General features: G+C 42.7%; 9 protein-coding genes and 6 long non-coding RNA genes across 21 annotated transcripts in view; 7 read left to right on the top strand and 8 right to left on the bottom strand.

Annotated features, from left to right (window-relative positions):
- Positions 1-6,275: 6,275 nt before the first annotated feature.
- Positions 6,276-19,447, bottom strand: LOC309375031 (protein phosphatase 1 regulatory subunit 3E-like). The gene has a single exon (XM_081920406.1). The coding sequence runs from the start codon at positions 17,736-17,738 to the stop codon at positions 16,659-16,661; it is 1,080 nt and encodes a 359-aa protein (XP_081776532.1). The 5' UTR covers positions 17,739-19,447; the 3' UTR covers positions 6,276-16,658.
- A 6,172-nt stretch (positions 19,448-25,619) lies between these two features.
- Positions 25,620-40,337, top strand: LOC309374990 (uncharacterized protein C16orf46 homolog). 2 transcript variants are annotated; one of them, XM_081920326.1, is made up of 4 exons: positions 25,620-25,878; positions 29,072-29,317; positions 34,302-34,970; positions 39,429-40,337. In XM_081920326.1, exons 2-4 carry the CDS (start codon positions 29,108-29,110, stop codon positions 40,122-40,124), a joined length of 1,575 nt encoding a protein of 524 aa, XP_081776452.1. In that variant the 5' UTR covers positions 25,620-25,878; positions 29,072-29,107; the 3' UTR covers positions 40,125-40,337. The 2 variants fall into 2 exon arrangements, with proteins under 2 accessions (XP_081776452.1, XP_081776451.1); XM_081920325.1 differs by having other exon boundaries at positions 34,302-35,411.
- Positions 40,338-47,321: 6,984 nt separating this feature from the next.
- On the bottom strand, positions 47,322-58,187 carry ATMIN (ATM interactor). The gene is made up of 4 exons (XM_081920299.1): positions 58,009-58,187; positions 51,133-51,258; positions 49,992-50,191; positions 47,322-49,315 (listed from the first exon to the last, which is right to left on the bottom strand). The coding sequence occupies exons 1-4, from the start codon at positions 58,045-58,047 to the stop codon at positions 47,497-47,499; spliced, it is 2,184 nt and encodes a 727-aa protein (XP_081776425.1). The 5' UTR covers positions 58,048-58,187; the 3' UTR covers positions 47,322-47,496.
- CMC2 (C-X9-C motif containing 2) lies at positions 52,848-84,910 on the top strand. Of its 4 annotated transcripts, none has more exons than XM_081920464.1 (5): positions 52,848-52,857; positions 76,337-76,384; positions 80,278-80,402; positions 83,610-83,681; positions 84,706-84,910. In XM_081920464.1, the coding sequence occupies exons 3-5, from the start codon at positions 80,322-80,324 to the stop codon at positions 84,778-84,780; spliced, it is 228 nt and encodes a 75-aa protein (XP_081776590.1). In that variant the 5' UTR covers positions 52,848-52,857; positions 76,337-76,384; positions 80,278-80,321; the 3' UTR covers positions 84,781-84,910. The 4 variants fall into 4 exon arrangements, with proteins under 4 accessions (XP_081776590.1, XP_081776591.1, XP_081776588.1 ...); XM_081920462.1 differs by lacking the exon at positions 52,848-52,857 and adding an exon at positions 71,473-71,614 and having other exon boundaries at positions 76,339-76,384; XM_081920463.1 differs by lacking the exon at positions 52,848-52,857 and adding an exon at positions 75,038-75,190 and having other exon boundaries at positions 76,339-76,384.
- Positions 59,748-71,334, bottom strand: CENPN (centromere protein N). Of its 2 annotated transcripts, none has more exons than XM_081920400.1 (11): positions 71,178-71,334; positions 68,783-68,963; positions 67,334-67,379; positions 66,052-66,111; positions 65,187-65,263; positions 64,598-64,774; positions 64,263-64,364; positions 63,264-63,321; positions 62,639-62,751; positions 61,246-61,369; positions 59,748-60,257 (listed from the first exon to the last, which is right to left on the bottom strand). In XM_081920400.1, exons 1-11 carry the CDS (start codon positions 71,225-71,227, stop codon positions 60,145-60,147), a joined length of 1,101 nt encoding a protein of 366 aa, XP_081776526.1. In that variant the 5' UTR covers positions 71,228-71,334; the 3' UTR covers positions 59,748-60,144. The 2 variants fall into 2 exon arrangements, with proteins under 2 accessions (XP_081776526.1, XP_081776527.1); XM_081920401.1 differs by having other exon boundaries at positions 71,093-71,248.
- Positions 84,911-89,145: 4,235 nt separating the features above from the next.
- On the top strand, positions 89,146-96,923 carry LOC309375083. Its single transcript, XR_014170808.1, has 2 exons — positions 89,146-89,178; positions 96,784-96,923. It is a non-coding gene; the product is annotated as an uncharacterized lncRNA (long non-coding RNA).
- A 9,450-nt stretch (positions 96,924-106,373) lies between these two features.
- On the bottom strand, positions 106,374-178,369 carry CDYL2 (chromodomain Y like 2). Its single transcript, XM_081920333.1, has 7 exons — positions 177,990-178,369; positions 139,092-139,686; positions 129,593-129,810; positions 125,371-125,543; positions 122,617-122,827; positions 121,996-122,139; positions 106,374-111,230 (listed from the first exon to the last, which is right to left on the bottom strand). The coding sequence occupies exons 1-7, from the start codon at positions 178,290-178,292 to the stop codon at positions 111,072-111,074; spliced, it is 1,803 nt and encodes a 600-aa protein (XP_081776459.1). The 5' UTR covers positions 178,293-178,369; the 3' UTR covers positions 106,374-111,071.
- Positions 178,370-181,738: 3,369 nt separating this feature from the next.
- Positions 181,739-183,050, top strand: LOC309375070. The gene is made up of 2 exons (XR_014170794.1): positions 181,739-181,867; positions 182,708-183,050. It is a non-coding gene; the product is annotated as an uncharacterized lncRNA (long non-coding RNA).
- Positions 183,051-313,705: 130,655 nt separating this feature from the next.
- DYNLRB2 (dynein light chain roadblock-type 2) lies at positions 313,706-764,790 on the bottom strand (the record flags this gene model as incomplete). The annotated part of the gene is made up of 5 exons (XM_081921770.1): positions 313,706-313,961; positions 314,680-314,847; positions 317,668-317,743; positions 763,878-763,910; positions 764,722-764,790. 5 exons carry the CDS (start codon positions 764,788-764,790, stop codon positions 313,918-313,920), a joined length of 390 nt encoding a protein of 129 aa, XP_081777896.1. The 3' UTR covers positions 313,706-313,917.
- On the top strand, positions 375,363-380,531 carry LOC309375078. Its single transcript, XR_014170803.1, has 4 exons — positions 375,363-375,422; positions 377,161-377,192; positions 379,049-379,096; positions 380,210-380,531. It is a non-coding gene; the product is annotated as an uncharacterized lncRNA (long non-coding RNA).
- LOC309375076 lies at positions 737,269-758,955 on the bottom strand. The gene is made up of 4 exons (XR_014170801.1): positions 758,891-758,955; positions 756,238-756,468; positions 739,599-739,653; positions 737,269-737,322 (listed from the first exon to the last, which is right to left on the bottom strand). It is a non-coding gene; the product is annotated as an uncharacterized lncRNA (long non-coding RNA).
- Positions 764,791-767,993: 3,203 nt separating the features above from the next.
- On the top strand, positions 767,994-853,266 carry LOC309375077. Its single transcript, XR_014170802.1, has 3 exons — positions 767,994-768,014; positions 792,176-792,276; positions 852,967-853,266. It is a non-coding gene; the product is annotated as an uncharacterized lncRNA (long non-coding RNA).
- On the bottom strand, positions 832,862-857,474 carry LOC309375069. The gene is made up of 3 exons (XR_014170793.1): positions 857,338-857,474; positions 853,237-853,308; positions 832,862-833,224 (listed from the first exon to the last, which is right to left on the bottom strand). It is a non-coding gene; the product is annotated as an uncharacterized lncRNA (long non-coding RNA).
- A 1,090-nt stretch (positions 857,475-858,564) lies between these two features.
- MAF (MAF bZIP transcription factor) lies at positions 858,565-877,024 on the top strand. 2 transcript variants are annotated; one of them, XM_081920379.1, is made up of 2 exons: positions 858,565-859,687; positions 876,976-877,024. In XM_081920379.1, exons 1-2 carry the CDS (start codon positions 858,573-858,575, stop codon positions 877,007-877,009), a joined length of 1,149 nt encoding a protein of 382 aa, XP_081776505.1. In that variant the 5' UTR covers positions 858,565-858,572; the 3' UTR covers positions 877,010-877,024. The 2 variants fall into 2 exon arrangements, with proteins under 2 accessions (XP_081776505.1, XP_081776504.1); XM_081920378.1 differs by lacking the exon at positions 876,976-877,024 and adding an exon at positions 865,874-866,089.
- Positions 877,025-1,096,601: 219,577 nt separating this feature from the next.
- WWOX (WW domain containing oxidoreductase) overlaps positions 1,096,602-1,153,433 on the bottom strand; it is a 551,988-nt gene continuing 495,156 nt past the window's right edge. Inside the window, exon 9 of the mRNA XM_081920382.1 lies at positions 1,096,602-1,098,169. Within this exon, the coding sequence (XP_081776508.1) occupies positions 1,097,981-1,098,169 (189 nt within the window). The 3' untranslated portion in view covers positions 1,096,602-1,097,980. The remainder of the gene's footprint in view (positions 1,098,170-1,153,433) is intronic.

Raw genomic sequence — 1,153,433 nt, 5'->3', positions numbered from 1 at the left:
CTATGCAGGTGTTCTCCCCACCACCACCAATCCCCAAACAAAGCATTTAAATTTGCATGCCCACTGTCACCTGCAGCCTGAAGTGGTGCAGTCCATGGAAAGCCTCACCACTCTGTTTGGCTGATTGTATAACTGGGCCACTACTGAAAGTGGCCTCTATAAATATATGTATGTTGCATCTGTGGATTCTTACTCTGCCCGGTCTCATATGTTTAAATATTTTCTAACAGGAGCAGTTGTGCTGGTAGCATACTAGGAGTCCTGACAACTCTTGTCAGGAGAGGCATCAAATACTACAGTAAAGTCATAGCCAAACAAAGGTCACAGACGATTTGTGATTGTATCTCTGTCACTTAATATTTTATTTTTTAAAGGAGCCATGGAAGGGAGGAGTGAGCTTGATTGGAGCAGTAGCCATAGCAGGAGTGTTTAACCTTCCCCAGGACCACATCATTTTCCTTCTCTCTCTCTCTCTCTCTCTCTCTCTCTCTGTTATATACACGTTGGCCAAACTGTACTTTACGTAAAACTGAGCCTTATTGAACCTGGTGCCCTTCTCTCATCAGCTCCAGACAGCATGATGGGAATTGTAGTCAAAAAATGTGTTGTCCCAAGCCTGAGAGCTGTAGTTCATGCATTGGTAACCTTGAGGCTGGATTAAAGCAATGCACTCTGTGCGGGGCTGCCCTTGGGCCTGTTTTGGAAACTCCAGCTGGTATTGAATGTGCCTGCAAGATTGCTGAGGGTTGCATCTGGCTGACAACGAGTGACAGTATTGTTAAAGCATCTGCACTGGCAGCCCATCTACTGACTCAGGTCCAAGGTCCTTGTATTTACAAATCTTAGGTCCAGGGTACCACAGGAACCCTTGATCACTGAGATCATCCGCAGGAGTGTCATTGGTCATGCCCTGGGTTGATGTGGTTCATTGGACAACAATATACCAAGCCTTTAGTCATTTGCCCAGTCCTGTGGAATATTCTGCAAACAGAGGTTTAGCAGACACCTTCTGTTTCAACTTTTAAACTAAATAGAAACTAAATAGAACTAACTTTTCTATTCTGTCAGGCTTATGCAGGCAATTAAGAGTACGTTTTTCCGCAATAGCTAGTTTGATTTCTGATTCTATGTGTTGAAATACGTTTTTATTGCATTGATTTTTGTACAATTGTTGTAAACTGTTCTGTTGTGGGGGTTTTATGAATATGGGTATATAAATAAAATAAATAATAAAACATCTTGAGGGCACCAAGTTAGAGGAAGGCTGTAAATGTTACCACACTTTCTCTCCCCTTTCCCCACTCAAGGGCAACCTGGGGTGAGGTGGGGAGGCTGATTACGATCAGCATCGGCTTTGTGCCATGCAATCCGGGGGCGGGGGGCGGGACGGACATTCACCACCAAAGTTTGCTGCAAGAAGGAAGCCAGTGTAGTGTAGTGGTTAGAATGCAGGACTAAAACCTTGGAGACCAGGGCTCAAATCCCTACTTAGCTAGGAAGCCAGCTGGGTGACCTTGGTCCAGTCACTGCCTCTTAGCCTAGCCCACCTCACAGGGTTCTTGTGGGAATTAAACGAGGGAGAGAACCAGGTATTCCACCTTGAGCACCTTGGAGAAAAATGTGGAGTATATATGCAATAAATATACATGTGATGCAATACTGTTGAAAGCTACTTTTAAAAGACAACAGGTATGGTAAATCACTCATTTAATTCTTTCTCACACTAACTAAACTGCTGTTAGCCCTGCTGGGGCATGATAGATGTCCTTGCATTTCTTTTCTTCAGCAAGTTTAGTAGTTCTAGGGCACAGGTTTATAGTGGGTTGGAGCATTAACCTCTCCTTGTCCCCAGCACTGCTGCTCCAACTGAGAGCATCCACAGAAGAATGGAGTCAGGAGATCCAGAATGGACCTTCCATCATTTGGAGGCTCCCAAGGTGTTCCTTTGTGCTTCCCTTTATTACAGGAAAGCAGAAGTTAAAAAGAGCAGCTCAGGATTGGCATATGTGCAGTCCTCAAAACCACTCAGACGTGACAAATTCTATGGATGATTGTTGTCCTTGTGGTGAAGGGCAATTCATGGTGAATTGCTTGCATTTAAAAAAAACAAACCTGTAAAAAGAATGCCTTTTCTTTCTATCCATTTCAGATCTGTTTTGGTGCACTGGACACCATTTTTGAGGCGACACCAATGTTCGGTCAAAGTGGGAAATTGCCAGTTTCATTTCACAATGCATACCAACTATGACCGGCCTACGTGACTTGTGCTTCATTAGACCATATTTTATTTAAGAGCTACACTGAGCTGCAAGCTAGACAATGCCTTTTTAAGTTCCTGCTCCAGGAGTCCTGGCTGCTGCTTAGAGCACAGGCTTTGAAAGTAGGGGTCTTCCTTGGCCCAAACAGTTCATTCACAAATGACATTTGATTGAAGACCATTATTTGAGAGACTTGCCTTCAAGGGAATAGAGGTAATCTCCGCTCCTCTTGCTTTACTTAAAAATGTGAGAGATGGTTAACTAAAAGAAGGAGGGCACTGAAGTTCTCTGAATAAGAACTGAGATTAGTAGCTCACTTCTCCCCCCCCCCAAAGGCTTTGAGAGGGAAGAAGAATTGTGTTAAAGCAATTAAGTAAAAGGACACCATAATTAAAGTCATTGGAGCTCAATCACAGAGCTTTTGCTATTACAAACCAGGACTAAAAAGGCATGGATACTTCTTTTAAAGATGACATGGGGGGGGGGCATGTGGGGAGGGAAGGTGTGTCACCCTTACCACCAAAAATGCACATAGTGCTATGGTGCTTCAGACCATGGGAAGGGGAAAAGGGTGGCAGGCGGAAGAAGGCTGACATTGCACTCTCTGGGTGATGAAGTTGAATGCTCAGAGGAAAAAAACATGAAAGATTTCCAAGTACAGTGGTACCTTGGGTTACAGACACTTCAGGTTACAGACTCTGCTAACCCAGAAATAGTACCTCGGGTTAAGAAATTTGCTTCAGCATGAGAACAGAAATTGGGCAGCAGCAACGGGAGGCCCCATTAGCTAAAGTGGTACCTCAGGTTAAGAACAGTTTCAGGTTTAAGAACTGACCTCCAGAACGAATTAAGTTCTTAACCCGAGGTACTATCAGAGGTTACAAAGAGAAAGGAAAAATATATGAAAATAACAACAAGAGATGTGGAAAAACAATAAGAAAGGACTGTGAACATCATATGGTTAGATTTGTGGACATTAAAACAGCAGCAAGAAGCAAGAAGTTGATTGGATCCCCTTCAGAACTTGAAATATGGGTACCCCCAACAAAAATTTAAAATTCGCCTGTGTAATTTGGAATTTATGTAATTTGGTTTGATTTGATGTGATTGGTCAGTTAATAAAAAATTATTCTTAAAAAAAAAAGTTCTTAACCCGAGGTACCACTGTATTTGACTTCAACATTCAAGTCTGGCAATCGATTTGGAAGGGGGGGCAGCACTTTGGCGCTTTCCCAACAACAGCTGTGCTTACGTTTCTATTCCTTTTACTGCTTTAATACATTTGATTTCCCTCCCCCTTGCATTGTTTTTGCTGATTTAGCTGGGTTTTTTTGTTAGCGGCCCTGAGAGAGAAAAACACTGAAAAGCAAGATGTAAGTTAGCATAAGAAGAGCCCTGCTGGATCCACCCAAGGCCTGTCTAGGCCAGCATCCTGTTCTCACAGTGGCCAAGCAGATGTCAGTGGGAAGCCCCCGAGTAGGACCCTCCTCTCACCTGTGATTCAGCAAGGGGCATTCAGAGGCATGCTGCCTCCGAGAAGGAAGACAGAACACAAGCATCATGGCTAGCTGCTGCTGATTGCCTTTCCGTCAGTGAATTTGTTTAATCCTCTTTTGAAGCTGTCCAAGATGATGATGCCTTGCTTTTTATATAAATGGACAGTCTCTGTGATAGGGCAACCTGAGAGGTAGTGAGTGACCCAGAATCAGCCAATGAGCTTCACAGCTGTATCCAGGTCTCTTCTCAGCGTAGTAGGATCCAGACGTTAGGGGCTACAATTTCCATCTTCTGCCCCACAGGACTGCTCTGGTTCCAGTCTCATGGTACATATAAAAAAAGGACAATCCCTTCCTGAGAGGAAAAGGCCCAGGAGGTGGGGGTGGAAGAAGGAGGCCTCCCCCCCCCCGGCCTCCTCCAAGCTAATAATATTGCCATAATTTTATGAGGCATTAAAAAACAGGCGAGGATAACAGATGCTTTTAAGACACTGTTATGGGTTTGTGCGATTTGATTACTGCTTTGCCTGAAGTGCTGCCTGACAGGAGTCAATGATTTGACAGAAATGCCCTTAATGTTCCTTTAGCGGCAGCCAATGCTCTCATGAATAAGCAAAGCGTGGGATCCGAGACCAGCATTTTGCAAGGCTGCAAGAGAAAAGCAGGCAGGGCTTGTTTTGGTTTTGCACATTGAACTTTGGGGACAGAAGCTAAAGCTCTGTGAGGTGAAATGGATCTTTCACTCTCTGGCAATCTGCTGCTCCACTGTGGGCATCCCTTGCTCCCAGTATAATCTACTTGTCTATTTAGTAAACAAAGTTATGAAAGATGGTGTTGAAGCTCTACAGCAGCCTTCACCAACCCGGTGCCCTCCCACCAGACAGAATGTGCTGGCTAGGGCTGATGGGAGTGGTAGTCCAAAGGATCTTGAGGGTACCAGGTTGGCGAAGGCTACTGTAAGACTACAATGGGGAAACTCCAGGCCTGCAGATGTTGCTGGACTGCAGGTCTCAACAGCCAATCAGCATTTATTTAAGATTGTAAGAGCAGGAGGGTAACCTGAACATGCATTTGCAGAACAAGCACATTAGAAAAACAAAGTGGAACCTTAAATGCCATTTATTATTATGGCATATGCCAATGTGGGTTCAAGTCTTCTTCCTCAGACTCAAGTAGACTCCAGCCCGTGAAAGCTTATGCCATAATAACATTTCAACTTTTTTTTTTGTCTGCTGCAAAAAAACTTAACATGAGTACCCCTCTGGGAAAAAAGAAATCTTTAAACAGCATTGTATCATGTCAGCATAGCCTATGTTAAGCCAACAAATACGGAAACATGTACAATGCTCTGTTTTAAAAGCAATGGGGTGAGGAAGTGTCTGGCATACACTCCAAAAGCCAGCTCTGAACACGGAATTTGCATAAAGGGTATTAGGAAGAAAGCAGGTGGTAATGTGGTTATATAGCACTGAACTAGTAAAGCAGGGCTCTCTCTCTCTCTCTCTCTCTCTCTCTCTCTCTCTCTCTCTCTCTCTCTCGTGTGTGTGTGTGTGTGTGTGTGTGTGTGAGAGACAGAGAGAGAGAGAGAGAGAGAGATCCTAACAGCAAAGCACCTTGGGAGGCCTCCATTTTATTACTGCAGAGAATGAGTCAGGAATTTTATAGGCTGCTGCAGTTGCTTGTTAAATCTCTGCTTCTGCCATTGTTGCCTTAACCGCGGCTCGCAATGGCAAAAATTGTACTTGGGGAAAAGAGGAGCATTGGAAAGTGCTCTGATCTCACCTTTGGAGAAAGGGAAGCCTAAACAACAGTGATGGTGCCCCTCCACTGACCCCAAACATAGCCTACACCTATGGGAACTCTTACCAGTACAGCTCAATTCATACATCACATCAAATCATGCTTAAGGAATCTTAACTATGTTAAGAGTGATGCAATGAACTGACAAAGTGCAGTTGCACATGGATGTATTTGCAAATTAGGGAGGGTTTGCAAAGTGGTGGGTGTTCACTGTGGCTTGGTGGGAAATACGCATGTCACAGCTGTTGTTTCTGCTTCCAGAGCCCACCATACCTACAGACCACAAATGGAATATTTAAAGGAGAAGAAAAAACTCGCCCTCATAGTTGCCCTGGGAGAGCAATTTTCTGGATGCTGTTGTGGTTGGGAAAGGTTAGCCCTCCTCTGTCCCTGTGCTGAAGTTTGGCAGATACAATTAAGACCAAATGAAGATATAGCTGCACATGATGCATTAAGCGTAACATATAGTTTCTCCCATAGACGGACATCAGAATAGAACCAATTGTCGGACACAGCACACTACTGGTCTTCAGTGAGAGGGATATACATTCAGCCTCCGGGGCTGAGGTTCCCCATGCTTGCTTTAGAGATTCTGACCAAGAGAATCTCTGCCTTCCATCTAGAAAGTTTTTGAATGGACATGTTAGTGAGAAAGGCTAAATATAGATGTTACCCATGAATGTAGAACGCATACAGAACAGATATTTTCTCAGGATCACACTCCCATTTTGCACCATTCAAGTTTAATGACAATTAGTAATGACACATTTATAAATTCTACTTTTCACCATAATAGTACAACCAGTGACTGGCTAATGCTTTAGGTAGACAAGATATGTAATGTTGTCATAAGGCAAGATATATTACATTTGTATTCACTGGCGTCAGAAAGAGTAGAAGGCATTAATATCAAATGACATGAAGTATTTTTTTAACCAAAATAATACCAGTAATATTAATCAGAAAAAAACTACAAACCAAACAACATCTCAAGTACAAACATTACAGAATTCAGATACCAGTTTGCGTCCAGCAGTTAAGAAATAACTTTGAAGAAAGTCAAGATGTGTGGAAATAAATAACAAAAAAAGTTATACTATCACAACAGGAACATGTTGCTAAATAAGGACTCTTCTCTAAGAGCTAGTAATTTGGGCATAACACACCCAGAGGCTTTTCTGTGCAAATCCTGCTGAAATGAATAGTAGCTTCAGGACTGAACGTGCTCCTGTACACACTTACCTGGGAGTAAGCCCCAGAGGACCCACTCTTGAGTAGACCTGCACAGGATTTCAGTGCTATGATGACTAGTGAGATAACTACTTTAAACTAGGCTAATTGGTTTCAAAAAGCAGAATGTTGTCCTCAACCCCAGAACCAAATTACTGTGTTTATATAAATGAAACAAAGCTTTGTGGTCCAATCCTATGGATGTAGATTCAGAATGACATCCCACTTACTTCACCAGGACTTATAGCTGCTGTGGGCATGGGACTGGATCAGAAAAATTCACAGGGCAACCCCAATACCTGTGTACCCATAAGGAAGCCCCTTTGAGTCCAATAAGGCTTACCTGCAGCCAGGTAACTGAGTACAGGATCACAACCTTAGCTTTGTCTGTCAAATACACTTTTGTAACCTTGGGATAGGCTTGCAAGACTTAGCCTGTGAGGCCGGAGTAAAAAAACAACAAAAACTATTTGTCCAATATAAAAGTGTTCAATATTAAAATTAGTAATTTTAGTCATTGCTACAACAGTGGATGATTGCCAGATTATTTTTGTCTAGCATTAGCACTATCCACAGTACACACACACACACACACAAACACACACACACACACAGGATATAATAGGACTATAAATCCATATTATCAAAAAGGCAACAATGCATTTTGCATTGTAGAAAGGATCTTGTTTACCTTTCCTGGAGAGAAAAAAAATCAGTTTTCTACAGCACCCTACTGGTGTCTGCTTGAGTGTTAAGACTAATTGCGCTGCTCTTAAGCTTTCTGAACCCTTTGCTGTAGGGAATCACAACACAGAAACACTTAACCCCTTGACAACTTCAAGAAAATAAATTTAAAATGTAAGTTCAACAACAGAGCTTGCTGTACAATTGTATGCAAGTTTACTTCGGAGTATGTCTCCCTGTGTTCAATAGAACCAAGTATACATGCACAGAGCTGTAGTCTTAAAAGTGCTTAATTGCAATAGGGTCATGTCCTTTTCAAGTCCTCTCTCTTTTTTAAATAAAAAAACTGAAACACAGAAGGTGACTAGATTATTGCATAGAAAAAGCATTGGTAAATATATGCTTTTATTTTTAGAGATGGTATGTTTTGTGGAACTATGTTTAACTAGAACAAAGGCCAAGCATTCCAAAGTTGCACAAATTACGTTTAAATGGAGAAAAGTTTACCTATGCTCTTTGGAACTGCTAGTGTACATACCATATTTCTAAATACATTTACTCCTTTTGCATGCTAACTTTTAGTCAATGACAAGACAATGCTAATGTTTTATGGTTTTGTGTAAATAACTCTTTACAGAAAGTTAAGCTAATCATTAAAGAAATATTCCCCCCCCCCAAAAAAGGGCTACAAAGGACAAGATCACAGCTACCACACTTGCAATGGGCTATGTGACAAACGGACTTGTGATTCAGCCTTTCCCACGACACACAGGGTGCACACAAGATACACTTACGACAGAAGTTTATTCAAGTTTTGCATAAGAGTCGTGCATATCAATTAAAAATGTAAAAGCAAATTCCTTCAGAGAAGAACTTCCTCTTTGTGTGAATGCTAAAAAATGTGCAAGAGAAATAATACCCACCCAGGAGTGCCAATGCAGCGTAAGATTACAACACATTTGTAAAATAAACTCTGCACAGAATCAACCCCATAAAAAAAACCTAAGATTTGATTACATATGTGTGTGTGTGTAAAAATACATCTGCATAAGAGTTGTGCAAATATATATTACGCTATGATCTATATATATATTTTTTATGCTCAATATATGAATGTGGTTTATAGAGATGCACAAAAAGACATTTCTCACCGCTACATCTTTCACTACAAAAAAAGCAAAAGTTTAAAAGCCCGTTGGGCTTTTGAAAACACTGGCTCAAATGTCCAAAGGACATTGTTCTGACAGCAGGATGGGGGAAAACGCTAGTCCAGTTTCTGTGTTTACGATATAAACTCATCCTGAAGCCATAAAACATATTCTTTAAGAATTAAGAAAAGCATTTAAGGACCACATCCAACGTTGTAGTGATTATCCTTGGAAGGCACCTAAACAATCTGAATTCACTGTGGGTTGACTTCTTTTTTGAGGATATAGATTTTGCAGATTTTTGCCTGCGAGCCTCATCAACCCATGCTTCAGCTGGCTGATAAAAGAACAATGTTATGCATGAACAAACATTTGTTCATGTGGTAGTTTATGAGCAAAAGCAACTGGGTAGCTCCCCTTTCGATAAGCAGCATAGGGGTGCAAGAGCAGGAGCTCTCAAATCACTTTTACATAGCTAAGAGAAGCTCATGTTAAAGAGCATAATTTATATAGGGAGGTAGAGAGGGGGCACTCTATATTTTAATTACTCTTTTAAAAGCAATGCTCATGGGTTGACAATACATTTAGTTTAAAAAGGAGCAGCTAAAATCTTTACCTGAGTGCTGTATTTGTTGAGAGCGTTACTAAAGGTTTTCTATATGGATGAAAGGAACCAGGCGAAATATTGCACATTTCAATAAAACATGGCACATTTCATAAAGCTACATCATTACGCTGGCAGTAAGCTTATGAACACAAAAGCTAAACTACAAAGCATCTACAATGAGGAAACGCACACACTTCGGCTACCTGCTAAACCCATGGATTTCAAACATTCCACCTTCAATATGGCACATCTCGCGGTCATCTATTACAGAGCCCCCACTTGGCTACAAAAGGATTCTGGAACATTCTCTAGGGCACCCACACATTCATTCGTCGCCAGCAGTGTTGCAGTTAGGTAATTTCAGACTCTGGACTTAATGGAAGTCCACTTTAGAAGCAATGTGCATTACTTCACACTGTGGTGAGCCAATTGCACCTGCGGTTTAAGATCTCAAAATCCTGCCCTGACAGCTCTCTCCTAGCCAGATATTTTGGCCCTCACTGCTGCCCCTCATGGGCTGAGCAACATACCCAGCATTCCTCAGAGGCTCTATGCTGTGTGAGTGAAGATTAGTCATGGTGAACAAGCTGTCTTTATCTGGGAAGCTTGCCTGCTATTGCTTCCTCTTCATGGAGGAATCCCTTATAATCTTCCAAGGAAGCTAAAGGGTTTCACAGATTCAAACCACTGCTCAACATTCTTTTTGGAGGAAGACATTCTAATGCTATGAGGAAAGGATGATTGGCGTGCGCTGGTTTGTGTTAAGATTAAGACAGATACAGCAGACAGTTTCTCTAAAAATATATTGCATTTAAAAACACTCATGTTTCCTTCCAGGGGAAAAATATATAGATCTATTATATATATATATATATATCTATTAGACTCTACCTTGGCAATATATAGCTTTATAGCTTTGCTTTATGAGAGTACTGTACACATTTGGTTCACATGAATAACTGGCTCGTACCTGGGTCCACAGAAGTTACAGTCAACAAAACCAGGTTTAAGTGTAGCTCCTTGAAAAGCTGTCAATATACAGAAAAGTGCTGCTCGCTGCTCTGTAGGTAACACCACTGAGTTCTAGCTCATTTATCTATCACAGTGCTAGGCAGCAACCTCTTGTAAGCATTTGACTACACACAGACTGCAGCAATATACATACACACAAACACACACAGAATTTGTTTTTAAAAGTGCTCCTCGTCAGTGTTACAGGGTTCTTAGCAGTGCTTAAAAGAAACTATTTTACTAATGCTCTGTATACAAATAATAGGACGTGTCACTGATACAATATATTGGACTGCTAAGTATTAATGTTGTTGGCCAGCTTTGGTCTCCTTCTCTGGAAAGTAAAGCACAGATCTGCAGCAGTTCCCTGCCTGCTGCCCTGCACTTGAACATATACAGACTGTAGCTAGCTGTTACTTTTAGTTGTTTCCCATATATTCTCTTGGAAAACTGCTGGTTGCAATTTACATGCTGGGAACCCGATCCTGAAAATGTTTGCATGTAGGCTTAAAAATATAAGCATGGGCTCAGAGCATGTTTGAGTATGAAATCAGCCCTACCAGCTCACTTACTAAAAAAAGATTGCTGGGAGATCAAGAGACCCAATCCAGATTAAGTAACTTGAGCAACCTAAGTGGTCCGAAGACTCTTTCCGGAAGAAAAAGGGGAGGGGAGGAAAAGCACTGCCACCCCCTCTGAATACAGTTAGCACACAAGCTTAAAGCATGTGCTGGACCAAAAGCCAAGTATCTCAAAAGAATATTTGTTTCTAGGCTTGCTCCACGTATTATCATGCACACATAAATCCACTGACATTTGGAAAGCTACTGTAAGCGTTGGAGAGATACTGTTAATGCGAGTACACAAGCAGCAGCAGCACACAGCTCTCAAATAGTGCAACCTTTCCGCCCCCTTCCTAGTGTTGCTCCTGAGCCTTCAGAGGTGGCCAGGTTCAGAGAAATTAAGCAGTCAAGCTGTTCCTATCATTGCATCAGGACAGGATATCACTGGGCATTTACTAGTGCCCGTGTCCCAGTGGAAGGCTCAGCCTCTGAATTCTCCTTGCTGTTGCTGCTTGTTGCTGCCACTGACTAGAGCAAAGGGAATGAACAGGAACTCCTGCATGCCCCTTCCAATATGGTATACACCGGGTCAAGAGGGAGCTGCAACTGAATGGGCAGTGGAACTGCGGTGAAGAAGTGGAGAAGGGGGCTCACTGAGAACATCTTGTTCAACTGCCCCCCACCCCTCAGAAACAGACTGTTGCCATGCCAGGAACTGTACCCACTTGCTTAATTTCTTATTGGCGTTAAAGGCACAGGCACAAAACAAAAAAAGGCGGCAACGCTGCTGCAAGGATATCCTTTAGAAACACAGAATTTAAAACAGCGGCATGAAGCATGATTGTTATTTGCTGGGCATTAACTGACTGGTGCAGTGCTGCGATTCTGCATTCAGTCTCCCTACCCAAAGCAACAGCTGTGAGAACGGCTGTTTTTCAAAACAGCTCCAAAGATGCCGCCATGCTCAAACTACTAGAATATATTTTGCCTTTACAAGTTGCTTTATATCCCTCTCATAACTGCAAATTATTTGTACCATGTGTAGTTTTTTTCTGCTTAAAAACTTACATTAAGCCAAAAGCCCTCCCTTCCTAAGAACGTTGGTCCTGATATGAACAGGCAGCAATCAAAGGTGAGTTTCAAAAATAGCAGCATAAGGAATATTTACAAACTTATTTATTCTTATAGCCTAGGAGCATAGGAAGCTGCCATAGGCTGAGTCATATCACTAGTTCATCCAGCCCACGACCGTCCACAATGACCAGCAGTGGCTCTCCAGGGTTTCACACAAGGGTCCCAGCCCTTCCTGAAGATGCTGTGGACTAGAGACCTTCTGCATGCCAAGCAGATGCTCTAGCACGGAGCTAACACAGCAGCCTGCCGTGTGCTTGACTTTTTCTGCAGTCCAGGGCAAGCAGAATTGCTTGGCATCTCTTAGGTTGCCATGCATGGCTGCTGCATCATCAGAAGTGGTGCCGACTTGGTCAAAGGCCAAGCAACTCTCCCTCCATGAGGAATAGCTAGCAGGCTGCACTGAATAAGGGCTGAAGAATTTCCAAGGAGAAAAGAAAGGAGATGGCTTGCAAAAATAAATAAATCTGAATGTCATTCCATTAAAATATTCCATTAATTTTGCTCTCTTGTCTTAAGGTGCAAAGAAGTGACCCAAACATAAATAAATAAACACAAAAAGACCCAGGTCACAATCCGCTGGAGAGTTCAGCCCCGCTGAAATGTCTCCTGCATCTCCGAGGAGTGCAACAGGAAAATTCCTCAGTGGATTATTCTCCCTCTTGACAGTGTCAGTGGCCCAGGCTCTATTTGTGGATATATTTTGTGCCCATCCATTGTGGGAGGGATTTTGATAAGGGTATAAAGTCAACGCAACCAATGTCCATTGCAGCTAAGTCAATGGACTTAAAGTGAGGTTTAAGTTCTCACTTAAATTTATCCACCATCTTGCAACATACCTGAATAACAATCAAGATAAGGCCTCTTTTCTTCAGAAAAGCACACATGATTCACCCCGAGCCATCTCACTTGAGTCAACAGGATTACAACTCATCACATCCCTGATAAGATATAGGGCAGGGGTGGGGAACATTTGACTCTCCAGATGTTGCTGAGCTCTCTCTCCCATCAACCGTGGCCAACATGGCCAATAGTCAAGGCTGAAGGGTGTTGAAGTTCAACACCATCTGGAGGGCCAAAGGTTCCCCATAAAAGGGTTTCCATAAAAGGAACATCTGCACTACCTCTGTACTGTACTGAGGGGGGGGGGAATGAAAATTCAACACAGTATTTCTTCTATGTGTCCTTCCACACATAACTAAAAACAAACAGGAAGATTCTGATTCTAATTTCCAGAGGGGAATAGGGTACAGCTAGATGGCATCTGATGGGAAAGCCCTTGCCTAAAGAAAATTCTCATTCAATTCCTTTTCACTCTGTTTTCCAAATGTCAATACTTTTTTTTCATTTATCCACATAACTCGGACCTTTGGTTTGCGTGTTATACTCCCCTATGCAGTTCAAAAGTAACACATAAACATGGCTTTAGCGCTATGTGGAAGAAACGTCATGAGCCCGGGTGAAATGATGGATTTGTGCACTCTCCCCCAGGGATGAGCAAGTATGTGACAGTGCTTTCTTTCAATCTCCTGCTATAATACATTCTATGTTATTTTCATTAACAGATGCACTTTACCCTAGTATGTGCATTTTTGTTCACATTACATGTCTGGGGAACTGTTCTGCAAAATTCATTGAAGTGTGAATTTCAAAGGATGGCTGCATTTCAGTTTGCAGATTGTTGTGGAAAGTACAGATGAGGTATGTTCACCTTGAAATGAGAAAGGAATTGGATTTTGTCCTCATCCTATTCTTCCACCACTGTCTCTTATTCTTATTCACACAGGTGGGAGGACTTTTGCTGAGTTTTGTTTTGCCTCCACAGAAACTCAGTTCAGTGTTATGTACAAACCAGGGACCCTGCTTTACAACAAATAAACAAGCAAGTTTCATGACCAATATTCTTGGTTGGTACATAAAGCTAAGCCAATGTTTTTTTTGTTTAAAGCAAATCTAAACTTGATAGAACTGCTCCTTCCAACTGCAGGGGTGGAAGAGTGCATAAGCATGATGCTTCACTCTGGCTCATAGAGACTCATATCCATGTAGCACTAAATCATGGTTTAGTGTTATGTGTGGACACAGCCATTGTTTCCCATCCAACTTAAACATGGCTATACTGCATGCATTTCATGATAATAGTGGTTCACAGCATACAGAAGCTTCAGCAGTGACAGAATAACTCAAAGACATCTTTACAGGAAAACCAGTTGCTCACCAAGAGTGCACATTTTGATGAAGCCAAAGACTGATGCACACACAAAGAGAACACCTAAGTTTCAGTGGACTTTTAATAGGCTGATCCAGAAAGCAAGGCTGGAAAAAATATTTCAAAATCGTAAGCAATTACCCAAACTGTTAGGTGCCAGTCCTGAGAGAGCTCAGGAAAACATTCAGTTCCCAAAGTGCCAGCATCAGATTCCTGTGGACAAGTGTTCAAGCTAAGAGGAAGCCATAACACCATCAGCTGGGTACAGGATTTGTACAGTCATTTGGAATCAGCAGAACAACTGTTAGAGCACACATGCTTTCATTTTCAAATTCTTGGCCTAAGTCTGCAAGCACACTGACTTGAGACTAAGCCTCAATGCCCTTGCATCAGAACACATATACATAGGCCCAGGTTGCAAGCACAGCCAAAAAGCAGGTTAGGCTGTATGCTTTTTTCACCATTTCCCTTGGGTGTTGTATCCTTTCTGATGCAGAACAGTTGTTTGCTTTTTCAGTCACAATTGGGACAATCTCAGGTAGCCTAAGCACTTTGAAATCTGAAATAATTATTCAGCCATCTGCAGCGCCAGTGCCTCAAAATTTGATTCCAGCACCTAAAAATGGCAACACGCTTAGGAATTGGAAATAGTTTTCCAGTTCTGCTCCAAATACCTAGTCAAAACTAGTATCAAGCCACTGGTTTACACATCTTGCCACTCTGTTACAGTCTGGTGTAATATCCTAGTTTGTTATACTACAAGCAGCTGTTTCATAACAACTGAGAAAAAAGGAGGAAGCTTACAGTGTAAGAAATCATTGCCCTTGCAAGTTATTACAACACTATTTTCCCGTACTTTGCCTGCAAGTTGTTCCTCTGACGGAAGCTTGAAACAGCTCCTCCCCTCCCCCCAATATATTTCTCAAAATATAAAATATAAACCATCTGCATTTAACCTGGAAACACACAATTTTGAAAATATCATCTGATGGTGTATATAAATAAGGGAACATATTACAATTCAAGACACAGCAAGTGAAGAACGGCAGAGGAGAAGGTACCCGCATGAGAACAGGAGACAAGGTCTCGTGGTTCAGACCAGCTTGAGGAAGAGAAGGCGGTGGGGCTTGAGTAAGTCAGGTGGTCTTCCCTGATCTGGAAATAAACCTCACTGGATAACCTCTCAAAAGCAGACACATACAAAACCCTCAGTGGAACTGCGAGAGCAGCGCTGTGGTCTGCTGAATTCTAGCGATGAACAGACCACATCCCTACAGACTGGGATTTCTGTGCAGATTCTTCTCACATCATGGTGAACTGAAACCACCCAGACCTAAACACATTTCACTAGGCGATACAAGTGGACGTGCAGATCATGTGTGTTCCCCAACCCCCCCCCCAGCAGCTTGAGCCTGGCTCACCCCTCCTCCCCCATTCGAGATGCAAACAAATCAATTGTACTGATTCAGTAATCTGCATTGCCCTTTCCCACTGCTTCAGGCAGGCTACCTGCCATCTTTTGAAAGATACTGCTTGCACATTGATTAGCTTAAACGCATATTCACTCCCTCTTTCCTCTTTTTAAAAAGAGGAGCAGATTTGTTTCTTTTTCTTGCTGAAAACCTATTTCAGCGAAAAGGGGAAATGTGGGCTAGTGATGTCACTTAGCTTTCAGCCAATCAGCACTGTGCACAGCCAGCTCTTGCTGCAAGTTGCAGGCTGGTTCTCCCTGATCCAGATATGGGAGAAGATTCTACACTTAAGCAAAATGCAGCGAGTGAGTTTCTACAGTGAATGCTCTGTTCATGGTATAATGTATGTCACCTACTGTACAGTACTCCTCACTGAGGAAGCTAACCTATGTCTGGGCTGGACAGCCTCAAACTGCTGGAATGTCTCATATGATGGGAGTGTCTTTTTGAAATCCCTACACACAGAAAGCTAGCATGTGGGAGGGGGTTGTATCATAACCTTCTCTCTGACATGCCAATTTTCATGGTGGAGGGATTTCTTATTTTCAAAACAGGAGCATTCCATCCTGCAGTACTAGGTGTTACTATACCCAGAGATTGCTCTGCGTGAGTACTAAGCTGGAGTTGTCATGGTGCTTACCTCCCGTTAAATATCTAATTAGAACTGCAAGCCTCCTTGCCAAGAGAGATTTGATCAAGGCTGGTTGGAGGGCAACTCAAAGGTGGTTGGAGATGGACAAACAAACAAAGCTATTACCTATTGCAATCCAATGGAGGTTAATTTGGAAAGGGGACTTTAGGACTCTTGTTTTCCACATCCACTGGCCATAAGGAAAGATGAGCATAACAGAGAAGAGCCACCCCACGGCTCTGCCTTTAACGACGGATCATTTTCCTCCTCGGTCCTCACAGCCTTATCCTAAAAGAAACTCTCCTGGGTGTCGCCATATCCCTTGAGGGAAAGGAGCCTGCTGCTCTCCGCCAAGGTGGAGAGGAGGCCCCTCGAGCCGTCGGAGAACCTCGGCGGGGCGGCCGGCGCGCCTCCTTCCTCAGATGAAGTGGATCCAGGCGCCGGCGCCCGGCTCGTGGCCCGTGGCGGCCGCCGGCCTCTGCCTGGCGCGCAGCCGGTAGTTGTGGCCGTCGTTGTTGTCCCAGTACTCGGCGTCGGCCACGCGGTAGCGCACGGCGAACTCCAGCAGCGTGGTGCCCGCGCCCACGGGCAGGTGGAAGGCGAAGCGGTCGCTGTGGCCGTTGGGCGGCGGCGGCAGGTAGGCGGCGGGCACCTCGTTGCAGCTGGCCCAGCGGTTGAGCGTGTAGCGCACCGACACTTGCTTCTCGTAGGCCACGTTGAGGACGCGCACGGCGCCGCGCAGCCCCGACGCCTCGGGGCGCACCCACTCCAGTCTCACCTTGTGCTGCCGGACGCGCTCGGCGAAGCCCGCGCTGGCGCCCGGCTGCGGCGGGAAGAGCGGCTCCAGCACCGGCGCCGGCGGCCCGAAGAGCACCGGCTCCAGCTCGCCCAGCGACGGCGGCTTGCGCGTCTTGAGCAGGTCGGCGGCGCGCGGCGGCAGCGGGAAAGGCGAGGCGGGCAGCGGCGCCGGCGGCACCCGCGGCACGTCGGCCTGGCAGAAGTGGCGCACGGCGATCAGCTCCAAGCCCAGCGAGTCGGCGAAGCGCACCGTCTTGCGGCGGGACGGGCTCTGCTGCAGCGCCGGCCGTAAGCCCCGCTCGCCCGGCGTGGGCAGAGACTTGGCCCGGCGCCGGAGGGTCGGGCTGGGAGGCACCGAGGGCAGCGTGGGCTCCCGGCCGCGGGAAGAGGGCGACGCGGGCGGAGGAGAGGTCGGCGGCGACGGGGAGCGAGGGGCGGGCAGCGGGGGCGGCTTCGGGGGGGCGACAGCCGCTGCCGCCGCCTCTGGGGTCACCGGCGGGGAGGGCGGCGGCGGCGAGGAGCAGGGCGGCGGAGACGGCGACAGCGGCCCCTCGACGGGCTCGGGCTCCGGGCTGCAGCCGCCCTTGCACTGGTCGGCTAGGCTGCCGTAGAGGCAGGCGCTGCAGCTGAAGTTGCGCGGGAGGTAGAGGCGCGGCGGCGGCGTGGGCACCGACGCGTGCACGGAGCCGGCCTTGTCCATGGCGGCGGCAGTGGCGGGGCGCTCTCCTCGGAGGGGGCCGTCGGGCAGGAGCCTCCCTTCACGGCGGCGGCGGCTACAGCCGGCTCTCCGGCGGCGCCATGGCGCGCCTGGGCACCTTTCCCGCTACCTCGGGGCTGGGCTGCGGGGCTCACCTTGGCCGGCTTGCAGACGCGACGGGTCACGATCCAGCTCGGAGCCCCTGGCGGCGCGGCGCCTCTCCTCTCTCTGGGTGCTGGGAAGACGTTCCTCTCGTTCGCGCCCGCGGGAACAACCGAGCGCGCACGTCGCTGCTGTGACCGTGAGTTGCCCGCTGAGCTCCGCGTCTGGCGGTGGCAGCCCTACTCCCGCAGACCCCGGCACGGTGGAGGGGGAGACCACCGTGACGCGCCGCGGCTCCCGGGCTGCGGCTGACGTCGTGGAGTCATGCAGCCGCCGCCGCAGCAAAATATACGCATCCCGGGCCTCGTGTCATCTTTCCAATTCATCACCGCTCCGCTCTCCGCCCCTTCATCTCCGCCTCGCCTGCTCGCTCCTCTGCCCCCGCCGCCTCCCTCCTTGTCATCTCGGCTCACGATCAAACCGCCCCCCCTGCAAACTGTGACGATTGTGCCACCCGCCTTCCTTCCTCTTCTTCTTCCCCCTCACCCCCCCCGCCGTGTCCTTAAGTACTTGATCCCAAAGCAAAGGGAGGGGGCGGCGGGAGGGATTCCCCCGGAGAAGGCTCCCTCCCTCCCCGCTCCAGTCTGTTACCGGAATAGCAGAATCAAGGCTCCCTGGGAAACCTAAGTCCGCGGCGGAGAGGAGATGCAGCTGGCTTGCGCACCGGATCTGGCAGCGTAGATTTAAAAAGGAGGAAATCCAGTTTAATCCCATGTAATGCATTTTTCAATAAATCGGCCGCGCTCGGGAGTGCAGAGCTGCTCAGTCACGGTCAAGAACAAAAGGTACTCATTAGGCGCCGAATGAGCTTGATTGGTTCCATTTTCTTGAAAGAAAGTTAATTATGGTTTTAATAAGGAAGATCAGGGGAGGAAAATAATGCTAGTTCAATGGGAGCAGAAGGAATTTTGTCACCCGTTCAATATTCCTCGGTTAAATATAATGCAGCCTCCGTGTTTTGATTTGTGAAGGAGATTTATGGAAATTGCATAAATAACGGAGAAACTAATCCTGTATTACAGTGAATGGGAGCAACTACGTGACCTGTGCTTGACTAAGCATAGGAAAGACCAAGCATCACTGCCATTTTGATGTATCTCTGAGTTAAGATTGTTGTCGTTTCCACCCGAACCCTTAATCTAACAAAAAAAAATTTAAACAGGATTCAGGCAGTGGACTCTGGAGGTGGCTAGAGCAGCAATAATTATGGAAGAAAGAGACGTGACAACAAAGGCATTCCATATTATCTTCTATAATAGTGCAAATAACAACAAACCAAAATATCACTAAGTAGGTTTCTTATCCGCCATTCCTGATCTAAATGCACGTATCAGAGGCAGATTTAGGGGTGCATGATCAGTTTGGTGGCACTGGGTGTGGAGCCTTGGGAACGCCACAAATATGCTTTGGGATGGAGTGTCAAATTTTGGCACTGCACAAAAAACTATAAAGGGTTAGCCTAGTCCTGTGTTCAGAGTCTTCAATTGCCTGAAGTTTATGCTGGTCATCTGCCAGAGGGAAGAAGGAAAGATTGATGATTTTAGGCTGATCCATGTGAGAAGTACCTTTTTTTTGTTTTGTTTATTTTAATACAATTTCATGTTCTAGATATTCTATATATTCTGTTAATAAAACAAACATTTGTTTAAAGTACAGCTTGTGTGGTTTGATCAAAGGGGAGTCTATACAACCTATATTATCCCGCATCACACCTTGGGCCTTTTAACCATGGTAGAGTTGAACTGCTCTTTATTCAGCAGGTGATGGTATCTAACTCTCTGATATGGTGGCTATTAAGCTGCTTGTGGAGAAGCTATCTGGAAAATCTCTGCACTTTTTGTAAAAAGGGTCATCCTTTCAGCGCTCAGGAGAGCAATTTGCAATCAGAGGTTCTTAGGATTATTAGATGCCTGTGATAGCTCATGTAAAAATTATGCATCCTCAGATAAAGCATAGCCAACGGTTTATGTCTGAAAACTCTTTTATGTCCACATACTTTGGCAGAAAGAGCAGTGTTCCTTGGGGACTTCTCATTCTAAGCAAGGCACGCTTGCTGAAAGTGTGGAATCCATTATCTGGCAAAGCATTTTGCATCCTAAGGTGCCAAACATCAATACAATACTTAATTAAACTAATTGGGTTTTTGTAAACAATTGGTTATCCTTATTCAAACACTGAGAAACATGGTCAATTTTTAATGAATTCCAGATCATTTACAAAGCTGCTATCTTGTGTAAACCACTAAACTCTAATGTTAGTGTTTATGTCAGAAGATGAATTGCAATATATGTAGAAAAGAAGCAGCTTTTAAAGCATGTTAAAATATTTCAGAATTAGTTAATAAAGCCCCCCCCCCCCGTCTCTTACTTGCACTGTAATTTGGATAAATATAGAAGGAGAGAGGACTAAGTAAGTGTAATTATGTTTTTCCTTCTGTATTTTGGGGGCGGGGAGGGAAGGGATGTTGCCAAATTTCTGTGACAAAGATTCTCTCAGTTCTTGTATCTATTTGTTTCAGAAAGTAGTTTTTTCCATTCATCTGTTCTCTATGCATTTGGACACCTTTTAAACCATCATTACCAAATTTAGCATGATAATGTCTGTGATCAAGGAGCAGATTTTGTTCTATGTTTGGGTATGATTGGATGCCATTTTGATTCAAGATGATGGACTGAATGTTTCTAAACCATTGCTTTTAACTACAGACTTCAAAACTGCACTGATTTTTTTAGTTTCTCAGAATTCTTGAGCAATGTCAGATACACTGTTTCCAAACCTCTATAACTGGATAAATAATTTAGAAAAGGTAATCTCTGTGTATAACTATTTGAAAGACACACACACACAATTTAGAACATTTGTATCTTTCTTTTAAAAAGTTTGAGATGACTTCCAACAAAATAACACAATATTAGCAAAACACAATTTAAAATTACATAAATGGCAACAGCCAAAAGTGGTGCATTCTGTAGCAGTGCTCTTGCAGAATCAGAAATGCCCACTTTGTCAGAGATTTTTGGGAAAGATCTGAGTTTCATGGCCTTTCTGAAAGACAATCACAAGAACTGTGTGACTTCGGACTTTGGCGTAGTGATTTTATAACTTCAATGGCAGTGAAGTACCTGCTCTTTGTCCCTGCTCACTTCATGTAGGCACATAGAGCTAGGGCCCTCATGTAGAAAATGGAATTTTTTTTTTGCAGGGTGGGTGGGTGGGTAGAAAGCATAGTTTATTTGTGAGACAAACATTAGTGTAGCAGAGAAAGCAGTCTGCAGTAGATTACATTTGTTGTGTTTTGGCCTGACACCCACTCCCATGGAGCAAGGCAGGTTGCAGAACCACTGATAGACCCGAGTCGGTGACTTATTCTGAACTTCTGACAGAAGCCGAGAACACACTGGGGCCTTCTAAGCCTCTGCCTCCAGACAACCTTTTTGCCCACTTTTAGAGGCTTGAGATTCTTAAAGGACCAGCCCTCTAATCTGCCCTTCTCCACCCTTCCATCACCTTCTGCCTTGTGAGCACCCTGTCCTGCTGGAGCATTGAGGTACTGTGGGAGCCATTTGGTTCCCCAGGCTGAAGGGAAGGTGCCTGCCAGAATCCTGCCTCAACATCTAGTGTCTCTGATGGTCCTGGATATTCTTCTGAAGGCTCCTATCTGACCTCCTTGGTGCAGAGGTCTCCTGACCTCCAGTCAGAGCCTTCAACTTGGTTGGTCTCCTCATCTGATGCCTCAGTAGCCTCTGACTCTTGTGTCTGGATTGCTGCTGGATTCAAGGGTTGTGACAAACTTAAATCCCGAGTTTCTGAAAGAACGTATCACCCTGCCTGTGCCCAAATATCTCTAGTGGAAGCCCTGGTGGTGATCTCCTCACCCAGTGAGATCCATGGGATGGGGACTAAGTGTGCTTTCTTAGTGCTGGCTCCCTGCCTCTGGAATGACCTCTCTTCTGAACTGCATCTCACCATGACATTGCTCTTGCTTTTTTGTTGGGTGAAGATGCATTTCTTTGTTCAGGCTTTTGGGGAAGGGTGAAGTACACTGGACTAGATTTTTTACAATTGCTGCTGCTGTTTTGTTTACACATAATTTATGTTGGCTTCTTAAAATATTATTGTTTAACTTCTGGTTTCAATTGTATGCATTTCCACCCTGCAACCTTTGGATGAAGGGCATACTATAAAAATGATAAATAAATAAAAAACGACTACAATACATTCTTTGTTTTGATAATACGTATCTTTAGCTCAGGGGAATATGAAGGCACTTCTTTCAGAGTTTCCTGAGTCACTCTGTTTCTTCACTGCAGTCATGTGTTCATGCCCTTAGTGTGGTGATTATCATTTTCCTCTAGGGCTTGTTCCTGCTTAGACAGACATGCAGGATTTTAAAAAGAAAAATCTACAGATGAGCCAAGGAGGTTTAAATGGTCTCACTTCACTTTTGATTATGTCACACTGCTTTGATTAAAACAAGAAACACCCTTTCTGCTGTGTAAATAACAGTCATGTTCATGTTCACTGAAATGACCTTATTGCAGAACACACCTGTTCATAACCGTTTATAAAAGTTCATAGCAGAAAAGAAAATATTTGAAAACTGAAGGACTGAGCACTGGGAATATATGATAGTCACTCTCCGTCACAGAAACATGTTTAGCACCTTTATTGACCAGACACTTCTAAATTGTAAGCCAGTTTTGTGATCATGAATAGATCACTCCATTTTTGGTAAGACGTTCAAAGGACAAAGGACAATTTTCTTTCTGAATTTTCAAACCTCTTATAAAAATAAAACATGCTCATGGACTCTTATTACAGTTACTGGTATGTGAATTCTTACCTTAAACTTTGTAACGATATAAACCTAACTTTGTATATGCCATAAATATCTAGTTATAAACCTTCTATAAGCAGGAACCAGATTTCCTACAGACAATTATCTCTTTTAAGATTAAATTTATGATCCAGGAACTGTAAAGATAAAGGTTGTGTCCTCTTCATTTCAAACTTGTGTCTCAGGAAGGTAGTAGTAAACCAGAAGATATGTACAAACAACAGTTCAAAGGTTTTGGTGTTCTGTTACTCACTCACTAGGTAAGCCCCTTCCCTTCCCATAGAAGTTAGGTTTGATCGAAGTATACTTAAACCCCAAGCAAACAGCTCCAACCACTCTTCCTTTGCTACTTACCTTTACTTGACTGCAGACCAAAGGAACAGGTGAGAGATTTGTTTCCTTGCTGGCGTAGGATTCTGAGGAAGAGCCCAAGGTGACTTCACACCACACATTTAAAGTATGACTTAAAACAGTCGTGGCTTTTTCTAAATGGTCTCGGCACCAGTATACCTGAAGGAGCATCTCCACCCCCATCGCTCAGCCGAGACGCTGAGGTCCTCCTCCAAGGGTCTTCTGCTGGTTCCCTCACTGCATAATTCCTTACGTGCATAATTCATTCTGGAAGTCCGTTCTTAACCTGAAGCTGTTCTTAACCTGAAGCACCACTTTAGCTAATGGTCTCAGTCCTCCCGCTGCTGCCGCGCCGCTGCTGCGTGATTTCTGTTCTCATCCTGAAGCAAAGTTCTTAACCCGAGGTACTATTTCTGGGTTAGCGGTGTCTGTAACTGAAGCGTATGTAACCTGAAGTGTATGTGACCCGAGGTACCACTGTATATCTAATATATGCAGTGTAGTGGTTAAGATCAGTAGACGTAATCTGGTAAACCGGGTTCACATCTCCGCTCCTCCACATGCAGCTGCTGGTTGACCTTGGGCCAATCACACTTCTCTGAAGTCTCTCAGCTTTGCTTGCCTCAAAGAGTGTTTGTTGTGGGGAAGGGAGGGAAAAGAGATTGTGAGTCTCTTTGAGACTCCTTAGGGTAGTGATAAAGCAGGAAATCAAATCCAAACTCTTCTTCTTCTATAAGCCACCCAGAGTGCCTGGGGAAACCCAGACAGATGGGTGGGGTATAAATAATAAAATTATTATTCATTATTTATTTTCCCATAGGATACACTGGGGATCATAGCTGTGCGTGGGAAATAGGGGTCTCCTAACAATTCTTAGGACCCTTAACAAACTGCAGCTCCCAGAATTATTCGTGGGAAGCCATGACTGTTTAAAGTTATATCACTGCTTTAAATGTATGGTGTGAATGTGGCCTGTCAGAAGGCACAGGTATCAAATTCTTGACTTTGCACTACACTTGCTCATAAGATCAGTTATACTTCCAACTCTTATTTTAATTTCTTTAATTTCTCTTTAGTGTGAATCTTTTTCTCTCTCTCCAGGTTTTTGGATAGCTGGGAACTCTTTTTAAGACTAAGGTGTGTGACTATGAATCATATTGGCCGCCTGCATAACTGTAAAACTTGCTGTCCAAAGCAATACCCATATACCCACTGTCTTTTGTTTCTATGTAATAAACTAATATGTTTATACTTCCTGGTGTGACTAGTTCTTAGCTGAGTATATGGGTGAAAGGTATATATGCATTTTAAAAAGACACATGTCCTGACTTCACGCAAAAGGCTTCATTTCTCTCAGTAGGGTATTGCTGGCTTCATAGACATGATGTGGGTTCAAACGTACACCTCATAACACACTTTTCTGATTTCTTCTGAGTGCACTGTGCTCACTGTATGAGTCACCCACATAGGAAGCTGAACTGACATGTTTACTCCCAGGTGACGAATTATCTCGACATAGCGGAAAATTGCTAAAGAAGTGACTCTTTTGACCCTCGCTGCTAGTAGCAATACATTTTTGAAGCTGAATTTTGTTGCATGTGTGGCCTGTCCCATCTGTGTTTCCGATGGAAGCACATGTTCAGACTTCTGATGCGGAGCAGGGAGGGGCAGTTTTATGGGGCTAACAGTTGCCAGGGGAAGAGCTAAGCTCTCCTTTCCCTCTGGCTGCTGCAAAGCTCCCTCTCCCAACAACTCTCGACCAAGAAGGACCATTGGTCTAGTAGTGTTACACGCAGAGTCTGGCCAAGATCATAGCTGTCAACTTCCAGATTTGAAAATAAGGGATTAGCAGCCTCGAAAATAAGGGATCAGCAGTCTCACCTGTCCCAGGGACAGTCTACGGGATATCTAACAATCCGGGATAGCAGCGGGAAGCAGCGTTGGAATAAGGGAATTTCCCGCAAAAAAAGGGAAGGTTGACAGCTATGGCCAAGATCATGATGATGGAGGGACTCTTTATCTTAATGTTCTATTTTGGCTCATTTCTTGATGTGCTAGCTTTCAACTTGCAGAGCTTATGGGATGATGCTGATGCTGAGAGCCAGTCTGGTGTAACGGTCTGTTATCATGTAGGATAACATGATAGGATAACATGATAGACTGGTGTCCAAAATCCCAACTCGACCACACGGAAATCACACGCTGGGTGACTTTGCTCGGGCCAGTAACCAGCCCAACCACCTCGCAGGGCTGTTGTGAGGATTAAATGAGAGCGAACCGTGTGGCCCACCTTGAATCCCATGGAGGAAAAAAATGGGATATAAATGCAAGGGATAATACTGGTCATGAGCCCCTCTCGCCCCGCCCTTGTTCGCTGCTTCTCCCCCTCAGGCCTGGCTTCCTAAACAATCGCCGCCTCCCCTTGGCCCCGCCCCTTTCCCGCCCTCGCGCCGCGCCTTCCTCCCCTCCCTCACAACGACCGCTCCCGTCACCCGGGGCAACGGCTTTGAGGCGGGAGGGGGCGGGCGGTGACGGCGACAGAGGCGCGGGGCGGCGAGGGGACTGTGAGCGCAGCGGAGGCCCCACCCACCTCCAAGAGCAGCGCCAGCGCCGCCGCTCAACCCCCTGGTCCGTCCGTCGGTGTGCCCTCGTCGCCGTGTTCCCCTCCTTCCCTCTCTGGGTCCCGCGTGGGGGACTGGCAGGCGGAGGAGGAGGAGGCTGAGGCGGGTCACAAGACTTGCGGGGGGAGGAGGAAGGGGCACGAGGAACGCCAAAAGGAGGCCTTATTATGGGGTGAGTCCGAGGGGGCAGAGGAGGGGAACGGGCGGAGGACCCGGGACGGCACTGGAGCCACGCCACGGGGACAGTGAGGGAAAGCAAGGCGAGGCGAGGGACCTCTGAGCGCGTGCAGAGCGCCCCCACAAAGTAACTGGAACTCTTACTCTGCCCCGAGTGTTTCCCAAACTTGGTCACCATCTGTCTTTGGACTACAACTCCCAGCATCCCTAGCTAGCAGGACCAGTGGTCAGGGATGATGGGGATTGTAGTTCAAAAACAGCTGGAGACCCAAGTTTGGGAAACACTGGTCCAGCCCAACCTTTCTCAACCTTGGGTCCACAGATGTTGTACTACAACTCCCCTCATCCTTGCCCATTGGTCTTGCTGGCTAAGAATGCTGGGTGTTGTAGTCCAACAACATCTGTGGACCCAAGGTTGAGAAAGGTTGGGCTAGCCCAGTGTTTCCCAAATTCGGGTCTCCAGCTGTTTTTGAACTGCAGTTCTCATCATCCCTGACCACTGTTTCTGCGAGCTAGGGATAGTGGGAGTTGTAGTCCAAAAACAGCTGGAGATCCAAGTTTGGGAAACACTGGGCTAGCCATACACAACTGGGATTTTTAAAGAGAAGGGTGCTCCTGACCAGCCCCAATGTCTTCCCATAGGTAACTGGTGCTTTAAGACAAGGGTGCCCCTGACCGTGCACAGTCACTGCCTTCCACCTCCTGCAGTTACTGGGACATGTCAGCATGTTCTGAAATGAGGGGCTGAACTATGGACATGGTTGCTGTGAGAACACTTGACAGCTTGTTTTCTGAACAACAGTGTAACTGAGGGAGGAATAGTCTTCTAAAAGAATATGAAATGGTATTAAATTATGGGAAGGAAGAACGTACTGTAAGGGGGAAGTAGGGAAGGACAGGTGAAGCTAAGGGTGAAGGCAGCAATTCATTATACTGCAGGGTACGCAACATTTTTGGGCCTACCCATTTCACATAAGAACTGTCAGTGCTCAGATCCAGGCAAAACATCCCCAAAACTAATAAAACACTTTGCAGACACAAGCATTATGTAAGGTGGTGAAAATTTTAATGCTCTTCTCTTCATTGAAGACAAATGCCTAGCAATGCAGTCTTTTCACTGGACTTTAGGAAACAGGTTTCCATCACACTTTAGAACTGATGTCTGCTTTCATTCTAAGGCAGGGGTGGACAACCTTACTGTTCCTCAGGGGCACATATAGCTGATGGGCGATACTCAGGGAACTTGTGCCAGTTTGTGTGGCTAGTCCAGTCTTGGCAGTGGGCTGGAGCATTAACATCCACACACCCAACTTACACCCACATCAAACCACAGGATTTTTTTGTAAGATGGGGACAAAGTAATACAGTCGTAGCTTGGATCCCATACGTCTTGTGAGTTGAACGTTTTGGCTCCCAAACTCCGCAAACACGGAAGTGAGTGTTCTGTTTTGTGAATGTTCTTTGGAACCCGAATATCCGAAGGGGCTTCCGCGGCTTCTGATTGGCTGCAGAAGCTTCCTGCAGCCAATCGGAAGCCACGCCTTGGTTTCTGAGCGTTTTGGAAGTTGAACGGACTTTCAGAACAGATTCCGTTTGACTTCCGAGGTACCACTGTATAGGGATGATATCTGTAAATAAATCCCCATTTCTTTGATCTATTTGAAGCATCTTGGGCTACTGGGTGTAGTCTTTCTGAGGGAAAGGTCACAGTTAATTAATATAATGTGCCACCAGTGTGGAGAGCTTCTGCCAGATTGCTCAAGGTCAGGGGTCGGCAACCTAAGGCCCATGGGCCGGAAGCAGCCCACAAAGGCTGTTTAACAGGCCCACGAGCCGGCCACTTGGCAAGCCCTGCGCACTGTGCTAAACTGACACAGTACGGGGACTCTCTTCCGTGGCTCCGGAAATCGTTTCTGCGCATGCACAGATGCTGGAAATAGCGTCTGTGCAGGCGTGATTTTCGGCCTCTTGGCATGTGCAGAAGCGATTTCTGGCACCACAGGCATGCACAGACATGATTTCTTGCATTGCACCGGCCTGGCCCACGGAGGATTTCCGCAGGAGTGATCCGGCACATGCCTGGTAAGCCTTCCTTACCCCTGCTCAAGGTCGTAGAAATGGTGCAAAAATGAACTTTGTAGTAGCAGCTGGATAGTTTTCCAGTATGTACATTATCTATTGTTGGGAAAACTAGGCCCTAGGCTGTGATTGGCAAAAATCTGCCTTGTAACCAGGCTTTTTGGTATTAAAAAGTAGCCTTTGATTTATTGGGGGGGGGGCATTCAGATGAAGGATTGTGTTGCAACGACCTGGATGTAGCTTGCTGGTGGGATCTGTGACTATGGGGTTGGTGGTAGGGTGAGGCAAGTTAATGCTGTTCTTTTTGGTCTGTACCTGAGGTCCCAAATTTTTTTTGTTTCTTAAATTGTAATTTTTAGCATGAAAAGGATTCTATTTTAGTCTTGTGGTCTCTTAATAAAGTATTTGTCTTTATCTATTGCTGTGGCTTCTTATGGTAGGCTTTTGTCTAAATCTGGCACCTGGTTTTCACTACTGAGTAATTTGTGGGTTTGGGGCTTGGAGAACAAGGAGTGGATATTTGGCTCTTGGCTAGTTGAATTCCAAGGGCTCCAAAAAGAAATCTGAGTGTCCCCTGACTTAGATTTGGAAAACTTTTCAGGAGTGGAGGCTGGGCAGGATTGATTTTCCCTGGGCATCATTCAGCTTGGCTGCAGAGTTGAGAAATTAGCCCTGGGTAGAGAGGAATAATACCTGCTCCTTTTTTCTAGGCTAGAAGGGGTGAGATAAGAATAAGGAATGCTTACCATCATAGCTCCAATCTCAAAACAAAATTTTATTCAATCCCTTCTTTATCATACAAGTCTAGAAATAATGTAGGTGCTGTGATCCAGAGCTGCTATGCAGTTCCTGAGTCAGCACCAATGTCTTCCCATAGGAAGACCCTTCTCTGGGTGTCCTTTGCCTGTTTTATATCCTACTTTTCGAGGCAAAAGACATGTCCTTGTATTCTGTTAAAGGATTTTAGAGGTAAAATCACTTGTTATCACCCAGCAACAGCTGATCAGTAAAAAAAGAAACATACCAATTTTGTTTCATTCATGCTATTATAAAATAAATTGTCTAACTGCAGTATTATTATTTTGTTTTTAAAAATCCTTAAAACACAGGCAGAGCGCGTGTAACCTGCAGAGTCAGCAAGTGTAATGACTTCCTCTGAACAGAAGCAAAATGAAATAGAGTCTGAAAGAGTCGCTGGAAATACAAGAATTGTGGAAACAGAATTGCGCTGCACCTACCCAAATGAGAGGCGGGAGAGGAATCAGATTTACACCCTTCTAAGCATCAGTAACAGCATAAATGAACAAGAGGAAAGGTCCTTGGATTGTACTAATGGAACAGGATGGGAGGAAGCTGTGAGTAAGAATTTTATGTTGTGAACATTTATACTCTCAGTCACAAATTATCCATTAAAAAGAATCTGCTATAATATAGTGTAGTTTATAAATGGGCACCACTTGTCTCCTAGGGGCTGGTTCAAATGTAGTATCAGTTGAAGCATCTTGTGTTCAAATGTGCATTCTGATGAAAATAAGAATTATATCCTCGGTTTCAAATCCATCAGGTGATACCGTTGCAGAAGTTCGTTTAGTTATACAGGTCTCTCTTGCTGAATCTTTTCAATATAAATGTTGCAGCTGTGGATGCATGCACCTTCCCTCACCTTAAGTTGCAATACTACCTATGGCCCTGCCTAGACAGAGTTAGCTTTGCCTTGTCCATATATGCTGTGGAAAATCCGACTACTCTAGTGGACTTGGAGAGGACTTTGTAAACTATTTGTTATCTTCAATTACTTCAGAATATGGCAACCAAACTGTTGACTGGAACAAGCCACTTGGAATGTAGCTTGCCAATTTTCTGTGGCTTCTAATTTGATTCCAAGGATTTTCCAAGATACTGGTTGTGACAGGTTTTATCATATAAAGTCTCATATGGCTTCGGACCAAAGTATCTGAAGGCTTGACTGCTCCTATATGAACCTGCTTGATTTTTAAGACATTAATCAGGGGCCTTGCTTTGGGTGCTTCCACTTTCAGATGGAAAGTGGGTGGCAATCAGATAGTAGTATCCTGGTTTTGGAAGATTTTCTCCAGGGACAAATTGACTGGCACCTACTCTTAGCCTTTAGAATGAGGTTGATACAACTGTATTCTCCTGAATTTTTAATTGTTTTAACACTTCCTTTGCTGCTGGGTACGTTTGTTGACATTCTTATGGTATGTATTGTAGTTCTTAAACTTTCTTAGCTGCTTAGAAAGTTTATATACTCAAATGTGGGATAAAATTATTTTAAAGAAAATATTTAAAAACAAAACTCTTGTGACACGTTAAGTCCATTTAGCGTGATAAAAACATCTGGGAGATAGACCGAGCTTTAATCCATAAAAACCTATGCCATGATAAACGTGTTAATCTTTAAGGAATGGCAAGAATCTTGTTGATCTATTTACAAAGGAATTAATAAAAATAAATTATAGGTATTAATAATTTCACCCTGTCCAAACTAAAGTCAGTGGTGTTGGGTTCCAAAATTTACATAAAAGATAATCCTTAAATTAGACAATGCTTTTGATGAAATTATTATAATGATAGTATTTGTGATTTGGTTCAGGTTAGTATATGTAGCAATAATTTAATTCTTTGCTCAGGGTACTCTACACTTTCCCATTATATGTCATTTTAAAGATGTGCAGCTGGCGCTATGCATGGAAAGAAGTCGGCCTGCATTTACTGGGGCTTATGCCCAAGTAAGTCTTCATATGACTGCAGTTAATTGTGTAATTACTTTTACAGTTTTCTTGTATTTTGGATTGTGAAGCAAATGTCAAAGCTTTTCTTCCTACTGCCATGCCATTGTTACTCTATTTTTAGGCTCATGTTTACTACATTTTTTGAGCTCTGCTTTGTGTCCTGAATTCTGTATCTAAATTAAGAAGCCCTGTGGCTATGTCCACATGGTACTTATTTTTAGGGCTGCAGTCATGCCAGTGGCTTCATCCAGAGTCCATCTTTTCCTTGTATACATGCTTTGCATTTCCTAGTTTATAACACCTTGCAAGTGTTGGGGGAAGAGAATGACCAGCAAGGCCTAGTGATGCTTTCTTGTGAGAGTGAGCAATCCGAGCCACCTTGAAGGAAGCAGATATGTACCTTCTCTGCAGGCTGTTCCATCTATTGGTTGCTAATTTCTCATTTGTGAATAAAAGTTATCTAGCAGGTAATTATCACAACCCTGATTGCAACCCTGCTATTTTCGCTAAATTTCTCAGCAGGTTTTGTTACCATCAGTTATGATATTATTCTGGTGTATATTTCCTGGGACATTGTGCTTCAGTTCCTATGTGGAGAGCCATTTTCAGAATGTGGTGCTGAGAGATTATCACTAATGTATTATGCAGGGATTTATTTTGTCTCTTATGCTGTTTAGAATCTCTTCTGTTTGAAAATCCCGAGGTCCTTTGGGATCCTGGAGTTAGGTGCCATCCGTATGCTGCTGACATTTTCTTGTAAAATTCAGAAGTGGTGGTGGATAAGATGAACTGATGTCTGAAATGAGTAATAATAATAATAATAATAATAATAATAATAATAAATTTATTATTTATACCCTGTCCATCTGGCTGGGTTGCATGAACTGGATGCATGCTAACTAACTGAAGCTCAATCCAGACAAGATGGAGGTACTGATTATAATTGGTTTATAAGTAGTTTAGCTTGATACATTGAGTCTATTTTGGGTGGTTTTGCATTTCCTTGAAGAATTAAGTGCAGAGCTTGGAGATTTGTTTAGATCTGTTCTTATATCTGGATGCCCAAGTGAGATGTTGCATGAAGCACTTTCTGCCAGTTTCAGCTGCTATGCCAGTTTTCACCCCCCCTCTTGATGACTCTCTTATGTTGAGCTAATGCAATGTCTTCATAGAATCATAGTGTTGGAAGGGACCCTGAGGATCATCTAGTCCAACCCCCTACAAAGCAGGAATATGCAGCTGTCCCATAAGGGGATCGAACCTGCAACCTTGGCATTATCATGCTCTAATCAACTGACCTATCCAGACTTAGATGGAAAGGGATGCCTTAGAAGACTACTGAGAAGCCACAACTAGCTGCCTGAATGCTGAGATTCTCTTCAGAGACCCTTCTCTGGGTGTCCTTTGCCTGTTTTATATCCTACTTTTCGAGGCAAAAGACATTTTTAAAACAGCTTACAATGTAGCAGAGCAAGTATAACAATTTCAAAACAATAAAAATTCAGTTCTATTAACTAAGATTCTAGTTAGGAGATATTGCAACCTGATTCAGAGCAAAAAAATTGGACTGGATCATCTCTGAAGGAGTTTGCCATAGTGTGGTCTGGTTTTGTCATAATCAGGAATGTGGCAGTAGGCTACTCTGCAGTGGTTGTCTGTCATGGGCATGAGGATGTAGTTTACGTTACTCCAGTAGACCAGGAATTATTGACCAAACAGCAAAGCTGTCCTTGAAGAACACTTTCACATAGTCAGGAGTGCATGATCCAGCTTTCCCTCTTGTAATCCGAGGGCTCATAACAGGCACCACTGGAGAAGTTACTGTGGAAGGCATTTGTGCTGACAGAGTAGTAGGTGGCAGCTTTCAGAACCATAACTGTTCCAAGAAGCAAAGCTAACATAACCTAAGGGTTTGTTTACAAGAGCTCAGCCTGGCTGCTGTGATGGTACCTATTTTGGCTTTTGTATGGTACATAGGACTCCATGCTAGCAATGCCACCATGCTTCAGTGTTTCGCGTGGCATAGATTATTCAGACTTTTTTTGCTTTGGTTAAAGTTCTTTCTATTTATGACTGTCTTTACAGGTAGACCAATCAGATTTCTGGACACCAAGTACAGGGCCTTTTCAGTGATAGTCCTGCATCTTTGGATCTCCCTCCCATAAGAACTTAATTGGCTTCAGAGGGGGATGGTGTTGCTGGCTTTTGTTTCATGTGCTCTATTCTGTTTTTGTTTATATTAATTGTGGTGTGGTTTTATGATACTGGTTTAAATGTGATGGTACACTGCCTTAGGAGGACTTGTCCTTAAAACTGAATTGAAAATAACTTGTGAGTTTACTGTAAGGTGCTCTGAGAAGTTCATGGTAGATATAATATTCACTATTTTTTTAAAAAACCCTGAAAGGATTGATCAGAACACTTGTTGTGCTGACTTCCTACTACTGGCAATGGGGCTGTTCTGGAGAAAAGTAACTTGTGTTTTCTAGAGGTAAAGCACTTCCAGTTGTGCACTGAAGTATAGTATAGTATAGTATAGTATAGTATAGTATAGTATAGTATAGTATAGTATAGTATAGTATAGTATAGTATAGTGTGTCTGTGGAGCATTGAAGTACAGATAATTGCTTTAGCCCATTGTCTGCTTTTTAAAAAAGCAAGTCTCTTCCTTTCTTCTATAAAATATTTTATACTTTCTATTACTTAAAAAAATAAATTCAGTACTGAGGCTAGAATCTCATTGTCCCTAGGAGGGTGTGCCAGGGGGCCATTGGATGTTTCAAATCTCCAAGTTGAGGGTGGAGAACCTCATAAGGCCTCTTCCAGCCACTGTGGAAGTCACTGTGGCCATTTGTCTTACCAATGTCAGAGTTCAAATGTTGGTTGGAGCAAAGAAAGGGGTTGGTTTGGATCTAAATCCTTTCCATATCCCTGACTCCACCCCTGCCCAATAAATAAATTGAGATAAATAAATGTCAGCCTTGGAACTGACATATGTATTTTCCTTTCTACTGGAAACATTAGGAAAGAAATAATAAAAACTTAGAAGACAAGCACTTAGAAAGGATAAATAAAAAAAGAGCAACATGCTTTCCACCTTTTTGTTTTGCTACCATGTGCCCAGTAAAATGTCTTTGAGTTATTCAAATCCTCTGCCTTCTGCTGTCCCATTGGTAGGAATGCTGTGTTAGTGAAGAGCTCTAAAGAAAGCATTAAGAACATGAATAATAGCTTTTGGTCCTCCCATTTGAGACTAAAAATTAGCCGTAGTATGATATGCACAGCTTTGTTATTTAAGTAGACTGGTATGAAACAAAAGTCGGGAGTTGACTTGTGCTGGACCTTCTTGTTTAGTACTAAACTATGACTCATTTAAGGTTTGCTCAACAGTCTTATCTGACTTTCTTGATAATGGGGCATTATTTTAAAATGGTCTAGGAACCTCATTTCAATTACACTTTTTTTGAGCAGATAATATCTTTTCCTGCATATTGGTTCACAGTTAAAATTAGCAAGAGATTACCAGTAAATCTAGTTGCTCTGCTGCTTAAAATACTAACTTATATTCACATCATTTTGCTCTCAGGTCCAAGGCTGGGGCAAAACAGCCCCATTTGCTTATCTTCAGCTACAGAAGAAAGCTAGAAAAGCAAAGACAAGTGAGTCTGTCAGTGGATGCCAGTCTGTCAGTGGATGCCTTTACTGCTTAGATCTGAATCAAGTTATTGACAAAAGTTTGGAACAAGACCCCAAGGGTACAGAACCATTGAAAACTGATTTCAAATTAAGTACATGTGCTGCCACAGATCGTATTCCAGAAAAACACCAGACTCTGCTTTTACAGAGTGCAACCATAGACTCTTCTGCAACAGAAGACTCTAAAAAGGAAAACTGTTATGGCAAAATATATTCTGGTCAGACATCCCAAGGAGAAAAGAAAAAAGTGTCCTTAAAGGATGCTCAAGCTACTTTAAGTGAAAGGAGATTTTTTCTAATGAAAGACAGTCCTCTCTTCCAAGGAGAAAAGAGAACAGTGCCAATAAAGGAGTATAGTATACTGACTACAGGAAAACCCAAAACTCTGGAAACTGTGAAATACAAAGACACAAAAGGCTACGAGCCTCCCATATGTAATCACGTTGGCACTGAAACTGCTACTGTTAAGCCATCATTAGTACTACCACCTCTGAAAGATGCAACTTTCAAAACCACCCTGGATCCTTCAGCAAAGAAAAGCAAGACTGTTACTTCCCAGGCAAGTGAAAAATCATTCCATGCTGTTTCCGAGACAAGTTGCTGTGGTCAGGTTTTTAAAACCAAAGAGCAAAAGAGTGAAAAAAGAATAGACACAATGTGTAATGCAGTGAAGGAGCAAATAAAAATGCATGAAATAGCCTCTTTTGACTCAAGGCTTTCCAAGACTTCATTCATCTCAAGAAACCCAGATCGTTGCTACTGGCATTGTGCATTTGCACCAGATACAAAAATGGCAACCATGTCTAATTCAATTGCACTGCGAAGACACAATCATCTCAACAGCATGCATTTTCTGCATACAAAAGGAGCGCGAATCAACAAAGCTAATGAGATGCAAGACCCTTGCACCAGAAGCAGGAGTCACACTGGAACCAAACAAGGAAATGAGTCAAAAACACAGGAGATCCCTCTGCTTTCTGGACTATTCCCTTCCTTAACGGTCAGCCGTGTTGCAATAGCTGCATTGCCCTTTAGGCTGACCTGACTTTTAAAATTGTAATTTCTTGTTGGGCTATTCATGGATTTGTTTGGAGCACTCTGTATAATGAGAAAAAATACTGAAAAGTCATTGTAAAGCAGACTGGGCAGATTTGTTAATTTGCATAGGTGCTATTTTGAATAGAGTTGACTGCCACTCATTTTTGTACAAAATTAAAATACCAATTAATTAGCTCTTACAATATGATAATGGTTTCAGTAGATCCTTAAATATGTTTAGTTGACCTAATAGAGTCTACAGTGTAGACTCAGGCTCTCAGAGATGAGCCTTAATGTGCATTGCCTGGATGATGCCCCCAGTTTGACGAAAAATTTTTGTCTTTAAAAGTACACCTAGCTAGTTCTTATTTAGAAAATTGGGCATAGCGTTTCAGTACTTCCAATCCCTACTGTATGTATGGTAAATGCAAGCTACTTCGTTCTGTTTTGTTCTTATTAGTCCTTTTGCTTGGGAAGGACCACTACAGAAGCACCATGACCTGTGTAGTTTGTCTTCTCAAGGAATACTTGAACTACTGCACCAAACTCAGATCAGATGGGCAAGGGATCAGATTTTGCCTAAATTAAGCCCGTACAATTTGGAAGTCATCGAGCCATACATAGCCACAATGCCTGTTTTTGCTCTCTGTCAAGTATGGCAATAGAAGGCTGTCAAATATCTGTCAGGCCAGACTAAGTTGCTCATGAGCTATATTTATCTCAATGAGTTGTACAGTTGTACAGGCCTAGACCAAGTGTTTCACCGTATGGAACCTAGAAAAGTACTAAAAATTGTCTGCGTAGTCTCTGCCACAATGATGTACTATTTTCAAGCGCCCTCCAATTTGTGCAAAGCCTTAGCTGTTTTTAGATGTTGTAAAAAGTTTATTTTTAAAGTTTTCTTTTATGTTTAATGTTCAAACAATGTGTAGATAAGACTAAGGAAGCAAAGTTAATATTTAGTTATATTTGTGTGTGTAGAATTGACTGTATATACTTCTTGATTTATGTTAGCTAGGACTTGTCCCCCTCTGGAAAATTAGGTAACTCACATTGCTTTATAATCTAGATAGCTTCAATAAAATACTTTTCTGTATGCACAGTGACAGCATGTTCCTCAGTATTTCAATCCAAGAGATTTTCCTGTCAACATCTGCCATAATTATCCTACACCTTATCTGATGCATTTGGAGTAGCAGGAAGGTAATGACATTTCTGGATATCCAATTGCAAGAGTCCCAATGTCACTCACCCATGATTCATGGAATCCACTTATATTTGATCAACTGTACAGAAACTTGTTCAATTAGTTTTATTATAAAATCTTGCCAAATTCTTTTTAGTTTCAAACAAACAAGTTTGCACATAAACTGATCGTAATCCTTGAACTAAATATTTTAAGTTCTTATGCAAAAAAAATCTGAGAGCTGAGTGGCCTTTTCCTTTTGGTTTTGGTAATGGTAGCAAAGGCTCTCATCAGGAATTCATGTGCATAAACCTCATGCAAGAACACAGTAGGCTAGTTGAAAAAATGAACTTCCTTTCTTGTTCTTAAAACAGGCGTGAAATTATTTAAAGCAAAAGTGTTCAATAGCATGACCATTTTTTTAGGATTCATCAGTGCCTACAAAAAGGGGATTAAAACAGTGACTGACAGAAATATTGTAACAAACCCTGTTTGACAGTGGAATTTGCTGCCAAGGAGTGTGTTGGAGTCTTCTTCTTTGGAGGTCTTTAAGCAGAGGCTTGACAACCATATATCAGGAGTGCTCTGATGGTGTTTCCTGCTTGGCAGGGGGTTGGACTCGATGGCCCTTGTGGTCTCTTCCAACTCTATGATTCTATGAAACATGCAATATATTTAAGAAGCCACACCTGTTTCTACAAGTGTAGGGCAAAGATTTTTGAGGTGAACCACCAATTAAATGGTGTCAATTCCTCACCACCACCCGTTATAGGAGACACAATTGCTTGAACCATTATAAACTGTTAATTTGAACTGCCTTTTCTTGGGTTGGCTGCTAGACTTAACCCTTCCTCTTGCTCCTACTACCACTTCTGTAGAAATGCTGGTTTTACTGAACACTGTTGAAGGGCTTCCTGCTACCCTCATTGCACATCACATTTACTGCTAAGAATTGTGAAACTCTGTGCCCCAGTTTAAAATAAAACAAAACAGGGCTTAAGCAAAGTTTTGGATAATGGATGGATACAAGTAGTCGTTTACAAAGTGGTTGCTTAACCATGCTATAGCTGTAACCACTTGCTGAGTCAGTTACGTGTGTGATCCTGTTAGGCCAAGTGGATGAAAGTTTTACCTCTCATACAAAATACAGATATGTAGTTAAATGGTTGTCAGTCTTCACCTATGTAGACTTGTACCTTGTGAAATAATGGCTCTACAGAAAATAACATGTCATACTTAAGGACCAATTAATATATGTTTTCATTTTTCAGAATTACAAGCAGAATAAAAATGTCAATAAATTTTAATTCTTTGTGAGCATAAATAACCTTGAAGTTGCTTTTCTAATGATTCCATTGATGAGTGAACCAAAATAAATAGCAGCTACTTTTCAGCGAATCTAAAATGATTGATCTTGTTACTTACCAGCTAAACCAAGTTAGTGAACTGAAAAGCTATGCTTGATAGTACTTACAAGTCATGCTTCCTGATGCTGCAGTTAGGAAAGCTTCAAAAAGCAATTTGGCATTACAATGAACAAAGTATGAATTTTGTATTACTTAGTCGAGGGTGTGGTGTGGGGGGAAGGCTGTGGCCCTCCGGAGACGGCTGGACTCCAGTTCCCCTCCTTGAACACAGTGGGGCCCACCTCTGGGTAGGTATGTCCAGGGCCAGGCTGCATACTCCACTGATTTCAGTGGGAAAGATTTAAGCATGTTCAGAACGCTAACTGAAAATAAGTAGAGACTTTAAAAGTTTCTTAGCGTTGGTTGGGTCATGCCCTTTGTTTTAACTCCCCTTTTCTGCCCTGTACAAAGAGAACAGATGCCGCAATCCAATACTCAATGGTGCATGCTCCAAAATAAGTGTATATAGGATTACATACACAAGTAAATGTATGTAGCATTACATACTAACACAAGTGTGTATTGCTAACTAGCTTTTAAAATAGCATATATATTTAACAGTTTTTTTCTTAGTTCTTCTGTGGACTTTGTCAATGATAACAGTGTGGAATTTAGCTGTGATTTCATTCTTTTTTAAAAAATTGTGGTTTTTTTTAAAAAAATACTATTGATTTTCTTTTAAACACTTGAGTATTTTTTTTTTAAATCACCATTATATCAAATGTGGAAAAATAGGGAGATAACAGCATGGATAATGTACATCACAAAGAATGTGAGACTACAGCAGAATTTAATAATCATTCAGCTTTAAAAATATAGAGCCTTCTTTAGATACAAATAATCATTTGATTCCTCCCCACCCCTGGCAAATGCACCCCAAGACCCTCCTGAATTTATATCCATTTTAAAAAACTTGACCAGTTCTGTGGACACCCTACTGTGATTCATTTATACCAGAATATTTTTTGGTGATTCTCCCGGGACTCCCACACCGATGTATCCTTTAAAAAAGGACTACACCTGCTTTTACACTTTTGCCACTTTGGCAAGTGGCCCCCAGAGGGCTGACATTGGGTCTTTTTATAGGATTTCATTACTAACTTGGTTCAATAAATCATCACCAGCAGGACATATCCAATATAACATTTAGTGGAAAATTCTCATTTTTCAAATGAAAGTACTAGAGAGCATGGAAAAGTTACCTAATATGACATTGAAAAGTTTAAGAAGAATTTGGCCAAAATTCACTACAAGTTTTGTATAGAGGTTTGGTGAAATTCATTATATTAAGTGTTTTTTGTGAAAGTGAAAGATTCACGTTTTTGGTGTGGCTGCAAGACTCTGAATTTAAAGGCACCATCTTTTCCCCTCCCTTCTTTCCTTCCAGGAACAAGGCTGGGGGAGAGCTACTCCTTTCACATGCTGTAAGATCCAAAAAGAGACCAAGAAACCAAGAGTAACCAAAACAGTCTCAAGCATCTCTCACCAGAATACGGTGCCTGCTAATAAGAAAAACATGGCCTGGGTAACACAGTTGGCAAGAGAGAGAGAAAAAATGGACGGCAAATTTACTGAAGGAGAACCAGTTTCAAGCAACAAAAAGATTGAAGTTTCGTGCATCAAACCATACAACTATGTCCCAATGATGACAGCCCATGCCGAGGGAGACAGAAAGAGAGGGAAATTAGATTCTATCCAAACATTCCTAGGTGAAAAAAGGAGCTTGCCAATAAAGGAATATGAAATCAAGTACTCACAACGGCAGACAGAACCTGACATCCTAAAATATAATGAGATTGGCCTGCCCAGAGTAATCCACGGCAATCCTCCTAACAACTTGAGCTGTATAACCTTAAATGCATTTTTGGTCTTCAGACCAGACGAAGGCAATGTAATCAATTTGCATCTGGAGCCTCCTTCAAAGCATGAAGCAACGGCAGTCAAGAGAACTGAGGAAGAGGACAGCACGGACGCAGTCTCCTATAGCCACGTAATTAAAAAAGTAAAGCAGAAGAGTGAAAAAAAAGTTGGTATGAATAATACGGTGAAAAAGCAAATACAAAAATCATGTATCGCCCTTTGACTTGTCCATGGTGCTCAGCTATTTTGTCTCGTCTTCAAAGCTGTTTGACTTTTTCCTTTGCATTGAATTAAGATTACATTCAAGCTGTCTTCCATTCCAAATCATTGCTATTCTAAATGCAATACAAACACCTGCATGGTTTGTGCTGCCCTTGTAAAATTGTGATAGTAGCAAGGGCAATTGCATTAATAATAAGGAATGAGCTTTAACTCAGCAGGACTGATCATCTCAATTAATTGGCAGTGACTAATTTTAAACCAGTGAGGCCAAAGAGCTGGGACGTAAGGGGTACTCTTGGTTTGTGAGGCTATTTTGGTTCTAGGAGGTTGCTATAATTCAGAGTGCCCTTGTAGGTCCTACATTCTCCAGATTGGCTCTTGCTGCTGCTGGAGACAGAAAAGTATGTGAGGGTCAGCCCCAGACACAGCAGCTTAGCATGCTTGTCTATCGTGGCGCTTTGTGATCAGGGAAGGATCAAGGTGGCGAAGCACAGGATCACAGTTACAAAGAGGAAGTGCTGAGGGAGATTTGAAGGCTGTATACAGCAAGCCTTTCATTTACTTTTGAGTGCATGGATGGGGTTGTGGATGCAGAGGTGGAGGGGCATAGCACAAGTGAGGGGAAAGAAGAGTAGATGGAGAGGGAGGCAAAAATAGCAACTAAGTGATAAAATAACATGATGAACGACAGAGAAACGAACAGAAAAACAGAATGGAAGAGAGGAAGAATAGCTGGTAAGAGAGGGTTTGTGTATGTGTGTATTTGAGACTGGATGGAAGCATGTCTGTTGTGTGTAAGGATGGAAGGGGTTGGCTTATGTGAGGAGGAATGGTTGATGAAATGGGGAAAAGCTGTGAGGAAAAAGGGGTGGGCTATCCGTTGGCTCCAGCCTTGCCTACTGCCGTTATGCGGCCTCTGACCACCTTTCCCCCACAGAATGCATCCCCTGCATTCAGAACTGTTGGCCACCCCATATTAAACCATAGCCACGCTTGCATAGCCCTGGGAAAAGAATGCCAGCACGGCTACATCTCCTGCAGTCACGCCCCATCATTTGCAAAGCCCTTGCATCAGGGCAAGACCATACCCTTTATCACTACTTTGGTTTTCAGGCAAGGAATAAAAAAGAAATGCTATCTCCATCCACACAGCCAAAGGCTATTGCACTACAGCGATTTGATGGGGGCTAGTGAAAAGTGTGACATTGCGTTTCTATTTCACAGTATAATCCGCTTTCTAGACCCAACTATTTCTTTTCAATAGAGGAATGAAATGGCAAAGTGTTCAAGTAACCATTTAGTGTAAAACAAGAGGCAGGGGAAAAAACTGGTGAGTTAAGGCAGAAAGACATTTATTTGTTCATCTTTGTGACATAAATGTGTTTCATTATATATACAGGTAGGCCCTTAACCTGAACATTTTTATTCAAGACAAAGAGTTCATTTATTTAAAGCTCACAGTATTTGCAGTTCTATGCATGCAGTAGTGTGTGCAAACACCTAATGGACAGAGAAGAGTCAGTTCTACCATTTTACTGTCTGAAAGCAGAGGAAACTGTGCACTTGCATGTTGGTCTAAATTGTCATTGCGTGCACGTGTAAGATTAATGTGCTCTTTGGCATTTCATCTTGATTAGCTGCCTGAAGAGAATACGTATGCATTGGAGGAGAAAAAGGAGGCTTGTGGCTCCATAAAGAATAACAGATTTAACTGTAGTAGATAAATTTGATCTTTAACAAAGTGGGCACAAATGAGAGGGGGGAAACCCCTAGAAAAAGAGGACGACTCCGTCCCTAAACATGGCAGAAAGGAGGGTGTAATGAAAATTGCAGCTGCAAACGAGAATGAGATTTTCCAGCCAGATATTAAAACCGTAATCATATGACAACCTCCTCTTAAAGGTAACAGGCCACAGTTTCATTTTTATTCAGGATTCCTCCAGCCCATCTGCTCCTTACCCCCTCAGTGATGAAATGGAAGTCATTCTCTTGAGGCTAGGAAACAACAGCACTGTATTGTTTCCTTGCAAAAACTCCATAAAGTGCAAGAATTGGATACAGAAAATGTTCAATGATATACATGATCGATGCTGGAATTTAATACGGTGGAATTCAGATGTTTCATCTACATGCCAAGGTTCTGATACAACCCTTGTCCCTTTAATAGATAAACTGTGTGTATTTACTCATTTTCGCATTTCAGGCAACTTGCAGTGGACAAAATGCCTTAGTTCACTGGTATTGTTCAATGACATGGTATACCCATGCTTAGGCTGCAGGTGGGGGCTCACATTATTGAATGCTCCTCCATACAAAAGGATTCCCTCTTATTTTCTATATGGAAAACTAGGTATTAGGGAAATTAAAAAAAAATGCAGGGGGGTTAAGGTGTAATCAAGCATACGTGTTCCCATCTGCAGCCCATACACAGCCTAGACACATGTTTATTCACAGTGCAATCCTACATTTAGTCAGAAACAAGTCCCCAACCTCCAAAAACCCAAATCCCCATAAAGCATGCAGAGGTTCACAGAGTTTCATTTCCAGTGTCTGTGTACGCCATCTCAATCTGCAGTCAGATGTGAAGCATGTGTGTGTATGTATGCACACCTAGAATTTTTCTTGAAAATTAGCAAGCATAATGAAATGAAATACCATACTTTGATCCAACAAGAGTAAGACATCACTTAGTAAGACTAAGCTCTGCAACTCAGGTTTTTTGTTTTCAAGTTTAGAAATATCCATTAAGCAGACTAGTGCTATTTCGTGGTGCAAAATGATATTCAAGAATGTTCCTTTAAATGTTAATATAAGCTTTGCAAACAATTAAGAGGTGGTTGTCTATTTCCTGCCTGCTCATCCTCTTTTACTCTTTCATCCATCTCAATCCAGCTACAATGACAGGCAAATATCCTGGGTGCATCTACTGCCACAGGTAACCTCTAACGCTGCCTTTGCCAACCTGGCTGTGTTGGCTAGGGCTTATGGGAACATCTGGAAGGCACCAGGTTGGCAAAGGCTACTGTACAGTGATTGTGAACGAGTTATTTTACTTTCTAAAATGATACTAAGCAACTCACCCAGCACAGTGAGTGTTAGGCCCTGTTTTCAGGCGCTCAAAAAAGACAACTAAGCCCTCTAGAAGCAGGTGTGAGAAAGGAAGCAACCAAACCCTGGGAGGAACAGCTTGTCAAAGTTTCTTGTTGTTTGCCTGAGATGGGTAGTAACTTGTAGTACTTGCCTTATTATCGTTGCCGAAAAACAAATATGGTTGGTTTTTAGTTCAAGTTAATTTTAACCCTTAACTGAAGAAAAAGTGAAGAATTTCAAGGATGAGTGTTTCCCTATAGAAGACAGGACTCAAGTTAGAGCTGATGTAAATGTCAGCTGACTATATGCACCATGCATGCTGTATTATACTTGGGATTGTAAGGAAGATCATGCCTGTATATATCAGCGTCCAGCAGATTGAAAGGCATTTCTTGTTTCTTAGTACTATAGCAATCAGGGCTAGTCACACAAACACTAAGATATCAGTATGTATATTAGCATCTTTCACCTTCTATGAAGTAGAAGATTAATACTGTATGTAGAAGCTGAGCAGGACATTCTTAGTTTGCTTTTGACAACAACATGCTAAGTTTGATAGGTTGCAGAAGGCTGGGTGGTTTAGATCTAACAAGGGATAATCTCCAGCTCAGAAGGAGGATATGTGGTATCAACCTCTATTCAGGTCAGGTGGTTCATGCTGACAGAAACTTACCTTCCTGTAGCTATTGTGTCATACAAGTGGGCCCTCTGTGTCTAGGTCATGACAATCATGCTAAACACTTGTATATAAACCAATTCTTTAAAAAGTCAAATCTGTTTACTTCTCCCTCATTAGCAGGTAGGTTACCCTGATTGCTAGAAAATACTATGGAATTGGAAAACCAAAGGCAGAAGATGTAGCTTATGCACCAAACTCCCTTTAATTAACTCATATTAATCAAATACAAGGATTGTGTGCAGACAGTTGCAAACTGAGCAACATTCTGGTTCAATCGCTCTGATCAAATGGTGGGGGGAAACAATCAATAGAAACAAAGAACAAAATGTTACAAGATTCATTTTGAAGACAGGCTCAAAATCTCCTTGAAAAGGATGCCAGGAACGTGAAAGGTGTTCAGAAACCAGGTCTTTTCTGCAAATATGACTAGGCTGAGTCAATATTTTCTCTCTATAGCAAATATATTCTTGGAATCTCCTACTAAAGAAAGAAGATAGCCAAAGGTGGGGCATGCAGGAATCTGCCATTCCTGGAGGAGAAAATAAGCTACTGTAGTTTTGTACACTGAGCTGTGGATGGCTTTTAAGTCTTCTTCTATGAGTCCAAGGAGTGTGGAACATTTCTTCTCCCACAAGCAGAAATCCATGGATTGATTTAGTCACAGCAGCAGTTCAAGGCGAGCTATTGCATAAGCACCCTATGTAGGATAAGATACCAGTAACAGAATAGAGCCCAAAGGTCAATCTGCACTACTGGCACTGGCAGTACCCATCTATAAGTAGCTGCTTAAAGACAATCACATCAACTTAAGAAGGCAATTATATACCAACATGATCTCCACTGCATTAGTGGGACTTTGTTTAAGGTGTGGGGGACCCAGAACAGCTGCCTGTTTTGTTTGTGGAAAAGCTTAATATACATACTCATATTAGTGCCTGAACACCCTGACCACAGATACGCAACAACAATTCAAACCCACTTCAAGGTGCCCATGGACACTTTAATCAAAAGTGCACCTAGGCTACTACATTCTGAACTGCAAGTACCAAGCTGTATACCACAGCAAGCCGGATGACACTAGCTTTGCACTGGAAGCACTAAGCTTCAGTGGGATAAGGGACTTTTTAGTTACATCCCAACAAGAGTATAGTTAAATTTCTGGAGTGCCATCTTTTTAATGTATTTTAAATTGTTGTGAACCAACCTGGGATCTTATGGTGGAAGGGCAAGTAATAAATCAAATAATAAATAATAATAAATAATTTGTGTGACCATGGAGGAATAACACTCCTGCCACTCCTGACTGGCAATGGACCTTAGATCAAAACAACTTGCATGATACATAAAGAGTGCACCCTAGTGATGTCATTACTTCACTGCTGCCTGGGACTCTGACCAAACTGCATCATTTAGGCTTCATCGCTTGTTAAACAGCATCAATCTAGAGATTGATTGAAGAACAGTGTGTAACCTGCATCAACCTGGAAGCTGTTTGCCACTCTTTGGCTGAAGCAATCAGCTGGTGCATACCAAAGTGTTATATACGTACAGGACCCAGTTGAGAGTTCTTCTTCCAAATGCTTATCCAAGGCTCATTGGGAAATAGATGCTCAATTCTGCGGAATAAATGCTTGGAGAGAGAAAAAATAAACCCTGCATACAATAATGAAGATTGCAAATATCCAGTGTAGGATATTCTCTTCAATAAACAAAAAACGGAAATAGAAGAACATCAACAGATAACACTGAGCAGTTGCTAACACTTTAGACTCTGCACAGAGTATTTTGGGTAAGAGTTAGAAGGTAAGACACAAAATCAGTGTGGAAGTGATGGGACTATGCTGACAGACCATTAGCAGCACTATACAAAGACAACAACAGGCCCTACCACTGAACATGGTGCTCTCCAGATGCTGCTGAACTCCCAACTCCCATCAGCCTCAGCCAGTAAGGACAATTGTTAGAGATGATAACAGTTGTAGCCCAGGAACATCTGGAGGACCACAGATCCTCCATCCTAGCCTTAAGTTTTTTTGCTCTTTGAAAGATAAGTTGTTCTTGGAGGAGCTGAGGGCTCAACATGAATTTAAAGAATTCAAGCACAAACAGAACTTTATGTTCAACAGCAGGTAAAAGCTGTAGCTGAACACATGCCATCTGCTATTTTGATGAACAATTTCCTTTATCACTTGGTAGAAGAGCTTCCTAGTAATTTTGTCCTGAGCAGATAGGAACTCACGGCGTACTCATAGTTTGCCTTGCAGCTATGTTTCCAAAGTATTGTTTGACATAAGCTCTTAGGACAGATTAAAAAGAAAAAAAGGTACATTGGAAATTTTAGTCAATAATCCCTTTTCAGAGGCAATGAAAACCAGCAGCTCTGAGGAGTTGCTGACACAAAATACACTGAATTAAATAACATATATCCAAGTGTATATTTGAAGTATCCTCTCTCATTTCTGCACTGGTGCCTTCCTTTCTTTTCTTTACTTAATATAGATTTTTGCAAGCCATTGAGCTTAATTCCAAACTAAACGTCTTACAGGCTACTAACATTGTTTCAAGAAAATTGAATCCACGATCAACAAGGATTTACCCATGTTAAACTTGTTGGGTTGTATTCAACATTAGTCATACACTGAGCAGACCAACCAAAATTAATGGACATGGCTAAATTAGATTAATTTTAGTAATCCTAGTTTGAGTATAGTTTAGTTGTACAGAATCCAAAGTGTACTGCTGCACATTTTTCTTAGCATGGTGATGTCAATATTCAGTTGTCCACCTACCCACAGTCGCAAGTATGAAGTCTTACTAAATTTATATGGATTAGAAGCCAGATGAGACACACACACACACACACACAGAGAGAGAGAGAGAGAGAGAGAGAGAGAGAGAGAGAGAGAGAGAAAACTTGTTCTGTACTTTGGTTGGTTTTCTAGCAAGCAACAAGCTGCTGCAAGTATGTAGGGCACATTCCTGCCAAATTGTTAGCCTATGTCACGGTAACATGCGGAAGCGTGAATCTGTAGGAATTCTTGGGCACAACCATGATGTAACCCCTGTAGAGCTGAATTGCAACGATGAACTCCAAAAACAAGAAGAAAAAAGAGAAGAGCTCCATTTTCAGGATTTGGGGAATGACCCAGAATTTAAAGAAAACTAGGTTTTGGTCCATTAAAAAACAAACAAACACCTACAGCACAATTCCATGTTTGATTACTCAAGAACTCCACTCTGTTTAGTGGACTTCTTCCCAAGTACAGGACTGCTGCGTTAATAGTCAAGATCAGAGGACAGGTATTACTAACAGCTATGAGTTTGGAACTTAAAAGAGTTTTTTAAAAAAATGTAACTCAGCATAGCAGAGGGCAGACACAACATTACTACCAGTTATGAAGTGTTCAAACATACACAAACACACAGCAGTGAACATATGCACACAGGATTCATATTAGTAAACACAAAACAGTTAAAGTACCTTATACAGTTTGTAAACCAACCATATGTGGTCAATTACATTCAGTGGAGGTGACTTGAATGTCAGTTTCTCCTACCCACACATAACTTAATCCTCAAAGAAAAGAGAGTTTGAGAACAGCACTCAATGGTTTGATTTATCAGGACCCTGAAACAGAGAACACAATTCTGCACAAGTCTGTGTTTCGACTGAACTGAACTGTGACTCCATTGTATTCCAGGCCAAGTCAGCCAACAAAAAGTCATCCATAGCAGTCTGAGTCTCATTGCTAGTAAGAAATAAACTGCCAAGGGTTTCAAAGCAGCTATCCATGGTCTGTGTTTCAGCACTATTCAGCTGGACTTTGCTTTCTGCCATTTGGTTAGAGGAATTTTTTGCAGGAAAATGCACTTCTGTTTGTGTTTCTGTATCAGATGAGTCTGTGCTCATAGAGAAGGTAGACTGTTTCAAGATGCTCCCCAAAGGCAAATAGGGGCTGTCTAAAAAGAAATTTAAGTCTGTCTGGGTCTGTGTGTCAAACATCTCCAAACCTAAGAAATTGGGATTACCCCTGCAGCTATAGGACTGGGTGGCATTATCTGAAAATAAATCTGTCTGGGTTTCAATATCTAGTAACTCCAAGACTGGCTCAGAGTTCAGCTGGGTCTCTTCTGTTTGTGTCTGGATATTGGAGGCTGTGAAGAAATCCTCAATGTCAAAATCAATTCCTGTGTTCTGCGTAGGGCCAGAAGGCAAGGGTGTGCCAGCATGCGAGCTAGTGTCAGTCAAAAGACTACGGTTATCCAATGACTGACCCGCTGTGTTAGTAGAAAAAATAGTTTCAAGATCGTTCAGTAACTCCATTGTCTGGGTCTGATTGTCTGTCATAACCTGCTGTGGGAGAATATTATTTTGTGCACTGAAGCTGATAACTGGCTCACACTTAGTGTCTGGACTCAAAGATTTGCAGCTTCCTCTTTGCAGCAGACTTTGACCCAGGCCTGCAGCCATCAAGTTGCTGCCTGGAAGTCCCACTGTGGCTGAATCACTGAATGATGAACTAACACTGTCAAAAATGTCATTGCACATTACAGCCTGGTCCATTTGTACTCTCCCATCAATATCTTTCTGCGACCTATTGGTCTGAGTCTCCCGAGAAATTCCACATGACTGAAAGCAAGCCTGTGCAAGTGCATCTGTCTGAGCAGCTATGGAAGAAGTCAACTTTGAACTGGGTAACAGTGTCTGTGTCTGCACATTAATTGGCAACAAAACCTGAGAGCTGAACGTCAGGTCTGTTTGAGAACAAGAGGACACCGATGAATCAGGAGTCCAGGCTGCAGATGTCACAAAGTTCTGCGAAATATAAGATAAGTCCGTCTGCACATTTGTTGAACAAATCCCGTTCTTGTAGCATATGGCTTCCAGATCTTGGATTGTATTATCTGATGCCCCTTTACCCAAATTGACCTGGATACCTGTGCTGACTGGCTCAACACTGCCAGCATTTTTGGTTTTTGAAAGGGGCAAGGTGCTTTTAAATGCAAGTGTTTCAGCCTCCAGTCCTGGTATCATAAATCCTACCGGCAGAGGCATTAGGTGAACAGTACTCATAACAGAGCCTTTGTCATCAACGGCAACTACAACGGGTTTGACAGAAGAGTCTGGTGCTGATACAAAGATAGGCAATTGAGTAAGCTGCATTACAGGGAGTTTAACCAAAGCCACTTTTGGCTTTGGCAGAAGCAACTTTGGTGAATTTTTTGGCTGCGTTTGTGTTTGCTTAGTAGTATAGGAACAGCTAGAATCTTCAAAGGAAGCTGCTGGCTTCATCTCAGAGGTTTCCAAGTCTTTAGTGCTAGTACATCTGGTCTGGACACTGGCAGAAGCTCCTTTAACTTTTTCTCCCACCAACTGATTGGATACAGAGGTTTCAATTTTCCTTTTCTTACTTGGTGGATCCCTGTAAATATTACAAAATCTTTGACTAGGTACAGCTGTAGCACATATTCTTTCATTCCCTCCAAATCTTTCCCACCCCACCACTTTTACCATTTCTATAACAGACTTTAGAATAATTTGAATTGTTTGCCTTGAAAGCATACTTAGAGAAATAAAAATAGTAACACACTGAAGTAAGGTAAGGTTAAGCAGAAAACTGCATTGCTGGGTAAATAAATCAGAGTTACAGTTAAACTCTGTGCCTAGGTTATCCAACCAAAGCATAATCTTACAGCAGTTTAGCAGCCAACAATGCTGACCTAAAAGTAAAACTTGCACTGTAATTCCACACAGTCTATAGTACTGTGCACTAAGCATTTTGATAAAGGACTTCAAAAGCAGTAGTCACCCCGCCTCCCCACATTGGATGGAAATGCATTCTGAATTCTTAGATAGTTCAAACACAATCACTTTTACTGGTGGCAGCATGTTGGATAATAATTGATTGTATAAAAGCCTGGAAAAATCCATGCCTCTTTAGTTATCCTTAAAAAAAATTGTTGGTAAGATAAGGGAAGCTGTCCAGTGGCAGTGATCTTCACAGAATGGTGTTAGAACTCCTCCACCTTCCAATGTTTTAAGGCAAATATATGTGCACATATATGAAACAGTTAACAAAGAAAAAATGTTGCCCTTACCTATGTTCAACAGGGATCTCATGCTGTGTCCTATAAATATGAGACAATAATGCTGTCCTGCTAGCATAGGGGCATCCACAAGTACACTGGAAAGACTTGCCACAGTCCTCACTATGTCGCTTCAGATCCCATATGGTGCCATAGGAATTGCTGCATTTATCACATTTATGCTTCTTTTCAGCATGCATTTTCATAAAATGCTGAAATATAAAAACAAAAGTTAGGTAAGTTATAGGAAACTGCCTTGGACAGCACTGGTTCATCTAGGTCAGTATTGTCTACACTGACTGGCAGAGGCTTCAGGATTTCAGACTGGTCTTTTTCTGAGCCCTACCTGGAGATGACAGTGCTCTGTCACTGAGCGATAGTCCTTCCCAAACAAAAGAAAGTGCAAGACAAGGCACTTTTAAGCATGCCTTCAACAACTGAATTTTCCATAGTTTTTGATGCATTTTCATGCATTTTAAAATGACTGACTGGAGTTGATAGAGGGGGTTCAAGATTTTTCTGGAATTCCTGAAAATGGTTAAAACATGGGAATGAAAGTCCACATGCGCTATCTTGCTGCAACTCAACTGACTTTCAACAATTCCACTAGCTTAACTTTCAAAAGATATTAAGAATCAGAGAATGCATTTCTTAGAAGATCCAGACCGCTGACATTCAGCCTGCATGAAGTTAGCAGTTAAGGTTCTCAATAATCTACACAGGCCCATTATAAGTTTTACACAGTTATGTACTTCTGGGGGAAAGAGGGCATATTACAGAGAGTTAAGTCAAAGAAGTAATTGAATTAACTACTCAGAAATCTACAGCAAAATTACCCTCCGATTTGCTCCTTTCATTGTCAGCTACTGAAGGCACATCTCAGCACATTTAGTAAGTTTAATTTTCTAACGAAAGAGTAGCATGTATAAAACCTGTGCAATGATGCTGCAGGCTCCCTAGTTCCATGAGAGCTCTTTCCCAACACACTAATCCCATAAACAATAGAAACTGACAATATGTATACCATTATGATTACAATGGTATACGTTTACACAGAAATCTTGCAATTCAGAAAGATGCATGGCTCTTGAATAAGATGTTCCATATAAATTATATTGTTCTATTTATTGAATAATGCAGTTAGAATACATACCTGTCTTACAAGAGAAAATTGTGAAAAAGGCCTTTCTGGTCCTCTAGGGCAACCTTCAATAGGACAGCAGTAGTATTTCTGTGGCGTTTTCAAGTCTTTCCTTATTGCAGGATTTATTTTTCCATCCTGTAGGAGAAGAATATTATTAAATTGTATCTAATGTTTGGGGTTCAGAAGTATCTGGAATACAAATAAAGCTTGTCTTTATACAGCATTTTGCCTGCCTGCATACTGAAGAGACTCTCCACTTGAAACTTCTGTACATGTTTCAGTTATTCCCTATATGGAATAAAAACTTTAGGTAGTTTACATCCCAGCTCACTCTAATTGCCTAGATTATGTGACAGGTAGTTGATTATTCACTAACCCAGTTTGGGTCAATCCTGGCTAAATAAGCAGAGGTATGTACAAGGCTTTTGCTCATGTGCTCCATCTCATGTGCTCTGATTTAGAGAAACCGTCCTGGTTTCTGATTTGATCCCAGAATGTCCTGCTTTTCCTTAGGATGTCCCTGTTTTCACTGGAGAAATGTTGGAGGGTATGGTATGGAGTTATCTACCCCCCGAGCTGTCTGAAGGCAAATACTGTATAGGGAAGGTTTAATGTTTCATTATGTTTTCATATATGTTGGAAGCTGCCCAGAGTGGCTGAGGCAACCCAGTAAGATGTGTGGGGTATAAATAGTAAAATTATCATTATGGAATGGTATCTGTGTGTATCTGAAGAAGTGTGCATTCACACGAAAGCTCATACCAAGAACTAACTTAGTTGGTCTTTAAGGTGCTACTGGAAGGAATTTTTTTTGTTTTGATTATGGAATGGGATGTCCCTATTTTCATTGGAGAAATATTGGAGGGTATGCTATCCTCATGCTGCCCCTTTTTTCCTTGGCACGCTGTGAGAAGCAAGGCAATTTTCAATTAACGATAGGTCCCAGTAACACAGTTACAATGTTCCCAACCACCCAGGATTTTAAACCATGGTTTGAAAATGTTCCAAATCTGAGACAACCAGTTTCCTAGTGCTAGTGTAATAAGAGTAGATGAAGAATTCTGGGGTTAATTTTGGGGCACCAAGAAGGAGGGAAGGGTGTGTGTGGACACAAGGCTTATTCACATCTGGGCTTGTTAAACTATGAAGATATGATTGAGTGAACACTGTCCCTTAGGAAACAGAAACATTTTGCAGAAAACATTATGCTGAACTATTAGACCAACCAATTTAGAACCAAACATCTAAAAGCAAGAGAGTGTAATATTAAATTCAAAACAAACTGAAGCTAAGGAGACTAGTGCTATACCAATGACTTGTGATGTCAGAGCCATGAACCAGATCAAGGAACCACTGATTGCTCCAGTCTCTCCATAGCTGAACTCGAGCAGGTTTTTGAGCATACTGTGATTCAGAGCAAGCATGGACAAAAACACAGAATAATGAGCATATTATTTCCTATAATATTATATTAAAAAACGCAAAGTTTCTGGCACTTCTGGTTGGAAAGATTTGCTTGAAATATGCGTGGATATGGCTCCTAAAATCTCACAAGCCAGAAGGAAATCAGTAGGATTTCCAGTAGCTTTGAGATAGGGCTTAATTCCAGTAGTTTGGGGACAGGGATTCAGTGCCCAACATTACAAAATAGTTTGATTGCAGAAGTATATGGGTGTGGTTCAATTAATACAAAGAGACAGCTTTCCTTGGTGTAAAATTTGGACTGCAGAACTTTTAAAGGCTTTTAAAAGTGTGGCATTCTCTTTATACATTAAGGTCCCCAAGCATTCGTAATCCAAGGCTTTCCAAACCAGCTGAATTAGATACATGCTCAGACTGGCTGGAGTGTAAGTTTCATCATCGGTGCCCAACCTCTTCTCTAACTTCTTTTTATCTTCCCTTTCAAAAAGGAGTGGGGAAAGTGTGAGAGAACAGCCTAGAGATGCTAAAACCTGAAATGCAACGATTCAGTCCTGAAGAATGCAGGAAGACTCTCTCTACTCTTCAGGCCCTTCCTACCCTTCTGTTAATAAACAGTAGTGGTAGCGTATATAAATCCCTAGGAATGAAAAATATTTTCCATCTTTAAGCAAAAGAATCTTTAAAAACAACAAAAAGCTGCCAGCATTTATTTATTACATTTTTCATCTCAGGCTTCCACCCATCCATTTTATCTTCACAACTACTACATGAAGTATGTTAGGCTGAAGAATAATGACTGCCTCAAGGTCACCTAGTGAGATCCATGGATGAGTGGTGACTTAAAACTGGCTCACAGACCCAGTGACTGGAGTCTTCCTGTTAATTTTACAGAGCTCAGTTTCCCCATATACAATGCAAGTCTCACTTCAAAATTCACTCACAAGGGTATACAGATTTCCATATACAGTGGTACCTCAGGTTAAGTACTTAATTGGTTCTGGAGGTCCATTCTTAACCTGAAACTGTTCTTAACCTGAAGCACCACTTTAGCTAACGGGGCCTCCTGCTGTCGCCGCGCCGCCGGAGCATGATTTCTGTTCTCATCCTGAAGCAAAGTTCTTAACCCAAGGTACTATTTCTGGGTTAGCAGAGTCTGTAACCTGAAGCGTATGTAACCTGAGGTACCACTGTACTCATAGTTTTAAAGCAGTATCAGGTATCTTACTGTCTACTGTAATATTGGCACTAAAATATAGAATACCATTTTGAGAAAACTCTTTGTTGGTTGGAGCAAAAATAAGTCTGAAAAGATATCTCTGAGGTAAAAGCCCAACATGCCCATTATGTCACCCTGGGATATGTAAAGGGATGAGGAGACATTACAAGAAGTCCAAGTAGGACCTGTTGCAATATTATTGTCACATTACTTCAAAATCTTAATTAAGTCAGTACTTTCCAAACAAAGTATCTGGCTGCGAGATGGAGGACATTGTTTTAGAAACACTCGTTTTGCTCTAAATAGCTACAGCTTCCCACCAGAGGTTTTATCAAGCACTTCTGGAAGGGATTTGGAGGAAGCCGCCAGCCTCTTCCCATTAAAGGTCACATTTCAAATTTGGAAAGAGATTAAAACTTAAATAATATTATCGACAAAGTACAATCAGAAGCAGGAACCCAACCATAAAGGCAGTAGCAAAGATGTGAGTAGTTCATTTAAATACCAGGATTTTGAAAACAGCACCATGGGCTTGGGCACAAAGCTCATTTTCAAGTTAAACACAAGAGAAGAGAAAGTTACGGGAGAAAAGAAAGATTAGCGGTAGGGATTCTGGCTTTGGTGAGAGGAGGTTTCCTTGCTTAGCCTGAAATACACAGAGCAGCTGAAGGAATCTGTAATTACCGTTAAGTACAGTGAGCCTTTCCTAGCTACAGTGACTAGGTTACTAGGGTTTCAGGCTAGGTCTGGGAAGGTTATGAAGTTGTCCTTACCTGGGGCATACTCAGAGATTTTAAGAAAAGTACAGTGGTACCTTGGTTCTCAACATCTTGGTACTCAAACAACTTGGAACCCAAACACTGCAAACCCAGCAGTAAGTGTTCTGGTTTGCGAATTTTTTTTGGAAGCTGAACATGCTCCGTTTTGAGTGCCACACTTTTGTTTTGAGTGTTATGCTGAGGTCTGTCTGTTTTTGCTATTTATTTTGCATTTTTGTAGCTCTTTTTTGTTTTGATTTTGTGACAGTGTGGAACCCAGTTCAGCTACTGATTGATTGGTTGTGTGACTGCAGTACATTGATTATTGCTTTCATTTTATGGATCAATGATATCATTAGATAGTAAAATTAATGTTAAATTACTGTTTTAGGGGTTGTTTTTAAAAGTCTGGAATGGATTAATCCATTTTGCATTACTTTCTATGGGAAAGCGTGCTTTGGTTTTGGAACGCTTTGGTTTTGGAACGGACTTCCGGAATGGATTAAGTTTGAGAACCAAGGTACCACTGTACAGAGTGAATTTGTGGAATGAAAGAGCACATAGGTTGCGATAAAGCAATGTAGATGGTGAGGGGATACTGCTCATCGAACCTAGAAAGCTTAGATGAAGTACAGTTTCAGAGCTTAGGAAGGGATTTCTAAATATTTTAAATGGGGATGCTCTTGCCTGATTTTAACAACAGCACAGCTTGGCGGGCAGGATGTTTGGCTGGAGTGAGGAATCAGGAAGAGCTGCAACAAGGCCAAATGAAGCTGCAACATGTATCAGTGAGCCATAGTAGTTGAAGGATTCTGAGAGTCTGAAGAAACCCTGACCTGCACCTAGTACATTTATATAAGAGCCTACTGAGGACTCTGATAAGAAACAGATTTTAGGGTGGGTTTATTATTTGGCCCTTCAAGAGGCGCCTCCTCATATTTGCTTACAGAAAAAGCTTTTTAGTGTGTGAGAGAGTGTACAGAGGATCATAGTGAGGGGATTTGTCAGATGCTTATGGTGAGGGTCACAGATTAGTGGTACCACTACTTGTCTCCTTTTTGCACAAAGACATATCATCATATGGGGCTAAATAGGTGGCGGCAGCAGCAAGTGTCTGGAAGGTCCAGTTCAAATTATGTAGTCACTTGAGACTTCTAGTTCGGGCTTTGGTTGTAAACCTGCTAACTATGAGGGAGCAAGATCAGTGGTTCTCCAATATTACAGGCAAGCCTTCCCCAGCCCTGTTACTCAAACAACCCTTTACAGTGGTACCTCGGGTTACATACGCTTCAGGTTACAGACTCTGCTAACTCAGAAATAGTACCTCGGGTTAAGAATTTTGCTTCAGGATGAGAACAGAAATCGTGCTCCGGTGGCGCGGGAGGCCCCATTAGCTAAAGTGGTGCTTCAGGTTAAGAACAGTTTCAGGTTAAGAACGGACCTCCAGAACGAATTAAGTACTTAGCCTGAGGTACCACTGCACTTATGTTACACATTGTTCTAGGTCAAGCAGAATGTGTGGTGGATGGTTACCAATCACGGTATGTATTGCAACTCTGTGAATGAATGGTTAGAATGGATATTTTCTGCTGAAAAATTACTAAAGGAAAGGAAGTAGGATGGCAGCTGAGCTGAACTGCTGAGTATCACAAATGAACAAAGCATTAGAATTCTGCCTCTACTACAGAATCATTATGAAGCTACCGTTAAGAATCCACAATAAGAGCCACAGTCCTTGGAAGTCACAGGCTAACCTATGATTAACAGAAATTCCAGAAGCATGAGAGGAAAATAACATTCCAGGGATAGCTGGTACCCAGTCTTCCCCAGGAAGAACAGAAAACATCCTGATAATGCCGAAGTTACTTGCAATTATGACGCCAATCAACCAAGTTACGAACTAGAGAATTTTGGGAAGTACTAAGTGAAGAGACAAAGAGGCTCAGATGATCAAGTTATTGAGGGATAAAAGGTATTAGAGGGACAGAACCATTTAGGGAAGGGCAAGATCTCTGCAGTGTAAAGCTTCCACCACAAACCCCACTCCATCACAGAGTGTTTGTGAGTGTATGAGACCTCTCTAACTTTGATTTCAATAAACCCAGTGTTTTGCCTCTCCCCTATAAGACCCTCACTAACTTATTTCAGACTGAGTATAGTCTGACTATACTCCCAACAATACTGATGATTGAACCTGAAACCTTCTACATTCAAAGCATATGAAATGAGGTTACAGTGGGTTGGGTTTCCATGGGTCTTCTCTGAGTAGAACTAACCTTGGATACAGCCCATTATACTGACTCAAAGGACACAGTATGGCACTTTCATATACCATATTCATATGATTTAGATCAGGAATGGCAATGTGGTGGCCACCAGTTGTTATGGACTACGATCCCCCCATAATATCTGATCACTGGCCATGATGGCTGGGGCTGATGGTGGCAGCTGTAGTCTAAAATGTCTAGAGGGCACCATGTTGGCTACTCCCAGTCTTACACCAATGGTTATCTAATTCAGTATTTTCTATCTTGACCGGCCACAGGTCTCTCGGATCTCAAGGATAATTATTTCCCAATAAGATACTTTTAACTGGAAGTGCGAGTATTGAACAAGGAATCTTCTACATGAGCAACTAGGAAGCTACCTCACACCAAATCTGATTAAATGGTTCATCCAGCCCAGTATCATCTGCCACAACTAGCAGAAATTGAATCTTGTCCCAAGACTAAACCTGGGGCTTTATGCATGCAAAGGATGTGCATCACTTTAGCTATGGGCCCTCCCTAACATTTGCTTTTTTAAAAAAGGTATTTTATTACCATGATTGTATGGCATCCTGGCAGCTTTGCTAAATATGCCTGAAACCTTTAAATAAAGCTAAGAAGTGATTGTGAGTGGGAAAGGGAGTCTCTGAGGTTTGATTTAACATTGTACTGGCATACCACTTTTCAAGCAAAGAAAACGAGCTCAAAGTGGCTCACAACAACAGCAGAGCATTAAAAAGATATTAAGAATCCCACTGGAGGGAGGGAGGGGAAAGGGGTATCTGAGGTAAATCAACCAAAAGGGGGTGGGGTGCAGAGAATAGGAAAAGGGCTTTTGTTGCTGTGATTATTATTAATAAATGAATGTCTATAGCTACCAGTTAATAATTATTGCCTGGGGTACGAGGAGGGGCTGAATATTATAATTAATAATTGAATTTTGTCAGCTACCCATCAATAACTACGACTTGGGAACGTTGTGAACAAACCGATGCTGGAAGGGAGTGATTATTAAGATTAACATTTGAATTCAGATAGCTGCCATCAATGAAAATAATTGAATTCTGATAGCTACCCATCAGTAGTACATTGTTACCTGGGAAGCTTATAAAGAAAGCGAATGCTAAAAAGTGAAACCTCTCTCTGGCGCGCCTCTGGAGGGAGAGGGAAGGCGCTCGGTCCCCGGAGGAGCGGGAGAGGGGAGGGCGCCGCCGCCGCTTACCTGCTGCTGCTGCACGCCGTGGGCCTTGCTGAGGTGCATGCTCAGCGCCGGCGGGTTGGGCAGCACTTTGCCGCAGCCGGGCACCGTGCACAGGATGTTGCTCCTGACGGCCCGCGAGAGCTCCGTCACCGAGGGCCTCACCAGCTCCCACGGGCTCGACGGCCGCTCGCGGGGGCCGCGCGGCGCCGAGCGCGGAGGGCGGCCGAGCCCCAGGCCCAGGCCGGGCCGCCGAGCGGGCTGCGCCCGTGACACGGCTGCTGCGGCTCCTCCTGCCGCCGCCGCCGCTGCTGCTGCCGTAGCCGCCATGTTGCTCTCGGCCGTTCCCGATCCGCCGACCGGCGGGGCACTTCCGGTGGCGGGAGGAGAGGGAGAAAGAGCGTGGAAGGGAACTCGGCGGAGAGACTGACAGGCAGCTCATACATATTTATACCTGGCGTTTTCCATATTCATGAGGGGCCCGCGTTCTACGAAACAAGTCCCACACCCAGTTTGCTCCTAGTGCCTTCCAGATATTATCCGCGGCTGGAAATAAAAGTAGACCAGCATTTTCTATCTCTCCATTTGTAAAATGGAATATGGCTTATTGATAAGAATGTGGACAAAACAGGGTGGTGGTCCGTCCCCCCCATTCAGCAGTTGCATATGAAAGATCTTGGGTTCTGAGGCCTGACCGCAACTGAGAACAGATAGGTAGAAATTCTTTTGTTATTTGCAAAAGAAATTCTTTTGTTATTTGCAACTTGTGTACATCCATGGGCGTAGCCAGGATTTATGTTGGGGGGGGCAGGCTTCATGTTAGGGGGCAAATCCTCAGTTTATTAACCCCTGCCGACGCCCATGTGTACATCCTCAGATGAACTCAATCCCATTTTACACAGGGACAAAGCGCAAAAAAAGTATGAATTTTTCCAAATGTATGAAGCTATGGATGTCATTAACACTGGAATACAGATCTCTACATTCCAAATCTACCTGTTAAATGAACTCAAATTGATATGTACACACAGTGCTTTTTCTGGGCGGACACAGGGGTACGCATACCCCTAAACAGTTTATGAATCTTTGTACTTTTGTCCATTTACTGTATTTTTCCCAATTTGAACTATAAAATTGTGTTTTTCTTCCAAGTCAAAATGAATACCCCACAACATGTGAATTAACTTCAAAACAGGTTTGGACATTAAATAAGAATAGGAAGAAAATCTAAAAAAGGCTTATATTAAAGAAGGAGGAATACCATTAGCAGTTGGATTAAATATTCATTAATGTCAGTGTTTAACCTTTAAAAATTCAAAATAATGATTTTACATCTATAGTAAATAAATCTTTGATTCTCTAAAATATGCTGTCTCTCAACCTTCTTTGGAAATCTGATTGTAATTCAACAGAGGCACACATACTTGATATAAAAGAGATACTACCAGTATAATGGGGCCAGTTACATGCTCAGACTTTGCAGTGCTTTGAATTAGGGTATTTTGTTATTCAGACGGGGGTGGCTGCTTCAGTTTGCCTCATTATACTGTACACAGCTTGAGTTTTGTATACATCATATCACTATCACTACTGATGACTACATTTGGGGGTAAAACAGCAAGAATGTGTAAGCCACTGGACTAGAGAACAAGGAAATGCATTACTAATTCCAGTTCTTCGATAAGCACACTACTGTATTAAATGGGAAGTGGCAGTAAAATGTAATAGCTTTATTTACTCTTGTGAAAAAACTTGGACACAAGCAGTTACAAGCTTTCATTTATTTAATCACACAGCTATTTTAAAAACTAATATTACAAGCACCATGTTTATTATAATTTTAATATCATATCAATAAGAATTTTGAAAAGTTGCCTGAAAAGTTAAAGATAGGTAAAACTTTCATTTGCTTAAACAATCAAGCACTTTGATATTACATCTAACTTCAGTTATTTGCTAAAGAAGTTCACCTACTCATTGTCCAGGAAGTACATACAGACTCTGGTCAACAGGTCACACCAGCTAGCAGGCTATAGCCTGCTAAGATGTCATATTGTAATCTGACCAACTGAATTGTAAGAGGTTTATAGGAATACATTCCATGTTGTTTTATTTTGCTGAAGAGAAATAAGTAATCCACTCCTTTGTCTAAAAATGCCATTAGCTTGCAAGGGTTTGTGATAGTGCACTTTTTCTCTCATTAATTCTAAAATAGTTCCTGGCTTTTTGGGTGATGCAAGTAAGTAATGGTGAGGGGGGAACATCTGCCAGCCCTGCAATAGAAGAAAACAAAATTAGAATCAGTTCTAAGTTTTGCATATGGTTCCATATTGCCTTGAAAGTACAGCTGTCCAAAGAACAAAACAGTTTGGTGGGACCTGTCTTTTAAGGGTCACATAAGCCTTTTCTTTTAAACACAGCTCTTCACTTGGTTTATGCACTTGCCTTTTATTCTAGATCACTATAATAGTCTATAATCCTCTGTATGTTACACTAGACCAGGACTGCAGAACTGATGACCCTTAATTAGCCATGCTTACTACAACTCATAATTTGCCTTACTTACTAGACCTCATGGGGATTGATCCAATAGTTCCCTACCCCACACTAGGGGACCTTTAGTCAAGTTCAGCCCCTAATGTCTCCTGCTAGCATAGTTTGATACATTTCAGTTTCTCACTCCCCTGTGCAAGTCAAGCAATAGGAACTGAAGTACAAACATTCAGCTGCAGTGCTTAAGGGCTCTGAAGATGTTATGGAATCATTTGCCTGCATCTTAGCTTATGTTGGAATGTTGGCACAGCCAATATTCCTCAACTCAATTTTTTGGCATTTAAATACAGTAGAACCTATACTTACGACTGCCTCTACTTGGGCCCGATCCAAGTTGCGACCATGGCAAACCCGGAAGTAAATACCGGGTTTGCTGCGATTCGTGCATGCACAAAAGCGGCTGCCACACACAACAGCGCTTCTACCAGCGACCCGGATCGACTTATGGCCAGACCTGGAATTGATTACGTCCTAAGTAGAGGTTCCACTGTACTGACAAGTGAAGCAGAGTACATTTTGCCAGTTGTCTGATTATCAGCTGTCATTTAAAGCCTAAACCAGTTTTAAAACATTGAAAGATTAAAAATAAGTCTGGCAGCGGTGGTACTGAAACTCAGGAATTACTGCTTCTATGGAATCCTTATGCACCAGATAAGCATACAAAACATAATACTATGAGCGTGCATTCTCAGACACTGGAACACTTACCGGCAGGTGCTAGGGATTTCAGTGACTCTAAAAGATGAGGACTAGAAAACTTAACCATACATCTAAACGGGTCTTTATTGTTCAAGATACCATTTTCTTGTTCATTTCTGAATGTAGTCTCAAGCTGTAAGTCAAATCAATAAACGGGTTTATTAAAAAGCGCTCTTTGTAGCTTATAATAAGCCGATAATTATTTTTACAGTTCAAAGTGCTAAAACTACACTTTGTTTTCAGCCAACAGATTATTACACTCAGGATCCACTCAGAATTCAACAGTTATCCTTTCCTGCACCTCATTTTAAAAGAGCTTTATGCATTTTCTTTAAGAAATCGACAAACAGGAACAGCAACTTATGGAGAACTATATCACTCTGGTGGAATTCTACCTGTCTTGTACCACAAAACAAGCGTTACTTGGGCCTTCTGTCACAAAGACATTAAATAAAACAGGTTCAATAGATGTGCATTAAAAAAAACCAAAGAGTGCCCCCCTGTGGCAAATAGGCAACAATGCCTAAAACAGCCTCATTCATAGTTTTAAAGAACCCAAGACACCTGCAGCAATTTTGATTGCATTTTTATCACTGCACTAAGCTTCATATTCTAATTTACTGTCTCAGTATTGCTACAGTATTGGCTCTATTAAAAAGCATAAGAATTACTTCAGTCTCAGTACACTACCCTCTGCGGTTGTTGTGAATTGAGAAAAGTACTTTAACATTTCAAGACCATGATGTATCAATTACAACATCAAAGGAATATCACCATTCTGTATACAGGGTAATGATATGCATGCACGGCTGGAAATCCTGTGTGCATGTAAAATAGTTCATTTAAGAAAAGTAAGCCATTTAAGCCCAAGGTTTTAGACTGTATTTCAAGCAGTCTATACAGTATTAGAATGGACTCATGCAACACGGAGGAACAAATCAATACTCTTTCAGTTAGTACAATGAAATCTGCACGCTAACATTTGGCCTATCTTAAGAAAATTGCAGGGCTGCTGCAGAAATAGAAAACTTAGTCAATTATATGAATTTTAGGCCACAAACAACTCTAACTGAACATAGGAACTTACTTCTGAGTAAACAAATGGAATTGAAGTAGTAATAGAATAAACAGAATAAAAACTGAACTTGTTTGTGCATCTTACACAGGGGAGTACCTCCCCTGAGATGGTGCCTACCATATAGTTTCATGTATTTCTTTTAAATCTGATTAATGGCACTTTTTCAGTTGATCATATAGTCTTATTCAATTAATCCAAGTAGTTAACTAACACTTCAGCCCTAAGTATTGTTTTGTGCAAAAATAAATTCTATAGAATACATATACATAATAAATGTATATTTGTGCATTAAATTTATATAATATGCATTAAATATAATTTTACCTTGTATTGTGCAAACTCCAGTTTTGGCTGAGGACCATCACCAAAGGCTTCCTCATTAACTCTTTCAATTCTTTCCTTTTTAAGTTTATCTTCCTTTACTATATTTGGATCCACTGAAAGTACAGAACCATATAAAATCTCATGTAAAATGTTATCCTTTTCAAAGTAGCATTCAGAACTGAACAGAATTCCAAAGATGTAAAGGTCATTATGCAACAGAGTAAGACATACACACGCAGTTCACTGTTGGGTGCTTGAAGTACTCTATGAATTGTGCTGCAGTGCCCCCCCCATTCATTTACTCTATAACAAACATACTAAAAGTGAACAGATCAACACCAGAGAAAGCTATGAACTTCCAGCTGTGAGTTTAATGCATGCAAGATAAATATTAGCCACTATTTGAAATTTCTGAATATTTATTTAAATATTTTAGAAGATTGATAAACCTCTCCAACTAGTGCACAACTAGCTGAACCACTTCCTGTGCACACACAGGGGATATGGGCACCCCAAAACCGATAGTCATGTGGTAAACATGGGCCTCCTTACAATGGCCAGACTACTTAATATTTAAATAAACTGTTTTGCTATATAGAGTTTTAAACCAAGATATTATGGGTACCTCTTTGCAGAATGCAATTTCGTTCTTGTAGAGGTTGTGGGTGATGTGTTTGAAATTTCTGGAGGAGGGGGTCCATGGAGAGATAGAATAGTGATAGAACATTGTTAGTGTATTTTTGCCTCTAATGAGTGATTGTATGAAACTGCATAGCATTCAATGCTTGTCCTACTTAGAGAAGACCCACTGAAGTGAATGGGCATGACTAAATTAGGTCCATCAATTTCAATGGGTCTACTCCAAGTATACAACCAATATTCCAAGTTCATTGACTTAAGACCCAGTTTGCATGCCATGAGAAACTGTTAACTATATATTATGCTTAATGACTCCATCAGGGCTGTTTTGCTCCTCCTTCTAGTTTATGAAGAAACAAACCAAATCACTGACTTAGCATCACAAAACTGCACTCTGATTTATATTAAAAATGCTGACTTCTTGTTGTGGTTTGTTTAGAGGAAAACAAACCACAACCTCTGCTTTGAACATTAGACTAAACCAAGTATTTTTCCTTCTTGCCAGTGCTCAGTGAAGGACCCTTGGCTCAATTCTCTCTTCAATAACCATGAAATGTAGCCAAGAACAAACCTTGGCTACAGCTCATGGTTAGTGAACAGAGATCTTAACCACAAGCCGCAGTTCAGACAGCACATCAAGCCAAACCTTGGCTCAGCACAATAGCAAAAAGGACAGGGGAGGAGCAAAGTGACTTAGCAAGGTTCAGCTTAGCATGTAATGCAAAGCAGTTCAATGGCATATTTGGAGATTAAGTGATAACAGACAGAAATGATAAAAACTCAATAATGGCTCTAAAAGCAGGAGGGAAACTAATACTGGTCCTTATTATCTCTTCCTGGTTGTAAGACTGTACAGCTCTGTAGTACTATAAGCAATCTCTTTGAAGGAGAAAATTTCCTTACCTCCTGGGAATTTTAGAACCAGGCCTAAGATTTAAAAAAAACCCCAAGATTTGACTTAGAATAGTATACTTAAATAACTCACCTGGCTACATCGCTTAAGTAAAATATCTTTAAGCGAGTCTAAATAACGGCTTCGGAGGTCCATTTCATGGATGTCATTGTAACTGGCAGCTATCAGCAGGGCCTTTAATTAAAAATGAAGGTGCTAGTTTAGTTGAAGTTGAAAGAGTTGTTCCATTATTTCTGTTTTAGAATTGGAATTTGATATTGAATTTCAGAGTATATACCTCTGTAGCATATCATGCAGCTGAGCAGTAATTTCCAGTTGCTTGTTCATTCACTCTTACTAAATCTAAGTTTAGAAATTACCTTGAAGATGACAGAAAAACAAATCTTTACCAGACATAATGTATTTACCTGCAAAAGTAACGGTTTGCAGCTCTTATTTCTAGAGCTGGATATGAACACATAAGGAGTCTGTGAAATGTAAGCTACATAGGATGGCTTGTATTGGTTGGGCTTTGTATACTGTGTTCCCCATGCAATGCGAATCCAAATTGCATTGTCTTCAAACTCTTTAAAGCTGATAGTTACCTGAAGTAAAGATAAAGGAAAAATATATATTGCAGTCTAGCTGGCAGAAGTGGGCACTCAAAGTACTGAGAACCCTATATTTAAAGGCCAGGAAGTATAGACACCCTTGTTTCTTATATGTGTGTTACAAGAGGCAGCAAACACATCATGAACTACTTTAACACAATGGTTTCTACAATGTATACAAAGAAGTTATGAGATATGAAGCACACCTAATTACCTTCCAATATGATACTAAATACTGCATTATTATTTTTTTTAAAAAAACAAACCCAAGGATCACTGCTAAATTGGATAGATGGTAGACATTTCTCCATTTAGTTTCAAATTACTATAAATTTACATTATTTTTATACAACAGGATAACAAAACATTTAAGAGAACCCAAAATATTAGCATTGTTTATGCTCACATTTTTCAAAGCTGACTGAAGACTTCTTTTAAATTTCTTTTTAAAATCTGCCAAGTCAAAAATGTCATATTCATCACCTGCCAATAAAATAAAACATTTTAAAATAAGCTTCATTCCAAACATAACTTGCATTATTTTAGTTCAATCATGCAAAATACCAAATTATTTATTATTAATAATTTTAAAATCCTGCTCTTTAGTTTAAAAACTTTTCTGAGATGGTCTCATATCCCTGCCCTCAGGAATGCAATCAAAAATATGAAATACAAAACGAAAAAGGGTTGGGAGAGAAATAAAATTTAGTCACTGTTTCTCAGTTCTTATAATGATCACCAGGAATTCAAGGAGAGAAGGTGCCAAAGTTTCTGATCTTCCAGCAGAGTTTATGGAAAGATCCTGCAGTACCTTCTCCTATAGGATGGAATGGCTGCTGTAGACAATAGTTCTGGAAAGGGCATAATAAAGTTGCTCTTTCCACAAAGCAAGTCTAGAGCTGGTGTAATGAAAACTAATCTGCCACCCTGGCTGGCATGAGTTGGTGAGGCTTAGAATATGGTGGTGGATCCATACATACACACATCCCAGTAAGATTGCTCTGTTCATTTCCTGGGGGAAATGTTTTATTATGGAAGGAAGAAGTATATCTTGGCCTTTAAGTAGCATTAAGAAAAACCCAACCCTTTGAGCTCTGCTAAACAGTCAAAGGTCTGCAAGAAAAACAGCAAAATTTTAGAGGTTTCCAGCAAGTTTTATAAAATAGCTGACATAATCCACTTTAAAGTGAGGATAAGCAAAACAAGACTATAACAGATAACTGGGCACTACACTTATTTATATAATGCTTTTGATAATTATAAACACTTACCACCTTCTTTTGTCATTTGATAAACAGTCCAAAGCTTTTTGTCCCTGTATGTGTAGTTGTCTGAGGAAAAATATTTGACAATAAACAGCATTGCTTATTAACACAAGAATCCATAATTGTTATAAGCTAGCAACTCCTCCCTACACAATACAGGAATTTCATATTTCATTTTGCTGATTAGTCAACAGTTTTGCTCTTTGTTACAGAAAGGATGGCTAAGTTCTGTATGCTTGGGAACCGATATCTATTACACATTCTGGAGATTAGAACAATCCAACCCAACCCTTTTCATGGATGATCAGTTTCCATATAATAAAACTGGTTCCACCCAACAATTAAGAGCTTCACAGAAATAGGACATGTGTTTTCAAATGGTAAGATATAAACAGATTTCCAAATAGTGCAGATACATACTATTCTCATTGGCCACATTTGCAGATAACTCGAAGTCATACATTTTGGCTTACTAAACAATACTGTACATAGATACTCCCACTTTCCTCATCCCTTCATGCAGCCAAAATTTACTTCCCTAACAAGTATAATTGTCAGCAAATTTTAATATAATTCTGATTATATTTGCATAGGGCCATTTGTGCCCAAAATTTCTTCAGGAGCCAAATCCAACCTGCAAGTGACTAGTTGAGTTATTTCTTCTTATTGTTATTTCTACCATAAAGCAGCTTACAAGAAATGTGAATACAATAAAGATCAAATATTTACCCAAACATTTATTCCAAATTATGAGAGGAGGAGAAATTATGGTTCCTTAACTTGACATTGGATATAGATTCTTTCAACCTCCATTTACTTTTCAAAAATTGAAGCAAACTAGAAATCAATGCATGATCTGGGGTACTGTAGTTACATTTTAACATTTCACAATGTAAACTATAAATAGCTGCAATGTAAATGTTTACCAAATACTACTGATTTCAGATCACAATGGAATTTAAACCTTCAGATTCTGACAAATATTCAAGCTTGTATTTAGTGAGTTATGCAAATACCATTTAATAGTACTGTAATCCTATAAACACTTGTGGCAGTAAGCCAAATTAAACAGTGACACTTGTAAATAAACAGAGGATTAAGTTGAAAAGAGCATCCTATTTCCTTATCTGGCTCTAAATGTAATTCAAGCTTGATTTATTTTTTCGACAAGACAAATATTAATCTAATCAAAAGGAAGTGCTGAGTGCTTAACCAAAATCTAACTGGTTTATACCAAAACAGAAACTAATCACAACAACAACAAAATATAAGAAAACAATTCACTTACAAATTATGTCTAGATCTGCTGCATGCTGGATAGTTGCATGGTTTTCCTTCAAGACAATAAGAACAACTAATCAAAAAATTTAGACGATATTATATAGGCCCAAATTGCATACAATGGCAAGCCACGGTTTCTTCCAAATGTACTGGTGCATGCTTCACACCAGCCCCCTCCCCTCCATGTTATGTTAGGAGAAAACAAAGTAGAACAGTGACCTTGTATTACTTGCGAACCAGCATTAGTGGTTTGTTTTCTCTAAACAGGTAAGCAAATGTGTGAGCATTCGTTCCCACATAAAACCAAGTCTATGCCCTGATTTGTTTTCTCCAAGCATGGAGGAGGGGGTGGATGTGAAAGAGCTGTGTGCACCAGCATGCTACTCATTCACAGTAAAACATGGTTCATGGCTTACTCTTATGTCCAGATCTGGTTAAAAACTGCATTTGTATTAAAATAACATTGTTTCATTATTAAGCGCTGAACCTGTAAAATCTATTAGTTATTCATTAGTTGCTTCATTGACAAGAAACTGGGGGCACTCCATCACAGATGAACAAGGGCTACAACAGTCATGGATTTTGTTGAAATTCTGCAGAATCATTATACAAATAAAAATGTATCTACAGCCAAAGTATCCCTGAGCCTCACTGCAATTGCTTCAAGGTCACATTTCCCATACATGTACAATTTGTAACAGACTGTCAGCGGGAGAGGTTTGTGACCCTGTCCCCAGGGTTCCAGTTACACAGTGCTCAGATTTCTGGATTAGGTGCTAAAAGGAGCTCCATCACATTGTCCTGCTATACTCCAGCACTGGAGCAAGAAGATACAGTATGCTCTAGTTCTCAGAACTGGAACAAGAAGATATGCACCCCAAAGGCCAAAGCCAGTGCTATTTTCTACATCAGTCTTCCTTAAACTCGGTGCTTCAGATGTTTTGAGACTACAATTCCCATCATCCCTGTCCACTGGTTCTGCTAGCTAGGGATCATGGGAGTTATAGGCCAAAAAAACAACTGTAGGGCTGAGTTTGAGGAAGCCTGTTCTACATCATTGCCCATGCAAGGAATAATAGTGACAGAAAAAAGATGGGGTATAAATGTAAGAATAACGTGCCCCCCCAAATGTGCATTCAAAATTCTCTCACTGCAAAGACCACTACTTTTCACACATGCTCCCAGGTGCTTACATCACTGCCTCATCCTCTTATTTGGGTGAAGACATCACCAAAGGTCTGGTGGGTCCTCTATTAAAGGCACTTGAGAAAGATTTCAGTATTAAGAGACCAACTCCTATTAAAAGTAATTTTAAAACACAGACCACCAATAGTACAGTCATAGTACTTAAATAGTATGGTACTATGTTTCCCAGTAAGCATGTGTTTTATTTTATGCAGAAAAAACACTGACATCTGTACAAATTTCACAATGATCCTTCCAATACTGTTCTCACCTCACATAGCCGAACTACTTCTTGGGACACATTTTCCTTTAGCTGATGGATGTTTAAAGACTGAAGCTGAGTTTCAGACAGAAACCCCCATGTGGCCAGCATTTTCCCCATTTCGGAACGTGGGATTCGCAGCACAGTTCTTCTAATGTATTCAGCTACTCTCTCATCCATAATGAAGACCCTTCAAAATAAAATAGAGCTTAAATATTCAGATACATTACACCAGGCATCCCCAACCTTCGGCCCTCCAGATGTTTTGGACTACAATTCCCATCATCCCTGAGCACTGGTCCTGTTAGCCAGGGATCATGGAAGTTGTAGGCCAAAACATCTGGAGGGCCACAGGTTGGGGATGCCTGCATTACACACTGAAGATAGAAAGCATGCAGCAGCTGTGAAAAAGGTAAATCCAATACAGTATTAAGAATTAGTAGGAAAGGGATTGAAAATAAATGGCAAGAATTGAAATGCTACTATAAGTATTTGCTGCAGCCACATCTGGAATCCTGTTACAAGTCTGTCTTCATCTTAAAATGGTATCACGAAGCTTCAAAAACCCCAGCCACAACCCTAAAATAATTACAGGTTTGAAACACCTTCCAAACAAGAGATGAGCTAAAGTTTTAGAAGCTTAGGAGTTTTGAAAATATAATTAAGAGGGTAGGATAGTAATATTTACAAAATTATGTTGGCAAAAGTATAGGTGAGAAACCTCTCAGTGGTATAGCTACATATTCCCAAAATTCAGGATAATCACAACAAATTTAGATCTTCATCACTTGATATTTTAAGGTCTAGTCATACTATAAAGTAGAACCTACTGTGAATCAATCATCCTATCCACAACAAGTAGATATTAAATACTTATTTTCTCCTGTGTTTTGGCTACATCAGCCTGCTTCAGAAGCCAGTTCAGGACACACTATTACAACAGGGGTAATCAGTGTGGTACCTTCCAGATCCTATTGGACTCCATCTCTCATAAACCCTAGTCAGCACTGCCAATAGTCAGGGATGGTGCAAGCTGTAGTTCAATTACATGTACATTCTATTTTTATCTTGCCATTCCTCCAAATACATGTTCCCCTCATTTTATCCTCACAACCTCTGTGAGGTAGACCAGGCTGAGAAAGGAAGTGACTGCTGCATGGTTACTCTCCGTGAGCTCTGTGGATGAATGAGGATGTGAATCTGGGACTATCAGATACCTGCTTTTAGTCTGGCACTGTGCCACTTTATACTGGCTTTTACTCTTGTGAGAGCAGTGCAACATAATCGTACACTGGACCCTACTTTCTTCTGAGAGTTGTTGGAAGAAATATTTTTGTAAGAGGGTATTTTGTTTTTACAATCAAGTTGTCTATAAATGTTATTGAATATAAAAATGCTTGAAGTATGCAAAATAACAGAGCGTCTCCGAGCATCTTGGTAGCAAGAGCCCATGGGGTCCTAGGCACACACATGGGGTCTGTGTCCCTTTGGGGAATAGAAGACATGGCAGAGAATGTCATGCTTTAAGAAATATGGTTTATTCACCTATTTACACCTTCAGTCTGAATGGAGGAAGTCCAGATTTTACACCATAGTCATTCCAAAAGGTAGCAGAATAAGTAGCCTGCAGCCAGCACACTCCAAATGATGGATCTCAGCTCTTTTATCCTTCTTCACCTAGCCCTCCCCCAGAGCTGTTACCCTGGCAATCTCCCAAATCCCGGTCTCAGTTCACACCTGGGGGCAAGAGAGAAGTTTTGTTGTCTTGTTAACTGCCTCTATTGTACCCTTGACAGCCATAGCTCCGCCAGGTTGGTTTGCATAAGCCAGCCCAGGAATTCCCTGCCTGGCACAGCTGTGAAGTTGGTGTCTTAATCCACATCCCATTTAATCAAACTCCTAATAGTTATTTATTCCTAGAGTTTGGGGGGATCCCCCCAGATCTATAACAATTTGGAAAATATCCTCATCAATGAGCAGCAGCATTCTCCCCACTCCAACCCACTTACTGACATTACTTTGGGGATTACGGAGCGGGGCTCCTATGCCCTTTATTCCTGCTGGCTGGGGCTGATGGGAGTTGCAGTCTCAAACACCAGGAGGGCTCGACATCCGGCACCCCAGGCCCAAAGGCCATGACTCGGGTTCAAACCCTCTCGGCCACGAAGCTCTCCCTGGCTGCGACTTCCTCTCCCGGCCCTATCCTACCTCACAGGGTTGTCGCCAGGACGAAATGGGGATCCCACTATGTTAACGGCCGCCCTGAGCTCCTCGGAGGAAGAGCCGGATAAAAAATAAACTGACTGATTTACAACGTACCGTTTCCCCGGCTCGCTTTCTTCTGAGGGAAAAGGGCAGCCCCTGTTACCTCAGCGGCGCTCCCCCACCCTCAAGTCGAACTTACTCGGCCCCGTCCTTCCCATCACTGGCGTTCAGCCGCCGCCTCTTTGCCATCTTCTTTTTCGGCTTACCAGCCCCTCACGACTGCCGCGGACGCCAAACCGTCCCCTCAGCTTTGAACCAGCCAATCAGCTGCCGCCTTCTCGTCCGCCAAAGCCAATCATCGCCCTAGCGGTGCCACGCGCCGCGTTGGCGGCTGCGCAGAGCTCGAACCGCGATAGTCAACAGAAGCCCCCTAGCGTTCCTCGTCTCTTGTTCCGATTGTGCCAGCGTTAGTATAGTGTGCTATCAGCTGCAGCAGGAGAAGAGGCGAGGTTTCCGTGTGACGGAAGCGGTCAAGAAACAATAACTTCCGGGTCTGAACGAAGCTTACATCCGGGTTTTGCCCTTTCTTTGAATTTCCGTCTGTTCCAGGCGTGCAGGGAGTTTGGCAGAACTTAGGTAGGTAGGTGTGAAGCGGGGTCTTCAGTAAGCGGGTGTTTGTGTGACTTTGAGCGAAAATGTGAGAGAGGAGGAAGAATAAGAATGGCAAGGATGTTGAATTCTGTTGACTGCTCGTTTATATCTATTGTATTATATCATGGGGAAATTATGTAATGTATATATGTAATATAAGTTGAGTTGTATCTGACCAAATCATATTCAGCGCAGATCCATTGAAATTAATGGAGTGGAGGGACACATTTATGCCATTCATATCTCCTCCAGCCCAGCGGAATGGGGAGTAGTAATATTTCTGGAATTTCAGTTCTTTAGTTGTTATAGCAAATCAGGATTTTTTATTGATTGATTGATTGATTGATTGATTGATTGCTGTTTAAGAGAATAAGAAGAGCCTGCTGGATCATGGCCTGTATATAGCATAACATCATTTTCTCTCAGTGGCAAACCTGTGGGAAGCCTGAAAGCAGGATCTGAATGGAGATCCTTTGACAGTGGAGATGGAACCCAGCCGTAGGTAGCCTTATTCAACATGAATTTGCTACCCATGTTGATGGTATAGTTTTATAGTTCCATAGTTTTAACTGTGTGCTGTGCTTTTATAAAACCCAGTCTTAAAAAACAATACTGTATGCTGTGCGAAGATGTACTTTCAGTCCTTTTGTTCTTACATTTATGTATTTTTCTGTATACTTTGAAAATGGATTAGATTTATGATGTGTCCGTATGCTAGTATGTTCTCACTAAAAATGTGATTAAAAACAATATTAGGAACAGCAAAAAATCTCAAACTAGGCTTTCTCACTGCATTGTAGTGTTGTCCTAATAAAGCTCTCCCCTCCCTTGCCATATTGTGTTGGGAAATGGGTAGCTATGCTGGATTAGTATTTTTACCTTCTATTGTTCTTTTATTGACTATGATTTTATATACTATAAGCAGGCTTTGGTGGGAGAGGGCATTCTCTGTGCCAGCCCCTTAGTTGTGGAATTAGCTCACCACAGAGGTGTGTCTGGCACTTATACTATATAGTTTCGATTGTATGTTGAAGATACATCACTTTACCCTCGCCTTTAGCACCTGAGCTATGTATTTTTAGGACCCACCCAGTTCTCTTGACTGTAATTTGTTTGTAATATTGCTATAATCCACCCTGGGACCTTACTGTGAAGGATGGCTAAGAAATCAAATCAACAACAACACTTTGTGCACCACATTCTGCAGTATGACTGGCTTCTGAAACTGTAATTTTTGTGGAAAAGGTTGGGATCTTAAAGTAGCTTATGGTGTGGCTAAACCTTGTATATTGAACAAAAACTAGCCTATGTATAAATTTGGGTCACTCCGAGCTTTCCGGCAGCAGAATTCTACAAATGGAATAGAAGCACTGTTTGAATGAATGAATTTTATAGTGGTGGTTACTAGAAAAGCATCTTAATAGTTATGCTTGCTTTTCTTGGCCATGGCACCACCTTGTGGTCATTCTTATATACACTTTGTTGTTGTCCTGTGGGTTGTATATAGCTTCTATGTGCATTTAAATAGAAACCAACTCACAGCCTGCTTTTAGAGAGAGAAATATAATGGTGCATATTAATCACACCAGGACTGGAAGTTAAATCAGGCTTGGCGGAAGCTTTCCTACATTTATGCCATTTTCAGTGAGAAATGATCCCATCTTCCTTAAAAACTTTTACTAAAAACTCTTGCTAGTTAGCAAACAGTTGCTATGTAAACCTGTTCACCCACAGCCATGTCAGGTTTTCTGCAATCCCTCAGAGGCTTTTTTCACACTTCCCATCTTTAAAGTGTAGATTTTTCACGTCTAACTATTCATTTGTAATCTGCCTTTCTTGTTTCTGTGGTGAAAGGAGCAAAGCCTGGCTGCTGCTGTAACACTGCTGGCTAAGTAACAATTGTGCTGCACAGTGAAATATCACAATACAGTACTATGTAAGTCTGACACCAGTGACATGGAGTACAAATTCTTTCAGTACTTCCTTTTCCTGTGGAAGTTTTTCCATTTCATAATTTCGTTAATAATGATTAATGCATGGCAACTGTGAAGATATACAAGGAAATCTTGGCAGTTCAAAGTGTTTAGCTTCGTTTACCAAATACAAATAAAATAAGCATGCTAAATTACATCACCCTGTAGGACAACAGAAAATGTTCTGATACAGACTGAAAAATTATCAATACAAATTTTCTGTAATACCCATATCACCGTCTGAGGCATGCAGTTTTTAAAAATAATTTTTGAGTTGTATAAGTCTGAGGGGTTTCTGTATTTCTGCAAACTCCGAGGTTCCTCCAAGGTGCCTGACACTTCTTCTGTATGTGTGTGTGTGTGTTTGTGGTGTCACTTAAGCCACTTAAAGAACCTGATTTGGAGAAGGAGTTCACTATTAGCCCATTTTGTCAAACCTATATACTGAGAGTAGACGGTTAGGTCTCCTTAGGGGACATGAAGCTGTTCCATTCATTCTGTAAGAGAGTAAAAAAAATCCTGGCAGCCTACTATTTATTGAACAGCGCTCCCTCCTGAGGAAGAAGAGAAATGCCATTTCTGTGGGGGCTCCTTAATATCCTGAGGTTAAATGTATTGAGCCGAGATAATGCTGCTTTGTGATCAATATAAATAAATCATCTCTTGAAGTTTGACAGAACAGTCTTGCTCATTTTCTTCTGCGAACTCAGTGGTGCAGAATGATTTGACTGTGGAAAGAGAGAATGGTTAGAGCAAGGCACTGGCATAATAGCTCAGTAGCAGAGTGCAAACAGACATCTGGGGATGAAGCTGTGTGTGTATATGTGTATATGCAGTTGTTGTCCCTCCCCCTTTGCTTTGTATGATGAGGAGAGGGCGATGCAGCCACTGCACATGTGTAGATGCAATGCAAATAATACTTGCTCTGATACACCACTAATTATCTGAATATAGGAAGCTGCCTTATACTGAGTCAGGTCAATGGTCCATGTGGCTCAGAGTACTGGGCAGTGGCTCTTGAGGGTTTCAAACACAACACATTCCCAGTTTTACCAGGAGATGCCAGGGACTGAACCTGCAAACGTCTGCGTGCAAAGCAGATGCCCTACCACTGAATTACAATACTTCACTTGTCAAAGGCTAAAAATCTGCTAGCTCAGTATTGTCTGTTCTGGCCAGCAGTTGATCTCAGGGGTCTCAGACAGAAGGCTGCCTTATATCACATCAACTTGTTCATTCATCTAGACCTGTATTGTCTATACTGACTGGCAGTGGCTGTCTAGGGTTCCATGTGGAGTTTCTCCCAGCCCTACCTGAAGATGCCAGGGATTGAACCTGAGACGTTTTTCATCCAAAGCAGACATGCTACCACTGAGCTATGGCCCCTTTCCGAATTTATTTCACTACTGTTTTATTTTGCCTTTTTCTTGAGCAGCTCAGGACAATACGCAGAGTCTCCAGCTTAATTTTATCCTCACAGCAATCCTGAGAAGTATGTGTGGCTGCGAGAGAGAACTGGCCCAGGGTCACCCAATTAACTCTATGGCCAAGAGAGGATTTGAAACTGGGTCTCCCAAGTCTTAAAAAGGTAAAGGTAAAGGACCCCTGACAGTTAAGTCCAGTCGCAAACGACTCTGGGGGTGTGACGCTCATCTTGCTTTACTGGCCAAGGGAGCTAACGTTTGTCCGCAGGCAGTTTTTCCGGGTCATGTGGCCAGCATGACTAAGCTGCTTCTGGTGAAACCAGAGCAGCGCACAGAAACACCGTTTACCTTCCTGCCGGAGTGGTACCTATTCATTTACTTGCACTTTCAAACTGCTAGGTTGGCAGATGCAGGGACTGAGCAACGGGAGCTCACCCCATTGCGGGGATTCATACCGCTGACCTTCCGATCGACAAGCCCAAGGCTCAGTGGTTTAGACCACAGCACCACCTGACACTGTCTACTAGGACCTTGGCCAGGGACAGATATCAAAGTTGTGTGGGATCTTTTGCATGCAATGCTTGTGCTCTACCAGTGAGCTATGGCCTCTCTTTATATTATAACAAATTAACAATGTTATGGTCAATAACTGCATCTCTGTGTGCCTTTTGCACCTTTATCCTGTCAGTGAGTGCAGTATAACACAGTACAGTAAACTTTTCTTGCTTTTCACTACCCTGTGATGTTCAGATGAAGGGCAGTATACAAATTTAATAAATAATCGCAATAAAAATTTCACCAATCGCCATTGCATCTTTCCAAGTAATAATAGTTTCAGAAAGATGACACCCAGGAAATGTAGAAACCTATGCTGGAATGTTAACTTGATGTATCCAATATTGTGTTGCAAAAACTATTATATATAAAAAATTATGCAGTTGTTGGAGTACCAAATAGTTTTCTCACACATACATACGCGCATGCATGTGTACACAAACAAACAAACATTCCTTCTTTCCTTCCTTTACTGGCTTCAAGCCTTGTGCGTTTCCTGAAAATATCCATCTGATTTTAAACTTACATAGTTCTACCAAAGTCCAAGTTCTATAAAGTGGGACCTGTTTTTATCAAGGTCCAAGTTTTCTGTAAACATTCTGATTTTGTAGGTTTTTAATTGAATTCTGACTTCCTGTCCTTGCAATAGTAAGCATATATACACAATCAAAAACTGCAGTAACTTTTAAAAAAAAGTTCAGCAGACAGAATTTTGATTTTGATTTTTAAAAAATGCCATTCATGTTCCCCCCCACAGTTGTGAATTGACGGATAACAGCAGGCGCACAAGTCAGATTTCCCAGGTAAGTACTAATTTTTATATTGTTCCAGGCTTTCAAAGGTTAGAAATAGCTGCCTTATACGGAGGCAGACATTTGATCCACTTAGCTCAGTATTCCCTACACCAGACCTTTCCAAGGTTTTTGTGTTGGTGACACACTTTTTAGACATGCATAATTTTGCAACTCAGTTATTCAATTTTACTAGCAAAATGGAGGCTAAACTAACCCCTTTCTAGCCCTGGGAGAAGCATGGGGAGTGTTCCTGCAACACACCTACACACTGCAGCCGACATACTAGTGTTTCACAACAAACAGTTAGGAAAGCCCTTCCCTACACTGACTGGCAGCAGCTCTCCAATGTTTAAATTACTTACATATCCTCACAACAATGCTATGAAGTAAGTTGTCCTGGGAGACAGTGATTTGCCCAAGGCTATGCTATAAGCTTCACAGGTGAGCAGGGGTTTGTATTTATGTATCATGTGCAAACCTTATATTTTGTTTTGTCAACGTAAAAAGTGCTTCAGCCATTTTTCCCTGCCAAAGAAGAAAATGAACTGAAGTTTTTCTTTCTTAAACAAACTACTTTTTAAAAAAAGTTTGCTAGCTATTGGAACAGAGCCAAAATCCCGTTGTTTTGACCTGGAAGTCCCTTATGTTGCATTGTCCACTACAAATGTTTATCTTCTTTATTCTATGCATCCAAGTCCAGTGCATTTTATTTTCTGCATGTAAATTTAACAAGTTTGATGGTTGTATTTGATAAATTGCAGGCATTGGAACTACGTTACTAATACCAGTTCTTAAACTGTGTTAAGCTTGAAGGCGTTGTTTAAAATCTCCTTTTAAATAATAATATAAAAAACATGGCTGTGGTCATAGTCACGCTGGTTATATGCACTTCCAGTATCAGGAGGAAGCATTTGTCTGAATAGCAGTTCTTAGGCTTCACAAGAGAAGAGTGCTATTGCTTCTGATTGGTCACTGTGGGACACAGGAAACTGGGCTAGATCAGGCCTTTTGGTCTGACCCAGGAGGTTTCTTTTTACGTTCTGACCTAGCCAGGCTCTTATTTTCTTTCTTGTTCTCTTTGGTTCTTCCCCCTCCCTCCCTGGAGAGAAATGAGTACAAGGCAATGCTTTGTGATAGATATTCTATCTACAATAGTTTTATCTATATTTTTATCTATATTATCTATATAGTTTTATCTATATTATCTATATAGTTTTATCTATATTATCTATATAGTTTTATCTATATTATCTATATAGTTTTATCTATATTATCTATATAGTTTTATCTATATTATCTATATAGTTTTATCTATATTATCTATATTTCCAGTTTATCTATATTTTTTCCTTTCCCATCCTCAAACATAAGACACTCTTTGGCTATTAACTGCTCCAAAGGCTACTAACCCAGATGGCTGTGCTCTGTCCCTGCTCAGAAACAGCATTCTTCTGAATACCAGATGCTGGAAACCTCAGGAGGGGAGAGTGCTCTTGTGCTCAGGGAGCTTCTCACAGGCCCCTGGTTGGCTGCTGTGAGAAGAGGATGTTGGACTAGATAGGCCACTGGCCTGATCCTGCAGGGTTCTTCTTATGTTCTTGTACCTTCTGAATTTGTTCTGTAGTTTCGGGAGCTACCAAATGATCTTTGGGCTACTTTATAGGAGCCGTTCTTCACGTCTGTTCAAAATCTCTCCAAAAGGGGCTTTGTCCAAAGTAGAGGCCCACACATTGTGCTTGTGCCTTGCTTTTGGCCTTCTCGCTGGCATGGGTGAGAAGCAAGATGCGAAACCTAAACAGGCCTTTGTTCTTACCTTCTCAGGTTTTTACATTCTTATCTGTTCCATTTACTACTTTGGTATATGTCTTCTTGGCCGGCTAGCTTCTGATTTCTCGTTCACCCTAAAAGCTCAGAGGGATGTGACAGCCCTTCCTTATCTCATTTTGTAGGTTGCCTCTAACTTGCCAAAGCTGAATAGCTTTCAAGATGGGTACAGGAAAATTATCCCGAGGTCATGCTCCCTTCTCTATATACTATACAATCACAAAAACACCCAGTAGATCAGGTTTATTAAAGTTGGTTGTTCAGGCTTGGTATTTCTGATACTCTGGGCTTATGGCTAGACCCTTGAGGTCAACCTTGAAAGCCTTGCAGGAAGATTTACTTCTTGATTACTTTTTGAAGCAGTTGCGCACCTTGATGCCTAGAGATACGTGTTGAAAGCACGGTTAGTGGTGCACATACCCAGGCAGCCAGAAGCTGAGACATTTACTGCTGCTCTATTCTTGTATAGTTAACAGAGATGAGGTGGAAATAGAGCTTCAGCTTTGAAAAAATGATTAATGGAGGCTGAGGTGTGGCAGAGCAGAAACTAGTAGCAAAAGGTCACCCCAAAGAAGCTACATTGGGGGCGGGCAAGGGACAAACAGAGAAGCCCAAGAGATACTGGGGATAAATGTATTGATACCCGACATATGAATTTCAATATATTTTGAACAAATTGTGCTTTATCAGACAACTGTGTTCTCTGCCATTTTTTTAAAAAAAGTCTTTCTTCAAAAGGAGTCCTTGCCTAATCTACTGATTCTCTTCATCATTATGTATGTGGGGCTCAGAGGATCCAGTTCTATTTAAAACTAAATTTGCAGTGATTTATGGCTAGAATCCAAAGAGCCAGTCCTGCAGCGCAGACCTTTGCACAAGTATTCGGGAATGAGTTACCCTCAGTTCAGTGGGACTTAAGCTCAAATGTGCCTATTAGGATTGCAGCTGTGGGTTCATACAAGGGGCTTAAACTAGCCCAATGGGACTGATTTACTTGGGCAGCTGATGCTCTCCCCATTCCCTATGTGTCTGGGATGCATCATAAACTATATGAAACTCCCCATGGTTTCAAAACCAATTTGCTGCTCTTTGAGCTCACAGAACCAGTTTCCTAATTTGTTGGCTCCTGGCCTATTTTATCTGTTGATAAGCGAGTATGTAAGGTTTTTCCACTATGTAGAACCTTTAATTGGGCAAAAAGGAAAAAGAGGAATTGCTCTCAGTTGATGAGCTGAACTAAAATACCAACCCATTGTAGAACATGAACTAAATTATGTTGTTCTGGTTGTTGTGTTGTTGTTGTTGTCATCGTCATTGTACTGTGGTATGATTCATTGCCTATCCGTATTGTACATCTACAAGTAGGGTCAGGTTTTACTTTTGTTGTTGGATAAACTCCTCAATACATCTCTGTTCTATTATGTTCTATGTATTTGGGTTTAAATTATGCACAGGCAGTTGTGTATTTTATATAATGTAAGTTGCTTAAAGAAACTGTCTTGTAAAGGTAAAGAACCCCTGACCGTTAAGTCCAGTCGCAAACGACTCTGGGGTTGTGGCGCTCATCTCGCTTTACTGGCCGAGGGAGCCAACGTTGTCCGAAGGCAGTTTTTCTGGGTCGTGTGGCCAGCATGACTAAGCCGCTTCTGGCGAAACCAGAGCAGCGCACAGAAACGCTGTTTACCTTCCCGCCGGAGCAGGACCTATTTATTTACTTGCACTTTGACGTGCTTTCGAACAGCTAGGTTGGCAGAAGCAGGGACCGAGCAAGGGATTTGAACTGCCGACCTTCCGATCAGCAAGCCCTAGGCTCAGTGGTTTAGACCACAGCACCACCTGCTTCCCTAACTGTCTTGTAGGAAGCAGTTAATAAATGAAAAACATTATCGTTATTAAACTGATTAATTAATCGCTCACTATAGATTCTCTGATTTTACAAAAGATTAAGAGCCAAATGCAAATAGCACTTTACTGTATAATCATGCTTTGGTTCTGATCTTTCGCTAAGAAATATACATAGGGCAAGATGCCCTATCTGGCATTCTCTTGGGTATAAAAATGTATCACAATATTGACAGGTGGAAGACTTCAGATTTTGCTCATGAGCTCTCCTTAATTTGCGATGCACCCAGATCTGTCTCCTCATCTGCACAGCGAAGAATGCAACCTTATTATCCGTCTGCTCAAGGAGTGCCACAAAGAGGTAGGACTTCTGCCTAAACCCAAAGCACACTGAAATGTATCCTGATAGAAAGGGCTTATCCCAGAACTCTACAGATAGAGGAGACGGCCTTTGGGCAGTATGACCATGAAATAGCTAAATACATCCTAAAGAGCAGCTCTCACTCCCTCTTCTTTCTTTCTCTGTCTCTCTCTCCTTGGCTCAGCGGCACACACAGTGTTGCTGATGGCGCCTTTAGAAAGTTCAGCAGGTTAAACTGATTCAGCAGCTGTGCAGGTTTGTCCATTTTCACAAGAGACAATTTTGTTTACCCTTTTCTTTCTCAATATAATGTAACATCCAGAATCATCCATATTACCACAGGTACGTACAGACGGGTTTATCAGCTGGTGCATTAAGAGCAATCAAAGTGCTAGGCTTGCCACACAAGCCTTTTCAAAATTAATGCAGAGAGATTTTGCCTGTAAGGCAGTTGCTGGGTTAGGTTTTGGGTGGGAGGGAGTTGCTAGGTGCTTACGACTCTCAAATAAGATGGAGACGTCAGATTGCAAGGGTGTCCTGTAGCCATGGGCCTTGTATCACCCATCCGACTCCTTGGCTGCAGTTGTTCTCTTCAAGCAATGAGAACTTTGCTGCTGCTGCTACCACCTAATTACGCCATGGTGGGTAATTAAGAGCTGCCTTTTGTTGCTTGGTAGAATTCATCTGCAGTAACATTCCTGCCTGGCCATGGCTGCAAGGGAGCTTTTTTTCGGAATTAATATTCATGAACAGCTCTAATCCTTTCATGTTTTAGAAAGGCTAGGTGAAATGTTACATATAATTATAGGTTAACAAGATGTGGTTTATGATCGGTCCTACTTGAAACCTATATTTGATTGCTGGAAGAAGAGAAATGGAAGCACAGCCAAGGAAGGAAGGAAGGATCTTTTACTCTCAGTATAAAGATGCAGATGATGCCTCTGACACGTTAAAAATTGCTAACTGTTCACTAGCTGTGCATGTAGAAGCAACAATAAAGAGTTAATTAGCTGAAAATAGTTTCCTGCAGAAGGAAGTAGAATATGTGCATTTGTGGTCCAGGTCCCGAAAATAAATTTCTTTATTTTCTAAATACTACTTACAAAAGAACTTCCCTCTGTTTCTTAGCTAACTTATATGGTCCATTGATTGTTTCATGTTAATACAAGGCAAGTATAGGAAGTGGGGTGGAAACCAGCTTACAAATTCAATGCAGCTGCCAATAATTTTGAAACAGTTATACAGTCCTGTACTGAACTGGTGCCTAGGCTCCTAAAGGCTTTTGTGACTTACTGCTGTAGTAAGCACTGAACTGGTTGTGGTTAGGATTGAGCCAAATTGGAGGGGCAAGTGGTTCAAACAAACAAACAAACAAACAAACAAACAGACAGACAAACAATCCAGTGAATACGTATGTGTGCACACGTAAAAATAACATTAGCCTGTTTAGAAGGGGGCAGGAAGCATTGCTCTGGCTCTGTGACATGAGGTAACTAAATTTAATAGTTTATGCAGCATAACCAAGGTTTGTCCTGTGCTTACAAGACATGGTTTGTCTGAGAGAGCTAAACCACGAGCCCATTAAGCTTAGTGCATCAGCCAAATGACCAACAAAGAGCAAAGTGACTGCAATATGCTCTCTTTGAGCCTGCATGTTGCGCTTCCACACTATACTGTGGTTTGACATGTGAACCAGACAGCTTCCTATGTATTCTACGGGTGCAGCAACTATGGATGAGAGTCTTTAGATTTGGGTTGGGGGAAATCTATCAACTGCTGGCTCAAGGCCTCTCTTGGGATGTGTGTCCAGGAACAATGCCTACACTCCACCCCCACCCACTTCCTGCCCTTTCCCTTTCCGGTGGTTGGCAGGGGGAGTGTCAATCACGAGGTGAAAAGAAAATAAGTAGCTGTTACTATTAGTATTCTCTTATATCCCACTTAATACAAAAATAGGCTTCTAAGCGGTTTACAAGTATAAAAACACAAGCATGGTGTCATACAGCTGTTGGTGATGACAACAACAGGAAGTTAGGAAGCCAGGCCCAGGGTTAACCACCAGCTCCTGAAGGAACCAGCAATGACCTGATAGGAGTGAGGTGGCAGCCCCTCCCTCTTATGCCCCACCTTTCTTTCAGCAAATTAAGACCTGGGTGCTCTGAGGGAAGCAAGAAGTGAGTAAGCTTGGGTTAGGGAGTGAGGGTCCTGAAGTCGGCTGGAGAATATTTTGTACTGTGGGTTTGTTTTTATATTTTAAATTGTAAACTACCTTGGCAGAAAGGTATGTACGCAATGAATAAAAAACAAAACACTGACGTTGTAGCCTTGGTCAGCTAATTAACATACACCGTCATGAAACAAATGCCTTTGTCTTGGTTTGACCCATGTTGTCAGAAGTGCCACAACCTCCATTTTACAGATTTTTTGGGGGGGAGTGGGAGTTGGAAAGGCAATCCCACATGACTGATTATGGATTATCATAAATTTCAACATAAATTATCATCTTCACTTTGAACCCCCTTCCCACGTCCATCAACACTTTGTATTATTTCATTGGCAACATAAGGGGGAAAATGACTTTTAAAAAGGTAAAGGTACCCCTGCCCATACGGGCCAGTCTTGACAGACTCTAGGGTTGTGCACTCATCTCACTCTAGAGGCCGGGGGCCAGCGCTGTCCGCAGACACTTCCGGGTCACGTGGCCAGCGCAGCACACGGAAACGCCGTTTATCTTCCCGCTATAAAGCGGTACCTATTTATCTACTTGCACTTAAGGGTGCTTTCGAACTGCTAGGTGGGCAGGAGCTGGGACCGAATGACGGGAGCTCACCCCGTCGCGGGGATTCGAACCGCCGACCATGTGATTGGCAAGTCCTAGGCACTGAGGCTTTACCCACAGTGTCACTCGCGCCCCCAAAATGACTTTTACTCATACATAATCTAAGCACATCCACAAGGACTCCTGTTTAGGTGTGCAATATTAAATGTTATCTGTTAATCCTGTTCTATCCTCTTTCCCCTTCACTTTTGCTTTTGTTTAAACCAATTCACAAACAAATAACTTGTACATTGACCGCTAATAATGAATCATATCTTGTAGATACTACTTCAAAACTATTATGCTATTTTTTGTGATATACAAATGACATGAGAAGACTTGGTGTATTTATTTATATAATTTATTATTACTGTGGTCCTGTTTCTCAGCACTCCATCATGAGATATTTTGGTCGTTGCAATGATTTTGACAAAGAAATGAGGCGATGCTTAAAGAAAGAGGTAAGCCACAGACAGTGAGGCCGGACCACTGAAATATTCCCAAACACCCCTTTCAGTTGTGTGCTTTCCTATTCCTATTTGTGCCTTCCTAAGTGGTTCCCAAGGTGGGCTGTACCAATCCCAGGAACAGCAGTGGGATTATCTATGGGGATACTAAGAGGCAAGGGGATGGCTGGAGGTGTAAATGACTAACAGACTTTGAAATGTTGGTATCACTGGATCAATTTCCACAGTTTCGTTGAATTAATTGAACTAAATAGTATTAATTTGGTTTTGAATAAATGTGCAATTAGTTATTACTGTTTTGAATTTTATGGTGTTGTTATATTTACTAAGTCATGCAAACAGCTCTTCTGAATGATGCTTTTTGTAGGGCCGGGTAGGGGGCATTGGGGATGAGTTTATGAAACCAAGCATGGCCTGAAAAAGTTTGGGAACCCCTGTTCTTGAGTCTAGGGGTCCTGCTGGAATTTTACAAAAGCATTTGAACTCATATTCCCCTAAGCTGTCTCCCATCAGAAATGATCCACCTGGGGGACCACACTCAGTGCCAAAATCCAGGCTGGAGAGGATCTAGACAATTTGTTTAACCCGCCCACACCCATCCCACAGAACCTGCATTGCCACAACCTGCTCACACACCTTCCTCCAAAAATGGATACTGGGCAATCATTGTTCAGATCCTTTGGCAAGGTTTGTTAGCCCTCATGGTTTAAAAATGTACACAGAGTGTTCCCTTGAAGTCTCAGAAAGCATATGGAGCTGTGGAAAGAGCTGCGTTGTTGCTGTTCACTTTTGAAAACTCTGTTCAACCTAAAACAAATGGAGTAGCTAAAGATGCAAATTAAATAATAACCTTAGTGGGCTGCTTTGGTGGTGGTCCCCGCCCCAAACAATGCAAATGTAATTTGTGTTCTACAAAAAAACCATGTATTTCCTTTTCGAGTGATAAACCCATGCTGCATTTTTAATGTAGTGACATGACTTATCTATTATTCATTTATCTCCTTGTTTTTCCTGCCAGTATCAAGAAAACAGAGCCAGGAGCCAAGCACATGCAGAAGAGATAAGACGGAAAATGAGAACTTCAGAACCATAGATAGAGCTGAGGACTGGGCAACATACGGATGGCCAAAGGAGTGTGTTGTCTCATGTCTTCTGGGTTCCTAAATAAAGAAAACTATTTAAATCCAAAACATTTGCAATAAAAATGGCTGCGATGTTGGCAACTGTTCAGTGCACTTTAATTATTTGGTTGAGACTTAACATTTTTTAAAGAGCCCTGCTAGATCAAGCTATTTATTCCATCATCCTCTATCCTGCAGTGGCCAACCAGATGTCTGTAGGAAACCCACAAATAGGATGCCAAGACAATAAATCTGTCCTACTCATTCTCCCCAACACTAGGTATTTAGAGACATGCTACTTTGAACCTTGAGGGTAGCATATGACCATCCTGACTAGAAGCCATTGATAGCCTTGGTGGAGTATAATTGCTTCTCGAGTTTTTCTGCGGAGAGGAATGATAGCTCAGTGGGTGAGTGCATGATTTGCCTGTGGAAGGTCCCAGGTTCAGTCCCTGGTATCTCATATTAAAAGGATCTCTTGGGAGCAAGGCTGGGAAGAGCTTTTCCCTGAGACTTTTGGATGCTGCTTTGAAAAAGAAAGCAAGAAAGCAGAGACTAGGGAAGTTGAATCTTGCAGCCAGTACATCATAGTGCATTTATTTACTGGAGTATACACATGGCCTTGGTTTTAACTGATATGCTAGGAGCTTCAGATCTCACTCCATTTCCTTTTGGAAATAAAAGCTCTTAGATAAATGCCTGATTATCTGCAAGTTGCTTTCAAAAAATATCAAGTCAGATGGTCAGAGGCATAAAGAACCATCCTATTTGCTCAGCACACCTGTCAAAACACGACCCTGAAACATCATGTGTGCAACCCAGCAGGAGGTGCAAACAAACAGCTGAGTGCATTAATGCTCCTGTGTTTGGTGGGAAAAGAACTTAACTCTGATGATACTGGATTGGGGGCGGTGGATGACCAGCAAAAAAGTATTTGATGGGCTCTGAAGTCACACACTTTTTAATAATGCTTAGTTTATCCACAAGATAAAAAGTTAAATAGAAAAGAAAAGGCTGAATGGACATATATTAACACAGCACGGCCCATTTCGCTCAGAGTAGACCCACTGGAATTAATGGACCTAAATTTGTAATTAATTTCAAAAGGGCTGCTCTGACTAAAACTTAGTTGAATACCACCCGGGGTTAGGGTTCCACTGTAATTTCATCTGCCTGCAAGAAACAGTTTTGACTTATAAACAGCCTTTGAGTGGTAGACTGATAACTGCTTGACCTTGCTTACTTATTGCCCTTGGTTGGTTGGTTGGTACCTGCTTGGTCTATATATTTATAAACTGGATAATATGAAAAAGCCTATAATCTTTTGCAAAGAAAGCTCTTGTCTTTTGTTGATTTCTTATAATCTAGCTCTGAGTTCTTCACACTTAGAACATATTCATACTTTGCAACATAGAAAACTTACCTTAAACTAAATTGGACTGTTGGTCCAGCCAGCTCACTATTGTCCACACTGGCTTTCAGCAGCTTTCCAGGGTTTTTAGGCAGGAGGCTTTCTCAGCCTGACCCGGACGTGCTGGGCATTCAACCTGGGGCCTTCTGCCAGAAAAGCAGATGCTGTACCACTGAGCTGCAGCTCTTCTCCTTAAACTTCATGGTTTGGGGCTGCTGCCTTTTTCTCAACCCATTTGCAATCTTAAGTTTTCGCAGGCTCTTTTCCCGTCATCAGTTTCTCGCTTCTAATTCTAATGTCAACGCTAATAAAATCCCATCGTAAAGGTGTTTTATACATGAGCTGTGCTACGTTATGGTGCTTGCAATATCATGCTCCCCAGATCACCACATTAAATCAAGATATTGGCATTTATGGCGCGCTATACTGCCATCATGTGAGGTTATAATTTGGAGATGCTGCAGCTCATGATTGTATCTGAAATGGGAATCCACAGCAATAAAATGAAATGTCTTATAATAGGGCACTGTGAGAACTGTATGTGTTTGTGTGATGTGGAGTTGCAGACAACTCTTTTGGAATAAATCTGGGTAGCTAATGGGATGCCCTCCAGATCTTGATGGACTACAACTCCCATCACCCCCAGCCAGCATGGCCAAGGTCAGGGATGTTAGGATTTGTAGTCCAACATCATCTGGAGGACACCATCAATTGTCTGCAAAGCCATACTCTTTTAAGTGTGTTTTATTGTTTATATAATGTTGTTGTGAACTGCCCTGATCATTTTTGATATTGTGGTATATAAATACTTTTATAAATAGATGAATGTAAGGAGTATTATGTGGAGATAAAAAATAAACCCCAAACAGGCAAAGTTGTCCTTAGAAGATGCTTTAAATGTGCAAGAGTTTAATGTGGTATAGTAACTGCACCTGACAGTTTCAACTTGCAAAGTTCCTTGCCTGAAGTGTGCCCATATCCTTTATAAAGCTTGTGTGTTGGGTAGGAGAGACCAACTTGCTTGCTGATGTGTATGTGTGACACATAAGGATAGGTTTTCAGATGGGCAGGCTTTCAGGCAAGCAAACTGACTAACGTCTGTTCAACATTGGAAAAGACTCCTATGAGAGGTCGTGGACTCTCCTTTCTCGTAAGATTTTAAGTAGAGGTTGGATGGCCTTGCAAAGAGTTGGACTAAATGACCCTCAAATCCTTCCAACTCTATAGTTCTATGATTCTAAGTCCCTCTCTCTCTCTCTCTCTCTCTCTCTCTCTCTCTCTCTCTCTCTGTGTGTGTGTGTGTACACACATACACATACATAGATGCATGCAAGACTGGTTTGCATATTGTATTTATTTACAAAGAAGCAGTGGTTGGCACACTTCACATTGTTGCGAGGGAGCCTGGTATTGAGTTCGTCATTCCTGGGCCAGCAGCCAGTAGCTGGCAGAGTTATGAATTAAAAATAAAATGGATATTTATAGATATGCTACATAATACTCCTTTTATGTGAGCTACTTATGTAGGATTCAGCTTGTGCGTAGCCTTGTCCAGTCCAGTAAAGTAATGAGGTGAAGTGCACCTATTGATATAAACAGCTGGTCCCTTTCCCTTGATTCACTGCATTCCTCATTGGCTCAGTGGTAGAGCAAACACTTTGCCTGCAAAAGGTCCCAAGTAACATCTCTGAGTAGAGCTGTGGAAGATTCCCATCTGAAACTCTGAAGACTCGCTGCCAGTAAGTGTATGTAGAAAATACTGAGTGAAATAGACCCCTTCAGAATTTAAGATTCACCTGCTTAGGAGCCAGACAAAACAGAGACATTCTGTTAAATGAAAGTATAGAGTTCGGATCAAAGGAAGTAATAGTAATAATACAATTTTATTCTGCCTTGGTCAGACCACTCCTGGACTACTGGTTTGGGGCATCTCATTTTGAGAAGGATATTGACAAGATGATAAAGGGCCTGGAAACAAAACTTTATGTGGAACAGTTGAAGGAATTGGGAAAAGAGGAGGCTGAGAGGATATATGATAGCCATCTTCAAATATCTAAAGGGCTGTCACATGAAAGATGGAGCAAGCTTGTTTTCGCCTCCAGAGGATAGGACCCAAACCAGTGGATTCAAATTACAAGAAAGGAGATTCCAGCTAAACCTTAGGAAGAACTTTGCGACTGTTACAATGCATTGTACGTACTTCGCCAAACCTTTATTAGGTATTACAAATATAGGCCATCATAGAACATCTATATATAAAATTTTAAAATATATACAAATAAACAGCCATGTAAAAATATGTAATAACAAGGATTTTCATTGGAGTTTCTTCCCGTTAAGTATTGCCATTCACCACTCTAAGAAATACTATTGATAAAAACTCAGCCACCCTGAGTTACTTCTGGGTTAATGTCAGACAGATAGAATCTGATATTTTCATTGTGCCGTGATGTTAGACTACCCAGAAAATGGGATAGCATGCATCTGCGCAGCTGGTTGTGGAATGGACAGTAGAAAATTATATGTTCTACTGTGTCCGGCACATTCAAAAAACATCCGCAATGGGACAGCTGATTGGTTGCCAGCTTCCAGGCCTCCATATACTATCAACCAAAATGATTTGTTATTTTTGTTTTGGATGGAGTCAGGTAATTGGGACCATTTTGGGGTGGCATATTTTTATTTCTTTTCGGCCAGAACAAGGTGATGTTTTCTTTTTTCATTGAAGAAGAAAGGTTCTAGTTTGGTATGGTTATTTTTGAAAATTTGGTGCAATTTTCTTTTAAGTTGAAGACATTCATCATCGAACCAGGGACTAGTTCTGTTTTTAAGTGAACTGACTTTTGGTGGAGTGTTAAGCTCTTCTATTTAACCTGAGGTATGACTTTATTCTTCCAGAATGTCACTACAAGAACTGATGTTCTTTAGATTAAAGATTACCTGGTTTGCAAACTCAACTGTAAGTTTTTGCCCCACTGCTACACTCATTTTCTGGGACCATTTTAATTGGGTTGTCTACATTTTCCAGCAAAGATTCTCCATCAGCTAACAACAATTGATTAAATTATCATAAATATATATTTCTGTCTCCAGTTTCTGGTCTTGCTTTTAAATTTGTAACCCAAGGTTTAAAACAAAATCCTGGATTCCCTGTGCAGGTCCAAAGACACTTTAGAATGGAAATTGGAAAATCAGCAATAAGAATAGCTGACTTGAGCCTTAACCTTCCAAATTTGCTCTTGCGTTTGCTGCTGGGTTAACAGTGTAGAAATCACCTCATTATTCCTGGGTCAAACAGATGGTGTAACAAGCTCTGAAAATGTTATTGTTGTGGTTGGGGTTCAAATAAGAAAAAGTTTCGCCAGTAAAATGTATATCTGTCATGCAACTGTTATAAGCACAGAAGCCCCGTTAGGAGAAGGTTCAAAAACATGTATGCCCTCTATGTTTGTTCCTTGTTCAAAATCCAAAACCTATATTGTTGTGGACAACCCAATGATCTGATTTCAACAGATGAATTTGGCAGGAGTGTAGAGTTTCTATTGCCAATTAGCTTTGTCATGTAACAGGGGTTAATTCCCCCCCTGAAATATCGCTTCCCCTGATGCTGTTGGTAGGTTAGTATATGCAAAGTGGGAAGTGGTCTTAAGGAGGATGACTGAAATTCTACCTGCACCTACAAATGTCTCAGCTTCTGCACAGTCTGACAACAAAAGACAGAGGGCTCAATTCTAAAATGGGAAAACTCGTAAAAGCACAGAATCATGAAAACTGATGAGGATGGTAGAGCCATCTAAACTAGTCTGCTGTCATAAAGGAGGAACATCCACATACGTGGTGTTGAGAGACTGGATAGAGATAATTTGTTCCTTTTCTCCCATAATACTAGGTGTATTATTGAAATGAAAATTATTAACAGCATCTTCTGCACATATCAAAGAAATCACTTCTTCACACAATGTCCAATTAATTCATAGCCATAAAATGTGTTGGCCACAAGCTTAGATGGCCTTAAAAGTGACATAGACAAAATTCAAGTTAGGGATGGTTGATAGTGATTGACGTGGCAGAGGGCTGTTGATTCCCTGTCTTGCTTGTGGCTTTCCTAAAAGCACATGGCTGCCCACTAGATAATAGAGCCTTAGTCTATCTTCGTGTTCACCAGCTCTAGACTATAAGATCCACTTTCGCCATCGGTAGGGATGGGGAAATCTGTCAATTGCAGTTTCTCATTTTTCCAATCTCATTTCCTCATCAGTTTTTTTTTTAAAAAGTAAGTCCTCATGGAAATCCATCAGCATTCTGATGTTAATTTCTCCTAATATACACATTTGCATGCAATTTTGCCTAATATACTCCCCCCCAAAGCAATGACCCCTAATATATGTATTTTCTTCATTTCACTAATATTTGCACTTCTATGTACATTTACAACATGCCTTGAACTGCATTGCAAAATTCAGAGACCTGAATTTAAAGGATGGCTGTGTTTCAGTTCCTGTACTGTTTCAGAAAGTGTGAAGTAGTTAGATTGGCTTTTATATGCGAACTCCACTGAATCTGTCCCTCATCCCTAACCACCAGTAATAGTTCGTCTGGAAAAGCAGTGGCTGCTGCAGAACTACTATTTTTTTTCCTGGATCCTTGGAGGATTGAGTCCCAGTGTATAATTTCAGAAAATAATAGTCTCAGTGAAATGCTCTAATTGGGGACAGGTTGGATTTTCTCCCGAGTGTGGTCTCTTGCGAGCACCTCGCTGATTATCTACAGTCCGTAAAAAAAAAAGAGACACTACGCTCCTCCCCAATTTGATTTCTGCCAGGCTTGGGAGCCCAGAAGACGTCGAGCGTATTCCCCACACGACGAGGCTTCCCGTTCTTGCCTTCAAGACTCCTGATTATAAAGGGGTGAGGGGAAAAGAAAGCGCATCGTCACAAATTATAAATGCAAATGCAAGTTCCATCTATTTAAGCAGTTACTACATTCATGCCACGTCTTTCTTCCAAGGAACTCAAGGTAGTTTACATGTGTTCTTCTTCAGGCCATTTTATTCCCACAGTAACCCTGTGAGGTAGGTTGGGCTGAGAAAAAGCCACTGGAGCAAGTGAGTTTCATGACTGGGTAGGGATTTGAACCCGGGTCTCGCCAGTTCTAGTCCCACAACTGCACCACAACGGCTCTCCAGAACTATGGTTCCTGGTTAAGTGTCAGAAACATTTCCCATCGTGATGATGTAAACTGGGTAAAATTAAACAATACTGAATAGAATAATAGAGTTGTGGAGCTGGAAGGGAGCATGAGGGTCATCTAGTCCAACCCTCTGCACTTCAGGAATCTTTTGCCCATCGTGGGGCTCGAACCCACGACCCTGAGTCTCATGTTCTACCAACAGAGCTATCCCTAAGTTTTGTTCTACCCATTAGCAGGAATTTCCAGAGCTTCTGTTTAATGAAGCTTTCAGGGGCCACATGCCAGTGGATAGTGGGGCCAAGACATAAGTATGCACAGCAATGGATGTGGTTCTTGCCTTTATGCACTGCCACCCCTTTTAACCCTGAATGGACATCTTGGTGACGCTGCTGTTTAAACTGCATTCCTGAGGGTACATTCCTGCTCCTCATTGCACAATTTCCATGGACACAACCCAGGCTAAATTAACTGCAAAGAACCATTCATTGTCAATGGGAGTTTAAAAAGAGCCATCTTTATATTTCTCTTACCGAATAGCCGTGACACTAGGTGAGCCTATGCAACCCCTGAGAATCAGATCAACCTTGCGGCTTGTAAAGTTCTGCACAGTGGGCTGTGCAGAAGAACAATACAGCTGACAGGTGGTGGTGTGGTTGCTCGAGAGCAAACAGGCAAGACTCTGACCTGTCTTTTCCAGGCTTTATTATTAGTGCAAATTATTTACAGTGAAGAGCGTCGCAAGTTCATGTCTGGCTCACTCGCTAGCAGAATCTGGGAGCGGGCGATCCTTATACCTCCTCCATCCAGCATAACAGTCCCGTGACCCCCAACCTTCTCCTCCCTTACCTGTGCCTAAACCTACTGTGCAGCATGGATGCTAGCAAAGGGGTACTTCCCTCCCCTCTGGTTTGTTTAGGCTCGGTGTTGAGGCTCTCCCTAGCATCCCCTGCTCCCACCACTTCCCCTCCACTGGAGGTGGGGCTTCCCTCCTCGCCAGAGGAGAAACTGCTTCTCAAGATTTTCGGAGGTTCCCTATAACACAACTGCCCTTCCACTTCTCGCCTCTGAGCTGATGGCAGTTCCCTGACAACAGCAATAGCATTTTCTTCGTTAAAGTGACAGGTAAAAACAGCAGTAAAACCCAATCTTTTTCGGATTAAAAGTCCTTAACAGACATAGGGTGTTTGGTGCCCAAAGGATGATGACGTAGGTTCCAGGCCAGCCTTCCTGAAGTTTTTGTTTGTTTATAAAGTATTTTTATCCCTCTTTTCAGCTGAAAAGGCTCCCAGAGTGGCTTAGATAAGATCAAGAACAAACCAGGCAGCATAGTCGTCCTACTTTACAAAGGAACATAAGACGAGCCCTGCAGCTGGATCTGGCCAAAGGCCCAGTCCGGTATCCTGTTCTCAGAGCAGCCAACCAGTTGCTTATGGGATGCCCACAAGAACGACCTGCATCCTGTAGTTGAAGGACTGTCTATCCCAAATCTGTCTTAAAGATAAAGAACCAAAAGAAGGGAAATCAGGAAGGGTCCTGAAGTTGCCCACCAGCAGCTAGCTAACAGACACACCAGGTCACAGTCTTCCTTCTTTGGTGGGATGGGGTGTATTTCTCTTTAAATTATAGTAGTAGTAATAATAATACTATTATTTATTATTTGTACCCCACCCATCTGGCTGGGTCTCCCTAACCACTCTGGGCGGCTTCCAACAAAGATTAAAAATACATTAAAATGTTACACATTAAAAACTTCCTTAAACAGGGCTGCCTTCAGATGTCTTCTAAATGTCAGGTAGTTGTTTCTCTCTTTGACATCTGATGGGAGGGCGTTCCACAAGGAGGGCGCCACTACCGAGAAGGCCCTCTGCCTGGTTCCCTGTAACTTGGCTTCTCGCAGTGAGGGAACTTCCAGAAGGCCCTCGGAGCTGGACCCCAGTGTCCAGGCAGAACGATGGTGGAGACGCTCCTTCAGGTAACTATTCCCACGTTTGCATCTATACAAATATACACCAGCATATGCAAATTGCTATCTTCTTTTTTGGTGGAGCATTTCCTCTTTTGCAGAGGTGCATACGTAAGCAGCCTCCCAACAAGATGGTCCCTGCCTGTAGACTTGCAATCTAAAGGTTACGGCCAAAAAATAAAAAAAGGGAGGAAGAGACTGCAAGGAGATTCCTGCATTGCAGGGGTTGGACTAGATGACCATTTGGGTCCCTTCCAGTTCTATGATCATAACTCCTGTGTTAGAGCATTTGCTTTGCATGCGAAGTGTTCCAGATTCAATATCTGGTACCTCCATGTAGGTATGGGAATGCCCCCTGACCTAGAGAAGAAGAGAAGAGTTTGAATTTGATATCCCACTTTATCACTACCCGAAGGAGTCTCAAAGCAGCTAACCTTCTCCTTTCCCTTCCTCCCCCACAACAAACCCTCTGTGAGGTGAGTGGGGCTGAGAGACGTCAGAGAAGTGTGACTGGCCCAAGGTCACCCAGCAGCTGCATGTGGAGGAGCGGAGACGCGAACCCGGTTCACCAGATTAGGAGTCTACCGCTCTTAACCACTACACCACACTGGCCACTGTCAGTCATTGTAGACAATTCTGAGCTAGATGGACCCAAGGGTTTGACTCAGTATCAGGCAGTTAGTTCCCTATGTTCCGAAGAAGAAAACAAGCAAATCCAGGCATCCGCTCTTAAAGTTACTAAGTTCTTTTACTGTCCACTTGAATGAAAGCAGTTCAGGATGTGAAGCAGCTAAATGGAGCTTTGCAATCAAATGTGTTGACAGAAAGAATTCCGATTCCCTTCTCTCCTTTGACTGTAGGCTCATAGAATGTCTGCTTCTAGATTCATAGTTCAGGGAGAGAAAGGGCCTGACTGGTCCTTTCTGAAATAATATGTGAAGTAAAACACAGCCATACTTCAAAACTTGCACTTCTCTGATTTTTACAATGCAGAGGGTGGCTAGTCTAGCCATTACATCTTATTTCAATACTGCATCCAAGGACAACTGTTGCTGCCTTCCAGCATTTGCCGCCCAAGGCAGTGTCTCACTCTCCCTAATGGTAGGGCTGGCCCTGAAGATGCCGATATGTAATACTTCTTATAAACCACCAATCCACTTTTGAGAAAAGAAAAAGTAGCATTTGAGCTAGGAAATGAGAATGAAAGAGTCTGCCTTGGAGGTTCGGAGATTAATAACACTATAATGACTCATCCTGGCATTTCCCCCCTCCACAACAAAGCCAAATTAACAGTCTCCCTAGGTAATGACTTTAGAAGAACAGTGCAACGTTTGAGAGATTTAAACCCCTCTTTAATGACCACCCTTCTGCCCTTGGCACCAAAATTGTGATACCAACAGCAGAGGCATAAACTAATCTGGAAAGGGGTCCAGAGGTGATAGAATGTCCCTTATTTCGCAGCCCACATGATGGTTAGGCTTAGGAAATCAGATTGCAAAGCAGAACAGGCAGTGAAAAGGTTTAAGGTCCAAGTATGAGTTGTTAGGATACCCCTGTTTCCCCTCACAGAGCTACAATTTCCAGAGTGATTTAACAATCAATCCTTCATTGCTGGGCATTCTGAAAATTTTAGCTGTGTGAATGGGTGAATTGTGGTCTCCTAACAACTCTCAGCACCCTTAACAAACTACAGTTCCCAGGATTCTTTGGGAGAAGCCATGACTGTTTAAAGTGGTACCATACTGCTTTAAATGTGTAGAGCAGATGGAGCCTAAGTGAGAATGTCCATGTGTGGAACTCATCACGATGTTACAGGCATTGTGTGATGATCCTTCATATGTGGACCAGCCACACACATTTAAATTGAGACAGTCCTGCAGATGTTTCTTTTACTGAAAGAATAATGACTAACTGAAACCAGCTGGGCAGGTCCAACTGAAACACTAGCAAGATGAGCTAAAAAATTGTTTTGTTTTGCTAGTCACACAGAATGTTTTAATTCAAGCAGCGTATGACAGCAGTAATTGCCCTAGTTCTGATCATCGTACGACTCAGTCACTAGGAAAGGCAAGGAAGAACATTTTGTGACCTTTTTTTAAAAGCTAAAAAACCCAGTAACGGATACTGAGGTGTTATCAGTTTCCTGCTGTGTTCAGTTGAAATTGCAAAAATATGTTGACTCAAAATATTATTATATTATATTATATTATATTATATTATATTATATTATATTATATTATATTATATTATATTATATTATATTATATATTATTATTATTATATTAATCACCTTGCCAACAAAGGTCCGTATAGTTAAAGCTATGGTTTTCCCAGTAGTGATGTATGGAAGTGAGAGCTGGACCATAAAGAAGGCTGATTGCTGAAGAAGTGATGCTTTTGAATTATGGTGCTGTGGGAGACGCTTGAAAGTCCCATGGACTGCAAGAAGATCAAACCTCTCCATTCTTAAGGAAATCAGCCCTGAGTGCTCACTGGAAGGACAGATCCTGAAGCTGAGGCTCCAATACTTTGGCCACCTCATGAGAAGAGAAGACTCCCTGGAAAAGACCCTGATGCTGGGAAAGATGGAGGGCACAAGGAGAAGGGGATGACAGAGGACGAGATGGTTGGACAGTGTTCTCGAAGCTATATACTATACTATACTATACTATACTATACTATACTATACTATACTATACTATACTATACTATACTATACTATACTATGTTATATACCTTGTAACAGAGTTTCAACTGCTGTTTTACATTGGATGTATGATGTGGCATCTGATCCATTAGGCAGAATGGGCCACTGCCCCACCAACATTAATCTGCCCTCCTTTCCATGCCTCCACCTTCCTGCCCGCCTGCCAGGGGGCGTGGATCTGCCTGCCAGCTTCCTCCTTGTCTCAGTGTTGCCCTTGTCGAACTCAGCAGGGAGGAGGAGGGGGACAAAACTAGAATCAGTTGACACCTCCACCTGAGCAAAGGCTCCATCTACTGTCGGCCTTCCGCCCTAAAAGTTTCAATAGGCACCAACCACCACTGTGCCTATCAGTAATCAAACTTGCAATGAGACCTGCACTATAAAAGTTGGAAAGATGGTTAAAAGCCAAGAGTGCTCTTAACCATCCCTTTTCCAGCCACAGACCTCAAAGCACACATGATTAGTTAAGAGCCAAAATCCTTTTGGTCAAAGTTAAACTTTTTATTCAGCATACATCTGGGTATAATACACTTGCGTTTTGACTGTATTTGTAAGAGGGATGCGTGAGGAGAGTTGCAAAACTTCAATTAATACTATTAACAATGAACATTTCATTACTATGTTTCTCCCGCTAATCTGATGTTGCTGTTTTTCTCTCCCTCTCTCTTCAATTTCCTGGCGTTTGCCTTTTATCTCTTCCACAGGATATTATGCTACCTTGCAAGATGGAGAATGCGTTTTTGATATTAAACTGAAGCAGGGCTGGGAATGGAACAAATGCTCACCCACAAGCCAAGAGGCAACAATCTTCTTTTTTGAGATGAATTAAAGGAAGTGAAATTCACCAGTAATCCACTGACACCATCTGACCTGAAGCCTGGCAGGGACCCTTCCTTATCTTTTCTTCTAGCTTCAATGAATTAAGTACATTTGCTAAATGTTTTTATATCGGAAATAAGATCCTGAGCCCACTGGTTTGGGAAAGAACACAGGCAAATGAATTGGTTTGGGAGGCAATTAGATTGGAGGTGGAACCTGAGCTGGTCCAGACACTATCTGAGCTGACTGAGGAATAGAGCACTGTCAAAAGACTAGGCCAAGCATGGGGAACCTCAGGCCTGGGGGGGCGGGGCGGGGATGTGGCCATCCAAGCCTTTCTGTCTCTCCCAGGCTTCATCCATAGGGATGGAGGAGAAATTGGATTTGGTTTGCATCTAACTCACACTTTCCCAAAATCATATGTAAACTGATTCGCAGCAGTCCTTCAAAATCGGCACTTCCCTGAATTTTAAGCCTCTAATCAAATAACATGTACAATAATGTTGTATTATTTTATTGTTGTTAGCCGCCCTGAGCCTGACTTCGGCTGGGGAGGGCAGGATATAAATAAATTATTATTATTATTATTATTTGTATACAAGGAGAAAGTGTCCATTAAAATGCATATATTTTTAAAAATAACATTAAAACTTCTTAAACTATGGAAACTCACATGTAAAAATGTGCTTATTACAAGAAATGCACACTAAAATGCTTATGATTGCGGACATAATAATAATAATAATAATAAAGCAAACTGATGAGGAAATGTGGAGAATTTAAGACTGGGAAAAATGAGTAGCTGAGAGAAGACAAAACTGACAGAAGCGAAAGCTCACAAATCCTTCCACCCCTCTGGTCCCTCCTGCCTTTAGCTATGGCCCCGCCCATTTTTGCTGTTGGCCCTGCCCACTTTTCACTCTGGTCCTGCCAGCAGCTGCTAAAGGGGTGGTCAAGCTTTCTCAGCCTAAGGGCCACATTTCCTTCTAGGCAACCTCTCAGGGGCCACGTGCCAGTGGTGGGTGGGGCCAGAAGCAAAAGTGGGTGGTGTAACAAATATCAATTGACTCACGCACCATTTTCTGACTTCCACCCAGGTAAGGCAGAAGCACTGTCAGAGTTCAGGACAGATTCCAGCCAGGTAAAGGAGGCTGCAAGGCAGAGTCAGTGAAGGGCTGGGGAGAAGCTGTGGTCTGGGGGACAGTTCCGAGTGACAGAAAGGTCGACATTTGGCCCTGGCTCCTGGTTCTGAGATTCCTTGTCCAGTCAAACCTTGGTTGTCGAACGTAATCCGTTCTGGAAGCCCGTTCGACTTCTGAAATGTTCGACATCCGAGGCGCGGCTTCCAATTGGTTGCAGGAGCTTCCTGCACTCAAGTGGAAGCCACGTCAGATGTTTGGCTTCCAAAAAATGTTACAAAACTGGAGCATTTACTTCCGGGTTTTCAGTGTTCAGGAGCCGAAACATTCCAAAATGGAGGCATTCAGAATCTGAATCTGTTTCCAGTGAGACAAAGCATCACTCTCTCTACCACACATTTTCTCTTTTTTGTTATTTATTTTCCTGTCAGAAGGTGGTTTCTGCTGCTTCCTGTTTTAGAGTACATCGCCTATGGCTAAACACAATTTCCTTCTCGAAAGCTGCCCAAACTCAGCTGACCAGCATAGGCATATGCAAGCATTTTTTTAAAAAGAAAAACACATGCAAAATCCACCCCCCCAAAAAAAACCCTTGTCTGCTTCCCTAACAAACTCAGCATCACTACCTCTTCTGCTATTCTGTACACTAGGCCACTGGTGGAGGAAGAGGTGTGCAGGGGGAGCACACTGCCCCCGGCAGCACAATCCCAGCGGGGTGCCATCGTGGCTGCCTCCCCGCCCGTGCTGGGTGCTAAGGGTGGCACACCATGGCCCCAGGATGCGCACCAGCCCCGTCCCCGCCTGCTCTCTGCCCCCCGGTGCTGGAGCATGAAGCTCCACCACTGCACTAGGCATACAATGTGGAGAGAGGAATCTAGTGTAGGAACTGGGATTTCTGTGGCTTCCCTAGAGTAGCCTAAGACTTCAATCCTGTGCGTGTTTGCATCAGGAGGAGTCCCACTGAAATCAATGGATTTGCAGGCATAGCTAGGACTGTGCAATAAGGTAGCTGGTGGTTTGCTGGTATGCTTCTGTGTTCTGCTGTCTTTTTAGTTATTTATTCATATCAGCAATCCCATGTATGTATGTATGTATGTATGTATGTATGTACATTTTATATGCTGCTCTCCTGGTGCAAAAGCACCACAACATTTAAAATAACAGTTGTATAGAAACAGCAATGTAAAACAATATGGGCAGGAATGCCTCTTTTAATGTAAAAACTCTGCTGCTTCCACAAAATAATACAAAAGAATAATAATAATAATAAATGATAAAAGGTTATATCCATATTTTTTCCATTTTATCTGGAGTAGACTCATTAAAATTAATAGACCTATATTAGCCATGTTCATTAAATTCAGTGGGTTTTCTCTGAGTATGTCTAGAGGTAGATGACACGCAGTGTATGTATGTATGCATTTTAAAAAAACAACAATCTCCTGCCTTCTTAATCAGGGCACTATTATTTTAAACATTAGCTACTTTAAAAAAATTTTTTAAAGCATTTCTGCCTCACTCTTCAGCCAAAAATGCTCCTGTAATGGCTTGCTGATCAATAAAAATAAAAATGATAGTCCCTGCCCTTGGCCTTATAAACCATAAGACACACATACATACAAAGGGAAAAGGGGATGCTGGAGTGGGGTGGGAGGAGCTGTTAAAATTACAGAATATGTAAACATTTAATTCACAGCCAGTCTCAGAAAAATGTTTTGGAAAACATGGGGGTACCTTTTAGTTGATTAAAACGTTTTTAATCAATTGAATTGTACCAATTAATTGACTAAACACTGCAGCCTTATATCAGTCAAAGATATTAGAAGAGGTACACTGCCTTATCTTTCCAGCCTTCTGGTTACAGATTACATAGCCTTCCAAACAAGCTCCAGGGTATCCGTTTTCTATAAGAGGTCATTAAATGGATAATGGCATCACTGGAAAACTCACTCCCCATGCCTAATTAGTCAAGAGCGGCATTATGCAAAGCCTTCATCTCCTGGTCTCCTGTGCAGCTGGAGTGAGCTGTTTGACAGAGATTGAAAGTCAGGCGTAACCTCCTCCTCGATAATTGTTTGCCCACCAGACTCATAATGGCCAAGAACTCAAGAAGAACACGCACATCCCCCACCAAGAGGCTCTTCCATTGCTTCAAAGACACGTGACTGCTGACCGCCACTCGGAAGGTGCTTCCAGACTGTAAACACAGCGTATACTATAGAACTCGCCCCACAGAAAGCAATGATGGCCACCAGTTTGGATGGCTTTAAAAGAGGATTAGACCAATCCATGCTATTGATGGCCACTAGCCATGATAGCTATCCTCTGCCTCCACATTCAGAGGCAGTAGGCTTCTGAACACCAGTTGCTGGTAACCAGAGGAGGCGAGAATACTCTTTGCTCTAATCCTGCTTACTGCTTTCCCACAGGCCTCTGGTTGGCCACTGTGAGAACAGGATGCTGGACTAGAATGGGCCATTGGCCTGATCCAGCAAGATCTTTTTATGTTCTTAACTATTTGGGGTTTTTGGGATTCAACCACATATCAGCAAATTCAGGTTGTACAATTAAGGGTTTCTGTGTAATTGCAGGCTTCCGGTAATTGTTTTGCCAGCCTGCACCCCAAATCCTTTTAATTGTGAAAGTGTCTTTCTGTTTGCAGTCTTTCCCTCCTCTTTGCGAAGGTTAAGTCATAAGAACTGAGAATGATGCCTCCATTCTTGGATTTATCACTGATTGGCTAATAATAATAATAATAATAATAATAATAATAATAATTTATTATTTGTACCCCACCCATCTGGTTGGGTTTCCCCAGCCACTCTGGGCGGCTTCCAACAAAGATAAAAGATACACTGAAACTTATTAAGCACCTATGATCACCTTGCTCATAGGATGATATAAGTGAATATTTGAATATTCTTATAAATACTGTCATGTTCCCACACAGTTTGAATTTCAATGCAGATTAGACTAACAGGTCTAAAGAAGATGAGACAATGAAGGATCCATACACTAATCTCCTGTCTGTTTAAGTTTTTCTTTTAAAAATAGCTGTGGGCAGTAAGTAGTGTATTGTTTCTGGGTCCAATAACAGGCACCAAGAATGAAGATGAGTTTCATTAAAAGAGCTTTATTCAAACAAATACACCACAGAGCATCTTGTTCTGCCATGTGCTCCTGCACAAAAACCTTAAAAAGATTGGATTTCTCTCATATGATAGACAATCCCTGTGTTTCCTAAGCCCACACAATCTCTGGACACAAACAGCAGGATAAAAAGCCTATGGACAGCATGAATCCTGACTGTCAGGATTTTCAAATTTTCTCAAACGCTTTAAAAACTTTATATTAATGTATCTATCCATCTGTCTACCTGTCATACAGTTACTATAACTGAAGGAGGTGAAAGTAAATCGAAACAGACAGGAAAGTATCTTGATGGGAAGTAAAGACTCAGAGATATCATTCACTACTTGAAGTGTCAAGGAGTTATAGAGAAGTTCATAGAATTCAAAGGGAATCCAATAAACCATTTCCAGAAAATCTTAAACGAACACATCTTTTGAAATTTTAGAAGTTTCAATGCACCAGTTTGAAAATATGCATAATTACTCACTATGGATTTTGAGCATATTAGGAACTTAATATATACATGCAGTTGAGGAGGAGATGGAATAATTAGACTGTAACGTTGTTTAGTAGGCTAAGAATAAGGAGGTCTTATTAGCATACAATACAGCTTTCTGATTAACAAGACAGTGCTTGTCCACCATTCAGTTATTCAATAATTATTATTCACACAGGGTATGTGTGTGTGTGTGTGTGTGTGTGTGTGTATGTGTGTCTGCCTCATCTTTGTCTCTTTGGTACCACTGGTAACTGAATCTCCTTTGGGGACGCCAGTTGGAACTAAAGGGAAGGGTCATAGCTCAATGGAAGAGCATCTGCTAGGCATGCAAAAAGTCCCACGTTTGACCCCCAGCATCTCCAGGTAGGGCAGGGACTAACTCACCCCAGAACCCCCAGAGAACCATCGCCAGTCAGTTGGCAATACTTAGCAAAATGGACTAATGATCTGATTTGGTATGGCAGTCTCCTGTTTTCTTAAGACCCAAACAACTGACATGATCAGAAAGGAGCACTTGGTAAGGAATCATATGTGTGCAAGTATGTATGCTGATAGATTTGATACAGAACACACTGGTGGATAGACTGAACAAGAATGCCAGGGTTTGAACAACTTCTACTTTGATTGCTATACTAGTCTGGGTAGGCAGCTGTTGAGGGCTATCTCGTGCACCCTCTCCTTCCTCTCCTGATGCTGCTGGTCTTGACTTAGTCTGTTTGCAGGCACCAGCAGCTGCAAGTGACTTTGGCAGCAAGCATTGGGAAGCTACAGGCCACCCCAAATTTGGCTTGCACTATTGGAAGGTGAGGAGGTATCTAAATCCTGAATGTCAGGAGGATGGAGTGTCGAACATGGAACAGGAGATGGTGGGAGACTTGAGGATGTAGAGAGGGAGTTAAGGAGGCAGCAATGGATGAGGAGGAAGGAGAGAACAAGGCTGAGGGGATTGGAGTAATTAGGAAAATGATGGGTTGTATCTTGGTGGCAGAACTCATACTTTGAATTCCTGGCACCTCAAGTTAAAAGGATTGGGTAGTTAAAGGATTGGCATCTCCAGTTAAAAGGTGATGGCAAAGACCACAGCCCCAAACCCCAGAAAGCTGCTGTCAGTCAGCGTTGACAATCCTAAACTAGATTAACCAATCACTTGACTGAATTGGGTTCATTTCTGTCACTTACACACATCTTTTCCTTAAAACTCCATTATTTTTTCTGTCTTAAAAACAAAACACTTTAGACTGGAGGCTGATTGATAAGGGGCAGCCTTGTGGAAATAACTAACTCGTCTCATGGCAGTTTTTTTTCAAAGCGGAAGAGTGGGCTGAGCAGAGGGAGATACTCTGTGTTAGCTATGGACACTCTCCTGCACATGGTACCGGCCCCAGGGAGGCTGGAGGTGAGGGTGGGTAGCTGCTACAAGGAAGCATTGCACGGACTGACCCACCATGAATGGCACTGGATGGAGCTGGTTGTTTCATTTTGATAATCCTTCCCCTGGCTCCTTCACTCGTATGAAATGGTTTTCACGTTATGAACTCCTTTTTTTTTTTAATGGCCTGCATGATTGTAAAGCAAAGCATTTCCTTATGATAGCACATAAATGTTTTACAACGCTTTCATTTAAATTTAGTGTCTGCTTTAGAATGACAAATGAAACAAAAGGAAGTACCAACATAAAATATTGTTTTGACACCTTTGGAGCTGAGCAAGGAAATTACACCGAATACGTTTATCCTGCTCCAGCACATTTCAGCACCTTTCAGCAATCTTTTCTTTAGAACAAAGTCACGCTGCAGTCGGCGTGTAAATAATGCATACAGGTAAAATATTATTATACCTGCACATTGATGTAAAATTCCCTGTAACAGCAGGAAATATGGAACATCTGCCAAAACAAAAGAAATTCCTCATTTCCTCACTTCCCTCCAGTAAAAACAATGGTGTGTGTGTGTGTGTGTGTGTGTGTTTGCACGCTACCTGCAAAAGGCTATGAAATACAAAATACCATTGCATATCAAATGTTAAAGATTTGTTTTAGTTACTCAATACTGCTAAATATTGACTGTTTAAATATTTGGAAGTGAAGTATCACAATGTATCAAACGGGAATATCAAATGGAACTCAAGCAAATATACACCAGAGAAGATGGAATCTTTGGTCTTCCAGATGTTGTCAATTTCCCATTTGCTTTGACTGTCCCTATTATAGGAATAGTCCTGCTGGATCAGATTTGATGTCCACTTAGCTCAAATACAATAGCTGACACCCATTTCAATTCAAACTGCATTTTCTGAGCCAGGTTTGTTCCAGACCTGATAGTCATAGTTTCACAACGTGGATGACATGAGAAACTGATCAATTAGTCCAGGAATTAATTGCAGCAAGGCTTTACACAATGGAAAAAAGATGTATCAATTTTTTTATGGCAAAAGAAAAAAAATGAGGATTAAATATAAAATATTAATAGATGAAAGGCAAAGAGGGGGGATTTGCTCTTCCGGATCTGAAACTCTACTATGAAGCAACTTGTTTAAGTTGGATGAAAGAATGGATTGAACTGAAGAATGTGAACATATTGGATTTAGAAGGGGCCAATTTGATTTATGGGTGGCATGTGTACCTATGTGTATGAAAAAACCAAGGTTCACAAGGGATTTTTTAATCATGTGATTAGAAGTTTATATAAGGTCTGGATGAGACATAGAGATATCTTAGAAAGAAAAACTCCTGGCTGGATATCACCGGTAGAAGCAGTTGCAGCAAGGGTAAATATGGATAGGACTTGGGGAAAGTATAAAGATCTGCTTGAATATCAAGAAGGTAATATAAAATTAAGAGATAGACAGGAGATTTCTAACTGGATACCTGACTAGTTTCACTATTTTCAAACAAGGGAAGTGTTTAAAAAAGATAAAGAAAAAAGATAAAAAAGGTTCAGAATTTGAAAAAGGGATTTTGGGACCTAATAAAAATCAGTTTATAATTATATAAATTATTGTTAGAATGGGAGATTAAAGATGAACTTATAAAGGAGGCAATGATAAAAAGGGTCATTGACATTGGGCATAATATTGAAATCGAAATCGTTGAATGGGGGAAATTATGGAATTTTACACTGAACATTTCTGAATGCTATCAAATAAGAGAAAATAAGCAAAAAATGCAATATAGATGGTATTTGACACCGGTTAAATTGGCTAAAATGTATAAAAGAGGCTCAAAACTTTGTTGGAAATGGCTAGAAGTTGAGGGCACATTTATTCATTTATGGTGGAAATGCAACCGGGCAAAGGAATTATGGGAGATAGTAAACAAGTTTTTTTAAAAATTGAAATTCACAAATCCCAAGGAACTGGAAGCATTCCTTCTAGGCATGCTTGGGAATGAGTTACCCAAAAAGCCCACAAACTATTTCAATACGCAACAACAGCTGTGAGTATGGTATACGCAATATATTGGAAGCAAAGAGACCCCAGGGAAAGAACAGTGGTTAAATAAATGAATGGAATATGCCAAGCTTGCAAGGATGACATCTAAAATAAGAAACCAAGATGATAAAATGGATGAGGAGTGAGTGGGAGTATTTAGTGGAATAATTACCAAAAAAATTGATCTCAAATATAAATTCCAGGTAGGGGGTACCTTATGACCAACAGTTGACAATATAAAGGTTATGAGAATGTGGAAAATAAGGTGAAGGAATTAATGCATATGCAGCTAAGTAAGATTTGTAAAGAACTGCTATGGGACGCTGGGTGGGAAGTTCAAAATGACTGCTGCAAAAGAATGGAAAATGTTGCAACTGTAAAACTGAAAACTTAATAATAATAATAATAATAATAATAATAATAATAATAATAATAATACATGCAGGTAGAAGGTTCATGCACACTCTCTGATGAAGTGTGTTATTTTTAGCAAGTATTATAATGTGGTGTGGCTGTAACAGGCATGTTTTGTAAGATGGTTGACCATGCTATATGGACTCACCCATCATTTGACTTGCTCTGGACATGTGCAGGGACAGCTTCAGGTGTGAAGGAATACTAGGAAAAGTTACTTTGGCGGGCACCTCTTAGGTTGAGCTTGATGGGCTTACCTGTCTGTCTTACTGCAAGGGTGGGTGAGAGCCACCATATAACATTTACGCATGAATTAAATTTATATCTCACCCTCCTCCTAAAGGGGCACATGGCAGCAAACCCTCAAATGATAAAACAGGTAAGAACAATTCCAACACAGAGACAGGCTGGGAAAGACCTGGATTGAAAAGGCTTGCTGGAAGAAGAAGGTCCTCAGTAGGACTAATGGGAGGGCAGAAATGATCTCCTGACAAGATCTCCACTGAAGGCCCTCTTCTGCCGAGTGCAGTGATCAGTATCTTGATTAATCGCAATGCCCCAAAGTGTCTTACCTAGTGTCATGCCAGGACACTGGGGATATGAAAAGGAAGGCTCACAGACCCAACTGTCCAACGTGGAGGGGCAGAGGTTAGTGCTGGTAGGCCCTGCTGGAGCAATTTGCCTAGGTTGCCAGGTGATGATGCCAGGCCTGTATCACGAGTGAAGAAGCTCCTGTGACTGCTTGGAAAATCTGGCATGCACCTTCCCCTTAAGTTTGACGTTGGCAGTAATGGATATACACGTTGACACTCCTTGGCAAAACTCACCATGACCATTTTTATAACCCCGAAGTCAGAGAATGGAAGTTTCAATGTTTTTATTCAAAGCAGCTTCTCACAATGTATAAATACTGCATATTAACACACATGAAAAATACAACTTCTAAGGCACCCAGAAAAATGTGTTCATACACTAGTTTACAGGACCATTGACAAATATATTGTGTACAATTTGATCTAGACAGTCAATATTTGATAAATCAGAAGAAACTAGTACTGAACTAGCTTCTAAAATATTATTTACAACACTGTGGTTAAGGGGTGCCCTATACCCTCATATTTGTTATATACTGTGCACTCTCCTTCATCACAAATATTGGAAACTGTTCCCATCTTATTCTATGCTATTTGGACAACAAAATAACTTATGGGCCTAATCAGAAAATGTTTTAATTCCTTTGTGCAAGACACTCATTAGAAATCAAACAATCTTCACAGATTAAATTTGCAATTCTGCTTTTTTTTTTGGTTATTTGCTTTATCTCCAAAGTTTGGTAATAAGCCTTACCAATAGGCACTCCATCATTTACTGGCTATCTTTCATGTTCCAACATGTTAAAAGCAGATAGACCCACAATGGCTATCCTGCCCTTTTTCTATCCCTGAAATGAATGATACAAAATGCATGTTGAAAGGGAATCAACAGATGACCCTTTGCTGTACAGACAAACTGCTTCATTTTTTTAACTTCATTCATTAGGATAATTGATAACTCTTTGGTCCTTATTTTTTTAATGGAAGATACATATATATTTATATATATTATTCCCTAGAAGTTAAAATCCTGTTGACAATATCAGTGAATTAGCAATTAAATTCCCGTGTGGTATTTAAAGTAGTGGCAAAGAGATTTAAGTATGGCTTAAAAACATACAGTTAATTGGGTAGACAGAGATAACACATCCAGGAAACGGAGTACTTAGATGCACTACGATTAAGATTGTCTGTAAGTCCCTTATGTAAACTTCTTTAGTGCCTCCTAAAGAGAGTTGGCTTCAGTCAGATTTGACTTTTATAGACCCAGCCACTGAAAAAAGAGAGAGCCTGAGATTGAGTAATGTGGCTGGGCGGACAGTATGCAGAGTTTATATCAAACAATACCCACACCGACAAGCCTAACTATGTTGTTTGAAAGAAACAACCCGTATTAATCCATATCACAAGGAAAAAAATTAAGGCCTTGCATTCTAAATTTGCCAAATGTCTGAATGCTTCAACGGGGGGGGGGGTGTTAGAGGAAATTTCTTCAGATCTAAGTAGACATGATGATGACATAACACATTCCTTAGAAGGTAGGTTGTACTGAACACTTTCTCTGTCTGTGTGTTTCCTATCCTGAGAACCACCTCTCCCTAGCAACTTGCCCCTCTTCTAGAGAGCTTATACCTGGTTTTAGAGTCTGGATAGGAGGAGGCAACTTGAGCGGAGGGGGGAGTTTAAGTGGGGAAAAAGATGTGTGAAGAAAGGTGGCCGGCATGAAGTTTTCCCCATCCTCTATTTTTATATCTGCATGATGGCAACTATAACAAGAAGAATAAATGTTCTACAACATGGGTCTGTTGCCATCACATCTAACTGGACCCTCCATCTTACTTATGCAGTTAACAACGTTTGATTCAACCTAGTGGTAAGGCTTATTCACAAATGCACTAAATTTACAAATTGTACCTTAAACTCTGTTATTTCAAGGTTGGGAAAAAACCAAAAGAAATAATAAAACAACACCCTGCCTGCATATATAAGTGTAAAAGTGTGTATTAGAATTCTAAGAGGAAAACAATTGGCACCAACCCCAGGATGCTTGAGATTAAAATAATGGTTAACCATTGTGGAAAAAGATTGCCTAAAACGCTTACCCTAATCTACCACGGAAATATAAAAGTTTATATTTTTGAAAATATATACTTATTAAAGTTGGACAGCTTATTCATTGAAACAGAAGGTTACCCAACTAAAGCCACACTTTATGTACAGCGAAAATGTACATGCAAGAGAAACACACAGAAATAAATTGTTTCATTTTACCGTATCTACAAATGCAAAAACTGCCAATCCTTAAAGATTTGTACAAAACAATTTACATGAAATAATATAACATACTTAACAACAAATTTGCATGTATTTTTTAATTAAATACTGTGAATATTCATAAAAGTATTCGGTCTAATATATACAGTATACCTATACAGCTGAATACCCAGTGACAATAGAAAGAGAAAACAAAATAAGGAAGTGTATTAAAAAATAATCACTGCCCATTTTTCTTTAAAAAATTAAATGGAAATTAAATTAACCACCTAAACATGATTCTTTTTTTTTTAAAGCTTTAGAGCTTTCAGAGTTAATTTTTATGAAGAAATGGTACTCAGTTTTGTTCAGCTATTAATTTGCCAAGGCAAATGAAATGGTTTTGAAAATGCTGTTGAAGAAACAATGTTGAAAAATCAGATACATTAAGAAAAACTGCTGTTCAAAACCCAAAATGTCGCACTCCCAAGAGTCTACACAGAGCAATAATTTCCCCATGCTGCAAGGACTTTCCACTGGTTCGTCAAAATGTCTAACACATCATTTGGGGTTGCATCACTTGTTTAGAGACATGAAAGCATGTTTTTGAAAGATGTTTCCCCATATATTTCAATACAATTATTTGCCCTGCAAGTGTACATTCAAGGGTATGACTCCAGTTCACACATTGACTCTATGGAAGTCAACTGGACGAAAATGATTCGTGGGTTTGTTAAGATGGTTCACGGCTGAGAATAAGGGAGGCATCAGCCCTTGACTGAGGAATGCGGCCTTGGCTTCTAACACTTGTGGGTAACAAGCATTCCACAAGCCACCTTGAATATTGCTTTCCAAAAATATTTAGACAAATCTGAACAAGAAGCCACACTCTGCATTGATTTGTACGCAGGTTCCCCTGGATGTGCTCTAACTAGAAGGTGGAGCTTTGCCAAATATGAAGGAAAAAACGGAACAAAATAAAAAAAGTCCAAGCCCAGTAGTCTAATTTGGAACCTCTGAAAAGTAAAAAGAAATGGAAAGTGTGTTCTACTTAACCTTGAAAGGGCAGCAAACTAGACAGACAGACAGATAGATAGATAGATAGATAGATAGGGGAGTCAATCTCTGTATTCCATGAAATCTGAGAGATAATGTGAACCCTCAGTCTGTTCCCAGGATTCCTTTTTTTTCTTTTTTGCAATCTTAAGAGAACAATAATTTTTTAGAGTAGTCGGAAGATGCAGAGCCGCCATACAAAGCACTAGAACAGCCCACACCTTTTATCTTGATTGGACTTGCCAGCTTCTTTGCTTAATCTGAAGAACGCATTCCTTCTGGTATTTTTCCAGAGACTTCAAACACATAATAAACTGATGCAAAATGGAAGAATCTATTCATTAGGGTCACATTCTAATAGTAAATGACCATAGACTGTCCTGAGGGAAAGCTGTGGAGAGTCTGGCCACCAAGGGCTGGAGAATGAAAGAAGTATGAAAGCCTTTCCCCATCTAATTCATGATCCTCTAGCAGCTTCTTGCTGGCCTCTCTCAACGTTTCCCAAAATATACTACATCACATCTGAGGAAGGAGGCTCATGAAGGTAAGGTTCTAAGTTTCATAGCACAAAGGAATGCTTAATCCTTTGTTGGTGCCACAAGTTAGGCACCATTCACCCTGTTATTAATGTTGAGCTAATAAGAAAATAGTAAACATATTAGCTTTTCTTTTAAATGTAGCACCTGCTACCTATGCCTCAAGTTGTTAGGAGGAGACTTGTGTAAAACTCACAGCTTCGGCATTTGATTGGTTTTCTTAAGGTATCTAAAATGATGTCTACTCTCTGCTGCTTTTAAATGCCCTACAGCATTCCTGCTTTATCTTGTTTTTATTGTACGCACAGCTCAATTCGTTTACTGTAAACCACAGAGCTTGTGTACTCGTGCAAAACAGTTGTCCAATCTGGGGAAATCTGAAAATGATAATTATATATTAACTAGACGAATAATCAAATGTGTATGTTTGTGCACATACACACACACGCACACACACACACAGAGCAAGACACAAATAAATAAATTAAATAAATTCACAAACAGAGCGGGGAAAACACAAATCCAAGTAGGTTCTTTTTCTTTTCTCCAAAATATTTTTTTTTACATCATACATATAAATTATACTCTCCCCTTTTAAATTTTTTCCATGGTTATTCTTTCAACGAACAAAACAAAATTATTAAAATATTTCTAAAGTGGGCCCTGAAAGCGTAGCTTTGGCCCAAATTCTAAATTGAGCCACTTAGGTCAACGCAAAGATAAGTTGCTTACAGTAGCAAGAATAAATTAAATTTTAAAAAAGAGACAACAATTGATTTTTGCAGTATGCCTTGATTTGGTACACTTGTGCTTTCTAGCACATGCAATGTACACTTCTCTCTAGGCAAGTGTACATTGAGATGCAGTTCTTAATACATCTGTCTCTTCCTTTGTCGAACAATAATCAAACCTGCTAGGAACAGCCACTGAACTTCTCTATTTAACTCACAAGGAAACTGACACAACCATAGGTATGTTAGATACACTATCACAATTCCTCTGAAGGATTTGCTGGGTCTGGGTTTGATTTTTATATTATTTTCTCAAACCCTGGTGACGCCTGAAATCGCTTTTCTCTTGGAACATTCTTCCTCCCTGCTCTTTCAGAGTTGCGCAAGGATGTCAGACTTCGTATATTTTGTCTTGCAGATAACTGAACAATGAATCTAGTCCTTTGGAAGAACTCCAGAGCTGTTTTAACATCTGACATTCTTTCTCATTCACATCTTCGAGGCCAGATTTAAGGAAGCTCCGGACCAGGCATTTAGATTCTTCCAGTACCTAAGAAAAGAAATTGTTAAGAAGCCCATTTCATCATTTCAATTTATTCACTCTTTGGAAACATCAGCTGGCCCAGAACGCAGCTGCAAAAGTGTTAATAGGTGCTCCTGAGGTAGAAACTCTGTAAAACCCGTTATGAGTGAGGCCAGTGTCACTACGCAAGAGGGCAGCCAGATCAGGAGTTTAGGAGGAACCAAATGTCTGAATGTTAGTGAAACAAACAACTCCAGAGAAGAGGCAAGAAAGGTTCTAAATCTAACACATTCATTTTCCAGGTACTGTAGTTGGATGGTGGGGTAATGGGGTGACAAGAGATGGTTGGAGAAAGGGTGAAACAACTAAGATGATGCCTTTTTTCCCATACAGCTTGGAAGGTCTCTGGACTCTGACTAGAAGGTGAGACCCTTATCTGTGTCTCGCCTTTGGTGGAAAAATGTCTGGATGGGACAAGAGAAAAGGTCTTCTCAATGGCTAAAGCCAGATTATGGAGCACCTGGCCCCATGATGTGCAGTTGGCCTCTTTATGCAATGTTTTCCACCAGTTACTGAATTACTTTTTGTTCTGGCAGACTTTTATGTGCTAGACCAAGGGTGGGGAGTCTCAGGCCTCAGGGTAGAATGTGGCCCTCAAAGCCTCTCTATCCAGCCCTCAGACCTCTCTCTCCATGCCACAACCCTCACTAGCCATACTCTGTACCTTCTCCACGTGCTGTTTATTGGATGCCTGGATGGAGAGATGTATGTGTAGAAACCTCTGTCTTTTGTTGGGGGTGGAATGTAGCCTAAGATATCAAAGTACGAGGCCCACCCATTGCTCTGCTCAATTTCTGCCTCTGGTCCCAGCCAGTTTTGGCATGTGGCCCCTGGAAGGTTGCTCATTGAGCACTGTAACCTTCGCTTGTGACTCTCCGCCTGACCACTCTTTCTTCTTCTGTTACAGTGGGGATGGGAGCTTTTTTATTCTGAAGGCCATGCTCCCCTCATGGGCAGCCTTCTGAGGCTGCAGGCCAGCAATGGGTGGAGCCTGAGAAAAAAAGTGAGTAGAGCTGTGAGGATGATATACAGTGGTACCTCGGGTTAAGAACTTAATTCGTTCCTGAGGTCCGTTCTTAACCTAAAACTGTTCTTAACCTGAGGTACCACTTTACCTAATGGGGCCTCTCGCTGCCGCCGTGTGATTTCTGTTCTCATCCTGAAGCAAAGTTCTTAACCTGAGGTACTATTTCTGGGTTAGTGGAGTCTGTAACCTGAAGCGTATGTAACCTGAAGCGTATGTAACCCGAGGTACCACTGTACCTTTGTACAACAGGTTGCCTTCCTGCCATGCAAAGCCAGACATTTCTACACATGTACACACATTCCTCTACCCAGGCAAGTGAGGGGTAGCCTCAGTTGCCTCAGGTGGCAGGTTCGGGGCAGCTGGGAGGGTGGCAAATCTGGGCCCCTGAGGACCATGCTACCGGACTTTTCCTGTGCTTTTTGCCCACAGCCACTGTCTGGGAAGAGTGAGGCTGCAACTGCCTGCTCCTTTCTGACCTCCTTTTTTTTCTCTTGTTGCCTTCAGTGCGCTGGGGCTTCCCTGGGCTGCCCCCAGTTGCCTCAGGAGGCGGCAGCAGCAGAGATAGTGGTGGCAAACCATTTTCTGTTTTGCCTCAAGTGGCAAAATGTCTTGGGCCGGCCCTGGTCCTGAGGGTCAGAAATACAGGCCTGACACTCCCCACCCTTGTTTTACAGGCTTCCTTATGTGCATAGCTACATTTCATCTTCTTATGAAATCAGAAACAAGGATAACAATGGAAACAACAATGGGGAATGCAGGATCCGGCTGGGGGCATTGTCAGATCAATTTATGTGCTTATCGGCACAATCCGCAAGAGCTTCAGTGTCTTTTCAGTCTGTGCTTCTTTGTGGTTCTCATGCCACGTGAGATGTTATCTGCAATTCGTTTAATTAAAAGTGCCTCGCTGTGTCTCCAAACCTTTCCTCTGAAACAAGTACCTGCTCTGTCTTTGCTGGAGAAGTGTGTGGCAGAGCTACAATCTTTTATTATAAAAGGTGAGAAAAATATTCTATTTTTCTTTGGGTTGAAAATCAGATCCCACACATGACACATTATTTGAAAATCAGGACTACTCTTGAAGAACTTTTACTGTGCATATGTAGGCTGTGCAAATGTAGTGTGTGCAAATGAGTGATTTCCTCTCTGAAGTGGATCTCTGAGAAACTGAGTCTGCAGCAGAAGCTCATAGCCTTGATTGGCTAGTACCTGTGACACCATGAGCCCCACAATGTTTCCATAAGCAGCACTGGGCTACATAGAATAATGGTCTGGCTCATTATAAGGCAGATTTAGGTATCCAAATTATAAAAAGCAAGCTTAGCAAAGATGATTCTCAGAAGGATCTGGTTGGTGCCTGTTGGAAACAGGGTGGAGGAACAAATGGTTTTTTTGTTCTGATGAAGTTGGGTTTGTCATATGTTTGCCAGACAACATGGAAAACATGTTCTCCGCTCCAGGGGTGGAGAAGAAATTTGCAGGGGGAAACTGGTGGGCAGGAGGGAGAGTGCTTAACACTACTCCTATCCACCAGTTCACTCAACTGTTTACCAACCCAAGCTTATTGCTGGACCTAAGAGTCAACCCACAGGCTCCCCAAATTTCTCTGTTTGGCCCTTGAGGATCTCCCCATGCCACCCACCCACTCAAGCAACACCTGTCACCCACCCTGCTTCACACCCTCTCTTTTTGTCTGGCTGAAACGTGTCCTTGAACTCTGATAATGCCTCTTTGCTTGCCTGGATTGCGAATAGAAAGAGGAATGTCTGTAGAAACTAGCCTACTGTACAAAGCTCAAATTTGCACTTCTTGCTCTGCCCACTTTTGCCCTTGCCTTCGCCCACCAATGACATGTCATCTCCCCCCGGATTACATAGAAGATAATGCAGTCCTTGGACAAACATGGCTCCCCATCCCTGAATAAAATGTCCCAGGTAAAGGATTATGCCTCCTTGCCAGCTTTCCCTAAAAAGCACCCCAAGATTGCAGCAACAAGAATAACAAAATATTTTTATGTAGCTTTTTAGAGTCCTCACAGCACTGCATATTAATTACGTTTTTGTTGTTGTTAAAATGTATATACTGCCCTTCACCTGAAGATCACAGGGTGGCTTACAGTGTATTAAATAATAATAATAATAATAATAATAATAATAATAATAATAATAATAATAATAATAATATTTTTTATTATTCCCAACAATCCTGATTACTGGAAGTTTCTGGAAGAGATGAGATTAGATTTTAAAGTAAATACATAAAAGAAGTCTTAACTATTCCCTTCAGGCTAAGAAATAGAGCAAGCCAGGTAGCCCCTAAGGATATTGTAGTGATACGAAATTACTTTAAAAAAATGTATAATCTCCTGTTATATGGGGAAACACTGGATGAAATGGAAAGTCAGCACAAATAAAGTCGGCTCAGGATTTAGGTCATAATATACAACTGGAAGACTGGGAAAAGATGTGGAAGGTGAATTTAAAAATTACAGATTTTATCTTATTGAAAGAGAATTATATGAAAATGATGTATAGATGGTATATTATGCCAGAGAAAGTGGCAAAATGTATAAAAAGGGATCTAAAACCTGTTGGAAATGTAAAGAAAAAGATGGTACATTTCATCATATGTGGTGGGAATGCAAAAGGGTTAGAAATTATTGGGAAATGATATATAATGAATTGAAAAAAAATGTTTAAAAAGACTTTTGTTAAGAAACCAGAAGCATTCCTCCTAGGAATTTTAGATCAAGATTTAAAAAAAGAAAATTGGAAATTATTTATGTATGCAACAACAGTGGCAAGAATTATATTAGCCCAAGCTTGGAAGACAGAAGAAATACCAACAAAAGAACAATGGCAAGGGAAACTTATGGAATATGCAGAACTAGCAAAATTAACAGATAAATTACATGAAAAGGATAACAAAGGCTTTAAAAGAGAATGGGAACCATTTACAGCATATATAAAGAAGCAACATAAAGAATTGGACTCACTGGCAGGGTTTGAATAAACAAAGACAATTGTATATAACAAAAAGTAAGATTATATGTGTCAGGGGTTCAGAAAGAGAGACACAGGAGGGGGAGCAAATGGAGAGTGAAGAGGAGGAGTACGAAGGGGGAGCAGGCAGTGACAGCGGCCAGAGTCACTCCACAAGTCTCTCTAGCGAATCGGAGGACTCACAGAAGGGAGCGCCCATGGCCAGAGCGAGGGGGGTTCCAGGGGGGAAGCCCCAGGAGGGAGGGGCCAGCGGGGAGTCCCTGAGCAGCAGTTGGAGATCAGGACCAGCTTCCCCACCAGAGCGCAGTGGGGAGGGGGAGTCCCAGGAGTCGGGACCAATGCTCTCACCACCAGCGGGAGGAGAGGAGTCAGGTTTGGCAACGCCCACATCAGGAAGCGGGGAAACGGTCAGAAGGAAGGTTACCGGCTGGGCGCGCGCGCCAAGTTCAAATGTAGAGGCGAGCGGCACAGCAGGGAGTCCTGACAAGGAGCCAGGTCCTAAAGCCCGCCGGAAGGAAGGGCGAGATTCAGGGGGGTCAGCGTCAGAGGAATCCAGGAAGGAAGTAACACCAGAGGACAGTAAGTCCCCTCTCTCCAACCACCAATTTTACAACCTCGTGGAGTGTGGGAAAGCAGCGAGGGGTGAAAATTGGTGCTTCGCGAGCTCACGAAAACCAGGGAGATGACGACCGAAGAGAAGATAGCGAGTCTGCAAAACGCAGTGACGCAGCTGACCGCAGAAATTGCTGCGTCCAGAAAGAAGGAACAGGAAGCAGCTGCTGCCTGCCAGGATCTGCGAACCAGGTTAGACGTGCTAACTACACAGAGGCTACAGGCCACCAGACCAGAAGGGATGGGGCTGGTGCATAGAGGAGGGAGCCTTGTGTCTCATTTCAGTGGGGACCTGCAGGAGTATCCTAACTTCAGAGCGGATGTAATATATGCACTGCAGCTGCTAGAGAAAGACTTTAAAAATGAGGAAGAGAGAGTGGGATTTATTGTTTCGCATTTACGGGGAGAGGCGAAATCGTGGCTGCGCAATCTCTGGAGAGATAAGGATCCAGCCCTCCAAGATGCAGTTGCCTTCGTTAAAGCGATGGATGCTTGTTTTTTGTCTGAGATTGATGTTGATATCGCCAGGAGACAGATTCATGGACTAAGGCAGGGCAAAGCCACTGTAAGGCAATATCACTCACGCTATTTTGCATTAGTGAACGCACTTGGGTGGGAGAGAGAATCAGCTGCCGTCAGAGACCTGTTCTGGGAGGGTCTGAATGGATTTGTCAAGGATGAGATCGCAAGAGGAGAGAGACCCCAAACCACCAAAGAGGTGGTGGAGAGGGCTCTTACGATTGGAGTGAGGCTGGAAGGACGCCCTTGGGACAAGGAGGAAGGGCATTGGGGACGCACGCCAACGAAAGCACCACCTCCCTTTCCCAAGGAAGCGGCGCGGGCTAGATCCCTGCCTCAAATGGGAGGGGGAGAGGAGCCGATGGAGATAGGTGGTGCTAAGGCTCAGTCCACAGCTGGAGCCCTAACGCCGAGAGCAGTCAAAATGAAGCCTCCTAGAGGGACCAGGAAGTGCTACATCTGCGACAGTGCTCAGCACATGGCGAAAGAGTGTCCCCAGCGGTTTTGCAAGCACACTGCAGCCGCAGCTACAGTAACAGAAGCAGTTCAGCAAAGTGAATCACAGCAGGAAAACTCCACTGTCTGGCTGGAAATGGAGCCACTGGGGGCCAGCCAGACAAGTCAGTGAAGCAATCCCCAGGGACATTGCAGCCCACGGATCCCCTCCCACCCAAACCAGTGGTGCAGCTCACCACATCCCTTCAACTTCCCAATGGGCTCACCATAGAAATTCCCATTACCATTGATTCTGGGAGCAATGCAGATTTTATAGGCATGGAATTCATCCAGCAACATGGCATAGCCCTTCTGCCAGCAACGGTACCTCTGAACGTCGTCACGGTGGATGGCAGGGAGCTACTGGGAGGGCAAGTGCTGCAGCAGACGCCGCCAATGGTGATGCGTATTGGTAATCACCGCGAAGTCATCAGCTTCAACGTCACCAGCCTGTCAGACACGCCCATAGTGTTGGGTATGAGTTGGCTGGATAGGCACAGCCCGGCATTGGCATGGTACCAACGTCAACTGACCTTCTGCTCCTCCTACTGCACAGCACACTGCATCCTGGCTGACCTGGAAGATGAGGGGCACGAGGAAGGACCACAGCTAAACTTGGGCATGCTGCAAGCGGTACCCGACAAGTACAGAGAGTTTTTGGAAGTCTTCTGCGAGAAGGAAGCGGACAAGCTGCCTCCCCACAGACCCTACGACTGCAAGATTGACCTCCTGCTGGGGGCGACGCTGCCGACGGGGAAACTGTACTCCATGTCTGAGGATGAACTGCAGGACCTCAGGGAGTTCATAGAGCACAACTTGAAGCGGGGATTCATCCGGGAGTCCAAGGCGGTGGGGGGCAGTCCCGTGTTCTTTGTAAAGAAGCGGGACACGCCCCAGAAGAGGCTGGTCGTGGACTTTCGCGTCTTAAACCTGAAAACCAAGCCCTCGGCCTTCCCTATGCCCAAGATCGATGACCTGCTGGCGACGGTGAGGAAGGGTCGCATCTTTACCAAGTTGGATCTGCGCGGAGCGTACAATCTCATTCGCGTGCGGGACGGCGATGAGTGGAAGACGACCATGTTTACGCCGCTGGGCACTTATGAATATAGAGTTATGCCTTTTGGATTAAAGAATGGTTCCCACTGTTTTCAAGCCTTCATGCATCATGTCTTGGCGGGTCTTCTCTACAAGAAGTGCGTCTGCTTCCTGGACGACATCCTGATCTTCTCAGAGCCGCAAGAGGCTCACGAGAGAGATGTCAGGGAAGTTCTGCAGAGGCTGCGGGAGCACAGGCTGTACGCCAAGCTGGAGAAGTGCCAGTTCGACAAGACGGAGGTGGATTTCCTGGGCTACAAACTGTCCGACAAAGGACTGGCCATGGACAGTGCCAAGGTACGTGCAGTGCTGGACTGGAAGAGCCCACGCAATCAGAAGGAAGTCCAGAGGTTTGTCGGCTTTGCCAACTTTTATCGCAAATTCATCAAAGGGTTCGCCATGCAGACAGCGGCCATCACCGACACCCTCAGTTCCAAGAAGAAGAAGTTCATCTGGACGGGGCAGGCGGAACAGTCCTTTCAGAAGCTTAAGCAGCTCTTCGCCTCCGAAGAGAACCTGTTACACGTAAATCCCAGCAGGCCCATGAGAGTGGAGACGGACGCCTCTGACAGGGCCATAGGAGCCGTTCTGTTGCAGCAAGACAACCAGGGGGACTGGAGGCCGTGCGCTTTCTACTCCAGAAAACTCAGCAAAGCGGAGCAGAACTACACCATCTGGGACAGGGAGTTGCTGGCCATACATGCAGCCTTCAAGGCGTGGCGGCACTTCCTCGTCGGAGCCAAACACACGGTGCAGGTCCGCACGGACCATAAGAACTTGGAGTACTGGCGCACGGCGAGGTTCCTGAACCAGCGACACATTCGCTGGGCGGAGTTTTTTGCAGACTGCGACTTCAGAATTGAGTACATCCCAGGAAACAGCAACGTCTTGGCGGACGCGCTGTCCAGGAAACCGCAGTATCTGGAGGCAGAGGCACCGGCGGCGGCCAAGCACATTTTCACACCACAGGCGTGGGCATGCGCGTCAGCCACGGTGGACCTGGACGCGGTACGCCGCGAGCTGCAGACGGACTCTTTCGCCCGAGCCAAGATGGAGGAGGTGTGCCGCGGCACGGCGAGGGACGACGAATTCCAGGTACGCGACGGCCTGCTACTCCGCAAGGGAGTCCTCTACGTACCAGGAGACAGCCTCCGCGCGAAGGTCCTGCAACAGCTGCACGACGCGCCCAGCGCGGGGCACTTCGGCAAGGAGAAGACGGTGGACTTGGTGGCCAGAGACTTTTGGTGGCCTAAGATGAGGGGGGATGTAGCGGACTACGTCAATAGGTGCGACACCTGCCAAAGGGCCAAGCCAGTACACAGGCCGCCGGCGGGCCTGCTGGAACCGCTACAGACACCATTCGAACCGTGGGAGAGGGTGGCCCTGGACTTTGTCACGGATCTGCCCAGCTCGAGGGGCAAGACGGCAGTACTCGTGGTAGTAGACCTGTTCACCAAGATGGCCCACTTCATTCCTTGCGCGAAGGTGGCCACGGCCGAGCAGACCGCTAAGATGTTTATAGACCACGTGTTCAAGGTGCACGGCCTACCACGGTCTATTTTGTCTGACCGGGGGCGCCAGTTCATCTCCAACTTCTGGCAAAAGCTGATGGGGTTCCTGAACGTCAAGGTCAGCCTGGCGTCGGCGAGACACCCGCAGACTAACGGACAAGCGGAGAGGGTCAACGCCATCATGCAACAGTACCTGAGATGCTACGCGAACCAGCAGCCCTCGACCTGGGTGGACTATCTACCGTTGGCCGAGTTTGCCTACAACAACACGAAGCACGGGTCCACGGGGGTGACACCGTTTTTCGCCAACAACGGGCGGCATCCCAGAACCTTCCCGGGTTTGGACACAGTGGGGGAGGGGGAGCCGCAGGGAGCAGAGGCCGTGGCAGCGGGAGTTGCAGGAGATTCACGAGCAGCTCAGGAGGCAGTTAGAGATGGCGAAACAGGCTTACAAAGTGCAGGCAGACCGACACAGGAGGATTGGGGAAGACATCCAGGTGGGAGACTGGGTCTGGTTAGCAGCCCAGGCAGTTCCAGCCAGATCTTTGGCCAAGAAGAAACTCGGGCACAAGCAGCTAGGGCCTTACCAAGTAGAGGCGCAGATCAACCCAGTGGCTTTCCGGTTGACACTCCCGGAGGGGTCCAGAATGCACCCGGTCTTTCATAGATCAGTGCTCACACCCTACAGGGAGCCCCACAGGTTTCAGGCGCCAGGGACAGCACCAGACCCGCTCGGGGAAGCGCCCAGGAAGGGGGGGTCGCCGAGAGGGGGGCCACTCAATGAGGCCACAGAAATTTTAGTCTCAAGGTGGGGGGAGGATGGAGTTGAGTATCTCCTCGCCATAGAGGACACCCCGGCCAGCGGCAACAGGTGGGTGCCGGACTACAAACTGGAGGAGCAGTGGCTCAAGGAAGAATTCCATACGCTTTTCCCGCACAAACCCATGCCGGCGGGCTTTTTCGATGACTGTCTGTTCACACCCACCCTTTCAGCCAGCACCTTCCGGGGTTTCTCTTCAGCTGAGGAAGCGTCTCCGGGAGGCAGTTCCCCAGAGGGATCGCTCTCAGGTTTTGGCACGGGGGGATCTTATTCGTGGGAGGACCAACCCGAAGTGGGCTGGCGCAGAGACATGCCGAAGGGACCCTGGGAAGTGGAGCCCCCTCAGGCGACAGGGGGAGAAGGGCTCTTGGGTGATTTGGGGGCGGCCTCAGACTTTGAGCACACTGCGCAGGAGATGGAAGCGGAGGAGATCGCTGTCGACGAGCCCATGGGGGACTTCCCGGACTTATCCCAATGGCTACATGCCTCGGGAGACGAACTGTATCCTGAAATCACCCCCACTACACTGGAGCACCCGGAACCCGCACTGGAAGAGGGGGAAGGGGGACGGGGGGGCTTCGAGGGGGGGATGGATGTCAGGGGTTCAGAAAGAGAGACACAGGAGGGGGAGCAAATGGAGAGTGAAGAGGAGGAGTACGAAGGGGGAGCAGGCAGTGACAGCGGCCAGAGTCACTCCACAAGTCTCTCTAGCGAATCGGAGGACTCACAGAAGGGAGCGCCCATGGCCAGAGCGAGGGGGTTCCAGGGGGGAAGCCCCAGGAGGGAGGGGCCAGCGGGGAGTCCCTGAGAAGCAGTTGGAGATCAGGACCAGCTTCCCCACCAGAGCGCAGTGGGGAGGGGGAGTCCCAGGAGTCGGGACCAATCTCTCACCACCAGCGGGAGGAGAGGAGTCAGGTTTGGCAACGCCCACATCAGGAAGCGGGGAAACGGTCAGAAGGAAGGTTACCGGCTGGGCGCGCGCGCCAAGTTCAAATGTAGAGGCGAGCGGCACAGCAGGGAGTCCTGACAAGGAGCCAGGTCCTAAAGCCCGCCGGAAGGAAGGGCGAGATTCAGGGGGGTCAGCGTCAGAGGAATCCAGGAAGGAAGTAACACCAGAGGGCAGAAGGACCCAGCGAAGGAAAGAGCAGCGCAGGAGGTGGAGCCGGGCTAGAATCTTAAACTGGTGTGGGGTCAGCAGTGAGTCAGAGGGGACTTAGCCGATCTAGCGTCAAGACGTGGGTCTGCGCGCCCAAAGCTTGGAAATGGAAACTAAACTTCAATAAAGACTTTTGTATATAACATCCAATGGGCGTCGGTCCTCTGTGAGCTGGGACCGAGAGGCAGTCCTGACAATATGTATGGGGAAAATTTTGGGAAGCAACACACATGGTGAGTAATATGGAAATAAAACAAAATGGGAATATGAGGAAAGTCCAGGGGAGGAAGGGAGGAAATATGGAAAATTGTTAGAGAAATATTGTTAAGTTATTGTAGCTGATGCTTTTATACGAATGGGCAAACCTATCAGTTTTGGTTTCTTATATTTCCAAGCTTGAATCCATGTCTCCACACTGCTATATCAGTTTGTGAGTTTCGTTTCCAAAAATGAACATTGTCATGCCTCAGCCAATCCCAGCGACTGCCTGTTTCTTACCACTGCACTGCAGGATGCCATTTCCTTCACCCTCAACATCACTTCTTGCCCGAAGGTTGTGGGCCAGAAAACCTGGGAGACGAGTCCTCTGCTGCAGGCTTCTTGTGCCGTCAGCTTCCTTCCACAGAACAACATTTCATTTGCCTGCAATCAAACATAGCTGAGTCAAGACGCTGAAATGTGTGTGTAGATCCTCCTCGGATATCTGCATGGCTGGAATGTAGCCTCTGGTACAAAGGTAAGAGTCACAGGTCTTGCTCTGCCCACTTTTGCCTCAGCCCCATAGCCAACACTGGCCAGTTTGGCTATGAGGGGATGCTGACCTCCGGCTGAAAAAGCGTAAGGACTCGATTTGCATTAAGTGAGTTAAAACCATAAAGGTATGGGATGCAGGAGAAGAAATAGCAAACAACATTGCACATATGGTTGAATGAGGATTTGTCCCAACAGAAGAGAAACTCTGGATTCAGCTCACTTTCCTTGTGCAGTCCTCTTCCGTCAAGTCAGAAGTGGTCTCTCTATGAGCTGATAATGAGGCTTTGTGCCTGCAGAGGGGCACTTTTAGATCCAAGCCATTTGCCTGGATTTGGACCACCGAAATCATTCAGGAAGCAGACTTACCAGAGCAACACCCAGTATCTGTGGGAACGTGTACGAAGAGCAGCCGGCTGGAGTGAGACGAATAGTTGCATAAGGTGTCTGAAACCAGGCCTTTTCACTCGCCCAGACGATGTCGCAGAGCGGCAAAATGGAAGCCCCCAAGCCGAGAGCAGGTCCATTGATCGCAACCACGATTGGCTTCTTAAACTGGATAAAAGCTTTGACAAAATCCCTGCAGTTTTAGAGAAGGAGGAGAACTGTTATTAATCACATTCCAAAAAATGTCAATCATCCCATCGGGAAATTACCGGAAATTGCTGGCAATTCTGAGAACACTTTTTAGTGCAGAACCTCTGTTATTTTGCATTTTTGTTCCCTTTTCTGCATGCTGTGCCCTGCTTGGAAACCTTCTGTGTTAATGTGCGTGTAATATATATATGATTACAATATATAGTGATGCAATAAAAGGAAACAAACTTGAGAATGACCTTGCTGGATTGGAGTGAAACCTTTGGCAAGGAAGCCAGATAACTTAAGAGAACCTCACAAATAAGGCCCACTGATTCACCTTCAACATGCCAAGCAGATGCCCTGCCTGCTGGACTGCAGCCCTTCCCCACCCATTTTGGCTTGGGGTGGTTTCCTGATGTCTACGGAGGGTGAAGAAAGGCATCTTTGAGGTGCAATGCGAGCCCTACACATCTGGCTGGCTTTGCCACTTGAACAAGTGGTCACACATGCCAGTGAATTCAGTGCTGGCTCAGCTGTCACTCTCCTTCAAACAGGCTGACTGACTGCCTTTAATTTGTAAAATGTTGCATGGGCATTTAACTCACTGCTAGGGATTCCTCAGTTGTGATTCCTGCATAGATGAACCTTGAGGTCCCTCTACAGTGCTTTGATTCTATGATTCTATGCCTTAAATGAGAAACACCCAAATATGCTTTAAAACAGATGGTCCTGAGATACGTGGATGTGATGGCTTTGTGATGGGGAACCTCAGGTTCGGGGGGCCCAAATGCAACCCCCATAACTCTCCTTAGGCTGTCCTCTCCTCTGAGCCACATCCCTCAGCAGCCATTCTGTGCACTCTCCTGGCAAGTTTCCTTCCTGGCTGGAATGTATTCCTGAACTCTTATCATGCTTCTTGCTTGTCTAGACAGGAGGATAGAGAGGGATGGGCTTGCATGTGAAGAAACTAATTTGCTGTACCAAAGGCCAAATTCTGCTCACTTTTGCCTCTAACCCATGGCATGTGGCCCCTGAAAGGTTTCTCAGAAAGGAATGCAGCCCTTGAGATGAGCAAAGCTTCCCACCCCTGCTTTATGACACTGTAGCCTCCTGAAACTTTAAAATGCCTGTGCAACTTCTGAAATCACCCCGATTTGAGTGGAAATTTCCTTTGCAATTTTTGGGGTACACTACAAACTAAGTTCTTTCAAGCACATTGGAAGATACCTTATACTGAGTCCATGTAGCTCAGTATTGTCTATTCTGACAAGCAGCAACTGTCTGGGATTTCAGGTAGAAGCCCTAGCCAGTCCTACCTGGAGCGGTCAGAGGTTGGAGCTGGGACCTTTAGCATGCAAAGCATGTCCTCTGCCCCTGAGCTACAGACCTTCCCAAACGCAACACCGAGCCAGAAACTTAATTGGCACAAATGGGTCATGATTGCATGGGCACTAATTGGCAACAGATTGGGATCGGGCTCCAAACAGGAAGGAGCATGTTTGGCAACAGATTTAAGGAACGTGCATCACACTAGGCAGATTTCTATTAAAAATAATATGACACTTATTAAAGGAAGGCCACATTTTAGCACTGGTAGTCCATTTACATGCAAATGAGGTCATTTTACTTCTAAGGAAAAGAGCAGCACACCTCCTTTGTTAGGCTCAGCCATATTGCACAATCCTGTTTTAATCAAGCAAGGCTGCCATGCTAGGAATCATCATGAGTGCTGAAATTTATGAATATGCTGAAGTCCCTGAGGCAATATCTGACATGCCAGAAGGAAGGAAAGCTACAATCAAAACAGGGCTTGTACTTTATGTTGGTAATCTCCAGGTGAGCTCAACGCTTTCAATTTTCCCAGATGAAAATGGGGACGCACTTGTAACATCTCCTGCCAAGGATCACAGCCCAAGCCAGGAATGGGGAACTGATGGCTGTCCAGACATTGCTGGACTCCAGATCTCATCAGCCCCTGTGAACATGGCCAACAGACAGGAATGATGGGAGTTGTAGTCTAACAAACTTCTGGAGGCTTCCCTGTCCCTGACCGAAGTCCACTATCCAGGCTTGATTATGTGTGCCATCTGATGTATATATTGTATTTCAATGTTGTAACCCACATTAGGGCCTTAGAGTGAAAGTTGGGTAAAAATAGTGACAACAACAACAACAATTTTTTAGTTTGTCCTACACTGATTTCCAAGCCATGAGGCTTTGTGATAATTTGGCTCATTTATTTTAACAAAACGTATACAACGCTTGATTGTAATAAAACTTCAGAGTGGCTGCTAGTATATTATAAGTGAATTATTATTATTATTATTATTATTATTATTCTGCCCTATACTCACAGTTTTCAGGGTGGTTCACAAGATAAAAATACAAAATAAAAATAAGAAACAACTCAATAATAACAACCCTATTAAGCAAAGAAACACATAAACATATACAGTGACCACAAAAACTAAAAAAAAAAAAAAATCTTAAGACTTCCTCCCCAAGTACGGCAACTCCTGAGCATCAGAGGCAAGACAAAGTCACCTTATAGCTTCTGCGATCCTCGTGCTTTCTTTTCTTCTATCGTTAGATAACCTGCCGATTAAATAGGAGTAGTCTAGGCCACTGCAGAAGACACTACCCACTGCGCTGAGCAGCAGGAGTTTACTGTCGTCAGCTGATGCATTGCACAGTGCTCTCCGGACCTCCTTCATGATCTGTGAAGACCAAAAATCAAGATCAGTTCTTTGACACACACACACAGCTAAAGTGATCACTAGCTTCACATTGTTTCAGCTACAACTGCACGTTTCAAATATATATATATTCAATACTACTTTGGCCAATGGATGGGTTTGCTGTTGGGAGTTGAAGCCTAACAACATCTGGACGCCTCCACTTTGGCTATCTCTGCTCTGCACTCATTATTTACAAGTTGCTTTGCAACTTTCAAAAGCAAAGGTATTGCTAGCGAAATAAGGAGGAAGGAATTTTAAGGTCATTGGTTTGCTTCGGACTTCTCAAGGCTTCATGTTGCCACCCTTTAAATTGCAATCTCTGCTTTTCTTCAAGAAAAGCTTGTCTAAATTACCACACAAGGGTGTTGTGCAGTGGTGTGGGCCCCAGAAGAGCTATTTTCCCTTTTCATGCCTTCAGAAACTGTACAGAATCTTCAAAAGACTGTGTAGACTCAATGTGTGGAACAGGGCTTGGTCCACCTTTTTGGGGGCCATGGGCAGGTGTGCAAATGGCTGGCTGCAAATTGGAGAAACTTTTGAGAGTATAGCACCCACACCCACAACCCAATGCACACTGCAGGAAGAGCAGGATCATGCCCATTTTTCTGTCCCTCCTGAGTACCGCACTTTGTGTAAGTGTGGGCTTTCCTCTGTATTTGAAGATTCTGTACTTTCTAGCAGTTGAGTTCATGCCTGCCTGCAAGAACAAATCTAGCAACATGCCAGCTGTCTTTATTTAAAACAGGTGGTAAAGTCACTTTACCTGGCATAGAACCCCCTTGACACATTCATCGTATGAATGGGATCAAGGATACATCTCTAACCCTGTCTCAGCTTCCAAGTGCACAAAACCCCTGGCATCAATGTACTGGGCACAGATGTCTGAACTGACAAAGCCTTTGTGTGTACAGAAGTTTCCATGCAACTAGGTCCCATTCCCCAGTAACTGCATAGTGTACCCCCCATGCAAGTAATATGCCAAGGGGAAAATGCTGTGCTATGCTTCTAGATAATTGATTTTCAATAATATGCGTTCAATGTACATGTCATGAGCTGCATAGCACTGTTGGAATCGCCAACAGTGTATGGTTATTCTCTTTGGAGAGACTGGCAAAGGAAACTAAAAAATAAAATAAAATTGTGATGGAAGTCAAGTGACAATAAAACGAATACATCTTTGGCAAGAAATGAGCTTTCCAGCTTGGTTAGTGGGGCTCTTTCTTTGGGAGAATCAAAGAGGGTTGGGAAAGCTTTCTGAGAATCAGGTGTATTGTAAATTTTATTATGTACACCAACATGGCTGCTGACACTTTAATTCTGTAAGGAAGAGAACATTAAAAGCCTTGGGAAGATGAAATACCATTCATATCCTTGATTTCTTACACATTTAAGATTATTCATATAGCACTCAGAAACTGTTTTCTAATTTCAGCAGGCTTTTAGTTTATGAGGATTTAGGAATGATTTGGCTTCAGCAACACACTGTGACTTCCACTGCTTGTCTTGTGCTTTGCATCATAAGGGCAGGGTATAAATTGTCTTGATAAAATAAACAAGTTACTGGGTGTGTTTTAAAAACACGTTCTCACACCCAGTATCATTACTACTGCTGAAAGTTCTTTCCCGCCTGCTTCACACGGCATTTTCTTTACCCAGAAATTAGCCTTCCCTGCGTTATCTTCTGAAAGTGGTGTCAGATCAGACCAAAGAGGCCCTTGACCAAACAATCTTTAATAGAATGCTTACTACAGTGGAACCTGTCTTACTATGATCAGCAGCTCAGGCGTATTCACAGGGCAAAATTAAGCATACTCAAAACCCACCATGTTCAAGGGAACTTGCTCTCTGGTAGGGATGTGGGGAAAATCTGGTTTGGCTTGATTTTTATCATGAACCTTCATAATTCACATTACGAAACAGTACATGAACTGAAACACAGCAATCCTTTAAAATTCACACTTCCCATGATTTTACGGTGCAGCCCTTGAACGGAAAAAAGTGCATATTAGGGGGAAAGTGTGCATTGTATATATTAGTTAAAATAACATGCAAAATGGTGTATATTAGGCAAATTGCATGCAAATAGGATTACACTGCATAAAGGTGTGTATGAGAAATGGTAGAACGGCACACAAAAAAGGCTGATGGGGAGTCTATCTATCTATGTATGTAAACTTATGTGGAAAAGCCAAGCTTAAGATTGGGAATTTGTGAACCTAGGTCCTAGGAGAAATCAAAATCAACAAATCCATCCATCCTTACTCTCAGATAGCAATGGGGGAGAAATTCAATTCAGTTTGCATCTAAAGGCAAATCTGCCTGTTTTTTGTAAGCTGTCTGGAAAAAGGCAGCATATACATAGTAATAATGGTGATTGATTGTACTTTTGTAAAAAAACATAAACTGAAACACAGCCATTCTTTGAAATTTCCACTTCTCTTAATTTTGCAATGCAGTTCTCCAGCCATATATTTGCACAAAAACCCATGAACTAGGGCAAACTCCATATGAACATGCATATATTAGTGAAGATAACATACAAAAATCCATTATATTAGGGGAAATTGCATTTCAAAAATGTGTATATTAGTCAGATGCATACAAAATGTGTTCATTAGGAGAAATTAGGAACAGTTGAAGCACCTGAAAAATCTATTTTCAAAGCCATTTCTGAAGGTATTGTTAAGAAAGCTGATGTTTACAAGTGGTCATGGACTGGGGCAACAAAGAGAAGACCTAAGAAACTGGGATGAGGAACTTGTGTTGGAATCCAGTCCCATCAGCCCCAGAGAGCATGGACAATGACCAAGGATGATGGGAGTTGTAGTCCAACAACCTCTGAAGCACCAGAGAAGAAGAAGAAACAGAGACAAATGCCTTCATAAAAGTGTGCCCCTCAAATTGCCTTGAATGTCTGGAAGAAACAATTCTGATAGCACATTACATTGCTTGTGTCTTCTGCTAGACAAAACATTTGCTCTGGTTTTGTTTTTGCTTTAAACCCGTGCAAAGAATGGAAATGCAATTACCAGGTTCTGAGGCACCTTTAATTAATTGAGGATAAAGCAGCAGAAGCCACTGCCTTCAGAAAACAAAGCCCCAAAGGATATTGTGCTATTTCAGAATGTGAAGTGGAGATTCAAAGAGCTTGGGGGAAGTGATCCTTGATTAGGGGCTCATCTGATCAGTAATCAGGGCTGTAGGCAAACCATGGGAATAGGAGTCACTCCAGTGGAATTTTAAATATTCTCCAGATTTTTATGAATTGTACCACCTGTACGCAGCTTTGTATTTTTGTGACATGATACACTTAACTCTGAGGTGACCTTTTTACCCATAGGTTTTTTTGGAATAAAAATTAATAATAATAATAAATGAAGCAGGAAGCTCTTGATACTTATTTCACCCTGGAGAATGGCCAAAAGTTCAAATATCTTGAGAGATGATAGGAAGGAACATAGGAAGGTGCTTTGTACCATCAAATCATTGGTCCACCAAGCTCAGCATTGTCTACATGGATTTGCAGCAGTTCTACAGGGTTTCAGAAAGGGGACATTCCCATACCTACTTGGGGGTGTCAAGGATTGATCCTGGGAGCTTTGACATCCAAAGTCTGTGCTCTGCTACTGAGCTATGGTCCTTCCCCATCAGTAAGCCTCAATATCCTGCCACTTGGGAATGCAATCAGGAACCACCAGCCCACACAACTGGCCGCCATGTGAACATGATGGGGTTGGGGAGTCATCAACTCATAATGCAAGCATCACTTAAGTTCCCGTGGCCTCCATTCAAACCCCGAGGAAAATAAAAATGTTGTGTACAGACTACAAATCTGCAGCCTCCAATTCTATTCTTTCATTTAAAAAATATTGCAAGCATCAACAGCGGAAGTCTGAAATGGGAGCTTCTTCATGGGTGATGAGGAGACAATGGTAAACTCAGGTTAAGATTGACTTTAGCTTTCTAGCTACTATCGCCCTCCCACTTTACAAGGCCTCTCCCCTTTGCTTTGATGTTCACCTGCATACCTCTGGAGTCAGTGCATTGTTATCTGAGGTTTGACTGGAGAGGAGGATGTGCGTGAATCCATCTTCTTTGCGTACTACAATGTCTCTGAACCGACAGTTGCTCTCGTTTTGACGCACGCTGTACCTGAGTCTCTTATCAAAGACGTAATCTTTCTCCCCTTCCAGCTTCCTTTTCACAGTGCTATGAAGATTCAGGCCTCCATTTGCCAGAGAAGAACCTTTCAAAAGGCAAAGAGTCAGAAGAGACACATGTCATTATCTCTAGGAATCCCCCAAGAGACGAGCACAGAACATAGGAAGTTGCCAGTCTACTGGTCCACCTAGCACAATATTTTATGCAATGACTGACCATGGGCTTCCCAGGGTTTCAGACAGGGAATCTTTCTCAGCCCACCTGGAGATGCCAGGTATTGAACCTGTGACCTTCTGCAAGCAAAGCAAATGCTGTCCCACTAAGCCATGGCCTCTTTCTCCCCAAGAAGTACATCTTTGATGTACTTCAGCTTCATATGATGCCTTCTTCATTTGGTTGAATTGTTCTTATTCTGCTTTAAAGGATGGAGTAATTAAGGGAGTTGAACAGTGGCAACTGCTAAAGTTTCTCCAACAAAAGCCAATGGATACTATGCCTTCCTTGAAAGTAAACTCAGCCCTTAAAAAAAAAGTACATACTTAGTGAAACATATTTTGTCTGAATACACTCTAGTTCAGGCACTTGGAACCATTTCCAGGCCACAGGCTGCCTTCTCTTGCAGGCAACTTTCTGGCAGGTGAGGTCAGAGACAAAGTGAGCATTTTGCCTGGGGCAAAAGTAGGCAGATCAATGGATGTGAGTTCTACCTTTGTGCAGTAAGGCTACACAGAAGCCAGAGCTTTCAATGCTCACTCCCAGTATCTTTTCCATCCACCATCCAGGCAAGAAAGAATCAGAGATGCATGCCAGCCAGTAAAAAGTGAACTCAGAAGGCATAGATCAGTGCCTGTGAACAGTGTGGCCTGATGAGAACCTCAATGGACAGATCATCAGACCTGGCAGGCCTGAGGTTACCTACCACTGCGCTAGCTAAAGGGAAGAGCAAGGTGTGTGCTTAAATGACTTCAATTGAAATCACTGGGACTTCAGGCTGCAACCCCATGCCCCTTTCCTTAGCAGCAAACCCCAGTGAACTCAATGACACTGATTTCTCAGTAGACATATATAGGATCATGCTGTTCATACATTTGATTTGGACTGGATTTTTGTTTTGTCTAGCTTTTCAAAAAATATATATTTTGTATATGCTGGCTTTTCAAAGAAAGCTTGAGACGGCTAATAAGTAACGAGGGGTGGAGGAGAAATTCAATTACATTTGTATTTTAATGTGACAATTCCTCGAACCAATACACAAAGTGAAACACGACTATTTTGTATATTTCTCTTCCATCCCTAGACAGGAAATACTGAGCATTTCTAAGCATATGAACCTGAGGACCATGAGACTGGAGGGGAACAAAAACAGGGCGTTATCTGCTGTGGACTTCCCTTATTTGGGAAGTGTGAATGGGCCCCTCACTGTTGTCTTTTAAGTGAATTTTAGAATCATAGAATTATATAACTGTAGAATAGGAAGGGTTCATAAGGGTTATCTAGTCCAACTTCCTGCATTGCTTCGAACCCGCCCCCCTTTAAATCCACTCTGCTTTTTATTGATGGCTTTATTTGGCTTCATGTTTGTTGCTGGTGTTTTAATAGTTCATCCCCAGTTGAGTTTTTAATGTTTGCATTGTTCAATGTATTGGGTTGCATTTAACCATTTTTTAAAAAACTCAGAGTAGACTCATTAAAGTTAATGGACACAAGTTAGCTATATCTATTAATTTCAGTGGATCTACTCTGAGCAGAACTCACATTGGAAATAATCCACTGTATCTATTCATTGTTGCAAACTGCTTTGTAAGGGGTTTAAATCAACCAAATAAATGTTTTTTTTAATCCAAACTTCCCTCTTGTTTCCCTTATATATGAATTGCAATGAACAAAGTTGTTTCTTGGCTCCAGACAGCCTGGTTTAATTTCAATCAGAATCAAAAGATGTAGAACTGGGACCTGGATCTGAGTTTTGTAGATTGGATTCATCTTTGCTTAGTGAAAGTGCTGGTGGACTGCCATGGGAGTTTAAGGTAAATTAGTCTCTCAGGGAGTAACCAAAGGCAAGAGAAGTCTTTCAATTAATGTCACTAGGGTCTGGATTATGTACTTTTGAGGGTGTTGGAGGGAAAAAAAGTTAATAGAGTCTGTGATTGGACAGCTAATCCTACCACACAGTGAGGCCTCTATAAACTTATTCAAGACATATTCACCTTACATATTTCACCTATTGCCTTCTTCATAATTAGGGATATTAATACACTGATGCTATTTTTACACATTAAGACACAATCTAATGGTCTCAAAACAGACAAATGCCAAATATTTGTATTGTTTTATTTAAGCCCCCCCCCAAACAAACAATTTTTCCTAGCTGGAAATGCTGGGATTTGAACCTGTGATCTTCTGCATGCAAGGCAGATACTTTACCACTGAGCTATGGTCCCACTGGAATAGACAGGACTGAGTCAGATGGACCAACTGATCTCTGAGGTCTTTAAGCAGAGGCTTGACAACCATATGTCAGGAGTGCTCTGATGGTGTTTCCTGCTTGGCAGGGGCTTGGACTCGATGGCCCTTGTGGTCTCTTCCAACTCTATGATTCTATGATTCTATATATACTGAAACCTTCCACGTCAGTGGATGCATTGAAGAGGAGGAGAGCTGCAGGTGGAAGTAAATGTAGCAATCCAAAAGCCCCAAACAAGGTGAAGCAAAACCCTAGACTGCTGCTTGAAAACAACCATTTATTATTGTTTGAAGATTGCTCACCATGTTTTGAGAACTGTCTCCCTCGAGGGCAAAGGCTCTTCCCAGATCTTATTCCAGCACACCAGTTAAAGCCCACTCAGGGAGTATAATTTTTCTTTCTCCAAATACACTAGGCAAATCTTCAAATAATAATCACTCCCTCTAATAGTGGAGCCACCTGGCAAGTACTTTGACCAGACTGTAACTGGGGCCAGTAAGAAACAACAGAGAGGTATCATCAGAATGCTTGGGACAACCTCGGGTTTGCAGAAGTACAAATTACCTTTAGTGGGGGGAAATCTAAAGGAGCCAACTCCCACTTGCCAAAAAAAGCAACCTCCCAACAAGGACTGATCATGCTCAGGGTCAAAAGAATGCCATGTGTCTGTTAGGAATTAGATCTAAGCAGGTTCAAGTAGGTCTGCACAGGGAACTCTGAAAAATCACATGCAAGTGCCTGGGCAATGGATGAAGGCAGACTTGGGCTGGAAAATTTATATGCTATTGAGGAATAAGCAACAGCTGCTGAAGGTACAGATGGTAAGGGAAGAGGGCAGGGGATTAATCCTTCAGGGAAATCTAACACAACATAAACCCTCTCATCCATCAGGTTATCATCATTATTTGTTGTTTCTTCATTTGTTCAAAGAGAGCACCTAGCAAGCGAGTTGAAGAGGTGACAAAAGAGGCTGTTAACCTCACAGCAGGTCCCCCAAGCAAAGCAAAGCCTCTCTGCGGAGAGAGGGAAAGGCAACCAATGGCTGGTCCACAGGAGAGCTCTTGCCACATTTGCGAGAAAACAAAAAAGGAGCAGAGTAGAGATGGCAGCGTGTAATGGGATCCAATGCAGGCATGTGCTTTGCTATTTTATGTGCACACACACACACACACACACACACACACACACACAAAATTAATCTGCCTACTCTAGCAGCAGCCCTAAACCTCACACAGGCTTCCTGTCACAAAATGACACGACAGCGGCAATATGATGAGATGTATCAGGTTGCAGCATGGAAAGAATGGGGTGGTTTTATGTCTCTGGTGTAGGGGAAGTAATAAGGCTCATCATCACCTTCCCCTTTCCCTTCTAACCTTTGACTGCTGTGCAAACTTCTCCTAATGCAGAGTTTAAAGGAAGGCTAAAGCTAATAGCAGGGATGTGGGTGGCACTGTGGGTTAAACCACAGAGCCTAGGGCTTGCCGATCAGAAGGTTGGCGGTTCGAATCCCCGCGACGGGGTGAGCTCCTGTTGCTCGGTCCCTGCTCCTGCCCACCTAGCAGTTCAAAAACACATCAAAGTGCAAGTAGATAAATAGGTATTGTTCCGGTGGGAAGGTAAACGGTGTTTCCGTGCACTGTTCTGGTTCGCCAGAAGTGGCTTCGTCATGCTGGGCACATGTCCCAGAAGCTGTATGCCAGCTCCCTCGGCCAATAAAGCGAGATGAGCGCCGCAGCCTCAGAGTCGGTCACGACTGGACCTAATGGTCAGGGGTCCCTTTACCTTTAAAGCTAATAGTGCCGCAACCTCAGAGTCGGTCACGACTGGACCTAATGGTCAGGGGTCCCTTTACCTTTAAAGCTAATAGCATAAATCTGCTGTGGTGGTGTTGGTGGAGGGTGGACAATGCTGGGAGGACGTAGGGGGATTTTCAGCAAGAGGGCCACCTGGGCCACCTGCTGGCAGCCAAATGCTAAAGTGGGCAACAGATGTACATTTTTACCTTTGTACCATCGACTATAGACACAATCACACATGCCTTTCTTCCTCCATCCAGGCAGGAAAGAGGCATGGTAAGAGTTCAAGGGCACAGTTCAGCCAGGCAAAAATGCTCAAGGAGAATGTGAAGCAGGGGCAGTGTGAGGAGGATGGCCCCAGGAGAGATCCAGGGGCCATTTTCATGGGCCACATTTGCCCCCCCAGGCCTGAGGCTCCACACCTCTGCTGTGGAGTATCATGGATGCTACAGCTTCAGAGAGGCCACAAGGCACAGTCCAGGGGTCCATGTCAGGAGAAGGGGGTGACTGGGATCCCTGAAAATACCTGCAATCTTTAAAAAATGGTTTGGGAGGTGGGAGGCACCAGTTGAGGCTGAATCCACCCAGCACAAGCATATCTCAAAATTGAACTTTGGAAGGGAGGTCTCTTGTATAATGTTTGCCACTGGAGCATTTTCCCACTCCAGGAGGCAGAGTGCACGAAACTTTGCTTTCAAATTTGCATTTAAAAACTGTCCACACTCATCGTCTTCCCCTTCTGTCTGCAGCCTTCTTCAGGGTACTTAAAAGCCACAAAAATGGTTAACCTACAAGGCACACCCTTTCAAACTTAAGAAGTGCAGTAGAATTTTATTAGCTGTGATATTAGCTGGACAAACATTGACTTCCTTAGGAGTAAAACTAGCATTGCAATTAAAGATTATCCCTGGAGTCTGTTGGTAAAAATAAAAAAACAGAAGACTCAGTGTAAAGCTAAATGAAAAGAGCAATCTTTAGCAAACGGTGCAGAGAATTAGATCAATAGAGACGGAGAGAGAAAGGAAAATATAAGGGATTGCTTTTTGATTTTAATAACGCTGTCAAGAAACCTGACAAAAGAAGACAGCAAGCACCAATGGAAGATGATGGAATGCTCATGTGGGTTCGGTGAAACCGCAACAGATGTTCTCTGTGTTATCAAGGGCTTGGTTGATGTGGGCTGGGTGACTCTCCCACCCTGGGTAAGTGTTGACATCTGCTGGCTGATAGCAAGACACTGGGAGAGCTAGCTTGCCACTTGAACTAAGAGTTTCCAGTTGTAGCTTAATGGGCAACTATTTAATTTATTTACTCAGTGTTTTCATTGCTACATATTTTCCTCCTCAGAACGGAAGGTGGTATGCCTGATTCTCTCCCCTCCCCATTTCATCCACATAGCAACCTGGGTCATACAACCTGTCACCTTCCTCTTCACTGCCTTAAGAACATGTGAATGTAAGAAGAGACTGCTGGATGAGGCCAAGGCCTAGTGACCACAAGTGAAGTGGGAATGGAATACCAATGTCCTAAGGGGGCTAGGGCAGGAGTACGGCACACTGCAGGTCCCATTTGTCCTACGTAAAGCACTCGAGGGTTTTTGTGTTGCTTTCTCTGTGGTGGGAACACCAGTTTCTTGAGATGGGTTTCTCCTAATGCAAATAATCACTGTATTCCTGCTGAGCCAGCATGGTGTAGAGGTCAGGGTGTCGGACTACGACCTGGGAGACCAAGGTTCAAACCGCCATTGGACCATGAAGCTCACTTGGACCAGTCACTGCCTCACAGCCTATTCTACCTCACAGGATTGCTGGTGGGAGGAGAATCATGTACATTGCCTAGAGCTCCTCAGAGAAAAAGACAGGATATAAATGCAATAAATGCAAAAATCATAAGCTAGAATTGCAACTGGCTTTCCCCGCTATCAGGGATATTATACTTTTGCCCTGTGTTCAGCCCAGGATGCTGTCTACACCTGTGAGTGTGATGTGGCCCAATTCAGCTGAGTGGCCACTTGAAGCTCAGTGAAGATTTAGTGTAAACTTTGTGGTGGGGGCTATTTTATCACACTGTTGATTTTTTTAACCAATATTTTAATTAGCACCGAAACACATCTACAGCTAAAATTGTTTTTTTTAAATAAATAAATGGAACACAGCTTAAATGGAAGAGTGTTATAGTGCTACAATGTGAGGCCCCTCCAGCTCTCTTGGACTCCAACTCCCATCAGCATCAGCAAGCAAGGCCAATGGTCTGGAATGATGGGAGTTGTAGTCCAGTAACATGTGGAGGTCACCACATGGGCTACCCGTGCTTTAATGCTAATTTGATAAATGTTTTAAAAACAACTCTTCCTAGTCACTGTCATTTTGGCAACAGCGCTGACAGAAAGGATTCCATTTTTTAAAAAGGGCTTATACTGTAATGATTCTAATTTGATTACCATGATAGTATGTTATAGTATCAACCACCCCACTCCCATTATTTTTAACTTGTGGTCCACAGTCAGTTCTTCCTCTCCTCTGTTGCTTCTCTCCATCCCCCACTGCATTCTGACTGCCTCATCTCTGCTCTCTCAGCTTTGCTGCAGTGTGTGTGTTGTTTGTGTGTGTGTGCATGGTTGCCCAGTGCGAAACAACACTGGCTGGCATCCGAACCTCATAAGCAAAGACTTTGCAGAGGAGGTGAGCCCAAGGCTCAGAGATGTAGTGATAAAGGAATCCAGCTTCCTTTTACTGCTGCAGGTGACAGTGAGGGGAGTGTACAGGCTTAAATGAAGGCAGTGGTGCAATATAGCAAGGCAGCAGGGCAGGGAGTGGCGTGGAAGTGGGGTACCTTCCATGCAAATACACTTTGTAAGGGTTTTGTCAGTCAGTGTGCCCAAAAGCTGAACACATATACATCTAGCTATCACAGGGAAGGGCTCAGTGGTGTGGCATCTGCGTTGCACACAGAAGGTCCCAGGTTTAATATGCTGCTGAGCCACTGCCAGTCGCTGCAAACAATACTGACTTAGATGGACCAGTAGCTTGACTTGGTATAAGGCAGCTCCCTATGTTCCCATGTACTATATGTGAAAAATAATTTGAAAACAACACACACCAACAAATGGGGAGGGGAATGTCATCAACACAAGACACTCAAAACATCCCTTGGCAAAGCATTTTGCCTGGCTATTCAGCTTTGTGTAGGGATGGGTGAACCTGTCCATTTCTGTTTCTTTCTGTTCCTCATTTTCCAAGTCTTAAATTCAGTTCTCCACATTCCCACACTACACTTTTTTTTAAAAAAAAGGCCTCGTGAAAATTCACCAGTATTTTAGTGTAAATTTTCCCCAATATGCACATTAATTTTTTTTTTTTTTTTGCAAAGCGATCCCCCCTAATATAATGCATTCTGGCATTTTTTTTCAGCAACATATACACACTTTACCTCAGTGCGCGCATTTCCTCACACATCGTTTGGCCTGCCATTGCAAAATTTGGAGCAATGCGAATTTTGAAGGATGGCCGTGTTTCCGTTTGTGTGTGGTTTGGGAAAGTGTGAATTAGGTTAAGCTCGCCTTGAAATGATAACTGAGTCAAACTCCTCGCCCATCCTTAGCCTTGGGTAGAGAAGCCTTGTTTGTCCTGACCCTATTTTCAAAATATGATGTGTCTGTTTTAATGTACCCTGCTTTCAGATAATTTTGCCATGAAGGATGGCATACATACATTTTTGGAAGGAAGGAAGGAAGGAAGAAAGGAAGGAAGGAAGGAAGGAAGGAAGGAAGGAAGGAAGGCAGATGCAATGGGAAGAAACAGGAGGACCATATGAATATTCAGCCTCTAGGTCACTCTGTGCCCAAAAAAGGGCCTTGGCAAGGCAGTCTGAGGCATGAAGCAAGAAACAGCTTAGTCTGAAATGAAACTCCAGCAGAAGATTGCCCTGACCATTTCAAAACGTCTGCTGAGTGAGCAATACAAGCGTTAAAGACACTGAGAGATGGTGGATGATGAAAGACTCTACACACTGAATCTCACATATTGCATTGACATCCTTCGTTGGAACAGTGTGCTCAGCCCTGATCTCATAATCTCTGGAAGGATATAATAGAAAGACAAAAGGCTCAAGAAATGATTAGCAAAAATAGTTGGAGGTCAGAGAAGACTCCCATATAAGGAGGCTGTGAAGATAGCGAGATCGTGTTGCCTAGAGAAGAAAATTGAAGGGATTTAGGAATACTGCTTCTCACCTGTACATACAATGCAAAGGGACATAAATAGAACTAACTGGAACATAACAGTAATAAAAAGAGCATCATCATATATGCATGATATAGATTTCAAGAGCACCAGGCATTAGGACTGATGCTCATTAAGCTTCCCATTTTGCACATTTATGGACACATCAAGGTGATCCCCAATGATGTGGGAAAATACTAAAATATTGTTTCAAGGCTCCTGGGTGTTCCAGGCTAGCTGAAAAATAGACGCCTGAATTTATAGTTTTCATTGACTTTTATTTTTGTTGTATTGGGTTACTTGTGCACCACTTAGAGATAATTATGTTTGAGTGCTATATAAAGTATCAAAATATAAATAAATAGTTAAAATGCTGCTACTTTAAATTGGGAAGACAGGATAAGGGGCAATCTGACATATCTTCCAAAGAAAAGGGATAGAAAATATTGTCCATATGACTGGATCAAGGCGATATCATACTGAAATATTTAGGTGGCCATGCTATACACCAGGGACTGCCAATGTGGCGCTTGCCAATTGCTGGACTACAGCTCCCAGCACCTTTGACCATTGGCCATGCTCGGCAGGGCTGATGGGAGTTGTAGTCCAACAACCTGTGGCTTACTCTGCTATACAAACTAACCTGGGAGAAAGGCCTGTAAAATTCAGTGGGACATATTTTTGCATAGGAAAGCATAGGATTACACCGTGAAGCAATGTATTAATAACATGTAGATTTTTTCTGCCTGCATTTTCTGCTAGCATGTCAATATCGTAACATACTACATATGCAGACATATAACATATCTAATACACATGGCATGATTTTGTGCAAATAAAATAATAATGATAATAATTAATGCTTAAAACAAACATCACCTACCAATTCCATTCATGACAGGTGGCTCATTATTCACATCCAACACTCCAGGCAAATCAGGTTCTGCTTCATGTTCATTTAAATCCAAGTCTGGCTTTGGGGGGCCGTTCCCAAAATGTCTAGAATCCTTTTCATAACTGGCATCTCCATTCTGTAAGCCGTTGTGTGGCTTTTTCAATGGCATAATCTGCAAGCCGCTGGGAGTAGTCCGGTAAGAGACTGTTTTAGCAGCCCTGTCTCCTGAAGGTGCTGGCTTGGCCGCGTAACCCTTTTTTTGCTTTTGAAATGATGGGGCCATGCGCTTCCGTTTATGGGGCAGCCCTTTGCTCTTCCCAGAGTCAGATGGCCTATGTGGCATTTTGTCGAGGGACGACGCTCTGCTCTCGCGTAAAAATTTTGGCGTGCTGGCTTGTTTCCCGTGCTTTGCTCGCTTTTCTCGCGTGACATGCAGTCCGTTGAATTCATCGATAAATTCCTCACAGTGCAACAAGTGATGTTCTGGCTCCCAGGTGTCTTCATTGCTCCCGTAACCTTTCCACCGTATAAGATATTCCCATTTACCCTTTTTGTTTTTCCTCTTGTCTACGATCCTCTCAACCTAAGTGGAGAAAAAAAAAAGGTAAGCTGGAACAAGGGAGCATGGGATCAGTGCCTGCCTGCTGAGCCGCTGGGTCATAAAGTGCCTCTTGAGTGCAGCCTAGAGGATGAACGACCCAGTGCCCCATTAGCCACACTGCCCTGGGCCAGCAGGAGAGGTGCGAATCCATCTCCAAACAAGGTGGGACTGGGGTGCGGAGGAGAAAATGAGTGGTGGGGGAAGAGTGTGAGTGTATAAATCTAATAAATAAAATAATAATAATAAATAATTTCGCTGATCTGATCGGGGAAGTCAAGGGCAATGAGAGCAGCTGGGTCAAATGGGAAGGGGAGGAGGAGTAAATCAAACTTCAGCTCAGAAGTCACTCAGGGACACTGCCCAGGAGGGATTGGAAGGAAGGCTCGGGGTGAGGAAAGGTGTGCTGGGCAGCAGCCCTGAGAGAGGGAAAGTAGCTGCTTTGGCGGTGCACATGAATATCTCACTCTCCTTGCCATGCAGCCTATGTAGTAAAGTAATGTGTTCCCCACTTTACACAATTTCACCTATCCATGAAGCAACACAGCTCCCACGTAAGTGGGAGGGTCCCTGTAAATTATTCTAGTCACAGATAATAACATGATAATGTTTCTCTTTGTAAAATACAAGTAACTAATTTAGATGAATGAAAAAGAAAACTGCATTTTGAAAAGCTGTTCTATTATGAAAGTATTCAATAACTATCAACAAATTTATTCCAACTCTGTATTTCTTTCCTGTGACATATGAAAATATGAGAAAAGTAGTCCTAGCCAAGTAAGTCCTACTGAATTCAATGGGCCTCAGTCCCATGCAAGTGAAGTTAAGATTGCCCCCTTAGAATTGTATCCAACCAAGTCCTTCCGACAGTAGACTCATTACAATTAATGTACCTAAGCAGGTCATGTCCATTAACTCAGTGGGTCAACTCTGATTAGGACTAGCACTGGATTCTACCTTCAACCTTCTATCACCTAATAAAATGAAATGGCTGCCATCTAAAACACCCAACCAAGTTATACATTTTATATACTGACTGCAATCCCTTTAACAGATGCCCTATTTTTGCCCATGAAACCGACTTTAGTAGAACATATGATTCCGCTGTCACAGTGTGACAGGATCTAATCTTAGAAACTCTACAGTGGGCTCTCTCTGGGCGATAAAGGGCAAAAAAGCAACACAGAAATTCTACAGTATTCAAAGAGAATTTCTGAAATGAGAGCACGTTGTCATTCAACCCAACGGCCATCTCTCTTATGAAAAGCTAAACAGTGTATTCTGAGAGAGTGCACTTAATGGATCACATTTTTTCCCTGCCTTAGAAAGAGGAATCCTGTACTGACTGTGCCTGTGTTTTTAGCCCGTCTGTCATCCAGCTTAAATGTATGTTAAGCAGTGTTCTAATGATCACTGACTTTAATTTTATGCATTTCATTGCCATTCAATACTCACCTTACAATTTTCTCCTTCACAGAACTGCCAAAGCTTTCCTTTATGCAGCTGACAAAATGATGCCACATTAAATGTGCAATGCCCCATCTGCACTATACAGTGGTACCTCGGGTTACATATGCTTCAGGTTACATACACTTCAGGTTACAGACTCCGCTAACCCAGAAATAGTGCTTCAGGTTAAGAACTTTGCTACAGGATGAGAACAGAAATCATGCTCCAGTGGCGTGGCAGCAGCGGGAGGGCCCATTAGCTAAAGTGGTGCTTCAGGTTAAGAACAGTTTCAGGTTAAGTACGGACCTCTGGAACGAATTAAGTACTTAACCCAAGGTACCACTGTACATTTATTGCTGTACTATGCCGCTTTAAATAGTCATGGTTTTCCAAAGCATCCTGGGAACCGTAGGTTGTTAAGGGTGCTGAGAGTTGCCAGGAGACCCCTATTCTCCCCACAGAATGGTTTAAAAACCTCTTTGCAAGGAATTGTAGCTCTGTGAGGGGAATAGGGGTCTCCTAATAACACTCAGCACCTTGAACAACCTACAGTTCCCAGGATGCTTTGCAGGAAGCCACGCCTGTTTAAAGTGCTATGAATCAGTTTTAAGTGTGTAGTGCAGATGGGGACTAACACACCACAAAACTCCATTGTTTTTGCTGCAACAGCAGAGACAAGGCTACCCTTCTTGGAAATATTGTGACAGTCACAATAGGCAAGGCTCTTCCTATGTTTGTATGCTTAATACTCTACTGTATTTCAATATTCCACTTTTTGTGCTGGTTTTTATTGTAATGGGGTGTTTCGTATTTTTATCTTTTGTTGGCAGGTAGGAGTTGGTTTTTTTGACTGGACTGTAAACTGCTTTGTGGAGGAATTTCTTCAAAAAGCGGAGCATAAATTTTCAAAGAAATAAGTAAATGAAAATAGACATGATGCCTATTCCTGACAGCAAAGGTAAAGAGGTAAAGGTAAAGGACCCCTGGACGGTTAAGTCCAGTCAAAGGTGACTATGGGGTGCGGCGCTCATCTCGCTTTCAGGCCAAGGGAGCCGATGTTTGTCCACAGACAGCTTTCCAGGTGGCCAGCATGACTTAACCACTTCTGGCACAGCGGAACACTGTGACGGAAACCAGAGCGCATGGAAATGCCGTTTACTTTCCTGCCACAACAGTACCTATTTATCTACTTGATTGGCGTGCTTTCGAACTGCTAGGGAAACAGGAGCTGGGACAGAGCAACAGGAGCTCACCCCATTGTGTGGATTCAAACCGCCAACCTTCTGATCAGCAAGCCCAAGAGGCTCAGTGGTTTAGACTACAACGCCACCCGCATCCCTCTCCTGACAGCAAAAGCATGCTTTCGCCATGATGTCTAGATGAATCCAGTTTGCATGGCTGTGTGAATGTGGCCAGAGGAAGTTGTCTTCAGTCCTGTGCCTTAAATGATGCAGGCAGCTGCAAAATGTCTAACAGCCTCACTGAGGTGGGTATAAAAGTCATTCCACCCTGTCCTTTATGGCTATGAGAGAAAGTGCCTGAATACCTAGAAGTTAAGAAAACACTGCTGCTTGTGCAATTCAATGATTAACCAAGTATAACAACCGCAACACAGTTCCTGAATGCATCCTCCTTGAAAGTCTTTCTTACAAAAAGTGAAAAGTAAAACAACATATGCCCAGATGTGTACAAGGTGGCTGGGAATTTTAACTCAGCTAGTCATCGACACATGACTAGGCCAGAGTTTAAAGTCTGCCCACTTCTGTAGCTTAACACCATTTTTGTAGTTTGATGTTAGTGCATTTTAATTTTGTCCATTTCTCTGTGGAATTTAATTTTTTTAAGAGAGCCAGACTGTAATGCTTGCATATTCTGCAAAAAATAAGAAAAATACAAAACATATTTAAAATATTGGAAGGTTGTGGGAAGCAAGCAAGCCTTTCATGCTTCTAGAGAAATCCACTCCCCGCCCCACCATTTAACCCAGTCATGTGTGGTCATCACCAAAACTTGGCAAATATGAAACTGCCCTTGCTCGTAAATTCCCTTTGAGGACTCCACTTCAGAGTTTTGTGTTGAGGAAGTATGTGTCAGTTACAGACGGCAGTGGTGACTAATTGAGATTTATCTCTGCTGTCAAAAACTGAGGCTGGCATATCAAAGGACTGTCAAGAGCCAAGCCCAGGATCCTGAATCCACAGGATTTTGTTTCTTTTCTCTGTATATTTGTTTTATTTTTAAGATAAGGTAAGGTAAGGTAACCCCTGACCATTAGGTCCAGTCGTGACCGACTCTGGGGTTGCGGCGCTCATCTCGCTTTATTGGCCGAGGGAGCTGGCGTACAGCTTCCGGGTCATGTGGCCAGCATGACTAAGCCGCTTCTGGCGAACCAGAGCAGTGGCGGTACCTTCCCGCCAGAGCGGTACCTATTTATCTACTTGCACTTTGACGTGCTTTTGAACTGCTAGGTTGGCAGGAGCAGGGACCAAGCAACAGGAGCTCACCCCATTGCAGGGATTCAAACCACTGACCTTCTGATCAACAAGTGCTAGGCTCTGTGGTTTAACCCGCCTACATAAAATAGAGTCATTTTCTTGGCCTGTTTTAATGTTCTACTGTCAAAAGATTTTAAATGGCAGATTTTCTGCCTGTGTAACCTAGAGGTGGCCAACATGGAGTTCTTCAAATACTGCTGGACTACAACTCCCATCATCCTTGACAATTGACCACACTGACTGCGACTAATGGGAGTTGTGGTCCAGCAACTGAAGGGTATCACAATGGCTACCCCGATCATGCGGTTGCCCTGGGCACAAAATTTCCTTGAGGCTAGGAAAAACAATTACACATATAATAATTACATGTTTTAATAGAATCATAGAATCATAGAGTTGGAAGGGCCATCGAGTCCAACCCCCTGCCAAGCAGGAAACACCATCAGAGCACTCCTGATATATGGTTGTCAAGCCTCTACTTAAAGACCTCCAAAGAAGGAGACTCCACCACACTCCTTGGCAGCAAATTCCACTGTCGAACAGCTCTTACTGTCAGGAGGTTCTTCCTAATGTTTAGGTGGAATCTTCTTTCTTGTAGTTTGGAACCACTGCTCCGTGTCCGCTTCTCTGGAGCAGCAGAAAACAACCTTTCTCCCTCCTCTATGTGACATCCTTTTATATATTTGAACATGGCTATCATATCACCCCTTAACCTCCTCTTCTCCAGGCTAAACATGCCCAGCTCCCTTAGCCGTTCCTCATAAGGCATCGTTTCCAGGCCTTTGACCATTTTGGTTGCCCTCCTCTGGACACGTTCCAGTTTGTCAGTGTTCTTCTTGAACTGTGGTGCCCAGAACTAGACACAGTACTCCAGGTGAGGTCTGACCAGAGCAGAATACAGTGGCACTATTACTTCCCTTGATCTAGATGCTATACTCCTATTGATGCAGCCCAGAATTGCATTGGCTTTTTTAGCTGCCGCATCACACTGTTGGCTCATGTCAAGTTTGTGGTCAACCAAGACTCCTAGATCCTTTTCACATGTACTGCTCTCAAGCCAGGTGTCACCCATCTTGTATTTGTGCCTCTCATTTTTTTTTGCCCAAGTGCAATACTTTACATTTCTCCCTGTTAAAATTCATCGTTTGTTTTGGCCCAGTTCTCTAATCTGTCAAGGTGGTTTTGAAGTGTGATCCTGTCCTCTGGGGTGTTAGCCACCCCTCCCAGTTTGGTGTCATCTGCAAATTTGATCAGGATGCCCTTGAGTCCATCATCCAAGTCGTTGATAAAGATGTTGAATAAGACCGGACCCAAGACAGAACCCTGTGGCACCCCACTAGTCACTCTTCTCCAGGATGAAGAGGAACCATTGATGAGCACCCTTTGGGTTCGGTCAGTCAGCCAGTTACAAATCCACTGAGTGGTAGCATAGTCAAGACCACATTTTACCAGCTTCTTTACAAGAATATCATGGGGCACCTTGTCAAATGCCTTGCTGAAATCAAGGTAGGCTACATCCACTGCGTTCCCTTCATCTACCAGGCTTGTAATTCTGTCAAAAAATGAGATCAGGTTAGTCTGACATGACTTACTTTTCAGAAATCCATGCTGACTATTGGTGAGCACAGCATTCCTTTCTAGGTGCTCACAGACTGTTTGCTTAATGATCTGCTCCAGAATCTTCCCTGGTATTGATGTCAGACTGACTGGGCGGTAATTATTTGGGTCCTCTCTTTCCCCCTTTTTGAAAATAGGGACAACATTTGCCCTCCTCCAGTCTGCCGGGACTTCGCCTGTTCTCCAGGAATTCTCAAAGATGACTGCCAGTGGTTCTGAGATCACATCTGCCAGTTCTTTAATACTCTTGGATGCAGTTCATCTGGCCCTGGAGACTTGAATACATCTAAACTAGCCAAGTATTCTTGTACTATCTCCTTAGTTATTCTGGGCTGTGTTTCCTCTGCTAAATCATTTGCTCCAAATTCTTCAGGTCGGGCATTGTTTTCTTTATCGGAGAAGACTGAGGCAAAGAAGGCATTGAGGAGTTCAGCCCTTTCTGTGTCCCCTGTTTGCATTTCACCATCTTCTCCTCAGAGTGACCTCACTGTTTCTTTGTTCTTCCTTTTGCTACGAGCATACCCATAAAAGCCTTTTTTGTTGCTTTTAACCTCTCTAGCAAGCCTGAGTTCATTCTGTGCTTTAGCTTTTCTGACTTTGTGTCTACACGTGCTGGCTATTTGTTTGAATTCCTCTTTGGTGGTTTCCCCCCTTTTCCATTTTTTGTACACATCCTTTTTTAATCTTAACTCAGTTAAAAATTCTTTAGATAGCCACCCTGGCTTCTTTAGGCACCCTCCATGTTTCCGTCTCATTGGTATTGCCTGAAGTTGTGCTTTTACTATCTCCCTCTTAACAAACTCCCAGCCATCATGAACTCCCTTTCCTTTTAGTATTACTGTCCATGGGATCTCACCCAGCACTTCCCTAAATTTTATGAAGTCGGCTTTCTTAAAGTCAAGAAATTGAGTCCTAGTATGCTTGGCTGCTCCTTTCCGCTGTATAGTAAACTTCAGAAGAGTATGATCACTCGCGCCTAATGATCCTTCCACTTCTACCCCACTAATCAGGTCATCAACAATGGTTAGGACCAGATCTAAAATGGCTGTTCCTCTTGTTGCTTCTCCTACTTTCTGGACAATGAAGTTGTCTGCAAGGCCAGTGAGGAATCTGCTTGACCTTATGCTCTTGGCTGAGTTTGACACCCAACAAATATCCGGGTAATTGAAGTCCCCCATTACTACTATCTCCCTTCCTTTTGCATGCTTGGCCATCTGTTCCAGGAAGGCATCATCTATGTCCTCCGTTTGGCTTGGGGATCTATAGTAAACTCCCACAATGAGGTCAATGTTATTCTTCTCTCCCTTAATTTTGACCCAAATGCTCACTTTGGCTTTGAGGTTCTAAATCTTGGATCTCTTCACAGGTATACACATCCCTGACATATAGCGCCACTCCTCCTCCTTTCTTGTCTGGTCTGTTTCTCTGAAATAGATTGTATCCCTCCATTATTACATTCCACTCGTGGGACTTATCCCACCAGGTTTCAGTGATGCCTATTATGTCATATTTAGTTTGCTGTACCAAGAGCTCAAGCTCATCTTGTTTATTTCCCATGCTTTGTGCATTAGTGTACAGACATTGAAGTCCATTAATCATTCCCCCGTGTTTCTTATTTAAGGATTTTTTCCTCCCACCACTAGGTCTGCATGCTGTTTGCTCCATTTGGTCTATGACATTTGGATGAACTTCCAAACTTCATTAAGATCTGCGTATATAGTTATAATGCATGGTATAATCCTGGTATAATGCATAATGCATTTTAATTAAATGACTTGTTGTAACACCATACCTTTTTCTGTATTCACAGACCCTAACTGCACATGCCTATTTTCACCACAGGGTCATAATGTCCAACCAGTATGGGATTGTGCCTCCTTCCCTGAGCCCAGGGACCATTTGCCCAGCTTAGGGAAGGAGGCACAGTGCTCTGAGAGGGCCTGAAAGCCCTCCTGTCTCCTTGTCTGCCAAAAATTGCAGGTACTGCATACCGTTGTGTACTGCCAGAAAAAAGCACTGCTCACATGGAGTATCTTCCATGATGTGAACAATTAATTTATTATCAAACAGTTCACATACTATCTGAATGTTCTAATAGCCCTGCTATGATTGCTAGTTCTCAGCTTGTCATTTAAATAATAATGATTGGTTATAATGGAAGCTGTGATTTCATATTTTCTATTCCATCTTATTGATGGGTTGACAGTAATAAAAACCTGGCCGACTCTTCCTTTTAGGATTGCTATGAGTGAGCATTAAAACCTTATCTGTGGGTCAAGAGTGGGAAACCTCAGGCTCAAGGGCCAAGAGCTGTGCTCTGGCCCTCAGGACTCTCTGTAGCCCATTCCTAGAGACAACTTCCTCATAGGTCCTTGTCCATCCCTTCCCTGAATGCTTCATTGAATCAATGCCTCTTTCCTACTTGGAGAGAGAGTTGTGCACATGTACAGAAACCTCTGATGTTTGCATAGGTGCAATGCAGCCTAGTGTAGAAAGATAAGAGTCATTTTGGATTCACAGCTGTCCATGGAGATGCAGGTCAATTCTGTGTCCAGGGCAACTGTCTGCCAGCTCCATCTGGTATGCAGGCTGAGACCCCACCTGCCCGCGGACTGTCTCGCCAGTGGTGCATGCTTTAGTTATCTCCCACTTGGACTACTGCAATGCGCTCTATTTGGGGCTACCGTTGAAGGTGACCCAGAAACTACAACTAATCCAGAATTTGGCAGCTAGACTGGTGACTGAGAGTGGCTGCCAAGACCATATAACACCAGTCCTGGAAGATCTACATTGGCTCCCAGTACGTTTCTGAGAACAATTCACAGTGTTGGTGTTGACCTTTAAAGCCCTAAATGGCCTCGGCCCAGTGTACCTGAAGTATACCTCCACCACCATTGTTCAGCTCTGACACAGAGGCCCAGCTCCTCAGGCCTTCTGGCGGTTCCCTCACCTCAATGCGAGAAGTGAGGTTACAGGGAACCAGGCTGAGGGCCTTCTCGGTAGTGGCACCCGCCCTGTGAAACACCCTCCCATCAGATGTCAAGGAAATAAACAACTATCTGACTTTTAGAAGACATCTGAAGACAACCCTATATCAATACATTTTTAATGTCTAATGTTTTACCATGTTTATGTGCTATAAACCACCCAGAGTGGCTGGGATATAAATAATAAAATTATTATTATTATTATTATTATTATTATTATTAGTCCCACAGTTGCTACACTCATTTTTGCATCTGGTCGCATCCACGCTTATTATGTGGCCCCTAGATGACTGACCCCTGCAAGAGTATGTGGCCCTCAGGCTTAAAAAGATGCTCTATCCTTGATGCAGGCTTATGCAACATCATGGCGGGCAGGTGAGTGTTTTCAGCTACCCCACCCCTTGCCTTTGGAAGCCTTGCAAAGGATGCTGGGCAAAATGGAAGGGGTGTTTCCAGGACTAAGGTGAAACTGAGAAACTCCCTAGTTATTTTTGCTATTGGATGCTGCTTGTTGTTTAAGTACAGTATTCTTGTTATATTTATAATACTGAAATGTGGTTTTTTTTGGTATGTTATTATGTTTGCTTTTGTTTTGCTATTTAATTATCAAACTGTTACTATGCTATTGTTTTGCAATGTTAGGAATTGTTTTTGTAGTGTTTTGGTTGGAACGTATTCCTGTTTCCTTTGTTGTAAGCTGCTTTGAGTATGTTTTTTTGTCTGGAAAAGTGCAAACAAATAAAATGAATGAATGAATGCACATGGATATACAACCACTGCTGCACAGAGCAGTGCCACTGAAACTCAGTATTACTGACTAAAAGCAGTAGCTCCCACAATGCAGGATTGCTGAATGAACAAGTGCCAAGCCCACCATGTATGGGGTTCAATGAAAATATCATAATACAGCCTGAGAACATGATTATCATCAAGAGATGAACCCAACCCTTTTCTTCATAGTGCACTCCAATGATCAACCCATAATTATCTTCGAAGAAGAAGTTTCATTTCCACTACTCCAGCTTTGAAAATCTGTGAGTATTTTGCTACTTTCATAGTCTGGTAATAACCTCCTTTTACGTTCTACAGCATCTCAAAGTACATTTGTGGGAGTTTCTGCTAATAAGAAAAAATGTATTATCTGGCTACTAGAGATTAATCAAAATATATTTTCGATTCTGAAAAGGAAGAAACTAGACATTTAGTTTTCCATTCCCCCCATCCATTCTCCTTTCAGTTGGAACTGACACATACAAACCAAATCATTATTATATTCCCCATTTTTGTTAATTGAAATTGGAGAATGCATACAATTTCCTTTTCCTAAAGCACCTAAAGCAGTCTCACGGTGATGTGAAAACACTTCTTTTTTTCTTAGCATGCTATGTCTTAACTTGTAAATATGGCTGACACAGCATGTAACACAGGAAACAGCCACTTATAATTCCACTGGCGCATAGGACAAAATCATGGTGCAGAATGACATGGTACCATTTAGATATGTTGGTCCCACCATGTGATAAAGGATCTGGAAACCAAGCCTTATGAGGAACCATTGAAGGAGCTGGTTTTATCCTGAAGAAGAGTGAGATTTGATATGAAGCCATCTTCAAATATCTGGAGGGCTGTCACATGGAATATTGAGCAAGCTTGTTTTCTGCTGCTCCAGAGGGTATAGGATCGGAACAAACTGATTCAAATTACAAGAAAGAAGATTCTGACTAACCATTAGGAATAAGTTTATGATGGTAAGAGCTATTCAACACTGGAATGGACTACCTTGGAAAGGGGTGGATTCTCTTTCACTGGGTTTTTTTAAAAACAGAGGTTGGATGGCCATTTGTCAGGCATTCTTTAGCTGTGATTCCTGCATTGCAGGGGGTTTGATTAGATGACCCTTGGTGTCCCTTCTGCAGGGAGAGTCTTTTAAAAGAGGCCCCGTGGAACATGTGTACTCTGTATCCACGAGACCTCTTTTAAAGGACTCACCCTGTAACTAACTCTACACTTCTATGATTCTATTGATGTATGCCCATTGGTCATAATGGTTGGAGTTGATGGGAGCTGTAGTTCAAAACATCTGCAGGGTACTATGTTGGCTATCCCTGCACTCCGTAAATGAACAAATGCTGTTGGCTCCCATATTTCCCTTACTCCTCCTCTGTAAAGAGATTGAAAGCATCCAGTCTAGTTAATCCATATGTTGCTAGACTCCATCTTTCATTATCCCCAGCCAGGCTGAGGTGATAAGAGTTTAACAGTTAGGTATCAGGCCAGTATACAAAATAAGACCAAAATAAATGGAACCATGAACTAAAATCCATAATATATAGTCAAAGCATTTTTAAGAAGCAGTGAAACACAACAGGGCAGACAAAACATCTAAAATGTCTACACAAGCAGCAAAGTTTTGACTTGGTGCTGAGAAGACAGCAAAGTTGGCGTCACGTTATCCTTGTACAAAACTATGTAACTATTTGAGCCTGACCTTCCTTTTTGGATAATCTTCTGGGGGCCGCATGCCAGTGGTGGGGAGGGCCAGAGGCAAAAGTGGACAGAGCATCAAACACCAATTTTATCTTTCCACAGGAGGCTAGTTTCTACACACTCATTCAGCCTTCCATCCAGGGAAGCAAGAGAATGCCAGAGTGCAAGGAAACATTCTAGTCAGGCAAGAACATCCAAGGAAGGCACAGAGAAGAGTCGGTGAGGGCTGAGGGAAAAGTCCCTGGGTCACATTTGGCCTGAGATTCCCCACCCCTGTTCTACAGGGAGGATGTTCTACAGCTGTGATGCCCTATGAGGAAACTGTGTGATTTGATGCAGAAAATCATTCTGTGGTGACTCTTCCCATCATCATCAGTAGCTCAATTTTTCCCTAACGCTCGGCTTTGACGTGTTGGCATTCCAATCCTGTCCACTTGGTTATTTTTCCTCCTTTACACTGGTGCAGCCGATTTCTCATTTAAAGGAGGAAAAAACGTTAACAATCACAACTTTTTTTAAAAAAAATATGCAGCTCTAAGTTCAAGTGCAAAGCACGCATAACCCAAGACTCCCAAAATAAGCCTCATAGTCATGCTTAATTTAATAGAGAGTTTGTTACCCTGAAAACACACACACTTGTCTCCAGTACAAACAGTTATTTAAAGGAAGGAAGTTCACCAGGCTTATGCTGAACCATTTTGGAAGACTTAATATTCTGGAAATGCTCCTTATTTACACTTTGCTCACCTTGTGGAAATGAGGAGACTTAATTTATTAATGAGGTTTAAACTTGCGAAGCTCTTCCTGAGTCCTTGTTGAAAGGAACTTAACAAGGCTTGGAAGGTTAGGATTTTATTTAACATGGCATCATATGTAATGCTACACATACATTATTTCTCCCTGCCTCTGCCAGAGGACTAATTTGGATCATGGGGAATGTAAGTAAACATTTCTCAGCTGGTGGAGCTTTACTCATTTGCATCTCTTGAGTCATTTAAAAGTATCCAAATATATTTGCTCTGTTGGTTTTGGACACGTCAGTGAGGTCCTGCAGGGAACCGGCTGGTGTGTCCAAACTTGCAGAGAGCAGGATTGAACTTTCCACACATCAAGCAAGGCACGGGGAGCTCAATTCTGCTTGGGCAATACCTTTTCATCCCTATGGGCCAACTTTGATAGGTGGTTGGCACAATCTACCTGATATTATGTCATCATATGATTGACAGGTGGATTGGTTCACACGAGGAGAGAAAGATATGAAAGACATTGGACCAAAAAAGGTCCCTACTCCTCGTATATAGAATGCCAATCTAACATGCTTGTTCAACTGAGTTCGTTGCTGTCAAGTCTATCAGATAGCACCAGGACTCACAAAATGGTTTGAACAATTCTTGATTTTTCGTCTGTTACTATTTATTTGCAGGTTTATAAGCTTCTCCACAACCAAAAGTTACTGAAGTGCTGCACAATAAAATAAAATAAGATAAAATAAAATACAAAAGGCAGGGAAACTAAAGGGAACAAAACCATTTCTACAATTTTAGAGTTATTGTTACATTAAATGGCTGGGCCACATTTCAGGGAAAGCCTTCTGAATTTTAAAATGCTAGGCGCTTCTCTGATTTCAGTTACTATACAGATATATAAAACCAATATTCACCTTCCCGTAAAAATAGATAAACTGGTACGATGCTTAAAAAATTGTGAGCATTATTCATGAGTTCTTTGAATGAGTGTAGGCATAAAGTATGTAGGAATAGCAGGCGCAGACATGCTGATCCAACCCTCAGTGTCCTCATCCATGGCTGTTCCACCCTGACCCTCCTGCATTGAGAGGAAAGGTCTGAATGCGGCTTCTCAGTGTGTTCAGCTGAAGCCTTCCCACTATTTGGAATCCTGCTGATGGTCAGCGTAGACAATACTGAACCAGATGGACCAATAGTCTGACAGTATATGGTAAAGGTGTTCACTGATCTCAAGATTCTAATCTGGAGCCAAATTTAGTCTGAAGCACTGTGGAGGCTGCCTGCTCTGGTTTAGGTCCAAATTTTGACTTGGAAAAAATGAAGTGTTGTTTCTTCCCCAATTCACTACTATGGGTAAAACTAATGATACCTATAACTTTTCTTCCTTTTGACAGAATTGGATGACATTTGCATGCATAGTAGCTCCTCGGGGTGAATAAAGCCTGCCAAATTACAGAAAACAGGTCTAGGGATTTTGTGCTGGGCACCTTTAAATATATTTTTTAATGAACCATTTATAACTTTTTTGGCAGAATCAGCTGGAATTTATAGACATTCCCCTTTTGAGGGGAATCCAGCCAAATTTCAGAAAGATAGCTGCTGTGGTTTTTCTGCACATTTGGGGTAGTTGCTTAATATCTGCTATTGTTTTCTGTATGGAAATGACATATATGACATAAATGCCTCAAGAAAGAAACTTGACAAATTACAGATGAATAGGTTAAGGGTTTTTTTCATGCTAGGTGCTTTAAAAGTTGAGGAGGAGAAGTAAAAGGGCCACACTGGGTTTTTGTGGGCAATGGTTTTAGTATGAAAATGGCATATATTGTAGGGGTTCCCTACAACAGTTGCAACAGCAAGATTAGATGGCTTCAAAGGTCGATTAGACAAACTAACGGAACATAATACTATCAATGGCTACTAATCATGATTGCTAAATTGAACCTCCATGTTTAGAGAGAGTATGTCTCATAGAAACAGAGGTGGCTAACCTGTAGACCAGATATTGGATTCCAACTCCCTAACTATTGGCCATGCTGCTAGGGCTGATGGGAGTTGGTGTCCAACAAATCTGGAGGGCCACCATTTCCAGCCTTGTTGGGGGACAACAACAGGAGAAGGCAGTTGTCTTCATGCCCTGCTTGTGGGCTTTCCTGAGGTACCATGTTAGCCACTATAGGACACAGGAGTCTGGACTACATGGATTGTTGGTCTGATCCTGAAAGTCTCTTCCTTTGTAGGAAGCATCACCATACCTAGACGCAGACCTGCTTCAGAAAGTTTTCTGAATCCTGTGCCTTTGGACCACAGAGCTAGCTGGGATCCAACCTAAGAACATTCTTAAGAGCCCGCTGGATCAGGCTAGTGGCCCATTTAGTCCAGCACCCTGTTCTCACAGTTGCCTATGCGCAAAAGCACTCTCCACTTTTGTGGTTTCCAGCAAATGGTATTCAGAAGCATACTGCCTCTGAGCATGGAAGAAGAGCATGGCCAGCAGCCTTAATAGCCATTGATAGTCTCATCATCCATGAATTTGTCCAATCCTATTTTACAACCATGCAAGTCGGTGGCCACCGCTGCCTTTTGCAGGAGCAAATTCCATTAAGTATGTGCTGTGTGAAGTAATACCTTTTTTTTTGTCTGCCCTGCATCTATAGCCTAACAATGAACAGGATCCAGAAGGTGTGGCAACTGCTGTAAGGTCATAAGTGAAATGAAAGTTTTCTTTTGCTGAGGCAAAGAATGCTCCAGGATTAGGTGACTCTGCAATTATGCCTGGAATTTATGATCCCATACCAGCACGTCATTTTCCAGCAAAAAGTAAATGGCACCAGTCCCTCCCTCCCTCCCTCCCTCCCTCCCTCCCTCCCTCTGTGTGTGTCTGATTGTAAACACAGCACAGAAAGAAGCAGTGACAGTAATGCACAGACCGAAGGAACAGCATTGCATAAAAGACAAAAAGAACAATTTAAGCTTATATAGGAAGGGGGATAAGCATTTGTTACAACTTTGACATGGCCCAGTAAATGTGCCTAAACACATCTAATTCTTCCAATCACAATTACTTTACATTTAAAACATCATAAGTGGTCTCACACCAGGCTCAACAAATTGTCTACTTCAGTTGGAATCAGCCCTCCAGATTCACAGGTAGTTTTCACCACGGCCTGCCATGTGACCATTTAACTGGAAATTGAACCTGAGCCCCACTCTACATGCAAGACATGTACTCTGTCATGAAGCTGTGGTCCCTTCCCTGAACATGTGTGGTCATCACATGGACCGGGACGTGTGTTTGGACCACTGTAATCCATTCACAAGCATCTAAGATTCCTGCTGGATCAGATGAAAGGTCCATCTAGTCTAACATTTTATTTCCCATGATCAACCAAATGCTTCTGAGATGAGGGCAACAGGACTTCAATGCTGCCACTCAGCAACTGGTATTCAGAAGGATAAATCTATATAGTATGTATGTATACAGGTATCCATCCATCGGTCCCATCCTCCTTTCCTTTAACTCCTTCCATCTGGGAGTTAAAGGCTGAATTGATATATATCTAGACAAGTCACATCTGATTTTATACCGGAGCTTTCCATAATATTTTGTGTTGAAATCCATAGATGCTTCCTTACCAGAAGTGCAGCAGAACTCAACATTATGCTATGATTTGATGCATCATTTAAAAAGCTATGTGGTACAGAATCCATTAAGACACCCTTGAAGTTGCAAGGTCATTTCTTAGCTAATGGTGGTGCATGAGAAGAGGACAAGGAAGGAGACTGCTAAGAAGGAATGGGTTGTGTAGCTTCCAAATGGTCTTTCTCCATTCTTGTCGAGTTATGGCATTCATAGGATGAGTGTTTCATGAAGCCTGATGAAACCTCATTAGGAAAATGGAGGGTTCTGACTATTCTCAGAGCACACAAGTTTATACTTTATAGGCACAGTTTGATTTAGAAAAACTGCTTCATGAAATGTTTTCCAATATCAGTTATCAAGGCGACTTCTGCCTGGAGGCCATTTGTGATTCATATGACTAAACAATCTCATAGCTGGCACCTCGCGCCCCCCATTAAATATGAGTTTCTTTAGCAACATTCATGATTGTTTTATATGTTTGGTATACCTATGACCTTTGTATTCTACTATGGAATATATTTTCCACCAAGGCAGATTAGTCCTAAAACTAGTTCCATAGAAGTGGATCCAGCAGATGCCATTTCTCTCTCTACTCTGATGCTCAGTTTCGAGAGATCTTTCCAAAGATGTTCCAGTCTGAATTGGATGTTGCCCTTCAAGTTCCTTTGGTGTCTTCAGCACACTTAGGATGTAAAAGAGCACTTTTCCTAGAAGAAATTCTCTTGTGAGTCCCATTACTCACCTCTCACAAGTGTGATCATAACCCAAAGAATCTTTTTTTAATGAAGTGCCTTTCTTGCTTCGCTGTGCATATAGCACTTATGCCAGTTTCACACGCCAGGAAGACACCATCTTGCAATGATGCTTAAAGGTTTCTAGAAGGGGCATTGCAGTTTTCCAGGTAAGGATTTTTCAATCAAATATATATTAGGACTATTTAATGAGAATTTGAAGGTTGTAAATTATAACAAACCATTAATAATATTATTATTAATAATATTATTAATGAACATCTTAACTAGAAGGAATATGAACATTCACACAGCAGATACTTCACAAGATATCTATCCACATAAGTGGATTAATATTTTCTTGTATGTTACTGCACATCAATACATTATGATTATGTTTCATTCCTCAACAAAATGGTCATAAGACTCTCTTTCCTCTTTGACTGACCATATTAGTTCATTTTATGTTATTTACTACATCCCATACTTCGGTTACGCAGTCTTCAAGTGTCAGAGTTCTTTTTCCAGTTATGACAAATAGTCAAGCAAGAAGCCATGAACAAGTTTGAGACCATTTCTCTATCATCTGTTAAGGCCAGATCTTTAACACACCAAGTAAAATAACTAATGGATCTGTTGAGAGTATATATCCTGTTATTGCTTCCATTTCTCTTATCACATTATCCTAGAATTTATCTTAGGACAAGTCAAGAAAACATGTCTGCATTTATTGTACTGCATCTCTAACATAGTTTACTTGCTGGGCTATAAATGTGATTTAAGTCACAATGATGTCAAATATAATAAAAAAATGAGTTTATAGAAGCTTTCTTAGAGATTTACATTAAATGTTTGTTTGAGGAGGGATTTTGCCAGAGCTTTTCCCCCGTGTTAGGTGGTTGTGTACTCCTTACTTCTATTTGAGTTGGGCGAGCATGAAATATTCAAAATTATTCACATTTTCTCTCTTGTAACAGTCAAGCAGCTAGTAAGCAGTGTGGTGCATTTTAAAAATGCTTCTGTTGGTAGCAATATGTCATCATGAAAAGTCACTTCCTGGGGAATTATATAGAGAAAAAATATGGGAGGCTACAAGGGCCACTGTACAGGAAAAAAGATGTCTGGCCAATGGGTACAAGAAGGCATCCATCTTTCTTTCTCTGTACAGTTCTGTGCATTAAGTTTTATGGCTCCTTCCTGGAGTATTTAAAAGGCATTTTACTTACTGGGTGCCATACTGTACTAATAATAGCTTCTCCAAGCAGCTTGAAAATCTTAAAAAAGAAAAAATCAGCTCTCTGAACACCTAATAGGTACTTCAATTTTTTAAAAAAATTGCTAAAAGTGTGACATTTTTAGGATCTGTGCATAATGGAGATGGTGGGGATGCTGGTCAACACATATAAAAGAGACATTAATCAAATCAAGACAGCATCATCCAATCCCATTAAGAACACTTAAGATGGAAAAATTCTAAAGGAGTCTGGCATAAGCTAAACATTTTTCTAAAAAGTGAAAATCAAAGACTGTGTATATAGTTCCAGATTACGTTCATGACCTGTTAAGAGTCTTGAGTCTAGATTTCCAAAACTTCTCTTTTCCTTCTAATATTCCCAGATTTACTGCTTCCAACTAGGGCTCCCAAACTGTGGTCTGCGGACCACCAGTGGTCTGTGAGTTTCATTCATGTAATCCACAGCATGTCTGTGGATCTGTTGTTGAAGGTGGGAGATGGCACATCAAATGTTCACACTGATTTTTATTTGCATTTAATTGCTTCTCTAATTTCTTATATTGGATTTTATTGTATTAAAGTTTTAATTCTATGGAAAGGAGTTCAAATTGTACTGAAATAAAATACAATAAAAGAAATAAAAGAAGCAATGTACATACAATTAAAAATCATACAGCACCTAGCACAACACATTTTATTTGCTACAAGGGGCAGAAAAATCATCAAGTGGTCCACCAAGATCATTAGCAATAGGATATACTTCCAAGTCAGAGAGATTGTGGCTTTCAGAGTTCCAACGTTTTGAAACAAATAGTTGGAGGTGCTTTCTTCAAGATTGCTGATTTGCTGTTTCGAATCATGTATGAAAGTCTATGGCTATTTCCCCAACATTATGGATGGGGTATCCCATGATGAAATGTTTAAATAAACAGGGTCAATTCTATCTATCTTTAGCCATTCACTTTTTTCATATATTACCATATTTTTCCATGTATAAGATGATGCTTTTTGCTAAAAAAAAAATAGACAAAAACTGGGTGTCATCTTATACACTGATAGTGAATGCAAAGTGGGGGGACGTGCGATTAATGGCAGAAGCAAGCAGGCGATTGGCAGCATTGATTGGGCGGGTGATTGGTGGCTGCGGCAAGGCCTGCTGGCGATTGGCTGTGGCAATTGGGCAGGCGATTGGCGGCTGTGGCGAGGCAGGCAGGTGATTGGCAGCTGAGGCAAGTGGGCGGGTGGGCTGTTGGTGGCGGTGAGCAGGCAGGCAATTGGCGGATGCAACCAGGTGTGTGATCGGCAGTGGCAAGCGATTGGCAGTGGCAGGAAGGCAGGTGAGTGATTGGTGGAAGTGATCCCCGAAAGCTAAACAACTTAATTTCTTAATTCTGAGTTTTTAAAAAAGGGGGTCGTCTTATACATGGGGTTTTCTTATTCATGGAAAAATATGGTACTTAAGAGTGAGAGTATAGTTCTAGGGCTCTTTCTTTTCTGATTTTCAGGATTAATATGACATTCTGTTGATGCAAAGCAAGCAGCGATGGGGGGCAGAGACAGCTGTGCACAGAACTGAGAGCTCTGGTTCTCAAGCCCTAGAAAGCTCCTGACGCACAAATTAAAACCTGTGAACGTTCGGCTTAGTAGTTGCCAATGTCTATTCAAACTCTGCACTTTGTATCTATAAAACATCCATGCTTGCATTTCATACTAGTTTCCAATGTGCTCCAGCACTCTCTGTGTTGTATGTGGGTGGGGGGTTGGACGCCTGCTCCCGCTGCTCCAGTTTAACAATGCAACTCTTCTGGAATGAATCCCGTATGTGGTCCTGTATGAGAGATTTCTCAATCTGCCTCTTCCCACTTCCACCTTTGTGACTTCTAGCATGCTTGCTTACTTGGCCATGATTCATACACCTGCAAAGAGGCAACAATCTCCGCATGCTGGATGCAGGAGCAGCGGGGAGTCCCTGCCACCCACTCGGCACCTAATATTACTCCAGTGTTCCATGCAAAATATAAAGGTTGCAAAAGTATGATTTTTGCATTCGTACTCGCTTTTCTGTCATGGATACTTTATGCAGGGATGGGGACCCTCAGCCCCGGGGGACAAATGCAGTCTTCTGGGCCTCTTGATTGGCTCCATGGGACTCTCCCTAGGCCTTCTCCTTAGGCCACATCCCTCAGCAGGGCTTGTTCTTCCACCCTGCTTGCCAGCACCTTGGTAAAACATGCCTGAACACACAACACCTGTAGAATACCACCATCTCTCTCTTCCATGAAAAACACATTTCTGTGAAACCTTTGGAAGGGTACTGAGTAAGTGTTCCAAAAGGGGAGGTACAAAAGTGATTTTTTAAAAAGGAAAAACAAGGGAGCCCCCACCCCAAAGAAACCCAGCTGAATGAAGACTGAGCGTGTTCAGCAGTCATGGAATTCAGGCTGATTATAAGGGGTGGACAAACAGAAAACCAGGAGGCAGAGAGGATGAAACTACCTGAAGAGGCTGCAACATTTTGCTGTTCCCACATGCTACAACTGGTAAGGTATAACAGAAAAAGATGCATGTATGAAACCAACCTGCTGGGTAGGCCTTGTGTAATGAACAAAAAGTTGTTACAATAATACTGTTCTGAAATAACAGGTTGCTTTGGGGAGACTGAAGTAAGGGGCTATTTTAATTTATTTAAAACCAACACAGATGTGAATAGTTCCTTGCATTTCCATTGCTCCACCAGTGTTTTCATGCATTGAGATGGCTGGATATTAACCTTTGATGCTTCTTGTGCTCTTCACAATTAAGAACAATTCATTCTTTATTCAAAAAGGCTGACACCACCAAGATGCTTATGTCATACAATAGATTATGAAGTGTTTTCTCCCCCCATACATGGGATAATGAGAGACAGAGAGACAAAGCAAGAGAGAGAGAGAGAACTATAGAAAACCAAAAAAGGCTAGGCTGCTAAAAGGCTAATGAATGGACAATGGAACATGTTTTTCCACACACAGCAGTTAGTCGTCACAATCAATTCTTTGATGGAAAAAAGGAGTTGATCCTGACTACATTTGAATTTTACGATTGTTTGGGGCAGGAAATGTCTGAGCATTCGGTAATTATATGCTTATGGAACAGCTCACGTCCCCACTGAAGTCATCAACTTGTACTTATGACATCATAAGTACAAATTGTTTGGGGCTCTCAAAACCGGTATTCACAGCCCACATTCTACAAAGTTATCAGTAAGGGTATCATGGGTTCCACTGTCAACTGTTTTTCTGAAATCAAGCTATACAATGTCCATGGGGTCATACCTAACGCTAGTCATAACCAAAGTAGACCCATTTATTTTAATGGACATCATTAGCAATGGGTCAACAGTGAATAAAACTTAGCTGTGTACAACCCGTGGTGCTCCCTGTCTACCAGTAGATTTATCAGAGTCTATCAAATAAGATTGTTCTGACATGATGCACTACTGATAAACTCATGCTGGCTTCTAGTAATCTTTATCCCAGTTGGTATCTCTCTTTGATTTGAATTTATTTTATGTATGTGCTGCTGTTGTTTAAATCTCACTCACGTTTTTAAATATGAATTTTTAAAGCAACTTTCAGGGTTTGTTTGTTTTTACAACCAAGTGGTGTATAATTTTATGAAATGTGTGCATGCGTGTGTGCATGCAACTGTTTTATATATGATATTATATTGTAAATCGCTTCAGGGTAGTTCATAGGAAGAAATTAATAAATAAAATAATCGTAAGCAGTGCAGTCTTTCTTAGATGCTGGCAGTCTTAATAAACTGTGCTAGAATTCTGCCTAGTATTAACAGCAGGCTGACTGGTCTGTAGTTTCTTCACTTTCTGAAAACAGGGGCCACAGTTGCCCACCTCCAGTCATCTGGCACTTCACCTGTTCTCCAAGAATTATTGAAGATTACAATAAGCAGCTCTGAAATAGTTTCTGCCTCTCCCTTCAGCACTCCAGGGTGTAATTCATTTGGCCCTGGAGATTTGAACTCATTTAAGGTGTGTCTAACCATCACCATACCTATTCTGGGATGCAAGCCCCTCCTGATATCATTTGTTCTACATTTCCCAGGTTGAATCAAATTCCCCTTGTGGGAGAAGACCAAGACAAAATAGGAGTTGAGTAGTTTCCACCTTCTCTGCACCACCTGCTAAGGCTTCACCATCTTCTCCAAGCAACAGACCTAACCCTTCCTTCTTGTTCTTGCTCCAGACATAACGAGAGAAGTCCTCCTTGTTTTTAGTATCTAATCTAAGTCTCAGCTCATTCTGGGACTTATAGCTTTTCTGACACTGCCATTACAAGTAAGAAGTATCCTAGTCTACTCATTGTTGACTATATACATCTCCTATGCATGTCCTTTTAAAGGAAGGATGGGGGACCATTTTCAGCCTGAGGACTGTATCCCCTCCTGGGCAACCATCCAGGCAACATGTCAATGGTGGGAGGGGCCAATGGAAAAACAAGCAGAGCAACAAATGTAAATTTTACAGTAGGCTACTTTCTACCCACATCCACATATCCTCCATGCAGGTGAAAAAAGATCAATTATCAATGTTATATATACATATATAGAATCACAGAGTTGGAAGAAACCAGAAGGGTCATCTGGTCCAACCCCATGCACTGCAGGAATCTTTTTGCTCAACATGGGGCTTGAACCTATGGCCCTGAGATTAAGAGTCTCATGCTCTACATGCTGAGCTATCTCCAGCCAGGCAAAAACACTGAAGAGGGTGTGAAGCAGAGCCAGTGAGGGGCGTGGCCTGGGAGGAGGGTGAGTGGCTTGGAAGTGGCGTGGGGAAGAGTCCCAAAAGCCAGATGGAGAGGCTTAGCAGCCTTTCTCAAGCTGTGGGTCCCCAGATTTTGTTGAACTACAACTCCCATCACCCCTATCTAGCAAGGCCAGAGCTCAGGGATGATGGGAGTTGTAGTCCAACAACATCTGGGGACCCACAGGTTGAGAACCACTGGCTTAGAGAATCAAAACTGCTCCTCATCAGAGAGCTCCTTCTGCAGCTGCACTGGGCATGGAAACGGTTTGTAATTGAGCCTTCGGTATCTCTGTTTGTGGTGCTGCCCCAGCAGTTGCTTGGTTGGCTGTGACCTGTGATAGGTCCTTCTCTGTGGTGGTTCCCTGTTTGTGGAACGTCCTCCTTAGCAAGATGCGCCACTCTCCCTCCCTATTATTGATATCTTTCTGCAGTAGTTAGTTGAACTCTGTTTTAGTTTTTTCATAAGTTTTTATTGTATATGGTGTATGGTTGTTTTTCTGTATTACAGTATATAAATATTTTTTCAAATAAATAATTAAATATTAGCTTTTAGGAGAAATTTAAGACATCCTAGTTTGCCCAGCCATTTGATGGCTAAAAGTTCTGTCCGTGGCAACCTTGAAATTATTGGATTGTGTTTAGTGATTGCTTTTAGGAGTTTTTAACTGTTTTTAGACATTTTAACTGCATTGTTTTAGTACTGACATGTTTACTGCCCTGGGCTCTTTTGGAGGAAGATTCAGGTTATTAAATGAATGAATGAATGAATGAATGAATGAATAAATAAATAAATTTCTCTTTTTAAACTCTCCCAAACATCATCAACCTTCATTCTCCTTCAGAATTTCTAGCTATGAATTCATACTCAACATTTCCTTGAACTCCTTTCAATCTGCTTCCCTAAACTCTTATTATGCTTAGATTCTCACATCTCTTCCTATCACAAATTCCAAGATGATACTGTCACTTTCCCCCAAGGTTCCTGCCACTTTCACTCCCTCAGCATTATCGGTCAGGATAGCAGGACTCCTGAACCTTCCCCTCCACCTTCTGAGCTGTGAGGTTGTTAGCAGGACAAGTCAAATATTTATTGGATGTTCCACTTGGAACAGAGTTAGACCTCCAGCGTATGTCAGAATAGCTGAAAGTCCTCATTACTACTATGACTTGCCTCTGCGAAAGTTGTATAATCTATTTCAGGGAAACATCATATATGTGTTCCAGCTGGCTAGGCAAGTCTAGAGCATAACAATATCACTTTTGTGTCTCTCTTCTATCCTTATCAACAACTGGGTATGGACAAGATAGAAAAAACCATGGCTCGCTGTGATGTTTGAATGCAATCATTAATATAGCACATTCATATGGCTGCTACTTTAGGGGTCAGATGAAGTGAATGAATCCGACTCCTGCAGTAAATATGGATAGGGTGGTTCAGCAGGTGCCAGTTCCTTAGCAGTCCATATACCTTAGACTCTAAGTTCTAGAAGCATTATTGCAGGCACTGACTCTACAAAGCTAAGAATCACATTTGTTGTTCCACCCACTTCTGTCTACGGATCTGCCCACCACTGGCTTACAGACTCTGGAAGGTTGCTCATGAAGGAATGTGAGCCTCAAACTGAAAAAGGTTCCCCATCCCTGCACAGAACACCAAGGTGTGCTCTCACAGGTAACTCTGACACATCATAAAGGATAGTTCCTGAGTCACACCCTAGACACACCTTTATGTTCCATATTTTGTATCCCCCCCCCCAACACATTTGACAGTAATGGGCTAGCAAGTCACACAACGGAGGTTAGATTACTGCAGATATTCCTTTACTTCCCCTCCAAAACTCCAGCACAATAAACAGCAGTTAACACTTTCTTTACTTCTGACACCGATAAAATTGGCTGTGTCTTTGTAAAAAAAAAACCTGTACTACCTGGTAATTACATTATTGCAGTTCAGTTATGTCAGTCTTCTTGAAAGACACATATTGTTTGTTAATCTAATTCAATCTGGGAGGCTAAGGCGTATGAAGGCAAGTGGAATTTTCATCTGCTTCTCCAGGTTGTCAGCAGTCACTATACAGAAACACACTGCATTATTCTGCTTTTTATAATGTAATTAGGAAGTTGCCCTGCATTATGACAGGCAGTGCGTGTTTCTGCAGAGCAAAGGTGGGGAACCTCAGATCTGGGAGCAAGTTGCACCCTCTCCGAGCCTCTTCTCTGGCCTTCCGAACTCTCCCCAGGCATCCCCCCTCACTGGCCCTCCTTGAATAGGTTTGCCTGGCTGGAATGTGTCATTGAACTCTGATAACACCTCTTGCTTGTCTGGATGAAGGATAAAGAGGGGTGTCCGAGTGAGTGTAGAAACCAGCTTATTCTATTAAGGGGAACGTTTGTGCCCATTGCTCTGCCTACTTGTGCCTCTGGTACCAGCCAACACAAGCACATGGCCTTTGGAAGGCGGCTCAAAATGGAATATGGTCCTCGGGCAGAAACCATTTCTCCACCTTTCCTGTGCTGGGAGAAAGGTATTCTCTGTACACATCCCACACAGCACCTGAAGGGATTAATCAGCAGCAGCGCTGAGTGAGTCATTCGCCGCTATCCCCAAGGTCAGTACAGTACTGCATTTTGCACCACATGGGAATATAGCAGCCATTCATTTGTATGGGATAAAGCAAAGAGATGCAACCCGAGGACATACTGGGTTGGTTATGGTAACGCTGACTTCATGCCCTTGCTGATTCTGCTCTTGCTCCCTATTCAGGATGCCCCAGACTCTGACTGAAATTCATTTACTTTTAATTAATTCACTGCTGTATCTACAGCAGTGACCAAAGGAAGAATGACTGCTGGGAGGAGAGCAGAGAGAAAAAACGCCATGGTGCACCTGTAGCAGCAAAACCGGATGCCTTCATCTGCTATATCTGCAATAAAACACGTCTCTCTCATTTCATTCTCTCCTTGTCACAGCAGGCGCTGTAATACTCCAACAGTTTGACTTCACCCCCCAAAGGTGAACTCTTCCATTGTCACCCAAGAGAGACGGATGCCATCATCATCATCATCAACTACAACCTGCAACAGTGCTAATAAGAGTAGCTTTGCAGACAGGGATTTGGGGAGGGCGGGGTTCAATTCAGTTCACATTTAAAGAAAAACTTACCTAAGACACATTTAAAGACAGACCTACACCGAAAGCAATACATAAACCAAAATGCAGCCAACATTAAAAATGTATACTTCTCCAAATTTTGCAATGCTATACAATCCAGACACATAGTATGTACAAAAGTGTACATACTAGGCTAAAGTGTGCCTAAAAATGCATATACAGGTGAAAACGGTGTTGAAATTTCTAATAAGAGGAGAAATTGCTTTGGAAAAATAAAGGGGAAAGTATATACAAAAATATGTGTAACAGGATAAATTTGCACTAAAATGCAGATTAATTTTCATGAGGGCTTAAAAAAAAAATCCACAAACTGATAGAGAAGTTCTGAACATTCAGAAAATCAGAAAGGGAGAGAAACCGAAATGAACATATTCATATGTCCCTATTTGAAGGTTATATGTAGTAAAAAAAAAAAAGTACGGGGAGAGGCAGGAACCAGTGATTCATACTTGCTGTTTCAGTGGTTCTGGTTTAATGTTCAAAACTCCATGAGTTGTACCTGCTTCTGAAATGCACAAATTATCTGAAAGGGAAGATGCTCCCCTTCCCCCATTTATTTCATAGACAGAAGCTCCTCCACCAAGCGGATAACTCATCACATGTTTATCAGGGTCCAACAAAGGCATGGGCCCTATATCGTGGTTAAAATAATCTTCCTGTGTTTTCACCTAAATTTTTTAACAAGTATAGCCAACCCTATCATCTGTCTGTCTGTCTATCTGAGATAGATAGATTTTTTGGGGGGAGGGAGGGAGAACAAACATTCTTCTCAAGCACGAGAAGTGTAAAATAGTGTATTTTAAAAGCAAAAACCACTACTCCTTCTTTAAAGAAAGCTAGCCCAATTTTGGTCCTGTAGAGCAGATTTATTAGGCAATTTGGGGCTGCGGCAGAGAGGGAATTCACAGAATTGCTCCCCTCTCTGTTCTGCCGATGGTTGCCTCTTTCAATGGAGTGTCCTGGATTCTGCTGGCTCTAGTACTGTGGAGGTCCCCACACCATCTGCCATAACCCAGTTATGTAGCTTCTTCACAGTAATATCAGCAACTTAAATTTATTTTCTTATCAATGGGACAATGGAAATAGATTTTCTGTGCCCTAATGGTAGCCAAGAGGAATTGGAAAAATAAAGGTTTGATACCCTTCAATCAATGGACTGACAATATGACATCACTCATACTTTATGAACGGACTGCTTACAGGCACAGACTCTGTACGGATAAATACGATAACATATGGAATTAGTGTATACAAATAGTAGTAGGCTACTAACATTTACATAAGCACTAGGACAATAACACTATAACAATGTATATTCCCAATGTATGGGAATATTGTATATTGCTTTTGTGTCTGTCTGTGTGTTTTCACTTTTATATGTATCTTTGTTGTTGTTTGCTCTGTATCACTTTGTTTCTTTTAATTGAAATCACCTTAATAAAACAAATATTTTAAAAACTTAAATATCTTTTCATGGTGAGATGATGTGTTTGGTACACACAGACGTCTCCCTGCCCCTTTGCAAGTAGCAGCATTTTCTGAAACACAGAGTAACTGTGCAAGATTCTGTTCCATACGGTACACACTATAAGCAATTGACCACTTTACATTAAAAATCAATCTGTGATTAAAACAGATTGTCTGGGAAGAAGAGGAGACGGAGAAAATAAAGGACCTTTCAGAATGAATTGGATCTTGCCACTACTGAATTCTGCTCCAGAAATTCTAGCGGCTGTTCCAAAATTTGCCGTGCTTTTGCCAATGGTAAGTTATTATGGAACAAGCATACTGTGCCTATGTGAAAATGCCTGTTTATATAGCTTTAAGCTACAAAAGCCATGGTGGAGTGAGGCAGCAAGCAAAGCACATGTGCCCAAAAGGACTCAGGATATCATTTATTTAACAAACTGATGCGTGGCTACAACCTGCTAAAACGTGAGCAGATATAATTCTGCCCACCCAAAACTGCAAGATTTGAAACTGGGACTGCAAAAGGCAGCTCCTCCCACTGTTTTCACTTCGGCAATCCATCGCAGCCCTAGCTTTGATCTTGCTGAGATGCATTTCTCTGAGAACTTCGTTTCTGTTTTAAGCCTGGTTGTGAGATCGTCAAGCACCTCTATTCACAGAGGCCGTATTTAACTTTAATAGGGCTTTTGTTGATGAAGAGCTTTTAAGGTTGAACTGTTCATTATCCTTTACATGCTAGAGCAGAGCACAATGTGGAGAATGCATAAGGATATCCCAAGTCAACAAGGGTTTTTAATGAGTGTCAATAAACAATGCTGGAATTTACTACTTATAAGCGTATATACAGCTTTGATTGTCATCAAAATCACTAAGGTCTCTGTATCAACATGCTTAACAGCTGCCTGAACTGTAAAAATTAAACTGTGGAAGGTTATGCCTTCCTCCCATCACTTCTTTATCTATTATACATACAACAACTTTCCCTACATACACTCCTAGGAACCAGTCGCTCATCCAGGCACTGACCGGGGACACAATTTGCTTAGCTTCAACTATCTTATGACATCACATTCTCCAGGATCGCTTGCTTAATTAATGGCTTGCTTAATTAATGGCTTAAGTGTGCAATGCTGGTGCTGGTTGCTGCCAAGCGGGGCTTAAGGGAGCTAGGGGGTCACTGTTGGGACCGCTAGCCAAGGTAGAAGTGGGGGCAGAAAAACTGTTGCACAGGCTTCCTGGGCTCCCAGATGGAGCCTGATGCTGTCACATGACAGCAGTAGATACCCTGTGAAGACTCAGCCCCTCACTGCCCATTCTGGGGCCTTTTTACTGACTGCAGTCAGTAGTAACCACCAGCAGTATTTAAAGGATCACAGTATTTCCATGGGATGAAAACAGAGTGTTCAAATGCCCTGACAGATATCATTGACAAGTATTTCATTTGGGTTTCATGGGGATACTTAATGTCATCAGTAGTTTCATTTGATTTGTTCAATGACACTGGGCATGATCCACCCCAAAGAAAGCACCTTCAATTTCCTCTCTTTTCAGTAAGGGTGTTGAGTAGGGGCTTCCATTGAAATCAGTGCAATTCAAAAGCTCTTAGCTTTACTGTCATCTATGTTCTAGATTCAAGTCTTCCCACTCTTGTGATAATTATACATTCAAAACCATACCACAAATGCACATAAGAAAAGTAAAATCACTCTTAAGGTAATCCTGAGATACAAACAAGTAAAAAAAACACAAAAATTGCAGGAAAACGTAAGAGGAGAAAGACCCCCCCAAATGATAAAACTTGAGAAGGAGAACAACTGTCAGGTGGGACAGAAGAACAGAACAGAGTGGCTGGAGCAGGATCTCTCTCTCTCACACACACACACCCCCACACCCATACACCCCCACACCCACACCCACAGACACACACACTGGAAAGAACCATCCCATTGTCTGGACAGGTGACTTCCTGGTTCACACTGAGAAGCTATTTTTAATTTTCCCCTAGGACAGAAGAGAGAGATTGCACAGAAAAACTAAAGAATGGAGAAACTAAAAAAATGATACCGTAGCTAGGACTGGGCACAATTCCTTCTACTCTGCCTCTCACCAAGAAACTGAAAATGGAGGGGGAAACCCAAAGACATCGCAATTATTTTCTAAATGGAAATTAGTGAGAATTTCCAATAGTGCCCCCTTCCAATAGCTATCAATAGCAAGAGACCTGTTACACTTATGAATGATTTCCAGCTTAGCTGAACAGCAATTTCCTGACCAAAGCACCCCCAAATCAAAGGGGTGTACTTCCGTTGGTGCAAATTCTTGTGTTACGGCATTGTGCAGATCCAATCCTGAGGCTTCCACACGGTTGGTATATAAACACTTAAGTCTGCATTTTCCTGATTCTGTTTCTTACACTGAAACAGTGCAAACTCTGACACATTAGGGCACTGCCATGTGAGAAGTCAACATCGCTTCTGCAAGAGCTCACAGAACAACACTAATGTGTTTTCTCCTTCCGCTCACAATTGTTTGGAACTAAGCCATAGTTATTTTAAATGCCTACAGGTTAGTTCACACAATGCCTTTCCTGACCATGTGAACAATCCACATTCCCGTCAAGCATGCATTTCTGCAAATAAATGTAATGTATGGTCCTGGATAGGGAAACATATGATCATTGCTATGATTCTGCCCTCTCTGGCAGCTGCAGTCACAGAAATTTCGACGAGCCATATTTATCATTAGACATTTACTTTTTCCCACACAAGTGCATAACAGGAGAAGACATTTGACTGCTTGTGTTGACAAAAAAATTATGTATTTTTGAATCAGCCCATTGTTCCTTTAACAGCCATTTGGAGCAACTGTAGAAACGCTTTCGCATATTCCTAGGAAAAACTTAGGGATCAGCTCTTTTATTGAAACAAAACGCTGAAAATAAAACTGGGCTTTTGCTCAAACTGTACATGTAGGGGAAAAAACACAGACTGCTGTGTTAAAAACACAGTGTAAGGAACTTTCCAATGGTGAAATTTATACTGCTCTCTTTTTCTTTTGCTCTGTCTGCCCAGGATTCTGTGCGGGAATTTCATAAATTGGTGCCTTTCATAGAATCATAGAGCTGGAATGGACCATTGCAGCAGCAAGCATCCCTTACCATAAACTGCCCAACCTCTGCTGAAATACTCCCAGAGAATGAGAGCCCAGCGCCTCCTGTGGCAGAACTTGTTCCAGTGTCAAACCACTCTTACTCTTAAGGAGGCCACAATTATGCTTTGCATGCAGAAGGTCCCAGATTCAAGCCTCTGGATCTCCAGGGAGGGCTCAGAGAAAACCCTGCTTATGTCTTTGCTGCTTGGCATCTCGTTGGCCATTATGGGGAAAAGGATGCTGGAATAAATGGACCTTTGGACTGAACAGCAAGGCTGGTTTCAGGTTAGAACCAGTTTTCTCGCGTTAGAACAACTCAAAGTCTGATAGGCAAGAAACTGTGGTCTGTGTGGGGCTCCTGAATTTGGGCTGTAATGAATAATTTCTTTTTTCAGTTTTTTTTGGTCCCAGAATAAATGAGTTTTAGAAATAGCTTCCCCACACCAAGCCCTACCCATCAAAACTCTTTGAATGTAAGTCAGAATATTCACATTTATCCAATCTGGTTTTATCCTAGTGCTTTCCCCACCTGTTACTTCAATGCCATTTTATCCCACCTTCTGTTTACTTCTTTGTTTCCTTCTGGTTTAGTTACATAGGCAACTCTAGCCAACCATATTGGTGAATGAGATGACATCATTACTCGGTATGACCAATCAGATATGAAATTGACAATTTAAGTGAGGGCAAATGAAGTCAGCTGAAAATGGGGTTCTGATTCAGTGATCTGGCTACATGAGGAAATCAATCCAAATGAGAGACAGATTGACAAGACAGTAATACAAATCAAGTGGCAGATAGTCACAAAGGAATTTCCAAGAAATAGTTGAAGGGGGAGCAGTGCTGAAAATGTCTGCAAAATACTGTAAATAGTTTGGGGCTAACCAAACTCAGAACAAGCCTGCTATACTTGGCCCTGAAAATAACACTTAAATTAATAATATTGACTTAATTCCTTAATTGAACATTAGGTACCTTAATTAGACACCTAAGTTATATTTTCTGCTTTCTGCAGGATTTAAAAAGGCCAATGGGTAGATTTCTAAGATGTGAAAACTCAGGACTGTATTTCAAGTTACCTAAGTAAACTCATTCTAAATGACAAATAGCTCACAATTTTTATATTGTAGTACAGTAAACCACACTTCACACCATCAGCATATATATATATATATATATATATATATATATATATATGCTTTCGTAGATTTTCACGGGTACAGGAATGCAGGTTTTATATGAAATATAGATCAGGAAAACATAAAATGCTGTGACTAATTTGTCATTTTCTATGTTTAAACTTACCATGCATTTTCATTAATTCTATACACAACTCTCAAAAGATGTAAACATGATATCATAAAATCGGAAAGATTAAAAGCATGGGGCACAATCCATTCAACATCAAGCGCTATTGTGTTCTGATTTCAGCTGTGAAGTTAAGTGTGTGCTTAATTCCCCCCTCCCCCCCTTTTCAAATGAATGAGAACAATTTTAGTTGGAGAGTATGCAATAGCAGCACTTACTGGCACAGGCTCAAAAACTGGATTTGTCCAACATGTGCCATTTCTATTGAATGGAAGGGTAGACAGCACAACTTCACAAGTTCCACACCTATTAATGGAAGGGTAGCAGCTATTATCTACTACAAGTGTCATCTTCACATGGAACATGGGAAGCGGCCTTATAGGTAGTCAGGCCATTGGTCTAGCTAGGTCAGTACTATCTACCCTGACTAGCAGTAGCTCCCTAGAGTTCCAGGCAGGGTTTTCTCTCACTTCTAGCTGGAAAAGCTGAGAACAGAAGCAGGGACTTTCTTCAACCACTGAGCTACAGCCCTTCCCCACATTTGCTACATGGCCATTGGATAGTGCATAGAAGGCAATACTTTGTTCTTTCAACAAAACCTCTAAGAGGAGATTTTTATCCCAGTTTGTTCCATACTGGATTTGATATATATATATATATATATATATATATATATATATATATATATATGCAGTTGTTTTAACTGTTTTAAGACATTATTCCAAAGAATTTGTAAAAATTGTATTGTGAAATCATTTCCAGGAAGCGATTCATAAATGAAATAAATAACCACTAGGTTCAAAATTGGGAAAGGAGTACGACAAGGCTGTATATTGTCTCCCTGCTTATTTAACTTATATGCAGAATTCATCATGCGAAAGGCTGGGCTGGATGAAGCCCAAGCCGGAATTAAGATTGCCGGAAGAAATATCAACAACCTAAGATATGCAGATGACACAACCTTGATGGCAGAAAGTGAGGAGGAATTAAAGAACGTTTTAATGGGGGTGAAAGAGGAGAGCACAAAATATGGTCTGAAGCTCAACATAAAAAACAACAACGAAGATCATGGCCACTGGGCCCATCACCTCCTGGCAAATAGAAGGGGAAGAAATGGAGGCAGTGAGAGATTTTACTTTCTTGGGGTCCATGATCACTGCAGATGGTGACAGCAGTCACAATATCAAAAGACGCCTGCTTCTTGGGAGAAAAGCAATCACAAACCTAGACAGCATCTTAAAAATCAGAGACATCACCTTGCCAACAAAGGCCCATACAGTTAAAGCTATGGTTTTCCTAGTAGTGATGTATGGAAGTGAGAGCTGGACCATAAAGAAGGCTGATCGCTGAAGAATTGATGCTTTTGAATTATGGTGCTGGAGGAGACTCTTGAGAGTCCCATGGACTGCAAGAAGATCCAACCTATCCATTCTTAAGGAAATCAGCCCTGAATGCTCACTGGAAGGACAGATCGTGAAGCTGAGGCTCCAATACTTTGGCCACCTCATGAGAAGAGAAGACTCCCTGGAAAAGACCCTGATGCTGGGAAAGATTGAGGGCACAAGGAGAAGGGGACGACGGAGGACCAGATGGTTGGACGGTGTTCTCAAAGCTACCAGCATGAGTTTGACCAAACTGCGGGAGCCAGTGGAAGACAGGAGTGCCTGGCATGCTCTGGTCCATGGAGTCACGAAGAGTCGGACACGACTAAACGACTAAACAACAACAAAACCCTATCTTGCGCCACCCTAATTCAATCTTGGCATCTCTTGCTATTTCTCCTCTTACTGATTTTCCTGAGAACTCATAAGGTAAAGGTAAAGGTACCCCTGCCCGTACGGGCCAGTCTTGACAGACTCTGGGGTTGTGCGCCCATCTCACTTAAGAGGCCAGGGGCCAGCGCTGTCCGGAGACACTTCCGGGTCACATGGCCAGTGTGACATCGCTGCTCTGGCGAGCCAGAGCTGCACACAGAAACGCCGTTTACCTTCCCGCTGGTAAGCGGTCCCTATTTATCTACTTGCACCCGGAGGTGCTTTCGAACTGCTAGGTTGGCAGGCGCTGGGACCGAGCAGCGGGAGCGCACCCCGCAGCAGGGATTCGAACCGCCGACCTTTCGATCAGCAAGTCCTAGGCGCTGAGGCTTTTACCCACAGCGCCACCTGTGTCCATACATAGGCACAAAAAAGTCAACATGAATTATGAACTGCAGATGCTGAAAGTGCTACATTTAGTCATGACTCTTTGATCACTGAGACTGTAATCGTAGGTAGCAAAGTAACTTTACAACCATATGTCAGGAGTGCTCTGATGGTGTTTCCTGCTTGGCAGGGGTTTGGACTCGATGGCCCTTGTGGTCTCTTCCAACTGTATGATTCTATGATTCTACAAACATTACAGATTACGGCTATGACAAAACTAATCATCATCATCATGACTATCATCTATGCCACACTTCAGCAAAAGCCTGTAAGCACAATCTCCAATATTAAACAGGGCATCATAAGGACATTACTAACCATAAGGACATGTGAAGACATTTCTCCAGTATAACATGTTAAAATAAAGATACCCAGCTACTTTAAAACGCAGAGTTCTTGTTGTCAGAGTGTCCCATCTTCCCTGGCCATGTTAGTTGGGACTAATGGGAGCTGTAGTTCAGCAGCATCTGGAGAACCAAAGGTTTCCGACACTTGCTATAAGCAAAGAGTTTGCCCAACATACAGGTGATGGTCTGATGTCATCCATCTGAAGATATGTTTTAGGTATGCTTGCGAACAATGGATGCAGATGTTCTCCATTCTGCATATTACTTAATGTAAAAGCAACCATTGAGGGAAAAGGCAACCTAAAAACCAATAATCAGTAATATGCAAAGCTGCCTATCCACAATTCTGGTAGATCGTCAAACAGTGTAAAGGTACTTGTGATGTTAAGATGATTTTGGCTGAGTATCCTGTAACAGCAACATAGGAAGCTGCCTTACAGAGTCAGGTCATTGATCCATCCAGCTCAGTTTAAAACAGAACTAGTCAACCTGGTCAACAACTTGTCAACAACTCCCATCAGCCCAGAGCTGATGAGAACTGCTATTGAAAACATCTCTAGATCATCTCTAGAGCATCAGGCTGGCAAAAGCTGGTCTACAGTGACTGGCAACAGCTGCCCAAGGTTTCAGATGAGGATTACGCCTGTCCCTCTCTCGAGATGTTAAGGGTTGAACCTGGAACTTCTGTTGGCAGAGCAGATGCTCTATCACTGAGTTACAACCATTCCCCAGAATGTTGTTCACTACAATAGTATAATAGTGTTACTTGTAGAAATTCTGCTTGATATATTTATTTGTATGTTCCATGAAGAATGTAAGATAATCAACAATCTATCTTCTCAGGTACAATCCTGAAGTGCACATATTTTCAGAATATTTCTGAAGAAAAGTAGGAATAGAAATAATGTCTATATGAATGCAATGCCAGCTTCATGGAGAAGGATGAATGCTTTCGTTTAGCACCCATGTGCGTATTCATGCTGAAATATTTCCAGAGAATGAAATAAATGTAAACATTTGCAATAAAGTTCACACAGCACAAAACAAATATTTATATCAATAAACCAAGCAAGCACATTAAACCAAGCAAGTAATCAATAGGCAGAATTTCACCAACAATGGTGGAGTTGGAGAAAAGAGAAAACCGATGCAATAAGCTCCCTGGCAGGCTACAACCACAAACCTATGCAAGCTTCAAGCATAGCTAAAGGCATCAATATAAATCGGAGCAGACTTCTGAGTAGCTGATGTCACCTTGAGAGATTCTGTTTGCTCCAGAAGAAATCAAGTTGTACAACAAAGGGTCAAAACTTTAATTGCTCCTCAAGGGCACTCAGATGCTAAAGATGCATCCAGACTCTTCCATCCATATCTGAACACCTGTGCCTTTAAATCATCCATAAAACACCAACAAAAGATAAAGCAACTTGTAGCTATGCTTACTCCATAGAGAAAACAAATAAAGAGAGCAGGAGGTACAAAAATCCATTTGTTCCATTTTCCAACATTTGTTGTCTGCCCTTCTTCTCAGAGTGCTCATCCTAATAATCCTCAAAGGTTGAGCATAAAGCTGTAATTCAAGCATCTAAACTTGATCCAGCAAAAGTTTGGCCTTCAAAGTTAAAAACCACCACATTAAAAATAGCCATCAATACCACTAATTTAGCTTCATTGGTGCAAATAACTCTGGTTCAGCAGTCACTGCTTAAAAATCTGGTGTTACAAATGGCCTTTAAGCAGCACTAACGCGTATGAAGTCAGCATTGTTAGAGGTAATTAATATACATTTCTTTATTCAGGCAATAGATATGATCTGGTGATTTGACTTCTGGAACTGCAGTTACAGATTTCCCAAAGCCAACTAGGGAATGGTTCACAGAACTTCTTGGTGGAGCCTGACACTAAGATCTACTGTGGGATACTGTACATGGTTTCTTGGATTGCAACCATTGTGTTTAATATTAGTTGTCACCTCTGCCACATATTATTTTTCCAAAGAAAGTATAATTTGTATGTCTTACAGACCAGAGAGACTAGTAACATCATCAACTACCTTCAAAATATCACAGGCATTAACATACCACTCATACATTTTATTATAAACACATTATCAATACAGGAGTTCTAGGAATAGAGGCTCCAAACTTCCAGTTGGGATTAATCACCATTAAGACTTTAACATTAATTTGAATTAGCTAATTAATCCATTGAATTGGTTAATTAATCAATTAATTGGCTGCAAACAAGTCTGCTAATTGTCTGAATAATCTTTATGTGGAGGGTAAGCATTATCTTTAAAAAGAGGGAATCTTCTAGGAGCTTCTATATTGCTCAAGTCAAGACTGTATTATGGAACATCTGCTGCCACTTCTTTGTGGTGTCTAAAACAGCTATCAGAACATAAGATGCCCCACAGGTAAACCCAATATCGGAACCGATTTAAATCTCAGGCATGTTATGTGTCAAACTCTAACAAATGGGTTTTATTATTTCCAGACTTGTTCCGTTGGTAGCCTTGATAGTTGCTAGCTGTTGCTAGCTACACAATATCAGGTTTGGTGTACCTAGAATCATAGAATCATAGAGTTGGAAGAGACCACAAGGGCCATCGAGTCCAACCCCCTGCCAAGCAGGAAACATCATCAGAGCACTCCTGACATATGGTTGTCAAGCCTCTGCTTAAAGACCTCCAAAGGAGACTCCACCACACTCGTTGGCAGCAAATTCCAATGTCTGTATATTATGAGATTAAATTTGCTTTATTTAGATTGGGGAAGGGCTGTAGCTTTGAGGTAGAGCACTTGTTTTCCAAGTAGAAGATCCTAAGTTCAATTTCCAACATCTCCAGGTAGGTCTGGGAGCATTCCCTTTCTGAAGCCCCCGAGAGCTACGGCCAACCGGTGTTTTTCAACCTTGGATCTTCTAGTATTGAGGGACTGCAATTCCCATCACCCCCAGCCCACCTTAGCCAATGGTCAAGGGAGATGGTAGTTCAACCACATCTGGGAACACTGGTGTAGACAATAGTGAGCTAGATGGAGTCAACAACTGGTATGAATCAAAATAAAGCAACTCCCTATGGGTTGTATCCCATAGAGCAGACCCACCGAAATGAATGGACTGACTAACAGACCCTTCAGTTTCAATGGGTCAACTGAGTAGAACTTAGATAGATACAACCCTGTGTCATCTGAGGTAGAGGTTTGGTGGCACTTTGGATGGAGAGGCTTTGGTACAAAGTGTAGACCAGCCATTAAAATTCTGACATGGAGCGAGATCCAAAGATGGTCATCTAGAATTTCCATTGGGTTGCCGATGCCCCAATTCAGCACCTCAGACCTCAGACCAACCAGATAGTTGGCGTGCTACTTCCTGCACTTACTTCCTCTAGTCCAAAATCATGGGACAAACAGAGGCAGCATCCTCTAATCCACATGGAACAATCTAATAGGATCTACTCAAGTTAACATGGTGGGGAGAGGGCAAATCCCTCTCTCCTTTTGCACTTCAATGCTGTATGATAAACTAGTAAACCGGCACAGAATCAGTGACACTTTCTTCAGAAGACTTGATCAAAGCAATTCACTTGAAGACCTCCAGACTAACCCAATCCAGGAACACCTGCCTCCCCAAAGACCTCCTCTCTCAAGACCCCACCAAACTTTGACAGCCCACCTCCCAACCCCAGCATCCTTGAGTGCACCTCCCCCCCCAATATCCCCCAGCATGCACTGGTGTCCACCAGAGGCTCCAGCTCCTCCTCACCAAGCCCCTCCCCCGTGGCTTACATCCGCCCCCTGGGGGCAAGCCAGGGAAGCCCCCGAGAGAAAGAAAAACAGGCAGCGCCTCCCTCTTCGCCAAGACTTTGCGCCGCCGCATGCCGGGGCGCAACCCTCTCTCCTTCCTGTTACCGGGTTGGGTTCCGAGGGCGGTGGAGGAGGTGGAGCAGTCCAGAGGACTTTACCTGGACTTTCCGCCCCGGGGGCTGTCCGGCTGGGGTGCCCCCTCCCCCTGGCCCGCTAACTCTCCTCTAAGGCCTACTCAGCTCATACCCCGTGGAAAGTGGCGGGGGGGGGGGTCTCGAAAGAGAAAGCAGGGAGGGAGCGCTTCATCCATCCCTCCCGCCAGCAGCAGCAGCAGCCGATCTGCCACCCCCCTCCGCCTCCTCTCCACCTTGGCCATTTCCTCTCAGTTCCTCCAGGAACTCCAGAGGGGGAGAAGGAGACCCCCCGGCGCCCCCCGAGAGAAAGACCCCGCGCGGAAAAGACGCCTTGGCCAAACAAGCCCCCGCAGCCTCCTTGGCCGGGGCGTCCCTCCTTCTCTCTCTCTCCCTCCCTTCCTTCCTCCTTTCCTTCCTTCTCTTCCTCCCTGCCTGCTTGCCTGCCCGCCTCCTTTCGCCGGCTGCCCTCCGGCCAAGCCCCGGACAACCGCTCCGGCGCCGTACCTCGTAAAGGTCCCCCGAAGCCATGCTGGGCTGCGGGACTCGGGCGCCTCGCTCTCTCGCCGGGCTCCTGAGCTGCTCTCCCTCCGTGTGTGTGTGTGTGTTTTCTCTCTCCACCACTCGCTCTCCGAGCGGAGCGAAAAAACTGTGCTGTGCAGAATGACAGGCTGTGTGCGCAGAATCGGAGGCGAGGGGAGACGGCGAGAGGCAGGCGGGCGGGCGGCAGGCGGGCTGGCGTAACCAGCAAGAGCGGCGGCGGCAGCAGCAGTGGCAGCCGTGGAGCGGCAAGAGAGCGGCGCTCTGCATGCGTGTGAAGGAGTCGTGTGTGTGTGCTTGCGCGCGGGTGTCTTTGCGCCTTCAGGAACTCCCCCCCCCCCGCCACCCTAGTGAAGCGGCACAAGGGCGGGGAGGACAAAAAAAGGAAAGGCTGATGATCCCTCCGCATGGCAAACCCCCCAACGAGCAAAAGTCCCTGCACCTTTTGCCGCGCAGCTGCACACACGTTTGTCTGTTCCTCCAAAGAGACCCGCCAGAGGTCCTGGCTGACCAAGGGGGAAGGGCTCACAGGGTAGAGCATTTGCTTTGCACGCAGGTTCCACCCCCAGCCTCGTCCGAAACCATGGAGAGCCACCCTGCCCATCACTAGGCCATCTGAGCCAAAGGCCTGACTGTGTCATGTGACTTCCTACCTTCCAAAAGGAGGACATCGCCATCATCTTAAGGACCAACTCAGATCAGATTTGGGGGGGGGGGGGGGTTGACAGGTTCTTTGGTTTCCTCTCCTTCCAGTTGCCTCCCAGTCTCAAATTCAACCTGTCCCAAAGGCATCCCATCCACCTGCTTGGTGGGGTAGGGTGGGAGTAGAAGATCTTTTGGCAGCTTGGATGGGCCTCAGTAGACCAGCCACATACACAACACAACCTGCAACCCCAAGTGCATGTTGATCACTATAATGTGTCACAATAAACCACGGTTGACGGATTGCTGTGAATGTGCTGATCACTTCCCCTGCTGCTTGCCGCTAGTGAGCACAACCAACTACAGTTTTTAGTGTTACATCCAAACTGGAGATTGCAGTTGGTTTCACTAAAACAAGCCACAAACAGAAAGCCAAGATCAGGGTTGGTTCGGAGCGAAACAGGTCCCACTTTCCAGTTCAGAGGTAATGCTATGCCAAGCATCATGTTGTTTTCCACTTACTCCCTAGTAGGAAGCAGCGAGATTAATCCGCATTTTCACAGTAAAGCATTAGCCCTCTGATCTTGCCTGTTGATTAAGCACCTATGCCATAATACATTTAAGATGCCACCAGACCTTTTTCTTTTTACTGCAACAGGCTAACATGGCTACCACTCTAGACAGTTTTCCAATAGAATACATCACTAACATTTTATATAGCAGCTTTGTTGAGTCTTCACAACTACCTTCCTATCATTTCATGACTGCAACATTAGGTGATGGCAAGTTGCACGTGTGACTGAGTCATTGCCAATCGAATACCACAGGGGACAGAAATTTCATGCCACCTCATATCAGCACTGATGCTTTCCAGTGAAAGCAGTTAATGTATTGGGACATGCATTCATCAAGTAATGGGACATGGGGTGAAGACATATCAACTTACCAAGTAAATGTATGGGGAAGTTTGTTTCTTAAACATGTACTAGAGATGAATGCAGCCGTGCAGACTGTGGTTGTCTCTGGAGTTTTCTGTGGTTGCTCTTGCTCCCCTCCTAGTTATTGGCTTATTCTGTTGCTAGGGGATGAAAACTCATTCCTCCACCATAGCTTAGTGGAAGAGCCACCTGCCCTGGAGGCAGAAAGTCCTAAGCATCTCCTGTTAGGGTTGGGAAAGACCCCCTGCCTGAAAACTTTGAGAGCTTCTGCCAGTCGACAAAATATTTAGTTATGGGACCAATGATCTGATTCAGCATCTTCATACCTGGATCTTTATTTAGGGACGTAGATTGTTGGTATGTCTTCTCACAGTCTCAAAAGTTTAGCCATTCTGATAATGGTGTTGTATCAAAATCTATAAAATATTTTCCCCTCTTCCCTTTTTCCTTGTGGAAAAAATAAAATAAAAATAAGGTTGTGTTGCTTTTAAGCCTGTCAAGTCCATCTACTGTGTCACTTTCAAGTGTTGGAAAGCGCATGCAATTTCATTCCTTAAAAACATGATCAATCATATATGCACTCCACTGGTGATTGGAGCCCATTGTGACCGATAGGGCAGAAGGAAGGGAGGCCAACAGTAGGTAGAGCTTGAGCCAATGACAGACAAGTTAAGGATAATGATTTAAGTTCCTGAAATGGGAATATTTATTTATATTAAATTACTGTGTACTTTAAACATAGCCCCCCCCTCAGGCAGTGGCTATCATATGATTGGCTAACTGTTGAGTCACATGAGAGAGGCATTTCAGTCTATTGTGACTGTTATTCCAGTAACTGTTGTTTTTATCTGCTTTCTCTTCTCTCTATGTGTGTGAGGGAGAATGGCTGCTAAGAGAGGCTGCTCAGCATACTGCTGAGGATGGTATGGTGTCAATGTGATCTGTCTGATGTGAAACAGATAGCGGAAGATCCCTAAACGTTAATAGGGAGAAACCTATGCAGGAGCTCTCAGTAAGCCCTGAGTTAGGTAAAACTTTGGTGCAAGTCTCAACACAATTTTGTTTGTAAGACTAAGTAAGTAGACTTCAGTCTACAATTCAACTGAGAATGTACCCATGTTTGAATAAGCATGAGATTGTAAATATATTCTTCTTAGTTATATGTTTATGAAAGTAAAGTTCTTTTGAATATAAAGAGTCTGGACATTGTATAGTCTTTACAAAGAAACTATCAATCACCGAGAAGAGTTATTTTGCTTCCTAGCTGTAAGCTACTCTGCTACTTTGCATATCATCAAAATTTATTTTATATAGATGACACCATTTGCCCTGGTCGACCAGCCTTTCACTGATACACATACATCACCCAGCTCACTCACCACACATGGAACCATAATATTAGAGATATGACTATGGTTTACTGTTTTTTAAAAATCCAGCTCTCAGAACATAGTGTAGTACTCTGACCATTAAGGAACAAGTTTAGAACATTGCCTTCTTAGATACTGGAGAAAGATTCTCCTTGTACTTTTCAGTTCCTTTCAGTTTCTCAACCAGTATGTTCCCATAATGAGCACTCCCTTCCCTTCATACACAAAGTGAGTAGGACTTTTATTTTCAAGGGGCAGAATCCTTTTGGTGGTAGCACCCAGACTTTGGAATTCCCTCCTTGGGCTGACCTGTGAGGCTTCATGTCTTCCCATGTTCAAATGAATTTTGAAAACTCACATATTCAAATAGAATATTAATGTTTGTCCTCTGCTGTTTTAGTATAAATATTTTATTAAGTTTTATAGTGTAATTACAGGACTGCTGACTGCATTTTCATTATGTTTCAGATAGTTTAAATTGCTTACTGAACTGTGGCTGCTTGCTTTGTTTTGTAAGGCAGATGTAGTTGAGTTGTAGCCAGTGTTAGTCACAGTCAAGGGTGGACCCATAGATATTAATACATTTAAGGTAGTCACATCCATTAAATCCTGTGGGTCTACTCTGGGTATGACTAACATTGGATGCCATCCTTTAAATATAAATGTTGAACAAAAAGTGTTTTATAAATTGGAGTAATAACGATGTGTTGTTGTTGTTGTTGTTGTTGTTGTTAAGCTTTATATCCCACTCTTCATCTCAAAGATGTCCAGGAGAGCAAACAAGCAAGCAATGAAATGATTTAAACACCTAAAAACAGTTCCAATACTCAATGTTTGTTGGAAAAGAAAGGCCTTCAGTAGGCAGTGAAGAGCCAACAAAGACTGTAAAGTAAAGGTAAAGAGACCCCTGACCATTAGGTCCAGTTGTGACCGACTCTGGGGTTGTGGCGCTCATCTCGCTTTATTGGCTGAGGGAGCTGGTGTACAGCTTCCGGGTCATGTGGCCAGCATGACTAACCCGCTTCTGGCACACCAGAGCAGTGCACGGAAATGCCGTTTACCTTCCCGCCGGAGCGGTACCTATTTATCTACTTGCACTTTGACGTGCTTTCAAACTGCTAGGTTGGCAGGAGCAGGGACCGAGCAATGGGAGCTCCCGCCGTGGGGTTTCGAACCGCCGACCTTCTGATCGGCAAGTCCTAGGCTCTGTGGTTTAACCCACAGCGCCACCCGCGTCCCAACAAAGACTATACCTGCCTATTATTCGGGGGGGGGGGGAGGATTCCAAAGGGTAGTTGTGAAGACACAAAACTCATTAACCAACAGAACAATCCTATGCACGTCTAGTCAGATGTAAACCCTATTGGCTCCAGTGGCAGGAAGCAAGGTAAAATAAAGATAGGTCTTTCCTACAAGACATTTCCAGTATTTTCTATCTCCTCTCCTGAGATGAGGATGATTTGGGTGCTGTGGATTGGGGTCTGTGGCTTTCTAGCCATAGGATTGCTTACCCAACATTGCCACCTTAATTAAGTTGAGTGAAGGGAACTGGTTTTGCCTAATCCTGCTCATTTCCATCTCTTCTCAACTCCTCTAAATTCGCATTAGTGCAATATGACATACTGAAAGTAGAAGCCTTGACAGGTGCCAAGGCTGTGTTAAGCTAAGGCTAACCCCTGTGCTTTGTGTTGTTAAGAATATAACTTGACATTCTTTATATTTTGTCTCTGAACAGACCAAGTCTTTAGTTAAAACAAGAAACTTGAGAAACTCACAAGTGAAACTCACAAGTATCTACCGGTATACTCATGTGGATAGGAAATGTTTTGTTCTGCATTCACTGCACAGTTTTGTAAATCTTTTGCTGTACAGTACTTGATGATACTATCAATAATGCAAATGGCACTCTGGAAATGGTACCATGCATTTTATTTTATTTTTAAGCTTACCATCTCTCAAAATTGTGGTCTCTATTAGAAGAGCAGAATTTACCAAGCATTCTGTATAGGCAACTGAACACTGAAAAGTTATTAGAGTTGTTTTATTGCTAAGAGCTGAGTAAACACCTTTAATTCTTATTGCTCTGTTTTCCACTCCAGTATGCCTTTTATTTATTTAATCATAAAACTATGGTTCAATAGCTATTTTGTCTTGGCTGTTGCTGGAGCCACGATCCAATAAATTAATCCAGGACACATCTGGGGACAGATATTTAGAAATGTGTTGGGATGTGTTTGACGTTATGGATCATCCGGCAGCCAGAAAATTGGGACTCCATGACCCCCGCTCAATACATACTTTCTTTTCCAAATTTAAATTACACAGAAGAAAGAAAGAAAACCAAGCAAAAACAAGAAGATAAATTATGCAATCTTATATTGCCAGTTTGCAGTAACACAGTCCTCATTCTGAGCATTGCAGTGCAAAACAAATGGATTGCATTTCTCATAAAACCTATCCATAGATCATCCTGCTACTCTAACTTGAACATAAAGAGATCAGCTCGTTCATTACAGCTCTGTGAAATAGTTTGGCTAAACATTCCTCCCAACTCTATTTCCCCCAGTGTTTTGTTGGTGACATCCTTGAAGACATATTAGAGTGGTGCATCTTGGGGTCCCTCCACACACCCTTTTTATTCATTATGATTTGGCCTTATGATGGTGTCAGGTGGCTAGACACGATCTTGCTTGCAACACTATTTGGCTCTGCAAAGGTTCCAGGGTAGGCAAACTGCTTTGCTTCCGGTCATTGCATGCCCTGTAACCGCCTGCTCAAATCCCGTATCCTTTTCTATCACAAATGTTCCGGTTTATTTTTTTGTCTTGTGTTTGTTGTGCTATGGTATAAGAGTGCCCCTCCCGATGCCATTGGGGAAGCATCACAGAACAGCTAATAAAATAGAATGATGTGTCTATGGTCCAGTATAAATTCATCACTAGTGCACTATTATTGTGTCAATGACATGTTGCAGAATACACCTAAAAACTAATAAGCAACGCTCTGGAGGGGCCCTTAAATTGTGGTGCCTAGTGCACATTCAGGTGATTCCTTTCCCCCCACTGACCTTGGTGACCTTGAGCCAGTCACTGCCTCTCAGCATAACCTGCCTCATAGGATGTTTGTGGGGATTAAATGAAGAGGGGAAGAACAATGTATGGTGCCTTGAGCTCCTTGGAGGAAAAGTTGGGATATAAATGCCATAAATAAGTTAAGTAAGTAAGTAAATACTTCCCATAATTTCTTCAGCCATCTTTACAAGTTAACCTTGATGAGCAGACAATGGGCACATCCAATCTGTTAGTATTTTACAGGAAGGATTCAAGTGCATCCCAAAAAACCTAGGTTTGCTCCATAAAGTAGATTGAAAGCGCTTGGTCTCTGTAGGGCAACAAATGCACTTCAAAAAGAATCAGAGTTTGTGCAGCAAGGGCAATGATGGCAAAATGCACTGAAAAGTAGGGTGAACAAATTAATAATGGGAAGATGCTTGAGCACCCTAGGCAGGATGAATGCCCATTGCCGTATAACTTCCTGACAAATTGGAACAAATGCTCAGTGTTTTTGACTGTACGAGTTGTTGACCCACTGTTTATGTCTTGGAGTACTGCCGTATTGCCTCTTTTGTTCAAATTTCTTCTGATATTTTTATGACCGTGCTCAGTTGGTTCCCCCACCTTTTGTTGAATTTGTTGGAATACCCTGCTAGTCTTGTTTGTTATCCATTTAATAAAATAATAATAAATCAATTATTAAAAGACCACTGGTGATCCAGAGGCATATTAATTATCAAGCAAATCAGGATAAAGGCTCACATAATAGAGCCCTGCATACACGGAGGGAGTGGGGGACTATTTCTGTTAGCCTTGCCCCTGATTTCGCAAACCCCACTGGATTCATCTCACAGAGTCACTAAAAGGTTTAGGTGCTCGTTGTGATGAAAACCTGGATCTTGACACCCCATAGATTTCTCCCAGATATTAACTGCTGTGGCAATCAGACAGTAGGTTAAATGCAAAGTTGCCCTCCTGCAGATGGTAGGATTTTTCCAGTAGGACTCCATCTCCCCTCAGTCACAGCCAACATGGTCTATGGACAGCACTGGGGGTGGGGATTTAGTCAACATCTGGAGGGTCACAAATTCTCCATCTCTGCTCTAGAGAGCATTAATGGAATTGACAAGCGATCCAGTTTACCACATCCTCAAAAATTTGACCCAGTCCAACTTTGTACACTAAGCACTCTACCACTTCTGCTCTTATGACTGATATTAGGAACCATAGTTTCCAGATAAGACATTATGACTCAGGCAGGAGATGACTCTTTTTTTGAAACCAATCAATGTGAGTTTTCTAGCAGAGTGCCACAGCAGAGGATCATACGCTTTGACGATGCATATTTAATCATTCTTGAGAAGGGAACAGGTTATAGCAGCATAGCTCTGGAATTTCCTCTCAGCGTCCCTGCAATGGGCATTCCACATAGCACTGCTCTTAGTCTGCAAAGAGAAAATATGTTAAAGGGAAATGCCTTGCCAGCGTCATCTTACACTCTGTTCCTGATCACAGTTAACTGGAAAGAAGAATGCTGACTCACTGTTGTCACCTGATTGTGGCCAGGCAACTACAAAAGCGCATCTCTGGTTGAGAGTTACTCATTTGCAGAAGATTAAGGGTGGCAAAGCAATATGGTTTCCCATTACTCAAATCAGTATTTTGCACATCACATACATAAAATTTCCTATTTTGTCATTTTGGATTTGGAAGCTGTGCAGGATGACCAATAGCTCTTTCATGCAAAAATCCAAGTTGTGAGATTAATATGAGAAAGAACCATAGCTCAATGGCAAAGCACATGTTTGCATGTGTAAGATTTAATTCCCTGGCTTTTAAAAGGAATCTGGTAGTATGGATGAGAGCTTCTACCAAAGTTAACAGCATTTGGCTAGATGGTTCTGTGGCTTGATTCAGTTCAACACAGTTTCACATGTCCATACTGCTGCTTCATTGTGAATTCTTGAGTGATATGGTGTCTTGAGGATTCTAGAACTTCCCTGGATGTGTGGAATTGCTTCATAAAAAAGATATCATAGGCTGTAGTGGCTGGTATGGTGGGGGCAGAACAATGGAGCCTCCCTCCGGATGTTAGCATTGCTGTTGTTTATCTGGATGAAGATGGGGCAGGGCAGGGCAGCAGTGAGGCTTATAAATTATGCAATTTATAAGAATCCTTATAATGCTTTGCTTATTATACCGGTATATTATCTTTCACTAATTTTTGCAAACTGCTCTGTGACCATTTTTTGGTGTGCAAGTGGTTTTAAACTGTTTTTAATATTGTGTTTAAATGTAACCTGTCCTGGGTGGGTATAATAATAATAATAATAATAATAATAATAATAATAATAATAATGGAGAAGTAGGGAGGAGGAGGAAAGGTTGCTAATGCATCTTCTGCTCCCCCTTACTTCCATCTTGTGCTCAGCCAGGTGAAAAAGCTTGGATTCCCCTTTTCAATATTTATTGGAGTTGGAGAAACTGGTGCAGGCCTGCATACAAAGTGCCTTGATAGTTCCTATTTTGACCTTGCTTGTTACTGCTCTGAGATCTCCTAGGAGACAAAAGAGCAACCTGGAACCTTGGAACTAGGGATGGATGAGACTGTCAATGTTTCTAAATTTTCCAGTCTGAAGTTCTCCACATTTTCACATCAAGTTGTGATTTTTTTTTTTAAGTCCTTATGAAAATTAATCAGTATTTTTTGGGGAAATGTCTCCTACATTACAGTTTTGTATAATATACAAACAATTTCACCTACTAAAATGCATTTTTGCAAGCCAGTAGGTGCATTTTTTTAAGGGACACGGGTGGCGCTGTGGGTTAACCCACAGATCATAGGACTTGCTGATCAGAAGGTCAGCGGTTCGAATCCCCGCGACGGGGTGAGCTCCCGTTGCTCGGTCCCTGCTCCTGCCAACCTAGCAGTTCAAAAGCACGTCAAAGTGCAAGTAGATAAATAGGTACTGCTCCGGCGGGAAGGTAAACGGTGCTCTGTTTCGCCAGAAGCGGCTTCGTCATGCTGGCCACATGACCCGGAAGCTGTATGCCGGCTCCCTCGGTCAATAAAGCGAGATGAGCGCTGCAACCCCAGAGTCAGTCAAGACTGGACCTATTGGTCAGGGGTCCCTTTACCTTTACCTTTTAAGTGCATTTTTGCACACATTGTTTGGCTGGAGAGCTGATGGATGTTTTTTAGTTCACATAATGCTTTAGGAAGTGTGTGTTAAGTAGGTCCGCCTTTAATTGCAAATTGAACCAAATTTCTCACCCCTCCCCATGTGGAACAAGGTGAGACCCCAAAGCTAGTACCAGATTATATGCATTCAATGTGGACTGCAGCAAACTGAAAATGGAAGGTCCAGACTCGATAATAATAGTTTGCAGTCTCTTTTTTTTTTTTAAATATTTTTTATTGAGTTTTCACATTTTATAGACATACACACACACAAACACAAAACACAAAGCAAAACATATATAATGTTCATTACCCTCTTTCCTTGACTTCCCCACATCTCTCCTTCCCACATTCCAATTTCAATAGTTAATTCAGCAAGTTATTTCCTCTTCTCTCTATTATATTTTTATCCTCTGTTCTTAATATTTAACATCTCTTGTTAGGCTCAAATTTACTTATCCTGTTTTTACACATTAGCTCCTTTCTCTAAGGTCGTCCTACCCTCTCTCACACGAAATCCTCCCTTTCTATTAAACAAATCATATCAAAATTAAAAAGAACAAAAATCATAAATTTTTACTATTCTACTCTCCCCCTCCCTCCCTGGCCCGGTTTCTGTCCCTTCCCAAATCACTATTCTAAAAGAACAGTTTCAGCCCGGATTTCTCACATCCGAGGCTCTCAAGCCCCAGTTAGTCTTTCTCCGTCTGTTTTGTTGCTTATTAGCCTTCAGTTCTCGAAGGAGTTGTGTCCCAAGTTCCATCTTCTTTCCTTCCACCAAAGTCAGTAGCAATTGCTGCCAAGGATCTGCCAATCTCCCATGCTCAAACTTAAAGAAAAGGTCCCAATCATGCTTGTTCTTTCCTTCCACCGAATCAGTCAATAGCAATTGCTGCCAAGGATCTGCCAGTCTCCCATATTCGAACTTGAGGAAGAAGTCCCAATCATGTTTATTTGTTTTTTTATATTCCAGTATTCCAGACATTCCAGGGGCTTCTTCCTTTGTCCTTCTCTCCTTTTGCAGATTTACGGTCCACTGGTCCTCTTCTTCAGTTCCTTTGTTTCCTAAAGCTGCAGGCTTTTGGTTGGTACTTTCCATCTGAACATCCTTTCTTTCTTCTTCTTCTTCTTTTCCCCCCCTTTCCAAAGCTATCTCTTCTTTTCCGGCTGCCAGGTTTTTTTCCAACTTTGTATCGTCAGCAGAGTTGCTCAATTTCAGATTCAAGGTCACAAGTTGTTTGCTCATGTCTGCTGTCTGCTCTTGTAAAGTTCCCACGAGAAAAAACATCCTTTCTATCTCTGCCCATAATTTTCCTTCTGCAGCCATTGCAGTATCCTTTGTTCCCTCCAGGGGGATTACCAGTCCAATAGTTCTTTTCCAGCAATTCGTTACTTTGTTGTTCAAAATACTTTGTTTCCAATCAGTTCAGATACAATATGTCACCTTTAATCCAAAGAGAAATTTCTAAATATCACAGTTCCAGCCTCTAATCGTCCGTTTGACAGCTCTTTTGACAGCTGTCAAACTTTCTTTCTTTTTTTCCTCAGGCTCACACGCAGGGCACTCCCGGGTCCAGAATGGGGGGGGGATTACACAAAAGCTTCTAATATTCCTCTCTCCTCTCCAGCACAATAACTTTTAATCCATTTCGTGCAAGTTGTTTTTCTAAACACAAAAGTCTTTCCACCTTAGTGCTCCTCTCCTTGCTTGAATCTTTTTGTGGGGGGGGGGAGTGTGGACTTCCTTTTAGCACATCCCCCGGTCGTACTCCAATCAAAGGTAAAATTTTAGTGTCGAATTTTCATTTTACTCACGGGTTCTTTGTTTCAGTCCAGATTTCAGGAAGGAAGACAGCACTCTCCGGCCATGGCTCGCGGCTTCGCTCCGCCGAGGTAGCGATGGACTCTCAGCACCGCGCCGCACCCCAGTCCACTCCGCAGCCTTTAAAAAGGCTCTTCGCGGGTCGGGGAGGGCGTTTAAGGTGCCCACCGAGTCACCAAGTCCGCAGGCTTCAGCGCCTGCGGTTTTTGAGGGTCCCCGTGTCGCCGGCACGGCAAGACCCGTCCTCTGCGGAGCCGATTCCCTCCGGATCTCGGAGGGAATCCGCCATTACCGGATCGCGCTATCCCGGAAGTCCAATAGTTTGCAGTCTCTGCCAAGGCTGACAATTATTGTAATGGGGACCACAAATACTTATTGTTTATGGACTAAGAATGGGTAAGTGTACTCTGTTAGGATATTTCCGTTCCACCTTAAAAGGCAGCAGGCTTTGTGAGTCACAGAGTCTGCATATTTCCTGTTCACAGGATGTTTCTGTTGTGTCTATGCTTTCGTTTCTCTCTCTGTGCCTGAACACGCAAGCAGGCAGTTATGTTTTTTCCTTTGTTCTGACCAACGCTGAATAAACTTCTAAATAATGCTCTCCTGCGTGCATCTTTCGCTGTACAAATTCTGCTGATAGAGCGTGCATCAGCTCTGGAATGTGGCAAGCTATTTTCTGGAGCTCGTGTCGCTAATTGCTGATACTGTATCTACGGGAGATCGATGGATCGTCTGGAGGCAACGTGGGGGCCATGATGGGCTTTATCTCCCTGGCAGTATCCCAACTACAGGTTATGGGCCCAGATTCACGGCACTTACAGGAGAGTAAGGCTGCGAAAGACTGCGTTGAGGTATGTGGGAAAAACGAAAGCAAATAAGGCTTTTCTGTTTGCCGCGGCAAGAGACGTTGATGTCCGGCTGGCCTAATTGGCCTGGGAGCCGAGCCAAGCAGGCTTCGTGATTTATGGGTGCCAAGATAAGGAGTCTCTGAAGTGAAATAGACTCACGGCTCAAGTAAAGAGCTGGAATGGAGTTTTTACAAGCCTCAGATGATGGCACTGAGTGCCCAAAGTTAAACAGGCACAATTATGAGACTTGGGCAAGTTGCTGTGAAAATTTGCTGCAACAGTTTGGAGTGTGGCATACTGTGTGTGAAGCCCCTCCAGTTCCTCTGACAGATAGATGGAGGGCCCAAGATTCAAAGGCCATAGACATAATCGTCTTATCCGTCTCTCTGGAGGATATTGCTAGCTGGCAACACGACTGCATGTCAGATGTGGAATGCTTTGAAAGTAGCCCTGTAAGTTTCACATGAAATGTGTATCTTGTGCAGAGAACAAGGTGAAGCTCCAAAAGGCAAGGAGTCTAGCAGGCAGGCTTCCAAACCCTACCAGCTAGTCCATGCAGACCTGGTTGGTCCACTTGTGCCCTCTTTGGGTGGAGCAAGGTACTTCATGGTTCTAATTGATTCTTTTTCCAGGTACATTCATGTGTTTATGCTCGAGCAGAAATCGCAAGTGTTTCCTAGGTTCAAGGCATTCTGTGCTTGGTTGGAGAATGTCCACGGTAAACGTATCGGCTGTCTCTTTACTGATCGGGGCGGGGAATTCACTTCTCAGCAGTTTGACGCTTTCCTGACTGAGAAGGGAATCCAGCATGACTTGTCAATGCCTAGATCGCCATGGATGAATGGGCTTGCTGAGTGAGCAAACCAAACTTTGCTTCAAGGCCTGAAATCCTTGTTGCATGATGCCAATCTCCCTGAGAAGTTTTGGGGGGAGGCTCTGTCAACGTCTGTTTATACCTTTAATCACAGACTGTCATCACCTATTGGTTGTACTCCCTATGAGAATATGTTTGGTAAGAAACCTAAGGTCAAGCACATGAGAATCTTTGGTTCTGACATGTGGGTACAAACCCCACAGAGCAACAAGCTTGGGAAGCGTGGGGCACATGGTTTGTTCATGGGGTACGAAAAGGTGCATACAGAGTCTGGATGACTGATTCTAAGTCCATTAAGTTCACAAAGAGTGTTGAGTACAATTCTAAGTGGGGGGGAAATGTGGGAATTTTCTAGAGTTACCCAGAGGAGGATGAAGGTGATGTGAAAAAAACAGATGATGTTGAGGAAGCTGAGGAAGCTGATGATGATGATGATGATGATGATGATGATCAGAGTTCGGATTCCAGTTCAGTGGGTGGCGCTGCTGCTGGTGTCAGCGACAGTGATGACACAGCAGACTACAAGAGCGCAAAGGCCTCAGTCAGACCATCTGATGCGTCTGACAATGAACTGGAAGAACCACTGTTCACCATTGGTCATTTTTCTCCTAAGAAGGAGGAGATGAGTCCAGAGGACTTGCGTCTAGTACGCAGATCTGAAAGGGCGACGAAGGGCAAACCTCCAAAGAGATTTGCTGATGAGTTTGCTAAGACAGCAACTGCTGTTCTTGGTAGCTCAGAGAAGGTGTGGGAACCTTCAAGCTTCAAAGAGGTTCAGGAGTTAACCTCTAAAGATGCTGAACCTTGGCTTAATGCCATGAAGGCTGAAGTTGATTCCTTGAATAGGAACCAAACTTGGGAGCTGGTACCGGTAGTCCCAGGAATGAGACTGGTTGGCAGCAAATGGGTCTTTAAGGCCAAGACAGACCAGAATGGCAAGGTTGTCAGACACAAAGCCAGATTGGTTGCCAGAGGTTTTTCACAGGTACCAGGACAGGATTACCACGAGACCTACTCACCCACCGTCAAGTATGAGAGCATTCGGCTGATGCTCAAGATAGCTGCAGAGGAGAAACTGCATGTTTCCCATCGTGACATGTCAGGGAACTGCCATCCAAAGAACCGGAGGTGCAAAGGCTCATTGAGGTTGAGAGAGAAGTAGCAGCGGAAGAGGGAACCAGTAGAGGGCGAGCAAGAACTCCAAGGGAAAGTGAGTCGGAGGGATGGCTCAGAGACGCTTCCAGCGAAAACAGTGGGGAGGTCTCAGGACCTCCTATAGGGACACCCACTCCTCGCCGGAAACTGTCACGCCGAGAGTCCAGAAGACGTGTTTCCGTTAAAGAGCTTTTATGTTGGAAACGATTCCGAAAGCAACCACTTTCGGATACTACTAGCGATTGACGCAGCCATGCTGGAGGGGCTCCGTCACAGGCAGAGGTTTGAAAACCTGATCAAACTCTGAGGGACTTGCATTTTACGCACAAGCAGCTCATCATCCCATCACAGCAATCCGAAAGTCTCCGAAAGCCAGCTTGTGCAGGGAGAGGCATCATGAGCAACCCAGCCGGAACCGGAGGAGCAGGAGCAGCTGGAGGGGGTCCAAGCCTGGAAGAAAGGTACAGGGCGTTGGAGATCCAGCTGGCGCTGCAAACGGCGAGGCTTGAGGAGAGGAGGGCTCAGGATGCAGAAAAGGGAAAGGAGAAAACCACCCCGCTCGCCAGAAAGGTGCCAGGATTGGTGCAGAAATTCGGGGGGGGATCCCAGGAACTATCATGCCTTTAGAACAGAGATGCAATACGCTCTCAACCTGCAGTTTGATGACTTCCCTGACGAGGAATCGCGAGTGGCTTTTGTAATTGGCCATCTCAAATCAGGGGCGAAGGACTGGGTTAGACCCCTGATGGCAGCGAATAATGAGATCCTAAAGGACACGAGGAAGTTTTTTCGTGCCATGGACCTGATGTTTTCCAGCGACATTGAGCAGGGGGTGGTGCGAAGGCAGTTAATGGCTTGCCAGCAGGGAAGCCGATCTGTCCGTGAGTACTGGACTGAGTTTACTATGCTGATTCATAAATTGGGGTGGGACCTATCGGCGGAACCCATCCAGATGCTTTTCGAAGAGGGGCTTTCTTCGGCCGTCAAAGATGAACTTTCCCGGGGGCCCAGGGCGGAGTCTATGGATCAGCTGACCAAATCTGCGCTGTCCATAGGAGCGCGCCAGGAGGCGAGGGCTTTGGAAAAGCGGGAAGGGAAAGGAGACCGTTGGAGGGAGCTCCGCATTCCAGACATTCCAGAGCCACCTTTCCCGCCGGCAGAGCCGATGGAAGTTGGAACAGCGCGGGCGTGCGCAGTTTCAAATCCCAGTGAAGGGCGGAAGAAGGAGGGAAAGAGCGCCAAGAGATGTTATCTCTGCCAACAGCCAGGGCACTTTGCCAGAGTCTGCCCACAAAGAAAGGAATGGCAAGGGATGGCAGGAGCTGTTGGGGAAAAGGAAGAGGAAAGCAAGGAGCAAGTAAAAGCCAACGCCTGGCTGCCACCGTCAGGGCACAGCAGCCAGGCCAAAGAGCAGTGAAAGTGCCCACGCCAGAACCTCCCAGACCTGCTTTAGTGATAGAGGTGTTACTAGAACTGCCAAACGGACACCCACTAAAGATCAAGGCGCTTTTGGATTCAGGCAGCTCCTGTAATTTCATGAGTAAGGAGTTTGCAGCTGAGCACCAGATACAGACCATCCCTTTAAGTAACCCCTTGCAGGTGACTACGATTGACGGCAGAGAGCTGTTGGGGGGAGAAGTTAGCCAACAGACTGTCCCGATGATAATGAGGGTGGCAAGGCACACCGAACGGATAGCGTTTAATGTGGCCACCTTGGGAGGAGCTCCCATCATTTTGGGGATGAGCTGGCTGGCGCTACACGATCCGCTAGTGGGCTGGCATCAGAGGGTGGTCTCCTTTGGGTCAGCGCATTGCCTAGAACAGTGTTTCCCAACCTTGTGCCTCCAGATGTTTTTGGCCTACAACTCCCATCATCCCTAGCTAGCAAGACCAGTGGTCAGGGATGATGGGAATTGTAGTTCAAAAACAGCTGGAGGCACAAGGTTGGGAAACACTGGCCTAGAACACTGCAAGGAGGGGAAGGTTCCGGGAGGAGCCAGAGTCACCCTAGCCGGGATGGAAGTAATGGACAAAGGGAAGGTGCCCCCGCAATACGCAGATCTGAGCAACGTATTCAGCGAAAGGGAAGCAGACAAACTGCCACCGCATAGACCCTTTGACTGTCAAATCAACCTACTCCCTGGGGCCCAACTCCCAGTGGGCAAGCTGTACGCCATGTCAGACAGGGAGATGCAGGAGCTGAGGGAGTTCATTGACAAAAACCTGAAGCGAGGTTTCATCAGAGAGTCCCGAGCGGTGGGGGGCAGCCCAGTGTTTTTTGTGGACAAAAAAAACACAGATAAGCCGAGACTTGTGTGTGACTTTAGGGCCCTGAATGCAGTGTCGGAACCCCTGGCTTTCCCTATGCCCCGAATTGATGACATTTTGACCAGGGTAAGGAAGGGAAAGATTTTTACAAAGCTGGACCTGCGGGGGGCGTACAATCTGATACGCATAAGGAAGGGGGATGAATGGAAGACCACCATGTTCACCCCTTTGGGAGCCTTTGAATACCTCGTTATGCCCTTCGGTCTACAAGGAGGCTCCGCGTGCTTTCAAGCTTTTATTAACCACGTTCTGGGACCTTTGCTCTACAAGAATTGTGTGGCCTTTTTAGACGACGTGTTGGTGTATTCGGAAGATGAGGAGCAGCATGTGAGGGACGTTCGAGAAGTGTTGGGCAGGCTGCAAGCCAACCAGCTGTGGGTGAAACTGGAGAAGTGCCAGTTTCATACCAAGGAGGTGGAATTCCTGGGGTACCGCTTGTCAGACAAGGGATTGGCCATGGATCCAGGCAAGGTCCAAGCGGTACTGGAATGGAAGACACCGAAGACCAAGAAGGATGTGCAAAGATTCTTGGGGTTTGGGAACTTTTATCGGAAGTTCATCAAGAACTTTGCCCACTTGACGGCGCCCATCACCGACTGCCTCAGCAGCAAGAAGAAATTTGTTTGGACGGCAGAGGCGGAGCGAGCATTTGAAGAACTGAAAAGGGCTTTCGCCTCGGAAGAACAACTTCTGCATGTGGATTTACGAAAACCCATGAGAGTGGAAACCGATGCATCCGACCGGGCGGTAGGGGCGGTACTTCTTCAACCAGGGAGGAGTACGTCGGAGTGGAGACCGTGTGCCTTCTTCTCGCGGAAGCTGAATAAATCCGAGAGGAACTACACGGTGTATGACAGGGAACTACTTGCCATTCACGAAGCGTTCCGGAGGTGGAGACATTTATTAATTGGGGCACAACACAAGGTGCAAGTGTGCACTGACCACAAGAATTTAGAGTATTGGAGAACAGCTCGAGTGCTCAACCAACGACAAGTGAGATGGGCACAGGAATTCTCCAAATTCCACTTTGAAATTTGTTATGTGCCAGGCCCAGAAAACGTCAGGGCGGACGCGCTCTCACGCAAACCAGAGTATTGGGAAGGGGAGGGGGCGATCGAAGAGAGACATGTCATCCCTGAGGACCGCTGGGTGTGTGGGGCGGCGCTGGTGGGGCAACGAGAACTGGTAGAGGAAACGGAAAATGATGAATATGCCCAGGATAAGCTCAGAGGTCTCAGGGGGGAGGGCGAGAGCCCCGGAGGTTTTGAAGAAAGAAATGGGGCATTGTATTACAAAGGGGCACTGTATATACCCGAAGGTGAATTGAGGGGGAGAGTACTCAAGCAGTTGCACGATAGCCCCACGGCGGGACATTTTGGGCAACACAAGACCATGTGGTTGGTTACCAGGGAATTTTGGTGGCCCAAGGTGAGGGAAGATGTAAGGGAGTATGTAAGAGGGTGTGACCAATGTCAGCGAGCCAAAGGGGAAAGAAGGGCGCCGGCAGGGTTATTAGAACCATTACCCACACCAGAACGGCCTTGGGAAGCGGTATCAATAGATTTTATGACGGATCTGCCGAAGTCCAAGGGGAAAACAGCCATCATGGTAGTAGTAGACCTGTTAACTAAGATGTGCCACTTTGTAGCATGCTCACATGCAGTCACAGCGGAAGAAACAGCGAAGTTGTTTGTAGAACACATCTTTAGGTTGCACGGGGCTCCCTTGAGGGTGATCTCAGACCGCAGCAAACAATTTACTTCCAGGTTCTGGAGGAAGCTCATGAGCTTGCTGCACGTGGAAGTCAATTTTTCAACTGCCCAGTACCCTGAAACCAACGGGCAGGCGGAAAGAGCAAATGGCATTCTTCAACAATATCTGAGGTGTTATGTCAATGACAGAGAGAACGATTGGGTCGAAAAGTTGGCGCTGGCAGAATTTGCCTACAATAATGCGGAGAATGTGTCCACAGGGATGAGCCCCTTTTTGGCTAATTACGGGTGTCACCCCAGGGCATTTCCAGGGGAAGGAGGGGAGAGATGGAGCGTCCCAGCGGCTGAACATTTTGTAGAAGAGATGGAAGCGATCCATCATCAGCTCCAGCTCAACTTAGAAAGGGCCAAGGCACAATATAAGAAGCAGGCAGACAAGAACAGAAGGGAAGGTGAAACCATAAGGGTGGGGAATCAAGTGTGGCTGTCAACCCAAGGGTTGCCGTTCAAAGGGGGTTGTAAGAAATTGAGGCCCAGAAGATTGGGACCCTTTGAGGTCATTCAGCAGGTCAACCCGGTGGCTTTCAAACTCCGGTTACCCAACCACATGAAATTGCACCCAGTGTTCCACAGGTCGTTACTGTCACCATACAGGGGGGGACGTGAAGGGGAGCACGTCAGGGGACCAGCCTTGGAAGAGAGGGAACGCCGCAACCATGTAGCGGAAATCCTCGATTCCAGGTGGAAGGGAAATCAGGTGGAGTATTTGGTGGCGTGGGAAGGGGAACCGGAGTCAGAAAACACCTGGGTGATTGCAGAGGAAGTCAATGACGAGGTTTTAACAGAAACGTTCCACCAAAGATTCCCGAGGAAACCTCAGCCGGTAGCAAGGTTTAGGAGGGAGTATTTCGGCACCACCGACGAGGAAGAGGAACTGGAAGGGTTCGCGGAGTCGGAGTTGGAAGAGGGAGTGGACTCCGATGACGAAGAGTACCGAGAGACCAGGGACAGCAACAAGTGGAGGGAAGTGTTCGAGACTTCGGAAGATGAGGGAGGTTCTTTCAGGGGTTTTACCTCCTCACCGCCCGTAGGGGAGGAGACGGGAGGGGGTGAAGGGGGCCCTGGAGGGGAGGTGGATGTCAGGGAACTGCCATCCAAAGAACCGGAGGTGCAAAGGCTCATTGAGGTTGAGAGAGAAGTAGCAGCGGAAGAGGGAACCAGTAGAGGGCGAGCAAGAACTCCAAGGGAAAGTGAGTCGGAGGGATGGCTCAGAGACGCTTCCAGCGAAAACAGTGGGGAGGTCTCAGGACCTCCTATAGGGACACCCACTCCTCGCCGGAAACTGTCACGCCGAGAGTCCAGAAGACGTGTTTCCGTTAAAGAGCTTTTATGTTGGAAACGATTCCGAAAGCAACCACTTTCGGATACTACTAGCGATTGACGCAGCCATGCTGGAGGGGCTCCGTCACAGGCAGAGGTTTGAAAACCTGATCAAACTCTGAGGGACTTGCATTTTACGCACAAGCAGCTCATCATCCCATCACATGACATTAATACAGCTTTTTTGTACGGGATTTTGGGGGAGGAGCTGTACATGCTTCCACCTGATGGAATGCAGATACAGAAGGGAATGGTCTGTAAACTTCGGAAATCCTTATATGGTCTCAAGCAGAGTGCCAGGTGTTGGAACACAAAACTCACTGAGACGTTGCTTTCTCTGGGTTTTCACCAGGGCAAAGCTGATCCATGTGTGTTTGTCAAGGAGGAGGGGCAAAACAAACTGTATTGTTTATGTATTGTTGATGATCTTCTGATGTTTTGGAAGAATCAGGCTTTGTACCAAAGCACCCTAGCTCAGCTGAAGGAGCACTTTGACATGAAGGATCTTGGTGAGGTATCCAACTATCTTTCTCTGCAGGTGGAGAGGGTCCAAGCAGGTAATTTTCTGGTACACCAAACACAGAAAATTGCTGACGTATTAACCAGGTTGAATTTGGTTGATGCAAACCCAGCAGACACACCGATGGTGACAGGTTACCAGGTAGATAGTACTGCTGAAGCGTTTTCTGACACTACGCTATACAGATGCGTTCTAGGCAAGTTGAATTTCATTGCTGAATGCTCAAGACCTGACATTGCTGTAAGCACTAACCTGCTTAGCAGACATGCTAACAATCCTACTGTTCAGGATTGGAAAGCTCTGAAGCGCATAGCCCACTATTTGAAAGGGACTATGCACTACAGGCTGAGGTTCACCAGTCAGAAGACTGGAGGTCTTGAAATTTTTGCAGATGCTAGTTTTGGAAGTGACACCACGGATGGGACAAGTACTTCTGGAGTATGCTACATGTACAACCACTGTCTGTTTGACTGGCTGTGCAAAAAACAGTAAGCTTAAGTTCCTGTGAAGCAGAACTCAATGCTCTGTCATTTTCTCTCATGGATTGTGAATGGTTGATGCAACTGTTTAAGGACATCAGAGTTTCTGTGAAATGTCCTATACAAGTGTATCAAGACAATAGATCCTGTTTGGCTTTGCTGAACTCCGAGAGTTGCAAGCAAAGAACCAAATACTTGCAGATTAAGCTACATCGTGCAAGAGAGTGTATTCAGAAAGGACTCATTCAGGTGCCCTACATGGCAGGAAATGAAATTCCTGCTGATCTGTTGTCTAAGGTTGTTAACAGAGAATAGCTTAAGGTTTACGTACAGAGGTTGCAGTTGGGTTGAACCACAGGTACTACAGGTTACACGGAAAGGGGGAGGATGTTAGGATATTTCCGTTCCACCTTAAAAGGCAGCAGGCTTTGTGAGTCACAGAGTCTGCGTATTTCCTGTTCACAGGATGTTTCTGTTGTGTCTATGCTTTCATTTCTCTGTCTGTGCCTGAACACGCAAGCAGGCAGTTATGTTTTTTCCTTTGTTCTGACCAACGCTGAATAAACTTCTAAATAATGCTCTCCTGCGTGCATCTTTCGCTGTACAAATTCTGCTGATAGAGCGTGCATCAGCTCTGGAATGTGGCAAGCTATTTTCTGGAGCTCGTGTCGCTAATTGCTGATACTGTATCTACGGGAGATCGATGGATCGTCCGGAGGCGACGTGGGGGTCATGATGGGCTTTATCTCCCTGGCAGTATCCCAACATACTCTTCATCTAGAAGCCAGGAGCAACAATCTGTTGAATGTACTTTGAACCAGATTCATGGTATAGCAGGAGGACCAAAACAGCTACAGTACAAGTGTCCCATATTTTATCCATTTCTTGTCATCCTTAATAATCCTGCCATTTCCTCCATTGGTGTCAGATAGGGATGAAAGGGTTTCATCCATTTTGTTAATTTTTTGTACTATGAGTTTACTCTACTTGAATTCTTCTCCTTCTGAATTCTGGTTTAACTCTGAGAATTTTTGAAATTAATTCTGGAATTGGAGCATGCAGTGTGCTGTAGTGTTCAGATCAATTGCACCTTCCCTCCACCTGCCGCATTACCAACGTACACATGCCATTAAATAAATAAATAAAATCTCAATTTTTCCTCCTGCGTTGATAGAATCTTATTCGATAACATAACCCCATTCAATAGGAAAACCCTTAAATCTCATGAATAAGGATAATGCTTCTTGAAAGCATGTCCTTAAAATGTCCCATACTTAGTACGTTTTGGGAGGAAGTAGTGGATTATATAATTATGACTGTGCAGAAAAAGGTAAAATCTACAGAGGATAATATGCTTTTGAATTATATACCTACTACATGGAATTTGACAACTGGACAACATAAATAGATTCTCCATGTCCTTACAGTGGCCAAGAGACTGATATTGCTGCATTGGAAAGATCAATATACGGCTCCATTTATTCTGTGGATTGAAGACCTGTCTACACTTGCCATTTATGAGCGGATTGCTTATAGATGTAGACTTTGCATGGAGAAAGATAATGCAATTTGGAACTCATTTATACAATATACAGTAGGTTAAAAAAATGTAATTGTTAACTGGTAGCAGTTGTTATAGTGATATACAATGGTACCTCAGGTTAAGAACTTAATTCGTTCTGGAGGTCCATTCTTAAACTGAAACTGTTCTTAACCTGAGGTACCACTTTAGCAATGGGGCCTCCCCCTGCCGCCATACCGCCGCTGCACGATTTCTGTTCTCATCCTGAAGCAAAGTTCTTAGCCCGAGGTACTATTTCTAGGTTAGCAGAGTCTGTAATCGGAAGCATCTGTAACCTGAAGCAACTTTAACCCGAGGTACCACTGTACTGTAGTCTTCCTTTTTCCCCCTTCACTTTTAAAAAAATTATACCTTTTATGCAAAGCAAAATAAATAAATTTTAAAACCCAATACAGTCATACCTCGGGTTGAATGTGATTCAGGTTGAGCGCTTTCGGGTTGTGCTCCGTGGCTACCCGGAAGTAACAGAGCGCATTACTTCCGTGTTTCGTCGCTCGCGCATGCGCTCAAAATGATGTCACGCACATGTGTGGAAGTGGCAAAATGTGACCAGCGCACGCGCAGACGTGCCATCACATCTCACGTTCCATTCAAGATGCGAACAGGGCTCTGGAACGGATCCTGTTCGCATCCTGAGGTACCACTGTACACAATTTCTTTGTACTTTTATTCATTCCATTTGCTAATTTAGCAGCTAATGGGAAATAAGGGTTTGGGCCAATTCCATTCTATTGAGACTAGTAGACCCATTAAAATTCATGGGCCTCAGTTCACCTTAGCCATTAATTTAAATGGGTCTACTCTGAGTAGAACTAACATTTGACACGACCCCAACTCACAGAAATAATCTTGATGCAATCAGGTGTACAAATCATATATTTTTTTTTTAAGGGGGGGATGTTTTGCCATTGTATGTATGTGCCTAGGTAATGTAATGGGGGGAGGAAGGAATCATAGGGGAACGGAAGGCATTTAAATCTATAACAAGCTGAACACGTATTTTGTAACAAAATTCAGAAACAAAAACTGGCTCCAGAAACAAGACTGAATAATTAAGAACCTGAAAAGCCAGGAAGAAATTGGGCTGCTAATTTCAGATGCACCACTAGTATCAGATGCCTCCTTTGAAGAAATCCTGTGCCAAAAGCAGATATACATTTTAGATGCCGGACACTGGGATAAGCAACCCATTGGCCTTTACTGGCCCGGTAAAACTGGTTGAGATGTTTTTCATAAATTCTTCCCCATGGACACCTACTGAAAGTTTTGCACCAGTAATGACACGTCTGCACATGAAATGCAAGGGGTCAAATTACTGCTTGTGGGTGGAGATCGTCTGTGCAGACACAAACAGCAAATAGTAATTAAAAGGAGTGGTAGTGTGACGAGTTACATGCAAGGGCACTTGAGATGTGAATCATTCTGATCTCTCTAACTCTCTCAGCCATACTTTGTACAAATCTCAGAATGGCAACTAGAAAAGCGTGAGAGAAAGTAGTCAATAAGAGCAAGAGTTCATAAAGAGGAGACTCAGCTACTCCTGGTCACTTTTGATAATAATTAGACAATGACACACAAACTGAAAACACCAAGTATACCTAGGACTGCTATAGATCTGCAAATAAAATGTTTTAAGTGTGTTGTAAAGTGCATTATACAAATGTGACACTAGGTGGAGATGGTGAGCTATGGCAAATTCAACATATTTTTCAATTTTTTTTTAAATGCATTTTCACAGCGTTTTTTTATATGTCTATAGATTCCACCCCAGTCTGGTCCACTCTCATTACATTTTTACATAGGAATGTTGTCTTAACCTCACACAGTTCCCTGGGTGGAAAGAGAGAGGAAGATCAAGTTTAAAAAAGGTTATTTCCTTATTAATGGTTTATTTCAATCCTTTCTGTTCAACTTTCAAAAGTAACATGGTCAAGGAAGCTTAAAAAATGTACATATTTTTGAACTAGGGGCTGCACCCCGCTTACTCGGCTTACCAACTCCTTTCCCTTTCTCTTATTCCGCAGTCCCCTTTGTGAACACACCCCATATGTACATGCACTACTGTATCTTGAAAGTGAATAGAATCTTAAGAGCAAGGCTCTCAGCATGTTCAGTTATACACTGGTGCCTCAGGTTACATATGCTTCAGGTTACATACACTTCAGGTTTCAGACTCCACTAACTCAGAAATAGTGCTTCAGGTTTAGAACTTTGCTTCAGGATGAGAACAGAAATCGGGCTCCAGTGGCGCGGCAGCAGCGGGAAGGCCCATTAGCTAATGTGGTGCTTCAGGTTAAGAACAGTTTCAGGTTAAGTACGGACCTCCGGAACGAATTACGGTAAGTACGTAACCCGAGGTACCACTGTAGAAGGTTGTTGCCTCAGTTCTGCCATGTTTTTTGTGACAGCCACCATAGTGTTTTGTTTTTTGTTTTAAAAATAAGAATTTACAGTGCCCTAGAAAGATGGAACCTCTTTGAACTTGGGGGAAACTATGATGGCTGTAAGAATGACCCAGAGCTCATTGGATGGAAGCCTGCCAAGGGCTTTTTCGAACTCACCTGGAAATTAAAAGATCCCAGTCCAGTAAGAGAATTACCTGCTTTCATGCTGCCACTCTATCAAGCACCATGCACCGGCACTGGCCTTCCCATATGTATTCCACACCCTCCTCTTTTCAGCTCAGAGCTGAGCCCTGAACCCACAATAAATTTTCTATCTATAAATTTACCATTTACTGGGGACAGAGATTCTGAAATACAAACACACCACAAGAATTGTGAAGAGGGGGCAGTCGCACTTTCAGATAGTCCAATTCTTTGCTACACCTTCACTCGCACATACTGCACCTTTTGTCTCTTCTGTGATTGCCTGTGCTGGCCCTCAGAGAAGAATTTATAGAGGCAACAACAATGGAATGTCTCCATCAATTGCCACTCCTTTTCCAGAAATGCTTCCTGATGGGGGGAAAAAAAGCTTAATGAAGTGAGGGACTTTACTGGCAAGAAACCGCTTTCCAATCTTGTGCTCAAGAATATAAACTGTGGATTACTTCTTCACTGCAGTCAAGTTGTGGTTGATTGACCTATGCACACAAATGGATGTGTCTTTTCCTAGCAAAAAATCTAGAAACAGGTGACTGGTGGAAATCGAGTTTGTTCGAACGTTCTCTACATGTGTATACATTTATGTGAGTGATGCAATTCAGGGCAAAAGTGGCACCTACCCTGGGAGCAAGTGGGACAGGCCACAATATTTTCATTGAGCAGACACTGGGAGGAAATTTTTATTCAAATTGCATTTAAAGTTGAATTGGCCTAATTTGCACTTCCTGAAACCACATGTGAACTGAAACACAGACATACTTCAAAATTTGCATTTCTCCAAATTTGTTAAAGTGTGCTTTAAAATGTATATATTAATGAAAATAACATGCAAAATTAAGGGAAATGTGCAGAAATGTGTATTAGGTAAAACTGCATTCAAATTGTGTATATTAGGAGAATGCTGATGAATTTTCATGATGACATGCAGAAATGTGGAGAACTGAACCAAAGATTGGAATAATAAGGAAGTAAGAAGAATTGAAACGGACAGATTCATTCATCCCTAGTCTATGATATTAGTATTTCAAATTTATAACCTACCCTTCCGTCCCTAAGGAACTCAGAGCAGCTCCCAATGATAAAATCAGACAAAAACAATTAAAACATGTTGCAGGCAGCTATTAAAAACCAGCAGTGTAAAACCTTCATAAACTGTAGACCAGGGGCCTGGATAAAAATATATTTTAAAGGACTGGACTGTATTATGGATGTCTCTCCACCCGCCCCCGTTTTCTCTCTGCTTTGATATTTCCTACCTACTTTCTGCGATTATTTTGTTCTATGCTTGATTTTGCATTCTAATAAAATAAGAAGAAAAGTCGAATGTTTCCTGAATGCAGGTTAAGAGGAGGACTGTCTGATTTCCCTTGGAGGAGTTCTGTAGCCAGGGTACCACCACAGAGAATGCCTCATCTCAGGGAGGAGTAGACAAATCCAGGGAGGATAAGACTATCAAAGGTTACTGGACGCAATGGCTGTAAGCCTCTGAATACCTAGTTGCTGGGAGGTGGTGGTGAGGAGTGCTGCTTCACTCACTTCTTGCTTGCAGACATCCCAGAGGCAGCTGGCTAGCCACTCTGAGAACAGTTTACTGAACTGGATAGGCTTTGGGCCTGATTCAATAGGGCTCTTCTGATGTTCTTATGAGTCACTAAAGCACACCAAAACCACAGACCAAGTACAGGCACATAAAGCGACCAACTGTGTCTTTTGTATCTTTCTTTTGACCTTTATACCACAACTTTCCATGATAAACTCAAACATGTGAAAAGGATCTTAGTAGACCACAAACTTATCAAGAGTCAACAGTGTGATGCAGCAGCAAAACAGCTAATGCTATTCTAGGCTGCTTCAACAGAAGTATAGTGTCTCTATCAAGGGAAGTCATGCTACCATACTATTCTGCCTTGGTCAGACCACACCTGGAGTACTGTGTCCAGTTCTGGGCACCAAAATTTAAGAAGGATATTGACAAGCTGGAACATGTGACGACTGAGATGATCAAGGGTCTGTAAACTATGCCTTATGGTTGAGGGAACTGGGTTAGTTTAGCCTGGATAAGAGGAGATAGAGAAGCTATGATAGCCACCTAAAAATATCTAACAGGTTGTCATATGGAGGATGGAGCAAGCTGGTTTTCTCCTGCTCCAGAGGGTAGGACTCAAACCAATTGATTCAAGTTACAAGAAAGGAGATTCCCACTAAACATCAGGAAGAACTTTCTGATAGTAAGAGCTGTTCGAGAGTGGAAAGGACTCCTTTGGTAGGTGGTGGACTCTCCTTCCTTGGAGGTTTCTAAGCAGAGGTTGGATGGCCATGCTTTAGCTGAGATGCCTACATTGCAGGAGGTTGGACTTGATGACCCCCAAGGTCCCTTCCAACTCTACAATTCTATGATTCTCAGGTCCTAGTCCAACACTCTAACCACTGCACCACACTAAATAATATATCATTCATTCTTTTATTGTGGAAACTATAATACTCTTATTAAAATAAAACCTCTCATGTCAGACTACTTCTGTTTAAATCTATGCCTTCACAATATATTGCGAAACATCCTTTATTCATGATGACATTAGTGGCTAATAGACACTTAACTTGTCATATTTTTGCAGCGAATACCCAATTGTAACCCCCTCACAGCACTACAGCTATCTCCTTTTATTTTGATGCAATTTATAGCTTTGCATGTTAGTCATATTCCCAGTCCTCCATCACAAATTAATCACAAACTCCCGAAAGGATTTCATAGACTGGAGGGAGAATAATAGAGCAAATTATTAGCTGTTCATGGTTTGTGTCCTATGTGTTTTGATCATAGCAAATAAGGTGCAGTTTAGGTGTCTGTGAAACAAATATTTTATATGATTACTAATGGAGCATTTTCAGTGCAATATACAAACCTATTAGTTAGGAAAGACACTGTGTTATTTTGTTTATTTATAAGTAGGCTTATAACCTGCATTTCCAACATAGAGATGCCCAAAGATACCAACAAAATGAAGTATAAGCATCATCAGATAAAAATAAATCATTACATTTCCTGCTGAGACCAAGAGCAGTAAGTGCTCTCTTGTGTTTTAATGATTTTGTTATTTTATAAATATACAGGGTGGTATCCAATGCTATTTCTGTGCAGAGCAGGCCTACTGAAGTAAATGGACATTACCCACTTAGGTTCATTAGTTCCAGTGGGTCTGTTCTGAGTGGGACTAAGCTGGATACACCCCATGATTATGTTTCTGTTTTATCTTATATTGTATACTACACTGGGCTCCTTCTGGCAATTCATAAATGCAATGACATGAATGGATTGATGGATTCACTTCATCAAATGTATAATCTAGCTCATTCCTCGACATGACCTTTTTACCCAATGGCCACAGATTGTTCTGGGCCACAGGTGGCCAATATCTGCAAACAGGAGAAACTGTTGTGAGCACCACACACACACACACACACTGCAATCAATCCTACACTGCAACTGATTCCATTGGCTACAACGCAGTACTTCTTTCAAGCCTGATTTAGGGGTGCTGGAGGAGAAGATCCTGCAGGTACCAGGACAAGGCTCACCTGACACCACTGCTGGCTTTTCAGCTCCATGTCAAGACAGTTTTGTTTCTCCGGGCTTTTGGTTCTTGAATTCATGTCATTTTTAGCCTGTTTTGGTGTCCCTTGGATCTTCCTCTCTCTCCCAGGGATGCTGTGCCTAGTGAGCCAAATCTGTGCTTTCTTCAAAGGGTATACAAGAAATTATGCCCCAGGTCTCAAACAGACTTTTAGAACTTATTGAGTGTTTAATTTTAAGCTTGACATTTCACTTCATTAGCTTATTTGGATGTATGTGTGTGTCTGTATATATAATTTGTGCATATTATCTGTGGTATAATGCAGTTCTTTTACTGAATGTCACCTCAATAAGTTTACTTTCAATGTTCTGGGAGACCTAGCCAGCTTCTGTTCTCCCTCAAGAATACAGATTTTGTGAAACGCAAGTTGCAAATGAACAATCTTTATCGTTAGTGATGTTTCTCGAGCAAAAGGAAAAACACAGCTGATTTTTCAATTCCAGATGGAGTTTGCCATTATGGCGGAAAAAAGGGAGGGTGAATCCTTTTTTTTTTGCTTGTAATGTAATTACGTCTTGATGCCACAAATGAGAGAAAATAAACAATTGGTCTTATTGTGCCAACTTACTCTGAGTTAAAATATGCTAAAAGGGGCAGCGTCTAGGGCCTCAATCCTGCACACAGGCTGGATTGCAGACATGGCGGCATTTATTGGCTATTTAAATGAAGGAAGGCCTCAAGTGTAGGAACGTGTACATGCAAATATATGAGTGTAACAATATTGTCTACATTGACTGGTAGCAGTGCCAGGGTTTCATACATGGTTCTCTTTCCCAGCCCTACCTAAAGATGCCAGAGATTGAGATTGGGACCTTGTGCATTCAAATCACATGCTCTACTGCTGAGCTACAGACCTTCTCTAAATAAATACCAATATATGTATAATGTATGCAAGGCATTTGGAAGTACCATACAACTACTACTACTACTACTACTACTACTACTACTACTAGCTTTCATATAGAAGCAAAGTTTGTGAAGTGGCATAATTTATGCAGAATTCAACATTTATTGGTACAGAGTTTAGGGTTTGATCAGAACAGATGGGGTTTTTTTTAACACCTTGACTATTCTCCATGTAGCATCTACAAACCCCTCAATCCATCTCTTTTTAGCATGCTTTCAAATAAGATAAAGAGTGGTTAGCCAAGGCAGTGTTTTAAAACAGTGTTTTAAGCCATATTGACCAAACTTTAATAAAGCTGCCACTGTCATAACTTCTTGTGGGAACTGGTCTACCAAGTAGGTAGCTTCCAAAGTCAATCTGGTCTAAATATAACTTTTGCTGTTAAGGGGACCCAGTATTCTATTGTGCTTGAAACTGCTTTTATTGGACTCTCATAACATTTGTTTGTATATATGGCATCTCTGAATGCCATTGCATCTTTATCTCTTCCTAAATAGAATCATCTGAATATATCTGATAAAAAAATACTAGCAAGATTTTACAGAGAATTGAAATAGGGAAGGGGGAGAAATTTGATTCAGTTTGCATTTAAAGACAAACCTACCTAACTTGCATATTCAGAAACAATATGTAAAATGAAACATAGCCTTTCACACTAAAATTCACATTTCTCTGAATTTTGCAATGCAGTTCTACAGTAGTGTGACATGTACAAAAATATGCATGGGTTAAAATTAAATCTGCATAATAAAATTTGTGAAAATAACAGAAAATATGCCCTATTGGGGAAAACTGTATTGCAAAGGTGTGCATATTAGGGAAACTTGCGTACAACATACACAGATTAGGAGAAATGTTCACCAAAATGCTGATAATTTTTCACGAGGACTTTTTAAAAAAATAATAATCACAAACTGATTTGGAAATGTGAAGAACTCAACTGAAAACTTTAAAAATGAGCAATTGAGAGAAATGCAAATTGACAGATTCACCCATTCCTGGTCTTTCCTCAAACAGCTGAATTTATATGATAAAAAATCCTAGCATGGTTATAATTTTTTTTAGATGTGATATATGTAATGCACACCTGATACACACCTGATATATGTAACACAGCTAATAAAAAGCTTCTAGTTTAAAAAAGTCACTAGTGCATAGTGTGTTTATTTTATAAAACTGTTGGAATGAATACGTTGGCCTCTATCAGAGTAGAAAATCCAAATTTCATTTTCACATGAACCTCAATTTCATTAGATCTGCTGAAGCTACCAGAAGTTGTTGCCTCATTTTGTTATTACTGATGTTGGAAAAGATAGCGTAAATATTCATCAGGTATAATAAAAGCTCTCTTTGAAGAGATTGGGTATTATTATTTTAAAAAGCATGAAGGGAAAAAAGAAAAGAAAAACTTTACTGTACATTAGGATCTTAACCAAATAAAGTTTTCAGAGTTTGGAAATGGAAGGGGGAGGGGAAATCTGGATGGAAGCAAGTTGTATAATGAGAAAATATTTAAATAGGGCAAGACTGTTTCCTGCAGAGCTGGGCGCTTTGCAATTTTTTTTTTGAGCAGTTGAAGTCACTACAGGAAGTAATTTTGCAGTTGAAAATAAGATCACATGAAACTTGGCTGCCTATCGTGATAAAAAGGAAATACATCACTCTGTAAAACTGCTGTGTGCTGCTCAGTTACCGTAAAAAGCATCAGTAGGGTGTTTTTTTAAAGGCACTGTTTCATTTTTGTCTGGAGTGTGGCCAGTGTTATGATCAGAAATGCAAAGCCTTGAGGGATACAGATACACCCCCCCCCCCAGCATGGACTACAATGCTCTGCACATTTACCTGGGAGGGAAGAACCAGTGGACTCAGGGAGACTTTGTTTTGAATAAATTGAAGAAAGGTAAGATCCCTGTGATTAAAATATCAATTTTCAGTAGTGGCTGGTAGGTGTAGAAGATAAGTCCTTATAGACATCATGAGATGTATTTCCCCGGCTTCACCATCCTGTATCCTCCGAGGCTGCAAAGTTCATGGATGATGGTGACACCTGCTGGCTCCCACTACTGCCTGAACCTCTGTTCTAGACTTCCAGTGACTATGGATCAATATTAGTTATGTACTATTGCCCTATCAACCCAGTGCACTGTGGGCAAGAAGAAATGGTGGTCACCACAGAAACATAGTGGCTGTGAGCTGCCATGCTTTTACCCACAATAACCAGCACAACAGAATTTGCAGGGCATTTTTTGGGGGGGGGGACTAAGATGGTGGCTGCACAGCTGTCCCTTGGGTCTCACATGGACAAGAGAACCCTCAACTCTAAAACCAGCCTTGAGCGCATCTTTAAACTCGGGGTGGGGAACTCAGGGGCAGGGGTGAACGAAGGCGTTGTGACACCTGGGGCAGGGCATCGCTATGTAGAGCACATGTGTGGCATCACTACATGAACTGTACATAGCGATTTGCCGCCGCCACTCCAGTGCTGTACAGACGGTGCCGGGATCCCTCTGGCGCCACTACAGCTGCGAACGGAGGATCTTCTACATGCGGCTGCAGTGGTGACAGAGGGATCCCACTGCCGTTCGTACGGTACTCGAGCACCGGCGGCAAACCGCTATGTACAACGCATGTGCATCATTGTTACATACAGTGTATGCCTGCGATGCCGCACATGTGCTGTACATAGAAGTTTGCCGGTGCCACCAGGATCCTCTGCTTGCGGCTGCAGCTGCGAACGGAGGATCCTCCACATGCGGCTGCGGCAGCACGATGGCTGCTTGCACCATCACGAGCCCCTGTGGGGTGCCTTCTTGTCACCCCCCCAGACATGGCACCCTGGACGAACCACTCCCCCACAACCCCTGTTGCAAGGCCACTGCTCAGGGGGTCATAGTGATCCTTCGATCCTGTCTAGCTGGTCCTCAGAGTACCCCCAGGGCAGACTTCTTGCCCAGCCACAGCCCCTAGTGGCTCTGCTTCTCCCCCCCCATGAGTGTTTTGGCCTACCTGAAATGAGTAATTGAACTCTGATGATGCCTCTTGCTTATCTGCATTGATGTGAGTGGAAACTAGTGTAATGTACAAAGGCAAAATTAACATTTGTTACTCCACCCACTTTCTGTCTCTTCCTCTGCCCATGACTGGCAAGTAGTCTCTGGAACTTTGCTCAAAAGGCCAAAAAATATTCCCCACCTTGCTTTGAAAAAAATAACAGGAATGAAACCCTTGGACTGCATCCAGTGTCAGTCATACTCAGAGTTGGCCCATTGAAACTAAGAAACATAATTAACTTAGGTCCATTAATTTCAGTGGGTCCACTCTAAGTAAAAGTTCGCTGGATACAACTGTCTACTGCAGTTTGAAGGTGTATTCCTAGGTATTATGGTTGTCTATCTTGTATGCTAAGTTTCTCTATATTTAGATCCTGATATTCTCTTAGTCCAGAGTGTGTATTTTTTTTACAAGCAGGCTATCTTCATTTCCTCATTCATATCTTCTTAGGCTGTGTTCTGAAACGGATAAGAGAATATTGTCTCTACATTACTCCCCTGCAGCTTTGGCGGCAAGCGGAAGCTTCAGACTGTCGAATTATAAATGTAACGAGCTTTTAAAGTTAAGTTTGCACTGCAAAAAAAGGAAAAAAAAAGAATCATGATTTATTGATCTCTTTAATTAAATTTCCACTGCTACCAAGTTGATACAAATTAGCTGGACTGAAACATGCAGAATCTTGATGAGAAATTTAAAAAAATAATCTTATTTACACATCACCTCTGAGACTACTTAATGGGACTATTTGTACATCTTGTGTTATTTAGTTTGCTACAATATTTTACTGCTGATAATTCAACAGGAAAGCATTTGCAGTTTAGAGATTGGTATTTGCTTTTTTATTTTAATTGGGAGAGAACATAGTTGATGAGTAGCGTGCGCTTCTATCAGTTTCATCAAGCATGAAGAAATGCCTCCTCTGAAACCAAGCACAAGAATGGACTTCCTTTCCATATGTTTGGTATTACTTATGTTCGGACGTTTGTGGGAATGCAGGAGCACATAGCCTGGAAAGAAGGTGAAGCATCTATGCAAGCATGTCCCAGCCTGCCCTGGTTACACATCAGAGGTTGCCACCGTGTTCAGTGGGATTTACTTCCAGGTAAATGAGTATGTAAAGGATTGGAGCTTAAGTGGCAGGGAAGTAACGGTTCATTCTAATTGCTTTCAAAATTTGTCCTTACTGTCATCATTTATACAGCACTTTTATTGCCGAAAGCCTTTTGCAAACCTTATTTCTTCAGTGCTCAAAATAATAGTGTGAGGCAGACTGTTAATCATGGGTCATTAGGACAGGCTGTAACCTTTAACAGGCTAATAATTTATCTATTGAAATGCCATTCTTGTCATAATACATTGTCAGTTGCTTTCAGGGCAAGTTGCTCACATTCTAAGCTCCCTTAATGAATTTCACCACTTGTTCAGAAGAAATCTCAGTACCTGTTAAAGCCACTGGCATATTATGGAAAATACAAAAGGTGCTTTTTACCCAATGACTCTCAATACTTTGTCATGCCTAGTCCTGACTTTTTGACAAACATGGAGCCGTCAGAGATCTGACCACAGATTGTGGACCTTCAAGAGCAGCCAAGACCCCCTGAATCTGACGGGGAATACCTTCTTGAGGGGGCTCTCTGGGTTATTACCTGATAAAGAACTCATGGAACTGTCATCCCAGTCATGAGTCTCATCCCACCTGGTTTCAGTTATGCCTATTAGACCATATTTGCCATTCTGTACTAAGATATTAAATTCATCTTGCGTGTTTCCCATACTCTGTGTATTAGTATAGAGACAAGCAAAATCATGAGTCATTCCCTCTTGCTGTTTCCTTCTTGTAGTTTCCAGCCCTTTAGCAGGTTTCTGTAGCACCACTTCAGTTTCCTGTGCATCAATTATTATTCCTAATACCAGGTGTTCCTTCCTTTGTGATTCATAATATAGTCTCCTTCCCCCTCAGAATTTAGTTTAAAGCTTTCCTGATCAGGTTCGTGAGACTCTTAGCAAACACATTCTTGTCAACCGCTGTGAGGTACAGCCCATCTCTTGCCAGAAGTCCTTCCTCAAGGAAATGGAGACTACAGTCCAGGAAGCCAAACCTATCCTAACAATGGCATCTGTGCAGCCAGAAGAAACATCTTTCTTCTACCCCAACTACACCCAAGGGATATGTGCAAATCCCAACTTAAGGAATGTAGAATCCCTTGGTTGATATGGTGCCAAAGTGAAAATGTTATATGCCAAACCCACACCATAGAACAGGCTGAGGGACTTTGCCCATTTTGAATTTTTGTTGGACTCCCAAAATATAGAACAGTGTCTAGTGTCTAGACTGCGTAGCATGCCAATCTTAACAGATTGGATAATGGTCTAAAGCAGATGTGAGAAGCTGATTGGCAGATTGCTATCAATGAAGAGGTCTGGACTTGAGTGTGGGAGAAATTTCTTTCTAAATCTGTCACAACCTCAATGAAAGGTCACACTTAAAACATTGCACAGATGGTATCTCACACCTATATGCTTGGCCCGTTTTGCCGCCTCCTATTTGCTGAACTGCTAGAGAGAATATGGAATGTTAAGCTTTATTCAACTTATGTGATGGACACATGTGAAAATGGCCCAGTTCTAGGAGGAACTATTTGTTGAAATAAAAGCAATTACCAGACAAAAAGCCTCTACCTGTCCAGAGCTGGCACTGCTAAGTCTTTTCATGGAAGATAACTTATTAGGAGTTTGAACTGTAACTTAATGCTATCTTTTACAAGCGGCCAGGCTCATAATCACAAGATACTGGAAGAATATGGAGGATGCTTCTTTGACAATATGATACAATAAAATATTGAAAATAGCACTTATAGAAAAATTGACTAATAAAATAAAATTGGCACAAGGTTTGGAGCACAGAGATTCTTTTACAGCCGACTGATACAACTTTATTATGTACATGGCTAAAAAAGAAAACAGAGGACTCCTCTCACATTAAATTTTTTTTTGTTTAGCATAAACTGTATATAAACTTCTATATAAATGCTTATCTGGAATAGAAACTTGTTATTTGGACATTATTTTTGATGTGTTGCCTAAACTCCATTTTCAGGGCAATGGCTGAATATAATGTTGTGTCTGATGCTGTAATATGTTGTAAGAATCTAATGGGATCTGTTATAAAATCCTTTAAAAACACAGAAATGTACATTTATTACTGCTCAAGGGTGAAAAAGTTTAATTTCCGATATGGGAACTCAATTGGGAGTCAGAAACCCTCTGGCTGATCATTCAGTGATCTCCCAGTTGATCCTGATTTACCGTTTGCCTACTCTTGTCCTAAACATAGAAATGCATAAAATGGTCTTTATAGCCATAGTTTGAATCAGAGCTCTTGAAATTTACTGCTATTACAAATAGAAACAAATTTCCAATGTTTGGATGGCTCGAGCTATTCTCTAGCTTAAGCTAGGATGGTGTTAGAAGTGGATTGCAGTTAACTGGCAAACCCTCTATATAAATAGAAACTGTCAATCGATACTTGTGATCAGCAAATAAACAGAAAGCAAAGTAAGGTTTGCCTTCCTTGCTTCAAAGAACATTAACAGAATCGTGGCTTCTTGCAGTTCAGGGTGAACAGCTCTGATGCTCTGCCACTGCAGAAGAGAATAGTACTACGTGAAGGAAGGCATCAAACTCTTAACTGTCCCTTGTAGCCCTGAATTAATAATGTCATTGCCAATAGTAAAGGCTGTTGTAGGTGCTTAGAAGATCAGATAAAGTGATCGAAATAAGGAAATATAGAACATGATCCAGTCAAAGCGTTAAACTAGGACTAGGGAACCTGTGGCCTGCCAGATGTTGCTGGACCCCAACTCCCATCAGCCCCAGTTATAGCAGCCAATGGTGAGGGGAGATGGGAGTTATATTTTAAAGAATGGTGGGAGCTGTGGTCCAACAGCATCTGACTTAGAATTATGTCCTTCCTATCATGTCAGCATCCTGCTTTAGGTTTTTAAGAATGAGGTGCTGACGTGGTAACTCAGTCAGTAGAGCACGAGACTCTTAATCTCAGGCTTGTGGGTTCGAGCCCTTCATTGGGTGAAAGATTCCTCCGTTGCAGGGGTTGGACTACATCAGTGTTTCCCAACCTTGGGCCTCCAGCTGTTTTTGAACTACAATTCCCATCATCCCTGACCACTGGTCTTGCTAGTTAGGGATGATGGGAGTTGTAGGCCAAAAACATCTGGAGGCCCAAGGTTGGGAAACACTGGACTACATGACCCTTGTGGTCCCTTTCCAACTCTACAGTTCTATGATAGATAAAAATAGCAACATAGAAACAGATATTACTAAACAGTTTAGGGCAGGGGTCAGCAAACGTTTTCAGCAGGGGGCTGGTCCACTGTCCCTCAGAGCTTGTGGGGGGGGGGGTCAGACTATATTTTGAAAATAATAATAATAATGAATGAAATTCTATGCCCCACAAATAACCCAGAGATGCATTTTAAATAAAAGGGCACATTCTACTCATGTAAAAACATGCTGATTCCCAGACTGCCCGCGGGCCAGATTTAGAAGGCAATTGGGCCGGATCTGGCCTCCGGGCCTTAGTTTGCCTACCCATGGTTTAGGGACATTATACATTTACAGCACTCTGACAACACTTCAGCACTCCTGGCTTCCCCCAAATAACCTTGGGTGCTGGGAGTTATCGGGGAGACCCCTGTTCCCCTCACAGAACTACAAACTCCAGGACTTCCCTGGAAAGAGAGGGAAATAAGATGAGTCCATTAGGAAGGCAAAGACTATGCAAGACAAGGAGCCCCTCCTCCAGCTGTGTGTTAGTGGGAAGATACAGAAGGATTTAAAGAGTGTAGGATTTCAGTTTGCCTGATGAAAATGAGCAGGAAAAAGTGTCAGTTTTGCAAGTCTGAGAGAGAGGGGCCAGAGCAGAGGGCGGGCGTTCTGTTTTATGCTGCAGAGTGACTCAGACACAATGTTTGCGGTCTCTTGGTATCTAAGCTGTAGCAATGGAAGGAACATCTTGGGATGTGAACACTTTGCCTCTCTCCCTCTAGACTTAGGTTGTATATATGTGTAAATAAACCATACATCATAAAGACACCACAGTCTCTGCTGTGCCTCATTATCCAAAAAGAAACACAGACCCTGATAAGCATGCCTGGTGCCCCTGAACTCTCTCCACCACTTGGAGATTTGGGAGGCATCTAAGTGTAACCATATCCAATTAAAAGACTTGTAGCAAAAGGAAGATCTTCAATGGGTGCTGAGAAGACAACAGAAACAGCACTTGTCTGATATGCAACTGGAGAAAGTACAGCATAAATATTACAGGGAACATATGCACATACATAAGTAAGCTTGTATCATATAAATCTCATTATTCTCCCTTCTCAATATGTGGAATGGAGAGGTTACATGGATTGGCCAGATATATGCATGGAGGTAATCACATATGTATCAAGCTACAAGCTACACCATTCTCACAACAGAGGGTAATATGTGTGGGTCCAATGTCCAACCACATGGTTTGGGACCATGGGATTTCAAATGCTGGGAGGAGGTGGCCTGAGATTCCTTTGCATTTAATGTGGGCTGAGCAAAGCAAGAAGTCTTTATGCCGGTCTACTGACATTTTGATCTGTTAAATCAAGCTTTGACTATGTTTCCAAAGCTCAACAGAAGCATTCATAGAAAAGTAACACTAGGAAGAGGCATTGAACTCCCAATGGCATGAAGCATTTGATGTACCAATTAATTCTAAATCACAGAAGGCAGCAAAGCACCTGACATGTGCAAAGGGGCGGGGGAGGTATTTGCATTTTTATTTTTATTAATATTTTTCTCAGGGTGTTAAACACTTGTCCAGGCTCCCTCTGCTGGCTATGAATGTTGACGTTAATTTGATTTAATGTATGTGCACTGTTTTTGCTGACAAAAATAACTGTATTTCATGCTCTCATTCCTCCTCCTGCTCACCGTAGATGTCTTTTTGTAATTACACCATTGTGTTTGTTTATGAGTAATGCAAGCTCATCCTTCTGAGACTGCTGGGTGATTCATGTTTAAGTGAGTTTTAGAAACTGACTCCACACACTTGGCAGAAAAGAAAGATCAAGAAGCATGGTGGTCAATATACAAAATACACAGCCTTGCATGCATATACCCATCAGCTGAGTATTTCATTATTACTGTTTATACCTATGCAGTTAGTCACTGTGATTACACAGTGCATCATAGGAGAGAAGGGAGGCACACAGACCAGTCAAACCAACATCTCCTTCTTATTAACTTCACCACTGCCAAATGAATATGTTATTTTTTCTCTGGCTACTTCCACTAAAGAGCCCTTTAACCTTCTGGTCTTTAAGTGACCCAACCTACTCCCAATAGTGAGTAGAGTCATATGGTGCATAGGTGTGGGGTGCATAACAAGGCCTTAGACTAATTCCCCTCTCTCCCAAAGACATGAGGCTTTTTACTGATGGATTTAGAAAGACAACACATTACACAGTTTTCAAGGAAATTGCTACCCATAAGAGCAAATTTTAATATAAACATATCTAGTTATACCTTTACTAGGTTATTTCCCTGACCAAACCAATATTTATCCATTTGCATTGCTAAGTTTAGCTTCTGGATCACTTCATGACCTACTCCTGGTTCTGTCTTCCTGCAGTGCCAGTGCCCTCCACTATTCCAACTTTTTTCCTGTCTCATGAAGTTCTTCAAACTTCTAACTCCACAACCTTCTACCTATTCCACCTTTTCTAGCTTGACATATAGAGTATTTGCACACTCTCTCCTTTCCAATGTTTTAGTGATTCAGAAGGAGAGGAGAGTGTTGGTTTAGTTTCTCTTTCTCTTTAATTTCTAGGTGCCTGGGGTGAACCTTTGGACCCTCCTGTGCAAAAGTTCCTCAGCATAACATCCCCTCTTAAACTTTTGACTCTCCTGTGAACAACTCCCTGAGCAAAACATCCCACTGAACCTTTAACCTCCATATGATCTTCTGACCCTCCTATGCACAAGAGCCCTTAAAGGAAAAAGCAACCCCTTTATATTCTATATTTTGCAACCAAAAGCCCAAGAGAAAGTGACTGAAATTCCAAATCCTTCACAGTCACCCTGAGTACATCAGTACAAGAGCTCAAAGGTTGCCATAGTGATACACAAAATGTAAAATAAAATACAACATACAATGTAAAAACAGTCATATCAGCGATCTCCAAAGGCCTTGGTAGGTTTATAAAGCAGCAGATGGTCTTCGAAGCATCCTAATCCTTGGCTTACCCATTCGTCTGATTACTTACAGTAAACATTCTGACTGCTTGTGTACTGCCACCTTGCCCAAGCTATGCCTGTCTTAAATTGTGCTCTAAGAATTGGCAAAAATTTAACATAATATAAACGCAACATAAAAACCCCACTCCAAACAAAATAAATAGATATAAAAATGCAATCTAAAACCAACAGCAGTGACACCACGTTCCTCCCCCCCAACCGAAAACTTTCCTGAACAGAACACCCACACTTATAAAGCATTTGAACAACTACCCTATACCTACAAGAGTGCCGTTACCACAGTGAGACTGACCCAGTTGGGGTGGGGGGTGGGGGGGAGGAACTTACATTAGCCACCACTGTGCTTGCTCACAGAAATAAGCTTTTTGCACCTCAAGAAAGTGACTGAAGGCATAATTTTACCTGAGAACTGATATGAATGATGGGGATTTGTGGTTGCTGATGAGGAAAATGGCAGAGAAAATGACTTTGAGACATTCCTGATGGCACTTCTAAATAATCTGCCAAAATGTACTTCTGAAAACCCCTCATCTCATCAAGCGCTTCTCTACTGCAGCAATCCTGAATACAGTTAGCCTGCTTGCAACCTTACCGTGGGATTTAAACTTGCTTGGATTTGCAACCAAAATCGGCTTATATTAAAATATATCCCTACTTCTTCACTATTTTCTCATGCTTCTCATTCAGATGAACTGGCCACCTGAGCAGATCAATAAGTATGATGCAAATATAACATCTTTTTCTCTCTCATCTTCTCAGTGCTAGGCTAAATCTGTTCTATTCAGGAAAGTATTTGGTTGTGTGGGGAAGAAGATGGTATCACTGCTGTTGGTTTTGGGTTGTGAGGGGTGTTCTTTAACCTACGTACATCCTCTTTCCTGTTCCAATGAACAACCAACCAAATCACCATCACCATCCCAACTAGAATATATACCATGTTGGAGCCTTGGTCCATCTTGTTCTTCAGGATTTCAGGTCAGGTTCACTCCCAGCCCTTCTTGGAGATACTGGGGATTGAACCTGGGACCTTCTGTATGCAAAGCAGATGCCGTACAACTAAGCTACAGCTCTTCCCCTGTCCTATGCTTCAGTCCCTAGTTCCCCTTACATTTAAGATTTCATGACCCGTTCCATATTCTCTCCAAAAACACACAGCACATTGTGACCATTCTTCTCCCTGTATATTACTCAAAGACAATATTTGGTACACACACATAAAATTGTAAATACAATCAAAGCCAATATCAAAATTGTGTGTGTCTGTTTCCCATCATATGTCATAATAAAGCTACCTTTTTCAGTGAAAAATACATAAAGAAGTATTCGTCTGCCATCGTTAACCACCAGTTTCTTTGTTTCCCCCTCCAGTTTCTCTGCCCCCCAAGCAACTCCAATATTTTTATAAATGATATGTCTTTTTGTATTTTTTTAAGTACTGCATGACACAGAAGCAATAAGTTTGGCAAAATCAGATAGCTACTATAAAGAGTGCTAAGTGAAAAAAACATTTCTGTATAAATATTTTGCATTTAGATCAAATCTGAGCTGTGAACAACAAGGGATAATTAGCTTTATGAATTCTCCTGGGTGGTTAGATTTGGTCTATACAATTTTATGTCTCTCCTGAATTGCTGGGTTTAGCACATTACACTTAATTGAAGGTTTCAGCTTTATAAATGGAGCCATCTTGGATGGGGAAAATGATATTGTAACAGTTGCTTGTGTTGATTTGGGTTTTTTTTTGGGGGGGGGTCTGCTATGCTGCCCCCATGTTCTTGTCCACTCCTTCAGCTTTCAAAACAGGCATAATGCCACTTGGGGAAGGGGCTCTGCATGTATAGTAAAAGCATCTTCCTTTGGGCAATTTTCGACATGACGACATGATAGTGGTGTACAGCATGATGCATGGAGTGGAGAAGGTGGACAGCGAGAAGCTTTTCGTCTTTACTCATAGCACTACAACACGGGGACATCAAATGGAGCTGAATGTTGGAAGACTCAGGACAGACGAAAATGGTACTTCACATAATGCAGAGTTAAATTATGGAATCTACTCTCACAAGAGGCAGTGACGGCTGCCAACTTGGGCTGCTTTAAAAGAAGATCAGACAAATTCATGAGGGACAAGGCTATCAACTAGCCAACATGGCCATATGCTGCCTCCACATTTGAAGGCAGCAATGCTTATGAGTATAAGTTGCTAGAAACTGCATAAGGGGAGAGTGTTCTTATGTTTGGGTCCTGCTTGTGGGTTTCCCATTGAGGCATCTGACTGGCCACTTTGAGAACATGATGCTAGACTAGATGGGCAATTGGGCCTCATTCCTACAAGCTTTCCAAAATAAAATGGATTTAACATGGCATCATGAAGATAACGGACCCTCCAAGTGTCCTTATTTTCTAGGGACATCCCTGATTTAGAGAAGCCGTCCCAGATTCCGATTTGATCCTGGAATGTCCTTATTTTCCTTAGGATGTCCCTATTTTCGTTGGAGAAATGTCGGAGTTCTATGGAGTTATCCAACCTCCAAGCCATCTGAAGGCAATTCTGTACAGGAAAGTTCTTCTTTTAAAAAAAATGTTTAATGTTTTATTATGTTGGAAGCTGCCCTGAGTGGCTGGGGTGACCCAGTAAGATGTGTGGGGTATAAATAGTAAAATTATCATTATGGAATGGGACATCCCTATGCTCATCGGAGAAATGTTGGAGGGTATGAGAAACGTGAGAAGTGATCTACACCTTGAAGTACTTGGAGGAAAGGTGGAATATAAATGTAAGTAAGTAAGTAAGTAAGTAAGTAAGTAAGTAAGTAAATAAGTTACCTCTGCTGATTGTCTTACACATTGACAACTTAAGAACAGTCATATTGGATCAGAACAAAGGCCCATCTAGACTAGCATGCTGTTCTCACAGTGACCAACCAGTTGCCTGTGGGAAGCCAACAAGCAGGACATGAGCTCAATAACCTTCTCCCAATGATGATACCCAGCAGTTGGAATTCAGAGTCCTCCTGCCTTTGATACAAGAGAAGTTACCATACCCTCCAACATTTCTCCAATGAACATAGGGACGTCCCATTCCATAATCATAATTTTACTATTTATATTCCACACAATTTTACTGGATTGCCCCAGATACTCTGTGCAGCTTCCAACATAATAAAACATTAAACATTAAAAAAACCCTTCCCTCTACAGGACTGCCTTCAGACAACCCTCCAACACTTCTCCAATGAAAATAGGGACATCCTAAGGAAAAGTGGGACATTCCAGAATCAAATCAGAAACCAGGACGGCTTCTTTAAATGAGGGACATCCCTGGAAAATAGGAACACTTGGAGGGTCTGAGTTACACCATGGTCTTCCCTCTGCCCTCTGGGGTTTCCTGAGAAGCAAGGGGTGTCCTAGTTTTGTGACTGAGGTAGAAGCATGCTGCCCTCAGCTTTGCAATCCCTGGGCAATCTTGATGGAAGATATTCTTACACAAAGAATAATGTCCCTAACAGCATAAAATAATCATAAAACACAACACCTACACATGTTAATAAAAAGGCAAAATTTACCCACACACTGTATGTGTGTGCAGGGTGGGAATATTTTCATCTGTAGCATATTACTAGTGTGTTAGAGGATGCTTCTCTCTGTCCATGGCTGTAAATGAATGAGAAAATAACTTTTATTTGAATCTCTCCTTTGCTTTCAGATTTTGTTTTCTGTGGGCCTGTGTGTTTTTGTGAGTTCCACTCTGCGGCTATTTCCTCTTCTCAGTAACCACTTTTTTCTTTCTTTCCGAACCAAGCCTGCTCTTGGGCTGTGTTTACAAACCCATACACTGGCCTGAACTCTTTCCATTTGTTCAGTCATCTAGCAAATCTCCGTCTACACAGATTGATTATGCAACTATAGGAACGCAGGTGATTAAGCAACAAAAATAGCTCCAGCTAGTCCCTGAGTAGAATGGAGCTGAACAAACCCAGAATCAAAAAGTGGCTTTTAGCTAAATGAGCATTTGCAGGGAACAGGCATGGTTTTGATGAGAAGAATGAGTCATTATAGCTATGCATTCTCCCTGCTAACTAAGGTACTCACTGGTAAATCTGTGTGCAACTTTCACACAGTCCATCATGTGACTTACTAGGGGAAAGTGTGCATAAAAAGTATATATAAGTTAAAATTCTATAGAGAGATACATAATGCATTATATTAGGGAAATCTGCTTGCAATAATTTATATATTAGGAGAAATTTGCACAAAAATGCTGGCAAATTTTAACAAGAACTTTTGTTTTGTTTTGAGGGGGGGGGAACAATCACAAGCTGATGCAGAAATCTTAAGAACTGGAAAAAAGAAAAATTGAGAGAAATAAAAATTGTCCATCCCTTATCCTATGTTAGACCTGCTCAGTTAGGTCCATTAATTTCCATGGAACTACTCTGAGTATAACTTAGAAGCTGCAGTAGATCCATAAAATACATGGACAAAAAGTAGGATACATGGTGACCCTTCCCTGAATTTCTTTATCTTCAGAATTTTGCCATTTCAAACCTGCTGAAATGTTTGAGTAGCTGCTGCCAAAACTGGTGTTGCTGTTAGCTCCCACAATCCCTTCCCCCTTAAAACCAGGAGGCTTTGCAGAAAATGCTTCCTCTTCCATTTCCAGCAGGGTCCTTTTAGTATTGAATAAGTAGTATGTGCCATTTCTTGCTGTGGTTTCCCATTCCCCCTAGCATCTGCAAATAACTTGCAGTGGGTCCTTATTGATTCTCCACCTGTTCTATAGCCCCCTTGCCGCTAATGTTGTACTGAGATGCCAGACGCGTGAGATTGAGAGCAGGGAGCTCCCAATCCTATTGGTCACAGCAAATACACAGAACGTGGAAAGTGTCTGACCTCTCTGGCAGTTTTCTGAAATGCTGAGAACATCAGAAGAGAACTGCTGGGCAAGACCTAAGGTCTGTGCAGCCCATCTTCCTGTTTGCAGCAGCATATAGCCTGATCATCCAGTTTTATTCTGCATTGGTCAGGGATAGGGATGGGAGAGAAATCTGATTCACTTTGCATTTAAACGAGGACCTAACAAATTTGAACTCTCCAAAATAATACATGTACTGAAATGCAGCCATCCTTTGAAACATGCGCTTCTCCAATATAATTCTCTATTCAAGTGATGTGGATAAAATTGCATTTACTAGGGTGTGCATATAAACCCTTATATTAGTGTATATAACATACAAAATTTATTCTGTTAAGGGAGAAATGTATATATTAGGCAAAATTGCATACAAACTGCACTATGCACACTTAAACACTAATAAACTTCCATGTGTTTTTTTAAAATTAAAAAATGGCAAACTGAAATTAAGGTTGGAAAAATGAGATACTGAGAGAGACCAAACTGGCAGATTCATCCGTGTGGAGTCCTGTGTCCCGTTATGGGTGTCATGTTTTAAGAATAAAATTGACCAACTGGAGAAAATCCAGGGGAAGTGGACTAGGGTAGTGAGGGGTCTGATAACCATTTCCTAGGAGCAATTCTCATACATGGGTGTGGGCATGTGAGAATGTGTGTGTGCCACTTGAAAATTGGTAAAAGAATGAATAACTCATTGTTTTCTTTCAGTGTAGGAATTGTCAAAACCAGTGCCACATTGTGAAAATCATTGGCCCTAGCCCAGGCTGTTGAGAACTGGCCGCTTTCAGAGAAAATTTAGTAGAGTTCACCAGCAGCATTTAAAGAAAATCGTGCATCCCAAGTTAGATCCTTAATAGCCTTGCCCTGGTCAAAGTTGCCTTCATCTCTGTCATGGGTGGGTGAGGGAACCAAATGTAGGGTCAAGTACAAATATTCTAGATGGTTACATAATGTCCTGAACCATGGGGTACCTGGCGGCAAGTCCCACTGGAGTTGCACAATCCCATGACAGATTCTGGCAGGCCAACAGGTCCAAAGTACAGTCAGGTCAGGTTCCTGCCTCTGCAGCTGATCCAGGGATCAGAGCACCTGAAAGTCAGTCCTGTACAAGCACAGTCCCAAAGAGCTCCCTGGAACACCCAAGACATGGGAAGACCCAGACATGTCAGCTCTGCTTCTCTTTTATAGCTTGCATACTGATTGCAGCATCTGGGTTTGACAAGGCATGTGACCATCAAATGTTTCAAGCCCACTCCAGCTGAGGAATCACACACCTCCTCCCGGAGCTAACAAGCTCCACCTAGCCAGCTAGTGATCTGGGCTCTGGGTTCTGGCCTGCCTCCACCTCCTAGAGCAGTGGTGGCCAAACTTGGCCATCCAGATGTTTTGGGACTACAGTTCCCATAATCCCTGACCACTAGCCCTGTTAGCTAGGGATAATGGGAGTTGCAGGCCAAAAACAGCTGGAGGGCCAAGTTTGGCCACCACTGTCCTAGAGTGTACCTCCTGCTGCTTCTTATGCCTTAGAGGCTGCCGTGTCCAGGGAGACAGGAGCCCCTCAGGCTCTGGTGATGGGTCCTGCTGCTCTGGTTCCTGTGCAGAACTTTCGCTTTGCATTGACCTTCAAACAAGTCATGGAGTGTTGATTGTGTGTAGTTATTAATTGTAGATGTTATCAAATAAGGCCTGTGTTCTGTTACAATTTGCTGGAAGTCATCAACATGATTTGGAGATTTGATGCAAGCTTCTCCGATGATATATAGCATCTCTTGAATATCGCTGCTCAATCTGTGAGACCAACAGCAGTTAAAAACAAACAAGAAGCATTTTAAAAAGCAGATTGTGCAAGAGAAGATTGGGAGCTGGGGGCTGGCATTTGTGGTTGCATGACAATTGCTATCAGTCACAGCCAGCATGGTCAAGGATCAGTGGAGTTCCAGTCCCACAATATCTGGAGGGCCACAGATTTCCTACCTCTGTTTTAGGGGATGGAAAAGCAGGGTATAAAACTTTGATAAATTTAGACAGTGAAATATGTATGCATGTGTTTAAAGTCAATAATTTCAGTTTAACCAGCTTGCAGATCTGGTTGCTTGTAAGTAGAAACATCAAAATAAAGGGAGAAAATATTCCCTCACCTAGCAGTAGAAAACAAGCTCAATTATATAGTGTGCTGCCAATCAATTTGGTTTTCAAACACAGTGCAGCTGCAGCCTATGGCTAAGCCTTTGCCAAACAACAACAGTTTAATATTTCTAGTGCCAGAATCTCATCTGTAAGAGCACACAGCTGATCTGTAATGTGAGATATTGCCTCTTATCTTCTTGAACACCAGCTCATTTTTTCGAGGCATCTAAAAAAGAGAGAGTCAGTAATGAAGTCCTCAGATGGTAAATTAGAACTGGGAAGAAATGGGACATGTTAACTGTTAACGATGGCGGAAGAATGAATTCATATTCAAATTGAATTATATGAGGAGGAAAGTACTCTGTGTCAGGTTTCACTCTTTGCCAGCAATCCCATCAGATGATTAAGTGGGGAAGATCAACCAAATATGACTGTCTCCTGTGGCAGAAAATGTCATGGATAAGAATGTAAGGAAGAACCAGGTGGGTGAGACCAAAATCAATCTAGTTCAGGTGTGGGGAACCTTTGCCCCCCTGCGCCAGAGATGTTGCTGAACGACAACTCTCATTTTTCCCGGCTGTGTATCAGGATTGTTAGGGCTGATGGGAGTTGATGTTCAGCAATATCTGGAGGGCCAAAGATTCTCCACTGCAGATCTCTTCCCACCATTCTGTTTCCAGTAGTCAGAGGACTCCGGAAAGCCCGTATGCAGAGCATAAAGGGAGGATTTGTTTATTTACAAGAGGGGCTTGCATCAAAATGTTATGGCGTTGGGAAGTTTCCCGTGTTCAGTAGCAGCTGACAGGTTTTGCTTACCAGGATTCCCAACATGAGGGTGCTGCTGCTATCTGATAGGGAGAAGGGGAGGGCCAAGGTGGTAGAGAGATTGGCCCAGGGTAAACCTTGGCATTCTCCTCAGCCTGCTGACACCTCCCTCTTGCATGTGGATGGGGCTTTTTTCAACAGTACTCACAGCCTGAACATTGGGAATAGAGTGAATTATTGAATGAAGTCATTTCCATTGGAAAACACAAGGCCATCATCAAAACAGAACGATCACATCAAGTATCGCAAGTTATTGACAAATTATTAAAGAAAATGTCCAGATCATAATAGTCCCACAGAAAACCGCTTTCTCTGCAGAAGAAACGGTAGAATGAAAGATATAGCTAGTCTTTGATTGCTTAGGATAGACTTAAGACCCCCTAGTTTATTTATTTTTAAAACTAGGTCCCAATTTCAGTCCCCAGCATCTTCAGGTAGGGCTATGAATGGTCCCTGTCTGAAACCTTGGAGAGCTCCTGCTAGTCATAGAACAGGGGTCAGCAAGGTTGCCTGGGCCGGATTGGTCCCGCAGAGATCCCTCCATGGGCCGGAGTGCATGCATGAGCATGTGCACCTGCAATTTCCGGTGTCTGCACATGTGCAGACGCGATTTCTGGCGCTGCAGAAGCAAGTCCCGATGCTGCGCTACGCTGGTTTAGCGCAGTGCGCAAACAGGCAGCTCAGTTCGGGGGCGGCTCGGGGGCCAGTCAAACGACCTCTGTGGGCTGCTTCCAGCCCATGGGCCTTAGGTTGCTGACTCCTGTCATAGAAAATAGTGATCTAGATGGACTTTGGGTCTGATTTGGCATAAGGCAGCTATCTATGTTCCCAAGAGTATAACTCTCTCAAGGCAGCTTACAAAATAAAAACAATATAAATCTCTGTGCCTCCACATAACACTTTATTGCCATCTATCATGGATGCTGTAGTAGAAATTTCTGCATTCCAGGCGGTGGGACAAGATGATCACCAGGATCCCTTTCAAATGCTGGTGCTCCTGGTGCTTGTTCATGCTTGCAAGTTTTTCATAGTATCCGTACAACATTGCCTGTATCAAAATGCCATCCCATCCCACCTTTTATTCCTGGTTTACCATTTCTGTGGACAATCTGATGAGCTAAAAAAATCAAGACCACAGTAAACAGCCATGTGGAAGCACCTTCCACTTTGCTATATTTCAGTGCTTCCCCACCTGTGCTCCTGCAGAACAGAACTGCTCCATGCACCTATGGGTTCTTGTCACAGAAATCAAATAATGGCGACCTTTTCCCAGTTCTGCATGATACTCGATTTTCTAGCTATAATCTCTACAAAAACAGAGTACAGAAACTGAGTTTAGCACATTTAGTTGACAGTTATCACACCTGATATCAAGGGTCTTTATTAAAGTCATCAGGCTCAACCATCACATTAAATTTCATAATTAGGTTCATTTTGTTATTTTTATTTATCTTTTGTCCTTGCTAGTGTGATTAAATAAATATAGTTTTTATTATTGCAATTATGACAATCATTATTATTTCTTTAGATACATAGACTGCAATATAACCCTTAATTGCTATCTGTTAATATTGTCCCAAGTTTGAATGATGGCATAAACTACATTTAATGTTTTTTAAATTGTTGTGTCCTGCCCTAGAATCTTAGGGTGATTGGTGGGCAATAAATCAACAACAACAACCATTTTTCTTGGAGTTTTGCAGAGAACAATGTGATATCCAGGTGCTCCTCTGTGAACTGCAAAGGTTTGGGAATGATTTCTGTATTTGAATCCAAGATCTGAGTATAAAATATTGCCCTGCCCCTTTAAGACCGCTCTCTTCAGGACTCTGGTGATATTGGCAGAATTGCTGAGATGTTACAGAATCTGAAGCAAGCTGCTGGAGGTCTGCCAGCCGCTGCTCCTAGCATGCCTGGATTTACTCTTCTCTAGCTGTGCAAGCACACAGAAGGCCAAACTGATAACTCTCAATTGCATTTGGCTGTAAGGGCCCACAATATCCCCTGCCTGCAATTCAGCTATAATTAATACAATTGCTACCATCAAGCAACAAAGTTTAATGGATAGGGCAATTTAAGGAACGTTTCTGGTGTGGCTTGAAGGAGCTAAGAAGATGTCTTGAAGAATATATGGATGTGTAATTGATTTACAGGCTTAGGAAGCTGCCTAATCCTTTCTTGGGATTGTCTCACTGCAATAGCTGCCCAGGCAAGAATCTTCCCCAGCCTTGCTTGGGGATGCTGGGGATTGAACCCGGGACCTTCTCCATGCAAGCAGATGCTCTGCCACTGAGTCACAGCCCTTTCCCAACAGACACAGCGGTCAGGAGACACATGCTGGAGCCTTTGCACAAACTGCATTTAACAGTGTTTTGCCACATTTATGGGAGGGATCATGGCTCAGTGGTAGGGTCCACACTTTGCATACTGAAGGGGCCAGTTTCAAACCTCAGTATCCAGAGCCGTCTTTCCTATTGGGCTTACTGGTGCATTGTGCCAGGGTGCTGACCTCTCAGGGGCGCCCCAGCGACTGGAGGAGCTGTGCGGCTCTGCCAGCGGCCTCCTCTTTCCCTCCACACCCACTAGCTGTGCCATGTCAACCATATGGCTGGCGGGCGTGCAGCTTCCTTCCCAAGCCTCTGTGGGAGGAGAGCGATCCCTGCAGAGGCTTGGGAAAAGGTCGATAACTCTGAGAAACAGGGGGTGGGGTGCTGGAGGGATCTTTGCACCATGGTGCTGGATATGCTTAAGATGGCCCTGTCAATATCTCCAAATAGTTGCTGGAAAAGGGATCCTTCTCTGAGCCCCCGGAAAATCACTGCTAGGGATGGAAGTGACATGCCAGCGCCGGAGGAGGGAAAATTTTTAACACGTAGCAGAGTTTCTAAAAAACAGACCAGAGGCAATTATACTTCATCCAGCAGAGCTTTACTTGCAACTGAAGGCAAATGAGCATAATGGTCACATCTCTAATACAATCAGGATAAAAATCCAGTTGCAGCACTTACAAAAGCTTATAAACTTATAACAAGACTAAACCCTAGCACTAAGCATACTATGTACAGAACACCACACCAGAAGGAAGAGAGATAGAAAATGTAAAACCCAGGCTCCTCCTGGTTTATATTTATAGCTAATTGGAAGAGATAAGAGAATCAATCAGTTCAAGCCAGCTGTACTCAGCTTCTCTGAAGGTATAACCCAAATAATCAAGAAGCTTCTTTCCTACAGAGAAGCTTCCAGAACCCTCTTGAATTAATCAGAATAGGAAAGAGCTCTACACATTGGATCAATACTTTCTGCACTAAGAAGTGCAAACTGACAGGAAGGATATATCAATGTCCATTCTGTTTTTCTCTTTCATTCCAGAATGCAGTGAAAAAACCTGCAAGTGTCAACATTCACTTCCTTTTGAGCTCTCAAAAAATAAGTTTATTTGGAAATAATGTGCCATTTTTTCAGAGGAGTGATATATAAAATTTATGAAATAAAATATATTTTACATGAGTTTTAATCTGTTCTTAGCCTATCACTGATCTTAATTATTATTAGAATGTTTTAAATAGCTGTTTTAACTGCTTTTACTGATAATTTTATTGTTTTATTATTTTGTTAACCACATCAAGGTGTTTTTTTTAAAAAAAACCAAGCAGTATATAAATCTTATGAAATAATATGAAATAAAATTAAAATGTGGGACAGTGTTCATCCAGGAAATTGCAATGCAGACATGAGCTACATTTAGTACATTAATTGTTCATTTTAAATCAGATTCTGTCACTATCACCCTCATATAACATAATAAAATTGCTGTAGGGTCAGCTGGTGAGAAAGACCATGTTAATCTCAACACTTTGCCAGTTAATTTCCTCCAAAATTGATTAATAACTGGGCAGTTCCAAAATATATCAAAGATTTCTGCTGAGAAGGCCAAAGATAATCAAATACATCATAGTTTGTTTTATAATTTTTTTGCAAATGCTAGGAGATGTTAGATACTATTGATATAATTTGTGGAAGTTTTCCTTCAGTTATGCAGGGCTCAGTCTAGAAGATAGAATATTTTTCCACATCTCGACCCATTAATCCCGTAAAATAAATTGTACTATATATTTTCCACATATCTCCTTAAAATGATCATCCTTTTTCAATGAGTTTAATAGCATTAGATAAATTTTAGTAGAAGAACAATGGGAGATACATTTTATTATCTGTAATTTGAAAGGAGTTTCAGCTGTTATACCTCCATATTTCCTGGTTAAAACCATTGTCATGTCTCAGCTAAATTAAGTTAAATGGACTAGTCTGATCCCACCTAATAATTCCAAAATTTCTTCCAGGGATGAAACATCCCATTGTTAAACAAGCACCACCACAACTACCTTGAACTTACTCAGAGAGAAGTATTACCAAATAATCCCACATAATTCTCACATAAGTAACTTATGTGATTGCTTTTAAACATTTTTAGACATTTAAAATTTTAAAAATGTCTTAAATATGCTTTTATTATTTTAATTTGTATTGCTTTAATATGTTGATGTTTGTCCCCTGGGGTGCCGGGGGGGAAGGGGAAGGGGGGATAAAAATTTGATAATGAGCTAGTTAAATAAAGATGTTAATGTATATTAGGTCTCTGAAATATGTAGGCTCTTTGGTGGGCATGGGCGAGTAGGGGCTTGTTCTATATTGATTTTAGGTTGCCTTTTCCCTAGGTTATATGTGAATCTGTGCCTTTTTATGTTGGTGGCACTTACTGTATAGAGATTGTTTTTAATTTTATTCTTGTTTGTATTTTCCTGGTTTTGATGCTTTGCAAGCCAGATTTCCAATCTTGTTTGAACAGGTTGAACCTCATTCCATTTAGAAACCAGGATTTCTCCTCAGGGAATTAGATGGCAACTGAGATTTCTTCTAGTTCTGTAATTTGATGACATTGTAAACGAGTTGATGTAAAATTGTACCAAAACCACACCAGGGGAATGCAGGGGTGGGGACATGGTTTAGCATTGCCCCAACCAGCCAAGAGGACCATAGTTCAGTGGTACATTCTATTTGCTTTCAGAAGACCCCAGTTTCAGCCACTGAAATCTCCAAATAGGACTGTGAGTGTCCTGGTTCCTAAGCAGGGAGTAGCTATGTTCAATGATTTCAACCAGTTTGTATTTTTAAGGAAAACAACCTGATTTGCACATGAATTGGAACACAATTACCCTGCAGTTGCTGCATTTTGTTACATGGTTCTCAGCTCAAAACATGTAGCAAAATGTGTGCCAAAATGCACAGTTTATAATGTGTACAAAAATGCTCCTTGATGACGCAGTGTGTAGAAATATGAGTAGTGGGGGGGGGCGGGTGTTTACAAAAACACATATTTTGTCAAAGCATGGAAATGGGTAATTGATAATTGAACGTATGGAAAATTGGCATGGGCTAGGACTGATCTGTCCATCCCCAGCAGAGAGACAGAGAGAGCTGAAGACTGAGGGTAATGTGTTTGGAAGTATTTTAAAAGGACCTGGAAATTGCTTTGGGGATTGGGAGATGGGGAATGTGAGTTTGCAATGCATGGGTGCTAGTCAATAGGCAACTCCCAAAGCTGGTTTTTCCCCATTCAGGCTGAACCACCTTGAAATCCTGCAGAACCAGTTTTGCCACAGCTCTTCTACAGGTAAGGAAAATAATGTAATTTGTTTACAGAGCAGTGAGAATGCTATTAAATGGTCTCCATCACTTGTCAAATGTCATGTCTGATGTCAGCCAAAAATAACAATGGCATCAACCTTTTTCACCTCAAATATGGTACTCTTTAAAGTAATCAATGCACTGTGCATACCAAGAAGTGTTGGTACCTTGGAGGAGAGAGTCTGCTGTTGTGATCAGTTCTTGCTTGCAGGCATCTCATAGACATCTGGTTGGCCTCTGTGAGAACAGAACGCTAGACTAGATAGGCCTAGGGATCTTCTTATGCACCTAAATATTGCATAATGAAGTGTTGAATGATCATATATAGCTCTCCTCCTGTGAATTTATAGCCATGGAGGGGTGCAGAGCTGTGTGTGTGTGTGTTGGCCTTGTTCTGTCCACTCTAACCTCCTGGCACTCAGCAAGAAGGTCTGAAGTGGGGTTGTAAGCACATTTGACTTGGGGCTCCTCCAGACGACCTATTTATTGAGCATCCTCCCGATTTGTTTGCATCAAGTTTATGCAGAGGTTAAATCAGGCATAGGCAAACTTGGCCCTCCAGATGTTTTGGGACTACAACCCCCATGATCCCTAGCTAACAGGACCAGTGGTCAGGAATGATAGGAATTGTAGTCCCAAAACATCTGGAGAGCCAAGTTTACCTGTGCCTGGGTTAAATGATATCTAGTCATCCTTGAACATTTGTTCTGATTTGTTTATGGGGCAGTTATACAGCAATGAGCATTCATCCCACATTCATCTCAATTTGCTTGTGGGGTATTGATAGATCTTCGCCTTGGTCATTTGTTCATCCTACACTTTGCGGTGCATTTCCCCAGCACAACAAAAGTCTGTTTATTTTTAAAAAGTGGATTTGTTGTGCCAAGGTGACAGAGGGCATTAATCCACTTGAATTGTGCAAACCTAAAGTAATTCTCTGTAAAATAACAGTCCAGAGGCACTCTTTAATACACTTGCAATTCTTGCCACAATCAGGACCTTGTCAAGGTTCAGGTGAGGATTGGCACTGTGTTCAGCTGAATGTGCTTGCAGATCCCCTTTAGATTCTCCTATTCAATCGGTGCCGAAAGACCTACATTGGCTCCCAGTACGTTTCTGAGCAAAATTCAAAGTGTTGGTGCTGACCTTTAAAGCCCTAAACGGCCTCGGCCCAGTGTACCTGAAGGAGCATCTCCAGCCCCAATGCTCAGTTCGGACACAGAGATCCAGAGCTGAAGGCCTTCTGGTGGTTCCCTCACTGCGAGAAGTGAGGTTACAGGGAACCAGGCAGAGGGCCTTCTTGGTGGTGGAGCCCGCCCTGTGGAACATCCTCCCATCAGATGTCAAGAAAATAAATAATCTGACTTTTAGAAGACGTCTGAAAGAAGCCCTGTTTAGGGAAGTTTTTTAATGTTTTAGTCTATTTTTAATATTCTGTTGGGAACCGCCCAGAGTGGCTGGGGAAACCCAGCCATATGGGTTGGGTATGTATGTATCTATGTATGTATGTATAAATAAATAAATAAATAAATTAATTATTATTATTATTATTATTATTATTATTATTATTATTATTATAGGTTGGAGCAGAGAGATTGGGGTTGGACTGGACACCCCTATGACTCTCCATGAATGCAAATTAAGAAGGACTGAAGACACTTTATATGTGAACCAGCTGTTGGTTCAGTTAATCTGGGAGAAGTTATGATTTCCACCTCCCCCTGTTCACATGAAGTACATTTATCAAAGGAAGTCTTTTGGAAAGAAAGCAGCTCATGTCAGGAGCAATCATAGCAGTGAAAACTAACAGAACAGATAAGATAACAAATCTCCCGTTCTCCTTAGAGAATAATTGGCCCCAAGCAATCAGTAACAGCAGCAATTTTACTTAATTGTGTATCATCCAGTTTGTAGCAAGCTCTCCAGAGATGCGCAAACTCTTTATTTTACCCAACAACGTGTCGGAGAAGCCTGTCGGCTGGTACAGAAGGGACTTTTCAACCCATTTCACTCTTCATTTTCCAGAATATTGGATCACTACCTCCACTTTAGGAAACTAGGCTGGAAATTGCTGACTGCTTGTAAGGCATTGCTGTACAGGTGTTAATTTACCATCCTGGTCTGTTTGACATTCTAAGCAACAATGAGTCTAGGCAATAGGAGTGAAAAGGTACTTTGAGTCGAATGTTAAAGGGATTGTCACAGAAAGAAGAAAGCATTTTGAAATGCAACTTTCTTGACTATTAATATTTTTTTTAAGAAAAAGAGGGGAAGCTGTGAAGACACCATACATATAAAGCACATTTTAAACATTTCCCTTCAAATAATCCAGGGAGCTGGAGTTTGTTAAGGATTGTGGTTAACAGATTGAGGTTGAATCCCTACAAAACAGAAGCACTGTTTCTGAGGCACACGGGGCGGGCAGGCATGGGGGACTCCCTGGTCTTGAATGGCGTAAGTGTGCCACTAAAATACCAGGTGCAAAGCCTTGGGATCATTTTGGACTCTCAGCCACCCATGGAAGCACAGGTTAATTCTGTGTCCACCAGCACCATGTGGGATGCAGGCTGAGACCCTACCTGCCCACACACTGTCTCGCCAGAGTGGTACATGCTCTGGTTATCTCCCACTTGAAGGAAATAATAATATTAGTGGGATATACTGCAGCCCAACATTGTCATGAAGTATTGCAGCCCAACACATTCTGAGCAGCTGCCATTCTTTAGGGCCATCTCCACATTAAATTATGACAGAAGGGATGGGAGAGGGGGACAGAAGACGCTTCACCTGGGACTGGAAGCTAGGGGCAGGGAAATGTAATCTAGGCTGCAAGCCCATTTGATATAAGGCAGTGGTGGCAGACGAAATGAGGCTAAATTGCAGGTTGTGCTTGAGCATGTTTGAGCATTCACAAGGGACACAGGATCCTCCTGAAAAATCTGCTTAGAGATATGTAACTGATATTACAAGGGACGTCTTTGCCCGTTGTTGATTTTAGCAGACTTTGTAGCCCTCTCCCGGGAAGCAGGCTGGCCCTTGGCTGAGGCCCTGCCTTGTGTTCTGCAAGCTCTCGTTCCCATTTCTGTAACGTTTTGTATGTGGCAGAGAACAGAATGTTCTCTATCCAAATATTACTGCGCTCTGCTGCTGGGGTGGGGGAGGGCCGGCTGGGAGGAAAAAGAAGCGTGCCAAATCTAATCCCTAAATTGGAAAGGGAATGGAATCCCCAAACTGGGAGAAGGATTTTCTTTCCCCTGAGTGATCTGGAGGCATTCTGCAACTGGAGTGATTTAAACAGCTTGGAGATTCAGCCTGGAGATTTCTAGGTAAACACCTCAAATAAATGTGGTTGTAAACATCCAGTAGGTGATGCTTTCATTTCATTGCCTTTTGCCTTTTGTACACTGCTTTCCCTTTCAAAAGGAAGCCCCAAAGCTCCCAATAATATGAAACTAAAGCCAATGCAGTAATTCCAAATATGAAAAATGACATCACAATAAAAATACTACAATAAGCTATCAATAAAATTTATTTCAAGGCCTAAGGGAGGGAGTAGAGCAGGGTTTGATGAGTTGTGTAGCCAACTAACTCCTACTCAGAGTAGACCCATCGAAATGAATGAAACTCAGTTGGTCATGCCCATTAACACTGGTGGGTCTACTCAGAGCAGGTTGAATTGAGCAGTAAACAAATAATATTCAAATGTTGCTTGATATCTTTTATATCTTTAATGGGATAAGCGCCTTCTCTTTTAATCTGTAAATGCCTGTTGAAAACATTTCTATGCCACTAAGTTTATGCTGGCAATTAAGAAATTTCCTTTCTGTAATAGTTTTTTTAAAAATAAGGTTTTCATTGTACAGCTTAATGTATGATTGTCGTAAAACATACTGCTTTTTATGGATAGTGATATATGCTTTTTATCACAAATAAGAAAGATAATAAATAATAGTTGTTTAAACTCTTTTCATACTTTTATTATTATAAATGTTTTTAAATTGTAATTACAATTGTCATTTAAAATATGTAAGTCTAGTTGTTAATAATACCCCAAAAGAAAGGGACCAAGAAAACTGAAATTCTGAATCCACTAGGAGCTAAAAATATAACAACAGCTACATAATTACCCCTTTCCTGCCCTTGGACAATACTCCAGAATCCACCATCTAAGGTAGGGCACTTCACCTGAGCTAATGATAGGGCCGGCTCTATGTCCAAATCATATTGAAGCCAATTTCTGTATTTTGTTTGACTGGAAGTATTGTGTCCAGCTTCTGTTTTTGCCTTAAAGCAGTGGTTGCAATTTGCTTAGAGATGGCTTCATTAGTTTTCTAATTTCCTGCTCCATACAAACATAGAACTGTAGTGGTAGAATCAAGAGGTGGTGGAGTGGAGCGTGCTACTTCAGACTGATGGTGGGGCTGTATCATTTTGAGCTTTCCCAATGGCAAAAGGCTTCCAGCAAATAAAATAAATAAATAACTGGGGTACCAGGGAGAGAAGGTCTAGCCCACGCAAGCTGGTAGCTTTGACAGAGAGCTGGTAGCTAACCTAAGGTTACCAGATTTTTAAAAAATAAATCCGGGGACACTATAAATAAATAAATCATGTTCAGGACGTTGATGCTGCACTGATGGCGGTGGCAGAGGGGCGGCTACCACCTTGACCTCAACCACCATGTTTCCCCTTCCTCTGAGGCTTTTTTCTCCTTTGTCCATGAGCCTGGGCAGCCCCATAGTTGTTGGTTCTTCGGTGGTGGTAGGGAAGTGGTGCGTGGTGGGTCAGGCATGGATGGCGGAGAAGAAGGGCCGAGAGCAGCAGTGGCGGTGAGGCTCAGGCAGCGCAATGCCTCCCTTCCCATCGGAGCAGCCCCATTCCCATTCCTATTTGTGTGCAAGCAGGAGGGGGCGGAGATCCCTCAGTTGGGAAGCGAGGCTTCCCGTTGCCTAACTGAGAGATCCCTGCCCCCTCCTGCTTGCACACAAGCTCTGATAGGCAGTGTGAAGCCTCCCTTCACAGCTCAGTTGCTGGGGTCAGGGAAGGTGGAGGCAGCCCGGAAGCTGCATCTTAGAGCCCCTGCACCACCATCATATGGGGACTTCTGAGCAGCTCCTGAAGCCACCCAGAGCCAACTGCTCCGGGCTGCTGAGACTGCTGTTGCTGCGTTTCCCGGGGACATTAGATGAAATCCAGGGACATTCCGGGGATGGAATTTGTCCGGGTACTTATTTGCAAATCCGGGGACTGTCCCCAGGAAACGGAGACGCCTGGTAACCCTAAGCTAACCTGCCACTCTACAGATGTTGTGAATTACAACTCCCAGAAGTTCTATTCAGGATGGTCAATGGTCAGGGATGAAGGGAGCTGTAGTGCAGCAACATACCTGGAGGGCACCATGTCGGTTGCCCCTGGTTTAACACCAAGTGTAGTTTAGCCCTGAGCAAAAGAATCAAACCCCACTTCCTCAAAGGACTCCTTTGCACACGTAACAGGTGAGTCCTTTACTAACCACAATGAAGCAGACTAACAATAGGAGTGCACATATCACCCCCATATTCTCAAGCCTGCCTTTAAGCACGCCGACCCACGGCCCTGCTCCAGTCTTTTCCCTACAGAAGTAAAAAGGAGATTGCTTCATACCTGACATATCGGCGCCAGTATTCATTTGACCTACTGTGCTACAAATTTACATCTTATCTATTTAGGTCAGTCTAACAACAATTTTGCAATACTGGATATTTCACGAAAGGGGAACGGTGATTTGCTATCTCCATTTCACTTGATTCTGCCAACCCTGAGGTCACACACACACACACACACACACCATGAGAAAAGCTGTGGAGTAAATTTGGAACCTTAAGAACACACTCCAGCTTTGGATATGGTTGTTGCTAACATGAATAATGTTTTGAAACATATACTCTGACTGACTGCATAAAAGCCAATTCCTTGAGGAGGGAATTGTTTTTTTACTGTGCAGCAAAGTTGTAGTGACGTGCCGCTGTTTTTAAAAGAAAGGCTATCAATCAGCTCAAGTAGTTTTTATAATGTAATTTTATAGGAGGTTCAGGCAAGGATCAGGACCCAGAGCCCTTACTGGTGCCGCCCCCTGGACAGTGATGGTACACTTTAATCTTTTAGATCCTTTATGACAACGGGATAGGTTATACACACTTCACCAAAACACAGATTTAGCAGGATTAGTGACTCCCCTCCTCCTGCCAAAACATCTGTCATTAGCAACTGGAAAGATGAAAGAGATTTAGCCATCTGGAGAAGCTGTATCATACGACAGTGCAACATTAAGCACTCAAAAGTGGCAGGCCAGGTGGCTGAAATTTGCAAAACAGGATGTTTGCTGTCACAGGGTAGCTACAACTCCATCCACTGGGAGCAGTGGCAGTCTCTGAGCTCAGTTAGTTGTCAAATGAGGTAATCTGTTCTTGCAGAGTTTTATTCTGGAAGATAGATCTGGCCTTTCTCCCCCTGGCAGCCTTGCAGGATATCACCTTTGCTTTATTGAGGTGCTGTGAACAAAATGTGATGGGAACAGGGAGGGAATGTTCCTGATCCAATTTCTGACGTTTTGTTAAGCAATCTCCTTAGTTTATTTTGCGATCAAAATCAGCCTTCTAATGTTACAAAAAGCGACAGTGCAGATGGTGTCAGCCCTGTAGATAAACCTACTATCAGGTTATGATTCCTCCTAGAATAACAGCACTAATAATGGGTTATATTCAATGAAGTTCTACTCAGAATCGACCCATTGAAACTGATGAACCTGAATAAGTTAATTTATCAATTTTGATGGGTATACACTGAGTGAGCAGAACACACTGAAATCAGGGAAGCTAAGCTAGCTTTGCTCATTAATTTCAATGTGTCTACTCTGAGTAGAACTTTGTTGGCTACAACTCTATTTATTTATTAAATTTCTTAGCCACTCTTCACCACAAGCTCCCAGGATAGGTTTCAACTATGTTAAAATACAACATTAAAATCAGTTAAAACCATTTAAAATACGAAGTCCCAAGAACATGTATCTCAGATGCCAAAGGGCCTTGGTAAGAGGTGCATCTTCAGAAAAGAATGGAAACTATATCATGAGGGTACTAGACACACCTTTATGGGAGAGGGAGGGCCACAGTTTACAGGCTGCCACAGAGAAGGCCCTCTCCTGTGCTTCCACTTTTCCTGAACCTCCAAGGGTGGTAGAACTACCAATAGGGCCCTCTCTACTAATCTTAACACCCATGGGAGTCTGTATGGAAGGTTCTTAATAGATAAGGTTCTTGTGAGATAGTGTACATGAAAGAGCTTTGAAAATGCAAGAATGATATATGAATGGTGTTGAATGATGTTTTCACTGAATGGGTGCTTTGATAAATAAATAATGCCCACAGAAACAGTTCTTGACCAGTCTAGGCAGATAAACCAGAAAGCACCACATTGTATTGCTGGAAAATAGCCAGATTTAGAGGAGGAAGTCTGGCAAAGAACCGAGGAATGTAGCCATGAACACTCAGAATAACGCAATGGAAACAAAAATATATATAATCAGTGACAGTCTAGTCTGCAGCAGCTGACACAAGTCAAAGCCCCAAGCCAAGTTCATGTCATTCTCTTGCTTCCCCCTGCTTGAAATGCATTAAGCCTTAGCCCCAAGAAAGTTTTTTTAAAAACCCAAACTTTTGACAGTTGCCTGAAGTCCTGTAATTGACTAGAGTGCACTGGTGTAATACTGGAATAAACGATCACGTGGGGAAGTGGCTCTGCTCAGTATGGGAAAAGATTTTGAGGCTACCTGCTTCTCTTCTGATGGAGAATAAGGCCATCCAAAATATCTCCAGGGCCTGAGGGATGAGGCAATAGCTCTGCTCTACTGGGGATGTGTGAAGCCAGAGTGGCCACACGTCATATTTCATGGAAGACAGCCTTCTATTTGAAGAGCTCTCCAATTCAAATCAAACTCAAGAATAAGAAAACGTAAGAAGGGAGAGCAAGTGCCTTAACATTGCCCGTCAACCATGATTATTAATTTTATGGCGTAATTGCTAATTAATTATGACTTCTAGGCACTTTACAATTACCAAGCCAATTACAAAACAGCATTCATAATTAAAATGCACAATGAAACAATTTCATCAAAACATTGAAATAAATATTCACAATTAAAATAAAACCTTTTAAAAACTGAATTTTGCAGTGTAGTTCTCTAACCAAGCAATATGTACAAAAATTCATATATTGGGGGAAATGCATATTTTAGGCAAAATTGCAGACAAACCTGTGTATTAGGGGAAATACACACGTGCGAATGAATTTTCATGAGCGTTTTTTTCAGAAATGTGCACATTAGTCAAAACTGCATTAAAATACATGTTTATTAGGATAAATTTGCATTAAAATTCTAACCAATTTTCATGAGGATTTAAAAACCCCCACACAATTTCATTAATTACTGTGGGAAAGTGGGAAACAGATTAAGATTGGAAAAATGGAAAATGTAGAGAATCCACATGGACAGATTCATCAATTTCTAGGAGTGGAGGAAGAAACATGTATTTGGCCTTGAGCTCCTTGGAGGAAACATGGGATATAAACTAATCAGATATCAGCCGGCAATGATTTCAGGCTGTAAAAAAAAGTGAAACTTTTTGGGGGGCATGATTTTGTAACCCTCCATAACTGGAGACATGTTAGATATATATAAAACTATGCATGGTGTGGGGGAAATTGATAGGGAGACATTTTATTCATTTTCTCTTAATTCTAGAACTTGGGTCATCCGATGAAATCTCACAAGGGGCCAGGATCTCACCTTAGAGTCTGCTGGCTAGATAAGGCAGATGTGGGTTGAGTCAGGGAGATTAGACCTTTGCTCCAAGCCTGGTATATGAGGCTAAGCAGAAGTGGTGGCTGGTCGGACAGACAGAGCTCGGCTCATCCTCCTGGAGACCCTGTTGCCAATTACAGTCAAACCTCATGTTGTGTCCGCTTCAGGTTATGTGTTTTCGTGTTGCTTCCCGCAGCAACCCGGAAGTACCGGGATGGGTTACTTCTGGGTTTCACCACTCACACATGTGCAGAAGTGCTAAATTACGCTGCGCGCAGACGCGGCGCTTTGGCTTGCGTCAGTTCCGTGTTATGGACGGGCCTCTGGAACAGATCCCATCTGTAACATGAGGTTCCACTGTAAGGCCAGTTGAATAAAACAACCAATCAGGAGGGAGCGGAGAGCAGAAAGGCAGAATTTGAGTTTAACTTTCTGAGAGGGCCTTGCTATGGAAGTAGTTGGGTGGTGGTTAGGGGCTTTACCTTTACCAACCAGTTTATTTTTCCCTAGGGAAAGAAGGAGATCCCAGAAAAGAGATAGAGGCATTTCAGTGGCAGCCTAAAACTGCTGGAAGGAATTGGATTTATTAGAAATAGTCTTATAGAGGAAAGTTAAAAGTACATCTGTAAAAGAAGTTATGACTGAAACGAAGTACTGTCCTTTTACTAGCGAAAGCAGAAAACTTTATCTCTCATAGTGCTTGTTAATAAAATTCCAATTTTGTTTCCATCATGCCTCATCTTTCAATTATTTCCACTTCATAAAATAAGTAGTCACAGGACCCCAACAACAACAAGTCCTTGTTGTTGAATTACAGTAAGTGCTACCACACTCATAAAGTTTCTCAATTCATAGTTTTTTAAAACTGGGAGTATCTAAGTTTAAATTGCCCAGACCTGGTCATGTTACCTCACTTCCATCTTTGCTGAGGGAATTTGCCACAATTGTTGCATGTTAAGATCCCAAGACCTCCCCCAATAAATAAAGACACAATTGACACAGAATTTCATTTAAGGTTATTGGTGTAATTTTGGCCACAACTTTATTGATTACAGATTGCGAGTGGTTTGCTTAGGTATTGGTTCCCAACTAGCTGCATTTGACCTTGGCAGGGCAGCACTGACTACTGGACAATGGCAGAAGTCAGTACAGTGGTACCTCAGGTTAAGTATTTAATTCGTTCCAGAGGTCCATTCTTAACCTGAAACTGTTCTTAACCTGAAGCACCACTTTAGCTGATGGGGCCTCCTGCTGCTGCCGCGCCGCTGGAGCCCGATTTCTGTTTTTATCCTGAAGCAAAGTTCTTAACCTGAAGCACTATTTCTGGGTCAGCGGAGTGTGTAACCTGAAGCGTATGTAACCTGAAGCGTATGTAACCCAAGGTACCACTGATCCGATGCATGAGGTGAAAAGAGGGAGCTCAACGCAACGTGCAGCTGTATATATAGGTCCCTTGGTTAATGCATGAACAATCCCATTGGCCAGATTTACCCCAGCAAATTGGGTTGTTGTGGCTATCCAATCACTTCCACCCACGCAAGCAGTGAGGTCAGTTCTGGTGATCTCACTGCAACACGTGCTCTCTGTGAGGAGGACACGATTTACGGGGAACTCTGTGCCACATTGCATTATTTATTTCATATGAGATTTGAACTCATTCCTTTATTTTGAATGACGCTTGCATTGTGGGTGCAGTCCCCTAAAGCACTGCTTGAAAGGAATGGATGTTATTCATTTATTTATTTCATAAAATTTATACACCGCTTGGCTGTAAATAACCTCAAAGTGGTTGTACAACAACCTTAAACGTTGCTTTAAAGCAAAGCTTGCCAGACTTGTTTGCAGGAAAGTTGTAAAAAGGGCTGTAAGTAACAATCTGTCTATTTGGAAAGATCCTGTTGAATTGAATAGAAAGCTATAAACTCAGTAGACTTCAATCTTCGGAATTACTGTAGTGGAAAACTTGCAGCTCCTTTGAATGTTCTCCTAAAATGCAATTGTTAAATCAATTTGAATTATGTAGTTCTCCAGAGGAAGCATAGCCTTTGTATAATAGTCTTCATAGTTACGTCTTGAATTTCTGAAATATGTTCTACAAGACAGTAAGAAGGAAGAGTCTATTTCTTTACCTAGGAAAGTTCATCTTTCTCCCCACCCCCACTGCTTGCCCCTGCCAGCCTCCTGCTGTGCTGGTCTCTTTGGTGTATTGTTTCAGATTCACAGTTCCTGTCTGAACTAGTTCTCTTTAGTGCTTCGACGCCCCCACATTGTCCTTGGGGAAGTCTTGCTGCAGAGAAATCCTACAGGATTTCCTTCCTGGAGCATTATTGTGGGTTTCATACAGAATATGTTTACTTGGAAGAGGATATTGGGTGTTCAGGACTAGCCATCTGCCATGACCTTCGTAGTCTGAGTCAACGGAGACAGCACAAGGCTAGCATGAAGCTGCTTGCTCTGTGAAACATCTGCCAATATGGCCCGCAAGCTAGCTCATTTATTGTTTGGAACATATATCTTAAAACAAGCTGCTTGGGCTGATAAGGATTTCTAAAGAGCCTTTTTGCACAACAGTTTAAGAGGCAAGGCAGCATCAGTGATCCCTCCAGTCAGAAGGACTCAAGTTTTGAGTGTCCAGCGAAGGTAGCACATGTGGTATGGAGCAGTATGTATGGGTTGGAAAACATAAGCTTTTTATGAATCATCTGCAGGTCCTCATGGGATACCACCACAATGTCATACATTAGAGGGACTCTGACATTCCTTCAGGGGAAGGTCATGGCATCTAATGGAAGGGTGTGTCATAATCCTGACTGACTTTAATTTGCTCACCAAACTCCATGATAACAAGTGGTTTATCCTGAATAGAATTTAGCCATTACATTTTAGCATTGCATTGGTGTGAAAATCAGCAGGAAAATTAGAAAGTTACACTTGCATAAAGAAATGATTATTTATGGGGGATCTCAGGCCTGTTGGCTCAATGCAGCCCCCCAGGCTTCTCTCTCTGCCCCCCCCCCCAGGATATGCTCCTGTTCCCATGCCAAAATGGCCCTGCTTCCTGCTTTCCTGAAGTACTTTGGTCTGGATGAATTGCACCCTTCAACTATGAGGACAATTTGACATTTTATCCTAAAAATAAAAAAAGGTTCCCAGAGACAGGCTTACAAATACTAATGAGAAGACAGTCCTTGCCTTCAGGGTCATAGTCTAAGAGACACAACACAAAAGGAAAAGAAACAGGGAGTAGGAACAAAGCCAGCTCTGGCAATAATTCTTAGTTAAAGAGATCTTGTAGGAACAACAAGAATGGACTAAAATTGGACAAGAGTCAACATTTGCTGGTCTTCTACCAAAGCCAGTATCGAGGCCCTGCAGTCTTATCTCTCTCCTACCCGCTTTCTCCTGCAGCCAGATGGAATGGCTGCTATAGATGACAACTGAAGGAGGAGACTGCAGCAGCTGGTCTTTCAGCATAATTCCTTTTGCTTGCCTAGTTGGAGGATACAAAGGGGTGTCTGTGTGTAGGGAGTATCTAAAACCTCTGGCTTTGTGTAGTTGAGGTATGGCCTGCTGTACATAGAGAAGAGTCACACCTGTTGCTCCACCCAATTTTGCCTCTGGCTATCCATCACTGTGATGTGGCCCCTGGAAAGTTGCCCACAAGAGATCTGGCCATTGGGTTGGGAAAGGTCCCTTAGCCTTGCTATTGTGATATATTTTATTTTTTAACACAATGGCATGAATTTCAAAATTTAGAAATACATATGTCCAGGCCTTTCAATCCCAGCCATCTCTGAGCACTTGGGGGGTGGGGAAAGGAAGGTAAAATATAAACAACCCCTGCATGGTTAAGTCCAGTCACAGGTGACTATGGGGTGCGGCGCTCATCTCACTTTTCAGGCCGAGGGAGCCAGGGATAGGTAGGAGCAGCTACTGAGTCAGACCTTCCTTCTTTTCGGTTTTCCCCCACTTTGCTTCTTGCAAAGCTGTACATTTCATCAGGATATACTGAAGTAGATTGCAAAGTCTTGCTTTAATTAAAGGAATGACCATTTAATCAACTTGGTAGTCGGCGCTCTAGGGAGAAAATAGCACTCAACGGCTCTGTGGCTTAGAATTATGAATTTTGTAATTATGAATCTGCCGTATGTGACCTCGGCTCTGTACAAATACAGAAATCTAAAAGGAAAACATTGCCTGGGGGCGGAGGAACATGGCTATAAACGGGACCATTATCTTCAAAATGTCAGTGTTCAGGCCAGCGTGTAAGTAGCATATTGAAATCATCTCATGCAGCTTTGATATCTTCTTGAGCCTCAATTACAGATCATTTGTACCACTATGTGTTCCTCCACAAGTTGCTAAATTTTCGCTCTCTGTAATGTTTCTAATAGTAATTAAAGTTTATTTATTATGATTCGGTTCCCAGAAAGCCCGCCTGTTAGAGCAAATTGTGTGTGCATATTTTCCTGCCCTTGGCACCTTTGCGGGGGACTAGAATGAACAGAAAGTGTACCCAAGAAGTTCAAATCTGAATATGAAAGTGTGCAGAAAACCACATACTGTATTTTCCCGTGTATAAGATGTCCCCATGTATAAGACACCCCCTATTTTGGGGGACTCCAAATTAAGAAAACACCCCTCAGCACTACCTGTGTATAAGACAAGCCCCAATTTTAAACCTATTTTTTCCATTAAAAAACCTAGTCTTATACATGGAAAAATACGGTATTTAACCTGCTTTAAGTGAGTCCCGTGGTGGAAGGTGGTAGTGGGGCCTGCAGTGCTTATCTGACCTCCTGGCAGTGCAGTAGCTCCTGCTTACTGGGAGTGAGTGTGGGAAGGGGCAAGGAGTGGGGAGGTTGGTGTTGCTGTGCATCCTAGCAGAAGCATCATATTTGTTCCACAGATGTATTTGCACAGTGCCAACCTTCCTTCATTCTTGCCCTTTTCACTCTCCCTTCTGGGAAGCAGCAGCAACCAACATTCTGGGAGGTCAGGTAAGTGCAGCCACCCTAACCCCACTGTCTATCTGCCTGTCTATTTATATTAAATTTATATACAACCCTTCATTTGAAGATCACATGGCGGTTTACAACATAAAAATACAAAATGCACATTTAAAGTGCCATAGATTGTTTTATTTACCGTATTTTTCGCTCTATAAGACGCACCAGACCACAAGACGCACATAGTTTTTGGAGGAGGAAAACAAGAAAAAAAATATTCTGAATCTCAGAAGCCAGAACAGCAAGAGGGATCGCTGCGCAGTGAAAGCAGCAATCCCTCTTGTTGTTCTGGCTTCTGGCATAGCTGCGCAACCTGCATTCGCTCCATAAGATGCACACACATTTCCCCTTACTTTTTAGGAGGGAAAAAGTGAGTCTTATAGAACAAAAAATACGGTATTTACTTAGCCTTGCTTGCCTAAAACACAGCAAAACATTAGTAATATGGCACTTTACCCTGCCTTCAGAATTTAACAACGAAAAAGGGCACTTGGATTGTGGGGGGGTTGTCCTCATGTAACTTGAGCTATTAATTTTTTAATTAATGACTATATTGTAAATGATATTTTATTATTTGTAAGACTCTGCCAAAAAGTCCCCACCCTTTAGATTTTCACTGGGAAGACATTAACAAATAAATACAAGTTTCTTAGATCTACTTTATTGTTTGAACAGAACTATAAATAGTATTTCACAGCATAGGAAATGCCTCTTTCAATATGGTATTTGCCATTTGTGGATTTTGTAGATACTTTTATTAGACTAATGGGTTGGTTTTAACCTCAGTTATTTGCACTTTGCTTTCATTGAAATCAGTGGGACTTAAGTTACACTTCAATATTACCTACACCTTTCTGGTTTTGTATATATAGGGTTTGAGGCAGTGGAAAGCCCTGAGGTCTCAAATTTCAATGGTACCCTGTGCAATGCCAACCCCCCTCCCCAGCCTCTCATGCTCCATTCTAACAATAGTTGTGTCACCCCTGGTGGCACCTACAAGGTTCCATGCCCAGTGCAACCGAACTGGTCACGTTTCCCTAAATCCGCCTCTGTTTGCTGGCCCCATTGATCAGCTGAAATCAAAGTGTTGTGCCTTTGCAAGTGCTGATGAGGAGCTGATTGTTGCCACTCACTTCTTTATCTGACATCGTTCTTGTTGGATGTAAAACACAGATAGCGGTCAAGCACAACATTCCTAGAGTGGACATGAAAGGGGATGTTTGCTCCAGCCAATAATAATAATAATAATAATAATAATTTTTATTTATACCCCACCCTCCCCAGCCAAGGCCGGGCTCAGAGCGGCTTACAAGCAATAATAAAAACAAGTTAAATGATTACAACTTTAAAACAAAATTAAAAAAAACACATTAAAATATTGAAACATTAAAATATTAAAATGTAGCCTCATTGCAGGAGAAGGAAAGGAAAAAAGAAAGAGAGGGAGGGAATCAAATTGGCTCCAAGCCAAAGGTCAGGCGGAAGAACTCTGTCTTACAGGTCCTGTGGAAAGAAATCAGATCCTGCAGGGCCCTGGTCTCATGAGGCAGAGTGTTCCACCAGGCTGGAGCCAGAGTTGAAAAGGCCCAGGCTCTGGTTGAAGCCAATCTAACTTCCTTAGGGCCTGGGGCCACTAGGGTGTTGCTATTTATGGACCTTGAGGCTCTCTGTGGGGCATACTGGGAGAGGCGGTCCTGTAGGTACGAGGGTCCTAGGTCATGAAGGGCTTTAAAGGTCAAAAGCAACACCTTAAATCTGACCCTGTACTCTACCGGGAGCCAGTGCAGTTTGAAAAGCACTGGGTGAATATGCTCCCATGGCAGAGACCCCGTGAGGAGCCTCACTGCAGCATTCTGCACCCGCTGGAGCTTCTCGGACAGCTTCAAGGGCAGCCCCACGTAGAGCGAATTACAGTAGTCAAGCCTGGAGATGACCGTCGCATGGATCACTGTGGCCAGGTCGGGGCGGGAAAGGTAAGGGACCAACTGCTTGATGCGGCGAAGGTGGAAAAATGTTGCCTTGGCTGTTGCTGTAACCTGCGCCTCCATGGAAAGGGAGGCGTCAAGGATTACACCCAAACTCTTAACAGAAGGCAATGGCACTAATTGGGCCCCCGCAAGAGAAGGGACTTGGTCCCTCATCCCCATGCCATCCTGACCCAACCATAGGACCTCTGTCTTTGAAGGATTTAGTTTCAATCGGCTCCCACGAAACCATCCAGCCACAGCTTCCAAGCATCTGGTCAGTGTGTTCGGGGCCGAGTCGGTGTGGCCATCCATCAGCAGATAGAGCTGAGTATCATCAGCATATTGGTGACAGCCCAGCCCAAAGCTCCGGATAATCTGGGCAAGGGGGCGCATAAAGATGTTAAAAAGCATTGGGGAGAGAACTGCACTCTGCGGCACTCCACACACCAAGGAATGGCGCAACGACATTTCCCTCCCTAGTGCCACCCTCTGTCCCCGACCAGAGATAAAAGAGCACATGCCCTGTATCCCCACGTCTGCGAGGCGGTGGTCCAGAAGATCATGATCGACCATGTCAAAGGCTGCTGACAAATCTAAAAGGATCAGCAGTCCTGACCCGCCTCGATCCAGTTGTCTATGGAGATCATCTGTTAGGGCAACCAGAGCGTCTTGGTCCCAAAACCAGGGCGGAAACTGGACTGAAATGGATCTAAAGCCGATGTTTCCTCCAGAAACCTACCAAGCTGTTCAGCAACTGCTCTCTCAATTACCTTACCCAGATATGGAAGATTTGAAAGTGCGCGGTAATTGGGTAGGTCTAAGGGATCTAATGAAGTTTTCTTTAAGAGTGGACACACTACTGCTTCCTTCAGTTCCCCTGGGAATGTCCCCGTGTCAAGGGACAAATTGATAATTTCAACCAGGGGGGTCCGCGCAACATCTGGACACTCCCTAATCAGCCAAGATGGGCATAGATCAAGGAGGCAGGTGGTGGGCCTACCGACTTGGAGGAATCTATCCACATCAGCAGGGAGTATCTGATCGAAATGGTCCAACACTGGACCTGAAGTCAGTTGAGGGGCCTCCAGTTCAGTCACTGTATCTAAATTGGCAGGGAGGTCACGGCGGAGCATCAGTAGAAAACTTCCTGGGCTGGGACAAACTTCCTCTGCATGTGACTAGAGGTGGGCGTGACCTTACCTGTCCAGATGACAGAAGGACCAGGCACACAGTCCTCCTTCTCTCTCTGACTCCATTCATCGAAGAAGCAACATCTCTTCAGCTAGAGATGCCCTGTTGGCTTTCAGCCAACAAGGGACAAAGGAACTATCTCCTTATGGGATAGATTCCACATGTATGTACTTTTGTAACCTAAGTTTGCCTTCAGGGATCCATCTGTGAACTGAATGTGAGTAAACTCTTTTTATACTTCTTACACAAGATTGTGTCATGTCTATTCTTTTTAAGAGGGATATAAGGGAATTACCAGGAATCTTATATTAAGAGGCTAAAACTAGCCTGCAACAAGCTAACTGCTGTGTATTTAAAAGGGGACTGCACTCTGCTAAGTAAAGGGACTTGCTAACGCAAGTCAGGAAGGATATTATTAAACAATATAGCCTCTCCTGTGTCCCTGAAGATTCCCACAGTTCTGATTAGTCCACTGGTCAAAATGAGCTGCAGGGGTTGAGAGACCCAGGCATCCAGCTTGCTGTCTGACAACAGTTCCCCACCCCAGTTCAAAAGTTTTCCCACAGCTGTTAATATCCCTACCACCATTTTTAATTCCCTACTATGTTTTGGCATGACCAATTTTGCGTTGCTCTGAAGCATTATGGGAAATTTAAAATGGTGGTTCTCAGTTGTCTGACATTGCTGACGGGCAAATAATCCCTGCTGGGGGGGGCAGTGTTTTGATGAAGGAGGGGCCCCTGAGAGTCACTTTCCTGAGGTCCCCCTCCACTCTAGGGCTGGTCTTATATTAAACTTGTTTTCAACTGTGCCATAAATCACACCTGATTTTTCTTTAATGACGTGAATATAAATAAATTGAAGCCTCTTCATCACAGGAGAACAATGCATACCTACTGAAGTCAAGGTATAACCCAGATAGTTCACAGGATTCCTGGAAAGATGTTGCATAGGTTAATAATGAAACAAGGCAGGAAATAAAGAACAGCCTTACACTCACAAATCTAGCTCTGCATCACATGAATGAGTCCTAGCCTTACCCTTTCATTAAATAGTTGCGCTCCTTTTCTTTTTTATATATAGCAAGTAGCCTTCGAAAAATGTTTACTTCTCTTCCTGTCTAATATGAAATAGGAAATGAATGGGATGCATGGTGACAAAATTATATTGCCCTATTAATATGACTGGTTGTAATTTGTGAGAATAAATAAACCACCTTCGATGTTTTATTGCTTTCGGAAACTCTACAATCAGTGCAACTTATGCCATAAACATAACTCTTGGCAGGTGCTCAGTGAGATAAACATATAACTCAAAGTGAGCCGGAAAGAATCCTGGACAATTTACTAAGTAATAAGCCAGTCAGGACTGTGACAAGAGTATTTTTTTTAAAAGAGAGAGAGAAAGAGAAAGAGAGAGAGAGAGAGAGAGAGAGAGAGAGAGGGAGAGAGGGAGAGAGGGAGAGAGAGAGAAGCATTCAAAGAAAACAGAGTTTTCATATTTTAAGCTCATGTGTGCTGCCTTTCATCCTCAAGGATGCATTTGAACACAGACCTTTGTATGAGAAGAGATATGTCTGTCAAGGGCTATTTGCCAGCCATGATGGAATCTTCATGTTCAGGCTGTAGGGAAGCGAGGAGTCTGTGCGCATACTTAAGGTACACTTCCGGGAACAGGACACAAACTGAAATGTAGCTAGCCTTTGAAATTCCTGTTTCTCTTTGTGGCAGTGTTCTCCAAACTCAAAATATGTACAAAAATGTTTATGTTATAAAATGTGTATATCAGGGGAAAGTGTGCATAAAGATGCATACGTTAATGAAAGTAGCATATAAACAATGTATTGTGTTAGGGGAAACGTCCGCCCCCTCCCCTGTTCATATTTGTTGGTTTCTGGTTTCTTTAGACATACACTCATCATATCACATTGTAACAACTTAATTTTCCTGTAATTAAACATATATTTTTAAAACCTAATAAAAGAAAAACCCACAAAAATACATATTTGTTTGTTTGATTAATTTGTGATCCATTTGACTTCCTTCCCCTTCTTACTTGGGTCCTCAGTTTTACTTAAGTGACTGCCCCTCCTAACACAGCCATTTATTCAGTAACCTAGTTCCTTTATATATATATATATTGTTTTACTTACTTACTTACTTACTTACTTACTTACTTACTTATTCTTATTCTTATTCTTTCTTTCTTATAGGAGTTATTCTAAACTGGTCAAAAATTTTAATTCTTCGTAATGGTATTTCAAATATTGTTTGAATATGTTCCAATCATTTTTCAATTTTTTTATTGCTTGATCTCTTATCTGACCTGTCAGCTTGTCCAATTCTGCATACTCCATTAATTTGACCAACCAGTTTTTCTTTGACGGTAAGGTCTCCATTTTCCAATTCTGGACAATCAAGACTTGGTGGCATACATAAATACTTTCATAAGGTCTCTTGGAATTTCATTCCCAATGATCCCTAAGAGGAATGCTTTGGGCTTTTTGGGGAATGAGATTTTAAAACATATTTTTTTAATTCATTATAGATTACCTCCCAAAAATCCCTCATCTTTTTACATGTCCACCAAACATGATTTGCTGTGCCCACCACTTCTTTACATTTAAATTCCCAACACACAAGGGTTAACTGAAAGATTTCATAGGACATCGCAAATGATATATGAGCCAGATTTTGCATTTATTTTTTGCTGTTCTTGCGACAAAACAGTTAGGTTTAACATAAATCAGTGATGTGAAAGAGCATAGGGAAAAAGATCAAAGATTTTTAAAAAGCTATCATAAAAATTATGCATTCCAGAACAAACAAACAAACAAAAATAAAATCCTTGATGTAAGACAATTCCTGCTTGTTCCTGCCTTCACTCCAGGGGTTCACACACATCTAGTAACTCTGTTTGCATTTTGTGAATTACCAGATGGCTCTTTGATACCGAAGAAAAATACATCTCTCCCCATCAGACTTTTTTGGTCTTCTGTTTTGCTTTGGTTTCTGTTTAAGATCCTAAACAAATAATAAAAGGAAATGTCTTTTTCAAAAACATTGTACACAGATGGGAGTGAACAGAAAGCAACTTCCGTAGGAGGTCATGAACAACTAGGTATTTAAATAAACATATTGCAGAAAGTAGTTTTGCACTGTTCAAAGTGCTTGCAACAAGTCCCCAGTGTCTTGCTGGGAAGATGGCTTGATGGTTGTTGCAATCAATAACAGATAAGTCCAGGGTGTTAAAGAATGGGAAATTTTGGCAGTAACTTATAAAGCTCCCATATCCAAGCATCATTTTAATGAAGTTACAGTGGTATCTTGGGTTACATACGCTTCAGGTTACAGACTCCACTAACCCAGAAATAATACCTCGGGTTAACAACTTTGCTTCAGGATGAGAACAGAAATTGTGCTCTGGCGATGCGGCAGCAGTAGGAGGCCCCATTAGCTAAAATGATGCTTCAGGTTAAGACCAGTTTCAGGTTAAGAACGGACCTCCAGAACGAATTAAGTACTTAACCCGAGGTACCACTGTATATTTATGCAAAATAGCTTAGAATTACCTCGGGGCCCAAACCAGATCTATTTCAGATCAGATATGGAATTTGGAATTTGGTTCTATTGGGTTCCAGTGCATCCCATAATTCAATGGCAGCTCTACATTTAAACTCATTTGAGTCTGTTTTGCAGCCATAGGGTTGTGTTCAACATAGCGCTAAGCAGGTCATTCTGTTATTCCTTGTGTAATGGAAAGACCGCCCCTCCTCCCCTAAATGTGTTGCGAGGGTTCCCCAGCCCAGAGGCACATAGTGCACAGTGGGGGGGGGGGGGAATCCACTTGCTACTCCTTCGGCAAGCACAATAATATAGTTGAATAAACTCGTAAGCATTAGAAACTGTTGAGACTGGTGGCAGAGAATGAAAGCTGATCCTCTTGTTTTTTGTGTTTCCAGTATTCTGAAACACAAATTCAGTATAGCATTTTGAGATAACTTTTTTGCCTTGTGTTTTTATTTATTGAAATTTGGTATGAACAACTTAGAGACTTTGTTATATCAGGTGGTATATAAAACATATAAATAAACCATGTCTCCCCACCCCCCAAAAATTATGAATTCGGATTAAGTACAACTTTACCTGCACTCATGTGGAATTGTGGAATAGACAAAAACCTATCACTGTGATACTACTTTCCACACAGAGATTTTGATGGGTACTGCATTATAAGGTGTGGGGGAAGCTGAGGGAATTGTTGGGAGGCAACAATTCCCAGAGTTTACTTGGGAATGATTGTTATTAGAACTGTAGCGCTGCGATGGGAATAGGGTTCTCCTAACCACTCTCAGCACCCTTAAAAAACCACAGTCAAGTCTTCAATGAACAGGTTGTCTGGAAGCACCCCTGCTTCCTCCTCATTTTATCCTCTTCCCCTCTGTCCCATTACTAGTTTTGGAGTAACAAAGGGATGTACTACATAGCCAGCAGCTGGGAGGCGGTGCTGAGGTCCACTGTGTGAGAAATGTTGTTCTAGAGCAGGGGTAGCCATGGTGGTGCCCTCCAGATATTTAGGACTACAGATTCCACCACCCCTGGCAGTGCGGACTGGGGCCGATGAGAGTTGCACCCCACAACATCTGGAGGGCACCATTTTGGCTATCCAATTCTAGGGAATGAAAAACAAGGAGTGCGTGCCATTATGCTTGGAAGATTATCAGACTTTTAGAAGACATCTGAAGGCATCCCTGTTTAGGGAAGCTTTTAATGTTTGACAAATTATTGTATTTTAATATTTTGTTGGAAGCCACCCAGAGTAGCTGGGGAAACCCAGCCAGATGGGCGGGGTATAAATAAATAAATAAATAAATAAATAAATAAATAATATTTTATGCAAGAGACTTTCTACGTTTGCAGTATGTTTATTTAAATATATCCAAATCCATTTGATTACCAAATTAGGTTTGTTTGTTTGTGTGCATGGTGCCTGTTCTTTGAAATGATTGATCTAGGCCATGTTCATTTTCAAACGGGAGAAATTTGGAAGAGCAGAGGGAGAAACAGTAGGCTACTCAGAAAACAGCTTGTCATACCCTGACCTACTTTTGGGCCAATCTGACTGCAGGCAAGGCAGTTCTTGTGCTGACATTGTAAACCTGAGCTGGCAAGCTGAGAGATGAAGCAATCACAAACTTGAGTATCATTCTGGAGTTGCCACTGAAATGCTGGCCTATACAAAGCAAATTTACAGGTTCCTCTTTAGGCAAAATCACTGAATGGAAGTTAAAGGAGGATAAGACTTACAACATATTCAGGGGAGCCCCCCAAAAACATTAGGAATATGTATAATTGTGGGTTGCTGCTAATCACCATTCATGGTTTAGCGATTAGCGGCCATGATAACTGAACCAGGTCTTAATGGCACAGTTAAACACTGATCTCAACATGGATTAGACATGTTATATTTTCTCCAGATTATGTCTCTTAACTCTGGCACATATAGGGAGAGATTTTATACATACGCCATCAGTTACTGGTTCTTCTCCCTCTTTGGGAGAATCAATATTGGGACCAGTTTCCAATTCCAGTCCAGGGGTGACAGGGCCAGATACTCCGAGTGGAAATAAAACATGCATTAATAGTTCTCAAGAATGAATCAAAAATAGCAAAGAAGCCATGTTTAGGCTCTTCTTCCTCTTCTTCTTTTAAATAAAAACAGATAGACTTTCAAGCACACATTCCGGTTCCCTTGGGAAGTTGCATTCATTTCAAACAATGCCAGAGAGCTGAGCTTGTGTTTTTTCTTCTGAACCGTGTACTAAGTAAGTGTCTGGCTCTCATACTGGGTGGGATCAGACAGCTACTGAATAACAAATCTGGCTGCAGAAATGGCTAAAGAATGCCAGAAGAGTTTCCTGATGATGGATGTTTGAAAAGAATGCTGCATTCCATTCCAGCAGGGACAAAATGAATCGTTGATTCTCTGATCACATGTATTTGCCTGACTTCTCTAGCAAGTCTGTTGGGTGAAAATGAAGCGCTTGGTGTGTCCACAGGTGACCTTGCCATGCATGTGTCAGGTCACAGCCTGAGAGGGAACTCGCCACCCATAGGGTTTTGGTTGGCCAGTGGCCTGGGCTAAGAAACAGATTTTCCCATCTGAGGAGAGGGGTGGGCAGCATGGTCAGAGGCTGTTGGATTTCAGCTCCCATCAACCCCAGCCAACATGGCCAATAGTCAAGGACAACGGGAGTTGGAATCTAACAACACCTGGAGGGCCACTGGTTTAGAATATGAACTTTGGTGTTCTTTCCCTACAAAAGATTACGCTTTATAGAGAATAGAGCTGGAAGATGAATGCATTTTAAACAGCTTTATGCGAGGAATGTGGGGCTTCTGACCAGATCAAGCTTTGCCTGCATCAAACCACCTCTTGCATAGAGTTGATCTTCTGGTGCCTACCGAATACTTTTTCTTGACTCCAGAAGGTTTTTGATTTTTTATTTTATAGCTTTAACTCATTTTCAGTTTCATTGTACTGAGTGTCCCATACACTGCTAAGAAACGACAGTATTTAAATGACATACAAACTGCCGAAATAAATAAATATAAGGAATGAGAGTGATGAAGCAGCTTGCAGAGCTTGAGCATATTAGATTATTGGAGACAGATAACCTCACTTTTCAGACACCAGTTCTACATACCCAAGAGAACATACGGTTGTTGTTTTCAAACCAAATTGTGTGTGCAAGGAGAAATAAAGACAGGAGGGGCTTAATGATTCAAAAAGTGTGTTAAATTAGGCCCAGAAACTAAGACGTTAGCTGGTGCAGTTACCACAAAGCAATATTGCGGCCGAGGATGATAAATTGGAGTGGAGAATTATGTGCAGGAGCTGCTTTGGTATGCAGCAGTAGTGACAAGCAATAAATAAGATGCATATGAAAAAAATAACAAGAAGTAAGTGCCAAGACAGTAGAGGATAGTTGTTTATTAAGTCTTTCTGGATATTCTCATTATTCACTTAAGTGTCCAAGCTCTTATAAAAATTGGCCTCCAGGATGTCATTCTTTCAGGAATTCCACCATTTAATTCTCTAATTCTGGAGAGTTCACAGTGCATTCTTTTTCTCTCCTCGCTTATTGATTTTTAACTGTTCTCTCCTTTGCTTTCGTTTAATGCTATGCTACTATTATGAACAGGGCCTGAGGGAAGAATAGAAGACCTTGATGCTCTTCTCTAGGACACTGGTTTATTGCAGAGGTGCAATTAGCTAGTCACTTGGGATATGCAGCTATAGCTGCTGCAGGACAGGAGCAAGTAAGCTAGGACCAATATTTCCTCTCAGCTACTGCAGTGGTCTTTTCTGGGGCTGGTTAGCATGTGCCAACATGTCTTCTGGTCTACTAGAAGTCCATTGCAGTGTATCTGTCATCACACATGGTGCGTCTGTTCGGTAGAAAAGGTATAGTTGAGGTGTGCTACTTCAGCTAATGGTTGTGTCTTCAAAGACCAAGGAAACCGTGACAGCATCCCATGATAGCTTCTCCACCCCCATCATTCTGCCCGGACACTGAGGCCCAGCTCCAAGGGTCTTCTAGCGGTTACCTCACTGCGAGAAACAAAGTTACAGGGAACCAGACAGAGGGCCTTCTCGGCAGTGGCACCTGCCCTGTGGAACGCCCTCCAATCAGATGTCAAAGAAATAAACAACTATCTGACTTTTAGAAGACATCTAAAGGCAGCTCCGTTTAGGGAAGTTTTTAATGACTGATGTTTTAATGTATTTTTAATCTTTTGTTGGAAGCTGCACAGAGTAGCTGGGGAAACCCAGCCGGATGAGTGGGGTATAAATAATAAAAAGTTGTTGTTGTTGTTGTTGTTGTTGTTGTTGTTGTGCTGCAGCTCCAAATATACAGTTTTGAACACAGTAAGCTGCTTTCTAATGAGTCAGACCCTTGGTCCATTGAATGGCTCATCCACACTTCCGCTTGTCCTGTGGCTTCCCCCTGGGAAAACCTGCTGTTTACCTCTGAATTGGAATAAACATCATTGGGTTTTCTGCAGACTGACGTTTGCCCTGACCCATATATGGCAGTGTTTCCTTGCTGAAGGCAGAGCAACCTTAATCTCTTTCCCTCTTTCCTTAACAGTAATTGCAGCAGCTCCTGTGTTCTTGTCGTTCCATCCTTCTCTCATCGTTTTCTTGCAAGCACAACCTTCACATTGCAACCATCACCTGCTCAGCTTTCCTCACACACATTTCAACTTTTAATTTTATTTTACTTTATGTAATTTCTACGACACCACCAGCTGGCATTGGGCAACAGTCAGTGGCATTTACTTTTTAGGGACCATACCATTAATTAATAAAGTCACAGGAACTGCAGTCCAGCACCTTTTGGAAGGCCACAGGCTGGTGTGGTGCAGATGATAGTTAGCTAGATCAACTGAAGGTCCGACTTGGTATAAGGCAGCTTCCTATGTCTGAAATAATAATAGAGAACCATTAAATGGGATTTAGTCTATTTGCCCCAGATGACATATGGGCCGTAGAATTCTAAGGAAATGAAATGACACCTGTTTGGACTGCAGTTCCTTATTACTCTCTGTACTTGGTGCCTTCGTATCATATCTTCCAAGGACTGACAAGATAAATCATAGCATGATAAGAGCCTCTGCTCTGCCAAAGGGTAAGACTCATAATCCAGTCTAATTAAAGATGTGATCTCCTCAAATATCATGTGGACAGTTGATCAATATTTTCCTGGCAGTGTCCCCCCCCTTCTTCTTTTTGTTAACCCATGCCAGTTCACAAGAATGCTGGCTTTCAAGCTGACTATTTAAATTCATTTTAAATTCTGTTCCAGATGTCCCAAAAGCTTACTCTGATGGCTTTACTAGGGTAGTTCTTGTAGTTTTTGCAATTGTCTATTTCTGGAAAATATGTAGTGTGGAGGCCATCTGGAATGCTGCTGCTGCTATTTGTAAATGAATCATAAGCAACTAAAAAAGAGACTGAAACTGAAACTATAAATGCAAAACATTAATCTGTTGCATAGTCAACTGCAATTGCTGTTTACTTCCTAAAAACCTGTTCCAACAGTTGACTGTCCAGACTCTGCTTGAAGAACTAGATAGAGCAAAGGGGAACACACCCACCCCATAGAATTTAATGGTTCCCAATTAGCTAAGTACCATTTTTTTGTAAATAAATTTTTATTAGTTTTTCACTGTTACATTTTCACAAATAAAAACAGTAATTAGCTCACATTTCTACAAGATCTAAATTTATACAAATGCCTTTTCACAAACCTTCTCTTTGAGATTCTTTAAATCTCTGGACTTCCCTCCATACCCTCTTCTGGTTCCTTATATTAACCAAGTTCTTCTGCATAGCCATTCTTAAACTTTTTCCAATTATCATTTCCCTTCATTTTATCTAATTTTCTGCTAGTTGCAAGTTCTGCTAGTTAAAACCCTGCCAATGTATCAACCTGTTTACAGTATTTTTGCACATAAACAATAAACAATTCCCACTCTTTTTCAAACTTCTCATTGTCATAGTCTCTGAGTTTTGCTGATAATTTTGCCATTTCTGCATAGGCCAGTAGCTTGATTTGCCATTCTTCTTTCGTTTGTATCTTTTCTTCCTTCCATTTTTCGGCTAACAATATTTGGGCAGCTGTTGTAGCATACATAAATATTTTCTTCTGTTCTTTGGGGAGTTCAGTTCCTATCAGTCCTAGTAAAAAAGCTTCTGGTTTTTTAAACAAAAATTATTTTAAACTTTTTCTTCAATTCATTATAGATCATTTCCCAGAAGCTTTTAATAACCTTACATTCCCACCACATATGATATGGAAATTCAGAGACCTCCTATAACTTAAGCCCATCAAAACTAGTCTTGCCCTCTAAACCTCACCCCCCCCCAACACTCACACCTCTAATTTCAATGTGCCTACTCTGAGTATGACAAATAGGCACCAACAGAGGGAACCTTCTGATCTGGATTGAGACTATAATGCAAAGGGAGGGGGCTCTCACACTTTGCCCCCACCATATTCCTCATTGGAGCCCACAGGGCTCTTGGCCACTGCTTTGGGGAGAATCGCTTCTCAGTGTTTCCACTTTAAGCGCTATGTTCCTAACAACAACAATACAAATGTTTTTATCTCTGCCTGAAAAAGAACTTCGCTTGGAACACTTCCCTACTGACAAGGGAACAATAGTACCTCTCACTCCTCAAAACAACAACTGCCCTGGATATAATGATTAAATTGCTCCCCTCTCCTCGCTCCAAGTTCCCCAGAGTCTCAGGATTGAGCTACAACATGTCGATATAATTCTGAAGCTGTTCTTAGTACCAAAGAGAGATTAAGGATGGCAGTGTGGAGGTTGCCATGGTAACTAACAGGGGCTGCTGTAGAACCAGGAATGTGCAAACTGTGGATGCAAGGTAGACGGTCCCTTAGAAAACAAGGGTATCTTAGGGCAACATCCCCCCTCTCCCCAAAAAGCTTGGTTTACTTTAGTAGCCTAGCTCACTACTCTACACATATTTATGACCAAGGCTGGCCCAAGACTTTCTGCTCCCTGAGGCAGGGAATCAAATTGCATCCCCCAAGTCAAGCTGCACTATGGTCAGGTCCCACAAGCACCTCTGCCCATCCATGGCAGTTGTGGAGACTCATCCACTAGGGCGAATGGGGCACTGTCCCACCAACCACACTCTGCCCTCATTCTGTGTTTCTGCTTATAAACTTCTCAAGGGAGGCACTCTAAGCTGCATTTGTCTCAGTGTTGCCACCATAGAACTCAGCAGGGCGGAGGATGCAGAAATAATTAGAATTATTTGGCTCTGCTGCCGCCTCTCCACCAACGCTGGATAATAACAAGGGTAGAGCTGGATGAATATATCAAGTTTGGTTCTTTTCAATTTCTAATTTCCCCAGTCTTAGTTAATCCCATTTCCATCTCAGTTTTTTAAAAAAATCTGCTTAGAAATCCATAGGCATTTCCATGCACATTTATTAATATATAAATATACAGTGGTACCTTGGGTTACATACGCTTCAGGTTACATACGCTTCAGGTTACAGACTCCGCTAACCCAGAAATAGTGCTTCAGGTTAAGAACTTTGCTTCAGGATAAGAAGAGAAATCTTGCTCTGGCGGCGCAGCGGCAGCAGGAAGCCCCATTAGCTAAAGTGGTGCTTCAGGTTAAGAACAGTTTCAGGTTAAGAACAGAGCTCCGGAACGAATTAAGTACTTAACCTGAGGTACCACTGTATAGTGTGTAATTTTGCCTACTATGCACATTTTTGCAAACAGGTTCTCCTGAATCTGGTTTTGGGTTACGTTTACAGACATTTGCATTTTGGTGCATGCTAGATTATATTTTATTTTTTGTACACTTTATTTTTTTGTTCCAGATCTGTAGGGAAGTGTGAATTTTGAATGATAATTCTGTTCAATTCACATACTGGTTTGGGAAGTGCAAGTAAGGGTTATTGTCTCATTAAAATGCCAGCTAAACTGAACTAATTGTTTCCCTTCCCAAAACAAGGGTGACCATGTTTTGCATTCCCCAGATATCAGAAGGAATGCCCTATCTATGTTTGTTTTCTTTTCTTGGCTTGGTAAAATAGAGACAAAACCATTCCAAGGCATGGTTTGTTGTTGTTTGTTGTTGCATGCAAGCAACAACACTGCAATAGGGTGGAATCCTACAAATGACAAAATGGCATGATCAGGATGTGATCCATAATTCCTTTATATCTAGTAATATGTTGTTTCGGAGAAACTGAGTTGTAAAAAAACAGCTGCCTCATAATAAGGAATATCACATTATTCAAGGGAGATTTACATGTCATTTGATGGATTGCATCTATACAGTTAACACAGCCTGTGACAAATTCAAATTTGTAACTGCTGTAACTGTCTGAAAAGCAAAGGTAATGACAGGTTCATTATAGCAAAAGCAGCTTGTATTTATTATCCCCTCCCCACTTTGGTTATGTAAGAGAATGTTCTGTTCCTGTATTGATGCACCAGATTGAATAAAGAAAATCTCCACTCTGAAATCCATAATTTATTATTGTCTTCAAACTATAGCATCCTGATCACAGAATCACAGGACATTTAAAAGTTTTATTTTTCAAATGCATTTAACATGCAATATGTAATGCATCCTAGAATTCATAGCTGATTTTGTTAGTTATATATATAGAGAGAGAGAGAGGGAGGGAGGGAGGGAGGAGAGTTTTTGGATGTCAAGATTGAAGTTTAGGGCAAGTGTTATTTAACAGGTAAAGAAATCTGTTTAGTGGAGCCTGAACTGTGAAGTCAAAGTATAACAAACACACACAGTTTAAATGCCTGGAATTTAATACACATTTGAACGTGATCATTATATCAAAGGAGAGAAATTATGGCTCAAAGGGCAGTGAGGAGACTGAAAAGGTCTGCCTTTAGTTAGACTAATGAGAGGGAGAGCATTATTGCAAACATCCCTTTATATATCTAAGCTGGTAATTAGCAACATTATTAGTATGTTTGAGCAATTCCAGAGATCAGTTTCTTCCATCAAAGATTAACTGCAGCTGCTTCTTTCCCTGTGTTCTTCATAGTGAGTTGCTGCTTACCCAACTGTATTCATATTCTGCTTCTCATTCTCAATGTCCCCTCCACTGTACTGATCACATTTCTCGATAAACCTGACAGTCTTCTTGAGTCGGTAAGTAACTGAAGTGGAACTGGATTCTTTTGAGTTCAGGAGATTTTCTCAAAAAGCAAAAATGTACAGGTTTAAAATATACCACAATTATATGTAAAGAAAAGTTATTCGCATTGGCATTGGGGCATTCTGTAATTCCCTTGAAAAGTTTCTGCCTTCTTTGATATGCATTATTTTCTTACCTTATGCTCTGACTATGTATTTATATTCCTTCTTTCTTCCTGTGTGGGAAGGCAGCACACATAGGATTCTCAGTAAGTCCTTGTCATGTGTTATTCACTCTGAAACAATATGAAAACTGAAACACGGTCTTTCTTCGAAATTTGCACTTTTCCAGTTTTTGCAGTGCAGTTATCCAACTAATTATGTGTACATAAATGCGTATACTAAGTGTGTGAAAAATGTATGTGCTAATGAAAATGATGTACAAAAATGGATTATATTGAGGGAAATTGCTTGCAGGCAATTTTGGGACTGAAGCATGGATACAGCTTAGAGTTTGACTTCTTTGATCCATCTCTTCCTTACAGTTTCTGTTTTGTTTAGTTTCGTTTACCCCTCCAAGGCCTCTCTGTTCTTGTCTCATGCTTTTTCACATTGTGAGTCTGCCGCTACCTTCTTCTGCATTTAACTTTTGAACAGCACCTGGCATATTTTCAGAATCTTTTAAAGAAATCATAATTCAACAACGATAAGAAAATCACTTTTCTTGCAATACTTTCCTCACATCCAGCTCCCGTGGAAGACATTGCCTGTTTCCTGATGTAAATGCAGAATGCAGAACGAAAAAGAAGATTAAATTAAGCTCTTGGAAACCACCTAGTGTCGTTCTGTTCTGATGTTAAGTCTAATAAATCACTATACATTGCTGGTTGTTAGCAATAATGGATATCCTCAAAAAGGCTCACAGTCAGCAAAGGGACATGGCAACCAGGCCAAATCCACATATATGATTATCTACTGGTACAGCCAAGTTTTTCTTTCCTTTTTTGGCCCAATAACCACTCTTGTTGAGATGCTAACTGTATAACTCTCTTTTGTTGCCTATGTTTTTAAAGGAAGTTAGAGACAGTGGCCATGATCCACAGGGGAGGGGGTGCTCTGCAGGCATCCAGTTGATGGGAAATGCCCCCTTTGATATGCAGCCTGCACCAACAGCTAGCTGTTTTTGCCATGTGTTAGAAAACTTTTATTCAGGTGGGACTTTAGGGAATAATAGATGTGACCTTTCATAGGCCCTTCAGATTTATGAATTTTACCTTTATTATTTCATTTTTAAAAAAAGATAAACCACTTTCATACTAGTGATCTATAAATGATTATAAATGAATAAATAAATAAATATGTAGTTTAGTCCTCAGATTGCTATCTAAAGAGCTAGTTTGGCACGCCAAGATTATTGGGGGCAACCTGTAGGATTTTATTTTATTACTATGTCATATCAAAATGCTTCTGAAATAGTGTTTCACAGTTGGTTACTTGGGGTGGGTGGTGGCGGTGAGGGGGCTTATTTTCAAGAAACATTTAGAGCCCCCCTGGGCCTCATGCAGTAAGTTGATTCTAGTCATATGTTCCCCATAAAAACCCACAACATTGTGGTGCTAGAAGCTGCTTGTTCCAGGAACTGCTGAACCTTAGCTTAAGAACCATTGGATGTAGTGCTCAGGCCTTGCTTTCTGGCTTCCTATGAACCTCTGTGAGAACAAGATGCTGGACTAGATGGGCCAGCAGGCTCTTCTTGTGGTCATCCCAGACTAGGGGGTTGGATTTGAAACTGGTTTTCTCCCTGATCCTAGACCACACTTTCAGAATAAACATTTTCTCACACTACACCATTTTTCAATTGATAATAAATACATTGGAAAACACTTGCCATCATCAGTGTGCCGTGCCACAACCTTTGAGAAGCACTGTCCTAGACCAGGCATAGGCAAACTCGGCCCTCCAGATGTTTTTGGACTACAACTCCCATCATCCCTGACCTGTTAGCTAGGGGTGATGGGAGTTGTAGTCCCAAAACATCTGGATTGCTGAGTTTGCCTATGCCTGTCCTAGACCAACACTCAGACATATAAGCAAGACAAAGAACCAAACAGAAATTGGTTCAAGAGGGCTGGACATTTAGACCACCATGAATTAAATTCAGTGATGTAAGAAGTGAGTGTAAGTTCATATGTTATTATCACACACATGGCTGCAGATTGAATATCAATCACTTATTTGCAGCTGTGCTCACAGTTCATTCAAGATGCTAGACCTTGGTAGATACAACTGTCTAAATATAGTCTAGGACCGGTGCTTTTCTTACTTAGTTGAGTCTCAAATTGCTTGTGCCTCATGGACTTCATGCATCATACAGGGAAGCTCCTACCTACATAGCAGATGTGCTCCTGATGTCCTGAGCTGGGTGTCCTCCTAATGTCCTTACCTCAAGAAGCTCCTAAGAGCCTTTCGTTGGCTTATAGTGAATCAAACTTGAGAGAGGCAATTGATCAGCCTTCAGGGCTGAAGTACAAAAACTGTGTTAAAACTGGGATGAAACAATGTGCAATAGGCTCAGGGCACAATATGCCTATATGAAAGTATTGCTGTCCTTTTCCATACGGATGTCCCTGCACATTATTTATTTATGCCAGCAGTTCTTAGCTGTGTTCTTTAATGCTGTGAAGAATCTACAAACCTGCAGCCATGAAAGTACAATAATAAAATCAACAATACACTCATCATCCATAAAACATCTATGAATATCAAAAGCAGCCAGATAGAAATCTAAGAGCAGGAGGAGCCTTTCCTCTCTAAATTTGAGCTTATGAAGCTCAAGGTTTTAGGTTAAGGTTGAATTCCAAATCCCCTTTGCACCAGGCTGGCAGTGGTGATGTTGCATTTGGCCAAGGTGTTCCTCTGCCCAGCCCCTCTGGCCTCTACCTTCAAACTGACACCAGCACCATTTCATTGGTATTGAGCTCCTCCTCCTCCTGGCTGAATAGGCAGGTGGGTGGAAGTGTGGCTGGTGGATTTTCTATTACTGGCAGACAGTGAAATGTCCCCAAATGGAGTGTTCCAGGGGTGGGGAGGGGTTGAGACAGCTTGGGATCTATTGGATCCCAAGTCAGCCCCACTGCCATCACGTGAAGCCACCAAGAGAAATTCACAATGAAATGCTGGTAAATTTTTGTGAGGATTTTTTAAAAAGTACATTGTTATATATATGTGGAGAACTGGAAAAACGAGAACCTTGGAGCATCAAAACTGGCAGATTTTTCCATCCACAGCAGCAGTGAGTTTGTGGGGATATGCAGTGTGTCAGTCGTTGTGGGCTCTGGCAAGTCCCTCACTTTGTCAGATGCTGAAGCCAGGCCTACTCCAGGGTCTCAGGGAGAGGTCTTTCGCCTAGGATTTGTGCCAACAGAAGCGCTTTTCTCCAAAGGCAAAGCCAAAGGCAAAGGCACCACTGAATACAAATGCCTGTATCCCGGCCTTTTTGTATTCAGCATTAATAAAATCACTAAGCCTGAATGTGAAGCCAGTTTCATCCAGACTCCAACCAGAGAATTATTACTGACAGCCCATGTAGAAGCGGTCTGCCAAAAAAGAATGATTTGTTTCCAGTTCGTAAGAGAGGCTTCCTCTCTCAAAGCTGCACACGATGGAAATTTGTGGAGTAACCCATCTTTGTCCAATTTACATATGGAGCTGCATTTCAGGTTGCATCTGATTTAATATCCTATGTTCTCCTCTAGGAACGTCTGAGCAGCCAGCCAAATGCTTTAGTCAGCAATTCCATTGCTTTTGAAGAATAATAATTAGCTACTCTTATATGATAATGATGGATGCACACAAGTTGGTAGGAAAATGTTTGCCAGTGTGTTTTGGGGGGCTGGTGTGTGTGTGTGGGGGAGAATGGGACATTTTGACTTTGATTATGCCACTCCTTATTCCCATAAACTAACACCCGTAGAGCTCAAATAGCACTGATGACAGCTTACAATAATTAAAATCAACGATACAAATCTTATAAATAAAACATGTTGAATGTTGACCAGATGTTGCCTAAATATTCAAATTTAATTATTTTATAGATGGTATGTTGCATTTTTATTACTGTGCATCACCCTGGGATCCTTTTGATAAAGTCAGTGGTCTATACATTTCAAAATAGAAATAAATAAAATATTCATTGTCAATTTGATGCCTGCATTTGGCATCCCATTACATTTTACTTCAGCATTTTATGTTAGTCCATCCTTTTCAAAAAGCAGACATGCAATCATGTTTAGCTTTTGGGTTTAGGTTTCATATTGTTATTTTTATTGTTTCTTTTATAGTTTATTGATTTGAATTGTCAGCTGCTTTGGATGAGCCTTCTGAGACTACCTTGAATATTCCTAACAGCCGTGCTTTTTTCCTAAAAAAATGTTTAGGAGTACTCTCATTTTCCTACTCCTATTGAAATATTGCCCCTCAATGAGGCCAAACTTAGATTCACAAAATTTTAGGGGTATGCGTACCCCCAGAAAAAAGCACTGCCTAGAAGTAAACCCCAATCCCACATAAAACAGGATGGTCAGTCCGTTGAGGTGGGGAGGTGGAGAATGGAGTAGTGGAAGTGTGTGTGTGTCCTGGAGGACTCTGTGTCCTGCTGAAGCTGTTGGCCACTAGCCTAAACCTTGCACACCCAACCTGTAGTGCTGTCCACAAGTGGTATGTAGTCTCAAGATTTCCCTGGGAGGGCATGTGGCCCTCTGGCCAAAAAAGGTCTAAAAGACACTAAGTGTTTCAAACTGCTTTGAGTTTTTTTTGGTAAAAATATAAAGCAATATAGAAATGGTGATAATGATGATGATACTATTACTACTACTAGTAATAATAAGCCAGTGTCAGCTGGAGTGGGCCCTCAGAGGCCTTGCATTCACCCAGGCATTTATACCAGGTTTGCTAAATGGGGAAGAAAATACAGAGTACATTTGAAGCTTCTCTCATTGCCAGGGATGCCACTACTCTGTACCTAATTTTTTCTTTCTTTCTCGGGGATTGGAAAGTTGTTTTCCCTCAGCGGCACTGAGAATTCACTCTCCCATACAGAATGAGAAAGAATTCTCATGGGAATTTACTCCCTTATGTAGCCTGTGCATTTGTTTTGCATAAACAGTTTTCTTTTGACTTGAGAACACAAGCTGATAAGGCAGCAGGAGTCCTACAATTGTTGTTGCTTTATGGGCTAGATGTATTATTTTTTTTTTAAGGGAACCTGATTGGGATTGGAGTCCTGGTGCTGAGGGAAGGGGCTGTAGTTAGCCCTTTCTACCTATGCCATTTACGGGAGCCAAATTGCCCTTCTGGACAGGGCTAACCTAAGACATTTTGCTGCCCGAGACAACTAACAAGATGGCATCCCCACCCATTCAGTGTTCAGAAGCTGACGGGACTGAGAGTTCATTCTTATTTCAATGCTGTGTGGCAGCATCCTCCCCCATGGGACAGAGCAGCAGCTGAGCTTAGTGGGTGGAGGACAAGCAGTGTGACATAGTCCACTAGCACCTTGTCACTGTCCCAAATGCTGCCTGAGGCAATTGCTGCACTCAGCTTAACAGTAGAGCCGACCCTGCTTTTGGAGCTAATATTTGGCTCGCTAGGCAGTACTTGCAGGTCTTGTGAAATGTGTAGAACAAGTGTGGGGAACTTTCTTCCGCTTGAGGGCCACATTCTCTCATGGGAAACTTCTGGGGGTCACATACCTGTGAGTGGGCAGGGTCAGAGGCAAAAGTGGGAGGAGGCCTGAGGCAGCAATGCTTCTGAATACGAGGTGCTGGAAACTACAGGAGGGGAGAGCGCTCTTGTGCTCTAATCCTGCTTGCTGGTTTCCCACAGGCAACTGTTTGGCCACTGTGTGAAAAGGATGCTGGACTAGATGGGTCACTGGTTTTGAAATAAATATTTAGTTCATATATATTGACTGGTTTGTCCTCACGATAGCACACTGACTAACGAAAGCTATAAAATAAAATAATCAGAAAATCTTATTGCCACATATAAAAACCAAATCACAGCAATAAAACAGGTCGTCCATGAAAATGTCCACATTAAATACTGCCAGAAGCTTGGGTAAACAAAAAGCATTTGGATGGCAGTTGGAAACCTAATGGAGTAGATATTTGCTGAATAGAAACAGGCGAGTTCTCTCTATTTGCCTCAGATTAACATGGAAACAATTGAGTTCTCAGGGGACGGGAGGGAAATCAAGGGAAAACCGTGAATCATTTCTGTCTGAATTACCCTCTGCCCACAGCAGTTTCCCCCCTTTCCCCTGGAGACCTCTCAGCTATCACCCACTGTCAGAAATCTTCTCCCAAATGACAGCAGAGGGGTGAACAGGTACAGCATTGCAGCATGCCAGAACACAAGGCTCTGGAGCCCCTGAGCAAAGGCAGTTCTCTCAAGGGTACTGCATCTGCAGGCACAACTGAATTAGCCATGGGCTTCCTCCTTCCTTATTATTTTATGAAATAAAACAAGCAGGTAAAATAAAGAAATGTGTATTGTATTAATGTACTTGGATATGCAGAATTATTTCAGCCATGGTTTCAGTCCTGCTCTGGAGTGCAACAAGGCATGTCCCAAACTTGGGCCAGGACTCTGAAGTTACTCTGGGAAGGATTGAGCTGAAACTGAGTCCTCATACAGCAGCAGCAGCAGACACAGCCCAATTGCTAGCAGTATCTGTGTTGCAAGATACTGCCATGGCTGCTCTGGGTGGGGGACCTCGGAGCTTCCTAAGTCTTCTGGAGTGAAGTGGAGTCTTCTGAGTCAGAAGACAGCAGTGCCACATCCTTGGTTCATGTTTCTGCTACTAGCATGCCCTTCCCTCTCAAGTTCAGAATCCTTGCCTCCCTCACCTGATGAAGAGGCATCTGAGTTCTGATACTGTGTCCACTTTTCAATTTTTCTTTTCCGGAGGAAAATGTTATTTGTGCATCAAGCAGGTTTCCTAACTTTGCCTGTAAGGCAGATACAATTCTTCAAATATAAGACTGTTTGTCTTCATCTTATGCAAATATTGTTCTTATATAGGTGCATTAGGTCTCATTGGCATTTAGACTTTCCTTTTTCTCTGGGTGGTTTTTCCACAAATTTAAAACATACACACACAGAGATATATATAGAGAGAGACTGTCCCAAGAAACTTGACATTGAAATATGCCTGTGTTATGAGGCAAGCTCAAGGACTGAAAGAGAGAGATAAATTATTCCAGTAGGATGACAATATAACCAAGATACGAGATGCATTGAAGTCTTTCTGTGGGAAATTCTGAGAAAATTTTGGTTGGGATGCCTTTTCTATCCATCTTATTCTCCAAACGCAAAACACTTCAGAATTGTTCAGAGAGCAGAAACACGGCAAGCAAATGTACACAGAGGAGGAACCAGAAACTTGGCAGTAGAACCACCATGACCTCATTTCTTCAGTTGGTCATTTGCTATGATTAAGGGTATACAATTGTATGTTCATAGATCTTTCTCTGTAGGTGTGTTTGGACAAGTCCACCACATGATCAATAAACCTGTGGGGGTAGACAGGAGGTTCTGTGTTTGCTGCCCTCACCCAACACCACCAACAGGGTGGGACTGCAGGTACGCTCTTCAAGCCAGCAGGGCTCCCAGACTCTCAGCTTTTATTAAGGTGGTGGTGGGAGAAGTAAATTGGACATTGCTAAATAAAGTTAGAAAGGAAACTGTGGAGGCAGTTCAAAGCCTTCTGCGCTCAGTAAGGCAGCACTCCTAAGTTGCTAAGTGGTAAGAAAGAATAAATGCTGACCACAACCTCCTGTGACTTGGGCTCCCAAAGCAGCAGAGGCTGGTGGCAGCTAGCCTGATGTTAGACAGGGGAAGATTCTAGGGTATGTTTGGTTAAGCACTTTTCCCTACGTTCATGTAATTTCATCTTCTCCCAAAGTGCAGTGCCTTTACAGAATAAAACACAATTGGTTGTCCTTGTTATGTTTTACTCAGAGGTTATTTCGCTTGAAGTAAATGAGACTTTATTTCTATTATTTATTAATATACAGTAATCATTAAACTAAACTAAAATATAAATTGAATCAGCCAATACAACCATAAAATAATTATACACAGCTGTTTGCAGTTAAAATTCCCAAAGAAGTTGTGCTTTAACACAAGGACACTTTTTCCTCTATCAAGGTTGGCAAAATGTTTTGTGTGTGTATATATGTTTTGTTGAAATTGCACGTGCTTAAGAATATCTCTCTTTTTTTGCTTATTTATTAAGGTTGGCTAACCTTTTTGTTAGGGACGTGGGTGGTGCTGTGGGTTAAACCACAGAGCCTAGGACTTGCCGATCAGAAGATTGGCGGTTCGAATCCCTGCGACAGGGTGAGCTCCTGTTGCTCAGTCCCTGCTCCTGCCAACCTAGCAGTTCGAAAGCACGTCAAGGTGCAGGTAGATAAATAGGTACCGCTCCGGCGGGAAGGTAAACAGCGTTTCTGTGCACTGCTCTGGTTAGCCAGAAGTGGCTTAGTCATGCTGGCCACATGACCCGGAAGCTGCATGCTGGCTCCCTTGGCCAATAAAGCGACCCCAGAGTCGGCCACGACTGGACCTAATGGTCAGGGGTCCCTTTACCTTTACCTAACCTTTTTGTTGTTGTTGTTTTGTTCCTTTGCTGTGAATATCAAATTTTTAGACAGAGGCTGGGTGACCATTTGTCAGGGATGCTTTAGCTATAATTCCTGTAGGCAGGGGGTTGGACTAGATCAGTGTTTCCCAACCTTGTGCCTCCAGCTGTTTTTGAACTACAACACCCATCATCCCTGACTAGCAAGACCAGTGGCAAGGGATGATGGGAATTGTAGTCCAAAAACATCTGGAGGCACAAGGTTGGGAAACACTGGACTAGATGACCCCTGGGGTACCTTCCAGCTCTACTGTTATATGATTCTATTAAACACACACCACATTATACTAATGAACACTACTTTAAAATGTATTCTATTAGGGGAAATCACTTTAAAATGTGTATATTAGGCAAATCTGAATATAATTATTACACTGAATACAAAAATATTAGGACAAATGTACACTAAAATGCTGTGAAATGTTCATGAGAAGCTTTTTTAAAATGCAAATGGTGTGGAAAGTGGTGAATTGAATTTAAGATTGGAATAAGGGAAACTGCCACTGGCAGCTTCATGCCCTTTAGTAAAGTCGCGGATGTAACATTAATGAACAAACAACAAAACAAATGTGATTTAAACAAATGAATGGCAAAGTGAATGAGGAGCTGAATGATGAGAAGAAGTGAAATAATGAAATGCAAATGAACTCTTTGCACCCCTCTGGCCATTTTGCCAGGTGAACAGCTCTGCACATCACTGTTACCTGTTGTGGGAGACTCTCCTGTACTTCACAGTGACCGTAGCTTCTCTCCATATCTCTGTTATTCAGGTGACTACTATGCTATATCCTTCTCCTTCCTCTTTATCCAAGGCTATGTTTATTTAATTGAAGTATTCTTACTCCACTCTTCAGCTGAAAAAGCCTCTCCTCCTCCCGGAGGGGAGGAATTGTGATCTGGAACCGTTCCCGCGCTCTGCAGGGGGTTTTCCGGCCCCTGCTTGCCATCACTGCTGCTGCACTGTGCTCCCCGGGCAGCCTACCAATCGAGGGGAGGCTTGGGGGTGGGGTTTAGCCGCTCAAATGCACCGCGGCAGCTCCTTCCCCTCATTGCACTGCCGGATTTCAACGGGTCACCCACCCACCTTCTCTTTAGTTCACTGCTTGGTTCTTGACATTGCTATGGACCTGTGGTTGGTCGCCTTGGTTGCCCAAGGGGCCTGGTAGGAATTTTTATCCAACTGGCAAATTGGCACCAGCCACTTGGTTTTTCGCCTACCTCATAGCAAATCGTCACAACTTTTAGGTATTGGCAGTTAGGCATTAGAATATGTTGTTGGTGTATGGAAGGGCAGGGTGTGGCCATCGCCTACCCCTTCACTTTATGGGTATTCCGTTAAAGGAATCTGGCAGTCGTGGATCCTGTCCGACGCCCTGCGTGGCTGGGGGCCATGGCACAACCCCCCGGTGACATCAGGGCTGAGCTTACAGCTGTATTTGCATCAACAGGCTCACCCTACTGGTGGTAGACTCACTCCTTCCTGAGGGGATGGAGTCCAGCTCTGCTGTTTATCCAGTGCCTAAGCCAATACCTCTCACATGCTGTAATCAATAAAGTTGTGGCCTTTTTTGTGATAGTTCAGAACTTAAATGGTTAAGTGTTCTGAGTGAGTGCGTCACCTACTGACGTCAGTTTTAGAAGCTGAGGAGGAGCTTGTTTCCTGTACGTTCAGTTCTCTCTGTGTATCTGAGAGAGAGAGACATGTTTGCAATGGCTGCCAGCAGTGATGGACTTTGTTGCTGAAATGTTTCAATAAAGAGCTGTAAATAGACGGAGCTGTCTGAGTATGCTTGCTAGAAGGAAGTAAGACTGCTTTACACCGCTGTGTGCACTACTCTGCTAAAGCCGTGGCTGAGAAGACAGCAGAGTTGCGCAGCTAGAAGGAAGCGGCTGGACGCCGGAAGGCCACGGTTCATCGATCAAGCTTGGCAGATCGATATCGCACAGGTTATGGGGGTCAGCCAACGCTCGTAAAGCAGTCGCTGTGAGCTTCAGGAATGCTTTGAAGTCGGCGTTCTGAGGAATGGGAGCTGACTGGATGCCGGAGAGCAGAATGAGTAATTGCCTGCTTCTGAGAGGCACGAGAGCTGCTGAGACACAGAGCTAAAAGCTAAGAAGCAGCTCGGAGCTGAAAAGCAGCTGAGTTAAGAGCAGCTGGAGAATCGTTTTTCCACGGAAGCAAGAGCCAAGAGAGACGGCTGCTTCGGACACCCAGCTTGCTGATAGAGTGAGTACGCTGAAAGCCCCGGGGGGAGGAGAATGGCTGCTGCTCAGGCACAGGGCGGCCATGAGAGCTTCAATATCCCTTTCGAAAGGCTCAATGGCACCAATTGGGAGGACTGGAATAAGCGCATGTACTATTGGCTGGAGGGAAAGCAGCTGTGGGAATGCACGCAGGCTGATCCAGTCGTGGCCGGGCCCAATGCAGGAGCCGCAGACGTGGAGAGAGCCACTGCAGTGGCAAAGAAAGACAAGAAGGCCATGTCCCATGTAGTGATGGCGCTTGAAGCGTCGCAGCTCCCTCATATTGATGGCTTACGTACCTGTCATCAGATTTGGTCTGCTCTGACTAGAATACATCAGAGGACCACAGCTGGGGCTAAGATTCATGTGATACGTTCTCTGTTTGAGAAGAAGCTGTCACCAGGGGAACCGATAAGGGATCACATTGCCCAGGTGCTGACTATTTTCAGTAAGCTGCGTCAGCTCAATGTGCCCTTCCCAGATGAACTTAAGGCTTATACACTTTTAAGTTCTTTGGACAGGAGTTATGAGAACTTGGTTCTAACGATGGAAACGATGCCACCGCAAGATCTTACGATCGATTATATTAGCGGACGCTTGATTGACGAAGAATCAAAGCGGCAGAGGGCGGTGAAAGAGGGCAGAGCTGGCACAGGGAGCTCTGGGTGTAAGGGCGGAGCCAGGCCAGCTGAATGCACTGTCCAGGCTTTTTCCGCTCGTCGTTGCTACATCTGTAATTCGACCGAACATTTACGTCGTAATTGCCCCCACCGGAGCAGAGAGCCGAGGCAGGATGTTGCCAAGGACACTTCTCATGGGAACCAGGCGGGTTTCCATGGCAACAGGCCTGGGAAGACAGGCAGGCGTGGAACTGAACCAGGTGGCCGTGGTAAACAACAGGAAGAGTCTTATCAAGTCTCTGCGAGCATGGCTTTGTTCGAAGACAGCCGTGTGGAAAATTCCGAGCTCTGCTTTGTTATTGACTCTGCAGCTAACCGCAACACGGTTCCAGAGACCCCTGCAGTCGAGATGTGGAATTGCAAGGCAGTTCCAAAAGGACAAACTGTTAAGTTCGCAAATGGACAAAGAACAAAGATTTCTAAGTTTGCTAATGTTTATCTTTCTGTTTTGCAGGAAACGATGGAGTTTTGTATTGTTCCAGAGGTGCATCACTGTTTGTTATCTGTGCCTTATTTGTTAAAAAAGGGTTTCCAGGTTTGTTTCCAGGGGGATTTCTGCACAATTTCCAGAGGAGGGAAACGCCTTGTCGAAGTGAAAAGGGGACAGAATGATCTTTTCGTTCTTAAAACGTCTCTTGGGGGTGAAGGGAAGGTTGAGAAAGCACAAGCGTTGCGTGCTACAGTTCCCAAAAGGCGTACTACAGTTCCCACTCATGTTCAATGTGCTTGTGTATGGCATAAAAGGACCATCCACTGTCCTTTAGAGGACTTGCAGGTTTTACCAGAGGTTTCCAAAGGTTGTAAGATTAAAAATTGTGGAAGTGCCATTAATTGTGACACTTGCAAACAGGTAAAGGTGAAAGGGTGCAGTTACCCAGAAGTGGAGAGGGTAACCACAAAACCTTTTGAGCTGGTTCACATAGATCTGTTCAATCCTGTCAAGGAACAGAGTCTAGGGGGGGCCAGGTTTCTCCTGACAATTCAGGATGATTTTTCGCAGAACTCCTGGACTCATGGTCTCAAATCCAAGGAGGATGCAGCACAGCTGATCAGGAGCTGGATTGAGGGAGTGGAACTAAGGTTCTCCACCAGAGTGCAAGCGATCATCAGTGACAGAAATGCTAGGTACACTGGTTCTGCTTTGCAGAAGTTCTTTCACAAGAAAGAGATTCGTCACACAGTTAGTTCTCCCCAGCAGGGGGGGGGGTGGCAGAGCTGAGGAGTGAAGCTCTGGTTCAGGTTGCACAGGTGATGCTAACAGAAGCTAGGTTACCTCCAAAGTTTTGGCTGGAGGCAATTAGGTGTGCGTGTTTCACCTGGAATCGTGTCTACAACTCACTGGTAGGTGACACACCGTACTCTCTGTTGAATGGCAGAAAACCCCAGGTTCACTTTCTGCGCAAGTTTGGTTCATCTGCGGTTGTCCCTGTGCCTAAGGCTGTGCAAGGGCCAGATGGAGCCAAGGTCCAGAAAATTATCTTCTGTGGGTATGAGCCAGAGGCTTGTGCATGGCGGTTTGCTTACCCATCAGGTGATCAGAGTAAGGTGCTGATCAGTAAACACGCTGAGTTCTGTGAGCAGGATGAGAGGCCAAAGTTTTCTGCACAGCGTGATGTTCTTTCAGAATGTCTCTCTGATCCAGAAGACAGTTCTGATGAGGAGGAAGGAGAGGCTGACGATCAGCTCACTGACCAGAGTCAGGAGCTGGATGGGGCGTCTCCACAAGTTGTAAAAGGACAGCCCAAGAGTGAGCCTAGTTCTCCTGTGAGTGTAATGGAGAGGATTCGAAGACGCTTTAAGTCAGAGGGGGAATCCCGTGATGCAGAGGTCACATCTGCTGGTGACGGTGAGCCAGAGGAAACACCTGAGTTTGTGCCTAGGCGATCCAGTCGCACAACCAAGGGTATTCCACCTGAGAGGTACCAGGCCACAGGTGCGTGGGTAAGTTTCGCACAGTGCGATTCTGAGAATTGTGAGGTGGTTCCACAAATGCCAAACAGGTCTGCCAAGGGAGGGCACGAGGCATTGAGGATGGGATTGATCTCACAAGGTGTTACTGAAGATGTTCCACAGGTGTCAGGTAGGGACGCAAGGGGGGGTGTGATAGTTCAGAACTTAAATGGTTAAGTGTTCTGAGTGAGTGCGTCACCTACTGACGTCAGTTTTAGAAGCTGAGGAGGAGCTTGTTTCCTGTACGTTCAGTTCTCTCTGTGTATCTGAGAGAGAGAGACATGTTTGCAATGGCTGCCAGCAGTGATGGACTTTGTTGCTGAAATGTTTCAATAAAGAGCTGTAAATAGACGGAGCTGTCTGAGTATGCTTGCTAGAAGGAAGTAAGACTGCTTTACACCGCTGTGTGCACTACTCTGCTAAAGCCGTGGCTGAGAAGACAGCAGAGTTGCGCAGCTAGAAGGAAGCGGCTGGACGCCGGAAGGCCACGGTTCATCGATCAAGCTTGGCAGATCGATATCGCACATTTTTTACCCATTAACCTAATATACTGCATCCAAGTGTCTTTCTTATCCTCAAGTGGGTGGCGGGTCCTTGAATCACAAGAGCTGGTGACATAGAATCACTGGGTTGAATCCACACTTAGTCATGCTAAGAACAGACACAATGAATTGAGTGGGATGGCTACTGCTTTCAGTGGGTGATATCCAATGCTACTCATGCCCGGGTATAACCATTGAAATTAATAGAATAGACAATGGGTGTAACTCTGACTATGACTTACATTGGAAATCCCCCAGTGGGTTTAACCATTTATGCCCATCATTTCCATTGTATCTGCTCTGAGTAGACCTAAAATGGCATACAATCCATAGTTAAGATTGTACTGCGAGCCAATACACATACTAACAATCCTTGTCTGCAGGCATGCAATTGAGAAGCCATAATACAAACTGAAGAAAGGGTAATGAATACAAATTCTGTTTCCCTCCCTACTCCATCTGATTCAAATTAAAAGAGATTCCAATTAAGCATTAGAACAAACTTTTTGACAGTAAGAGCTGTTTGACAGTGGAATGGACTACCTTGAAAGCTGGTGAATATTCATTCCTTGGTGGTTTTTAAGTAGTGGTTGGCTGGCCATCTGTCAGCATTGCAGGGGCTTGGATTAGATGACCGTTTAGGTTCCTTCCAGTTCTATGATTTTAAAAACTTCTGTTTTTATTGCTCTATAAACTGCCCTGAAAGAGAAACATAGCTGATACACTTCCCAAAATAAAAGAGTATAAGATTTCAGCTAATTCTTTGGCATATATTTTTTAACTTGTTCCACTTTGGAATGTGTGCTTTAAATTTTATTATTATTATTATTGTTACTGTAAGTCAGAGGAAAGGGGATTTCTCAGGAAAAGAGGCACAGCTTCTCAAGAATTGCTTGCAGCTCAGTCTGATGCTATGGTGATGAAATTTCTAGAAACTGCTTGACAGAACTGGAAATTGCAATGCCAGGCTAAGGGCAAATGCTGTGACTATTGTGGTAGTTCCCAAATGAAAATAATAATCCCAGGGCAATGCTGCAGTCTCCCCTTTCAATGTTTGGACTGGAAATAGTAGTGGTGGTATTATGGACAGATTTCCCCCAAAGTCCATGGACACGAGTCCATTAGGGAGATTGGGCCACTGCCCCACCACCTCCCAGTCTGACCACAACCAGCTGCCACCTACCTGCCTTCTTCCTTGCAACTAGTCCAGGCCATAGCTATCAACGTTTCCCTTTTTTAAAGGGAAATTCCCTTATTCCGAATAGGATTCCTCGCAAGAAAAGGGAAAGGTTGACAGCTATGGTCCAGGCAATGCTCGTCAACTTCCTTTCCTTCCTTAGTCAGAGTGCTGCCCTTGTTGAACAGAGCTACAGTCCTTCCCAATTATTATAGCCCCAATTATATTTTAAGGGGAAAGACACTTGACTAAGGACAAGAGCAGAAGTCTCAAGTGAGTCAGCCCAAATATCAGTCAACGTCAGAAGGCAAGGCAATAGCTCAGTGGTAGAGCATCTGCTTTCCACGCAACAAATCTCTGGCTCAACCCTCAGCATCTCCAGGTGGGGCTGAGAGAGATGATGGTCTGAAATCTCGCAGGTGCTGCTGATCAATGTACACAAAGTGAGCTAGATGGACCAACGTTCTGACCCAGTATAACCCAGCTTCCTGAGTTAGGACCAGGAGGCAGAATCAAAGAGCAAGATCACACCCACCCAGGGCCTGCCTGTCCATGAAACAGGATGAAGTAGCTGTCTGAGGCGGTGAATCTGGATGCCCTGGGAGGGGTGGCAGATCCACCTGTTGTTGCCTCTGCCCACTCCCACTCCTCTTCCTCTCATTCTGATGCTGATATTCACTTCACCCTTTTGTTCTGAGGCTGATATCCTCTCCCCCTTCTCATCCCGATGCTGATTTTCACTCCCTGCGCTCACCTCAACTGTCGGGGGAGCACCATTTTGCAGTTTGCCTCAGGCACCCAAATGCTGGCCTTGAACTCACCAGAGTTCAGGTAGATCTTGTCACTCAAGCATCGCACCCAGATGGCAGGAAGATACTTTCTACGCAGGAAAAGCCAAAAGCCAGCCTGGCAGCTGGAGCAGGTCTAGAGACGGCAGTGATGGATTGCACATGGGGCAGCAATCTAGCCAGATTACTGCTGGCTTCTACGTGGGGGGGGGGGGGGGAGGGGAACCAGCCCTTTTTATGGAGGGAATGTTTACATCAGAATAACAGCAGTTTTATTCTTAAGGTACTTCACCACCTGGAACTTTAGGATAACAAATCACCTATTTAACTTTGGCAAGGACCTCCCCCCACCCCCAAAATGACATAAGAGTCTAGCTAAATTGAAGGGCCAGACAGCTTGGCAGCATCTGTAGTCTCTGTCTTAACTATCCCTCCCTTCATCTCTTGTTGCCGCTTGTATCTTTTTCTCTCCCCACCCCCTCAAGCGTAGAAGACTGATGATATCACCCATCTGGTCATCTTCCAATGTAATCTACACACACAGCATTATAGAGAAGGATGTTCTAGTATGAAATAAGAGGAATCCAGACTTTCACTCCATCTGCTCTATACATTTAAAGCAGGGTCCTACCACTTTAAACAGTCATGGTTTTCCTGAAAGAATCCTGGGAGTTGTATATTGTTAAGGTTGCTGGGAGTTACAGTGGTACCTCTAGTTGTGAACGGGATCCATTCCGGAGGCCCGTTCGCAACGTGAAAAGCCCGCAATCTGAAGCACCATATCTGTGCAGGTGTGTGGCGTGATTTGGCACTTGTGCGCATGCGTGAAGCACAATTTAGTGCTACTGCGCATGTGTGAGTGGCGAAACCCAGAAGTAACCCTTTCTGGTACTTCTGGGTCACCGTGGGACGCAACCTGAAAAAACGTAACATGAGGTATGACTGTATTAAGAAACCCTGATTCTCCCCACAGAGCTAAAATTCCCAGAATTCCCTGGGAAGAGGGATTGATAGTTAAACTACTCTGAGAATTCCGTGAAAAGACGAATTGATTGTTAAACCACTCTGAGAACCAAGAATCTCACCTTCTTGGGAACATGTTCCTAATACTCCTGACTCTAATACTCTTGACTGATGCTTCCTAGGAAATTCACTTGTGAGAAAAGAACATTCGGAGTGTCACAACTAATTACAAAAGCCATGGCCTTGACAAGAGTACACAGTTTTCAGCTTGCAAGGCTTAACGCTAAACAAGAAAAATAAAGAATGCCAGTAACCATCACAGTAAGATTTTTAGTTACATTGGCTATCCCTCATAAGTACAATTTTAGACCTTTCCTCCAGTTCAATTCAGACTTTTTCATTTATTTTATTTCCAAGTTTTAAAGTATTTTAATCTCCACCATGGGATTTGAGGGATTTATATTTATATTAATGTTTTGGTTTTTGTGTTCTTTATATTTATAAACTGGGCGTTTTGATAGTCATCTCTTAGAACATTGTTGAAAGATGAAATATAAATATCCAGTGTTCATATATAAAATGGAATAAACTGTATGAATAAAGAGGTTCCTATGGGATTGTTGTTCCCTAAGGAATGCTGGCTGAGAGTCAGGCTAAGGCGGGGGGGGGGGCATGTCTCCTGTAGCCTTCCTAATTTTGCTGGACTCCAACTCCCATCATCCCAGTACAAAAAAGCAGCACAGTATATCTGAAAGAGACAAAATTAGGTTGGCAAAGTACTTGAGTTGGTAGTTTTGATCTGTTTTCCAGTAACAATTCTTTTTTGAATCTGCCTTAGTTCAGTAACTAACAGCCACAAAAAGGAGAGTCCTTTAAGTACACGACAAAAGCATTACCTGTCCAAAGATGAAGGTGAAGAAGAAGTGGTTTGGCCAAAAAGAAGGAAGTCTTTTAATATGGTTTAATATGGTTTGAGCATGTCATTTTATATAATTGGTGAACATGCTGCCCCTGTCATTGCCCTCCTTTGTTAATACTGCTTCATAAATAAGTGTTTAATAAATGCATAGGTCTGGATGTTAGGATATAGTTCTATTCCACCTTAAAAGGGTCAGGCATGACTGTTGTGTATCACATGCCTGTTTACATCCAGCACAGTCGGCTGGGAACTTCTGTTGCATGTTGCTTTTGCTATACTGCTGTTTTGCTGGACACGAAGGCAAGCAAACATGTTTTCCTTTGTTCCTGAACTATGCTGAATAAATGTTGTACATTATGCCAGTGGCGTAGTGTGGGGGGTGCAGGGGGGCCCGGCCGCACCGGGCGCAACATCTGGGGGTTAGGGTTAGGGGGCGCAAATCCACAGGTTAGGGGGCGCAAATCCACGGGTTAGGGGGCGCAAATTACTTGCCTTGCCCCGGGTGCTGACAACCCACACTACACCACTGCATTATGCTCTGTCTGCCTCTTCTGCTGTGTGATGATTTACACACTCTGCTGACAGAGCGTGCATGGGTCTCTAAACGTATCTGAGGCTTGTGTCGCTAACTGATGCTATTCCAAGGGAGACCGGCCACCGGCCGGTGGCTGGAGCCAACTGGGGGCCTGCCTGATGCCCCCGTCTTCCCGGCAGTATCCCAACACTGGCATGTCTAATTCCCCCATTGCCATTTTTCAAACTGCACATCATCAGCTTCTCAACAGCACAATCCCAGCCCCAACTGTGCACTCTCCCCTGGTAATTTACCTGGGAGGAATAGGCAGAGGCAGAGCTAGGTTCTTTGGCACCTGGAGTGGCGCACTGCACCTGGGGGCATCCTGGGGGGGGGCTAGGCTTGCATGTTCCTGGGGGGCTAGCCACACACCCGTGACTCTCCCCTAAACCATCGGGGAAAGGGGGGAAGCTGCTCCATTTTGTCTGCGGCCTTCCCCCTTCGTTTTGACAGCTCGGGAGTCAGGGGAGGCCTGGGAGTCGTGGGCAGGCGGTGCACCAAATGTCACCCCCCCTCAGAATGACATCCGGGGCAGACCGCCCCCATCCCCTACCACATTGCTCCGCTACTGGTAATAGGTCTACTTTCTGAGAAGACATGGTTAGGATTGTCCTGCTAAGCAGCGGCAGCGAACAGATTCCTCCTTCCAATTTTGGTGTTGCTGCAGCCAACCTGGGTGAGGCAGAGTGGTGGCCATGCTGGGGCTGTGCAGGGAGTCAGCGGGAGCACCTGATTGGCTTGATCAGTGTCCCTGCACAGGCCCAGACTTGCTGCCCCCTGCTCTGTTCTGGTGCCAGCTAGGTAATCTGCAGTGATGCGGATGTTGGGAGGGTAGATTCGCCCCCAACACAAGAGCAGCTACTGGCTTCAAAGCAGCCATCCTAAAACATACTGCACTTTTCCATGTATTAGACGAGGGTTTTTTCCTCCAAAATAAAGTAAAAAATAGGGGGTCATTGTCTTATACATGGGTAGTGCAGAGGGGGAACGGGCGATTGGTTGCATCCGCGAGAGCATCTAGCGATTGGGTTAGGGTTAGGGTGAATGGCGTCTGCTGCAAGGGCTGCTTTGGATTGGCTGCTGCTTTGTCCATTGGGTGGGCTATTAGCAGATACGGCAAGGGCTGCTTTGGATTGGCTTCCACTTCAGCAATTTGGTCTGCGTCACTTGCCGTTGTGAGTGTTTGCCAGTTGGGTGAGTGATATTCGCTTTGGCATTTCCCCCCACAAATTGCTCAACAACTCTGGTCAACCCCCCCCCCCAAAAAAAAAAACTCAACAACTCTGGTCAATTCCCTCAACAACTCTGTGCCATCTCCCCCATTTTCTTAAATTTGAGCCCCCCAAAATAGGGGCGTATTATACATGGGAGTGACTTAGAGACGGAAACGTACAGTATTTCTTGGGCATAGGGATGAGCACAGCTGCCCTTTGCTAGGCTGCCACAGATATCTCCCCCATCCACTCACTTGTGTTGCACTGAAAATCACGTTGGAGTAGAAGCAACCAGGATGGGCGAATCGGTCAATTTTGGTTTTTCTCAGTTTCTCATGTTTTCTCTCAGAAGTTCAGTTCTTAGTTTCCACATCAGTTTGGGATCTTTTTGTTTAAGGAAGTCCTTATGTAATTTCATCAGCATTTTTAGTGCAAATTTCACCTGCTGTGCATCTGTTTCTATGAAATTTTGCCTAATATGCATATCTTTGCAAAGCAGTTTCACCTGATATAATGCATTCTGTTTGCCATTTTCACTAATATATGCATTTTACACACACGTTCCCCTTTTTACACGTTGCTTCGCTGAAGAATTACACCGCAAGATTTGAAGAACTGATAATGTTGAAGGGCAGCTGTGTTTCAGTTCATGTCTCATTTGGGAAAGTGTGCACCCCCCCAAAAAAAAATCTTTACTAAGGAGGCTGCCAAAATGAACCTAGAGGAATTTCTGAATAAACTGGTGTAGGATTGCTCAGGACAAATCAGAGGCCTTGAGAGGTATTCAGGTGAAATGGTTTTCTTGGCTAACACAAACTGTTCACAAAGAATCAAATTTAATTTGGACACTTGGAAGTAGAATGCTAGGGTGTCTATATTTGCCAGATTATTTTATTATATTAACCTAACAGAGTTTGCCAGAATTCTGCAGATTTAAATCTCAAAGACCTGTCAGATGGGGGTTCTAGGCCTAGCAGATGAAGTTTTAGAGAGAAGGTGTAGTAAAAGTCGAATTCACAGATAACAGTGTTTGTGTAGCAAAGCTGTGGTTATAATATTGCTGGACTTGTAAAGATGACTAATACTTTAAAGACTCGGGGTGGGATGGATCTAGTTATTCCAGGAAATTGGCAGCCTGATAACTCGAGGATTAGTAGCGTTAGGAATGGCTCAGATCTGCAGAGTAGAAACCAGATTGCAAAGTCATCTGTGGCCTGTGGACCAGAGGTTCCCTACTGCTGAACTAAGTCAGACTGAGAATAGACTTAATGGAATTGTTTAAGGCCACTGATTTCAGTGGGTCTACTCTAATTAATGTTGGACAACATCCAAAATGTTTGGCAGATGATTAGACGTTTGAGCCTGAAGGGCAGAACTTTTGGCTGTTTAATACATATTAAAGTATTAAATTAATAATGATTAAAGTATTAAATTGATTAATAAAATAAATCAATAAAAGTTAAAAGAAGAGCAAAAACAACTCCCTTGAATTTAGAAGCTTTTAAAACTGATTAGCTAAATACTCCTGTTGCTTGTCCTTGATGTGTGGTGGTTTCATCAGTGCTGCTGAGGTAATTATTATTATTTTTTTGGCCTTTTGTACAGAGAGCAATTGTGGAAATTTCCAGTATAGCAAAAAATACAAGTATCTAAAGTATACAAGTCTTCTATACCTTTACTTGAAAGAAAGTTACTTTTAAAACAATGAGACTTACTTCTGAAGAGACATGTGCAGGTTCATAAAGTGAGCAGAGCCAAAAAAGCGGGGAAATAAGAACATTCAGCACCAAGACAAATGGTAAAAAGTCAGGACCACCAAGAAAACTGTACACTTTACGAAATATATAATTATTTACAAAAATAATAATAGTAGTCGCTTTTTAACACAATGGCCAATCTACAACATATATTGAAGCACATGACTTCTCCCAAATAATCCTGCGAACTGTAATCTGTTAAAGGTGCTGGGACTTCTAAGTCTGTGAGGGGTGAACTACAGTTTCCTGGAAGACACATGTTTTAAATGCATGGTGTAAAAAGATGTATGTTGTGGATGTGACCAATAATAAAATTCCTATATAAAAAAACAAATAAATTCAGCTTACAACCTAACTAAAATAAACACACTGGTTGCCAAACAATAACATAAAATGTCTTCTAAATGCAATAACAAGGCACAAAATAGATTGAAAAGCAAAAGAATAAATAACTAAATAGCCCATGGGGGGGGGGGGATACCACAACCCAGCATTTTCAGTTGCCAAACATAGTTCAACCATATGGTCTTCTTCAGCAGCACATATTGAAAGGCTGAAATATTTATTTGAATTTGGCTGCAAGCTGCATTTACATGTGCATTATACTATTGTATCCAGAAGGTTTTTAACTTTTTTTTAATTATTGCATATTGTAAAACTTTTACTTTATTATTATTATTATTTTATTTTATAATTCATGCAATTGACAGTCATCTAAAGGAGCACAATTATTAAGTCATTAGAAGTCCCTAACATGAAATTATTAAATACACCATACAGTTATTTTGTTAGAATAAATATTATAAATAAATAACTATAAACACAATACTTGATAACAACAAGAAAATACTGTTAGGAGTTTGTGGATTGCCTGGATCCCTTTTCTAATTCCTGGACCCTTTTCTAATTCCTGGGTACCAGACACTGGATTTAGCATTTTTAAATCAAGCTAGTCTTGCTTCCTGTGCTCCGGAGATTGCCTGGGATGGGCCACTAAGGAGAACAAAAAGAAGGTGATGAGCCATTAGGAATCTGCTAGAGACAGGGGCCCCTGCTTTGGCTCAGGGTTAGTTAGCAATATAGAGGCCAGAGTTGGAAGGAGAGTTGTTGTTTAGCATTGAATTTGGCTGTGTTGTGTTCTAGGGGGAAAGGCTTTCAGTCTATAAAATGCAGCAAGCTGGAGCAGAGGGACAGAGGGCCATGGCTGATTTCTGCTGGCATCCAAGGCCATGGGCGTGGGAGAAGCAAGAACCTCTTGTAATGCTGTGAGCCCCTCCATCATAGGCTCAGGTGTGTGTGTGTGTGTGTGTGTGTGTGTGTGTATATACACCATATATCATAAAGACACCACAGTCTTGGGTGTGCCTCATTCTAAAATGAAACACAAGCTCTGGGTAAATGCCTGGAACCCCTGGCATCTCACACTGCCTGTGGTGATTGGGGTAGTGTGCAACAATACTTTGACTGCTGTCTGACTTGTTTTCCATTTAATTTAAACCTTTCTCTGGGTATATTATTGTTATTTCTTCACAACTGTATATAACAATCAATTCCCTGGCCTGAAAGAATAATAACAATTATAATTATAATGTGCATTTATTCATTTCATTATATATAAAAATGTCTCAAAACACTTTGACGAGAAAACAAAACATAGCAACAAAATTCCTAAAGTGCTCCATCTAATGATACCATGAAAAGGACAAATCCTGCCCAACCCCACTAAAAGGGGTGCCCTGCTGGTGCTGCTGCTTTCTATAAGATGGCTTACACTGTAAGTGATATTGACAAATTCATTAGCTGCTTCTGAGTGATATTTGAGTTACACTTGTGCCCAGAGGAGCCCGGATGTAGTAGTGAGAGAGAAGGTTTGTTTGACTTTCAGCAGCCTTCCAAAATGTTTTTGTGACATCATTAGATTTCTTCCCCTCTCTTTCCCATAAAGTACAGAAGGATCCACCATTAGAGAACGAGGATAGGTGTGTGATTAAAGCAGCTGTTTGTGAGCTCAGTTTCCAGATCCCGAGAATATTGAGGATATGACTGAAAACTCTTAGTGAGTCAGTGAAAATTGTATTCTTTTGCTTGTTGCTGAAAACTAAACAGATTGTGGAGCTAAACACTGTGGGTGGTATTCAGCTATGTTTTACTCAGAGTATACCCATTGAAATCAAGGAATTAATTCCACTGGGCTTAATGTAAGGAAAACATAGTTGAATCCTGTCTTGCCTTGTACAGAACCAATGGTATAATGACCATTTTAAATAAAGCTTTCCTGAATAGACTTGGATTCCTCATTCTTTCCCAAACACAAACCAAATTGTGCTGAGCAAGAGGAACGCAGCCTATTTTTGGCATAACAATGTGCTGCTACTTAGCATCAGATTAGGGTCAATTTACACTAAGTCTGCTTTCAAACTGTTATGTAACTGAGTCAGAGGTAGGTCACTGTGTCCTGTTCTGCATGTACAGAGCTTGCAGATTTTGAAGAGGGGGTGGGTGGGTTGGCGGAACAGGTGGCAGGATGCGGAGTGGCAGGGGGAGGGAGTGAAAGGACTGGACCTTGGAGGTCCAAAGTCCAAGCAGTTTCTTGCAATGTGTTTAAAAACCAGGCACCGTGGCATTGGAGCATTAATGGATTTCTACAGCTCATGCAACCCTCTATCATTTCCCTCCAAATAGAATTTTGCTTTAAAAGATCAAAGCAACTCATATTAGCTCAGTCATCCCAGCAATAACTCAGCAAAGCAGGAAAGTATTGTTAGTCCCATCTAATTTTGGAGCTCGCCCAGGTAGCCTGTTTATGGAGCATCCGTCCTGATTTGCTTGCACAAAGCTTGTGTAGAATGTATTTATTTAAATTGTTTTTATACTACAGTGGTACCTCGGGTTACTTACGTTTCAGGTTACAGATTCCGCTAACTCAGAAATAGTACTTCGGGTTAAGAACTTTGCTTCAGGATGAGAACAGAAATCTGTGTGGCAGCAGTGGGAGGCCCCATTAGCTAAAGTGGTGCTTCAGGTTAAGAACATTTTCAGGTTCAGAACAGACCTCCAGAACGAATTAAGTACTTAACCTGAGGTATCACTGTACTTCACATTTCCAAAGGAAACTCCAACTGGTTTACAACTGGCCTTAAATAATCAAATAGATGGTAACAACAACAACAACAACAACAATTTATTACTTATATTTACTTCCCCAGCCACACTACAAATGAGAATCGGAGACAAACTCATGTAACATTGCTTGTAGGTTTACAAGAAGTTTTGTAAGGAGTACTATATAAATTATTGTAAAATGATTTAGGAAGGAGATAATTAGGAGACTAAGTTTAAAAGCATTAATTATAATAATAAAATGCAAGCTCAGATAACAAATTTGAAAATTACTAGACAGGATTGACGGAAGTCTCAGGCTATAATAGCCAAAATGAGGATGATGTGATGTGATGTGAAGTTTTGTTTGGAAAATATGTGCAAAAACTAATAAAAATGTTTTTTTTTTTTTTTTTTTAAAGAGAGAATCGGAGACAAACTCAATGATCCACATTTAAAGCAACAGAAAAAGCAGGTAAACAAAATATTCTCTTAGACATGAATAGAAAGCAAGGACAATATTACAATAACAATTGCACTTATAAACACGACTAAACAAAATAAAGGAAAAGGGAGGTGCAAACATGGCTTCTCCCCACAGTTCAGTTCACACAGTGTTATTAAGCAACTTTGGAACATGCAAAAATGTTACAACCCAGACTCTCACTCAGGGCCAGATTTAGGTTTGATGAGACCCTCAACTACTGAAGGTAATGGAGCCCTTTATATGTCCAGCTGTCCTTTGTCAACAACAATTTGTTGCTGGTTTTTTTGTGTTGAATATATGCTATGTAGTAATTTATGGACCTAATAGGTATCTAAAGCCATTTGAACATAACTTATTTGTTTTTTATCTTATATTTTGAAAATGTACGTCCAGGTTTTTTTCTTTAATTTTTTGGGGGGCCCCAAGAGAGTGGGGCCCTAAGCTATAGCTTGTTTACTTTATACGTAAATCCGGCACTGCTCTCACTCAAGGCAGCAAAAAACAAAACAGACACAAGTAATTGCAGTTACCACCCAATCATGCACCACTCACTTATTCTATAGGATAATTAAAATTGAAAGTAAAAAATTAAAAGCTTTGCCCTTTCCATGCCTCTACACACTTTTAACTCTTGTGTGTTTAGACAAAACACCTGCTATTTTCTCTTTATATTTCAGGCTTGTAAATAAATGAAATGCAGACATCCGAAAACCTTGTTATATAGAGCAGTGTTTACCAAGAGCTACTTTATGCTGCCTGTTTGCTACAATTTACCTAGTCACACCATATGTTGCACACATTTATTATCTTGGTAAGGCGTTGTGATGACATTCATCAACTGCAAAAGTCAAAGCTTTTCTTCTGTTAGTCATTGAGATGATTCAGTAATGCAGCACCAGAACTGTATTTAAAATTTTGTAAAGACTGAATAACATCTCTGCAGCAAATGTTAAGGGTTTGGCTGCTTTGAGTTGTGTCTTTGTGATAACCAGCCTCAAACAACAACATGCTAAAGTCTAAAGAATGCATGAAGGGGCTAATGCTATAGAGTAAGCTGCCAGGCTTAGCCTAGCTCACTTCCTTTTACCTTGGGAATAAATAGCTAATCAAGCCTGTTGTTCATCCCCACCCCGGTCTACCCAAGAAGCTCAGCGTGTGCAGAGGTGTGTGGTTGTTCCAAATCAGCTGCATGGGCTCTCACAAGCTACTCTTGAGTTGATATACACAGAATTTAGGAACTTTCACTACTTAACTAAGCTACGTTTTCCTGTCTGTCCAACCTTCTGAAGCACATAAATCCTGACCTTTGGAGAGTTTGTAAGTAAACCACTTTTCAATTTACCAAACACTTGCTATTTCCCTATCCCTTTAGATTCCAAGCCTACATAATGAGATGAGGTTTCATGTCTGCCATATGCAGGAGAGACAGCAAGGAAGCAAAAGCGCAGGAGGTTGGGGTGGAGCTTAGGTGTCTAGTGGGAAACCACAAAGTGTATTTTCCATGACTATCTGTTAGTCATAGAAAATACACTATAGGGGTATGAGGGAGGCTGAGCCAGTTCCAGCAGGAACTGAACAGGAAGAAGAAACAGTCTCATGTCCATTGTGGGTTTCTGAGGGGCTATTTACTGAAACCTTTCATAGGCACCATAGGCGGTATTTGTGAGCATATTGGCTCTGGTGGGTGTCATGATGGTAACCCCTGGTCTTCTCTGCTTCAGCAGTTCCTCTCTGTTAGAGAGGATCTTTTCCACTCTCTACTTCCTGATCCTTCTAACTATAGATGACAAACATTGAACATAGACTGTAGGTGACTGTGGAGGCCAATTCTGGATCTCTGCATTTCCGAAAGCTTGAACAGACATTACTCCTCCTTCTTTAAATATCACAAATAAACTGGGCTCACTCTTAAGTTGCAACCAACTTAGACAGCTTTAAAATAAGTTTTAAAAAATCCATGGGGGATAAGGCTATCGCATTGGCTATAATTTGTATGCTACCTCCAGGATCAGAACACCAGGGAGCCACAGCAGAAGAAGGCCATTGTCCTTATGTCCTACTAATTGGCTACTTTCAGAAAGTGGATGCTGGCCTAGATGGAGCTTTGCTCTGATCCAGCAGGGCTCTTCTTATGCTTTTGTGATTACGTTGCATGATGCCCATTGTCGTGAATCTCGAGCAAGACTTGGGATGCTGCTGTGTGTGTGGCACTCCTTTGTCCGTAAGACACTCCCTTATACTTTGGCTATTTGCCCCAGTGGCACTTGTTTTATTTTATGAAACTACAACCTTGTTTTTTGTATACAAGAGGGCTTGAAAGAACACGCAGAGGCTACAAACATGTTCCTGGACTCCGGGCATTAGTTAGCATTATACTGTAGTCATGGGAACTCTGAATCATTGTTGAAGGATTGTATCTCATGAATAATGCATCCCAAGCTATTCAGTCCGATTTCCTGTATGCTAGAATATTAACAATTTCCTCCACTTGGGATTCATATTTGTCCTTTTCTATATTTAACAGTAGCACAAGTCTTTTATTTATTAGGTGGCATTTGCCTAGCGCCGCCAAGATGCATTTGCTGATGCTTCCTCTTTGTTCTTTAACATATTCAGAGCTTGCTATCGAGATTCCTTACAAAAATGTCCCCGTCTATTAAAGTTATTAATGAAGTGAAGCACATTAATACGCATTTCCCTGAGGGGTGTTCACAAAAGAAATCCTCATAAGCAAGACAAATAAATGGTGGATTCTAATACAGCAATATGTAAACATCTGTAATCAGTAGAGGCCACGTCAGGGGAAACTGGAATAAACTATTTCCTGAGTCCTGTGATGCTGAGCGCCAGATTAAGTTTGGTGGCTGGGCTCTAAACTGTTTTGTTTGTGATTGTGTTATGTACTTTTGTGATTTTGTACTGTAAACTCCCCTGTGATTCTCAGGTGAAGGGCGGTATATAAATTTAATAAATGAAAATAAATAATAAAAGCTACACTGGTGTAGCAAAAGCCTAGATCACATCATTTGTGAATCTCTCCCCACCCCTAAATCTCTAATCTTGCTCCACTCTTAAAGGGGAAGGAGGGAACTCAGAAAGGCTTTTGCAAGCCTCCTCCCTCTTTCCTTTTAAGCTTCTGATCTTGGACACTTAAAAGGAGGCAGGAGGAGGCTCCTTTCTCTTTAGGTTTGGAGCACAAGGGATTTTGACTGCATGGTGGCCCCACCTACCTGTCAAATTTGACCCACGAGACAAATCTTGATAAGGATATGACTAGTGGAGCCAGAAAGGTTTTCCCACTCCTGGTTTAAATAAAGAAATAACATGTAAACTCCAGTGTAGCCACAATAAGCATGATTGCAGCAGAAAATGTGAATCTGGCCCTCCAGAGTAAACCTTAGCAGTGCAGCGCACAGGATCAAAGTGAGAATCATGGTGTTGAAAAACAAGCTATTGACTCTCTAAATAAATTGAAGAATACATAGCCCACTTACCCCTGAGCAAGTTCAGTTTTCTTTTCACAAGTTTTCTTTGAACTAAGTGGGTTCTGGCTCGCAGCCAACCTGTTAGCCACACCATTGGTTTGACCGTAATATGCAGAAGTAATTGTTTTCAAAGCTGACAAATGAATTGCCAGCTATTTGATCTAATTGGGTGTAAAAGCGGGCAAGGGTTATGCTTTTAAATGGTCTGAAGTGTTGAATCAGTTAGCAAGAGTCCAGAATAAACAGCTTTGGATCCAAGCTTCAAAGTCTCAGAGTCTAATGACCAAAATTGCATGGCAAGTCTGGTAGCCAAGGGCCAGTTTTCACTAAAGAGGGAACCACTGAAACCATTTAGAAGAGAAACCCAAGCTGCTGCCTCACAGTTATTCTGGAAACATGTATTCATGGATGACGCAATCACAGTTTAATTTATGATTACACACCACCCCAACCTGCGGGTGGTGAGAGACTCCAGGGGTTCCAAGTGCTTACCTAGGGTTCGATTTCCTGAGTTAAGGTCAGCAGAGACTCTATGTATGTGTCAGGGAACTGACATCTAAAGCGCCGGAGGCGCAAAGGCTCACTGAGGGTGAGAGAGCAGTAGCAGCGGAAGAGGGAACCAGTAGAGGGCGAGCAAGAACTCCAAGGGAAAGTGAGTCGGAGGGATGGCTCAGAGACGCTTCAAGCGAAACCAGTGGGGAGGTCTCAGGACCTCCTATAGGGACACCCACACCTCGACGGAAACTGTCACGCCGAGAGGCCAGACGACGTGTTTCCGTTAAGGAGCTTTTATGTTGGAAACGTTTCCGAAAGCAGCCACTTTCGGATTCTACTAGTGATTGACGCAGCCATGCTGGAGGGGCTCCGTCACAGGCAGAGGTTTGAAAGCCTGATCAAACTCTGAGGGACTTGCATTTTACGCACAAGCAGCTCATCGTCCCATCACAGCAATCCGAAAGTCTCCGAAAGCCAGCTTGTGCAGGGAGAAGCATCATGAGCAATCCAGCCGGAACCGGGGAAGCAGGAGCAGCTGGAGGAGGTCCAAGCCTGGAAGAAAGGTACAGGGCGTTGGAGATCCAGTTGGCGCTGCAAACGGCGAGGCTTGAGGAGAGGAGGGCTCAGGATGCAGAAAAGGGAAAGGAGAAAACCACCCCGCTCGCCAGAAAGGTGCCAGGATTGGTGCAGAAATTCGGGGGGGATCCCAGGAACTATCATGCCTTTAGAACAGAGATGCAATACGCTCTAAACTTGCAGTTTGATGACTTCCCCGATGAGGAATCGTGAGTGGCGTATGTGATTGGCCATCTCGAATCCGGGGCGAAAGATTGGGTTAGACCCCTGATGGCAGCGAATAATGAGATCTTAAAGGACACGAGGAAGTTTTTTCGTGCCATGGACCTAATGTTTTCCAGCGATATTGAGCAGGGGGTGGTGCGAAGGCAGTTAATGGCTTGCCAGCAAGGAAGCAGATCTGTCCGTGAGTACTGGACTGAATTTACCATGTTGATTCACAAATTGGGGTGGGACCTATCGGCGGAGCCCATCCAAATGCTTTTCGAAGAGGGGCTTTCTTCAACCGTCAAAGATGAGCTTTCCCGGGGCCCCAGGGCGGAGTCTATGGACCAGTTAACCAAATCTGCGCTGGCCATAGGAGCGCGCCAGGAGGCGAGGGCTATGGAAAAGCGGGAAGGGAAAGGAGACCGTTGGAGGGAGTTCCGCATTCCAGACATTCCAGAGCCACCTTTCCCGCCGGCAGAGCCGATGGAAGTTGGAACAGCGCGGGCGCGCGCAGTTTCAAATCCCAGTGAAGGGCGGAAAAAGGAGGGAAAGAGCGCCAAGAGATGTTATCTCTGCCAACAGCCAGGGCACTTTGCCAGAGTTTGCCCACAAAGAAAGGAATGGCAAGGGATGGCAGGAGCTGTTGGGGAAAAGGAAGAGGAAGGCAAGGAGCAAGTAAAAGCCAACGCCTGGCTGCCACCGTTGGGGCACAGCAGCCAGGCCAAAGAGCAATGAAAGTGCCCATGCCAGAACCCCCTAGACCCGCTTTAGTGATAGAGGTGTTACTAGAACTGCCAAACGGACACCCACTAAAGGTCAAGGCGCTTTTGGATTCAGGCAGCTCCTGTAATTTCATGAGTAAGGAGTTTGCAGCTGAGCACCAGATACAGACTATCCCTTTAAGTAACCCCTTGCAGGTGACTACGATTGACGGCAGAGAGCTGTTGGGGGGAGAAGTAAGCCAACAGACTGTCCCGATGATAATGAGAGTGGCAAGGCACACCGAACAGATAGCGTTTAATGTGGCCATCCTGGGAGGAGCGCCCATCATTTTGGGGATGAGCTGGCTGGTGCTACACGATCCGCTAGTGGGCTGGCATCAGAGGGTGGTCTCCTTTGGGTCAGCGCATTGCCTAGAACACTGCAAGGAGGGGAAGGTTTCGGGAGGAGACAGAGTCACCCTAGCGGGGATGGAAGTGATGGACAAAGGGAAGGTGCCCCCGCAATACGCAGATCTGAGCAACGTATTCAGCGAAAGGGAAGCAGACAAACTGCCACCGCATAGACCCTTTGACTGTCAAATCAACCTACTCCCAGGGGCCCAACTCCCAGTAGGCAAGCTGTACGCCATGTCAGACAGGGAGATGCAGGAGCTGAGGGAGTTCATTGACAAAAACTTGAAGCGAGGTTTCATCAGAGAGTCCCGAGCGGTGGGGGGCAGCCCAGTGTTTTTTGTGGACAAAAAGAACACAGACAAACCGAGACTGGTGTGTGACTTCAGGGCCCTCAATGCAGTGTCGGAGCCCCTGGCTTTCCCTATGCCCCGAATTGATGACATTTTGACCAGAGTAAGGAAGGGAAAGATTTTTACAAAACTGGACCTGCGGGGGGCGTACAATCTGATACGCATAAGGAAGGGAGATGAATGGAAGACCACCATGTTTACCCCGTTGGGAGCCTTTGAATACCTCGTTATGCCCTTCGGTCTACAAGGGGGCTCCGCGTGTTTTCAAGCTTTTATAAACCACGTTCTGGGACCTTTGCTCTACAAGAATTGTGTGGCCTTTTTAGACGACGTGTTGGTGTATTCGGAAAATGAGGAACAGCATGTGAGGGACGTTCGAGAAGTGTTGGGCAGGCTGCAAGCCAACCAGCTGTGGGTGAAACTGGAGAAGTGCCAGTTTCATACCAAGGAGGTGGAATTCCTGGGGTACCGCTTGTCAGACAAGGGATTGGCCATGGATCCAGGCAAGGTCCAAGCGGTACTGGAATGGAAGACACCGAAGACCAAGAAGGACGTGCAAAGATTCTTGGGATTTGGGAACTTTTATCGGAAGTTCATCAAGAACTTTGCCCACTTGACGGCGCCCATCACCGACTGTCTCAGCAGCAAGAAGAAATTTGTTTGGACGGCAGAGGCGGATCGAGCCTTTGAAGAACTGAAAAGGGCTTTCGCCTCGGAAGAACAACTTCTGCATGTGGATTTACGAAAACCCATGAGAGTGGAAACAGATGCATCCGACCGGGCGGTAGGGGCGGTCCTTCTTCAACCGGGGAGGAGTGCGTCGGAGTGGAGACCGTGTGCCTTCTTCTCGCGGAAGCTGAATAAGTCCGAGAGGAATTACACGGTGTATGACAGGGAACTACTTGCCATTCACGAAGCATTCCGGAGGTGGAGACATTTATTAATTGGGGCACAACACAAGGTGCAAGTGTGCACCGACCACAAAAATTTAGAGTATTGGAGAACAGCTCGAGTGCTCAACCAACGACAAGTGAGATGGGCACAGGAATTCTCCAAATTTAACTTTGAGATTTGTTATGTGCCAGGCCCAGAAAACGTCAGGGCGGACGCGCTCTCACGCAAACCAGAATATTGGGAAGGGGAGGGGGTGATCGAAGAGAGACATGTCATCCCGGAGGACCGCTGGGTGTGTGGGGCGGCGATGGTGGGGCAACGAGAACTGGTGGAGGAAACGGAAAATGATGAATATGCCCAGGATAAGCTCAGAGGTCTCAGGGGGGAGGGCGAGAGCCCCGGAGGTTTTGAGGAAAGAAATGGGGCATTGTATTACAAAGGGGCACTGTATATACCCGAAGGTGAATTGAGGGGGAGAGTACTCAAGCAGTTGCATGATAGCCCCACGGCGGGACATTTTGGGCAACACAAGACCATGTGGTTGGTTACCAGGGAATTTTGGTGGCCTAAGGTGAGGGAAGATGTAAGGGAGTATGTAAGAGGGTGTGACCAATGTCAGCGAGCCAAAGGGGAAAGAAGGGCGCCGGCAGGGTTATTAGAACCTTTACCCACACCAGAACGGCCTTGGGAAGCGATATCAATAGATTTTATGACGGATCTGCCAAGGTCCAAGGGGAAAACAGCCATCATGGTAGTAGTAGACCTGTTAACTAAGATGTGCCACTTTGTAGCATGCTCACATGCAGTCACAGCGGAAGAAACGGCGAAGTTGTTTGTGGAACATATCTTTAGGTTGCACGGGGCTCCCTCGAGGGTGATCTCAGATCGAGGCAAACAATTTACTTCCAGGTTCTGGAGGAAGCTCATGAGCTTGTTACACGTGGAAGTCAATTTTTCAACTGCCCGGCACCCTGAAACCAACGGGCAGGCGGAAAGGGCAAATGGCATTCTTCAACAATATCTTAGGTGTTATGTCAATGACAGAGAGAACGATTGGGTCGAAAAGTTGGCGTTGGCAGAATTTGCCTACAATAATGCGGAGAATGTGTCCACAGGGATGAGTCCCTTTTTGGCTAATTACGGGTGTCACCCCAGGGCATTTCCAGGGGAAGGAGGGGAGAGATGGAGCGTCCCAGCGGCTGAACATTTTGTAGAAGAGATGGAAGCCATCCATCAGCAGCTCCAGCTCAACTTAGAAAGGGCTAAGGCACAATATAAGAAGCAGGCAGACAAGAACAGAAGGGAAGGTGAAACCATAAGGGTGGGGGATCAAGTGTGGTTGTCAACCCAAGGGTTGCCGTTCAAAGGGGGTTGTAAGAAACTGAGGCCCAGAAGATTGGGACCCTTTGAGGTGATTCAGCAGGTCAACCCGGTAGCTTTCAAACTCCGATTACCCAATCACATGAAATTGCACCCAGTGTTCCACAGGTCGTTACTGTCACCATACAGGGGAGGAGGTGAAGGGGAGCACGTCAGGGGACCAGCCTTGGAAGAGAGGGAACGCCGCAACCATGTAGCGGAAATCCTCGATTCCAGGTGGAAGGGAAATCAGGTGGAGTATTTAGTGGCGTGGGAAGGGGAACCGGAGTCAGAAAACACCTGGGTAAGTGCGCAGGAAGTCAATGACGAGGTTTTAACAGAAACGTTCCATCAAAGGTTCCCGAGGAAACCTCAGCCGATAGCAAGGTTTAGGAGGGAGTATTTCGGCACCACCGATGAGGAAGAGGAAATGGAAGGGTTCGCGGAGTCGGAGTTGGAAGAGGGAGTGGACTCTGATGACGAAGAGTACCTAGAGAGTAGGAACAGCAACAAGTGGAAGGAAGTGTTCGCGACGTCGGAAGATGAGGGAGGTTCTTTCAAGGGTTTTACCTCCTCACCGCCAGGAGGAGAGGAGACGGGAGGGGGTGAAGGGGGCCCTGGAGGGGAGGTGGATGTCAGGGAACTGACATCTAAAGCGCCGGAGGCGCAAAGGCTCACTGAGGGTGAGAGAGCAGTAGCAGCGGAAGAGGGAACCAGTAGAGGGCGAGCAAGAACTCCAAGGGAAAGTGAGTCGGAGGGATGGCTCAGAGACGCTTCAAGCGAAACCAGTGGGGAGGTCTCAGGACCTCCTATAGGGACACCCACACCTCGACGGAAACTGTCACGCCGAGAGGCCAGACGACGTGTTTCCGTTAAGGAGCTTTTATGTTGGAAACGTTTCCGAAAGCAGCCACTTTCGGATTCTACTAGTGATTGACGCAGCCATGCTGGAGGGGCTCCGTCACAGGCAGAGGTTTGAAAGCCTGATCAAACTCTGAGGGACTTGCATTTTACGCACAAGCAGCTCATCGTCCCATCACAGTATGTTTCCTTTACACATACAGTTTATACAATATGAACATAGGATGGAGGGGCTCACGGCATTAACAGCCCCAAATATCTTGCTTCTCCTTTTTCCACAGCTTTGGTTTCAGCGCATGTTGTGCATGTCTCTGCCTTTCAAGGTTTTAGCCTGCCTTTTCCAGCTCGCTCTCACACACAACTCTCTAGCTCAGCCTCCTTGGGGCCTCTTGTTCTCCATCACTTAGCTGTAGCCATTGCACCCTAGCTCATTGTTTTAGATGCTGATCTAAAGTGGCCAGCTAAGATCTTACAAAGAAACTTGTCTAACCTGTTAAGCAACCTCCTCAGCTAGATTCTAACCCTCACCAGGTGCAGCATCCCAAGAACTGGAAGGGACTCAGGGCATAATCCAACCTGACCCCCTCCCCAAACATGGTGACTAAGGTCCCATGGTACACTAAGGATGGACAAAGATAGCATGCCACGTGGTACTCTCAGCTATGCCTGCTGGGCTGATGGAAGTCTTGGGCAGGAGGTTGCGGAAGGCTAGATGGACTCATAAAGCACGGTGGCCATTGTTGGACTCCAGAAGTTGTTGGACTCCAACTTCCTCTGCTTGAAGCAGCATGGTCAATGCTCAGGGATGATGGGAGCTGCAGTCCAAGACCATTTGGATGGCTCCAGTTGGCTACCCCATCATAAAGGCTATGACCCACAATGGCTAAATGAAACTTCCCTATCCAGGAGTAGTGTGTCTCTGAGTATCAAATGCTGAAGGGGGGCAACAGCAAGGGAAAACTGTGGCTTTCATGCTCTACTCGCTGTCTCCCTGGAAGCATGTGCCTGTTCACCACTGGAAACAAAATGGGACTAGATCAGCTTTTTCTCAACTTCAGATCCCCAGACGCTGTTGGACTCAACTTCAATCTTCCCTGGCCATTGGCCATGCTGGCTGGGGCTGGTGGGATTTGGGGTGCAACAACATCTCAAGGACTACCCCTGCAGCACTATAACTGTTAAATTGTGGGTGAACATATCAGACGACACAGCGATTCTTCAGACAGCTCTTGTTTATTCACAGGCCAGAACAGAACTGGGCTGAAGGGTTCAGCCAACCTGCTTATATAGAGCTCAACTACAAAGCAACAGTAACAATTTTCTGTAACTATCCAATCACTGAACATCACTTTCAATTCCTTATTTGCATATGTGGACCTGAGTGAAAACTATCTACACTATCCCCCTGCTGGCCCAGGGGGAGAAATTCAGTACATAATAATAACAGGGCAGGAATGAGCCCAGGTCAGTCTCAGACCTGTATGCTTCCCTTCCTCTGGCATAGCTGCAAAGAGGAGTTTGGAAGCTTTAACTTTTGTTTTTAATTAGAGTTTAGCATAATGTCCCAGTGCTAACCTGTGGTTAATCATCTTCACTCTGATGTTTTGAAACAAGCCTGCTTCAGAACCTTGTTAGAAATTTGCTTGTGTGTATTTTTTTTTAAAAGCCATAGTTTGGACGAAGACAGCATGAGACGCTAATAACCCACTGAACTCCTGAGGACCATGCCAGAAGAGAGGGAAAGAGGAGTTCAAGGCATCCAAGCACAGCCATTATTTCACATTCTTGTAGGGTTATTGTTTCACCTTATTTGAGGAGTTGTTCTTTCTTCACAGTATCTGTTATTGAGCAAAGGGGCATATATACACACACTTCACGGAGGTTCCTCTTGCTTCTGGACACAAGAGAGAAAATGCCTTGGGTATTTTCTCTCTCTGCCAAAAAATCTACCTTGGGGGAAACTTACGGAGATTGTACTAAGAGACCAATTACTGGGAAGAGAGCTACTGGGATCAGGAAAATGGGCCATTCGGGAGTTGCTTTGCCTCATACACAGAAGCAGCTTGTTTCTGAGGGAAAATGAGAGGCATTTGGGCACCCAGAGCCAGTAGAATTCTGCTAGGGCTGATGGTGTGATAAGAATAATGATATGTTGAGTTTTAATGACACCATTCACACATATTAAAGGCTCATTTTGTTTACTTAATGGTAGCTTTTCCTTGTCACTAGTAAAATGAATGACTAAGGCTTGGTTGTTCCCCCAACTGGGAACGATTCCACAAGAATGAAGAAGGTGGATGAACAGGACCTCAGAGCCTGCTCCAATTGGCCTGTGCTCTCCTTTACCACCAGCAGTCCTGTGATAAAATATAGAGGTGGAAGAAGAATATCCATCTTAAAAAATAAAAATAAAATGCAATGAATTTGGCTGTTCCGACTCAGCAGAGCATTGCCTGCATCAAACTTCCTCTGGCTTCAGGCACCCACTTATGCTCAAGCTCCTTGTTAAAAATATATATTTATTTTAGGGACTTCCGGAGGCGGCGCAAAACGGCAATGGCGGTCCTCTTTACTGTGTGAAGAGGGGCTCCGCGAAAAAGGGTCGTCCGCTGCGGCAAAGTGGAGACCCATTAAGATAAACCGCAGGCAGAGCGAGCCTGCGGCCGTGGGACTCGGCGGGTGCCAGAAGCCCCCCCAGAAACGAAGAAGGGACCTCGTAAGAGGCTCCGGAACGTGAAAGGGGGAGCGGCGCTGTGAGTTCATCGCTCTTTTCGCGGAAGTGAAGCCGCGCTGCTGCTGCTGATGAGCGTCGACCTTTCTTCTTGGAAAACATCGGAATTGGCTGTAATTTACCCGTGAGTAAGGGGTACCAAAGATTGGCTTTAATTTGATTAATTCGGCTGAAAACGGGAGGCGAGTAACAGGAAGTCCGTCTCCCGATCCTGCTAGCCAGAGCAAAGCAAAGACTTTGAAGTGGGCTGAAGCGCTTAAAAAGAGACTCTGAAAGCAGAACGAAGGGGCATTAACAGACTGTGTACTTAGAAGTTAAAAGGATATATTGGTTAAACTTTTTGGGTTTTTTTTTTTTTTTTTTTGCTACGGAACTTTCTCCCTACTTTTGAGCGATGTGGAGTTAAAGGGGATAACCGAGCTGTCGGGCTGCCAGTGTGTAAAAGGAGAACTGTCAAACTGCTGAAACTTTTTCTGAAGTATAAACTGTTACATTGATTGATACTGTCAGGGAACTGCCATCTAAAGCGCCGGGGGCGCAAAGGCTCACTGAGGTTGAGAGAGGAGTAGCAGCGGAAGAGGGAACCAGTAGAGGGCGAGCAAGAACTCCAAGGGAAAGTGAGTCGGAGGGATGGCTCAGAGACGCTTCCAGCGAAAACAGTGGGGAGGTCTCAGGACCTCCTATAGGGACACCCACACCTCGCCGGAAACTGTCACGCCGAGAGGCCAGACGACGTGTTTCCGTTAAAGAGCTTTTATGTTGGAAACGATTCCGAAAGCAGCCACTTTCGGATTCTACTAGTGATTGACGCAGCCATGCTGGAGGGGCTCCGTCACAGGCAGAGGTTTGAAAACCTGATCAAACTCTGAGGGACTTGCATTTTACGCACAAGCAGCTCATCGTCCCATCACAGCAATCCGAAAGTCACCGAAAGCCAGCTTGTGCAGGGAGAAGCATCATGAGCAACCCAGCCGGAACCGGAGGAGCAGGAGCAGCTGGAGGGGGTCCAAGCCTGGAAGAAAGGTACAGGGCGTTGGAGATCCAGTTGGCGCTGCAAACGGCGAGGCTTGAGGAGAGGAGGGCTCAGGATGCAGAAAAGGGAAAGGAGAAAACCACCCCGCTCGCCAGAAAGGTGCCAGGATTGGTGCAGAAATTCGGGGGGGATCCCAGGAACTATCATGCCTTTAGAACAGAGATGCAATACGCTCTAAACTTGCAGTTTGATGACTTCCCCGACGAGGAATCGCGAGTGGCTTTTGTGATTGGCCATCTCGAATCCGGGGCGAAAGATTGGGTTAGACCCCTGATGGCAGCGAATAATGAGATCCTAAAGGACACGAGGAAGTTTTTTCGTGCCATGGACCTGATGTTTTCCAGCGATATTGAGCAGGGGGTGGTGCGAAGGCAGTTAATGGCTTGCCAGCAAGGAAGCAGATCTGTCCGTGAGTACTGGACTGAGTTTACTATGCTGATTCATAAATTGGGGTGGGACCTATCGGCGGAGCCCATCCAAATGCTTTTCGAAGAGGGGCTTTCTTCAACCGTCAAAGATGAGCTTTCCCGGGGGCCCAGGGCGGAGTCTATGGATCAGTTAACCAAATCTGCGCTGTGCATAGGAGCGCGCCAGGAGGCGAGGGCTTTGGAAAAGCGGGAAGGGAAAGGAGACCGTTGGAGGGAGTTCCGCATTCCAGACATTCCAGAGCCACCTTTCCCGCCGGCAGAGCCGATGGAAGTTGGAACAGCGCGGGCGCGCGCAGTTTCAAATCCCAGTGAAGGGCGGAAGAAGGAGGGAAGGAGCGCCAAGAGATGTTATCTCTGCCAACAGCCAGGGCACTTTGCCAGAGTCTGCCCACAAAGAAAGGAATGGCAAGGGATGGCAGGAGCTGTTGGGGGAAAGGAAGAGGAAGGCAAGGAGCAAGTAAAAGCCAACGCCTGGCTGCCACCGTCGGGGCACAGCAGCCAGGCCAAAGAGCAGTGAAAGTGCCCATGCCGGAACCTCCCAGACCCGCTTTAGTGATAGAGGTGTTACTAGAACTGCCAAACGGACACCCACTAAAGATCAAGGCGCTTTTGGATTCAGGCAGCTCCTGTAATTTCTTGAGTAAGGAGTTTGCAGCTGAGCACCAGATACAGACCATCCCTTTAAGTAACCCCTTGCAGGTGACTACGATTGACGGCAGAGAGCTGTTGGGGGGAGAAGTTAGCCAACAGACTGTCCCGATGATAATGAGGGTGGCAAGGCACACCGAACAGATAGCGTTTAATGTGGCCATCCTGGGAGGAGCGCCCATCATTTTGGGGATGAGCTGGCTGGCGCTACACGATCCGCTAGTGGGCTGGCATCAGAGGGTGGTCTCCTTTGGGTCAGCGCATTGCCTAGAACACTGCAAGGAGGGGAAGGTTTCGGGAGGAGACAGAGTCACCCTAGCCGGGATGGAAGTAATGGACAAAGGGAAGGTGCCCCCGCAATACGCAGATCTGAGCAACGTATTCAGCGAAAGGGAAGCAGACAAACTGCCACCGCATAGACCCTTTGACTGTCAAATCAACCTACTCCCTGGGGCCCAACTCCCAGTAGGCAAGCTGTACGCCATGTCAGACAGGGAGATGCAGGAGCTGAGGGAGTTCATTGACAAAAACCTGAAGCGAGGTTTCATCAGAGAGTCCCGAGCGGTGGGGGGCAGCCCAGTGTTTTTTGTGGACAAAAAGAACACAGACAAACCGAGACTGGTGTGTGACTTTAGGGCCCTCAATGCAGTGTCGGAGCCCTTGGCTTTCCCTATGCCCCGAATTGATGACATTTTGACCAGAGTAAGGAAGGGAAAGATTTTTACAAAGCTGGACCTGCGGGGGGCGTACAATCTGATACGCATAAGGAAGGGAGATGAATGGAAGACCACCATGTTTACCCCTTTGGGAGCCTTTGAATACCTCGTTATGCCCTTCGGTCTACAAGGGGGCTCCGCGTGTTTTCAAGCTTTTATAAACCACGTTCTGGGACCTTTGCTCTACAAGAATTGTGTGGCCTTTTTAGACGACGTGTTGGTGTATTCGGAAGATGAGGAACAGCATGTGAGGGACGTTCGAGAAGTGTTGGGCAGGCTGCAAGTCAACCAGCTGTGGGTGAAACTGGAGAAGTGCCAGTTTCATACCAAGGAGGTGGAATTCCTGGGGTACCGCTTGTCAGACAAGGGATTGGCCATGGATCCAGGCAAGGTCCAAGCGGTACTGGAATGGAAGACACCGAAGACCAAGAAGGACGTGCAAAGATTCTTGGGGTTTGGGAACTTTTATCGGAAGTTCATCAAGAACTTTGCCCACTTGACGGCGCCCATCACCGACTGCCTCAGCAGCAAGAAGAAATTTGTTTGGACGGTAGAGGCGGATCGAGCCTTTGAAGAACTGAAAAGGGCTTTCGCCTCGGAAGAACAACTTCTGCATGTGGATTTACGAAAACCCATGAGAGTGGAAACCGATGCATCCGACCGGGCGGTAGGGGCGGTCCTTCTTCAACCGGGGAGGAGTGCGTCGGAGTGGAGACCGTGTGCCTTCTTCTCGCGGAAGCTGAATAAATCCGAGAGGAATTACACGGTGTATGACAGGGAACTACTTGCCATTCACGAAGCATTCCGGAGGTGGAGACATTTATTAATTGGGGCACAACACAAGGTGCAAGTGTGCACCGACCACAAGAATTTAGAGTATTGGAGAACAGCTCGAGTGCTCAACCAACGACAAGTGAGATGGGCACAGGAATTCTCCAAATTCAACTTTGAAATTTGTTATGTGCCAGGCCCAGAAAACGTCAGGGCGGACGCGCTCTCACGCAAACCAGAGTATTGGGAAGGGGAGGGGGTGATCGAAGAGAGACATGTCATCCCTGAGGACCGCTGGGTGTGTGGGGCGGCGCTGGTGGGGCAACGAGAACTGGTAGAGGAAACGGAAAATGATGAATATGCCCAGGATAAGCTCAGAGGTCTCAGGGGGGAGGGCGAGAGCCCCGGAGGTTTTGAGGAAAGAAATGGGGCATTGTATTACAAAGGGGCACTGTATATACCCGAAGGGGAATTGAGGGGGAGAGTACTCAAGCAGTTGCATGATAGCCCCACGGCGGGACATTTTGGACAACACAAGACCATGTGGTTGGTTACCAGGGAATTTTGGTGGCCTAAGGTGAGGGAAGATGTAAGGGAGTATGTAAGAGGGTGTGACCAATGTCAGCGAGCCAAAGGGGAAAGAAGGGCGCCGGCAGGGTTATTAGAACCATTACCCACACCAGAACGGCCTTGGGAAGCGATATCAATAGATTTTATGACGGATCTGCCAAAGTCCAAGGGGAAAACAGCCATCATGGTAGTAGTAGACCTGTTAACTAAGATGTGCCACTTTGTAGCATGCTCACATGCAGTCACAGCGGAAGAAACAGCGAAGTTGTTTGTAGAACACATCTTTAGGTTGCACGGGGCTCCCTTGAGGGTGATCTCAGATCGCGGCAAACAATTTACTTCCAGGTTCTGGAGGAAGCTCATGAGCTTGCTGCACGTGGAAGTCAATTTTTCAACTGCCCGGCACCCTGAAACCAACGGGCAGGCGGAAAGAGCAAATGGCATTCTTCAACAATATCTGAGGTGTTATGTCAATGACAGAGAGAACGATTGGGTCGAAAAGTTGGCGTTGGCAGAATTTGCCTACAATAATGCAGAGAATGTGTCCACAGGGATGAGTCCCTTTTTGGCAAATTACGGGTGTCACCCCAGGGCATTTCCAGGGGAAGGAGGGGAGAGATGGAGCGTCCCAGCGGCTGAACATTTTGTAGAAGAGATGGAAGCGATCCATCATCAGCTCCAGCTCAACTTAGAAAGGGCTAAGGCACAATATAAGAAGCAGGCAGACAAGAACAGAAGGGAAGGTGAAACCATAAGGGTGGGGGATCAAGTGTGGTTGTCAACCCAAGGGTTGCCGTTCAAAGGGGGTTGTAAGAAATTGAGGCCCAGAAGATTGGGACCCTTTGAGGTCATTCAGCAGGTCAACCCGGTAGCTTTCAAACTCCGATTACCCAACCACATGAAATTGCACCCAGTGTTCCACAGGTCGTTACTGTCACCATACAGGGGGGGACGTGAAGGGGAGTACGTCAGGGGACCAGCCGAGGAAGAGAGGGAACGCCGCAACCATGTAGCAGAAATCCTCGATTCCAGGTGGAAGGGAAATCAGGTGGAGTATTTAGTGGCGTGGGAAGGGGAACCGGAGTCAGAAAACACCTGGGTGAATGCAGAGGAAGTCAATGACGAGGTTTTAACAGAAACGTTCCACCAAAGGTTCCCGAGGAAACCTCAGCCGATAGCAAGGTTTAGGAGGGAGTATTTCGGCACCACCGATGAGGAAGAGGAAATGGAAGGGTTCGCGGAGTCGGAGTTGGAGGAGGGAGTGGACTCCGATGACGAAGATTACCGAGAGAGTAGGAACAGCAACAAGTGGAGGGAAGTGTTCGCGACGTCGGAAGACGAAGGAGGTTCTTTCAGGGGTTTTACCTCCTCACCGCCAGTAGGGGAGGAGACGGGAGGGGGTGAAGGGGGCCCTGGAGGGGAGGTGGATGTCAGGGAACTGCCATCTAAAGCGCCGGGGGCGCAAAGGCTCACTGAGGTTGAGAGAGGAGTAGCAGCGGAAGAGGGAACCAGTAGAGGGCGAGCAAGAACTCCAAGGGAAAGTGAGTCGGAGGGATGGCTCAGAGACGCTTCCAGCGAAAACAGTGGGGAGGTCTCAGGACCTCCTATAGGGACACCCACACCTCGCCGGAAACTGTCACGCCGAGAGGCCAGACGACGTGTTTCCGTTAAAGAGCTTTTATGTTGGAAACGATTCCGAAAGCAGCCACTTTCGGATTCTACTAGTGATTGACGCAGCCATGCTGGAGGGGCTCCGTCACAGGCAGAGGTTTGAAAACCTGATCAAACTCTGAGGGACTTGCATTTTACGCACAAGCAGCTCATCGTCCCATCACAGATACACTAGCGCTTTAACACTGATGCTGGAACCTTTCTGTCACCTTGTGGCACTACTTTGAAACAGAACTATCTGGAAGCCTCTTTTTTGAACTTGGGGATTACAAAGGTCGAAATAGGAACTTTAATGGCGGAAAAGAAACCTTCCTTCCTATGAAACTGCGAAACACCTCCCCTAGAGGAATTGCGGAGGTATAGAGGTCTGGGAACTGTATCATATTGAGATTTTTTGCGGTTTAATTGTTTACATTCTGGACTGGTCTTTCTCATGGATTGAAAGACTATTTGACCTTGAACAAAGGCAGCTGGGGAATGAGTGGCTCAGGGAAAACAAGAGCAGCTAAAGCTAAAGAAAAAGATAAGAAATCTGGGCAACTTGTTCAAACAACGTTAACTCATCAACGCAGATCTTCTGTCCCAACTGTGCTGACGGCACAGGAGGAGGAAGTTGAAACGCCTGTTACAGAAGATATGGCAACTGGAGGATCTGATCCAGTCCTGAAACAAATTTTGGAACAATTGGCACTCTTGAATAAGAAGGTGGACGATCAGTCATCTAAAATTGACCGAGCTACATCCACTATTAGTAAGTTATCAGACCAGGTTTCCCAGCATACTCAGGCTATTGAGAAATTGCAAGGAGCTACGGCAGAGAATTATAAATTAGCTGCGGAAGCCAATCAAAAAGCTGAGCAAGCGTGCAAAAAGGTTGAGGAGATCAAAGGGGAAGTAAGACCTTTGAAAAGACAGGTAGGAGAACAGCAAGCCTACCTGTCACTGGTGGAACTGAAAAGTAAGGAAAGTAATCTTAGGCTGAGGGCCGTTCCAGAACTGGAGCAGGGCAACCTAGAGGGATTTTTGACGCTGTTATTTTCTAAATTTTGGGGGGTTGAGGAAGACAAAGACTTTAAAATTGTGACGGCCTTCAGATTGGGAAGATCGGTTAAGAAAGACAAGTCCAGAGACTGTTTGGTCTGTTTGAGAACAAGAGAGGAAAGAGATAAGATACTAGGCCTACATTTTAAAAAATCTCTGGAAGTAGAAGGCAAAAGGGCAGAAATTTATAGAGACATCCCTAAATATCTGTTGGATCTTAGAGCCTCATATATAGACTTGACTAAACTGTTAAGGTACAACGCAATTCCTTATAGGTGGGAATTCCCTCAAGGTCTATCATTCACCTACAAAGGAAGGAAGGTAAGAATTAAAACACCAGAGGACCAGCAGAAGTTCCTACACGACAACGAGGAGGACCTCCAAAAGAGAGCTGCAGCTTCTTGGCCCCCACCACCGGGATCACCACCAGGACGTGTACCATCTGGATGTGGACCGGCACCACACCCTTCGGGAACAGAGGGAAACTTAGACACCCAATTGTGATACCTAAGAATTAGACCAGGATGTCTCTACAGCTTCTTAGTTGGAATATAAATGGCGGGAATTTCCCAGAAAAAAGGAAAAAAGTATTTCATATTTTGAAAAAAGAACAATTGGATATTGTCTGCTTGCAAGAAACACATGTGACAAGACTCCACAGAAAAGTGTTAATCAATAAAAGGTTAGGCCAAGAATTTATTTCATCGGATAAAGTTAAGAAAAGAGGAGTGGTGATATATGCAAAGGAGAGCCTGTCACCAAAATTTGTATTTAAAGATGAACAGGGCAGAATTTTGGCGATTGAAATTCAGACACAAGGAGAAAAGTTTTTAATCTTAGGAATATACGCCCCAAATGAAGGAAAATCGGAATTCTTCAAGAAGCTGCATGAGATTATGCTGGACTATTTGGATTACAACAACATTATTATGTTGGGAGATATGAACGGGGTTGTCTCAGTGAATATGGATAAGTCGCAAAGTGCTAACATAACGAAAGATGGCAGACTACCAAAAACCTTTTTTGAAATGACTGACAATTTGGATTTGATTGATATATGGAGGATCAAGAACCCTCTAGGGAAAGAAGGAACTTTCTTTTCTGAAGCTCACATGACATGGACGCGAATCGACCAAATATGGATAACTAGAGGACTGGCACCTAAGACTAGAAAAGTGGAAATCTGCCCAAAAACCTGCTCCGACCACAATGCTTTGAGAATGGAACTGAGATTAAATACAACCGGATCTTTCAGATGGAAAATGAATGACACTCTGTTAAGAGATCAGGAGATTGTCAAGAAGGCCCAAAAAGCTTTAAAGGATTATTTTGAAATAAATTTAAAGACAACCGTGGAAAAAAGAATAATCTGGGACGCAAGTAAAGCAGTTATGAGAGGGTTTCTAATACAGCAGAATACGATTAAAAAAAGGCTCTGGAATGAAAAGAAGGAGAAGATTTTGGAGAAAATAAGAGAAGGAGAGAAAAAATTGAGATCTAGGCCTAAATCGAAGGAAGTGTTGAGAGAAGTGAAGTTTTTCCAGGCACAATATTCGAAACTGATAAACCAAGAGGTGGAATGGAAAATTAAACAAATGAAACAAAGATCTTTTGAATCAGCTAACAAGTGTGGGAAACTGCTAGCATGGCAGTTGAAAAAGAGACAAAAGCTTAATACAGTTACAAATCTAGAGATTAAAGGGAGAATGGTTCAGAAGCCCGAGGAAATTAGAAAGTGTTTCCAGAGATATTTCAAAGAACTTTATTCACAAGGGCCGCAAAAAGATTCGGAGGTGGATCAATTTCTCACAACTAATGGACTACAAAAAATACCCCCGGAAATGAGAGCAACTTTGAACTGTAATATTACGTACCAAGAAATTGAATGTGCCATTCAGAACCTTCAACTAGGCAAGTCTCCAGGACCTGATGGACTTACTTCCAAATATTATAAGGTATTGAAGGATTCGTTGATACAACCACTGTTGGAAGTTTGTAACCAGATTATGGAGGGGAGGAAGGCACCGGAAACGTGGAAAGAAGCATTCATCACGTTGATACCAAAATTAGAAACTGAAAAAACCCAACTTAAAAACTACCGTCCTATTTCACTCCTAAATGTGGATTACAAAATTTTTGCAGACATTTTGGCAAGTAGGTTTAAGAAAGTATTAAATGAAGTGATTCATAAGGACCAAGCAGGCTTTCTCCCTGGTAGGCATTTGTTTGACAACACAAGAAACATCATTGACATTCTGGAACTTTTACAAACAAACTTAAATACAAGAGCGGTGTTGATCTTTATTGATGCGGAGAAAGCCTTTGACAATATTTCTTGGATGTTTATGAAGAAAAATTTGGAAAGGATGGGAGTAGGGCGGGGGTTTGAAAATGGAATAGAAGCAATATATTCAGAACAAAAAGCTAAATTGATAGTAAACAATGTGGTGACAGAGGAGTTCAAAATTGAAAAAGGGACACGACAGGGGTGCCCTTTGTCTCCTCTGCTGTTTATTTCAGTCCTGGAGGTGCTATTGAACATGATCAGAAATGACCGGTTGGCACGGGGAATTGTGGTCGGAGAGAAACAATATAAACTGAAAGCATTTGCAGATGACTTGGTATTAACATTACAGGAGCCAGTCCCTAGTACTAAAAGAGTGTTAGAATTAATTTCTGACTTTGGTCGGGTGGCGGGATTCAAGCTGAACAAACAAAAAACTAAAGTTCTAGCAAAAAACTTGACAACTACTGAAATAGAGGAGTTCAGGAAAGAAACGGAACTAAATGTGGTTAAAAAAGTAAAGTACTTAGGGGTGTACCTGACCTCCAAAAATTTGAATTTGTTTAAAGATAACTATGAGAAATGTTGGTCAGAGATCAAAAGAGATTTGGAAACATGGTCAAGATTGAAACTTTCCTTGTTGGGTAGAATAGCTGCTATAAAGATGAATGTACTGCCGAAAATGTTATTTCTGTTTCAGGCCCTCCAGATCGTGGACAAGGTGGAATGCTTTGGAAGATGGCAGAGGGATGTTTCTAAATTTGTCTGGCAGGGCAAAAAGCCCCGAATAAAGTTTAAAATACTAACTGATGCGAAAGAAAGAGGGGGGTTTGCCCTGCCGGACTTGAGGTTATATTATGAATCTGCAGCCTTCTGCTGGTTGAAAGATTGGATTTTATTGGAGAACACCGATGTCCTCGATCTGGAAGGGTTTGGTAATGCTTTTGGGTGGCATGCATATTTGTGGTATGACAAGGTTAAAGTTCATAGATCGTTCAAAAACCATATTGTCAGAAGAGCAATTTTTATGGTCTGGACAAAATACAAAGACTTATTGGAGAGTAAGACTCCGAGGTGGCTCTCACCGATGGAGGCCAAAGCACGTAAAAGACTCAATATGGAGGCCCATTGGCCTAAATATTGGGAAATAATTGAAAAAATTGGAGATAATTGGAGGTTGCAGAGTATGGAAAAGTTAAAAAACAAGGTGCGAGATTGGTTGCACTATGCTCAAATTCAGGAAGTTTTTAAAGCGGACAAAAAAGTGGGTTTCCAGGTGGAAAAATCGAAATTAGAGACAGAGTTGCTAGAGCCAAAATCTAAGTTAATTTCGAGAATGTACAACTTGCTGCTTAAATGGAATACACAGGATGAGATAGTTAAATCCTCCATGATAAAGTGGGCGCAGGATTTGGGGCATAACATTATGTTTGAAGACTGGGAAAGGTTATGGAACACCGGGATGAAATTTACGGCATGTAGTGCCTTGAAGGAAAATATTATGAAAATGGTATACCGGTGGTACATGACCCCAGTCAAGCTTGCAAAGATATACCACCTGTCGGACAATAAATGTTGGAAGTGTAAGGAGGAGGAAGGGACATTCTTACACCTCTGGTGGACCTGCCCGAAAGTGAAGGCCTTCTGGGAGATGATACATAATGAATTAAAAAAGGTACTTAGATTTACCTTACCCAAGAAACCGGAGGCCTTCCTCCTGGGCATGGTAGACCAGAGAGTGGCCAAGAAAGATAGAATTTTCTTTATGTACGCCACCACAGCAGCAAGGATCCTGATGGCAAAGCACTGGAAGACACAAAATTTACCCACGCTGGAAGAATGGCAGACGCAGTTGATGGACTATATGGAACTGGCCGAGATGACTGGCAGAATCCGAGACTTGGGAGAAGAAGCAACGGAGGAAGTCTGGGAAAAATTTAAGGACTATTTGAAAAAGCATTATAAGTTGTATGAATGTTAAAAAATGCTCCTTTTTAGGAAACTATAGCTTCAGCATTTGCAAACTTTTGAATTGGAAAATAAGGTACAAGAAGCCAGAAGTGGTGTAATGAAATAACTTTATTGTGTTGAAATTAAAAGTTTAAGGATTTGGACTACAATGTCCTAGAGACCAGATATCACGATAAAATGAAAGATACATTATTGTGTTTGAAATAAGTTAACAAATTGCTGATGTTTTGAATGTACAGAGAATGCAGGGTTCGGAAGATGGGGGAAGTCCACTAGATCTATGGAAATCTGTAACTGGAAGTTGGACTTTGTATTTCATAAACTCAATAAAAAATTATATTAAAAAAAATAAATAAAAATATATATTTATTTTAAATATATATATGCAAAATAGTTATAATATGTATTTTAAAAGCCAAGCTGCATGCACTACTGTATTTCTGCAGCATAAATTAATATTAATATAGAAGTATCCTTATACAGTATGCATGGGTTACTTCAGGAAACCTGGAGTATATATACTTACAATATGTGCATATTATAGATGCACTTTTGCATTATAATTTCACTCCTGTAACTTTTTTCAGTTTTTTTTTTAAAAGAAAAGCTATGCACTTAGAACATGTTTCTAAGACTTGGTGAAACTTGCCAGCTTTTTTGCTGACATGCATGCTTTTGTCAGGAATATATGGAATATTCAGGCATTGGATGTGAACTCAAAAATACAGATAATTAGGAGATTGGTAAGATAGTGGCAGGTTTTCAGATATGGACAATCAGAATTGCTTGCTAAGCCTTTACTTGGAGAAATTGAAATGGGGTTTGCTCTCCTGGAAGCATTGCTGAATAAGGCTGAAAAATGTTTTGTTTGTGATACATCTTTATGTAGAATACTCTAGGTTTAAGCAGCCAAGCATGTATAGGCAAAATGACAGCAACCTCTTGCTGCTAAGATCCTACAGGGAGACTTATCTATAGCTGAAACAAATAAAGGAGAAAAGCATCCTCAAAACACTAGTCATTGCTTATTCTTAAAAATTATTATATTTGTTAGTTGCTTTTCTCATAGAGGCACAAAGCAATTTATATTAAAACTAATTAATAACATCAAATAAAAATCCAAAAACACAAGTGTACAGATAAAAGGCAGGGCTTACAGATCCTACCTCACTACAAGAGGCCACAATGCCATCCTTCAAATTCAGTGTCAAAAGTCTGATAAAGTCTTTTCCCAATGACTAAAACTAGATAAGGATGGCATCAGGTGTACCTCACCAGGAAAGCATTCCACAGGTGGAGGGGGGGGCACTACAGAAAAGGCCCCCCTTGTGTTGCGCCCCTCTGAAACTCCCACTGAGGGGCAGATGGAGGAGGACCTCTGATGACCATTATAGGGTCTGAACTAGTTCACATTGGGAGAGATGGTCCTTGAGGAATCTGGGGTTCTGAGCTGCATATAGCTTTATACTTAAGTTGATGGTAAGAATCCAAAGTTATGTTCTTCTAATTATACCTCCCTGCCCCGATTTTCAGTGAGGGCTTTAGAAAATTACGTTTGGCATGTTTATATTTAACACTTTTACTTTAAAACTCTCAAATAATTAAGATTAGCAGTAGAAGTAAATCCCATTTCTTTAAAAAGATCAGATGTTCCAGAGAAGAAGCAACGAGCTGGATTTTGCTTCTCTTTGTAGAATTTGCAGCAGTTTGTTTAACAAGAATAAGGACTTATTCTATGTACATGTTTGGAGTGTTAAAGCACAATCCTATGCATGCTTACTCAGAAGTAAGTGCATGCAATGGCGTTTACTCTCAGTAAAGTGTTCGTAGGACTGCAACTTTCATCTTACGAAGTATCGGAATGACCCTGAGATGTCATTTCATGTATCTGCATCAGAATTCTTTATGGAAAATAAAAAAAAATATTGTTACCTAGCAGAAACTAGTTATATATACCAGTGTTTCCCAACCTTTTTTTGGCAAAGGCACACTTGTTTGATGAAAAAAATCTGGAGGCACACCACCATTACAGCCCCGTGACGTCAGCGCGCAGCGTCACGCCGGGAGGGACGCACGAAAGTGTAACTTTCAATTTTTTTCCCTCCCCCTTGCCGGGGAACCTCCAAGTGGGGTGTGAAGCGAGCGTACCTCAAGACCGAAACGCCTAATTCCTAGGGGGAAAGCATAACTGGGCGTTAACCGATCGCAAACCCTGTCCTAGCCCATTAACATAGGAAATTAACATATACAACGCGGCAAGACACCGGTTTTGGAATCCGTTCCTTCCCCCTCTCGTCTGCCAAGTTGGTCCCTGCCCCTCTTGTGAGACTCGCCGCCGGGTCCGCTCTCGCGCACATAGCCCGGCGAGAGGGCGCCTCCTCTGCGCGCGCGCCTGAGCGCGCGCCTGCGCGCACTGTGCCCCCTCCCTCCCCCTTTTCGGCCCAGCGCGCCGCCTTGCCTGTTCGTGCGCCGCGCGTGTGAGGCGAGCGGGAAGGCCGCGTAGCCCCCCATGCAGGAGACCCAGGAGAGCCCAGCGGCCGCCAAGACCCCCGCCGCTCTGCCCGCCCAGGACGAGGGGCCCGGAGGAGGAGGAGGAGAGCCCGGCGGCGGTAGCGGAGGAGAAAGAGGCGGCGGCGGCAGCAGCAGCGGCGACTCGGAGGCCGAGCTGCCGGACGGGCCTTCCGCGGAGGAGCCTGAGGGGAAGAAGGAGCCGGAGCCCGAAAAAGGCGGCGGCGAGGAGAAGGAGGAGGCGGAGGAGGAGAAGCCGCGAAGCAGCAGTGGCGAGGAAGAGGAGGCCGCTGGTGAGCGTCGGGAGCAGCCGCAACCGTCTTCGCCTCCGGCCGCTGGGCCGCCTTCGCCGCCTCAGGAGCCGCCCGAGGTTGCCGCTGTAGCCGCCGCCGCAGAGGAGCCGCCGGAGCGGCACACTAGGCAACATCTCGCGGCACACTACTGTGCCGCGGAACACCGGTTGGGAAACACTGATATATACAGTGGCGTAGCGTGGGTTGTCAGCACCCGGGGCAAGGCAAGTAATTTGCGCCCCCTAACCATGGATTTGCACCCCCTAACCCGTGGATTTGCGCCCCCTAACCCCCAGATGTTGTGCCCGGTGCGGCCGGCCCCCCCCTGCACCCCCCACGCTACGCCACTGTATATATACATAAAAATTGCAGCATGTGTACATGCTAAAAATGTGGCATGTTCCATAGGATGGCTCTTGTTGCAAGAAGCTTTTAGTGTGTGTTTCTGGAATTAAGAGCTTTTAGTAGGTGGGATTTTTTCCTTTTGTAAAGTGAGTTTAAATTATTTAAATCATCAGCTAAGCCTTGAGACCATTTGACTGTGAATTATTATTTTTCCCCTTTCTAATGCTTTATTATGAAAATCACATTTGGTAAGACTTATGCTTAATTGGACTTATGCGGTAACACAAATCTATGCATTTTAATGTCCCACAAATAAACTGAATGAATTTGAAGTTAGAAGTTGACTTTTTTTCTAAATCATAATGCAAACACATTTGTTTATGAATGCTGAAATGTAATTGAAATATTTATATTACTAGAAATGAAATATTTATCAAGGGATGAAAACAGAAACTTCAAGGAAGTTGTAGAGATTTCCTAAGTTTTGTGGTAATAATAATAATAATAATAATAATAATAATAATAATAATAATACCTCACCCATCTGGCTGAGTTTCCCTAGCCACTCTGGGCAGCTCCCAACAGAATATTAAAAACACGACAAAACATCAAACATTAAAAACTTCCCTAAGAAGTTACTAAGCATTTAACAGTCCCCACCTTTTAGTTCAATGAAGCCAACCACAGAAATAGCATACCTCAATATTATCTTAAAACATACTGCTTTGCTAAGTGAATGCCTGCAAAGAGATCACATTCTGTCTTGCTGCACATCTCTGTGATGAAACAGAATCGCCCTCTTCAATCACTTCTGCTTAAGAGATCTTCACTGTGCTCAAATCCTTTGTTTCCCTCCTGCTTCAGCAGTGCTCCATACATTCCTTTGAAATAATTCCCTCACTCGTTCAGAAGTCATGCAGCCTGAACCTGCTTGAGTACTGTTGGAAGTAAGCCCCACTGAGTTCAATACGATAGGCTTGCAGCCTTGCTTCAGAACTTGTGGTCCCTGTCATATTTCTAGTAGTTTGTTTTACATTTCACTTTTATCTGTTTTACATTTCACTTCTATCTGTAAACTGCTGATAAATGTTTATTTCATACAGGCATCCGAAACATTGTGAGCCACTGCACAAAGACTAACTGCAGACATTAATTAATAAGGAAAAGCATGTTTAGTTTCTGGAAGTTGCTTTATGTTGTTTTTAATTAGAGCTTTATCAGGAAGAAAAAACCCTCACTGGGTGCTCTGTCCTTCTAAGGAGCTCACTATATTATTGAATTCACTTACTTTGGGCACAATCAATCTGAAGTTGGAAAACTTGAGCATATGTTTAACAATCAATCCCACTGAAATCAAAGGGACTTAATAATCCTGTTTAACATCAGTTGAAATGCAACCATTATTTAATTCTGCATTCCCTACTTCCGATTGTTTACATGAAAATGGCTTTGAGAGCTGCTTTTATGAGATTTTCAGTCATAGCCTTAGCTCTGCGCTTAATTATTTCAAAAGATTTATTTAATTTTAGAACACATGTCCCAATCAATGTTAACACATGCCTTAAGCATTTAAGTTTATTGTCCTTTAAGCAGTTAGACACACATTTTCATTAATTCAGTTACAAATGCAATGCATTTGCACACATGAGAGATTTTAGCTTGCAAACTTCCTGACAAGTTACTGGAAAAGTTTCTTAGTTGTATGCTGTGACATCAGTAGTAAATGTTATTTTAAAACTGTAGCACAGTTCCCATAAAATGGGTGTGGTTGGTCTATTCGCAAGGATTTTGGATAACGATCAGAAGATATTCATTATCTGTGGAAAAAGATAAAGAAAGTGGTGGCAAATGCTTACAGCTTGTTCTATTTCAGCTATTCCTTATTTTTACAATATACTTTTGAAAATAGTTCTATAAGCCAAATATTTTCATAGTTACAATGTTTCATTGCATTTGGTGTATCCTTTACCCAATATTGATTGTTAACTATTTTGGGGGATTTACCTTGGGCAAAATAATGAAGACCGCTGCTTGTGCCCACTCAGCAGACAAAATGAAACACTTCAAAAATAATAATAATAGCCATTGTTTATCAAATACCATCTTGATGTACAAACACAAGTACTAAAAGCAAATCTGCCCCATGTTAGATTGGTGGTTTGGGAGTCATTTGTCACCAACAGTAAGTAGCTGCAGTTTTATGTGCTAATTGGCCAAATCCAGCTTTGGAAAAATGGTCGTTCCTCACACATAGGAAGCAGTCTTATACCAGATCAAACAAATTTCTAGTCTAGTCAGGCACAGAAATCAGCTATAGTCTGGCCTTGCCACACAACATGATAGATAAATGCTGGGCCCTCTCTATTTAAGCAATTAAAGGATCTGAAGGCAAGCACATCCCTTATGCTTTTGTCTTCCTAGCTGAAATAGGAAGACAGATGTTTCACAGCAGCATTGGAGCAATGAAAGGGACCTCAAAAGCCACCCACACAGCAGTTGGAGCAGTATTTTCTTTTGGAAGACAAAAGATATTACCTGGGGCAACCATGATTTCATGTTTCTTTGATCTAATCCTGAGAAAGTTTAGATCATTCTGGGGATCGATATCTCTCACTGTGCTTTTTGCTTTCATTGTGAGCTGATGAAGGAGACCCGCGTATTGTACTGTGGTTGAGTTGTCGAGAGTGGTTCTGATTAGGATGCCTGAAAAGGAAGTCATTTGTTGCTTTAGGATTAAACAGGGCAACATCAGAACCAAAACTGCATCTGAGGTTAAGGACACTTCTGAAAAAGCCATTTTTACTCTGGAGAAAGAACAGCCAATGAGCAACTGTTACAGGTGAGGAGAGACAATTAAACCATAAATGGGAATCTTTTCCCTCCTTTTGCTGCCCTGTAGCAGAGACTGGAAAAAAGGAGAAGGGACACCCAGTTGGGAAGTAAACTGCCACTCCTACTCCATGCATTTCAATGAGGTTTCAGTAACCTATGAGACAAAAGTTGTAAACTAAGATTGTCAGGCTGTAATCAAAATTACTTGGGCCAACCCTATGAAAAAGAGTTTTCAACAGTCTTCTCCATGCAGCTTGATATCCATTTCTGCTTAAACTGAATAACTATTATCAATGGTTACTAGCCAAAATAGGTATGTTTCACCTCCACTGCCAGAGGAATTATGCCTTTAAATACTAGTTTCTGAGAATCACAACCAGATAATGTGCTATTGTACTCAGGTCCTGGTTACAAGCTTCCCACAGGCATCTAGTTGGCTACTGTGAGAAAAGGATGTTGGACTAGAAGGGTCAGCTGCCTGATCCAGCAGGGCTCTTATGCCCTTACGGACCCTCCAAGTGTCTATATTTTCCAGGGACAGTCCAAGATTTTCAGAAGCCATCCCAGTTTCTGATTTGATCCCAGAATGTCCCACTTTTCCTTAGGACATCCCTATTTTCATCAGAGAAATGTTGGAGGGTATGAAGTTATGCAACTCCTGAGCAAAGGAGATAACTGTACAACCTTTAGAAGACATCTGAAGGAAGTTATTTAATGTTTAATGGGTGGTTTATAAATAATAATAATAATAATAATAATAATAATAGTAATAATGGAATAGGATGTCCCTATTTTCATCGGAGAAATCTTGGAGGGTATGCCCTTATGTTCATTAGGTACAGACATCTAGAGATACTACTGGGGTAGGCACATGAATCTTCCCTCAAGAATCTCAGTATTTGGGGTAACTAGACAAATAGCTACAAAAATAATAAATGGTCACAGACACTTGAGATCATTACAGTAGTTACATACTGAGTGAACCCCCAACTTCCAGTAAATGGGAATGCTGCCACCAATTTAAAAACAAACAAACCCGTAATTTTATCCAGTGGTGTTTTTTTTAATAGAAAAAAGGGTGCTGGTAGTCCCCATGAAATTGTTGCAGTAAGTGCCACAGTTTTAACATAGGGCGGGGGGGAGTTCTGGTACTGTGTACCCTTTAGCACCCCCAGATAAAAGCACTGATTTTATCCAATGTGTTAAAGTGGCAAAAGTGTTTTTAAAAACAGCATTTGTGAACTTGAAGAAAATGCTGAGGCCTCACACACAAGTCACAAAGTACCCATCAGCCTCTTGATATCAAATAAACTATTCACCCTGATGACTTCTGCAGATTAAAAGAAACCAGTCCTCAGCTTTGAATTCAGACTGTAAATTAGAAGAACCCACTTAGCTTAAAGCAAGATTTCTGCTAGGGTGAAAAACAGCACCAATCCAAGAGAATGTTTCATTAAACACATGAGCCTGCCAGGTGCAAGAGACCACATTCTTTGCTAAAATTAACCCAACTGCAAAAGTATTTTTGTTCAAAACCCCACTGTTACATAATTGCCTCAGGAATTCAGTTTATCTTTTAGTACTCTAACAATATTAAATGCTCTGAGAAGCTGCTGCTGAAAACAACTCCAAACCAAAACGGCTCAGCTAAGGATTGAAGAATTGAGTAACTCGACCCGGAATGGAAGCACACTGCCTGTGCACAACTCTCCTTTCCTCCAGTACGCTATGGCAGAGGTGGGCAGACTGCAAATTTGTGGATGTACTTTGGATTTTACAAAATTCCCAAGTGCACTAACAGGAGACAGATGCTGTGGGGGATGGGTGTAGATTTAGAAAGAGGGAGCGGAATGCCTTCAAATGATGCTTAGCCCATGGATTTCTTTTCAGTACCAGAACTGAGCTCACAATTGTTTCATACAAAAATCCACCCCTTGTTTTTCCATTCAGCTTTCTTCGTTTCAATAGCCTAATCTGGAAGGGGAAAGCAACTTTGTTGTTGTTGCTATTTTAAAACATTTGGAAGATGGAAACCCTTGCAGATCTACTGCAAATAAACCTACTAACTACCAATAGATCCCAATCTACCTTCAGCCTATCCCTGGCTTATGATTTTACAAGAATTCAAATAATCATGGAATATGGATTTTTTTAAATGTCCACATATGAAAATCTGAGGGAAAACCTATTTCTAATTTCATATCTTAATGTAATAAATTTTGGATGAGAATGTGGTATTGAACCTAATAAGCTGATTTATATTGTTTCAGTTCACTGCGCCAGTATTGTCAACTTTGATTGGAAGTCCTATTGATGGAATGCCAAATTGAATAAAACTTGTGAAGCACTGTGCAAGTCAGAAGAGCTCTAACCAGCTACACCATGAATTCAAGTTAGTTTCTGATGCAGAGTAACATAACTGATTGTCACTGTCTTTAGTCATATACCTTATACACTCTTTTTTATTAGCTTAAATATAATAGATGTTTTTTATTTGCTTCATTGATTTCCAGTTTAACCCAACCAAGCATCCAAATTCATTATCTAGGCTTACCAGAATAAAAAATTCCCTTAATTTTGTCACCTTTTTAAAAAGGAGACTTCAAATATAAAAAGAAAAATTCCAAAAGGCATCTTTTTGTAAAAAGCGTTGAGTGTACTTCTGAGAACACCCAAAAGGCAGATCTTTACCTTCTGCATTTATGACAATAGTTCCAATAACTCCTTTATGTGACTGGATCCTCTTTAAAGTTCCTTCTACCTCTGCCTGTAAAAGAAGCAAAATCACTGTACAAAATGTGAGCACTAGCCCGTAACATTTTGGCAGCAGCCAATTTCTAACCAATTTTGTCTCCAGCTCCAGAACATGGGATAGTATCCAACCAAATCAAAATCAGAGCAGACCCACTGAAATTAATAGACTTTAAGTTAGCCATAACCATTAATTTCATTGGGTCTGCTCTAACATTGGATAATAATAATAATAATAATAATAATAATAATAATAATAATAATAATAATAATAATTTATTTATACCCCGCCCTTCTGGCTGGGTTTCCCCAGCCACTCTGGGTGGCTTTCAACAGAATATTAAAATACAATAATCTATTAAACATTAAAAGCTTCCCTAAAGAGGGCTGCCTTCAGATGTCTTCTAAAAGTCTGGTAGTTGTTGTTCTCTTTGACATCTGGTGGGAGGGCGTTCCACAAGGAGGGCGCCACTACTGAGAAGGCCCTCTGCCTGATTCCCTGTAACTTGGCTTCTTGCAGGGAGGGAACCGCCAGAAGGCCCTCGGCACTGGATCAAACCCATCAAACTAGCTACTGAATTAACAGCAATGGGGTACTTGTGGAGGGAGTCCTGTTGCAGAACAGCATCTGGAATTATGGAATCATGCTGAAGGTGCTAGGGAAGGAGGCTGCTCTGCATTAGAGGGGCAAGTCGGAAGGGACATGCTCTTAGTGAAGCAAGAGAGGTGCATCCTCTACTCCCACATATACTAGTCTGCTCATGTGGGGTATTCTGCTACCAACACCCTGATAGCAGCAATACTGAGAGCAGAAAGCCACATTCAGAGTTGATAAGAAACCAGATGGGTTGGCTCCTTAAAATCCAAGTTAAACTCAAGCTCTTTGGTTGATTTACACAGGCAAGAACCAGCATACCTACTAACACAAAAAACTTAGGTTCAGTTTGCTCGTGGTTGCAAAAAAATTTACATGACTCATAGATAGAAGGATGGGACACCCCCCCCCCCGCATTAAGCACTGGTTCCACAAGATTTGGGAGACAGTAGTACTATAATAGGCGGGTGGCGCTGTGGTCTAAACCACTGAGCCTCTTGGGCTTGCCGATCAGAAGGTTGGCAGTTCAAATCCCCGCGACGGGGTGAGCTCCCGTTGTTTGGTCCCTGCTCCTGCCAACCTAGCAGTTCGAAAGCATGTCAAAGTGCAAGTAGATAAATAAGTATTGTTCCGGCGGGAAGGTAAATGGCATTTCCGTGCGCTGCTCTGGTTCGCCAGAAGCGGCTTAGTCATGCTGGCCACATGACCTGGAAGCTGTACGCCGGCTCCCTCGGGCAATAAAGCGAGATGAGCGCTGCAACCCCAGAGTCGGTCACGACTGGACCTAATGGCCAGGGGTCCCTTTACCTTTACCTTTAGTCCTATAATAAGTAATCCATCAAATCCAGGTTGTATGACACTGTTTTTATTTATAAGTTCCTGAAAGGCTGAATATCAATTGAGAAAAATGCCAGCAGAATATAAAGCAATGGTACTAATTGTAAAAGTTTTATTCAGTTTACAGGAAAAGTGGGTGTGGGTTGTTATGTCTGTCTGTCTGTCTGTCTGTCTCTCTCTCTCTCTCTCTCTCTCTCTCTCTCTCTCTCTCTCTCTCCCTCTCTCTCTCTCTCTCTCTGTGTGTATCTAAGTCCCAAAGTATTTTACAAGTTAAAGGCAATAAAAACAGCAAATATCAAAACAATTATGTCAATATTGTCTTTAATATTTTTCCATCTTCTCTCCCAATCCCTTTTCCTTTTCAGTGAGCCTCGGAGCAGGGACTGTCTTATGATTGTTATCTGCAAGCCATGCTGAAAGCCTTATTTGGCTTAAAAGTGTGGCAGGGCAATGAGGGTGGGATATATACCCGAATCTATGTAATTTTCTATATCTATATATCTCTGCGTGCAATATGGATTCTGTTCTATTGTGCAAAGTTGATTAAAAGAAAATATAAATCCATTAAATCTATATATCCTCACAATCTGTTCATCCCATTGTAACTATCTCTGCCAGCGTCTACCTGAATCTCATTAGGCACACCACCTTCACCAGCATTCCAACACATTTCTTAGCCGCAGAGTATGTACACAATCACACCTTGCAAATTACATGCAACTCAATCCTACTTTTATTTTTTTAATCTCAGAAGTAAATTGTACTGGATCAGGGTGCTTTGCCCCAAATTAGTGTGCAAAAGATTGCAGCTTTAATCACTGTTTTGCTGCTGCCTCTGCTTCTGTGTGCTGTCACATTTAAAATTCATTCACTCTTGCTTTAGCCGTTCACAAATTTTAAAAGGGCAGAAAATGAGTGAAGTGTGTTTGTCAGGTATCACATCCAAATAGTGCTTTCTGCATTTTGCATAAAAGGGCAAGTAATTTTAGTGTGTTGTCGGAAAAGCACCTAGGAATATTAATAGATTTATCATGACAGAAGCTTTGGGGAAACGTGAACCAACCATACAACTACTAGCAGTTAGTATACAGTGGTACCTCGGGTTAAGTACTTAATTCATTCTGGAGGTCCGTACTTAACCTGAAACTGTTCTTAACCTGAAGCACCACTTTAGCTAATGGGACCTCCTGCTGCTGCCGCGCCACCGGAACCTGATTTCTGTTCTTATCCTGAAGCAAAGTTCTTAACCTGAAGCAGTATTTCTGGGATAGCGGAGTGTGCAACCTGAAGTGTATGTAACCTGAAGTGTATGTAACCCAAGGTGCCACTGTATTACAGTCAGTGTTATTATATGTGTTTACATCTGGAGGGCCACAGGTTCCCTATCTGTCTTAAACACACTTACCTAGGAGGTGCGCTCAATGGGGCTACTTCTGAGTAGGCATGCATAAGATTCTCCTAGCCTTAAGAAATGTACACTAGTTCTCTTGTTTTGCAAGCAAGTTCAGAGTTAAACGTACATAGGGTTTCAGTCTGAGGCTGCAATCCTAAACACACTAAATAGAGAGGAAGACCTTCTTTGGTAGGGTGGCCAGGTGAAAGCAAAGAGGATGCGGTCCCTGCAGATTTTAATAGCTGAATACCTGAGCAGGTGAAATCCCCTCTTCTACGCAACTACTAAAAGCTGGAGAAGCCCCACCCCCACTGGCAGAGGAAGGGGAGTGTGGGGGGAATGCACCGCCACCGGCAGTGCGATCCCAGCAGGGTGCCATCACAGCTGCCCCCCGCCCATGCTGGGCACCTCACCCCCGCAGGCGGTGCACCCCACCCCCAGGATGTGTGCCCCCGCCCCTACGGGCAATAAGAGACTGCTGCATTGGGGTAAATTACCCCCCCCCACATGTCAGCACCAAAGGAAGCTGACCACATCTTAAGATACTTAAGATAAAAAGGTAAAGGGACCCCTGACCATTAGGTCCAGTTGTGGCTGACTCTGGGGTTGCGGCGCTCATCTCGCTTTACTTGCCGAGGGAGCCGGCGTACAGCTTCAGGGTCATGTGGCTAGCACTGTTTACCTTCCCGCCAGAGTGGTACCTATTTATCTACTTGCACTTTGACGTGCTTTTGAACTGCTAGGTTGGCAGGAGCAGGGACCGAGCAATGGGAACTCACCCTGTTGCGGGATTCAAACTGCCGACCTTCTGATACTTCACATTTACTAAAGAGAATCATAAGGATGATTATGAAAGAGCTTTTGCCCTATTTGATGAGCATTTTACTCCCAAGCGTGACGTAGTTCATGGAAGTGCTTGTTTCTATTAGAGGGTTCAGAGGCCTCGGGAGCCAGTGGAAACCTTTGTGAGACACCTTATGAAATGGTAGAAAACTGATTTTGGGGACGAAAAGGAAGATTGCATCAAATACATGGTACTGATAGGCATCCTGGAAAATGGACTGCATATGCATACAGATTCAACCTTTCATACTGCAATAGGAATGGTGAAAAATCAGAATAGAGATCAGAAATCATCAGAAAGTAACCTGGAGGTCTCCAGGAAACATAACGCTAAAAGAAGAAAGTACTCATCCACAGAAAGCACTACGAAGAAACTCTCCTGAGCAGCTTGGAGTAAGCCTCAGACAAGTTCAGACTTTTCTCAGTTCAGGTATACTAGATGTGGGGAAAAAACAGCCCTGGGGGGAGGTGCCCAGCCAGAAGAACCTGATCCCACAAGTGTAAAAAATATTGGGATACTTTGCAACAGGCTGCCAAACTAAGACAAAAACAGAAGTAACAAATGGCAGCCCTGATATACTTTTTCTCGGATCTATAGGTTACGATAATTAAGAGCCAGCACTGAGAGTGGAATCAAACATCTGTGGCAAACCCATAGACTTTAAAATGGATTCAGGTGCTGATGTGACAGTCATATCAGAAGAAACACATCTTAATCTTGATCCATCTCCTATGTTGACACCTGCTGGTACCAGATTAAGTTGCCCTGGAGGACCCTTGACTTTTTTGGGACAATTCTCTGCAAAAACATCATACAATAATAAAATCTTCCATTTCAGTCTGCATGTGATTAGAGGATCAAAAGCAAATAGTCTCCTCGACTACATTGTAGCAACCACAATGGATTTTGTAAGGAAAATAGTGTATGGAGTTCTTGGACTCTTAAAAGGAGACTGTTTATATTATTTTGAAGGATAATATAGCGTATGTTCACCTCGGAAATTCCTGTTTCATTGCACCACAAAGTAGAATATGAACTAAAGAGAATGGAAGAAGCAGGTGTAATAAAGAATCTTACAGATACTTTTAAATTTGTCACTATTCTACTAGAGTACTAACATTCTTGAATCTGCAAGACTATTCTAGTTAAGTTGAACAGTAAGAATGGAAGACTCAGGCCATTGTAACGAAGTACCTGTCATCCAGATCCTGTGTCATTTAGGCCAATTGAGGAGAATTTATTAGAAATCACAGACATCTACAGTTAATGCCAAAGACAAAACAAATACCCAGAGAGATCCCTTGTGTATGTCTAGACTTGGCATCAGGAGATCTACCTGTTGCAACACAGCCAGAGAGGGAAAAAGATAAACAGCCCAAGAGCCAAGTTGTTGCTTGTTATGGTCAGGTAGTCAGGAAGCCCCTTCTTTTTGTGGACCATTACTAGCCATGCACTTGTTTTATTTCTAAATAGAATTTATATAATATGGATTGCAAGTAGCTGAGGGAAGGAAATTTGACAATGCATTGGCCTAATCATTATGCATTAAGTTTCCCTTCCCGCTCTGAACAGTCAACCTCAGTTTATTTTGCTTTTTAAAGATATAATTTATTTGCATTTAAATTCTGCTTCATGGCCCAGAACTTGGCTTCTGATGCAGCACCCAATAAAAGGAATCATGTTTGACAACAAAGCAAAATGTATGCAACATAATGGGAGTCAACACTTTACAATATAAAAGCAATGATTTCAAAAGCCATGGTTGCTAATATATGCATTTTAACATATAACATATTGGAGTGATGTGAACAATGGGTTAAATAGCGTGTGGTCTCATGTCTTGAGTTAATAAATCCCCCACATCTGGATGTTCTGAGATAAGAGATTTGGTGCCCTGGGTTACTATAGCAGCAGAGGAGAGATTGAGTGTATGACTTGCTGAGTCATTCACCCTCCCATTGGTTCAGGAATATAGAGGTGGGTATGATAGTCTCTAGGGCAGGGTTTCCCCAACTTAGGTTTCCAGGTGTTTTGGGGCCACTAGTCCTGCTAGCTAGGGATGATGGGAGTTGTAGTCCAAAAACAGCTAGAGAACCAACTTTGGGAAATGCTGTTCTAGGGCACTGCTTTCATTAAGTCGTCTTGTCTTGTCCTGATGCTGTCGTGTTTGCTGTTAGAGTGAAGGAAAAGATCTCCTTAAGCCACATGAAACGTTTTAATCTTCCATGAAGAAGTGAGTAATTTCTACCTCAAACTGCATTCATGATCTTAGCGACCATCTTCATGGTGTCCTTCCATTTTAGTTGATTGACACAAAGTGATTCTTGGTGGATGATACAATAAATGAAAGGACACTTGATGCCATGCTTTTGAAGCAACTCCATAAGCCTCAAAGTTTTCCCTGTCATTGATGATGCACCATCTGTTGCTACAGAACTTAGCTTGATGAAACCACCAATTTTCTGGAGTATGGGTACAACTTCTTTGCAGATATCTTCTTCTGTCATACCAGAAGAGAAGCTATGACTAATAGCTCCTCCAAAACAGTGAAATGGCTGGCCATGCCACGAACAAATATTATGAGCTGTGCAATGCCCGTCACATCAGTGCTTTCGGCAAGGGCAATTGAAAAATATTGTGCGTTCAACAGTTCCTCGTGCAGCATGTCCAATACATTTCGAGATAAAGACTCTATCTGGCGCGACACCATTTGATGTGTCAAGGGCACTGATTAAAAACGCTTTACTGTTTTTTGCTCCTGAAAGGCTTTGGCCATATTTATAGCACAGAATTTCACAAATTCACCATCGTGAAACGATTTCATATGTTGCCCTATTGATTCTGCCACAACAGCTTCCTGTCAGTTTGTGAAAGTGTTGCGTCTGATGGGTGAATTTCTTTTTTTCCAGTTCCTTAACAAGGATTTATCTGGCTTCATCTTTGACTTTACTGGACACCCCAAGGCATGATTCATAAAACAATGACAATTGACATTATACAGTTTGGGCACACTGACTACTGACTACCCCCGCAGGCAGCATGCCACGCCCCCAGGATGCGAGCCACACCCCTGTGGGCGGTGCTTCATGCTCCTGGGATGTGCCAGCCCCGCCCCTGCCTGCTCTCCACCCTCCGTGCCGAGCATGAACCTCTGCCACTGGCAGTAAGGGTCTTTTTCTGACCTATCTCAGAGTTTTAAAAACAGTTTTAACAGTGCATTAAATCTCAACCTAATCTTTGTTGGCTGATTAATAATGCACTTTCCCTGAGTTCATTAATAAACGAACTTTCCAAGGTCTGTGTAAAGCTGTAGAGAAAAGAACACTTGTCACCCAGTGGTGGAAACAGAAAGCGCAGAGAAAATTTAGCATACGTACCCAGCATGTCACCCTCTTTTGCACGTTGGATAGAGTTGCATTCTGCATTTACTGTAACGGTTGGAATAAGTTCAAGAGCAGGAGGGTGCTTAGGGCATTTGTGCCTTCTTGCCAGCCAGCTATCCTCAACAAGGGTGCATCTGGAGATTGGTTCGCCCTAACCTTTAGTGACCTCTGACGAGCATGGATCACAGATTTGGTCTGGAAAGAAAGGCTTTCTTTTTTGTGAAGAGGAGAGAAAACTGAAGGGTTGGCTTGGTTTCTTTCATAATGCTTCAAATAGGGAATTGCTAAGCTTTACTGGCTCAATCACTGCTTGCTGAAATCCAGTTTAGGGAGGGAAGCTTAGAGCTACCCTAGACCTGACTTTACAATTCCTATTGGCGCAGAGCTGCAGAAGCCTCTCTGCTGCCAGCTGCTGGAGTTCCCTCTTGCAACACACTCCGTTTGTTGCTGCTGCAGCCTCTCTGCTGTCAGCTGCTGGTTGGAGAATTCCTTATTTGCAACACTCTTAAATTTTGCATCTGAAAGGTGTTTGCATCTGTGAGTAAGGCCTAAGAGCACGTACTTCCTTGGCATAGCTGGAGCTTGAGAGAAAGTTGGGACATTGTACACTAAAATAGATTTCCGTACAGCTCCTTATATTATTGATCTCTTGTTGACCCACTGTTGTTTGTTAGCTGAATAAATATCATTTCCTGCACGTTCCTTAGGAGCTGTTACTCAGACTTGGCATCCCAGGTTTCCTGGGTAGGGGCTTGAGCCAGAACCTAATATACTGTCCAAAAGACAGGGTACTGGCCTTGTCCATCGAAGACTTGCATATTTATTTTGGCAGACGCTTTTGTGGATTAAAGTCCACTTCATCTCATGCACACTGTGTTATTCTCAGTTGGCTGATACAGTGGTACCTCTGGTTATGAACACTTCTGGTTACACATGCTTTGGGTTATGAGCTCCGCTAACCCGGAAGAATTGCTCCTGGTTGCGAACTTTGCCCCAGGATGTGAGCGGAAGTTGCATGCCAGAGGCACGCGTGCAGCGGGAGGCACCATTAGCAAAAGCGCGCCTCAGGATAACAATGGTTTCAGCTTAAGAACAGACCTCCAGAATGAAGTAAGTTCGTAACCAGAGGTTCCACTGTATATACGTGCGTGGCTACTGGGGGTGGGGAGTGTAAATGGACACTGAAAAGGGTGTGTGTGGAGAGGAAGTAGAGCCAAAAGCAGAGGCAGCAGTAGCTGTATAACATTTTGATGAAGAGCCAAAGTATAGCCTTTAAGTGGAATTGCCTATTAAAAACTGTATGTAAAAACTATGATGTGAAACCAGTTATGATAATGACTTCTTTAGTTCAGCATCTGCATAGAATTTCATTCCATTGCATGAAAAGGAGACAATTAATCTGGACACTGCAAGGCTGACAGAACCAGCAACTATAGAGAAGCTGTGGTGGATCAAAACGGTTGCATCTGTGCCATTTCTCTGCAAGCTGCTTGGAGAGACTTTATGATAGACTTTTCCATCTGTGATATGAGGCCTTGGCATCCCGAAGGGGGGATAAGATTAGAAGGCAAACAACAGCCATGTAGCCAAAACAAAAGTGAAAGCATAACATATTTTGGCAAGCTAGCGCTGGACATGGAGAAGAACTCTACACTGCCCTTCCAGGGTGATTATGGTAATTCATGATCTACATCTTATGTGCCCACCTGACTAATGAAATAAGTGCAAATATGGAAAAAGCCACCTCTCTGGTTCAGCTCCTGATCAGACTCATTTTGTTGTGTTAGTTACTGCTTTCATTCTTCGTGGTGGTGGTGGGTGTTTGGTTTTTCTTCCTGCTGTTTGTTTTGATTTGTGTGCTTTGCTCAGCTGAACGAGGGCCTCAAGGTCTGGGCCAACTGCTTTGTATTGGTCACTTTGAACTTTATGCTAAATTAAGTTGCTAAGCAATTTAGGACTTCTGCTTTACAACTTGATGTGCTGAAGGAAGTTAGGAGGAGAAAATGTTAATAATGTTACTTACACAGATTGATTGCTTTGTCAGGCATGATTATTCATGCCATTATTAAACCATGAATTGGTTTGTGCTATTTCTATCACGTTCCTGTAAGTTGTTATATTTGCTGCAAATTCCATAATGCCATCATGCTTTGTGCTCCGATAAATAGATTGATTTGTTCCAGTTACAAATCTTCCGTCTGTGGTTATTACTGGTTATGTTTACTCTCTGTTCCACCTGGTTGTTACTGAGTATATTCAAACTCTGGTCAAAGGACACAGTTAATGGTATATTAATCAGGACTTGGCATGGTGTGCACTACCCTTGATGGGATCCCTGAATTAATAGAGACTACGTTTCTCCACTTAAAGTATTTTATGAACTTCCTGTCTTCTAATTCAGTCCCATCTGCACTACACAACTAAAGCTGTATCACTTCACTTTAAACAGTCAAAGAATCCTGTAGTTTGCTAAGGGTGCTGGTGGTTGTTAGCTGACCTTCTATTCCCCCACAGCTACAATTCTCACAGTTTAACAATCAGTCCCTCTTCCCAGGGAATTTTGGGAATTTTAGCTCTGTGAGGAGAATGGGTGTTTCTTAGTAACTCAGCATCCTTAAAAAGAGCAGCTCTGGGGATACTTTTCAGGGAGTCATGATGGCTAAAGTGGTATCATATAGTATGTATGTGGCCTAGGTATGGCAAGCTTCCTGGCTAAGCTTGACCCCTCCATGTGATGTGGTGCCCAGCTCTGGGGTTTCAGCCAACCACTACAAGCTTGTGAGTTGGAAAAGGTTCAGAACTCTATTAGATTTACCTGTTGGTACTCCAGCTGTGTATGTATATGCAGAAGTGGTCCGTCTTCCTGTTTGGACTGGAATACAAGTCCTGGTAAATTTCCTCCCATCTTTTAGCCTGACCTGAATAAATGTAGAATCTTTGAATGCCCTCTCCCTCAGTGTTTCCTGCACCATGTTTTCTGAACACTGCTGTCCCAAAGCAGTTGTCACTAGCTCCCTGGAGCACTCTTGTTTTCTGAACATACACAGCGTTGTGGAAAGAAAGAACAAAATCTGAATTGCTTCCCCTCATCCTCTAGATGGTGCTACCGTTATGTCACAAGGAGCTGTGTGCGTGTTTGTTCTAAGGAGCGACTCCCTGCCATGCATAACTTGGTCAAAAAACAAACAAGCCAACTATCTTTGTTTGTGTGTCGATGCAACGCTGCGCTTTATTTTCATTCTCTTGTGGCTGCAATTTACAAAAAAGGCCTATGTGGACAATGCACCCAGAGTTAATTAGTGGAAAACTTTTATTGTTGTTTTTTTAAATAGCTCAAGAATTAATTTAGTTTTAAGAAGCGCTTGTTTGGTCAAATTCTCTGCATGTCCCTGGGTGTCTTCCACAAAGGCATCTCTGTGGCGCACCGAGACCTAGAGTGCTGATGAGGGCAGAGGTGAGGCGAGTCGTAGCCGGTGCTTCTGATTAAGTAAAGGCAATAAGTGCCTTAAGACTCCCAGCAGATGCCTCTGCTTTTGTATGCTAATGGAACTTTTATGGACCATTTTCTTTTTTCTTCTGAGAGCAGATGTAAGTATAGGAAAATCACTTCTTTATATCAAGAGCAAATTGATAATAACTGCAGCTCGCTTGCAAAGCAGAAACGGCACAGTCCCTTTTTAAACAATCATGGCAATAAGGCTCATGGACGGGTTTGTGGAAATGGATGTTTCATATTCTTATAACTTCCCTCCCAGTTAAGCAGACTTTGCGTAAGGACAATGTTCTTACCCAGCACTTTTCTTTGTTTTAATATCACGAACTTCTCTTTAGGGCTAATCTGTTTGCTCTTCAGTGACATCCTTGCATGCAGAGGTTCAATTCCTGGAGCCTGCAGGTAGAGCAGCAGTGGGGAACTTCCTTTCAGCCAGAGGGCTGTATTCTATTCCCTTCTGTGGGGTGGACATGTGGCAGCGTGGGGTGGGGCCAAAGGCAAAAGTGGGCAGAGCAACAATGGTGAGTGTTACCCTTGCATGGTAGGCGCATAGTGCATGGAGACTGGACTCTCCAGTTAGTGGAGTTCTTATTGGTCCAACACATCACCCCAAGTGCAGTGACCGGCCGGATCCCAGCAGAGTTGCTTATGGGGAGGAGGCTCACTACCCTCCTTGATTGTATGCACCCCGACCAGGCTCTTGAGCAATGGCCATCCTTTTTGGTTTGGGAGTGTGCTGGTCCTGGGGGCTAACCGAGAGGCGAGGTCCGAGTCTGTCCTGACTGTGACGTCCTGATTGTGACAAAGGTTGCTTGCTTGATTAACAGCTGTTGGGAACTTCAAGGTCCCTGCTCTCCCTTCTTATGGTCTTTGTACTGGACCTGGAGACTCCAATAGAGAGCATTCCATGACAAGAAGGAGGGCAAGTGGGCACTCTATCAAATGACAGGGCAGGAATTACAGTGATACCTCAGGTTACATACGCTTCAGGTTACATACGCTTCAGGTTACATATGCTTCAGGTTACAGACTCCGCTAATCCAGAAATAATACCTCGGGTTAAGAACTTTGCTTCAGGATAAGAACATAATTCATGTTCTGGAGGAGTGGCAGCAGCAGGAGGCTCCACTAGCTAAAGTGGTGCTTCAGGTTAAGAACAGTTTCAGGTTAAGAATGGACCTCCGGAACAAATTAAGTACTTAACCAGAGGTACCACTGTATATGGAAGAATCACACCAGCCTTTTGCTGGTGGTGCTCATTGTATGCCTCACTCTTCCCAGATCTGTTCTCTTTTGTCCTGTATTTTAGAGCTTTTATAATTTAGGAAGACTTTGGAAGAACTGGTTGACAAGTCTTGCTGACGTATGAGCGGATTTTATTTGCTGCTATTCTCTGCTTCTGGTGCACCAGGGTTTACACCAGCATAATAAAGTTGGACAGGATGCCAGAAGGGACACAATTTATGAGCTTTCTCCATTATCTGCACAGCAGGGGGTGTTCAGTAAACAGTGCAAAGGCTGAGCTGAAGCATTCCCTGCTGGTTATTTGCTTTCAGCAATAGGGGTCGCTGTTTGGTAGTTGTACCCAATTGGTTAGCTGCCAGATTCTAGAGCTCCCTATTGGTGGCTCTTAGGTAATTCACAAAATACAGAGTCCATTCATAAAACACAGTGTACATTCATAAAGCGGTAACATAAATCTCCATTGCTACATATTGGGTGTATATTTCAGTGGTTGAACGTACAAGTTTATGGCCATGCTGTAATGTAGTGCTTATGCGACTGTGAATGAAAGGTGGCTGGGCTCATTGTCTCAGGGTTTGGGGGGGGGGAGGTGACAAAACTGCTGTACTCTGAATAGTGACACCAGGGACCTAGAAGGTACAGGGCTTGTCAGTCCAACCCCTGCACAGTCTCATCAGGGCTGACGTTAAGGCAGTTGGAGCAATTGGGCCAAATTGGGCCCTGCGGGCCGCTCCTAAGGAAAGCCCTGCACCAGGGCAATCTAGATGGATTTTATTTATATCTATAAGATTTTGCAGACTTTGGCTGTGAACTGGGGCCCTACAAAAAATAATAATAATTCAAGTTGCACCCCACTGCTTCAAATTGGGCCCCACTGGCTAGCCCTGAGTCTAATAGTTGCTGGGCCTGAGTTGCCCTGCCCTTGCATGAAGTCCTGGGTTTACAATTTTGGGAGAGGGGAGACTGCCGGCTGGGGAGTGGGTGGGCTGGCGGGCCCCCCTAGATTTAGAGGACCTAGGCGTCAGCCTACTTAGCCTATACATAAATCCAGCATTGGGTCAAGGCAGCAGCTGCCCCTCTTCCACCGCTATTGCTGCAGCATCAACGTCCCGAATGTGTACTGTAGTGTTTATTTATTTATTTAGCCACGCCCCCAGCTGACCAGATTGGTCTACCCAAGGAGTGATGCAGCCAGCGACTCCCTAATGGCAAGGGGGCTAGCTACACCCCCCGCGCAGGAGGGAGAGCTCGTGATGAGCTTGCAAAAAGGAAATGGCTTTTGTGGGCAGGCGCTTGGGGGCTGCAAGAGATTGCTTTTCCAAAATTGCCTGGGGGGCCGTTTGACACCAGCCTGGGGGCCGCAAGTGGCCCCAGGGCCGGACTTTGGACATGCCTGCCCTACAGTGATGCCAAAAGGTTTTTTGTTTCTTCCCCCACCAAACAATCGTTCATTGTTATGTATTACTGACCACTCTGTGTGTGTGACCCCCCGCCCCCAGACCCTCTCCCAATAAAAATTAAAATGGCCAACTTGCTTTTACACTTTGGCTTTGTGGCCATGGGCCAATGCAGCTATTTACTTGAGAGAGAGAGAGAGAAAAAAAAAAAGCTTAAGACACACCTGAGCAAAATGCTTTGTCTATCTCCAGCTAGGAGCTTGCTGACCAAATGTTAACGTGATATTGGTGAAGGTGTAAGTCTGGCAAATCCTTTTATCACATTTCAGAAGCCAGTAAGCTCTCAGGTCATTGTGAGCCAGTCATTCTTTTCTCTCTGTTGCTCAGTCTTGCCTCATGGTGCTGCTGTGAGTATGACAGCCTCTTGTGCAGAAGGCTGCCTGGAATTCCTTGGAAGAAAGGCAGGGTAACAATATAAGAATTTCAAAACAGTGGACCCTATACTCCACTTGTGCAGCAGAACCTTCCTCTTCTCTCCCCTGCAGCTGCCCCCTGGCCCCAAATACAATTAAAAGATGGTTGGAGGGCCTTCTGGAGTTGATTTTATGGGTGGGCGAGGAGAGGAAAATGTAGTTTTCTTGCACAAGTGGAACTCCGTGTGTGCAGCATTGCATACAGAGCCAGTGTAAAACTTCTCCAGAACTATGAGCCTATGCACTGCATTGAGTTCTTCTGTAAGAAACGTAGTGTGCAGCCTCACCAGTTGAATTCCTCCTTCATATGTCATTTTAACTTAGTGAAGCTCTAAACGCTTTGGCTACCTTCTCTGACTCCTTGACAGCTCACTAACCAAATGCGTTATTCAGTTCAATCCCTCAGCAGCCTGTGGGCTGCGAGGAACCGACGGACAGCACTAAATCTACATGGAAATCTCTGGACATGATGTCAGAATAACATCCCTTTGATGGATCTGGCACTCCATGAGCACTATGCAGGGAAGCGAGTTAATAAATAACTGAAAGCGATGACATCTGAGAGGAACCAGGAACCTGGCCGATAATGCTGTCTTTTTGAGCAGAAATGCCCGGCTTGCTTTCAAGCTGGCCAAGTGCTTTCCTACTGGCTTGGGTACAAAGAGAGGCAAACGAAATCACCGCTGGCACACAGGTTCCTAAGTAACGGAAATGTAAATAAGGATGCGTTTCTTTCCAGGCATGATTCATGAGGCTCCTTGCGGAATTTCAAATGGATTCCTGGATGCATTGTCAATAGCCCAGTGATCCATGATGCAGAGAGCCGTTGCTGTCTCCAAGTCTTGAATGCTAAAGGAGGGGAAAGATTGGGACTTCTGAAAGCCTTCGTTCGGCAATGAGTGGATGCCAACTTTTTCATGCCTCTTTTGACTGCTTGACCAGTTTGCCTCTGATCAGGACAGTATCCTTACTAAACCCTTCTTTTTCTATACTGTTGTGGAGTCTGTTCTTCTTGACATGGTCTGTGGGGAAATTCTTTTCCCCCTGGCGTTTACAGTGCCATCTTAAGCACGTTTACACGTGAGATGGGGTGGGGGAGAAATCCAGTTAATTTTGCATTTGAAGGTGAGCCTGCCTAATTCATACTTACAGAAAGGCAGCCATCCTTCAAAATTTGCCCTTCTCTGAATTTTGCAATGCAGTTCTCCATCCAGATAATGTGTACAAAAACATATACAGTGGTACCTCAGGTTACATACACTTCAGGTTACATACGCTTCAGGTTACAGACTCCGCTAACCCAGAAATAGTGCTTCAGGTTAAGAACTTTGCTTCAGGATGAGAACAGAAATCGGGCTCCGGCAGTGCGGCAGCAGCAGGAGGCCCCATTAGCTAAAGTGGTGCTTCAGGTTAAGAACAGTTTCAGGTTAAGAACGGACCTCCGGAACGAATTAAGTACTTAACCTGAGGTACCACCGTATGCTAATAAAAATAAAATACAAAAGTGAATCACATATGGGGAAATTGCTAGCAATAAGGTGTTGTGTGTCAGGGACTGGCTGGACACTGAGGAGTGGGCACCCGGAGCAGCAGGGTTGTAGACTGACTTGGAAGAAGGGACCAGTGGAATGGTGGAGCCTGTAACAGCCGGGAGAGGCAGGAGAGCAGCAGGATTGACGAGTGAAGAACCAGATGCAGGAGGAGGGAAACATAGGTCAGGCTGGTGTAGTCAAGGACTTCCACATCTCCTCCTCCTGCCCCCACCTCTCCCGCTCCACTGTCTCGCAGGACCAGAAGAGGACTGAAGAGGGAGGAGCAGAAACAGGTTACACGAAGGCATAGCCTTCACCTGCTTGCACACAGCTTGGATAGGGGAGATACACGAGCTGAGGTCAGGGGCGGGGCCTCTCTGTTGCGGCAACTGCCTCCTTCGATGCTGGGGTAGCTGAGAGATGTGGAACTTGCTTTGCTTTCCAGTAGTTGTATAGAAGAAAACATTTTCGTGGACGCTGCTTTTTATGTATTTGTTAAAACTGCTTCCCGTTTTGAGAGTCCCCTTGCAAAGTGGTGTGCACTCTGCAGCTTTGCTGGATGTCCTTGCTTCAGTTAAAGCCCAGGAGAACGCTGGAAATAGAAGTAGGGGGTATGATCCTTTCAGAATTAGCCATATTGTTCTGTTAAGGGCATCCATCCCTGAAGATGGCTCAAGTTGGATGGAGGTCTGGCAGTAGCACTACAAGGCCTCATATTTGATAAATGCCTTTAAGACTGCCCCAGGAACGTTTTTTATTTTCTGTTGTTGTCCTTAAGTGGGCGAATCTACGTTTTATACGATCTCACACAAAACATGATGGTCGCAATAAAGCCGTTGCTTGAAATCTTCCCTGATTTCTATTTATTGTGCAAGGTAATGCCAGGGAAGTGGTGGCTTGATTTTTATTTATTTATTTATTTATATTTATTTTTTAAAAATGCTGTTGCTTCTGTGGGTGGGTGTTTTCATTATCTGTTGCCAGCCAGCTGCGCTGACATCTTTATTATGCCAAGATGAATTATTTTGATGATTGGCAATAGGCTCCTTTCTTATAATTTTAAGTTCTTCATTTAGGAATTGTCTGTTCTCTCACCTCATCTACATGAATGCAAATGTAAAGCTTTTTTTTTTTTTGCCAGTATCCTTCCTGCGAACAGCTGTCGTGAGGGGGTGGGGTGGAGGAAAGCAACAGAAAGCTCAACAACAATTTGATGTTAAAAACTGTTTCCCCCCATTCGGTTAAGTAACTGCATAAAATGTTTCTATTTGTGAAAACTCTATGGAAATATCTCTACTATAGGTGTCATTTGGCAGCATTCATTCCGTTGTCTCAGGTGCAGGCACCAATCCTGATCCCAAGGAGCTGTTGGGAACAGCTAGGATTTGGAGTGGGAGCTTTCATTAAGGGTGTCAACTTGAATACAATATTGGGGGGGACGGGACGTAAGCACTGCCTCACAAAATCAACCACAAGACATGGTGCACGCACACCATTTGAATGGCTGTGCCCATCAATGGGGGAGGCTATCCTCCTCAAATATTTTATTGTGGGGGTGAAGGGACCTTGGTCCTTAGGAGGTGGCTCCTAGGCCTGTGGTGCAATGGGTCAGTGCATCAGAAGGCTGGCGGTGCAATGGCTGTGGGAATCCTGCATTGTAGGGGGTTGGACTAGACTCTCAGGGTTCCTTTCAACTCTGCAATTCTATTACTCTACTTGAAGTCACAGGTAGGAATAGTCGATGCAGAATTGTGGTGTGTGTACGTTTCCGAGCACAATTCAGAGTGTTGGTGTTGACCTTTAAAGCCCTAAACGGCCTCGGCCCAGAATATCTGAAGGAGCGTCTCCACCCCCATCGTTCTGCCTGGACATTGAGATCCAGCACCAAGGGACTTCTGGCAGTTCTCTCACTGCGAGAAGCGAAGTTACAGGGAACCAGGCAGAGGGCCTTCTTAGTAGTGGCGTCCGCCCTGTGGAACGCCCTCCCATCAGATGTCAAGGAAATAAACAGGCTTTTAGAAGATATCTGAAGGCAGCCCTGTTTAGGGACGTTTTTAATGACTGATTAATGTATTTTTAATCTTCTGTCGGAAGCCGCCCAGAGTGGCTGGGGAAACCCAGCCAGATGGGCAGGGTATAAATATTATTATTATTATTATTATTATTATTATTATTATTATTATTATTTGTGAGAGAGATCATTTTCAGCCCAAGGGTCATTGTCTGTTCTGAACCTCTTCCCAAGGGTCACATGCCAGTGGAACCAGAGGCAAAAGTCAAAGTGCTGTTTTTCTAGAAAAAGAGGTGCTGGAACTCACCATGAGTGTCTTTTTTGTTCTCTTATAATAGCAATGGTGCCCACCTGAGAGGTGCCGGAGTTTCAGTGAGTTCTGGCTGGGAGGGGGGGAAGCCCTGGAAAAGTGGATGCAACAATTCAACTAAATTTAACTTTTGTACAGCAGGCTAATTTCTGCACCTACACATTCCCCTGTGCTCTCCAGCCAAGCAAGCCAGGGCTATCCTAGCCTAAAAATTATATAAAAATAGTCTATAAAGGTGGGAAATCTATGACCTCAGGGTCATGTGGGTGGAGGGAACCTGGGTGATCAGTTTAGTCCCCTGGGAAAAGCAATCTGCCCTTTCCCAGGCAGCCTGCTGAGTGGGGAAGAAGGGGGGGAAGAGAAAGAAGGGACCCCTGGACCACTTCTGCCCCCCCCCCCCCCGCAGCTAGCATGCTGCCCCTGGCATATTACCCTCCAAGTTGGGACAGGTGAAACTGTCAATTTCAGTTTCTTGTTTTCCCAGTCTTCTCCACCTTTCCACATCAGCTTGCAATTAAAAACAGAACAAAAAACAACAACAACTCTCAGACATTTCTCAGACCTCCAGTGTGACTTGCTTCTAATGTAAGCTTGTTTGTATGCAGTTCTGCCTCTCATGCACAATCTGGACAAGCGATGCTTCCTGATACAACGTACGTTTGTATGTGATTTCTGTTTTCATTTTCATGCATGCTCTATAAGGTAAAGTAAGGTAAATGAGCTTTATGGGTACAGGGAGGTATACAAATTTAATCAATAAATTAAATGAATATGTATTGTTGTGCACGTTACTTGACTGGAGAACTGCCTTGCAAAATTTGAGTAATTGAGGCTTTCTAAGGGTGGCTCTGCGCTGGTCCATTATTGTTTTGGAATGGCAGATTAACCTTAGAAACACAGACTGAATCAAACTTCAGCCCCCAGCCCTGCTCCTGAGGGAATGCAGCCCTTGACTGGGAAAAATATATATATATTTCCTGCCTTTGGTTTAATGCAATGCTTCTACATTTTCCTTTATAGATACAGATGTTGGGTGGAAGGGGAAAACTCCTCCCTCCTGAATTTGATGTTTAAATTCTTTCCCTGCCCCCGTTCACTATATAATGTCTTTGAATACCAATTACTGGAGAACAGCAGCAGGAAGAGTGGGCCATGGGTCTCATGTCCAGCTTGGGGTCCTCTCACAGATATCAGATTGACTTCAATCAGGAGGCCAGAATGTTGGACTGGATCAGCCTTTGGTCAGATCCACCAAGGCTCTTTTTTATGTTCACGTGTAAGGTAATTCATCTGCAAAGAGCAAAACGTCAGGACGTAATATTAATGGACAAGCTGACAGCCCATGTCTGAGAGTCAAACAGACAAGAAAAACACTACTCTTCAATCAACCTGACAAAGTTTTCTTACATATGCAACATCAGTGGAACATGGTTACAGGCCTCCAACAACATATGGCGGTTTGTGGAATAACCTTTTTGTTTAAAAACTGAATATGACTTATGTGTATAAATTGACACTTGGTGATTCTGTTGAGGGTGGGTGGGTGGATGGGTTTGCTGGGTGTTTAATGTTGCTCTTTATATAAATAAGTGCAGTTTTTTTAAAAAAATAACCCCCCCCCCAAATGTTTTAACCCCCATTGTTATAAAGGGAGATTTGAACGAGAGTTAGCGGAGTGTTACCGTGATTTTCTCTCTCTCCTCCCCCCATGCCTGCCACCCTTCATTGGTAAACTTAAACTAAATTACATGGATAGTTTTAATTAAATTTGAATTGGCTGGGGCTTTACACCACTTTAAAGGCCGCTTGAGACACTCCAGTTGCACTTAAAATGTAGTGTTGTAATTAGTGAGTTCTACATTTATTATAGTGGTAACTGCACTTTAATGAATTTATTTAGTACTAAACAAAGCTACTCTAAACAGTTCTGATTACAGAAGGCTGTTAACTTCAGCTGTGTATTTATTCCTTCTCTTAATTCTGTATATCTTTTGATTTGGGCTTCTTATATGGGGACTGGGTAATTAGAAGAGATGCTGGGATGGTGCTTCCATTTATCCATTTTTAGATCCACATCAGTCTAGAATCTTTTCTTTGTGTGGGTTGGCCTCTAAATCCAGGCATGAAAATAGTTGTAATGAAGTATAAAAAAGGAAGCCACAAGTGTGCTTAAACTGCACAATGCCTCTTGTATCATTGTCTTGAATGCATGTCAGACTAGACCTTTAAACCTTGGGAAGGAGCACTGCTCAGTGGTAGAACATCAGTTTTGCATGCAGATGGTCCTGCGTTCGATCCCTGGCATCTCCAGGTAAGGCTAGGAGAGACGGAAACCATGGAGAGTTGCGGCCAGTCAGTGAGCACAGTACTGAGCTAAATAGACCAATGGTTTGACTTGTTATAAGGCAGCTTCCAGTCTTCCTATGAGAAGCTTCAGTCTTTCCATTTCTAAAATCCAGAATAGTACCCCTGTCTGTGGTGGCTGTAAGAAGAGCCTCAGAACAAATAGCAGTCATTGCTTTTATTGCCGATATTCAGTCTGCGAATGCCACTGCTCATGATGTCAAAATGGCACCATCTGTGGAAAGGAGTGAGGCAGTAGGCCTGGGAAAACCCCAAAGTTTTCAGATGTATAAAAACCCCCAACTGACCTACCCCCAGGTTGTTTTTTAAACAATGCTATAAAGCTATGGTTTTCCTAGTAGTGATGTATGGAAGTGAGAGCTGGACCATAAAGAAGGCTGATCGCTGAAGAATTGATGCTTTTGAATTATGGTTCTGGAGAAGACTCTTGAGAGTCCCATGGACTGCAAGAAGATCAAACCTATCCATTCTGAAGGAAATCAGCCCTGAGTGCTCATTGGAAGGACAGATCGTGAAGCTGAGGCTCCAATACTTTGGCCACCTCATGAGAAGAGAAGACTCCCTGGAAAAGACCCTGATGTTGGGAAAGATGGAGGGCACAAGGAGAAGGGGGTGGCAGAGGACGAGATGGTTGGACAGTGTTCTCGAAGCTACCAGCATGAGTTTGACCAAACTGCGGGAGGCAGTGGAAGACAGGAGTACCTGGCGTGCTCTGGTCCATGGGGTCACATAGAGTCGGACATAACTAAACCACTAAACAACAACAACAACAACAATCAGGACTGAACATACTCTGGGGCTACAAAAAGCTTACTGCTGAGGGGCAGTCAAACTGGCAGGAAACTGGGTAGGAGGAAGCAGAAGTAACAGCTGACTGACTGGGACACTGACCAGAAGCACCCTACATATCAACATTTTGCTTCAGATCCCTTGTGACGATTACCCTTTACATTTATACAGTCTGCTACAATGCTCAAAATGCTGAGCATTCACTACAGTATATATTATTTCCATACAGAAACCCAGATCGCTGTTAAAATCCTCTCCTTGTTGCAGGTGAGGCCTGGGGTCAAATATTATGTTGTCACTGGTAGCTAGATGGCTGCCTCTCTGCTTCAGATTTTGGCAGAATAAGACTGGCAGGAGGGACAGGGTGCTTGACTCTCCCCTTGCTTGCCACATTTTCCTTTGAAACTCCCCCTTTGTGAAATAAGGATGGGGTCTAGACACTCAGCATGGAAAGAAAACAGCAGGGGGATGAGAGAACAATGGTTGGAAACACCTTTCGGTTTCCCCTTTACTGCTGGAAATTGCCCTCTTCTTATAATGATTTGGAATAGAGATATACTCTTAAAGGACTTATATTACATGTGGGTGTAAGGCAATGTGAACTTTGGCCGTGACAGAGATCCTAAGACAACCCAGCAAGCTTTATTGCTGCAGTGAGATTTTAACTATGGACTTCTCACTAATGGGTTTGGGTTGGTTATTGGTTTCCTGGCCAATAAACAACATTAGCTCTTGGTGTACAACTAACATACAAACTATAGATTAACAGCTTCCAGGTAACCAGCTGCAGCAAAATGAGTGAAGAGTATTGTGGCATCTTAAAGACTTAGCCTATTTATTGTGGTATAAACTTTCATGGAGCAGAGCCCAATTTATCAGATGATATAGTAACAAGCTGCCTGCAGCCTTCAAAAGTAAAATGAGGCTGAAATCAGAGCTACTGTGAACATATGGTACTATTTGTTATACCTTCAACAAATTGACTATTTCCTTTACATGACTCTAGCTCAGGGTTGGCATTGTGGTCTGGAAAATGCCACAGAGTTGCTTCCAATTCTCGGGGAATCTGTGAGAGCAATCAGGATGAACGAATTTGCACATGCTGTGTTACCATAGAGAAAACATGCAGACTCTGTGGTGCTCCTTCAATATCGCCAGTAAATCAAAATAGTCTCTGAGTACCTATAGTGAGCTTCAGCAGTCTACTGACTTCCCCTTGCATCACAAAAGAAATAAGAATCAACCCACACCTACAGGTGATTTATGCCGCCAATACATCTACCATCATATCTCAACATCTTTCATTTGGATCTCTTGTCCTGTTGGCTTCATTTCTTGCATCCTCTTGCAGGTCGAACTGTGCTCTCTTTGTAATTTCATTGCGTTGTCGCTCTTGATTTACGTTGGCCTGGGTGAGAGGAGCAACAGTTCTGGTATGTCCGTTTGCTTTTCCTGAACTGATTTATGCCACTTACACATCTATTGCTGAATATGGCTTTCTTTGCCATATATTTCTGCTACTCTTTTGTGAAATGTAACGTGGATTGTTTGTGTGCCCTCGGTCTCGCGGGGCTCCCTTGATGGCCCCTTGGTTTTGAGACAAGCAACTCGGAAGCAGCTTATTTGCATCAATCTCTATCACTTGTCTTTCCACAGCTCCAGGAGAAATCAAATCTTCATACCTTCCCAACCCCATTCTCTCTCTCCCAAGCGTTTCCTCCCTTCCTTCAGCTATCGAAGCTACACCATGCTAATCTTTATTCATAATTCATACCTATTTTTAAAAAAGCTGAGCATTATTTTGGTTGCCTTTTTTGTTAGTTTCACAAGAAACCCTTTCAGTACTAACTGGGAATGGCATTGTGTCATAACGTTGTCAATATGAGCTGACTTTTCCCTGATAATGATTCCTGGAAAAATCTGATTTATTCACAAGACCTCTGCCTGTACGTCTCAAGTTTTTCTTTATTCTTTGCCCTGTGGGGGGTATCTCATAACACCAACTCTACAAGGAGAGATCTTTTGTCAGAAATTCTGTTTCCTCCCACCATAATTTCACATTTGTTCAAGCACCTGGCTCTGATGTCTGTGGAGTTACTTAAAATTCACAGTTCCCATGGATATAAACAAAATCCAGCTAGTCATTTCTCTACCTTACAGTTAAAGTCGGGGGGGGGGGGGAGGTTGAGTTTTGCAGTGACCATTAATTTTGGGGATTAAAAATAAAGCTCTGAGCCAGTATGTTTGAGTGAGAGAATGAAATTCTTGTCTAGCCTCCTGGCTGGTGTGTACTCTTAATCCTTCTATGACAGTTTCCGTAACATATCCAAATAAGACTGTGCTGCAAGGTGTACATGTGCGTCCATACATGCACACCTACAAGGATTTCATATGCAACTTTAATATCAACTGCTCTCTGGGGCAGCTAATCATGGCGGCTCGAAGAAGCAAAGCCCTCTGGGACGCACACTGCAGTAGTTAAGTGTACACCTGTGTACTACCATCATCTTGGTACAAAGGTGGTGCATAAGCAGAGCAGATATTGCTGAGCCTCTTTATGGGAATATTGATAAAGCAATAATGGAGAAGAAAAATAATACATCAGATCTAAGCTGTAGATGGGAGAGGAAAGGAAACCAGGATGTTTAACAGCACTGCTTTGTGAATGGTCATTGTAATTATTCAACATGCATCTCAGCTTCAATGTAATTACCACACTGTGTTTCCTGTGTTTCATTTCCCTCTGACCTCACTGCTGTCACTTTGTTCTCTCTCACTCTCTACCAATATGCATGCGTGCCTTCCAATTCAGAATAAGGTTCTGTGTGTGTGACAGAATGATCCAGAAAGCTCATGCTATTATACACTTGTTATTCTTTTGAGGTGCCACAAGGCCATTTAGTTGTTTCCACACTGAGAAAATGTTTCTCTCCTTTCTGTAATCAAAGCCATTGTGGCTAAACATGTGAACTGTTGGCTTGGAAAAGCCTCTTTAACCGTCTTCACCAATGAACTCAAGAGGTGGCCTTAGTCAACTTGGCATTCTCCACGTGTTTTTGAGGGGTTTTTCCACATAAGAAAACACTTTTTTTATATGATAATTCCACTAACATATGGATTTTGTGTGCACTTTTACTGATACAGTTGTACCTTGGGTTAAATGTGCTTCGGGTTGAGTGCTTTCGGGTTGCGCTCCGCAGCGACCCGGAAGTAACGGAATGTGTTACTTCCGGGTTTCGTCACTTGCACATGCACAGATGGTCAAAATGACGTCACGTGCATGCGCGGAAGCGGCGTATCGCGACCCACGCATGCGCAGACACGCAGTCACGGGTTGCATTCACTTCTGGATGCGAACGGGGTTCCGGAACGGATCCCATTCGTATCCAGAGGTACCACTGTATACACATTTTTGCATGCATTGCTCACAAGACATCTGCAGCAACCAATGCCTGTGGCATTGTGTGTGACAGAAGGACAGGCATTGTACACTACTGGAGCAGCAGCAGAAAATGCCTATTTTTGCTTCACCACTCTATGATAGTCTGTCTGTTGTAGTACCATGAGGCCAAAATGGGGGTCTTGTCATTTGGGCTGTCCAGGACCTCCATGAGCAGAATTTCCCCAGATGCTCAAAGTGATGTTAGAGGCTTACTGAGAGGGAGAGATGTGAGGCAGTTGGAAGGCTGGCTCAGGGCAAATGCACTAGCAGAGCAAATTAATCCAGTGCTCCTGACATTACAGTTGCACTGTACCAACCTTCCCAATTAAGACATATTTTTTTAAACACAGGCATTTTAATTTGCATAATGGTCTCTGCCTGCTGTATGTTTCCAGCTGCTGTCCCTGATACAATACAAACCCTGTTGGGTTTGTATTGTATGGTTTCATTATTAGCACTTGTTCTCCACTGACTTGGAATTGGTTGAAGGGTGATATCTAAGTGTTTAAAATAAGTGAAATTATGATCCTGCTGATGCTTCAGCCCAGACATGAACACTTCTAGGCTGTTGCTGTCCACTGGGCGATGTCCATCTGCAATGTTGCTTTCCCTACTTTATGTGTATCTCCTTCTGGAGATACAGTGGACGCTCGGGTTGCGAACGTGATCTGTGCAGGATTCATGTTCACAACCCGCAGCGTCCGCAACCCGCAGCACCACATCTGCGCACGCGTGGGTTGCGATTCGGCGCTTCTTCACATGCACAAAGTGTGATTTAGCGTTTTTGTGCATGTGCGAGCACCGAAATCCAAAAGTAACCTATTCCGGTACTTCTGGGTTTTGGCGTGCCTGTAACTTGAAAACGCACAACCTGAAGTGTCTGTAACCCGAGGTATAACTGTACACTCCTTTCTTTTGAACTGTTTCCAGATTATTGATAACTGACCTTCTATGTGTCATTGCTGTTGCACACAACTCATTGGCTATTGATTGGTGATATTTAACAAACTTGGAAAGAGTTTATGACCTTGTGTTTGTTTTCCCCCCAAACCAAAGCCTGGGGGGGGGGGGGAAATCCGGACAGCACACGTTATGGCAACCATGACTTTTCATGACCCACTGGGTTGAACAAATGAAAACTCTATAGTAAAGTCAGATGCTGGAAGCTTTTACTCTACCTTATTGAGCCTTCCCTAGTCATATTATAGGAATTCCTTTAAGAAGATGCACCAGAGATTGAAACATGGACCTTCTACATGCAAGCTATGTATGTATGTATGTATGTATGTATGTATGTATGTATATATACATGTGTTTTTAAAAACCTGCTCATCACTTCATGGGTGTTGGTGTTAAATTCCAATTTCTGTAAGGCTGAGTACTGAGCAGGGAACTGGTGTACAATTTAAGCACAAGCTAAATCCTGCTTTCCAACAGAGATTGGCCTATATAGGAACCTGGTGCATGCAGCAAAATTAGACAGAATCGTACCACATTAGGGTGGCATCAGCTGATTGAAAGGTGTTGTGGCTTTTCTAAAAAAAACGGCCTTGCAATCCAGATTAGAATCCATTACAGGTTCTGGCCCACAGACCAGAGGTTCCTCACTTAGGATCTTACACTCTAGTCCTCTGATGTTTTCTTGGTATGATGATGTCTAGAAAAACTTCATTAGATTTCTTCTTATTTTAAAATAAGAAGAGAAGGCTTACCAATTGTGATAGCCTGTGAGGGCTCTGACACGATCCTAGAGTCCTCCCACCTCCTTCCTAAACCTAATTAGTCTTGACCAGCTTTGTGGAAGAGGTGGAAGAGCTCTAGGACCCTCGCAGAGCACTATGCCTCACTTATCTGGCTTTAGGAAGGCAGTGTGAGGGCTTGGAGGGTGGGCATGAATGTTGCTAAGGGCCACAAAAAGGCCTGCTTCGAGAGCCACATCCTTGGGCTGTGTGGTGGACCAACCTGTTCAACATTCTTAACAATTACACCTCACTGGCTCTCTCACTGGGGATGTGGGGTGTCCAGTTTTGACCTCAAACCCCGCCCCCCCGGCACGACAAAGCAGTGAGCGGCTCAAGGGTTCCGTGTCAAAGTATTCTTGCAGCCCATTTGGTATGGTAAGTTGGACCCCCCTGAACTAGAACCTGGGAGACCGGAGTTCAGATCACCTCTTGGCCAGTGACCTTTGGGTGGTGACTGTGTCTCAGCCTTATTGGTCTCACATGATCGTTTTGAAGATGCAAAGGGGATCGGGGAGGGAGTTATGAATGCCACCATGACCTCATTGGAAGGAAGGTGAGAGATAAACATTATCAATCAAAATAATATAACAGGACAAAGTCCAGCTTGGCTGTGTGCTTAAAAATAATCACAAGGCAACTTATAAATGAAACTGGTGAGGATGATGATGATGGAGGATTTCCTACTAAAGTCCAGATGTGACCAACAGAGGACCACTTGGAGCATCCTTTTGGCTAGCAAACCTTCTCCCGTATTCCTAAAAAAAGGGATAACTAGCACTAGGGTGCTGAAAGGGTTACACATTCTAGTTTCATAAACACCGGCATAAATCAGAAGGGATTTTCAAAAGTACACTTTGAACGGATTGTATATGAATTGATTGATTGATTATACTTGTTTTAATTATACCCATAAATGTCAAGCAATTTCATTAAGTAGTAGAGTGAGCATTTATTATGACCAAATACCTACTTGGAATGTTTTATAATTTCAGAACAAGCATTTTATATTTAATGGACATTGTTAGGGCTTGTTACGCAGGCACACGGGTAGCAGATTTCAAAGACAAATTGGTGCTAGTCTAGAGTGACAGTAAATATATATCACTTGGAAATGGGTATATTCCCTGGGGGACCAGGTTTCCAAACATGCACATTATTATAGAGAGCTGCAAAATGTGTATGCAGTCCAGCAACTTCTGTTGAGAGGAGCCCCATTGGTTTCATTGGGACTACGTCAGGAAAAGAAAATGGGAAGACAAATTTTTGAGAGTGAGCACCTACTAAGTAGGTGGGAGGTAGCAGTGTCCCCAAAAATCCATCTCAGGAATTTATTGAATGTGTACAGTGCAAATTATCTGGCCCACCTCTGTTGCTTCTATTTGAGTTGTCTGTTTGTGAAACAGTCCCCAAAGCCATGCTCTCACAAGTGTCATATATTTGTCCCCCTTAGTGATGGATGGGCAAGCTCTCTGAAGTTCTCCAAGGCCCAGTGATTTTTAATTTCTAGGGTGGGGATGAAATTGGGAATTATTGAGTGGAAGAAGCCTTGCACCCATCCAAGGAAAATTCATTCTCGGAGTACTAGAATGAGCACTTTTCAGGTGGTGGTTTGGATAAGATGATGGTGATAATCAATTATTTTTACCCCACTCTTCCTGACAAGCAGCCCAGAGAATCCAACAGTCTTCATAAATAAAATATGTAAGTATTATAAAAAGCATAATACTATAGCAATGTGGACGTGGGTGGCGCTGTGGGTTAAGCCACAGAGCCTAGGACTTGCCAATCAGAAGATCGGTGGTTCGAATCCCCGCGACAGGGTGAGCTCCCGTTGCTCGGTGCCTGCTCCTGCCCACCTAGCAGTTCGAAAGCACGTCAAAGTGCAAGTAGATAAATAGGTACCGCTCCGGCAGGAAGGTAAATGGTGTTTCCGTGTGCTGCTTGAGTTCGCCAGAAGTGGCTTAGTCATGCTGACCCCAGAGTTTGTCACAACCGGACCTAATGGTCAGGGTCCCTTTACCTTTACCTTTATAGCAATGTAGGGCTGTATCCAGTATTGGTTACAGAGCAGGCTGATTGAAATAAATGGTTATGACTAATCTAGGTCCATTAATTTAGTGGATCTACTCTGAGTAAAATTTCATTGGATACAGCACATATGCACTGTGATAGTCAGCAAAAGGCATAAAAAAAAGCAAGGAGAGGGCAGAAGTTAGATTGGGATCTGCGGGGAACTGTTGGGTGACTGCAGTGAGTCAACAAGGGGCTGTTTAGCTCTTAAGTGTTGAGTAATGACAACAAGAAAATGACCATCACACACAATTTTAAGATTGATGAAATGGAGAAAAATGGGAGTAACCAGAATGTTAACTTCAGTTCAGTTCTAGTACTTAAACCAAATTCCTGTGCTCAGCCACTCTATTGTAGCTACAAGTAGATTGATGATTTACCCCCATTGCAAAAAATAAAATAAAAAAATTAACATGTGAAATGCATGACCATTTAGAACAAGTCACACCTAGGTAGAAAAGCATTGCTTTGGGGGAACTGAGGCGGTTTCTTGTGTGATGGAAGGGGAAGAGATGCAAATAATTTTTGTTGCTTAAAACTGTGCTTTTTCTGAGTTTGCCAGAAGTCATATAGGCAAATGAACTTTTGAAGGCATTCTCTGGAGGTGGGGGGTATACCACCTACCTCTTTAAAATTGGTTCGCTCCAGTCAATCGCTGCACTGCTGTGAGGTGTTTGCTCACTTGGCGAGACAGAATTATGTCTTGTTTCATCTGTCAAATGCTGGAAGCAATATCTTCATACATTGTCTCAAACGTATTTATCTAGCAAATACTGCCTCCCTCCCTCAACTGTAGAGAAGTACAGTTCTCCATGTTACAGGAGAACTATAGGAGTCTGGCAGCAGATGGTGGATTCTAAGAGTTGGGGATGGCCTGGTAGACCCTATTATCTACATTGTTCAGGTCAAACAGGTTAGCAGGTTTCCTTTCATAGCAAATCGAAGACCTACAAATCTCTTTGGAGAGGATTTTGGAGCCCAAAATGAGTGTGCATATGCCACAGGAAACAATGATAGTCTATCATATCACTTTCAGTTAGTTTGAAAACTACAAGTGAAAGAGCGATAGAGCTCTTTATTTGGATGAAAAAGGCCCCAGTTTCAACCCCTCTTGTCTGAAAGCTCATACGGCTCAGTGACTGACAGCTATAGACAGTACTAAGATGGTGGGCACCAATGGTGCAACTCGGAATAGGGGAGGCCTCTTCATAACTTGTCTGCTTCTAACCTGAGAAACAGTACTGCGCCATGAGGACTTCTGCCTGTGCAATGGCTCCTCCCTCCCCTCCCTGTGCACCCCTCCCCCAAATCTGTTCTCGGTTTCTCCCCAATCTTCCAGAGCAGATTCTGGGACAAGTATGGATGTCACTACTGAGGGGGGTGACAAAATGCTGGGCAGCACTCACCACAGGACCTGCAGCGCCCCTGAGCCACACCTCTCTTCTGGCAGTCACACAGTGGCTTGGGTGCCTGCAGGCTCTGCACTGCTCCAAATGGTCTACCCACCGCCTCCCCCTCAGCTGTAGGGTGGCTGAGTGTAAGGAGGCAGGCAGACTCCTCAGAGGCCCCACGGAGCATCCTTCCCCAGCTAGCCCCCCCTGCAGGTGGCCGGCCCCGCCCCTATGGGCAGCTGGCCCTGCCCATGGGTGCATGGCACGCACGTCACCCCAGACGCCCAATCGGCTTGCTCCGCTGCTGAGGAGAGGGAGGGGAAGTTCCATTGCACTAACAGAACTACTTCATTGCATGCCATCCCATGTTCCTACAATACTGTCTGCCTTCTGTCACTTCCTATATAGTAGTGCATTTTAACAATATGGATCTGCTGAACTTTGAAGAGTCCTGATTTTGGGAAGAAAGTTAGCCTTTTTGTTTTTTTTTGTTTTAGGGAGGTGAGAATAAATGGAAAAACAACTCAGAAATGTTCTCAGAAAAATGTATTTCTGAGAAATTTTGACTCAACCCTAACACTGAGTAAAGAAAGAGATAGAAAACTTAGTTACAATTCATCACCTGAGCTTATTTTCTACTGATAATATTTTGCTTTATGCACCTGGTGCATAAGAGGGAAACTTGCAGAAAGGAACTCTGTTTATTATTATTTTTTTATTGTGCTGCTTGCCACTGTTTTCTTTTCTTTTTTGGAAAATAAGTTTAAGATTTTATTGTTGCTTTCATGTTCTTTGGTTTTTCTTTCTTTTAAGCTGCCGTTGGGCCAAAAAGCATCCTTGGAAAGATGAAAATATTAATATTTTATTTGGTTTTATTTAAGAAATTTGTATACCAACCGTCATCAAAAGGTTATGGGCAGCTTACAAAACAGTAACATATTAACCCAATGCACATTCATAACATAATATCCATAAAATACATTATCCATAAAATACAAATGTATTTGTATAAAAATACAAATCATCATGGTAAACAATGCATAGTGATACATAATCGGTAGCAGTGTCAAATTAATCACATTGTCAACCCGGCAACTAACTCCACAATTCAACCCTTGTGAAATATTGTTCATATTTATTAAATTTATATTCTATGCTTCCAAAGGCAGAAGACACCTCAGTAGTAGAACAAAACAATATATAAATTACTCTCACAGCTAATAACTTCTGAAATTGGCCCTGCCCAATAACTTCAATGAGTCTACTTTGAGCAGGACTAGTACTGGCTGCCAGGCGATATTTTTTAGCCTTTAAAATGCTTGGAATGCCTTTTAATCCCTCCTGAACTGTTAAAGGTTTAGAGAGACAGACACTTCTCAGCAGGGAAGACGTTCCACAAATAGGGAAATACAAGAATCTAATAACGTAAGTTGTTGTCTATGCATCATACGTAGATATGTAACAACAGCAGCAGCAGCAGCAGCATAAAAATAAGTATAAGAGTAGTTTTAAACATACATGTGGAAGCCATAAAGAAAGATAAAATAAATGGCTAGAAAGGAGTAAACGGTGAGAGTCACGGCTGGAGGTATTTGATACAATGTGCAGCTTGCTTCATTTGATCCTCGCTATTCAGTGCCTTGATAGATCTAAAGTCAACTAGGTGCTGTAAAACATCTGAAAGACAACAAAGGTTAAAAGATTTTTCAGGGTCTTCTCATATTGAGCTGTCATCAATTCTATTACTAGAATGGCTCCCGGTTTCTATTTGAAGGGGCCAGAGCGAACATGGCTTCTTCTCTAATTAAATTCTCATCTTTTGCCCAAGTGGTTGAAAGGGCAACTGTCTTAAACCTTTGAACTTTATTTGTAATACAAAGCTTCAATTAGATAAAAGACAATAATTAGCAAATCTTTTATCTTTGAGCATAATTAAATCTTTAAGGGAAGACATCTTAATCAATGGCTTGTAATGACAAGTTCATAAATTAATTAATCCCACCAATGAGAGTCTGGCGAGGATCGATGGATGTTAAAAGAGATTCAGGATGAGGGGACACCGCTATAGTAACACTGTAGCTCAGTTCAATGTGGTTTAAAGATTCCCTTCTCTAAAGTTGGTTGAAAAGCGTATGTATTCTATAAAGGAAGTTCACTAAATATTCACCTTTTAAGTGAAGAGTAAGCATTGATGGTTTCTCTCAATCAAACTTTAAAAATATTTCAACACACACTATTTGGTTTTTGTATGAAATGCCACGTAAGAGCTAGTTAGTGTGAGCATAGTGTCGCAGTTAGGTCAGGAAGGTCAGAGTTCAGATCTCCCCTCAACCACGTCACTTTCAAGGTAGCCATTAGCAAGCAACCATATTGCAGCCTCCTTGGGGTTAGCTGCCTCCTTGGGGTTGTAGCCAAGACAGAATTGGACCATCTAGGTCAGCAAAGTTTTGTGGCTTGGGCCGGTTCATGGTCCCGCAGACGCTGCAGTGGGCCAGAGTGCGTGCAAACGCTATTTCCGGCTCTCCTTCTGGCTCGGAGGAGGCGTGTGCAGCTTCTGGTGCGGAGGAGGCGTGTGAAGCTCCTGCAGCCAATGGGAAGCCGGTCAGTGCCACAGAAGGCAGTCCCCACTCCGCTCCACACGTTTAGCATGGCGCATGGGAGCCAACCGAGCAGGCGCCGGGGGTCCATGGGCCGGTTAAACGACCCCCATGGGCTGCTTGTGGCCCACGGGCCTTAGGTTGCCGACCTCTGATCTATGTACACCACTCTGGAGACATTGGAGAAAATGTGTTAGGCTTATCTCCATGCAGTAAAATGAGAATTCATGTTTATTTTTATGTTATCAAGTGTTTTTTTATTGAAGTAAGGAGATAATCCTTGTCTACTGGAAGAGAGCTTTCAAACTTTCAGAGCTAAACTGCAAGAGGACACTACATGCCGAACTAGTTTGCCACTTAGCTAAGCCTGGAGAAAATTTCAGATAAATTCTTATGGGTGGGGTGCAGGATTTGTTGTTGCGCTAAATTTACTTTCATGGTGGCCAAGTAGTCCACCTGAGTGTCATTTCATTCTACACAGCATCTGAAGTCTGCAGCCTTTCCGAATGCTCCCTGAAAATCACATTACACCAGGGGTGGAGAAAATCAGGCGCATGACACTGATTAGGCCCAGGATAGGACATGTTTTGGCCCTGGTCCCATTTTTGTCCTCAAGGCTGTTTGTCACAAAGCAGACCCACTTGTGACAACAAGGTGTGGGAGGTACAAAGGTGTGGGACAAACACAACCCCCCAGAACAGCTTGGAGGCTTAAAGGGCACTCCCAAGCATCACTTTGCAGGCAGGGCTTCCTGTCAGTGCCTATCGACCGACTTCACTGGCCCCACACTGTGCTCTCCTCAATTGCAACAGGGTATCAGCAAAAACAGCCACTGCCACTGAGAAACTGAAGCTGGGAAATGCCAGCTCCTTTGTGCCATTGTTGCTTCCCATGAAATTCTGGGAAGGGGTGTATCTGTCTGTTTCAATTTCTTTCTTTTTCTCATTTTTCCATGCTTAAGTTCAGTTTTCACCATTTACTCATCAGTTTGTACTTTAACAATGAAAATCAAGTCCTCGTGAAAATCCAGCATCATTTTAATACAAATTTCTTCTAATATACACACCTTTGTATGCAATTTTGTCTAATATACACATTCTTGTGAATCAATTTTCTCTAATTTAATGGCTTTTTAGACATTCTTTCCTAAGCAACATATTGATTATTATGCACATTTAACCTTAATTACACATTTTTGTACACATCCCTAGTCTGGATAATTGCACTGCCAAATTTAGAGAAGTGTGAATTTTGAAGGCTTGGCTGTGCTTCAATCAGCATGCTATTTTGGAACTTGTTGAAATAGGTAGGTTCTTCTATTAAATGTGAACTGAATCTAATTCATTCCCCATCCCTGTGAAATGCAGATTTCTTACTTTTGCACTGAGACACTTGAAAATCTTTTGGCATTGACTAGCTTGGCAGGTTCACCCTCCTTGTCTGTCCTGCAGGCCTCCCTTTGACAGGGAATGCCTGTATCATCTCACACTTTGCAAACATCAGCCGCGTGACCCGTTTTAAGGTTGCAAAATAGATCTAAAGATTCCCCAGGCACTTCTGTTCACAACCAGGGCCTTTGGAAGCCTATGATACAGATCTAAACTTCATGCCTCTTATATATATTCTCCTTCTAAGCTTGTCGCCTGTGTTGTCAACACTTATATTTTTAACCAGTTTGGGCTTTGTGAGTACCTTTATCAACAGAGCAACTGTTCTTTCCACCCCATTAGGATTCCTCAGAGATGGATGTTGACAGCCTGCTTGGATGAAGCCGAAGGATACTTTACTTGCTACCTTTTCATTTGAGGCTTGCTTGCTCACTTTCACAATGATCCTGCACATCAGTAGAGCAGATGTGGCAAACCTTTGGCTCTCCAGATGTTGCCGAACTACATCTCCCATCAGCACTTGGCAGTATGGCCTGGAATGGTGGGAGATGAGGTTCAGCCACATGTGGAGGGCCAAAGGTTTATAAATATAAACCACACCTGGTTCACATTATCTAAGTGATACCTGGAGCATCGCTTACTCAGATACAAACTACGGCTGCTGCTAATAAATGCTGCACACTGACTTGTCAGGCCTAATTTGGACAGTGATACACCCCCAAAGGGTAGCTATTAAGTTTAAATTGAGTACTGGTAAGACTGAACAGCTCCCTTGCATAGCATAATGCTTTGGCTCCCATAGCAGATTCTTAACTGCTGCAATTTGAATCCTTAGGTAATAGCTTTTCGGTCACTGCAAATCACCACAAACCAAATCTGTTTACGACACTTCACTATTCCAGGCACCTGATCCTTTGCCAGCTCAGCTGAACAGCACGTTTTCGTAAAAGGAGGGAGGCAGCTCATAACTTTAAGATAAGGAACTGAAATATTATATCACTGTAGGCTGGGGAAATTTGTGTCTCCAAAGTCTGAGGGCTTTCTTTCACAGCTGCATTGATTTGGTATCTTGTAGGGTTTCGGAGGCAGAACGAATGCCCTGTACCACTTTAGGTTGTGGGTGGAGTGGACAGAATCACATGATCTGGAAAGCTGTCTGTGGACAAACACCGGCTTCCTCGGCCTGAAAGTGGAGATCAGTGCTGCACCCCATAGTCGAATTCGACTTGTCTTAACTGTCCAGGGGTCATTTACCTTTACCTTTTACCTTGTATGGAAATAGTTAATGGCATCAAGAAATATAACAATGGGGTTTATATCCTCTCATGAGATTTGCTTTAAACATAATCAAGGCAAAAGTTGATGGCAAAAGCTGAAAATGCTGATGTTCTTGCTGGGGTACAAATAGAAGGGGGTCTAACTGGCTGCAGAAGAATATTATGTTTTTATTTTTAAAAATATGTTCACCCCACACCTGTGTGTTGTAGCACTTCAAGGTGGCTCTCTGCATCAGAACACCAAATAATTTGCTTTCCTTCCACCCCTCCCATAACTTCCTTTTAGTAAATCTTGCTGATGCTAAATATGTTTGCAACTATCCTATAACAAGTGTAACCAGATCAACACTGAGATTCAACAGTCAATTAAATGTTATTGCAATTTTTTTTAAGGAAGCTGCTATGGTTTCTTTATTAACACACCCAATCTCTGGGAGATAGCAGAATGGGCTGTTTAGAAAAGGGGGAAAGGAATATAGCATAAAGCAGGCTGAGAATATGCTTTTATTCATGTGTAGTTGTGTGTGCTGGGGCTAAGGGCTCAAGAAGCAATTTGAGCATAACCAGAGCCCTGCTAGATCAGGCCAAAGGCCCATCTAGTCCAGCATCTTATTCTCAGAGTGGCCAACCAGTTGCCTCTTGGGAAGCAGCCAAGTGCAACAAGGCTCCCTTCATTCCCAGCAACTGAAGAAAGACAAAACCTCTCTGCTCTTGTCTTCTCAGTTGATACCCCGTTTTTGTTCAGAAAAGTGTTTCCATGGTTTATTTTCTCTCTAGACAATGTCTGTGTTGTTTCAGTGACTTTGCTAACATTGGGGAATGCCTTCTTCTTCATCACATCCCAAAGGATACAGGTGCAGAATGGCTAGGCGGTTGGACTGTAGCTGTGTACATATTTTATAGGAGGAATGGCCCAGGTTGCCTCTCTGCCATCTACAGTTACATTTGTCCATTACAGGTGATGGGAATGGCTCCATCTCTGCCTCAGACCCTGGGAAGATGCTGTCATTCACTGCAAGTCAGGTTAGGTAATAATGGACTAGATGATATACATTCACACCTTGCCACTCCAAACAGTTATTTATTTAAAATGTATGCACCCTTCAGTTTTACAGCATGAAGGGCAGCTTGGAAAAACCATTAAAAACTACCCACAACTTTAAAGATCAATATGAAATGCATTTAATGGTAGGAAGAAGCAAAGGTAGTACAAAACAGAAGAACTTACGCAGTTCACCCACATTTAAAACTAGTCTAGAGGAATCTTTGCTTGGTGTTAGAAAGACCATGGACTTGGCGCTAGGGAGCATTTTGGATATGTGTGTAAATAAGGTGGCCATTGACAGGTCGGCTCAGAGGACTTGGGCACCTACACATTCCAAAGGATTCCAGGGAAGTTTTTCAGATACACACTCAGCACGTGACTTGTTAGGTCTCATGTCCATTTACCTGATTCACAGATAGCACTAAGCCATGGTTTATGAAACCACTTGGGACCGACCTCAAGGTTAGCCCCACAAAGAATACATGGCAGTAATCCATACTTGAGGTTACCAGTGCACAGACATCTGTGGCCAAGTTCTCCTGGCATAGCGGTCTTAGCAACCGAAGCTGCTAAAAAACATTCCTAGCCTCTGAGGATGCTTGTGTCTCTCTAATGACAAGAGCTCAATACCAGAGTTCCCTCAATCTACACACCTACTCCTCTAGGGAGAGGGCAATCCCTTCCAGGCAGGCAATTTACTGACTCGGGAGATCTGCTGCCACTGTGAACCAATTGTCTGACTTGGTATCAGGCTACTCCACGTGGTGTTAGGAGCTTTTATTCTGAGACTTCTCCACAAAAGCTCTGCAAAACCAAGTAAGGGGGAGGAGTGGCTTTGGGCCAGCTGTCTTTCAAAGAGGTTTCTCGACTGCTCCTGGTTTTCTCATTAAGGGAACCTCTGATAACCTCCTGAGAAACTGCAGGGTTCCTTCCCAGAACACAATTTGAAAGCTCGACTGAGTCAAAGAGAGATTGTGCTACTTACTGGGAGTCAGGTTAGCCACCTGAAGGTTAGTCATTTGAATAAGGACATGAGAAACTTGTCTAAATGCAGATCCTAAATTGCCTAAAGAAAAGACACAGGGTGGTTAAGTAGCCCTTAGTGTTAAGCTGTGAAACAAATACTTAATGTTTCTGTCAGCAGTGGGGAGTGGCATCAGGAAAGTGTCAAAACAAGTGGGGAAGATCAGATTGTAGATTAAAACAATTTTTTAAAAAATGGAAACAGGCCACCAGATGGCAGTGTTTCATTTGCAATTAATGTCCCGAAATGACAGGCTCAACTGTTTTCTTTTGACTTGGGTCAGCCAAGGTCTGTTCAAATAAATAGCCAGATTTAGAAATGTGAAAGTGAGGAATAATATTAGTTAATTAAGTAAAAAGCAGCCAGGGTAGCCCATCCATAATCACAAACAGACTGAGGCAGCGGGAGCTGGAGGGGACAACCGGCTCACGTCCTTTAGAGACGAGGATTTTCCAGCTGGTGTGAAACCTCAGATATGGCAGTGGCCAGAGAAACTTTGTTGATTATGGGCTGATTCACACACATGTGCAACCTCAAATCTTCCCCCAATACTTGCTGAGTGGAAGCTTACCGTGCTAACCGAACTCCGTGGAAAGTGAGAATCACGGTAGGAGTGTAGAAAATTATGCATGGAGGAAGAGGACAGAGAAAAGGCCCCACCCCACCCCATGACACCAGAACTCGTGGACATCCAATGAAACTTTGGGCAGTTCAGGACAGAGAAAAAAAAGTACTTTTTCCACACAGCACATAGTTAAACTATGGAATTCTCTGCCACAGGAGGCAGTGATGGCCACCAACTTGGATGGCTTGAAAAGAGGATTAGACCAATTCATGGAGGATAAGACTATCATGGGCTACTAACCCTAATGGTTATGTTCTTTCTCCTCAGTCAGAAGCAGAATGAATACCAGTTGTTGGAAACTGAAGGCGGGAAGAGTGCTGCTGTTTCGCATCAGGTTGGTCACTGTGAGGACAGGATACTGGCCTGATCCAACAGGCTTTTCTTGTCGGGTCTGAGATGATTTGAGGCAGAGCTGGCTCCATCATTAGGCAGAGTGAGGTGGCTGCCTCAGGCAGCCATTGCTGAGGACATTGGGGGACAGCAGCTGTTTGGAGCAGCGTGCAAGTAGAAACCGGGTGCTGGAGGACAGAGCTGTGTGTCTGTGCCCCCTAAGTCTGCTGTGCTCAGCTGAAATAGAAGATCTTGTCTTGTTGCCAGCAGTGAATTAGATGGCAACTGCCAGCCCAGTTGGCTTCTGTAGCTGTAACTGTGCCATCTTGTTTTTCACCTCGGGCTGCGAAATTTCTTAAGCCAGTCTAAATATGATGCAGTGTAAAATCTCCGCCTGTTAGATGTATTTAAATAGGCCTATACGTCTTAAATAGGCATATTTAAGATCTTCTATTCCAGGGGTTGGCAAGGTTTACCTCACCTGGGCTGGTTCACTCCAGCAGAGATCCCTCTGTGGTCCGGATTGTGCGCGTGCGCCTGTGATTTCTGGCGTCTGTGCAGACATGATTTTCAGCGCCGCAGAACCGAGTCTCCACTCCATGCTGCGCCAGTTTAGCGCAGCGTGTGGGGACTTGCCAAATGGGCGGCTCAGTTCAGGGATGGCTTGTGGGCCGGTTAACTGACCCCCTGTGGGCCGCTTGTGGCCCATGGGCCTTAGGTTGCCATTCTGGTCTATTCACACATTCCACTCATCCCTTGTGGCAAGTTCAGACTTATCTCAGTGGAGACAACAGATAGTATTTCAGGTTTGGGGGATGTAAATTTTTCTTGAATGTTATGCCCGTTTTGTTTGCACACAGGTTGCTGAGCTGGCAGTATATGAACGCGAAAGGAAATAAGATAAGAAGTTATAGTGAAATATTGTCTGCATTTATAGATTATGTTGTGAATTAAATACAAACAGGGAAGTTTAAGTATTTATGGTTAACAAATTGTATGTATTGATCCAACGATTATGCTTTGGTTTAGATCTTATGGAATTATTTTATTGATGAGCATGTTATGTACAATTTAGTTTTTTGTCTGTCTCTTTGTTTTAGCGTGCAAAGTACCTCTTTTACTCAACTGGGATTATGGTTTTATATGTATTGTGTACTGATATATATGTGCAATTTTAAGACTGGGGGAGGAACAGGATCCACCCAGTGGCCAATAATACTGATTACACAGATGGCTGATGCTTTACCCTTCAGATATTGCTGGACAAGGGCTTGTATCATCTGTGAGCATTGCTTATGAAGGCTGGGGTTGATGGGATTTGTAGTCCAAAAGCAACGGAAAGGAAGTACCTCTGCCGTAAAAGGTAGGTGTTAGGATTATAACTAGATAATGCATATGGCATGGTTAGAACACCTGAAAGTTGTATACAAATGGTATTATTATGATTATTATGATTAGCCATTGACGACTTCAGTATGTGGAACTGGCACTTTTTACAAGTGTCATATCATGCTTTTCCCGCTCTTCTGCACTTTTAGTGTGGCAGCCCCTATTCTTTGGAATTTCCTGCCTATTGATAGTACACAGATTCCTTTGCTGTACTGTTTCCAATGTAATTTCATTATGTATATTTCTTTTCAAACTGCTGCTTTTATTTGTATTTTGATAAGTTTATGGCAGCTTCAACATTTGATTTTTATTGGTATTCTTTAATTTTTAATATATTATTTTATGCAAACTGCTTAGAGGTCTTCATTGATTAGGCAGTATATATCTTGTTAAATATTTTTAAATTTTATACAAGAACATTTCCCCTATCAATGGAACTGTCTCCTGATCCAACTAATCAGTGGAAATTAGAACATGCAGATATTTCTGTATTACTACCAGCATATCATCTATCCCAAGATAAAATCCCTGCCCTGTGACCTGTCTTGAATTTTAATTAATTGATTTTGGCTCTGGAGGCTTTCTGTTGAAGTTTCAAAACACACACTGCAGCAACAGATTTTGGGTGTGTTCCATTCATTCTCTGAGTAAGCTGCAATATGTTTTCAGAATGTCGCTTGCTTAATGTTAAAATGTATTGCACATACTAATTAAGGAAAATAATTTTCAGAAGATCTGAGCACATTTGATCTAGTAACTTAACTGCTGTGAAGTGCATCTCATTTCTCCAAACATTTTCCTATTTCAACAAGTCTTCCAAGTGGAGATTTTTTATCCCAGTCAATATTTATATTGGTTATGAAACACTCTCTCTCTCTCTCTCTCTCTCTCTCTCTCTCTCTCTCTCTCTCTCTCTCTCTCTCTCACTGTTTTTGTACATGTAATGGTTTTTGTAATTATTTATTGTATCAGGATATCACGTCAAGAAGCATCATACGAAGCGATTCATAAATCAAGCAACAAATAGTGAACACAAATACCTTAGCTACAGTAATAGAAAATTCCCGCAACAACTTTGGATAATTTTTTTAAGCATAGGTGGGGGAACATCAAGCCCCATCCCCACAACTTGGTGACCAGCAGCCAATTAGATTTCTGCTGGTTTTACACTGGAATTGACAATTTCTAGATTTTAGGTTTTTTAAAAAATATTCTGTTTTTGCCCATTGTCCATGGGTTCTGAATAGTGCTAGAGACTGATGAGCATTTAAAAAATGTTGTTGTTGTTGTTGTTATTTGCAAAGGGAACAGATTCTTCCATTAGTACTCATGCTACCTTTACTTTTTAAAAATAATCTTATTAATGTGCCACATGTTTATTATTTATTTGTTTGTTTGTTACATTTATATACCATCTTTTCTTCCAAGGAACTCAAGCTGGTGCACTGTATTTTTCACTCCATAAGACGCACCTAGTTTTTAGAGGGGGAATGCAAGAAAAAAATTTATTTAAAGGGACCGCTGAGCAGAGCCTGTATGCATCCCAGGCTCTGCTCAGCGCTCCCTTTCACGAGCCGCAAGGAGCGTGTGTGCGGCTCTTGGGGGCTTTTCTCCCAAGGAGGGAGAAGGGCAGCCCGTCACTGACAGGCTGCCTTTCTCCCTCCTCGGGGAAAAGCCCCCAAGAGCCCCACACACGCTCCACACGGCTCTTTAAAGGGAGCATGGCTCTTGAGGGCTTTTCTGGGAGGTGGTGAAAGGGACAGAGCTGTGCGCTCTGTCCCTTCCTCCACCTCCTGCAAAAGCCAGGGATAGCCCCACGAAGCTGAGAGATGGTGACTGGTGCCAGGTCACCCAATGAGCTTCATGGCTGTATGGAGATTTGAACCCTGGTCTCCCAGGTCATAGTCCAACACTCTAACCATTACACCACACATAGAATCATAGAATTGTAGAGCTGGAAGGGACCAAATGGATTATCCATGTCTAATCCCTTTAAATGCAGGAATCTTTTGCCCAATGTAGGGCTCAAACGCACAACCCTGAGATTAAGAGTCTCATGCTGTACTAACTGAGCTATCCTATGGAGATGGTGTTCCCTAGTTCTTCGTCTTCCAAAGCAACTACTCTATTCCAAACTTAAAAATGGAAAGCGTAATATTGGTGGTCAACAAAAGAGGTTTGAAGACTGTCTTAAGACAATATGTAGTATGTTGTTGTTGTTTAGTCGTTTAGTCGTGTCCAACTCTTTGTGACCTCATGGACCAGAGCACGCCAGGCACTCCTGTCTTCCACTGCCTCCTGCAATTTGGTCAAACTCATACTAGTAGCTTCGAGAACACTGTCCAACCAAATATGTAGTATAAACACTGACAATTGGGAAACACTGGCCTGCGAGCACTACAGTTAGAGAACAGCCTTTACCAAAGGTGTCATGGGCTTTGAAGACACTCGAACTCAGGACGCAAGGGAGAAACGTGCTAAGAGGAAGGCACACTTGGCAAATCCACACCGTGATCAACTCCCACCCGGAAACCAATGTCCCCACTGTGGAAGGACATGTGGATCCAGAATTGGCCTCCATAGTCACTTACGGACTCATTGTTAAATCCGTGTTTATGGAAAACAATCTTACTTGGCTACGAGTGATCGCCAAAGAAGAGAAGAAGAATCTCTGCAAATGGTGAAACCGACATAGCCATTTCTAGAATGTTTGGCAGACGGCTGAACCTGGTGTGTGAAAAGAACAGTGCTAGCAATTTAGCAATAAAATATTTCTAGATAAAGGAGAATGCTTTCAATGGATAGGTTCGTTGGTTTGCCATAATCAGAAGTGTCAATTTTCCATGCCACCTTGGCACTTGCGAAAGTAGGTCAGTTGAAATGCTAGTCTATGTTTCCCTATATCAGGGATGGTTAACCTGTTTTGGGCTGAGGGCCACATTGTCTCATGGGCAATGCACCAGGGGCCATGTATGAAAAGTGAGTGTGGTCACTTTTTTTAAAAGGGAAGTCTTGAGGGATGATGAAACCCTTTGGTGTCACGTAAACACTGTGGGGAACCCAAGGGAGTGATCCTAAAAATGAAGTAAAAAATCAGTTTAGAGTTGCATCTAGTCCTACTCAGAACAGACCCATTGAAATAAATGGACACGACTAACATAGATCTATTAAGATCTTTTCTGAGTAAGGCTTTGTTGAATATAACCTAATGGGTTTACTCTGACAGGACATAGTTGGATTTAGCTCTTTTTTAAAAAGCCAACTTTTGGAGAACCACAATTCATATCACCTATAGGAGCAGTCAGTAAAAAACAATAATTTTAAAATGTAAAAAATAATGATTTTTGAAGAGCTAATTTTGGGGGGCTAGAGGGTGCACAAAAATGTTATTTGCTCTCATGGCACCATAGCAGGGAATCCACTTTTAAAAAAAGCATTGTTTGTGTGTTTGACAAATTTGGGGGGAACCACAAAAATTGTTTTATGTGGCACCTATAGAAGCAGTCAGAAAAAAATGTACTTTTTCTGAAAGGCCCAATTTGGGGTATCTGAGGGGCACAAAAAGTTTTTTGGCATCAGGGTGTTTCAGTTTCAGTGGTAGGCTCCAACCCTAATATCACAGAAAATATAGCCCAGTTTCTTGCTGTACTGCCATCAATACTAGATCACAATTATTAAAGGGAGGATGAGTTCTGAGTCAAATGATCTGTATTTATGGATTGTCTTATGTTTTCATTTTTAAAGGCCCAAATTGTGTGCATATTGTATTTTCTTTTCTCGGCTATGGTCTTCTTGATAACCCTACGATTTATTTGATCTGTGTGGTCTGTAGACCAAACAAACTGAAACTATTGCTGATATGGGGAGTAATTACTGCATGTTGCTTGGAAACTAGAAAAAAAGAATAGCTTTGAAGAGAATTGACTCGAAGTGGTTTAAATGAAGTTTCCCTTCCTGTGGTGCACAAACATTTCCCCTCCCTCTTTTTCCTTCTGCACAACAGGTTTTACAGGGATTTCGAAGGGATGAAAACCCGCTTATGTGAAGTGAAAGTTCTATGAGTGTACACACTTCTTTTCGAACCGCTTTCGGCAGCCTGCAAAAAGTAGAAAGCCTTATTTTAGGGCTCCAGTCAATGGGGGAACAAAGTTACCCAGTTACCATAGGAATAGAATCCTATGTAAATGGTTGCTGCTGTTCTTTTTTAGGACTCTTTAGATGACAAAGATAAACAAATCTTTTGGCCATTATCTAGATGTCTAGGCTATTCAGACTGTGCCCAGCCCCTGGGACTGAGAGTAAAGATTTACAGCATCCATTAAAAAGATTCAAAAGGAAAAACAATAGCAGCTGCCCAGTCAGGGTGGGGGTGTTGGGGGCTAAATTCTTGCTGGGAATGTGCCGTGTGCCCTCTGTTTATGACACTCACCCTGAATTACAATGCAAGACACACACACACAAACACACACAGTGCTAATTCTCTACCTTGCTACATTGCTTTTGCTCCCAGAGTCAGCCAATTTGTGTATGGACAAGAATAAAAAAAAAGAATCAAAAGTGCATTGGAATGCATTAGGTTTATTGCAGACCCAAACAATGCTTTGAGCAAAGCTGCTTTTAAGCGCGTTTTATTAGAAATGTGTTTTTTAACTGTGCTTAGGGAGTCCATTGCCAGGCTACAAATGATGTGTCTCTGCGGTTTTATTTATTCCTTGCAAAGAAGCTGTAGTCTTGTGTGCGTGTGCGTGTTTTACTGCAACATGCTTTTTCTTCAATTAATCATTTTGATTTCCTCACGCTGTGCATATGTCATTTTTCCTTGCAGTGTTAAGACTTTATCAAGTATCTATCTTGTAGTGTTTAATAAATCATTTGTTGGTTGTACGTAGTACAGGGTCCTTCAAGTGAGTATTAGAACATTGAGTTGCTGCTACATTACTTTCTTTTGACACTTCGGCTTTTTCACTTATGGGCTGTAACTCAAAGGCTGAGACAGCCGCTGCAAAAATAGAAGGCAGCATCTAATCGCCTAACATTTGTTTCAATAGTCATACAAACTTCAGCTAATCATATTATTTATCATCATTTCTTCTGTTTTTGAGAAAATAGGGTAAAGTGTGAGTATCAACGATGGGAGAGGATTGGGGGGGGGCTGGGGAGAATAAATACAAGCAGTAAAATATAAGCTGAAGATGACAGAGGAGTTATGGGAGGTGATATAATACACCCCGAGTTTATATTCCTTAGTTTACAGTCAGTGCAAAGGACTCCAAATCTCTCATTAAAATGTCCTTAATCCATCTGATAGGCTGCTCAAAGCCTCATAACTCTACCTTTGCCAATTGCATTTCTCTTTAGAGCCTTACCAAGAGGCTTCCTGAAGCAGAGAATCTCTTCCCCTCAATTATCGCTGCTGGGGCAATAATTTAATGATTTGTATGTTTCTGTTTGGAAGATTTCTCACCCACCTTTCACCATAGGGTCCCAGGGTGGGTTTCAACACTGTACTGTACTATATACAATTATGAAAACAGATAAAACTGTTGCAATTATAAAAAAATACATAAAACCCTTCCAGCCAGAACAGTAAAAATATGTATATCAGGCCAAATTGTAGAGAAAAAAATGTGTGCATTAAGGGAAAGCGGCACTGAAATGCTGCTAAATTTCCATGATGACTTTAAAAAGAAGAAGCAAACTGATGTGGAAATGGGAAAAATCTGAACTTGAAATTGGAAAAACGAGAAACTGTGATAAACGGAAATTCCTTTCCTAAAGGTAGGGATGGTTTTGGACCACGTAAGGAAAGGGCATGGATTTTAGTCGGCATTCGGACTAAGTGCTCCTTCGTTGGAGACGTTTGAATTTTCTCATTGCCGTGTCATAGTATCACACAAATTAGCTTTGCAGCATTAAACAAAGAACCACTTTATAAGGGGAACTTTGTGGTGTCAGAAACTGCCTGATTGTGGGGCTTCCAATTGTCTCTGCCAGAGTCACCAGCCTCCAAGCCCTGCCTAGAAGTGATGTGATGCCAGCAAATCTACAGGCCTGATGTGACCCAAGAGGACACTTGCATCTTGGGCGGCAAGAAGTTGGAGGGGGGGGCAGATGTTGGGTGTGCTGGAATTGGAGGAAGTAGGAGGAAGGCCCTGCCCCCAGTGTACTGCCTCACGAGAGCACTCCAGAGATGAGGAAGTCAGCTCTTGCAAGGGACAATGGAGGAAGTATGGCCCAGCAGGGCTCTTTGATGATGTCCAACCAGCAGCTCAGGAAAGAGATACCAGAACTAGGAGGGGCTTTGACTAATAGCAATAATGATGAAGTGGACCTATGGATGGGCGAATTAGGGAGTTTCAGTTTCTCTTAAATTCAATTCTCTACATTTTCAATGAAAATCCACCAGCATTTTAGTGTGAATTTTTGCTACTATATACATTTTATATGAACTTTTGCCTAATATTCATACTTTGCAAGCAATTTCCTCCAATTTAATGTATTTTAATGTTATTTTCACTAACATATGCATTTATATCCACACGTTACCCTAGTATATAGGGACGCAGGTGGCGCTGTGGGTTAAACCACAGAGCCTTGGACTTGCCAATCAGAAGGTTGGCAGTTCAAATCCCCACGACAGGGTGAGCTCCTGTTGCTTGGTCCCTGCTCCTGCCCACCTAGCAGTTCAAAAGCACATCAAAGTGCAAATAGATAAATAGGTACTGCTCCAGTGAGAAGGTAAACGGCTGTATGCTGGCTTCCTCAGCCAATAAAGCGAGATGAGCGGTGCAACTCCAGAGTCGGCCATGACTGGACCTAATGGTCAGAGGTCCCTTTGCCTTTCCCCCCTAATATATACATTTCTATATACACTGACTGGCTGGAGAATTACATTGCACAATTTGGAGAAGTGTGAATCTCAAAGGATGGCTGTGGTTTGGTTTGTGTATTTTTTTGTAAAGTTCTATTGCAATATATCATTGATGCAATAATATAGGATTAGTGGTGAATTTAGTTGTTCTGTGATGCTTCCTTAACATTGCTGCAGTATGGCTCTGTGGAGGTGCACTCTTGCACTGCAATGCAACAACAGCAGGGTGGGAGACCCGGAACATGGTATAAAAAGTTACAGGAGTTCAGCAGGAAATTACAGAGCATGCACTGATTGCAAACAAAGTAGTACCGGGGGGCGGGGGCTCATGTTCCAGGGATGGCACTTATATGCAAAACCACATGGACTCAACCCACACTTTTAGAAATGCTCCCATGGAAGTATCTCTAGACTTCCAGAGCCAGTGCGCTGAGAGGGCCTTCCCTGGCAAATGAGGCAGAGAGCTTAAATGCTCTTTTCACTTCTTCTTTTTTTAAGTCACTAAAGAAAAATTGCATATCCAATGTATACATTTAGGAGAAATCTGAACTAAAACTTATTTCCATGAGTACTTCTTAAAAATAAATAAATCCACAAACTGATGTAGTAATGTGTAGAACTCAACTTAAGACTGGGAAAATGAGAAACAGAGAGACATGAAAACTGATGGTCCATCCTTAGTTGCAGTGGACAACCAACCAGTGGCGTAGCAAGGTCAGGTGGTACCCGGTGTGGAAAATTTCTTGTCACCCCCCCCCATTGATTTTTTTTTTGCCTGCAAAAATGGTTTGATTTTATTTTGTCACCCCCCTCGGAGGTGACACCTGGGGCAGCCTGCACCCACCACACCCACCTTGCTCCACCTCTGCAAGCAACATGCTTTAATGAACTATGACGCCTCTACTGCTGAACACTTGGTGAGGGATTTAGGAAACTGGAATAGGACAGGTCCAAACAGTGTGCGAATTTCAGAGCAGACGCCCATTACGGTAACTGAACTTCGGATATGATATTGTTATTACAGAAATGTGCTAGTGTCATGTTTGGTGAAAAGGAAAAGAAAGCCCACTCTTGGTCAAGTTTCATGAATTTACATTAATTAATTTTCCTGTTCATTCTTTTTTGTAAGTTGCTCTGGCTGTTTATTGTAGAGGAGCAGGATATAAATATTAAATAGCAATAACATTACCCATGGAAGTTGTCCAATGGGGCAGGATGACTCTTTTGGACAGTGTCAAATGGCCTATCCCGATTGCCTTTGCAAAACAGTGAGCTGGCGTTTTGTTTTCGGTCTGAAAATAATCTCACGATTGATGAGGGAGAACTGAAGCAAGGCACTCGCTTGCTTGCATCTCCTCGCTTTGCCACCCATCCTGCAACTGTCAAAACGACAGCACTGCTTTCCCATAATAAAATGTCCATCAGCAGCCTCGGGGTCTGACATGCCAGTTTTAATCAACCCAACCCCCTTCTATTTCTCAAATAAGTTCCAGGGATTCCACACACCGTGAGTGGTGCCTCTTTTTTCTCATAATGTGATGCTCAATTGGTGTAATGGGAACACAAGGCATTAATAAAAGATTAAAAGAGAGTGTGTGCGTGTGTATGGAAGGGAGGGAAGCTCTAAGATTTTTAAATTCCAAGTGTATCTCCATAGACGTGTCTTTATAAAAGGCAGTTTCCTAGACAGGTGTTGAAATGCAGTTCTCTCTACATGTTCAATTATAAAATCAGACATGTGAACTTTCAGATTGCTGTGCTGAGCAAAACAGATGCAGGCTTTTAAAGACGATTAAATTAAGGGAATTCAGAGTTGTTGTTTTTTAAAGAAGAATCACAATCTCAGTCGAGCACAGTTGGAAAACTACAACATGTTACCCAAAAACCTCATTAAACTGTCATAAACTTTCTGCTATTTTTCCTTTTCTCAGCCTTGTTGATCGCCAAGATATTTATGTTTCAAACAGCAGCTTCTCTTTGAACTGGACTCCTCATAGGTCCATGTTTTGTGACAACAGAGCTGTTTCCATGGGGATGCTGGCTTGTGATGTCACAGAGAATGGGACTCTCTTTTCTGCTGGAGGAGGACATTGAGAAGCATGCAAAATATTTGGAAACAGGCCCTCCATCGGGACCAAAATATGCCCAGTAACTTCATGAGCTTGATAAAATACCAGTTTGCATTAAATAAAATAACATTGCAGTGCAGCATGCTCCTCCTCAAGGTTCCTGCTAGCTACACATAGTCCCTTCTAGGACACCCCAGTCTATTCCCACTCCTCCCACAGTTTTCAATCCTGCCCCCCAGCAGACACTTTGCATTGCATGGCCACTGAGGATTCTCAGTCCTCATTTGCCTTGGTTGTTTGTTTCTTCCTAAAGCATTTTTGGTTCTTCTGCAAACCTTGGGAATTTCCTTAGGCCGCTGTTACATCTTTGGTATCAGCACTGGCAGTCAGCCCCAAACATCACTAATAGAAGGAATGATTATTTTAAAAGCAGCTGTTTGTGGAAGCATCTCTAAAACTTCTTGTATCTTTTCCAACAGTAAGTGGTGTTGAAATACCAGACACTTATACATTGTGGGGGGGGGGGGGAGAGTGATATTTTCCAAGGTCCACCAAAGAACTAGATTGCATGGTTACCTTTAAGTAAAACCTACTATGTTTAGTGAGGCATACACTCAGTAGGGATGAAATGACCTGTGGTCTAAACCACTGAGCCCTTGGCTTGCTGATCGGAAGATTGACGGTTTGAATCCCAAAGACGGAGTGAGCTCCCGTTGCTCTGTCCCAGTTCCTGCTAACCTAGCAGTTCGAAAGCACGCCATTGCAAGTAGATAAATAGGTAGTGCTGTGGCAGGAAGGTAAACGGTGTTTCCATGCACTCTGGTTTCTGTCATGGTGTTCTGTTGCGCCAGAAGCGGTTTAGCCATGCTGGCCACATGACCTGGAAAGCTGTCAGTGGACAAACGCCGGCTCCCTCGGCCTCAAAGCAAGATGTATGCTGCAACCCCGTAGTCGCTTTTGACTGGACTTAACTGTCCAGGGGTTCTTTACCTTTACCTTTTACCTTTATTACCACATTTCTGCAGCAATTTATGATTTTTTTAAAAAAATCCATATGAAAATTCATCAGCATTTTAGAGCAATTTCCCCCTAATAAAACTTTTTTTTTAATGTGTGCAATTTCCCCTATTTCCCCCCATAGCATTCTCACAGATTTATTCATTTTTATGGAGCTATTGTTTTTGTTTATTAGTATGCAATGTAAGGGTAAAGGTAAAGGGACCCCTGACCATCAGGTCCAGTCGTGACTGACTCTGGGGTTGCAGCGCTCATCTCGCTTTACTGGCCGAGGGAGCTGGCGTACAGCTTCTGGGTCATGTGACCAGCATGACTAAGCCACTTGTGGCGAACCAGAGCAGCGCACAGAAACACCGTTTACCTTCCCGCCAGAGCGGTACCTATTTATCTACTTGCACTTTGACGTGCTTTCGAATTGCTAGGTTGGCAGGAGCAGGGACTGAGCAACGGGAGCTCACCCCTTCGCGGGGATTCGAACCGCGACCTTCTGATTGGCAAATCCTAGGCTCTGTGGTTTAACCCACAGCACCACCCGCCTCCCAGTATGCAATGTAGTTTTGTGTTTTTATATTGTAAATCACCCTGTGATCCTTGGATGAAGGGTGGTGTAGTAATTTAATAAATAATAATAATAATAATAATAATAATAATAATACAAATACTTTCCCTTAATATATCCATTTTTATAAAAATTGGTTGGAGATCTGCATCACAAAATTAAAAGAAGTGTGAATTTTGGAGGATGGGTGTGTTTCAATTCCTATGTTGTTTCTTCTCATCCAAAAGAAGCATACCTGTTTGACTCTTAAGAGCTCCCTGTTATCTGTCCAATAGGTTCATAAGATCAGGAAGGGGGATATAAGAGACAGGGCCTTCTTAGTGGTGATGCCATGATGGTGGAGTTCCTGCCTGCTAGGGGTCCATCAGGCTCCCTCTGTGCTCACTTTTAATCAGTGAGTTTCTGACAAAGCATCCTCAGCAGTCCCTCCTTTCCCCCTTTTAAGGTCTGCTCAGAAAGCCACCAGGGCATGGGAAGGTGAATGCATCAGTCTTGGCAATGTGACAGCTGTCCTCACCTCCCTGCCTCTAGTTCAGTCTACCCACCTTTTAGCTGCAACAGTCCCTGCATCAGAGACCCTACATCAGGCACAGCAGCAAGGCATTCCTCTGGCCATTGGCAATGTTGGCATATGACTGTTTTGCTTTGCTTTGCTGATATCTCAGTCTGTTCTCTCTGCCACTTTTTCAAAAACTCCTAATTGAACAGAATATGAAGGGGGAGGGGAATTGAGCCTTTTGACTCTGACAGTCAAACGCAATGATTGAATTTTACGGCTGGCTTTATAATGGCAATACTTACGGAGCCAGACAGGTAGCTATTTGAGCACAATGTACGATCCTCTATATAAAAAAAGATGCTTTACTGTCAAGCTGTGTCACATAGGCAAGAAAGGAGTGATGCTCTTCAGTTCTCCCATTGTAAACATACATGGTAGAGTCAGCTTTTTATTCCTAGCAAGGAAAAGCCATTTGACAGGTTAAAGTCATTACAGGCAAAGAAACCTGCATCGTAATTGTTCAAATTAGAGTTGACATCAAATTTTCTAAGCACTCAAAAGCGTAATAATTTGTACCTAGAAAAAATGTGTTACGTGGGCTGGCATTCAAAAGGTCTGGATAACCAGATGTTCAGATAAATGAAATAAAGTGCTATAGGGTTACATGGGAGACACAACTGGGATTTTGAATCCATAAGAATTTTGGCTAATGAGGCTTAGGGTTGGAATAATGTAATTAAGAATATATATATTGGACTTATTTTTGTAGATAGGGATGAGAAATGAAATAATTTCCTCAAAAACAGTAGTTTTGTATATGCATAAGAACATATGCAGGGTGTGTGAGCTCTGTTTTTAATTATTTTATTGGAAAAAAATATTGATTAGTAATGCAACAAATAATGCACGTATTAGGGGAAGGTGTGCATAAAAATGGAAATATTAGTGAAAATAACAAATTTGTTTGTGAAAATGTGCGTCAGGAGAAACGCTTTCTAAAATACTGTACATGTTTTTAAACAGAGTCCCTTCAGGAAGAATTAAACAAAGAATTAAAGCATTTTAAGCAAAAATTGCAAGCCTATGTGGAAATGGGGCAAATTGACTGTACAGTTGGAAAAAAATGAGACACTGATAGAAACAGAAATCTGCAGATTTGTCCATCCCTAGATGTAGACTATCCAAACTTAGAAGTAACAGCACCATGATACCCATTGTACCCTATGCATTAGGAACTTGCACAGCATAGAGCTTTCAATAATTTCTCAGAAACAGTAACATGAAACCTTTTCCTCACTTAGTCCTGACTCAGGTCGCTTGCTATTGCATTTCTGACAATATTCAACATAGCTTCAAATCTGAGCTTGCAGTCCTCCTGCAAGCTATAATTAAGCAGTGTTTTTGTTTTCAAATTTAGTTCAGGGCCTATATCTACATAAATTTGCTCCAACCAACTAATGCTTAGTAAATCTTATTTTATTTTATTTTAATGGGAAAAATCCAAGGGCTTGATTACTCCACTCGCCCCCGCCGATATCCACACCACTTTTGAGGAATGTGGAGTTTTCCTGTTGAAAAGTAAAATGGAGGGGACGATATGGGTGGCTTGATTCATAAACTGTGCATAGCATCCTGGAAAGAGGATTAAGGGAAAATATAAACCACAAAGTTAAACATAAAACCTCATACTGCGAGGGAAGATTTCTAGAGGGGTAAAAGAAAAGGGTTTTTCCTTTCCCACCCTGCTAAAACTTTCCCCCTCTGCGCTTTATATAAAGTGCTCAAGTCAGAGGCAGGCAGTACTGTGGGGGCGAGATTTTGGTGCTCACTCTGTAACCCATGAACAGCATCATAAGGCCCCTGTTCCAGACTGGCCAAGGGATCAGTGGTGGTTTGCGGCCATTGAGACCAGTAGGGCAGAAGACTGGGAGAGCAGAGCCAATGATAGATGGAGTGAACGACTTCTACTTCTGTCCGCATTCTCCTTCCTGAGTTCTACAAGGACCACTGGCGAAGGAACGGGGGGGGGGGGTGTGTGACACACACCACCCTTGGCACCAATGGGGGGGTATCACCGCAGCCACCCCCGGACATGCGCCGCATGCACCTCCACCATACCGGGCACCATGCCCCCGTGGGTGGTGCACCACACCCCCGGGATGCCCACCAGCCATGCCCACGCCTGCTCTCCACCCCCGGTGCTGGAACATGCAGTTTCGCCACTGACAAGGACAACTTTGAGACTAAGGATAAGCCATGCAGTGCCACCTCATGGACTGGTTGCAAGAAAGAAGGCAGGCAGGTAAGGGATGGCAGAGGGCAAGGCTTGTCAGGCATGGTGCAGGTGCCCCCTTTGTCATCACAGAGTAGCCTTCACTGCCTTCACCACATCACTTTGTTGCCAATCCCCATTTTCTTAGCTTCTTGCTATGCTTTCTTCCCAAGATTACTCTCGTCGGCGACAAGAGTTGCATCCTGGCCTGTATAAGAGTAAAATATTTATGTGCTGCTGTCTTTTTACTATGATCATTGTGACGTTGTTGGAATTGTTCTGTCCTGTCAACCCTGCTATGTTTGTCAGCTCTGTTGTTTAGGTGTCAGCCATAGTTCTTATATTGAAACAGTTCATGCCGGAGTGGAGGAAAATACGTTGGCTTGCAACATGATGGAAATGAGCAACAGGACCTTCAATAAATAGGTTTGCATTTCAGCTCAGAACTAAGCAATTAGATTTTTCAATAACACTCTTGGCGGAGTTAATGGATATCTGCTAGAGGCTACGGAAACAGATTATTTGTATTGAATTTATAGGAACATGGAGCCGGAAGTAGGACTGCAAGGCTTAGTCAATCAGTTGGAATGATCAATTAAAAAAGTTTTGATCAATTAAAAAGGTGGCCATGTTTACTCAAGGGCACAGACTTTTAAAAAATGTTTGTAAATGCAAGGGATTCTTTTTTAAAAAGCACCACAAGGTGCCAGATGGCTGCCATTTTAGAAAGGACATTCTCCCTTATCTCCAAGGCAGACATGGACAGCAGATGGCAAGTGGAATAATAGCTGAGGCACTTCCTTCTAGGGAGAGGGAAGGTGTGGGGTCAGACAGAGAGGCCTGGGAGCCCCACCCCTGCTTAATAGAAAGTAAGTCTCACCATCTACCACAAAGGATTTAAGAATTATGGAGGAAGAGAGTTTAAGTAGCATTCGTCATATTTGAAAGATTATGAATGAGCCACAGAGACTGGATTACAAGAGACAAACTTTACTTATTTGTGTGCTGCTACCAAATGATATACAAAACTTGGAGCTAGTCAGCTCTTCTTAGCTTCCTTTCCCTGCTAGTATTACCCAGAACTGATTCCCCCTACCTTCACGCATTTCTAAATCACATTAGTTCCTGCTCCCATTACAGTATTTGTTGGTGTGCTTCAGAGGGACTAGCACAGTTGCCAAGGGGAACACTCCTACCCCACCCTGGGCAAGTCATCATTTTCCCTTTCTTTTCAGGGCAAAATGAAGATACTTGTACCAGAGATTCCCTGTGAATTTAAAACTGGAGATTAAAATAGGATTGAATCATGAACCTTTTATATGCTCTACTGCAGGCATGTCCCACAGGTCGATCGCTATCTACCAGCCCCCCAAAAAAGCTTGGCAATGGGTAGATCACTGCCAGATTTTTTTATATTGGGAGTAGATCGCAGTCGCTTGGAAGTTGGACGTGCCTGCTCTACTGCATAGCTGTTCCCATATATCCTCTTCCTACTTTAAAACATCACCCTTAATCTGGAAGCAGAACTGCATGTCAAGAAAATTTTGCAGCAAGAGAATCCAAATTTGATTTCAATTTTTTTTTTTGAGGTGTTTATATTGGGAAAGGAGCAATGTAAGGAACAATGTCCATTCTTTACAAATGAAGAGATGTTAATGATTTCCATTGCAGTCTAAGACATTTCTGCAGTGTAGGAATCAACCTATTCCTAAAGAAGTTGTGATGGCGGTTAAACTATCCCTTCAGTTCTCAAATATTAAATCTGCATTTGATCATCTGCACCTCAAAATCCTCACCCAATATTTTAGAAAATGTTCCTATTTGCACAGTTGAATATAAACTCCCTACTTTAGGCATGCACTCCATGTTCAAGGCTTTGTCCTGCCAAAAAACCCCTACACATTCATTTTAATAATATTCGTGCAAGAGCTTTCCATGAACCCCCACTGGGGAAAAAAAGATGGCCCTTGGCAAGAGTTGATTGTGTCAAATTGTGTCCTCTATTAGCATTTAAGGTGAAGAGAAGATTCAAAATGCCTTTGCTAATTTTATCTTACTTCCTCATTTAAAAATACACTAAGTTTAAACAGTTTTCCTTAAAAAAAGATAACACACACAGCAAGAGCACATATGCCTGACATTTTGAGTTACTAATGTTGAGGTTCATTATATACCCTTCAGGGTTATCTCCCCCAGATTTTAATGAAGCAGCAACATTTGGGTTGGTGTCTACCACAATGTTAGTACTGTATATCTATTTTGCAGACTCCATGAAAGTTCTGAAACTTGTTTTGCGGAAATGTGCTTTTAATAAAAGGAAATGGAAGTGTGTGCGTGTGCGTGTATATATCAGCTTTTGATGCAAAATATAAATTGGATTTGGGAAAGAAAAGAGACCCCTTTAAGCCCTCACTTCTCCCCTATTAAGATTTTTTACTTGTAACTTGGCCTCTTTTAAACTCCCATCTCGTGAATACTCGCTTCTAATCTGATACCTCAGTGTACATATCTAAACATGATCAGTGACAGTTTTAGCTGCGGGGTGAGACTTTCTGTGACAAGGGCAGTGAGCTCTGATTGGAGACCATTCATTGCAAGTGACTTCAGCTGTCTCTTCAACTGACACTTGGTGACTTGAGGAAGGAGGGATGACGAAAGCTTTTTGGACAGAAAACTTCCACTGACAAGAACGTGACAGCTCCTTCCACAGCTGGTTTCTGATATGCGTTGCAAGGGGCCCACACAGTTGCTAATTTAAGTCGGAGCGGTGCTGTGCAGTCGTGGTGCAAACAAGTTCTTGTAGATTTGTAGCTCATCTGCGAGGAATGGCAGAGGAAAGGAGGTCCCTTGATGGGGCTACTGCAGGTCCATCGCATTCTCGATAGGCCATGTTTATTTAAAGCAAGGTAAACTGAACCTCAAGCAATTCCTAGGTCTCATTAAGTCTTAGGATGTAGCTGACTATAGTGTATTTGGTTTATTCAAAGCAACTTTTTTTTCCTCCCAGAGCCTGACTAGTCCAGTAACAGTATCCTTGGCCTCCAGATATAACTGTCAGGAACCAGACTGACAGGTGGATTTGACTCAGAAGCAGTCTGGAGGCTTGCTGGCAAGTTGGGGCATTATGACCCTCCTCCATTTAAGGGATAAAGTGGCTTCCAGAGATGAAGTGAGTCTGGGCCACTAAACTACACATTATAAGTAAACCCATTTCATGGCAAACTATGGTAGTCCAGAGAGAAAAGTCCTGACAGCATTTTACTGAGCAAGCTGAACAAAAACAGTGTAGAATTTGAAGAGAAAGGAAGAGAGCGGTTTTGTCTTTCTTAAGTCAGTTCTACGTAGCAGGAAGGCATTCAACCAAACGTACACAGAGCACATGCTACCTCAGTAGACATCACAACACACTCCCTTGCCCCTTGGTAAGCTGACTTCCTAAGAACAGAATTAACCCTTAATTTGCAAACCCAATGATCCTTGTTGCTGCACTTCCCCAGAGTGACGATATCAAGTTATTTATGGAACCTATAAATATCCAGGTGGATATTATGACACCTACTGTCTGAGCCGGTGTTGCACAATGTCTAGGAGACTGAGCTACAAGTCAAAAGCCCCTTTGAAATTTCCCCCTCTTGAATATTAGACTGTTGCCAGCTCTTTGCCTTTTCAGCACCTACTGACCTTCTTCTTTCACCAAGCCTTTCAACTGGAGATCTTTCCCAGTCTGCAAGTGTACTGGAATAGCTTTTAGATGTTTTCATCGCTTTATCATTTGTGTGCTTGCAACCTGGGGCTCCTTTGGGGGGAGGGAAGGGTGAGATATAAATTTAACAAATAAATGAAGAAACAAATAATTATCCCCTTTCTTTATTTCTTTATCCACTTCATGTATCTGATGAAGGAGTCTTTGCTTAACAACAAATGAGTCAACTCTTGGTCCTTGTGTTTTGGTTTTGCTGTAATGGACTAATGCAGCTTACTCTCTCAGAATCTCTGAGCAGGACAAACTCAGTTCCTGGGGTGCCAATGAATCCAAGGCAATTAATGTAATAGTTGAAGAGGCTTGCTCATTCCCACAGTGTTTTTCTCAACTCTGCAATGGCATCCAGTTAGATAATTTGCCCACGAGGCAAATTGCAGTTCACCTCTCATCGTCATCTGTCCATGTGCTGTTTACTCTCTGCAAGAGAGACAGAGAGACTAGATCCGTCTTTCAACAATACTGCAAGGACAGAAACCAGAGCAGGAGATTTTAATAATGCTGTGGAAGAGCAACAAGCTACCCTTCTGTACATTACACAGGTGTGACAGACTTGGCGGGGTGAGAATTCGCTTGGAGAGGTAAGATTCAAACCTTCCCCAGAGAAATAACTTTGCTTCCTTTGTCTCTTTTGATTATAATCTGCCAACTCCAAATAAAATTAAGACTTTATGTGTGTGAAAAACTATGGTTAGCTTCATTTTCTGGGTCTTCCTCAATTGAAGATAAGGAGGAAAAATATGAGGTCTATCTTCCAATAAGATTTTTTTTAAACATTTTTCTCCAAAAGTCAGAAATAAAGCTCACATAGATCCTATTTAATGCTAAACTTAAAAAAAAAGTTATGAAATAGATCTATACAAAAGCTTTTGAGATAACAATAGTGGAATGAACTTGAAGCTGTAATTTTTTTGGGATGTGCATGGAAAAGCCCTGTCCCTGGTGCTGTGTTCTGTTCCACTTCAGCACAGCTAGTGTCAAACTGCCGGTGAATATGTAGCAAACTTTTACAGCAGCCAAAGAAAACATCTGGTTTTAGGCAGGATCTGGCTTTCTTTCTTAAAGCAAGAGAGCTGCATAGATCAGTACCTTGCCTTGTCTAATTCCATTAATGTGATCTCTTGTCCATCCCGTGGCAGTTTAATGGGCGTTATTTGTGGTCCTCCATCAAATAAAGCCATAGCCATAAATCCCACGTCACGTAAATGAAGGTATAAACGTCAATCTGCATTACCGAATAATATTTATGATTTTAATTAAATGAAACTCACTGTGACGTTTATTGGATCACAAGTTACATGTTAATGGCAACAAAATGACTTGGGCTGATATGAGTATCTCTTAGAAATGCTCTTAATAATGAATGTGTTGTGGGTGGGTGGAGGGTCAGTTCAAAATAACACAAGAATATGGGGTGTGTTTGATGCAAGAAGAACATTGAATCTAACCTTGGTTGGTGGATCATCTACCTAAAATGCATTGTAGTGAATGGGGCCTGCCTAACAGCATCTTGCTAGCCATGGAACCAACAACATTCAGTCAATATGCTGAAGGCTTGTCTATTTCCTTGGTTTCAGGAAGGGTCTGCACTGGAACTTGGAGCATCGCTGGGGAACCTTTTTTGTGCCCTTCCAGGCAACCCTCCAGGGGTGACAGTCAGTGGTGGGTTGGGGCCAGAGGCAAAAGTGGGTAGAGCAACAAATGTAAATTTTACCTTTGGTGCAGTAAGTTAGTCTCTCTGTGCAGCCATACGCTCATGTCTACCCTCTGTCTAGAAAAGCAAAATACATTATCAGCCTTCAAAGATGCATTAAGGGCCTGCAGTGGGGAAATGACCCAGGGTGAGTCCTGAGGGCTAGATAGAGGGACCTGGCGGCTGCCTTTGTTCCTCAGGCCCAAGGTTCTCTACCCTGCATTCAAACAGCTGTTGCTTCAGCAGTGAAGTGCCTCCTCCTGTTGAGAACTTAAATAGGAGCTGCAGGCTCCATCCCTTCCTGGCTCTCAGGCAGGCCTTGATCCAGGCAAGGTGCTTGTACACATTTACACCACCTCCCAAGTAGCTTCATGTGCAGCTATTATTTCATTATATTTATTAGTTGCCTTCCTCACAAAAATGGCCTAAAGTGACTTAACGTTAAAAATACAAGGGGAAAATACTGGAAACCTGTTGCCACCTTGTAAGCTAAGGAAGGTAGGTAGCACTCCTTTCCTGTGAATGTTTAATGCATTTCTTCACCCCACTTGTTTCCTATAGGGTTTCATTTCATAACTGCAGTTGCTACCCAATGCTATATATTTGACACAGCTCTAATTTTAATTGACTTGTTTTTAATTTTCCATTCTTTGATATGGGGCAATGAATCCAGTCATTGCAGCTGATCTCATTTTATTTGCAACCCTGATATTGAAACTACTGGGCAGATTTTTAATGGCTGAAATCCTTGTCTTGGCAAAATGTACAGTGTTTTAATGAGTTTAGGAGGGGCAGTTTGGCAGAACGGCCATTACTTAGGTTTCAAAGAATAAGATTTTTATCAAAATCTTGAATTTCTCTAAGCTATTCCCTGAAGTTCAGAATACTTCCATGGAGTCAAGGAAAGTTCAAGAACGTGCCTCTCACTACTGTGGTTACAAAAGAAATATAACAGCATGTGGAAAAAAGATCCATGCATTCATTTAGGAACCAGCACACCTGAGTGGAATTGTCTAGGTTTTTGTTAACAAAGCACACTGACCTTGTTTCTGTTGCCTCTTGAATTGGTGGCAAACATTGCATGAGCATCTGCTGGGACCTAGTGTAGCACATAAAAGACGTCCAGACTTTTTTTGTTCCTGGAGAATTTCACTCTGTTACTTGTTCGATAAGGCTTAGGGGATATTCTCTACAGTATTATTTGAAAACCTATGCAATACAGAGACTTTTTTTTGCTTTCCAGCTCTGTTGTAGATGTCAAAGTACCTTTTAAAAAAATTGTGTATATATCAGAAATTTGGTAAATGTTAACATTTACTAGTTATTCACAAAATTAAGGCACAGCAGAACTTATCAGAAGTCTTTGTGCCATAAATAATGTGCTTTTTGACATTTATACCATGGGAAATGCTCTTTGCTAGGGAATGGAAATGGAAATGACTTTGGGATGATATTTACTGGAGCAATCACCTGCTGCAGAAATTACTGGTCTTTACCAGTAACTGTCAGAAAATTTTACCCTGGACCGATTCAGAAAAGTTTTTTTAAAAAAATAAAAACAAAAACAAAAAACTGGCTATCTCTCCCCACTTTTAAACTTCTTCTTGCATATGCAATATAAATAATACAGTCAAACATTAAGTAAGTTTGTAAGTAGTTTAGAATTGATTGCATCAGTTAGATGTTTTCTAATCTGTCTCTTAACAGATTGTCCCAGAGTGAGCTGTGAGTAGCTGATGGTAAGGGAACAAGATTGTTCTTTCCAGTGTGCTGAATAAACATGTGCCATAAAGTTTCAAAACTGTCTTTCGTCTTTGTCTTCCTGAGCCTATTAAAAATTCGAAGACATACAAGTGTCAATATTGTACAAGTTTCTCACATTTTATGTAACTAGCTCACACACATACGCACACTCACACATGCACATACCCGCTGCCAAATCTCGAGCCAAGAAACAATACAGCCCAAGCTGTTGCCAGCCCAAACCAGGGAAAGAGGCGCACCTGAGCTCAAAAAACCCAGACGTTTCCTTTAAAATGTAAGAATCCTCCTGGATGGCCATGTTGGCCCCCCAAAAGAGGACATATCTGGGTTTCCCCAAACATATGGCAACAAACCAGCCAACATACACACACACACATTCATAGAGAGGTATTTGCTCTTCTTAAAATAAATAACTCTATACAATGTGTTGTCAATTTTGCTGCCAGAGATGTCCACACCCAGTCCCGGTAATAAGATGAGGAATGACGGATGAGATCCAGACAGCAATAAACCAAATGAGGCAGGCCACCTGAGAGATGTCTTGCGTGTAACAGAAAGAATGGAAGAGGTACGTGCACTCAACATTTAGAAAAATGGTACCTAAGCCATTCTCCATCTATTGTCGCTTGTTTATAATGTACAAAAAAACCTCCAAGATTGTTAAGGTATTCAATTCCAGACTGGCTATTTTCTGAAAGAGATTATGCAGTTCCATAAGGGGAGTGGAATATACAATGAATTGTCCATTCCCTAACCAGAATCTATACCTAGCAACCCTATTTGGATGGAAGTCACTCATGCAAATATGCAATAATTATTTTTGTCAGACTGGGCTGCTTAAGATCTCATTAAGAACTGAGCTCCATAGGCAAAGCCTGTGGGGATTTCAAAAAAGACTGCTTCTCACTTTTCCGTCTTCTGGTTTGCCTTGGTCCATGGATGGAAGCTTCCTGGATCAGTGCAAAGCAAAGGAATGCCTTTGGATGGGAAGTCTGTGTTTGAATTCAGCATGCCTGAGTGGCCAGGGGTTCAGCAAGGCTAGCATGTGTCTTTGGCTTATTAAAATCCTACAGATCTCAACTGAGCCAAAATTCAAGTGTGCAACGTGGAATTGCTGTAAGGGAGCTTTTAAATGGCCAAATCAGCCTCATTCAGATAAATGGGGTTTTGTGGTCATGACCTTTTTATAGTGACAACCTGACACTAATTTTGAAGGATCATATATTTATGTCAGCTGTCATTGGAGGGCATGCAGTGTGACTGGAAGTAGGTCTGCACGTTCCAAGACTATACTTTGAGTTTTAACATGCTGTTACAAATGTTAGAGGAGGCTCCCCCTCTTAAATATTATATATATATATATATATATATATATATATATATATATATATATATATATATTTTCACCAGCTTGACAGTTTTTCAAACATATTCACTGTCAGCCCTAACAACCTGTCAACAACTGCCGTTATGTGAAAATTGCAGAAGCTGGTTTGAGCACTGTGAAAAGTGACATCCATGCCACAAGGATAAAGTTCCTCAGAAATGGAAGGCGAAAACTTTTGAAAGGTGCTGTAGCCCTTCCAAGTCAAAATGAACAGTCAGATATCTGGGGAAAAACATACAGTTGTCACATCTGATATCTATTTCCCCCTTCCCCTCCCTCCAATTGAGGTGTATGGAAAAGAACATAGATTAGGACAGAATATTGTGGGTAACTGTTTTACTGCTCCTGATTTGCAATCTTCTCTCTCTCTCTCTCTCTCTCTCTCTCTCTCTCTCTCTCTCTCTCTCTCTCTCTCTCTCTCTCTCTCTCCTTCCTTCTCAGCAGCCTTCTTGGGTGTTCCTTCAATTAAAGCCCAGGGGAAGACATTATGAGGTAACTCCTCCCACAAAGCTTTTTTAGATCAGGAAGTGTAGGCAGCCAAGCAGGCTGCAAAACACTGGTGACACGCTTAGACAAAATACACGCCATCCTTAGCCACCCGGCAATGATAAAGTATGCTCAAAACTCTGTATCCAACACAACACTGGAGAAATTCTGAAGTGTCCTGCGAATGAGGCAGGAAAATGGGTGCCTCTTTCACAAAGGAAGAAAAGCGTGGAGAGCTTTCGGAACAGCACTAGATGTTATGGGGAGACAGAAAAATATGGATGGAATGGACTAGAGACTCCAGATCTCATTTCTTCTCTGAATGTTCATTCAAAGTCAGCTGTGGGGTACCTTGGAGGCTGAATGTGTCAGGAATTAATGTGCAGCCCAAAAGAATCCCTAATATGCCCAACACCAGGACCAAACACTCCATACCTGTACCCAGTTGAACAGGAAGCAAAAGGCTGAATTTCCTCCATAACCCCTTGGGTCTGCTCTTGCACTGCATATAAAACTCAGGTGGGCATAACTGGTAAATATAAACCCTTCCCTATCCCCACACCCAGGTCTTGGTAATGCAAGCCAGGTCAGCTCATCCAAGATAAAATCATGACCCAGGAAACTCTTATTTAAAACTGACCTGGCATTCAGAAGCTGCACATACAGACTCAAGAGCTGGCAGGTAGAGTAACTTCTATGTCCCTGGCAAAGGGAGGATCCAAGACAGGGCACAGTGTGCAATTGAACAAAGACGTGATCCAGTTGGAAGACTGAATGCCAAGCTTGGACTCTCTTTGTGGGACAGTCATATGTAGTGCAAGTGGAACACCAAAGAGCCCAAGTCTGCACAGATGTATGCTAGAAGCTTTGAAACACTCCAATTATCTAGCTAGTCCTCTCTCTCATTTTGCAGCATGAGTCTCCTAATCCCTCTGTGGAGTTCAGGTGACAGGCAAGGCTTGTCTGCCTTAACTAGTCATGCATTGACACTGAGCGTACTTGATCTGGGGCTGGTAGTTTGCTTCAAACATTGTTCGCGCAAATGGGTCTGGCAGCTGGGAAAGTACAGGGGTGTGTGTAAAAATGCATGCCTAGCGATCCTGACTTCTCTCTCTTCAGAACAGATCTGCCGTGCTGTTCCTGCTGGCTGTTTGAAGAGCCTTGACTTTGAAGCCCAAAGAGAAATTCATTTCCCAGGCTTTGCAATTCATTGAAAGATGAGGCTGATGACCACAGAAAGGGTCAATCAGATTAGCTCTTGATGACCCCTGTGCTTGTGTCTTTAATGGGCGTCTTGCAAAATGATATTTCCAGTTTTTAATGCTGTGCCTCCTATGTGAGATCATACAGGATATTAGTTTTGATTGTCTGGTGCCACAAGGATTGCAATTGATTCCCCCCCCCCCGACCCCACATATCTCCTTTCTGTCTTGGCTTCCTCTGCCTTATTGCATACCTTCTAACAATATATTCATGCTAACCTCTAAGAATGTCTTACAGTACTGATCTCAATGCCACATTGGGCATATTTATTTATTTTTTTCTTCATTCAGTACGGAGGCTAATATCTTGTTGCCTTTTGTCTGAAACCACAGAGCATGAAGCCAGGAATTGTTCTGCCCTCTGACAGTTGTGATGCCTAGAGAGAGGGATGAAGAGAGAGAAATGATAGTCAGTCTCTCTCTCTCCCTAATTGTGTAGATCCATTTTATTAAAAGTTCCATTAGTATTATCGTCTCCACCTTGTAATTCCAAAATGCTCAGCATAGACAGGTATGCATTGTTATCCAGATCTACCCAAGGGAAGGACCATGGCTCAGTGGTAGAGCATATGTTTGTATGCAGGAGGTCCCAGGTTCAATCCCTGGGATAGACTTTGGTCGGATACCATGTGTCAAGGCTGGAGTCAGATGCAGGTCAGAATGAAGAGACAGTCAGTTGCCAGCGAAGTTAACTATTTATTCAAGGAAAAGGCATACACCTCAGCAACACTTCCCAGCAGGTCTTGCCCCTATGGAGCAGTTGCCATGACTGAAGGTCCCTGCCTTCCACACCTCCTAAGGCTCCTCCTCTCCCAGATGTTTCCCAAACAGTCTCAAATTGCGTCTGTGCACCTCTGGTCTCTGTTCTGCCCTCCTCATTATTCTGCATGTTCCTGGAGGCCAGCAGGGAGGGGAACTTGTTGCATCTGGAGAGGCAGTCTCTTGACCTCCCTCCTCTGCTTCAGCCTCAGAGTCTGAACTGCTCCCTGTCCCAGGTTCCTCCTGTTCACGAAACCCTGTTGTCCCATCAGTATCCAGCATCTCGTCCCAAGCTTCCCCCTCTGACCTCTCCTCAGTTGTCCCATCCACAGACTCTGAGCCTTTCTCCTCTGGGATTTCCCTTGGGGTTTCCCTGGCTGGCACTTCCCACCACTCCTTGTCATCCTGCCAGGACCTGACACCTTAGAGAGTGGCTGCTAGTCAGTGCAAACAGTATTCAGTTAGATCAGGAACTTTAACCCTTTCAGACCCAGGACCCACTTTTAACCCAAAGATAAATTTGGGGACCTATTTCTCAATCTTTTACCATACATTTGCATCCTGTTGCAGCCCATCTTGGATGAGGTCATGAACTACTAGTGGGTGCAGACCCATGAGCTGAAGACCAGTGAACTCGATGGCCCAATGGTTTGATACTGAGCCAGCTTCCTATGTTTGGTGAAATGGTCTGAATGAGCAAATGGGACTGTTTAGTGTCAACCACAGGATCAAGATGGCTGACAATCACCTTGTAGTTTCCTTTGGAAATATGCCAAACTCACTGATCCAGTAGCCTATCTATCAATTGCTATTTAGGTCAGAGAAAAATACACATGGGAAAATTTTAGGGGCACTTGGGCAGTTCAGCTTTATTAAATTCCTTAGCACCTTTGTGAAAAGTTTCTGGTCCTGCGCTAGGCAAATTAGAAGAATGATGATCAGGACTGGTTCAAGGAAATTCCACAATGCAATAAAAATAATTGGTTTAAAATAATGATCTTTGGTTCATTACTAAAGTATCTTAATGATCACTTTAGGACTTCTTTTCTTCTGTCTGTTCCTCACCACCACCTTAATCAGTAATTAATTTTAAGTATAACAAAATTAAGCCAGATTCATATCCTATCTGCAGATAATTATCCAGGCCTAACCTCACCCCTAGGATGACATTTAGTTTTTAATAGTTTTTTTCTTGGAAATAGTCATGGACTTCAATTAACTGGATGAGACAATATATAGGCAAGAATTGATTGATGACAGCAGATTGGCTCCTGTGTAGCATGGATAACTCTTTGCTCATTGTATATATAATAAAAACTGAGGTCTCTCAGTCCACCCCTTTCTGCAGTGAGCAAATTGGATAGGCATTTATGTAAGATAGAACTAGTTTTTTATTTTTTATTATGTTTCACACAGGATAGGAGAAGGTGAAGAGCTCATAGAGCTATGTGGGGAAAAGGATACAGCCCAACGGTATAAAGCATTTGCTTTGCATGCAGAAGATCCTAGGTTGCATGCAGAAGATCCTAGGTTCAGTCCCTAGCATCTCCAGGTAGGACTGGGAGAGACTCCTGCCTGAAACCCTGGAGAGCCACTGCCAGTCTGTGTAGACAATACTGAGTTAGATGGACCAATGGTCAGACTCAATATAAACAATGAGAGTCCCTAGAAACAAAAGCATAAAGAATTACAAGACCAGGAACAGGAAAAGGCTATATAGAATAAACTACATCTGTGAAAACAAAAAAAAATTCCTTCCAGTAGCACCTTAAAGACCAACTAAGTTAGTTCTTGGTATGAGCTTTCGTGTGCATGCACACTTCTTCAGATATCTGGTCTTTAAGGTGCTACTGGGAGGAATTTTTTTGTTTGTTTTGACTATGGCAGACCAACACGGCTACCTATCTGTAACTACATCTGTGAAGATACAGAAACACAAAAAACCAACAAGTATGAATATATAAGGGACGCGGGTGGCGCTGTGGGTTAAACAACAGAGCCTAGGACTTGCCAATCAGAAGGTCGGCGGTTCGAATCCCCGCAACGGGGTGAGCTCCCGTTGCTCGGTCCCTGTTCCTGCCAACCTAGCAGTTCGAAAGCATGTCAAAGTGCAAGTAGATAAATAGGTACCGCTCCAGCGGGAAGGTAAATGGCGTTTCCGTGCGCTGCTCTGGTTCGCCAGAAGCAGCTTAGTCATGCTGGCCACATGACCCGGAAACTGTACGCTGGCTCCCTTGGCTAATAAAGCGAGATGAGCACCGCAACCCCAGAGTCGGTCACGACTGGACCTAATGGTCAGGGGTCCCTTTACCTTTATGAATATATAAATATAATTTAATAATTTAATAAATAACAATACTGTTGGGAGGTTATTGTCTTTGTTATGTATTTTTGTGTTTTTATATTGTAAACCACATTCAGATGAAGGGCAGTGTAGAAATTTGACTATTATTAATAATAAAGATGATGCTAAACCCTGAAGATGGCACGCTGGTAGGCAAAAATGAGCTGTAATCGCTCAGTCTTTTTATATTCACTCTGTTTTCTCAATTGTCTTTTGAGAGAGTAGTAACATTCTTCAACTCATGAAGAGACATCCTGGCTCTTCTGGTGCTTTTCTGGCCAATAAAGTGTTTTTCTCCTTTGCAGTTGCATTTGCCATGATAAATTCTTTAGCCAAGATGAGCCATCAAACATTTCACTCAAATATGGTAAGGTACATACACCTATCACAAGGAAAAACAGGATGACCCTAACTCTAACCCTGGTCCCCCCCCCCAGAGAGAAGTGTGTGTACAATATTTGAGTGAAATATTTGATGGTTCATCTTGACTAAAGATTTTTGATTGTAGACTCAAACCTTAATCTGCTCATTGATTTTTCTTCTTTCCCCTTCACAGTCCAAGAACCATTTCAGGTATAGCAAGAAAGGAAAGTGTAACTATCAAGAAAATGAATACCCCTTGCTCTTCAGCACACAATAAAGTTAAGTGTTTTTGACTTCTTGAATAATATATCGAATCTTTTTATTACTTTGGAAAAATCTAAATGTTACTTTCCAAAGAACAAAGCACAACATTAGCATTTTAATACACAGTGATGCATTTTTTCCCAGGGGTTTACAGAGCCTTGCCTTATGCAACTGAATCTTCGCTCAGCCTTCTGATAAATTTCAAACAGGAGGCGGTAAACTGCATAATTCAGATTAATGCCTCACTCGCATTCAGATTTTTTCCAGCACTTCACTGGAGAATGTTAAGATAATAGAATCATAGAGCTGTAGAGTTGGAATCATCTAGTCCAACCCCCTGCAATGCAGGAATCCCATCCACAGCCAGCCCTGGGTGGGCTCAAACCGCCAACCTTCCGGTTAACAGCCAGACACACTGACCCATTGCACCAATAGAATGGTCTAGGACAGAGGTGAGGAACCTTTTTCAGCCCGGTTCTCATTCTTCTATGCACATAGTTCTATGCACATACTTTTGGGAGGCTACATGCCAGTGACTTGGCTGGGAAAGAGCAATGAATTTAAATTCAAACTTTTGCACAGTAGTCAAGTTTCTACACACACTCAAATATCCCTCTCCATGATCCAGGCAAGAGGTGTCATCAGAGTTCAAGGATACATATCAGCCAGACAAAAACACTCAAGGGAGGTGTGAAACTACTAGTGAGGGGTGTAGCCTGAGGAGAGGGGCTGTGGCCCTATTAGTTTTCTGGTTTACATGCATAATTGTTTTTGTTTGTGACCTAGAAAAGCCATTTCTGGTTCAGGGATGAAACGTCATTGAAGCTAAGCAGGTCTGGTCTGGACATTGCCTGGATGGAAGACTACCTAGAAACTCAATGACTGCGTTCAGATGTAACATCAAACCATAGTTTATCATTCAAAGAAGTAGCCTAGCCTTTTCCTAGGCTCATGTGCTTCCCACCTCCTCTTTCTGGCACTCTTGCAAGGAGGAGATCTAAAGTTTATGCTTCTGGTTTAGATTGACCACAGTTTACCGTGTTGTTCAGAGCCTAAACTGTGGTTAATCTTAACTATGGCTGGTGTAAACAAGCCAACTTCAGAAATTATGGCTTGAAGTTGGCTTGTTTCCACTAGTCATAGTTAAGTTTAACTTGTTTGTTCAGGTTTGGATGACATGACAAGCTACAGTCAATCAAACATGGAAGACGAAGCACCTATACTTCTCCTTGCAGACACACTGGAGGAAAGGGTAGTAGAAGCCACCCCCAGAAGTGTCTTGTTGGGTGTGGCAAAGCTGCTATGCCAGTTCCCCAGCTGGTGGGTCCCTGTTACCTCCTGGGAGGAGGAGAGACGAGGCAGTAAGGGCGTTAGCATGAATCAGGCATACTTGCACAAGCACTGGATTGCCTCTGCTGGTATGTTTCCACCCCCCAACCACCCCACTGTCTCACCCCTCTTCCACCTGGTAAACAGCAGTGACCAACCTGCTGGGCAGTGAGTGTAGTTCTCCATTTAGCAAGCTGCTTCTGGCCACCTCTAGTAGTCTTATTTGATAAAAGCAGTATATGAATGTAACAAATAAAATCCCTAGACCATGGGGGCAGAATCCAGTCAAAATGATGGTCTTTGAAAGTTCCAGCTGAGATCAGTGCTTAATGTTGGCTGAATCAGAACCTCGATGTCATTGATATGCAAGCTACTATCAAACCTTGTATGGAAGAGCTGTAAACAAGATGTATGTTTCTTTTACCTCTTTTGAAGCCCTGTAGGATAACAGCAGTGAAGCTCTCAGGACCCAGGCAGCCGCTGGATAAGTCAAACAGTATTTTAAATACCAGAACACGGAGCTTTTCAGGAAGAGATGACAGAAGCATATGTTAGGGGGTGCCCTGGGACTTCCATAAAACATCAATGAACACCGGGTTTGAATATATTTTGTACTGCTCATTTTATTGACAGGCTGTCATAACCAAGCAAGAGAAAACCATAAAACCATAAACCACAACAGCAAACCGAAATAAATTGCTGCCAGGCTACTAGGTCAATACTAGTCTCGCAGTGTTCGGCTAATACACACACTTGGCTCCTATAATGATGGAGAAGGGTACTCTAATTCAGAGTGGTGGCTTGGTGGGGTGGGAACTGATTCACACAGGCAAGATATCCCACTTGTGAATAGCTGCAGTCTATCTGTCCCTGGGTGCAATTGCATAGGCAAACGTTAATGGGGCTATGTCCAGGTAGATGTCGATCACGTGCAAACACCTGTACATGTGTCACAAAAGGACACGTGATCGCCAAGATCTTCAGCCTTGTAGTGTACCATGGGGACTTTGCCTTGCAGACCACTTATGGGGAATGGTAGCAGAGCACAAATTTTGCCCAGTCGTGGTGCTAAATCAAGGTCTGATTTTATTACAGAACTGAAAAATGATCAGTATGTTTAAATATGCATGGAAAGGCTATTCTGGCATCACCCTGCCTGGACCAGTTGTATGGGGAAGGAGGGAGACAGAGAAGAACAGGCAGAGCTAGTGGGAACTACATTTTGATGAGACCAAAGACCCATCTAGTCCAATATCCTGCTCTTGTAGTGGCTGCCCACAAGCAGGATATGGCCTCTCCCCACTTGTGATTTCTGGAAACTGGTATCCAAAGACACACCGCCTCCAATAGTGGAGATAGAAGACAGCCATCATGACTGATAGCCCTATCTTCCCTCATGAATTTGCCTAACCCTCTTTTAAAGACATCCAAGTTGGTGGCCATCAGTACATCTTGTGGGAACGAATTCCACAGTGTGCTGCATGAAGAAGTGCTTTATTTTGTCTGTCACGAATCTTCCAGTATCCAGCTTCATTGGATGTTGCCAAGTTCTTGGTATTGTGAGAGGGAAATGTCTCCCTATCTGCTTTCTCCATGCCGTGCCTAATTTTGTGCAGCTCTCTCGCGTCTCCCTTACTCGCTTTGTTTCTCAGATTAAGAGCCCCAAATGTTGTAACCTTTCCTCACAGGGGAGCTGCTCCAATCCCTTGATCATTTTGGTTGCCCTTTTCTGAATCCTTTCCAGCTCTGCAGATAAGGGAAAGAGGAGGTGGGCTAGAGATCTGGCAGGCTTCTGTGGAGAGGTTCATTTGACAACAATGGGAAATTGAGTCTTCAGGGTCGTTGGCCCAGTCCTGTGGGACACCCTGCCAATTGCAATTTAGCGGGCGCCTTCTGTGCCAATGTTTAAATGCCCACTGAAAACTTTTCTTTTCTGCCAGGTGTAGGCAGGCAATTAAGAGTATATCCCACACAATGGGGTGTGTGGGTATGTCTGTTTTCAATTTCTTTTTGCTTTTAACTAGTTTTTAACTTTCTGTGATTTATTGTTTGGTTTTATGTTTTTATATTGTTGTAAAGCACTGTGGTAGTATATAAATATATAAATATTTTTATAAATAAATAAAACAAATAAGCCTAGTTGCAATGAGGACAATGAGGGATGAAAACTGTGTGAGTGTCTGGAGGCGGTTGGAGGATGGATGGTGGCTTACAGATTGAGGTTGAATCCTGACAAGACAGAAGTACTGTTTTGGGGAGACAGGGGGCGGGTGAGTGTGAGTGTGGAGGACTCCCTGGTCCTGAATGGTAACTGTGCCCCTGAAGGACCAAGTGTGAAGCCGGAGAGTCATTTTGGACTCACAGCTGTCCATGGAGCTACAGGTCAATTCTGTGTCTAGGGCAGCGGTATGCCAGCTCCATCGGGTATGCAGGCTGGGACCCTACCTGCCCGCGGACTCTCTCGCCAGAGTGGTGCATGCTCTGGTTATTTCCTGCTTGGACTACTGCAATGCACTCTATGTGGGGCTAATCCAGAATGCGGCAGCTAGACTGGTGACTGTGAGCGGCTGAGACCATATAACTCTGGTCCTGAAAGGCCCACATTGGCTCCCAGTATGTTTCCGAGCACAATTCAGAGTGTTGGTGCTGACCTTTAAAACCCTAAACGGCCTCAGCCCAGTATACCTGAAGGAGCATTTCCACCCCCATTGTTCAGCCTGGACTCTTAGGTCCAGCTCCGAGGGCCTTCTGGCAGTTCCCTCATTGCAAGAAGCGAAGTGACAGGGAGGGCCTTCTCGGTAGTGGTGCCCCCCCATTGAATGCCCTCCCATCAGATGTCAAGGAAATAAACAACTGTCTGACTTTTAGAAGACATCTGAAGGCAACCCTGTACAGGGAAGTTTTTAATGTTTAATGTTTTATCACATTTTTAATATTCTGTTGGAAGCCTCCTAGAGTGGCTGGGGAAACCCAGCCAGATGGGTGGGGTATAAATAAATTATTATTATTAAAACATTGCAGGTTTCAGCTAAACGAGGGAAGAGCAGAGAGTGAGATGAGAGAAATGAGAGACAGGGAGTCCAAATAGTTCCTCATGACATGGACACGACACATGGACAAGCCAGCAGATGCAATACCAGATTCCATTCAAACCCCAATTCCATAGGTGGGGAACACTTGGCTCTCCAAATATTGCTGGACTACAGCTCCCATCATCCCTGAGCATTGGCTATGATGACTGGAGCTGATAGGAAATGGAGTCCAACAGTATCTAGAAGGCCACAGGTTCTCCACTCCTCATTTATGAATGCTTTTTGGGGGTATTTTGTTGTTACATTTGTGCCATTAGCACCTATTGGCTAGGGAAGGAAGAAAAATACCAAAACCAAAGGAAAGCTGAGAATAAAATCTGGAAAAGGCAATTAAAACATAAAAACAAAATTTTGCAGGTGACTGCAGAAAATAGAAGGAATTCTTAGTATGAACAGTACTACTTTCTCCCACAGAAAATGTACCCAATGTACCTGCATAACACGAGGAGAACTTAGCTGTGTTTATTTGGTTAATCATTATCCCATTGAGTAATTTGATTTTAATTGATGTCTAGCTCATGAATAAATCTATTCATTCTCTTTAACAAAGAATTCACACAGGTGGATTTCTGCTCTCCCCCTGCTAGAGAGCAATCCAACACTGATGGTCTCAACAGATAGACTAAGTCTGGCAGCTGATAGGAACTGTGTATGCCAATAAGTAAGGTAAATATTAGCATACTTGATAAACTCACTGTGGCCAAGATCCAAAGGAGGACTGTGCAGCAGGTGCAGGAGAGAAACTGCATGCATCTTGAGTAAACGGACCAAGTGAAGGGACCAGGGATGGAGGAGAAACTGAAGTCATTTTGTATTTGTATTTTTATTATTTATTAAATTTATATACCACCCTTTATCAAAAGATCTCAGCGAGGTTCACAGACTAAATAATGTAAAGAAATGCATGTATATAAAGAAATATGAGACAACCCTAAGTTGCACTTTCCAAAACAGGACATAAACCAAAACTGAAACACAACTATCCTTTGAGAACTGCATTACAAAACTTGGAGCAGTGCAAATTTTGACGGATGGCTGTGTTTTGGATTTCACACTGTTTTGGAAAGCGCAGCTTAGGCAGGCTTGCCCTTAAATGTGAACGGAATCAAATTTCTCCCCCATCCCTAAGGGATGCTTGAATTTCCTCTCCTATTGTCATGGTAGGATTGGGTAAGAATCTGTCCCCAAGCCTCCGAATGGAGAGAGCCATCAAGAAGCAAGGCCTCCTTGGTGAAGACTGCTATATTGAATCAGCATGTTAGTGTAATTCTGCGTAATGGGCAGAATGCATATGTTTTACTGCAGTAAGTCTCCTGCAAGTGCCAATTTTATCAGTAAAGATTTGGAGTATTCCCTCCACATACACACACACAGATAAAGTTAGACAATTTCGAATAGATTTCTTCCCTTTCTGTTATCTGAACATTGTTGTCATGATACCATACAGCGCCTGTTCATTCTAAACTCTGCTAGAGGGCAAAAAAAATATTTATGGCATACTTTAAATAAAACATATTATGTGTTCGTACGAACATATGTATCATTGTCCCTCTAGCTGAAGCAGATATAATTTCTGACAAGTTGTGCATGCAGCCTCATGCAGAATTCATGACTTCGTGTTGCATAAGAATGAAGGTGCTCCTTTTGAAACACTTTTCTAGCACAATAAGTACTCATTTTGTAAACCAAAAATGGGGTGTGGGGGTGTGGGATTCTTCTTGATTGTTTTGGGCAAATGTTATGGAAGTGAGGAGTCTTTCTTTCTTTTTCTTTTTCTCTTAAAAAGCATTATATGGGATTGAGATGGAGAACCTTGTCCAACCAGGTTTCCCATCAAATTCAGCTGAATGTCTCAGTGCAAATATGACATGAATTTTCTCTCAGGCTACTGGCAGTCCAGGTCAATAAATACGTGTCTTGAGTTATGGGTAGTTGAGCATTTTCCTAGGAAGAAAAAAAAAAAGTAGTATCCATATTAATGTCCCAATGTCAGTTAACTCCTAGAAAGACAGCAGTCCAGTTGAATTACCATGGGAAAAGCAACTTTACAACGGGGTGAGTTTTCCATTACTATTTCTGTGCTATGTGCAAAGCAAGGCATGAAATGTACGCTGCCCACTGAGGTATCTGGTTGGCCAATGGGTGCTAGACTAAATGGGTCTTTGGTCTGAGCCAGCAGAAATCTTTATATATTTTAATATATCCTCCATAGTAAGCTGAACTTGCCCATTCTGCCCATATTAATGTCTGTAGAGCATATGTGCATTTCGCTCCACTGCATGAGACCTGAAAGAAGCACATTTCACTCATGCTCTGCCACTTTTTCTGATGAACACTGAAGACATGCCTGTGATGGCACAATCTGAAGGGTGAGCCTTAAACTCATTCAGACTGTAATCCAAATCTCTGGCTGGTAGCATGGGAGTGGTGTAGCAGGGTGGATTTAGGGCTGTGAGATAGATGCACTGAGTGCTGAGCCTGGTAAGTGAGGCAATGGGCTTTGGGAAAGAGGTGTGAGGCTCTGACAGGGTCCTTGAGTCCTCCTGTCTCCTTCCCAAAGCCTAGTTAGCACTTATCTGGCTTGGGGGAGGAGGAGGGAGGAATCTAGGACCCCCGTCAGAGCCCTCACGCCGCCTTCCCATAGCCAGGCATGTGCTTACTGGGCTCCCTCTCCATTCAGTGCCCAGTGTGGGAGAACCACACATTGCCCTAAAACTGCCTCTCTGACTGTCTCCCGGCAATGCAATTATCTGCAAGGGATTTCCCCAAAGCGTGGCTAATGTTGTCAGTCTTCATGCCATGTTTGCAGAGCACAACACTATTTAACCCTACTCGACTTAGCTACTTATTTGTCTGTTTTTCTCAGAATCTAGTCACTCATATCTCAAGGTGCTTCTCTGTGCTGGGCAGATCAGAGATGGGGATGACTGTGTAACAACCTGTTCTCTACAATAACTGATAAAGAGGTTTTGCTCTATAGCAACTGATAAAGAGGTTTTGCACCCCGCTGGCTAGTGATAACATGTGGAGGGCTGGCGTAGATCTAATTGTTTTACAGGTTAGATCTATAAGCTCCCTACAGAGCTCCCTGTGGACTGAGAAGTGCAGTCGTATGAAAGTGGTGTTGATCTCATCTTATGGCTTAGACGCTTGGAAACATCTCGGCTTGCTTTTTTTTTTTTTACATTCGTATCATACCACAAACAATGTTTTCTTAGAAATTGTGATATAAGCCTCAGCAATAAATCAGTTAATGGTTTCCTTGAAATGCAGGAAGAAAACAGGCAATCAGCTGACCCATCAGCGAACTCTGTTATGCAATGTGTTCTACACTTTCCATTTTGATAACCAGTTATTACAAAGTGGGGGAAGTGGACTAGAATAACTAATGCAAAATATGATAGCTTAGAGACTTTCCAGGGATTTTTTTCCTTTCATTTTTTTTAAAATGTTGCCAGTCCATATGGATTTGTAAAATAGACTGAAGATTCTTGTGCAGTTTCCTCAAGGATAGTGGCTTTAAAAAGAACTCAGGGGGTTGTATCCAATTCTAGTAAACTCATAGAAGCTAATAGACAAAACTTACAAAGGTAAGGACTTGTGTTGGATACAGCTCAGAAAAACCAAGCTGGCATTTTAGAACTATACAGGGAAGCAGGCTTAATTTTAAATGATGTGAGGCACTGTCAGGGCTGCTCCACTTCAGATTGCCACTGAGGACTCACAGGATGGGATGTTCCTTTGTGCAAAAATGTTTCCTACACATAGAAAACTATGGTGTTGAGTAGATGGTGAGCCAGGAGCTGGGGACCAGGAGCTCTGGGGCAATTGAGAAGTGAAGAGCAAAGGGCAAACAATAAGGCAGGGCTGAGGAATCAGCCCAAAAGTCAGGACCAAAGAGCAAGTCAGAACCAGAGGACAAATTAGGAGACAGGAAACCAAAGTACGATATTAAAGGTAAAGGTAAAGGACCCCTGACAGTTAAGTCCAGTTGTAGATGACTCTGGGGTTGACACTGGCGGATCATGTGGCCAGCATGACTGAGCTGCTTCTGATGCAATGGAACACCGAAACCAGAGCAGCGCACGGAAACGCCATTTACCTTCCCGCTGGAGTGGTACCTATTTATCTACTTTCACTTATGGGCATGTTTTCAAACTGCTAGGTTGGCAGGAGTTGGGACCGAGTAATGGGAGCTCACCCCTTTGCAGGGATTTGAATCGCTGACCTTCTGATCAGCAAGCCCAAGAGGCTCAGTGGTTTAGACCACAGCGCCACACGCGTTCCTTAAACATATTAAAATGATATTAAAACAGCCTAAAACAAAACCACAGTTACAAAAGTGGGGTTGGTCCCCAAAACATACACCTCTGGTGTCAAATGTCAAGAACAGCTCCAAGGAGGTGGACAGTCACATCTAACTGGGACCACAGTGTGGGTGGATAGGGTTAGCTGTTTAAGTTTTAAAAACTTAACATGGTTATTTCAGTTACATCATTAAATCATTACATCATATGGCATCTCTCTGTGGGGTGTATGGGGTGTTAGGGAGGGATAGTACCTCTGGTGAGGGACATGCAGTGCTCCTTCTGGGGCAGTTTGTTCACCTTTGGTCCCCATTCTGCACTCAGCTCTCACTTAGCCGATGAGTCTCAAATCCTCTCTTAATTAGGGACTTCCCCTGCAGGCGAAGACAGGCACTAGCAGATTGGATGAGACCAAGGGTAGGTTCAATGGTCAAGAAGGCAATTTCTGCCCATGCTGTGAATTGAGGGGCAGAAGGGGCTCATCAACTGGGGAAGATAGTCCATCTAGGAGAAGCAAAACTCTTATTCTAAAGCTCTGCTGCCTAGCAGGATATCTTTGGGAGAAGAAAAGGATAAGGACTAAACTCTACACAAATCCAGAGTGGTGTCCCTACAGCGGTTCAATGGTGCCTTTCACACCTCCTTCCGACAACTTCTGGTGCCAGACGTATTGCTTTCCTTTCCTTTGGACCACATCACTTAAGCCAAGAGGGGATCTTGTCATCTGGGTGGCCCAAGACACTGCCCAGGCTTGCCCCCCGGAGAGTCACTTCGGTGCTGCAAACACAGTGGTTCCACACCTGGAGGCACACTTCATTGTCTCTCAAGACAGATGGATGCCAACAGCAACAAATGTCTCTGTCTCTGTGTTGTTACTACCTGTGCAATATCCCATTTGGTTACACAGACACAAGTGTGTGGGCCAAGCAACCATCTCCCCTTCCCATCACAGGAAATCTGTACAGAGGACCCAGGTGCATGCAGCTGGTGAAGGATGTACACCTGCTCTCCCAGAGCTATTGAACTGCAGAGAAGCACTTTTTGATGTTCACAGGGATGTGTGTCTCCATCTGGGGCTACCAGTCTTTCCACTCAGCTAGTTACGCATGATGAAAACTTAGCCAGGGCTATTACTGTTGCCCAGAAGGTGGGATTTAGCTACTGTGATAGATCTGGCTCCGTTCCTGTATCATTAAGCAAGCACGAGCGCACGCACGCGCACACACACACACACACACTGCACAGTATTTCATAATAAATATGTGTCTCTTTTATTAGCATAACTGGCTCTTTGATTTGTTTCAGGTTTTATGATGTTTAGACAAACGGATTTGGACAGTTAAAATTCCACTTAGGCTTGATGCATTGTATCTGCCTGACACACAATAACATTGATTTATAAGATGCAATGAATCTCTAATTAGATTTTGGCAGGATAGTCGCAGTCAGAAAAGTTCCTCTAAGTGCTCCATTGGAAGGTGTAATGAAGGCCATCTTTTAATTAACCAGTTCCCCTCCAAAGGACTATAAACATAACACCCTTTTGCCTCTGCCCTTTGACCTGTGTCACATCAGCCTTCTCAAACACACTCTTCCAGTGTGTGATTTATAGGGTATATTTAAAGAGTGATCATTACTACAACATGTGGTGGATACCAGATCTCAGCAACACATCAGCAACCCCCATTTTTTTGGTTAGTAAACGAATGAAGCAAAGCTTCAGGTTGAAAAATGAGTTTATGATTACACAACAGTCTTAAGTGTTCTGTAAATTTCAACTTTTATGACCGCCTATTGTAAAAGCAGAATAAAAGGGACCATTAAATAAATAGGAAGAACTTATTTTCAATCAAGTTTAAGTGAAAGACTTGGAGAGAGATTCAACCCAGAGGTATGGCTCCACTTTTGTAATAAATGGGTACAACTTCACTTTATGTTCTTGGGAGATCATTGGAATTGGGTACTTCAGAGTCAGGCCCTTTTTCATTTCTGTAGACCTGGGGTGGCTAGATGGCAGATTGTTATACTTGATACTGAGCAATCCTTGACTTGACTAAGCACTGAACCCCCTAATGTTTCTAGCATTAAGGTACGCACTCTGGCAATGGTTTTTCATTGTGCGGTTAAAACATACCTAATTGTGAAGGCATTCCTGAGCAATGATTTTTAGTACTACCTCTATAGGCAATTCTTGATATTTGTGGCATTTTGGGGTTTGGTTTTTTTAAAGTATTTTATTCTTATTTTCATTTATGAATCAATTCCTAGAGGACAGCCAGGATCATTCAGTTTGTAACTTAAAGGTCAGTTCTGTTATTGATAAGGTCCACTATCCAAAAGGAGGATGGTTGGGAATGTTGCTTAGCAACCAGGCAGAGTGGCATTATCTCTGCTGAGGTAGCATATGGTCTGATTGGCTGAGTAGTTCTGAGGGAAATTTTTCCTGGGTATGTTTGGTTGACTGTATCCCTGCTATGTTGAAAGCCTGTCCTAAGAAAGACAAAACCTATTTGCTCCTTTCTCAGATTATACACTGTTTTTGTTCACTTTGCTGAGCAGAATGTTATCAAGACTTTTCTCTCTGCACTCTGTATTCTTTAAGTAACTCTGCTAACATGAAGCATCTCAAAGCCATTTCATATTTTTCACTGTTCTATTGTATTTATTTCGTGCTGTAAACCAACTTACTGTGTTTTTAAATGAAAAACGGTATACAGTGGTATCTCAGGTTACAGATGCTTGAGGTTACAGACTCTGCTAACCCAGAAATAGTACCTTGGGTTAAGAACTTTGCTTCAGGATGAGAACAGAAATCACGTGGTGGCAGCAGAAGGCCCCATTAACTAAAGTGGTACCTCAGGTTAAGAACAGTTTCAAGATTAGAACGGACCTCCGGAACAAATTAAGTTCTTAACCCGAGGTACCACTGTATATAAATGTTTTAATAAATAAATAAATAACATTTTGATTGTCAACATTGGCTCTAGTCAGGGATAGGCTTGAAAGATTTGTTCCTACGAACTCTTACTCAGCTTCAGTGTCCAGGACATCTGTCTGTGAAATAATTATCATGTCATTGTTATGTGAGCTATTTGCATCTTAGAGGCTTGTTGTTGACTCAACTATCTGCACAGGCTGATAGTTTGAGATGGTTAACTGATGTCATGGATGGTGTGTTTTGTCCCTGCTAAGGGAATAGCGAGTGGGACTGACATTTAAATGGCTTTTCTTTAAACATTACAGCAGTGAGAGCAGTAAACTGAAAGCAGATGCAAATTCTAGTCCAGAAAAGTCTTTAGAAGCAAAAAAAATTTTTTTTCTGCACTTCAAAAAACAAAACAAAAATGAAGACACAATATTGACCACTCCCCAGGAAAAGCTGAGGAAAAACTACAGAGATAAAGAGTCATAGCTTTGAGCTTCAAGATCATTTAATAGGAATGCCTATAAATCTCTCTTGGTTGTTGCCTGGATGCTTGGTTCCAATTTATGCTTCTTTTACAGATGTAATCACAGGATTCTAGAGTTGGAAGGGACCCCAAGGGTCATCTAGTTGAACCTCCTGCAAGGCAGGAATCACAGCTAAGGAATCCCTGACATTTAGCTATCCAATCCCAGTTTAAAAACCTCCAGTGAAGGAGAGTTCACCACAGGGCGGGACACATCAGTATATTTCCAGTCAGTGTAATCTTCATATGTGTTCGCCCACGACTCAGGTCTATCCCATTTCAGCAGTAACCTGCCATTTCAAAAACAAAACAAAACACCACCACCACCTGCATGAAGATTTGCTGTTCCCTTTCTCAAAATATGTGTTTCTAACAATGCTTGGAAAGTTCATTTGAAAAATAGATTTCCATAGGACTTACTCCTGTGGTGACTTACATAGGATTGCAGTCTTAGGGTCTTTACCATCCTTGAATGATGTAACAAATCTTAATGATTATTTCATCCTCACAGCAACAGAGGCAATGCTAATTATGCCCATTTATGGGTATAAATCCACCCAAACACCAAGAGTTAATGTTGTTGGCTTATGCATTAACCAAAACTCAGCTCACACCCTGAGCAAACTTTGGCTGCAAGGTTTTCTTCAAATAGGCAAGAAGCGAACTTGTTGCCAAGACAATCTTAAACATGACACATCTGTTGATTTTGGGTCATGGTGGGGTGGCAGCTCCTTCTACAGCCAATGGTGTAATGGAATTGTTAGTTGCTTAGGAATGCCTGCTGACCTCATTTGATGGCCTCTTCTCCCCTGACTGCCCATATTCCATTCTTTTCTTGCATCCCATTCACTTCTTCCATTGGGTGAATTCCCGTCCCTGTCTTTACTGGTGGGTTAAGCTACAGTCAAGAGGAAGGGGCAAAGGACATGCATGCCCATGCTTTGAGTAACACCCCCTTGATTATTGCAATGAGTGTACATGAGTTAGTTTATGACACTTCATTTGGTTAAGAATATGGCAGACAAATTACTAGCTGAGACTTGATTAAATATGCATGGGGGGGGGCAGGAGGGGAGAGCAGTGGGTTGTATTCATCTAAGTCCTGCACAGAGCAGACCTGTTGAAATTAAGAGGCCATCTGCCTGTGGTGGAAAGGGTAAGAAGCAAAAAGTAGACGGAACAACAAATGCAAGTTTTCCCTTGTATGTGGCAGGTTAGTTTCTACACACTAACACCTCTCTCTCTCTCTCTCTCTCTCTCTCTCTCTCTCTCTCTCTCCTCTCTCTCTCTCTCTCTCCCCCTCCCTCCCTCCCTCTCTCTCTCTCTCTCTCTCTCTCTCTCTCTCTCTCTCTCATCCAGGCAAGCAAGAGGCACTCTCAAAGGACACAGCTAGGGATCCTCTCAGGATACAGAGCAGTTCCAGTAAGGGGTGTGCTCTGAAGAGAGCTCAAAGGGCCAGATAGAGAGGCCACATTCAGCACTGGGGTTGAGATTCACCATTCCCGATTTTAAGTGTAGCATTGGTAGGTGGGAGAGGGTAGCTGAACCCTTCCCCTGCAATCCTTTCCCAAACAGCTTCTTTGCCATTTGGTCACTTATAATTATGACCACCAAGAGAAGAATGGCAAATAGTTTAGGGTTGTGATGAGGAGTTCACAGCCACAGGTGTGGGGAAAGTTGTGTCTCCCCCCTTCTATCAATGCTCTGATTTAAAGCCTTTTCCCTCCACTTTTTGCACTTTTTGCAATGATATAATTCCAACACACTGATCTACTGCCATCATATCAAATTTCTGTGCTATGGAGTGCTTGAAAACTTACTTTGGAATCAACATGTACAGGACTAGTCTTCACACCCTGCCTCCCTATTGTACAACTAGAAGGTACCAAATTCACTTAACAGTTATGAGTCTTATTGGAGACTTGCAAAAGGCCCATCAAGTTTGATGGGAAGGAGAGGAGAGGAAAGTAACTATCATCCAGCCTTCTTGTATGTATGGATGTGTGTGTGTGTGTGTGTATAAGTTCACCTAATACCATCCTTTTAATGCCAAGTGAAAAACTAGGCCTTCTCAATAATTCACGGAACACAGGAATCTGTTATATACAGAATCAGACCACTGGTCCATTTAGCTCAGTATTGTCTACACCAGGGGTAGTCAACCTTTTTACACCTACCGCCCAATCTTTCTTGATGGTAAAATTTCCTTACCGCCCACCAGTGCTTGACGGAAGGAGGATTTAGCTTGTGCTGTAGAACCCCCTACCGCCCACCTAGAATCTTGAAACGCCCACTAGTGGGCGATAGGGACCAGGTTGACAACCCCTGGTCCACATCAGGTGTCGGCAAGGTTTACCTCGCCTGGGCTAGTTCACTCCTGCGGAGATTGCTCCGTGGGCTGCACAGACGCAGTTCCCACTGCGCGCAGTGCTGGTTTAGAGCCGTGCGTGGGGATTCGCCAAGCAGGTGGCTTGGTTCGGAGGTGGCTTGTGGGCCGTTTGAACGACCCCTGTGGGCCGCTTGTGGCCCATGGGCTGCAGGTTGCCGACTCCTGGTCTATACTGACTAACAGGGTTATACGTAGGAGCCTTTTCCAGCCCTATCCAGATAGGGAGAAGGCCCTCTGCCTGGTTCCCTGTAACCTCACTTCTCGCAGTGAGGGAACCACCAGAAGGCCCTTGGTGCTGGACCTCAGTGTCCGGGTAGAACAATGGGGTAGGAGATGCTCCTTCACATATACTAGGCCGAGGCTGTTTAGGGCTTTAAAGGTCAGCACCAACACTTTGAATTGTGCTCGGAAACTTGCTGGGAACCAATGAAGATCTTTCAGAACCGGTGTTATGTGGTCCCGGCGGCCACTCCCAGTCACCAGTCTAGCTGCCGCATTCTGGATTAATTGCAGTTTCCGAGTCACCTTCAAAGGTAGCCCCACGTAGAGGGCATTGCAGTAGTCCAAACAGGAGATAACTAGAGCATGCACCACTCTGGCGAGACAGTCCGTGGGCAGGTGGGGTCTCAGCCTGCGTACCAGATGGAGCTGGTAGACAGCTGCCCTGGATACAGAACTGACCTGCACCTCTCTTATAAAAGAGAGATATAAATAAATAACATGGAGTTTGCAGAAATATCAACAAGACCTGCTCATATATTTTTTTATACCCATTGGCTTCAATGTTTGATTGAGCTGTTTTTTTGCTTTTGTTTCATTTTTCGTTTCTCAGGGAAACTTGAGAAAACTCACTTGTATCACGTTGGAATGCTGAAATAAATTGAGATGCTAATGTTCTGTCTCAGAATTGCAGCAGTCAGTAGAAAAGAGCCACCAGGTACAAACAAAGGAGAGAAGAGCCAAGTTGTCAGCAGTGCGAGAGAACTTTGTACTTCTGGCTATCTTTTAACAGATTCCAGTTGTGTCCACATATGGAATATTCTGCAGGACATTTAAATCAAACTGTTATATGTTCTTGTGTGCCTTGTTTCTCTTTCTTTCCCTGCCTCCTTCCCCCTCCACGTCTTAGAGCTGAACTTGATGCTGGTTTTATTGGTCATGTGTTTTATGTGTTGGGGGGGTGGCAATAAAACTCTCTCAAATAAAAAGGCAGGTCTTTGGGCATCTAGAGAGCTCACAGGGCAATTGAAGCCAAATGTTTGGATCCCAGGAAACTCTCCAAGGCTGGCTATTTACAGTGTCAGCTTGCACGTAGAGTACAGAGTTTAACTTTATATCGGGAACTTCGCTTCTTTTTTTTCTTCCTAAGATGTTTGCCATTTCAGCTCTATGCACAATCAGCTGAATCAGTTGGAAATGAAATCCCTCTTGGCTCCATGAGGCTGGACCCTTGCCCAGCAGAGAACCTCAAAACTGGGCTTTACAGGGGGATAATGCGTAGGTGGAAATTCTAATAATCATAGCTTTCTGAATGCACCCTTGTGGAGTTACAGGAGGGGATGGAGAGAGAGAAACAGAGAGACTAATGCTTTCTCAGCTATTGTGATCTAAAAGTGTGTGTGTGTGTGTGTGTGTGTGTGTGTGTACGTGCATGAGTGTGTGTGTGTTTCATGCTGGATCAAAATCAAAATGGCAAAAAGTCCAGTTGTTGAGGGAGGAGTGGGGTTGTTTAGTTTCTTTACAGTGGTACATACGCTTCAGGTTACATATGCTTCAGGTTACAGACTCCGCTAACCCAGAAATAGTACCTCGGGTTAAGAACTTTGCTTCAGGATGAGAACAGAAATCGTGCTCTGGCGGCGCGGTGACAGCAGGAGGCCCATTAGCTAAAGTGGTGCTTCAGGTTAAGAACAGTTTCAGGTTAAAAACGGACCTCCGGAATGAATTAAGTACTTAACCCGAGGTACCACTGTATTAAAAAAATTTAGTTTCTTTGTATAAAACATTTAGATACCGCCATTACCCTAAAGATACTCAGGGTGGGTAACAATAAGATAAAATAAAATACATATGTATAACACAACAAAAACAGAAGATTACACCCATATACCCAAGTCTTTCAGCTGAGTGTCAGTGATTCCTCAATGCGAAGTTCCTATAGTTTGTGGGGATGTTTTAACCAAGCAAGGAAGGTGCCAGTCATATTCCAGGGGAAATTCCAATTCTGAGGTGCCACTGCTGAGAAGGCCCACCCAAGGTATGAAACCCAGCCGAAGGACATTCAGGGGGCCTTCCCTGCAGATTGCAACTCCTGGACAGCAACATACAGGGAGAGGCATGCTTTTAAGTATTTAGGCCCTAACTGAAGCAGCTCACTGGGTAGGGTGGAACCAGGGTTGTCAGGTCAGGTATACCCCATTTTCTGAGATGGAGTGAAAGCAACAACAGCAAATGCCAGTCATATTTGCTGGATTGATTTCCCTTCCTGACATGAGTTGACTAAGAAGACACTTCATATTTCCATTTCCGTTCCTATCATAATTCTTCAACATCCTTATCTGTGAATCAGAACAAATTGCAACCCCTCAGATTAGTCAGTGCAGTTCAACACAGTTCTTGACTCTTTACATCTATGAAAGTGAGGCGGGTATGCTGCCCATTCAAATTTCAAAACAAGCAAATAGCATTTCAGCCTTGCAACACATGACACGACAGGATTGTTGTTTTTAAAAAGCATGTGTGATACCAGTGTTGACACATATATAAGGAAATGTGCACGTAAAACTTGCAGTATTCATCATGTGTAAAAATATGTATTTTGAGGGCGTTGATGACGAACCTCACAAGACAATGGGAGGTAATGATGGGTAAAGAAGTGTGAAAAGTGAGTGCTCCCTCCCTCCCAGTAACCACACATAGGATAGGGCTGTTCAACAGAGATTAGAGGGTCAATCATCTTCTTTGGCTACAAAGATAGGAATCCCTTCTTTTTTTGCATTGCCACAAAGTCTGAAGCTTTCAGCATGCTTTGAGAGCGCCGAGTTGTATTAAACGGTAGACTGAGAGAGGGAAGGAGAAGAAAAAGCCCTCTGAAGAATTGGTGCTTAATTACAACTTAATTAGCATAATTATGCATGCTAATAGCATCTCAAATGAATAACAGTTGTCAGGAGGTTGGGACCATCTGTAAGAGTGTTGGATTAATACATCATTTTTTATTTCTAACAACGCTGTAACCCTTTGCCTGAAAGTGATTTTCATTAATCAAGTTCATTTTTATTATATAGAAAATTTGGCATTTTTCATTATGGGCCATTATCTTTTCCCCCATGTAGTCCTAATACAATACTAATGAGACCCCATGTGGCTACTCCAGGCTGACAATGGTAGTACAGGTGTATTATTATAATTGTTACAAACAGCACATTGTACCTCGGGCCTAGTAGAGTTCTTGTCCCAAGGTACCCGGGTTTCTGGTTGGCATCATCCCCAGGGCTCAGCAGAGTTTCCAGGGCTTTATAAAAAAACACACATGTTTGTGATCACGGGGAGGGAGATTTAAAGAGACAGAGCTGTGTTTGTTTTCAAGATGGCTAACTTGGAAGCTTTCGCATGCAGCTTTTCAGAATGCCCACCACTACTCTGCCCTCAAACGCTGGGCACAGGAGAAACTGTATGTGCTCTTCTCAAGGGTTTTTGAGGGGAAAGGGATGGTGCAATTGCAGGGCTATTTTAATGACACCAATATTTATTTCATGAAGACTTGGGTGGAACAAATAGTCTGAACATTGCTCACTGCAACATGTCAGCTTAAGCGGAGGGGACGTTGTGGTATCGGATGCCTCAGAGTAGTAAGATGTGTGGCAAACAAATAATGACAGAGTATGGTAAGATTTCCAAATCAAATATGATAGGAAATCTGGTATTTATTTGACAGGGATCAGACAGCTGATTTCGATTTTCTGTGGAGCTGCCCAGAATTCGAGAGCAAATTTATTTACAACTTTTGGAAAAACAGCTGTCCTAGGTCTGTTGCTGTTAAAACAAAACAAAAGTTTCCTTGCACCATAAGGATCAACAAATTGCTCATGGCAAAAGCTTTCAGAGTCAAGTTCATCAGAAGGAGGAACTGCGGCTTGGTGGTAGAGCACATGCTTTTACATGCAACAGGGTCCCAGATTCAATCCCTGTCACAGCTAGTAAAAAATAATATCAGATAGCAGGTGAAGGAGCTGTGCTGGAGAGCAGCTCCCAGCCAGACTAGCCAATGCTAGGAACTGCTGAATCATGTTCTTTCTGGTACATATTACCATTGCAGGCAAAGTAAGCTTTGATCAACACAGATATTGTGTGTTATTTTTTGTTTATAGCCAGTTTCCAGATATTGTAAGTGTTTTCATTTGGGGACAACACATATGGGGCTGTAGTTATAGAAATTAATAGCACTTTTATTTATTAGCAATTTAAATATAGATAGGTAGTCAAAGTTATGCCACAAGTTCAATAAATCCTTTTCTTCTTTGGTATTTCCGATCCAATTTTATCCCAAAATCTCTTAATTTGGGGGCACTCCTACCAAAGCCTTAAAAAATATTGAGTTATTTTACTACCTAGAGAAAAATGGATCGTAGATGACATCTAACATCCATCATCCCCTCCCCTCTACTATCTTAGAAGAGGAATCACCCATTCTGTCACACACATAGAATCATAGATGAGAGGATGCCTCTTCTAAGATGGAGTTTGAATGTGAATCATCTAAAATTTATTTAATTAGATGACAGCCCTAGAATTCTGACATTGGCAGCCCAACGAAAAGCAGCCCCACATACCTCACTGTATATTTCTGGTGTGGTCCTGCATGTGGAAATAAGTTTCCTCCTGCTTTTGAATTGGCTCTTAATTTATTTAAAAGGGTTGTTTAGGCTTTTAATTGGCCCATAATGATAAACTGATAGCAAGTTAGATTTCCATCAACTTACTCATGAATTGCTAGTATTTTAGTAATAAATTGCCAGCTAATAAACTTCTTGTAGCTTGCCTTTGTAAATGCCAACATAAAGGCCTAAACACTCCTCGTCTAGTTAATTACACATTTAGTGCTTGTGTAATTTTGAATTAATTGCAGACCAAATGGATTTATGGTTCATGTACTTAATAAGCCTTGGCAAGTGCCCTTTTAACAATCCATTGGTATTTAGGATCCTGGCGATTTTATTATTGAAGAACAACCAACATTGTTCATGGGTCAGGATCCTTTCCCCCCAATAAGCCATTCATGTGTCTGGAGAATAAACATATTGTGTATAACCAGGATCGGCTTATGCTGTGGGGCCAAGCCATTGCAATTGCCTCCTGGTCGTGGTGTCCCGGCCATATACCAGGCGGGGCAAGGCAGCAACAAGATCAGGGCCAAGTTGACACGCAAGTGGGATCACCTGGTTGACTCTATCAATGTGTCCATGCAATGCCAGCCTTGCCACTGCCTTCCCTCCCAGTACGTGGGAGCGACTTTGCTGTCAGGAAGCTATTGCTGTACTCTGCCCCACCAGATTATGGTGTCCAAATGCATAGTGAATGGCTTTCCAAAATAATGAGTAGATGAGTTGGACAAATTTGTATTCTGAACCATGCCATTGCAAACTGGGTGATGCTCTCTGCTAAGCATCAGGAAAAGAAGAGTGTTCTCTGGTCTTTGGTGTTACATCAGTTTCATGCAACTCCCTCTGTCCCCCCAAGGTACATTTTTGTCCTGGTTTTCTGAAACAAGAGCATTAAAAAATAATATGACAGGTTTTCATAATGAATAGAACAGAGTTTTAAGCAGGCCCTATGGAAACCCAAATGTGATGCATCAACCCCTCTCTAAAAATATAATCATACTCTCCTCCCTTGATGATTCTGTCACCTTTTGAAAACCATTTTAGTTTCATAGGAGTCTTAAGTACTGACTCTAACTCTGTAGCCTTCTGCAGAAAGCATATGCAATATGTATGTATCACAGACCAAGCAATCATGCATTTCAGGGAGAAGATGACGGTCAAATTGCAGTAGCAGCAGAATATCTTTTGTGCAGGAAATACCCTTTCAGCTTGGAATAGCAAGCTGGTGCCCTCTGTACAAGAAGAGAAAGGCTGAATGGCTGGGGAGTACAAAGGTAGGTCAGGGTGATGGGAAAAGGGCAAGAGTAAAATGAAAAAGGAGATCCTTGGGGGGCTGAAATGGAGTTTGACGCAAAGCAGAACCGCCTAAGTCCCCCACTCATATAAGTTGCTCAACTGTCTGATTTCCCTTGTTGTTGAGAGGTCGGAAAGGTAAATTTACAAGCCATACATAACAGATGTTGGCCTGTTGCTAAAAGATGTTTCTTTTTTGGTGTGTGTGTGTCTTCTGCTGTAAGCCATTTATTCCACATTTACAAATGCACCAAGTCAGGAATAGCCATTGGAAAAGAATAGCAGTTCTCTTCCTAGGTTAAATGCCTTCATGTGGCAGAGACTTTCATGTAGCAGTGTTTATTTTGTGAGTCTGCAAATTTTTGCTCTGGGCTGAAAGTTCGTTAATTTTGAGTTGGGTTTGAAGTGAAAGAGGAGGGGAAACTGTTTCCCCCACTTTCAAATTTTGGGAAGAGGGTTGCAAGGGTTGGGGCAGCAGGCAAAATTCAGAATACTACTGCTTGGCTGGTGCCTATCATTCCCACCACCCAGAATAACCATTGTATGTACATGGTATGTATTTCATAAATTTATTAATTGTTTTCCATCCCAAAGCAATGAAAACATCAATAATAAAAGTGTATTTAAAAGCAATTTCAGGTCCAAATTAGGCAACACTTGCAGATTTTTCAAATGTTAAGTGGTAGATAATAGGTCATAGAACTGTAAGTTAGACGGGACCTTGAGGGTCATCTAGTCCAACCCCCTGCAATGCAGGGCTCAAACCCACAACACTGAGATTAAGAGTCTCATGCTCTGCCAAATGTGCTGGAGCTTGTGGACAATAAAAAGGTAAAGGTAAATGACCCCTGACAGTTAACTCCAGTCGCGGACAACTCTGGGGTTGCGGCGCTCAGCTTGCTTTACTGGCCGAGGGAGCCGACGTTTGTCCAGAGACAGCTTCCGGGTCATGTGGCCAGCATGACTAAGCCGCTTCTGGCGAACCAGAGCAGCGCACAGAAACATTGTTTACCTTCCTGTCGGAGTGGTACCTATTTATCTACTTGCACTTTGATGTGCTTTCGAACTGCTAGGTTGGCAGGAGCTGGGACTGAAGAACGGGAGCTCACCCCGTCGTGGGGATTCGAACCGCCGACCTACCAATTGGCAAGCCCTAGGCTCAGTGGTTTACCTCACAGCGCCACCCGTGTCCTTGTGGAGAATAGCTGCTTTTAAATACATACATACAAACATGCATGCAGAATAAAGATCTCCACTTACAAGGTTTGTTGGGAAAGGAAAGTCTTCAATGGGCACAGAAAATATAATAGAGATAGTGCTTGCCTGATATTTAGCAGGAGGGAGTTCTGCCATAGGTAAATACCCAATTTCCACATTGTGTGGAATGTACTCCCTGATGAAACGACTGGTGAATCTCCAGGGGGATCTCTGCTGAAGAGCACAGTGACTGGGTATGTAAAGGAGGGGATATAAAGGGTGGGAAAATCTTTTAGGCTTCCTGGTCCCAGGCTGTATAAGGTTTTGTACACTAGTACCAGCAGAGCTGGCCCACACATGAGGCAAGGTGAGGCGACTGCCTCAGGTAGCAGGATCCATTGGGGCAGCAGTTTCTGATGTCAAACTTTCTTCCCCCCACCTTGTTTCTGATGTAAATCGTCCCTCACTGCTTCCGGAATGCCATTTTGGGGTCCACCTCAGGTGCCAAAATGTTTGGGGCCGGCCCTGAGTACCAGCATTTGAATTTACTTAATTTGCTGCCAGTGCAATTATTTCAGCAATGGCATTAACTGCAGTTTCCAGGTCAATCTCAGGGGCAGTCTAAACGTTAGCACTTAGTAAGAACAAGTTCTGCCTCTCTGCTTTATTGAGATCAAATAATTGTTTGTAGTAACCTTGTAGATCCCGAGTGAGACTCCATGGGATTTGGGAAGATGACAGTCAGTCTGCAGGTAAGAATAGTAAAAAGTGGCTTAGCTGATTTTTATACAAAATTAGCTGCAGTGTTTTTGTTTTTTAAATTGCTTACAATACTTCATTGGCCTTGCAGAGCTGTTGCATGTCCTGTGATGGAAAAATAAAACACTTTTAATCATCTCCCAAACTCACCCATACGTTTCTTTTAATTTCTGAAGAGATAGAAAAAAAGAAGTAGTAAAGACAAAGAATAAAGGGAGAAAGAAGATAGCATGAAAGACTATGCTGGCTGAGAAAATGACAGAAAAGAGGTGAGGGAATTGAGAGGTGGTTGAAATAATGTAAAAGTGGCAAAACGGCAAGACAGAGGAGGAGAAAAAGAGGGGGAGGGAGGGTATCTCATAGTCACAGTTTAAATCCTACATTTTCTACAAATGCATCTGTGCTCAGTGCAGTTCACTTAAAAATAGTCTAAGTACAGTAGCACAGTATTCCATGAAAAATGGGTTATAAATTTTAAAATAAATACAAGTTACAACCTAACAGTACAAGAATAAACTATGAGCTATACCTACAGTTGATGCATTCTGCCATGTTGGATGGCAGATACAAATGGGTTCCTGTTTCCCAGTGGCTCTGCATCTGTTCTCTGAATCAGATGGAGAATATAATATGTTATGTACCAAAATATCCCTTATATGATGGGCCAAAGAGTGGGGAGTATCTTAGAAATCCTGGTAATCCTATAGTTTGAATTAACAACCTCTTCAGATCAGGAAACAATTTGTTATTTTACTGCAAGAATCTGACCCTTTTGTGACTTGCAGAACAGCCTTGTTTGTTTTAGCTTCAAGGAAACTTTAGGCAAAAGAAATGGAAAGTATCCCAGTTAGATAGTCCTTGACACATATATTTATTTTTTAGGACTTTATTGTACTGCGTAAATTAAATTTTTATATAGAATATTTATGATAAAAATATTCTGTATAGTAGATTTTATTGCCTCCTTTTTGTAATGGCAATTTTATCTGGAAATTGTCAAAGCCAATAGCTAGCACAATAAAGTGGTTGATGAGGAACTGCGATGGATTGTGTGTGCTTCGAAAACTGCCTCCAGGTGGAGAAGAAAATAGGTGTGAGCATCGCTGGCCTCTGTGATTGACAGATAGTATTTATTATTTATTTATTTATTTATTTATTTATTTATTTATTTATTTATTTATTTATACATACCTCACCCATCTGGCTGGGTTTCCCCAACCACTCTGGGTGGCTTCCAACAAAAGATAAAAAATACATTAAAAGTATGAAGTCTTTGGACTGGCTAGGTATAAATATAGCTGCTTGGCCTCCTATATTTGTCTAGTCAGAAGATTGGTGCATTCTGGCCCTGAAGTGAAAATCCCCGTATATCCCTGATTTTTTGGGGTGATGGTGGTGTGGTGCTGCTGAAGAAGGCTCAAATTTCTTAAAGGACTTGTGGTGGGGGAACAATGCAGCATCAGTCTGGCCAACGCCAGCCGTTCCATTAGGAATATAGTGGAATCGTTTTTTAAAAAATAAACGACTAAGAACTCCTTTTTCACAATCTACAATTGCACTTAACATTCACTCTCATATCTGCCCCCCCATGCCTTGGGCACAGTGTCACCCTGGGGCATTCTGGGGAAAATAAGGCAGAGATGTGTGCCATTTTCTATCTGGAATTCTCCAAAACAGCACAGTGCATTCTGGGGAAAATAATGGTGATTGCTAAACTGGAGCTCCTCGTTGTTGTAAAAATGGAAAGCAAAAAGTTGCTCCAGCACCACAGGGCAACCTGGGTTTTTAACCTCCATTCATCTGTAAAGACCATCAGATAGTCAACCTCACAGACATGTTGTAAAGATATAAGTGAGTGTATATAACTTTCAAACACTCTGCAGAATATAAATACTCCCACAACACACACACACACACACACACACATTGATGCCATACTCAGTAAAGTGGGGATGTGGAACTGAAACTTGCCCCTCAGCTGGGCATAGCCGCAGAAGGGCTGTAACTCACTGGGAGAGCATCTGCCTCATATGCAAATGGTCCTGGGTTCAATCGCCAGCATCTCCAGGTAGGACTGGGAGAGGCCTCTGCCTGAAATGCTGGAGAGCCACTGTTAGTGAAGACAGTACCAAGGTACTAATGGTGTGATTCATTCCAAGGCACCATCCCATTCTGCCATGATATCTTTCTCCTCATTTAGACACTGCTCTTGAAGGGTCTTTCTCAACTGTGGTTGAGCATGCTGGCAGTTTTCATGCTCCTTCCAAGCCATATGGATTTGTTCCACCACATGTCAGAAGCCTGTGGTGACATCACCTGGGGCTTCAAGGCCCACCACGAGGACTCTCTTACTCATCATGGTGTTGCTCACATTGCCAGCATCAGCCAGGTATGTTCTGAACCCATCACACATGTGTGTGTCTAAGGTGGGAGAGGATGGCTGCATTAGTTTTACTTCCTTTATGGGCCAAATCAATAAGCAAACAAACAGTAATTTCCCCATAAAGCACAAAAAGTGTTTGATGACCTTTGATGAAATAAAGCCTTGATTTTTAAATTTTATTTTAGAATTCTAGTGAACAGTGAAATCAGCGAGCTAATCCAACAACCCAACTTTGACTAGGATAAATAAAAATAACTATGTAATCCCCTATTTCTTAGGACAGCACTGTGCTGCTGGGAAATCAGCAAAGCAGTGAGTGTCATAAGAGCTGTAAGAAGTACCTGGTTCACTTGTTTCATAAAGATTTACTGCATTTACAGGCTAAATCTCCATAAGCCATAGAGAGCTTTTAAGACAATTATACTGCAGTGTCCTCTTTCTGCAACAGGCACTGCCATAATCTCACTAAACAGCATTGGAAGAGCAGGCTTGTTAATTAACCTGCAGCATTTGCCTTTCATTCATAGTAAGTTACACATTTGTAAAAGAGAGAGAGAGAGAGAGAGAGAAATAAATAAAACATGTTGCTGTTTTTCCTGGGTCTAGTACTTTGTTTCTAAAACATTCCAGGAGGTTTATTTTATTCTATTTATACAGGCAATTATACTTCATCTTTCTAATGCATACACATTTAACAGGGTGGTTTGTTAACCAACTCCCCTTTGGGCCAGGCTGGGGAGCCCATTAGATTGGGCAGAGATGTCCCTCCACTCAGCTTTGCCAGCCTTCATCAGCCCCCCACTGGTTACCATCAAAGATGAGATGCCAGTGTCATACCATAGGTACAGAGCTTCGCCTCCTGCCCACGAAATAGGTGGATGGAAGTGCAAGGCAGCAGAAAGGTTTTTAGAAGCAGTTTATTAACCGCCTCTTTCAGAGGGTCTGGGAAGGCTCCCTCACAGAAAGAAGCATTCAGCACCCCGCAAAACCCGTCGCCCAGCCCTTCCCGGCTAGCTTTTATAAGCCAGGATGGGCAAGGATCAAGGAGACAGGTGGTTTGTTCCACTCGTCCAAGCAGCCTGTCCACATCCTCAGAGGTAACAGATTGGAATTGATCTCACACAACTTGACTAGACAGGGCTGTAGCACTCTCTCGCCCCGGCCCTGCTCCCATGGTGGAGTCTACCTCTTCCCGAATTTGAGTGACTTTATCTGCAAAAACTTTGCAAAAGCATTGCAGGAGATCATGTGGCCCGTACTGGGCCCTGGTGGAGCAGGTGGTTCTTCTAAATTGTGAACCACCTGAAAGAGTCTCCTGCTGTTTTCTGCAGATGCAATAGAGGCAGTGAAGAAGCTTCTTCACCGTTGCTATCGCCACTTGGTAGGCTCGACATTGAGCTCTAACCCATGTCTGGTCAGTTTCAGAATGAGTTTTCCGCCACTGGTGCTCTAGCCGTGTCAGCAATTGTTTCATTGCCTTCAGATCCTTGGAAAACCACAGGGCTGTCCGAGCTCCATGCAAACGGAGAGGGCGCTTCGGAGCCAAACAGTCAATAGCCCTGGTTAACTCCACATTCCAGCGGGACCCCAGGGAATCAGCTGAAAGGCCATCCACATGGGATAAAACATCCCCTACCACTCTCTGGAAACCATTTGGATCCATTAAGTGGCGGGAGTGGACCATCCGAATTGGTCCCACCTCCCTGCAGAGGGGAAGGGTGCAATCCAGTTGCAATAGGAAGTGATCTGACCATGGCACTTCTTTCGTTTCACTTTTATTTAGTGTCAGATCACCAACATTCATAGAGGTGAACACCAGGTCTAAGGCATGTCCGCGGCTATGAGTTGGGCCAGACTTATTCAGGGACAGCCCCATGAAGCAGCTCGGGCAGGGAATCCTTGGTGCAGCGGGGAGGTCGGTACAAATGTGTTTGCTGTGTTACTTCGCCACCAGACTGGGCAGAAAGAGAATTAGGATTTCTTTCTTAAGTTTTCATGCAGAACAACATAAGTGCATCCTTCAGCCAAATAGACATATGCAGTCTAGAGCTGCACCAAAAATGGCAAAAGAATCCCCCCCCTTTTTTGCCATTCAATGGGTGGGTGAGGGTGAAATAAAGTCCTCTTCATTTCCTGTGTTCCTTAGTTTCCATAACCCCTTTAGCTACCCAACTAAGGATCACCGTGACCCTCTGACAACAGAGCAGCTAAGCCAATGAGAGGCAAGGCAGACAGAAAAGCCTGAGTTCAGGGAGGAGACTGCAAAAGGTCAGAGGGTCTAGAGGCTGTGCAGCTCCCTCTGGGTAGAATTAATGACAGTCGCAACCACAGGCCTGGAAATATGTAAGGCTTTAATAGCATATGGATAGCTAAAATTATGTCATGGTCCAAATTCCCAATATTTGGCTCTGCGTCTGGATTTCAGGCATTCCAAATCTGGTTCTTTTCAGATTTAGGTTTATGGTTTGGCTCCCATAAAATACGGGAGCCTTTCGCTGTGCACACAGCTATATAAATAGTACCCAGACATAAATTGCATGAAACTGATTTGAAATTCGAGAACGCTTTAATGGTACCTATGGACTTTGGAGAGCTTCCTCCCTTTCCCTTCTATTACCCTAATGCTTCTAATAAATTTATAACTCTAAGGACACTTGGATGCCAAACCAACCGTTATTTTTAAATTTCAATTCTTCTCTTCATTTAGTTTGCCGCCTATCAGACTAGGCTGTGGTCAGAAAGCACTTTCAGCTCTGCACCACAGTATGTTTTCCCCCATCATATTAAATGTTGCATCTCTGATTATTGTCATATCTTTCATAAGCTGATAATTCATATTTAGCATCCAATGAGAGGGTAGGATTGGGGGAAATTGTGATATAATATCCTGCCTTCATGTCTGTGTGGATTTGTCAGTGCCTGTGGCTTCATTGGTTTGGAGTGCCTACAAGTTTGGCATAACGGCATGACACGTCTTTCTGCTAAAATTTCCTTTTCATTCTGGATGACGAGGTGCCGGCAATTTTTTTATTTTTATTTTTTGTAGGCCAAAACAGCAGAAGGATGGGCATGAACAGTTTGTTCTGCAGTGCTGTTGAATATTCAGTGGCTGTGAACCCACTGAATGACTGAGTATGTGAACATGGTTCCAATGTTTTATGATTGTTCCCTCAACACTGGACGTTTTGAATGCTCTTCAGATGTCCGAAGCTGTGTTATACAGAGTCAAACCACTGGCTAATCTAGCTCTGGGCCTGGTGCCCATTGGGATTGGTAGTGCCGAAGGCAGGGAAGGCAGTAGGTGCAGCCAGAGCCAATGACAGGCATCCAGTTCTAGTAATTTGTTATGGACTGGTTTGATGCAGAAAAATGGTGGGAGGAATCAGCTGAGGAACCAACAAGGGAAAAAGGCTCAGAACCAGGGGCGTGGTGGTGAGCCAACAATGAATAGTCAGAGGGAGAAGGCAAGGAAGAGGAGATGTAAGAAGCTGAAGAGATAACAGGGCTTAGGGAGCTAGGAGAATCTGTGGTAGAGAGAAGACTACTCTCAAAAGCAGAAGCTGAAGTAGTAGTGTGGTAGGAGAGAGGCCAAGAGGCAGAAATGGAGAATCAAAGGTGTCTCCCTCTCCTGCTGCACCAAGCTCCCTTCACCTCTGGTCTACCAGAACCAGAAGAGACATGAAGTGGCAGGAGCAAAGGCAAACATGCAGACACAGTCTCCGATTGCTTGGAAAAAAACCCTGGGGAGGTAGAGACATAGACAGCTGTAGGGAGGTGGGGGACCTTTATCTCAGCAGCTGATCCATGGGGACAAGACCTACTGGGGATGAGTTCCTGTGCTTATTAGGCCTGACAATCCATTAAGTTGGTGCAGATCTTGCTCTTGCTAATGCAGAGTTCACTCCAATGTGCTTACTCCTATCACTGTGTCCCCATCCTCCTCCCTGTTGAGTTCTACAAGGGCAGGACAAAGCCGACAGCCAGGTCTACCCCCTTAATAGGGTGTAAGTAAGCAGGTGGGGGCTGGCTGAGGGCAGACCAGGGGCAGTGCCCCACTTGCCCTAATAGACCAGCCGCCATTGACCCAGAAGCAGGAACCAGAAGCTGCAGGACAAACTAGTTGTCAGGATCAAATAAGAAGCCAGGAGCAAGGAGTGATCAAGAAGTAGGGACCAAAGAAAGAACCAGAGGACTTTCTGCGTGCAGAATAGGTGCTCCTCCACTGAACTATTGTCCTTCTCCAGCTCCAGAATCTCCTGGGAGGCAGGGTCAGGGGGCATGGTTGTGCTCCACCTTCCATGCATTATCCGTGCATATGGAAGGGCATGACACAAATGGGCCTATTCAGTCCTGATATCTGTCTGTCTGTCTGTCATCTATCTATCTATCTATCTATCTATCTATCTATCTATCTATCTATCTATCTATCTAATCTATCTATCTATCTATCATCTATCTATATCTATCTATCTATCTATCTATCTATCTATCTATCTATCTATCTATCATCTATCTATCTATCTATCTATCATCATCTATCTATCTATCATCTATCTATCTATCTATCATCTATCTATCATCTATCTATCTATCTATCTATCTATCTATCTATCTATCTATCTATCATCTATCTATCTATCATCATCTATCGCTACCTTGTTATTGCTTTTGTATCCCACCTTTTTCTCTAAGGAGCTTAAGATGGAGCACATGGTTCTTCTCCTTCTCAATTAATCCCCACAACGACCCTGCAAAGTAAATTAGGCTGAGAGGAAGTGACTGGGTCAAGGTTACTCAGGAATCTTCATGGCTGAGTCGGGATGTGAACCCTGGCCTCCCAGGTCCTAGTCTAACACTCTAACCACTACACCACATTGGCTGTACCTGGGAGTAAGTCAATGGTGTGTTCTCCTAAATAAGTGCATATGGTTGCAGTTTCAGAATGCCTATGAAAAATATTAAACTTTATTTGCTAATGCGTTTAGCAAATTAATATATAGCTAACCAGCTTCTTTAGAGCCTTTTTCAATTATTTGCGGGGTGGGGTGGGGGGGGAGGACACAATAGTTCCCATGTTTTGTTTTGTGATTTACTGTTTAATAGTGCCACAATGATGCAGCCTTGGCACATTGTCATGCCACAGAAGGGAATTCTTTGGACACGCTAATAGTGCTGGTGCGGAGATTGTTTCCTCTATTTAGATGTCACAAGAGCTTTCTTTTCCGTCTGAAATTTCAAGTGTCATATACAACTGTTACCTTTTCCCTGGATTATCTTGTACAAAGCTAATAGTTTTGGAACGGATGCAGATATTTTAATGCAATGCTATGGTTCTGGTTTATAGAAAAAAGGATCAATTTCTGAGGAAGGCTTCAAAGAGGGAGACTGCCCAAAGTTATAAATGGCTCAGTCCCTTAATTCTATCATAATCCTATTTGATATATAGTTCTCAGTGCTGCTGAATGCTTTTAGGGCTCTTTGATCAAGCCAGCACTTTCAAACATGATGCCTCCTGTCATCTCAGCCCCTAAAAATAACACAAATTGCCATTTAATTTCTGGAACCATCCATTTTCTCCAATGTTTATTTGGCAGAGAAAACAGAACACCAGACTTTGCACCCATTCATCATGCCTCACGCCAGCCCTTGAAAAATTAGCAGATTGTCCGGAGACCCAGCATATTTGAGGAACCTTATGATGGCACTCACAAGATGGCATGCCCCACTTTATCACTGGACATTGCTGCCATGAATGAAGAAACCACTGCCAGTGGCTTCAGGAGTGTGCTGCAGTTACAAAATGCTTCCATCTCACCTGGCTTGCAGTATCTGGCTTTCATTGGCCAAGTGTAGCTGCCGCTGTGGGAAGGTGAAGAAAGATTGAGCAAATCAATGGAAGAGACAGCTATCAATGACTACTAGTCATCATTGCTATGTACTACCTCCTGTGTCAGAGGCACTGTGCCTCTGGATGCCTGTTGTTGGGAATCACAACCAGGGAGAGTGTTGTTGCACTCAGGTTCTGCTTGTGGGTGTCCCAAGGGCATTTGCTTGGTTTCAGGAGTCCAGTCTCTGGCTTGATAACACAGTGAGTGTGGTTAATTAAAAGGATGCTTTATTGCCAAAACTATGGGGTGAGCTCCCATTGCTCAGTTCCTGTTCCTGCCAACCTAGCAGTTCAAAATCATAAAGTGCAAGTAGATAAATAGGTACTTCTCCGGCGGCAAGGTAAAAGGCGTTTCCGTGCACTGCTCTGGTTCGTCATAAGCGGCTTAGTCATGCTGGCCACATGACCCGGAAGCTGTACGCCAGCTCCCTCGGCCAGTAAAGCGAGATGAGCGCTGCAACCCCAGAGTCGTCCATGACTAGACCTAACGGTCAGGGGTCCATTTACCTTTACCTATTGTCAAAACAAACAGATAGCTCTGGACGGCTTTAACACAGCCTCCAACCTCATCAATCAAGATGACCCTTCTGAAGACTACTTCCAGCATGCCCAGAAGCAACTGAACTTTTGCTTCCTACACCTTTTGTTTTGCTTCCTATCTTGCAGCCTTCCCACTCGTTGAGAACTCAGACTGAGTGGGTTCATTCCCTCCTCTTTCCCATTCCCTGAGAGGCTGTCTCTTAACTCTTCCCTACCTGTTTGTGCTTCCGGCAAGCTTTGACTGGTTCTAGATTGCTCCCCGCCATTCCCTTATCAGCCTGCATCCCAAGGGGCAGGGGAGTTGGCACTAGTCAATGCTCATCCTACATACCTCTCTGTTCTTGGCTGCTTTCTTCAGTTGGCAGCAACCTTTCCCTGGGAGCTGGCTGCAAACTTTCCCTGGGAGCTGGCTCATTCATGATACTTGGCCACTATGGGAACAGGATGCTGGGCTAGGTGGCTCCTTGGCCTGATTCAGAATGGATCTTATTATGTTATTTTCTTCTCTTGTGCAATGACTTAGAATGGTACCAGCATTCCTGTGCATTTTGAAGGGGTGGTAGTGGTCGATAGCAGTGTGACAAATGGAAGGCCATGGTGAATTTTTGTGCCTTCCTGCCCTTAAAATTAATCCCTCCCTAAACTGTCAAAATGGTCCTTTACCTTCAGGGTGGAGATTGATGACTATGCAGTAGAGAGCTAAGAACAAGTGTATGTAAACCAGGCAGAAGCTATATCCTGCTCCATTCAAAATAGCCCATGTGGTGCGGCAGAAACAAATCCTTGTGGAGGATAGGGCTATCAGTGGCTACTAGCCAAACATACACCATTTTGTTTGTATGCCATTTCCGCATAGTTATAACCATGCTCAGCAGCTTATAATATAAAAACAGTACCTAATTACAAATGTAACAAAAGTAGCCATAAATAATAAATAAAACACATCAGAAAGCATATAGCCAAATTGAACAATTGCTACATAAATCATAATAAGTTCTAGAAATAAAACAGCAGCAATCCCTGCCCCCCACAATAGGGTTGCCATACATCTGGGAATTCCCAGATATGTTTTCTTTTGGGAGTCCTACATGCCCATCAAACATGAGTCTGACCAAACTGCGGGAGGCAGTGGAAGACAGGAGTGCCTGGCATGCTCTGGTCCATGGGGTCACGAAGAGTTGGACATGACTAAATGACTAAACAACAACAACATGCCCATCTGGGGGAATTTTACATTTTAAAGCAAATGTCCTGGATTTGGGTTTGTGTTTTTTTTAAAAAATGTGGGTGAGTGGCTCTCACATGGACAGCTCAAGCTCAGCGGTGATAGGGCTATCGGGCAATTGCCTTAAAAAACCTCAAGAACTTTTGTGTCTGGATTTTTACCTCTTCAAATATGGCAACCCTACACAACAATTCCCCAACCCAAGAGTCTGTTCAGCAGCCTCAGCTTTCGTAGCAGGAGCCAGACAGGGCCCCGAACTCCCAGGTCAGGTGGACAAAAACCTGCAAAGGAATCACAAGTGAAGAGAGTATTGTTGTGCTCATGTCTAGCTTTGGGGCTTCTCATTGAGGCATTTGGTTGGCCACTGTGGGAACAGGATGTCAAATTAGTTGGGCCTTTGGCCTGATCTGACAGAATTTTCCTTATGTTCTTAAGAAATAGTATTTGTAGAGACGTACCCTTTGTTGTATTTCTGGTCAGGATGGGATTTTCACTCAGGCCTGCTCCTGGGGTATTGTGTCAAGTCCTGTTAGCTTGTTTTCCTTACAGTAGCCTTTAGGAGCTACCTGGAGGGTAGTCACTTTGAGAGGCCTGCCTTTTCCCTCAGTGTAGCAAACTGTATATTCCCCATTGTTTAAGTCAAGGATAGGAAATCAGCAGCCCATGAGCCAGAACTGGCCTGCCAAGTGTTTCCTACTGACCTCCCACCCACCACTGTTTCACAGTGGGAGCTGTTGCCTTGGTCTCCCTGGTGTTCAGACTAGAACAGGTTTTGTCTTGTGGTTCAGAAGTCAACAAACAACCTTCGACTGTCTTCTAATCTGTTGTCTGCCACCAGTTAAGCAGTGAGTGTTTTTACCTCCTGACCCAGCCATTGCTAATTTGAACCAGAACGTCAATGAAAAGGGAGTTGAGTGCATTGCAAGACCAAGCCACTAGACGGAACCCTGCCAATGAATATGAAATATTAGTTGCGGCATATTTTTTTGAGAAATGCACCTTTTTGACAGCTTGTGGGTTCATGGGCCAAGAAAGCTCCCTGGTAACTCCTCCGAAGAGCTGCATTGCATTCTTCATGGCAACAGGGTTATTTATTTATTTATTTATGGGTTCTGATTGCATTTTCCAGATCCTATACAAACCCTGATAAATTAGCCAATCAAATTTAGATCTGAATCCAATCCAAAAGTTCTACTGCCAAAGGTCGGTTCCATCATAAATAACATCAAAACTACAAGCCACGGCAGAAATGAAACCTACTAAAAATAAATAAAGCAATCAAGTGCACTGTTCTGCATCAGTCTGAATATAGACTCTTTGATTCAGGACAAAATCTCCTCTGGTGCAATATTGCAAAAGTAAATTAAGTGACCCTACAGCTGTTCAAATGAATCGGTCATGAGTCCTTTATTTTTAGTTGGCTAAAGTGTGATATTCTTATTTGCATCTTATAAAAGCTTGGAGATGTGCATTATCTCGTTATGTTGAATAGCCCCGTGAATAAATTTGTGGTGGGGTGGGGGCTAACACAGTGAGTTACAGGGGAATAATAACATGTTTATTCAATGGCAAGTTCAAATGAAGTTATATGTAGTAGTAAGTTTAGAATTAATGGGACGCAGGTGGCGCTGTGGGTTAAAGCCTCAGCGCCTAGGACTTGCCAATCGAAAGGTCGGCGGTTCGAATCCCTGCGGCGGGGTGCGCTCCCACTGCTCGGTCCCAGCGTCTGCCAACCTAGCAGTTCGAAAGCACCTCCGGGTGCAAGTAGATAAATAGGTACCACTCCAGCAGGAAGGTAAACGGCGTTTCCGTGTGCGGCTCTGGCTTGCCAGAGCAGCGATGTCACACTGGCCACGTGACCCGGAAGTGTCTCCGGACAGCGCTGGCCCCTGGCCTCTTAAATGAGATGGGCGCACAACCCCAGAGCCTGTCAAGACTGGCCCGTACGGGCAGGGGTGCCTTTACCTTTACCTTTAAGTTTAGAATTGCAGCTGTAGACTAGTGGTAGCTAATCTGTGGTCCTCCAGTTGTTGGATTCCATCTTCAATAAACTGCACACAGTGTGGCTGGTAGTCAGGGATTATGGGAGTTATTGCCCACCTGGAGGTCCACAAACCCGCCATTCCTGTCAGCATCCATGAGTTGTGAGGTGGATAGGACATGTTAAATTCTCAATTTGGCTGTAAACTTCTTGAGTATCCTAAACCAAGATAACCCCATGCAGAGTCCCTTCACACACACACACACACACACACACACACAGTTAATGTGCTATAAGGATAATTCCCTATGAACAAATAATATTTTACTTATTCATTTATTGAGACTTTTTAACCTTCCCTTCACCTGAAAAACCTCTCAGAGTGATTTACAGCTTGGGGGACGGGACAGACGGATGGACGGACTAGATAGTCCCTGCCCTCATGCTCACAATCTAAGGAGACTGGGGAGAGAGAACAAATTCAGGCTGCATTTCTTAAAATTACAACAACAACAGCAGCAGCAGCAGCAGCAACTACAACTACAACAACATAATTGTTACAGCAAGCTAAGAAGGAAACAACTGAGGGAGAGAAGGAGCTAAATACAACCTCCAGAACTGACAGAGTATCCCTGCTTCCATTCTCTCCCTCTACTGCTCACAGATGGAGTGACAGACAGTAGGAGGAAGGCTTCTTGTGTTTCTTTGAAAACAGTGGTTTGCCTAAAAAAGCCTTCTTGGCCGACATGAGCTTTGAATAGGGATTTTATCTATTCCTGGCTACTGCATTAGCTTTCTAGCAGCTTCATAGAAATGATGGGCTGTATCAGCCTCTCTCACCCAGGTGCTCTCCAGATGTTGTTGGACTACAATTTCCATTAGTCCCAGCCAGCATGGCCAAAGATGGATGTGAGCTGTAGTTCCAAACATCTGTAGGGCAAGAGGTTGGGGAAGCCGGGCTTACATACTCAGTGAGAAGCACCCATCCTTTAGCTTCTATGCTGAGTCCCCCTCCAGAGGAGTGCTTAGAAGCTGGCCCTCCTAACTCAAATGCTTGCCCGTCCCTCCAAAACAACTCCCCTCGAGCCACTCATTCGCCTTTCTGATCAAAGAGCCGAGTGGCTTAAGCTGGATAAAGTCACTGTTTGGTGACAGACTTCATTACTTGGGCCAGCTTGTGCGTTTCTTTCATTTATCCAGGGCTTTGGAGGATTTCAGTTTAATTCTTTGGGTCTTAAACATAAGCGCAACATTCTTACTGGTAATCATTCATTTTAATTTTAATTACAAAGCTGGGCAGGTTTTTTGTTTTAAACCCAGCAACAGCCACACAACTGTGCAAAACAAGTCTGTGAAACAGTCCTAGCAAAACATACTCTGTTCATAGTTATATTACACTGCTCTTCAGGCTTAATTCAGAAAGTCTGCCCTTATGCACACCACCTCTCCAATGAGCAATTATGGTTTATTTACTTTTTTCTAGCGGAATATAGGTTGTGTTTTTTTTAAAAAAGGAAAATTTTATGGACTCTCACAATTTTCCACCATATTTGTTGGTGGAGAAACTGGAGAGACCATTTTATGGTATATTCACCAGGGGAGGGAGAAATTTTCCCACCATTTCTTTGGGGTTGGCAGAGTATCACACCTCCCCCCCTTTTGCCTAAGATTCCCTCCACCCACTGTTCCCTTGGGTCCAGAGACACCTGGAATAACTAATCTAGAATAGAGACCACTGCACTTCAATTTTCACCATGGTTAGTTCTGTTTCAGAGTCACAACCCTCTGCAGTTCTATTCAGAAGTAAGCTCTGCTGGGTTACTCTTAAATAGGTTTACAGGACATTTTTATAATGTAAGAGCCCAATAGAGCTATGGTTCTAGAAAGCAAGCTGAAGTAATTCCTTTCTGATTTTAGTGTGCTTTCTATTTGCACACGTATTCACAGCAGAAGCCTACCAATTTGTTCATACATATTTTTGGGGGGGTGGGGAACCACCATATCAAATTAAAAAAAAAATCAAATAAATATTGACCCTTTCAGTTATTATGGTTATGAGACATCTTGAAGCAATTTAAAATATAATGACATATATAAAAACACATATTTAAACACTGTTAAAATAATTGTATATAAAAACCATTTTTAAAAACAACTGTAAAAAAATGAAAATGAAAGCAAGAACACATACTTCTAATCAGTTCAGATGCATAACAGATACCAACTGGTACAAGGATTTTGTAAGTCTTGTTGAAAGAGGAATGTCTTTAGCAGGCTGTAGAGTCTTGAGAAAAGGATTGTGGGGGCTGCTCTAGCACTTGTGACGTCACATGTTTGACATCATGATGTCACATCAGGACCTCATTCGTGGTTGGAGGAGCCAGGAACTTGGGGGCAGTGCAGCTTTAATAGCAGGCAGCTCCTCCTGCCACCACCATGGACTGGGGGCTGCTCAATCTGCTATAAAACTGATGGACATGACTGAGACTCACTACTTTCAGTGGAACACAGAGTAAAACGTAGCTTGGGATCAGAAGAGAAAACTGATAAGAACAAATCATTAGTCTTTTTACATGTGGGAGAGGAAACACTAGACATTTATAATAACTTTGCTGGAGGTGAGAATATATTTCAAAATATTTCACTTTAGCAACGACTGAACACTTTAGCAACTCCTCCCTTAACATCGCTGTCTCTCATTGCCAGACGTCTAAAATCACCCCCCCCCCCACAACCAGCTCATTCTTCACAATGCTACCATGCCAATCCTTCCTGTCACCTTGCTTGTTAACTACTTCTGCACCTAGAGGCATATTGACAAAATGTGTAAATATATTAGCTTGGTTCTCCATAGAGATGAAATATGTACAAATAGTCAAATGATATACGTAAACATTCAAAGCTGTCTGTCATTTTGCATGCGTGAAATGTTTAATTCAGCGTGTGCAAATACCATGCTTTAGACTTGGCAATCTTTTGTTATTTTGATAGGCATCAAATATAAGCTCTCAGCTGCCTAATACTGCATGCCAGATATCAAATGCTGTCAGATATTAAATACCATTTTATACACCAACTGTCAAATATGACATGCTATTGCATGCCAAGTACCACATACTTTCAGACTCTATGCATCATTGCATGTCAGCTGTTGAATAGTCAAATATTAGATAACAAATATTATGACAATTAACAAATGCAGGCAAATATCAAATATATCATAGGATGTCAAATACAGAGATGGACTATTCAGATAATACTGAGAGGGTAATGTTTCAGATAATTCTAAGCTGCCTTTCAAGACTATAGCCTTCTCAATGTGGCTTACTTTAATAGCAAATATATAATATTACACCCAGAGAGAGAGAGAGAGAGAGAGAGAGAGAGAGAGAGAGAGAGACAGACAGACAGACAGACAGACAGACAGACAGACAGACACATACACAAATACATATGTTGCTTGCTGCGTGGAGATGTGAGACAGAGCCTTCTCGGTGGTGGGGCCCCAGTTATGGAACTTCTTCCCCCACGTAACTGAGGAGTTTCCATAACCACCCACAGACATTTTTATTTGTCCAGGCTTACAGCAGATCTGGTTAACTGCTCTGATTTTTTATACTGTCCTATTCTATAGGTTTTATGATGTTTTGATATTGTAGGATGTCAAATTTCATTTTATTGCTTCTATTTCAGTAGTTTCTGAAAACTGCTTTGTGATCTTTACTTATTCACTTTCATCTCTGTCATCTATCTATCATCTATCTATCTATCAATCATCTATCTATTTATCATCTATCTATCTATCTATCTATCATCTATCATCTATCTATCTATCTATCTATCTATCTATCTATCTATCTATCTATCTATCTATCTATCTATCTATCCATCCATCTATCTATCATCTATCTATATCTATCTATCATCTATCTATCATCTATCTATCTATCTATCTATCTATCTATCTATCTATCATCTATCTATCTATCTATCATCTATCTATCTCTATCTATCTATCATCTATCTATCTATCTATCTATCTATCTATCTATCTATCTATCTATCTATCATCTATCTATCATCTATCTATCTATCTATCTATCTATCTATCTATCTATCTATCTATCTATCTATCTATCTATCTATCTATCTATCTACTGTATCTATCTATCATCTATCTATCTATCTATCTATCTATCTATCTATCTATCTATCTATCTATCTATCTATCTATCTATCTATCTATCATCTATCTATCTATCTATCTATCTATCTCTATCTATCATCTATCTATCTATCTATCTATCTATCATCTATCTATCTATCTATCTATCTATCATCTATCTATCTATCATCTATCTAATCTATCTATCTGTCTATCTATCATCTATCTATCTATCTATCTATCTATCTATCTATCTATCTATCATCTATCATCTATCATCTATCTATCATCTATCATCTAATATCTATCTATATCTACTTTATTATTTTGTAACTTAGATTAGTACTGTATGCTCCTTTTTCTATAAATATGCTGTTTGAAGCTCACAACAGAACAATTAAAATATACAGTAACCATTTTAAAGTCAGTGAAGCCAAATGAGGTTTAAAATCTTTCTATAGGATATCAACATTGTATAGGAAAATGTTTTGGAAGCAATTTGCTTTTCTGCTTCTCCTCCTCTATAGGTAGATTTGGGGACAAAAGCACTTGAAATTTCCCAACACGCCTCTCCTACCCTTGGAGATCAATGGCTTGATAGATCACATTTGAACACGCTCAACATCTCCTGGAGCAAGTGGCAAAAGAACAACCAAATCACTTTTAATCTATCTATATCCATTTTGTACCACACTTCATGCTCTATGAGTATTGGCATGCCAAGAGAAACATTTCTTCCCAAGGTCAGGGAAGAAGACAGAAAAGGACCACTATCAAGATACAGACATTCTGGCATAAGAACAGTCAGGTGCTAAATGCCATCTCTTTTATGTAGCCTATTGCTAATTTTGGGATTTACATGGCTGTCTGTGTTTGTGCCCATGGAATTGGTAGGTTCCATAAATCTATTTGGCTCTTGCAATAAAAATAATAATAGTTAATTGGGTATGTAGCATTAATTTGTTGTCACAGTAAGATCAAACAATGAATTCACCAAGTTCAAAGGATAGGCTCTTTGAAAACACACTTGCATTGGAATTTTGCAAATTATACCCCCTGCCTACCGCCAATGACTATCAGGCCTCTTGACAGTGGGGCCAACTTGAATAAAATATGGGGGGGGGGCAGGGAAGCCCCACCCCACATAATTGCTCACAAAACCTGACACCCCCCCATTTGAATGGCAAAGCCCATCAATCTTGGGGGCCCCTGACCCTCTCAAATATTTTATTGGTGGGAGCTGAAAGGACCTTGGCCCCTAGGAGTTGACTACTCAGGGAAGAACTTTTTTAACTTTGTCTCTCCCATTCATAGAATCATAGATTTGCAGGGTTGGAGGGAACCCTGAGGGAGTCCCACTCCCTGCAGTGCTGGAATCTCACCTTAAGCATCCATGACAGATGGCCACCAAGCCTCATCTTAAAAACCTCCAAGGAAGGAGAGCCCACAACCTTCTGATGGAGTCCATTCCACTGTCAGGCATCTCTTACTGTCTGCACAAGTAGGGCCCTGCAACAAAATATTTTAGTTTATAGAGTGCTTCTGTCCAGCATTTCAGCCATTCCATCCCCATTCCCCCCCCATTCCCCCTCTTTTCTTTCTCCATGAATTAGCATTCCATGCCCACTAATGCTCAGCCCTTATTGACATGTTTTAGGGTTGCCCCCCCATCATTTGTGTTTGTTTTCCTCCATCTGAGATTTTTAAGGAGGTGGTCCCAGCTATATTAATACAAGCTACATTTAATCTAATCCCTTTTAATCCCACCTGCAGTAAAAGGCTGGGTTTCTTCATTGGTGCATACGGGCAGCTTGTACTTCCACCTCTGGGGATATTAAAAAATAGCTTTTCAATATACAGACAAAGAAATGACTCTCCTGGTATCTTTTTGATATTGATATTGTGTCTCTTTCTTCTTTTCCATTCACTCCTTTCCATTCCCCTTGCCACCTGGTTTACAGTCCCCCCCCTTCTCTGTCATAATTCCATGGGCTCTTCTAGACGACTCCTACAAACCTCAAGTTACCCTAAACTTCCTGGTACTTCTGTTTTGTGCATGAGTTTGGATACATTCGCATGAGCTTACAAATGGTTGAATCAGAAACCGAGGGCATCAGCGTGACCCTGCAGACAGGGACCTGTGTCTATTATTCATGTGCAGCTCACGAGTGTACCATACGTTAGGGGCTTCTATAAATAACGCATGATGGTAGTGAAAGTATGCATAAGGCCAGACTACACAAATAATTCCTTTACAACTGGTCACAGCTAGACTGTACAGTGTAGCAAGGCATTCTGTGTACTGACACTGACTTTCATTGCAACATGGCTTTGCAAGCATTGGGCATTAACTTATGATGCACCAGTACAGCAGGGAAGTTTCTCTTCTTCCCATTGGTAACATGTGTAGCCAGAGGTGACGATGGAAGCATGTACAGCATCATTCTGCACCTTGCTTGTCTGCAGCTTACACTCTTGAGAGCCTTTGGCTTTCCTGAGCCCTGAAAGTCAATATAGATTAATAAAACGGATCCCAACAGCCCATAAACACTGTGAGCGATGGAGCTGTTAAAAATGCAAGCCATCAGCATGGATTTAATCCAGTGGCATGCTGATGCTGCACAAGGGTGCATACTTGGAATGTGGCAATTAGATTGGTTAACAGATGCTGCTCTAAAAGAGCATTAATTGATCAGGAAGCAGAAGTGAGGTGGGGAATTACATGCACACATACATAATATTATTTGCATGCTGCCTTTCCACACTTCAAACTATGCTCAAGGCTGCTTACAACATGAAAAAATACATAACTACATAACTGCAATCCTAAACAATAAGTAAAACATTAAAAATACCCGACGAAATGGAACAATTTCCACAAAAATCACAAGATAGAAAATAAAAAAGCAACAGCAACAACACACCCAAACTCCCTAGCCCAAGTCTGTACAGTAGCCTCCGCTTTTGTAGCTGGAGTCAGTCGGGGCCCCACCCTCCTAGGCAAGATGGAAAAAGTCCTGCTGTTCTTCAAAATGCATGAGAAATATGCATGAAAATGCACACAATTTTTGGTAGGACTTTAAGAAAAAAGAATCTTACATTGATTTGGAAAGGGGCAAACTGGATTTAAGCTTTGTCTCCAGTGTTAGTTCTACTGAGTAGACTGATGGAAATTAAAGAACATGACTAACCTAAGTATGTTAATTTCTATGTGCCTACTCTGAGCAGAATTTAGTTGGACACAACCCTTAGACTGGAAAAATGAGAAGACAAAATTGACAGATTTGTCAATCCCTACCATTGATAGCTTTATCCTCCATAAATTTGTATAATCCCCCTTCAAAGCCATCTGATCTGGTGGCCATCACCACATCTTTAAGTTCCATAAATAACTGCATGCTGTGTGATAAGAGAATACATTTGCCTTTGTCGCCACTCTAGGTTTCCACTGCATAAAAAGGACATACGTTCTTCTGACTCTGGCAGTGCCTACTTGGAGAACCACATTTGCAGCGGAAATCTCCACTCTTCAATGAAGGCCACCCACAGAGCAATAGCCTGCAGCTCTCTGCATGGATCAAGGACCAGAGTTTTTCGAAGCTGGGATTTACTGCAAAGGATTAAGGTGCTTAAATATAGATTGAGTTGCTTAACATTACTCACCCGGAGTAAAAATTTCAAAAGTACCGCAAGGGAGAACGTGAGTTTTGTTTTGAGAAACAATGTCAGGATCCAAGACAACACGGCACTTGTCCAAAATAATTCATTGTGCTAAAAACACAGAAGAGCTTGTTCTCGACATTGTGGTTGGGTGACTCCCTTCGGATCAGTCTGTGTAAACAATATGCATGGGAACGAGAATGCTATACGTCTTTCTCAACTCCACCTAGTGCCAGACTCCAAGGTTGTAAACACAGGAGAGTGTGACCTCTCCATCAGGGATATTCCAAGTTGCCCCTTGAATTTTCAGCTTACATTAAAAAAACCCAAAACAGACTATGCATGTGCTACAACCATTCTTATTTACAGGGTTAAATCTCTGTTTCTAGCAGTGGTTGGTCCATCAGGCCCTACGGGGCATTGCCCCACCAACTTCAGTCTGTGATCAGCCACCCCCACCTGCCTGATTTCCTACTCATGACCAGTCTAGGGAGTGTCACAGGCTGTCAGCTTCCTCCTTCTTAGTCTTTGTGTTGCCCTTTTGTAGAACTCAGCAAGGAGGAGAATGGAAACAAACTTAGAATTAGTTGAGTTCACCTGTCATTGGCTCGGACTTCATCTACTGTTGGCGTCCCTACCTTCCAACTTAACAGTTGCAATGGGCACCAACCAGCACTGCTCTGTTTTCTAGTTCCTGCCCATGGATAATGTTTTTGTTGCCTTCTTCCTATCCCCCCCCCCATTTGGATATGGAACCTTATGCCATATTTTAGCCATCAGGAATCTGTTGCCCTTCATATTTTGTTGGATTTCAAATCCCATCAGCCCCAGCCAGCATGGTCAATGGTTTGGGATGGTGGGAATTGTAGTGCATCTGGGGGATCACAGGTTCTCCAGCCCATCCATATGAAGATGCTTTTAAGTTGCTGGTGTCATCCTTTTCCAGAGTACAGCTCCCTCTCTGGGATTACTGATGATAAATGAGTGTGGGCTAGAGGCATAGAGATGAAAGGGACTTCAAAGATTATCTAGTCAAATGCCTTGCTGCTGCAGAAAACCACTATTGCGTCATTCCTGATGCCCATCCCACCTCTGCTTAAACAAAAATCCATAAAGCAAGGGAGCCCACTACTTTCTGACACATTTTCTTCCACTGCCACCATCAGGTAGAAGGTGCACAGCATTGGGGGGTGGGGTCAAGGACCAGAAAATAGGGTCCATCCCTGGTAAATAGGGTGATTAGAAGCACATGCTTCTCTTATTGTCTCACCAACAGGATGGTATCATAGTATTGTTGAGTTGGAAGGGGCCTTGGAAGTTGTCTACTCCCTGTCCCCTGCTCAGAGCAGGAACAATGGTGTAGGATGCATCATTGACTGATGGCCATCTAACCTCTGCTTAGATACCTCTAGTGGCAGTCTGTTCCATTGTCTGCCAGCTGTTTCCATTAGGATATTTCTATAAATATTTAGCTGAAATCTACTTCTCTGCTGTGATTTCCCATTGGCTCTGATTTTGTTTCTGGAGCATTAGAGAGCAAGTACCTTCTGTCTGCTACAGTATAAGCCCTCCTCATTCTTTAGGGTTGCAGAACACACCCTCCAGGTCATGACACTGGTCTGCCAACCCCTGGCCTAGCCTAGCCTAGCTTTGGTACAGGGAGGGGACGTAGCTGAGTGGTAGAGATTGCCTGTAGAAGGTGCAATCTCTAGCATCTCCAGGTAGGGCTGGCAAAGTCCCCTGTCTGAAATCCTGGTGAGCTGCTGCCAGAATATGTAGACAATGGTGAGCTAGATGGACCCCAATGGTCCATCTCAGTGTAAGGAAGCATTCTGTGTTCCCATCCCTGGCACCTAAGAGGTCACCATTTTGCATGGCTATATCCCTACATGACACGGCCTCACCGTTGTCTCAACATTTGTGATTATGCTGTACCCTGCAAAGTTCATAATTATTTATAAACTTAATACTTGTAATGAAATGTCTGCCCTTTGATGTCTTAGTGTGTTTTTTAAGCCTGGCTGACCTATATTGCAGAGGTATTATGTATACTAGGTGATGCGTGGATAGGCTAGGGAATTACCCATGTTTAATGAACACTAAAATTAGAATTTGACTGAAATCCACATAAATGGCTCGACAGCAAGTTTGAGCTGCCCCTGGGGAGCTGTGGGCAGCTCAAATTTACCCACAGGCATTTTTTGATATTTTTTAAATATTTTTTTAAAATCAGCATAGCTTGCTTTTCCTCTTTACAATGTACCCACTATTTTAGGTTAGAAAGTCCTATAGCAGAGAGACCTGACATGTATTTGGAGAGAGGAGCAGAGATTGTTTTAGGTAGGCAACCATTTAGCCTTAGGTAGGTCAATTTTATGTAGCTGCGTATTTAGCAAATATGTAAAAGGCAATGTCTGTAGCAGAGTTTGGACTGGGACCAGCGATATCCTGGGTTCAGATACAACCCCTCCCTTTAGAAGAATCTGGTTAGGTTGCAAATACCATGCTAATTACTGTGTGTGTCGGGGGGGGGGGAGACTCATGTTGCAGTGGCTTTGCCCTTCTTGGTACTGAATGGAGCAAGAGGACTCAATTGCAGGTGTTTGAGGTTTTGTCGTGTTTTTACTATTCTGCTGGGAACAGCCCAGATGGGCAGGGTAGAAATATGATGATGATGATGATGTTTCATGTATCCAAGTTGGTTGGATGTCAGGATCTTAAGATCAAGAGGTTTTCCTCTATTCCATTCTGCTACAGTTCCATTTTTAGGGAAAATGGAAGATTTAGGGAAGTTTTTAATGTGTGACATTTTAATGTATTTTTAATCTTTGTTGGAAGCCACCCAGAGTTGCTGGGGAAACTCAGCCAGATGGGTGGGGTACTACTACTACTACTAATAATAATAATAATTCCATTCACCTAGTTTCTGAATTGACTTGGAAAATACCTCACATTAATTTCTGAATTAGTAGATGCACGATGTATTGCAGGTTTCAGTTTCTACCTTCCTCTCTCTCCTGCCTTTTGCACCTTCTGTGAAAACAGGAAAAGTGTCTCAGAAATGCCCAGAACAAGGACGGGTTCTTTATTGTAGCCATTACACCCAATGCGTTTCAGCCAAAAATGGCTTTGTCAAGGGTTTAACTAAAAAGATAATAGCATTGTGGTCTAACAATTGTTTTATGAATGTTCTATCGTTTCCTTTTTAGATAAGCCATTGACAAAGGCATTTTTGGCTGAAACACATTGGGCATATTGCAAAAACAAAGAAACCATCCTGTTTCTTGGCATCTGTGAGACATTTCTCTTCTTTGCACTTCACCATTGGAATTATCAAAACTTTTATTGTAAATTTTCTTCTTTTTTTGGTGATGCACCTCCTGCACTTTGGTGATACAGTATGTGATGCTACCAGGTGGATCCACCTGGGACCTTGCTGTCCTTCAGAAAACATGCTGTTCTACATACATTTATTTTATTTATTTAGCTGCCCTGATCCCAGACTGTCTCTTCTGGTCAAAGATACCCTACTCCAGTGACTTTGGGAAATTCCCCTCCCAGGAAATAATCAAGAACTCCACAACGTATGCAGTTTTGCCTCCTGGTGGGATCTCTCAACTTACAGCTCAAACTCTTATCTATTTCAGAACATAGGAAGCTGCCTATTATTGTGCCAGACCATTTGTTCACCTAGTTCAGTGCTGTCTACTCTGACTGGCAGAAGCTGTTCAGGGTTTTTGGCAGGAGGTCTTTCCCAACACTTCCTGGAGATGCCAAGGGTTTGAACCTGAACCTTCTGCATGCAAAGCAGATATTCTATCACTGAGCACTGGCCTCCTGTGCAGCACCTGCTTTTGAACACTGTGAATGACCCCACAAGATAGACTGATAATTCTGCTAGGGAATCTGATGTCATTCAATGCTAAATGCAGACCAACCAAATTCATCCCACCCCAAACAATACCTGAACCAGCTATTCCTCTAAATTCACACTTCTCTGAATCATGCAGTGCAGATCTCCAACCAAACAAATGTGTTTAAAATGCATATATTCATAAAAATAGCATACGGAAATGCATTCTTTTAGGGGGAATTGTTTGCAAAAATCTTATTATCTGAGACAGAAAACTGCATACCAAATGTATAAATTAGGAGAAAGGCTGGTGATTTTTGTGAGGACTATTTAATAAGAGACTGATGCGGGAATGAGATGAACTGAACTGAAGACTGGAAAAAGGAGAAACTAAAACTGACAGATTCTTCTGCTCCTATCTAGTGAGTTACTGAATCCGAGAGCCTGAAGCCGGCCTCTGCTCTTAATGGTTTAACCTTTCCTTCCATTTTGCTTTTTTATTTTTTGTCTCAGAATTGCAGCATGTTGACTCCTTTCATGGACCGGGGCTCTTTATTCCTTCTGACTCTTTTGTGAACCTTGAAGGGGCATTTACATAATCAATGAAGTAACCCTGTCACCCCAAACATGGAGTCTTAAAGAGAATAGGGTTATGCAAATGAGATATTGATGCCGTAATGATTAATTGGCCCCAGGCCTTGGTTAATATGCAATTGTTGTCGTATAACTTGCATTTGTAATTATTTTAGTGGTGGTGACGGTGTGGGGAATTTGTTTAAGCAACTAATAGGCACTTAATTGCTTACAGGGCTGATGTATAATGTTGGAGACTGAAAGGAGGAAGCAAAGGACTCTTTTTTATATTTGCCTGGGTCAAAGGTCAAATTTTCTACCAGGCAAAGTTCTCTGAATTAAACTAGGATTCAAGAGGAGTGGTATGCAATTAACTTTATTGTTTCATGGGAGTTTCTGGGTAAGAAAATTGCAGCCTTGAAAAGATATTGCACTATTTTAAACACTTTTTCACCATATAATTTTACTGTTTAACTTACGTTAAATAGTGGACAGCAAAATGAATAATGTACTGTACTACTTGGCAAAAACTGAACTGAATCAGAATGGAAACAAGACTGATTGTGATGAACAGAGATCAGAATGAAAATGGCTACCTTCTTACATCACTAAATCCAGCAAGCTATTCTCAAGAGTGGTCAACCCAGATGCCTCTGGGAAGCTCACAAACAGACCTGGAGCACAGTTGTACTCTTTCCACTCACTTGTGATTCCTGGAAACTGGTACTCAGAAGCATATTAATGCAGATCAATTTAGCTCTCATTCCCAATAATTTTGATCTAAGTCCTACTTCGACCCCTGGAACAGTCAAGGACAGGATCTGGAAGTAGTCCCACGACTTAGGGACAGGATCTTGGACTATGCCAGTTGCTGGAAACCACAGGACGGAAGAGTGTCCTTGTGCTCAGATCCTGCTTGCAGGCTTCCCATAGGAACCTGGTTGGCCACTGTGATATGGACTAGGTAATCCAGAAGTCTCTTTTTTACGTTCTTAATGGGTGCCACAAAACATGTCCCTCCTAGCTCTGGGCTCCTGTGACTTATTTAATGCCCTTGATTCTTTATGTTTCCCCCTCTTGCTTCTTACTTTTGTGTGTGTGTGTGCGTGTAGAGAAATGAGAGAATTGGTCTGTGACCTCACCTTTCCACATGAGCGATTCATCAAATAATTGTGTGTGTTATATGTAGCATACATGCTGATTTTATTGCAAAGTGCCATATGGAGTGCGAAATTAAAACTTGGAATGATCTTGGGCTGTAAACACTGCAGGAAACGGCACTGTACCCTATAAAGTTGGTGAAAGAATCAGCAAAAGAAAAAGAACGAGCCCACGTTCAGAAGATATTTTCCCTTCCCCAAACTGAACACAAAAGCTTTCAAATAACTGCACACTGAACAAAGACTGATTGAGTCTTAACAAACGGACTTCATTAATCTTAGCCTTTTAAACAATTGAAGGACAATGCAGAACAGAGGAAGGGATGGCATTCTGGCCAAAGAAAAATAGAATGTTGCAAACTTTCATGTGCTATTTGAGGCAAAATGTTTTTATTGGATGTAAATTTGTGGGTTTGCTTGTATTCGTTGTATACCGTTTGTCTTGCTGACTTGAAATCTCAATTGCATACAAAAGTGGGCAGAGCAACAAATGTAAATTTGCATCTTTGTTACACTAGACAAGTTTCTAAACACACTCACACACCCCTCTTCATCCTCGAAAAGCAAGAGGCATTACCAGAGTCCATGATGTGCAATGGGTTTGTGTGGCCCAAGGAGAGTTCTGGGGGAGCAGATTGAGGGCCCTTGAGGGCCATGTTGGCTCCTGGACCTGAGGTTCCCTGTACCTGATAGAACTGATGATGATAGTAGTACCTCTGTAGTATGGCATCTGCTTTCTGTGCAGAATGTCCCAGCCTCAACCTGTGGCACAGCAGTCAAAAGGATAAGGTGATGTGGAAGACCTTTCTCTTCCTGAGACCCTGGAGAGATGCTACCAGTCAGAGTAGGCACTGTTGGGATCAATGGACAAATAATGCAGCCTGTTAGAAGGCAGCTCCCTATGGGATTTTTAGTATTTATTTTCCTTTGATGCAATATTAATTAATGGGGCTAGGGTGCTTAGTTTCAGTTTGCTGTTCAGGATTGTCTAGAAACAGAATATCTTGCTGCCCTGGCTGATTTTCAGTTCTCTTCCCTCTGGTGTCATTCCAGCAAAGAAATTTCCCTCTGTAGCTGTTAGTCTCTCGTTTCCTTCTCCTTCTCGCCCTCCTCAGATTCAGAGAGCTTGCTTGAGCTGTCAAAGCAGCTAAAGGAAACTGCTGGGAGCCACAGACTGCAATTAGATTTTCCCCACTTGTCACTTTAGACTCTTAATTTTTTCTTATTCTTCTTCCTCTGGCTCTTTGTTTGAATGCTGCCATAAAAAATATATTCCCAGAGTCCCATTTTTCAAATTATGCACTCACAAATCTCTCCAAAGCAGCTGGGGATTAAAAAAAAAAAAACCTTTAAGAGCACTGATTTGCCTTTTTCCTAGGCTTCCTTCTTCTTGCTTTTTAAAAAGGCATTTTATTTGCTGCATTGTTAGTTGGAAAGCTTGATCCAAAGTGTCAATTCACATGACCAAAGTGAAATGTGGGTTAGGTGGCTGTATGCTGCTGAGCGCTTGTGTTGGAGCAATCCGGTAGCATCCTGTTCCAGTAACTGGAAAGCTGGCAATGCTATATGCCCTCAGTCTGATTTGGCTTCATGATGATGCCACATGCCCAATGAGACGACTGAAGCTTCAGCTGCAGGAGAAATGCTGAGAACAGAGACATCCCTTGTAAATCTCCTTCATAGACCTGAGGGCCACATTTAGCCCTTTGGGGGTGTTATGTACTGAGTTGAATAGGATGCAAAATGCAGCAGTCTGATTGGTCCTAGAACAATAGGATTCAGAATGCAGCAGTATGATTGGTCCGCAGGAGCCACCCAATCCAGCTCTAGGTGGAAGTGAACCCACAACCTGATTGGCCTACAGGAGAATCCCGGAATTAGCCAATCACGTGCAGCCCATTGTGTAAATAATGTATATAAAGCAGATATTGTGGGGGAACTTCCATTCCTCCTCACCACTATGAGCTGAGTAAAGAGCATGAAATCCACTCTCGACTCCAAGTATATTTCAGGGGGCCACATGCCAACAGTGAGTGTGGCCAAAACTGAGTGTGGCCATGCCACACTCTCAAATGCATATGAAAAAATTGCTTGGATGGGCCAGCCACCCCTGTATCAAAAAGGACTGTTGGACTTGACCCATATGCTCTTCCTCACTCACATAGTCACATTATTCACACTTTCCCCAGTTGCCCCTCCATGGAATCAGATCTTGCTGGAGCAGCTTACACAGACTGGGAGTGCATGTAAAGGGCATCATGGTTGTGGCAGCTTCCCTGCCTCTCTCTTTTATTTTCAGAACAACAAGCAGCAGTTCTTTGGGATGTCTTCCTGTACACATCCACTGTGAGTGCAGCTCAGCTTGACATGATTTCTCTGTGTGTAATCTGGCAACAAACTAGATTAACCATGGTTAGGGGTTGGCCACACCTTTATCTCAATATTGCATGACTTGATATCATTATTATATTTCTTGAATTTACATCCTGCCCTCTCTCCTTACGGAGCCCAGTGTGGCAAACAGATACAGAATTTTAAAACAAATAATTGACACCCTGTATTCACTGGCATTGAGTTGTAGCCCACCATGTCCTACTCAGAGTCGAACCAATGAAATATATTGATCTAAGTTAGTTATATCCAGTCAATTCAGTGGATCTACTCTGAATAGGACTAGCAATGGATACAACCCTCGGAGTCCAGGCAAGTTTAATCCTTGTAAAACTGTTTCATACCAAACACACACACACATTGTCAAATGTAATTTTCTTCTCACCCTTTAAATGCATTTTATTTAACTCCAACAGCAGAATCTGGTTGTGATAAAGGAAATATTTGCATGATAAAGTGGAATGGAAAGGCAGAGAGATTCTGGTCTCTTTAAGCAGGTATTGTTATGCATTTTATGCCAACAGACATTCAAAAGCTGTGCATTATTTACCCACAAATGATTATGAAAAATGTAAGCCTCATAAAGTACTTTACTTGATACTCTTGTAGTTTAAATGGGCTGAAAGAGTTGATTGTTGTTTGTTTGAAAAACAGCATTCTCATTCATATCTCCTTCAGTGAATTGGAGCAACATTAACTTGGAGAACAACTCCCCTCTTTCCCCCCCAAGGAACCCCCAAATTTGCCATGTTCAACTGGACCCAAATAAATTCCAAAATATGGAAAGGCCGTTGTTTCCATCCATCACTGCTGGGATACGATGCACACATGAAGATTGTTCTGAATTATTGGGTGGCCCCTATGGGTTAGTGTGCATAGGGTTTGGATGGTGTTGTTTTTTTACTGCATGGGTGAAGCGCCTTTTGACTGAAGATTGATGCTGCAGCTCAATCTTTCATTTCATTTTTTTTTAATTCTTTGTTCCAAGAGAAGATAATTAGAATTATGGCATGAAAATTACATGGTGAAGGTGTCAAAATAGTGCAATATCTGTTCAAATGTTTGATTTCTCATTAGGAGAAGCAGGAAGAGTAATTTATGAAAAAGGGATGATTTAAGAATGGGAAGGCACGTGCTTCTTCTTAATAATAATAATAATAATAATAATAATAATAATAATATCTTTATTGTCATTGCCCCCTCTCGGGGACAACGAAATTACTTGGCTGCTCCATCCACCCAGGTAGGGCACTCCACAAAAATCAAAACAACTATAAAAACACTAATTAAAACAATACAGTATAATACAGCAAGGAAGATTAGATGACTGAAAGTCAGGCTTCCCATTCAGGGCCGAGATCGCTCTAGAGAAGAAGCTGTTCTTAAGACGGCTCGTTCTTGTCTTCATCGTCCTGTATCTCCGTCCCGATGGCAGGAGCTCGAAGAGACAGTGACCAGGATGCGATGGATCTTTTACTATGTCCAGTGCCTTTCTATGGCACCTTGTGGCATAAATCTGCTCTAAGGTGGAGAGTGGGCAGCCAACAATGCTCTCTGCTGCCTTAACAACTCTGCACAACGCCATCCTGTCCTGGGTAGTACAGCTTCCATACCACACACATAAGCCATAAGTGAGCACGCACTCAATGGCACAGTGATAGAAGGCAAGCAGCAGTTTCTGCGGAAGATGGTTTTTCCTTAGAATTCTCAAAAAGTACAGTCTCTGTTGCGCCTTCTTCACAAGCCCCCTTGTGTTCACACTCCAGGACAGATCCTGGAGGCATGACATGGATCGTGCCTTGTGTTGACACTCCAGGACAGATCATTACAGGCATGGCATGTTGCATATGTGGATTTTATTTGGATTGTTGCTATTGCTTTTTTGGATGGACAAATCTGCCAGCTTCAGTTTCTCAGTCTCCTGATATTATGCTCAGCTTCCCTCATCTGTGTGTATATTTGAATTTTTCTTTTTAAGAAATACTGTAAGTCTGCATGAAAATCTACCTACATTTTTCTGCACCTTTCCCCTGTTATACAGGTTTTTTTGCATACAATTTTGCCTTGTATATACCTAGTAAATGCATGTAATGCCCACCTAAGAAAATGCATTGTGTATGTAGATATATGCATTTTCACTAATATGTCCATTTTTGTATGTATTGGAGAACCGCACCACAAAATTCAGCAAAGTCAAACTCTCAAAGGAGATATATATCAGTTCAGGAAATGCCAGTTTGGGATGTTCACATTAAAAATGTGAGCTGAGCCCTAGAGTGGCTGGGGAAACTCAGCCAGATGGGCGGGGTATAAATAAATTATTATTATTATTATTATTATTATTATTATTATTATTATTTCTCCCCCCTTGATATGTGGTCATGTGACATGTGGCCACATTTCAGGTCCTGTTTTATCTTTCCCCACCTCTGCTTATGGCTACTGTATCCAAATTAGAACTGCCCTGTTCTAAGATTTCTTTAGTTTCAATGACTAAAGGCCAATCTGGACACAAGTGGCATGGGAATTTTGTGATAATAATAATGATAATGATGATGATGATGATGATGATGATGATGATGATGATAATAATAATAATAATAATAATAATAATAATTTATTTATACCCCGCACATCTGGCTGGGTTTCCCCAGCCACTCTGGGCGGCTTCCAACTGAATATTAAAAACAATACAGCATCAGACATTAAAAACTTCCCTAAAGAGGGCTGCCTTCAGTTGTCTTTTAAAAGTAAAATAGCTGCTTATTTCCTTCACGTCTGAAGGGAGGGTGTTCCAAAGGGCAGGCGCCACTACCGAGAAGGCCCTCTACCTGGTTCCCTGTAACCTTACTTCTTGCAATGAGGGAACTGTCAGAAGGCCCTCGGCGCTGGATCTCAGTGTCCGGGCTGAACAATGGGGGTGGAGACGCTCCTTCAGGTATACAGGACCGAGGCCATTTAGGGCTTTAAAGGTCAGCACCAACACTTTGAATCGTGCTCGGAAACGTACTGGGAGCCAATGCAGATCTCTCAGAACCAGTGTTATGTGGTCCCGGTGGCTACTCCCAGTCACCAGTCTAGCTGCTGCATTCTGAATTAATTGCAGTTTCCGGGTCACCTTCAAAGGTAGCCCCACGTGGAGCACGTTGCAGTAGTCCAAGTGGGAGATAACTAGAGCAGTGTTTCCCAACCTTGTGCCTCCAGCTGTTTTTGAACTACAATTCCCATCATCCCTGACCACTGGTCTTGCTAGCTAGGGATGATGGGAGTTGTAGGCCAAAAACATCTGGAGGCACAAGGTTGGGAAACACTGAACTAGAGCATGCACCACTCTGGTGAGACAGTCCGCGGGCTGATTGGAGCTCCTGACCCATGTTTAATATTTTACCACATCAAAAAAGCAACGTGAAGTCTTTAAAAGGTTCATTTTGGAACATGCTGATGTTAATGGGAGTTGACTGGTGAATGTGCATAAACATTAGTGACTGTGCATATGAAAGTGTTGAGAATGTGCAGAAATTGATTGTGTCAATGGGATTTTGCTCATTGCTTGGTCGATATATGGATAATTGCCAACTTGATGTCAGACAACTGGAATTGATGACCAATATCTCGTATATGCCCTTGTGAGTAGAGATGTGTTAAAACAATCCATTTATTCCCAAGGCATTTTCTACCTTTTTGCTCCATGGTTACCTAGAAATTTTCTCAGAGTTCCTTACTTACTTAGGAACTGTAGGCATAAATTGAATGTGCAGCCAAATGTGCATGCGTTGCAGATGTGATCATACAAAAGAGCAGTCATTGTGGATGCTGCTTTTTGCATTCGGTGGCATTGCACTTTCAAAGGCACCTTCCAGATGTGGACGCTGCCCATTGCTATCAATAGGATGTGCCTCCTCTTTCTTAAAACCCCAGCTAAGAGATGGGGAATTCAGCATCCAACATTCTCCCTTCCCCATCCAAAGAAGGTGCCTTTAGGACAATTACTTCTCCAAGTGGGATTACAATAACCAGAGCAGAAATCACATCTTGGTTACTGCAACATCCCTATATGCCAATATACTTCTCAATTGTCTTTGTGCATTCTTCTCAGGCAATATGGAACACAGGAAGGTGCCTTCTACCACATCAGACTATTTGTACATCTAGGAAAGTATTGTCTGCTAAAGGTAAAGGTAAAGGTACCCCTGCCCGTACGGGCCAGTCGTGTCTGACTCTAGGGTTGCGCGCCCATCTCGCTTAAGAGGCCGGGGGCCAGCGCTGTCCGGAGACACTTCCAGGTCACGTGGCCAGCGTGACGAAACTGCTCTGGCGAGCTGGCACCAGCACAGCACACGGAAACGCCGTTTACCTTCCCGCTATAAAGCGATACCTATTTATCTACTTGCACTTAAGAGTGCTTTCGAACTGCTAGGTGGGCAGGAGCTGGGACCGAACGACGGGAGCTCACCCCGCCACAGGGATTCGAACCGCTGACCATACGATTGGCAAGTCCTAGGCGCTGAGGTTTTACCCACAGTGCCACCCGCGTCCCTAGGGCTGGGCAAATCTGTTGATTTTGGTTTCTCTTAGTTACTCACATTTCCACTCTTAAGTTCTCCACATTTCTTCATGAATTTCTCTCAATATTCATGTTTCTATGCAATTTTACCTCACACACATCTTTGCAAAGCAATTCTCCCCAATATAATGTGTTTTGCGTGCTCTTTTCATCAGTATCTACATTTTTATGTACACTTTACCCTAGTTTGTTTTTGTACAGATGACTTGGCTGGAGAACTGCAAAGCAAACCTGTTTTTAATAGTGCAAATTAGGTTGGTTTGCCTTTTAATGTGAACTGAATTGCATTTCTTCCTATACCTACTGTCTCACAGTAATGCCCGCTGAACAAGAGGTCACCTCCAACCTAATCCCTTTAACTGGATGCAGTGGTGGAGGAAGGGAGGTGTGGGGGGATGCGGGCTGCCCTGGGTGTCATCACTGAGGGTGTGTGTGTGTGACAAAATCAGTGATGTGGTGGCTAAGGAACCTGCAGGTTCTGTGCTGCCTGAAACAGCAGCATGGGACTTGCGTCTGCCTACTGCCTCTCCCTCAGCCACCCTACAGATGAGGGAGAGGCGGTGCAGAGGCTCCAAGCATTGGAGAGGCTCGCCCTGCCCCCATGGGTAGCTTGCCCCACCCCCACGGGTGGATCGCCCCGCCCTCACGGCGCAGATCTCCCCTCCCCCCTGCACCAGGCACCTGAACAGCTAGCTATGCCACTGAATGGATGTGCTATGGATTGAACCTGGAGCCTTCTTCATGTCCTCTACTACTGTGGGACAAGATCCCTCCCCAAACATATACATACTCTACAAGTGATGAGCAAGTATATGGACTGGCCTGCGAACATAATACTGCATGGATAATGTCCAGCTGCACAAATTATCCAGAATTGCTGTGAGATTTGCATTGTAGGTTGACTGAAGAAGAAGAAGAAGAGTTTGGATTTGATATCCTGCTTTATCACTACCTGAAGGAGTCTCAAAGCAGCTTACATTCTCCTTTCCCTTCCTCCCCCAAAACAAACACTCTGTGAGGTGAGTGGGGCTGAGAGACTTCAGAGAAGTGTGACTGGCCCAAGGTTACGCAGCAGCTGCATGTGGAGGAGCGGAGACGCGAACCCGGTTCACCAGATTACGAGTCTACACCACACTGGCTGACTGGGCAGCATTTGAAATCCCTGTCTTCTGCTTGTGTTTCCATCCTCCCTGTACCTCCTCTGTGAAAATGGACGGTCATTCCTGTGCTGTTGGTGCAAAAGCACACAATCAAATTCACAAACCTTTCCCATTGCATTAACAGCAATGCAAAGGGTAGGTTGGGTTCATGCTGGCAAATGTTGTGAGTGAAGCATGTAGGCTAAGTGACAGCCTGCTGCTTTCTTTGTATAGTGCCGCCCTGCTAAAAGGAAAGTCGAGGGAAGCTATATGGCTATTAAAGGAAAACATACCTTCTTGTCAGAGGAAAAAGTAGTGACAACATAAACCAAAACCTTCACCATCTAAGTACTGTCAGCAGGAGCTGATAGTGTGTGTGTGTGCGCGCGCACACACACACACACACGCACATACACACTTACACGGCTCATAATCTTGAGTGAATGCACTTGGATCAGCAGAGACAAAGACAGAATCAACACTGGCACATCCTGTCAGCTAAAATTCCAGAGGTGAAATCAGTGCATCTGAAATCAGGTCCTGACAATTGCATGGAGATGTTGTCATGTTTAGGAAGTGAGTTTAAAAGCAGCAGGGTAGAGAGCACAATAAAAGGTGAATGGAGCCACCAATCAGAGTCTTTGGGTATACCATGGGGCCATTGTCCTCTGTGAGTGGGGAAAGGGGTTGGGAGTGTGGGAAAACAATACCTATTATATTTCACGTCAATGTTGCTGTCATTCGGTCGCTGGAAAGATTTCAAACAGATAAACTCCCCTTTGGGATGGGAAGCTGCCTTGGCAGCCAAATCTAGGCCTTGTTTTGATTGATAAACCCTTTGTGACAAGGGGAGATAAAAAGCAGCCCCTTGTTTGGTTCATATAAATAGGAAATTAGCTGGCAAAGTTGTCAAAGATAATTAACTCTCGGATTGACTATGTCTATTCAGGTTGATGTCCTGAAATTATGTAGAAATGCACATGTCAACGCTCTGACAGAATTTGGTGTTGATCAGATAAACAGGGTTTGAGATGCCTGATTGTTTTTTTTATATATATAAAAAGAAATGGAAATTAAAAAAAAAACATAGTAAAGCGAAGCTTGGATGTTTTTTTAAAAAATCATTATGCATTCTCTTTAGCCGCAGCAGCAAGTATCAAACGGCAGCATTGTGCTTTAATGTGGGAGATTCAGGGATCAAGAGATAAAGTCAAGGGCTGTGCTTTAGAGCAATGCTTCCACCCCTTCTGCTCTTCAGGTTTTTAAAAGGGAGAAATCATAATGATAACAATGTAATAAAGGCCGGGAAGCTAATCTTTTTCAGGAAATAATAAAAAAGCAAGAGGTAAGCATCTGAGAGATGAAAAGATAAGGATCGTGCAACAATTTGTCACTCTTTCAAAATAGCATCTCGCTACTCCTATGTAAGCTTGGTGACTGGCAAGGGAAAGCTCTAGCTGTGGGTTGCAGAGCCTATGCTAGCCCTATTATCAAGAATGCTAGCCCTGTTATCAAGTTACAGCAAAATGTGAACCATGTCTATTCAGCCCCCCAGCAACTGTGCTGCTCTACTGCTGCTTCCCTCCACCTCAGCCTCTGACGCTGCTGAGACTGAAATGGCAGTGTTGTGGTGAGGTGCGCAGCAGCTGAGCAGGCAGTTGCTGGGTAGCTACCCTGGCCTTCCTGACTGTTCCTCTGTGGCTCACCTGGGCGACTCACTTACCTGTCTGCCTGAGCAATCTGCCTGCAGTTCCATCCTCATGCTGCAATTTGCATGGCCACCTATTGGTGACCACACAAACTGCAGAATGACAACAGCTTTGCATTTATATGTATATAAAGTAAGAAATGCAAATTGTTGTACAAATTAAAACAAATAAATCACAGGTGTATGAGGCAAGAAGATGGAATAGACATGAGTGAATACAAGTGAAGGTTACATGGAGGAGAAATAGACTAATTTGCCCATCCCTGAGATATGTGCACACACACAGAGAGATGGGTGAATATCTCAATTTTGGTTTCTTTCAGTTTCTGATCTGCATTTCCAGATCAGTCTGGGATTTTTTTTTGAAAAATAAGCCCTTATGAAAACCCATCGGCATTTCAATGCCTATTTCTTCTAATATGCATATTTTTGTTTCCAATTTTCCATAACTTGCACCTCTATGCAAAACATTTCCCCCTAATATAATGCATTATTGTATGTTATTTTTCACAAATATGCATTTCTATGCACATTTTACCCAAGTGTGTATATTTCTGTACATGCTACTTGGCTGGAGAACTGCATCGCAAAATCTGGAGAAGTGTGAATTTAGCTATATTTCAGTTCACATATTGCTTTGGAAATTGGACAAGTTCTCCTTTAAATGCAAACTAAATCAGATTTCGCCCCACACACCTATTTCATGGCTGAATGTGAAAAATATCAGGCAATTATGCCTATATTAAACTTACTTGCAAAGATCCTAATTTATAAACTGATTTGATCCCCCCTCCATTTCCTCCCACTTTTGTCGTTTGCTTCTACTCAGTGCTTTTTTTCTAGAAAAAAAGCTGGCAGTACTCACCACATAGTTGTTACAATGAGTGCCACACTTTTAACCAGTGCTTTCCTTCTAGGAAAAAAAGGTGCCAGTACTGCATACCCTTGAATAGCCCCAGGAAAAAAGCACTGCTTCTACTACGGATTAAAGAAGATATTTGCAATGTTCACAAACCTCTGAAAGTTCACTTGCCTGTGTTGCTCAATTCTTCTTTTTATATAAGTTGGAAAAATGAAATGTCTCTAAACCCCTAACTTAAATATTTAATAGAGGTGATTACTGAATACCCATATCCTGCACTCAACCACTCTTCTTCTCTGGCAACAAAATCCACAGCCCTGTGGACCTCTGCAGAGTAAAATCAAAACACAGCTCAAAAAGAATTAAATACTCTTAAGAATATCTGCCATTTTTTGTGGGTTTGGGATGATGAATCTACTCCACTTTCAACCTTACCAACTGCCAGCCCTTAATGTACATAGCAAAGTCAGGTCTTACGGCATATTAAATAAAACCCACAATTTTTAGAAAATAATCTACGGTTGTAATACTTCATATTCTTTTACAAAAACAAAGCAACATGAACTTTAGTAAAGTTTGATTTCCATGAGAAACTTTTCTGTTTGGTGGTTCAATCCATTTTTTCCCATGGGGAGCGAAGACTCCCAAACCCCAATGTTTTGTTTGCATTTAATTTAAATAAGTGCAAGCCATGAAGGGGCAGGGAGATATCAGCAAAAGGGATGCAGGCTATCATTTATTTCCAGTTACCTCTCTCATTGCAGTTCATTTTCCTAACAATTGGTCTGGGGAAGAGCACTGAGAATTAGCAGCAAGTAGAGAGGAAAGCTAGAGAGAAGTAGCAAATGGAGAAAACTGGCTAGCAATTCCTCTGTATTATAGGGTAAGGATAATAGCTCAGTGGTAGAGCACCTGCTTCATGCACAAAGGTCTCAGGTTCAATCCTTGCCATCTCCAGGTAGGACTGAGAAAGACCTCCTGTCTGAAATAATGAATTTAACGGGCCAATGGTTTGCCTTGGTATAAAGCAGCTTCTCATATACCTGTCTGGAATCATCCACAGATAAGTCAATCACTGGCTACCAACCCTGATGGATATGTTCTGCCTCCTTTATTGGAGTCAACATGCTACTGAATAACAGTTTCTGGAAATCTCAGGAGGGGAGAGTGCTGACATGCTCAGATGGTGCTTTCAGGCTTCCTTGTTGGCCCCTGCAAGAACACGATGCTGGACTAAACGGGCCACTAGCCTGATCTAGCAGGCTTTTCTTTCTTGTAGGCTTTCCTTCCTGCTCCCCGGTCTATCTTGGCAGTCTGCAGCCCAGTAACAAACATATTGCTTCCTGCCTGATTTTACTCCAGTCTTCATCTTACCAAGTATTTTCCCTATTGTTGCTCCTGTGAAACATGAGGCTCACCCACACGTACCTTTTGCCTCATGGTTTCTAGACACAGGTCCACACTTTCCCAGGTTGTGTCTAAGCACCTCCTCGCCCCCCCAGACACAGACTGGAAAAGCATGGATGGAAATTAGTGTAAGTGAGCTCAGGGATTCAGAATCTCAGGCCCCATGTTGAAGGTGGCCCTTTGGGTTTGGCTGTGTGGCCCTGGGTACTCTCCCAGACTGCCCCAAAGTGTCTTTGCCTGGCTGGAATGTGTCCTTAAATGCTGGTGTTGCCTCTTGCTTCCCTGGGTGGGATACAGAGAAGAAAGTGTAAGTATGTGTAGAAACTAGGCTAATGCACAAAGGTTAAATTGGGTGGTAGTTCTACCCACATTTGCCTCTTTCCCTATCCATCACTGATATGTAGCCTCTGGAAGATTGCCTTAAAGGGAACATGGCCATGATGGTTGAAAATGTTTCTCCATCCCTTTTACAGGACCTGTTCCCTCTGTCCACCAATGACCAGGCTGCTCCCATCCCTGACAACTCCTTATGCAATTCTAGTACACGATGACTTTAGGAAAAACCTTAATTGCACTCAAACACTTCTGCACGTGCAGCTGCCTTAAAGGAGAAGAGAATGATCAGATCCATTGCTGATGCTGAAAATGTCTTATTTACTAAGCCGTTTGTTCCTTTGCATATGTCATTGGAAGGGTGGCTTTTGCGAAATCTGCAGGTCAGGTTTTTTTCAGCTGCCACTTCCCTGTGGAATAAAATATTACCTTATATATCAAAAATAAAACATCCTTAGTGTAGTGCAAAGACAGCCCCCAAATAATTGTAGGCAGCACTCTCTGGTTTTCTGCTGCAACCAATCTCATTCCTTTGCACATGTGGGGCGGGAAAAATCCTGCGTTCCCCCTTCCAAGCAAATGGCATTTGGGTCTGTGTTGAGGAAGGAATATCTAAGGCTGGTGGTTTAAGAAACACCTGCAAATTTAATATCTCAGTACAATAAACGGAGCTTCTCTTAAGAATATCATTTAGCACAAGAGAGGCAGAAACTGCTGCTAAATATTGAATATTACCATTCCCCACAATGAAAATTTCATCCCATTTTACTTCCATAGTAATGTCTGTGGCAGATGCCTTGATTTTGTTGAGTCTGCATATTTCTAATGGCTTTCAAAAAGAGAAGCCCCATTGCCACGATTATTGCAACTCCTACCCTGTAGTAGCATGGTGGAATGAAACTGAGACATGATTTTGCTAACTCCATTCCTGTTCTTCTTCCCCTCCTTTCTGGTGTGTAGAGAAAGAGGAGGAATTTGAATTGACTAATTTGCACCCCCCCAAAACATTACATGAACTGAAATGCAGCTACCCTTCAAAGGGGAGAGGCCGGTGGTGAGGCTCTAAGCTTCTCCGTTTTTCTTGGGACTTCATCTCCAGCTCACAGCCAATGCTCTTAATGTGGATTTATTATCAGCATGGCTCACAGCTATTGCCCCCCAATTTTCAGAGGGCTGAATCAGCAAGCTAAAGGAAACCAGGACAAGTTGTTGACTTGTGTTGGACCATATCTATGTTTTGCAAAGGACCAGATCTCTTATCTTGTCTTTGCTCCAAATTGGGAATATGATCCTTCAACAGCTTTGCCCTAAGGTGGAAAATATTTGGAGATGTTCCACCACCCGCATATTGGCTTTCATGACACCTCAAGGCTCCCCCCCGCCTTCCCCTAAAGCTACTGCCAATTGCAGTACAAGACAGTGAGTCATTAGAAGAAAGTGGGGTGGTGGTGGGGGATAAGGGTTTCATAACCAATATCTCAGACCCACCTTTTCCCCAGAGATCAAAGAACACTTGGTTCTCCCAGTTGGGTGGGAAACACGGATTCACAGGGTTTTTTTGGCAGATGTTTGGAAGCTAGAGAAATGTGCCAAAGATTACTTCATTTCCAAGTTAATAACTGTTTTGTGGTGTGATTCTCAGGGTCTGTGGCAGAGAGCAGTGACTTGCGTCTGCAGCCTGATTCTGCCTTCCCCTCCTCACTAAAAGAGACCATGGTTGGTTGGAGGCATTTTGATTCCCTCCCTGAATTTGGGGGCAAGGCTAAGAGAAGTTGTGTTTCCTTCTACCTGCTAACCACACTGAGGGTTGAATTCTGTGGGGTGCTGCTGTCATGGGGTGGGGACTAGCTAGTCTAGCATCCTGTTCTCACAGTGGCCTATAAGATGCCCATTGGGGGCCTGCAAGCAATAGACAGACAGTCTAAAAGCACCTCCCAAATGTCTCTCTGTGTGTAAAAACTAGGCTCCTGTACACTTTTACATTCAGTCCTCAACCTACTTTTGCATCTGCTCCCATCCATCAGTGGCATGTAGCCCTTGGAAGGCTTCCTGGAAGGGAATGTGGCCCTTGGGTTGAACATGATTCCCCATGCCCAACCTCTGTTTAAAAGCATTGTTAGTGGTGGCGGTACAGGAGTGTTTCATACAGGAGAATCTGATGCTTTAATTTCACACAAACTTTTTGCCCCAGCCACAATTGTCTATCTCCCATCTCAGACTTTTTTTTATATAAAAAAATTGAATGACTGCTATAACAAAACAGAGCTCCTTTTGTAGCTATAAATACAGCTGTCTGTTGGATTGTGCCCAAGGGGTTGTGCATCATAGTTTGCTAAATTTTAATCATGCTAATGTTTGCATTTGTGTGGAGTTCACATGTCCCACAAAGCTCTTAATCCCCCATTTGCCGTCCTAGGCAAAATGCCCAGTCTCACTTGGGGCTTTGCTAGCAAACAGCTCTGATTCCATTGACTTCTCACCACCACACTGTGTAATGCATTTATAGATCTGATAAGAGCTTTGCTTGAGATCTAGTCTCCTTAGAGGAAAGATGGGAGCGGCTGATGATGATATTGGATTCTCTCTGCTGCTTCCCTCTCCCCTCCACACGCACAATTCAACATCAGTATCCTGACAAATAATGAAATTCATCTGTCTCTCTTGATGGTGCACTCACAAGCGCACACCATCAGCCTTCTCTCAACCTGACAGCTGGGAGAGATTCCTTAGTGAAACTACACGGTAACACAACATTTATTCTAAGTGGTTTGAAAAGTGATCTGCAATCGCTGCTGGAAACCTCTCAATGAAGTGCTCCAGAGATCGCTGTCAGGATGCCTTGAGTTTAGGAGGGGAAAAAACACCTATTCATTTATATAGTGCTGTAGAGAGTTCAATGAGTTCGCATATATTGTCTCAGTGCACCAGTTTTGTAAGGTAAGCAAGTATTGTTATTCTCAAGATGAGGAAGAGCAGGCACACTCGGTTCTACCCAACACTAGGGGGCCCAGCACGTGTGTGTGATGTCACTTGTGTGGCATGCATGAGGTCACATGGTGGGAGGAGGCCCAATGGGGCCTGTTGTACCCTCTGAAAGGCCCACCTGAGAGGTGCGGGAACTCAACTGAGAGGGGGCAAAACTGAGTTCCTGTGAGTCCCCACTGAAAAAAGCCCTGCTTACAACCTTATGAGTAATGGACCAGCAAGGGAAAAAGAGGCAGGGAGGGAAGAAGAAGAAAAATAACAACTTCAGGTGCATTAAAGTTAAATAACAATTGGGATATACCGGTAGTTTTGTGATGGGAAGGGCTGAGTGCCAGTTAGTCCTGTGGAGTTCATGGAGTGACCTCTGTCTCCCTTTAATGCAGCTGAGTGGAATAGCCATGGATGTAGATGGCTTTGGGAGGGCAGGAGATCAAGAGCAGGTGACCCACAATAGCCATGTGAAGGAGGCCTCATGATGACATCTCACCTCTGATGGAAATGAGTACCACAAATGCTGATGATTATCTCCTTTCTTAATAGAAGAACATAAGAAGAGTCTGACATCCTGTTCTCACAGTAGCCAACTAGATGCCTAAAGGAAAACCTCAAGCAGGACCCCCCAAAACTCCCCATAGATAAAAGACAGAGTATCCTAGCCTCCATCAAGCAAGAAGGACAAATTTACTCCGAGACAGCCAGTTGGAACAAACGGGTCATTAAGTTATTCGAAGAACCTGGAATGTAGCTTTCTGCTGCAGAGTCCTAAAGATGGGGAGCCGCCACAGAGAAGTCTTGTGGTTGCCCACCTCGCAGATGTGTTTTGTGGCCTCTCAATCACATGGGGTGTACACATCCAGAGGGCCTTCAGTTGAGATCTCAATCTGTGAGCTGGATGGTACATTGGCAAGGATAGGGAACCTGTCTTTCTCCTGATATTGTTGGAATACAATTCCTCTCACCCCTGCCCTTGCCATTGACCATGGTGGCTGAGGATAATGGGAGCTGAAGTTTGCCCTATAGGAATATTGTTTAAAATGTTGGAGATCACCTTTCATTTTAATGTGTATGGTGGTGGTGGTGGGGGAGAAAAATGGATGGCCTAGGAATGAGCTAATGGATGGGGAGAAAGAGAGGGGTGATAAAAGCAAATCTTCCGAAACTTGTTATTGTGCCAGTTTTGTTGGTAGCTAAAAACAAAGCATCAAGTCCCAGACGAAAATATTTATTAAACCACTGAATGAGAAGCTGAGCCTCTGATTTCCCTAAAACCTTAAGAGGATTGATACACAGCTTATGGAAGCTTCTTAGTGGCTGGGTGCTCAGTCTTGTATTAGAGATGTCATATTTGCAGGTACCTGGAGGAACTTAGGCAGGGGAGGTGTTTGCCTACCTGTGTTGCTCATTACTCACCTAAGATTAGAGAGGCGTCAAACAAGCTTTCTCTTTCTAAATTGGAGTGCAAGATCTGGGGAATTAACAGGCCTGTGTCCTCAATCTTTCTACATGTGCCAGCTGTGACCTGGACATTATTTGTACCTTGAAGTCTCCTGCTACGGCATGAGACCTTGTTATTTTCTTGCCAGGTCTGTCACTCACCTCCTCTGCCTGCTAAAATAAATGAGGCTCACATTTATGCATGATTGGGCTGCACAGTGTGAGTCTTGTTGAACTCAGTGGGACTTAGGAAGAAATGAGACCATGGGGAGGGGAATCTGAGGCCTGAGGGCTGAATGTGGCCCTTGGGCATCTCTATTCAGCCCTCTGGACTTTTTGTAGGCCAAATTCACCAGGCAAACCCTCACTGACCCTGATTCCTCCATTGTGCACATAGTTTGCTCATGTTCTGTCAAGTGCATACAGACTCCTGAAGTTGCCATTTGCACTTGTCCCTTTTCCAGAGTATCATTATTGCAGGACTGGGAGTTCCATCATGCATTTGAGATCCTTCAAAGCAGAAACTTTGGAGGCAGAGCTACAGGCAACAACTTCTACTTCACTCTTTCCCACATATTCATTGAATGCTTTATCAGAGCTAAGATCCTAATTCCTAGGACTAAGGCTGCAACACAGAAAATACTTACCAGGGTGTATTCCCTATTGAATTCAACTGAACTCCCCACCTAGTACTTGCAAAAAAGACTCTCTTCCCCACAACCGCCTGCCCTTATGCTGTAGGGTACATTTAAAACCAGAACATCTAATGGAAAATGAAACTGGCTTCCCGAGATACTGGTTAGAATACTTTTGTTCTTACGCAGGGGAAATGAAGGCTTAATATTGGTGAATGGCAAAGGAATCTTGTGGGTTCTGGCTAGCTCAGAGCAACCCATAGAGGATTAGCTTCTCTACAGCATGATTGATGACCATGTAAATATATATGAGAGAGATCATTTGCGATACAAAATAACTGCAATTATATCACTGAAAACCCAGACTTCTTTGGCCAATGGAAAAGGAAAACTGGTCAAAGAGTCATGCATTTGTAAGCCTGCGATATGCGAGAGGCCAGTTTTTATTGCAGATAAAAACTCTGTTGGTTTCCAGTTAGAGAAAGGCAGTTGTTTTGTTAATGTGGACCAACACTATCCTGCCGAACAGAAGCAGCAGATAGATTTGTGGCAGTCTAATTCATAGTAAAATCAATGGGCCAAGTTATGCAATGTGGTTCCCTGTACTCCCAAGTCCCTGGACTGCCCTTGTTTTCTGGAAACACATTATCCACCCTGCCTTTTGAGGTAGATCTTTAGGGATGTCTTTTAAAATTGTTGCTTGCATGTATGGGGGTTCATCCCCCTGCCCTTGAGATTCTAAAGGTCAAAGCTCTGAGATCTGCTTTGAGCTGAAGGGATCTGAGAGTAAAATTAAACTTTATAGCGACCAGTTCAACAAGTTATACATTAAACACCCCTAGTGTAAGGATGGGAAACCTGTGGCCTTTCAGTGACTGGGCTGACTTGCTGGAGTCCTGGAGAGGATCACTCCATGCTGCAGCCATTTGTTGCAGGTCCCACTTGAATTCAAATAAGTTTGCTGGAACTGATATCACTTTCCCCTAATTAAAAGAGTTTAATTGCTTGACTTTGATCAAATGAGTCACCCAGCTTGGAACTATTGGGATTCCTCATGCTGTTTCTCAATCAGTCTCACTATTCATTGAGTCCTGAGAAGATGATAGCCTGATATAACGATTTAAAGGAACAGTTCAGCACTTGTTAGAAATGAACAAACACAGTTCTCCTGTAAGAGCTGTCAAAGAGCTGTCTTCAGCCAAACTGCTGTTCTCAACACCTTGGTAAATGACTTGGATGAAGATCTGGGAACGATGTTCATTCCATTTACAGATGTTATAAAATTGGGAGAGGCGATGCAAAAACTGGGCTCAAATGTTAGACTGTCTTTGCAAACTCAGGGACTACGTGGAAGAAAGGGACATTTTACAAAATCTGGTGGGCTTATAACAAAATTTACCAAAATTCAAGGAACCACAGATCAAACATGAACAACAAATGTAATGCTATTGTCAAAAAGACATCATTTAAGCACATCTTAACAAATCCACTGAATAAATACACAGAGACCTGTATTGTACTAGGAGGATTGCTGTGGACTTGAGCAGATTAGAACTGGAGCAGGGAACTTTTGCCCCTCCATATGGTTCTGAACCGCAACTCCCATCAGCCCTGGCAAGCATGGTCAATGGCCAAAGCTTATGGGAGTTATAGTCCAGCAACAACTGGAGTGTCCCATTAAACTTTAATTAGTTTAATGTAAATGCCCAGTGCACTTCCTTCTTTAAAAGTCTCACCACGGCAGAGGATTTCGCGCAGCAGCTAAGAAGGGCAGGAGAGGCAGCATCTTCCCAAAAGGAGTCCTGGAGCATGCGGTTTGTAAATCAAAAATAAGGTTTATTTACAAAACACCAAAAAACAATCCTGGCGACGAACCACACATCTCAGCAAAACACACACCCAAAAGGGAGAAGGGGAAGAACAAACAAACAGGGGGACTATTTATACAGACTCATGTTCCTGGAAGCCTAATGACCTCCAGCTGCTCAGTGATTAGAGTGTTTCTGCTACTCTTTTAACCCTTTGATAGCAACACCCCCTCTCGCTCGTAACACTGAGCTGTACCAACCTTAATACAAATTTAAACCTGAACAGAAACATTTATGAGATTGCGGACTCAAAGCTTTTGTAAAACCGTCTGCGAGATTTTCTTGGCTTGGACAATACTTTAGTTCAATTAAACCTTGTTTTACACTTTGGCATACATTTTGATAACGGATATCCAAGTGTTTTGTGTGCGCCTTGAATTGACCTGATTTAGCTAGTTTAATACAAGGTTGATTGTCTTCCCACACTCTGATAGGTAGGGAACATTCTCCAAACAATTCTTGTACCAGTTGCTTATAAAATTCCAGTTCTCTACATATATCTGATAACGCATTGAACTCAGATTCAGTTGAACTTAAAGCTATAAGTGATTGTTTTCTTGATCTCCAACCAATTAGTGCATTTCCAAATTTTATCGCCATTCCTGACACTGATTTTCTATCTGGTCCAGCATCTGCCCAACTGCTGTCGGCCCAACATTCAAGTTGTGTGCTGCCCTCTGCTGATAGTTTTAAGCGAAAGCTTTTGGTAGTTTGGAGATACCTTAAAACTCTTTTTACTCCTTGCCAAGCATGCATTGATGGTTTTTCAGCTTGTCTACACAGCATGTTGACAGCATATGTTATATCGGGCCGAGTCCACTGTGCAATGTGGAGTAGACTGCCTATCGCTGACTGGTAAACCCCGGGATTACAGAACTCTGCCTTTTGCTCAGTTTGAGCATCCTTTGTGTAACTTAACTCCATTGGGGTTTTAACACCAGCACAGTTGTTCATTTTAAACCTTTCCAGCAACTGCTGGATTTTAGCTTCTTGGCTAAGCCAATAGTTACCATTTTCATCTTGCTGAATTTTAACTCCTAGATAAACAGATACATTGCCTAGTGATTTTATCTGAAACCTTTCTCCAAGCTTTGTGGCAAATTGTTGTGCAAGTTTATCATCCTTTCCACTGTATAATAAATCGTCAACAAATATCAAAACTGCTTCTTGTTCACATCCCGAGCCTTTTAGATAAAGACACGCATCTGCTGCGCTCTTTCTGAACCCCATGCTCTCTAGAGCATCGTTTAAGCAGGAATTCCAATTACGGGCGGACTGTTTCAACCCATAAATGGATTTGTGTAGGCGCCAGACCTGGTTTGGCTTGTCTCCTTCAAAACCTGGTGGTGGTGTCATATAGACTTCCTCCTGTAAGTCTGCATTTAAATAAGCCACATTGACATCAAAATGAAACAGCTTATTTCCCTTCTTAGCTGAAGAGGCTAGAAGCATTCTTAATGACTCCGATCTTGAAGTAGGGGCATAGATTTGAGAATAGTGAACACCTTTGCGCTGCGAAAACCCTTTTGCAACTAGCCGGGCTTTATATTGCAACTCTTCAGTAGTTGTGGGCTTTAAACGATATACCCATCGACAACCTACAGCTTGTTGCCCTTTCGGAAGCTCTGTACTTGTAAACACACCGAGAGACTTCATTGAAGCCATCTCTTTTTCCATTGCTTCCTGCCACTTTACGGCTTCTGAGCTTGGAAGCTGTTGTACTTCCATATAGCTTTCTGGCTCACACTGTGCCATATTTACGTATACACTTGTCACCTTAAACCGCTCTGGCGGCTTGCCCTTCGTGGCGCGTTTTGACCTGCGCAATTGCTCCTCTTGTGCCCCCTCTGACCGTTGGCTGTCAGAATCTGTCTCAGACTTTATGTCTGGACGCGCCCCTAGGGATAAAGACCTCCGTTTAGATACCTCCCTTGGGCTTGGTGTTGCAGGTGACCTGCTTTGCTTTTGCTGTCTGCTAGGCCTACTGACTGGCGAAGTTGGAGCACTCCTAGATTCTGGCTTTTCTACCTTAGGAGAAGAACCTCGTGCCTGATCAGAATCTGCATCTGAACCATGTGCACCATCCCCTTCTGGCTCATCACTCTCTGGACTTTCTTTCTCAGCATGAATGCCTAAATCATCTCTCAAAATGTCAGGGTTAGCGTGTAAGTGAGTCCATCCGGACTGCTCACAAAAATCAGCGCTCCTACCGAGGACCACTCTTGTAGTATCCCCATCTGGGTCCACAAACCTCCAAGATTTGGCATGTGGTTCGTACCCGCAAAAGATGAGTTTCCTAGCCCTTGGACTTCCCTTTTTCCTTAACGCTTTTGGGATAAGTACATAGGCTTGAGATCCAAACACCCGAAAGTAATTAACTTTGGGCTTCTTCCCATATAAAGCAAAATAAGGCGTAGTATCAATTACCGAATTATATACTCGGTTCAGAATATGAGTAGCCGCCTGCCAGGCTTCCGCCCAGTAACTTTGAGGAAGTTTAGCATCAAACAACATAGAGTTTGCCAACTCTTGCAGAACCCTATTTTTACGTTCGGCCACGCCTCCTTCTTGGGGGGAATAAGGTGTAGACAGACGATGCTTAATTCCCTTTTTCTTAAAGAAATTCTGCAACACAGACCCGGTAAATTCTGACCCTCTGTCTGTCTGAAAAGCAAGTACTCTAGTACCGAATTCAAGTTCTACCGCATGAACCCAATTTTTAACTGTTTCTGCAGTATCTGCTTTTGTTTTGAGAGGAAAAAACCATGTAACCTTTGTTTTGTCATCCGAGAGACACAGTGCATACTTCGAACCTCCCATGCTAGCAACAGGCATTGGGCCACATAGGTCCATATGCACAAGTTGGAATACTTTGTCAGATTTCCTATCTGAACTGGGATAGCTGCATCTATGAACCTTCGCACTTTTGCATGCAGTACAATCCAAATACTTAGTACATTTGTTCAATTTGCACCCTTCTGATAATTCAGGTTGCCTTTTAACATACTGAAAATTAATATGCCCTAAACGGCGGTGCCATAAATGAACACAAGAATTATGGGTAGGCGTGTTCACACAACCAGCATGAACCTGTTCAACTTCATCTGGACTTGTCTCAAAATAATATAACCCATTTCTGCATTCCACCTGCAAAAGAGATACGTTATTCTTTGAAATAGTGCAAACCCCATTTTCAAACACAGTTTTAAACCCATTTCTATCAAGTTCTGACACAGACAAAATACACCCCTTCAGTCCCTTTAGCACGTAGGCATCAATTTCTGTTTGCAAACAATTTAAGAACACTGTGCCTACAGTCTCTAAGGAACGTTTAGTTGAATCTGCCATAGTCACAACTTTAGGGGTTTGCAAATGTCTGCAATTCTGCAAATGGACACTAGATGGCGCCACCAGGTGGTGAGATGCACCACTGTCGATCAACCAGCGTAGATTGCTGCCTTGGCCACGCCCTTGCATCAACGCCATTGCTGAAGCCATGTGCTGTGTGCTGTGGGAGTAGCCACGACCTCCTCCTCTTCTTCGACGTCCCCTGGAACTCCTTGTCTGGTAACTAGGGGTAACGGCCTTGTTGCTGTCTTGACCAGGTTCACGTGTGCAATTCCTAATTAGATGGGAAGGGGAACCACAGCGAAAACAGTGTCTAGCTGCAAAAGCATTTACTGTGTGCTCAAACTCAGCATCAACACTCTTAGGCGCAGCATAACTCCCCTTTAAAGACAAACCTCTTTCTCTTTGCCTTTTATCCTGTTCATCCGCAAGCCGAGAAGAAATGTATTCAAGGGTTAATTCAGTTGAAGGCATAGCTTCCAAAGTTAGAGCTAGAGTCTCATAGCTTTTATCAAGAGAAGACAACAATATGTATGACTGCTGCTCCATAGAGAAAGGAATGCCCAGCTGCCTTAGTTGATTAAAGGCAGACACCATTTTGGCAATATGTTCTTTCACACACGCTCCCGGTTGGAGACGTAAATCAAACAAACATCTTGTAGCATGGATCTTGGCCCCCGCAGTGTTTCTGGAATTTAACCGCTGCAGAACCGTCCAGACCTCATGCGTGTTCTTTAACTCAGAAACATAAGGCATTTGCTCTGGTCCCACTGCCAAAACTAGTAGACCTTGGGCTTTCCTGTCGCGTTTCTGTGAAGCTGCTGCTGCTGCTTTGGCTTCTGCAGACGCGTCTGCAGCTGCCTGTAAAGGCGGTGCTTCAGTACAGCTCCACAACTCTTTTGCTTGCAACCAAACCCTTACTCTAGCCTTCCAATCTTGCCAATTTTTCCCATTGAGTCGCGTAAACGGGACAGTAAAACTTTCCTGGGACTCTGCCATCCTCCCTGGGGCTTAGGAACGATACTCACACACCTGTAGACCGTCTCCCAGCTGCTGAGGTGGCTCCTTGAGGAATCAGACGTCTTCCAGCGAGTACAAACTGCGCAGTGCCTCTTTAAAACTTTTCTAGGCACGTTGCAGGACTCAAGCTGCTTTGGAGGCTTTCGTTGTCGGCAACCGCTTCTGTCTTCACTCCAGTCCTTGCATAAATCACTCTGAACTGCTCTCCTTATCTCCTTCTTGATGTACAAACATCCATAACCTGTCCCATTAAACTTTAATTAGTTTAATGTAAATGCCCAGTGCACTTCCTTCTTTAAAAGTCTCACCACGGCAGAGGATTTCGCGCAGCAGCTAAGAAGGGCAGGAGAGGCAGCATCTTCCCAAAAGGAGTCCTGGAGCATGCGGTTTGTAAATCAAAAATAAGGTTTATTTACAAAACACCAAAAAACAATCCTGGCGACGAACCACACATCTCAGCAAAACACACACCCAAAAGGGAGAAGGGGAAGAACAAACAAACAGGGGGACTATTTATACAGACTCATGTTCCTGGAAGCCTAATGACCTCCAGCTGCTCAGTGATTAGAGCGTTTCTGCTACTCTTTTAACCCTTTGATAGCAACATGGAGGACCAAGGGTTCCCCACAACTGTGTTAGACTTTCAATTGGATTAGAGCTCTCCCATTTTGCTTCCCGTATATGGACAGGCAGACTCACACTGGGAAGGGGTGATGCTATTTTCTGCATTTGTGCCTGCTCAAAAGATCCATCTGGAACACTAAGAACCATATGCCCCTCCATGAAACAGCAATGATATGTTCAGGATCGAAAGAACAAATGTAAAATATCAGTTCTATAAAGTGGTTAAAACTCTACCTTAGATGCTTAGTTGAGTTTCCTGCATTGCAGAGAGTTGGACTAGATGACACTCAGGGTCCCTTCAAACTCTGCAATTCTACGATTATATGATTTTATGAAAAGGAATGATACAAATTCATGGAGTAGGGGTGAAGTTATCAATGGCTATTTGGCAGCAAAAGCTTCAGATGTTCAGAGGTAGCATAACCCTGAATCTCAGATTCTGGGAATTACTACTCTTGTCCACTGAACAGTGGGAGCCCAATACTGGGGTCATGGTAGGGATAGATAAGTACTAGAGCTGGCCACCACCATATCTCACTTGGGAATTCAGAGGGACATCATGCTACTATCTGGCTATAGGGAACAGAATGATGGGTTAGCCAGGTCTTGGCAATTCTAATGTTTCCGTTCTTAAGTGCCAGTTCTTACTGATACAGGGAAGGCCTGGACTGTCCATAGTTTGCAAGGTCAAAAGATGCTAGCAGCTGGTTCAAGTTTCAACTGTTCAAACAGGCCAACACCTCATATGTCAACGTACAGATGATGGTGTTCTACCACCAGAAAGCAGTGGCATGGCATATTTTGGGGGCATCCAGTTGTGTACATAATTCTTAGTGTGCCGCTACAAAAATCAAGAGGATAAAGACAGTAGTAGCTGGTGATAACACAGGATGATTTTGACCTGCCTTTCAGGACACCTCTACAGCTGGGGTCACAGGCCTAAGGAATGTTGGCTTGGCTTGTTGCAGAGGTTGCTCAAGTGCATAATGAGTACACTGCTTAATGAGTTGCACATCCCTGCTTTAGGTGATGTTTTAACAAGTAGTTTTCTTTTAACAAGCAGTCTTCCAAGCCAAAAGATCCCCAGTGCCAGCTTATTGAAGAGATACACACCTAAACCATGGATTCCCACCCCTTTCCATTCATATGTCTGGGCCTTCTGTGTATTTCAGATCCCATTCCAAGAATTAAAAAATAACATTAGAACAAATAGCTGAGAACCAGCTGCATGGGAAAGAACACAAGCCCAGTACCCTTGCTGCTTGCTTTTCATGGGATGGGCATGCTGTTCTGTCGCACGTGCTCCTCAACTAAAACCTAGTGAGGACATACAGGACCATTTCCCCCACTCCCAGGCACCTAGGCTTTACATATAATGTGACATGGAAATGAATCCAGGGATTACACATACCCTCATACGAGGGAGAACAACTCTCTCAATTTCAGTTTCCTGCAGTTTTGCCAGTTGTAAGTTCAGTGTGCAGCAAGTTTGGTGTTTTAGTCCACATTACAATTTGTCAGCATTCTGGTGTGCATTTCTCTTCATATACACCTTTTCTGGACGCAGCTTTGCTCAAAAAACAGCTTGCTGCATGCAATTTCATTAGCTTATTGCATATGTGTATGTTTCCAGCAATTTATGGATATTTCTCCTAATACTTTTTGGGTCAGTGAATTGCATGCAATAGCCAGAGAAGAGCAGTGAATGAAGGTGAGATTTGTTTTGGTCCACGCCTTGTTTCAGGAAGAGTGAATTAGATGGATTTGCATTCAAAAGTGAACCATACAATTTCCCCCTCTCACCCATACCCTGCACTAGTGGGTAAATTGACTATTGAGTTATACAAATCCAAACCACTCATATAAATGACTAGATATGTGTCTAGAGTTTAGAAATATAATTTTTGGTGCCTGGAAATAGATTCCCAGCCCTCCCCCCCCCCCAGCCCTTTATACATTGGCTTTCAGTGGCTGAAGCTGCTTCAATGTCTTTGCCGATCTTATCCTACTTCTGAAATCCCAGCCTTTTGTTTTTATTGATCATGGCCAGAAAAATCCATAGCAAAGAGTTTGTAGGCCACATTCTGATACTTAGAAAGAAATACTGAGGAAGCCAGCATATTGATCCCAAAGAAAAGTATACAGTCTTGATCTGTGTTTTAAAAGCTTTGGGACAAAACTGTTAAAAAAATAAGCAATGATGTCTCTAGGATTTACCAATTTGTGCAATGATAGCAAGGCATAATAGGGATGATTTGGGTTTGGATTACCTTGGGGGATGACCATGCCTTGAGTGTAACATCTTTATACTATCTCCATTGCTTTGCTAACATGTTTATGGTTCGTACCATGAAGATCCAAACTGAGCAATGTGAATGAATGTGAGTAAAACTTAACTGAACACCACCCATTGCGTGCTTTGACAGCACAACCCAGTGGATATTTATGTGGAAGTAAATCCCATTGTGAATAGTCATGCTTATTCACATTATGTGGGGCAAGGCTGGAGCATTGGGCTTAGAGACATAAGGTTTTGAAAAGGGACTTGAGAACTGTCCCTACCTTGATAAAGGGGTGTCTTAAAGCAGGATGGGGGATCTTTTTCAGCCCCAAAGCCACATTCCTTCATGGACAACCTTCTTGGGCAGTATGACACTGGTGGTTGGCTATATTCAGTCACACGAAAGTCAGAGGGTTTTCTCCCCATCCGAGCTTACAAGAGGAGTTATTACAGTTCAGGAACATAGTCCAACACAAGCACTAAGGGAGATGCACCAGGTTAAAACTTGTTATTTATTGAATGAATTTATATACCGCACTAAACCGCACTAGGTCTCAGGGCAGTTCACAGAATAAAACCACAAAATACATAATCAAAATGAAAACAACAACCCAATAACACTCCCCCCCAAAAAAACACCCCACATTTTAAAAGGAGTTGAGGTCACAGAGCAACTTGAAGCCTAGAGCCATCTTGTTAATAGTTGATCTGACTTGGGAGCATGAGATAATGGCCTGAATCCCACTAATACATCTCATTGTTCAGGGTAAAGACAATGCCAGTGCACATGCCTAATGTACATTACCAAGCCCATTGGTAGTGCTGGAATAACAGCTGCTACTACTACTACTTCTCATACCACTCCAAATCTTCAGGATGGGAAGGTTATGAATATAAATTAATAAATGACATATGTGAATACAATATGTCAGTTTGAATAAAAAAATACTAAAATACTCAGACACTAGTTGCATACATGTGGTTGCATTAGCATTTGCAAACAGCTCTTTGGCTTTCTGCAGCTATTAAATATACTTTGCTTAGATTCCCATAGTACATACAGTGTACCAGGCGCCATACAAATTTAACAGCTCATGTTCCCAGCAAATCTTTGGCTACAGTCTGCCCACACAGCAGCCTTTTTCTTCCAACAAAACTTGTTCAGGCAGTTTGCCTCCCTGGCAGTTGGGCCTTTTCACACAGATTTCAATTGATTTGTCTATATAGCAACATCCTGGCGAATGCCGAAGGAGAACTTTCTCGGTTTATGGAGCCGATAGGAGGAGAGCTTTGCTAATCTCAAATCTTGTGTGGTTTACAACCATCTGTGCGTACATTACTAATCCAAAAGTGCAATAAAATTGAATATGAAATAATATCTGTGGTGGACTTTGGATCTTTTTCAGCCACATTGTTCCTGATTATAACTTGTTTCTTTGGTGAGACAAACAAGTGATAAAACAATGTGGTTTTGGCACTATCCCTGGATTACAATGTTCCGTGCAGACCAGAGATTAGCGAACAATTTAATTAGTCAATTACATTTACAAGGTGTAGCTTTAGTAGTGTTATTACAAAGGACTTTTTACTTCTGACCACAGAATTCCAGCAAACACATGGATAAACCCAATGAATTATCTAGGAGGGTCTTTATGGGGGATTAGCCAAACAATGCAATGTCTTTTCCAAGAAGCTAACATTGCAATGCTAAACGTGGGTTCCTTTATGCCACTTCTCACCAATTTGGTGCCCCCCGCCAGCCAGCCAGCCAGCCAGCCAGCACTGTCAATGGTAGGGGAGAATTGTAGTTGTAGTCCAATATCCTCTCAAGGCTAACAGGTCAGGGAATGCTGCTTTAAGTCAAAACAGAGAGTCCATTCAAATGACCAATGGGGACTGGTATCCATTGGGACTGGCAGGGCATAAAGCTGGAGGCCAACAGTAGGTGGAGCCAGAGCCAATGACAGGCAAAGCCAATTACTTACAGTTTTGTCCCCATCTTCCGTCCTAATGAGTTGACAGGGCTACCTTCCACACTGACAGATGGATAGGGGTTGGCAGAGGGCAGACAGAGGTGGGTGAAGCAGTGCCCCATTTGCCCTGATGGCACAGCCTCCACTGCAAATGACCACACAACTACCTAGAGTGAAAATGAGCTCTCTCACCCTGGTATGGCCTAGAAAGGAGAATGCGGGGAGGAAGGAGAACAGTCTTTGCCCATCACCCTAGTCTTGGGCTCAGGGGCAATCGTTTCAGTCCACTGCATGCTAAGCTTCTTGTATCTAAAGCATGGTATGTCTTGGGAAATGTGTGTCACTCACTTTAGAAAACAACAGGAATGGGATTTGCACTGCCATCTTCACTGCATCTACTCAGAAGCAAGTCCCATTGAATTCAGAGGGGCTTACTTCCAGATAAGTGGGATTACGACTGGCGCCTCAGTCTCTGAATCAACTACGGGGCTTTTCGTCAATGCGTTTAAGCCCTGAGCTGTTTGTTTTTGGTATTATGGATAATATATAGAAAAGGAGCAGAAAAGAAATTACATCACACATTGGACTTGTTTGTAATAAATTTGGCTTTAGGGAATTGGAAGAAATTCTCATATCCACCGCTTTGGCTGTATGAAATAAACTAACCCCCCCCCCCTCCCCACTTCCACCAACAATCTGCACTTCCACTGTATGTGGATTTTTTCTCTCTGCCAAAATATTACTGTTACTCATTAGAAATCTTCTTGGGTTAGTGCTATCATATTTATATTAGTGCAGCCAGGCAACAAAACTATATTTCTAGGAACATAGGAAGCTGCCTTTTACCAAGTCAGACCACTGGTCCATCTAGCTCAGTATTGTCTACACTAACTGGCAGCAGCCCTCCAGGGTTTCAGGTGCGGTTCTCTTCCAAGCCTATATGGAGATGCCAGAGATTGAATTTGGAATGTTCTCCATGCATGGCAGATACTCTACCACTGTGGTGAATTGAGGAACGGGGGGGGGGGGGGATTCAGTTTAGTTTGCATTTAAAGGTCAACCTATTTAATCTGCATTTTCTGAAACTGAACTGAAACACAGCTATCATTTGAAATTTACATTTCTCCAAATTTTACAATGCAGTGCTCCAGTCAAGTAATGTGCATAAAATGAATATGCTAGGGTAATTATGTATAAAATGCATATATTAAAGAAAACAGCAAACAAAAGTTGCTGTTGGCATCCATCTACTTTGAGGGATAATGGAGTGCACCTCTGGAGGTGAAATCAAACCACTGTGTTAGCAGCACTAAAGTGACCTCCCCAGGGCACAAGTGTATGGAGGTCCTGGGTTGCCCAGATGACAAAACCACCCGCTTGGCCTCACTGATGTGGTCCAAAAGAAAGCAGAGCAATATGTTTGGCACCAGCTAGGCTGCAGGAGTTGCCAGAAGGAGGCATGCAAGACACCATCCAACCGCCTTAGGGACTCCACTCCAGATTTGTGTGGGGTTTACTTCTTAGCATTTTGTTCTCCCAAAGATATCCTGTAAGACAACAGAAGTTTAGGATCAGCATTTTCCTTCTCTTAAATGGGCTACCTTCCCAGGTTGATGAGCCCCATCTCCCCCTCACATCCCTCTACAGCACTTGCAAAAACAAACAAAATTATTATATATGGGGAAATTGCTTTGCAAAAATAGGTATATTAGGCAAAATTGAATATAAACATATATATAAATTTGCATGAAAATGCTGATGAATTTTCATTAGGACTTTAAAATAAATCAGAATCTGATGTGGAGATGTGAAGAACTGACTATAATAACAAAAATGAGAAAATAAGAGGACCTTAAATGGATAGATTTGCCCATCTCTAGCTGAGTCACACCTGTTCAGTTAATGGTATGAGCTTTAGTTGCTTAAAAGCATAATTTATAGCTTTAAACTCCATGGACTGGATAAGTCAGTCACACTTAATTCCCGTTGAAATCATGACTAAAGTTTAATCACTACAACACAGATGGACCAGGATGTATCCCCTGATACCTCCAAAAGTTCTTCCGCTCTTCCATCCCATCAGAATTCCTTCCTATCTTTTCCCAGCTTTTACAAGGCTCGCACCCAGTGCAACAGAACCGCCTCTGACATTTGCTAAAGTGAGGGAAAATATACTGGTATACACCAAGGATCACAAGTGTCACCATTTTATGAGAGACCTTTCTCCTTCTCTGCCCAAGAGGACCCTGCACAAAGGGATAAAGGGGATGGGAAAGGATTCTGTCTGAGACCCTAGAGGGTTGCAGCCCATCCAAAGAGACCTGGCATGAGGAACCTTTGGTCTGCAACTCCCATCAGTCCTGAGGCTCAGTAGTACGGCACCAAAGGTGCCATATTTCACCCCTGACATCTGCAGGCAGGAATGACTCCTGTCTGAAACCCCAGAGAGCTGGACTGAGTTAGATGGACCAATGGCTCAGCGTACAACAGCTTTCCTGTGTTCCTTTTCAAAAGATGCCTTTATTCAGAATAATGGGGACAGGATCAGTGGTAGAGCACTTGCTTTGCGTGCAGAAGGTCAGTCCCAGGTTCAGGCCTCATTAGCTCCAGGTAGGGCCAGGAGACACCACAGCTTGAGACCCCACCTAGCCTCTGTCAGTTAGTGTAGATAATACTGAACTAGATGGACTGATTGTTTGACTCGATATAAGGCTGTTTTCAATACCCCTCTCTCAGAGAGGACAGAATGCTTCTGTTAAGGTAGAAGGTGCATAACTGCAGATTTTAAAAATACAAGTATACCACGTTTTATTGCACTTCACTTTATTGTGCTTTGCAGACATGGGTGCAGCTGTTGGCAGCCAGGATGCTTCAAGGGGAAGGCAGCCCCCTACTGCCACCACCTCTCTTCTGGACATGGGAATAGATCTGGCTAGGACTGCAGCCTGGTTTTCCCCCTCCCACCCCTGCAGCTGGGGAGCGGATGCTGGCTTAATAGACTACAGTACAGAGCAAATATAGCTTTTATATGCACTGGGAAAGAAAAGAAAAAAAGTGTTTATTGTGATATTTGCTTTATTGCGGTGGTCTGCAACCGGACCCCAGTATCTCTGAGGTGTGTCAATAATAAAACAGCATTAAATATCTTTTGAGTGATTAATTGGGGAGACCTTTTTGGGCCATTAATGTGGGCTGGTTTTTTTGTTTGTTTGTTTGTTCTTTAAATCAATAGATCTAATGAATTGCCACAACTTTTGTATATCCATCTGTCTGTCTACCTAGCAAAAATTAGAAATCAAATAAAGCTTAATAGTTGCCCTGTTACAGCTCCCACAAAGACTCTGTCAGCACACGCACAGCTGTCATTGAAGGAAAAGCCACTTGGGAGGCTCTCTAAGGAATTGTCTGCCAATTGATTAGGGAGGCTGACTTCCGGAGGCGGCGCAAAACGGCAATGGCGGTCCTCTTTACTCAGTGAAGAGGGGCTCCGCGAAAAAGGGTCGTCCGCTACGGCGAAGCGGAGACCCATTCAGATAAACCGCAGGCAGAGCGAGCCTGTGGCCGTGGGACTCGGCGGGTGCCAGAAGCCCCCCCAGAAGCGAGGAAGGGACCTCGTAAGAGGCTCCGGATCGTGAACGGGGGAGCGGCGCTGTGAGTTCATCGCTCTTTTCGCGGAAGTGAAGCCGCGCTGCTGTTGCTGATGAGCGCCGACCTTTCTTCTTGAAAAACATCGAAATTGGCTGCAATCTACCCGTGAGTAAGGGGTACCAAAGAACTGATTAAGGATTAATTTAAATTTGTCTATTTCGGCTGAAAACGGGAGGCGAGTAACAGGAAGTCCGCCTTCCGGTCCTGCTAATCAGAGCAAAGCAAAAGAACCCGATGCGGGCTGAAGCGCTAAAAAGAGACTTTGAAAGAAGTAAGAAGGGGCATTAATAGACTGTGTGTTTCTAGAAATTGAAAAGAGTGAAGAAGTAAATTTTTTGGTTCATTGTGTTAGAGAATCCTCCTCCTACTGTGAAGAGATGTGGAATTGAAGGGGATAACCGAGTTATTGGACTGCCAGTGTTGTAAAGGAGTACTGTCAGGCTGCTGAAACTTTTTTCTTAACATAAACTGTTGCATTGATGGATACACTATCGCTTTAATACTGTCATTGAAACCTCTCCGTTACCTTGTGGCACTAATTTGAAACAGAACTTTCTGAAAGCCTCCTTTCTGAACTTGGGGACTTCAGTTGAAATAGGAGCTTTGATGGTGGAAAAGAAACTTTCTTTCCTATGAAAACCCCCCCTAGTGGATTTGCGGAGGCATTGAGGTCTGGGAACTGTATCCTATTGGGATTTTTTGTGGTTTAATTGTTTATACTCTGGGCTTGCCTTTCTCATGGATTGAAAGACTATTTGACCTTGAACAGCAGCTGGGGAATGAGTGGCCCAGCGAAAACAAGAGCAGCTAAAGCTAAGGAAGCTTTAGCTGAGGAAGCTAAAGAAAAGAAAAAAGATAAGAGAGCTGGGCAGCTTGTCCAAACAACCTTGATTCATCATCGTAGATCCTCGGTGCCAACTGTGCTGACGGCGCAGGAGGAAGAAGTTGAAACGCCTGCTACAGAAGAAATGGCAGCTGGAGGAACTGATCCAGTCTTGAAACAAATTTTGGAACAACTGGCACTTCTGAATAAGAAGGTGGACGATCAGTCATCTAAAATTGATAGAGCTACATCTACTATCAGCAAGTTAACAGATCAGGTTTCGCAGCACACTCAGGCTATTGAGAAACTGCAAGGAGCTATGGCGGAGAACTACAAACTAGCTGCGGAAGCCAATCAAAAAGCTGAGCAAGCGTGCAAGAAGGTGGAAGAGATCAAAGGGGAAGTAAGACCTTTGAAAAGACAGGTAGGAGAACAGCAAGCCTACCTGTCAATGGTGGAACTGAAAAGTAAGGAATGTAATCTTAGGCTGAGGGCTGTCCCAGAGTTGGAACAGGGCAACCTAGAGAAATTCTTGACGGAGTTGTTTTCTAAATTTTGGGGGGTTGAAGAAGATAAAGATTTCAGGATTGTGACGGCCTTCAGACTGGGAAGATCGGTTAAGAAAGATAAGTCCAGAGACTGTTTGGTTTGTTTGAGAACAAGAGAGGAAAGAGACAAGATATTAGGCCAACATTTTAAAAAATCCCTGGAAGTTGAAGGCAAAAGGGCAGAAATTTATAGAGACATTCCTAAATATTTGTTGGACCTTAGAGCCACATACACAGACTTGGCCAATTGTTAAGATACAACGCAATCCCTTATAGGTGGGAATTTCCTCAAGGTTTGTCATTCACCTATAGAGGAAAGAAGGTAAGAATTAAAACACCAGAAGACCACCAGAAGTTCCTACACGACAACGAGGAGGACCTCCAAAAGAGAGCTGCAGATTCCTGGCCTCCACCACCGGGATTACCACCAGGATCCATACCATCTGGAGGCGGCCCGGCACCACAGCTTCCGGAAAAGGACGACAAATTAGATACCCAACTGTGATACCCAAGAAGGAGGCCGGGATGTCTCTACAGCTTCTTAGTTGGAATATAAATGGCGGGAATTCTCCAGAAAAACGCAGAAAAGTATTTCATATTTTGAAAAAAGAACAATTGGACATTATTTGCCTGCAAGAAACGCATGTGACAAGACTCCACAGAAAAGTGTTAATCAATAAAAGGTTAGGCCAAGAATTTATTTCATCGGATAAAGTTAAGAAAAGAGGAGTGGTGATTTATGCAAAGGAGAACTTGTCCCCAAAATTTGTATTTAAAGATGAACAGGGCAGAATTTTGGCAATTGAAATCCAGACACAAGGAGAAAAGTTTTTAATTCTAGGAATCTACGCCCCAAATGATGGAAAATCGGAATTTTTTAAGAAGCTGCACGAGATTATGCTGGACTATTTGGACTATAACAACATTATCATGTTGGGAGATATGAACGGTGTCGCCTCAGTGAATATGGATAAGTCACAAAGTGCTAATATAACGAAAGATGGCAGACTACCAAAAACCTTTTTTGAAATGACTGACAATTTGGATTTGATTGACATATGGAGGATCAAGAACCCTCTAGGGAAAGAAGGAACTTTTTTTTCTGAGGCCCATATGACATGGACGCGAATCGACCAAATATGGATAACTAGAGAGCTGGCACCTAAGACCAGAAAAGTGGAAATCTGCCCAAAAACCTGCTCCGACCACAACGCCTTGAGAATGGAATTGAGACTAAATACAACCGGATCGTTCAGATGGAGAATGAATGACGCTTTGTTAAGAGATCAGGAGATTGTTAAGAAGGCCCAAAAAGTTTTAAAGGACTATTTTGAAATAAACTTAAAGACAAATGTGGAAAAAAGAATAATCTGGGACGCAAGCAAAGCAGTTATAAGAGGGTTTCTAATACAACAGAACACGATTAAAAAAAGACTCTGGAATGAAAAGAAGGAGAAGATCTTGGAGAAAATAAGAGAAGGAGAGAGAAAACTGAGATCCAGGCCTAAATCAAAGGAAGTATTGAGAGAAGTGAAGTTTTTCCAGGCACAATATTCGAAACTGATAAATCAAGAGGTGGAATGGAAAATTAAACAAATGAAACAAAGATCCTTTGAATCTGCTAACAAATGTGGAAAATTGTTGGCTTGGCAGTTGAAAAAGAGACAAAAACTTAACACAGTTACAAATCTAGAGATTGAAGGGAGAATGGTTCAGAAACCCGACGAAATTAGAAAGTCCTTCCAGAGATATTTCAAAGAACTTTATTCTCAAAGGCCACAAAAAAGCTCAGAGGTGGACCAATTTGTTATAACTAATGGACTACAAAAAATACCCCAGGAAATGAGAGCAATCCTGAACTGTAATATTACAACTCAAGAAATTGAATGCGCCATTCAGAACCTTCAACTGGGCAAATCTCCGGGACCTGATGGGCTTACTTCCAAATATTATAAGGTACTGAAGGATTCATTGATACAACCATTGCTGGAAGTTTGCAACCAGATTATGGAGGGGAGGAAGGCACCGGAAACGTGGAAAGAAGCTTTCATCACGTTGATCCCAAAACTAGAATCTGAAAAAACTCAACTTAAAAACTACCGTCCTATCTCACTCCTAAATGTGGATTACAAAATTTTTGCAGACATTTTGGCAAGTAGGTTTAAGAAAGTCTTAAATGAAGTGATTCATAAGGACCAAGCAGGCTTTCTCCCTGGGAGGCATTTATTTGGCAACACAAGAAACATCATTGACATTTTGGAGTTTTTACAGATTAATTCAAACACAAGAGCGGTGTTGATTTTTATTGATGCGGAGAAGGCCTTTGACAACATTTCTTGGCTGTTTATGAAGAAAAATTTGGAAAGGATGGGAGTAGGGCGGGGGTTTGAAAATGGAATAGAAGCAATTTATTCAGAACAAAAAGCTAAATTGATAGTAAACAACGTGGTGACAGAGGAGTTCAAAATTGAAAAAGGGACACGACAGGGGTGCCCTCTATCTCCTCTGTTGTTTATTTCAGTCCTGGAGGTGCTATTGAACATGATTAGAAATGACCGGTTGACACAGGGAATTGTGGTCGGAGAGAAACAATATAAACTGAAAGCTTTTGCAGATGACTTGGTATTAACATTACAGGAGCCAGCCTCTAGTACTAAAAGAGCGTTAGAATTAATTTCTGACTTTGGTCGGGTGGCGGGATTCAAGCTGAATAAACAAAAAACTAAAGTTTTAGCAAAAAACTTGACAACTACTGAAATAGAGGAGTTCAGAAAAGAAACAGAACTAAATGTGGTCAAAAAAGTAAAGTACCTAGGGGTCCATTTGACCTCCAAAAATTTGAATTTATTTAAGGACAACTATGAGAAATGTTGGTCAGAGATCAAAAGAGATCTGGAAATATGGTCAAGATTAAAACTTTCCTTGCTGGGCAGAATAGCTGCTATAAAGATGAATGTATTGCCGAAAATGCTATTTTTGTTTCAGGCCCTCCAGATCGTGGATAAGGTGGAATGTTTTGGAAAATGGCAGAGGGATTTATCTAAATTTGTCTGGCAGGGCAAAAAGCCCCGAATAAAGTTTAAAATACTAACAGATGCGAAAGAAAGAGGGGGGTTTGCCCTGCCGGACTTGAGGTTATATTATGAAGCTGCAGCCCTCTGCTGGTTGAAGGATTGGATTTTATTGGAGAACACCGATGTCCTTGACCTGGAGGGATTTGATAATGCTTTTGGGTGGCATGCATATTTGTGGTATGACAAGGTTAAAGTTCATAAATTGTTCAAAAACCATATTGTCAGAAGGGCAATTTTCATGGTCTGGTCAAAATATAAAGACTTATTGGAGAGTAAAACTCCGAGGTGGCTCTCACCGATGGAGGCCAAAGCACGTAAAAGACTCAATATGGAGGCCCACTGGCCTAAATATTGGGAAATAATTGAAAAAATTGGAGATAAATGGAGGTTACAGAGTATGGAAAAGTTAAAAAACAAGGTGCGAGATTGGTTGCATTATGCTCAAATCCAGGAAGTTTTTAAAGCAGACAAAAAAGTGGGTTTTCAGGAGGAAAAATCGAAACTAGAAACAGAGTTGCTTGAGCCAAAATCTAAGCTAATTTCGAGAATGTATAACTTGCTGCTTAAATGGAACACACAGGATGAGATTGTCAAATCCTCTATGATAAAGTGGGCACAGGACTTGGGGCATAACATTATGTTTGAAGACTGGGAAAGGTTATGGAACACCGGAATGAAATTCACGGCATGTACTGCCTTGAAGGAAAACATTATGAAAATGATATACCGGTGGTACATGACCCCAGTCAAGCTTGCAAAGATATATCACCTGTCCGATAATAAATGTTGGAAATGTAAGGAAGAGGAAGGGACATTTTTACACCTCTGGTGGACCTGCCCGAAAGTGAAGGCCTTCTGGGAAATGATACATAATGAACTAAAAAAGGTGCTGAGATTCACCTTACCTAAGAAACCGGAGGCCTTCCTTCTGGGCATGGTAGACCAGAGGATGGTCAAGAAAGATAGAACTTTCTTTATGTACGCTACTACAGCAGCGAGGATTTTGTTGGCAAAGCACTGGAAGACACAAAATCTACCCACATTGGAAGAATGGCAGACGCAGCTGATGGACTATATGGAGTTGGCTGAAATGACTGGCAGAATTCGAGACTCGGGAGAAGAAGAAACGGAGGAAGTTTGGGAAAATTTTAAGGACTATTTGAAAAAGCATTATAAGTTGTATGAATGTTAAAAAATGCTCCTTTCTAGGAAGGTATAGCTTCAGTATCGGCAAATTTCTGAATTGATAAATAAGACACTATAAGACAGAAGTGAGATAATGAAATATTTTTATTGTGTGGAAATTAAAAATTAATGCAATTGTACTGAAATGTTTACATCAGATAACACGATAAAATGGAAGATATATTGTTATGTATAAAATAAGTTAACAAATTGCTGAGGTTTTGGTTACACAGGGAATGCAGTGCTTGGGAGATGGGGGGAGTCCATTGGATCTATGGAAGTATGTATTTGAAAGTGGAAATTTGTTTATTAAAAACCTAATAAAATATTTATAAAAAAAAAAGATTAGGGAGGCTGTTGAAAGTTAATAGTTTGAGAGAGAAAAATGTAGGCTGTGTTATGCTGCGTGGATTGTTATAAGAACAGTAGTAGTCTGAGGGGGAAAAAAACTCTACAGGGATGATAACCACTGACAATGCCAGAGGCAGCCCTACTGTGAGGCAAAGTGAGGCAGCCACCTCAGGCAGTGTATTTTGGGTGCCATTAAGGACAGCTGAGGAGGCGATAGACAATCTGACCCATTTTTTCCCCTGTACAATTTTTCAGGCAACCACGCTAAAGGTTGTTAGGTGAGCAACAAATTGTCGAGGGTGTGTGGATTGATATATACACAATCCACAATGCCAATGGCATGCAGCAAGGCTGTGGAGCTTCAGGGCCAGGGGCCAAAATGCAGCCCTCAAAGCCCCTATATCTGGCCCTCTGCAGCCACATCTTTCACCAGTCCTGCATGGCCCCTTCCTTGAACATTTTTGCCTGGCTGTGGTATGTCCTTGAACACTGATAATACCTTTTACTTGTCTGAATTGTGGACAGGGAAGAGTATGAATGTGTGTAGAAAGAAGCGTACTGTACAAAGGTAAAATTTCCATGTGTTGCTCCTCCCACTTTTGCCGCTGGCCACCCATTACTGCCTTGTGGCCCCTAGAAGGTTGCCCAGAAGGTGGCCTTCAGGCTGAAAAGGTTTTCCCCGATATGTAATCACTTGAAAGAACTAATTAGGCCTAGGATTAAATTAGGATTAAATAAATAATAAAGAAAATGTACAATAAGAAAATGTACAATAATAATAAAGAAAATGTACAATAAGAAAAGTTAGGAAATTTGATCATGACCGGAATATTGTTATATGAAATAATGATATTGGAAACTGCTACATTTAATTACAAGGAAATTCAGATGGAAGAGATCAGAGGAAGTCAAGTAATGTGTTTATGAAGATGGATTTTAATTAACTAAGTTTTAGTGTATGTGGTAGTATATGGGCTGTGGGAAGTATTTTATGTTCTTTATTTTTTCTCTTTCTCTTTCTTTTTCTTTTTTATTATTGTTTATTCTCTTTTTTTGTTATGTTATGCTTTTGTATGAAAATTAATAAACATTATTGGGAAAAAGCAATGAAAAGGTTTTCCCCGCCTCTGTTATATGTACTTTTGCGTGTATAAGACTAGGTTGTTTCCCCTAAAAAACAATGTCAGAAATTGGGGGGTGCTAATATCCCCCCATTTTCTTAAATCGGAGTCCCCAAAAATAGGGGGCGTCTTATACTTGGGGGCGTCTTAAAGATGGAAAAATACGGTATGTGCCTGGTGAACATTGCAACCCATAATTTGCCTTTTGTGCCAATCTAATTTGAGCATTAAAGCCTTTGGCAGAACTACGTAGAGCTGGGAATTTGAGTTATTCATCTGGCTGTGAGGGCCAGGACACACTCTGTAACTGACCTTAATGTGGCCATACTCGAACAACAAAACATCAAAGGAACTCTACTAGGAATATGCTGAATTACGATAGATCAGGCAATTCAGTTCTGTCATTTGGGGCTTGAATCAAGTTTAAGTGGCTGTCATACACACACACACACACACACACACACACACAGTTTTTACAAATGCCAGGATGTTTGTGTCGCCACCAACTCTGCCTTGTTAATTGGTCACTGTCACTATTTTGCTTTCAGGTAACCATCACTGTCTGTTCTTTCTGAATTTTGTGCCTGTACACACTTGCCAATTCAGTATCACACTTGATGCACCTGATGGAGCGGATTGCAGTCAACAAGACTTCTGCCTTAATAAATTTGTTAAACTTTAAAATACCACAAGACTCTTGGTTGTTTTGCTATCCATTTCAGTGTTCTTCAAGAGGACACTAAAAACAGCATTCTGCTCAGAGAAATGGAAGTGTATTCGAAAAGGACAACTCAATCATATGCACAAAGCTGGAACCAGATATCATGATGAAGACAATCTAGATATTTAATGGTCACAAGCTTTGTGAAGGAAGGGAGGGTGAAAACTTTATTGGAAACATTTGCCATCACCCTACAATTTGTTGTCATGACTATTGTTTGCTTTTTGGGTGAGTAGAATCCAGCTTTTTCTTTCTGTCTGGCAACTAATTTTATTTATAGAGGTGGATGTAATTAAATATTAGGATCGTCACTGATTTTATACTAAAAGAGTGAGATTTATCGCATGAAAACAGTTAAATATTGACATATTAATGCTCTCTTGTGACTTCATATAAAGCGTCAAGTATGAAGATAATGTTAATGAAAAGCAGATATGATTATTATTATTTGCAATGTTTCTGGAGAGAACTCAGTTAAGCTTGTTTGAATTATGCTTTTTTTCTTTCCCACAAGTAACCTCGCATATTATATCCAGTTTGCTTTAAACTTCCTCATCCCAAACTAATGCATGAGAATTTAGGTTTGTTGCCTGGGTGACCAACACACCAAGTAGTCAGGCCCCAGACATCTCCCCAGAACTGAGGGGGATGTAGGAAGCTTTTGTGGCCTGCCGGGCTTTATTTAGGTCCAGAAAGGCAAAAGGCAAAGAGCTTTAGCCCCAGAGAGTAGCAGGGCAGATGAGTGCTAATCCAGAGGATGAGAGGACTTTAGATTAGCATTCACACACCCATATCTGAGGGTTTGGGCAGATGAGGGGAGCCAGTGGAACACAATGGGACCACAAGAGAAATATGGAAATAACACCTTTTGACATCAGTGTGTGCATGTATATGAATCCTACATTGAGAGAGAGCACCCTGCATAGCTGTTTATCAGTTGCCCACTCTTCAGGATAGGACTTGGGTGGGGAACCTTTTTCAGCCAATGAGCCACATTTCTTTCTGGGCAACCCTTTGGGGACCACATGGACTTGAGGTAAAAGAGGGCAGGGAAACAAATCTAAATGTTATCTTCACACACTCCAGGAGAGTAAGAGGCACTCTCAGAGTTCAAGGATATAAGGAGGGTGTGAGGTAGGGTTGGTAGGGGTGTGACCTGAGGAAAATCTCAGGGGGCAGATATAGAGATGGGGCAGTGCACTGTAACCAGCCTGAGGTTCTCCACCCCTGGTATATAGGGACAATGCCAGACATGCATCGTACCTGAACCTCCAGGTTCCATTTAGCCATTGACCCACACCAACCCCACATGCAAACCAGCCTGTGTGCATTGTGTGTGAGGACCTGATGCAGATTCTAATTGCATTCAGGTGGAAATCTCCACCATCAGGAACCCTGCAGAATCAGGGTTTCCATACCGAAAGGTGGATTCTAACCACATCCAACCATGTTGAGCATTCAGCATAGGGACACTGTGGGCAGGGCTGGATCATGCAAAACTGCATTCCCGTTCCAACTCTAATGTGTTCTTTTGAAAAGATTCCTTCCAGTAGCACCTTAAAGACCAACTAAGACCAACTAAGTTAGTTCTTGGTATGAGCTAAGTTAGTTCTTGGTATAAGCTCATACCAAGAACTAACTTAGTTGGTCTTTAAGGTGCTACTGGAAGGAATTTTGTTTTGTTTTGACTATGGCAGACCAACACGGCTACCTATCTATAACGTGTTCTTTTGAACATTTAAAGAAGGTGACCTATAGAAGTCAATGCCACTGAACACAGTGACTTACTTGTAAGTAAACATGAAGACAATTGCAATAAAATGGGTCATATGCTTTAAAGGTCAGGGCTGAAGAGGGGTTAACTGAAACGCTGAAGGCTCTGGGTATAACAAATCAAATTGCTTCATATTTCATGGAATTAATTTGATTATTTTTATGTGGTTACATTCCCCATCTCTTATTCTCACCCCCTCCAGAAATATATATATCTGGCAAGTTCACAGCTACACTTATACCATTATTTGGCCCAAGGTTCACATATGTTTCTTCATAAAGCTTTTCACTCATCTCTACCCTACACTCCAGTGATATGCCCAGATTTTACTGGCCCAGTGCCTGGGAACTGTGCATGTTTCTAGCTCATCTCAAGGGATATTCCACACAGCTATTTTTTGTTTCACACCATTCCGAGGTTGTTAATTTGGCTTGTTTTCCAGAGTCTCCCACATTACATCTGGGAGACTGCTGATTATTCAGATCATACTTTGCAATTTACTACAAAGGTCCTCCATTGGACCCCACTCTCTGCCTGAGAAAGTGTGCAAATAAGTTGACAATTTAAAGAACCTTTGTACTTTGGTAGGCATACCCAACACACACAAACCTCATTCAGTGCAGCGGGCACAGATGTAAAGAATTAGCTGTATGTATTCTTAGCAAAACATAGAAAAGAAAGCCTAATGCTTTCTGGCCACTGTGTCCACATTTTAAAAAGTGACATGCCTGACTCTCATGTAAGAGTCAGCACAATCTAGTGGTTAGTGTGTTGAACTAGGACCAAGGAAATCCAGATTCAAAGCCACACTTGACCATGGAACTCACTGGGTGACTTCAGTCAGTAACTATTTCTCCGAGGATAAAATGCAGCTGGGGAGAACCATGCATATAATATATATATATTCAGTTTTGTAAATAGGTACCTGTACCATAATACCAAAAGACCTGCTTCACAGCTAGGCTCTAAATCAGGCTTCCTCAACCTTGGCCCTCCAGATGTTTTTGGCCTACAACTCCCATGATCCCTGGCTAGCAGGACCAGTGGTCAGGGATGATGGGAATTGTACAGTGGTACCTCAGGTTAAGTACTTAATTTATTCCGGAGGTCCGTTCTTAACCTGAAACTGTTCTTAACCTGAAACACTACTTTAGCTAATGGGGCCTCCCGCAATTGCCGCACTGCCGGAGCATGATTTCTGTTCTCATTCTGAAGCAAAGTCCTTAACCCGAGGTACTATTTCTGGGTTAGCGGAGTCTGTAACCTGAAGTGTATGTAACCTGAAGCGTATGTAGCCTGAGGTACCACTGTAGTCTCAAAATATCTGGAGGGCTGAAGTTGAGGAAGCCTGCTCTTAATGCAGGCAAAGCACAACTCAGGCAACATAATCAGTTCCCATGCAGGTGGACTCAAAAGTGGTGACTTATACATTGCCTCTCCCCAAGTAAAAATCCCCAAAAAGAGAGCAAAAGAAGACACTGATCTGCATAACATTTGCAAGTGCAAAGTTATATGTATGTGCAAATTTAGAAATAATTATAATTATTTAAATAGAAATACAGTGCATCTCACCAAAGTGGGGAAGATTATGACTTGCTCAGTCTCCTCTACAGATGCTAATCGGATCTTCCCACCACCATAGCTCAGTAGGCCATCTCCTTTGCATACAGAAGGTCCTGGATTCCATCCCCATCATGCCCAGGTAGGGCTTGGAATGTTCCCTGCCTCATACCTTTTAGAGTCACTGTCAGTGAGTGTCACCAATACTGGGATAGACGGACCAATGGCTCAACTCAATGTAAGGCAGTTTCCTATGTTCCTAATTGTTGATGGACAACTTCAAAGCACCTGCTCAACTTCATTAGAGTTCTTTATCTTTAAACTGGACTTGGATGGGACAACATTGCAACCAGAGGAAGCTTTCAACAAAAGAACAGAGGGATCTCTTCCAACAGCCCTTCAAATAGAGGATTGTCCCCAAGCTGACACATCACTCTAGCAATATTTGGCACCCCCTTTAAAAAAATGGAACATTAGTGCCATAAACATTAGTGCCATTAGGCCTAATGAGCCTTTTGCATTCTTTTTTGATCCCAGGTCAAGACCTTCCTATTTGTCCAGGCATTTTATGTGATATTTCAGTAATTCTTATCTTGTTCATTGTTGCTAAATATTATTATGTTTAATGTATTCATACATTGTGTGAATTGTTCTCCCACACACACTTTCATGCATAGCCCTGGAATCGTCTGATGAAGGGCAGATGAGAAATATTTTAAACAAATTAAACTTTACTGCAATTTTTAATTTGACCCTGATCTGAGCCTCACTTTATGATAGCACACATTTCTCCAGAGTCTCAAGTTTGCTGGGCAGCTGTTAAGAAGCTTTCTCAACTGTCAGAAAAGACCTGTGCATCTTTTTATGTAGGGCAGATGATGGCCATCAGATCTAAGGTAACTGCAGCCATATTGAAAGTTCCTGGGCTTCTTTGACTCTCTGCAAACTTTGCAGCCATTTACTGCTTGATGAGAAGGGACGTGAAGGCAAAAGAGAAGGGATGTGACAAGAAATGTCATAGCCTGGAGCATAAGGTATATGAGAAGCAAAGAAAAAAATGGCAACATTCTGTCTGCTCTGGCTAACAAGTAACTTCTCAGTGTGGAAGGCGATCAAGTTGGCTTTCCCAGTGCCACACACCCTGTTAAATGGGAATATAGGAACATGCCCTTGATAAATGCAGAAAGATTTGAACCCATAGTCAGTTATTGGGGGCAAAGAAAGAAGCGTTGAAGCAGGGATGATCAAGCAATTGGGTCACTGTGAATTCCAATATATGAACTGAGCTGATCACAGGCTCCTGGTCTTCCCTGCAGATCTAGATAGTCATCAGATTTTGCACTCAAAGCCATAACAAAATATATTTGAAATGCATACGGGGGGGGGGGAGTATTTTTATTACTGCATTTATTCAAAAGTGCCATGAAGGTCACACGGAAGGCGCACAACTTTAATGTAATATAGTTTATGGAAGCAACAAACCATGCAGCAGGTTGCCGTCAGAACTGAAACTAAACAGCATGCTGCCTGAGAGCTGACTCAGCAGTTCCAGGTACGGCAAACCAAGAGGGCCAATACACTGCATTTATATTCCACCTTTCTTGCAAGGAACTCAATGTGGGATGCATGGGTCCCCCCCACCTCCATATTATCCTCACAAGAAGGCTGAGAGTGAAGGCCCACAGTGGCCCACAGTGAAGGTGGGACGGACACACAGACATGTAGAGGCAGTCACAACCTCCTAGCAGTGGCACAGTGTGCTGTGCATGAACACCTGCAGGGTTTCTGCCTCAAACCCAGAGCTTCCCCTGCCCTAGGTGCTCCCTCACCATGCCCCCATCCCAATGAGTGCAGCATTGCTGTCACCAGGAGGAGCCCATGCCCTCAGTCCCAGCCACCATCACAAGCTGCCACTGACATCCTGCAGTTTCACCATGTGAAATAGATGTGGTCAAATAAACCACTGGTAACCTTACCATATCAAACTTAGGCTGATTTACATGCAATGAAATAATTCCCCACTTTTTATTTTATTTTTAAACTCCCTTGCTTTCCTTATTTGAACCTCCTGTTTTAATTGTAATTTTAACTGTCTGAACCACTGTACTATTTTAAGGGGCTTGTTTAATTACACATTTTAATTATGGATGTTTTGATGAAACTGTTTTACTATGTATTTCAGTTGCGGGTAGCTATATTTTTCCAATCTGTTCTTTGCTTGCTATTTTGCTGCTGACTTACACTTGTTAGTGTAGCATAGTAGTTAGAGTGCTGAACTGAGACTTGGGAGACCTCAGTTCAAATCCCCACTCAGTCATGAAGTGAAATCGGTCCAGTTTCTGGGTTGTTATGGGGAATAAAATGGGGAGGAAAAACCATGTATGCTACCTTGAGATCTCTGGAGGGAAGGTGGGTATAAATGTGATAGTTAAACAAACAAACAAACAAAACAAACACCTTCTTGAAATGAAAGGTGGTATGTAAATTCTGATAACAACAACTCTCCTGCTAATAATTTTCTGTTCCCCTCCAAAATGTTCGTTTTGATTTCTTGGGCTACAAGGTAACTGTTGCAAATTGCAGGCTATTGACAAGGCAGGAACAAGGTTCAAGGCAATCCCCCCCCCCCAGCTCATCAAGAACAAATAGCTTTTTAATCTACACAACTCTTTATGTTCAGTAGTTCCAAAGTATCTGTGTACTCTTGCTCAAGGAACAGAGAGAGAAACCTTGGACCCATAATACAAGCTGAAACAGGTTGCTAGCCTTTGGCTGTTATAATTTCTTTTTTTTCCATGGCTCATTTGCAATTCAGAGGAGCTGCCAAGTGTGTGAAGTGAGAGCTTGCCTCTTTGTAATGGCAAATGAGGCCACTGAGGGCATCAGGGGAGTTCCCATTATCCATCTCCTCTTTTATGTTGCCGGACAAAAAATTAAAAGGACATTTCTGGAGATGTGCACTGTTACAAGTGGCGACAATGAACTCTGCATCATTCTGAAATGGAGCACATCCAGCCTTTTCCCCTAAGCTGTGATCTCTATCTTTGAAACACTTATCTCCCACCTAGCCTCTAAAACAACTGCAAGTGGGATACATGGCCACATCTTCACCATGCATTTAAAACACTAACACACCATGGCTCTCTCCAAGGAATGCTGGGAATTGCCCCATTTCCCTCAGACAGCTAGACTTCTCGGAATTCCCTGGGAAGAGAGATTGTTTGTTAAACCACTTTGGTAGTTGTAGCTCTGTGAAGGGTATAGCACCCTTAACTTATTACTTGGAATTCAAAATAAACACAGTTTCTTGAGAATGAAACCCACCCATTTGAATCATGGGACTACACCAGCATGATGATGTTATGATGAGCTTTGGGAACAGGTACCTCTCTGTTCCCCTTCATGGATCACTGCCTTGTCGTGGCGAAGGGGCTTGAAGAACTCAGAGAAGCTATGAACTATGCCGAGCAGGGCACCCAAGATGAACAGGTCATAGTGGAGAGTTTTGACCAAACGTGATCCACCTGGAGGAGGAACCGGCAAGCCACTCCAGTATCCCTGCCAAGAAAACTCCATGGACAAAGACAACAGGCATATAAAAGATATGACGCTGGAAGATGAGCCCCTCAGGTCGGAAGGTGTCCAAGATGCTACTGGGGAAGAGCGGAGGGCAAGTACAAGTAGATCCAGAGCTGATGAAGCGGCTGGGCCAAAGCTGAAAGGACGCTCAGTTGCGGATATGCCTGGAAGCGAAAGGAAAGTCCAATGCTGTAAAGAAAAATATTGCATAGGAACCTGGAATGTAAGAACCATGAACCTGGGTAAGTTGGAGATGGTCAAAAATGAGATGGCAAGAATAAATATTGACATCCTGGGCATCAGTGAACTAAAATGGACGGGAATGGGTGAATTCAGTTCGGATGACCATCATATCTACTACTGTGGGCAAGAAACCCGTAAAAGAAATGGAGTGGCCCTCATAGTCAACAAAAGAGTGGCGAAAGCTGTACTGGGATGCAATCTCAAAAATGATAGAATGATCTCGATACGAATCCAAGGCAGACCTTTTAACATCACAGTAATCCAAGTTTATGCACCAACTACTTGTGCTGAAGAAACTGAAATTGACCAATTCTATGAAGACTTACAAGACCTTATAGAAGTGACACCAAAGAAGGATGTTCTTCTCATTATAGGGGATTGGAATGCTAAAGTAGGGAGTAAAGAGATAAAAGGAACAACTGGCAATTTTGGCCTTGGAGATCAAAACGAAGCAGGGCAAAGGCTAATAGAGTTCTGTCAAGAGAACAAGCTGGTCATCACAAACACGCTTTTCCAACAACACAAGAGACGACTCTACACATGGACATCACCAGATGGGCAGCATCGAAATCAGATTGATTATATTCTCTGCAGCCAAAGATGGAGAAGCTCTATACAGTCAGCAAAAACAAGACCTGGAGCTGACTGTGGCTCAGATCATCAGCTTCTTATAGCAAAATTCAAGCTTAAACTGAAGAAAGTAGGAAAAACCACTGGGCCGGTAAGATACGATCTAAGTCAAATCCCTTATGAATACACAGTGGAAGTGAGGAACAGGTTTAAGGATTTAGATTTGGTGGACAGAATGCCTGAAGAACTATGGATGGAGGCTTGTAACATTATACAGGAGGCAGCAACGAAAACCATCCCAATGAAAAGGAAATGCAAGAAAGCAAAGTGGCTGTCCAATGAGGCCTTACAAATAGCGGGGGAGAGAAGGCAAGCAAAATGCGAGGGAGATGGTGAAAGATACAGGAAATTGAATGCAGATTTCCAAAGAATAGCAAGGAGAGACAAGAAGACCTTCTTAAACGAGCAATGCAAAGAAATAGAGGAAAGCAATAGAATGGGAAGAACCAGAGATCTGTTCAAGAAAATTGGAGATATGAAAGGAACATTTCGTACAAAGATTTCCATAATAAAGGACAAAAGTGGAAAGGACCTAACAGAAGCAGAAGACATCAAGAAGAGGTGGCAAGAATACACAGAGGAATTATACCAGAAAGAAATGGATGTCTCGTATTTTTTTTTTTTTAAATTTTTTATTGGTTTTTACACATATTAATAACAATACAAAACAAACAGAAACATCAAAGACAAACAACAAAAATTGACTTCCCCATGCCTTCCCTTCGCCACATCCTTATTTTACCATTTTTTCGAGCAACTCATCAATCAGACTTTGATTAAATCCCTTTTGAGTTTCCTTACAGTTTAAGATTTACAGCTGTAGTTCTTTGTTTCCTACCCCTTAACATCTTATCAGTCCTAAATGGATGTCTCGTATACCCCAGGTAGTGTGGTTGCTGATCTTGAGCCAGACATCCTGGAAAGTGAAGTCAAATGGGCCTTAGAAAGCACTGCAAATAACAAGGCCAGTGGAAGTGATGGTATTCCAGCTGAACTATTTAAATGATGCTGTTAAGGTGCTACACTCAATATGCCAGCAAGTTTGGAAAACTCAGCAGTGGCCAGAAGATTGGAGAAGATCAGTCTACATCCCAATCCCAAAGAAGGGCAGTGCCAAAGAATGCTCCAACTACCGCACAATTGCACTCATTTCACACGCTAGCAAGGTTATGCTTAAAATTCTACAAGGAAGGCTCAAGCAGTATGTGGACCGAGAACTCCCAGAAGTGCAAGCTGGATTTAGAAGAGGCAGAGGAACCAGAGACCAAATTGCAAACATGCGCTGGATTATGGAGAAAGCTAGAGAGTTCCAGAAAGACATCTACTTCTGCTTCATTGACTATGCAAAAGCCTTTGACTGTGCCGACCACGGCAAACTATGGCAAGTTCTTAAAGAAATGGGAGTGCCAGATCACCTCATCTGTCTCCTGAGAAATCTTTATGTGGGACAAGAAGCTACAGTTAGAACTGGATATGGAACAACTGATTGGTTCAAAATTGGGAAAGGAGTACGACAAGGCTGTATTTTGTCTCCCTGCTTATTTAACTTATATGCAGAATTCATCATGCGAAAGGCTGGGCTGGATGAATCCCTAGCTGGAATTAAGATTGCCGGAAGAAATATCAACAACCTCAGATATGCAGACGACACAACCTTGATGGCAGAAAGTGAGGAGGAATTAAAGAACCTTTTAATGAGGGTGAAAGAGGAGAGCGCAAAATATGGTCTGAAGCTCAACATCAAAAAAACGAAGATCATGGCCACTGGTCCCATCACCTCCTGGCAAATAGAAGGGGAAGAAATGGAGGTAGTGAGATATTTTACTTTCTTGGGCTCAATGATCACTGCAGATGGTGACAGCAGCCACGAAATTAGAAGACGCCTGCTTCTTGGGAGAAGGGCAATGACAGGCCTAGACAGCATCTTGAGAAGTAGAGACATCACCTTGCCAACAAAGGTTTGTATAGTTAAAGCTATGGTTTTCCCAGTAGTGATGTATGGAAGTGAGAGCTGGACCATAAAGAAGGCTGATCGCCGAAGAATTGATGCTTTTGAATTATGGTGCTGGAGGAGACTCTTGAGAGTCCCATGGACTGCAAGAAGATCAAACCTCTCCATACTGAAGGAAATCAACCCTGAGTGCTCACTGGAAGGACAGATTGTGAAGCTGAGGCTCCAGTACTTTGGCCACCTCATGAGAAGAGAAGACTCCCTGGAGAAGACCCTGATGTTGGGAAAGATGGAGGGCACAAGGAGAAGGGGACGGCAGAGGACGAGATGGTTGGATAGTGTTTTCGAGGTTACCAGCTTGAGTTTGACCAAACTGCGGGAGGCAGTGGAGGACAGAGGTGCCTGGCGTTCTCTGGTCCATGGGGTCACGAAGAGTCAGACACGACTAAACGACTAAACAACAACAACAACAACAACACCTCTTTGTTACCTCAGCACAACCTCGACACTATTGAACAGGCTACGGGTTACTATAAGCCAGAGGTTGAAAAGACAGATCTATAATACAGTTGGTGGTTGTTTGAGTTGCCAGATTGAAATGAGATGCGATTTATGTGTTTGCTTTCCACATGGGCCTGGTTCAATTTTATAACTACCCTTCTGAGATAAGAATTAATACATAATGCATTACCCAATCTATTCCCTTTGAGACTGAAATACGTGTCTCTACCTTGTCCAATTATATAAATGGGATTGTTCTCTCTCTCCCCACTGTCTAACTCTGTCTAACTCTGGCTCACCACCACCTTGCCTGCAAGAGTACAATTACAGTGCCCTTATTTCTCTCTGGGTGGAGAGGTTGTGTAAACTTGTTGCCAATGTGGTGGCTCAGTGCATCAATTGCATAATGCTCCTCTTTTTTAAAACGTCTGGCTCACTATTCCTTGTTCATTTTAAGTTGCAGCTTAAATCCACATGCATGTAAATCAGATGGCAGAAATCTTAGGGTGGTGGTGGTGGAGGAGGATTGAATATGGCTCTCCAGGAATCTCTCTATGACCATCTAACCAACCACAATGGATACACTTTCTCCTCTGTTCAAGTGCACCATGAATGATTGACACATGGGGACTAATTTTGCAGTTGCTTAGCACCTGTCTGTGGAGGAGTGTGCCTTTCGGGGATTGAAGGCAAACTGTTAGAGAAGAATTACAGTGCCCACTGTGGTTGAAGAGACTGATACAGGAGAGACATATTTTGTTGCAGCTGGGGCAGATTAAGGCATCTGGTTGTGCTGATGCAGGTGTGCTATAGCATTTCTTCTTTCTGCACTCCTTCCAGCAGTCATTCCATCTCTGGCCACTGCAGTGAATAAATGACCTGATTGTTTGTCTTCAGGCACTGAAATCACCTGCAAGGAATTCCCACACAGTGGGATTTATGTTGCCAGCTTTCATGTCATGTTTGCAGACATCTTTGTAATGCAGAGTTGGTCTGCCAAAGGGTCTGGTGCCTGAAGCCAGCTCTTTGGGAATCCTAGCATTTTCCATTCTGTGGACATGACCAACACATTTTACAAAAAGCAGCCCCCTCATTTTAATTTAGCCCACTTTGGTTGCACTCTCTTTAGAGCTGCACTGATTATCCTCCAGTTTCAATGTTCATGCAGAGACTAGAAATTAATGTAGGTAGTGTGAATATTTTTAGCTTTAAAAAAACTTATCTGGTGCTATTCTTTCCCTCTGGCTGCTGCCTTTTCTGTGTCACTTTCCTCCAAGTTGTTGTTCCTTCATTGTTCCTAAATTAGTCACATTGGTCTTCCCCAGTCAGAGACAATGTAATGATGTCACAACGCTACACTTGTGCAAGCAGATTTGGCAACTCAATGACATCACTGAAGTCAAGAGAAGGCAATATTGTCTGGAATAGTTCCATGAGTGCCCCTGTCCAATCAGAAATCACACAGGGACTGGGAAGAAGCCACTGAGGGCAAGTGTGGGTAGTTGATAAAGGATTTGGAACAATGGAACTGCATAAACCATTTTCAGCTCTCTTTTATTTGTTTTGAATATTAGCTGTAACAAAAGTGTGTGTGTGTACACATGCGCAAGAAATGCACAAGTATTAGCATGTTGCTGAAATAGGGATCCATTTTTTAATTATCATCTTGCTCTGTCCAAACTGTTCTAGAAAACCGAGTAGCTTTTGTGGAGCTCTAAAATTCCTCTTACTCCTTGACATACAGATCTGAGCCACTGCACTGGTAGGTGTTGTAATTGTTTGTTCTGTGGGCCAACAGTAAATTGACACCCTTAATTCTAGCCATCAAAGAGCATGTAGGGAGAGGTTAGTGAGTCAGAGAATATTTCCAAGAAATGGGGCCGCCCAAAGGCTATCCCTGTGGTGATGCCTCTTGTGGGAGTCTCCTTGCGCAGTGCTGTTGTAAGGTGTAAGGAAGACATCATTCACTAGTAAGACCTAACTTTCCTTAAAGGCTCCGGCAGGTATTTACACACAGACCTCGCCTTTCCCTTGATAGCTGCCGAAAGTGACGCCTATTTTCACACCCACAGTAATGAGTAACCTCTCCTTTGGAGATGCCCTTTTTAATCTTTCCTCCGTAGGAGGTGAAATGACAGTGGATTGTTTTGGCCACAGGAGTTTCCTTTAACCCAACTACCTCTGCCACCACCCTAAGAGGAGGATTTCAACAAGCCCTTTGCCCTTGAGGCGAGGAGGGAATTCTTCAAATCATCAGCTCACCACACCCAGAGCAAAGGTTCCATTTCTTGCAGACCCTGTTGAAGCACACAGGGATTCCACGCCACCCCTCAGTCCCTGTATGAGGCAATGGTGAGCAGAAGCTTTGCGGTGCATAATTTGCTTTCTTTTGTAATGCTATTAGCCAATAACACTGTGGTGGGAATGCACCTTTCACAGTTGCACCTGGCTGGATTAAGGATAGATTAAATATGCTTAATAAACATTGATGCCAAAATCCAGCATTGCCTGAGCTCTGCGAGTGCATTTTTCTTGTGATTGAAGTGCAGAGTGTTTGAGGACGGGGACATTCACAGGGAAACCAAAATGCTTGTTTACAAAGCTATTGTACTACCAACCTTCCTATATGCTTGTGGAACACGGACCACTTATAAACGCCATCTCTAATGCCTCAAAATATTCCACCAACAGCGTCTCCAAAAATTTTTACACATCACTTTGGAAAACAGGCAAACTAATGCTAGTGTACTGGAAGAAGCAAAGATCACCAGTGTTGAAGCAACGATTCTTCAAAATCAATTTTGATGGACTGGTCATGTTGTTTGAAAGCCTGATTATTGTCTTCCAAAGCAACTACTCTATTCCAAACTTAAAAATGTAAAGCGTAATGCTGCTGGTCAACAAAAGAGGTTTAAAGACTTTCAAGGCAAAAAAATTAGTATAAACACCGACAATTGGGAAACACTAGCCTGTGAGCACTCCAATTGGAGAACAGCCTTTACCAAAGGTGTCATGGACTTTGAAGATGCTTGAACTCAGGTCGAAAGGGAGAAACGTGCTAAGAGGAAGGAACATTTGGCAAACCCTCACTTTGATCAACTCCCACCTAGAAACCTATGTTCCCACTGTGGAAAGATGTGCGGATCGAGAATTGGCCTCCACAGTCACTTAGAGACTCACTGTTAAGACCCTGTTCACGGAAGACAATCTTACTTGGCTACGAGTGATCGCTAAAGAAGAAGATAAATTATGATCACAACCACACTAGGTTGCCTCCAGATGTTGTGGACTACAATTCCCACCATTCCTGGCCATTGTCTACGCTAGCAGGGACTGATTTGAGTTGCAGCCCAACAATAGCCATGTTGGCTGACCTGGCCTAGATCATTGGGTTACCCTCACTTCCAGATCTATGCTGCCACTTTATTATTCTGTGACTGAGAAATTTTCAAACAGCCACAGAGGGAGAGAAGAAAAAAAACAGCTGCTGTGTGATTCCCCCTCACCCCCGAGGAAGAAATTTTGCAGTATGAAACCCCATATGTCTCAGTCAAGGGGGAGAGGAAGAAACCCAGCCTGACACAACCTTAGCATTGCCCTGGCCCTCCTGACACAAGCCAGACAGGAGCCTAGAGCTTCCTTGGCCCCCAAGATAGCATGGATGACTCATCATCAGCTGGCTTGCATTCTCCCTGTGCCATCTTTCCTTGGTCTGTGGTGGATGGGATTTGGAGGGTTGCTACATAACCTATTTTCCTCTTCTATGAACAGCTCACCTTCTTTCTGCTCGGGGCTCACCTTTCCTCCTCCTCTGCTGCTATTTATCCTCCATAGCAGAAGAAGTAGGAAGGAGTCAGTCAGCAGCCAGTCACTGCATGGCCTTCAATATCCAAGTCACCTCCCTACTCATTGTGTTGCCTTGGTGATACTTCAGCTTTCTTCTCACTATTTCAGCCTTTCGTAGGCTCCAGATTTGTACTGGAGCTACATAGGTTTCTAGACCTGTGGTGGAGTTGCCAAGGTGCCGAGACCAGCAGAGGAGCTCACAAGCTAAACAGTGCTACCATTTCCACTTTGCTCAAAGTATACCAGAAGATCATATAGTGCCAAAGATCTTTTTTATTTGCATGTTGCACCTCTTCCAGCTTAGATTGGCCCACCGTGAATGTGCCATACTTGAAGGCCTGCAAACACTTGAGCCAGCACTGATCCCAAGTTACTGGTTCTCACAAGAAGGTCTATTGGTTAATCTCACCTCTGGCTCTCACTCTGTGCCAGTAGCAGGGCTGATGTTGAATGTCCATGGCATGCAAGTCTTGCTTGGGGGGCCTGGAATCCACCACCCCTTGTTGCAAATCCAGGTGCTTCCTACTCTGACATTCCTGGGCACTGTCTCCTCTCTGAGTGCCAGATATGATCAGAAGAATGTGGTAACCTCAGTTCAAATGGCTGCTCAACTACCCATTGGGTGTCCTTGAGTAAGCTGCTGTCTCTCGGCTTAACCTACTTCCAGGGTGGTTCTAAGGTTAAGAAAAATGGGGGTGGGGAAAACCCAATGTACAGCACGCCAAGCTCCATTGATGGGTGGGACATAATTATGAGAAATTAATAAGCATGCCCTTTGATTTGCAAATGGAAAGGGAAACATATTTAATAAGGGCAGCTATCTGCAATGCTGTTAACAAGTGTTTGCCAAGTCGGGAGCTACATTTGCAACTTGTTTCCAGGTGACCTTGCGCAATATTTACAAGTTGCAATATTCTCCAGGGGCCAAAGAAGGTGCATCACTTTGATCACTGCCTGTAACAAGCAAGGACAGGTATTTAATTGTTGTTAGTAACTGTTTTGGCCCACACTTCTTAACCAGTCTTCGTTGCTTAGCCTCTGGGCTTATTGGGGACTAAAGGCCTTTATTTGGCAACGCAGCCTCACAACCCACATGCCAAGGGAAGAGGCAGACATCAATCCTGTTGCGGTGGATCCCATGCTCACTGCCAGTCTTTGTTCATTTCCTAAATTGTCTGTCTGCTGGGAGTAAGTGGTTTCCCTAAAAGGATTTTGCTATTTTGAGATCTCACATCTCCTCCTTTGTCTTGGCTAAATGTAATCATTGGAAGCCAAGCAACCATGAATCCATTCCAGAGTTTCAATTCTCTTTTTATGAGCATTGCCCATCCAGTTGCTAATTTATATTTCGCAGTTTGCCGAGTCAGCATCTCACTCAGTTGTGCTCCAAGATTTCACTCGTAACAGGCTAGATGGCTAGCAAATATTACGTCCACGATTCCTTGCTTGGCATGTTACATAAGGTGGCAACTTGTTCAGTGGTGGGGATAGGCTTGGAAATTTGTCAGGAGCAAAGGGCCTCTTGGCTAATGAATTGTTTATGTCCACACCTGTAGTTCAGGTGGCTCTGCCAGGCACTAGGGTGAAGTGACCTGATTCTGGCAAAAGTAGACTTCTTTAGCAGGTTCTCTCAGGAAATTCTGCCGAGAAATTTCACCTCACTTAGGCCACACCCGCACCATACATTCAAAGCACTCTTATACCACTTTAACAGTCAAGCTTCCTGGAAACTATAGTCTGGTAAGGGTGCTGAGAGTTTTTAGGAGACCCTTCTTCTCCCCACAGAAGTATAGTCCTCAGAATTCCCAGAGAAGGACTGATTGTTACACCACCCTGGGAATTGTAGCTCTGTCACTTCAGGGACATTGTGCAAATAATATTTATTCTGTTATTCATTGATTGCAAACACATTTGTTACATTTTTTCCAGGGCTGTTTTTGTTGTGTGTTTTGAGTCTGCTTTGACTGCTGTTTTGATGTTGGCCTGAGGCACTGGCAGCAGCCACTTTCTCAGTGGCTGTGCTCTTGCAGGGCGGGGGGGGGGGGCATTTTATTCTCCCACCATGTTTAGGGAGTTGGAGCTGTCATACCTGCTTGTGTTGCCCTGGAATGATACAACACCTGGGGCAAATAAAACAGGGGTCGCCAAGAGGCAGAAATTCTGAAGAACTCTTCTGTTACTGATGAGTGATTCAGTCTCAGTGTTGAGAGCATGAATTATATAACAAGAGATCGCCGGTTTGGCACCAGTGGACACAATGGCACCCCAAGGTCCTCTCCTAGCACCCAGGAAGACTCAGCCCTTCCATGAACCCCATTGGCCATAAGGTGTTGAGGGTGGTTGCCTTTCTCTCACTTAAAAAGTACATAGAGTTGAAGGAGGAAGTTGGAAAAATGACACTCTTTTCTCAGTTCATCTTCTAGCTTTATGTGCTTTTCAATGTGCTTAAGCTAATTCTATTGCTTTGGATTTTTGCTCAGCTCTCTTGGAGAAAAGTGTGTGTGAATCCTTTCTCCCTGTCATGTGTGTCTTTGGGGGGGGGGACTGATCTGGGGAGGAGGAATGCAGAAGGGGTGGCACTCGCTGTAGTGACTCCAAAATTCAAATGTGCTGACAAGCCTAAGGTGGTGACCCGATAGAAATGTTATAATAAATACATTTATTCTCCACATTTACTCACAATTGCCAATCTCACTTTGGATCAAGCCTGGGGGGAAGCCTGCTGACAGGACAGATAACTGCACTCTGTATCAGCTAAGGCTTCCAAACGGAACCTTCTGGAGGGAGAACACCTGTGCACCTTCATATTGCCGAAGGTGCACTGAATGTGAACATTTCTTTTTCTTAAGTGTGCTAGGCTGAAGTAAAAGGCCTGTACTGAAAATCAATCCCCATGGACCTAGTTTGTACAGAAAAGGTTACAGTGAAAGTAATTGAGAATATTAACTAATAATTGGCAAACGTTGCATTAATCAGCCACCTTTAATTGCTTTTTATCTCAGGCTGTCTTACCAAAGTCCATAAAGTAAAGGGAAAGCTGCTGAAGAGATGGAGCGGGGGGTGGGTGGGGGAAGGGGACTAAAACCTTTATCAAGTGGAGCCAAAGTTAATATTTGTCCATTTGTTCAGGGCTCCGGGTTGGATTGGAAGAATAAAAGCAGCTATATTCATTAGCTGTTCATACTCACGCAAGAAAGTCCTTAATAGCTCCCATCGCTCAGCCTTTGATGGAGTGACATAATCATGCATGAACTTACAGGCAATTCTGAAAAGTCTGCAGCCGGATGCTTTGGGGTGGGGGAGGGGCTCTGCAATGGAAGAAAGAGGAAGCTAGGACTCAGGGGAGCCTAAGCTGACCTTAAGATGGTGGCAGGGCAGGGGTGGTATGAAGCTGCATAAGACAGCCTGGACAACTAGGTGGTGGAGAAGATCTCTCCTGTAGGTTAGGACCAGCAGCATGGCCAGGGCAAAGGCCCCAGCTGAGCATACTGAAGGTGATACTAGACAGCATCACCAACCTCCTGTAGCTGCTCCTTGCTTTGCGGGGTGATCTGAGGTAACTTGGGAAAGGGGTTTCCCTAGACTTCTAGACTTGTCCTGTAGGGCTGTGAGACCTTAGGACAAGGGGTGGACCCCCCTAGGGGCCTACATGGAAGGCACCGAGTCCCAGGGCTTGGGGGGTGGATAGTGAGTCAGAACAGCCTACCTCAACCAATGGATACGCAATTAGTCAGTCAGAAGTGGGACTTATGCCTTGCCAGTAAAGAATATACTGTTGAGGAGGCAGCAAGGCCTGGTGTTGCCCACAGAGAAATTCAGGTTCTTGCTGCACATCTTAAGCTTTAAAAGTTTAAACCTGTGGCCCCAGTTCACCCCTCACATGCGTTGCCACTTTATTCCAATTTGTGGGTGCAATTCAGTTCTCTTGGAGGGGCATGCCACCTCTATGAGCAGTTTTGTGCTTTTGAAAAGGAAAAAAAAAACTTTCATCGGTGTTCTTCAACCCTGGGTCCTCAAATGTCACTGGACTACAATTTTCCCCTTCACCAACCAGTTTAGCCTAAGGGTCCCAGATAATGGCATTTATAGACCAGCAACATCTGGGGAACCAGTGCAGAAGAGCCCTCTGCTAGGAAACTGAATAGGGGAACTTGGATAAAGGAGAAGCACTGAGAGGCAGGTGTTTAAGAGTGAGAGCTTAATTGGCATTTAATATTGGCAGCTGTTTTGATAAGCCTAAGGGAGGAGCTGTTGTAATGCATTGGCTGGTTAGAGTGAAAGAAAATGCCAGAGTCTTTTTCTGTCAATGCCATGTTGCTGAGCAGATGATGTCTTGGATTGCAACTCACACAACACCCCTCCATGAAACACAATGAGGAAGAAAACAGGGTGGGATTTGGGGAGGATTTTCCAGGATCAAATACACACACATTCTACATCTATATTTATATCAAATGCATAGAATAGAATTTTATTGAATTCATTCATATACCATATCAAAGGACGATGGAAATAAAATACATAAACTGTACATAAAAAATATATCTAATACGACATTTTTGAGTTTGTTATTGCTAAAACTATTAGTGACTTAACAATGAAATAAAATTAAACAGGGGAGGTATGTGCCAAAATGAATGTGTTTCCTTGAAATTCCACCACGATTCCTTGAAAGTCTAGCACAATGATTCAAAATAGTTTCAAAATACCTTTACCACCAAAGAGGCTCTCTTCCAAGCAGGTATTGTTCCAGAAAATGTGAATTAGGTTAGGTTTACCTTTAAATGTGAACTGAATAGAATTTTTCTCCCATCTTCATTTCTAAGTTGCATTCAGATCACCCCCTTGTACAGAATGCCTAACTTTCCCATCACTTTCCAGTGTTTCATGTTTTTTTAGTCAGGCGTCTGTATAGTTTTCTCTAATATCAGAATAAACTTGACATTCAAAATTATAGTGACTGCAGCCCCACAGATGCAAAGTTTGTCTTGCAGTGGTGTGCAGGAATCTCCCAAGCGGCATCACTGACATCTCAACAGCTTCGGGCAGGATAGCTTCTGGTTGCAAGTGAGCAGAGGAGGAAAATCACATCTCTGTTGTTGACTTTAGCTCTTCATGAAGAAAGGAGGGCAAATCCACTAGTGGAGCGCTTATTCTCCAATGTCATAAACTTCTAGCTTTGGGATTCACTGACACCTGATGGAGCGATGTCCACTACTAAGATGGCTTTAAAAATGAAGACCCATGGAGGATCAGTCTGATATCCATGGTAGCTAAATAGAACCCCCATGTCCAGAGGCAGTGTACCTATGATTACCAGATGGTGGAGACAAACAACAGGGAATGCTTATCTCCACCAAGCTCTCCTAGTGAGCACAACAGAAGCATCTGGCTGGTCACCAGGGGAAACTGAATGCAGATAATTTTTGATAAAATCCAGCAAGGCAATGTGAATGCGATCTTTTAACATTCAGTGAAACTTTCCTGATGCAGTTCAAAAGACCAGCTCTTGAGTTTTTATGCTACTGAATGCCCAGCACCAGGTTCCAACCTGGTTGTGTCGTCCCAAAGGGAAACTAGCTACTGTGATCCACGCGACGGTCACCTCCAGACTGGATTATTGTAACTCGCTCTACGTGGGGCTGCCCTTGGGACTGACCCAAAAACTCCAGCGGGTGCAGAATGCCGCAGCGAGACTCCTTACGGGGTCTTCGCTGCGAGATCACATTCATCCGGTGCTATACCAGCTGCACTGGCTCCCGGTGGAGTACAGGATCAGGTTTAAGGTGCTGGTTTTAACCTTCAAAGCCCTATACGGCCTAGGACCCTCGTACCTACGGGACCGCCTCTCCTGGTATGCCCCACAGAGGAACCTACGGTCTTCAAACAAAAACACCTTGAAGGTCCCAGGCCACAGAGAGGTTAGGCTGGCCTCAACTAGAGCCAGGGCCTTTTCGGCTGCGGCTCCAACCTGGTGGAATGCTCTGTCACAAGAGACAAGGGCCCTGCAGGACTTGACATCTTTCCGTAGGGCCTGCAAGACAGAGCTGTTCCGCCAGGCCTTTGGTTAGGGCGCAGCCTGACTCCCTCCTTTGGCAACCTTTACAAAACTTTATGGCTGCCATCAATCTTGATTTTAATTAATTTTTATAATGCTTTTATAATGTCGCACTATTTTGGTGTTGTTAGCCGCCCTGAGCCCGGCTTCGGCTGGGGAGGGCGGGATATAAATAAAATTTATTATTATTATTATTATTATTATTATTATTATTATTATTATTATTAAACTGCTAAAGTTATTCACAAAACCTCACTGTCTCTGCAAATCATGTTTTCAGCTGCAAAACTACAATTCTAAAGTGGGATGGGGAGTGGGTAATTTATTTGCTTATTTTATTCGGGTCTACAAGCTGAAGGATGGGATGCAGGTGGCGCTGTGGGTTAAACCATAGAGCCTAGAACTTGCCGATCAGAAGGTCGGCGGTTCAAATCCCCGCGACGGGGTGAGCTCCCATTGCTCGGTCCCTGCTCCTGTTAACCAAGCAGTTTGAAAGCACGTCAAAGTGCAAGTAGATAAATAGGTACCGCTCCGGCGGGAAGGTAAACGGCGTTTCCATGCACTGCTCTGGTTTGCCAAAAGTGGCTTAGTCATGCTGGCCACATGACCTGGAAGCTGTACGCCGGCTCCCTCGGCCAATAAGGTGAGACGTGCGCCGCAACCCCAGTCAGCCATGACTGGACCTAATGGTCAGGGGTCCCTTTACCTTTTACAAGCTGAAGGCAGCCTTCAAGGTCTCTCTGTCTGGTCTCCAGGAATCTTCCCAGTCCACACTTCTCACTGCTGCTGTTCCATACCATCCTGGATTGCTTTTATCTGGCTAGAATATGCCCTTGATCTGTGATGGCTCACAGTGGTTGTGAGCTTGTAGGAACTTCTTATGTTTGCATGTCCGAATGCAAACTACTGCACAAAGATAAGCTTCCTGTCGATCTACTTTTGTTTCTGGCTCTGCTCACTTTTAGCTCTTCTCCTACCCCACTCCTTCAGCAGGTGCCCCCAGAAGTTTACCCACAAATAGGGATGGGTGATTCTGCCACAATTTGGGGTTTCTCTCAGTTTCCCCACTTTTCCAGTCTTCTGAATTGGAGTTCCTACTGAAATTAATGACATCCTTTGCCATGCTCAATGTTCATATGCCAGCAGTGGAGAACCTCAGGCCCAGGGGTCAGATATGACCCCCAACGCCTCTCTCTTTCTTTGTGGCCCTTGGGATGCTTCCAACGCCACCTTCCTCTCCCCAGGCCATACCCCCCCCTCCTCCATGCCTTCCTTGGGTGCTTTTGCCTGGCTGTATCCTTGAGCTGTGATCATGCGTCTTATTTGCTTGAATGGAGGGTTGAGAGATATGGATGTGCCCAAAATGAAGACCACGGTACAATATGAAAGTCCCATCCAATGCTGTACCCATTTTTGTCTCTGGCCACCACAGCCCTTTAGCATGCAGTTCTTGGCAGTTGCCTTATGAAGGAACATTTGAATTGGCACTGACAGTTTATTCCACAAGCTGGACCACAGTGTGGGACATGGTCCTCTGCACTGTGCTTCCTACTTTTCTATTTCCAGCACCTTCCATTTAAAGGGAGGAAGCTTTGGGAAATTGCTCCTGAAGCTCACTGGAACGTTTAGGATGGATCTGTCCCTTTGGACTAGCCAATGTTCAACAGACTCATCATCACATATTTTCCTTCACTGCTGTTCTGCTGCTCTTACTATTTCCGTCCTAAAATTGGGCTCCTGAACAGGCTTTTCCAAGGGGAGTGTGTTGGTGTGTGTGTGCTGTTGTTCAATTAATTCATTTATATAAAACACAGGCCAAAAATGGTTCTAAGTGGTTTTTAAACATAAAATTTAAACAATTCCATCAAAACACCAAAAACATCCATTATAAAGAAATTTAGGAGCCACCTTATTTTTATGGTTGTCAGTTGTTCTAAATTATTTTTAATATTGTTTTGAATGCTATAATCCTCCCTAGGACCTTGGGATGAAGGACAGCTAATAAGTATATAAATACATTATTATTATTATTATTATTATTATTATTATTATTATTATTATTATCCTGCCGTTCCTCCCAATGGATCTCAGAATAGCAAACACTAAAACATCAAAACACCACAAATAAAAATACGTCTTTAGAAACGAAACATTTTAAAACATTAACAACATCTAGAAACATCCAAATACATAAAACAGAACATATTTTAAACATTTTAAAACATCCAGACTTAAGTATTTGTTTGAAAGGCAAATCTTTGTGGAATTTTAATAGAGCACATGAGCTTATCTAAGAAAAACTAAATGATTCAGAACAGGCTTAGCACTGGTTTCTGTGGAATGTTAAGGAAGGGCTTTCACAAGGGAAGGGACTGGTTCACTCATTTGCCAAGCTGCAAGTTCTGTTTCCCCAATTTTAAAAGAGCCATGGACCAAGCTCACTTTGTCATTGTCCCCCCTCTGATCTGTCTCCCACCAGCAACAATGCTGGGAGGGGAGAGAGAAATGAAAAGGAATGGCAGAAAGAGAGAGTGAAAACATAAAGAGGTGGCTCCACCCACTTTTCTTTCTGGCCCTGCCCCCATCAGCATGGTTGCTCCACTCATTGGTTGCCTCAAAAGAAGAATAGTCCTTGACATCCCTGGATTAAAATCTGACCATTTTGGCTTTTCTTACCCACTCCAACCAGTCTACACTCTGAGAAAATCAACTAAAAAAAAATCCACTGCAATAATCTGCTCACATATCAAACAGAAGCGAAAGCCATAATCAGCTGTGTGAAATGCAGATGTACTTGGAATTCCTGATATATGTAGAACATAGCGCTATGGAATTTAGTTGATTGTTCAAGTTTTTATCCTCCCGCAGCTGGTTAGCCAGTCAGGTGCTGTTGGTACCTTTCCTGTGTCGCTGCACACACAACAGGGAACAAAAAATAATTTGCAAAAGCCTCCGTGAAAAACAAAAGTCACTTTCCTGAAATCTTTTTTAATCGGTGAAACAAAGACGTGAGAAGAATGGGCTCTCTTTCTTGGCTGAGCCTTCTGAAATAACCTGGGTTCTTCATAATTAGAAACCCCAAAGCTTTTGCGTGCTTTGCTTAATCAGAGGCCAAAGTCAGCAAAAGCGGGGAGAGGAATATCTCTCAAACATGGAAATAAATCTTTACTTTGCAATGACAAGGAAATGCTCTTGGAACTGACCAACGGCCCTGAAGCAATCTTGAGGATCACGCAGCACCAGGTCACTGGCCTGAAATGTTTGCATGTATAAATATACAGTTATTTATGGCAAACAGACAATTGATTGAGTAAGTACAGTATCCTACTCAGAAGTGGTGTTGACCTGTCACATAGAAAAGAAGTGGCAACCCCCATAATTCATTACCAGTTGGAAATAGAACATCATTGGAGAGATAAGGATAACAATGACTTTCCATCCCGTGATAAATTACTAGCAGCTGCATTATTTTCCCTCACTTATATACGGCTCCCTTTATTGAATTTAGCTTGAGATAAATAAATGATCTGTCAAAAGCCTGGTTAATATTACTTCTTGGGGACCCATTTTGGGTGCAGCTAAAGCTTTTGCTGATAACATCTTTAAGCTTTTCAGGATGGAGAGACATAACATTTGTTTCTGACAAGAACCCTATGTCACCTTATCTGTTTCATTTGAGAGGCCGTCGACCCTGGCTTCTTTTAGTCGAAAACGAGAGCTTTACTGTAGAGAAGGAGAAGTCTCTCGACTCTCTTCTTACAACGAGATTATATGTCCTGCTTGTAAATCCAAAGTGGCACATGATATACAGTTATTCTTAGCATTTCCTGTTGATCACAGGGCGGTATCGATTGGCCTGCTGGGGAATCTTTTCCCTGGTACTGTTAAAGTCAAGAAATTCCCTTCCCTTCTTCCTCATTATGATCAACATGAACGTTTGCAATGCAGCTTTATATGTTTATTTCATATGTATATCCCAGACAATTGCATGTGGGAAGAGGGCAGTACCTTTTCCCATACATGGAAAGGCCTAAAGTCTCAGATGTTTTTAGTTTAGAGAAAAGATGATGAAATGGGGAGGAACACCGTAAGAATAATGGTCATTTAGTCCAACCTACTGCCAATGCAGGAAATCCACTATTGCAAAATCCCAGATAAGTCACCACCCTGCTTCCACTGAATCCACAATTTTGTACCATCAGGACATTATTTCAGAGAAGCCAAGGTAAGAAAGTACAGTACTTTCCTTGATCTAAAGAAAACCCAACCGTTCAATAAAGTAATTTAAACCACAAAACAATTACGCACATAGAGAGCAAGCAGGGGAGGCATCTTTCCAGTGTTGTGCACTGTCTGTCACATGTATAACTGTCTCACTGTTGCACAGAAGTCATGGGAGGTGCAATGAGCTCCTGATTCGCTGGAAACAAGTTGGAAAAGCTAAGAGAAGCAGAGAGGTTGGTGAATGAGGTCTTCAGGGACAATGTAAGTCTGTCCCACTGTCCTGATGAGAGCTCCCCTGCACCAGGGAGGATGAGCATTACTCTGAGGAAAAGGAGAACATTCCCTCAGAAGGGATCCATGCTATACAACTATAATCTCATGCTGTGGATACTTCTCTGGAGGGTAGAGGGATCGCGGTAGCTGGCAATTCAGTCATTAGGACCGTAAGTAGTTGGGTGTGTAATGGGCACACAGACCACAGGGTAAATTGCTGTCATCACCTGGATAGTCTGGTGGATAACGAGGTCCAGGAAGGCCAGAGTTCTCACATGTGATTCCCCTACCCATACCTGAATCGTGTTTTTATTGTGCCCCTGTACTCAGCATGCAAAGCATGCTCACTGGAACAGCAAACCTAATTTGTATCAAGGCAACGTTGGGTGAAATTGTTTTACTTTCATGCACCCCCTCCCTTCATACCCAGAGGAAACTTTGAGGGTTTACCTTGAGACTTTAACTACTGTCTTTCCTGCAGTTCAGGGTGGACAAATATGTAAATTTTGGTTTCCCTCAGTTTCTTATTTGCCCAGTTTTGCCCAGTTTGGCACATTTCTGCATCAGTTTGCATTAAAAAAAAGGTTCTCATGAAAATGTATTAGCATTTTAGTGTTTGTTTTTCCTAATCCAAACATATTTGCCTAATATATACATCCTTGCAAGCAATTTCCTCCAATAGTATGCATTTTGTACGTCGCTTTCACTAATATATACATTTTTATGCACATATTCCCTTAATATATGTATGTTTTGTACACATTTTGGGACTGGACAACTGCCTCACAAAATTTTGAAGGATAGCTGCAATTCTGTTTGTGTATTTATTTTTGAAGTAGAAATTAGTTAGGTGACCCAAACAAAATGTATCTTTCATCCTTACCTGCAGCGAATCTTAAAAGGGTGTTTTCCAGACAGTCTTGGGCTGGTGAGATATAGTTTAATATCCATGCTCAACAGTGGGTTGACTATCTCTAAAGCCTCAAGCTCCCCATTTGATAAATGCATGTAATAACCATCACAACGTAAGGGCTAATGTGAGGATAAGAGAGAACATTACCATAATGCATTTTTAAACACTACTCAGCACTGTTCAAAATAAATAAAGTATTGATTCGTTGAACTCACAGTATCAATATACAAAAGCCATCTTCAGGCGTTCAAGAGAATAGGTTGCATCCAACAAAGTCATCGCCTCTGCACACTGTTCTGGATCTTCTCCTCCCCCTAAAGGCACCTGCAAATCTCCTCTGGGGGCGTGGGACATGCAAGGAGAGGAGAAGACGTTCCACTGCACATGTGGAATTGCTTGCACAAATGGGTTGACAGGCAGGCCAGACCCACTCCCTCCTCTCCTGACTTCCACACATTCAGTACAAAGGTCTGGAGGGAGAGTCTAACTGCATTTAGCCGAGCACAGTAAAAAGCCCTCCCTAGAACTTCAAGCTAAATGTGGGTCCAAAATGCACACAGGTGTGAGATGTGTCCCACCCCCTTGCTAGTTTCAGCCCTTGCATGTTCTTTTCAATGCCTTAAAAGAGTCTTGATTATTGTGGTGAATATAGGGGCGGGGAGCTAAATCTATGATTGGCTCTGCTACACCACCTGATTCATGTTGATTAATATATCGGCTTGAACTGCCTACTGTTTTTGCCTATTTATCTACTTGCACTTTGACGTGCTTCCGAACTGGTAGGTTGGCAGGAGCTGGGACCGAGCAACGGGAGCTCACCCCGTCGTGGGGATTCGAACCGCCAACCTTCTGATCGGCAAGCCCAAGAGGCTCAGTGGTTTAGACCACAGCACCACCCGAGTCCCTTTTAACTAATGCCACAGGAAATAGGAAATCCAAGTCTGACTCACAGAGCGCTTGCCTTGAGGCCCATGATGCCTCAATCCATGGTTCCAGGTCTGAGGGTGTCTTCTGCTGGGCCCTGGAGTACTTACCTGGCTGCAGTGGCAATGTCCTAAACATCATTTGGGTTGCTGGGTCTAATTTCCCACAAAGTCCTGAAGGTGGAGAGCGCTTTGGGAAAGAGTAAGTGTGCTCAGTTCCAGCCACACGGCTCTGCTCAGAATGCTAATCGAGAAACAAGATAACAAGCAGGCAGGGCAAGCACCAGCAAGTGGGCCCTGACAGCCGCCCAAGGATGCCAATAGAACATTCTGCCTATGGGTGTATTCAGACTGGGGGAGGGGGGATAATTGCATTAGTTTTTAGTGACACTAGCACATCAGGGGAAAGGAAATGTCCGGAGAATGGAATAAAGGGCTATCTGACTGAAGCCTCTGTGACTACACTTGTACCATTCAGTCAGAAAGCTGCCCAGCAGCGTAGTGTCAGTTGTCAGTGTCCAGGGTGGGTGTGCACTCACTGGGGGACGGGAAGCCTAGCCCTTGCTGCTGACGCAACCCACCCCTACCGGAGCAAAGTGGGGCTGAGCTGAACCGCCTGCCTACCCACCCATGCAGAGGGGAGCCCGCCTGCGTAGGAGTGCCTGGTTTGTACCCCCACAAAATTGTGTGACTGGAGCCATGACTCCCCTGGCACCCCCATGCTATGACCCCTGGCTTTGCCATGTATACAGGAAAAGAACAGGAAGACAAAAATGGGGTTAACCTCTTCCCTTCATTTTTTCCCACAGAAGGAAATCTGAATTCCGAATATGTTTCCTCAAGGGCATACAGAAAATATGTGGTGCAATTTGGATTTAGATCCAGAAACCAATCTCCTAGAATCTCAACCACACAAAAAAATCTTCCTCCCTCCCTATCTTCTCTTAAATTTCCAATGAGATTAAGGCACCACATGCCAAGATAAAGGGTTGAGAAACTGCAGACTAAAGTTGCCAGAAGCTCCAGTGAACTTCTAACCATAAAACACACAGTGGTTTAAAAAACACAGAATGTATAGGTGTTGACACATTGAAATACTTTGAAGACCCTCAATTTTTTAAAATGAGTGTCATTGTAAATCATTCCCTTAAAAATTCCCTCCTTGTTGACCTTTAAATTTGTCCCAGCATTTAAGTTTAATCAACATTTGGTGGCAACTGTAGTTAGGAGTGGGTAAATCTCAAAATTTTGGTTTCTCAGTTCTGTAATTTTGTAATTTTTGCCTAGTATACTGTACTTTTCTGTGTATAAGATTAGGATTTTTTTCTTTTAAAATTGTGAAAAGGGGGGGGGGCGCCTTATACACAGAGAGTGCATCGGGGGGACGTGGGATTGGTTGCTGCCGTGACCTGTAGATTGGTGACTGCAGCAAGGGCTGTTGTTGATTTGCTGTCGCTGCGGCAATTGGGTGGGTGATTGGCTGCTTCTCCCGGTGAGGGGACAGATGAAAGGTGGCTTTTGTGATGCAAGTGTCAGCATAGGTCATGCGGGTGAGCGTTTTTTCAGCAATCCCTCCCCTAAAAAAAAGCCCAACAACTCTGGGCAATCTCCTCCCCATTTTCCTAATTTGCAGTCCCCCAAAATAGGGGGCATCTTATACACAGGGGCGTGTTATACACAGAAATTTTTTCCCAAGCAATCTTTGCCATATGGAAAAGATTGTTTTCACTAATACATGGGTTATTGTGTGCACTTTTCTCTATTGATCCATTTATCTTTTTTATTTTATTTATATTGTTTATTCACAGTATTTATAGCCTGCTCTGCATAGAATATTTTAAATTGCAGAGCAAGGAACAAAGTAATAAAAAAGAGAAAAACAATATATAAAAACAACAACCATAAAAATAGGACCAATAAGCCATGTAACAATTCTATCATTAGGTAAACAAGCAAATCTACAGCAACAAAAAGTTAGCTATCACCCAACTTCCTTTTGTGCTGTGTTTCTAGGCTCTGTTCTGCACTTTAAAGTGCCATGTCCAAGCGTTCCAGACCTACAGCCGGAGCTCTTTACTGCTGATTCAGAGCAAACAGCAATCTGCATGCTTGGAGACTGTGCTTTAAAGAGCAGACCTCTGCCTAGCAAGTGTGGAGGCAAGTGTGGATGAAACCCAATATATCCAATTTAACCAGATGCCAAGGTAAAGCAAAGAAAACGTTCAAACAGATTGAAACAAATTAAATACTTCTCGAGTTTAGGAGAACCACCGAGGTTTTGTGGTTGAGCATCTGCTTGGCATGCAAGATGCCCCTGGTTCAATCCCTGGCATCTCCAGGTAGGGATGGAAATAAAAACCTCTGCCTGAAATCCTGGAACCCAGAAACCTCCCCCCTAAATAAATTCACACTTGCCTCAAATTTTGTTTTGGTTTTTGGCAGAATTTAGGCCACAGCTTTATTGATTACAGAAAGTGACTGGTTGCATAGGCTCTGGTTCGACTAGCTCCCTGCCATCCAGGCTGGATAGGTGAAAAGTCAGGAACAGACTATGTCTGCCACCCAGATGTCCCCGTGGACTCAGGCACAGGCACAACCTGTTAGGATATTTCCGTTCCACCTTAAAAGGGAGCAGGCTTTGTGAGTCACAGAGTCTGCGTATTTCATGTTCACAGGATGTTTATGTTTCCTGTTGCTTTCGTTTCTCTCTCTCCGTGCCTGAACACGCTAGCAGGCGGTCATGTTTTTCTTTGTTCTGACCAAACGCTGAATAAACTTTCTAAATAATGCTCTCCTGAGTGAAACTTTCGCTGTGCATTATCTGCTGATAGAGCGTGCATCAGTTCTGGAATGTGGAAGGCTATTTTCTGGAGCTCATGTCGCTAATTGCTGGTACTGTATCTACGGGAGGTCGATGGACGTCTGGAGTTGGCGTGGAGGCAGTGATGGCCTATGTCTCCCTGGCAGTATCCCAACACAACCCCCTCTCAGGGGTTGACCAAGCCATCGAGTCCCTGGATTCCTTGAATGGAATACCCTTCACATAGGGATGGCGAGAGCGTTCTCCCATCCCTATCACCTGAACCAGAGCCTATACGCAACCTTACAAGTTGTGACGATTTGCTATGTGGCATGCAACAGCCAATCAGCCAAGTGGGGAAAATTCCTGCCATGCCCCTGTCCCAACGACAGACGACACACAACAGCATAGCAAGGTCAAGCGCAAAGCCCTAAAATAGGAAGAGGTGGGTGGGTGTTCCGAATGCACGCGCCAAAAGAGGAAGCTCTGGGTCACGTGCATGGGTATATATAGGCCCCTCAAACCATTTGGACTGCTTCCCATTGGCCAGATTGAACCCTACATTGAGGGACCTACCAATTGGGTGTTGTGGCTGACCAATCTTACCTACCCACAACACAGGGGATCGGTCTCCAGGTCTCACCACAACATGTGCCCTCTTTTAGGGAGGACACGATCTAGTCAGTGTAGACAAAACTGAGCTTGTGGACCGATTACTCTGGCACCTTCTGAAGTATATTCCTATTCTGTCATTTATCCCAAGAATATTTCTCCTGCACAAGACATGAGGATTCATTCCTTTCTGTAACATACAGTGTAGAAAAGTCATTTTATATAACAACACAAATAAAAAATTCTGAATAAAAGGAGGTTAGAACCTTCATACCTCTTCAATAAAGCCATCGGTGCTGCAAAGTGACCAGATGTCCATTTTATTTTGCATTCATGATTTGTGTTCATGATGCTATTGGGGGCTATATGCAACCCTACTCTTTCTTATACCATTTGTGCCTGTAGGGTGGGTGTTGCCCCACCATCCCCCTGACAGCAATGGCGTGGTAGCATTGGAGAAGCACTGAGGATGGAACTGGATATTGAATTTTAAATAACAGTTCTGCAGTGTGCACCAAAGTTGACCAGGCTTGAGATACACAATGTGTAATACTTTCTTTGCAAAAGGAAATGCAAGGGCATCAAGGAAAACAAGCAGACCACAACTTTATATATTTCTTTTGCAAATATATAGAGAAATAACCAGACCAAAATGGAAAATTGAAAGTATTACACAATTTAGGACTTTTTCTCCCTTGTGAAGAAGTAAATGAATTACCCTATGAACACACTAACCCTAATCCACCCACACAGGAGGCAGGTGACGACAAACACACCCACACCCACACCCACAAAGCATCCTGGTCAAGGGAGGCTCATAAGAAATAAAAGGGAAATAGGAAGAGAGGTGAGAGAAGGGAAGTTCTGCAATAACTTGGTGTCCCTTTTAATCCCTGCCATGTAACATTCTCCAGATTTGTAATCCTTTTTGTGCATTGGTTCTTCTCCGAATTGGCATTGGGAGTGAGCTGCTTTTATGTCCTAGCAAACAAAAGTTCTTTTCCTGTAAAATCCAGATTGCCAGCTGGCTCGTGGAAACAGCATTCTTTTCTGCCAAGATCCAGGTTTGAATTGCCTTGATATTGTTCTCTCCACATGCATGGGAACATCCTCCATTTGCGTAGGACTGAAGTTTAAAGTAGCAAAAGTCCAGATTGCTGACATCTGCTAGGCCGAGCCTGCTTCTTCACTTTGTAGCTCTCCATAAGCAAAAATCCATTCACATGCACACATACAAATGTAACCATTCTGGCCATTTGGGCTTGGTTTCAAGGTAGAGTTACTCTGCAACGCTAACAGTCCATCTGAGTTAAAAACACAACTTTTAAAAAGATAGAATAAAGAGTTTTGACACATGTTTTAAAAAGGTTATATATGAATATACAATAAACAAAAATGTCTCTAATAAACATTAACTTACTAGGTTGTCAAATGTACAAGTTGGCCCTAGTGAGTCTGCTTATCAGGGCTGCCAACGTACTAAAATCATATTTAAAGATACAGGATGTGTTTTCATCATGACATCATCTCAACACAACTAATAAAGCAGAATAAATACACTAATAACGCCGGCTCCCTCAGCCAATAAAGCGAGATGAGCGCCACAACCCCAGAGTCGGTCACGACTGGACCTAATGGTCAGGGGTCCCTTTACCTTTACCTAACACACTATTATTATTGTGTCAAGGACATGCTGCAGAATACCACTGGAATAAAACACCAGTATGGAGGGGCCCTTATAAGCCAAGGCAGAATGGGATAAAATCCTCAGAACAGGGAACTTAACTGCCATAGTCACACCTCACACAAGGGGCATCAAGAACTGCAACAAAGCTTTATTTGGAGTGAAGGATACTGGGGAAAAACTAAGAACAAAAGGGGATGGGGAGGCACAAAGACAGGACAATGGGCCTCAACTCACTCCATTCTCAGTAGACAAACAGACCATATCAGAGCCTGGAACAACCAGGATCTTAATCATGTGGAGAGAATTTTGCTCACTCTGCAGATTTAATGAGCTTTTTGGCCACAAGTAACTGGGTTGGAGCAGGTAGTTAAACCCAGTGCTTTTTTTCTGGTGGGACACAGGGGTACACATATCCCTAAACAGTTTGTAAATCTAAGTTTGGCCTCATTGAGGGACAGTATTTCAATATGGGTAGGAAAATGAGAGTATCCCTAAACATTATTTTTTTTAGAAAAAAAGCACTAAGGCAGGAAGGGGTCCTCTTATTTTGAGGACTACAGAATTCTAGGACAGTAGGAGGACCTCTCTGGGAGCTTTTAGTGTGCCTACCAGCATTGCCTGAATGGGCTGCTACTCTATTGATCGGACAGCTATGCAAAGAAGGGGTGGGTGAGCACGACATACAGTCCCTGAACAGTCATTACGAATTTCTCAAATATATTGCTGGAAGACATATGGGGAGATTGTTCCCATTAAAATCCTTGAGTCACTCTTGCTTTGTCCATTCATTGCAATGAGAACACTAATTGCACCTAGGCTGACAAATGATTTGATAGGAGAATCCTAAAATGGTTTAGAGATGCAGATGAGCCCCCAGAGCAGGGAAGTTGGGGAATTCTGATTGAAACAGAAATGGGTGCACAAATTGCTGCTGTTTGCATAGTCGCTTGACCCTGGACAGCCACGGCCAGTCAGACTAGATAACACACTGCCAAAAATGGACAAATATTCTGACTGGTGTAAGACAGGTTCCTATAATACATTAGCCTGAGGTGCAATGCAGTGAAAGAAATCCTTTTGCCATAATTTGGGACAGAATCCCTATTTTGTCTGCATTCCTAACCATTATGGTTGCATTTAGATGATTTACCCAGTGAGCCCTAGGTATCCTCATAAATGTAAAAATAAAATCCCCTTTTGTTTTCTAGAGCAGATGGAAGACTTAGATGGTAGAGGTTTTTTATTATAAAAAAGCATAATTTGCAAGGAGCCCTCAATTAATCATAATCAAGTTTGTGTACGTTCGATGCTTTCAGGGTAGCAACGATGAAATGCAAGGGAGGGAAGAGAAGGGATGCTTTCCTGAGGCAGTTCAGCAGACACAAAAGCAATAAAAGAGCTTTCTTCATAATAATGCAAAGATATATGACTCTACTAAATAAAACAGTTCCTTTAGCATACTCAGTTTAGCTCAATTTATCAATACCATTGCAATCCCTAAATCCAATGGAAACTGGAAGCCGAAAGCATTTCTGAGCACACCAGAATTTTGTTGAAGAACTTATTTTAATTGGGATCTTTGAAAAGTATATTGCAATGAACACATGAAGCTTCTATACACTGAGTAGGGTTTGTCGGATGTAGGGTGGCCTGATGCAGAAGAGGAGAGGGCAAATGTGCCTTTAAGAGTGGGGCAGAAGAAGGAATTTCAGCAGGTGTCGCTCACGGGGGGACCAACAGACCTACAGAATAGTGTTTGTTTTTGTATTGTGTGGAGATGGTTTTTGTTTCTTTAGTCCCATCTTCATGAAGGCTCTTATCTTTGCTCTGTATTAGCCTGCCTGTTTTTATGAGGCACTTCTTCAGAGATGCTCCTCCAGGCATCTAAAGCAGGAGTAACCAGTGGGGAGGGGCACCATCATGCAACTGGCCTTCTGGCACCAGAGTTGCTGCTGCTTATGTGGAAGGAGAAGGTAAGACAGCAGGGAGGCTGGTGTTGTGTGGATGGTTCCACCAGGGTTGCCTGCACAGTGCCGAGCTCTCCACCACCTCACTTCTCCCGCTCTCCCTCCCAGTAAGTGGCAGCCATGACAGTCCTGGGAAGCAAAGTGTATGGCAGCTCCCAACAGGCTGCACCTGAGGTGAAGTGAATAATAAGTTGAGCACTGAAGTAACAATAAACCAAGGTGTGTGAGATATATATATATATATATAGAGAGAGAGAGAGAGAGAATGAGAATATGTGCATGTGAACTGACCCTCACCCAGTTTCCTTGATTTTGACAGGACCTCAGCAAATTTATGCACTGAGCCATCGACTGGGAGGTAGGAGTCTGAAGCCATTGAAGGCCAAGTCACTGCTGCAATAAAAAGCCTTTATAGCCATTCCTGGTGAGGGGAAGCAAGGGCCAGCTTGGGTAGGGGAGACACTCCACTCCACTTTATGGCCTACAGAAATCTTAAGAATTGTAGAGCTGGAAGGGACCAAAGAGTCACTCAGTCCACCCCCTGCAATTCTGGAATCAGAGCTACGTAAATGCTCAACAGCTGTGTAAATAGCCATGGGCTACCAGTTCTAGCCCTGGCAGATCCTGGCAATTTACACATGCACCCATCTTTGATTTCAGTATGTTTAAAAAGTTGCATCTTCAAATTTGTCACCTTGTTTGTGGATGGAAGAGGGCAGTTGTGACTTCATGTTTACTGAAAATAGCCTTCTATTATTTATTAAAACCGCTTAATGTCACAGTCTCTAAGGAGTGTAAAGTAAAGTTACACAATGAAATCAGCAGTCCTCTCCTTTTCTTTCCATTCGTCTCTTGAAGACCTTTTTATGTAGACAGGACTATGTAACTGTTTCGTTGTCCCTGTTAAATGTTGTTGATCAGCCAGTCAATTTAATGATCATTTTGTACTGCAGTTTTGTACAATAGCTTTGTACATCAGATGGACAACTTCTGGACAGACTGAGTGAGCACAAAGGTAACCTGTTCAGAGATGTATTTACGGCAGATTATAGTACTTCTAAATGTGCATCTATGCATATACATTAACACATGTACTGTACATTTTATGCAACATGGTAATTTCTCACATGCTCTTTTTTAGGAAACCCATAAGTATCCATGGTAGCTGTGATTTGGGGGAGACATATTCGGAAGTAGAATTATTCAACAGGTGGGGGGAGAAAAAATTCACAAGAAAGAAAGAAAATTGCAGAAAGTTTACAGTAGTTCAGTTAAGACTGAGTGAAACTATGTTGCTTCAGACAGGTGGATGAAGGAAGCAATGGGATAAAAGAGGAGAAGGTAAAGTGTAGGGGATACTCCTATTGCTCCTTTCAACAATATGAAATTAGTATTAAAACTGGATCCACAATTTTACCTGATGTTATCCAATTATTGGGTGGTAAATTGATTGTGGGAGGACTATTTGGCAGTGAATTTCTCTAACTGTTCTGGAGAAACTCATAAAAATAAAATTCTCATAAAATGTAGCTGAACAATCCTCCCTTTTACATTTCATCCAGGCTTTAAGTTTCCACAATTTGCATTTAACAGAAATTACGAAATTTTGAAACATAATAACATCAAGAAAAAGCTGCTGAATCAAGTTAAAGACCCATCTAGATCAATATCCTTTTCTCACAGCGGCCAACCAGATACCTTACTGGGAATCCAAAAGCAGAATCTGAGCTCAACAGCATTCTCCAGCAACTGGCATTCAGAGGCATGATGCCTCCAACGGCGGAGGTAGAACATTGCCATCATGCCCAGTAGCCATTGATAGCCCATCCACAATGAAACAAATAAGAGTTTTGAGAAGGAGAAAGGATCCAGAGAACTTTGTTTTCTTAACAGACATTGCAATGCATTTTCCATGCCCTCCCAACAGCTAAGCCAACTTCCTTGACCAACAACGAATTGACTTATTTAAATGAAAGTAATGATCTTGCTTCCACCCCAATTCCCAGTTGCACTCTGCCACTCCATCCTGATCAGCAAATTGATACTTTGATCTTCTTTTGCCCTCCCTTCTCGCAGCCAAAGCATCCAACCCTGATCCCTGCGTAAGAAGAAAATGATTTATGCAAACATAAATAATTATCTTTCTGCGCTCTACACCCTTGTAGATACATAATCCCACCAACTTCTTGTTTAACAAATTGATTTATTTAAATAAAACTATTCATGGTCTCCCTAGCTGACCTTTATAGCACGTTTGCAGGTTATACTCAAGAGTAACCCAAAGTTCCTATGACCAGAAAGGACATTGTTTGCAAAAGTACGCCTATACTTTCAAGCTGCCTGCTTAACATAAGCCACTTTCTTCCCATGTTTTCATAGAAGATCTGCCATTCATATTGAGCTGAGCTTCTGTCCCAGTCATTGGGTGGGGGAAGAAAGAAAAATAGAGGAACCATTATCTTATTCTAGTTAGGTCAGTTAATTCAACTGAATGGAAGGTTCAATGAAGGAACAATTATATGGGAATGGCATGCGCACATTTCAAGAAGGGGTTTCTGTGAGAAGCAGCCACTGTCTGGAGACTCCCAGCTTCTCTGATAATGCAGGACCTATGAGTAATAGGCAGGTGATGATGAGATAAGCAGGTTTCTATTCCCTGGCAGGCGATGGTGTCTCAGGGCAGAGCTTTGGGGCAGAAGTCCCCCACACAGCAGCTCTGGAGCCAAGTGAGGATTCCCAGGTAAGATCCTCCCTCTATTGTGTGGGCAGGTAATCCCTCCCCTACTTGGCCTGGTCTCCTTGGCAACTCTTCCCCCAGGTGGGATTGGACAACTGACTGGGGTAGGCGGAGACCTCCAGGTATCCCACCTGAGGGAAGGCAAAGCCAAGCCTATGCTGATGGAGCCGCTCCAGATCCAGGGGCTGCACGCGTCCACGCAAAGGGCGCCCCCCGTTTTATGCGGGGAGCGGTCATTCCCTCGCAGGCGATGGTGTCTCAGGGCAGAGCTTTGGGGCAGAAGTCCAGGCCCCCACACAGCAGAGTGATCAGGTCGACTTACCACATTTTAGGGGGGGGGGAGTGCCTACCTTGAATTACAAAGGGAATGGGGGCGTTTTAGGGAAGGTTTTCATGTTTCCGAGTCAAAATGTTGGCCGTTAGCAAGCCAAGTGGATCAGATACTCCTTAAGCTTCTGAGTGGCTCTGTGGCTTCGGCTCTCGTTTGTGGCCCCCCACTCCAGTGAATGAAACCAGCTGATTGGGCAAACATCCTGATTTCTTAGTTGAACAGAGTTCAGATCCCTTTCAAAGGAAAGGGTTGTAGCTCAGTGGTTCCATCCCCAGAACGTCCTCTGTTGAAACTCTGAAGAGGCGTTGCCAGTCAGTGTAGAGCTAGACAGATCCATGGTCTGACTCGGAATAAAGCAGCTTCCCACACAAACGTTTTGGCTCTGATCGTTGATTCCCCCCCCCCTCAAAGAATAATAATTGAAGTCATGTTTTCCCTTTCCTACAGATAGATCAGGATTAGCAGGACATGAACTAACGTCAATAGTTATGGTAACAGGATTAAGCAGAAGTCTGGATGCTATTGAGTAGTTTGTATAAAGCCACATTAAATAGTTCTGTCAGTTCGTGGATCAGCCCCATGAAACTTTTACAGTAACCAGAAGCAGATGTTGATATTGCTGCAACCTTTCTCGTGCCTCCAAGGTCACAAAAGAATCAGTAACCAGTGATACATGTTAGATCTCCATTTTAAGATTTCTGTATCTGCCACTCTTATTCCAGATCATTCACCGCCGGAACACAGAAGGGAGGTGTTTTGGTTTGTTTTTTAAAAAAACCTTCATGAAAATGATGCTTTGGGTATTGTGCTTTTGAGAGGACTTGGTGGATGGTAGGAAAAATATTGCTTTTCAATAAATCTCTTAGGAATGCAAAGCATCTCAGATAGCAGTGGTTATGGGGATGCTTCCCCTTAGCATAGATCTAGGTATCATCAGTTATATTACAGAGTTCCACTTTGCTTCATTCATCCTAACTAATGTTTCCATGTTCTAAAGTTAAAGATGTCTATTAGAATGCTGTAACCAATGTACCCCTATCCAAATAGGACATTAAATAGCACACTCCTAAAAACTTTGGTGCATACATGAAAGTGTTTCTGTCTCTCTCTCTGTGTGTGTGTGTGTGTGTGTGTGTGTGTGTGCATGCTTCTTAAATAATTAATTATTCTTGTCATTACAGTCCTACCTTGGTTTTCGAACAGCTTAGTTCTCGAACGTTTTGGCTCCCGAACACCGCAAACCCAGAAGTGACTGTTCCGGTTTGTGAACTATTTTTGGAAGCCGAACGTCTGGAACGGATTCTGTTCAACTTTCAAGGTATGACTGTATTTATAAGGCCCTAAATGATAATGTTAGCATTGATAAAGTTTTCACATTATTTTTACTTTAAAGAAGTTTAAAATCCCCCCAGCTGTTCCAAAGCATGAAATGATACATCCCAGTGAATTCACAACTTGTGATCCCTTATACGGTTGGGATCAACAGGTGATCAAGAATAGATAAAGGAATATTTGATTATATTAACAGATTCATTGCAATTTCTATAATAGAGTAGGGACTCCATGTTTCAAGTAAGGCTACAGTCCTAAACTTACAGGAAAATAAATCTCATTTAACTCAACAAGTTTCTGCAAGTTTGTTTAGAACTGAATTGTAAGCAGGTTTGCCAGGGAAAAGTTGGGGTTCTCCTCAGGAAAACTCTGCATTTTTGAGGGGAACCAGATAAATCAGAGCGTTCCACACCCTAAGTGAATTTGGGAGTTTCTCCTTAGGCAAAGCATCTGAGAAGTTTTGCTGAAAGCCAGTATTTTGAAAAGATGAACAATATTTCTCAAAAGATTCTCAAAATTATTAAAATTCCACATGGTTCTCATTATTAGGGCTGCTTCACGCCACACTAAATCTGTCTGCCATCATGTGTTCAGGAAGTTTATGCTAACAATGAAGAGTCACTCAGGAGATACAGAAAACAAAGCCTGTTGATTGCCTATATCCTTCTCTGCTCTGTGCCCCGGTTCTGCTGTTTGTTTGAGCTGTTGTTCACAATTGAGTCACAGCTTGGTGGCTTCCACAATTTATGTCTTCCTCTGCATCACTGAGCTATTCTTCTGGTCTGGTTTATTAGGTCCCTTACTTAGTTCCACCCATCTTGATATATTTATGTATTCAGTTTATATCCTGCTTTTCTACCCTCACCAGGGCTGGTGCTGGGTCAGCATTGCTGGGCACTTACCTGCCAAGGCTCACAATCAGGCACTGTCAACCCCTGGAGTCATCTAGGCCAGCTGCTCCTTTCTTGCTGTTATGGTCTGTTGAATTGTCCACCCAGACTCACGGGGGCTGGGCAGAAGCAGTGGCCACCGTCTGGCTGTGGTGCTGGTAGGGATGGGGATATGGCAGGGTGAGGTGGCAGTGAGGTCAGAGGAGCTCTGCATTTGTGGTGCAAGCTGGGCAAGTGTGTGCGCACGCACGCACGCACACACACACACACACACACACACACGACAACAGCTGCCCTGGAGCATATCTGCTGTTGCTTTGCTTCACTAGCAGGAGAGGGCTGCCAGTTCAGAGAGTGTACAACCAAGTTTGTAGTACTGTAAAGCTGTACACCTCCTGCCAACCTAGCAGTTCGAAAGCACGTCAAAGTAGATAAATAGGTACTGCTCCGGCGGGAAGGTAAACGGCATTTCCGTGCGCTGCTCTGGTTCGCCAGAAGCAGCTTAGTCATGCTGGCCACATGACCCGGAAGCTGTACGCTGGCTCCCTCGGCCAATAAAGCGAGATGAGCACTGCAACCCCAGAGTCAGCCATGACTGGACCTAATGGTCCCTTTACCTTTAAAGCTGCACACACTGTAAGAGGAGAAGGTTGGCAGTTTCACCTAGCCTTAACTGCTCATTGGTTTGCTCTAATTGGCCAAGAGGTCTTAATTTCAGAATTAACTGAAATTTGGTAAGTGAGCTCAGTTGTGCAATTCTGTGGTTCAAGTTCAGACACCAGCAGAACAGCTCCCCCACCCACTAAGAACCTTTCTCAAGAGGCCAAAAGTAGTGGCGGGGGCCTGGGGCAGTTGCCCTGAGTGCAAAATTTCAAAACCCGGTGCTGCGTCAATACAGCTGTGCACTTCAGTCATTGGGCTCCATTGAAAACAGCTTCTCCATGGGAACCAGGAAGTGACCTCTCAGACAGTGGAACGACTCTTGTTTTCTTATCTCTGTGGCTGTGATCTGCTGGGTGATGTAGATTCCTCCACCCTCTACATAGCCCCGGGTACTGGCAACCCACGCTATACCACTGGACAGAAGAAACACAGCACACACTGAAATACAGCATTTCCCCTCTACAATGGAGATGGCAATATCGATTCTGAATTGCATTTATTTTCATTTATTTCATCATTGTCTATTTGAAGTTTGAAGACCAATTTGTTTACACTCTTTTTTTCTTTATGGTGGAAGATAGATGCAAAAGACAAGAGAGAGAGAGAGAGAGAGAGAGAGAACCAATCTCAAATGTTGTACTTTTTATTCATGTCCAATGCATTTTGGCTAAATCAGACCTTCTTCAGGGGCTTGTCTATATAAAAAAATGGGACAATGAATAAATCATCTTAAAAATATATAAAAGCCTTTTAAAGACATAATCCCCAAAGTCCCATATATCTAAAAGATTCTCTCATCCCCTACTTACCCCACTGATCACTGTGTTCTGCAGGAGTGAGCATCCTGCACAAACTACCCTTTCAGGAGATCTGTTCCAAACTATGGTTTGTGGGGAATGGGGCCTTGGTCTGATGTCACCTATCCTTTGGAACGCCTTCCCACTTCATATTAGAAAGTGCCATCTGTACTGGGGTTTTTTTGGCATCTGTTGCCTCTTTCAATAACCCTTCAAACTGCAAATATTTATCTCAGTTGATATCTGATTTGCTTTTATATATGCACTGTTATTGCTTTAGTGTGTGTGTGTGTGTGTGTGTGTGTGTGTGTGTGTGCATTTTAAATGTTTTTATATGTCTTAACTGTTTTATATATGTTTTTAAAATTGCTTCAGGGTGCTTCATGGGAAGTTATTCATATTTGAAATAACAACAACAGTAGCAAAACCCTCATTATCATTCCCACGGAAATCCATTAAACAATTTTCTTTTTTCATATAACAGGGTAAAAAGGAAAATCATTGACAGGATTCTTGTGGGAATGATAATGAGGGCTTTACAAATAGGAATTTTGAGATTGTACTTTAATGTTTTTACATGTTTTAAGAATGGTTTATTAACTGCTGTTGCCTTTTTTTTTTGGTAAACAAGTCCTCAACAAAGGCCTGTTTCGCCCAAAACGCATTGGCCAAAATGATTAAAAAGTGCTGCATTTTGAGATCTGTTCTCATTCTTGGTCTTTTCCCATTCAGCATATTCTGTTTTTGTACATGTGTGGAAGAAAGATACAAAAACATACCATAGAAGATGCCTAAAACCAATGCCTTTTGATCATTATGATTTACCGGTATTCTTCTTAACCAGTCAAGCATGTTGCAATAAGGAATAAAATCTTCCTGTCACTCATTTCAAAAGTACAGTGGAAAGCAAGAACACATTTGTCAATAATACTCAGACTAGGCCTGACATCTTTGTTCTCTAGTAAAACAGTCGTGTTTGCACCTTGCTTATATCACTGCATGTCCCCCCTTCCCCACCAGCTAAGGTTTTTCTCACTTATTTAACTTGACAGATGAAGCACTCCTCAGAGGTCTTTGAGATTCAAACCAGCATTGGAAGCGACAGCCCAGATAACATAGATAATCATACAGACCCTTGTGGGATGTCACTGACTATTTCTTAATTGATATTTCCATGTTTCCGCAATAAATTTATTTCTTAATTATGGTTGCCAAGTCATACATGCTGTAGCTAATGATTGCCACTAATTTAAGCTTGCAAGCAAACTGTAATTCTGCTCACCCCACCCACACCCACACTTCTAGAACTGGAAGGAGAGGAGCACAGGAAGCTGCCTTATACTGAATAAGGCCCTTGGTCCATCAAACTGAGTAATGTCTACACTGACTGGCAGTTTCATATGGACCATTCCCAGGCCTGGCTGCAGATGCTGGGAACTGGATTTGGGACTTTCTCTAGATGCAAAGTGGGTCCTGTGTTGTTGTTTAGTTGTTTAGTCATGTTCGACTCTTCGTGACTCCATGGACCAGAGCATGCCAGGCACTCCTGTCTTCCACTGCCTCCCGCAGTTTGGTCAAACTCATGCTGGTAGCTTCGAAAACACTATCCAACCATCTCGTCCTCTGTCGTCCCCTTCTCCTTGTGCCCTCCATCTTTCCCAACATCAGGGTCTTTTCCAAGGAGTCTTCTCTTCTCATGAGGTGGCCAAAGTATTGGAATCTCAGCTTCAGGATCTGTCCTTCCAGTGAGCACTCAGGGCTGATTTCCTTAAGAATGGAGAGGTTTGATCTTCTTGCAGTCCATGAGACTCTCAAGAGTCTCCTCCAGCACCATAATTCAAAAGTATCAATTCTTCGGCGATCAGCCTTCTTTATGGTCCAGCTTTCACTTCCATACATCACTACTGGGAAAACCATAGCTTTTACTATACGGACCTTTGTTGGCAAGGTGATGTATCTACTTTTTAAGATGAGTGCTTCCCTATTTAAATATTTAAAAACTGTTTTTTCCCCTGAACTTAAGTCCACCCAAGGTGATGAACAAACTATAAGTGTCACAATACAATAATATAGCTTTATAATAAAACTTAGAAAACAACAGTACAATAAAATATAATTCAGCCAGTTTAAAAACCATTTCCAGAGGTGCTGCAATAAAACACAAAACAAAACAGCCACAGGACTGTGATGGAATGGGATTGATTAAAAGAAATTTTTAAAAAATTCTTTCTTAAAAAAAGTTTTTGCAAGTAAATAAATAACAATAATATCAGAAACAAAAATAACCACCACTCATGCCCACCTCTGCTTCCAAATCAAAATGCAAGTAAGCACATTTTGCAAGAGATTACCATGTGTGGCTGGCAGTTGTTCACATAAGCAATAAACACACACAAAATCTCAATCAAAATATTGTAAATAGTTTGGTTTGGGGATTATAAAGTTAATTTGCTTCCTAGAGCCAATCTTGGCCATCAGATTAAAAAACAAACTCTGAAGGCATTATAAAATAATGATGTAAACTGTGGACTTCAAGCAGACCAGTCTGCAGATGGGATTAGAACAAAATGATCTTTAATGCTTTGTTTGTGGGTTGGAAAATATAATAAAAAGTAGCAAGTGAGTACAATTGAGGAACTACTAGTGGAGATTGGGTAGGATCTTGGAGCAAGGAAGCACACATTGCAAATTGTTGTAAAATTTCAAGGATCTTTGCTCAAACAAAATATTAATTGTTAGGGAAAAAAGTTTTAGTTAAGGCTAGCTGGATCTTTTCCCTGTTTTATTTTCTATCTGCTGCTTTTGAGGGTAATCAATCCTATGCTGTGTGTAATCAGTCCTATGTTGAATCCTTTCTCTTAAGAAAAACCTTTTTCATAGAAATATGGATTTAAGTCAAAAAAGAAAAGAGATGAAGATAGTTAGTTGAAGGAGTTAATTGTATTAGAAAGAGGATTTTGGAGGACTGTTACAAAGGAGATACAATGAAATTCAGTTAAGGGGGAATGAGGAAGTCAGACTACAATGAAAGTTAACTTGGATTTTGGAAAGTAATGACTGTTTTAACTCTTTTTTCTCCCCCCCTTTTTTAGTATTATAATATGTTTTGTTTTGTTTTTTAAAATGTTAAATTTGTTATAAATGTGGAAAATCAATAAAAAATTTGATTAAAAAACTATTTTTCTTTTATTTTAGCCTTTTAGTGTTAAACCTTGTGGTCTTGATTATCCACCCCATAATTAAGCTCCAAACCCCACACTACCTAGAGATGTTCTTGAGAAAACCCCAAGGAGTTTTAGGTAGTTTGGTGGGGGTAACCTGGGGGAAATAAAAGCTTTCACCTGGTGGCAGCAAAAGGTTTATGGGGAAGAAAAGAAAACAGAGAAGGACACTGGTTGACCTGGTCTCTCTCCTTCACGTGGCCGAGCATGTTGCTGGGGACCTGGGACGTAGACCCATGAAACACATCAATTAAAAGCCATTCTAAACAGGTGCATTTTAAAAGCCATTTTAAATATTGTTGCTGAGAATAAGCACCACCCATCTCTTGATAGAGAGTTCCATAAAGTATGGGTCATGGCTGAAAAGACCTTGTCCCTTGACACCCCCCCCCATTGTATTCTATGTCTGTCATGTCCTATGATTGGTGATATCACCACTCCCTGACAACAGTGGTGGACTTTGGGCTGTCAAATTTCAGTGATGCCATGTGCTAATATTTGGTGCCCTCTGCCTCTCACGCTCCATTCTGCAGCATTGTTTTGGTGCTCCCTGCTGTGCAGTGCCCATTGCCCTGCATTGGTCACACCACCCCAAAGCCACCTTTGTCAGCAACACCAAAACATCAAAGTGTGTCCAGAGAGAGGTTGCTGAGAGTAGAATGAGGAACAATCCCTATGAAACAGAGTGAAATGGGTTCTGTCCCAGTGCCATTAATAATGTTTCTGAGCACAACTACTTGTTTCCATTATCTGTTGTCTACAGTTTCCTCATGCTACCAAAAGGGCAACCAATTTCTCTGAAGAAGAATGGCAGCAGTAATTCTTTCCTCAGAGAAATTGGTCACAGCAGCCATTCTTTCTCCAGAATTGGCCTTGGGTTTGAATTAGGCCCCTGGCAGAAGGTGATGGGCTGTCATTTTGAATTTTCCACAGCATTTCTGGTGTTTTTTCTAGGATTTTGTGGGAAATTTAAAATGACACCTGGGACATGGTAAGTACCAGCATGCTTGGTGATGATGTTGGATTTGGTTTTCCCCTCAAAAGAAGTGATGGAGAAATATTGTTCTAATCAGGTTTTCTCAAAGATCAGCCTCTGAGTGCAGCACCCATGACCCACTGCTGAAGTACACAGGAGTGGGGAGTGCTGTGTACCCACTACTCTACCATGCAAAAATAGTCACCTTCTGGTAAGTGCTTTAACCAGGCCCTGGAAACCATCAAGTATTTTCTGAAGGATGTCAGCTGACATTGGATTGACCTAGAAGTCCACAGCTACCAGTCTTTTAACACCTATCTATTAACAAGCTTAGGGATTAGGCCCAACCCATTGAAAACTGTTCTTGCTCCTTCATAGGAGCTACTATCAAAATAGAAGATACTCACATGCATGAACTTTCATGCCCTTGTAAGTGGTTTTGGTCCATTTTCTCCATTGTTATTTAGCAGGACTGGAGGAGTTGAAATATAATTTGAGAGCTTTTAAGGTCTAATTCTTAAACAAAGGCAGGTAAATTAAATGGCTGTATAAATGAATCACAAATTACACAAATATCTCCCAAGAAGTCATGCTGTTCCTGCCCATAAAGATTGCAACAATAAATATTAAACCAGGATTAGGGAACTTGGAATCTTCCAGAGGCTGCTGGACTAGAACTTCTGCCAATTCTGTCCAGGCCCCATATGTGCTGGGGTTAATGGGTGTTGCAGACCAACAACCTCTGGAGGGCCACAAGTTCCACACCCCATGTTTGTAGGAAATAGTTATGCCGCAATGGTTGCTTGTTGTAGTGCTCAAAGCCCTCTGGCCCACTAATTACACACTTATAAAGGGGTTATGTTCTGGAGGCCCATTCACAAAAGCAAAGTTGTACAAAGGTAGGAAGACCACCTGAACCACCCCCACCTGACTATACCTTACTAGGCTCTAGGAATATCGTGTGAGACCTCTGGAAGGCTGTGGGAAGTTCCTGCAAGATCTTGTGAGAGCTTCCCACAGCTTTCAAGGCCTGGCATGATGCTATCTGAGGCCAAATAAGCAAGGTGGAGTGCTTACAAACTCCTTCCACAGCATGGGGCTTCTGAGATCTCAGAGAGACCCTTCCAACTGTTCCCCTCCTGCTTGTTCTCCATTTTAAAAATTATCTCCCTGCCCACTGTGCAATGCTTAAGTAAGTAAATTGCATAAGTAAATCACTTGTAAGTTGCAGGTCTACTGTACTGTAAAATGGTGACAGGGTGGAGTTATTGGTAGTATATTGGGGGAATATTCAGCTAAATGCCCCCTCCCATTAAACCATTCACCATGTAGAGAATATTGTGAGGGCATTTTTGCTCAGACCTACTGAAGATTATCATGAGTAGAAACAACGTTCCTTGTACCACATTTTCTCCAGTGGTAATGTGAATACCCCCCCCCCCCCAATCTAGCCATGTATATGGAGGCTTAATTAATTAATTAAGCGCTGCCTATGATAACTATTGACAGTTAGTACCTTGCAACTGAAAGGTGTTTATTTCCAAAATCAAGGGCTTATTTTAATTACTTCATGGTAACTCTTTACATCTCCAGTGCAAAACCTGCTTGATCCCATAAAGATACCGTCGAACATTCAGTCCTAATTTTTCAGGCTGATGCATATTCATTTTATTTAGAAGATTATGTTAGTCATCAAAGGTTAATCTGCCTCAGGTTTGTAATTAGGCACAGTAATGACTTGGCGTCTCTAGACTCACCCAGGTTGGTGTAAGTGGGAAGAAGGTGGACCCATAACTGTTAGCCCATTTTCACATCCAATCAGCATTCAGATAAGCCAATATTTGGAGTATGAAGAAACAATGGGATGGGGAAGGGAATCTCAACCTACAAATTACATGGCCCAAATATTATGGCCTGTAACTCAATTTTATGATCTGCCACGTCTTATCTACTTGAGTAGTACATCAATGGGCATTGCGAAAACTATCCACAAGCATATCTAAGGTGACAAATGTTTTGGATTCCATTCCATGTTCTCTTTTTTATGGCATTCATGTTTGGGCTGGTTTACCCACACCTCCACGGCACAAACAAGAGTGCCAGTCAAGCGAGGACAGGAGCTGGCCTTTTGTAAATGCCTCCTGTGTACATTGTAAGTTGTGTGCAGAGTCTCAGCCATTTTTCATCCTGTCTCTTGTAGTAGCAGCAGCACATCTGATGTAAATTACTAGTAGTAGGTAGTATGACCAACATTATCACCAACATCATTATTATAATTTATCAGTCACTTTTATTTTTATTTGTAGTAGTAGTATTATACTGCCCTATATCCGCAGTTCTCAGGATGGCCTTATAGAAAGAAAAGATCTCAAATCAATTTGACAAAATAAAATGCAGTTAAAATAGTACAGGCTAACCTGGTGCCTTCCAGATACTGCTGGACTACAACTGCCTTCATCCCTGACCATTGGCTATGCCGGCTTGGAGTCATAGGAGCTACAGCCCAACAACACCTGAGGAACCTCAGTTTCACCCCTGATATAAATGGAAAAAGCATTCATAGTTTTAGACATCGTCCCCTAAAGGATTAATAGATATGCTACTGAAAATGTGAGTGAGTGTGAGAGATGCAACTCAGGTAGAATGCTGTCTCTCTCTTTCTGCCTGTGCTTCTGAGGGCTAAAGCATGCTGAGGACATGCTGGCCCTGCCCTAAGATCCGCGGGCACTCCAAGTGTGCCCATTCCACCCCTGGCTTCCATTGTTGAGTGTGAAAGTCTGAAGGAAGCTTCTAGGCATAGGTGAGTGCACGTCGAAGACAACTCGTGACTGGGAAACTTGATAACACAGGACTCTCTGTCATGGTTAGGATTCTACGTACATTCAGCCAAATGCATTTAGTCAACCTCTTCAGATCTTGGTGCTAAGCATGCAAACGTCTCAAAGGGAGGTGTTGGGGCAAATGACGTTCAATGCAAGCATCCAGAGATACACTTTGGAGCAAATCTCTATATCTATCTATCTATCTATCATCTATCTATCTATCTATCTATCATCTATCTATCTATCTATCTACCTATCATCTATCTATCTTTTATGCACATTTAACCCTAATACAGTGGAACCTCGGGTTACAAACTTAATTCATTCCGGAGGTCCATTCTTAACCTGAAACCATTCTTAACCTGAGGTACCACTTTAGCTAATGGGGCCTCCTGCTGCCGCCGTGCAATTTCTGTTCTCATCCTGGGACAAAGTTCTTAACCTGAGGTACTACTTCCGGGTTAGTGGAGTGTGTAACCCGAAGTGTTTGTAATCCGAGGTACCACTGTATGTGCATTTTTGTACTCATCACTTGGCTGGAGAGAATTGGATATGGATACTGAAGTACCTAATTTTCACGTCTGAGATTGAAGGAACTGGTGAAGGAATTGGCCATTTATTTATTTTTTGCTGGAGGTTTCTGGTTGTACTTTTTCATTGTGTGCCTTTGACAGATTTTGCTGCTTCTGTTTGTGTGAATGGTTTGAAAGACACACTTATAGCTCAGTGGAGGAGCACAAGCTTGGCATACAGAATGTCTGGTTGAAAGGTTTAGGCGGCTAGCGATGGTGGAAAACCTTTTCCTTGAAACTCTGGAAAGCCAATGCCAGTGTTGGGCTAGATCTACAAATATCCTGTATACTTTCCCAAGGGAACGTACAGTGCAAATTAGATTTCCCACCTGCTCTGAATGAAACATGCTTGCTTCTCATTCTTACTATGCATTACTCATTTTAAACCTTTTGAGGAGAGGGTGGGATTGCCTGCGACTCTGTGTTGGAAATGGTTTCTTCACTGTTTCTCTTGCAGATAATGGCATGAGTACATTGTTCATTGTTTGCAAAGTACGCTGCAATCTTTATGTGGAAGGTGTTACCTGCATGTAAGGTATGATTATGATGATTCTGTGCTCTGAAACAGGAGGGAGCAGTTGGTTCTTCATTGTCTTCTCCCCCCCCCCCCCGCAGGCTGCCAAAACGCGATCAAAGCAATGAGATACGATGGGGTGTGTCTTGGACTGAGGACATTAGCTTAGACCTCAATTGCTTCTTAAGTTGCAAAGCCATTGTGAACGCCCAAGGGATAAGGAGATCTGAAGATGACACATATTGTGTCATTATTGTAAATGGGCTGGCATGCATTGCACATACTTGTAAAACGGCTTTGGACAGAGGCTGTGATCAAACCCAGGATGTTCCATAAAATTCAGGCAGAGCCTCCCCCCACTTCCCTCTATATATAATCTCTCCCCACACTAGGTGGGGCGGGGGAGGATAAAGTCGATTCTATACTTTCCAACATTCCTCAGATGGAAATGGGGACATTCCATTCTACAAGATTCTCGCGTGTTTGATCTCACCACACACACAAGCGTCATATACACATATATGTCTGTCACCTTGAGCCAATTAGAACCTATCAGCCTAACCTACCTCACAGGATTGTTGCAAAGAAAAATGTGCGAGGGAAGGGATTGTGTACAACACCTTCAACAGATAAATGGAATGATTTTTTAAAATATTTTTTTATGTTTAGCTGTGAGCTGCCTGGAGTCCCTGTCAGGAAAAAAGGCAGGAAATGCTACTACTACACTGGAAACTGTGAGAATGATCAGGAACATACCAGAGAGTAAATCCTATTGAACTCAGTGGGATTTATTTCTAAGTAAACATGCTTAGGACTGCAATGTAAGACTTCCAAAGGGGAGAAGCTTGTGGGTCAACCCTTGTGGTCTGTCAGGCTTGATTTAGGAAGGACTGGTTGGCTTCCAGGACCTTACTCACACGAAGTGTGCACAGGGTTACAGCCTCTGCGCTTATTAGGAAATGCATAGGATTTCCCAATTAGCTTTTAGCTATAGGTAGATAAACATTGTTATATTTCGCCTTGCCTATGGTATGTAATGTAATAGAAAACAGCGGCTGTAATTAGAAAGGGAAGAAAAGAAGGAAGAATCAAGAAAGGAGAGAAAGAACAAAGGAAGGAAAAGGGGGAAGAGGAGAAGGAGAAGAAAGAAAAAAACAGTAAAGGAAAAATGGGAGAGAGTGAGAAAGAAGAAGAAAGGAAGTGAAGATGAGAGGAAGGCAGGAGGGGGAAATGGAAGAAGGAAAAATTAAAGAAATGGGGAGAGAAAGAAGAGAAAGTGGGAGAGGAAGAAAAAGAAGGAGGAACGGGCAAAGTAGAAAAGGAAGGAAGGAAAAATGAGAGAAAGGGAGGGGAAAGAAAGGAAGGAGACGGAAAGGAAGAGAAAAGGAAGGGAAACTAGGGAGAAGAGAAGGCTTGGGGGGGGGTGGAGAGAAAAAGCAACCCAAGGGAGGGAGAAATGGAAGTGGTGGGGGATATGGATAAGGACATTTTTGGAAAAGGAGGAAAGAAGAAAAAGAATCAGAATTGGTGACGGGGTAGGGATAAAAAAAAGAAAGAGGGAATATGGGCTGGGTGCATTTTTCACAATGGGAAGATGAGTACTGTAGTGAATTGTGCTCCTCCCTGCCTTTTAATAAACAATGGGTGGATGAATGAAAGGAGAAATGGAAGGAATTGCGTTTAAAAGGGACATGCTGAAACAAGGGAGGGAGAAGAGGTGCTTAAAGGTGGGGGTTCCTTGGGGGGGGGGTTCTTATTGGTTCTCCCAGAAGGGGAAGACTCTAAAATATGCAGGAAAATCTCTGCCTGACCTCTCCCTACCCCCACCATTGCCCTCTTTCTCCTGACTGGTTGTGACGCATCTGTTAAATTGTTGGGTCAGTGAGAGCTTTGTAGCAAGGTAGTACATGTTGTTGGAGTGCAAAAAGCAGGATGGAGAGGAATTGGGAGAAGTGGGGGGGGGGAGAGAGAAGCAAATATGAAGGCGCTCACACATGCCACCCCTCATGTTTGCAACCCTTCCAAGTCTTCCCTTCTGTATCCATAGATGTATCCATAGATGATGATGGAAGACGGGGAGCCAAGCTACTCTGAAAGGGGTCATGGGCAAAATTTCCACTTCTCTAAAACTGTAAATGGACAAAGTTGAGGAGTGGTGGGGATTGTAGTTCAACAACATCTGGAGGGCCACCGCTGCTTTAAAGGGGCAGAGGGATCCCTGCTATGATATTCCATTGTATTCCTGTGGCCCTAGAAATTTCTGAACCACAACTCACATCATCCCTGGTCATTGGCATGATGGCTGGAACTGATGGGGGTTGGTATTGACATCTGAAGGGCCACTAGTTCCCAGTTCCTGCTCTAGTCATTGAGATCACTGAAATGACCACTGAATGATGGATGGGTATGGCCAATGACTTGACAATACTCCGGAATAGTGACTTACATTCCTATGGCTCGTGTTTGCACAATAGAATACAGCTAGCAGATACAAAGCACCAGAGAAGCAGCTGTAAGCTGATGTCTGTTGATGTTTCGATAGCAACACAAGCAGTGGGGTATAGAACCACAAATGGGGAGGGGGCTGCGAGAGGGAACAGGATGATCAAGTGTCGTGCCTTGTCTCACCATGTTGCAATCCAAAGTTGTCTTTTGCCTCTGGCTAAGAGACCAAGGGTGGGAATAATAAACACTGGGAGAGTTTGGAAGCTTTTCTGACAATTATCTTTGTCATTCTATTGGCCCTGGCGGTAGTTCGGTGCTCCGAGATTTCACTTTGTTCTCATTCTGGCTGGTGAAAGCAATCAGACAGCACATTCAAAATATACAGAGGCAGGGCTCATTCCATTCCTGATGTAATGCCATTGGCATCCCCTGAGCTTACAATGGGATGAATTTGGCCTAGGCCTTGAATAGGACACAAACTGTCAGAAAGACAAACCTCTGTCTCTCCCTATTTGAAATGTGCAACGGAAAGAAGAATGCCCTAAATATTTTAGCAGGTTTGTAATTTCAGAGGCAGCATACAGGATATCCCTCCCTCCATCTGTCTTTTTCTTCTTCTTCTTCTCTTTCTTAAGTAAAGAGAAAAGTTACCTTAGGACTTGTATATGGAAAGAAACTCTGCCCATAGTTTTCCATTTCTTGTCTGTTTAAGCTTGTAAATAAATTTGAAAGATAGTATTCTAAGCTACCTTGAAATTATCAGCTGCATGAGTATGTCACTGCATTTAAATATTTTTAGGGATTGTCATTGTCTTTAAATGTTTTTAGATGCTCTTAATCTGTTTTATATGTGTCAGGGAACTGCCATCAGAACAGGGGCGGGAAACAGAGGGGCAGTTGTGTTACAGGGAGCCTCCAAAAATCTTGCGAAACAGTTCTTCTTTCGGTGATGAGGAAAACCCCACCTCCAGTGGGGAAGAGGGGAAAGGACCAGAGGATGCTGGTAGGAGCCTTAACACCGCTCCTGGCAAAGCTGGCCAAGAGGGGAGCATGCCCCTTCTGTCACCCACCCTGCGCAGAAGTCTAAAGCGCAAAGAGGGAAGGAAAAGGCTGGGCGCAATGAGACTTTTATGCTGGGGGAGGTCCAGGAAACAAGCACTCCCGGATTCTGCTAGTGATTGAAGCAGACATGAACTTTGGGGTTCTGCACTGTAAATAGTTTTGCACCTAAATAAAACCTGTAAAAGACAGGTCGGAGTCCTGCCTGGTTACTTGTGAGCAACCACCTTTGCCATCTGACAATATGTTTTAAATTATGTTTTGTCTTATTTTTCATTGTACTGCTTTATTACTTTGTTCTTTGCTACTCCGGGGTCCTTTGAAAGGAAAAGGCAGGATGTGGGTGTGGTTTGTAAACAACGTCATGGCCAAAGTGGTGTACAAGATAAAAATAGGATAAAACACAAAAAACCCAGTTTCCAAAAGCAATAAAATCATTTCTGATATTGATAATAATGATTAGTATTCTAAATACGATTACTAATAATATATGCTTCCAATAGCAAAGCACTCTCTTGCTCTCTCTCATAAACATTTTCAAGATTGTGACTTCTAAAAATCCAATGGGACACAAGGAAAAATATAAACTTCCTCAATATGCAACTTCAGGGTAAAGAGAATAGAACAGAGATGCATGTCACAAGATATGGGTTTAAAGTATGACCACTTAATTGATTAAACTTATGATCTGCTTAGGGAAACCAGTGCACATGAAATACATTTCAATAGCCCCCGAAGTCTGCTATAAATGGGTGAGCCTACCCCACAGGCAGGGAAGGTAATTGTTATGCCACCTATGCCTCTGTGTGGAGGGATAGAATTCTTAAAACTATATTATTTTCTGGAGGGGTTGTCAAGTAATCTTGTAATTACTGTGCCGATTCTGAATGTAGCCGAGGAGAATTCACCCATCAATTTTCCGCATGAAAATCAATTGCAGATCTGATTCAGCAGCAGCCCGTCAAGATTCCTCCAAAACAAACCGCCAAGTAAGTAACATGCATTGCTAAACATGGACGAAAAGTAAGCTTTTTTAAAAAGAAAAAGAAAGAAAAACAGAAATATTTATCAAGGATCTGGAGCCCTGGTGCAATCTGCTGAGTAAATATTTATAAAGGGGTGCGGGTGGAGAATACTAGCAACAAATTCCTTTAAGTATTCCAGTATTGTACAATGGGACTTGGACTTGGAATGAACAGCTAGTGTTTGGGAAAAATTATGCCTGCTTGTAATAACTAGCCAAATACATACTTAAGAAGTACACATAAATGTCTTCATGGCAAGGCTCCGAGTCAAAGGCCTTATTAAAAGTTCACAGAGTGTCATATTTATAGACGTTTAATCGCCCTAAGAAAATACAGAAGCAATTTAAGCAGTAGGATTAGCATTCACCTGAAGACACAAAAGGGGCAAGCCCACATTGCGAATGATGCTTCTGGGTACAGTTCAAGGCCTTGGTTTTAGCATTTAAAGCCCTAAGCAACTTGGGACCAGGCTACCTAAAGGACTGCTTTGCTCCATATATCCCTGCCTGCCACCCATGCTTCTCAGATGGGGCACCACTGAGAGAACTGCATGCCCCAGAGGTGTGCTTATTGCAGTTCCCACCGTCGGGAATTAGCTACCGGCTGGATTTAGACATACACCCAGCATCAAGAGGTATAAGTGCCCCCTGAAGACGTTTTTTTAAAAGAAGACTTTCCAGCAATTTATGAAATATTGATAGTATACCTGTGTGACTTGTTTTATTATTTTTATAATTAGTAGAAGCAGTTTTAATTGTTTTTTTAGAATTTGTATCTATTTATTTTTTAGTACAGTGGTACCTTGGGATGCGAACAGGATCCGTTCCAGAGCCCTGTTTGCATCCTGAATGGAACGTAAGATGCGACAGCACATCTGTGCATGTCGCGTTTTGCTGCCTCCGTGCATGCGCGTGACGTCATTTTGATAGTCTGCGCATGCGCAAGCGGCGAAACCCGGAAGTAACGCGCTCAACCTGAAGCACATTCAACCCAAGGTATGACTGTATTTTTAAAAAATATTTTTAACATGTATACCACCTTAACGACCTCAGGCCCTGAAGTGGTTTATAAATGTGATAGACAAATAAATGGAATTGTAAATCTAGAATTCTTGGAAGTGAGTAAAAGACCTGCCTGAGTTTTCACTCGCACTTTTAAAGTCAGAATTAAGTCACCTCGGCTAGTATTAAATAATGCCTGTCAGTTAAATTTCAAGCCAGCAATTAGCTTTCCGCCCATAAAGACCTGGCCAGCAATTAATTGACCCTCCCCAGACTGCTAACAATGCCTTTTGCATCAGCCATAACTCCTCTTACACACCTCATGCTGCAGGATAGCATCTGGGGGGGGGGGGAGAGGCGATACTCCCCAGGGACTGTCATTTGCCCTCAGCCCTCTGGCTGCTGATCCCTGTATTAAACTGAAACTTGCTAATTAGTAGAAACACCTTTGAAATTCTCTTCTTTTGCATTGCTGCCTGGTTTTGGAGTTGCAAGTACCTGATCTTGTTTCTGAAGTGGAATGGATGCATTAGATGGAGGTGGTCTTTCAGACAGTGCTAGATTTAGGGTGGCGCAGGCGGCTCCCCTGCTAAGCCAAGAGGGTGAACAACAAACAACAAGCAACCTATATTTATATGGGTAACTACTGAGAAGATCCATAAGAGGCAACTGTACCAAAAAAGAAATTATTGTGAAAATAAGAAATATTGGGGGAGGGGGGGGGGTTGTCCTTGCTCAGGACGCTGTATTTGCCCACCCCTGCTTTTAGTTATCCTGGTCCCAAGCTGTATAGGGTTTTGTACATCTGCACAAGCACCTTGGTGATGACGGTATTGTTGATGATGCAAAATGATGATGATATCATATGTCTAGTCAGACCAGGACTGTGTTTGTTTACAGTGCTCATCAGTAATGGAGGGGAGAGTTATTAAAAAAACTGATGGGGCTAAAATGGCACATGGTCCAATTCTGGAATTAATTCTTGTTAATTAAAGGCACACAGGGGCAACAGAACAACTAATATTCATTTCTTTCCAACTTTGGACAATAAAGGAAAACGGATCACATGCTTGGATACAAGCAAAATATTTTGGTTCTGGCTGAATGCTGATTGCATTCTGCTTGTTGATTTGCAACCAATTCCTCTGACTGGGCGGGGATTCAAACCGGCATATATAAAATGCAGCCATGAATGCTTTGCCATCAGCAGTTGTGGGAGTTTGGGGAAGGGCCATAGCCCAGTGGTAGAACATCAACTTTGCAGCACTGGAAGAGACTTGCCAGAAACACTGGAGAGCAATTGTCAGTGTAGATAGTATTAAGCTAGGTGGACCAAATGCTCCGACCTGGTACAAGGCAGCTTCCTATGATATGGTTGAAATGCCAGGCTTCCCTTGGACTTAAGAGTTTGTCCTTGTGACAGTGTCTCAGTCAAAACAATCTCCTGCATTGTCATTTTTATAGAGATAGGAGATCTTGGTTTATCTCCCTAGTAACTCTGATGGATTCTGTGCTTCAGTTTTAATGGCAGATTCCATCCGCAAGATCACAGAAAATATATCCAAGTTCCTCACTGTAGCCATCAAAACTAGGCCTCTTTTCTTAAAGGGAGAATGAGTTCTGAGTCAAAATTATATTTTTATCCTTCATTTTAAAAGGCACAATTTGTGTGTGTGTATGTTTTCTGTTTACTGTGTGATGGCTGTCTTGATAATTCCATACTGCTTATGGTTTGTAGATCATAGCACAATGAGGCAAGAGCAGATCACATCACCCTATCATGTCACTGGCCATTTGAAACCCTTAGAAAGAGCCTTCAAGGGCTCCTTTCAAGGTGATCAACCACCATTTGGGCTCCTGCCTTTGGTCTTGGACTAGATTCCTGCCCTCTGATGGTCAAGGCATAATCCAGCCTTTTGGATGGCAGCATCCTAGCCGTACTGCCTTTCCCACTTTTCCCTTTTATTTAATCAGACAGTGACCAATTTATCAATATAACAGCACTGAGCATGGCAAAACAACTAGTTTGCAGTGGTCAGCCAGCACTTGAGACAACTGCATGTTGCTCCGATGATAGAACAATTGTTTACCATCAAGCGAAATCAAGAGAGCATCCCTAACAAAATTGTAAAACTTAAGGCTGCCACCGCGGATGAACTGAAGAGCACTATATGAAATGAATTGGGTGCTTTAACCGAATCTTCTCTCAGGACAATAACTCTAATGTAAAGCCGAGGTCTGGGGAGGTCGCCAGTCGAAAGCCCTCCTGGGGCGTTTCAGAGGGGAAAAGAAATTTTCTTCTCCTGTCAAATTCACTTCACATCCTAATACGTCTGTAGATGTGCATTGAAAATATAATACACAGCCACCATTATAAATCAAAGTTTAGATAACAAGGACCATTAGGAAATCTCCAAGGATGACAAACTTAACCCTATATGAACTTAAAGGGAATATTTTGCTTCTAATGGAGGGAATAAGCCAGGTTGATTTTAATTGTGACTGAACTAAACTGTCACCTGTCATTAGACTCAATTGGCTTTTTCTTCTTATTTTTTTTATGAATTGCAGCCTCTTGATTTAAACATACATGGTAGCTACTAACTGGCATCTATTGAACATAAGCTATAGTGAATGTTATCTTTTTGAATAAATATACTTTAGAGTCAGCATTAATCTATCATTGTTCGTCTTTGAAGGTCCATTTATGTATCTTCTAGGATGTGTTAAGTTCTTGCAGATGCAGAAATTAAAATATCACAGTAGGGGGAACAATCTCCCCAAGTCATTTTCTCATCTCACCCTTATAGGCACCAGGGCAAACAGGACAGTACCATACGAAAAATATATAGGTGACTTTAAGTTAGGCACATTAAGTTAGTTAAACTATGCTTTGTATTAATAGGGGAACACAGAAAGGTTGTCAATGCAAACATTCAGCAGGACCACCAAACCAACACATGTATGCCTTTCATTCCAGGAGACCTGGTACCACTCTGCAAGGCACCCTCCCCCTAAAGCCAGTTCTCAAAAGTATGTTTTCTTTTGTAGGATCACAGCCATAAAGTTGAGAGCAGCAGAAACCAGTCTCCAGTCTTTGCGGCTGCACTCTCCTCCATACCTCTATTGGCTGTATACTTGCTTCTGTCATGCCAATAAAGGAGTCTACCACCACCACTAATAATAATAATAATAATAATAATAATAATAATAATAATAATAATAATATTTTATTTGTACCCCACCCTCCCTGGCCAGAGCCGGGCTCAGAGTGGCTAACATCACATAAATAATACAATATGGATAAAAAGAAGCAATCAATCAATTAAAATGCATCCCAAAATTAATTCAATTCAATTAAAATTTAAGTTAAAACTGGACAACTGAAGATCATCAGGTTAAAATTAAAAGTGGTTAATACTCGCCAGGACCAGCTGTTTCCACTGATATTATAAGAACCTGTGAGCGGGCTGGGAAACCTCCTTCATGCTTATTCTTATACAAAGAGAAAATGAGTCTGACTGAACCCTGACCAAAGGTCAGGATCAAGGCCAGAATCTGTTATTGTCACATGATTCCATGGTGCGGCTGGTGAATGCGTGGGTGGGTTTTCAGGGTCCATGGCAGCAGCAGGCTGTAGATCTCTATACAGCTGAAGCATCACAGGCAGCACATGTGCTTATTATGATGCTGCAATGGTGTATTTGTTTGCATTCGACTCATTGATTGCCCGTGTTTGTGCTGGGTGGTGTGTCCAGGTTGGTTGGTGTGGGTGGGGTTGCTATGGACGCCATGGGCATTTCTTCGCACTTTCTGCCACACTTGTTTTCATTGTCCTGGCTGAGGCGTTTGGATGACATGGGATTTGTGCAGGGGCAACCCCAGTGCACGTACCCCTTGTAAGATTTCACCAACTTTGACTTGTGCCATTAGTCTCTTATTTGGAAGGAAGAACCCACACCTTTCATAAAAAACCTGACTTGAATCTAAGAAAGCCAATTTCTTTCTAAGATGAGTTGCCTGCAATGCCTAGATATCAGCAAGTCACACGCACAGAGTGTATCCAATGAAGGAGGGTTATTTTTGCACTCATCTTTTTCTCTTTCCCTAAGAAACCTTTTTAAAAAAATCCTGTGGTAGCAAAAGCAGAGAGGAATAATTTCTTCTCAATGTATTTACAAATGTGAGAAGCTTTTCAAGTTGTGTTTGCAATTCTCTTTCTATCAATGACCTCTATTTTCATAATCCTTCATGGAGTATCATGGTTTTAAAGCGCTTTCTCTCCCTGCTGTTTTTGTTAAATGGTTTTGTGGAGGGGTTTTGGGTAGGATATTTGGAAAGTCAGATGCTGCATTTAAATGTTGTGTTTTCACAGATATAATATTTATTTACACACCATCCCTTCCCCCTCCACATTCTGAGCAATGCTACTTTTCCCTGGGTATTGCTAACTATGCAGGCCAAGCATAAGGCCACAGCTTCAATGCAGTCAAGCAGTGGTGATCACATCTTGTTTGCAATTATGTTTATTTCTTCACATGTGTCCAAAAAGGCCAGCGGTGGTCAGCTGCCTTGGGCGGGCGTTTATGGCAAAGAAATGGTTTGGCAGCTTGTCAGCCAGGAAAATAGCTTAGAGTCATTTAAAGCCTCCCCTGTCATGGACACTTGCAAAAATCCCAAAGTGCTTAGTCTTTTGCTTGCATGCTTTTGAAATCGATTGCATTTGAAGAGGAGGGCAATTTATATTACGTGTGATGGATTTTCATCTAAATAATCCCAAAGTGAAGAGTGGCAAATAGGAAAGAATATGTGTGGAATGAAGAAGGAAGGAAGGGAGAGGAAGGGGGATTCCAGTCGTTGTTCTATGGAGAGACTGATCCATAAATAGCCTGACAAAAGTGGATGCTTTGTGACTAAGGTCTGGGGGTTGTGAGTTTATCCTTCCCAAATATGGGATGAGTATGGTGGCTTATGCATCTGTTCAGCTGAAGTCGGATGTCTCAGCCATTGAAATGAATGTCATTAGAGCAGCCTGTCTCAACTTTGGGTCCCCAGATGTTGTTGGACTACAACTCTCATCATTCCTAGCCAGCATGACCAGTGGTCAGGGCTCATGGGAATTGTAATTCAAGAACACCTGGGCACCCAAGGTTGAGAAAGGCTGGGTTAGAGTGTTGGACTAGGAGCTAGGAGACTATGGTTTCTATACCCACTTAGCCATGAATCTCACAGGGTGACCTTGAGTCTCTCATCATAGCCTACCTCATAGGGCTGTTGTGAGGATAAAATGAACAGGAGAAGAAGCATGTACACAATCCTTAGCTCCTTGTAGGAAAGATGGGAAATAAATGTTGCTGTTGCTGCTGCTGTTGTTAATTGCCATTTTCACAAACATGATAGGAATTGCACAGCATGGTTCATTATCTTTGTTTAATAATGCCTGTTAGTTGAGATATGTTTTGTGTCTTGTTTGTCTCCCACTGGCACTGGCTATTCTGTTGGTGGTTAGAATTGAGTGAAGAAACTCACGCTTTTGGCAAAGTGAACAAGTCCTGGCCCTAGAGTTGCCGCTAAATTTCTATAGGAGGGGAGAGAGAAGGGTGCTGAGGGGCAGGTGCCCATCACACTTGCTCAAAAATCTGGCCTTAAAAAGTTGGCATCCCCAATATATCAGAATGGTTCATGTATACCAAATGATACCATACATGCTTTGATCTCAAAAGGTCTTCTTTAGTAGGAAATTATATAATAATATAAAGGAAAAGTTATTAAGGAGGAACTGAGCTCAAACCCATTCTATCCATGCATTAAAAATGTTTATGACAAGGGAAAGGCTTGTGTGAGATCTGTCCTTGCTAACTGCATAGACAAACTTTGGAATAATATCTCTCATAGGGTTGCATACAATACTAGTTTTACTCAGAGTTGACCCACTGAAGCTGATGGACAGGACTAAACTTAAGATTCATTCATTTCAGCAGGTCTACTCTGAGTACAGCCTAGTCGGACACCATTTTTCCCCAAAATGCCTAGTGCTCAAACAAGATGCAGAAATATAAATCCTGATTTTGACTGCTTTGCCAAGCAACATGCAGAAAAGCAATAACAATCTAAAACAGGCGTTACCCATGAACTGCTAGAAGGGAGTGAAAATTTCTGAGGGTGGTTACATTTCAGCGAGATGGGCAGTGGCTCAGTGGGGGAGCACATGTGTTACATACAGAACATCCCAGGTCCAATCCCCAGCAGACAGGGCTGGGAAGGACCCCTGCCTTAAACCCTGGAGAGCCAGACAGTGTCAGCAGTCCTGAGCTAGCTGGACCAATAGTGGGACTCTGTACAAGCAACCTTCCTGTGTTCTGGAGTGCTAGCCAGCGAAAGCAGGATGCCTGTGACCTCTGAGAGGAATGGCTCAGAGTGCTTTAGAGTGGTACCTCGGGTTAAGAACTTAATTCATTCTGGAGGTCCGTTCTTAACCTGAAACTGTTCTTAACCTGAGGTACCACTTTAGCTAATGGGGCCTCCTGCTGCCACTGCGCTGCCAGAGCACGATTTCTGTTCTCACCCTGAAGCAAAGTTCTTAACCCGAGGTACCATTTCTGTGTTAGTGGTGTCTGTAACCTGAAGCGTCTGTAAACTGAAGCGTCTGTAACCTGAGGCACCACTGTACTGTGCTCAGCTGCAGGCACAGAGATAATGCAAAGCTGGTCTGCTGCCCTCGCTAAACCTCTGACCCAGACAACTTGTGGCTCTCCATCAATTTATTTGAATATACACTAGCTAAAGATAGGGTTGCATGCAATGTTAGTCATAATCATAGATGACCCAGTGAACTTAAATGGACCTGTGAACTTAGGCTCATTAATCCAATTGTGTCTACTCTGGCTATAACTTAGATGTATACAACCCATATTTTAAATTTCAGCGCATGCCAGTGTTGGTGTTTGTTTTTGTCTTGTGAAGCAGAGTTGCCTCCGCCCCTTTTTGCTGTGCTAAATTAGCTTCTGAGAGCAGGTGGAAAGTAAGGGGGAGTGGCCAGAAGCTCTTAATCCAGCTCAAACCCTAACCTCTTCTCCTTTATGATGCTCGTGGAAAAAAATTCATTGACTTTTATTCATGGAATCTGTAAAAACAATCGACTTGAATAGAGCAAGATTTCTTTTTAGAGGGGTGGGGAGAAGCTTTATACAATAAATTAAACATAGGACGAAATGCAAAAAGGTTACATTGAGATATATAATATTTGAAGGTTTAATTCATTTTTCTAGTGTATAAGACACAAGGCTATTAAATTTTTAAAGCAGCGATCTTCTGAAGTCCCCTTCTTTATGAGGGCTTTCTTCATAAAGATAAATGGTTTCCTTGCCAAATCAAATGCAGATTTGAAACAAATTAAGTTAATGTTCGACAGTACAAGGTAGAATGGATAGGCAAACTGTTTTATTTTGCATTGTAATAACCATATACACCTAAATCAATAGCTGTGGAGGGGGGGGAATCTCTGGCAATAATATCACGTAACTGCAGGAAATGAAATATAGAGAAAATGGAGAGTGGGAGCAAAGGAATAAGCAGATTTCACAAAGAAAGAATATGTATTGCAATAATGACATTTCATTAAAAAAAGGAAGGGATGCAATTGAATATAAGTCCATACCAGTAAATTCTATTTCTTATAATAACACAATATGAGTTAAAGTTGGCCAGCTATGGTGATAAAACACACCCCTGGGTTCTTTTCTTATGGTGTGCAGTAATTTTATGTTTAAAGATGCTCCCTGAAATGTTAAAGAGCTAGTGTGCATTAGTGCTGAGCTGAAAAATTTCTCTCAAAAAAAATCCTGATCCCCCCCCCTTTTCAGAATTTCCCATTCCCAAAATATTTTGCATTATATTATTGCAGTGTCCACCATGACAGCCCCTGCCTAACTACCCAGGGTAGCAAATAGACAGAAATATAACCTCATCTGCATTAGTAGCATCAAAGTCCCAGTTCTGGGAATTTTCTCCCACCCTGTGTAGGCTTCTAAATGCCATGGGATGTGACTCTAAGCAAGAAAGCATGCATGAACATACAAGGAAAATGCACAGGTGTGCTGTAGACATGTGCTCTGACTACCACTAGGTGTGCTTTGCTTTTTAAATTATCTGAAGCACTGGCATAGCATGGGGGGGGCTGAGGAAGCCGTTGTCCCGGGTGCATTTTTTTTTTCAGGGGATGCAACCAGGCACCCTCAAGACAGGGGGAACCATGCCTGGGCCCAGCCTTTGGGGATGGTGTGGCAGCAGAAGCGACTCCTCCTTAGGGCTGCCCCATGTTCGTGGGGTCTGAACTGCAGGTGATGGACTCTTAGCGAGATCTTGGGGCTGTAGTAGACACGTAGTTCAGTGAAGATTTCAACCCAGTGTGTGGTGGCCAATAAAAAGGGAAATTCCATGCTAGGGATCGAGAGGAAAATAATTGAAAATAAAGCTGCCAATAACATCTGGAACATGGGTATGCAAAACATATTCATCTACACTGAATAAATGGTCTATAAGAACACAAGGAGAGCCCAAATGGATCACACCGATTGCCTGTCCAAACCAGCATCTAGCCTTGCATAGTGGCCAGCCAGATGATGATGATGGGAAGCCGCAAAGAGGACATGAGGGCAAAGGCCTTTTCCAGATGTTGTTCCCCAGCGAACGGTATTGAGTGGTATACTACAGTTTGCCGTCATGACTAGTAACCATTGACAGCCTGATCAGAGTCCTGACTCAGTAGAAGACACCACCAGTGTTCATGTAAATCACTATTCTCTGTCCTGACTGGCTTTTCAAGAACTCAGAGCAAGGTCTCTTGCAGTCCTGCCCAAGATCCTTTAGTTGGAGATGTCAAGAACTTTGTATGATATTCTTCATACAAAGCATGTACTCTACCGCCCCGCTTTCCCCCCAAGCCCCTTCTAATCAGAACAAGTAAATATTTGGCACATCCTTATTCTATTACTCCAGCCCACCTTATGTGTGTGTAATGTATTCATTGCCATATCTGCCTTAAAAAAACCTGTCCTTATACTGTCCACTCATAAGATGCAGACTTAATGATCCAGCTTCTGCTAGTAGGAACAATTGCCTTTTTTATTTTGCTCATTATGACCTGTTTTTTCCTTGTTATTAGTGTGCATGACTTTTTTGTGGTTCATTTGCTTTAATAGGTGACGGATCAAACTCGGTCAAGCAAATTGAAGCTATTCTTACCCCTAGGTTCTCTGAATGAATGAGAATCATTCTAAGACATCCCATCTGCTTTCCTTCACCCACAGTCACCAAAGAAAACCCAGAATGTGAATTCACTGAAGCAAAACCTCTTTTCAAAATTGTTTGTTGTTAAATCAGTGCCTCCTTCTATCAGTACGCGCTGATATCATTATCCGTAGGCAATCTAGCACAAGTGCCGTCTTTTTTATTAAGGTCTTGTAACACCATGGACTCTTATCGTTTATGCAGAATATGTCTGGTCAAGTAATATTAGTGCACATTCCCCCCCCCCCCATCAATACAGTGGTACCTCAGGTTAAGTACTTAATTCGTTCTGGAGGTCCGTTCTTAACCTGGAACTGTTCTTAACCTGAAGCACCACTTTAGCTAATGGGGCCTCCTGCTGCCACTGTGCCGCAGGAGCACGATTTCTGTTCTCATCCTGAAGCAAAGTTCTTAACCCGAGGTAATATTTCTGGGTTAGCGGAGTCTGTAACCTGAAGGGTATGTAACCTGAAGCATATGTAACCTGAGTTACCACTGTACTTTATATCTTCTATTTGTCTATATCTAGAGTTTACGTACAGTACATGGTTATTTATATTAAGAAAACAAAAATATATATCTATATATCTATATCTATATCTATATCTAGCTATATCTATCATCTATCTATCTATCATCTATCTATCTATCATCTATCTATCTATCTATCTATCTATCTATCTATCTATCTATATCTATCAATCATCTATCTATCATCTATATAACTTGGCAGATAATCAATTTGTTCTTCTGACAACAAAGTGTGAGATAAAGGCTGGGATTGTGGGATGGTTGTCCTCAAATCTAGACTTGTCTGTGCAAGAAGATGTTCACCTGAGCACCTTCTCCAAGTGCTTCAAATTTCAGAGGAGAAGTGAGTGGTGATTAGGGCAAGGCTCTTTGGGGTGGAATGCCCCATTAATGGAATGCCCAATAGAGCAGGTGTCTGCCTGGCACCTTTGCTGTTAAATTTCAGATAAGGGATAGCTGTGGTGTCCTCCAGATGTAATTGGACTCTGATGCCCACCAGCCCCAGCCAGAACAGCTAATGGTCAGCTAATGGCTATTCCCAAAAGATCAGGAGGGCACCAGGTTGGCTATCTCTGTTTTAGGTAAAAGAGCTTTATATTGGTCCAAGCTTCAGTTTCTGGTTTTCTTACGGGTGCTCTCAGGCTCCGATCCTATGCACACTTACCTGGGAATAAATTAATGAATTCAGTGACACTTGGCTCTGAGCAAACATTCAATATTAATCTGCTATAATAATCTCGTATTTAAAAAACTGTATGCATATCATTCAGCAGCATCTGTGGCCCTCCAGATGTTGCTGGAAAAAGAAGATTTTAACCTCCCTCTAGAAGCTTTCAGGGTGCTGGGGAGAGAGATGAGAATATATACATATAACTTTTTATCAGGCATGCTGTAAACAGCATGCAGCCCTAGAAACAGTCAGGCGATCTGATCAGAAGCACCATGGTGTTGAGCATCCCAGCGTTTGCACATTAGTCTTGGGACTACCTATTTATTTCCAATGACTTGCTAGGAAATCACCCTGAAGAGTTTTTTTAAGTGGAACATGCCAGGTATGGAGCCAGAAAGCCTTTGAATAAATTCACAAAGGTTTTTTTTTTTAAAAAAAAGGAATTTGGCACAAAGCGACACAAATCTCCTTTAAAAATATGTATATAGACAAACCCCTGCCTTGCTGATAGAATAAATTTTGCTAGTTTTTGTTGCTTTCTTTTGCATCACAAATAGGGAGGGGAAACAGAAACGGACAGTGATAGGTATTGACACGCTGCCCTCAAGCTCAGGAAATCTTATTCTGCCTCAGGTTGGCATGCCAGCCTATTGACAAGTCCATTGATAGCATTTTGTCAAATATCTCCTGAAGCCAGGAATGCTACTGTGTACCTTTCATTTAATTGTACTGTCCTTAAAAAAAAAAAAAGCAATGGCAAGAACAAGGGTTTCTTGCTCCTTCAGCCCTGCAAGTGTTGGGGGGCAAACTTAACAGCCTAACAGAGTTTCTCCTCTTTGCTACCTCCTAGAACTGTAGTCAGCTCCAAACAGGAAGAAAAACACAGGAAGGCAGTACTGTTTGGAATTGGGGCTAAGAACCTCTTGTTTGGGAGTTTCAGGCCTCTCGGTCTGGCCTGGACACTCCCCACTAGCCCTACTTTGCACATGCAGCGTTTGCCTGGCTGGAATTTGCCATTGAATTCTGATAACTACTCTTGTTTCTTTGTGTGAATAGAGGCTACAGAGGTGTGTGTGTGTAGAAACTAGCCTATTGTTATATTTGCATTCATAGCTCCATCCACTTTTGCCTTTTGCCCTGTCCACCACTGGCATGTGGCCCCCACAAGGTTACTGAGGAGGAAATGTGGCCCACAGAATGAATAGGTTCCCCCATCCCTGGTCCAGAAGAAGAGAAGAGTTTGAATTTGATATCCCACTTTATCACTACCCGAAAAAGTCTCAAAGCGGCTAACCTTCTCCTTTCCCTTCCTCCCCCACAACAAACACTCTGTGAGGTGAGTGGGGCTGAGAGACTTCAAAGAAGTGTGACTGGCCCAAGGTCACCCAGCAGCTGCATGTGGAGGAGCGGAGATGCGAACCTGGTTCCCCAGATTAGGAGTCTACCGCTCTTAACCACTACACCACACTGGCTCTCAGGAGATCCCTCCTCAGGGATCTGCCCGCTTCCTAACCAGACAAAACTCTGGCTTTCTGAGATATTAGCAGATGTTGCCAATGCTCTTCTGTGCATCTGTTGACAGCTGTAAGAATGAAAAACAAAAACAAAAAAACACCTTGCCTTTAAAATGAATGTCGAGATGCACAGGAAGGGAATTGCCTAAAACCACATCCTGCCCTTTTGGGGAATGAACATGTCTGTGCTTCCCTGCAATTGTAGCCAACAGCCCCATTTATAGGCCGTGAAAAGTGATTGGACAGTTACAAACACGCTTCTGCCTTCGCAAACACGGACGCAAGCCCTGTAGGAAGAAAGCAAACAGTTTGCTTATTTCTCTCCCCTGCTTGGTTACTCCCATCTCTGTTTCAGAGGGCATTGCCGTAATGAGAATGGAAAACGCTTTTTTAATTAAAGAGAGGGACAAGCCTCCTCGATCAATCCTGCCCCCTTCTGAGCTTGTGCTGTGTCCCCCTACTTTGTATCCCCCCTAACTCAGGGTTGGCCGGCACTCTTTGGGCAGGAGGACAAATGCTCTTTCACCGTTGGGTTCTTGAAAGCCTGCGGTATCTTTTTCAGGCAGGCTCATTCCATAGACTTAATTAAAACCTAGTTCACTCCTTTATTCAATTTATGAGTCCTAGCCAGTAGGATTAAGCGATTACAGGCAAAAAGCTCCATTTGTGAAACACTCATAAGCTGAGGCTGCTCAGGCTGCTCAGTTGTACTCCATTAAATTAATAAGGAATGAATGGGCTGATCCATTATGAATAAAGCTGTGGGGAGTCCTGCCATTGCTTCACTCTCGGCACACTCTCCTTAGAGAGCGTTTGTGTGAAATGATGGTGCTTATATTCGTTCGAGTGGAATTTCTGCAAAAGTGGAATGCATAAATTACTCTAAAGATGTGGAGTTTATCTTAAAAACGTTAACTATTTGTGTGAATTAATAAGACTATTATAAAACCATTAACATTCAGTGTATTTACCTTCACACACCGCACACTGAAACCAAATTCAACAATCGTTCCTAATTGCTATTCTCGTTGCGCGATCAAGCTGTGGTTCATTTTCCCTTGTAGTCATAATATTTATGATCTACAATTTTTCTATTAAAATTTAAAACCTTTTCTCCCCCTCTTTTCTCAATTTTAAATATGCTCTTGTGGGTTCCCCTCCCCTCCTCTCCTTACATATTATAATTAAATGCAAACAAGTGTTACTAAATGAAATGAAAAAAGAAAGTGTGTTTCAAAAGAGTTGGAAGTGCCGATGAGAAAGATGCTAGAAGATGCATCAATACAGGTGCAGATCATCTTGTTATCAACTACCTTTGCAAACTAATCACACTTTCCACTTGAGTTTAATTTAATAAAAATACTCTCGTTGACGCAACTGCTAAACGATGGGTCCTCCAGGAATCCTACTGCAAAATGAACAGCTTAAAGTGGTTTTCTAAAGAGGTTGACCAGATGCAAAGAGGAGCTGGGCTTCTTCTGCCTCTTTGACAGTTGTGCTCAAGAGGGAATTTCAGCAGATTAGCTTGCATGAGAAGCTTGCATGGTAGACATGGTACAGATGTGCAAAATAGTGCACAGTGTGTGGAGAAAGTGGACAGGAATAAGTTTTTCTTTCTCATAATACTAAAACTTGTAGATGTCTGGTGAAGCAGAATGTTGGAAGTTCAACCATGGAATTCGTTCCCATGAGAGGTGGTAATGGTTGCCAACTTGGATGATTTTAAAAGAGAATTAGACACATTCACAGAGGGCAAGGCCATCAATGGCTACTAGCTACAATGGCTATGTTCTGAGACAGTATACCTCTGAATACCAGTTGCTGAGCACCACAAGTGGGAAGAGTGCTGTTGAACTCAGGTCCTGTTTGCAGCTGCCTTATAGGCCTCTGGTTGACTAGATGGGCCTGTGGGCCTCCAGCAAGGTTATTCTTGTGTCCTTACCATGTTCCCAGGTAAGCAGATATAAGATTGCAACCAGAAGCGTCCTTAAGAATCCTCCCTCCAATCCAAGGCTTCATGTCACACCAGCGAACAGGGATGTGTGGGAAGAAAACTGATGGGGTATAAGGCATCTGATTTGATGATCCTTTTCAATGAGGCCTTGACAGTGGGAAAGGTGGATAATGCAAATACATAGTGACAACACAAGGACTATAGAAAAGTACTTACTATGACCGTTGGGGCTGTGTAATTCTATGGACAGACAAATGTAATTGAATTTCACATATGTCATTGAACAGACAAAAACAAAAAGAGGATTAGGCAGGGACTATAACCAGGGACGCGGGTGGCGCTGTGGGTTAAACCACAGAGCCTAGGACTTGCCGATCAGAAGGTCAGCGGTTCGAATCCCCATGACAGGGTGAACTCCCATTGCTCGGTCCATGCTCCTGCCAACCTAGAAGTTCGAAAGCACGTCAAAGTGCAAGTAGATAAATAGGTACCGCTCCGGCGGGAAGGTAAACAGCGTTTCCGTGCACTGCTCTGGTTCACCAGAAGCGGCTTAGTCATGCTGGCCACATGACCTGGAAGCTGTACGCCGGCTCCCTCAGCCAATAAAGTAAGATGAGCGCCGCAACCCCAGACTCAGCCACGACTGGACCTAATGGTCAGGGGTCCCTTTACCTTTATAACCAGGAAACCACAGATCTGAGGGGCAAGATGTGTGTTACATTACTCATTTAAGTCCAAGTTTAAGTGCAGGTGGTTTTTGGTTTTTTTAATGGATCATAACCCTAGTGACAGAGGACTTAACCTCCCTCCACTCAAGCTACAGGTCCAGTCTGAATAAACATGCCTGCAATTTGCATTCATGAAAAGTGCCCTAGTGAAAGAAATTCGGCTTACAAATTATAGCAATCATAAGAATTAGTACTTTCTGACTCCTGGCTTATCCTCCAGGTCAGACACTCAGCTCTGACTCTGGCCTTCAGCATGTGACATGTTGTTTGACTGTGGGGATTCAGTCTGCACAGCTGATGCCACAGAGAAGACGTGGGGAATCTCAGGCTCTCCAGGCCTTTTGATATGACCCTCAGACCTCTCCCCAGGCCACACACCACTCACTGGCTCTGCTTCACACCCCAAACATTTTTGCCTGGCTGGAATATGTTGTTGAATTCTAACAATGCCGCTGTCTAGATGGAAACAGTGTGTGATTGTGTGTCAAAATTAGCTCACTGCACAAAGATGACATTAGCATTAGTTGTTCTTCCCCACTCTGAAAGAAAAGTTAAGAACCTAGCTATCAAGCATTCCAAGGCTATCTATGTACACAGCACTTACTTGACATCATAAGCTAAGTTTTGTTTGATATTATTGGATTTGATTGGGGAGAAAAAAATATCAAAAGGTGCCAAGTTGCTTCTTGTCACTCAAACACCCAAGCTGCTTAATCCAGGCTCGATTGGAAGGATTAATACATGAATTCTTGATTGAAGCGCTATGTAAAAACTATATTGGAAGAAGACTTTGGCTTTGCTCCAAAAGAAACCAATCATGGGGAACTTCACAAAGATTTACAGCCATCCTTTCTCTGGAAAGACTTAAGTGCAATAAGGAAAAATGCTATGAAAAAGAGAGAGGGAGAATATTATAACAGAAGTTGGAAAGCCTACAAGTAATTTGCTGTTTTGGAATATTACTTCCAGTTGCTGACATGGGGAAAGGTGTATAAAAAGGATAGCCATATTGTAAAATTCGGTAACCAAGTATATACTTTAATATAAAAGACACAAATATCCGGCAATATCTGGGGCATTCTTGGGAATGAGGGGGAGAAAGACAAGCTTCTGGATGTAGCTGCTGTACTCTGCCAACACCAGCAGTGCCACAAAGAGCGAACTGAAATCAACAAAAATATGACATGCACGTGCGGGTATGTTTAGGATAGGGAACAAAAAGTGGAGAACCTATTCCTTTCTCATAATACTAGACTAGGAGTATGAAGCTGAATTTTGGGAGATTCAGGACAGACAAAGGGAAGTGCTTCTTCACACAGCACATACTTGAACTACAAAATTTGCTGTCACAATATATATAGTATGGCCACCAACTCGGACAGTTTTAAAATGGGATTAGAGATACCCATGTAGGAAAAGGCTCTCAGTGGCTATGAGTCAAGATGCAGTAAAGCCACATCCACACCATATGTTTAAAGCACCCTAATACCTATTTGACGGCCATAGCTTCCTCCAAAGAATCCTGGGAACTATAGTTTGCAAAGGGTGCTAAAAGTTGTTAGAAGACCCCTATTCCCCTCAGAGATGATACAATTCCCAGAGTTTCCTGGAAATAGGGTTTGGTGTTAAACTACTCTGCTTTGGTGGACACCTCCATCTCCCCAACTCCAGACCTTTTAGGTTCTCTGGAGGTGCAGTCCAAGCCAAGACTGGCACCCTGGCTCCATCCCTTCCTCACAGGCATCCTATGCACTTTTACCCAGAAGCTGGTTCAGCTAGGGGCTTACTCTCACCTAAGAGCATAAGATAGCAGCCTGCAAACCCACTGACTCAGAACCAAAAAGCCACTGAGTTCAACCGGATGTAGTTCTTGTCAGCTTCCCTGCTGCTGTTGTGCACTCACTTGCATAGGTGTCAGCCCCTGTTGAACCCAGTGGCTCTTTACTTCTGAATAAATGTGAATAGGCTTGGCTTAGAGCCGATCACATCCTTCTGGCATTTAGCCCTCCTATCTCTCCTTTGCAGTTTTTTTGCATCCCGGGCCTATAACTGCTCCTAATCCTTCCCAAAGCCTCTTCTCTCCTGACCCATCCCATCACATTCCACCCTTTGGAAGTGGCAGTGGCCCATTCATCAGGAGGGGAAGAAGCGTGTGTGTAGTTTGGGGTGGAGGTGAGGGGGAAGCGTGAAAAAGAGAGAGGTGGTAAGGATAGGAAAGTGTTGCTCCTCCTCCACACAATGGCTTCCATAGCTGCGGAAGGTGCGTGGATACTCCTCCTGCTGCAAAACTACACCATCTCTCTCTTTCCTTTTGCTCCTTTGCATTCTTGCCCAAGGAAATAAATACCACTTGCACATGGCAGCCTCTGAAAATGTTGCTGCCCTTCTTCATAGAGCTTCCTATGGAGCTGCCCCTGACATCTTGGCCAGAATGTCTGCTGCCAGCAGACAGGCTTCTCTCTGGCCACCTTGGCTCCCACACTCCCTTCTCTCACTGATGTGCACACACACCTGTCCAAGCTCTTCCCTTATCTGCCTGCCGCAAGAGTGCTAGCGTGACGACAGCCTTACATTTTTATGTATATAGGAGTGTGTGTGTGTGTGTATTTCTTGTGTTATGCTCTCTATCCAGGGCACACAGATGCCATCTCCTTTGCTCTATAGGCAAGGAACACCACTGTGCATCCCATAGCCTAATAAACTCTTTAATAAGAGCAATATAGCCACAATAATGAAAAAGATGATTACACTCTACATAAAAATATAAAAGCTCATTTGAACCTTAAGCTCCCTGGGGTCCCATTACATGAAACTTTTATTTAAAATATAAAATCTCCTATCTAACATTTCATTTAAGGCCTTTGCTAACTTTAATATGAAATTTGTCTTCTGAGGAATATAATAAAGATGCAGAAATGGCTCACTGGCTCAGGAACTTAATAGTGGGGTTCTCCCGTGAATTTGACAAGAATGTACATAACGGAGATCAGAGGGTCCATTGATCATCCTGCCAACCTAGCAGAGGTTCTCAGATATATAGGTCTACTCTATGCACATGTATTTTAGTGATATGCAATGCACATCTGCCAATGTATGATGGAGTAAAAATGGGCCTACGTGTAAAATGAATGATGCTTACTGATACATCTTGTATCCATTTAGAGAACTGAGATTGCTGTTAATATATATGATCATTATTAAGAAGAATTAATTAAGAAGAATTAAGGAATTGAGCAAGCCCTGCAAGATCATATCAAAGGACCATCCAATCCAGCATTCTGTTTCCATCAGCAAGAAGCTTGAAGTTGACAAGTAGAGTGTGATGACAGCATATCTCTCCCATGGTTGTTAGCATCCAGTATTCAGAGGTACACTGTCTTCAGACAAGGGTGGTCTATTTAGCTACCAGAAATCAGCCCAATCCCTTTTAGAAGCCAATGAGCATGCAATGGCAGGGCCTAGGCTAGGAGCTGTCCTCCCGCCCCTGTTCCACACATTTGCCGTCACTCTAAAAGCAAACATCCAAAGTGGGCTGCAGAGACTAGCCGCAGTTGGGACCTATAAGGGGCCATACAGATGGGCATTCTGGTCAACACCCACGCCATACATTTAAAGCAGTCTTATATCCAAAAATCCTGAAACCTGCAGTTTTGAGAGTGGGGGGTATTGTAGCTTTCTGAGGGATCTCTTAACAGATCTCAGTGCTGTGGACAAACTATGCTTCCCATGATTTTGGAGGGGAAGCTATAACTGCTAAAAGGCTATAAGAGCTATTTCAATGTATGGTGCAGATAAAAGATATGATGTAAAGTTTGATCATCTTCTGTTCTAGATGGAAGCTACAGGTATTGCTGATAGGAACTCTAATTTCTGGAAGCAGGGAATGCAGCAAAATCCATGCATACCACAGAGCACCAATAGCATGCATGCACCAATGTTGCAGGCCAGGAGAGATATTGTTTTCTTGGATGATTGCTAGTTCTAGGTGTATTTAGCAAACAGCCCATCAAGAGTGGCCCAATATGATCCACCAAGTAAGAAACACTCACTGTTGAACATGGATGAAAATAGGTTTTTTAAAAAAAAAAATTAAGAAAAGCCCTACAATGCCCAGGCTTCTTTGGGAAAAGCCATGTTCAAGTAGTCTAAGACTGCTTTAAATGTATGGCACAGATGTGACCTCTGAAACTCACCCACAATGCTGTATCGTTCTACTTACACAATGTTTGCATTAGCAGGCAATGCAACGTCTCTTTCTTCCTGTATACTTTTAAAACATAAACGTAAACAACAACCCATAGGTTGCCAGAAAGACTTCCACCTTTAGTTGCCAGGACTGAGATGCAAACCCAGGCTCGACACGTTTTTCAGAAATAACACAAAGGATTTGTTGCATTCCTGTCAGTGTGTAGCTCCGCTGCAGGCGAGCGCTCGCCTTGTACCCAGCAAGCCAAGACATTAAATGGAGCCATGGTGCTTTTAATAACGTCTTTATGCACTTTCATGCCAAGACAGAAGATTTAGAATGTGCCTTAGCAGGTAAAGTGCATTAGGAAATCCATCTGGGAGGTTTAGCAAGGTAAATGTGGTAAACCAAAGCAATTGGAAACTACCCTTTGTGTATAAATCACAGTTTGCCTGGTCCAGTATTACAAGAGTGCCAGTGTTCATTGCTGCCAAGAAGAGAAAAGTTTAGTTGCCTTTTATGGAGGGAGGGATGTTTACATCAAGAGGAGGAGGAGGAGGAATGATTTAGTGGAAGCTTGCATTCCCCCCATCACATGAATTCAGTGGAATGGATATCCTCTCCAGACATGGATTATTAATTTATGGAGTCCATTCTTGTGCCTGGCCAGGTTGGGTTTCTCTTGTTGGCTTTCCAGAGTTGCTGCCACTGTGCAAAGTGGAGTGCCATCTTCAGGGGCACACAGCTGGCCAGGAATGTTTTACCGCAACCGTCTCTGCACAGATATCCAGTTTCCTCCCATCAATGCTTGCTTTTACTTTACGAGCCTGAACTGGGTTAATTTTGTGAGTGGCTACACAGAAATCTGGAAGTTGCAGAAATTTTTTATATGTCTCCCTGGTCCTTTTTAACTAGGAGGAATATCCATTTGGTTCATTAACCTTGTGAGTTTTAGTTGATTAATTGAATACCTTTGCATATGAGTAAAACAATAATACTGAATGGAAAAATTGCAGGCTCAAGAATATAAAGAGAGCCTTGCTGGCTCAAGGGAAAGGCCCATCTTTTCCAGTACCCTGCATTTCCCCAGCAACTGATATTCAGTGGCACGTTGAGTTATATTTGGTGTTACTCCAACTCAGGGAAGACCCATTGATGTCTATGGACATAACTAAGTTAGATACCTTAATTTCAGTGGGTCTACCCTAACTAGGGATGTTGGAAAATTCTGATGAAAACTGAAATGGGAGCAGAAATTGCTGGCTTTGCTTATTTGTCCCATGTCCCCGATGGAAATCAATCTGGCAAATGCAATTGGTATTCACTGTTGTTGCTTTCAGTCCACAAATGATGCGCAATTGATTATGCTTTCCCCCATTTGCATTGCATTCCCTTTGCAATGAAATGAATGGGGTGGAATTGCACAGTGACAGCGTATGTTAGCTGGTGTAACTGACTTCTTCCAACATTGAAGGTGCTACAGAGCCATTATGGCTAGTAGCTAGCGCTTTTTTCTGGGGGGATGCAGGGGTATGCATACCCCTAAACATTTTGTGACTCTTTGTACTTTTGTCCATTATTTCCCCCGAAATGAACTATAAAATGGTGATTTCCTTGAGTCAAAATGAGAGTGCCCCTAAACATTTTTTTTTAAAAAAGCAGTTAGTAGCCATACTTCATTTTAGAGGATGTGTACATGTGTAGTAGCAGATATCCTCTTAGAAAAAGTTGTGTCACAACTGACCACTGCACTCTGCAGGAGAGAGCCTCCTGCAGATCCCATATTTGGTCTGTTTCATATGATGTAGGAATCGGTGTAGTGGCACCTACCCTTTGGTACTCCTTCCCATTACAAATCAGACAGTGGCCAATTCTATTGGCTTTCGGATGCCTACCAAATACCTTCCATTTTTTAAACAAGCCTATTAAGTGGAGTTCTTATTTATTTATCACCTGCGGTGTCTGTATTGAATTTGAAATGGTTTTTATATATGCTTTTTATGGTCAAATCAGTGTGGGATGTTGCATGGGAAGTGATTCATAAGTGACATGAAGTGACATTTTCTCCATGAGCAAGAAGAGGAAATCATGTTCTTAAGGGTCAAACCAGGCAATGTGTAAAATGGATGATCACACTCCATGTATCTCTGTGGTGGCTATGATCTCCTGAAATGGTCGAAGACAGTGTGCCTCCAAACATCCTTCCTTCCTTCCTTCCTTCCTTCCTTCCTTCCTTCCTTCCTTCCTTCCTTCCTTCCTTCCTTAGCTGCCCTTCATCTGAGGATCACAGGGCTGCTGCTTACAATTTAAATACTAGTTGCTGGGGAGCAAAAGTGAGAAGGGTACTGCAGAGCACACCATACTTACTTGTGAGTCGAGGTCCCGTTCCCCGCTTGGTGATGAAATAAGACACATGGACACAAGTATTTAGGTTAATGGGCTAAAAAAAGGCCACAACTTTATTGGTTACAGAATGTGAGTGGTATTGCTTAGGCACTGGATCTGCACAGGCTAAACCATGTCCTCCATGAGCCGGATTGGCTGGCTGAGGGGTATGACGCGGGCCCAGGGCTCCAGTGACGCGGGGGGGGGGGGGGGCTAGCCATGCCCCCTGCGACCGCGGGAAGCGATTCCCACTCACAACCCTCTGGGAAGAGGAGAGGCTTTGTGTGCTTCCCTGCTTGGTCACTATGAGAACGGGATGCTGGACTATGAGAACGGGATGCTGAATTCCCCTCTGGAGGTCATTGTAAGGAGTCTTCTTATGTCCTTAAAATTATTGATGCCCAATAATATTGACTCCAAAGCTGGACCTGCTGCCATGTTGAGGCTCAGCTTCTGTCTGCATACAGCCCCTTTTCCTCCAACTTATACTGAGCGACTGTGGAACCTCTGTGCTTCCTAAAAGATATGTGTATTGTATGTGCGTGAAGCTAATCATATCAAGTGCTTTTTCTCTTGGAAAAAAGGTGCCAGTACTCACCATGAAGTTGTTACAGTAAGTGACACACTTTTAAACCACAAAAAGATGCCAGTGCTGCGTACCCTTGAGTACCCCCTGAAAACCCCCCACTGATTATATCTCTTCTATGTTTAGGAAGGGTGTGTGTCTCCTTCAGATCCCCTACTCTTATCTTATGCTGTTATTATCTTATGCTAAACATCATGTGCTGAAGTAGAGCCCATTTTATGGGCCCACAAAACCACTGCAATGGTGTACATTATTATCAGCTGAAAGTCAGCCAAAATGACCTATAAACAATCATGAGAGTTGTTTTGCCTAAAGTGGGAGCATTGTACCTTAAAAAAATAATAACGCTCTACAATATTGCTCTGTTTAATAAATCCTAGAAGCGGGGCGAGATACTTTACCATGCCTGTTCTCTTAACCAGCCATTGACTGGAAGTGGTCATAAAAGAAACAAAGAGTACACTCGCCTTGTTAATATAATTTGCATTACATATTCATAAACCGTTTTATAAACTCCAAAAATTCAATTGTACTGAAAGCGCATAATGGTCGAGCAACCATACTGAAAACAGGCAGCCTGTTCCAGAATTAACGGCACAATGAATGAAATGCTCTGTCTATAATAAACCCATTCAGATATAAATTATGGGAGAGTAGATGAAATGTTTGTTGAGCAATAAAGCTTGCAGCCGTACATGTGGAATTGAATGGGATTTATCATAAAATATTGTGGGAGAGACGGCCTAAAATACTTGTTACAAATTGACTGAATTAAAATTTATCCAAGCACACTTTGGGGATGCTGAAATTTTAGGAAATGAACTCATAAGTTATTTACTTAAGATGACCCAGTGTCCCCTGGAACCAAGAGGAGGGGGAGGACTGCATCAATGGTGCCTTAATTTCACCCTCCTAAATTTGTCAGATAAACTGTCTCCCTGCTGGAGACTGTTGGACAGAACAGAGTTGGAATGGAACAGATGGAAGCTGGCACAAGAATATTTGGTTGGTAAATTTCCTTGAGAGATGTCTGTCCCAGTAAGACATACATACCTGCCAAAATATCCTGTGCAGCAGTTCCCAAGCACTCAACAGCCTGTTGAAACCTTGGGAACCTCTTGAGCCCAAATGGGGCATGGTTGACCTCCTTGCATCAGCTGATGAGTAGAGAGGTCAATCCTGCTCTCTGCAGCATTCAGGTGTGGAAGGGGCCTACCCATTGGAGCTCCCCACTTTTTGCAGCGATCCACTCTTCACATCCATCAACTGACCTCACCCAGGGTAATGTCACTTGATTGACATGTGGGTGTTGGTCAGATTGAAGCTCCTGCTGGGCCAAGATTGGCTCACAGGCCAGGCGTTCTGCAGCCCTGTTCTATTTACATATCCCCACCATAACATACAACGGAGATAGAAGGAGCAGGATAGCCTAAGAATATTGTCATTCCCATTGTTTTGGAAGCAAAAGCTTACTAAAATCAGAGCAGTGCATAATATTTTATTCTTAGCATAAAAACATTACACAATAGATATTGTTTTTTAAAAAGCTGGATGGGTTTCCTTTAGCACAGACTTTCCAGTTTTTAATAACTTGTTGTCAAATGAATTAACTATAGTGATATTTTTAATATACTTATATTTTAAATAACGCAAATACAAAAGGGTTCAGGCATGCCCCCAAGCTTTGGGAGAAATGCTGTCTCACCCACCCCGCTGCTGAAGAGCCTGGGGCTTAATTGCAATCTCTTTGTAACCTAAGGCCACCAGGAAGCCGGACTGCTTGCTTATAGGGTAACCAAACTAATGAGACATGAATGCAAGTCTAAACATTTTGTTCAGTTAGAAGAGGCCAGGATGGTTGCAAGCATCCAGAAGTCACATCCGCCCAAGGTCAAGTGTCTAAAGCAGTTTAATCCGGCCCCTGTGGCAGTTTGTTTCCTGGGGTAAAAATCCTTTAAAAAAGCTCAGCAACTTAAGCCCTTCACTTCATCAAATCTGGCCCTCTTTGAAAAAAAGTTTGGACACCACTGGTCTAAAGTCTGCATATGTTTTGATGCTCTTGAAATCCTGCCCTTGAAACCTTACCAAAAAGTCTTCCTCCTGATGTGAGGCGAGGCCATTAAGTGTTGCCACTTTGTGCAGTGGGACAAAAGGAATCCCACCTAATACCAAACGTACCAAACATCTTACACTTCCTCTAACAACAAAAAAGACCTCATCTGCTAGTTGTTCCCTTCACTCTTGGGGCCATAAATGTGTCAGTTGTTGAAAAGATGTGAATGTCCTTATAAATGTATACTGTATAGGAGATAAGGCAGCTTGTGAAGAGTTTGGGTTCATGAACTGTGTTGTTATATCACCCATTGTTTTGCTCTCATGAATAATGGATTCTTTTCCTTCCTGTACACATATTTCAATCAGATACCAGTTAAATTGGGATCAGGTGGCTTTGGGGAGCAGTGGGGTGAGGGGAGGTACTAAGTACTTTAGTTTAAACAAAAGCTGAAGTTTCAATAGGAGCACAACATAAGTGCCAAGACTGTACAACAGAAAACAGAAGCTTTTTGATGGGCATAATAGACTGATGGATATGCACATGGATCCACAATTCTGCTTGCCATGCGCACCATGGCAAGTATTGCAATACCCCCTATTGCAATAAACATAGGATCATGGAGTTAGACTGGACCTTGGATGCCATCTAGTCTAATGAAGGATCCACAATGTGGGATGCAGCTACAGCATCCCTGAGAGATGACTGTCTAGCTGCTCCTTAAATATTTCTGGCAAACCCTTTTCAAGCTGCCTTATCTCCCATATACATTTATAAGGACATTCATATCTTTTCAACAAGATGTTGGTTAGAGGAAGTGTAAGATGCTTGGTATTAGGTGGGACTCCTTTTCTCTTCCTGTACGAAGTGGCAACAATGGCCTTGCCTCACATCAAAATGTTTAGACTTACATTCATGTCTCATTAGTTTGGTTACCCTATAAGCAAGCCGTCTGGCTTCCTGGTGGAGGGGATCAGGGATCAGGGAGCAGAGTGAGCAGGGGTGGCAACATATGGAGAGCACTGTATTGACTACCCTGTATTGGCTACCATAGTTGGGCCCTTAGATGAACAAATGCAGCATTGCATAGCCACATTTCAGAATGTCCCCAAAACTTGAGTTGAGCACTATTGCTTCCCTCGAATATTCCCCCGCATGTGAAAACATTCTGTTGTAGATTGGTTCATGATGAAGGTGTTCAATCTCTTCTTCTTCTTCTTTTGAATACCAAGCTGAATACATTACTATAAATGTGGTGAGTTAAGAAACTCAGCTGCTTTAGTCAGTCTGCCTGTGCTCAATGTTCCAGGACGTAAAAGCTAATATTTTTTAGGGAAACTAAATCTCCAAGCCAGTAGCATACTAAAAAAAGCCCAATCTCCCATAAATGTTACCCTTCCTCTGAACTTCCTTCATTTTCCATACTGGATTCCACTTCTATATCTATTTGTTCTGAATAGGCAACAAAATCCCTCTCTGGAACAGACAATACTGATACACCTTGCCAGATCTAGCAGTTCGTAATGTATGTATTATTGAAATATTGTCCTCCAAGTCTGAAATCATGAACAGAATTAGTTGCATCCAGAGAGGTTCTTTCTTCCAGGGACTTACAGCAGCTCACTGCTGCTAAAAATACTTTTCTTCCATACATATAGTTTCAAACAAAGTATATAGTGTAAATGTAATACCATGAAGGAATTGGTTCTTCCTAAATCCTTCCAGTGAACAAACATGGCAAATTTCAACTTTTCATAAATCATGTATGTTAAGTGTAAAGCCAACCGCTGCCATATAATTCGGCAGTCTTTGCACATAATGTATTTGGCAAGGGCGTGCCCAAGCTCCTTTAGGTTGTGTAAAAAGCCGTTGCTGTTGTTGTTGTTGTTTCGAGGAATGAACTATCCAAGGATGTTAAAAAAAAGCAACATAACACAACAATTTATAGAATCATTGAAGACATTGTAAATCTTCTATATCTACATTCTGGAAAGCTGTTTGGCTGTTTGCTATGTATTTAGACAACTCTTTAAAGTATTATAACCACATTGTTTATTATTCATCCTGAGATCAAGGAGCAGGGTTTCTTGCTTATATTTCAATACAATTGGATGCCAGTTTGAATGAAGAAAGTGGACCAAACTTTTAAAAATCGCCCCAATTTTAACCACTGATTTCAAAACTGCACTGTTTGTTTGTTTGTTTTGGATTTTTAGAATTCTTGAGCAGTAGTGGGTACAGGGCTGTTAACAATAGACCACAAGGATAAAAAAGCTCAAAACAACAACATGGTTGTGTGTGGGGTTTTTTTTTTTTGGTTTTTTTAAATGGGTTGGTTTGGATGTAAAGCTAAACTGTAATCTCAGTGACTCACATGTGCCCCTCTCATTTTGTGTGGTGGAGAACTAATTTAAGCAAACCAGAGTTCTCTGTTACAACTGAATATGAGAAAATCTAGTTACAGTACTTTGAACCAGGTTGGGAAAGCTGTGGAAAGAGAGAGGAAATATGTACTGAAAAAGCATTAGAGTGGGAAAAGTTTGAATAGTTATGACAATTACAAAAAAGGTAGGATTTATGGCTCATGAAAATGTTTTTATTGCTACTGAGATGTTTCATAGGAAGTGATTTCTAAATGGAATGAAATTTATGGAAAGAAATCATATTATAGCTACTTCTGAGGCAAAAAAATCAAACCAAGTAATTCATAGGCCTCCCAGTGGTCAATTGTTGGTCCACTTAAACATCGCTTCAATGATGCTTCATCATCAGGTCTTCCTCAACTATTTATTGGTATATTCTCTACACTAGAAAGCTGCTTTTAAAAAAAATTAATATTGGGAGATCACTGATGATTGCTTCATTCTGTATTTTACTCTGCTAGTCACACTTTTTTAAAAAGAGAAACAATTCCAATTTCTCTCTCATCTTCTCTCCTAATTGGGACATGGGAATATTAAAGACTAACTACCTTTGCAACAAATGATAAGGAGCAAGAAAAGAAAATCAGGACGTCAGCATGTAAGTTAAAAACTCAGCTGCAAGGCTCAAGATCAGTTGCAAAACTGAAATTTGCCCCAATTAAATAGTTTAAAAGAAAGAGTTTGCTTTGATATCACAAAGTGTTTTGTACACTAGGAAACTAAACATCTAACAGCAGGTTCTATGCACCAGCAAATATGAGTACTCTTTGGCCTACTGCCCTAGAAATAACAAGTGAAACGAAACAGGCTGGGGAGATTAGAAAATACAGGGCTGGGAAACCTCAGGACCAAGGGACAAATGTGGCCTCTCAGGCTTCTCTCTTGAATCCTTGTGCCTCTTTCTGGGCCTTGCCCCATCCTCAAGCCACACACACCACAGGGCCTGCTTCCTGCCCTCCTTGGCTGAGATGTGAACAGTGATAATGCCTACTGTTTGCCTGCATTGAATGATGTGTGTGTAGTTCTGTGTGCCTCTGACATTTGGGCCCCGCACCACCCGAAAGAGCTCTGCCAGATGGCATGGTGAGGATGCAATGGAGGCAGCAAAGTAGTCCTTCTTTCCTGCCTTCATTGTCACTAGGTAGTCTCGACGAAGAGCTCTCACCACTGTTCAGTTGCATTCAGCCAGATCTTTCCTCCACCTGCATTTGAGCCATCTCCCAACTTGCTGGAATGGAAAACAATGGCACTGCATGAGACAAATACAGGGTGGAATGGAAAACAATGCTGTCTCACATTCCAAGGTATAGCAGGGACGAATGAGGGTTGGAAGAGAGAAACTGAGTGATAGGTAGTGGACAAAAAGGGAGGGAATTATGTAGCATGAACTATGCTGGGGATACTGCAACATTTTGTTGTTAATACCATATATGAAATGGATGGCTTAAGGGAGACTTTCAGATTAACCTGACTCACAGTTAATTAGAAATACACCTCCATTGTGCTCACCGGAATTTACTCCCAAGTTAGTATGCCTAAGGGATGCGGGTGGCGCTGTGGGTAAAACCTCAGCGCCTAGGACTTGATGATCGCATGGTCGGCGGTTCGAATCCCCGCGGCGGGGTGAGCTCCCGTCGTTCGGTCCCGGCTCCTGCCCACCTAGCAGTTCGAAAGCACTCTTAAGTGCAAGTAGATAAATAGGTACTGCTTTATAGCGGGAAGGTAAACGGCGTTTCCGTGTGCTGCTCTGGTGCCGGATCGCCGGAGCAGCTTCGTCACGCTGGCCACGTGACCCGGAAGTGTCTTCGGACGGCGCTGGCTCCCGGCCTCTTAAGTGAGATGAGCGCACAACCCTAGAGTCTGTCAAGACTGGCCTGTACGGGCAGGGGTACCTTTACCTTTACCTTTTAGTATGCCTAGGATTCTATCAGTGAAGATTCTGCCCCATCCATCCCTAAAATATAAAAGGAAATAGAGTAATAAGCAAAAAGTGCCAGTTTTTTCCTATTGGTACTTCCCACTGTTTGAGATTCAGGGAATCTGGTCATTTAGGAGGCAAGAAAAATAACAAACTGTTTTCCCTCCTTCTCCACAGAAAGCAATTAATCCAACCCTGTGTTCAAAAAGGCAATGGAATTTAAAAAAACAAGCATTTTTGTCACCTAGCCAAATAAAATAGGAACTCTTGATAAATTCCCATTATGTCCTTGTACCTTTCTAATCAAGCACTTCAACTATTCTTGGCTCCTGTTGATGCAATTAACTTCTGCTTCAATAACTTGCATTGCACCATGAAGAAAGAAATGCTTTTCTCGTTCTTTATTACGGGTGTTAATATCACAGTATGGTTAAACCTGCTATACAACCGCTACAATCAAAATTAGATGGCTGTTCATTAAGCTGAAATGAATTACATTATTTCAGATATGCTGTACATCTCTTGGGAATGTCTCGTATTGAAATGATCTCTGGGAGAAAATTGAAGAGCGATTGCATGCTATAGGGCAAAGACATAATCTGTATGGCTCTTAGGAGGAGAAATCTTCAACAGGTAGGTTTTGCTCATGCACCACATGAGACAGGGTGTTAAATTATGGTTGTCTCTTTTCAAAGTAAAAACATACAAATAACTAGTGCTTTTGGGGGGACATGTTTAGGGGTACTCTTGATTTTCCTACTCATAATGCTCCTCAATGAGGCCACACTTAGAGTCACAAAATATTTAGCGGTATGCATCCCCAGAAAAAAAGCACTGCAAATAACTAGGAATGGGCAGATCTATCCATCTGTGTTCCACGTCCATTTCACTTGTGTTTGTTCATAAATCCACTCTGGTCACATACATGTCATACATTTAAAGCACTATTATACCACTTTACCAGTCACTGCTTCCTGCAAAGAATCCTGGGAACTGCAGTTTGCTAAGGTTGTTAGGAGACCTTTCTTCCCCTCACAGAGCTACAGTTCTCAGAGTTGCTTGGGAAAAGGGGTTGGCTGTTAAACCACTCTGGAAATTGTAGTTCTTTGGTGGGAACAGGCATCTTCTAACAACACTCAGCACCCTTAAACAAACTACAGTTCCCAGCATTTGATGGAAGCCGTGACTGTATCATAGAGTTTTAATGGTATAGTGCAGATGGGGCTTTAATGTACTGCAAATCAATTTGTTTGGGTGATCTCAGTTTTGGAGATGGGTCACATTCCTATGGTAAAACACAAGGCCCCAGATTCAGCCCCTGGTACTTCTTGAAAAAAGGATCTTAAGTAACGAGGGTTTTCCTTTCTTCTTGCATTTGAAAGAAAGAAAGGGCTGTGCTGGCCACGTGTCCTGGAATGACAATGTCTCAGGAATGATGCCACGCTCAGTCACAACACTCCCAAGGCATTCTGGAAAGTGTGGTTGTCAGGAAGTAGCGCAAGGCTCTCTCCAGAGCTTCCTGCTGTTCGCATTTCAGTAACTCTCCCTACAAGAATTTTTGAGAATTTTGTCACGTTCCCTTGCAAGAAAGCAGCAGAAAATAGGTCCTCATTTTCATTGTGGTATGGCAGGGGTTTGGGTTCAGGTAACTGGAGGGAGGAGATTTTGGCCCAGTCTCAGGGGGGAAATGCAACCTGTATAAATCACATCTTACATAAATAGCACTGTGGTAATGGATGGATCTGGGAAGGAGAGGGGTGCTTTGTTTTTAGTGTAATAAAATCAATAATGCATTGTATAAATGAGAGGCACAGACACGCTGGTTAATGCTCAAAGCATCTAACACCCTTATTAAAGGAAAGGGAAAGGAAAGGTTTTAATAGGTATGCTCCAAAATGTTACCCCCCCCACACCCCATCATTTTTTTTTTGTCATGATATAAAACAGCTGGACCAGAAACATGACGTCTGTTTTCAAAACAAGATTACTTTAGTAAATCAATATTGGTTGACTAGTTTTCAAGTTTGCATGTGGGTTTGAGAGGGAAAAGGTTTTCAATGGAAGGGGCAGCAGAGAAAGATTCCATCCCTGTGGTGAAAACATTCCGTGCTAGTGGTTAAAATATATACTTTTTGTATCCAAATGTCTAACTTTCCTAGGAGTACCCAGCTTAAAACCTCAGGGAATTTTATATACTGAATGTTGTCAGTATTTTAATCATCCTCAGCTGTCAAAACGCTTGTAACCCGCCACTTCTATTTAAAATGTGTCTTCTAGGCATAAAATAATTAAAGGTACAGGACCATAAGGTAGGTTTAGAGTCACTGCAGTGTGACAAAACCCTACATATGAAAGGCATTATTCCAGGAAGTTTTAAATATAAATTTTGTTTTGTCAGGCGGCTGCAGGGCACACATTTTCTATACTGTCAAGCTTGATAGTAACAATATTTATATTTCAAATAAAAAGATTAAATTGCAATCTTATGTGTTTCTGGTTTTTACGTGGGTTTAACCAGTGTATCATACTGTTTCACATCTGGGTGTCACCCAAACTTTTCGTGTGTGTTTTGCTGACACCATTTTTGCTTTTCATTGTAATATTAAGTCTCACACTGTCAGTCCCTGAATTGAAATAATGAGGCCAGGCAACAACATGGTTGCGGGGGTGAGTTATTTTATCATTCATTTCATTTGGGTTTGTTTTTGTTTCATACACGTCATTGCACTTTACTGGAAAACTCCCACCTTCTAAATCATGACAAGCAAGCATTTGAAAACAGCTTTTAATTCCTCTTAGTATTCTCATGTTTTTAATGAGTTTGGCGATTTATGTGAGATCTGCCCTGGAAGACATCACCGTTAAATATTCTCATTGACATCACATCAGAAGTATTATTTGGTGGGCTCAAAGCTGAACAACGAGTCAATTTAAGTTGCAAAATCTGATATGCATTTACAGACATGTGTTTTTACACGCACACGCACACACACACATTGCTTTTTTAATGGGCACAGCAGGTTGTATCCAACTAAGTTCTCCTCAGAGTAGACCCATTGAAATGAATGGACCAAATTTGCCATGTCCATTAATTTCAATGGGTCTGCTCGGTGTAAAGCTAACATTGGGTACACCCCAGCATAGCAAATGTTAAGCAGAATAGTCCCAGCCTTCTCATGTGTTAGCCAGAGCTGCACACTCAGAAGGGCCACAAGGCAGGGGCGGAATATACCCTTTGCTGACTTTAGGGCCTGGGTTCAGTCCCAAGCAGGAGAGGGGAGCAGGCTGAGCTGATTTTAATCAGAATACACCCCCCCGAAAATGTTTTTCTCACACTTCTAGAATATTCTACGTACCTTCGCCACCATTTTTACTAGGAAACAGACCACCTGCCCCAGTATACACTTGGGGAAATTTTACTTGTGGCACCAAACCACACAGTGTATTTCAGGCAGTGACCATAGGATCATTCCCCGCCTTTTTCCCTGCACTGTGGAATCCCTTTCCTTGTGCCATACATGAAGGCTCATCTATGAGGAGCTTCAGACATGTTTTGAAAAGATCTTTTTTCATCCACGCTTCCCCTGACCTGTGAGATTAGAGCCTGATACTTCCAAATCTGTTCCCGTTCCATTTTTTTTAATAATTCTGTTTTGCTGTCATTATGGTTTCTTACATTTTTAAAGCTGTCATCTGTTTCTACCGTGGACCGGAACACCTGGTTCCAAGGCAGTTTCCTATGTGTTTATTACAGTTGTATTTCCAGACAGTATTGTTTATATAGCCCCACATTAGAACACCCGAAGGGCCCTGTTAGATTGGCCCCAAGGCATCCTGTTCTCACAGTGGCCAGCTGGATGGATGCCCATGGAAAGCCTGCAAGCAGGACCTGAGAGACTCTCAGCAACTGGTATCCATCAGAGGAGATAGAACATAGGCATCTTGGCTGTTCATCACTTTATCACTTGATCATGACTTAGGAAACTGGCAAATTTGGGCATCCTGACGGCTCCATATTTGTACACACTGCTGCAGAAGGGTCCTGTATTTCTCCCACATTTGGTGATTGAAAGCTAAATCACATGCAGATATGATTATATTTATCTAATGATGTCATAAGCAGTGCTTTTTTTCTTAAAAAATGTTTAGGGGTACACTCATTTTGACTCAAGTGAATCATCATTTTATAGTTCAGATTGGAAAAAATAAATACATTAAATTGACAAAAGTACAAAGATTCACAAAATGTTTAGCGGTATGTGTACCCTTGCATCCCCCCTGAAAAAAAGCACTGGTCATAAGTATTTGCATAATAGTATTAAGGATGACATTGTAGGGTCGAGAAATGAAAGATGCCCTGGCAAATTTCTAAAATGAACCCAGACGGTTCAATCAATTTAAATGCAAATTGCAAAAGTCCTCTGAAAGATTTTAAATTGTGAGCACTATTAGCCATTGTATGATATATCATAGCATAGTTCCCACTGATTGATAGAGCTGACCAGGGTGTATCCTTTTAGCTTGTGAATAAGGGTCATTTTAAGAGCTACTTTGAAACTTCAGGAATTTGGTGCCAGAATTTGCTTGTTTTCCTCTGCCCACCTCATGCTCATTTCCTTGTGTGCTGCGCCTTTTAGGTTGCATGGTTGCGGATAGGGGTGTTATTTTCTAATTGATCTTACATAAGATGTTCTTTTTTAGTCTTTTTGACTGAAGAGTAGGATAAAGATGATCTATGCTGTGAATCTGCGGATGAAGGGCAACATACTACTACTACTTATTACTGTTGTTGTTGTTGTTGTTGTTATTAAACTGAAATATAGATATATATATCCCCATACATATTTTCATTCCCATAGCAAACTAGCATGTCACGGAGAATTTTAAGCTGAAACCCATCATATCTAGTTTTCTATGTAGCAATGCTTTTTCTATGCAAAGAAGATGTATACAATCAGATGACTGCTGCCACCAGCAGTCTCTGAACTGGTACACAAATATACCACTTCAGTGAGGTCTAGGCATTTTGCTTCCTTTCCTTCCTGCCATTATTTTTTGTTTGCCTGAACAAATAGATGCAGAAACCTTGGTCATTCTGTTCACCAACTTCCTTCTGATCAAGGCTGTGAGAAACATCTGCCTTTGTTCACCAGGTAGCACCTGCACAAAAAATTACACCTGTTCTGAGAGTCATTTTACAAACTTTGGTAATTAAAGTGAGGCAATGTAATCAGAGAAAAGCAGGAAGGTGAAGCGTTTAGAATATTCTGTTCCATATAAACAAACTGCTTTAGCACATTAGTACCAATTATTTCATTCAAAAAGTCTGGAAGTTTGCCTGCCCCCTCCCTAGTGGTGTGATTTCACCTTTAAAAATAATAAAAATAGTAGTAAACTTCAAACTCGGAACTGATAGTTTCCCTCTCCTGATTTCTGTAGGGATATGATCCATAAAACTGCATATTGTTCAGCATTCCAGCTGAGCTCTATAAAGATGTTAGGTGACTCCATGTCTCTCCAAAGTTTAAGTGTGTTCATTTCCAGTTTTTCCATACATGGTAATCCATTGGATTGTTGGACAGTCTGCTGGGACTAAACATACAGACAGATTCATGAAAGTTCGGTTTGAGTGAAATGCTGCTGTTTACATCATAAGAATTTAAGGAAATCCCTGTTGGAGCAGATCAATGGCCCATCTGGCTGAGCAGTGTTTCTCACAGTGACCATCCACAGGACACTGGCAAGCCCACAAACTGGACACAATGTCAATAGCCATTCTCCTGCCATTGCTTCCCAGCAATTGAGAGCTGGAGACTGTACAATGCCATCATTGATAGAGGTATCTTCCACGAAGCCACCTTAACAATTGGCCAATAACACATTTGTGGCAGCAGATCCCATCAATTCACTATTTTTTTCTGTTTTAATTTTTAAGGGCATTTCTAAACTGCCAACTCATGGCAGTATACAATGCACTGTTTGAAGAAGCCTTTTGCCTATCTTTCTGCCCACCACTTTCATTGGATGGCTCTCTGTTCTATTGTGGGTGAAAAATGCCTCTCCTTCAGCAAAACATCACCTGTATATGCATTTTAATGCACACCTTTCCCTAATATGTACATATTTGTACACAGTATTTGGCTGCAGAGCTGCATTGCAAAATTTGTAGAAGTTCAAATTTTGAAGGATGGCTGTGTTTCGTCTCATGCATTAGTTTTGGGAAGTACAAATTTGGTATTGAGAGATTTGATATCCCGCTTTATCACTACCCAAAGGAGTCTGAAAGGGGCTAACATTCTCCTTTCCCTTCCTCCCCCCCAACAAACACTCTGTGAGGTGAGTGAGGTTGAGAGACTTCAGAGAGAAGTGTGACTAGCCCAAGGTCACCCAGCAGCTGCATGTGGAGGAGTGGAGATGCAAACCCAGTTCCCCAGATTACGAGACTACCGCTCTTAACCACCACACCACACTGGCTCTCAAGAGGAGGTGTAGTGTACTGGTTCTGAAGAATTTCATTAGACAATGTTTTGGGGGTCTGCTTTTGTTTGTGGACAGCGCCGGTCTGACAGACCATTAACCATCCCGGTCATTCTCCTCTCGAGAGACTCTAAGGCAGAGATGCCTTTGTGGCTCAGAGTGAGATGGAGTTGTTTCCCAGGGACAACTGGGGTAGAGCTGGATTGTGGGGAGCAGGAGGGGGTTTGATAAGGGAGTGGAACTATGTGGCTCAGAGTTGGAGGGGAGACATGGGGGGGATCTGAAGTATGGTAGTGGTTGAGTTTCAGGGGTAGGACAACCAGGGGGACAGGAATGTGTGGAGGGGGACAAGTCTGTAGCAATGGCTCAGTGTTCCATGGGGCAGTGCTTGGGGGTTAGCTCTTATGTTCCAAGTGCCAGCATTTTGCTTTAGTAAAGCCTATGTCTAAAATCCTCACAATGGTGCTCTTCTGGGTGCACACTTGCTTGTCAATCTCCTTCTTAAAATATGGTGTCCATATTGTTATGAGAATAAAATGAGGTGAAGGGGGAGGACCACGTACACCACTCTAATCTGCTCGGAGGATTGGTGGTGAACGTAATAAATTAATAAATGTCTAATTCTCATGGAGGCAATTTGACTAGCAGACAGCTTGTCTTTCCATATATGAATCAACCAACTCTCAACTTCTCAACCAGTTCCCTTTCTATGGTCTTGAAATGTGATGGCAGGGTTCCTTATAACCGTCTGGTGTCTTCTGCACTTATTAGTTCAGAGAAGCATTTAGCTGACTATAACCGGGTTTCATTGCATACAGGGTTACTTGTATGTCCTGAGGGCTGAGGTTTTAATTTCTGGCAATGGAGCACAGGTGTGGTGGATCCTATTTCAGGGAACTGGATTAGATTATACTTTGAGTCCTTTCTGTCTCTCCAACTTGACTTTACTATAAATGTAATAGATCTAGACTCAGATAAGCCAACACTTGCACAAGCTTCTGGCTCCATGAGAAATACGTTAGTGCCTGGGAAAGGATTTCTTGGGTTCTTCTTGCCCCTGCCAACATCAGCATGAATTCACACAAGGAGAATGGACCTCCAAGTTAAGAAACCCTTGTTTAAGAATTGAGTGTATAGGTGTATCTGCTACTGGGGCTTACTGAATTTGTTTGCCAGTTACCTTGATTGGAACAGCACTATACAGCTCATCCCATACCCCTCAGCTGCCCTGATTGAATTGGGGCATCCTGTATTTGGGAGCTGTGCTCTCAAGCAAGAGCCACAGAGCCCAAAAATGTATAAGAACACAGCCTTGCAAAGGAGTGTAGTCTGGAAGATGTGCGTCCCGGTTTTCGGCCTCAACTTGTTGGACGGCATGCAGGGGCGGAGGTAGGGTGGTGCAGTGGATGCAGGCCACCCTGGGTATCACCACTGAGGGGAGTGACAAAATGCCGGGCAGCACTCACCGTGGGGCCTGCAGTGCGCCCGAGCCATGCATCTCTCCTGGGAGAGACACGGTGGCTTGGGCGTGCGCAGGTTCCGTGCTGCCCAAATGGTCTGCCTGCTGCCTCCCTCCCCAGCTGTAGGGTGGCTGAGTTGGAGGAGGCAGGCAGACTCCGGAAGCCCCACGGTGTGCCGTGCTTCTATGGGCAGCTCACACAGCCCCTTGGCGCACTGCCCCAGGAGCCCGAGCTCACACAGCCCCTTGGCGCACTGCCCCAAGAGCCCGAGCTCACACAGCCCCTGAGCGCACTGCCCCAGGAGCCCGAGCGGCTTCCTCTGCCACTGACAGTATGTAATCCTACTTGTAAACTGAAGCTGATAAAATTTCTTGAAGCCCCCATGTCAGTCCCCCCGAAAACCACATCACTGTTAATAGGACTAGGATATCCACATTGACGCATAACCATAATTTATTTGAGCTGACTCCTGTGTCTGCAGGCTACATGTGCAGTTGTAGCTACTGGGCAATGGTGGGCAGAACGCACAAGAAGTATACATTTCCTACAATATGTGATCATACTGGAGAAATTATATATGCAAACATTAACATGAAGGTGCTGATTCACCCCAACCCATTCAAGCCCTCTGGCAAAAGAAACTCATATTAGATAATACTGAGTACATCAATTTCATTTTCTCTCATTTTCTCATTTTTCCTGTCCTTAACTTCAATCTACCACATTGTGATTTTTTAAAGTCCTCATGAAAATGCACCAACATTTTAGTGTGCATTTCACCTAACCTGAAATTTAAAAATAAAATGTAAAATCAAGCATAAAACAAAATTATCACAGAAAATAGGTGTGAAACAGGTATGAAAAAGCAAAGCAGAGACAAAAGGGGGCTGGAAACATCAGTGATACATTCCACACCTTTGGCATAATAGAGATAATGTCTAAACATCTTAGTTCAATGCAGTGTTGTCTAATATACACATTTTTACAAGCAGTTCCACTTAGTAGAATGAAATCAGTTTCTGTCCTAGTGCAAGCAGCAGTTTCAGGAGGGGTGTTTGTGTGCACGCACATGTATGTGTATGTATGTGTTTGTCACAAAGAGCACAGAAGTGAGGAAGGGATAAGCTCCCCCTCCCCACTGTGGCCCTTCTGCTGTTCACTTCCTAGGACACACATGGCTGCCATTTCTTTCTTCTTTCTTCTTCTTCTTTTTAAAGAAATGCTTGTTAATTGCATTCATGCAATTAATGCCACATCATCATCTGGCTCAGAAAGGCTGAGGTCATGACTCCTTATTGCTCAGCATAATGTGGGATCACGACAGTGCTCTTCGTTAGGGCTGGCATGGGAACTGTGGTTAGAATCTACACTGTTTAAATAATCTAATTGGCATTGTTTGCATTACAGTACTGCCCAGAGGCAGCACTATATATTAAAAGATGGTGCCTTCCTCAAGAGGCTTTCCACAGTCTAGAGTGTGGAGGCAGACAAAGTGTGGGAGGCAAAACAGAGGCAAAGACAAGTGTGCATAGGAGGGCATTGGCGACAGCCAGGAATAGAGCCCCAATAGCTTTCAATCTTGTACTTTACTAGTCTCATTAGCAGCACTCCTGAATTATTATTTTCTCCTCCTCCTCCTCCTCCTTCTCTTCCTTCTCCCCCTGCACCTTATTCACCAGAACTTCTGAAACAGACTGGGGGGGGGGGCGGCTGATGCAATGTCCTGATGTCACATGTCACATCACGAGGAGCTAGGGGGTGGCAGTACGGCTCCAGCGGCCGGCAGCCCCTGTCCTTCTCCTCCCCCTGCCACACAAGGGAAAGACAGGGGAAGGCACCCCCAGCCAGTGGCGGTGGCAGCAGCAGCAGGAGCTTCCGGCCACCAAAGACACACTGTGCCGCGTTCGCCCTCCTCTGCCCTCTGAACAACTGAGGGAGCTGTCCTCTGTATGTTTGGTTGAATGCCTCTCTCTTATATACGAGGCCTGAAATAAGAAAGGAAAACCTTTCTTCTCCTTTTGCCTCAAATTATCTTCTGGTGTTATTTTAGTCGAACTGCTCAGGCTTTTAATGAACAGTAATGGTGAGGTTTAGCTGCTTCCTGTTTGGGATTTCTTGGTTTGTTTGCTTTTATTCTACTGTTTTATCCTGATGCTGATGCTGAGCAGTACGTTGTTTTTCCTAACAAGCTTTATAGTAAGCTGCCTTAGAATTTTTGTATTTCTAAGACAGGAGCCAGCCCACTGAGAAGAAATGCTGTGGTGCAACTGCAGCAGCACAACTGGGTGCCTTCATCTGCTCCAGCTGCAACAAAGCATCTCTCTCCCACATCAGTCTCTACTGCCATGGCAGGTGCTGCAACCTTCCAACAGTTTGACTTCACCCCCAAAGGTGCACTCTTCCATGGTCTCTGGGGACAGACGGATGCCAACAATAAAGCAGGATATAAGGGACACAGGTGGCGCTGTGGTGTAAACCACTGAGCCTCTTGGACTTGCTGATCAGAAGGTCGGCAGTTCAAATACGCATAACAGGGTGAGCTCCCATTGCTCGGTCCCAGCTCCTGCCAACCTAGCAGTAGATAAATAGCTACTGCTCCGGTGGGAAGGTAAACGGCATTTCTAAGTGCTGCTCTGGTTTCGCCAGAAGTGGCTTAGTTATGCTGGCCATATGACCCGGGAAAACTGTATGCGGACAAGCGCCAGTTCCCTCGGCCTGTAAAGCTAGATGAGCGACACAACCCCAGAGTTGTCTGCAACTGGACTTAACTGTCAGGGGTCCTTTACCTTTACCTTTTTATAAGGGCTTTAGTTAGACAGAGAGATGCACAATTCACTCACCCTACTGACTGAGGTGGTGCTTATGGGACAGAGACAGAGTCAGCACACATGTATCCATGCTCCTCATGTGCTCCTACCCCATTAGTTGCTTGAAAACCCCAATAGGGCTAAGATCGTCCATCAGAAAACTTTTATGGAAAGTAGTTACAGTCTGGAGAGTCCCCTCCCTCCTGCTCCCCCCCCCCATACATCCGCCTTTTGTTTTTCTAGCAGAGTGCAAGTTGCCAACCTACCTTCCATTCAATCTGATTGCACTCAACAGCTTTCTCTCCCACCCCCTCCTGGCCTGCCCAACTGCTAATTAAATTTTGCTGCACTTTAGAATCAGCAATATTCCAGCAGTCAAAAAAAACACCATACACACCTTTACCCCAGCGCATCTGTAACTACTCTGGAAATAAAGTGTTCCCTTGTCGTTTGCAGAGGTACACATATATTTACACAGACAAACATACACGCTCAACATTGGCAGTAAACTTTCAGCAACCCTACTAGGATGAAGATTTAAAGGATTGACATTTTGCATTCTTCTCTCTTTCCCCTTCCTTCACCCAGCCCCGCTCATTATCTTTGCATATCTTTATTTTCTAAATATTTACCACTCCAGCCAAATTTACAGTTTAATTTGCTGCATAAACTCATTTATAGACTGATAAAGCTCATTACTAAGGCCTGGCCTAGGCCAGAGAGCGCCCCGACAGTTTTAATTCCTGTAGCAGCAGGTGATGGCAAGAGAAAAACAATCTTGTCACATTAGCGGCAGGGGTCTAAATTATTCAAATACTCTAAATCCTCCCAGAATAGTTCCCCTGCTCATAATTTGTCTTTTCTTGCCAACAATTAACTAGCAAGATTTGAAGTTAACTATGCCAACTATTCTGAAATCTCAAGGAACATAGAAGTATGCACATGCAGTCAAAAGCTCTTTGATCTGATTGCACCAGACAGACCACAAGTTTCTCTGCCTCCTGGACCTCTGATCAGCTCCCAGACACACTACCACTTTACTCTAGAGGAGCGTGAGATATTTGGGTTTGTTTGATATATGTCATGTTAATTTGTTTTATTCCTGCTCCTGCAGTGGTTGTCCTGATGACTGCCATTTTGTTTTTTTTTAAAGAATGCCCTAAACATTGCCTCATTCACAAACACTCAGGGTGTGTGTGTGTGTGGCATGGGTGTTTGCCTTTTGGGGTGTGGCAGCCCCATAACAACACTAAGTATGGTGGAGGGGTGGCCAGCGTGGTAGCCTTTGAATGCCATTGAGCTCCAATACCTATCAATGTCTAGTGGCACCACATAGATCAGGGTGCTAGGAGGCTTTATGGGAAAATAAGGTGGCCAGCCTCCACCTCCAGTCTGAAGCGTTACAAATCAGTCACAGTTTTTACAGTACTTGTAACAACAGACCTCCCTTCAATGTTTCTTATGATTCATATGTTTCTATACACATACAGTCCTTATTCATTTCTGTAGTGTGTTTACCGAGTGACCATAATAGTAGGGCTGTAGCTCAGTGGCAGAGCATCTGTCTTGCCTGCAGAAGGTTCAGTCCCCAGCATCTCCAGGTAGGGCTGGGAATGTCTCCTGCAAAGCCACTGCCAGTCAGTGTCAACAGCACTGAGCTAGATGGACCAGTGGTCTGGCTCAGTATAAGGCAGCTTCCCATATTCCTAAGAATGGAGAGAAAGCTGTCGTGGCAGCTGTAATTTTCGGAAGACTGGAGTTTTCATAATCATCATTATCGTTTTCTCAAAACTTGAGTTACTGTATGTGTTGTCGTGACTTTTGGGAACGTTACCTAACTACACAGTTGTAATGTTGACGTGGGCCCTTAGGTACGAAGCAATAGGGATGCAATGATGCCCTTGAAGTTTTTCCTGGGTGCCGCAAAGCCTTCGAGCCCTTCTTTCTTTCCGTCTGATCATGAGTTGGCGAATGTGGCTAATGTTTTCTCTTTTGAAAAACACATGTTGCTGAAGGAGGAAGTTGAAAGGATAACACATAACCCTACCTCCTCTTTCAGGTCTATATGCTTTTCTAAACTCAGATTATTTCTGCTTACCTGAATATTTCACAAAAACATGGTGTCCATGTGCGCACACATTTGTTTATGGGCCTAAAATAGATGGTGGCCACTGGTGTATCATATTGAATAAAATTTGCTGATTCCTTATGATTCCCTAACTCGTGGGTTGTGTGCTAGTGGTGACCATAGCAAGTCAGAAATGAATGTGAGACACAGGCTAGGATAAAGAAAAATAAATGCAACTGTTAAATCAAAGTTCATGACCTGTATCATTCCATTTTAAAATGCTTGCAATTTAAATGGGGTGGCTGGATAATAATTTCCAAATCCCCCCTCTCTGTGTGTGTATGTGTTGGGTACTAAAATTAGTTAATACAGTGGTAAATGTGGTTTTCTGGGACATCATAAGGTTATGTCTCATTATTTTTATTTAAAAACGCTCCCTTTGATCTTGATTCAAAAGAAGTGGGTGGGTTGCTCGTGTCTTTCTTAGCTGTGTGGCTTTTACAAATTAAAAACCTACTTGGAATTGGTTATACAATATCAGCTTGTGTTCCTCTAAAACCAAGACCACCTTTGACTCTCAGTTGCCTCCCACCCCTTCCAATTCTTCTGAGAGGGAGTATATTACCAGTACTTGGGAAAGCTAGAGGGAGCTTGTGAAGTAAAAACTGCAGTTAGTAGTCAAGGCAAAGCTCTCTAGCTGAGAAGCATAAAGAGAAAATAAAATCATTGGCACCTCAGCATAAAGATGTTTACATGGAATTGTGTGCCATTCATTTTGACGTGGCGTACTTAAGAGAGCAGTCTAATGTCTCCTTGTCATAAAATCAGTAGGGTCAAAGAAGCAAATTTAACACGCTTCTGCAATCCAAATTAAAGTTGGGTTTAGACATTCATAATCAAGAGAATTTACAGCGCAATACTATTCATGTGTAGTTGGAAATAAGACCCTGTGGGTTCAATGGAATTTAGTCCCTGTGTAAGTGTGCTAAGAGTGTTTAGAACTGCAGCTGTAGTGGCAAACTGAAATAGTTTTTTTCCACCCAGAGGACATTGGTTGTTATCCAGCGAAAGTTACACACTTGTGCAGAGCAATCCTATGCAGATTAACTCAGAAGTAAATCACATGCTGATTAGTTTTTTATAGGATTGCAGCTTTAGCCTCACCAATTTCAGAAGAGAGTTGAAAACATGCTCAACCCAGTGATATCAGTTTGCCTTAATAGTGCTTAATTTTGCTGGACCTGACCTTACATTTCTGGATACCATTTAGCCAACGTGAATTCCTTATTCCTAAATAAAGCATTGGATGGACGACCAGTGCTATTAACAATGGACAGTATCCATCCAACGTTAATTCCTTCTGTGTCCTATAAATACTTCTAAGCCCTGTTCATTTCCATGAGTGAGTTGAACCTATAGCTCTCTTAATGAAATCAACAGGACTTTCAAGTGCTTAACTGTATTTGGATCACATGTAGCGTCTGCACAATTCTCTTTCTCTGTCATGTCTAGCTTAGTGCAAAATTGATGCAGGCATTTAAAGCAATGTCTGAAACTAGTTTCCTTAGTCAGTTTCTGTTTAATTCAGCAAGCAGCGACTGGATGCGGGAATCTGCATGCCCACATGCCTGCCAGCATCTGTGTCACATTTTGCACATAACTGCTGACGATGCACACTGGAAATCTGGAAGCATGGTATTCCTATCCATGCCAAAATGCATTAGAGGGGGGGGGATGGAGACTCGGATTCAAATACACATTTCTTAATCTAGCCTAGATGGGATTGGAATTTTGAAGTATTATTGACATATATATGAAACTCTCAATAGATACAATTATGAATTCAAGCATTTGCCAAAGTGTACTTCCTTTACCTATTTGAATCAGGGATTGAAAATTACATGCACTGAGAAATGTAGGAAGTAGACTTGGGCTGCACATCCCATCTGTGGTAGAATCTTTTTACAGTGGCCCCTGAAAGTTAAGCATAATAGGTGGTATTCAACCACGTTTTACTCAAAGTAGAACCACTTAAATTAATTAACATGACTAAGTTGGGTCCATTAATTTAAATAGTAAAACTTGTTTGAATTCTACCAAACGGGGAAAGCAGCCCTAAGTGCAGGGCAAAAAGTATTTAAATCCCTTCTCCCTTAACAAACAAACAATAATGCTGTATTTTATTTTCTTTCTACCTGAAATATATTTCACTTATACTGGGGAAAGAAAAAAAAAGAAAAGATGAAATATCAGTGTACATATTTATATGTAACATTAAGCCAGTGTTGGAATTTACGGGCAGTAAAGCAATTCCAGAAATATTGTTTGTTGAATTAATTCAGTACATCTGGGAAAGACTAAAAATAGCTGGGAAGCATTCCAGGTTGAATGGGTTATGTGCCAGAAAACGATTCATTTTCATGTTGGTGAGATAGCAGTACTGATGCCAACACACATGTCATTTTGCAAGGGATAACTATATACATAGAATTTTAAATGTGCATGCAGTGAAATCCCTGCTTATTTGCATGTTTTCTTATGCAGATGCTGATTATCAGCGTCCACCATCACTTTTAGCCTGGGCGATTAGCATTACATATTAACAAGCAGAACGCACTAAATAGCTGATGTGTCAGTCAACTGTTACCTGGCAGTGATACCATTCCAGCTTTTCCATTAATCAAAGGAACACATAGTCAGCAAGACTACATCTCCCAAGCATGCTTTAAAAATAAAACTAGGGTGGTGAAAAACTGACTTTTGCTGTAACTATATATATATAGTCCCTTTGTGCAAGTATGTGAATGCATGTACATTCAAGCATGCATGCTCCTGCATTGAGCAGACCCATCGAAGTTAATGGACTTACATTCATTAATTTAAATAGATCTAGTTTGAGTGGAACTTAGTTGAATACAACCCAGTGGAGTTTGGGACAGCTGCTGTTTTATTTATAACAAATAATTAAATATTGGAATTGTATTTTAATAAATCAAAGTAGTACAAAACATAAACACACACATACTGGTATATCTCCTGCATAAAAACAGCCAGAATTGCAAATCACCAGCCAACTGTCAAAAGGGAAGTCCCCCCCCCCCCTTAACTGTCTGTGTAAGCTTGAAAGTATAGAAAAGTTTCGTGAAGCCTTCTATATAGGCTTCTTTAGGGTTCTATTTTATCCCCCATGCTGTTTAACATCTATGTGAAACTGCTGAGTGGGGTCATCTAGAGTTCTGGAGTACATTGTCAGGAATATGCTGTTGACACACAGCTCTGCTTCCCCTTTATGTCTGTAGGTGAGGCAGCAGATGTGCTGGACTGTTGTCTTGTCTCGGTAATGGACTGGATGAGAACCACTAAACAGAAACTAAATCCAGATATGACTGAGGCACTGTTAGTGGGTGATTTCCTAGATGAGGAGGATGGGAGGTTTCTTCCTCTTCATGGGGTTTCACTCCTTCTTTAGAATTAGGTATGCAGCTTGGATCCTTTGCTGTCACTCAAGGTTCAGGTGGGCTTGGTGGCACAGGGTTTCTTCCATCAGCTTTGTCTGGTGGCTCAGCTGCACCCCTATCTGCACAGGGATAGCCTAACATATATCATATATGCTCTGGTAACCTCTGGGTTGGATTACTGCAACACATCTATGGACCACAGGTATGAAGTTTACGGCATGTAATGCCTTAAGAGAGAATATAATGAAAATGATCTACAGGTGGTACATGACACCAGTCAAGCTTGCAAAAATTTACCATTTGACCGATAATAAATGTTGGAAATGTAATAAGACTGAAGGTACATTCTTTCACCTTTGGTGGACATGCCCAAGGATTAAGACTTTCTGGGAGATGATTTATAATGAAATGAAAAAGGTATTTAAATATACCTTCCTGAAGAAACCAGAGGCCTTTCTCCTGGGCATGGTCGGCCAATTGGTGCCAAAGAAGGATAGAACTTTCTTTATGTATGCTACAACAGCAGCAAGAATACTTATCGCAAAGCATTGGAAGACATAAGATTTACCCACCCGGGAAGAATGGCAGATGAAGTTGATGGACTACATGGAACTGGCGGAAATGACTGGCAGAATCCGAGACCAGGGAGAAGAGTCGGTGGAAGAAGATTGGAAAAAATTTAAAGACAATTTACAGAATCATTGTAAAATTAATGAATGTTAGAAGGATGCTGGAATGAAGTTATATGGCTTTAGCAGAAATGTTATAAAGAATTAAGTAAAAATAGATTGTTAATGGGCCAAAGGGGGAAAAGTAAGGTCAGATTGTGTTAAGATAAATTATAGGACAAAAACTGAGAAAGATGGAAAGGATTTGCTGAAATAGCTAACTGAACTAGAATACAAAAAAGGGAGGTGTGAGGAGGTCGATGAAACAAGTAAATGAAAGATAAGATATGGAAATATTGGATGTGTTTTTAATTGTTTCTGTTTCTGTTTTTGTTTTGTTAAGATAAGTAGTGTTTTTTGTTTTTTTATGTATTGTAATGTATTGTTTTGTTTTGTTTAACTTTGTTTTTTTCCCTTCTTTCTGTAATCCCTAAACTCTTAATAAATATTACTTTTTTTTAAAAAAAGGATCACTGCAACACGTCATATGTGGGGCTGCCCCTGAAGAGTGTTTGGAAACTGCAGCTGGTGCAGAATTCAATGGCCAGATTGCTCACCGAGGCAAAATGTGGTACCTCTGGTTACAAACTTAATTCTTTCTGGAGGTCCATTCTTAACCTGAAACCATTCTTAACCTGAGGTACCACTTTAGCTAATGGGGCCTCTCACTGCCACCGCACCACCTCCGCACGATTTCTGTTCTCATCATCATAATAATAATATAATTTATTATTTATACCCCACTCATCTGGCTGGGTTTCCCCAGCCACTTTCGGCAGCTCCCAATAGAATATTAAAAACATGATAAAACACCAACATATTTTTTTTTCCTAAACAGGGCTGCCTTCAGATGTCTTTTAAAAGTCAGGTAGTTGTTTATTTCGCTGACATCTGATGGGAGGGTGTTCCACAGGGTGGACGCCACTACTGAGAAGGCCCTCTGCCTGGTTCCCTGTAACTTCACTTCTTGCAGTGAGGAAACCAGCAGAAGACCCTTGGAGGAGGACCTCAGCATCCAGGCAGAATGATGGGGGTGGAGATGCTCCTTCAGGTATACTGGGCCGAGGCCATTTAGGGCTTTAAGGTCAGCACCAATACTTTGAATTGTGCTCGGAAATGTACTGGGAGCCAATGTAGGTCTTTCAGGACCGGTGTTATATGGTCTCGGCAGCCGCTCCCAGTCACCAGTTCTTATCCTGAGGTAAAGTTCTTAACCCAAGGTACTACTTCTAAGTTAGCGAAGTCTGTAACCCGAAGTGTTTGTAACCCAAGGTGTTTGTAACCTGAGGTAGCACTCTAATGCCAATCCTGGCCTGACTTCACTGGCTGCCAGTTAGTTTCTGGACCCAATTAAAAGTGCTGGTTTTGAGCTATAAGGTCTTAAATGGTTATGCACTGCAATACCTCAAGGACCGCCTTTTAAACTGTGTGTGGTGGTGGTGATTGTTTTTGATTGCGGTATGTATTTCTGTGTTTTTATCATGTAAACCATCCTGTCATTTTGGATGAAGGTTGGAATAGAAATTTTAATAATAACTAACAACAACAACAACAATTCACTGAGGTTAGTCTCAATCTTTTTTCAGTTTAAGTGGGCTCATTTATTGATAGATGTGTATAATGGCAGCAAAACCACTCGAGGTCCGGACAGGCCGGATGTCCTTGGTTGTTAACACACAGCTCTCAGCTGGAAGCACATAGAATTCAGGTCTGTCATTAGCCACATTTGGGGCGATGTGTATCTCATTCCCATGCACCACCCAGAAAATCTCTACCACCTCCACATGTGGAAGGGGGGAAAAGAGCGCTAGAGAGGAGCATTCCATTTATCCTTTTTATATGTAAATGAACCTTAAAATAATTGTTTGATAATGACATGCATTTTTGGGGGCCTATGTTTGGAAATATCTCTTGACGATAATTTATCCTGCAATTACTGTTGCTTAGTGCTATCCTTATAATTAAGGCCAAGAAGTGTTATTCATCACCTCATTTAATATTTTCTTTGTCGGCAGTCTTGCCTCCCTTTAACACAGCCAAGAGCTGATAAAAACCGATTATATGCAGAGCCAGGCTGCCTGGAGATCTTTGATCTTCCTTTCCTCCCCTTTCCCTGATTCCAGAATATGACTTTTGTGTGAAGTGGGTTTCAGGAGCAGTTTCAGAGTGTTGTTTTAAACAGCTCAGTGGCTATAAATATGCGTTTACTTTGATTTCCAGTTGCCCTTGTGAAACAATAGCTTTCTTTGTGAAAGCTTTTGTGTTTGAATGTTGGGTTCCAGTGGAATAAGAATAGATTTCACAGTCTTGTTCTGCAATTTTATTTTATATTTTCTAAAAATTGCCAAGGAAATGTTATAAGATCTGTCCACCCTTTAAACAGGGAAATAATACACTGATCATTCATGCAATCCTCCAGAGCAGCCTTCCCTGACCTTGGTGCCCTCCAGATATTTTGGACTCCACCGTCCACCATGTGAGGGGAATAGGGATCTTAACAAACTACAGTTCCCAGGATCCTTTGGGGGAAGCCACATCTCTTTGAAGTGGTATGCTGCTGCTTTATAGTGCAGTATCATCTTCTTTGACATCCTTGCTGCAATACTGTCTTTCTTGTGCTCTTGACTCAAAACCCTCCAACATATTACAGCTAGAAACAGGAACACCCTTGTATATGGGTGACACTCCTCACAGGCATCACAAGATGCCACAAGATTTAGTCATTGTATCAGAGTTGGAAGGGACCCAAAGAGTCATCTAGTCCAATCCCTGCAATGCAGGAATCTCAGCTAAAGCATCCATGACAGATGGCCATTCAACCTCTGCTTAAACACCTCCAAAGAAGGAGAGTCCACCACCTCTTGTGGGAGTCTGTTCCACTGCTGAACACTGTCAGAATGTTTTCCGAATGTTTAATCGGAAGCTCCCTTCTTGCAACTTGAACATTGGTTTGCATCCTACCCTCCAGAGCAGGATAAAACAAGCAAGCTCCCTCCTCCATGTTACAGCCCTTAAGATATTTGAAAGTTTCTATCATATTTGAAGGTTTCTATCATATGTCCTCTTGGTCTCCTCTTTCCCATGCTAAAAATACACAGCTCCTTCAAGCGCTCCTCATAAGGCTTAGTTTCCAGACCCCTGATCATCTTGGTTGCCCTCCTCTGCACATGTTCCAGCTTGTCCACACCTTTCTTAAACTGTGGTGCCCAGAATTGGACGCAGAATTCCAAGTGTATTACTTCCCTTGATCTGGACACTATACTTATGTTGATGCAGCTTAGAATATCATTAGCTTTTTTTTTTCCTGCCGCATCACGCTCTCGATGGTGGCCAACCTAGATAACTTTAAAGGGAGGTTGGAAAAATCATGGAAGTAAAGGCTATCAATGGCTATGCGCAGTGCACCTCTGAATACCAGTCACTAGGAATTACAAATGGGGAGTGTGCTGCTGTGCTCATCTCCTGCTGTGTTCAAAGGGCTTTCCTTCACCCCTTTGAGAACAGGCTATTAGACTAGTGTGCTCTTGGTCTGATGCAGCATATCCAGCTCCTCTTATGCCATGTTCTTATCACGACTCCTATTGCACATTGAAGATTATTATCCTCTGCCTGCTGCATTCACTTACTCTGCAGTACATTGTCCTTCAAAGAGATATCTGTAACAGGGTCAAGGGAGTCAAACTGGAGAGCCTTAGGTTCTCTGCTCGAAATGTAAATAGTTACATTTAAGTTTTGACTTTCGCGAGGGAATATTAAGCTTGCAACAATTTATGCACATGATTTTTCAATCATTTTACTGTGTAAGTTAATGAAAGGTCTTGTTTCAGTTTGTTATTTTATATCTAACCAGCACCAATGCCGTTCTTATGCAATCAACAATGCATGCCGTGTTCTTCAGTCCAAATGTGCTCTGGCAAATTTGCATCATTTCCCCCTGAAGTTCCCAAGTTGGCACCTCCTTGTTGGGCATCCCTGATAATCATGAAGTAATGCAACTTCTCACCTTATGTGACATTGGCACTAGATCCCTGAATTGCTGTCTGTATGTAGGATGAGCCTCTGAGGTTTTCAGATCGTTGTGCAATGCTTTGAGGGTTTGTTTGCAGACTGAACGAAACTAGTTTGGGTTCATGAACTTTCCTTTCTCTGTCATGCTGAAACCTGTGATTTATCCCCAGGTGATTCAATTTTTTTTTTTAAAAAAATGTTTTCTATCTAGCTAAAAGAAACTTGCCATGCACATGCATTAAAGAGGCAATTGCCTTGAACTTAGGGTATCTGTCTGGCAGTTATCCACTGGCTGGCCTGAATAACACACATAGAAAGCATCCATTTTGCTCAGTTAGGAATTCACTCTCCTGCCCCATTCTCTGTACTGTACTTGATTTGTACTATATTCTCTCTTTGTTTAGAGGGGGCCCACACCTCCGTTTCCTTGCGACTGTATTCTACAACATGTCACTGATGCAATAATAGTTGCCCTGCAATGCTTCCCCATTCTTGCCACCTGGAGGGGCACTTTTGCACTATAACACAACAAAAGCAGGACAAAAACAGCCCTTGGAACATTTGTAATATATAAATTACAGGGCTTCAGCAGGAAGCTACAGGACATACACCAATGGGAAACAAAGCAGTTTGCCTGCCCCAAAACTTTTGCAGGAGGAAACAGTATATTGAAATTGGGATTGTGTATAATTGCTTCACTGCTATCATGAACACAAATCATCATGAATGCACAATGAAAAGGTTGTCTGAGCTCTAATATTCAAAGTTAGCTTTTTAGAAAACCAACCTTTGCCTCATTCAGTTACATTTTTCATAATTTAAGCATCCAAGACCACTGGGATACATTTTCAGATTGCAAAGTAGCAACAAAAGAACCCATAAGATTTCAAGAAAAGCTCTAAGTTGCCAGGGGCTAGTCTAAGATAGAGAAGCTCATTTGAAGAAGAGGCATGGAACACTGCAGGGAGTCCTGGCATACCTGAAGTACAGGTTAAGCAACCCAACTTGCCTGGTCACCCAGACACCATATCGGGCGCCCCTGACTATCCCCTAAACCACACTGCTTTTATCTGAAAACAGGGCCCGCCTTACTTATCCCTTTAATAGATCCCATGTATCTAGTTCCACAGTACATGCACAATTTGCTCAGGTGCGCTAAATTCATACCTAATATGGGAGTTTTTTGGCTATTGTGATGATGTCTTACCTAAGTAAGGGATTGTGCAACTTTGCAAGTATGTGTTTGGAGAGGGTGATTGCCTGAAAAGTGCACCCAAGAGCCCTGAAGCAGAAATCTAAATCTAGGTACGATATCAATGTATGATCAACGTTGGAAAGGAGAAGTGGAATTGTAGTGGCAGGTATGTTTGTGTACAGAATTTATGCATGCCCTTGCTTTTCCAGAGTTCTGGAATATGCATGCAGCAGCCTCTGTAGAAAATCTTTTACCTATTTGCTTGTACCATAGTATGAAACTCTCATTCACTTAATGTAGAACAGGCTTACCCATTTTCCTTTGCCAAATTTTAGGAGGAATTGGAGCTTTGGAGTAGGATTAAAGTTGGACTTTCCACATACTAACATGTCCCTGGGTCAAATATAGAGTACTCCCCTTCATAAATCACACGTGAAATACATACTTATAATGTGGGTAACACAGGAATGGGAGTATTCTGCCTTCCAAATGTTGTTGGATTCCAATTCCCATCAGCCCAAATTGCCATGGCTGATGGTCAAGGATGATGAGAGTTGTAGACCAACTTGTGAATGGCCACAGATCCCTATCCTTGCATTAACAAATGCACATAAATTCCTGACTATACCACCTCCTCTACAGCAACAGAACATACAACAATAACAATAATGGTAGTCCATGGACTGGTGCTGGTTTGCAGTGACTCCACCACAACCCAAGTTGGGTGGGATGCTTCAGGGACCAAATATGGTATTGGTCCTTAGCACACTGTGTGTGTGTGTGGAATAGCCAGTCCACCCAATAAGATAGTTGAAAAGCACTGCTTTAAATGGTTATAAAGAAAGATGAGGAGGAGTGCTTTAAATGTATGGTGTGGATGTGACCTATAGCAGCCAGAATGTGTCTCCGTGTCACATGTATAGAACAGAAGGCAAGTGGTGTTGATCATAAAGGCTCTGAAAGGATGCTGGGAGAAAGGAGGGAGAAGCCATGCAATAAGTGCAATTAAACCAAAGGACTTTCACAAGAGTGTAATAGAAATGGGGAAAGGTTAACTTGGGGAGAGAAAACGAGACTTCTTTCTTAATTAGCTGGGCTTTCTTAATTAGAGGGCTTGCTGAGGAAATGCTTCACAACATGGGAATGAAAATATTTCACTTGGATCTAGATGAGAACAACAGCTAGGGCAAGCTACTTGTGTGTGGGGTGTGTTTTAGGATATGAATATTTGTCTTCAGATCCAACAGGCTGTTCTATCTTAGGCCATATAGAGACCATACATTTAGAGCACATCTGAAGGATACAACTTCTCCCAAAGAATTCTAGCTTCTTTGTAGTTTACTCTTCAGATAGCTACAGTTCCCAGAACCCTTAAACCATGGTTCCTAGGAATCACATGCTTTAAAAGTATGGTGCATATGCTCTCTCCAGACATTATGATCAAGTACTACTTTATGAGGGGATCTAGAATGATGAGCTTGGTAGTGCCACATTGTTCTGTTGCCTCCCCACTTGTGCATAGTTGTTCTAATACAGTGGTACCTCGGGTTAAGTACTTAATTCATTCCAGAGGTCCGTACTTAACCTGAAACTGTTCTTAACCTGAAGCACCACTTTAGCTAATGGGGCCTCCTGCTGCTGCTGCGCCGCCGGAGCCCGATTTCTGTTCTCATCCTGAAGCAAAGTTCTTAACCTGAAGCACTATTTCTGGGTTAGCGGAGTTTGTAACCTGAAGCATATGTAACCTGAAGAGTATGTAACCCGAGGTACCACTGTATACACATTTTTGCATGCAGTTTTGACTAATGTACTCATTTTTAAAAAAAATTCCCCCTGCAATCAGAAGTGGCTCACCAGGTGGGCCAGAGCTGCTCTGATAGCTTCTTGGCAGGTCAGTCACTGTTGCTTATAGGGAAGAAGAAGAAGGGAAAAGGAGATGCAGCCGGGAGGTCAGCACAGGGCAAACATACAGTACAACCAGAAACATCAGAGTGGCTCAGCTGGTGCATTTTGTACTCCCTGCCCCCTTGTTCCCAGTAAGCAACAAAAGCCCAGCTGCCAGGAAGCCAGTGTAGTGGCTTGCTGTACCTGGTGAGATGCTCCAGCATGCAGTGTTTCCAGTAGAATGCACCTTTGCATTGCTACTACCACTAGCATGAACATTTTTATGCACACACTTTCCCCTAATTTTTGTACACAGTTCGGTTGAAGACCTGAACTGCTAATTTCAGAGAAGTATGAATACAACTGATCATTATGTTTCAGTTCACATATTGTGTTGAATTAGTGCAAATTTGGTAGGCTCTCATTAAAACGTAAACTAATACGGTTTTCTACCCCAACCTACAGAACAATAATTGAACAAAACTGGGGAATCCTTTCCCCCCCATCCATAAGTTCCTTAAGCAGCTGCTTCCATGGACAAAACTTTGACAGTCAAATACAGTGGGATCCCCATGGAAGAGGGTCCTGTGTGAAATAGATTGCTTGATGGCCACACCTATTTTGAGCATAAAAGATTGAGCTTGCTTAGGGGGGGGGAGAGAGAATTATGGGGGCCTCCGAGCCTCTCAGGCAGTCATCTCTTCAGGCAATTTGCTTCTGTTCAGATCCTACCACACAGTGACTGCAGAAACCACATCCCACCCCTCTTTTCATCATTAAGCGCGTGAATTGTCTGGGCTGTACGCAGGGAGGCAAGATAATGCTTTTGAACAGAGATATAAATCTCACACTGCAGTGCAAGAACTCATTAAAAGAGCCTTAGCAGTAGCGACATGGCAGTTTAAAGCTCTCAAAGACTGGTTAGAAGCATTGCTAAATGGAGTCATGTATGCCAGATGCGCAAGCACATTTTGGCATGAATGTACAGAGCACACAGAAATGTCATAATAGTCTTAGCAGTCCTATTTTTGTCAGCTCATTACTGTGTACACCTGCAATTTATTGGCAGCACAATGAAGAGTGTAGGAATGGAGATGAACAAACTTTGGGATGGGTTTTTTTCCACGTTACTATTTTCTCTTATGAAAAAATTGAAGACACTTATCTTTTTGCCTTCTATAGATTCTTAGGTTTCACTTTCTTTAGGAGTAACTGCATTTTCTTATGGGGGCTCATTTAGTGGGAAGGATGAGATATAAATTCAACAAACAAGTAAAAATTGTTGGACTGGGACATGAGAGACCAAGGTTCAAATCCCCACTCACTGGGTGACCTTGGGCCAGTCACAGTCTCTCAGCCTAACCTACCTCACAGGATAAAATGGAGAGGAGAGGAATCATGTCACCTTTAGTTCCTTGGATAAAAGATGGGATATAAATATAATAATAACAACTCAAAACATGTTTTTGTTTAGGCAAGCCTACACAGACTTGTGATTTTTATTTTTATTATGGACATTTGTTTTTAATATCTATTAATTCCTGTCTCATAATGAAGCATGTTTATTGGAAATGCAGATGAGTTGGAGGAGCTGAATGAAGATAAACAAGGGCAGTATCATGGTGCTGGTTGACCACCTGCTAACTTATTCTATTCCCCATCTATTCCTCTCATCTTGTGGATACTTCAGTGTATACACAGGCTGCAGCACATTGGTGTTACAACCTTAAAACACAAATGAAGCATCTCCATTGCTTCCACTGCATTCATTCACTAGAAAGAAAGGAAACTTGCATCCATCTTAGTTGCGTGAAAATTCTCATCAGCATGGACAGACTCTCAAACCAAAGAATTATGGCTGTTTGCACACCATACCACAAAGAATCCTGGGAACAGAGCCACAATTCCCAGCCAGCCCTCTTAACAAACTACAGTTCCCAGAGTTCTTTGAGGGAAGTCATGTGCTTTAAGTATGCATTAGATGTCTGGCATAGGTGCCAACTCCCTGGGACAGTGGGTGCCCGAGCACCCACAAAATTCCCCACAAATTTCAGCATCAGGGCCATGTACGCTGCATGGCACCCACTGCCCTGGGCACCCAACGGTTGTGCGGCCAAAGTGGCACCCCTGATGTATGGTGCAGATGCAGCTGAAGAACTTGAAGTGAATGATAGATTTGTGTATGACACAGGTGGGTCACTTGTGACCCTCCAGATGTCTGACTGTAACCAATATCAGCCCCAGTCAGCATAGTCAATGGTCAGAGGTGACAGGAGTAGTCCAAAAACATCTGGAATAGCCACCAGTTTCCCAACCCCTGATGTAGGAGGCAACACTGTTGTAGAAACTGCAAAGAGGGGGTTGGACTTGAAAACTGCTTGAGAAGATGCTTTGGATTTGGTATACTACAAAAGAAAAAGTGCTTTAGACTGAATATTTTAACAGATTTCCCAAGAACTCCCTGCTCCCTGTTTAAAAGTTAGCTACAGCAAGGGAACTTGCATAGCTGTGACTATCAATGTTTGTATCTGGAAAAAAATAATGAATGTCTTCTGGCCCTTTTCCTCTTATCTTCAGTCTCTTGAATGAAAAACAAGGGCACAAAATGTCACCCCTTCTTTGGCACAACAGTACCAAGATGGAAACAAAGTAATTCAGGGAACAGAAGTGCAGGTTTAGGTGATGATGCTGGGCAACAGCAAGACTCTGTGCACTGCAGAGACAAGCGACACTCAAGGCAGCTGTCTCTCCTGACAAGGCTAATAACGTGCACTGCATGTCATATCAAATTTGACTGAGCATCGCAAAGGCCCTTGCTTAAAAGTCAAGAAGTTCCCACCCGCACTGTCTCACCCTCCTTAAGTCCATTAAAATTAATAGGGCTATTTAGACACTTACCCCCATATCCATATTTATAAGCTGGGTGAATGATTATGGGTGTATTCCACCAAAGCACAGTTCCCAGGCTAGCTTCTTGGATGCGAATGGAGGACGAGGAGCAGCCGTGCTAAACAGACTAGTCTCTATGGGTTTTCTTTTTCAATCCGTCATCACCATTTGGTTTTTGGCAGTGGTGAAACATAGGATAGATGGCTTCTCCAATCCCCTCAGAAGTGTTTCTAATTCCCTACTACATTTCTGGTTCTAATAATAATAATTAGTCAAGGGAAAAGCCCATTAACTTGAGAAGGATCTTCATTCATTGTCATCCTTCTCACTCATTCTCCAGGCCCTCTTTCTCAGTGCATAATTTTAATTCTTTGCTATAATTTTAATTCTGCTTTTCACTTTCTCTCCTATTTATTTATTTAAATACTGCCCAGTCAACTCACAAAGCGATGGTTAAGAATATATTAATGAAATAATTAAAATTAATAACAAGTAATAATGATAGTACTACTACAACAACACTTTTCACAGAAATGGAGACATGATAAACTGAGTCACAGCTTAAATTAAAAGCTTGCTAAGACACAACAGGCCAAGGTTAAAGTGTCTCTTTCATGTCACACACACACACACTGCTTTTATGTCTTCTAGTTCCTTTGTGTCTCTCGCCACACAATTATCAAGCTTTAGCATCTGAGGAAGGAAATTGACTTGTATCATATTCCTGTGTCCTTGCATTTTATCTATGGGCACTGGGACGCTGTGATAAATGAACTGAGGAACACAATTCTTGACAGCCTTGCAACTCTGTTGGAACCACATGCTTATGAATGGGGGGAAAGAAGTCCAGAATATGTTACATACACATACCAGAAAGGGAGACAGCTGTGCATTCCACCTCTTGGCCCAGGTGCTGATGCTCAGCAAAGCTCCTTTTCCTGGGTGTGGTTCTCCCAGGGTCGGAAGCCATCACAAATCTTATCATTTCGACATCCTGGGGAGGTAGATTTTAAGGGTGGCTCTCTTGAGTACAATTTGCATGACAGTCTTCTGTAGCCTGGGAAAGGTGTAGGATGTAGAACGAAAGAGGGCCTTAGGGGAAAATACCCCTTTTATTCAAAGGGCTGGAAGGGATATAGTGTTTAACTATCAGCAGTGCTCCGCTTAGGCTATAGCCTGCCAGATGTGACAGATGAGTGTCATTTACGACCAGGATGCTTAGGAAGGAATTTCCCCTCGAGTAAGACTGAACAGTGAATGGCAGAGTTGGGGCACTGTTTCCTGAAAAGTGTAGCTCTGCCACACAGGCACTAAAAGTATTCATTGTTTTGATTTCTGTGCCATTCTTAAATATAAATTATCTCATGGCAATTTGTAAAACAACATCATACGCAACGAAACCCTAAAACACAGCACAGCAAAATTAAGAGCAAGACGAAATCTATCCTCAAACTAGAAAAAGTCCAGAGTTCATATTCTGGATCACAATGCAACCAGCCTCCCAAATGTGAATACAGGAATGTGCCTTTATGCTTTACAATTGGCACTGAAAACTAGTCATATTTTTCCACGTATAACATGCTCCCTTGTATAAAACACCCCCTTTTGGGGGGGACTCAAAATTCAGAAAATGGGGGGAAATTGCCCTGAGTTGTTGAGCTTTTTTTTGAGAGAATTGCTCAGAGTTGTTGAGCATCTTTTTTTTGGGGGGGGGGGGATAACAAAAATCGCTCACCAGCCTGACCAAATCACACATTGCAGAAGCCATAAATACCCTGCCCACTCACCGACAGCAACTGCCAGTCACCCGCTCATTGGTCACAGCAACAGCCAATCAACAGCAGCCCTTGTCACAAACACCAGTCAACAGCGCAATCGCATTTCGTTTCTATATGTGTGTAGATTTCCACCAGAGAGGGTTATGTACATGTATGTAGAAACTAGCTGACTGTGCAAATGCAAAATTTAAATTAATTGCTCCACCCACTTTTGCCTCTGGCCTCGGACACCACTATCATGTGGCCCTCAGAAGGGAATGTGGCCCTTCACCTGAAAAAGTTTCCCCAACCCTGTTGGGCCCACCTAAATGCCTGGCCACCTTAAGGGCCACCTTAAGGGTCACCTTAATTTGACTGGAACTGAATCCCAGAGGCATGGAGCCACAAATTTGAAGTTCAAAGATGCTTTGTGCCCACCCAGGGCAAGGACAGTGCAGCTTCTATAGTGGTGCATCTTTGGTGAAGTAAACAGCATAAAGTTGCAGCGGAAGTCTTCAGACATCTGATGTGGGACCAGTGTGAGATTTCCAAAGGAATCTGGAAAGGTCATTCAAGACAAACATGTAAATATGTTTTACATAATCCATTTTGGCATAACATATTTTTTTTCCATAGTAGTAATTGAGACTTGCTAATATTGTTTTCATTCTTAGGATATAAGACATGATTTTTAAGTAGACGAGATGAAATTTCTTAGAAGACGTCTTTCTGAGAAACGTCAGAAATTCTACTTTTTCCTCCCAATCAGCCTCCCATTAGAAAAAAAGGCCACTTTGCAAAATACAACCCTCCCAATATTCTCCACATTCCCCCTTTTCTTCTTGTCACTGGTGGAGAATTTCTCTCCCAGTTTCTCTGCCTACAAATAGGGTTGGAGAATTTCAAAAGGTCATTTCCACTCTACCCTGTTTAAGATTGCAGGGCCAGGCTCAATGAATCTGCAGGTAGTGGTTTGGGGCATGGTGAAATTGCTGTAAACAAAGCATGCCCACTTGGGATTTAATGAGGCCACCATTTTATTGATTACAGATGCCAGCAGGTTTTGGTGCAGGTGTTGGGTGTGTATTCAGAATCAACCAACCCATCTGCTGATTGCTTTCTTGGCAGGGTTAACAAAGGTTAAGGATTGCCCTATGACCCACATCAAATCAGAGTGACCATGACCAAGATCACCATATTGGTGGCGCTATAGCCCATCAGCCCCTATCTGGGTCAAAGTACCTCCACCCTGGATCCCTTTAACAAGATACCCTGATTCCTTGGACCTGAGGGGGGGGGGGTGTGATCCCAACCCGCTGTTAATCCATACTAAAGATACAACCCAATGCCTTATCTGCCATCAAGTTGTGACAATAGTTATGAGGCTGGCAAAACCCCCAGACAGGCTGAAATTATTCCCTGGCCCACTCCCTAAACTGTGCCCCCAAGCTCACCTGCAATTGGCTGCAACCAGGGGCAAGCCGCAGCAGCCAGCGTAGCCAATGGAGGAGGAAGGGACGTCCTCCCCTGGCTACACCAAAGCTTGGAAAACCTAGCACAAAAGGAACTTTTAAACCCACCACCTTGTGCACAATTAATTTGTGGCATTTCAACCAGCCAGCTTTCAACCATGTAAGGTTGAAATCACACAAGTTAATTGCATGCAAGATGCGATTGTACTTGTCCGTGAATACTGATGTTAGAGAAACTATACAAACAACATGATCTAGCAGATAGTCTTTTGCCATTCACCAAAGTTGAATTGTTCTCTTATTGAATGCTTTTGGTGTCTTGTTTTGGTTTTCAACAGATCTAATATAATTTGATTGATTGCAATTGCTTTTTTACAGCTCCACCTGATGTGCTAAGTCTGCCTTGGCTACTTGTGAATGGCCAAAGAGACCTCAGGAATGTAGGTGGCCATCTCAGGGCCAGTCATCCTTCCCTGAAGCCCAGAGTACTTTCTCTACTTGCGTCTCTCAGGCCGTCCAACATTTACAGCATGCCATTGTAGCAATCCCAGGCAATTACATACGGTATTAACCGCATTCAACATGGTCTTATTTTATTTCTGCATTTAACACCCAATGTAATTCGACAAGGAGAAAATTACTCAGCCCTAGAGCGAACCATTTTAGTGTTATTTACTGCTGTAGATAAGTTTGCTTTCTAGTTGTCGGTCTTGATTTTCTTCATTGCTTTCTGTCTCTATCAAACTGTAAAGCAACAAACTTGTTTCCACCAATCATTTAATGACCAGGCTGGTAAGGAAAGGAAAGGAAAGAAAAGTCTGGGCAAGTAATGGCACTTTCCCCTTCTTGCCCTATTCTCACTGTCGGTTCTACTCTGCCCTCATAGCTGTGATACGTCCTTTATTGCTAAAATAGACCTGATTGCTGACGGAGGGAGAGAGAAAGGAAGAAGGAAAGGGGGAGGGGAAGCTAAACAAATAAAACGTACGTCTTAAGTTGCTCAGAAACTAAAGTCCATTTCATTGCAGTTTGCTGCTAAGTGAAAATGTAGCCGCTTTATAGATTTCAGTGGAATTAAACTTAAACCTTTAGAATTGGGTTTATTAATTTCTGTCATGGCTCAATGGGGAAATAAGAGGGGCCATTCATTAAGGATACACAATTACCACAGACAAAAATGAAGTGCGGTGCTATTAACCATAATAAAAATGTTGAACACCGAGGAAATTTTCATTAAATATAATCTATTCTTTATATGACTCCACTTAATCCTTTCTGTCCTCCCCCCCCCTTTGTGTTCTCCAACCCATTTAATTTTTATTGCTTAACTTTTTTATAAATGTTTCTTAATATAATTATGATTAAATATTTGCAGTGGAAGACACTGTTATTCAGTGAAATAAGCTTCCTTCTGCCTCCAGCTCCTTATCTCAATGAAAAATAGTCTTTTGAAACAACACGAGTACTAAACATGGCTTCATTACGATTCCTTGAGCTTGTGGGTATGAATAGGAAAAAGTCAGAAATGAGAGAGGCTATTCTGTTTCCGCTACTACAGTGGAGTTCAGTGGCCTTCATGGGAGAATTTTTTTGTACAATTCAATCTGGCGTATATCTAACACAAATCACCCCATTGAGTTCAATGGGACGTGTTGCCTTAGAGAATGAACTGGTTTATTAGAATGTTTTGCAGGCTGTGGGATAAGTGAAATGTGTCTTCTCAGTTCACTTATGCAATTGGTGAGATGTTTTGAATATTCCCTACCCAAGCAGTATCTGCATGCCAGGAAGAAGATTTAAGTCAGCCTTTTCACGATTTCTTGGGTTTAAATTTATGGGGTATGCTTTGTATGGAGAGGGTGAGGGGATTTAAGACCTTCTGAAACAGTAACAGATAGATCACATAAGGCTTCTGCTCATCTATTTTAGCTCTAAGGTTGGACAGTCTTTATCAGCATGTTCCTAACTCTATAGTTCTTGTGGGCGTGAAAGATAAACTCAGTCTCATAAATACCCAGAAGATAACCTTTGTAACTCTGTATCAGTTGCTGTTAAACTAGAAGCGTCTCTGAACTTTGGAGCTCTGAGATGATGTACTTGAGAGCCCACAGCTTCATTCAGCTCTTTGATTGCACTGCCAAGGAGCTGTGTAGCTTTCTGGTTCCTAGATGGCAGCATTGATACCAGAGGATTCTTGAGTCCACTGCTCAGTATTTTCCAGCACGGGCATCTTAATGTCAGCTGCACATGTTCATTCTGTCAGTTCTGAGTCAGAGTCATGAATCTAGACATGGGTTGTGTGCTCTGCTGCTTAGGATCCCTGAGGTCAGTGGCTTGAGTGGGAAAGTGAGGCGGGGGAAGCAAAGGGGGCCCATCTGTTGACCAGGCAAAGCTAGCAGGCTGGTCTTCCACAGCTTGTCCAGTCCAGAGGCTCCAAACCGGGCTGGCACAATATTTTTGAGGCAAAAGATGAGGTAACACCTCCTCTCTTTATTTCATGTATCTACTCTGGCACCTTCATTACAATGGCCTCTCTATTCTGACCTTTGAGACTTCCCAGAGATATATATATATTAGGCCTATCCTTATGATTATAGATAGGTAGCCGTGTTGGTCTGCCATAGTCAAAACAAAAAAATTTCCTTCCAGTAGCACCTTAAAGACCAACTAAGTCAGTTCTTGGTATGAGCTTTTGTGTGCATGCACACTTCTTCAGATACCAGATACTTATGATTATAGTTTGTTTAGAACTGTCTTTTTTGTTGCATTTTAAATTGTTGTCAAATTATTATTAATAATAATAGCATCAAATCAGTAATAATAACAAAAATATCACCCCTCTCCAATCCACATGTATTCATTGATGAAACGCTGTAATTTTGATATTCTCTCTCTCCCTCTTTACTTTTATTCATACATGTCCATTGGCCACGGTGGCTGAGGTTGATGGGACTGGAGTCCAAAACAGCTAGAGGACACTACATGGGGGGGGGGGGGAGGGTTACCCAATACAGGATAACCCTATATACATTTATTTAAAACATTGATACCCCCATTTGTGCCCACAGAAAGTTTACACAAAACCAAAACACATCAAGTACCATTAAAGAACTTTTCAAAAGCACTTGAAAAGTCAACAATATAGCCAAGCACTTTAAATTTTTAAAAAGGAAATAATTAGAGAAACAAGGTATAGACAGCACCTCAAAGGAAAATGGCTGGGAGAAAAGTGTTTATATGCTACATGAATGAAGCCAAGGTGCCACTAACCCTCTCTAGGGAGAATGTTCCTAAGAAGAGCACTATGAATAACAAAATCCTGTCTCCTTTGGGGATAGGCAAATCTGACAGTTTCAGTTTCAGTTTCTCATTCTTCCACTCCTTAAGTTCAGTTCTCCACATCATCTCAATCATTCTGAGAAGCCGGCACCTCTGTTCTGAAATGAAAGTTCTTGAAGCGGCCAAATGTCACCATTTTCAAATACTTTGGAAGCAGAAAAAAAAGATGGTTATCTATTAGCAGCATTCCACAAGCTCCCAACTTGGTGGAAAGGAAACACTTTAATTTCACTTTCCATTAAGTCTTAGCAAATGACAGGGCTTTTAATTTCACAAAAATGACTACTCTCCAAATGATCTGTAAGGAGGGGTTGGGGGAAGAGAAAGCTACTCAATTTCATCTAGGAATCATCAACGCCATCCGATTGCATTTATTATTGTGGGGCTCAGAAAAAATAAACAGTTTATGTGGAAGATTAAGAGACAGTGTGGGTTTGCTTTTGACATATCTTGTCTCCAAATCTTCACTTTGGATTTATTAGAGCACTATCATGTCAAAGCTCCCTCATTTATATGATAACACGTCTGTAATGTTTTACAAGTGCAGCAGTCCTTCTGGTTCAGAATGTTGCTTTTTAAGTCCTAAATTACAGTACCTGGAGAGGTATGCATAATTATAGTACATGTTAGCAATGATAGGATGCATTTTGCCTTGGGTGATCTGCATTAATCATCACCAGAGAGGGTGCAATAAAATCATAATTGCCTCTTCAAAAGTTATAATCTAACTTATACAACTTTAAGGCCTTCATATGGCAATCTCACATCTACTTGTCATGAAACATCCGAGATTCCTTCATTTGTTTAACCTTACGATAGACCTTGCCTCCCTGAGAAGTGTGATTGCAGAGTTATTTATTTCTCCATTTGCATTTGGGGTTGCTAAGAGTTACATCTGCAAATATGTAGAATGGGCTCCAAACGTAAAGAATCTGGGATCAGTGTTGAGGGTAAGCATGGCTGAACACCTAACAAGGCATGAGCTATTGCAGGGGCCCATTGTCAACCCATGGAGCCTACTATCCATGGTTCTCCCCCTCCATGCTGTCACTGTCTATCACCTGACCAACATGAGGAGATAGAGCAGCAGCCTTGCACATTCCCTCTGGAGGTTGTACAGAATGTACCCAAGGTTGGGAAGGGGAAGTGAATGAGCAGTGGGAACAGAAGCAGTGAGATAGTAGGTCTACACAGTGAGCAGCGAAGTTGAACGTATCTTGCCCCAGGGGCCTCCCAAACCTGAAGCCTACCCTAGAAACATCCAGTCTTGCAGGCAACAAAGGCTATCAAACAAAGCTGAATGTTGGAAGACTCAAGGTGGACAAAGAAAACCTGGCTCATAGTTAAACTATGGAATTCGCTCAGGCACCTTTAAAAGGGGATAAGACAATTTTAGCTAGGATAAAGCTATCAATGACTGCTAGCCACGATGGCTATGTTCTATCTTCACGTTGGAGGCAGTATGCCTCTGCACAGCAATTACAGGGAATCCCAAGTAGGGTGAGTGCTGTTGTGCTTTTGTCCTGCTTGTGGGCTTCTGGTTGGTTGGTTACTCTGGTTGGTTGGTCACTCTGGAAAAGCATGTTGTTCTAGATGAGCCTTTGGACCAATGAGCCTTTGGACCAATACAGTACAGCTTTTATATGTACTTATGAATTTGTCTTCAGATCTCCAATTTTAGGATACAACTCTTTCACACATGGTACAGCAGTGTATGCCATTTTGCTTATTAGCAGGCTTGACCCTCTATTATGATGAGAAGACATTCCTAGTTGTGGCCTCCTGGCTCTGGGATACCCTTCTCTTGAATGTTCAGACAGTAGAAACAATCTGATTATTTTAGGAGTATGGATTAAATTAGTAACAGCTCCTTAAATTTTATGTTCTTGGGCAGCTGCTTGCTTGCTTGCTTTATTAATTGGGTTGTTCTTAATAACTGTTATATTTTATGTATTATTGTATTTGGCATCATGTTGATGAGATGGAGGGCAGCTTATGAATTGGATGAATAAATAAACATTTCACTGGTGCAAATATAAATACTCATTGTATGCTAACTGTACCTTGATTGCCAAAGCAAAATTTGCTGCCCAGGAGGCTTCCTCTTTTGTCTCCAACTGACCACAATACTTTCCTTTTTTGATATAATGTATAATGCTACAATGGATCTGGTTGTAGTTTTAGAGCATGGCTTAGGTCCCATTTGCACTAAGCATTTAAAGCAGTTAACTCCTTCAGTCACTCCTAAGCCAACGTGCAGTTAGCTGGATCTGAAAACCACCTTCATTGTGATAAGGCTTTCCCACGTGTGAATTGGAGCTCTGATTGGCCAATGTTCTCATCCCCATATTGAAAACCCTACACACAATGACGGTGCCCCCCATCAGACCCGGGCATGATAGGAGATGTAGTCCAACAACATCTGTAGTCCAAAAGCAACAGCTTCTTCATCCCTACTGCAGATGCAGTCAGAAAACAAAATACTCCCATTCGTTAAAGGACTCGTTTTACAAATGACACATGTGAACTCTTCTAAGATTTCAGAAGTCAATTCTTTGCTTGAACAAGTAAAGAATTAGCTCTTTATATAATTGCCTTAATGTAGCTTTGTCAACGATGCTGATACCAAGTCTATGGCAAGAATCCAACAGCTTCAAAGGACTGGGATGGTACCTTTAAGAGGCAGATGTTATCTTCCAGAACCACCAGCCTAGGATGCTGCACTGGATTTTACAGTAGATAAAGAACGAGTTTTAACTATGTTGACTACTGTCAATTTAGGCAAATAACTTTAAGCCTTAGAAGATCAAAATAAAATGTTTATTATTCTTTTTTTTAAAAAAGTTACTGATGTACTATTCTGACATACAGCTTGAAAGGGACAGAGAACCTTCATTTATTTCACTGCGTGCTATAGCTGTCTCTGGAATCCAGGCCACATCCTTTGAAGGCTAGCCAAATACTTTTCATGTTATTACACCAGCCAAACACATAAAGGCATATCCATGAAGCCTATCACAAAACACTTGCATTCCAAAGAGGCTCAGAATGGGGATTGTACATGGAATCTGATTTGACTGCTAGATGCAACATTTCAAAGTCAAGTGCTGGAATTTCAAATGCCAATTCAGAAAGTGATTCAGCATGTCATTAGGGTGGAATCTGCCAAGCGATCCTCCTGGGCAAGCTCTGGTGATCTGACATGGAGTTGCTTGCATAGGTCTAAGCCTGGACACTTTTCACCCTCTTTAGGATTTGCCTCATTTTGGGCAGAGTGCACATTTTGGGAAACACCTCTTCCTGAAGCCCTGGAAAGCCACTGCCAGCCAGTATAGACCAGTGGTTCCCAAACTTTTTGGAGCCACCACTTCATTGGTTCCAGAAACTCTATCCTATCCTATCCTGTCTTGTCCTATCCTATCCATCATATAAAAATCATTATTCAGATGAGTGGTTTGCACGGCCCACTAAGGAAGATAATAACACAATAAAATTAAAAACAGGAACAATTAACCACACATTTATTCCAAATCAATTAAAAACTATTTCATTCAATTAATTCAACTAAATTACAGATTGCAGCCTTAGCATAACCAATACAGTGATACCTCAGGTTATGAACAGCCAACCAATGAACTTTTCGGATTACGACCACTTCAAACCCGGAAATGAGTGTTCTGGGTTGTGGGGTTTTTGTTTTTGTTTTGGTATACGAACATCCTCTGTTCGGAGGTGCACTTCTGTTTTGAGTGCCACACTTCTGTTGTGTGGCAGCGGAGAAGGGGGTTGTCACGGCATTTCCCACAGCAGCAAGGGAGGGAAGCTGTGCGCTTGCCAGCCGGCTGGATCACGTCTCCGGAAACCACTCGGCCTTTCTGTTGACATTCCACTGTGTGTATTGCTTTTGCTTTTCCCGGTTCTCTCTGAGAAGACGAGAGAGACAGACAACATGTTTCTTTGTCCTGATTTATGATGAATAAATCTGTAGTTGTATGCTTCTACAAGCCTCACGCCTATTCTGTGTGCGCAGTTCGCTCTGCTGATAGTGTACCCTGGCTTTGAAGCCCGGGATGCTGATTTACGTTGGAGCAGATGCCGATGGTCTTCAAAGCGGGAAGACTGGAAGGAGACGGCCCGGCTGGGGCTAGCTAGCTGGCCTTCTGGCCCTCTGCATGCCGACACTTTCCATGCACCTCCATCTCCCAAGCGGCTCAGCAGCAAGAAAAAGTTCCCTCCGCCCAGCCGGGCTGCGGGAAGAAGGCACTGGCGGCGGCTGCTCTCCCAGAACTATGCAGAGGCGTGCACACAGCTGCCTTGGCCATCTGCCCCAGTAAGTTGGAGGGCAAGGAGGAGGTGAGTCCAGTCAGCCGGGCAGAGGGAAGTTGCACGGCACTGACTCCCAGGTGCACAGAATGGCAGCCGGCTGGACTCACCTCCTCCTCGCCTTCCAACTTACTGGGGCGGCTGGCCAATGCAGCTGCGAGCACGCCTCTGCGTAGTTCCTAGGGATCATTTTGGATCCCAGTTCAGCTACTGATTGATTGATTGATTGATTGATTGTGTGACTGTGGAAATGGATAAAAGCCCCCCATCCAAACAATGACTATCATCAGTGCATGTAAGGGGAAAAATTAATTTTCATTTTTATCATCTACAATACTGTTTATTTATGTTACATTGATTATTGCTTTCATTTTATGGATCAAAGGCCTTGTTTGATAGTAAAATTCATATGAAATTGCTGTTTTAGGGGTTGCTTTTCATCGCCTGGAACGGATTAATCCATTTTCCATTACTTTCTATGGGGAAGCACGCTTTGGTTTAAGTACGCTTTGGTTTTAGAATGGACTTGAGGAACAGATTAAGTATGTAAAACAAGGTACCACTGTACACTGAAAATATTTTTTAAAAAAGGAAAAAGACTCAGTATTTTTCATTTCCGGAACATAATATAGAAAATGTTCCAGAAGAAAAATAATTTATACATTTTAATGTATATTTTTTATTCTTTGTAAACTGCACCAAGGCTTTATTTAGTTAAGCAGTATACAGATTTTAATAAATAATAAATATATATACCGATGTTTTGTATTAATTTTCAAAATCCGACAATTCATGAATATCTAATGACACACATGCAATCCCAACACCTTTCTCTTTGCAGCCATAAGCATCAGGCAAATCCAATGTCAGTTGACTCTAGAATGATAACATTTAATTTTTGCTTGCAATTTATTTTGTTGTTCTGTCTGTATTGGTTTACAGCTACTGCCAAGCCCGCCAGGCACAAATCTGTTCTCACTTAGGCTTCAACACTGTGTGAAAGTTAGATATGTTCAAGTGTCCTTCTATAATGCATAACTGTAATTATAATTTAGATCACTTTATTATCCTGCCCAACATGCTGCAGTCAGCAGTAGCTTACTTCTAATTAAATCAACCAGCATCACCCACTAAGCTCATGTCATCTTTTCCTATATGGGATGAGATGGCTTAGTGGTTTTTTGCTTTGTTTAATTGCAAAGTTTGGCCACAAACACAACATACATTTGAAGCACTATCATACCACTTTAAACAGTCACGACTTCCCACAAAGCATCCTGGGAACTGCAGTTTGCTTCATAAGGATGCTGAGAGTTGTTTAGGAGACCCCCTATTCCCCACAAAGATCTACAAAATACACAGAGTGGTTTAACAGTCCACCCTCTGAGAACTGGAGCCCTGTGAGGGGAATAGGGGGTCTCCATCCAGGCAAGTAAGAGATGTTATCAGAATTCAAGGGCATATTCCAGCCAGGCAAAGTCATCTAAAGAGGGTGAGACTGAGGAGGGAGTGCAACTCAGGAGACTCCCAGATAAAAAGATCTTGAGATCGTATGAGATCACGGAGCCCCCAAACACGTTTTTTGGGGGGGCTCTATACTCTTGTGTGGACCATAAAGAAGGCTGATCACTGAAGAACTGATACTTTTGAATTATGGTGCTGGAGGAGACTCTTGAGAGTCCCATGGACTGCAAGAAGATCAAACCTATCCAATCTTGAGGAAATCAGCCCTGAGTGCTCACTGGAAGGACAGATCCTGAAGCTGAGGCTCCAATACTTTGGCCACCTCATGAGAAGAGAAGACTCCCTGGAAAAGACCCTGATGTTGGGAAAGATGGAGGGCACAAGGAGAAGGGGACGACAGGATGAGATGGTTGGACAGTGTTCTCGAAGCTACCAGCATGAGTTTGACCAAACTGCGGGAGGCAGTGGAAGACAGGAGTGCCTGGCGTGCTCTGGTCCATGGGGTCACGAAGAGTCGGACACGACTAAACGACTAAACAGCAGCAGCAGCAACAACAACAACAACTCTTGTGTGGATCATGTAACTCACCCAAGAGTATGGCCTGAAAGACACACTGCTCAGTTTTTGGCCTGGACATGTTGGAGGATATGAGATTGAGGTTCCCTGCCCCAGGGTTAGACTGGATCTTGGCGATGGAAGACCAGGGTTCAGATCCCTGCTTGATCGTGGAACTTACTGGGTGATTTCGGGTTTGTTGGCAACTCTCAGCCTATCCTGCCACACAGAATTGTTGTGAGGATATGAATATGGAGAGAGGCAAAAGAATATATTCATTCATTTGTTTGCTTTTGGATGATGTGTGAAGATGCCATAGCAGGTGCCATCCAAGAGGTGTTCCCTCTTTTGTGAGAGAGGGGACGGAATGATTCTTCAAAGATGCCACAATCAGTGTGTTTTGGTTTCTTTTCCTTTCTGGAGGTAAAGTGTGTCAGTGTGCTTTATTCCAGGCAGCTAAGTCCTGCCCTAACTTTGAATTAGCTTGGTAATGTTGTCGGCCTTGCTGAATCTGATTGGCTATGTGTCTGATTGGCAGTGTCATGAAGACAACTTAAAGTGAGGGCAGGAAGCAGTGGTTGTTGTTGGCTACGTGACAACACCTGGATCCCCCTACTCTGGCTAAAATCATACAACCAGCATGAAGGAATTTTTGTTTTCTGTGGGGGGTTGGTGGCAAGGATGCCACTGAAGCAGTAACAAGGTGAGGCTGCACAGATATTGCAAAAGGCAGCGAAAAGGAGGCAAATAAGAGAATTCTTCAATATGTTCTAAGGGGGGAGGATAATTTTCAGCTCAGCAAAATGAAATGAAATGAAAACAAGTCAACTGGAGTAAGATAAGTTACCAATTGTTGCCTCTGCTTGCCTTCCTCCCTCTCCAGTTCTGTCTGAAAGGCCAGTTGGTCCGAACCTCCCAAATGTGGAAATGTTACTCAATATGTCTATCAGTCCAGATGGAGAACATCATTTATATTTATTACTCACTGTGACTGAAAGGTTGGCAGCAGCGCTGTGAGCAGTCAACTTGCAGCAGGCTCTTTGAAAGGAAAACAGGGGTGATGCATCACCACACAACCACTGACACAAAGGAAACATGAAAGGATTGAACCAATGTTGTTGTTTTCTGAATTGAAGGATCACATCTAGGATTAAGCTTGCGCTGCCATTGAAAAAGACCTCTATTGTTTTCTATGACTAGCATTTTTGCAAGGCAAGGCAAATTCATTCAGTTTCCATGGGTGAAAAATGACTTTTAGGCTTACACTGGCTGAAAGAGTCAACAAGCATTCACTGCAGGATTGTTCAGGGTGAACGGTGGCTAGAGCTTCCTGATGATGCTTAGTTTTCTTATGCAAAAATGGCAGAGATCACTCTTCTTTATTGTTATTAATAAATAAAGATCTGCCAAGTTTAATGGGCAGGTCAAGAGAAAGTTTCATTGCTCCCCCCAAATCATAGATCCCCTTGCCACACCCATAAGTAGGGATGGGGGGGGGGGAATGGATTTTCTTTGCATTTTGATGTGAAACTACCTAACTCACACTTTTTGAACCGCTAAGTGAATTGAAACACAATTATCTTTTGAAACTCACCTTTCTTCAAATTTTGCAATGCTGTTATCCAATCAGTGTGTACAAAAATGATAGAGAAACTCGCTTGCAGAGATGTGTATATTAGGCAAAACTGCATACAGCAATGTGTATATGAGGGGAAATTCATAATAAATTCTGAAAAATTATTTCTTAACCATCAATCCCTCTTCTCAGGGGACTCTGGGAATTGTAGCTCGGGGGGGGGGGAGAATACTCCTAACAACTCTCAGCAGCCTTAATAAGCTACAGTTCACAAGATGCCTTTGGGAGGAGCCACTACTGTTTAAAGTGGTGTGATGATGTTTAAATGTATAGTGCAGTGAGGTCTAGAACAGAATATTGGGGACTTCTTTCACACACACACACACACACACACACACACACACCATTTGGATTGGTCTTTTCTGCTGCAAAGTGAGTTACCATTTGCTTCTCATTTAGCAAACCAATGTCGCTGTGTTAATGTTTTTGTCCTTGACTTTTTCCATTTCTCTTTTTTCTTCAAATGTCAGCCAGCAGAGAGAAGCTCATTTTATCATAATGTACCGCATTGGCCCGAATATAAGCCACACCCAAATATAAGCCGCACCTTTAAAATTGATTGGGGCGGGGAGAAGAAAAGAAAAATAAATACCCAAATATCAGCCGCTCCATTCCTCGCTGCTCCTGGCTGCATACTGTAAGGTTGCAAATATAAGCCGTACTTTAACTTTTCATCATCAGAATTTGGGGGAAAAGTGAGGCTGATATTCAGGCCAATACGGTATATGTCTACTGATATTTTTTGGGGGAATAAAAAGCGTTGTATATTTGGTAATGGTTTTCGAAGTAGTCTTCCTTTACTCTTCATATGAAATTCCAGTAGCTTCTGGTAGGGAGTCAGTCCCTTTTGGCTACTTCTGGAATTGGTCTTGGCATTCCGTGTGCCTCTGGAGAAAGGTTGCGTGCCAAAAAAAAGCTCTAAAATAAACTTGTACATTTCAACTTGTGTTTGGGCCATACCTCCCACTTTGTGGTATTGACTTTTGTGAGTAAAATAAATGTTTCCTTTGAGCTATCCTGGCTTCTGAAATAAGTATCATCATATTTAGCTACTGTTAATAGCAAATCTAGATATCTTCTCATGTGCTCTTACCATTGCCATGTGGAGGCCTCCAGGAAGGGCAGCTGTTTACTAGGGACTGATGGATCCAATGCAGTCTGGTCCATCCTGGTTCTACATGAAAGGGGAACTAGGTCCATGCCATCCCAATTAAATGGAAATCCTTTAAAATCTGAAGTGGAAATACAAATTTCAAAGAAAAAAACTTAAGAAGTGGTCTGAGGACTACAGCACTGCCTCTGTCCATTTTTTTTCCATTTCACAAAGCTCCAGAAGTGATCCAGCTGCTCACATTTTGAAATGGCAAAGCACAAGGAGCTTCTGATCACCATGCACGGTGAATAAAACAGAGCAAGTCCCCCTGGCATTTATGGGACTTGACTTTCTGTTACTCTCTGAGACTCCCCAATCTTTACATGAGTCAGTCCTTTTGCTTTTTTTGTTTTTATGTACAATGTCCTCCGAGAGTGATAGAATATAATCAAGTCCCATTGCTTTAGTCTAGTGAAACTTTCTCTAATGCATAGCGACATGGAACCCTGTGTGCTAGCAACCCCAGGCTGTGAATGGATAAATTCTGGAGTTTTGCAAAAGAGACTTAATAATAATACAGAGGCTTCAGAGGTGGTGTTAGGGACCTTCTGTTCCATCTCATGGCCATTGGCCTTTAGGGTGTCTTAGGTTCCATCTTGACCCTTTTCCTTATCCACATGACATTGAGAGAAATCATCCTGAAATTTGAGCTATCATGTCATCAGTATGTGGATGACGCAGAGCTTTCCCTCTCTCTTTGACCATCTAGTTCCAGGGAGGCTATGGAGAGATTAAACTGATGCCTGGAGGTAGCACGAGAATGAATGAGAGCAAATATTGATCTGAATGAGATGGAAGAACTGTGGTTTCAGAAGTCTACCGATGTGGATAAAGGTTTGTAAGTGGCTGAAATGTGATTGCAGTTTGACTGCATCCTGGATTTTTTAACTGGTACAGAATGCCTCTGCCAGAATGTTTGTGAGTGCCATTTGGTCACAACTCCATGGATGTTTTAGCTGAGGTTCCTGCATTGCAGGGGACTGGACTAGGTGGCCCTTGGGTCCCTTCCACTCTTTGATTCTATAATTCTATGTTTTAATATCAAGACAAGACCAACTGTATTGGCTGCTTCAAGTAATTCCAGGCTCATCTTAAAGTGTTGCTGTTGACCATTACAGCCATATCTAGTTTGAGATCAGCCTATCTGAAGGACTGCCTGAACCCATGCAGTCCTTTCTTCCAATTCCCACTCACAGGTCTTCCATCAAGATCCATCAGAGTGGTGGTCACTCAAGAGAGAAGCTTTTTAGTAGCAGTTCCATATCTTTGGAACTCTCCTCCAAATCATGCACGAGGACTTCATTATTAGTTTTTGAATGGACCTTATAAATGTAACTGTTCCAAACGGTATTATCTTCAAAGTGCTTGAAAATTCTGCTGGGTTCTAATTTTGGGAATGGATTCTTTAATATTTATATATGTATACAAACATTTCAAAACCACCAATTAAATAAATTGTCGTGATGTACAATAAAATTATTAAAACATCGTAAAAGTAGAAAAAAGTTGTGTACAGTGAGGACTTGTCCTGTGCCAAGGTATATTAGGTCTAGCACATTTTCTGCTTGTCCCGTGCTTCTTAGGCACAGGTCCAAGCAGTTTTTCATTTGCCCTGCTGCTTTCCATGAGAAACCCCACTGTTTACCATGGAATTTGGAATGAACGTCAACTCGCAGAAAAAATTGATTGACATTTGTTCCGATTCAGCGGTAAATAGTGGGTTTTCCCAAGTGAAAGCAAAGGGACAAGTGGAAGTGTGGACAAGCCCTGAGTCAAATTAATTCTCTAAATATGCTAAGCAGAAGAAAAAAAGTGCTAGGCAAAAGAAAAAAAAGTTTTGGCAGGTGATGACATATCCAGATTGTAGGTGCTTGACAGATTTCCATAAGGACAGTGTTCCAAATGACTGGTGCAGCTGTGCTAAAAGACTTGGTTTTCATAGAAACTAAATAAACATAACTGTGGAACAACAATTTTGATTACCTCTGGAGATCATGATTAGTAAGATTCTGGTTAGACATAGAAGAACCTAGAGGATTTCTGAAAACCCAGCAAAACTCATTTAACCAAGACTTACTGTGAAAACCCAAAAGTTTAGTCAAGAACTAAAAGACTCAGGCCAAGTTCAGATGTTTCTGTCCACGCCTGTAGCAATTTTGCAAAACTGCTTTGTTCAAACAATGGCTGAAAACAAACAAATAAACCAAGGACAGTTAGCCCGAATCAAATATGACAGTGATCTGCAAATAAACTGTGATCCTTTATGACTGTGATAAGACTGTGAACTTTTCAACGAGTCTGGACGAAAATGTCCAGGCACCAGAATGAGGCAGTCAGCAAAACGTGACAACAGATCACCCAGTTGTCTCTGTCACTGTTCCCCATATGTGGCAATATGGTGTGACTGTGATGTTCATACTATAAGACCAAAGTGACACTTGACCACAGTGTGACGACAATGCCAGAAAAGATTTGGCATTCGCAATTAACATTCAAAGGACACAGATGTAGGCAATGTTAGGCAGATTATATAAGCTTCATTGGCATCATGGGGGGGGGGGATGATACCATGGCTGGTAACTGAAGACAGAGCACAAACTTTGTTTCTAAATGCAGCCTTGTAAACTTTTTAGGTGCTATGGAAGCTTACTTACTTAGAAGATGTCTGTGTTGCCATTCAGTAAATTGCAACAAATGTTGTGCAAGCAAATAATGAAAAGTAAGTATTGAAAAAAATACTACAACAATATATTATGAGAAGCAATTAAAGCAGCCCATTTCTATAATGTTTCCAGTCAAGTCTTGATGTAGCAGCATGAAGGAAATGCAGGGAGATGAAGGAAAACGTGATTTAGGATAGTCCCTCAGAGCCATAAATAAGTCACAATAAAATCTTAACACAGCTGCCTTATTTGGAAGAATCAATATGGGAAAGTGCATTTGTGGGACCATTCAAAGTCCTGCCACAAAGCCTTAAAGCCATGAATGGCTTTGGGACAGGTGACCTGAAGGCTCCCTTTCTTCCAAATATACCTGCCTACGTTCTCAGTCCTTCTTCAGGTACACTGCCAAATGTGGTGTGATGGGTGGCTACTAGAGAGAGGACCTTTTCAGTGGCAGCAGCTCATTTGTATCCTCCTCACTCACTTGCTGACCTTCTAAGACCTTCTAACTTTATTTTATTAAGTAAAATGCCTATACCAATGAATAACAAAAATACCTCTAAGCAGTTTATATAAAATGGTGTGGCCCCTGGGCTGGTTTCAAATGCCCCCCTAGGCAATTTTGAAAAAGCAATCTCTTGTGGCCCCCAAGCGCCTGCCCACCAAAGCCATTTTCTTTTTGCGGGCTTGTCATGAGCTCTCCCATTTGCGTGGGGGGCGTGGCTAGCCCCCGCACCATTAGGGAGTCCCCGGCTGCGTCACTCCTTGGGTTGACCAATCTGGTCAGCCGGGGTTTGTGTGGATAGATAGATGATAGATAGATAGATAGATAGATAGATAGATAGATAGATAGATAGATAGATATAGATACTACAGTGCATGTTCGGGACGTCTTGACCCAGTGCCAGATTTATGTACAGGATAAGCAGGCTGAAGCCTAGGGCCTCTAAATCTAGGAGGCCTCGCCAGCCTGCCCTCTCCCCAGTGCCGCAGTCTCCCCTCCCCAAAATTGCAAACCCAAGACTTTATGTGAGATCAGGACAACTTGGGCCTCTAAATCTAGGGGGACTTGCCAGCCTGCCTGCTCCCCAGTGCCGCAGTCTCCCCTCTCCCAAAATTGTAAACTCAAGACTTCATGCAAGGGCAGGACAACTCAGGCCCAGCAACTATGAGACTCAGGACTCTCAGTTAGGCAGCATGAAGCCTCCCCATCAAAGCAGCCCCGATCCCATTCCTACTTGCGTGCAAGCAGAAGGGGACAGGGATCATGCCTCAGTTCTCATGCATGTTGTAGTCTCCATCATCTGGGGCAACAGGCTGACAAAGGCTGCTGTAGAGTCTCAGGAGTTGAAGCAGCCCAGGAAAAGAGATGCCAGTAATAATGGAGAGCTTGTTTCTTTGAAGTTCAACCACAGTCACGGTTCTCTTCTGTCTCCTCAACACCTAAATGTAAATGTAAGTTAAAAACCCAACAATTTCTGTGGGGAGCAATCCTTAAAAAAAGCTCAATAGCTTCAATCCTAAAAAAAAAGCTTGACAACTCTGGTCAGCCCTCACGAATGTTCACTTCATCAAATCTGGCCCGGTTTGAAAAAAGTTTGGACACCACTGCATTAGACATAATAGAATTACCAAAATATGGGGGAAATCAACGGTTTTAATATTAAACCATGAAGTACAATCAATAAAACTGAACTTCTCATTTTACAAATCTGAAAAAGCAATAGTGTTGATTGTACAAAAGTGGAAAGCTTTTTTTTCACCATATGGTAAAGACTGGCTTGGTATTTGCACTCATGGCTAAATTGACATATTATTTGAGAGCAAGAACATCACAAATTGAAAGCAACACATTTAGAGAAATACGGTCCCCATTTACAGAATTTTGTCAAAGAAATTACTGCCTCCCAAAAGCACAATATGGTTTGAATCTGTTTTAAGTAGAATGGTTAATATTTTATGTATATTCTTAGAATGTAATTGTTTAAAATATTTGTTAATTTAATTCTTTAAATTAATTTTAGCAGCAAGTGCTTCTTACCTGGTGTATGCTATTATTTAAAGCTGATTTGAAAATGTATATGGAACATCAACTAAAATTAAATATAATTTGGATTAATGGGGAGGGGGAGTAACATACGTAACAAAACCATGAGTGCCTAAAGAAAAATATTTTTTTTATTATTATTTTTTAATTTTTTTATTAAGTTTTGCATAAATATATTTCACAGACATACAACAGACAAAAGTAAATGAAATAAACATAAAAAGAAAAGAAAAAAAGAAAAGAAAAAGAACATAAAATACGTACAACATGAACAACACAACTTACATTAATTTTACAACAACATTGATCGACTTCCCTTTATCTCGATTTCGGATAATGTTATCTTAATTATCTTTCTGCTGTATCTATTCCAAAATAAAATTTATAACATAGTAAGCGTTATCTCATGCCTACTGTGAATTATTTTTTTTTAGATACATCTATATTTCTGATTAACATTTTGATTTTCCCTTTGTCTCTCTTTCCATATATATTCTAAATTTATCCCATTCATTACTAAATTTTGTACGTTTTTGATTTCTTATTTTCTGAGTCAATTTTGCCAATTCTAAATAATCCATTAATTTAAATTGCCACTCCTTTAATGTTGGGGTTTTTGCTGTTTTCCAGTACTGTGCTATGAGGGTTCTAGCGGCCGCTGTTGCGTATTGAAGAAGGGTTCTATCTTCTTCTTTAATATCTTTGCCAATTATCCCCAGCAGGAAGGTTTCAGGTTTTTTAAGAAATGTATATTTGAGAATTTTTTTTAATTCATTATAGATAGATTCCCAGAATTTTTTGAGAATCTCGCACGTCCACCACATGTGAATAAATTCGCCCTCTTTACTCTTACATTTCCAACACAGTTTGTCGCCTGTTCTATAAATTTTATACAATTTTATCGGCGTTATGTACCATCTGTACATCATCTTGTACATATTTTCCTTAAGTGTCATGCATGCCGAAAAGTTCATATCTTTACACCATAAAGCCTTCCATTTATCAAACTCTATATTATACCCTAGATCTACCGCCCACCTCACCATCACCTCCTTTACTTCCTCATCCTTGGTGTCCCACTCAAGCAACTGGTTATACATTTTTGATAATAATTTTGTTTTACTTTCTATTATTTCAATCTGGAATCTAGATTTTTTCTCATTTATTCCAATCTTTTTGTCTTCCGTCCACATTGAATTTATTTGATGATATTGAATCCAACCAGTCAACTTATTTTTTATTTCTTCGTATGGTCTGATCCTCCACCCGGATTCTGTTTTAGTTAATAAGTCCTCATACGTCCATCGTTCCCCCTCAATGTTTAATTTTTTAATTGTTAAAATATCAATTGGTGATAGCCACCAGGGTGTCTTCTGCTCCAGCAATTTTTTATTCCTTTCCCAGACTTCCAGTAGTGGCCCTCTGAAAATATGGTTAGAAAAACCTTTATGAACCCTTCCCTTATCTCGCCATAGATAAGCGTGCCAACCGAATCTTAAATTAAACCCCTCTAGATCTAACATCTCTCTATTTTTAATGACGATCCAGTCTTTTACCCAACAAAGACATGCGGCCTCATAGTATAACCTCAGATTTGGGACCGCAAGACCCCCCCTATCTCTTTGGTCTGTAAGTAGTTTAAATTTAATTCTGGGTCTTTTTCCCTGCCAAATAAATTTGGAAAGTAGTCTTTGCCATTCTTTAAATATTGCAATTCCCCTAATTATTGGAATGTTCTGGAATAAGAAGAGTAATTTGGGTAATAAACTCATTTTAATTGCCGCCATTCTGCCCATCCACGAGAGATGTAATCTGCTCCATGTGTCCAAGTCCTTCATTATCTCTTTCCATGTTTTCTTATAATTATTTATATTTTTCATAGTCATCCAAATTCCAAGGTATTTTACTTTTTTGGTTATTTTAATTCCAGTTTGTCTTTCAAGCTCATTTATGATGTCTTCTTTCATATTTTTAGTCATTATTTTGGTTTTTTCTTTGTTCAATTTAAATCCCGATAGTTTTCCAAATTCTTCTAGTAATTTTATAACTTTGCCGATGCTCTCCTTTGGTTCTTCCAATGACAACATAAGGTCATCTGCATATGTTTTCAATTTATGTTCATTCGCGCCGATTTTTATACCACGAAAAATATTTTTATTAAGCCTTGAAAATAGTAAAATGAAGGCACTTGCATAATATGATCTTCTTCCCAGTTTTGTCAATCTTAAAATGTTTGAGTGGATTTAGATCCTATGTATTTACATTCTTTGTTATTGTCAGTTTAACTCTTATTTGATGCTATTGCTGGTTTACTTTTCTTTTAGAGTTCCTGTTTGTGCCTTATTTCTTTGAAGGCTTTTAATTTCCACACAGAGATTTTTATCTTATTGAGCTGTATATAAATATTGCAAATAAATTAAAATAATTCAAGGATACTTGAACCACTACAGCAACTTCCTTCATAAAAGACAGCCGTTATTTTCTCTGCCACTTTTGCTGCTGAGAGAACATGAATCATTTCCTTAGTGCAATGACAACAACTCTATCATGCAAGTGAGCCCATTGATATTTTTAAATGTTTGTTCATCTGCTCTCAACAAGATGGGTTGTTGTTCTTTCTTCTTGAACAAGTGTAACATGATTGCTGAAGCCGTTGAATAATTGGCAAAAACAGAGGAGCAGGTGATTTAACAGGAGGAGGGAGACATTAAGTACAGTAAATATATCTCCACAATTATTTTTTGAGGGTTTTGTGTATGCACTTTTCTGGATTTTTGAGGCAATCAAGCTGTGCTGAATCTTGGTTCTTATCTGATATGGCTTTAAAGGGGGAATGAACAAACTTATGGAGGAGAAATCCATTGGTGGCTGTTACGTTTGAGAGCGAAATGGAACCTTAATATTCAGAAACAAAGTACCATTGAACCTTAAGTGAAAGGTGGGCAATAAATTAAAATAATGCTACTGATAATGCAAAATCTCTTCCTGTCAGAGGACCATTTCCAAACTATGAGCAAAGCTTAGATAGGAAAGCACACTGAGGATGCCCTAAGATGTTCTCATCTTTTGCAATAATGTCTTGCTGCTCCTACTAAAAAGGAAGGCAGTAGTGCTGAGTAGAGGCAGGTGGGGATACTCCCATGGGAATTCTACCTATCAGTCCAAATTTTGAGTAATTAGCTTCCACAGATTATACAGCTCCCAATTCCCTTCTAATGCTCTCCAGCCCCATCCAATTCTGGTGCGTTAAACTGGGAAGGTGGGGTTGAGCCACAATGACTTCTGCCCTCCCCCCAACCCATCACAAAACAGTTTAAATAGAGTCTTCTCCATTTTCTGGGAAGCTGACACACCCTTCCTGAGAAATTCAGTCAAAACATTTTTATGGGTCAACTTTGCAAGAGCCCTAAAAGTGTCACATTAGTTACTATTTTTCTGCATATGTTGTATAGAGGCATGGATTTCAATTCAGAAAACCCTGTATTTAGTGGGGAGAGTTGCTTTTCCTGAAATAGCAACGTACAGCAGTATATGTTAGCTACACAAAGGAGCATTCCCTGCTTTTGTCAAATATGGCTCAAGGTAATGTGTGAACAAACTTTCCCTTGGATCCTTTGCTCTCTCAGAGAAAACGTTCCTGCCAACCTAATTGATTGTGCTAATTGCTTAATAACCCTCCACTTTGTCTCAAAAAATGTTTTCTTGAAGTCAACAGAACTTTACAGAAATCAACAAGGCAGGATTAGCTTTGAGCAATCTTTCTTCAGGGAGTCAACAAAATGAAACAGATGCCTATAGCAAACATTTTTCATAGGGGAAGTAGATGTAATACTGTCCTATCATAGACTCATAGAATTATAGAGTTGGAAGCGATTCTGAGGGTCATCTACACCAACCCTTGCAATGCAGGAATCTCAGCTAAAGCATCCATGACAGATGGCCATCCAACCTCTGCTTAAAATTCTCCAATGAAGGAGAGTCCACCACTTCCCGAGGGAGACAGTTCTGCTATCAAACAGCTCTTACTGTAGGCAGGGCTGTCTTAAGCATATCTGGCGCCGTGGTGGAAAGATCCCTCCGGTGCCCCCCCCCCGGCAACTCCAAAACAAGGGAGGGGGTGGTGGAAAATGTCCTCTGCCTCCCCCAACACCCCAATCCCTGGCGTGGCGGCGGCAATCAAGCAGGAAAACGTGCTGGCGGACATGCTCTCCGGTGTCGGGGTGCCCAAGAAGGCAGCCCAGGAAGGTTGCATGCTGCCTTTCGCCAGGAAGCAGGAGGAGGACAACAACCGGGAGCAGGGCCATCTTTAGCAGATGCAGAGGCTGGAGAGGGAAGCTGCACACCCGCCAGACATATAGTTGGCAGGGCGCAGCTGGCGGGCTTGCAGGGAAAGGGGAGGCTGCTGGCAAAGCTGCACAGCTCCCCCACTCGCTAGGGCGCCCCTGAGAGACCGGCGCCCTGGCGCAACAAACCACTAGCACCAATGGGAAAGACGGTTCTGACTGTAGGAACCTTTTTTCATATTGTTTAGCTGGAATCTCCTTTCTTCTCCTTTCCAACGAAGCCGTTGGTTCAAGTCTTAGCCTTCGGAGCAGGGCAAAACATCTTCCATGTGATGTTCCCTTCACATATTTGAAGATGGCTATCATATCTCCTCTCAGTCTCTTCTTGTGTGGCACAATCTCAAATATAGCAAAGAGCAGGTTTGTAAACTTTTCTGAGAAACCAGATGCTGTCCTAAAGATGTATTTGTGGGCTGATGCAATTACTTATTTGGCTGCCATGGGCAAAAAGTTAAACATAAAATGGAGTTGTGAATAGGTGTGACTACTTTTCTAGAATGTTGTGTAGTCTGCATGCTTTATTCTCCAAGACCAGCCTATTAATAGCTGTCTACATCAAACTCTGGGGCATTACGTTTTAACTCCCATCTCTGTTTCTGCAAACGTTTGGGGAAACTCACACCTTTGCAAAATGATGCAAGCTGATTTCACAGCACAAAATATAAAAATAAATGGCTTGCCCATCTGTTGAGTTGGTTTCTGCTCTTAGCATTATATCTACTTGGATCTAGACCTTTTGCTCATGGTGGCCTCAGGATGAACTTAGGAGGGGAAAAGACATTGCAATTTGATGTTTGCACCAAGCTCCAGTTAAATACAAAGTTCCATTGCTCCATGTGAGATTTAGTGGATTGAAATCATTACCTTTTCCAGAGAGTTTAAGATTTAGAGATATTGCAACTTTATTTTAAATAACAATTCAAGCCAGAGTTCAGAGTTAGGTTTTCATACCTGTCGGGATATTGTATGGACCTGCCAAATCTGTTCATACGTTATCATAAACTCAGGCGTTTGAGGTGGCGCCCACTCCGTCGGAAGGAATAGGTAGAATAGATGAACCTAATCGGTAGCTTCCTGAGACCACATGGCAGAACGAAACTATTGGCATGAACTGACCAATAGCAACACAAAACCTTTGTGGGGTTTCAGGCAGGGAGTCTTTCCCAGAAACTGTGCTGCTGCCACTGTTAATGGTGAGCCCCACTCCTGGGAAACTCTTGGAGTATTTCTCCCCTTCAAGGTGAAATTTTGTGACACGGTTCTTCTTCTCTCAAATGTTTCTGCCCACAGACAGGATGGGTAACTCTGACAGGCCACATGTGCATGGTTCTGATTTAAATATTTTTAGGGCTGAAAATGTTTTGTGGGTGCCAGCAGCAATGAAATGCTTAATTGTAATCAATTTCTGTGCCAAATAATGTGACTTTATTGTGCCCCAACATCGATTCATGTTGAAGGGCTCTCTGGTTTTCTATTCTGAAGAGCAAATGCAACTTGTTAGAATGCCAAATGTTACATATTTACACACACACACACACACACACATATCCCTCATGCCAAGTTAATTATTGTAGGTAATACATGATACAGCATGAACTGTATTTAATGCATGGGGCACAATCAAAAACATCTCCACATGAGCCATATGCTTTCCAGAGTTTAAAATGGAAAGATAAATACCAAAAGCAAAACCACAGAGTCAGGTTAGCCAACCTGAGCCAGAAGAGCCAAAATATGCACTGCCTCCTGCCTGATCTTGACTAAATGCCATACGCCCCCACACATCTCTTGCAATACTCTGGCTCAAACTCACCATTTTCTTTCCTCCTGTCTCATTTTTTCACACGACCCCTGGAGGCCTCCTGAAATGCTCTTGCCTCCATTTTGTTTGGCCTCCTCCATCTTGAGTTGGTCTCAGAGTCATCACACATCCTCTTTTGAAATGGGCTGCACAAAGGACCCTGGAGTTAAATTAGTGCTATAGATGTTCAACAGGGTTTCTGTGTAATTGGATAAGTTTCCCTGGTATGGTGGGGAAGAGATTGGGCCCTTGCTCCTGCTTTCACTGCATGGAAATCAGACCACATAAATGGGTGGGAACCACTCATGACATGGCAGTACATTTTTGGTATTTAAATTTGGGTTCTTCACGCGATGCACACATATTTTATAGCATTTGCAGCTATATTATAGCATTAGATCACAGGAAGTTGCCTTATAATGACTCAAACCATTTGTTCAAGTGGCGCCCACCCTGTGGAATGCCCTCCCATCAGATGTCAAGGAAATAAACAACTATCTGACTTTTAGAAGACATCTGAAGGCAGCCCTGTTTAGGGAAGTTGTTAATGTTTGGTGTTTTATCATATTTTTAATATTCTGTTGGAAGCCGCCCAGAGTGGCTGGGGAAACCCAGCCAGATGGGCAGGATATAAATAACAAATTATTATTCAAGTGTCCCCGTATTGTCTAAATCCAGCTCTCCAGGATTTCAGGCAGGTATCAGTCCCAGCCCTATTTGGAGAAGCTCGGGATTGGACCTGGAAACTTTTGCATGCAAAGCATACACTGTACCACTGAGCTATGACCCCATCCTATGATCTATAAAGCTGCAGGCTTCACTATTCCCTCAGAGTTGATCTACACAAAACATAGCATAAGATGTTATAAGACACAGACTTCTGGACTGTACCATTTTAGACAGCAGGTGGTAGTGAATTTCTTTTTTTTCCAAATTCATCTCACATAGCAGGAAAAAAACTCTCAGTGTAGAAAACTAGCACAACATAAAGAAAAGTATTTTTGCAGCATTCTACATGATATGCTAGTTTATTATTGGGTTGTTTTGTTTTTAATATTGGGGTGCATTCAAAAATGTGTCTCCCATGTCCAGTCTAAAGTAGTACAGTCCACAATTCTGCTACCTCCATTCTGCTGCCTCCATCTACCACCTCATTGAGCATAATGTGCCAAATTTGGTTGTCATCTGGTAAGAGGATTTGAAACCACCTTCTCTGTGTTATTGTATCTCTCAGAGACTCTCCTTTTGTGTTTGCACACATGGATGGAAGTAATCTTTCATATTGGTTTCCACAACGTTTTCCTGTAGGAACATTATGAGGGATTCAGTATGATTACATTGCACCTGGTCCGTGCATTAAAGCTGTCTTGTAAATTGCCACCTGGCTTTAAATAAATAAATGTCCTCCCGGACAGCTTAACTATAAATGTTCAGAAATATTAAAAGGATGCTGCCAAGATAAAATTCAGATGCTGAAGCTCAATTCCACCTGTGGATGTGCATATTTTGTATTGATTGGGGAACTGCAAGGAGCATAGAAATTAGTGTGGGGGTTACATTAGACCCCTTCCCAGCTCCCAAGCACAATCATCAGTATTATTATTTTTTGTCATAAGCTAAAAGAGAAATGTATTCAGTGAGAGAGATTTGATAAAATGAAGTTGTTTGCATGAAAGCCTGTGATCTAAATGGAAGAGTACTTACCAAAAACCCCCCACAAAAAACCTTCTTGAGATGTTTGAGACAAATCTGAATGAAATTTAACTTCAAGTCAGTGATTATAGCTGCAAATTATATAGTCTTCCTACACTTTGAATCATTTGGCTGTGATTGCTACTTTTAGTAAGGCTGATTGATGATGTCTGTTGAATCACACTGAACCTCTGGCCGTTCTTCTAAGCTACAGGACTCGGGTTGGCTTTGGATATAGTATGTGGTTATTATGACAAGGCCATCATAATATTTACCTGAAAATCACTGCATGGTCCAATACTGAAGGAGATTCTGACGTGCTGTGGCTTTTGTCACATGACCCATGAGACTGGGAAGTCCCCAATGTTGATTGCACTGAATTACAGCTTTACTTGTGGTTGAAGCTTCAGTTACAAAGGAGGGTGCGTGCCTAGGGAGGCCATGTGTACATAGAGGAAAGCCATGTATTTAAGAACATAAGACCACAAGCAGAGCCCTGCTAGATCAGACTAAGGGCCCATCTAGTCCAGCACTCTGTTCTCTCACAGTGCTCAGACAGATGCCCATGGGGAGCCTGCAAGCAGCACCTGAGGGCAAGAACACTCTCACCACCTGAGATTCCCAGCAAATGGCAAACTGCCTGCAATGGTGGAGACAGAATATAGCCATCCTGGTTAGTAGCCATTTAAAGGGCCATCAGAAGATAGTTTAGTTTGAAGAAGTTCTCTGTTTGAAGGGCTGTCTGGTCCAAGTCCAGTTTAAAGATAAAGAGGAGAGACCATGGTGGGGAGGCCTCAGAATTGCCCATTAATAGCACTTCAGTGTCAGAGCATTTGCTTTCCCAGGTTCATTTTCTGGCATCCCTAAGGTCAAGAACCTCAGGAAGAAGATGCATTTGCTTGAAACCTGGTAGAGCTGCTTCCAGCCAGAGCAGACAGTCCTGGGCTGGATGGACCAGTGGTGCAACAGGCAGCTTCATTTATCTTCCCAAAGTTGGGGGATTTGCCATCCTGGTGTCTTAATTTGCCCCCTGATGTGTCAGGGACTGTTGAGACTAGTGGTTGGAAGAACCTGTGGGTCTGAACACACTGGTGAGCCACCAGGGCTCCAGACTGCTTTCCTAAGCTGCAAAGTACGGTACATAAAGGCTCTGGTCTGATGCTAAATTTCTAGCTGTCATCATTTCTCTTTCATCTTGAGCTCACCTCTTTTTACAGCCCTCTCCTGGAAATGGAGCGGGCACCAGGAGCATCCTTGGTGGTCCCAACACCAATTGCACAGGAACTCACTGGTGGCACCAATGATGTGATCCACTTTAGGTTGAGGCAGAACCCACTTGTTAGGCCCTGTTCACCAGCTGAAGACAAATGTGCTACTGCTAATTTCTGTCCCCAACTTGGGTGCTTTGTGTAGCCCCTAGACAAATGTATCTGATCCAGCAATACCCCACCAATATTGGCAGCAGTGGTAAAAAACAGGGGCTTGGTATGGCATTGGGCTGGGCAGAGAAGTTTAATCCCCCACGCCCAGCGTAGCACCCTGATGGGCACCCACCTCTGTCATGTGGCTCTTGGGGAGCTGGCGAAGGGCAGATGCATACCTCAAGCAAAAAACAAAAACAAAAAAGGTTACACAGTCCTGTCGTTCAACAACTAAGACACTGTTTTCCAGAAATGCACAGGAGGCTATATCCACTGTTTGATTTCTGCACCTGCTCCTCTGCCGCTCATGTTAGTATAGGTGATCTTGTTCCAGGATGCTGCCTCTAAACCTTCCACCATCACAATACAATGTTAACACTTTGTTGACACATGAATAACATTGATTTTTAAGCATACATACACATAAGGTCTCCAATATACTTGTTTCAAACAAATTCAGGGTTTTTTTTGGGGGGGGGATCTGGCCCATGATAAAAATTTACTGCTTTTTAAACAGAAATAGAAATGCATTTCCCATATGGGGTTAATTTAGAATCATATTACAATCAGATGTTCTGTTAAGTGGTAGAAAGCCCAGATGGAACTCTGATGATGACCTTTCCTCAGAATAACCAAATCAGACAGCTGGTCCTTGTTACCGAGTTTATCATCTCTTATAAGCCACCAGGCAAGGATAAGCCTAATAGGAAAAACCCACTTTTTCGCTCTGCTTCATCTCTGAGTAAAGTTTCATCTGTTCAGATGCCAAAGAAAATGAAAATGAAACTTATCTGTTTGCAGTACTCAAGTATCGGTCTTAATTTAACTTTCTGCTAAATGAAAACAATACTTCTCTGGCTTGAGGAGTTGCAAGGGAGTTACAGGGCATTGATTTATTGGGAGAGTCTATACAGAATAATGGTCTCTTTTTTGATATTCTCTTTTGGTTTGAATGTGAGTTCTATTAAGTTCGCCACCCCCAGTGGCAATGCCTTGATACACGACAGACCCTGTGATCTAATCCAGTCACCAGAGTTCACTGGAGCTTCTCTTCCAACATGACCCTGACCTTCAATTTACTCCACACATTTGCACCAGATGGAATTTGGAACACTTTCCATGCAGTTGTACAACTCTACGGGAATTGTTTGTGCTTCAGTCCATTATTAATCACCATTCCTTCTAATAGCAAACATGAGTATTCCCAGGCTTATCAATTTGAAAGAGAAATGGGGCTTGGTTTTGCTTCTGGAAAGCCCACAAGCAGCATGAAAGTGTAACATCTAGACATGACCTTTGACATCAGAAGGCTTCAGCACTTGTAAACTTGTATTGGCAGGTAACCCTCTACACACAGCTGCTCCAGTCTAGCTAGGGGCATTTGAACACTTGTGTACACCTAGTTGAGGGATGAACTACACACACACACACACACACCACACACACTATGCTGAAGTAGGACTGGCCCTAGCGTCAGGCAGAATGAGGAGGCTGCCTCAGGTGGCAAATGCACAAGCCAGTGGGCAAAGCTGTGTGCCCATACAGTCTTCAAGGTGCCCCCTAAGCAAGCCTGCTTCCCTCATGTGTCATGGCTGTCCAGCTCCTATGCTGGAGTAAGATCCAGCTACTAGACTAATTGACTTTTGTTCATGGAATGTGGAGTGGGGCACCATCTTGCCCCGTGATCTTAGGCAGCAAATATATTTATCTGGTCCAGTGTAGAAGATCCCACTTTTAATCTCTGGGTAGGGGTGGAAAAGACCCATGCCTAAAACTATAATCATTGCCATTCAATGCAGACCACACTGTGGTACAAGAACTTATGGTCTAGGACAGGCTTCCTCAACCTTGGCCCTCCAGATGTTTTTGGCCTACAACTCCCATGATCCCTAGCTAGCAGGACCAGTGGTCAGGGATGCTTGGAACTGTAGTCTCTGGAGGACCGAGGTTGAGGAAGCCTGGTCTAGGAGCATAGGTTGCTTCCTTATACTAGTGCAAACCATTGGTCCATCTAACTCATTACTGTCTACACTGATTGGCTGTGGCTCTCCAAGGTTTCAGGCCAGATTCTTTCCTAGTCTTACCTGGAGATGTAAGGGAATCTTGGACCCTTTGCATACAAAGCATGTGTGTCGCTGTTGAGTTACGGCCCAGCGATTCAATATAAGGCAGCTTTCTATGTTCCCAGCCTTGAGCCAGAATTTTGTATGCAGAGACCTGTTTGGATGGTTTTTGGAAGCATCAATGATAAGTCTGGGAATTGGAATCAGTCACCACTTCTGCAATCTGATCACCAAGGCTATGACAGGTGATCTGACCCAGGTTGTCCACAGATAGCTCCATCTGTGGTTAAGTCATTAAGGACGGAACTTCAGGAGGCAAATTGGAACAACTCATTAGTGTAAAAGAGCTCTGCCTCATCATATGAAAAATTACCAAGAAAATAAAATAGAGTCCCAGTGAGTAATGAGAGGAATGGACACAATGTTTTGTACACAACGGACACAATGGAGGAAGCAATCCTGTTTCATCTCTTTCATCAGATAGATGGCTAGGCAGCCCCATTCTAATCTTTCAGGAGGGTAGGCAATAGGTAAGTGATTTGAAGGCTGCATTTGGCTAATGAATTAAAATGCAGAAGAAAGATCCGTATAAACATGTCTACTTAGTCATATATCACCACGGAGCATTCCTTGCCTAAGAGACCTGCCAAAATTCCAACTTCAGGATACTCACTAATAGCCATAGGCAAATGAAATTAGCATACTGGTGCATAAATTAGGCTCACTCGAAAGGCAAAAGAAAGGTGTAGCTGTCTGAGTCAAAGAATGTGAAGTTTCCCTTATATTTAGAATAAAATAAAATGCAACTCACCAAAGCACAGGGGAAGCTCCAGGCACCTTATATAACAGTTAACTCTTTATTTAGGTGGAGAAAAACTCAAGGAATATAGCTGAATCTCAGAAAAGTAACTCTGCTTTGGCAGCAACAACATGAAAAAGATAGATGATTATAAAACAGAGCAGACTGGAAGCTCAACCGGGAACCCTAAGAGGGGGGCATCAATCACTACCAGGGCAGACAGTGCCCAGTTCAGCTTTTGACTGGGATCTTTGGGGAAATTTTCTGTCAGCCTTGTCCTGAGTGGGGCCATTTCCTCTCCCACACCACCACTGTTGTCACTATCTATTGGTTGGCTTCACCTTCTGGGGCCAATCTGCACCACTCTCCAGAGGGTGTTTGCAAGGTGTGTAGCAGGTACTGCTCCTTCTCCTTGCTTGCTTGTTCAGAGAAGGCAGCTGAATTAGCAGCAGCAGGTTCAGGAGGCTCCAGGGATTAGCACTGCTACTCCTAATGGACCAGGGACCTCAGTAGCTGCCCAAAGATGCTAACCACAAAGAGCAGCCCTGATGGTAGGTGATCAGAGGGAATTGTCAGGCATTTAAACAAGTAGATAGCAAACTCTGAGCAGGTCCAGAGTATCGAGAGGAAGCAACCTCTCCCACTCCATAAACCCCAGAGTCTGCTCTGTGTGTGTGTGTGTGTGTACATGTATGTTTGCATGTGTGTTAAGGAATCTACATTTCCACATCCATTTGCCATTATTATTATTGTTTTCCAAAAGGCCTCGTGAAACTTCATTGGCCTTTCAGTGTGAATTGCTCCCAATATACACAGTTCTGCAAACAAATTATTATCAGTATAATGCATTTTTGTATGTTATTTTCAGTGATGTGTATGTTATTTTATGCATGCTTTACCATAGTACACGATTCTTTTGACACATTACTTGACTGGAGAATTGCATAGCAAAATTTAGAGAAGTGTTAATTCCAAAGGATAGCTGTGTTTTGGTTTGTGCATTGCTTCAGAAACTGCAAATTCAGTAGGTTCACCTTTAAAGGTGAACTGAATAAAATTTCTTGTCCATCCCTGGGATATTCACACATTTCATTCAACAAGTGTACAATCTCTGTGTGAAAATATTTGACCTGAGCACCCGTACAGGTATTCACGTGTAACAGCCAACAGGTATTATTCGAGTTCTCCAATAGTTGAGCTGTGCAAATAAACAAGTACGCACACTTCCATGCAAACACAGGTGCATGTGTGTGTACAGATGGTTTGTACCTGTGCCCATTGTAAGATGTGAACAGCCCTTGTCTGATAAATTTTCAAGGAAAGGTAAAAGAGTTTAGATGAAAGAAAAATTCCCATATGTGGGAAAGGGGATTTGTGCCTACCTTCCAGCACTATTGAAGGTCTCTCCCCTCCGTCTCTCTTTCACATGATGTGGTGTTCTTTCTTTTCCTCTGGCCTTGCTGCCATGTAACTTTTATTTCTAATTGCCAGCATTTTTGAAATTCCCCTTTGCCCGGTGCTGGATGACAGCTCCATTGTAAAAACAAACATCCAGTATACTATGTGCTCCATCACTGTAAACCACTCAGGTACGCTCCTTCTGTGATATAAATGGATCTGTGTGCAACGAGATCATGATTAATAGCGAGGAGAGGCCACTGCGTAGAGGCTCGGCGCTGTGTCTTCCTCTCCTCTGCCCCTTTAGCAGTTGTCATTTAACACACTATCAGGAGCAGTTTTATATAATAGACACAGGAAGGCCCATAAAAGTAACATCTGAGACTGCAGCTGAAGAAGTATTGATTTATTTGTTGCCATAAAATTTTGCATCATTACTATGCAATTGCTCTCTCTTTCTCTAAGACTTGATGTATATTGTTCAGCGCCAAAGCCCCACCACGCAAAACTTTTTTTTCCTTTTTTTGCCCCCACTTCTATAATTTCCGGCAAGTCTTTGAAAGAGTCATTATTCCTTATTACTTAGTCCTGGCATGCCACCTAGTTAGATAAATGCTTGAACAAGTATGCAGTAAATATTCATGATAGCTCATGCTTCAACTAGATATGCCACTAATTAGATAATTTAGTGGCTCAAATAAATAAATACAAACAAAAGTAGAAGTGGATCTGTGGATGCAGGGAACCAAAATGTATTCCCAGTTGTTACCATGCACTCAGAGGTAACTGTGACACAGGAAGCTGCCTTGTGCATAGTCAGACCACAGCTCCATTGAGATCAGTATAATCTACACTGCCTGGCAGCAGCTTTCCAGAGATTCAGACAGGGTTCTCCCAGTCCTCCCTGGAGATGCCAAGGATTGGACCTGTGACATTTGGTGTACAAAGCAAGTGCCCTATTACTGAGCTGTGGTCTTTCCCCAAACCCAGAATTTCTTATACAAAAACAGTTCCTCTTCCTAGACAATAAACTTGCATGATGTGGTGCTTCTGTTGTTCTTAGCCATCCTGATCATTGGCCAAGCTGCCTGGGACAAGGGGGAGTTGGAGTCCACTAATATCTGGAGGTTGGGCACAAGTTTCCTATCCCTACTGTATTCACTGCTTTTTTTCTGGGGGGACGCATACCCCTAAACATTTTGTGAATCTAAGTTTGACTTCATTGAGGGGCAGTATTTCAATATGAGTAGGAAAATGACAGTACCCCTAAACATTTCTTTTAGGGGGGGAAAGCACTGACTGTAATCATATACATATTTATTTGTAAACTGCATTGAGGTGTGTGGGTGTTTTTTACAATCAATGGTCTATACATTTTAATTCATAATACCTTGAAGTAAGGTCTGTTGAATTCATAGGCGCATACATCTACACAGATGTGTAGGGTTCTACTATGCATGAGTGAGTTAATTGGTCTCATACTACCTTAAGGTGTGGAGAAACTCCATAAGAATTGTCCCTCACCTTATAAATTCCTCTCCCTCTCCAAGCAGCAAATAAATAAACTATGGAATTTGTTGCCACAAAGCACCGTGATGGTCACCAACTGCAAAAAGTGATTGGAAACATTAACAGAAGATAAAGCTAACACCCATGACTGGTGGACACCCCATTTGTGTGTTCATTGTATTCATCTGCCTTTTGGGGTCTCTTGTAAATTTTGGATAAATCCCCCCCTGAATTTTTGAGGGTGTTGTTTTCCATTCCACTCTGCATTACTCACTTGCAAAAATGTTGACATTTCATTGCAGCACCAAGTCCATCTTCCACCAAAAACTGTGTCATTTGTCTCACTGTCCTCTGTGGTGAAATTATGTAACTTACATATTTTACATAATTAATTACATAAATTACATTGTCATTACATTATTCTCCCCCATTTATTTCAATTCAAAGGGAGGGGGAAGGGGAAAACAATGCGATTGATTATGTGTTATTTGTAGACTGAAAGCAGCAACAACAACAGTGAATACTGATCGTATTAATTGGATTGATTTCTGTTCTGCACATGGGAGAAATAAGCAAACATTGGCAATTTCCTCTCCTGCTTCCATTTTCAGAGGAATTCCCTGATATCCCTACTCTCTCCCCCACCACACACACCAAGAGCAGTAGAAAAGCAAATTCCAAACTGGTTCTTATCATTAGGCAGAGTAAGGCAGGTGTCTCAGGCAGAAGATGCTGAGGGGCAGTGGTTCTTCCTGCCCCCCCCAACCTGCATCCATTCCCCTCTGCTGGAGGAGGGATCTATGTGCCCCATGTGGCCTGCCCATTCAGCATCTGTGCGTTGAATCGAGAAGGGTGCCATCTTGCCTTCACCACAGGCAGCAAAATATATTGGACCAGCCCTGCTGGTTCCACTGGTTGTTATGCCAAACTAGGTGCCTGTGGCTAGAACTGGATTAAGGCCAATGCCTTTCGCATGGATGAAAGATCCATGACACATCTGCTTAGTCTGTATGGTGGAATCATTTTCAGTCATTCGAAGTCAAGCCAGTCATATGACATCAGTAAACAACTGCTGTTTATATGAAAATATAGATTCCCTTTAAGTGCTTTACTTGAGACTTTGGTAAGCCATATTTATATTATTATTGTTTATGTTCCCAGAACAGTAGAAGGAGGGTGGCACTGTTTCTGTTTATGTGGTTTTGTGATTCACACTCAATGAGGTAGTTATTAAGTTGTGCGCTGAGCAGGGGGAGACTCTGAGAAATGAGGAGCTTCTTAGTGTGGTAAGAAGACAATGGATAGGTGCATCACTGTGGTTTCTGAGTCAATTGTTCACACACGTATCCAGGACTTTCTTTTCTTTTCTACCCACCCCCCAAAAAGAGACCAGCCCACCCAGAAAAGACATAATTTTCAATTGGAATTTGACTTTGCTCTGGATTCAACATGTTGATCGAGTTGAATGGGATGATAGCTAATAACAAGTTGCTATTAGTCTAGGATTCAGCATGCTCAGAAAGTTTTCAACAACTGCACAAACCAAAGGTGAGGAGAAGTATGAATTACCACTACCCAATGATGAATAGAGGAAGAGACAGGAATCAGTTTTAGAGTATAATTACCAGGGATGGCTAGAGGGGAAGGTGGCTTCTAGTAGGTCCCCTCCTATGACGGCCGGCCTGCTTTTGTGTGGGTGAAACCTAGAAGGCTAACAGGTGAAGGTGGCAGCACTTCACTTAGCTCTGGGCAATTGCGCCTGGTTACCACCATTTTTAATTTCCTATAATGTCCCAAATTTAGAATCACTCTGCAGCACTGTGGGAAATTAAAATAGTGGTTCAAATACCTGGCAGGTTCAACTAGTGATGGTGATATATTCTACTCAGCTCTGGGCACCTGGGACTATGTGTCACTATGTTTAATTTCCCACAATGCTCCAAATTTAGTAACACTCAGTGGTATGAAATTTAAGTCCCTTGGCTGCCCAAACCCACCCCCACTGAGGCTCTTCGCTCCACAGGAAGGTTGAGGGGGAGAGCAGGCATCCTTGCTCCGCCTTCTAAAGTTGGGGCAGAAAGGGAAGATTGCCCTTCTCCAACCCAGCTTCCCACCATTCAGTCCTCCTGCCACCGCTCTCCTTCCTTCTGCTGCTGCATTAGAGCCTGCCAATCCAAACTCAATCTCAACAATGCTGCAAGGCTCATAGCAAGTTTTCCAGGAATTGCCATGGGACTATCTGAATTGAAGTAATATGTTCTTCCACTGAAAAATACCTCCTCCTGTGGGGATGAGGGCAATGGTGTTGATGATACCAACATGGGGCTCTCACTACCATATTTTCTATATCTATTGGCTAAATAGACAGACAAACTAACATCCACAATCTCTGGTGAAATACCATCATCTGTCGATTGCTTTTCTGGAAACGTTTTCTTGAAAGAGAAATTTACAGTTAACTAGAAAAGCATTTCAAATGTGGAAGGAGCAGTGGGTCGGGAGAGCTCCTATTCAGACCACAGGCTTGCCAGAGGTTATGCAACAAGACCTGACTACAAATTGAAAAATAGGCTAAGTATTATTCCAACTTTCAGCACATCCACTTGACTGCATTATAATTTTAGCTTCCACCCAAACAAGTGCCTGTTTTCTATTTCCCTCCCTCTCCCCGCTTCTCCTGCATGCAATGGGGGAAAAAAAATCACATCTTGAAAATATCAGGCAAGCTGGAAAAAACAACACGATGAAAAAGGCAACTCATGCATATGTAACTAGCTTGTGTGTGTAGAACAATGTACAAAATAGCAGTTGGAAAGGTAAAAGCAAATCAAAATCATAGCATATAACTATGCTATGGGTGGGGGTGGGGAGAGTCGATCCACAAAAGCAAGACAGAAACAAAAAGGGGGGTCGGAGTGGAAAAACTAGGGCCCATGGGGAGGTCACTTTTTTTTGTAGCTCAGAAATGTCCCTGGGAACATAGGGTAGTTCATAGGAGCATGTATTGTCACCATCACACAACATTGTTCCCAGGGGCAGTGCAGCCAGAGGTGGGAGCTGAGGCACTGCTTAAAGTAGAGGTTGCCAATGTGGTCTCCTCCAGGTGTTTCCTGACCATACTGACTGAAGCTGATGGTACTCTAGTTCTATAAAATCAGGAGGATACCATGTGGGCTATTCCCCTGGCCAAAACTGATGCTCAGAAACAAACACTCTGGATTCTCCACCCCCCATGGGTTTATTTTTTATCTGCCATCTGGAAATTACTAAAATGGCATTGTGGATTATTATTAACAATACTAATAATATCTGGCAGGAGAGTTGGCATGGTTTGACTACAAAATGCTCATGATAAGCACCATCTTAGATGATGGGGGTTGAGAGAGAACAAGGAATGGCTCCACTAAGGAGCATTCCTTGCAATGCATATGTGTGTCATCTAAATGAGAAGCAGCCAATTTAAGACCTCCCATATGTTGTTGGATTCCAGCTCCCAGCTGGCCCAGCTGAAGCAGCCAACAGTCAGGGATGATGGGAACTGTTGTCCAACAACATGCATGGGACATCATTGTTGGCCAGCCAGAAAATAAATAAATAAATAATCCTGTATTCATTTTCTTTGACGAGTTGTTGTATTTGTCCCTCAGCACCACCAGGTTACCTTCTGTGAAATGGGTGTTTTATGACTAGCCACACCTCCCATGGCACTGATTTTGTAAAAGATGTGCCTACAGAATCAGAATGTTTGGACACCCTTATCCTTTGGCTTTTCCTTGAATATAGGAAACTGTTATATGTCTACTGAATAACAACCATAGCCCTTCTGCCTCTCATTTTATCTAAACTGACAGGGAACAGCTCTCCAGGATCTTAAGCAAGGGTTTCTCCCATTTCCTGCTATCTGGTCCTTTTAACTGGAAATGCCTGGAGATGAACCTGGACTGCCTGCCTACAAAATAATGTTCCACCAACTACTGAGCTACCCATTGCATGGGGGAGTCAGCAGAGGGTACGTCTCCAAAGTATTGCATTCTTGGAGGATGTTGGTGTGGCCTGTTGCTTCGCTTCTTCTTCAGCCCACCCAGCTCCCAAGACAAATTGTACAGAAGGCCAGGAACCAGGGAACATGCAGGTTTCTGCATCTGATCAAGATCTGGGTGATGAATGCTCAAGAAGCAAGCCATTTGTTAGATGTTTTCAGATGAAAGGATCTTGCCACAGTACTTGCCTTGTAGAGAACTGCGATTTACTATTTGTGCCAACATCTTTCTAAACCTGGGAAATTAATAGATAGCGATGCTATCCTCTAGATCGGATTTTGCTATGGCTTTTTGTAAAGTCTAAAAAAGATGTTCAAGATTCATTGCTGGGTGCTGATGGCCACACACACATTTCATGTCCTTGCACTTATAATCCACTTATAATCCAGAAGAAATGATTATCACCCTGTGAGTCCATACTGGGAACCACCAATGCAGATTAAAGGCCACGTATTATTCATGAAATGCCTTTAAAGGGCAGGAGACCTGGGATACTTTTGTTGTGAAGACCACTTGTTGGTCTCTGTCTCTCTGTCTCTCTCTTACCCAGCCAACCACACCTACTGAATCTCTACTGGAAGAGAATTCTACAGTACTGGGCCAATAACACTGAAGGCTTGATTTCATGCTCTCATGAGATGAGCCCCAGTAACTTGGGAGACAACCAAATACACTCCTACAGATGATCTTAGAGACTGAGCTGGGGTGTGAGGGCTCATGCCATGTCTAAGGTACCCTGGACCTAAGTTGTTCAGGGCTCTGTAAATTGATGCAAGAAGCTTGAGCTGGGTTAGTACTATTGCTTTGATTATTTCTATTTAGATGTGCAATTGTTTTGTGTGCTTTTTTACTGCTGAAGTTTTTATTGTTAAATCACTATGAGATGTTATATAGGAAGCGATTAATCACAGAAATGTAAATAAATAAAATGAATGTAAGCATTGGGTTGTATCCATCTAAGTTCTACTCAGAGTACGCCCACTGAAATGAATGCACCTAGGCTTGTCATGTCCATCAAGTTCAGTGGGTTAACTCTGAATAGAACTAACATTGGATACAACCCACTATGTGTCATGTGACATAAGTCCAGTTTGAACATATGCTTATGTTCTTCCATACTGTGTGGAGACCAGAGGTCTAACTCATTTGCTCTCAGATGCTGCTTTAATGTGCAAATGATATGTGATTGATTACATTCCCCACCCCATTAGCATCATGTTTCCTTTGCATTGGAATGAATGGGTTGAAATAACCTTGTGACAATGTAGTTTGCATAAGTTACACAATTTATGTAATTAATTATGTAAATTAAGTCTCCACAGCTGGTAACTGGTGCCCACTTGACTTGGTGGGGCTGCTATGAGGTCATGGGAGTGCAGCCAATGAGCCATCACAAGGGTGTGGTTTGCTTCTTATCCTCCTTCCTTACACTTAAATGCAGTTTTACAAATAAAACCTAACTAAACGGAATAATGTCTTATTTTAGCTCAGAAGTGGTCCCTCTTGTCCCAATTTCTAGTGTGCGTTCATGTCACATTACTTAGAGGTAAGTCCCACTGAATTCCATGAAGATTGCTCCTGATAAGTATGCACAGGATTGCAACCTGGTTTACCTTAAAGGTGCCACTGTTTGCAAGGGACCTTACAAACTAGACCCATGGGAAATGATTGTTCCTATCCCCTCACTTATTCACAGAAAGCACAGCAGAAACCTGATTGGCCAGAGAACAGTCGATGAACAGAAATTTTTGCTGACCTTATATGAGTTCAAGTAGAAGTATAAAATGTGTTTGGGACATAAAAGCTTGTGTGGCTTTGAAATTTTGTGGGGATTTATCTTTTTTTATTTTGTTTAAATAATTGGCATTCTTGGAAGCCACTGCCCTAGGAGCCTGCACTGTTTGCCACCCTGGGCAATGAGACAAATAATGAAGGTTTTGGCAAAATATGAACTCTATGTAGCAAGGGGGGGGGGGAACAATGATGCGTGCAGCTAATACAAGGCAGAAGAGAAAATGAAGCCTTCTCAAATCCCTATCAGCATCGAAGGAGATATATATGGAAAGTAGATGCCTCCTTCACCAACAGCATGTGGCAAAACATGCACTATGAAGAAGAAGAAGAAGAAGAAGAAGAAGAAGAAGAAGAAGAAGAAGAAGAAGAAGAAGATGAAGAAGAGGAGTTTGGATTTGATATCCCGGCTTTCACTCCCTTTAAGGAGTCTCAAAGTGGCTAACATTCTCCTTTCCCTTCCTCCCCCACAACAAACACTCTGTGAGGTGAGTGGGGCTGAGAGACTTCAGAGAAGTGTGACTGGCCCAAGGTCACCCAGCAGCTGCATGTGGAGGAGCGGAGACGCGAACCCGGTTCCCCAGATTAGGAGACTACCGCTCTTAACCACTACACCACACTGGCTCTCAATAAGTTATCAGCTGCTGTGGGGTGGCATAGAATATTGCAATGATAATGCACGATAGTGCATGTCTGGGAGTGTATCAGAACTCTTTGTTCCATAACGTACTTAGTCAAAGTAAGCAGCTTAGTGCATTAAATATGTTTGGAAAGACGCCCTTAGGCATGGCTTTGTCATGAGGTCTTGAGTAAGTCGGTAGCTCTCAGCTTCAGTCCTCTTTCTGAAGAAGCAGTAAAAATACATAAATCCCCAAATTATACATTACAACCATTAAAAACAACAACTGGATTCAAGTTCTTATTGCCATGGCTGTGGAAGAAGAGACTTGCTAGACGTTCTGAAGCACTATGACCAAGAGGACCAGTGGGGTGGAACAGGGAAAGACTGAGGCTCAGATTGCTTCAAATCTCTGCTCAGCCATGAAGTTCATTGACTTTAATATATGAGCTATTTGAAAGAAGTGTGGGACAAGTAGCAATGTATGTACATCGTTGTCTGCAATCTTAAGGCCATGTGTTAGGGACAGCTCAGTAGGACTTTGAAGCAAACATGTGTAGCGTCAGGTAACAATAAGGACTGCAACAATAGGCAGCTGTTTTCATTGCATTGCTTTCAACAGCTGTTAAAAACTGCAAGCCTACTAAGACACATAATTTTATTAAGCATAGTTGTTTTTAAAAGTGTTGATTTTATTCATATTTTGACAATTTTATTATGCCTACTATTTTAATGTCTTTTGCTCCCTTAATATTATTAGATTACTTCAATATACTGTACAGGAAATTATATATAAGTGAAATTATATTTCTCTTCTCCCCTCATTAGCTACTGTCCTCTGCAATAGAGTTAGTTCACACGTATCATTTCATTTTACTCCATGATGCGTAAAGCAGTGGAGTAAATCTTTGATTAAGCAGTTTGTAAATCTTTCTAAACAAATAAATAAGAAGAAAGTAATATGAAGACCACAGACCATAAGTCTTGTTGAAAATGAGGGTGCTTTTGATTGCAAAGGAAGACCTTTCCTTTGCCCTGGCAGACCTTACCATATCACCTTTTCCTCTTTATACTTGCCCGCCTGTGTTAAGTGTCGGTCTTGAAGTGTCTGCTTTGAACTTGAGGAATGACAACGACCTCCAGCGTCATCTAATTCCTTCCACTTCACTTCAGCTAGAGTGCAGCACAGAGCAGAATATGTCCGACTCTTCGCAGCCTCTCTGACCAGTCCCCCCCCCCCACGGCACCCTCCATCCCTTTCCACCCCACCCTTCGCACTAAAAAGTTATTTCTATCTAAATTAGGTCACACAGAGGGAGAGCTGGGAGTGTTTTTGTGAGGTCAAAGGGTCTACTTCTTGGTCCCCAATGTCGCCCTTTTCTTCCTACAGTGTTATTTTCATCTTTTGTATTACTGAGAAATTCATACATTGTGTTTGCCTTTTGTAATCCGGCTCTTAACAAGGCCGCCTTTGTCAGACTCACAAAGGGCAATAAACTCTGGTTTGCCAATAAGCCCTCATAACTGCTGGACATTATGACTGATTATAATGCTGCAAAAGCTCCTTGAGGGCTATAAACCTATATTGAAAGACAATCACAGGGAGAGAAGAGGGGAGGGGAAGGAGGAGGCTATTGAATTGACACAGTACTCATGTAACCCTGTGGGGGCATAAGGGACAACAAGGGGGCCATTGACAGGAACGCTAATACAAAAAGCCGCATAGACAGAGAGTCATCCAAGCCAGTGTGGTGTGGGGATGACCACGGCGTTCCAGTTTTAATGCTTCTTTTGTTTTCTTCTCACTTTGAGGCAGACAAACCCACAGTCGCATTGACAGAGTTGCTTCTGTTTAGGCCACTGCGTAGAAAAGAGAGGAATAAATAAGAACATTAAGAGACGCCCCTTGCTGCTATGGCTTCTCTGTGTATGTGTGTGAGAGGCTGGGGAGAAGTGGAGTCACTCTTGGGAAAGGTACAAGCATTCAAGCCTTTAATTTAAGGATGGGAACCTGTGTCCCTCCTGAAGCTGCTGGACTCCAGCTTACATTGACCCCAGCCTGTGTGGCCAGTGGTCAGAGATGATGAGAGGGTCACTGGTTGCCCTCCAAGGTGACTCTGCTATCAGGCCAAGTGAGGTTGCTTCCAAGTGGCCTATTTATTTATTCTGATTTGTTTCAGTGGAGAACAGAAGCCGTTGCACCAAGCAAGTGTTATCCCCCATTTCTAGTACATTTTCCCCATCACTTTCCTTGTTGCAAGAAGTCTGATCTTTGGGGGGAGCAAGTTTATTGTGCAAGGGTTCCCAATTATATTTACTTGCACAACCAGAATCTGCTGACATGCGATTTAGCCTCACCCCAAAACAGTGTCAGTCTGGAAGTGCCTGGAAGAGGGTGGGGAGGTGTTGGAGGACAATGCTGTGTGCGCCACACATGGCTTGCCCTGCACTCCCTAGCCGCCTTCTGCCCTTGGGTGAAGAGAAAGTTCCTGCCCTGCTATCTATCACCAGTGTTGACAGAAGATTTGACTTCCAACCTACTTGGGTCTTGCCAATGGAAGAGGAAGGGGTGCCATCTTGTCCTTTGCCTCAGATTCTAGCAAGGATGTGCACTGAACAGAATTAGTGTGTGGAATTCACTGCCACAAGATATGGTGATGGCCGCTGGCTGAGGTGGCTTTGAAGGGGTCTTCGACAAAGTCATGGAGGAAATGTCCCTCAGTGGGTTACAAATCTTGATGTATATATGCAGCTTCCATATTCATAGGCCACATGCCCCTGAGTACTAGTTGCCAAGCGAAGAAAGACTCTGGAGGGGCCCCCACTATCTATTGCAGGAGTGAGAAACCACAAATATGGTCCTCTGATCCTCTCCAACTGCCCCTTGAAACCCCAGGGTACACCTCTCACTGCTCTGCACTCTGAATGTTTCTTTCCTGACTGGAATGTGTCCTTCAACTCTGACAATGCCTCTCACTTGCCTGAGTGAAGGATTCAGAGGGGTGAGAGAAGAAAGTAGCCTAGGTACAAAGGTGAAAATCAGATCCATTGCTCCACCCACTTTTGCCTCTGGCTCCGCCTACCACTGGCATTTGGGCCTTAGAAGGTTACCCATAAGGAAATGTGGCCCTCTGGCAGAAAAAAGGCTTATTGCCTACACGCAGAGCATGGAGATTTCAACAATATAAACACTTGGGAGGGGGGTACTTTGTGCTTGTTTAGAATTCTCCAGGAAATATTGTGTCGGAGCAGATCTTAAGGCAAAGTGAAGGGAGTTGGGCCATGACTGGTGGCAAATCCCTAGTCTGGTCTGTGAATTGTTAGAAGGGTTCTGCAGCAGTGCTTTTATATATATAGAAGAAAATTGTTACGGTAAGCACCACACTTTTAATGTTTTTTTGGGGGGAGTTGCTGGTACCGAGCACTCTTGAGTACCCCTGGAAAAAAGCACTACTCTGCAGACATTTCATGTGAAAATGGCTTTCTTCAAGCATATTCTGTTAGAGGGTGTAAACATTGATTGAGTCACTTTAAGCAACAAAGAAGTGCTTTGAAATTAATACATATGGAGTTCAAAAGCCATGCAGGATCCAGAGAATAGACTGAAGTGGTTAGTGCCTCTGTGTGACAAAAGAAATGCCTATGTGATTGTGAGAGACCAAACACTCAATGTTACAATGAAAAGAGAGCAAAAACTCTCCCACAGATGCAGCAGTTGACAACCATCTAAAACAATGCTGGGAATATGAAATATTGAGCATAAGCCCATCAAAACCAAAGCACTTTAAAATTCCATTGAGTGCAATGGGAAATATTTCATTTATTTACTGCAATGGTTTTTGTTGGTTTTGGGGGGTTTTTTTGTTTTGTTTTTCCCAAAAACATTTACGGCAACGTATGTGGTATTTATGCCACTTTAACAGTCACAGCTTGCTCCCAATAATTCTGGGAACTGTAGTATGTTAAGGGTCCTTGTGGAGGAAGCTATGACTAGTATTACAATGGTGTGTGCCTGGTTTTGAGGGACATGGGAAGGGAAGAAAATAAATGTAACGATTTCCATTCCCAACCCCATTGCATCTAAACCTCCTGAGAGGCGGGACCAAGGCCAGCTCCAGGTGTGAGGGCCTCCCAGCAAAGTGCCACCAAGTGCCCTCCTGCACCCAAATATGCCTCCCTCAGACTTCTCAGCCTAACCTACCTCACAGGGTTGTTGTAGGGACTAAACAAGGATGGGGACAACCATATACATCACCTTAAGCTCCTTGGAGGAAAGATGGGCTATAAATGCAATAAATAATTATAAACAATACTATTAGATTAATAATACTAATACTAATAATACTACTAATAATAATATAAATAAAAATGATTCCACCTCTAACACCACACTGAAGTCCCACTATGAATTTCACACATAGGCTTCCGCAGTTAGGATAGTCCTATTTCGTATACTGGCTTTCTCCTCCTCCTAACCATTTCATTTCTTTCCTTTTTCTATTTGTTCAATTAGCCTAAAGCAAACATATGCAAACTTTTCAATGTAGCCTGCTGTAATCCATTATTCTCACATACAAGGACCGCCCCCCCCGCCGCTGCCCCTGCAGCCTGAATAATGTTTTTTGAAGACTGTATCATCAATAAACCATTCTGGTGAGCTTTAGAAGGCCTAGAATAATGAATAACAATTAGGGGCATTTAAAGGGCAGCTCCCCTTTCCTTTGCAATTTGGAAACTGAGTTGTGCTATTTTAGATCATCTACAGTCATCAGAGAATTAAAAACAAAAAAACACACACAGATGAATGAAAGAACACAAGGAGAGCCCCGCTAGATGAGACCAAAGGCTTGCCTAGTTTAGCATCCTGTTCTCATAGTGGCCAACCAGATGCGAAGCCCACAAGCAGGGACAGAGGCAGCAGCTTGAGAGGGTAACTGGAGGGGCCAACATTGTGCATGATGTCGCACACACAATGCCTCCCATTTCTGCACCTTTGGATCTTCAAGTCAAAACCTTCCCAGGAGAACTGGCCCACACTGGCTCGAACTTCCATAAAAAATAAGTGCCGTTTAATGTCTTAGATAAATTTAAAAAGTGAAATGTAAGGCGTTAGCATATTACACCAACCCCTGCCCTGCTCCTGTTCTGTAGATGTTCCACCACTTGACATCTAGGAGGAAAGATGGATTTTGGATAGTTGTTAATAGGTGTCACACATGTACCCTCATACTATAACAACAGCAAGGAAGTGTCTTTTAGAGGACACACTGGGGTCCTTTTGGGGCTGAAAAATGGGTGAAACACATTGAAATAAATATAGTAGATACCTTGTTGTTCTTGGATTTATTATCTGCCCTTCACCAAAAGGTTCCTGGGTACTGAAAAATAAAATGCAGCTTGAAAATCTTTTAAAACAAATTAAAATTGTGTATCCTAAAATATAAATCCTTACAGTGCTTACAAAGGGGGAGAAAGACTCTCATGAGACTAAAAGTATTGCCAGGTCTGTAGCGAAGGAGGAGGCCCTTCGGATACTGGGGGCCTAAGAGAACATTTGGCTCAGCTTTTTCCCTCCCACAAAATCAGCCCTGTTTAAATCCGGCAAATTGTTTCCCTTTGCAATAAATTAGAGCCACTTTGGGGATTTTTTTAAAAACCTTGTTATTGCATTTCATTCATTAGTAAATTGTTAATTTTATTAGAAAGGTGTGTTCGCTCTTTGTTCTTTTCTGTTTGTGATGCTTTCCTTTGCTACAGGGCTCGTCTGTTCCAAGCCTTTCCTTGAAGTAATATAATCCTCCTTTTTGGCTTCATACCCATGTTGACAGCAACCCCCTGAAGATGCGAAGTTGTTCCGCAGGTGCTACCGTACAGCGATACTCATACCTGGCACAGACACTCACCTGTGTGTGACCAAAGAGTGTGTGTGGAAGTGAAGGGGGTGTTTGTCTTTTGCAAAACATGCTACTGTTATTTGCAGACGTCCTAGGTGCCAGAAGTCACTTCCTATGAAACAATCACATTCTGCTGGAGTTATTATTATTTTATGCCAGAAGTGGAGAACTGGCTGGATCCTTACCTCTCCACTTCCAACCTGCAGGCAAACAGAGAATTATAGAACTATACATTTGGGACCCCAAGGGCCATCTAGTCCAACTCCCTGCAATGCAGGAATCAGAGCTAAAAAAAATCATCTAACAGATGGCCATCCAACTTGTGTGTTTGTTTGGTTTTTTTAAAAAATCTTCCAATTCCAACATAGCCTGTTCCACTGTCTAACAGCTCTAATCCCCAGAAAATGTTTACTTTTAATTTCCTGTAATTTGAATCAATTGGTTCAGGTCCTGCCCTCTGGAGCAGCAGAAAACAAGCTTGCTCCATCATCTAAGGATCTGGAAGTTTGAACAGACCCTAAGTGTGCCCAACTATGCAATCTTGGGAACCTATGCAAGTTCAGGAATCCTCCCCTTTGCAAGGTTCCCAACTACACAGAGAGGCTGTGCACATTCAACTGGTATTCTCATCAGACATTCGGTGGAGGTTTGGAGCAGGGACAGTGGACATGACCCTGCTTCTCCCTCCATGTATCCACAGATTCCAACCTTCTGGATGAGCTTCTTGTGTGATTAGGCCTTAAAAGTCCCTCTGCTAGTAATCATGGGTGCTACATCCCATTTCACAAAACCGTGTATTCTGTCCATTTGTGGTGTGGAGCACGCACCCCCACCCCCACCATACCATGGCCCATGGGTGTGTAGAAGATGGGTTTTGAGTGTTTTCTCCCCCCACACCTCCCACCCACCCACAACACACCCACACACTATGAAATTGGAAGTGCTTAGTGATGGTTAGCACACTTGAATAAAGATGATGGTGAATATTAATTTAGAATTATTTGAATATGTGCTTCACTCCACTAAATCTACATGACTTTACTATGGGCTACACAGTTTGTTTATTTTTAAGCCAGGGAATTTAATGTTCTGTGTAATGAACTGTTGCACTGAGCACATTAAGGTGCAGAGGGTTTATCTCCCTGGCTTTTTCCTGTGCAGCGAAAGGATATCATATACGGGTTGAGCTGTTGGTAAATTACCTAATGAAGTGATACCATCACATAGAGGCTGTTTCTATTCCTCCTGATAAGAATTTATCTGTCTTTATTGATTTGACATCTATCTGCTTTATAGGTGACTTGGGAAACTAATGACTGAGGTTGTATTGAATATATGGGACTAGATTTTCAGCTAAACTAAGGGCCAGTTAACTTGTTTTACATACACATGAATTACTGGCGTAAATATAATGAATGGGGATTGGATGTGCATTTTGAGTGCAGAGAATTGTAGCCTAGGTCTTCCAACATTAGTCATTTTAGTGTTGCACCTGTTGTGATCCAGCCATCTCACATGGTGAACTTGCTTATCACCTGCCTACAGAGATTCATGGCTCTCACAGAAACCTTCCACGGGAAGATTCTTAGAACCCAACAACAACCTAAGGCTTTTCAGTCTTCTTAAACCTCTCACTAGAGAAGGCAGCTGGTGCAACAGAAGAACGCTGAACTGCCTTCTGTTCTCTGTTCCCCGCGCAAACCTTGCCCATGACCCCTTAGACTCAGTGTGGCTGGAACATAATAGCATTCCATGTTCACACTTGTAATATGACTAAGAGGCATGAGCTGGAACACCAAAGAAATGAAACACAAGGGAGAGCATAAGCTGCTGCATTATTGTATCCATCTTTGTGATGTACTCACAACTTCTTTTCTAGCCACTGGGCAACCCTAGCCAACATTAAAAGGACCAGAATTGCCAGGAAAGTGATGAGGGCCTTTATTACCATCACTATGAATAGATTGGAACCATCTGTGTCCTACTTGGCAGAGCTCCACCTTGCACATCCTCATTGCACTCAAGTGGTTAATGCTCAGAGCGGTGGACATGCACTCTTTGGAAGTTAATCTACTGCAGATTGCAGGGAGGATAATATATTAAAGTGCAATGGAAGGAAGCTGGCATTCATTTTTGGACCGTGGTTTGCACTCTGATTTGATGAGCTAAGCAGAGACCATATCATGAAAAGGAAAAGGAAGCCGGGGCCTGGAATAATGGCCCTATTTGTATCTGAGCGCATTTCTCTCCATGCCTTTGAGTTGGCAAAGGGCTGCAGTTGAAAAGAGCCGTGGCTGTTGAATGGCAGGAGGATGAGCCTGTCATTCTCTGGCAAGGATGGTGAGAAAGGAAAGGAAAGTTGACATTGGCCAGGTGAGAGGGGTCCATTAGGATGGGGGAAGCACGTACTGAAATGGTTTTTAAGAATCATAGAGGAGGTGTCAGAGTGGAAGGAGCAGCCAACCAATCCTGACAATAGGTAGTACCAGGAAACACCTGTGAAGAAAGGAAACCAACGAGACCCTCAACTGCCTGAATGTGACTGTGGCTGTCTACAGACTTGTGCAAACATCATAAAGGAAGAAAACTTGACTTTTAAAAAAGTACTTCAAAAGAAAGAAACTGTGTTCTCCACTCCCCCCTCCTACTCACATTAACTGTTGCTATCTGTATTTTGCAAGACTGAATCAAACAGGAGGTTGGGTTTTATTATTATTATTTCTCCCCATGTGTTGGGACAGAGGGCTTACTTGAACAAGTTTTTGGGAAGGGGCCCAGAAGTTTATACATGTTGGAACCAAATAGCATTAGAAGTATGCTGGAGGTCTTAGAATCTGGGGTTGAACATCAGGAGAGAACAACACCTGAAGGTTAATTTTCTCAGAAATGTTATCAGCCGAAGCTTTGAGGTTTGGATAGGTAGCTGCAGATTAAGATCCTTGATTAGTGCATATACCCAGAGGTTATGTATCCTGCTTATACAAGGGCAGCAAAGAAAAACATCTTTAAATCAAAAGACACTAAAGATCGCAGAAGGCAGATAGGGGATGTGTAAAAACAAGATAAGCAAAATCAAGGTGGAGAGGGAAAAGGTGCTCCAGAGGTTAAAATAATACAGAAGCCTTTCCAAGTGCATGCTAACTATGGAAGTTAGTCTGGAAATGCTGCAGCTTCTCAGCTAGATGCTACTGGGGACGAACCTTTAGGACTGTCTAGGCATTCATTTATATCATTAGTTCCTGTATGCTCTCACTGGCAAATATAAAGTAGTGTTGCTTCTATAAACCAGTCGTTTTCTGCATTAGACCAGTGTTCTTCAGCCTTGGATCCCCAGATGTATTTGGGCTACAGTTCTCCTCCTCCCTGGGCATTAGCTAAGTTGGCTGTGGACCACTGGGGTTTGTCCAACAACATCTAGGAACCCAGGACTGAAGAAGGCTGCTTTACACAACTTCAGATGAAAAATTTCAACATGTGAACATTGGTTCACCTAGGTCAGTACTGTTTACACCAGTGTCAATCTTGAGTCCCCCAATGTTGCTGGACTTTCAACTCCCATAATCACTGACCATTGGCTTAGCAGGCAGGGGGTGATGGGAGGTGTAGTGCAGCAATATATGAGGACCTAAGGATGCAGGATGCTGGTCTGTATTGACTAACAGCTACTCTTCAGGTTTCAGACTTTTCTAGCCATGCCTGGAGATGCCAGAAATTGAACCTGGGACTTCCTGCACCTGAAGCAAGTGGTTGACCACTAAGCCGCAGACCCTTCTATGAACTGAAAAGCCCTCATTGTGCTAACCATCCATGTGAATTTAGAAGGGTGTGTGTGTGTGTGTGTTGAAAATGGCTTTAGAAAATTTTAACTAGTGTACAGATTCAGGAAGAAGGGAGCCCCTTGAATACACAGGCCTTGCTACAATTGTAGGACTGAGATAGAATTGGCACAAACAACCATTGGCGGGACTCCAATTCAATTTAGTACTATAGTACTAAATGGTCTGCTGGGAATTTTGAAAAGGGTGAAACTCCAGTTTGAGTGGGTGGAGGATTAGAAGAACCAGAAATAAATAAATGGTAGTGTCTTCCTTACCTTATCCCATTGTGCTCCTTGATTTTCTTGTTGCACTGCCTCCCCCTTGCAAATTATGCATACTAGGCTGAACAACAGGGAGGGAAGGTTCCTCGGAAAGGAGATTGCCTCAGGATATGGGAGGAAGTGATTCTGTCATCAACATCCTCTGGACATTTTGAGAAGAGGTGGAACTTCTAAGCAAGTTCCTCCTGAGGCAGCACAGACAGATCGAGTTGAGCTGGCTCCCATCCCTATGTTTCCTGTCTCTCAATTAGCATTGCCCCAAGCCAATGCCACCTACCTGCATTTAGGGTGTCTACTTCCAGTAAACTCCTAGCACAGGGTGTCCTATGTCTCCACAGCCACCCTAGACATTTAGGTGCCTTGATAGCCAAGCATTGTGCTGTGGCCAGGGGTTCTGATGCCACTTTGCACCTGACTCATCTACATCCTGAAAATGTCCCACAGCTCCGTCTACTCATACTCGGCGATACATAAAATGCTGGATTGCTTTACGTGACACACAGTAGCAGATTGTGAAGTGCATTGCTAGAAAGAACTGTTAACTGGTGCTGTGGGATGAGCAAAGGGGAGGTGAAGTCTCACCTTTACCTCTAACCTTTGGGAGGTAACATGGAGGCAGAATAAACTCAAGCCAGTGCCATGCAAGCATACAGTGGCTAACTCGCTAGTCACCCTTGCGGACAGTAGCCACCTGTGCTAGTGCAAGAGACAAAGCTTACATGAATGGCTCTGACTCAATGAGTGTTTGCCATCTGTGTTCATAAACAGCTTTTGAATGTATGGTAATGGGTTTATGGGTGCCAGGCTCCCCTAGATTCCTGGGTCACGTAGGTTACAATTTAATGAAGGCTTGGAGAGTTAAATTGGATGCCATACTCTTAATTCCTGGACCCAGCTTCCTGTGTTCTGGAGATCACCTGGGAGATGGGTCATTAAGAGAACATAGGAAAGGTAATAAGTCATTTCAGAAAGCCAAGGAGGGGGCTCTGTGCCAAACAGCAAATGGGTGGGACCCTTCCTCCAGCTCTGAGATAGTTAGAAGAACAAAAGCCACAACTTTAGAGTGGAAAGTTGGCTGTGATGTGGCCTAGAGTGAAGAAGGAGGAGGAGGAGGAGGAGGAGGAGGAGGAGGAGGAGGTTGCAGGCTGGTAAAAGCAGCAAGCTAAAAAGTGAGAGAAGCAGAGCACAATATTTGATGTCTGTTTGAATCAAGACTGTGGCTATGGGGGAAAGAAGGACCTCTTGGAGTACTGATTGTAGGATTAGGTTGTGTATGTGTGTACATAAACCATATATCCTAAAGACACTACAGGCTCTGCTGTGCCTCACTTCCAAAAAGAAACATGGACCCTGAGGAAGTGCCTGGAAGCCCTGGAATCTCACACCACTTGGAGATTTGGGTGGCATGCAACAGTATAGTGCAGATGGAGCCATAATAATGAACTCCAGCCCTGAGAAACTGTTCTAGAATTTCTCCTCCCTCTGGAGTAAGCCAGTGAAGTGGTTCTTCCCCACCTGTAGCTTCTCTACCCAAAAATAGGATGGATAATTTTGAGGGACCATTTGTGCTTAGCTATTGTCTACAGCCACTGACTGAGCTGCTGTCAACCAGCACTCCCTCACCTGATGCCCAGACTACCAGCCACCAGATAATATAATTCTATAAATGCAAAGCAATCCCTTAGAAATTCATCAGAGCCAGCAATCCTACCCTCTTATGCAGATAGTTGGATACTGGTGCTCCTAGTCAACAATTATGTGGCTGTACAAACTCTACGATACCTAGGATGACCTGCCTGCTTGGTTTGTAAATTATGGATACAATAATTATAGACCTCAGAGATTGATGGGGAGGAGCCAGTAATTTTGGCAAACGTGTAGAAATGTCATCTGGAAATACAGGTGAGAAGTTCTAGGGTGTCCAGGCCATTATAGCATTTTCATTTATTCTTATAGTTTCATAGCACAATCAACTAACCAAGCAAAGACACCGTTTCTTATCTGGGAACCTGAGCTTAGATGTTGTGGATTATCTCCCATCCAGGTGGGAATTAGACCCTGACCTGCTTAGCTTGAGGAAGATGGGTGCATCATGTGCACTATGACTATGATAGCCAATATGGTACCCTCCCAATGCTTTAGACTACAGCTTTCATCATCCCTAACCTTTGTTTGTGCTGGCTGGGATTGATGGGCATTGTAGTCCCAAACAACTGCATGGCATCATATGCATTATGACCTTGCAAGAGGAGTGCTTTTTTGTATGAAAGACAATGGGAAATGCCTATGACAAGACAATGTCTCCTATGACAAGTGTGTGTGTAGTCCATAAACCAAGAAAGCATGCATTTTTCTTTTAAAAATGTTTTTCTCACATGCAAGTTTATGCAGATTTAAGCAATGAACTGACTAAAATGCAAACAATTAATCAATTAAATATTCCTTGTAACCAGATGAGAGTTCCAATAAAAAACACTGAGATGCAATCAGTTCAATTAAGCTGCCATGCTTTAACCCGCACCCCATCAAATACACATAAATTAGGGGTGAGGAATATTGAGAATTTTCTTTATAACGTCTAGTTGCTCAAAAGTTAAAATTAAATTAATTAGAATGCCCTGCATTGAAAAAGAACATAGACATAGGAGGCATATCAGAAACCTGGTGGAACAATAAAAATCAATGGGGCACTGTTATCCCTGAGTATATGATCAATGAAAAATATAGGGTCAGTCAGTGTTGCACTGGCAATGCACTCTATGTCAAGGAAAGCATGGACCAAAATCCATTTCAACATTCAAAAGAAACAAGCCACAACTAAAAGCCAATGTGGGTAGCAATTCGAGGCTATTAACAAGAAGAGAGCATTACTGGGGATATATGATCATCTGACTGTCCAAGGTGACGGTGATGACATAAAAAGAAAACAGAGAGGCAATGAAAGTGGAGAACAGAATAGTATCCAGCACCCACCCCCCTTCCTAGATTGATTGGATAAATGTCAGGTCAGATCATCACAAAGAGATAACAGTTTCTAGATAAAACCAAATGTCTGGGCTTTGAAATAATGAAGCAACAAGAGATGAGGAAGGTCTCTGTTTATGTCTCCATATTTTTACTCCCCCTTCTCATTTGCATGTTTTGGGTAGCTAGCAAAAAGGACCAGTGCTTAAAATGATTCCATCCATACTCAACAGGTGGGACCTGCAACACAACAGCAGCTTGGCATGCTCCTGTTCAGGATACTGTACCTTGTTCCAGTCCCCATTCTGCCTCCTCCCTCTCTCCTAAAAGTTATTTGTTTTAGCCAGTATTCTGTGCTCAGTGAGCATCTTCAGTCTTCATTAGGGTACCCCTCTTGCTGTTAATGTCTTTTTCTATAGTTTTCTCTCTTTTTTTGGTATTTCTGCAAATCATCAGTTCCTTGTGATGCTTTCCTTTTTGTGTGTGATTAGTGTCATTTTGGCCTTTATATTGACTGCCATTTGGAGAACCGAGTTTGCTCTTAGGCTATGTTTACACTAGCATTTACTGCATTCTCCATGCTGTGTTTTTAACCCATATTCACATGTCATTGTCCAAAGCACATATGTATCCTGTACTTTGTTATAAAATTGCACTGTTTGATACATTGTTTATCAAACCAACTTCTCATCGATTGGAGTCCTTAAGTGGTTCCTAATTTGTGTCTCACCAAGCTGAGCTGGTATCTAAGATATCTCATTTTTTAGCTGTTAAAATTTGATATTTCTTTTTTTTAATTACCAAACTATGCGCCTGTGGTAGAAGTCTTGGATGACTTCATGAAGAAGTGTTAGCTGATACCTTTTAAGTGGGGTGCAATTAAATCCTCATAAAAGGATCAATGTGAGAGAACTTGACATGTTTCATCAACTGAGGCCCCAGGAAGGCGAACTGCCACCTTAGAAGTATTCCACAGGAATATAAATGTACTAGGCTGAATTGAAATATACTTTCATTGCTTTGTGTAAGCAACAGATGAATAGAGTGGGGAGACTCTGTACCAGCAAAACTCACAAGGCACAGCCCCCCACCTGCCCACGTCGTGCACACGTCTTGTATGGAAATATGAAAAGCAAGTTGTGATGTAGCTCCTCATACAGTGGAACCTCGGGTTGCGAATGTGATCCTTGTGGAAGGCACGTTCACAACCTGCAGCGTTCGCAACCCACAGCATTGCATCTGTGCACACGCGTGACGCGATTTGATGCTTCTGCGCATGCGCCGAAACGCAGAAGTAACGTGTTCTGGTACTTCCAGGTTCAGTGCGGTCTCTAACCCAAAAATGCTCAACCCACAGCGTTCGCAACCCGAGGTATGACTGTAGAAGCTAGGAAATGTAACTTGGGGAGGAGTTTTAATTGTGTCCAGGCAATTTACTTCAAGCAGTAGTATATCTGTGCCCCACATATACTGCAGATATCCCATTTGGGTCGCTATTTTGGTGTCCAAATTGGTCTTCCACCAAACTTAAGAGAGTTGATTCCTCAAAATGTATGCCTGCTTTGTTTCCTTCCTCCTTTCCTCAATACATTGTTTTCAACTTGGTTGCCTTCTCTCCAACTTCCAGACCACACACAATTATTCTTCCAGAGCATTTATATTTATGCTGATTATATGGTATTAAAAAGTATCCACAACAAATGTACCTAAGAAGCACTTGTAAAGGTTCTTTTGTTTTGCAGTTTAAAGCTTACATGGATTTGCAAGCAAGCCTTGAATCTTTTCTTGAAGCTCCCTCAACTCAGACTTCTTTGTTTTCCATCTCACCCTTCTCACCTGCACCAAAAATTTAAATGCTGCCCCTCTTCCTCTGGTATGGCCAGTTCATTCCATCTGCTCATACTTTGCTGCCTTGGCAGTTTAGTGAATCCCATGAATTCTTTGGCTTACACTGGCTAACGTTCAAGGCTAAGTACCTTGCTGGCACAACAGTCTTTTGCTCTGTTATTTCCCTGCCAGTTAATTCCACCAGGACACAAAACAAGCTTTTTACAAACTGCCCAAAGTTCTCTCCTATAAGACTGTAACACTCAGGGTGCAAAGCAAAGTTAGGGAGGGAGATGGCCTGCAGAGTGTTGAGAGGGGCAGATAGACAGGCCTGGTTTTATACAAAAAAGTGGAGATTACTTTTTCAACCCAAGACCCCATGAAGATGAAGAGACCAGTTATCCCTTTAGTTCATTCTTGGTCAGAGATGAATAAGCAGGTGCAGAAACTAGAGGTGAAGGGACACAGAACAAAATCCTGTTACAATTTTTAAACCCTTAGAGAGTAGCCACTGCTGCCACAGAAAAGCCACCCCAAAACACCACAGATATATCACAAAATGGGTTGTACATGTAAATCAGATCATGCTCAGAGTTCATGTTTTACCAACATTTTCACAAGTCTATCAATCCAGATGCCAGTCAATACCTGATATTTGCCCTTCCTGGCCTGTCTGAGACATGCTTCTGAAATGACGGATACCTTGACTCCAGAATCCATTGTCAGGGACCTGTTTCAGTCGTACGTAGATCTCTGTTATTTTGACAAGTCTGCTTAAATAGTTATCAATACTTGTTAAACCAGTTCCACAGTGGGGAGGCTCAGGAAGAATTTCTTGCTATGTGAATGGAGGGATTTCTGTGGGCTAAAGATGGCCTTGGTCTTGCGCTGTGTTTTTGTTTTGTGGTTTATGGGAGCAGGTGTAATTTTATTTGATGATAGAAACAGGATATTTGGGATCATGCATTTATCTACATGTGTCCTTTATATGCATGCATAAAAGATTGTACGTATCTACCAAAATTGTATAACACTGGGGGGTGGCATTTGGACCCGGGGACTGATAGAAAGGCTCACTGCTTAGGTTGAAGCTTTACCCAGGCAATGGCAGCCCCTTGATTTTGACCCTGATCCCTAGCATATCTCCTGGTCTCCAGCTCTGACCTGACCGCTGTCTATGGCAGCAATGTCAGAGCACCTCTACCCTTACTAGCCTGCCCAGGGATTTGAGGCCTTCTTGGCAGTTGTCCTCTGTCTATGGAATTTCCTGGAGGCACAGATGATTATGCCCACATTGAGCTTTCTTCTCCTAGTCACCCAGCTATGTCTTGATCCAGGCATATGGTAGAAGCCCGCTTTAGATAATGGGATAGTATTATGCTGTAGTACTGAAACTGTTGTTGATGCTATTTTACTGCCTTTACAGTTTAAATATTATGTTATTTTAACTGAGCGGTTTTAATGGCTGCATTGCAAACCTCATTTGGGCTTCTTTATGGGGAGAAGTGGTATAAAAATGTTTAAAATAAATAATGAACACATGGCTCGTACCCAACAGATTGTCAAATAACAGGGGAACCTATGCCAGAAACGTGCTAGTAGGACAGTTAAGCGGCTTCCACATGGAGAGATTATTTGCAGCTAAAATGTCAAGGGCATGCGTAAAATATGTGTCACAACATGGAACTGGTTTCCGGAAGCCTGAATCTCCAGATAGCATCTCACTATTACATCTTCCCTTCCTATGCAAAATGTTATGACTTTAGTCTCAAACCAATGAGAGGAGAGATCATTTGTTGAACAGATTCAGAACGGCCTTTGTAAATCAGTTTGCAGGATGGTGGAGCTACACTTTACAGGGTAGGCCCTCACAATGCACAAACTGTACGTTTTTAAATCTCTACATTTCTTAATGAACGTGGAGCTATTGATTGTGAATCGGAAGGCTTAGATGATGAGAGAGAGAAGTCCTGAGAATTCGGAAGCCGGCCATAATTAGTTTGCACAAGGGTATTTTTTGTTAAGAGTTTCAGGTATCAAATCAATAGATCAACATTAATAATGGAGGACTTGACTAAATATACCACATCCTAGATTAGGGCTTTGAGCTTTAAAATGCTCACATAAAAGGGTTCTTCCCTTTTCTAGGGCTAAAAGTGCTGTAATGTGACTTCTCAGATACAGATACTGTAAGAAACACCAGACTGTCAGTATACCAGTGTTAAGCATCAGGTGTCCTTAAATTTAGGAACACCTACTGTACTTGAAAGGCTATCTGCACCATTGATTTAGACATTCTTTCTTTGGTTGCAAGGTGGAAAAGATGAAAAAGGCATCAATGCCAGCAAACAGTGGTGTTTTTGCCTTACTATCTGGACACACTAGTCATTTCCTCAATATATTAATGCCCTGTCTGCAAAAAAGGGGGGGGATTAAAAGGTACCTGTGTTAATTCATACACAAAAAGTAGCATAAACAGGTATTCTGGCACTGGTGATTGCCTCACTCTTTCTTATTATGAGAAAGAGTTGGTTACTTGCAAAAGGATGGAAATCCCTTTTTTACGATCTTTTTTACATTTCTAAAGTAGGGATGAGGAGGAATTTGATTTGGTTCACATTTAAAGGTGAATCCATCCAATTTGCACAATATGAGGACTGAAGCACAACTTTCCTTTCAGATTTGCATTTATCCAAATTTTTTTATGCAGTTATCCAACCAATGTTTACCAAAAAAAGAGAACATATTATGGGGAAGTGTGCATAAAATTCTCCCTGGAAAAGATCCTGATGATGGGAAGGATTGAGGGCACAAGGAGAAGAGGACAACAGAGAATGAGATGGTTGGACAGTGTTCTTGAAGCTACCAGCATGAGTTTGACCAAACTGCAGGAGACAGTGGAAGACAGGAGTGCCTGGCGTGCTCTGGTCCATGGGGTCACGAAGGGTTGGACACGACTAAACAACAACAAAATGCATAAAAATGAATATATTAATGAAAGTAACATATGAAAATGTATTATATTATGGAAAATGTGTTTATTAAGAGAAATTGACACTAAAATGCTGATGAATTTTCATGAGGATTAAAATCATCATCATGATTACATATTGCTTCAAAAATGTGGAGAAATGAATTTAAGAATGGAATTTGAAAATGCAAAACTGAGAAAACCAGCATTAGAGAGTCAGCGTGGTGTAGTGGTTAAGAGTGGTGGACTCCTAATCTGGTGAACCAGATTTGATTCCCCGCTCCTCCACATGCAGCTGCTGGGTGACCTTGGGCTAGTCACACTTCTCTGAAGTCTCCCAGCCTCACTCACCTCACAGAGTGTTTATTGTCAGGTAGGAAGGGAAAGGAGATTGTTAGCTGCTTTGAGACTCCTTAGGGTCTCAAAGTGGGATATCAAATCCAAACACCACTTCTCCTCCTCCTCCTCCTCCTCCTCCTCCTCCTCCTCCTCCTCCTCCTCCTCCTCCTCCTTCTTCTTCACAGATCACCCCATCCCTGTTCCTAAGTAAGCCTGTCAATCATCACTTACTTTCCCTTCCGACCCCACAGAAGCAACTCCCATCTCCCAGCACTGCATGTCAGCTGACATGGAAAAAGCATGTTGTCAGGGAACTGCCATCTAAAGCGCCGGGGGCGCAAAGGCTCACTGAGGTTGAGAGAGGAGTAGCAGCGGAAGAGGGAACCAGTAGAGGGCGAGCAAGAACTCCAAGGGAAAGTGAGTCGGAGGGATGGCTCAGAGACGCTTCCAGCGAAAACAGTGGGGAGGTCTCAGGACCTCCTATAGGGACACCCACACCTCGCCGGAAACTGTCACGCCGAGAGGCCAGACGACGTGTTTCCGTTAAAGAGCTTTTATGTTGGAAACGATTCCGAAAGCAGCCACTTTCGGATTCTACTAGTGATTGACGCAGCCATGCTGGAGGGGCTCCGTCACAGGCAGAGGTTTGAAAACCTGATCAAACTCTGAGGGACTTGCATTTTACGCACAAGCAGCTCATCGTCCCATCACAGCAATCCGAAAGTCACCGAAAGCCAGCTTGTGCAGGGAGAAGCATCATGAGCAACCCAGCCGGAACCGGAGGAGCAGGAGCAGCTGGAGGGGGTCCAAGCCTGGAAGAAAGGTACAGGGCGTTGGAGATCCAGTTGGCGCTGCAAACGGCGAGGCTTGAGGAGAGGAGGGCTCAGGATGCAGAAAAGGGAAAGGAGAAAACCACCCCGCTCGCCAGAAAGGTGCCAGGATTGGTGCAGAAATTCGGGGGGGATCCCAGGAACTATCATGCCTTTAGAACAGAGATGCAATACGCTCTAAACTTGCAGTTTGATGACTTCCCCGACGAGGAATCGCGAGTGGCATTTGTGATTGGCCATCTCGAATCCGGGGCGAAGGATTGGGTTAGACCCCTGATGGCAGCGAATAATGAGATCCTAAAGGACACGAGGAAGTTTTTTCGTGCCATGGACCTGATGTTTTCCAGCGATATTGAGCAGGGGGTGGTGCGAAGGCAGTTAATGGCTTGCCAGCAAGGAAGCAGATCTGTCCGTGAGTACTGGACTGAGTTCACTATGCTGATTCATAAATTGGGGTGGGACCTATCGGCGGAGCCCATCCAAATGCTTTTCGAAGAGGGGCTTTCTTCAACCGTCAAAGATGAGCTTTCCCGGGGGCCCAGGGCGGAGTCTATGGATCAGTTAACCAAATCTGCGCTGTGCATAGGAGCGCGCCAGGAGGCGAGGGCTTTGGAAAAGCGGGAAGGGAAAGGAGACCGTTGGAGGGAGTTCCGCATTCCAGACATTCCAGAGCCACCTTTCCCGCCGGCAGAGCCGATGGAAGTTGGAACAGCGCGGGCGCGCGCAGTTTCAAATCCCAGTGAAGGGCGGAAGAAGGAGGGAAGGAGCGCCAAGAGATGTTATCTCTGCCAACAGCCAGGGCACTTTGCCAGAGTCTGCCCACAAAGAAAGGAATGGCAAGGGATGGCAGGAGCTGTTGGGGGAAAGGAAGAGGAAGGCAAGGAGCAAGTAAAAGCCAACGCCTGGCTGCCACCGTCGGGGCACAGCAGCCAGGCCGAAGAACAGTGAAAGTGCCCATGCCGGAACCTCCCAGACCCGCTTTAGTGATAGAGGTGTTACTAGAACTGCCAAACGGACACCCACTAAAGATCAAGGCGCTTTTGGATTCAGGCAGCTCCTGTAATTTCATGAGTAAGGAGTTTGCAGCTGAGCACCAGATACAGACCATCCCTTTAAGTAACCCCTTGCAGGTGACTACGATTGACGGCAGAGAGCTGTTGGGGGGAGAAGTTAGCCAACAGACTGTCCCGATGATAATGAGGGTGGCAAGGCACACCGAACAGATAGCATTTAATGTGGCCATCCTGGGAGGAGCGCCCATCATTTTGGGGATGAGCTGGCTGGCGCTACACGATCCGCTAGTGGGCTGGCATCAGAGGGTGGTCTCCTTTGGGTCAGCGCATTGCCTAGAACACTGCAAGGAGGGGAAGGTTTCGGGAGGAGACAGAGTCACCCTAGCCGGGATGGAAGTAATGGACAAAGGGAAGGTGCCCCCGCAATACACAGATCTGAGCAACGTATTCAGCGAAAGGGAAGCAGACAAACTGCCACCGCATAGACCCTTTGACTGTCAAATCAACCTACTCCCTGGGGCCCAACTCCCAGTAGGCAAGCTGTACGCCATGTCAGACAGGGAGATGCAGGAGCTGAGGGAGTTCATTGACAAAAACCTGAAGCGAGGTTTCATCAGAGAGTCCCGAGCGGTGGGGGGCAGCCCAGTGTTTTTTGTGGACAAAAAGAACACAGACAAACCGAGACTGGTGTGTGACTTTAGGGCCCTCAATGCAGTGTCGGAGCCCCTGGCTTTCCCTATGCCCCGAATTGATGACATTTTGACCAGAGTAAGGAAGGGAAAGATTTTTACAAAGCTGGACCTGCGGGGGGCGTACAATCTGATACGCATAAGGAAGGGAGATGAATGGAAGACCACCATGTTTACCCCTTTGGGAGCCTTTGAATACCTCGTTATGCCCTTCGGTCTACAAGGGGGCTCCGCGTGTTTTCAAGCTTTTATAAACCACGTTCTGGGACCTTTGCTCTACAAGAATTGTGTGGCCTTTTTAGACGACGTGTTGGTGTATTCAGAAGATGAGGAACAGCATGTGAGGGACGTTCGAGAAGTGTTGGGCAGGCTGCAAGCCAACCAGCTGTGGGTGAAACTGGAGAAGTGCCAGTTTCATACCAAGGAGGTGGAATTCCTGGGGTACCGCTTGTCAGACAAGGGATTGGCCATGGATCCAGGCAAGGTCCAAGCGGTACTGGAATGGAAGACACCGAAGACCAAGAAGGACGTGCAAAGATTCTTGGGGTTTGGGAACTTTTATCGGAAGTTCATCAAGAACTTTGCCCACTTGACGGCGCCCATCACCGATTGCCTCAGCAGCAAGAAGAAATTTGTTTGGACGGTAGAGGCGGATCGAGCCTTTGAAGAACTGAAAAGGGCTTTCGCCTCGGAAGAACAACTTCTGCATGTGGATTTACGAAAACCCATGAGAGTGGAAACCGATGCATCCGACCGGGCGGTAGGGGCGGTCCTTCTTCAACCGGGGAGGAGTGCGTCGGAGTGGAGACCGTGTGCCTTCTTCTCGCGGAAGCTGAATAAATCCGAGAGGAATTACACGGTGTATGACAGGGAACTACTTGCCATTCACGAAGCATTCCGGAGGTGGAGACATTTATTAATTGGGGCACAACACAAGGTGCAAGTGTGCACCGACCACAAGAATTTAGAGTATTGGAGAACAGCTCGAGTGCTCAACCAACGACAAGTGAGATGGGCACAGGAATTCTCCAAATTCAACTTTGAAATTTGTTATGTGCCAGGCCCAGAAAACGTCAGGGCGGACGCGCTCTCACGCAAACCAGAGTATTGGGAAGGGGAGGGGGTGATCGAAGAGAGACATGTCATCCCTGAGGACCGCTGGGTGTGTGGGGCGGCGCTGGTGGGGCAACGAGAACTGGTAGAGGAAACGGAAAATGATGAATATGCCCAGGATAAGCTCAGAGGTCTCAGGGGGGAGGGCGAGAGCCCCGGAGGTTTTGAGGAAAGAAATGGGGCATTGTATTACAAAGGGGCACTGTATATACCCGAAGGGGAATTGAGGGGGAGAGTACTCAAGCAGTTGCATGATAGCCCCACGGCGGGACATTTTGGACAACACAAGACCATGTGGTTGGTTACCAGGGAATTTTGGTGGCCTAAGGTGAGGGAAGATGTAAGGGAGTATGTAAGAGGGTGTGACCAATGTCAGCGAGCCAAAGGGGAAAGAAGGGCGCCGGCAGGGTTATTAGAACCATTACCCACACCAGAACGGCCTTGGGAAGCGATATCAATAGATTTTATGACGGATCTGCCAAAGTCCAAGGGGAAAACAGCCATCATGGTAGTAGTAGACCTGTTAACTAAGATGTGCCACTTTGTAGCATGCTCACATGCAGTCACAGCGGAAGAAACAGCGAAGTTGTTTGTAGAACACATCTTTAGGTTGCACGGGGCTCCCTTGAGGGTGATCTCAGATCGCGGCAAACAATTTACTTCCAGGTTCTGGAGGAAGCTCATGAGCTTGCTGCACGTGGAAGTCAATTTTTCAACTGCCCGGCACCCTGAAACCAACGGGCAGGCGGAAAGAGCAAATGGCATTCTTCAACAATATCTGAGGTGTTATGTCAATGACAGAGAGAACGATTGGGTCGAAAAGTTGGCGTTGGCAGAATTTGCCTACAATAATGCGGAGAATGTGTCCACAGGGATGAGTCCCTTTTTGGCTAATTACGGGTGTCACCCCAGGGCATTTACAGGGGAAGGAGGGGAGAGATGGAGCGTCCCAGCGGCTGAACATTTGTAGAAGAGATGGAAGCGATCCATCATCAGCTCCAGCTCAACTTAGAAAGGGCTAAGGCACAATATAAGAAGCAGGCAGACAAGAACAGAAGGGAAGGTGAAACCATAAGGGTGGGGGATCAAGTGTGGTTGTCAACCCAAGGGTTGCCGTTCAAAGGGGGTTGTAAGAAATTGAGGCCCAGAAGATTGGGACCCTTTGAGGTCATTCAGCAGGTCAACCCGGTAGCTTTCAAACTCCGATTACCCAACCACATGAAATTGCACCCAGTGTTCCACAGGTCGTTACTGTCACCATACAGGGGGGGACGTGAAGGGGAGTACGTCAGGGGACCAGCCTTGGAAGAGAGGGAACGCCGCAACCATGTAGCGGAAATCCTCGATTCCAGGTGGAAGGGAAATCAGGTGGAGTATTTGGTGGCGTGGGAAGGGGAACCGGAGTCAGAAAACACCTGGGTGAATGCAGAGGAAGTCAATGACGAGGTTTTAACAGAAACGTTCCACCAAAGGTTCCCGAGGAAACCTCAGCCGATAGCAAGGTTTAGGAGGGAGTATTTCGGCACCACCGATGAGGAAGAGGAAATGGAAGGGTTCGCGGAGTCGGAGTTGGAAGAGGGAGTGGACTCCGATGACGAAGATTACCGAGAGAGTAGGAACAGCAACAAGTGGAGGGAAGTGTTCGCGACGTCGGAAGACGAAGGAGGTTCTTTCAGGGGTTTTACCTCCTCACCGCCAGTAGAGGAGGAGACGGGAGGGGGTGAAGGGGGCCCTGGAGGGGAGGTGGATGTCAGGGAACTGCCATCTAAAGCGCCGGGGGCGCAAAGGCTCACTGAGGTTGAGAGAGGAGTAGCAGCGGAAGAGGGAACCAGTAGAGGGCGAGCAAGAACTCCAAGGGAAAGTGAGTCGGAGGGATGGCTCAGAGACGCTTCCAGCGAAAACAGTGGGGAGGTCTCAGGACCTCCTATAGGGACACCCACACCTCGCCGGAAACTGTCACGCCGAGAGGCCAGACGACGTGTTTCCGTTAAAGAGCTTTTATGTTGGAAACGATTCCGAAAGCAGCCACTTTCGGATTCTACTAGTGATTGACGCAGCCATGCTGGAGGGGCTCCGTCACAGGCAGAGGTTTGAAAACCTGATCAAACTCTGAGGGACTTGCATTTTACGCACAAGCAGCTCATCGTCCCATCACACATGTGATATGTGAAGGATGGATCACTGCCTTGCCGTGGCGAAGGGGCTTGAAGAACTCAGAGAAGCTATGAACTAAGCCGAGCAGGGCACCCAAGATGAACAGGTCATAGTGGAGAGTTTTGACCAAACGTGATCCACCTGGAGGAGGAACCGGCAAGCCACTCCAGTATCCCTGCCAAGAAAACTCCATGGACAAAGACAACAGGCATATAAAAGTTATGACGCTGGAAGATGAGCCCCTCAGGTCGGAAGGTGTCCAACATGCTACTGGGGAAGAGCGGAGGGCAAGTACAAGTAGATCCAGAGCTGATGAAGCGGCTGGGCCAAAGCCGAAAGGACGCTCAGTTGCGGATATGCCTGGAAGCGAAAGGAAAGTCCAATGCTGTAAAGAAAAATATTGCATAGGAACCTGGAATGTAAGAACCATGAACCTGGGTAAGTTGGAGGTGGTGAAAAATGAGATGGCAAGAATAAATATTGACATCCTGGGCATCAGTGAACTAAAATGGACGGGAATGGGTGAATTCAGTTCGGATGACCATCATATCTACTACTGTGGGCAAGAAACCCGTAAAAGAAATGGAGTGGCCCTCATAGTCAACAAAAGAGTGGTGAAGGCTGTACTGGGATGCAATCTCATAAATGATAGAATGATCTCGATACGAATCCAAGGCAGACCTTTTAACATCACAGTAATCCAAGTTTATGCACCAACTACTGGTGCTGAAGAAACTGAAATTGACCAATTCTATGAAGACTTACAACACCTTATTGAAGTGACACCAAACAAGGATGTTCTTCTCATCATAGGGGATTGGAATGCTAAAGTAGGGAGTCAAGAGATAAAAGGAACAACTGGCAAGTTTGGCCTTGGAGATCAAAACAAAGCAGGGCAAAGGCTAATAGAGTTCTCTCAAGAGAACAAGCTGGTCATCACAAACACGCTTTTCCAACAACACAAGAGACGACTCTACACATGGACATCACCAGATGGGCAGCATCGAAATCAGATTGATTATATTCTCTGCAGCCAAAGATGGAGAAGCTCTATACAGTCAGCAAAAACAAGACCTGGAGCTGACTGTGGCTCAGATCATCAGCTTCTTATAGCAAAATTCAAGCTTAAACTGAAGAAAGTAGGAAAAACCACTGGGCCGGTAAGATACAATCTAAGTCAAATCCCCTATGAATACTCAGTGGAAGTGAGGAACAGTTTTAAGGATTTAGATTTGGTGGACAGAGTGCCTGAAGAACTATGGATGGAGGCTCGTAACATTATACAGGAGGCAGCAACGAAAACCATCCCAATGAAAAGGAAATGCAAGAAAGCAAAGTGGCTGTCCAATGAGGCCTTACAAATAGCGGGGGAGAGAAGGCAAGCAAAATGCGAGGGAGATGGTGAAAGATACAGGAAATTGAATGCAGATTTCCAAAGAATAGCAAGGAGAGACAAGAAGACCTTCTTAAACGAGCAATGCAAAGAAATAGAGGAAAGCAATAGAATGGGAAGAACCAGAGATCTGTTCAAGAAAATTGGAGATATGAAAGGAACATTTCGTACAAAGATTTCCATAATAAAGGACAAAAGTGGAAAGGACCTAACAGAAGCAGAAGACATCAAGAAGAGGTGGCAAGAATACACAGAGGAATTATACCAGAAAGAAATGGATGTCCCGTATACCCCAGGTAGTGTGGTTGCTGACCTTGAGCCAGACATCCTGGAGAGTGAAGTCAAATGGGCCTTAGAAAGCACTGCAAATAACAAGGCCAGTGGAAGTGACGGTATTCCAACTGAACTATTTAAAATTTTAAAAGATGATGCTGTTAAGGTGCTACACTCAATATGCCAGCAAGTTTGGAAAACTCAGCAGTGGCCAGAAGATTGGAGAAGATCAGTCTACATCCCAATCCCAAAGAAGGGCAGTGCCAAAGAATGCTCCAACTACCGCACAATTGCACTCATTTCACACGCTAGCAAGGTTATGCTTAAAATTCTACAAGGAAGGCTCAAGCAGTATGTGGACCGAGAACTCCCAGAAGTGCAAGCTGGATTTAGAAGAGGCAGAGGAACCAGAGACCAAATTGCAAACATGCGCTGGATTATGGAGAAAGCTAGAGAGTTCCAGAAAGACATCTACTTCTGCTTCATTGACTATGCAAAAGCCTTTGACTGTGCCGACCACGGCAAACTACGGCAAGTTCTTAAAGAAATGGGAGTGCCAGATCACCTCATCTGTCTCCTGAGAAATCTCTATGTGGGACAAGAAGCTACAGTTAGAACTGGATATGGAACAACTGATTGGTTCAAAATTGGGAAAGGAGTACGACAAGGCTGTATTTTGTCTCCCTGCTTATTTAACTTATATGCAGAATTCATCATGCGAAAGGCTGGGCTGGATGAATCCCTAGCCGGAATTAAGATTGCCGGAAGAAATATCAACAACCTCAGATATGCAGATGACACAACCTTGATGGCAGAAAGTGAGGAGGAATTAAAGAACCTTTTAATGAGGGTGAAAGAGGAGAGCGCAAAATATGGTCTGAAGCTCAACATCAAAAAAACGAAGATCATGGCCACTGGTCCCATCACCTCCTGGCAAATAGAAGGGGAAGAAATGGAGGTAGTGAGAGATTTTACTTTCTTGGGCTCAATGATCACTGCAGATGGTGACAGCAGCCACGAAATTAAAAGACGCCTGCTTCTTGGGAGAAGGGCAATGACAGGCCTAGACAGCATCTTGAGAAGTAGAGACATCACCTTGCCAACAAAGGTTCGTATAGTTAAAGCTATGGTTTTCCCAGTAGCGATGTATGGAAGTGAGAGCTGGTCCATAAAGAAGGCTGATCGCCGAAGAATTGATGCTTTTGAATTATGGTGCTGGAGGAGACTCTTGAGAGTCCCATGGACTGCAAGAAGATCAAACCTCTCCATACTGAAGGAAATCAACCCTGAGTGCTCACTGGAAGGACAGATTGTGAAGCTGAGGCTCCAGTACTTTGGCCACCTCATGAGAAGAGAAGACTCCTTGGAGAAGACCCTGATGTTGGGAAAGATGGAGGGCACAAGGAGAAGGGGGCGACAGAGGACGAGATGGTTGGATAGTGTTTTCGAGGCTACCAGCATGAGTTTGACCAAACTGCGGGAGGCAGTAGAGGACAGAGGTGCCTGGCGTTCTCTGGTCCATGGGGTCACGAAGAGTCGGACACGACTAAACGACTAAACAACAACAACAACAACATGTGAAGGAGCAGGTGAACACATGAGCAATGACTTAGTTGACTCTTGCTTTGTGTCTCTGCAATTCCACTTTAAAAATGTATATCATGAGAGACCCTGAACTTTAAGTGGACTGAGAGAGCCAACTGCAGTATGTTAAAGATTTCCACTCTAAGACTATATTAATTATGTTTATATACTGCTGAGGCACTGGCCATATTTCCGACACTAGCTGATATTTCTTCAGCTTTGTTTGTATCGTGTATTTTTAGTATGGATTATTGGTGAAGCCAATCCATATTTTATGCAGCTCCATAAATTCAGTTTGGATAAATGTTTTATATACTCAATTAATTACACGGCTTAATCACAGCTATGTAATAGATGGAAAAGTCACAGCTGCCAAACTGCTTCTTAACGTATTGGACAGTATGTTAGGGTGTGTCTGGAAAGGAGTTTCAATTCATCCTGGCAAAGTAGCACTAAATTGTGTGCGCAAAAGATGCTTTCACAAAGTAAGAGACATAATGCATGGCACTGGATAGCACCATGTCCACATCTTAGGAACATGGGAAGCTGCCTTATATTGAGACAATCTAGCTTGTTATTGTCTTCACTGAGTGGCAATGAATTTCATGGCTAAGCATGGACTGAGATGTTGACCCAACAAGTGGCATGCTCCTTGTCTCTTCCTTTTGAAGAGTGGGACAGGCACAAGCCTTGATGTTGCAAAGAAAACACAGGCATATCTATTCTGGGCAACAAATGGCCACTTTTGCAAATGGACTAGGCCTGTGAGATTTGTTCATACTGGTGCCTCTGTGTCCTTGGTAATGGAGGTGCTGGCTTAGTATCCGACTTACCCCGTTGCCTCTCCAGAAGGAGGCTGCCTACTGACAGGACTGACAGAAGTGGCCTGACTAGAGGTGTCCGATATCTATTACAACTCACTTGAATGCTCCGCAGAATCAATCCAACTCCTGAATCTCTTGATCACTGGTCCCCTTCTGCAGCATGTATTGATGTCCCTATTTTAACTCTTTCATCTCACTTGGACCCTCCCCCAGTTCCAATTCCATGATCTTTTCCACCTCCTCCTTGGGATCACCCCTTTCATTACATCTCTGTGGGTCTTATGACATCACTGGATACACATGAGGGCCTCTGATAAAGTTCAAACAGGAGCAGACAAGATTTCAAATATTCTGGTCCAAAACTGTTAAGGGCTTTAAAGGTCATTTCTAGCACTTTGGACATGAAGTGAAACAGGGTTCTAGATGTTTCAATAAGAGTCACAGCCTTCCTATATATGTCCCTGGTTAACATCTTGGAAGCTGCATTCTAGACCAATTGTAGCTTTTAGACTACTCTTCCCACATTACAATAGTCCAGATGCGGCATAAGTTACTAAGGTATGCATCATGCTTTCCAAATTTCAGCTCAGAAATGGGTGTACTGTAGGTGACACATTAGCATAACTATGGTATTTCTTGTCATAGCTGACACCTGGGCATCTAGGGTCAAGGCTGGGCCCAGAAGAAACCCCAAAACTTGAAACCTGGATTTTCAAAGAGTGTGCTACACACCATGAATCCCCATCTGTGGATCACGAAGACTCTGTCTCATTGGAGTTCAGGTTCACCCCGCCCCCATCGCTCGCCGACACATCCAGTCTATTCCACCTCCAGCCACTGGTTCAGTATCTCTGTCTTCTCCATAGAACACAAAGAGGGAGAGTGTTGGGTATCATCAACATATTGATGGCATTGCGCTCCATATCCCTGGATGATCTCTCTTAATGGTTTCATGTAGACCTTAAACAGCATGGGGAAGAAACAAACAAACCTTTAGCTGAGAAGCCCCCACATGCTCAAGCATCTTGCTGAGAAATGGAATGTTAGAGACTAGTTGTAAATGTTCGGTACAATTGAATACAATTGATACAAATTTCTCCTGTTTATGCATTCTGAGGTGAATTTGGTTGTCCTGTAAATAGGTTTGTGTCAATCCAAACTTTTTCTATGGTTTATTACTGTAGCTCCTGGCACAAGTAAAGGTTGGTATAACTTAATATGCAAAGAGATCCCTATTATGGACTTTACTTGACCCTGGTACGAGTCTTATCTAAAACATGTCCTGGAAGGCATAAAGGAGCTCCTCTTTGTGTGAAGATAAGCACATGTAATCTAAAAAGGTAAAGGACCCCTGACAGTTAAGTCCAGTCGCGAACAACTCTGAGGTTGCGACGCTCATCTCACTTTGCTCGCCGAGGGAGCTGACATTTGTCTGCAGACAGTTTTTCTGGGTCATGTGGCCAGCATGACTAAGCCACTTCTGGAGAACCAGAGCAGCGCACGGAAACGCTGTTTACCTTCCTACCAGAGTGGTACCTATTTATCTACTTGCACTCTGACATGCTTTCGAACTGCTAAGTTGGCAGGAACAGGGACTGAGCAATGGGAGTTCACCCCATTGTGGGGATTTGAACTGCCAATCTTCTGATTGGCAAGCCCTAGGCTCTTTGGTTTAGACCACAGTACTTAGTGTATGAAAACATATGACCTCTGGACACAAGTGTGAGTTAAGACACATACATTATAACAGCCCCTGCTCAAACAAAATGTAGGAATTCTATGAAAACATTTTTCGAGATCATATCATAGGAATACACATTGACATAGAAACCAAGCCATCTTGCTTGGGTTTCAGAGGATGAAGTCCCGTTGAGTCCGATCAACTTCAGGGGGACATAGTTGGCTTACATTTTAATTTCCCAGAGTAACTGTGTTGTGGGTCAGACAGCCCATCCAGCTAATGGTTTTAGTCATTTTCCGAATACCCTCATAAGCCTTTTGCTGAGGCATCAGCGTATACCATGAATCAATGCTACTTGTTCAATAATTTTAGGGAGAAGACAAAACCACTTTGAAGAGTGTAATGACTTGAGAGTTTGTCAATAAGATGTCTTACTGTTTTTGACAACATCCATTTTGTTGACACAGTAGGTGAGGAATTCTGACATCATTTATTGTGTCAACGGAACAGATTAAGCTGTTGGTGAACCACATGGTAAATTATACTTCACCTCCTCCCCTTTCCTCTTTTCTTTCCTTCTATTATCAACACTCTGAGAACCAATGATTCACAAGTGTTTGCAAATAAATCAGTTTATTTTACATATAAGAAAAGAAAGTCAAATGGTTTCCCCAATGCTTATCAGAAATTTCTGTAGTGCTTTTCATAATAACTTTTGAGCTATGTGCAATTACAGGTATATTGGGTCAGGGCAGGGGGGTAATCAACAAAGAACAGTTAAATTAATCAGCTACTCAACTCAAAGATGCTTGGAAAAGAAAGGTCTTGTTCAGCCTTCAAAGAGAGATAACGGAGTACTGGAATCTTTGAAGTAAAGTGTACCTTTGAGTTTGTGCAAAATGTCTTTTCTTATTTAATGAGTCATTACAATCACGTACAATCCTGATGTTGGATTCAAACTAAGGACTTGTCCATGCTTCCACTTGTACTGTGCCTAGAAAGTATGGGTCCAAGTGGTTTTCCGCTTGAGGTACACTTTCTAGGCATGGATCCTAATGGTTTTCCATTATCAATACTGCTTTCCGAGCGAAAACTCACTCTATAGTGGTAGATCAGAACAAATGGCAATCTGGGGAAAACTCAAATTGCTGTTTGCTATGACTGAGTGCTAAAGAGCAGTTTTCCGCAGGGGCAATGCACTGGGACTAGAGGAAATGTGGATAAGTCCTTAGTCATGCTTAGAGTAGACCTATTGAATTCTATTGATCTACTTTCAGACGGATCCAATCCAATGACTGTCCTTTGTCTTCACTTCACCCTCCACCCCATCTCTAAAAGTTCAGTGGTGGGAGAACATTCTTGATTTTAGTGCAGGGATGAAGAACTTGTGGGCCTCCAAATGTTGTTGGATCTCCAGGTGTCACTTCCATTACCCCGGCCTTTGGACATGGTGGTTCTGCTCAAGTTAATATACAAGCTCATGAACTACATAGTGCACAGACAGCAGTTCATATTTTGATATTATTATAGGCTGTTGTGAAGCAATTGAATGCAGCTTGCAGCAGGTGAATGAGAGACTTCAGCCGTGTACATCAGTGTAGGAAGAGCAATCCTTATATTGCAAGCAGAGACAGTCAAAGATGGGAGCTAGACTTTACCCAACACCACCAAGTTGAGTCATAACCTCCAACCCCAGGGCAAAGAAGACTCCTGTTATAGTCAAGTCTAATGGATAAAGAGGGAGAGTTACAACTTGTTTTCTGTGACCTGGCAACCAATGGCTTACAGTGCCTTAGGACATAGGCGCCAACTCCATGGGGCTTGAGGGGGCCCGAGCCCCCTCAAAAATTCGTTTGGGGGGGCTCCGCCCCCCCAATAATCTCCGGCGCCCCTCCAGCAGAGCGCCATCGTCGCCCCTCCCCCAGCCCAAAATGCACAGGGAGGGGCGGGCTGCATGCCTCCTGCCCTCCCTCCCGAGCAAAAGCTCCACCCAATTTCCTTTGGAGCTGATTAATAGGCGCAGCACACTCTCCCCTATTCGCTCACGAGGAGGCGGCGCCACTTTATTTGCATATTCATGAGCTTATTTATTATTCATGAGCTTTCCCGGGCCCCCCCAATATTTTTTATAAGTCCGCGTCCCTGCCTTAGGACATATAATTTTGCTGGGCAAACGCTAATTAATATGTGGAGAGAGAGAGAGATGAGGTTGATAGCACAGAGTTCGAAACCTGAGCAGTGAGCATCTAGTTCTCTTGTTACCTTGTTTTTCTTTTATTTGTGACCAATTTCACTGGTGCACAATTTCGACACATGATTTATCCCTGTTTTATAAGACAATACATCCCTTCATACCGAAAGCCCCAAGTCATTGCCTGGTTCACCTGTTTCCAAATCTAGCCCTGTCTATAAGAAGGGAAACATGCTTCAGTGGGATTTAGAAATGGTTTCTTAACATGATCCTCATCACTGCTAGTTTTATAAATGATGTTTTCTCTCTATTACAGATCACAATTAGCATTCCAAAGATTCAATTGAAACTAGAGATGGACAAGTCTGTCAACTTTGGTTTCTCAGCTTTCTTAAGTTCAGTTGTCCACACTTCCAACAAATAAGAACTGGAAGCTGGTGTTGCTTCAAAACAAGCTTGTTTTCTCAAGCTACCCCAAGCCTCCAGGATTTTTATTTCAAGAGGATTGCAAAGTCCATTTACTGAACTTCCTTAAGGCATATATGCCAGGTACTTTGAGTAATCCCTTGGAGCTGGACCAAGTGGAGTATCTATATTTTGATGGCTTGCTTGCCAGGGCGGTGGTTACATTCCATGATCGGAGAATGGCAAAACTGATATATAAACACAGAGAACACCTAAAGATAAGTGGTATAAAAATATCAAGGTACTTTAAAAATGAGGCCTCTCCAATCCCACTATTCACCAGTCCTACGACCTCGACTGCAACACCTCATCAAAAGGCTGAACACCACACTTTAATTGATATAAAAGACACTGAGGACTCGCCTAATCACCACCCAGAGTTACTTATTAATGATCTTCAAAGACCAGACTCGCCCGGGACTTTATATGAGGCGAGCCAAGGTAACGGGTTCGAAAGTTTTGAAAATAATTTAATCTACTCCTACTGCGCTCTCCCCCAAGAAACTCAGAACAAAATACTTTATAGACTGAATAACCTTCGCTCTTGTTTGACAAATTTGACAAAGGACCAACTGGGACTACATAATCAAAACATATATGAGTATGTCCCAGATCAGGCCTCATGCCTCTATCGTCACGAACTGGATTTATGGGCCGAGAAACCCTCCGTTACCCCAGGCCAAGTGGTTGCTGCGGAGATGAATCCATCCTCGCAGATCCTGGAGCTGAAACGCCCCTCCTATAACCCAGCTCGCATGCAATCCATCCCAGAGGCAAACCTGGTAACTACATTAGCATGGGATAAAATGAGAGAATTAAATGAGACTGAATTGGGCTCCCCAAATAAAGTGCCCAGTATAGATGCGACAGGTTGCAACCCTAGCATTCCACCCTCCTCAAATGTGAGCATTCTGAATACATCTTTAAAAATCATTGAATTAGACTTGAGGACTTCCGGAGGCGGCGCAAAACGGCAATGGCGGTCCTCTTTACTGTGTGAAGAGGGGCTCCGCGAAAAAGGGTCGTCCGCTGCGGCAAAGTGGAGACCCATTAAGATAAACCGCAGGCAGAGCGAGCCTGCGGCCGTGGGACTCGGCGGGTGCCAGAAGCCCCCCCAGAAACGAAGAAGGGACCTCGTAAGAGGCTCCGGAACGTGAAAGGGGGAGCGGCGCTGTGAGTTCATCGCTCTTTTCGCGGAAGTGAAGCCGCGCTGCTGCTGCTGATGAGCGTCGACCTTTCTTCTTGGAAAACATCAGAATTGGCTGTAATTTACCCGTGAGTAAGGGGTACCAAAGATTGGCTTTAATTTGATTAATTCGGCTGAAAACGGGAGGCGAGTAACAGGAAGTCCGTCTCCCGATCCTGCTAGCCAGAGCAAAGCAAAGAATTTGAAGTGGGCTGAAGCGCTTAAAAAGAGACTCTGAAAGCAGAACGAAGGGGCATTAACAGACTGTGTACTTGGAAGTTAAAAGGATATATTGGTTAAACTTTTTGGTTTTTTTGCTACGGAACTTTCTCCCTACTTTTGAGTGATGCGGAGTTAAAGGGGATAACCGAGCTGTCGGGCTGCCAGTGTGTAAAAGGATAACTGTCAAACTGCTGAAACTTTTTCTGAAGTATAAACTGTTATATTGATTGATACACTAGCGCTTTAACACTGATGCTGGAACCTTTCTGTCACCTTGTGGCACTATTTTGAAACAGAATTATCTGGAAGCCTCTTTTTTGAACTTGGGGATTACAAAGGTCGAAATAGGAACTTTAATGGCGGAAAAGAAACCTTCCTTCCTATGAAATGCGAAACACCCCCCCTAGAGGAATTGCGGAGATATAGAGGTCTGGGAACTGTATCATATTGAGATTTTTTGCGGTTTAATTGTTTACATTCTGGACTGGTCTTTCTCATGGATTGAAAGACTATTTGACCTTGAACAAAGGCAGCTGGGGAATGAGTGGCTCAGGGAAAACAAGAGCAGCTAAAGCTAAAGAAAAAGATAAGAAATCTGGGCAACTTGTTCAAACAACGTTAACTCATCAACGCAGATCTTCTGTCCCAACTGTGCTGACGGCACAGGAGGAGGAAGTTGAAACGCCTGTTACAGAAGATATGGCAACTGGAGGATCTGATCCAGTCCTGAAACAAATTTTGGAACAATTGGCACTCTTGAATAAGAAGGTGGACGATCAGTCATCTAAAATTGACCGAGCTACATCCACTATCAGTAAGTTATCAGATCAGGTTTCCCAGCATACTCAGGCTATTGAGAAATTGCAAGGAGCTACGGCAGAGAATTATAAATTAGCTGCGGAAGCCAATCAAAAAGCTGAGCAAGCGTGCAAAAAGGTTGAGGAGATCAAAGGGGAAGTAAGACCTCTGAAAAGACAGGTAGGAGAACAGCAAGCCTACCTATCACTGGTGGAACTGAAAAGTAAGGAAAGTAATCTTAGGCTGAGGGCCGTTCCAGAACTGGAGCAGGGCAACCTAGAGGGATTTTTGACGCTGTTATTTTCTAAATTTTGGGGGGTTGAGGAAGACAAAGACTTTAAAATTGTGACGGCCTTCAGATTGGGAAGATCGGTTAAGAAAGACAAGTCCAGAGACTGTTTGGTCTGTTTGAGAACAAGAGAGGAAAGAGATAAGATATTAGGCCTACATTTTAAAAAATCTCTGGAAGTAGAAGGCAAAAGGGCAGAAATTTATAGAGACATCCCTAAATATCTGTTGGATCTTAGAGCCTCATATATAGACTTGACTAAACTGCTAAGGTACAACGCAATTCCTTATAGGTGGGAATTCCCTCAAGGTCTATCATTTACCTACAAAGGAAGGAAGGTAAGAATTAAAACACCAGAGGACCAGCAGAAGTTCCTACACGACAACGAGGAGGACCTCCAAAAGAGAGCTGCAGCTTCTTGGCCCCCACCACCGGGATCACCACCAGGACGTGTACCATCTGGATGTGGACCGGCACCACACCCTTCGGGAAGGGAGGGAAACTTAGACACCCAATTGTGATACCTAAGAATTAGACCAGGATGTCTCTACAGCTTCTTAGCTGGAATATAAATGGCGGGAATTCCCCAGAAAAAAGGAAAAAAGTATTTCATATTTTGAAAAAAGAACAATTGGACATTGTCTGCTTGCAAGAAACACATGTGACAAGACTCCACAGAAAAGTGTTAATCAATAAAAGGTTAGGCCAAGAATTTATTTCATCGGATAAAGTTAAGAAAAGAGGAGTGGTGATATATGCAAAGGAGAGCCTGTCACCAAAATTTGTATTTAAAGATGAACAGGGCAGAATTTTGGCGATTGAAATTCAGACACAAGGAGAAAAGTTTTTAATCTTAGGAATATACGCCCCAAATGAAGGAAAATCGGAATTCTTCAAGAAGCTGCATGAGATTATGCTGGACTATTTGGATTACAACAACATCATTATGTTGGGAGATATGAACGGGGTTGTCTCAGTGAATATGGACAAGTCGCAAAGTGCTAACATAACGAAAGATGGCAGACTACCAAAAACTTTTTTCGAAATGACTGACAATTTGGATTTGATTGATATATGGAGGATCAAGAACCCTCTAGGGAAAGAAGGAACTTTCTTTTCTGAAGCTCACATGACATGGACGCGAATCGACCAAATATGGATAACTAGAGGACTGGCACCTAAGACTAGAAAAGTGGAAATCTGCCCAAAAACCTGCTCCGACCACAATGCTTTGAGAATGGAACTGAGATTAAATACAACCGGATCTTTCAGATGGAAAATGAATGACACTCTGTTAAGAGATCAGGAGATTGTCAAGAAGGCCCAAAAAGCTTTAAAGGATTATTTTGAAATAAATTTAAAGACAACCGTGGAAAAAAGAATAATCTGGGACGCAAGTAAAGCAGTTATGAGAGGGTTTCTAATACAGCAGAATACGATTAAAAAAAGGCTCTGGAATGAAAAGAAGGAGAAGATTTTGGAGAAAATAAGAGAAGGAGAGAAAAAATTGAGATCTAGGCCTAAATCGAAGGAAGTGTTGAGAGAAGTGAAGTTTTTCCAGGCACAATACTCGAAATTGATAAATCAAGAGGTGGAATGGAAAATTAAACAAATGAAACAAAGATCTTTTGAATCAGCTAACAAGTGTGGGAAACTGCTAGCATGGCAGTTGAAAAAGAGACAAAAGCTTAATACAGTTACAAATCTAGAGATTAAAGGGAGAATGGTTCAGAAGCCCGAGGAAATTAGAAAGTGTTTCCAGAGATATTTCAAAGAACTTTATTCACAAGGGCCGCAAAAAGATTCGGAGGTGGATCAATTTCTCATAACTAATGGACTACAAAAAATACCCCCGGAAATGAGAGCAACTTTGAACTGTAATATTACGTACCAAGAAATTGAATGTGCCATTCAGAACCTTCAACTAGGCAAGTCTCCAGGACCTGATGGACTTACTTCCAAATATTATAAGGTATTGAAGGATTCGTTGATACAACCACTGTTGGAAGTTTGTAACCAGATTATGGAGGGGAGGAAGGCACCGGAAACGTGGAAAGAAGCTTTCATCACGTTGATACCAAAATTAGAAACTGAAAAAACCCAACTTAAAAACTACCGTCCTATTTCACTCCTAAATGTGGATTACAAAATTTTTGCAGACATTTTGGCTAGTAGGTTTAAGAAAGTATTAAATGAAGTGACTCATAAGGACCAAGCAGGCTTTCTCCCTGGTAGGCATTTGTTTGACAACACAAGAAACATCATTGACATTTTGGAATTTTTACAAACAAACTTAAATACAAGAGCGGTGTTGATCTTTATTGATGCGGAGAAAGCCTTTGACAATATTTCTTGGATGTTTATGAAGAAAAATTTGGAAAGGATGGGAGTAGGGCGGGGGTTTGAAAATGGAATAGAAGCAATTTATTCAGAACAAAAAGCTAAATTGATAGTAAACAACGTGGTGACAGAGGAGTTCAAAATTGAAAAAGGGACACGACAGGGGTGCCCTCTGTCTCCTCTGCTGTTTATTTCAGTCCTGGAGGTGCTATTGAACATGATCAGAAATGACCGGTTGGCACAGGGAATTGTGATCGGAGAGAAACAATATAAATTGAAAGCATTTGCAGATGACTTGGTATTAACATTACAGGAGCCAGTCCCTAGTACTAAAAGAGTGTTAGAATTAATTTCTGACTTTGGTCGGGTGGCGGGATTCAAGCTGAACAAACAAAAAACTAAAGTTCTAGCAAAAAACTTGACAACTACTGAAATAGAGGAGTTCAGGAAAGAAACGGAACTAAATGTGGTTAAAAAAGTAAAGTACTTAGGGGTGTACCTGACCTCCAAAAATTTGAATTTGTTTAAAGATAACTATGAGAAATGTTGGTCAGAGATCAAAAGAGATTTGGAAACATGGTCAAGATTGAAACTTTCCTTGTTGGGTAGAATAGCTGCTATAAAGATGAATGTACTGCCGAAAATGTTATTTCTGTTTCAGGCCCTCCAGATCGTGGACAAGGTGGAATGCTTTGGAAGATGGCAGAGGGATATTTCTAAATTTGTCTGGCAGGGCAAAAAGCCCCGAATAAAGTTTAAAATACTAACTGATGCGAAAGAAAGAGGGGGGTTTGCCCTGCCGGACTTGAGGTTATATTATGAATCTGCAGCCTTCTGCTGGTTGAAAGATTGGATTCTATTGGAGAACACCGATGTCCTCGATCTGGAAGGGTTTGGTAATGCTTTTGGGTGGCATGCATATTTGTGGTATGACAAGGTTAAAGTTCATAGATCGTTCAAAAACCATATTGTCAGAAGAGCAATTTTCATGGTCTGGACAAAATACAAAGACTTATTGGAGAGTAAGACTCCGAGGTGGCTCTCACCGATGGAGGCCAAAGCACGTAAAAGACTCAATATGGAGGCCCATTGGCCTAAATATTGGGAAATAATTGAAAAAATTGGAGATAATTGGAGGTTGCAGAGTATGGAAAAGTTAAAAAACAAGGTGCGAGATTGGTTGCACTATGCTCAAATTCAGGAAGTTTTTAAAGCGGACAAAAAAGTGGGTTTCCAGGTGGAAAAATCGAAATTAGAGACAGAGTTGCTAGAGCCAAAATCTAAGTTAATTTCGAGAATGTACAACTTGCTGCTTAAATGGAATACACAGGATGAGATAGTTAAATCCTCCATGATAAAGTGGGCGCAGGATTTGGGGCATAACATTATGTTTGAAGACTGGGAAAGGTTATGGAACACCGGGATGAAATTTATGGCATGTAGTGCCTTGAAGGAAAATATTATGAAAATGGTATACCGGTGGTACATGACCCCAGTCAAGCTTGCAAAGATATACCACCTGTCGGACAATAAATGTTGGAAGTGTAAGGAGGAGGAAGGGACATTCTTACACCTCTGGTGGACCTGCCCGAAAGTGAAGGCCTTCTGGGAGATGATACATAATGAATTAAAAAAGGTACTTAGATTTACCTTACCCAAGAAACCGGAGGCCTTCCTCCTGGGCATGGTGGACCAGAGAGTGGCCAAGAAAGATAGAACTTTCTTTATGTACGCCACCACAGCAGCAAGGATCCTGATGGCAAAGCACTGGAAGACACAAAATTTACCCACGCTGGAAGAATGGCAGACGCAGTTGATGGACTATATGGAACTGGCCGAGATGACTGGCAGAATCCGAGACTTGGGAGAAGAAGCAACGGAGGAAGTTTGGGAAAAATTTAAGGACTATTTGAAAAAGCATTATAAGTTGTATGAATGTTAAAAAAATGCTCCTTTTTAGGAAATTATAGCTTCAGCATTTGTAAACTTTCGAAATGGAAAATAAGGTACAAGAAGCCAGAGGTGGTGTAATGAAATAACTTTATTGTGTTGAAATTAAAAGTTTAAGGATTTGGACTACAATGTCCTAGAGACCAGATATCACGATAAAATGAAAGATACATTATTGTGTTTGAAATAAGTTAACAAATTGCTGATGTTTTGAATGTACAGAGAATGCAGGGTTCGGAAGATGGGGGAAGTCCACTAGATCTATGGAAATCTGTAACTGGAAGTTGGATTTTGTATTTCATAAACTCAATAAAAAATTATATTAAAAAAAAAAATAAAAATCATTGAATTAGCATCTGAACAATATGATCCCACTGAAAGGGATAATAGTAAGAACCAGAGGAACTTGGTGTGACATCCGGAATGCACCACGCATACCTCACTAGCACCCTTAAATCAAAGTTCTCTCCAAACTCTTTCTATTATGTCCTGGAATGTAGCTGGACTTTCATGTAAATTAGCTGATCCTGATTTTATAAACTTTCTTGAATCTTATGATATAATACTTTTGCAGGAAACCTGGTCTCTTAAACCTTTAAATATTCCTAATTTTATTACCTATAATTTACCCGCTACTAAAGTGTCAACAAAAGATCGCCCTAAAGCCGGTTTGATCTGTGGTATTAAACAGTCTTCTAACCTTAAAATTAATTATATCAGAAATATTGGACAGTTTGCACAACTGTTATCACTTACCATTGTATACAGGGAAATTCTTCTTTTAAATATATATTTTCCTCCCATAGAGCTGGAAATTAGACCAGATTATGGTTGGAATATAGTCTCTGAAGAGTTGTATTTAATACGTAGTAAATCTCCAGATATTCCCCTGATTGTAATGGGAGACACCAATGCTCGAATTGGATCAGACAATACAGCTCTCTATAAACGCTATGGCTCAAATCTAGCTGAAGATGCCCCACTTCCATTGAGAATAGGGAGGAACTCTAAGGACATCATTATTAATAAAGCGGGAGGAAAACTTCTACAATTGGTTTTTAAATTGAACCTCTCATTTTTGAATGGCTCAATGTGGCCGGATATTCCAGGTAATTTTACTTTTAGCTCCAAAAGGGGCAGGAGCGTAATCGACTATTCTCTAGTTTCCGTTGAAATGTTAAATGAAATTGCCTCTTTTACAGTTGTACCTCGCTCAGAGAGTGACCATTTCCCAATAGTTTTAGAGATGTACAGGAATCCTAGAAATAATGATATTAGACCTCCTATTAGTATTGGTAAGACTATTTATGCCAAAAGAATTTATATAAGTGATAAAAATAGGGAGGATCTATTAGCAGTATTTGAAAATAACCCAGTTCTTCTGGAACCTGTGGCTAACCAAAATTTGATGCCTTTGGAGGATAATGATTGTTACTATAAGACTATCCTGGAACTATTTTCTTCTTTTTTAGACCCTCAGTCCAGCAATAAACCTTTAAATAAGTATAATTGGTTCGATAAAGATTGTATTAACTATAAGAAAGAACTTAGAACTTGTCTAAAAGAAGCCTATATTACCAACTTTCAAGGTCTCTGGAAGACTTATTTTGAAATGAAAAATGCTTTTAAGAACATGCTCCTGGAAAAAAAATCTGAGTTTGCACTAGCTAAATGGTCTAAAATTGTCACTGGTTGGCCATTGTGAGAGCAGGATGCAACACTAAATGGACCTTCCATAAGGATCAAATCTTGGATCTCTGTGTGGTTTGCAGCAGATTGGCAAGGACTATTGACTCCCATTGTTCTTCAAGACACCCAAAATATTCTGATCCTCCTGAAATCCAAAAGAACACATGCTGTGTAAACAGGTATATTTTATCATGTCGAAACACTTGAGGAATTTTACCTTTGCAAATTCTGATACAAACTGACCTATCTGAAACTCCTGGATTGTACAGATCAAAACTTTGTTTTCATCAGCTTTCACATGCGATGTGATGTAGACTTTGCTTAAAAAAACAACCAAAATCCAAAAACAACCAAGATGTTTGTTTTGAGAGGGAAATGTTTAAAAATGTATTTTTGATAGTATAGAAATGTACATGTTCATGCAGATTTTAAAAGTGTAGATTAATACAGAAATGAGATGGAGCGGAAGATTGGCTCAATGCATCTGAAAGTGACACATCAGAAATAGACTGATTTGTCCATCCTTAGTCTCATATTTGTATGAACAGATGAACATCTTAAATGTCACTGTCCTTATACAAGATAAAAAATAGCTCTTCCATGATGGATCCAACCCAGTTCTGAAATATGTGTGCACACATACATATCTTTCTGGCTAGCTGTAAAAGGGAAAAGCAAAGGGTTTTTTAAACAAACAAACACCATCTTTATTCCATGCAGTCTCTTAGTAAACCAGTTAAAATGTACACCATTCTTGTAAACTTTAAGAGCCTTCTTTCAAATGATTTGGCAATGATTAATATTATTCAGCTTGTGAAGTCCAGGGAATCATTAACATGTGGCTGTAGCCTTTGAAGCCTCTTAATTGTGTGAAGACAGATGCATTAAACAATTACCTAAATTCTCCAAAAGCCAAGCAACAAAGGAAACTGAATGACATAATCCCCGAGGGAATCATATTTTTCTATCAAGAGGGAAGGCTGTCTCTTAAAGTTTTGGCAAAAAAAAGATCAGGATACTCAGCTGTCAATTTCTTCTCACATTTACTCTGAATGAGCACAATCCATCCATCAGTGCTTAAAGAGTTTTCTAACAGTACATTGACCTTGAATGCAGCATATTGATTTTCAGTAACGCATCACAAATAGGGTCGTTACCAAGTCATCCAGCAGTGGATGTGATTGGGAACAGATTTCTGAAATTCCAATACCGTACCACCCTGCCTCCGATGATGGATCATCCTATTCTACCCTATCAATCCTTACCTAGCTCTAAAAAATGTGACACCTGCATCAAATTTATCATTTTATGTATGTTATATTTATATATATGCAATACATACGTGAGGCAAAAACAAAGCTGATTCAAATGGGGTTTCTCCAACATCTTTGGGCCTCTGAGATTTGTTTACAGTGGCATTTATTTATGGAAGCACTTTGCGTTGGGAGGGGGGGAAGGTAAAAATGTTGGGTTGTGACAGAGACACAGATGTGAGCACTATAGGGAATTAATGCTGCAGCGAGGGTTGAGCGATAGATAAACCCAGTCTAGGTTTTATGCTTTCAGAGGTTAACACTAGATCAATTTGGGTGATTGTTTCTTAGATTGCATTGGACAAATAGACACTCACACGAAGGTGGTTAATAGTAAAATGGCAAAGAAAAACAAATGGAAATTAACTGATGTTAAACCTACAGGGGCGAGCCATTCATCATTTACACTGTTGGAAATTCATATAAGTCAGTAGGGCTACTCCAGCATAAACACACACACATAGCCCAAACTCAACCCGGGACATATTCAGTATTTAAGACTTCAGTATATTATTTGGAAGAAAGTTTTCATAGTATATAGTTTAACTTTTTGTGCAGTCTGGTGTACATTTTATTTTTTTATATGCTGAGTGCTTGGTTAGAATTATGGGTTTTCTTCGTTATAAGGAAGTGTGTTAGAAATGTATAACAACTTCCGGTTTGCTGTGGAGGCTCCTAGTGTAGCCAATATTTTTCTGAGGAATTTTGATTTGGAACGCATTGTGCATAATAATCCATATAGTGCATACGTTTTGTTTTATGGCCGATACATAGATGATTTGATATTATATTTTCTGAGGATATTTTTGAATCATTTAACTGTTCGATAAATAGTCTGAGTCCATATTTGACTTTTGAAGGAACATCAAGTCCACACTCCCTATCTTTTTTATACCTAGACATTTATGTGGGTCAATCTAGAATTAAAGTCCGTCCTTAAAAGAAAAGCACAGATAGAAATTCTTTATTACATTATAGTTCAAATCATCCCAAACACCCCCATAACAATCTTTCTTTAGGTCAATTCCTAAGATTAAAACAGAATTCATCAGACCCACAGGACTTTAAAGCCCATTCAAAAATACTTTCTGCATCTTTGTTAAAATGCGGCTATCCAAATTCTGTAATAACAACGGCTGTTTAAAAAAGACAATTAAGCGAGCGGTTGATTCTTCTTACATCCTGTTCACATGGTAGCACAAGATCCACGCACATTTATGCTTCTCTAGAGTACAACCATATGACTTTTGAGATTGAGAAAATTATAAGGTGGCATTGGCATATTCTTAAGGACATCCCTGGATGTGATATGATTCCCCTTTTTGCCAAACGTTGCACAAAATCATTAAGAGGTAAACTGGTGCACACAGATTTAAAATCTACACCCAGACAACGTACTCTATCTAATCCTCCACGTGGCTTTTTCAGATGTGGTCATTGTACCTCCTGTAAATACGCACTTCAGGTAAAAGAATTTACCAACAAAGAAGGTTTTAAGTTTGTTTTACAGGCATTTGCTACATGTGCGACTCCACGTGTAATTTATGTGATTAGATGTCCTTGTGGATTGTTATATGTAGGTCATACTCATAGACCTATTAAAGTAAGAATATCAGAACATCGGTCTAGGATTAGGAACAATGTAATTGACGTTCCTTTAGTACAGCATTTCATTCAAGCGTCCCATTCGGATGAAGATATGACATTTTCCGTGATTTGGGTATATTTTGGTCCTGTAGAACGAGCAAAGAAAATTCTTCTGGAGAAAGAAACTAGATTTATTTTTCTACTTGACTCTTTGCATCCCTCAGGTTTGAATACTGAAATTGATTATAGTTGCTTTCTCTGAGTCATTACTAATGCCTGTATGTATAACACCTATGTATGGATAGAGTTTGTTTTACATTCGTTGTTTTAATGGGATCACTTTAAGAAGAAAACCTTACAGCTGCAGATTGCTGTCGCCTGTAACTAAAATCAACGCTGCGCCTTTCTATATAATCTTATATTGTAGCAGTTGTTCACTGCAGAAACCATTATGTTATAAGTTCTAATATCTTGATACTTCATATATGGTGTGTATTTCTATAGCACAATTGTTTATATAATTTCAATTTGTTAAAATATGTTGAATTACGACATTATATTCATTTATATGTACAACTGATGAAGCCCAGGAGGGCGAGGTCCATGACTCTGAAATACTACATATGAACATGTACCACTGGTGAAGCCCATGAGAGTGAAACAAGGCATTATTCTGGAAGTCCTTGTCAACTCTGTGGAACTGTGGCAGGCTCCAATTTGGACTTTATGAACATATGCAGAACAGAAGCTAGCAGACTTTTTGTCTTTATGACTGATCTGATCTATTTGAACTTCCGTCTATATTATTGCACTTTATGTGTTGTTTATGTGCAAGATAAACATTTGATATTGTGATAAGAATATATAGAAGAGTATTGTTTATGTGAATGCACAGCTGGTTACGTCTTGTGTGTTTGTCAAATGTATTTCACATAATGCAAGGTTTGGTGTTGTTTTGCAAACAGCCATCGCTGCAGCATCAACGTCCCAAACGTGTACTATAGTATTTATTTATTTATTTATTTGTTTATTTGGCAACGCCCCCCCCAGCTGACCAGATTGGTCAACAAAAGGAGTGAGCCAGCCGGGGACTCTCTAATGGTGTGGGGGCTAGCCACACACCCCGCACAGAGGGGAGAGCTTGTGAGAAGCCCGCAAAAAGGAAATGCCTTTGGTGGGCAGGTGCTCGGGGGCCGCAAGATATTGCTTTTTCAAAATTGCCTTGGGGGGCCAGTTCAAACCAGCCTTGGGGCCACAAGTGGCCCCCGGGCCGGGCTTTGGAATTCCTGGTCTAGATAGAATTAGAGTACATACCGGCTGACTTAGCAGCCGGTCAGGCAACTCAGGAAGTCAAACCAGCTTCCCCTTTAAAATGAGAAATTATCTAATCCACACTTCTCAAATTAATATGTGAACCAAAACATAAAATAATACAAAAATGCTGGCAAATTTTCATGATGGCTGTTGGTGTTTTAAAATTACAAATTGCTAAAGAAATGTGGAAGACTGGGGGAGGGGATGAAACTTGGAGAACTGAACTTGACAGATCCCTACCCAGTCCTATGCAGTCTCTTATCCCAGGAGCTGACCAGCAGACTGAGAAGCATGTCTGCTAGTGAAGAGGACCTACCAAGCTGACTGTCTCCTCTCCACCCTTTCCCCATGCTGCACCTCTGGAACCTGACATCGTGTCTGTCTTTAACTGCACACTGCTCAGCTCTGGATTCTGTTCCTCCTGGAACATTTTGGCCTACCTCTGTTTCCACCCTCAGATGAAGATTTGGTCTCTTCTCACTTGGACCCTGTTCACCACTTTACTTAGGAGAAAAGTTCTAGCTCAAAGGTAGGTGATATACTTGCAAAGATCCCCGTTTCATTCCCTGACACCTCACATACTGCTAGAAAAGAGCCCTCTCCGAAACCCTGGAGAGCTAATACCAGTCAATACCAGTACCAGACAATACTAGGCTATGATGGGCCAATGGTCTGATTCTTGAGTGATATGTTTATATGTTAAGATGCCATCCTGCAGCAACTGCACCTCCCACCAAATCAGTTTTCTCAGCAAAGGAAGACTGAATTATACCCTAAAACCTCTTAGTAGTGGGAATATGCATATTCCAAATTTGGGTGAGGCTTGACACAATGGCCCCCACCATCTACCACTAACTAATTTAGGTGGTTTCTAGAAAGGCCTATCCCAAAAAAGCTTAAAACACCCCAGTGTAGGTACCCTGGATGTATACCACCATCTTGCAAATGGGATTCATGTTATACTTGATGTACTAATTCCTGCCTGCCAAGAATAGCTATTATGAACCCCTGGTATGAAAAACTCCCGTCTATTACCAGTGGAAGAATAAGCTCGAAGTTCAGTGTAAAACCTTCCTGAAAAACTTGATCATCTCAGGTCTCCATATCAATCTGATTTAATATGCCTTTCAGTGAGTTCTCACTTCAGTGGGAACAATTACCTTTGAACTCTATTAAAGCTGTTATTACCTTAGTCTAATCATCAGTTTACAGCCTGGGCAAGCCCACTGAAAAGTGATCTGAATCTAATAAAATCACACTTGGATTTAAATGGAAACCAAAAATATGTGCTGATGTCAGACCCAAGTATTCAGTGACTAGAGAGACGAGCTGGAAGCAGTAACAGTGCTGAGACTTACCTTCACCGGAGGTGTGATGTAATATTTCAGGTTTATAGTTCAATCAAGAAAACAACCTGAGGGGATTCCTTTAAAGCCCTTAAAACACTACCTTCAGCCTTCCCACGCACTTTGGAAATTAAAATCCCACGTTGGTAAAGAGAAGAACTTTTCCAGAGAGACATAAATATTGACATGGATTGGTGTGGCTAATCTCCCCTGTGTACATCTGCACGTCACTCCCTGCCTGGGAAATTCTGATCCTAGCTCTGTGGAATGCTATTGATATGAGATCGCAACTGAATCTCATCTCACATGCAGAGCATGCATTAGATTTATTTGACCCATAGGAAAGAAGATGTCAGATCTGAATACTGCCTTTTTTACTTAGGAGGCTGCCTCAGACTATTAGTTCATTGCCTACACTGACTGGCACCAACTTTCTAGGGTTTCAGAAACAAGTCTTTCCAAGCCCTATAGTGAAATGCTTGGGATGGAACATGTGGCCTTGTGCATGCAAAAATGTGTTCTTCCACTGGGCTGCTACAGCCCTTCCCTTCCCTTAATAAGGAACCCAACACCAATAGTGTGGTTGGCATTTTGGAAGGAGAAGTAGGGAAGAGGATGACGGGGCAGGGACAACACTGATCTAAAATAGAATGTCCTTATTTTCATCTGAAGAATGTTGGAAGGTATGTAGTTGGAGGAGTTGTTTTGAATGAGTTTCCCCCCTGTGTAGGCCTGACCTAAGAAAAAGAAAACTCTTCATTTATTTCTCTTCACGTGGTATACACTTTATTAGTTTCTTCTCTCTATGGACTCCATCTGCTTTCTTCCAGTCACTCTGCCAATGCCACCCACTCATTGCCTTGTGGGAATGACTCTGAATAAGGGTTTTTCACTGTTAAAACCAACCCTAGAAACTCAGCAGTAGTTTAGAAGATGCGAATTCCTTCAGGAATTCTTCAAAAGCTAGTCCTGTTGGCAAAGCCAAAAACATAAATGTGACCCTAGTGAAGGCAGGACTTGCTCCCAGATCTCCTGGAGCTCTGATGACATGGGCTCTTTTCCTTTCAATTTGTAACTGCAAAAAGAAATTCTGGGTCTCAAATTCATATTTATCCTAAAGTAACATGACCACATGGGACCAAGTAAATCCACTCCACTCCTTGGAAAGTTACACCCTGTTGTTTGGTGCAAAAGTGCCGGTTTCATCTCAAATGAAATGCTTAGCTGGAAAGTTTAATGTGAAAATTGCTATCTGTTTCTGCCAGCCTTCAGGAGGAAAACAGTGTTTAGAACACAGATGATGCCTTGAATCTCACCTCAGCCATTTTTAACAGTTAGGCTCCCTGAGCCACAGGGAGAACTGAAGTAAGACATTAAGTCATCCTTGGAAATTACAGTGTACATCCCTTATTAAACGGCGCAGCTTCCAAGACTGGTCGGTTTAATTAAGGCATGTGCAATGCTTTCTGATGTAAGGTACAAGAAATGACATCTCAGAAATGAGTTATGTTCCACAGTCTCTCCAAGAAAGGCTTCAAATGCTGGTCAAAGTGTGCTATGTGACAGATTGAAGCCTTCTTTTGAAGTTGAACTTGAAAAGGGAACTTAGCAACTGAATGTATACTGTCTTAGACCATTCTGAGTCAGTCCATCTCGCTCAGTATTGTCTAAAAACATTGGCTTTCCAGAGTTCCAGCTAGGAGCCTTTCCCAGTCTTACCTGGAAATACTAGAGATTGAACCTGGGACATTCTGTACGTATATCAAAATTTGCAGCTTGGCCCAGTGAATAGAATGGAGAAAGTAATGGTGAGAAGACTATGTATGCAGTCCCAATCAGAGCACTTCTCAGTTGTTTGGGTGGCATCAATGGCAACACCCAGAAGTGGGAACAGCTTCCAAACAGAGAAGCATAGGATCATTGAGTCATCTAGCTCAGCATTGTCCATAATGGCTTCCAGTGGCTCTGCAGGGTCTCAGACAGGTGATATTTCTGGCCCTACCTGGAAACACTGAGGTGTGAACCTGGGACCTTCTGCTTGCAAGGCAGGAGTTCCAGCACTGAGCTTTCCCTAGGGGCAGCCCTGGATTTGGCAGGTCCCTGGGCAAGATGCTCTCAGTGCTCACCCTTTCTCCTCACCACTGTCACTGCTGCCCAGTTGCTTGCCCTGTCCCTAAGGGCCCAATCCACACCCCTGCTGAGAGGGAGAGGGCAAACCATGTGGGGGCTTGCTGCTGCTTCTCCTGGCTCCTGTTACTGGTTGCTTATTTAAAGGGAAGAGGTGAACATGTAGCAGCAGCAAAGATGAGTGGGAGCAGCGGCAGGGCCAGAGGGCTCCTGAAATTGGCAGAGGGCTCCCTGGCTTGGGCGTGGGCCTCAGACCAATGATGCTAGCCCCCAGAGCCAGCCCTAGTCCCCCTTCACATGGTACCCTGGAAGAATATCTTTACATACTGCATTTACAGATGTACCGTACTTCTTGAAAGAAAAGGCTTGTGTCTATCAAATGATTAGTGTTAGAGTGATTGTTTTAAAATAATTCAGGATGCATCTGAATGTATTTACATACATGATATGATCTGCCATAAACACAGCTGGAGGCAGAATGCCCATTGAAGGATATTTTTGGAAGTTCCGGGTTGATCAATTGGCACAATTATCAGATAAATAGCATAGCTTGATTGCATTTTTTTAAAAAACTGAAGGGAGTGCTGATTCATTAGAACAAGGCATCATTGCTCTCCCACCTCTGGCACAAAGACCTCCATGCTCCTTTCTTGCCCACCCTATTTTCTTTCAAGCCGCTGCTCCTATCTACCAACAGAGTCTCATGCTGAGCTACCCCAGAAACATAAGACATTGGTACCATCATTGAGCTTCATTTTCTATATTCAGGTCTTATTTTGCTTTAAACCCAGGCATTTTAGCTGGATTGTTGACTGGGCAATACAACAGGAACTTTGGAAGTTGCCTTAGACCAAGTAAGACCTTGATCCATCTCTTTAAGTATTGTCCACACAGTATTGTCTCTCCCAGCCCTACCTGGACTGGACCTTAGCAGATGCTCTACCACTGAGCTACAGCCCGTCCCTATGGTAGAACTACAAAAAGCTGATCTGACTGATACGGTCAACCAGAGGAACTCATTTAACAACTCCATTTGGAAAGGGATATGCTATGGATGTGCCTGCAGGGCTTTAGAGAGCTATAAATGCATCAGCTGGGTCTTCTGTTTGGATATTTTGTGTATGTGAGTGAAAATACAGGCCTGAAACTAAGTTGCCCGTCTTCTATAAAGCAGGACAGAATCTGGAATTACGATGTTATCTGAATCCCTTATTTAAAGCCCTGGAGACTTGTGGCATGGAACATATAACCCCATCCACTCATCTGCTTTTCAGGAGGAATTGTAGGAATTTAAACTATAAGCAAATCTGCATATGGGATCTGGGTATCGACTCTCCAATTGCATCCTATGTCCGTCTCTCCCATCCCCCTCCTTGAAGAAGTATATGCTATCATTAGCTGCTATCTGGAATTGACAGTAGAGTAATTTGAACTTTGCCTCCCACGGGCCTTCTCCTTTAGTTCCTGCTCTAGGAATAAGGTGTGTATTGATTAGATATCAGGCTGTAATTGGGCTCCAGTCTCTCGAGCTCAAGATATATGATGGAGATGACAGGAAACAGATACCCTGTTGCTTCTTGTAAATAGTCTGGTTGAACAAAATGGTTTGTAACCTCTTCGGTGCCGTGGTCTTTTATTTTATTACCCAATGATGACTGCTGTATCATTGCATGTGCTGGCTTTTTGGGGGGCAAAGGGAGGCGTGAATGGAGAACGTCTTTTGCTAAGGAGACAAAATAAGTTTAAATGGGCTCCAATTGCCCTAGTGGGAACCCTGAATAATGATCAAATGGGTCATAGCTCAGAGTTGTTACATCACCGAGCATGCCAAAAATGTAAAATTACAAAGCTTACATCCACAAATCAGTGCCCATCGACAAAGAGCACAGAATGAAGAGTTCCCTGCTGTTGGCAAAAATAAAAGCTTCCCAGGATCAATAGCAGTGAGAATTCAAAACTAGGAATATTTGTGTGAAGAAAGCATTGAAGGGGAAAAATAAGAAGAGGAAGGCAATGCCAGTCTTCATTTATTTTTATTTGTGCACAATTCAGAATCACAATTCCACACCACCTTTATCTTCTTTTTAAGAAGCAGAAACTGGGAGCATTTACTTATTTTACATACACTCTACACCAGGCCATCAACAGCTATGTTGTGTTATTAGGGTGGCTAAGAAATTCAGACAAATAAATGGTCAAAATACACAAAATAAAAACTGCGAGACTACAGCCCCAGCAATCCAAGGAACAGAAATTTGGTTGTTCTTTAAATTAACTATATATAAAAAGGCTAGAAAAGTGCAAGTGCGAATTCAGGAAGGAGGATAAGTGGACTGGCGTGTCTTGAGAAGAGGGCGTGGCTGGCTAGCAACAACATTTGGTTGGAAGTCCCACTTGCAAACAACCATCTGACACAATGTACTGTTGGCAGCTTCAATTTTAATATAAGGCTTCTTCCCCCATCATACCTTCTGGAAAGCTGGGCAGTATGAGGTGCTGTGAACATGTTTACATCACAGCAGCATGATACTATTCAGGTTTGGTGGTGGGAGAAATGATTGAACAAGATGCCCTCAATAAACCTCTTACTACCATCATGGCCGCCTCTTGCTCCTCACTGCTGTCACCACTTAGGAACAGAGGAAGTTGCCTTACACTGAATCAAGCCATTGGTCAGTCTAGCTTAGTACCATATTGTCAACAAGTCTGCTTCATAGCTGTCAACTTACTGATTTGAAAATAAGGGACCAGCAGCCTTGAAAATAAGGGATCAGCAGCCAAAATAAGGAATTTTCTGAACACAGGTATGTTCAACTTCTGAGCCCCTCCGAGCCAAAGGCAGAAAGACCAGCCAGCAGCCAAACGAAGCCTCAAGCGGTGGTTCCCACAGCGCAGCAACCCGGCAAAGGGGATGCAGCAAGGAAAACCACCGTCACCTCTCCGCTGCCAAGCGCTGAGCAAAGGCGAGTCCCCAGGCAATACGGCTGATTTGATCAGCACCAGGCATGCAAGCGCCACCCCCCCCAGTCGTTCTTAGACTCCTTATTGGGTGAGCAACGCAGCAAAGCAACACAGTTCGAGCCTCCCTCTTCCCTGGCCAACAGGGAGGGAGGGAGAGGAGCTGCTTCCCTTGAAACCCGGGAAATTTAAGGGACATCATCAATAAGGGACAGCAGCGGGACACAGCGTAGGGATAAGGGACTGTCCCTCCAAATAAGGGATGGTTGACAGCTATGGTCTGCTTGGTGGCAGTGAAGTGCTGTTTCCATTGCATCCCTGCCTGGTGGAGCTTTCTTAGGCAGCCGTAACTTTTTTAAGTGATCTGTTTTAAGTGTATTGTCTGTAGGGGCCCTAAGAAGTGAAAAGTGGTATATAATACATTTTAAAAAATAAATATAGCTCTCCTGCCTTAGCAGCTACTTCTCTACCCAATATATATTTAGATTCATGCTCTCTGCATCAATCCAAGGCTGGATGTGCTGAAAAATCAGACTGCAGGATGACGCCAAGGATATAACTTAGACTTCAGTATGTTCTCAGCCCACTAAACACTGGTGTTTCAGATACAAAGAAAAGACATATATCTCAAATTTATATGACACCCAGGCCTGGAAATGTTAAGAGCAGATTCTGACTTCAGGCCAACATTCCCCAAATCTAAAGGAAATGTAGTTTTTACCATTAGCAAGAGACTTGGAAAGACACTTGAAATGCATAAAGCTCTCCATCTCCCAAGAAGCAAGCAACAGACACGGATTTATTTTCTAATCCATTTCTTTCCTTTCTTTTTTTGCCCCTTAAAACAAAAATCCAGAAAGGACAATTAGTTTGTCCTGGTCAGTGATTTATTGAGGACATTCAGAAGAAAAAGAGAACAGAGTGATGTGACTTGAATACATCATATATATATTTATGGAGGTGGAAAAACCCATACACCCATACAAGCACTTTGTGGTGGAGGAGTTAACAAATGTTTGAAACCAGGGCATAAAAAGCTTTCCCCATTTTCCTGTGGATCACACAAATTGTCGTCATAAAAGTAGTACAATATTTATTTATTTATTTATTTATTTGCATTTGTTTGAAACCAGGGCATAAAAAGCTTTCCCCATTTTCCTGTGGATCACACAAATTGTCGTCATAAAAGTAGTACAATATTTATTTATTTATTTATTTATTTGCATTACAATACAATTTATAACCAGCATTATCCTCTCCAAATGGAGACACTCAGTGTGGTTAATGGAATCATATGAAAAGTAATTCCATCGTTAAAAATTGCAATGGATATCACGAAATAAAAACACACTAAAGCCAAAAACAACATAAAATAAAACCAGGGCAGTGAGAACTAAGGTATTTGATTCAGTTCTCATTCATTGGCAAATCTGTCTAATTCGCTCATTCCAAAACAATATGCAAACTGAAACACAGTCATCCCTTTGAAATGCACAATATTGTGAATTTAAGATTGGGAAAATGAGAAACCAAACAAATTGGTAGGACTGCAAAAGGAACTGATAGCCCATTTGTCAGAGAAGTCAGGTTAATTTCAAAGAAAAATATTGAACCAAATAAATACTTTCCCCAATCACTTTCCTAAGCATGTTGAGTAGTGCAAGGGAAAGAGTATATCTGCCTTCTCTGCTCAGACAGCATACTTGCCCCACATTTGGAACCACTTGCTGGGTACCTCAAAATGGGAAATATTAATGGGCTTTCCTGTGTGCATAGGCCCAGTTCTCATACAGTTGATTTCATAGATAAGATCTGGGAATCCAGGCCCAGCCCCCTCAAATGGGAGATGTTGAGGGGCTGAAAGTGGACGGGGTTTTGTAAGCCCCACACACTCTATTGCACCCCCTCAGCTAGCCTACTCTCCTCCAATTTGATGGAGGAATCTGTCTCATAGCTAGTGTTCAAGTAAAATTCAATTGCCAGTCTGGTTGACTTTTGTACATGGAATGAGGGAGGCGCCATCTTGTCTTGGTGGGAAAATCTGGCCCATGGGCCTAATTTGACCTGCCAGGACTTCCCATTTGGCTTGCAAGACCATTTTGGCTAAGCCACACCCACCTGCTCTACTTTGGATATCAGAGGTATGGGGGGGGGGGCTTGTGTGCCCATCAGTTGACTCTGTTCCTCACCCCTGCCTTAGATTGCTCCCTATAACTCAACTCTCACTCTGAATTGCAGGATGTGATAGTGGGGACATTAAAGTCCACTTCCGTTTGTACACATCGGATTGTTGTATGAACAGGGCCAACATTACACTGTACAGTGGTACCTCGGGTTAAGTACTTAATTCATTCTGGAGGTCCTTTCTTAACCTGAAACTGTTCTTAACCCGAAGCACCACTTTAGCTAATGGGGCCTCCCACTGCCATTGCACCACCACTGCGCGATTTCTGTTCTCATCCTGAAGCAAAGTTCTTAACCTAAGGTACTATTTCTGGATTAGCGGAGTCTGTATCCTGAAGTGTCTGTAACATGAAGTGTATGTAACCCAAGGCATCACTGTATTTGCTATGTTTCATCTACTGTTCTATTTCCTAGTCATCTTAGTTGGGGAATTTTTCATCCTTGTAGACCACTTTGGATTTTGCTGTCTTGAAGCCTTCAGTGCTGTTGGAAGCTTACTTACTCCGTCAGTGAGGCTTATGAATAAGAATGGAACAATAGAATATAGTCACTATCCGCTGGCTATAAGATGATATGCTTGAACCCGTTGGGCTTGTTTCCAATAAGGACCAACCGCTGGAGGGAAATTTTCCCTGAACGAGGCCTTTCTTTAGGAGAAACCCAAGTGTGACATCTGCTTAATCGAGATGTCTCCCAGGGAACCAACTAAATAGTCAGTGACACTAAATGGCAATGACTGCTACTTAATGGGGACAGTAATTCTGTTTAATGGAGATGTCTTGAGGTGATTTAATGTTGCTCTAGGGCTTTTGTGTGTCTTTGTGTTATGCCAGTTCTGTTTGTTTTCTCTTCTGACAACAGCACTCCGTAACTCCAGTAGTGTGATGGATGTGGCAAGTTCATCAATTGGTTCCTCATCTATCCATTCTCTAACTGTTGGTTTGCCTCTTAGAATTCCTTCAAGCATGCCCATTTCAGAGCTTCATTATCCAATAAAGATCTGGAGGCTATCACATCAAGTTTGTTATTCATCAGATACGTGGGGTCGCATTCCCACATGGACAACTTTCCAAGGGTTACAGGCCAATGGGGTGTGTGGTCAGAGTCAAAAGTAGGTGGCGCAACACACATAACTCTGGCCTTTGTACAGTAGGCTAACTTCCAGCAATGCAAAGGTCAAAGGTTTATACCAGGTTTAGGGAAACTTTAGTCTTCCAGATGTTCTTGAACTACGACTCCTAGAAACTCTGGACATTGGCCATGCTTGTTGGGGCTGGTGTGAGTTGTAGTTTAGCAATATGTGGAGGGCCAAATGATCCCTGTACCTGGTTTATGCAAATACTCCACCTCCATCCATCCATCCATCCATCCATCGAAGCAAGAGGCCTTATAATGGTTCAAGGACATATTCTGGCTAGGCAAAAACAGCTGAGAGCAGGGCCAATGAGGGGAAGCCAAGGGTGCAGTGAACATTTTTGTACTCTTTGGAAAGGACTTAGCATTTTTAGCTGTTATTTTCAAGGGGCATGGACAGAATCATGGGGCATACTCACATGAGGGATTTTATATATTTGTTGAAGTCCAGGTGTTTATGCTCAACCGGGATTTAAAACTTTTAAAACTGCATTAGCACACAGCAGGTGCTAAAAAAGTACTTAGGAATCTAGCACTGGCCAAGCATCCTTAGCTACATTTAAGTCTATTAAAAGATGTAAAATCCCTGTGCTATTGTTGGGTTGGTTGTTTATTTATTTAAATGATGTATACATTGCTTAACCACAATTGTCTATAAGCAGCATACAAGAAATAAAATACAGAAAAGATAAAATTCAGTTAAAACTATAAAATCAGACTTTGGTTAACGTGCCTGTTGGAATAAAAAGAAAGTTTTCAGTTAGCACGGAAAGTTCAACAGAGACGGAACCTGTCTGACTTTAGCTGGAAGGGAATTCCACAAAACTGGCCCCACAATACTGAATATGCAGCTCCTGGTGGATACAAGCCATGCATCTGAGCCATTGGGGACCACTAGCTGGAACTGGAAATATCAACAACCTCAGATATGCAGATGACACAACCTTGATGGCAGAAAGTGAGGAGGAATTAAAGAACCTTTTAATGAGGGTGAAAGAGGAGAGCGCAAAATATGGTCTGAAGCTCAACATCAAAAAAACTAAGATCACGGCCACTGGTCCCATCACCTCCTGGCAAGTAGAAGGGGAAGAAATGGAGGCACTGAGAGATTTTACTTTCTTGGGCTCCATGATCACTGCAGATGGTGACAGCAGTCACGAAATTAAAAGACGCCTGCTTCTTAGGAGAAAAGCAATGACAAACCTAGACAGCATCTTAAAAAGCAGAGACATCACCTTGCCAACAAAGGTCCGTATAGTTAAAGCTATGGTTTTCCCAGTAGTGATGTATGGAAGTGAGAGCTGGACCATAAAGAAGGCTGATCGCCGAAGAAGTGATGCTTTTGAATTATGGTGCTGGAGGAGACTCTTGAGAGTCCCATGGACTGCAAGATCAAATGTATCCATTCTTAAGGAAATCAGCCCTGAGTGGTCACTGAAAGGACAGATCGTGAATCTGAGGCTCCAATACTTTGGCCACCTCATGAGAAGAGAAGACTCCCTGGAAAAGACCCTGATGTTGGGAAAGATGGAGGCCACAAGGAGAGGGGGACGACAGAGGATGAGATGGTTGGATAGTGTTCTCGAAGCAACCAGCATGAGTTTGACCAAACTGCGGGAGGTAGTGGAAGACAGGAGTGCCTGGCATGCTCTGGTCCATGAGGTCACGAAGAGTCGGACACGACTAAACAACTAAACAACCAGTGGCGTAGCATGGGTTGTCAGCACCCGGGGCAAGGCAAGTAATTTGCACCCCCTAACCCATGGATTTGCCCCCCCTAACCTGTGAATTTGCGCCCCCTAACCCTAACCCCCAGATGTTGCGCCCAGTGCGGCCGGCCCCCCCTGCACCCCCCACGCTACGCTATTGTAAACAACAACAAGCTGGAACTCACCGGAGGACCTCAGTGACTGGGGCCTTGGAAATTAATATGCTTGGTGACCGAGTGTTCATTCAATTTATCAGACATCTAATAAAAACAGTTCTCTGGGTGACTGTAAGTAAAAATAAATTAAAAACTGCATTTAGAATAAGACATATTTTTTTCATCTTTACAACATGAGTTAACAGGCCTTTCATTAGCAGTCCAATAACAGCTACCGTATTTTTTGCACCATAACACTCACTTTTTTCCTCCTAGAAAGTAAGGGGAAATGTCTGTGCGTGTTATGGAGGAAATGCCTACGGGTGGCATGCCTACGGATTTTCCTTCTCTAAAAACTACATGCGTGTTATGGTCGGGTGCGTGTTATAGAGCGAAAAATACGGTAAATTTCAGCTGGCTTCATTATAAAAATGCCCCTGCCATGTACCACCTGTGATCCTCCAGATCTTTCTGGATTACATTTCAAGTCATCCCTGACCATCATTTATGCTGGCTGGGGCTTCATCCAACTGCATTTAGAGGGTCATCAGTTCTCTGATACTGTATAGAGAATAAGGTAGTTTTACAAATATGAGAAATGTTTATAATGGAAAAAAATTCTAAGTTAATTAGGGCTACTTTGCAGGTTAAATACAAGATTGGGGGGGTAGCTTTGCGGGGGGGGGGGGTTGTAAAAGGCACCTTCAGTTCAATTCTTTTACTAGTGTAATATTGGTTACCAGTTCGTTTCTGGGCTCAATTCAAAGTGCTCACATTAGTGTTTAAAGCCCTAAACGACTTAGGCCCCAAATACATGAAAATCTGCAACCTTCCCTAAAGACCTTCTTCATACCCCTCAACTGTCCTGGGAAAACTGGGACATCCCTCCCCCCCCTTTTTTTTTTGCATGAGAGCACAGCAGCCATTTTGGGCATCACGATCTCCCACAATCTTGCCCCACGATATCACCCTGTAATAATTCCTATGGGGGCAGTGGTGCACTCTGATGTGACTCATGCGGGAGTGGAGCCCCTAAAGATGGCACCCTGTTTCTTCACCTCAACATGATGGAGGGTGGGTAAATGGTGAAGGGTGGGTAATAAATTGAAATAATAATAACACTTTCCAAATGTTGTGTTGCTTTTGGCCTGCTTTGGGCCAAAATAATGTAATTCCACTATACATTCAAAGCTCATTTCAGGCTACTCCCAAGAAACCTTAGAACTGTTTATCCTTTACAGAGCTACAATTCCCAGAATCCTAACAAACTACAGTTCTCATTATTCTTTTTGGGGGAGAGTGCTTTAAATATACAGTGATACCTCAGGTTAAGTACTTAATTCGTTCCGGAGGTCTGTTTTTAACCTGAAACTGTTCTTAACCTGAAGCACCACTTTAGCTAATGGGGCCTCCTGCTGCCGCCGCCCCGCCACTGCATGATTTCTGTTCTCATCCTGAAGCAAAGTTCTTAACCTGAAGCACTATTTCTGGGTTTGCGGAGTCTGTAACCTGAAGTGTATGTAACCTGAAGCGTATGTAACCCGAGGTACCACTGTATGGTATACATGTAGCCTAGGTCTTAGGTAGTTCCTATGTCCTCTTTCACAGTGCATTTTGGAAAGTGAGCAGTAGGACATGCAGAACAGGATACATTGATAAAAACCTTGTTCATGCCCTCCTTTGGCTGACTTCTTGGAAAATTCTACTGTGTTTCTTTTTTATTAAGTGACATGTAATTCTAAGTAGGAAGATATGCTCTTGACCTTCTGAAAACACTTAATCATAAAAAACCCTGATTTATTGAAATGTTCCTCACCACCAGCAACCTGTAATCCTGCCAAAGTGGTCACGACCACGAAGAATGACCTACCGTGACTTTGGAAGTTGTGTCATCGATAAAAATCTGTTTATATTGGGAACTGGCTAATGAAAATACGAAGGCAGGATAGCTTGGGCTGGAACAAACTTTATGAAGAAACCATGCTTGAACATTATTTGCACTTATGGTGGTTGTTTTTTAACTGGGTGGTTGTGGTTCGAGGACCCGATCCCCGCATGGTGGAATGAAAACACACGGACACGTGATATAAGGTTAATGGGCAAGAAAAGGCCACAACTTTATTGATTACAGCAAGTGAAAAGCTATTGGCTTAGGCATTGGATTACGTCAGTTGACTCCACCCACTCAGAGAGGGGTGAGACTGAAAGGGGGGTTTATTCACCAGTAGGTGGAGCCTGTTGATGCTAATCCAATTATAAGTTCTCCCCTGATATCACCGAGGGTCGTGCCATGGCCCCCTGCCACGCAGGCATCGGACAGAATACACGACCGCCGGATTCCTTTAACGGAATACCCAAAATTGAAGGCGTAGGCGATGGCCACACTCACCAATACCACAAAAGTTGTGACGATTGCTACGAGGTAGGCGAAGAAACCACAAAGCCTAATGCCAAATGGAAAAATTCCTACCAGCCCCCCCCCCCCGGACAACCAGGGTGACCAACCTAAGATCCATAAAATGCAAAGGTACCCCTGCCCGTATGGGCCAGCCTTCTCCGACTCTAGGGTTGTGCGCCCATCTCACTTAAGAATCCGGGGGCCAGCGCTGTCTGGAGACACTTCTGGGTCACGTGGCCAGCGTGACGAAGCTGCTCTGGCGAGCCAGCACCAGAGCAGCACACGGAAAAGCCGTTTACCTTCCCGCTATAAAGTGGTACCTATTTATCTACTTGCACTTAAGGGTGCTTTTGAACTGCTAGGAAATAAGATGATAATTTGCTTGACAAAAATTTATGAAAGATGTAAATGGGAGCGGGAGACGTGAGGAAGTTCAAGGATACTATGAAACTTTGTTAAAACAAAGCAACAATGTTTATTACTATTGTATTTTCTTTTTAAAAAAACCTTAATAAATATTTTTTTTTTAAAAAAATGAACTGCTAGGTGGGCAGGAGCTGGGACCGAAGACGGGAGCTCAGCCCGCCATGGAGATTCGAACCGCTGACCATGTGATCGGCAAGTCCTAGGCGCTGAGGTTTTACCCACAGTGCCACCCGCGTCCCTTGAGGTCCATAGCAAGGCCAAAAGAAAACTGAGACCCTGAGTTCTAAGGGAGTGGAGGGTTGGTGACTCGCGACAGGACGACAAAGAATGAGGCCGCATGGCTGGCACAGCTGCCGTCCACGCCCCCTCGAAGGCACCTGGTTGGGTGCCTGCCCGTGGGCGTGGTGCCAGCCAGGTGAGTGGGAGGCAGGGGGCTAATGCCCCCTGCTTGAGGCGGAGACCGGCTCCCGCCCACAACCACTCCCATCTTTTGCAGGAGGAGAGTCTTTTTCAACTAAATTTTGCACAGAGCAGAGGCATGAAATTAATGAACAGGGCTATGTTAGGTCCATTAATTCCAGTGGATCTACTCTGAGTAAAACTTAGTTGAATGCCACCATTTATTTATTTATTTATATTTAGAAAAATGGGCTTATGTTATGTTCACATTTTAAAGCAAACCTACCTAAATAGCACTTCCTGAATCAATACACAAAGCAAAACCCAGCTATCCTCTGGTAATTCACAGTTCTCCAAATTTTGCAGTACAAGGAGTGCATAAAAATGGAAATATTTGATAAAATTGCTTGCAAAATTGTGTATATTAGGCAAAATGCATGCTGAAATGATGATGATTTTTTGTGAGAATTTTTTTTAAAGAAGGAAATCACAAACTGGTATGGACAATAATGGGAAAAGGGGGGAAACTGTAAGAAACTGAAATTAACATCACTCTTTGGAGATGCCATTTGTTATAATCACTTGAATAAGTTGTAAGAGTCCATCTGGCCACCAGTAATAGAAAAAGCTGAATTAGATGGACCAGTAGTCTGATGCTAATGGTACAGTGTTACCTCAGGTTAAGTACTTAATTCGTTCCGGAGGTCCGTTCTTAACCTGAAACTGTTCTTAACCTGAAGCATCACTTTAGCTAATAGCTTCCCGCTGCCGCCGTGCCGCCAGAGCACAATTTCTGTTCTCATCCTGAAGCAAAGTTCTTAACCTGAAGGACTATTTCTGGGTTAGCGGCATCTGTAACCTGAAGCATATGTAACCTGAAGCGTATGTAACCTGAGGTACCACTGTAATTCTGAAGTTTTATTGACTATCTGGCTTCTTGGGAACAGAATTCACTGAAAATATTTCCGACACAAGTTTCCTGTATAACAAAACACCCCCACGCCCATTGGAATGGGGGACTAGTCATTCATTTCAATGGAGCTTGAGCAGAACTTCCCAATGGACTAGGAAAGCATATACCTTTCTCATAGCAAACATTGTCTGGAATGACAGTTCTTGTAAGTGAAGCCTATTTATCCTTTTACCCTCTAAACGGCATCTATGACTGACACTCATTTGGAAAATGATAATGCCAGAGATTATTTCAGTATTAAGATGTTAAGCAAATAGGGGCTTTGTTAAATAAGCCAGTCCTTGCAAATTTGTTGCAACCAGTTATCTCTGTTCTAAATGCATTTAGCTGTTTAATCATAGCATAAGCCTAAATCTAACTCTCCCGAGTGTACACACATTAATTTATGTCCCCCTTTTTCTGCTGCAGAGCTCTTAAAAATAGATAAACAACATTTTTTTTCTGGCCCAGAACAGCAAGTGGAAACACTTGATGCGTTTTTAAGATACTTCTAAAAAGAAACACATGAGAACTTGGCCATTTTTTAGCAAGGAAAAAAGCCTCTGAAAACCATTTCATGCTCCAGGTATCTTCTTCAAGTTCACATCTGACATGGATCTAATTTACATGTCCAATAACATCACCATTAAACCATCAGCCATCATGTACAACATCTTTATCATTTGAACATTACTTCTCAGGATCAGAATTACATTGTGTGGTGTGTTAAAAGTACACTTTTTTCTATATTCTTTCTGTGGAGAAACATAGAAGGATAGTGTTTAAAGACTCCTTGTCCTTTTAACCCATTCTTTTCTGTTCTTGGTCCCACAAAAACCCTGCAGTGTTAATGAGCACACATCTGTGATAAATGGTATCGGGGAGCATATGGAAGTAACAGATTTCCTTTATAATTCTGACAGTGTCTGATTTATGACTGGAGGGCTGTCGTTTTGTAGGAGGAAGGCAAGACGTCGTGAATGTTTTGAGAAAGCTTTTCTTAATACAGCATGTTCCATTGTTTTCGATTGGTGTCATATATTCATTATATTTCATGCATTTTAAGCACCTATATACAGCTTTTCAGGTATACAGTTTCTCACAGCAATTTACAAAGTGTTGCATGGGGAGTTATAAAATGAAATTAAAAGGATACAGTGTTTAACAAATACTTTAACCATGTAACAGAGTAAGATTGCAGCAAGCAACCTTGAAAATAATGGCTGGATATATTTACAAAAAAACTTCCCCGAAAAGATAACAGTACATTTCCAGGGGAAGAGACTTCCAGAGGCTGGGCGCCACAGCAGAAAAGGCCCTCTCCTGGATCACACGAAGGGATAAGCAGAATACAGGAGCATAGGAAGCTTTCTTATACAGAGTCAGACCATTGGTCCATCTCACTTAGTATTGTTCACCCTGATAGGTAATGGCTTTCCAAGGTTTCAGGAAGTGGGCATTTCCAGCCCTATCTAGAGATGCCAGAAATTGAACCTGAGAACATTTGCATAGGAGGAGAACTGGTCCAAAGGAATAAAGGAAGGAGTCTGAGGGAAATGAAAAACTGGCAGGAGAGGAAATGAGTAGAAAAGGTGAGGAATTGCTTGTTGGTTTAAAATAACCAGCCAGTACTTTGGCTGCTGGCTTCTAGTAAACCCTGAGAGAAAAGGTGTGTTCACATGTAACATTAAATGAGTGAACAGTTTATATATCTGTGCACCCAAATATCTGAGCTGTACTCTCATGTACGCGAGTACACGGGACGCAGGTGGCGCTGTGGGTTAAACCACAGAGCCTAGGGCTTGCTGATCAGAAGGTTGGCAGTTCGAATCCCCACGACGGGGTGAGCTCCTGTTGTTTGGTCCCAGCTCCTGCCAATCTAGTAGTTCGAAAGCACGTCAAAATGCAAGTAGATAAATAGGTACCACTCCAGCGGGAAGGTAAACGGCGTTTCTGTGCACTGCTCTGGTTCGCCAGAAGTGGCTTAGTCAGGCTGGCCACATGACCCGGAATCTGTATGCCGGCTCCCTTCGCCAGTGAAGCGAGATGAGCACTGCAACCCCAGAGTCATCCGTGACTGGACCTAATGGTCAGGGGTCCCTTTACCTTTTTACTCTCGTGTAGCTATGCAAATATAATATTCTATTAGTGTACATTCTGTGTACCAGTATTCACAATAGCTGAGCTGTGCACATCAGTAAGTGTAAACCCTTTCACACAAATACTTGTACAGCTAGCTTGTACATGTGTTCAATGTAATGTGTGAACAATGAACTAATGTTAACGTCAAGCCTAATGTTAATGTCAGAGGATGTTTTAGCTTTGTGAAACAAGCTAAAATTTAAATAAGATTTGAACATTCAGCTGTGTATGTTTTATATATTAGGTTCATTTGGAAGATTCATTCTGTTTCTTTCCAGAGCTTTCCAGTTCTTGCCTACTGTTGTCTCTGTAATGAAACAGTAAAACAACCTCATTGCTATGGAGAGGAAAAAAACACAGAGCTGGCTATCACTGTAGGATGATATTTACCATGATGCAAAGGGTTGGCGAAATCAACCTCCGCCATGACCCCTAAAGAAAATCACTTCCATTCACATTAACAACTTCTGCCTGTGGGAAACAGCCAGAATCTGAATGTCCTTTTATCCCAATGGCTGTATTTTTTATAGTCGTTACCCGGTTCCTGTTATAATACATCTAACCTATAAATGAACAGCCCCCTCAGTGTTCAGTCCCCAGCATTCTCCAAATATTCACATTCTCTAAATACCATCTTCTTCCTTATTTTCTCAATTCTTCATTTGTTTACTCTCAAAAGCGTCTTTGTGGCTGCCCACACTGAGTTGGGTAAAATATATATAGTGTCTTTCTTTCTTTCTTTCTTTCTTTCTTTCTTTCTTTCTTTCTTTCTTTCTTTCTTTCTACAGTAGCACTTTAATGCCTTCTTTTTTCAGCTACTAGAAAAATATTGCTTGAGGACAAATCTATACACCAAAGAAAATTGTGTCGCCAAAACGTTCCCTAAAGAACATAATATTCTTCAAATGAATTGGGTTTCAAGGGGCATTTTCTCAATCACAAATGTGTTGGAATTTGAAATATAGAACTGCCATTTGTGTTAGGGTATGTTAACACATTTAAATCCTGGAGAATTTAGAGGAGAGCACTTTCCATATGTATTTAAAATAAGATATATTGCACTAAGCCCGGCTTCACCTTATGGTGGACTATTACATGTAATTTTCTCTCAGATTTGAAAAGATAAAATGTGTCACAGAGTGATCAGTTAAAGACATGCGTTCTTATCAATAATTATAATGACATTAGCCTCAACATCTCCACTGAAATACATAAATAAAACCCATTGTTAGGGTTTTGCTATGCTGTTGAGACCATTCGTGAAACAGAAGCACAGCAAAAATGGAGCAACATCCACTGCCTTTTGATAAATGAAATGGTTCCATTTTCACCCAAATGATTAGTAGAACTATTCCAATATAATATTGATGCATGAGCATTTGGCAGCAACGTGCAAGCGAGGCGGAGAGCCAGTGTCAACCTCCCAGAAGCAGTGGCAGGGACAGGGCAGGGCGGGGCGAGGTGGCAGAAAAAATCTAGGTGGCCGGTGGCAGCATGCACTCTTATCTGCAGGGCTGCTGATGCCAACACAGAGGTTCCCCCAACCTATGTGTCACCTTGCCCTGCCCCTGCCCCATTCTGCCAAGTGGCAGCACCACTGAGAGCACAGCACTGTTTTTCCACCATGAGCCCAGATGTGCCACAGCTGATTCTATTTCATGTCCTTTCATTCTTCCATCGTGGAGCTCGTATCAGGATGCACAGGGGTGATACACGGGGTTCCCATCCAGACTTCCTTAGCTTCAGCAACTAGGCAGTATGACATGCTTTCAGACCATACCCTCTTACATAATTGGTTTGGTTATGCAGCATGAGAAAGCTATGGTTTGAGGTCAGGTGATGTGAAGCACACCTAGAACATGCCCAGACCTCAATAATGGCCTCAATGGCCCCTGTGTGTGGGCAAATCTTTGTACAGGTAAAGGTAAAGGTACCCCTGCCCATACGGGCCAGTCTTGACAGACTCTGGGGTTGTGCGCCCATCTCACTTAAGAGGCCAGGGGCCAGCGCTGTCCGGAGACACTTCCGGGTCACGTGGCCAGCGTGACAAAGCTGCATCTGGCGAGCCAGAGCCGCACACGGAAACGCCGTTTACCTTCCCGCTGGTAAGCGGTCCCTATTTATCTACTTGTACCCGGAGGTGCTTTCGAACTGCTAGGTTGGCAGGCGCTGGGACCGAGCAGCGGGAGCGCACCCCGCCGCAGGGATTCAAACCGCCGACCTTTCGATCGGCAAGTCCTAGGCGCTGAGGCTTTAACCCACAGCGCCACCTGCGTCCCCAATCTTTGTATAACTCTCTTCCAAAGGTCTTTTAACTGACCCCAGCAGTGCTAGTTTTCTAAGAGGCTTTGAAAACCCATTTATTCTGAGTGGCTTTTAGTTAGAATACAATGCTGAGTGCTTTAAATGACATTTAGTGTTGCTATTTTTAGGTTTTGTTTTGTTTTGTATTATTATTTTTGTTTACATTAGTTTCATAGGTGTGTGGTGTTGGCCTTTGGGGTGTTTTAACTGCAGTTTTAGTATAATTGTATTTTTTTATTTTTTGAAAGGGGAATAATATATGAAGCTACTGAACTCAGAAATCCTTTTTGATCCATAGCAAATCACCCAGAGCTCTACTATTACATCGGGCTCTAACGTCTGCCTACCCCTCACCTAAGCTAGATGCCATCACAGCATCTTGTGGCAATGATCCATGTATGTGTGTGCATGCATGGGTGCTTGCTGTTTGTGTGCAGGCTCTTGCACGTGAAACTCCATTTTTGTAATAGGGCAGTTTTCCTAGCTGCATAAATCTGTATTCAGTCATTAGGAACAGCCTGACAGAAGCAGTATGCAGTGCTTTTCCTGCAGCCTCAAAGAGATGGGTGAGGCAATGCTGGGAATGTAAAAGGCACGGACAGAGGCCTTACTGAAAAGGGAACCTGGAAAATTATAGGCTCTTTGTGTATCTTCTTCTTGGTTTGGTATGGAAATCCTACAATAAAGTATTGTAATGATAGAGTAAGCCTCTGCTCCTACAAGAATCAGACCACTAACAGCAAAGATGGCAAACAGATAGAGAGTGTATCTGCAGCCAGACTGGTTAGGACATTTGGCTGCATGGCTTGATTACACCAAGAACCCAAAGACATTGTAATTAAGGCTGTGTTTCTCAAACCTTCTGAACCCTGCCACCCTCCTGCTTCTAAACTGAGTCCCAGCGTCATATAAAATCCTCCCATAGCTAGGAATGGAAAAATCTCTCTGTTTTGGTTTCTCTCCATTTCACATTCACTCCAGTCTTCATTTCTACACATTTCCACATCAAATTGTGATTTCTTTATTTTTGTAAAGGTCCTCAAAAGAACTCATCAACATTTTAATGCATATTTTTTCTATACATTTTTGTGTGATTATTATTATTATTATTTTGCAAAACACAAACATTTCTGGCAAGCGATTTCCCCAATGCAATGCATGTTTTTGATGCTGTCACCTGCATTTCCATACACACTTTTCCCCAGCATGCACATTTTTACCTACATTATATTTTTGGAAGCAAGGTCCAGAGTCAAACCACTGTAATCCAAACCTTTCCCAATGTTATGTTCACTGAAATCAGTGCTAATCCTACTAGGCGTTCTTGTGACAGAAAAACACAGGTAATGTTTTTAAAAATCAGTTTCAGCTTTGAAAATGACCTCACCAGACACAGCAATTATAGGCTGAGTGAGAAGTACTACATCTAAATATGGGTAAATATCTTGAATATTGCACTAATGAATAAATTGAAGGGCTGCCAAAGTTGTGTATTTTTCTTAAGGTTGATTATATAACTTTTAAAATAACATTCTTGGTTGCATTGAGTAACTCTTTTGAATCAATTTCTCCCTCAAGGTGCAGAGCCTTTCAAGTTCATGATCTCTCATTTTAGCTAAAGATTTATGAATCCACATTTGTCCTTAAACTGCACAATTTCTTTAAACCACGTGAGCACCACACTGTTTGCCTATTTGTGGTTCTTAGGCTGCCTTAGCTTCTCTCTTTGCTGCTCCAGAATGGGAAAGATGTGATGTCATCTTGATTTGCTAAAGAAAACAGAAGGGTGTTAGTTTCATGCAACCTCTCCCTCCGCTGCTGTGTTTTACAACAACAGCCAATGCAGAAGAGAAATCTTGCCACATCCCTAAATCAGAAGAAAAGAGAAGTAAAATGGTGCAGCCCTGTGTATGTTTATTCAGCAGTAAGTCCTACTACGTTTAGTGGGATAAATTCTCATTTGTCTAGGATTGCAGACTGAAGTTTTCTTGGAGCAATAAAGCTTTCATTTGTCTGTGGGATGGAACTCCATACTCTGCTCAGCAACTGCTTCCCCATGCTTTAGCTTCTGGTCGGATCCAGCAGAAAAGGCGGGGCAATGTTTTATCCACTCTGTTGAGATTTCATTGTGAAACAATGGCTGTTGTCTCCTCCTGACCTCTTGAGGGAACTGGGCAATTGCTCAGAAAAAAGGCAGGCACAGAAAAATACAGTGGTACCTCGGGTTAAGTACTTAATTCATTCTGGAGGTCCGTTCTTAACCTGAAACTGTTCTTAACCTGAAGCACCACTTTAGCTAATGGGGCAACCCACTGCCGCCACGCTGCCAGAGCAAAATTTCTGTTCTCATCCTGAAGCAAAGTTCTTAACCCGAAGTAATATTTCTGGGTTAGTGGAGTCTGTAACCTGAAGTGTATGTAACCTGAAGTGTATGTAACCTGAGATACCACTGTAAAGGCATAAGGACACTTCCTGCCAAGGACTAGGGTACCACAGATGTGGATGGGCTTGGTTTAAGAGGGGAGAGGTGAGAGGGGGGTAAATGGCCCTCTGCTGGTGCTTTGTAGGGAAAGACTTGCTTGCCTGCAGTGCTGCTGAGTTAAAGACAAGGCACACTGAGACTGGCTGACTATAAAGGAGGCAGGCAGAATCTTGTACAAGATATTTGGGGGGGGGTAATGTGTGGCCAGAGTCCCATTTTGCCCCTCTGTAGCCACCACTGATCATACCCACACAAATTATCCCCGATCAAAGAGCATCTGTGATCATGAGGTACCAATTAGTGAAATATCTAGGCCAAAATAAATTTAGACTTGAGTGCAGAGAGGAGAATGAGCGTTTCTGGAACACCACCACACATGCCACTAGAAGAGTTATAGCTAAATTTCCCATATATCCATAACATCTGTGCCCCTCATAAAAGTGACTGAGTTTCTCATAATCAAGCTGTATTCTCTAGTGGGAGAATTATGTCCAAGCATTTGGAAATGTCATGTGCAGGCAGCTATTGGGGGGATATGCTGTGATGATTAGGTCACTGCTCAGTTTCTGCAATAGATATACACACTGTAAAAGAATGGTGTTTGCTTACAGATGTCAACAAAGTCTACAGAAAAGTGCAATAAAGCTGTATGGTAGTCATATTTTACTTGAGAATATTGCCTTTCCCTTACTTTTAAAATATTTTAAATGGAGATAGAATATGCAGAGACAATGCCACCTGCTGATACCATTTCATCAAGAAGTTTTTTTCCATACAATGTAGAAACTAGGTGTAGCACTGTTGTAACATGTCCTGTGGAACTCCCTGCCATCACAAACCAGATAGGCACTGTCTCTACTGTCTTTTCAGCACCTGTAGAAGACCTTCTCATTTCAACAAGCTTTTTAAGTGGAGATCTTTATCTGTATCTGTATATCTGTATCTGTATGGGATTGCATTGTATTTTTATTTTTTTTACACCATGACATTGCTTTTAATTGTTTTTGTATATGGAATTGTTATGCAATATGCTTTTTTAAAAAATTGTTTTTATTTTTATTTTTGATGCTTCTACTGTGAAACTGCTTTGAGATATTTTGGGGCAGGTGATTCATAAATGGAATTAAATAAATAAATACAACAATTTTGCAATTTTTACAGAGTAGTTCCCCTAATGCAGTGCATTTTTTGGATGCCATTTGCACTAAAATATGCATTTTAATAGGCACTTTACCTCAGTGTATGGATTTTTGTACACATATCTTGACTGGAGCACTGCCTTGCAAAATTCAGAGAAATGCAAATTTTGAAAGATGGCTTTGTTTTGGGTGTGGTTTTGAAAAGTGTGAGTTAGGTCAGCTCTTCTATTCCTAATTGTTAGTAATTGAATTTCTAATAATAATAATAATAATAGTAATAATAGTAATAATAATATTTTTTTATTTATACCCTGCCCTTCCCGGTTCAGAAAACCGGGCTAAGGGCGGCTAACAACAAATTTAAAACACTTAATTGTAATACAACATAGAAGCAGCATAAAATACAGTATAAAAGCATGAATAACAATAAAATTCAAAGTAAAAAAAATCAATTTGGGGGAAATCCATCCAATTACCCTTAGATAGTCACCAGGGCTAGCTGGCTGAATTAGTCCTACTTGGGCCAGCAAGGAGTCCAGGGGAGAATTAGCTGTGGGGTCTCAGAGCAGGTAATCTTCATAAAAGGGGGGGGGGGAGGGAAGAGAAGGGAAATAAAAGATCAGGCTGAATTCAAATTAAAGTCCAGGCGGAATAGCTCTGTCTTACAGGCACAATGGAAGGAGGTTAAATCCTGAAGGGCCCTAGTCTCATGGGACAAAGAATTCCACCAGGTCGGAGCCATCACTGAAAAGTGATGGTCGGATTTCGGCCCTGGTGGAGGATAGTCTGACTTCCTTAGGCCCCAGGACCTCTAAACTATGGTTATTCATGGACCTTAAGGTCCTCTGCAGGGCACACCAGGAGAAGCGGTCCCATAAATACGAGGGCCCTAAGCCACAAGGGCTTTAAAGGTCAAAACCAGCACCTTGAACCCCACCCTATACTCCACCAGGATCCAGTGAAACTGGTAAAGCACTGGGTGAATATGCTCCCATGGCAGGGACCCCATGAGGAGCCTCGCAGCAGCATTCTGCACCCGTAGGTTCTGAAGGTACTGAACCTAGGTGATGGGACAGAGGGAGATGGAAACCTTTTGTGTTGCTATGTATTTCGTTATGTGTCCTAAAAACCTTCACCTCTATGCAAACCATTGAATCTGGTCAAATCAGCTCTTTCTCAGGCAGCAGAGTTGCTAGCGACAATCTCAGCCAGCAGAGAATGCTAGTGATAGGAAACTCTCGGTGATGGAACCGAGGGTATTGTAATGGCAGTAAATCTTTTTTATATATATTTGTCCCAGATCTTTAGTATAGTGTCATGAGTTATAACAGACGTCCTTGACATCATTCTGTCTTTTTTATCTGCCAGAACCCATTCCCTCAGAGGAATAGGACTATCAGAGTGTTCTATATGCCAGCAAAGATTACTATCTTTCCCTCCCAACATAATATTGCAGAGTGGTAATATTTTGTGATGTTTGGAAGACCTAAACCTCCTTCCTTCACTTTTTGCCATGTTACATTACTTTTTATACTCGGAGCTGAATTGTTCCAAATGAACAGGACAGGCGTGAATTAAGATTTTTTTGCAGTACTTTGTATTTGAGGAGCAGAAAGCTTGGCTTTGGAGAGAGAACAATGATAAATACTGTTAATTCTCCCCAGCCATGGTATATTCTGGCCATTTTTATTAATTTTTGTCTCTTGTTGTTTATTTCTGGCATTTTAATGCCACATCAGGATGTCTTTTTGGCACCTGTTGAACATCTTCCTCTTTCAATCAGCCTTTGGCCCAATATGCACTATATTTGCAAAGCAGGGCCATCCCACTTTAAACAGCCATGGCTTCCCTAAAAAAATCCTGAAAACTGTAGTTTGTAAGGGTGCTGAAAGTTGTTAAGATATCCCTATTTCCCTCACAGAACCACAAGTTCCAGAATGGTTTAACAGTCAACCACTCTTCCCAGGTAACTCTGGAAATTGTAGGTATGTGAAAAAAAAGAGGTCTCCTAACAATTCTCAAAACCCTTAACAAATGACAGTTCCCAGGATTCTTTGAGGGAGGAGTCTTACTGCTTTAAATTGGTATAGTACTGCTTTAAATGTATAGTGCAAGTGGAGACTTTTAAGTGGAGATTTTTATCCCTTTTATCATACACACACACACACACACACACACACACACACACACAGACTATAAGCAAATGCTTCTTTATATGATGATGATGACTCTTGCTTATATTTAAATGAATCTTTTAGTGGTTGACCACAAGTTAAAACATCTTAAGAAAACATCAAATACTAAAATACCAGAGAATTTCTGCATTCTATGAAGCACGATTAACAGCTAAATACAGCATCATTTTAGTACCAAAGGTTACACATAAAAATAAGAAGAAGAAGAAGAGTTTGGATTTGATATCCCACCTTTCACTCCCTTTAAGGAGTCTCAAAGCGGCTAACATTCTCCTTTCCCTTCCTCCCCCACAACAAACACTCTGTGAGGTGAGTGGGGCTGAGAGACTTCAAAGAAGTGTGACTGGCCCAAGGTCACCCAGCAGCAGCAGGTGGAGGAGCGGAGACGCGAACCCAGTTCCCCAGATTAGGAGACTACCGCTCTTAACCACTACACCACACTGGCTGCAAAATGCAAGGAGAATTCATAACAAGCTTAGTAAACAACTAAACTAGTAAACAACTAAACTTAGTAAACAACTAAACTAAACCTCATCTAAACATCAGGAAATTTTACAAAAATATTACGAATCTTAGGTATTTCAAATGAAAATCAACAAATCAACTAAAAATGTAATTTCCACATTTTTCACTGATATGATACACAATCAGGCAATATATTTATTTATTGTATTGTGAAATCATTGTGAGGTGCTTTATAGGAAGTAGTTCATTAAATAAATAAATAAATAAATAAATAAATAAATAAATAACAATACATGGCACTCTTCCCATTTTATCTTCACAATAGCCCTGTGTTGAAGGTTACACAAAGGAATATGGACTGGCCGAAGGATCCTCATTGAGCTTCATGGCTGAGTAGCATTTGAACCCAGACCTAAGTGGTCCTGTGTCAGAAGAGGAATCTCCTGCAACTAGCCTCCTCTCTTGCCAAAATTTGCCAGTATCTCCAAGGCGTCCATGCCTGGGACAAGATTTAATGGTTATTAATGGGAGCAGCTGGCCTAGAGCTGAACACTGATCACAAGTAGAATTTTCATACACAAATGAAGTACACCTAGCTTGGTTCACATCTTGCCTTTTAAGCAGTCATGTTGTAACGTCACTTTTGAAAACCCTCCCAACTTAGTAAACTTTTCTCTTGAGGACAAATGGACAGTTAATGTAGCAACCATGAGTAATATCTCATGCATTTCAAAAGCAGCGTAAAACCTCTTACAAGTAATTAATTGCCATACAAGGCTCAGGAGAGCCATTTATAAATCGCATGATTATTGACCTCCAAAAGAGCTACATCTCACTGATTATAGATAGAAGTGAAGTGGTCCTGTGCTGCAAATTTGAAGCCTGCTGAATAAAAAATCCAAAGGCTCCATATGCAGAAACACCCAGGTGCCTTAAGTCAACACAGAGGTAACTGAATGAAGCCCATCTTTCAATTGCATGCACACACTCACACATGCACACACATCATGTTTCATTTATGAATTTTCCCAGTGCCCCAAGAGGTAAGAAATTCCAGCAGCTGCTGCTGTAGAATCAACTTCATTCTTAGGAGAGAGGCAGAACACTAGAGATTCCTGGCAGTTTTGCAAGATCTGTGTAAGAACAGGCTATGCAAGGAATGAAGAATACAACTTTCCACAACAGTTAACTGATGCGTGTTTTTAACTTTCTGTATGGTTTTATGTACTAGCATGTTATACAGTAATTGTGTTAAACTCAATTCCTGTTCATTCTTATTTCTGTCTTCTCCCGCTTTTGTATTGTTACATTTTGTTTTGTGGTGGACTAGAAGCAAATAACTAGATCTGGTCGTTTCAACATTCAGGGAAGTTTGAATGTCAAAGGATGGCTGTGCTTTGGCTTGCCTAATGGTTTGAGAAGTGCAAATTAGGGAATTTACCATTCAAATGCAGACAAAAATGAATTTCTCCCCTTTCCCCATCCCTACATGAAGCCTGGGGTGGTTTGTGCTCAGGGGTTCTTGCCATCATGTGCTTGGAATAGCAGGAGGACTCGCTATTCAAATTGTGTAGGGCCAAGGAGCCCCATACACTAGTCACTTGAGAGCCAGTGTGGTGCAGTGGTTAGAATGTTGGACCTGGGAGATCAGGGTTCAAATCACCATTCACCCACGAAGCTCACTGGATGACCTTGGGCCAGTCACTGTCTCTATCTCTTGGGCCAGTCACGATATCAGCCTAACCTAGCTCACAAGGCTGTTGTGAGGCTAAGCATGTTGGAGGAAACATTTGTGCCACCTTAAGCTCCCCAGTGGAAAGATGGGATATATATGTAATAAATAGATAAAGTCTATGAATGCCAGGATGACTTCTGGAACTTTGCAAGTGGGAGGGGGGTCAACAAAGAAAGCATCACAGCCCACAGCCTACCTTGTGAGTATTTTTCTTATTACATTTATATTAATATGCAGAGGAAAGATAATTTTCCCTCTAAACCCCACATGGAAACACAATGGGACAGAATTAGTCCCACCCCCACGTAGAAATAAGACATACCAGAATGTAATGGGTCCATGCATTCCTCTCCTGAGGTAGTATGATAGGGGGAGCAGGACAGGTTGTATAACATACACAGCTCTGTCCCCTCAACAGACTGGGGGCTAGGAGGAACTGCGTTGCAGCACATGTGACCTGAGGCAATTGCCCCATGTTACCTAGTGATAGAGCCGCTCCTGTGGGTTTTCTTGGAAAGGAGGTTTGGTGGGAGTGCGGTAGACGAAAATGCACACAGATCTTTCTGTGAAGAACAGCAGAAAGGAGCGAGGAGCCTATCTGCTGCCTCTTTTCTCTGCATTACGGTCACAGCGTACACCAGAGCTCCACATACATATCCTGTTTAACCCATCCCTATTATCACAGTGACCTTAACCAGTCAGGCAGTTCAGAGAGTGGGTACTAAACAGAGCATGAGATGAATGTAATGGATTACTAGGGTGGATGCTATTGCAAAAGAAAAGCACCTGTGGAGTAACATATTTACTTCGGTTCCACTGAGTGAGCATGCTGAAAATGCACCAGCAAATGCTGCTGGTTTGGAGGGGGGAGGGGGGAGAGAAAGCTTTCCACCAATCTTCATGCTTTTGCAAAAAGGGAATTTTAAAGCTGAGGGTGCTGAACCCTTTTAGTGTCAGTACCCCCACAAATGCAGATTAATCACATGACTGAAATCTTAAAAAAAACAAAGAACTGTTTCACTCTATGTGCCTATAAATCAGGATGAAACTATTAACCTAGAGATAAGCATTGCCCAAACCAAGTTGGGGATGGGTAGGTGAAAAAGTGCTCCACAGGGAATGTCATTGTGACAGCAAAGTAGTCAGATTCTAAGTAGCCAACTTAGAATATCAAAACACAGTAAAGGTGATGATTCCCCCCCTCTTAGGAATGCAATGCTTCTATGTGTGTGTATTCTTTTCATTTATATCGTGAAGAATGATATACTTCCACAGATGTGGCATTTTAGTAGCAAGAGTTAAAGATGTCAGAGAATCCTGATGAAAACAGAAATGGGAGTGGAAATTGCCTGTGTTTGCTTATTTGTCCCACGTCTGGAATGGAAATCAATCCAGCGAATACCCTGTTCTTGCTTTCAGTCTGCAAATGGTACATAATTTATTACGGCCCTCATCCCCACCCCCTGCTTTGCATTGCATTTCCTTTACATTGAAATGAATGGGGTGGGATAAGGTAACAGCAACATAACTTGCATAACTTTATGTAAGTTACATAATTTTGTCATAGTGGACAGCAAGGCAGATAATGTAGAACAACAAGCTGCAGCAGAATGGAAACAGTGCTGCAAATGACAAATACAGGGCAGAATGGAAAAATGATGCTTCCTTACATCCCTGGCAGTAGTAGATTGCCAACCATTGTAATTTGTGTGCAATTTAAATACAAACATATAAACACAACTAAGCAGATAAAACTACCAAACTACCTTAAAAGCACCAGCCATTGCAATTTGTGTACAAAACGGAAACATATATAAACACTGCTAAGCATTAGTAGATTATAACTGGGATTTACTTTGAGGAATTCAGTTTCTATGAATTCCTAAATGAAGTGATTCACATGTATTGGACTAATGCAAGGACTGGAAAATTACAGTTCAATAGCTTTTTTACTTTGAATGCTGTGACACAGTTTTCCATGTCAGGGTTCTTGACATCAGCATTAACATACAGGCAATTGGTATACAAAGGTGTAGGATATTGCTGTGTTATAACAATAGCTTTTGAATGGATGTGGTTGATAGGAATAATTTTCTTTTTACGCTTCCTGTTGATGTGTCCTTTTCATAGTAGACCCCTGTATTCTGTGATGGGTGCTGCATACTATATTTTGTATTGTAGGTGAATAAGAATAAGACACAGACACATGCCTTTAAATATATATTGTTAGAGAAAATAATAAAATGTTATTTAAATATTTTGAGGATATTATTGTTTAGAAAAATGAGTATATATGCTGCCTTTTAATATAAAACAACAACAACAACAACAACAACAACAACAGGAAGACTTACAAATATAACAACTATTTTTTTAAAAAAAAAAACCAGCAGAGAAAGGCAGCATGAAACAAAACATTGAAGCCAGTCCATTTGGGCAAATGGGGCACTGCACGCTCAATCTCAGTTCTCAGCTACCCCACCTGCCTGCCTTCTCCCTTGCAGCCAGTCCAAGGGGTGGTATTGCCTCTCAACTTCTTCCTTCTTAGTTACAGTGTTGCCTATGCCGAACTCAGCAGGGAGAAGGATGGTAGCAAAACTAGAATAAATGGTCTCCACCTGTCACTGGCTCTGGCTCCGCCTGCTATTTCTCTCCTGGCCTTTGACTCCACCAGTCCCAGTGTGCTGCACAATCCAGTGTGCTACAACTGTAACAAGACTATCCCTCGCCATGCAGTAGGGGAGATGCAGAAGGGAAGCCGAATGGGAAGGAAATATGAAAGCAAGGACATTCTTCAGGTTATTTATTAATTATTTGCTATTATTTATTCAATTTGCATGCCACCATTCATCCAAAGATCACAGGGCAGTTCACAAGATAAAAGTACAAAACGAGAACACAAAATGCATAATGAAAACAAGAACCAAGGTATGTACTATAATTTATCTTATTGGGACCACTTACCAGACCTAAAATGTGTACAGTATGTGAAAAATGGACACAGGTGGCGCTGTGGGTTAAAGCCTCAGCGCCTAGGACTTGCTGATCGAAAGGTCGGCGGTTCGAATCCCTGCTGCGGGGTGCGCTCCCGCTGCTCGGTCCCAGCGCCTGCCAACCTAGCAGTTCGAAAGCACCTCCGGGTGCAAGTAGATAAATAGGGACCGCTTACCAGCGGGAAGGTAAACGGCGTTTCCGTGTGCAGCTCTGGCTCGCCAGAGCAGCGATGTCACACTGGCCATGTGACCCGGAAGTGTCTCCGGACAGCGCTGGCCCCTGGCCTCTTAAGTGAGATGGGCGCACAACCCCAGAGTCTGTCAAGACTGGCCCGTACGGGCAGGGGTACCTTTACCTTTACCTTACAACTGTGCTACGTCTCGTTGGCCCTCTGAAGAAAGCCAATGTATTAGGCTGATACTCCTGTCTTATTCTGAAGAAGATTGGCATACCTTCTGCCTGGCATGAAGCCCTGCTGGGAGCTGATGGGGTCAGTCTGGCTTGGCTTGAGCAGTAGAATTTACTCAAATGCCCCCACTCCACTCTCTCGCCCATGCACATTCACACATATAAGAGCAAACTTCTCTAAATTGAAAACAGAGATGGAAACGATTCATGATAAAACATTCCCCTTCTCCTTAATAATCATTTGCAGAGACCCTGCCCTGGATGGAAAATTAGGCCTTAATGGGTGGTTTAGAATTAGCCAAGCTAGCAGGCTTCATATGTCGGCTCCTCAATGCAAGCTGAGTGCCGTAAAAGAGAGGCTCTTTTTAAATTAGTACCACATGCTGGGTGACCAGTATAAAAGGTGACACTTGGACAGCAGGTGGTCATGGACCCTTAACTACTGCTGACTATAGCTTGAGGCAGCTATTTCCTGGCTTTTATTTCTTGAGAGTCTGCACTGACCAGACACCATAGCAAATTATTTTACAAAGATCCAGACAGTGTAGCTGTTTTTATAAATATTAAATGATTGTGTTAACTTTTCCTAGTAGCAGCAGTAACAATTATTATTATTTTATTATTTATCACTTATAAAGCAATCAGCATCGTGCAGAGAATTAAAAGTAACAAGACTATCCCTCGCCATGCAGTAGGGGAGATGCAGAAGGGAAGCCGAATGGGAAGGAAATATGAAAGCAAGGACATTCTTCAGGTTATTTATTAATTATTTGCTATTATTTATTCAATTTGCATGCCACCATTCATCCAAAGATCACAGGGCAGTTCACAAGATAAAAGTACAAAACGAGAACACAAAATGCATAATGAAAACAAGAACCAAGGTATGTACTATAATTTATCTTATTGGGACCACTTACCAGACCTAAAATGTGTACAGTATGTGAAAAATGGACACCAGAATACTGACAATTTTTTTTTTGTGAAGACTTGAAAAAAAAGCACACTAGATGGAAATGTCGCAAACTAAATTTAAGACTAGAAATATTAAAAACTGAGAGAAACTAAAATTGGCAGATTATTCATCCACACATACCAGTTACCGGTACATAACTGACCTCCTAGTGATCAGTGATAGACCACATAATAGATCTAATATTGTGCATCTGCAGTAGCTACTGATGAGAGACAGAGAGTTCTAGGAAAGGCACAGCCCAACTGGCAGATGATTCCAGATGATGTGATGCAAGGAGTATTTTCTCTCTTCCTCAGATACAGCCAAGTGGAACTGCAAAACAACCACAATAACAAAACAGTGATATTGCACGAAAGTTTTAACACTTTTAAGCCCCCTTGTGTGTACAGTCATACCTTGGAAGTCAAACGGAATTTGTTCTGGAAGCCCATTTGACTTCCAAAACGTTCGGAAACCAAAGCATGGCTTCTGATTGGCTGCAGGAAGCTCTTGCAGCCAATCGGAAGCCACGGAAGCCCCGTCAGACGTTCGGCTTCCGAAAAACGTTCAAAAACTGGAATACTTACTTCTGGGTTTGGGGGCCAAATGCCTGAATACCAAGGCATTTGGGATCCAAGGTATGGCTGTACTTCTATTACATGCTTCTTCTTCCAAACTCTGTCTAACTTAAATAACTCCCTCCTGGGGCTGACAACCAAAAGCCCATGGAAAAAACTATCCCTGTAATCAGTGCCACTTCATACTTGATATATTCTACAACTGGGATCCCTGTTGCAGTGCTTGGGGACACCATGGAAACTACAGACAGCAGCCTTGGTGTTTGCCAAAGCCCTCTGCCCTTCCCATCTATCATTTTTTTATTTTATTTTTTTAAATGAGGTATTGTTGTTGTTGGCTTATTTGGTTAGGGGCATCAGTTATTTTGGAGTGATGTCTGCTTTTTTTCATTGGGATGGAGTAGATTTGTTTGTCTGCTTGGAGAGGTCTCAGTTATCACCATTTTTTCTTCTGTGAAATGGGTATTTTGTGGAGCCATGTTCTTAGATTTCCAACTATGTCCCAGGCCCCCAAATGCACATTGATCTGCATTGTATCCTTCTTGATTTAGAAGCAAACAGGGAACAGCTTACAATTGTGTAGGATGCAGTGCTATCTGGCTGACTTGCACCTCTGCAGGGTTATTGTAGACACTGCATAAGGTCTCCTTACTGTTTCACAATATTTGTACAACGCACTGCATGGGGTGTGTTTGGAACCCCGTCGCTATGTTCAAAACATTTACCTGCTGTACAACACTCCTATATTTGTTAAGTTGTTGTTGTTGTTTTTCATTTAAGAATCAATTATCCACATTGCACCTCAAAACAACTTACAATGTAAATATATATATAAAACTATTGCATATCTACAAAGTCAAAACAATTGCATATATAAACTACAAATATAAAAAAACAATCAAACAATTAAAAATATTAAAACAGTTTGAAACAAACAACAGCACATGCATAAAATCAATTCAATTCATAGACGTACCCTGAATTTCTAGTGTGGACCAGTGTAATATACATATTGCTGCATAATTTAAGTCCAGGACAAACGTCACTCCAATTCTCTTACTGCCACTGAATATGGTTTTATTTGAAGAATCCACACAAACAGCAAAGAGCAACGTCTTTTTTTCCTCCTAACTGCTGTTTAGATAATGTTATGTAAGTCCTGTTGTCATGAACCATATAGTAGGATGAATGGAACTATAAGGGGAAAAGGCATGTTCTAGGAGGGACCCGCTTGGGAGTGCAACCAGGAAGCTGAGGAAGGAAGCCAAGGCTGAACTTCTTGGTTACTTCCTAACATGCAGCAGAGCCTTCATTGTTTGAATGATAAAGGTCTCTTTCCCACAACCCTGCCTTCCTGCTGTTACATGTCTATCTAATGAAACAACTACACTGCCATTCAACAAATAGGATCCTTTTCACTGACCTTAACGAAGTTTGTACTCATTCTCCATAACGGAAGAGGATTCTTCATTGCATAAATTGGCTCACGCTAACAACTGGCTTTTCTCCCTAAAGGAACTTTGTTATCATAGGAAACTACATGAAAAAGCAAGAAATCAATTTCAATTATATTTCACTTTAATTAAAGCAAACCATGGGCCTCCTTCAGCTCTTACCTGGCTCAGGTATCAAGTAAACCATAAATCTTTTGCTGGAGAGAAGAACCAGTATGAGACAAAATGTACTAGTCCTTAAAAGTAAAAGTTAAGCACCTTGAAATCCCATTAATTTCAATGGAAGATTTTAACAGATACTTGTTTCACTCATGGAAATCAATGGGCCATCAGAATGGATCAGCTCCCATTAGCTTCCATTTTTGCTATTGGAACATTTAGAAACTATATTTTTCTTTTTTTAAATAGCTATATTGATTATCACCTTTTCCCTATCAACCAAGTTCCTAACTAGCTTCCTTGAATTTTGTGCTCCATTGTATAAACCGGAAGAAGCGTTATGTTCTTAAATCACCCTACACACACAACCTGCCCCAGAAAACAATCCAAAATAATCATTTCACTGTTCATTTTACAACAGATTCAGTTTAGTAAAAGTGGTAGGATTCAAAACCATTTAACTTGCAGAGCCATCATATGTTAATATGGATAATCAACAACCCAAAAGATTGAGCTGAGCAGTGACCCAAGGACTCAATTGTATCCATCACAAGGCTTCCTGCTGACCTCCACCAGAACATGAAGCCTATTATGACTTCCTTATAATGCATGAAAGTAGAGACATGGCCAAAGTCAGAAGGGTTGTATCTCAATGGTAGAACATCTGATTTGCATGCAGAAGGTCCCTCTTTCGGTCCCTAGCATCTCTCAGAAGGGCTGGGAGACAACCCTTTCAATGTGACAAGATGTTCCTAGTCCATTGATCCATTGAGCTGAGTACTATTGACACAGACTGGCAGCAGCTCTCCAAGGTTTCAGGCAGCAGTCTCTCCGAGCCCTAGGACCTTCTCCTAACCCTGGGACCTTCTCCAGGCAGAGCAGATGCTCTGACAATGATACACCCCTTCTCCCAGACATACTTCCTCCTCTGATGTGTGTTCCTCAGCCAATGCTTTGGGAAAACCCTCTCCTTATTATGCACCTCAGCTGCTCAGAAGGGGATATATATATGCAGGTCAAATAGCAAGGCCCTATCTTCAGATGCTAGGAGGACACAAATGTACATGATAAGGTGTTTCCTATTGCTGAAAAATTCATTTCCCCGAAAGGGTTCAAAGATTACTGTTTTTAAAAGGAAGGAAATCAGAAACAACAGCAATTCATTTATCTGCCTCAGGAGTCAAAGGGAGTTATGGAGCCAAGGGGAAGAAAGGGCCATAAATCAGTGGTAGAGCATTTGCATTGCATTCAGTAGTTCTCAAGTACAATCCCTGGCAGCTCCAGGTAAGGCTGGAAATCTGCCACCCGAAACACTGGAAGGTGTTACCAGTCAGTGAGCTAGATGGTGCATAAGGCAGCTGGTGGGTTGACACAATACTGCTGTTTCATTGGCCAGTTGATGAGAAGGAAACAGTGGCTGAAACTGATGAAGCTGATCTTGGGAAAGATACTCTTCTAGATATATGTAAATCCATTCAGAGCTTTACAGGCTAGCGCTAGCACCTTGAATCAGGACTGGTTGCTCACTGGCACCCACTGCAGCACTTTGACACATGGTGTGTTGCCACAATATGTAAAATGAAAATAATTCCAAGAGAGAGATGGTGAACACAATGTCCATGTCCTGTTGAGCGACAGCAGAACTATAGGCCATGGTAGGCTATCAATGAGTGGCAGCACAATTCTAGCTGTGTTTGCTTAGAAGTTAGTGCCAATGTGTTCAATAGAGCTTACTTTGAGGAAAATGTGTGTACGCATACAGCCTGAGTAAATGTATGGTTTCTATATAAGATCAATAAATTGCAAGTGGGTCTTGTGTTGCTTTGGATCATGTTGAAGCCAGCATGTTAGGATGCATAATCATGAACCTTAAAAAAAAAATCCTGCTTAGCCAAAAAGCTCGTAGGACTAACTTGGACAAGCCTCCCTTCACTTCTACCTTACCACAATTGGTTTTTATGAAGTTAACTTAATACACTGGCAGATGCTTGACAAACATGCAAGAGAACAGCCAAAAGCAGTCCCAGCTGGACTACCATACATCGCTGTTAGGCTATAATTGTCTTTGTTCATAGATCACATATTATTATAGATCTGATCTACTCCATCACTGTTATTCTGTGAATAAGCTAGGAGTAAATATATCAGCTGCTTCAACTGTATAAACCATGTGAAATACATGGATGGGAAAATGCTCTAGGAAAGATTGCTGTAGTTAACACTGGAGCAAATTGTGTTCCTTAAAAGCAGGATGGCTTCCAGGTGTAGCCTTCCAGATGTTGTTGTACTACAAATCCCCTCAGCCTGTATAGGCAATGTTCAGGGATGATGGTGGCTGTAGTCCAGCAACATCTGGAGGGCCACAGGTTAGCCATCTTTGCTTTAAACATACATAAGGACCAGCTTCCTGGAACAGTTGTATATTTGGTGTTTAAAAAAAGTTTGTCCTCTTCTCTCCCCAACCCCCACCCCTAATGGATTAGTCTTCAAAATGTTATGACGATAATGGGGCACATAGGTTTATAGTAGCTTCTACTCTCTGTTCTTCTCAGGGATTCTCAACAAAATTTGCTGAGGCTTAGAAGTTTTCATATGCAATTAGGCTAACTGACTGTGTTGAATGTTTAAGACCTTCTCTCTGAAAGATTTAGGAATGCAGCTGTTTATCAGATGGAATGAAAATAGAGCCACTGAATTTCTTTGCAAATGGATTAGTTTGTTTCAGACGCTGAAGAACTAAGCTCTGCGATCTCATTTTTACAGCCAGGCGTACTTTCGAATTAATTTCATCCATGATGCATGTTGCCAGTTTTCACAACAAAGGAAGCACTTATATGGGAAAGTGTTTGTTTCAAATCTGAAAAGACACCTTCAAGTCTCATTTAATGTTTTGGTGACACCAGCCATTGTCTGTGGGAAGTTCCTACTTTTTTATCTGCCTCCTAATATGACAGTGCCTTGTTATTAGGGACAGATGGATCAGTCTGTTTCCGGTCTGTGTCAGTTTTGCATGTGTTCATTCATAAGTCCATTCCATCCCGTTCCCATATTAATCTGCCATTTTTTAAAGAAAGAAAATCCATATGAAAACCCATATTTAAATTGAGGGTGCTTGACGAATTCGATTCCTGTGAATTCCTATGCATATTTTAGGATGAAATGCATTTATACTGTATTTCTAAAGATGATGAGATGGTGTCTCAGGGTCAGAGGATACATCCATTTAGGGATGCGGGATAAATTTAATTCAGTTTGTGTTTAAAGGCAAACCTACCTAATATGCTCTTTCTGAAAAAATGCATGAACTGAAAGATGGCCACTCTTCAAAATTCACAATTCTGTGAATTTTGCAATGCAGTTCCAGCCAAATGTTTGCATATATTGGGATAAAGAGAACATTAAAATGCATATATTTGTGGTGGGAGGTATACAAAATAGCATTATATTAGAGAAATTTGTTTTGTAAAAATGTGTGCCAATAGACAAAATTGCATACAAAAATATGTATATTGGGATAAACTTGCTCTAATAGGCTGGTGAATTTTCATGCAAACCTTTTTTTTAAATTGCAAACTGATGTGGAAATGCAAAGAACTAAATGTGAGTGTGCACAAATGAGAAACTGAGAGAAACCAAAACTGATGGATTAGCCCATCCCTAAATCTCTTCTCCCTTTCTGAAAAGTGCTCTTCCCACTGCCATACAATTTCCATAACTCTGCCTCTACCGACCACAGAGCTATAACATAAGGGGGTATCAGTTTGGCGAAAAAAGAGGGATTGGGATCACTTGGAGACATGTCTGAGTAGGAATGGGGAAAGGCTTGTATCCAAAAATAAAATTATTTCCCAGCCCTCCCCCCCTCTAGTGCATCCTAAAACGTAGGAGAACTTTATGCCAGGTCAGGACCAGGCATAAGCATCTTCCTTACATTTGCCTCACATTGTTTTGAATGAGATGGCAAAAGTGGATATGGACATAGGAAGCTGCCTTAGAGTGAGTCAAGCCATTGCTGTATTGAGTTTAGTATACTGACTGGCAATAGGTCTCCTGGGTTTCAGGCAAAGGACTGTCTAGAGATGACAGACATTGAACCTGGGACCTTCTGCATACAAAGAAGATGCACTGCCATAGAACTAAAATGGATGAAGAGAAAAGGATGGAGGAGCTGAAAAGCAGTCCTCTGCCCTGCTGGCAAGAGCCAAAAAGGACATTGGATGTGGTGGCTTAGCTGAGTTGAGTTCAGAATTCCCCCAACCTGCATCACATGAGGATTACTTTGTTAGAAATGCATGCATTGAGATAAAATATGCATTTAAGTAGATACTTTATGATAGAACATGCATTTACTTGTATATTTAAATATATATTTTAATACAAAGATTGCTGCAGATTTTAAAAATGCAATTAACATGGAAACCATCCATTCCTAATGTACGTATGCACAGTATTACAAAACACACATTTTAATATATATACGTTTAATGTACACATTTCTAAATATATTTTAAACTTTTAATGCATTACTGACTAAATGTGACTATACCCTTGTTCACATGTTCACGTTACACTGAACATAGCCAAAAGCACATGTGCAGGGGTGTGTGAGAAAGAGGGTGCAGTTGTTAATTTGTGTGCCCAGAGTAAGGATGGGAGACAAATTTGATTTTGTTCACATTTGAAAGTGAACATCCCCAACTCATGTTTTCCAAAACAATATGTGAAAGAAAACACACCCACCCTTTGAAATTTGCACTTCTCTGAAATGTCGCAAGGGCACTGAAATTTGCACTAAGATGAATTTTCATTTGATATATGTGCATTTGTTTTTGTGTGTTTGTGTGTGTGTGTGTGTGTGTAGATATAGACAGATTCAAATATCCCAAACACAGGTGCAAAGACTCTACATTCTTTAAGCATTACATTATGAGCATTCAGGTCCCCCACCTTGTACACAGGTTCATAGACTGAACTCTCACAGCATGTCATTCAGTTAAGTTTTACCCAGAATAAGCCTATTGAAATTAATAGCCATGCTCATTAATTTCAGTGGTCCACTCTGAGTAAAACTTAGTTGAATGCAATGGATGGTATTCAATGTTAGTCTCAATTAGTGTAGACCCAATGAAGTGACTGAACATGACTAACTAAGATTTATTAGTTGCAAATGGTCTACTCTGAGTAGGACTTAGTTGAACATCACCCACTGTGTGAACACCCCTCACTTCACATTTTAGAAGTGAAATCTTTTGCATCTTTTGCCCTGGGAAGGAGGGCACAGGGACGAGAGGATAGTAGCTTCATAGGTCAACATGGTCCTTGGGTTTCCATGAATTCTGCTATTGTCTTGCCTCCTGTACCTGTCTAAACTTCTACTGTGCCAACTTTTCCCAGGAGATCTGCAGCATTAGAAAAAGAAAGAAAGAGCAAAAGTGACATTAAGAACATGAAAGATCCTTGAATAATTAGTGTTTTTCAAAGTGGGTTAGAGCAGACTTAAAGTAATCTGACATGATGTAATCCTAGCAAAATTGCAGAAAAGCAGAAATTAAGTATTTGTTTGGGGTATTAAAGCATCTCATGTAAGATATTATTAAGCACTGTCATTAACTTAATATACTTTTAAAAGAAGAAATAGGAACTTAATATTTCAGATTAAAAACATAGTTGCTGTACATGCATAATACATACTTCGCCTTCTGTTGCCTTAATTGCTCCTGACTGCCAGAACTGAGAGAGAACCATACTATTGGAATCAGCAGAACGAAGGCACAATCTATTTAAAATGCCTCAGTTACTTCTAGTGTAGCATTTCAGGAAACTGCATTGATTTCAGTAGAGCAGGCCTGAATCACCACAACTAGGCAAAAAAGAACAGAAGATTCTGCTGGGTCAAACCAGGCCCCCATCTGCTCCAGCTTCCTGTCCCCACAGTGGCCAATCAGTTACTCCCAGGAAAAGGGATCTGAAGAAGTGTGCACGCACATGAAAGCTCATACCAATAACAAACTTAGTTGGTCTTTAAGGTGCTACTGGAAGGAATTTTTGTTTCAACTACTGTAGACGGCAACATGGCTACCTACCTGTTTCCAGGAAAAGGGCCATAGCTCAGTCATAGAGCATCACCAGGTGAATAGTCTCAAAGTTGTGGGTGGGTAGCCATGTAAGGGGAGGAGTGTTGGACTGGCAAGGGGATGGAAGAGGAGATAAACATGGAACAGGTGAGCTAGTAGGGGGAAGGAGCTGAGGCAGAAAGAGGAGGGTGGGAGAGGCAGCTGGGCGGTCTCTGGCAACACAATGCCTTACTTGGACCCCAAGAAGGGTCTAGAGTAGGGGTGGGAACCTCAGGCTCAGGGACCAAATACAGCCATCTAATATTCTCTGTTTGGCCCTCAAAACTCTCTCCAGGTCACTCCCTTCTCTGCCCATACTTCACTCCCAGAGTGTTTCCACCTGACTGGAATGTGTCTTTGAATTCTAACAACACTCTTCACTTTTCTGGATGGAAGATAGAGGAAAGCATGTGAGTGTGTGTAGAAAATAGCCAGCTGTACAAAGGTAACATTTCCATTTGTTACTCTGCCCACTTTTGCCTCTGCCCTCACCTACCACTCACAAGTGGCCGTTGGGAGATTATCCAGTAGGGAATGTGGCCCTCAGGCTGAAAAGGGTTCCCCATCCCTGGTCCAGAGCAGGGGCTCAGGTCCAGAGGGCCCCATTTTCTAGACACAGTCTATGCATCACAGCAGAATTTACTCACATAAATTTACAAGTCGTTATGCAAATAGGGATTGTTTGGTTATCTTGCCATTCAATTAATGTAACATAATTTGCAGTGTGCACAGATAGAAAGTGTCTTGTCTCCAGGGCTTTTCTTTGACTCTCTGACTCTCTGTCTCTCTGCATTTACTTCTCAGCTCTCATTCCCTTCCACCTGTTTCCCTTGTGGCGCCACTTCTTTCGCCCCACGTCTTGCACAATTTTGCTATCCTGGGGCAAAGGTGGGAACAACACTAAGCAGATTTTCGCATGTGAGCCTGATGAGTTTTTTAGCAACACTGGAGCAATGTCAACCTTCGGCTGGCTCTAGTGTGCTGGTTTCTGAACAGATGACGAGATCTTCATCATGCTTTGGTTAGGAAGATAGGAAACTACTGAGCTAGATGAGTCAGACCATTGGCTCATCTAGTTCAGTATTGTCTACACTACTCTCCAGGGTTTTAGGTAAAGGTAAAGGTAAAGGTACCCCTGCCTGTACGGGCCAGTCTTGACAGACTCTGGGGTTGTGCACCCATCTCACTCAAGAGGCCAGGGGCCAGCGCTGTCCGAAGACACTTCCGGGTCACGTGGCCAGCGTGACATCGCTGCTCTGGCGAGCCAGAGCTGCACACGGAAACGCCGTTTACCTTCCCGCTGGTAAGCGGTCCCTATTTATCTACTTGCACCCGGAGGTGCTTTCGAACTGCTAGGTTGGCAGGCGCTGGGACCGAGCAGCGGGAGCGCACCCCGCCGCAGGGATTCGAACCGCCGACCTTTCGATCGGCAAGTCCTAGGCGCTAAGGCTTTAACCCACAGCGCCACCTGCGTCCCTGGGGGTTTTAGACAGGGGTCTTTTCCAACCCTACCTGTAGATGCCTTAGACTGAACCTGGGATCCACATGAAAAGCCGATGCTCTACCACTGAGCTACATCCCTTCCTTGAATCTCCCTGTATGAAACAGATCTAGTGCTCCAGTACCATACTTATCATTTAGTGAAACAGTAGGTATCAGGACCAGGTTCAGGGGCCATTGACCCAACTGGGTGAGGCAAAACAAAACAGACAAAGGAGGCTGTGGTTAAGAGACAGAGGGTGATAGCCAACTAAGTCATACCAATTGAATGTCTATTGAAATTAAGGTATTTAAGGCCCTTGATTTAAATAGATTTGCTTCAAATATGACTGTCATTGGCATTACCCACATCCATGTCATAATGCCTATAGGAAGCTGCTTTCAAAACTGAGGAGGTCATTGGATCATTGGGTTTGGACATGGGTAACTGAGGAAGAGGTTAATACCAAAGAGATTTTTATACAAGTATGTGCATTGATGTATGCATATGTTTAATGTACTGGTTGCTTTAGGAATCCTGGATTGCATATGTGAATAACATGTGTATAATATTATACATTTAAAAATGTGTATAATAATGAATATCATATGTGATAATTGCTTCTGTTTTTAGCAGTACCAGTAAAAAAAATTAACTCCTAGTTGTGTTTAAATATTAGAAGAACAATTTGGAAATGAACTCAAAACTCAGATTTCATAAATTTCCATTCCTAGGAACTAATGAAAAGAAACTGTTCAATTAAGTCCAATGGGGGAATGTAAAGAGGCTGCAGAATTTTTTCTAGACAGAAGATGCCTCACCCAGTGTCTGCAGGTCTTGTTCCAGTCAGCCTTCTCCAATCAGCTGCAGCACATTATTTAATATAATCATCATTCCACTGCCAGGAACAGAGAGAGATTCCCATGGGACTTTCTGCCGCAGATACAAAAATGACTTGACCAGCCTTGGGTGCCATGCATCTCGATTGGGAGAGGTGACATTTGCTGCACCTTTTGAGGCAGCAGAATGACTTGAGCTGGCCCTGATTCCATCTGTTTTATTTGCTACCTCCTCCTTTCCTCCTATTTAGTCCTCCTCTTTGGTACCAGCACCTCTTTAGACAAACTTCTCGACTGTACAGTGGTACCTCGGGTTACAGACACTTCAGGTGTCTGTAACCCAGAAATAGTACCTCGGGTTAAGAACTTTGCTTCAGAGTGAGAACAGAAATCACATGGCGGCAGCGCGGTGGCAGTGGGAGGTCCCATTAGCTAAAGTGGTACTTCAGGTTAAGAACAGTTTCAGGTTAAGAATGGACCTCTGGAACGAATTAAGTTGAATGTACCACTGTACAAGTTGAATGGCAGATTTCAGCAACTGAACCCTGTTTAAATACCTTTATAATACAGTGTTGCATAATGAAATGGAACTGAGGGACACTCACAGGCCTCGCTAAAAAATACACTGAAACCCAGAGAGCCTCTGAGTTTACTTTGCATCAGCTGAACAGCCAATGCCAGCTGGCAAAGAAGATATTGTAATGATCAATTGCTTGTCTTCATTTTTTGCCACCCATTTCCCTATAACTCACCATCCTGACCCAGATTTATTTCTTTTCACTACGTTGGCCCTAACTCATTTCTTTGGTAATAAAACGAATAGCTCTTAATGCATTCACATGCTGTACATAACTGCCTGCCCTCTCCTGAGCAGACCAGTCTCAAAGACTCAAAGGAATCCAGCTCTATAATCTTCTAATTAGAGAGAAGGGGAAGAAAATGTAGATGGGAAAAACCACAAGGGAGAAGAGAAAGAAGGCAAAAATTGAATGCAACCTACAGGGAGAAGGGGGGAAAATACAATAACAAAGTTTCCTAATGGTTCCCCAAATCATTTAGCTTTTTAGACAAGGCTGCCTGAGCTGATTCTTCCTGCCAAATGCTGCTCCACAGCTGCAGCACTATGATCACTTGCCAAATTCTGGGCAAAGCCTAGACGTGTTGATGTGTTGCTGACGTGATTCAGGTAGGCGCTTTACTTGCCTGGGTTGCATGGTGGTGTCTGTGAAAGAGCTTTTGCAACAAGGATAGATCCTAAGCAAGTTCCTGGAGACCTCTACCTGCATTGAAAAGGAATGGCAGAAAATATGTGGTTTCAGAACACAGGAACACCTGCCTCCACTTGGAATTATACCTCACCTTTTCACACAAACAGTAGCCAAGGCACTGGGCTAGTAAGGGGTCTGGTTTGGGAAGATTCCAAGGACCAAATGAAGAGGCCTGTGGGGTCATATCTGTTTCCTGGGCCTAGGTTACACAGCCTAAATTTTTTTCATATGTGTTTTGAAGTTGTGTAAGTCACCCTGGGAATTTTTGTGCAGGGTGGGGCATCAATCTATCCAGTAAATGAGAAAAGCCCTATGGATCAGGCCCAAAGTAGTTCAGCATACTTGAAAGCTTTCAAGGAGAACACAAAGGTCTTAAACAGGGAGGACATCATAAATGTCAAACAGACACACACCACTCAGTGGAGCCAAATCTTCCAGGTGCACAATGAATCGACATCTACCTCTTCCCCATTGCAACCTTGATTGCATTTATCAGCAATGTCTGGCTCACAATTATGGTTTTTAAACACACAGCAACAGGAGAACAAAATCCGGAGGCAAGTGTATTGGTCTGTGACTCTTCTGTGACTTGGCGGCGTGGATTCCTCAGCATAGCACCTGTTTTTGCTTTCTCGGCTGCTCAAGAGTCATTCAAAGTTCAGAGTTACTGAACCCATCACATGAAAGTCCCAAGTATCGTTTGCATTGTCCCCATTGATATGAACATTATGCACAGGTTCAGCTGTGTTCCATGTTCCCTGCCTGCTACGACTGTCTTCAATTTGTTTGTTCCTTTAATTTATATTTATTTCCCAAATACCATATGTTTTTCAGCAATGTCTTTCCCTCCCTCCCCTTCCCATCAGCAAAGACGGGGAAACAGAGAACACATGTTCACCCCATGAATGACCTCCAAGGGAAACCACTTCCCCCAGGGGTAGGATGTAATTCAGAAACAGCGCAAGGCCCATGGAAAACCCTTCTTGATCAGACAGCTGTATTGCTAGCACTGGGAACATTTCTGCCTCATGTATGGATAGCAAAAGTGTGAAGAGCATATCATGGGGGTAATGAAGGATTTAGCCTTCTGTGTAATCGGTCCCTCAACCCTCGTAAGCAAGACAACACATTATTTCCACTGTTGAAAGAACTGAACGCATCAGGCATCTAGTGTGGCTTTCTAGCTGTCCTGGCTTGTCTCACATGGGACTGGGTTTGCAGAGCTTGACCAGGTTAAAATGACTGGAAATCGATGTGATTTGACAGCTGGGGGGAGTTTTTGCAAAGAAAGAAAAGGGGGGAGCTTGACGTTCAAGCTCTTGAGCAATGAGAGCCCTCTGAGCTGATGTGGAACATCAGGAGAGCCTATTGATTGTCTGATCTTGCTGCATGTTTTCAATATGTAGCAGCTCTGACTCATTTGATATGGTGAACCTCTCTCTGACTTCTCTGCACTTCTTACTGGGTCTCCCAGTGCAAGTGCACATTGCATAGATGTTGCAGTTGCTTGGGATGGTTCTGTAAAAATAGACCCAATGAACACATGGTTCGATGCAGTCAGACATTCAATGGGTGGTTACTGAAGACAGAGTTCTTTTCTGGAGTGAGGGGTATCCCAAAAAGACCCGTCTGGTACCCACGTTGTATGCTGTTCATCTGCAATCCTACGCACACTTAGCCAGGAGTAAGTTCAATTGAACTTGATGGGACTTACTTCTGAGTAGACATGCATAGTATAGGATTGTGCTTTTAGATTTCAGGAATGCTTTCTCTCTCATCCATAGACACACACACATGCACACACCAAACATGCATTATTTTATTGTGACTGCCCCTGTTTTGTAGATCAGCATTCCTGAGATATACCTGAGATATAACAGGTACCCACTATCTGTGCTTTTTGCAAATAACTGAAGACATTTTCCTTTAGACAAGCTTTCCTGTCTGGATGAAAAGATTTCTGCTTTAGGTTTAATGTCAAAGTAAAATGAACACCTATCAATAGTTCCTTTTTCTACTGTTTTAAAAACTATTTTTACTTGTTCTTATAGTATATTTGTAAATCACCTTGGGAAATCTGACATTATCATCGAAGAAGAAGAAGAAGAAGAAGAAGAAGAAGAAGAAGAAGAAGAAGAAGAAGAAGAAGAAGAAGAAAAGGGATGGTAATCAATGTGAGTCTTAGACAGAGTAGAACTTAGTTGGATACAGCCTATACAGAATAAATCACATATAGAGTTATTTCAAGACAGTTCAGTTTTTCAGCATTGGAAATATTACCTTGCATGCATTTCCCCGACCACTATTCCAAAACAGCACCATTTTATCCCTTTTTATTGTGAATATAGTCATTGCACCATCGCAACCTGCCTGTGATGACATAATTGCTAATAATGTTGACATAACAAATACATGCCCCATTTTTCTTGCCCCGGTCATCTACCAAAGTCCTCCCCAGTTTAGTGGTGGAGTTCTTGTTTTGCATGTAAGAAACCCTGTTTGAGTCCCACCATCTCATTTTTTAAAAGGCTCTCAGGGGCCAAGGCTGGGAAAGACCTTTCCCTGGGGTCTTGGAGAAGCCCACCCAGAGTAAGTAGAACTGGGCAAGATGCTGGGCAAGACCATGCCCAAGGGTCTGGCTTAGTTTAGGGCAACAGTTCTGAAAACAACAAAAGACAGAACGCAACTTTCTTTATTTTATCTGCACTGGAGTGGAAATACCAAAATAATAATAATCTTCTTTTTTTTAAAAAAAAATGCTGCCAAGCTACGCTGAACTGCCTGCTAAAATTGAAAGATTTTACTGTTGGCACAGAATGCTACAATTCTTTCTTGATGCCTTGCCTGCTTCAGTAATACAACAAGTCACTGATTGATTCTCTAATAGTTGCATTAATCAGCAAATTCTACACTGAAGCAGTGCAATAGATAATACTCTCCTCCTTTAAGATATAAAGAGGCCAACTTGAATGGCTCTTTTGCTGTATCTGAACTACCAGCTGTTTCTAATATCCCTGGATTCAAAACAAGTGCACTGATCTGTCTTGAGTAAGACAAGCCATTTTTTAAAAAACGAACAAGTCAGGCATGGAACCCTTTAATCATTTAGAAGTTCTTGTGCATTCACACCGGCTCGTAGCACCTCTACAACCCACTGAGACTCTTGTTCTTAGAAGAAGGCAAGAAAGGTCATAACACGTTTTATGAATATATCAAAAACTAGTGTCTATGATGAACCAGACTCTAGTCCATGAAAACTTAATAAAATTTACTCGTTTTCAATGCGCCACAAGATGCTTTGTTGATTTCACATTCTGAATATAAATAATTATAATGCTGTATTGTGGAAGACTGTGACCAGGTAGCTTGTGTGTCTGCTCTCTGTCTGCCATCCAGGGACTAACAGCTGATGGGTGACTGCAAGGCAGTCTTGAATTGTTATGGGAGCCCATTGGCAGCCAGCAATGACGTCTGGGTAACCAATGTTATCTTCTTCAGTGGGGTAGTTCCACTACATCTCAAGAGTTTGCTTAAAACTGTTGTACTGGATTATCTCACATGTCAATGTCACTGGTGTGAATAAATATTTCCTATGCCTTGTAGTTTTCAAGTTTTGTAGGGGATTAAAAGTAAGGAAATGCATGTAATACATGCATGAATAAAGTCACTTCTGGGGGCCCTCCAAGATTAGGGGCCCTGCAGCTTAAGCTTCATTCATAGTAGATTTGCTCCTGGACCCAGCCCTGGTAGACACACCCAAGTGGTGATGTGAATAAACTCTGTGGCTCTTCATAGAGGGATTCCCTTCTTCTCTCTTCCTAAATGCAGCAGAGCTGCATGCTTAACTGAAGCTGCTGATTGCTGTTTATAATAAAAGAATGCTTTCGGAATACTAGAATATCTGGCAAGTGGCCATTGCCCACAATGTTAAATCGAGACTGGTACTGTTTTTCTGGCTTGCAAAAAAATAACAACACACATATGCAAAAAAGGGGGGGAAACCCCCAACCCAACCCAGATATCTGATTTCAACACAAACAGCAGTAAATAGCACTTTTTAAAGGAGTGCCTTAGTGCTCACAAGGTGTTCTTCTGATCTAATGACTAAAACAAGGCCATTCTGTAACTTGTTTATTAAGGGTCAATGATGTATCTCCTCATTTCTTTCTGGCTTTGTTCCCAGCCTAAATCAAGCCTGCTTCATCTCATATGGATGTGCAAGACAAACTCTGCAGATTGAAAACATCTGTATACAGAGTGAATGAACCACATGGCAGCGATGTCATGCCGAGATTGACTTCAATCCATCCCCTTTTGTTTGACTTGAGAGAAGCAGCACAAATAAATACAGTAGGGGCTGTTTAAACAAAGGGACCCCAGATCAATAAAGGTTTGTACAGCTTACAACCTTCAGCTATGCACACACAAAATTGGGGCTAAACCTCACAATTGACGGGTCAATTGCCAGCTTGTTCACTTGGTTTTACCACTAATATTTTAATGCGCCTTGCGTATGAGAGGTTTGCTTTTTTTAAAAAAAATCTCCATTTTCCCATTCATATTCTTTTTAAGGCACGTCATGGTGAGGGGGAGGTGCAGAGGGATAATATTCAGCATTTTAAATTATTCAAAGTGATGCACATACCTTAAGAGAGCTCACACAACAGCTACGACCCAATGCCTAACTGCAATTCATGAGCAGAAGCAGAACTGAGCCCTCTAACTGTGGCCCTAGTGCTGGCATGAGTGCTATGCCTTTTGGTAGGCAAGCATTCAGCCTGAAGCAGGGATAGCCAACCTGGCACCCTCCAGATATTTTGGACTACAACTCCCATCATTCCTATTGGCCATGCTGATGGGAGTTGTAGTCTGCAGTGTTTGGAGGGTTCCATGCTGGATACCTTTGGCATAAAGGGTCCCAGTGAATGTACAGATGTGAGCATGTAGGAGCTCCTCCTTATAAGCAAGAAGGAATTCTGACCAGTTAGGAGAAGCCCCTTCGTTCTATTGTCAAATGTGTGAGGTGTGGCTAGTGAGTGTGTTAGAGCCTGGAAAGCACAGCCAGCTGGCGTGATTCCAGTCAAAGAGATGAATGGCAGGTGCTAAGATGACATATGCTGGAACACTGCAGTGGATAAAGTTTGATCTGACACGGGTGGCGTTGTGGGTTAAACCACAGAGCCTAGGGCTTGCTGATCAGAAGGTTGGCAGTTCGAATCCCCGTGACGGGGTGAGCTCCCGTTGCTCGGTCCCTGCTCCTGCCAACCTAGCAGTTCGAAAGCATGTCAAAGTGCAAGTAGATAAATAGGTACCACTCCGGCGGGAAGGTAAACGGCGTTTCCATGCGCTGCTCTGGTTTGCCAGAAGCAGCTTAGTCATCCTGGCCACATGACCCGGAAGCTGTACGCCGGCTCTCCCGGCCAATAAAGCGAGATGAGCGCCGCAACCCCAGAGTCGGTCACGACTAGACCTAATGGTCAGGGGTCCCCTTTACCCTTTACCTAAGGCATTATCCCATATCTGTTAGAGACTGCACAATAAGAATATGGGGAGTCAGGAGTCAGAACCTTCCATAACCTTTTCCAGGAGCTGCTTCCATACTGTCAAGGACAGTCAGTGTGGCACCATCCAAATGCTGTTGGGCACATCTCCCTTCATCTATAAGCCATGCAAATTGGGGCCGATGGGAGTTGTAGTCCAACAACTTCTGAAGGGCACCACATTCACTAGATAGAAGGTATGCATGTGTGTGTGTGTGCTCCAGTAGGACAACTGGCTCTGGTGGTTAGACTTGGACCTCCTCTGAACATGCAAATGCCCTGCTGCAGTGTATGTTGGAAACCAAAGATGTCATGCCTGTTTCCAGGTTGCTGGAGCTGTTCCTCTAAACCCTTTCTGGAACTAAAAACTAGAGATCCAAGTTGTAGTCTCAGCACAAACATTGTTCCCTGTCATTAAATAATTGAGGGCATTACCAACCTCCAAATCAGGAGACGTTACCTCATAGTTGGTGGGTCACAGGCAAAAACAAAAATCTCTTGGGGGGAAACAAGGCAGGATCATGGGATGCTCTAGAGATTTATGTCCCAGGAAAGTTCAAGTTTGGTTTTTAAGGTCAAGAGGGAAACAAAGTGGGTTAACCACTCAATCCCCTTGCCAGCCCACAGTGGCCAAAATTGGTTCATTCCTGGCTGGACCATTAAGCAGCATTGACCCAAGAGTCTGCAAAAAAGTCAGTTTAGCCCAATACACTACTATATTCAAATAGGACATTAAAGTGAAATCAGAGAGGTTTCCCACAAATATCCTCCTGTTAGAATTCTGTGCAGGAGAATGAAAGACATGGTTGCGATCAAAGGGTGGGACACCACGTCTTTGTCAGATGCCAGAGAAGTCATTTCCTAACAGCAGGCTATAGGCAAACTGGGGGAGGGGGTCTGTTAATGTGTCACGCCATGCCACAGGAATCAAAATTGCTAATTGTGTGAATGGCATCTCATCACATCCAGTCCTCTCTCAAAAACCTGCGGCTGCAAACTTCCTTTTATGGAAGCTGGATTCAGATCCTCCAGGCCCTATGTAAGCTCTGAAGCAATAGCTCCAAGCTCAACTTCCAAGAAGTGGACAGGCATGCACAGTCGGCTCGTCTCTTAACTTATTTTGTGTTGAGCATGAAGGACTGCAGGTAGTTTGACTATCACCTCAATGTGCAAAAGATTGGGCAAGTAGGAAGGATGCCCTGAGACTGTGGGGTGCATAGTTTGAGCCCTGCACCCCTGCATAGTTTGAGCCCATAAAGAGGGCTAGTATCTTGCAAAAATCTGGGTGCTTATGTTCTGAATCCCATAGATTACATATAAAGGTTCTTTCCGAAAGGAATCTCACACCTTTTCACTATATTTGGGCTTGATTTGCACGGCAGTGTCAAAATCCAACTTCCACTTGAGGCAAGCTTTTAAGGTTTTATTTTTCATGAAAAGAAAAGTTGATTATTGTCATTGATATTAACTTTCTAGAGGCCTACCCAAAGGATCTTGCAGACATTTCAGCACGATTGATTAAGCACTAGGGGAAAGTTATATTATATAAGAGTATGCAAATAGCAAAATTGAGTTGTTCTCAAAACATTTTTGTCTGAAAGGCCAGGGAGAGCCCCAGGAGATGGAGAGTTTTGGAATGTATTTGCTGTAGAAGGGGAAGAAAACATAACCGTGTATAATAAATCAAATCATTTGAAAATTAATTGAGTTTAATCTAGGGAAATTTATGATGTTGCATCAAGCTGGGAACAGTACCTATAAAATCAGGGCCTTCTTGGTGGTGGTCTCATGTTTATGAAATTTCTTTCCAACTGAACTATTTATTTATTATGTTATTTATTAAATTTGTAAACCCACCCTTCCTCTGAAGATCACAGGACGGTTCACAATGTGGCCTTGAGACGGGCCTTAGAACTGCATTTCTCTAATCAGTGCTTTTGTGTTTCTAATTTTTGAGACTCTGAGCTGCCTTTATGTGCCTTTATGGAAATGAACACAAGAAAAATATTCCTGCTAGATCAGATTAAAGGCCTATCTAGTCCAGCATCCTGTTCTCACTGTGGTCAACCAGAGGCCTCTGAGAAGCCTACAAGTTGGACATGAATGTAACAGCCTTCTCACCACTTGTGCTTCCCAGAAACTGGCATTTAGAAGCATACAACCTGTAACACTGGGGGTAGTGCATAGCCATCATGCCTAGTAGCCACTGAGAAATCAGAAAAGCTTCATCTGTTAACAGTGACCCAGCGCATGGCCAGGAAAAAAGGGGGTGGCAGTGAGGAAATAAGCCTCTCAGTAGCTCAGGGATGGGGAGTCTCTGGCACTCCAGATGTTGGATTCCAACTCCCATTGATACCCACCAGCATGGCTAATAAATATGGATTCAATAAACATCTGGAGAGCCACAGGTTCCCCGTCCATGCAGTTGCTCATGAGATCACAGCTCCTACTCCAATTAGAGTTGTCGCGCTTAGTTCCTGCTCAATGGTGCTGGTCATGAAACACACAAAGTCGCAGAGAAATGCACAGAGAGAAAGACACACACACACACACACACACACACACACTGTATCAGGTGATAAAATAGCTGAAGAATGCAACACAAAGGAATCCATAGCCATTAATTTTAATAGCTGGGGAGACAGATACTAATATTTTATGAGGTTTGATGCTATCAATGTTGGGTGTTTTTGTTTTTAAAAAGAAGGTAATATCCAGATTTATCCTTTTTTGTTTTAAAAGAAAGATAAAGCTGTCACATTACAGTTAGAAGAAAGCAACATTATGGTTAATAGTCCTCTTATTTATGGACAGAGCTTTCTCTCTGCTTCTATTTGTCAATATTTTGAAAAGTCAATCCATGATCCGTATCTTTTACTTCTCTTCCACCGCCTCCCCCCAGCCCAACAAAAACCTTTCCTTTATTTTGTGAAGGCTTATTTTCTCTTCAATAGCTGTGCCATGTTGATACTCACTGGCTTCTCTAGGCTATAGCTTGCAAAATGCCTACATTTAAATGTAGATTTTTGAGTTTACAAGGAAGATCCCTAGTCAAAGACTTCCCACTGCAATGTGGAAGGGGGAGGGAAAGGAGAAAATGAACTCTTCACCACTGCTACCCTCTTTTCCCCTTAAGCTCACTCTGTGCTACTCTCATTTGGCTGCACTTTCATCACTGGTTCACAATTTTACATGTTACACCAGAGGGAACAGCCCTACACTGGATTCCTCCCTATATGTCTTTGGAGGCTGCTGTCTGATAAATATTTTGTGCCAGAAAAATCAGTCACAAAAGGATAGTTTAAAAAGATTCCTGGTTCACTCCAGAAGTTCCAATTCTAGGGTAATTAACTGCATTATGGTGCAATCCTATACATCATGGCAGGATAGGGCAGTGAAGAGGGGCAGTGCCACACATCTGCTGCTTATCGGGAGGAGAAGGGTGAGGTGGCAGGTCAGGAGGGGGAGGTCTCCACTGTGTAATGGCATTGGCAGAACCAGTCTGGTGCTCCTGCAAATGCCCCCACAAATCACCAACCGTCTTGCCCCACCAGAAAGTCAGGCATGGGAAAACTATTTCAGCTTGAGGGCTACATTCCTTTCTGGGCAATGGGGATTTGCTTTTGGGTAAACAAGGATCAGATTAGGCTGTTTTTGCTTTAAATCCCACCAGGCCTTTTGGTAGTAGCTCCAACCTTATACTAGGGCCAACCACCATGAAGACCACCCTCTCCCCATGTTGCTGGGCTACTGCTGCCATCTTTCTTGACCATTGGCCTTGCTGGCAGGGAGGGGCTGACTGGAGCTGAAACTCTGGCCACATCTGGAGGGCACCACATTGTCTATCCCTGACTCATATTGTAGCTTTGTGTGGTGCTGTTCTAGCTGTGCTTTTAATTGCCCTATTGGAGGCTTTACTTGGGATAGAACGGGGTCACAAACCTTTGTGGACCCATGGACACATTCCAGACATGGAGAGAATGCTGTTGGTGCCAGTCACAAAATGGCTGTCATGAGGTGTGGCATAGCAGAACATTAGAGTCCTTCTAGTCCAGCTGGATACTTTCAGGAAGCTGATAATATGGGTTAGAAGTTTGTTGGATGCGGGGAATAAATGGATAGAGAGAAGCAAATGAGCCAAATTTACAATGCCTATTTTATATAGTAAGTATCAGATTCTCCCCTTCCTTTTTGATGCATCCATTTGTTTCTTCCCTAACCTTTCACTTAAAAAAAATAATCATGTTCTAGAGAGAATGCAAAGTAAACTGAAATGCTTTGACTATAGCTGCAACCCACATGCCCTCCTCTGTATACATAGAAAAGACAGTACGTGTTTCTGTAAATTGTGCAGCTTCGTCTTGGAAAGTCATATTTTGCACCTCATCTGGTCTAAATATTGAGTTTATGGTGGTGGGGAGAAAGGGGGAGGAACGTTGCTTTGCATTATGTGTTATGGATGCATGATGTTTATTTAAGAACTCAGTTTGCAGGAATGTTTTCCAGACCTGCGGTTCACCGCAATAGACAGTTGTTGATATTCCAATCCCAAGAGTGTTAGAATATGTTTAGAAATTGCGACACTTTTTAAAACCAGATGTCCTACATAATCTACACCAAAAAAGGGGGTGTGGTGTGTATGTATGCAAATATAACTGTTATTTGGCCTAACGAACAGGCTGCTAAAGCAAGCTATACTGACTCTCAGAAGCTGTATTTTCTTTTCTTTTTTTGGAAATCATAGAATTGTAGAGTTAGGAGGGACTCCAAGAGTCATCTAGTCCAACAAGGGATTGGAAATCCCTAGAGGGGGAAATGAAAATTCAGCAAACCCACTCTGTGCAGAGATCAGGCCTGGCTACATTGCTTAGTATTACTGCTAGCTTTAAAAGATGAGACAAATTTATGGATAAGGCTAACAGCTATGGTGGCTCCACTGTTGGAGGCAATATTCCTCTCAGTACCAGTCACTGCACTCACGTCTTGCTTGCAGGGTTCTTAATAGCTTCCAGTTGGCCAGTGTGATAACAGCATACCAGACCAGATGAGACTTTGATCTGACCTAGCCAGGCTGCTTTAACATGCTTATACCATTTTCCCCCATGGTTCTTTCCCGCACTATGCTTTTAAAGCACACACCTACTTGTGCACCTAAAAATAATTGAAAAAACAGATTTAGAAATGTGTATCACACAGGTACACTCCTCACAAAGGTAGAATCGATTGCAAGTGCTTATAGGCCTATATCGAGCAATCTTGTGGCTCCGAAAGCAAGGATGAAGAAGCTGTGGCTCTTCAGATATTGTTGGACCCAACTCCCATCAGCACTAACCAGCATGGCCAATGCTCAAGAGCAATGAGAGCTGTAACCTAGCAACATCTGGAGGGCCACAGTTTCCCCACCCCTGCTTTAAAGGGTAGGGTGGTCATGTGAGCTCCCTCACAGAGGATAGTTTGAAGACATGTCAGTGGTTGCTATTTGCTGTCAGAGGTCAGTATTTGTTGAGATTGAGTAAGGAAAGCAATTCAGAGCTTGAGACCACATTGCTCTCCACAGCCAAACACAGAGCTACAATGAGACAAGATTGTCATGAGCCCTGCATCCTAAGTCCTAGCATCAGAGGATTCAGATTTGGGTGAATCACAGGTCAAAACAGGAGGGGAGGCCTCAGACCCACTTCTACACCCTCCTGGCCTGAGGACGAGGCTCTCTCATTATCCTCAAACCCCGAGAATGACTCCTCAGTAGCTTCTCTCCTGCTTCACAGCCACTCAGGAGCACCTAGCTGCAGAATTGTCTACAAGCCTTTCAAGATTTGCAGATGGCAGACATTGGAATGGAAAGCTATGTTAGCCTCCCTAAAACATCGAGCTGCTCTGGACCTTTGCTGAGACAATATCTTCTATAGGTCAGGCAGGAGGGACCACTGGGAGCTGTCCAGGGTCCTGCCCTGCCCTGCCTGGGCGCTGTTTATTACTCCCAAGTCTCATCAGCGAAGGATTATGATGAAACATTCCAGACAGAGGGACTGTGGGAGCCCTTGAATATAGGTAGGGGGCAAGTCATGGCCCCCATAGCACTCTAAATCTGTAGCTAAGAGTTCCCTTCATAATTTAGGCATAATTCCCCTGTTTAACATCCATATGAAAACCTCATTGAGCACCAATTGTTGTTTCAGTGAGCTCTAGAACTTGCCCCAGTATGCTCTGCAAAACAGAGGCACACATATGGAAAAGATTCACAGTTTGAAAATCAATGTTGTAGCAGGTATTTATTTAGCTTTATGTATGGCTCCCTGACCCACAACCTAATAATGGATTAAAAAATCTAAATGGTTTTTTTTTTTAAAAAACTTCTTTTTAAAAAGAAAGAAAGAAAACCTCTCTGACTTACCCTGAAGGCCCCTAGTGAGTCTAAGACTTTGCCTCCTTAGCTCTTCAAAGGACAATTTATTAAGGAAGTTCATGACCATATTTATTTTACTGCTAAAGAGTTTGTTAGCACATTCAAGAAAGTGTGGGCGATTTTCTTGCTTTGGTTTATTGCCTGCTGGAGTGAGTTATTGCTTACCTGAGTGAGTCTGCTGAGCAATAGTTCAAATTAAAACTTGCCATTTATCATGTTCGCACCAATCCAAAATGACCACAGAATCCGAGCCATAATTATTTGCAGGCCTCTGGCTGCAGAGCTGTTGCAACAAGGTTTTTAAATACCATCAGGGAGGCAACAGATAGGAAAAGTTGCATTAAAAGGAAACTCTGGGGTAGGGAGGTTTGTTCAAAAGCCATGATGGCTGCTCTAGTATTAGCAGAAATCCAGTGCCCCACATTATTCTTCAGCTGATGATAGAACAGGGCATGTCATCATTGCCTACAAAGAGGACACCATGTGCATCTGTTTGCATATGCTCATTCATACATACAGAGGCACGTTTGCGGGGGGGGGGACTACTAGAAGTTAAATAAAAATACAATACAACCAAAGCAGAAAGACAATACTTGTGAGAAATCAATCTTTCAGTGTGGCAGTACCTGTTATCTAGCACTTCCTGCCTACTGATATTAGGCTGGTGCCATCATTGTACTGGTTTTGATGCCAGCTCAGTGTGATCCAGTGGTGAGAGTGCCAGACTAGGACCTAGAAGACTAGGCTTCAAATTTCCATTCTGCCTTGAGACTCACTGGGTGATCTTGGGGCAGTCACTGCCTCACAGCCTAACCTACTTCTCAGGGTTGTTGTAGGGATTAAATGAGGTAGGGGAGAACCATGTACATCACCTTAAATTTATTGGATGAAGGGTGGGATACAAATACAATGAAGTACCCAGACCAGACATATGATATTAATGTGTAATGTTATTGGGGGGGTGAAATATATGCTGAGACCATTCTAATTCCTGAAACCAGCAAGTATTGCAATTTAAACAAGGATTCAGATACCTGGAATAGCCAGCCTAACTTCTTGATGAGGATAGTTACAGGCAGGTAGCCGTGTTGGTCTGCCATAGTCGAAACAAAATAAAAAAAATTCTTCCAGTAGCACCTTAGAGACCAACTAAGTTTGTTATTGGTATGCACACAAAAGCTCATACCAATAATAAACTTAGTTGGTCTCTAAGGTGCTACTGGAAGAATTTTTTTTTATTTTGTTCTTGATGAGGAGATAGCCTAGGTAATGGGCCATTGAGGGGGACAAAGGAAGTGACTCTGTGCCAGATGACACAACTCACTGGTAGTTAGAAAGACAAAGACAAAGGCAAGAGTTTAGAGTTACTTTATGTGAGCTAGAAGCTAGAAGCAGTCGGCAGGGAAGGCAGAGGTTCAGAGCCATGTCTGATTTCTGCTTGAATCTGATACTGTGGCTCTGGGTGAAGCAAGACCCTCTTGGGGTGTTAATGCTGTGAGCCCTCCATTGTAAGCTCAGGTTGTATATATGTATAAATAAACCAAAAATCATAAAGACCCCACCGTTTCTGTTGTATCTCATTCCAAAAGAAATATGAACCCTGGAACCCCGGGAATCTCACACCACTTGGAGATTGAGGTGGTGTGCAACAAACATTAGTTTGCTTTTTAAAAGCTCTTAGTTTTATCTATATTTTGATAATTTTGTTATGTTTACTGTTTTAAAGACTATTATTTTACACCAATTGTGTGTGTGCGTAAGCGCGCGTGTGCGCAGTGGTATATAATTAAATCTTGTTAAATAAAAGTAAATAAATTGCTGGAAAGAAGGTGGCCAGTTGGCCTGTGTGCTTCCTCAGTCTGCTGTCTGAGTGCTCCCTGTTGATGAGCAGCTTTAAGGTCCCACCTGCAAATGCTTCTTTCAAATTGAGGATTGTCATCTATAAAGAAGACACACACATTGTCTCAGTTGTGATAGCCCAGGTCAGTGGATTGGAAAGTGTGTGAATTGTCCCTAAAAATCATAGCAGTTGAGAGATTTCTGAGACAGCTTCTGGCTCAGGCAGCAAGCATAGCCAAATCTGACTTTTACCTTTTAGAAAAGGGAGGCAATTTGGCCAGGGAACTGAGAGCATAAGAGAAATGGGGAGGTGGAACCCAATCTGGCTCTTACATCTGCATTTTCTCTGGGAAGGGAGGAAAGTTAAGCCCCCTAAAGCTCTAATTTATTTTATTTATGTTTTCCATTTGCATCCAAAAGTGGTCTATGGCTACAGCCCGGCAATAATGATAAAATTCCTCATTTTCACTCAGCACATGAATGAAACACATACAACAGGATGGTAAAAGCAATGCAGCTACGGCAGAGATAACAGTAAGGGAAAATTCCCATGCAAGTGTGACAAAAAGCTAGGCTAACCTCCTCCATAAGGTTTTCATTTTATTTACTTACTGGAGGCAGGCCAGAGCTGCTGACATATGTTCTATGGGATGTTTGGGACTCATTAGTGAGGTGAATTAGCACTGTAGCTTGACCTGTTGACAAGCATGATCTTTAACCTCCTGACATAAAGGTGACTGCAATTTGCAAGGGCTTCACAACCTCCCCCCATCTGGAGTGGTTGGGAGGCAGGCTTATTTGCTTCTTCGAAACCATAAATGACGCTTGCTGTCTGAACTCAGTTGACTTGCCAGTTCATAGTGCATGGCACAAAACCAGAAGGCACAGTGTGGGGGTTTCTGTGCTACTAATCAATCTGCAATAGAGTAGAAGTTGGACAGAGACGCTTTACTCAAAAAGGCTGAGCTTCTTATCTTCTCCCTAAATAGGATATTTAAGCAACTGTTCATTATAGGAAATACATCAATAACAACAGCAGTGCTTTAAGATGCATGCAGTTCTTGTCTGGGCAAACGCAGATATTAATGAGGCAAGCATGTAAGTGTTTAACAGTCTAAACAATAAAGCTGCATCATATAAGGACCGACATTTCTGTTAACTGTGGCTTCTCTCAGTTTCTCTTTTTAGTTTCTTGAGTTTACTTCACCACACTTCTGCATCCATTTGCATTTTTTTAAAAGCCATTCTAAAGATTTATCAGCATTGTAGTGCACATTTCTCCTAATATACACATTTTGCAAGGAATTTTCCCCAATACAGTGCATTTTTGTATGTTTATTTTCAATAATATATGCATTTTATGCACCCCTTTCCTTTACATACTCATTTTTGTATACATTTGGGGGTTGAAAACCGCACCACAAAACTCAGAGACTTTTGAAGGACAGCTATGTTTTGGGTTGCATCTTGTTTTGGGAAGTGCAAATTATGAAGGTTTGCCTTAAACTGCAAAACCAAAATGAATTTCTCCTCCATCCCTAGTATCACATGAGATAGGCAAGGGGGGCTATAACAAAGAACTCAGAGAGCTAGTGAGCAACCAAGGCTAGCTTACTGGCTAAGTCATTCTCAGTGTTTGGAGGAGCCAGAGTTGGCCATTGCCTCCCTCTAACATGGAAGGAATAAAAAAAAGCTTCAAGTCAGGCAGGACTTTTGCCCGGCAGAACAAGTCTCCCCTGAGCAATGTTTGTTAGCTTGATTGGTTCCTGCTTTGCTTTACACATACCCCATACTGAAGTGCCGAGACTTGACCAAGGCCACACAATGAAACCATGGCAGAGATCTGAAGTCATTTCTCCAAGCCTTTCCCCCCATTCATTAGTCTATATTAAAGGTTATTGACAAATCAGCACTTCCAATTTAACTTCCAATGGTTAGTTAAGTTCCGGGTTGCAAACTGGGCTAAAAATGCAAACAATTAGGCAACAATGCTACTTGCAGAAATGAAGCTCAGAAATAAGAAATCAGCTCTTTCCACAATCTGGATATATTTATCTCCTTCCATATATTTCTACATAAACAAAGCACAGATCTTATTGAACGTATCTAATACCCAACTTTCCAAGTCAATATAAATAATTAAGCCTGTCTCTTTTTTCAGACAAATTATCAGCAGGGAAAGCTTTACAAAATATTTCCTCGTGAAATACAGAGCTATTTCTTTAAAGAAAGGGATCTGGCAGAACTGGGAGGCAGTTAGCTTAGCGCCATTAATACAGAACACAGTCTATCAGCATTTAGTGAACTCTTGGTGACCCTGGCGGAGAGCAGCAACTTTAGCTTCTCCTTATGAAAAATATGAATAAAAAGTAGAGTCAAAATGTAAGCATCACTCACAGAAAATGTTAGATTGGAATGACGCACATCATTTCAGCGCCTTGCACACAAAGTGGATGCCAGAGAAATGGTATCCAGAAGTTTGCTTTTCTCAGACAGGGAGACCACCATTTTAGGGTTAAATGCAGGAATCTTATGGAACTTTCGTACTAAGGATGTTTGTGGAATCATCATCATCATCATCATCATCATCATTCAAATTCTGATACAAACTAATTTGTTCCATACCTCCTGGGTTAATATGTTTCCCTATGGATTTTCCTTAGTTATTTATAAAAGTATTTATAAGGTATCAGGGCAGTGAACAACAATGCTTAATACCCACTGAAGGCAGTACAGAACAATGGTTAAAACTACTGGTTGCTCTTTGTACTTCTCTAAATTTAGCAATGTACTTTTTGGTTGAAAGAAAAGTGACAATTTTCATATAAAATGCATATTTTAAAATAAACCACATTGCATAAATACACGTTTTGTAAGAAAGTACATTAAAAAGATAGTATAGGTGCTGCCTGCAGGGAGGAGTTGTCCCTGAGACCCAACAGCTAATCCTCCCCCTGGCCTCCTCGCTGGCCCAAGTAGGACTAATTCAGCCAGCTAGCCCTGGTGACTAATAACCTCTGGTCACTTTGCCTTGCCTCTCCATTTCCCAGTAAGTGGGTGCAGCTCAGCGATTGGAAGGTGATGTGATCATTGCTGCTCCACCACATTATCCATCACTGCATTTTGGCCTTCCATATTCAGGCTGAATGCTTCTATAAGGTTAATGTATGCAAGCAATTGTTTAAAAACAAACCAACCTTTGAATACTGATTAATATTTTTACCTGGTTTTACTACTACTACTACTACTTTATTTGTTAAATTTCTATAGAAACACAAAAATACATAAGGTAGTAACAAACAAAAACAACACTCCCCAAGACAGTTTAAAAGGGCATAGATTCTTTAATTAGCCAAAGGCCTGGGAGAAGAGGAATGTTTTTGCCTGGCACCTAAAGATATGTTATCAAGGTGCCAGAAAAGCTTCCTTGGGGAGAGCATTCCATAAGTGGGAAGGAACCACACAAAAGGCTCGTGTTGCCACTTTCCAGTCTTGTCATGGAAGAGGCACACAAAGAAGGACTTCAAATGGTGATCATAGGGTCCAGGTCACTTCATATGGAAAGACCCATCCTTGAGGTATTGCAGTTCTGAGCCCTTTAAGACTTTATAGTTCAAAACCAACAGTGGCTGCTCTGATGCCAATCTCTAGGACATGTGATACCCCCTTGCGAAACTTTCATTTGGTAACCTTTCCAATACTCCTCCCAATCTCTCCCTTCATGTTGCTCTTCAGGCAATGTTGCCTGACAACAACATAAAGGTGTCTAAGAGTGCCCAGAGAGATTTTGATCATCCAGTATGAGTCCTGTTGACTTCTCTTGAAATGCATTCTCTTTAAATCAGCATTTTAGTTCGGATTTCTGCTTAATTTATACATTTTGGTATATACAATCTTGTAAAGCAATTTCCCATTTTTTGTTATGGAAGTGAGAGCTGGACCATAAAGAAGGCTGATTGCCAAAGAATTGATGCTTTTGAATTATGGTGCTGGAGGAGACTCTTGAGAGTCCCATGGACTGCAAGAATATCAAACCTATCCATTCTTAAGGAAATCAGCCCTGAGTGCTCACTGGTAGGACAGATCCTGAAGCTGAGGCTCCAGTACTTTGGCCACCTCATGAGAAGAGAAGACTCCCTGGAAAAGACCCTGTGTTGGGAAAGATGGAGGGCACAAGGAGAAGGGGACGACAGAAGACGAGATGGTTGGACAGTGTTTTCAAAGCTACCAGCATGAGTTTGACCACACTGCGGGAGGCATTGAAAGACAGGAGTGTCTGTCGTGCTCTGGTCCATGGGGTCACGAAGAGTCGGACACGACTAAACAACTAAACAACAAAAACAACAACCTTGATTCTCAAACTCAATCCGTTCTGAAAGTCCGTTCGACTTCCAAAATGTTTGCAAACCAAGGTGTGGCTTCTGATTGGCTGATTGGCCCTGGAAACAATGCCGAAAGCCAAAACAGATGTTTGGCTTCCGAAAAACGTTTGCAAACCAGAACACTTACTTCCAGGTTTGCGGTGTTTGGGAGCTGATTTGTTCGTCAACTAAGCTGCTCGGGAACCAAACTACCACTGTACATTACTTGGTTGAAGAACTGCACTGCAAAATTCAGATAACTGCAAATTTTGAATAATTGATGTGTTTCCATTTATGTATTATTTTGGAAACTGCAGATGAAGTTTAAATGCTAACTGAATTGGATTTCTTCCCCATCCCTAATATACAGCACAACCCAGTCCCTATAATTTATTGTGGTCAGAAGGAGGAGGTGCAGTTTGTGCATGGAGCTCTCTCTCACACAATATGGAATATACCAGAGCTTCATGTGTGCATTGGAGCAAATTAGTTTAAGCTGAGTCTCTACTTTTGAAGTTTCCCTGCAGAGGGAATGTGCCTCTTTAAAAATAAGATAGGATAATGTTTTATTTTCAAGCCAGGAGGTAGAGGAGGACCCATTTTGCTTTGACAAACAAAAGCCACAGAAGAAGCTATGTTGAATCTGGTCTTTACATGCCTGCTGCCTCCTTAGTGATGGAATAATTTATGAAGCTAACAAAATACTCCCAATAAAATGTAAAGACCAGGAACATAAAATGTGTAATAATCCTCAGCTAAACAAAATGACTGCTATAGCTACGACTTGCTAGTTTTAGTAGGGCATTTAACAACAACAGCCGTCACAGAACGGCACACAAATTTCAAGAAATAACTGTCCAATCTCGTCATTTTAACCATCCGCATTATACAAGCTACTCAGTCAATTAAGGACTGGATTCTGCAGCTATTAGGCTGGCAATATACAAAGGAAGGGGGAAGCTTTCCACCAACAGGATTTTACATTCAATTTGATGGCTGTGAAAACAGCTAGGCTCTGAGCATCAAGTTTACCGGCCATGGCCAAAGATCAAGAATCTAAGGATGGACAAAACTGTCATAAGAACATAAAAAGGAACCCTGCTGGATTGAGCCAAAGGCCTAGCTAGACCTGAACTCTATTCTCACAGTGGATAACCAGATACCTGTGGGAAACTGGGAAGCAGCACCTGAGCAAAACAGCAGTCTCTCCCTACCTGTAACTCCCAGCAACTGATGTTCAGAGGTGGCCTCCAACAGTGGAGGTAGAACGTAGCCACTTGGGTAGCTTTAAAAGAAGGTTGGACAGATTCATGGAGGATAAAGCTACCAGCAGCTATTAGCCATGATAGCTATGGTCCATCTCGACCGTCAGAGGCAGTAAAGGCCTTCCTAGCGCAATTACTGGGAAGTGAAGGTAGGGAGAGTGTTATTGTGCTGAGGTGCTGCTTGTGGGCTTCCCATAAGCATCTAATTCCCATTGTGTGCACAAGATGCTGGACTAGATGGGCCTTTGACCCGATCCAGCAGGGGTCTTCTTTGGTTCTTATGACAGTTTCGTCCATCCCTATGTGCAACCCTATCTGGGACGTGGGTGGCGCTGTGGGTTAAACCACAGAGCCTAGGACTTGCCGATCAGAAGGTCAGCGGTTCGAATCCCCGCCATGGGGTGAGCTCCCGTTGGTCGGTCCCTGCTCCTGCCAACCTAGTAGTTCGAAAGCATGTCAAAGTGCAAGTAGATAAATAGGTATTGCTCTGGCAGGAAGGTAAACAGCGTTTCCGTGCACTGCTCTGGTTCGCCAGAAGTGGCTTAGTCATGCTGGCTTCATGACCCGGAAGCTGTACACTGGCTCCCTTGGCCAGTAAAGTGAGATGAGCACCGCAACCCTAGAGTCGATCATGACTGGACCTAATGGTCAGGGTTCCCTTTACCTTTGCTATGTGCAACCCACCTCGGGTTGTGTTGGGACAGTCTTTCATTCTGCTTATAGTGCCCTAAATATCTATACATCTTTACTGAGGGAAAGTAATAGAGCTTTTACATAACACTTAGTTAGAGGAGCAACATTTCTCCCCCCCCCCTTTGCTAAGAATAATAGGGGTGCCTCCTCTTACCTTGTAAGACAGGGAGATTTCAAGGAAGATATCTAATTGCTTGCTTCATCAGCATGTTTCTCAGAAAAGGATGCCTGGGAATTGGACAGAAGAGGCAAAAATCTGAAAATCCTGCTTCACAGCATCACTACTTAAAACAATAATTAAACTATTGAGAAATATTGAAGGGACAACAACAAAAAATTATCTTGAGAACTGTATGCCTGATACTTCACTGGTGTAAATATTCAAAGGCCTCTGGCCTGAGAGACATTATACGTGAGGCTTATGCACACCTTAAGAATGATGCCTTATACTGAGGCAGACCATTGGCCAACCTAGCTCAGTATTGTCTACACTGACTGGCAGTAGCTCTTCAGGGTTTCAGGTGAAGAGTCTTTCCCAGGCTTACCTAGAGATGCTGGGGATTTAACCTGAGGCCTTCAACATACAAATCAAAAGGCTTTACCAATAAGCTATGGGCCTAGAGCTCTTCCTTGTGAAAGATGGCACCGTGTATTTCATGAGGGTAATAACAGGGTAGATTACCTTGCCAGTTTTCTCTGAATTCTTCCACCCATTGAATTTTCTTCCTTAACTGTCTGTCATTCTTTTTCCTTCTTCCCACCAAGTTCACATGGACTGTTGCTTGGGATGGAGAGAAGATCTCTAATCTACTGCATAAAACAATAGTTAAAGAGTGTTGGACTTCAGTTCAGATCCAGGAGCCCCATTGCTTGGGTTCCCCATTCAGCACTGAGGTCTCGCCAGATGGCCTTGACTAATAGTTATATGAACCTAAGTCAGTCATGTCTATTAAGTCACTAGCCCTCGCATTCATGCTGTGTCTATGCATACATGTGTTTAAAACCCAAATGGTTACACGCCTGAACAGGCCAAGTTCCATGTTTTGGAAAACCCTAAGCAAGCCGTCCTTGGTGTTCCCTGGAGGTGACTGAGCATCCTCCATAAAACCAGCCACACTTTTTAGCCCCCAGCAGAAGCATTGATGCAGCCTCCCCCTGTCCTGGTAGGAGAGGGTTTGAATGAGCTGGAGAGAACCTCCCTGACATCAGCACAGGAATAGGCTGGGAACCACAGCAGGACAGTAGGGATGTGAGATGGAATCTGCTGTTGCCAACTATGACGTTTTATTGAGGATATGGCTATGCTCTACCTCCACTGCCAGAGGCAATATGGTTCTAAATAACAGTTGGTGGGAATCACAAATAGGAAAAGTGCTGTTGTGCCTTTCTTGTGGGCTTCCCAAGGCATCTGATTGACTATTGTGAGAACAAGTTTTTGGACCAAATGGGGCTTTGGCCTGATACAGCAGGGGTGGAGCAAAAAGGAAGAGGAGGAGGAGGAGGAGGAGGAGGAGGAGGAGGAGGAGGAGGAGGAGAAGACGACTTTGTTTCCTGTACTGGTGTCTTGTATTTCCTTCATTTCCTGGGAACTATATCAATTGAAATGGAGGGGTGTTTCCCCCTCCTTTTTTCACAAATTATGAGGAACCTTTCTCTAATAACAGACACACCCAGTCATGGCCAGATTTGGAAGAGAGAGAGAAATGTGGTTCTGTTAAACCATGGAACGCTGCTAGATTCTACTGTAACCATGTAATTAGTGCTTATTCTATCTGGGATTTGCTTGTCAGATATGATCTTATTTAATTACATGCCCATGCAAACACTTTCTTTGTATGCATTCATGCAAGCAGTTTGTATGCAAAATAGTTGTGCAATTGCACACCCAGAGAGAGATGCAAACTGATCTGATTAATGTCCCTTAGGGCCCTTGGATAATTTCAACAAGATTGCTAGACCAAAACTGGTTTCGGTAAAACTGGTCATTTTATCTTTTCAGATTTGAGAGTCGCATTTGTACAGAGGCCTTGTAATCATCTCTTTCAAATGGTGCAGCCAAGATCAAGACAAGCTGATAGGAGCTGCGATAATTAAAACAGAGGCTTTCATTTCTAAGTGCAATATTTGGAACATATGAACCCTTTCACAAAAGTCCCCTTCAGAGGCATCTTTGGATGAATTCAGTAGGCACACCTGCCCTGGGCCCTATGGGGGGTAATTTTTAGGGTGGGCAAGGGGGGCATTCAATTCAGGAACATGTCTTAGATTAAATGTGATTACTCCTCAAGGGTAGGGATGTTGAAAAACTGACAAGAGCAGAAGAGGAAGCAGAAATAGCTGCAGTGTGCATGTTCATCTGTGATCAGGAAGAGAAACTACAGTGGTACCTCGGGTTAAGTACTTAATTCGTTCCAGAAGTCCGTTCTTAACCTGAAACTGTTCTTAACCTGAAGCACCACTTTAGCTAGTGGGGCCTCCTGCTGCTGCCGCTCCGCCAGAGCACGGTTTCTGTTCTTATCCTGAAGCACTATTTCTGGGTTAGTGGAGTCTGTAACCTGAAGCGCAGGTAACCTGAAGTTTATGTAACCTGAGGTACCACTGTACTCAAGGGAAGATAATCAGTATTCTTATTCTTATTTGGACATTTTTAAATGTCCAAAGAATTAATTACTCTCATTTTACATCATTTTGGTGTTTCCTTTATATTTAAATGAATGTAGGTTACATATACAGTGGTACCTTGGGTTACAAATGCTTCAGGTTACAGACTCTGCTAACCTGGAAGTAGGACCTCAGGTTAAGAACTTTGCCACAGGATGAGAACAGAAATCACACGGCGGCGGCACAGCAGCAGCAGGAGCCCCCATTAGCTAAAGTGGTACCTCAGGTTAAGAACAGTTTCAGGTTAAGAACGGACCTCCAGAACAAATTAAGTTCTTAACCAGAGGTACCACTGTATTAGATAAATAGTTATGTATGTTACATAAGTCTTGTTAAACAGTGGACAGTGAAAATAATAACATAGTATCTGGTGGAAGTTGAACTGCAGCAGAATGAAAGCAGTGTTGATTGTGACAAATGCAAGTTAGAATGAAAATTGTTGCTTTCTTATATCCCGACTCAAGAGTGTTCCTGTTCCTGGCAAATGCCCTGGTGTTGCAGGCATCTACCTATGCAGTTTTGCATGAATGGTCTTAGCAGGGGGGAGAGTTGTTTAAGTGGTGGTGTGTATTACCGTTTTGTAACCAAGCAACATTTTATTGCCTGTGCAATTTTTTTCTGTCTGCTGTATGGAAAAGCACATGAATCTGACCTTTGAATAGTTTTGTAAGTAAACCATTTTATGACTTACTAAACATGTGGTCTATCTTTGTGCTAGGGAAGTGGGATACTTTGGAAAGAACCATTAAAAGTGGGATACTTTCACTGGAAAGGGCACATTTAAAAGGTTTTACAGCCTATATTTACACACTTTTCTTTGCTGCGTGTTTTGTGATTTTAAATCTCTGCTGCAGCTTTGTCACCAAAGACTATTGTGCCGAACTTGGGTCTTGGCTTTGAACATAAGGTAGGGGTGGGAACCTGTGACTCTCTGGCTGTTGCTGGACTACAACTCCCATTATACCTGACCACTGCTATTGCTGGCTGGATTGGATGGGGGTTGAAATCCAACAGCATCAAGGGCCACAGGTTCTACACCCCTGGTTTAAACCTTGCTGAGAATCATGTCTTCTCTATTGAGACTATTTATTCTATGACTTTCAAGATATTGTAAGAAACTGTACATACCCTATTTAATTCTGCCTTGTTCCAAATTCCCATTTCCCCTAAAGTCACTGCAAACTGAAAAGTAGCATATTTTAATGCATATTGGGGTGGGTGCTAGAAATAATCTCCCACTATTTTCATGCCTCTCCTTTGCTATTACAGCAACATTTTCTCTTGTGACCGAACAATAAATGTTTCATAAACACTTCCATCCATCTGCAAGTGGACCTTGAAAATTGATTATTTTTGTTTGTTTGTTTTTACCCTTCCAAATGTTTCTGCTGTTAATGCAGCCAACATATTATTTTTTCCCCTGCTAGGAAAGAATGTGAAGAATTAGGAAAGCTAAAAGAAAGCAAGACTATGTGTTTTGAAGATGAAGCCACTCATGAACATTGGCACACAGCCTTCTTGGAACAAACGTCCAAACACAGCCTGAGGACCGATGAACAGTCAATTTTTCAACCCCGTGGGGTGGTTTTCACATTATCGGGGACAAAGCAATAGAGCAGAACTCTTTGCTTCATATTTAAAGGTCACCATGGTTAATATTTATTAGAAGTGTGGGTATTTATTTGGGGATAGTTTTCATCTATTATTTCTAGGAAGGCCACAAAGAGTTCAGCACTATGGAGAAACAGTTAATGTTGTTTTTATGCTAATAACTACCAAATGGTACTGCTGCAGTTCTGGACTGGAAAGGGCAACTTACATTTTCCACACGTGCACGTTAATGGTACAAGCAACACTGTAAAATAATAATAATAATAAGTTGTTCCAGATATAGCCTAAACAGAAACAGATTTCATCCCTGTTCTGTAAATTTGATGGCTTGGTAATGAATGCATTCAGTATGGCTTGACTTTGTTTTACACGCTTTAGACAAGTGTTGTGTTCACAAATAATATAGTCTGCAGGCAGGCATCTTCACTCCCATCCCTTCGTAAGTGAATACATCTTTTTGCATATATGATCCTGGCTAGCTATTAGCAATGCCTCCAAAATTATACACATCCAAATTTCATGAGGATTTGAGAGTTTAAAATTACCTGCTTCTGTTTCTGAAGCAAAGCTAAAGCCTTTGTCATAGAGTCCATCATTAACTGGCTGCAGTGTCTTTCTGGGTCCCCAGAGACAGAGGGACAGGGTAGTTGGTACCTGAGACACCTCCTGGACCTACAAGCCACTTCCTATGTGAGGGCTGTAGAACCATCCCATTCCAACATTTGTCTCCGCTGAGAGCCTCTCTGGACCACCACCAGATGCCCACACAGTGCTGTAACAAACAAGGACACTTTGGATCACACCATGTTCTGAATCTGAATCTGGAAGGTGGGGAGTTTGAAGCACCCCTCTTTTTTAGAAGTACAATGTCCATACAGTTGCCTCAAAGGGACATGCCACATTCATCCCTAACAGCAACTTGTTTTACTAGAGAGACATTTGAGCATGAAGTAGTGGGTTGTTCTGGTTAGAATATCCTCGGTGAATTGATTCTACTCATAAGAGATGCCAATGACAATTAACACTCTGCATTTGAATAGTTCCATCTTTTCTATGTATTTATTTATAGAACCATAAGTGTGTTCAATGTTTTCCAGAGTACAAGCAGAGTTGCAAGCAGCTGTGTAGCTGTGCTGGTCCGGGGGGGGGGGGTTACCGTGGGGCGAGGTCCAGGACCTGAGTTGAGAGTCAGCAGACAGTCCTCCATGGGCGAAGCGGGGTCCACAGCGAGAAGCCGGGCAAGGACAGGAACTCTGGGGGAACAGGACTGGATGCTGGCCAAAACAGCTCTTTGACGACGTTGCTCCCGCAACCTGGGACTGGGCTGACTGGCCTTTATCTTCTCTGAGGCCAGGTCCCGGCCCCCAGGAGACCCGCCTCTCCTGGCCTTAAGGTGAGCACTCCTCCTGGGGGAAACCAGTTCCCTTCACCTCTCTGCCCTGAGCCTCTGCAGTTCAGGGGAGGCTGAAGGGTTACTGGACCCAGGGGGAGACTCACTTGTAGGCACTGAGTCCTCAACCACCTCTGGAGCCAGAGTGGATTCACCTGGTGCCTGCTCCAGGTGTAGGTGCTTCAGAATCAAGGCCCTGCCCCAGCTCAGCCGGCCCTGGAGGCGGGGACTCCTGTGCAGGCTGGGATTCCTCCGGTTCAGCCTCTGAATCGGATTCCCAGGCCATCACAGTAGCCAACAGGATCTTCTGACTCTGGTATGCTATTTGTATTGAAGGTCCCAGCCTGGTGCTATGTGTTTGTGTGTACAGTGGTACCTCGGGTTACATACGCTTCAGGTTACATACGCTTCAGGTTACAGACTCCGCTAACCCAGAAATAGTACCTCGGGTCAAGAACTTTGCTTCAGGGTGAGAACAGAAATTGTGCTCCGGTAGCATGGCAGCAGCGGGAGGCCCCATTAGCTAAAGTGGTGCTTCAGGTTAAGAACAGTTTCAGGTTAAGAACGGACCTCCGGAACGAATTAAGTACTTAACCTGAGGTACCACTGTACATGCATGATCCTGAGCTAATGTCCATAGAGCAGTGGCAGAGCACATGCTTTGCATGCAAAACATCCCAAGTTCAATCCCTGGCATCGTCACAAAGGTCTTGTCAGTCAGTATGGAAGATACACAGCTTCCCTCAAGCATCTGGATGGCCACTCTGAGAACTTGATACTGGATTAGATGAGCCAATGGTCTGATCCAGCAGGCTCTTTTGGCCTTTTTCTGTTCAGCTAGAGAGAGATGTGGTCTCACTTGCTATCAAGGAACTTCCTTTGTTCTGCACAACAGCCTTCATGTACAGAGCCCCATGCCTCCCCACAATAGATTCAATCTTGTTTGCAACCCTCGTTGACAGGAGAGGAGATAGTGGCAAAGCCAAAGTCCTCAGTTATTTAAATGCATGTTTCAGAAGGAAAAACAATGATAAAAGGTGGCCTGAAAAGCAATTGGCAGTGGCAGGGGTGGGGGTGGGGAGAGAAAAGGACTTTTGCGTTTGTATGTGAGGAAGTAACCCATTACTCACAGTTTGATCCATTTCCTTTCACCAATAGTGTCAAAGATGCAAGGTCATCATCCCACTGCAAGGGAAAGAGATTACAAAAATATTAATGGAATCCTTGGGATTATGGTGTGTTTTACCAGAAGTAAAACTATGTTTTTTATACATTTCCACATATAAAAATAGCTTGAATGGATTCTTGAAATCATTGGCTTAATAGTGCTATGACAGAGAGAGGGAGGGAGGGAGGGAGGGAGGGAGGGAGGGAGGGAGGGAGGGAGGGAGGGAGAAGAGTCTCTAGTGACCAAAATCAGGTCACAGGAATGAAGCTTAATAGAGACATTGAGTGGGAGGGATAGCTGGGCACACAACTTGGGCTGGGTCCTGAAAACTTGGCCTCTTGTCTCTTCCACACTAAAGACTAATATATGACTAGGACTATAGCCAAGCCTTCCTGAACCCCAGGCCCTCAAGATGTTAGCACTACAACACTCACCAACAGCAGCCAACATGGCCGAGTGAGGAATGATGGGAGTTGAAGTTCTAGCAACATCTGGGAGGCACTAGGCTGGACCATAGTTCTCACCACCCAGAAGTACCACTGAAAGGTTCAGTTGTTGGAAGCAGAGCTATATCAGTGGTACGGTGAGATTCCCAGAAAGGTCCACAGGCTGGTTTGGTGTATTTTAAAAGCATTTGCTGTTTCAGTTTGGTACCTCACATGATAACCAAAGATATGTCTTCCTGAAGAATACACACATCTCGTCTGAAACATAGGGGTTAATGACTTTTCTTCCCACTCCGGTCCAGCCTTCCCTAAATTGCACCCTTGATAGCTTCCACCTAATAAACCATTTAAGAGCACAAATAGAAGGAGCTATAACCAAAGTACATATTTCAAACAAATGGAAACAAAAACAGTGCATTCCCCATATTGCCAAGAATTTCCACTTTTGGACTCATTTCTCACTGGCTTGGGTTCAGGAAGGCTGAGGGCTCACCCCATTCCTTTAGACTCAGTAACACATATTGCATATTGCTAAAAGTTTGCTAGTGTCCACATTTTCATGCTTCTAGACATTTTTCCAGCACAATGGTCTTGGGTTATAATGGGGCAAATGGGCCTCTGACAAGTAATGGAAAGCCATCCTTTACATATCATCTGAGTCACAGGAACTGGGCAAAGGTAATCTAGAGTACCCATCAAACATGTCTCGTCCTCATTTTATAATCCAGGAACGAAAAGCAGCAACCACAAACCACACTTCAAATATTCGCTTTGCTTATTAAGGGACATGCTTGTAGCAAGTTTCTGCACTGATGGTATCTGCTAAATTGTGTGAGGTTTCTAATCGCTAAGTGGATTGTGCTTCAAAGAGCTAAATGAAAATATGCAATATATCAGTGTTACTTAGGTTATGTAGAGGGAAAAAATGACAAGGAGACCGAAAGACCTTCTGGCAAAGCAGAGCAACCTAAATGCAGAAAGAAAGCATCCACTTAAGACTTCTTCTGGGTCTTTCTTCATGCAATTCATTATGCTTTATGCCATTCATAATGTGTGTGTGTTTCCAAGTTAGATGAAACTGAGCAATAATTTTAGTGCACTCAAGGACTGTGGATGCAATACATACGGCTAAGGAGTATCTGAGTGGAAATTGTGTGATCCCATCATGCACACAACAGCACAGGAACTGCTTTGCCATGCTGAGATTCCACAGTACAGCAGCATACATGTCATCACTGGAACCATACGTATAAGAGGCACCAGTTGCTATAAGGCAGACCAGTGGGGAGTGATTTTAGTTGCACCTGCCCTTCTAGGCCAGGCAACAGCTGAGTAGGAACATTCACATGTAGCTGGCTCCATCACTGGGATTCTGGGATTCCTATGCACATTGCAGTGCCATGGAATCTTACCCTGTGCTAGGACTGGGCTGTAGACAGCTGTTGGAAGGGGGTCAGGGACCAAGAGTTGTGTCAGGGAGTCAGAACCAAAGACCACACCAGAGTCCAGAAGACTGTTGTTCAGGCAAAACACTGGTCCAAACAGGAAGCTCTCACTGTCCAGGAGAGCCCAAAGGCCATGTTGGATAGTCATGCCCAGTACAGGCCTTAAGAATATTTTGCATGTGCAGCTTTCTAGATGGAAGTTCCTAACCTTATTGGGTGGTCAGGCATCTATAATAAGTTTGCCAGCAGTGTGCAGTGCCTCTGAAATGGAGCATTCTCCTTCAGGGTCTAGGTTGGACAAATCAGGATATGTTTGGGGTGATTAGGACAGAGGTCAGACAGAGAAGAAGGAAGGCATTTGCATTTCCCAGAGGTCTCACGCTACTATGCATATCTGACAGTGGCAGTCCTTGGGGTCTCAAATTTCAGAAGTGCCCTGTGTCATAGCTATCAACTTTTCCCTTTTCTTGCGAGGAATCCTATTCGGAATAAGGGAATTTCCCTTTTAAAACGGGAAACGTTGGCAGCTATGCCCTGTGTGGCATCAATATTTGGTGACCCCCTGTCTCCTACACTCCATACTAAGGTGTCATTGTGGCATCTCCTGCAGTGCCTCTGAGGCTCAGTCTCCAGTGCAACCAAACCAGTCCCGCTCCCCTTCAGGATCTGACAGGAGTCAGTCTCACTAAATATGCTTAAGGTGAATTCCATCCCACCTTGTCCCAATTCTCTGATCAAACTGAGTCAAAGTTCTGGGGTATGTTTAAAATGACTGTGAGGCAGTGTTCCTCTGTAATAACAGCTCTGTCCTCCTGCTCAGGGCTTCTGACCCACGTGTTCCTGCAATCTTTGTTATTCTTTAAGAATCTCTCAGTAAAGACCCCTCTGAGGACTTAAAGGCTCCTCAATTAAAAAGTTACTTTTTTTAATTAAAAAAATGTTGGGAGAAACATGGGTATCAAAAGAAGATGCATTATCTTTAAGGAGTCAGAGTTTGGTGCATTACTGGTGTGAAGGGGTTCTTCTTTGAAAAGGGACTATATATAGCAGTGTTTGAATATACAAGTTTGTAAATCTGCATTCTTGAATGGTTACCAGAAGGATATCCTTTCCTTTCCTTTCCATTCTATTCTTTTTTCCTTTTATTGGCATGTCATCTAGTCCTGATCCATGTATCATCAGTGCTGAATGGGATTAAGAACTGGGATGGGCAGGCATATTGGCTTGGATGGCATTTCCTGGCTTCTCTGATTTCTTGTGCTTTTTAAGGAAATCATCAGATGCTTCGTCTTTTCTCCCAAAGTTTCCTTTCCTGTCATTGACAGCCACAGTCTCAAGTTCTCCCTCTCCGTCTCCCTCCCCTACTTTTTACTCTTTTGCCAAACCATGTGCCACAAAATCAGCTCCTCTTGGTTTTGTGCAAGAATATAGTTGGAAGACTTCTTTCGGAAAAAGCTGCTGGACATCACATATATTTTCAGAGAAGTAGGGATGGGAATGAAGCAGATGGGAATTTATGGCCTAAAAAGGGCTGCTACCCAGAAGTAAATCTCCTTCCTGATAAGCTACTTAGGAAGACCAATTAAGAGGACACAGATTTGCATAGAATTTGCATAGGCTAATCTATATGTAGCAATGCAAACCTAGAAATGAGTCAGCCCATTGAAATTAATGAGCCCAAGTTATTCAGGTTCATTAACCCCAATGGGTCTACTGTGAGTAGAGCTAGCATTCGATACATGTTTTGTTTTGTAAAGCACACACATAGTTCATTAAATGGCGCTCTGAATCCTCTAGCAATTTTCAAGTGGACTGTGAAAGGAGCAAAAAAAATGCTGGATAGACCATTGCCCCCACCTTTCTAGTTTCTAGGCTGCACCTTGAACTTGTCAAGCAGATGAGGGAAGACTATTAGATCAGGACTGGGCAGGAAGTTGCTCAGGGTCTATTGTTAGATTTTCAGGTGATTTGCAGTAGTTCAGAAAGGATTTCTGACTCCCAGTTGTAACTGAAGGAACAACAGAAATACATTTTTTTCCTTCTAAATTAAGCTGCTGAAAGTGAAACCAAGAAAGCTTGGAGGGGAAAGTGGAGTCAGTGCCGGATTTACGTATAAGCTAAACAAGCTATAGCCTGGGGCTATAGCTAATCTATAGCTACTCTTTTGGGGGCCCCCCAAAAAAATTAAAGGAAAAAAACTGGATGTACATTTCCAAAATATAAGATAAAAAACAAATAAAATGGCTTTAGATACCTATTAGGTCCATAAATTACCATATAGCATATATTCAACACAAAAAACAGCAACAATTTGTTGTTGACAAAGAACAGCTGGATATATTAAAGCCCCCATTACCTTCAGTAGCTTAGGGCCTCATCCAACCTAAATCCAGCCCTGACTGGAGTAGAAGAATTTGTATCTAAGGATTTGTGCATGATCTACAGTGTTGATGCTTGGTTGTCTCCAGCACTGCCCTTCCATTGGGGGACCTTCTGGAGCAGAATTTGGGAGCCTAGGTGAGGAGAGAGGAAGTTCCATTGCATGATTGTGCTTCAATCCTGCTGGTGACTTTCCATTGGGATACACGGTAGGCCACTGTGAAAAACATTGCTTGGTTTTTCAAAGACACATTTTTCTGACATTCTGTGTGCCCCTTCCTGAACCCCAATTTCACACCTGGCTCCAGTTGGTGGACCGCAAAGTTCTAGAGGAACCATAAAGGGCATCTCGTAAGTCTAAAGCACTCTAATATAGACAGGACTCCTTGCTCAATTTGGGACTGCTGGTAGCTTCAAAGCTCTAAGGGTGCGTAGACAGACAGGTAGGCAGGTATCTGGCAGATATTTGGCAGATAGGACTTCGGCATGCAAAACAGAGCAACCCTCAACATTTATCATTTGACAGCCAGCAAGACAGGAAGAAAGCATTTAAGCAACAATAACCACCCCGAAAAAGCAACCCGAAAAAGTTGTATGCCAAGCCGGCTTAAGTTAACAAAGCAATTTGTGTAATGTTGCAGTATGGTGGTTAAGTGATGTAATATCCCTTGAGAGAAAAGGAAGCGTGTATCTAAGAGTCTGATCAGACTAATCAGATTACCCGAGATCACAGACTGCCGTAATAGCACTCGGCCTGCAAGTTTCTATGTCTCTGTCTGGTTTTCCACATTTAAAAGTAAAGCAGCAGGGCTACGGCACCTGTTTTAATCATCAAAGAGAAAAAAGGAGGGATTGTGGGACTGGGACAGGGATTGCGGGAGAGAGTACATGGCAGAACTCTATCCAGTAATGTCTCATTATTAGATTTGCAACAAGTAGATAGCTCATAGTCATTTCTCACTTGTAATTACAGCTTGCAATGGCCTCGGCTACATGACTCTCTTCAGCAATTACCTCTCACATCTACGGATCAGGGAGAAATTCAAATCAGTCTGCATTTAAACTTACCTAATTCACACTTTCTGAAACAATATGTGAACTGAAACTCAGCCAGTTTCAGTTCAACCTACATTCTATGGGTTGGATGATATCACAGTTAAGCTGCTATTAACTCACAGGCATTCCCTAGTGCATGCAGACCCAGCTATAGAAATCAACACCAATAGCGAAGTATAAATAAAAAAACAAGTACTTTTGCAATTCTCAGAATATTTAACGTTGCATTTTATTTCACATTATTGTATCTTGTTTTAAGAGCATGATAAAAAGAACAGGCTAATGAAATTCTCCTCTCTGAGGTTGCATAATCCTAATCCTTGGACACTCTTGCATAGAATTTCTGCCAAATTGTGGGCAATTTTTGCATTCCATCTCCGGACAATTTCATTTTAGTCAATAGCTCTCCTGGGCTGGAATTATTTGTATTACTGAATCAGGCAAGGATCCAAGGTAGTGTGTTGTATTAAAAGCATGCCTCTTTACCGCCGCTCAAGTAACAAACTGTAAATCGAGAATTCAAGGCTTGACAATTTCCAGGGACTTTGGGAAATAAAATTCATCAGGATTGTTTACATCATTGATACTAAGAGAAGTGACTCCAGCAATCCTCTTAATTGTGATCAATCTTTATAACATAGGAAAATAGGAAGTTGCCTCATATTAAATCAGATTATTGGTCCATGTAACTCATATTGTCTACACCAGGCATCCCCAACCTGCGGCCCTCCAGATGTTTTGGTCTACAACTCCCATGATCCCTAGCTAACAGGACCAGTGATCAGGGATGATGGGAATTGTAGTCCAAAACATCTGGAGGGCCGAAGGTTTGGGATGCCTGGTCTACAATGACCAGCAGCAAAACTGACCAGTGGGGATTGAACCTTTTGAACCTATTGCATGCAAAACAGATGCTCCATTGCTGAGCTATAGCACATCCCTACCTGCATTCCAACAGCAGAAAACTGACTTCCTGGGTTTCTTTTGGAATAAACTAATTCAACCTGATCAAGAGTACTATGTTTCAGGGACATTAAAATGTCCAGAAAACAGAGTGGCATGTGGCCCCCAGAAAGCTGTCCAGAAGAGAATATGGTCCTCTGGTTCCAAATAGTTCCACACTCAAGGCCTAGCTGCACTGGCAGAGAAACTGGGATGCGGAGGGAGTGGACTTCCCCCGGCACCACTATTCGGGGTGCCATTGTGGCAGCCCCCCGACACACGCCGTGCACCCGTGCACGCACAGGACTCCATGCCCTCATGTGGCATGTCAAGCTCCTAGAACGCGCACCACACCCCTGCGGGTGGCACATCACACCCTCATGGGCAGCGTACCACACCCCTGGGATGCATGCCATTCCCCCAGGGTGCCAGCCATGCCTCCACCTGCTCTCTGCCCCCAGTAGCAGAGCATGCAGCTTTGCCACTGCCTAGTTGGTGTCAGCCAGAGCAACTTCTGCCTGTGTTTCCTCACTAGGACAACAGGAATGCTTTGCCAATCAGTAGCTAAAGCTTGATCATCACCATCACTACTTCCAAAAATTGGCCCCAGGAATTGGTTTTGAAGACACATCATGGAGCAACCTTGATGAAGCTAAGGAGGTCCGGGTCTGATCACTACCTGGGTGACAGCTTGCTTGAAAACCCCAAAAATACTACCTTGAGTTTTGTGAAAGAAAGCATATTCATTAATTGCATTGCAATACTGTGGTATCTCGGGTTAAGAACTTAATTCGTTCTGGAGGTCCGTTCTTAACCTGAAACTGTTCTTAACCTGAGGTACCACTTTAGCTAATGGGGCCTCCCGCTGCCACCTCTGCACCACCAGCGCACAATTTCTGTTTTCATCCTGAAGCAAAGTTCTTAACCCGAGGTAGTGTTTCTGGGTTAGCGGAGTCTGTAACCTGAAGCGGCTGTAACCTTAAGCGTCTGTAACCCGAGGTACCACTGTACACGTGTTTTCAAGCTAGATTTCTTAAAGTATGGGAATACAGGAAGCTAATATAGGAAACTGACTCATACTAAGTCAGACCACTGGTCCATCTAGTTCAGTATTGTCTACCCTGACCTGCATAGGCTCTTCAAGGTTTCAGGCATGGGTCTCTCCCAGACATAACGGAGATGCTGGGGATTCAACCTGGGAGCATTTCCATGCAAAGAAGATGCTCTACCACTGAGCTACATCCCTTACCCAATCTGATTTTTCAACAATCACCTGACCTTCCAGGACCAACATTGCTGTGAACTCAAAATTTCAGAGGGAGTGCAACCCTAGTCAGAACAGGTTGTACCCCCAATCCTGGATCAACTTGTCCAGGCATGTCCAACGTCCGGCCCAGGGGCCACTTGCAGCCCTTGGGCTGGTTTCAAATGGCCCCCCAGGCAATTTTGAAAAAGCAATCTCTTGTGGCCCCCGAGCGCCTGCCCACCAAAGCCATTTCCTTTTTGCGGGCTTGTCATGAGCTCTCCCCTCTGTGCGGGGTGCAGGGCTAGCCCCCGCGCCATTAGGGAGTCCCCAGCTGCGTCACGCCTTGGGTCGACCAATTTAGTCACACGGGGGGAGTGGCTATTTGGGACGTTGATGCTGCAGCGATGGCGGTGGCAGAGGGGTGGCCGCCGCCTTGACCTCAACCACCATGTTTCCCCTTCCTCGTTTCCCCTTAATTCCATGCAAGCAGGAGGGGGCAAGGATCTCTCAGTTAGGCAGCACGAGGCCTCCCCATTGGAGCAGCCCCGATCCCTTTCCTACTTGCATGCAAGCAGGAGGGGACAGGGATCATGCCTCAGTTCTCATGCATGTTGTAGTCTCCATCATCTGGGGCAACAGGCTGACAAAGGCTGCTGTAGAGTCTCAGGAGTTGAAGCAGCCCAGGAAAGGAGATGCCAGTAATAATGGAGAGCTTGTTTCTTTGAAGTTCAACCACGGTCAGTGTTCTTTTCTGTCTCCTCAACACCTAAATGTAAATGTAAGTTAAACCCAACAACTCCTGTGGGGTGGAATCCTAAAAAGCTCAACAACTTCACACATGTTCAATTCATCAAATCTGGCCCTCTTTGAAAAAGTTTGGACACCACTGAACTTGTCTACTGACCAACAGTACTTCCATCTTGTCTGGATTGAGTTTCAGTTTGCAAGCCCACATCACTGGGTCCAGATAACAGACTCATTGGCATCAGTTAAACATGGGGGTCATGGGCTGGATATCATGTGCATAGTGATAGGACCCAACACCCAGATGCTGGGTGTTTATTCTTATTTCTATTAAGGTCATATATTGAAGCAAAAAGTGTTCACTGCTGTTCTTTTCAAACACACTCTAACTGAGGGATATGTCCCCACCCCCATGCATATAAGTACTGGCTATATAAGATGGGAAGTGGCTGCCCTTCTTCTAACCCCAAATTCAGGAGAACATAACCATATGCCAAAATAAACAGGTCTTTCCGCACTGACAAATTTATTTATTTAACTAATAAAATTGAGTTGCTCTGGCATATGGAAAAATTAAAAATAGCTATCCATTAGAGAAACATGAACCTTTTAATATTAACCATTTGGATCTTATCGCAGCAATAACATTTATACCTTTATAATAAGTCTCATTCTGTATTAACCAGTTTGGTTTTCATTAATTTGATACGAAACACTTGCTAATATATTAGAAAAGTCACTAACACTATTAATTTACTAGATAAATTACTTCTGTATCTTGAAACTTTAAATGAAATGGAATTCACTAATCCTAATTGGTTTGCCTTCTACTGGAATTATTTCCCATTAGTTCAGCATGGTTTCTCGTTTCATACTTGAACAGAGGAGGCTTCTTCAGCTCCCAGCCTTGGGGTACAATCCAATGGGTTTATTAATTATCAGGTATTCATTTAAAGGGGTTAATTAAGCAATAACTTTTCATGGACGGCCGTGTAGGAAGACATGCTGCTGATTAAAGCACAGAGGCCATCATTTTCTTCCATTGTGAAAGAAATAAATATTTTCAAATTATTTAACTAATTAGCTAGGAGTTCCCAAACCCCTCTATGAGAAATTTGGCAATGGGCTACTTTTTCTTTCTTCTTCCCATCTGCTGCTCTCAGTGGTTGCTTCACACAACCTATTCATGTGCTAATAAGCTCATCACGGGCAAGTTTTCCTTCCTCTCACCAGCATTACACTGGCACAGCTTTTCTCTGTGTTGAAAAAACTGCCACCGGACAGAAACATCAAATAAAATGGTCATTTTAAAATGACGAAAAGTACAAGGAATGGGTGGGGGGTCTTGCAATTGCCACCCACTGGTTACATAAGAATATAAAAAGAATGCCCTGCTGTACCAGGCCAGTGGCCCATCTAGCCCTGTTCTCACAGTGGCCAACCAGATCCTCAGGGCAAGCAACAACAGCACTCTCTTAACCTGTGGTTTCCAGGAGCTGGTATTAGGAAGCATATTGCTTTGAACAGTGCAGGTGGAGCATAGGCTCAAGTCCTGGATCAAGTGTGTTTCATCTACTGTGTGATGCTCTAAAAATATTTGAACACTGCTACTACATTTTAATCTTATCTTCTGCTATTTGCTTATTAAACATCAAGCCCAGCTGATCCTAAAAGACTTAGGAACACATAGAGATGGCTAGCCAAGAACAGAAAAAGAGAAAGACTTGCTGCTCCATCCAGTACCCAACATGGCCAGACAAAGTGTCCAGGGAAGAATTCTGTTATTTATTAATTTATTATTTATTCAATTTATACACCACCCTATACCCAGAGGTCTCAGGGCAGTTCACAACAAGACCGCAACATATAAAATCAAACCAAAAGCAGTAACCCAATAACCCCCCCCAAAAAAAGCCACATTCTAAAAGGGTGTTGGATCTGACATATGGTGAACTTGCTGTCATTTAAAAAATGACTGGCAGCTGTGTTCCTGAATCTGAGGAAACATCCCATCAAAAGATTGACATTCCACAAAGGGTTTAGAAATTCCAGATCAAATGAGTGCTTTTTCTAATGTAAGATTGCAAAGTGTTCACATAAAACTAAGGTGCTGATTATCCGTTGCAAGAATGATAGTTATTGGACTGGGCCTGAAGTTCAGATTCCTGTTGACTCCAGTCAGAAATAATTGTGGTTGTTCTGCCATTCTAAAAATATGGCCTTACGTGTCCAATGGAAACTTCCCAACACAGCTCCAGGTTTGCATATTGGATATTTGCAAAGTGGTTTGTTGTGAGAAACCCACAAATCAACTATTTCCCCACATGATGGATATGGAGAGTGACGAGAAATAACTGAGAACGCTGGAGAAAATAATGATAGGTAGCACTCAAGTAGCTGACCAGTGGCAAGCCTAGCCAAGATAGCTGGACAGACATACAGATAAACGGATCTTTGTATTCACAATTGTCCTATGAGAAGACAAAATAAGCACATAACAGACTCCCTGTGGTGTGGTAGCCTTTACCTGAAAGCTACTCTGAACGGTTTGTGTGTTTGTCAGGTGTTGCATATTACCTAACAAACTGCCTTAAACCAAATCAGACTATTGGCCCACCTAGCTCAGTATTATCTACTCTGACTGGCAGCAGCTTTCCAGAGTTTCAGACAAGATTCTCTCTCAGTCCTACCTGGAGATGTCAGGGATTAAACCTGGTAGTTTATGTAAGCAAAGCAGATCCTCTGCCAGTGAGCTCCATGTGATATATCAGCCTCTAAACAGAATCTCTCCCATGACTGACAGCCTCTCTCCTCCACCCCAATATCTATCATATTTGCATAAAGATTGCATATGTCAATTTATCTGTTTAGATGCAACATTAGAAATATTTAATGAAATTGAAGGAGAAATACAACCAATCTTCCTATACAGTGGTACCTCGGGTTAAGAACTTACCGTATTTTTCGCTCTATACGACGCACCAGACCACAAGACGCACCTAGTTTTTGGAGGAGGAAAACAAGAAAAAAAATATTCTGAATCTCAAAAGCCAGAACAGCAAGAGGGATAGCTGCACAGTGAAAGCAGCAATCCCTCTTGCTGTTCTGGCTTCTGTGATAGCTGTGCAGCCTGCATTCGCTCCATAAGATGCACACACATTTCCCCTTACTTTTTAGGAGGGAAAAAGTGAGTCTTATAGAGCAAAAAATATGATAATTCATTCCGGAGGTCTGTTCTTAACCTGAAACTGTTCTTAACCTGAGATACCACTTTAGCTAATGGGGCTTCCTGCTGCTGCTGCGACGCCGGAGCACGATTTCTGTTCTCACCCTGAAGCAAAGTTCGTAACCCGAGGTACTACATCCGGGTTAGCGGAGTCTGTAACCTGAAGCGTCTGTAACCTGAGGTACCACTGTATTGGGAGGAATACTATGTCCACAGAAGAATGATCTTTGTAAAATGGGACACATGGTGAACCCCCTACTTCACTTGTTCTAGTCTTCTGCAAGCTGCTTCCTTGAGATTCCCTTATATTGCTCTTTGGAAAACATGTGGTCCATAACCTGCATTTCTTGTGATGGGAAATGTAGAGCTAGAGGGTCACTTGTAAGACAGAATTGGTGGATGGGACAGAGAGGCGCTTTATCTTCAAAACAACCCTGTAAAATAGACCACAGTGAAATTTGAGCAAAACTACAAAAGGTATAGTACTAGCAGCTTCAAAACTAACACTTTTAGTATGGCAAAAGCTTTTGGGAACTAATGTTAACTTCATCAGATGCATCATTCTTGCTAATCCATTACATTTTATGGAATAATACATTGAGTAGCCTCTAAAAAGGTGCTTGACCATTATTTCATTTGTGCTGTAAATTATGACTAGTCGGCTACCCCTTTGACTGAAAATATTCATTGAGCAGTATACCCAACACCACATAATGAGTGAGTGATGGAAAAGAGGATTTTTATGCTAGGTCTGCAGATCCCCTACCACTGAGCCACAGCTTCTTCCCCTGTATCAAAGAAAGGAATTAGGTTGTCCCTGAAAGAACAGATCCAAACAGCTAGGGGCAAAAACACAGGATGCTATGAGCTGGCAAAGAGAGGATAATGAAGGAATTGGCACAGTTCTTCTGAAAAGAAGTCCTCACATGACTTTGCAATTCATTTTTCTTTGGTGCCACATGGTATTGGTTATGCAATGGCAAAACTTGTAATTCTGTCAGCTGCCAAACTTAGTGCCAAGAAACATTATATAAATTTCTCTTTGCAGCCATCTGCCAGCACATGTTCCATTTCTGGTTTCCCTAGAGCAGATACCTTTGAAAAGCCAATCGTGTGGTGGTTAAGAAAAACCCAGATTAGCTATAGCTTCAAAATAAAAACTATATTTGCCTTTGTGACCAAGCTTGTTCTGAATAGGATGGGTCCTGGGCTTGGCATTTCTGGGAAAGACTGAGAAATTAGAGACACTAATGGTCAGGAAAGACAGAAGTGGACTAAATGGACCAATGACCTAAACCAGGGAAGAGCTGTATCTCCAGGATAGAACATCTACTTTGCATTCAGAAGGTCCCAACTTCAATCCCCAGGTAGGGCTGGGAGAGATTCTTATCTGAAACCCAAAACAGCCTCTGCCAGTCAGTGTGGACAATCCTGTGCTAGATAGACTAATGGTCAGACTCAATATAAAGTAGCTTCCTTATGTTCCTGGCACAGGGCAGGGTAGGGAGTTGGGCCACAGGAAACTCACTGGCAGTTTTGCAACCTGACCAGCCCAATTTACAAGGCTGGAAGGAGTGAAAGGCTAATGGCACAAGAACTTCCCAGCACATGCCCAACCCACATTGAAGCCACATCCTCCCAAAACTCTAGACAGCAGCCAAAAAGGAGAAGGAAGATATTCAGGGTGTCCAGGATTCATGTACTCTCACGGGATTCATGCGCCAATAAGCTTGCAAATATGTATTTATCCTGTGTGCATGGAGAGACAGACAGACAGAATAGCAAGCATGGGGAGGGGGGACAATCTGGTTTAGAATCCTGGATGGGACAGAGGGAATTTAAACCTTCACTGCCTTCCTGTGATTCAGATCAGGAATCCCTCCACCACACCTGCTATTAGGATTGGTATGTATCCTACTCAGTTAATCAGACCCATTAACATTAATAGATGTTCATTTCAATGGGTCTACTCTGGCTATGGCTAGTAATAGATATAACCCATTGGTAGAAAAGCCTCCTTTTGCACCAATGGGAATGTCCCTCTCAAAGCAGAGAGCAGGCATGGACGGGATCAGGATTGGGACCGCAGGGTGGGTGGGTGGTTTCAGTTTGGATGGCTGCTAGTTGCTCTTTTAGAAACTACCATTCACTGATTGCATACTGTGCGATTGGACTTTATAACATTTAAGATGTATTAGTTTTTTTTAAAAAAATTGTAATATCTGAATTGTCCTGGATCTTCACAAAAATCCTGGAAGACAAGTTAGGCTCAGAAAGAATATCTTGCTCAAGGCCACCCAGTTAGTTTCATGGCTAAGCATGGATCTGATGCTGGCCCTCCCACACCTAAGCTGAACAGTCTATCTGCAAAGCATTGAAGAAGGCGGCGTAGGATAAATGCCTGTGTTACAAGGTTTTTCCAAGAACATCAAAGGCAAGAGATATGGGATTGCCTTTGAGTATTTAAAATCACACATGTCTACACCAAACTCTTTCCATGAGCCAAGTGAACCTGACTTGACTTGCCTAGTCTGTCATACAAAGCCATATGAACTTGATTTAATGATGTCTGTGACACTAACAAAGTAATATTTTTAAAAAGAAATCCAAATATTTGCATATCTGCAACAGATAGGTATTCAAATAGGAGCAACAACATGTTGATAAAAGTCTATAGACCTCATATCCCACCACCTGAAATTTCTGAACCTGTGTTCACATGATCTGACAAACACTTGATGTCAGTTGCATGTATCTGTGCTGAGTCCAGAAGAGATAGAGTTGCAAACATGGCCTGCAAACACATTTAGGTCCATTGGTTTCAAGTGACTTATGCAAATTCAACTCATTTGAGAATCTGGTTAAACAATCATATGATCACACCCTGAGCTCTGGACACTTCACTCAAAACCACAACCCACTAATTTGGTTTATCAATTGACTTCTGAGTGTCCTCTAGTCAGAGTCAGTCCTACCATTAGGCAGAGTGAGGCAGTCGCCTCAAGCAGTAGATGCTTGCAGGACAGGCAACAGCAAAATAGAGCTGTGTGTTCCATACAATTCCATGAAGCTAGCCTGCTGTGGTGAAGGGCACTTGTCTGTGTTGAAGTAAGATTCGATTACCAGTCTGATCAGTTTTTGAACATGGAACATAGAAGGAGCTGCCATCTTGTCTAATGCTTCAGGCAACAAAGTGACCCTAGTCTCAAGATCACGGTGATTGTATAAAATGGTTAAGACGCATCAAGTTAATTGACCAAATTATACAAAAGAATTTACAGTTGCCCTTCTCAGCAGTGCCCATTCATATCTTGCACTGGGAAACATTTTAGGAGAGAGAGAGGGAGAGGGAGAGGGCAACTAAAAAGGGTGTGTGTCCGGCTGAATCAAAATTAACCAAGCAACAACTTTAAGTCATTTTGTATTCCTGCAAGCACGTTACAAAATTACATCACTCTCTACCTCATTAAACAATGTCTGTGTGGGATTCTGGAAATGCAGCCCCCTTGCACTATTAATTAAGCAACTGCTCTGTTGCCATATAAATAGCACCCAGATGCACAGTGTGTTCTGCTCTGTAGTTTCCTTTCAGTTCTCTATGCATGGATGCACCAGACTGGTGTGAGCAATCTCACTTGGAAAGGATGTCCTGTTGGAATAAGGCTGGTGGCTCCTTTATTTCTTAGCATGAGCACAAGAGCTCAAGTGAGGTGTTTAGAAAGCCACTCAAAACAAAGCAGATCACTTCCACTGAGAGCAATCAGACATGCACAGTTAAAATATGCTAAAGGCTTGAGCTCAGGCCTCTTAGCTCCCATCACAAGTGTTCCATTCAGGCTCAAGTACCCTTGCAGAATACTCCTGATCAGCTCTTGACATTACTAAAAACAACTGTCCAACCCACCGTATTATCTGTCATTATTGCAATGGTATTAACTTTACACACACACACAATAATAATAATAATAATAATAATAATAATAATAATAATGGAACCACGTCCTTAGGTGTCACCTTGACTGTGGGTCCAAGGGTGAACTTCAATTTTACTTGAATTTAAGTGAAATGGGAGAAAATGGGCTATTACTCCCACCTCCTCTGGTTGCATATTCCAAACTAAATTATGCAGTCTTCAAGCGGCAAGTAAATATAAGGATAGTCATTTTCTAGGCACAATAGTCTCCGCTAGCAGGAGTCATTATTTTCTGGGCATTATCATCTGAACTATTTTGCTAGGTTTGTGTTTATGTAGGTATTTGTTTGTGTGTATACACACACACACACACACACATACACACACACACACAAATTCATTTCTTTTTCTTATATACTGTTGACATGTTCCTATCCCAAGAACCTTTCTCAACCTGAGGGCCACATTCCCTCATGGGAAAACTTCCAGGGGCCACATGCCAGTGGTGGGTGTGACTCAGAGGCAAAAGTGTGCAGAGTAAGAAATGTGACTTTCTTCCCTTTGTATGTTAGGAGACATTCCAACCACTCAAAATTCTGAGGTTTCTATATTCACACATGCACCTCCTCGCCTACCACACTCCAGGGAAGTACAGAGCAGAGCCAACGAGGGTGTGGTCTGGGAAGAGGGGTGTGTCCTAGGGAGGGGGAGTGGCCTGAGGAGAGTCCCAGGGCCAGATAGAGAGTCCTGGAGGACCACATTCAGCTCCTGGGCCTGAGGATCCCCACTATATATGTATATATCTTACCTGAAATGAAATATTTGTCCTGGAGGGCTTTGCCAGCTGGATAAATGGGTCTTTACCATGAGTGTCTGCTTCTTAGGGTTCTAGTCTTGCTTTAAATTATTTTTAGTTTAGATAGAAGGCGAGTCAGAGGCACATAGAATAAGGGTATATGAATTTACACAATATGGAAAAAGTTCCTCTCCCATTCATAATGCTGGAACATCCATGGAAACATAATGTTGGAAGATTCAGCACAGACAAAAGTACTTCTTCGTGCAGCACATATAATTATGACATTCTCTTCCTCAAGAGGCAGTGATTGCCACCAACCTAAATGGCTTTAAAGAAGAATTAGAAAAAATTATGGAGGATAAAGCTATCAATGGCCACTAGCCATGATGGCTGTGTTCTACCTACCTCTGAAGAACAGTTGCAGAGGAACGTATATGGGAAGAGCATTGTTGCACTCCAGTTCCTGCTTGTGACCTTGCCTCAAACATCTGGTTGACCAGTGTGAGAACCCATTTCTGGATTAGATGGGCCTTCAGACTGATTCCTTGATTCATCCACAGGACTCTCTTCTTATGCACTTATGTTTACTCAATGGTTCACTTCATATCCTATATGTGACACCAAAGACCTGGGCCCCTGCAGAAGTGGCATTAGATTATAAGATATAGATTTCTGTATTCTCTCTTTCCATTTGTTAAGTTGTGGGCGAACATATCAGACGACACAGTGATTCTTCCAAAGCGACTCTTTATTTGTAAGCTGGAACAGAACTAAGCTGAGGAGCTCAGTCAGCCTGCTTATATAGAGCTCCAGAACAATGTAACTGTTGCCATTTTCTAAAACTATCCAATCACTGAACGTCACTTTTCGATCCTTCATTTGCATACAAAACTATTCAATCACTGAACGTTACTTTTTGATCCTTCATTTGCATAACTATCTACAGTATCCCCCTGCTGGCCCAGGGTGAGAACTTCAGTACATAACACCCTTCTTTTCTGGAATTCAAGCTACATAATCCATTATGCTTTTGGCAAGTTTAATCCCCCCCCCATTGCATAACTCAATAAAAATGTATTTGCAAATGTAATTACAGATCAAGCTAACAGCTTTAATCACAGTCTGTACAAAGCATGTTATGAAATGGCTTCATATATATGGCTGGGAAGTTTATGTGATATATTCTTTAGTAAACTGTAATAAAAAAAAATGGGGCGGCCATGCACCAGAAAGTACTGACCCAATTTTTGTACCCTTTAATAAAGCATTATTAAAACATTAGTATGGCATTTAATAGAACATGGGCTGTTACAATTATGAAATGGCTCGCCATGTTGTGAGATACATGTTGATGACCGTAAGTATAAATAACTGTGGTGTACTTTACACATTGTACCTAATGGAACCAATGGCCCTTCTAATCCAGAAGTCAATAAACCCCATATCTTCTAGGGTTTTTCTCACTCCACTAGTGGGCACCTCAAAGGATCAGGCTATTATGTTGACAAATAAGGATTTAGGATCCTGTGCTATTAGTACTGTGCAATCACACCCCCAAAAAGAGGCACCATAATTTGTTGGCCGTATACCTGCCTTGCATACAGAAGCTCTAAGTTTCCATGACTGGCAGCTCCTGTTAAATGATCAGGCAATGGTGAAGGCAAAGGCCTCTGTCTGAGATGTCTGAGAGCTGCTGTTGTTGAGAGCAGTGAGTACTGATCTAGGTGAGCCAAGGGTCTGACAGTAGAAGACCAGTATGGCTTAGCGGTTAGAGTGTTGGACTAGGACCTGGGAGATCAGGGTTCAAATCCCCACTTGGCCATGAAGCTCACTGGGTGATGTTAGACCATTCACTGCCTCTCAGCCTAACCTACCTTACAGGGTTGAGGAAAGGTGGGCCACTTCAAACTCCTTGGAGAAAAATATGGATACAAATTCAATAAATAAACTAAATAGCATAATATTCTCTGTACTGTACTGCACAGTACTGACCTCAGCTCCTTTGTGAGCAGTTCCTCTGCGTGCACGGACAGTTGCTCATAAAGGAGCAGCCACTGGCACTGTGCAGGATCAGATCCTCATCCATCACCACGCAGGATCAGATGAAGAAGCTGCTTGAGAGGCCTTCCAAATATGCCCAATTTCACTTGGCCCTCTGGCAAATCTGGTGCACAGCCATCATCATCATCATCATTATCATAGCAGCTACTCAGGTCATTTGAGAATTGTGGGTGGCAGTTTTGGTCCTAGCGCGGATAGACTGAGCTGAACTGTGTGTGCACTGTGAATATGAAGCCGCTGTTCCAACCTATAAGGAAAAGAATTTATATATATATATAACTGCATCCTCCTGTTTGAACTTGTGTAATGAAAGCATAACTGATCACTTGCACAGCCAGGGCAAAGAAGTTTGCAGAGGGAGAAGTAGAAAAAATATTTTACTCTGGAGGCTTTTTCTAAAGTGCCCTTGTTTGTTGTCTTGGCAGGAAAGTTCAGCACTTGGCACCAAGATGTTGGAATTTGGCCCAACTGTAGAATTGCTCCACTTGGCCTTCCTCTCTCTCCCTCTCTTCCTTCAGGATCCTGTTGCTAAGCAGATGGCCCGATGGCCGATCTGGGGGCATTTTCGGCCCCACCCTTAAGCTACAGCCTGATTCACTCTCGTCTCCCCGCCAACAAGATGAAGGTCTTGCTTCTCCTACTTGCTAATAATAACAGTAAAAGAAACCCCAGAGCCAAGTTTGTGCAAGTAAAACCAAAGATGCTTTTGCCAAGAACACAAGACAGCAGCCGAAGAAAAGGAGTTTGTGCTGTTCTCTCTCTCTCTCTCTCTCTCTCTCTCTCTCTCTCTCTCTCTCTCTCCCCCTCCCTCTCTTTCTCTCTCTAACCCCAAGGGAATCGGGGCTGCTATAGATTGTTATCCTGTCAGACTTGTTCTGGTTTTCCTCTTTCTGCTTTTGCACAGACTTAAGGTACTACCAAAGTCACCTCCTGCCGCCACCCCTTCCTCGTCTTCAATCTCCCTGCCTCCCTCTCTTTAATAACTTTATCAACTCACCAAACTTCAGGATGATTTGTGCCTTTCAGAGTCTTGCTTCTCTCAGCCAGGACTTGGATCCCATCCATTCTGCAGTGTGTGTGTGTTGCTTTTTTATTATGAAAGGGCACACTTAACTCTTTCTCAGGCCATAGCAAATATGCATTCATCTATTTCCCAGGCAGAACATTTTGGAAGCTTTTCTACCTGCACTTCTCCCTCAAAAAACCCCCGAAACCTTACAAACAAACAAAACAAAAACCAATTGGACTAAAATCAAAAGGTATTGCTTCAAAAGCCAAAAAAATGGGGGAAGGAGGGTAGAAATTTTGACCCTACAATTTCTCTAGATGAATGTTCTTTATACTGAGCAAGGATGAGATTTTCCCTGCTTCTTTCCTTAATTTTCCTCTGTTTTCCTCTGCCCTGCATTCAGAGCTGTCTCTACTGTTTGCTAGAGTGAGGTGGCTGCCTCAGGCGGCAGTTGCTGAGGGGACAAGTAATTGTGGGAATGGGTTGGAGAACAGAGCTATGTGGACCACACAGCCCACCTCTTACTCTTTAAGCTAGCTTGCTTCCTTTAGGATGATGCTGTCCAACTGTCAGAACTGTTTTTTTAAAAAAATCAACTTTTGTATGTGAGGGGGGGGGGCGGGGAGCACTTTCCTGACTTTACCTCAGGCTTTACTTGCATTCCACTTCTGCTGGATTCCAGTTCAAATTAGAAAAGGTGTCAAATTAATTCAGCAACTGCAGCATACACAGCGTGCCAGTAGTTTCCTCTCCATCACTTATTTTGCCTCTCCTCTCCACTGCTATATTCCTGATGACACCTAGGATGCCCTCTGGTTCCTACAGAAAGCACCCTGCATTTGAAAGATAGTCTGTTCCAACAAACCAGTGTCATATATTCGCACCTGGGAGACCATGATTCAAATCCTCACTCAACCATGAAGCCCAACTGATGATGTGGGGCCAGTTACTGTCTCTCAGCCTAACTTATCGCAAAGGGTGAGGCTCACATGGAGAGCAGGAGAACCATGTGTGGCATCTTGAGCTTATTGGCAGAAAGGTGGCATATAATGTTAATAAATAAATAAATGAATAACTTTGTTTAAGGGTAAAGAAACATACAGAGAAATTGAGCAGGGGTCTTGCCCCTTAGGGATAGGATATTCTGTCAATTATGGTTTCTTTCTTTTTCTCATCTTTCCAACCTTAAGTTGAATCTTCCACATTTGCACACTTTCAAGGCCTTTCATAAAAACACTTAACGGCATTTTAATGCAAATTTCTCCTAAACATCGTTATATGCAATTTTACCTAATACGCAGCCTGTTGCAAGCACTTTCCCCAAATACAATGAGCTACATTGCAAAATTAGGAGAAAAGCACATTTTGAAGGACACTTGTGTTTTAGTTCACATAATGATTTGCATTAAAATGCAAGTTTCTGTCTCGTCATTGCTCCAAGGTTATATGATTTGCGTGTAGAGGTCCCCAAAGGAAAACACAATTGACACTTAATTTTTGTTTAATTTTTTTGGCATAATTTTGGCCACAACTTTATTCAAATACAGCAATGTGAGTGGTTGCTTAGGCATTGGTAGCACTAACTGCCCCCGCACGGGGACAGCTCTGACATTCGCACCCCCTGCGAAGTCAGGAAGGGTAAGTCACCTGGGGAGAGAGACGGGACTGGGAACCATGCCTCACCTCTTCCCAGCATGCTCTCAGGGGCTTGCGTGGCCCTAGCCCCTTGCCAGGGGGTTTCGGACAAAAGCATGGGGAGCCCCTGGGTTCCTTTAATGGTAAAACCCTTCAACAGCAGCAGCAGCATTTTGGAGGGGCAGGCACAGCCGAAGCCATACCCCTCCACCACCAGCAGCATTTTGGGGGGCAGGCACAGCCGAATCCATACCCCCCCAGCAACCAATTCCAGACCAATGCCTAACCGCAAACCTTACAAGTTGTGACGATTTGCTACGCGGTAGGCAAAAACCAAGTGGCACACACTAATCAGCCAAATGGCAAAATTCCTACCGGGCCCCTGCCCCAAAGCAGACGACCCCATGACAGGCATAGCAAGGTCAAGCAAACAGCCTAACATTAGGGAAGGGAGGGCGGGTGATCCGAAGCATGCAGCGAAAGTGGACGTCCGTTGCTGCGTGCCTTGTATTTAACAAATAGGGCTGTCAATCACTAAATGGCAACATGTAATTTTCCCCAGTAACAGCCCGCCCCTGCTTACGAGTTGGCCAAACCATCTGCCCAGAAACAGCAAGGTGTCTTGGAATCCCCAACCGCAACACGTGCTCTCCGTGATGGAGAACACGCTATATAAGACTACCGCCTTTGGATTTTATAATAATACGTTTTAACAGTGCTCATCTCCTCTGTAGTGTTTATTTAGATCAGGGATGAGGAACCAGTGGACTATAACTCCCATCAGCACTCACCATTGACAATGTTGGCAAGGGCTGATGGGAGTTGGAGTCTGGTGCTATCTAGAGGGCCACAGGTTCCCCATTCTGGATTTAGACCATCTCCTTGTACTTTTAAACAATAAATTCAAGGGGAAAAGGTAATTATTGCAAACTCTACCCATATACAAATGTACCGTAAATTTCGCTCTATAACACGCAGATTTTTTTCTCCTAAAAAGTAAGGGGAAATGTCTGTGCGTGTTATTGAGCAAATGTGTGGTCCCTGGAGCTGACTCGCCGGAGCGCAGGGGCAAAAATAGGCAAAAATCAGGCAAAAATAAGATCGGGCGGGCGGGCGGGCGGGCGGAGGGAAGGCAGAAGCTGCTGCTTTCCTGCATTCTGCCTCAGGGTCTTACTGCCCACCCGCTTCTGTTGCTGCGTTTTCTCAAACTCAACAAAGAGCAGGGAATCCCCTGCCCTCCTGTCAAGCAGAGGGTTAAGGAAAGGATCGAGTCCTTCCTTCTAATTCTTTCCTAGTCACACTGCGTGCAGGCTCCAGCCCACCACCTCCTCCTCTCCGTGCTCTAGGGACTCGCAGGCAGCCGAAAAACATGCAGGTGGGAGAGAGAGAGAGAGAGAGAGGGCTGGCTTGGGGGGGGGAACTTTTGCCTTCCTTTCCTACCCCCCACCCCGTTAAACTCCTCCCCTGCATTCTTAGCCAGCTGCTTCTCCGCACATCCCTCTTGTGCTTCTTGTCCCTTCTGTGTTTTTCCTTCCCTCCCCATTTAAAACGTGGTGGCAAAGCATGGATCCACATGGATCCTCGGGATTTTTGCATTGGGTCACCCCAAATTCACCATCAGATCACACAGCATGTCCATGGCTACATCTTGCACCAAAAAAATCACGCACCCACTGTTGCCTAGGGTCACAGTGGTGCAAAAACGTGGTTACAAAGCATGGATCCACATGGATCCTCAGGATTTTTGCATTGGGCTACTCCAAACTCACTGTCAGATCACATGTCTGTGGCCACAGCATGAACCACAAAAATCATACATCCACTGTTTCATTTAGAATATTTTTTTTCTTGTTTTCCTCCTCTAAAAACTACGTGCGTGTTATGGTCTGGTGTGTGTTATAGAGCGAAAAATACGGTACTTATTTTATATGTTTTAATTTTTATATTTTGTTTTTCATGTTGTTCTAATTGTTTTTCATGTGTTGTATGCATTGAAAATTGAAACAAATATTTTAAAGTAACTTCAAAGACAAAAAACTACAAGAATGAGCAACAAAATAAATATTGGAATAAAGCAGGGTAGCCAATGTTGTGCCATCTGGATGTTGTTGGACTACATCTCCCATTATCCCTGGCCATGGGTTCTGCTAGCTAGGGCTGATGGGAGTTGTAGTCCAACAACAACTTCTAGAGGGCACCACACAGGTTACCCCTGGATGAAAGCAGTACATGCAGTTTTTGCAAATGACAAGCAGATCAAATGAGAGCTTTAATAATGAAAATAAACAGAGTAGCAATACAAAAGGACACATATTCTTGCACAATCCTGCAGGAAAGGATTGAATCGTACTCGGCAGACTAATGATCCCAACATGTACTTTTCCCAGGCAAAATGTCCATTGAGACAATGAAGGGTGGTGGCCCTGTGTAGTGCTGGTGATAATAAGTAGCCCTGTTCATGTGACAGGGAAGATGAACATGCAGGAAGGCATAGCCCCAATTTCCAAGAGAGAGAATAGAAGGGCTGCCCGAAAACATTTTTGCTGTCTGAGTTTTAGGACTTCCCACTCCACATACATAAGCCAAGCAGATGAGAAGTTAACTATTTCTTTTCATTCTTCTTGATTTTTTTTAATTAACAAAAAAATTAACAAAATAAGAATATACAAAGGAAAAAATAAGTTAATGTTGTTAAAAGTGAGTCATATGAGTTCTACAGAGTTTGAGTATCAGTGAAAGTTCAGAAGTAGGATGCCTTTGTCTTTGTACCTGGGCATTTGGGGCTCTTTTGGAAGAACAAATTTGCCACCTAAATTATTCTTGAGATACTGAGAGACAGTTCCACGTGTTGGTGGATTGTGACAGGATCATGTGGATGCTGTGTTCCTCATTTGCATGAAAAATAAAATCTAATAGAAAGTTACTTTTTAAAAAACAAAACTTGGTTTCTGCTTTATCTGAGCTTATAGCCAGTGTCCATACTTGATCATGCAATCTTTCTTTGTTTACGCCTTCAAAATATTTACGGTATCTCACTTCTAGCATTCTCTCAGCTGTGTATTTTAATGGCAGCATCTCCTCTATTTCACCTGAGGGCAAAAGGCTAACTTAGGGAGCACAGATCAGGAGCTAGCTCTGTCCTCCAACATATCATCACTCACCCCAGCATTTGCCACCTGTGGCAGCTGCTTCACTCTACCTAATAGCAGGGCCAATCCTGGTGAACATGCTCTGTTCACAGCTTCAGATGAACACATGCAGTTCCAGTGGGTGCAATCCCATTTCTCTTCCCCAGTACCACCCTGGGAAAAGCAGAGATATGCCTATTATTAGGATTCACTATGGCTCCGCAGAGTGTTATATGGTCCTCTGTCTACACATTGACAGGCAAATCATTCCCATGAGCTCCTTCTCTTGTCTTCTCTATCTTCTGTAATACAGTCTTCATTCAGTATTGTTGGGTGGTGCATAAAAACCTTTCAAACAACAAATTAAAAGTGTAATTAAAATAAAAATTAAACGTGGCAGGGCAAAGATGCAAAGATGCTTCCCATCCTTTGAGCGAAGGCTTTACTTGTCAATTATTAAACCACAGTGCCGTGGCTCATAAACGCAGGTCTGTGTGTGCACCTTGCTTTCAAAGCTCCATGGAAAAGCCGGCAACAGAGACTAGGGCAAAATCTTTCCCTGATCCTCACTTGTGAATTGCGGAGGCAGCTCACTGTAATGCTCTGAGGTCTTCCTGAGTTATATTTAATTGATTTACCTGTTAAATTTATCCCAAGAGACAGCAACTTGATTTGATCATTTCGGCTCAACTGCAATTGCTGCATAGCAATGCAGTAGTTTACCTCATAGAGACAGTTTCCTTTTTCCAGGGTCCAAGATGGTTCTCATGTCTGCTAGGAAGGGATATTTTCTTCTTCAACCCTCTGAACTAAGCCATTAGTTTGAGGTAAGGGTGGGAAACTTGTGAGCTTCCAGAGGTTGTTGGCGCACTGTTGCCATGCTAGCTGGGGCTGATGGGAGTTGGAGTGCCACAGCTTACCACCCTGGTTTAAAATGCACATTGGTTCCTTCTTGATTTCAGTGTTGAATGTGACACAAAGGTAGCAACATTATGAGGAAGACACATCTGTGGTTTTTCAATATCCAACTTTGCCCCTGTCTTCTTGCCTTCTTACCTTGACAAGATGTTTGACCAATTTATTCAGAATGTTTGTGATGACCAGGTCTAGACTCAGTGTCAGCATCAATGCAGTAGTAATAGTCTTGCTATTGCCATGCCATGTTTGTGCAATATTTTAAAGGTTGTCCTGTAAAGGAAGAATAAGGTAACAGCAGAAGGAGGTAGACATTCAAGAGACAAGAAGAGAACGAGTGAGTTGGAGAGCTCCCAGTCTCCAATGATAATCAGGACACTCATCACTTAACATATTGTTCCAGGATATGGCCTGAAGGCATATGAGATCACCACTTTGCTGAAGCTAAGCAGGTCTGGATCAGGTCAGTGCCCAGATAAGTGAATGCTTGAAGGCCACATGCACTCTGCCTTGGTTGCCATGATGGAAGAAAGGTGGAACTTCAGGTGCATAACTAAGGGTGCATTGAGATGTGGGATTTTGCACTAGTCTTCCTTGTTCTAATGCCAATGCTTCTGTACCAGTTTCTAATATTCCCTTTACACTGCCTATTACCTGTTGCATTTTTGGAACCCTGGCTTTTTAACCACTACACCACCAGTAGACGACAGCAGACATCATCAGATATGTTGCCACCCTTTATGTGCATGCTCGCATCATGAGAAAGAACTGCATACTGGGATATACCCCTTCCCAATTTTGGGGCATGAGCATGAAAACCCTGCAGCACAAAACTCACACAATTCTCTGGCTTACAGAGTCACCAACTCTCCCCCCCCCCGGAAAGCAAATAACACAGAAATAAGCGCTAAACTAGATTTCAGCAGATTTCTAGAAATGGTTGTTACATTGTGTGAAAGATCACATAAGACACGGAAAAAAAATCAGGTAAGGAAACATCAGGAAAGTGCTACAAAGTGCTGTCTGAATGCCACCTAAGACTTTTTTTGTTCCAGCAGGTGTTTTAAGGTGGTGTTCAGTTTTATGATAATTTTTGTATTGTTTTATTGTCTCATTTTCTCTGGATTGTTTTTATGTGCATCACCTAGAAATATGAATAATTATGTGGGATATAAAAGCCTTAAATAAAACAATGAGCAAAATGCAAGAAAAGAAAGAAAGGAGGAAAGAAGAAAGGAAGAAATATTTGTCTACAACCAAACTACAGTACCTATCTAAACTTGTTTGAAAGTGGTTTGTGTTCTTTGCTTATGTATTAAAATATGTCCATAACACCATTTATCCATAATAACTAAGTGGCGTAATATAAAGTACAATAAGATTACAACATTCAGAATAAAAATGAAGTTTAAAGGTTATCAGTGATCATGATCATGTACATTTTCTGAACTTGACACTGATTTAAATGTGTTCAGTCACCATGATCTAACACCAAGGTGAATAACCTTTTTCAGCAGAAGGAATGCATTTCCTTTAGGAAAACCTTTTGGTAGGCAGAGCAACAAATATACTTCCTTTTGTACAATAGACTACATTCTATACCCTACCAGGACATCACCAGAGGCCACCCTGAGGCTTCAGATTTGGGCCTTGAAATCTCAGGGTCTGGGATGCTCCTGACCTGGCAACCCTATATATACCTGAGGTTTTGTACCCCACTCTAACCTGTAAATCTATTCCAAATCATGAAACCCTGGTTTAGTGATCCAATTCTAAGAGAAGAGCTAGACTGGGGGTGATCTTTCCCTAGCTAAGGCCTTCAAGACTTTTAGATGATTTATAGAAATGAGCACCTTATAGCATCATTGCTGTAAATTGCAATGGAACCAGGCATTGATTTTCCAACTAGAAGAGCAAAAATACCCAGGAATCCATAAGGGATGGTTTGGAAGAAAGGCAGGGGAAAGGTCCTATGGGATTCTTAGTGTGCTGGTGCAGATATTTTGTTTGTTAAGAAGACGTAGCTCAGAAAGTCATCCCTATGTGCTTTTCTGTGCACTGTGGTTTGCTGTAACACTTGTTAATACTAGACTCCCCCTCATCCTCTTTATATAGCAAATCATAGGGTATTAGGAACACTGAATGGTGATTTCATCCCATCACATCGCAACAAAGCTATGTCAACTACTGTACATCAACGTACAGTGACTGTGCTAGAGCTGGTCTGGCAAAAAGCTACCTCAGCAAGCTGTCAATTCAATGTTTTGTACATTTTCTTTTTGTGTATGTTTGCTCTAAATTTCATCTCCCCTGTCTGATGCCATAGGCTACAAGTCTGTTACAAAACTCAGGCTACAACATGTCAAATATAATGAAAAGGGGGTAGCAGGGGAAGTCTTGCTTAAAACTTAAACCACCTGCCATCTTATTCCTGGGGAATGGAAACAAGTACTCTTCTTATCATCTGAGGAAGGCTGGGGGTCTCTCCAACATTGGCCCAGGACCATGTGGTTGGCAGACAGCACCAAGGACCAGCACAGGGGACTAGAGATGCAGGGATGATGGTCTTTGTGGAGCAGGATCCTTCAGAGATAGGAAGGACATAAAAGCCCTGCTGGATCAGACCAGAGAGACCCATATAGTTCAGCTTCTGTTCCCACAGGGGGTCAACCAGATGCCTATAGGAAGAGAGGAGAATGTGTGTGCTTTTTTTTTTCAGCCGGATTGTTCCGGAACAGCATTCCAGAACCTCTGAGGTGACCCCTGGAAGTGTGGGGAGAGACCTCAACAGCCTCAGCAAAGCCCTGCTGCACCTCTTGCTCATGAGGAGACCCTCCCCAGAGCTCTAAGGGGACATCCTCTATGGGCTCCAGAGAGGGTCTCCTCACGAGTTGGAGGCACAGCGGGGCTTTGCTGAGGCTCTTCAACCACCCAGCTAACAACTGATGCACAGGGAAGCTGTGCCTCTGCTGAGCAAGCCCCCAGCTGTTCCAGTTCACACAAGGTGTGTGTGTGTGGGGGGGACTTTAAGCTGCCCAGGTCAGGCAAGCAGTGGCATAGCGTGGGGGGTGCAGGGGGGCCCGGCCGCACCGGGTGCAACATCTGGGGGTTAGGGGCGCAAATCCACGGGTTAAGGGGCGCAAATCCACGGGTTAGGGGGTGCAAATTATTTGCCTTGCCCCGGGTGCTGACAACCCACGCTACGCCACTGCAGGCAAGGAAGGCTCCGCTCACCTCAGCTGAGCAGCCTCAACTACCCTCTGGCTGGCAAGGAGACCCACCCCCCTCAATCCAAATAAATCCTCTTTGGACTCTGGGGTGAGTCTTCTGAGGGAGGTGCGTTCCAGCACCATTTTGTCTTGAGAAACAGCACTGCTCTTGCTCTTGTTCTCCTGCAACTGGTATTCAGAGGAAAACCATCTTTCATACTGGAGGTAATATAGACTACACTATAGTCATCATGACTAGTAGCCATTGGTAGCCTTCTTTCTCCTCGGTTAATTTGACTGATGTTCCACTTTTCAAGTGGCACAAAATGTTTGCTCTTCACATGTAAGGAATCATTCTTTTAGTGTGGCAGCCCCTGTCCTTTGGAAGTCCCTGCTTATTGACATTAGGCAAGCACCACCATTGTTACTTTCAGACACCTGCAGAAAACATCTCTGTATCCAGACACATGATTCGGTTATGCCCGTTCTTAAATTTGCCTTGGATGCTTTATTGTGTTTTTCTTGCTTTCAGAAGTTTTTAACAGTTTTCAAATGTTTTAAATTTGTTTTTATCTTATTTTTTAATTTTTGTGTGTGTGTTTGCTGCCCTGGGCTCCTTTGAGAGGAAGGACAGGATATAAATGTCATAAATAAATAAATTGTCCCTTTTTAAAGTTTTTTAAGTTGGTGACCCGCACTGCATCTTGTGGTAGTAAATTCTATGTTTAACTGTGTGAAGAAGTACTTCCTTTTGTCTGTCTTGAATCTCACAGGTTCTCAGATTTTCAGAGAGGGACAAAAATACATCCCTGCTCACTTTATCCACAATATGCATAATTATATACACCTCTGTCATGTCCCCACCCATTATCATCATTTCATCATCATTTTTTATTTGTATGCCGCCTTTCCACAGTTAAAAAAACAATGCTCAAGGCGGCTTATGGCATAACAAGATTTACATAATTACAAAAGTCTTAAACAATAAATAAACCACATCAAAAAAATACACAACCAAATGGGAAACAATTTCCACATAAATAAAAATCTAAAACTAAGAATACAGCATTAATATCACAGTTTAAAATGAAATGGGTAAAAAAATAACAGCAATTTAAACAAAAAAACAAAAACAAAACAAAATGGAGCCTTCTCTGCCCAGCGGCAGCAGTGGCAGTAATCTCCTATAGAGCCCATCAGGCCCTGCCCTGGGCCAGGTGGTGAGTTGCAGGACTGGGGCCCTCAGGTGCTGAGCAGGGGAGTCCTCCTGGGTGGTAGCCACAGCAGCAGTTCCTATAAGGCATGTAAGGTCCTGCCCTGCGCCAGGTGGTGAGTTGCCTTTCTTGCTCTGTTAAGCAAAAGCCCTAAACGTTGTAACTTTTCCTCATGGAGGAGTTGCTTTAGCCTTATTATCTTTCTTTTAAGTGCTGAACCTTTTATTTGTGAAGCAATTCTACCCAATTGCCAAGTTAAGGGACCAAATTAGCCATGTTGTTTTTTGGTTCTACCACAGAAATCTTCCATTGCTCCAGCTAATGAATACAAAGGGACTGAGACAACTGATAGTCACTAGACATGTCGTTTTACATTTTCTAAACTACATGTACTCACTATGGAATGCAGGGACATAACTGGCTGTGTGGTACCAGACTGACTCAAGGTGTTGGTTTGTGAAGCCTAAAGAGCTCAGGGTCCCAGTAGTTGCAGGATGCTTCCTCCAATACCAGCCAACCCAATCCCTAAGGTCAGGTGGGGAGGATACTCTGCTTGTGGACTCCACTAGGATTTATGGTTCAAATTGTGTGACAGGGTCTTCTTTGTCCTGGCCCCCTGACATCGGAACACCTCCCCCCAGGAGTTGCATTTGCTTTAACTCCTCATTTTTTACATTCATACACCACCTGAAGATTTCCTTGTTTACTCTGGCTTTTTAGAGAATGAAATGCTGCTGGGTTAATAACCAATGGCTGCAACTGAATTCTGTGTTTTAATGGCTTATTCTTTTCTATTTTATCTATTTGATGCATTTGGTTGTTTTTAATCTTTTATTGTACATCACCCTGGGCTCCTTCTGGAGGGAGCAATTTATCCAGGTAACAACTAAATGGATAAATAACTTTATTAAGCACCAGATATTTAGATTCTTACTTCTTTGCTTTGATTTACCTCACTCCACCCCCCAGACACCCTTGGACCTCCTCTTGTCACAGCATTTCTGGTTATGAGTCTAATTGCACTACCATGCTCCAAAGGCTAAAGGCAGATTCCACAGTAGAAAGCTCATTCCCTGTAACCAGAGCTTCTTGGCAATGGTAATTTCTTACCTCTAGTTGCCACCGAATATTGCCCAGAGGGAAACTTGATGTGAGTTTGAATCATCCTGCTCAGGCAGAACATCTGGAAGAATCTGGAGGTAAATTCTTCCTGCGGGGTGGGACTGGCACACATGTACATGTATGCTCCAAACTCTCTCCTATTTCCCAGGGATAACCCCCACTTTCTGGCACCTGTTTCTGCTAAGACAATGTCCCAGTTTGGCATTTTGTGGCCATGCTGGGATACCATTTTCAAAAATACGGTTAATGTGCATACATTATCTATTTGAGTTGTTCAGATTTCATCCCCCTCCCCTGGAAGACATGAGAAGTTAAATCCCTGAGAGGAAGGTGGTCAGATGACTCTTAAAACATGCATGGAAGTGTTGGCAAGGTTGGCATGGTACAAACAGACTAGTGAGGCCAATATGCCACTCCTGCTGCTGTGTTTACACCACACCAGACTCCCCTCTGCCTCCCCTTTCTACCCACTAAGCAACAGGGACCCACCTGCCAAGAAGCTAGCATAACAGCTTTGCCCCACCTGATGAGGCACTTCTTTTCCTAGTCCTCCCTGGAGATGCTTCAGATTTAACCTGAGGTAGTCTCCATGGAAGGCACATGCTCTGCCACTGAGCCATGGCCCTTCCCTTCCACGCAGCTCCAGACTGTAATTTTATTCCTGAGATTAGTATGAATGGGAAAGTCACTGAATGTTTTCCAAGGGTTTTTCACTAATGCAGACTCCATGGTGTCTTGAGTTGCCTGTGAGAAAGAGGCTGGTATTTATATTCTGAGTAATAGCCGCTTTGGGCCTGTGGCTATAGGAGTGGATTATTATGGGTATAATTAATCATTGAGCCCTGTAAATTTGCCTAATAGAACACCTTTTGAGGTATCTCTCTTAAATCTGTCTCCATCCAACTGGCTGGCAAAATGAAGGCTGTGGCCACTTCATACTTTTGCAAGTTGCATATATTAAACAAAAGAGGCATTGCATATATAATGTAGTTGTACTTATATAACTTCATCCAAAACTTCCTGTAAGCTTCAGTTACCAAGGCACAGCATAGTTCAGGTGCTGTGGAACAACCTCCCAGGTGCTTCCTGAACAACCTGGCTCCCCTAGAATGTAGCCCAGTTCCCCATAATATTCTTATTGAGATTATTTATTTAACATCTTAAAATGCTTTAACCTCTGAAAAACCAGTGTGACATGAAATTATCCCAATTCTATAAATCAAAGGTTGGAAAAGGAAAGAATGTTGTTTGTTTAAGAATGAAATTTTGGTACATTTCCCTAGGCTCAAAGCAGTTTGCTTCTTGCTTTTGTAAAAGAGATAGTATTGCTGCATCTCTTTGTTTCATTTTCTCTTTTGTATAGATTTCCATTGAGTTTTGATAGATCCTACACATGAGATCAATTACACAATAATTCACACAACCAAGTTTTAAAAAATCATATAATAATGGGGGGGGCAGGCACAAGCACAAACAAACACCAAAACTAGGCAAGTATAAAAAATACACACAATAATCTTCAGGATATGTATAACCAAAAACAATTGAGCCATTTACTTAGGAAGCAGTAACCCTTAAAGCTTTGGTTTTTGGACATTCCCACCATAGATGTAAGTATGTCCGTATCGCCTAGCAACCCTGCCTACATTTCGGCAAGGAATCAGTGTTATGTGACGGTGACGATGCAAAAGAGTCCTCATGCATACAGATTGCATGTGTGTGTGATCATAGGCCCTGTATACACCCTGTACACATCAACATAGTACATTTAAGGCACTCTTACACCACTTTAACAGTCATGGCTTCTCCCAGAGAATCCTGGGAACTGTAGTTTGTTAAGGATTCTGACCTCACAAACATACAATTCCCAGCGCCCTTAGAAAGCCATAGTTTCCAAGATTCTCCATTGCTGTTAAAGTGGTGTATAAGAGTGTTTTAAATGTATAGTGTGGTTGTGAGCAGATTTTCTGGGTGGTTGACAAGGATTTCTGATTTCCTGTTTTTTAACAATAGCAGCAGAACAACCATCCCTCTGTCACCATAAATTTTGATGAAATGAAGAAAACTTGGGATAATTGGGAGTGTGAGCTCCGTTGAGTTCTGGTACTCAGAACAAATTCCTGTTCTCAGAATTCTTTAATTATTAATAATTGGAAGCAGGCCAGGTTTGGTGGGTCTCACTTGAAGATATAGCTGATCCCACTAGCCTGAAGTCTGCCTGCTCCTGATTTGCAAGATAGAAAATTCTCATCTAAAATTCATGCTTCTTTTAAATATATATATATAAGTAATGTATGAACCAGGTGAACTAAACCAAAAACTGTTTCAGAAAGTACAAATTAGGTAGGCTCACCTTTAAATGCAAATCCCCACTAGCACTCCCAGAAACTGGCATTCAGAGGCACATTGCCTCCAATCCTGGTTGGTCCATCCTTCAGATCCCTCTTTCCCCCACTAAAACCAGTTCACTCATCTTTTACACTTAAGAGGCACCCTTCCCTTCAATAAATGTCAAAGAGTTGCTGTCTCTACTTCCTGATTATGCATTCATTTTCTCAGGCTCCCTCTGCCAGTTGCCGAGTCAATTAATACAGATATGCATAAGAAGCCATAGTAATCTCATTAATATTAATAAATGTTAACATTGTAATATACTTCTTTTTATTACAATATCACCTTCATTAGAATTTTGTTTTGCTTTTCTGCAGTATCCTCAGCAACAGTGCTGCTCAGTGGGGAGAAGAAAAAGGAGAGGGGTGGAATCAGGGGCAGGGTGGTTTGGTGCATGCCTCAGTAGCATGGAATTCAACCAGTTAAGTACTTTAAATGGAAGAATGAAAGATTTGGAGATTCTGACTTGTGGCGGGGGGAGAAGGCAACGTGATCCGAGGCACATTCAGAGAACACATCAAATGCACTTCCCATCAAAGAAAGTTTTTATTAACTTTATAATGGCCTGTGATATGTATCTGCAACTCAGTCATATTGCCTTCATTTGTTTCTCTGTGTGACAAGATGCAGCCTGATCTAGCCTGACAAGCCACAATGAGTGCAATGCCCATATATCATGATGACACGTTTAAAAAAGGAAAGGAAAGAAAGACAAGCAGCCCCCAAACCAAGAACACAAGCACAAACACACTGAACTTTTAAGGCCTCCTGTTCATCAGATGGAAAGCAGTTACAGATCTCCTACAAGGATAACCACCAGAGAACACAGTAAAGGCTTTTGAGATGAAATGCAGTATAGCACCAAATGGCTTAAGCTAAAGAGCCCACCTAAGATGTGTAAAGACTCCCAGATAATGAAAGAGAGATGTAACCATGTAGATAGCCACACATAGGAAGATGGCCTTATGCTGACTGAGGCCATTGGTCCTCCTAGCTCAGTATTGTCTATGCTGACTGGCAATGGCTGTCCAGGTTACAGATACAGGTCTCTTCTAGCCTTACCTAGAAATACCAAGGAATTGAAACTGGGACCTTCTGCATGCAAAGTAGTTGCTCTACCATGCAGCTATGGCCCTTTACCTTGTCACCTAGTTGTGACAAGATAAACGGAGTTCCCAGATAAATGGAGAATGACGTTTTACAAAATATACCTTTTTTCCATTTTGACCATGACAACCTCGCTGGTTCTCCCCCCCTCCCCTGTTCCCAGTAAGCAACTGTGACCCACCTGCCAGGAAGCCATCATAGGAGCTTCGACCCACCAAGCAAGTCACTTCTGTAGCTAGTGTAGAATGCAGTGGCTAGATTTTTAGCTGGGACAGGCCCGAAGCTATAACATTGGTTCTGGCCTGACTGCGCTGCCTACCAATTTGTTTCTAGGCTGAATTTAAAGTTTTGGTTTTGACCTTTAAAGTATTATACATCTCGGGAACCCTATACAGTGGTACCTCGGGATGTGAACGGAGCCCTGTTCTGGAGCCCCATTCACATCCTGAATAGAATGTAAGACACGACGGCGCATCTGTGCATGCACGGGTCACATTTTGCCACTTCCGTGCATGCGCGCGGCGTCATTTTGAGCGTATGCACATGCGCAAGTGGCGAAACCCGGAAGTAACGTGCTCCGTTACTTCTGGGTTGCCGTTGAGTGCAACCCAAAAGTGCTCAACCTGAAGCACATTCAACCCGAGGTATGTCTGTACCTATATGACAGCCTTTTCTCCATACGACTCTTCCCAGGTCCTAAGATCATCTTTTGAGGCCCTTCTCTGAATGTCACCTCCAAGGCATGTCTAGAGGGTGGTGGTGAAACCATAGGCTTTTTCTGTAGTAGCTCCCATCTATGGAATATTATCCCCAAGGAGACCTGCCTGGCATCATCATTCTGGCACCAGGTTCCAGGTGGAGAAATCGAAGTTGGAAACGGAATTGTTAGAGCCTAAGACTAAGGTACTTTCAAGAATGTACAACTTGCTGTTAAAATGGAACACACAAGATGAAACGGTAAAATCGGCTATGATAAAGTGGGCACAGGACATTGGGCACAATATTATGTTTGAGGACTGGGAAAGGTTGTGGACTACTGGGTTGAATTTCACTGCATGTAATGCTTTGAAAGAAAATGTAATGAAAATGATATACAGATGGTACATGACCCCAGTCAAACTTGCAAAAATATACCACTTGTCTGATAATAAGTGTTGGAAATATAAAGAAAATGAAGGAACATTCTTTCACCTCTGGTGGACCTGCCCTAAAGTGAAGGCTTTCTGGGAAATGATATATAATGAACTGAAAAAGGTATTTAAGTATACCTTCTCTAAGAAACCAGAGGCCTTCCTTTTGGGTATTGTCGGCCAAGGGGTGGTAAAGAAAGACCGAACATTTTTCATGTATGCAACAACAGCAGCAAGGATACTTCTCGCGAAGCATTGGAAAACTCAAGATTTACCCACACTGGAAGAATGGCAGATGCAACTGATGGACTATATGCAACTGGCTGAGATGACCGGCAGAATCCGAGACCTGGGGGAGGAGACGGTAGAAGAGGATTGGAAAAAATTTAAGATTTATTTGCAAAAATATTGTAAGTTGTATGAATGCTAAGCAGGATGCTTGATTATAAACAATTTGGCACCATTAAAATAGATGAAGTGAAGTAGGAAGATAAGTCAAAATGTAAGGAAAAACAACTTTTTTTGGATAACTATTTGGCTAAATTTAATTTGTTATGGAGTATAACCAAGGTTTCAAAAATTTGAGATATAACATTGAAAACTAGACAGTAAGGATGGAAGTAAGGTGATAATTTGTTGGATTAATTTTTTTAAGTGGAAGGTAGGGGCGGGAGACGTGAGGAGGTCCTAAGAAGATAAGAAAATATGTTATGTTATGTTATGTTATAACTTTGTTTGTTTGTTATATTGTAACCTAAAAATTTCAATAAATATTTTTTAAAAAAGGAAAAGACATTTTTGTTTTCCTGGGCATTTGGACAGCATCCATGATTTGATTTTCTTTTTTCTTTGGTGGGGTTTTCAGTATGTTTATTGATTTTTATTGCTATATTTTGTTTATCTTAAATTGCTTCCAGACTTCTTGTTGTGGGAAGCAATTCGTGAATTTAATACAACCTAACCTAACTTTAGCCCATGCACAAGCCTGGCTCCTGAATACTGTGGAATGGATAGGAGGTGAGCTTTGCAAACAAGTTCCTTAAGTCTTTTAATCTGCTTCCCATCTAAAGTGGCTTCTTTCATGGTCAATTATAGAGTGTTCCAGAGGTGTTTCATTGGGAGAAAGAGTGAGGAAAGGGGATCATTCTTGTACTACAACTCTCTGGCTCTGCTTCTTCCAGCAATTGACTCACAAATGTAATTTTGTTTTATGGCTTCCTGTCTGCACTAATGAAGTATGATTAATCAGGGCCCATAATATGACTCTCCTCCTACACGACCTTTTTCCATACTCCCTGGTAAATATAATGCAGACTATTAATTTGGACTACAATGTTAATTTGCACAATAATGTTTGTATTATTCTAATGTGATGTGTTTATCATAAAAAATATGAGATAAATTAATTCAACACCATAGTCACCAATAAAAGCTGATGCTGCGGTGAAGCAAGGAAGACAGTTCCTGGACAAATATAGTTCAGCTCAAAAAGGGGTATACACAAAAATGCATGTGAATTTGCATACAATTTGCATGTGCTGATTTACGCAGCTCAGTGCAAAGGAATAATTGCTAATGGTTATAATTTCAATAGAAATACTATACATCTTAGAGACTGTAACCATGCCCCTGCTTGGTCTGTTGTTCAGGGGCTAACAGTTGACAGGTAACTTCAAGTTGCCTCTACGTTGCCTTCCTTTCATTCTCTATCTTGAAACTGAACTTGGACTGGACAGTCCTTCAAATAGAGGGCTGTCCTTTGTAATGTAGGACACCTGGCCACCCAAATTGGCAGTGGTCCAGGATCCTGACTTCGAATCACTCAAGACTGCTTTATACATTATCTGGTGCCCATGTAGTTGCTTCCCCTCCATGACTGCTCCCACACCACTCCAGGAATGTATAAGGCTGCCACCCACATGGCTTAGTGGCATATGCATGCTTTTATAACATGAAAAATAACCCAACCACCATTTACTGCCATGCTATGTAGGCATACAAGTTCAGTTTAACCCCATGGGTGGAACCTGGAATGGCTTGGAAGCAATGCCAAGAGGACCAGCAACCATGCCACTCCAGGTGACCTCTAAAGTGGTCCCAAGAAAATATTTTGAGAATATACACATGCTGCCCTTTCAGTACTTGGAGTAATAACTTACTCCCAGAAGTAGACCAAGCAAGCTGGTTGTCTGCAAAATTCCAGAATGTTGGAGCAGTTGTGGGGGTGGGGGTGGTAGGTTCATTCCTTGCAAGAAGAAGAAGAAGAAGAGTTTGGATTTGATATCCCGCCTTTCACTCCCTTTCAGGAGTCTCAAAGCGGCTAACATTCTCCTTTCCCTTCCTCCCCCACAACAAACACTCTGTGAGGTGAGTGGGGCTGAGGGACTTCAAAGAAGCGTGACTGGCCCAAGGTCACCCAGCAGCTGCAGGTGGAGGAGTGGAGACACAAACCCGGTTCCCCAGATTAGGAGTCTACCGCTCTTAACCACTACACCACACTGGTGTATTCTCATTCTCATTCTAGTCCATTCTCATGCTGCTCCCTCTGTCTTTGGTCCTCAATGTCTGTGTTTGGTCTGTAGCAGATTCAGATTTGGCTCTGGCCAATACTGTCCTTCTCCCGAAGTCTCTAAGCCAGAACTAGATAAACTTTAAGGTGCCAAGGGCTCCAATGAGTATTTTTTAAAACACATATTAGAATGTGGAGTCCAAACCCTAACCCCTTATCGGTTCAAGGTTAGTAGCCACTGATAGTGTCATCTGCCAAAGCCTCCCTTTTAAATCCATCCAAACTAGCTCTTGTCAGATCAGATCCCATAATCCAACTCTCTGCTGTACAAAGAAGTACTTCCTTTTGTCTGTCCTGAATTTTCCAACATTCGGCCTGATGTGCTTGACCTGTGTTCTAGTGTTATAACAAAGGGAGAAAAAGGAAACTGTCTTATATCATTTGTTTATCTAATCCAATACTGTCTCTTCAGCTCTACGTGGATTTAGGCAAAGATCTTACCTCCTACCTGATCTGTGTAAATGGAGATGCAAAGTAGTCGACATGGGTTGTTGTACGCCCAGGATTTTCCAGGACACTCAGCGATTTTCCACCCGGGCAATAATCCCGACTGCCTAATCTGGGAAATTCAACCCTAGCTGAATGCTTCCTCGTGAGCAGTAACCTGCTTGTGGGCCTACTCATGAGCAAGATAATGGAGGCAGTGGGTGTGGCTAGAAAGCTGCATATAGATGGCAGAAAAAGAAGCTTTGTGGCCCCCTCTAGTCAGGGAGAGGGTCCCCTTCTGTCTCCCTGAGACCAAAGGAGGCTAAAGGGTTACCTTACCCAGAAGCTGCAGGCTTCATGTTATTCTTGAGATTATCTGGCAAAGCAAGATTCATTCTCCAGACACCATGTTGAAAGGCAGTGTGGTGCAGTGTCAGATTAGGAAACCCAGGTTCAATCCCCTACTCAGCCATGAAATTCCTTGGGTGGGTGAGTTTGGGTCAATTACCATCTCTCAATTTAACCAACCTTGGAGGGTTGTTGTGAGGATTTTTTTTAAAGGGGGTTGGGGAAGAACTGTAGTCACCACCTTGAGCATTTTAGAGGAAACATTGGAAATAAACATCATTTTTGTTTCTAAAAAATAAAAAAGCAGCTCGCAATGGTTCCTGCCTCAATAGGTCCCTGATGGGCTGTGAGTTTCCTACTGTGTTAGTCAGAATGAATGAAATGAAAGGCTCTGAAGACTAATACAGCATGTGAGGATTTTTCCTCACTGCAAATGACATTTTCACAATATGCCGATGTGACAGTAATTTTCATCCCTCTCCCATTAAAAAAACAAAGAGACACAAGTCTAATGGAAATGTCACTTTAGGAAGTTTGTTTGTTTTGCAGCAAGTTGCAGGGAGGAGGTTAAATTTAATTCTCTTTGTGGGGTAGCTCTTCTTTGAAAGACAGCATTTGGAAATGAAGAAGGAGAGTGTTTAGCCTGCGTGGGGGAAGGGGATGCCTTAGTGACACTGAATCGCTTCTCTTCATGACAGTAATCTCAAATATATATATATAATTTGCAAGCAATGCCATTATGGAATTTGGCTTGTGCCAACCTCACAGTTATCTTTTACTTTACTCTGAGAAATAAATTAAACTGAGCAAGCCCCAATTGCAGATACATTCGTCTCCATCTGTTTTCTTATAAATGAAAAGTATTGTAAAATTGCTTTCCTTAAACTATTGCACCGGTGAATCAGGAATTATAAACTCACAGTCAAAGAGAGGATGCCAGAGCATTTTTGGTAAAATGCCAAACATGTTTAAGCTTTTTTTCCATTTTTAAAAAAAACAACACTCTGGAAATAACTGCAGTAAACTGATGACTGCTAAGGTTAAACAGTCATCGAGTTAAGTTAAATTCAATTTAGCTTAAATATTTTATTAGAAAGGAAAGCAAGCATAAGTGCAGAAGACCAAAATCTTTATTTCTTAATTAGCTTCTTTGCCTTATTTCTCCATGAATGTTAGGATGGGGTGGGGAACAATAAGGTCATTTTAAATTTTTGGTAAAACATCAACACTGGAGTGTGGTATAAAATGCATTTCACAGTAGGAGGGGAACTTGAGTCTCCATGTCCCTGAGATTAATGCAGAGACTTAAGAATACAAATCTCTATTGTCTGAGAGTGAAAATATTTAGCAAACGCATGTGTCAAGGGACAGATAGGTTACCTGGTCAGCAATATCCAAGTTGGCTTGTGTTACTACTTATGGGAATATACATGCAATAGCTTTAGCAGGACAAACTACTTGCCAATGAATTAACCTACAAACATAAAATCGCTGCTTAGAAAGAGGGGAATTCTCAAAGACATTGCATTACAAGGTTATACCAATATGATGCAGCAATTAGAGTGATGTGCTAAGACTAAGGAGACCCAGGTTCAAATCCACACTCAACCATGAAGCCCAGTGAGCAACCCTGAGACAATCATTGTCTCTCAGCATAACATACTTCACAGGATTGTCCCTCTCATGTAATGCAGAAAGGAGGGGGAGAGAAAGAGAGAGACGCTGGAAAGCGGTCTTGTGCATGTTTACTCAGAAGCAAATCTAATACAGCCTTGCCTGCACATGGAGAAAGTGTGACTAGGCTCACTTGAACTCAACAAGGCTTGCATGCATAGGGTCAGGCTGCACAAGCTACAGTGAATTGTTAGTTTAATTAATTCTGAAACACTTCCCATAAAACATCCCAAAGTGATAAACACACACATTTCAAGTCCAGTATAGAGTGGGATAAAAAAAAAATCCACTTAAAATGAGGATTGTTTGGAAAAGGAAGATCTTTAATAGGCACCAAGAATATAATCAAGACAGTGCCTGTCTCATATGTAAGGTGAGGAAGTTCCAAACTGTAGGTGTCCTAATAAGCTGTTTTGGTGCTAAGCTTCCATTCATGGTGTTGGCTCCTGGGAGAGCAGAGGTCAAGTCCCTTCTAAACCGTTAAGCTTTTTGGTGGCCAGTCACTCTCTCTCTCAGCTGAACCTACCTCATAGGGTTGTTGTGGAGGTAAAATAAGGCGGGAAGGGGTGAGAATAGATTATTTTTTTCACAAATCAACTTGCAGCAGCGGGAGAATGGTCCTCCTCGGGGCAGCAAGGAAGCTGTTAGCTGGTTGGTGCAAGTGCACCCATGGGTGCTGGTTTGGTATCCCTAGGCTCTTAGGGCTGCCATATATCCAGATTTTTCCAGACATTACTGGGATTTCAAAGGCGTAATTGACGTCTGGAGGGAGTTTCCGAAAGGCAGTGCTTTGTCACAGATCTTAGGCAAGTCAATCGGAAAATTGTGGGTCAACAATTTCTGTGGTTTCATAAAAATAAAAAAAAGGTCGTTGTGGGTGTCCTGGTTTTTACTTTTTGAAATATGGCAACCCTACCCTAGTCATCAGTGCATCCATTGGAGCAGTTTGACCTGGCAGTTGTACTTTGCAAGTGGTCTTCTGTCACTTTCTATATGGAGTCTGTCCTATCGTAGATTATTTTTGGGTACCAGGCTTTCTTTGTTGACCTGCTTTTTTGGTCTACTTCATTGGCTGGGTATTGTGATTTAAGAATTGCCTCTTTGTTTGTGCTGCAGCAGACTAACATGGCTCCCCCTCTGTAAGATGGAATCATTAATAAAGTGCATCAAGCCTTGGAGGTATAAAAGGGAGTCTGGGAAAGGCAGGATTATAGGTACTACTTCCTACATCTCTGTAATAAGAAGGCGATCTAAACTGGCAAATTATATATTTGTTAATTTAGCCTCAGTCAGAATATAATTACCTCCCAGAGATTAGCAGGTCTGAGATCCCTCAGGCTGATCCTGCACAGCCATTGCCTCTAGCCATTGCCTCCAGTCTCCAATATACCCAGTTTGGAACAAATTGAAACATTATTTGGAGGCTGAGCCTTCCAGGCTTCCCATGGGATTCCCAGGAAACATTTTGCATCCTCTGTGTGCAACCAGCCAGAAAGGGCTACTTAATTATCTCAAATGACATTCATTAATGAGTGGACCTCACCTTGATCTTGAAGTGATTCCGTGATATTCACAACAGAACTTGTTTTGCTTTTCTCTTTGGTCAGAAGACTTACAAAAGGGACCAACATTTCAGACAAGAGAAACAGATTCACTAAGGTGTGGACATCTACTTGTTGGTGATTCTGAGTGGTTGGGAAACTGTCCAATGGGAATAACAACAACAACAATTATTAGGAATGGACCCCAATAGTGATTGACCCTTCTCATTTTTCTTAATATGACTGAGAAGCCAACAATTTCCATTCTCTATAGATACACCTCCATTACCCAGGTCAGAAAGTAATTTTCATTCAGTTCAATAGGTTTGTACCCATTGAGTTCTACTCAGAGCAGAATTGATGGACATGGCTAACTTAGGTCCTTTCCTTTAAGTGGGCCTGCTCTGACTCCCAAGACAGCATAATTTCCATTCATAGGTGTACTGATGTTGAACTGGATTTGGCTAGAGCTATATGCATCATTACCTAAAAATATACTATGGATTGGATCCAGACTGTTAGTTGACAGTAGGTCCCACTGAACTTAGTGGGACAAGTGAATAATTATGACTATTGTCCACTGATTTCAGTGGACACTAAGTTCAAGTTATAGATGATTTCACAGAAAAACAATTTACTTCTGATGTCATACTGATGAGCTTCAAAATGACAAATTATCCTAGGCCAGGCTTCCTCAACCTCGGCCCTCCAGCTGTTTTTGGCCTACAATTCCCATGATCCCTAGCTAGCAGGACCAGTGGTCAGGGATGATGGGAACTGTATTCTCAAAACATCTGAAGGGCCAAGGCTGAGGAAGCCTGTCCTAGGCTAATCTAAAAGTGCCTCCCATTTTCAACAGTTTTAAAGTACTTGCTCCAAACACACTTGTGTGTTGTTGTGATGCAGTTCTTTTTGTTACCATATTCGTTGTCCCTCAACTTCATTTTCCCCAGACTTCCCAAGATGCCTATTGGATGTGGTGGTCCACATGATTTTGCAGGTGATCCCATGATGTGATGGCATCATGGACAGCCATAAATACATTACATGAACTTATCACAGACAATCAGACTAAGGAGAACTGTGGACAAATGAGGATTACAAGAGCAAAAGCAACAAAGAAAAATGAAAATGGCAGCCAGAAATAATAACCAAAGGAACAGAAACTCACAAAACAACACAAAGGTTTGGTGAGCAATAAACACTCACACACACTTCCAATGATTTGGATAATTAATCCAGTGTTCTAAACCTGACAGAACTCCTTCTGGATAAACCCATTTTATTTATTGACTATACTTAGGGTATGATTATTATTTTTTACACATTTTCATGGACTTATTCTTACATGTTTGTTACCCCTGTTTTGGATAGCCATGGTGAAACATGTAAAAAATTAATCAATGAAAGAAACCTTGAGGGTTGATGAACTGAATTGCTCTTCTGTGACAATTATCATACAGCTTTAAGAGATGAATGTGTTGCACTTGTTTGTCCTGTATTTCATAATGTGGAAAAGGCTTTTTGCAAAACCAAGCTTTCTTACCCAAGATATAATTTTCAAGTCATTTTGCTTTGTACCTGCTTATTTTATCTTGTGAAAAATCTGAAATACTATTTTCTTTAAAGTTTAGTTGAGTGTATGTTTATTCCCCTTAATAACAGGCACCGTGTGACTGTGTTTTCTTTCACCACCTTGTGTCTGAAGCATTGTGGGCTCACACCATAAAATCACAAGCTACAGACCTAAACTAAAAACTCTCCCTATTTGGGGAAGGAGACACCCTGTGTTCAAGGTGATCTCCTTCCCTCTGGCTTTGAAAAAGAATCTCCCAATTTTGCCTTTGTTCTGGTCAGTTTCACCTTCACTTGTGATTTGCGATGCCGTAGTATCATCAGTTAAGGAAAACTGGCCCTAGGCTGAGCTGAATGTTTGAGATCAAAGCAAACAGACTGTTTGGATGCCCCACCTTTGTACCCCATTTCACGTTAATTAGGATAATTTTGCAGTATCTGAGCTGCTGCATAACTTGTATATGGAGTCTTGAAAAGCCTGGTTCCAAGACCTGAGATCCAAGAGTGGCTTCAGGCATTGTGTAATGTGAGAAAACAGGAAGTGCAAGTACCTTATGCTTCCTGCTCTTTATGTGTCTCCACAACCTAATAAGAGACACTTTCACATCTCTCTACTCTGTGAGCTGTATGTGTTCCTGTCCTTTCTTAGCAGGATGAGAAGCTACATTGCTGTCAGTGGATGCTGGTCCATTAGGGCATATGGGACACTGCCTAACCAGCCTCAGTCTTGATTCCTCCAAACCACCTGCCTTCTTACTTATAACCAGTCCAGAGAGTGGTCCTGGCTGTCTGCTTCTTCCTCAGACTCAGTTTTGCCACTACAGAACTCAGTTTTGCATGTATATATTCATAGGTCCATTCCGTCCTATTTGCATGTCAACCTGTGATTGGAGGGAACATTCATATTGTTTTTGTAGATATTTTACCCTAAATTATGTGCTTTTATATGCCTATTATCCTGAAAATATACATTTTCATACTTACTCTACTCAAAAACTGTATTGTGCCATTTCTGCTATATTTTGGCGACCTGCTGAAGACATTCCTCCCTCAAGTTGAGCCTTTTAAGTAAAGATCTTTCCCAGTCTGTGTCTATAATGGAATTGGTTTTATATAGCTTCATCACATGTGTGTGTTTTGCCCTGGACTGCTTTAGGAGGAAGGATAGGATGATGATGATGATGATGACAAAATGAATAAAATACTAACCCAGGAGCACAAATCAGGAGAGTTTACTTAATAATATGGACTGAATGAAATTATTCAGCATCCCTACTTTGATGTAAGGGAGAAGTATGTCTGCAGTGCTTTCCAAAGTTGCCAAATAAATAAAAAGTTACAAACTGCATTTCTTATGTGATGTAGCACACTGCATCTTTGGGGTGGAGGGTGGGGAGGTAAAACAAATGACCCAGAAGAGTCTGCCCAAGCCAAGCCAAATTATCCTACATTATTCTTCTTATTTCTTTTTGATCTTAAACTCCTTTTTATTTATTTAAAGATAATGTTCTCTAGAACTTGTGTTCTTTTGAAAGGGTGAAGAATTTGCATGAACCAATTTCTGTTAGTTCCCCTGAGAATGTTAAAAACTTCAATTAGGTCACTCTGAAGTCTCTTTTCCTGGGAGAAATTCCTTAATCTTCCTTAATAATGTACGTCTTTGAGTGTTGCTGCTGTTCAAGTTGCCTTGCAATTTTCTTCAGAAGTAATTATAAACCAGCTATGATACACTTCATAATAAACCACGACTCTTAAGTATAGTCATTTTTTTCTGGGTCCTGCAAAGCCAGATGCTCCTGATGCGACGATAGTACATGACATTGTTTTTTTTTTTATAAAGGAATGTGCTGGGAAATGTCAGTACGCCATTCCTTAAGAAGCAGAATGTTCTTCTCTATAACAATATTTTAGTTAGCTATTTACAAAAGTTTCTCTTACCTAATTTATTTTCTAAAAATGGCAGGCAGCTTATAATATGAAAGAACATAAACATGCTAAAGTCAACAAAAAGTAACTATGTTTTATAATATTGAATCACAACCGCATCTGAAATCACTATAACAGCAAAAGGCTAGAGGTGGAGAACCTTTGGCTCTCCAGCTGTTGCTGAACTACAACTCCCATCAGCCCCAGCAGATACAACCAATGGCAGCCCATCCAGTTTTGCAGATTGAGGCAAAATTGGAACATGCTGTTCCCTCCTGCTGCCACTCCTCACCCCCACTGGTATTGCTACTCTCTTACCTGTGTTGTGTGGCAGCGGCTGCCACAAAACACCAACAGCGAGACTTGTGTCCGCAACAGCAGTTTCCACTGAGATCTTGGGGAAGTCTCACAAGATCTCAGGTGCTCTGTGAGGTCTCACAAGATTTTGGTGAGATCTTGCAGGAAACAGCTGCTGGTGCCACATCTCAGCTGCAAGCAGAGACAGCGGTGTGGCAGCAGGGGAAGGGCAAGTGCCTCTTGGGCTTCTACCACTTGAGAAAGGCACCTCACCTTCCTCTCCAGTGGGCCAAGCCTGAGTACGGCCAACAGCTAGGGATGGTGGGAGCTGATGCTCAGCAAAATCTGGAGGGCCAAAGGTTCCTCACCACTCATTTAGAGGAAGGCAACCCAGTTTCAGATTGGGGCGGCAGAGGCTGTAAACTATCCACCTAATAGCTGAAAAAGTAGTAGTTTTCCCTTGTCTATAGATTATATGATTATGTTCATTTTGCTCAGAGGGGTCTTTACATATACTGGACCTCAAGGACCCCATCTCCTCACAGGAGCAAGTCCAGACCCTTTGATCTTCATCAGAGGTCCTTCTCCACCTGCCTCATCTAGGGAGGTGCAGAGGGTGACCACACAAGAACAGTCTTTTTCAGTGATAGCTCCCCATCTATGGAAGGTCTCTCCAGTTAAAAAAAAATTAAAAATGCCTGGTGTCATCGTTGTCAGGTTTAAGGTGTTCAGGTTTCAGGTCGAGACATTTTTATTTACCCAGGTTTTTAGTAGGGTAGGGTAGGACTTCTCTGTCTGATTGTATTCCTAGGTGATCATTTTAGGAATTTAGTGCATACAGTGGTACCTCGGGTTAAGAACTTAATTCGTTCTGGAGGTCCATTCTTAACCTGAAACTGTTCTTAACCTGAGGTACCACTTTAACTAATGGGGCCTCCTACTGCCACCACGCCACCGCAGCATGATTTCTGTTCTCATCCTGAAGCAAAGTTCTTAACCCGAGGTACTATTTCTGGGTTAGCGGAGTCTGTAACCTGAAGTGTATGTAACCTGAGGTACCACTGTACATACTTTTAAAATTTACTTTTTATTCTTTTTAGCTGTCTGTATTTTATTTTGTTATTAAGTTTCTTGGAGACTTTTTGAAAGTAAGGTGACTAACAAATGTATTAAATAAATAAATAAATAAATATTTATTAACAACAGCAACAACTCTCAAAACAGGTTAACTCTCCTGTTACCTCATCAAGGCCCTCTGCCACTATGAGCTGGGGAGTCTCTCTCTGCTTAATGAACCTCTTAATGAGTGCCAAGTTACCTTGCCAATAGGGATGAGGGAGAAATTCAAATCAGCTCACATTGAAAGGAAAACTCGCCAAATTTACACTTCCTGAAACAAGAAACGAATCAAATTACCACTGTACTTCAAAAAAAGTTCTTCTCCTAATTTTGTAGTGCATCTCTCCAGCAAATTAAAAGGGATAAAAAGGATAAAGTGTGCATATAAATGCATATATTCATAAAAATAACATACAAAATACATTGTATTAGGGGGAATTGCTTTGCAAAAACTATGCATATTGGGCAAAACTGCATCCAAACTTGTTTATATTATTATTATTATATATTGTTTATATTATTATTATTATATTGGGGAACATTTGCACTAAAAAAAAAGTCTCTAATTTTGCCTTTGTACAGTAGGTTAGTTTCTACACACACATTCCTACCCCTCTCTATTGTCCATCCAGACAAGCAAGGAGCCATTATCTGAATTAAAGGATTACCTGTAATTCCCCTGCAGCAAAATCCTCAAGCCTGTGAGTGCCATGGCCTGGGGAGAGTCCCAAGGGCCATACAGAAAGGCCTGGAGAGCCACATTTGGTCCCCAGACCTGATGTTCTTCACCTCTGTCCCAACATGTTATTGTTGTTGGTGGTGGTGGTGGTGGTGGTGATGATGATTAAACTGGTTTTCTTCCCTGGATACTTAAGGTTCCCAGTATGGGAACAGAACAGTACATTAAGATACAGAAATCAATATACGAACCATAAATGGGAACCACACACATATACTGCCATAAGTTCTGTGATGGAAGAAAGCGGGGAAATAAATGTAAGAAAATGAAATATCAAATATGTTTTTAAAAATCAAGAAATCAGAAATTAAGACAACATAGCAGCAGTCTGTTTCTTAGGATATCGGTCTAGCTGTTACTAACAGCGAGAAACTTTCAAGTTTGGTTTCATGAAATCGCCTGACCTAGAGTCATTCAGCTCTGTGAAACTTTACAATGTCAGTTCTTTCCTACTTCCCTTGGGTGCACGTACAACACTGATGAGTAGAACATCTTCCGAGAAATGCCAGAGGTTTACCATGAGTCACCGGGCATCCCACTTGCATCAATAAAGATTTTATAGCAGCACCCCCAACCCCTGTAATTCTGTGTATTCTCAATGTGTTCTAAGCAGCAATAGATCTAGCTAAGCTTATCAGCTTCATCACCATGCCAAGTGCGAAACCCAACGTACTTGTCTGGATACGGTCCAGAGAGTTGTTTCTGTTGTGATCTTGTTGATTTCACACCCAGCTCAGCTGAAACGAGAGTTCCATCCTTTCTTTAAATGGCTTCTGAAAGTAATAAAGACATGTTGCTTCCTTTCAAGCTGGCTTCTAATTACACCTTGCAACCATATGTTGGCCTGGTTTCTCTCAAGCTTCCTTATGATGACTATGGTTTTATTATTTCAATTTAAAGGTGCTTCTGTTGTTAATGACTTGGCCAATCTAGATATGTATTTTCTCTATTAAATGAGGCGAGGATCTTTTCTAATCTGAGTTAGCGTGCTCAGTGCATGATCTCTTAGTTGTTTTACAGTGATTGCCATTGTAATTGTCTTTCCAGTTCCCTTTGTGCCTTAAAACAAATCTTCCCAACGGGTTGCCGAGGCTCTCTATATAATTTCATATTGTGGTTAGATGTCCTTTGGTTTATGCAGCAGAGGAGTCAGTAGGACTAACAGCTTCTTATGAGTTGCTACAGCCACTGGCGGATGAAGTGGGGGCGGGGGAAGTGGTTCACCCCGGGTGCCATCCCGGGGGGGGGACATTGCAGCCACCCCCGCCCCCGGGGTGCTCGGCACTCACTACACACCCCCAGGACGTGCGCCGCTCACCACGCCCCCCCGACGCACACCATGCCCCCACGGGTGACATGTCACGCTCCCTGGGGATGTGCACCAGCCACAACACCGGGTGTATACTGCTCCTGGTGCCGGAGCAGGTAGCTTCGCCACAGGCTACAGCAGCCCAGGAGCTCACAGAGATGTCTGATACAGAGTTAGATTTCTGGTCCAGCTAGTTCAGTACTGTCTACACTTAACAGCAGGAACTGAATAGGATCCAGGCATGAACCTATCATAGCCCTACCTGGAGATGCCAGGGATTGAACCTGGGACCTTCTGCATGCACAGGTGCTCTACCACTGAGCTATGTCCCTTTCCTGAATGATACCCCTGTCCCTTTCTCAGCTTGGACATTGAAAAGAGAAGCAGGTGAGGAGTGCAGTACAGGGAGAGAGAACATGATATTCTTGTGGAGAAGCTGGTGCAATGTGGGGTGGACGAGGCTACTGTTTGGTGGATTTGTAGTTGGTTCACTGACCGCACCAAAAGGATACTCACTAATTATTTCCTTGTCATCCTGGGGGAAAGTGAAAAGTGGGGTGCCACAAGGTTCTGTCCTGGGACTGTTGTTGTTCAACACCTTTATAAATTACTGGGATTTAGACCTCAAGCTTAACATGAGTCAACAGTGTGATGCAGCAGCCCAAAAGCCCTAATGCTATTTTTGGCTGTACCAAGCAGGATTGCCAGCTTGGCCCCACAATCATGGGTGCCCAGGGCCATGGGTACCATGCACTGTGCATGGCCCTGGCAACGAAATTTGTGGGTGCCTGGCCCCTTCATGGGGAATTTTGTAGGTGCTCAGGGAGTTGGCACCTATGATCCCAAGCAAGGGAAGTAATAGTACCACTCTATTCTGCCTTGGTCAAACCACATCTAGAGTCCTGTATGTAGTTCTGGGCACCACAACTTAAGAAGGATGTTGACAAGCTGGAACATGTGCAAAGAAGGGTGGCCAAGATGATCAAGGGCCTGGATAAGAGGAGACTGAGAAAACATATGATAACTATTTTCAAATATCTGAAGGGCTGTCACGCGGAACAAGTTTGTTTGTTCTTGCTCCAGAAGCTAGAACCTGAACCAAAGGCTTCAAGTTACAGGAAATGAGATTTCTGACAGTAAGAGCTGTTTGACAGTGGAACAGACTTCCACGAGAGGTGGTAGACATGTTTAATTAGGATTTTAAACCATTATTAAACTGTGCATGCCCCCCATTTGCTTCAAGAACTAGATCCAGGTTGAATTGGCTGCAGATCATCCCCAAATTGGAAGAGGGGAGCACACAGTTCTATTGACAACCTGTTCTTACTGCAGTCAACATGGGAGGAGTAAATTTTAGTGTTCATATGAAGCCCAGCTAGGTTGGCTTTCCCTATTAACCTTAACTCAGCATTAAATTGGCTGCCTTTAGCTTTGATATAGACTTCTTTGCTTTCAGCTACAGCTACCAGCCACGATGTCTATACTCTGGTGGAGTCTACACACATATAAAAACCATTCTGAAAATGCTTTTAAAAAAATACATTGAATTTTCCATAAGGCTCGCCATCACCATCTAGCGTCACATTGAAACACACTTGAAATGTTTTGTTTGCAGCTGTATGGCTGGGTCCTCTGATTACCAGCTACTGGAAATTGCAGGTGGGGAGAGTGCAGTTGTCCTGACGTCCTGCTTACAAGCTTCCCAAAGGCGTCTGGTTGGCAGTTGTGAGAACAGCATGCTGGACTAGATGGACCTTTGGCCTGATCCTGCAGGGCTCTTCTTATTCTCAGCTGTTGGCTTAAAAATATTCAACAGATGCAGCTTGTATTATAGCAAGAGAAGTTACACAGGTTGAACCAGTTCCTGAAAAGCACCTTAAATGCCCACATACCTGTTTTTAAGTGAAGAACTAACCTCTCCTCTTGTTATTCATGTACTGCAGGAGAACAAGGGGAGTGCCCATCTGAGCATTGCTCAGGTGTGTGAAGGGGAAACAGAATTCCCATAGCCCAACTTTCTGTCCTTGTGGTCCCCACCCTTTTAAACTTCAGAGGCACATTTGGACCTAAAACTGATTGCAGTGGAAAACATCCTCTCTGGTAGGGTTGACCCAAGACATTTTGGCACCTGATACAAACCACAAAATGGCCCATACCCCAGCCAAGGAAGAAGGGGGTGAGTGAAGATCTGCATCAGGAACAAGGGAGGAATAAAGAACTACACTGGGGATAATGGTAGGAAAAGACCAGCAGTGCCTCCTATTTGCAAAGAAGCCACTGCAGAGGCAGCATGGCGGGGGAGGGGGACGCTGCTGAGAAGGCAGCAGATCTGGCCTTCAAGGAACATGCCACTGTAGTAGCAGGGGATACATGCCCTGGAGACCAGATCTATCTGCCTTTGCGGATACTAATGCCAGAGTGAGTTGCTTTACTTTGTTTTATGGGCCCTCCCCTTGGTCACTTCTCTCCCCCCCCCCAATCTTCCACAGAGACAGAAAGAAAGAGCAGTAGCAGCAGCCCCCACACATGGATTGGGATCAGCAAACAATTTAAAACTTTTGAAAGGGGTGTGTAACAGACATTGTTCTTCACTTTCTCCTGCAAATCGCAATACAAAATGAACCTGTGGGAATTTGCACATCACTAAAGGAAAGCAACTCCCTCCCAGAGAGAAGTAACTCTCTGAGGCCCAGTTCACACTGGGGAGACAATGGGCAAGTGCTGCCACAACTTATATACACAGTGCTTAGCAAGATTTGGGTGCTTTATAGACGTTTTAAATGATGGAGACAATGAAACCACAGGGCTCTCAAAAAATAATAATAAGGTGGGAGTTACTTTTTTATTTTAACTACCATCTAACTAAAATGCTATTTTAAGCAGGGTAACCCAAGTTGTTGTTGTTGTTGTTGCTTTAATTTTAATCATAGCAGATTCCCCACTTGTAACAGGAAGAGAGGAAATCCAATAGTTGATAAATGCATACTGTCAGGAAACACAAATCTTTTTAGGAAGTACATCATGTAATTGTGTCTCAGAGCCCCATGACTTTTTAGAGTTCAGGGCTGTAATTCTTGGATGGATAAATCTGCCCAGGCTCAGTATTTGTGTTTCTGGGAGGTGTAGGGTGCCGCAATGGCTAAGAAGCCTATAAGGCCTGACCTAGAACGTAAACCCAGGCAAGAGGCAAAAGCCAATGCACAGTTTCCCTGGTTGAAGAGCATGGTCTCAGCCATGCCATATATATGCTTAAAGTACATGGATTCCTCAGAGCTCTACTTTGTTAAAGGTGCTTGGAATTGTAACTTAGAGGAGCTCAGGATTCTTTGGGGAAAGCCGTTATTATTAAAGTGGTATAAATATGTTGTATAGTGTGGAAGTGACCCATGGCAGCACCCAAAGAGCAAGGAAGCTTTGGAATGATATACAAGCTAACGTTTCCAAATGGCAGATGCACATGGGGCACATTACAGTATTCTAGACAAGGTGTAACTTAAGAAGGCATTTGCCACCATGTCCAGAGATGAATGGCACAGTTAGAGCACTAGACTTAGCTGCATCACTGAAGCCACCACAATTAATAATAATAATAACAATAACAATACTTTATTTTCAATGCGACTTATTCTCAAGTAAATGTGTTTAGGGGTGCTACTATTTTTAATATTGATGCTTTACTATTTTGTTTTACTGTTTTACTGTGGTTTATTCATGATTTAATTGTTTCATGACTGTTACATTTTGTTTTTGTAAGCTGCTTTGAGAGCATTTGTTAATATTCCTGTTTAGAAGCAGGTAGTGCTAATTCCACTGGGTATGTAGAAAGGGGCATTTAGTTAAGTATAATGAGCATCTTCTGTATATGCAATTTAGCAATGCTATGTTTTTCTCCACCAAAGGGAAGGACATCGCTCAATGGTAAGATATCTTCTTTAAATGCTGAAGACCCCTTGGTTCAATCTTCAAGATAGGGTTGGAGAAGACTAGACAGCCACTGGCGGTAAGTGAAGACAATATTTAGTTAGACTGACCCAAATGTCTGACTCAGTAGAAGGCAGATTAGGTAAAGGTAAAGGGACCCCTGACCATTAGGTCCAGTTGTGACCGACTCTGGGGTTGTGGTGCTCATCTCACTTTATTGGCCGAGGGAGCCGGTGTACAGCTTCCGGGTCATGTGGCCAGCATGACTAAGCTGCTTCTGGCGAACCAGAGCAGCGCACGGAAACGCCATTTACCTTCCTGCCGGAGCGGTACCTATTTATCTACTTGCACTTTGAGGTGCTTTTGAACTGCGAGGTTGGCAGGAGCTGGGACCAAACAATGGGAGCTCACCCCGTAGCAGGTATTCAAACCACCGACCTTCTGATTGGCAAGTTCTAGGCTCTGTAGTTTAACCCACAGCGCCACCCGCGTCCCTAGAAGGCAGATTACCTATGTTCAAAGTGTTCTAGGAATAGTTCTGATAAAATCAGAGAATTGGATGGGCACCTGGAGGTAGCCTAGTTCAATCCCCTATTCAAAGCAGGAAATTAGAGCTAGGCCTTCCCCAACATCTAGCTTTTACTTGATGGCTGCCAGAGAGAAAGGAGCCACAACTCCCCATGGTAATTGGTTGCCACCATAAAGCTTCTCCTGATATTCCACTGAAATCTACCTTCTTGTGGAGTAAACCCTTAGATCTACTCACATCCTCTGAAGAAAACTTATATGGCAGAAAGGTTACACCACACAGAAGAGAGCCATTTTTCCACACTCCCTCCCCACCTCGATTCCCATAGTGTTTTCTGAATGTTTGAGTCCATAGAAATCATTCCCAAAATAATTCTATGGAGAAAAAAATATTGTGTAGCTTCCTAGTAAATGGACTCAGAGACTCACATGAATGTGGACATTATGCAAACCTGGTGCCAGATGTTTATGATAATTTCCCCCACCAAAAAAAAATATGAAAACTTTAATGACTATCCCTTACAATTCAATTTGTCTACATTCATCTCAAAATAAAATGGAGTTTTAGTGCAAACAAAAATGTTCTGAGAATGGGCAAACTGCAGAATCACTATGCATCCACATTCTAAATGGAAACAGTAGACCTGGTTTTTAAATATGCGCACACATATATTTCCCTTCCTAGGATGCAAATTGATTTTCCAAAACAACTATGCCAAATCCAGTGTTTACAGTGGGCAATCGGATCAGTTAGTCTGGTCTGGGCAGTAGCATTCCATTGCCTTGAAGCAAACAATGTGCAGCCTGAACTCTAAGTGACCCAGTTGTCTCTACTAATCACTGGCTGATTACTAGCTAATCAGTGTCTTGTTTAGAGCATGGAAGCCAAAAACACTTTGGACTGTGGGCTGCCTTTGGGAAGCGAGACACATTTTTGCAATTTTCATTAGCATGCTGCAATTACACCAGAGGTGGACAAAGAGAACCCTGGGCTGAAATCAAAGCAAACTGTAAAACCCGGAGCTATAAAGGGACTCTGGCAACATATTAGAATGACTATAAACCATCTCAGACTTCTGTTGTTCTAAATATGCTGGACCCCAGACTTCTAAGTCCCCTGGAGGCCTTACTCCTTCCTTCTGTTCAGAACGGTCATCTGAATAGGGCTTTAGAAGGAACACAAATCTTACATCAGCTGGGGCTCTGTCTGAAATGGATCTGTGAGGCTCCTGAAGCCTGGTGCTCTAAGGTCTCCTTTTGGACCGCCCATAGGAAAAACAAGAGAGGAAAGAGTGACAGGGCTAAGAAAAGTAAGATTATCAGGAAGAAGCAAAAGGAGAAAGGAGGAACAAGCAAGCACACCCTTGCCTCTGACCAAGATGTCGTTCACATATCACTCCCAAAGAATAGGTGGAAGTGACTGCTTCATCTCTCCTTGGCCCTCAGTATCTGCTCAGACAAGGGGCTGTCAACAATACACACACTGCACTCCTCAACTATTAAGAGTGCCTCAAATACTGGAAACCCTACGATCTTTTAATCTTTCCGTTTCCTGGTCAACACACCCAAGGATACATGCAGATCCAAGAGCCTTGGAGAAAGAGAAGAGGAAGCATTCCAGCCCCCACAAATCTGTACGTGATAAAGTCAGCGTTGAGAGAGCCAGAACAGGGACATAGGAAGCTGCCTTGTACTGAGCCAAGCCAAGGGTCCATCTAGCACAGTATTGTCTACAGCTCTTCGGGACGTCAGACATTGCTTTTCTCTGAGCCATAGCTGGAGGTGGCAGGGATTGAACCTGGGACCATCTGCATGCAAAGCAGTGGTGAGTGAGGCCACAAGCAGAAGCAGATAGAGCAACAAATGTAGATTTTACCTTTGTACAGTTTCTATACACACACACTGCTCTCTTTCCTCCTTCTAAGGGAGCAAGAAACATGATCAGAAATCAAGGTCACATTCAAGCCAAGCAAAACACTCCAGGAGGGCAAAAAGAAACAGAAGAGAGTGTGGCTTGAAAAGAGGGTGTCTTACCTGGTGAGGGTTTTGAGGGCCACACAGAGGGCCCCATTCAGCCCCCAGCCCTGGTCTGGCAGTGGCGCTCCAGGGTCTCAGAAAGGGATGTTTCCATGCCCTACCTGCAGATACTTGGGACTGAACCAGCAACCTTTTGCAGGCAAAGCAAATGTTCTACCATTCCTGTAAAATCTCTTCAGTATCCTTCAGTAACTTTTAATAGCTGCATGGCCACCAGAATTTTGCTTAAACCCAAAATAAATTTGGGAGGTTTTTCCTCAGGAGAAAACATCTGAGAAATTTTGAAGGAAGCCAAAAGGATCAAAGAGAAGCAAGATTCCTCTGGAGAGTTCTGCACATCCCTCGCTGGTTTGAGTTTGAGCTGTTTGTTTTTTGCTTTTGCCTGCTGTGAAATTCAGAGCAAATTTAGAAGTTCTTCCTCATCTGAGAAATGTTGAAAGAAGCAAAATGCCTTGATGAGACCAGTGGGATTTCTTGGAGTTAGGAAGCCTGATTCCCAACAAGGATACATTTGTCACAACCATATAGCCATCCCTGGGTAAAAAGGTGCTAATTAAGTCTGTACCTAGGGCTTCAAAAAACAGTGCTAGCAGCTGGATTATCAGGGGAAAGTAGGGGTACCCTAAATGAACGTCACAATCTCCACCCCTTGACTCCTTCCTATGTTTAGCCAATCATGCTTCTCCATAATGCTTCTGACAACAGTAGCTATGAAGGCCATCAGAGGCCAGGTCCCTTCTCCCACCACCACTTATAATCCGGGCAGTGGGCAACATCTGAATTTATCTGAATAAGGCAACTTGAAATCTTGGATGCAACCCCCACAAATACCTTTAAAAAACATGTTCTAAGACCCCAGCTCACCTTCTTCTTGCTACCAACACTAATATTATTATCTACAATTTTGTTCCTCTGCTAACCCTTTACAAAAGCTAAGGCCATCCCTACCATTAAGTAGAGTCATCAGTGGTGCAACCTGGACGGCATCCTAGGGCCCTGATGTCCAAGGCCCCACACCTACCCATCCATCCAGAGAGTTAGAAATGATGACAGCAGACAAACGGAGCCCCAAGTCAGCAGTTCGGTGTTGGCATGCCAGGGCCCACTAGGACTGATCCTGCAACATTCTTTGTTTCTTCTTTAAAAAAAAAAATTAAATTATTGGGGGGGCAACTAGACATCTACATGTTTACATTCTTTAGGGATATAGGAGAATTCTGACAAAAACAGAAATTGCAGTTTGTGTGTTAGTCTGATGTCAGGTACTGAAGTCAGCCAAATGAAAACAATCAGTATTCATTCACATCATTGTAATCCCTCTTTTGTTTTGTTTTTTAATTTTTAATTTTATTCTGCTGTTAGCCACATGACACCTAATTATTCATCCTCTGTTACATTGTTTTGACATTTCCTTTACATTAAATTGTATGGACGCGGGTGGCGCTGTGATCTAAACCACTGAGCCTAGGGCTTGCTGGTCGGAAGGTCAGCGGTTCAAATCCCTGCGATGGGGTGAGCTCCCATTGTTAGGTCCCTGATCCTGTCTACCTAGCAGTTTGAAAGCATGTCACGGTGCAAGTAGATAAATAGGTACAGCTCCGGTGGGAAGGTAAACAGTGTTTCCGTGCGCTGCTCTGGTTGTGTCAGAAGCAGCTTAGTCATGCTGGCCACATGACCCAGAAGCTGTACGCCGGCTCCCTCAGCCAATAAAGCGAGATGAGCGCCGCAACTCCAGAATTGTTTACAACTGGACTTAACTGTCAGGGGTCTTTTTTCTTTTTTCTTTTACATTGAATTAAATGCAATGTGTAGTATTTGGCAGAAACTGGACTGCAGCAGAACAGAAAATGTGCTGATTGTGGTGAATACACGTTGAAATGGAAATCACTGCCTTCTTACATCCCTTCTCATTTTATTACGTTTACTTTTTAAAATATATTATCCTTTTCTACAACAGCTGCAGAAGCGAACCGCATTTTACTCTTGTAACCATAAGGATGTGATGATATAATTGTGTTTAAAATGCAAAACTGTACATGTTTAGAGTAAGGTTACAATACGTCCCAAATTTTCTGGACATTTCCAGGATTTGCCTGTTCGAAACAGTGTCTGGGTGAAAACTGCTTAGATGGCTGGGAAAATCTGGACATATGGCAACACCCATGTCAAAAGTGTAGATTTTGACGAATTTCCTTAAAAATAGCTCAAAAACTTCTCTTTTTTTGTGGGATCTTGCAATGAAAGCTCAACAACTTTGGGCAAAACAACTTTTTTCATCCAGATTTTCACTTTTTGAAATATGGCAACCCTAGTTTAGGGTATTCTTTAAAATAAAACAAGAAATCAGGGAAGGAAAACAGTTTGGGGGGCATTGCTCTGTTGGAGCCTAACATCTCAGGAATGTAGAATCCATTATGAAGCATAAAATGGTTAGCAGGGGGTAGGGAGAGGAAAACTGTTTCACAACAGAAGTAACACAAACAGTTGTCTACAGTGGAAACCCATAAAACTACTTTGTTCGGGGTCTAAAAGTACCTAGCTACAACCTTGGAGCCTCAAGTGGAAAAGCTTTGGAGAGGGAGGCAGAGCGGCAGCAAGATAATAAAGAGCCTAATTTAGTGGGAGAGGGCTGTAGCCTAGTGAAAGGGGAAGCACTTGGCATTCAGAAGATCCCAAGTTCAATCCCAGACTTCTCCAGGTAACCCTAGAAGCCCTGGAGAGTCATTGCCAGTCAGTGTAGAGGCAGACCTGACCTGGATGAGGCCAATGCTCTGGCTCTGTAGAAGGCAGCTTTCTATATTCCCTGCTGCTGTCGGATGCAGTGGAGATGTACATTGAAGGGGGGCACCATCTTGCCCTTCACCGTAGGCTGGCCCTGAGAAAACCACCTCTCCTCCTACTGCCGTTTGGCACAGCAGCGACTGGTTAACAATCCAGCTGCATTGTTCAGGACACATAGCCAAACAAAGAGGAGAGTAAATAGACAAGACTTTTGATCTGCTGGAAGGCAAGGAGACTGAATGTCTGCAGCAGGAGAATTCATTTGACAAATACACCCCAAGCTGCAAATTAAAAGAAAACGGGCCACTTGTGTTTTTTCATTGCCACCCCCCCCACCCCCCACCCCGTATCGCCCCATAAAAACTGGGGCATATGCTACACACAAATTTGAGATTATCTGCCACTATTATCTAAAATTAACTGTGGTTTTGTAATGAAAAACATTAAAAGGAGGATCAGATAGTAATGGGGCCTATTTATAATACTTGCTACAGGAAAAAGAGAGAGAATCAGATGTCTGATGCTTTAAATGAAACCAACATGCTCCGTGTGTAGAGCATAACATACTCATTGGCTGGCTTTCTGCTGCTTTATTAACAACACATAAGAGGGTGTTTTATCACATCCATCAGTGGTTAGCAGAAATGAATCAACTGCAGAAAGACGCTCGTACCTCTTCATGTCCTACCACTGTCTCTGTAAACATCATAATCCTTTTGAGATGCTAACTCAGACAAATGTAGACAAGTCATGGATTACCAAAACCACTTTGCTAGGTGAAGACACACTGACTGGGGGCTGGGGGAGAGAACACAGTCATATGGGAGTTATGGAAAGAGGCTCTGGCCCCATCTGTACTCCACCTTTATTGCAGTATCACATCGCTTAAACAGCCATGGCTTCCCACAAAGAATCCTGGGAACTATAGTTTGTTACAGGTGCTGAAAGTTGTTAGGAGACCCCTATTCCCCTCACAGAGCTACAGTTCTCTGCAAAGAGGCGTTGATTATTAAACCACTCAAGGAAACTTTGCTCTGTGGATGGAATAGGGGTTCTGTTGAACTAAGTTCCTGCTTGTGGTCTTCCTAAAGTATCTGGTTGGGTTGGGTTGCCATATGTCTGGAATTTCCTGGACATAGCTGGTATATGGCAGTTGGAAACAGTGTCTAGACAAATGGCAACCCACAGTATGGGCCTTTGGTCTGATTCAGCAGGGGTCTTCTTAGAACGGGGCATGTGGTGTACCCAGCTCAGTCCTTGAATGCCTCGCAGTGCCTCCCCACCCACCAGATTTGCTTAATGGCAGAGGTGGTCCTGCTTGCAAGAGATTTTTCTTCTTACTATTATGGGCAACCACGTCAATATGGTTGTGTGTGTCGGCACCAATAAGAAGTTCACAACCTGGTCATTTATGGGGGGGAGGTTGTGTCTCTGTTTTTGGAGATTTTTTGACATGCATAACAAATTGCAAAAGGGGATCCCCAAACACTCACTCCTCCCTTACACCTTTAAGGACACTTAACAGAGCGGGCCATGGTAACACAGAAAGGGCCTTATATGGATTCCATTTGACTTTGTATTGTCTACATTGGCTGACAGCAGCTCTCTAGGTCTGTCCCAGATCTCTCCCAGCCCTTTGTGGAGACACTGGGAATTGAACCCGGGACCTTTCATGTGCAACACAGATGCTCTACCACTGAGCTATGGCATTCGATTTGCTCTTGATGCAAGACTGCATCTGCTAGGAAACACTGTGCTCCGTGCAGCACCATTAGAGTAAGGCAAGAATTAGAGCCTGAATTTTTAAAATGCCAGCCCTAGCAAAGGGATGTGGGGAAGTGTATATGGGAAGTGGCCATGTGGAGACCTCTTCAGGCAAGACAGTCACATCCCCCTCTCCAGGTCATAGGTGGGTCTCTCTCTCCCTAATGGACAAATGGTAACAATGAACCAGCAAGATGCATCTGGTGTACTGGAAGAGAACCACCTTGACTGGCACCCACAAGCTGAATGCCTCTGAGCACATGTAGGGAAAACATATCATGGAAAAAGCAAAGGGCCAGGTATCCCTGAGCATACGCAGAATGAAGGGGAGTGCTGCCTCAACTGTTGATTATAAGCTCCACATTAATACATAAACTTGGGTTACAGGCAATAGAATGCCATGTGCTGGAACTGTTGACAGATAATAGAGAGCATTGAAAGACTTGGAGGGAGAGGGAGAAGCAGATGGGGTGACAGAGGGGGCGCTCAGTGTTCTTTCTTAAGCATTTAGGCTGTGGTTGTAGGGAATGTTGGCAAATAGTTGGAGAAACCTGCATCTCGGATTGCCGGAAGGCGTTTGTATATCTGACCGCGTCTTTGTTTTTCATTTTTATAGAACCACTCTTAACTCTCCCTTCTTCTATTTTTTTTGAAGTTTCCACATGAGAAATGTTTTCCCAGCTGTTGGAACTAATTAGCCGACACAAGGAACGGCTTTGTTACATTTTTTCCTCTGGATAGGAGCGAAGTTATTTCGTGCAATTTTTATTTATTTTTTACACAACTCTGCGGCGCAATGTGCTGCATACAGAGCAGTTTATTTATACTGCTTTATCTCACACCTGTTTGGATCCTGGCTGTTTTATGGTATTTAAACATACTATTTCTTGCCAATTGCTTTATCTCCACAATTCCCCACGTTTGCTGCAAATGTTTCTTATTAACTCTAAAAGGAAACTTCAGTTGCTCCCCAAGCATGATTAGCACGGACAAAAATAACATAATTGATAGTTACGTCCGATGTGTTATCGCTGAAGACCTATAAAGCAGGCATTCTTTTAGAATACTGGAGGAGCTATTTGACTTTTCTGGGAAGTAATAATGCGTATGGGAAGCACTAGCTATTTCTGGGGGAGTTTGTTTTTCAGTGAAAAAATACTGGAGCTTGTTTTTAAGTCCTTCTTTCATTTATGCTCATTTTAGGTCTGGTCTTACATACAGAATGAGTTAATAGAATCCTTGGGATGTCAAGTGGACAACTGGGCTCTGCAACAAAATACTGCAGCTTAGAGAGTTGTTCTTCAGAATTCCAGCCACCCCATAGTTCCTCTCTAGTTTTCTTCCCCCACACTGTGCCTCCATCAATCAGGCAGCATTCCAGGGCTACTGAGCATGCTCCATCATTACTGGGCTATTTGGAGGGATCCTTCCCTATGGATGGGAAAGAAAATTCAGTATAAATTTAAAGGTGAATCCCCCTAATTCTCACTTTTCAAAACAATGCGAGAACCAAAACACAGTCATCCTTCATGAATGCATTTTTCTGTATTTTGTAATGCAGATCTATAGCCAAGCAATGTGAATATTGTTATAGGTTGTAGACACTAGAACATAATTAAGGCATCAAAGCCCCAAGTGTTAGAATGAGTGGTGTCTGTTTGAATCCAATTCTGTGACTATAAGGGAAGCAAGGACCTCTTGGGGTATGGTTGCTGCGAGCCTCTCAGGTTGTTTATATGTCTATATAAAGCATATATCATAAAGACCCCACAGTCTTCAGTGTGCTCCATTTCCAAAACAAATACAAACCCTGGGTAACACATGCCTGGAATTCCCTGAAATCTCACACTGCTATGGAGATTGGGGTGTCATGTAACAATATAATGCAGTAAAGTGTGCATTAAAATGCATATATTGATTGAAATAATGTACAAAAAAGCATAGCAAGAGGGGAAATTGCTTTGCAAAAATTTGTATATTAGGCAGCGTTGCATACAAACAGATGTGTATTAGGAGAAATTTGCACTAAAGCCCTGATAAATTTTCACAATGACTCTTTTTTAAATTGCAAACTGATCTGAAACTGCGGGGAACTGAACTTAAGTTAGGAAAAATGAGAAATGGATAGAAACCAAAATGGACAGATTTGACTCTCCCTACCTTCCCCCATAGTGTTTAGATCATAGATCATAGAATCATAGAGTTGAAAGGGACCCTGAGAATAATCTAGTCCAATGCAGGAATATGCAGGTCTCTCATATGGGGTTCAAACTTGCAAACTTGGCATTATCAGCACCAAGCTCTAACCGCTTAGCTATCCACATTTTATTTCATTTCATTTTGTCCAGCTGCAAACCTTGGGGCTACCCCCAAACCTACTAATACCTCTTTCTTGTGCCTGGATGATGCCATTCTGGCTACATAAAATAACACTCACAGCCTGGTCATCTGAAATAGAAGGAAATATGGTAATGTTTCAAACTGCAACTGGGTAATAGTATTTTTAATGCTCTCCTACATTAAAAATAGACTCCTTGCAAATTGAAAACTACCATATCAGGGAGAGAAGTTCAGGCACAGTCTTCTGCCAGCTATTCTAGGGCCACATCCACACAATCCTTTTAAACACTCTTACACAACTTTAAGCACATACATTGAAATGTAAGAAGCTGTCTTATACTGAGTCAGACAACTGGTCCATCTAGCTGACTGGCAGCAACTCCTCCAGGATTTAAGACAGGGAGTCTTCCCCTGCCCTACCTGGGGATGCCAGGGATTGAACCTGGGACCTTCAAGATGCTGTGACCTTTCAAAAGTCATGTCTTCCCCCTCCCCCCCAAGAATCCTGGGAACTGTAGTTTATTAAGGATGCTGAAAGTTGTTAAGAGAAGCTCGACAGAACCACGTGGGAACTCTGGCCCTGTTCTTTCATGTTCCTATAAGTACTAGTATCTTGCACAGGTCAGCTAGCTAGGAAGCTGGGGTCAGATTTAGAGCAAAGTTTTCATATAAGTCAGAAGCTATTATTAGAAGGTTGTGGTGTCTTATCAATGGAAGCTCATCACTCTCTTTACTGATAGCTCTGAATGATTCATTTCTAGCAATCCTGCTTCAAAAGGCCGTGCCATAAGAGCCTCCCCAAAGGGTCTCGTTTGCTCTCCAAACAAATGTTTTGCGCACGCACGCACGCACACACGCACACACACACACACACACACACAAATGCTCCGATTCATTCTGTATTTCTGAAGTAGCTTCTTTTATCCACAGCCAGAATACACATCCTCTTCATTCTTTCTTCCTCCACCCCCCTTTTTTCTAATTCACATCACTTTCCCCTCCTTTCCTGAAGACTTTTCCGGGCTTTGCTCGAAGTTCCTAATCACTGTCTCACAGATGCAGTTTTGGAGCTAAACACTGCATTGCACTTTTCTTATTAAGGATAAATTTGCACGCATTTTAGGGTCTTGAAATAACAGAAACAAAAAAAGTCAAAGTCAAATAAAATGCAAGTGGCTCAGAGTTTGAGGTTTGCATGTCTTTGTAATAGCCCTGAGTAATGGCTTGTAAAAGAACTTTAAAGGACTGAGTGCAATGTCCACTCACCATACATTTCAATAGGGCTTAGGCTCATCAGCTAGAAACATAAGAAGGCCTTGTTGGTGATGCTGCCACCAAGAGCTACCATCTTGGTGTTGACCTGTAACAGGGCCTTTTCAATGATGCATCCCCATTTGTGGAATGCCTTCTCTAGTGAAGTGCACTGTCTGTTATTACTGGTGCTCAGGAGGTATATGAAAACATTCCTGTTTACCCAGGCATTCAAAGGCTGCACAACATTGTTCTGGCAACCCTGAGATCACTGAATGAAATCATGTTTTTCACTATTTACTCATTGGTTCAGGAAGTGAAAACTGGGTAGTTCCTCATTAAAATGCAAATAAAATCAAATTCCTTCCCCCTGCCCCCATCAGTTGTAGATGAATGAATGATTAAACACCATGCCAGAAAATCAGAATGAATGCTCATTATATTATAACCTCCCTGTAAAGAAAACAAACAAATGCTCAGGAAATCCCTGGTATAGTCTAAACCAGTTGTGGCTGGTGTCCACTGGAACTGGTAGAGCAGAAGACAGGGAGACCAACAGTAGGTGGAGCCAGAACAAATAACAGGTTTGGTCAATTAATTCCAGTTTTGTCCCCATTCTCCTCCCGACTGAGTTCTACAAGCACAACACTGAAACTGAGAAGGAGGAAGCTGACAGCCAGGGTCACCCTCTGGACTGGTTATGAGTAAGGCAGACAGGTGGGAGTTGGCTGCAGATATACTGGGCCTCCATTGGCCAAACATCTGTGTAAGTTCTGTGCAAGCAAATCAGAATGAATGCTCAATAAATAGGTCATCTGGAGGAGCCCTGTTGAAACCCTGAAAGCTTGGGGAGGGAACAGGAGTTAGATGTGTATTTGAAAGGATTTATATGTGAGTTCCAGTGCTAACACACTGGTTGGTATTCAACTAAGTTTTACTCAGAGTCAACCCAATAAAATTATTGGATTTCAGTAGGTCTACTTTGAGTAAAGCTTAGCCCAGTGTCATAGAATCATAGACTGGTAGAGTTGGAAGTGACCCAAAGGTAATCTAGCACAACTTCCTGCAATGCAGGAAACACAGCTAAGGAATCCCCAACAGATGGCCATCCAACCTCTGTTTAAAAACCTCCAGTGAAGGAGAGTCCACCACCTTCCAAAGTAGTCCATTTCATTGTCAAATGGCTCTTACCATCAGGAAGTTCTTCTTAATGTTTACCTGGAATACCCTTCTTGAATCCATTAGTTCGGGTCCTACCCTCTGGAGCAGCAGGAAGAAAGCTTGCTACCTCTTCCATGTGATAGTTGAGGATGGCCATCACTCTCCTCTCAGTTTCCTCTTTTCCTCATTTCCATGCTAAACATACCCAATCCCTCAACCGTTCCTCATAAGGCTTAGTTTCCAGACCCTTTATCATCTTGGTGGCCCTCCTCTGCACATTCTCAGCTTGTCAGTATCCTTCTTAAACTGTAGCAAGTTCCAATGCTCACAGATTCCTCATCAGATCATGTACTCATGTACTATTCTGCATCTGACCCCAAAGTTCTAGTACTCTTGGGTTGGGGTGTTGGGGTGGGTGTTTTTTTTGTGGGGGGGGGAGTTGTTGCTGGGGGTTTTAAAAATATTTATTTTAGATGTGATTTATGTGGAAATTGTCCAGTTTAATTGTGTGTGTTTTTAAATGTTTTATTTAGTGTTTATGACTACTTTCATTTTGCTGTAGTTATGTATTCTTTTCATGTTGTAAGCTGCCTTGAGCATGGTTGCACTGTGAAAAGGCAGAATACTGTACAAATAAAGTTATACATGTATGTATGTAGTGAAAAACACAGTGGATCACACAAGCCTAAAGCTCTGGTGTAGTAGTTAAAGTGTAAGTCTGGGACTGAGAAGTGACTAGAGTTCAAATCCCCACTTAGCCACAAAGAGCAGTCACGGGGTGACCTTAGACCAGTCCTCCCCATCTCTCAGCCTAACCTACCTTCCAGGGTTGTTGTGAGCCCAGAGCTCCTTGGAGAGGATAAAAATGTAACCAGTAAATCAACGCATTTGACATCCATACATAGCAGCCAATAAGGCTGCTTGTAGTTTATTAGCATTGTACGAAGAGGCTGGCTGAATTAAGTCCAGCTTGTAGGAAGGTAACAAAGGCAATATAAAGCTGTCTGTCCAGCCCATGCCTAGAGCTGACAACCAAGATGTAACTCACCCTCGTCTTCGGCCGTGCTGACAAGCCCATCTCATAACCATCCTCTGCCAACAGTTGGCAGGTTTACAGTCCCGTAACTCAGCCAGCTCATTGCTCCACGCTGCCACATGAGCGGCATTTCCATAACCCCCAAACAGTTAATTCCTGGCTTGACTATGCTACAGTACATGGAAAGTTTCTTTTCTTTTCTTTTCTTTTTTTTTTGGTAAAAAGCAAGTCACGAGAAAAGGGGGCTACTCCCTTGTACATGAGGGATATGCTGTAAGCACGCACACCTCGACAAGCAATGAAAACCAGCTGCCCAACTCCCAGCTGACATTACGAGCCATGAATCCACACTGCCCAAGAGCGAGCCATGACACATGGCAGGGGAGAAAGAGATCTGTGGCTCAGTGGTAGGGCATCTGCTGCAGCTGTTCTTCTACCACTCTGTTCAAAATGATGTTTCCCCACATGCAGGGCTAAGGAAAGAGTGCAATTACACATCTGTATGATTGATCCTCACGGGAGCACAGAAAGCTGCCTTATACCGAGTCAGACCACTAGTCCATCAAGCTCAGACAGCTGCTCTGCATGGTTTCAGACAGGGGTCTCTCCCATTCCTACTTGGAGCTGTTGGGGATTGAACTTGGGACCATCCACATGCAAGGCAGATTGTCCACCACTGAGCTACAGCGCTTCTCCAACATGACCCGATGCTCACACTATGGATTGTAGCCAACTGAGTTCTATTATGAGTAGACCCTAGGAAATTAAAATACCAAAGTTAATCAAGCACATTACTTTGAATAGGTCTACTCTGAGTAGGTCTAATGTTGGATACAACCCAGTTGCTTTATTAAGAAATGGAATGATACAATCTCAGTTCAGTCTCTCAGTCCTTCCGGTGGTAGGACCCCTAGGGTCTGCAAAGACAAAGGGGAGGAAAAATGAATTTCTGGTTTCTCATTCCCCACTCCAGGAATAAAGTCCTTTAGGGTCTGCAACAGACAGCTCATGTATTTTAGCTTCTTTAGGATACTTCATCGTGCAGAAGAGCTGTTTCAGGTACTAGGGCGATTACAAAAAAGTTGTTCTTTAACTGCCTGAGGATCATTAATGGAGGCATCTAGAGAAAAATTGACAAAAGGCAGAAAATGCTTTTAATTATTACCTGTCTCCTTTTTTATGTTTTCATTCTGTAATTCTTTGTTGTCTCCTCTCATAGTTTCACATCCATACTCAACGGCAGGGGTGGGTGGGAAACCTTTTTAACTCTAGGGCTGCAGTTCCTTCTGAGCAATCTTCTGGGGGCCACAGCCAATTGTAGGCATCTTCCTGCATGCAAACACTATCCATGGAATATAGGAAGAGGTGGAATATTCTGTAGTTAAAAGTGCAGAGAGGCAGATAAGTACCACTAACCCTTCCTGCTAGTTGCTACAGTTTACTGGGATGGGCAAGTCAAGGAGGTCAGCATGATGCAGGCACCCCAATGGAACCAATTCAACACTCCTGCTGGTGCATTTTTTGAAACATACACACATACATACAGTTGTACCTTGGATCCCGAATGCCGCAAACTCAGAAGTGAGTGTTCCAGTTTGTGAACATTCTTTGGAACCCAAATGTCCATTGCGACTTCTGCTTCTTCTGACAGGCTGCTGGAGCCTTTTGGAAGTCGAATGGACTTCTGGAACAGATTCTGTTCGATTTCCAAGGTACCACTGTACTTTTATTTATATGCCATATACTATTACTTTGTACAGTGGTACCTCTGGATGCAAACGGGATCCATTCCGGAGCCCCATTCACATCCTGAAGCGAACGCAACCCACGTCTGCGCATGCGCAGGTTGCGATTCGCCGCTTCCACACATGCACGTGACGTCATTTTGAGCGTCTGCGCAGGTGCGAGCGGCAAAACCTGGAAGTAATGCATTCAGTTACTTCCTCTTTTTTTAGATTTATAAATTATATTTTATTAATTTTCCATAGATTCATGCCACATTACAATTTCTATTAAATGTTCGGGTTTTTGACTTCCTTCGGCTTCTCTGCCAATCATCCAAATTTCTTTAATTACACATTTCCAAATTTTGATATTGCCTTTATACCTACCCCCCACTTCTATTTTGTCTTTTTACAATATTTCTTATGCTGTTACAGAGCTTCTCTAAATGCCACTAACGTTATTCCATTATCACTTATACATTCCCAGTATTCAACTAATTTTCCCCAGTCCTCGATGAACTTTTGATCTCGTAGATATCTGATCTTCCCAGTCAGTTTGTCAAGTTCTGCATAGTCCATCAGCTTCATTCTCCACTCCTCCAACGTTGGTATTTGTTCTTGTTTCCATTTCTGGGCCAGTAATATTCTTGCCGCTGTTACTGCATATTGGAAAAGTTTGTGGTCCTTTCTATTTATTTCATTACCGACAATTCCTAAGAGAAAAGCCTCTGGTTTCTTGACGAATGTATATTTCAACATTTTTTTCAGCTCATTATATATCAACTCCCAGAAGCTTTTCACTTTCTTACATTCCCACCACATATGACAGAATGTACCATCTTTTTCTTTACATTTCTGCTACTTCCAGGTCGCCATGGAGCGTAACCTGAAAACGCTCAACCTGAAGCATATTTAACCCGAAGTATGACTGTATTTTTATCCTGTGAACCGCCCTGAGATCTTGTGATGAAGAAGCAGTATATAAATCTAACCAATCAATCAATGTTAAGAGATACCGGTAGTCTGGAGAAGGTATAAACTGCAGTGGGTTGGACAAATTGCTGCTGTTGAGATGAACATTCTTCTTATTTCTTATTTTTGTTGCTTGAAATACCAAAAAAGATTTTGAGACAAGTGGCACAAAATGATTAGAGGCTTTATGGAGGCAAGAAAGAAAGCAGGCATTTCCTTTGACACACAGACATGCACAAAATAAAAGAGGGGTTTGGGAGTTCCTAATATAGTGATTTATTATTAGCATCACTTATACTATATTTAGTTGCAGTCTGAAATGAAGCATGTATCTGATTTGATCTAGCACAAAGCATTTTGGGCTGAGTTCAGGGCCTTTTCTCACAACAAACAAAAATGGAGGATCAACAATAGGGATAGATTAAAAAAAGAAAAAACCTTGGCATTGTAATCTGCACTGATTTATTCTAACGCCTATCTCAATCCTTAATCTTGACAAGAATTGAGTTGTCCCTCCCCCATTGTCAATTCTTCCAAACAAATACACAATTTTCACATACTGTATGCATTATTATACAGATAATGGTATATGCATATACACACCAGATTCCCTAACATAACCAGCCCACAAACTGATACCTGCAGTCATGCATACACCTGTATAAAAATATATATGGACTGAAATACTCTTTCCTTCAAAACCCATTGGTGCTCTGAGAGGAATTTTCAAATTCACTTCGAATTTTGCTTTGGGTGAAGCTTCAGTAGCAACTCCAAGAAATACAATTGCTAATCATATCTCATTACATTCTGTATATTATATTTATTTCTTAACAGAAAGCAGCCGCGCTTTTCTATAACTATAGCCTTTGGATGTAACCTTAGATGTATCTTTTTGTGCTTAGCATGAACGAATCTAATTAAACCTCCAAAGTGCCTCCTCATTGACCTAAAACTCTTGAAAGCTGAAGGCTGGAGCTTTTTGATCATGCCTAGGAGCATTTACCTCCCTCCCAACTCACCGGCAGCCATTTTTCCCCTGCCCAATCTCTCTCCTTTGAATACCTAATCCAATAAAGACTCAGGGAGCATGGGATTTGTTGTTTTTTGCCTCCCAATTCAGATACAAACCCTGTGCTTTCCAGGATGAAACAATATCCCAGAGCATCTCTAAGAACATCCTTTCCAGTGGAGGATGAGAGCCAATGTGATATAGTGGTTAAGAGCAGTAGTCTCATAATCTGGTGAACCGGGTTCGCTTCCCTGCTCCTCCACATGCAGCTGCTGGGTGACCTTGGGCCAGTCACACTTCTCTGAAATCTCTCAGCCTCACTCACCTCACTGAGTGTTTGTTGTGGGGGAGGAAGGGAAAGGAGAATTTTAGCTGCTTTGAGACTCCTTAGGGTAGTGATAAAGCAGGATATCAAATCCAAACTACTACTCCTCCTCCTCTTCTTCTTCTCCAGAAAACCCTTCCCATCACTGAAAGGAAAGCTAGCTGCTAGAGGAAGTGGGGATGAGCTTCATTGTGAGCTTGGCCTGGATTCAGAGGCATTTGACCCTGGCTTGTAAAGAGATGAGGTTTTCCTAATTTGCCACTGCCACCCCCCCACCCCCTATTGCTTATTTCTTTATAACTTTTTTTGTTGGTCCTAATAAAGGTATTACTCTACCATTACAGTTATGAGTGTCATCTAACTCTAGAGGGTACTTCTGTGCCTGGAAGGGTTGTGTGTCAGGGAGCCGCTTGACAGGTGCATTGACAGCCCTGCCAAATTTTGCCCTTTCATGCAGCAATTAATTAAAGACAAAGGAGACGTCTTTGGGTCAGAAATTGGCAGTCTCAGTCTTGCTATGCGGCTGCCAGTTCTGCTGCGTAACATCTCTCCTTCTTTTGAAGCATATGCTTTCCTTTTCATACATTGAACATGGAAAGGGCTGTCAGATGATGGCGTATTGGCCACTTGGGCCCTGAAATGGGCAAGAAAAGGCATTGCTCGTTATCCTGTCAAGGACTCCCGTGCCAGTCTATGCAAACTGATTTGCAATCAATGGCAAGTGATTACGCATTGTTTCCTATCGATTGACACAAGGAATCCTTGAGAGAATAATGAGCTACAGCTGATGACAATCAAGAACTACTGTCTCATGGCAAGTTTGATTGCACACTCCTCTATGGAGGCAATGAACACTCAATACCACAATGTATGTACAGCACACATACAAACACAAAATTATATATTGTTGCAGGCTCATCCCACTCTTCTGGGCACTAAAGAATTCTGGAGATGGCATCACAGGGTTTCATTTTCTTTGGTTCAGACACTTATGGTGACTTCGTTGTAACATTTGCTTCCTTTACAAATGGGCAAACATTGCTCAGCCAGGGCAAAATACCTCTCCAATAGGTCAGCAGATCCTCTATCCCACATGAGACCCTCAGAGAGCAGGCTTTGCCACCTCCACCAGCCTGCACTCCAGCTTAGCTAACTACACTCTCGGTTCTGTTCTCCGACTCAAACGGAAAAGTCTTGTTTCTCCCCCTGATCCAAGACCACCCTCAGCCCACCAGAGATGCTGGACAATTTCAATGGAAATAGGAGCAGAAATTGCCAATGTTCACTTAGTCACCCATGTCCAGAACATGAATCAATCCAAGGAAAACAATCCGTATTCACTGCTGCTGCTGCTGCTGCTGCTGCTGCTTCCAGTCCACCAACTATCCATAACTGATTCCATTCCTCCCCTCATTTGCATTGCATTTCCTTTGCATTGAAATGAATGGAGTGGAATAACATAATCACAATCTAATTTACATAATTAATTATGTAAGTTTTGTAATTTCATCACAGTTGACAGCAAGAGACAGGTTTGGGTGGAAGATAAACTGCAGCAGAATGGAAATAGCACTGCATGTGAAGAAACCCTACCCCTCCATACTCTCTGGATGATGTAGACCACTTGGTGGTACTCTTCTGTCATAACTTTTCAGTTCAGCACCTCTTTACTGTTGAAGTACTATTTTAATAGAATCCTCAATTTAGGGGAAAAAACTTACACCAATCACTTTTTTGTTGTTAGTAGTAGTAATAGTGCTTAAAAAGTAGTGCTTAAGCAACAAAAGCATTATAGCATAATTTTGATAGATTTCTGAAAGGAACATAAGAAGTAGGGGCACATTCATTTCTCAATACCTCCTGCTGAGTTTTATGGAACATAAGATTGGGGGTTCCTTGCCCTTCGGCTTCAAAATCAGGAGGTGAACTGACCTCAACTGTCAGGGAACCCATGAGTGAGGGTGTCACTTGGGGGAGTCTGAAATATGAGGGGCATTTCACTATTAATCTAATAAAAAGTAAGGGGACATAATGAAATGTGCTTGACTTGAGATAAGAGACACTGTTCCTTTAAGCTGCTCACTATGAGGCTCTTCTTCCTGTTGCTGAAGCTGCTGCTGCTTAGAGGAGAAAGAAGAACTACAGCTCAGTGGTGGAGCCTCTACCTTGCTTACAGAAAGTTCTGGGTTCAGTCCCTGGTGTTTCCAGGTAGGACTGGGAAATACTCCCATCTCCCAAACCCTGGAAGGATGGTGCCAAGTCAACATGGGCCATACTGAGCTAGATGGGCCATTGATCTGACTTGGTATACAACTGGCCCTTATCTTCCTATGTAACAAAAGGCACATTGTTTGGGAAAGGTGTCCTGTGCTTTTCAATTCCTTTGGTTCTTCTATGGCAGAGGACTCCTTTGTGTTTAACCTGCTGCGGACATCTGTCTTTAGAGAAGCTAAAGCAACAGGGAAGCTGTAGCTCCATTAATTGTGCATTTGCTCCTTCCCCAGTCCTCCCGCAAGTCCCCACATGCACAGGCCACATGTATGTGGCAGAGGTGGAGATATTTTTTAGCATGTTGTACTTCTACAGTCCTCAGGACTTCCCCAAGTATGCAGATACGACCTTCCTCTTTGTGGAAAGGGCCACTTTGGCCACAGAGTTGTCTGCACCCACCATCTTGAGTTTGCTATGACAGGGAGTAGTTGGGCAAATAGGCTACTAGGATATCTCTGCAGGTGTCTATAGATGCACTTCTCCAAGGATTGTGGTAATTAATGTTAGACTCTCCTCTTCAGCAGAAATTTCAAACAGAAACAATGACCACTTGAAAAGCAAACATATAAATCACTAACATAATGTAACTGTCCTGACTTAGAGTTTTAATTAAATACAGGGATTTATGAGCCTTTAAGAACCAATAAGAAGAGCTCCTATAAAGTGCAGTGACATGTACAGGGAGGTGCTCAGGAGGAAGCAGAGACAAATGTGAAATAGGAAAGGGAGGCAGTCAAAATAGAGGGTATGATTCCAAGTAACAACAACAGTGTGAGGATTCTGAGATGGGGGAGAAATTCTGCTTCATTTGCATTTTAAGGTGAATCTACCTAACTCAAAGGTGAATCTACCTAACTCAAACTTCCAGAAACAATGCGGACAAATATGTCCATCCCTACTTTCAAGCAAAGAAAAATGACATCAGATCTAATTTGCCTTTTAGTGTTTGAATTGTGTTTAATATCCTACATCTCTCCCTGTCCGTTTGGTAGCATTTGTAGCTTGTTTCAGGCAGAGTCTGATCATTAAAATGAGCACATTCTTCCATATGCATATGAGATCCCCATGGGAAGGGTGACACTTAGAATCTTATTTGCAATTATTTGTTTTGGAAATTAGGTTATGTTGAGGGTTTTAAAAACAAAAACTTAGATGCTCGGGGGATTTGTAGCCTAACTGCTACTTATTTTTCACTAAATCAGGGGAATAAATGTTTCAAGTAAAACAGCAGAGGCAAAACTCCTGCGTCACATGCATTTTCCACTAGCTCTGCCAGAGGTATGCCTTGAATACTACCCAGGCAGGGCAAAGTGAACCACTGCTGTCCTAACTTCTCTTGGCCCAATGTCTCAATATAGTCCACCCTCCCATTTATCCTTCCGTCTTCTTCAAGTCTGAGATACACAAAATAGGAACAGGCATCCATTATCTGGTACCAATTCTGTGTACAGTGGAACTTTGGTTTTCGAACATAATCTGTTCCGGACGTCCATTTGACTTCTGAAACGTTTGAAAACCAAGTTCAATGGGGAAAATTGAGAAACACGCCTCAGAAGCCGTTTGACTTCCGAGGTGCGTTCAAAAATGGAAGCATTCACTTCCAGTTTTTGAGAGTTCGGCTTCCGAAACATTCGGCAGTTGAAACGTTCATAAACCAAGGTTCCATTGTATTTAGAAAAAAACTTTTGAACCAACACATAAGGCTGTTATCAACTAATTTATACACAGAATAGACCCATTGAAATTATTGGACCTAAATTAGAACTGTGTAGAACTAACATTAGCTACAACCTAAAAGACAATTTCCGACATTACACAAATACAGCAAAAAGTAGGTGCATATGGGTCAGATATGTATTACATTCAATTTGTGATCACATTTAACCTGTTTGCACTTGTTTGTTTTTATTATATAACAGCCAGAGGGTGGGGGAGGGAATCAGCATTAGGGCTGTGATGCATGGATTAACTATTTCTCCACATTACCATTCCAAACAAAACCCTCCTCTCGCTATCCCACGGCAGCTGATATTGTCTTTTGTGTTAAGCTCTACAATCCATGGTGCAGTGCAACTGTAGTCCAATTATGCACACGTGAGAATACCCAAGGCCTGCCCAATACTATAAATGATAAAGTATAAATAATAAAATTGTTGTTGTTGTTGTTATCATCATTATCATTATCATCATTATCATTATAGTTAAGGGGAAACAGTGTGCACACAGGCAACCAGAATAAAAGAGGGCAGGATAACTTCTTTATGGAAGTCCCTCATTCTGAAAAATGTATACAATTTTCACAGCAGAATTCTGTTTGGGGTTTTCACGCATGCCTGCTTAAGAAAGCAAACTGCAGACTTGTGTCCTTTCTGCTCTGGAAAGCTAACTCAGGCATGTGGAAGTCAAACTACAGAACACTGAATCACACGCACCCAACATATTCTGTAGATCAAGCTGTTCATTGTGCCTTAAATATGCATTATGTAACTTGCCTGTTATGATGTACTTAGCGTTGTGGAGATGTGTGCGGAACTATGTGAGATGTGAGAAAATCCACAGGCCATTCCATCTTGAATCCATCATTGTGTATGTATTTTGGAGTTCCTCTGTCTGAACTTATGATGATGAGCACAACAAAACCCTATGTGCAATGTGTGGGATTTATGGGGTGTGTATGTGTATATGCTGGGCAGATGTGCTTTGGAAGTGCTTGTCATATTTTTCATATTGGCACATGTTTTGCATTGCTTAGCCACCATATGTAGGTGCAGCCATGCCTGGAGCTCCATAGTCTTTATTGTCTCATATTTCCTCCCTAACAAATGAATTGGCCAGTTCTAGCTGAGTTCAGCTATCTATAAAGCAGATTCACTCATAAAGAGTTATAAGGCAGTACTCTTATTTGTTTTTCTAGGATGCATGAATGGTTCTTGTGATGAATAGCTCTCCAGGGAGCGGGGCATGGTTTTGCGTTTGAGTGCATGCTTTGCATGCAGAGATCTCCAAGATCAATCCCTGGTATCTCCAGTTAAAAGTCTCAGGTCAAAGGTGGGAAAGGCTCCTTCTGGAGACCCTCAAGAGTAGCTGCAAACCATCTGGGTTGACAGACTCATGGTCTGATTTGATACATATTCCCATTCAGTTGTTGAACTATGTAGGCCCTTTACTCCAACTTGGTTATTCTATGGTCTGCCTCCAACTTTACTGTTCAGTGTAGACCCATAAACCAAAGTTGGTGTGCCTGTGACCTTCCAGTTGTTGCTGGACAACAAGTTCTATCATTCCTGAACCTCCTGATTCCCACAATTTCTTCACCTCTGCCATTTCTTCAACAGCTCTCAGCCCCAGCTGGTCCATGCCTACCAGCCATGTCCCCAACACCTTGATTCCAGATTGTCTGAATGAGCTACACTTGCTTCACAGAGGACAATCTTCTGCTTGAACGATGTTCTGTTTGAAGGAGCCCTCTGTTTGAAGGGCAGCTGAGTGCAAATCCAGTTTCAGTTTAAAGATAAAGAATCATAAGAAGAGAGACCTGCAAGTTGCCCATCAAGAGGGAGCAACTAGGCACCGGACTGAGCACTCAGGTCCCCTGGCCATAGGCTTCCCTATATAGTATATTGTATAATTATTTAAATTAATTACTTCCAAATTTGTATTTGCACTTCTATTTTAGCACATGCAAATTTCATGTAAGGGTATAGTTCCAAACCCCTCCCCCCCAAAAAACACACCATAGTGCCTTCCAGACATTCCAGGACTGCAAGTCAGTATTATCTCATTTTATTGAGCATACTAGCTGAGGCTAACCAGAGTTGTAGTACAATGACTTCTGGAGGACACTATGTTGGCTTCTGTGCCCTTTTGTCCTTTTTATGATTATGGTGATGGTGGTGATTTTTAAGTGGCCACACTAACTTGGGGGGGTGTAGCCAGTGAGCACATCAACACTGTTGAGCATAGTCTTCCTTCCACATTTGGTGTATGCATCTAGAGAGTGTATTAAAACCTCTCAGGAGTTAATTGGAATGTCCATTTGGGTGGCATTAAATCAGGGCTGGAGAACCACAGAACCAGGGTTAAATGTGGCCTTCCACTCCTCTCTATCTGGCCCCTGGGGCTCCCCCTATACCCTTTCTCCAGGTCACACACCAGCCTTCAGTGTTTTTGCCTGGCAGGACTGTATTATTGAACTCTGATCATATCTCTTGCTTGCCTGAATGAATGAAGGATAGAGAGGGATATGTGAGTGAATGTAGAAACTGGCCTACAGTGCAATTGCATGTCTTGCTCTGGCCTCTTCTAAAACTGACATGTGGCCCTTGGACTGTGGTCCAGAAGAGAATGTGGCCTTCAGACTGTAAAAGGTTCCCCACACCTCACTTAGCATAACTATGTCTTTACCAGCCAAAGAAAGACAGGCAGACAGGGGGCCATCCAAGCTTCACCAGGCAAGGCATTGTACAATATTGCTGGAGGCATTCTCTTTGCTCAGAACAGACTTTGCACAGGGCTGTGTTTGCCCCAATCTTGCTCTTGCTGGCATGTGGCTCCTAGAAGATTGCCCAGAAGGGAATGAGGTCCTGGACCTGTAAAATGTTCCTCATCTCTGGATAAGATCATACAGTTTGTTTTCCAGTGAAGTCCCCCACCCTTTGTTTTTGTTTCTTGCTTGGTCTGTGTCTGTTTCCAAAGGAGACAATGAATCCCTTTGACACTCAGAGACAACCAAGAAGCTCTGTTAAACACAGTCTGCGGTGAGTAGCTGTTTTGTGTGTTTGTTTATGTGCCTGCAAGAAAGCCTAACCCCATAATGAGATACTATACATTGGCCTTGTTAAAATGTGGCACTTTCCATTGAACATTGTCAACCCACATCATTATAAAGCCAGAAACCTCTGGATTGCCTCCTTGAAGAGTGTTTGCAGAAGGCTATGATTATAGTGCATTTTAATATGTAACCTTTTATTGTAAACAGCTCGTTCAACAATGTCTGCATTTTGTTTGTCACAAAGTGGTACATTCTAGCTAAGTTAATGATTGATGAGGCTCTACAGTAATTTATTGCATAGACTAAGGAGGTACAACTTGATTGCTGGCTATTCTTTTCTTTTGGTCCTCCCCCCACCCTTCTTTGGAAAGAAGAGTATTGGTAACTCAAATCCCTGGTTAATACAATGTATGCTTCTGGCATATACATATATACATGGAAGAAAGGGCTTAGCAAAACTGAATAGTGACATGTACTTGGCCTGTAATAAGAGTCCGTGCAGATCAGCTGTTGACATTTTCCTGTACGCTTCCAGATTCTGCTAGGAAATGTTTCCTTCCCAGTTTTGTTACTGTGGTTTCCCTTCCAAATGATCAAAGATTTATGGGCACACCTCCCATTCCTCCCTTCTGTGGGGCATATAGCTTATCTCAGCAGAACCGTGACTGAATACAGTTCTGCATGTACATGAGCCAGCCAATAAATGCCAATTGAAAACAAAATAGGGGCAGTAAAAAATGTGTCCCCAATCACAATACTGATGATGCTTTGATACCGGTGCTGTTATTCCACCCCACAATGGTTGAATAGTTATTGTTGCCTCTTGATCAGGGATGGGAGAGAAATATGATTCCGTTTGCATTGAAAGGCAAACTTACTGAATTTGGACTTTTCGAAACAACACGTAAACCGAAACACAACCATCATTTGAAATTTTGAGTTCACCAAATTTTCCAGTGCAATTCTCCAACCAAGTAACATGTACAAAGGATGGGTATACTCAGGTAAAGTGTGCATATAAATGCATAGGTTAGTGAAAATAACATAGAAAAATGTATTAAGTTTGGGGAAATTGCTTTGAAAAATGTATATGCTAAGAAATATTGCATGCAAAAAAATGTGTACATCATGAGAAATTCATGCTAAAATGCTGACAAATTTTCATGAGAACATTTTTTTGAAAAATAATAAGCTGGCTGCTTTGGAAATGTGGAGGATCAGACTTAAGATTGGGACTGTGAGAAACTGATAGCGTGTGGTTTGGCCCTCAATAAACTCTCTGCCAGGAAAGGAAGAAGAAGTCACTCATGGGAAGACAAAACATCCTCATTTATCCTAAGCCCTCTGGCTTTTACCTTTCACAACCAGTAAGTAATAATGCAATAAATTGACGGGAAACTCAAATTTGGGAATTGCCGTTCTGTGGGTAAAATGAGGAGCAATGGTTCGTTACAACTTGTTGTTATGGCCAGAATCCCAAGCACAAATATTTGAAGAGTCATAAAAACAAAAGCATAGGGACAGGCAAATGGAGAAGTGGGCCTGCCTCAACATCTTGACTTAGTCTGAAGTCAATTCTACGCATGAAAACTAGGGACACACACACACAAATGTAATGTAATGAGTCGTGGAATGAGTCGTGGAATCACTGGGTTGTTGCCAAACAACTTTTATTCAGAGTAGACCCATTGAAATTAATGGCTCTCAGTCATGTTTATTCACTTTTAATGGGTCTCCTCTGAGTAGTACTAGCATTGGATACAACCTATTGAGTTGGAGGGAGCCTTATAGGTTCTCTGCTCAATACAGGGAAACAAGAGCTGGGCACTCCCAACAGATGGCTGCTCAGCCTCTGCCTGGAAACCTCTAGCAAGGAATTGGCCAGCAAACACCAACCACATAATTTGTTCCATTATAATATTGCTCTGATCTTCAAGACATTTCTGCAGATGTTCAAGAGAAATCTACCCCTCTATAGGAATGGGCAGATTTTTTGAATTTCTGATTCTCTCAGTTTCTCACTTAAGTTCGGTTCTCCACATTTCCACATCAATTTGTGATATATTTGTAATTAATCATGAAAATTCATCAGCATTTTAGTTAGTGCAAATTTCTCACAATATACATATTTTTGTATGCTACTTTTCCTACTATACACATATTTGCAAAACTATTTCCCGAAATATATTGCATTCCTGTAAGCTATTTTTGTCAAGCGCACCTCTTTACTGTGGCCTTTGACACGTGTGTGTGTGTGTGTGTGTGTGTATTAGGATCTACCTCATTCCTCCGGTTGTAAATTGTTGTAACTGGTTTTAATCTGGTATTGTGTGTGTGTGTGTGTGTGTGTGTTTGGAATGCATGGAATTTTTAATATTTTATTTTTTATGGGGGAAGGACAGTAGCTGAGTAGTAGAACATAAGCCTTGCATTCAGAAGGTCCCAGGTTCAAACCCTGGAGTCACCTAGTAGAGCTGAGAGAGAAGCCTGCCTGAAATCCTGGAGAGCTGTTGCCAGTCAGTGTAGACAATACTGAGGTAGATGCACCAAAACCTGACTCAGTATAAAGCAACTTCCTAGGTTGTCGTAACCTCATGAGGAAGAGCATGGAAGAAATCAATATAAATGATATTGCTCATCTTTTTTTCTTGTATGTCCCTTGTTTGGCACTGCTGTGTACCATGAGAAAACTGCCCTGGGACACACTTGCAGTCGCTCTGGAAAAATCAGCTTTATGAATCTGATTCGTATTACATCATTTCCTGCCAGGCAGAGAGACCAGGAACAGCCGAGAGGAATCTCTGAAATATTTCAGGACAATAGTTTTGAGGGTGTTTGATTTACTATTCAAGTGCACACAGCTGCTGGTGGGGAAGAGGGAGGCAGCGTGCCAAGCGGGAGGGAGGGCAGCAGGAGAGAGCGGAAAATTGTTTACAGACAGGGCCATTAAAATGACTTAGAAATAGTTCCCTCTCATTCCTCTCTGCATAAAATAGTTGTCTGTTTCAAATGGATTACCACTTACTCACTGATACACCATTTTAAGTGATGTTTACATAGCACGCTAATAGCAGCCGGTGAATCGACCGCTGCAAAGCTCCAGTGTAAGTCCTTCTCATCCTGCCCCCCCCTCACAGCACTGCTTCATTCTGTAGTAAGGGAAGGGCTGTAGCTCAGCAGCAGAGCATTTGATTTGCATGCAGACGGTCCCAAGTTCAATCCCCAGCTTCTCGAAGTAGGGCTGGGCAAGCTGCAAGTCAGAAACTCTGGAGAGCTGCTGCCAGTCAGCGTAGACAATATAGTGTGCTAGATGAAGCAACGGGTCATAAGACGAGCTCTGTCAATGGCCCATCTAGTCCAGCATCTTGCTCTCACAGTGGCCAACTGAATCCCTATGGGAAGCTCAAAAAGCAGGTCCTTAGCACAGCATCACTCTATCCCAATGGTTCTCTAACTTTTTTCTCTGGGCCACACTTTCAGAATAAAAATTTCTTCTCTCCACACCAGTTTTTTCCTTGATAAGAAGTGCATTGGAAAGCAAAAAGAAACAACTCCTAGCAGTTCTTTATGTTGAAAAGGTATCTATTCATATTCTGGAAATTAATAAAAAATAAAATATTGATACTTGCTGGATTCCCTAAAGGGACAGCTGCCTATTCCTGCATTACAGGGGGTTGGACTTGGTGGTCCTCAGAGTCCTTTCCAACTCTATCATTCTGTTCTACGCTGAAATTTTTAGACGTTTCTTGGATTGTCCTTGCATTTTCCCACCACACTTGCCATCCTCTCCTGCCACACCAGTGTGGTGCGCCACACCCTTTGAGAGCCACTGCTTTATCCACTTGTGCTTCCTAGTGCCTGATTGAACCCTGCGGAGGCCCCTAGGCAGTCAAAATTGGGGGGCAGGGGAGGCCCTTGTGTGTGTGCTCTAATAGGATAACCTTGAACCAAGAAAGCTTGGTTGTACAGTGGTAGCTCGGGTTACATACGCTTCAGGTTACATACGCTTCAGGTTACAGACTCCGCTAACCCAGAAATAGTACCTTGGGTTAAGAAAGCAGCTTGCCGTGATTGTTTCTGAAGTGAGGTTATGCTCTTGGGGAAAGGACCACAGGTCAATGGAAAAACATTTGATTTGCTTGCACAAGGTCTCATGTTCAATCCTTGGCATTTCCTGAGAAGGCTGGGAGAGACCCTGGGCTGAAATGTTAGAGAGCTGCTGCCGGTCAGTGTGGACAGTAACAAGCTAGATGGACCAATGGTCTGCTTATAAGGCAGCTTCCTATGTTCCCAGCATCTTTTATGTCTCATGGCTATTGAAATGGCTGCGTAATAAGGGGGCTTAGCTGTTATCAGTACTTCTTCACACAATACGTCATTAACTGATGGAATTTGCTGCCACAGGAAGTGGTGATGGCTGTGGGCTCAAATAGTATTAAAGGGGGATTAGAGAAATTCATGAAGAAGGAGGTTATCGACAAGGATAGCCATGTTTCCTGCTTTATAGAGAACGGTCCTCTTCTATTTGAATGGTTGCCCAGTCCAAGTACATTTAAAGATATAGCAGGAGGGGCCTTGAAGTTGCCCATTAACAATAGCTCCTGGACAACAGACTGAGCAGGCACACACACACATACACGTGGCACTACTGTGTAGGCCCCCTCCTGCTCATTCTGCTGATTTGGGCCTGGGCTTCTGGCTCAAAGTCCTGTCTTGATGGTGGAGCAGGCTCTTCTTTGCAAAACTCTGTACCTGCTTTAAGTCCAGGAGAGACATGTGTCAAACTACTTCAGACTACAGATGAGGTGGGAGAATTGCATTAACAGCTACCCCAACATCTTTTTAATTGGCAAAATATAGAACACTAAGGGTCAAAATAAATGACTTATTTATTTGTCTATCTTAATTAAGAGACATTTAAACCACTTTTCAGAGCACATTGCTATTCCAAGTCAGAGTACAAAAAGAAAAGTTAATAATTTATTAAACCGTCAATTTAAAACCTACAAATTAAAACCTACCCTTTTAAATTCAGCACTAATGATCCTCAAAACAAAGCCATTAATAAAGAGTGGATTTAAATAATAATGTCTTAAGAGTCCTCCTAAAAGTCATCAGTGATGGGATCATATGCATTTCCTAGAGAATAAGATTCCAATTGGGTGGAGCCACTGCAGAAAAGACCCCGTCCCTTGGTACCAAACAACCATCTACCTTCAATGTGCTGGAGAGCAGGAATAATCCTAAAGCTGCATGAGCTTCATCAGGGTCAGGACCACAGTGCACAGAGAAAGCAGTTCATGGTCCCCAAAACCCTTCTCCTTGCCCAAAGTGCTATTTGCCAGTGACAGTTTCTCTTCCAGGGAGAACAGAAGCTTCAGCAGTAGGATATTTTTGTTAACATTTAGGTACAGTGATTCTTCCTTCCTCTTCCTCCTTGTCTCCTTTGGGGAGACAGTCAAGCATGTTCTTCCATTAGCCATCTGATGTGGGACGGTGCAGGGAACAGTTTTACCGTGTGATCAGCTCTTTGGACAGACAAGAGCTAAGCAAACATTGAAAACAGCCAAAGCCGACTGCTCAAGCCAATGGCTCATTAGGTAGTTCTCCTGCTCACTTATTCATTGGCTTTGATCCCAGGGAGGGAAGGGGAGAGAGAGACTAAGACAGTGTTTTTATTAAGCCAACTTTTATTGCCAGATTTTGACCTACAAAGGCTTGTGGAGTCTACATTCCTAAAGCTGCATTCAGATGGAAGCATCTTCTTTTTCTTTTTTCATGAGTCAAGTGCAATGAATAAGCATTAGGGGTGTGCATTCATTTTTTTAACAAATGAAAAATGAAAATGAATGGGCCCCATTGTAGCTAAAGTGTACAGCACTCTGATAGGCCTTTATTCCACACAGAACGCTCCAATCACAGCAGCAAGGAAAGTGCCTTGAAAGTCTATAAAAGAGGGAAACAAAGCTCTGCGCCTTGCCTGTGTAACTTCTTTTGCCCTGGGAGCAGTGTGTTTGTGGGCTCCTCTGTTGGTCTGTTCTTTACATTTGAATTAAATCAGTTCCAAGTCTTTTAAACAGGTCTTTTAAACATTTTCAGTCCATTACACATTCTGTTTCCTTACCTTTGACATTCCCTTGCAGTTAGTTAGTTAGTTAGTTAGTTAGTTAGTTAGTTAGTTATCTGCAGGTAGTTGGTCCTATTTACAATTAGTTCAGATAGCAGTTAGACTGTAAGTAACTTTCAGAATTTGGCAAACTAAGCATAGCATGATGATCAGTAGGCAGAGAATTGGCATGCCTGTTTCTGTAGCCAGATATGGGTTAGATAATAGGTCTACTCTGCATTTCATATCATCATAGTTAATATCCTAAATTGTCTAGATGAAAAGTCATCTACAGCAGTGTTTTTCAACCACTGTTCCGTGGCACACTAGTGTGCCGCAAGATGTTGCCTGGTGTGCCGTGGGAAAAATTGAAAAATTCAAAAGATTTAAAAATAAAGTATTTTATAACTTTTCATATTTCTGTTTACTTACTATTTCATAATAAAGTAATTATAAAATACTTTCTTTGTGTTTATTTGATTCCTATTCAAGAGAATTACTTTATATATAGTCAATATAGGCACAGAGTTAAATTTTTTAACATTTTCTAATGGTGGTGTGCCTCGTGATTTTTTTTCATGAAACAAGTGTGCCTTTGCCCAAAAAAGGTTGAAAAACACTGATCTACAGTACTGGGATAGAGATGGGCCAATCTGTCAACTGCAGTTTCAGTCTTTCATTCTTCCTACCTTAAGTTCATTTTACCACATTTTCATATACTTTTGCTATTTTTTAAAGCCAGAAATTGTATAATGAAAGTACCTGAAGCACCTTTGTGGGGTGGGAGTTTGGCAAAGCACCACCACAAATAATGCCCACTTCCAGTTTCACCCCCCGCAGAGCCTTTGAGGGCCGAGGCACCCCAAGACGACCCCCTAGGCCAATCTCAGAACCTGAGAGGGGAGAAGGGGATGGTCTTTCTGATATTTGCTGCTAAGTCGTTTATGGTTTATTCCTATAAAAATAAGTTCAGACACTGAAGTCTTCAGTTTGTGCAGCCTTTTTTTTTTAAGGAGAAGGGCCAGTGACAGAGCACCTGCTTTGCATGCACAAGGTCCCAGGTTCAATCCCCAGTAACTCCAGGTAGGGCTGGGAAAAGAGTCTTGGTCTGAAAACCTGGATGGCGTGTGCTAGTCAGTGCAGATAGTCCAATAGCGTGTCTCTGTATACAGCAGCTTCTTATGTCCTGTGCTCTGCCTGAGACTTAGTTTCCTCAGCTTGGCCATAAATATTCCACGATATCACGCGTCCAGGTACTTATCAGCAATGCATGCCAAAAAAAAAAAATGTATTTTCCATAAGAAGGTATGAACTGCACATAACCCAGGTCAGCAACATTTACATACCTCCCCATAATGTGCAGATTGGACCTAAATTATGTTTTTTGCAAAGAGTCCAAACAACCCTTCCCTCTCCCCACTCTCTTTATAGATTTGCAAACAGCCTTCTTTAACCTTAAACTCAATTTGTCATGTTGCCAATCCTGCCATGTGTGGATGATTTACTGCTTCCTGAGGCACAAACTCCACCAGATTCCAAACTGTCCTTATTGCGTTTTGCTTAGTTCCCTCTGGTGCTTTGACCCTTCTCAAACTGTTTACTATAAGTAGGCAGAACAGACCAGTAGGGTGAGTCTTTTCTGTAAAATAAAAAAAAATGGGGCAGTGGAAAAGGATAGCTGGATAAATTCTATAATAGGTGTTGCTAACATGGTGTGCTCCAGATACTGTTGGACTCCATCTACCATCAATCCCAGCCAACGTAGCCAGTGATGATGGGAGCTGGAGTCAAATAACATCTGTAAGGCACTGCGTTGGCTTCTCTGTTTAGGAGGGTATGGAGTTTGTTGTGAAAGGCAGAACTGGTAGCCGATGTGGTGCTCTCCAGAAATTGTTGGATTCCAAAGCCCATCATCCCTGCACATTGTTTGTGGCAACTGGATCTGATGGTAGTTGTAGTCCACAGCATACATCAATCAGTTAGGTTTATGTGTTTATTAAGCATTTAAATGACAGGCAGTGATGGGGCAGCAAGTACACAAATTATATAAGGGCACAATGTGCTGAGCTTCCATACTTAAAACAAACTGCCCAAACCATATCAAAACAACTTCTTTTTGGCCCAAACCTCCTCTTCTTCACCTTTATCTTTGGGTATCCTTGTAAATACCATTAAAGTACTCTATTTTGTGCCTGTTAGTTACAGAACTAAGCCAGATTCATAAATGAATTATGGCCATATAGTAGAGTAGCAGGGAGTGCCTGGCATTGCCTGGGAATTTTCAGAAACCAAAAATGTTTGTGATTTTTAAATGGATAGTGTAATTTCTGTCCCATCATGTAAAAAATCAGGTGAAGTCACATCAAAGTCATGTTGCAGTCCACCATATTGAATCAATATGGTGGCCAGCATCCAAACATTAACAGATACTACTGCCCCTACTCTGGGAACCCTGATGCCAAGTTTTGTGATGATATATTGAGAGATGTCCAAACACATAGAGAATGAACAGACAGACACACAAACTATTTTCCAAAATATATAGTAGAAGTACTGAATCCTATGAGGAAACCTCCACTGATCCAGAGTGTAAACAAGGAGCAAAGCACACTTTGTATTTATTCGGCTTTTTAGTGTGGGGTGTCTAATGGTGAATTTGTGCAGCTAGAAAATCATCTTTCAGAGAACACTAATCTCCTTCAGAGGTAACAGGTTGCAGTGGACAACTGGAGATCCATCCACTCAGGGTGTGTGTGTAAGTGTTGCTTCTGCACAGTTGCATTGTTCTTGTGAATAGAGATGGAGTGGATTTGTGTGAGTCCCAGTCCAAAAACAACACTTCAACAGTTTCTCATTTCCAGTATACAGTGGTACCTTGGGTTAAGAATTTAATTCGTTCTGAAGGTCCGTTCTTAACCTAAAACTGTTCTTAACCTGAGGTACCACTTTAGCTAATGGGGCCTCCCACTGCCGCCACTGCACAATTTCTGTTCTCATCCTGAGGTAAAGTTCTTAACCCGAGGTACTATTTCTGGGTTAGTGGAGTCTGTAACTTGAAGCATTACGAGGTACCCCTGTATAATATTCCTCAGATAGCCAACAGGAGACATAACAGCTACCCCAAGCAAATGTGAAAAGATTCTTGTAAATCCTTCAGGGCAGTTTGTGGACTCACAAACATTTAAATCTTGGGTGGAAAACAAATCTGTTTTATCGCATCTGTGCCAAACATGTTATACTACCATGCACTCCTGAAGTTTCAGGGAGGGAATGTATTTTCTGTTTGCTTTGTAAACAGACAAGAGTTGTTTCAATCGGAGCAATCCATGTTGTGTTCCAATGAAGATCTGCTTCTTCATCTCACTACAAGAGCTCCATCTTATATGAGATTACTGTAGTTATAAATAATGCCAGCCTCCTGTTTAAACATTTTTTTATTTTTATTTTTACAAATCTGCATTTAAAATGGGCTTTTGTGAGCTGGTTAGGGAAGAAACCCATTCAATAAGTCCTGTTAATCTCATATCAACCATATTTTGTAAATACACAGACATGGCCAATGGTCCCACTGATACTTCATTTCCCAATAATGAGGGAAGTGGTATTTACAGGAAAGATTTAAACATTTCTTTAGCACCAGAGCATGCATTTTTTGTATGTTCTGTATGAACCCCTTAATGTAAAGATGACTAATGTATCCATCTAATTAAATTTTTTACAGCATTCCAGTGCTTGAGTGTCAAATGTTTGTTTCCAGTTTGCCTCCTAATAATACTGTCACATAAATATTCCCATTTTTCATTTAGTGCCTTCCCAATACATATTTTTACCATGGGAGAACTGCATTATAACCAGAGCTGGCTCCAGGGGTTTTATTTTGAGGGGGGGAGCCTGGGCAAATGTATAGTGCAGATGTTGCCAGAAACATTACAAACGGGACTAGTCTGAGACATTTTGCTGCCTGAAGCAGTGCTATTTTTCTAGAAAAAGAGGTGCTGGAACTCACAGTGAATGCCTCCCTTACAATAGCAACAGTGCCCAGCTGAGAGGTGCTAGAACTGAGTTCTGGTGAGTTCCAGTGGAAGAAAAGCCCTGCTGAAGAGGAACACAAAACAGTTGACCCTCCTTCTCAACTGCCCAAGTCAAGGCTCATGCTACCCCAGCTGGCCAAGTTATTTTGGCATCTGAGGCATAAAATCCCTCAAGCACTTCTTCCTAGGAATAAAAACACAACAATAATAAATAATTAGCTGTTTGCTGTCCTCTCAGGGCAATTGCAAGGCCTATTCAAACATTCAGTCCACCATTTGAGGGGCAGTGGGTAGATGTGGAATGTTGGGGAAGTGCCGTGGGCGCCAGCCACAGAACGTGTTGTGGCATAACACAAAATGGCTGCCACATCTGAAAGAGCAGAACAAGACACACAAGCACAAAATGGTGTGGGCACCACCCATCAATCTCATTTCATGTGGGATTTATGAGGAGATACTTACTGAGACCCTTTGCAAGGAGCCATAGGAGGAGCTAGCTGGTGCAGGGTTGGTAGACCCAAATTGTAAACAAACACATGAAAGAAGGCAGGGGCGCACTGCCAAGCCTTGCCCCCTCAGCTGTGTCATCTCTACACACTTAAGACATTTGTCCTGGTTGTTTCAAATGGAAGAAATCCACTTAAAATATCTCTGTTGATAAAGTTGCTGGAGACAGGCAGAGAGTGCCAAAAGAAGCCTGCAAGATCTGGCCTCCTCTCTCTAAACAAGAAAGCTTTGTAAATGTGTGCCAAGAGGGTTACTCACATAGGAAAATGAAGGTGGCAGGGCAGTGTCTGCCTAATCTACCTTTTACAACCTAGTCAAGTCATCCTAAACTCACCAGGAATCCTTTGGTAAGCATTAAATCTTTGTTTTTAATTAGTTTCCAAGTTATACTTTAAATGGAGTGACATGACATCCCAATTGGTATGCAAGATAAAGTCCCATAACTAAGGTCACAACCTACAATAGTAGACCAAGGCCTTCCTGGATAATCCCTCAATAGGAAATCTTTTTACTGAGCTGAAGACCAGACGCAAACAGAAGAGTTTCCAGGGGTCAATCTCTGAAGCATGTTGCTCTCTCCACTGAAATGCCTTTTCTAAATGTTCTAGAAAGCCAACTGCATTTTAATGATGGGGTTAATGCTGAAACTAAGCTGATATATCTATGTGGTATTTGCATCTATTTACATAGCATTCATAAATATTTATTTGGCTATATTAAGACTTCTTGTTAATATGTGTCCTTTTTCTCTCTCTTGCTTCTTCTGTTTGTAAATTTGAATGGCAGTTGACTTCTTATAATGTGCCTTAACAGGGAGGGGGTCAAATCCATACGCCAAGTAGAAACTTTGCTACCCAAAGTCTTATTAAAATTCAAAGCTTGTGTGCAAGAAGTTGTTTCACCTGTAAGTGATGGTGTGAAGGTGCTACAATGGTATAGTCTTATTTTCCCCCCTGTGATTTGGAGGACCTTGGATTGTTCTGTGTGGACTTACCCAGGAGCTATACAGCTCCTATTTATTCCTAAAGTGTGTGAATATTAAATGCACGGATGGAATTGGGATCAGACATGATGGTGCTGCCCCCAGTTTCAATACATCATTCCTGTGTGCACAAATCTATATGCAGGAATATAGGCTTCCCCAGCCTACTGAGGTATGGCAAATGGTTACCAGGAAAAGGGCATTTTCAGTGGTAGTGCCCCATGTATAGTATGACCTCACTTGAGCGCCTCACCTGAAGCTGATGCTATGGACTTTTAGGTGTCAGGTGAAGACTTTTTTATTCTCCCATGATTTTAAATTTTAATTATAATGGTACATCTATGTTTCATACCTTTAGATCACTACACTCAATTATTACTCCTCTTGCTTTCTTATTTTGGTTTTAAAATGCTCTTTAGTTGCATAGGTCTTGGCTGTCTTGATTTATTTACAATTGGTTTTAGTCTTCTTTTATCTTCTCAATGTTGTATTCTATTCTGTGTTTTAAAGGTCTGTAACCCTGTCAGAGAATTTGATTATGTGGGTAGTATAGAAATGTAATAAATAAATGAATGGCTTCCCCCTGAAGTCTTTATGGTTCTGCCATTATGACACTGTTTTAAAGTCTCCTTGCCAATTTTTAATCATATGATGCTGGTCTGTTGTTGTTGGAATATAATGCTGTTTTAAACGACTGGTTCACAGTCATTGCAATGTTGTATTTTTTTGATTGCGTCTATTGTGTCTCAAAGTTTTTATCTGAGCCACTCTGAGGGAGGATGTTTGCCCTAAGAGGTGGCTTAAAAATATTTAAATCAACAACTACATTCATCAAGCCACTGATGTCCAGAAGCTCTGGTTAGTGCAGAATACAATGGCTAAACTGCTGATGCGGGCAGACAGCTGACAGCATGTGAAATCTTTGCTAAAACATCTACACTGGCTGCTAGGCTAGTTTCAAGGCTCTTGTGTTGCTGTACCATGCCCTGAGCAACTTGGGTCCATGATTCCTTAAGGATCACTGGAACTCTTGCCTCACAGCCCAGTAACTGAGCTCATCCAGAGCTGTGCTGTTACTTGACTGACCTCAAGTAGGGTGCATTCGGACACGGGGATGATTATGATAGTTTTTCTGGTTATAATGCTAGTGCTTCTGCCCCTGTTCCTAATGTTCTTTTTCACACTGCATTACTTGTTGCGTATTGGAACTGTGGCTTTTTGATTGGTATACTGCCATGTCATACTGAATTTCATTCACACCACTAGCCGTGGTTTGACACAACACTAGACATCACTGGACATGTCAGCACCCTCTATGCACATCTGCTCACTCATGATTCACCCGTGAACAACAGTGAGAAACAACTATATGCTGGAATATTACCCCAAATTTTCTCATGTGAGTGGTGGTGTTATGAGCAATGAAAAGAAGCAGGGACAGAGCGAAACGCCCATGTTTTTTTTCTGGGTTAATGGGGTTGCAGACATATTTCCCCCCTGAAAGCAATTAACATAGGGATTGGCACTAAACCTCTACAAGATTCGTCTAGATTTCCAGAAGTGGTTTTTACATTGTGTGAAAAGATCACATAAATCAGAATTTTTTCAGGTAAGAAGACTTTTAGGAAATTAAGTGTCACTGCTCTGATGCTGTGGAGCTCCTTTCCAGTAGAGATTTGTCAGGCAACCTCATTTTTGACTTTCAAGCATCTCTTCAAGGCTTTTTTTTATGCTGACAGACCTATGCAGTTGTTCAGAATTTTTTTGAGTAGCCAGTTATTTTAATAATCGTTCTGTATCATTTTTAAATACACCGCCCTGATGTTTTGCAAGAGGGTGATATATAAATACTTTCATATACAGTAAAAATAAATGAATGCTCCTTTTCTACAGTAGGCACTTCAGACTGACAATATCCCTCTCTATCCTCGATTCAGGCGAGCAACAGGCATTATAAGAGTGCAATGAGCTTCCTGCCAAGCAAAAACACTCAAGGAAGTTGAAATGCATAACTGGTGAGCTATGACTCAGGCAGCTGTGCAACCTAGGGAGGATCTTGAGGGCTACATAGGAAGACCATGGAGGGCCACATTTGCCCCACAGACCTGAGGTTGCCCATCCCTGGCTTAGCACAAAAGATGGCTGACTGAGCACAGGCATCATAAAGTGATCCCACAACTGTACCATAAATGAGATCCTTCTGCAAAATTTCAAACCTCTTTAGGGTGAGTTGAGCAGTGCTGTGTGCAGAATTGCAGGTGACCAACAGCCAAGAACTGGGAGATCCATTTATATAGCATCATCACCCTGGTATTCTTTTATGGCTGCGGTTGACCAGGACTGCCATGCTGTAAAGGTTTTATAGAGTGAGATGTGCTATATGAACAGATCCCAAAGCACTTATGGTGTTGTGCTATAACTCTGGCCAGGTGCATCATTTAGAGAGTGGGGAATATGGCTCTTAAAAAGGGCTGCTTTCCCCCCAATTTAATATTGAATGTGTCCAAGACCAGGATTTTGAAGCCTGCTGTTCGTTTTTCTTTCAGTTCCTTTTCTAATTCTGATCTATTTATTTTTACACTCCCTGTTGAACCCTAAAATGGCAGCACCTCCGCCTATTCTGAGCCAACTTGGTCTAGGATATTAAACTTCTGAAGATAACCAGAGTGTGTATTGTATAGAGTGTATATTGTACACTTGGCAGAAGATAAATGTTAAGCAAATGTTGGTTATTGAAATAGAATTTTTTATTGTATTTGCTTTCTTTTCCGTGTAGCTGATACTTACTTTGTTAGTTACTTTGAATGTTGTTGAAACAGAAAAAACAGGATGTGTTTTAAAAGAAATGCATGTACGTAAGGAACATAGGGAATAGTTTGAGTCAGACCTTTGGCCATTTAGCTCAGTATTGTGTATTCTGAATGGCAGCAGCTATCCAAGGTTTCAGACAAGACTCTTTCTCAGTTTTGCCATGAATTCAACATAAGATCTTATTTATTTATCTTTTTATAATATTTGTATTCCACCTTTCTTCCAAAGAGCTCACGAAGGCATAAAGAATTATAGAATTGTAGAGTTGGAAGGTACCCCCAAGGGTCATCTAGTCCAACCCTCTGCAATGCAGGAATCTCAACTAAAGCATCCATGACAGATAGCCATCCAACGTCTGCTTAAACACCTCCAAGGAAGGAGAGTCCACAGCCTCCTGGGGAGTCTGTTCCAGTCAAATAGCTCTTACCATGAGAAAGTTCTTCCTGATGTTTAGTCAGAATCTCATTTCTTGTAGCTTGAAGCCATTGGTTTGGGTCCTACCCTCCATCGCAGGACAAACAAGCTTGCTCCATCATCCATGTGACAGCCCTTTAGATATTTGAATATGGCTATCGTATCTCCTCTCAGTCTCCTCTTTCCCAGGAGTGTGGTTTTCCACCTTCCCATTTTCTTCTCACAACAACCCTGTGAATTAGGTTACGCTGGAAGGCAGTGACAGGCCCAATTTTATCCAGTGAATTCCAATGCCAGGTGGGGATTAGTACCCTGGTCTCCCAGGCAGGTTCTAGGAAGACAATCTAACCATTACACCACACTGGGTTATGATAAGTATTGTCTCTCCCCCCCCCCCAATTTTGTTTGTGTGTGTATCTGTGATTTTTTCACAACTAGTCTGTTTCTTTTAATACTGACTCTTTGCTAAGTTCTTTAAACCTGCTCACAGCTGCTATTAGTCCTCAACCACATTGGTGGACAATGCCAATCCATTCCATTACCGCTCATACTTGAGTGTTAAAATTATTTCAATTCCTTTCTCCCAGGTTTTTATTGGTTCTCCTGCTCCCGATTTTATCCTCACAACCACCCTGTGAGATAGGTTAGGTCCTAGGTCACCCAGTGAGCTTTAGGAGGCTTAGAGGGGCTATGAACCTTGGTCTCCCAGATCCTAGTCCAATGAGACTACACCACACTTGCTCTGGAGCACCTAGGCTTCATAATGAAACCACCCAGTGTCTACTAGGCTAGCCAATAGTTCCTCCTCTTCTGGAAGAACTATAAAGGCTTTCTTTTCTGGCTGGAACTTTGTCTGGGTAGCAATAGTAGGATTCACTACTGATCTTACCCCAGCTCTGACCATTGTCCACAGGTTCTTTCAGAATAGCTTTTATAGGTGTTATAAATGGCCATTAGCTGATCACCTATGGTGAGCAACAATTAGTTCAGGTGATTAGATGACAAGTTTTCCCAAAGTTTCTGAGAGAACACCTTCTCCTGTCTCAACCTACACACCTGTTAAGATCAGCAGAAGATGCTCTCCTGGTGGTCACTGATTTTAATGAAGTGCAGAAGCCATGGAAGAGTCATTTCAGTGGTAACTTCCTGTCTGTGGAATGACCTAACTGAGGGGCATCTTACACAACCTTATATAAGTTTAGATACCAGGTAAGAACCCATCTCTTTCATCCATCATTTAGAAACTGATGGGTTACATAATTTTTGTGGTGTTGTTAATTATGTAAGTTATAAGAATGATTTTAATCTTTCTGTTTATATGCATTATGTTTTTACAACGCCTCCCTTTTGCAAACCGCCTGGAGACCATTTTTGTTAAGGGCAGGATAGAACTCTTTTAGTGAATAAATTAATAAGCAACAGGAAGAAGATTGGATTTTTTGTTTTTTAGGTTTTTTGATGTGCCCTATAAACGACTGGCTGAAACCTGTGCATGCAAAGAAGCTAGTAGCAAACTGCGCACAGAAGACCTCTGTGGATTTATTTCTCCAAGGCTGACTTTAAAATCTAGTTAAATTTGCAAATATCTTTGACTTCCCTTTCTTCTGGTTTTCTTTTCTTTCTCTCTCCTCCTTTTTTCCCTCCCTGTGTGTATTTTTTTAAACACCCCAGCATCTTTTCTTTGGCATGTTTCCGATTTCCCAAGCTGCAGCTGCGCGGAGCTGAATGGTAAATCAAACACCCTAAAATCTGTTGTTTTAACACAATGTCTAAGATTTGCCGATTCTCTTCCCCTCTCTCATTTTTTGCGATAACCACGCTGCCTCTTCTTTGTGTGGCATCCAAATAACTAATTGGGGTAGCTAAAGCCTGACCTGTGTTTTTTGGTGAAAATTAGCGGGTAGGTTAGGGGGTGAAAAGCGGATAATTCCCAAGCAGTTTAGATAAGTAGATATTATAGGCTTGCCATGTTAATTGGTATTAAATATTTTTTTAATCACTGGTGGCTTTCATCATCAGGCTCTCTTGTGGCAGACAGTATTCTCTCTTCTCTTATGGCCCTGGCTCTTTGCATCTTTGCAGTGCTCTTTCAAAAGACGTTGCTGTGGCTTCTTTTTCATAAAGGCCAGGTCACATGGTCCTGTCGAGCTTGATGGCTGAATGGTGCAAGACACTCTGGTTTTGATCCGAGGCAGGCATGTGACTAACCAAACATAATTATTTATTGATTTATTACACTTCTGTTCCGGCCCTTCCTCCCTAAGGACCCCAGAGAGGCAAACACTAAAGTAGTAAAACAATGCAATTAAAAAAAATAAAAATGCAGTTAAAAGATTTAAACACAATTTTAAAACATTGGGCAGTATCCAACGTTCGTTCTACCCTGAGTAGACCCATTGAAATGAATGGACACAACTAACTTAGGCCCATTATTTCCCATGGGTCTACTCTGAGTAGGCTTAGGTGGATGCAGCATCTAAAAACATGTTTAACAGTCATGTATGCTCACAGATAATACAGTAGCACCTCGGGTAACGTTACCCTCGGGTAACATAAACTTCAGGTTGCAAAAGCAGCAAACCTGGAAGTGTTTCTCCACGTGTGCATGTGCAGAAGTGGTATACTGCCGTGTGCATGTGTATAACAGTGATCCTCAGGTTGCAAAAACCTCAGGATCCGGCTGGACCTCCGGAACGGATCCCGTTTGCAAGCGGAGGTATCACTGTAATTTCAAAGGTGCCAGCAACAGTATCTTTCCAAAGCCTAGGTGAAAAGGAATGTTTTTTTTAATTCCTCTTGAACATTAATAACAAGGGAGATAGACTGACCTTACTAGGGAAGCCAGGGAGGCCATTCCATAAATAGGGAGCCACCACTGAGAAGGCGCTGTCACAGTTCAGAACAGTACCCAGCAACATCACCTGCCAGTCATAGGACCTGAGATGGTTGATATTAGGTTCTTGGCTCTAGTGTTTGAAACTCCCATTGTTCTACACACATTTTGTGACAGGGAATTTCATTAGCGCGAGCAGTTTCTGAGCTCTGGGTGCAGTACTGTGCCTAAGATTTCAGATTAAAACTGCAGAGTGGAAGGAAAGGAGGACCTTTTTCTGCCTCCCCACTTCCAGCTACTCTATGAAGACTGGAGAAGAGACCCTCTTATGAATATTAGGGGGGTGGGCATGGGAACGACTAGACCATGTGAAAAATGAACATAATATTTAAGCTGCAGTTATTCATTTTCAGCTTTGTATTCTTACATAGAAAAAAAAACCCTGGGCTTTCCATTGTTGTGCCCATAACCTAAGTTTAAGGTGCCATTTAGCTCCTAGCTTTCATATCTGTTTCTAACACTACTTGGCTCCCAAACCTTTCAGGTCTTGTGTGCTAGTAGTGACACCTTAAATTGTGGGGTGTATCAAATGGGCTGCAATATTTGAAGTTCTACGAATACCATTTGATTCGGGCTCAGGAAATGCTTTCAAAGGGGAGAGTGGAACCCACATGAAAGCTAGCTGAGCCTGGGCACAAAGGGAGACATGGATGAAAGGATGAGGGGAAATTTGCCAAACTAATGACTATATATATATATATATATATATATATATAGTGATACCTCGGGTTACATACGCTTCAGGTTACAGATGCTTCAGGTTACAGACTCCGCTTACGCAGAAATAGTACCTCGGGTTAAGAACTTTGCTTCAGGATGAGAACAGAAATTGTACTCTGGTGGCGCGGTGGCAGCAGGAGGCCCCATTAGCTAAAGTGGTGCTTCAGGTTAAGAACAGTTTCAGGTTAAGAACGGACCTCTGGAACGAATTAAGTTCTTAACTTCTTAACCCAAGGTACCACTGTATAGGTTAATTATTAAGACATAGACATGTTGCAATACTTTTTTATATAATAAAGAAGGGACTATGCTGAATTGTGAAGGATTGAAGACGATAGAAAAACACTGATGGGGTGGTTTTTAAGTGAAGCGTAAATGCATAGGATTCTGAAAGCTGTAAATAAAATAGGGGGGATTTCCCCTATGGCCAGAATTAAGCCAGATGATGTGATTGAGGGAAGTGACCCTGCCTAAGAAGACTGGGATGGATTGGGAAGGATGCGAAAGAATGAAGAGGAAGCCAGCAGGTAGAAAGGCTGAGTTGAGGATAAATAAGAGACAATACTAAATTAAAAATGCCACCAACAAACTCCACTTAAGGAGCTAGTTCAGAGAACTTGCCAAAGATGGGGAGGAAAGGCACCGAGATAAAAGATTTATAGAATCAGCATCCCTCCCCACAAACATTGTGAGTGGAGAGTGTTGGGTGGATTGGAAGATAAACCTCTCAATGAGCAAACTCCTTCTCAACTCCTTTCCCTCTTCCCTGCACCCTATCATTTTGTTGACAGGCTGTCTGGCTTAGGTCATGCATTTTTAAAACTCTGGACATCTTTAAATATCTGGGGGGGTGTATTTGCTTCAAAATGCTTCAGGGGGCTCATCTCAAAGGAGCCCTATTTTGATCCAAATGTGCCAACCTCATCTTTGTATTCAGGTTTTGTAAGAAGGAGTTGTACAGAGTCTTCTTGGTGGCTTTTCCTCTTGACTTTGAACTCCCTTCCTAGAGAGACTAGCCTCGCACCCTCCTTGTTGACTTTCCATCTGCAGGTAAAAACTGTTCCTTTCAAGACAGGTCTTTGGGAACTGGCTGCTTTTAAGGAAAGGACGTTTAATATTGATGTGTTGTTTTCACTATTTGCATTTTAATTCTTTTCATTTTTATAGTTTCATTACTTTTTAACTATTATCTTTTATTTTGAATGAGTACTATATGGCCCCTGTAATAGTGCTAGTTCTGCACGACCGTCTTTAGCTTAAGGGCCACATGCCTTGGGGGGGGGGGGCTTCCAAGAGCCACATGCCAGCTCAAAAAGTGGAGCAGAGCAACAAGGCAGGTTTTACCTTTGTACAACAGACTAGTTTCTACACATAAACATCCTTCATCCAGACACGCAAGAGCTATTATCAAAGTTCAGGAACACATTCCAGCCAGCCAAAAACACTCAAGGAGATTACAACGCAGTGCAGTGAAGGTGTGGCCTGGGGAGAGGTCTGGCAACCAGGTAAGAAGCCCTAGAGGGCCACATTCAGTTGCCCATCTATATAGCAGCCTGTGAAGAGTCTTCAACAATGTATAAAGGGGAAGAGGGTGTTCAGACACCAAACCTTGCATTGATGCTAGATGAATTACTCACACACCCACTCTGCAAAAATAAATAAATAAATCTGTGTTTAATTTTCTGTCATTAATTTTTCCCTCCTTGTATTTTCTGCAAGACTGTCTCTGTTCTCATCTGGGAAATGCTGGAGAGTATGGAATGGCCATAAACATTTGCACATCAAAAGTTCTTTATAAATTGTTCACAATAAATGGGATATATCATGATAACTCCTTATTGTGTGAAGAGAATTTAATTATAAAATCACTAAAGCAAAAGAAATCACAGAGACAGAGGAAGGGAAGTATACAAGCAGATGTAATGGATTGTATAAACAGCCCATTTTAATAAGAGAACACTAGCAAAATTCCTGCCCCGTGTAGCTAATAACCAGAGCATTGCATTACACTCACAAACAAAAGGCAGGAAATTCAAAGATAAGGTGGACACCCAGTCCTTGACTCCAGCCATTGTCACAGAATGGCCCAAAGATTATGTGTGAGAGAGGAGGTGTCACTCATAACTTTGTTCTCTTCCTGCCTAACCTTGAGGAAGAGGCTAAGTAGGGCCATTGCTGAATTCAATTTGTGGTTGCCCACAAATTTTTCAACCCAAAGACCACATACTCATGGGCAACCTGACAGGTTCCACATGCCAGTGAAGGGCAGGGTCAGGGACAAAAGTGGGCAGAGTAATTGGTATGGTAAATTGCATTCCAGCCATGCAAAAGCCAGAGGTTTCTACACACAAGGACACACAAAGTGATTTGATAGCCTTTCTCAAATATCTAAAAGGCTGTCTCATGAAAGATGGAGCAAGCTTGTTTTTGGCTGCCCCGGAAGGTAGGACGCAAATCAATGGATATAAATTACAAGAAAGGGGATTCAAGACTAAACATTCTGACAATAGGAGCTCTTTAGCAGTGAAATGGTCTAAGCCTTTCTCAACCTGTGGGTCCCCAGATGATGTTGAACTACAATTCCCATCACCCCTGGCTAGCAAGGCCAGAGCTCAGGGATGATGGGAGTTGTAGTCCAACAACATCTGGGGACCCACAGGCTGAGAACCGCTGTGTGACCTGCTTGCCAGGAAGAAATTTTTTGAGGGCCAAATAACAGATTTCTCCCCATGCTGTGGTTCTGAAAAAAACCTGCTCTCCTAAAGATACCTCCTGCGGGAAGGAAGTTGCTGTTGGTGCCAATATCAGCTTCCCTGCTACATCAAGTAGCACAGGGACATAGGGAGCTGCCTTCTACTGAGTCAGACCAATGGGCCATACTGTAAGCACCTACTTGTGGCAGCTGTGTAGAGTTTCAGGCAATGCTAGCTGGAGACACAGGGAATTGAACCTGGAACTTTCTGCATGCAAAGTGTATGCTCTGCCACTGAACTATAACTCTTCCTCGTTCTGTCTCTCTCTCTTTCTCTCTTTCTTTCTTACAGCCTTTTTCCTGATAAGCATTAATGGCTCCTTTACAGCAATATGTGCTCAAGGGTCTTTTCGAAAAGTGGATATTTGACCTGACAGACCTTGGCTGACAGTCAGGCTCCCATGTATGCATTCTGAAGCTTTGTGCAAAACAGAACATCTCAGCGGAATAAAGGAATTTACAGACTATTGCTTCATCACGTAGCAGCCTATGTTCCTCATCCCCCCGCTTCTGTCTTTTCAACTTGAAACAAAACCTCTCTTTTAAAACCAGGTTAAATGCAAAGCTTCTAAGTAAGACATTTAAAAAGTAAAAATAATTAGGGATGTCCAAGGCTTCCTGGCAGAATTCCGTCACAATATGTGCAAGAGGCTTCCCCTCCCCCCTGAGCCATGGATTTTGGCAACAAAACCCCATCATGATTCTTGTTAGAGAGTTTGGATTTTGATATCCCGCTTTATCATTACCCGAAGGAGTCTCAAAGCGGCTAACATTCTCCTTTCCCTTCCTCCCCCACAACAAACACCCTGTGAGGTGAGTGGGGCTGAGAGACTTCAGAGAAGTGTGACTGGCCCAAGGTCACCCAGCAGCTGCAGGTGGAGGAGCGGGGAAGTGAACCCGGTTCACCAGATTACGAGTCCACCGCTCTTAACTACTACACCACACTGTTAGCTTTCGTTCACTACTCCACTTATTATATTTAATGCTATATTTAGAGAACACATACAGGCAAGTTTACTCAAAAGTGATTCCCACTGAGATTGTTGGGCTTTAACCCCAGACAACTGTCTTTAGGATTACAGCCATAACCTCATACAACCTATGTGTAATTCACTCACAATAGCACTGCATCATGGGCATCATAGTCATAAGGAATAATATTTTTTTACCGTTACATAGAGAGAATCACCTTCAGTTTCACATTTCGGCATGCCCTAGACAACATATTATTTGCTGGGCCCTTCCTCTGTCAATAGATGCTCTTCTCCATTTATACATCCTGGTGGGATTACCTGGCAACAGTGGTAGGCAACAGCACCAGTCTAAACATGGACATGTGGCTGGGGTTAGCCACTAGTTTATTTTTTCACAAATGTTCAATGGCATTGTGGAGAATTTAAATGGCAGCCAGACCCACCTGCCAGTTGGTGCTTTTAGCACCAGGTTTTTAAAGAAAAACCTAGGAGAGGCCTCAGTAGTGGGGCTCTCTCATTGCTCCTAAAGAACAGGTTTTCCCTTGGAAAGGAGTGGGGCAAGGGGGGAACCCTCTCGGACCTGTACCTAGAAAGCAGGGGTCAAGTGGAAAACCACTCAGACCTGTGCTTCCTAGGCACAGCACAAGCAGAAGTGTGGACAAGCCCAGTGTGAAGAAGCACTTTCTTCATAACTAACTTAGTTAAAATATGGAATTTGCTTCCACGAGATTTAATGATGGTCACCAACTTTAAAAAGAGGGTTGATAAATTCATGTACAATAAGGCAATCAGTGCCTGAGCAGGCCCTGCTTGCAGACTTTTTCTATGGGCATCCATTTGACCACTGTGAGAAGAGGATGAGACTTTGGCCTGATCCAGCAGAGCTCTGCTTATGTTCTGTATTCCTTTGTTTCTAAAAAGACATCAGAGATCCAACAGGTATGCTGGGAGGGTGAAGAGATTAGGTACATTTTTGCACCCAAAACACACAGTTGGGTAAATGTATCACCCAATCCATCCAAATCTCACAATATTATAAGCCCCATGTATGCCACCATGATCTTAAAGGAAGAGCAGCATAAAAGTACGACAGATGTTATAGCAGTGGGAGGAAATGCACATTTGTACATGAACTTCAACACAAGAGTTTATTGAGCTATGAATATGCTGATTGGCCAACCAATCTATGTAGTCTATCCAGGGTATGTTGCCACAGCCTCCTGTCCCACATTCCTGTTGTACTTTTATATAGGTCATTGTGCACTTGGTCTTTCATGTGCGAAAATTATCACATCCCATAGGAATCAGTACTAAGGACATGTTCCGCACAACCATTTTTATGAGTCATTGACTTGTTCAGTAGATGCACTGGTTGGATAAGTTGTGTTGAACCACCCACCATATCTTAGACAAACAAATCAAGACATACTGTGTTGCAACACACTATATCTTGTTTTGATTTGTTTGACTAAGATTTTTCCAGGGCATCTTGTCTTGCATAGAAACATGAAAAGAGCACTGCTGGGTCAACAAATGTTAATGTATCCCAACGTCCTATTCTCACAGTGGCTAGTGGGAAGCCCACATGCAGAATATGAGCACAATAGCCCTCTGCCACATTTGTTCCCCAGCAACTAGTATTCAGAGGCAAACTGCCTCTGATAGCCATTGTGATTTGTAGGCACTGAAAGCCTTGCCCTCCATAAATTTGCCTAATCCTCATTTTAAAGTTGTCCAGGTTGATGACTATCTCTACATCTTGTTGTAGCAAGTTCCACAGATGACCTATGTGCTTTGTGAAGAAGTATGTTCTTTTCCCAGTCCTGAATGACCTAAAATTCCAGCTTCATGACTCCTTGCTTGCCCAGGTTGTGGTTAGAGAAGAGTGTGTGAGTGTGTGTAGAAACTAGCCTACTGTGCAGAAGTAAAATTTACATTTGTTGCTCCACCCACCAGTGGCATGTGACCCCCCAGAATATTCCCCCAAAAGAATGTGGTCCTCAGGGTGAAAAAGGTTTCCTATCCCAGGCGAAAGGAATGGCTGTCAGGTAGTTAAAACACCAGTAAGCAAGTCTCTTAACAGTGATAGGCCAGAAATGGTCAGATGTTTCTACCTGTGGCTTAGAAAGTCCTCCAACTCAAGCTTCCTTATTGGTCTGAGTAATTAACCCAATCCATTTTACTTCCTGAAGCAAAGGACAAGGTGGTGCCTCTCCCTGTCCCCATTCCATGTACAGAAGGTGTCTGGACTGGCAATTGAATCCTACTTTATCACCAGTGTTGGATTAGCATCCTCCACTGTACATGAGGAAAGCAGGCCAGAACACACACCTTTGATTTCCAGCAGCATCCTGTTTCTGACTGGAATGGGTTTTTGAATGCTGATGGTGCCTCTTGCTTAGGTGGAAAGGTGATGTGTGAGTCTGGAGTGTTCCCATTTGTTGCTCTGCCCACTTTTGCCTCTGGCCCTGGACACCACTGGCATGTGGCCCCTGGAAAATTGCTGAGAATAGAATGTGGCCCTTGGGCTAAAAAGGGCCCCTGATGTAGGTCATACTAAGCCAGATGTACCAAGGGGCTGTTGCATTATAAGGAAGCTTTCTGTACTCTAAGGCAAGGATCGGCAAGGTTTACCTCGCCTGGGCTGGTTCACTCCAGTGGAGATCCCTCTGTGGGCCTGAGCGCACCTGCAGACGCGATTTCCGGCGCCGCGGAAGCAAGTCCCTGCACCGCGCTGGTTTAGCTCAGCGCACGGGGACTCGCTGAGCGAGCAGCTCAGTTCGGGGGTTGCTCGTGGGCTGGTTAAATGACCCCCGTGGGTTGCTTGTGGCCCATGGGCCTTAGGTTGCCGACCCTTGCACTAAGGGGAACTGCTCACGGTGATTGCCTCACTGCTGTGCCACCAACCCCGGCAATAAGCTGCCTCTGCTGTAGAGCTGGCTCCAGACTTCCTTTACCTCTTTTCACCTCTGACTCATTTCATCCTGCCCTCCAACGTGACAGGAGCCAGGTGCAACACCCTGGCGGACCTTTGAAAACCTCCTGAATGCCTCTCCTACTTGTAGGAAGGATGCCTAGGGAATGGACTGTATCTTTCTCTTTTTCCTCTTCTCTCTCTCTCTTTCTCTCTCTCTCCCCCACCCCCAGTCTTTCTTGTTAGGTTGATGACAGAGTCCCTCTTTCCCATCACTCGCCCCCACCCTCTCTCCCTCCCTCCCTCTCTCCCTATCAGCTGCCTAATCTGCCTGCATATTCTGACACACACAGCTGCGAGAGATGAAAACTGTGCTGTTGATAGATGGAACTTTGGATAAGATTACATGGTTTTGAATATCTTGATGACATATTTGTCTGAAAAGTCTTTTAGAGGACAGCCTAATATAAATGCACGGAAATGTTTCTAATGACTAGCATTTGTCTACGGTCTCCATTTGAAAGATGAAACATTCACATATCATTTGCATTTGTATGTGAAGGCAAACTTTTCAATAAATGCTTCTTCCAAGTGAGAAGAGTTAACTATTTACTCAAAACATGCCCGGACGATTACATTCCGGGTGTAATTGGCCTCCACTAGAATTGGCAGTTGCCACACTCATGGCAGTATAGACCTGATTAAGGCTGGAAGTTGTTAAAAAATACTGGTGATGTGTTATTTGCTTATGTCCCCAAGATGTTTCCAGAATAATTTCTTGATTTGATTTGCTAGTGAATTATCTGCCTCGGTGGTGGAGTAGATACTAACATGGTATCCCATATTACATCCCAATAGTTATCTGATCACAGACAAGATTGAGGGCATCTCCAGAGCAATGTTCTCTTTTGCAGATATATTCTGCAACATGTCATTGACACAATCATTGTGCAATAGTGGTGCGTTTATAGTGAACCAGCCACATGTCATTCCCCTTCTTTAGTTGTTCTGTGGTGCTTCCCCAGTGTGATTGCATTATTGCTGTCAGGAGGGGACACACAACAAGAGTGACACATACACACACACACCCTGAACATTTGTGGTCTAAGGAGGTGCAAGATTTCAGCAGGAAGTTACAGGACATGCACTGGTGGAAAACAAAGAAGTACGTGCACCCTGAAGCCTTTGTAGGCACAAACAGTATTAAAAGCAGGATTGCATCTAACCACCCTCATTCAGTCATGAGCACAAATAATCAAGAATGCACAATAAAAAAATGTCTGGAGAAGGGGCAGTTGAAAACAACCTGCCAAATGAATTTATCTCTATTTCCTATCATGGAGCATGATAGGAAATAGCATAGGACTGAGGTCTAAGTAGACGCATTGCTAAAACATTAGCCTTCCACCCAATGGACATCAGCCACCATTGCTGTTGCCCCTATGTGACTACAGGATCCAAATGGCATCGCATAGATGCCAGCAATTACGCCAGACTGCTCATGTGTGCAATTACCTAAAGTTATGTGGAATAAATGTGTGGGGGGGGTGCATAAGTTTCTCTGATAGCAAAAGGGAAAAGCTTTATTTTTCAAACTCTCAGTGAAGTTACATTGGTAGCCTGATAATAGAGCCTTCGCTAAAACAAGCTGCCCATGTATCCTGGAATAACCTTTCCACCCATTAATTATTGCAATTAGGGAATGTGATATTTAGTTAGCTTTTCTTAACCTAAGAATGGCATGTTACATATTATTGGAAATGGCCAAAGCAGGTTATCTGCATGTCTCAATGGGTCAACCTTTACCTTTCCTATTACAGGTTATCCGTGTCATTCTTGGAAATCATTGACTTCCTGGACATTGACTCTGTCATGGAAAAATTGTGAGGGGGGGGGGTAGGGAGTCTTCCTTGCAGAAAAATGTTGAATAACATTTTTCAACTCTCCTGCTGGTGGGGAAAAGGAATCATTTTTGCTCCTCTCTGCCAAATCTGATTGTGATGTTCATATTAGGTATGAACTTTTTTAAAAAAAAAAAAAATTCACCAGCATTTTAGTGTGAATTTCTCCTAATGCACACAATTTTGTATGCAATTTTACTTAACAAAGTGCATATTTGTATGTTATTTTCACTAATATACCCAATGATATGCTCTACCAAAATACATGCATTTTGTACATGTTACTTAGCTGGAGAACTGCACTGCGAAATTCAGAGAAGTGCAAATTTTGAAGGATGACTATGTTTCAGTTCAGGTAATGCTTCAGAAAGTGCCAATGCAATATGATTGCCTTCACTGCAAAATGGATCAGATTTCTCCTTCATCCCTAAATCTAGCATTACACTGTTGTTCAAAAGGCAAGGCTAACTGTTAGTGCTTGTTATTGCAGTGAGATATCTTGTGACAGTCCCTGTTATGGTGCTTTTAATGCCCAGCATATGATAGCAGGTTGGGTCAGGAATCTCAACCCTTGTTCTATAAACACCAGCTGAAACATTTAAACTTAACAGGGTCACAACATGGTGCAGACAACAAGAAATTTTGCAAGGAGAAGACTTTGTTTTCATCCCACCCCTCTGCCAATTTTGGCAGCATCCATAAATTTATTTGATGCACTTTATATGTTTAATTAAAACATTATATTAGCACATTTACAGTAAGTGATAAAAACACTCTGGTGGTGGTGGTGTAATGGGCAGAGGGCCTTTGAAGCAATCGGCAGATCTGAAATTGCTAGATGTGCACAAGTAAATCAGATACAGAATCCATAAATTGGAACAAATCTCTTCAAATTTTCTGCCACTTCATATATATTAAAATGACTTCTTTTAAGTGTTCATCAGTGTGTTCTTGGCATGTGCAGTGTGTTTCATTAGGGTGTGCACCCAGGGAATTTGATTGATTGGTTGGTTGGTTGATTTAATGTCATTGAAGGAAGGGGGGATGACAAGACAAACATATACAGACTAGGAAAAGCTAAAGAGGAAACCAACCAACCACAAGGGTGGCCAAGAAGCCAAAATAATAGATATATCCTGCAGAAAAATATACCTCTGCCAAGATGACCAAAGGCAGGGCAGACATACACTGTTGATCCTTAGCAGTGCTGTGAATCAAAAATGTAATGCAGCCATTGGACTAAGTACAGGATCTTCTTTGAATGTGACAAATAGTGTCACATTCTCAGGAGGCTTCTGGTGGCCCACCTTTATGTGTCACTCACATATGTTTCCTCACAGAACAAGCCAGCCTTGTGAATATGATCATGAAAATGATTCTGGAGCTCTTCCACCGGGAGGAAGCAGTACTTCTAAATCCACCACCTGCCATCAAACAGCCTTGAAGATGATACTCTCCTGATCATTCCATTGTTTCAAAAACAGGTGATAAAGGAGATAATGAGCTTGTGAATCATTGCTGTTTGAGCAGAAAAACACACATACTCACTGGCCATTGAAACACTTGTACTCCTGACCCCAAGATCAAATCCAGGACAACTGCTGGATGTAAAGTTCACTTTGTCTGGGCTGGCAGAAGGAAAACAAGCAAGGCTGTTTATTTCCCTCATTAATGGGGAGACTGGAGATCAAGTGTCCTGCCAGTACCAAAACCTGGCAGCTTCTTTGCAGGAATCCGGTGTCAAGCCAAATCACTTCTTATAGTGCGAAATTCTGCCCTTTTTAAAACATTTTTAAAAAGAACAGGTCATGAGAAAACTTGAAAGTGACAGATTCTCACATAACTGTCCATTTCTCTCTAGCTTGGCTTTGCATTTTATTTTAATTTGCTTAGCAACGTAAGAGCCTGGCTGCTGGATCAGGCCCATCTAGTCCAGCCCTATGTCCACACAGTGGCCAACTGGATGCCTCTGGGAAGCAGGACCTGAGTGCAACAGTAACACACTCTGTGCTTGAAATTCCCAGAAGCTGGTATTCAGAGCCATACTGGCTCTGACACTAGAGGTAGAACAAAAAGCTTGTTTGCTTATTCGCTTGTTTGTTTATTTTGTTGCCAGATTAAAAAACACACCCACCCAAGATTTTAAAGAGAGCCAGCATTATAGGTCTGCGAGGGGCTGGGCAGAAATTTAGCTGGCATAAAGCCTTTCTCAGTGGGTTTTGGTGAGGCTAAGAAAAGGAGTGTCAAAAGACCTATGTCAGGCATAGGCAAACTCGGCCCTCCAGATGTTTTGAGACTACAATTCCCATCATCCCTGACCACTGGTCCTGTTAGCTAGGGATGATGCCCTCCAGATGTTTTGGGATTACAACTCCCATCATCCCTAGCTAACAGGACCAGTGGTCAGGAATGATGGTAATTGTAGTCCCAAAACATCTGGAGGGCCGAGTTTGCCTGTGCCTGACCTATGTGCACTCCTGTGAGCTTTTAGGAAGAAAGGCAGAATATAAATGAAATATATAATTATCATTTAAAAAATAAACCCTGGTCCTTGAAAATAAAACACTTCAATTTTATGCAACTATGCAGATTTGAATTACTAAGCATGTGCAATATGCCACCAAACCTCCTTTATAAGAGCCTAAAATGTTCAAGATTGTTTTTGTTGTGTAGCCTACCACCTCTCAAACTGATGCCCCACCCTTCCCCTCAATGTTCCCCTAATGCTCAGGATGCTCATAGGTGAGGTCACCACTCTTTTGACCCACAGCAACATTGTGAGGTAGGATACATTGAGCAAGTGGCCCATTGTGATCCAGAGAGTTTCATAACCCACCAGGGGTTTGAACCTGGGTCCCCCAGTCCAAGTCCAACTCCCTAGCTACTGCTTCACGCTCATTCTCCATAGCTTGTACTTGTGTGAGCCATGATTTATGCATTTATGTCAGAGAAATTCTGATGGGCTGTATTCATGTACACAGAGTAGACCCAGTGAAATTTACAGACCTGACTAACTTACATCTATTCATTTCAGTGGGCCTAGTCTAAGTAGAACTTGGTTGAATACAACCCACTGACTTTAATGGCATGGTGGGGAGAGTTGAGGGCTGGAGAATAAATTATTAGTGTCCTCACTAAATCCTTCCAGCTGCAAAGTTCTGGCTCTGTACGAAAGTTAATGGCTACCCAATGTACTAGATAATGCAAAGCACAAACAAAAAACAGAGTGGAAATGATGCCAATGTATGCTGGAAACTGATTATGTAGAAGTTATCTATCTAATTCTCATTAGTGATTCTGTGTTAAACATTCTGGAGTGTCCGGATGTGAATGGGGCAGTGGGGGGAGGGGGACAATTGCTCTGCTCTGTCCAAATATTGACTAGGATTAGAAGTGATGTGATTCTGTCTCATCTCCAAATGTCTCCAGCACTTCAAATCTAAGCCTTTCATTAACATTCACCATTGGCTAAGGGGCTTCTTTAGTTTATCAGGTTTGGGGTTAGTTAGACACACGCCTCACATTCCAAGACCTCAATATGTTGACTGCTACAAAAAGTTGACTAGCACCCATGATTCATCTAAGTTTTACTTTGGGTCGACTCATTGAAATGAATGAACATGACTAAGTTAGACCCATTCATTTCAACTGGTCTATCCTCAGTAAAACTTGGTTGAATACCATCCTTTTGTCTTGTACACTGGTAGCTAAAATGCTGTAACCCCAGCTTATCCAAGGTAATGCCTGCCAGATGTTGCTGGACTACAATTTCCTTTGGTCATGCTGGCTAGAACTGAGGGCAGCTGCCGTCCAACAATATTTGGATAGACCACCTTGTAAATTACATTGAATTCAGTGGTACCTACTTCTAAATCATTGCTAACACGAAGCGTCTAAATTTTTCAAAGCACTGTACATATATTTTAAAGACCAGGGGCTGTTCCCCTGCTTGCATTGCTTGTCAACCCTGCCTATCTGCTACCCACTACCACAAAAAACCCTATGTCATTGCCAACCACTCTCCCTTTACACCTGGCCACCCCTCCCCTCACATCTCGCCCCAAGCACTCTTCCCATCAGATCCCCCAACCCACTCCTTCAGTTTTGTCTAATGTATGTATTTTTCCAAGCAAGCAATTTCTTCTAGTATGGTTCATTTGTATATAAATTATTTTCACATTTTTATTCAAAATTTTCCATAATCTACTCATTATTTGGCTGGAGAATTGCATTACAAAATTCAGAAAACTGTGGATTTCAACGGATAGCTGTGTTTTGACTTGTACATGGTTTTAAGAACGGCAAATTAGGTAGAAACTGAACTGAACTGGATGCCTCCCCCATGCCTACTTCTTTAGACATGGTAAGAACTGTGCTGTAAATAGATCTGCCTAGCCAAGTCTGTGGGAAACAGAATGGTTGTATAGAAAGATCTCTAGACTGATCTATCAGGACTCTTCTTGCGGATAGCACAAGACTGTATTTATGACTGGATAATCAAGATATGGGGTTGTATCCAATGTAGCATTCAGTTAAAGTCACTTAGTGATATACTTGTTCTGCTGGTGAAATCCTTTGCACCAGCAGAATGTTGTTCTGCAAGAGAATGCATGAGCAGATTGCTGGTAACTTTTGGGCACAATCTGTTGTGCAAGGAGTTTTTGCTAGGAATCCAACACTGTTGTATTGGATTCCTCTGTTGTGCAAAACAATTAAAACTCACCCATCTGCTAATGTAAGAATCCTTGCACTAGCAGACAGAAATCCTTGCACTAGCAGACAGAGAATGTTGCATACAGACCTCAGATTTTTAATGCCCCATTTTATTTACACACACACCCAAAAAGCACATCAACACCTCTGTGCACTGTAACTTCCAGATGCCAGTTATTAAACTTGAGGTCTCACATACCTCAAGGGTATGTTAGGCCAATCGGTGTTAAAGAAGGACAGAACATTTTTTATGTATGCCACAACAGCAGCAAGAATACTTATCGCAAAGTACTGGAAGACACAAGAATTACCCACCGTGGAAGAATGGCAGATGAAGGTTATAGACTATATATGACCGGCAGAATCCGTGACCAGGGAAAAGAGACGGCGGAAGAAGATTGGAAGAAATTTAAGGACTATCTTAAGAAACATTGCAAGATTATTGAATGTTAGAACGATGTTGACTTAGAAATTAAGGGGTTTCTAGCTGTAATGATTATGTATTAAGAAAAGAAAGATTAAAAGTTAAATCAGAAATTAGGGGAAGGATTTGCTGAATTGGCTTGATTAGAGATTGGAATACAGAGAGGGGAGGTATGAGGAGGTCGGGAAAGTAAGTTATACGACTATAAGGGATTGAAATTATACTTGTTATATGTTTTTGTATGTATGTTTATCTTACTGTCATCTATGTTTTCTTTTTTTCTTTTTTTGTTGTTTTTATGTTATATAATTTTCTGAAAACTTCAATAAATATTCTTTTTAAAAAAAATTAAACTTGAGGTCTCAAATTCTTTGGGCAGGCTTGCCCCCGCCCCCACCAAACCAACCCCTTGTGTTAATCTGACCACTGCAAAACTGCCCCCTTGAAATAAATGTATCCAGAGGCCTTGCTTGAATGCTCTTAATCTTTCTCACACATTCTTTTTATGTTAGACATCCTTGGGCATAACGAAAACCTATGTGCCATTTCAGCAGCAGAGCACTGTGGGTTTTGACCTGTTCACTCTCAGATCTATCTCACTGGGTGAAAGTAAAAAGCTTGTGATTTTTTTAAAAAATGACTAATACATGAGTAATGCTGGGTCCCATTGTGCTAACGGCCCTCTGGACATCATTTGTTTTGATGGCAAAGCTCTTGGACAGCAAGTGCCTACTCTGTAGGGCAGGGCAGCGTTCATGAGTGGGATGGTTGAAAGAGCTGAGATTGGGGAGTGTGGTGGTTGGTTGGGAGTTGCAGCTGCCTTCCCCCCCCCCCACTAAATATTTTCTGTTCATCTGCAAACTTTGAGGTTCCCTTAAGCCTATGGATACCTTTCTCTTACGAACATAGAAAACTGCCTTAGGCCAAGTCAGAGTATGGGTCTGTCTGAGCACTAGTTCTTCTAGGTTTCAGTCAAGGTACACTCTCAGCCCTACCTGGAGATGCTGGGGATTGAGCTTGGGACCTTTGCATGCAAGGTAGATACTGTACCACTGAGCTACAGCCCTTCCCCTTCCCCACCATCTTATGCATGGGTGGCCCCCATTTTGCCTATATGAGGGCTGAACATCAGAAACAGAGGAAATGAAAGAGTAGTACCCAGATCCCAATTGATCAGAACACATTTTTCGGGGTTATTAAGATACAACATATGGTTTATGCCCTATTTCCTACCTATTGCATTTATTGCATTCAGCCCCCCACCCCCAAGGGATTACATGATATGCATTGGATCGGCGATTGATGGTTTGCAGTTTAACCTACAGTAAACAGCAGTTAATTTAACATAAAATCACATGAAACTCATGTTCAAGCTGTAAAGAACAAAAACTTCAGTATGAGTTGTTGACTTTTGGCTTTAAAGCTTTATTTCAATTTATTTAATGAGGTTCTCTCTCCTCTCCCCCCCCCCCACCCTTCTCAGTACTTGCATTTTAAAAACAGCATACATATACAATTTTACATGAGAATTAACAATTTGTGTCTTAGTAAATGCTGTTAAAATTTGCCTGCCATCTTCTATCACATCTGATTTGCTGATTAGCAGATAGGTAGCTTTCTTCTTATAAAATGTAAAATCTCATTAAAATTCTAAATTTTTCCATAACTCAAAAATATTTCAGATGTATTAGCTACAACATGAGTCAGGATTTCTGATTTGGGTTCAAAACATGCACCAAACAATGTTAGATTTGTTTAGCAATGAAGTTTTAGAAAACCATATTTTGTGGAGGGTAAGTACATGGAATGGATAATCAAACTGTATAAATTCTTTAGTAAAAGGAAACACACACATATATACACAAACTACATTGAGATTTAGACATTCCTTTTTTGAAAAAAAGGAGGAGTTTATGATAAGGAGGAGTTGGAATCTATGTCTAAAATATGTAATAGATTGGGGTGGGGGCATTAGAGAAAAGAACAGGAAGAGAAAAGGAGGAAGCTACCACATTTACCAACAAGCAGAGTCCAGTTTGATGCTCCAGGTAGGTTTAAAAAGATTTAATGAGCCTGGAAAAATAAAGAGAAAGTACACACATTCCAACTGGTCAGAAAGCTGTAGCCAGAGAAATGGATTATAGTAGTCTCAAGAAAAGTCAGGGAACAGCAAAAGGGTGGGGAGATAGCACACTTACCTCTCTATTTTCCCAGATATACTAGCTGGGTGCTTTTATACAGTGGGGCGTTGATTTTATTTGTGCATAAACTGACATCTGGGTCATTTCCTGCTGAAGTATATACAGTGGTACCTTGGGTTAAGTATTTAATTTGTTCCGGAGGTCCGTACTTAACCTGAAGCACCACTTTAGCTAATGGGGCCTCCTGCTGCTGCCACGCTGCCGGAGCCCAATTTCTGTTTTTATCCTGAAGCAAAGTTCTTAACCTGAAGCACTATTTCTGGCTTAGTGGAGTGTGTAACCTGAAGCGTATGTAACCTGAAGTGTACGTAACCCGAGGTACCACTGTATTGTGCAATCATCCTGATTTGTTTTCACAAAATTTGCATGGAGGTTACATGGTGTCACCATCAAATTGTTGTTACTCTGTCCTTTCCACTGCAGTTTTCAGTCACTTTTCTTATCACAAAAGGTACCCAAGGTACCACTGTACATCTCTAGATAGCCTCTGCCAAAGAACATTGGACTGAATCCTAAGTTTCTCTTCTGCTCCCCTAAGGGAAGGGGCAATTTATGTCAATTCCCATCTATCTATAATTCCACACACCATTTCCTAGTATTCCCAAGGCTCACTCTACCCCCAGGAGCAGATATGCAGGTGGTGCAAGGAGATGCAGCAGGAAAGCAAAGATGGGGAAGTCGTGTTCCATGGATGTGAATTCTGTTCCACTGTATCCCACATTATATCTATAAAATATATCTTGTCACTAGCAATAGGGGGAAATTTGATTCAGTTCACATTTTCAGGCAAACATAACTAATGTTCACTTTTTGAAACAACACACAAACTGAAACACATTCACACTTCTCTGAAATTTTCAGTACAGTTCTCCAGCCAAGTACAGTGGTACCTTGGGTTAAGTACTTAATTCGTTCCAGAGGTCCGTTCTTAACCTGAAACTGTTCTTAACCTGAAGTACCACTTTAGCTAATGGGGCCTCCTGCTGCCGCCGGAGCACGATTTCTGTTCTCATCCTGAAGCAAAGTTCTTAACCTGAGATACTATTTCTGGGTTAGCAGAGTCTGTAACCTGAAGCGTATGAAACCTGAAGCGTATGTAACCCAAGGTACCACTGTAATGTGTACAAAAATGCATATATGAAGGCAGAGTGTGCAAAGAGGGGAAGCTGATTTACAAATATGTGCTTAGTATGCACAATTGCATGCAAATATGTGCATATTAGGAGACATTTGCACTAAAATGTTGCTGAATTTTCATGAGGACTTGTTGTTGTTTTTTTTAAAAAAATCCACAAACTGATGTGGAAATGTAGAGAACTGAAGTGTGGAAAAAATAAGAGAGAGAAACTAAAATGGACAGATTCACCCATTCCCTACTCATCACAGATGAGTACACGCCCCAAGGAACTACAACCAACAAAAAGTTTCCTATTGTGTATGCCCATATCATGTTACCTAATATAGTAAAAAAAAAAAATTAAAACTCTCTAGATTGTTAGCAACTTGCAGGAGAGTTTCAAGCACATATCAGAAATTTAGATTAAACTGAAATGGGTTAAATTGCCACCCTGGTGCAACGGATCCCCTTAAAAAAATATATATTATTGCAGTTAGGAAAGTGATGGGGAAATGCACTGAAAAGTGTAGAATGAATAATTAACAGGAAGACATATAGCCACCACACAAGCAAATCAGGATAAATGCTCATTGTCATATAATCTCACTGAAAGCAAATCGGGACGAATACTCTATAAAGACCAGACATTGTGTAAGCTTTGTGCAAACAAATCAAGATGGATGCTTGATAAACAGGTCATCTTGTGTACAACAAATAGCCCTTGTTTTTGATGGCACAGGTGCATTCACATCCAGCCAGAACATGAGTGCCCTGATGAACATTGTAACATAGCCTGCTTCTACGCATGGACTTCCTTTGCTAGATTTGGATGATAATGTAGAAAGTCTTTAAATCTTCTTTAGCTAAGTCCCATCTCTCCCCACCTCCCCTGGTACTGCATGTGGAAATGAGCAGATGCAGGCTGACCATCCACAGAACATTATGTACATTGACTTCCAGCATACTGCTGCAAGTCCTACACAAAGCAGAATGCAAAAGGGTCGGTGTGCATGGGCCATCAGTGGCATCAGTAGGTACAAGTTAATTTGAGCAGCAGCTGCTTTTGCCATGGTGTAGTCAGTTGTGAGAATCAGCCTCAAGAAAAGAGGGGAAAGGATTCCACTCAACACCCAAATCATATGGTTTCCCTGAGTTTCTCACAGTTGTTTAAATGGATACGCTGTGATGCAGCACATAATTATGCATGCTCGATTCTTATTGGTTTCGATGGGGCTTAAGCATGCATAACTGCACACTAGATTGAAGCCACAGTGATTAAGTAAAGGGGGTGGAAATAGGAATTGGAATATGATTTCTACTCAATTTGTTATTGCAGCTGCATTTGGATCTAATCTGCTAGTCTCAGACCAAACTTCCAATTTATCCCAACAAGAAGCAGAATTATCAACAAAATACAGCGTCAGATTTGACCCTCAGACAATGCAATCCATACAAGAAATTAGAAAAGGGAAATCACAAATATATGTGTGTATATTACTGCTGCCTTTTGTTGTCTCATGATTCATGCCTCTGAAACAGACATGGGCATTCCTCTTTATTAAAGATAAACAGAAGGGTTGACAGGGCAAATTAATTTCATACATACAAATTAACTCAGCTTAGTCTTTCCTCTTCCCCACACTGAGACACCACCGCCTGGATCATTCTGTATTCCTTCCTGCCACCAGAAAACAAGAATTTATTGGACATATGTTTGTGTTCCACTTAATAAAATAATACGCCAATATTTTCCAGATCAACTTTGTTAGTAATTCATGAAGTGACTATTTATGCTAATCAGGCAGAAATATGTTTGCAGGCCTAATGCATTACATAAATTTGAATGCAGAATGTTCAATTATGAAATAAAATACAGGTGATACAAATAGTAAATTACACCCAATAAATATGTGTGTGTGATTAATGGATCTTCAAAGAGAGAGACGCATTGCTTGGACATCTGTGAGTTGTTTAAAAAGAAAAGGATTAATAAATACTGAATTACAGGGATGATTATTTCCATCATAATTCACCTATTTGTGATGGCTTCTAGTTATCAGGCTGCTGTTTCATAGCTATGTATGTGAAGTAAGACTTGTTTCCTCAGCAATTTTACCCCTATCAGATTATCTCGTCTGATTCTATTATTTCTTTCTCGTAAATCTGCTAACAGTGATTTGTTATTTGCTTGCCCCGTTAACGGATCCGAAGCACTGTTAAAAGGATTTATCTAGCTCTGTGCCTAAGAGCTGTTGATGCCTTCGCCTTTTGTTACCCCGTGGAAGTCTTTGGGAAATCAATTTGGTTGCTTTTCATACTTAAATTCAGCGGACACCATTCAGTTCTGCGCCATAAAATAAGACACTGGATAAACAAAAGGTGCAGTAACTGTACTTAATGTGCTGGCCTTGATAGATGAGTTTGTTTAAGTCATAACAAATGACACTCAAAGTCAATATAACTCACAAGAGGTGTATTGCCTACTTTCTAAACCCTCCTCTGCTTGTTTACTCAGCTAAGGAAGTCTTTCATATGCACTTGAGGTTTCCCCTACCCCCTCACTGAGGCAGGGATGGTACACTGTGTTACATAGTGCATTGAATCATTTGTACTTTTCTGCAGAAAATAAATATAAGTCGAGATAAATAGATGTATACAAACACGGACATACATGCATGCATCTACTCCAATTCAGGAGGTCTATAAGTAACTGAAGTTAGCATGTGGAACCCCAATCTTAAACTGTGCTTTCTTCAAGAGGGCATTTCTTGAAAAGGAGAATATTAAAGCAGGGCATTAGTGATTGTAGATTGATAGAAAGACTTCAAGCAAACAAAAAATAGCAAGGGGGGGGGCAGACTGAGGGGATTTGGCCTGTCATTGCTGCAGAAAGACAGAGGGTTGAATGCCTCTAATTGAAATGAAAGTGTGCAATTGTTAGAGAAGAAACACTCCTAATAGAGAACTGTAAATGTTTAGACATCCATTGTGAGAAGCTAAATAATACAGGAAAATGCTGCCAAAATGAGAATTATATGTTGCAGGAAAGAGGACAGTCATGGTCTTCCTTTTGAAGGTTTTCTTTAAAACTGTTCACAGTCCCCATGGTGTGCTACATAATAGACAACATTTGACAGTCCCGTCACCTCTAACAGTCAAATAAGGATACTCTGGCATAACCAGTAATTTGATTTGATATTTTGGGGGCCAGAGCCCAGTTGAGTTTACAGCACTTTATTTGCTTTGCTAAATATCAGCTCTTATTCTGTTAGCCACACAATACAGTACTTTGAATTCCCTGTTTTAGCTTTCAAAGCTTACTTGGGGGTTTTTTGGGGGGAGGGACACTAATTCTGGAGATATAGCATGTTAAAATGCCTCTGTCCAAAGAGACTGGTTTTGTTTTTGTGCCCCTCCCACTGAGGAGATGTTTCTAATTCCGTGCAATTGCTGCAAGTGTGAATTGCCAAAGAGCAATAAGTTTTCATTTAAAAGTATTCACACATGGCCGTGATTCATGGGAGGGAAGGAGCTAAGTGATCTATCGTGCAACATTCATCTTGCTCCGGGAAAAACCAAATAGAAGGAATTAGACTGTCGTGGTTGAGATTTATGGGGATGAGTGAGTAGTTTTTGTTGACAATTCCTACCAAGTCCTCCAAAATGGGAAATCAAACTGGACACATCCTATTAACTTTCTCATAAATACTGTTTTCTCGAGTTTCACCTGAGACCTCAGCCTTTACATTATTCCCTTATAGTGACCCTCAATAATTAGCATTCACACGCATTTTTCAGCTTTGTTATCAACTTGTGACACACTCAAAAGTCTTGTGTAAAAGTCTGTGGATGACACACGTGGCATACCTTGATATTAAAAATCCTGACTGCAAAGACGGAGATATGTCAGAATACGCAAACCACATATTTTCTTTACCAACCTGGGATTTTGTTACTACTGGGAATGAGGGCTTCGAAGTCAGATGAGAAGCCTCTACAAACAGCTACTTAGTATAAAATTTTAAACAGGAAATTCTGAAAACATGCAGAAGCCATTGCACTGAAGTACAATGTTCAAAAGGCTGGTTTAATATATGACTAAGTGTCAGGAGTCGGGTTTCTGAGAATTACTTTTCAGATAAACAACTTTATAGCACTGCACTTAATCTTACTTACTAGAGACATCTCATTTATCACTGAATTACAAGTAACTTTAATTCTATTGATGTTGCCATAAAGTCAGTTGAAAATCAAGGCTGGCAGTTTTAAAGATTTTTGTCTTATCTCTCTCCCTCTCTCACACACACATCCCTGGAACAGACACCGCTACCAGGAACAATCCCCTTTCCTTCTCACTTCCTAGAAAAATACCGCAGGCTGCATCCTAAATAGAGAAATTATAGAGGTTTATAGCTTCGAGAATCCATTGACTTCGAGGGGTTAATGTCAGGCTGTCGTGCAACCGCTGCCAGCTCTAAACTTTCCCTTTTCTCTCTCTTTTTTAAAAAGGGTTTTTATTTTATGGATTTTTTTTCTCTTCATCTAAAAAATTGGAAGCGGTTCAACTCGAAACCGATCTGTGCCGAAAGGTGGCGCTGTCGAGGTTTAAACGGAACCCATTCAAGCAGGATTTTTTCACTTCGCGCAGCTTTTCAGCGTTGTTTGTTTTTGGCGACATTGCTTCAACGCCCCCGTCTCCCCTCCAAAAGAGAGAAACGACACGCGATTATTATTAATAATATTGTTATTATTATTTTGCGTATTAAATGAATAGATCGCCACCCAGTTCCAAAGAGGATCTGGATAAATAATATTAAGGGACTCTGAAGCTATTTCTTCAAATGCAGTTAGTTCATTTAAAACTTGGGACATCTTTTAAGGCAAAACTTTATTTGTTACTATGCAAAGCCATTGACGGCTGGGGAGGGGAGGCGGGAAGCGGGCTGCCGGTGGCTGGCAATTAGCAACTTTTCTTAACATTTTGACCCTCTCGCAGATCCATCGATGGGAGGTGGGCGGGGAGATCGGGTATCGGAAGAAGAAAAATGAAAGAAAAAAATGAAGCAGAGGCGCGGCTTGCGAAATCAGATGGTTCCATGACACCGGAGCAAAGGCCAAAGGGTGTCTGAAATTTGCAAAGAGGGATAGTCTTGGATTTGTTCCTGCTTGGGGATGCGGGGGGGGGGGCGGTTGGAGAGAAATGCTCTCCGGATTAACTCTTCCCAAGCCCATAAGTCCTCCAAAGATGCTGATGCGAGTTGGAGCCACGAGGGCTATCCACCAGCACCGTTCATCCCCATCACTGACCCATCCTTCTCCCCGCGGGAAGGAAGAAAAGATTGAGCTGGTGTGGTGTATAATCTTCCACCACCACCCCCGGAAGTCCGTGGAACCCCAGCCTCCTCGCTCTCAATAGCACGTGTCCTCGCTAGATCACTCCTGGCAATTTTTGAAATTTGGAATCTGTGAGCGCGTGTCTGCTCCTCGCGGGCGGGGGGGATACTTAAGGGGGGAAAGGGTGGGCGAAGATCAAGCCTTAGGACAACTCCGGGCAAAGTTCCAACGCGGAGATCAGTGTTAGCCAAACAGACACATTTATTTATTTTTTTGCAAACGCTACCAGCCTAGACAAAAAGTTAGCTCGAGATGTACAAGCTAATGCATGCAAGCACTCGTACAAGCAAGGGAGGTTAGGGAGCATCCTTACCTACTGAACAACACCAGCCATCCCCAGCCACGAGACAAAACATCCCCTTGGCTTTTCTCTATTCCTAACAGTAATGCCCGGTGGAGATAAATAGGGGCTGTGCCCCCCGCTTTTGAAGAATGAAAAATGGTGAGTCCCCTTCCGAGGGACTCCGGAAAATCGCTTTCAGTCAGGAAGGAGTTAAAAAGTTCTGGTCCCAGCTGACAGTCAGCTGATTGGCCCCTGATTGACAGCTTCGAAAAGTTTCCTTGTTTCTATACTATTATGCTAAAGAGGGCCGGGTTCGCGGCATCGGATTGGCCGGAACTCGGAGTCAATTTCCCATTTGAAAGCTTGACGTCAGGAGCGCTATAAAACTCAGCAATGCTTTTAAACTCTCCTTCTGGATGAGCTCTTTAAAATATTTTTTCATCTTGTTGCTGGAGCTTGGGAGTTGAGTTTCTTTTCTTTTTTTAAGGGGAAAAAACCTGCTTGTTATTTTGGGTCATACCATTGACCCCAGACAGTATTATTTTCCAAGGGTTTTTTCTTTCTTTCGCTTTTTCTAAAGAAGTAGTAATAGTTACTTACCTCCTCTCTCTTTTATTTTATTTTTTCCTTCTCCCCCTCCCCTGATGGTGAAACTGTCTCTCTCTTCGTTTTTGCACCGGGCATGAAAAAAAAAAGAAAGCAGTCCAGAAGGAAAGAGACCCTGAAGTGTTGAGAAAGAAAGAAATCCAAACAACCGTTGCAAACAACAACTTAGAGCAACCTTTTTCCTCTGCAAAGCTGCAGAGCAGAGAGAGAGAGAGCGCACAGGGGAGAGAGGGGGAGGGAGGCGAGGGGGGGAGAGGAGAGAGAGAGCGCGAAGGGGGAGAGAGCGAGAGAAAAGCCAAAGCAACCCAGCGCAGCCTGATGCAAAGGGCGACTAAGTAGAGGCAGAAGAGCGAGCGAGCGAGCGAGGCAGCCGCCTGCGGTCCGCCGGCTGCACCCGCGTGGCTCTTCTTCGCGAAGGGAAGCTCGCTGCAGCTTGGAGCCGAGCCTTGCCAAAGCGGGAGAGCGGCAGGCAGGCAGGCAGGCGCGGGGGGAGCGCGAGGGAGCGAGAGCCGCGCAGGCACCCCGAGAGCAGCGGCGCCGAGCTCTTGCAAAGCCTCAAACTGGCTCACCCGCTCGCAAGTCAGAGCAGCCCCCTCGCTCCGGGAGTGCACCCTTTCTGGAGGACTGGCGGCGGCGGCGGCGGCACCCCCAGCAAAAGGATGGCATCCGAGCTGGCCCTGAACAGCTCCGACCTGCCCACCAGTCCCTTGGCCATGGAATATGTTAATGACTTCGATCTGATGAAGTTTGAAGTGAAAAAGGAGCCGGTGGAGACCGACCGCATTATCAGCCAGTGCGGCCGCTTGATCGCTGGGGGCTCGCTCTCTTCCACCCCGATGAGCACGCCCTGCAGCTCGGTGCCGCCGTCGCCCAGCTTCTCGGCGCCCAGCCCGGGCTCGGGCGGCAGCGACCAGAAGACGCACTTGGAAGACTACTACTGGATGACCGGCTACCCGCAGCAGCTCAACCCCGAGGCGCTGGGCTTCAGCCCGGAAGACGCCGTGGAGGCGCTCATCAACAACAGCCACCACCAGCTCCAGAGCGCGCCGGGCTTCGATGGCTATGCTAGAGGGCAGCAGCTGGCCGCGGCCGCCGCAGCGGCAGCCGGCGGCGGCGGCGCCGGCCCGGGGGGATCCATGCAGCCCGACGACATGGGCTCGGCGGCCGCCGTGGTGTCAGCGGTGATCGCGGCGGCTCAGCAGCAGCAGCAGCAGAACGGCGGCGGCGCGCCCCATTACCACCACCACCACCACCCGGCCGGGGGCCACCACCACCATCACCACCACCAGCAGCCGGGCAGCGTGCAGTCCTCGGGCAGCAGCAGCAGCAGCAGTAGCAGCAGCAGCAGCAGCAGCAGCGCCGGCGGAGGCGGCGGCGGCGGGGGTCTCCACCACCCTCACCACGGCGGCGGCGGCAGCTTGCATTTCGACGACCGCTTCTCGGACGAGCAGCTGGTGACCATGTCGGTGAGGGAACTCAACCGGCAGCTGCGCGGCGTCAGCAAGGAAGAGGTCATCCGGCTGAAGCAGAAGCGGCGGACCCTCAAGAACCGAGGCTACGCGCAGTCCTGCCGCTTCAAGAGGGTCCAGCAGCGGCACGTCTTGGAGTCCGAGAAGAACCAGCTCCTGCAGCAAGTGGAGCATCTCAAGCAGGAAATCTCCAGGCTGGTCCGGGAGAGGGACGCCTACAAGGAAAAATACGAGAAATTGGTCAGCAATGGGTTCAGAGAAAACGGCTCCAGCAGCGACAACCCATCCTCTCCAGAGTTTTTCATGTGAGTTGTGGTCTTCCTCTCTCCCCACCACCTCCAACCTGCACCCCCTACTTCCCCGGCAGCCTCGTAACACCTTTAGCACACATACACACGTGCGCGCAAAAGTTTCTCCACGCGGCTTGGGGCGAGGGGGGGGCAGCTTGCTATAAAGCAATCAAACTGGCCACCACGTCTCCATTATTAATAATAATGATAACGATATTTTTTCTGGGGGGAAACAGCAACCTCAACTTTGGGTTGTTGTTGTTTGTTTTTTTAAGGTGGATTGACTCAGCAATAGCCAACCTTATACAAGTTTATATATTTTTTTTTACTTTTGTGGGGGCTTCTTGCTGGGCGCTTGTGTGTGTTGAAATCCAACTTTCCACCAACTCACTACTTCAATCTGAAGTTTGCTCAGCCTTTGAAACCTGCCATCCACTATATATATATATGAAGTGTTTTTTTCCTTCCCTTTTTATGTTTGCTGTGTTCAAAGTACCAAAAAACGTTACTTTTCCTTTTCACCATCCTGAGTTCTTCAAATGGGTTTTGAATCTGGAATAGACACACACACACACACACACACACAAAGTTATTATAAAATTATTTTAAGACTTTGGCTTGCTGAGTTCCATCTGTTGTGCTAAACCTAGAGAATATATCTAGATCAACCTGCCAGACTGAAGCCCTCATCCACCTCCCATGTGTTCATGATGTGAGTTTTGGCCTTGCCCTGCCAAATGGTGAAACTTTTAGTATGCCATTAGATTCCCATACTCATCTCATCCATTTATTATGCTTGCTATTTTGTCTTAGCATCTATTAACTATGTAACTGTTTCAAAAGACTATGGGGAGAAAACAAAGACAATATATTGATAAAAGCCCTGCATGCTGGACATGTATGGTATATATTTTTTTTCTTTTGCTTGGATATGGACTTCGGAGACTGTAACGGCATGACATTCATCCTTTTTAGTTTTATTGCCTCAACACTTTTTTGAACTGAAAACAAAAAAGTGCAACCTTTTTGGGGCTTCTTCCTCCCCATTCAAGTTTTCATCTACTCTGGAAACTGCTTTGAGTTGCTCAGAACTTCAGATTTCTTTTTAATGCATTGATACATCCCTTCTTTAAAAAGAAAGAAAAGGAGAGAGAGAAAAGCCCAGAATGGATTGTGATTACCCTTAATATGATTTCTAAAAAGAACTTTGGGGGGGGGGGGAGTTTTAAAACTTATGCATAAAAAAAATTCACTTCCAATTTGTGGGTTGTGAAAACTTTTGCTGTTGCTTAAAGCAGTCGAAAATTTATGTTGGAATGATCTGCCCCATTTCTGCTATTTTTTGTTTTTATTTTCCTTTTGGCCATTGTCAAATGTTGGAATGCTCTGGGTTCCCGGTATATAATTTAATTCTAGCTTTTATTGTCTGTTAGCACCAGTTCAAATGTATGCTACAGAAAAAAGAAATGTTATAGATACATTCAAAAGAGTTAGGTCTGTTTAGCTGTAGATCCTTTTTAAAAAAATGATGCACTAAATTGTTGACTGTCTTGATGTTAAAAGGGGGTAGAATTTACAACGGGACTGGTTTTTTAAAAAGTAGTTTATACAGCATGTGATTGCAACTTAAGTATAAGTTGGGTAAATGTAGACCTTGCTATGCCACTGACTGTTTTTGGAAACCAAAGTATTAAAAGGGGAGCCCCCCCTCTTTATATTATTAATAGGGGTATTTTGTGTTCAAAATGTATGGTTGGGTTTTGTTTTGGGGCTTTTTTTTTTGAAATTGAAATATTTGGGACTGAATTGCACTAAGATATAACCTGAAGCATAAAATATAAACCATTACAAACCTGTCTAGGATGCTAATACGATTTATGCAGTTACAAAGATGGCATTACTGCTCAGTTTTTTTAAATGATGCAGATTTTTTTACAGTTGTATTGTGGTGCAGAACTGGATTTTCTGTAACTTCACAAAGATCACAAAGTTTTAAAGGCATTAATCAGCAAATTTTATTTTCAGGGAGTGATAATCCTGTCTTTAAAAAATTGAAAGTAAATCTTACCACAATAAATATAAAAAAATCTTGTCAGTTACTTTTTTCCCCTTTTACATATTTTGCTGTGCAAAATTGTTTTATATATTGAGTTACTAACTAACCATGTGTGATGTTCCTTATGTGCTTTCTTTCATTTTTCAACTTTACGGTTATATCAAAAAGGAAGAATAATCTACTATAATAAACTGCATTTTTGATTCTATATTCAGTTTCATTAGTTTGTAGCTTCCCTCACCACCATCAACAAAAAGTAAAGCCGGCTCTTTAAAAGTAGTATATTGGGTGGGGTGTTGAGAGGGAGAGTGGGCTGCTAACACAGTTTATCTACTAAATAGATAAGATGGGTGAAGGAATGGGCTGCCTAAGTTTCAGGCAAGGTGGGAATTGCTGCCCATCCGAGCTCTGTTTTCTCACAGGTAGGCGAAGAAGCCTGGCTTCTTGGGTACTAGGCTTAACTTTTTCGGTTTTGTAATATTTCTAAAAGGCATTCAGACTCTTCCCCTTCCATGATTATTTAAGCCACAGGTCTCAAGTAAGAGTTGTGACTTTGGTTTTCATTGTTCTATGGAGGAATATAACAAAAGGAGGGGATTTAGTACGCTCTTATTGAAGTCAGGTAAACTGGGCTGTGCATCCTAGGTTTTTCTTCTTACCTATTCCTTTATTGATGTTACAGGGAATTTTAAAGATGTGGCTAGAATCCAATGGACCACAAAACTAATTCACCACTGAGAGGGGCAGGGGGGAGGGCTTAACCCTGTTTAACCCTGTTTCCCCATGATGTGCATTGCAAACTGCTTTTGAAACAGGATGTTGTTTTTCAAAAGCCGCTTGCGATATGGCGTAGGGCGGGAAGTTTGCCCATTCAAAAAAAAGAAGTCAAAAATTCCACCAAATTCACACTCTCTCCTCCTTTCTCCCATCCCCCAACACTACACCCCATTCCATTTTAAGTGTTTTTGTTTCAGTCATTTATGGTGTATTTTGCTAGCCCCTTTTTCTGGTGAACTTTCTCAGGAGAGGAGAAAAATAAGTAAGTATCAACAATGGTTGCCACTTTTCAAAGAAAAACAGTATTTGGCACTTTACCCTTGAGGACTAGACAGGGAGACTTCTGTTGGGACCTTTTCTTTGTCACTGTCAAAAATCCTCCATAGAACACTTGATGCTGTGGTGTTCCTGTAGTGCAAACTGACTGCAATAGTATCTGGGAGTGAGCTGGATTTGCGTCCTGAGTTCCTGGATGGAACTCGGGATCTACTTTTCTGAATGCTCAATCCAGTTTTTCAAGATCTCAGGACTCCACCAGCTGTAGTTTTGCTTTTAAATCACTTTGGGAAAGCATGCGGGAGAGTGTGAACTCTCCACCAACTCACCTGTTCCTTATACTACAACCAGCATTGGGGGGGGGGACAGGGGAGATACAGGTGGAGGTGGAGGGAGGTGAATAGGAGGGGCTCAGGAAACTGCTGAGAACTAGGCCCTGTTTGAATTTGCAGGTGGGCTCTGTCCTGTAAAACTTTACAAGGTACTGCTTTTAAACCTGTCCTGAGCCAGGGCAAAGGTCGCCAGGCATTTAAACAAAATTGTGGCCTCAATCTGAGACTAAAACAGAGGTAGTGTGTTGCCTGCATTTCCCCCTCACTGCTCAGTCTTGTTCTCTCTCTGGGAGTGAATTGGTGTGTCTGTAAATGTGTGTTTTACAGATCCTGTGGCCCAGGAAAAGCTTGCGGCTCCCTAAACCAAGTAGCCCTTTTAAGTGTGCATGGAGCATTTAGATCCACATTAATCTAGAGGGACTGGAAAGGCCTTGAAGTGTGCAGGATTAAGTTGTTGCTGCTGCTTCTCTCTCTCTCCCCCCCCCCCAATCTCCATCTACTTTTCTTTGACAACCACCCAGTTGCCCAACCTCCTCCTCCAGAAAGCCACACACATGTCCTTTAGCACTTGACCTTCTGATAGCCCAGGCAAGTTCTATAGGCTGCATCACTGCAGCGCTCTCTAGGCAAGTTAATGTGTAAGCGGAGGGTAAACTGCCTGCAATTGGCCAATCAGAAAATTATTTGCTCTTATAAAGATAGTAGGGCTTTCTCTCACCACCACCACCACTCCTCCTCTTCCCTCCCCCTTCGCTTCTTCAAATGTTTGAACTCCTTGCCAAAAGTTCCACAGACTCTCAGTGGCCCTCACCTTGCTGAGGTCTTTTCCTTAGCTCAGGCAGGCTCAATGCAGGGAAGAATTCACCTTGCCGCTTGCAAACTGTTAGGATTTCCGCTGCATAAGCAGATCTTACATTTGCAAACATTCTCCCCTCACCCAAGAAAAGAGGCACAGTTCAATTAGCATGTTATAGGGGGAAGGGAGCAAAAAATAATCCCCATTTCTTCTTGCAAAAGCTACAGGAGCTGATGCATCCCAAAGTTGCTTTCAGTTCCTGTTATGATTTCTAAAGAGAGAGAGAGGACAAAATGAAGAATGGGGTAAATTGGATGTGTGTTTTGTCCCTGGGCCTTGGAGAACAAGCTAAAGTATAGAACAAAGTTTACAAGGAGGAGGAAGCTACCCCCCTTGTAGGACATTGTGGGGGAAGAAAACAGCTCTGTATTCTGCAGTCCTCTATCAGTGGCCCTTTTATGAACAACTGAGCCTTCTCCTTTTCATCATTTCAATTGGAAGGGAGGGTGACTTTTCACATTTTTACTTTATCAGAATTATTTTTTGCAAATGATGTGTAAGTAAGGAAATGGATCAAGATGTGTAACACAAAACCTTGAAGGCCAGGCATGTGGGCTGTGGGAGGAGAGGCTGCTCAAGTTTCAATTCAGGGAGGACGAGGCTTTAAAAAATAAAATAAAAAACCCACCCAACGCCACGTCCCTCCGCAATGCTTTTCTAGAATCGCCCTGCTCTAAGAATAAGTTCAGCTCAATAGATGTCAGTGGTGCTGGGGCAGGGGCATAGCCTGACCATCCATCTGCCACCTGCCATTGAGTTTGGTTAGCATTGGGTGCATTGATTCCACTGCTGCTGAAGCTGAGGTCCCCCTCCTCACTCGGCCCTCCAGGTTTCTGTGGTCTCTGATGGCCTGGCCTTCAAATCCTGGGTGAAAAGAAATCAGTGCCACGTGCAACCTGATCCTGTGCATGTTTACTCAGAAGCAATTCTCTATGACTTCAGTCCCATGGAAGTGTGGGCAGGACTGCAGCCTTCCTCTCCCCATTGCATAATGCCTCCTTTCTGTTCCCAGCCTTGCTGCCGATTTCCCCACCTGCATCTCAATGTTCACACATGTGATTTGCAAGCCCGGGTACAGGGTAGACAAGCAACATTTGCTTGCTGTATATACTGCAGTAAAAGACAGGTTGCATTTCTATGCTCCTTGAACAAGTTTATGACTTATTCCCGAGTAAACACATGCTTGACATCAGGGCCGTTCACTGTAGAACACTTTTTGCTCCTCCCAAATGGAGTGCAATTGGCCAAGGGTGGAAAGTCATGCACATTTACTCAAAGTAAACCCTGTTATTTTCAATGGGGCTTACTCTGGTGTAAATGAAAATAGGCTCTCTACCTTTTTAAATGGTTCACACTTGAGGGCAGAGTCCTCAGATATCAGTTCCCATCCACTCTGCTTTCTAAAAACAGCTCCCGACCCCAAACAGCAGCTGTGCAAGAAAGAGAATTGTCTCACTTTCTTTTCCTCCCTCCGTCTTTCTCAACCCAAAAAAACCCATCCTCCTTGTTACTATGTTCATAAAATAGCAAGATACTTGATTCTCTCCCCTCTGCTTTCCCACTCCACTTTCCAACTCCCCACCTCCTTTATAAACCACAGATCTCATTTAGTAGAGCACCTGCTTTGCATGCAGAAGGTCTGAGAGTCAACCCCGGGCATCTCTAGGTGGGGCTGGCAATGTCCCTTGCCTGAAATTCCGCAAAGCCGCTGCTAGTCAGTGTCGACAGTACTGGGCAGGATAGATCAATGGTCAGGCTCGGCAGAAGGCAGCTTCCCTTCTCTCCCATTGCCCTGTCGCCACCCCACCCGGTTCAGCGGCGCAGAATGCGTGCCTTGCTCTGCGCTCCTTCCGAATTCCTTTCTTGCTACCCATTTCCGCTTCTCTATCCTATCTGAATACCAGATCGAGCGCATCGGGCCTGCCTTCCTGGTTCGAGCGAGCGAGCGATGTGCCTACATCAGTGTTATCTGCTACCGCGTTATCCGGGACCACACGGCGGGGACGGCAGCATCTGCTGTGCTTGGGAAGGGAAGCCTCCATTTATCACCGGGGCCATCAGACAAGCGCAGTGAAACTTTGACGCCTGTTCAAAGGGTAGCCAGAAAGGCGTATTTCCTAGGGAGGGAGGTAGCAGGCACTTCCTGAAGAAGTCTTGTGGCCTCTTTTAAAAGGCTAACGCATTTTATGATGGCGCAAACTTTCATGGACTGCAGTCCACGAAATCCGATGCCAGAATAAAATTGGCGAGTCGTAAAGGGGCCTTACGAATATTTTGCTGCATCGATCGGCTCACACGCAAACACACACTTCCTCCAAAACCGGGCGACAGGCTTTTTAAGTCTCCCGCTTCCCCACTATTTATATACGGTTTGTTTTATTTTTTAAAAGACGTTTGCACTAATGCAGGTTTTCTGTACACCACACACACACACACACACACACACACACACACACACAAACAAATACAGAAATGCATGGCGGCTAGTTGGAGCAGCAGTCTGAGTGATGCCGTTTTGGCTGCTCCAATTCTGCCTGGCCAGCTCGGCTAGCTGCATCTGAACACTGACACTCTCGGTTCTAGCTGGACTTAACTTCCCTATAAAGTATTTAGGACGACGAGATTAGGGGAGTTTCCTGAAGGGATCTTCTTTGTAAAAACACAACATCAACGCTAGCAATAGGGGGACACCGGTGGTTCAGGAATTTAGAGGTAGGAGCTGAATGCTGCAGGCTTACTTCGAAGTAAGCTTTAGGAAACTCTATGAGGTTTACTTTCAGGAAGTGAACCTGTTTGGAATCAAGCTGTCCCTGAGCCCCGCACCGATTTAGTTAACCAAGCAGGGGCTGATTTTCTTCCAGTGAGTTCAGTGGCATTTAGCTGCCTGATTTGGCGTTTTTGCAACCACTATCACAAAAAGTCTAGTTTAATTCTAACCTGAGCCGCTGGCCTGAAGTCCTGGACCTTTGCTGTTCACACCCATCTGCTAAAAGAGGAATGACAACGGGACCACCGTCACCCCTTTCACACACACGACTGCCGTCTAGGGAAATCCCGTCTGGGACCCAAAGATGTTTACACGCGCACTGTATTGCTCGAATGAAACCGGATCCACCGGTTTAGTCTCTGTCTCTCTGTCTCTGTCTCTGTCTCTGTCTCTCTCGCTCTCTCTCTCTCTCTCTCTCTCTCTCTCACACACACACACACACTCCGAATCAAAACCGCTTCATTAACTTCCACGAGAAGAACCACGTCGCGGTTTTGGCGCAGCGTTCCCGCCTCCTCACACATCCCGCCCTATAATGATCACCCGCTTTCTGCGGCCCTTTGAACTGGCACACTTTTGTTCCAGTCTGTCTCTCTGACAATCCGGTTCTAGGCATGTTTACACAGCACCCAGTTCAATAGTCCCAGGTAAGCGAGGACGGGATCGCCCAGCCTAGATCTCAAGCCTCCCTCTTTTTTCCCTGCAGACAGGGTTTGATATCTAGTGCGTTTCAAATACACTTTGCTGCAAAGAAAGATTAAGACAACACACACACACACACACACACACACACACACACACACACACCCTTTCCAAGCATTTTTTTCTTAGGAGTGTTCGATCCCCCGGACGGAGGGGGAGGGGAATTCCGGATTTGCAGCGGTTTGTTGATTCAGACACAACAAAGGCCGATTTTCTATTCTTAACGATCAGCGGCTGGACAGAGGGGCGTGAAGAAGAAGCCCGAGGTTTTTGCATTGTGTGATCACCTGGCCCCAAATCTGCTCCTTGGGCACTCTCCCACCCTCTAGGCAGGAGGGAACTTTGGCCAGGGGATAGAGGAGGCAGGTGGCGAGACGGTCGGGAAAACTGACCAGCCTCCAATAAATTCCTTTGGTCTTGCATGTTTGGATCGGCGAAGAGCTGAACTTAGGCTGGGAAATGTTTACCTAGGTGTAAGTCTTGTCGAAGTCAATCGGGCTTGTTTCCAAATAGACGCGCAGAAGATCGCGCTTAGGACCCTTTGCAGGCCGTTCCTTCGACACGGTTCCTCGGGAGTAAGTCCCCGTAAACCCAATGGGACTTTCTTCTCTAGTCTATGTGCACAGCCAGAACTTTTGTAGCTCCGCTTTCAGGAGCTACAGCCGCAAAGCATCCATTGAAAGCCGCGGTCCTCTGAGCGCCCTACGTGGGAGTAAGTTAAACTGAACTCAGAGGGACTTAGTTCCGAGTAAACGTGCGCAGGATCGGGCCGCTTAGCATCCACACTAAACTAGGAACACGCACGCACACGCCCTGACAGTTTCTCGTCTTCCCCGGAGTTTGTAGTATTCAAAATACAATTTCCTTGTCATGTTTACTTCACTGGGGATTGGCTACATCTGTTTGCCCATATCTTTCTTTTGTTCTTTTTCGGTATTATGCAAGTAACAGCGCGATCAGAAGAAAGCCTCACTGATGCTAGTGGGACTTATTCCCAGGTAAGTGTGCCTAGGCTCCCAGGGTAAGCATGCGTAGGATCCTGTGCGCACTTTCCTGGGAGTAAACCCCACTGAACACAGTGAGAATGACTTGCGAGCAAGAATGCATAGGATCGGGGTGTCAGTCTCGCAGAGGGGTTCAGTGGTACTTTCCTTTCAAGGAAATATGCATAGGAGTTCAGCTTTGGCTGCTGGGATTCATTCAGGCAGTTTCCAAAAAAAAGAATTATCATATATATATAGTTATATATATGTTTCTTAAGCCATATATCCTGAGCTGAATCCTGTCCATCTGTTAACACTTAATCCTCACTCCGAAAACGCAGACACCGTCAGCCACGTATCCATCCATAGGTACCCCGATTTACTGCCGCGCGTTCACGAAAGCGTAAGGGCGACTGAGAGCCACGGAATTTTCTCTGCAGCAAGAGTGACCCTACTAAGTGATTCCAGAATTGCAGCCACCATCGCCAACAAACTGGTTCAGACACGTGCGCGCGCCCCAATAAATCTCTGGCGCACACACAGAAAGGCATCAACACGTGCCCGGTCGCCACGGATCTTGTGGACTCCCACTTAAATTCCTTCACGGATCTCGTCTTCAGTAGATTGTTTCCGATTAAATAAAGCTTCGTCGTTAGATTTTATGTAAAAGAAGGAGGTCCCGGTAGTAGGCACTAGAATATGTATGGGGTTTTTTATTTAAGTTTTCCCCGTTTTAAAGTTTTTTAAAGGATGTGTCTTGACTTCAAGGAATATTAACAATCGAGACAGGATAAAGAGTTGAGTGTGCAGGCACACCTTACTCGCCGGAGCCCGCACAGCCTCAATGCTCAAAGACAGCACTCAGCTGACCGGCGACGAAAAACTTCGATCCTGCAGGATTTTCCTGTGGTCAGGATCGCTCATTTCATGCCACGCAGCTGGCCTGGGGATCTTTGGGGAAGAGGGATGAAGTCCCCCGACCCTCCGACATAAAGTGAAGCTGCTTAGGACCACATCTTTTCCTCACATCCTTTATTCAGGTAAAAACCTGCAAGCCATCTCAGCCCGATCCTATGTGTGCTTAACTGCTTAGGATCTGCAGATTGAGGGAGAGGTGCCTGCGGCTCAGCCTCAGTCCCGTGCGCTGCGGACCCAGGCGAACGCGCAGCGTTAACGCCGACACGGATTCCTCAATCATGCGATCCTATTCATATTTACTCTGAAGTAAAGAGTTCAATGGAACTTACTCGCAGGTAAGTGTGGATTGGATCGCTGCCCTAAACTCACACTGGAGCAACTGCCCTTTCATAATTCGCTTCCTCCCTGGTGGAAATGGCGATAGTCGCTTGGAGAGCTGGACCCCTCCTGCCCGAAAAGCAGGCAGGCGATCCTAAGCCCTTGAGTGGCATCGGGATTCCGTGGAACTTCAAAGCATCTGTGGGCAAAATTGACACCAAAAGGCACGCAGGTGGAAAATTAGGCGCAGAAGTATTCCCCCCCCGCCCCGCCCGATCTTATAGTTGCTTCGTCGGAGGTAAACCCTGTTCCCACTAAGTTTGACGGGTCTGGCTCCCTATATCTCAGCATGGCGAGGACTGCGGCGTTACAGGGCATAGCTGTCAACTTTTCCCTTTTCTTGCGAGAAATCCTATTCGGAATAAGGGAATTTCCCTTTAAAAAAGGGAAACGTTGACAGCTACGTTACAGGGGCGTCCGATCCTCGCTTCCACCACAAACGATACGGCGCTGGCTCAGTATTTTGCAGACTATCATTTTGCGCTCTGAGTCCCTTAAGCCACCCCCCCCAAAAAAAAACACAGCTTGCTGGTTCTTTGGCTGGCAACTGACAGCGGGAAACTGAGCCCCACTTGAAACCTCGAGCGAGGAACCGTTGCGGATAACAAGCCGGTTTGGGAATGCTTCAGGCTTCGGGACCTCATGGGGGTTGACCGCTTCTGAATCGGCGCGCTTTGTATTGTCCGGCGGCAAAGCCAGGATGAGAGAGCGAACCGGAGCCTCCGCCCCACCAGCCCGCCCTCAGCCCGGGGATCCAGTTTTTGGTGCCTAGTATCGCATTCAGGGTGATTTTTCACGGCTGGAAAAATTTCTGCGGAAGAAATTGAACTCCCGCTGGGAAAGATTTAGATCTTTTGGGAATAGAATTTTTTTTAGAGCCAATCTGTTTTTCCAAGTGGGTTGTGGTTGATCATTGCACTCCTCTAGCAAAAGGAGAAGTCGAGTTTTAAAATAAGAATCCGACCAGCCTACAATAAGCGCAGATGTACCTCCCTTAAAAAAATCCAGCTGCCTGCACATTTTACATGGAAAGCAACCTGGCTTCCCCCAAAGAACCATGGGAGCTGTAGTTTACACCTCAGAAAACTACAGTTCACAGCGCTCTTAACAAACTACAGCCCCCCAGGATTCCATGTGCTTTAAATGGGCTAAAGTGATAAAGCAGTCTTCTGCCCAGCAAACACACCTGTTTGAATAGTAGCGTTGGAAGGGACCCAAGGATAATCTAGTCCAGCCTTTCTGAACCTGTGGGTCCCCAGATGTTGTTGAACTACAACTCCCATCACCCCTAGCTAGCAAGGCCAGAGCTCAGGGATGATGGGAGTTGTAATCCAACAACATCTGGGGACCCACAGGTTCAGAACCGCTGATTCTAGTCTAAGCCCCTGCACTGCAAAGGTATGTTGCTATAGCCTGGCTCGCTCACCTTTCCACATATCTGGTATTATTTTGGTCCTTCTTTCCCTTCGTTTTTCTTTAACATTATGTGAGGTAGAAAGGAGGGACTTCTGATAACTAGGAGAGGTACTTGAGATGTCTATCCTTTTCCCAACCCAGTGACATTTGGTGGCAGAGTTAATAACATTAAGATGGGAGGTGTGAAGAATGAGATCTATTGCCCTGAGCTCCTTTCAGTTGGGGTGGTGTAGTGGTTAGAGCAGGGACACAGGACCTTTTTCAGCCTGAGGGCCATATGGTCTCATGTTCCTGGGGTGAGCAGGGCCAGAGGCAAAAGTGGACCGAGCAATGGATGCAGCGCTTGCCTTTGTACTGTAGGCTATATTCCAGACAGGCAAAAGTCAGAGGTTTCTGCGCAGGCCTCTCTTCATCCAGGAGGCAACTTCACAATTTTAGGACATGTTTTTGCCAGGCAAAAGCAATTGAAGAGGGCCTGGAGCAAATTGGGGAGCGTTCTAAGGGTCAGGTGAAAAGACCAGGAGGCCACATCCAGCACCTTCACCTAAAGTTCCTCACCACTGGGCTAGAGCACCAGACTAGGACTGGGGAGATCTGGATACAAATCCCTGCTCATCCACAAAGTTTGCTTGTTCTCATTGAGTAGTGGGCCACTCACTCCCTTGGTTTAGCCAAATTTGGTTTTGTTTGTTTGGTTTGCTGTGAGGACAAAAAAGAGTAACTATGCAGGCTATCCTGAGATTATTGGAGGACAGCTAGACTCTAACTGCAGTACTGTAATAATAATGATGATGGTTTGTGATAATTATTATGTGAGTATGTCAAGCTCTGCTTGCTTAAATGGTTTTCTTAGCATGGCTAGTAAACTGCAGGAGGAGGCTACTGACACCTCCAAGGTCTTATTGCTTATTCCACGTGGCCTTTAGAAAAAGATTGACTCTATATATAGAATATGTCTGTTACTAGCTAGGTAGATGGTTGCCAGTAATCAATGCATTATTATTATTATGCTTATATCACGTCTTTTCTTCCAAGCAGCTGGAGGCGCACATGTCCTCCACCCCCATTTTCTCCTCGCAACAACCCTGTGAGGCGGTGAACCCAAGGTCACTCAGCGAACTTGATGCCTGAGTGGGAAAATAACACGGGTTTCTCCGCATCTAGTCAGACACTCTCACCACTGCCCCGCAATGTGCAGTGCCTGTGAGAATGGTCAGCAACTAGTGGCCTGTGGCCTAAACCTGTCCCATTCAGTGATGTCATTTGCTGCCCTTCAAATGCTAGCCTCTTAGAGAAAAGAAGGTTGGGAAAAACAGCATCTGGGATGCCAATTATGGGAGCGGCCTTGTTCTGATGACAAGGGACACCTGCTTTTCATACTCCCTGATCCATCAGCAAAACCTCTTGCTGAGCAGCGTTCTGCGATCAAAGACAGCATCTGTCTCTGACCACTGGGCACTGTTGTTGCCAGTTATTGCCTTCAGGCCCTGGTTTGTGAGCATCTCTGTGGTGTCTGTCTGGCCAGTGCTAGACTGAATGCTGCTTTAAAAGGACTTGCTGCTCCAGCCCACTATGGCCATTGATGTGGTCATGTTTCCTTATGAAGCCCAATCTGAAGTGTGTGGTAACATGAGTGTAGCCAGGATTTTTGTTAGGGAGGGTCAGGTCTTTTGTTAGGGGGGAAGATTGCTCAGTTAGTTAAGTATTTCTATTGTTTTACTTGATCTGGGGGGGCAGTTGCCCCCTGCCCCCCCCAGACTACACACATGTGTGGTAATGAAAGACCATTTTTATCTGGCCTTTGCTAGCTGGAGGAGGGTAAGGTTTGATGGTAAGTAACGCTGGTGAAATGGGGTGGGCAATGGAGGGCTAGCGGTCCAAACTCTTGCTTTTGTATGTCTGTAGGAACGCGGGTGGCGCTGTGGGTTAAACCACAGAGCCTAGGACTTGCTGATCAGAAGGTTGGCGGTTCGAATCCCCACGACAGGGTGAGCTCCCGTTGCTCGGTCCCTGCTCCTGCCAACTTAGCAGTTTGAAAGCACGTGAAAGTGCAAGTAGATAAATAGGTACCACTCTGGCGGGAAGGTAAACGGCATTTCTGTGCACTGCTCTGGTTCGCCAGAAGCGGCTTAGTCATGCTGGCCACATGACCCAGAAGCTGTACAGCAGCTCCCTCGGCTAATAAAGCGAGATGAGCGCTGCAACCCCAGAGTCGGTCACGACTGGACCTAATGGTCAGGGGTCCCTTTACCTTTACCTAGTTCACTTTTAGTCCTTCGGTGACATCCTGATTTTGATAATTTATCCAAGGCAGACAGTGGCCTTGCATATGGCAATTCAGCTCCTACAGCTGTGTTGGTTTAGAGGTGTCTTCTCCAACCTGTGACCCATAATCCCCAACCACAGTCTCTGCTGACTGGGACGGCAGAAGTTGTTGTCTAAAACACCTGAAGGGCATCAGGCTGGTTTAGGGAGAGAGATTCCTTGCCTCCTCAAATCCTGCAACTATTGTTTTAAAAACTGACAGTACCATCTAGTTAATTGGTTGAGTCATTAGCTGGATTTTTTAAATGTGCATTTTCAACTTTAACTATAGCACTTCCTGTGTTAGGAGAGTCAGTTCTGATAGTGTTGCCCTAAAGTATCTTTTTGTGCAAATGACTTTCTTTTTGTTGCAAATGGTGGTTGCAATTATTATCTCTCTGTGTGCATATCTATATATCTATATTTAAAGGCAACCACCTACTTCCCTCTTTCATTACATTTTTAGGAGTCATTTTTGACTAGGAATGGACAAATCTGACAATATAGGTTCTTCTCAGCTTCTATTTTTCAGCCTTCAGTTCTTTGCATTTCCACATCAGTTTGCAATTTTATTTTCAATTCCTCCTGAAAATTCACCACATTTCAATGTTACTTTCTCCTAATACCTACTTTTCCTGTATGCATTCCCGTCCCCCCCGAGATACACCATTTTTTGCAAAGCAATTTTCTCTAATATAATGCATTTTTGTATGCTACTTCTACCGATATACACATTTTTATGCACAGTGTACCCTAGTTGCAAATGTTACCTGGCTAGAGAACTGCACTGCAAAATTCAGAAGAGCGTTCCATGTGTAGGGTGGCTGTGCTTTGGTTTGTATATTGTTTTGTAAAGTGCGAATTAGGCAGGTGCAGTTTTAAATGTCAACTGAATCAACCCCCCCAATCCCTCCTTCTGACACCCAAAGCTCTAAATGTCCACTGTTCAGACTCTGCCTTTGACTGGAGCTCTGGACAGGCTGAAGCCATGCTCATTTCCCCCCATATCCTCCCAAAAAGCAGCCTGGAATTTGCCTTGGGAAGGGAACACTGCTCTTTGCCTGCATTCCTAGTTGCCTGCATGTATCTGCTGGTTTTTTTTGGGGGGGCATTGTATTTAAGCTAATTGTTCCAAAGCATTACTTGCTTTCCCGTGTGATGGACCTATTGTCTGAAGCTATTTCCCCCAATATCTCTTTTGATATAACCGCAATATGTATTCCCATTGGTGTAATTAATTTAGTTGAAGGGGAAGGGAAGCAGTGAGTAGGCCAAAATAGTTAAATCGCTAGATAGCTGAAATTAAATGTTAGCAATTGTGATTCCCAATAAATCCGAGTTTCATTTCCTCTTGCAGTGACTGTTTCACTTCGAGTCCTTCTGGAGTTTACAGCACATTTCATAGTTTTTGCCACCTCCTTGCTCACAGATAACGCAAACACAGGAAGGAGAATCGGTTATGCATTTGACGGAGGACCTTCTGCCGAGTCATTTTTATTTAGAATAAGAAAAATAAAATATTAGTTAGATCTGCTTAAAATACAATATTTGTGTCATAGTAAATTGAAGATTTTCTAGGGGGAATGATTTTGTAACATAGAACCAGATGATAGGGGAAAGGGAAACTTATTAAATGATATCTCGTATAGCAATGCTGCCAAATTATAAAAGAGAGAGAGAGGTGATGATATCAACCATGTTAAATTAATAAATCTGTATTGCCTTATTTTACACTGAGCTAATGCAGCATTTCCTGGTTTTTGCCTCTCTATTAATACCCAATCATCAAGTAACTTTAATTGAGTATTTGGATGCTGCAGAGGTCTATGTTGGGCTTTGATTTGATTGAGTCAGTTGTAATGCTGGGAGAGGGATGTCCTCTTTATAGTCTAAAGATAATAAAAGGATGCTGACCACAACACTTCTTGGATGCTCTTCAGGTGGGGTGGGGGTGGGAAAATTGAATACCTATCCCTTCCAAATGAATGCATTCATAATAGGATGGATTTGCCAGTTGGCATGAAAGCAGAGGTCATCTTGAGGAAAATGACACCTAAGGTCTAAAGGAGTCATCTGCTTTAAGAGATCCTGGGCAAGATGCCAAATATTGCATTTAAGAAGACGTATCCCCCAAGTTTTTTTGTTATTTGTTTTTTTTTGTTTCGGTCCAAAAATAACACGGGAGGCAGGCAAAACAGGCATCTGGAAATGATCGTTACCCATCCACCCATTTGTTCATCCTCACATCGTCTCCCTGCAATGCACTATGCTGCACTACCTTCGGAACGCATTTTAATATTCTACACTAGCAAGCTTGGGTGTTGGAAAGGATATATAAAAATAGAAGCCTTACTTTCAAAAATGGTATAGTGGACAATTTTTCTAAACTGGAAATAAAATTTGGGTATCATATCTATCAGTTGTCTTTTTTTCTTTTAATTTTTTTAAAGAGCTCTCAAGAAACAGGATTTATTTCTTGTCATGCTCTTATATACTCCAAAAATGGATTTATTCGCAGCTGGGCTAGCTTACAGTATTTTTGCTGCTGTTTGCTTTTCCATCACAGGCAGAGTTCATGAGGAAACATTGAATATATGATTATTTCAGGTACAACCCAGGATGTGCTTATTGCGGAGCAGTGACATTAATGGGATTACTCTGGGGTAAAACTGATTATGCATTGCAGTCACAAGCAATGCAGATGAGGTTATTCATGCTCAAATTTGCACCAGAGTTCCTTGTAAACTGTGTCCTTGCAAAGCTTCAGTCCTATAGGCGCTTACCTGGGAGTGAGCCTCGCAGGACTTACTCCTGAACAGACATGCATAGGATTTCACTGTAAATAATGTATTTCTCTTCCTCTAAAATAATTAGATTTTTCAATAAATCCTGCCAGTTTGAACTTGTACAACATGAGAAATTCAAGGGGCAACAGTGTTTGCTGTCACACTGCTACGTATGTACATCAATTCACTATTCTTTTGTTCATTTGCAGTAACACAGCTAATTATTCTGATGAGTAGCAAATAAAAGAAATGCATTATGAAAAATTAAAGGCTACAATTCTATATTATCTAAGCTGGGAACAAGCCCCATTAAACTTAATGAGACTTACATCTGAGTAGACGAAGGCTGCACCATAAAGGAACGTTCGCTCACAGCTTGGAGAGCAAGGTGTTTTGTTTTTGATTTAGCAATTCCCCCCCTCCTATCTTTCTAGTTCTTTTTCTATAGCTTTCCTATTACAGAATTGATATGAAAATCAAAGGACAGAACTAGAAAATCCATTTCAGATAATGCTTAATATTAGCAGTGCTGCTGCTTCAAACAATGGACAGAGATAAGGCTTGTGCATCAAAGACTGCAGTTGTAAATACACTTATTAGGGAGTAAATTCTATTGAACTTGCTTCCGAGTAAAACTATCAAGCATCAAGCTGCTCCTGATTTCTGCTTTATGTCAGACTAATAAAGCTTTATTTTTAAAAACACTTTTATTAACCATGTTTTTAAAAAAATATTTTTTTTTACTAAATTAGGTATCCAAGAGAATCTTCTACATCAGTGATGTGAAAATTCCTGTTACCTGGAGTCTGACAAGGTACAGTTTTATTTTATTTGTGTAGCTGGCTTCTGCTTTCTCCTCCTTCTTCAAAAACAGCCAAGCTGTAGCATAATGTAAGAGAAGAAAAATTATTGACCACAACGGATGTGTCCCTGTTGATTTCCCAAAGCTTTGTGGAAGCTGCTGTGTTTTGCATAGTGGGGACTTTAATGGTGTCTCTCCTCCAATTTTCCTTTGGAACTCCTGCAACTCTTTTACTGAGTGCATGATCTTTTGCCGATGTTATTCTGTGTGTGTGTTTTGTATAGGAGTGCATTCCAAACTCCGAGTGTGTGAATTGTGACAACTTTCCCCCCAATCCTATTGAGTATCCGTGCTGCTCGGTTTATGTCTACACCTTTTCTCAGTAAAGTATCCCCATCAGACCAGTCCTGATACTAGTCATCTGTTGTTGCTGCTGTTGCACCCTGTGCTCGCTCTTTTCAAAGCATGAGGCAGGTTGTCCAAATGAAATGCAAGTAAGCAGGTGGAAGGGAGAGTGTATGAGATGTTTTCTGATTTTACTCTTTGATTCTTCACAGCATGCAATCCAGTTCCATTTCTCTGTTTACCTTGAAGAGGGCAGCTGCCCTTCCCCTTTGCAAGGGACAAGCTACACATTATGTTAGCCATGCAGATGGGCCTTTGAGTGCAGAAGTGTGTTTTGTTGTTTTTACATAAATGGTCAGAATGGGAACTCAGATCTGGGTTGGAAACCTAGCACAGGAAGGGTAAGGGGCTCTAATCCCTCTCGCCACCAGCAATGGTTTCAGTCCATATTGAGGGCCCTACATCTGTGACTTGCACAGGGGGGTAATAACACTGGAGTAATAACTGTAAGTTTTTCCAAATCAATGTTGCAGGCATGAAGAGGAGGAGGAATTTGAACTAGGCTTGTAGTTGTGTGCGGAGCCGAAATCCTTTCGACCCCAAATGCAAGAATGCTGGTCTGAATTGCTTTTCCGCAGACCCTGAGGCAGTTTGTATGTAAAAGTGAAAACCAAAGCCCTGCCCTTAAAAGTGTATCTACTAAAGCTGCTTGAGGATTTTGATTTCTGCGCAAACTGACCTGATATTCATCTCCCAGAATAACACACAGATTGGAATGTTACTATCCTTTGGATTTTGCAGTTCTCTGAATTTTGTGGTGCATTTCTTATCTAAAGAAATGCTCCAAAATGCTTTAAAAGTTGTGTATTTTAGAATAAAATACATGTAGAAATGTGTCTATTGAGATAAGATGCATATTTAAATATATATTTTATGTGATTTAATATGTATTTAAATACAAATTTTTCATGCATTTTTTTTTAAAAAAGGAAAAGAATTTAGAAACAGGATGGGATGGATTTATGAATAAAGATGTGCAAGGTTACCATGGAACAAAAATAGACAAACCTGTCCATCCCCAACAGCCATGTAGCTAACATAATGTGCAGTTTGGCTCTTAGTCCTTGCATAGGAAGTGCAGGGAACTTTTGGCGCACCAGATGTTGCTGAACTACAACTTTCATCAACTCCAGCAGACACGGTCTGTGGCCAGGGATGATGGGACTTTCCCTTCACCTGTTGCATAAGGACATCTTGTCTCATTGTCTGATAGGAATTAGTTGCTGTCCAAGCACCTGACTTCCAGCCATGAACACAAGTTGGTGGTGGTGGAGTGTGGGGTGGAGAAGCATCTATCTTGCCCCTTACTCTTGTGCATCTAGTTGTTCATTTGAACACCGATCTGAGATAGTTGCCGCTTTTTTGCAGTGTGTGTGTGTGTGTGTTTATTTGCATAATACCTTCAATATGTTTGGTGCTTTCGATTCTACAAAATAGGTCTCTGCCCTGAGGAGCTTACAATCATTCAACACCAGGTCAGATAAGTGAGGAAAAGAAGGGAGATGGAGGCAGTGGCGTAGCGTGGGTTGTCAGCACCCGGGGCAAGACAAGTAATTTGCGCCCCCTAACCCGTGGATTTGCGCCCCCTAATCCTAACCCCCAGATGTTGCACCCGGTGCGGCCGGCCCCCCCTGCACCCCCATGCTACGCCACTGGATGGAGGGAGAGAGGGACAGAAAATGCATTTATACCATCAAACTTCAATGCATATTCACAATTTCTGCTTTGTAAAGCACAGAACCATGTGAAGGAAAAAGAAGTGATAATGGGGAACAAGAAGCATGAGGACCAGTCCCTTGCACACGCATTCAGTTATTGCAGTGGGGTATCTCTGTGGCCAACTCTGCTGAGTTACGATGCACTCAGTACATTTGGAGGTGGGTGGGGTTCATATCTTTATCTGCGGGTGTGTATAATATCCTTGGACAAATGCACTCTTCCTTAGCTTGTACACCTCTGCATTTCTTACCTGACATGTCTGGGTTCTGTGGACAAGACTGAGCCCCATTAAATAAAATGGTTTTGTTTGTTTTGCTTTTGTTATTGGGGTAGAGGGTTTTAAACTTCTGTTTGTGACTTAGGGATGCTTCCTGGGACATAGCACAAGACCCTCTGATCTAGCATGCACATTGTTTTCAACCCCTTCTCTTTTTAAATTCTTGTTGTTTGGGCCTTCCTTTCTCTGCACACTTTAGGATCAGAAATGCATGTGGCTTGTGGGTTTTTTTTTGGGGGGGGGGGAGTGGCCTCACAATGAATTAGCTTTTCCAATTATCAATATCCCTGTGTGTGCCTTGAATTATGCAATCTCTTACATTACTTAGGAATGCTGGCTGCCCCGCTCCTTTACCTGGTCAGTAAGATGCTACGTTTATATACAATACCATTGCTTTCTTACGTTCCACTAAACAAAATGGAATTAAAATTATATTTGCCAGCGGGTTAATGGCATAGCAAAAATCTTGATGGTATGTTTAAAAGGACTTGCTTTGGAGCAGCGAGCTGACAGGTTGTGATTGGGGAGACATAACAGAAGTGGGTGGGCTTGCTGTCCTTATGCTTCAATGCATGCTGCCCCAGTGTAGTTACCCCATGCTTACAACAGGATATGCTGAGAAAAGACCAGGGGTGGGGCACCTGATGCCTGGGGGCCATATGTGGCCCTCCAGGCATCTCTCTATGGCCCTTGGAACTCTCCCCAGGCCATGTCCCTCACTAGCTCTGCATGTTTTCACTTGGCTGGAAGATGTTCTCGAACTCTGATGCCTCTGGCTTCCCTAGATGAAGCCTAAAGAGTGCATGTGAGTGTGTGTAGAAACTAGCCTACTGTCCGTAATTGTTGCTCCACCCACTTCTGCCTCTGATCCCGCCCACCACTGGCACCTGGCGCTCAGAAAGCTGTTCAAAAGGGAATGACCCTGGGCTGATAAGGTTCTCTACCCTGGCTGTATAGAGTGTTGGAATATTGACATAACTCAATTATCTCCTGTGAAGTGGTAATGTGTCATCTCACAGTAAAAATGTGAAAGAAATAAATGGTACGGAAGCAGCAGAGAATGTGCATTGCAGTTCACAGATGTTCACATATCATTGATTCAGGCTTGCAAAGAAGTCAATAAAAACTATTAACTATTCCTCCTGCCTTAGTATACTTATGGTGTAGTAAAGTGGATATGAGTGTTGGTGCTTGGAACAGAGAGATTTGGGTTGCTAGCCCCACACTGATGTCAAGCTCAATAGGAGTCCCGGGGCCAGTCACCATCTCTCAGCATAGGCACAGTAGCAGAGTTTGGGTGATCCTAGTGCTTGACTCAGATGTGAACAAGCCCTGAACTGTGCAAGCAGTTCTGTCTTCCATCCTTTGTGCAACCTGATAAAGGAGCCTGGAAGTCTTAAGTGAACCAAGTCACCAAAACCAAGAAACCACTGTCAGTAGCTTCACACCAAGCCTGGATATAAAGCCATGGCTTGACATTGGCTTCTTATCCTGCCTTGTTCCAAAGCTGTTAACTGTAATACCCCATTCAGAAAAAACTGGAAACAGTAGTTTCCACTGGAGAAATGGAGGTGTCATGTGCATCGCCACAATGCCTGTTCATATTTTGGATTGAGTCAAGATACCCTCATACTTACCAGCTCAGTATATAACATATTTATGGAACATTGGTGGCCTGAAAGTGATGTTTGGCTTTTGGAGAGAGGGAACCTCTCTCCCAGCTGAGAAAGTGTTTCTGTGCCTGATTACCCACAGGTGATTCTCATGTCCATTTAGTACGTGATTACTAGGAAGTACAGGTGTGTCTCCACAGCAGAAGGAGATGGTAGAGTTTTGAGCTGTTGGAAAGGGCTGCACTACTCCTTGTGTGAAAAGCACTCTGCAAGTAGAAGACTAGCAAAAAAGTGAGTGATAGAATTGTTCTTCTGATATACTAGCTTTGTTGTGCCTTTTGTTGTTAATTTCCAGGGAAGGTTTTGTACAGGGGAACATTAAAGAATGTGAGCCCACCTGGGAGTCTGAAGCAGTACAGCCTATGTTTCTATCTCCAGAACCTTCTCCAAATATGAGGGGATGAGTCCCGGGCAAAGTGCCACCTGACAGTACCCTTCCTACTCTGTGGGTGGCTGGGAGCCACCATTTATGTTTCCTACAGGGTCTTTGATACAACGCTGCTGCATAGGATCTTGGGGAATTAAAAACAATGGCTTGCAGGCTTAGTTCACTGGCATGGCAGGGTGGGCAGAGTAGGTATTCTGTCCCGCCCACTATGCCAATGAACTATGCCTGCAAGCCACCATTTTTAATTTCCTACAATCCTATGGAGCAGCATTGTATCAAAGACACTGTAGGTGCTGGTGGGTCCGGGTAGGCCCTCAACAGTTGCCTCAGGATTCTGGGTGGTGAAGCCAAGCCTGACTACTTAGGCCAGATATGGGGAACATGATGGTGCTGAAGTACAACTCCCATTTGCCCCAGGAAGCACAGCCAAGGATGGTGGGAGTTGTAATTCAGCAACTTCTGGAGGGCCAAAGATTCCCTGCACCTGCCCTAAGTGCTCTGCATGTGTAGCTGAGTTTTATGCCCAATGGAACTGTGTTTAGGACTGTGGGCTTTGTTATTAGCAGAGTGAGCATTTGTTTGAATGCACCTGATCTGCAGTAAAGCGTTTGTACATTGCAGCTGAGGCTGCACGGTGATTCATGATAGAAGAAAGGTGAGCAGTCTCACAGCTCTTGCTCTGCTGCAATTAAATCTTTTTATTTAGCTTATTTTCAGTTCTCTGGTGTTTTGTCTTCAGGGAGGGAGAATCTGTAGAGTTAATGTGCACAGGCCTAACCTCTGGCTTTACAAAAACCAAACCTTCTGGGGAGGAAAAAGAGAACCGAATCATTTCACTTCCTCCTAAATCCTGGATTTATCAATTGCTGACCGATTGGTGTTGCAAAAGAGATTAGCACAAAAAACCATGTAACTTTGAAACAAACAGATATTGGACTGAGGAAGAGTTAATGAACTTATGTGGTGAGGTTCAGATTGTGCTGACCCCTATGGTAATATTTCATATAAGGTTACTGTTGGGAGAGAAATCAAATTTCAGCCGTGAATGTGATTGACAGGTGGAAGCGAGGGAGAGAGAGACATCTGGTCAGATGGGGAATTTGGGAAAGAGAAGGACAAGTGGGGGAAGTGTCGGTGTAATATTAGGAATAATAAGCGTAGATATGAAAAGCCCAATACTTATACTCTCCAGAGGCATGCTTAACTTTATTCTTAAACTACCAGTCTTGAACTTGTCCAACTAAACTGCCATCAAAAAATAGACAAAAAGCATGGAGTTGGATGGCCATGTTGCTTATTTTGTGTCTAATTTGACTTTGCTGGAAAAAGAAAACTGTGTCTGTTTGAGTAAGTAATGGCTGGCACGAAGCATCGAAAGATGAAAGATGAGCAAGGCAGTAAAAACTGCTGGTTTTTAGCTGGAAAATATGAATGAAGCAAAATCAACCTTTCCTCTGTTTCATGAATGATGTGTAGTGCATTGGAGACTCAGTGAGAGAGGGAGAATTTAATGCAGAGGTTGCAAAATAAATAATAGTAGTAAATATTTAGTCCCTCCCTGGTTCTATGATTGATTTATCTCTCCATTGTATGGAGTATTTTTGGAATCTGAAGGTCTGTAGATAATAAATATGAACCGAACTGTAATATTGGTTTGGATTATATTGGCATGTTAATTGTAATTGGTACGGGCTAATTTCATACCTCCCCACTTCCTGGATTTTATTTTTAACCAAAGAGATACTATCTGTGTGGGAAAGTGAATTGGTATTTTGGAATTCTGTATGTGTAGCATGGATGTTGGACTGGGAAGAATAGTGGCAAGAGACTTAATCCTCTCCTAATGTTCCAGTTTCCTTTTAAAAAATGCAGGGTTTTTTATTTGGCTTTGGCTGGGGAGGGCGGGATATAAATAAAATTTATTATTATTATTACTATTACTATTATTATTATTATTGAATAAAAAAATACAAACAATACGGAAAACATGTATGTACAGAAAGATCATATTAATTAGGAAAAGTTTGTTCTGGAAACCTACCGTATTTATTATATAGAAGTATCTCTTTAATCTGTAATCTAATTCATTTAAAAAACCTTTTAGTTTTATGTGTGTCTATAACGCTGTTCCATTCCCCTCCTTTATCTTTTAGATATCTCTGAAATCTTTTGGATTTCAAAATGTCTGAAATCATTTGGTATCTATGAAATATATATTCTATGGAGGTAGATTTCCAAAGAAAGAATGAATATGAGAGTCCGAGTAGAACTGAGGTACTACAAGTTTTTAGGATTGGTTATAGAGATAAAGTAAATCTCATTCCTAAACTTGAATTTCACCCCTCAGTATTATTTTCAATATTATTTTGCATCTTAATCTATTTTAGTTTTTCATTTGTGGGATTTTAGTTTGTAGTAAAGTACACATTTCATCATTTATTATGAAAATTATTGTGCCAAAATATACTTTAAAATGAAAATGAACCTATCTAGAAATTAATACTTTACATAGTGTAATTCCAACTTATGTCTGCTCAGAAGCAAGTCCCATTGAATTCAATGGGGCTTATTCCAAGGTAAATGGGATTAGGATCGCTGCCTTTGGCAATCAGCTGCAAGTGTTAATTTAAGCAGCGTGTGGGTTTCCTTTAGTATAAAAGCAACGCCTCTTTGGCATCTGTAAGGAATTTAAGATTATAGACTAAGTGTTCTCTTTGTGCTCCATATTTTTAAAGCTTTTTAAAGCTCTCACATACTCCAAAATGTATAGGGTCACATAAGCATCAGACACGAATATTAGTCTGCGTGCATATGTATAATTGCCGAAATCCAGTGTTGTTTTTTTCTTAGTAGGTGTCGCAGCACTGTAAAGTGTTGTGCATAGTGCATGAATGATGAGATCAAACCCTTTACTGGGTCTTTCTTAGTGGAAGTCTGCGCAGAATTCTACCAAGCACAGGTGTATAGAGGAATCCCATGCAGTTTCAGAATGGATTTTTCTAGTTTCACTTCTGTGTTATCAAGTTGTTGTGCATACCAAGGTAGATGTAACACACAGAATCAGAGTGGCTGCTGACTGTACTATGCTGTTACAATGCATATCCATCCAGTTTTTATGTATGTATTTACCTACTTACATATTGTGTGACTGCACGTCCACTTTGGAACCCCTGGCCCATCCATATTAGTCAGGCATTGTTTTTGGCGCCTGCTAAAAAAGCTTTTTTCGTCCCAGCAAGCCTACCCAGGCATGTAATTTTAGCACACAAAGTAAGTATAACTGTTTTAAAATTATTGATTTAATTTTATATCCTAAGATGCTTATGTAATTTGTTTTTTATTGGTGTTTTGAATGGATATTTTAGGCCGTCTATTGCAAACCACCTAGAAGTCTTTTGTTCTTGTAAGCATTTTGTGGAACAAATAAACAATTGTCACTTTCTGTAAAAAAATGTATCTAAGCAGCTTACAAACACAATACCAGGCATGTTGTCAATCATTAAAACTAAATATGCAGAAAGATTTCTAAAGGCCTTCATCCAACAAATGAATCCTACCCAACCTTACTAAAAGAACATGACCACAAGCAGGCCATAAATACAGCAGTATGATATAAGGAAAAGACAAAACAACAACAACCCAGTTCTGCTGGAATGGCTTAGCCTGGTGCCTAAAACCTCATAGAATTGGTGCCAGGTGTATTTCCATGGTTAAAGCATTTCACTTTGTTGAATGTTCTGCTCAGTTGGTAGAGCATGAGAATCTTAATCTTAGGGCTGTGGGTTCGAGCCTCACACTGGTCAAAATATTCCTGCTATTGTAGGGGGTTGGACTAGATGACCCTTGTGATCCCTTTCAGTTCTATAATTCTATGATTCTACTATAGTACATGATACTGTGCCTATATTTCATGGCTCAGGTTTGAGAGGGTCCTTGGCAGAATGCCAGCAGGCTGCCCCACTGAACCACCATTAAAATTGCTCACATTGCCCTAGAGCAGGAGTGGGGAACCATTTTCACCTTGAGGGCCACATTCCCTTATGGACAACCTTCCAGAGGCCACATACCATTGCTGGGTATGTCCAGCCACAAACCATTCTCCAACTGCCTTCCAGGCAAAGCAGAAGGTATACAAGGGTACACTCCTGGCCGGTAAAATAAATGGAAGAGGGCACAGAGGAAAGCCACTTAGGGATGTGGCTTGAGTGTGTGTCGCCTGGGCAGAGTCTCAAGGGCCAGATAGAGATGCTTAGAGGACCACATTTGGCCCCTGGGCCTGCCCTAGAGCATTGTGGGAAATGAGAATGGCCATGGGAACCAGCCGCTTTGTGAAAGGAGCCCAAGGCAGCCCTCAGCTGTAGGTCCTGTGCTGGGGTCTAGTCACGATGCCCAATAATTGAATCTTTGTGAGTGGCTTTAGACATTAATTTTATTATTATATCTGGATCCTACATAATTTTCTTTTCTGTGTCTCCCTTTGGCTTACTCTGAAAACAAAAAGCCTTTGATTCAGAACATAACTGGTGGTTTTCCACACTGCCCTGGCCAAATTAGGACAACTGGCAAACCACATTTATTGACCAATAAGCTGGGTTTCTACATGGAAGGTTTTAAGTCAACATGACCCCTTTCTCTCCCTTTTACTATCTGTCTCAGGACTTAGGCAATGAATTACTGAAACTGGCACAGGTAAAAATGAATTTCTTCTGCAAATGAAAAGTGATTGGATTTTCTTTTTAGTGAGCTGGCAACCGGAAACTGATTTGGTAACACATCTCAAGTACACTAAGGGAATGAAGGTAAAGCACTTTGACGTCACATAGTGAAAGCTATTACATAAATTAAATTTGTCATTCTTCTGTTTGTTTTATCTTGCTCTTGTGACCTAATGTTGCCACCATGTGTGTATGTTAGGTGGGTGGGGTGGCAGGTGCTGGTCTGCTTCCCAGAACGAGCTGACAATAGTCCTGTCTTGCTTGTGCACAGTGATGTGGCTTTTCCAGGAAGATTGATAAGAATGCAAGGCGGGCCTTAAATAGTGCAACCTAGTGGATTGCTAGCTACCTCTGAATTTGGCAGTAGCTTGGCACAAAGCAGGGATGAGGTGACAGTAGGGTCTTCAGAATCCCCTTGCTATACTTAAACCAAAATAGCTAACACCAACCAAAGTGCCCCCAGCTCGGGACCTGGGTGAGCATGCGGAGATCTTTGCTTGTGAAATGGATGCAGCAGCCTAAATGTCCCATTCCGTGTATATACAGGCAACTGAATCTTATTTCAATACAGTATGGCTGTATCTTATGCTGGAGTTACGTTCTGGGGATGGCAAGTATGCTAAATAAATACATGTGTCCAAACCACCCCCCTCATGATCTTCCTTTGCTTGCAAGCAAGGCTCTCTGCCTTGCTTTCAGGGGCTCTGGGACCCTCTCAAACGGCATCTGGGAGGCTTTTGCGAGATCTCACAGGGCCGTTCAAGTTCCCACGAGGGCCTCCTGGAGTCTGGTAAATGAAGCAGAGAGCTTCTAAGCTCTCTACCTCACATACAATTAATTTTCCCAATTTAAACAGGTCAGCTTTCATTTCTTTCTTTTTAAATAATATTTTATAATGAGTTTTCATAATATATTACAATTAAAAAACAACACTAATCTAAACCAAAATAAAAGAAAGAAAGAAGAAAGAATAATGCAAAGTCCTCTCTCTCAGGTAAATCTTTTCTCGCACATAAGCAGGTGGATTCTCCCAGGATTCACCTGTAAGATGCGATCGAACTGTACCACTGACCTGACGGCATCGTCTACTTTGCTTGATAGCGGCAGGCTACCTTAGGGCAGGCCGCACAGCACACTCAAAGTTCTGTCCTCCAGTGCCTCACTGCAATTTCCTGCCCCTCTCCCCCAAATGGTAGAGCCGGTCCTTGGACGTTTGCAGGCCTTGGTTTGCCCTTGAGGGCTTTGGACATTTCCCTCTCATGTTTGAGTAATGTCCTCTCCTCCTCCTTTGCTGTGGACAAATTTAGATCTTCCAAGTTCTCTGGATAACTTGCCTATTGTTTCATTGTAAATTATGCTGGAGAGAACAGGACGGTTAATAATGCTTTCAGTAACCACAGAGTTCAGTTAAATATCATCTCCCTTCCTTTCACACAATAGTTGGGCTTTTCTCTGTTCCCCACTGCTGTGCTCATTCAGTCATACCTTTTGACTGTTTTCTCTTTCTTTTCTTGTATTTTGGCCTTGTGCTAAAAATATAACCTGACATCCAGTGTCTCCCCCCCCCCAAAAAAAACCACTCACCCAGCTAAAAAGGTGCCCCTCTTATTCCTGGACTATAATGTCAGTTCCACCAGATCAAAGGCTGGGAACATAAAAGTCAAGATCTATTATTTATTTCGCAGTTTGCGTCAATGATGCTTTTTGCTTTCTCGTGATACTTGCTGATGTTTTTAATGCTGCGTGTGCTCCTCGAAAGCATTTGTCCCCTACAGACAATATACATATTAATGTAACCTATCGGTGCCTAACAAGCTTGGAGGAACCTTGCACATACCAGATAGGCTTATTTTCAAAAGGTTAGATTTTCAAGACGAGCAAGATGGCCATCCCATTTTGAGTTGGTGATTATCTTGGCCTAAACACAAAAAATATTTGAGGCAGGGTTGAGATGCAGCCCAGTTTGTTTGCAGGATGGGAGACTACATCTACCCATCTGATAATCTGCATTTTTGTAGAGTATATGGGCTGAGAGTTAGGAAAGAATACAATATAGTTCATTTAAATTAAATAAAAAATCTGGTTCCCTGTATTGTTAATTGAACAGTTGTTTTTTCATTTGTTATAAATGGTGTGCCATAGTCTGATCACACCAGCACCATACATTAAAAACACACTTTAAGCACATGGCTCCCCCCCTCCAAGAACCCTGGGAACTGTAGTTTACCCCCATAGAGCTATAATTCCCAGCACCCTCAACAAACTATTATTCCCATGATTCTTTGGGGGAAGCCGTGTCCTTTAAATTGATAGGATGGATGTGACCTAAATAGCCAAACCTCTCATTAGATCATCAGCAATTTGTAGTCCCTTGAAATTTTATTTGCAACCTTTTCAGCCTGTGACTTTTTCACATTTGCTGCTTCCTCGTGAAGACTCAGCAGAGGCCACCTCTGGCAGCAGTTTGTTACACCTGCAGCAGGGCTTGTTTCACCCAAGGGCCAAATTCTCTTCTGGTACCAGTGATAGCTCAGGGCAAAAATGGGTGGAGCAGAATGCAGTATATGAATGCCATCTTTTATTGCGTATCCACTGGGAGTCTTGAATGGTTTTCAGAAAGGTGAGAATGATTTTCAGAAAGGTTTATTTTAAAAAATACAAATGCAAATTACAGATGCATTCCCCATTATTTATTGCAGATTATGGGTAGTCTCCCCTAAAATGGCGCTTGAGGTAACTCAGGCACACGTCTGATCCCCGCTCTGGGTTTTATCCTGACAACAACCCTGTGAAGTAGGGTAAGCTAAGAGAAAGTGGATGCCTCAAGGTCACCCCAGTGGCTGAGAGGGGATTTGAACCCCGGTCTCTCGAGTCCTAGTTCAACTCCTAGCCCAAAATGCGGAATCCGGGCCCAACTGTGTCCCATTTTGTGTCAGGAGGGGTCTGGGAGAAAAGACCTTAGGAACATAGGAAGCTGTCATATACTGAGCACTCCTAGCTCTGGCAGTGGTTTTCTAAGGGGTCTCTCCTAGCCCTTCCTTGACATAGTAGGTAGGGATTGTAACCTTTTGCATGCAAAGCAGATGCTCTACCACTGAGCTTACAGCCCTTCCCTTTCGATAGATTTGTGTTTGTAAAACTTCCCTGTCAAATGCTTACTCCAGTCAAGGAACCATTGGAGGGTGCCCAGATTCTTGTTGAGCTGAGGGGATTAATTTGCCGTCACCTTTTGAGCTCAGCTATTTGAGGGGAACACACGGCTTTTACTGTTTCCTTTAAAATGTAATTGGGATCAGGTTGATTACGCCTCTTCTTGTCTCTGACACCCCCTCCTTCTTCTTTGCTCCTTTGGGGACACTCCTGAAGAGCCTTTTACAATCAATGGTTGACCTCGTTAAGCAAAACCATAAAAGTGATTTCAGAGTTTGCATTGTTAAATAAAAGCGCACCCGAGAATAGCATGAAATTTGCAGCGGATCTAACCAAACAGAGCTAACAAGCAGGGCTATGTGTATTCCATACAATTCTATGCATACCGTATATATATATTCCTCAGTGTTTCAAAATCCTGAATAAAAGACCATCTTTTTCCTGCAATCAACCACAGTGGTGGTAGTTTATTTTCATATGCAAAATTAAGTATTCATTTATTAAACTCATTTATGCAACCATGTTATTTTTATGTTTTTATTTTTAGCTCAGCCTCCTCTCTGGGAATTATTCTTTCTTTTGACTCCCGTTCTCTCTCCAGATCCCCCCTCCCTCCCAACAAGGCAGTTCATTTAGAAAGAAATGTTTATGAGAAGAGCTTGTCAGTTGGCATTTTTACTGGTGCACTAACCCAAAGGTAAAATATAAAGGCATGTCTTTTCCATGCTGGGTTGTTGTTACTAGAAGGGGTTCCTCCCTTGTTAGCTTGATAAATAATTTTACTAGCTAGAACCTGCTGAAATTTTATGCCGGCTGTCTATTTTCTACTTGCTGCAAATAAATCCCAGCACTTGGAGGGCTCTAAAACTCCAAACACATGGCAGCTCCTTATTTGGGTCCTGGTTGACTAAAATATTCATATATTTTTTTTACTTTATTTTTTAGTTTATCTCATAGGAGTATAGGAGGTTGTCCTATGGCAAGTTAGACCATTGGTGCATTTTTCCTGTTACTGTTAGACTGGCAGCAGCTCTTAGGGTTTAAAGCAGGGGTCTCTCATGACAGTATCTGGGGATGGTGGGGTTTGAACCTGGGACCTTTAGGACTACACGTGTAACACGATGTGGTGGTTGATTGCTGAAGGTGCTGGAATGGACTTTACCACTTCAGAATGAAGGGAGGGTAGGTGGGGATGTCACATTTTTGAGAAAAAACCCAGTTTAAAGAAATCCTGCATGTCAGGACTGACAGGAAGGTCCTTGAGTCATTTTTGTTGTCATTCTTCCAGCCCTCCCCTTTTTTTGCTGTATGTGTGAGTCCAGGCCTATGCTTGTTTATTTTTGATCATTTATATACCCTGTAGAACAACAATTTCTAAGCAATGATCATACAATAGACATTATATATAAATAAATAGAATATAATGCTTGAAACATACATCTTACACACACACACACACACACACACACACACACACACACAGAGTGGTACCTCGGGTTACATATGCTTCAGGTTACATATGCTTCAGGTTACAGACTCCGCTAACCCAAAAATAGTACATAGTACCTTGGGTTAAGAACTTTGCTTCAGGATGAGAACAGAAATCATGTGGTAGCAGCAGTGGGAGGCCCCATTAGCTAAAGTGGTACCACAGGTTAAGAACAATTTCAGGTCAAGAATGGATCTCTGTAATGAATTAAGTATTTAACCCGAGGTACCACTGTATATGCTTTATTCTTTTCTGCTACTGATGATTTTAGTATTTTTGTAGTATTTGGAGTGGTTTGCCTACATTTCAATTCCCCCACAATTCCCTCATTATACCTTAATTCTGAAGTATAACCTGGAGTCTTCAGCCTCAGTTTATGTGGTCAACAGTGTCTGCTACATTCTCATTCCAGTCAGAGTTTCTTCACCATTACCCTGGCCTTTAAAGGTTCCCCCACTCACCAGCCTTTTGGAAGGGGCCATGGTTTATTTGTAGCCTGTTTTTTGTTTTGTTTGTTTTGTTTAAATGGCAGGCTACTGCCTTGGGTGTATAGCACACTAAAATCGGAAATGAATTACTTTCACTTCTTTTCAGAAAGTAGCCGCATTGGTTTAATGTACTTAAAAACAAACCAAGGGTATAAAATTAGTGGGATTTTGTTTGTGGGTAGACCTACATATGTTTGGGAATTCTGAGGTAGCCATCATGAGAACTGAACCTAGGCAGTCATAATTCCAGATTAGTTAAAACTAGAACACTTATTTGTCCAGTTCCACCAACCATCAGCTCAGGATCCGCCTGCAGCCCCTGGACGGATTACCTCCCAGGGCACTTGGTACTCAACAGCAAAAGACAAAGTTACCCACCTCTGTTCCTGGGTGTTATGGTAAATTTAAATTTAAAATGTCTGCTCCCAGCCCCTTCAGAGAGCCCAATACAAGTGTAGGCTGCTGCTTCAGCAGATCTTGTGATGATGCCAGACCTGAGGTTACGCTGCAACATTTCACAGAAGTAAAACAAACATGTTTTCATGTACTTACAACACCCCCATTCTCCCATCAAGGATCACTTGATCACCCCACAGCCCACCCCAGTGTAGGCTGGTCCATTTGGGCTAATGGGAAATTGCTCTCCCTCCCTCCCTCCCTCCCTGCCTCCCTTCCTTCCTTCCTTCCTTCTGCTTCAAAGGCACAGGCTTCCTCTTCCTTAGTCTCAGCTTTGTCTTGGTAGAACTCAGCAGGAGGGAGGATGGGAGCAACAGTAGAATTGGTTGGCTCTGCTCCCCCTAACATTGGTCTCCCTGCCTCCCAACCTACCAGTCCCATTGGACACCAACAGACTTATGGGGGTGGGGGCAGACAGGTATACTTGCCCAAGACCTTGGAGAACTAAGGTGGGCTGTCCCTCCCCCCCCCCCAGGACTGGCTGCTTTTTTGTTTGTTTTAACTTTATTCTAAGAAGACTCCCCCTCCCCCAGGTATCAGACAAGCTCCACACAGGCCTGGGCACCAGCCACCACCGCTCTTCCCCTGTATGTGGCATTGCCACCTTTTCTAACCATCCTTTGCTGCCGTCCCTTTGACTGGATTGGTCACAGTTTGGAGCACGTGGGGGTGGGTGGGAATCTGGTATGGGCATCTGCAATACACTGCAGATTATGCTGCTCTTTAAGGTACAGCTCCAGGGCTGTTGAAAAGTTGGCAACCCTAGTGTAGATATTCATTTACTCTGAATCTAGGCTGTCATGCCCTGCTTTATAGAGCAGGGTGGGTTACTTAACTGGCTGTAGCACTTTGCATTTTACAGTTCGTTTACTAATACTGTACTGTGGAAGGAAAGTGAATCCTAGAAACAGTCTTAAAAAGGCATTTGTCTAAAGGAAAAATATTAATCAGGGGCAGGAATACACTGCAAGGGGGAAGGAGGGAGTGATTCTGGCAATTAGGGGCAGTTGAAGGTCATTCTTCTTCCACAATCTCTGCCTTGTTTATTTAGTAACAAGTAGCTTGGGGTTAAGGATGGGCAGATCTATCCACTTTAGGCTTTTCTCAGTTTCTCATTTTTTCCAGCCTTAGTTTGCCACATTTCTACAGCAGCTTCTGTTATTTTTTAAAAGCCCTCACAAAATTCACCATGATTTGAGTGTGCATCTCTCCTAGTTTACCAATTTTTAAATAGGCAATTTTGCCTAATGTTCATAATAATGCAGTTTTGTATGTTGTTTTCCCACCAGTTTGTTCACCGTATGCACTTTTTCCAAAAATGCAAACTTAAGTACATCTCTTTTGGTTGGGGAGCTGTATCACAAAATTCAAAGAAGCACAAATTTTGAAAAATATCTCTTTTGCAGCTTGGATCTTGTTTTGAGAAGATGTGAAGCAGGTTGTTTTGCATTAAAATGAGAACCAAAATTGAATCTCTCCCCCATCCCTAAATCCTAGTCGCATGCACACAGCAAGCTTTTGTTTTTTTTTTACAAATGCAATTAGAGAAGCAGCCAAATGACAGCTGTTGGAAGTGTTAAATTAGGCCAAGGACTCCAAGTAGCAAAGTTTGGTTATATTACATAATTTATTGGAACGCAGCATAGCTGTGTTAGAAAGTAGAATGACTGATAGGGAACAAAGGGCTGTGTTTGTATTCTAAGGAAACATTCGTGACTTCAAGGTGGGGGCGGGCAATTGGCAGGTAGAAAGGGGTGGCTCTCTAAAATATATACTATTACAGAGAAGTTTCCAGATGTGCTCTCCCAAACTGACATGCCCAACATGTTTGCACTCCTGTCTCAGCGATGTCTACGCTGGCTTGGTCATGACTACAGAATGGAAGATGGAAGGACGCGCTGGCTGGCAGCATAAATCCCACTGTGTGGGAATCCCTTGCAGATGACTTCAGAGCCTGGAAACAACCAGTCAGGTCCTACATCCATAGCAGTGACTAGAGAAGGAATGACCGCTGGGCGGAGCACAGAGAAGAAACACAGGCGGATTTTGGGAAATGTGGCCACTTCAACTAACTGAGCTGAGAGAGCGCCGCAACAATGGCAAACAATGGAAAACAAGAGGCGAGGGGCACCGAATTACGGCATCACACAGGGCACCACTGAAATGTTAAGGCACAAAGTCTGCCAGTCCTGAAGTTTCCCAAGTGGGTCTTAGAATACATGTTATTTCTTTGCCTTCCTCACATGGTGGTTGTGAGGATCAATTCAATCCTGTTCTGAGATCATTGAAGCTAGGGGGAAATAATGCAATGAACAGCAGCCCCAGAGAATCCCCAGGGAACATCTGATGCTGCAGCATTACTTGGAGCTAAACTAACCCACCAACCCATCACACAGGCCCTATTCCAGGATGCTCCATTAAATTACCCTCTCCCCCAGTCCTACCATCACAGTCTTTCATGGTTACATGGCATGCTCAGCTATTAAAAAAATGGCCTATGGTGATAACATTTATTAAGGTTAGGAAAGGCTAAAAGTCACATGTGCTTTTAGAAAAAGTGAGTATTTTCATAATTAGGGATGAAAGGATCTGTCAGTTTCAAGACTCTGTTTCTCATTTTTCCAGTACTTTGCAGTTCTACAGCAATTTGTGATTTAATAAAAAAAACAAACCCATGAAAATTCAACAGCATTTTTGTATGCAGTTTTGACTAATGTACATATTTTTACAAGCAATTTCCCTACCTTTATGAACATTGGTTTAAGAACTGCATTACAAAATTTGGATAAGTGCAAATTTTGCAGGCTGGTTGTGTTTCTGTTCTCATACTGGTTTGGAAAGTGTGAATTGGTTAGATTCGCCTTTAAATGCAAACTGAATTGAATTTATTCCCATCACCGTTCCCAATCTACTTGCTCTCTGAATGCCCAGGATCCAGTAGGTCCTCTTTTTTTTTACTACATTGGGAGTAATTTGATATTTATATTTTATTATATGCAATTCATACTTACTTTTTATATATTTGCTGGTTGGTTTAACTCACTTTGTAATGATAAAATTTAAGTTTTAAAAGCTGTCTGTGTGTATATATGTCCGCCAGTCAGCCAGCCACGGCAATTTCCAGGATACTTTATCTCATCCCCTATCCCAACAATGGATAGTTAACATTCTCTGACCATGGAGCATGCTCAGTTCTTATTGGCCTGCTTGGTGGTCCACCCACTGCCCACACACTTCAGTTCAATAAGTATTTTTTAAAAAAATACTTCTGCAAACCTTGGAGTTACCCTGAGCTTGTTGGTACTTTCCTCTTCTGCATGGATGATGCCATTTTGTCTACATGAAGATCCACGCTTGGATAATGAGTTTGCTATTAGTACAGGAGACAGATGGAAGCTCCATCTACCTAAATGCACTCTTGAATCCCAAAGATGGTGCTGCTTAGGTTCTGTCAGTCAGTCGAGTCACTCCAGGCGGCAGCATCATCCCCATCGAAGCCACCACGAGAGGCCGATTTGAGGGATCTTTGAACCCTTCAGGCGGCTACTTTGATGGTGCACTTAAGCCAGATATGGTGGTTGCCCATGCATGAATGATGGTGGTTCTAAAAGCCTAACCATCGTTGTGGTGTTCATAAGCTGTCATTCCCTGTAGTGACGATGACAGCTGGCAATGCGTGTGAACTCTTTGCTGATGACATCTATCCTTAAAAGAAGAGAGGGTTGGGGAAGGAGGGGGAGGAGAAGTTCTGGCATTCTGGGCTTATTTCCTCCATATGACTTCCACATTCTTCTTGGGGGGGGTGTCATAACTAAGACCTGATGAAACACACAAACCCCAGTTCAATATTCTTTCAGCTCTGAATTTAATAGGTGGCTGTAGGTAAGCTGTTCTCCCTGTGCTTCAGGCCCCTACTTGCAACGTGGGGCTAATAATTATACTGAACTTACAGATTTGGAACGAAGCATCTTGAGCAGTCTAATGTGCTTATAAATGCTAAATATTCTGAGTATAGTGTACTGTACTGTTGCAAAACAGTGACAAAAACCCAAGCAAGAATCAGCTTGCTTGCTTATTTATTTATTTATTTATTTATTTAGGCAGACTTTAAAAAGGGTTTTTCTCTTGTTATGTGTCTGCTTCTGTATCCCTTCCCCAAGCTGGATATATCCATGTCAGAAAATATGTAAATAGTTTTAGGTAAGCATGTCATTTCTTTATTCCATCACTTTTTTTTAAATTGGAGAAAGAGCATATCATCATCTTATTATCGTGCACCCTCTAAATGGAGGTGGACAAGCCACAGGGTGATTGCAGATCAGTCTTTATTTGAGCACAAAGGTCAACACCATTTATTAAAGTTGTATATAATCACTTTTCCTATTTAACTGGCTGTATTATTCAATAATGAGAGGGGAAGGGACCTCTCAAGCAAAGGTATTATTCTAGAGAACTGAAGATCAGCTCTCTCTAAAGTTTCTATTAAAACCACTTATGGAAAATGTTGTGTTTTCCACTTATGGAAAATGTGGTGAAATTTGCAATATTGTCCACACTTCCACTTGTCCCACCACTTTCCCCTAGGGAAATCTGCTCTTTACTACTGAATCGGAGCAAACATCAGTTTGGTTTTCTGTGGAACAGATCAACCCAATTGTGGACGATCCCTCAGTTGTCTTAAGATAGAGTTTTCCAAAAGTCTGGGGCTGGCACACATTAGGTAGGCTAGGTAGGAACATTTAGCAGAGGAGAGTAATCTAGTAGTCATACATTCTGCAGCATGAGAGAGAATGAAACTCCTGACAAAATGCACCAGTCTTTGTGTGTGGTTGTTCACTATTGGAAATACTATTACACCCCTAAAATGGCTACTTTAGCACTGTCACATGGAAGGCTGAGTAGTCCCTGCACTTAGGACCATAGGAAGAAGTTTATACCAGACTGCAGTATTAGTTCAGCACCGTGTTAACCCAGGGTGCTTTTTCAACCAACCTGTCCTGTCAGTGAAAGGATTTACACTTGTGCAATAAGACTTTCCCTCCCTCTTCTCCCTTGTGCCCCCCAAATCTGCTCCAGAGGCTTGGGAGATCCCCTGGAACAGATTTAGCAGGTGCACAGGGGGAGAAGAGGAGAATGTTCCTTTGTTCAAGCAGAAATCCTTGCACTGATGAAATGTTCACTTTGTGTTGTACTGGATTCCACCCTTGGATTGGCAATGGCTTTTTGGCTGTTGATGGAAAACAAGCCTGCCTGCCTTTGCCCTAAAGGAAACCTTTGGTGGTTCTGTGGCCAGGCAAATGTGGTTTGGAACTGAGATATCCTGCAAATATCAAACACATTAAGTTGTCTTTTGCTGAATTGAGCAATTGGTCTTGTCACATCCAGGAAGATGGTACCAAAGCAGTGCAGTGGAGAGTTCTGTGTGTGTTTGCATGTTTGGTCATTATGTGGGGGATTGTGGGTGAACTAGTAGTGAGTGTGTGGAGGTGATGTTTGAGTGACCCAGTGCCTCCAAACATCTAGCATCTTGGTACACACAGAATCAGTGTGTGCAGGCTACTTCTGGACTCCCAAATGGGAGAATTTCACATTTTTAGGATTTGTTATTGACTTTACTTAATGTGCTTGATGTGTAGCCATTTGATGGCATGTGTTCATTTGGGAGGTGTAGTCAATTATTTTTCAATGCCTTATTCTTCACAGATCAACATAGTTGCACTCTGATTTTGCATCTTGGGAGAAGGGGACCTGAACTAAGTCACTCCTGCTGAGACTTGAGCCAGGAGATGAAATTAGAGCTTCAGTAACATCAGGGGTAAAATGTGTGTGTTACTCTCTTGGCTCCCTAAAGAAATCAGAGTACAGCAACTGGATTATGTTGAGAAATGGGGGTGGGGAGAAGCCATATTGTCGCCTTCCTGAGAGCCATTCATTTTGCTTTCCGGTATGATTAATGAATTAAAGATACAGTATATTTATTTTATAGCCTGATTATCTTTGTGTAATAAATCTAAACACCAGTGTCTGCCAATACAGAAAAGCTAGCATATTTTTTCTTCTCTTTTAAAGAGGAATACAAGCCAAGTCGAACTTCTTATCTTTCAAGTTAAAAAAAAGATATATTTTTGCCATTATGTTATTGTTCCCCTCGAAATCCAAACCACAGAGAAATAAATTGTTCAAAGGGATAGCAGTAAAATGTTAAACTCTACAGAACGTTTTGCTTTTGCTATGCTTGCAAATGAGTGTCTCATTATTGAAATAGTATTCCACTGAGAGATAATTGAAGTAAAGCATTTACTTCACCTAATTTCCCCCTGATATTTATGTTTTATATTTTAAAATGGGAGACGGTGAAGAGCAAAGAGATTGCATTTCCTTAAATATTTCCTACAAAGAGAGCTATAGTGGACTTACAATGCAATCATATGCATGTCTACTTAGAATAAGTCTTGCACAATTAGATTTGTAGGATTTACTGCCAGGTAAGTCTGCATAGTATTGCAGCCTCAGAGTGGAGAGATCTACTTTCAGATGTATTAATAGTTATTTAATAGACTCATTTTCCAGAAAACAATGGCCTGGTTTTCATGTAATGCCAAGTCAAACCCTAACTTAGTGCAACTGTGTACATTTGTGGAGAGAAGACTGGGGGCACTTTGTTTCTCGGATCCAGCCACTGCTGCAATGTTGTGAGCTATGCCATGGTTTGGCTTAGTGTGTTTGTCTTGCTCTAGGGGTTTGTTCTTGGGTTACAGGAGGAGACAAAGCCCAAGCCCAAATTCAGACAACACACCAAGCCAAAATATAGCAGGAGCAAAACAGCTGCCATCTCCTCTCTGTGAGGAGGCACCCAAATCATTTTGCTGCCTGAGACGAAGAACAAGATGTCCCCACACCCCATTCAGCTCAATACTCGCAATGAGACAGTGATTTCTGCTCCTACAGGAGAAGACTCAAGCAGGCCGTGTGATGCCCAACTCTGTCTCCATCCAGGTCCAGCCCTGCCATTAGGCGGAGTGAGGCAGCAGCCTCAGGCAGCTCATTTTGGGGTGCTATGATTTGTGGTTGGTTTATTTTTTAAAAAATTGTTGCATTTTTACCGTCAGGGAGTGGGAGAGGTTCTTGTGGGTGATTGTATTTTGTCTCTAGGTGTAAAATAACTTGGATACAATAGAAACTGAATGGGAGTGTGCCATTTGCTGCTCTGTCTCAGGCAGCAAAAAGTCTTGGGCAAGCCCTGCCTTTAACACACAATTGTTGGCTCATTGCTCCGCCAGGCTGCTGCCCCCACCATCAGCATCTGCTGCCTGAAGCAGCTGCCTCCCTCTGCCTAATGCTAGGAATGCAAACTTGCTGATTCCCCTCCCCCCCCCGCAGTGACAGCTACTAGATAATAGGGGCTGTTCTGTCTACATTGGGACACTTGAAGCAAAGTTTGGTTTCGTGCCCCATCTCTGGTGTCTGTGTTTCTTCACATTGGAAAAGTCATTTTTTCTCTCTCCAGCACTGCAGGGAGAATGCGGGCAATCTGTTTATTTTTGAAACCTTTCCCCCTGCATTCAAATCCCTGGACTGTGTGACTCTTGGCTGTTTTTTCCTTTCTTCTTTTAAGCCAATGTGATTCAAAGGATAACTCTTTTCCCCTTCGCTTTCTGAATATGAATTACTTCTTTCAAAAATGACACTACTTGGCACAATCAAGCGCATTTTTTTAAATAAAAAAAAAATCATATAAAAATCACTACAGATCTTGGGCCAGCTTTCAAGAGTTTGCTCCTTTCCTGGCTTACATTAGATCTTTTGAGATGGAGGCAACTGGGCATTTTTATTTTCCAGTGACAAGAAATATTCTGCAATCAGATAGGCATATTTGGAATGAATGCTCCCTGTTCTTAATTGCAATACTTCTTAACATACTAATTAAGAATTGAGGCTTGCCACTGTTTTAATGAGGAGCCCAGCCATTTAGGGTTTTTTTTTAAAAAAAGTAAATTAAAGCAAAATTCTCTTGTGACAAGTCAATAAAACAATAGAAAAACATGGTCTCTTATTCCTCCCCCAATGTATCTCTTTTTCTCAATCAGTCAACATCTGTTCCTTGTTTCAGTTGTAGATGTTAATGCTTGCTGCCCCGTGACAGGTAAACTGTAGAGGAACCTGAAGACAGTGTCGCTTTTCATTAGTCGATCATTTCCAGTCCCCTAGGCCACTGGGGCTGTGGCTCATCAGGCAAAGCTTTGCTGTGCCGTCGCCTCCAATATCTGCCAGGTGAGAATAGGCACACATGTTTTACATGATGTAAGACTAGCGCTTAATTTCTAAAACTGGAGTTGCCTTGGCTGAAGACTGACCTGGTGCTGTCTCATGCCCTGTTCAGTACTGGGAAATAAATTTATATAATGTTGTTTCTAAGTGTTGAGCAAAGGGATTTTAATTTATTAAATTTCTATTCTGCCCTTCATCTGAAGATCATAGGGCAGTTTACAATATAGAAACATAAAAATATATAGCATAATAACCACCACCAACAACAACCACAATGCCCTCACAGTATAAAAAGCCGTAGATTGTTTAATTAGCCAAAGGCCTGGGAGAAGAGGAATATTGTTACATCCAGCATTTCATCAGTTAAAAACAAACATAACATCAGTAATGGTGTGCAAGTAAAAATGTGATCGGAAAAGCAATCTTCGTATTCTCTGCCTGAATATTGTTTCGTATTTTGCGAATAACAAAACTAGGGGCTTCGATGCTGCATTTAATTAACTGAAAATGTTGACAGCTCATTTGATAAGCTTTTTGAGCTGCAAACGAAATTGGTTTTCCGCTTCTCACTTGACGGGGGTCTGATGTGGTCTCCTTTAACCTATCAACTGCCCAGCTGTTGAAAGCACCTAAGCCAAAGTATCTTAACATATGGAACTAGTCTGGCTTCAGTTATCCATGCTTTTTATTTATTATTTTATTTACTACCCATTTTGTGTTCTCATATTGTGTTTTTTATGTTGTGAACTACCCCGTGATCTTAGGATGAAGGGTGGGGTATACAAATTATATAAACAAACAATAGACTATAGCCCTGCATTTTTAAGATGGTCTGGAATGTCCTCTTCCAGGAGGCTTGCATGGTGCCTATTCTGAGGCCACTCCAGTGTCTGGTGAAGACCCTTCTGTTTTTTCAGCTTTTTATACTTAAACAAGATGAACCTGAAACAACAAGAAAAAGTTTTTGCACGCAGTGCTCCTCTTCAGGGTTACAGCCAGCCATTGTGTCTTCCTAGAGAATCCTTTCCTTTCCTAGTTTTCTGCCTCCTCATTCCCACAGTCCAAGTTGCTTCCCCTCTCAGCATGCTCAGTTGTCTTTGGGTTGTTCTGTCCTTGAGAGTTTTTCCTCTGCAGTTTTGTTGTTGTTGTTGTGCCTACAAACATTGTGATATCTCCCTCTTGTCTGTGGATGGTGCCATTTTGGCTACACAAGGACCAGCACTCACTGAATTAAGTTTGCTATTGGTATACAAGAATGGCCTTAGTTTGATACTGTTCCTTGAGGTCATAGTTCTTATGCATTCGTTTTTGTTGCATGTTTTGTCTACGTTATGTTATTTTAACGTGTGTAAACTGCTCTGGGAATAATGTTGAAGGATGGGAGGAATGGCTGGATAATAAAGCTGCCTTCCCCTGTAAGGCCATTGATATTCTCCATTCTATCAGTGTGTCCCAAGGGTTGCTCGAATTTGGGATCTTGTGCATGCAAAATAAGGGTTCCTCTGTGTTTCCTTCAAATTAGAAGAAAGAATATAGCAAGATAAAAGCAAAAAGGAATAATATTGGTAATAGGGCTGTCATTACCATCTTGGACAGTGCATCTGTGCTTTGTGTGCATGTTCTATGATGAAGCATCATGGTCTCGGGGAAAATGAAACTAGATTTATTTATTTTTAAAAACACACACAAAAATCTCAATGTGCCCCGCTCAAATTGCATTTAAACTGATGCAGAGGAACAAACTGTGATTTATTTATTTTGATCTGTTTCTGGGGATTTATGAATGTCCGGGTGTGAGTATTGGTTTCCTGCTGTGTCAAGCCTTTGAGTGCAGATTTGCTTTCTGTGGGAAATGCTTGCATAATAGAAAAGAGATGAAGGGGAGAAAAATCTGTTAGGAAAGTCAGAGGAGGTGGAAGCAATTTTAGCCAGGGCACTGTTCTTAGAACAGGAGGGCTGCTATTGCACCTTTTGGAGTGAGCTCTTTTCTTTGAAGGGCCGCTGTATGGATGCTAGTGCAGGTGTACAAATTCCAAATGCCTTCAAGCCATTTCCAAAAATAAGTAAAGAGCTCTTCAGAATAATAATGAGGACTTAGGCTTAAATATAGGAAGGTCAGTGCACATTTTCATGTGGTAAAACAGACCTGTGAAAATTACAAGTTTGTAACAGTAAAAACTTTTGAAAGTTCTGTAATATAATATTGGTGTGTGTGTGTGTGTGTGTGTGTGTGTGTGTTGCCCTAGGAAGGCCAGTATACAAAAGTCGATTTCCAGGTACTTACCGCAAAAAAAAAAAAAAAAAGTTCTGTGAACTATTTAGTTTCTGATAAAGGAGTTTGGGATAACCAAGATCTGAATGATAGTAGGGTACCAGGTTTTTGCAGTGGTATTTGTGTGTGCATTATTCAATACACATATTTATATACAGAGGGGGTTAGATACCCCTGTGAGACAATTCAGCTTGAAGTATCGCTGCCTTTAAAGATAAATAAGGATTGAGTCAATTTCGATGACCTGGGATCCTATCCAAAGACAACTGGCGCCAAGAAGTGCTTTTGCGCTGACTTCAGTGGATGTTGGATTGGGCCCCAAGGCTTACATCGTCATTACCACCGCCAGTAAGTGGGCTCTACAGTAATACAGCGGATTGTATGTCGGAGACGATTCGCTGAGCCATCTTTTTCAGAGAGCTGTTTCCTGAGCAAGGCTTGACTCCCAACTGTCTGTGTTCAATGCAAAAAAGAAAACAGAGAGACTGCAGCAACAGTGACTGAGGATTACGATAGCAGCTAGACAGAGGATCCTTGAGATATGTCATGCTATAAGGTTATATCATTTTATCACCTAATCTATCTTGTAAGAACATTCAGGCTTTTGAGTTTCACAGAGCTATTCTCCTGGTAAATAAAACAACCACCAGCATGCTGTTGGTTTAGCAGAGAATTGTGCAATGGCAGGTGTAGGTTTACTAGGGTTGACCTTTTGAAGCCTGCTGCATGTCTGCAGTAACCTTGTACATGAGTGTTCAATCATGGTATTCAGTGCGCAATCCTGAGAAACTCAAGTGCTAGTTTTTGAGTCTAGGTTTCTAGTCCATCTGAACATTGGGATTACATTGGAAACAGGGCTCAAGGTGGCTTCTTGTTCATCCCCAAGTTACGCTGTAGGTAAGGTATTCCATAAATTGCCCATTACATTAGTCTAGCCTTGAAGGTTACATAGACACGAACAACAGGTTGAAATCCAAAGAGTCACATGTATTGTTCTGCACATGCAGCGGGGCTTTTCTAGCTCCTCCATTACTTGGCACCTCCTTGCCGTTCCTGTGATTGGGAACCTCTCTGGATCAGGGTTGCAAAATTGTGAAATGCACAAATGGTTACCCTTCCTGCATGAACATGGAAGTGTTTTCTGCTTGCACATGAGGGCTCTTCAGACCACAGCTGTAACATTCAGGTTCACACACGGGAAAAGTGTGTATTTTGATTTGGTTGCAAGGAAAACCAGAATTAAAAATGGGGTAAGTGTAATTTTCTAGGGCAACCTTCATCCTTATCTCCTTGGCCATTTTTCAAGTGTTGGTAGTCTATGAGTCGAATGTACTCTACTTCCTCCACCCCGGGTTCATTTGCATTCTCAAGAGATCATGCACTACCTTAGACAGGCTTTTGTTCTGTAAAATTTCTGGCCAGCTTTGCCTCTGCACACATACCCTTGCCTACTTTATGCTAAGATGCCAAAAATGTGACCTACTGACAATGTGAAGAACTTGTCACAGAGGGAACAATGAGAAAAATAACCTGATTGTGTCTGAAGAACTAAATAATTTGGCTACGAAGTTAACCCAAATAAGCTTAATTTGCCACTGCTGTTTTGAGTTTGCAGACCTTCAAAATAAAAAGGTCACAGGAGTGATTTTGGAAGAGGCTGTTTCTTTACATATTTCTTAGCCACAGCCTCTGTATTGTCTTGCTGCTGTTCATTGCTTTGCAAAACAGATGGGATGCAATTCTCTTGGAAAGTGAGAGAGAAGTGAGAGAACTGCCTGTAAGGTGCCATGTCAGAGTTGTTGCTGTAGCTGCAATGATCTGATGGCCATCAACTTGGATGACTTTAAAAGATGATTAGGCAGATCATGAAAGGTAAGGATACCAGTGGCTTCTAGTCATGGTGGCTGTGTTCACTCTCCACTGTCAGAGGCAGTATGTTGGAAATCACAAGTGGTGTGAGTGCTGTTGTGCTCAGGTCCTGTTTTCAAGCTGCTCGTGAGCATCTGATTAGCCAATGTGAGAAAATGATGCTGGGTTTATGGGTCCTTGGTCTTTGACAGTGCCAGGTGATGCTAGATGACTGTGTCAGTGCCATGTGGGCCTCCCTTCAGAGAGTATTCCATAGACAGATGGCCAGAACAGCGGTACAGTGGTACCTTGGGTTAAGTACTTAATTCGTTCCAGAGGGTCCGTTCTTAACCTGAAACTGTTCTTAACCTGAAGCACCACTTTAGCTAATGGTGCTGCTGTGCCACCAGAGCACAATTTCTGTTCTCATCCTGAAGCAAAGTTCTTAACCTGAAGCACTATTTCTGGGTTAGCAGAGTCTGTAAACTGAAGCGTATGTAACCTGAAGCATATGTAACCCGAGGTACCACTGTAATCACGACTTGTTGCTAATGGTGCTGAATAGAGGGGGGGGGTCAAGGCTTAGCAAAAGGCTATTGATGGAGAAGTTTGGCATCTGTTCTCTTGTCTGTGGTGCCTACACAGACTTGGGCTGACACTGAATTTCCGCATCAATGTTCTTTCCATAACATTCCTAGCAGCACAGAGCCACACAGTTCACATAACTAGGTGCCTGAGGCCAACACTTAGTGATCATGGAACCACAGATCTCAGTACCAGAATGGGAGTAGAGGGCAATGCTATCTTCTGTTGAGAATGGTTTGGTGTTTGTTTGTTTGTTTTAAAAAAATAGGGTTTTGGAACTCCACCCTGATGACGATAACAACTTTTCCCGTACGTTCTCCAATATCCCATAGAGGTGCTTTGTTTCCGCTCTTGGCTTGCACTTTCCAAATGTTACAAGGTTACACTGTAAAGTGGCATCGCCAGCAAACAAGGTTATATACATCTTTGCTGCCATTGCAAGCACATAAGTCAAAGTCATTAATGGTTGCTTAGTTTGTGCTGTTCTCACCTCTGGGCCAGAATGTCAGAGTTCCCTATGCTCTGACAGGGCTTGGGATCATACCAACTCTGACACTGCAATGCAGTACAGGCAAGGAGGATAGTGAGCCAAAATGTTGGTCAAAACACTCCATCGCTGATACCTACTACCTGAATTAGTTATTGTGTTTCAGGCACTTTCTCATATCGGAATAGGACATGGCTAATCCTTGGGTTGGAAAAACTGATCTGGCCAAGGCTCCATGAATTTTAGAGATGGTGGCAATAATAATAATAATAATAATAATAATAATAATACATATTGATGATGATGATGTAGTCCTAATAGAGATGCAAATTGCACCCTTCCCATTTATCATATTGATTTTATGCAGGGAGAAGCGATCAGGGCAATGAATCAGCTGAGGAGAGGGAGCTGGGTGTGCATGTGCGTTCATGCGCATATAAGAATATGGGTTGGCCACACATTCCACTGGGATGGAGCCCCTGGAGTGTTAACCAAAAAGGAATGCAGGCCAAAAAAGGAAAGCCACCCCTAAAGTAGAATAAGAAAATGTGTGTTAGGCTTTAGGGTAACAAACACCTTTCCTTCAGTTGCCTATCTCCCTCCAGCTCATATGTTGCGTTCCCTCCGGCCCACCCCAGTCGCTCTGTCTTTCTAGCTGTCGTCATCTAGTGTTCCCAGCGGATAGACTTGAATGACAGAATTGGGATTACACCTCAGCTGTGGTTTCTTTCTATGACTTTTGGCACAGTGCAAGCAGTTCTTTCTCTGCAAAATGAGATTAATCATTCTCTGCCTCAAATATAGGGATGGGCAGTGCTTTTTCTGGGGGTACACAGGGGTACACATACCCCTAAGCATTTTGTGAATCTTTGTACTTTTGTCCATTTACTGTATTTATTTTTCCCAATTTGAACTATAATGATTTTCTTAAGTCAAAATGAGAGAGTACCCCTAAACATTTAAGAAAAAAAGCACTGGGGATGGACATCTCTGTAAATATTAGTTTTTCTCAGTTTCTAATTTTTCCAGACTTGAGTTTGAATTTTTTAAGTCTTCCCAAGTATTTGTTAGTGCACATTTCTCCTAATATATGCAATTATTCCTAATGCATACATTGTTGCAAGTAATTTTTCTGAACATCATTTCCACAAATATATACATCTTTATGCACACATCTACACATTTATCTACACATTTTTGTACACAATTGTTGGTTGGAGAGCTGTGTATCTCAAGATTTGTTGCAGTGCAGATTTCAGAGGATAGGTGCATTTTGTTTCAGAACACTTTTTTCAGGAAGTGCATACCAGGTAGGTTTGCATTAAAATCAAGCCAAAGCAAATTTCTCCATCATCCCTACATGAGAAAGGACTTTATGAAGTGGGCCAAGACACCATTCCTCTGCTCACCTCCCACATGTCTTGCTAAAGGCAGTTGGCAATTGAGAGGTTGTATTAATAATGGTGAAATACTGCTCTGTATTCTAAAACCATGATATAGTTGAGTGGTTGTTCAAGTCTAGGTCTAGAAACCCAAAATGACTGTGTTGTATGCCTCACTGTTAATGGTCACTTCTACATCAAATATCTGATTTGTTGCGATAATAACCGTTTTCCCTCCTGACATTCAGGACTGTGTCTTTTGCATCTTTCAAAGCAAAGGAGTGAAACAAAAAATACTTACCTTTTCCATTCGTTATTTTCTGTTTCAGGGATAATTTAAGGGTATAAAAATGTTGAAACTAGAACTGAAATTTTACCTAGTTTGTGTTAATGCTTTGTAATAAATCTCTTGGTTCTCTTTAAGACACCGCAGTGTGCAATTTATTATAAAACTGCACTTACTGTATTTTATGTCTTACTGTAATTGGTTGTTTCATCCGATTCAGATTATATTCATGTATAATAGGAACGGGCTCCAGATAGGAATGAAGAATGATCAAATGAGAAAGTTTTTGGAAATTAAGATCCTAAACATCCATAGCAGATATATGTTATGATAGTTAGAAATAGATCCGAAAAGGCTTATGCAGTGTGCTTTAATCAAATCTTGAAAACAAATTGACTGATAAATCAAATCCTGAAAAGAAATTGACCAATAAATCAAATCTGAAAATCAAAGTGACAGATAAATCAAGTCTAAAAAGGAAAACGGGTAATATATCACGGTCATGATATGTTTATTAAAATAAGAAACTGCTTTGTACGTGGCTCTGTTTCTGCTTCCAACAATCATGTTAATTAAGTGCTTGAAGTTTTTTGGAAACAAATTACGTGGATACATACTGATAAATCTGCATTCTAAATAAGTACATGGGCATCATTCAGGGACCCTGGGTGCAAACCTAAACATTTTCTTACTCAGTTGCTATCCTGCCCTTCGTGAACCCCTAGGGCAGATCACATTCCAAAAATAAAACATACACAATACAATATGCCTCCATTAAACAATATTAAGCCTTTTATTAAATAAGCAAAATTTGCAACCTACCTTACTCCATCTATTCCTATTTTTAAAAAATTACGCATTACAACTGATCTTTGCCTCAACTATCCTTCCCATTCCAAAAATGAACAAAGAAAATATATTTTTGACTGGTGCATAAAGTAAAGAAGGTGGATTTCATACTTTGAATTGCATTGCTGGGATCTGTGCTGGAGAGTCAGTGTGCTGTAGTGGTTAAAGTGTTGGACTAAGACTGGTGAGGCCTGGGTTCAAATCTCTTCCCTTAGCAGTGAAGCTCCAGAATGACGTTTGGCCGGTCACTCTCTCATAGCTTAAACTACCATAAAAAGCCTAAATGAATCGCAGAAGGATGAGTTAAGTGCATATTGTGGGACACTTGGATAGCATTCATTTTACCCTTTAAAACCAACTAAATCTGCTAAATAAACTTATTTAAATGAATAATGCCCACTTGTGTCCCTCCCCTTCTTTTTTGTTTTGAGTAACTGTGTCAGTTTCTGTGGTGTTGTTTACAGACAGGAACCCCTCCCTTTTTTGAACCATTATCTGTAAATCAAGCAATTATGTGGTCCTCTTAGTTATGTAAATTTAACTGGTAACTTCTAAGAAAACCAGCACTGATAGGGAAGGGCGGTAGTAACCAGAGGTGATTCTAAGAACACAGCTGAGATAAGAGCACCTCTGGGTGTGCACCAGCCACAAGGTTCAACTGGTATCTGTATGTGTGGCTTTAGGAGGCAGCCCAGTCGGTTTCAGAGCCAGTTTGTGTCTTTCTAATTTGGTACATTATTCAGGACCAAATGAGATATTCCAACAATGAAGCTCTGCACCTCTGCCTTCACTACAGTGGGGAATCACTTACCCATTTCTCCTTTTCACAGAAGTGGGTGCAATTCTAAGGCATAGCAACCCCTCCGGAGTGGATTAAGCCTGTCAAATTGTGGGCAGCCCAGGTCACAGAGCTACTTGGAAGCTTAGGAAGCCCTTATCTGACTTGAGATGTGCTTGATCCAACTCAGAAACATGAGAACCTTTCTCAACACCCCCCCTGATTCGCACAATAATTCAGGGTACATGCAAAGGGACACACACACACCCCTAGTAATTTGCTCATAACAGCACTGGCCATGACATATACCCTTTCATAGCCCTGGTGCTCCTGGAATATATATTTCCTTCATTTAGATTGCAATATCTGGATGGCAGAATCTCCCACTTCAGCTATAAAGTGGATACATAGATGGCACTGTATAAATGATATATATATTTAAAGGCTCAGTTTTTAAAAGCTCAGTATTGCTATTCCGGGGTTTGCTCTACAAGGCTGCTGATTTCCCTGGTATAACTGATTAAGACTTAAATCTGTGCATGCATCCACTCGGTGCACAGAATTTACCCCCTGTATATGACTAGAGTTATTCCTTTGTGATTTCACCCCTTGCGAAAACTGCCTTCAACTAGGCCAGGCTGTGTCCATATAGCCCTGCACCACCTGTCAGGATCTTTGGAAGAAGTTGACTTACCCATCACCTGCTTCCTGATTTCCTTCCAACCAGAGATTTGACTTGAGAGCTACAGTATCTGGTTGTTGTGCTTGCTGCCTGAAGCTGCAACACTTCCCCACACCTGGAATGTACAGCACAGTGAAATGAATGAGTCTTTTCAAAGAGATGTTCCCCTTGAATTAGCCTCTTCTCCCAGTTTCCTTAAGGAAATATCACCGTGTCCCTTAAAAGCTGCCACAATTTTTGTTTTCCGGTTCTATGTGCTGGGAAGTTCTTCTGACTCATTCACTGAACCTTGATTGGCAGTTGTGGCGGAAAACGTGTTTTCAAGATGAAGCTTGTGAGAAAGGGGTGGGGGGGAGGCAAGGAAAGAAAAAGAAGCCCCGCAATGGGGGAAAGTCTTCCTTTGCCTCGCTGACTTTGATTTACACCCATGTTAGAGTGCTATGACATTTAAAAGAAGAAGACCTAAATTGTCCTATAATAATGTGGGCATGACCGTTCATGGAGGGTGGCAGAGCTCTTCTGTCACCGCACCAAATGAAAATCTAGTTTTTTAGTGCCAATCAGTTCGGCATCGTTAACCCTTTGAGAATGTTATTAGCATTTTCAGTCAGTCCTTCATCATGGAATGAATGTGTTTCTTTCCCCACCCCCCTGCTGTCACTGGCAGCAGAGAATCTGAGGCACTAGCGAGCTGGGATTTTTAAAACATTACTTCTCAGTCATGTAGCTTTGTTTGGTCACAGGATGCACCTCATTTATATAAAGAATAAAGAAGGGCTGGTAAAATTAAGAGGGAGGGTTTCTTAAAAGATCCCTGTCAGTACGGGCACCATAATACCCAAAAGTGTTCCTTGAACAATATAAGCTGTACAGTGTTTGGGAGAAGTCGCAGCTTTTCTGTTCATAGTTTTGCAAATAAGTTCCATGTCACTTTACACAAATGTTTTCTCGGTTGACACTGTTGACATCGACCACTTTAGCTCCTCTCCGTCTTCAGAGCAGCAGCTGCAAATTTGTCGACTCTGTGCGATATCCTACTCTTGATTGGATAGAGAGGCACAATGATAGCCAGACCATTGGCGTTCAACATGCCTGATAGCAAATAATATTTATTATATCTAGGAATGTTTCAGTCTTGGAATGGGACAGTAAATTATTTTTTAAAAATATTGATTTATTTATTCATTGATTCAGTGGAGACAAGATGGTACCCTGTGGCACCAACTATCAGGGAGTCAAGTGATAATCACCCAGTGCTGTTCTCTGAAACAGGCCCCAGAAGTAGATTCAGAACCACTGTAAACCAGTGCTTCCAGTGTCCATCTCACAGTCTCTGTTCAGGAGGATACCATGGTGAATGTTAGGGAGAAGTGGTTGAGAGATTAAGTAAGAATAAGCAGGATCACAACCCTCTGTCCTCCCAATAAATAGGATGACGAAGGCCACTTCAGCCTCCTAACCAGACCTGAACCCAGATTGAAATGGATCTAGATAATCCGTTTCATCCAAGATTACTCTCTTGATCACCTTCTACAAAAAGGAGGTAACTGAGACCTGTTGGTAGTTGTCAGAAACCAATGGATAGGTTTTTGAAGGAGTGGTTGAGTCATTGCCTCTTTCATACATGTTCTGTGATGCTTGCCAAGGCACCCTGCCAATCACATTTTTAAAAATTAAAAAAATATTATTATTGGCTATTGTTTGATTGTGAGGGTTGCCTATCTTTCTCACTGTATTTTATTTGCTTTTGGAGGTATATAAGTTTGGCCTCGGTTATTTTTAGGGAGGGTCTGGCATCACCAGCTTTTCTTCAGCAAAATTGTATTTTCAAGGTGCTTACTATAGTTCCTCTGACTTCCAAATATGCGCTGGGCCCACAAAGGTTGGAAACGCTAATCAAAATTTCAAATCCTATGATTCTATAGTATTTATAATTGCCTGGTAGCTGTGCTGGATGAGGCTGGTCACCATAAGCCTGAGTTTCATTCATATAACAAGTAGTCATAGTTTCCTACTGCATCGTAATGCAGCCAGTAGGCTTAAAAAGAGAATACAGTGGTACCTCTGGTTACGAACTTAATTCGTTCTGGAAGTCCGTTCTTAACCTGAAACTGTTCTTAACCTGAGGTACCACTTTAGCTAATGGGGCCTTCCGCTGCCACACGATTTCTTTTCTCATCCTGGGGCAAAGTTCTTAACCTGAGTTATTACTTCCGGGTTAGCAGAGTCTGTAACCTGAAGTGTTTGTAAACCGAGGTACCACTGTAAAAGGGAAAAGAAGAATTAATTTGTGAATGCTGGACAAACAGCTTTTTCTTGTATTTTTAAAATTTGTATACTACACTTCATCTGCAGACCTCAAGGTGGTTCATAGCACAAAAATACAAGATAACACAATATTTCAAAACAGACCAAAAGAAGGGTCTCTTTCCCCCTTCATGCCATTGGCTGGTGCCCGCTTGAGTCCAAGATGCAAAGAACAAGGTTGTTGCTGCAGACAGGCCAACAGAAAGCATGCATCACAGAAGATCCATACAGATAATTTTTTTAATTTTTTTAAATTGCTGCTCCTTCTCTAAATATGCATTCCTATTTTTTTTCCCTCTAGTTAATGGCTCCATCTTGCAACTGGCATGTTGCTGAATGGAATGGGAAAAAAATGTATAATGAAGATGCTTCCTTCATAGCTGTTTATGTTCTTTCCATCCAAAGAGTGATGAGGGGAAAAGCAGTCAAAGTTTGGGACTCTGCTGCAAAAGCAAGACATGCTGGAAAGAAGACTGCCCATGTGGCGAGTCTTTGCATCTCCAGTTTGTTTGGATTAGCCTAGACTAAACCAATATATTTACGAAACCAGCGTCAGCCTGTGGTTGGGCCACACAAAGAATAACAGCAGGCTTCATTTGGGCAAGGAGTAATTATTCATCAGTTCCCCAATCTCGTGCGACTCACTGTTGTGACTGTGTCCTATCTGTAACTCCAGCTTTATGGCTGTTTAGACTGCCTGTCAATCCGTCTTTCAACATGCAGCCCTGACTTGATGTAGACTCACAAGCAGAGTTGCTGGTGCTTTTACTCAAAAGAAGTTAGTTGAATGACAGAGGAAAAAACTGGCTAGAGTTAATTGTTAGAAAAAACCGGACGATGCCTCAACAATGTGTTTCAAAATAATCAATTCAGGCGCCCTTGAACCACGAGATGGGATTGAGAACAAGAAGCAAGACATCTAACAGGGGTGGCAAATTTGACCTTGTAGTGTAGCACTGAGCAGTGTTTCTCAGATGTGTGATACAGGGACGGGGGGGGGGCATTTTCTTTTCTAGATTAAAAATAGAGGCACTTTTCTACTCCAAAGGATTAAAGTTTTGTTTCTGGATTAACTTTCTGAGTAATAGGCCAACATCCTTCCTGCAAACTAGTTAATGGAGGTATAAAAATAAGGGTGGGCAGATTTCCCCTTCCCAAGAATACACTGATTGCTTTGTGTGAAGGTGGAACCATACCTGGTGGCCCAAATGCCAAGCACTGATCCACCCTGACTTTCTGATCACAAGGAACAACTCCGCATGTGTGGGGTCCTTTCTTATTAATGCTGAATGTGCGGCTGCTGTGGAGAGTACCCACAGAGGCATCAACATTCAGGGACGTGAAATTGGGCTCCTGGGTGGACATGTGCCACAGACCTCCCTGCCCCTGGCATTTTGCTTTCCCCTCCAGTCAGTTCAGGGATGGGACCATGCCTTCTGGACAATAATAACACTTCTGCTGGAATTCTCTGGAGCTGTGGGCTGTAGCATGTGGCAGTGCTAGAAGTCCTGATGTGACTTAAATCGCTCCCTAGGGATGATGTCACTGCCAATATATTGGCTAAGAAAGGGGGATCAATGCTGCACAGTGGCGTACCGTGGGGGGTGCAGGGGGGGCCGGCCGCACCGGGTGCAACATCTGGGGGTTAGGGTTAGGGGGCACAAATCCACGGGTTAGGGGGCACAAATTACTTGCCTTGCCCCGGGTGCTGACAACCCACGCTACGCCACTGATGCTGCAAGTCCCTTCACTGGTGCAGAGCAGCAGATGCACCCAGGCTTATGCTTTGGTCCCTCTAGTGATGCTTTTGTATGGGAATCAGTACTGCGGAAGAAGGATGGGCAGGCTTTAGATTTGTGGGATCTACCCAGTTTCCATATTCTTTCACTTGAGAAAGGTTTTCCAAAAATGAAACATTTGAACAGAAGTTCTGTTGAGCATAGACATGTACCCTTGCAACTGGGATTGCTGATATAAATGAATTTGGCCCAGCATCATGGTTTGATGTCTGGCTAAAGCTGGGCCTGACACTGTGAATTTTGGAGCTTTTAAGGCCTGGAGCTGCAAACAGAGTGCACTATTGAGCAAAATGACTTCTTTTTTTGGCCACGGTGGGCTACTGTGCACCCTTAAGCAGCTACATCACTGCAATGGCTGAGCTGGGCACTTGATAGGTGCTGATGGCCAGTGATGGCAACAAGGTAGTTGCAGCCTTTATTGCATCAGCGATGAGGAACTGAACAGGACAATACTTTAAAGAGCAAGCTAGCATGGGAGTCTGCTCTGTGAGTAACAGGGAGACATCTCAGCCCAACAGACAAAGCATCATGGCAAGTTAAGCAGACGTGAAAGTTTGGCAGCAGGATAAGGAGGCCAGGGCGCACAACTGCACCTTTCCTTTCTTTGACCATAAACCACAAAAGCAACTATGCAGGGAAATGCAAGGGCTGCTCATTGTGCTTTGCAAGTGCTGATGGTTGGATTCCAAAGTGCTGTGCACAGGCTTCTGCAAGCTCCAACAGCCGGCTGATTGTTGACCTATCAAACTTTGCCATCAGGGGTTGAGGAAGATATAGATCTAGCCTAGCAGATGCATCCAGTTCCCCACTACTGGCACACAGCCTGGCAAGCTGTACAATCATGTGGAACCCCATACAACTGCATGTGCCAGTGTTGCAGGTGCAGTCTCCCTTCATTTGGTCTAAGTGCGATTGCATCTTTTGTGGGGGTTCAGTTCCAAGGGTTGTGCATATGCACAAAACTGCGTATACTCACACTCTTGGAACTGTCTCTGTGTGAGCATTCCATGGCTTCCAGCACACAGAGAGGGTTTTTGCTTCTGTAGCAAGGCAGAGAGCTTAAAAGCTCTTTCGCATCACAAAAGAGTGTTTTTGCTCTCCATTCTGCTTGCATTTATCTTACAGTATTTCAACCAGCAGCCTTCAACCACATATAGTTAAAATCATGCAGGTTAATTTTGCAAAAGATGCAATTGCACTGTATGTGTTTGCGTGCAGAGGATGTGCCTGCAGAACGGCTCTATACGTCTTTTTCTGTCTCATAAAAAAGTGAAGAAATGTTGACCCTGTGGGCCCCAGCTAAGATGGTTCTTCCTCTAAGTAGGAGACCTGATAATACTGAGCTTCTAAATAGAGCTTTGGGGTATTCAAAGTACTTCACATACATGATCTCATTAGTCTTGGAAGCATAATTATTAAAATAAAAACAAAAAATGCTGATTGATTATTGTTATTTTGGTGTGGTTTGTAGTTTCAGGTGTTGGAGAACTCTGGCATCTGCGCTGAGAATTTTAAGACGAGGTTGAGAAAAAAAGAAAAGGGTGAAATGAAACTGCTTTAAATAATCACAGCATTAAATATAAAGCCTTTGGGTGCTGTTATTAGATTATTATTTATTGCTTGTAACGTAGTCGTGCACAGGGGCCCTGACCAAGCCTGAGTTCATGTTACGTTCGGCACGGTATGTGCACATAGTTCTAGGCAGCGCTTAAGTTGAAGAGTTCAGAACTGAAATTGCTGGGCGATCACTTCTAATTTGTTACAAAAAACGGCATTTCCCCCTCTCAAATTGCATATTGATTTATCGCCTTTAGCTTGAAACCTGTCTTATTTGGACACACTCTACAAAGTAGGAGTAAATATTTCTGGGATACTTTTTATGCCAAGTACACCCTCTGGAGAGAGTTGGAGGGCCATGTCACAGAGTGCGAGATATTATCTTTCACCCGTTCCACTTAATGGGGAGGCAGATAGGTGGAGTTTAGAATTTATGAGACAAGAGGGTGATTGGAGCAATTTAGATGGTTGCTGACCTGGGATCCTTTGGGAGGAAGAGAGAAATGACAAAATAATAATAATAATAATAATAATAATAATAATAATAATAATAATAATACAGTGGTACCTCGGGTAACAGACGCTTCAGGTTACATACGCTTCAGGTTACAGACTCCACTAACCCAGAAATAGTACCTCGGGTTAAGAACTTTGCTTCAGGATGAGAACAGAAATCGTGCTCTGGCGGCGCAGCGGCAGCAGGAGGCCCCATTAGCTAAAGTGGTGCTTCAGGTTAAGAACATTTTCAGGTTAAGTACGGACCTCCGGAACGAATTAAGTACTTAACCTGAGGTACCACTGCAATAATAAATAAAAATAAAAAACAGGCTGAACGGATCTGAGTCGCAGTTGTGGAAAGGTCCCCTTTTCGGCAAGCTGGATCAAACCTTAGGCCCATCTGTTCCAATATCCTGTTCTCACAGTGTTCAATCAGATGCCCCAATGGGAAGCCCATAATAAGCATGGGTGGCAGGGAGCAGAGAAAGGGGAGAAATTCCATTCAGTTCACATTCAAAGGCAAACCTATCTAATTCGCGAATTTCCAAAACAAAACACGAACTGAAACACAGTTCATGTTCAGCATCAACACTTCTCTGAATTTGGTAATGTACATTTCCAGTCAAGAAATGCATACATAAATTCAGGGGTTAAGCGTGCATGAAAATGTGCATACGCTGGGGGGGAAAGACATTTAAAAAATCATTATATTAGGGGGGAATGATTTGTGGAAATGTGCGTATTTGTCAAAACTGCACACAAAAATGTGTTTCTTAGGCGGTCACTCTAAAATGCTGATGAATTTTCATGTTTTTTTTTAAAAAAATAGTATATTGCTGCAGAAATGTGGAGAACTACATTTAAGATTGGAAAAATAAGTAACAGGGGAGCTGAAATTGGCTGTTTTGTCCATCCCTAGTGGATAAATGGGGATAGTGGGGGTGGGAGACAGAAGCCTGAGTGTCACTGTAGTTTACTCCTGTCCACATGAAGCCTACATGTGCCTTTCTATGAGTTGGTTAAATCCAAAATTTCTTGTTCGCACACACTGGGACTTTCTATGTCCCATGTTTCCCCCCAAAAAGCCGCTTAACAAAACAAAATCTGGACATGCCCGGAGGGATTACTGAAGGGTGTTAGCTGTGTGAACGGATCCTGAGTAGTGTTACAACTTATTGCTTTCGCATGTTCTAAGACTGCAATGAGGGAAAGTACTTGCACATAAACTTGGGGCTATTCATCTTGTAAAAAGAAAAACGAAGCTCTAAAGTAAGACAAATGCTGAGTGTGTGATTAAGTTATGCAAATTAATAAGCATACAGTAAACACTCAGCTTGCTATCCCCAAATTTGCTGAGTGCTTCTGATCTAGGTGAGAGGTGCAGAACTCAGTTTAGAGGGCTGATTTTATGTTTCTACAAATGGGAGGGTTGCATTGTAGGGTTCACTGCCAAATACAACCTGCCCATTCACTCCCCCTTTTTCTTTCTGTATCCAACAGATCTCTTTCTTTATGCCACTCTGTACGTATGTGAACCCACCTTTTCATCTACAGCTCCATTTCTCAGCTATCCCTTCTTATTCTATATACACTTCAGAATCCCTTCTTCTCTGCAAACTTTGCAGCACCCTGCACCTCATTCTCTGTTAACCCTTGTTTTCTTAGCTTCTAAATCCCACAAATCTCGGTCTCCTCCCACCTCTCAGATTCCTCACTACTCTCTGCACTCTGTAACATGTCCTCTTCAGTCTGCAATAGAGTCGGAGTTAGGGCAGTGCAACCAGTTCTGCCGCACTGGGCACTGAGCCCAGGGGACACTGCAGGGGGTCACAACTATGACATAGTGAATTGAGCAGAATGGAAGGTGAGAGGCAAGGGGCGGATTTTTACCTTGCACAGGCAAAAGTGGATTGTGCTCTACGAAAACAAATGCCATGCAATAAGCATTTAAGGTGTCACAAGACGCTTTGTTATGATCAGTATAGATCAGGCATCCTCAGCCTCGGCCCTCCAGATGTTTTTGGCCTACAACTCCCATGATCCCTAGCTAGCAGGACCAGTGGTCAGGGATGATGGGAATTGTAGTCTCAAAACTTCTGGAGGGCCGAGGTTGAGGAGGCCTGGTATAGATTATGGTGCTTTTAGGAAGGTGTAGGATCTCACAGGAGGGAATGGTCCAAGGATAGAGAAGGTCTGCAGACGGGCATGGAAACATCTTCGTATCCAAGAGGGAGAAGCAAGTGCATGGGCCTTGCCCCTTCCACAGCCTACCTGCTCACAGTGCTTTTGTTTTGTTCTCAATGTTTAAGCACATTTCTGTAGACACATGAGGATACATGGGGTGAGGATCTCAGGACTGGTGGCCAGATGTGGCCCTCTATACAGCTCTGTCTGGCCCTTGAGACTCTTCCCAGGACACATTCCCTCACTAGCCCTGCTCTCCCGTCCCCTTGCCCTCTTGCCTGGCTGGCAAGTGTCCTTGCACTTTGATAATGCAACATACTTCCCTCAGTTGGAGAGAGATGAGGTTGTGAGAGTGTAGAAACCACTGAATTTGTGTGGCTGAATGTGTGGCTGTATGGACTACTGAGCAAAGGTAAAGAGTCACATCCATTGCTCCACCCACCTCTGGCTGCACCTACCTACTCTGGGCATGTGGGCCCCAGAAGGTTGCCCATGAGGGAATGTGGGCCTCAGGCTGAACCATTGCCCTACTTTTGGAGTGTACACTAGGTTATAGAAATCTAGCAGACTTCTTTCAGCTCATCTTTAAGTTGGTCTCCTCTGACCTACATACAAGTTGTATACACTGCATGCTTCTCTTTGTTACTTCCCTAAACCGAGTTGCTCCCCCCCCCCCCGTCCCCATGTCACAAGATTGCATAAAAATTAGCTTTGAGCATCCGTTCTCTCCCCAACACCAACACCACTGGCACATTTTCTGTTTGGCTTTATCCTGCAGCCCGATTGCCAAGGTTGCTGTTGCAGGTGCAAGTGCTAGAAAACGAATCTGATAGCTTATTTCTGAGCTTTGTGTTTCTCTTCCTAGCGGCTCAAGGCTTTAGAAGGAATCACTGAAAATTGTGACACTTTGAACCTAATGGCGAGAGTCAGCTGGCGACCACAAGAGAGGCCCCTCTTTGCTGACAGCCTGCAGCTCTGGTTTCAGCAAGGTTCCATCCAAAATGACTGGAGTTTGAACTTGGTAAAATAATCTGTCTAGATTCCATGGTGGACAAGGAAAAGGAGGAGGGGAAACTGCATGGGGTCTGGGAAGGGATAAGAAAGGGACATTTTCCCCCTCCCCCCATGTTTCATACCGTCAGGCTGAACTTGGATGGCACAACAAGAACTTTTGCCTCCCCCTGCAGTCTAGCTGAACTGCATCTTGCAAACAATTATTAAATGGTGCCTGGCTTTCCCTTGATTTTGACACACACCCTCTTCCACCACTGCCACAAGCACTCTTAGATATGTGAGCCCAGAGGAAATGATAGTGATGGAAGTGGTTTGACTTCACCCCTGGAGGCACACTCCATTGTCTCTTGAAACAGCCGGGTAATAACAACAACAATTCATGTTTACACGCACTTTAGCCTAGTATGTGCATTTTTCTACTCGTTACTTGCCTGAAGAATTGCTTTGCAAAATTCAGAGAAGTGCAAATTTTGAAGATGCCTGTATTTCAGTTCACGTGTTGCTTTGGAAAGTGTGGGTGAGGTAGGTTTGTCTTTCAATGAGAACTGAATAAAACTTTCCCACTATTCCTGTTTGGCCCTTAGACTTGTTTGGCCCTGGGGCAGCATATTTCAAGGGATACCTACCACCATACTAGTTACAGGTTCAATCCTAGCATCTCCAGGCAGGACTGAGAAAGACTCTTATCAGAAAACCTTGAGAGCTGGTGCCAGTCACTGTAAAAAAATAATGATCTAGATGGGCCAATCGTCTGACCTGGAATAATGCAGCTTCCTGTGTTGTGGTGTTCCTAGCACAAGATCTGAGCCTTTAGTTCTGCTTCCATCATGCTGTTCTTCTCTCCCCACCTCTCCAAATTTTCTATGAACACTAAATTGGTCTAACAGTCACATCCAGAGAATTATGATCGCATGAAAGAGAGACTGGAGGTTCAAAATCATGAAACTGCTAGATTCTTTGAATGAAGCCATAACAATTCACTTGCTATAGTTCAGGTCATGTTGTTTTTTTATATGCATGTTGGGCAAGCGGGGGGGGGGGGAGTTAAGAAAAGCTGCTTTTGGGGGAAAGGTGTCTATTTTTGTTATGCAAAGCCAGCGGCCAAACCATCCACAAAAGCTTGTAATTCTTCTTCCGTTTATGCAGTGGTTTGGCCCCATGGTTTGTCGGAGATAGAAGGTGGTGAGGATGGCGAGCTCGATGCTGCTTGTGTTCCTTGGCTCTTGGCGTGCTGAGTAAAAAACAAATAAAAGGAAAACAGCAAACCGAGGCACCGATGGCGGGGAGTGAACGGCTGGAATTTCTTTAAAATTAGCTGAGTGTAACGTGGAAGGCTGATTTTTAATTAATAGTTTTCCTCCTGGCTCTGAGCTCCGAGGGAGGACTGTCTCCTTTCTGCATTGCACAAGGAGACGAGATACGGGGAAGAACAAGGTTTTGTAACCCTGCAAGTTACTTTAGGTTGTCTTTGTTTGCCTGGAATAACACCTTCAAAAAGGAACAAAATATCTTGACTAGCAATGTGTTTTTCTCTCTCTTCGGGGAGCTTGCAGTTTCTGGCCTTGCCAGCTGAACTTGGAATCTGTACCGGTTTGGCACGATTTAAAAGACGGGCGGCGGGGGCAGAAAAGAACCCTCTTGTAAGCTGGCGACCAGTTAGCTCAATGCAAAATGCAGCATTGATTTCTTTGTCCTTTCTAGGGTGCATTGGCCAATGTGCTGAGCTTGCTGGTAGCCAGCCATTTTTTGGGGCAAACAGGCCACACATTAAGTATGAGGGAGATCACCACTGTAAGTATATCCCATCCAGTGCTTTGGTGTGGTTTCTGCTCAAGGTCTAGCCATCCCAGGAATAGGCAACAGCAGAGGGTGGAAGAGGCAGGGGAGCAGGCAGGAGTGAAAAGTCTCATATATATCCTGTTACTGCTCAGGATCATGGCTGAGCTCTTTGCCACTCCATGGATCCCCCCTAATCATTTTGGGCTAAAGAGAAATAGAAATGTGAATCATTTTTCCGTTCACCTCTGAATGGATGAAGCTGAGGCCAGTGATGTTCAAAAGTAATTACTTCTGTGTCATTGCACATCATGCCCAACACCTTGTCTAAACTTTATGTGTGGGACTCTAGAGTGGGGAACCTTGGGCCCAGGAGTACATTGGAGCTCTCCAGGCCTCTTTTCCTGACACTCCTCAGTATATGATATGCCTGTCCCCCAGGCTATGCCTCCTCAAGCTACTGGCAAGCAACCCCATTCTGAAGGTTGCCCATGAGGGAAAATGGCCCTTAGCCAAAGAAAGGGTTGTCATCCCTGGTGTAAAGTCTGCATGTTAGGAATCCTTAGTCCATGGGGGATAGTACAACTAAGTTAATATGAGCTCACCCAGGTCTCATTGTGCTTTTCCCTATTGGCAAGGATTTGTCCCTGATTGTCAAAAGTGTTTGGACTTTGTGTTTTGTTTGGTGAGAGTTTTAAGACAATACAGTAGCTGGTTTTTGTCTGTGCGCCGTGCCATTGAATTTTATTTAAGATATTTTCATTGAGCATACAAGGATATCATCTTGTCATTCAGTCATAGAACTGTAGAGTGGGAAGGGACCCCGGGGGTCATCTGGTCAAAGCTAACTTCAGTCAAGGCCTGATCAAAACTAGCAGTGAAATCCTATGCAAGTATGTTCAGAAGTAAGACCCTTTGAGTTCAATACAACCAATTCCAAATAGCTCTTTCAGTTTAAGTTCTATAACTAGTTAATCAAGGGCTTATCCACACTTCCATTTCCTCTGCTCTTTCCAGACATGGTCCATGATTTACAGCTGCATGCCTGAGTCCTCCCCTCTTTTTTTTGTCCCGGAGCAGAAACCCACTCTTTAAAGCTCAATCAGAGCAAACATCAGTCCGTGGAAAACCTGAATTTACGTCTGCTCTGATTTAGCTTTAAAGAGCAGGTTTTGATGGAGAAAGGTTGGGGCAAAACAGCAGCAGCAGCAGCAACAGCAACCCATGTTCAGACACAGAGGATTGAAGTGTGGACCTCTACCAGGAAAGAGTAGGGCAAAAGATAAGTGTGGATAAGTCCTAAATACATATGAAGCTGCATTATACCAATCCTTGCTCAGTGTTGTCTACACTGACTGACAGAAGCTTTGCATGGTTTCAGATGACTGAAGTCCCCAACTCTACCTGGAGATGCCAGGGGTTGAACCCAAGACCTTCTGAATGAAATGTTGATGCTGTACTATTGAGCTACAGTCCTTCCCCTTTTGTCTAGGTTGTGTTATTCAGAATACTCTGAAACTTTTACTTTTATGAGCTTTTGCTTGTTATATTCCAGCAGTGTAAAAATAACAGGCTTCAGGGGCCATAAACCAACTGGAAATCAGACAGGTTTGGACTATTGCACTTTCTTGAACAAAAATGGAACAAGACGAAAGCAATGTATTGTGTCTCCTTGAATTTTTTAAGTATGTTTTCTGCAGTCTTCATTCAAAAGCGTCTTGGTCTGCTGTGCACTTCTCTCCCCATCCCAAGTTCCCCTTTGACTGTATTCGTCCTCCACTTTGTTCCTTATAGAAACTAGAATACTGGACTCCATATATGCTTAAAAATAATTAGAAGTCAAATCTGGCTGGGGAAAGAGATACAGGAATAGGAAATGTGTGAGGAGGGAATGAAGTTTGAACTTTGCAATGTGCAAATATGCTTCATTCTTTTCTTTTTTTTAAGTGAGCAAATATAACTATTCTGGAAGAGTCTGGGTTGAAAGGAAAATAAGGTAAGATCCGTGATGGGGTCCTTATGGTGCAGCAATATCTAGCCCATAAGAAAAAGATGGCAAAACTGTTTGCCATCAAGAACAAGCTCTAGGGTTTTTAAAAGGCCATTAAAAAGATATCAAAAGTTGGAAAAGAGTAATAGGTTTTCAAAAGCACTAGTACTTCAGAAAACCAAAAACAGAATGTGAAAATTCTGCAGTTACAATGGAAGAGGAAGGGGAAGAGAAGTTGGAGTTGTCCAAAACGATATTGCTTATAAGAAGCGCAACCAATTTATTAATCGTTTAGCAGTCCTAATAATTTTTACAGGGATGCATGCAGCTATGGCTGTTCCAAAGCAGTGGGGTGTAGTTCTGCATTATTAGTTCCTGTTGTGGATCTGGTGCAGTTGTATCTAAAGTCATAAATCCTCTGGGAGTGTCAAGGGAGACCAGTTGCAAGTGACTGATTAATTGATTGGTTATTAAATTTTTATACCGTTTAATATATTTAAAATATATCTAAGCGGTGTACAAAAAACTGAAGCAACAACAACTTAAACAGAATATTACAAAAAAAGTACAGCTACTTATATTAAAGGTTACACTGATACAAAGTAACTAATGTACCGGTATATAAATCAATACCAATTTGGTTTCCTTCTGACACACCCTCGCTCTCAGCCTCCAGGTTCTTACCCAGTGTCCAAACAAACTCTCAGCTCACCCACAAAAGCCTCACAATGAGAAGAGTTCCTGGAACAGCGGAAATCACCCTAGTCTCCCATGCTAGACTTGGTTTTTATGGAGAGCCCAGGGGGGGGTGGTATGTCCTCAGGCTGCCCACAGCTGTGTCTCATTCAGTTGCACTCTCCACATGCAGTTCCAGGTACAGCAGGTTTGTACAGGGGGTCCAGAGCATGGGAAAATGGCCTCCCTTCCACTCAAAGCTCTTCCTTCACTCTCTGTCCTCTCCTTTTCTTCCAGGGATGCTGGGTTCAGCCTTTTCCCAGAAGGAGCTATCATAGGCACCACTTCCATTGCATTGTCTTCTGTCTCCCGTTAATGTGCAGTCCCTAACACCATGGCACAATTGGCAGTGTGTGATGAAGCATCACTGAATTAAAAACAGAAAGTAATGATTAATTAAACAGCTCTAGACGTACATTATTCCTGCATTATGGACAGAGGGTTATGTTAGTTTTATTCAGAGTAGGCCCATTGAAATGAATGGAGCTATATTAGTCATAGCCATTCATTTCAATGGATCTACTTTGCATGGTACTAAATTGGATATAACTTGGTGTCCACCACTGGATCTTCTTAGCTAACAGTGTTATAATAACATCCTTATTTGGCTAATTAATATTTGGACCTATTGAGCTCAGTCTTACAAATAGCTACATCCATGGATTATTTGTGGCAAAGGTCAAGAAGAGGATGCTAAAATTATTCCGTGCCTCTTTTAAAAATTGTAACAGGGCGCAATGTTTTTTCTGCATTATACTTTAAAAGGTATTTTTCCAACCATGTTCTCCCCCCTTTTCCTTTAAAGAAAAGGAACCAATGGAAGCACAATTAATTTTTTCACATTTGTTGTGTTTTTGTCTGGATATGCCACTAACAGAATGAACAAAGCCACCCACTTCTGCCTGTAGCAGTGGGTACTAGTGACTTCCTACAACTGGTGTGTGGTGTCCTAGGTATCAGGTGGAGGAATGTTTGTAGGGTTCCGTACATGTTAAGTGCAAGCAAGCAGAATCTGAAGCTTTGGGAAGCTAGGTTGTACAATGAGGGGTGGTCAAATCTGTCAATGTTTGTTTCTCTCAGTTTTTAATTTTTTCCAATGTTGAGTTCTGTTTTCCATATCACTTTGCAATTCTTTTTTTTTTAAAAAAAAAAAAACTTCATGAAAGTTCACCACCAAATTTATTCTAATATGCACATTTTTGAATGCAATGTTGCCAAATATATCCATTTTTACAAAGTAATTTTCCCCAATATAATTCATTCTTGCATTCTGTTTTCCCCAATGCATGCACTACATAGCTAGAAAATAACAGTGCAAAAATCAGAGGATGCCTGTTTTTCAGTTCAGAAACTGTGAACTAGTTTGCTTTTAAATGCAAACTGAATCAGATTCCCCGCCCCCCATCCCTATGTAGCACAGATGTAAAAACTAAGGTAAGACACTATCCCCCTCCCCAATCCCGCAAGATGGGAAATACATACGCTGCCTCTCTTACTTGTCATTAAGGAAACTATAGGTAGGGATGAAAATAGAAACCCCTGACAGCTTGATTTCCACTTGCTGGCAGCAAGCTTCCGTGGCGCTCTGTAAGACCCTATAAATATGCAAACGAAGGGATATCCTGCACCAGGGCTGCTGGGCCATGTGTAGGACTGAATAGCATTCTGTTGCTAGCATTTTATTGCTAGCGAGCCATACAAAGTGCATCTGCTTTTCAGAGGATTCCATCAACCAAACAATGTAAAAATGTGAACCAAAAGGCAGTTAATCTGGCCTATTTACGGAGGACAGCTCCAAAGCATTTTGTTTGAAATTGCTCCAGCCTGCATTGGCAGGGGGAAGAGGGGAATTCTCTACAACCGTCTCTAGATTGTACCCTTCCCTGCCTTGAAACAGATTGCTTCTCAGTCTTCTGCTTCTTTGGAATGGCAACTCTCAAGCTGGTCTCCTTGTTGAGGCAAACTAAGCATCTGATAATTTGCTCCAGGAGCGTTTGGGGGAGATGGCAAGCCTATAAGCATGCAAGCCACTGAATATGCAAACTGCATGGAAGCAGAGGCATTACCTGCTTCTGCCCTTGCTTTGAAGAGGCTTTTTTCTCTTCTTGGATGTTAGAAATGTCAAGAGGTCACGCCAAATAGAGGCTGGCTAGCTGACCGCCACACCAGTTTCTGATGATAGTTGCACAGTGGTGCGCCGAAGCAATATGCATCCAACTGTGTAAACGATGCTTCCTTCGGAAGCGTAGAGCTACCAGAATACAGAAAGAGCTTATGGCACGGCAAAACGGGAGGTGGGGGGAAGTGGTACCTTTTGTCTCGACAAGGCCACAGACTTGAATGATACTTTGCAAAAGGGAATGGAAGGAAGTACAGGCTTATTTCTGGAGCAATCTTTTCCTCCCCCCCCCCCCTTTCTTCATACTGTGAGACCTCTTGCTAGCCCCGTCAAGGGTATCTTCTCTCACACACAAGGATGCCCTAATCTTATTAGTTTCTCTTCGTGTCACTGAAGTCCTTAATTTTTATAAGCTGCTGCTGCAAGTTTACTTCGTGATTTAGCTGGCTCCTCCTTCAAGCCGCTCTTTTTGATTGTTGGCTCTTGCCTCTCTGCTTTTGGTGGGGGCTGTGTGCTGAAGGACGAGAACAAACATTCCTGCTCCTATCTGCCCACTGTTTCAAATGCAAACCTTGACCTGCTTGCCGCTGGAAATGAAACGGTTCCAAAATACGCAGGCATCTGTAAATGCATCTTTGATTAAATCCTCGGCTCGTTTAAAACTCCATTATTCCAGACAGCAAAGCCCACGAGAGACGATCACTTCACAACTACTGATTGCAGTGCTTAATAAACTGGGTGGGGGATATGCGGATATTTTAATTACAGGCCAAAACCTCAGAAAACTTCTTCACCGATCAGAACCCAGAATGATGTGTTGTAAAACTAGAATGGCAGCACTTTAAATTAAAACAGGTCACTGAGATCGGGATTAGCACTGATCTGAGGTCGTTGACTCTCATTTCAGATCACATAAACCTCATTAATAACAGAACCATTGACCCTTAAACTCCAGCTGCCTCTTCCCTCAGATTTTTTTTTTACACCACTTTCATTTTTTTAAAAAAACTTCACGAACAACTAAATACTATCACTCCTATCCATAGACTAGTACAAGTCCACATTTTATTTTCTCATTTTTTAATGCAGGTAGACACAACTCACCTGGATATTGGGGTTGGAACCCACAATTTGATTGAGACACTCCTGCTCTGTTTTAAAATATGCTTTTGTAAAATATGCACGTTGTTATAGATACTGCTATTGTTGTTTGCCTATATGCAGCTTTTTGGACCTGCAAAGCAGTGAACAGTATATTAAAATGTTTAGGGCATAGTGCATTGGTGGGGGCTGGACTAAATGATCCTCAGGGTCCCTTCCAACTCTACAATTTTATGTTTCTGTGAAAACAACAAAACGCATGACAACAAAACATCTAACAAAAATAGGATAGGATGGCCTGAGAAAAGCCATGTTAGAGAGTGCTCTAACAAACCCTACATCCTACAACCTTAGGGACTAGAAACCTGAGCAGTCAATGACAATGCACACACACATATAATCACCATCTACTCAATGCTGTCACACTGGCTTACATTTAGCATCTTAAAGTCTGAACGTTTCCTTTATTCTATTTTCTGTTTTTTCATTTTCTAGAGATAGGACGTGCCCTGGGAGGATTTTTTTTAAAAAAAAACAGCTTCTCCAAATAATCCTACCATATTTCATGGTAGAAAATGTTTGCATGAACCTGATCCATCTCCAGTTGTGCCTCACGTAACAGATAGAAAATAGTCTCCCTGCAAGGCATGATAAGTTTTTACTAGATTTAAAGGAAAATGTATCATGGGAGAAGTGTGGTCTGGGGCTGGTGAGTGTGTGTGTATCTGTTAGGGTGGCCACATGTGTACTGCCAAAAATTCCATAGCGTTCTTCTGAGAGATGGAAGAAAATACTGACTGCAGGTTTATGGAAATCAAAAATAAAAGGGAAGTGTTTCAAGGGTTACAGATATTTGCCCTCAGTCCTGCTGGTTATGTTTTTGTGGTGTCATTTACAGATCAGTTTCTACTCATTGATTATTGTCTCCAACAGACAGTGGGACTTGCAGCCAAAGAGATAAGAAAAATCAGAGTTGCACATTGGTGGGTCTCCAGCACTAATAGCTGGAGACAGGCATGTGTGGAAGGACTCCCAATGGCAGGCAAATGGGGCAGAGCAGTTAGAACAGATTTCATCCGCTCCAAAATTTTCTGTCCCAAATTTGGCTCACTCTTCATCATGCTGTCGCCACCTCTCACCCACCCAGGCTGCCTCAACCTGCCACCTCCAACTCAGCTTGTCACCACCACCAACCCACCTGCCACTTTACTTTTGTTAGTCTGCTGCCAGGCTGAAGCCACCTCTCCAAGTCCACCATCCAGGGGCGTAGGAAGGGGGGTGCAGTTTGTCCCCGGTGTCATCCCTGAGGGGGTAACAAAATGGCACACCGCGGGGGGCGGCACTTACCGCAGGGCCTGGGCAGCAGCGCACTAGAGCCACACGTCTGTCCTGGGAGTGAAGAGGTGGCTCGGGGTCATGCGCTGCCCAAAATGGCATTGTGGGGCTTGCATCTGCCAGGCGGACTCCGTGGGCAGCTCGCCGCAGTGCCCCCATGCGCGGCTCACCACACTGCCTCCCCTGGGCAGATCGCCCCACCCCCGCTGCTCCGGGTGCTGGAGCAGCTAGCTATGCCCTGGCCACCTCCTCCCCCTCTGTGAGGCCTGTGTCCCTTTGGCAGTTGCCAAAGTGATCCCATTCAGCACTCAGGGGATCATCAGCAGGGTTGGATGTGACTCTGCTGAGTTGTGTAAGAGTGCCAGTCTTAAACGGGACATTCCGGGATCCAGATAAAAGCTGGGATTGGCTTCTGTGATCTCCCAAATACAGTGGTACCTCGGGTTACATACACTTCAGGTTACATATGCTTCAGGTTACAGACTCCGCTAACCCAGAAATAGTGCTTCAGGTTAAGAACTTTGCTTCAGGATGAGAACAGAAATCGTGCTCCGGCGGTGTGGCAGCAGCAGGAAGCCCCATTAGCTAAAGTGGTGCTTCAGGATAAGAACAGTTTCAGGTTAAGAACGGACCTCCAGAACGAATTAAGTACTTAACCCAAGGTACCACTGTAAAATGGGACAGTTGGGGGTATGAGATTCTCATATCTGTAGTTGTCCTCCAGAACTGTAGACAGCAGCTTTGATTTTCACACAATTTGCTGGATAAAGCCAAAGGCCCATATAGTCAAGCATCTTGTCCTCACAGTGGCCAGTTAGAAACCTATGGGAAACTCACAAGCAGAACCTGAGTGCAACAGCTCTCTCCGCTTCCCAGCTCCTGGTATTCAGAGGCATACTGCCTCTGACCATGAGCATGGAACACAATCATCATGACTAATAGCATTATCCTCCACAAATTTTGTCAAATCCCCTTTTAGAGCATTTCAAGTTGGTAGCCAACACTAAATTTTGTGGAAGTGAATTCTGCAGTTTAACTGCAGAATACTGTGAAGAAGTATTTTCTTTTGTCTGTCCTGAATCATTCGGGTTCATTGGATTGGCCCCAGGTATTAGTACGATGAGCAAGTGAGAAAAACTTCTCCCTATGCATGTTCTCCATTTTTTTTATTGCATTCAAATCCCATCTTTTTCTCCAAGGAGATCAGAGTGGTGTACATAGGTCTCCCTTTTTTATCTTCACAACAACCCTGTGAGGTAGATTCAGGTAGGTAGCCGTGTTGGTCTGACACAGTTGAAATAAATTAAAAAAATTTAAAATTGTCCAGTAGCACCTTAAAGACCAGCTAAGTTTGTTCTGGGTATAAGCGTTTGTGTGCATGCACACTTCTTCAGGTACCTGTGAGGTAGGTGAGGCTGAGAGTGACTGGCTCAAGGTCACCAAGTGAGCTTCATGACTGAGTGGAGATTTGAACCCTGGTCTCTCAAGTCCTTGTCCGACACATTAACCACTACACCACACTTTACACTACATCGCTACCATTTGCTTGTGCTTTTTTTCTAAACTAAAAATCTCCAAATGCACCCCCGTGTCCTTCTTCTCACTTTTCTGGGCTGAGGCCCCTGTGCTCACCTTACGTGCTGCTCATCATGCATTGTAAGGGGGAGACTGGTAGTTTATTTCACCTTATGACCAGATAATGGGTTTTCTATCAGCATAAAAATGTGTAGCAGGGCCAATAAATCATATTCTTCCCATAATGTGGGATGTCTTTGGAAGGTTGATATAAAATGTGCTACCTGCCAACAGTTCTTTAAGAGGGTCATAACTTTGGGGGCGGGGATGGAGGAGCACAGCTTGGGCAAATCTCTCCTAGTATACCTACAGAAATAGAGGCCAGGGCCTTTAATTTGTAGTTTTTCATTAAGAAGAGATTTAAGGCAGGATTGCAGCATTGCTGCCTTTAATTTTCTTTGAGAGATTCTTTCTTCCTTGACTTAACAAGCTTACCTTTGTCAGTCGGTTTGATTCCTCCCCCCCCCCCCTCTGGTCTGCTGCCCCCATCATTTTATTCAGTGAAGGGGATGAGATGAAGCTGTTACTTCTGCCACATCAGAGTATTTTTTCCCTCCCCACCAGAGCTGTTAGCAGTGGAAAGAACAGTGTTTTAATTTTCTGTTGTCTTGCCAAATCCAAACGGGATTAAATGCTTTCAAGGTCTTTGGGCTATCGCTTTACCCAAAACACCCATCCCAAAACATTCGGAGAGGCAGAAAGACGCTGCATAGCTATTTACTTTAAATGCCTGATTAAAATTTCATGAAGACAGGAAGTCAGGGAAAAGAAATAGAATGCAGGAACAACAAAATCCAGGTCTTTGTAATTTTTAGCTCGACATCATACAACAGCCATCGAGGGGTGTGTGTGTGTGTGTGTTAGATTGTAAGGAAATAAAAGGTATACAATTATGCTGAAACTTTGAAACTGCATTTTGTTGGTGTTTAGGACTGTGTGTGTTTGAGTATAATTGTAGCTCATTAACACTGCATATACACCCTGCATTATCTTAGGAAGTGTAATTTGCCCCTCACAGAGCCACAATGCTCAGCATCTTAAAACTATAGTTCCCATGATTCTTGAGGGGGGTGCAATTTAAATGTATGGTATGTAAACCTGGGATTCTGATTAGAAGACAACCATTATTTAAGGTTACCCAAAAGTTTTGTGTTTTTAATACAATTCTCAGACATTAGGGAAATGTATTTTTTCAACTGAAACTTATTTCCCCTGTCTTAGTTGGAAGGAAATATTGTAATGCCAAAATAGTTTTACAGTCCTTTGCATGTCTGCTCAGAATACGTTTCATTGATCTCAGTAGAGCTGACTCCCAGATCAATCAATACAGGATTTCAGGCACATGCATAGGCAATACTATGCACAGACTGGGCCTTACTTCCTAATATGCTTGTATAATATTGTGCTGTTAAGTGTGTGTCATTTTGGGGCAGGAAGGGGTGGGAAGAGAGTGAGGATGGGAGAAAAGGGGGAATTGGGAGGAATATTTGCTTTGTTTTTGCTTTCGAAGTCTCGGGACCTAATGTTCTTCAAAATACATTCTTCTTCTTAAACTTATTTAAAAAATGAAATGCTTTTTTCTCCTTAATAAATAATTGAATGTTGTACCATTGCTACTGAGAGTGCATGCTTGCAAATACTCAAGTGCAGACCATTTTATACTGGAAGCAATCAATTTATTTTCATTGGCTAATGTCTGGCTGCTCAGATGACTTATCATATCCCTAACTGAATATTTGGGCAGGCCCTACCATCAAACAAAATCTGGTTTCAGTCAGCGGTGGAGGAAGCCGCTTGGGCGCCTGGGGCGGCACGTCCAGGGGTGAGACAAGCTGCCCATAGGGTAGGGGTGCACCATGGGGCCTCCAGAGTCTGTCTGCCTCTTCCTACTCAGCCACCCTACAGCTGGGGGGGGGGGGGAGGCAGCGGGCAGACTGTTTGGGCAGCGTGGAGCATGTGCACGCCCAAGCCACCGTGTCTCTCCCAGGAGAGATATGTGGCTCAGGTGCGCTGCAGGCCCCCGCCACCAGTGATACCCGGGGTGGCCTGCACCCACTGCACCCCCCTTCCTCAACCCCTGGTTTTGGTAGGCCAAGCTAATGAACAAATGGCAAGTTTGATATTTGTTTTTACAAACAGTTGAGAAGAAGGTGAGGTTGAACCATCTCTGGGACTTTGACTCTACAGAAGCCCAGAGGTTCTCAGTATCTGGTGGCGGGAGTGAGGACTAGATTTGAGGCTGTTGCTCCTTCCCCTTGGGCAACACTTTGTGTCTCCTTGGTCTCTGTATCGGCACATGAATGAATGCCTAATGTGTAGACAGCACTGAGAACATTCTTAACCTGGCAGCTTCTCCCATCTTAACAGATCTCTTAGACAAGCTTACATCTGAAGCACGAATAACACACAGTGAGATTTTACAACTTAGGGACAAACTCTGCGCTGAATGAGCCCCAAGTCCCTGGACGGCTGACAAGCTACAACAAGTTTTTTGTTTTATTAACAAGTTCATTGGCTTGCTAATACACAGCATGCCTCATGTGGTACTCTGCCCTTGAAGGAAGAAAGGCAAATTAGTTGCTTAAAAAAGGAAGTCGTTTCCCCCCCCCCTCCACCCTGTTTCTAGAAAAAACACAATAATATTCTCCATGAGGCTTTACAGGGCAAATGTCTTTTCATTCAATCCTCATGTGCGCACTACGGTCTTTTTGCATCCATTACCAACATGTCACAGGTGCAAGCCACCAGGGAGGGTGCTGCAGATTTAATTGTGAGGCAGGTGGTGATAACTCGGCGCCATAATGCAGTCTTCCCAAGGTGCATTTGTGCATCTGTTAAGCATGTGAGGATTTTAGTTTATTTTTCTTTCTTTTTTAGGGGGTTGTTTTCCTCCTACAAGGTGCCGCCGGGGAGAAAGGTTAACAAGACCAAAGAAAGTCAAAAGAGGCTGGCAATGGCTTCTAAGGTTAAATAAAATAAATAGTAAATATCCAGTTTATGTACATGCAAGAGACAGCAGAGAAAAATGTGCCTGGCTCTTTTGCATAGACATTTGTACAGTCCCTCAAATGAGTTAGGTTGTCTTGTCTCATGTGAATTCTCACCCTCTGCCCCTTGTGACTTCCTGCTCCTGTTTTTTAGCTTTTCTGGAGAGAGGAACTGGCTGCTTCCCAAATGGCAAAGGATTCTTTTTTATCCTTGGATTTTTTGAAGATTTTTTTTTTAAGGTTGCCTTTTGGAAAGAAGGGAGTTAGAGTTAGAGGATAAACATCCAAGGAAAGCTCTTGGTAGGGGATTGCAGAGTACTTCTAGGAGTTAAACCTAATAGATACAAATATGCTGTTCTTGCTAATGTATTATATATTTATTTGAGGCATTCCTTTTATCCCCCTCTTTGGTCAGAAAAATCTGTCATCTTAATAATTAGAGATTTATTTATTTATTTTTTTAAACACACATTTCTATGCTGCTTAATATTTCTAAAATACAACTAAAAATGGAATATATCATTAAAGCAAAAATACAACCTAAAACTAGTAATGCAGTAAGAAACTCTTAAAAACATAAATAAAACTGAATGAAAGAGAAATTCAGATTAATAATAAGACAGTCCTTTGACGCAAAAGGGATTGGAAGGGAGGAGAAAACAAAAATAACAGCAAGCATTAGTTACAAACTGCTTTATAAGGACCAGCTGGAATGAAGGCAGCACAAAGAGAGGAGGAGCCAAAGGCTGAGTGGTCCTGCTTCCTTTGTGTTCCTCTGCTGTTGTGGCAAAGGATCATCTGTACCGTGCAGCATCATTATCATCTCCAGTACACAAAAAGCAGTTTTGCCATAGAAGCAAATCTGCCTGTACAGTTTGAAGCCTCCAGTCTTGTAGGTTCTTGAGGAAAAGGCTGAAGAACCCTCTATTGGGGATGTCTTAGGACAGGCATAGGCAAACTTGGCCCTCCCGCTGTTTTGGGACTACAACTCCCATCATCCCTGACTGCTGATCCTGTTAGCTAGGGATGATGGGAGTTGTAGTCCCAAAACAGCGGGAGAGCTAAGTTTGCCTATGCCTGTCTTAGGACACCTTGGAGAAGCCTTTGTTGGTGGTCCCTGTGGCTCAGAGGCATGGCTTGTAAACCACTAGAAACAGTCCCTAAGCTGGTGGAACTCTCTCCCACCTGAGATTAGACAGACTCCCACCTACTTGCTGAACTTCAGAGATATTACTAAGACTGTCTTGTTCCAGCAGGCATTGTTAAGGTAGTGTTCAGTTTTCTGAGAAGTCTTTCTTATTTCATTCTTTGCATGGTTTGTTTTTCATATGTGCCACTTAGAAACACTCATGATTAAGTGCACCAAACACCTTGCTTTGCAGACAACAAGAAGTAGCATTAACAGAGTGTAGAAATGTCGGTCCATATTAATAAATGGGGTATATCAGATAACAATACCTACCCCACTGTATCTTGCAGTCTTTGTTACATTACGTCCTTTTCAATTATCAGAGACCTAGTAACAGTTGCACCAGTTGTGGGAATGCGATAAAATGGTTTCTTCTGGGAATTTTATTATTAATAGGCAGGTCCATCTCTTCCAATCCAACTGTAGTATTGTTATGCATTGACGATTTGCAAAAGCCACATAACTAAAGAACTTTAGAATTTTTAGCTGTGATTTCTGCATTGCAGGGGGTTAGACTAGATGACCCTTGGAGTCCCTTTCAACTCTCCAATTCTAAGATTAAATGAACTCTTTATGACAGCACTGTAACATGATTGTGCAGTTAATACTCTACACTTTTGTTGTAACTTGTAGGTTATTTGAATGTTCTCATTTCTGGATTGAAAAACCAATGAAAACTTTTTTTTATTATATAAAAAAGAAAAAAGAATTGGCATTCCCTTCAGTACATGCATTAAAACAACAACAAAGTTAGGAGCTTTCCGAACCCAGATATCTGGATTACTGTTCCACTGCCCTGATAGAGCAACTACATGTCTGCATGCCAAGATATCAGAGGAGAAAAATCCAGATGGAACTAATTTTCTAGAGACATTTCGAATAAAGGAATGGGATAACATTTTTAAAAAAGAAATCCTAAGGGCAACACAGTAAAGGGCAACCTATCTGGTGCTTGGCAGCACATTAAAATAATTTGTAAAAGTACGTTTTATGGGACAGAGTAAATAAGGCACATCATACATCATTCGGAAGACATGCAGAAATGAGGCAGAGAAAAATCACCATTGGATGTTTTATATAAGGCCATTTTCATGAGTCAGCTTCTTTTTGAGCTTTGCGGACTCTCCAGCTGCAAGCTTTGCACTGTTGGCTTATCTTCAGCTTGTGGCTTTGCGTGTGCCAGAATTAGCTTATAATTGGCTGTGCCTTCCCCTTTGTAACTGGTAATAATAGAACTCTGATCAGCACAAAAAAAGGGAGGAGGCTTAAAATTTGGATGTTTTAGCTTCATTGCAACTTCAAGAGGCCTCCAATTTGGCCATGCACTCGCTTTGCTCCTTGTACCAGAACTGACAAATGTTTGAACAAACAAGTCACCATCTGAAAAAAAGAGAGCTGCAAATGTGTAGGATAAATGAGCAAGAACTGGGATTTTGCATGTTGCTGAGGCAGTGACCCTATCTGCAGAGGCCAGATCACACAGAGTGAGAGTGGGGCTGCATGTGCTGACCACCACCCCTCCATTGCATCCCATTCCAGCACTGCCCCCATTCTGCTCACACATTGGGGGTTCGCCTATAGCAGTGCACCCCGCCCCATTAATAAAGATGCCGTCCTGTTGCCAGTGAAGGTGAGCCACAGAGATTCTAAAACATCCCCCAATCGTAGTTTCAGTCTGGAAAATATTATTGTCCCCAATCATACATGGCAATAATTTTTTGGAAGATTTACTTTATTTTGCCATGCTATCATCCCCCCAAATATCAGGATGGATGAAGTTCCCTATGGTTATCGGTTCACAGCCTTTGGATGCTAACTGTGCTTTGTGTTTGTAAAAGTGCCATTTAGCTCAGTAGCTCCAAAGGGTTTTGTTTTGAAAAGGGGAAACTAGAGTGGTTTGAGGTTAAGAGCACCGTCAGTAATAATACAGCAATGCCTTGTTCTGACGATTCAGGGCTCATGCCCAGTCTCTCTCACCGGGCAGATTATTCTGTCTTGTTCAGAATAAGACTTCCAGGTTGCTTGCTGGTTGTTTTAGGCAAGTCATCCATGGAACCATAGAATTAGGGCTTTACTCTTCATCTTCTACTCCAAAGGACTCAACTTCCTTCATTGGATTTGAGCTTTCATTTTGTACTTTCCAAGTTTTTTCTCTGGTGATGATCTATGCTTTACACATACAAAAGAGTAACGTGGATCTACAAATATGCAAGTGTATAAATGCACATTCAGAAAATATTAGAAAGTAAATGTTATTTATTAATTTTGTATCCTGCCTGTTTCTCCAAAGGAGCCCAGGGCAGCAAAAATTAACTGCCAAAGTAATACAATTAAAACATCTAAAAACAGTTTAAAAACACTTCAACGAAACAATGGAAAACTCCAAGAAGCAACTGCCCAGTCTCCAACTATTTATTCCACAATGCCAAGGACAGAACTCTCAACGATGAAATGTCTGGGCAAACAGGAATGTCATCAGATTTCTCCTTAAAAAGTGAATAGTGAGGGAGACTGATGCACCTGATTAGGGAGGGAATTCCACAATTAGGGAACCACCACCAAGAAGGCCACTGAACATGGGCCACTGCCAACTGGGCAATCCACAGTGGAGGCACCACCAGCAGGGCCTCCCCTGATTACCATAGGTCCCAAGATGGTTGGTATTGAAGAGGACACTGTGCATTCTACAGTAGCCACAGTCTCTGAACTACCTTCAAGCCCTGTGGTAGTCCAGACAGGAGGTTATCTTGATCTAGAAACCAGCCTCAGCTGGGCATAAGCGCTCCTAGCTACAGAAGCCACTTGAGATGCCGGGGACAAGTTGGAATCCAGGAGTACTTCATAGATTCATAAAGCACAGGACTCTGAATGGCCTTTAGCCCAGATCAGATGCGTACCTGCCATGTTCAGAGGAATTTCAGATACAGCATGCCACTGAGCAGCAACAGCAAGACAGGAAGCTGTCTTCTTCCTGTGAGCCTGCTGGAGGTATCTGAATGGCCACTGCTGGAAGTAAAGCTGGGGGGGGGGGAAGCTGGTTCCTGGCCCCACCCACTGCCACCATGTGGTTCCTGACAGATAAGGACCCATATCCTTGGGGTAGTCAGAAAAAATATTCCCCATATCTGCCCTAGGTGGGCCCTCCTGAAGGGTCATCTTATAGACTCACTGCAAATAGATGTATCTGGGTGTAACTTATCAAAGCCTGTCTATTTTATTTATTTATTATATTTATAATCTTATCTTTCCTTCCTGAGCTCAAGGTGCATGCATAGTTATCCCCCCTCTCATTTTTATCCTCACAACAACCCTGTGAGGTAGGCTGAGAGACTGTGACTACCCCAATATCACCCAGTGAGCCTTGTGGGCATGTAAGGGTTCCATCCAACACTCTCACTGCCTATACCACACTTTTGCCAGAGGGCCCCCCCTGCTTCTTCTGACAAGTTTGTAACAAACTGTGAATTATTATCACTATCAGGATTGGTTAAATGCTTTGTGATGAAGCCCAGAGGAAAACATCCTAGTAATACAAGGCTGAAAAAATACTTTAAAAAATAAAACATGCTTCTTTCTCAACTCTCCCCCTGCCCCGGGTGCTTTGAAGAGCTTCAGCTTTCAGAGCACATTGACTAGAAACAAAAGGATACAGAGGCCGAAAATGTTGGTTCTTTGGGTGAAATAGAACAGGCAGGCAGTCTAAGGAACTGTGTCTGATGCAGAGGGGATGGGAAAGTGTTTAAACTGGCTCTGTATTTATTGAGTTCTCCTCAAGTAAGCAGTAAAGTCAAGTCTGAGGCATTGATCTAGTCCTTTACTGGAAGACCATAGCACATTTTAAAAATAGTGATTACATTCTGATAATTGCAGTTCTGTAGAGAATTCCAGTAGTTGGACACAATATAGCCCATAGTTTTCTTGTGATCCCTTCCCATGTTATGGGGGAATGCACTCATATTTTCAAGTCTTCTCCGTTACACAGAACAAGGAATACCATAGTACAAGAAGATACAATGGCATGTTATGGAGATGTTGTAAGACTGAAAGATATATCATGCAAGGTTCTCAAACAAAAATCAGCTGCATAACAGGAATTAGAATAGGACTTTGTTTATTTATGTTGCTGAGTGGCCATGTTTGTAAGTAAAAATAAACCAGTGTTTTTGGTTCATGGTTTGTTGCTTCCTAACCAGCAAGCCAGCAACAGACCAGAACTTAAGGTTCACTAGTGCTCATTGCTTGTTACAGAGAAACAAACTAGGATCCTTAGTTCAGGTGCAGCTAAAGTTTGATGGTTTGTTATCCTGCTCACACCAGGCAAGGAGCACAGCAGACTGATTGATTTTTCTTTTTTTTAAGCAGGGCAGGAGGGAATCTAGACCACTTATTTGAAAAAATATGAGGCACAAAAATAAATAAAAACCCATTAAAATCCACAAACAATAAAATACAAACACAGCACCAGAAATATTGAGATAAAAAGATAAGAGGTCCAGCCTTGTGGAGGGGGTGTGGTGGTCAGAATAGCGTTGAGCAAAAAGTTACGTTTTGAAGAGGAACCTAAAACAAATAATGAATGGTACCTCACAGATTGCAGAGGGAAAGGAATGCCAAGTGGGTGGGGTAACCATAGAAAAATCCCTTTAGGGATGGAAAGATTAGCCAATTTTTGTTCTTTTGGCTGCTCATTTTTCCAATCTTAAATTCAGTTTTCCACAAATTGTAGCTATTTACATTTAAAAAAAATTCTCATGAAAATTCATCATCATTTTTGGAATTTCTCCTAATAGACACATTTTCATATGTAGTCTTGACTAATTTTTGCAAGTAATTTCCTCCAGTAGAAGACATTCTTTATGTTATTTCTCAATTCTACTCAGAATAGACTTACTGAAATTAATGGACCCATGTTAGTACCGTTAATCCACTTCAACAGGCCTGCTCTGAGTAGAACTAACATTGGCTACAACCCTTGGCTTATAATTACGTGAGAATGTGGTCGGGGTGTTAACGAAAGGGCAAAACAGCTGGATTATTAACCTTCTAACTGCATTAAAGATTGCCCATGCTCAGTGCTGGAAAACATTCAACAATTCCATCTGTTAGAGAGTGGTTATTTAAAGTTGCACATATGGCTAAACTGAGATGGCATATAGAAGGAATGGACAAAATGATGAACTGAAACTAACTTTTTTTATTGTTGTTGTTGTTGTTGTTTAGTCGTTTAGTCGTGTCCGACTCTTCGTGACCCCATGGACCAGAGAACGCCAGGCACCTCTGTCCTCTACTGCCTCCCGCAGTTTGATCAAACTCATGCTGGTAGCCTCGAAAACACTATCCAACCATCTCGTCCTCTGTCGCCCCCTTCTCCTTGTGCCCTCCATCTTTCCCAACATCAGGGTCTTCTCCAGGGAGTCTTCTCTTCTCATGAGGTGGCCAAAGTACTGGAGCCTCAGCTTCACAATCTGTCCTTCCAGTGAGCACTCAGGGTTGATTTCCTTCAGTATGGAGAGGTTTGATCTTCTTGCAGTCCATGGGACTCTCAAGAGTCTCCTCCAGCACCATAATTCAAAAGCATCAATTCTTCGGCGATCAGCCTTCTTTATGGTCCAGCTCTCACTTCCATACATCACTACTGGGAAAACCATAGCTTTAACTATACGAACCTTTGTTGGCAAGGTGATGTCTCTACTTCTCAAGATGCTGTCTAGGCCTGTCATTGCCCTTCTCCCAAGAAGCAGGCGTCTTTTAATTTCGTGGCTGCTGTCACCATCTGCAGTGATCATTGAGCCCAAGAAAGTAAAATCTCTCACTACCTCCATTTCTTCCCCTTCTATTTGCCAGGAGGTGATGGGACCAGTGGCCATGATCTTCGTTTTTTTGATGTTGAGCTTCAGACCATATTTTGCGCTCTCCTCTTTCACCCTCATTAAAAGGTTCTTTATTTCCTCCTCACTTTCTGCCATCAAGGTTGTGTCATCTGCATATCTGAGGTTGTTGATATTTCTTCCGGCAATCTTAATTCCGGCTAGGGATTCATCCAGCCCGGCCTTTCGCATGATGAATTCTGCATATAAGTTAAATAAGCAGGGAGACAAAATACAGCCTTGTCGTACTCCTTTCCCAATTTTGAAACCAATCAGTTGTTCCATATCCAGTTCTAACTGTAGCTTCTTGTCCCACATAGAGATTTCTCAGGAGACAGATGAGGTGATCTGGCACTCCCATTTCTTTAAGAACTTGCCATAGTTTGCCGTGGTCGACACAGTCAAAGGCTTTTGCATAGTCAATGAAGCAGAAGTAGATGTCTTTCTGGAACTCTCTAGCTTTCTCCATAATCCAGCGCATGTTTGCAATTTGGTCTCTGGTTCCTCTGCCTCTTCTAAATCCAGCTTGCACTTCTGGGAGTTCTCGGTCCACATACTGCTTGAGCCTTCCTTGTAGAATTTTAAGCATAACCTTGCTAGCGTGTGAAATGAGTGCAATTGTGCGGTAGTTGGAGCATTCTTTGGCACTGCCCTTCTTTGGGATTGGGATGTAGACTGATCTTCTCCAATCTTCTGGCCACTGCTGAGTTTTCCAAACTTGCTGGCATATTGAGTGTAGCACCTTAACAGCATCATCTTTTAAAATTTTAAATAGTTCAGCTGGAATACCGTCACTTCCACTGGCCTTGTTATTTGCAGTGCTTTCTAAGGCCCATTTGACTTCACTCTCCAGGATGTCTGGCTCAAGGTCAGCAACCACACTACCTGGGGTATACGGGACATCCATTTCTTTCTGGTATAATTCCTCTGTGTATTCTTGCCACCTCTTCTTGATGTCTTCTGCTTCTGTTAGGTCCTTTCCACTTTTGTCCTTTATTATGGAAATCTTTGTACGAAATGTTCCTTTCATATCTCCAATTTTCTTGAACAGATCTCTGGTTCTTCCCATTCTATTGCTTTCCTCTATTTCTTTGCATTGCTCGTTTAAGAAGGTCTTCTTGTCTCTCCTTGCAATTCTTTGGAAATCTGCATTCAATTTCCTGTATCTTTCACCATCTCCCTCACATTTTGCTTGCCTTCTCTCCCCCGCTATTTGTAAGGCCTCATTGGACAGCCACTTTGCTTTCTTGCATTTCCTTTTCATTGGGATGGTTTTCGTTGCTGCCTCCTGTATAATGTTACGAGCCTCCATCCATAGTTCTTCAGGCACTCTGTCCACCAAATCTAAATCCTTAAACCTGTTCCTCACTTCCACTGTGTATTCATAAGGGATTTGACTTTGATTGTATCTTACCGGCCCAGTGGTTTTTCCTACTTTCTTCAGTTTAAGCTTGAATTTTGCTATAAGAAGCTGATGATCTGAGCCACAGTCAGCTCCAGGTCTTGTTTTTGCTGACTGTATAGAGCTTCTCCATCTTTGGCTGCAGAGAATATAATCAATCTGATTTCGATGCTGCCCATCTGGTGATGTCCATGTGTAGAGTCGTCTCTTGTGTTGTTGGAAAAGCGTGTTTGTGATGACCAGCTTGTTCTCTTGACAGAACTCTATTAGCCTTTGCCCTGCTTCGTTTTGATCTCCAAGGCCAAACTTGCCAGTTGTTCCTTTTATCTCTTGACTCCCTACTTTAGCATTCCAATCCCCTATGATGAGAAGAACATCCTTCTTTGGTGTCACTTCTATAAGGTGTTGTAAGTCTTCATAGAATTGGTCAATTTCAGTTTCTTCAGCACCAGTAGTTGGTGCATAAACTTGGATTACTGTGATGTTAAAAGGTCTGCCTTGGATTCGTATCGAGATCATTCTATCATTTTTGAGATTGCATCCCAGTACAGCCTTCGCCACTCTTTTGTTGACTATGAGGGCCACTCCATTTCTTTTACGGGTTTCTTGCCCACAGTAGTAGATATGATGGTCATCCGAACTGAATTCACCCATTCCCGTCCATTTTAGTTCACTGATGCCCAGGATGTCAATATTTATTCTTGCCATCTCATTTTTGACCACCTCCAACTTACCCAGGTTCATGGTTCTTACATTCCAGGTTCCTATGCAATATTTTTCTTTACAGCATTGGACTTTCCTTTCGCTTCCAGGCATATCCGCAACTGAGCGTCCTTTCGGCTTTGGCCCAGCCGCTTCATCAGCTCTGGATCTACTTGTACTTGCCCTCCGCTCTTCCCCAGTAGCATGTTGGACGCCTTCCGACCTGAGGGGCTCATCTTCCAGCGTCATAACTTTTATATGCCTGTTGTCTTTGTCCATGGAGTTTTCTTGGCAGGGATACTGGAGTGGCTTGCCGGTTCCTCCTCCAGGTGGATCACGTTTGGTCAAAACTCTCCACTATGACCTGTTCATCTTGGGTGCCCTGCTCGGCATAGTTCATAGCTTCTCTGAGTTCTTCAAGCCCCTTCGCCACGGCAAGGCAGTGATCCATGAAGGGGAACTTTTTTTATTAGGTACATTCAACATCGGTCAGTTCAGAGGCTATTGAACTATACAAAGAAGATACAGTCTGGCTGGCAAACAGGCTTCCTGCCCGTCCCTCTACATCCTATGTTAGAGAAAACCAACATTATCATTATTTAGTGTGGTTTGAATCATTTTTTTGCTACAGAAAAGAGATGGCCCGTCTACCTTCCCTTGTGAGGGAGTCCCACAACTGTGGTGCTGTCTCTGAAAAGGCCCTGCCCTGTGACCCCACCAACCATGATGCCTTGGCAGTGGCCAGACCTTGGAAGGTGACCACAGGCAATGAGCAGTTTCATGCAGAAAGAGGTGGTCCTTTCTCAATGCCTGCTGAAACCCCAGAACCTGGATCAGAGTGGAGAATACCGGGCTGTACAGAAAAATAATCTAATCTGGTATAGGGCATGTTCTTAAGAATACTGCTGTGAATGGTGTTAAGTGGTACGAATGTTCCCTCTTTGAACCGAGTGTTTGTGCTGCGCAGTCCAGTGTGGAATTTGGATTGCCAATGCAGACAATTTTTAATTTCTTAATTCTCTCTTCCCCCCTTAAAAGCATGAAGTATATGCAGCCTTGGCAATGTGGAGCGGGGGCAGGGAGCTCCTCTATGCCTGGTGAGAATTCCTGTTGCTGTTTTTATGGCTCCCAGGAAAAGAACATTGGCTGTCAAATATATCCCCACCAGAATAGAGACAGTTGACTTGGCAAGGCACGGGGCTTGTATACACTATGTGAGAAAATGCATGCCATTCCCCTGAGTTAGGAGCACGGCTACAAATGAAAGGAAGGAGGCCGGGGTGACACTCCCTTGCTAATTATAACCCATCTCCATTCACATAGCTCACGTTGTGTCACCCTGCCCACGATAAACCACCCTGCTTTTCAGGGCTTTTTCTTTTGGCTGTCAACCACTTTGTTGCAGATTGGGAGTTGGCAGAGAGGGTTTGAGGCTCAGAAGCAATTTTCTGTTTGGTGATTTATGAGGCAACATGGAGTGGAAGCAACCCTGCCTGTCTGGGCTCATATTATGGAAAAGGCATCTGGAAATGGCCTCGATTTGCTTATGGTGGTTTCCCCTCTCCCCCCTCTTTCTTTTTCTTTTAAAATTATAATAGTGGCCTGATGTTTGTAAGGGCACAGTGGCCTGCCATGTATCAGTCAAAGTGCTGATTTGACCCCATAAATGATTGCTATACTTAAATTCACTTTGAGTAACTAGGGTTGCTCGACTTCCTGCTCAAAATATCCTGGTATTATTATTATTATTATTATTATTATTTTTAAAAAATTGGAGCAGGGCAAAGATTCACAAGTTCCAAATGGCTGGGATCCAGAAGAGTCTCACATTAAGACACCTATGCACACTGATGTGAATTCACTTCTGTTTGAAGCTTACAAATCCATCCCTCTTCATTATCTTGGATGCATTTTTGGAGGCCCCCTATGCAATATGAGCAGTGATATTGTGGGGCATGTGGCCAGCCGACACACATCCTTATTTATTTGAAATGTTTCATAGCATTTCTTCATTAAAAGATTCCAGGACGGTGTACACACTTGTGAATAAAATGATTAAGTTTTGTACACACAATTTTAAATCAATAAATAGTCATAACAAAATCCACATACAACAACCCCACCCCACCCCCCAGAACAGAATGCACTTCTAAAAATCATCTGCAGTGTAAGTGGGACGTAGTTTTTCTGGTGAATGTTACATTGAACATACCCCTGCTCTTAACAAAACCTGTCTTAAAAGAGAACACTCTTTGTTTTTTTCCTCCTGAAGTTATATACTGTTTTTGTTCATTTTTCCTCAGTAAGTGTTACCATGATTTATTTTCTGGCTGGACTCTGTGTTATATAAATGACTTTGCTAGCAGCTACATCATGACAATGGGGCCTCTTTTTGGCAGGATTATTCAGAGCTCTCTTTATCAAGATGAAAGAGGTATTGAAATGAGAGAGGATATTAAAATATTGTTCATGTAGCTTGATAAAACAAAGGCTTGACAACACATTTCTCTCTCCCATGCAACTAGAATACTCAAATCAAGACTAAGACAAGCTGTCAAGCACAATGAATGTTGTCTTTGCTACTTAACAGCTCTCTCCAAACAAGAATTCATCAATTTAAGCATCATGGTGGAAGGGAGGGAAAAAAAGAAATAATATAAATAGGAATGAAATGCTGAAAATTTTCACATAGAAATGAATGCAACGGTTTCACGAATTTTTTTTTGCTGCATTTCCAAAATTACAGCCTCATCACCGAAGTGTTAAAGGATCAGTGTGTCGTCTTGGGGTATGCATAGAGAAAAGCCTTTTCAAATTGCGCTTCTGTAGAAATCATGGTCCTCCCTGAGATGGGAAATCCACATATTGCAATAACTATATAAATAAAGAGAGTGGCGATGCTTTGTCAGTCATTTCTAAGGTACCCTTTTGACATAACAATCCAGCATGATTGCAGCATATCGGTCTGCAGTAATGCCTGACTGTTTTAGATATTCACAGCACCGAACATTCACGATCAGCCTTTAACTCCACCTAAGCCATTTAAAGATGTATGCAAGTCCAGACATTACCTAAGGCTTAAATCTCCATATTGTTGATAGGCCTGCTGTGAATACTTTTGGGGAAGCATTTCAATGCATCAAAATTCTTGATGGAAAAGAGAGTATATCTAGATCCCACTTTTCCCTCAAGTGAAAGCATTCAGATCTTAATTTATCATGCCTGTTAGATTCTGGGCAGCTGGAGCAAAAGGAACCCTGTAGCAAGCCATTTTTATAGGAATCCATTTGGGGATATTTATTCATTTTGTAAACTTTTTTCCTTTTTGGTCATATTAAAAAAAAATAGTCAAAGCAGCTGGTGTACGACAAAACAGTTTAAAACCAAAAGACAGCAAAATAAATGATGATGGAACAGCTTCACACCAGTTCTACTTATAGACAGCCCAAACATCTGCCGGAATAGCCAATTCTTAGCTCAGGGAGGGCAGTCATCAGGCTTATGGGAACTGCTTTTTTATGGTAAAGGTAAAGGTACCCCTGCCCGTATGGGCCAGTCTTGCCAGACTCAAGGGTTGTGCACTTATCTCACTCTATAGGCCGGGAGCCAGTGCTGTCCGCAGACACTTCCGGGTCACGTGGTCAGCGTGACAAGCTGCATCTGGCGAGCCAGCGCAGCACACGGAATGCCGTTTACCTTCCCGCTGGTAAGCGGTCCCTATTTATCTACTTGCACCTGGAAGTGCTTTCGAACTGCTAGTTTGGCAGGCGCTGGGACCAAACAACGGGAGCGCACCCCGCCGTGGGGATTTGAACCGCCAATCAGCAAGTCCTAGGCGCTGAGGTTTTACCCACAGCGCCACCCGCGTTTTGAGCTGGATGCAAAAGACATGCACTCTAAATTTAAAAATTCTAAACTCAGGAATTTCATGTGCAGTCCACACACTCACACTCATATTCACCTCCTCATCAGCTTTCTTCATCGATACATATATATGGTTTGTATTATTTTCCTGCCCTTATTAAACCGTTGGGAGTCAGAATTCCTTGCCAAATCACATTACTGTTGTTCTCGTTGTTATTGAACAATTCCACCATCCTTCAAAACAGGGGTCAGCAAACTTACCGTGCCTCGGGCCAGTGTCTCCAGCGCTGATCGCATGGCGGGCCAGAGGGCGGGGGAGCGCATGCCCATACGCATGCGCACATGCTATTTCCAGCGCACTTCCGGGTCGGAGGAACACCGGAAATAGCTTGTGCACATGTGCATGGGCCTCCTCCGACCCGGATGTGCACTGGAAACAATGTTTGTGCATGTGCAACTAACGCTTGTGCATGCGCACAAGCTATTTCCAGTGCTCCTCCGACCCAGAAGTGGGCAGCTGCGCAGCACAGCACCGGTAAGAGCAGGTGGCAGCAGTGTGCGGTGGGGATCACCATGGGCAGGATAAACGAATCCCTCAGGCCTTATCCAGCCCGCGGGCCTTAGTTTGGGGACCACTGCTTCAAAAGGACAAAAGGTGGCTTATGCTAAATTATGCTTTGCAAAATTCAGAGAAATGTGCATTTCAAATGATGCCTGTATCACATACTGTGGATTAGGTAGGTTCATATTAAAAGGTGAATGAATGAATTTTTCCCATGACCCCACTGCCTCCTGCCAAAATCCTAATGGGCAGATAATCTTGAACTGAAGCTGCTCTCTCCAACAAGACCTGCTTGGCACCAACATTACTCTCATTTTGGTGACAGGTTAAGGCCTTCTTCTATTCCCAGACATTTGATGGGTCAATTGTTATGTGAGTTTTGTTTTTGTTTTTTATTGCTAGTAAACAATGCATGAAATGAGCTAGTTCCATTTAATAATGTTCACTGCATTAATTCAAAAATCTCTGAACTACACCTGAAAGTACTTCCCATAATTACTATGTAAACTGAATGTGAATTAAGTTTGTTTTGGGATAGAACTTTGAAGTATTTCTAGTTCATTTTCAAACCTGCGTCTTCTACTCTTTGGACATTTAAGCGCAAAGATTATACTTGTTGGGGGAAATAAATGGCGTGGTTCACATTCCACTGTTTTCTTCGTCTTCTTAAGTATACTTTGTACTTAAGCACAGCCGCTTGTAACATTCTGCATGCTGGGAGGGGGCAGGGAGGAATTGCCAAGGATTATTTGGATGAATTTAAATTAAACAGTGAACTGAATATTAATTAAATTAGTTCATTTTGTAAAGGAACAAGCACAAACTGGAATGAGTTCCCTTTTTTTGGACACTTTGAACTTTAATTTCCTTTTAAAATGAACTCTGAGCTCTGTTCATAAATTTGAATTGATTTTATTCATTTACACCAGAGCCAGTGTGGTGTAGTGGTTAAGAGCGTAATCTGGGGAACCGAGTTCGCGTCTCTGCTCCTCCACATGCAGCTGCTGGGTGACCTTGGGCCAGTCACACTTTGTTTGTTTGTTGTGGGGGAGGAAGGGAAAGGAGAATGTTAGCCACTTTGAGACTCCTTAAAGGGAGTGAAAAGCAGGATATCAAATCCAAACTACTACTCTTCTTCTTCTTCTTCTTCTTCTTCTTCTTCTTCTTCTTCTTCTATACAAAAATATCTGAGTAGTGTACAGAAAACTAAAGCAACAGACAACCTAAAGAGCAACAAATATTACAGTTACATATGAAAATATCACCTTAATAGCAAGTTACTATTACCTTAATAGCAAGTTACTATTTCAATTAGTTTTCCTTCTGACACACCCTCCCTCTCAGCTTCCTGGCTGGGACTCCACCTAGAATCATAGAATCATAGAGTTGGAGGGACTTCCGGTGGAGCGCGTTCTCGTAGCGGGAGGGGATTTTGCCGCTGGGAAAATCCCGAGCTACTTTGGGGGAAAGGGGGCGTTGAAGGGCGCAGAAACCCCCCGAATTACCTCTTGAAAGGTGTCAAGAGGGCTAGGAACCCGGTGGGACCATTTGCGGCTCGCTCGTCCGTCAGGTAACTTCAAATTAATGAAGCGAAGAGAACGGCGGGTGGAGCGGCAGGTCTGAGGGAAGCCATTACCTACCCCCCAAGCAGTGAAGCCCCGGTCTCGCCGAGAGAAGCGCGACGCTCTCAAACTAAACGAAACCTGGGACCAAATTTAAGTATTCTGGATAAAAAGAAAGAGACAAAAGGAAAATCCCAGGAGTGTAAAGAATATACGGAGTTCGGCCATCGTTCGGAATCTATAAGGCGCAAGGTAATCTCCAGAGCGGGGAGAGTAAAGGAAATGTACTAGCGGACTTATCCGTTTCCCTAAAGGCTGCAACTCTTTAAATAAACGCCGGAAAGCGGATACTTTGTATCAAACCCGACGTATTCTTAACAGGGAACAGAAAAGACTATTTGAACTGTAAACCCCTAAAGAGCTGGCGAGCAGATTAGGAGGGGAGGAAAGACCCGCCCTCCATTTTCAGCAGCGTCTTTCAGCAGTGTTCCAGCAACGGGGAAAAAACGAAACAGGATTCGATGTGCAGAGAGAAGCTAAAGGAAGCCAAGGAATAGAACAGGGGGTTTAAATATTAAAGATCTTTAAAGACTGTATCATTTGCGGAGGACAGTATGGGTAAAAACATTTAAGAACTTTGGGATGGCGTGAGTCTCAACGGAAACCTATTGAATCTTGGGAAAATTACTCCCTCATTCTTAGGAAGTGGCTTCAGGAAAGAAAGCGTTTATTTGAGAAAGAGACAGAAGGACATCTAGTGGACAAAAAAAGACTAAACAACTGGTTTTTGGAGATATATCTGCATCGCTATGTTCTCAATGTAAGACTGTATAGATTGGAAGATCTCTTCCCGCGCTATTTAATTTTCTTTCTACTTCTTAACCAGAATTTTAATTGACTCAACTGTTTGCAGGACTCTAAATAAGGGTCGGAAAGTAGGAAAGTTTTTTCCTTTCCCCCCCCCTCTGATTATTCATTTTTGGATATACTAAAGTGACATTATTATTATTATTGAGGGGTAAAACTTTGATGGTTGGACGGTTAATATTTGGGGTTTGAGAATATTGGTAAGCGGGCAAGGTTTGGTGTTCGGACTGTGCATTGGGCGAAAATAGTCATTTATATTTAATATATTGGACTAAGGGGACTAAGGGGAGAGTAAGGTGTATATTGATAATATATAAGAGATAAGTGATAATTGTTAATTCAGTACCGGATAGAAATAATGTCGAACACAGCAAAAAGAGCTGAGGGAGGGACCCCAATAGAAAGAAAGGGATCCAAACAGGAAGCAGATTTCAAAGCAGATATATTAAGAATGTTCGCAGAAATCAGACACAGTGAAAAAAATTTAGAAGAGAAACTAGAACAAGTGGACAATAAGATAGGGAAAATGGATAAAAAAATTGAAGAAACAGTTAATGAACTAAAAGGACAAATAAAGGAAATTTTTAGGAGAACACAGGCTGTAGAAGAAGGTTTGAAGAAAACGAAGTTAGAAATAAGAGAGGTAAGGCGGGAAGAAGACAAATTGAGAACAGAGGTGTTAGAATTGAATAATGCACAAGAGGAGATGAAAGATTCAATAGCGATGCATGAATTGAGACAGAGAGAGAATAATTTGAGGTTTAGGGCAGTACCAGAAACACAAGGAGAAAATATCAAGGAGAAATTGACAGCAGAATTGGCATATTGGATGGAACTACCAATAGAGGAGGTAGCAAGAATGATACAATCCGCCTTTAGGTTAAAAGTTAAAACAACTAGAGCAAAAAAATTTGTGGGGGACTGCCTGATTACTTTTAAAGATAAGGAGTTGAGAAATATGATTTTGCAAAAAAACAGAGAAAAAAGATTGTGCATTAATGGAAATTATATAATAATTTTCAAAGATATACCAATAAGAATTTTGAAACGTAGAGATCCCTATAAAGTTCTTGTGCAAACGTTAAAGAAAAATAACATAGAGTTTAAATGGGAATTCCCGGAAGGGATCTCATTTACCTATAGGAGCAAAAGGCACAGGTTGACAAACCCAGAGGAAACGGGGAAATTTCTGAGGAAATATAAAGAATTGAGAACAGGAAAAGAAGAAGAAAAGGGAGAAGAAGCAGCGGGCGGTACGGAATCTGAGGAAGAAATAGAAAACAGAGGAGGAGGGGAAGACGATCAGGAAGTGTAAGAAGGTAGTTTAAGTACAAAAAGGAGATAAACAGGATTAAATTTATTCACCATGGTATTAAAAATTACTAGTTGGAATATTAATGGGATGAATGACAAGAAAAAACGAAATAAAATTGAACAAACATTAAAAAAAGAAAACTCGGATATCATTTGTCTTCAAGAGACACATATAGCAAAAAGACATAAAAGAGTTCTGATAAATAAAAGACTGGGAAATGAGTTTATCTCCTCTGATAAAGATAAAAAGAGAGGGGTGGTCATATATGTTAAAAGGCAAATTGAGGCACAACAAATTTTTAAGGATGAGGAGGGAAGGATTATGGGGGTTCAAATAAAGTGGCAAGGGGAAAATTTAATTATTATCGGGATATATGCTCCAAATGATAATAAATCTGCCTTTTTTAAAAAATTAGAAGAAAAACTATTAGAGTACGTAGACCAGAAAATGATAATACTGGGGGACATGAACGGGGTGGTCTCCCTAGAAATGGATAGATTGAGAGAAGGAAGCGGTAAAGATGGAAAGTTACCCAGAACCTTCTTCTCGTTAGTTAAGAATTGCAATCTGATTGATAGCTGGAGACTTAGACACCCGTTGGTGAAACAGTTCACGTATTACTCTGAACCCAATCAGTCGTTGTCCCGAATCGACCAGATCTGGACCTCAAATGAGTTAACTCCAAGAATTTTAAAGGTGGAAATTCAAGCTAAAACTTTATCTGACCACAATCCAATAAAATTAGAGCTGAAAGACCTGGAAGAAAGAACTTTCAGGTGGAGACTAAAAGATTATCTGTTGGATGATCAAGAAATGATAGGAAAAGCCCGGAAAAGGTTAATAGAATACTTTAAGGAAAATATGAACCAAGGTACTAAAATAAAGGTGGTATGGGACGCAAGCAAAGCTGTGATGAGGGGCTTCTTCATCCAGCAAAATGCGATTAAAAATAAAGGTAGAGAAAAATGGAAAAAAGAGATATTGAAACAGATAATGGAAAACGAACAAAAATTAATTCAAAAACCAAATAATCAGAGAGTGAAAGAGAATATTAAGGCATTGCAGTCTCAATTTGCGATGCTAATAAATAGAGAAGTAGAGTGGAATATTAAAAAACTGAGGCTGAAAAGTTTTGAATTTTCAAATAAATCTGGAAAACTGCTCGCGTGGCAGATAAAAAAGAGGAAGGAACAGAGTACAATAAATAGAATAATAGTAGATGGAAAAGAGAAAACCAATCCCAAAGAAGTAAGGAAAGCATTTGTAGACTACTATAGTGGTCTATATAAAGATAGAGAGAGATTTAACCTGAGGAAAATAGAAAGATTTTTAAAGGATAAAAAGGTGCAAAAGATATCAGTAGAGAAAAAAGAACAACTGAATACCCCAATAGAGACGGAGGAAATAGAAAAAGCTATAAAAGAGCTAAAAAGAGGGAAAGCACCAGGCCCAGACGGATTTACGGCTAGCTACTATAAGGAAATGAAAGATGTACTACTATCTCCATTAAAAGAAGTGATAAACAACATTTTAAAAGAAAGAGAAATACCAGAGACTTGGAAAGAGGCATTTATAACACTAATTCCAAAGCAAGATGTAGATCTATCACAAGTCAAAAACTACAGGCCAATTTCTTTGTTAAATATAGATTATAAAATTTATACAGGAATATTGGCAAATAGGATGAAGACTATACTGCTTGACTATATTCATGGAGATCAATCAGGATTTTTACCTGGGAGGCAGATGAAGGATAATATAAGAAATACAATAAATATTATAGAATATCTATCAGCTAAAAGTGACAAACAAGCTATATTGGTATTTGTGGACGCAGAAAAAGCGTTCGACAATACAAACTGGGATTTCTTATTAAAACAACTAGAACATATGGAGGTGGGTACAGAGTTTTTTAACGGCATAAAAGCAATTTACACCGAGCAAAAAGCGAAATTGATTATAAATAACGTGGTATCAGATGAAATAAAGATAGAGAAGGGGACGAGGCAGGGCTGCCCGTTATCCCCATTGTTGTTCATAACTGTTTTGGAAGTGTTATTAAACTCAATAAGACAAAATAAGAAGATAAGGGGGATAACAATTGGACGAAACGAATACAAAGTTAAAGCATTCGCGGATGATCTGTTAATAACATTAGAGGACCCGATAAACTCAATAAAAGAGGTTTTGGAAGAATTAGAACAATTTGGTACGGTGGCGGGTTTTAAGTTAAACAAAAATAAGACTAAATTATTGACAAAGAATATTGATCGAGGTATAATTGAAGAACTACAACAACAAACAGAGATAGAGGTGGCTAGAAAGGTGAAATATTTAGGAATATGGATAACCCCTAAAAATATAGAACTATTTAAAAATAATTATGAAGTGACATGGAAGGAGAGCAGGTGGCAGCAGTGTGCGGTGGGGATCACCATGGGCAGGATAAACGAATCCCTCAGGCCTTATCCAGCCCGCGGGCCTTAGTTTGGGGACCACTGCTTCAAAAGGACAAAAGGTGGCTTATGCTAAATTATGCTTTGCAAAATTCAGAGAAATGTGCATTTCAAATGATGCCTGTATCACATACTGTGGATTAGGTAGGTTCATATTAAAAGGTGAATGAATGAATTTTTCCCATGACCCCACTGCCTCCTGCCAAAATCCTAATGGGCAGATAATCTTGAACTGAAGCTGCTCTCTCCAACAAGACCTGCTTGGCACCAACATTACTCTCATTTTGGTGACAGGTTAAGGCCTTCTTCTATTCCCAGACATTTGATGGGTCAATTGTTATGTGAGTTTTGTTTTTGTTTTTTATTGCTAGTAAACAATGCATGAAATGAGCTAGTTCCATTTAATAATGTTCACTGCATTAATTCAAAAATCTCTGAACTACACCTGAAAGTACTTCCCATAATTACTATGTAAACTGAATGTGAATTAAGTTTGTTTTGGGATAGAACTTTGAAGTATTTCTAGTTCATTTTCAAACCTGCGTCTTCTACTCTTTGGACATTTAAGCGCAAAGATTATACTTGTTGGGGGAAATAAATGGCGTGGTTCACATTCCACTGTTTTCTTCGTCTTCTTAAGTATACTTTGTACTTAAGCACAGCCGCTTGTAACATTCTGCATGCTGGGAGGGGGCAGGGAGGAATTGCCAAGGATTATTTGGATGAATTTAAATTAAACAGTGAACTGAATATTAATTAAATTAGTTCATTTTGTAAAGGAACAAGCACAAACTGGAATGAGTTCCCTTTTTTTGGACACTTTGAACTTTAATTTCCTTTTAAAATGAACTCTGAGCTCTGTTCATAAATTTGAATTGATTTTATTCATTTACACCAGAGCCAGTGTGGTGTAGTGGTTAAGAGCGTAATCTGGGGAACCGAGTTCGCGTCTCTGCTCCTCCACATGCAGCTGCTGGGTGACCTTGGGCCAGTCACACTTTGTTTGTTTGTTGTGGGGGAGGAAGGGAAAGGAGAATGTTAGCCACTTTGAGACTCCTTAAAGGGAGTGAAAAGCAGGATATCAAATCCAAACTACTACTCTTCTTCTTCTTCTTCTTCTTCTTCTTCTTCTTCTTCTTCTATACAAAAATATCTGAGTAGTGTACAGAAAACTAAAGCAACAGACAACCTAAAGAGCAACAAATATTACAGTTACATATGAAAATATCACCTTAATAGCAAGTTACTATTACCTTAATAGCAAGTTACTATTTCAATTAGTTTTCCTTCTGACACACCCTCCCTCTCAGCTTCCTGGCTGGGACTCCACCTAGAATCATAGAATCATAGAGTTGGAAGAGACCACAAGGGCCATCGAATCCAACCCCCTGCCAAGCAGGAAACACCATCAGAGCACTCCTGACATATGGTTGTCAAGCCTCTGCTTAAAGACCTCCAAAGAAGGAGACTCCACCACACTCCTTGGCAGCAAATTCCACTGTCGAACAGCTCTTACTGTCAGGAAGTTCTTCTTAATGTTTAGGCGGAATCTTCTTTCTTGTAGTTTGGATCCATTGCTCCGTGTCCGCTTCTCTGGAGCAGCAGAAAACAACCTTTCTCCCTCCTCTATGTGACATCCTTTTATATATTTGAACATGGCTATCATATCACCCCCTAACCTCCTCTTCTCCAGGCTAAACATGCCCAGCTCCCTTAGCCGTTCCTCATAAGGCATCATTTCCAGGCCTTTGACCATTTTGGTTGCCCTCCTCTGGACATGTTCCAGTTTGTCAGTGTCCTTCTTGAACTGTGGTGCCCAGAACTGGACACAGTACTCCAGGTGAGGTCTGACCAGAGCAGAATACAGTGGCACTATTACTTCCCTTGATCTAGATGCTATACTCCTATTGATGCAGCCCAGAATTGCATTGGCTTTTTTAGCTGCCGCGTCACACTGTTGGCTCATGTCAAGTTTGTGGTCAACCAAGACTCCTAGATCCTTTTCACATGTACTGCTCTCAAGCCAGGTGTCACCCATCTTGTATTTGTGCCTCTAATTTTTTTTTTTTTTTTGCCCAAGTGCAATACTTTACATTTCTCCCTGTTAAAATTCATCTTGTTTGTTTTGGCCCAGTTCTCTAATCTGTCAAGGTCGTTTTGAAGTGTGATCCTGTCCTCTGGGGTGTTAGCCACCCCTCCCAGTTTGGTGTCATCTGCAAATTTGATCAGGATGCCCTTGAGTCCATCATCCAAGTCGTTGATAAAGATGTTGAATAAGACCGGGCCCAAGACAGAACCCTGTGGCGCCCCACTAGTCACTCTTCTCCAGGATGAAGAGCAACCATTGATGAGCACCCTTTGGGTTCGGTCAGTCAGCCAGTTACAAATCCACTGAGTGGTAGCATGGTCAAGACCGCATTTTACCAGCTTCTTTACAAGAATATCATGGGGCACCTTGTCAAATGCCTTGCTGAAATCAAGGTAGGCTCCATCCACTGTGTTCCCTTCATCTACCAGGCTTGTAATTCTGTCAGAAAACGAGATCAGTCCACCCTGGCTCTCACCTAGGGTCCAAATGAACTCTCAGCTAACCCACAATAATCTCACAAGGAGAAGGGATCCTGGAAACTGCTGGCATCAGCCTAGCCTCTCCTTCTAGGCTTGCTATAGGTAGGCCCAAGGGTGAGGGAGCTTCCTCAGCTGCATTCTTCACACCCAGTTCCTGGTGCAGCATGTTTGGTGAGTTTCCCAGGGGGTCCCAAGGACGGAATACTGACACCCCTCCACTCACTGTTCTTTTTCCAGCATCTGCCCCAAGCTCTTTTACTGTCCCATGGCAAGACTTGCCTTTTTCTGGCAGGCACAATGGTGGATGGTACTTCCTCAAGTTGCCCACAGCTGTGTCCCCTTCAGCAGTCAGCTGCACTCTCCACACACAGTTCCAGGTATAGCACATTTACTGAGCTTTACAATTGGTGATGCTGAAGCATATAATTGTTTGTTTAAATTGCCATTTGCGGTTATGTTCTGGATTTCTAGCTGTGTCAACAAGTGGCCTTGAGACTGTTTAGCGTAAGGCGTCTAACAAATCCAGTTAGCATTGTTATTCTCATTATTATTAAATAGTACCCTACAAGAACCTGCTAAAATGCTTCCATCGACTCAACGGAAGATGGCCAAAGTGCATGCCCCAACATATGCAAGCACATAACCCCCATGGCCTGTCCTTGTCTCACCCTGTGGTGCCTGTGGAGCATATTTTGTTAACTAACTCCAATCACATGTCTGTCTTTGGAGGCCTTTGCCGTATTGACATGTATCAGGGTGAGCTAAGGGCATGGAGTGTCACCCTCTATATTGCGCTCTGTTGCTTTTAAACTGTTTTCAGTCAGACTGTCCTGTGACTCATGGTTTTAGCTTTTTACCATTGGCATCTGTGTTGGCATAATTCAAGAGTGTTCCCTTGTGTCCCTGTTTTGCTCCCATGTCAACCTTACCAGGCTTGTTGATCTGAATGTAAGCAGGGTCTCTCCACAGCAGTTCCCTGTACGATCAGCAATCCTAATTTGACCTGTGAGGCCATTTTCCCCAAACCACACCCAACTGCACCACACCTGAAAACATATGGGATGGGGAGCCAGCAGCCAAGGGGGCTCACTGTCAGCTTTGCCTCTACAGAGGAAAAGTGTCCACTTACAGGTATGGTCTTGACTCCAAAATGTGCTTGCAATCAAATAAAGTGGGGCTTGCTTTAAAAACATTCCCACCCCTGTCCTAAGAGGTGATCCATTAAGGTCCGCACTGCTGGCTTTTGGTGGGCAAAGAGCTGATAATGTGTGGAACTAGAGAATACAGTGTTCTGGATGAATTAATCTGGAATAAAAACCACAGAAGGGGAAGGTAGTGCAGAAGACCAATACAACCAGTGTTCTGGAAAGCTAGTGAGACTAATTCTTTTCTGACTTCAGTATGCTCCATTCACACATGCAAACCATACATATGGCAGCAGCCTGCTCATTTGTTCACAGATAGCTGCGGGGGAGGGGGGGTTAAGATCTTTATCCAAGCCATTTGTTTACCAACAGCAGAGGGGTGATGACTTCCCCCACCCCCCGCAGAGCTATAGGACCACACACACACACACACACACACACACACACATATTTGAAAGATAAAATACTGCCCCTTCCAGTTGTCTGAAACTACACATAAAGAGGAAGAAATTCTTTTAAAAGCCAGGAGAAATAAGGAAGAGACAAATAGGAAGGAAGACACTGATGGGAAAGAAGAATGGAGGCAGTTCCAAGAGGCGGGGGGCCACATAAAATGAAGTTGGGGGCCACGTATGGCATAGTGCACAAGACCAAATGTGGGGGACTGGATACAGCTGGCAGGCTAAATCCACAGCTCCCCTAACCCCAAGGGTCACTTCAATCGTACCATAGGATAGAATAATGCTACTTACATTAGAGAGCCAATTTAGATGTAGCTCTGTGCTCTCTCTCTCTCTCTCTCTCTCTCTCTCTCTCTCTCTCTCTCTCTCTCTGATTTTGGCTACAATGTTCATTCATTGCATTTTGTTTCTTAGATCTCACTCTGTCTCCCACCAGCAGTATATATTCTGAGTTTAGTATAAACTGCTACGCAGTGCCTGAGGTTATGAAAGACATCCCAGAGAGAGAGAGAGAGAGAGAGAGGAATTAGAAGAGAGCAAAATGTGTTTGCGTGACAGGTGGGTGAGGGGCAATCTATGCCAGCAGCATATGGACTCCAGAGGAATAGAACAGTTAAGTACAATGCTGTCCAGTTTCAAAGTTTCTAAATTCTCAAGGCTTTTCTTTAAAAAATAAATAAACGGAGACTTAAAAGAAATAGATGTGTAAAAGATCAGTCTACTGTGACTTTAAGTGTAAAATCCATTTTAGTAGCAGGAAGCTGTTATCTGGTTAGAGCAGTTATTTTTATTGTCTGTCTGGGTATAGTTTTTAACTGCAGGGACAGAATAAATCAATAGTGCCATAAAGCTACTCTCGCCCTGTGCCCTTTGTAAAGGGACATTGTTCAGTTCATGGTTTAACACAGGCTGCTGGTTGTGTGTGCTGTCCGCAAAGGTGGGTTTTATTTTATTTTATTTTTGTGTGAAATACAAGCACAGCCATCTCTCCTTGGCTGTCATGTGTCAGTACCAATAATATTTCATGAAGAAAAATAAATATAGAAACAGGCTGCTTTTTAAAAAAGAAGGCTGAACTATATTTTCTTTTCTACTTCTTTTTTGTCAGTAGACCACCAACAAGTGCACATGTTTCAAAAAGGAAGAATCCTACCATGAACATGGTTCCTTCTCCTTGAGACACTCAATACCTCTTCCCACATGCCACACAATGCACCACTAATTTGGAAGCCTCAGATAATGCAGGACGAGCTTGTGACATGCGAACTTCTCACACCAATGCTGCTTTTCTAGAGCTCAAGGTCATTCTATGCAACCAACTGGTTGTGCAGTTAAGATTCGCGCTCCATACAGCAGCATAATCACATGTGGAATTCATTCCCACAAGAAGTGGCCTCTTATCTTAACTTAGTGGGGGGGGGTGTTCTAGGTGGTTTTTTGTTTTTTGTTTTTGTAAGATTCACAAAATGAATGAAGGATAGGCTTATCCATGACTCTTAGCTATGATCGCTAAATCCAGTGCTGTATGGTGATGCAGCCAACCTCTGGTTAGCAGATGCTGTGAACAGGGCTGAGGGAGAAATTTGACTCCATTCCCACTGAAAAGCAAACCTACCTAATCCACCCTTTCGAAAGTAATGCATGGACAGAAAAACAACCATTCAAACCTAGCATATCTCTGAATTTTGCAATCCCATCCTCCAGCCAAGTAATGGTACAGAACACAAATATTAATGAAAATAAGTTTGGGGGGGAAATGAGAAACTAACTGGAAACAAGCTACAGGGAATGAGTCTGTCCATTTTCCTTTGCTTGAGGTTGTTTTTTTTGGGGGGGAGACTTGATTGGCCACTGATGGACTGAACAAGATGAACTTTAGGTTCAATGTGCTTGTGAATTACCTGCAATGGGAGGTGGCTGCCATCTTGTTCTTTCTTATGGTGGAGCAAAGTCCCCCCCCATAAGAGAAGCAATATATATTATGCAAAACATAATAAGTAGGGTTTTATTTCCCTTATTTGCATAATATACTTGGACACAATAGGTGTATTCTTGGGGTAAATTTAGGGCTGGTTTACTCACACATTTGAGAAGGTATGAGGGTATTTTGTTTATTATTTTACTAATTTATTCAGCCACTCTATAAGCAGAGGTCTCTGGACAGCTCATGAAGCAGTAAACAAACATACAAATGATGCACTGAAATGCAATGTAAAGCAATATAAACTATAACACATTAATTAAAAAACAGAAACACAATTAAAATACAATTTAATGCTCAATTTAAAACTGAGAGTCCCCAGACTGTGAAACACATGTTGTTTAAAAGGCCTGATTGAATAAATAAGCAAATGTTCACCTGGTACAGAAAAGACCATAAAGTTGATGCTGGCCCAACTTCCCTGGGGAGCCCATGCTGTGTGATCTGGGCCTCTCATCACTTGACATTGCATTCCTCAGGCGATGAACTTGTGTGAACCCAAACCTTTGGGGTGATTTTATTTAAAGAAGTTGGTGATTTATTAATGTTTCTTATAAATTAAAATAAATAATATGCTGCAGAATATGGATTCCATTGGCACAAAATGGTGGAGGTCTGGCTGTTTAAGCATTTTGAGGGTAACATCTGTGCAGGTTGACTCCTTTCTCTCTCTCTTTCTCTCCTTACTGTGAGCTGTGCAGCATTCTTTGGAGAAACTGGGTTAGGATTCGTATAGCAGTAGACCTTTAGGGGAGGAATTGATTTAATGAAAGGGACTTCCTTGCTCTCTTCTTCAAGGTTCAACTACCTTCAGGGGCAGAACGTACAGCTGTACTGGTAGTTGGAGAGGGTGTTAAAATGTTAACACTCTGCTTAGAAGTTGCTCTGTGCAGGTCAATTCTGTAAAAGCAACATGTTGAATAGAGGCATTGCCCTGGCAGTGGTCTGGTTCAACTCAGATCAACTGTAAATAATACATGGCGAAGTTATTATCTGAAAGCCAAAGTGGTTAGAAGCTTTTTGAAGAGATCTGTGTGAAAGGGATGCCCCTTAGACTAAACAGACCTACTGTGAGCTCCTGAACACACACATACACACCCTGATTATCAAGCTATGAGATAGAAAATGGCCAGGGAATAAATTAAATTGGAAAACATGATATGAATCGCTGCTGTCTATTGTTGACTTCCCCAAAGATTTATATGTGATGCAGGGGGACTGTTCAGTGACACATTTTAATTTAATTAAATTTCCTGTGGGATTGATGTCTGATCAATCAATAATGTTAATGTTTTTGCAATTTGCAGATTAAAGCATGGATGAGCAGATAGAGAAGGGTGCTCCTTGATCCTGAAATAGCTTCTCTATTTCATAAGAACACAAGAAGGTCCCTGCAGCAGGATCAGGCCAGACCACAGTCCATTTAATCCAGCACCCTATTCTTTGCATGGGATGTGGGTGACACTGTGGTCTAAACCACTGAGCCTCTTGGGCTTGCTGATCAGAAGGTTGGCAGTTCGAATTCCCATGATACAGTGAGCTCCCGTTGCTCTATCTCAGCTCCTCCCAACCTAGCATTTCAGAAGCATGCCAGTGCAAGTAGATAAATAGGCACCACTGTGCAGGAAAGTATACAGTGTTTCTGTGCACTCTGGCTTCCATCATGGTGTTCTGTTGTGCCGGAAGCAGTTTAGTCATGCTGGCCACATGACCCAGAAAGCTGTCTGTCGACAAGCACTGGCTCCCTCAGCCTGAAAGCGAGATGTGCACCGCAACCCCATAGTTGCCTTTGACTGGACTTAACCATCCAGGGGTCCTTTACCTTTTACCTATTCTCACAGCAGCCAACCAGTTGGCTATGGGAAGCCTGCAAGCAGGTACTGAGTGCGGTAGCACTCTCCTCACTTGTGAATTCCCAGCAACTGGTATTTGGAGGCATCTTGTCTCTCAAATATACTTTTTGAGAAGGTAGGCATAGGGATTCCACCTCTAATGACCAACAGGTGGGCCTAACAAGGCTACACAAAGACTGCAGAAATTGAAGGCAATAGCAGTCACCTTGATATCTTTCTCCAGAAGTAACTAACAAAATAACTGAAGATAATGCCTTGGTTTGCACAGGGGCCTACAAGCAGAAGCGACTGCAGCACATGGACTAGAAATTGTTTCCCATCCCTGCTGCTCCTATGGCAGCTGTTGGAACTACCAGCTGCTAAGGGCACCCAGAAGCCTCTCACAAAGCGAAGCCTCCTTCACAGGCACCTACATGAAATGACGGCTTCTTCTTCCTCAGTTCAGTCTATGCTGTCCATTTTATGTTTCCTTTTTGTGCCAGGTTTCTTTCTGCCTGTTTCTCTGCTGTCTGGCTTTCTCTCCTCACCCCCTTCCGGAATCAGACATACAATTTGCTGAATTATCATTTTAAATAGTTCCTGATAACATAAGGAACTGGCTTTTCTCTCACTTCTTCCTGTTTTGAATGCTGGAGTGTTTGTTTACTGCAGATCACATTATGCCTCTAACAAAAATTGGAACAAACCAGGCTAAACTGACCTGAACTTTAATTGGCTATCTTGGCAGCATCCTTTGCAGCAATGTCTTGCTGGCCCTACTTATGTGAGGGACAGATTTTTGTTTGCACTGGCTGGTGCCATCATAGCTAAAGGGAACCTTTAGGGATTTTAATAGTGTACCTCTGATTTCCTGTTGCTAAGGCATATAATTCCTGAGGGTTGTTGTCTTCGTGCCCTGCTTATGGGCTTCCTAAAAAGCATTTGGTTGGCCACTTTTGGAGGTAGGTGCTGGATTAGATGGACCTGTTGGAAGTCCAACAGGGGAGATCATGCAGTTTCTAACTTAAGGGTTAATTCTGTTAATGTTTAAGTCAACTAGCCAAAAGAGGGACAGGTGAAGATGTCATTTTGCAACCAAGCAATGTAGCACTGAGGTAGTACATGCTGTGATTTGCTGTGTAGTTTTGAGGAAAGTTTTCTCTGTAGGTTTGGTTGTATGTCTCCCTGCTCTGTCCAAGGCCTGAGCTAAGAAAGACAAAACCTCTCTGTTCCTTTCTCCTCAAATTATACACTGTTTTTGATCAGTTTGCTATGTGTTATTAGGACTTTCTCCTCAGGACCCACCTTAACGTTCTTACATTGTGCTTGTGAGAATGGTGCCTCCCATTCATACACCTATGCATGACTTTCCTTTCTGCCACACCAGCTAGGTGAGGAGCAGAGATTATAATTGCTGCCTTGCTCCCTGTTTGTGGGGCTGTAGCTCAGAGGCAGAGCATCTGCCTCACATGCAAAAGGTCCAAGTTCCAATCCACAGCATCTCCAGGTAAGGCTGGGGATGTTCCATGCCTGAAATCCAGAAGAGCTGCTGCCAGTGAATGAAGACCACATTGAGCTAGATGGAGCAATGGTCTTCTTCTGCTGCTGTCCTTTCCCAGCCCATGAGAGTTGGCAGAAAAGAAAGAAGCACAATATTTCAGGAGACTGAAGATGTAGTTGGAGAAGCTATGGCCTTTCAGGTGCTGTTGGCTTCCAGCTCTCATTAGCTCCAGTCAGCATGCTGCTTGTGGATCAACAATGTCTGGATGGCCATAGATTCCCCATTGGCTGGTAATGTCAGTGCTGACCAGAATGCTCATTCACCACCCCCCCAAAAAAAACAGCTCTCTGGTGTTCGGTGCTCCTTATTATTAAGAATCAGCATTCACAACAACAGCATGAAAGAGACTCAAAGGTGCTCAGCCTCTGCAATTGCTCTGCTGCCAGCTGTTTTGCTCCCTTCCCCCTTTAAGAAGAACTGTCTTGGGGTGGGGCGGAGAAGACATGGCCAGCTGCAGTTTGTAAATGCACAGGGGGGGGCACCTTGCTGAACAGGACATCTCCCCAGGAAATGGCCGTCAGCTCCAGCACAGCCCCCCAAAGCCTGGCTTCCAGCACACCCCCCCATTTAGTTGCATGTCCACTTTTAGAATGATTAAGGGCTGGAGTGAAGAAATGCTGCGGCTAGATGCAAGGTCAGGCTGGATTTATCTCAACTGCCGAAGCTTCTTGCTACTTTAAACATGATAATGCAAGCCACTGTGCCAAACATCCTAGCGGGGCAGTGCACAGGTCGGGAGAGATAATTTTCTAGGAATTGCAGATTGCAAGATGGTATTTTGTAACAAGGGGATTAAATTGGATTTGTATCTCAGCGGTTACAAGCACAGCTTCGTTGCAATGTTCCCCTTTCCCTCCCTGAACCTCTTGAGTACTTTCACAGCTCTGGTTGCAACATGGGTCAAATTGACCCACGCTTCTGCTTCAACTCAGTGTCAGGTTGATCATGTGGATCCCCTCCCCCCCCCCCACCAGCAAACAAAAGTTCATTACTTTGCTGATAGCATTGACCTATTATGCCCCTTGTTCATCAACAGGATCTTAGGAACACGGTAAGCTGCCTTACACTGAGTGAGACCATCGTTGGTCTACTGAGCTCAGTATTTTTTACACTAATGAGCGGCAGAGTTTTGGACAGGGGTCTCTCCTAGACTTACTTGCCAGCAATTGAGTCTGGGACCTTCTGCATGCAACTCAGATGCTCCGCCGCAAATGAATTACATTTACTTCATACTCCTGAAGGCCAGTTCACACATTATATTTGAATACAGCCCTTCAAGCCTCTCTATCTGACCCTGAGGACAATCCCCCCAAGCCACACCATGTGCCTTCTCCCGCTCCACACCCTCCTTGTATGCTTTTGCTTGACTTGGAGGTGTCCTTGAACTGTGGAAATGTCTCTCGCTTGGCAGGGTGGAGTGGTGTGTCTGCAATGCATGCATGTATGCACAGAAACATTTGCTTCGTTGGAATGTAGCCTACTGTATAGAGGTTAATAGCTGCATGCACTGCTCCGCCCACTTTTGCCTCTGGCCCCACCCACAACTGGCATGCCATCCCTGAAAGGTAGCCTAGGATGAAGGGATGTGGCTCTCAGGCTGAAGAAGGTTCCCTTCCCCCTGCTGAAATGTGTGCTGAAAATGTAAAGTATGAATAATTAAAGTATGAATTGGTTTCTGCAAGCATGCATCCCCTGGCATGGTATTGGCTGCAGTTCCTAATCACATGCCATTTCAGTTGGCAAACCCACAAATGTCACTGAGTACTGTGGGGGAGGAAATGGGTTTCTTTCTTAAATATTTTGCACTTGCGGGAGGGTGGGATCATCCCTCTTAGAGTGTGGTATTTTTCTGCCTGAGGAGGGAAGCATATGTATCTCTGTGTGTGACAATTGCATTACAGGGGGTAGGATGACCCTTGGGATCGCTTTCCACTCTGCAGTTCTATGATTCTATAATTAGGGATGTGGGAGAAATCAGATTCAGCTTGTATTCAAATCTGAACCTACCTAATTTTCACTTTCCAATCCAAAACAATGCACTAACTGAAACACAGCCATTCTTCAACATTCACAATTCTCTTAATTTTGCCATGCAGTTTTCCATCCAAGCGAAGTGTACAATAATGCTTATACTAGGGTAAAAGGTAAAGGTAAAGGGACCCCTGACCAGTCGTGACCGACTCTGAGGTTGTGGCGCTCATCTCGCTTTATTGGCCGAGGGAGCCAGCGTACAGCTTCCGGGTCATGTGGCCAGCATGACTAATCCGCTTCTGGTGAACAGGAGCAGCGCACGGAAACGCCATTTACCTTCCCACCAGAGCGGTACCTATTTATCTACTTGCACTTTGACATGCTTTCGAACTGCTAGGTGGGCAGGAGATACTAGGGTAACGTGTTCATAAAAAATACACGTATCAGTGAAATTTTCATGTGAAATTGCTTTGCAGAATTGCTGCTTACCTTGCTTACCTTTACAAGATGGCCAAGAGTTCTTCTGCGCCCCAAATCTACACCACTCACAACAAAGCCTTCTCACTGCAGCTTTGAGGCAAGACCTAATAAAGTTAAGCAGTGACCCCTACCAGAAATTCCTCCCCATCCTGCTAGGGCTGTCTTAATTTGTTTTGCAGCTTGAGGTAAAGGACAAAAGGGTACCCACCTTCACTTCCATTATATAAAAACTGACTGGTCTGGCAGGTGAATCTTGCTTTAACACTGGTGATGTGATGGTGGCCTCTACTGCAGCTGAGAACTACAGGCTAGCTTAGGGAGCAAAGGTAGGCTGTGTAGCATGGATCTCCATTGATCCTTTCTGCTGCAGGCCCCCTCCTCAAGCACCTACCTCATTCTGCCTAATGACAGACACAGCCCCGCTTCTCAAAGAAAGCAGCAGAAAACCAGACCCCATTTTCACAGAATATTTTCAAGAAACTGCAAGGGGTGCGTAAGGATTTCAGCCCAGCCTCAGCATCAAAAGTTATATAAAAATCTGACTGCAAAGACGCACAGAGGCTTTTTTGTTTTTTGGGATGTTTTTAAAAGAAGCCTAATGAATACTATAGCAGGCACTCCTTATTATCCATATCCCATATATATATTACACACACTGGCCACTTTTCATCTCCACAACGACCGCACACTGAGGGCCCAATTTAGTGAGATATCACCACTTCTGGGCCTGTACAATTTTCCCATGGACATTCACATTTCTTTCTCTCTTTTTTTGCCCTTCAATAAGGCTCTGGTTGTGTAATGCTCTTTTGGATAGGGGAAGTAACTTAATTCATGCTTCTCAGCATAATATAGAGCCAGGATGACTCTGTGGGGGTTGTGAGTGAGCGGTGACTAGAGTTCAACTGAAATGTTGATGGGCTCGACTTCTGCCTCGAAGGAGAGTAATGTTAGGGAAGAGGAACTTCCACTGAAACAACCAGCCATCATCCTGATAATTTTGTCTTTGTTGATTCCTTTTTCTTTTTCTAAAAAACAAACCAAAAAAACAACAACACAGCAGGACAAAATAATCTTTAAAGATGGAGGGCAGGATGTGGTGGGCAATTCAACCCCCTGTTTCCTTCCCATTCTACCAGGTGTAGTGTTTGGGTAGAGAATGAAAGTTTCCATAAAATGTATGCATATTTGAGAAAGAAATATAAACACAGCACTTCTTTCTACATGGCTGGCAGCGGAGGGGAGAGGAGGCTTTAATTAGAAACTTGGAAGAGAAGCTCTCTTGGTTTTGTTGCAGGCAAAACAGTAAAGGATCCTGTGGCCAGCTTAAATAACAAATCTGGGCTCCTCCAGATTAGCTGTTTATTGAGCATTCGTTCTGATTTACTTTCGTAAAGCTTATGTGCAGGTTAGACTATGTCCGGTCTTTATTGAACATTTGTTCTGATTTGTTTGCAGGGAGGTTATATGACTGTGAGCATCCATCCTACATTCACCTTGCTTGTGGAATGTTCATACATCTCCAATTAGTCATTCATTCATCTCAGGCTTTTCAGTACATTTGCCTGTCAGTTTCCTAACCATGCAAAGTCGAAGGTTGCTGTAACTAGGGCGGCAGAGCGCTTTAATTCTATTTAATTGTACAAGCCTAAATTTCCAGCTCCTGCCAACCTAGCAGTTCGAAAGCATGTCAAAGTGCAAGTAGATAAATAGGTACTGCTCCGGCGGGAAGGTAAACGGCCTTTCCGTGCGCTGCTTTGGTTCGCCAGAAGCGGATTAGTCATGCTGGCCACATGACCCGGAAGCTGTACGCCGGCTCCCTCGGCCAATAAAGCGAGATGAGCGCCACAACCCCAGAGTTGTTACCTTTACATTAATTTCCAGTGTGCACTTGAAGCCCTCCTGCATATTGTTTTTTATTTGTTTGTACAAATATTGTTGCAATGGAAGTGTACATAAAGAATGCTTGTGTGTTGAAAATGTGTGTGTGTTAGCATGATGGGGGACACCTTGCAGGCATGGGCGATGGATTCATTTCTTTGTTTCTTTCCATTTTCAGTTATTTTTTTCTTTTCATTCCCTATTCCCCTGAGGTGCCCTTGTTTTTTTATTTATAATAATAATAGAAATAAAAATAAAAATGTGCACCCCTCCCTGATGCCATTCTATTATAACTATCCAACCTTCCCAAATTTCAACACACCTTTCCATTTTAACAGTACAAATTCTGCAAATACCTTCCATAGATTGCAACAACAGCCCGACTCATTATAAGGCATCTGCGTATCTGCCTACGGAATCGACAAGATAAATTCTCCCCAATGTGGTCATAAAGTGGCTTGTTTCCATTGCAACTTTGTATGCTTCAACTGGTGAGGTCTTGTATGTGCAAACACTATGAAAATCCTGAAAGTCTTAACAAGGAGTGTCAAAGTGCTCTCAGATTAGTTCTTTGTGTTCCCCTTTCTCTAAAGATCCACCTTTGGGAGCTACTCTGTGGTGTGGGTGCATCTACCACGGTCTTTGTACATTGGGGAGGGGTGGGTTTGTGTGTGTGTTCATTATCCAGAAAACGTATATCTTTTACTCTGCACCTGTGTTCTACATTCAGCACTAGAGAAGCCTTTCTACCATGATACAAATTTTAAAAATGTGCTGTGGTCGACAGTTTCAGATCAGGGCTATTTGTCTTGCACTGTGACTTATTGTTTCTGTTTAGTTCCACAACGTAGGTGGGAGATAAAGAAATGTTCAGCACTTTTTGTACCAGTCACATGCTATTTATTTCACAGGGATATAAAATTATATTTAAATTGTGCATGTGTGTGTGTGTGTACACATACATATACATACACACACAATCTGTCTGAAAGTTTTTTTTTTAAAATCTAGGAGTGAATTGTTTTCAGTCCAAGGGCCACCCATGCTGGGCAAAATATTCCTGCATTGCAGGAGGTTGGACTAGATGACCCTTGTGGTCCCTTCCAAGTCTACAATTCTATAATTCTAAGAGGCATTACTCATTTAGGGTGTGAGAGTATGGTCTTTGAGTGGTGTGGCCTGGGAAGATGCATTGTGATTTGGGGAGAGGGCTATGGTTTGACTTACCTCACACAATCTGCCTCTCAATTGTTTTTCAATTCCAAAAGGGTACCTGCCAGATAGAGAAAAAATATTTTTATTTTTTACATTTTAAAGAGTTCAGGGTCACATATACAATGGTCTCTTCCTCTCTCAAACACACACACACACAAACATTTTATCCCTGTAACAACTCTGGATTATCATTTTGACTAAGGCCCATGATCATCCTTCATGACTGATTGGTGAATTGAACCTGCATCTCTCTGGCCCTAGTCTAGCACTCTAACCAAATGCAGGCCCCAGACCTCTCCATCTGACCCTTGGGACTCTTCCTGGGAATCTCTGCTGTGAGGTTTGAAGAGTTTTTGCCTCTGAGGCTGGTTCTTGATTTTGCAAACAGATGTTTGAGCTGGGAGCTCTTCGTTTAGGTCTCAGTGAGTGATTTGTGGCACTTGTGGAACATTGCATCTGAGCACAGATGTGTTGGTGACTGGTGTAATACCTATGTGGACATATTCAGCATGAATAAAGGTTGATGAAATCAGCATTGTCAGAGATGAAGTGAAGAGAGGAGAAACGGAATAAATTCCAAGGCACCTAAGGGAAGCTGTTAGTATGTTGTTCTTGGCATTTTGACTTCAGCATCCTTTATGTTGGACCATTGTATAAAGGCTAGCCTGCTTTCTGCCTTTATATGGGCTAGTCAAAAGGGGCAAGGGACTATTTAGTATGTGCTCTTTGCCCTTTCACTGTCCATATGTACACATGTAAGTCATAACGTAACACTTAATAGCCCCTACAAGGCAATCCTACTCAACTCATCCCATTTCAAGTCTGTGTCTTGCCTTCCGTAATGAAATAGTTTGTTTTCATATGAGCAGTAGCAAATGGCTTTATATAAGTGTGTGTGAGAGAGAGACAGAGGGAGGGATTATAGTATACTGAATTTCCTGCTATCACAGAAAAGTTAAAAAATCTCACTTTCCTTATGAAGGTAGGGTTGCAAAAAACAAAACAAAAAACAAAAACCAGAGTAGGAAATAGATAGTCATATTAAACTTTGCAAGGCTTGTTTGTGCAATACTCAATAGCCTCTTAATTATTTGTGTCTTTTTTGCTTTCATTCACTGATAATCTTTGCTGCTACCTAATACAAGTTTCTGCCTAGTGAAATGAAAAATAACAACTTTTTCAAAAAGCAAAAGCAAACAAGACAGAAGGGGAGAAATTGTAAAGGAGCATTCCTGTTGGTATCATAAGAAAATGAATTCCAGGAATTTCCTATTCATAAGGGCTCGGCATTCCTAGGATGCAGTTCTCACACGCTTGAATACAGGCTTCATAAAGGCTGCTGTAAAAAATCAAGATCGAGATTCTCTCCTCGGTGTGCGTCATTTGCTGTAGCCGTCTGCTACAGTAAAAGAAGACAAAATCGATTTAGTATTTGAAGGTGCTGAATTTACAGTTTTCCCTTTACTACTTCAGGGCTAAGGGTGCTCGTCAACATCCCTGCAGCCACATCTCTGCAGAGTTCCTGGGGCCAGCCACGGCTCAGTAGTAAACAGTGAGAAAGGGTGCAAGCCAGAGGGGCAAAAATGAAGCCCCATCTGTCTTTAAAAGTCAGTAAAACTTACAATGCAATCCTATACGTGCCTGCTCAGAAGTCCCATTGAGTTCAGTGGGGCTTACTCCCAGGGATGATTGCAGCTTTAAAAGTGTAATTTGTTGCCATTGACTTCAACAGGACACAAGCATACTTAAAAGTTCAGAAAGGCTCAGCCCAGTGTGTGTTGATTAGGTAACTACATTATTTAATTAAGTCTTTTTTAGTTTTCTTACATCTTTAAAAGTATGCTAGTATTTAAAGATCTGAGGTTGAGAGATGGCTGTAGTAGAGAGGACTGGATTCAGACCTGGATTGGTATGCTGTTAGCAATTGTATTGCCTGCCTTAATTTTGTGGCAAATTTTTTGTTCCCAAAAATGTGTGCCAAAAAATGAGTGTTTTTGATTGTGTACAAAATGCTTATTTTAGGAGAATGTGCACACATAATGTATACTAAATGTGCATTCTATTGGTCCATACAAAAATATACAAAAATAAATATTTAAATGAGGTTTTTAGTGCATTTTTAAAAATTCCTTCCTTCCTTCCTTCCTTCCTTCCTTCCTTCCTTCCTTCCTTCCTTCCTTCCTTCCTTCCTTCCTTCCTTCCTTTCTTTCTTTCTTTCTTTCTTTCTTTCTTTCTTTCTTTCTTTCTTTCTGAAAAGGCAATAAATAAATTAAACTCTATTCTAAATCACTGTGCTGCTCTTTTGAAAATATACCTGTACATATTCATAAAGGTATATTTTATCCATATAGCATCTTGGGCATGGTTTAGGATGGTAAGGTAAATGACCCCTGGACAGTTAAGTCCATTCAAACGTAACTGTGGGGTGCGGCTCTCATCTCGCTTTCAGGCCAAGGGAGCCAGCGTTTGTCCACAGGCAGCTTTCTGGGTCATGTGGCCAGCATGACTAAACCACTTCTGGCGCAATGGAACTCCATGATGGAAGCCAGAGCACAGAGAAATGGTGTTTACCTTCCCGCCGCAGTAGTACCTATTTATCTACTTGCACCGGTATGCTTTCAAACTACTAGGTTGGCAGAAGCTGGGACAGAGCAACATGAGCTTGCCCTGTTGCATGGATTCGAACCACTGACCTTCTGATCAGCAAGCCCAAGAGGCTCAGTGGTTTAGACCACAGCGCCATCTGCTCCCTCTTTAGGATGAAAAGGTGATGAATGATACAATAAATATGTGTCTGTATTTAGTGAGTATCTCCACTTTAAAAACTTTAGGAATGAGACTGACTGCTATTACGCTTCCAACTATTACTCTTACTAGTATTTGACCTGCTTAAATACAATGGTTTCTTATGTTATAAAACTTCCTCCATGCCCTCGTCTGTGCAACCCACCCCACCATCTTTCTGGCTTATCTGTAGGAAATTAATCCCTTTTAAGACCAGCATGAAATATTAATTTTGCCTATTTGTGAGATGTAATTAGCAGGTGTGATTAATCAATTAATCAATTTGCGATCGCTATCTGTGCCTGAAACAGCTTGTTGGGATAAGCATGAATAACACAAAGCTATAATCCCAACAAAGAATTTCCCTAGCGTACGCTGCATTTGTTCTTTATTGACCTGCACTCTGTTGTAAGTGGGTAGGACTCCCTCTTCCCTGACTCCTAAAATGCACCAACATCTCTAGTCTTGATGTAGGTTTCCTTTATAGCAATCCTAGAATCACTTGCAGCTGCCCCTGAGATGGTGAAGACACCAGGCATCCTACTGCTTAGTTTCTCGTTCTGTCAGGGATTTATGAGGCTGGATTCTGTTCTATTTCCCTCCCCTAAAATCAATACCAGTGCTACTGGCATCTGCTGTAGTGCATTCCATGACACATAGGTGGATCAAGAACAGGCCCATGATCAGATGAGTTTTGAAGGCAGGGCTGGATCGTCACACAAAGAATGGGATGCTTATGACTATTGGAAACACTTTGTGTGATGAACCAACCCCCTTCAAACTCAGCCAATCATGTATCGGTTGGGGTATGTTGCCCATTTGTGTGTGACATAACTCAGAAGGCGTTCCTATAAGAAGCTTCACATGTTCTGCAGTGAATGCCTGGGCCTGAGCTTATTTCTTTGATACAATTTTTTAGTGGACATGGGTTTGTGAAATTGGGAGGGTTTTGGAGGACAGATTAGGAAAGATCAGGATCAAATGTGAGGGTTGTGCTGGGGAAGAAGTCTGTGATTTTGTTTTTTGCTAGAAGTTTGAGGTTTGCCAGCCATAGTCAGATGTAAAAAAATGTGGCTTAGGGGAACAGCCAGTTACCTGCCACATCCCATGGGCATATATTCACTGGGATGACCTGCATATAAATACCTACAACAGAGTTATGGGAGGGGTTTAGACAGCCTAATTTATGGAAGGGGAATGCCTTACTATTGTTAAGCAATTAAGATTAAGAAACTCCTGCCGATCAACTGTAAATAATCTGACAATCCAGAAGATCACAATTTATTTTCTTGCTACTCCCGGTGTAGATATTGTTGCTCTTTTTTATAATGGCATTTTAAAGAGGTTAAGGCTTCACAGAAGGTCAAGGAGACCAATGCACAACAAAGGAGAGGAACTTTTTAAAAAGTTGAAGGGTGCTCTGAGCCTCTGGGTTAGGCTAGGGTGTAAATTTGTAGCACATAAACTAAAACGCACACCATGTCAGGATTTCATTATTCTTGTTTGCTTTCCAAAAGGTGTGTTCAATATGGGTCTAATAGCACATTCATAAGATTAGCTATGCCGGTAATTGCACATAATGGGATGCAGTCTTCTGTGCCACCACAATGTCCTCAAACCATGACATTCTGCTGGCACTGCAAAGGCGCCACTCCATTCTTGCGAGCAGACATCCTGGTGCAGGTATTTAGCACCAGGCGGTGACAGACAGCTCTTCTGAGGTTTGGCCAGGATCGCTTTGACTTTGACTCAAATCTTGTAGGTTGTCGGATTTGCTGATCCGCCACTTTTTGGCCATCTGCAAAGGCACACGTCATCTTAATCCTTCCGTCCACGAAAACGAAATTCACATTGATTTCAGCACAGAGTTAAGTTTCGTCCACGGTGTGGGTGCATAGAGAACCAACCTTTTACCGATTGTGCTTCTTCAGAATAGATTTTTGTGCCCAGTTTAAAATACGGAACTGTCATAATGGTGACCTCTAGAAAGATGTGCTCACCACATCACCTTCCTCCTCTCTGACCCATAAAGTTTTACCATTACAATCTGCCCTTAATCACCTAACCATTTCCTGAAGTCTTTCAAGGACAATGGTTTTTATGCCATACTTGCTAGCCTTAAGCATCAATCTAGAGTGCTCTGCTGTGTTTAAATGACACACACACACACACACACACACACACACACACACACAAGATTATGCCCGCTGCTTTGTAAATCCTCCTTCTGCCTTTCATTCTGTTGTCAAAAACTGGCTAGGCCATATCAGATATGAGACTGTACTGATCCGTTCTTTGGGCATATCTACACCAGAGATGTTGACAGAAGATAGATCTGGATCTACTGGTAGATCTCCAGATGATTCTTGCAGTAGATTGGCAAAGGTTTCTGTTTTCCAAATGTCTAACAATAGCAGCAACTAAAAAGTCACCCACCTAAAAAATAAAATAGTTTGCTGAAATGAAAAGCTTTAGGGAAAACCAGGAAGGGATTTTTATGCAAAAGGAATTGTGAGCTTGCTCCAGTGTTGCTGTTAATTCCACTTATTACCCACTCTTCACTATAAGGACCCAAGCTGCATCACAACCATTTTAAATATTAAGAACAGTTTAAAACAACTTTTGCTTCACAAATTACTGGAATGAACACTTGCAAGGAGTCATCCTGGTCCTTAATACTTAGTATAGTCTTAACCCAAGCCACTATTTCACACCTCGCTCTGATTGGTGGATTTCAGGGTTTTTTAGTAAAAAACACGGTAGATCCTACATGCCCCAAATATACCTTATATACCCGGTAGATCCCTGCAGTCTGCAGAAGAGATTCTTCTGTAATAACGCCAAACAATGCTTTCAGTGAAGGTGCTCCTGTTCTGTGGATTAGCACAGGGGCCCACGGGGACATTGGAGACATTTCTGTACCAACAAGCTTTTTAAGACAAATGAAGAGATCTCTGCCATGATCTATTTTATATTTCTATTGTTTTAATTTTGTTTTAGATATGTCTACTTTTGTGATTTAACTTGGTTTTACTGTTTTTATTGCATGCTGCCTTGAGACGATTGTGTAGAAGGTGATGTAACAACAGTTCACCCTGCTGTGCCATTTTGTGGTTTGCAGACACACTTCCTTTTTAGTTTATTCTGGGTTCTGCTACAAGAAGGACCATCTCTATCTTTTTCACCTATGGTCTGCGTTGCTGATCTTTCAAGAATAAATTATTCCATTTCTTCCTCCAGAGATTCTGTCTGTGTTATTAACTCCCTTGCATGTTCCTTCCAGTGGTGCAAGAGGCTCTCCCTGTTAATCTCCCCTCCTTTTCGTACTTATAACAAATCTGTTATTGTTTTATTCATCCCATGGGCAATTTAGTTTTCTCTCTGCTCCCCCCTTCCCCTGTCATATTTGCCTTCCTAATCAACACTTTACATCTTTGCTTTAAAATCCCTTTTATCCCCTCAATGCCTGCTTCCCCTCCCTCTCCAATAGGGTTGATTATTTCTTTATACATCCCTAGAATGAGGTCCTACTAACCTTCCCCCACCCACTCCATATATGTCATTATCTCTTACTCCTGCCCAGTATAATGGGTACTATGTAGATGACGGCTGAATGAGAAAGTAGACTTCAGCAAGTCAATTGTTCTTATACCCAATCCTCATTTCTAGGCCAGGTATTACATTCTTTTTCTTCTTTATGGGATGCAAACACATAGGAAACTCTTCACAGTGGTCTCCAATTGGTGTCCCTTCATTGCTAACACAAGGAATATATCAGGAGACTGGAGAGTGAGGCAATATTTGGCAGCTTCCTCCCTGCAGCTCCCTACACAAAATCGGCTCCAGAGGGCCCCCAACACCCTAGGGCAGATTTCTGGGGTGAAGGACTGCAGTGGAAATATTTGAACATTGCCTCATTCCGCAGTCTGTTGACAAATTATTTTTGTCAGTGGCAGAATGCCAGTTGGATACCACTGATGGCCATTGTAAGATATTTGGATTCCACTGAGCCACTGTGACTCAGGCCTGGCCATGCTTCTAATGACTTCATTAGGAACAGGCCCTCTCAGAGCTCTGCAGAGGCCCAGGTCACTTCCAACCTTTGAGGTCTCTAGCCATTATTTTAAAAAAAAATCCCAAAAGCATTCCACACATGAAATCAAAATTAGGAACCAAAACAAGGGAGAAAGAGTGAGTGTTTTGTTTCAGCTTATCTGAGAGGACATGTTCATCCTTGTCTTATATTGTTTCATCAGAACTGGTGTATTTTTATTAATATTTATGCACATTATAAAATCTTTAATATGACAAAATCTATTTTGCCAAATTACATCTCTTCTACCAAATTATGTCTCTTATTTGCCTAAACTTGTAGCTCTGATCTAAGGCAGAGTATTACATTTTGTTGTGATACACACACACAAAAAAACAAGTTGCAAAATTTATTGAATGCCAAAAATCTGATGTTTAAACTTAAAACTGTTGCTGCAAAGGGAGAGTCTTCCTTCCATGGCTTAGATTCAAAAAGGTGGCAAAGATTCTTCCCTTGAATTCAAGCGACAGCTGAGGCTTCAAAAGAAGAACTGGTAGCACACTGTTAAGTGTATGGTGATGGGGAATGGTGCCAAATTCAAAAAGCGAAGCAGCACATGGAAAGGGCGAATCAGGAATGCATTCTTCCTTTGGAATTTGGTGCATCACCTGTCTAGCACCTGACATCATATGACATCAAGTGATGGATGGGGGGACATGTTTTTTTTAATAATAAAGCACCTTGCAGGCTAAATAAGGGGACATGGTGGGTTTAATTAGGTCTGTGTGCCAAAGGTTCCCCACTACTGATTTAAGCAAACAACAAATATGATTTAATATTGCCTGGTTGTTTGAATTTTGTTTAGACACGCCATGCTTTTTTAAAAAATAATTTTTATTAACAAACCAATCAAATCACATTAATTCCAAATTACAGAGACAAATTTTAAATTTTTGTTGGGGGTACCCATATTTCGAGCTCCGAAAGGGATCCGATCATTTTGTTGCTGCTGCTTTGATGTTCACACCATGCTTTGTCTTTTTCAAAAAAGTGATACATAAACTACACATATTAACATATCTTGCAAATTTTCTTCCTTTATGTTTATAATCCTGTGTTTCATCTACGACTTTATTTTATACCACAGCGGGTGGTGCTGTGGTCTAAACCACAGAGCCCAGGGCTTGCCAATCAGAAGGTCGGCGGTTTGAATCCCCTCGATGGGGTGAGCTCCCATTGTTCGGTCCCAGCTCCTGCCCACCTAGCAGTTTGAAAGCACATCAAGTGCAAGTAGATAAATAGGTACCGCTTCAGCAGGAAGGTAAATGGCGTTTCCATGCACTGCTCTCGTTTGCCAGTAGCGGCTTAGTCATGCTGGCCACATGACCCAGAAGCTGTCTGCGGACAAACACCATCTCCCTCGACCTATAGAGTGAGATGAGCACGCAACCCCAGAGTTGTCTGCGACTGGACCTTATGGTCAGGGGTACCTTTACCTTTAATCCTCAATATATAACTGAGTATAATTTGGCTACATCCCACAGCAGTGCAGGTTTTATGCAGAACAGTATTCACAGAGGAAAACACTCTGAGTAATGTACAAATTGGTCCATTTTAGTTTCTATCAGTTTCTCATTTTAACAATCTCAAATTCAGTTCTCCTGTTTTCCACATCAGTTTGTGCATCTTTTAAAATTTATTTCTTCATCAACATTTCACTGTGAATTTCTGCTAACATACGCATTTTCGTATGCAATTTTGCCAGTATACATATTTTTGCAACATAATGCAATTTGTGAAAACAACACATAATGTTTAAACACACTTCCCCCGAATATATGCATTTCTGTACAAACTACTTGGCTGGGCAATCGCATTGCAAAATTCAAAGAAAGGGGAATTTTGAAGTATGGCTGTATTCCGGTTTGCGTATTCTTTCAGAAAATGAAAAAATTAGGTAGGTTTGCTTTAAATGCAAACTGAACTGAATTGCTCCCCTATTGTTAGCCACACCCCACCAATTTGCCCGCCTGCAAACAGAATTAAGCACCACTCCACCAAATGGAGCACCCAGATCTCTCAGTATTTTCTGCAAAATGAGAAGTACCGCTCTTTCTTTCCTCCCTCTAAATTTATTGTGGATGCATGGAGAGGGGGAAGGCCGGACAAATGCATATGCAAGTGGCTACATTGGAAAGGAGGCTGTAATAGGTTAAGGTCTGCTTGTGTGAGAGACAACCTGAAATCTCAGCTGAAGAGCTTTGTCAGATCTGTTCTCTCATCCATGCCCTCCCTCCCTTCAATCACTGACCTTCCCCATCAGATAAGCAGCGCAGAGCTCGGCCCCGAAACATTTCCCTCTGCAGTCTCAGCTTATTAAAAATTCATTGCCTAAAGTGAAGCTATTCTGTTGCTGCTGAAGTGTTAGTTACCTCAGTCCGGATTTCCTCCAGTTCTGACAATTAAAGGGATGCAAGGAGAAAGGGCTGGGCATGAGATAAAGATGTGTGCGTGCATGCGTGCAGTACTTTCACCTATAGCAAGAGATGATCATGTAAAGTCACTGTGTCTCTGCGGAGGTTGAGTTCCCCCCTCCTCCTCTGTGCTTCATTAAAGGTGGTGACTAAACAGAAAGGATAGAGACAGAGGTTAACAAGATTGCCTTCTTTTGTGGGATTAGGCTCCTGCGTAGCTGCATCCCCCCCCCCTTCAAAGGGAGGAGGGCATTGTCAAGCATCATTAGGGAGCTATTTCCAAAGTAGTCACCGAGAACCCTTTGCAGTCAAACGAATGTATTAAAGAAGCTGGCAAGTGCCAATTGAAAGAGAAGCATTCTGTGGGATCGCAGCAGAAAGACAGGCACCAACCCACGTTTGGGAACACATAAGCAATTTTCAAGTAAAGCTCCTTGCTCTGCCTCTTCCAAGCGCTCCTCTTACCTGCAAGGGTTCACCTTCGACTAGGGATGGGGCAAACCTTGACTCAGTTCACATTTAAATGTGAGCCTTCTCTAAATCACACTTCTCAAACAATATAAGAACAAAAAATGCAGCCACCCTTTGAAATTCACACTTCTCTAAATTTCACAGTCCGGTTTCCCAGCCGAGTAATCTGTACAAAATTGCATAGACCAAGGGTGCATGTATTTGTGAAAATGACATACTAAAGCACATTATTTTAGAGAAAACTGCATTGCAAAAATATGTATATGAGGCAAAAATGCATACCAACATGTGCATCTTTGAGAAAATTGCATTCAAATGCTGTTGATTGTCACAAGGACTTTACAAAAAGTAAATAAATTGCAAATTGCAAACCGATGTGGAAATATGGAGAGTTTAAGGTAGGGGAAAAATGAGAAACTGAGAGAAACCAGAATTGACAGATTCACCCACTCCTATGATTGCCTTTCTGAGGCTCCTGCCCAGTGACTACCACTGCTCTGCCCTTTCTACCAGGACTGGCCGTCTTTAAAAGCAATATGCACATGTGCTCAATGCACTTTTAAATTGTGATTGCTGGGTTAGGAGTTCAGTAAAGCAGTGGCAGAGCAGCAGTGGCAGATGAACAGCAGTGGTTGAAGCTGTGGCATCTGCAGGTCAAGGTGGGGAAAAACCAGGTCTGAAACCCTAGAAAACTCATTTGGTCATTCCCATTCAGTCAGTGGATGGGCCAGAGATCTGACTTGGTATGCATAGTCTTACATTCCCTGTATTACTATGTGATACAGGGATGTGGGTGGCACTGTGGGTTAAACCACAGAGCCTAGGGCTTGCCCATCAGAAGGTCAGCAGTTCGAATCCCCACAACGGCGTGAGCTCCTGTTGCTTGGTCCCTGCTCCTGCCAACCTAGCAGTTCAAAAGCATAAAGTGCAAGCAGATAAATAGGTACCGCTCCGGTGGGAAGGTAAATGGCGTTTCCATGCACTGCTCTGGTTCACCAGAAGTGGCTTAGTCATGCTGGCCACATGACCCGGAAGCTGTATGCCGGCTCCCCCAGCCAGTAAAGCGAGATAAGCGCTGCAACCCCAGAGTCGTCTGCGATTGGACCTAATGGTCAGGGGTCCCTTTACCTTTACAGGATTGAAAACAGTGTAGTGAAGACATCTGCCAAATATTAATATTGGCAGGAAGTTCCAGAGAATAGGAGCTGCCATGCTTAGAGATTGATTCCTTGCAAATGGGGAACATTTTACCACTTGTAAAAGTGGCAGGTCCACATATTAAAGAGGTTGAGTGTCCACATGTGGAATAAAGGAAGCCTTTAAATCAGCAGGCTATTAAGGGCTTTATATACTAACAGTAACACCTTGAATTTGGCTCAGTAACAACAGCCAGTGCAGATCTCTGAGAAGGGGTATAATATAATGACAAGGTCTCACTCCTGTCAGCAATCACACATGCATCCACATATCTTTAGCCCATACAGTTTTTGAAATATGGTTTGACATGGGAAACAACTTGCAAGAGCAACCACATGCCACAAAATCACAACTTAGAAAGTAGCCCTTGGTTTTCTGAAGGTACTATAGGAAGAAAGCTTTGCCTTTGATGCCATAGAGTTTTTCCACACAGCACCTGGCCTTTTGATAACATCCAATTTCTGGAAGAAATTGAAGCTTATTCCTCTTGGGTTGGATGAGGAAAGAGTGAGAGTGTTGCTAAAGAGGCACTGGCAAATCAAAGCTTCTTGTTAATGCATGATGGACTGTGCGCCTCGTTCGATTATTGAAGCAGTGGCACAAATGTAAACGCAGCAGTAGCTCATATCTCAAACAAGCCGTGCAACTGAAGATAGAAAAATACGATACACCAGCCTTGGAGGCAACTCCAGTGGTGGATTAGATATTTTCCCCCCCTCTGTCAGTATTGTGGTGCACATGGAAGCATTCTGAGACAGGGGAGACATTTGTTCTGGAAATTCACACTTCCTGAAACAAAAATTGGACGGAAACACAGCTATCCTTTGAAATTCACACTACTTTGAATTTTGCAATGCAGTTCTCCAGCCAAAAAATGTATACAAAATGGTGTAAATCATGTAAATTAAACCTGGCCACAGTAGTTCATCCGTTGCATTGCCTTTTATGTGGGGCTTCCCTTGCGCTTGATCCAGAAACTTTAGTTAGTGCAGAATGCTGAAGCACAATTGTTGATAGGAGTTGGACCTCGTCAGCATAAAACACCTTCACTCAAGAGATCTGCGCTAGTTGCCAATCTGCTACTGGGTCAAGTTCAAGGTGTTAGTATATCAAGACCATAACAACCTTACCTGCAAGATTGCCTCACCCCATATATGCCTATTTGTCTTCAAGGGTACCAACTCTAGGTAAGGTAAGCCCCACCCCGCATAATCAATCACAAGATGCAGTGCACACACACTATTGGAATGGCAGTGGCTCCCTAGGAGTTGGCTCCTATGCCTGGCTACTTTAATCTGGGGAACTGACGCTGTTACAGTTGCCACATAATACCCATTCCACATTAGTAAGAACACAATCTTTTAGTGTGGCAGCACCTACACTTTGGAACTCCCTGCCTGTTGATATCAGGCAGGTACCTTCACTATATCCTTTTAAGCATTTTTGTTTAGGCATGCCTACCTAGATATTTAGAATGCTTTAATCCATTTTTTAGTTTATTGTTGATTTTAATTTCTTACATGTTTTTAATTATTGTTATTAATTGTTTTTAGTGATGATTTTTATCTTCTTTTCCTTTTTGTAAACCACTTTGAGGCTTAAAAATAAATACAATAAATACAATAAATACAATAAATACAATAAATACAATAAATACAATAAATTATTATTATTATTATTATTATTATTATTATTATTATTATTATTATTATTATTATTATTATTTGTATTACTCTACTTACTTATTCTTTATTGATGAGCTATATAGTACTCCCCCAAAGTCCAGACGCCTGTCAATCAAAGCTTCCTAACAGCTTGAGCAGCACAATTTCCATATAATTCCCATTATCCTGACTGCATGAACAGTCAAGCGCAAGTATATAAAGTGTGGCTTGAGGGAAACTGGGTGTACTCCACAGGTTGCACATAGCATGATTTTGCACTTCCATGTACAGCAAGGATGTAACAACTCTGAAGTGAATTATTAACATGTAAAACATGTATTATGCAGAACCTCGTTTAAAAAAAAGTTCTTGGAGACTAAAAAGCACAAAGAATGAGAAGTTCAGATAAAGGGGTGTGTTGCTTCTATAATAGTTAGACCATGTATAAAAATGTGCACAATCTGTTTCTCAACCGCTTTTCTTTTGGAAATCCATGAATACTGGCTAGAAAACAGGAATTATTTGGGCAAGTGAAAATAAGGAGGCTTTTAGAACTGTGGCAAAGTATAGCAGTAATTTCTTTGATTCACATATTGCAGGGATTGTAATTCAGATATTAGCTGCTTGAAATTCTCTTTCAGTATGAGTGAATTTATTCTGTACTTTTTATTCTGTACTTTTGTCTGGGTGCTTGTTGTGGCTGGGTGGGAGACTTGTGCTTATTGGCAGGCCAGTTTTCTGTGTAAGAATCTGCAGTCGTTTACAAAGGAGTCCAAGAACTGCACCGCTGCCTCTTTCTGCTGGCAGTTCCCGCCCCCCCCCCCCGTCTTCTAAAAAGCTCTCCAACAGGTCATTCGGCCACTGGCAGCCTAGACTCCTTCTCAGATGGAATTGTACAGGAGGAAGCATGACTGCCCACATGGACAAAATTCCCTTTGAGAGTGACTGCAGGCTGTGGGCAGCTGAATTACCCATTAGGGAGCTTTTTAAAAGGCAAGAAAAGAAAAATCTGTTATCAGAGTAGCACACCTCAGCCTGCCTTAGAAGTACGTCTTTCTTTTTTCTTTTCCCCCCCGCCTCAGATAGTCCCACTCTCGTGCTGAACTGGATCTGTTGTAGAGGGTCCACCACAGCCAACACTAGTACCTCCTAATTTTATTTTATATTATTTAAGGTTCAGGGTCAAGAAGTGCTGGGCTGCTGCTGGTAGCTGCCATTTTGATTTCCCCCACAAAGCATCAGGAAGCAATGCATAAAGCAGAGGGCAAAGCCCAGAGGCTGCAATGGCACCACCTGGCATTTCTCTTCTCAGTGCCACCAGGACGGTGGCTTTGAAAGGAATATTGGGCAGCTTGAACTGTTGAACTTTTCAGCACCTCTGCCCACCCAGTAAGCCAGTATCAATATTCTGCTGGCTCTTCAAAAGACACCTGTTTAGACCAGCTTTCCCCTTATCTCCTGTCTTGAACCTCCTGCTCTAATAATTTCAGTTGCTGCTTCTGCTGTTCAATTGGCTTCTTTTTATGCCATGCTTTCATTATAGATAGTTTTAACATTTTGATGAAATCGTTGCATTGCGTACTTTGTAATTAGTTATTGGATATATGTTTATAATTGGTTTAGCACTTGTAAACTGCTTAGAAGCCACTTTGGCAAGAAATTGGATTCTAAATAAATTAAACCGTAATAATAAATTCACCAAGGGCTGCTGCCAGGGTGGCCTCTCACCCAGTAACAGGTATGAAGTAGCACACTGCCTCTGAGGCTTCATTTTTAAAGATTCAAGTGGGACCTGCTTCAAAATGTCCCAGGGTGGGAGCGGCCTGCTCAGGAGTCCAGGTATTCTATCCCATCCCTTCTTTCCTGCCATTCCCTTCCCCAGACTTGTGCTGCTCACTAGGCTGTCCTTCCATTCCCCCCCCCCCAACAGATTTTTAACTTCTGCAAACTTTGGTGTCATCCTAAGCCTACTGATCCCTCTTCTCTTTTGTTTGAGGGGTGCCATTTTGACTGCATATGCAATGGTGCTCACTGCCTGATCATAAGAGATACAGGATATGATTATGATGAACATCAGAAGAGCCCTACTGGGTATAGTCTAGTATCCTATTTCCAATGGTAGCCAATCAGATTCAGACCTCAAGCAAGATATAAAAGCTGTAGAAGCCTCCTACTCAAGTTTCCCAGAAATTGGCCTTCAGAGGCATGCTATCTCTGTTCCCAGAGAGGAGTGGCATTCACAAAACCCCATGGCCACCTCAAAAGTAAGGTAGGCATAGCAAGAACTTGCCCCCATCCATTAGAATTTCAGCAAAACTTTCTCTTCCCTTCCCTAGTATTTGAATTTACTCAGCAAGGGCAGGTCCAGCTAATGCAATCCATTAGTGCAAATGGGTTGCATTAGCTGGACCTGCCCTTGAAATGGGACTTCCGCCTCCCTCTCCTCCCCTTGCATGCAACCCACAGGGGAACCCCTAGAACAGATTTCTGGGACATGGGCAGGGAGGAAAGTCCCACTGCACAAGCTGAAATCCTTGTGCTGACGGGACCGTGACTTACTGCCAAAATGATGGGAAGTGGGTTAAAGAAAGGGTGAGGAAAAATTTCAGTACCACACTGGTGTTCACTGAAAGGAAACAGAGTTGGCTTTCACATCAAGAGTATGGAGGCTTGCTCTGGAGAATGGGAAAGCTTTGTGTCTTGTTTGGGTGCAATTTAGGTCCTGTAAACAAAACAAAAAAATGGGGTGTCACATTTTTCCCATTTGCCATTCATTATGCCGCTGTTAACTGATGCCTGCAGCTTAAACCCCCCATAAAATAGAATGCAAAAATAAAATTAGCAGCAAGCACATCCCTGGCAACCCAAGGCAGAACTTTTCCCAGCAGTAGGCTGCAAAATTCTCTGCATACAGGGAATCAACTTTAAACTTTTAAGAGACAGCCTGCTTTCTAGGTTCAGCTGCCATTTAAGCTTGGGAAACGACTGCAGTACTAATTAAAAGCAAATTGCTTAATCTTGTTGCGTCAAGCAAGGAAGTCTGTCTACAGAGGCGATGCCTCCTGTGAAAGGATGGAGAATGAAGAACCCCTGTGGATTCAGCAAGAGAGCCAAGGAACAGTGGCGATGGAGAAAGAGAGGGAGAGGGAGTGCTCGATCAATTACACAGCTAGGTTGTATTCAGGCCAGCAGCCGTATCACAGGCTTGTCATTGCCAGCAGGTACCTGGAGCAGCGATAATGATATTTGTGTTGACTCATTATATAATAATACACATTTCCTTTGTGATGTATCTGTTTGACATTATGTCCACTTCAGAGATGCAGCCTGCATATTAATCTTGCTGGGGAAGCAGCCTGGGATGTGTTTGAAACCCATTTGCATTGCAGCGGAGGAGACTAAGGAGAGCAGCGTAAAAAGCGGCGTGCAGTTGTTTTACTCTCGGTTCTATTATGAATTACAGAGAGTGTTTTTCAGACGTCTCATTTGCAGTCCTGCTGCTGCTTTTGAAAGTTCACTTATATTATCGTCCTCTTGCACGCTGTGGGGTACAGCAAATACGTGGATGGTATTTTTTTCTCTGGGCCATCCCTACCATTTAGCAGAATGAGTTGGCCGTACTAGGCAGGTAGTTTTGAGTGTCGTGAATGGGCAGCAAATGGTTAGTTGTGTAGTTACTGTTAGCATTGAACTTTTCCTACAGGGGTGTGTGTGTGAGAGAGAGAATTTTGTGGGATTCTCTGTCTCCAGTGTCAGTAAAACTTGGCCAACCTTTGGTACTACAGGGTGATTCTTTTAAAAGAGGCCCTGTGGAACATGTGTACTCTGTATCCATGGGGCCTCTTTTAAAGGACTCGCCCTGTATATATCTTGACTTGGTGTGTGTTTCAGGAAGCATGTCCTGCTCTGCCTCAAGTAGCAAAATGTGCTGGGCTGACCTTGGGCTTTTTTTGTCTTTTATCTTAATATCTCTATACCAAGTTATGGTCCAAAGGTCCCTCTGTCTCTCTCGCACTTCCCCGCTCCATCTCTTTGCATATGTCTGTCTCTCTATAAGGGGTGTGCGAGTGGGAACACACACACACACACACACTTAAAATATAGAACACAAAGCAATGGGTGGTATTCCACAAATTTTACTCAGGAGTAGATCCCTTGAAATGAATGAACATGGCTAAGTTATTCCATTAATTTCAGCAGGTCAATTCTGAGTGAAACGTAGTTGAATACCACCCAGTATTTTATTTCCTTTTGATAACTTTTTCATCCTGTCCTCTCCCCTCCCCAAAATACTTCAAGTGACTAATGCCCATTAAAGATAACAGTGCCATTTTAAAAACAATAATTAAGGTTAAATAACCATCATGAAGGTACTCAGCTAAAAAAAAAAGTTAGAACAAGTTCCAGGAAAGTTAAGACACATACCCAAAGACCTTCCTTTAAAAAAGAATGTTTTATAGTGTGGGGAATAGCAGTTTATGTGGCATCAAAGCTGAACTTCTTTTGGGAAGGAGTTCCAAAACCAGGTCACAGCTGCGGAAAAGTCTTTCTCCACCCACCTTATTTGGCCATTCCTTCCTTTGTGTAATGAACAGAGCGTGGAGAGAGAGAGAGGGAGCTCTGTGCATGCTAGCCCTGTTCCTGCATCCACTGCTGGCCATGCGACTATGCTGCTCCTGCTTTGGGGGCATGTCTGTGGAGGGTAATCCTGCTGAATGTGTGTAGGCTGTCCCTGTGAGTTTGGATTCTTTGCGACAGAGTCGGCACAGTTTATTCCTGGAGGTTTTGTATGTGTGTGTGCGCGCGCGTATGCGTCTGTGATCTAATTTCAGAGCACAGAATTATCAGGTCTTCTTGTACCTCTCTGCCTGCTTGCAGTTAGAAAGAACCTCCCAGAGTGAGTACACCTTATTTAGTCCCCCCCCCCGCCGATAATATCAGCCTGTGCTAATGATTTCAAATGACCTTAGCGCAGTAGAAATGCACTCTCATTCTTGTCAAGTTTACTTGCACGCAAGGATGTGTAACAACATAAGAGAATTGATTTCTTCCCCTGTTATTATCTTCGAGTAGCATGCCTCTCGTCTCCCTTGGCTAACAAAGAAATAGGAAACCCCTCTCTTTTGGCTTCAGGATACGCATCTGACACCCTGTTCCTGTATTTACTCTAAGGAGGCTGGACATGGGGAGCAAGCTAGCTGGAAGCTATATAATAAGCTGGAGCACAGGGACAATGAACAGTCAGTCTAAGCAACCGAACAGTATTTGCCGTGTGAGCCTATTCAGGTGTGATCTGTACACACTATTGCTGCATCTGTGGTAATATGCAGAAACTAATAAAAATCTAAGTGCAATTCTATGCACATGTGCCTGGGAGTAAGCCCCATTGCGCTCATATAACAAGAATCGATGCAGACATGGGTAAGATGGAAGAAATAGTCAGCAAATCATCATGTATATAATGTGTTCAATATAAGTGGGACACAGCAACAAAATGTGCTCTATCCTTCCTCACTCCCAACAGGAGTGCTTCTGGGTTTCAGCCTTCCATTCCTTCCAAGCAGGATATTCCACTCCTCTTTATTCCCCCTCCTTTTTTCTGTTTTTCTTTTACAACTGATACTCAACCTTCTGTGGCTACTGAGCATATTTGGTCCTTGTTTTGCTGTTTTTAGAAGGAGGGCTTCCCCATTTTAGACCATATATATTTATATATATACACACAAACTGCAAAACTAGGGATTCCCTGAAAACGCACATGCCTCCCTCTTCTTTTTTCACTGCTAAAGTGGCCTCATTTTGGCTCCAGTCCCATCCAAACCCGACATCTGAGCTTGCTATTAGAAGGAGCAATATGTAAAATCACTATTTCTATATTGACTAAATAAACTACACAGAAGCTGCTGCTGCAAAACTGTCCCTTTTAAATCAATTTTGTTCGTTTTCTTCATAGAAGGACTATCATGGTCCTTCACAATATGCAGTTCTGATCCAATAGTTATTTTAAAATCAGTGGTTCAGGTTCTGGCTGGTTTTCTGTTGAGGTTTGGCTTGGCACTGCTTTTGCTGGTGACATTCCGCTGATAACATTATAGAAATATGAGGTTACTTAGCAGGCAAAGTGGTTTGACTAATAACATGCACAGCATGATCACAACCTGCTAGGCTGTCTCAGAAACCTGCCGGGTGAGGTTTAACTAATAATAGGTGTTTTAACATATTCATAGCGGCAACATCCAGGACTTGTTTCCGCTAATTCCATTCCTTTGAAATTGTTGAATTCTTTCCATTTATTTGCCCCCTTTGCTTAGCCGTTATATCTTTTTTTACACCTTAAGAAAAAAGAACACCTTTGTGGATATGGGTCAAATGGTTTGGCATGTAGGTATGGAGGAAGAAGCTACACTATGGTTCAGATGTTAATCCAAACTGATCTAATTTGCATTTCTCAAAACAATACATAAACTGAGATGAGGTTGTCCTTTGAAATGTGCACTTCTCTGAATTTTGTGACTGACTTCTCCAATCCAAAAATGTGTTCAAGACTGCCTCTTTTAGGGGAAAGTGCAGAGAGAAAAAATGCACATATTATTGAAAACATATTGAATCAGGATAATGTGTTTGCAGAAGTGTTCATATTGGAAAAGATGACATACGAAAATATTTCTGTTAAGAGAAATGCCCACTAAAAAGTTGCTGCATTTTCATTTAAAAAACAACAACTCTCCAAATGAGGCAGAAATAATAATTGTGGTGAACTGAATTTGAGATGGGGGTTGAGAAACTAAGACAAACTGAAATTTGAGAGAGTCACCCATTTTAGTTTCAAAGTAGGTGACATTCCCTTTTCCTTATGTTATTTATTTATTTGAATTTATAAACTGCTTGACTGTTTCTATTAATTTTAATTATCTTTTTTTATAAACTGCTTTAAGGTTTTTCCACAACCAACAACAATAATTTAAAACATTAATTTTTTTTAAAAATCAACAACAAAGCTAAAAACAGATTAAAACATGCACCAACATTCTAAATATCTCGGTAGGCTTGCCTAAACAAAAATGTTATTAGCAGGTGCCAAAGTGGTACAGTGAAGGTTTCCACCTGATATCCATGGGCAGGGAGTTCCAAAGTATAGGTCCTGTCACACTAAAATGTTGCATTCTTACAAATGCAGAATGGATATTATGTGGCACCTGTAACAGTGCCAATACTGCAGATCAAAGCAGTTGAATGGCATATATGGGGTAAAACAGATGGCTAGAAATATGACTTTTTAATTGAAATCAGCAAAAAAACTGATTTCAGGCTCCCAAAAAAGTGACATGGCTTTAAAGCTGTGTGATTGTGGTAGGTGTTTCTGTCATAAAGAAATGACATAAGGACTCCCTGCTACCAAAACATGGTGAGTGTGAAATGAATAAATGCGAACATATTTCACATATTATTCAATCTGAAGTAATTGTGCTTGGCTATGCCATATGTATAATATACTGTATATTAGTAAAACCAAATTTAATTTAGTTCAAGAAAATGATCGCGGATAAGTTACTGATGTTCAGATAGAACATTCCTCATATAACCATGGCTAGGAGATTGGGACTGTGCAATGTTCTCCTCCTCCCCCTTTTATTAATTCCCCGCATCTATAGCTGGATTCCGCCATAGTGTAGTGTTACACATGTACCTTGATTTCCTCTTAACCAGGCATTGCAAACTTGTTTCAAGGGCAATTCTGGTTAACATCGACTCTGGTTAGTTAATGTTAACCAGTGCAGATATAACACTTCAGCAAGGTTGAAACACATTATGAAAGAGAGGCAGAATTTGCATAGGAGAGGTTTGTAGGCAGGAGTAAGAAGCCCATAGCCTGCTTCTGATTTCTTATACATGGCTACATTGGAAATATTCTGCATCCAGCTGCTATCTGTCTTTGTGACAATAAAAAATAGAGCTACCAATGGTTACTAGCTATGAAGGCTATGTTCTACACCACTCCAGTTGCAGGTAATCACAGATGCTGTCCGGTTCTGTTTATGGGTTTCCTATGGGCATCTGTTTGGCCATTGTGAGAACAGAATGCTGGACTAGATGGGCATGTTTTCGGTTGTGGGGATAGTTGCATTTTCACAGTATATTCATCTTGTTTTCTTGATGAAGGATTCCTCTGTATCCATCCCCACCATCTCCACCACACCTCCTTTGGGTGAATGTCACACCCATCAAGGTTTCCTGCCAACATCCTTTTTAAAACAAACAAAAAACACCTACATTCTAGCTTTCCAAGAACTCTGATCCACACCTATAAGCCGAGCATCTGAATGATCAATCTTATTGATTTCCCCCCCAAGTGCCTTCGTTCAGAATCATCGCTGCATGCTAGGCTGTCTCAGAAGCCTGCCAGGTACATTATTCGTTGAAATGCTTCCTTTCAGTATTTCTGCAGCTTCTCTCCCTCCTCCACTTTCACTCACTCGCATACACACATTGTAACTTTTCCAGGAAGTGTAGAGTACATGAACGTAGTAGGATATTCAAGGATGTCTAATTTTAAACAATAGTAAGTATGCATTGTTGTGTATTGCAGCAAATGTTGAGTGAAACATCTACAAAGGACAGTCTATGCACATACAGTTATACACACATAGGCTTCGTTGCAGTCAAGAAACCTGATACTCAATTGCATGGAAGCTTCTGTGTGAATAGCTCTAAACACATAGGCTTCCCTTTGCAGATGCCCCACTCATTTCGTGGAGACATCAAGGAGTGGGGCCAGCATGACAGCAAGAGACGGCCAGCAGATGTTGTCTAATCTCCTTCCATGCATCTCATGTACGTTTGGAAGGAACATGTGATGACATCTTAAGACATACAGATTGCTGTAATTACTAAGAATCAGCATGGGTTTCTCAAAAACAAGTCATGCCAGACTAATCTCCTTTTTTAAAAAAATGGAATTACAAGCTTGGTGGATCAGGGGAATGTTGTAGACATAGTGTATCTTGATTTCAGTAAGGCTTTTGACAAAGTACCCAATGATATGATTGTGAGGAAGCTGGTAAAATGTGGGTTGACCGATGCTCCAAAGATTTCCTAAGCCAGCACCACAGTAATAAGGAGCAGGACTATCAGTGTGGCTGCCCCTGTTCTATGGAATAGTATTCCTGTTGAGATACCCATTATCTGTACTTTGTGGAAACAAATGAAGACATTTCTGCTCTGACAAATTTTCCCAGCTGGATAAATTGGTCTTTGTTACACATGTCTATTTGGTATTGTTTTAAATGTATCAGGGTTTGTATTTTGTTTGTTTGTTTGGCATGTTTAGCTTTTTTTGCTGTTTTTATTCTACATCACCTTGAAACAATTGTGTAAAAGGTGATTAACAAGATGATGAAGATAAATCATGCTCCTCTTAACGAGGGCAGTTATTGTGGTATGTTAAATATGTTTCTCAAGAATTAATGTGAGCAGAAACATTTGCAGAGGAAGGGCCATAGCTCAGTGGTAGAGCATCTGTCTTGTATGGAGCAGGTCCCAGGTTCAATTACAGGGCCCAGCATCTTCAGGTGGGGGGTGGAACCCTCTGTGTGAAACCCTAGATAGCAGCTGTCTATCAGTATAGACAGAACTGAGCTAAATGAACCAGTGGTCTGACTAAGTATATGGCAGCTTCCTAGGTTTCTATGGAGGGACACCAATCAGTTGGAGAGCAACCATTGAAGTGTGTGTAAGCACACAGGTTGGGATACATGTAAGGGAGGTCTTAAAAATGTTCAAGAGGCTGCTCATATGTGCTTGTTGGGTAAGGCAGCAAATTTTTAGTTGCACAGAAATACAGTTGCTGCTTATTCCCTGTTCTGAAAGCTTGCTTGCCTACTTGTAAGGAGGAAGAAATGAAAAGTAGACTGTCCACATTCTTCTAGTGGTGTCTTCCAGTGAGTGCTATCCTGCCCAACTAATGTAACTTTGATGAGAATTTGAGTTGGGATTTCCTTTCCAGGAAGGAAATGCGGTGGGTGGGGGAGATTCACAGCCTTCATTATAAATGAAGACAGGAAAGGAAATGTTTATAAGGAGGCTGATACCAGACAGGAGGGAGACAGCAAGTGCAGAGGTGCCAAGTATGTTAGATCTCTTAGATGCAGTAATCAATGGAGGAGGCAATCCTTTTCTACCCATAATTCCCAGCTGTCGCTGTCATTGATGAGGACTTGTTCAATAACTCACAAGGTTCTTTAGTTCAGAGGATAGTTCTTTAGTTCAGAGGATAGAGTATACCAACACTAAACCCAAACTCTGCACAGATATTCTTTCTTTTTGCCTCTTTATTACAGTATTCTTCTTCTTATATTAAATCTTCTTGTTTTGTTTTGTCTTCAAGTGAAAGGTGAAGGAGTGTGACACTGGAGCAGTGCATATCATAGCACACTATTAAGGCTTCCTCCTAAGCATAGCTGTCAACTTTCAGATTTGAAAATAAGGGATCAGCAGTCTCACCTGTCCTGGGGACAGTCTACGGGATATCTAACAATCTGGGATAGCAGCGGGAAATGGTGCTGGAATAAGGGAATTTCCTGCAAAAAAAGGGAAGGTTGACAGCTATGCTCCTAAGCCTTTCAAATTCTGAACGAAGTCCTTCCTCTTTCTTTGCTTCCCATACCTGGCTGGTAGGAGGGTGACTAGCTGCGTTAGGAGCTGTTTACAAGATCTGAAGGAAATGGTTAATAGGCATAAGCTGTAGAGCCAGGGATGGGGAAGCTGTTGGCCTCTTTTAGGGTTGCTGTATTTTGAAGAGCAAAAAAGAGGTCTGGGTGGAGAACAGAGGGGTATGTGCAGAAATGAGCCTACACTACAAAGATACGATTTTGTGCTTGTACCCAGCTTTGTCTCTCACCCCACCCATCACTGGCATCTGGCCCTCAAGACGTTGCTCAGAATGGAACATGGTCCTCACCTGGTTCCCACAGCTTTCCTCAGATGTGTGCATTTAAACACATGCACATAGACATATATATACACACCTCGTTCTACTGCTTCTAATGGGTTGAATAGTGATATGCTGTGTCTTGTTCCTTCTTATTTGCATAGACCAGATATCTTGTTTTTGTTTTTCAAAGCCACCCCTCCCACTCCCTGTTCAATCTTCCACTTTTTCACTTGCTCTCTGAAAAATTGCTGATCGCAAATCATCTCCATAAATCTTACAGAAAATCAGTCATAAAACCCCATGTCCTTACATATGGCGATATCCCAGGGACAGATCTGCCATATGTGAAGAACAGCCCCTGGAAAAATGTTTGTGTGTGTGTGTTCTCTTATTCTCTTGTTGTTTATAGTGCCTAAAGTTTAAGTTGTGCTCTGCCCCCCCCAATCTTTCTTATGTCAGTTTCTGCTTTTTTAGGTTGAGAATTCCCAGTGTGCTAATTATAAGACATTGTCACTTTACTTGCTTCTCCTGCTGTATGCCAGTCATAAGAAGATGGATGATTAAAGAAGGGATAGAATGGTGTCTTTTGTTCTTTCTTTCTTTTTGTTTCTTGCTTCAGGTATCAGATGCCTTCAGCGGCTTTCTTTTATTGGTGGTGATGGGGGTGGCGGCACCGTGTTGTTTTCTTCCAAGGCTGCTTCAGAACAGTACAGGCAACATCTTAGAAACTTTTATTGGCATTGGTCCATTCTAAGACAGAGACAAGGTTTCTTCCTAATCTTTTCCCAAACACTGGATGCCTCTTTTAACATTCATTCTACACCTACAGGGACTGATTTGAGCTAACACTCAGATCAACAACATAATGAGGAAGGAAAAGTACTTCTGTATTCTGCCTTGCTCAGACCCGGCCTGGAGTCCTGGCACCACAGTTTGAGAAAGATATTGACAAGCTGGAGCATGTGCAGAGCAAAGGCGACCAGGATGATAAATTGTCTGGGAAGTAAGCCTTGTGAGGAACAGTTGAGGTGACAGGGTATGTTTACCTTGAAAAAGCAGAGACTGAGAGGAGATATGATAGCCACCTTCAAATTTCTAATGGGCTGTCACATGGAGCAAACTTGTTTTTTCCTGCTACAGAGGGTAGGACCTGAACAAATGGCTTCAAGTTACAAGGAGATTCTGACTAAATCAGGAACAACTTTCTGATGGTAAGAGCTGTTTGAAAGTGGAATGGGCTGCCTTGGAAGGTGATGGATTCTCCTTGATTGGAGGTTTTTAAGCAGAGATTGGATGGCCATCTGTCAGGAATATTTTAGTTGAGATCCTGCATTGCAGGGGGTTGGACTAGGTGACCCTCAGAGTACTTTCCAACTCTACAATTTTATGATAAAGCAATTGTCTAAGAACCAGGTCCCCACGCATAGTCATTTCAATCTACTAACCCCATTTCCACACTTACCCTGCCTGTCATATTCTTAGACGTTATGCTAGTGACTACAGCAATTTATCGTCACACATATGTGTTTCTGAGCATTACAAGAGTGCATTTCCTTTGCCACCAAGCACACTGGTCTGGTTCCCACTTATCCAAAATGAAAGAGAAGGGATTCCAATTTGGATGTTAACCTTTAATTAAGCAGTGGGTATTAGAGAACTTGGTTTCATTCTTTTGTAGCTGTTTGCATGATACTTAGGTGCTCTGTGTTAGTTTTTATTATCATTCTTTCTCTGTTGCTGCTACTGTGTCCCAGAAAATGAATGTAAATATCAGCTGGAGCTTTAACTTTTTATTCTCTGTAGGCTGACAAGTTAAGTGAGAAGCTCTGATTTACCATTTCAAAGTATTAACATTTCTACCCTGAAACACTGATTCTTTATCACAGATACAAATGTTCTCCTGATGTCTGCAAACCACTTTATCTGGTGTTCTTAAGGGAAGGCTGGGGCAGCAGATGGAATGGGGGTGAAGGAGAGACTCCTTTATTATGCTCTTGGTAGTTGTCCACTGTAAACAAGACAAACAGCAGCCTCTAGTCAGAAGGAGACTGAAAACTCTCCCAAAACACCATGGGAGGAAGAAATGAGAAAAGTTAACCCCATTTGGTGATTTCCAACTATGTTATACTTTGGGTAGATCAAGTGAAATCAGTTGAATCCATAGATTTTAAATGGTATACTCTGAGTAGGACTAACATTGGATATCACCCATTATCAGAATATGACTTAGACATAAGGTTGTGTGATTATGGGTGCTCCAAGAATTTTTGGAAATTCCATTCAATGTTGCAAACTTCAATTTATAATTCATTTTGTCAAATTGGTTTTATTACATGGCCATTGTTTTGGATGACCTTTCTCCCTTCCCTTTGTCAGTTGCAGCAACAGGCATAATTTTGGCAATTACCTCGTAGTAAGCTACATATTGTTTTCCAAGAATGCTCCTGACATTGAAGTTGGGGTTGGCGGGGATGGCTGCTGCCACACAAATATGGTGGCTGCCCAGAACTGCCATTCTCCACCCTACCCCCAAATGGCACAACACCCAGGGCATTCTGGGAAAATAAAATAGTGACTACTGAAGCAGTAGCCACCACCAGAGAACGACACACACACAACCTCAAATGAGCGGCAGGTGGGTGTGAATGGGATATTGAAAAAAGCCATTTATACCCATTCATCACTGATTCATTACTTATGGCATTCATTTGTAACAAATTAACAGTGCCCTATTGGGTTCAGTTTTTAATTTGATAGGAAGTCCCACCTTCAGTTAAAAGTTCTGTTCTGACGTACATAAACATGCTCTATCTGCCAGCTATGAGCCAGGAAATCTCCAGGCTTAACCATGAACCTGCTAGGTGGCCTGAGGTTGGCTAGTTTGTTCTTAGCCTCAGCTTCCCATTCTGCCATAGTGGCCTAAAGCTAGTTAGAGCAGAACTGACATATTGGCAATTTTTTGAAATTTTGTAACCTTAGAGGTTGGTGCCAAAATAGGACTTCGAAATTTGACAATTGTTTATTTATGGATTGGTTGCATGAACAGTTAATGCAACATTGACTAAATTTCACAGCAAGTCATCTATCAGATATTGTCAACTGTTCACTTCTGCTTGTGAGATAAGTGTCAAAACTGACTGCTAAGTGTATAAATGCTGTGCAGACTTGACTGCTGCTGTGTGTCAGCCACTGGTTACTGTCAAGTATTTCAGAATCCAGTCCAAAATAGCAGACACTTGCCAAATAACAAAGCATATTTGTTATCAACATTAGCAAGCTATTTTTTAGGGGGGAAATTTGGGGGGTTTTGGGGGGGATAAAAAGACATTTTAGATCTAATGTTGGCCAATCTTACAGAGTTAAAATCATTTAGTTGGAAAGGATCTCAGAGGTAATCTTATCCTGCTAAATGAAGGATCCGCAGTACAGGTTACAACAGCCTTGCTAATTATAGGTGACAAGAAAATGTATGTGGGCAAAGTGAGCATGGTGGTAGAGGAAGGACAGAATGCTTTCCCTGTCCTCTGAGCCCAGCACAGAAACTAGGAAGGTTGCTAAAGTGTGTAAGCTCCCTCCTCTATCTGGCATGGAATAACAGTTCTTTGCTGCAAGAGGGATGGAGCTCTCCATCCTTCCACTACCAGCCACCAGCAGGCTAGTAAATATTTTTGCAAGCTAGTAACATTAGTTGGGCTCCGGCAAAGAAAGGCCCGTCATCTCTGCTCCAGGGTTGAACAGCTTTGCAGTCAGGATAGCTCAGTTGGTAGAGCATGAGACTCTTATTCTGAGGGTTATGGGTTTGAGCCTCACATTGGGTGAAAGATTCCTACGTTCCAGGGGTTGGACTAGATGATCCCCCAAAGTCCCTTCCAACTCTACAATTCTGATCCTTGCCATTAGAAAGTCTCTTTAATGTTTAGCTTAAATCTGCTTTCCTGGAATTTCTACCCATTAATTGCAGTCCCTCCCTTTGAAGCAGCAGAAAACAATTCTGTTCCATCTACTGCATGATAGACCTTTGGATATTTGAAGACCACTATCATGTCTTTGTGAGAACAAGATATGAAATCAGGGCTAGATTAAACAAACCCTAGTTCCTTGAATGTCGATGTCACAGGGTACAATGGCTGGTTTAAATCCAAAAGCAACTGCTTTTTATCTCTTGCCTTCCTGCATTTAAGAGGAGCACATGAACCTGAGAATCAGCATTGTTTGTTCACATAGGGGTAAAAAAATTATTACCCCTGAACTGGGCCATCATGGTGTTCTCTCTCTTTGCCATGGGTCTCTCCCTGACCCCAACCTATTAGCAAACAAACACACAGCCACTGCTAGTACTGGTAGGAAATTAGTCACTCATCTTGCTTCATGCTGATCTCCAAATAACTGTGAATGGAGAACAAATTGAAGAAAGGAGCAACAGGCACAGATTAAAAATGCATCAGCTAATGTGAGGATGACACCAAGACATTTACCAAAGCAAACAATTATCACTCAAGTATTCTCTGTCACCAGGCTAGATGGAAGCTGTGTTAAAATTAATGTTACGCTGCGGCATACAAGCAACAACACCCAGTCGCTCCGTGTTCAGTCACTATAATGAAGTTGTAAGGCTGATTAAAACAAATGCATTTGACACACGGAGTGCATGGGAGCGGGGGCGGGGCGGGGGACGCATGGCATGATTTCCTTTGAAGTTGACTAGTGGGAGTTCTTAACAGGAGCCAAACTGTTGTTAATAGGATGTACCACAGTTGCAATGTAAAGAATAATTAAGGCTAAATCCCAGCTGAAGTAGTGGAAGGACCGATTTCATGCAACACTTTCTCTGTATCTCTCCACATTTATTTGTCTACTTTATCCTATACTGATATTCAAAAAAATCCTTATTGCAAGTGTCTTACAATTGCAGCTATCTTTATTTTACATAGAATAGAAATATCATGAGTACAAGGTACATAATTTTTTTTAAAAAAGAGCCCTGCCAGTTCTGTATTTGGCAAGCATGAGAAGGGGTGCAAAAGGTTATACCAAGTCTCCATGCAACAGGAGCTCTCTCCCATGTGCCAAGCTGTTATATGTGCATGCATCCCCTTCTCACTGTTGCCAAATGTATTGCCAGCAACCCTAGAGAAATTGTACACCTGAAGGGAAAATCTTGATTGTGTGGAGATAGGAGAACCTTTGCATGTACATGCTATTCCTTCCTCAGATGTGTATGTGTTTATATAGGATGGTGTTAGGTATGGAGTGTTAAGTTGCAACTGTGGTTTCTTACATTCCAACTTCTATTTTACATTGCAATGAATTATTATTAATGTGTGTGTGTGCAGCGCGTGTGTGCGCTACAACTTAGTTTCTAAAACAGCAGGGAATTTTCTTACATATATGTGTGCCCATCCCTGAATATATACATATTTAGCAATATGCAACAATAAGAATTAAATTTCTTTACAGTCTTTATTACCTTCTTCATTTTTGGTTTTGCAGCTCTTCTGCAAAAATTTATATTGGGGAGAGGAGGTAATTGTGTTTTGACTATGAAAGGCATTTCTGAGGACAATTCCTTTTTAGCACAGTTTGCAATGGAGACCCTGCACAAATTCTTGAGGAGGTTAATGATTATTTTCCCAGTGCAGTGTGTCCAGTACACAGAGGTTAATAAAACCCGTAGCTCTTCTTCATGGCTATCATGGGATGGTTAATGTTCAGAATTGTGCAGGATCTCTGCTTAATGTTCCAGTTGAAGAATAATGCTGCCCGGAGCACATCATCCCTTCATATGTAATGCAGGCACTGGTGGATTAGAGGGACAGGCATGGTCCATTCATGATTTTTGGCCTGAGACAAAAAAGTTCTTTTCCCACCATGGCTAGGGACCAAACAAAAACCTATCAAAAGATTAAGAAGGCTAGAAATGTCTCTAAAATATTCAGAAAAAGGTTGCCACTTAACAATACTTAAGGTAGCCAGAGGTTCTGCATTCTGCAGAGGTTTATTTATAACTTTTTTAAAAAAACAACAACAACCCACACTCCCCACATTAGTGCAAGAACATCCCCATAGCTTTTTGCTGAGCACACCCCTATAACATGCCCTCCAAGTGTCTGTTTTTCAGGGACAGTCCCAGAATTACGAAACCTGTCCCAGCTTCTGATTTGATCCCAGAATGTCCCTGTTTCCCCTGCCAGTGCTGCTGTTGCCAAGCTTGACAAAGAGTATGAGCCAGCACTCATCAAATTTGTAGATGACACCAAACTGGAATGGTTGAGGGAGTTGGGTATGTTTAGCCTGGATAAGAGAAGACTGGGAGGAGATATGGTAGGTAAAGGTAAAGGTACCCCTGCCCGTACGGGCCAGTCTTGACAGACTCTGGGGTTGTGCGCCCATCTCACTTAAGAGGCCAGGGGCTAGCGCTGTCCGGAGACACTTCCGGGTCACATGGCCAGTGTGACATCGCTGCTCTGGCGAGCCAGAGCCGCACACGGAAACGCCGTTTACCTTCCCGCTGGTAAGCGGTCCCTATTTATCTACTTGCACCCGGAGGTGCTTTCGAACTGCTAGGTTGGCAGGCGCTGGGACCGAGCAGCGGGAGCGCACCCCGCCGCAGGGATTCGAACCGCCGAACTTTCAATCGGCAAGTCCTAGGCGCTGAGGCTTTAACCCACAGCGCCACCTGCGTCCCCTGGAGATATGGTAGCCATCTTCAAATATCTAAAGGGCTGTTACATGGAAGATGGAGGAAGCTTGTTTGTCCTGCTCTGGAGGGCAGGACCCACACCAATGGCTTCCAGTTACAAGAAAGGAGCTTCCTACTAAACACCAGAAAGAACTTTCTGACAGTAAGAGCTGTTTGAAAGTGGATCAGACTCCCTCAGGAGGTAGTAGACTGTCCTTTCTTGGAGGTTTTTGAGCAGCAGTTGAATGGCCATCTGCCATGTGTTATCTAGTTGAGATTCTCAAAATGCAAGTGGTTGGACTAGATGAACCCTGGGATCTCTTCCAACTCTACAATTCTTATGATTCTATTATTGTTCTCATTCTCTTGCAGCTCCCATTGCCCTTGATCCCTGACCATGCTGGCTGGGGAAGCTGGAGTCCAGCAACCTCTGGTGGGTCAAAGGTTCCCTCCGCCCTGGTTTACTACTGCATTCGCATTTGGGCAACCTTGTGAGAGCCACTTGCCAGTTGTGGGCAAGGCTAGAGGTTGAGATTTAAATGCAAATTTTACCTTTGTGAATCCCAGCAACTGAGAGGCATTATTAGATTCCAAGAATGCACTCCAGCCAGGGGAAAGCCATCAATGAGGATTTGAAGTAGGGCTGGTGAAGAGTGGGGCCCAGAGAGAAGGGGTGTGGCTTGGGAAAAGGCCTGGGGGGCAGACAGAAATGACTGCAGGGCCACATTTAACCCCCAGCCCAGAAAATTGCCATCTCTGCTTCCAAGGTTAATACTAGCACTTTGAATTGGGTCTGGAGATGTAGTAGAACCCCTGGAGGATGTCACAATAGCCTTGGGAAAAGCCACGGCACATTTTGACAACCATTTCCAAGCTCTGACTCATTGACACCAACATTCAGTGGCTGAGAATGGCAACACTATGAATTAGCAGGTATCGCTTTATGGTGGGAGATACATGGCGGTGGTTAGCAGTGCACTGTGAAAACAACGGTGGTGATCCCTAATACAAAACAAGGGCAATTAATTTCAACATCCCTTATCTTATCTTGTAGATCTCACAAGCCATTTCCAAGCAGGGTTTCGCCTCTCCATTTCCTATGCGCAGCGCTGCTGCATGGCTATACTTCAAAAATCTATAATTCAAAACTTCCCAACACTGAATACGCTTTCCACGCGGGGTCTTTTCATAATTGGTTTTTCCAACCGGTCTGTTCTGTGATGTGTAATTGTTAGCAGTTGTAAAAAAGATAACTCAGTTTTTAAAAGCCTGGCGTTTGCTCTGAGCAGATAAAAACTGTGACAAATTATGTTCCAAAAAAATCATAAAAGTGGAAAGACATGTTAATAACCAAAGGTGAAGTTTCATTTGGAGGTCAGCAGGAGCTATTAAAGTGGTCAGTAATTCTAGGGCTTGCTAGTAGTGATTTTGACCATATCACTTATCTACTCTGGTCCATGCTTAAAAATCTCCCTTGGTGGAAAAAAATAATAATCCACTGAGAGTAATGCAGGAGGTCAGGGATGACCGTGGAGAAAAGCAATCTAGTCAAAATAAACCATGCTTTCAAGTGCAGACATTCAAATTCCCACTCCATTAAAATGTTTCAACTCTTGGCCATTTCGCCATAGTGTTCAGACACCTCATTTTTTAAAAAATTACTTCAAATATCTGGAGAGAACACATAGCTATAAATGTAATGTGGAATAATTAAGACAGTCCTGGCACCCTTTCTAAGTCCCAAAAGCAATTTGGAAGGAGGGAGGGAGAACCAATGGGAGGCGAAGCCAGCATGCTGCAGAGAAATTAAATAATATTGAGAATCAGGAAATGTGCAACGGCCGCTTCAGGTGGCCTTTGATGATTTCAAGTGAACATCCCAATGATTTCATAAGAACATTAAGGGAAGCTCTGCTGGATCAGTTGCTTCTGGTTCAGCATCCTCTTCACACAGTGGCCAACCTGTTGGCTCCAGGAAACCTACAAGGAAGGAATCAAAGCAGGAACCCTCTCCCACTGTTGCCCACACAGCTCAGTGGCCAAGCATCTGCTTTGCATGCAGAAGGTCCCAGGTCCAATATCTGGCACCTCCAGGTATGGCTGGGACAGAACTCTGCCTGAAACCTGGAGAGCCACTTCCAGTCATTGTAAGTGATGGACCAAAGATCTGACCCAATGTAGGGTACATATTTGCCTATGATTTCTTTCTTTCTAACTGGTATTCAGTGACACTGTGTGGCAGCTCTGAACCTATAGGTTTCATTGAGCTAAGTTGTGTCCAAGAATTGGCCAGACATTTTGGACTACAGTCTCCATCATCTCCAACTAGCATGGCTGTGTTGCATTCCAAAATAATATGAGGGCACCAGGATGGTGGAGGCAGCTGTATTCTTATAGCAAACTTATTTCCCATACATAGGCTAAAAGAGCACCATCTACAGAGAAGAAGGCGGTATCAGCAGACTTGGGGAGAACCTACAGTTTGCAGAAGTACAAAAAACTTTTCAAAGCCATCTTAAGCCAGAGGCCACAACCACATCCAGTGGCAGTGAATTCCACAAGTGAATTATCTGTGGAGGTGAAATGTTAATTTCATTTGTCTTTCCTGAATCCTAGTGCCAAACCATTCAATTGGAGGACCCCAAGTTTTAATTGTGTAAGGTGGCAAGAAAAATCTTTCTATTTCTCTCTCTGCTTTCTCCCCACTATGCATAATTCCATTGACCTCTGTTTTATAATACTAAAATGTGGGGATCAGCAAATGCAGCATAGTGGCAGCAGGTTCAAAGCTCAGAAAAGAACTCTGAACATCAGGTTTTTTAAGACAATGTGAGTGGTATTGTTGGCTTCCCATTGGGTGATCTGCTGGGGACTGTGGTAACAGGATATTACTCTAGAGAGCCCTATGTTCTGATTAAGCAGTGCTCTTCTTATGCCTTAGCTACCTGGAGCTGTGCTGAGCATCTGCTTGCTCACAAAAGCAATGGGGTGCTGGGAGCTTCAGGAGCACCTCCATGGGGGACCCAAGTAACAGTGGGCCCTGGGGTGTGTGTGTTTGGGTGCACCAAAGGCAGTCTTACTCAGCCTCAGTCCCTCCAGACCTGGAGCCAAGCTTGCTCTTTTCCAGCTGCTCACAGAGGAATAAATGGGGCTTTCCACGCTATCTCATGGTGCCTTGCTGTTGTTGACTCTTAGCTTTTTCAAATACTCTGCATCCTGTTAAAATTAGATGAGAAAGGTGAAACAAGGGTGAATTTGAGTTTCCTCCTTCTCAAACTAAATTTAAGAGTGTAAGCCCACATACGCCTTCTCAGAAGTAATTCCCATTGAGTTCCGTGGTGCTGGCTCTCAGTTGGTGGATCTGTCCGATTTGGCTTTTCTCGGTTTCTCATTATTCCAGCCTGAGCTGAACTGAATCAGCGCTGCAGTAGAAATTAGTTCCAGAATCTAGACCAGCAAATCCTTAGTCATGTGCTTCTGTAGTAAAGTATCTGTCCAGTATATATTATTTCAGCTCCCACTTTATAAAAGACTGGTTTCAGTTTAAAGAGGGAAGAGTCAAAGGGGGATGAAATACAGTTAAAACAGGGGGAAAGAAAACCTTTTCAGACCAGAGGCCACATTTCCTTCTGGGCAACCTTCTGGGGGCCACATGCCAGTGGTGGGTGGGGCCAGAAACAAAAGTGGGCAGAGTAATAAATGTAATTTTTTTTGATATATTAATCTAGTTTCTACACAGTCTCATGTACCCCTTTCTCTCAACCATCCAGGCAAGCAAGATACATTCCTAGTTTATACATTCCATCCAGGCAAAAACACTCAAGGTGGGCGAGAAAGCAAGTCAAGAGGAGACTTGGCCTGGGGAGAATCTGCGAGCCCAATAGAGAGACTTGGAGAGTCACATTTCCATATCCTTCAAGTGTCCCAATTTTCCTGGGATGTCCCATAATTACAGAAGCCACCCTGGCTTCTCTTTGGATCCCAGAGTGTCCCATTCCTCCCCTCCAGTGCCACTGCTGCTGAGCTTGGGGTGGATAATGAGCCAGTGCTTGCAAGTGGTGCCATGCTCTCATGTGTCAGTTGGCTCCCGCAAGATCACAGCACTGAAAGATGCGTGACCCAATTTTCACCAGCGGAATGTTGGAGTTCCCCACCCCTAGGTTGGAGGGGGAGAGTGGAGTTAATATAGAGAAGGCAGAATTTGTGGAGCAGCGATAAAGAGCCCCCCCTCAACAGCCCACAAAAACCTGGAACTGCCCCTGCTTGGTAAATAGAGAAAGTGGGACCCTAAGTATTCACATCAAAACCTGGTATGGCCTGCCTCTGGCGTCTCATAGCTAAGCATTATCAAGCGACTTAGCACACTGAGTGGAAGGCCCAGTTGCTTTAACACCCCTCTGCTCTCTTTCCTCCCGAGGGGCAAGTGCTCGGCAGAGAAACCTCCACATTACTGACCACAATTGCTGTAATTTGTTAGTCTAATGGGGGAAAGTACCCGGCCCTTTGAAACTGGAAGTATAAAATAATATTGTGTGATATTTTATACAAGCGGTGTTTGTGCTCAGAAGGGCCTCTGGTTGAGTGAGCTCTTCCTTCAGAGAGCCTCTGCAGGCTAGATTAACTCTCCCTTATAAAAGGAGCACTTTATTAATAAATTATATGCCTGCAGTTGCCGTGGAGAGCGGTGTGTGGCAGGAAAGGGGGGCGGGCGGAAACGCAAAACATTTGCATTGCAGTCAAAAGATTGTTGTGTGCGTAACGGAGTTTTTGCTACCTAAGAAGTATTCATAGAGCTAAGCATGTACCACGCCAGAAATTAAAGAAACACACACACACAGCATGTCAATTTCAGATTCTCATTTTTCCAACCTTAAGTTCAGTTTTTTGTATTTCCACAGCAATTTGCATTTTTTTAAATGCAATTTTGGCTAACTTACACATCCTATAAAGCACTTCCCCCAAATATAATACATGTGTGTATGCTACTTTCACTAATGCCATAATTTTCACTAATGTGTGTTGTTGCTAGGCACACTCTACTCTTGTTTGGTTGGGGGTTTTGTAATCATTATTACTTTGCTGGAGATCTGCATTTCAAAATTCAGAGAAGTGAGAATTTCTAAGGATGGCCATGGTTCAGCTAGCATATTGTATTAGAAAGTGTGACTTGAGTGAGTTATCCTTTAAATGCAGACTGAATCATAGTTATCTCCAAACCCTAATACACACACACACACACACACACACACACACACACGTGTCTTCCTAAAAATTTTGAGTTCAGAAATGCATGGCATAAGAGCAGGGCTGGTGCCGATGGGAACTGGAGTCCAACAACATATTCAGAGCCAAAGGTTCCCCATTTTTGACACAAAGTGTGGTATGCCCCCTCCAAAAAAAATCCTGTTTTTTTTTTTTAAATTCTACTACAAACGGGACCCGGAACAAAATGTCTCTTGCCCCATTCCAAGATACTCCATTCCATTCCTTGTTCCCCTGGAAAGAAATCAGTGCCCCTGAAAGGGACATTCAGAGCTCTGGGAACAGAGTCGCATGGCATAGCATCTGATATGTTTGGTTCTGTGCTGCTGAGGTGGGGCAGAGGTGGCGGGGGAGAGAGAGGGAGACAGAAACAAATGAAATTAAAAGAAATCAATCTTGCCTCACCGGTGATCAATAGTAATAACAAAAGTGAGTATTTGGAAAGCAGGCTCATGTTTTATTATAATAGGGAATGTAAGATCTATATGAAATTAATGCTTTTTTAACAAAAAAAGAGAGCCCATACTTGCCCGACAATGAGAGATAAAGTTTAATGGTTACAGTGTGATTACTCAGTTATTGGAACAGCCAGAAGTCTGTTGAATAAAATTGAGAAAGTAGAGTTTGGTAGCTTTTTTAAAAAGAAAAAATATTGGGAAGGAATGACTGCAGATGTTTGATGGAAAGTGTTTTAAGATATCCGAAAATGAGTGGAAGAGATTGGCTGCTTGGGGAGAGGGGTGCAAAAGAGAAGGAAGAGGTATATAGAGGCAGAGATTCCTAAGTGATAGATTATACATTGTCATACCATATTTGATGTCTTAACTGGGAAAATGTGTAGCTGAGCCAAATGTGAATTAAGCCGCTATGTTCTCAATCTCTTTGCAGGTTGCTAAGCTTAGTTCAGGCTCAGGTGTTTCAAAGTTCAAACACAGCTTATCCACTTTGTGTTTGAATAACAAGCTGAACAGGAAAGATATTTCCTCTAAGGCAGCTGACTGGTGCTCTGCCTCTCCCTGCCGCTCCCCAATCCACAGCAGGCTTTTCACAAGGCAAAGCAAGAAAAGATGCGAGGGATGAAGAGGAAGTCTTTCTCGTGGGATCTTGCATCAAGACTGCAGTCAGAAGCCTCAGACTGTTTGATGGAAATGAAGGGAGAAGAGCCAAGGACAGGCTTCTAGGAAGTCTGTTCCCATGCTTACACACACACACACACACACACACACACACACCCCCCACTCAGTTCTCATTGCACAGAAGAAATAACATAATCACCATTATCATTTTCATTTTTGAATGGGCCCAAGAAACTTTACTGCAAGAAACATAGCAACCCCACCACCACCACTCTAAATCCATAATACCCAAGGCCAGCTAAGTTATTTGGCACCAGAAGCAGAAAAGCCCACTAACACCTCTCCCCCTTCCTTGCAGTAAAAAATGTAGTAGCAATGACTTGTATTGCTCATCAAATTTGCAGATGACACTGAACTGGAACGGTTGAGGGAGTTGGGTATGTTTAGCCTGGATAAGGGGAGATTGAGAGGAGATATGATAGCTATCTTCAAATATCTAAAGGGCTGACACATGGAAGATGGAGAAAGCTTGTTTTCTCCTGCTCTGGAGGATAAGGCTTGAAACCAGTGGCTTTAAATTACAAGAAATGGGATTCCAACTAAATATAAGGAAAAACTTTCTGATAGTAAGAGCTGTTCGACAGTGGAACAGACTCCTTCAGGAGGTTGTGGACGCCCCTTCCTTGGAATTTTTTTTTTAAGCTTCTTTGGAAGTTTTTAAGGTTGGATGGTCATCTGTTATGTATGTTCTTGTTGAGAGTCCTGCATTGCAGGGGGTTGGATTAAATGAGCCTCTCAGGGTCCCTTCCAACTCTACATTTCTATGATTCTGTGAAATAACAAGGCATTTGCTTCCTTTCACGTTCCCATTCTGCTGTCTGAAGCATCTGCCTTACTTTGCTCAATGGTAGGGATGGTCCTGCCCTGGCAAAATGAATCCCTGGTTTTTTTAAATGACTGAAGAAACCAGAAGCAGTGACAAAAGTAGAGCAGAGAATTGGGAGGGAGTTTTTAACCTCAGATCAGCCTGCAAACTCTGGGTAGGGCTGCTACTTTTATTACACATTGATAATAATACATTGGATATGGCGTTTTCATATTTATGTGTGTGTGTGTGTGTGTGTGAGAGAGAGAGAATTATTGGGCCCGTATTGTAGATGGGGGAGCTGAGTCTGAGTGATGCAGGTCCCCTGTCTACATCTGTTGAATTCATGACATGAATATTTGAACTGCTCACTTTCTGCTTCACGGTGTGTTTTCAGAGCCACTATACATTTTTTTAAATTTGGTGCTCAGTTTGTCATAGCATCATGTGGATATGAGGTCATGGTCTGTGGACACAAGTTGCACCCACTTAGCTGGAGCTAAGCAGGTCTGGTCTGGGCGTGTTCAGACTGCAAACCTCCTGTAAACTGCCTGGAGTTCTTACATGGGAGAAATATAGGATATGAATGTCCCAAATAATAATAATAATTTTATTATTTATACTCTACCCATCTGGCTGGGTTTCCCCATCCACTCAAATAATTAAATAAGATTTCAGTTGAGGTCTTTCAGATGCTTCACTGGGTCAGTCAGGTCATACCCCACTGTTATCTTGTCTGTATCTCTACCAGGGTTCACCTTCCACCCATTTGTAGAAAAGCTCAGAAAATTATTCCTCAATCAAATCTATATGTGTTAAAATTCTTTTTTTTCACCTTTGTGGCTCTGGAAGTTTGGAGCCATTGTGGCAGAGAGAAATTTAGGACAAGATAGCAGTGAAGGCTCATGCATTTGGCACTTTGAGAGCAGGGACTAGCTAGGACTGAGATGGAATTTTGGATATTTTGCTTGTGAGGCAAAGAACAAGATGGTGCTCCCTCCTCATTCTACATACAGAACCCAACTGGACTGGCAATTGCACAGCCCTGGGTGGGAGGTTCATGCACTCCCCCTCCCCAGCTTCTGCTGCCTGAGGCAGCTGCCTCACTTTGCCTAATGGTCGGGCTGGTCTGCATGATAAGTACATAACACATATATGTTTGTACCCTTTTAAATCAGTATGGGTACGTTAGTTTTCTTTAATGCTTCAGAAAAATTAAAGTTACAGTGTTCAAAAATACTCATGCATTTGGCTTTGCATAATCTTCTGGCCTTTTAAAACCCAAAATGGAAGCTCTCTAATTTCAAACCATGTACTATTCACAAGTCTGTGCATTTACCGGTACATCTGCCATCTTAAAATATGGACTGTCCAGCCATTCCCCAGATCAGTGGGGCAAAATGAGTGCTACCTCAAGGAACTCACAGTTATGAATTCATTGTATCTGTTATCATTTTTTTAACCTTTATTGGTAACTAAAAAGTTGGAAAACAGGTCACTAATGCTTTATGCTCATACCTTTTTATTACCTTCAATTTTTATAGCAGAGCTGACACACATTATAGCACACATATTCATTAAATTTCTACAAAACAGTTCTGGCAATATAAACAGTCCATAAAAATTACAGATTGAGATAAGGCTTGGCAGGCTTCAAAGGGTAGGAGATTCCAGAAGTGCCGCATCTCTGGGAAGGCTTGATTGACGTGATATGTGGGAGCCGCTGGGCAATCTGCTTTCCAGTAGCAAGTAACCCAGTAGGTCCTACTGACATGGTTTCTTCCATGTGCAGCCATGTTGGGAAGGCCTGTAAACATATGCTTTGCATGCAAAAGGTTTAATTTCTGGCACATCTGCAAAGGAAGAGGAAAGAGTCCTGTCTAAAATGATGGGGAGCTCCTAGTTATTGTAGCCATGGATCCAATGGTCTGTGTAGATATAAGGCAGCTTTCTTTGTAAGTACAGATGAGGCCCTTTTGGAATCCAGGAGTGAGGCAGCAATAAATCACACCAAGAAGTTGGAGCTATTACCAAGAATGTGATCTGCAAAGACTTCATGGAGTGCCAGGCCTAATGAGCATAGCAGTTCATCCCCCAGTGGGTCTTGACCCATGGATCAGTTCCCGAGACTGAAAATCCCTGCTTCCCCACAGCCATCTAAGTTCCCCCCCCTTCAACGTTTCCCCCAAGTAATCAGAGAGTGTTGTTGTCCCACCACCGCTCCCCAGGCTCTGAGTCTTCTTCCCTTGGTGGCTCCCCAGCTGGTTCCACCCACCATTGCTCTGTGTCCAGCCAGTTCATGACATCAGGCAACATTCTCAAATTCAACCAGTGCAAAGATGTGCATTTCGGGATGAACAAATCTGTCAATTGTGGTTTCTGTCATAGTTTCTCTCTCACACACACACCCATTTTAACTTATCCCACTTCTGCATTAGTTGTTGTTTTTAAAGAGTCTAAGTAAAAACCCATACGGGCAGCGACCATTTTGTGCAGGGATTTCATTCCTGACCCCTGCTCATGTTGGCAGAGTGTGCATAAGCCCACCTGGCCCCTATGCGGCCCCCCTTTGGGGCCACTTCACAGTTGGCAGTAACAAGTATGTGCATGATCGTGTGTCAATTGGACATGCATAAAATGGTTGCTGCCTGCGTAAGCCGTTTTGTCCATTTCTCTTAATATGCACATTTTTACAATTTTTCCTACAATGCTTTTTGCATATTTCCCCACTAAAATGCATTTTCCTCGCATACATTTCCCCAATACTTGCTTTTTAGTACATCTTTTTGTTGGAGAACTGCATTGCAAAATTCAGAGAAGTGTGAATTTTACAGGATAGCTGCATTTCCATTTGCACATTCGTTTTGGGAAGCACAAATTGTGTAATGAATTTTTTCTCTCAGCTCTAGATGATTTAAGAAATGTAATAATTTCATGACAAGATTCCTGCCCCCTCCAAAAAACAAACAAACAAAAAACCTTAAATAAAATGGGAGTAAATGTATTTTAGGAGTCTTTATTAGCTGGGCTAGCTGTCCAAAGAATTTGTTTCTCTCATTTGGTTGTACTTCATGTAACCTCACAATCACACACAGTTATCTCTATGCTGTATCAGCCTTAAAGATTAGGAATATGGATTTGTTTTCCAGACTGACCGTCTGACTTAGTGACCTTAGGCTGTTCACTAACACAGAAAGGCCTGTGACATGACTTTTGTCAAAAACCACCATTAGCCCAATCCCCTTACAGGAAATAGAAGCTCTATGAGGAGGGATAAACTGTTAATGGGAAATCACATGGCTTGAACATGCCGCAAATAGGTATATAAGCATCCTGCCCATTGCCTATCATCAGTTACCAGATGGTAAAAAAGCAGCTAAGACAGCAATTATATTTGATCCTTTAAGGACTTGTTTACACAATTGGCTATCCTCTACCAGCAATCCTTTAATTCCCTCCAATCTCTGATTTTTGTTTGCATGTTCAAATGGTTAGTCAGGACCGAGCATGAGGGAGGAAATGTCCCTGGAATCCTTGGCTGTTTGGTTTCAGGATGCAGTCTCTTTCAGATCTGGAGTGAAAGATTTATGCTGAGGGTTCACCAGCTCAGGCTGCTTCTCCTAGGTTCTTTGGTGCACCCACAGGATACAGAGCGCACAAAGGAAGCTATATCAAATTGTTGCTGAGCAGTGCCTAATGCTCTCCCCCCAGTGACTTTTAGGCTGACGGGTATAAAAAGGTGTGAAGTTAGTACCAGGTCCAGGCAACATGGCCAGTGGTCAGGGGTTCTGTGAGTTGGAGTCCAGCATCTAGAAGGCCACAGGTTTCCATTGCTGCTCAATTGCATGGCAATGGATCCAGTACATCATAATCTGAGACACAGGCAGCAGCTCCCATCCCAGTGTAGTAGTAGCATATGTATATTACAACACGTTTGTGGGTGTCGGCACAAGATGTCCGCCATTGGTGGCAAAGTTGCCCTTACTCTGTACCAGTGAGTACTGTTACAGAAAAACACAACCCTGTATATTGCACCTAAGTTGTGAAAGAACCATAGTGCACAGGAGCCAGGAATGGAGAATTTGTGACCAGATGTTGCAAACCTCTGCAATCCATGGGTCTCAGTTTTGCTGGGTCACCTTCCAGTAATGTATTTATTTTTTTCTCCAATGTTTTTGTTTCTTTCCATAGCCAAGCCTCCTGCGAAAGCATAGGGAGACAGTATTGCAATATACTTTTTTTCTCTTCACTGTATATCATCTAATGACTTGTATTTCTTCCCAGTTTCCCCACACCCATCTACCCACCTACATTCACTATGCAAAGACTTCAGTGCTCTTTCTGTCAAACCGAAAGATTAATGCTAGGATAGAGCACTCATGAGCAACCACACAAACAAAAAAATGGTGTGTCTGCTATGAAGAATGAATGATGGGATTAATAAAGCTGGAGGTGCTTTGGATCTTACATATGTTCTCTCTCTCCTCATTTCCTCCATTGTTCTAAATAATGAGGAACTTTGGTTTCAATTATTGAAGTGAGAAGGGAACCCTCTGACAGTGTTCTCTGACTCCCATGTGACACTTTTCATATAGTTGTTTTTCTGTTGTTGTGCGTCATCACAATCTCTGAGCAGTGCGAAATTCCAGGTGCTTACCCAAGGTCTGTGTTTTGTTTTGGAAAGGAGGCACAGCAGTGACTGTGGTGTCTATATGATAAATGGTTTATTTACACATATATACAACCTGAACCTATGATGGAGTTCACAGCATCAACACCCCAAGAGGGTCTTGTTTCTCCCATAGCCACAGCCTTGAATTCAAGCAGAGATCCAACATAGCACACTCTCTTTGCTTGTTGATTTGCTTCTGGCTCACATCACTGTCCTTCTCACTATGGGTGAGTTGAGGGAGGGGCCCAACCATTTGCCATTTTACACAAAGCCATTTAATCTCCAGTCACCTCACCAGGAAGCTAGTTTGGCTATTTCCTGGAATTAGAAGGCTTGATTAGCTTTTAATACTTCCTGGATCCAGGGATTAGAGAGGTCTGTCACCACTATCACTGCCCTCATAACAGCATAGGCCAAGAGTGGGGAATTTCTGGCTGCCTGAATATTGCTGAATGACAGCTCCCACCCCTAACCAGCATGACCAATGACCAAGGATTATAGCTTAGCAACATCTGGAGAGTCAGAGGTTTCCATCATCAGATAGCCAGAGCTCATGAGATTGTAGCCTCTTATTGTAGACAGTTTGGTGTAACGACTGGGGTGTTCAGTTAAAACACGAGAATTCTCGGTGTAAATTCTCTTCTGTCTATCAAGCCAATAATGCTGGACTCCCATCATTTTGCTATATGCCCCGGGGCTTAACCTGCCTCACAGGGCAGAGTCAGGTAGAGCTTAGAGCGAAGCCATGCAAAGTGTTCTGTGGGTTCCCCTCCTGTTTGCCTGGCTATCTACTTGTTCCTAAAGCTAAGGGAATGAAGGGAGCGGGTCCTAGCTGTAATTCAAATGACCAGGCAAAATCCCTTTTATTTTCCCAAGCCTTTTATTTATTATTATTTATTAAATTTCTGTACTACCCTTTATCTGAAGATCTCAGAGCAGTTTACAATATAAAAACACAAAAAGATTTGTCATAGTAACAATGGTTACTAACAGTTTTACTCCATAACAAATTGGTTTTATGTTGCTTTTATATATAGTTTTTAAGAATGCAATTTTTAATGTTATCCTTTTACTTGGTGTGTTGCTTTTTTTTTCATCCTGTGCAGCCACCTGGGAAAAAATAATTTGAAGGGATGCACAAAGTACACAAAGATAAGAAATAATTTTAGAGGGGGGACATTCCCAGTTCTACCTGGCGATGCCAGAGATTGAACATGGGGCCTTCTGCATGGAAAGCAGATTTTCTTACCCCTGAGCTACAGCCCTTCCAAATGTCTTGCTTTGACAAGAAAAGTACAGTCTTGTGCTGATGAGGAAGGTTGCCATTAACTGAAACACTGGGTACGTTATTGTTTAATTAGGACTCCTATTATTTGGTAAATATATTTTTCTGTACAGATTTGAGTTTTGTTCATTAGATTGCTCTGGCATAACCTCCTCAGCAAGATATAATTGTTTTTAAACTAATTAGCAGAATCTTCCCTTCCTTTGCTCTAAAAAGAGACAGACTCAAGGGCCTGTTTTCATGATTGTTTGTTCACCGTTGGTCACCTTCCTCCCTTCCCTGATTGTATTTTATCAGATAATTTCCTTTGGGGAAGTACGCTGGTGGTTGTTCCTTGTAAATTAAAGACATCATGTATGTTGTGATTTTCCAAGGGTTATTTTGTGTTGGCATTTGCAGAAATTAATACAAAGAATCTTAAGGTTGTTTAAATTGAGAGTTTGCTGCTGGTGAAGAGAATTCTGTTAGGTACGTCATCTCTGAAGAAACCTGGAAAATTCCTTCTGTTCCCTTTCTGGAAAGGACTTTGTTGATGAGAAACTTTCTGGTATCTATTTGATGTCAACTTGTTCACAATCATAACATCCCATGCCGCCTGAGCAGATTCAGGTACAGGTATGCAACAGGTTAGCAGCACAAGTCCTTGGAGAATCTTAGGTCCAGGGGCCAGATGTGGCCCTGCAGATCTCTCTATTTTTCCCTCGGAACTTTCCCAGCCAAACCACTCAGCCCTGAATATTTTGCCAGGCTGGAATGTGTCCTTGAACTCTGATAATATCTCTTGCTTGCGTGCATGGAGGACAGAGGTGGCGGGTGCAGAAACTAGCCTACTGTACTAAAGTAAAATGTAAACTCCTTGTACTGCTCTGCCCACCCCTGATGGTTATCCAGAAGTGAATGCAGCCCTCAGGCTGGAAAGTGATCCCCACTTATGCCATGTATGTTTACTCAGATGTAAGGCCCATGATACTCAGTGGGACTTACTGCCACTTAACTGCCGCCTTCATACGTCTGCCAGTTGTTCTGCAGCCATCACTTTTGCAGCCGGCCACAGGCCCCACCAAGTCAGTGTGTGAAATATCTTTTTTGCACCTGCAACATACTATCCCTGCTTATGTGTTTTTGCTTTGCCTGGTTCTTTCCCTGCTGTTTCCACTCTGATGTAATCTTTCACAGGACTGGCAGGCCTCGACAGACAACAGTTTGAGATATCTATTAATATTTCAACATGCTTTTAAGAAAATTTGGCCTTTTGTAGCTCAGGTCTTGGAGCAGACATATATAATGGTTAGTGATAGACATTACACGTTGAGTAGCTATTCCGTAGGTATGTTTCTATTGTTCCAAGTTATTTTTTAACATCTATTATTTAAAAAAAAAGAGTTATTTGTTTGCCTGCCTACAATGAATGAATCTGTTTGTGATCAGGAGAAATACTCATTTTCTCAATACAAGACTGCCATTTTTAAATAAAATAAAATAAGTACGTATAGATTTAAGTATGGAGTGAGCCCTTTGCTCTGCTTAGAGCTTATAGTCTGTTCCCTGAATTTAGCAAAGAGCATCTGTAGGTAAAAGATAATCCCAAGGGTTTATCTATCCTACTGCTAGCTCCAGAGAGGTGATAGGATTATTCATTAAAAGGATAGCTATTTAACCCTTTTTAATTAATTTTAGAGGGGGGTAGGAGCTCCTCCATTTACCTGCAAAACTTCCCCTTCCTCTCCCAGCCTTTCAGCATAATACTTTCTTGAAGGAGCCATTTGCTTTGCATAAATGTAAAGTAATGTGTGTCATGACTAGGGACTTTTATATAGCGAATGTTATCTTTCTCAGCCAAGAAATAAGATTTTATAGTCATACAAAAGAGAGCTTGCAGTATATTAATAGGAATCTATAAATTAATCTCTGTATAACACCTTGTGAACACTCTGATTTTTATAGAGACTCTGAGCTGAACCCTTTACTGACTATTTTTTCCTTTATTGTGTTCATTAAGGGAATATAGCACATCAGGACCAAATATCGGCACATCTAATAAAGCACTAGAGAGAATTAAGTGGGCAGTTGGTTCGGTATTGTTTTCTCTAATCAGAAATATAGCTGTACAGCTTTTGATTAATCTTCCATCCTGTCCCGATAAACCAATGAACTGGCTGTTAATAGCACTCAGAGCAATGCATTTTAAGCCACTTATGAGATTAATTGAATTAATGTTTTAATTATTTGAAGCATTTTTTGAATGATATCGGTGCCATCACAGCACTCTGCGTGCATGCAGCCTTGGGGAAATTGAAAGTATATCTCTACATTTATCACATTTGTTAGATGGGAAGAAAAAAGTAGATAAGTTATGGATATCTGTAATCCACTTACCAAATGTTTTAAGGACTGCTGACAAGGGGTGTAAATTTCAAAAAATTCTCTAGGATTATTGTGTTTAATGCCTGTGGCAGGCCATGTTCCTCATTAATGGATGTATCTCATGAGCACATTCTTTGTTGCTTATTTCTGCCTGCTATTTCTGCCTTGTTTCAAAGTGCAAACTTAGCACAGGCAGGAAGAAGCTGCATGCAGGCGAATTCTTGAATTTCACCTGGTTTGGTACAGCAGGAACAGAGTTCACTGTTCCTCCTCTGTGCCTCACATGGAAATGCAAAAAGGAAGATGGCACCCTGCCCTCTAGCTCCCAGCTGGCTAGTATTTTTCTTTTAGTGGGGAGAGGGTGGGCTAGTAACTTTTGTGGATTTATTTACAAGGCTGAATGCATTACAGTTTTGGCTGTGATCTGACAGGTTTGTCAGGATTAGGATTTAAGACACTTGCTCCTTTCAAACATTGTCTGAATGCATGCATTGTTATGCTGATCATTAGGGGGAGATGGTGTGTGTGTGTGTGTGTGTGCGCGCGCGCGCAGGGTGTAGGATTGCATGTGTCCAACTTCCACATTTTCATTTTTAGATCTGAGAAGACTCCATGCTTATAGAACTGGTAAGGCTCTTGCTGTATGATTAGGGTGACCATACTTCGTCTATTTGGAAAGGATGTCACAGAAAATCCCTCTATTTCAAAGTGCCCTCTATTTGAGTGTCTGCTAACTTGCCCATCAATGGTTAGCAGCACCTTGTCACCAGCAACAAATCACCTGGTGTATTCCCTGTTATGATGAGATATATTGTAATTCTTTTACATCAGAGGTGTTTTTTAACAGGAAAATTTGGGTCTATACATATAAATTGCCACATGTAAATTTTACCAAAAAAAATTGATTATGCAGATCCTCTTTTTTCTTTTGGCAATGTGTAACTGACCACCCTATGTGTGATTGGAACTGATCACACAGAGAGGAACCCCACACATGGGTTGTTCTGTCTGCAGGGGTTCTTCTCAGCTCTAACCACAGGCATGGAGGCTATGCGGCTCTCCAGCTGCTGAAGGACCACAACTCCCATCATCCCTGACCAGCACTGATGAGAACTGGGAGTCAAACAACTAGAGAGTAATGGGAGTTTCCCATCAATGACCAATGTCATGGAAGCTGAGCAAGAGAAACTCCACTTTTGGAGTAGGGTAGAGTGTTGATCTGCATGACTCCCTTGTCCTCTTCCAGTCCTGTGATTTTAACCACCGGAATCCACCTTACACTGAATCCGACCCATTGGTCCCACCTAGCTCAGTGCTGTCAACACTTAACCGGCAATGGATCTCCAGGGTTTCGGGCACTAGTTATCCTAGCCCTACTTAGAGACTGAACCCAGGGAACTTCTGTATTCGTGAAGCCATTATTCAAGTGAAATCTCTCTTTTTTTATCTCCAATGGGTCACTACTTTGCCTTTTTGCTTGTACAGTGTTCTAATTCATACTATTCTGGGAGTGCAGAGACAAAAAGAGAGAAATAGGACAAATCTCACCCTAATTGTCACTTGTGCCCCCCCCCCCATGTCTGGCTGTAATGAAAGTCCCAACCATTATGAGTCATTATTTCCTTTGTCTCCTGCTACTGCTTACAGCTGCAAGTTTGTCCTCTTGTTTGGGACATAGATTAGAAGCTGCTTGTGGTGTAGGTGCCTGGTTGAGGCTTTGGCTCTCAAGGGAGATGTGACCTTTATTATAATTAATCGCAGTGCTCTCTAACCAATTAAAAAAAATCTTTCAGAGCCAGAGTGGTGAAACGTTGGGTAAGGATCAGGGAGACCCAGGTTAAAATCTCCACTCAGTCATGATGTTTACTGGGTTACCACTCCCACCTTAACCTATTTCTCAGTGTTGTTGTGGGGAACACCAAAGAGACACAAAGAAGTGGGATACTTGTTCCCATCTGCAGGATACACTCAAGAGATATCATTGGGTTGAACGCTATAAACTCCTTGCTCTTGAAAACCCCAGCAAGTAAGGATCCAGACTGTGCCTGTCTGCATAGCTTCACCTCCTCCATTTACAGTGGTACCTTGGTTCTCAAACTTAATCCATTCTGGAAGTCTGTTCTAAAACCAAAGCGTTGCAAAACCAAGGCACACTTTCCCATAGAAAGTAATGCAAAATGGATTAATCCATTCCAGACTTTTAAAAACAACCCCTAAAACAGCAATTTAACATGAATTTTACTATCTAATGAGACCACTGAGCCATAAAATGAAAGCAATAAACAATGTACTGCAATCACACAATCAATCAATCAGTAGCTGAACTGGGTTCCACACAGTCACAAAAACAAAACATAAAGAGCCACAAAAATGCAAAATAAAGAGCAAAAACAGACAGACCTCAGCATAACACTCAGAAGTGTGGCACTCCAATTGGAAGCGTAACACTCAAAACGGAGCACGTTCCGCTTCTAAAAAAAGTTCGCAAACCAGAACACTTACTTCTGGGTTTGTACTATTTGGGTTCCAAGTTGTTTGTGAACCAAGGTACCACTGTACATTTATTTTACACTTTCTAAAAAGCTTCGTAGTTTTATTGTGAGTTTTTATAACATAAATTATCCCTGCTCAACAAGAGTGGACCTACAGGTGTCAGCACTTATGGTTCAGTTCTATGTGTGATTCAACACTGCATAACACTTTACTTGGACCCCTTCTGAGTTTGATAGGGCTGGTTCATAAGCAAGTGAGACTAAAAAATACTCCACTGTGAGTCTTGCATCAGAGTCATTTCAGAGCCATGGGTGACATTAGTGAGGATAGCTGCCGTGTATTGAGGCAGATCATTGATCCATCTAGCTGAGTACTTTCTATGCTGACTGGTAGCAGCTTTCCAGGATTTCAGATGGGGACATTCCCTTTCCCACTTGGAGATGCTAGTAATTGAACCTGGGGCCTTCTGCATGCCAAGCAGATGCTCTCCTACTGAGCTACATCCCTTTATTCCAGCCTTCATTGCTCTCAATAAAGGACCAGCTTAAATAGGGACATAGGGAGCTGCTTATACTAAGCATGGCCATTGGTCTGTGTAGCTCAGTACTGTCTGCACTGACTGCTAGCAGTTTCCCAAGATTTCAGACAGGAGACATTCCCAGACCTATCTGGAGATGCTGGGGGTAGAACCAGGAACCTTCTGCATACAATGAGATAAGATGCCTTGGATGAGGGTGAGGCAACATCCTTTCGAAGGAGAGGTGGTCTTGCCAAATTCTCAAGTTCTGCGGAATTTCACTTCCTATTAAGAAATGGTTTTAGTTATCAGCTAGATGGACAGTCATATGCTTTAATAATCAACTTTCCCCCCACAGAATCAGAGAATTGTAGAGTCTGAAGGGACCCCAAGGGTCATCTAGTTCAACCCCTTGCAATGTAAGAATCTCAGCTAGATCACATCTGACAGAAGGCCATTCAACCTCTGCTAAAAAAAAACTCCAAGAAAGGACAGTCCACTACTTCCCGAGGGAATCTGATCCACTGTCAAACAGCTCTTACTGTCAGAAAGTTCTTCCTGATGTATAGTCAGAATCTCCTTTCTTACTTGATGTCTGGAAAAGGAAAGTGAAATCGGAGCAGAAAGCTGGGTAGGCACTGACCGTAGTGCAAGGCTCTCTCCACAGCTCTCTGCTTGGAAGGTCTTGGGGCCTTTGTTAAGAGAGGCGGTGCATGAAGAAGGTGCAACTGACAGAAAGCAGAGGAAAGAGCCTTGCACACACTTCCCAGAATGCCTTGGGAGCAACATGATGCATCACGACATGATGCAGCATCACTTGCATTCCAAGAATTGCAGCTTGCAGAAAGCTACGGAAGGAGGCACACACTTTTGTGAGCGGTGTGGGGCTTTTCTTTTTAAGTTTTAAAAGCAAGGGGGGAAATGGAAACCCCTTTGAGCACTTCATGGTAAGGCAAACAGCAAACTGCTCCTGCAAATTTTGGAGAAATTTCTTTCCTTGCATGTTACTTTTCAGGAAGGCTTGTTTTGCCTCCACCAATCTGAATTTTCAAAGTTTTCAACCCAGCTCTGTGATAAATCAGAGTGCCCTTTTTACATGTAAAACGAGGAACTCTGGTTTAATGTCAGTTTGTTAATCAGGATCTTAATGTTTGGTTTGTTCCTGCTTTAACATCCTGGATAGTTAGCTGACACAAAACTGGAGTTCCCCATTTTGGACATAATGGAGGGACTCTGGTTTAATCAGTCAAGGCCTGAAGTGCTTAAGTCAGCATGTAAAGCAAGGAGATATAGGGAAGGTTTAACTCAGCCTTTCCCAGCCTGGAGTCCTCCAGATGTTTTGGGCTACTACTCCTAGCCAGCATAGCCAATAGTTAGGATGATGGGAGTTTTAGTAAAACACATCTGGGGAGCACCAATTTGAAGCTGGTTTTGCTAGGTGGCATCATGACATCTGAACCATCAAGAATTCTGTCATGGTGCCAGTATGCTTTTAAAATCCATTTTATTTAAACTAGAAATAGGAAAACGGTGGCCCTCCAGATGTTGCTGGCTTACAACTCCCATCACCCCTGAGCATTAGCCATGCTGTCTGCAGCTATGAGTTGGAGTCCAACAACATTTGGAGGGACACAGGCTCCCCATCCCTGGTTTTCTTTTCTTTTTTTGGGGGGGGGTGACATTAGGAAGGTCAGAAACATTCAATAGCAGAACAGAATTCATTTCAACATATTCTGTTGCTTCACCTTCCATTGTGATACTTGATGAATGGCAATGGTAATAGGTGCTTTCTTTGTATATTCCTTTTTTTTTTTTTTACAAAATTAACAAATACATTCTGTTTTTTATGCATATTTCTACATTGCATTTAATTTACTTCAAAAGGCATGGGAAATTTTTGCATTGTTACATACATGCATGATAATGAAACCCTTTAGAAACCAAACTATCAGTTAAGATGGCACATTCTTCTGTTGTTGTTCTTCTGCTGTTAACTGGTGTTTGAGTTTGTAAGGCCCATCAGCTTTACATGTGGGCAGGCTCCACCCATAATTCATTCTGCAAATGATCACTCTCATTTTCTGCACTCTGCTGTCTGTCTTGGTGCTGTCTTGAAAACCCATTGAGCACCTTGGCTGGGCTTCTCTGTATGTGCAGAAGGCAAGCGTGCTGCCCACTGGGTGCCTGGCTAAAGTTTCTTTCTTAAGTGAAGTGTACTTTTGCCATCTCTCCTCCTTCTCCTGGAGAAATCCAGTGAATTCTCTTCCCTTTTCCCCAGCCCACAGACAAGGCAGAGAATTTCAGGAGACCATTTGTGCACAGCCCTTGTAACAACAGCAACCTATCCCATTTTTAAATATGGGGGTGGGGGGGTGAGACTTTTGTTTCTTTATAGTTTAGACCCAACTTTTAATCTGCTAGACCTTCACACCAAAGATAAAGGAAAGAGTCGTTCTGAGGGCTCTTGTCTCCTTAATTTTCACAGTAGGTTCCCAGAAACTTACCGCTCACAGGTGGCTCTGCAATTGTGACACATTGGGAAAATTGAGTCTTCAATGGGACTTTGATTCATACTTCCACCTGTGTGCCTTGATGGCCAGGTTAGTGCTCTGGGCTGCAATACAAAACATGACAATCCCGGCTGCTTAGTCCTAGCCTCTGATTGCCTTCCTTGCTGTTTCATTTATCAGGCATGTGCTTCTTTTATTCTGTGCCTTTCTCTATGATAACAAGAGGGACAAAATAGACAAAGGCTGTGCAGTCCTAACTTCTCTTACTTTGCAGTAAGTCCTGTTGAATTCAATAGGACCTACTTATGAGCAGACATGGCTAAGCTTGCAGTTAGTGAAACAGGCACACCCTTCCCCACCTCCAAACAATCCACGAGAGCCTTGGCAACTTATTATGCATGTGGTGCCACCAATGTGCATGAGGTTTTCAGAGCTCAAGTGAACAGACCTCCTCCACCAAGGAGATTGCAGTCTGGAATTTTCCATGTGGGGAACAAGACAGCAGAGGGGAAAGGGGAGGGAGGGATAAACAGGAAAGCAATATGCACTTGTTCCACTTGCTGTCTCTTACACTTGGTTCCAGGCTGGGTTGTAGTAGGACAGGGTTGGGCAATCTGTAGACACTACCAGCTTCCACCATCCCTGGCCTTTGACCATGCTGGCAGGAACTGATGAGCACTGGAATCCAACAATCATTGAAGAGCCACAGTAGGGGCGGACCTTGGGAATATGCTGCCCTGTGCAAGGCCAGCATTTGAAACCCTTTCCCCAGTCCTCGCAGCACCAGCTTAAGCCAGGTAAACAAGGTGCTAGTCTTTGGGAAGGTGATGCAAGGCTCTGGCAAGATCCTAGAGCCCTTATGGTTCTATTCCAAAGCCCAGTAAGCACTTGCAAAACTTTGGGAAGAAGGCAAGAAGACTCTAGGACCCTATCAGAGCCCTCATGCCTCCTTCCCAAAGCTGGGTAAGCACTTACCAGGCTTTCAGAAGATGCGCTCCTCAGCTGTGCCCCCAGTGCCCCCAAACTTCTCACACTGCCCTAAATCCACCTCTGGACTTATCTGTCTCACAGCAAAGGCATTGTGGCCAAGGAAGAGCAATTTCACCTCCACCTTCCCCTATGCTCACATTACATGTGAAAGGTCCTTGGCCATACTGGCTGGAACTGATAGGTGTTGGAGTCGAGCAACATCTAGAGGGCCACACTTCTCCAACTCTGCAGCAGGAACTGGCAACTAGGGGGCCCTGCCAAGGCCTTCATTGGAAAGATAGGGTTTGAGGGTGGATTTGAAGTGCATAAGAGAGGCAGCATCATGCTGCTGTTCAGGGAACCAGTTTCAAGCAAATGGGGCAGCAAGTGTGGAAGGGTGGAGTCTTTGAGAGAGCAGATGGTGGAGACTGGTGGAACCAGAGCAGATGGTTGAGACTGGTGGAACAGAGAAGCAAAGATCATGGACAGGGATGCCTCCGAATATAAGAAATGCTATGGTCTCTTGTACACAGTCTTTCCTCATTCCATGTGGTGTTTTGCATACTGTAGTCTGCTTAACTTTACCCTGAAAGGCAAATGAGCTTCAAGCTTTGCACCTCCTGCTGAAAATAGGGCAAGGGGGCAATCAGCCATTAAAAGCAGAACACATTTTAGGAATTTGCATTGGTTTGTGTGGGAGACACAGTTTCTGGACAGAGGGCATTTGTGAATGGAGGAATCTGTACTGAGATAATGTAAGCTTTCACCCACATTCCTACACAGCCCATGCAGATAAAGAAAAGAGAAAACCCAGATATGCGTTTCTAACTGAATCTCAGGGAGCTGTTATTTTCTAAAATTTAGCAACCCTATTCCCAACAGTATTCATTAGAATTTTTGATGACCATTTGAAATCCTTCGTGTTTACCTGAAATTATACTAATGTTACTAATAAGAAAAGGTGTAAGTTTTTGGATAAATTGTTAATTTGTAAATGAAATCAAAGATAGATCAATATATTTGGGAGAGGGTGGCGAGGACTCAATATGCTATTTTTTAAAAAGCACCGTGCATTTATAAAGGTGACACAGTCCTTTAGAGCCCGCTGTTCCAATCCATTGTGTAGCGATACTGACAAAGACTGACAGCTCTTAGAAAGGTATAATGTTCCCAAGCCAATTGCTAGCACAGCTCAATGAGATAAAGATCAGTAATTCGATGGAGGTGAAAGGGCTAAACGTTGGAGGTTAATCTGCTATGTTCTTATTACTAATCAAACTTCCAGCAGTTTATTCTAACAGTATCAGAACCCCATACAAAAAAAAAAAAGTATTACAAGGTCTAACATCCTTATTTGCTTTGATGCTTTTTCAAGACACATGCTTTTTCAAGATCATTTTAACTTGCCAACTACTATCTTCTTAACTGACGTGTATTAGCTTGAGTCTTTTCTGGGCAAGGGTTCTGATGTATAAAATTTTTATTTTGTTTTACTTTGGTGCTGGTAATTTAAGCTTAAGCTATGCTTAAGGTATAGAATTCTGTTGCGAAGTTAATGGAGGGGAACACGGACCTCTTGTACAAGGAAACTGTGTTGGACGAGCACCAATGGCATATCAAAATGTAGGCCCCTGAGATAGTAACTTTGCAGCTGTTTCTGTCCCAGAACCTCCACCAGCAGTTTCTTCATATATCTTAACTGTCCTGTAGATAGAAGCTTATGAACAGCGTCTTGTGAGTTCCAAGGTCTGTGTTGCTTAACAAAAACAAAAAACTTCAACACTAATTTTAAGAGAGTAGGCCTGTGTGCCTTTTTGAAATCAATTTATTAAGGTTTTTCATTATTTGTGCAGCAATAAATCAGAATAGAAAAATGAAGGAAATGAAAGAAGGAAAACAGCCTGTAAGCTGAGGACTCTCCTGGCATATTTTCCCACTGGGTATGGAAGCTAAACATCACCAGCCCCACGGGTGGCAAATGACACGGACTCCTACCCCCCAAGGAACTATCCCTTCCTGCTACCCCAGAAACAGCCAATGTGCTGTCTTCCATATTATGACTCTTGACTCCCATCCGCCCTGATCATTGGCCCTACTGACTGAGCCCCAACAACACCTGGATCACACCATATTGGCTACCCCCATGCTGTCCTTTCCCTTCCCCTCCTTTGGGACCATGATGGGAGAACTGTTGCAAGGGCCTCAGTGTTCAGCTGGAGTGTTTGAGGAACCCAGGTTTTCTTTTGGGGTGAGCAGCCTTCTGCTTGCTCATTCCTAACTTAGACTATTTGTCTAGGCTATTTGTCTCTAAGCTATTTGTCTAGCCCAGCTTCTTTCTAGGAGCTAAGACAGAGGTCCTTTGCATCACCTGCTGCATGATCCTATTTAACTGGAGATGCTTGGGATTGAACCTGGGACCTTCTTCATCCCAAGCATGTGCCCCTGAGGTATCACCTCTCAATGCGCTACAAAGCACCGCGTTGCATTGGCTCATTGAATATTTTGCTTTACAATGCTGTTCCTGTTTTCCTGTGTCGTGGCAAGCACCGTTGAAACGCTCTCTGCTTTTTCAATGGTTAAATGCCTCAGTTCTCTTGCAGCCTAGTGGGACCCTCTTGGAAAGCTTACAAAAAGAAAAAAGAAAAAGAAAAACCCAGTCAAGAGAGGAAAAAAAGGAAGCAGAAAGAAGCAGCAGCAGAGCAGAGTAATGTCTGCTTGACACCACATGAGGGATGTGAATTGTCAATTTGTTGACAGTGTCATGTTGCCACTACCAGCTTTTTTCTCTCAGTGACTTGGAAGGAACTCAAAGTTCCCCAGGCTGAGATTCCTTGTGTTACAGCTTCTGCATGTCCAGAGAAGTCAGGTGCAATTGGTGACAACTTTGCTTTTTATGAGATATGGAAGCTGCTAGTTGTTGTTTTTTAAAAGCATCATTGTTTGGGCTTGGAGCACTAAGGAGAGGGTCGGGGGGTGAGAAATGTGAGCTGTGCTGGCAAATGCCTTTTTCTGCTCTCTTTAGGCCTCCTGTTCTCTTTGGGGGGAAAGGGCATAGCTCAGTCAGAGAGCATCTATGTTTCATGAAGAAGGTCCTGGGTTCAGCCACATGTATATCCAGGCAGGGAAGGAGATCCTGATAAGCTGCTACCAGTCAGTGTAGAATATGTTGAGTTAGATGCACCACTGGTCTGGCTCAGTATTACACACTTTCCTAGGTTCTCTTCTTCATCAGATCAGATAAATTCTGAAACCTGTAGACTCTAATGTGGGGCTGAGGGAATTGTTGGATGGGGGTGGTGGTTAACCCTTTCCTAACCTACTGATTGTTCCCTCAGGTATCTCAGAGCAGTTTAAGTGGTTATTTCCTCCCTCTTAGCTGGGTTTTGAAACACAAACTGAACCCCAACTTTGGGAAAGCATCCCCAGGACCATTTACAGGGAGTAAGAGAAGCACTGCTGTAGCTGCTGACCTCCTGGCCACTCCTGTTATCTCAGCTGGTGTGGAATTGGTGGCATAATTCTGCCACTTCTTAATTTATTTTTATTCCACCCTTCCTTCAAGAGGGATCATAACTCAGTGGTTGAGCACCTGATGCCTGTGCAGAAGGCTCCAGGTTCAAATCATGGCATCACCAGTTAATGGGACCAGGTAGGAGGCAAGACCTTTCTCTGCCAGAGACCCTGCCAGCCAGAGCATTCCTCTGCTCCTAACAACCTAATGCAGATTACTCTTATTTATGGGAGGGACTATTGCTCAAGCACATGACTTACGTCCCTGATTTGGTGCCCAGCTTTTTCAGACAGGAGTGGAAATGCCATTTTTCTAAAACTCTAGAGAGCTGCTGCCAGTCTTAGGAATAGAAGAAGCTGTAAAATCTACTTCACTATTGCCTACTCTGATGGGCAGTGGCTCTCTGTGTTTTGAGGCAGGAATTTATCCCAGCCATACATGGAATCAACCCTATGGGGTCGGAATCTGGAACCTTCAATGCTCTGCCATTGAGCCACACAGTCCATCTCCAGAGTAGGCAATACAAAACTAGACAGACCTGTGGTCTGATTTGGTATAAGGCAGCTGGAACCAGGGGCAACATGTCTGGTGGTCCACCACCTAACCAGAATAATTGTCATCCTTTTAAAAATAACTTGAAAATACTGTACTTGCATGATGCACAAATACTGGCAGAAATAGTGTGACTTGTTTTTTTTATTAACTTTAAAAACAACAACACTTGGATGTCAGAACTGAGTTGACATTTTAAGTCCTCTTTTCATCAAGCAGCCTCCTTTAAATAGGCAGACGTGTAGCTTTCAAAGTATCCTCGGAGTTCTACTTTCCTACCTTGAAAACTCAAAGAATAAATCCTTTTAATAAGCTCTTGGTTGGGTCCGCACACCCCTTCCTTCTGTTGAGGGAGGCGTACTGAAGTGATATTATAGAAATGTGTATACCTGTCAGTAAATTAGCAGCAATGAGGAGCAAATGCCAGCATGGGTGAAATGGAAACATTTCATGTGATTTGGGGTTGTGTGTGTATGTGCGTGGGTTAGAAGATGCATGCAAGGGCAAACACTTTGAGCATCTGTGACCCACACTCAGGGCTGTCTGTCCATTTCAACATCTACTTAGTTGTTTCTGCTTATCTTCTTTATGTTTTCCAAGTACATGTGTTGTCTTGTTGGTTATGTGTACAACCCCAGCTCCTTTTCCTTCCAGCAAGCATTGCTAATGTAAACCCCGAAGGTAAAATAAGATGGAATGCTGGACTAACTGAACTCTTCCAATGCTAAGTTTATTCAGAATTAAGCCCATTTCAGATGTAAGCATGTGACTTATTGCAACCTCCATTTGATCCAGGAAAAGTTCTTAAAGACACCTACAAATAAAAAACGCATCTGGCAAGTATTTTCAAATAATCGTATATGACTGTAGAATCTCTGAAGCTTTCTTGGCAGGGGAAAAAAAATCAACAATAGCAAATTAACAGCCATTAGTAATTTTATGGCATTCCCTGATAGAATTGGGCAGAATTTAATTCACAGATTAACTCCTTCTTGGAATCATTTTGAGGCTTTTGCCCTCACCTGCATTTTGAGTTCCTTGCTATATTTTTCTACCTTTTAAAATAACCACCTTTCAAAACTCAGTCCACAAGCAGGGAGCTGTGATGTGTTACAGTATCTTATAATGCAGCTGCTTTCTCCTTATGAGTCAGTGCTGTGTAATGTCTAGGAAGTTGCTCCCTTAGCTTTTTAAAGGAGTGTTTTCATTCACACAAACATGGTTCAGGAAAGACAGGGCTGACTCTGCATTCAGCTTGTGGCAAACAAGCAATTTTCAACAGTGCTGAAAGCATCTTGCGAGAAAAATAATCTTATCAAGGGATAGGGAGTGAGTTTGTTTTGGAGAGCCAAATTTAGCAGGAGGTTCCTTTTTTTTCCGTAAACGCGCAAGATCTGGCATGCATAAACAGAAGCTGCTTTAAACACATGCTTTATGTTTGGTAACTGCAAAGCCTGCTGGATGCATTCCAGAGATTGATGAGAGCCAGTGTCTCAGTCCTGAAACCCTCATTTCTCAAACACAGCCAGATCCACACGCTATCCAGTTAAATTGAAAGCTTCCAATTTCAACTAGTCAACGAGATTGTGTTGTAGTTCATATTTTTCCATCAACAATGCATCTCATTGGGGTTGGAGGGGAGCCTCCCAGTGGTTGTAGCAGCTGCCAGTCATCCAAAAAAGCTGTGTGCTTCAGTAAATGATCTTATATAAATTGATCTGATCCACACCTCCAGGACTAATGTGCTGATCAGAAGTTACTCTACAGATTTTACTCTACCTGGACAAAGTTCCCGACTCAAAACGGGGGGGGGGGGGGAGAGAGGGAGAGGGAGAGGGAGAGGGAGAGAGAGAGTTTGGAATTTATTAATAAACTGATTAATATTTCAAAAATCTCTTAAGTCACATACAGTCCAAGAAACAAACAGTGTATCATTAAAACATTAAAATGATCAAAAACACAACCTAAAAGCAGTAAAATGGCAAGATAAAAACACAATAAATACACATAAAGTAAATAAAGCAGAAGATCAAACATGTAAAAAAAGTTCTAGCCTATATTTATTTATTTAGTTAGTTAGTTAGTTAGCTGTTTCTAATCCACATTTTTTGTAAAATATATAGATATAAATAAAAACAATAAAAACAGTCTATAGATATCCTTAAAATATAATTAAAGTGTCAGTATATACTGGTTGGTTAAGAAAGAAAACTTCAGATTGTGCAGGCCTGTCCAAATGGTACAATTTTCAGGAAATGTCTGAAAGCAGGCAGGGACCATCCCTTCTGGTTCAGGGAAAGTCTTCAGAAATGCATTTTTTGTGTGAACTTTTATTCCAGATTAATATCGAAACAAAATGGAGTGGATTTAGGGGTGAAAATGGCATGGGCCAGAGAAAGGAAGGCTCACCCATGCCTACACTTTGCACAATGTTGTTTACTGAAGAGAACAATAAAGCCCTGTCCGGATTGAAGGCTCTTTCTAACAAAACAAACAAAAAGTGCTCAAACAAATATAATGGAGTGTCATAAAGGTGTGTGAATTATAACTTACAGACACTTATATAATATCCATAGGGCAATCCATAACATTTTGCTTTCATTGCTTAAAATATGCTTTTTCTCAGGTTGATTTTCCAATGCTTTCAGATTTGCTAATGAGGCAGGGCCAGTCCTACCATTAAGTAGCATGAGGCAGCTGCCTCAGGCTGCAGGTGCTAGGGGGCAGCACCCTCTGGCTGAGCCCTCCCTTCATTGCCACGCAGCCTGTCTTCATTGCTAACCTAGCCTGATACTCCCAGGGGAAGAGCATCTGCTTTGCATGTGAATGGCTTTGTCAGACCTTCAGGTTTGCCTGGTCCCCTCCAGGTGGCAGGTGGGGGCTTGAATCTCCAGGTGGGCGAGAGTGCCTTTTCTAATAATATTAATAAATGATTAAGAAGACTGTGCAGGCAGTGTTCAAGCTTCAGCCTGGCAGGAGCTGGCTGCAAATCATAGTGAAGACACTTTGGGGAGTGTTCCCTCCTCTACTTCCCTCTTCCAATTAACTTCTTGTCCCCAGGGCCCACTCTGTGGCATCACCAGGGGCCTCCCCCCATGACACCATCAGGGGCCGCCCTTACATCTTGGGTTTGGGCCCTGAAATTTCAGAGGCTGGGATGTTCCTGACCTGGCAACCCTATGTGTAGCATCTGGTACATTGCAGCAAAAGCCAACTTTTAAGTTTTCATATAGATAAGGGGAGATTTGCTTTGAGGTGAGCTCCTTGGGAACCTTAAGGACCTCTATCCATGGACCACTAGGGAAGCACTTTGCCAAAAGCACCCCCCCCCCTTGCCCCAGATCTGGAGACAGACCTACTTCTGCGTACAAACTCACAGGATCATGCTGTAATGGAGCTCTGCCTTTTTTTAATCGGCGTATTCCAACCAAGGGAAATGTGTGAGACTCCCTGTGTGGCAAGGCAGACGAATGTGCTCCCAACCCTGGGGGAGTGGACTCAGAACAGTGACTTTAGGGGACATTAAGAAACCTTAATGGAGAGATGCTGTGAAGGTCAAGGTTTGAATAATTTAAAGTGCCAGCTAGAAATGGGGACCTGGAGGCACAATGGGTTGCCCCCACTTGGAGCATGATTGCCCTGCCCATTTGCAATGAATGTGAATGGCCTCGTTTTCAGGGCTGCTTCAGATTAGCTTCTAAATTACCAGCATTTGTCACAGACAGTTGTTAATACATGGGCCGTTGGATGAGTCCTGCCCTGAGTGCTCATGAGTTTGAAGCGGTCATGGTAGGCAACCTTTTCGGGCAAGCATGTTGCACATTAAGAATCTTGCAGCATGAGATGGCACTTCTCCACTTTGCACAGCAGTAATTACAAGAACATATGTTTTAAAAAGAGCTCTGCTGGGTCAGACCTATGGCCCATCTAGTCCTCAATCCTCCTTTTCATAGTGGCCAGTCAGATGCCCCTAGGAAGCCCACAAGAAGGACATGAAGTCACTCCAGTGCTCAAAGCGTGTCTCCTGAGACAGACGGATGACAACAACCACCAACAACAACAATAGGAAACTCCCTTATACTAAACTGGACCATTGGTCCATCTAGAGCCATAATGACTGGCAGTGGCTCTCCAGAATTTCAGGCCTGGGTTTCTCCAAGCCCTACCTAGAGATGCTGGGGATTGAACCTGGGACTCTCTGCAGATGACCTGCAACTGAGCTATGGCCCTTCTCTCAAAATTACATAGGCAAAAACATACGCAAGTTGCAATCTAATATGGATGATGTGGGGAAGAAGGCACAAAGGGAGGAAGTGAGCGCCATTATGCATAATTAGGCCCAAACTAGATTTCAAAGATGGCATTGATTCTAGTTTGGCCCTTAACATTTACATCTAGGAATGGAAATTGAGGGAATGCAGGAAAGGCCCAGTGGAAACAAGTAGAATTTGAGGAGAGAGGCAGGTAGCATAACATGATTGTGCCTAGCACTTTCCGACATCAGACAGAGGAGAATGTGCCGCAGGAGACCCTGAGTTGTTTTTAGTGCTTCATGCTGAAGTCCAAATTTAGCTAACGTGGAGGTTTCCGCATGTTATTAGACTGCAACTCCTGGAGCTTGCCAGTGTGCCCAATGACCAAGGATGGTGGGAGATGTAGTACAACATCTTATTGGTTACCTCTGTTCTATGCAAACTGAGTTCACATGCTGCGTTAAGTTGTCAAGTAGGTGTCTGCAAAAGGAACTGTGTGTTACTCCATAGAACTCATTTTAAAAGTTGCCTCTGGATCTGTACTTTAAACCACACCAAAATCCCACAAACACTTTTGTTAAACTCTTGTCATTTATCACCCAATGAAGGTTTGATTTTCAAAGACACTTCTTTTCCTCAGCTGGCATTGCATCAGGGCTTGCTTTAAAATGCAGCAATCAATCATTTTGATGGATCAAAAACATGTGTGGGCTCTTGCCCTGTATTGTTTTTTAAATAACAATTAGTGCTCCCAGAACGGGACATGTTTTTGCTGATGTCACCTTTCTGGCTGATGCACAGAGAGAGGCAAGCAGATAACTGCTCCATTAGCTCCTGTAGCATTGGAAAGAAAAGGCAATAATGCATCAATAGGGCAATAAATGGGAATTAGGACTCCTGATGAAAAATTAGCTAGTTTCCTTTCAAAATATCACAATTTTTTAAAAGTGGCATTTATTACCACAGCATGATTTCTCACTCTGATTCCAGATTGATTCTTTAATACAGAAAATGCTGCTATGCTAAGAAATGCTGTTAGGTACTTAGCTAAGCTGTAAAAGGAATTACAAGTGGGAACTCCAATAAAAAAAGTTGCAGTTTATTTATTTATTTATTTATTTGCCTTTTTAAAGAAGTGCTCTTCTCCAGAACACTAAAAGTTGTAAAGAGCTCAATCAGAACACCCTTTCTTATATTCCTTGAGCATCCCTAGTCCTCACTGGGCTGCTTCGTGGCAGGGGGTGAGGTTGCTCCCTTTGTTTTTTTTGTTAAATGTTTTATTATTATGCAACCCTTGGAGTTCACACAACCTCCTCATTCTGTAAGTCTTGGGGTTCATGGTGCCTCTCTCTTGTTTCTCAATGGCTCCACTTTGTCTCCAGTCCTATTGGCACTCAGTCAGCTGCTGGTGTTTGCTGTTGAAGGGAGTAAATCAGTGGTGGCTGGGGCCTATTGGGACTGGTAGAGTGGATGGCAGGGAAGACCCAATAGTAAGTGGAGCCAGAGCTAATGATGGACAGAGCCAACTAATTCTACTTTTGCCCCCATCCTCTTACCTGCTGAGTTGTAGAAGGGGCAACACTGAGACTCATGTGGAGCAAGCTGACAGCCAGGACCACCCCTTGGGCAGTTTGCAAGTCAGAAGGCAGGCAGGTTAGCGTTGGCTGAGTGCAGACTGAGGTTGGTTGGGTAGTGCCCTATTGGCCAAAATGGAACAGCCTCCACCGAGAGTAATACTTCTATCTTGTAAGCATAATTACAGAAGAGCACTTAATACACATGAATTGAGGTGCAATTTATCCAACAGCATAATTACATGGCATCTGTTCATTTTAGTGCAGCTTACATTAGGTACTAGGTCAGGTTCCACTGAATGTAATGGCGTCTTAAAAAAACAAAACACTTACGTGTATATCGTATTATCCCATCTTTCCCTTGGGGCATTATTCCATTTTAATCCTCCACTTTGAGGTAAATTGCTCTGAAAAATAGTAACTGCCTCAAGATCTTTCCCTTTAATAGCAAACTGAGTGCCAGCAGGATTGGAGTGGAATGGCGCCCCGACGGTTAAGCTCATGACTGTGAGTGAGAATTTGTACCTAGTTCTTCCCAAGTTAAGAAATATTTTGGGGGGTGTTGGCCACAACACAGGTGGTTTTTCTCTCTCTTCACATGTTAGAGTCATCGTTTTATTCTTACAGACATTATGGCTGACTTTGGACTTCCAAGACTGGCCCTTCACCTTGGAAGTGATTTTTTAATGATGATTCGGAACCAGATTAGTAGCACTGAATACAGTGGTGCTGCCTAGTCAAAATAAATTAAGATGAAATGCAAGTGTGTGACATGGAGAACATACCTAAACGCAAGATAGGCAACAGTTAGCACGATGCACCATTGGGTATAAAGAAAACCCCACTAGGTTCATCAGTGGACATATAAAATGACTATAAATTATACGTATGTACATAAACATAGTTGGGAGAGCCCATGATTCAGTAGCAGAGCCTATGCTTTGTGCAGAAGGTCCCGGGCAGGTTCAGTCCCCAACAGCTCTAGTTTAGAATGGTGCTAGGTAGCAGTCAATGGGAACGAGCCCTGCCTGTAGAGCTGGGGAGCCGCAAGGGGGAAATCAGGAACGCACTTAGAATGCACTCCCAATTCTCCCTTGAAGTTTAAATCACCAGGCATCAAAGAATCGTAGAATTGTAGAGTGGGAAGGAACCCCAAGGGTCATCTAGTTCAACCCCCTGCAATGCAGGAATCTCAACTAGATCATACACTATATATGGCCATCCAACCTCTGCTTTAAAACCTCCAGAGTCTGTACTACTGTCAAACAGCTCTTACTGTCAGAAAGTTCTTCCTGATGTTTAGTCGGAATCTCCTTTCTTGTAACTTGAATTCATTGGTTTGAGTCCTACACTCCAGAACAGGAGAAAACAAGCTTGCTCCATTCTCTGTATGACACCTCTTTAGATATTAGAAGATGGCTATAGTATACCCTCTCAATCTCCCCTTTACCAGGCTAGGCATACCCATTTCCCTCAACCATTCCTCATAAGGCTTGGTCTCCAGGCCCTTTATCATCTTGGCCACCTTCCTCTACACACCTTCCAGCTTGTCAATATCCATCTTAAATTGTCAGGTGACTGACAGATGGGAAGCACCCCTCACATGAGAGTGACCTTCAGAGGGCTGGCCACTTCTCTCCATCCCAGTCCCGTTCCCTACTCCTGCTTTTAAGAAATAAGCAGGCAATTGGGTGAAGCTGTGGTTCAGTGGTAGAGCACATGGTTTACATGCAAAAGGTCCCCAGCTCAATTCCTGGTTTTTCTAGGTAGTGCTGGGCAAGATGTGTGACTTCATCCTAGAGAGCTGCTGCCAGTCAGTGTAGACAGTACTGAGCCAGATGGGCCAAGGATATAAACTCAGTATAAGGCAGCTTCCTGTGTTCCTAATGAGCAAAGATAAGGCAATACACAACATTAACACATGACTGCTGTTGTTTTGGCTTACTTAGCTGTGCCATGGAGTCAGCATGTTCTATGTTTCCACAACCCCCTCTCTATATAAATGCCAATAATGGAATGGGAATTTATGTCCTGATACAGATTGGTGTGCATAAACATTATGTAGGAGAATGGGGATAAATCATCTGACAAGAAGAATCTGCTTTATGTTGAGTCAGGCCATTGGTTCGCCTAGTCTGGCATTGTCAATGCTGTCTATAAAAATAGTTCTCTAGGGTCTCAGGAAGAGGTGTCAGTTGTTGCATTGTGCATGCATTGTAGGGATGGGCAAATGTGTTAGTTTCAGTTTCTCTCCCTTTCTCATTTTTGCAGTCTAAAGTTCAAATTCACCACATTTCACATTTTGTTTTGTTTCAAGTCCTCATGAACATTCACCAGCTTTTTGGTGTGAATTTCTCCTAATACACACATTTCTCTATGCAGTTTTGCCTTAATATACACATTTTTGCAAAGCCATTTCCCCTAATATAAAGCATTTTTCGTGTTATTTTCATTAATATATGCAATTATGTGCACATTTTACATCAGTAGATGCATTTTGTACACATTACCTGGCTGGAGAATTGCATTGCAAAATTCGAAGAAGTGCAAATTTTGAAGGATGGCTCTGCTTTGGTTTTGCATGTTGTTTTAGAAAATGTGAATTTGATAAGGTCGCCTTTGAATGCAAGCTGAATTGAATTTCTCCCCCATCCCTAATGCAAGGGATGTGCATTGCCACTAAGCGATGGCCCCATGCGGAGCGAAACCTTCAGTTGCTCTCATAGTTTGCAACATTCAATTTGTCCACACGATGCTTTTAATGTTTGGGGTGTCAGATGGCAAAAGTGTTTGTGCGTTAGGTATGTTTGGGTGTGAATTCAAAGTAATTTGATAGATTGACCTGGCTTAACAGGGTCTCTCTTTGCTGTCTTTCAAGACTAAGCCTGAATTACCTTCTCTCCCACCCCTCTTTCCCCTCTTCAGGTTCAACCCTCTTTATCACACTAAAGTGCCAATCAATACTGTGAGATAGATGTTACATCGTGGCTTTTTATAATGTTACCTGTCCCAGAAGGGATACTGTATCTTTAAGGAAATGGACCCGATATCCTGTTTCTGAAGGATTAAAACACTTTAAAGAGACAGAAGAGGCTGTAAACCCCTATCATATTCTTATTCTCTCTTCATTATCTTGTCCAGTATCTATCCCTGCTGAGTAAATCTGGTTGTGTGTTTCTCCAAAGTGGTCATAAGAAGAAATTTATTTACTTCTTGGGGCACTGGAGGGGCATTATTGAGTTTCAAGGCTCTCCAAAGTAATAAAGATTTTGCAGTGTGAGCAGAAGGAGCAGGAATTTCAGAACTTCTTTCCCCCTCTGAGGTCGTTTGGCCAGCCTAAAGGGGAGACACTTCTCATTTTTCTGACAGGCTTTATTTCTGTAAGATTTTCCAATTAGCAGGAAAAGGTCATACTAATGTTAGCGCTGTGCGAAGGAAAGGGATCACACTATGCTAATAGGGAGATCCTTGAAAGGACAATATTTAAAAATGGGTAAATTTGTGTGTGTTTTCCTTGATTTTTCTAAATTACATACGTGGAAGGGAGTGCGAAGAGCTGGTGGAAGACTAAGTGTGGGCTTTGGTCTTCTGTCTGTGTGAGTCATGTTTATTCTCTGATAGCTGCTAGTCCTGTCAGTATCGTTGATCCAGAAATGTGTAGCGAGGGCAACAATTGAAGCCTCTCTCCCAAAAAGAATTACAGATATCAAGCTCTCCCAGTATGAACACGGTTTCCATTCATTTCCCTAAAGACATTTGATTGGCACGCAGGATCTTTTTCATCCTCATGGAGATATCCCCTCTGTTTGGGACAGAAAAATCTGTCATTTTTTGTTGTTTCTCTCAGTTTCTCATTTTCCCTCTCAATGTTCAGTTTTCCACATTTCCAAATCAGTTTGTGATTTTTTTAAAAAAGTCCTCATTTAAATTTATCAGCTTTTCAGTGTGAATTTCACCAAGGAGCGTGATGCAATTGTATTTTTGCATGCAGTTTTGCCCAATACCTTCATTTTCCTTAACATAAGTCATTTTGTACATAATATTCTCTATTGTAGACATGCATTTTCTGCTCACTTTGCCCTAGTATTGCATTTTGTAACACATTCTTGAATGGAGAACTACATTGTAAAATTCAGAGAAGGGAGAATTTCTAAGGATTGCTGTTTCAGTTCACATATTGTTTCAGAAAGTTCAAATTAGATTGGTTTGCTTTTATATGCAGTCTGAATCTGATTTCTCTCTCCATTTCTACCCCATATTGAAATTCATTTCGGCATGCCCATGCATTAGGCAGGAACGTGTATGGAAATATTGCCATAAATAATGGATGGGGAACATGTGGCCCTCTAGACGCTGTTGGAGTACAGTTCCCGTAATTCCTGGCCATTGGCCATACTCGCTAGGCCTGATGGGAGTTCAAATCAACATCTGGTGGGCCACAGGTTCCTCATCCCTGCTGCAAATAATGGGCAACCACTGAGTGGATGGGCAAATGCTAGATGCAACACCCATCATCTGTTTTCCATGTTAACTCTGGCCTGCCTTCTTTTCTTGTGGGTTCTACCTCCTTCACATCCCTTCTCTTACGCTGCCTCCTCCTTCCATCACTTTTCCCCACCTGCATTCTCTTCTCTGCTCATCTGCCCTTATCCTGCTCTTACCCTGTGTTGCTTCTATACAGGGCCTTCTTGGTGGCAGTCCCCCATTTGTGCAACACACTCCCTAGTGAGGAGCATCAGTCTTCCTTGCTATTAGCTTTTAGGAGAAACTTTAAAACTTTACCCAGGTGTCTGATCACTAGTTCTGTCCCTGGCAGCTCTGAAATTGTTAGTATGCTGGTTGCTTTTAAGCATTTTAAAATGTTATTTTAGAAGGCTGTTTGAAACTGGTTTTTAGATGTTTTAATCGTATTACTGTTTATATCAGGAACCCCCAAACTCGGCCCTCCAGATGTTTTGGGACTACAATTCCCATCATCCCTGACCACTGGTCCTGTTAGCTAGGGATGATGGGAGTTGTAGTCCCAAAACATCTGGAGGGCCAAGTTTGGGGGTGCCTGGTTTATATGTTCATCACCCTGGGCTTCTTTGAAGGAAGTTGTGGGGTATAAATCTAAGAAATAAATAAATATGCTTTCTTTTTGAGATTGCCAGCTTCTTTCATAAGCTTACTTTCTGGGCATATTCAGTTTCCATTACAAGCTGTTTTGTGCCATTTTCAGACCCTTAAGATGATGTGGAAGCCCTTCAGTTGCAACTTGCTTGTGGAGACAACTGGCTTTCCATTGTGTGTTGGGAGGTGCAATCACGCTCATTGGCATGAAATGAGAGATCTAGTTGGTGTTCTTTCTTAGGATGTAATAAAGGAACCCAAGTCTGAGTGTGCTGTGTCTTTCTCCTCTGAGGAATGGGCATGGTGGGAGGGTCTCTAACAAGGCATATTACCTTCTCTTCCCTCTTAAGTTTCCCTCTCCCACCCAAGCTGATGAAGAGATTCAGGAGGAGAATGCAGACAAACAAAAATGCTTGTATTATCCCAGGATTGTAGTCAACGAAATACCACTCAGAGAAGACCAATAGAAATGAATGCCCCTAAATTAGTAATGCTCAGCAATTTCAATGCGTAAGGACACAGCCCACAGAAATGTGAAATATTATAGAGATTTTACAGAAGGAATTAAGAAAAGTACAAGAACAGCTTGCATGTTCGTGACACTTGCATCTTCTTGGGAAAGACAGACCAGTTTGGGGATATCCCAGAGCCAGAGCTTGTTCCCTCCTGGAGTCCCCTATGAAGTCACAGGTCACCTCCAGACAGCTAGGGATTCGATCACATTTAGGTTACTTAAATTTAGGCTTGTGGAATTGAATTGCATTACAGTGCTTTTGGCACAACAAATCCAACGTTTTAAAAATCCCACAGATGTTTGCAGCTGGGAAAGTGGTGGGAAAAAATGTGTTAAAACCTGAGCCAATGAGGTTAATCCGAGGTACAATTATTGCTAATTGAAAACTTTCCCTAGCGGAGCTGGAAACGCACGCAGCCAACCCTCATGTACCTGTGCTTCTGAATGACAGCTGCTGGGAATCAGAAGTGGGAGAATGCTGTTTTGCTCAGGTCCTGCATGCAGGGTTTCCATTGAGGCGCCTGGTTTGTCACTGTGAGTAGAGGAGGCTGGACTAGATGGTTCTTTTTGGCCTGATCCTGCAGCGCTTTTCTTAAACTCTTTTTAAAAGGAAATACCCAAGGTGTTCCAGATGGATGGGCATCCACAGTCTATGCCCCATTTAAGCTGGCTTGAAGCAAACAATGCTGACGGGCAGCTTTCCCCATTTGCTAGAATCCTCTCTTTCTCTGTCTCTCTGTGAGGCTTTAATCTGCTATGCCATTATTGAGCATGTTTTGTGTGTGGGGAAAAACAGGGGAGGGTTTTATTACTGTTATTATTTCCCACTGAACTGAATGTTCTGATAGACATGGACGGAAAGGGAGATGTCGAGAATCTTAGTTCTCCCAGCCTTTCCAGGAGGGGAATATCTTTTGTACAAGTTCTTTCATGCACAATACCACAGTGAGCTCTTTACCTTCTCTCTGTGCATGGCCAGTGCACCACAGAAGACTGACTCTCGGGGCATTTCTAAACCACCTGTTTATTGAGCATTCATCCTGATTTGTTTCCAAAGAAATTGGAAAATGTTGGCTATTTAATTAGCATTTTTTCTGTGTGTGTTTTTTTTGCGTGGAGTCTACATGAAACAAGTCTTATCCCATGCTTTCCAGTTGATCTTCCTGTCACATTCTTTATAAACAAAAAGCTCAGTCTTTGGAGGAAGCGTTCATTACACAAATACACATACACCCTCCGTATAGAGCTACACATATGCAATGTGATTTGCCTGTATGCAACTGAAGCCCACCTAAAAATAGCAACCCCAAAATGCTGAGGGGATGGAGTAGGCTGAGCACAGAGGCGAGTGCAATGTGGGTCCAGTGGGCTGGCTCCTCCTCCCGCAGATGAGAAGGGGGGTGGAAGCAGCCCCTCACCAGTGGTGGCAGCAGGGGAGGAGCTGCCAGCCATTGAAGCTGCGTGGCCACTGTGTTTGGCTCCACCCCCATCTCCTCCTGATGTCCTGATGTCATGTGAATGATGTCCCCACCACCACCACCAATTTGCCCTCCCAAGCTGGTACCTCCAAACCATTTTTGGCTTTCAAGGAAATAATCTGTGCCTTGAACTGAGCCTGAAAATATAGTGGTAAGCAGCATGGCTGGAACAGTGAAAAAGTCACATGCTGCTGGAGCATGTGACTGATATGCTGGTGTCTGATCCAAACAGGGTCTCACTCCCGTCTACAATACAGCACAAGGGAATCTGCACATATGTTGCATTGCAGCAATCCAGTCTTGAAAACACCGGTGCCTCCTTACAAAGAACTATGCACACAAACAAAAAGTTATCAAGGCATTCCCCAAAAGCTAAAATAGAGACAACTTGGGGGCAACAATTTGCAATGAACAACAGATAGTAGAAAATCAGTACTGTTTCTGGTGAAGACTGTTTGTGTACTATACGGTACAGCAGTGGTGTTTAAAGAGATTGCTGCTCTCTCTCTTTTTTTTTTTTACAAGCGGAAGCTTTCCTGGCTTGAAAATGCCAGAAAATGGCAAGCTATGGAGGGAATTCAATGTCTGAAAACAGGCCTACCCTCTTTATGATGCCAATTATGGACAGACAATGAACTCCTTCATTAACCATGCACAGCCCAGTTGCTTTGCAGAATGCAGCAAGATCACCTAATGGAAATGCAAGTTGATGGGATGCTTAGAGGGGCATTGTTGTTTATCTGAGCCTCTGCACCACAGTGAATAATAAAAAAGGAAGCGAGACCGGAGTCCAGATGTAAATTCTCAGAAGAGAGAGAAGCCTGAGCAGTTCAAAGATTTAAGAGCCACTCACCCATCACACAAAGTAGTGGCGGGATTTGTCCATTAAGGAACCAAATATTTTCCCCCTCTGCTCTATTTAATGCCTCTAAAACTGCATTAAATATCACAAATCAATCCATTAAAGAAGGGAAGGAAAACATGCAATAATGTGTGTTCAGACTTTCAAAGTATGCAGGCCAAAGTGAGAATAGTTAAAAACTGGGGGAGGATGCCTAGCAGGGGGGAAGGTGGAGTATGGAATCATCATAAACATTCCATCATCAGTGAGCAATCAGCAGTTTCTGCTAACAGACAACTAGGGGTGTCTCCAGGTTTGAGAGGGCCCTGATGGAATCTTTTCCTCTCTTAGAGAACTGTGGTGGGCTCACATGGTGGTGGCATTTGCTAGGAGGCTCTACCCACCATTTTAACTTGCCACATTGCCTCAGAGGAACACTAGACCAGGTCATTGTGGAAGGTAGATCCATCTGATCTGAACAGAGGTGAGGAACAGGGCCCAGCTGGTGGGCCAGCCAGGTCATTGCCTCTCCCACGGCCCACCTTTGGCAGGTAGCTCACTTTGGAGACCGGCTGCCAGTCAGAGTAGTGAATATTGTTTAAGGCAGAATAATGTCCTGATCTGGTATCAGGCTGTTTCCTATGTTTCTAGCAGTCACGCCTTATAAACCCGAAAAGTGGTGTTGGCTGTGTGTATACAAAGACCAGTTGCGCCGCACACAAGCTTGGAATGTGATATTTCCGCTTTCTCTTTTTCAATTTAAAGTTTGTAGTCTTTATGTTAGCAGCAGTGAGCTTGGGAACAAATAGGTTGTGCCAGGTGAATTAGGAAGAAGCTTGCAGTGATTGAGGTGGCGAGGTATCTATGTGTTTTTCCATATAGGTAACAGAAGCATAATAAGGGTCTTTCCTTATTCTTATGTCTTCCTTTGCCTCCACCACATGTTGCTTTCCTTGTTGTCTGTCTTGGATTGTAAGCTCCTTGGGGATAGGGACCTCTCTGCTATCCATTTTAATCCAGGAATCACTCATAGGAGCCATCTACCCCGGGGTTGGCTAATCAGGTGGTCCTCTAAATGTTGGACTGCAGATTCCATTTTTCACCAGTCCAGTCCCAGCCAGTCAAGGACAATTGGAGGTGTAGTCCAGCAACATTGTGACATCCAAAGGATAGTGATCTCTGATCTATGTTGATCAGGTGCAAGAGGTACCTGCAACAAAATGTTGCAGTGTAGAATCCCTGTTCAGGATTCCAGCCACTCCATTTGATTTCCCCTTCCCACTTCAGCTTACTACCACCCCAAGTGCCAGTCAGCATTCAGTAGTCACTGAGCACACTCAGCATTATGGAAGAGGGAGTGATTTGATTATGTTTGCATTTAAAGGTGAATCTACCTCATTTGCACTTTCCACAACATGTGGACTGAAACAGCCATACTTCTAAATTTGAACATCTCTAAATTTTGCGATGCTGTTGTCCAACCAAGTAAAGTGTACAAAGATGCACATACTGAGGGAAAGTGTCCATAAAAATGCATGTCTTAATGAACATAACATACAAATATGCATTATATTAGGGGAAATTGATCTGCAAAAAAAAAGTGCATATGGTGCAAATTTGCATCCGAATTGTGTGCATTAAAAGAAATTCACACTAAAATGCTGGTGAATTTTTCTGAGGACTTTAACAAAAAAACAAAACCGGGGGGGGGGGGGATCACAACCAGATATTGAAATGTGGACACCTGAACTTAATATTGGTGAAAGGATGATCAGAGAGAAACTACAATTGTCAGATTCTCCTATCCTAATTCACCCTTAATTGGACCATTGCTCCCCCACCTTTAGGTTTTTCTGAGGATTCCCTCAGGCCTGCTCTTCTGTGTGCCTTTTTGGCATCACCACTCACATCATGAACACTGGAAATAGAAGGAATGACGATGGGTGTGTGGGAAAAGAGACGGCCTTGACCTGTGACGAGGGAGAGAGGTGAGAATGTCAGCAATAAAGAATCATAATTCTGCAAAATGTTGCCCTGTGCTCAGCAAATGTTTTGGGAGAAATGTGTAGTAATAAAAGCTCCCATGCGTATAACAAACAAATCCCACCCATCTACCCACTCCTCCCACACAATTGCCTCTTCATATGTGCAGCCTATACCAGAGTTGCACTTGGTCGAAGTTCCTCCTTAGGCATTTGGTTAATTGGATGAGGGGGCATTTAAACAATGGAGACTAGATCTCCATGTGGCAGACCATCAAACAAGATCACTTGTCCGCTTCCCGTTTGTCAGGGATTGCTGGTTTCCTGGGGAAGGTTAGGAGCAGGTAACTTTTTAAGTGGAAGAACTTTCTAAATAATGGCACCTTCAAAGAAACTCACAGAGCTTTCCTTTTAAGTGTAAAGAAAGGAGGGCTGCCTCTTTAGAAGAGAATTGATTGAACCAAAGCAACCAGCTGTGCTGATTCCCCACCCCTCCCCTGGGTTATTCATGTTACTCATCCCAGAATAATCTTCCATCCCTTCTATCTCAGTTAGGCCTGCTTGAGGAGCAATTGTCATATTAAGTACCACAGGCCAAGGGTCTTAATTTTTGACATAATAGAAAGGGAGCATGGGGAGAAGAGGAAATTCTATAGGAGTTAAAGGTAAAGGTAAAGGGACCCCTGACCATTAGGTCCAGTCGTGACCGACTCTGGGGTTGCGGCGCTCATCTCGCTTTACTGGCAGAGGGAGCCGGCGTACAGCTTCCGGGTCATGTGGCCAGCATGACTAAGCCACTTCTGGCGAACCAGAGCAGCGCACGGAAACGCCGTTTACCTTCCCACTGGAGCGGTACCTATTTATCTACTTGCACTTTGATGTGCTTTCGAACTGCTAGGTTGGCAGGAGCAGGGACCGAGCAACGGGAGCTCACCCCGTCGCGGAGATTCGAACCGCCGACCTTCTGATCAGCAAGTCCTAGGCTCTGTGGTTTAACCCACAGCGCCACCCGCGTCCCTCTATAGGAGTTAGCTGGATATGTAGTACCAGAATATGAGTGTTGAATCCCAGAGGGTAGGTGCCTCATTCCCAAAGCCTGGGGAGCTTCTGCCTGGCTTAGGGAGGGAGGCATGATGGTCATGCACATGGCGTTGCCTCCTCTAATCACTCTCACAAGCTGGTGCCTCTGGCCCTAACTGTTCCCCTACAAAAAATTTCACCACGGCACTGATAGGTTTACCTGCATCCAGAGGCACCTGTTGAAAGGGACTGGGGTCAGATCCTGTAGCGGTACTATTACCTAAGTATTTATGAGATTCCAAACCAACCATTGCCCATTCTCTAAACAGAAGAACTGTTTGTTTGTTTGTTTGTTTGTTTGCTTGCTTGCTTGCTTGCTTGCTCACTTGCTTGCTGTGAAACTCTGGTACATTTCCGCACATGCCGTGCACTTCCTTGCCTGATGCTATCCCAATAAAAGGTATCCCTTTCCTTGCTCTGCCCCTTGCTCAATTTGTCTAGGACCTTCTGAGCAACTGTTCCTCAAGCTTGTGGTTCCTCTGTGCGCGCCCCACCCCCATCTGTTGGATGCTTGACTTCACAATGTAACGTTTCTACTTGGAAAGTTTCTGTTTGCTGGAATCTGAAGCAATTTTCACAAGAGCTTCTTTATAAAGTTAACCGTTTGAAACGGGCTTGAAGGGGACCATGCTTTGCTTTCAAGGTCTTTCATCTACATCCTAAAGCTTAATTGTGTTGAATGCAAGTATAAACTTATAACAGACGTTTCAGTCATTCTGTTTAGCTTGTCTTATAAAAAAAAAAAGCCAGATTAATGATCTTTATGAAGGCTGTTTGACTGAAGCAGCAGAATCCAGCTTTACATCATTATTGAATAGCGCATAAAGGAATTATTTATCAAGATGGTCTGTTTGTTAATAGACCCAAATCAGGATTTCTTTTTGCCAAATACTGCTTTCATTTAAGGCCTTTGAATGAATTTCACTCAAACAATGCTAACATCTGATGATAAAACCCACTAATGAGGGGGAAATCATTCAAATTTTTGATCTAGAGATCTCATTAACTCCAAACTTTTAGTTTGTTTTTGCTGATCAAATCATTAGAACAGCCCCCCCCCCTTTTCAATGCTGTCTTTCACTTCTCTGAGGAAGTCTACAGAGATTATGCAGAGGGGCCCAGTTTTGGTTCTGTTCATTGTTTCAAACAATGCAGCCAAGATGTGCAGGCCGGGACGTGATTTTAATTATCAGAAAGTGATCTGAGGGCTGCTTTGTAGGTCATATACCTTGGGCTGCTGATAAGCACAATTAACAGCTTCCGTACGTAGTCTGTTAAAGTGAGTTGTGTGACATATTAAATACCGTAGATCTTGTCAATGAAGGAGTGATCTGGGCTACTAGGACAGGAGATAAGTCACCACCATAATTGCTGGGCGTGATCCAAATAGGGTGGCCAAAGGGCCCCAGGTGGCTTTAAAAGAGAATTAGACAAATTCATGGAGGAGACGGCTACCGATGGCTTCTTGCCATAATGGCTGTGCTCTGCCTCCACAGCTGAAGCAGCAAAGCTTCTAAAAACCACTTGGCATTTAAAGGCAATCTTACCTAACTTGCTCCTTCTATAGGATCTTCTTTCTGAAACAATATGCTAACATAAACACAACCATCCTTTACAATTCATGAAAATTTGCAATAGAGTTCTCTAGCCAAGTAATGTATACAAAAATGCATATTCTAAGCACATTTTGGCGTTGCACTGAGTTTTGGCGTTGCACAGGCCAACACTGAAATTTGAGACCCCAAGGTCCACCACTGCTGAGAGAATTTTAAAATGAACAGATTTGCCCACCCCTGGTTATTTTATTGAATGGGTGTTACATGCTGATTCTGGTCAGGAAATGATGTGGCACATTAATCTAACACATTATTCTAACAGATTATAAATGGAACACATTGTACACTGCCTTGGGTTTCATGATGGAAGAAAGGTGGCTATAAATATAAGAAAAATTATCAATGCAATACAACAAGATAGATCCTCACTTGTTTGGACTCCATTACTTTGGAAGACTATGCTGATTCTTAAAGCTAAGTAGGAACAAAGGTTTATAATAATTTGATGCTGCTCTTAGTCTGTCTTTTAACTTCCCCCATCTGCATTTCCTATCTGACCAAGATTAATGTGCTATTTTGCTTGTTCAATACTCTTGCAATCCTGTCTGATGCTCTGGGTCATCCTCGCCCACCCAGTCTAGCGAGCACAATCTCCACGTAGCTTAAGCTAATTTTTGGCTTTCTAAGCACAGTTGTTTTTTCCTAGGCCAGCCATTTGCTTTAATGGGAGTGATTTTATAGAAGCAAAAGGAAAGGTTTAGGCATTCCTGGGTCTGCACAACATTCATATTACCTGAGTGAATAAAAGGGGGAGCAAGGTGATGGTAGTGAGAATTCTTCTTCATAAATGGTGTGGTATAGAGCATGCCTTGATTTATGATCTTTGCACTATGTGCTAGCATGTTTAATTCATGTGCTACATTAAAAGCCTCGTTCTGCCATGTGCAGAGCTGCATTTACAACTTAGCGACTGCTCACAAGTCTCATGGAACCCAGTGGAAGAATTTCTTGGCATGTGCAAACAGGAAACTAGTGCCTGCTGCTGAAATGGAATACACAGGATGAAACAGTGAAATCAGCTATGATTAAATGGGCACAGGATATTGGTCATGACATTATGTTTGACGACTGGGAACAGTTATGGACCACCGGTGTTAAATTTACGGCATGTAATGCCCTGAAAGAGAATATAATGAAAATGATCTATAGGTGGTACATGACCCCAGTCAAACTTGCAAAGATTTACCATCTGCCCAATAACAAATGTTGGAAATGTAATGAGGCTGAAGGTACCTTTTACCATCTCTGGTGGACCTGCCCAAAGATTAAGGCCTACTGGGAAATGATCTATAATGAAATTAAGAAAGTCCTTAAGTGGACATTTGTAAAGAAACCGGAGGCTTTTCTCTTGGGCATGGTCGGCCAATTGGTATCAAAGAAGGATAAGACATTCTTTATGTATGCAACCACGGCAGCAAGAATCCTGTTGGCAAAGTATTGGAAGATGCAAGAATTACCTACTCTGGAAGAATGGCAATCGAAGGTGACGGAATATATGGGACTGGCAGAGATGACCGGCAGAATCCGTGACCAGAGGAAAGAGACAGTGGAAGAGGACTGGGGGAAATTTAAAACATATCTAAAAAATTACTGTAAAATTGTGGACTGATAAGATGTTAAGGGGTAGGAAACAAAGAACTACAGCTGTAAATCTTAAACTTCAAGGAAATTTAAAAGGGACTTAACTAAAGACTGATTGATGAGTTGCTCGAAAAATGGTAAAACAAGGATGTGGCGAAGGGAAGGCATGGGGAAGTCAATTTTTGTTGTTTGTTTTTGATGTTTGTGTTTGTCTTGTATTGTCATTAATATGTGTAAAAACTAATAAAAATATCTTTAAAAAAAACACAAACAGGAAACTAGTGCCAAACTGAGTTTCAAATTTCACATCAGTGGGCAAAATGCCTGGCACCAGGGTTTAACCGTTTTGGTGTCAATAATAAAAATAACAAAGCAGCATATATTTAGAGCATTTTAAGTGTCCAGTGCTCTTTATACATATTCTCTCAGCAATCCTTGTAAAACAACAACAAAACCTTCTAATGTAAGATAGTTATATTATCTATGCATTGCGGATGAGAGATAAGAGGTAATGACAGTAATGACTCATTTTTTTCCAGCTCACATCTCTCACTCTTAGTCACTGTGCTATGCCAACGCTTAGCTACATAACCTCTATCTCCCTGCTAGATAAATCAGGGATAGGGAACATTTTTCAGCTCAAGGGCCACATTCCTTTCTGGGCACTCTTCTAGGGGCCACATGCCAGTGGTGGGAAGGGTCAAAGGCAAAAGTGGGTGAAATATATATTTTACCTTTGTCACAGTAGGCTACTCTCTGCACATACTTACCCACCCCTCTCTAGCCTCCATCCAAGCAAGCAAAAGACATCAGAGTTCAGGGGCACAATTCAGCCAGGCAGAAACACTCAAGGCCAGTGAGGGGTGTGACTTGAGGAGCGCGACCAGATGGAGACGCTGTGGTCAGCACCTAGGTCTGAGGTTTTCCAGCCCTGATTTAAATGAACACAGTGGTTGTTATTAGCAGCAATATTACTGTTATTTATGTCTCCCTTTAAGCTATATGTTAGAGTGAATAGCAAACACTTAAAACCACATGAAAGGGCTGGGTGAGACTGAGTAGCATGGAAGGAGTGAGAGAGGTGGGCAATAGGACCCATGCATTCATTTATTTATGTATGTCAGCAGCTGCTACTGTGGTAAGTGATAGGTGCCTTAGAATTGCAATTTTTATTTCCCTCAAAGCTCCAGAACAACACTACAGAGTGGGTATATGGGAAATTAAAATGGCTGGTGGCCACCAGAACCAACCATCCAGCATGGGACACTGTTGGGGTGACAGGGCTCTGAGAATGTTGCAAGCACCCTATTCTCATGTGCTTTTGAACATATTCTCATGTGCTGTTGAGCTCTTTTCTTCCCTGTGAAAGTTTCCTCATGGGTTATTTGGGGGAATTGTCCCATGAAGACTCTTGCATTGACCTAGACTATAGGCTGACCTGCCTTTGTGACTTTGGAACGTATCCAGATTCGTTACAGTTGCAAGCTTTGCAAATGCAGTTCCCAAATCTAGAAATGTCCAGTTGTTTCCATTTCTGTTCTGCATAGGCATTGCTTCTTGGACTGGGCACATGAGAGAGATGCCTGTAATATTCCCTTTAGGGTTCTTAAATGGAATTTAAGTATCATGCACAGTCTTTTGCATTGTATTTGCATCAAACTGAGGTTTATTTTGACATTCATTGTCTGGGTAGAGTTGACAAACCTAAAGTTAAAAGGTTGTACAGTTGTATTGAACAAAGTTTTACTCAGAGTAGATCCACTGAAACGAATGGAACAAAGTTCATGAATCCCAGTGGGTCTATTCTGAGTAGAAAAGCATTGAATGCAGCCATAGTTTTCATATATGGTTCTTGAGAAAGTTTTTTAAATGAATGAATGAATGTAATAGTCTTTTGAACCAAAAGTACCCTGATGTTTTAATCATTAAATTAAAAATTTCCTAGAAAAGTGAAACAAAAGTAGTTGATTTCACTACAGGTGCAGGAAACAAACTTCTTTTCTGGATAACTGTTTAAATTAGCACAACTCTAAGTACTAGTGGATGAATCAGACTATTTCTGCTGTTTCAGTTTTGCACATGCTCGTTCATAAGCGTTTTGGGTTTTTTGTCTCATCTCTGCATCATTCTTCAAAGATTTTATTTTTTTTAAGTGCATGAAAATTCACATGGAGGATTCAGCTACATCCTCCAACCTGACGTGTCCATATAGCTTCCACCCAGCTACTTCCAGTGAAAGGGAGACCACCAGGCAGTTTATTCCACAATTGAATAGCTCAGACCTTCAGGAAGTTTCTCCTCCTGATTAGCTGAATTCTGTTCTCTCCTCCTCCCCCCCCCACTTGCAATTTCCATCTATTTTAGACCCGAGGGCACATTTGGATTTTTGAGCATCTGCCATGGGTACCACCCCTCTAGTCACTTTTCTTTCCAGTCTTCCGGATCAGCTCCCTCACCAAGAGACTAAAGAAGAAAAAGGCTATAAAGACAGGCTTTGTTTTTCAAAAGGACCTGGGTAAAAGACTGAGCCAGAGGTATTAATCTGAGCCTTGAAAAGCACATAGAGATGAAGGAGGAAGTGAGAAAGAAGGTCACTCTTCCCACTTCCTCATTCACCTCTATGTATTTTTCAAGGGTGAAAAAAGTGACCATCCTCACCACTTCATCACCAAAGGGGCATTGAATGGGGTGGCTCAGAGGCTTCATGGGCACTAGAGGAAGACCATAAGGATGCCTCTGTGCCAGCCGGTGCTACACTGGCAATGCCCGACTTAAGAGTTTCAAGGCAGGTGATCACGGGGGATTTTCAGCAATTTGGTGCAGAAAGAAGTTTGAAAATCATGGAGTTAGAAGTCACCTCTAGTCAGGGGCAGCAGAATGACTTTTTAAAGTGCTGGGGGTTTAATTGCATTCAAGTTCGGGAGGAGGAGAAGGTAGCAGCAGCTAGCAGCAGCCATGCAAACCCCCTGTTAAAACTTGTTTGTGGTTCCAAAACCTAATGGATCTACATTCAGTAAATGAAAGCCCTTCCCCCCGCCCAGCCCAAGTGAGGGTGACAACTTGTCTCCTCAACTCCCTGATGCTTTTGTCTTTTCTCAAGTGCTGGTGCTAAGGATTATTGACACAACTCCTTGCTTTTAGATGCTGAATGGCATTAGCCTTCTGCCTGCCATCCTATTTCATTAAGAACCTGGCCATGGATCAAAAAAAGAAAGAAAAAAGGTGAATACCTTCTCCTCATCTTTGGGCCCCTGTGACTTTCAAAGGCCTTGAAATAGCAGTGCTAACACACACACATACAAATTATCTTCATTTCTTCTCCTGGTATCTTTCCCCCCTTCTTTCTTTTCCAGACAATTTTAGTAGGAAAAATAAGGCAGAAATCTTGAATGGAGATCCCCTATGTTGGGCGTTCCAGGTCATTAAATCTTTGTGCCCGATGCATGCCATGTATGATTTACACATATTTAGCATCCTGCAATGTTCAGCAGAACACGTGTATGGAGCTCTATGCACAGAGGGACTTGTGTTCCCTCCAATAATAGGAAATGTTTTGTGTGCCTTTGTGGGGAGCATTGCAGATTTTGATCTGATTCAGGCAGGCCCCTACATGCAAGGAGGTCTATGAGTACAGCAGAATGCTGTGGAGTAGGACAGTAGGCTAAGATGCGGTTTCATATAAAAGCCACTGTTGAACTGCTGTGTAGTCTGTATTGCCGGATAACAATCATTTGTGGACCCCATTAGGGATAGACTTATTCGTTTCTCTCAATTTCTCCAATCTTAAATTCATTTCTCCACATATCCGCGTCAGTTTGAGAATTCTCTGTAAATCCGCCTGAAAATTAATCAGCAATTTAGTGTCATGTGCACATTTTCATATGTAATTTTGTGTAATATACACATTTTTGCAAGCAACTTTACCAACTGCAACAAACATATGCTTCTGTATTCCCACAAATGGATTTTCGCACACATTATTTGTGCAAATTGGAGAACTCTATCAGAAAATTTGAGAAGTGTGAAGTTTGATGGGTCGCTGAGTTTTCGTGTTTTGTTTTGGGAAATTAAAATTAGCTAGGTTTCCTTGTAAACTACATATACTCTATACAAATTCTGTTGAACAAGTGTGACTCAAACAGAATCCCACCCCACCCCCCGTGCCCATGCCTAGACTTCATCTCTATGGAACAGCAGCATTTACTTGCTGTCACATCTTCTTCTTTATATCTTTACAGGCTGCTACATTTTGCTCAACTCAGTTCTGAAAGTGATGAAACTTCCCTTCATTCTAGCAGCAAATGAGTAGTGCTACAAGAGCATGTGCAACCCTCATGGTTGGAACATGCATGACGACATGGGACTGTCCCAAAAAACACACACTTGTTTCCATTCTGGTACACTGGCGGTGGGGGAGGGGTCACTGTTCAGCAGTAGACCACATGCCTTTCATGCAAAAGGTCCTAAGCTGAAACCCTGGCAAAGTCAGTTCAAAAGTGTATTGGGTAACTGGGAGAGACCTCCATCTGAGCTGCTGGATTGCTTGTTGCTGCTCATCAGAATAAATTGCACTGTGCTATTTAGTCTGTCTCAGCATAAGGGAGGCTCCTATGTTTGCCACTAAGTTACTGAACTAGGACTCCAGAAAGCTATCATCTAGTTCAACCCTTGCTATTCAAGAAAGACAGCAGTGGACTTCTACCCCAGTGATGGTTTAAATGCTCCAAATATATGGTATGGGTTGGATCCAGATTACATTACTAGAATTTTGGTCAAATTAAACCTAGGTCCTGATTGAATGAACTCACCTTGATTTCAATGAGAACTAAGTTAGTCTGGATCCAATCCTGTACATTAGCGGTTCAATATATTTAGAGTTAGTAGAATTTACACCTTGCTCTTCAATCAAACCATCAGGGCAGCTCATAAAACAAACAAATAATCACACTAACATTATATAACTCTAGATAACTATAATTTAATGTGCATAAAGTGCATGTGTGCTCAAATATAACTTTACCATTTTGATTTTTAGCACATATTAGCAAAGTTAGCAGATTTTTCTTCCTCAGTAGATAGGGTGGTATTGCAACTCCAAAATAGATACAGGTTGTAGGTAAGTTCCAGCATTAAGTCCAGATTCAGTGAATTGGGGCTGGGGAGATCTGCATGTAATAACATTGATACCATTTCAATATATGTTATAAAATTCAGCTAGTTTTGTTTTTTGGTTTAAACACATTAAAATACATTGCATTTTCATCCACAAAAATGCCTTCAGGGTTTAATTGTAAGCATACTTTACTTGGATGTAAATCCACTTGAATCAATATGATTTACTTCTGAGTAAACACTGGGCCGGCAGTCAGCAATCAATTTCTCCTTTACTCCCATTCCAAATATTTGCCAAACGGGCTTAGCAATTCAAAAATTCATCACAAATATCTATGCGGATATACTGCTTTCTACCCAGAATCACTTAAGGCTCACATTTATTAACTTGTTTGTTAACAAATAGCCTGAGGGTTGCTTTATGTTTAATATATATATTTAAAAATGCTTCATTCTGAAACTATTTTGAATAAAGTTCATGGTAATTAGATGTGGTGCCTTAAAGTTCATCTTAATTAGCTAATGTTTCATTCCCCTGAGATCAAGGGGCTCTGCAAATAAGCAGTTTAGCACAGACAGGTACAGAATGACAAAGGAATCTGAGTCTTCCTATTAGTGAAGGTTGCAGCAGTCGAAGGACAGTGTACCTTATGGGAGGCAACTTACAAAACTAGGCAGTAGAGTAGAATCATAAAATTATAGAATTGGAAGAGATCTACTCCAACCCCCTGAAATGCAGGAATCTCAACTAAGGCATCCATGGCAGATGAGTATCCAATTTCTTCTTAAAAACCTCCAAGTCAAGTAATGCACCATTGTATTTAGTTCAATACCCCGCCCTGCCCCAGTTTGGCCCAGTGTAAGTTCAGGGGTGGGGTCAATGTTCAATCAGGGATATAAAACCTTGCATCTCTCCCCCTCCCAAGACTGAGTGATGCCTCCCACCCCAAGGGTTGGCTCCTCCAGTCACATCAGCTCCAGCCAGCATGGTCAAATGTCAGGGATGATGGGGGCAGGTTACCCCCCCCCATTTTTTAATTCTTACATACTATGCCAAGGGCAAGAGGACGGCTATTTGACTATGAAGGGCAATTTCTGACCTCTCAGGTTTCTCATTTTTCCAATCTTTAATTCAGTTCTCCATATTTCCACATCGGTGTGCTATTTTTTAAAAGTGCAATTCATCAACTTTTTAATGCCGGCATACACATATTTGTGTGCAGTTTTGAAAATCATTTTTTTTCTTAATAAAATGCATTTTTTGTATGTTATTTTCACTAATATATGCATTCTTACCCTAGTATGTACAGTTTTGTACACATTACTTCGCTGGAAAACTTTATTGCAAAATTTGGGGAAGTGTGAATTTGAAAGGGCACATGTGTTTCAATTTTGTTTTGTTTCAGAAACCACAAATTAGGTTGGTTTGCCTTTAAATGCAAAATGAATGGCTTTTCTCTCCCATCCGTATCTGCAACTGACACAAGAGCCAGTCTCTATTGCAAATCCATTGTCTGTTCAAAACTGGAAGCTCAGACTAGGTAAGATGGTGAGTGTACTTTCACAGCAGGCTCACACTAAACTTAGGTGCATATATCCGAAGGGTGAATATATGTCCAAAGTGGGGAGTTTTAGTTTTGTTTATTTTGATTATGTAACACAGATCTTGCCAGTAAAATGAGATGAGTGCCGCAACCCCAGAGTCATCCGCGACTGGACCTAATGGTCAGGCGTCCCTTACCTTTACCTTAACACAGATGTAAAATGGCAATAAAATGTTAGCCAAAAAATAATAATTACACATTTAAACAAAACAAAAATGGGTATCCCTTTAGCAGCCGTGAGTAAAGCTTAATTATTCATTCTCCAGCTTGCTCTAGCTTTCTGGCTGGGCAGCAACCGTATTAAAATACCATTCCCCTCTAATAGCTGTACAGCTGAGAACCGTCGGTCAAAGCAGTAACAGCTCATCCACTCAGGCCTGCCAGCAAGTTGTTCCTTCTGCCAAGAGCAGCTTGGTAGCAGTTTCAATAATATCACAATACAGTATTTAAATAATTTGACAAGGCTATTTGGAAAGGGACCAGGAAAATTCTCATGGCAGTGATGTTCCTTTTAGGAGGTTTGTCCACACTTGTTCTAAAGCAGTCTTTGCCAGCCTGGGACAACAGCACCCACTGGCTCCAGGCAGCACAGGGCAGGTGGAAATTATGGTCAAACACATCTGGAGACACCCAGGGGGTGAAGGGTGCTGTAAGATGTTTCAAGTGCCTCTGACCTGAGGATTGCCTACATCTGCGTTTCATTGTATCCCACTCAGCAGCACAACAGTCCTGCAAGGTTGCACTTAAATAATAGGTGAGTTCTGATCCTGATGGAGTTTGGAATATAAGCCTAGCAGGTCACAGGAGGATAAAAGTGGGAGACTTCAGAAAGGACAGATGTAAAAAAAATAGTGAATACAGTGGTGCTTCTAGTTATGAACTTAATTCATTCCGGAGGTCCATTCTTAACCTGAAACTGTTCTTAACTAGAGGCATGCTTTCGCTAATGGAGCCGCTTGCTACCGCTGTGCCGCCGACACATGAGTTCCATTCTCATACTGGGGCAAAGTTCTCAACTTGAGGTAACTCTTCCAGGTTAGAAGAGTTTGTAACCTGAAGCGTTTGTTACCTGAGGGGTTTGTAACTCAAGGTACCACTGTATAGCTCAATACCCTCCTCCTTGCACTGTGCCCTATTATCGTCTGTATCCGAATTATAGCATTAACGCATTCACATATTTTTATGCCTCCTCTAACTCCCTCTATCCTAAATCTTCCAGAAAGGACAATTCCTTCCTTCTTTCTTTCCTTCCATCTTTCTGAGGCTATATGTACAGGAATAGTAGTGAATGTATGTCCATTAGGTTTTGGAACCACAAACAAGTTTGAATAGGGACCCATATGGTTGCTGTCTCCCCACCTCCATGTCTTTAAATAGGCATTAAGGTTGGAGCATATTAATTTGCCACAAAGTTCTGTTTTCCCAGTATATGTTATTTTTATCCCATCATGCTATTTTACCTTTTGGGATATCTATATTGCAAAGTTACCCAGTCCCCCAATCTTTTAAGAGTTTAAAACAAAACAAAACTTCTCTTTTCCCCCTTATAGCCTCTGGGAAATCCAACACAAAGTCTCCTGGTTTATACACAGATCTCACTTTAAACCAGAAACTTCTAAACTGAATATATTCACACAAAGTTACTTGTGGTTAGCTGAATATGACATGTGTGGTGACCTATTAATTTATGGCTGGAGTTTTGGAGCAAACTCAGAAATAAACTTTTAGCTCTCCCTCCCTCACGGAGAGAACCAACATTTGCTTTTGTTTCCTCCTTGTCGATCCTCAAACCAACAGAAACGCTGTTTGACCTTCCCCCATCTTTTCATTTTCTTGTACAAAAGAAGATACTGTGACCAAGAATTTTTTTAAAAACCCACCCAACTTCTATCTGGTTTTGTAAGTAGCATTTGAAGGAGAAATCTGTGCTTGTCATGTGAGGATGTGTGTGAAGCAGCACGAAGTGAGGAGAAATTTGATTCAGTTTGCATTTAAAGGTGCACTGCCTAATCTGTACTGCCTGAAGCAATATGTGAACCGAAACACCGCCATCCTTCCAAATATGCACAACTCTGAATTTTGCAATGTAGTTTGCCAGTGAAGTAATGTGTACAAAAAGGGAATAAATATATTAAAGTGTGCATTACAAAGCATATATTGGCAAAAATAACATTAAAAATGCATTATATTGAGATAAATTGCTTTGCAAAAAAGTGTATGTTAGGAAGAATTGTACAACAAAAATGGAGCAGAATCAGAGAATTTGTGTCAGACAGACTAATCTACAATCCTATACACATTTACCAGAGTATAAGACACACTGAAGGCTGCAGAACTTCTAAGGAGATATACATATGATTGCACTGTGTGTTTTTATCTTACTCTTTCTCCAAGGGGCTCAGGGTAGTATGTATGCCCCCCTCCTCATTTTATATCTGTATGAAATAGGTCAGGCTGAATGAGAATGACCAGTCCAAGGTTATGCAAGTGAGGTCCATGGCTAAGTGGGGATTTGAACTTCAGTATGCCTGGCCCTAATCCTAATCTGACCCTCTCAATACTAACTATTCTAGAGAGCACATAGGGTGGCCACATGGTCCTCTTTCCAGAGGGCTCCCCTCAAGTTCAGGGATGGGAAATATTTCTCCTCTAAGCAGCCTTCTGGGGTCAAAACTGGGCAGAGCCACAAATGGTAATGTTACCTCTGTACAGAAGGCTACTTTACACACACACACACACACACACACACACACACACCTCCCTCCACCCTCCACTGAGACAACTGGGGAGGCCAGTGAGTGGTGTGGTCTGGGGAAAATTCCATAGACCAAATAGAAAACCCTGGATGGCCAAATTTGGTCCTTGTGCTTCAGAGTCCCCACTCCTGCTGTAGTTGATCAGCTTTTGGAGGATAGATCTCTGTATTTAAGGGGCTGCACAGTCCAAATCTCTATAAAGAGATTTGTGCTTATGTCGAATGTCTTTTGTACTACCTGGAATGAGGGCTGTTTTTATGTTAGGTTTAACATGCATTTGAAATAGTAGTACTAGGACTGGCTTGCAGTGTACTATCTACTTGATAACCAAACTACCAGCAACTGTCTGTTTCTCAATCTGAATTGTTCAAATATTTTAAAACAAGTGTAAATAATTTCTCAGAAGGTGCTTTGTCAAAGGATACAAATGTAGATATTCATTGAAGAAAGTGACCACTCATGTTTCTTTAATGGATGCAAAAAGCCAGTTCAGTGTAAGTTTGCATCAATCATGCAAAAGGCTCTTGTAAAAATAAAAATAAAAATCAGTTAGATTTGAACGCAGGCATCTGAAATGCACGGGCTGCTTGCCAGAGAAAAAGTAAGAGCTAAGTGTAATATCCTCAGGGTGGGGTGGGGGGCCTGAAGGACCTTATTCTGACCTCTCCTTCACCAGTATCCCCAGGACCAAAATGTGGGCCAACGAGAAAGTGTACAGGGAAAATAAGCTTGACAGACACTTACAGAAATGTGAAATTGATTTCTTTAGCATACATGACATTTTCGGCAGCTTGAGTTATATGGCTGAGCATTTCTGATGTAAATATTTTACAGTAATACCCATGTGATAATAGCAGGTTTGTGCGGGATACAGATAAAGCAAGGTCTAAAATTACGGCCACCTTAAAAGTACACACTCTGGGAGCAGAAATAGTTTTTGGCTTGGATTCTGAAGCAAGGGCAAACAAATCAGAGAACTGAGTTATTTCGTGCATCTATAATGTGTTGCATTACTTTAAGCGATGGTGTCTGGGCTCATAACTATACTGGGGAGGCCCAGGTTCAAATATCTGCTCATTCCCAGAGTTCACTGGGTGCAGTAGAGGCTAGTCCATTTGGGCAAATGGAGTACTGCCCTGTCAACCTCAGCCTTCAGTCAGCCTTCTTACTTTTATCCTGCCCAGAGGGTAACCTTGGCTGTCAAGATCCTCCTCCTTAGTCTCCGTGTTGCCCTTGTAGAGCTCAGAAGGGAAGAGGGTGGGGACAAAACTAGAATTAGTTGGCTCTGCCAAGTTCAATTGGCTCTCTCCCCACCTACTGTTGGACTCCCCACCAGTCACCACTGGCTGGGCATCACCATCAGTTTAACCTATCTTACAGAGTTATTGTGGGGGCAAAGTGGGAAGACATGTACCATTTCCCCAAGTCCACATCTCTGAGTTTTTTGCAGGACTCTTGAGAGAGAAACATAATACATTACATCACTCTGAGATACAGACATGGCAAGAGTATAGGAAGCTGCCATCCACTGAGCCAGATCATTGGTCCACCAAGCTCAGCAATGTCTTGTGAAAGATCAGGCCCTGTCTGAGGATTTCCTTAGAATTTATCATTGGCTATATGCAAAGCTGTTGCTCTGCTCCTAACCTACAGCCCATCCCCAGATATCCCATTGAGCCCTGTTAAAGTTAACATAGGAACATTGAGGAACAGGCTTCCTCAAACTCGGCCCTCCAGATGTTTTTGGCTTACATCTCCCATGATCCCTAGCTAGCAGGACCAGTGGCCAGGGATGATGGGAATTGTAGTCTCAAAACATCTGGAGGGACGGGTTTGAGGAAGCCTGGCATAGAACATAAACCACAATTTGCACTTCCAAACACACAGTGGGGGAACCATGGCTTAGGTCTGTTTGTCATCTTTCTTTTCCTTGGGGCTTACATGCTGTCATCTCCTCCACCATGGTCATGAAGTGGATGGTTCAAAAGAATTCTGTTCTGTTTTCAGCTAACCATTGTGTATTATTATGTCCAAACTGTGGTTGATTTTAGCTATTGTTTATCTGACAAAGGATTGTAAACCATGGTGTATGACTAACCACAGTTGTCATCATGCAGGCATAACTGCAAATTCTGCCTAGCTGAAAATTGAAGCAGTGGCTTTTGATCTTCTCCTCATGCCCAGGGTGTGGAGGGATGCACATGAACCCAACACTCGCCACGCTTGCACCCATCGTGACAAATTATGGTTTAACAATATGTCCAAACAAAGCCTATGAGTTGCAAACTGACCTCAAACCATCAATTTTTATTCTGGTTTGCTGACCTGTAAATAAACCATGGATCCTCAATTTAGACACCATGCCACACTGTGATTAAGTTTTCTAACCCGGGTTTAGGATGATGTCTCAATGGAGCCAATAAATTGCCTTAGAGAAGTCACGATTTCTCTTTCTCATTCCTCACCCAGTATTAAGTATCTACCTCATAGGGCTGCTGTGAGTGTTAACACGATAAACCCTACAGAATATTTTGTATTCTGAAAATGGCGTATAAAAGATGAACTGAAAGATGAACCACTAGCAAGAATCTAGAAGCCAGTCTTTCACTGCTGAGTGGTGGCGGGCGGAGGGTGGGTGGAGGAATTCTAGCTGGCTACTACTTGGGTAATTGAGAGAGCTAGGAATTGCTGCAAGTTATAATCTTTGAAGAGTATCCAGAAACTGTAGCTTTCATCTCTCTAATTGTATGCTAAGACTGTGAAGATATCTTAAGACTCTCTATTTATCTGCCTGGTGAGGCACAACACTTTCTTATTAAAAACATATCTATCATGGTTAATGACTTGATTTCCCCCCCTTTAATACAGTACAATGACAGGTGTAAAGCAAAGCTGAGCATCATATGCTTGAGCAATATGCTTGCTTTTTCAAGATGCCTTGAACATCAGCATTCCTTCATGGTGCCAGAGGAAAAAAAGGCAGCAGCAGCAGCGAAGGAGCGGGTGGGAGGGTGGGGAGGAGGGGGGAGGAACAACACAACTTACACTACACAGATTACACGCTTCTCTTAGAGAGAAAATAGTACCATTTGCAGTTTCAGTTAAAAGCATGTTGAAGTGCATATGGAAAATACCATTAGGAAGAACTCCAGAACGCCTGAGTAAAATGGGTCATTAGGCTTTCGTTTGTTCGAGAGTGCCTCCCATCTGACAGTGCCGAATGGTAGCGTTTTTAGCAGCTTATGTTCCCAGTTACATTAAACAGACAAACAGATTGACTGTTTTGCATTTCTCATTTGACAACAGCTTGTCTTCATTTGCGGCACACTGGTGGCTGAGCTGAAAGCAGGGCGGGTGCGTGTATCCGAGGTCCTGGTTTTGAATAACAGCAGATGCCAACGTTTAACTTCAAAATCAATCAATTCTTTTTCCTGAGTGTGGATAAAAGGTCTAGTGAAGTGCCTGAAGGGGGTTTTCTGCTGTTTACAGCTGAAAAATATATTGGGGGAGGGGGCGGGTTGAGAATCTAAATTCATATCTTAAACAAAAAAACAAAACAAAATGTCCAGCACACTATATAGGTGCAGGCACTTTTAGGAAACAAAGAGGGACAAAAACTAAGGTGATAAGGTCAGTCCTCTATTTGAAGGGCTGTCTGCTGAAAGTCTAGTGTAAAGATAAAGAACCTTCAGAAATTGTCCATCAGCAGTTAAGACGGGGCAGGGCTTGGAGGCTGAACACGACCCTCTAGACTACTCTGTCTAGCGCCCCCCCCCCAATCCACACCCCTACTGGCTCTGCTTTGCACCCTCCTTGAGTATTTTTCCCTGGCTAGAATGTGCCTTTGAACTCTGATGAAGCTTTTTGCTTTCTTGGATGAGAGATAGAGTAGGGGGTGTGGGTGTGGGAGTAGACACTAGCCCACTGTACAAAGTTAAAATTTGCATTCATTGCTCCACCCATTTTTGCCTCTGGCCCCTCCCACCACTGGCACGTGGCCCTAGGAAGGTTGCCCACAAGATCTGTACCCCAAAGTCAACACCTGGACAGCAGGTTGACCAGGTACACAGCTCACCTAGTTACAAACTTCTCCACTATAGTGAAATGTATTATTAATAGCGCTACCTTAGTCCTGTTCATTCATTTCAATGCATGTACTCTGAGTAACACTTAGTTGAATACCACCCAACATGATGCAATTATATCTGTACCACTCATTTCAATGAAAAGGAAATGTTAAAACAATGGGGGAAAATGAATAAACTGGAATTAATTACATATTGGTTGTGAGCTTTAAAAGGAAACAAGCACATTGTGAGTGGATATTGATCACATTTGCTGGATTGATACTGAACATATTTCCATCCCATACCTGCAACAAATATATGATCAGTCCTCCTACTATTTCCAGGGGAATTCTCTGACATCCCTAACAGCTGTCACAAATGAATTTGTATAATCTTGATAGGATACCCTGCTTCTTAGCTTTGGGCAGCTGCCTACAGAGTTGTCTTTATCCTTTACTCAAAAACTAGGGGTGGGAGAGGGGAGAAATTCAATTCAGTTCTCATTTAAAGACAAACACACCTCATTCGCACTTTCCAAAACAATAGGTGAACCAAACCACAGCCATCCTTCAGAATTCACACTTCTCCTAATTTCACAATGCAGCTCCAGCCAAGTAACATGTGCAAATCTGAATATACTAGGGTAAAGTGTGCATTAGAAATATGATGAATTTTCATGAGGCCTTTTTAAAAAATTGCTGACTGATGTGGAAATGTGGTGAACTGAACTCAAGAAACGAAAAATGTGAAACTGAGAAACACCAAAATTGATAGAATCGCCTGCCCCTAACAGTAGCGTTGGTGTGATGGGCTGTAAGACTGCAGGTATTGTGATGCAGCTGTGTAATTAATCTGCACTGGCCCAATACAGATGATCTTTCCAGGCTAGGAAGAAGCATCAGGACTGAGGTCTCCTCTCTCACCCCCTTTTCTCCCTGACTCCTGTCATGCATTGACTTGGGCGTGAAGACTCTGGCATGTATATAATCCTGGCTTATTGTCCTGATTTCTTAACCAACATGAAGCCAGAATTCCCTGCTTTGGGGACTATTAACTCAGACTTAATAGAAACTACAACAAAGCAAATGTGCGGGGGGGGCAGGGGGCATGGGGCAAGAGAGGTGCACTTTGTCCCAATGCTCATTACCCAAAACAAGCTGATGTCTCTTTGTCATCCTATATGTAAAAATGTTAAAACTGGCATAAATTTGGGGTGATAGTGGTGGCCTGGGAGAGGGCATTCTCTATGGCAGCCCGCAAGCTGTGCAGATTCCTACCACAAAGCTGTGCCTCACACCATCACTGTATAGCTTTCTTCATAGGCTGAAGAACCCTGGCCTTTCCCACCTGAGATATATAAGTTTTTAGGGCTTATCATATTCTTTTGATTGATTTTAATATTGTAATTTATATTGTTGTAACCACCTTAGGAGCTTATGGTAAAGGGTGGGGAAGAAATCATGTTGTTGTTCAATTTCCATTGATATAATAAGTCTTGCAAACTGAAGGCAGCCCTGTTTTTATTGTTTGATGTTTTATTGTATTTTTAATTTTTTGTTGGGGAAACCCAGCCAGATGGGCAGGGTATAATTTATTATTATTATTATTAGAACATTTTTGAAAACAACCCACTTAATCACTGGTTTAGATTTGACCCTTGAACCACTGATCGGCCAGCCCTGCCCTAAAATTAATGAATGGCCAGTTAATCCTCTTTGCCCCACACTTTTCATTACTGCTGCACAACTAAATCAGGGATGGGGAGCTGATGGAACTTCAGAAGGTGTTGGACTCCAATTCCCATCAGCTTCAGCCAGCATGTCCAGTGGTCAGGAATTATGGAAGCTGTAATGCAAAGACAACTTTAGGAGGCCCACAGGCTCTCCCTCCCTCTTCTACACCCTCACCTTTGTTCTTCATGAAAGGAAAGGAATACTTTCCCACAATTATTGCCTTCCTCTTTCTAAAAGTATTTTGGCATTGCTCAAGAATTGTTCAAGGCAGTGAGTATGTTGGCAGCACCCAGTCTCCTCCTGCTTATATATTTGTTGTTGGGAGACCTCAGTGTTGGGAGACCATCAAGTGTGTGTGTCTGTGTGTGTATTTGTGAAGTGATTAGGAACTGGGTTGTTGTTGTTTTTAAAAAAGAGTTCAAATGGCATGAGGAATTCTGCGAGGTGAATGAGTAAGATGGAGTAACAAAACACCAAAAGACTTTGTAAAGCCAATGGCGTAGGCAAGGGTCACTATGTGAACAAACAAAAGAGGGCAGTAAAAAAGCAACACAGACACACACACACAAGGACAGATGGAAGGGACTCCCATTTCAGCAATTATATTTAACAGGAGAAAGCGTGTGATATTGAGTACCAAAGTGCTATTGGTCATTTACCACCCCAAGGATATTCTGTAGTATTTGACAGAAGCAGTAACGTATGGGTTGGGGGAACGGAGTTTACAGGTTTTGTGATTCCTCTTTCTCCCCCTGCCCCCTTTGTAGTTGCTGCTGTTGCTAGGATGTGTATCTTTGTGGTCTTAATGGAGACTGCAGCATGGATGGTGGTGGTGTGTGCTGTTGCTTTTGCTTTTCAATTTGTCCGTGAAAGAAATGGGAGGGGGGAGGCATGCAGACAATACATCTATAATTGAGGGGCTGAATGCAAGTCCCTCCCTGTAAGCCACACAAAAAGCACATTATGAGGGGGCGGGGCTTCTGAGCTATAGCTTTTAGCTAAAGGTCAAAGGTCTCCCTGTTAAGTACTGCACAACCCAAACAGGAGTTGGTAAAATTACGGGAGTGACTCAAGGCTCAAATATTTGCTCTTTAATTCTCAAGTTCAGTTAGTTTATCCAGAGTGGCAAGCAGGGGGCGGGGCGGTGGTGGAAGTGTTGGGAATGATTAAATGGCTACGTTGAGGCTACAAATTGCTGCTACTTGCTTTTGTAGCCGGACTTGTTGCAGTTGAGTGATGTCGCCCATCATCACATTGTGTGCACAGTAAAACAGTCGAGCAGTGACAGATAGAGTGGAAGTCGGAGCTACTCCATCACAGCTGAAAGATCCTGCACGCTGGGAATTTGGAATGAGCACCACTGCTCTCACTCCAGCTCAGCTTTTCAGCTCTGTGCTTGTGTGTGTGAACAGCAGTAGCTACTGAAAACCCAGGGACTATGATGCCACAAAAGGCAGTGGGGCCAGAAAAATGAATGAGAACCAAAAGATAGTAGAGGACTCCAAAGAGAACATTCGAAAGCCACCGTAGGCATGAAAAAATGAGAAATGTAGAGAACCAAAACTGACATAGCAGGGGTCGCCATTGTGGCACCCATGGGTGCACATGTGCCTGCACAAGCCTTCCCTGGTGCTCACAGGCTCGCCTGCCCACCCCCACCCCCAGTAAAATAGGCTTGAAATATAGGCTGTCCTGCATTCCCAGTTGTGGTGTGGTGGCCATGACAGTTTCTCTGCTTTTGCCCTAAAAAGTTGATGGTCCCTGAGCAAGGGCAAATCTCTGCTGAAGTGCTAATAGACTCGTGGATATATTAGATGACAGAAGGCGTGCTCAGCCCTGTTGCATTTGTGAGTGGGAGGCAGGGGTGTGCATGCAGCCCCCCACCCCAATATCCCAACATCCCCATGCATGTTGTTCTGAGTTCTCAAGATATCTGAGCTTGAACATGAGCCCCCTGCAGACCCTCACTCCTCATCACAGGAAGGTTCAGGAACTGTGTGTGTGTGTGTGACATGCACAAGGGTTATGCAAAAGGGAGGTGGCATGCATGGGGCATTTGTGTGTTCAACTGCCAGGATGATAATAATAAAAATAATAATAATAATAATAATAATAATAATAATAATAATAATAATAATATTAACAACAAAAACAAATTTTTATTTATACCCTACCCATCTGTCTGGGTTGCCTCAGCCACTCTGGGCAGCTTCTAACACATATAAAAATAATAAAAAGCATCAAACATTAATAATAACAATCAGATCCTATATAAAAAGTCACAATAACTTTAAAATAAACAACTTATATCAAATAAAGCAATATTCATTAATCCATTAAAATCTAATAGTAAACAAATGTTCTCAATCTGTTATATTTCCATGAAGTTTTAAAGTTAATAGGTGGTATACAGTTCTAGACCTATTCAGAATTATACCCACTAAAGATAACAGAGATGAATAACTTAAGTTCATTAACATCACTAGATGTTCACCCATCACTAGATGTCAGCGCCTCCCCTCCCCCACCACCATGCCTTGTTCGAGTACTTGCCACAAAACCAAACCAACCTGAGTGATTAAACAATTTCCTGTGCTGCACTGCTCACTCAGTTGGGGCAACTTATTTCAACAGCATAATGAACCACCTCTTCTAAACCATAATTATTAAAAGGGGGAAAACCCACAAAAAACCCACCTACCTTTTCTGAAAGGACAGAGCACCATGATGTGCAGTCTGCTCTAGGCTGCCCCAACTCTCTTCCCATGACACACATACCTACACATGCTCCAATTCTCCTTAGGGAGAGTCCCATTTTTTCTGTCTCCCCCCCCCCACCCCCAACCCCTGTCCTTGCATTGTCAAAATGTTTTGTTAGTGTGAGTCTCTCAGCCTGTCATTGTTCAGGATTTAGGTCATCCGCCAACATCTGGGCCAAATCTATAAACATTACATTTCAGAGTGGGAAATGGATTCATATACTCTTTACCATATATGCATGTCAGTGCAAGCACATGAATACTAGGGCATCATGCAGAGCAGAGCCTATTTCATACATGGAAGCTGCGAAGCTGTATTCCTCCATCATGGAATTCAATGTGGTGTCTTTGAGATTTCCAGGCAGTCTCTACTCCAGGCACTGATCAGACCAAGACCTGCTTAGCTTCAGCAAGGTGGCTGTATCACATGCCCCCAGAACATGCGCTGAATGCTTTGCCTACACAATCCCCACAAATGTTCTTTCCCCAACATCTCCAGTTAAAGGGTTAAGTAGCAGGTGATTTGCCTGTGACACTAAAGAGCTAACATCAATCAGAATGTACAAGGCTGGGCTAGATGGACCAATCTGGTTCAGTATAAGGCAAAGCCTCCTATGTCCTCACTGCCCCCATCACAAGCTTCTCCCCAAAGCCAAACAGTAGGGCCAGTTTCCCCAATTTTTCAGTGCCTTGAACCTTGAAATTAATGGTGGTTGGCTTACAGGATATCCACTGCCTTCTTTGAAGAAGAGCCCTTTCAATGGGTGCTGTGTACTCATAAGTGTAGGACTGTCACTCACAACCCACTTTGGTTCTCCTTTCCCCTAGTCCATCATGACTGTTGCTGGGAAACACGTGAAGCTGCCTCCCACAGTGGTGAGGGCCAGGTTTTCCCAAGCTGGCTCACACGTTTCCTCACCAGAAGGCCCTCGCTTCGGGTAGGGTCTGCTGTGTAATTTCTCTAAAGTTTCTAACCACAGGAGTGTATTTTTAGCACTTTCTTTACACTGAGCCACATCACATAATCTAGGAAGGTGATTTAGAAGAAAGGTTGGTTTCCTCTCTCCACCCCCAACCCCAACAGTCGCATTGAGAAATGTAATCATTCCACCACCAGGCTGTCAAACAAGGTTCAGAACAACATGTCAGAGCCAAAGCTACTTCTGGGACCTGCTTGGGCCTAACTACCAATTGCAAAGCAACAGAAAGGAAAATGGAACTAAACTTAAGGCACTGTTTCACCCCTAAGGGGCCGCAGAAAAATGATTGAACTGCATAAATAAGGAACACCCAGCAAAAGCAGTAGCAGAGGGTGTGGTGGAGCATCAATGCTCACCTGACCTCCCAACATCTGAGTAGCTGCTGCTTACCAGAAAAGAGAGGGGATGGGTGAGGCGGCAGGGAGGTCAGTGTAGTGCAAGTGAACCAACGGAGCCAATCCAGTGCTCCCGCTGGTGGGTTTTCACTGCACCAGCCTCCCCACCTCCCACTTGCCTTCCCAATAAGTAGCAGTGACTCAGCTGTCAGGAGATCTGAGGAGCACCACCACCCTACACCCACCCTCTACTGCCCAAATGATTGCAATAAATATATATATCACCATATAAGAGGAGATGTGGATATATACAGTGGGAGTTAGCAGTGGTCAGCCCCAAGGCCCAAACTGTCCCTCCTGAAGAGTACCATCTTCCCCTGATTACCAACCCCAAAGACAAGTGTGTGTAGGGGAAGGGGGAGCTATGGCTGTGGTTTTGATATTTTCAGTTCCAACAAAAATAAGTGATTGGTGGGCTGTGGCACAGTGGTAGAACATCTCCTTTGCATATGGAAGGGCCCAGGTTCAGCCTCCAGTATTCCCAGGTAGTGCGGAGACTGACGGCTGCCTGAAACCCTGGGCAGCCTCTGCCAGACAGTGGAGTAATGAGCTAGATGGACATGGACCAATGGTGTGACTCATTACAAGACGACTGGAACTCCTTGGATGAAAGATGGGATATAAATGCGATAAATAAATACAGTTGCAGTGTGGTGAGTGTACAGGCTCCTCAATCTGAAATCCCAAATGGCTTTTTGCCAGTGAATGGGGGTATGAAGGTTAGCTATTCATTCTCTAGCCAAAACAATGGATTAATGCAGACTTCCAGAATGATACAGGCTGCGTGTTTCTCCCACAGCCTTTTGTTCACCATTCAACCTTGACCTTGAAAGAACCACCTCAAGCAGGATGCAAGTTATTCTGATGCTCTTGCTTGTTCAGTATTGGGTGAGCATGGTGTGTGTGTGGGGGGGGTCCTTTGTTTGAAGAAAGATAACCACTGGAAAAGTGTGGATGGCTGTAAAGCTATAAATTATATTGTGAATGGCTTCAGGAAACCTTATGGGAAGTGATTAAAAATAATATTTTTAAGAGCTGGATATTTAAAAAATAAAGTTCCTTGGATTTAAATGTATTATACGTATTAGTATTATTTCTGTTAGCCAGATATTGAAAGATTTTTTTAAAACCACTCACTTGATCTTAATAATAATAATTTTATTATTTATACCCCACCCATATAGCTGGGTTGCCCCAGCCACTCTTAAACAAAACACACCTGTAATTGAATCAATTGCACCTAGGTCATTACTGAAGACTGGGGGGACCTTTTCTTACAATCTCTGTGAATACTCCTGGTACCTTACTAACTATTTTCATCTTCAGCTTTTGAGAGGCTGGGAAGGTTTAATCAGGGAAACTGCATGGGGTTAAAGCCTTATGTTTATTATTACCTTCAGTGCAGCGTGGGCATTCTTGGAGCTGCTTATAATCTCAAAACAGAATGCAGAAATTCAATAACAGTCCAAATAAAACAACAACCTGACAATGCTAAAATAACCGCAGCATGTAGAATTTAAAAGAAAACACACACACACAAAACAAGATTTAATAAAAATTCAGATTACCCAGGCTTTTTTTTTTTTTTTGCCCTTTTAAGGTGTATTTGTTTGTTTGTAAGTCTTTGTTGGCACAGTGAAGAAAAAAATATGGCCTCCCAGAGAGCCTCCCAGGAGACAGCATTCCAGAGCCACCACTAAAAAGGCTCTCTCCCCCAATCGCCATCCACATTACCTAAGGTAGCGGAAGCACCAGCAGAAGCACCACTTAGGCAAATATTTCAGTTTCCCTGGATCCAAGTTTGGCTCTCCATGTGTCTCCTGCTATTTTTAAATTATTTTTAAAACAGCACAGGAGTGTTGAACCATGGATCTGCAGTGCCTTATCTTGGTGGGTCCAAAATACCAACTTCAACTCTAGCCTGACCACTGGTGACTACCCTGAGTGATTTCATTTCTCTCTTGCTTGCGCAACTTACAAGCAAATCCCAGCAATGTTTGCTTTAGCAATTCCAGTCACTTTCTTGGTGGCAAGCCTGCAAAATTCTTAAATGCAAGGAGATTGCTTTGCAATAACCAAAAAAAGAGCAGTTCATTCTCATATTCTAATGAATCGAGAGCCCTGTTTTCTGCATAGCCTCTTCCTTGCATACCCAATAGAGTAAGACGCTTGAATGGCTAAGCTTTGCCACCTCTCTCGCTCTCTTTATTATTAAATGTAATTCCCCCCCCCAAAAAAAAAGATTACTGAAAATTACTTCTGCAAGTTGCTACGCAGGGCTTATCAGTCCGATGGTGTTCAGGTTTCCATATTAACTGCCTCCTGCTTTTCTGAACATGAGCTGGCGAGGAAGCTCCTTGTCCTCTGCCTGTGGTGTATCCAGTTCCTTTTCACAGTAACCCTTTTCTCGCCTTCTTTGCCACAAAGCCCAGCTTTATTTATTGTGAACAATTAGATTCTATCCTCTGCGAATGAGGAGGTGGAGGGTGCTCTTGGGGTAGACAAAACACATCTCATCAATCATCTTTGTTTCTGAATGAATGTTGAGCTGAGGACTGAGACAGAAAATGAAACATTTCTATTTTAATCTGTAAGATGGCATAGTTCATAGGTGCAATGCCTGCTACCCTAACTGCGTACAGCTTTTGAGAGATGTGCTGAACTTGCAAATCATACTGGAGCTTGCTTAGAGGGAGAGTGAAGGGGGAGGCTGGCCACTCCTTTCCTGCATTTGCCGCTTGGGTTGTTGTTTATTATTATTATTAATTATTTAGGGGAAGGCACACAGACTTCTGCCCAGTTGCCTAAGGCCACCTAATGTTGTCCATCATGAGTGGAGTGAGATTCAAACCAGGGACTTGTTTTCTTAGCTACTGTGCTACTATAGCACAAAGGCATGGATGAGGAACCATGTTCAGTCCTAAGGGCCACATTCCCTTCCAGCATGTGTGGGCAGAGCAATAAATATGAATTGTACCTTTGTACGGTAGGCTCGTTTTGACACATACAAGCAAGTGGTGCAGGAACATGTGCGCCCTGGGGAGAGTCCTCTTGAGGACCAGAGAGACCTGTGGGGCTGCATTTTGCCTCCAGGCCTGAGGTTCCCCATCCCTGCTCTAAGACTAGGACCAGTCCTCATTGCCTCAATGAGGCACATGTGCTTTGTGCAAGGGGCAGTGCAGGCCAACCACAGGTTCCCAGAGTTGTCGCTGGCACAGCTTTCTCTGTACGTATAACCTCCCTCAGCTTCCCTGTGAGTTCTAGTAGAGCAGCCTTAGAGAGATGCCACTTTAGTGGAGGCAACCAGCACATGCAGAATCATGCAGTCAGTATCTTACAAAATCAAGGACTCATTCTCATTGACTTCAACAAAAAAAGTCTTGCACATTTTTCTCAGCACCACTCTAAATGCTTGCCTCTTAATGTGCTGTTACTCAGTTTCTAAACTTTTTTAAAAATAGGCGTTTGGCGTGATACAAGATTAAAACTAATATTTGAGGGGGGAAAGCCCCAGACTAGTTTTTAACTTCTCAACTACAAAATAAACTGTTTTGTTTGTTTTACAGCTTTGGCCTGCCCTTGTTCACTGTGTCCTTGAGAGAAGGAGGAGTGAGGGGATGGGCACTGCCTTTCCCTTTCCCTGCCCAGACCCTCACATCCTTTCCACCAGTGTGGGGAGGGGTTGGCTGGTGCTATGTGCTGCCTTCTACCCCCCCCCCCCCCGGCAAAAAATGCACCACCTAGAAATGCGGCTGCCCCACCTAACAAGGAAGGCTGGCTAGACGGCTGTGGGGAGAAGGGGTTGGAAAAAGGGGGGATGGAACACTTCACTCCTTTATGGATTTAATTTTGAATTGATCCTGGACCACCTTGACTTCCCACACCCCATGAAAAAAAGTATAAATCACTTCTGGGATGTCCAGTCTCTGCTGCCCTTTTCTATGGCTGAATGTTAAAATGGATAGAGTCAAATACAGGACTTTTATTGCCATCGTAACCAAAATCAGCTTTCATTTTGTTTTGGGTTGTTTTTTTTAGGTATAGATTCCCAAACACACATACGCTCTCTCACACACAAGCTTAATCCCTTTCTATCATTTCATATGATGACAAGGCAGTTGCTCAACCATTTGCTGTTGCAAAAGCACATTAATTACCTTTCATCCCTTTCTCCTTTAACTACACATTTGCTGTCATGGACCCAAGTCCTAGCCTGTAATGCTGGGATACTGCTGATGGATTTGTGTATGAAGTCCAACAATCTTCTCTCTGAAGAGGGCTCTTGCAGTACACTTTCCTTGCAAGGCTAATAGCCTGTCACATGGATTTCAACAAGAGTCACTTCAGTTCGCAGTACTAACTGTATTGCAATCCTATCGTTGCCTCCTCAGAAGTAAGCCCCATTGAGTTAAATGGCACTTACTTCTAGTTAAATTGTGCATAGGATTTCAGCTTAAAGTAGCCCTGTTGATGAAACTGAATGCTTAAGGCAAAACAAATTTTATCTGCTTTCTTTTTTCCTTGCTGAGAACTTTAAGCTTTTACTGAAAATGGAACGACATGACTGCTTTAGCTCTGAATGGCAGAGAAAAGAAAACGAAGTTGGGGAGAAGAGTTTTAAAAAAGAAGGCAGAGGTGTCCGTCAGAGATGTATAGATGTGTGCTTGGGAACTGTTTGATTGAGGGAGGAGAGGAGAGGCTGAGAGTTGAATGTGACCCTCCAAACGTTTCTGCCCTTTGCTACTCTCCTCATATTTTCAAATCCTGGTCATGAAGTGTGCATGTTTGTGTAGTTATAGAATGGAGGTGGGAAACCTCAGACTGAGGGCCTGAGTGTGGCCCTCTAAGACTTCCCCTAGGCCACACACCCTTCCCAGGCACACCTTCCTTGAGCACATTTGCCTAGAGACTGATTGTGTCCTTGAATGCTGGTAATGCCTCTTTGTTTCTCTGGAGGGAGGACAGAGGGGTGTGTGAGAGAGACTATATGTAGCAACTAGCCTACCTTACAAAAGTAAAATTAGCATTCATTGTTCCAGCTACGCTTGCCTCTAACTCCACCAAGCGGTGCATATGGTTGCATAGTGTTCCAATGGTTTATAAAATAAACTCAGGTTTTTTGATGAATTTATCTAATGATTATCCTCCTTCAAACCTTTCCCAATATGCTGATTTAGTCAGAAAGGCCACCACCCATTCACACTTATATTATCATTAGGAGGCCCTTGCAGTTTCCAGGAGGATGCCAGGGTTTGTCTAATTGCTGTGAGCAAGTTGGCTAACTGGTTCTAAAATCTTCCTTCAAAATATGTTTCAAACATCTAAGAAGTGGTGTGTTGGGTATCAAAGAAATGTCAAAGTCAGTTATAACTTTTGTTACCAGCAATACTTCCTGCCAGAATGGTAGCATATAAGGGAAAGACCAACAAAATATGCAGCAAAAAGTATTTTTTTAAAAACCACTAACTTTAGTAGAACAACATAAAAGATTCCTTCCTCCCTTAGATTTCATGTCTCGCGACTTTCATGTCCTGTGTTTGACATCACCCAGAATCCACTATTCTTCTAGGCCCATCTAATTCCTTAAAAAGCAAGCCACGTTTTAACTGAATATATACTGAATATAACTAAAATAATGTTGATGTTATTTCTTCATAGTGAGAGAATAGTGATTTCACCATAAGATGTTATTTCTATGTTTGCTTTTTTTGTAAAATCCTGGGTGGGGAGGAAATCAATATAAAAATTGTTTGAAAAAGAAATGACACCTCTCTCTCTCTTACCCTCCTCCCATTTGCCATTTAAAGGAAGTTTCCAAGTTTTACCGATAGGAATATAGGAAGCTGAATTATCCTTGGCCCATCAAGCTCAACATTATCTGCAGCATCTCCCCCTGGTTTTAAGGAGGGGGTGTCTTCTAGCCCCACCTAGAGATGCTGGGCATTGAACCTGGGACCTTCTGTGTGCAAGGCATGTGCCCTGCCCACCAAACCACAGGCTTCCCCACACATTTTTCCTCTGCCCCACATTAGAAAGAATGCTGATATGAGGTAGACGAGCTGAGTCAAATAACTGTTAGAAAAGAAGGTGTTTCTTTAAGACCCCAGAATCTCTTTGCAAATCAGTTTGCACCCATGGGGCTGCCTTCCTCTTCAGAGTGATGGAGGATTTCATTCATATGCTATTTGCATGAAAGGAAGTGGGCTAAGTAGGGACAGCCCCTTCTGCCGAGTGCCAGGCCACAGATGAGGATGCTTAGCAAAAGCCAGAGTCCCCACCAGTCATTATGTCTTGTTTCAATGAACTTCAGTGATGTTATTAAACTTCAATATCTGATATCCTTTCAACAGACTTTCTTTCTTTGTCACCTCAGAAGCAGTACATTTGCTGTTGTTTTGTGAGCCCATTTTAAAATTATGATTGTATTAAACCTTCTCTGGAAGGATAAGAAAGAAGCAAAATAATCTAAGAACTAGACTTCAAGCTGTTCAGTTAATGGGCATTTGGGGAGGGGATTTTCTTTCCCAGTTCTCCAGAGTGTCCGTCAGAGATGTATGGATGTGTGCTTGGGAACTGTTAGATTGAGGGAGAAGGGGAGAGGCTGAGAGTTGAGTGTGGTGCTCCAGACGTTTCTGCCCTTTGCTACTCTCCTCAGATTATACCCCCTCCCCAACCACATCCCGGCTGGAATATGTCCTTGAACTCTGGTACTGTCTCTTCCTGCCTTGAGGTGTGTGTGTGTGTGTGTGTGTGTGTGTGTGTGTAGGAATAGCCTACTGTACAAAGGTTCAGCATCTCCAGGGTTTAGAATGTCATCCTGGAGATGCTGGACCTTCCTAATGTACAAAGGTTCCAAACCCTGGAGATGCTGAACCTTTGTACAGTAGACATTCCAAACCCTGGAGAGCCACCACCAGTCAATGTGGACAATACCGAACTAGATGATGCAATGTTCTGAATCAGTATATATCTGCTTCCTCTGTTCCTATGTACAGTGCATTTAAATACAGTGGTACCTCGGGTTAAGTACTTAATTCGTTCCAGAGGTCTGTTCTTAATCTGAAACTGTTCTTAACCTGAAGCACCACTTTAGCTAATGGGGCCTCCCACTGCCGCTACACCGCCGGAGCATGATTTCTGTTCTCATCCTGAAGCAAAGTTCTTAACCCGAGGCACTATTTCTGCGTTAGCAGAGTCTGTAACCTGAAGTGTATGTAACCTGAGGTACCACTGTATGTTGCTCACCATTGTGTACTGCAGTACTCAGGCCAGGTGGCTTGAAGTGTAACAGTAAATGTAAAAACAAAACAAAAAAGCAAAATAAAATAAAATCAAGCACCAAGCTGCACCGGGAAATAAAAACAAAACCAGCATTTTACTGTCTCCACTCCTAGCATTCTAGAATCACTAACAGTTCAATGCCAAGAAGGAAACTAATAATAACAGCAATTTGCTCCTCTATGGGGCTCTGGATGTTCAAAGCACTTTATGGACATTAACTAATGAATTAAATGATGGGTTCAATTGTGCAATGATTTCTAATAGTTGGTTACCAATAATGTACAAAGCGAGTGCAACGATCAGAGGGGGGCTAAAGCACAGGTGAATTTCTGTCTAAATCAAAGACAGAAGCAGCTGTGTTTTTAATTCCTTCCCTCTATTTCATGCGGCCTCTCTGTGCTGCGTGCAGTTGTGTCAGGAGCCATGCATCTTAAGGGAAAAGAGTGGTGCTTAAATTCAGGATCATTCCAGTTCCTGTGCCTGCAGCAGCTGGACCACATACTTCAAGGATCAGAGGAGTTGCTTCTCCCTTTAACTGTGATTGCCCATTTTGCCAGTCATTGTAAAGCAAGCCTGTGCAACTGGGGCCACCACCCAAACTGCGGCCTGCCAGGAGTTGCCACCCTCCCCTGGCCACTTTTTGCAAGTTCAGACAGACTTCAAAAAAGCAAGTATTGTTAAGCTCTTGATACAAAACTATGCCATTTTTCTTAAAGTGGTGAACAGTGCTTCCTAACATTCACTTTAGCATCTACAAGAAGCACCTATTCAGCCAAAGATTTGTTGGCCCTCTGCTAGGCAAGGCTGATCAGTGGGTACAAGCATGTTAAGTGGTTGCTTAGGATGGCAAGATGGTTAAAGGGTGCCAAGGAAGCACTGCACAAAGAAACGCATCCCAGGATGCTTTCAGCTTTGCAGGAAATACCAAGGTATAACTGCATGAATTCTCTTTTTAGTCACTATGACTGCAAACATGGATCAGAACCAAGAAACCTTAAGAAAGTGTTTATTATAATTAAGTAAAGGCCTTTACCCAATGTATGGTTATGTCTTTGCTTAATAAGCTGAGATATAAACAACACTTTTATCTACACACAAAGGCTCTTCTCACAAGCTATGAAACAAACCAGAATGTCTTCCATTAACCATTTGCTCCTGTTTCATCCAAACCAAGAAACTATGGTTAAACAGCTTTGGAACAAGCCAGGTTGTTGTAAGGCTGATGATCATAGTTTTCTGAGTCATCAAAACCTGGAAACTAGAGACAGTTGAAGTCTTCCAGGCTTGTTTTCCAGCTTCCACAAAGGGCTTGAGTACACAGGAAATATTTTGGTTTATTGACTTGAGTTTTTGATTGTCCAAATGGTTGCTCTCTTGCTCTCCCTTCCTCCTTCCATCTCTCCCTCCCTCCCTTTTTCTCATCTATTAATAGCAGCTGGCAGCTATTTTTATAAACATAAAAGCATTGTTGTGTATTCATATGAAACAGCTTTTTTGTCACCCTAAGAAAGGAAAACAAAATGGTTGACGTTATACAATTTAACAGTGGCCTTCACCACATGGAATTACAAGAATTCCTATGAGGCGCCTTCATGCCTCTGGTGAATGTCTTCCTATCAGTTTGGCTAAACCACGATGAACTCTGCCTCAGCTAGGGCCTTTCTTTTTCCCCAGCCCTGAAAACTGCCTCTTCTGTCTGGACCCGGCGTGGAGTTTTCCTAGGGGTTCCTTCAACAGTCTGTCCCCAAGGGACTGAACACATTTTACAGTCAAGGGACAGGAAAGTACCAAAGCCTGACAGGGTAAACAAAGCAAAAGAATTATCTCTCAGCATAAAGTGCCCAATTCTGTGGCAACTATAACAAACAGCAAGTACACTGTGCCTCGGAGCAGAGACTTTTGCGAGCAAAAACTGAAGACACCCAATCACTCCCTCCTTAAACATACAAGAAAGATAGTGCTGTGGGATGGAAGATTCATGGAAGATTCCTCACCAATCCATAATGCATAAATGGTTTGGGAAACAGGTGAGGCTCTGGTTCCTGGGTAGGTTAGTTACCTTTTGCAATATCCTCCAGTGGTTATAGGTTCAGGGATGGGGAAACTGTGGTCCTCCAGATGTCGCAGGGATGCCACTTACCATCATCTACAATCAGGGATCAAAAATATGTGAGGACCCTTCACAAGTACAGGAGGCACGTCACACCACAACTTCACCCTCCAACCCAAGAAGGGCAACAAGGATGGGGATGGAACCCACGTGCTCTAATCCACAGTTACCCTCATGGGGGGGGGGTTCAGTTCATATTTAAAAGAGCCTCCACTTAATCCACACCACCTAGAACAATACACAAACTGAAACACAGGCATTTTTTAAATTTCACATTTGTATGAATTTTGCAATGCATTTATCCACCAAATGCATGTAACAGTAGGGAAAAGTTTGAATAATTCATGCAAACAAAGTTTTAAAATGTTAGGGGAAATTGTGCGCAAAAAACTATGTTTTAAGCAAAATTGCATAGAAAATGTGTATATTAGAAGAAAATTGCTCTTAAATGCTGATGGAATTTTTATGAGACCTTTTGTATATATAAAAAATATATATTTCTCAAACTGAATGTGGAACTGAACTTAAAACGGGCAAAATAAGAAACTTAAGAGAAAATCAGAATTGACAGATCTCTCCATTCCTGGTGCCAAGTTAACTCCTGATCAAAAGGCCTAAAGAGGATCTGCTCACTCCAGGGATTTGTTTTCAGTACCAGAACTGAAGACACAATCCTTTCAAACAACAATCCATTCCTGATTTTTCTTAAGGCTTCTACATTTCAGCAAACTAATTTATGGTTCAGGAAGTCTTTGTTTTGTTCTCTCTCCAGTTAAACAATTGAAATCACTTGTTGATTTTTTGCAAATCACCCATTCTGCCATCAAGGCATTCCCTATACAAGGGCATTTAAAGTCAAATGATCATTGAGAAAATTTAAGATGTAATTTATCAGATGTGCAGTTGTATGTTGTTGCTTGGTATCTATAAAGAAGTGGAAAAAGAAAAGTCCTCTATTCTTTGTCAGCTGAACAATTCCTTATAAGCTGAAGCAGTGATTGCTATTTGATTGCAGAAATTAAACAAAATTGCTGTGTGTTTCTAGTGGTGAGCAAATACTATAATTAAATTCCTTTATTGAAAATAATCTAAAAATAGGTAGAGAGAACTTTCGTAATAGCTTCATGACCTAAATGATATTCTCAAATATCACTCAGCGGCACAGACACAAACCCAACCCAACCCCCAAATTATTTAGACTTTTAACATGAAAGAATACAGGCTGCAATTCTATACAAATGTATCTAGAAGTAATTCCCATTAAACTGATTGGAGCTTGCTTCTGATTAGACACATATAAAATTGCACTGACCTACAGCTAAATCTTTGTTTTTAAAGAGAACAAAAATACTATTTGCATCAATGGTCTTATTGGTGATTAAATCTATGTTTTATTGCACTTCAAATGAAATACAATAGTTCTTCCTGAATTTCCAAATTGGTCTTAATTTTCTAATTTTTACATCAATTCCCCCTGGCTTTTGAAGCCTTGAGCCATTTAGTGCGTTCCACCTGATTACATTTTGTGCTCAGATTCAGGGTAATTTTTTTGCCCTTCTTCACACCATATTTCCCATACAAAATGTTAAATGATTTTACGCTCTGTGGGAGCAGGAGGTGGGGGTGGGAGGAGAGTCACACCTGTTACACTTGCCTAACAATACAATACTTTATTTAGAGATAAGGCTCGCAGTGTACAGTGGGACTTACTCCCAAGAAAAGTGGGTATAGGATTGCAGCCTAAATATTCATAGTGACACCCTTTTAAAATCACCCCCAGGCCTCATTTGTGTTATATATTTTAAAGCAGGATCATGCCACTCTAAAGAGTAATGGCTTCCCCCAAGCACTCTTGTGGACTTTAGTTTGTCCAGGGTGCTGAGATTTGTTAGGAGATCCTTCTTCCCAGAACTGCAACTCTCAAGAGTAATTCACCAATCAACCCTTCTTTCCAGGGAAATCTGGAAATTTTATGGAACACATTTTCTTTTAGCTAGAGGAGACACTATACTTGGAAGGGATACAGATTGGTAGGGGCAGCATTTTGGTCAATTTACGTACAGTAGAATCAGTCCGTTCACAGGAATGAGTCATATAGCATAGCTCCAAATAACCCCTAAAAATATCACATTATGCTTAGATCAGGTTTGCTTCCATGGGCTGAAGCAGACTCTTCTGCTGTAGCACTACAGCAAGGGTGCAGAATCTGTGGTTCTCCAAAAGCTGCTGAACTACAGCTCCCATCAGCTCCAGCAAGCATGGCTAGTGGTCAGGGGGATGATGGGAGTTGTGGTCCAGCAACACCTGAAGGATACCATATTGGCTACCCCGTTCTGTGCGGTACCTTGCACAACAAGCATACTAATTCCCTTATTGTGCTATTTGTGCTGTATACTCCCATTGGTTCTAACAATATTTCTGTTTCTTTTATGTTCTGCAACTGCATATATGTGTGTGTTTCTGTGTGCATGGTTGTTAAGCTACTTTGTGGATTCCAACAGCTGGAAAGGGTGGTGTTGGTATAAATAGTTTCAACAAATCCGTCTCAAATATATAAAGTGGTAATATTCTGCAACAATGCTGAAATAAACCATATTCTTTCCACAATGCTCAATCAACGAGGGGTGGCATTGCTTCCCTATAGCTTACTGTGAAGGTTACTTATTTAACGGTGACAGAAGCCAAAGTGTTTCATTAATTCTCCTTACTGGCTTCAAGGCAGGCAGCTGCATTGCATGCATCTGCTGTGACCCTAAAAACAACCTTCAGCTTGAACTGAAAAGAGGTGATATGCTTCCAGTATCTCTAGAGCAACAACCACACTCACTTAATCTTTGACCAAATGGGTCAGCGTTTGTCAATGACAGTGGAGTTGTGTTTTCTTGTGGACTGGTGACTTAAGTAGCTGTTTGCCCTATTGGGGGAATTCAAAACCTTGGAGGAAAGAAATAGACATCCTTACAGTGCAGGTGTCCCAAGCATACTTAATGCAAGCTCATTCAGCTGAGCTGAAATATCTTAGTAGACATTTAGCTCAGGAATAAATGTGTGTTCTTTCTTTCTTTTCTTTGTAGTCATCCTTCCACTATTTATCCAAATATTCTGCATCATTTTTGGTAGCAGTGGCCATTTTCTGCCCTACAATGCCCTGAAACAGTGCTGAGCCCTGGGCACTCTGGAGGGTCCAAAATGGTGGTCAGGTTGTCAACACGGTTGCTGTTGGTCTCACTTGAGCAGCAGAAACATAGCAGAGGAAGCTGCCTTATGCTGAATCAAACAATTTGCCCATCTAGGTCAGTATTGTCTGTGCTGGATGGAAGAAGCTCTGCAGGATTTCAGAGTGGGGGGGCTCTCCTAGCACTACCTGGGATTGACCGGGGGGACCTTCTGCATGCAGGGCAGATGCTTGGCATTGCTGAGCTACAGCCCTTCCCAGAAGTCCTTAGAAAAACAGAAAGAAGCTGTGCTACTGGCACTGGTGATGTATAAATTTGGTCAAATGTTCCCCTCAGTTCCTCCCCTCACACACAGAATCAGGTGGGGAATTGTTTTGGCCATTTGTACGCAGCTCTCTCTTGGGGATACGATTTAAGAGAAATCAAAAACAAAACAGTATTCAAACAAATATGTTTTGGGACCTGGATTGTGACTTGTCAACAACACATAGAAGAATTGCCTGAGCAGATGGCAAAAGTGACCATGGAAACAAGGAAAGGAACTGACTGGTGCTTGACCAAATAGAATTAAGTTGCACCTCATTTGCATTTGCTGATCAAAAGATTTCTTGCACTTTGAAAGGGAGATGTTTTACTGCCACGACATACAGCAAATACATTTTTAATAAGACTGAAAGCAATCAATAAGACGTTACAATTAATAGGTTGGTGTCTGGACTGCAGGGTTTAAAAGAGAGGTCCGATAGGTGGGTGTGGTGGGTTGGCTCAGACTGGCTTTTCGCATTCCTGTTTCCTTCTCTTTTCTTTTCCCCCCATCATGACAGTGACTGGGGGAGTGGGGAGGTAAGCAAGAAAGGGCTAATATTGACTGGAATGCTTTCTTCCTTAGTTTCAGGGATGAAATTTTCTGAAAATCCTGATATCCAGCTCATCCACAATTTTTTTCCCCTTCAAATTTCCTTTTCATTCCTCGATCTTGACATGAAGCTGTTTCTTTTTCTTTCTTTCTTTCCCACTGGTTTCCCTAAAAATATGAACTAAAATCAAGATAAAATACAAAAGATACAGATGTTTAAAACCAGAAAACTCATTTCTAAAATTTGTTTCAATTAACAAATGAATGAGCAGGACCATCCAGCCAATTCACTTACCTTTTCCTCTCATACCTCCCCTGCCCTCAATCTGTTTATATTCCCCGTGGATGTATGCAGCCATCATTTTATATATAAAGCCTTGAGCACTTTTAGGTGAAAAAATGACGCATAAATACCATGTAAATATAAATATGCCAGGATTCGACTGCATTTATGAAGTGCCCTCACACTGTATAGTCAGGTGTCTGTCACCCTTCCATCTTCTGTGAGTCTTTCTGGCCATCTACCTCCTGGTTTCAATTTTAAGCAATGCATTTGTGATGGACCTTCTGGCCTGCCTTGACATTTTTACAGAGCCTTGCCATAAAGGAATCTCTGAGGAATCTGGGGTGAGCGAAGTCTCCCATATGTTCACTCCCATCTCCCTGTACTGAAGCGTGTCTTGAGGAATATTGGGTGCTTGTGTAAATTAGAGTAACACTTCTGCATAATCACACTTCACGCTGGGGCCCAGGGTGGTGCCTGGAATGCAAAATATGGCAGAAGGAAAACATCTCCCTTTCCAACATCTGTCGAACACTTTCCACCTGCAGCTTAGGGCCTTCTATGCCTTCTCTGTATTGGATTTTGAAAAGCACTGTAGAGGCTTGTTGAACATAGCAGGGGAGTGCATTTCAAAATAACTATGATGGGATTAGGGTTAGCAACTGACAGCGTTTTACAGCACAATCCTGTGCATATCTACTCAGTATTAGGTTCCAGGATTAATGCATGCATGACAAGGGGGGAGGCGGCAGAAGAGGCCAATGAACTGAAGGGTTTGAAATCTGCACCAAGGTGCACATGCTCCAATTCTGATATTATTTACAATTTTTTAAAAAAAGGGAAAGGACCATGGTTCAGTGGTAGAGCATCTGTTTTGCACGCAGAAGGTGCCAGCATCCATCCTCAGCATTTGCAAGGAGGGCTGGTGTTTTGCCAAATGCAAGAGTTCTTTCTGATTCAGCAGCAATAACAAAAATGGTGGAGAGAGGTTCGGTGCTTTTATTAAGTAGTAGGCCTGAGTACAGAACAAAAAACAAACAAACAGTGAAACAGTCTTTAAGCAGAATAAAATAGCAAGATAAAATTGTTCTTTCTACAGTTATTGAGAGCTCTAGGGCAGTGTTTCCCAACCTTGGGCCTCCAGCTGTTTTTGAACTACAATTCCCATCATCCCTGACCACTGGTCTTGCTAGCTAGGGATAATGGGAGTTGTAGTCCAAAAACAGCTGGAGGCCCAAGGTTGGGAAACACTGCTCTAGGGAATGATAACAGAGAGACTCCAGCTGGCCAGTACACAGCACCCAACTGGTCAGGGTCTACATCAAAGATCAAAGACCCAACCAGAGAGATTCATATATTGGGTCCCAGGATGTTCTTGGGCTACAGCTCCCATCATTCCTTGCAAACAGGGCCAGTGGTCAGGGATTATGGGAGTTGTAGTTCAAGAACATCTGGAAACCCAAGTCTGAGAAAGGCTACCTTAGACCCTTAGTGGCTACATGCTGCCTGGTAAAGGTAAAGGTAAAGGTACCCCTGCCCATACGGGCCAGTCTTGCCAGACTCTGGGGTTGTGCGCCCATCTCACTCAAGAGGCCAGGGGCCAGCGCTGTCCGAAGACACTTCCGGGTCACGTGGCCAGCGTGACATCGCTGTTCTGGCGAGCCAGAGCTGCACACGGAAACGCCGTTTACCTTCCCGCTAGAAAGCGGTCCCTATTTATCTACTTGCACCCGAGGGTGCTTTCGAACTGCTAGGTTGGCAGGCGCTGGGACTGAGCAGCGGGAGCGCACCCCGCCGCGGGGATTTGAACCGCCGACCTTTCGATCGGCAAGCCCTAGGCACTGAGGCTTTAACCCACAGCGCCACCCGCGTCCCTACATGCTGCCTGGACTGATATCCAAATACCTCTCATCACATTATTGGGAAGATGTGAGGGACCTTCCAGGAAAACAAAGCAAACCAAAAGTCTTTGAGAATCCTAAAGAATTTACCCTGTAGAATGTGCCAATAAGCAAGGAGGATGGAAATGACCCCTGTCTTGAACTCTGGAGAGCTCCTGCCAACCAGTGTAGACCAGTGTTTCCCAACCTTGGGCCTCCAGCTGTTTTTGAACTACAATTCCCATCATCCCTGACCACTGGTCTTGCTAGCTAGGGATAATGGGAGTTGTAGTCCAAAAACAGCTGGAGGCCCAAGGTTGGGAAACACTGGTGTAGACAACACTGAGCAAAATGGACTATGTTTTTCATTTGGTATAAGGCAGCTTCCTATGGCAGGGGACCAGATCATTGGGTTTAATTGCAAATGCATGCAGCCAAAGTCACTTTGCAAGACCCCTTCAGACTTTCCTGCTCAACACAGAGCATTGGATCTACACTTTAAGCCCTTGTGCATATTTTTGAATGACTGAATAGAGCTCCAGTTTCCAATGCCATCTTACCTAGTAAACTGTGGAGTAAGGCCTCTGATCTTTATTGGAAGTCCTGAAACCACAACTTCCCATTTTGGACATCATGGGAAAATGCGGTTAAAAATATCAGGAATCTTTGCTGATGCCAGGTGTTCAATAAAAGGGGGTGGGGAGCAGTTCATTCCTAGTCCAATAAACCACACTTCAATCAGACGAAGGCCAGGAAAATACTTTCTGTAATGTGTAAACCAGCCCTGTATTGTGCAAAGGTAGAATTTAGCTTTGTTGCCCCACCTGCTTTTGCATGTGGCCCTTGGAAGGGAATGCGGCCCTCAGGCTAGAAAAAATCTTCCTCATCCCTGATTCAGAATGTATTTCTGTGAGTGCATGGTGCTTTTAGGGACAGATAAACTTTCCAGGCAATGATAGGAAAGAAATATTAACTGCCTTTTCAGCTTTTGCTTCTTTAGGAATACATTTGTTTGCCTTACCCCCCCCCCCACTTCCTAAAGATGCTGTCTCAGCCTTATATAAATACCTGCAGAATGACTCAAATTGTTCATTAATAGTGGGGGCGTTTGTTGTGCGTTTGCATCCCTCACTAACTCTAATTGCTGGGAGGCGGTTTCTTACAGCAACAGAGCCCAGCAGCCGATTCCCTGCTCTGCCGCCCCATTAAATGAGGTGTTACTGTATTTGACTGAAGCTAAAAGAGGATCCCATCCCACTTAGCAAAAAGACCATCGGGGCTGACCTAGCTGGGGACAGATTTCCAGTTTAAACCGCAAAGAGGTCTCCCTGAATACGAGATGTTAATTGCACCAGGAATTTAGCCTCCCTAAGGATTAAACAGCCATGGCTCCGAGCTACTATTGGGAACTGAAATCAGGATTAGGCAGGAAAATGGGCCATGCCCTCACAATGCTATTACCCCAGTTCCTGAGTCTAAAACCTTAAAAGTTCTTCCTTGGTGGCTAATAAAAAGTTGCCATGCGTGTGTGAATTCAGTTAATATAAAGGAAGAAAGAAGTTGAGTTATACTGAGCGTGGTTCAAAGTGTTTGGGGGAATCATTCAAACGAAATGAAGGCAGGACCAGGAGGGAAAGGGGGGGGGGAATCCTTTTCATTGCTTCAGCCTAGGCCAGATTTTAGTATGGGCTAAGGATAAAAAAAAAATCTTCCACTAATCTTCTAGAGCACGTACGTCACTCTAATCACACATTTTGAGGGAGTGGAGGGCAGGGGGAAGAGAGCAGTGCGGAATTGAAAACACCACAAATATCCAACACCGATCTCCAGAGAGCTCTGAGAACTGGCGTTCTGAGATGTGAGAAGAGGCAAGCGTCTTCTGCTGCCATTCTGTAACTCTTCAGCGGAGCCTCATTTAGAATTGCCCATCTCAACCTGAAGGTACAGAGAAGTGCATGGAGACCTGGCTTTGGGGTAGAGCCATCTCCAGTGAAAAAGATCAAGCGGCAGAAGGTGACCAGTGTTATGGGCGCAACAATGGAATGTCTAGGTGGGCTTTGTTATAACAAGAATACAAAGCTGAAAATGAACGAACTGCAGCCAAAATACTATGTTCATTTTTCACATGCCCTAGTCCAGAGCTTTCCAAACTTTTCAAGTTGGTCATGCATAATTTCGTGACACAGTAGTTCAGTTTTACTAGGAAACTGGAGGTTAAACTAACCCTTTCCAGCCCTAGGAAGAGCGCAGGGAGCTTTTGTGCGACACACGGCAGCCAGCACACTAACGTGTCACAATACACAGTTTGGAAAGCTCTGGTCTAGTCCTTGCCTGCCCACCCCCCTAATACTCTTAAAAGGGTCTCTTCTCCAGTCTTCAGAGAGTAGCTGGAAGTGGGGAGGCAGAAAAAGGTCCCCCTTTCCTTTCACTCTGCAGTTTTAATATGTACTGTGCCCAGAGCTCAGAAACTGCTTGTGCTAATGAAATTCCCTGTCGCAAAATGCACCTAGAACAATGGGAGTTTTGAACACTGAAGGTGCGCATCCTGCAGAGCTGCTACTGGCCAGAGCAGATGATGACTGGCTTTTCCATGAAGCCTTCAGCACAACTTCAACTTCTTATTTTTATTATTGAATTTTAAAAGTGTGTGTTTTTGTATTCCTGTGCATGATTAAAATGCATCACTGTTGAATTTACCATTTGGGAGGAATGCTCAACAAACTCATTGGTGGGCATTTCTATTAAATTTGTGTAAATCTAAGAATTCCATGTAAAACTATTAATTGGTTTTTAATAATATAAGGCTGTGAATAGATATATCAGTTATTTAATTGGTTAAAATAGTTGAAAGAATCCTTTGATTAGCAGATTTTGGTCTAGGGACCTGAGTGTGAATTGAGCTGTTAATTGATTAAAGAAAATTTTGTCCTGATGGGGCATAGATAACAATTGAGCCTGGTATTAATTGATTTTTAAAAATTAAATTATATTATAGGAGGATCTTAGAACTGGATATGGTTTGATTTAAGCTTCATCTATAAAGTATGACTAAAGGGATGGAATTACATCAGCAAGGAGAAAAGTCATGTGCAGAGTTTCATGAGAGTTAAAAGTGGGCAAGATCTGGAATATACTGAAGTCAGAAAGGAGTAAGAATGTGTGTGTGCAAAGCCACACATGTGTTCTTCTATAGGAGGCATAGGAGGAAAACACCAAATCATGTGAAATCAAGAGTTTTCACTATAATAATGAGTGGAAGGCCACAGCTGAGTTTGAATGCTTTGATAGGGGTTTACTGTTTCAGATATCCCATCCCATCCAAATGGTAAAAATGGTAGCCCTATCATGAGCAGTTAGATAACCATCACCTGGTGAAATCACACATTACACTGAACTCAGGGGCACACTGTCTCTGCACATGCACAAGTGTTAGTGTGAAAAGTGTGCGCTTGTTGGCATGGATAGCTCAACTATTGTGTACATGGGTACATAAAATGGACATATCAACTCAGTTCCCTGTCAGAGGGCTTAAAGGAAATGAGGTGCTCTTTGTGCTATTTTTATAGAAAAAGGGGTGCCGGAACTCACCCTGAATATAAGACACCCTTGTTGTCTTATAATGGAAATGGCGCCCACCTGAGAGATGCCAGAACTGAGTTTGAGTGAGTTCCAATTGAACCCCCCCCCCTCCATGCTCTCTTCCTTGCTGAAAAGGAGCAAACTTGAACGTCTCAGGAAATGCAAGCAGGGCATGTGGTTGAGTTTGTTGTCAGAGACTTGGTTTAATGAAGGAATATGTTTGCTGGCAGGCATCCCATCCAACCACAAAGGCAGAAGGGTGGTGTTGCTTGCGTTAGATATGGCAACGGGTTCCAGGATCAATGGGGCAGCCCAATGAGTATATTAATTTCAAATGGGGTCACAGATGTACTAAAAAGCCCCAAATCATGAATATTTTAGATGGCAGGACCAGAAGGAGGTTCAAGGCTTGGCCACATCCCTCTGAACCTGGACACTCACCCTGTCTATCTCCCCGCCCCATTCCAATGCATTATCTCTCAGGGTCATTTTAACTCACTCCTCTGCAGGAAAACAAGACCGTACAGTTAGTTGCTAGCTCCTTGCAAAATGGATCACACCTGCCCTCCCCCTTCTTTATCAATTGGCTTTGACTTGCAGCAGTAGTCTTTCTCCCCACCCCCAATCACCCCGTCTCAGCACTCCATGGCAGTCTAAGGGTCTAGGGAAGCACTAAGAGGCAACGGGGCAGCAGGGGGCGGTGGAGGTGTAAATTACAGACTTTGAAAAGCTGGTATCACAGGATCAAGTTCATCGGTTTTGTTGCATTAATTGAGCTAAATAGTTTTGATTGGATCTTTGACTGAATATGCAATTAATAGTTTTGGATTTTATTGTGTTATCGTCTTCTTTAGTGAGTCACGCAAGCTGCTATTTCGAATAAGGCTTTTTATAAGGTAAGGTAAGGGGGCACAGGGGTTGAGTTTATGGAACCAAGGGGACAGTGGCCTGGAAAAGGGTAGGAACTACTGTGCTAGCCCCTTTCTGCTCTGCCTCTTCCAGAATCCCTGATCATGTAGCTGAAACACTCTGCTTCTAATAATTGTCAGCCCTAGGAAGCTTACCAGCATAGCAAGGTGCTTGTCTCCCTGGCACCTGATGTTCAGGGGTGGTCTGCTGCCTCCGACTGTAGACAGAAGTAGGGCAGAGAAATGCTCTGTCTGAAAATTATTACATAGCTGCGCATACTTAAGAACCATTTTATGCACAAGATGTAGATTAGACAGAAGCGGAGCCAAATGTTATAGACACCCAGCACAACATCAGAGCATTTAATAATGTGATAGATAAAGTAATCTAATGGACCTTAAATATTAATGGGTGTTGAGATTTACACTTTAATTGTGCTTAATTTAAACCATTCTGTTTTTTATGGGACACTTTTATCTTTGTGCCCAGAAATCAACAGCATTCTATACAGCCTTGCACGGAGCGGCCTTGGGGCAGCTGGCTTTAAGGCAACCTGTAATTACAGGCTAGATCAGTTTATTACTTATAAATCCTTGAAAATGTTTTAATTGAAGTGATCGGTGGACTTTAACTGACCTTGTTAAAGTGAGACCTTCCTGGCAAATTAAGCTAAGCCAGTGTGTTCAATGGAGAGGCTTTCCATACACAGGAAAACCATATGAAACATTGGATTCTTGCACGCCATCCCCTCCCAAGACTCCATGGTAGTCCCTCTGATTATCTGAGATGTGAGAGCATTTCACGTGGATCCAAATTATGCTCACCACATCAAACTATCAGCACCCAGGGTGCTTGAGAATTTGCTGTGGCTCTAATGCCCTGGCAGGTCCCACTAGGACCACCACCCACCCTGGGCTTTCTGGACCAAGAGACTGGGCCCACAAGCAACCATCTTAAATCTTCCATGATGCCCTTGATGTAGTGTTCGAATATATCAGGAGAATTGTGGGAGGCAACGCATTTACTTTGCTGGTGTGTGTGTGTGAGATACAGAGACAGAGATAGAGGGAAACCAGCTGTGCAATCCTATGTAAGTCTGCTCAGAAGTCCCATTCAGTTCAATTGGAATTATTGTTCCACATAAGTTGTAGAACATGAATTGGGAACTTGTGGCCCTCCAGATGTTGTTTGACTCAAATTCAGCTGGTGTGTCCAATAGGCAATGTTGGGAGTTGGCTCATAGCAGGGGTAGGGAATGTTTTGCCCTCCTGGTGTTGGTGAACTACAAGTACCATTATCCTTGGCCATTGGCCACACTTGCTGAGGTCGATAGGACCTGTAGTCCAGCAACATTGGCAGAGCCAACACCAGGATTGCAGACTAAGAAATACATATAGATAGCTCAGGGTTGTTGGTTTTGTTTTAGCTCTGTTAGCCAACATCATGTTGGGGTGACTGACACTCTCTCTGGAGCTCTTACTGTGGTGCAGTAGATTTGATTGTCTGTAACAGTCTTTAAACTAGGCCTTCACCTATGCTCAGCCTTTATAGTTAGTTGTCAACCCAAAATGTCGTAAGTCTCCCATGACTCCTTTCCAAAGGAAATGAAGCATGGGTAAGGGCTGTGCCCCTTGAACTCCTAACCTTTTAGGGAACTGGAATGAAAAACAGGGACACAGGGAGCTGCTTTATTCTGAGTCTAACCATTCATCCATCTAGCAGAGGCAGATTTAGGAGAGTGCAACCGGTTCAGTTGCAGGGGATGCTGCAACTGTGATTTAGAATGTAGAGTGGGAGGAGCACGAAGGGGGTGATTTTGGCATTGCACAGGGTGCCATTGAAATTTGAGACCCCATGGTCCACCTCTGCATCTAGCTCAGTATTGCGTCCTCTGACTGACAGCAGATCTCCAGGATTTCAGAAGGGAGCTTTTTGCACCCGTACCTGGAGATACTGAGGGTTGAGCCTGGGACCTTTTACATGCAAGCTAGATGCTCTACCACAGTACAATCCTTCCCAAATAATAACACATCTAGCACAGTCAGTATACATAGTGCTTTAGGAACCATTACTTTTATATGAACATCAAATGTGAAACTGTAGTCTCCTTGTGTCGTGTCATGAGGTCTGTAAAAGCACCAAATAACTTAATATCTAATCTGTTGATTTGTTCTTCATCCAAATTCAGTTTTGCCTTTAACTGCTCCCTTATTTCAGAGTTCATTCACCTACCATCTCTTTACTGCAAATGGGCCTCTGACCAAAAAGCACCTTTGCATTTGAGCTGCATTTGTAGGGATTCACAACCCTTATGGATCTGGCTGATGCTCCATTTGGAGAGAGGCGGGGAAGAAAAAACAAATGTGCACTAAGAGTAATTAAAGGATGTTGGCTCATGAATAATACACCATTTTAACTGATATTTGCCAAGTATGATAAGGCGGCCCCTCAATTGACAATGGATGCTCTATTATGTGATTACCCACTGTTTTATACGATATTTAACGTATTCATTTATTTCTATCATCGTGTGCATTATCAAGTGATTGCTTTTTAATAAATTAATTTGCCTTATGTCTTGGGAGCGTTTGAAATGTGGCTGAAGGCATAAATGAAATTATATGGAGTGTGTGTGTGTGTTGTCTGGGTATTGACTGCTTTGATTGGTGACTCTTAGCTAATACACCACAATTTTCAGCCCCTGCAAGAAGAAATATGGCCCTGAAGGGTCTTTTGCGTTCATGGCAGGACAATGTCAGGGGTGGGGATCTTTTTCAGCCTGAGGGCCACATTGGCAGTGATGGGCGGCCCCAGGTGCAAAAGTGGGTGATGCAATAAATGTACAATATACCCTTGCATAACAGGCTAGTTTAAGAGTTGCCATATTTCAAAAAGTAACATTGTTGAGGTTCCCCCCGGACGTCAATTCCGCCTTTGAAATCCCGGTAATGTCTGGACGTATGGCAGCCTTACTAGTTTCTACACACACTCACACAGTCTCTCTGTCGTCGATCTAGACAAGCAAGAGGCATTGCAACTTTGCAGGGCCAGTGATGGCTGTGGCCTAGGAAGCGTTCCAAACAAGGGCCCCTGGACTTTGGTTTATGTAGCACAAATGATAATACAGTATAAATAAAATGGAAATTCCTTCCTTCTGCTTGTTCATGTCCAGATGCCTTGGGGGAAGTCCAAAACGTATTGATTTTATTTCCCGCCCGCCCCCTTGTGTACCTAGAAAAGTTGCCTGCTAGGAGCTTTGTGCTAGAGGTGGAAGATGGTTGGAGACATTGGTGGGTGGGGCCTATATTAGTGGGTGGGGCCAATGCCTAAAGTGGGTGAGGACTTTCTTGCTTTTTTCTGCATGATAAACAGGTGCTCTGCCACTGAGCTGCAAAAAGGAACAAAGCTCAGTAGCTGAGCATTTGTTTGGCATGCAGAAGGCCCCAGGTCCAATCCCTGGTATCCCCAGGAACAGTTGGGAATGTCCCTGGTCTGAAACCAGGGAGACCCACCACTGCTCAGCAAAAACAGTTCCAACATTGACAAGTATCAGCATAGACAATTAGATGGACTTGGTAATAATTCAGCTTTTTCTGCTCATGTTGCCTCTCTCTGTCACTCAGGGTAGTCAGGTGATCAAGCAGCAACAGCAAGGAGGAGGAGTCACAAGACTGGACAACTCCAGGGATCAAACTCTGGGACCTCAGTCTCTGGCACCAGCCTCAGCTGGTTTGTGCTTAAGAGCCTGTTCCCTGCTACATTCCCCAGCTGAGCACTACTGATGTAGACATGTGTCTATATATTATTCATATAAGAAGCACAGCCCAAGTTGTTAGTGGTTCTGCTATCAGTGGTTAGATAGTTTCTTTGCGTGCAGAAAGTCCCAGATTCCATCCCTGGTGTCTCCAGGCAGGGCTGTGGAAAGCATGGAACCCTGGAGAACCACTGCCAGTCAGTGTAGACAGTACTAAGTTAGATGGACAAAGGGCCTGTGGGATTGAGGTGGCACTTTGGTCGGAGAAGGGCTGTAGATCAGTGGTAGAGCTCACCTGTTTTCGATGCAGAAGGTCTCAAGTTCAGACCCTGGTCTAAAACCCTGCTAGTCAGTGTAAACAATATTGAACTTGATGGACCATTGGTCTGACTCAGTATAAGGCAGCTTCCGATGTTTCTGAAAAGAATCAGAATCCTCTGACAGAAGCCTTTGCTCCTGACGATGCATTTCCCATTCAGCTTTCTCATATCATTTACCGTCAGGACCCCGGCCTGTGCCTCATGTTAACACACAGCAAATTGACCCTTTCAATGTCTAGCATCCCTGAATCCAGTGACTTTGTTTCATTGACTGTACAGCGGTCCTAATCCCATGGTTTGAGCGATAGTGTAGTTAGGAGAGTAATGTGAAATCTCTGCGCTTGGGCTCCCAGCTGTATTAGGCAAGAGGATTAGTCCTGAGCCTTCAGTTAAGACTGAAACAACACATGATGTCCACAGCACATTGATGCTGTCGGACCTGTTTGTGCAAGATGGTAAACAACATCTAATTGCAGGTGTTGACAGGGCTCAGGCTGTTCTGATTCACCTTGCCTCAACGCTGCTCTATTTTTATTTTTTATTTTTTTAGAGGCGCCTTTCTCTGTCTTTGTATGGGTTTGTGTTGTTGTTTTTAAAAGCCTGACAGGTGTCATAATAATAATGAAATTCTCTAATTCCAATACGTTTCTCTCCATCGCTCCTCTTCTCTTTCTCCCTCCCCCCTCTCTCTTGTGTTTTTGTAATGCTCACGTTTCCTCTGCTCCTGAAGATGAAAGAAGCAACTTCCCTGAAAATCAGGGCCATAACTAGTTTCCCTTTCAGTGTACAGTTATCTTCCTTTCTGAATTGTGAGATTGCAAGATGGATCTTGGAGGTGGTGTTGGTGAGGGGGCACCCGGTAACACAGATGCTTGAGAGATTTGATCTTTATGAATTTGAATCATGAGACGGCACGATGGAGCTTAGAGGTGGCAATTGGGTTGTTGGGGTGCTTTGTTGGTAGAGATGCATATGCAATCTGATTTTTGCAAATTTCACTTCCAATGAACTTGATCCATACCTCACAAACTGATTTGAGGACTGGAGCATAAGCTTTCCATTTTGCACTTCTGCAGCATAAGTGTAGGTTCGTTAGGGTGTGTATGTGTTTTAAAATTTGAGGGAAAAGATATTTAGAAATATACATTTTGAGAGAAAATGTATCCAAGAATCAGTGTTCAAACACATATTAAAATTGTGAATTTATGTGCATATATATGTTAAAAATCTCCTCCCCACATGACTTTCAAGTAAACTCATGCAAAACTGAGCTGAACAAGAAAAAGAACATCCCTGCTGCTAACTTGTATCTCCAAATCTCCCCCTAGATACCTGTGTTACATAGGGCTGAATAAAGACACTGCCAATCAGTCTTGCAAGTCATTGCCTTCATTGTGAACTGGATTGCATACAAAGTTTCTAGCCCTTAGAATTCTTAAAGGAAGCTTGAAAACATGCCTCCATTGTTGGGTGTGGTTTCATTAGAAGGATTTGCACCAGCTGCAAATTCCCGGCAGAGTTTTGAGCCATGTAATACAGAGGTTTGATAACGAACAGGTTTCTTTACCGCATGTGCAGAATACTTCCCTTTCCGTCCTATCTCATAATCACAGTCTTTGCATATCCAGGATTAGGGAGTAACAGATCCCATGGTGCAGTGGCTGGGCTTGTCAGGCTACATGGTAGCTCAATCATTTGGAAGCAAAGGACTGGATGCATTGCAGGCTGCTGTTCACTGCAGACTCAGTTTGGGCCAATGGTTCGCTTATAAGTTTACACTGGATTTAACTCAAACTGCTGAAATGCTGCTGTTCAATCATTGCTAACGCTTTGCTCGGTGGGAAATTCCTGGCAGATTCTGCACTTGTCTAATCCAATTTACCACCATAACAGATTTTTCTTGTGGTGATGTAAAAGCAGACTCAGAGGACTTCAAGATGCCATTTGACTGTAGCAGATAATATGGTTTCCCAAGTGCTAGCAGTACTTCAGCTACTTTTGCAGGGTGGATGGGCAGTTAGACCAGGTACACATTGTGCAAATGCCCATCTATGATGCCTGGGAACCTGTATCAACTGGCAGCAAAGTGCTTTAAGTGCTGAAAACTTCTGCATTGTTTCGAGTCTTCTCCATCAGGTTGAAAATCCCTCCCTCCCTGTGTGTGTGTGTGTGTGTGTGTGCTCTTGTGCTCAGGTCAGGCTTTCAGATTTTCCACAGGTACCTGGCTGGCCACTGGGAGAACAGGATGCTGGGCAAAATGGGCCTGATCCAGCAGGCTCTTCTCATGTGTTTAAGCACATTGGACAGTGTGTGGCATTTGGGAGAACCCCTGATTAGCTAAGAAAAACTCTAGCAACTCAAGGATTCTTCCAAATGTTACATGAATATTTCCAAAAGAGCCTTTTTGGTGTTGCTTAGTAGTGCAGCAGCTGCTTTGTAGACTGTTGTACACCAGCCTCATCTCTGAGTGGAGCAAAACTCCAGGGGTTCCAGGTGCTTACCTAGGGCTCGTATTTCCTTTGGGGAATGAGGCACAGAGAGACTGTGGTGTCTTTATAATATATGGTTTGTTTACACCTATATACAACCTGAGCCTACAATGGAGGTTTTTCAGTCAGCCACTCTGCCAGTAGCTGCCTCCATTTTATCCAGCTGCCAGCACTGCTGCCAACTTTGTTGCTGCTTCATTCTCTCAAGCCACTCAAGGAGTGTTGCTGTTCTTCCCTCCATTTTGACTCACACCTCGCACACAGGCAGTGGTGTAGCGTGGGGGGTGCAGGGGGGTCCGGCCGCACCAGGCGCAAATCCACGGGTTAGGGGACGCAAATCCACGGGTTAGGGGGCGCAAATTACTTGCCTTGCCCCAGGTGCTGACAACCCACGCTACGCCACTGCACACAGGCCTTCCTCCAGGAAACACCAGCCCCACTTCAGACACCAGTGTTGCATACCATCCCATCTCCAGGCAGTGCAAAATTCCAGGGGTCCCAGGCACTTACACAGGGTTTGTGCTTTGTTTTGGAAATGAGGCAAAGTGGGGACTGCGATATCTTTATGATATATGTTTATTTACATATATATACAACCTGAGCATACAATGCAGGGAATCACAAAATTAAGACCCCAAAAAGGTTTTGCTTCTCCCATAGCCACAGCCTTGGATTCAAATAGGTATCAGGCATAGCTCTGTCTCCTAGCTGCCCAGCCTGCTGCCTGCTTCCAGCATCTACTTTACACAGACTTAACTACCACACAGTTGAGTGAGGGGGGCACCCATTTGCCCTCCGACACTGAGCCATTTCCTTTGTTATCTTAAGGAGTCATATTCACTAGGAAGCTAGTCTGGCTATTCCGGAATTGAATTCGTGCTGGATTAGAAGGGGGCTCAGGCATACTGCTTATTCCTCCCCCTCCCACCCCCAAAAGAATAACTCACAGCAATACAAAATGTCCCAGGTTCAATGTCTGGCAGGCACAGCTTATCTCAGGTCTGGTCTGGGAGTCTTGGCCACCCCTGGCTGGCTTAGACCTCCCAGGCCTGATCTCTGACATCTCCAGGTAGGGCTGCAAAAAGCTCCTGCCTGAAACCCTGGAAAGCCACTGCCAGTCAGTGTGGACAATACTTGGCTTCTGGGTTCCTGTCATGAGATGGAGGTGGCAACTTGGTAGGAGAAGCACCATAGTTCAGCTGCATGCAGAAGGATTCAGGGCATTTCTGGCAAAGCCCCCCTGAATGAAACCCTGCTAGTCAAAGCAGACAGTACTGAGCTAGACTCAGTATAAGGCAACTTTCTATTTGTGGGGGTACTGCTCATTCATTACATGCAAGAAGGCTTCAGGTTCAGTCCCCAGCATATCCAGGTTGGGCTGGGAATATCCCCTGCATGAAACCTTGGAGAGCCACTGTCAGTCAGTGCAGACAACACTGAGCTTCCTTTTTTCTGCTTGTGGGCTTCCCGTAGGAATCTGGCTGACCACTGCAGGAAAAAGGATGCTGAGTTCAATGGACATTTGGACTAAACCACCAAGGGTCTTCTTATGTTCTTACATTTGATTGCCCAGGAACCCCAGAGAGTGAGCAACTGCATCCATGATCTGAAGGAGGCAATGGGCTCATTGGTCCGCCTGACTCCATCTTGTGTTTTCCAGTGGGGAAGGGCTGTAGCTCAGTGGTAGAGCACCTGCCTTACATGCAGACAGTCCCGGGTTCAATCCCTGCCATCTCTAGGTAGGGCTGTGAACAGCTCCTACCTGAAACCCCAGAGAGCCACTGCCAGCCAGTGCAGACAATACTGAGTTAGATGGACCAAAGGCAGCTTCCTATTTTGTTATGCACTGTGCTTTAGTCAGGCAGTTAGCTGCTCTTTTATCATCAGCCCCACCCTTTCCTTTTTCTCTTAAAAGCGCAGACAAAAGAATAAGGCCACCTTGTGAACTGCCTTGTATTATATGCAGAGACAGTTCCCGTTGACAGCTACCTCTTGGATGACTCCATCAGTGCACACTTTATCTCCAGCTGTCCAAGTAAATCCCCCTGCATTTCTCCATTTCTCCCTTGCTCCCCTCCACACAGATGGATTAGAGCAACAAACATTTTACATGCTGCACATCATTAGCTATCCTCCCTCACTACCCGGCAAATAACAACTGGGCTCTATCATCAGGACATTCATAACACCTTGACACTTTTACAACTGCCACGCCGCACTCTTACCAAAGCAATCTCCTCTTTTAAAGGCATAGGGCTAATTCATGGAGCACCATCCGGAAAGTGCTCTTTTAAAGAAACAAGCACGATTTCTCAATGCTGCATAAAGTACATGTCTGTGTGTGGAGGGGGAGGCAGGAGAAACCTTCCAGAAAAATGTGCATCCTGACAAATGCTACTTTATTAAATCATAGGCAGAAAACACACAATCTCAGGGTTGTATCAAACTATGTTCTATGCAGAACAGACCCTTTGAAATTAATGAACCTAAGTTAGCCATGTCCATTAACTTCAATGGGTCTACTCTGAGTGGGATTAGCAATGGATGCCGCCTTTGAATTTTGCAGGACAATCCAAATAGGGAGATTCTTTGAAGGTTCATTGAATCCTTTCTTTTGTACAGTCTGGGGAGAAAATTAGCATGTTTGTGCACAAAGAAGGAAGCAGAATATACAACCTGCATCAGTCCCAGGATGCCTATCTGCCCTTCTGCCCTATTATGTCTGAATGTTTTGGGCGGAACTCTGGGTATAGACTGCGTCATTTGAGAAAGAAGGGGGGCATTATGTGTTTGAATTGTCGTCCTGTCACATTTAGGAGGAAGCTAGTGAATATGAAAACTAGTGTGTCAGGGATCAGACTGGTCTAAAATTCCTTTCTGCTAGCTTTCTGCTTCAGGGAGTTTGAAGCAGGGTAGAATAAAACATGTGATCCACATTTGCACTCTGGAAAATGACTGTTTATTTCATTTCATTTTAGTAGTGTTAGTTATTTATATCCTGCCCTTTAAGGAAATTTTTCAAGGAAGCTATATTTTGTGCTTTTTTTCTGAATACAGTGGTACTGCTGGTTACAAACTTAATTTGTTCCGGAGGTCCATTCTTAAACTGAAACCGTTCTTATCCTGAGGTGCGCTTTCGCTAATGGGGCCTCCCGCTGTGCATGCACCTCTGGCACACGATTTCCATTTGCATCCTGGGGCAAAGTTTGCAACCAGGAGCAGCTACTTCCGGGTTAGCAGAGTTCGTAACCCAAAGCATTCGTAACCAGAGGTACCACTGTAAGTGGGTGTGCACAGCACTTTACCAAATAATAAGGAAGGTCTCTGTCCCAAGGAGCATGCAATCAGAATTGCATTTATGTGATTTATTACCAGGCTACTTCACAGTTTGGGGAGGGCTGTTGCCTTCTGGCCAAAAACGCTGCAGTAGTAGTCTTATACCAAGTCAGACTATTAGTCTTTTTAGCTCAGGATCATCTTGTTACAGATCAAGCGCTGTTTGAGGATTTCCTTAGAATGCACCCTTGCATTTAGAAAGCCACAGGCTTGTAAGCAACAGATACTGTCTGACAGTGGCATCCCATGGTTTCAGACATTCCCAGCCCCACCTTAAGATGCTTGTGATTGAAACTGGGACCTTCTGCATGCAAAACAGATGCTACATAGTATCATAGACTTCTAGAGTTGGAAGGGACCACAAGGGTCATCCAGTCCAACCCCCTACCATGCAGGAATGCTTTGCCCAACGTGGGGCTCAAATCTACAACCCTGAGAGTAAGCGTCTCATGCTCTAGCGGACTGAACTACAGACCTGCCTCAAAAAAAAAAAAATATTCTCAGGTGTATTACAATGCCTTCTAGTGTAAAACTCCCCCTGCCGCAGGTAAGATATTATTTAAAAAGAAAAAAGTACAAGGGAAAGCCCTTCAAATAGCTTATTAAATCTAGAAAGGATGAATAGGAAAACTGAAGCTTAAAAAAACAACCAGGAGTGCAAAATGGGAAAGAATGCTGTTGGGGGGGGGGAGAAAAAGAGTTTATTAAATAGCCAAGGCAGTTCTCTTTCGAGCTAGATATAATTATCAATTCTTAAGCTACAAATAAGACCAAAGGACAAAAGAGGATCTGTCTAGACTATCTCACTTACAAGATATTGATTGTTCCAGTGGTAAACTGGTTAGTATAAGTGTGTTTGGCTTGAAAGGTCATGAGTTTTAACACCTGGCAGAGAGCTATTCAACCTTGACATAAGTCAAATTATTGCAGTGTTGCTGAAAAAAAGGCTTTCTAATATTGTCTTGCTCCAAGGATATTTGTCTTTTGTTCTGTGGAAGGTTACTGGGGGGGGGGGAGACACATAGCTTAATGGCAGAACATGTGCTTTGCATGTAGAAGGCCCTTGTGTTCAGTCCCTGATATCTCCAGTTAAAGCAGGGCTGGGGAACATAATGTCCTCCAGGTCCAGGATGGCTAATGGTCAGGCATGATGGGAGATGTAGTCTTAACATTGACTGTAGTCCAGATAGTGTTGGACTAAAACTCCCACCATACCTGACCATTAGCCATGCTGGCTGAGCCTGACTGAAACTGGAGTCCAACAATATATGGAGAGTCACAGCTCCCCATGACTTAAAAGATCTTAAGGCAGGAAGCTTGGCAAAGGCCTAAGACCCGGCAGAGCCATTGCTGCTCAAAGCCAACCATGAAGATTCCTGAGGCATTTAGCCTTTGCAAATTCTCATATGAAATGGCCTGATCTGCTCCAGGCATTAATGTGCAAATTAGAACCAATCCACCCAATTGCACCGCTCTCTTGGGGGGAAAATGAGAAACGGAGAGAAACTGGGATTGATAGATTTGTCTATTCCTGCATGCAACCCAGTAAACAGTAGTCCTCTGGCTGCCATACAAAGCTAGAATGGGAATGGAGAGCATTGGCCCTTCCAGATGCTGTTGGACTGCAGTTCCCATCATCTGTGGATGTTGGGGATGATGGGAGTTGAGGTCCAGTGACAACTGGAGGACCACATAACCACCACGTGTTTTCCTTGGGCCCTGTAATCAAAGGCACCTGATGGTTAGAGCCAAGCATTCTGCCAGGCAGGGACAGGGGGAACAGAGCTTCCTGTACCTTTTTTTCTTTAAATACTGCATTTATACCCCACTTTTCAGACAAAACTTGTTTCCTTAAGCAGCTCACATTGATAAAAAGGAAGAGAGGCCACTTTGCTTGATAGGGAGGACACTCCCTATTATATGGAGACTTTGCTTCCATATAAATCAGTGGCCAGCACCTCTATGGGGAAAATCCAAATGTTGCTGCCAGAGATCCTACAACTGTATGTACCTGCTCTGACGTGGCCTTACATGGCTTAACTCTGTGTTTCTGTGGGATTTCTGCATGATGAACTTCCACTTATTTGCATGTGGTTGTCATTTCATTGATATCTGGAGCCACATCTGTTAGGGAGGGAGCGAGGGTACCAATTTATGTAAATTTTCTGAAACGGCATCTATCAACAGATCAATAAATAAATTTGACTGAAGGGAAATGTACCAAAGTACAATGCAGCATTTAAAGCTAATGGCTTTGAATTATCGAGCACTTGAACCATTTATCAAAGAGCAAAGTAGCAATTATTTTGGAAATATTGTTCCTTTTTATTTATCACACAGCCATTTCATTCCTTTTAAATATTGTTACTTTGGTTGCATAAGGAAGGGCTTCTGAAATGATGGAAGGCTGTAAGGAGCAAAGTGGTAGGGGGTTGATCGGGTGGCTGATGGTGGATTTTAGCTGCCTGACAGGCGCTCTCTTAGTGAAATAAATCTGCGGGGAAACAAAATGCGTGCCTGACTTTGGAAGCTTGCTCTAGCCGAATGCATGGAGGCTGGCATGAGTGTTAGAGCAGTAAGATAAGGGCACTCCATATATGCTCAGGGGCTCTGTGTTTTCTCTTTTGAATAAGCTGACATTCTTTGTTTTGTTTTTAAAAAATATTTGTTTACATAGAATCATAATTATCTGGGATTGTGCAAGCCAGGGATTATGGATGAGGTGGCCTAGAAAATGCCACATATCTCTCACTTTGTCATTTGCTTTTTCCTGATCCTCTTTTCCTTCAGTGTATACTGACATCCAAGACTTATTAGCCTTTTTCTTTGCAAGAGGGTGATTTAATGCTCTTGGACCTGATGTGTTTTTTTGAAATAAATATTCCCTGTGAAATACCTGAAACATTCAGTTACCTGTTGTGTTGTATTTTGCTTTCATTTGTATCAATGTACATAAAAATCAATAAAAATAGAAAAAAGAAGAAAATATTATATAATGAATTTAGAAAGAAGTTATATAAATGAAGCCCTCTTTAAATAGGCTTCAAAGTAGTTGATTGTCTGGCACCTTTTCATTAGTTATGCTGACTATTTTTTGGTGTTACCACCCCTTAGCCTCTACATAGTATTTCACATACATCATCTTCTAATCTATACAAGAAGTCTGTAAGGAGGACCAGTATTATTAACCCTGTATTGATGCTGTGGCTAAGAAGCTTCTGAAATTTAACTATCTAGGGAATGCAGGTGGGGAGATTTGGCTAAAACTAGGAAAGTCATGAGAGGTGGCTTATGGAATTCAACAAGGTGTGTCTAGCACTGGTTGCACTTTTGTGGACAGGCAATGTGGTATGGTAGCTAGAACAGATTTGGGGAACCTATGGCCCACCAGATGTTGTGGGTCTGCAATTTCCAGCATCCCTCCTCTGGGGGCTATGCTGACTGGGACTGATGGGAGTCCCACATTTGATGGACCAAAGGTTCTTCTTCCCTGGATAAAAAAGCGACAACACACAAAGAGATCTGGATTCAAAGGCTTACTTAGCCTTGAAACCCACTGGGTAATTTTGGGCTAGATGCTAGCGTCCTTCCCAACCCTAAGGTGCTAGGCTGCTGGGGCTGGGCAGGGAGAGGGGAATCTTAATGTAAACCAGGGAACGCCACAGGCTCAAGACTATTGGGAGGGGCAGCAGATTCCAGCAAAATGTGCTAGGCCGGCCCTGATGTAAGATGAATCAGGCAATACCTAACTGGAAAGTATTGCATATAATTCCCAATCACAAATAATTGAAGCATTAGGAGAGTCAAGTAACCATTTTGTGTTTATTTGTTTACAGAAAACGATGCTGGGTTGCAGATGGCTTACAACAATTTCTGGCATGAAGATAAGCTACAAAGCACAAAAAGAAGAAAAATTTAAAAAATCCCCACAGACAAATGAACTCGGAACGAAACAAGAACAAAAATGGCATTTTCATGGCATTGAAGAGTTCTTTATTTTTCCTCAAGTTTTCTTTTCTTAAAAAAAAAAAAGCAAAAGGAACTAAAGACATTCACAGGAACCAGACTTGCTCTTCAGGTGACAATATTCAAGCATGTTCGTTTATTACATTTAAATTGGGGGTAAATACTGAACAGAGCATGGTGCTGGGAGAACTGAGACACTGGCAATAGTTGGTATACTCCAACCCTCCTTAAAACTCTGGTCTGAGATATGGATGAAAAAAACCTTTCAGTCCCTCCAGTTGGTCACACCCTGTGTGTTTGTAAAGAGACATTACCCCCCACAGTATTTAGAGAATGGTTTGCAAATGTATCTTTTAATATCATATTTTATGGATATCCTGCAATATATTTAATTAGAAAGGGAGCAACCTGGACTTCGGGGCACCTTCTCTTTTTAGGCAAGCTAGTTCTTATTTGCAGCCAAGGAGTTTTCCTGGTTATTTAAGATTTTGGGTTGTTTTACAAAAATGTTAACAAGCCAGAAGTGAGACTGGCAAAGGGATGCCCTCTTCGGAGAGTAAGCCCTAATTGCAAATTAAAATCCCATAAAGTTCACTGGGTGCTGTTCGCAAATGGATGGGGGAAACCCAAACACCGTTTCGATTTCAGAGAGGCAGCCCCCTGCTTCGCCTGCCAAACTGTACATGCAGCAAGGAGCAGACAACTCCTTTGTGAGGGCATCCCTGTAGGAAACACAAGCTGAGCATGTTCACATGCTACTTTTCTAGGTGTATGCTGAAAAGAGAGAGGGGGGCACATGCCTAAAAAATGCAATGTGCTGCCCAACTTAAAAGAAAAACAGCATGGGAAATGGTTCTCTGGCTTTACTCTGGGACACATTTTGAGCAAAGAGTATAATTAAAAAAGAAATGGCAGAACATAATCAAAGAGACCGAACTAAGCCTGGGGAAATTATATTGTCCGATAACCCTGCCTTGTTGGCCATCTCCCTCCTGTCTTTAATGCTTTTCACAATGTCATGATGGCTATCATTTCGTTTAACACTAGCTAATCTGTATTTGTAACCTTCTAGATGATAGGATTGGAAATATTCCAGCACTGGCAGTCCCCGCCCCCCCCCCAGCATATCTCTCTCTCTCTCTCTCTCTCTCTCTCTCTCTCTCTCTCTCTCTCTCTCTCTCTCTCCTTGGGTTTTGATCTTTCCAGGAGCTGCCCACTACTTGCCCTGCCTGCCAATTCGTTCTTGGATCAGCTTCTCGCTCAGCTCCCACAAGGCTGCTGCAGTCATTTCATTCTGCGCCTCTTGCGATGGCAGGCAACGGCAGCAGTTGTTGAAGTACATCCCTCCCAGGCCTTCCAGTTCTGGGGCGACAGCACAGTAGACAGTCGTGGCTGCTCCTTGTTGCTGCAATTAAAGAGAGAGAGAGAGAAAGGTGGGAAATAAGCACACTGGATTTTTAAGAGAAAAATTAAAGATTCCAAAGACAGGGCAGAAGAAGAAAGCACCATCGTTGAGGGCAGATTAACAACTTGACCTCTGTACAGAATGAGCCCACCCACCTCATTCCACCTTTTGTGCATTCTTATAAGCACTGGCTTTGAGTTAAAGTGTTCACAACTCAAAGGGGCAATTTTGCAAAATTAGCCTGATATTTGTAGAGTTTGTGCACCATTACCCAACTGATCCTGTGGCTGGGTGATTTCAGCCCAGCAATGCAAGAGTTGTCAATCTGCCCCAGCAAATGATGCAGCTTTCTTGTCGGCATCTGGAGTCAAATTCTAAGGTGACTTGGCTGTCACACTTTAACATTCTTTCTATACGTAAGAACCCCTCTTCCCATACAAACGCAGGTGTTGTTTTTACTCAGGGTTTTTGCCATTGTTGGATAATAAGCTCGGGGATATAACCACCCAGCAATTTTGTGTTGTTCAGATATCTCCAGAAGGCTCTGGAAAAGAAAGAGAAGAACCCCCTTCAAATTGGTGCACACTATGGTCACAGCCACAGCATACATTTAAAGTGTATTTAAAGCACATGTCTTCTCCTAATTAATCCTAGGAAATGTAGTCTGTTAAGGGTGCTGGGAACTGTAGTTCCACAAGCGATAAACTACACTTCCCAGGATTCTTTGGGTGAAGCCATGTCCTTTAAATGCACTTTGTATGCATGGTGTGGGTGTGGCCTATGATACTATGCACCAGGTTGCCTCTATGCATTTACTCTAGTGTAGAGCCTGGGCTCCATGTGTAGACTAATAAACATGGGGAAGTTTCTGCGAGCACAGTTCTAGCTTAAAGTGGAAGCTGTAATCTCATCACAGTTAAATAGTTTACAGTTTCTTACAAAATGTTTAAAGCATTGTAAATGGGGGAATTTTTTTATCAGATCTTGAGATACTTACTGCTTTGCTCTTCACAGCAAACTAATGCATTTTTATTTTTATTATTTTAAAACCTCTTGTTCCAAATGAACCCAGGCACTCCAATTATGGCCTATCATATAAAGTGCAATCGGGACTGATGCCAAAACTGTCCATATATCTCTGGTCAACAACTTAAATTGTGTGGGTGACACCAGCCACAATAATGAATGTGGCTATGCATAAACTGAGGTAGGGAGATTCTGCTTTTTCTCTAGAAATGTATAAATCTTTATGAAACAGAGCAGGGAGCTTAGAGCCAGGAAGAGACCATGTCCTTCCTCGTGTCTCTTGCTTTCAGTTCAAAAGCCCAATAGTCCCATGCAGGCAGAGTGCTTCCCATGACCAGCTATAGACAATGCAGAAGACTCGATCAAAACAGATTAACCTCTCACATGTAGGAGGATAGAAGAATGGTTACAGCATTGTGCAGAAAAGTTGGCACTGCATCAAACTGTGTTCTTTCACTTGTGCAATCACTTGCACAAGCAGAAACACGAGAACTTGCTACAGAACCTGCCCTTTGTGGCACTGAGCCCTTTGTGGCTCACACAAGGGTGTGCAAGACACACAGCTTCTGTCTATTTTTCTTTCTACTTTGAATCCTTTCTACTTTTTTGAATCCAGCCTAGAACATCTTGACCTCACTATGCTCAGGGCTGTGTGAGTACCACAATTAATTCCACACTCAGCCAGTTGAGAATGACAGAGCCCATTCAGAAAAGCTGTAAGAACAAGGTGCTATTTTGAAGTCTCAATGAAAAACAGTATGTGTGATCATTTGGGAAGACAGTGTCCATTCAGGTCTACTTTTAAAACCAATACAATTTACACAGCAAGTTAAGATTGTTTATCGGCATTGCTTTCCTTCCTATGGTAACTAATTATAATTGTATCCGAATAAAGAGACTTACAAAGTCAAGATTAAAGTCACATTGCAGGGAACTAATGTGATAGTGGCAACCATTTTTCCTGGTCCCTAAATTATGTTATTCTTTGCAACATTTATGGTATCTCACAAGCTTGCTGCTGAGTCCCTAACAGGACAGTGGCAATCAGAAATAATTTATGGGGTGGAATTGGATCTTTCAATGACATTATCACCCCAATGAAAATACTTGCTGGGCAAACAACAACAACAACAAAACATTTCTCCAAATGGGATAATCAGAAAGGCTGCTGTGTCAACTCCCAACACCCCATTAGGTTGACATTGGCCACAGTATGTAAAATTAGGGCTTATTCACATATGCCTGCACGTCATTCACTGATGGTGTGACCCAGATGTGGGAAATCTTTGGCCCTCCATGTTTATTAATTTATATCCTGCTTATCTGCCAAAATGGCTTTAAGGAGTTTACAACTATAATTGTTACTGAACTCCCCTCTTTCCTGGCCATTCACCATGCTTGCTGGGGCTGATGGGCGCTGTAGTTCAGCAATACAGTGGTACCTCTGCTTACGAACTTAATTCGTTCCAGAGGTCTGTTCTTAACCTGAAACCGTTCTTAACCTTGAGGTACCACTTTAGCTAATGGGGCCTCCCGCTGCCGCCGCTGCTGCACAATTTCTGTTCTCAACCTGTGGCAAAGTTCTTAAACCGAGGTACTACTTCCGGGTTAGCGGTGTTTGTAACCTGAGGTACCATTGTATCTGGAGTGCCAAAGGTTTCCCACATCAGCTGTAAACAGAACCCAGTGAAAAGATTGCTTGCTGCAGCCTGCTCTACATAACCCTACAACTCAGTTGTACAGTTTTTAAAATCCCAAGATCCGCAGCAGTGAACCCCTTCCCATGCTGCTGTCCCAGCTGTTTGGCTGCCATACACAAAATATATAGAGATAGCAATGAAGCTCAGCAGGCTCTAACCTGGACATGAACTCCTGGAGTTCTTAATAAGGCCATGGGGGCTCATTAACAAGGCCCCAAATTCTTCTCCAGCGTCTTGGTTTACCCACCCAGCTCCCCAAGCCCCATTTCCTTTAAAAAACCAATTTGCTTGGTTCATGTTGCAGTGATAGTAAAAGCGGTGTTTTCAACCCATTTCCCAATTACCCCTAAAATGGAATGCAGCTTTTCTAAAGCTGCTGCACACTGGGTCAAAATGTGCACACTGTTGCGCATAATTTGCAAAAATTAAATACAAACTTGTATTTAATTTCAAAAGGAATTAATCAAAATGAAAAAAGAAAAGTTTAAAACAAAACAAAAACCAAACAGAATCTCTATCATAATGTTTAGCAACAGGTGTACATTTCAAGTCCAAGGGCACATACTTTGGGGGTAAATGAACACTTTCAAAAGAGGAATTGCTTAAAGACATTCAGTCCTAGGAGTTGGCTGTTTGTTTGCTCAGTTTTCCGCTTAGCCAACACCCACTCCCAGCATCTTGGTCCATGCAAGAAGCCATGGAACAAGATGACCACGTTGAGTCTAGACAAAATATTGTGACCTGCGAAATATTGTTTAATTAAAATTCAGAGGAGTCTTTTATTTGCTCCTAAATTTGTTGTATGACGAGATCTGCTTTTTTTGGGGGTGGGGAGAGTGGTTATATTAGAGTTACTGACTGAGGAAGGAGGTGGGTAACTGCTGAACTCGAAGTGCTGTATGAAGTCAAACCTGAATAAGGAATTGCAATCCATTTGAATTTTTTATCTGTTTTTACTTATTCTGGTGAGACACTACTCCTTTCAAACCTGGTGTTTGAAAGCTCTTATTCTTTTCAAAGCAGAGCAGATATGTTTCTCATTATTTCTAAACCAAAAGCTCCTGTTCCCGCTACATTTAATGTGTTGGGGCTTTGTTTTGTTTCCCAGTGTGTTAAACTATTTAATGTCACTTTCATGAAAACATTTTATAAAATTCAAAACCTGGATAAGAATTAACTCTATAAGCCAATGTAATAGAATAGAGAATGGTAGCCTCTCTGTATTTTAGTTTAGTTCTTTCAGCTAGGTTAAAGAATTTCACAGCATGAATATAATAACTCTATTACATTATAGATCAATCCAAAAGCAAATATAGAACAGTTGTCATTTTCATAGACGTGTATAGGATTTTTCCTTAAGGGCAAAATAAAGCTAATGTGATCTATGCAAAAGACTAGTCTTTCTGCTCTTGCCAATATGTTTTGCTCTCCTGTATTCCAGCACAGACTCACTCCAATGATAAAATTATAAATAAAATTATTCATAGTCTTCTGTTTACCCTCTTATGCATATATCAGTTTAACTGCCATCACCCAAACTTCAGTAATCCAAACTAAATATCAACTATGTAGTCTTCCATATAACTGATGCTTTGCATGACACCACATAAATACACTTCCTCATTTATGCAGACCTCTTCTTGTTAAGTCCATCACTCAATTAAATGAATCTTTGTCAAATAATCATATGAGTTTTAATTAGAATTATTACCTGCTGAAAGAAACTGTAGTTGCATAATCGGATGAGTTTTAGTCAATTGATTTCATTTGCATACATCTTCATGGGCATAAAACTGATAGATTTGAAGAAAAATAATGCCAGGCTACTCAAAAGTAACAGTTTTTATAAAGGTTTGTTTTGTTTTGTTTTTTAATGTTTCATTGATTTAACAATATCTCTCTTGTTTTGAACTGAAGCAATACTATATCCGGGACACTGAAAATGGTGGTTTGCAAATAAAGACGGGGGGAAATTGATTCAGTTTGCAGTTAAAGGCAAAACCACATAATTCATACTTCTCAAAATGCTACATAGACTGAAACACAGTCACCCTTTGAAATTCACATTTCCCCTCAGTTTTCAAGGCAGTTCTTCAGCCAAGTAGAAAAATGCATATACTAGGGTATATTTTTAATATAAATGCACATATCACTGAAAATTGCATACAAAAATGTATTATATTAAGGGAAACTGCTTTACAAAAATGAATCAGGAGAAATTAACTCTAAAGTAATGATAAATTTTCATAGAGCCTTTAAAAAAAATGCAAAAGGTTATTTAAATGTGCAGAACGGAATTTAAGACTTCAAAAACTAGAAAGACAGAGAAACTGAAATTGATAGATTCATCCTAATCCTAAATACACCCTACAATCTTTATCTTTTAAAGCTTGCTTTAATCATCATCACATGGCTTTCAGTGACATGTGCTCTGTGCCACATCAGTACACTGTGCACTCCATGTTAAACAGCTTAATTAAAAACCTCTCAAACAATGAGTGTGTCACTTGTCACAAACGGCCAGTGATCTATTGTGATACCAAGCAGGGGAGGGAGATGGTGTGGGCTTTAGGCCATCAAAACAACTTTTGTTTCAGCTCTTTTTAAACTGTCAAAAGATTGTCAGGTGCATATGGCACTAATGATGCAAGTAGAGGTCTGCCGGCATTAACTTCTAACAAAAGCAGGACACTGAAATGCATGGGATAAAGAACTTTGCAGCAGCCCAAATGAATCTTTAACCGTACCTCAAATACTATTTCCAATCCAGTTACACATTTAAGAGTCACCAGACTGGAGCTGTCAACATAACTCTTCTTAGGAGAGGAAACACACCAAAGAAGCTTGTTGTGAATTAAGTTTGAGAGCATGTTAGTAATTATTCTGCAGTATAGATTAGATTAGGTTTGATTTATATTGCGTGTTGAGGTCCCCAATCCACCCCCCAAAATAACTCACAACGGACACGTAATTTTTGTTTAAGATTTTTGGCATGATTTTGGCCACAACTTTATTAAAATACAAACTGTGAGTGGTTGTTTAGGCATTGGTTAAGACTATCTGTCCCCCCGCCTGGGGACAGAACTGACTTCCGGGCACCACCGAAAGACAGTGCGGGGGAAAGCAAGTCGGGGAAGAATTGGAGCTGAGACACAGACCCTCAACTCTCACCCGCCTGCTCCCCGAAGGCTTGCCGGCCCTAGTCCCATTCCAGGGATTGGACGAAAAGATGGCAAGCCCCAGGATTCCTTTAACGGAATTCCCTTTCCGCAGCAACCATGGAGGGGCAGGCCCAGCCTATCCTGAACCCCTCCACGGAGGGGTAGGCCCAGCCTATCCTAACCCCTCCTCCACCAGATTTATAACCAATGCCTAACCGCCAATCAAGCCCTTTACGCTCGCCGCCAACCACTCACAATCCCAACCCATTCTTCAACCCTTCAATTACCGCATCCAACCAGACATCATTCCCCAGCTTGGAAAGATGTACCCCATCATTGCGGTAAAGGGCCAGAGCCTTGAAGGTAATATCCTGGTGGTAAATCACCAAACCACCCAATTCCATTACCCTCTTGCTCACTGCGGAATTAATGCACTTCCTGGCCCTTTCAGCAGCCTTGGGTTGAGAAATGCCCTGCCAATTGCTCCTTTGCAGCAATTGTGACCAAAATATTTTAACGGTAGGTATTAAGGTCACCAACTCCCCCAAGTCTTTTTGAATCGTGGAGCGCAAAGTGGAGCAATCAACCTTTGCCATATCATTCTCCCCCAACTGCACCACAATTGCCAAAGGGGGACCATGTGAAAGCACCCTCCGCTTAATTAGTGGGATGAATTCACTCCACCGCATTCCCCGTCTGGATATCCACGACACCTGTACGTGCTGTGGGAAGCCAAGATCCAGTCCCCTTCCAGACTGCCTCGCTCTGATGCCAGCCCAGTAAACGATGCTGTGCCCGACAATCCAGATACGGACTGGAGCGAGAAAAGAGAAAGTACAAGGCTGCGTGCAGAGTATTTAAACCTTTTACCCCTCCCACCAAAATTGCAACATAACTTTTGCCCCAGCAACTCGGCAATCCAATCAATGCCCCCTGGCCATCTTGGAGAACTTACCCAGCAACAAAGGGGTGGCTCAGTAGACCCCACCGCAACACGTGCTCCCCCTGAAGGAGAACACGCTTTGTGACAAAACCACACACCCACACACACCCACACACCCATAAAAATACAATCAGCACTTTTAAGTGTTGTTTTAAAATTTGTATCGCCTTTCAATTTGCTTTTATTTTCTGAACTTTAAAATACTATTCCCTAAATCAACTTAAAGAACACACACACATACAAAATCATCCAACTATCAGACAGTTTTCATACAATACCAAGTTGGGTGGTCACCTCGGGCCAGAGGTACAAATGCCTCAGGCCCTCCAAGCCTCTCAAATCTGGCCCTTTGGATTCTCCTCACACCACAGCTGCACCACAGCACACACACATCAATGGCCCTGCTCTACAACTCTTTTGACTGTTTCTGCCCAATGCTGTCACTTGCTTGCCTGGATCAATCTCCCGGCCCACTGATGAGGCAAGGTGAGGTGCCCGCCTTGAGTAGTGGAAGCCAAAGAGGAGGGACCCACTTTGCTGGCTGCCCCACCGCCAGCGAAGTGGTGCCAACAGCAGTACCAGTATCTGGTGAGATCTGATGAGATCTTGTGGAGTACACAAGATCTCATGAGAGTTCAGCGAGATCTCTCCAGAAGCCAGCACCGTTGCTGGTGCTTCATGGACACTGCCGCACAACTCAGGTAAGAGATGCAGCACTGGTGGTGGGGTGGCAGCAAGGGGGCTGGCCCTGGCCTGGACAGAGGGTAGAAATGGGTGTGTGGGTATATAAGAACTAGCCCACTGTTCCAAGTTAAAATTTCCCTTTGTTGCTCCACCCACGTTTACCTCTGGCCCCGCCCATTGCTGAAATGTGTCCCCAGGAAGTCTGCCCAGAAGGGAACACATGCCTTGGACTGAGAAAGTTTCCCCACCCCATCCAAAAAAATGATTAGAAATGTTTCTTTTCATATGGCTTCAAATTACTGTCCAATTTACTTTCTGTTTAAGGCATTTTCAAATATTATCTAATCTCCAAAGTTTCACATTTCACACACATCATATTTTTTCATCTGTTGAGTAACTATGCTTTAATTTACAACAAGGAATATATCTAGGAAAATCAAATGGTATTTTATTGGGACCATGATGCAATAAATAATAATAATGGTTGCATGAAGAAATTGAGTACTGCAGGGGAAAGTGTTCCCTTTAGTCTTTTCATTTCTACATGCAGTGGGTATGATCCATGTGTTCAAATATGCAGGATGCTAACTAAAACTTGGAAGAGAACAACAACAAAAAAGGCTTTCCCTCCAACTTTTACATAAAGCACACTTTTAGGTTTCCTTGTTCACAAGGCAAATACTTAAAAAAACAAAATTATGAACCTTCTTTAACTTATTAGCAAGAGGTGTTTTCATATGCTGCACTCTCCTTGGCCTGAACCACACTGGGCATGACTCAGTGATCAGTCCCACTAATGTAAATGGGAAAGATCTGAGCATGTGCTTTTTGCCTTCCCAAGGAAATCTGTGTGATCCAAAATATTTTATTTTGGAAGTGTCGTGCCCTTTAGATGCAGACCTTCGTGTTGTTCTTCAATTTTCTTACACACAAAATCCCATAACTTCTGCTTTAATCTTTGGTACTAATCCAAAAAAAGGAAAGAAAAGCAAAAAAAAAAAAAAAAAAAAAGCCATATTAATGGACTCCTCTAGTTTACTGCCATCACTCAGCTAGATTCAAATAAGTGGGAGTGCCTATTGCCAAGCAAACAAAAAAAACAACCCCTGCATGAACAAAAAGTATTTATTAGCATCTCTTTGGATTATCACCCTCCACCCCAATACTGAGGCTATATTTTTCCAGAGATGAATTACATACAGAAATTTCATGTCTGGCTTAGCATTTTGACTGCTCTTAGAATAATAAATCAGTCTACCTGCTTACTCCATCTTCTGTATTTCCATCTTCTGGAATATCACACACCTACATTTCTTTATGAATGCACTTCAAATTGCTTTTCCCCCCAAAACAGCAGGCATTCCTCCTGTTCAGGCTAACATGCAGCACAGGGTCAGGGCCTCACATCCCCGAGGAAGTGAGGAGAATAAATAGGGTTGTACCATAGGATTTCTGGAGTTGCACCGGGAGACTTGCCAAATGGCCCAAAACATTTTCTCCCATACAGAGTTTTTGAAGGTATTACGGGGATAAAAGTGTTATTAACTAGCTATAAGTTTTCAGACACCTATTTTTTTTAATAATTGTGATCAATTAGGCAGTGAATACAAATTAACATTGAACTATCTTAATGCTACAGGGAACTAGGCTTTTCATAGTCATGTATGACTTTAAAAACTCATTAATATAAGTAATGCATCCATTAGTATTCTAATATAGTCTTGTGCTCCTGGTGGAAAGACATTATAGGGCTAATGTTTCGTTTTCTGCCTTGGCTATTTTCAAAGCGCATGTTTATTTTCTAAATTTAGCATCCAGTACTAAAGTAGGGATAAATATATAGCATATATTTTAACAAAACAAAGCTGTAAATGACAAATACAATCAATTCTAAATAATAATGGAGGCAAGTGCTACTGTACTTTTAAAGTGATATGGATGAACTCATCAGACATTATTATTGTTGTTGTTATTAAATACAGGGGGAGAAACGCACAACGAGGAGATTGAGTTGAAATAGCTCAATGCTCAGTGATTTGATTGAGATAAAGCCTAAATTCAAAGCAGGCAATTCCCATGAAGTATGTGACTTCAAGTAGTTCCGTTAAAATCATCACATTTTGTGGTTGGTTAAGCGAAGCAAACACTTTCCAAAGAGAGATGAGCAGAGAGATACAAGAGCTTGATGACTGTGCCACCTTGGCAGGAATAATTTATGATGCAGCAATGGGGGCAGGGAATGGAGGGGGAGAAATGAAGTAATGAGAACATATTTCAGGCTATAGAATACCTGACATTCTCTGTGTGTGTGTGTGTGCACATGTGCCCTCACCACCTTCTCAGGCATTCTTGAGGTGACAGCAAAATCCTATCCCACTGGAAAAAAATGTTTTAAAAATTGCAGGCACTTCAATAGCATATAGCTATCAATAGCATATCTTTCACCACTGTTTCTTAGATAACTCCATTCACCTCTCAACAAGAGGATCGCAGATGTGTCCATCCAGCTCTTGCCAGCAGATCAGAGGGCCAGTTTTACAGCTAATTTAAACTTACAGGAGAAGCATATAGCACAGCCTATCCTGTCCTGCCTTTAAGCTGCAGGTACGGAAAAAAACATGTCTGCAAAACTCATTGCACATACACAGCCACTAAGTCAGGTAAAAGAGGGTTAGTCTAGATTTCTCCACATTTCAATCCAGTTCCAACCATAAAGGCATACAGGGTGCTGACAAACATGGAGGACTGACCCGCACTGCTGAAGCAGTTTGCACAGGTACCTTCCCAGTTCAGCAAAGGTGTGTCCATGGAGAACATAGCTTCTATTTTCCAGTGTGGTTCGGAACTGAGAGTGTCAGACTCTGCCTGATAGATGTGACCTTAGTTTGGTATCTCTGTGCTAGGGAAATCCTGGCCCCCATGTTAATCTGCCTTCAACAAAATTCTTGGTTGGAAGTAACAAGAAACAGACTGGTTTCTCGGATCATCAGACTGTAGCGCTCTCACACAAACACCAGCAAACTCCATCCAGGCAAGCACCACAATGCAAGGACATATTCTAGCCAGGCATAAGCACTCCATGTGGAGCAAGGCTGTTGAAGGGCATTTGGCCTGGGAAAGTCCCAAGGGTAAGATAAAGGGCCTGGAAGGAGACATATAACTGGGCTGGGCTAGCAGTATGCTAGAATTTGTACTGTAGCCAATAATAGCAAATTGGCCAGCAACAGAGTGTAGAGAAGTGTCATGTTGTGTAAGAAGAAAGGCTTACCTAGTTTAGCATCCAGTTCTCACAGTGGCTAACCACATGCCTATGGGAAGCCGACAAGCAGGATCTGAGCACAAAAGAACAACCATGCCGCCAACAGTGCATTCTCAGAGAGACAGAGAGAGAGAGACAGAGAGAGAGGATGTGTCAAACCACTAAATGTATTTCTAAGCTTGGGATTTTGGACCTTCTCAGCAAACTAGAGAACCCTGAATATTCTATGTCATGGTTCTGATTCCACTATCACTTCTCACCAGTTAGCGCATGAAAACAACATTTGGGAAACGGAGTGTGCAGTCCTATATCCACTGGGAGCAAGCTCCATTGAATGAGACTTACTTCTGTGCATACATGTATAGGATTGTGTTGCAAATGTTATTCTAGTGGAAAGTAAACACTTACCTTAGACTTTGTTATGTTAATTCAACCAGCTGAAATCAGATCTGCTATCACTATAATGGATACCACCTCTGGGAACTAGTGGTATATCTGTGCCTGTAGTGTGACATTTCAAACTACAAGTGGGAGCCAACAGGACTGAATATTCAGATATAAATACACACACAAACATACCCTTTCTACACAGAATATCAAGGAAAAGACTAAGCGACAGACATCCAGTTAGTGCGCTGGGATTTTTTATATATGGAGGAAGTAACACAATCTTCTGAGACTCCTGTGCAGTGCAGTGCAGTTCTGCCTAGATACAGGCTTGGGACCACAGAACAAAGCCCAATAATGCCAGATTCTAATACTTGGTCCCAGAGCTTGGTGTCAGGAAACAAAGCCTACTGAATCCACCCTCATATGTGAGGCTTCAAAATCCTACATTGCCTAAACTTTTAGTGATACTGAGCAAATGTGTTCTCATCTAACTTCTGATTTTTTTGTTTTATGATACAACAGCAAATCACAAGAAAACAAAGTGGGGTGAGGGAGACCTGCCACAATCTTTATTTCGTCCTCAAAATTCTCACCAGTACTGTGTGAGAAATGTGGATACAAAAATAATCTATAAAATCTTATTTTCTCCCAGCTATTCATTTGCAGTTAATTCCCAACCTTAGTTTGTTACAAAAACTGCAAGCTAGCAAGGATATGCATAGTGTTTTCTGGATCTAACTTTCCCCTGCTACATGCACAGTACATTCTCTCCATATATTATGGAAGATAAACTCTCTATACTTCTCAAGTAGGAAAACTGAAAGAGGATTTCATTGCCACTGCCGAGGCATTATAACTTACTTAGAGGTTTTCTTTCCGAACTGCATTCAGTGCATGCAATTTGATTAAAACTACACTTTGGGTTTTAACTGTACAAAAGGAAAATTTATCCATTGTAATAAACATATTTTAAGAAAAAAATCATGGTCTTCGCCTTTAACCCCCTGGTCCCCTCAATCTGAAGAGAATCGGGATGAAATGAAGATTGGAAACATTAATTTCCTTTCACATTGTAGATTAGAAACCTGGGACTGTCTTCCAGACATGGTCAGCCCTACTGACCAAGGTGAGGCAGCCATCTCAAGAGCCAGATGCTGAGGAGCCATGAGGGAAGAAGTATGTGTGACCTGAGGCCTGTCCTGCATCCAGTAAGATATCCTGGTGACCTCAGGTGCACTAGATGATATTGTCCAGTACAGTGGAGGCTGCTTCATTAGGCCAAATGGGGGACTGCCCCACCAACCTCAGTTTTGCCCACTTAATTACTATTAGTTGGGGGTGAGAGGGCTCTGTCTGCCATATAGGCGCCACCAGTGTTGAAATAAGATTCATCTACCAGAATGGTTGGCTTTTGTACATGAAATGAAAAAGCACCATCTTGTCCTTTACTCCAGAAAATAATAGACATATTACAAAGTTCTCTGAACAGCTTGAAGATTCTCAACTGGGGTGGGGTGGGCTTTAGATTTTATACTTGTTTATACAGTATTACTGAAACTGTATTAAGGGCATGTGGAGCTAAGTAGCCAGATAAAAGTGAGCTTCCTATGTAAGCGTATTGTTTTTTCCTTTGAAACAGAACCACCTCTATGCAAAGGAGAGACACACACATAGACACTCCAAAAAAAGGGGGGGGGGGAGGAACAATGTTGACCAGAAGCCACTTGGCAAAGTGCTATTAGATCCTCAGTTGCATAGACTGTTCACTTCTAAACTGGAATCTTCACTTCTGGAATCTGTCTGAAACTGATCTAGATCCATCTTGGTCTTTATTACAACTCTGCATTTTCTAGAGCTAATACTTAAGAAGCATGAGTCACTGAATTCCTCTTGTGCTACCTGCATTTCTTCTCTGCTTTGTGTGTGTCTGTTGCCGTAAATAGAACTGGATATGCCACCTAGCAGTGATGGCATAAGAAAAGATAGAAACAGTTACTCTTCCAACTTACATTTCAGTTTAATAAAGAAATAAGAAATTGCTCCACCTGTTCCACAAAAGGAAGCTTTAGTAAGAAAACAATGAATGTTCATTTTAATTTTCCATCTCGAGCTACAAGAGAGTTTAGTATGGCAGCATAGTGTGTCCTTTGTTCTAGTGTTGGTGGAGTCCATGGGCAACAGAGAGTGACACACAACAACCACTCAAACTCCCCAAGTTAGAGTTTGCCCTTCTTTCAGTGGGAGGCAGATGGCTTATGTGCAGGTATATTTGATCCAAACCAAGCTCTCATCTTGGGCAGCTACATGGGTTACGGGCCTGGGAAAGGGCTGCACATCCCCATTTGTAATGTATGATTCTTCCATCCAGTTCAGGGAACCCAGATGAACATGCAGATGGGGATAGACCTTCAGATGAGTACCAGCTATACACACAAAAATAGGTGAACTAATAAGTGGAAATTGCAGGGAAGGCAACTTCAACTAAATCTTTCCAAGTGGTGGTAGGCTCTAAATAGATTTGTCAGTGAAGGTATTTCACTATAGGCTGGGTGGTCATAGATCAGGAATGCTGTACAGTAGCTGTATCCCCACTAGATAACCTCTAAGGTAACTCCTACCCTATAATTCCCTGCTCATGGGGGTGGGTGAGTGATGTTGCTTCACTGATATCTATATAATAGTTGTGGGCTTTCAAAAGGCCCAGCATACTTTTCAACACACACATCATAATTATTATATGTATCACAGCTTTGAATTTTTAATTTGTAGTTTCTAAATGTTTGGAAACTGCTCATTTGTGTTATATTCATATATCAAGTTTAGGATAGAAATGATGGTTTGCAGCATCTCCTTGGAACCACAGTTTGATCCAGGCTTAAATCATGCTTAACAGAGACCCTTTGAGATAAATGGCAATTCACTTAAAAATAAAGTGGCCATATTTCAAAAAGTAAAGTTCCTCACACCTGAAAATTGAGCTTTTGGGGGGAAACCTTCCCCCCAAAAGAATGATTTTAAGCTTTTTGAGCTGTTTCCGCTGCTTTTTCCATTGCATGATCATACATCCAGGTTTTCCCTGACATTATGCCAATTCAGCAAAATACCCTTCTGGCGCCATTTTTACACCTGAAAACATAGGACATGTCAGGAATTTTCCTGACGTATGGCAAACTGTGGCAAGCCTACTTAAAAATCATTGTTTCAACAAGTCTCCTCTACTCAAAGCATGACTAAGGCTGGATCTACCCTCACAGCCCAATTCTAGCCACGTTTACTCAGAGGTAAATCCTATTTAATTCAATGGGGTTACTTCAAGGTAAGGATTTCAGTCTAAATAATTACTAAGTATGTTTCTGCGTGAAAGTTGGCCCTTGGGGGAACAAATACCGAGAAACCCCTTCAACCTTCTGAAAACCATGAGTAGCAAAAATTGGAAAAGAGAAACAGGCCTAAATATGGCCTCTTGTTTCACACAGCCATGAGGGGGAAAATACGAAACCGAGAGAGAAATGAGCCAGAGTTTGTTGACATTTTCTTTTGTTATCTCACATTGATTGCTGTGTTTTAAGGATTTATCTGTAATTAACTTTAGTAATATATAAATATATTATTTATATAAATGTATGTATACTTAACAGTATTGTATATATTTCTACAAACCTTTTAATACTATTGATGTTACTAGTCAGAATTAAGTCTTCATGCATAATATTTCAAAGAACGGCATATCATGGAATTTAACTGGCTTTCCTTTTTGTACAGAAATGTTTGAATCTAAATATATGGAAAGGGTTTTTGTTTGTTTTAAAGCTACGAGAGAGAACGAGACAAGACATCCTAATGGTCACTGTTGAACAACTAAATTTTCCAGGATAAAAAAATGAAAGGGGCAAAGGTGGAAGAAACAAATCTTCCCAAGTGATAATTTGAGGCACAATCTGCCAGGATTTTCTCTCGCATCACTCTATGTTCATACAAATGGGTCGGATGTGTGACGATTTCTCAGTAAATTGTTGCCCTTAGGCTTAAAACAAGAATTATTATTTTTTAATTTGTAGAAAACAGTGTGATTCCTATGGGATTAGGATCTCACCCCATTTTGAGCATTGTGTACATAATCGTCAGCATTAAAATGCACTCAGAAAGCCGGATGATGGGGCCGCAGTGTGGTAAGGAATTAAGTGTTAATTCTGTCTTCCAGAAGCTAATTAAGGGAATGTATTTTGCAATAATACAGTTCTAGTAAACAGCCTCAGCTGTCTGGACTTTGAGCTATAAGCCAGGCACTCCTGTATTATGTATGTGTGACTTTCATAGATAGACTGCTGTAAAGTGAGTTCCAGTTTAGCGCATCTCTCAGGCTAAAGACACTGGTCTTGTTAATATTTCATTTAGTACATACTGTAGAGTCTCATTTATATCACTTCTATAATTAATGGTGATAGCTTAGGCACTGCCTTTACAAGGAGAGATCCTTGTATGTTGGTCGATGGGTAATGAGAAAACAATAGATATTTCATTCACCAGCAGCTTCTTGCTAGTTAGTTAGTAGGAAATGATTGTATTGCTTTCATTGCCAGGGTAAATAACGCGCCATTGTGTTTGTGAACATTTTAAAAGCACTTGATGCAAATAGACTAGAAACAAAGCAAAAACCTTTTTTTTTTAAAAAAAGAAAAGAAAAAAGAGAGACTTCTGTTATGCTATACCTTAGCATAGAATCCAGAAGGTCTGTCTCAAAACCTTTGCCTTCTTTGGTACAAATATATCTCAATATGCATGTGCTGACTATTCAAACAACTGTATTTTAAGAAATACAATTATGCTGCCTTTCTCTTCTCCTGTGTAGATTGTAAATAAATGTAGATCTTCCTTTTGTTTCCCCCATGTAAATATATGTAAATATTAACAAGCTATGCATGCTGATATTCTAGGCAATTTCAGGTACTTTTATAATCCAAAGGCATGTACTTGAACTGGTTTGTTAAAAAAGAAAAAAGAAAAGAAAAGAAAACTACTCAAACCCTTTAAAGCTCACTAGAAATTAAAGATTTGTTACTAGACTGGTTCTCTGGTCTTCTGTGTTTGTTTTTTATTCATCTCTTTCTTTCTTTGAATGATGATTAAGCTTCTCCATCCAGAGGTCTTTTTGAAGGCTTGCTGAATGCCCTACTTTCTCACGAGCTGCGTTGGTATGCAATGCTAAGGCATTAAATATAGTTTGCTAAACTATACCAAACATGAGCTAAAGAAATCAGTCCTTAACTTCTTCTTCCATTCCCCCCTAGGCATGCCAGATAATTACAATGAATTTGTTATTATCATTTATTTATTTGATTTCTATCTTGCCTTTCTCCCAAGTTGGGATTCAAGGCGGCTTACAACAGTTTAAAAGCATCATTGTAGAACTAAAACAATGCTAAAAACAATAGTGAAAATACAATCAAACACATTCAGAACCAGCATTAAAATACTGATTGCCCTAACAGCAGCCCAGTGGTCAACATCAGCTGCACTTAGTTTTCAATGGCGTGTCTGATTGAAAACTGAAATTGCAAGTGTTCGCTTATTCATCCCACGCTCAGAAGGAAATTGATCCAGCAAATACAATTGGTGTTTACCATTGTTGCTTTCAGTCTGCAAACAATAAATAACTGATTACTTCCCCCTTCCTGTTTCCTTTGTATGGGATGGAACAACGTAATTACAACATAACTTATGTAATTTACATAATAAATTGCATTAATTACATAAGTAATGTAATTTCATCCCAGCAAAGCACAAGATGAATAATGTTGTTTTTGGCAAAAGTTGAACTGCAGCAGAATAGAAAGAGTGCTGTGTGTGATTAATAGAGGGTAGAACGGAAACTTATAACGTTCTTCCATTCCTACTGGTCCCTTACTTGAGCAGAGAAAGTAAAACACAAAGTGGCTGGGTTAGCACTATGAACTCACACTCAAACCACAATCAAGAAGCCAACGGTAGATTCCTGACTTGGGTTTGCATGAGCAAAACAACTCTTAACACATAACTCTTCACACATAACATTCAGCCAGCCAGCACAAGGCAGTATTGAGTAAGATATATGTGAGGCAGGAGTCAGTTTTCCAGATGTATGCTTCATGGTGAACTTGATCACCACAATGGCTTGGCTTTGTTGCTGTTGTTGCCAGGCACGTCTGTCCTCCACTGCCTCCCGCAGTTTGGTCAAACTCATGCTGGTAACCTCAAAAACACTATCCAACCATCTCGTCCTCTGTCGCCCCTTCTCCTTGTGCCCTCAATCTTTCCCAACATCAGGGTCTTCTCCAGGGAGTCTTCTCTTCTCATGAGGTGGCCAAAGTAGTGGAGCCTCAGCTTCATGATCTGTCCTTCCAGTGAGCACTCAGGGCTGATTTCCTTAAGAATGGATAGGTTTGATCTTCTTGCAGTCCATGGGACTCTCAAGAGTCTCCTCCAGCACCATAATTCAAAAGCATCAATTCTCCGGTGATCAGCCTTCTTTATGGTCCAGCTCTCACTTCCATACATCACTACTGGGAAAACCATAGCTTTAACTATACGAACCTTTGTTGGCAAGGTGATGTCTCTACTTCTCAAGATGCTGTCTAGGCCTGTCATTGCCCTTCTCCCAAGAAGCAGGCGTCTTTTAATTTTGTGGCTGCTGTCACCATCTGCAGTGATCATGGAGCCCAAGAAAGTAAAATCTCTCACTGCCTCCATTTCTTCCCCTTCTATTTGCCAGGAGGTGATGGGACCAGTGGCCATGATCTTCGTGTTTTTTTTTTTTTGATGTTGAGCTTCAGACCATATTTTGCGCTCTCCTCTTTCACCCTCATTAAAAGGTTCTTTAATTCCTCCTCACTTTCTGCCATCAAGGTTGTGTCGTCTGCATATCTGAGGTTGTTGATATTTCTTCCGGCAATCTTAATTCCGGCTAGGGATTCATCCAGCCCAGCCTTTCACATGATGAGTTCTGCATATAAGTTAAATAAGCAGGGAGACAAAATACAGCCTTGTCGTACTCCTTTCCCAATTTTGAACCAATCAGTTGTTCCATATCTAGTTCTAACTGTAGCTTCTTGTCCCACATAGAGATTTCTCAGGAGACAGATGAGGTGATCTGGCACTCCCATTTCTTTAAGAACTTGCCCTAGTTTGCCGTGGTCGACACAGTCAAAGGCTTTTGCATAGTCAATGAAGCAGAAGTAGATGTCTTTCTGGTACTCTCTAGCTTTCTCCATAATCCAGCGCATGTTTGCAATTTGGTCTCTGGTTCCTCTGCCTCTTCTAAATCCAGCTTGCACTTCTGGGAGTTCTTGGTCCACATACTGCTTGAGCCTTCCTTGTAGAATTTTAAGCATAACCTTGCTAGCGTGTGAAATGAGTGCAATGGTGCAGTAGTTGGAACATTCTTTGGCACTGCCCTTCTTTGGGATTGGGATGTAGACTGATCTTCTCCAATCTTCTGGCCACTGCTGAGTTTTCCAAACTTGCTGGCATATTGAGTGTAGCACCTTAACAGCATCATCTTTTAAAATTTTAAATAGTTCAGCTTTGTAAGGCTTGGCTTTACAACATGATAAACCAAACCATGACTTATGGAAACCACACAAACATGCAAACACCTGGAGATGAGCTTAGCCACAGCTCATGCTAAGTGAGGAGGGACCTAATCATAAACAAGGATTTGAAACCTTGGCTTAGCTCAGGCTGATTTGGGAGCAAAAACAACTAAGGAGGAATAAAACTTATACGGGTTTCTCTCTGTGAACCTGCACATTTATGCTATCCCAGTAAACCGTCGTTTGGCTTATCAAGTTGCAGAAACCAGGCCAATGGATAGTGCTCAGCAAAACCAAAGCCCATGTGAGTGGGTATTCATTTGCAAAAGGAGTCTTTAACTTCTGTATCCAATTAATATTTTTGTAGCTTACTTGAAAACAAAGCCAAACAAAAAACATTGCAGGGGAGGGGAGGCATCCATAAATGGTTATACTTCAACTGAGATGTGGAAAAAAGCTGCCACTACTTTAGTATCTATGGAAACCAAATGCAATGCAAACTTTTTAATGGAAAGCAAAACAGCTTTCATGTTAAAAGATGCTACTCCTGGGTAAGGTGCATCAGGATAAACACATTAATTGACAGTATTTGCTTGACTTCTTAGGTTCCTCAAACTTAACTTGATGTCTCCCGAAGATCTTCCCAGTCCTTGAAGACTTGTAAGAAGGCTTTTTATAAAGCTGATTTGACATGGGGGTTATGTTCAAGTGAAGCTGAACTATCCTTCTAATAGAGAGTGCAGAAATGGTTCATGGGATTATTATCTTTTGACAGACAAAACCTATTACGTTCTCACTAGGAGGGCAAAGTTAGTTTTTAACTCATAGAAAAATGGAATCAATTATCAATATCTTTGCATGGTTTCTCGGGCTTGGTGGATGACAGCTCGAGCAGTGCCTCTGTTTTATGCTTTTAACAATCCTGGAAACACATAGGGAATTGGCAGAAGGCCTTCCTCGGGGTACTTATACATTTTCTTTAAATTAAAAAAAAGCCAACTCTCCTAAAGAAAATAAAAATTTCCTCTTTTTTTGCATGCACGCTCTCGCACATATACCACAAAATCTGGATGTGGAGGCAAAAAAACCAGCGAAAACGCTCCTAGTTTGGACCAATTCCAATTGCACTCAGTCCTGCGAGAATGCTGAAATGCAGTGAAAGACAGCACGACAAGTCTAGAGAACTTCAAAGCAGATAAACATCTAGGCATTTTCAAGGACCCTGCTATCTGTAGGAAGGGGAAGAAAATGTAAATTTTCCACTGCCCACTTCTGCCATATCTGCAATTTTTATTACAGTGTTGTGTTTGACAGCTAAGCTGTAAACTGCATCAAAAATACTGCTCATGCAAGTAATACTTGCATTCCTTGAAATGTCAAAACAATGGTGGTATAGAGCCACACTCCATAGGTGACATTTTGCTAGTTTTGCCCAAACACTTTTTGCATCCTACAAAATTCCTGAGATTTTTCTACCGCACAGGAACCTCCATATTCACCATAAAATTTGGGTGTCAAATCTAGTTGAAATCTGCCTCCCACTGTTTATATCAAGTCTTGTTCATCTGTCTCCCAAGTTGTCTCTCTGCTGTCTCCATAACACCCCCTTTTCTCCAAATTAAGCTACACTCCTCCTTGGCATCTTTAACACAATTTTATCTTTTCCAAATCCTTCCTGTTAGAATTGTTTCATTGGAGGTTGTCTTTATTGATGTCCATGAATCAGTGCCAATTTGAAGAATTCAGACCATGAACCCTGACATAGGACATCAGTAACAACAGTATAGTTATGATCATGGATGGACCAATGGCCTGACTCAGAAGAAGGCAGCTGCACATGATTATAATATAAAGGTAAAGGTAAAGGACCCCTGACAGTTAGGTCTAGTCACAGACGACTCTGGGGTTGTGGTGCTCATCTCGCTTTATTGGCCAAGGGAGCTGACGTTTGTCCGCAAACAATTTTTCCAGGTCATGTGGCCAGCATGACTAAGCCGCTTCTGGCAAAACCAGAGCAGCACACGGAAACACTGTTTACCTTCCCACCAGAGCGGTACCTATTTATCTACTTGCATTTTTGGTGTGCTTTCGAACTGCTAGGTTGGCAGGAGCTGGGACAGAGCAACAGGAGCTCACCTCATCGTGGGGATTCAAACCGCCCAAGGCTCAGTGGTTTAGACCACAGCGCCACCCACTGGTCCATCTAGCCCAGTATGATTGGCTCTGATTGGCAGCAGCTCTCCAAGGGCTTAGGAAAGGGTCTTTCCCATCCCTGCTACTTGAGAGTCTTGGGGAGAGGCCACAGTTCAGTGGCAGCACTCATGCTTTGCATCTCCAATACTTTAGGAGTAACAAGCAATAGGAAAGACTCTGGAGAGCTGCTGCCAGTCAGAGTAGACAATACTGGGCTAAATTGACTCCGTGTAAGGCACCTTCCTATATAAATAGAGACCTAGATGCATGCAGAGCATGTACATTGCTGTGCTATGTCCCTACAGAGGTACTGAAAAAATTTCTGCTGTAATTGCTGTATTTGCTACCATCCATATCCATGATTCTGTTTCACACATTTGTCCACACAAACATGCTTCAGACCAATTAGCAGTGTTCATAGGAAGAAAACTCATACTGTATAATGCAACCCCTGAACTATCCAATGATATTTCAAACACATGCTTACTATTTTTCACAAGACAGTAATATGTCTTTCACATTTAATTTACATCTATTCAACAAATACAACAAAATACCACTGACAAGCTGATTTGTTACACATAGCCTGAACAATTTGACTGATCTGAGGACTTGGTTGATAGTCAGTCAGTCAGTCAGTCAGTCTCTCTCTCTCTCCAGATTTTTGTGTTGTTTTGCATTTTGTTTGTTTGTTTGTTCCATTTTGTTTTAAAGCTTATCATCAATAGACTTGGCCTTTTGTAAGTGGACAAGTCGCTTGAGTGTGCCCAGAGTTATAATGGCTTGAGTGACAGCAAAGCCAGATAAACACAAGCACATAACAGACACAGGAACAATCTGGGTATTCATTTTGTCCATTCAACCGGCTTGAAAGAATTTGCCAGTCAAGGGCACAACACTTTGGGCTAATTTGCTCAGGCGAAGCCACTGCCAGCATGGATGGGGTTGCAGAGGCATTAGTGGTGCTGGGGAGGGGAGTCGTCACAGTCTCATTTCAGCAGATTCATTATTCACACTTTTTTCGGAGCATACAGAAAACTAAAGGCTCTTGATCTCCATTTTATACAGGGATCCACTGTTCTAGGGAATAGTTAGATCAGTTTTTAAACAAACAATAACACTTTAGCTGAATGTTCTCATCAAAACAAGTTTTTAAACTGAAGGAAGTGTAGTAGTTTTTTGAAGTGTGATTTAAAAACAAACAAAAAACCTTTGCCTTTCCACTAAAAAAAGACTCCAAAGCAACTTCAGAGATGAATAAACTTACAAAATACATGTATGTATACAGATGCAGGAGGAATTTGGTTGATAACTGAATTCAAACCTACCTAATTCACACTTCCCAAAACAATACACAAACTGAAATACAGCTGTCCTTGTAAGTCACACATCATTAAATCTGTGGTTCAGTTCTCCAACCAAATAATGTGTACAAAATCTCTACTTACAGGGAACCAGGCAGAGGGCCTTCTCGGTAGTGGCACCCGCCCTGTGGAACGCCCTCCCATCAGATGTCAAAGAGAACAACAACTACCAGACTTTTAGAAGACATCTGAAGGCAGCCCTGTTTAGGGAACCATTTAATGTTTGATGCATTACTGTATTTTAATACCCAGATGTGTGGCTTCCAACAAAATAAATTTTTTATTATTATTATTATTATTATTATTATTATTATTATTATTACTTAAAAGGCTTGCTGGAAAAGGAAAGTCTTCCATAGTCTCCAAAAAGACAACTGAGAAAGTGCCCATCTAATATTCAAGGGGAGGACATTCTAAAGGGTAGGTGCCCATTTTCTACATTGTGTAAAATGGACGTCTTGATAGATATGGTATCTGCAGGAGGTCCTTTTGTACCCAAAAGATAATCTTACCCCTTATATATCAAATTGATAACTGCACTCTGCAGGTGAGTTATCCTGATCCCAAGCTGTGGTCCTATAAATGTTGTTAAGACTCCCAGCTCCCATCAGCCCCAGCCAGCAGTGTCAAAGGTAGTTTGTCACCATCTAGCAGGCCACCATATTTTACATCCTACTTACCCCCCCCCACACACACACACAAAATACACACCACACACATACACCAATGATGGGAATATTTGTGAACATTTTATGACAGCCTAGAAGCTGAGGCAATGATTGGGACTCATGCATTGCTGGCAACATGGAAAAGCCATTTCAGCGCATTGTATATATAAAACCTGAAAGGAGCTTATTTGGCAAATATTATGGACACAGGGGTCATGCTTTGCACCATGTTTTATAAACCAGCACTCTGATCATAGAATTGTAGAATCCCAGGGTTGGAAGGCCCTGGGAAGAACATGAGGATCACGCAGTCCAACCCCTTGCAATGCAAGAATATGCTGCTGTCCCATACAGGGATTGAACATGCAACCTTGGCATTATCAGCAACACTCAAACCAACTGAGTTATACATATACATATACATATACATATACATATACATATACATAGGACGCTCGGGTTGTGAACATGATCTGTGTGGGACGCACGTTCGCAACCTGCAGCGTTCGCAACCCGCAGTGGCATGTCTGCGCACGCGCGGGTTGCGCTTCTGCGCAAATCACAATTTAGTGCTTCTGCCCATGCGCGGCCGTCAAATCCTGGAAGTAACCTGTTCCGGTACTTCCGGGTTTCAGCAGTCTGTAACCCAAAAAAATGCAACCTGAAGTGTCTGTAACCTGAGGTATGACTGTACATATACATACACACACACACACACACACACACACACACACACACACGTATATATATATTCAAGCCAAACAATGCACTAACATTGAAAGCGCACAAGGCTGAATGTTAAATGAAGCACTGCCTTAATAATTTCAAATATAGCTGACAGATAAAGCAACAGGAGCACAATTCCATGGGCTGATCACATCAAAATAAATGATCTGTTGAATAACCAATCTCCTATTAATAAAAGTCAAGCACGCTGATATGTTCCCACTAGCAGGCCAGAGAAAAAAGTTCACTTCCATTAGCTAAGTTTCATTCTCCCGCATATCCCATTTTTAAAGTTGCTTCTTGCTTCATAGATTTTGTCCAGCCATAATTGATTTAAAGAGTTCTTTTCACACACTGAAGGACATGAGCCAAATTCTCCTGTTAGTTATGGTAGCAAAACTCCAACAGCTTCACTGAAGTGTGTAACTGAGAAACACAGAAGCTGATGGTGTGTGTTTTGGTAAATAAGTGACAACTTGAAATTATCATCGCGTTCAGAATTGTCCTGTTAGATATGAGAAACCTTTTACTGAACATAGGAAACTGCCTTAGACTGCTGGTCTATGTAGCTCAGTATTGTCTACACTGGCAGAGGCTCTCCAAGGTTTCAGGCAATAAGTCTTTTCTCAGCTCCACCTGGAGATGATAGGGACTGCAAAGATACAGGCTTCCCCTCAGGGTATGTACACACATACATAGCTCGAGTGTTGGCCCCCCTGTGGATGTACATTGACCTCATTTTGGCCTGGTGTGCAACCTTAGAGAATTGAACCTGGGAACTACCTCTTGTCTCAAGCAAAGGTTGTTTGTACAAAATGCTGATTGCCTGGCCTTTGTGACAATCATAAAATAAAAAAAAAACATCCTTCCATGCTCTGCAGCAGATTGGCTGGGATTTTTGAAAATAGCAAAACACATTCCTCCAACGTGGTCTGAAATATTAGTGCTGAATTTGGAGTCCAGTCCGTGTTTCCATATAAGTTATCCTATCAGCTCCTCTAGGCAAGTATGTCTGCATGCACCCGCAGTAGTGACCAGCCTTTCTAGCAACTGTACCACAAGTCCAAAGTTCTAGCCTCCCTCTTTATACCACCTGCTGGCTCAGTTCTACAAGGGACAATACTGAAACTAAGAAGGATGCTAGCAGCCAGTGCCAACCCCTAGATGGGTTATAAGGAAGGAGACTGGCAGGTGGGGATTGGCTGAGAGCAGCTTGGTGGGGCAGTGCCCCTACTTGCCCTAGTGAACCTGCCTCCACTGCTTCACTTCATATGGCATGGCTGTTCGCTGGTTAATAGACGAAATATTAACATAAAGGCTCTGCTTCTTACTTGAAAGTGTTATCTTTGAAAAGCTTTGTTTACTGCTGAACTCACAACATACTTTTCAAAAATCCTAGCTAGGGCTAGGTCCCCAAAGCCTTTTCAGGCCATTGAACTTTTTAACTAAAACACCTTTCTAATCCAATCCCAGGTTTGTGTGTGTGTTGAATAAGAACCAAGTAAGAAATGGAAAGAACAAAGGAACCCACAGGAAGTAGAATGAGCCAGTCACACTGAACTGGAAAGTACAGACAGAAAGTACAGATCTGATGACTCACAAAAGTTTCAGTACCCAAACCCTAAATTCTGCGGTATTCTCTTTATATTCTCCACCGAGGTAGATCAACAAAATGATATTGACGTGTTCACTATTATTTGACTTGGCAGATTAATTGTTCCATTTGAGAAGGACGGATACTTTGTGTTTCATGGCTTAAGGAAAACAGAGCATCATAATGGAGGATAACGAACACATTGGGATTGACTGATTGATTGATTTTAATTAAGGATGCAAAGTGTGTGCCTGAGTGAAATAAAAGAAAATACAGCTAGTTCTACTGGTTCAGTATTTTATTTTATTTTTTAAAATCACAGTATTATAGAACTGTATGATAATGAAGATGTGAGCAGAAGTCGGATCCCAAAGTGGATGGGACCATCCCTTTCTGCCACTCCTTTCTCTGTCATCTGCCCCTCTTATTTTGACACCCCCTTCTCTCTCTACTTTTGTCTGTCTCTCTTCCTTCCCACCCACCAAACCCTTGGTGGAAGGATATATTGTTCTGTCAGAGCTCTGAACTTATCACTTGCAGAATGCTTTCGAAATTAGGCTGACGGTCACATAAGTTAGTTTGAGGGCCACATGTCATTTAGGGCTATACGTTGCCCACTGTTGTCTTCAAGGTCCTTTTTTCATGTTCTCCAATTTTATTGCCTGTTTGTTTAACACTCAACCAGGTTAAGAGATCTGATGAACTCAAGTCAGAGCTTCCTCATTTGTTTGTGACTTTTAAAACAACTCAACTTTGTGTGTTTGCGTTTTTATAAAAAGAGGGAAAGCAAGTTATAGCTTGCCTTTTTGCAAACTTGGCATTCCACTCACTACTGACATGGTTGCCAACCCACGGATAAAGATACAACCCTGAGTGTTCTAACTCCAAGCAAAGCCTCAAGGCAAGCAAAAATATAAGGCACTTCCTTTCCCTATACGACAGGCAGGGTTGCCAATGTTGCTCCCATGGGCACACATGTGCCCACAGAGGCCTTCCTTTCCTGGTGCTTAAGAATGTAAAGAGAATATAAGATGAGCCAGCTGTCTCAGGCCAGTGGACCATCTAGTCCAACATCCTGTTCTCAGCGCCCAACCAGATGCCTGTGGAAAAAACACACACAGGATTCAAGCACTAAAGCACTCCCCGCCCCCTGCCCCGCAGCTTCCAGCAAGTGGTATTCAGAAGCATTACTGCCTCTGACTGTTGTCTGTGTGTTTTTAAGCATTCCCTCATACATACCAAGCATCCTTGGACTCCCACAAAGAGAGGAGGAGTAATAAACTGTGGCAGCACTTCATGCAAGGTAGTTGGCTTCTTTCTTTAATCAATCCGAATGCACCAAGTGTGACTCCTACTTTCATTCATTCTGTTGATGAGCATTACCTTCACATCACAACCCAACAGTATTGGCAATGTGTCTGTCTCTCGCTGTCTCTCACCCACCTACCCAATGGCGTGCAAAACTTTATAAGACAATGGAACTGCTTTATTTGGTCTTATGTACAAAATGTTGAGAGATGTGGAGATGGGAACAGTAAGATTATTCCCCCCTCCCTTTGTTTTTAATGGAATGAAGTTCCATCTCTGCAGACACCAAGTAAAAATAACACACATTTATTCCAACACACACTGGCATCAGCCAGCATGGTCTGATGGAACTCGTAGTCCAAAACGTTGGGAAGAAACAAGGTTGGGGACGAATGTTCTAAAGGGGCAGGGGAAGGCAGTTACATGTGCTGACATGTTGAATTGTCGCAGATAATACTTTTTTGCATTTTACTGCTATATAACTCCACCTTTTACAGTTCCCCCACATTCACTTGCCATTAATGGACAACACTTTGTGCATCTGATGAAGTGAACTCTATGCCATCAAAACTTTTATGCCATATAAAGCATACTAATCTGTAAATGTGTGTGTGCTTCTTTATTACAGAGCTACTTCTCCAGACTCTCTGATTGTTTGATCTGGAGGCCTTAACACTGAATGATGTATTGGATTGCATGTTACCTGGGATATCTGCAATTTGGTCTTCCAGCATTTTCTTCCTGCAGTCCCCTACCTACCGGTATTTCCTCAGAAATCTGCCCTAGGAAATTAAATGGGGCCCTGATTCCTGAGTAGATGTGTATAGAATTCCAGCCTTAAAAACACTTACAGATAATGTAGTAATGACCTGGGCATGTGTGGCTGGTGAAGATTCCCCTCTATACCAGTGGTTCCTAAACTCCGCCCTCCATAGACCACTTAATGTGGATGAAGTTCATGGATGACAGCTTGGGAGCCCCTGACTTATTCTATTTTCCCATTACAGATCCCTCCAAGAGATGGTAAAGAAGGGTCATGTATCTGTCTTCCCCTACCCCCATGCCAATCAATGGCTAATAGCAGCTTTGGGGAGGGGCAATTTCAAATGAAGAAATATCACAGGGGAAACCACTGCCCAGTGCTGCAGATGTAATGGGTAGACTAGCCCAGATTATATCATAGTTGGGTATTACATTTGTTATACACGTTGTGGTTGTGTTTGCACAGGAAACTACATGGCTTAGCATTATGTGGATGAAACTTAGCAAGCCTGAGCAAAGTGTTAGGTTTGCATACTCATAGATTACTTCCAGTTTCCCCGAATTTCAACTTAGCATTACATATGGACCAAGAATCTTGCTTTAAAACGTTATGGCTGTGAACAAATGTTGAGAAATTGAAGTAAGGAGTAGATGGGAAGTCAGGTCTATAGAAAAAGACCATTTTTATTTAAAGATTTTGAGATTATGATTCAATGTAATAATTTCCTTTTTGACTTTATGTTTATGAATATTTTTTGTGTGTGTATGTTAAGGTGAAAATAAAAATAAACAGATAAAAAAAAGAATCTTGCTTTAAAACAAAACTCTAGCCAATTTCAAAACATGTCAACTTCAAACTGGGAAGTTGGATTATTAAACTAGCCAGAGTTTGTTTTACAAGATTCAAGGAAACAGAAAGGAATGTCAGCAGCTATCCTCCCCTTGGTTGTGTGGGAGGAGTGAGTATGCAAGACTGGTACTTTTGCTTCTAGAGGCTTGTAGCACTAAACCATGGCTTACTGTTACATGTAAACCAGCTCACTTAGTTAGACCACCATTAAGTCTATATAATTCATTAGAGAGGGCTTGACTTGGGTTCCCCAGGGTACCAGGCAAGGTCCTTTCGAGCCTTGCAATCTAAGGCCCATTAAGGGGAAATGCAACAGACTGCACTTGGTAGTTTCTGCATGCAAAACATATTCTCTACCACTTAACTTTGTTTCAATGGAAAGAGTTTCCCCTGTATAAAAAACAAAGAGCTATGATGATAATTAAATATTTATTCAGCACCCACAGTGTAGCAGGCTCTGTAACTCACAAGACGTCCAGTGAGACCTCTACAGAATCAAACAGTGATTTTTACACCTCAACTCTCACATACAGCGAAAAAAGACATATGTATTGGACTCAACTCTTTATTAATTAGACTGTCTCGTTACACATTATTTGCAAGCATGTTTTGTGGAAATATCCATTCTCAGCTAATGTTACCAGACCTGCTTGGAAGGCTAATGTTATTTTGGAAGAATATTTACCTTCTCAGTAATAGAAAACCTAATACCTAAGAAATATTTTCCACCTGCAGCTATCTGTCAACCATCCCACACAAGCTTTGAAAGCTTTCCACTATCTGTCAAAGCACAGGTTTTGATGCAATAAAGACTATAATTATTGAGCATTTATGGGAAATAATATTTTCCCTCTGGTACGTGTTATAACGATTGTTAACATGTGAGTATGAATGCTAATGTTAAAAAAAAATCCAAAACAGCCAACCTATATGCATCTAAAAATGGAAGAGACCTTTTTTGAATACTGATTGAAAGAACAAAATAATAAAAGAGGTAGACTTGATTGAGAGCCCAGCTTGAAAAGCAAGTGTCAATCAGATGATGGTTTTGTGTGAGTGTGTGCACGCCTTAATAATGAAAACAACTCTGATTTGAAGCAGAGCTTTGAAACAAAGCAGGCAATTAAGTTCCTGGATATAAACAGCACATCTTTTGTTTTGTGGGGGATGATCCTTTTGCGACCAAAATACCAGCCTACCAGATTCATGAAGTAAACAATACAAAGCGTGCATCCAAACAGCTCCATAAAAGCCATCCCAACAGATGGTTCAGGCCTATTGAATTACAGTATCAACATTTCACTAAAAGTTTGGTTTTGTAAGTATGGAAATCCAGGCAAAGAAAAGGCTAAAGAAGTGAAGGGAGATCTTTGATAGGCAATTTGTCATTTTGGACTCAGCTAGACTGGTAAAAAAAGAAAGAAAGCATTTATATGCATTGTTTATGCGATATAACATTGTGCCACCAGATGGCGATGTGGAGTCCCTTTTCTCTCTACCTGTTTTCCCTGTTTAAATTTACAATGCTTTAAACTGAAATGCTACTTTGATGTGTCTAGAGCTATTGCAGAAAGAGCCCTTTTCACATACTCACATACTGAGGAAAGCACTGAAAGAACGGAACTGTTGCAGAAACGAATCATATTTATAAAATAAAATAGAAACATCTCATTTAAAAATATAGGTTTAAGAGAGGGAGTTTAAAAAGGAACATTTAAGATGGAAAGTGTTGAGTTGATCAAACTGGATTATTATTAATACTATTATTATATTATTACCTGCCCTTCACCAGCAGGTCTCAGGGTGTGAGGATCTTGCGGCAAGAAGACTTTGGGGTCAGCTGTATTGACAGCCACCAAGGGCCACTCCAGGTTTTCAGACCCTACCCTGAAATGTTGGAGATTAAACCTGGGACGTCCTTCATGCAAAGCAGATGCTCCACCAGTGAGGAACAACCATTTCCCAGTCAGTGTCTGAACAGTGCAGCAATACATTTTAAATTAGTGACTTGGGGGGGGGGCAGCATTTGGGCTCCACTTCAGGGAGTAAAATGTATTAGTCTGACATTGTAGCTATGGCCCTAGAAGCAGCTAGAGCTCTAGCAAACCTTGAAAATCCCATGTGGCCAATTCCTTAAAAACAACCAACATGACTAGCATTAATCTAAATAATTTCAGCAGAATATTTCTTTGCAGTGTACTGCCAAACACATTTCACTAGAGTTGGTCCATTTCTTGGCCAATTCTTAATATTTATAAATTTTATGTGTTGATTCACAAAGTTTCAGGATTGGGCCATGAAGGATCTTAACTGGACAAGAGCTGTGGTACACATCATAGCTCTCTGCTGTAAGTTATGCTCCCTTTCAAGTCTGAAAACACTCAACATTTCCTTTTGAACAAAGAGATAACAAATGTTAAGTCTTCTGCATAGCACACTAGTTTCTTCTATAGTAACTGCTTGCTGGGTCACAAGCTTTAGGGCTCATGATAACATTTCCACAGGAAGGAATAGGGCGGATGAGGTTAGTGGGGCATTAAAGTTTTTCTGATAATTAGAAGTCCAACTGAGGAAATAGCAAAATATACAAAAATGAACAGCAGCACTGATGGGTAAATGGTGTGGTTTCTGGGCTGTACATTCTGGATATTATTAGAGCTCATGGTTAACATAATGGATTTGATCATCTGAGAGCTGTTAACTTTTGTTTAAAAATAGGGTTCCCTCTCAGTGGACAATAAAAAATAAAAGATGGGTTCATACATCCATGGTAATGTGCTAATGTACTCTATATGACAAAACACCATTATAGATAATTGTAGAGACACTGGTGTCATAGCCAGCACACAACCATACTTGAGGATGTCACCAAGGGCTGGCTGGATGATGCTTTTACTGACACAAAGATGTGGTGGAGGACCACAGTGCGCCATGACCCACCTACCCATCGTGCCACTGGTGGCTGATAGCCATTGGGACTGACAGCGTGGAAAGCAGTGAGCCCAGTCAGTGGGGCTAGAGCCAAGAACAAGCAGAGCCAACTAATTCTAGTTTTGTTCCTCCCTCCTCCCTGCTGAGTTCTACAAGGACAACAATGAAAATGAAGAGGAGGAGGACGACGTTGACAAGCAGTCCCACTCCCTGAACTTGCAAGTAAGAAGGTAGGCAGGTTCTGCTTGTGGGCTTCTCACAAGCATCTGGTTGGCCACTGTGAGAATGGGATGGGGGACTAGATGGGTCACTGGCCTGATCCAGTGGGCTGTTCTTACGGGAGAGGGATGCTAGGCTCCAGGTAGAGGACAGCGCCTTTAGGGCCTTCCAAGCCTCAGGGAAGGAGTGGTACCTGGGAGAGGTGATCTGTCCCTTTCAGGATAAAAAGTGATCAGTTCATCATCAGAGCAACTTGCTCATTTCTGTCTGACTTCTGCATGGAGTCAGGGCAGGACAAAAATAATGCATGTCTTCCAAGCAATTTGGATTAAAAATGGGTTAAAATTATGAAAGTAACACACAAACAATAGGCTAGTGTGGCATGGTGAGGAGAATGTTGGACTGAGACCTGGATTTAATTTTCTGCTCACCTGTGAAGCTCACTGAGTGACTTCAGTGGGACACAGTCACTGTCTTTCTTATTCTTCCTTATGACACAGGGTTGTTGTGAGGACAAAATAGGGGGAAAGCCCCATGTACAACAAGTAGACTATGAAGAGTATAAAGGGTAGGCTGCCAAGGTGATAAACAGATGAAGAAGGTGCAATCAGTAAACAAATGAAGAGCTTCTTATATCACTTCAAAGAGAAGGCTTTTTACTAGAGTCATTTCAGACATTCAGTATCACACATTCAATGCTGTTGTGGTTGAATAATAAGAATATGAATAAGAAGCCACTTTTGCAGAGTGCTTCTGAGACGCTCAATACTTTTTACAATGGTGATTTGCAACTTCGGCCCTGTAATGTAAATCAGTATTATTATTCCTCATACTGCAGGTGATGGGTCTGAGGCTGAGGCAGCAGCTTGCTTGAGACCATCTAGTAAACAGGTGAGATTCAAATTGCGGTCTTATTGAAACAGGAAAGCCCACAGTGTTCCTCATGAACTTTCATTGTGATCTGCTAGCATGTGTAAACCCGCCTATGGTCTGTAGGATTTCACCTGTACAAACGTGAATTAAAATGTTAAAGAAATTGCATGCAGGGTGTGGGTGTGGGTGTTTGAAACCCCTTCCTGTTCCCAGGAGAAAACAGGCCCAGAGCAGAGTGGAAGTGTCAAAATGGCATGGACTGCTGAACATCAAACCTCTTTGCAGTCCTAGAGCTTGAAATGATTATTATTCTATGGGACGCAGTTCAGCTGCATGATCCATGTCAATGCTATAATGGGCAAAGCCCTCTGGAATTAATATCTGATGAAGAAATAAACCTGTTAACGGGATAGATTTACAGTATTCAAATTACTATTGATCTCTTCGGCAGCACAACTAATAAAATCCTTCCTTGCACAACCTTCCACCTTGTGCATGCTTAAGCAAATTATCTTTAAATAAACAAGGGGGTAGCCACCTCAGGAAAAAATTAAACTATAAATTACAGGATGCTCTCCCTCCCCCACCCACCCCCAGAGAGCAAAACTGATGTGCAATGAGTTCAAACTTTAATAACAGGATAGAAGTATAGCAATTGCTTTTGATGAATGAAAGCAAAGTTTGACCAAAGTGTCTCATGATCAAACCAGGAGGCTTCTAAAAAGACAGGATAATTTTGCTCTCCTAGCATCATAGATAGAAAAAAAAAATACAAACAGTCCACATTTCCTGATTTTTTGGGGGCACCATCATATGCAGGGCATACTAGAGACTGGGAGAGATACTCTATCCCCAAATAACTATGGTGCCCAGTCCAATTCTTTGCACCAGTTGCTCACATGGTTAACCAAGTGTCATTGTGGTATCACAGTCTTGTACATGCAGAGCAAACACACTCCTACCCCAGTGTTAGCATCTGATGAAACTGTCTGCACTATACAAAAGTTCATACTCTCAAAACCAGTTAGTCTTTTCTAAATCTTTCCCTAAATAATCAACAGCTTGCTGCAACAGACATACAGTGGTACCTTGGGTTACATATGCTTCAGGTTACAGAAATAGTACTTCAGATGAAGAACTTTGCATCAGGATAAGAATGGAAATTGTGCTCCGGCGGTGCGGTGGCAGCAGGAGGCCCCATTAGCTAAAGTGGTGCTTCAGGTTAAGAACAGTTTGAGGTTAAGAACGGACCTCCAGAACAAATTAAGTTCTTAACCCGAGGTACCACTGTATTTATTTATTGCATTTCTATCCCACCCATTTCTCTAAGGAGCTCACGGTAACAAACATGGTTCCCCCCCTCAATTAATGCCCACAACAACCTTGTAAGGTAGGTCAGGCTAAGAGGCAGTGACTGCCTCAGGGTCACCTAACGAGCTTCATTACTGAGTGTGGATATGAACCCCGGTCTCCCTAATCCTAGTCTGACACAATAACCACTGCACCACACTGGCTCTTGGCTAGATATGGTGGTTTTAAAATTCCTCTTCTGGAAGAGGCAACTATTGAATGATCACAACAAACAACATGAATAATTACAGCCATCAGTGAGTTCAAAAGCAAGCATGTGTCAGCTAACATTGCGATTGTGATTATATCACTTTGCATACAGAAACCTCTGGTGGCGTGTGAAAAATTATTGAACAAGACGGATCATATTCAACAACAGAAATTACAAGGAACATCACAATTCAATGGTTTGCTGAGCTTTCGTTGGTGGTGGGTTTTTTTAAAGAGTGACTTTAATTAGACATGTGAGTGACAGATTTTTATGGAGATAGACACAGGATACATTAGTAGAAGACAAAAGGGGAGGTGGGGGAGAAAAGCCACCATTAAGCTACAACTGCAGGCAAAACTGACTGAGAGCAAACATGATTGTGCAAGCTTTGCTTACACTAATAAGTGCTCACTCATAAAAGCAGGTATTAAGGGCTTTGTTTTTGTTATTTACCACCCTGATAATCCTGTTCCTTACTCCAGGAAAACTGTTTACACACCCCTCCTCTTCACTGCCCCCACCCCCGTGTCTCCCTCTCCCCCTAAGTCAGATTTAAATAGAACTTCTTTTAAAAGTGCAAATCACATCATTGTCAGTGGAATGAAAAGTACAAACGTCATTTTATTTTGTAATAACATGAAAGAAGATGGGGGGGATTCAGAGAGTCACTTAATAAAACTACTTGTAAATCAGTTCACTGGGAAGTGGCTGCAAAGTTGCTGTGCAGTGGTGCATATCTCACCTGGGAGCAGGACCACATTTACTATTATGCTAACTACGCTTCAGAGCAGGGCCCCTAGTGTGATGCAATTATGGTGGAGTTTCCCCACCTTCTTTGCTCTGTATGGGGTCACTTCTTCCTTGGCACCACCACTGCTCTCAATTTGCTTGCCTTCTCACTTTGGGTCCAATCCAAAACAGCTGCCCAGAGGGAGAGTGTGAGGCAAATGAGAGGGTCCTGCTCCATCACTTTGCTCTTGTCGTTGTTTGCATGCTCAGACAGTGCAGGTGAATAGGCAGCAACAGAAAGGAGGAGCAGCAGAAAGGATAGGAGGCTCAATGGGAGGGATTGGTAGTCAACTCCTTTATGGATGCAACCTTTGACAGGTTTCCAATGATGCTGACTCTGGACGTCAGCCCCTTGAAGAAGGGGCCAAGTAATAAGAGCAGCATGCATGGTATCATGGGAAAGGTCACCTTTCAGAATGCAGCGGTCAAGCCCAGCCAATCACAAGTATGCATTAATCTGGAGACACTTGCAGGAAGCCAGAGTGGTCCCCCTCCTGTACAATCTGCAATGGCTTACCTTTTCATCTTAGCATGGCTCTGTTGCCTCCACTTGGCTAGGCCATTTGAGTGGCGAGTTCCCGCCCCCCACCAGGATAAATAAAGACACGAGACAACATAAATTGAAGTTAATTGGGCGAATTAGGCCACAACTTTATTGAATTCAGGAATGAGAGGCATTGGCTTAGGCATTGGTCCTAACGACTATCCGGCTCCAGCCCAATCGCTGGAGACACGGGGAAGGGTTAACCTTGATCGGGGGAGTCTCCTGCCAAGGCACGTCGACTAGGAGCTCCCCTGGGTCACCGCTTTGGGGCGTGCCTTTGGCCCACACCTCCATAGGCTTCGGACAGGGCCACGCCCCCCTGAGTCCTTTAACGGACCACCCTTCGCTCACTGGGGGGAGGTGATGGCGTTCCTCCCCCCCACATCCTCTTAACCCCTTCTTACCAATGCCTACCGCCAAATGCCGAGAAGTTGTGACGAGTTGCTACGAGGTAGGCGAAAAACCAAAAGGCCGCAAATTGCCGTTTGGGAAAAATTCCTACCATGCCCCTTGCGGCGACAGACCAAAGTCCATAGCAAAGTCAAAGACCTATCTAATCTACCTAAAGGGAGGGAGGGTGGGAAAACGTGAGGGGGGAGCCGGCAAAAAGAGGGCGAGCCCCCTCCGCACCGGCTCTAAATAGGGCAAACCACGCCCCCCAGCCAGCCAGCTGATTGGCTGGCTGGGGGGGGAGCGCCCTGGCCGGGATTCCCTTGGTCTTGTGGGGGCTGGGACCAGCCCCCGCTCACGTGGGGTGGGCGTGAAGCCCGCAACCCCACCTCCTGGGGCAAGCCGGAAGTGGCTTTACTACAAACTCAGCAGCAGTCAGTCAGCTGACCATTGATAAATTCTGGAAGATCCAGGACAGGCAAAAGAAGGTACTCTGCACAGTGGATAGTTAAATTCCACACCCACAAGATGTAGTGAAGGCTACCAACTTGCATGGCTTGATAAAAGGATTAGACAAATTCATAGAGGATAGCCTTATCAGTGACTATCAGCCCTGATAGCTCTGTTCTGCCTCCATTGCCTGAGGCTGTATGCCTCTGAATGCCAATTGCTGGGAGTCACAGATGGGCAGGGTGCTGTTGCACTCAGGTCCTGCTTTTGGGCTTCCCATAGACAAGGAGCTGGCCATGGTGAGAACTTTTATGGGTCATTAGCCTGATCCAGCAGGGCTCTCCTTATGGCCGCATGCCCAAAGTGAACTAGCCACACTGGACTTGCCTGCTCTTAATTTCTTTCCCGAGTCATTATGGACCCCTTCTCCTACCCATTCTTTTAAAATAAATAGAAGGGTGAATTAATTAGAGGCAGCAGCATTTATCAGATGCTGGATACAGTATGTGAGAGAGGTGGGGAGGGGTCCTTAAGGCAGATGGGAGGCACCATAAAAGCTTTTGCTGGCTTGCTTTTATTAGGCTTTGAAGCGCAGTGAGACTAAGAGGTTAGGGGAAATCTGCTATAAGGCTGCTGCCGTGTGGGATAAAATGCATATATATTAAAGAAAATCCTTCTCTTTTGAAAGGGGAGGGAGAGAAAAACACATAGCAAGTCCAGTCTTTTAGCCAAGAAGATTTCTTCTGAAAGGGAAAGCAATGAGGCTAGGAGAGGAATAAATGTTGTAGAAATGACAATCGCTCTTCAGTCAGGGCCCGTGACTGCTCTCACTGCTGATAAGATCCAGCATGTGTCAGTTGTCAAGTGTCTCTTGTCACACTTCAATGTGAACTTTATAGCAAAAGGGGGACAAGAGGCAGTGAAGGGGAAAATGGCACGGCTCAGAAGGACTTGTGCACTCAGTGTGACTCCATTTCAATTTTATATTCCAGAGGACTTTGTAGGTGATCCCGTGAATGCAATTATTCTCACCTAATAAAAGCAACATATGCTAAGACAATTAAAAGATTTTATTATGCACCCATTCATTGTGTTTTATTTTAGACAGCAGGGTGGCAGTGATGGGGAGGAAGGCTCTTAGAAGCAAGACACCAGCAAAGCAGAAATGGCCTATAATCAGGCCAGAACAGGGGGAGGGGCAATGGCCTACAATTCTGAGGGGGTCTATTCCGAGTCCCCTGGTAGAGGCAAAGGTAAAGATTATTGAAATGGGACCTACATTTCCCATCTGGTCTGGGCCTACTACTAGCTTTGCACGGCCCTGCCTATAACTTGATAGAAGGATGGATGGATGGGCCAACAGGCAGACAGACAGCATAACCGGGGAAGACTAAGTTGACCCCATCCATTGGCCAGAGAAGGAAGAGTTTCAGGAGCCATGCTCCCATGTTCATCCATACTAGAAAGAACACTTGGCTCCAACTCTCAGTTGCTCTCCAGATTCACACTGGCCTCTGCCACCAGCCAGGAAGAATGGCATGATACCCACTGGCCAGTGAACAATCAGCTTGCTCCAATGCTTGCTTTCCCCTCTTCTCCCCTCCCCCTCCCCAACCACTGGGTGAAGCTAATAGGTATTGGATCCAACAACATCTGGAGTAGAATGCTGCTTCAACACAACTTCACTACAAGCTGGTTCACTTGTAACACTAAGCCAAACCATGACTTATCCTGAGTGTACAAGGGTGAGGGTAGCCAGGGAGGTGACATTTCTGTGCTGCTCCTCTAGTCCTCCTCCTGCTGCACTGTATCGAGCCATGGTTTGGCATAATGTGTTGTCTGAACCAGATTTGTCTCCCATCAGGAAAACCCACAGACAAACATTGTTTGTCTGGAGTGAGACAAGCAATGAACCCAGAAACCATGGCAGGTTTCTAATAGAACTGGAGGAGGAGTAAAGCAGCTGTGCTCGTGCTAAGCCATAATTTGGCTTAGCATTATGTGTGAACCAGTTCAACAATGTCCAGTTGGCATTGCTGGAAGGCAGTCACAGTCATCCTAGCCAATATGCCAGTTGCACTTATTTAGAATTGGATTGCCCAGATGCTGTGCTGTTAGCCAATGTGGATAATTTTTCTTTCCTGAAACCATAATACTTTCTAACAGCTAGTCGTCTTACAGTGCAAAGATCGTCTGATTTTACAGCTGGAGCCTTGCCAAACCCATTTGAGGTCCAAATCTATATGTATATAAAAGGCAGGAAGCAGTTTTAAAAGGAAATGCTAACGAGCTTCCTGGGATTTCAGATTTTTAAGGCCCTTGTGATTGAATTTATTTCAATAATTCTTTCCGTAAGGAACGTGAAAATTGGACATGTCTCTCGGGCACCAGGCAATGCAGCACAAAAGAGGAAGATTCCAGCAAAGAGGGTTATTGCCATAATTACGAATGTGGTAGAACATTGGAAACTCGTCAGAAAAAAAGAGAAAGCTATACAATGCTATATCGGCAATGATATCAATATGCTGAGGGAGGAAAAAGCTATAATATCTGCAGCTAGTTAGGGTTTCTGGTTACAGAAGCACCATAAATATTAGCTAAAGGCAAATGTGCTTCTACTAAATTTAATTCAGTCTCTAATATCTGGCCAAGCATTTGGACATTTTCCCAGTCTAAAAGAAAATGAATATTATTATTAATAATAATAACTGCTGATCATATCATAGCATACAGCCACTGCATGCTATAGTAGAAAATGCAAATATCCTATCCAGCCAGGAAAAACTTACTGTTTGGGCAGGGAATGAGGTGAATTTGTGTAATACCACATTGTTCATAGGAAGTTGTAGCTCTAAATATCTTCATACAACAATATAAAGCAATTTGTGGAGTTGTACAATTGACCTAAGTTTGTGTGTATCAAAATCAGAATGAAACCTAGCAGTTTCTAATGTTCCTTTGCCCCTTACTTTTTTTTTTTTATAATATTTTTATTGGTTTTTACACATATTAAAGACAATACAAAACAAAACACAAACATCAAAGACGTACAACAAAAATTTGACTTCCCCATGCCTTCCCTTCACCACATCCTTATTTTGCCATTTTTTCGAGCAACTCATCGATCAGTCTTTAGTCAGGTCCCTTTTGAGTTTCCTTAAAGTTTAAGATTTACAGCTGTATTTCTTTGTTTCCTACCCCTTAACATCTTATCAGTCCTTTGCCCCTTACTAGACAAAATGTCAAAGGCTTCCAAAATAGTAATGAATGAGCAAATATGAGGAACTAATGAATAAACGGTGTACATTCAGGGCCTTACTATCAACCTTAATATTGCTGGATGATAATAATAGTGATTATGATGATACAAATAACCACCCTATTTCACAGTAATTTCCCTCACCAGAAGTGTAACTTCAAATGGATTTATGTCAGATCTGAAAGGCAATTCAGAATTCAATATGAAATGAGCAATGAAGGACAATACAATAGTGAAGTTTTCATCTCTCACTTTGGCCCCATATCCACTACATATTGTTATGAGTTTGGGGTGGGGGAAGTAGGCTGTATGCAGAAACCCTTCTAACTCCTTGATCCAGCAAGTTAAAATATAAGCTAGGCAGGCTTCCTGTGCTGTGGTGACAGCCTGGGTGATGGGTGATTAAGGGAAACAAAGGACAGCAGATCTGTGTGAGATGGCAAATGAGTGCCCAACCACACAACTGGTAGTTTAAAAAAGGACAAAGGCAAGAGTTGAGAGTTTGCAGTGATGTGACCTGGAAGTAAAGCAGCAAGCTGAAGAGACAGTCAAAACAACATTTGAGAGCAATGTTTAATTTCTGTGGCTATAGGAGAAACAAGACCCTTTAGTGGTGTTAATGATGTGAACCCCTCCATCATAGGTTCAGGTATATATGCAGTGCTTTTTTCTAAAAAAATGTTTAGGGGTACTCTCATTTTCCTACTCATATTGAAATACTGCCCCTCAATGAGGCCAAACTTAGATTCACAAAATGTTTAGGGGTATGTGTACCCCTGCGTCCCCCTGGAAAAAGAGCACTGTATATATGTGTAAATAACCATATGTCATAAAGACAGTCACCACTGTGCCTCATTTCCAAAAGAAAGCACAAACCCCGTGTAAGTGCCTAGGACCCCTGGAATCTCGCACTACTTGGAGATGGGGTGGCGTGCAACACTGGTGTCTGAAGCGGGATTGGTGTTTCCTGGAGGAAGGCCTGTGTGTGAGGTGTGCCTGAGTCAAAATGGAGGGAAGAACAGCAAGTGGCTTGAGTGGCTTGAGAGAATGAAGCAGCAACAAAGCTGGCAGCAGTGCTGTAGTTAGATAAAATGGAGCGGCCGCTGGCAGAGTGGCTGGCTGAAAACCTCTGTGGAGAGGAAAGCATGACATCCTTGCTGGATGAAACGCAACAGGTTGAAAATTATCCAGGAGCCTAGCTGCAAGGCACCCAAAAGGAAGGGGTGGCCAAACAGTTCCAGAGTGGCATGCCACAATGTTTAAATCACTAGTATGCCACTTTAAGCAGCCATGACCCCCCAAAAAAGAATCCTGGGAACTGTAGTTTATTAACAGCACTAAGTGTTGTTAGGAGATCCACTATTCCCCTCACACAGCTACAATTCCAAGAGTAGAATTGTACTCTGAGGGGGCATAGTGATGTGACCTGGAAGTCACATCAACTCCCAGCACTCTTAACAAACTACAGTTCCCTAGATTCTTTGGGAGAATCCATGGGTGTTAAAGTGGCTTTAAATGTGTAGTACTGATGGGCCCTTTATCTCACCAACATCTCTGAAAATTTAAAAGTGACCAAATATCACTTTCCTCTTTCTGTTCCTGTGCTTCTGTTTTGAGAACTAAAATGAATTTGTTTTCACCAACAAAAAACCAGCAGCAAAATAAAGCCAAGCATCTCTCTCATTTGAGCATTATGGTGGAATTTCAAGGTAGCATTTTGTGTTGTTGTCACTAAACAGCCTTTTGTAAAAGAGGTGTGTGTGTGTATGAATTATTGTACCTGAAATGTAGATAGTTATAAAAATGGCATTAATTTGCTTAGACCGAGAGATTTTCACAGGAGAGCAACTAGCAGAAAACATTATGAAAATGTCCAAGAGGACTGGTAATTGAGTTGATTAGTATGACCTTGGTTATGAAGGTAATAGAAGAGTGAATGGTGCTTAGACTGAGTTATAACCCTGCTCCCTTATTCTGAGATGTAGTGAGGTATGTAATTTGTTCAGGGTGAATCTGAGTCGCCTAACCTCTTCCTGACAAGGTAATACACACTTGACTACCGGAGCCTGCCCTGCTGATTCTTTTACCCCAACAGAGTAAACAGAGTGGGGTCAGAGGAGAAAATGATGAACTGTGCTCTTCCCTGGAGGCTCAAATATGTTAATTTTATCCTCGTAGACACATTCTACTGTCAGACAGTGCTCAGAGAATTAGAAAACAACAAAAAAAGGAATTCCATCTCCAAAGAATATCAATAGACACACACACACACACACACACACACACACACACACAACTGTCTAGGAATTTAGGCAAAGGAGAATATTTTCCCTGGTAGAACTGAATGTTATTCACTGAATGGCTTCGTACATGTGTTGAAGTAGTCCCTCCTTATTTAACAAAGGCAGTGCATGATTCTCAAAAATGGTTTCCTACCTATTCCTCAACTGCCCCTCCTTATTTACCAGGTACAGTCTATTCTTTCTGATACACAAGAACACGATGGGAGTTCTGCTGGATCTGTCAAAAGCATGTAAAGTGCATGCTTGTGAGGAAGCCCACAAGAAGGACTTGATCTCAGTAGAAATCCCATGATCTTCAGCAGTTGGTATTCAAAGATATACTGCTTCTAGTATACCTACTTATCAATTTCTTTGTGTTGTCTCTATTGTTGCCCATTGTATGAGTTTTTGAATGAGTTAGCAGTGTCACTGAGAATTCTCTAAATAGCTATTGTCTCCACCATATCCACCCTACAGAGGTTTAAGAGAAACATTTGTATATTTAAAATTGTTTCAACATATGCAATTAACTACTTATAGATATGTAAATGTTTTATGTGTGTTGTTATATCATAAATGAGGGACACAGGTGGCGCTGTGATCTAAACCACTGAGCCTCTTGGGCTTGCTGATCGCGAGCTTGGCAGTTCAAATCTGCATGACAGGGTGAGCTCCCGTTGCTCTTGCCAACTTAGCAGTTTGAAAGCATACTAGCACAAGTAGATAAAGAGGTACTGCTGAGGCGGGAAGGTAAATGGCATTTCCGTGTGCTCTGGCTTCCATCACAGTGTTCCATGCACCAGAAGAGGTTTAGTCATGCTGAAAAGCTGTCTGCAGACAAACGCTTGCTCCCTCAGCCTGAAAGCGGAGATGAGTGCCACACCCCATGCACAAATTCAACTGGACTTAATCATCCAGGGGTCCTTTACCTTACCTATAATATAAATCAGTTTTGGATACCACATGGGAAATGATGCATACATCAGGGAACACAGGTAATTAGTTTTGACTTCCACACTTTACACGTTTGCTGTGCAAAACATCAGTGTAACATTGATGCTTCCACTGATGAAATAATTGTGACAGTAGCTCTGAGCTTACGGAGCCTTAAGGACATGATCCACCATAACATTCTTGTGAGTAAATTCTGTTGAAACAAATGTACTGGTAAGTGCCATAACAGCTGTGCTTCCATTCATTTCAGTGAGGAACATACATTAAAAACTTTCCGGTCAATTGTTTAAGACTGCAGTAGAGATTGGTGCTGCATAGAGGTTGAAGGCTGTTTCTGGTTTCACATTAAAACAAAACTCCACCTAAATAATTTATTCTACTGTATTCTCATTACAAAATTTGAAAATGTCAAAATATTGAACTGAGCCAAAGTGGTTACGTTCTGAGCTTTTTTGCTTTTGGAATGCCTGGAAGCAAATATTCTAAGTGAACTCTTATGGATCTTCAAGATAGAATTTTATTAAGGAGATGATGACAGATCTTCAACAGCAACATCGTTAGCAGGGACGTTGGAGTACAGTTTAAGAGAAAGCTTTCCAACAAGGTTTCAGCAAGAGGTACAATCTGGTACACGCAAACACTTCTAGGCATTTGGATAAAGTTTTATTCCCATGAAAATGCTGGAGGACTTTGGAAGGGAGGGATCTGAATTTGCAAATGTGTGTTCAAAAGTTTAACACAAACATGGAAGCAGCACACAACCCAATAAATTCTGGCAGGAATGGACACCTACAGCAGTAGAAATTTCCTCTCTATTAAAGTAAAGCTTCAATAAAGTGCCTTACCTTTACAGAGGACACTCATAAGTGTGTGCAAAGGGCCTGCCAGGAGTGCCCATTCACTAGGGTTCACTGACGTCCCTGGACAGTCCCCAGATTTCCAAATCTGTCCCCGGACAAATTCCATCCCCGGAATTGCTGTTGCCCAGTTTTTAAAAAACTGTGCATTTATGTTTCACGGGGTGCGAAAGAAGGGCTTTGCACCTTTATACAATATGCATGTGTGCTTGGGCCCAGGGTCTTTTGCCTTACCATCCCCGCTACTGACTCCCTGTTGCTACTTGGCTTCAAAAAAAAGGGGGAGGCGGGTCCCTGGATTCATTGAAAAAAATCTGGTAACCATACCATTCACACCCAAATGGATTTTATTTATTTAAACAACAGGAATCAAGGTAATAAGCAGAAGAGGGAGATGCAGGCAGAATAAAAAGGCTGAAATGGAACTGGACTGGATCTGCAGCTTTTTCCTGTATCTGTCCATTCCAAATCCATTCCAGGCTATGGGGACACTCCTCTGTTTCAAGGGCTATGTGGTCTAAATCTGGATTAAAGATAAATAAGCCTAAGAAAACAAAACAGGGGGATACCTGAAGCTGCCCACCAACCGTTTGTATGTGGGCAGCAGACTGAGTAGGCACAAAGCTCACCTGATCACCTTCCCAGTATGGTGGGATGCATTTGGCTGTATCCAGTGTTAGAGTAGATCCATTGAAATGGGCATGACTAACTTAGGTTTCAATGGGTCTACTCTGCGTAAACATTAGTTGTCAACAGCCATTTATTTATTTATTTTATAAATTTCTCTACACATATAGAGGAATTGATTCATTTGTGCAAATCTTTGTCCTCTCTTCCCTGTAATCTACTCTAATCCCTGAAAAGATTTTCCAGCTGTTGAATGCAGAGTTCATATTTTGCTGCAGAGAAATATTTTATTTTATTTAACTTCAAAAAGTATCTCTAAGCTGCCTTTTAAGGTAACCACTATGTCCTACCTCCACTGTCAGAGACAGTATGCCTATGGCATACCAGCTGCCGAGAATTGCAAGGGAGGAGAGTGCGACTGCATCTGGGTTTGGAATGTGGGCTTGCCATAGGCATGTAATTGGCCACTATGAGAACAGGATGCTGGCCCAGACGGGCCTTGGGCCTGACCCTAGCAGGGCTCTTCTTATCACCTTATACATCCTGGCCAAAGCCTTTCTACAAAAAGCCCTCTCTCACATGATGTAAAACAAGTGTACTTGTTTTGGTCTAACAAAGATCAGAGGGATGTAAAGTCTGTCAGTTGAGGCAGCCTTGTGTTTTACCGCTGCATGGCTAGGGAAGTTTATCTTAAGTTGCTTTGGCAAATGATTACCGTGGCTGCAAGAAAAAAAAAGAAAAAGGGGGGGAAAACCCCAGATATTATGGTCTGATTACTATTAGTAATAGTACTGTCCCTATCCCTATTAGCTGCTGTTAATAGCTGCTATAGTTGCTGGTCTCGACAGAGGTTAACGTGTTGTTGGTATACTAGCTGTGTTAGAGCTCCTGTCAGAAATGACTTTGTATAGGAGGCCTAAGTGAGGGGAGGGGGGGAAAACGGGCTGGCTGCAGACCTTTTTTTGTTTGCCCTGCTTAATAAGCCATTTGGATCTATCAGCGCTTTATCAAGCCGCTAAACAGCAGTTGCTCATTTCCATGCTCAGGTTGGGAATAGGGGTGGTGGTAGGAGCATTATTTTAAAAAATAAAAAAATGAAGAATTATAGCCTATCATTTTTGCTCTCGTGCTAAAAGGGCCCTGGATTGTGATGTATCCTTGGCTCTGTCACCGTGCTAGCTGACCCTATAAGCGGGCAGGCTCTGACCACCAAATGCGAGTGGAATAAATTATCGCTGACACTCCGATATTTAATTATGCAGCTGTCAGAGCGGCCCTTTCGAAATTCATTTTAATAAAGTGGGAACTTCCCCCCCCCTTTCAAGGTGAGAGTCGGGGGAGTCACCTTCTATGTCAGCCTGAGGTCTCTACCACAGGCTCTGCATTCTCCCCCCCCCCTCCTTCCTCAAAGTCTGTCACTTGGGCTGATAGAAAGACCAGATAACAGCACCAGTGTCTATTGGCCTTCTCCCTCCCCCCCCCCTCCATCCCTTTGCCTGAATGAACATCCTTCATTTAAACCCACAATAATGAGGACCTCAAAGTCAGGTAGGCAGCCACAAGGGCAGTTCGTCAGGTTTCGGGAAGCAGAGGTGGGGGTTACTGGGGGAGGGAATGGAGGGGGAAAGAGAAAGCTTATTATTATAAAATCCACTCCATGTTATAGCTGCAATATCAAAGTGATTGTGTTCAAGTCTCCATTCTGATGGGTTTATCAGCAATAGTTTACATGGTATAACCAGATTTTTTTTTTAAAGGCCAGAAATTAAACATTGTTTAGCTGTAATGCGAGAGAGAGAGAGAGAGAGAGAGAGAGAGAGAGAGAGAGAGAGAGAGAGAGAGAGTTATTTGTTCCTCTTTCTTCTTCTGCTTGCAATCTTGCAAACTAGATATGAGGGTTAAAAGACATAGGAAACTACAATGCAACACAAATTAATGTGCACAACTGAAACACTAAGAAATGTATTGTGTTGATAATTCGAATGCCCTGCAATCCTGAAGCATATTCAGATTATATAATCTTACCTGTTATTTATTAGAACTCCATATACACATATTGCATTGGTCCTTTTAGCTCCATATATGTATACTACATTGGCCCTAAATCACACATACAGTGAAAGCATGGAGGGGAGAGTTGGCTGTACCTGGTGACAGAATCCCTGATGCATCACACCCAGTCAGCCATGCCCCATCAGCACCTTCAGCAAAATGTCAGATATGTAATGCTGTATGTATGTTCTCCGTGCAATCAAGATCACCTTTCCAGACATTATGGCTAATGAACAGATGTCAGGGATGTTGTACAACATCAGACTTGCCAGGGGAGGGGGGGGGTAGAGCATCATACAACATTGGGACAGACAGCAAGTACTCATTTCCCCTGCCATGCATTGAGACTTAGCATGGAAGGGACCGTACAAGTAAGATGATGCATAGGATGTAAGAGTCAGCCAGCGGCCAGAATGCTAGACAAGGATGTGGAAGACCAGGTTTCAAATCCCCACTCAAAAGATGAAACTCAATGGGTGACCTTTAACCAGCCACTGTTTCTCAGTCTAATCTACCTCACAGAGCTGTTGTAAAGATAATATGTGGAGGGAGAACACCATGTGCGGTGCCTTGAGCTCCTAGCACAAAATGTGAGATACAAATGTAGATGTAATGATCATAATGACATGGGAGGAGTAATCAAACACCATCCCATTGTGCCTGGATTCACACTCAGTTGATCCAGATCCTCCCCCTGAACAGCATTTTGTAGAGAATTTTAAATTGCTGTGAGTGGCGCTGTGGGTTAAACCACAGAGTCAAGGATTTGCTGATCAGAAGGTCGGCAGTTTGAATCCCCGCGACGGGGTGAGCTCCCGTTGCTTGGTCCCTGGCTCCTGCCAAGCTAGCAGTTTGAAAGCACGGCAGTACAAATAGATAAATAGTTACCGCACCGGCGGGAAGGTAAACAGCGTTTCCGTGCGCTGCTCCTGTTCGCCAGAAGCGGCTTAGTCATTCTGGCCACATGACCTGGAAGCTTTACGCTGGCTCCTTCGGCCAATAAAGCGAGATGAACGCCGCAACCCCAGAGTCGGCCATGACTGGACCTAATGGTCAGGGGTCCCTTTACTTTTACCTTACTTTGAGAGACAATCTTTTGCATACAATGAAATATAGAATAAATAAATAATATAGTGCAGTCACACAACTTTTAATTATTATTGCTGTTTTAACACACCCAACAAGCAGATTAAGTGGAATTGTTAATGAATGACACTTCTGCTGTAGGGTGCAAAGTGGGGGACTTGAAGATCTCACCCTCTTTCGTTCCAGTTTTACACTGCCAGGTTTCAGTAGGGATGTGTTTCATTGATTCTTGCACATTACCGTGTGTCCGGGTAGTTCACTATGCATGTCTATATAAAACAACCTGCAAGAATTTAGTCCCTTGTGACTGAGTAATGTGAAGGGCTGTTCAACAAGCATGTTATGTCCCCACCACGATACACTCACACACCCCACACTGCTATCATAACATTTGTGACGGAACCTTCAAAGTCATGCTTGCTGCTGGAGGAAGGTGATGGTCTAAAGGAAATCAATAAGGCATGCATCCCTTTTGAGCAAATGGTAGCAACATCAATTGAGAAGGAAAGGATATTTCACATCACCTGCTAGGGTGTACTGCTTAGACAACTAGAGTTGGCTCAGCTCAAGGGATTAAGCTGACATTCTACAATGGAAACTTGGTACACATTGCAGAGTGTTAACTTAAGATCATGTGTGCATCAAAATGCAGTATATAATTTCGTGCGTCTCTCTCAAGTATCCTGAGCCTAAAGACTGGTGCTTGGAAATGTTATAAAACAAGGTATTCCAATGTTAAAATGGCCATTGGCTATTAATCATCATACATGCCTTGGCAAACCACTTAGTTTGATTCCTGCAATGCACTTGATCTGGAGCTACACTCAAATCCAAATATTGCAGCCCAGTTGCTGTTTAAAGATGTGCACGGAGTATCTTACTCAAGCACTGAAGATGTGCCACTGGTTACTAGTTAATTCCTGACCAAGATGCTGGCTTTGACCATTACAGCTATACATAACTTGGAGCCAGTGTGTCCTAAGGAGAACCTTGTTCCACCCAGTCCCTGTCTCTACGCTAAAATATGCAAGGGAAGCCTTGCTCCGGATACCCTTGCATTCTGAAGCTAGGGGCTGACAATCACAAAGAGCAGCAGTGAGGCTGACAGTGAAACTCATAAGAAGCAAGGGCCACTATTCCTTTCTAAAAAGGCAATCAGGGCTGGCCCTACCATTAGGCAGAGTTCTGTGGTCTGGTGGTAACAGGTTTTTTATATGAAAAACAAAACAAAACCTGAAGATTTCTTTCTGTGTTTTTATTGTGTTTTATGACATTTTATATGTGTTGTAACTGAAAATGTCTCATTGCTAACTAAAAGCACTTTGATCCCAATGCGACTTCTCTGAGGATAAGAGGGTCTGAGGTGATCTTTGCCAATATCCTCTCCATCCTACCTCCTCTGCTGTTTTAAAGGGTCTCCTGACTCTCTAAAGCAATAAGAGAGGCTCCCTCTCTGTTTCGCTAGTGGGAGTTTCTGCTAGAAACTTTGGTCATTGGGAGGGGCATCATCGGATGCAATTTTGCATTATGAGCTGCCAAAAGGTGCTGGTGGGCAGAAAAGGAGGCTGAAATTTTATGCTTATGATGTAAATAATAATAATTACTAAATTAGTTTTGTACCATTTTGTTGTACCCTAAACTGGGTGTTGAGTTGTCATTTGAATGTATTTATCTATAATATTTATAGTCTGCCTTTCATCAGAGAATGGTTTATAAAGTGTGTTTTTAATGCATAAATCAACCTATACCTAATTGTGTTTTGGGTGGGGGGCATTTTAAACTGGTTACAGTGGTACCTCAGGTTACATACGCTTCAGGTTACATACGCTTCAGGTTACAGACTCCACTAACCCAGAAATAGTACCTCGGGTTAAGAACTTTGCTTCAGGATGAGAACAGAAATCGTGTTCCGGTGGTGCGGTGGCAGCGGGAGGCCCCATTAGCTAAAGTGGTGCTTCAGGTTAAGAACAGTTTCAAGTTAAGAACAGACCTCCAAAACGAATTAAGTACTTAACCCAAGGTACCACTGTAATGTCTAACTTTATGCTTACAAAGCCAGCAAAAAAAAAATGTTCTGTAATAAAAAATAAAGCTCCCTCAGTATATGAAAATGTGGTAAAGCCACCCAATTCAAAGTTTGTCAACAAATTTCAAAATGCACCTATGTACTTGTCTTCTTTTCTTCCAATTGCAACTGCCACTGAGCTATGGTCCCTGTTTATGGTCACTTGGGGAAAAGCTTCAAGCACTTCACATCCTCACTCTTCTCCCAGAGGAAAAAAGAACACAACCTTTCTGAAGGCAACAAAATCGACTCCCTCCTCATTTAATAAGCCAGCTCCTTGCTATTATATGACATTTACTTCTGTTATAAATAATTTGCCTCTTTCACGGTTATTAATAACTGGTCCTCTCATTTCTCCAGGTCCTTAAGAGTTTTTTGTTTAAAAAAAATCCTCTGCTACAGATCAGTTCAAATACCCAACATACACAGTCCTTTTCTTTCTTCACTTCTACGTATCAAGGTATCTGTGATACTAGCTATCAATATAAGGTAGACTGTCATGCCTCTAAACTGTGTTGTTTGATAGTTTCAGCTCATATTTTAGACTCTAGTGATGTTTGGTGAGTATATAGGTTCACTGAGTGCTTTTTAAAAATATATATAACTTATCTATTTTAAAATAATATTTAATTTAGCCATATTTTTGTATACTGGATTTCCAACATCTGGGGCTATGCAATGACTTAACATATTAGCCCCAACATGGGGTCTGTTTGAGATATACTAGGGGTTATATATTAGGGGTTGTTGGTAGTTCTTTTCATTTTGGTTATTCATTATTTATAGCAATCCATTTTATTTCATTCCTAGGAAACATCATTGCATTGGTTGTATCACATCTTGACAGATTAGGCTAAGAGGCTTGAGGTGTTTGTGTGTGTGTGTGTGTGTGTGCGCGCGCATGTATGTAAAGTTCTGACAATTCATGGGTAATTTAAATGTACTGCTTAAAGAAGGCTTTCTAGGGTAAAATAAAACCCACTCATTTTTTGTCACATATTGTTGGTAGTTTCATAGTCATCTATGGATTGTTCTTTCTTCATGTAATAAGACAAAAAAAACCTACCTTAGTATATTTATAGGTATGTATAAAATATGTGACTCAAGACAAGGAACTGTATATGAAAGAGAAAAACAAAGCAAAACTCCCAAACATAAGGTGGAAGCAATTTCTACTGAAAACAGCAAACATTGCATTGTTTTGTGAATTCAGGAGAAAGCATACCTTGAAATAACACAAAGATGTGAATGTGTTTTTCCAGCTTGACAGTTTCAGCCTCATGCAAATCCACATGCAATATTCCGGAAACTTTCTGATGAATGGTGCACTTGAAACAGCATAGGTCACTGCCTTACGCATTAAGCAATATTGTTATGACAGTCTTTCTTTCCATAGATCCAAACAGATTTACAATGTGCTTGGCAAAATTGCATTTGTCAATGATTTGGCAGGGAACAATAATTATGGAACAAAACATTAAAAAAAAAAAATTCCATCATATCCCCACAACAAATCAAAGTGCTGTCGCCTGTGTCTGATGACGTGCATAGCGAGGAAGATTCACTTAAATTAACAATTTTGAAATGCACAAAATGACAATCTGAACACAATATGGGAATGGGGGAGGCGAGTGGGAAATAAGGAACTGCAAATGCATTCTGACATTTAACTAAAAAGTCTTGGACTAACCTGGAAATGGGAGACTTTTTGGCCCACAAATTCCTTCACAACTGAGTAAACTTTAAGAAATAAAAGTAGATTGAGCATCACCTTAATACCTGCTGGTGTAGTTTCCTACGCTCTGCTCAGTGGCTTGTTAAATATGAAAAGATTTGCTTTGCGAAACCACAAAGTGAAATACTGCCTTAGATGGGTTAATTGCTTATTCCTCAGCTTGCAGCCCATTCACAATCATTGATAATAACTTGAGCACAACAATCAAATAACACTGGCAAGCACACACTGTCCCTTTGTACAAAATATAACATTAAAAGAAAGGGGTGGGGGGAAGATAATTTGAGATGCAGGTAGTTTTTCCTTCTGACCCTGCCTGGCTGAGAGGCAAATTACATTAGAAAATGACATGCCATTCATCTCACGAGTAGTTGCAGGAACATTTAGCTAATTAAATGATTAATAAATTTAACACTGCTTTATAATTTCATTTAGCCATGTTGGAAATCACACGGTGCGCTGCGTGTGCATTGAATGAGATTAGGTGGGAGTTGAGGGTTTCACCGGCTGCCCTGATAATTGAGATTAGTCTATTACTACAGTGACCTTTTTAACTTTTATATTCTCTTGTTAAAGTGGAATAAAATTTTATTCACTTTTAAGGAATATTTACTTAGTGAAAATTTACATGAAATTAAAGAAACGACAAGCTTAAAAAGCTTAGTGGAGAAAACCACCTCTTATCTGTTTTATCTTCTATCTTAGCTTTTTTTCTCTGAGTCCTCTTTCATCTGCCAGAGAAGACAGAGTTGCACTTGACAGGTGTGCATACAAAACTAGAATCTCAAGAGGAAAGGGTTGGCAAGTTTTGGCTCAGTTCTATGTTGGAATGGATAAATCTGTCAATTTCAGTTTCTCCCCCCCCCCCAAATCTTAAAATTCAGTTCGCCATGTTTCTACATCAGTGTGATTTTTGTATTTTCAAAATTCTCACAAAAAAATTGTCAGCATTTTGGTGTGCATTTTCCCAAATATATACAATTGGAGTAGTATACATTAACAGTAGATTATGTCATAAAATAAAAGAGATGCGGGTGGAGCTGTGGGTTAAACTACAGAGCCTAGGACTTGCCAATCAGAAGGTCGATGGTTCGAATCCCCGCAATGGTGAGCTCCCATTGCTCGGTCCCTGCTCCTGCCAACCTAGCAGTTCAAAAGCACGTCAAAGTGCAAGTAGATTAATAGGTACCACTCCGGCGGGAAGGTAAACGGCGTTTCTGTGCACTGCTCCAGTTCGCCAGAAGCAGCTTAGTCATGCTGGCCACATGACCCGGAAGCTGTATGCCGGCTGTCTCGGCCAATAAAGCGAGATGAGTGCCACAACCCCAGAGTCAGTCACTACTGGACCTAATGTTCAGGGGTCCCTTTACCTTTATGTAGTAAAATATTGTTGGACTAGGATGTTTCAGGTGAGGAATCATATTACCTGAACTACTTGCCCATGAAAAACACCTGACATTTACCGTAAGCCCAAGGGAGATACCTCACATGTTGAAGGCATTTAAGAAAGCATGGGACCAACTTGCTAGTCATGTTTGCAGGATCAGTACAGACCTCTGACCACCATCTCTGTGCATTCAGATTAGGTAATATGGGTTTTCCACTCAATTGGGAATCCTGATTGCACAGGTTTCTGACGTGTGTGCAAATGCTGCATGCTTAGAGGCCCCTTTCAGTTGGACCAGCCCCACCATTAGGCAGAGTACTGGGCACATACTGGGAGATGTGGGAGGGGCAACAGTAGCAGCCCTCATATATTCCCCTTGAATCCTCTGGGTGTTTTCTATCAGAAGAACTCTATCAGATGGCCTCATAACCCACTTGCACCCACTATATTACATAGCTACCCTCAAGTGTGATGAAATTGGGCGCTGTCCTATGACCAGTGCTGAATAAGATTCAAATTCTGACTATGAAATAAGTGGGCCATTTTCTTGTATTTTGTCTATGGCAGCAAAATATGTTGGGCTGTTGTTGCATTTTAGGCATTCAACTGAATGCACCGGCATCAGGGGTGTGATCAGAGGGCTATGCCACCATTAGAGGCATGGCTTCACTTTAGTACAAAGTGTAAGAGTATTGTTAAGAAAACATGATGGAAGATTACAGCGTCCTTTTCCAGATCGGCAGCTGCAGACCACATTGGTACAGTTTTAGTGTATGGTCTAATGTTTGTGTATATCAGAGGTGGGGAATTCCAGGCCTGGGGGCTGAATGTGGTTTTCTATCTAGCAGCCTCTCCACAGGCTACACCTCTCACTGGTGTTGCTTCATACCCTCCTTGAGCTTTTTTGTCTGGTTGAAATGTGTCCTTGAACTCTGGTAATACTTCTTGCTTGCTGGAAGGAGGATAGAGAGATATGGGTAAGCGTGTGTATAAACTGGTCTGCAGTACAAAGGTAAAATTTACATTCATTGCTCTGCCTGTTTTGCCTCTGGCCCTGCCTACCACTGACATTTGGCCCCCAGAAGGTTGTACAGAAGGGAATGGGGCCCTCAGGATGAACCTCATTCCCCACTCATGGGGCAAATAAACTTGTGCAGATCCAAATAATTTAGTGTGGTTGTTTAATCAGGAAGGAAAAATCTAACGTGAATAACCTTTCCCTTCTAAGGCAATCCCTCTTTTTTACACCAGGATTAGAAACACACACAGTAGCTACTTAGCCAGTTCACTTGAAACACAGAAGGAAGATAGCCAGTGTAAACATAAAGGACTGAATCCCGATAGTTTTCAGTGATTTCACATTAAGCCTTTATGACTATGTTCACAGCACCAGAAGAAATATGCACTGAGTAAATATGCACAGTAGTTTAAATTACCCAACTGAACAGCAGCTAAAACAGTGAATCCTCAATTAATACCAAGTGTTAAATTATCAGAACATTACACACAGTCAAAAAATTAACCAGTTGCTGTATCTGCATTAAAAACTGGGTGGCACACAATCCTTCTCTTTTCCAAAAGGAAGTACCCAGAGTTACAATTTCATTTACATGATCAATATCTGTACAGAAAGAGAGAACAGTCTATGTGCCACACAAGTATCATTCATGAGTGAGACTCCACTTCCTGAGGTTACATATGAAGTTATAGTATGCTGAATTAAACTATGGTGGTTGGTCTAGTCTAGTACTGTATCCTATGACCCAATGACTGAGCAAGATATATTTTCCAGCTCTGCTACTATGACCCTTTTAACATGAGCTGCTGGGTGTTGAACACTGGACCAATGGCTCCTTCAAGATGTTGTTGGCTAGAACTTCCATCATCCTTAGCCAGCATGGCCAGTGGTCAAGGATGATGGGAGCTGCATTCCAGTAACATCTGGAGAGCACTACATGGACTATCCTTATATACATGCACACCTATCAGTCATCAATTCTGGACCTTCCTTGTGCTCAGTGGCATAAAAATGTGAACATAAAGTCCTGTCTAAGTCATATCATAACTCCAGCTAGTTCTGTATTGTCTACTCTGAATGGTAGGAACTCTTCATGATCTAAAGCTGAGGTTTTTGGGATCCCTTTAACCAGAGTAGCCAGTTGGGATCTGCTGCATGTGAAGCAAGTGCTCTTCCACTGAGCTATGTATCTTCTATCAGTCATTTTGCTTAGTTTCTCCCAACTCTTTATATGGTCAGTCAATCTAATGACCACTCCTGTACACGCAAACATACATATAGCATGAGTGCATTTACAGTATAATGTCTGCACAGGGCTCCTGGCAGTTGAGAAATGAAAGTATGAGATATTGTATCTTGTACATGCACGTGTGGACCAAGGATAGAAGAGGAATCCGTCCTACTTGGATTCCGAAGTGGAGTCACCTCATGCAATCTAGACATATCATGACCCAGATCACATCAATGGTGCACTTCAGAATATGCAAAACGATGAGGTGGTCTGTGACTTGCACATTCCCCTCCACCTCCCCAATTTTCCCACCCCTGCTGAAATAATATATCAAGCCCAACTGAGCCTGATAAACTAGTTTATTGGGCCGCCACACGCTCTGATATACACAGAGCATGCCCCCCTGGAAGCAATAGGACTTGACAGCATTCCATCGCTTCCATAGGGAATTGTACAGGTGAAAAGACATACCTGCCCCCATATAAACACTGGAAGGAACGAAGGTAGCACACAACCCTCAAATTACCTAAGTACTTTTAAATGTGTTTGTGGGGCAGGATTTTAATGGTTTTCCATTAAAAATCCATCTGGAAATGGGATGGGATAGACTTAGTTTTCTCCCCTTTGAGAAGCACGATGGACTGAATATTAATGGGTTCCTAGTGTGGATCAGCTTTAAGGCACAAGCAACATGGTTAAAAAAATAATCTGGGCTTCCATCTATAACTCTTCAAACAGCTTGTTTTTTAGGTGCGATT

The sequence above is a fragment of the Podarcis melisellensis genome (assembly GCF_964234715.1).
Source record: "Podarcis melisellensis genome assembly, chromosome: 8".
Classification (NCBI taxonomy): Eukaryota; Metazoa; Chordata; class Lepidosauria; order Squamata; family Lacertidae; genus Podarcis; species Podarcis melisellensis.
This window is presented reverse-complemented; position numbering and strand designations above follow the sequence as displayed.

Excerpts from the sequence above, each read along its gene's own strand:
- LOC309374990 (XM_081920325.1), top strand. The coding sequence starts at position 29,108 with ATGACTTCCTCTGAACAGAAGCAAAATGAAATAGAGTCTGAAAGAGTC. Across the intron at positions 29,318-34,301 it reads GAACAGGATGGGAGGAAGCT|GTCCAAGGCTGGGGCAAAAC; the intron begins GTGAGTAAGAAT and ends TTTTGCTCTCAG. Across the intron at positions 35,412-39,428 it reads GACTATTCCCTTCCTTAACG|GAACAAGGCTGGGGGAGAGC; the intron begins GTCAGCCGTGTT and ends CTTTCCTTCCAG.
- CMC2 (XM_081920464.1), top strand. The coding sequence starts at position 80,322 with ATGCACCCAGATCTGTCTCCTCATCTGCACAGCGAAGAATGCAACCTT. Across the intron at positions 80,403-83,609 it reads TCAAGGAGTGCCACAAAGAG|CACTCCATCATGAGATATTT; the intron begins GTAGGACTTCTG and ends CCTGTTTCTCAG. Across the intron at positions 83,682-84,705 it reads GGCGATGCTTAAAGAAAGAG|TATCAAGAAAACAGAGCCAG; the intron begins GTAAGCCACAGA and ends TTTTCCTGCCAG.
- CDYL2 (XM_081920333.1), bottom strand. The coding sequence starts at position 178,292 with ATGCAGAGCGCCGCTCTCTTGCCGCTCCACGGCTGCCACTGCTGCTGC. Across the intron at positions 139,687-177,989 it reads CTTCGGGGGACCTTTACGAG|GTTGAGAGGATCGTAGACAA; the intron begins GTACGGCGCCGG and ends TTCTCCACTTAG. Across the intron at positions 122,828-125,370 it reads AGGATCGCAGAAGCTATAAG|GGATTTTGTCAAAGCTTTTA; the intron begins GTGACTTTGTCT and ends CTAAAACTGCAG.
- ATMIN (XM_081920299.1), bottom strand. The coding sequence starts at position 58,047 with ATGCACCTCAGCAAGGCCCACGGCGTGCAGCAGCAGCAG. Across the intron at positions 51,259-58,008 it reads ACGGCGTGCAGCAGCAGCAG|GATGGAAAAATAAATCCTGC; the intron begins GTAAGCGGCGGC and ends CTTCTCCTACAG. Across the intron at positions 49,316-49,991 it reads GAGATCCCTGTTGAACATAG|GGATCCACCAAGTAAGAAAA; the intron begins GTAAGGGCAACA and ends TAATATTTACAG.
- MAF (XM_081920378.1), top strand. The coding sequence starts at position 858,573 with ATGGCATCCGAGCTGGCCCTGAACAGCTCCGACCTGCCCACCAGTCCC. Across the intron at positions 859,688-865,873 it reads TCCTCTCCAGAGTTTTTCAT|ATCGAGCGCATCGGGCCTGC; the intron begins GTGAGTTGTGGT and ends TCTGAATACCAG.
- CENPN (XM_081920400.1), bottom strand. The coding sequence starts at position 71,227 with ATGGCAAAGAGGCGGCGGCTGAACGCCAGTGATGGGAAGGACGGGGCC. Across the intron at positions 63,322-64,262 it reads TACTTAAGCGATGTAGCCAG|AAATTTCAAACACATCACCC; the intron begins GTGAGTTATTTA and ends CCCCTCCTCCAG. Across the intron at positions 62,752-63,263 it reads AAATTGCATTCTGCAAAGAG|TGGATCCAAATATAGTAAAG; the intron begins GTACCCATAATA and ends CTGTACTTTCAG.
- LOC309375031 (XM_081920406.1), bottom strand. The coding sequence starts at position 17,738 with ATGGACAAGGCCGGCTCCGTGCACGCGTCGGTGCCCACGCCGCCGCCG.